Raw genomic sequence first — 1,020,442 nt, 5'->3', positions numbered from 1 at the left:
GGATTGGACCTTGTTAAGAAGCTTGGATGCCAATTGGATATGAAGAGTGATGTACTTCGGCTAGGAAGTGAAGAGATTCCATTCAATGATGTGGACGACAAGATATATCGGATTCGACTGACCGAGGACATCACGTTGCCGGGCCGAACTGAAGGCATAGTGACTGGTAGATGTGAGGATGTAACGAGGAGTGGCTGCGTGAGAGTAATTGAGCCCTCTGACGATACAACCTTAGCTAAAGGACTATTACTTGGGAAGACCTTGGTAAGGGTAAGAGACAGCATTCCCATCCGATTGCTCAATGTCAACATGTTTCCAGTCACCCTGAAGAAGGATACCTTGATTGGACGTGGTGTACCTGTGTACCATATTTCGGGTGGGATAAGTACTGCAGAAGTCCCAAAATCGCAAAGCAATTCTGAAGAACTGGTGTCCCTCCTCACTTAAAAATGTCAAGAGCTCGACCGATATCAACTACTCGAAGTGAGGAAATTGGTTCAAACGTTCTCCGACGTTTTTGCTACGGATGGAAAAGCAGGGAGAACCGATGTTGTGCAGCATAAGATCAATACTGGTGATGCACAACCTATCCGACAGCATCCTAGACGTCTTCCTCTGGCAAAAAGAGAAGAAGCTGAAAGGATTATTGAAGACATGGCGAGAGAAGGTGTAATCGAACCGTCCGATAGCCCCTGGACATCGCCCGTTGTATTAGTGAAAAAGAAGGATGGAACCACTAGATTCTGCGTAGACTACAGGCAGCTCAATCAGGCCACGAAAAAGGACAGCTACCCCTTACCGAGAATTGACGATACCCTGGACACACTCTCGGGATCACGTTGGTTTTCCACCTTGGATCTGAAGAGTGGATATTGGCAGGTTGGCTTGGATCCAAAGGATAAAGAAAAAACTGCCTTCAGTATTGGAACAGGTCTGTGGCAGTTTAAAGTCATGCCTTTCGGTCTATGTAATGCTCCTGCCACATTTGAACTTCTGATGGAGACAATATTGAGAGGGCTCTCCTGGAAAACTTGTCTGGTGTATCTTTTGATGATGTAATAGTAGTGGGAAAATCATTCCAAGATCACCTACACAACCTATCCGAGGTTTTCCAGCGATTTCGTGATGCCAACCTGAAGCTAAGTCCTAAAAAGTGTAATCTGTTTCGAACAGAAGTGAAATATTTAGGACACGTAGTTTCACGGGGAGGTGTGAAAGTTGATCCGGATAAGATCAAGGCAGTGCAGGAATGGCCTAAACCGAAAGACAAGAGTGAGTTGCGGAGTTTCTTAGGCCTTTGCACTTATTATAGAAGATTTGTATCTGGTTTTGCCAACGTTGCCAAGCCGCTGACGAAATTGACGGAAGATGGACAGGAGTACATATGGTCCGATGATTGCGCTGAAGCCTTCGAACGATTGAAAAAGGCTCTGGTCACAGCTCCAGTTCTGAGTTACGCAAGGGCTGAAGGTAAATTTGTGCTCGACACCGACGCCAGTAATACAGCCATTGGCGGCGTTCTATCACAAGTCCAGGATGGACAGGAAAGAGTCATCGGGTACTTCAGCAAGGTGTTGTCCAAACCAGAACGGAATTATTGCGTGACCAGGAGAGAACTTTTAGCAGTCATCAAGTCCGTAGAACATTTCTACAAATATTTGTACGGAAGGAAATTCTTACTAAGAACGGACCATGCTGCTTTGAAATGGCTCCTGAGTTTCAAGAACCCGGAAGGACAAGTGGCTAGATGGATTGAGAGGCTGCAAGAGTATGACTTTGACACTGAACACAGAGCGGGGACTAGCCATCGCAATGCAGACGCGTTATCAAGAAGACCTTGTCCCGAGAATTGCAGCCATTGTTCGCGCCTGGAAGAAAAGATCGATTTAAGGCGAACCACCGTAATCGAAGATGACTGGCTACCTGAAGAAATTCAAAGAGCACAAGAGGAAGATAACGACTTGAAAGTAATCCTGAGTTGGAAGAAGAGCGGTAGACGACCTACTTGGGAAGAAGTATCCAGACTGAGCCAGAATGTAAAGTCGTATTGGGCACAATGGGAAACATTGAAGATTGATGGAGGTCTTCTGAAACGTTGTTGGGAAAATGAAGATGGAACTGAGCAGAGACTTCAGTTGATTGTGCCGAAGAGCCGTGTGACAGACATTCTGACCAGACTACATAACGGAACTTCAGGTGGACATTTCGGGATAACCAAGACATTGGAAAAAGTCAGGCAGCGATTCTATTGGCCAAATTGTAAGAGGGACGTTAAAGATTGGTGTAGAAGATGCAAGGTTTGCGCTGCTGCTAACGGACCTTATGGTAAAGGAAAAGCACCAATGAGACAATATAACGTCGGATCCCCCATGGAACGAGTAGCTATCGACATCGCTGGCCCCTTTCCCGAAACAGACCATGGAAACAAGTACATTTTGGTAGCGATGGACTATTTCACGAAATGGGTGGAAGCCTACGGTATTCCTAATCAAGAGGCAAGTACGGTAGCTGATAAATTGGTCAGAGAATTCTTCTGCAGATTTGGAATACCTCTGGAGCTGCATTGTGATCAAGGCCGAAATTTTGAATCGAAGCTATTCCAAGAAGTATGCAGCAAATTGGGAATTCACAAAACAAGGACTACACCTCTCCATCCACAATCAGACGGCATGGTCGAACGAATGAATCGGACCATGGGAAAACATCTGGCCAAAGTAGTTTCTGATCACCAGCGGGATTGGGATGAATATTTACATCTATTCACCATGGCATATAGATCTTCGGTTCAAGAATCTACTAAGGAAACTCCATCCAGTATAATGTTCGGCCGAGAAATAAGACTGCCTTGCGACTTAGAGTTTGGATGTAAGCCTGGAGAAGACGTAGCTGGGGAGGACTACGTTAGTAAATTAAGGAACAAGCTGGATTACATTCATGGCAAGGTGCGCAATCAAATGCAGCAAGCAAGTGACCGAATGAAAATGCGCTACGACATCAAGGCTATTGAAGGTGGATTCACCACTGGGGATCTGGTGTGGCTACATAATCCACAAAGGAAGAAAGGTTCTTCACCAAAGCTGCAGAGACAGTGGGAGGGACCGTATGAAATAATCAAGAGGATAAATGATGTAGTTTACCGGATAAGGAAGCTCCCCAGAGGGAAACCAAAGGTTGTCCATTTCAACCGATTAGCCCCGTACGCGCAGGACGAAGAAGAAGTACGTCTTGTGGAAGCCCCGATGCAAGGTAGCAGCGATTACCAGAAGTTTATGGATTGTTATGGTGAGACACGCGTTGCACGGTTCGGCGTTACACAGGAAGTACATCAAGATCTCTTTACCGTGTCTAAGGAATACTCTCTCGCTCATTGCGTTGCGGAGGACCTTCGTATGAGCAAAGGAATAGCCAGAGTATTCAGAAATAAATTTGGACGTCAGGAACAACTATTGCGACAGCAGGCAAGAATCGGAAAAGTTTTGAAATTGAAGGCTGAAGATCGGTTCATTTATTACCTAGTCACCAAGCGACATTCCTATCAGAAGCCAACCTATCAGAATCTATGGACGGCACTGCATAGCTTGAAAGAAGACCTTCAACGCTTTGGAGTTAGGAAATTAGCTGTTCCCAAGCTCGGTTGTGGATTGGACCAGCTGAATTGGCGAGTTGTGCGAAGCATGCTGGAGGTGGTATTTCAGGGGACTGGTATACGGATCCTGGTGTGCAGTTTCAACCCAAAGCAGGCCAGGGAGCCTGGAAAAACTGTGGAGTGCTACTTCCATCAGAATGGCTACTGTAGGAATGGTGATGACTGCAAGTTTCGCCACGGTCCTCGGAGAAATCCACTAAATCTGTTCTGGGACAGAACAGGCTTAAGGAGGGGACAGTGTAACCAGTCCGGCCCTTGCGGTCGGACCTTTCGAGAAACAGAGCGGTCGAGAAATTCCAGAATAACCGCGAATCTACCTGAATGTTTCCGGCGCCTATATAAGCCCAGCGGAGGAGCAGGTAGGCAAGTACAAGTATAGTAACAGTGCAAGCGACTAGTGCAAATAAACAAGAGTGGAAATAAATAGTAGTGTGATAGTTAGTTTGTGAGTTATAAGTGTGTATTAAGTGTAAATAAATAATTTTAATAAGTTGGACGTTTTAATCAAGCAAAGAAAACGTTACAATTATATGGTTCACAATCAATGATAAATAGGAAAAGTCTTTTATTAAATTTTTTTACATCGTCCATAACATGAAATTGCCTTGGCAAAATATTGTACAGTTTAATACACATATATCTAGAATTTTTGTGAGTTATGCTAAGTGAGTGAATTGGATAGTAGTATTGATCCATTTGCCTAGTTTTTTCATTTTTATTTTTATATTTTTCGAATAATTCCTTATGTTCTACCAAAAACTTTATATACATATATGCCAGTTAATGTCAGAATATTGTTTGCTCTAAAAACACCTCTACAAGTCTGCCTATATTTCATTTTAAATAAAGATCTTATGGCCATTTTTTGTTTCACAAATAAGCTATCAGTACTGGAACAATTTCCCCAGCATACAATTCAGTATGACAATAGTGACTGGAAGTTGGCAAAGTAAACCACTTTCAGTGTGGATGTATCTACTGATTTTTTTAAAATATTCATTGCATATAAATTGGAGTTCAGTTTTCTATTTAGGTATTCAATATGATTTTTCCACGTCAGATTAGCATCAACATGCACACCTAAAAACTTAGTAGAGTCCGCTATCTTAACTTGAGACTCATCTATTAATATTATCTCTGGTATCTCAATATTTGACCTAGATGTATGAAAAATTACACATTCTGTTTTTTTTCCATTCAATTTTAATTCATTAGTACAGCACCAGCATTTCACTTCTGAGAAAGCTGCATTCACATGCTGTATCAAATTCAATATATTCTGCAGCCTTTTTATTATGTTTGTATCGTCAACATACATTATGAGATCTAAACTTTGATCATCATCATATTATTGGACAAATCATTTATGTACACAATAAACAAAAGTGGCCCGAGTATACTACCTTGTGGTACTCCTCGATTTACAGTTTGATCATCGGAAATGAAAGTTTCCGTGTATATTTTAATACGTACTTTTTGTTTCCTTCCATTTAAATAACTACGAATAAGTTTTAGCTGTTGGTCTCGTATACCATACTTTTCCAGCTTCTTTAATAATGTGTCATGATTTACACAATCGAAAGCCTTTGACAAATCAAGAAACAACCCTACAGGAATTTCACCCTTTTCAATAGCCTCTATGACAAAATTTGTAAGCTCAAAAATTGCTGTAGTTGTATTTTTTTTATTCATATAACCGTGTGTTGCGCTCTACTGAAAATTTTATGTTTTCTAAAAAAACTGATTAGACGATTAGCTAAAATTTTTTCAAATATTTTCGTGAAAGTTGTTAACAGATTTATAGGTCGATAGTTATAACTATCGACCTATAAATATATAAGTATACTTATATCATTTGTAGGTCCGGATTTATATATTGGTGATATGATAGACATTTTTAGCTCAGATGGAAAGACACCCTCCACAAATGATTTGTTTATTATGTACCTCAGCGGTTCCACTATCAAATGAATAGTTTTTTTGATTAATACATTTGGCATTTCATCATATCCCGATGAAAAAGTGTTTTTCAATTGTTTAACCACCTTAATTATTTCATCTGATTTCACTTCAAATACAAAAAAGAGTTCTGTACACGTTTCATATCATATTTGTCCTGACCTGAAGGAAAAGTTGGAATGATGGAACCAATGTCCGCAAAAAATCTATTGAACTCACTCACAATAACTTGTGGGTTTCCTGAAGGGAGAATTTGCTCTTTTATATGGCCTTTACCATTTAACGAATTTATTATATTCCATGTTGTTTTTGTTTTATTATCTGACTGAGATATTTTATAACCTGCTCCCCGCGTATAGTCCGATGACTTCGCTTGATGACGAAATCTCAATGTCGGAAATCATAAGCGCGATTAAAAATATGAAAAATGATAAGTCACCTGGTCTAGACGGCATTCCGGCGGAGATATTCAAAGCCTTGGATGAGGACATTGTCAATAGTCTCCTAATACTATTCCGCAAGATCTGGGAACAGGGAGATGTGCCACAAGACTTCAGAGACGCTTTAGTTATCAACCTCTATAAGAACAAAGGCGATACGTCGAATTGCAACAATTACAGGGGCATATCGTTGCTTAATGTGGCCGGTAAAATTCTCTCGAAGATTATGGCTAATCGTCTGGTTCCACTCTTAGAGAAGCTTTTACCTGAATCCCAGTGCGGCTTTCGACCAAATCGAGGTACGGTGGACCTAATTTTTACACTGCGACAGCTACAAGAAAAGGCCCGTGAACAACAATCAAGGATTTATACAGCCTTCATCGATTTAAGCAAGGCATTCGACTCGGTGAATCGGAGAGCGCTATGGAAAATCATGACACGTCTAGGAGTAGGTACCCGAAAATTCCTAGCAGTGTGTAAAAGCCTTCATACCAACAACACCGCTAGAATACAGCATAATGGCTCTACAACCGACCATTTCTCAACCAACTCTGGAATAAAACAAGGCTGCGTATTAGCGCCTTTACTGTTCAATATTTTCGCCATAGCTGTATCTATAATTGCTGACATGAGCATGCCCGTAAGAGGTGTTGGGATAAGATTCAGATTTGATGGAGGCCTGTTTAACCTGAAGCGCCTCAGAGCAAAAACCCGTACCAAGTTTATCACGGAACTTCAATATGCAGACGACTGTTCACTCATCGCTAGCAGCTCAGAGAATCTACAGATAATGATGGACACCTATAAACATATATACGAAGCGTTAGGCCTTAGACTCAATATTGACAAGACCAAAATCCTGGTAAGTCCGCCAGAAAGCTTTCAAACAGATATCAGCCTGGACAATGAAACTCTAGAACAGGTCGAGCAGTTCAAATACTTGGGAAGCTTCATAAATACTAGGGCTAACCTTGACACGGAAATACACAACCGTATCAATTCGGCATCACGGGCATACTGGAAGCTGAAGGAGAGAGTGTTCCAAAATCACGACCTCAATCTGAAGACCAAGACAGCTGTTTACAGAGCAGTGGTCCTCCCAACGCTTCTTTACGGAAGCGAAAGCTGGACTCCCTACAGGCGACATATTAAACAGCTTGAACAGACGCAGCAACGTCATCTAAGACAGATAATGCACATCAGATGGTTCCACAAAGTTTCGAATGCAGAAGTCTTGCAGCGCGCGAGTTGTACAACAATTGAGACTCAAGTAACGAGGGCCCGACTCAGATGGAGTGGCCACATTCTGAGGATGCAAGACACAAGACTCCCCAAAATAGCTTTATACGGCGCGCGAACTCACTGAGGGAGCCCGGAAACCAGGAGGCCAGTATAAGCGGTTTAAGGATACACTACATCAGTCCCTAAAATCAGTTAATGCTAATCATAACTGGGAACAACTAGCGTTAGACAGGTCACAGTGGAGGTCTTTAGTCCACAGTTATAATGGAGAATCGAGAAGGATACAGCGGCGGCCAGATCTGGTTGGAGACTATCCATGCCCTGAGTGTGGAAGGATCTGCAGGTCACGGTTGGGTCTCTTTAGTCACAGGAGGGCACACAGTCGCAACTAGCACTAAGAAGTTACAAGTCTGTTCGAATTTTTTTTTTTTTTTCTTTTTCTTTTTTCTTTTTCTTTTTTCTTCTTCTTTTTGTAGATTTATTCCCGGTAACGGGATACAGCAATGAATGAGTTTATAACTGATAAACGCTTGCTTAATTTTTTTAATTTCTGAATCATATTTTTTCTTGGTATACTTTATATTGTTGATAATATTCCGGCCGATGTTGTGCCACCAAAGAAAAGCATATCAAGTTCTTTCTTTAAAGCCATCAAAACAGGGTTGGAATTACAAGTTGCATTGATTTGTTTTGATAAATTTCTCTTTCCTGATTTTAATTTTACAATCGGAATCGAAGTTTGAAGCATAGTTTGAAATTGACAATGAAAAAATTTCCACATTTCATCAATTTCATCATTATTATATTTATATAGATCTGACCAATCATATTCCGACAATTGTTCTTTGAAACAAAATACACTTTCATCATTATATATTCTCATCAGTTTTTCACCCCGAAGTTTAATTTCATACCCATTCTCCAGAGTGAAAGAGACAATTTGAGCTGAGTGATCAGATAAATGTGGTTGAATTACCTTCACAGAACTATCTGCTATTATTAGCTGAGTGACTAGTTATTCTGGTTGGTTAATTAACCATCTTTTTTAAATTAAAACTATTCATTATCGTTGTTATGACATTAGTGTTTTTATTGCCTGTATATTGGGGAAATCAAAATTGAAATCGCCCACTATTAAGACTGGACCATTTTTTTGTCGATTTATATGATCTAACACTTCTTGTAGTTTCTCAAAAAATATATCTACATCAGTCAGCGGTGCTGACGTTGGCCTATATATACATACAACTATTAGCTTAAGTCTATTATTAGAATAACCCTCCATAGCACAACATTCAAATATACCTGCTGTAGAAAATCTCGAAATGTCTAACCTGTCTTTAAATTCAAAGTTGACTCTTGAGTAAACAACCACTCCTCCATGTTTGCCCTGCTCTCTGAAGAAACTATTTACTTTTTTATATCCCTCTAAATAGAAACTGTTCAGTTGTTCTTCATTCTGCCAATGTTCAGTTATTGCAATAAAATCAGTGTTATACTCATTTATTAATTTTAAAAGTCCATTGTAAGAAGTATTGAGACACTGTATATTGATGTGTATTAATTTAAAGGTTTTGATTTTTTCTATCTGTTTCAGCTGTTTGTATTTGTTTTGTATTCGAACCAAGAGATCCAATTCATGGTAGACAAGCAGCATCACAGTTTTTTAAAAAAGGTCCTTTTCAACCTACTCCTGGATAAATACCCAGAAACAAACGAAATAAAGTGTAGAAAAATGTGGTTTACAGATTACAATTGGTTAGAATACAGTAACAAAAAATAGGAGGAGGATAAGTTCATCCTGAAGATGATTCACCTCAAACCTACTTTTTAAAAGCATTTTATTACCCTCTGATAGATACACCCAGGGACCCAGGGAGCATATTAAATCACGATTTGAGAAAAACCAGTTAGCTCTACTCTGCAACATGGAACTACTGCTGACGGTTTCGATGAAAAATAACGCAGTTTGTAACGACCGCATCAAAGAAGCGTGTTCTGCTGTGAGTTCCGAGTTTGATTTGGAAGATGGTACTTTAGCATCCGAAATCGATGTATTTTCAAGAAAACATCATGATTCAGACCAAATTGATCGTCATCTTGGGCCAAATTTGGTTTCACAATTCAAGTCAGAAAATGTCCACAACCAGTATGTATTCCCTAATTTGTTCAAGCTTCTGCAACTGTTTTTGGCTATCCCTTTATCCGCTGCAACAGCAGAACGATCTTTCAGTGTCTTGAAGCGGATTAAAAATTATTTGAGGAATTCTATGCAATGCATCAAGAACGTTTGTCACATTTTGCTATACTATCCATTGAGAAAGATGCTGCTCAAAACATCAAATTAGAAGAATGCGTAGAAATATATAACAGGCGGAAATCAAGACATCTGGCTTTATTTTAAAACAAGTACCTACACATCGAGAAGACATATCATACTGTTTATTATTTTTGTTTATTCCTACTTAAACTATTGTTTCTTTTTACCGATAAATTAATCAATCAATTACGACTGCATTCAGTTTTTCCTAGAATTTGGAATTTGGAAATGCTTGTAGGTGCAAAAAATCAAACTAACTTGAAGCAATTTCTTACACTGCCATTTTCAGTTTTAGATTTCACCTTATTGCCCCCTCACTTCTTACGCTCAATCGCTGCCACTGAGCACGAGCATTTATGAAGCTTCTCAAGAATCATATTTAGAAACGGATCCCAGATTTGAGTTTTGATGGAGTATCTATTCGAATCCATTGGCGTAAATTTTCGGCAATATAGGTCAAAAAATAGTAAAAAACTCAGTGCAAGCGAAGGATGAGTTTTCGGTCTGAAGGGTGTTTCAGTGTTCAGTGTTCACACAGCCGTCTATACAAAAACTCTGGAACACAATAATCTGATAATGCAGCAGATTCGCCAAATTGGTGGGCCGATCTAAGAAGCGCTGTTTGCTTGCGATGTTGCGATTTCGAATCTTATATGCGTTTTTGAAAGGTTATTGAAATGGTTTTTTGATGGAAAACCTGAAAGAAGTATACCTTATGCCTTATTAAGTTGCATTCGTAATTAATCCGGAGAGCGAATAAGTGTACTTCGGCACGAACAGTTCCCATTCGCAATAAACCAGTTCAGTTACACATGTTTCATAAAAAAGTCAATAAACTTCTTTTTATGAACAAAATTTACTTAAACATAACATTGTTCATAAATATTTTTTTATTCATTCATTCAAATTGGAACTCCAATAGAAATACATCGACATACAAGGGCTCACAACAAATTAAGAAGAAAAAAGAACCTATATACACATTCGTGAGTTCAAAAACATAATAACGAAAATTAAGCTCGAAAAAGGAGCATAGCTGTCTAAAATCAAATGGCCATAAAAAACATACAGAATGTTATCAATAATTTCTACACAAGTAAAAAGTAACCCTCCTCCTGAATGCAGCCAATGACACATATTCTTTGTAAACCTTCTCTGAACCCCCTCTATCCTGTCAACGTATTTATAAACAAAGATATTACACATGTGTAATATCTTTGTTTATAAATAAATATAAAAGGGACTCCACACAGGTGAAGCGTATTCTAGAATACCTCGAACCTCGAACCAACGTAAAGTATAATAATTTGATGGTTTTCGGGTTTTTGAATTGTTTCGATATGCTAAGTATAAAACCAAGCATAAAACTTTCAGCAACTATTTGATCGATATGTTTTTCAAAAGTCAGGTTCGAATCAAGTAGTATCCCAAAAGGTCTTCAATTTCTTCGACTCTATTCAGAATTAATCCATTATCCATCCAAAACTTACAATTTTCCGTTTTTACTGAAAATACGGTTCTCAATCCTGTACCCGATTTTTCAGTTTCTTTTCACGTTGCTTAGAAATGATTTCATTATTACCTGAGATTTTTAACATAATTATTGATAAATAAATCCGCGAAAATTGAGCAAAGTGAATATCTAAGATGAGTTGCGCCTATAAAGCAATAAGTAAGAATTTTGAATAATGAAAGTCCAATTCAATGATACAGTCAGTTTACATGAATATATGTAGATTTTGACTCGCGCTTTTTGAAAATTTCGATTAAATTGTGTCATCAAACTCAATTTCCTTGATGTTTTCCTCCATTTATTTTATTATATTTTCCATTTTCTTGGCGTTTTATCCCTTTATTTTCTTTGTATTCTTCTTCCAATTTCAAGCTCATATGCTTGAAAAATTCCATGCTCGCCTGGTCCATTTTCTCCGTTTGCGATCTCGTTATTGGCTTTCAGAATACTCCACAATTTAATTTAGCACAACACCCTATACCTGACACCAATTTAACGTGTTCTCGGGGTTAATTATATTGTCTCTGTCACACAATGTCTAATTTACTTACAAAATAACCACACTAATTTATGTACAAGAACCTACTTTAATTTATTTACATACTCACTAATCACTTTACCTACTTTGCACTTTGTAACCCTGTTCATTTGGGTCTGTTCAGAATAACTGCCCTGGGGTCCACCGTGCGTATCTTTTATATCGATACGCCCCGTTTCAAGGGCTTTCCGGCACAAGCGAGAACCGTAGCGACTTTCCCCTTCGGCGGCAGGGGGTTCGGACGTTACAATAGGAAATAGCGACAAACAGAGATCATATCAGGAAGTATGTAATATTTTTTAAAAATAGAGCTGTTTTGTTAATCTAATATATAAAATTCTCGTGTCACAGTTTTCGTTGCCATACTCCTCCGAAACGGCTTGACCGATTTTGATGAAATTTTTTGTGCTTATCCGGTATCTATGAGAATCGGCCAACATCTATTTTTCATCCCCCTAAATGTTAGGGGTAGTCCACCCCTAAATTTTTTTTTATTTTTCAGACAAAATTTTTAATTTCTATTTTTTTATGATACATACATAATACAACATACAAAAGGAAATTATTTATATGGCAAAACAACGTTTGCCGGGTCAGCTAGTGTTATTATATTATTTCTTATTTGTATTTCCGTAAATATTGAGTAAACAGAATTGGGAAAACATTTTTGAGTTTTGATACTTATTATGAACCCCGTTATCGACGTATAAACGCGATAAATCAGGATGGTCATTTTTGAAGGAATCTCTGAGCGAAGCTTTCATAGACGTTTTTGGAACTTTTGATTTCAATTCATAGCGAACATCCTATTCAAAATTAGAAATTTTTTTGTGTGAAACATGTTGGAAAACAGTTTTTTTCGTATTCACGCTCATAACGAAAAATAATGCTTTTCCCAACTGATTGCACAAAGAACTATTTCTATAAGCGCTTGAAATATATAAATATATACATTTAACGAAACAGATCAAATCATATTTGATTAATTCATATATGCAATGATAGATGTAATTATGTATGAGGGATATAGGTAGTTGGATAAGTAAATAATTAAATGTATGCCTGGTAGTTACAGGCAGATGTTAAAGTTTGATTATATACAGTCATTATAGGGAAAAATCATCGAACTCAATAGGGAACTTATTATTTTTGAGTTCAATGGGAAGAATGAAACAAATAATAAGAAAAGTTTGGGAACCACTGCATTACCAAGGGAACTTTTTGAGTTCACTGGCTTACTCAAGGCACAGACCAGAGAGAAACAGACTCAGACATATGGCACCAGTGGCACCACAGAGATAAAGACAGATATGTGGCAGTTATGCCAACATGTTTCCAAGAAAAAGTTGAATTAATCAGAAAATGAATCATTGCTTGACTTTTCATTGAAAAACTTATAACTTTATTATCTATTATTTAATGCCAACCCAGATTTCATGGTTCCGCTAATGTATTGTCGGTACTGGGTATCCACAGAATTTATAAATGTCAAATTTCAATATTTTAGGTTAGTTCAAAGGTCTTGTAGAAAAAGGAGATTTACCATAGAAGTGAAGAATTTACTGCTCAAAATGATATCCTCTATCAGGCGGTTAGTAAGTTTTCCGCTCTCTAAAAATATTTCTACTACAACAAGACTAACTAAAGAAATCATGAGTGATAAACAAGAAAAAGCTATGTCGGAAAACTGTTTCCTTGTTTCTAAACAGGACAAAGTTATAGGCACTGCAAGTAAAAGAGACTGTCATAAAGTTCAGGCAAATGGAAATATATTGCTTCACAGGGCCTTCAGCATTTTTCTTTTCAATGGTCATGGGGATTTGCTGCTACAAAAGCGTTCTTCCAACAAGGTGAGCTGAATAAATGTAATGTATATTTCCAATCTATGAAATAAATATAAAATTTCAATTGTACGATATTTCAGATTACTTATCCTGATCACTATACAAATTCGTGCTGCAGTCATCCAATTGCTGATGTTCCAGGTGAAGAGGTAGAAGAAAATGCTTTAGGAGTCAAAAGAGCTGCTATTAGGAGGCTTAACTTTGAATTGGGGATACCAGTAGATTCAATGAAAGTTGAAGATTTTACTTATCTTACTCGTATTATATACAAAGATGAGGGTAATGGTAAATGGGGAGAACATGAAATTGACTATATATTATTTTTGAAAGGAGACTATAAATTGCATCCCAATCCAGATGAAATATCAGAAATAAGTTATGTTCCACGAAATGAAGTAGATAATTATATTCCAACACTTAGTGGTCCTCTGACGCCTTGGTTTAGTCTCATTTTAAAGCATCGATTAAAGTTATGGTGGGACAATTTGGATGATCTGGAATCTTACATAGAACATAAGAAAATTTTGAAATTTGAATCGCATTGACTTTAATATTCATCCTTGGAATTAATTGGTTCAAGTACATATTCTTTAAACTACTTAGGAAAAAACAATGAATACTTTCATCCTTAATTGTTTGCTTATTACAGTATTAAAATCTCATTCAATTAAGGATGCAGGGATATGGTTTGGAATAAATTCAACTTTATGTAATATTTTGCTGGGAAAAAATATAATTAAATGTAAATGGATCAATAGATTTCCTGATCGACTTCTTGAATATTTAAAATGATGAAATTATAACTATATGTATCATGATTTTGAATGAGTAAATTATTTTCACTAAGACTTCCTTGCAAATTTTATTTTTTTGAATTCAGCATTAAAACCGCTGTAGTTACTCCTTGAAATGAAAATAAAGGAGCATAATGGTTGTTTTATTGCAACCACATAAAATCACAGCTATAATCTATAAGAGATTTTTGCTTCGTAAAGATATAAAAAAAGTAATATTAAATTGATACCAAGAGTCTGAAATATATTTTACTAGTTTAGATATTAAACAAGGATAATTATCATAGTTTTAAGGAATGTAGTTTATAATGATGTTCAAGAAATAAATGAATATATGTATTCAAGGTTTAAATGGCTTTAAAATGGATATTTTATGATGGAACGCCAATTCTAAGTTCTAAAAGCGTATTTACTGCTGGTTTCACAATATTGATTGCATGATCAACAATGTGACTGTCCTTAGTTTTTCAATATGAAATCACTGAATTTTTTTATTCCCGAATATATTGAAGAAGTGGCAATTGAGAATCACTGGGTGGAAGTATAGGATAATAGCTTGACTCCAGATCAAGCTTTGTGAAACTGGTCTTTTTTTATTCAACATACTCAATAGAGAAGTTACAACAACTTGTTTCATGATGTGTGCTTATTCAATTATTATTTGTTACTTGAAAGAATCATTTTTCATACTTTTACTCCAATGTTCATTTTCATAATTGAATAATTGATTATATCAGTATTGACCCTTTAAAAAATAGGCTTATTTGAGGCATATGATCAAGAAATCAAACAAAAAATGAACATAAAAAATGATGCAAATTTTTCTATATTTGAAATATATTAACCGTTGATGAGAATATTTCAGCGGTTACTTGATTCAAGGATAATAAACAGAAGAATTTTGTTTTATATTCAACTACTTATGGCGAAAAATTCATATCTTTTTTTTCAAAAAGGAAATTATTTTGAATTAATTTTCACTTAATTTCTTCGTGGCTACTGTTTCTATTGTTTATAGGTTAAATATACAGGGTTATTCAGGGCAGATTGTTTGGACCAAAATATGGCGATAGGACCCAATATACCTCAATAAAATATTACTGTGGAAAAAGATAGAGGACGTTAAAGTTGAATTTTTTTCCTCGTTTTTTGCTAATTATTTCACTGTATATTTTTTCATTCGTTTTTCAGAAAAACACAATTGAACATTTCAGAGCATCGGAAGGGGATTTGAGGTAACGATTCATTTATTTATTTCGACGATAAAGCATAACTAAAAACAATGTAACATAAAAAGAATAAACTTAAATGTTCCACGTGGCCACCTCCGACTTCTATGCCTTTTCTAATTCTGTTAGTAAAGGACTTTCGAACTTCGGAGAAAATATTAGTCTATCCCCTTATAAAAAATTCAACTTTAACGCCCTCTATCTTCTTCCACAGCAATATTTCATTGAGGTATATTTGGTCCTATCGCCATATTTTGGTCCAAACAATCTGCCCTTAGCCTATGTCCCAATAGTTATGAATCACCCTGTATAGTCTATACCTATGTGGAAATCAACGTAATCTGTTTTTTTTTTGGTAATAAAATTCGCTATCATCATAAAATCCTGCGAATGTAGATGGTTTTTTTTAAACCATCAGTTTTTTAATTATGTTCAAAAGAATGCATTTTAAATGCGAGAATGAATGATAAACAACGTAGATTACATTTAGGGCCTGTTCCGATATTGCTGGTTTTATACTTTCGTTTGCATAAAAGGTGTAGCACTTTTCTACACTCGATTTGATTTACAGCAGTGTAGAGGAAGTGTAGTTTATCTACACATAGTCAAAAGAAGATGTAGATAAACTACGCCTTCTCTACACTGGTATAAATTCAATCAGCAAATGAATACTACAATCGAGTGTAGAAAAGTGCTACACTTTTCATGCAAACGAAAGGACCTATTATTACTCTAGAATGCTAATCCAGTAGTAAGAAATGCGGCGAAAAATTGACAGTGGTCGTTAATACGAATGCGCATCATTAGTTCATTTTCTAGTAGAACGTTGCCGAGTTTCTGAATATTCTGTCGATCGAATCTTATGAAGAGGGGACAATTCGTATAACGAAGGTATGTCGGACAACAACGCGTTTTCTTTCAGTCATTTGATTTTTCACTGTTGCACGATCTGCTCGGAGGTAAGGAGTTTTAAGTCACATTTTCTGAAATGTACTTGTGTACTTGTCTATCATATTAAAAATAATAAATGCAAACAAAAAATTCAAAACTTGAATGAATTATCGGGTTCAACTGATAGCAAATTCCATTGATGGTATATAGTAGTATTGCACTAGATCAGGATATTTCAAAATTGTGGCACGGAGTTTATAATATGCACTCAATGCTCAGGTACCTGTTCATCTAATCGAATCTGCGATAATATCGAATTGGATTGGTGACATTCAGTTTAGATCTTCTGGAACTTTTGTTGTGAGTTCCAAATATTTAGTAAGCACCAGTTGTTACCATGGAATTCCCTATAGAACTCCAATCTTCAGCCAATTTACGGTTTGGTCAAACAATCAATGAATACTCAATAATACCTCTATCGACAAATTTAGATTATAACACGTTACCTCCGAGATCCCGATATATTTCCATTGAAACCTGCAACATCATTGTACTGATTTTCTAAAACAAAGCATATATAAAAACAATTAGTCATCCATGCATGTGTTCAATACCGACAAGAAGTCCTGTATGAATCGAAAAATAAGTTCTTTTACCCAATGAAATATGTTTATTTCTCATTTATACCAATAAACAAGTCGACTGACATAAGGTAGGAAAGTCTAGGCAACGTTCGAGTTGGAATAAACTAATGTCGCGCATTCGCTTCAACGACAACCGCATTTCTTACTACTGGATTAGCATTCTAGAGTAAGTATATATATATTATGATTTCTATGTTTTATACTGGCCCGCAATCGAATAACAATAGAACTCGAACGACTGGGCCAATAGGCATCGTCTCTGAAATACTGACAGTACTGTTCAGGAATATCGGAACAGACGGATAATAAGACGTTTTGACCTGAGATACCAGACCTGCCAGCGCGACCCATCCGGTCCATTCATTTGTAAAAATTTTTCAAATGCAATTTCAATAATGTTTTTAGGGGAGGGTAATGGGCAAGTCTGGTAGGTATATGTCCTTGAAGAACTCCGTGTCCTGAATCCTATATCAAACATCCACTTCAGTCTTGGCCGGAGATTTCACCATGAAACCTTCCTTTCCTCATTTTTATGAGCTACCGCTCTACAATCCTCTAGATAAAATAATCCATCGTCAGGTTGTCATACAGATGCTCTTTTCACATTGAAGTTTGTCAGTAAAACAGAATGAGAAGGATGATAGCTGGTACTCAACAGTAGTTCTTGATTATCTCCATGATTCAAACCCAAACAATTACAAGAGCAGACTGATATCTGGTCAATTTCCGACTCATCCATGTAAGCGTGACCAGCTAGGAGTTTTCCATTTACGGCCATTACTTCTCCATCAAGAGTGAGAACATGATGAGACGATGCTTGTAGATCTTGTTCGTCACGCCGAATATCTTCAGCATTCCTTATTGGAAAAATATGAGATAGTTAATGATTATTACCTTCTTATTCTTATTATACAACAATGGTTAGAAACATTATGTGAACTACGGGTGGAAAAAAGTATAAACGTAAGAAGAAGATTGCATTTTTGCCTTATATAGGCTCATCAAATGCACTACTGAAAAATTGAAGTAGACTACCAACTGGACTGAACTAGTTTTTTTCTTGGAAGAACAATTATATAGAGATATGAAGTATATTATACGTATATTCTGAATCAGAAAAAAATATGGAATTGAAAAATCTAAAAAAACATGGGGTCTGAATGGAGTGACAGACGTAAAATATCTTTGATTACGCCACTGCATTCTACATAAAAAAGTGTCTATAGAATATTACATATATTCCTCGATATCACTGAAACTTTACCAAATAGAGGCACCAATTCAAAAAGCCGAAAAATGATTTTTCACTCATAACTTGAAAACAAAAGATAGGCCAGTTTTTGAAAATCGAGGTTGGGAACCCCTAGCTCTTATGAGGTTACAGAGCTGCCATTCAATCCCGTCGAATTTTGCCCACCCTGTACAACAAGAAGGTATTGAAAAAAAAATCATCTCCTGCGCCAGTGGCAAACATCAGGCCAAAGATGCTTAACATCTAGAGGTAAAATCCAACATCATCAAAGTAATGTCCAAGTTATAAAACTAGTCAAACTTCGGCAGTTATTCGTCGTCGGTAAGCATATCTATATTTACCTGCAAGCAGCAAGCTATATACACCCTGTAGCTTGCTACTGCTTGCTCTGAAAGTGGTTGTAACATAGCAGTCGGCGTCCAGATATTCTTCTCAAGTTTCGGAAACAGAACGTTCACGAAATTTGAAAACCTTTAGTAGAATTACAGTTACATAATCTCAAACTTCCATGATAATCGTGAATATAGAACATCAAAAAATAATTTGTAGTCCACGATGATGTTACAAGCATTTATGAAGACGCTGAAATAAAACCAGGGGTTTTTACTTACATTGTCATGAAACGTAGAACAAGTAAATTAATACTCGCAGCAACAACGGCTAAGCCAAATAGTATGAATACCAAGCTCAAGGCAACATATCCTGGTTTGTCTTTCAAAGCATTATCATTCTGAAAATGATTGAATTATATTATTAGGTACATACTAATAATCCTGAGGACAATATGACCGAACTGCCACATCCAGGTGTTACGGCAAAAATGTCACTATTCGGAATAAAAGTGATGAAAATTTATTGAGAAAATTGAAGTTGCAGAGTTTGGATGAATTCATAAATTGATAAAATAACATTAGAAAATTAAGTAGGTACCTTAGGAAATGCGAAACTTTTTCTCCTTATTCTCCGTGGAGAACCCTTCTTGTATCGACTATATGATTATGAATCACTTTGGCTCCTATGACAAAATCATACAGTCGATACAGGAAGGGTTTTCCATCAAAAAGTGTCCCGCCAGTTGAAATTTTACGCAGTGCTGTAACTCCGGGACTCAAATAGGTTCATCCGAAACAATTCAGCAGGTTATGTTCATGGGGAAGGTCGGTCGCTGCTCAAATTCGCCTTTACAACATTCACGATCATCCAATGCAATAAATCATGCATTTGCACTGATAACCCAAATTGAGGAGAATTTTGTCCATTAGCGACCGATATAGTATATGACCGTACATGACAATTCCATTTAGCAATTCGACGTTGGATGAACATACTTACCTGAAGAGCTACGTAATCCCCAAATCCTATTGTGGTCAGCGTTACGAAACAATAGTAGAAACTATCAAAGTATGTCCAACCCTCATATTTCGAAAAAACTGCAGCACCAGTGGTAATAATTATCGATGAAAGCATACCAGTGGCAAACATAAGATTCATTTCGGTTGCTTCAATTTTAACACAATTCAAATACTTTTTTATTTGGCGTATTACAACTGAAGCGAATTTATTCAGACGTTCTCCTATGCTCTGGAACATGACCAAGCCCAAGGGAATACCAACCTACGAAAAAACCCTTAAATAAATCGGATTCTTCTCAGACATATTTGAAAAAATAGTCCATTCAAGCATTACTGACATCCCAGTAGGCCTTGAAAATCCTGACGCAAATTTATGTGGTTACAAAAGATCTCCAAACTAAAATATATAAATGCAACCTAGAAAAGTAGTTGCAATCAAGAAATACTGAAATTGGGAGCGAATGAATCAGCATTCAAGTTCTATTAAATTAAGAACATAAACAACAGCACAAATTTCAAAATATCTTCGGTCTGTGCATAGACATCAAATAATTGATCTATGGGTGGGGCAGTGTTTACTCTCAATACTAACTTGATTATGGGCTATTAATAACTCAAATTCGATTTTCCACAGCCACCCGAGATGTCCAGAATTCTTGAATGGAGTATACATGAGAGATATTTGAAAAATAACACTTATGATGGCTCATTTCCTATCTCCGTATATTGGAAAACATTTTCGGCGTCATCAGGCCTGCAATACTGTCTACAATCGTTTCTTACCTTCGCTTCGCGTTAAACCAACCATAGTGCATGATATTGCAGGCCCGGTGACGTCAAGCATAGGGAGTAAGCAAACAAAATCGCTTAAATAAGCCATGAGACCAGTCCATGTATTGATGCATTGTTGGAAACATATGTTAAGAAGGAGAGGGAAAGGTAGCTTTTTTTGTTTGAATTATAGAAATTATGCACTTCTGAATAAAAATGAAGGCTGATTGAATATCCCAAAAAATTGATTTTATATGTATTGTATTTATCAAATTGGGGTGTAAGGGGGAAGGATGCGTTTTATAGCCTCTCCTCTCAAATGCCAACCTCACCTACTCGCGGTGCACCCTGTTCTTACGAACGAGGCTCTGGCGACCGAACATGAGCGGTATAACTTTGTTCCCCACAGAAATATTTTAGTTCAAGAGGATAGTTGTCAAAATTGTAGATTGGATCTACTTGGTTTTTTAAATTTTGTGGCAATCTACTAGGTTTTCCGAAAACTAATTCGTACGGAGTATAGCGAGTTGAAGAGTTAACGGTATTGTTATATGAAAAGCACCAATACGAAACCCAATTACTCCAGTTGTTACTTTCCTTAGCTGCGTGCATACGAAGGAAAGCTCCTAAGTGTTTATGCGAATTTTTGAGCGCACCTAGTGTTTCGTGGTGATAAGCTGTTGAATTGAATTGCTTAATTTTGAGCAAATCACACGATTCACTAAATATTCTTGATAAGAATTCAGTGCCTTGGTCTGTAACAACTTCAGAAGGTATACCATATCTTAAAACAAAGTTTTGAATAAAAGATTTCGAAACTGTTTCTGCTTCTTTGTTTGGTAGTGGGTAACACTCTACAAATTTGGTTAAGTCGCATTGAATTGTGAGTATATATTTGTTATTTTCGATATCTATAAGTAATGGACCTACGAGATCTAGAAAAATTTTCTGAAAGGCAGACGAAGCTGTGGTAGTGATTGTCAAAGGTTCTTTTCTAGGTAAAGAATGTTTATGCCGTTGACAATCATCACACTTCTTTACAAATTTTTCAACATCAGATCTTAAGCCATTCCAGAAATACTCTCTTTTGATATTGTTGAACATGCGTTCGATACCTGCATGTCCACCGGTTGGAAGCATGTGAAAATCGTTCAGAATTATTTGCCTTAATTCTCTGTCTTCGATTCGCGTTACATCTCTTATTATATTAATCTTTAAGGATGTTCCTAGAATTTCATTCTTATAATTTGTCAACATATTCAAAAAATTTTTTATTACTAGCTAGCTTTATGAGGTACAATTCTAATATATTATTTTCTGCGCATAAGTTTTCCAGTTTCCTCAACGATGTACCTAAGTCGTACGCTGATCGGATATCCCGGTTAATGAAAATAATTTGTGAATTCACATTATATATTAAATTCTCATTGTAATCCTCTAAATGTTGATTTTTCAAATTATTAAATTCTTTTTCTGAAATTGGTCTTAACTCAACACTTTTTGCTGGACGTTTTAAAACTTCGACAACAACAGGGTGATCAATCCTTTTGCCATCGGAGGCATTCGTCTCATGTTGTTTAGAACCTACTTCATTTTTAGTTCGAGATCTCGTCATGACGCATATATTTCCAACTATACCGTTCGTCATTTCATTGAGTTCTGCTGAATCTATTTTAATACGCGATAAGGCATCTGCTGTTACATTTTCTGAACCTTTTACATAATGAACCGTGAAGTCATATTCTTCTAAAATCAAACGGAATTTGGTTAATCGACTAGATGGATTGGTCATACTGAACAAATAAATCAGTGGTCGGTGATCTGTTAAGATTTTAAATTTCCGTCCATACAAATAGGGTCTGAAATGTTTGACTGACCAAACTATTGCTAAGAGCTCTTTTTCAATTGTACAATAGTTCTTTTCTGCTGGATTCAAACTTGTGAAGCAAAGGCTATTGGATGGTCATTAGAATTTGATAAAACTGAACCTAATGCAAATCCACTAGCATCCGTTCTTAGAATGAATTCGTTATTCTCTGAAAAATCTGGATATTGTAGAATAGGTGCTGTCCGAAGGACTTGCCTTAAGGTTTGAAATGATTTTTCGCAATCTTCCGTCCATTGAAAAATTTTTCCTTTGCGTGATAAGTTGTTCAAAGGTTGAGCGATTGCTGCAAAATTTTGAATGAATTTCCTATAATAATTAGCCAATGCAACAAAACGTTTTACTTCCTCAGAGCTTGTAGGTACAGGATATCGTGAAATAGCATCGATTTTTTCTGGATCTGGCGAAATGCCCTTATCCGAATGATATGACCTAGATACAACAGTCGTTGTAATACTTTCACTGAATTTTGATTATGGTTTTGCAACGAATGTCCGAAGATTATTAAATCATCCAAATAAATAAAACATGAATCGTAATTTAAACCTGACATAGCTTCTTCTTCTTCTTCTTTTTCCCCATATTTTAAGCTTGCGGCTTGTATTTTCCAATTATGACTCCCGAGAGATGGATGTCCATGAGTCTCTCCAGCGTTTTGGTGGTGTTCCCAACGGTCGGCATGTTCCCGGTGTTCCGTCTCTCGCAATCTTCGCAATTCTTTCCTCGCCCATTCTTTCCACGTGGGCATTCCATGACCTTCTTCTATTGCGACCCCATCGGGTCATTCCCTTAGAATTTCTTCGTTTCTCCTTCTGTCTCGTAATGTGGGGCCTAGGACGTTTCTGAGCACTTTCATCTCGGCAGTTCGTAGTGCGTTCTTCATTAATATAGTGTCGGCTCTCATTTCAATCCCATCTTGGCTTGTTTACGAATACTCAGTCAAAACCATATGGACCTCTAACCGCATACGACTGGCAGGATCGCCATGTGATGTACCCAACTAGGGTAGGTTCGGCTAATCGTCTATGCGGTGGAGGGATGACGAATAATGTTCGGCAGACTCATCAAAGGTGTTTATTTCTTAAGACATGTTGAACGGAGCACAGACTATCGAATTGACAACTGTATGATGTAATTCAGTTATGAATGAATACACACACTGAATGAATCTTCCTTAGCCAAATGCTATATATTATTTATACATTGTTTACGGGTTGTGTTTATAATACATCATGAATTGATAAATATGAATGACAATGGTTATAAACATACAGATATCGATTACGTGATATTTCAAGATCAAGTCTATCTATCTGAGGCACGTTCTAATAATGATGTAAGGTTTCACAGGCCTTGCCGTCTCACGTATGAGAATATACAGGTTGTTCATACTGATACATACTACACCTAGCCTAAACATTGGCTTGAGCAGGAAATGGCTCTCTGCGTTGCTCAAGTTACGTCTCAGACCTTGTCGTCTCAGGATACCTGTGCCACAAGATAATCTATTCGAAACCGCAACCAAAGTTGCACTGACAGCCTTACCAGTACACCTTTAAAACACCTTCTAACGCAGCTCTTACAAAAAGATGGATCAGTCGAACAGGACAAAATTTGTATCCGGAGGTAAAATACCCTACCATTCGGATCTCCGGGGGAGGGTGCCTGAGCGAGTGAATCATCGTACAACCACCAATGAAAAGCACATAGCTTTTGCAGCATGGAACGTCAAGACCTTGCTAGACAACCCCAAGGCCGACCGACCCGTGAGGCGTACCCTGATCGATAAGGCTCACTACACATGAGCGCGCGTACATGTGTACGCTCCAATGCCCAGTTTAGTAACTCGAAGCGCGCTGCAAACGCGACGATCGAAGTGAAAACTACGAAACGCGCGCTCAACGCGGCGTCTAACGCCCTCATCCCTCATGTGTACTTAGCCTTAGGAACTGCAACGAATATCCATTGCAATAGTTGCATTAAGCGAGACACTCTTCTCGGACCAAGGTAGCTTGGTAGAATAAGTGTATACTTTTTTCTGGAAAGTCTTGCCGGAAGGCGAAATCAGACAACATTGCGTCGGCTTTGCCATTAGAAACGACTTGGCCGCCAAACTAACTGAAAATCCAGTTGGCATCTCAGAACGTATGTATAATGACCCTACGCTTTCCTGCAGCAAATAACACGTTTGTGAACATCATTGCAGTATACGCACCCACTTTGAACTCCTCTGACAATTTAAAGGATACTTCCTACGAATCACTCGTTGCTACATTAAGATCCCAAAACGGGAACGAATTATTCTCCTTGGAGACTTCAACGCAAGAGTGGGTAGACTCAGAACTGTGGCCAGGAATAATAGGGAAATACGGTACAGATAGCATCAATTCGAACGGAGAATGTCTGCTGGCTCTTTGTGCAGAACACATCTGTGTATAACGAACACCTATTTTATCACCAGACCCAATTCAAGTGGGACTTGCCGCCAAACGCGCTCAGGGCATTGACATACTCTCGACTATGTTATCGTGAGAAGAAAAGATCTCAAAGAGGTGTTGGTCACTAAACCCAGAGCAGATCTGGAATGATCATAGGCCGGTAATTTCCAGAATGAAGATTTCAATTCTCCCAAAATACTAACGCAAGGCAAACTTCCTAAGAGAGCGCCTACAAATCTCCAAACTACAACCGACCATTTTTAACCAACTCTGGAATAAAACAAGGCTGCGTGTTAGCGCCTTTACTGTTCAATATTTTCGCCACAGCTCTCTCGATAATTGCTGACATGAGTATGTCTGCAAGAGGGGTTGGAATAAGATTCAGATTTGATGGAGGCCTGTTTAACCTGAAGCGCCTCAGAGCAAAAACCCGTACAAAGTTTATCACGGAACTTCAATATGCAGACTGCGCACTTATCGCTAGCAGCCCAGAGGATCTACAGATAATGTTGGACACCTATAAAGATATATACGGAGCTTTAGGCCTCAGACTCAATATTGACAAAACCAAAATCCTGGTAAGTCCGCCAGAAAACCTTCAAACAGATATCAGCCAGGATGAAACTCTAGAACAGGTCGAGCAGTTCAAATACTTGGGAAGCTTCATAAATACAAGGGCTAATATGGACACGGAAATACACAACCGAATCAGTTCAGCATCAAAGGCATTCTGGAAGCTAAAGGTTACGACCTCAATCTGAACACCAAGACAGCTGTTTACAAAGCAGTAGTTCTCCCAACGCTTCTTTACGGAAGCGAAAGCTGGACTCCCTACAGGCACATCAGAAGGTTTCACAAAGTTTCAAATGCAGAAGTCTTGCAGCGCGCGAGTTGTATAACAATTGAGACTCAAGTAACGAGGGCCCGACTCAGATGGAGCGGCCACATTCTGAGGATGCAAGACACAAAAGACGCCCCAAAATAGTTCTGCACGGCGAATTCACAGAGGGAGTTCGGAAACCAGGAGGCCTGTATCAGCGGTTCGAGGATTTACTACATCAATTCCTAAAATCAGTTAATGCCAATCATAACTGGAAACAACTAGCGTTAGACAGATCACATGGATGTGATGTAATGGAGACTCGAGAAGAGTACAGCGGCGGCCAGATCTGGTTGGTGACTCTCCATGCCCAGAGTGTGAAAGGTTCTGTAGGTTACGGAGGGCACACGAAAGTAGCCCTGAGAAATTATATAATAAGTTTGATCGCACCGATAGTCTTTTTGTAGATTTATTCACGGTAACGAGAGACTCAGGGAGACTCAGCTAGAGTGTTTCTCTTTCAACCTTGTATTTTGATCATTTTGAGAAAGATTTCAAGTCCGACTATGTCTGCCGCTGGGCTGTCACACAGAACGATGGTGAGCTAGTGTAAGTGAGCTTTGAGACAGCAGTGTCCTGTGACGACAGCCACGATAGATCTCAGATTGGTTGGAGAAAACTGGAAGGTATCCAAATGGGTTGCTGTCTGTTGCGCCTTCCTAATTGAGAGAGGTTAGACCTGCATTGAGTAATTTTGCCGAATTGACTCTGTCTGCTGCTTGACTAGCCGTTAGGATTTTTGACCATCCTTTTCAGCACCTGTCAATAAAGTGATTGATGCAAAGGTTAATGGCTATATCCGCCTGGAGTTATATCGCCAACCTGCCTAGACTGTTACTGAGCGAATATAGACTACGGCTCCAGAGCCGTATTTGGTTCTGGAATTGCCATTAAACTAACAAGGTCCGTTCGTAGGTCAAGTTCCTTATGGCAGAGCCAGTCATCTGTGCTGTGGAGCAGACCACTGGAGGTCATATCCGAGCCGGTTCTTGTTACAACCAGAATTGGGGTTGTAACTCAAAAATGATTGTACGACCTATAATCACATATGGGGGAGTAGCCTGGTACGAGGAAAATGCTAGACAGAGTACAAAGGCTTGCCTGTGTGTGCATCACGGGAGCTATGACGACGTGCCCAATTAGGGTGCTTGAGATCATCATAGACCTCACATCTCTACATCTAGTGATTGATAGGGCAGCCCATGAGGCCATCTGATCATCAGATTATCTAAGAAAGGAACAGGTAACGAGAGAATCAAAAGTCAGGAGTTTGGTCCTCTCTGAAAGACTAATCTCATCTGCAAACCTTCCCATAGACTTAATGATCAAGAAAGTAAGCATTGAGAAAATTTTCAGTACAAAGTTAAGTAAAAGAAAAGATCGGGAACGGGAGTACACCGACTAGGATCTTAAAGAAAATACATTAAAATGGTATACAGATAGTTCTAAAACCGCTACAGGAGCTGGCTCCTGTCAAGCGTCCTTTAAACGGAAATACTAGCAATCGAAAGATGTCTAGACGTGAATCTAGAAAGGAACTATCAGAAGTGTGATATAGCTATTCATACAAACAATCAAGCGGCAGGAAAAGCACTGAGCTCCTATGTCATTGATTCAAAGCTGATTTGGGAGTGCCGGAAAAAACTCAATGAGGTAGGCAAGGTCTTTTTAATCTGGGTTCCCGGTCATTCGGGAATCGTAGGAAACGAGAAGGCCAATAAACTTGCCAGAGAGAGCGCACAAACGGCACTCACTGGCCCAGAACCCTTCTGTGGTATAGGAAAATGCACCCACAAGAAGGAGTTTATGGAGAAGGAGAAAGCCGAAAAGGAAAAACTCTGGCCGAATCTCCCAGGAATGGATCACTCCAAAAAGTTCCTTTGGAACTTTGAAACTGCTAGATCCAAAAAATATCTGGATCTCAGTAAGAACCAACTACACCTACTCACTGGCTTCCTCACAGGACATTTTCGCCTAAAGAAGCATCTGTTGAGAATGGGTTTGTCGGACACTGACGAGTGTAGATTCTGTGGGGAGGAGGAAGAAACTCCTTTTCACCTGGTTACGGAATGCTATGCCATTGCAAGCCAAAGGAAAGAGTGCTTTGGACAAGAAACTTGTAGGAGTGGGGAATTATCCTCGTTGAAGCCGTCCCAGATATTGGATTTCATCAGATCTCTGGATCTGGAAGGTGAGCTGTGAAGGACGCGATGAAAATAGCTCTGTTAGGGGACACAACAGACCTTGAGGTCGCAACTCACTATATCTTCAACTATATATGTACAACCAGATTAGTTCTCATGCCCAGCACATTGTCAGCCTTCAGTTCCGCTGAGAGCTGGTTACCACTTTGTCAGGATCGTTAGTTGGTAGAGCCTGTGAGTTGATAGTTTACCTCTCCGTGCACAAAGATGTGAAGGGGGGGGGTCTAATACAATCTCCATAGCTGAACTTGAGTAGAGCGAAATGCCTCCGAAATAATGAGGCATGCCGTTCTTTGAAGTTTCGATCTGTACAGGTCCACTAGGCAATACTGCCTGCTATAGGTCTAATCACCATCACATAAAGCCAGCCAAAATGCTTCGGCGCTATTCCCCAAGTTTTTCCAAAAATTCCTTCAAAGGTCTAGAGGGAGGGTCTGGCTTTGTCCACATGGGAGTTTCGATTTTTTTATCCATGATGCCCATCTATTTGGCTTCTTCCACATACGGAATTGATTCGCCGTAGAGGGCTGGAGGAGTAATTTGAAATTTCCTTTTTGTCGCGAAAGATACAGCCAAGGTTTTAGAAGGGTTGACGACCAACTGCTCGAAAAACTGAGTATTAAATCCAGTCAATAAATGCATTGTAAAATGCATGAAATATGACCTGATTTTTGACTTCGTCAAAGCTTCGCTAGGGGTTCTGATGGATGAGCATACTAAAGTGCCCGCTCTTCGAAACTGAGCTTCTGAAAAAGATGAGGGGGGGCAATACTAATATTCTCACGAATAAATACTGTGAAACTAATTTTTTCGAAAATAGTTGATATTTAATATGTAATATCTCGAAAACCTTCCGGAATTCTACAAGAAAAATATTTGTAGATTCAAGATTTAAAGCGGTGTTGCATTGCACTGCCAGATTAGGTTTGTTTTGCCTCCATCGGAGCTGTCACATACAGCTCGTCTTACATTTCCAGATCCAGAGTTCTAATGACTCCGGTATCTGAGATAGCTTCCCAATATCTAAATTGACCATGAATTCACAAACTAATTAAATTGAAAACGTTCAACATCAAATAACGGACAAACTAAGAAAATTTCTGAAAAGTAGACCAGACTTTTTGGAAGTAATTGAGAGGAGATTTGAAATGAGTACTTTCAAAAGTACGAAAACATGATAAAAATTAGGGGCAGCGCAACATTTAAATGGAAAATGCCTTTCGATTTAATTTACTGTTGTCCTGCTAGTCTTCGAGTTACAGAGGGTGTCGGAGATAAAAAGTGGAGCGTTAAGCTAAGAATTTTCAACAATTTGGTTAATTGACATAATGACTATGTATTGTGTGAATTAAACCCCTAAATGATTTTGAAATATCATGGAGTAGTATGGCCATGGAGTAGATGGCTGAGATACAACTCCCATTGAATTTCAGTACGGGACTGTGGAAGCAGGTGACTCCGGCATTGCAAAAACGAACCAAAACATAAACATATAGCTGGACAATGAATGGTTCAATACCAAGTTAATCGGATTAGATGCATCAGGTCATTTTTGAGAGAATCATAATTGTTGTATCGTGCAATTTAGGGTGAAAAAAAATGTAGAAAATCGAGGCAGTTTTTTGAAAGTGCTTATGTTAGTTATGTTGAAAAAGTGCTATGATGTTTCCCCGTTTCATTCCATTTTTACCGCGATTGTTGGAATGTTCGAACAAGAAGATTGTGATGCCTATTGTGAAAAAAATTCGTGAATAATTTACACGAATTTTAGTAGTGAGATTTTGATGTATTACTATATTTTTTAAATTTGTGTCCTAAGTCTCTTCTGTCCGCTGCTATCGAAATGAGCCGTTTCATAAAATCGTGTAAGTTACTAAAAAAAAATGTGAAAAATCCTAAGTTTCCATTTTCATTACGACGTAAATATCTAACGAACCAATATCCTAAACAAAATCACATGGTCAAATCAGAAGATAAGTTTTTTTTCCGATGCTTTGTGATAATTCGGCGGTCTAGGCTCGAATAAGGATCTATTTCAGTAATCATTTTCAATTTTCAACTTTGTCATTTTGAAAGTTTAGTTTTGTATAGGTGATTTTTGGTGAAACGCTTCATTTTGACCAGTTCTACATTCTGTTGAAAAACCTCACCTTCAAATACACCCTGTATAGTAGATGTTTTGTCAATTTTCCAAATTATCATAAATTCTGAGCCGGAAGATTTACTATTGATCTTAGACATCCTGTATCTCGAAAAGTAGTCACACGATTAATATTTATTAATATCTACAAAATACCAAAAACTCGGCAAATTTAACCTTAAGATATTTTCCATATAAGTACAAGATGTAACCAAATAATTGCGAAAGTTTTAAGGAGATGATTCCTTGGAGATAGCTAAAGGGGGTGGGGGTGTTACATGTAAACTAAAGCTCTTAGACCTTTTCTCAAGAAGTCAAAAATGAGAAAAAGAAAATTAGTATTTTTTTTCTCAAAAATGATGAAGAGTTGCAGAAACATCATTTTGTCGGCATGTTCATCAAATTTTTTCGATTCCATTCATAGAATACCAGTTAATGCACAATGTAGTATATTTTTTTTATTAGGAAACTATATATTGCTTTTACGTACATAATACAGTTAAAAGTGATCTGCAATAAATCGTTCTTTTCAACATATATTTTTTAATTGATAAATTCTGTTTGATATAAAAATTCTTGTAGAAATGGAAGAGAAGTTGCATATTTTCAAAGGATCACAAAGAAATAATTGGAAAAATATTCATAACTGGCCTTTTTCTAGGCCTTTTTACCGATAGAACATGCACAAAATGGCATTCCTTTAACTGTACAGCACTTGCAATAAAAAAATACTAATATTTTTTTCTCACTTTTGAAAGCGTGTACCTTTACAAGGAAAGGCCTATAAGCTTTAATTTACATGAAAGACCCCATTAATTTTTGACAAGGAATCACCCACTAACAACACTAGCAGTTATTTGGTAACTCCTAATTGCCTAATCTCAACAAGGATGGGAAATATTCAAAATCGAACATATGATACTTTGAGTTAACCCTCTAATACCCAAGTCTGCCTTGAGACTGGTTGCAAATAAGTGGATACAAAATTATTCCCTGTGAGCAGTTTAGTTCAACTGCCCATGTCTGCCTTCAGTATAGGTTCATTTTGTGAGTACAGGTGTTAATGTAAATCAGTTAACTATTTGCGAAAAAAAGATGTAGATTATACACAAGCTAATTTGAAACCATACGGAAATAATTTTGAAAAAGAAAAAAAACTTGGGCATTAGAGGGTTAATCTACTATATGCATGGGATAAAGGCCTCCAAAGTCATGGTACTTTCAGGAATTGAACATGTCAAATTACCGAGGATAGTCAGAATCTATGTATCGAATGTAAATAATGAAATGGTGACAGATTTACCATGGCATAACCCATACAAAAGGCTTTTCCACCAGTGGTGACCGGTGTTGAATGTCCATATCCTATCATAGCTAAAACGACTGTTGCAAAATAGAAAGCACCTGCAAATTTCCATTGAGGACCCGCCTTATGTGGTTTATATTCTGTTATCACTAACTCTATCATTTTATAGTCATCTTCTGATATGTTGTACTTTTTTTTCAAAGCATTCGAGGATACTGAAAGAATCAGTTACAAAAATTCAACAAATATTTGATTTCTTGTTACCTTTTAGTAACTCATCTCTTTTACTTTCTTCTTTAGACTCTAGTGCATCAAATACAGCTGCACCAATCAATAAATAAGTGAATGTACAAACTACTAAGGACAATGTTCGTACGTTCTGTTTTTTCATTTTGGGGCTTTTTGCTTATTATCAAAACATTCATTTAGTGTCTAAATACTAAATTATTGGATATCGATTTTTCACATTTCAAAAGGACCCAGTGCGGTTTGTTTTCAAAACAATAACCACAGAAGTACCATTGACACAAGACCATAGACCACAGACATCTTCTTTCTTTCAACTCTCAGCTCAAGTGTCTCAACAGTGACGAACAGTTGAATATCCGATCCGATCACTACATTTCAATAATTTCGTACATATGTATACGATACGATGTGCCAGATAGGGATTTTGTTGCTGTGGATGATTTGGTTTTTTATCAACAGACTTCCTATTGGGAATTCAAACCAAGCGATACGCCCTCTGGTGGCTATTTTTGTAAATAAAAAGTTAAGGCACTTTTGTCATTTATTTGTTCACATCATAGACCTAATAAAATAAAATGTATTATTAGGTCTATGGTTTACATCGAGGAACGTAGAACAATGACGTAAAGGCATTAACTTTTTACTTCGAACTGTCACCACTATGTCGCTGCAATCTACATTTGAATTCCCAATAAGCTCTACTATTCCCGAGGGAGTTGATAAAAAACTCCATCAATGACCAAATCGACCTCAGCAACAAAATATCTATTCGTTTCTGGCACTAAAAGTCGTGATTTGAAAAACTCAACTGCCCCTTACGTGAATGGGAATTCAAACCAAGCGATACGCCCTCTGGTGGCTATTTTTGTAAATAAAAAGTTAAGGCACTTTTGTCATTTATTTGTTTACATCATAGACCTAATAAAATAAAATGTATTAGAGAGTTGAAGTGCTGCCATGAACGTGAACGTTAACGTTATAATTGACATCTACGCATGCTCATTCGACAGTTTTTAACGTTAACGTTAGCGTCAGCTTTACGGCCTACGTAAACTAGCGGTCTCCCACGTTTACAGAGAGTTGAAGTGCGCACAGAACGTTGGCCTGAACGTAAACGTTAACGTGACAAATAACGTCAAATATAACGTTTACGTGTTGTAATGAAATTTGAGTTGAAGTGCTGCCATCCTGAAACGTCAGACGTTAACATTGAACTAAACTTTCTTTAGTTCAATGGATGTTAAACATAACCTATCAATTTGGATTTTGATTTTATTTTGCTGGAACTCTCTTTTATCTAATATCTAATATTGAGCCTCGACAGCTGGAATCATATTTGAAATATTGATGTTCTAATGATTATATGCATAATAAAGAGAATTTTCAACTTGAAAGTATTTTATTATCAAAGAAATGTTTAAGTGTTAGAGAAAAGAGAATCGCAGTTGAGTTTCACCCATTTCCTTACTGAATGTAATCTGATAACGAAGTTTCATAACTAAATCCTTTTGATAACTTTAAAATCAATGCTGATTCCTTATAACTTTCATTCATTATGAGAAAATACATGCGAAATATAAACAATGACTGTTGAGGTTATTGAGAATTTCATTCAACAGTCAAAATTCGGCCATTCGCAAGTCATCGGTGCTACTCGTTTAACGTTCGGTTAACGTACGTCGAAGTTTAAGGTATACGTGGGTGACCGCTAGTTTACGTAGGCCGTAAAGCTGACGCTAACGTTAACGTTAAAAACGGACGAATGAGCATGCGTAGATGTCAATTATAACGTTAACGTTTACGTTCATGGCTGCACTTCAACTCTCTTACATCACATCACATACACGTTAAACATCGACGTACGTTAACCGAACGTTAAACGAGTAGCACCGATGACTTGCAAATGGCCGAAATTTGACTGTTGAATGCAATTCTCAATAACCTCAAACGGCATTGTTTACATTTCCCATGTATTTTCTCATAATGAATGAAAGTTATAGGAAATCAGCATTGATTTTATAGTTATCAAAAGGATTAAGTTATGAAACTTCGTTATCAGATTACATTCAGTAAGGAAATGGCTGAAACTCCACTGCGATTCTCATGTCTCTAACATTTCATTGATAATAAAATACTTTCAAGTTGAAAATTCTCTTTATTATTCATATATTCCAAATATTATTCCAGCTGTCGAGGCTCAATATTAGATATTAGATAAAAAAGAGTTCCAGCAAAGCGAAATCGGATTACAAATCGATAGGTTATGTTTAACGTTCCATGATGGCAGAACTTCAACTCAAATTTCATTACAACACGTTTACGTTATATTTGACGTTATTTGTCACGTTAACGTTTACGTTCAGGCTAACGTTCTGTGCGCACTTCAACTCTCTATTATTAGGTCTATGGAACGTAGAACAATGACGTAAAGGCTTAACTTTTTACTTCGAACTGTCACCACTATGTCGCTGCAATCTACATTTGAACTCCCAAAAAAGGGAGTAAGTGAAATCTTACCTGATCTGACTGTTCGAGCTTTTTTATCATTGAACTCTATGGGGTTCCCATAGAGTTCAATGTTTTTTATTCAAAATATATTAGTGTTCTGTGTTCAAAATGCTAAATACCGAAGATATGAATTATTAGAGTTACTCTTTACTCTGTATATTATTATTATTGACTGATGTTATTTGATCTTTTATTTTATACGGTTGTCTCTGTTTTGTACTAAAAACAGATAACATATAACTTTCATCATAAACATGAGTTTTTAAACCACGACATGTGGTAGGTGAAGGTAAACTCAACCCTCGTGAATCTACATGAAATTCTGATTTCGGAATACCCCAACTCTCATTATTTATCTGTGTGCCTTTTTGAGTTTTTGGCGTGAGCCACTTCCGAAGTTCCGACAAATTTCATAGTTTTATAATGTTTTTAGCTAGAGATTATATACTGATGAAAATGAAAACCATTCGAGATAATGACAAGATATAATTTTTTTTTTCATTAAACTCCCGGAGAGTTTTCAAGTCTTCTTGAGTTTTTTGGATCACTCTGTAGGTGTTCCAAAAGACCGTGGTTTTTCGAATACCTGTGACTTTTGAGAACTGTCAATAAATCCATTTTTTAAATGGACTATTGAATACCCAATTACCAATTTTATGGAAATCTTTCAAGCCTAGAATAAATAGTTTCTAAATTTATTTTGGACCTAAAATGTGTCCACAAAAATGAAGACTACTATATCCAAAGATATTACATCATGTAACATCTTTGGCTTTACCCAACAGACAAAAAAGTTTGGACATGACATTTCAAAAAATCTTAGGTGATGGCTCAGTGTGCTTTTGGAGATGCATTTGTTTTAATGGGCGCACAGATCTTATTATCCTCATTACAGTGGTAGGTAGCCTGATTTGATTGAACAAACTATTAAATATTCCCTTTGCGACAGTCACCGGTGACAATTGTAATGAAGGGGTAGTTTTCAATAAAAATACCCCCTCATTTTAGAATACTCCTTTTAGTATCATTTTCGTAATTTTATTTTTGAATTTATTTTTAGAAAAATCTTTTCAAATTTCCAATTCAGGATTCCGACATCGTTCGGAATTGTAAACATTCCGCACTGTTTTTATTCCGTTTTCATTTCTGAAAAACGATGTCGCACCGTAACATCCTGTTTTCTTCCAATTGGAAGATAACCGTGTTTTTTGTTCGCTAGCACAGATAAGTCGAAATTAAGACGTCTTCATCGACGCAAATTTTACCGAATTTCGACAGTCGGGGCACATCTGATTTCCGCACCCCCCCTGTGGTTATAAAATCAGATGTTCCCCGCAGGTCACTTCACTTACGATCAACTTGCTGCCGACTTACGATTAACTAGTGCCGTCCGCCGTAAAAACTTGTTGGAAGATTTCTTTAGAATTACTTCTTTTTTTTTTGTTACGATTCTTTTATATCATTGGAACTTCAGCCTCCCTTCATCCCTTACTCCTCGGTTTAGGTTCCACTCCTACTGCTGAAGCACCCCGCTGGCGTGGATACTCAGGGAGTGCGGAAAGCACTTTGGAGTGGCTAACCCTCTTTCCTCCCTCGTTTGTCCGACGCTCACCACTACTGTTATCGAAGAACCCCGCTGGCGTGGATACTCAGGGGGTGAAGAACGCGCCTAGGGGTGAGCTGTCGGGAATTTGTGCCGTCTTGTTTCATCCCCTAACCTAGCTGAACTCCGATACCTGTCCGTTAAGTGTGCGTCTTAGGTTCTGGCTGGCGAACACGTCCGTAAACCCCGTATAACGTTTGAGATCGGATCCTGTATCATTTCGTCCGTTTTGTCCTGTAAATTCACCGATCTCGAGTCTTTCACTGTACGAATATTATAAAAGTGCCATTTGTGTTTCCTTGTACGAGTCGACAAATATAATTTGTGCACGTTGATTTTCACTATCATTGGGCGTCGCTAACACCCTAGATACCACGGAACCTTGTCTTCGGCTAGTAGCTACCAGGGTAGGTTTGCTATTTTCCCTTAAAGAATAGCTGGCGCTCGAGTACATCGAGAAAAAGACGTTACACAATTTTATGTCAATCGACGATAAGGCTCTTCCAAACCAAGGCAAGAATTGTCAACGACCGCTTAGAAATGCACGGCATCAACGGCATGGATTGACCCGCTGCCTCTCCAGACCAAAATTGTAGTGAACATGTCTGATCTGCAATGTCTCAGCAATTGCCCCTCTTACCTGACTCATCACAGATATAACAACACCATGTGTGCGAAGTTGACCAGGACTCTTAGAATTTCGAATAAAATTTCTTGTGCTGAATTTTACTAGATTTGTGCTGCTCTGGGCCGTTGAATTTTTTTATTCCATACGGTTCTCGAGATATTCCACAAAACACATAGAAAGAGCCAGCGAAGCACTTTTCGAAAAAATAGGTTTTGGCGGCAGAAGAAGATTGTACTATAAATGTACGTAGTATGAAGAAAAAAGTTAGCCCAACACTTTTGTTTATTTCCTCAAAAATTTGTGGAAAAATTTGTGCTGACTGTTTTCGCGAAAATTCGTCGGTTTTTCCTGGAAATCGAGAAATTGAAAGATAAGTTAAACCAGCACTTTCTTTTTTAGTTAACGAAAACTAATGCAAAAAATTAGGCTACACGTGTGCTAACCTGTGCAGTTGAAATTTCCACGTAAAACTTGCCATTTAGTCCAGCACTTTCGTGTAATTCCGTTGAAATTTTTTATTTGCTATATTTGTGCCGTTGACATCTTCAGATAGTTTTCAACTTCTTCTTCAAATGGTGGATATTAGAGAAAATCAGTAGATAGTTTGAAAATCAGTATAAAGGGCAATAGGCCTTACATTCATACCGTTGAGGGTCACTACTCTCCATACACAATATACGAGTCGTCAAGATTTGCATAGCGTCATGTATTACAATAACACTGTTGCCAAAATTCAACTTTCAGGAGAGAAATTGAGCTTGAGCACTTATACAATAGTAATACCTTTACGTAAATAATCCTTAATAATTATGAATTATTGGGGTGGAATTCAAACTAGATAATGAGTAAATGATATCCAGAAGCATAACACCTTCCGATTTGAAAAATCCGTAAGTGTTACGATCTGAATCCAACTAGCTATCCACCATTACTGAAGGTGCCCAAAGAAAGACCGTCCCATCAAGGAAGAGTAGATGCTGACCATGATTTCGATCTTCTATGAGCTCGTCAGTGCAACATAACTCCATCCCTGATAAGAACAGTTACAGAATTTCCTGACTATTCTTCAATATATACAATAGTAATATTCGTGATATTCCGTAAATAATATTTCAAAGAATTAAAAAACATTTTATTTTTGTAAAACTGAAACAGATTTAAAATAATAACAGAATAATATTTTTGTTAACTGAAAGGTACAGTAAAACATGGTAAAATTATAGTCACGTTTGATATCCATTACTACATTTAAAATTGTGATATCTTCATTAATTAAAATATCAAATCATTTCAACATATATGTTTCATTATATCGACCTTCTTGTTTTTTTTTGTAAGACAATTGAAAATTAAAATAATATTAATGGAATGCAGACTATAAAAAATAATTATCTTCTGATACAGAAACATCAAATACATGGAAGTTCGAAAGTAGATGATACATTACTAGATACACTTTCCTTGGCCAGTGTCAATTATAATAGCAAGATTATTTTAATGAACTAATGAGAAAAAATGTAGAAATTGATATTTTTAAAATATCGAGAAAAATTAACATAATATCGATTCTGAATAAACAGAAAACTCCTGAAATATATCAACTTGATACAAGCGATAACTATCAACAAAAGATAAAAAACACATTTATCGATTGATAAATTATTGTACTTAACCTATATTATGATTACTTTTCAAATTTTCGTGTGCGAGTTTGTGTGAAGGAGAAATAAGGTGCATCCTCAGTTTCATTAGACAGATGTAACTAACCCTACACAATAGACATGTGATGTCCTCAAATGGTATTACCCTGAAAAATAGTTGTCTTTAAAAAACATTATTCATTACAAGTGATTTCAAACAGTCGAGTTGGTTGAGTTACTGCTTGAGCTATCTCTACATACAGATTGAGGATTATTGAGCGGTTAGAGTATAATATAAAGAGTATATACACTATAGAGAGGTATAACAGACATAAAACGTTCTACTTTCAGTTAAATTGAAAAAGTGTCCGTTCACAATGATGTTGATGTAAATGTCGATGTCCATGATGATGGATTTCTTTTGAAATCCAAAGTATTGTTGTCGTTGACCCAAGGGAAGGCACGAAAGTCGTTGGAGAATGAAAAATAAGCGAAGAGTTCTCTACTTCATTCCTCAGACATAACACCCGGTTTACATGCAGCGCACTCCCGCGGCAGTGGGGACAACCACAGGGTTGTCAAATGTAATAAATTTCATTAATCATTAGGGGGGTACTTCGATGTCATTCAAAGTAGTTCTTTCATTTTTTTTTAAATATTTTTAATAAGCAAGATAATGTCTGAATATGATAATTTGGTCGCCCTATATGCATAACATAATCTTACTCACTTCTTAGCCATCATGTCCATTTTTTCTAGATTGGCACAAATTTCAAGGACCTTTTCATCTACTTGTTTCACTTTAATGAACCAATGAAGAGGCCATAGCAAATCCTCTGTTAGCGGTGGATTGAGAATTTCTACGCCAGCTGGATGATTCTTCCAAATATTGAGATTCGTGTTGTAAAACGGTGCTATCTTTCTCAATTTTTTCTTTAGAAGTCTGTGAAGAGGAATAACGATATTTAAGTACAATTTTAGTCACCCATTTCGAATTTGAAGTATGAAATGCATTGCAACTAATGTACAGATGCCAAAATACTCATACTTACTGAAAAATTTTTGTTTTTATGGATCTTTGATACTGCTCTATTTGATCGAAACGATCATCCAACTCATACACGTTTCTCATCAGATTAATTAGAGTATTCATGGTGAAACGGATCTCATTAATCTGAAAAAAGCAAGGTATTTATCAAAAATCTAATATTCAAATAAAATCGAAAATTCACACTTTGATAGTATGTATTATGCATGTCTAGTGTATAGGGTTTCTCAATTTCGATGTCACGTGTCATCGTGAAAATAAACTTGGAGAGATATAGATTGGAAACTTCCATACTAAGAAACGAAACTACAGTGACATTATACACCACAGTGTTGCAGAAGTCTATTTCGACCGTTAATGGCGGACATTTCTTTACGTTGTTCTAACAAATGTATTCTTGATAAACAATAAACTGATTTATTATTTTCATATTATTTGTGTGTTTTTACTGTTTTTCGCACTGAGTTATTAATCTAAGGAGCAAGGTGAGTACGGACCTGATTTATATATACAGGCCGAGTCTTTGAATCGTAAAAATATTTCAACAGTAGATTCTTGAGATCAAAAGAAACACTTTTTTCCTGTACCATCTTTTCCGATTCTGCCCTGATAAGAAGATATAGCCATTTTAAGTTTTCATAATGAGCTGTGCCACTCCTGGAAAAGCAAAATTACCTTCAGAATAACTAAATGAATCTATGACATCTGTGGATCTTTCAAAAAGAGTTGCATTCAGTTAGTGAGAACTAGAAAAAACATTTTTTATATTTTTCAACAACCTGTATCTTTGAAACCGAGCCGATTCGGAAAAAACGGTAAAGGAAAAAAGTGTTTCTTTTGACCTCAAGAATATACTGTAAAATATTTGTACCAGTCTAAGACTCAACCTCTATATGTTTCCAACAACGTATGGCGAAAAAAAAATTTATTAATTTATTGAAAATAAAGAAATAATAAAAGTTTATTACAACACAAAAACGAAAGATTAATAATATTAATATAATGGTTGTGCATTACGCTGTGGAATGAGAAGAGGGTTTCAGGCGTTGCTAGAGAAGCTGCTTAATCCCCAAAATTTGAATGTCTCAAATATTTGGTCAGGGAGGAAGACGCTGCTGCATTAAACATTTTTATATGTTCGTATATTGAAACATGCTGTACAATATCTCTGCTTCCTCCAAATGCAATCTGAATTGACCCAAACACTTCGTACATTGGACTTCAGAATCAAGTTTTGTGTTTAAAAAAATGGAAATTCTTTCGAACGATCTTCCATAAATTTACACTTTCTTTTTTTAATATCCATCTCAAATAATTTTGAGAAAAATACTGAATTAATTTTGACGGACGTTTTCCAGTGACTTCTTGGACGATTGACGGACTGTCCGTCACAATGACGGACGTCTGGTCACCCTAACCAAAGATGTGTCGAAACATAAATGTGCTGCTTTGAAGATGAGTCCTATGAAATTAAATGCCTCTATTTCACTAGAAAACTCAGCTTCTAGTACATCTGGTTGCTCATGTGCCTTGCCTGCTGTTGGTACCTCGAGGATTACTAGATTGTTCTTTATTAAAGTCCATACATATCACAAAACATTTCCAATGATATCTCTAGAACTGTGATATCAAGTGATTATATAATTTCTCAAGGAAATATAATTTTTGAGAAGATTAGATTAGATTGGATTAGGATCATGAGTTAGAACATGTTCTTTTATCCGTGAATTATCCATTTAGTTAGAGTGTATTACTCAACTCATGTTGAAAATAATTAACATTTCGTTATCTGAAACTAACAATTGTGAAAATAAATGTTTGGCAGTTTTAATAAACTTTCCGTGTGTTTCATTCATTTAATGATCGTGTTAAAAATTGAGGGAAGTCCCCCTCCGATCTTTCTCTAGTCGACACTCCTGACCAGCTCCGGTGACTACGTATAGTACCCCGATTCTGCGGTGCGCTAATTGAACGGGGCAGCAGCCCCACTACACTACACTACAGATTTCCTTATCATTCCCTTTGTTAACTCTGTGGAATTCTCGCATTGTTCACATTTAGATTTGTAAACCTCTTTCATTGTTCATCTCATCAAATTAATATTATTTCAAGTCTTCTCAGCCAATTCTGTTGCTGAATTGTTCAACTCATAAGGTAATGTAAGCACAGTGTTCTCAGAATTATTAATTTAACCATTTTCATGATCTTTTCATTCTGATGAAATAGTCCACGTGCAAGATATTTCAGAATCTTCAAACAGATTTATAATCCTTTCCAGTACTGCTCAATAGCAAGGCCACACAAGACAACTCGATTAAATGCCTTCTCAGGAATATGTATTTTATTATATTTTATAATTTACATAGATTTTCAGACCTCTCTAGCTTCTCACATGAAAATGGGTATGTAGCACCAGAACTGAAGCTTCTCAAGTCTTTTTCATTGATGATGAATACTGATTTACTGTCTTCTCAATCTCTTTTATTTTAATCCAGTTTATTTCATTTCTCAGTCAACTCTGTTGCCTGCTCAATTACATATGACAGATTACTGTTGAGATGAATGAATCCTCCTCATTTTCTCCAGGGTGGACCCTGGATTTAGTAGTTTTCCTTCTGAACACGATGTGAAGTTCTCAACTATGGTTCAACGATCAATGGTAAACCATGATACAAGGTTGATACACTCTCGTCCCTGGCTCCACCCTCAAAGGCCTGTTCTGGTAATTGTGCACACTCATTTGGTATGATCTACTCATTGTAACTCAAACTCTCATGATACATTCTCACCTTCATTTATCTTGCTCGATATCCATGTTATATTTCACCCTTCTGCACTTCTCGAAACCAACGATTAGTGGTTTCCCTCATTAGTATTCTCTCTATCTGCACCTCTCATAATTTATCAATTGTATCTTCTGTTCTTCTGATGGACGTTCTAATCGTGCTTACTTGTAAGCAGTCCGTCTCTGTATATGTTATATTCATTGATAAGTCTTTGCACTCTTCAAGTCCAACGTAATGCATAATAATTTTACTATTCTTGCTCTTCTCAGATTAATTATGATTGTTCTTCTCATTTTATTAATTATTTTTGATCTTCTCATTTCATTATACATATTATTCTAGCACTTCGCAGATTAATTTTGCTTTTCTCATTTAACTTATACGATTCATGCACTGCTCATAGGCAAATCATAATTATTGGTCAACTCACATTTAATGTATTGATCTCTCACTGATGATCAGACTTAGACAATGTAGTTAACATCTTGGCCTATTTCATTAAAATTCATTATTCTAACCTTCTGATGGAATGAAGAGGCTCTCGCAATTAATTTTCATTGTTTGCTCTTTCACTGAAAACGCTAAGTCTGACTTCAAGTGACTTCTCATTTGAATTGCTCTGGATTATCTCTGCTTTTAGTTGAATAATGTCTCTCTGAGTCTATAGATGTTGTTAATATTTGTTTTTTATTACTGTATCAGCTTAATTCATGCAGGTGACTTCTTCATTTTATGATTGTGAACGATATACAATAAATGTTTTCATATCATCTTCAACTCAATTATCTCGTCATACAGTCCACTACACTTTTTTTACAAAATCATAGCACCCCCGATTTTGAACAGATCCCCTCACTCTGATGAGGTCAAGGAGGGCCGAAATAGTTTATGATTATTTATTATGAAAAGAACTGTCTTGAATATAGGATGTATTTAAAGATAAGACTTTTTTTAACAGAAGGTAGAACTGGTCAAAATAAAGCGTTTCACCAAAAATTACCTAAAAAAACTTTCAAAATGACAAAGTTGAGAAAAAAATTGAAAATGATTACTGAATTAGATCCTAATACGACCCTAGATAATTTGTGAACATGTGGTTTCTTTCAGGATATTGTCCTGTTCGATTTTTACGTGGAAATGAAAATAGAAACTTAGGATTGCCGAATTTTTCACTTTATTTAGTAACTAATACGATTTTATGAAATGGCTTATTTCGGTACCAACTGACAGAAAAAGACTTAGGACACAAGTGTAAAAAAATAGATTAGTTCAAAATCTCACGCAATGAAATTCGTCTGAATTATTCACAAATTTTTTCACAATGGGCATCACAATGGGCATCACAATCTTCTTCTTGTTCGAACCCTCCAACAATCATCGTAAAAATGGGATAAAATAGGATAATAATAATAATAGTAATTTGTCAACGTACTTGACATTTTTTAACGAAATTATATCAAAATTCTATGGGTTGTAGCTCAGCCATCTTGAATATATTATAAAGGCAATTGTTGGTAAAATGACTTATTTTGATGACTTGTAAATTCTGTCAAAAAAAAAACCTCGCCTGTATACTGTATATACATGTCTACAATGAAATGGAAGCAGGTGTTAGATTCAGTAGAAATACTTTAACAAAATAGTTGCATATTTCGAATTCGTATGTGGTGGACTGAGCGCAGGTCGGTCGTAATTCACGACGGTCCGGGAAAATTAATCGCAAATCGTGTAATTCGAGAAGTGAAAAATAATAATTTCGATCCAGTAACGATTGAAGTTAAGAACAAGTGAGAAAACGTTTCAAACGTTGTGAACAATAGTGAGAAAAGACACTACAAGTTCAAAAACAACAGTGAGAAAAAAGACTCGAAAGTGAAAGAAAACAAACAATCGAAACAGATGGTCTGGATTTCTTGAATCCAGATAACGTCTGTTCACTTTATTCATTGGCGTGCCGCCAAATTACTCAATATGAGCATGGATACGTCAACCGAACAATTCTGTGACCAATCACAGAACTCAAGTACGTTAGAAGATATTCTTATTAACCTTAATCGAACACAAACAAAAACAAACAATTCCTACATAGTGAGAACGTCATCAACAAGTTCAGAAGAATTTCTAGGATTTGAGACAAATAAGTCTGAAGAAAATCCATGACAATCAGTAAGGTCGGCGCCAACAAAGAGGAGAAAAATTAACAACAAAAACAACAACAACATTACAATCCAAAATAGATTCGATGTTCTAAAGAGTGTCGACGAAACAACTACAACAAGAAATGATGCCGCTTCAGAGAAAATTCCGAAACCACCCCCAATATTCATTTACGGGGTAGTTCACTACCCTGAAATGGCCAAAAAACTAAAAAGCGTAGCAGAAGATGATCAGTATACCACGAAATGCTTGCCCGACAATACTATCAAAGTAAATAGCATAACACCAGAAATTTACAGAAAATTTATAGAATTTATGCGCGACAATAATGTTATCCATCATACATACCAACCCAAAGATGAGAGAGCTTTCAGGATAGTGATAAAAAACTTACATCACACAACTGATGTAAATGAAATCAAGCAGGAATTAGAAAACTCTGGACACAGAACAAGGAATATAATGAATGATAGACACAGGTCAACAAAAGAACCACTAAATATCTTTTTTGTGGACTTGGAACCAGCCCCAAATAATAAAGATGAGTATAAAATACAGTACCTGAGTAACAGAGCAATAAAAATAGAACCACCGAGGAAATCGAAAGGAATCACCCAATGCACAAGGTGCCAACAATATGGCCACACAAGACATATTGTAACAGACCATTCCTCTGTGTGAAATGTGGAGGACCACATAACACAACTGCATGCAAGAAAAGCCGAGACTCTCCAGCAACGTGCTGTTTATATGGTGGAGCCCACCCTGCAAATTACAAAGGTTGTGAATTCTATAACAACCTTATGAAAACTAAACAAAATACAAATAACAGACTAAATATCCAACAAAACAAAAAGTTAACAACCGATAATAATACAACTTCAATAACGCAAACACAATATGACCAATATCCAAAAACCCAACAAAATCAACACGAACAAACAAGAACTTCTCAGAATTATACACAACCCAGGAAAAGCTATGCAGATGCGGTCAACAACAACAGGGAGCAACTAGGAAATATCAACGACACCATGAATCATTTTCTTGAGGAATTCAAAGCTATGTTCCAGCAAATAATCCAACAAAACAGTATGATAATGAATATATTGACAACGCTCATAAATAAAATTCAATAACATAATAAAAGTTGCAGAATGGAATGCCAATGGCCTTCTACAACATAAGAATAAAGTAGAAATTTTCCTTCATAATAACTCGATAGATGTCTTACTGGTGAGTGAAACACATTTTACTGAAAAATCATACTTCAACATACCACAGTACAAAACTTACACCACCAACCATCTAGACAAAACAGCCCATGCAGGTACTGCAATTGTGATAAAAAACACCATAAAACATGAAGAACTGCCGAAGTACGAAAAAGAATTTCTACAAGCCACAACAATAAGAGTACAATCGTTATCTTATAATCTCACAATTGCAGCAGTCTACTGTCCGCCACGACACAGCATCAAAAAAGAACAATTTGATGACTTCTTTTCTACGTTGGACTCTAAATTTATAGCAGGTGGAGACTTCAACAGCAAACATACCACATATGGCTCCCGGTTGACAACTCCAAAAGGAAGGCAACTAGTAAGTCTTGCAGAACAAAAAGGCTATTCCTTCTTATCGACAGGGTCACCCACTTATTGGCCAACCGACCCAAAGAAAATTCCTGATCTTCTGGATTTATTTGTTACTAATGGCATTTCTTCAACAAACATGGATGTAAAATCTAGTTTTGACCTGTCTTCAGATCACTCACCAAAAATAGCGACATTTAGCAGCTTTATTATCTACAGAAAACACACCACCAGACAACACAATAGAAAAACAGATTGGGATAAGTATCGAACAAAAATTGAAGACGATTTACCTCGGGGAATAAGTCTCAAAACTCAGAAAGACATAGAAGAAGCTCTAAGCACATTCAACAACGTGATCACTAAAGCTATTGAGGAGGCAACTCCAACAATAGCCCAGCCAAATAAAATCTACCACATCCCAACAGAAATCAAAGAACTTATAGCGCACAAAAGAAGAGCAAGAGCAATATGGCATTCAACACATTCTCCAGTTGACAAGAACAACCTGAACCGAGTGACCAACCGACTGAAGGCTAAAATTAATGAGGCAAAAGAAGCATCCTTCTATGAATATGTTTCGAACCTGAACAGATTTGACAACTCCATTTGGAGACCAATAAAAAACCGCAAGAGGCCAATAATACACATTCCACCCTTACGTAACCAGTCAGATTCCAACTGGGCCAGAAGTGATGGAGAAAAGGCCAGACTTTTTGCAGACCATCTAGCCAAGGTATTTACTGCAAACAGCAATACTATGGACAGCGAAATTGACAGAGAACTACAGAAACATCTGATAGAACAAGATTCATTAGACCTTTCAAATACTGCGAAGTAAAATCTGAAATTAACCACCTAAACGTAAAAAAAGCTTCTGGAGTGGATAAAATCAGTCCAAAAATGATCAAAGAGCTACCAGAAAGAGGAATTGCCCAACTCATGATTATATTCAACGCCATCATCATCCAAAGCTACTGGCCAGAACACTTTAAAGCTGCGGAAATAATCATGATACTAAAACCAGGAAAAGACCCAAACTGTGTTACCTCTTACCGTCCAATCAGCTTGCTACCTGTTGTCTCGAAAATTCTCGAAAAACTGGTCCTTCGAAGAATAAAGAATGACCCAAATACAGAAGAGTGGATTCCACTTCATCAGTTTGGCTTCCGGTCAGAGCATTCGACAGTGCAGCAAGTCCACAGAGTCACTCAAGAGGTGAATAAAGCACTTGAAGAAAAGAAATACTGTATATCAGTGTTTTTGGATGTCGGCCAAGCTTTTGATAAAGTTTGGCATCCTGGCTTGCTATTCAAAATAAAAAAGCTCCTACCATCAATCTACTTCAATCTACTACAATCCTATATTACTGAAAGGAAATTCAGGGTGAAAGGAAATTCAGGGTCAAAGTAAACGACAACATCACAGACTATCTCCCTATAACATCTGGAGTTCCGCGAGGAAGTGTCCTGGGCCCTCTATTGTACTTGTTATACACAGCCGACCTACCAACAGAAACAACAACTGGTACATTCGCTGATGATACTGCTATATTAGCAAGCCATGAAGATCCAAATATAGCTTCTCAAATGCTTCAGAACCACCTCCTAGAAATTCAAAAATGGTCCAACAAGTGGAGAATAAAAATCAATGAGACAAAATCAGTACAAGTTAATTTCTCTCTTCGCAAGGAACAATGTCCTAGGATACAATTCAATAATATCCAGCTACCGGAATCCACATCTACAAAATACCTGGGCATGCATCTTGACAAACGACTCACCTGGAAAGAACATATAACCAAGAAAAGAAAACACGTCGACTTAAAAGTCAAGGAGCTTTATTGGCTAATTGGTAAAAAATCAAAATTATCTCTGGAAAACAAACTCCTCATATACAAAACCATCATTAAACCCATTTGGACCTATGGAATTGAGCTCTGGGGGTGTTCAAGTAAATCCAATGTCTCCATAATACAGAGAAGCCAATCAAAAATTCTAAGAATGTTAACAAACGCACCCTGGTAAGTTACGAACCAAACGCTCCATACAGATCTAAAGATCCCATACGTGAAAGAAGTCATCCAGGACAGAAGTTGCAGACATCACGCAAAACTCGAAAGCCATCCTAACGCCCTAATCCGACCACTGATCAAACCCCCAGATACCAGACGACTGAAGAGAAACTGGCCAGCAGATCTGAAGGATGCCTGAGGACTTATCTGGATAAGACCTCATAACGCCACTTAGGAGCCTACAGCTCTGAACCAGCAAACAGGCCCATAGAATGTACATTCTGATTGCTTGTATACGTAATATAATAAAAAAAAAAATATTTCGAATTCAAAATTTATGTTATCGATAAATCCACATAAGCATGGAAGCCATTGATAACACGAAAGTGTATGAGGAGATAAAAATAGAAAACTTCCATACAAACACTTATGCCTGTTTTCACCAACGATCTCCTATCTAAGTATCCCTTAGCTTTAGGGAGTACCTAACTCTACCCTTAATATAAATTCGTTTTCACCGTACAAAGGTACACTTTGTTAAGGAATACTTATCTAGGGAATGGATAGGAGCTCGTAGCTACGAAATGTGGCTACGAGGGTACAGACGTAATGGTTCACCGAATCGCACGATTTTTTTATGTCTTGCAAACAGATTTCCGTTTATATTCTCCTGAAATATTCTAATGTCCTGTGCCCTATATTCATTGTTTCCCTGTAATAAATTAAAAAGAAATCTATTTCATATCAGATTTCAACAGTATTTCGAAAACATAGGGATCTGTGCTCGTGACATTGACCTGTCATTGTAGTTTGACGTTAAAAATATTAATTTTTTTTTGAGAGGAATAACCATAGATAACCTAAAATTACGCAAGTATCTGGTTTTTAAATCTGGATTATGTGATCTATCTAAAAACAGAAAAGGGAAGTGGATATCTTCGAAAAATGTTTCAAATTCATTTCAAAATAAAGTTTAGTACACATCAAATTCTTGGCAGAATTTTGACAAACAAGTTAGATCAAAAACGGAGTTACCTATACTTCATTCAAATTTATTTTAGCAGTCGGTTGGCCATGAAATAATTTTCTCAAGTTTTTATAACTAGAACGGAGTAAGGTCGGCACTCATGAAATGTCGTTAATGTCATAACGCCGTTGCCACAACTAATATAAATTTTTATTACAAAAATGCCGAAAGTGATTGAAAAAAGAGACAGGGTTTCAGAAAGAGCTATTTAGAATTCAGGTCCGCTCATTGAAATAGTTATACCCTGATATTCTAAAATCCACAATACGTCAGTCGGTAGCGAACATATTCAATATGAGAGAATTTATATAATGTTTCATCTGAATCTAAACGACATATATTTCAGCTGGATATTTCCACAATCAGAAAGATTGTGAATGAAGAAGATAACAAAGAATTTCCATCTATTGGGAGACCCAAAAAAGTGGTGGCATTTGAGAATTTCATGTTTGAGTGAATTAATGCGAAAAGTTTACTACAGGATTTCCGATGAATGTCATCGGAGAATAAGTTCCCTAAAATGGATTCTTCTATTTTTCATTTGACTTGTCCTATGTAAATGTCTTAAGGTACTAATAAATACCTATAATTATTATTATTACATCAATGTATTAAGATGAATAGCCACAAATAAGCGCAAGTTACCCTGTTACTTGTTTATTCATGTGAAATTTTTGTTCAAAGGTGAAGTTCATCTTAACTTGAAACTTGCTTCAATTCATTTTACTTATATTGATGCAAGATGATTTTTGTTGAAGAATTTAACATTCTTGTAATTATCTGTTTATTTCTTCGGGAGATACCCATACCCAACCACTGCATTTCATCTTCGAGTTAATATTTTTGAAATCTACAAATGATGTAAGCCAAAGAAGATAACGAACATTAACTCTCCTCAAGCTAGTGCATATTATGATATCACACTGATCTCTTGTATTTTCCATGAAAATAACTGGATTTGGTATGACTTCAATCAGTTTGTATAAACTTCAATTATGTTCGTCACATATTTTCCGAAGAGATTCGACATTGTGATAAAATACGTAATAACAGAAACTTTTACGTAGAACGGGCAACATAGCGTTGATTTAAAACCCAAAAATGTTTGGACAAGCTTCATAACCCCACATTTTCGTACTATACAGAGTGAAATGTGTCAAATTTCCATGGCCAACCGACTGCTAAAATAAAAGTGAATGAATTATAACTATATGAAATATTCCAAATGGAAAGATTCATGAGAAGAAAAGATGTTTTCCAGAATGTGCCCGTGTTTTTGAATAATGTGAAGATTGAAAGATGAGAATAGAACAAAGTGGTATATTTTTTCTTGGATTGAATTCTATATAGAGAAACACTCTTGAAGCATATTTCAACAACAGTTGAAGTGTTTTTATGTGAAGTGTTAAGGTCGATTTCCCAACTTTCAGTAGGTACTCTCTTCAAGCATATACCGTTAAAAAAAGCTTTGTACCCCATATTGAAATGACGCTTTGTTCACAACAAGAAATATATGATATTTTTTAGCAGAAGGATGCAAGCTATTCTAAAAATATCCTTCAGGCCACATTCAAGTGTTTTTTAATCGATAAGGCAGAAAATGTTCGAAATATTATTTGTAATCTCACCAAATTCACAATTTCCTCATTAATTTCGGTGTCTAGAATCAACAGCATGTCATGAGCAGCAAAGCACGGCTTGGTGGAATTTTCATGCAGACCTAGGCCACAAAGCAGCGATGAGACCCCGCCGGTACTGGGATTCAATTTCGGCTCCATTTGCGGACAGAATAACATAGCCATTAGGAATGGAAAACCAGGAATATTCGGCATCAGAGTGGTTTGGCGTAGGTTGAGATTATTCCCGGAAGCTGACTGTTTAACCTGGCATGCTACAATTAACCTGAAAATTTGAGCGATAAAAAATGAAAAAAGTGTGTTTATCTCTCATCAACTCAGATATCGTTTTATTTATTTTTTGAGGAATTATACTAGGTGAGTCTTCGACTTGTACATACAATGTGTCCCAAAATTCAACGAGAAGCCGGCGCGTTAAGGTGGACATGGTCATAACTACTTCAGGAAAAATAAGAAAAAAAATCCAGCCCAACTTTTTATTTAATTACAACATAACCTATGAAATTCTACGAAAATTAACACCCTTCATAATATTTTAAACTACCAGTGTTAATTTTCGAAGAATTTCACAAGTTATTCTGTAATTAAATGAAAAATTGAGTAGTCATGACCATGCCCACCCTAAGGCGCCGGCTCATCGTTGAATTTTGGGACACGTTGTATATTTTGACAGAAGATTCCTGAGGTCAAATGAAACCATTTTTTTCTTTACCATTTTTTCCAATTTGGCTCAGTCGAAAATCCATTCAAAACTAATACCATATTCCCGATTATGTCCAATGTAGATGCTTGTAAAAAATGACAAGTGCACACACCAGTGTTTCGTTTCAGCATATTACTTGAAACTATGGAGAGTAAAGAGAAGGAGAACGATCGCTGCTTGCAGACCACAGATTTTTTGTTCCCCAAATCATGTGCCAGCACACAACTCATTTTTATTCAATAGATGTGCTAGTGTCGCTAGACGGAAATGAAATGTTGATTCAAACCAATTGAAGTTGGCTGAATTTTCCAGCAGAGATGACAGATTTTATGATTATTCAACAAGTTTTCCTTTTTTTCTGCAAATGGTGAATTATTGTAGCGTCCATGATTGTGTCTCACTGACCGAACGGAAGAAGAGACTTCCAAACATATACTTGTACATTTATAAATGATATAAAATACATATATTCATTTCACAGTACATTTTTCAGAAGAAAATGGGAGCAAATCTCGTTATAATAAGTGACTCTAAATTATTTTTTTCTGTTTTTGAAAAAAGAATCTTCTCGATCGAGTGGAAAATCTGACCCTGGCACCTTCTGCTCTTTTCATGTACCGAAAGTGTTTTCCTCAGAGTATGTATTTGATCGTGAAGATCAAGCCATTATTGTAATTATTATTTTATGTAGGTACTTACTGCATCAATAAAAACTTATAAAGCGGAATATCAAAAAGAGCATACAGTAGGAAAAAACGTTTGTCAATTAAACCTTTAATTTAGTACTGTACTGAGTACCTAATTTTATAATATACAGTCCCTGGCCCGTTTATTAGACGCACTGAGGATTTTTTTATATTTACTGGTATTGCCTGAGGAAAAAGCAGAATATTTGAATTTCATTTCAACAGAATGTCAGTTTTATCTACGACTTTCATTAAATTGTTCTATTTGGCATTTATTTTTGATGTTGTAGTATTAGTACTTAAGTATGAATCAGCACTATGTCTTCCAGTGGACGTCTTGCATTCTGCAGGTTCGGACATTATTTCGATAATCCACATATGAAATCATCATCTTCGAATGCAGCAAACCGAACTATTCTGCATTGATAGTATGAAGCTCTCATTGCTACACAGGGTGGCTCAGCAAAATATTAGAATTTCATGTTTAATCATCAATAAATCAATATTTTTTTATTGAATAAGATATATTATATGTGAAGACCATTTATAGATGAAGTATATATAACATATACATTCAATTTAATAATTCAAAATTCAAAAATCAATAACCTAATAACAAATTTCAAAGCGTGTTTAATTGAGATTTTGCATCGAATCAATGCGTCTAATAATATGGCCAGGGACTGTACATATTTTCGATAATGTCATTAGCATGTTTCTCTTAACCAACTTTGCCACAATTTTAATTAATTGTATTTGGAAAAAACTATTCGAAAATTCATGAGAAACATCTAAACTAACCTAACCTGCAATTATAAAGCCTTTCCAGTCATATTGGCTGGGACACACCATGTGCACCCCTGATGCACCACCCGAATTTCGGGGATTTCACGCACTGACAGCTGAGGAGCGCTGCATATTTACTGAAGTTAGGTTAGTTTAATTTGACAGTTTGGTTCACGTTACCGTGAGAGCCAGGGCGTGAAGCTCCAGTGTGTCAAGTTCCGGGGTTCGCACACCTGACTGGACAGCAGCAAAAATGAAGGCAGTTAATTTCAAATTGAATTCCCGATTAAAGAAATCCAAAAATTACTTTCAGTGATAGCAGCGACTCACTTATTCCTCCCATTTTCGGGGACACTTTTTTAGTACGGCAATCGTATTCCTTTTCTCTACTTTCCACATAACACATTTTTCTTCTATCTTTTATGTTATGTGCCTGGCTGGCACCATCTACGCAATACGTATTGCATCTACAATGTATTTGCATTTGTCCAGATTTTTGAGATGAAAATTTGATTAATTATCATAAATCTTCATTGACTATTGTAAAACAGTGATACTTTTTACCATATGAATCGTGGATTCGTGGCGGATTAGCGTTTGTATTTTATGTTGAATGTATATTTTGTATTGTATTTTTTTCTTCGTAATTCTAATTACAACCGCGAACTGAAGATTCATCAAATAAATGAAATTCATTTCATTTGATAAAACCGTTTGTTAGATAGAACTAAAATTAATTTTTTTCATGGTTTTTCAACAGCCTGCATCTTTTAAATAACAAATAAAAACTCTGACAAACATGCAAATGGAGGAAGTAATGAGAACCGCTGAAGACAGGAAGGCGTGGAGAAGCTGTCCTATCGCCACACATGATGCGACGTTGGAAACGAACAACGACGGAGAGAGTATCTTTTAAACCGAGCCGATTCGGAAAAAATGGTAAAAGAAAAAATGTTTCTTTTGACCTCAAGAATCTACTGTTTAAATATTTGCACGAGTCAAAGACTCACCCCATATACAATTGAAAATACGTTTTCACAGAAAAAACTTCTTTTTCCATATCTCTCAAACGGTGCCTGGACAAATGAAAAAAAAAAAAAAGGAAACAAACATGAACCTACGAGCATAAAATGTTTTAAAATTCGCATTTGGGGGTGCGCTCAATTCTTTGGCTTTTAGTTGAGGAGCCCAAGAGGGAAATTCGGGATTTACTAGAGTGTGTCAGATCAATATAAGCGGAGATACCTCGGACCCTGTAGAGTACATCTACCAAAAATCGGACCCATATATAGGGCGAATTGTCTAGGACAGCCTGTCAGAATAATAAAAAAAAACGATCATTGTTACATACTCGAGCGTGTCATATTGAGATAAATGTGGTTAATTACATGTTGAAAAGTATATACAGGTGTTTTCAAAGGTGATGCTTTTTTTGACAGAAGGTAGAACTCATCGAAATAAGTCGTTCAACCGAAAACTGTATATAAAATATCCAAGATGGCTGAGATACAACCCTTAAAAGTGCGACAAAATTTCATTGAATTTCAAGTACGGCACTGTGGAAGGTGACTTCGGCATCGCAAAAACGAAACAAAACATAAACATATGGCTGGACAATGAATGGTTCAGTACCAAGTTCATGGGATTAGATGCATCAGGTCATTTTTGAGAGAATCATAATAGTTGTATCGTGCAATTTAGGGTGAAAAAAAAATGTAAAAAATCGAGGCAGTTTCTTAAAAGTGCTTATGTTAGTTATGTTGAAAAAGTGCTTTGATGTTTCCCCATTTCATCCCATTTTTACGACGATTGTTGGAATGTTCGAACAAAAAGATTGTGATGCCCATTGTGAAAAAAATGGTGAATAATTTAGACGAATTTTATTGGTGGGATTTTGAAGTATTATTCTATTTTTTACACTTGTGTCCTAAGTCTCTTCTGTCAGTTGGAATCGAAATGAGCCACTTCATAAAATCGTGTAAGTTACTAAAAAATAATGAGAACAATTTGGCAATCCAAAGTTTCCATTTTCATTACCACGTAAATATCGAACGAGCCAATATCCTAAACAGGGTCGAATCAGGAGATAATTTTTTCCCACTGCTTTGCGATAATTCAGCTGACAAACGTTCTAGGGTCGTATTAAGATCTAATTCAGTAATCATTTTAATTTTTTTTTTGAACTGTCCTCATTTTGACGTATGTATGGGTGATTTTTGGTGAAACGCTTCATTTTGACCAGTTCAACCTTCTGTTGAAAAAAAAAAAGCCTCTCCTTCAAATACACCCTGAATATACGAAATGAGTGGGAGGGCAAAAAACAAAAAACCTTGAAAACCTTGCATCAAGTCCCTTGAAAAAAAAACGTGGCGTATTGATATAAAAGATGCGCATGGTAGACCCCAGGGCAGTAAGTGTTCTAAAAAGAGCGAGTGAACAGTGAATTCCTGAAGGGTAATGAAGTGCAAAGTAGTGAAAGTAAATTTAGTGATTGTGAAAATAAATCAAAGAAAGTCCTTGTACATAAATTGGTGTAATAGTTGTGTAAATAAATTAGACGTTCTTGAAAGAAGACAATTTGATCAACCCAGAGAACGTTACAAGTTATAAAATCGTTGCATTATTAAATTTCTGGACGGAGAAAGAGAGTAAAGTTTTAAAAGCGAACTTGTCGACTTTTACAATAAATTAGTGTTCTCAAAAACTGTTTTCTTGCTCGAAATAACGAAATTGTACTTAGTACAGACATATCAGTATTTAGGATGGGAGTGTTTGAATGCGAGTATGAAATGTAGAAAACAAATTATTACCTTGTGTGGGAATCCACAGGATCGCTGTCCAGAAGAACTGAATTGACAGAAGAAGGTTCAATATCCACCTGTTTGCTGTCACCACGAGATATAACACTGTGGATTTTCATTTCAAGAGGACTGAAAGGTCCTTTCAGCGTTATTTCCTTCATGTACTTTTCCATGCCCCTCATATTAGGTTCAATTTCGATGACTTCCTTCTTTCTTGACATGTTTTTAGATGACTGTGCTTCTTTGTGTGGATTGTCTGATTGCTGGACTTTCAGTCTGAGTTCATGATCTTGCTGCAAGTGAATTGTAATAAAAAAAAAACTGAATTAACTGAAAGGAATTTACATTCCCCAAAATGATTAAAGGACTTTTTTTTCGAAAGTCTGGTACAGCTTGTATTAAATGCACCTTGTTCCGCTTGTTCAAAAAAACACTTTTGATGCCCGACAATCTGTCCTTTTGTTATATGTTGGTCATGACAAATCGAAACGATGCATTGCCTAGTTATTGATGTTGTAACTTTTTTAATAGAAATTATTAGCTTTAATTATAAATTTTGCTGTTCTCTGTGGAATAAAACAGAGACAGAAAACTGAGTAAATACTGAATATTTCCCAAATGAATGAATTTAAGTTGGCATTGTGGTTAATCAATGTACATATACTCCATTCACTTTTATTTTAGCACTCGGTTGGCCATGGAAATTTGACACATTTCACTCTGTATAGTACGAAAAATGTGGGGTTATGACGCTTGTCAAAATATTTTTGGGTTTTAAATCAACGCTATGCACAGAACAGACCCTTTGACTTACTTTATGACGCTATGTTGCCCGTTCTACGTAAAAGTTTCTGTTATTACGTATTTTATCACAATTTCGAATCTCTTCGGAAAATATGTGACGAACATAATTGAAGTTTATAGAAACTGATTGAAGGCATATACCAAATCTAGTTATTTGCATGTAAAATACAAAGTATGATATCAGAATATGCACTAGCTTGAGGAGAGGTAATGTTCGTTATCTTCTTTGGCTAAAGTTTGAATAGTTTAGATCAGTTGTAGATTTCAAAAATATCAACCTGAAGATGAAATGCATATGATGCAGTGGTTGGGAATGGTTATCTCTAGAAGGAATTAACAGATAATTACAAAAATGTTGAATTCTTCAACAAAGATGGAAGTAAAAGAAAGTGAAGAAAATTTCAAGTCAAGATGAACTTCACTTTTGAAAAAAATTTCACATGAATAAACAATTAAGAGGACAACTGGCTCGTAGTTGTGGCTGTTCATCTAAATACAGGCTCGGATCTACGATTTTTTCTGACCGGGGCAAAAATTCATGATGGCGCCCCCCCTCCTCTAAGGTTCTTAGGAAACATATAATTGCATATTCGTCATCGCGATTTCAACCCGAGTTATTTTTTTCACTTATTCGAGGTCGTTGATTACAAATATATGCAATTAGATTTTTCCTAAAATGAGTACTTTAGGAAAAAAATCACTCTTATGAGTGATTGTTCCATTGAAAGTTATTTTTTTCCCAAAGTACTCATCTTATGAAAAATACAATTGCTTATTCATAATCTTCGACCAAGAATTAGTAGGAATAATGACTCGGGTTGAAATCGTTAGAAAAATAAAAAAGTTTGTTTTCACAAGAATGTCGTTTGCAACCCTCGCTCACCTATCGTTTTTACCCGCGCTTTACGAACGAAATTATTCCGAACGAAAATTAATTTTTTCAGCGACATATATCGACCCGGGTCCTTTTACTTATTAATTCGAGGTCGTAGATCACGAATATGCAATTTGATTTTTTGTAGGATCAGTATTTTGAGAAATAAATCACTTTTAGTGCAAAATTTCGAAGAAATTGGTCAACTTTGAGGAGGTGTAGCAGCCAGAAAAAAAGCACTAGTCATATGCTGATTTTTTTGTGATAGATCTATTCTTTGCGAATAAAAAAAACCACACTTCAGTCATCTACCGCTAACAGTTTAGATTTTATAATTTTTTCCGCGAAGGTCCAAAATTTCCGATTTTCCATCGACCATAACTTGAAAACTTAATTTTTAAAAAAAATATTTTTCAAAAAATCCATACAGTATGGAAAGTTTTAAAAATTTTCGATCTCTACGATTTCCCCCAATATTGTTGTCTAAATACATTGATATAATAATGATAATTAGGTATTTATTGGTACCTTAAGACATTTACCATGTATAGGACGAGTTAAATGTAAAATAGAAAAATCAATTTTCGGGAACTTATTCTACGATGACATTCATCGAAAATCCTGTACTAAACTTTTCGCATTAATTGATTCAAACATAAAATTCTCAAATGCCACCATTTTTTTTGAGTCTCCCAATAGAAGGAAATGCTTTGTCATCCTCTTCATTCACAATCTTTCTCATTGTGGAAACATTCAGCTGAAGGATAAGTCGTTTAGCTCCAGATGAAACATTATATAAATTCTTTTACATTGAATATGTTGGCTAACGTCTGACTTATTGTGGATTTTAGAATATCAGGGTATAACTATTTGAATGAGCGGACTTGAATTCTAAATAGCACTTCCTGAAATCCTGTCTCTCTTTTTCAATCACTTTCGGCATTTTCGTAATGAAAATTGATATTAGTCGTGGCCACGGCGTTATGACACTAACGACATTTCATGAGTGCCAACCTTACTCCGTTCTAGTCACAAAAACTTGAGAAAATTATTTCATAGCCAACCGACTGCTAAAAGAAATGTGAATGCAGTATACATAATTATTGGTTTTCATATTTCAATTTCGCAAGGCAGTAGCGTAGTCAAATTTTCCTAGGACAAGATTGGTTAGTGTTATCGAAACACAACCTGGGTTTCACAAAACTTTGATTGCTCAATACACCGTTTTATAGTTGTTTTTTTCGGTTTAGTAGAGATTTGAAATATGCAATAGACTAACTACAGCTGCGTTTGCTCCCTATAAGAACTCACCTTCGAGAGAAAGCTTTCTTCAACTTTTCTAGCATGATTGTTGTTGATCAACCATTGATTAATGGATTGTTCTCTTCCCCCTCTAGGCGAACTCCGGAATAATTCCAGATGCACAACATCGTCACAAACAGAATACACCTAAAAATATTTCAGTTTCGAAAATAGATCATTTTAAAATGAACCTTTTTGAGTAAGCATACTAAAATTCTAAAGAATAGCTGCAACGATATGCTCTTAATCTTACAATAAAAATATCAAAAGATATAAAGAATCAAAAAATTAAATTTCCATTAAACAGAATGAAATGGAATTTCATACCTTTCCATGGAGAACAACATTCTGCGTTTTCTCATCAAACAGATTGTTGACATAGTCGCTCCAAATTCCTTTACGAATTATGTCCCATGCAGGTTGAACTTCTATGAGCATACATTCGAAGGCTATAGGAGCTATTTTCATGATGGGATCGTTGGGCAGCTCATACAATTTCTGTATATTTATACTTGCAGTATTTCCATAATCAATATATATTATATGAACCTGAGTCTTCGATGTTCTGCTGTGAATTTTCACTCTGTAGTATTGATTATCTCCAGTGAAAAGTGCAGCATAGTAGTCATCAAGGTTTATTTTCTCTTCAGTCACTGATTTCAAAGGTGTGGTATTCAAAATTCTATTGATACAAGTCAACAGTTGTTGACTGTTGTCATGAATATTTTGACAGAAGAAATGACTGGCATCAATTCTCTGGAAGCAAAAGTTCAATTCGATTGAGTATATTAGAATCATCAAGGCAGATTAGATTAGAAGTTATTTTCAGACTTTGTCTACGAGGTCGAAGTAGAACATGGGAACATTTTCATAATAATAATAATAATAATAATACTTTATTAATCCTGTCAGACAAATACATGTCAGAGAAAAAACAAAATCGAAATAGAAAACTACTCACAAGAATCAGAAAAATATTCAGCAACAGAATAATAACATCTACTAACTAAAATAACTTTAACTGCTTTTTTTAAATTCATTCAACTTAAGACTTCGCAATGATTTAGGTAAGTGATTAAAAAGTTTGATACAGTGATACATTGGTGAACAGTTTAGTTTATCTCAAACGAAACAATACACATAAAACATTTTTCATCATTAATATAGTGAATCAGTTCAATACTCACGTATGATATACAAACAGTTATATACTCTGTATCTCTGGAAGGAAGCGGGTCAAATTCTTGCTCAGTAAAACAATTTATTTCTTTATTCTCTTCTTCCTTCTCAGGATCATTCTCATGGCTATTGGAATTGAGATTCCTTTGTTGTTTTTCTAGAATAGCCAAATGTTCATTTGCCAAATGAGTAGGGAGAACGTTGAGTTTTATTTCCAGCTTCAATTTTCTTCTCTTTACAGCACGATAAACAGGCATGGCAATTTTTCCTGGAATGGTTGTCACATACTGTTGACCATCCACGGTTACAGTTTCAGGTTCCTTGTAGTTCTTAAATTCTATGTATATTTTGCTGGATAAATGAAAAATTACATTATTCAGATATATATTTTCAATTCCCATAAAGATACTTATTATGTAGAGAGACGTCAATAAAAACAAAAAACTAATTTAAAATACACGAAGAGCGTCCTGATCTGAGAGGTGGACAACTCAAAATGAAGGTTTTATTTTCGATTAAGAATTTCCTCCGGCTTTCCTTGAAACATTTGGAACTTTGAATTATTCGAATTTCCCTCATTTTATTTTTTCTCGTTTTCTATATTTTGAAGATGAAAAGGGCAGTTAAGGTTTGAAATTATGTTATCCCTGAAAAAACTTCTACTTGACTGTCTATAAGGTAGGCCATATATTACTCTAATGGTCAATTTTTGCATTCGAAAAATCTTTTCGACTCCAGAAAAAACACCCTGTACAATTATCCCGTAAGTCAAGAGTAGGTAGTTGGAAATTGCGGAAATATCCCCATCTCAAGAATGAAGTCGAAACACTAAATATCTTTGAAACGGATGGCATTTATGAAAAACCGGTAACGGGATGCTTTTAGACAAATGTGGGGAAAAAAACTTGAAATATAAGGGGTCCCATTTAAAAAACATCGACTCTTCTCTTTATCTCTGAAATGGTAATATTCTATGATCCGTCAAAATACCACAGAAAATATAAAAATTACTAAAACAATTTTTTTTTAAGATGAACCGAGATATCGTGAAATATTTTAAAGTGATTTTGCAGAATCGCCGTGTAACTCGAGAACGGGTAACTATAATAAGCTTTCTGATATCTAATTATTGCGAGAAAATGGATGGGGTTCTTGAAGATTTTTTCTCTTGGTCTTATAGTTCTGGAGATTCTCTAAGTGAGCATCGAATTCGGGATACCCTGCACATTGAGGCCAACTTGCTTCGCCATCACTCTCAAGGAATTCACAGATATTACGGCACGTTTTCGCAAAGTATGAAACGACATCACGAACGGCAAATCAGTCATGCCCACTGTATCCACCTTGGAATGCGCACTAAACCGAGCAATTTCTTACAGTTTGTGTTGGGTTATCTTTATAAATTTTAGTTTCGATTAATTTTCGTTCGAAACTACCAGATTTTCAGATTAAAACTCCTGTTTTGAGTCCGAAGAAAACATGCCCAAAGCTTTATCAAATCAAGCCTGAAATATTATAGCTTTATAACTCAATTACTTTTATTTCTTGAAACTCTAAGTATTGATGATCAATTAAACTGCTCCACGAGAGTTAGGGATATCATATTCAATCGTTTTTAAAAGTATGTAATCTTCGAGAAAATCGCTGTAAAATCATTTAAAACTCAATAACAATTTGAATCGATCCAATAAAAATCAGTATGAGACATTTCGTCAATCTGGTCGCCTTTTTTCTGAAGTGTGGTTCTTTGTATATGCTTCATGAATGTTCTTATTTAGGAATGAAGTCAGTTTATCAACGGCTTCGATTTGAGGCGAGTTTTCTGAAAATGCCAAGACGTAAATTAACAAACGCTGAGGCTAATGGGGCTATCGGAATGCTACAGGGTGTCCTAACTCAGGCTGTTGTAGCGGAAAGGCTCCAAGTCAGCCAAAGTGTGATATCTCGACTTTGGAATAGGTTCAGGGAGACAGGTTCAGTGTTGGAAAGATCAAGGCTCGGTGGGCGAAGAAAAACAACACCTGCTCAGGATCGTTTCATCACCGTTTCGGCGAGAAGAAACCCTACATCTACCTGTAGAATGCTACGGAATACTCTTCAAAATGCACATGGGATCCAAGTCATCGAAACCATCAGACGACGTTTAAGAGAGGTGAATCTAGGTTCTAGACGTCCATTAAGATGAGTTCCATTAACACGTGACCATAGGCGTCAAAGACTGGAATGGGCAAGGCAACATATCAATTGGAACTATTAATGGCGTAGTGTCCTTTTCACTGATGAATCCAGATATGGCGATTTTCAGATTCTCGAAGAATAAGGGTATGGACAATCCCACGCATACTCCGTAATCGTCGCTATATCCAAGAAGTCCATCCATTCCGAGGGGGTAGTATTATGGTATGGGCCCTGATATGTTTCAACGGGCGCACAGATCTACACATTTGTCCTGGGAATATGACCGCCTTACACTATAGGGAGCATGTCATTGACAATGTTGTGCCAAATTTTCACGATGCTATTGGTGAAACTTTTCAATTTCTAGACGATAACGCTAGACCGCACTGTGCAGCCATAGTTGAGAATGCGCGCGAGGAGCTTGGTATTCCACATTTACCAATACCTCCGCACTCACCAGATTTGAATTGCATAGAACATGCATGGGATATGCTCTAAAGAAGATTAGATAATCATCAACCACCCCAGAATCCTTAAATGATCTGAGAGAGCTTCTGCCCCGTTTATGGAACCAAATTCCTCAAGAAATGTTCAACAACCTCGTGTGCAGTATGCAAAGAAGATGTCAAGCTGTTATTGATGCCCGTGGAAGCCATACATTGTATTGATAGTCTTAAAATGCTTGAATTCTCTGGGAATAAAATTTCACTCGATTTTACTGATACTGATTGCTGGGTGTGTTGGACGGACTAACCCAAACCTGCCACCGCGACCAACGGTCTATTGTAGCACACAAGCATGCTCAAAGAGCTAAATCTCTCCCTCTAGTCCCATCCTACCCAAAAAGGAGATGATGTCGGAGGGGGAGTGATTCTTGAGTTCCTCTAGGATCATCTTCGGAGAGCCGAAAACTCCAAGTCTGACCCTGTCTGCCGCCGGGCAGTCACAGAGGATATGCTCACTCGATTTTTCTTAAACACCCTGTATACGCTGCAGACCTACAGGCCAAAATTAATTTGCAACTTGAAATCATATTAATATGAATTTTCATCACAAAAATCTTATTTTAACTATATTTTTTTGAAATTTAAATGTCCAAAACAGTGTGATTTGTTGTTCAACTACTTTGAACCGATTCTGAATAGTTCTGAGTACGAACCAAAACAAAACTGAGGATACAATCAATGAATTTGTCTTGCGATTGAAATTGTGCGAAATTGGGCTGCAGATTTTCAATTATACTCATGAAAGGGTTGACGATATTTTATTCTGTTACAGGTTTTTTGTTCTTCATACTGATAATGCTGATGGATTCATTTAGGGAGCAGAACCTGTATCTTTCACCAAAAACAAACATGGTGATCGCTACCTGGAGCAAGATACAAGTTCTGCACTTCAAGTAAATCCGGTAGCTATGCCTATACTGTATTGTGATAATTTGTCTAACGATGAATGTTAACGGCTCTTCTAAATTCTTGAGAACTCGATTCTCAAACCATTCTGAAAAGTTTCTCTCACGAAATGAAACTGAAGGTGGCAGTTTTGGAATTCTCTAATTCCTAACGAGAAATGTTATAAAATTAGTAAAAGAATAATGGTGTGATTGCAGTACTCTCCAATCACAAATTGTAAATTATTTCGTAATTTTTTAATAAAAAACGGCATAACCAATTCTACTTTTACCCACATCGCTGAATAGCCAATCAAACTACCTTTCATTTGATGTATAACAATTCATATATTCCCATTTGAAAAAATGAAGTAGAGGTGAGAAATGCTAAATTAAAAAAAAACATACGATAAATTGCTTTTGAAATTGAAAATCGACGGATGCTAAGATTTTCCTTAATAATTCTTCTTACAAGAATTATTGACGAGTTACGTTCCTTTTTTGGCACGCTGTATGGGGTCGAACCCGGTACTTATTTGATCGACCCTAGTTATAAATATCACCAATACAGCTCACCTGCTGCCATCGAACTCGATTTTGGCGTTCTCCTTCAAATCCAGTTTATTTTTTATATCTTTGGCATATAAAGCACCAGGCTGTCCTGGTTCGATTCCGGTCAGAAACACAGTTTTATACGGATCCCTTCCGCCAACTGCCCTAACTGCTTCTCTCTCCTCAATTTGTTCAGGCCCCGACGACTTTATAAAATAATTAGGATAGAACGCTCCACATATAACTACCTGAGGAATGAAAGAAATGAGAAATTTGAATGAGTTCTATTGTTGGGCCGTTCCTACTTTTAGCACGGTCACTCTTTCGTGTATAGTTAGATTAACTCGGGAAGGACCTGCAGTTTCTTCAATTCTCAATCGTTTCAATCTCGCTTGGATTTCATTGATCAATAAATGCCACTCTCTAAGCCCTTTCAAACTGACAAAATTTTTTTTGCACCAAGAATATTCTTCATTAGCTTTTCTGAAAGCTCCATCCCTTTTGTAGGCTTGCCAGACCTGCAACCATGTTAATTCAGTCAATTTTTTTTTCGTTGAAATCGATAACGAGATTACCTTGTATAAATTCAACATTGCCATCAAATCGCTGCAAGAACCATCAGCCCAAAGTAGTTTTTTATCATAGGCCTCAAGTCTTTCAATGAAAGGAGTTGCAAATATGTTCTGTATAGAGCAGCCAGCAGCTGAAAACCAGTAAAATGAAAGTCTCATAAATCAATCTTTTCTAAATTTGTCTTACCCATTATGATCGCATCGTGTAAAACACTAAACATATAACCCAAAACTATCAATTTTGAAAGGCACACATCTAGAGGCAAAGAGGCCATCACGATACCTAAAAAAGTGATATCCCCATCTGAAATATTCGCTCTTCCTCTACAAGTTTTCAGCATAGCTCCAGTCTGAAATTATAGGCAGGATGAAAAATAAACATAAAAGCTTGTAACCTTAAATTACTTCTTTCAAGTGCCAAAGTGTATTCTCAATATTGCTCAAATTCGGTGGACTTAGGGCTAGAGCTAAGACCGCTTTTGGTTCTTCGCTCAATTCCAGCATTTTTGTATGTAATACCACTATTTCCAAGGGTGACCTCATCATTTCTGGAACGCTTCTTTTTTGCAGATGATTCTGTAAAAACATCCAAAATATTCAAAGTAAATTGCAAGTCATAAAATTAAATAATAATCCCAATAAAAATGAATACAGAATAATATTGGGGTAGTTTTATGTGTTACCAGCTGTGTCTACCCGCTTTGCAGGACCAATTTGTTTCAAAGCGATATATCCATAAACTAAGAATTGAGGAAACATAATTTTTCTAATTTTGACATATAAAGTGACCTGCCAACCTTGAGAACGCGTAGGATTAGAAGCGATGTATTGCTGTTCACCAGGTTTTTAATGGCGACGGAGCTTTTCTTTCTCTCTCTCTTTTGGTCTTTCCCTGATACACTATAGAATCTGCCTTACTCGGTGTTCCTAATTACAGGCTGGAATACACCGAGGCAGATGCTATTCCCAGAATTTCAAGAAGGGGAATATTGCCAGTCGGTTGGGCATAGGATTCATGCTCATGTCATACTCTGCTATAGTGAGAAATGTAAACCAATGCTCAATTTGAGTTGAGAATGTTCATAATTTTGTGGAGACTTATACAGAGTGAGTCTTTGACTTGTTGATTCCTGAGATTAAAGAAACACTGATAAAAAGATATAGCCATTTCAAATGCATTCAGTCAACGTACCAAATTTTCCGAATTTCTCAGATATTTTTTATTTTTGAATTACCCGAAATCGGCGCATTATGCATTCATCCATTGATGTATCCCGTTACCGGGAATAAATCTACAAAAAAAGGAAGAAAAAATCGGGCCCTCGTTACTTGAGTCTCAATTGTTGTAAAACTCGCGCGTTGCAAGACTTCTGCATTCGAAACTTTGTGGAACCATGTGATGTGCATTATTTGTCTTAGATGACGTTGTTGCGTTTGTTCAAGCTGTTTAATATGTCGCCTGTAGGGCGTCCAGCTTTCGCTTCCGTAAAGAAGCGTTGGGAGGACCACTGCCTTGTAAACAGCTGTCTTGGTCTTCAGATTGAGGTCGTGATTTTGACACACTCTGTCCTTTATCTTCCAGAATGCCCGTGATGCCGAATTGATTGCCGAAATTGATATTTCCGTGTCTAGGTTAGCCCTAGTATTTATGAAGCTTCCCAAGTATTTGAACTGCTCGACCTGTTCTAGAGTTTCATTCTCCAGGCTGATATCTGTTTGAGAGCTTTCTGGCGGACTTACCAGGATTTTGGTTTTGTCGATATTGAGTCTAAGGCCTAAAGCTTCGTATATATGTTTATAGGTGTCCAACATTATCTATAGATCCTCTGGGCTGCTAGCTCAGTGAACAGTCGTCTGCATACTGAAGTTCAGTGATAAACTTGGTACGGGTTTTTGCTCTGAGGCGCTTCAGGTTAAACAGGCCTCCATCAAATCTGAATCTTATCCCAACACCTCTTACAGGCATACTCATGCCAGCAATTATCGATACAACTATGACGAAAATATTGAACAGTAAAGGCGCTAATACGCAGCCTTGTTTTATTCCAGAGTTGGTCGAGAAATGGTCGGTTGTAGAACCATTATGCTGTATTTTAGCGGTGTTGTTGGTATGAAGGCTTTTACACACTGCTAAGAAATCGATGTAGGCGTAGGCTGTATAGATCCTTGATTGTTGTTCACGGGCCTTCTCTTGCAGCTGTCGCAGTGTAAAAATTAGGTCCACCGTACCTCGATTTGGTCGAAAGCCGCACTGGGATTCAGGTAATAGCTTTTCTAAGAGTGGAACGAGACGATAGCCATAATCTTCGAGAGAATTTTACCGGCCACACTAAGCAACGATATGCACCTGTAGTTGTTGCAATTCGACGTATCGCCTTTGTTCTTATAGAGGTTGATAACTAAAGCGTCTCTGAAGTCTTGTGGCACATCTCCCTGTTCCCAGATCTTGCGGAATAGTGTTAGGAGACTATTGACAATGTCTTCATCCAAGGCCTTGAATATTTCCGTTGGAATGCCGTCTAGACCAGGTGACTTATCATTTTTCATATTTCGAATCGCACTTATGATTTCCGACATTGAGATTTGAGATTGAGAGGGGAGCAGGTCTAGAATGGATAAATCCGAGCGTTATTTTGATTCAAGACCTGTGAGTGATGATCCTTTCATCTTTCGAGAATTTATCTGTCATCAGTAAGAATAACTCCATGAGCATCTCTTATAGGAAAGTTAGCTTTTCTGCTTGGAACATAAACAGTTTAATAACTTCGAAAAAAACGCCTGTAGTAATGGTTATCGGCGTAAGCTTGTATTTCCCTAGCTTTTTCTTTCCACCAGCTGTCCTCGATTCTTCTTATTTATATGACGGTCCTCGCGTTTTATGTTTATTAAACATTTTTGGGCTGCAACATCGCCAGGCTTGTTAGTTGCCGTTTTAATCGCTTTGCGTTTTGCCTCCAGAAGGGGTGCGATATGAGTTTCTTTGTCGGCGAACCAGTCTGGGGATTTTCAGGAGCGTTCTGTGCCCAGTATTTCTTTCGCTGTATTTGTAAGAGATGATTTGAAGCGGAGCCAATGACTCTCAATGTCGTCGTTATAATCCGATGGTGTTAGGCTATCTTTGACGGCAGCTGTGAAGCTTTCCTTTGTAGAAGGGCGCATTATAGAAGAAAATATGGAGAATACTTTTATTTTGCAAAACCTTCAAATATTCATTAGATACCGTCCAACTTAGTTCCAAGAGTTGGGTAATTTGAATTCTTGGTATTTTTATGGCACATAATGGTCATAATGATAAAACTGATAGAACTGAAAATAATATTTTTGTATGGTTTCTCAAAAATTGTTTCTTTTTGTCTCAAAAACTACTGTTAAAATATTAAACTAGTCAGGGTGTCCTTGGATTAATAGGAATAAATTTGTATATAAGTTCAGAACCTCAAAATAAGATGATACGTATGTCTGGAAACGCTTCGCTGAAGAGTTACGTTGCTTCAAAGATGAAGAAGTGGTTATAGATTTTTTCAATTTTTTCAAAGTAGGAACAAGATGAACGAATGAAATGTTGCAGAGGTATTTTTCGAATAAAGATGCACCTGAAACTAATTTTCTCACTCATACCTTATAGCTAGACAGGGATGAAATCGACAACCCTTTTTGACTTTGTATCATAACTTTTCACTGGCTTCGAATATCATCATTAAAAATTATACATTGGAAAGATAATTTCATTTGAAAACTTTATTTGGTTCTTGAGTTTTTATCGTAATGATAGTATTTCCGTCAAAAATTAAACATGTCCTTTGCTCTATTTCTAAACAACCAACCAAAAAACGCCATGATCTCATCTCGTTACTTGAGATCGACCTTTTGTAATTTCGAAAGTCAGTAGGACCACCTGCATAGTATTAATGATCGAGTTCGTTGTGTGCACTTGATTTGTGCATAAATTATGTCAAAATATCGATGTAATGTTCAAAAACAGACCAAAGGATCTAATGCATTCCTTTACGGAAACAGTTGAAAGAAAAAATTGTCCTAACAGTGCATATTTTTGTAGAACCTGCATGAAGAGTTATGATGGAAAATAAAGAAGAGTTGCAGGTGATTGAATAAATAATGATTCATCATACCGAGAAAGACTCTGGCTTGATTCATAATAAAATATTCTTATTGTAATAAAACTAAAACTACCCCAAAATGTTCTCTTTGGAAATATGAATTGACTAAGAGTACAATGTATGTCTTACATCGTAGAATTCTTTGGGAACTAATCTGTATACTCGCCCACTTTTAACTCGACCAGCTCTACCTGCTCGTTGGTCACAGCTCACATGTGATGCCCACTCCAAGTGTAAACTTGAAAATTTTGTGATTTCATCAACAACCATTGTTTTCGTCAGACAGAAGTCAACAACTGAAATATATTCATTTATAAAAACCAATAACAATCCTTAATTTCATTATTATATTACATTACGATGCAAAAAACAATATGAAAGAGAAGCGCTTCAAATTTTACAATAAGGCAGTGTTGTATATGAAATTCTCATTTGAACATAGGGATTGCTCATATACCTGCCCCGAGACAGAGGCAGCAAATAGTAGGTAAGAAAGAGATGGAAATATGGTAGAAAATGTCAAAATTATATGTTGCGTACTGATCAGTTGCTGTGTTTTCAAGCGACAATTTTTTCTCCACACAAATAATTCAGCAGAAAACCAGTTTTTGAGAATCGATTGGTACTTACCAATAAAGCGGAAAAGACTTATTTTTGGAAATAATATACCAAACAAGGAGTTTTTTTATTTTCATGTGTAAGATATGATTCGCGAAGATTTACAAGGAATATAGTCTACAATAAATATTTCATGAGGCCACAGCAAAAATTGACTTGAATTTAGAAGACTATTTCATGAATTTCAATCTTACCAACGTTCAGATAGTAGATAATACCGAATGTTATGAAATATAATGAAAGAACGACAACGCATAAACTGGAGGCAATGAATCAATAATAAGAATTAATTAAGATGCATAACACCCGCTGATATGAATATAAACAAATGTTACGATCTGAATTGAACTAGCCAATTTGCCATCTTCAGGGCCACAAAAAGGAGAACGTTCCACTGAATAAGAGCAGATGCTGACCATGGTTTTGATCCCATATTACCTCGTCAGAGCAACACAGCTCCTTCTCCGATAGAAAACGCTTGCAATTGACGGTCCCTAATTAAATACTAGAAGTAGCTTCTGAGTATTATCTATAATACTCTACGCAAATTAGCGACTATTGAAATGCTAAAAAACCGTTCCCACATCTTTTCAAGGGAAATATTTCCTGCTATTCCATACAAATGCTGCTAAAATATTTTATTTATGTTGTATTTTATAATGTTTGGAAGTATCATTTATACGAATGAAACATTGCAAAAATTTAGAGAAACGTTCTCAATAATTCTACACAAATATCGCAGAAAGATTTCAGTGCTCCTTGTTGGAAGAAAACCTCTTCTGAAGATTTCAGGAAACATTTTTTTATAACGCGAATTAGCAGAAATATTTCTCGCGATCTTATATCCACAAAATCTCGACAAAAAATGTCATACAATATTGGAAAAATCTGTATAAGAGTTTTCATGAAATATTTCAATGTGAGAAAAAGTATGACATAACTTTATTGCAGGAATATTTCAATCAAGGATTCAATGAATATTTAAAAGCTTACTTGCTTAAATTTCATAAATATTTGGCAAATATAATATCATGCTGTGTGGGTTGTGCATTTAAAAATCCTAAGAAGTACGAATGATCAACTCACCGTAGGTTACATCTGGGACAGTTATTGAACTTTCGGCAATGTTGGTGGAGAGAATAATTTTTCTCAAGGGTGGCCTCACCGGGTCAAAAACTCTTGCTTGATCATCATTTGGCAACGAGGAATGCAGAGGTATAATATCCCATTTAACATTGTGAGAACTGTGAAAAAGAATCACACTATATTCTCGACACTTTGAGTTAATATAATTTATATGAATACTTGTAACTAAATGTGTCTAGGAACCAGTACTGTCTGAAACTATAATGTATCAACTATATGTAAATACTGTTATGGTTCGAGTTTTACCAATGTAAGTTAGTTAGTTTGTTCAATGATGAATTTTTTTAGAAAAGTCTCTTATGAATTGAATGTATTGAAAAATATAATTAAAATATATGAGAAATACTCAAAACTCGAAATGTGTACGAAGTTTAAGTTGCGACTCCCTTGAGGAAAAGGCAAGATATTATATAAATTTAATTTGGTGATGTGATGGTAACAGAAGAAAGAAAATTTTTCATTCAATATTTTGGAAAATTAGTTCGGAATTAAAAATTAATTAAGGGATTAAACAGATCGTAACAAACTGGGGCCAAACGTGAGGCTAATCAAGCTGTAGAAATATATAAATAGATTGATATTACCAATAATTGGATATGGAATCCAGAGGAAAGGCTCCAGTTTTAGAAAAAGAGGAAGATACAAGTACACAAAAAAAAACAAACACGAATATATTTTGAAGATGAAGGAAGATATAAACAGGATATTAGATGAACAATCTAAGAAATTGGATGAACTATATGAGAAATTTGATGAAAATGGTATGGATATAAAAAGAGAAATTAAAGAATGTGCAGAGAGACTGGAGAGAAAAAAAGAAACAAATACAAGATCAATTGAAGAAACAGCAGAGGGACAAAATCAGGAGGAATTAGATTTTACAGTACATTATAATCGAAAAGAGATACAGGAACAACTGGAGGATGAGATAAATGAAATAAAGGGAATGTTGAACACAAAATAAAACATCCGAAAAAGTGATGCACCAAGAAAATTTTTCTACACCAGAAATAATCAAGTTGTGAGATAAAAGTGGAACTTCAATGAAAAAGTAAAAGGAAAATATCCTGTACCAGTGCCGTTACTTAGGAGTGTTGAGGAATTAGTAGATCAAGCATTGTTATGATTCAATGATGAGAAAAAAACATATATAAGAAATTGGAACAACACAACGAACAGAAAATGGGAGAATATCATCCAAAAAGTTTGTGTAACAGAGCGAAAAACCAGTGCAAATAAATAAATCAAGTGGCGTAAATGAATTATCAAACTGGAAAAATTTCGAAGAATTGTCTTTCCAATAAGGCGAGCTAGGAAAATAAGGGAAAAATGAAATATATATTCGGATTTCAATGCATTATTTGCATAAGTATGGCACTTACTTCTTATCCAAATTGCAGTTATTCTGTTTATCTTTCAACAGTTTTTCTATGTCCTCTATTTCTCTGATTCCTGGTAAAAATACCAAAACGCTGCCAAATTCTTTCTCATTTGTTTCTAGTTCCTTTTGTTCATCAAGCTTGTCCATAGCAGTCATCAGGAACATAAATGTATTCAAAATTTCCCGACTAATCTCAGGTTTGTATTCATCGAAAACGGGAGGCTGGAATGAAATTATTCTCTCTAATTGTCTTTACATCATAGGACCGAAAATTCAATTGATTGAAGAAATTATTATTATACACTCAACAAGGAAAATGGAGCATTTCTACTTCACAGTTTGACTGATCTACTTTTAATAGGTTCAAGAATAAGGTTTTTCATCATTTTATTGATTTTCACATTTCTTTGCCAATTTACAGGGAGACCCATTTTGAATGGCTTTTTAGACGTTTATAAAGAACCCAATAATCACAATTTTGTGCTGAAAATTTACATGTCGTGATTTTCGACTATGAACTTTTTCCCTAAAATATTTTCAGACCTACACAGCTTCCGGTTATGCCGGAAACAGCCCACTACTTCACTTCGAATGGCACGCCAAGTATATCTCTGCATCATTAGATAGCCGATTCAATAGTAATTTCAACAGTTTGCCATACCTGGGTAAAATGTCATCGGTAATACACCGTTGACATTTTTTATTTTTATTTTATTTTTTATTTTTAAATAATAATTTACTGGGATTCGTATGAAAAAGATAGTGAGAAAAGGGAGGTCACACTTTATTGAATCTTTATCATTTTCATTTCTTCCATTATGTAGTATTATAACACTATTTTCTGTTTGAACTGAAAATGTACATGGTGTTCATGAGAAGATCATCAAGTTGGACAGATCTATTTCATCGAAACTCCAAATTTTTAAATTACAACCTATATTTTTTATTTTTTCAGTCGATTCTGCGTAAATAAAGAGAAGGGTTACCAGAGTGATCAAAGAAAAACTGAGAATAAGGGAAAACAGCAATATCGAACTGCTCGATAAGTCTGTGACTTCCAGAAACCACAAAAATGGAGAAAGAATTCGATGTACCGATTATAAATTTTCAGATTTCATAAATTGTTCATGGATTCTCAACAATCCCAACAAACAATTTATTAGGTAGAATTCATGATTTGTCGAAATTATTAATCGAAAGCTCTAATTTTAGTTCGAGTGGTTTCCGGAAGTCAAAGAGTAATCAAGCAGTTCGAAGTTGGTGTTTTCTCTATTTGTAGTTTTTCCTTGATAACTCTGAAAGTTTTCCTTACGGGATCTAGCCTAACGTTCATAGATTTTGAGTTATGAACGAAAATTGATAAATTGTCATTTTCCATGAAGCTGAATAACTCGCTTATTTGAACTCGTATTAGAAATCTGTTGTAACATTCTACAGGCACTTTTCATGAGGAATTCGAATATCATATTATTGAATTTTTTGATCCAGTCATTTTCTATATACCTATACTATATACAGGGAATTTTGATTTTTCAAATGTAAACTATAGTGGAAAGTTTTTTCATCTTTTTCATCTTGCTACAATTTGTTTGCTAATTTCAAAAATGTATCATATGTCCTTATTCACATGAATATTACTCGAGAAAAAAATTTAATACTTTTTCCTGTTGAATTATAGGTAGGCTGGCATTACCATAGCGACCGTTGAAAATGCATTGTCTTTTGTGAACCTAAAGCTCTATGAAAGGATTGAATAATAAAATTTACGAAACAAGAATACGAAATTATGAACAATTAAGAAACAGAACAGAAAAAGCCCTGAGAGAAGTCACCAGTATTCACATCGGCAACGTCATACGTAGTGTTAGTTTGCCAGGCTTATCTAACGATGGTTCAAAATTCAAACATTACTGTTGATAGATGTTCCTATTTTTCATCATCGTACTTTTTGTAAAAATTATAATTATAGTTTATTATCGTATTTTTTATATTACTGACTCTTTAACACGTTGACTGTCCCATGAATCACATATGATACATAAAAATTTTCGCCAGGCGTCCATGAGTCGTATGTGATTCATTGATTCATTTGACGTTCAAGATAAATATGGTTACTTTTCATGAACGCTGAAGTTTGGTCGGTTCATATGGGCTTAACGTCTTGTAAAAATATGTATTGATAGCCTCAATCATAATTAATCATACGTGATTCAAGAAACGTCAGCATCAAGCCTTCCATTGGATTTGAAGATTTTGAACAAGAACACTTCCTTAAATGGCTGCAGAATTAATTTTTCATAGAATATATATTTTATCACTCAAAAGTAACCCTTCTCTTTTGATAAATGTGTTGGACGTGGGGGGTGAAAAAAAAATTAGAATGGGGACAGTCAACGTGTTAAGTTTCTTTCATAAATAGAAAATGCAATAATTGAATAATTTTTTTCTTTAATGATCAGACGAAAGTCTGATATCGATCTCGATATCAATATATAAAAGAAAATTATTCGACTGTCGGTGATTCCTATCACAGAAGATTGACTTCACATAGAATTATGTGGAGTTCACGAACCATAATGCATTTTCAACGATCGCTATGGCAAAATTGTAATTAAATCAGCTATCTAACGATGCAGAAATATACTGAGTGTGATATTCATAGATTAATAAAACAGGAGATAGAGCATCTCGACAAAAACGCATTCACAAAATACTGCCATAAATATGAATTTGGATATCTTGGGTGGGGGAACTGGACAGGGGCGGATTCAGAACTAGTCACACTGTGAATATTTCAGGTAGTCAGCAATAATTTTATATCGAATGGAAATATGTTTCAATGCAAAGATTTCGAGTATTTTTCTTATGACAACTAATAAAAGGGATGTAGAACTGATATGTAATACCAAAACAACTTATGTAAAAAAGAATTTATTTTGAATACAATGTTACCATTCACAAATAGTCAATATGACCTTAACCTACATACAGATTATTTGAAATTTTATTCACTAAGCATAAACTGAAAACCAAAAATTACTTTCATGAAAAAAATTCCCTTTAGAATGGTTAATTCTCAAATCAATAGAAGTGGAAGCAGCTGAAGTTTATGGAATTTGTATAATGAGAATCTAATAAAGTTTGTTCATTGAAGAAATCCTCAAGTCTTCCGTACAGATTTTGCGGAATGAAACAGTAATGTAATACTGTAAACATGAACCAATGATTGTGAAATAGGAAATTATTTCTTATTGTATACAGTAACTCATAAAAGAATCCCTCAATTCTAGATGAAGCATCAATATTTTTTTTACGGGCAGTTTTAAATTGAATTAAGTTATATTGCATATAAACTAAAGAGCAGTGTTTTTCAGCAACTCAAATACCTAGTTCAACAACCTGCTTCCCCTTTCAAATTTTTATACCACCTCGAAAGTGCTTTTTGGTGTTGAAGTGCATAATAATCAAGAGTTATTTTACGAAACTGTAAGCTCTAACTCAATAATAATGTAACTTTTAAGCAAATTGTTCGAGGACATTGCCAAATTTATGTATTTTATGCATGCAGCTGTCTTCGAAGAAATTTTTTATTAGGTATTTGCCTCGGCTTTCCAAGCTTTCATCTTGAATTTTTCTTTCCAATGAATTGGGAACTGCTTGTAGTACTGACGACTCACTGGTAATCTTAAATCGGTTTTTTGACGTCAATTAGCTGTTTTTTAATTTCTGTTCTCCGCTTGTCTTCTGCAACAATTTTTCAACTGAAATTTTACTTCGAAATATGAGGTATCCTGATAACAGACATTTTCATTTAATAAATCATAAAAATAATGGGAATATCTGAGCTCTAATTGAATGGTCATTATTGTAATCATAATTACAGTAGTAGCATAATTTTTACATTGAAATACATTTTAGAAATAAAGGAAACTTTTTGATTTTCACAAAAAGTTCCAAACATGACCTCAGCTCATTTTTATGGATCTTCATTCCTAAGACGAGTTCTATTTGCCATAGCAGTTTATAAGGAATTTTGTATACCTCCCTGGGTAGGTATGTACCTCACTTGTTTTATCCTTGAACTTCAAGAAGCTTTCATTTCTGCAAATCCTGAACTGGCATTCATAATTGATGATTTTGATCCCATTTTCCTTCCATTTTCCTCAAAAACTCCAGTACTGATAACAGGTTTGGCACAGTAGTGGCTATAATTACAACATTATTGAAGCAATTGAAATCTCGTTCTACTGTTCATCTCGAAACCAGGAAGAATGTTTATACAAAAAAGCATGATATAATAAGAAAAAGAGAATCTACTATAAATTTCAAGTTCAGAAGTATTCAGAAATCACTTGCAAAATTCCAAAGAAAGTGATAATAAGACAATAAAGCGAGTTAAATAAGTGGTAAACTACCTATCTTACCTCACTCGGGATGGCATCTGCTTTCAAATTTACGGTAAAAGTCGATTACTCTCATTATACTAAAGTCTGGAGTATAAATTACAAGAGAAGTGTAAATTGTTTTCAAGACCCAGTGCAACTCTCCACTGCCTTCGTCTGGTTTAATTTCTGGGAAATCTAAAATTGAAATCAATTATTTGATTGTATAAACTCAACATTTCAATCCCATCATTAGATGGGATTCAAACAAAATACGACCCTGGCGTCCCCTAACTCCCTCCCTTGATTTCATAAAGTCGTGAACTCAAACAAGAATAAAATATCAAAAACTTACCAGAATAAATAAATCGCTTTCCTCTTTCGTGTATAAATTGCACTTTTATTTCGAACACACGTTTTTACGGCACATCCCTGCTTATTTTCCAAAATATTACGACGTGAATGATTGAAATAATATTTTGACAATTACAAATACACACGCCGTCTTAGAAATTTTAGAAGCGATCTGGAGGGGAAAACAAGCGAAAATTCATTTCATTGGTGGTTATTGGGAGTGGGAATAATTTGAAAAATGAACAGTCTGGAAAATAGCTTATGATCCATCTATTTAATCTATGGTGATATTCGATATAAAAAGTAGTAGGCTGTTTCCGGTAACCAAGGAAGGTGCAGAAGTCTGAAAATATTTCAGAGATGTAGTTCATAGTCGAAAAGCTTAACATGCAAATTTTCAGCACAAAATTGTGATGAGTTTTCTCCAAACGTTTAATTAATGCCAATATGCTAGTCAAATTCAAAGAACTACAAAAGATATTTTCAACAAATGCATTCTCAGTTGTTATCAGGGATATCGAGTTGTCACTTCGATTTTCAAATGGCCTACCTAAAAGCTTGGAACATAGACACAGGGAATGGAAAATAAACATTTGTTGTTGTCCAAAGAGTGGAGTGAGATAGTTGCTTAGTGTCGCCAATCACAATTGAGATAGTTGAATCTGACATCATTGTCACACCAATTTTCCATACGAAAAGGTAGGAGCTACATAAATTTATTTTTTTTTACGCCACTGCCTTAGTGTCGCGCTAGACAGAGAAGAATCCACAAGAATCAACAAATACATTCATAGCACGTCAATGTCCATTCCATGTATTTATGTTTCAAGCCTAAAAGCCGACCATTCACACACGTTTTTTCGCGGCATTTATCGTGTCATCTACAAAATAGTTTGAAAATCAAGAGCGTGAGTGAGCACCGCAGCATGCAAATTTCAGAACGGGTAAGGATTTCAGACAAATGCAACACACCACGATTTTTCGCCCTAAAGAACGTGTTGTATAGCCGACTGAAAAATTAGCAAACCGATACTTCAAAATTCACACACTACTTAATCCTCAACCAAATATTGTTAGAAACTCACTTTAAGCACCCTCTATCTCACAAACGCTTCGAAAACGCATTGCATTTTCATAATGCAAAATTGCATGAAAGTTTCTTAATCTTCAGGGGGATATCGAATCCAGACATTTAATCTGAGCTTGGCACCAAGGTCAAGTTGTAATATTCTTTGAAGAATATTACCTGACCTTCGTGAAAAACTAGAAAACATTTTATCTCTTTCGTTAATTCCAAAAATAAACTGAATTCCTCTGGATATATGAAGAGATAGAGGCATAAATAATTTTCATTATAACCTTTCTGAGTATAAGACACTTCATATCTCCATAACGATTCATTTCACGCCGAAACGATAAAGAAAAATGTTCCTAGTTTTAAACGAAGAATAAGGTTCTGCAAAGGAAATGTATATTCCCTATACGAAAATCTACTTGACCTTGAAATTACTAACAAGGTCAGATTCAATGTCCGCATTCAATATCCGCATTCAATGTCCTCCTGAAGACTAAGAAACTTATATGAATCATTTTCTGATTCAAGCAAGGAGTTATTTCCGTGGATCTTTTAAAATGAGTCACCCCTCATATGTTCTTCTAGTGTATGGCGAAAAATCCTGTATATTTGTTATTGAATGAAAAATCTAAATAAAAGTTTTATTCCTCCTTGATGAAACTATCTAATCTGAACTTACCGAATGTACTTGTGGTAAATGATCCAAATAATAAATAGTCAAACCATAAGCATTTTTTTCCCTTATAGGTATTATGGGAGCGGGCATGTCCGAACCTCTGTACTGAGTTCTGAAGTAGTAGGCAAATTCGTCCGCATCAATAGTTGCGGACATGAGTATGACCTGAAAGTTTAGAATATACATATACATACATAAAATAAGGCCCATCTACTCTATACGGGGCCAGTTTCAAAAGTTTTGTCGTTGGCATATTTCCCGAAGTCATAGGAGAAATTTTGAAAAAATATTCGAAAATGTTTCTATGTATAGAAGAAAAAGAATATCAAATGGCAACCTACATGTATATCATTTAAAAGCTTGTACTGGGGTCGGGCATAAAATCAATATTTGTTAAACCGATAACTCAAAAGGAAAACGAAGAAACACGTCAACTGGTTTTTAATTACCCCCATTTTCATCTTCAACCTCTTAGCCGCAACCCTATCCAACATTCAACAAATCAGAGCATGAAGCATGTGTGGGCTCGTTGGAAATCTTACGGAAAATGGAATCCCACCCAAATCTGTTGTTTTTTTGAATTTGTGGTTATCAGGAGAACACAATAGTCTCTTGAATAAAAATTAAATTAAAAGTTTTTCAACCAATAAATGAGTAGTTTGATCTAATTGTAAAGAGCTAAAAGTTGCCGAGCAGTTGTTTCAACTGAATAAATTATTTGATCAATAAAATTCATTCACCCTCAACTTTGTCTTAGTATATAAAATAGATGCTCGTTAAGTAAGCTACTGAACTCATTAATGTTGTTGAAAACAATCAATAAAGTTGTAAAATGTACATAATCATTTGAACTGAAAATGTATTTCATTGGAATCTGAATGAATCAAAAGTAATCTCCCATTTCGTTATAACTGTCGGCATTAAAAGCTAGGATTTACAGTCCTAAGGTGTACCATTGAGTATTGAATTATATACATATACTCAATGAATGTATCAAGCACACCAGTTTTTTATTTCGAGCACCAATGGTCCATTAGAGAAAACCACTGAATGATTTCCATAACTATCGTAGTAAACAAAAAATTTATGATGAGAGAAAATTTTCAACATCACCATCACACTTACCTTTGTATGGAAGGACTTGGTGAACAATAGTTTTCTGACTACTAATAATAAAAAATCTAAATCTTGATTTCTTTCGTGGACTTCATCTATGATTATATGGGTATATTGATTTAATGACTTGGCTGCAATTAATTTTTGCAGTAAAACTCCAGTTGTCATATATGACAATATAACATCTTGACCTAGCTCTTTTTGTAGACCGACCTAAAAAAAAAATATTTTAGATTGATATAATTGGAATTGAATTCAGACAACATGTGGTTGAAATTCTTGTAATTGAATTGATGGATTTCCTTAACAGATTGGTCAGTGGAGACAGTGGAGTTTACTATCTCCATCCCATGCAAATATATTACTTCGCACATACTAAGTATCACGATCTATTCAGCGATATAGCAGCAGGTCGAGTTGATCGCAGATGGAGCTAGGAAAAATGGCTGGAGGAACTGCGTTTTCTTATACAGAAAAAATAACTGAAGTAGTAAAAAGTCATAGGCTCTCTATAACATATCCAATCCTGATTGAATAATATCATAAATAATCCTCAATAAATAAATTATTATGGATAACACCTGCCAAAGCATTGTGTGCTTATGGGCTAAACACAATGCTTTGGTGAAACTCTGGAAATCTCTGCTACTTGCTGTTAAAAACATCACAAGGTTTTTCGATGCGTACTGTCGCATAATTGCGAATGCCCGAGAATAGCAGCCCCGAACGCTACCATCTTAGCTCTGGGATTGGAGGAGAGAAATTCAATCTTGGCTTGTTGGCTGTTGGAAAGTGCTCGAGTATGTCGATACTGGGTAGAACTTGCCAGCATTTAATATAGTCGAATTTCCGTAACTGTTCTCATAAGGGATGGAGTTGTGTTGCTCTGACGAGATCAAAACCACGATCAGCATCTACTCTTCCTTGATGAGATGGTCCTTGTTTTTGGGCACCCTCAGTAATGATGGATAGCTGGTTTGATTCAGATCGTAACAGTTGCGTATCTTTAAATCGGCGGGTGTTATGCATCTGAATATCATTTTTTATGAATACTTAATATCATGTAAAACCAGTTTGGATTTCCCTTGATTCTCTAAAATTCAATATTCGCGCAATGGTTAATCGAAAAGGCAACCTTTTAGCATTTATTCTTTATCAATCAAAGCTTTTTGGCTTACTCAGAGATAGTTCTTACTATCTCTTTGACGTCAAATTTTAAATATAGATCTTAAGGGGCGACTTTAATGTGACGGATTGTCAAACTCTCTAGAACCGGAAACATCATTTTTGAAAATACAACTGAGACGGAGATAGTATACCTTACTGTGATTAATTTTAGACGTAAATCACTCAAGATAATGCAGAAAGTAAGTAGTACTCATCAATGTTACCTCAATCTGAGTATGACTTTGAGAATAGGATTTTCATTTGTAATGATCAAGTATATAAATACATAATTCAAATTTTCTGGATATTCTGAATGTCTTCATTAGGCATACTTGAAATTCGACATCGACAGTAAAAATAGTTTTATTGTACCCCAATGTTAACTCTAAAAAGCTCTCAATATCGCCAAATTTGACGATGAATGTTATAAGTATGTCTTAACTAATACTTGCTTGATGTTTATTGTGATCTTCTTCGTAATGCCAGTGAAATAGCCCTCTTCCTCCTTAAACTCGCATATTTTCACTATTGTTCTTATCAAAATACGAAAATTGTGAACGGCTATGTGGCAACGATCGTGATTACGATCGTTGCCGCCACCCCTATATCTAATAGAGTAACTTTAAGGCAACACTAATCATAGCGACACCTAGATGGTTTACTAGTAAGAGAAATTATGTTTTCCATCATGAATTTTTATATCCATTATATCGTCTCCTTTTCCTTATCTTCTAATATATAAAACATTTTTAATCTCTTCATTGATATATGTTGAACAAAGGTGAATGAGAAATACCTAACAATCATCCTATATAGTTCAAATAGGAATTATCAGCTAACAAATCAAAAATGTATTGAAATAATGAAATTGAATGCGGAATATAGAGCCTAAGCGCCCAAAGCAAGTAGGACAAACTTCAATATGTGAGAATAGACAATTGCTATAAATCAAAATGAAAAATTGCTGGGAAAGGTGGAGAAGGGAGCATCAGAGTCAAACTAGGTAAAATAACATTCATATGTGGGATCCATAGAAAAAATTTATTTTATGATGGTAGCAAAAACTCAACAGAAAATTGAATAATTATTTTGTGCATTTTGTTGCCAATTTGTCAGTGCAAAGAAAGATCCCTTTTATGCTTCTGTCCCTTCGACTCTTCAAGTAGCATATTAAGATAATTGACACGAGTAACTATTCTCAAATTCAGAAAACAACTCAGTAAATCTTTCGGACAATCAATTTTGTTGTTAATTTTTGTCACCAGGCCTTTCTTGATATTTTTCACCTTGTCGATATCTCTATCAAAATAGTTATTTTCCTATCAAGTGCGGAAAGTGATACTTGCCCGCACGAAACTGCCGTTGCCCGAACGATGCGAAGCAGAGTTCGGGTAAGCAGTTGAGTGCGGGCAAGACACTTTCCGCAAGAGTTAGGAACAATATTTTTTCTACAAGCGCTCGAAATATATAAATGTATCCATTTTACGAAACAGATCATATCTCATTTGATTAATTCATATTTAATGACAGACGTTATTCGGCATGTCGTTACTAAGGGTTTCTCATCGTTGACGTTCTGTCCATAGAAAGATGATAGAATTTAATTTACTCTATAATATTTGCGTGCGGGAAAAACCCCTGCTAATCCATTCCCGCACGCATTTGCGTGCGGGAAAGAAATAGCAGGCGTTTTTCCCGCACTCCTTGGGAAAGTGACTCTTTGCAACTTGGAATGCGTGCGGGAAAAAGATTGAACGCGCACGCTTGTAGAAAAAGAATTTTTTGTGCAAAATATATAAATCAACTTTTGAATGCTGATATCTTCTTGGATTGTAGACCTGCAAAATATTGAATATCATTTTGAAATCCATCGAGCGGATTTCGAATAAGGATCTGCAAAAAATATTGAATAATTTTTAATTATAGACTGAACAGTTAAATTGTTTTCGAAATAACACTCGCGTTTCAATTATACAACATTTTCTTCATTGACAAACTCATGTATAAAGTACCACCAACTTTTAAAAGTCTTCTCAGCACTTCTAGGTCATTCACTCACTAACGTTAACGATCATTCTAAATAATTTTCGTCCAGATAACCTACGCCACTGCTAACGACACCAGTTCTGTCAATTTGGCTTGACATAAGCCCCCAATGACGTCACCAGCTTTCCGGCGAACTGGTGACCTGCGCCTCCTTTGCTATCTTCTTGGTATGCACAAAACATCAATTATCACTTCTCTCACCACTCAGCTAATTGCTCTATAGTTCCTTCAAATGCATATTTCATCAATACATCAAAATAGTGAATCAGTTATGTATACAGAATATTCACTATACATATTGGTAATAATCAAGCAGCTTAATATTACTTATATAATAAACAGTAATTACTTTCAATGACAAGATGTGGTATAATTTCCAATCTTAATTACCGGTTACATTCATTATTATTCAATGAAGAAAAAATGAGAATTTTCAAATCCGATGTTAATTCAGTAGGAATTTTCCAAAAAGTGTTTAACCATATAACAATATTTAATTAGAAGGAAGCTATGACATATGGGCCCATAACAATAATTCATTATTTTTAGAGACAATAATGCATGCAGATAACGAAATTATAAAACGACATCTTCATAAATAAAAATGGAGCCCTGTTTTGTGTTGTCATGGTGTTGTCATGACGTAAAAACGGCTGAGCCGATTTTATTCAATTTTTCTTTGAAACATATCTCAAACTTTCTAGGAGGTTTTAACGGAAGAGCCCAAAATTCACGTATTTTTTTTCGGATGTAAAATTTCCCGCTGAATCCGAAACTGCAATAAAAAAGCTGGGTTTGCATTCGAAATTTCAAAGTTGGGCCCATTCGATTCCTCGGGCGAAATTACTTTCAGCCGCTGTCCGAAATATATATATATATATATATATATATATATATATATATATATATATATATATATATATATATATATATATATATATATATATATATATATATATATATATATATATATATATATATATATATATATATATATATTTACATCTCCGAACATTATGGCTTCAGACCATAGACCAACCATTATGGCATCACCTAGAAAGAGACGACCTATGTCGGTTTTGATTCGTGTATATTCAACCAAAACGACCAATTATACTCCCTGTCTACGAAGAATAGCGTACGATGAAAAATGAATATACGAATTTTCAACATCTGGCGTATGTTATGGCTTCAGTATAAGTTCATAACATTGTGGCGTCAAATATACGCTTTTTGTACAAGAAGATAACATTACGGACTCATGTAAATGGCGTTTAATTCCCTCACAGCGTTGCCAGAGAGATTGCTATTCCGACAATTATGAGGTAAATTTTACAGTTTCGTTTCCAGTTCGAATTGAATATTTACGTGTCTAGTTGAGTTCGTTATCCATCTGGTCAGGATCGCGATCTTATCCATTATAAAAATGGACCAGAAAGAATCCTCTAGTACTTTAGTATAAAAATTTATGGTTACTGGAATATAGAATCGAATTTTTGAACTTTTTCTACTTTGTTATCCAAAATAATTAATTTTGTGAAAACTACTCGACCTGAAATATTCAACTGATATTTTTTCGAAAGCCGGTGCTGATCATTTCATGAAAAAATTATCTACTTGAAATACCTATAAAGTTTGCATAATACAACTATTCTGGAGTGTAAATGGAAAAAGCTGCTAGATAAATGATTTCGATAAAAAGCAAATCAAAATCTGAGTTTAAATTCAGTTCTGAATTAGTAGGAATATTTTCGGTATGAGATAAGCATATTTCTGCTGATTTATTTTCTTAAGAGTCCATTTTCACAGTTTTCGTGTCGTATGTATGAATGTACCGGATATGAAAAACACTGTATGTAAAAACTCGAAAGTGCGTTTTTATGAAGATTCAAGATTAAAGAGATTTCTTTGTGGATATTCATGATTTGTCCACATCCAAAATTCGTTCTGATTTTTTCAAAGCCATAAGTTTATGAAATATGAAGTGTGCTTTTTATTTGTGCTCGATATACTAACGGCCGTTTTCAATAAACGTATATCGTACATCCATTGTTTCAGCTACTGAAGATAGACAATACATCTGATTTCGTTTCTATGATCTATCTGTAGATATTTTTTAGAATGGTTACCAATGGTTACTAAACGTCAGTAAGTGAAACGATGGATAAATAGTTTTATCGAAAACGGCCGTTAGTTTCCTACAACTAGTATACGATAGTTCAATCAGAGGAAAGACCCATCTCATGGAATTTGACTGTTTCGTCTGAAAGATTTAGTGGAAAATACCTTAACTTAGCACGCCCAGAGAAAATACTGACAAAATTTTATACAGTTTTGTTTTTCAATTATAGATTTTGATATATCGCAACAGCTATCTCGTTTCGATAGTGAGTGAGTTCTATCTTTGGTTCCTTGTTTTTCAGTATTATGAGTTGAATATTGAAATGTATTATTTTGAATACTTACTGAGTTTATTTATTTAATTTTGAACCCCTGGTGCCGATATCGCTGCTGTTTGTTGTTTATTTTCATATGCTTTCGATACAGTTCTCTCTAAAAATTTCACACTTTCTTTATTCAAGATCGCTTATGCATAACTTAAATTTCGATCTCTTGATGAACCCACATTTTTGTTTATGAAGATTTAGTGGCTAGTAGGTACTGCTGATGACAGTTTTTTTCCAATTTCTACTCTATTCAACTGTCTACCAAGTGAGATGTCTGAAATACTCGAATTGTATATGGAATTGAATCGAAACAATTATAACCTCTCGTTGTCAACCAAATCACATTAGGTTATTTCAGTGAGAATTCAATATACCGAAACGTATCTGATCAATTTTTTCATTGTGATGGCAATATAATATACCTATGCAAGCTTCAACTCATGAACCCAGAAATTCATGCACCGTGTGAATATTTTTATCTGCACAAGAAAATTTACTATTTTTCGATTTTGCGTGCCATGTTTACTATGCTGTCACGATTCAAACTACTGTTGACTTAATACTCAAAATTTGTGTAATGAATACAACAAAAAGTATCGGAAATTTGTTTTAACTGCAGGGACATCTGTCCCTGGAGAAACAATGTTAACTAAAACAACGAGAATATGCTCAGTCAACAGTCCGATAAGAAAATATACTGAATAATAAGAAAGAAGTTTCAACGAGTAAACTAAATACTGAAAATCGAATGGGAAAACTGTACCTAACCATGAATAGTTATTCATACTCTCAACCTGCGATATAAACATCAGCTGCTTATTTCCTGCGTTTCTTGGAACAGTGAGAATATTCTCATGAAATCAGCAGTATTCATTCCCGAGATATATGAGCATTTGTTGGAGGTCTCTTTTTTTTTCTCTTTAGAAATTTCACACTGAAAATTTATTTTTGGTAGATCAGACTGTCAGGGAAGGTTTGCTAGGCTGGCGTTTTTCTTTGAATCATCTGTTTTAACTGTTTTCATCCACAAACGATTATCGATATCTCCAAATGCTAGTGCGGTTGGTAGGTATTATATGTGGTTTCTTCTTCTTAATCGGATCCATGTTGCTTTTGTGATTTGAAGTTTGATTGTATCTAAAGAGTTTTGCGAGGGCTGCAAATTCAATGAAATCAAATTCTGGCATAGCTTCCACCTGTTTATTCAATTTTGGACGGTTTTTGTTAAAAATGATAGTCATAATAAAGTAAGCACTATATATAAGTAAAGGTTTATTTAGCCAATCGAAAATATCTGAAAATATCTGCACAGATAAATGGAGGCAGCTGAATTTGTTAACAATGGAAGAAACAAACGTTTCATAACACGATCTTATAGAGGAGTTTATACCACGGGAATTCCTCGCCATTCCACTTTCGTCGAAAAGACGAACTTTTTTTTCAATTTCACCAGGATACGAATAGTAGCCAATGGCGAGACTTTTGGAGAAATTTTTTCATGTGGAATTTCATAGAAGAGATAATTCCACATCGGAAAGTTAATAACATGAATGAATATTTCTTCTTCAATAAAAAAAAAAGTTTCCGTTCGACGAATAAAAAAATTTCTAGGTGACGAACTGATTGAATTGAATTATAATGAATACCCCATATAAATTAGCAGTTTCTGACGTGAGATATTCATTTTTTCTTTTTGAACTGACCACTAGAACGGTGTAGACCCCTCTTAAGGAGATATCAAGCTTGCATTGCGGCTGAGGAAAACAATTCGAACATCTGTTATAAACCTTATTATCTAAATGAAACATATTAAATAAATTTTATAATAGTGTCATCATCGATCTCGCTCCCACATCGTGAAGTGATTCTTCCTCCCACAGTCAAACACCAATCAACCTTGAAGAAGCATGTTTTTTTGCAGAATATGAAATTTTCCACCATTTAAAGAATAATAATTTAGAAAATCTCATACCGTTTTTGATTTGCCAGACTCGCACAGTATGTATTTTATTTTTAGTGTCATTTTCTTCCATGCTGGACGAGCTGGCTCTAAATTTAAGGCCATAGTAGAATCATTATTCAGTATTACTCAACACGAAAAAAAAATAAGAGAATTGAAGACTCTCATCAGGAGTGAAAAAACGCCACAAGTATTTCAATATGACAGAGTTTTCTATTACTCTAAAAGCCTTCATTCTTATCAATTATCATCAATAATATCAATATAGATCAAACTTACTATTTTTCATCAAATTATGTGAAGAGATGTTGAAAACGGTTGACCGAGTTTTCCATATACGCTAAAAACCCTAGCTTTACCTACTATTTTTCATTACCAAATAATAATACTGATATAGAGTAAGATTAAGATTGAATATCGAATTATAATAAGGGCTTTTAGAGAATATTGATACAATCTTAACTGAAATTCGACTGTAAAAATTTTCAAATCGTTGACTTTTGATGTAATTTAGCAGATAATCGAGTTTGTGACGATATCTCAACGTTTATTCTCATGAGCTGTAAATAAAGACTTCCTAAGGTTCAGAATATGTTGGTTTTTATACTGACTCAAAATTTTCATGAACAAACATTATGTATAACCTACTTTTGTTCTGTTATCCTTGACTTCATATTATTGTTTAAATAATAAACTGAATCTTCATTTGGGATTTTTTTCAATATTTACCCACAAAATGATAATACTTTAGCAGTATGCTGATAGACTACTATGCTAATAAATAATTTTATATCATTCGAGGTCGGGATCAAATGTGGGAAAATTATTATGTAGTTGTGTTTTACTAAAACCAACTAAACCAACTAGGTATTTGTTATATTAAACTCATTTCATTGCAACATTTTTTGGGAATATCTTCCTGAGCTCTATGTCGTTGGTAAAATTCTTTTATTTCGAAGGTCTTGTTACGAACTTCGCCGACATTTGAACTGCAAGTTCATTATGAAATGAAAAGAACAGGTTTTTTGTTTTTTATGGAAAGTTGTTTTTTCCATCAGATTAAAATTTTTTATATGAAGCGAAAAACAATTTTATTAATTTTGGAAATAAGCCTGCAATTCAAGCATTTCATTTTTTTTTCAGTTAATGTGAAGAAGTTCCTGATTTTCTTCGAATCATCAGAACACCTAAAAAAATTTCTGGAAGTCATTATATTTTGGCCTATCACATGGTTTCGGCTTGAGATAGCATTTGGGCTGAATTAACATATCAGTTATTCTTCAGTATTCAACTAGAATATGCGTTTGACTGATAAAAAATTGAACCACGAATTTGCATCACTGATTAGAATATTAACATCCATATATGACGTTTTCCTTCATAGAAGCTTTGAAAGACCACAAGATGAGTATCTAATTCTGACGCGCAATAAGAATTCTGCATCCCCAAGAGATATTCGAAATTCAACCGCTGGATGAGAATTCTCTCTATTCACTATAGATAAAAACGGGAAGGAGTTGTTGCCACATCTCTGAGTCCATAAAGTACAAGGTGTAGTTTACAATATACAGGACATGTATATTACAGTCACGCCCCCGGTGGCAATGTCTCAAACTAAAATATACAATATTTACCATTCTCCGACCATTAGGGCTTCACGAGAAGAAATTTTCATTTCGTAATAGTGATGACATCTTTACAATTTAAGCAGATATCTGTATTCAAGGTTCTTCCACATCACTCAGTGCTTCGAATCACGTAAACCATAGTCAAATCGGTAGCTTCATTGAGCGGAAAACGTGAATTACATTATGGCTTCACATATACTGAAGTCATAATTCGCCTGAAGCCACAATGAATGGTCCTTGCATGTTACATGAAGCCATAAAGATAGGAGGATATATATATATATATATATATATATATATATATATATATATATATATATATATATATATATATATATATATATATAAAATTCACCGTTTCCAGACTTCTGAACCAACTTTTAAGTTTTATGTTGTGACGTTGAAAATAAATAATTTTGGCCCAGCAAAAAATTATACCACACCAATGCTAGAAATCAACTTTTTCGAAGAGTGCTGGGTAGCCCATTTTATACATTTTGCGAAATATCTTGAAAACCGTGTGGAATAAAAAAAATTCACAGATTAAAAAGCACAACCTAGCCAATTCAGCTGAACACCTTTTTTCGACGATCGAACATTTGCTTAAATTCCCAGATTTCAAATATCGTATATTACGATAATTAATCAATTGCAAATGCGCGGAAAGGTTCGAATTATTGCCAGTAACCGATCTGCCCCGGACATAGGAATCATAAATTGATCACGCCTTCAAGAGTAAGGCAGGTGAATAATAAACGAAATTAATTCAGATGCACCCGCCGATAATTAAATCAACAAATGTTACGATCTGCATCGAACCATGAAACTAGTTTGTTAGTTCGAAAAATTTAAGCAAATATACTGCACTTACTTGATATCCGCACACAGTGCCCATAGCCCACCCTCTTTCGGAGCAAACACGTTTGGCAACATTTATGGTAGCTATTTTTCTGGGTTGTGTAACAACAATATTACATTCTTTGTCTGATAATCTGCAATCATCTAATATATACTGAGGTACTTGAGTGGTTTTACCACATCCTGTCGGTCCATCGATAATAACAACAGTATTTGTTTTGATTACATTGAGAATCTAAAAAAAAAGTTCAATCATAATGTATAAATTTTCAATAGGAATCAAGGGATTGTTTTTAATGAATTCCAAAATAGAATGATCAGTATGAAACTTACCTTTTCTTTGTACGCATTTATAGTAAGGGGTTTTTTAGTGACAGGCACATCAAAATTGTATTTCCTGTATACTTCTGGCATTCGTGCTAGACGATAAACTTCTGATCTTATATCTGTTGTAGCTAAATCATCAGCTATGTCATCTATAGTAAGCCCTGATTCACCTATTTCACTCTGAAATAAAAAAAAAAACCTGAAGAAACTATTGAATACTAAACTTTATTTTCATTTGTATTTTATAAATTTATGCATAAAATGTTCCCTTGGTTATTGATCATAATGAATAACGTATTATTATTATTGTACAAGGTCCACCACAAAGGACCGACGTTTGTCTGTTTTCAAATGGCCTATACTAGTACTCTTCCCCTATTAGGGCAGAGGTGGAGAGGGTGCCTTTCCTGAGTGCTCGTGTTCCTAGTTATAATTTGACACTCAACTTAAACATAAAGTTATATGTATTTATATATATATATAAAAACAAAAAAAAATGGCAACTTCTGCTGTTAAGAAAGACAAAGTTGAACATTTTCAAAAACCTTGTCTGTAGGCCTATTCTACTACAGTAGGATAATGAGACCTATTTTAATTTTACATCTATAAATAAACAAAATAGGCTTATTACATTTGGTCACTGAAACCAAATTCTATTGTCAATTAAACTTAAACATCAAATACTCTCAAATAAAAACAAAAAATGACAACTTCTGCTGTTAAGAACAAAGTTGAACATTTTCAAAAACCTTGTCTGTAGGCCTATTATTCTGCAGTAGGATAATGAGGTTTATTAGACTTCTACATTCATAAATAAACAAAATAGGCTCATTATACTCGGTAACTGAGAATAATAGTTAATTATTATCTATAAGTTATCTTTGACTTTCAAAAATAATATCAAATTTTCATATGCAACAGCCTTCGGTACACTCAAAATCAACTGACTAGCTAACGCACTGCTCATGACATCAAATTTTGCATTTGATATCATTCTGATACCACGACTGTCATTTTGAACGCCGACAACCATTATTCAATGGAATTTCCGTTAGTTAGGCCTTATTATCCGACTGGCCTTATTACCTGTACCTACCTTAAGTGAAAAAAACTTTTTCGGCTCTATGAATTGGTGCCTCTCTTTGGAAAGTTTCAGTGATATCGAAAAACAAATGTAACATTCTACTTTCTTATATTTCTTTGCAGTGGCGTAGTCAAAGATTTTCTTCAGTCGTCCACTTTAGTGATAGGCAACTTTAATTTTTTAAATATAAATATGTTTTTTACATATTCCAGTCCCATATTTCTTTGTGATTCGGAATATATAATATACGTTGTGCCTGTAATAATTGTTCTTCCATTAAAAAACTCAAAAACTGGTTCGGTCAAGTTGGCAGGTTACTTTCATTGATAATGCGTATAGAGCTTTATGCTTCCATGTTGTATCAGGTTATGAGAGACTTTGAAGGTCACTTTCATTCCAGATATTAGAAAAGATGAAAAATTTTCCAATATGGATTGCATCACATTCAGGAAATTTTGTAAACTTGAATTGTTCCTGAACCTTTTCAAGTAGTACATGATCTATACAGGGTGTCTACTTTTAAAGTGGCCAAACTTCAAGGGGAGATCAAACGTGTGATTTGCAAAAAAAAAATGTCATATCACACATGGTCGAAATGTCGACGGTTATTATTCAATTCAACATTTCTTGATTTCACGAAATATTTCAAGTTTCTCATAAACTCAATCATTTTTCAGTTTTCCTTGCAGCCTTATCAAATTTGACCACATATTCGGAAAGGGAAATGAATTTGCTACAAGATAAGAGAGTCTGTGTGCAGAAAAAACTCCTATTGCGGGCGTGGTAAGGAGATGGATATCACAAGTCTGAAGTGAACAAAATTAGTCTTATTTTTTCCAATGGTTTTATCGATGAAAAATTAATAATTATGCACATGTTTTCTTTTCAATAAAAGTACCTCATTTAGTGTACTTTCGAATGGCATATCAATTTTTTACGAGTTGCTTATCCTCTGTATACTAGTACCACAGCTTTTTCAAACACCTTCACAAATAAAGGCGGCTGTGCTAGTATTAGTATAGGTAAATATGAAGTAGTCATGGAAATTCTCGTTATTTCCTAATTTTTTGAATGTCCGGAATGAAAGTGATCTTCAAAGTTCCTCATATTCTGACACAATATACAAGCATAAAGTTCATTATCAAATTATCAATAAAATAACCTGCCAACTTGACCGAACTAGGTTTTAAGTTTTTTACGTGGAGTACTCTTACAAAAGAACACGAGTGGAGTGGTGTTGAGTATAGTAGTAAGTTAAGTATAGTAGGTAAACTAAAATAAAGTTAAATGAGATAAATTTGACTGAAGAAAATTCGTCCTATGAAGCAGGCGGGTGTAGTGGACCTACCTATGTTAGACAAAGAATATTATTGAGCTATTATCACAGAGCACCAATGCATGTAGATTATGGTGATTGTTCTATTTTACATGGAGATGATAATATATTAAGCGTCGATTGTGACGGACGGATTGAAGTTTAATAAAAAATAGATAAGAGTTTTCCTTCGAAGAGTAGAGGACATTACAGCGGGTACAGCTATCATATGCAAATCATTACTCCATACCTTTTTCAATAAACTAAAATTCAGAAAGAATAATTTGTAATTCTCAGAAATAAATCGAAATCAAGCTTGGTGGAATGATATCCAGAAACTGTAACTTGTAATTCAGATAAGTGATTTGTTAATCAGAAAGTGTAACAGGTAGTTCAGAATGCATGAGTTGTTATTTGCATTTGGTTTTCAGTAGATGCGAAGAGTTTCAAATCCTCTATTCAAAGGAGATGACTCAGCTTCATCATAGTAGTACTGCCGCTCTTGATGGCAAATCCGTAGTCGGTAGAATTTAATCTATGAGACCAGAGTCACCTATGAGAACCGCAGAGGGCTGAGCGAGTCTCCGAGAAATTCCACGTCTTATTGGAATCGCTCCAGTTGTGATGAGGCCATCTGCTGCTTTCATTTGTAGACTGGTCCGCCAGGCTGACATGGCGTTTTCCAGGAACAATTTTGGGATCTACCTTGTACATTTTCAAGATCATCGTATCATAGATTCAGCCCTTCGTAAGGGATGGAATCTAATGCTTTTTTGTAGTCTATATAAGCAGCGTAAAGATTCCTTCATTTAGGGAATGCTCAACTAAACCAATCTTAATCTATTATTAGTTGTTATTTGCATCCTTGGCTGTCTTTGGTGTATTCTTTATGGTTGCGAGGCAATGATGTTATTCCTTACACAATGGTTATGAATTCGGGTTGAAATGAACGATGTGATTAATTAATACACCGTTGGAAGGTATGTGATTGGTGGGTGTTCTTTTATGATAATTTTCCATTTTCTCCATAGACGATATGAGTAACCGGCAGAAAAATTCTCCCTACTTTTCAATAAAATTATTGACTCTTTTCTGGCTATAATCACCCTTGTATCTCCACAGGCGTTCAGCATATAGTTAATTTCTACTTCAGAGACCAACTGCCAATAGCCCTGAGGATGATTTCAGAGAGAATCATCGAAAGAAGACTGAGAAAAAGCTTACTAATTCCCTCCCCAAAATGCCAGTTTGGATTCCGCCCAAAAAATCAACAATCCATTATCTCAAAAATAACAGCTGCTATTAGTTTGGATATCAACAAAACATTCGACAGCGTGTGGCATAAGGGCCTGCTCTTTAAATGACACAAACTTAATACTCCGATTTATTTGATAAAAATGGTGAAAAGTGTTTTGGAAGAAAGGAAACCGTGTGAAAATCAATGAGACAACATCCACCTCATTCTCTCCAGAACAGGGCTCACCACAAGGTTCTCCCCTTTCCTCTACAATATTTTCTGCAATGATACAGGGTGCGGCAATTAGTTCTTCCACATTTGAAAGAGCTGGTAAATAAAAACGAAATGAGATATTTGAAAAATTAATTTTTATTCTGATAGTTTGCGTATTCTGTTTTTTTTTTTACCCATGATTTGAAAATAATGTCATCCAAGTGACGACCAAGTGGCGAGTAATGCGCATTTGAGCAAACATGTAAGGGTGTAAAATTCGTCTCATGGTTCTTTTCCAAATTTGAAGAGCAGCTGCATATTTCCTTGCAGAGCGCCTTGGGGACTGCACAATGGATTCCCTAACTCTGGCGATGTTTTAAAGGGCTCTCTTCCATTTCGATGGGCCTTTACGTTTAGAACCAAAAGCTGATGATCTGGTCCTGAAGTTGTGAACCCAACTCAAAATTGTTTTTTCGATCAGGATCTGGATCAAGGAGTGCAAATCATATCTTATGCGGAACGCCCTCTGAGTGGCTATAATGTATTCACTTTTCACTTTTCTCTAAAAACACCTAGAAACACTAGAAACTATGTCACAAACCTCACGCTCCTCCCACCATCTCTCCCATGATTTTTTGAATCTAATTGCTGCACCTACAAACAATAACAAGGAACAGTATCTCCTGCTATATGCTGATGATACCATTATGATCTCACATGGAAAACCGAACAAGGAATTACAGCTTAACATGGACAGATTAATAACCTGGATTTATAAATGGGGGTTAGGTCCAATCCTGAAAAATCGAAATTTATAATCTTCAACCACAAGATAAGACCAAGTTCACCTGTAATATATAAGTAGACGGTAGAAATACAGGGTGTTCTACAAGCTCTATGACAAACTTTGACAGGAGGTAGCTGTGCTTCTTTTAAACATTTTTTTTCCTATGAACATAGGTCCGATTCGTTTTCGTTCAGGAGTTACAAGCATTTGAAAAAAATTAGTTTTATTGTTTTAATTAAGTAGGCTGACGAGAAATATCGGTTGATATGGTAATTGGCGTTATTTTAATTATTCATTTGACACATGGTGTACGTTTTGAATAATAATGCATTCTTTCACGACTCAGGAATATGCAGATATTGTATTTGAATATGGGTATTCTAATGGAAACTTCAGAAGAGCAGCTCGAGAGTACCGGAGGAAATATCCTAATAGACATCAACCTGCTCACAAATTATTTTGTGCATCATTCCGAAGACTTCGCGAAACAGGCAATCCTGCCCCAAAGAAAGCCATTCGGCCAACTGTAATAGATAGCTGTCCTTGACAACCCTTCGATTAGTGTTCGACGTATAGCTACTAACCTTGATTTATCACCAAATTTTGTATGGCGTGTCTTGAAAGGAGAAATGTTGCATCCATTTCTTAGACAAAATGTACAAGCCAAAGATTATAGAGTAGAAAGATAGGAAACGCCCTCATATCGCTAGTACTAAAAACCGACTACATTTTGGCCAGTGAAAACACGCGTGACAATGAGATGGCGCTAAAAACGCACTGTCAATACAGGAAAACGTTTTGATAACAGTTTTCTGTTTTTTAATTGAGGGGCGCGAAATTCGAATTCTATTTCTCATATTGCATTCCAATATTGACTTTGTTTCTATCAGAAAACAAACATCCTGAGCGACAAAACAAAAGTAAAATTTTGCTTTGTGATCAGGATGTTAGTTTTCATCTAAATATTGTTTGGAATCAATTGATATCAACGAAAAACGCTGTTGGATGTGCTATATGTTTATTTGCAATTCATAAAAAATTTACAGGAATTGAAATAGTGGGCAATAAATGAAGCTTTCCCTAGGACACTAGAGTATATGGTGATCTGCTATACGTCGAAGGTGTTGTTTCTGTACAATAGGTTGTTCTGAATTAATGAACTCAGTTGAACTTGTAAAATATACATATATCAGAAATTAATATGAACCAATATTCAGTAAACCATCATAGCATACATATTCCAGTTACTTACATATGTCGGTATTATTTAAAGAATTTTCAGAACCACACTTAAAAAAAAAACTTGCAGACATATGCAAGACCTGTATGTCAGTATAGTTTCTTGGTGCTTTTTTTTATTATTTCCTTATGATATGGTCTCTTCATGACACAATATACAAATTGATTAATGAATGAACAAAACACTCACAGCAGGTTTCATAAAACTTTGACTTTCTAATCAACAATTTGACAGTCACTTGGTTCCCAAATTGAAATCAATAAAACCTCTGCATTTCTGAATATATTGAAAGAGTAGCAATTGAGAACCATTGAATGGACCTATAAAGATCATAATTTCCCCTTAATAGGCCGTTCATGCAAGGGATGCTTTCTGCATACAACAATTTACGTCGATGAACAGTTCTCAATTGACCTGCGTAAAATGTTCATTGCTCATGGTGTAGTTAGTAGTGTTTACTGAAGTAATTGTCTTCAAGCCCTGATAATTTTATCCACTTCGGGGCACTGAAAATTAGAATCAATGAATGACCGATTCACATGTTACGATTTTTAATACTTACGCTTCCATTTTCATTGAGTGAAAAACTTAATCACGTAAAATACATTTTATTATTTGATCCACCGTTCTTCACCATTCAATAATTTTCGAACAATATTTTGATGTTTTCACCAAGAAATAAGACAAAAAAAATCAAAAATCAGCAACTAGAACGATCCAGATAAAAAGCGGAATGAGAATAAAAACATTCAAAACCTCTTTGATCAATATTGACGTCTGAAATCTTGAAAAATTTCATTTATCTCTGCAAATGGCACTCAAATTAATATCTTAACCAGTCCTAGCGTCTTAAAAACACGCGTGACACACAGATGGCGCTCAAATCGCTTTAGTCGCCTCGTTTCCCATCTTTCTACTCTATAATCTTTGGTACAAGCTTTACATGCTGACAATAGGCCACTCCAACCCGCTGTCAGATAGATGTCAAAATAAGATTGTGGAGGACAAGCGAAGGTGTGTACGTAGATATAACACATAATTTGGAATATTATTGTACTTTTGGTTAATCTACGTACATTGAAATAGCATTATTCTTGTTTAAAGTTTGCTGATGGTGTTAGTCCTAGTAATTTTTCCGCTAACAGCGTTAAATTCACGTTAGTAATAGTAATTAAAGAATTCAATATCTTGGGCAAGTTACACAGTATTTTAGCAGAAAGTGAATAATTATGCCAATTTTTGTGCTGTGTTGTTGGATGTGGAGTCAGAGGAAATAGAGACTGTTAGTGCTTTCGTATTTCTGGAAAAATTTCTGTATTTTAGCGTAAGAAGCTTCACATATAGACAACTCTGGCTTCATATAAATGACTTGACAAGGAGACAACAAAAATGTTAGGATGTTATTATAAGGAGAACTGACTTATACCGGTTATAATTTTATACTCATTATATTTATGCTATTTTCTTACTATTTGTATTTTGCACCGATTATATTTTTATACTTTATACCAGAGGTTCCCAAACTTTTTTCTCTCATGGACCACTTTCAAAATTTTGCTAGTTTCGGTGGACCCCCTGCCTACATTTCTACCATATTCCCAAAACTCAAAACAAAAAATGTGAAGACTAAAGCAAACTAAAGAAATTTGCGTTAAGGCGAATTAACAGTTTTCGAAAGAAATCTGAGAATAATTGGTTGATTAATTGATTTATTGTACTGTGAGTGGTTGTCAGAAAAGTAAAGTTGGCCAATGAAAAAAGTAATTCCATCCAACTTTTCTTTTTCGTCATTCACTGACAGCACAAGGAATCAATCAATTCTCTTTTATTTTATTTAGAAAACTCCCCATTCGGAGATGGTAAGGAGAAAAATAATACCTATATTTTCTCTAATATTCAAATATGTAATAATTTCAAATAATATTATCGAGAATATTATACTGTAATATGATAACAGTATAACTAAAATCAAACATTAATAACGTAATATAACTTCTACAATGACAAAATACTCATAATTTTAATGGGAGGTATGTACTTGATGGATTGACAGCAAATTATCAATATTTTGCTTCAGTTTTGTTAGGAATAACCGCAAATCTCCCCGTTCTGTTATATTCAATCCGTTCCGTTTGTCGAAAGATTTGTGACGACACTTTTTTCGACAAGATATGACGAGGGAAAGGCTATCAGAAGCTTTCTCGCAATTCCAGTCCAGGATATTTTTCGGGTATTTCTGCCTGCAGCCAAAATGTTTGATACCCTCTTTTTGAATTTAACCTTCAGCTCCTCCAATGCTGAGTTCAAGTAGCTCCTCTTGTAATAACACAATCCCCCATTTCCGTTTCATCAAATGGATTTATGATCCATGGTGGTATTTCTATTGTCAAGATATCTTCAAATCTGATTTTAAAGTCATCATTCAGGGCGATTAAATGTTGAACGTATATCTGAATATCCTCATCAAGACATTCTACCTGTGACAAGTTTGAGAAATGAGAAAATTCTCGCCGACTAATATTTTGCTTCATAAATTTCAATTTTCCAAGAAAAGCTGAGATTACACCCTTTGTTTTTATTAAATTGAGGCTATCCCTTTATTGTAAGTTGAGGTCATTAAATTTTTTGAACAAATCTGTCTCCTTTCGAACTGATCAGGTTTTTTTTTAAATCTGGATCTTTACTATCCAAAAACTCTAGAACAGATTCAAAAAGTGATATCTATATTCTTGTTAAACATGCACCTTTCGATAACCAGCGTACTTCATCAGTATGTAAGAGCAATCTCTTACTCTCAAAATATTATCTGCCTACGTTGATAGGTGAAGTCAAACCTACATTTTAGTTCTTCACTATCGATACCAGATAAATTTTCGTGGATCCCCGCTTACGAACTGCGAACCCCTATTTTTTTGTCACGCCAACGTAGACCCCCATCGAGTCTTCCATAGACCCCTGGGGGTCCACCTGGACCACTTTGGGAATCAAGGCTTTATACTGTTCCTGCTTTGTATGTATAGTGAATACACCTTTTCTTTAAAACAGTGCATCTTTTCAAGAGTATTTAATACAACAAATTTACATAATATTATGTATTTACATTTTGAAAAAATATTCATTCCATCTCTATACCACCTGTACGAACGCTGCAGAGCGAAAGGCCAGGAATAATGGTCTCCTTGACTAATTTCATATGGATCCAAAGAATAGCAGCATTTCATCACAGGTTGGTCATAATTCCGTTTTCTACATGAGCACCAATACATCTGTGCCGACCCTTTCGTGAAATACTTTCCCCGAAAATTTTGTTCTAAATATTTTATAGCGTAACCTAAAGAGCAAGCTTTTGTATTTGTAGGTTTCTAAACTCTTCTTGAAGAACTAAAATACCACTCTTTGGTATCTTGGAACAACGAAAATCACGAAAATATTCTTCAAATGAGGAATTTCCCTTGTAATGACGCGTTTGCTTGTCCTCCATAATTTATGTGACGTTAGAAGGTTGGAGTGGCCTATGGGTTACGAAGGTTAGAATTTTGTAGATGGTTACTTCAACAACATGCCCAAAATAATAGATTTATTCCGCTTGTCATGTGGTCTGACGAGGCTTGTTACACTAAGGACGGTATCAACAATAACCATAATCAATAATAACCATAATATGGGCACTGCAGAATCCATATGCCATTAGAGAAAGACGATTTCAGCAACGTTTCAGTGTAAACGTTTGGAGTGGGATTTTCAACAATGATTTGATACCAGTACATAATATAAATGATCGTTTGAATACAGATTTGTATAAATTTTTTTTGGAGCACAACCATTTTGACTTCATTGATGACTTAGAGCTCAACATTGTTGGAAATATGTGGTATCAGCACGATGGTGCACCACCACATAGAGGGAGACAAGTATTAAGTCAGCTGAATTTCCCGAATAAATGGATAGGCCAAGGAGTACCAATACAATGGCCACCTCGTTCGCCTGATCTAAATCCCTTAGATTTTTATTTATGGGGTCATATGAAGCAGCTTGTTTATCATGTTGAAATCCAATCGCATCAACAATTACTTGATAGAATTCAAGATGCAGCAAAACAAATACGAAACGACCCAAATCTGATCCGCCGAGTAACGGCATTTTTAGTTCGTCGATGTGAAGCTTGCACTCAAGCCGAATGTGGACATTTCGAACAATTTTTATAGTCTCAAAATTTCTATTTATTATTATGATTTGAACATTAAAATATAATTTTTCAAATGCTTGCATTTTCTAAACAAAAACGAATCGGACCTATGTTCATAGAAAAAAAAGTGTTCAGAATAAGCACAACTACCATCTGTCAAAGTTTGTCATAGAGCTTGTAGAACACCCTATATAACACCATCCGCCTCAATAAAACACCTTGGCTCGCAAATTGACAGCAAAGCATGAAGCTTCAATCAAACCTCTCAAAAAAAAAAAACAATTGCAAGAGCAAAACACTTCAAATGTCTCACCACGAAAATAAACAAAACAGTCTGCACACCAATTCTCGAGTATGGACATCCACAGTATGTAAATTCCACAAATTCGGTATTAAAAAATCTCAGGTAGGAGAGAGAACATGACTGAAAACAACAACAAGTCTGAGACACCCCCTCAAAGACAAACACACTGCCAATAACAAGAAGACTGAAAATTTCAAATGACAGATTTTTGAAACGGATCAAAAAGCTGGATGACAAATAAGGCATATTACAGATTTTACAGATTGTAGTTGGTCGGAACCACCAAACTGTCTATTGTGGCACACAAGCAAGCTCAGAGAACTTCCCCTTCCAGTCCTATCTTACTCAGGAAGGAGATGATGTCAGAGGGGGAGTGATTCTTGAGTTTCTCTAGATTCAGCTTGAGAGAGCCAATGACTCGAAGTCTGCAGCTGGGCAGTCACAGAGGATGTGCTCAATCGTGTTGTCTTCCTCTAAGCAAAGCCTGCACAGTAATTAATTGACAATATTAAGTTTGTGTAAGTGAGCTCTCATAGATCACAAATTAGTTCTAGAAAATCCTAGTCATTGGTTGGTACATAATGGGAGGCACTGAGATAGCCCTGTGCCAGTGACGCAGTGCAGAACCGCCAATATTCCAGTACCCTCTGCCTTATCCAGCTATTTTTTCGTTCTCTAATTAAGGAATTAGAAATTCCAATAGCAGGTTCCGGGCCAATAAATGCTAAGGGATACATAATATGGCATGTTCCTCTTTCAGGAAGTTTCTAGATCAAACTGTCATGGACAGACTCACATCCATGGAGAATTAGATTGACAAGTTCAACAACAATTATGCACACAATAGATATTTTTTGCCATTAATGTAATTAGATGTACATCGACTTTGGTTGATGGCCTTTGACTGAGGTCAATAAATGATAGTTCGGTTTGACTTCACTTAAGGGGCAAACAAACCATCTATGATATTTACAAGCACAAAACTCTAAGGCCCGGTTGTACAGTTCAGGTTCAACGTTGAACCCAGATCAATGTGTCAAAATTGAACGGAATCATCATATTTGAGCTGGGTTCAATTTTGAACCTGAACTGTACAACTGGGACTTAATTGTACAAGTCAATATTTTCAAAAAGAGTCAGTTTTTTATCATAGCCCACTTCCATATTGCCACTGAGGGATGAATAATATTCACTGAACAACATTGTTGTAGAAAATTGAAAAAGGTCTATAAAAACCACTAGAAATTACAACAATATGAACCTAACCAACACTGAAGTGTTTTCACAACTTGAAACTTTAACATATGTTCACTAGGAAAAAGAACATCTGCCTTATTTTAACTGCAAAAGATAGATGGACTACTTTTGGTTATATCGCTATAGTTAAGCCTGTTTGCATCAACGAAATTAAGGCTTACCTATCTCTCAGATTTACATTGTAGTTGCCACCATTGAAACCTAACGTTGAGGCCGCCTAATTTGCACCTTATTTGTAGGTGCAAAGAGGCATAAGTAACTGAACAAGATGCATACAAAATTAGTCATAAATTAATGAAAATTAATGAACTGTTACTAAGAATTTGGCTTACTTCTGCATTCTGCATACAATTAGCATATATTTTCATCTCTTGTTTCACATATTGTTCTGCATAATTTTCATTCAAATCCTCGTCTTCTTCAGATGATAACAAATCAGGTTCTATCTTGAATCTTTTTCTCTCCATTTCGGAAAAAATATAATCAAATTGTGTATTTAAAAAAGGTCTCGCGTCTATTCTTGTGAAATACGACTCCTATTATAGGGGTGACAGCAATTTTTAATGAATATTATATGCCATTTACTTTCTGGGAATAAAAAAACACTTGTCTACACTAAATATCCCCACAAACATGGATATTCATTCACATTTCAGAGCTGAGTAGCTGAGCATTGTTGAGGTTAAATCGCAGTCATAGATGAACTACTAAATAATCTTTGGTTATTTCACAGAATGCGTTTTTACTTTTTTCACAAGGGACTCGGCCATATACTCTCAAATTCTCGATTGTTTTGAACTGAATTGCGCGTCCTCATTATATCTTCTTGTGTTATTAGTTCACTAGACTCAAAAGGAGTATTGCCGTATCATCCGAAATCTAGAAGTTATAGGTTCTCAGCTTGTTGAAAGAAACATAACTATTGTTGTTCTTTGTCTATATTTCGGACCTTTATTGGGTTCTTCTTCAGGACCTGATCAACTTGTTGTTAATAACACAGCTAAAAACGAAAACCAGCAGAAATAAAAAGTCTAATCAGCACCGCCGAGCGAGATTACGGTCTTTAGCTTCCCTTGGCAAAGATATATGTGTAACATCTTTGTCCCTTGGTTGTTTTATTCGCACATATATTTGGTGTTCTGTGTATTTACATACAAGCTGCACCAGAGACAGAGGTTGTCTCTGAGCTGCACTACCTGCCCGCTTAGCAGGACCATTTTTCAAATTCTTCCTTTAACACTTAACTTTTTAAGAAGTAGGTATTCTTGATAACTTAAGCGCTTTCGAGTAATTGTAGTTTGAAGATAGGTAGGGGACGATGGGGAAATTGCGGACGCTGAAGGAAAATGAAGTATAACACTTATTGTAGATAATAACTTCATCATCAGTCTGATTTTATTGATTTATCAATCTTTGGTTAATCAACTATAGAATTATCATTTATAAGGTTTGTTCGTAGAGTAGTTTGAAACGGTTGTGAACTGTATAGAGCAAGCGCAATTCCATTTTAGGGTAGCGAAAATACATTTGCGCTTGCTCTGTACAGTTCACAACCGTTTCAAACCACTCTACGAACAAGCCTATGTTTTCACGGGATTAATGAACAAAATTTTTTTTTTTTTTTCAAGAAATACAAAACCCTGTCTGTCCGTATTTACCCTAATCATTTGGGCTAAAAGCGGACGTGTATTGGGTTAGTTAATTGCAAACAGCCTAAGCCTAGGGTAATCAAGCATTCACTCAATTGAAGTAAATATTAACTGCAGAAAGCACATATGAAACCTTTTTCGGACGATGTTCACCTGAACAGTTCTCATGTACCCAATTACCGCATATTACAAACATTCTTTAGTCTAAGAAATAGTAGTTAGCAGAAAATGCAGAATTAGTTCATTTTTTTCTGTTGCAAAAGTATTTTTGTACATCTTTCATATACATTTCCGAATTATCTGTAAACAAACAATAATTATTATTGTTTTTTGTTCACCATATCTGGGGTGATTGCCTTGTTCGCAATTATATACCCCAAATGGCATTTCAAAAATAATAAAACAAAAATTTGAGACTAGTTCAATATTTTGTGTAATGTTATTTCAGCATCACCTCTATTGAAATAAAACAATCGATAGAAATTATTTACTATTCGACATCACTTTTTAGATAAACAGGATGGGCAAAATTCGTTGTCTACTGAAAGGATCTCGAGAACTATAGCAGCTAGAAGAAAACGGAACTCTAGACGACAACACCATAAAAATAAACTGCCAAACCCCAGACGATTATCGCAAAATGGTACACCACATGAGGGAAACCAACATAATACATCACACCCACCAAGCAAAAAAAACAGAGCTTTCAGAGTATTTATTAAAAATCTTCATTTCTCAACAAACATAGAAGAAATAAAAGGGGAACTTATTTAACAGGGATACAAAGTGAGGAACATCCACAATGGAAAAAGCAGAGTGACAAAGAAGCCATTGAATCTATTATTTGTAGACTTTAGAACCATCAGCTAATAATAGAGAAATATACAAGATATGTGGAATCCAGAATAGATTAGTGCAGATTGAACCGCCAAAAAAAGTCAAAGGCCTACCACAATGTATGATATGCCAGCAATATGGGCACACAAAAACGTACTGCAACATGCCATATGGTTGTGTGAAATGTGGAGGAGCACATAACACTGAGAACTGCAAGAAAAGCATCAACACATCGGCTAAATGTGCCCTATGTAATGGACCTCATCCAGCGAACTATAGGGGATGCGAATTTTATCATGCAATACTGAAAAGACCCAACAACCAGAACAACAGACTGAACATGCAGCAGCCAGTTATAAAAAAAATAACAAATGACAATTATCCAATGCCTAAAAATCAAACAACAGAACAACATCAAAAACCAAACTATGCAGACACTCTAAAAGGATTGAACAATTCACAAAGCACTGATAGCCCAATGGAATGCCAACGGTTTACTGCAGCACAAGAACGAAGTCCAAACATTTTTACAACTGAACTCTATTGATATCCTTTTAATCATCGAAACTGACCATGGTTTCGGTCTTATTCGACCTCGTCAGAGCAAACAACATTTCGTTGACGAATGAGTTTTGTTGCTCTGACGAGGTCAAATAAGACCGAAACCATGGTCAGCATCTACTGTTTGTCGACGAAATGAAATTTCTGGTAATACTTCGAGCGATGGTAGTTTGTTAGTTCGATTTAGATCGTAACATTCGTTGATTTCACTATCTGCGGATGTTATGCATCTGAATTAATTTGATTATTATTTACCTGCCTTACTATGAAGGCGTGATCCATTTCTTAGTTTAAAAGGAACGTTCTGCAGCATACTGGGCACCGACACACACCACTCACGATCCTGGACATCATCGTGGACATCGTCGTGTGTCGACCCTGTCAATCTTTAGATACAATTTTAATTTTCTACAGACTCCAGAAGGATTGTTATACGTTGATTCAAGTAGCCCCTATATCTGTCGCCTGGCTCTCTGGTTTCCGCTGGTAATGCTTGGCGTGTACACCCAAGGTTGCCACGGAAAGACCACAGTAGCCTTCCCCGTCCTACCCCTGTTTTGTTCCGTTTTCGTTTTCCCGTTTACCGCAGACTTCTGTCGCCTGGATCTCTGGTGAACCAAGACCAACCGACGGAAGTCTCGAAGTCGTTCCGGTGGTAATGCTTGGCGTGTACACCCAAGGTTGCCACGGAAAGACCACAGTAGCCTACCCCTATTGTATTCCGTTTGGTTTTCCCGTTTACCGCAGACTTCTGTCGCCTGGATCTCTGGTGACGGAACCAATCGGCAGAGGTCTCGAAGTCTTTCTGCTGGTAATGCTTGGCGTGTAAACCCAAGGTTGCCACGGGGAGACCACGATAAACTACCCTGTTATCCTGTAAATTGTTGCATTGTGTATCACCTGAACCAAACCCGTCCCGTTTATTGAATAGCTTCAATTCTGATTGGCGATTGGCCTGTACACTGAAAATTACTGAAAGTGCTCGATATCAAACCCATTGCTAAATTAACCGATTACAGGGACTTGTATCTTTCTGAGAAAAACGGTTACTGTAAATTTTGTGTAAACCCCGTACATCCCTCATTGTCTCAGAAGGAATCAAAGTGACCGCTATTGATTTCTTTCTTTCTTTAATACCTGATATTTTGACTGAATATAATTAATTTAATTCATTAATTTCACTATGCTGATTTTGAATTACTGACCACCGAGTTAATTATTAAGTGTTGCATTTATATTTTTCTCATTTTGAACTGGGCCATCAGCTGTATATATTTCTTGACTTGAAAATCATTGTATGGTTCACTGTGATTTAGATTATTGTAATAAATTCGGTTTTAAAGTACTTGTTATCTCTACCACCTCAGATAACCCCGAACTCTGTCTCCGACTAGTAGGTACCCGGGTGGGTTTGCTATTTCTCCCTTATTGAAAGAGTAGCTGGCGCTCGAGATTAAACCCTTGAAAACTGAACCCGCTACAATCTTGTCAAATGCCTTCCGATAATCTGTGTACACAGCATCGACCTGAGTACGAGTATCCAGCCCCTCATGTACTCCAAAAAGCAAAGCAAATTCGTTTCCGAATTTCTTCCCTGTATAAAACCGTGCTGTTTTCAATAATTATATTTTTCAAGTGTCTAGCAATGGACACTGGTTTCATGAACCAGTGACTCGAACACCTGAGTTTTTGTCTCCTGGCTTGAAAATTGGAACATGCATTTTCCTTCGTGGATATTGGTCGTCAAGGACGAATGTCAGATGGAGGTGTTTTTAACAACTGCAAACTGTATCACAAACTGTCTGTTCCGATATTCCTGAACAGTACTGTCAGTATTTCAGAAACGATGCCTATTGGCCCAGTCGTTCGAGTTCTATTGTTATTGGATTGCGGGCCAGTAAAACCAGCAATATCGGAACAGGCCCATAATTGAAGACGGTTCCTTCAATATTCCTGCACCTGAACCCCTTCCTGGAAGATCCCTGAAATTGCCATAAGTGTTTGTCGCAGATGCAGCATTTCCATTAACAAAAAATATTATGAAACCATACAGCGGCTATCATCCTAAAGATTCAGCAGAAAGAGCTTATAATTATCGGCTCAGCAGAGCACGCCGCATAGTGGAATCGCTTCCAGTGTGTTTCGCGTTTTGAGAAAACCCCTTCTTTTAAAACCAGAGAAAGCCACACTGGTAGTAATGACGGTTGTGTGTCTTCATAATTTTTTGCATAGAAGTAAAACTTCAAAACAATTATACTCTCCGGTTGGTACTCTGGATATCGAAAACGAAGGAGAACTAATTCTAGGAACGTGGCGAGCTGAAGAAAAGGGACTCACATCTCTGCTATCACTCAAGAACATACCTCGCAGAAAGAAAGAAAGTGTAGCTACAGTAAGGAACGAATTTGCCAAATACTTCAAAGAATCGGGAGCACTAACATGCCAAAATAAATATATTATGTAATCATGTATAGCATGTATGTACTCGTATTTGTTAAGTATCACACATTTAAATAAATTCAATAGCAAACTTACATTCACTGTTCTTCGGGGTTCATCCCTTTCGCCCAGAAACCGAAAGATGTCGTAAGCGAATCATTTTGAAATGTAAACCTGCGAGTACACGCATTTTCTAAAAAGTTATTTTTCGAATAATTTCAGACTCACCTTTTCCAGTCCCAACATTTTTCTTCACTTTAGCTTTTTCGCGCCGGTACGATCCCTTCAGACTGTCTATTTTTTTTTTTGTATTTCACCTACGTCCTTGTGAAAAATTTGTGAGATTTCGCGCCAAGCGTCTTCTTTTTCAATTTGGTTGTAATAATTTTCGTGGGTTACTAGGGTTACTCTCCACAAAATTGGGCGGTTTTCATATTCTTTTATTAAATTTAGAGACGTTTCTTGCGAGAAATCCATATTGGAACGTGTGTGTTCGCTTCGAGGCAAAGATGTCAACCAAACCCGTCCACACTGAGCACGAATTCTCTTTGATGGACCGACAAATTGCGGATCGGCTCCGCGCAACATGAGCGCGTTCGGTGCGGTATGTTTGGTCCGTCCACATCTGAATGCTCATTCGGCGCGATGTGCTCATTCGGCTGTTTTGCTCAGATGTGTACGCGGCTTAACGTTTTATTTTTCGTATTTATTCAGCCACTCGTTCCAATATTATCATTTAATTATATGTATGTTTTGTTATTTAGAGTCTGCGGGCGGAGAACAGTGAAGATGACAGCAACAGCCCCGAAGGAGACGTAGAAGCAATACAAAACACAGACTCGTCCGTACTGCTACACAGATTACAGAGTAGAACTGCTAGAAGACATCGAAGCCCAACCTGAAGTCATACGCAGGTCACGACCACAGTTTACAGAGTAGATGGTCACGACGAACTAAACAAAGATTATAGAGTTACCTAACTCTATAATCTTTGGAACTAAAGTTTTCAAATCACCGAAACATCTCCACCCCGTCAAACGGAAAAAAAATGAGACAGCTGCAACGGCATCTTCTACTCCGAAGGATGAGTGCACTACGTTTGGAGATTATGTTGCGACTCGGATTCGTAAACATTGAACTCTATGGGAACTGGAATGGCATCGCAATACACATAGACATATAGACATGGACTGTGCCTTCCCTTTCTATCTATGCATGAAATACGGTCAAAAAAGTGACAGAGAGAAACGCAGGTCGGGAATGCAGTTGTCTCTTTCTAGAATTTTGATTGGTCTACACTCACCTCTATGTGAACAAAAAAGAGACAGGTAAATTCCCGACGATCATTTCTCTCTTTCTATAGAAAAAGCCAATTTCATGCTGACATTGCTCAGTCCATGTCTCTATGTCTATGGCGATACAGGCAAAGTGAGGAAGAGTGAAAGGGAAGATGTAGAGCAACCTTTCTCTCTCGCACGCCGTTGCTATTAGCAACGTGAACATTTCAATGTGCGGGAATGAAAGAATGAACTGAAAATATTTGAAGGTTTGATACTGATTGGAAAAATTCACTTCTTTCTCTATTTTCGAAATTGTTCAAATCTTTCAACGAGTCGGTTCGTTCTAAAAATAATTCATCATTAGTTTGTCATTCTAATCGAAATTTCTAAAAATTTTTACGAATATGCACTTTTTTCAGTGATTTATGATGATCATAATTTCCTGAATTTCGAGAACGAAATTTTTAATAATCACCCTTGCAGCCTTGATGAATTAATAAAATTGAAGCCTTAGAGTAATTTGAATATAAATATTAATTATAATCGTGAGGCAAGAATATAGGAAATGATCTTTTCAAAAGCCTCGAATAAAGCTTTGGAATCATATGAAAAGCAGTGTCAGCAGAGACAAAGTTGTCTCTGGAGCAGAGACAGAGTCGTCTCTGGTGTCAGTGCGAGAGATTTTAAATAATCCAAATAGTTCAATATATAAAAGGAACCGTATCAAAAAGTAAAGAACAAAATTACTGAAATATTTTTATTTAACATAATTGGGGCAAAAATGTTACATTTGCTTAACAATTATTCCCTGGCTTGCCCTAGTGCACTCTTCATGGTCAAAATAAATCCTAAAGCGAATGTCTTTCGACAGAGGAAAAGAATGTTGGTATCATCAATTTCCAATGATTCTAAATATTCTATAGTTTCACTGAAAATTTCCTCAACATACCTCAGGGCAGAAGATCTAATTGGAGCTTTAAACCCTCTCCGGAACAGATTTCTAGAATTGAGAATGTCAAACACTCTATCAATTTTTCTAATGAATTCAACGGTAGCGGCACTATCTTCGAATTGTAAGTTCTTACAATAGCATCCGCTACCCCATTACTCATTGTTTGAGTAGCTAATCTGACATTCATAATTCTATTTTTATAATTGATATGCTGACGCTGAGATGAGAGGGAATTAGCCAACCTTAGACCTTCCTCCATTTGAACTTTTTCTAATTCCTTGACAAACTGCCAAGAAATGTTTTCTGTGGGGGACTGCAAAATTTGCAATTTGGAATTTTTCCTTCCTGCAGCTTTATTGGTCCAAAGTTGTTAAGTAAAAGGTTTTCGGAGAGGGAACCTAAAACAATGAAAAACATGAGGCATAATTCCTAATTATTTACTGCTTTCCTCCTTTTGTGGATTCTCAGTTCAATAAAACTGATCAGGATGGATTGGTTTATGTGATCCCAACACTACACAGAAAAAATATTATATTATATTATATTTATGTCCCCTGCATTATGGCTTCCGTTTACAACACAATACTGGACCATTGTTGTCATGAAATTCTCCTTATTCAAAATGTTTTTTGTTACTGCAAAAACCACTTTTGTCACTCTGGGAAACATATAGACTTATAAAACACTCACCAAAAAACTATATTTAAGCTTTGAAAAAGCACAAGAAATGCTGTTCAACAGCTAACTTGACTTGATATATAGACATTTTTCGAGTTTCTTAGGAATGTAAATCGAAAGTATATGGCTTCTAAACAATTTTTCACCACGATTTTCACTAAAATACTGACAAAAAGACATTAAACAATGTAATTTAAAATTTATCTACGAAAATGACATTTAAATTTAGGTTATAATAGTGTGAACAAAAACACGCTAGAGAGAGGGTTGCTCTACATCTTCCCTCTCAGTCGGACACACTTTTCGTCGAATTTTGCTACCTACGAAACCATTCCAGTTCCAGAGTGCAATGCTCACAACACACACCCATGCGACGAGCGTCATACTCAACTTTTTCTGCTCTCTCCCCAGTCGAACTCTCTCAGCCCTCACAACTTACTTCCATGCGCATCGCCTCACAACAACAGTCATTTACTTCTTTAAGTGAACCCTCTCAATCATCACAGCTTACTCACACGAGACTCTCGTCATACCAAAATTTGTCTCCTCGTTCCCTAACTGAAACCTCTCGATCCCCACAGCATAATCCCACTCTATCCAGAGCATCAACTCCTCAGAGCTCCCGATATAATTCAGTTTTCAACCTAACATCATACTTTGAAAACTATGATTGTGAAACTGGTCCTAGTAAGTAATATTTTCGTTGTAGGATTTTGTATTTTGTTTCCGTTTCCCATTTTATATATATCCTTTTGTTATCTAGAGTTATGTTTATTTTGGAGAATTTATTTTCATTCAGCTAAGAGTTTATTCTTATTTAACTAAGAGTTTATTTTTATTTAATATAATTGTAATAAAGGAAAGTTCTGGAAGGCTTTTTACTTTTTTAATAAAATATTGGATGTAAACTTACCTTAATATATTCCATTAAAACGTCAACAAGAGCCTCGCATACTTCTGGAACAATTCTGGATATCAATTGTTTGGATATTTTCCACATATACTGGAGACTGAATCGCCACTTTGGAAGGAACCGAAAAAAGTGCTGTTGAGGCTACGGTCTCGACTTCTTTGTAAATATAATTGTGGAGACCATCTTTGTACGCCGTCGTCTTTTCTTCTTTAGCAACTCGCACAGAGTTATGAAAGAGGCACAACCCAAGTTTTCCATCGTTCGTAAGCACGGAACTGACACATCCGTTGGAGCGGCTCCGAACACATGCTCATGCTGTTCTTGCGTCGCGCGTCGGCAAGAAAAATTGTCCGCATAAACGCTCATTCGGCTATTTTGCTCAGATGTATACGCGCCTTAAGATGTCTAAAACTCTGACGTATTCACTGATTCGATTTTGTTTTTAATTTCGTGGGGATATGGGATCAATTTCGTTTTTCCCACTGTAGGTAGCGGTGTTTAGAATTTGACAGAGCATTGTCAATTGATATTTGAAAATGATTTGAATATTTTCCTTCGAATTACGAATATGTTGTACTACTCTGTAATCTGTGTCATTCGGCTATTTTGCTCAGATGTATACGCGCCTTTACAGGCGGTCCGAGGAAGGTTTAATTTCTCGTACTTTTCAAGCCACGAAAATACTTATAATGGTCAAATAAGAAAGAGATATTCCCAAGTGAGAAAATAGCCAACAGTTAGAAATTTGATGCAAAACGCCTAAATTTCACGTTTAATTAATGACAATTAGAATTTACGCGATTGATCCTAGACACGCGGGTACCCAGCGAAATTCTATACAGAAATCCACTACGGGCGTTAAGCTGGGAGATCACAGCTTACAAGGCGTTTCAGAGCTAGGTCCGTGGTTCCTATCGTAGTTTGCCCTCTACTTGTTTCGTAAGAAAAATGTAAATGGTGAGATTATTTTTCTCGATTATTGTTTTTGTTTCATCATTTATTTATATAATATTATAAATATACTATTATGTCATTAATTTTATTCGAATTTGTTAGGAATTTGTTAGCTTCCCTAGCTTCCATGGTAAGCACGCCCCTGGCGCCCCCCTAGAGTTAATAACCTAACCTAACTCTATAATCTTTGATAAGAATGATCCAAGTAAGCCCCCACTCGATTCAATATATCATTGAGATTTTCGTTCTTTTTTTCTGGTATTTCCATTGCTTCTATGTTATTACTCCTTAGATTTTGCTCCATTTCGTTTATTTTGTAATTCACAGCGGATATCTCTTTCTTCAAAATTTCATTTTCTGTTTTTATCTGATTGGTTATTTTAATGGATTCTTCGAGTTCTGAAAGCTTGATTTCGAAATCACTCATCATGTTGGTCGTTGGAACAGAATATGAAAGATTCTCGCAACTCACGAAACTCCCCCTTAAATTCCATGACTTCAGAGAGTGTGTAAGTTGAGTAATGTAAGGGAAACTCTTTAATCACTTAACACTAACGAGACAGTGGCGACAATAATTGTGGTCTCGTTTTTCATCGTTTTTGCAAAAATATGGCGGATTTGGTCACGTGACGTGACCCAAAGGTTGGTTCTATTTCTTTGCTTGGAATTTCGGTCGCTAGAAATCTGTCTTGGACCAACACACGTGGATGGACTGTGTAGGAACTTACAATGCTCAGTTCCATGAAAGAATGACATACAGTATAAAACCAAAGAGAAACAAGGGATTTCACTTTCACTCATTGAATTTAGTTCCTGAGTGTTCGCAAACGGTGGGAAGGCCTTCCAAGATGAGGGTGCTCAAATCGCAGAAATATTGAAGGACCAATCAGATTGAAGATGTAGTCTAACAGAATCGTCTGGTCTCGTGTTCAATCGTCACTTTGCTTTGTTTGCCAAATATCGATTAAAATTTATTCTGGGAGGATTCTGCATTTCTAAATAATAAACTTTTTAGGGTTTTCACTCCCAATTCTGAAACAAAATCAATTAAAAATCAAATGAACGATTTGCTCCTGCGTAAATTCATTTACGCAAAAAAAAAAATTTCTAGTTGATTTGCTCCTGACAAATAAGTGCAAGAATTTACGCAGGAGCAAATCGTTTATTTAATTTTTAATTGATTTTGTTTCAGAGATTGGGAGTGAAAACCCTAAAAAGTTTGTTTGCCAAGTTGAAAGTGATTGTTATCAAATTTTTCCATCAGAATAAGACTTCTGTATTTCGACAAGAATATGGGACGCCTTACAAAGAACTCCGATGTGCGCATTTATTCCTCAAGATCAACGGATACGTTTGCTGCTCCGATGCATAGATTGAAAAAGACACAGAGCACTCATGTATTCAAAGGAGTAAAAATACATAAATTGATAAATTGCCAATAACGCAACTTGCCTTTCAGTCTTTCGAGCTAAGGGTGTGCTAGTGGAGAACCCCTTTTACTCAATGTATCAATTTGTGTTTCATCATTTTTAGCATGTAATCCGTGAATTTTTATATTTCATTGTTTTATATGTGTATGTATGTACCGCAGTTCATATAATTTGTATGCAAGTGTAATAGTTAGGATTTCTTTGTATATATTTTTCCTGATGATTTCAAATATTTTGGAAAACTTTCCGACACTGTAAATTTTTGAGGCAAATAGACGAATTGAATACGAGTGACCGAGGGAATAGTGGAGCCGTAGAGGCACCGAGCGGAACGGCCACTTACGTTTATTATTCAGCAAGGAACACTACAGTGGGGGGATTAATTATCGCCAGTACTATCCCTCGTCAGTCTCGGATCCGATAGAAACATCACGAAGTATTCCATTTCACATATTCGCAATAACGAAAAAAAAATAAAAATGCAAATAATATAATTTATTTAATAATAATAATAATATTATTATTTAATATTATATAATTTATTTATAGTTTTTGTACACGAACATAATCATTATTTCTTAATACTTTAAAATAAAAAAAAAAAAAATTGAGGACTTTGGGGTCATCTCAAGATAAATCCATCTGCTCGTTGATTTTCGCAGTTTTTGTGTACAACAGCTTCATTTCCTCGTAAAGTTCCATATCCTGTAATGAAAATTTCTCTAAATAGATATCAGCTGTGTAATAAATAATTTATTCGAAGTTAGTATTTTCTCGAGTTTTAGTATATTTGTCAGATATTCCGGTTTCTGGTTAAATATGAGTGGCTATCCCATAGAAATCATATTATATATTATTACTCTAGAATGCTAATCCAGTAGTAAGAAATGCGGCGAAAAATTGACAGTGGTCATTAATACGAATGCGCATCATTAGTTTATTTTCTAGTAGAACGTTGCCGAGTTTCTGAATATTCTGTCGATCGAATCTCATGAAGAGGGGGTAATTCATGTAACGCAGGTATGTCGGACAACAACGCGTTTTCTTTCAGTCATTTGATTTTTCACTGTTGCACGATCTGCTCAGAGGTAAGAAGTTTTAAGTCACATTTTCTGAACTGTACTTGTGTACTTGTCTATCATTTCAAAAATAATAAATGCAAAAAAAAAATTCAAAACTTGAATGAATTATCGAGTTCCACTGATAGCGAATTTCATTGATGATATATAGTAGTATTGCACTAGATCAGGATATTTCAAAATTGTTGCACGGAGTTTATAATATGCACTCAATGCTTAGGTACCTGTTCATCTAATTAAATCTGCGATAATATTGAATTGCATTGGTGATATTAAGTTTCAATCTTCTAGAATTTTTGTTGCGAGTTCCAAATATTTAGTAAGCACCAGTTGTTAGCAAGGAATTCGCTATAAAATTCCAATCTTCAGCCAATTCACGGTTTGGTCCAACAATCAATGAATACTCAATAATACCTACCTCTATCGACAAATTTAGATTTGGACTTATAACACGTCACCTCCGAGATCCCGATATACACTCACTTTCAAAAGTTTTGCACCCCCCCTGTAGTGGAGATAAAATAATCAAGATTCACAACAAATTGTTACTGACAACAACAGAAACTTGTTGACCACCAAATAAAATGATAACATTACGAAACAAAAAATTTTCTTGTGTTTAAATATCGATTTTGTCAAATGTGTGCCTTTCTGCGGACCAGTAGTTTTTCGTTTTAAGTACCGGTTAGTTCAAAAACTGTGTAATATGCCCAGAAACGAGTTGTCTGAGTTTGACAGAACTAGAATTATTGCTCTCTGGCAAGAAGGGCTCTCACGCCATCAGATAGCCAATAGACTAAACATCATTCGAAGCACGGTTAACAGAACGATTAGGCGCTATGAGGAAACTGGTGGAGTGCATAGTAGACCTCGAAATGGTCGTCCTCGTGTTACCACGATTCGAGAAGATCGGTATATTGCCCAATCAGCCCGTAGAAATAGGTCAGTGACGGTACCAACATTCAGGTCGGAATTCCAAAAAGCCCACAACCGTGTAATTTCATGTGCTACAATTCGTAGAAGAATTTTAACATCAGGATTGCGGTCCAAAAGGCATCTAAGAGTTCGTTTATTAACAGTTCGTCACCGAACCGCTCGTCTGCAGTGGTCGCGAGCTCATCAAAACTGGCATTCAGAAAAATGGAGGAATGTGCTATTTACAGATGAGTCACGGTTTGGGTTAGTAAGTGATGATTACCGCTTAAGAGTTTTGAGGGAACCAGGATGTCGAAATAGACCTGAGAGAGCTATTCAAGTTGCTCCTTTTCGCGGTGGCACTGAAATGTTTTGGGAAGGCATGATGTTTGGAAGAAGAACGCCACTAATTCACATATCCGGGACGATGACTGGTGCATATTGCCTCGAAAATATCATAAATCCTGTAATTATACCCACGGGTAATGAATAAGGGGCTCAATTTATCTTTATGGATGATAATGCCAGGCCACATCGCACTAGAGGTGTTCAAGAAGCCCTGGAAAACCAAAACATTATCAGATTAGAATGGCCCGCGACGTCTCCTGACATAAATCCTATAGTGCATATATGGGATCATGTCTCCAGAGCCGTTTTCCGTCGAAATAATCCACCACGAAATTCACAAGAACTTATTGTAGCTGTTACCGAGGAATGGATGAATATTCCGCAGGAAATAATCAATAATTTAATTTTTGGAATGCCTAGACAAGTGAATGCATTGCTGAGCAACAGAGGCTCAAATACTGCATATCAGTTTGCTCTTTTATTAATTAACTTTTAATTTTCCGTTTAAATTTAATTTTTGTTTTTGCAATTTTTGATTCCTAATTTGTATTTGTTGTTTCAACTTCATAATTCTATGAAATGAAATTGATTTCATTTTATTTCTGTAAAAGCCTTTCATTATACTTGAACCCGAGGGTATCATTTTTTTTTCAAAGTTTGAGATAGCCTTAATAATTGGGGGGTGCAGGACTTTTGAAAGTGAGTGTATTTCCATTGAAACCTGCAATATCATTGTACTGATTTTCTAAAACGAAGCATATATAAACACAATTAGTCATCCATGCATGTGTTCAATACCGACAAGAAGTCATGTATGAATACTATGAATCGAAAAATAAGTTTTTTCACCGAATGTATGTATGTTTATTTCTCATTTATACCAAATAAACAATTCGACTGACATAAGGTAGGAAAGTCTAGGCAACGTTCGAGTTGAAATAAACTAATGTCGCGCATTCGCTTTGACGACAACTGTCAATTTTTCGCCGCATTTTTTACTACTGGATTAGCATTCTAGAGTAAGTATATATATTATGATTTCTATGGGCTATCCTCAGTACCACTAAAACAATAATCACAAGATTAAAAGTAGATCTTCCTTGAAAGTGGATCAGAAGATCTGTTTGGACAAAATCCGTTGGTATTGAATAGCAGCTCTGTAACTTCAACAGCTAGAGAAAAATGGATGGCACGTTTCCGACCTCGATTTTCAAAAGATGGATAATGGCCAAAACCGCATCCTTTCAACTTTCTGTTTTCAAGTTATAAGTGGAAACTCATTTTTCGGCCTCTCTTTCTTGAAGTATCAGTGATATCGAAAAACAAATGTTACATTCTATACAGTCTTTCATTTAGAATGCAGTGGGTAGTCGAATATTTTGTTACATATTCCAGTCCGATATTTTTTCTGATTCAGAATATATAATAAGCGTTGTGTCTCTAATTGTTCTCCTAATAAGAAAAAACTTAAAACCTAGTTCGGTTAAGTTGGCAGGTAATTTTCAATGATAATATGATAATGAACTCTCCATATTGTGTCAGGTTAATGAATCTCTCCACACACAGGCTTCGCCTTTAGTGAATTCGCTTTAGGTTTATTATTCAGATATTGATATTGTAACTATCTTGTTTTCGGAGTTCTTCACCTTTTCTGAATTGAGTACTCAATAATACTTAGATGTGACCAGAAACCGTTACTTCGAGGTTTATACATAACTGACCACACCCATTAGAATATTGCTTAAAACTGACGTTGAACACCCTGTAACTAGCTTATGCTTCGAAAACGTCATAAGGCAGAAATGATTCTCCCGGTGTCATCTACCGACCATATGTTTGTCCAGTTTATGATGAAAGACCCTTTATAAGACGCCAAAAGAAAGATTTCATAGCTTTTCACCAAACTACCGTCATGCCTCAATTGAGGCGTTCCAGACTGAAAAGTAGTATTTAAAGTAACCTCAAAGTGGTAATTACCTACTCGGAAACGGATCACACATTTATTTATTTACATTGCTGCCAGATATTGATAGGATTCGTAGGTACCAATGATGTTATAAAATCCTGAAAGTTTTAGACCTCTAACTCACTTATTTTTTTGAAAGAACAACTTATGTGAAAATGACCAAAAATTTTTTTCTCATAAACTCGTGAATCGATTTTTCCCAATTTAGGATATGTTCTTAAGGCTGACAGTGACTTTCAGAAAAAAATTAAATTTTCATTTTTCATTTCAATTTTTCACCATGATACAATTCTGGCACAATTATGAAACAATTTTTTTCGGGAACCTCATCCCTTTTTCTATGGAAAAAAAAAATGATATTTTCGAATCTCAAAAGAAGGTACGCTATAGTAAAAAAAAATGAAAACCAAGTTTTCTTTCGCCAAAGAACAGAAGCGCGCGACCTAAACGCTACATGTGATTTTAAGCGCAAACACAACTGTCATAAGCGTAGTTAATTTTTGATGAGATAAGGTATACTCCATTCACTTTTATTTTAGCACTCGGTTGGCCATGGCAATTTGACACATTTCACTCTGTATAGTACGAAAATGTTGGGTTATGACGCTTGTCAAAACATTTTTGGGTTTTGAATCAACGCTATGTTGCCCGTTCTACGTAAAAGTTTCTGTTATTACGTATATGATCACAATGTCGAATCTTTTCGGAAAATATGTGACGAACATAATTGAAGTTTATACAAACTCTTTGAAGGCATACCAAATCCAGTTATTTGCATGGAAAATACAAGAGATCAGTATAATACCATAATATGCATTAGCTTGAGGAGAGTTAATGTTCGTTATCTTCTTTGGCTAGAGTTTGAATACGTTACATCAGTTGTAGATTTCAAAAATATTAACCCGAAGATGAAATGCATGTGTTGCAGTGGTTGGGAATGGGTATTTCTCGAAGGAATTAACAGATAATTAAAAGAATGTTAAATTCTTCAACAAAAATCATTATGCATCAATATGAGTAAAAGGAATTAAAGGAAGTTTCAAGTCAAGATGAACTTCACCTTTGAACAAAAATTTCACATGAATAAACAATTAACGGGACAACTGGCGCGTATTTGTGGCTGTTCATCTAAATGCATTGATATAATAATAATAATTATATAGGTATTTATTGGTACCTTAAGACATTTACAATGAATAAGAAAAGTCAAATGAAAAATGGAAAAATAAATTTTCGGGAACTCATTCTACGATGACATTCATCGAAAATCCTGTAATAAACTTTTCGCATAAATTCACTCAAATATAAAATTCTCAAATGCCACCAATATTTTGGGTCTCCCAATAGAAGGAAATTCTTTTAGAATATCAGGGTATAACCAAAGATTATAGAGTAGAAAGATGGGAAACGAGGCGACTAAAGCGATTTGAGCGCCATCTGTGTGTCACGCGTGTTTTTAAGACGCTAGGACTGGTTAAAATATTAATTTGAGTGCCATTTGCAGAAATATATGAAATTTTTGAAGAATTCAGACGTCAATTTTGATCAAAGAGATTTTGAATGTTTTGATTCTCATTCCGCTTATTGTTTATCTGGCTCGTTATAGTTGCTGATTTTTGTCTTATTTCTTGGTGTAAACATCAAAATATTGTTCGAAAATTATTGAATGGTGATGAACGGTGGATTAAGTTTTTCACTCAACTAAGGAAAATGAAAGCGTAAGTATTAAAAATCGTAACATGTGAATCGGTCATTCATTGATTCCAATTTTCAGTGCTCCGAAGTGGATAAAATTCTCAGGGCTTGAAGACAATTACTTCAGCAAACACTACTAACTACACCATGTGCAATGAACATTTTACTGCAGGTCAATTGAGAACTGTTCATCGACGTAAATTGTTGTATGCAGAAAACATCCCTTGCATGAACGGCCTATTAAGGGGAAATTATGATCTTTATAGGTCCATTCAATAATTCTCAATTGCTACTCTTTCAATATATTCAGAAATGCAGAGGTTTTATTGATTTCCATTTGGGAACCGAGTGACTGTCAAATTATTGTTTAGAAAGTCAAAGTTTTATGAAACCTGCTGTGAGTGTTTTGTTCATTCATTAATCAATTTGTATATTGTGTCATCAAGAGACCATATCATAAGGAAATCATAAAAAAAAGCACCAAGAAACTATACTGGTCTATACTGGTATACAGGTCTTGCATATGTCTGTAAGGTTTTTTTTAGTGTGGTTCTGAAAATTCTTTAAATAATACCTTCATATGTAAATAACTGGAATATGTATGCTATGATGCTATATTGAATATTGGTTCATATTAATTTCTGATATATGTATATTTTACAAATTCAACTAAGTTCATTAATTCAGAACAACCTTTTGTACAGAAACAACACCTTCGACGTATAGCAGACCATATACTTTAGTGTCCTATTTAAAGCTTCATTTATTGCCCACTATTTCAATTTTTGTAAATTTTTTATGAATTGCAAATAAACATATAGCACATCCAACAGCGTTTCGTTGATATCAATTGATTCCAAACAATGTTTAGATAAAAACTAACATCCTGATCACAAAACAAAACCATACTTTTGTTTTGTCGCTCAGGATGTTTGTTTTCTGATAGAAACAAAGTCAATATTCGAATGCAATACGAGAAAAAGAATTCGAATTTCGCGCCCCTCAATTAAAAAACAGAAAACTGTTATCAAAAACTTTTCCTGTATTGACAGTGCGTTTTTAGCGCCATCTCATTGTCACGCGTGTTTCCCCTTGCCAAAATGTAGTCGGTTTTTAGCACTAGCGATATGAGGGCGTTTCCTATCTTTGTACTCTATAATCTTTGGGTATAACTATCTGAATGAGCGGACCTGAATTCTAAATAGCACTTCCTGAAATCCTGTCTCTTTTTTCAAGAACTTTCGGCATTTTCGTAATAAAAATTGATATAAGTTGTGGCAACGGCGTTATGACATTAACGACATTTCATGAGTGCCAACCTTTACTCCGTTCTAGTTACAAAAACTTGGGAAAATTATTTCATGGCCAACCGACTGCTAAAATAAATGTGAGTGCAGTATATATCCCACGTTCATTGAGCGAATATAATGTTTTGATTCAAGACCGTTAATGAAAAGTGTAGTGTTTGCTCCAAATTATCGAAGAAAGCTCCAGGTTATTAAACATATGAACGGTTATTATCATATGAGGATATTTGCGAGTTTTCTTTCGTATTCGATAATGATTTTTCTACTGGTGGTATTGTCTGTAGCCATTGTAGTCCAGTTACAATAAACTTTTATAAGTTGTAAACTTTCACCATAAAAGCGTTGATTTATTGGAATGATTTCGACAGCATCGATTTCCATCTGGAATAAAAACTCGCCGTTATATAAATGATAGCATTCGAGCATTTTGTGGAACTCTTGCTAAATCAGAAGCATTTTTACAAAGACAACAGTATCCATTGGTTGAAATAGTTCTTTTAATCGGAACAATATATTCTGCACTGTCACCTGTGGACGAGATTTTCGCTTCAAAAATGAAACATCAGAATTTGATTGAAGAAATGTTTAATTGATGTGCCCAATACTTGATAAAATTCCATAATTGAACTTGAAACAGATTATGCGATTTTCACAAAATGAGTTTTTAAACCACGACCAGTTTACCTTCACCCACCTGAATATGCTATTGTGATAGCGAAACACGTGTCAAACACAGAAAACGGGGGACTCAATGCACAATTAATTTTTTTTTATACAACCCCAAACAACAATTGACACAGACAATATCACCAGTAGAAAAATCACAATCGAATACTATAGATAGCTCGCATATATCTTCATTGAGTAAGTAGAAAAATAAGGAACAAGGCGTAAAGGCGATTTCAGCAAGTTTCAAAATGTATTATTTAAACATCGGCGGAGATAATGTAAATGAAGCTTTAACTCCGAAATGATGGCATTAAGGTATGGGGAACATTACATGAAAAATATTCCGTATTTCGGAGTTCACAAGACAAATAATATACAGGGTGACCCATTTGGATAAAAAACAATTATACCGGAGGAAGGAAAGATCTGACAACAGTGCAAATAGCTCCATATTAGCGGCTACATCACACTTTTTGGGTATGAAAATCACCTGTGTGTATTCCTGAGTTGAAGATCTTTGCACACAAAGATCTATCCGTTTCCGAGATAATTGAGGCGTTCCATACTTAAAACTCGCTCTGTATACGTTTTCAACAGCAAGTACGGAACGATATCTAATTCTCTCTAATAAATAAATATCTTGAGATCATAGAATAATGGAATATTGAGAATAATTTTACCTTATCTGAAACTGATGGTTTAATTTCTGAAATTGCTTCCTCAAAGTCTTGGCTGGTCAATACGGCATCAAAATTTTCCAGGTCATTACTTTCAAAAGCTCTTGTGAAACGTATACGGGATGCTTCTTGCACTAAACCAGACAAATCCGCGCCTGTGTATCCAGAGAGCTTTTCCGATTTTCCAATACTCTCTAAATCAACGTCCGAACCTAAAAGAGGCCCATTCCTTGTGATAGTCTTAAGGATTTCAACTCTATCTGTAGGGGATGGCAAACCCACATAAAGTATTTTATCAAAACGTCCTGGTCTTAATACCGCAGGATCAATTACATCTGGCCTGTTGGTTGCCGCTAATAAAAATACTCCTTTTCTATCTTCCACACCATCCATCTCGGTCAAAAGCTGGTTCACAATCCTCGACGATACATCATTCTGTGAAAATAAACATATCCAGTATTCTATTGAAAAGTTATGATTCGATGACTTAGAAAGATATATATGCACATATAGCCTAAATTAGTCGAAATTCCCCAACCAAAATCAGGTCGTTACTTTTGATAGCTGAAAAGTTTTTCGAAAAATCATCTGCATATCCCACGTCTACGCCCTTGTCCGAAAAGACTGGTCGGTAGAAGGTCATCAAGACTTACAGGTTGTGGTTTAAGCTTATAAAAAAAATCTATGTGGAATTTTAAATACGGAATGATAACTTTATAATGTCAGGAACAATAAAAGTAGTCACAAATCAAACCGTGTCGAAAGAGATTCAGAGGTTCCGCACTCTTAAATATGCCAGCCAATATGTACTCCGCATCAAAACTTTTTTCACATGTTCTTCATGCAATAAATCACTCAAATTTATTTATTTATTCATTTATTTATTTATTTGAAAAAGATACACAGTTGAGGCAAAGCCTATAGAACTCAAAATAAAAACATATACGTTCTACATAGAATCAAGAATACATTGTGTGTACATGAGAATGAAAAAGTGTGAATCAAAAATAGAGAAAAAAATAAAATAAAAAATCCATTATCACGAGTGTCACCGACGTACGCGACGGCACAAATTGTCATAGTTGTTTTTGAACGCATTGACAGACTCTGAGTTCACAACAGCCGACGGCAAACTATTCCACGCACTAAAAACCCGGTTGGAGATGAAATTTTGCCTCTGCGACGATCTAAAATTTTCCTTAGTCAGTTTATATGCATGACCACGTAGACGACCATCGGAGTTCGAAGTGAAAAGGCTGCTTAGGTCAGCTCCAAAGAGATTGTGAAGAGCACGGTACGTTGTGATTAGGTCTCCTCGAATCCTCCTGTCAGCAAACGACGGTAAATTCATGAGAGATAGCCTCTCTTCATAACTTGGTCGCAAAATCCCATATGGCAGACGCGTCGCTCGACGCTGGATACCCTCCAACAAAGCCAAATCCCTGTTCAGTACCGGACTCCATACAGGGCCAGCAAATTCCAAGATGGGGCGTAAGTCTTGAACAGGACAGCACATGTTGAGGGGTCGCATCCGTTGAAGGCCTTCTGTATCATGAACAGAGATCTTTTAGCCTTATTCACAATGGAAATTATATGATCGGACCAGCTGAGATTCTCGGTAATAATCACACCGAGATCAGAATGACTGCTACAGGTGTTGATGGGTACATTGTTCAGATAGTACTGGAGACGGGGATTGAGGGAACCTAGGTGTAAAACAGCACATTTCTCCTGGTTGAGGGGCAGTTGCCACTCTCGGCACCAATGGGTCAGCGCCTCCAGGTCCTCCTGAAGTTCTACAGCGGCTGCAATAGGGTTTCCGAACAATTTCGTGTAGTCAGCAAATTGGGAGCACTTTGATTTGAGGATCTTAGGCAAATCAGATATAAAAAGAAGAAATAGAAGAGGCCCTAATACGGACCCTTGCGGAACGCCGCTTAAAACTGGCCTCGGAGAAGACAAAGATTTGCCAACCCGAACTTGGAAAACTCTGTCAGTGAGAAATGCCTCGATCCAACGGAGTAGACGGCCACGAATTCCCAAATGCTTTATCTTGTGAAGGAGGAGCTTATGAGGTACGCGGTCAAATGCTCGTGAGAAATCTAGATAGATAACGTCAACTGGATGGGACTTATCTAGGGACTTAGACCAGGAATTGATGCAGTCGAGAAGGTTGGTAATGACTGAACGACCTGGCAGGAAACCATGTTGACTGTCCGGTATAAGGCAGTTTTCAACGGCGAATTGGAGGACTTTCTCATGAATGATCTTCTCACACACCTTGGATATGATCGGAACCAAACTGATGGGGCGATAATTGGCAGCATCACTCTTGTCTCCTTTTTTGAATATGGGCGTCACCAGTGCACTTCGCCAAGTTGAAGGCAAGCGAGAAGTCTCAAACGATCGTGTGAACAATAGGGAGAGAGGGTATGAAAGAGATTCAGCACATTCCTTCAAAAGTTTGGCAGAGAAACCATCAGGACCCGGCGAAGAGTTGACATCTAGGGCAGAGAGGTGTGCTTCAACGACAGAGGGAGTAAAACTTATTTCTGTGATCTCCGAAGAATTGTATGGACCAATGGGTTTAGGTAGACTGGTAGATCCCCTGGTGAAGGAGGAGGCAAAACAATCCGCCAGTACATTAGCGGATTCTTCGGGGCCGGAGGACGGTTGACTGGTGGAGTTTGTAACTAGTGGGATGTCAACTTTAGAATTGAGGGTGGATCGAACATATTTGAAGAACTTTTTTCTGTTCTTAGAATGAATCAACTTGGATTCATAGAGCTTTTTAGCATTTCTCATAAAAGAAGAAAGAAAATTAGAGAATCTCCGATGTTCGCTGTAGTCCTCCACGCGTTTTCGGCGCTGGAAACGCCGCCATATTGACTTCTTATGGTGTATTAACTGCAGAATGTGTCGATCAATCCAAGGTTTGGATGGAACTTGAATAATTTCCTGTTCATGAGAGCATTCATCTATCAAATTCTGGAGGATTGATGAGAACGAGGTCCAGCCCTCTTCAACATCGCATGTGGGCGTTATATGTGTGCTCCAGTTGACCTCACCAAGTTTACGATTGAGGAGTTGATAGTCAGTAATCTTCACAGTTTTACTTAATCTTCTAGTTGTTGGAAAATGCAGTTGAAGAGAAGCCATCAGGATGATGTGATCTGATCTTCCCAATGGTGGATATTGTTGGATTTTGGAAACAAGATTGGCATCGTTTGTCAAAATTAGATCTAAAAGAGAAGGATTTTGCGTACCACGAAAGCGAGTTGGGAAATCGATCAACTGAAACAAATTGTTTTCATGGATAGAGTGAATGTAAGGATTGGATGGCGAATTGCGCGTTATCGATGCAATAGGCCATTGAACATCAGGCATATTGAAGTCACCAGCTATAACTAGGTTGCGCTTAGAGTTGGAAAGTTCACCTAGGTGGACTGCCATTGCTTCATCAAATTGACAGGGACGTGGTCTATAAATACAACCGATGGTGAAAACGCAAGATCTGCCCTTCGAAAGGTCAATAAATAGATTGTCAATTCCTGGTGAATCGAGACCCGAAATCGTAAGAGTAAAAGAGTCGGCAACCTCTCTTGAAACGTAAGCACACACACCACCGTAGCCCACGGTAGACGTGCTATCATGCCTAAAAACATCGTAACCAGGAATCGCAACAAGTGTGTCCGGAATACCAGGATGTAGCCAGGTTTCCGAGATCAGGATGAAGGTGGGGTGATTAATGCTGACAAAAGCCAGCAGCTCATGAAACTTGGACAACAAAGATTGAGCGTTGGTATAAGAAATTGTCCACTCGTGAAGGTTTTTCAGTTTTTCGAACTCGCACTAGTATATATTTTGGTAATTGTGGGTTTACCAGAGACGTACTTAATGTCTATGTTAGACTCTCCCTCTTTAATTCTGCGTTTCAGTTCGATACGCAGATCATCAAGCTCCCTGATCTGCATTGGTGACTTGTCATCAGTGATGTTGAATTTTTGCCACTCGGGCACACCCGCCACAGCTCTCCTATTCTTGAGTATCTTTGATACAACGAGCGGATTGTTGAAAGACACCTTAATGATTCTCGGTCGATTATTAACAGATTTACCAATTCTAGACATAGAGATGCGTTGGGAATTAGCGTTAGGACTCAAATAATCAAGAACCTGGGAAACAATATTTTCGTCCCCATCAGCGCTTGCCTCAGGAATGCCACGAACCAAGATGTTGTGTGATCTACGCAGACGTTCGAGCATTTCTGCAGGATCAACAGCTGGGGCAACTGGACCCTCAGCAAATGAGGCAGACTTGGAAGATGTTATCTCGGATATTTTGGAACAAGCAGAATCTACAGCAAGCTTGAGGTCTCTGTGTATTTCGGTTAAGTGACTTATCTCCGAAGTGCAGGTTTCGATTTCAGAGTCATGTTTGTTGATTGATTGAGCATGTCTATCGAGAATGCCCTCATGACGCTCAATGTCCGACGAGTGTCTCTCTAAAATGGTCTTGCACTCCGACAGGTTGGTTTGAAGAACCAATTGAGTAGCCTTGATTGAGGATATATCATTTGCTATCTCACTTAGTTTCGCCATAAGTAAGGCGAACTGGTCGTCGCCGGGTGAAAATGAAGTCTGCGATCCGACCCTTGGGGTTGATGTACCAGAGGAAACCGATCCACTACGAAGCGAGCGGCCCTCCCTCCGGCAATAGTTAAAAAGCCAACCATCACCCACCGAATTTATCTCGCTGGGTTGTAAGTTTAGGCAACTAATATGGAAAGCGCACATTTGAAACAACTAGCAGACTTAGAAGAAGTTGTCTGTTTTGAGCAAACGTGACACTTACTCATCTTAACCCCTATTTATAATTTAAAACGAAACAAAGGAAGTGGATGGGGATAATCACAAATTTCACTCTCCTGGGCCGATAAGAGAGACTTATAACAGATTAGGAAGGCCACGGAAAGGGGAAGGTAAACAAAATGTTGTAGGATCAGGTAGTTTTATGGATTGAAAGAATTAAATATCTGATCTCCTATAAAATTACGTAGCAATGTGGAAAAGATTGAAATACGTTCTCTGCGCCCACCTCTAGGTTATATCATGTACTGAGTACTGAGCACAGAACAGACCCATATAGAAGGGAAACTCCCCTACTAAGAAGTGGGGTCAAGTTTCAGCGCCCCCATGCGGTGGTTCGAGGAAATAAAAGCGCCCTCTGGCGGCCGGAATTCGAAACAAATGAGCGGGAAAATTTGAAATGCTTCCTATTTAAAATCATTTGATTTGATTTTTGAAGTTCGGGATTGAAACAACGTACTGGAATGAGTTAATATAGCATTTCAAGATGCTATATTACCATTCCAGTACGAGTTGTTTCAAATCCAATGTTCTCAGAAGCTTGATGACTTGAATAAAAAAAACACATATGTAGGCAATGATAAAACTATATTTCTTCATAAATAAATCATATATACATCACAGTGTATGGCCTTATATGTAAAGAATAAAATAAAAATAATTCTAATGTCCATATAATATACATCAAAGTTTATGGGTTTATAAGTAAAAAATAAAATAGAAATAATTCTAATGTCCATATAATATACATCAAAGTGTATGGGTTTATGAGTACAAAATAAAATAGAAATAATTCTAATGTCCATATATACATCAAAGTGTATGGACTTGATAGGAAAAAAATAAAATAGAAATGATTCTAATGTCGATATATACATCAAAGTGTATGGGCATATATGTAAAATATAAAATAGAAATAATTATAATGTCCTATGGGAATGATTGGTTATAGGACTGAAGGAAAACACTGTTTTTTTTTAACTTAGTCGACGTTTCATCAGTACTTTGCTGATTTTTTCAATTCAATTCAATTTGGGAGAACCCTTCATCATAAAGCACTAATATTCATGTAACTAATAATTCCCATATATATGTAAAAAATGAATTCACACTTTCACTCAAAATAGGATTTTCGTATTTGTTCAGTACTTTTAGTAGTCAACAAGGGATTACGAACTTTTTCCATCCAAAGTTTGATAATTTCCGGTTGTTTATTATCTGCTTCAGGAAACCGATGACGTCTACTAGTCTTATCACCACAGTTCGGCACACAAAATTTATTGCTTTTAATATTTCTATTTCCCGACATCTTATTCAATTATCAGAAAAAACACTTAGGAATCAAGATGCACTTCACAACTTCACACTGCACTCACTGCAGACAAAGACGAAAAGAATGAGGTTATGGAAATGTTAACAAACGTAAAATCAGCGATGGAAGCGACCCCATGCGGTGGTTCAACAAACTAAATAAGGGGTCCAGTTTTTGTAGCTGAGTTTCCCCTCTATCTTGACTTACTTTATGGTACTGAGAAAGGAAAACGCCGAGAGACTCGAAAGCGGTGGAAGAACCAGCGAACAAGAGGTAAGGGTGGGGAATTCGACGCAATCGCCGCGCGTAACAACGTAAACAGAGCAAGAATCACAGGAAGAAGAAAAAAGAAAACAATAAGGAAAACACCGAAACAAGGGAGTTTTGACGGGAAAAAATGCTACGGTTTTCCTACCTTGGACAGGCCAACTCATTCACTGCAAATCTGACAGAAAATAATCGGTTATTCACACAGAAAAAGTCGATTCTTACGAGCTACTCGTACACACGTATCAACAGAAGCAGAACGTTCAGATAATATAATGATTAATTGTCAGTAAACTTTTTTAAAAACGTCACCGTCACATTTTTCGGGAATCATTTTTATATATAAAAAACCATTATTATTTTTCACATTTTCGGATGTCATGTCAAAGGAAAAGAAACAAAATATTGAAAACTTATTTCATTTTCATATTTTAATTGTTAGTGAAAAACTGTAAACGATTTGTGGTAGTACAATACTTTTCGATATTTTTTGTGCTGAATTGTTCTACGTTCGCGCTGCTTTTGTGCCGTTGAGAAAAATATTTTTTATCTACGGTTCTCTAGATACTTCATAAAATGCCTAAAATGGACCAGCGCAGCCCTTTGAAAGTTTTTTTCTGAAAATCGTCACAATTGTAGCACAAAAAAACAAAAGTGCTCTGCTCAATTCTTTTCTTGTTTTTATATTTTCTAATGACATAACTCAGAAGTTTAGCACAGCCTATTTTAGCTGTTGAAAGCAACTTCTTCGTAAAGTAAAAAAAATCAACAGCTTAAAAGGCACAACCTAGCCCAATTCAGCAGAAATTTTTTTTTCGCCAATAAAAAAGTGCAGGTGCAACTTCACACACATTGAAGGATGGATATGGATTTTTGATGTTCCGGACAAATGAAACTGTTTTTGAGACGGCGAATAGTAGTAAAAACATGAATTCATTTCCATCAGGTATTTTAATATTTCGGCATCCGAATTATACTATTTCTGGGCGCGAAAAATAAGTAACAAATTAACAAATATTAATCGCGCTCGGGAGAAGAGGTATCTATGTGATTTTTTCAAATGTTTCATTTGACGTATTCGAGGAAGGAATTATAATACAGATTTTGGATTTCCGTTTTAGAGTACATGAACTTGAAATGTAAAATATCTTCAAGCGGAATCTACTTCCGGTTTAACGGATACATATTCGAATTCTTCGTTCAATTCTACACTGATTTGAAGTATGTTATGCGCAACCACACAGGCGATTTTTGAATTACATATAGCCTGATTATAAATTTTTTTTGAAATATGATTGTCACAAATTAGTGTCCGTATCTTCAAAATCCCTCATTCTAATAATTTCTCTTTGCGAAAGTGGAACATGAGAAGGTACCTCTACCAAAAATTAGACCTGTATGTAGTATAGGACAGCCTGTCAGAATAGTAAAAAAAAACGAAAATTGTACATACTCGAGCGTATCAGATTGAGATATATTTGGTTATTACATGTTGAAAAGTATATATTATCTTTATCTGACAATTTAAGCGTGACGAAAATGTGTGGGAGGGCGCCAAACTTGCAAAAAAAAACGTCACGTGTACATTCTAGAGCGCAGTGGCTTTTTTTCAATTTGAAGATAATGATTCAATAAAAACGCGAAAAATATAATCTGACAGTTTCGGCAAGCCGAAACGATGAAAATTGTCCATAAAGATCACAAAAATCAGTTTTTTTCAATTTCCTTCTCTTCTGGGCTTCAAATTGTTTTCGCATTCATTATAAAAGTTGTAGAGCATAATATTTTCTACAAATTTTGTCCGAAGCAATTTTTTCTACGTTTAAACGTTTTTGAGATATATGGTGATGAAAGTTCATTAGACTGGGTTTATACATTGACCTTGGCCTTTCGCAAGTGTGGCTAAGATCCTCGCCCCCATCACCCTTTAGCTCGAAAACGGCTAAGAGTATCTAAAATTGCTTCAGACAAAAGTTGTATAGAATTTTATTATCTACAACTTTCATAAGGAATACAAAAACAATTAGAGGTACAGGAAGGAGATATTCTAAAAAATGCATTGTTATCATCTTCAAACTGTCAGATTGAGAAAACCCCCCTTGATTAGTGTCAGATTAATGGGTCAACACGTCTGTAACACCGAGATTAACCATGTGTATGAAAATCTGACAGGCTCGAGTATGTACAAGTAACGATTTTCTTTTGCATTTTCAAAGGACCGCCGTGACCTTGCGTCACCTCCGAATTGTCAGTTTCTCGAAAAGTAGCTTTCTTTGGGTCCAATTAACATTTCTCTAAAAATCTGACATGCTCGAAAAATTTTTTTTTGTACCATTTTCAACTCTTCCGTACGGCAAGCTCCACCGCGCAAACTGTCAGATAAGCATGAATTTATTATCAAAGACACGTAGGGCATATATAGTTTTTTAATCTGACACGGTCGAGTATGTACAACTGACGATTTTTTTTATATCTTTGAGAACCTGCATACACTTTCTCCACCTTTTTTTCATTCTACCATCTAATCTTCAAAATCCACTAGGTCTCCACGACGCTAGAGTAAATCCTGATTTAGAATCATCTGCTCCCCAACTATTGTATAACTTATGAAGAAATATTATAAAGGGTGTCTGACAAAGGGCTCCAAAGCGAACCTCAAAAAAACTATGATACCCTATTTTTTTCAAATGGCAACCCTATAATTTTGTAATTCCATGCTCGTCAAAAACTAGTTAGGGTGTCCCAAACATTTCATGCCTTTAAAGTCAGTAGTTTTGCCTTTATTGAATAAAATTCGAATTTCACGCCTAAAGACAGGTTTCGCAAAGTCAGATTCATTAGTATGCTTGTATTTTTTGAAGTAGGCTATGTTAGGAACTGTCATTCTCAATTTTTTCACTGATCAAGCACTATGCAAAACGTTTGCCGCAAATAAAGAACATACTTTTGATATATCATTCTAGTGTAATTATTATTGCATGATTTGCATAGTGCTTGATCAGTAAACAAAAGTGAGAATGACAGTTCCTACTTCAAAAAATACTAGCATACAAATGAATCTGTTACGAACGTTGGTGTGACTTCCGATGAAACCGAAATCTCAAAGATTCTACAAGAAATCATCTCTTAATTTGGTAGGCATCGTTGGTTGAGTAATGCGATACTGATTAGTTTGAATAAAAGCGAAACCGGTCTATCGCTATCCTCCCTCTATGTCGGTACGCTCTCCCTGATGTACTCGGAATGTAGATTTCTGCCAGCCCGATTGTTTCCCTTGATATTTATATCTGAATTAATTCTTATGAGATGTAGAGCCTCCGAGTACTAACCTGTGAACTAGATGATCTCTTTGGGCACAACGCATCTATTTCGTCAAAGAATACTACACATGGAGCGGAATTTTTTGCCCGTGCGAAACACATCCTAACGGCCTTTTCACTTTCGCCGACATACTGGAAAAAAAGGTAATATTAATTTCAAATTATGTATTAATTTTTTTTTATCAATTACTCACCATATTCAATAATTCTGGACCTTTGACTGAAATAAAGTTGATTCGAGCATCATTGGCGAGAGCTTTAGCCAACAAGGTTTTTCCACATCCTGGAGGACCACAAAGCAATACACCAGCTGGTATGCTCAGTTTGAGTTTTTCATATTGCTTCTTGTACTGCGTAGCTCCCTTGAAATGAAAAATTAATTATTATAGGGTATTATAGGGTCATTGTAGGTGTATTTTGCTACATATCCCCATACTTTTGGTATTTACCATTCGGTTAATACATATGTAAATGTATTTATTCTGTTGAGGGGGTTTTCACTAGAAGTATCTGGAAATCTGAATGTTATTGATTCTTTAAATAATCGGGCCGTACCAACGTAATACTTTCGACCCTGGAGCCAGATCCACAGATTACAGAAACAAGTTTCTGTTGTGAGTAACCAAATCGAAAATGACCAAAAAAAGGCCCGAAAATTCGAAATTTTTTGACGTTCACAAGAATGTGAACAAATCCACGATCACAGGTTGAACTCAAGCCTGGCGTTTTTTTTTCAAATACAACCAGTATGTAAGATGTCTCAAAACATGATGTATGCACTTGAAAAAAAAATGACCAAAAGAGGCCCGAAAATTCGAAATTTTTTGACGTTCACACGAATGTGAACAAATCCACAATCACAGATTAAACTCCAGCTTGGCGTTTTTTTCATATACAACTAGTATGTAAGATGTCTTAAAACATGGTGGTAGCACTCGTCAATTTTTGAATGCCATGACATTTGACCTAATCGAGAATAAGAGTTTTGTTTCGTGGAGGCGCCACCATGTCCTTCGCTTCATTCTATCCTTGTTTTATCCAAGAAACCTAGGCGAATCTCCACCGGTCTAGTATATAGCAGAAAAAGGGGTCCAAAGGGAAGGGAAACAGGGAACTCACCTTTCTTCCGTACAAGCTTCGTGGTTATCACCTCGCTGATAGGGAAGACAAAAGGCACTCCACTCAAAGTTGCTCAATATCACTCTGGTTTAATTAGTAGATGATTTCAATAGAAATGACAAATTGTGCGATAAATGCGGCGATATTACAGAGGATAACTTTAGTTTCACGAGAAAACTATAGCGCGTCCGACGATGATATTATTATAGTTGTGAAGATTGACAGACGAAGAGTTCTTTTCCTGCCCGCAAGGTGCCGCTAGATACTGGGACAAAAATGCCTCGCAAACCCGAGTCGGGCTAACATTCACGATACGACACACTATACGCGAAGAATATTTGAAGAACAGACTAGAATTATTTAAGTATTTCTGTTTCAATACATGTTCTTAATTCACATTACGTATTTCCAATGCAATCCGTCCTGACTGCATGTTCATCTGTGATTTGGTTTTGCCTCAAATTCCAACAACAAAGGGTGATAGTTCGACAACACCGAACTCTTAGCTGTAGTTCTTGATTGTCAATACAGAAAACTGAACGACATGTTGAAAAAATGAAAATTCTACACTATTTTCCGAAACGAATACATTTTCACAATCCAATAATCGCTTAAAAATACAGCACATTCGCAAGCCTTAGGAGTGTATTCAAATATCAATTGACAATAAGCTGTCAATTTCTAAACAGCGCTACCTACAGTGGAAAAAAAGACTTATCCCATATTTCCAAAATTGGTAAAACAAAATCATTGCATACATGTTATTAGACATCTCATCTGTATGTGAAAGCTTGAAAAAAGAGAGGTTTGCATCGATCACTGAGAGGGGAGGGTAGTACCATTGAACTATATTCAAAAAGCACAGCAATAGATATGAGCAAGCCGAGAGAGATAGTCAATAGAGCATCGAGCCTTTTTGTTTAGCAAAGGCGTAGTGAGTGAGTGAATATTTCCATACAGCATATATTTGTTTGTGATGATTTTATTACCTTTTCATTGTAATGGCAAGGAAAAATTGAGCATCAGAATATTCTTTTTCATCATTCTACACAATCACACCATTATTGTTTATTGTTTTTGGCCTTGGTATTCATTAAAATTCATTTCATTATGGTTTTCTTAGGTGAATCGGCCATAAAGGAGTATCTCCTGGCCCAGTAGTAACCCTAGTATGTTACTATTTCTACTTACCAATAAGGTTACAACCAGTTGAGATCGTATGTCCTTTAGGGAACCTACATCATCCCAACAAATATTTGGAACACTGGATAGACCTTCTCTAATGGATGAAGGTCGAATCACCTTTGCAGCTTCAAGAAAATCAGCCGTTGTAATAAACAAATATTTTTTCAAATTTTCAGGAACATCATTATTTCTGAGGACTGTGTCAATTTCTGATACATCTTCATGATTCCAATTTATAATCGACTCGTATTCACTTGGTTCGGTGACCATACAATTTTCTTTTTCAATTTCTACTGTAGTATTTGTTGGCTCTGAATCTGAAATAGAACATTCTCTTCGAAATAGGAAAAATTCATCATAATGAAATGTTGAGTGAAGTTGGGAGAACTCATGACAATCAAATGAAAAAATTAAGGCTTCAATCCAATAAAATAGTGAAGATACATTCAGATAATTGGAAGACAAATACAGTAAGAGATTTCGACAACTGAATAGAGATTATAGATAAATAAGGGATCCAATCAGATATCTGAGGGAGGAACACAGACGTTATAGAAAACAAAAGGAGTGCTGATGGGGAAGAAGGTATCTACAAGATACAGGATCTAGCGCCTGAATAATGAAGAAAAAAACAACTCACCTGATAAATCTTTTGGTACTGCTGAAGAAGGAATATTTTGTTCTTCCTGTTTACTGTTTCCATCTTCTATAACCAGAACAAGATTTTCCTCTTCACTCACATCATTACTTTTCTCCTTATTAATTTCCTTTGGATGATCATCCACAATTATTTCAGTTTCGCTCTTATCTGACTCTTTCTTTTCTGCGCTTCCATTTATATTTTCATCTTCGCCCACAGAATTTTGGAGATTTAAGATTTCATTTCGATGCTGTCCAATAAATCTGTCAAAGGAAATGTCTGTGGCTCTTTCGACTAAATCCACAAGATCAGCGCCCACATATCCCGGTGTTACTGCACCAACAGGGTTCCAATCGAAATCCGGTGCGAATTTCAAATGAGAACTGTGTAGTTTCAATATAGCTATTCGGCTTTCTTCATTGGGTATACCTAACCTAACTTCACGCGAGAATCTTCCATTCCTTCTCAGTGCTGGATCCATTGAATCTGGATTAGTTGTTGCGCCAATCAATACTACTTTTTCCGCCAATGGATTTGTTGCAAGGCCATCCAGGCAACAATTGATTTGTGAAACAATCCTTTTCTGCATATCTTTTTGAGCATTCAATCTATTGTTGGTAATAGCATCGATGTCGTCAATGAAGAGAACGCAGGGAGCCGAAGCAACAGCTTTTTTGAAAAGATCTCTTATCAACTTTTCACTATTTCCTGATATTCCCTCTACAAGTTCTGGAGCAGCAACTTTTATGAGTGGATAACCGAAGTCTCCAGCAATTGCGTGGGCCAAAAGAGTTTTACCACAACCAGGAGGTCCATATAGTAAATAGCCTATGCGGCGTTTAGGGCCGACATATTCTCGTAGCGTGCGATTCCTTAGGGGTACTGTATCCCGAATTATTTCATTTATTGTTCTCTCCATTCCGACAATATTTTTGAAAGTAACATGAGGCACTTCTGTTGGTATTGTGTCTCTAGGTTTTGTTTTCTTCTTTTTATTCACTTGAACTGTGATCTTATCATCAATTCCACGTTTTTTTCCTGAAAAAAATCCGAATTAATGAAAATGAAAGTGAAACTTTGCCTAGATCAATGGCTTGCTTATTTTTCTATTCAACGTTTCTTCTCCCAGTGAACAAAACGACGCGTTTCACTCCGATCTCAACGGCCCCAATGATTAAAATCAATGTTTACGCGTCCACAGAATGTGACAAGTGACAACAGTTTTCACGGATTCGTGGAGAACGCAACGGAATGAAAAATGTTAAGGTACTGCAAATCACTAATACAAAGAGAAGAATAAAAACGGCGCAACCGCCATAACAATAAATTCGAGCTATGTGAAGCTGGCACCCCCAAATGAAAATTTTTGAACCAAAATTTCAGAATCGTTTGTCCACCTTTTTTTTTATTTGTCCAGGCACCGTTTGAGAGATATGGGAAAAAACTTTTTTCGGTGCATTTTCTGAGCAGCACCCCCAAATTGCAAAAACGTTTTTTTGATGGTACAGATCGTTTGTCCAACGTAAGTCCACTTTTGTCCACCCAATTTTTTCATTTGTCCACCCACAGAACCGTAGAAATCAACCTTTTAAAATTTTGGAAAGTGCGAAGTTGGCACCCCCAAATGAAATGGTTGTCCACTTTTTTTTTTCACTTGTCCAGGCACCGTTTGAGAGATATGGAAAAAGAAGTTGTTGTGGCGCATTTTCTGAGCAGCTCACCCAAATTGCGAAAACGTGTTTTTTATGGTAAAGATCGTTTGTCCAACGTTAGCCCACTTTTGTCCACCAAATTTTGTCATTTGTCCACCCACAGAACCATAGAAATCAATCTTTGAAACTTTTGGATGAAAGTGTGAAGCTGAAACCTCAAATGCGAATTTTGAAACCAAAATTTCAGGGTTGTTTGTCCATCGTAGGTTTGTTCGTCCACCTTTTTTTCATTTATCCAGGGAGCGTATGAGAAATATAAAAAAGGGAATTTTTCCATTGCATTTTCTGAGCAGTTCCACCCTATTGCGGGAAAGCCTTTTCCGCAATTCCACTACAATCTAGGCAATTATTCGATTCGTTCACTCGCAGAACCATAAAAAACAATTTGAAAAAAGTGTTATATTGTCATCACAAAATGCCAATTTTCGAAAAAAAACATTCAGGTTCGTTTGTCCTTCGCTGGTTCATGTTTGTACATCGAAAATTCATTTGCAGTTGTATAGACTCCATTAGCAAGATGGGATGAAAAATTGATTAATCAAAATTCTTCGTTGACTATTCCTAAAATGCTAAAGAATATTTTTTACCAAATGAATCGTTCGTCCAAAGTTCCGAAGTCACGTTTGTCCAATCAAAATTTTCATTGTTTCATATGCTTTATTCAATTATTTTATCAATGCAGTTCATTGATAAAAAAAGCAAATATTTTCTTTTTATTCGTAATTTTACCAACAACTGCGAATTCATTGAGAATAACGTTGTTGCATAACGCGTCATATTTGTTTACGAATTTCTTCAGTTGTCCGGGTTGTCTATCAAAGTCCTTCATCAGACAATTCAAAAATTGCAAATAAGGATTTGTTGATGTTTTTCAATTTATGGGGAATGTATGGATAAATAATTGAATCATCTGTTTTCATTTCTATTATATATTTGGAACAAAAAATATGGACAAGACTACGAGTACCTACATTAATTCATCAGTTTCCACATTTAATATAAATGGCGATGACTGGATATACAGAAATATTGTCCTTGACTGATTGCACTTTTCGTGACATATCATCGCATTTTGTCCAAGTTCCTGTAACCCGTCTTGTAAATGCGACAAAGTGTTGGTAATAATGGACAATCACCCCGCCTAGCATACATTTTTCATTTATTACCTCAATATCCTCAGGAATTTCGTTCAATTTTATTCCATCAGGAAAAAGATTTGCAATTTTTGAATTGTCTGATGAAGGACTTTGATAGACAACCTAATTGGTTTTCTTACCATTACATTCCATTCCATTTGCGAATGGCACCTGGACAATTGAAGAAATTCGTAAACAAATATGACCCGCGATGCAACAACGTTATTCTCAATGAATTCGCAGTTGTTGGTGAAATTACGAATAAAAAGAAAATATTTGCTTTTTTTTATCAATAAAGCATATGAAACAATGAAAATTTTGATTGAACAAACGTGACTTTGGACGAAAGATTCATTTGGTAAAAAATATTCTTTAGCATTTTAGGAATAGTCAACGAAGAATTTTGATTAATCAATCAATAGTTTATACAACTGCAAATGAATTTTCGATGTACAAACATGAACCAGCGAAAGACAAACGAACCTGAATGTTTTTTTTGAAAATTGGCATTTTGCGATGCCAATATAACACTTTTATTTAAATTGTTTTTTATGGTTCTGCGAGTGAATGAATCGAATAATTGCCTAGATTGTAGTGGAATTGCGGAAAAGGCTTTCCCGCAATTGGGTGGAACTGCTCAGAAAATGCAATGGAAAAATTCCCTTTTTTATATCTCTCATACGCTCCCTGGATAAATGAAAAAAAGGTGGACAAACAGACCTACGATGGACAAACAACCCTGAAATTTTGGTTTCAAAATTCGCATTTGAGAGGTTTCAGCTTCACACTTTCATCCAAAAGTTTCAAAGATTGATTTCTATGGTTCTGTGGGTGGACAAATGAAAGAATTTGGTGGACAAAAGTGAACTAACGTTGGACAAACGATCTCTACCATAAAAAACACGTTTTCGCAATTTGGGTGAGCTGCTCAGAAAATGCACCGCAACAACTTCTTTTTCCATATCTCTCAAACGGTGCCTGGACAAGTGAAAAAAAAAGGTGGACAAACATTGACCTACGATGGACAAACGACCCTGAAATTTTGGTTCAAAAATTGGTGCCAACTTCACACTTTCCAAAATTTTAAAAGGTTGATTTCTACGGTTCTGTGGGTGGACAAATGAAAAAATTGGGTGGACAAACATGGACCTACGATGGACAAACGACCCTGAAATTTTGGTTCAAAAATTTTCATTTGGTTGTGCCAACTTCACACTTTCCAAAATTTTAAAAGGTTGACTTCTACGGTTCTGTGGGTGGACAAATGAAAAAATTGGGTGGACAAAAGTGGACTTACGTTGGACAAACGATCTGTACCATCAAAAAAACGTTTTTGCAATTTGGGGGTGCTACTCAGAAAATGCACCGAAAAAAGTTTTTTCCCATATCTCTCAAACGGTGCCTGGACAAATGAAAAAAAAAGGTGGACAAACGTGGACCTACGATGGACAAACGACCCTGAAATTTTTGTTTCAGAATTCGCATTTGGGGGTGCCAGCTTCACATAGCTATAAATTCGAAGCGTTGAAAAGCCACAACGAAATGTTCAACAGGTAGCAGAATCGAAGTATTTCTTGAATACTGCATTAGACACCTATAAATACATACTCAGAGCAATAGTTGGGGAGCCGACGATGCTAAATCTGGATTTACTCGAGCGTCGAGGAGACATAGTCATTTTGAAGTAGATGGTGATGGTAGAAAGAAAAAAAGGTTCTATGATGAATGCACTTTCAGCGGTGCGGAAAGCGTCTGCAGGTTCTCAAAGATGAGAAAAAAAAATCGTCAGGTGTACATACTCGAGCGTGTCAGATTAAGATACTGTATATGCCCTACGTGTCTAAGATAATAAATTCATGTCAATCTGACAGTTTCCGTGGTGGGGCTGGCCGTACGAAAGAGATGAAAATAGTAAAATAAAATTTTTTTTCGAGCGTGTCAGATTTTAAGAGGATATGTTAATTGTACCCAAAGGCAGCCACATTTGAAGGGACTAATAATTCGGACGTGACACAAGGTTACAGCGGTCCTTTGAAATTGCAAAGACATACTCGAGCGTGTCAGATTTTCATACAGATGGTTAACCTCGATGTTGCAGACGTGTTGACCCATTTATCTGACACTAATCAGGGGTGCGGGGCTTTCTTAATCTGACAATTTGAAGATGATAATAATGTTTTTTTCTTAAATATCTCCCCTCCTGTCTCTCTAATCGTTTCCGTATTCATTATGGAAGTTGTAGATAATAAAATTCTATACAACTTTTGTCTGAAGCAATTTTACATACTCTTAACCGGTTTTTAGTTAAAGGGCGATAAGGGCGAGGAGCTTAGCCACACATGCGAAATGTCAAGGTCAATTTAGAAACTCAGTCTAACGTACATTCATCGCCATATATCTCAAAAAACGTAGAAAAAATTGCTTCGGACAAAATTAGTAGAAAATGTTATGCTCTACGACTTCTATAATGAATGTGAAAACAATTTGAAGCCCAGGAGAGTAGCTTGAAAATGAGAAAAAAGTCACCGCGCTCGAGAATGTACACGTGACGTTTTTTTTGCAAGTTTGGCGCCTTCCCACACATTTTCGTCACAATTAAATTGTCAGATTAAGAGAATATATACTTTTCAACATGTAATTAACCACATATATCTCAATCTGTCACGCTCGAGTATGTACAATGATATTTTTTTTTACTATTCTGACCGGCTGTCCTAGACGATTCCCCCTATCTACAGATCTGATTTTTGTTAGAGGTACTCTACAGGGTCCAAGGTATCTCCCTTTATATTAATCTGACACGTTCGAGTAAATCCCGAATTTTCCTCTCGGGCTCCCCAACTACAATGACAGAAATAGATAGATCAATTTTTTTTACATTAAATACTGAAGCCTTAATTCCAAAAGTAATAACGGGATGAGCAACTGCACGATATTCGCTTTCGTGCGCTATTGTCAGAATGTGTGACAGAATCTTAGAATATAGAATTCTATGTTCTAAGGACAGAATTGATTCACAATAGATTTCGCACAATAAAGTCACTTCAACTCAGTGCATAGTTGCCATAACCACAGAACGTTGATTTCGTGGAAGTAAAGGAATGTTTTTCTACCACTTGAGTTATTTTGCAAGTGATTATTTGCTTCAAAGATTATAGAGTAGAAAGATGGGAAACGAAGCGACTAAAGTGATGGTAGCGCCACCTGTATGTCGAGCGTGTTTTTAAGAGGCTAGGACTGGTTAAAATATTAATTTGAGGTGCCATTTGCAGAAACATTTTGATCAAAGAGGTTTTGAATGTTTTGATTCTCGTACGCTTTTTGTTTATCTAGCTCGTTCTAGTTGCTGATTATTGAATTTTTTTGTCTTATTTCTTGGTTAAAACAACAAAATATCTTTCAAAAATTATTGAATGGTGAAGAACTGTGGATCAGATAATAAAATGAATTCTCCGAGAGTCCGAGATTAAGTTTTTTACCCAACTAAGGAAAATCGAAGCGTAAGTATTAAATCTCGTAAATGCGAATCAGCTAAGTGTATTATCAAAACGACGTATTACACAGAAATAACACCTTTCACGTATAGCAGATCACCATATACTTTTGTGTCCTAGTCAAAGCTTTATTTATTGTCCATAATTTAAATTTTTGTAATTTTTTGTAAATTGCATATAAAAATATAGCACATCCAACAGCGTTTTTCATTGATATCAATTGATTCCAAACAATGTTCAGATGAAAACTAACATCCTGATGACAAAACAAAACCATACTTTTGTTTTGTCGATATTGAAATTTAAAACAAGGAATAGAATTTGAATTCAATTATAAAACAGAAAGCTGTTATTGAATAGTTTTTCCGTATTGGCAGTGCGTTTTTAGCGCCATCTCATTGTCAAGCGTGTTTTTACTGACCAAAATGTAGTCGGTTTTTAGTACTAGAGATATGAGGGCGTTTCATATCTTTCTACTCTATAATCTTTGATTTGCTTATTTAAGAAGTTATTATACTATTGTAGTCTGCTAAAGTTCATTATTACTCGAAAACATGGTTCGTCAGTGTTATGTTTATGTTAATAACAAAACACAAAACCTCTTTTATTACACTATACTATTTGCCAAAAAAGTAACGTAACTCGTCAATAATTCTTGTATGAAGCATTGTTAAGGAAAATTCTGGCACCTGTCGATTTTTAATTTCAAAAGCAATTTATCGTATGCTTTTTTGAATTTGATATTTTTCACTCCCTACGTCCCGCACCGTCTACTTAATTTTTTTAAATGAGAATATATGGATTGTGATACATCAAATCAATAGTTATTTATACTATATGGGATTTAAGTAACATTTACCAGTTGAGGACGAGTGTGCGCCCGAACGATAGAGAGGGCTGGCAAAAAAGTTCGAAACTTGTTAATGTACTTATATCTCATATAGTATATAACATTTTTCCCCTCCCTGCATTGTATGTTCACAAGAAAATGCTGGATATACTTTTGGACTTTCATTATCATTACATTCTTAGAACATAGAATATTCTATATTCTAAGACTATATTCCATAGCATTCTCATTAAATTATGGCATTCGCGGCAGCTAAGATGTCTCATTCGATTTTGTTTTTAATTTCGTGAGGATATGGGATCAGTTTCGTTTTTCCCACTGTAGGTAGCGCTGTTTAGAATTTGATAGAGCATTGTCAATTGATATTTGAAAATAATTTGAATACTTTCCTACGACTCTTGGACCACCACCGATTTAGCAGCCTTACAGAGAAAAATAAGGACGATGCTGACTAAACACAATAAACATCACCCCAAAAGCTCAATAGAACGGACGGAGCTGCCACGACATCTTGGGGGTAGAGGAATTGTTGATTTGTCTAACCGTATGTTCCAGAAAATTGAAGGACTTCGAAAATATTTCCTGAGCAAGGCAGCTTCGTCAGAACTCCATCGAGTAGTTTGTGTTGCTGATAGTTCTACACCGTTAAAGCTACAGCAGGACCACTTGGAAACCGTCGAACACTCTGCAGAAAGTAAAAAGCAGAAACTGATTGGCAAACCTTTGCATGGAAGGCACCAGAACGAGGTCAACCATGATTACGTCGACATATCTGCGTCGAACTACTGGTTGACCTCCGGAAGGTTGTTTCCTGAGACAGAGGGCTTCATGCTCGCCATCCAGGATTAGGTGATTCCAACAAGGAACTACATGAAATATATCGCCAAGGATGCAAAGGCGTAGGAAGGGGGGTGCGGAGGGGGCGAACCGCCCCGGGTGCCAGCCCTGTGGGGGTGACAAAAATGTATCTTAAGAGGCTTATATTTGATTAGAGCGTATTTTCCTAGCAAAGAATAACAAAGTACATCTAAGTCTGATCGATTTTAGATATAGTTTACGTACGATCGCTAAAATTGTGGGTGAAGTACAATTATCTATTAGGAAAGATATCGTATAATGGCAAAGAGGAAGGTTAATCTTTGAAAATGGCTACTAAGCGAGGAGCGGAACAGTCGGCAAAGAGTACGATCGCGTCGAGAAGGAACTTGAAGTCAGGGCTGAATAGAGTAGGAGCAGCGAGTGTCCGGGTGGAGTGATTTATGACCCATTATGTTTCCACGCGCCTGCCTCTTCCAGGAGTTTAATTTTGTCATTCATCCTCAGTGCGTCTGCGTCAGTACCTAAATTCGACTGCAATAATACGCAATCGCTGTTTACTCGTTTATTGTTTGTGCTTCTTTGTGGTAAACTAGACTAGCTGCCGTGGTGCTTTGGTGTACGTATAATCGTACAGAAATAAAATATTGAATCAGTGGTCCAGATTATTCTACCTCTTCGATCTGGCAGCTATTTAGGAATTTGGGTGAGTTTTGTTTTCCCATGCGTTTTGATAGTTCGAAATGTGAAAGGATGAGGAGCAGAGGTAGGTATTCTACATATGCACACTTTCGCAATTTAGTGAAGGTCGAGCTGTTGAGAAGTAGCAGGAGGACTGACAATTAAGGTGGAGTGCTCAGTATGAAGCTGTAAAGCCTGTATTCTAAAGTTCCGAGAAGATTGTCGATATAGCATTGAGGAACTTTGTGACCCTTCAGAAACTATCCACATTTGAAGAGCAGCTTAAACTTTATTAACTGCAGAATGTGATTTTTCATTCTTGTGCTATTTGAGTCTATGGAATAGTGCACTAGAAGAAAAAAGGCTTTCAAACTTCTCATTCTTATGAGGAAATTTTCGACACTTATTCCTACAGTGTCGAAAAGTGCCTCATCAGAATGAGAAGTTTAATGGCCGTTTTGATTGAAAACAGGAAAATTCTTGTGGAAAAGGCAATGTAATTTGCGAAAGGTATTTGTGACGAGATGGAAATTCCTACCGCCAAAATAAGAACCTTCAGAAGAAGGAAATCTATGCCTGGAGAGAAAGATATCGGACGATCGATGTTAGGGCGCATTGACTCGTTTCAACAAGAAATAAACACTCGTTGCCAAGGCATGGAAGTGATATCACTCAGGTGTGCTATCTTGCAGACCAAGAACTTGCTGAAGAGTTCAGAAACTGAATTGCTAGAATTAGTTGGCAGTTTAGTTTGGAGTTATGAAGAAATGTCTTCAGAAGACATGTTGAAAGAAATCTCACGTCTGAGGAGGTTTTTAAAAGTGCGGCTAGCGTTCCTGAAGAAGAAGCTCTGAAGTGAAGTTCTTTGAGACTATTGCAGTTTAATGTCGAGTATGAGCTTCCAGATTCTGTTCCAAATTTAACGTTAGCCCTTGGGGTTTACCTTACATTATTAGTTTTTGAGTTTTTCCAAAATTAAGCTTATCCAAAGTTATCTCAGATCTACTATGAGCCAAGCTCGACTATCTTGCTTGGCTATTTAATCTAATGAGCATGGTGTAGCCAGTGGGATCGACTTTGATGAGACTATTTCTCAGTTTGCAGAGAGCAAAGTTAAAAAAAGAAGTTCTGAAAGAAAAGATGCTGATAATTTGTTGAATTTGTGCAAAAAACTGATTTTTTTTATTGAAATATCATATTTAACGTGTTGCCCTTCACACCTCTATTCCCATGTTTCAAACACTTCAAATAAAAACTCGTAATTTTGTTATCAAACAAAAAAGGCTCAACAATGTTATGTAATATTGGGGGGCGACAAGTTGAAATTCCGCCCCGGGTGTCACAAGAGCTTGCTACGCCTCTGCAAGGATGCCTCAGTGGCGGATGATAGCTGTCGTTATGGCTGTGCGACACATGAAACTATCAAGCACATCACCGGGGGATGTCAGAAGTTCGCGGGCACGGAGTACAAAAATAGACATGATGCCGTTGCCAAGATTCTTCACCAAGAATTGGCACTAAAACACCAGCTTCTAAGTTCGAAAAAGGTTCCTTATTACAATTACCATCCGGATGCTGTATTTGAAAATGAACATCACAAGCTCTACTGAGATCGCACGGTTCTCACAGACCGGAAAATAACCCAAAATAGACCAGACCTCATATTGCTCAATAAGGATGAGGACAGAGCACTATTCATCGATGTGGCGATTCCAAATAATAACAATCTTCTAGATAGGCACACTGAAAAAATTTCAAAGTACAGAGATCTCGAGGAGCAAACCAGGAGACAGTGGAAGCTGAAAGATGTCAAGACCATCCCTATTGTCATATCATCTACAGGCCTGATACCGAAGAAACTACAGAAAATTCAGAGGAACACCGTCTGCTTCGACAGGAAGTGCGGGTGGAGCAGGAATCCAACCGGCGGCAGGGAGCCGAGGAGCGACCCGGACCCGACCACCACCACGAGCTCGAAAACCTGGAAAGGGCTCCAACAGAGCTTAATCCTTTTGATATCTGAGATATCTGGGATAAGTGAATTTTCCTCTGGAGAGGAGTGTGAAAGCCGCAAGGCTAAAGCCATAATAATAATTATTATTATTTCCCTAGGGATGTAGGTTGACATCCTGTCGTTGAGGGCAACCAACCTTGTTGAGTAACTTTCACTTACGTTTATTTTGATAAACGTAACTGCTTTGGCAGTGTCAATATAGGTTGCTTACAATACAGGGAGGGGAAAAATTATTTTCTATCCTTGAACAGGAAACTCGTCGATTTCAAAAAGCGAATAACCATTCCCAATTGATTACTTTTTGATAAAAATCTGAACAACCAATTTTCCTTTCATTCGCACCGTTGAGTAGGTAATCAAATACATTCGTTGCACCACAGAGAGTTGAGAAATATCAAATTCAAAAAGGCATCTGACATCTGACAAATTCCTTTTGAAATTGAAAATCGACGGGTACCAGGATTCTCCTTAATGATTCTTCGTACAAGAATTATTGACTAGTTACGTTACTTTTTTGGCACGTTGTATAATAAGTTCATTTAGGCCCGGTACTTTCACGTGCGAATAACTAAATTTATTCGATAGATAAGTCTTATTCTTAGGATAAGTAAAAATGCTGTCTTTTCACTTTCAGATTGTGTTATTCATCGAATAAATCTGTCATAGATCGAATGTCGGTACGTCATTATTGGTTGAATTTTCTAGATTCTTGATATATGGTTATTCTTTGTGCGATTTTCACGAAATTCTAGTTGGAATTATGACAATTTCTACAATGCGGTGTCTTATTTCACATCAAACAGTGAAAAGTAGATACCGTGTTATCATAGAATTGTTATTCGTCAAATAATTTCATCTGAAAGCACCGAAATAAGGTATCCTTCAGATAGGAAATTATTTGACGGATACTTATTGATAGTGAATAAAATTTATTCGAAGGTGAAAGTACCGGGCCTTAGTATAATAGATTCTGAACAGCCTCTATCTGTTTCAGGTTTTCTACCGACGGAGAGCAAAGAAAAATTTGGTTTTTATTGACACTCTTGCAAAAGTAAGTGGTGCAAAATATATTAAACCTGGTGCAAATCATTAGTTCTACATAGAGCATTCGATATTGTATCTTCCAGATTAGTCCTATCTGCGATTTCTAACGCTTTCTATTCGCCCAACACTTCAACGAAAAGTTGCCAGTATACTGCGCCTCCTGACATCGGCCGTATTTTATTTCCGGGGATTCAAAAATCGAGTGCTATACCAAGTTCTAACAGGCAACTGATTAATCGCCTGTGTTTGGGTTCTCATAAAAAGTGTTCAATTTTTGGCGTCCTTAGTGCCTATACACGCATCGGCGAAGTGCAATCCAGGACTGTCAATTTGCGCTGAAACTCCAAAAAACTATAGTGCAGTTGCACTCAAGATCTACGTATCTGCAGTCCTGTCAGTTCAAACTGAAAACTGCAAATTCGCTTCAAATATCTTCCCTAATTGGCATATTCGGCAGAGTTTGCGTTCGAGCTTTGATTTGGACGAAGTATAGTATTGAAACATACCTTGTATAACTGTTTTCTTTTCACACTTTTCTTGGAAGTTATTGGATGAATTATTCGAGTGGTCTGTCCTTGCAAGTTTGATAGACGTGGATGGTCCATTACTAGATTTATCCAGAAGTTGAGTTTCTTCCTTCGAATCATCACTACTTATATCAATCAATTCATTTTCATTCATCTTGGGGATACTTGGATTTGATCTTGTATACATTTCCACCAGTTGATTGTTCATTAAATTGTCATTCTGTAAAAATTCATTAATGAAAATAATTTATGGAAATACATATTCAATCGAATCGAGATTACAATAATTATTGTTGTACAAATAATTTTTTTCATTTCTTTAACGTCTTTTGTTTTTCTCAAGTAATATGATTGATTTTTGTCACAATTTGCGAAAATTACTAAGAATTTGGTACACTTACGGAACGATCTTCTTTTGAATGTTTTTTTTCAGCTTCATCAACCTCTTCTTTACTGGTAGCGTCGTTCTGATCGTCAAGACCACAACTTCTGAGAACAATGGAATATGCTTTTTCAACAGAAGTTCGAAATGCGTTACGTTTTCGCCTTGAATATTCTCTATATGTATTCTGCAGTTCATCTGCCATTAAACCAATGTCAACATATGTTTTGTCGACATTTTCCTCCAAGTACTGAAAACATTTTCAAATTGATATATCACCCTAACTTTTAAATTATGTACAGGGTGGGCAAATTTCGATGTTTTAGCACTACGGCTAAAACTGTGGAGATAGACGAAATCTCGGTCTCTTTTTCTGGAAAAACTAACAAGAGTAGTAGTCATTTGTGGCCACCTTCTTTTGTTTTCGAGTTATAAGCGAAAATTGAAAAATGGCCATTTCGAAATAAATTTATATCTCCGCCAATACTGATGGTAGAACTCTGAAATTAAAACATTATACAGGCACGTTTTTGAGTAGAATCCAGTGGCGTGCTTGCCTTCTTAGCAGGATTTTTAATTACGAAGCTATGACACAAAGTTATACAAAAAGAAAGAGTACTGTACAGCGTACAGCACTCCAAGCGCCTAACCGGGCGCATCGGAAGAATGATATATTAATGGAAATAACAATTCCGAAGGAATTGTCGTTCCAATAGTGTGAGTTAGTCATGAACTATCATAGTAAATCCCAGAGAATTCGAAAAATTCAAGTGCAACTGTAGACCGGTTTCGGGTCTTCGGGATCATTTTCCCTCGTCAGAATCCCTCGAGTGGAGGATGGTGGTCTTATGCGATCTTGGGACGCCGCTTTGAGATATTCTCATCACGATACGCCACCTGTCACGCAAAGACTGAACCAAACCTCACTTTCTCTGCAGACTCCTACAACAGTTCATGGCTCCCAAGTTCAACTACTTTCCGCAGTCATCGAATGTGCAAACATTCATCAAGGACCACGGGCGAATTGAGGGGGGTTCGCTCACTATGTCCGTACTCTGGTACGGAGAATGTAATACAAAAAGAAAGAGTACTGTACAGCGTACAGCACTCCAAGCGACAAAGTTATGTTTTTTTAAATGGGAACATTAGATTTCTGTGCAATTCTTTGAAAGCTTAATTTTTACTGATTTCAAAAATATATAACATCATATGATTTGTATCAATATAAATAATTGAAAATGGTCAAACACCTATTTTCTCAATATTTCTATGGTTTCAACTTTTGACGAGCACAGAAAAATAGAGCTTCCTATAACAAGCGCAGTCTCCTTCCGGTAATGTCATTCTTTCTATGCTTTTTACCAATTTTCGCAAAAAATGAATCTTGGAGAAATTGAGTAAGAAGCATAGAACTGAAAGGACTTATAGAAGAAAACTGTGGTAATCATAAGATGCTATATTTTCTATTCTCATCAAAAGTTGAAACCATAGAAATATTGAGAAAATAGGTTTTTGACCATTTTTCATTATTTATATTGATACAAACCATATGTTGTTATATATTTTTGAAATCAGTAAAAATTAAGCTTTCAAAAAATTGCACAGAAATCTAGTGTTCCTATTTAAAAAAACATAACTTTGGGTCATAGCTTCGTAATTAAAAATCCTGCTAGAAAGGCAAGCACGCCACTGGATTCTACTTAAAAAAGTGCCTGTATAATGTTTTAATTTCAGAGCTCTATCATCAGTATTAGCGGAGATATAAATTTATTTCGAAATGGCCATTTTTCCAATTTTCGCTTATAACTCGAAAACAAAAGAAGGTGACCCAAAATGACTACTACTCTTGTTAGTTTCTCAGAAAAAGAGAACCCGAATGGGGTATCAGATTCTGTCTATCTCCACTGGTTTAAAATCTGTAGTGCTAAAACATCGAAATTTGCCCACCCTGTACAGTAGGGTAGTTTCGTATTTTGTCTTGGCGCCCTAGCTAAAAGAAATAGCGCACAATTATTCTATTATTCTATGGCGTCCTACAGCGCTGCGGCGCACACTTTGGGAACCCCTGAATTACATACATAAAATAAAATATTCCTCGTGTGAAGAGAATACCGCCTGTTTTAGAATGGTATAATCGAAAATTTATATAGGTACTACCCTAAATTTCAAATATGTCCATTGAAAAAAACAAAAAGTGTCAATATAGATATTTTTTCAGCAACCCTAATAGAAAAGACGTGCAATTTAGTGATTCGTGGAAAAGGTGATGGCGTAGATAATAATAATAATAATAATAATGTTTATTCAAAAAATCACACAATGAATAACCAAGGTGTAAGATAGACGTGGCATCACTGAAGCAAATTGCTTGTGCGTGATAAAGCCGTACGAACAAATTCCTTACAAATAGATGTACAACTGATACGCAAAAAAAAAACATAAAATAAACATCGAGAAGAAAAAAAGACCAGAAAGGATGTCACGACAGGCATACTCAGCATCAAAGCCAGGAACCACAGACCCCATCCGAGTCAACCAAACATCGACTTGTAAACCTCCCCATCGCACCCAGGTGACCAGTAACATATCTGTTATGTTTTCTCGGGAGATCGAATGGGGAACTTTGTTATGTGTTATTTTTCTGTAACCATTACGTGTCTGATACGATATTTGGGATGTACCTGTGCTGTATTTAAATTATATCCACATTTTGTAAATTTCATGTACCCGCTCCAAGATATCCACGTAACATATTTGTAACATTGTTCTTTATTTGCCATGTATCATTTTGAGATCATCGACAGAGCATGACACCATAAGCGTTTTAACTACCGTCGAGGGCGCTGTAAAACGTAAACAAATATGGAGGGTTGTGAGAAATGCTATCGATACTGCTGTCGTTTCGATATTTATTTATTATCATTTAGACGTTTTGTCAGTTGAATAGTGGATTACTGAAAGTGAAGTGCAGATATTGAACGTTTGATAAGTTATTTGTGTGTCATAGTAATTTTCCAGTGAAATGGTGATAAACTGAAAAGAAAATGCTATGGATATCGAACTGTAGGTCAATAAATCATTTCTCGTATTTTCATAGCAGTTCTATAAATCATTTGTAGAAATAAATGAATAAATCACATACTTATATTGAAAATTTTTTCTTCAGAAAGATATGAAATATGCATATAGTATTCTTATCATTTTCTTAACGCATAACATGGACAAAATTCTTCTAAAAACTTTTTGACCTAAGCCAAAAGATTAACGAACTGTTGATTATTCTTTTTATGGAATGCAGGAAAGTGCAAAGACCAGAAAAACATGTCCTAAAATCTTTCTTGGAGAACAATAATCATGAAACCAGCAGTTTGCATGATGTAATTTATTCTTTCTAGTTCTATTAACGTGTGCACTAATTTGGTAATCTGAAATTTATGAAAATATATTGTTTTTGAACATTAGTTCATTCGTTCACATACCTCACCGAACTGATATGAGATGATTTTGAATTTTATTCTCAAGAATGATTGATAAACACACACTATTTGAAAAATCAAAATTCGAGTTCATTATTATTGCAATAGTTTATATTAATTTCCATAATTTTTCATCTTTTTGTTGAAAGCGTTTTTAATAACAAATGAAACATAATAAACATAACTCATGAAGGTAATATATATAGATCTCCCATGAAACAAATATTTGCATGATCCATGTTTGAACTATTTATGCTCCTTTCAGAAAGGAGATGTGTTCCTTATTTGAGGCGGACATAGGAGCATAGCTGCTACATAAGCGTTCTGTATTTGTACTCTTAGTGTGATATATCTGTTATAAAACAAGGAGCGCGGGATACATTTCTGCTTCATAACTGTTATGAGATATGGTCACCTGGGCACTCTCTCAGCCACTTCTTCACCTCGGTCCCGAACTTACTGCGACTTCTGATTGTTTTGTAAATGTCTGGAAGTTAACCCCAAATCTTCATACCTAAAAATGTGCCATGCTTCTGTCCGATGGTTTTCGAACATCTAAGAATCAATATTCTAGCATCCCTTCCCCGGGTGTTGTATGAATGACGTATATGTTCCACCAGATAGAGGCTAATAAGCAAGTTGATAGAACTGATAAAATGAGTAAAGTTAGAAATCGTGATGATTGTTTAGTGTCTGAATTATAGTAATATTATGAAAATTTCTAACGGCATGCAGACAGGAATTGAATTCTGAAAAAAGTACCACCGGATTCGAACCTACGACCCCCCGATTACCGGTCAGGTACTCTTCCAACTGAACTACCCAGGCTGACGTGAGGATCCATCTGCATTGTCTGGAAACCACTATCTTCAGAATTCACGTGTTAGTATTATCACTTCCGAACTGTGGCGTTCGAAAGCGATTGGAAATGTTAAAGAGGTGGTGGGGATCAACATTCGCTTTCAAGGTATTATTTAAAATACCTTCAACTGTAGTGCGAAATAGTTGTTTATCTGATGAATACATAAGTAACACATACGGCGAAATAAGTCAACGATTGACTTCATTAGGAATAAAACATCGGCACTGTAAAATAATTGTATCAAGAATACACTCTTGTCCAATAGGTTATATACGAATAATTACAGGAGAAATAAATGCGTTCGAGACACTACTTAACAATGGTCCATTTTATATGAATCGTTACTACATGGTGTTCCCCAGTCATGCACCAGAACCAACACCGATACCTTGTAACAAATGCTTACTATTTGATCATACAACTGAAAATTGCAAAAGTCCACCAAAATGCTCAAAATGTCAGGGAACTCACAAAATGTCCCATTGCAGGTCAACCAATACACCAAAATGTACTGCTTGCAATGCTGAAGACCATTTAGCATGGTCCATAAAATGTCCCAACCATCCGAAGAATGCAATCGAAGGCATCCCAAACGTCAATGTTAAAACTATAAATAAAAAAACCGGAGAAATAGATGATCCTACAAAGAAGATGAACAGAATACACTCCCCATAACGATACACGATGACATAGTAAATACATATTGTCGTAAACTCAACAAACCAAAAAACACCAAAAGAAATGAAATGATTTTATGTGCTTATGTTTGATATGGAGGATCCAGAAGAGCCCTCCCCAACTGAACCTATCAACAGCAAAAATAATAGTCAAGTTCATGTCGGCAATTAAATTTTTGTACAACATAAACAGTTACATCCCAGAAAAACACTTGATCAATCATTTCATAGAACATAACAATATATCATGTACAATGTTTGTTGAGGCGAAAATAAAAAATTCAGACAACTCCAAAAGCTTGGACACCAAATACAAAATACGAGAGGTGGCAGTCTTGTACAGTGTCATCCAGGCATAAAGTGTGAAAAACCCAATTCAACAGCTGTGAACAACCTGTTGAATGAAGTAACCCATTTCTCTGTTCCATTCAAAAATGAAAAATTGCATATTTTCCTTGTATACATTCACCCTGCATCAAAGATAGAAGAAAGTATTTTCATAAGAGCGTCCCCCTGCAAATATGCTATCATAATAGGAGACTTCAACGTGAACAAAGCCAAGAACCAACAGATCAACAACTTTTTGAAAAGCAAACAGTTTACCAAAGCGGAAACTCCACCAACATTTTTGAGCAACGAGAACGAGGATAGTACACCTGATTTAATATTCTATGAGGATACTATAAAACAGAATATTAAGCAAATTGAATTAACCCCCGATTTGGGCTCAAATCACCTAGCAATGGTTGTGGAAGTAGACCTGACTGTGAAACCAACAGAAGAACAGAAGAAGATTATACCTAATTACAGCCAAGTAAACAAGGAAATGGAAGCTTTCATCGAAGTCAACAAAAATGATCTTATAAATGAAGAATATATAGAAAAATTCAATAATGCCTTATCTGAAAGTATAAAAAAACACACACTCATGATGTCGAGACATCCATTCATTCACGAACTTCCTCCATATATCATTAGAATGATCAAATATAAAAGAAAAATGTACAGGGAATATCGAAAAAGTGGAGACCCTAATTTCAAAAAAAATCTGAATGATTACAACAGAAACATTTACGAAATGATACAACAATATAAGACGTAACATAACTGGATAACTGTTTGTAATAAGATCAACGATTCCAAAGGTAAAATGTTTTTCTAAAGGTGCATTTATACCAAACGAGCATTGTTTTCGAATATTTCAAAACGTTTTGAAATGTTTTGAAATGTTTTCAAACGTTCGAAAACTCAGAATGGGAGGTGTTCACACAGCCCGCGCCTGTCCGAACGAGCAGTTGTTCTTGATAATTCAACGAGGTCTCTCTAAAGTGCACCGACATGGCGCCCTCATGATCTAAAATTGCAATTTCTACTGAATCTATAATAATTAGAGTCTCTGATAGTAATACTTTCTCAAATGAAAGAACTTCGCCAAAGGAGGAGACGGACAACCTGGGTGAATTCTTTTCTGAAAGGAAGAAATTATAACCAGCTGCTAGATGACTTGAGAGCGGACGAAACTGAACTTTTTAGAAATTTCTGCCGCATGTCATTATCGGACTTCAATATATTACTGGCCAAAATTTAGGAAAAAGTGTCAAGAAAGGCACCAATTATCGAAAGAGCATTCCAGCGTCGGTTAGACTGGCACTAACACTTCGATTTCTGGCTACAGGAGATTCATGTAGTGTTATGTACCTTTACCGAATTTCAAAACCATCAATATCGAAAATTATTACCGTCTGTCTGTGAAGCCATCGTAAATGGACTCCATTTCAAATGAATTGATTAATTATGAAATAACGATTCAAGAGATCTCACCAAAATTCAAAATAAATCAAATACCCAGACCCAATAACTTATCACGGTCCACCGGTGATTTCGATGATATAACGCCAGATGTGCAAGGAAATCCGAATCCCTTTGATTATTCGTCGGTTTACAGACATGAGACGGAACGGGATCGAGCTCTTTAAAACGTTTTGAAACAGGCTTCGTAAACTGTATTCGGCGTCGATGAGTGTTTACACCGCCTGTGCATATTGCGTGCATTGTTCGCAAGCAGTGCATTAACTGCATTATAATGAAACACTACTTTAAGGTAAGCGCACATACAACGGCATCGGACGGACGGCATGGAAGGGACGGCACGGCAGCGGCGGAATTTTTATGAAGGTATCGCACATATAACATCGGAATCGCCGGACTCCGGAGGAATAGATTAGTTGCGGTGAGGAACCAGCGTTCGTTCTGGAGGAAGAAGAGTTTCAAAAGCGAAGGAATCGTAGGCGAATGTGGATACATGACATATGTAAAAAAGGAAGGATTTTGGAGAATATGTTCATTTATTTCCGGACTTGAAAAAAAAATGGTTGCTATAATTTCTGTCACTTGAATTGTACAGGGTGGGCAAATTTCGATGTTTTTGCACTACAGCTTTTAAACCAGAGGAGATAGACAAAATCTGATACCCCATTCTCGTTCTCTTTTTCTGAGAAACTTACAATAGTTACTAGTGATTTTTAGCCACTTTTTTTTGTTTTTGAGTTATAAGCAAAAATTGGAAAAATGGCGATATCGAAATAAATTTATATCTCCGCTAATACTGATGATAGAGCTCTGAAATCGAAACATTATACAGGCACTTTTTTACGTAGAATCCAGTGGCGTGCTCGCCTTTTTAGCAGGATTTTTAATTACGAAGCTATGATCCAAAGTTTTGTTTTTTTAAATGGGAACACTAGTTTTCTGTGCAATTTTTTGAAAGCTTAATTTTTACTGATTTCAAAAATATATAACATCTTATGGTTTGTATCAATATAAATAATAGAAAATGGTCAAAAACCTTTTTTCTCAATATTTCTATGGTTTTAAATTTAGACGAGCACAGAAAAATAGAGTTTCCTATAACAAAAGCCGTCTCCTTCCAGCAATGTCATTCTTTCTATGCAGTTTACCAATTTTCACAAAATTTGAATCAGATATATTTAATAAATTTTCATAATAATGAAAAGACTTAAAGAAGGAGACAGTGGTAATCATACGATGCTATATGTTTCTGTGCTCATCAAAAGTTGAAACCATAGAAATATTGAGAAAAAAGGTTTTTGACCATTTTTTATCATTTATATTGATACAAACCATATGATGTTATATATTTTTGAAATCAGTAAAAATTAAGCTTTCCAAAAATTGCACAGAAAACTAGGGTTCCCATTTAAAAAACCATACTTTGGATCATAGCTTCGTAATTAAAATTCCTGCTAAAAAGGCGAGCACGCCACTGGATTCTACGTAAAAAAGTGCCTGTATAATGTTTCGATTTCAGAGCTCTATCATCAGTATAAGCGGAGATATAAATTTATTTCGATATCGCCATTTTTCCAATTTTTGCTTATAACTCGAAAACAAAAGAAAGTGGCCAAAAATCACTACTACTATTGTAAGTTTCTCGGAAAAAGAGAACGAGAATGGGGTATCAGATTTTGTCTATTTCCTCTGGTTTACTTTTAAACGGGTAATTTCGATGTTTTAGCAGCTTTCTGTAGTGCTAAAACATCGAAATTTGCCCACCCTGTACAATTCATTATAATTTTGTACGCGCAGTATTAAGTTCTCCTGAAAACTCATGCTTTTGCCGTGAATTCGTATTTCGTATGACTACCCGTACAAGCCGCTGCATGTAGAGACTTGTAAAATGACGCAGATGCCGCGGCAATCTCCGATTGGTATCGCACATATGTCGGGATCGGCCGGCACAGCACGCATCGGTCGGAATTTAATTCTCGTTCCTCAATTCCGTCGGATGCGATGCGATGCGATGCCTGCCGTCCGCCCATATGTGCGTTGCTCCATTCAGTTCCATTGAAAGTAATTTATTCCGATCCATGCCGTCCGTCCGATGCCGTTGTATGTGCGCTTGCCTTTACTGGCATGTGGCGAAATGAGCTCGAGCTCTCTGAAACGTTCGAAAACAGGGTTTGCGAACTCTGTTCGGCGCCGATGACTGTTTACAACGCCCGTACTACTGTTTGCAAACAGTGTTCGCGAATAATGCTCGTTTGGTGTAAATGCGCCTTAAGAAGTTAACAAATTGTCCAGATACAAACAGTCACGACAAATTCCCACGACGTTGGGAAAAGCTAAGTCTGCTACGTTATGCTTGGATATCAAAAATGCTTTTGACAGTATGTGGCACAGAGGACTTTCATATAAGCTGAATGAAACAAATTGCCCATACTACCTAATAACGCTATGTCAGCAATTTCTAGAAAACAGAAAACTAACAGTTAACGTAAATAATGCTGTTTCTAATCACTTCAGTCCAGAGCAGGGCACGGCTCAAGGATCTCCACTATCAACTCCAATATATAAATTTTACTGTTACGATATGTACATCAACCCATCTAGGAAACAATATGTACTACAATTTGCTGACGACACAACACTGATAGTACATGAAAAATCATTGCAAAGTTGCATACAAGCACAAGTAAATACCGTCACACTATGCTTGGAGGTTGAAACCAAAACCAACTAAGTCTCAGTTTATCATGTTTGATCACATAATCAACCCAAATTCACTAACTATTAATATCAATGGAGTTAACATAAGACCTTCGCCGACTATAAAATATTTGGGTGTTCAAATAGACAATAGATACAATTTTAATGCCCACACAAAGATGATAAAGAAAAAGACTATCTCAAAGAGCCACATATTTTGCTAAATTGACATATAAGAAACAAGGAATCAACATCTACAATACAGCAAAAATATATAAGACCATTTGTAGGCCATTGATTCAATATGCACACCCAATATTCGCAAATTGCAAATCCAGAGCAATAAAAAATCTGCAAGAGCAGAGACAACAGCCCTAAGAAAGATAAGACGAATGCGACACCCAAACAATATTCTCCATAATTCACCGAATCAACTCTAATACAGGAATTGAACCAATAAATGAAAGAATCAAGAGACTCAATATGAAGTTTCATTCTAAACAGATAGAACAGCATGATATAATTATACAATACCACGATGATGGAACGAATAGGACTAAAAGAAAACATCCAACACAGACTCTCCTGAAAATGTTGAATACCAACTAAATAATTTTGTACGATATTGTATTGTATTTTATATTAAAAAAATGATAAATAAAACTGTAAATTTAAAAGGCTGAAGGACCCTAAGTCGATGGCCATTTGTTTAAAGACAATAAAGAACTGTTATATATAAGTAACAGGAAGTGCTGTAGATCCTTTCACAAGTTAGAAGAGATAGAGTGAAATTATTGAAAATTTATTGACAGGCACCACCTAATTTTATGTGAGCTACGACAATGCGCGCTCAATGACATTGACATGTGACGTAGATGGAAGCAAAACCCGAGTATTTCTGATCCCCTATTGCGCCTCCTCTGCTTTTCTATATCTTCTTGGTCTGAACGACTTCACTTCTATATCACGCTATAGAAAATTATTTTCAAATGTACATTATGATAAAAGAGAGGTCTGAAAAACCCTTTAAATGAAGTTTTACATGACATAATATGTTTGTATGAAAAAAAAACATCAATGATCTCACAATAGATAGGTACACCAATAATGTCACAGTGAATTTTTTATCAAGTAGGGCGATTAAAAATTAAAATTGATCTACTTCCCCAGAAATTCAATGAATCTTAAGAAAATAAATGTTCCAAACTCACTATATATTTTTTCTAATAAACAGGCAGAAAGATCATTTGATTTTGTATCAATAAAATTGATTTCTCTCTCTCTGTTTCTTAGGCTAAGGTTTGTGTGTGAGTAAACACACAAAATATATATATATATATATATATATATATAGATTGTATAATAGATATCTACTGTATAATAGATGAAGATATATGACGTGAACCGAGTGAACTGCAGTCATCTCTGAAACGTCAGCAAATTAATATGAAAAAAATGTTAGTTTCCTACGCTGATAATTCTGCGCATAAACTAAAGTGATTTTGTAGCTTAGACTAAGTAAATCTAAGATTCTGCGCTTGTGCGTGAAATTGATATGTCAAATAATCAAAATTTGTTTGATCATTTTATTATAAGTTTTCGTTGTGGAACAATATTGTTGTGTACCTAAAAAAACAGCAGCGAGAAAAACTGAAAGCAGAGAGGCAAAATTGTCTGTTTTTATGGTTCTTTATAGTGGGAATAGGTATTGGGAATTCGAAGAATAAATCCTTTCTGATCACGTACGATGTCGTACCCAAGAAGAGGTATGGATTACTCTCATTTCTCATGAAGTGCCTAAAGCTTTTTCTAATATGAGGTATTTTAGCTCATAAATGATGGATAATTTTCATTTCTCTGATTTTTTTGTTTGTCAATAATATATTTCATTGTTTGTATAAAATCAGAGTATTATTTGTTGCATAGTTTTCTTTGAATCTCCAAATGAAATTAAAATTACCTGATCAGAGTGTATAAGGGCGCCTTGACAAACCGAGATTAATTTGCTGACGTTTAAGAGATGGCACTGATATTCGTAACAAAAGTTTATGCGAGGTTTCCCCATCTGTAGTTTTTATCTATGGTGCATTCATTCACATAATATGTAGTATTCTCATGAGATTACCAGAATCCTAATGACATGTGGCAAACTTGGCTGTTCCTGATAATGCAAAATTCTAGCGAAGCGAAGTATGTACAACTTCCTTGAAGATTCTTCAAAATTGGCTTGGATTTTTTTTATTCATTTTGTACCACTGGAGATATCAATAAGTCTGAAACACTATGTCAAGATAATGATTACAACAGTTCACTCTCAACAAATTGTCAACATCATTGGTTACAATTAGGCTAACAATGTGTATCTTAGAAGTAGTAAATGCTTCCCTGCCCTATGGTAATCAATGATTTGGAAAATTCATCAGAGTGCCCTAGTCTCTAAATATTTGCAAGACATTCGAATGGATGAACCTGCAACAGATACGTCAGAGGTTTTGTTTGGGTCCCCGAAATGAAAGAAAATTTTGATTTTTATTTTCTCCACGAATTTGAATTTTTTCAAATGATTCACATCCAGATTTCTTATTCACAAGCCTGAGGAAGGAAATAAATTTCCCGAAACATTGCGCTGCTGAATAAATTGTACATTAATAGTTCCTTGTGACTGAAACCTTCACCTATTCTGATTGATATTAAAAACGATAAGTGCTTTTATTATTTGCAAGACTTTCATCAAATCAACATAGTTACTTAGAATAATATTAACGAAAGCGAATTTTCAAAACTCCTGATGAAGAGACTAATACATTTCTGGATGCTTGAGCTCAAAGTAAAAAAAGCGGAGCTGAAAGTCCCTTTACTCAAGTATATCTAAGAAGCTGTAATACTTCTATTATTTATATGTGACAAATGTTTATAATTTCATCACCAAGACATTCCATTTTCTTTGTAACATACATTGGACAGTAAATATGGGCGAACTTGTTTACAATCTACTCACCTTCTGCACCCTTGAAATCAATTTAGGGTCAAATTTTCTTTGCCTTTTGAATTCTGTTCTCTCCTGAAATGATACTATATTAAGCTTTTCAGGGTTTCTTTGATGAATCACAAACATTCCAAGTCATCAGAAAATGAAAAATCTCCTTTGAGCTTGGATACCATGGGTATAAATTATGTACATTATTTGTTTGAAACAATTTGCTCCATGGTAGTTAATATCCTCTCTTCAGTTAATCAATTCGTTCTTTTGAATAGATTTTGGTACAAACATTTGAAAATTACATAGATACCTATATATTGCATTCACATTTATTTTAGCAGTCGGTTGGCCATGAAATAATTTTCTCAGTAGCCAGTAGCTACTGAAAAATTTATCGACTTGTTAGCTTTCATCACATCATGTCTTACTTTCAATAAAAAATATCAGATCAAATTATCCACTTTGTGCAAAAAATTTAGTGTCCTTCAGATAGACAAAATCGTGTTTCCTTAGAAACAGAAAATAAAAATTAAAACTTAATAGCAGAGTTCCAGAATTGCATCTCGAAGAAAAGTGGGCGAGCAATTTTTCAGGTTACTTTCCTCTGATCGTAATTAGGGAACAGTATTGAAAAGAAGCGATTCTGGAACAAACCAAATATTGGTGCGCTTCGAAGTCTACATATATCATACCCCCATGATACCAAATTGCTAGAATCTTCGAAATCATGGATTTTATTTTGAAAACGTTAACTTTTTTGATATTTCGTTTCATGTTTTTGTTTGTTGTTAGGAAACTATTTTTCCCACTTATTTGCTCCCAACCAGAATCAACATAGAAGTATTTCAACGATTTAAAAATTTTTGAAATTGAGTTAGGTTCTCAAACTGGGAGAAAAAATTCGAAAAACTTTCAGATAAAGTCAAACATAGGTACCTACCTACTCTATTACAATATTAATAGAAAAGTAAATTAAATTAAAATTTATTGCTCCCTTCATCGTTGGTTACAAACGCTTGAATATAATTCAAAAGGATTCATTGGTACAGTTCAGATGATATGTTTAATATTTGCACATCTCATTATATTCACCAGAATACACAAAACAAAAAATGTTTTCTTTCGTTGACATTTCTGCTATTCATTTCGTATTGTACTGAATAAATAAGAAACGAATTGACCGAAATCTCATAATTTCAAGTACTGTTATCAACGATATCATAATATTCAAATTTTGAATTTTACGTGCCCCTGTATATAACTCTTGCCACAGGCTATCACTTTTGGGCGGTGCTGTTTATATTTCCTGACAAATGGCGGCCTTCAATTTTAGCAAAGATATTACACACCAAGATAGAGCATAGTGAGAGAGAAAACGTCCTCGAAATAAGATATGTTTATATTTTGATCAAAACCAAAACAATAAACCACATGCAGCGATTTGTTGAAAGACTCGTGTTTTCCGAAGTAATCCGAATGTTGAGCAAAACCAAAACAATAAACCACATGCAACGATTGGTTGAAAGAATCGTTTTTTCCGAAGCTATCCGAATGATGCCAAATTGGAATGGTCGACATGTTTACATATTTTTAAATCTAAATAAACTAATAAACGGACGTTGTTAGTAGGCGATTTATGTGAGAATGGTAGCAACTGCAAAAAAGGTGAATTTCTGTGTGGTTTGCAAAAAATCGGCAGTAAAGGCAGTGGGAAATCCGTGCACTGGTAATAAGATGTCTAAAACTCTGGTCTATTCACTGATTCGATTTTGTTTTTAATTTCGTGGGGATATGGGATCAGTTTCGTTTTTCCCACTGTAGGTAGCGCTGTTTAGAATTTGACAGAACATTGTCAATGGATATTTGAAAATAATTTGAATTCTTTCCTACGACTTACGAATATGTTGTATTTATAAGCGATTATTGTGTGTGTGAAAATGTATTAGTTTCGAGAAAGGGGTGTAGAACATTCATTTATTCAACATGTCTTTGAGTAAGTTCAGTTTTCTGTATGGAGAATCAAGAACCATAGCTAAGAATTCGGTGTTTTTGGAATTTGAGGCAGAACCAAATCAGATGAACGAACATTCGGGACGGATATTGCTGAGTTTTACGGTAACCCCAGCAACAGTGGCGGCGGAAGGCGTAGGCGACGTGGGCGACGGCCTACGGCCTCGCGGCTTGAGGGGCCTCGCGGGCCGAGGAGCCCCTCGCATCAGGTTTATGCAATGAAAACAGTGAATGTGTCTAAATCTGAGGGTTGTGGGTATATCCAGAAAATTGTTCTGACATTTCAAGGTCCACCAACATGTTTGGTATGAGACATATTCCTGTAGCAATCTAAACAAGTTAATTTAAAAGTTCCTTTACTTTACAACATTTGCGTACATTTTCAAACAGTATCAAAAAATATTGATTAGAGTCGAAGAGTTGATTAAGGAGAACCGTTTTGATCTTCAAAATTACTTAAGAAAGGAAGGAGTAGCCAAAAGGATAAGAATGTTCTGTCATGAAAACAGCGATTAACATATACATTCACTCGAGAAACTCTATGAAATAGACCGACTTTTTAAAAAGCGCCTAGTGTAGAGGTACCGAGCAAAGATTATAAGTTTTGGTACCGAGTTATTGCCGGGCTAGGGCCTTCACTACGAGTCGGTGGTCTGTTGGTTTTTATCAGCGCATCAAAGGTCTCTACACGCGACAACTTCGCTCTGCATGAATTGCGCTTGGTTTTAGGTACTGCGAAATTTCGCTCGAAGCGAATAATTTTCGCCCGAGTGACTTAACTGTGGACGCTTACTTGATCCACTACACCGCTTGAGCTTGACGTCCAACAGCGGGTTTCACAAGACTTTAATTGGGTTATCAACAATTTGACATTAACTCAATTTTTAGAATGAATCCATGAAACCATGAAATTTTTTCATGCTTAAATGGAGATGTTAAAAAAAAAGCCATTGAGACTCACTAAATTGACTACACCTAGTCAAAATGAGGTGTAGATAAACTACACCTACTCTACACTGGTGTAAATCCAATCAGCAAACGAATAATAAAATCGAGTGTAGAAAAGTGCTATACTTTTTATGCAAACGAAAGGACCTATACTGAATGCACATAACTGAATAAGGCTTAGTTCAGATGATAGCGCGTAAACGCGCGATCCACAAACCGCGCGACTAAAGATACAGAGGAGTCAAATATAAATGTTCATATGCGTATAGACTCCTCTGTATCTTTAGAAGTCCGTTTTCTGGTTCGAATCATCTGAACTAAGCCTTAAGATACGCGCGATGTCGCGCGACCATATGAACATTTGTATATGACTCCTCTGTATCTTTAGTCGCGCGGTTTGTGGATCGCGCGTTTACGCACTATCATCTGAACTAAGCCTACTAAATACACTGAGGCCTAGTTCAAAGGATCGCGCGACTCCGGCAACCGTTTACGGGTAATTAATTACGCGCGACTATGTAAACGGTTGACCGAGTTCAACACAATCTTGCACTGTATATGGATCCAATCACAGGTTGTTGCGCGTTCATTTGAACTAGTCCTTAGTAGTTATTTTGAAATTTTTTAACAAAGCATGATTTGCATCTCAGGTGGGCCATGACTTGATAATTAATTAGTTCAGTTAAGTGAGTTAGGCTGAAAGTAAAAAATTCTATATTTCTTAAATTTCATTTTTTATTATCAGTCGCTTTCTCATGAAAACGTCCTCTGGCGTCACCAGAGGGCCTCGCAAAATGTATCTTGCCCACATCAAATTAAGGTCTTGCGCCGTCACTGCCCAGCAATATTTCAAAGAAACTGTATTGGATATACGTAATGTGAATTGTGGGCATGTATTGAGAAACAGAAATACATAAATTTATTCTACTCTGTTCTTCAAATATGAATGTATTTTTCATGAGTAGATATAGTGTAAATTACCTTTCCGTCAACTGAATATATTGGATATTTGACCAATCAACTGTGTTTTATTAAAATCATAGTGAATTGCCCCCTTCACGAATTCAGTCAGTATTAAGTTTTCAGTCATTTAATAGAACATTCAATCACTTAAATTCTAAGTATAATTTTGATAAAGATGCATTAACTATTTTGCGAATTGTCTGACTCTTACTTAATTTCGTAACCTCCCTATTTACCTATTGATTCATGTCATTGAAGGGTAATGTTTTTCTGGATGGAGTTGTATTATTATTAAAAATTGTTCATATAGGATTTTGTTCATTTTTTCTATAGGAATATTTCTTCTATTCCTGTTCGACTACAGAAGCAAATAATGAACTATTGTAATTAATTTCTAAATCAAACATAGAACACATAATTTAATAATATTACATATTATTTACTACTGAAGTAATAGCTATCAACATGATCGAATCTGTATTTTTGGTATTATTGAAAAAATAAATTTTTTCTCACATCATTATTTGGTTTAGCAATTCTTTTAATTGGAATCTACCTTTATCAAAAAATTTCCCTTGACACAATAAGCGAACGGCCTAGTGTGAAACCTGAAATACTTCGATATATGGCAATATTATGGACCATACTAAACAAAAAATTTTTTTTTTAGAAACGCCAATCTGAGTTCCGGAGTTTTTTCAAGTAATATGAATTTTGAATAGTCAACAATAATTTGTGAGAATATTTCGTTTTCACACTCGTAAAAACTTAAGAGATATATCGGAAAAACTTCGTGCCTCAGATTGGCGAATTGATATCCCAAGATTGAATATGGGCGGTCTGCAAGCAGTAAAATAATTTTTTTTACGGAATATCACAACCATTTGTGCGAAAATTTCCTTAAAACTTCGGAGTTATATCGAAAAAAAATCGTGCCTCAGGTCATTTCAGTTCAATTCAAGGAGAAATTATATAAAACAATTTTATTTCTCAAACGAATTGATGGAATTATCGAATTCATATATACCCATCATTAATATTCTTCACACCGCTATAATCAAAGATATTACATATTATTATTTACAATTTTTCAACTACGCCACTGGTTTCTGTTTACTATTGCCGCGTTTGTTTGTAAACATTCAGTGTTTATTATGAGGACACAACATTCCATGCTTCCAGTATAGGGATGCTCCATTTTGGTGTTTAATATCTTCGAATTTTAACCAGTTCGCGCAGATTGAAGCTCAATCTCCCCCCTTCTATATCTCTGTTTAAAACCAAAAAATATTTTGACAGGCGTCATAACCCCACATTTTCGTACTATACAGCAGTGGCGGCTCGTGGGCCTAAGAGGCAGGGGTTCACAAAATTAAAAAATCCAATGATTTTATTGAATGAGAAAGGTTCACGAATTTACATAATTGTTCACCATTCTGTACAGTGTTTGAAAATGAAATCCATTCTTCTTTCCTTCTTTGCAGCGAACTTATCTATAACCACATCGTTAAAATTTTCAATAATTTTTTTTTCTATAGATAGCATCGCTAGTGCCGTAAGTCTTTCTTCATTCATCGAACTTCTTGAAAAGGTCTTAATTCTCTTCAATGTTGAAAAACTTCTTTCTACTTCAGCTGTCGTCATCGGAATTGCCACAAGTATTTGGAGAAGGGAAAAAGTGGCAGAATATATCAGTTATAGGTTATTTTTAATGATAAGTTTCAACAAATTGAGAGCACCGCTAAGATTCCTGAAATCAGGTCTTCTGTAAATAATCTCTAATTCGGTTTTCAACCTAATTTTATCAAAAAATGGATATGCGTCCACTGTTGTATCTAAATGCTGCATTGGAAAACGGTTTTCATACTGTTCAAATTTGTCTGCGCAAAAAAGTAATGCCGTTCAGATTTTCGTCTACCATTTTTTTTAATGTGGAGTTTTTCTTCATAACTCAATGAATTAAAATTTTGTTTTAAAAATTCCACAGCAAATTTTGTTGCATTCATAATGCAAACAATGAACGTATAATTTCTACTTCACCTAATGAATTACGTCGCGTGTCGAGGGATAAATAGTCCGAACGTGATCTCCATAGATTTCACCGTTTGTGCACAGCGAAGTTGTGCTCCTGCTTCAGTTAAAACGGCGTACATCCCCCTCCGCCCGCTCATAAAAATTGTCTAGCAATTCGTCGTAAACCCCTCCTACTCGTTCGCACGTGCGACCGACGTATGTGGACGGCAAGAGTAGAGAAAAGCACTGCTAAGTCTTCGTCGATGGGTCATGTTCGTATTATTCATAAATAGATACTATAGGTACGAAATAATATTGTAACTTGAGAACGGTAATTTATTGGTTAGTTAAGAGAGGAAATTTGATTTTACGTTACTTTGTTTGGGGGTTCACGTGCTCATGTGCTCTCATGGCAGAGCCGCCATTGCTATACAGAGTACTATAGTACTATAGAGTGAAATGTGTCAAATTTCCATGGCCAACCGACTGCTAAAATAAAAGTGAATGGAGTATAGTAATACTATCAGTATATTGCCTAAGAGTAGTAGTAATAATATTATGATAAATGAAGAAACAACCCAAACAAAGGTTTAAAACATCTCAGGCAAGTAAGCATAAAAATACTAGCCTTCTTGTTGAATTGGATATAAATTTGTGAAACTGAATACCAAATTATATTCAAATAAACATATTTACCACTCACCAGAAAGTACACTTCTTGATATACAATAACAACTATCAACCTATGCTATCAACGAAGTTAACAATTTTGAATTTTGACGCGATCACAGAAGTCAGACTGAGAAAAGGGGGTTAACTCATTTGTTGCTGTTCGGTCAAAGATTAACATCAATTTCGTTCACAGAAAAGTTTCAAATGAAGTATAGATTTTTCTTTTTCTTTATTTACGTCCCTAATCTGTATTAGTTTAATTCATTATAAAATTCACATCGGTTTCAGTAAGTGTCCAAACAGTGGTTAGAATCAAGAATCCATAAAACGGGAACATTTGAAGAATTACCAGAGACAACAACGAGACGCCCAACTCCCCACTATATTTTGTCCGATGTTTTGCATCCTTGTCTCACAGCATCGACACCGACCCTGTTTGTAGATGGCGCCAAAGGCACTGTTGTGTTACAGTGACTCCATAGAGTGACTCCATTGTCTCTGAGTGACTCTATCAAACAGTTTGATAGAGTCACTCTATCACTGTATGTTGTGTAGCGTTTAGCGCGGGAATTATGAATTATTCTTTTGTGTATTACTGTTTTCTTGTTTTGAAGTATGGGAGCGATTTCGCGCAACCATGATGTTGATGCTGAAATTTTTGCCATGTTGATTATTATAATTCAAATTGGCAAACAATTTGAATGAAACTAATAACAAACATATAGGAGAACAATTGAAGTATTAAAAAAGGGAAATATAAAACAAAACAAGTAAAATATAAAGCAAGTAATGTATAAACAACAAAATAGGTCAAATGACCTTCACATATTCTTCATTTTCATCAATTTTTGTGATTTGATTGTAGCATTTTTTTGGTTTTTAAATTTCTGATTTTCCCTTTTAACCCACCAGACTATTCCAATATTTACAATACTTTGCACAGTTATAGTTTCTATTTGTTCACAATGTTGTTCACATGTTAACCATGGAAAATCAATGTCATTATGAACAAATTTAGAGGCATGATATGAAAGGTCAAAAATATTAGAGTTATCCACCATAAAATTCTCCAAAGAAGTTATATCTTGTCCAATGGATATTGTGAATACAATACTTGGATAATACAAACTCCTCTTATCATCTGACTATTCCTTGTTCCAGATGAACATGTTGTGTGCCTCCAACTCATCTGATGACAATAGAGCAGAACAACCCGTACACGTTATTTTCTTATAGATGCCTTTCAAAATGAAACCAGCAACATAAGCTACTGAAAAAGTTTCTGCACGACCCCTATTCACATCTGCTTCAATTATGGATACCGTCTCCTCTGTTGTTAATTCTGGCATACATATGACTCTCCTTATTTCTCATCTTTCTCCAGAAATGATTTTAAATTGCTGAGAGGATTGTCCTTATCACAATTTGAACGAGTGGAACAATGAATTAGATTGTTTATAATAATAATAATAGACATGATGCTGTTGCCAAGATTCTTCACCAAGAATTGGCACTAAAACACCAACTTCTAACTTCGAAAAGGGTTCCTTATTACAATTACCATCCAGATGCTGTGCTGGAAAACGAACATCACAAGCTCTACTGGGATCGCACGGTTCTCACAGACCGGAAAATAACCCACAATAGACCAGACCTCATATTGCTCAATAAAAATGAGGACACAGCACTATTCATCGACGTGGCAATTCCAAATAATAACAATCTTCTAGATAGACACACTGAAAAAATTTCAAAATACAGAGATCTCGAGGAACAAACCAGAAGACAGTGGAAGCTGAAAGATATAAAGACCATTCCTATTGTCATTTCATCTACAGGCCTGATACCGAAGAAACTACTAAAGAACTTGAGAAAACTTCAGTTGGACGAAAATATTTATGAAGTCATGCAGAAGGCGGTACTGCTCGGAACGGCGAGAACTGTACGCAAGTACATGGGGAATGCAGAGGAACACCGCCTGCTCCAGCAGGAATCCAACCTACAGCAGGGAGCCGAGGAGCGACCCGGACCCGACCACCACCACGAGCCCGAAAACCTGGAAAGGGCTCCAACAGAGCTTAATCCTTTTGATATCTGAGATATCTGGGATAAGTGAATTTTCCTCTGGAGAGGAGTGTGAAAGCCGCAAGGCTAAAGTCATAATAATAATAATAAAAATAAAGGGCCTTTATTTTGTACTCTATGAATACAATCATGAGGCGAAGTTTAGCCTATAGCTATTCTACTTAACAATAATTTTATCGAAAACAAATACGACAAAAAAAATCTGATATAATATAACAAATCAAGATGAAAAAAATATTTTCTACTAAAACTACAACTATACTATACTACAAAACAATAAACCTAACTATTCTGAGAAAGTAGCAAGTGTCTTCTCAAATGTTTCCTGACACCATTCACAGAGTAACTATCGAATAGGTACTTGAAGCTATTATATACACTGACAGCACAAAACGTGAAGGATCGCTGAAACATGGCTAATCTAAATCGGGGCAACATAAGCCTATTCCTATGTCTTACAGACACATCATGAACATCTCCTCGAAAGATGAGCTTATCACGCAAATATGGAGGGTTTGACTGAGTTAAAATTTTTTTAATTGAAACAGCAAGCTGCAATCTGTACAAGCCATCGAGTTTTAACCACTGGAGTTCCTTTATTTTACTAGAGATCCTGGAAAACTTGCGCAAACCGAATATGAATCTACAACATGCATTTTGAACTTTCTGAAGTCGGTACTTAGTTGTGGAGTCCAAGCAAGGATAGAACAATATCAAGCCATAATTCAATATAGACAGCACAAGAAAATCACAAAGGTATTTACGAGAACGAAAACCCAGAATACGCCGATTCCTATATAGATGTCTCAGTGCAAGGTACGACTTCTTTACGAGCAGCGCAACATGCTCAACAAATCTCAGTCTGCAGTCGAAAATGATGCCAAGATTCCTGCAGCTGTTAGCAAACGGAATTCGCTTATCACCAACTTTAAGGATAATCTGCCCCGAATTAATTCTAGATCCACTAGAAAAAAGCAATGAGACACACTTCGGGATACTCAACTTGAGATTATTGGCACTGGAGTACTCTACTAATCTGGACAAATCTGTATTGATCTTCGTCACCGCTACATCAACATCAGAGGGATGGAAAGAAAGTCGAATCTGCGCATCATCTGCATAAAAGTATATCATCACATACATAACTACCATAGACATAACCCCAATGGGTTTAGTCTATGATAACTACCCTATACATGAAGGCTACATAAATTAAAAATAGAATAGGTCCCAGGATTGAACCCTGCGGAACACCGGAGGTTACGGGGGAAATATCAAAAAACATATTATATCACCCATACGAACTCTCTGAAATCTGCCAACGAGATAAGATCGAAAGAACCGCAGAGCACCCACACCGAAACCGTAAAAAGATAACTTAGCACACAAGAGCTCATGGTCGAGAGTATCAAATGCTTTGGCAAAATCTAATAAGGTCAATATCGTGGATTTTTCCTCATCCAATGCCCTAAATATGTCATCCGCCACATTCAATAACAGTGTGTTGTAGTACTGAAACCCCTTCTGAAGCCTGATTGACTGGCTGTTATAATATCAGCTTCAGTATTGTACCTTTATATTTGCTCACTAAGAATCTTCTCAAGGATCTTTGACATGCAAGGGAGAATACTTATCGGTCTGAAATCGCTGAGCTGTTCCGGACTCTTCAATTTGGGTAGAGGCCTGATAATAGAACATTTCCAAGCAGTAGGAAAGTAACAAGCTTCGATACAAACATTAATAATATGTGTGAGATAAGGCAATATAATGTCAATCGATAGCTGCAACATTTTCGCCGAAATATTATCACATCCAACAGCACTCGACCCGAGATCAAGAACAATCACTTTAATCTCTTCCTGAGAAGCGAGTTTGAATTCGAAATGAGCATGAGAATTGAAGGTGTTGGAACTATAATAACTCGCCGTTTCGGGACAAGCGTTTAGTTGACTGAAAACAGAAGCAAAATATTTATTGAACTCGTCCGGGTTTTCGAAACCCTCGGGAATATCTGCGTCGACCCGATTATTGAGTGACCTGAAGGCTTTCCAAAAACGTTTAGACCCTTGAGACGCTGACCGACCCAGAAAAGCAGCTTTCTCTTTCCTTACAGCAGTACAGTAGTCACGATGTTACGAAGTTGCGTATAGTACTTATAATCAGCGATATTCTTAGTACGTTTATACTTAGCTAATGCCCTATCCCTTAGCTTCATAATATTATTCACGGTAGGTGTTATCCACGGAGCGAACGGTTTGGTGATCTTAGACTCAATGAAAGGGGCATGTTTGTCAAAAACATGAATTAACTTCTAACTGAAAATGGAAATCTTGGAGTCAACGTCATTGACATATAAAATGTCCTGAAAGGAAACCCTAGATAAGTCAGATCTGAAATTCTCAATTGAAAAGCTACGATAATCCCTATATATAGCAAGCTTCGGAATCCTCACGTCTTTCCTGACATCTATCTCACTCTCACAATAAACACCACGGTGATCAGACATTAGGTCCTTTCGTTTGCATAAAAAGCGTAGCACTTTTCTACACTCGATTTTAGTATTCGTTTGCTGATTGAATTTACACCAGTGTAGAGGAGGTGTAGTTTATCTACATCTCCTTTTGACTATGTGTAGATAAACTACACTTCCTCTACACTGGTTTAAATCAAATCGAGTGTAGAAAAGTGCTACACTTTTATGCAAACGAAAAGACCCATTGAATGGTCAATTACCCCAGAGCTCAAAATCAAGTCAGTCCTATTTGTGCAAAAAATATCTAGTAGGGTTCGCGATGAACCTGCAATACGTGTAGGCTCAGATATCAGTTGTTCAAAGCCGTAAGAACCAATGCAATCAGGAACTGGATTTCCAACCGACTGATCGACATTCACATCACCTGTGAGAACTATGTGATCGTACTGTGGCGAAACAAATGATAAGACGTCATCCAGGTAAATGATGAAGTTTGACAAGCTACAGGCCGATGTGCGATATAAAGACCCAACAAGAATAATTCCACTCTTAACCTTCAGAGCCACCCATATAGCTTCCACTCCATCCGGCACAATAAAATCACTCAAGACAACTTCAGCCGTGATGGACCTTCTTATATAAAAACCTACACCTCCACCAATACGAGCGACACGATCCTTCCTGAAAAATCTGAAATCAGGCATGCTCAGACTATCGTCATCAGTATACTCATTCAGCCAGGTTTCAGACATTTCCACAACATCCAAACCCCAATGCAACATAACATCAAACAAGCGATCTACTTTCGGAAACAGAGAACGAACATTGAAATGAGCAATATTCACGAATTTGGTTGAATTATCCATATTTACATTCAATACTGAATTCTAGATTTCAACCTATTAATTTGACTCAAATAATATGGACATTCAGCACTATTCGCAGTATGACATATATCGTAGTTGGTTTTCAAACCAGAATTACTATCTATACAATTTGTACACATCTTATCGGAAGAATCGCTAAATTTCTTTTCATGCGAACCCGAGCAGTTGGGACAAACAACTGTAGAACTCTTGCAATCCTTTCTATAATGACCGAACTTACAGCATTTGAAACAAAATCAAACTGAAATGCTCCTTCACAAAACATCTTGACCAACCCAAATATAGAAAAACTTTACTAATAATACTTTTGAATAAAATGGGATTTGCCTCTAATACAATGTTGAACTTATCTTTATATTTCATCTTCGTTATTATTTTGACATCATTCAAGGAACAATTCAGGTCGTTTACTCGGATCATTTCAGACAGAAAATTACTTTTAGCTAATGAGAATGAATCTACACTATAAACTATCAAACGAGGATTAAGTTTTTTAGGAACCGAAACGTTGAAAGAGCCCTTCGTCTCGCTGTTAACCCTCTAATATCCAATTCCGCCTTGAGACTGGTTGCATATAAGTGGATACAAAATTATTCCCTGTGAGCAGTTTAGTTCAACTGCCCATGTCCGCTATCAGTATGAGTATGGGTTCATTTTGTGAGAACAGGTGTTAATGTAAATAAGTTAACTATTTGCGAAAAAAATATGTAGATTATACATAAGCTAACTTGAAACTACGGAAATAATAAAAAAAAAATTGGGCATTGGAGGGTTAATTTTCAGTTTCAACTTCTCAAGAGAACCCTCATCACCACAACTTATCAAAAAGCCATCTCTTATTTTTCTAGTTCCCAGCACGTGAACATCATCAGAAATTGGAATCACTTTGGTCTTGATTTCATTCTCAATGTCAGCATTGTTTACATTTTTATTTGTCGATTTCACCAACAATACATGGGAATCCCCATCCGTTTTTACAGCCGATGCATATGATTTCTTCGTATCTTCTGAGTGTGATAAGAACTTATTATCAGAAGCGGGTGTCGGAACAGATACATTCAAATTAAATCTTAGCTTCATTGAATTATTCGAAAATTCCAATTCCGAATTATATTGCTTCAGAAGGGATTTTTCCCTGTTCAGGCATTCAATTTCTTTCCTTAGAATATTCTCGTTCACAGTGGCTTCATTAACCGAAAAAGATTGCAGACAAGATTGATTTTTCTTTACTGCATCGGAACAAACATGACGCATAAAGTTATCTTTATCGATGAGAATTACCCTTGCTATGAAATCAAAACAATTACTGTGTATTTTTGATTCACAACCATCGCCATTGCATTTTATATGTGTTTTATATATATTGCATTTCTTGTCGGGAGGATCTGAAGACGAACCACCCGCCATCGCAGCTGAATCGCTAATGAATATTTAATATTTGGGCTTTCAAACTACCCACAAATTGGAAAGCAGAGGGATTATCACAACATCCTGATCCATATCTGATGCATCCAAATAGGTTCTCTAAAGGATCTTGATTTAGAGACCTTGGACGCAATACTGTAAATCCTTTAGAATGCACATATGCCCAGATTCCCCTGATAGCATTCAGAGATGTAATCCAACCCATTTGAGATGGTGGTGTACTTTGCACCTGCCCGCTTTTTGAAAGCCTTTTAAATTTCCAACTCTTCACCATTTGCAAATCTTTTGGCCAATTTTCAATATGAGGAGAGTTTTCACTGATATTACATTTCAACTCCTTTCCTGACTGGTTGGTGTTCCCATTAAAACTATCGAACAGCGTATCCACTCCCCACTCCCATCAGGAATGGGGCTGTAGCAATACACTCCTGTTGCATTGCTCCTAAAAATTGATATTCGATGAAAAAATATAAAGATGAATTTGAAATTAATCTTAACATTTCTTATCATCGAGTACAAATATGCTGACACAGTTCTACTCATTACTTGTGCAGCTATGTTAACATTCATGGGATACTTCATGATTGGGTCAAAAAAAAATCATCTTTCAGCTTATGAAGGGACCTGAAGACATAAGGAGATGCCTTGTCATGCTCATAAGCCCAACGAACATGCGAGAATTTGGCCTCCATAGTTGTATAACGCTTTCTTCCATTTGAACGTTCAGAAATACATTCTATTTCCTGAATAAAGCATGAGTACGCTTTAATAAATGAGGGACATCGTCCATAATAAAAAATTTTTTGGCTCCATATATAACTTGACATTGTTAACACCCATATCACAAATGGTTGCAACAATGTCTAATTTTGCTACGTTTGTAACAGCTTTGATGACATCACATAGACAATTTCTAAGAATTTCTGAACTGCAACTCTTGTGGGTAGAGTAATACGCTATAGGTTGTATCCATTTGCGGTTTAGTCCCACAAGCATAAAGGCTAGAACTTTTCTGGCAGCCTGTTTTCCACTTCTTTCTCCTCCAAAGTCCTCAAAGCCAATGATTTTCTTCTGGCCCGTAGTACAAGTTTTCTTTGATTTCCATTTCATCAAAGAGCAACACGCAATAGCGATCAAGGTCCTCTTTTATATTTTCATTAATATGCTCAAGAATGTTTTCATTTATTCCAGCATTCAATGGCACCTTTTTGAGCAAGTTCAATACAGTGTTACGTGAAGGAAGCGCAACAAAGGAGTTCAGCAATTTGTAGCATCTGGGACTTTTCTTCAATAATGATAGAGACATAATTTTATCGTCTATGGTCCATCTTCTGCCTCTTGTACCCTTCACTTTCGAACATCTCAATTGGGAAATCATGAAGTTCCAGGCTGTTTTAGGCATGTTTTTATATAAATTTCGAACCTCTGGGGCATCAGACAAATCTAAAACACTCCTCAAAGTTTTAGACTTTTGGCTGCACTGTTTTTTAAGTTTCCGTAAAGGGTCCCCTTTTTGCTGGATCATTTTCACCAATTTCTTTTTCCTGGGTGAAGTGTGTATCATGGAGAAAGGGTATAGCCAGGTTTATATGGAAAATCTGCCCCCGCGACTTTTTCGATTTAAACACAGGGAATCGATTTGACATTAAACAAAAATAATTCACCCCGATTTTCAGCTGTTTATCTCCAACGGTTTCCGAATTTTTCGAAAAAAACTGTTTTTCCAATTAAATTTTATTTTTCGACTAAAATTCAAAATTGGTTGATGGTGATTTTTTTATCGTTTTCAGTAGTAAGAGTAATAAAGAAGACATTTCATCATGATTCTCAGTTGAAAATCTTATTTTTGAGAGCAGATATAAAATAATAATATATTTTTTTTTATGTTACTCAAAAGTGTCCACCACGAAACTTTGTCAGAAAATGTCTTTCGGAGTTATCTAACCTATGGAAATATAAAAATGACCGTCAGCTGCGTGTCTAGCGGGGGGAAGACCGTCAGTCAGACCATTGAAAATTCCGCGCGCCGTATAAATGCATACATTTTTGCTCTGACCGTCGGTCTTTCCCCTGCTAGAAACGCAGCTCATTTTTATATTTCCATATATGTAAGAAATCATATGGAGGTGTTTCCATTCGGGATGAAATCACTTGATTTTAAAATTTTTTTCCCAAGTTCACGCGCTCGACTGACGTATTTTCCACCCTCCACCGATCAGCTGACTTCACTATTATGTTTCTAATTAACATCGATATTACATATAGAAAATTTCAGCCGGAATGAAATCACTTGAAATTTTGCATTTTTTCCCAAGTTCCGCCGCCTCCCACGCCCGCACCCAACCGCATTTATTTCAAAGAAGCGCTCGTTGAATTTTTAATAGACGATTGGTCAAATGATCACATGGCATCGAGGATTGGGAATGAAACAGTTTTCGTAAACTATATGGAATGTCACAAATATGAAGTTGAACAAGGTAAAGTTCAACGATCATCCGATCTATTGCTAACGTGTCGAGGTCACGAAGAAGCAGACACAAATATGATTTTCCTTTTCCATGTCTGTCACTTGAAAAACTGATCATGTAACAATGCGATGTTCTGAGATACAGATATCTTGATCATTATGTTGGGAAATAAATATGAATTTCATCGAGAAGAACGTCCAAATCTCTATGCAAATCTCGGCAATAATCAGACATTCATTGATGATGTCACCAAATTGTTTGCATCATTGGGTCAAAATTTGTGCTCTGCATTACCAGGATTTCATGCCTTTAGTGGATGCGATTTCAACTCATCAGCATTTTACCGTAAAGGAAAAAAAACCGTTTGAAATTCTCCGGAAGTCCTAAACTTACATCCAAGCACTGAGTGACATTCCACAAATTCCCAATTGTAACCTCGATCAATTGTTCACATACTTAACTATGTTTGCAGAATATATGGATTTATTGGAGTTGATGATATTAACACTGCTCGTGTTTTCATGAATGAATGAAATCACTTGATTTTCAAATTTTTTTCCCAAGTTCACGCGCTCGACTGACGTATTTTCCACCCTCCGCCGATCGGCTGACTTCACTATTTTGTTTCCAATTAACATCAATATTACATAAATATAAAAAATTTCATTTTTTTCCAAGTTCCGCCGCCTCTCACGCCCGCGCCCACTGATGGTATTGAAGCTGACGGTCGTTTTCGTCATATGCAATATGACTACAACCTACAGTATTGAATTCAGCCGGGATGAAATTCCTCAAAAAAAAGCCCCTGCCTCCCGGACTAGATCTATAATCCACAATAACGGAGTCAACACACTTCAATCACTCTGGCAACCATTCAATAATTATTGAATGGTTGCCAGAGTGATTGAAGTGTGTTGGTTCTCCGTTATTGTGGATTATTAAATTAAGAGACCAGTTCACCGCCGAGAATCGATACAGCAAAATAAGGGTAAATAGTAATTGAAAGACCTTTAGCGAATACCTATATTTCGACACCAATTTGTGTCATCCTCAGGGTCTGAACAAGTTATCAGTCGGACAGAATTACGTAAACAAACAAACATAATAACAGAAGAACTCACAGCCAATAGTCATAAAAAATAAGCTACAGTCATCAGCAAGACCAAGTAGAATATCCTGAATGTAAAGTAATGGAAACGAATATCAGAGAGTTGAAGTGCAGCCATGAACGTAAACGTTAATGTTATAATTGACATCTACGCATGCTCATTCGTCCGTTTTTAACGTTAACGTTAGCGTCAGCTTTACGGCCTACGTAAACTAGCGGTCTCCCACGTATACCTTAAACATCAACGTACGTTAACCGAACGTTAAACGAGTAGCACCGATGACTTGCGAATGGCCGAATTATGGAGGGTAGAGAGAAGGAGAACAAACTAGTGTAACGAAATGTGTCCGCAAGAAACCGTAAATAGGCCAGGTGGCGCTGTGAAGCAATAAAGGAGATAAGGATAGAAGATGTATTGACAGAGATGCACAGTGTTCGCGCCTTTTTTAAATAGAAGAATCATGACATTATTATACAAATTTCATTGATTCGTTCATGGTTCATGATTCAACTGCAGTTGAAACAACAAAGACAATGACGATATTGGAGATCAATGTTAATTAATAAGAAACGAATAATATATAACCCGTTTCCACGAAGCTTGATCAATATTGATGGCGGATATTTTCAATCCATAAGAAGTTCATCATGAGAATTCAGAATATCATTCTTGCAGCAAATAATGTACGTTTATGTATATTTAAGGATTATGAACTGCGACATCGTCCATATATGTATATATTAAGTAAAGAATGAAAGTGGATTGTTAATACAGATGATTATTCTAAGTTGTGTAGTTTCCGTCTTCAACTTAGTTATGTATCGTGCGAAAAAAAATCGTTATATCTTATCCGAGAATCATATCCATCTCATCAAAATTTGAAGAACATGAATTGTTAATGAAATGCATATTTATTTAGTTGAATCTGCTTTAGCAAATGGCTCTTTTCACTGTTTTTCTATCAATAAAATAAGTGCGAATCAAGATTCGCAAGCAATTATATGGAGGTTTGTATTAAAAAAGGTTTAATTAGTAAGGAGAGGAATTTAGAACAAAATTGAAGAGAAATATTTATTTATTCTCAAAACCAACATGCATACACATTCAAGTCAGCAATTTTGCATTTTTTTTATGCATCTTCATTTTTGCCCTACTGGCTTCATGGTTTTTATTATCTGACCTGGCCAAAAACCTGGCACGCATAACTATATAGAAATCTATAATTTTTTTTTGTCAGCTCTACTTTGTGCGACTCATATCCATCTAGCTGCACTCTTTGCTTCTCGATTTCCTCTATGAGATCAATATTGAGGGTCATTTCAGCCACAGTTTTTAGAATACACTTTTCTAACTGCTTTGTTAGCAGAAATAAATCCAAACTGGAATAAAACAACCCTCCGTATTTTTCCATTTTTCCGAGAATTTCATTCCTGCCATCATCCTATATTCTGGAATTATTCGTTAATATATTTATGTGTTGCCCTTCAAAATGTCAAAGCTATTGAACTAAAAATGCTACCTGCATTGCCCTACATCTTTTCAGATACCACAGTTATCAAAAGAAGACACAATAATTCAAATTCAAAATTTCTATTTCAGACTTTACATGAATAATATCAAGCTGGGAAAACCTACATTGTACATGAAATAATATAAGTATAAACAACTGTTACTACTACTACTACTAGTATAAGACATTATTCAATTAAAAAAAAAAACAATTTAATGATTTCATGTTATGCTATGATGAACAACAAATTATGAATAACACATTCTATGGGATCTCTATAAATTTAACTAATATCTGCCATCACTCAGAGAGCTAGCCAATATCTTCTAGCTGCAGAATACTATGGTTTCATCTTCTCCAAGCTGGGAACATCCACACTGCAATGTTACAATAATTGATAGAGACCCTGTAGTAAAGAAGTAAATATGATCTAATACTCACTTTTTTCTGTAAACAATTCATTGTTTCAGCGTACTACCCTTCTTATGCTCAAATATAATCCATTTTTCCTGGACACTATTGCCACCCTTTCTATCATTGAGTTTCTTTAGGAGGACTCGACATGATTGACATCGAAGATTTTGTTGCATTCTTTTATACATTCCATGTCCAACAATAACTCCTTGACATCCTTTCTGAAAATGTTGCAATATATGAAAATCATGGTATTGGCTGCATTTAATCAATTACCTTTGATTCTCAATTTGGATGCCAACACTCAATGGCCACTTCTCCACACTTTTCAGATATGCATAAACATCCTCAGGCAGTGACGAGACAATTTGGTCATCTACATGTAGTCTTTCCTTATTGGGAAAGATAACCTGTTAACAAAATCATATGAATATGGTTAATGAATGACAATGAATTAAGTAGTCTCACCAGAACTGTTAAATCATCTTTAACCATTATGTGGTTTTTAATGAGACGAGTCTCTGGATCCAACCTAATGTATTCTATTCCATCAGGCTTTGGTATGTAAGCCCAATGGTGGGGCAAGAATTGCTGATATTTGTCCAACAAATATTGCAATGGTTTTTCTGATTGTTGTACACAATAATTATGTTCTATGGGAACTTCTGATTCTTACTGTGAGTGCTGATTCACAATTTCTTCTTGATGTTGTATTATTTCTGGTTGTTGATGTACAAGCTTTTGTTTGTCTTGCAACATTTGCTCTTCCGCAAGATGTTCACCAGCATAACTGTGGAACTGATGGTGAATTGTTGGCAACGCTTCTGGTTTGAGTGTTCCTATGTAATTCATGTGAATGGACAACATCCTTAATAACAATTTTGTTGTACATGTTAATATGTTCGCTCTTGAAATGCAACTGGCAAACTAAATCATGAGGTTTCAAAGTAATCTCTAAAGCTTTTGACCAACTTTCTATCCTTCCAGGGGTCGGTTGAGACAGAAAAATAATTATAGGTAATTAATTACAAATAATAACTATAATATAAATTTCATTCTACTCACATTCGCTTTGAAAAATGATAATTTGCCCTGAGGAAGACACGCTTCAAAACTGCTTATACGACCAAATGGACAACTCTTCACCACACATAACTTAAAACATTTCGAAGGTAATATAATTTGAATGCTCTTGTTTCAATACTAAAATTCAACTCTCTACTAAATACTATATCTCAATACTCAATAAATTAAAATTCTAAATCAAACCATCCAACTACGCCACGAGGGTTAATTCAAAATATTTACAAAACGACCGTCGTTGTCATGTCATGGATATCGCTTGAAATCATTGAATTTCTTTCGTTCTTCACATTTAAAATCGAATAAACTTCAATGTTGTTCAGTGGTTCATTTCTATTGCTTGCCAGCGCCACCTGGCCTATTTACGGTTTTTTGCGGACACTTTTTGGCCCAAAAAGCCTCGAAGTTTGTTCTCCTTCTCTCTACCCTCCATAGGCCGAATTTTGATTGTTAAATGCAATTCTCGATAACCTCAAACTGTCATTGTTTACATTTCCTGTGTATTTTCTCATAATGAACGAAAATTATAGGAAATCAGCAGTGATTTGAAAGTTATCAAAAGGATTAAGTTAAATTAATTTGTTATCAGATATTCATTACATAAGGAAATGGCTGAATCTACACTGCAATTCTCATGTCTCTAACACTTGAACATTTCATTGATAATAAAATACTTCCAAGCTGAAAATTCTCTTTATTAGGCGTATAAATCATTAGAACATCAATATTCCAAATGTTATTCCAACTGTCGAAGCTCAATATTAGATAAAAGAGAGTTCACGCGAAACGAAAGCAAAATCAAATTGATAGGTTATGTTTAACGTCTGACGTTTCATGATGGCAGCACTTCAACTCAAATTTCATCACAACACGTAAACGTTATATCTGACGTTATTTCTCACGTTAACGTTTACGTTCAGGCTAACGTATTGTGCACACTTCAACTCTCTATTATAATTTCCTAGGTTAGATATGAAATGTGACCTTTGAACTATTATTAACTTCTATACTCTATTCACTTTTATTTCAGCACTCGGTTGGCCATGGAAATTTGACACATTTCACTCTGTATAGTACGAAAATGTGGGGTTATGAAGCTTGTCAAAACATTTTTGGGTTTAAGTCAACGCTATGTTGCCCGTTCTACGTAGAAGTAATTGAATATAATTGAAGTTTATACAAACTGATTGAAGGCATACCAAATCCAATTATTTGCATGGCAAATACAAGAGATTGGTATAATATCATAATATTCACTAGCTTGAGAGTTAATGTTCGTTATCTTCTTTGGCTAAAGTTTGAATATGTTACATCAGTTGTAGATTTCAAAAATATTAACCCGAAGATGAAATGCGTATGATGCTGCAGTTGGGAATGGGTATCTCCCGAAGGAATTAACAGATAATTACAAGAATGTAAAATTCTTCAACAAAAATCATCTTGCATCAATATAAGTAGAAGGAATTGAAGGAAGTTTCAAGTCTTCACCTTTGAACAAAAATTTCACATGAATAAACAATTAACAGGACAACTGACGCGTATTTGTGGCTGTTGATCTTAATACATTGATATAATAATAATTAGGTATTTCTTGGTACCTTAAGACATTTACAATGTATAGGACAAGTCAAATGAAAAATAGAAAAATCGATTTTCGGGAACTTATTCTACGATAACATTCACCGAAAATCATGTAGTAAACTTTTCGCATTAATTCACTCAAACATAAAATTCTCAAATGCCACCACTTTTTTGGGTCTCCTAATAGAAGGAAATTCTTCGTCATCCTCTTCATTCAGAATCTTTTTGATTTTGAAAATATTCAGCCGAAATATAAATCGTTTATTAGATTCAGATGAAACATTATATAAATTCTCTTACATTAAATATGTTCGCTACCGTCTGACGTATTGTGGATTTTAGAATATCAGGGTATAACTATTTGAATCAGCGGACCTGAATTCTAAATAGCACTTCCTGAAACCCTGTCTCTTTTTTCAATCACTTTCCGCATTTTTCGTAATAATGATTGATATTAGTTGTGGCAACGGCGTTATGACATTAACGACATTTCATGAGTGCCAACCTTACTCCGTTCTAGTTACAAAAACTTGAGAAAATTATTTCATGGCCAACCGGCTGCTAAAATGAATGTGAATGGAGTATAGGTTAGATGTGAAATGTCTCTGATCTACTTTATTCTTTTTCTTAGCTATCAAATAAACACAAAACATACGAACTCTTTCAAAAAAACTGTAAAAGACAACAAACAATAAAATCTACATACAATGAAAGATACAATCTTGAATCTATGATGAACTACAAAAATACAAAATGTATGAAATACAACATATATTATTTATTTATATTTCTCTTCCTTCTACCTATATCTCTACTACCTATCAAACAGCAAGATTAACAACGCATCTCTTCCGATCAATCTCTAGAATGTTGCAATAAATGCTACTCAGGTTCTTATAATAGCACTCTGTTCATTAATTGCCTCCCCACCTGCACCAACAATGTAGCACATCTCCAAAAATTTTCTTGTATTGAGATTCTTGTGAGAATCCAAAATTTTAATTTCATCAAATTTAACACGATGTCCCGTATCATATATATGTCTGGTTATAGTGCGCACTTTTCTGGGTATAATCTTGCGTCACTTTAATGTTGTGAAATCCTTTTACAGAGGTGTTGTTCAGTTTGGCCTATATAAAGTCCACAGCCTCGAAGGCATATATTGGTTTTCAGGTTTGATTATGTTAACTTCACTGATACCTCACCAATTTGGGAGAGAACAGATGATATTTTGTTTGAAAGTCCTTTTAAATAGGGAAAGGATCTAAATTTGATCCATACAGATTCAATTGTAAGACTTCTTTTATCTGACGTAGAGCTTCCCCAAGAAATGTTATGACCATTAATCTCCCATAATGATTCTTGGTAGTGGAATCTGGTCTATTACATCCTGCAATTCTTCAGAAAGATTATATTTATATTTAGGAGGAATGTATATGTTAGCAATATTCAATTTATGTGGTTATTTTGCGGAGACTGCTATGACTTCTAGGCTTGAATTCAGATTTATTTCCTCAACGTCAATATCTTTTAAGACATAGATTGCTACTCCTCCGGATGCTTTGCCAACATCAGTTCTATTTTTGTTGAAGCAGTTATAATTTTTGAGTTCCCCCTTTTTAAATTCTTTGAAATTTGTTTTTTGCAAGCATATAATTTTTGGTTTTAATTAATTTAAAAGTATTTTGAGCATTTCGAGGTGAATGTATTATCCGTTGATATTCCACTGCAGTATATGGCAGCCGTTTTATTATAAGAAGCCATTTTTATTGCGTGAGAGATGAGACGTGTCGCTTTCGGAATCAGAATAGAGGATAGAAGTTGTATTGCACTACAGAGTAACTAGTTGTTTGGTAAGCATATTTCTTATTGTAGTGCATCTGGTTTTCATTGACTTATCTTTTATATATATATATATATATATAAATGTAAGGGTGTATATAAGGGTTAGCATTTTAATGAGCTCTCCTACATTGTCTGTGAACGGTTTTGCCACGCTCAATATATCTGTTTTTTTGAGAATTGTTGAAAAAATTCAAGAGTTGGTGTTGGTAGTATGTTATTTATAATTTCCTTCACGGGTTTCAGCATATCGTCTAGATGAGGACCTTTCGTTGAACTTATGGGGACTTCTGCTTTTTGTTTTTTTGAAGGTTTTGGTTTAACAAAAATTTTTTCTGGTGATTCATTTTCTGGGGTGGGAGTAAGGGTTTCGGAAATTGGACAATTTGACGATATGCTCAGGGGTAAGGAGTTTTAAGTGACATTTTCTGAAATGTTCTTGTGTACTTGTCTATCATATTAAAAATATGATATCAAAACTTGAATGAATTATCGAGTTTCACTGATCGCGAATTCCATTGGTATACCTATAGTAGTATTATATTCATAATATGCACTCATCAATACTCAGGTAGCAGTTCATCTAATGAAATCTGCGATAATATTGAATTCCATTGGTGATATTAGGTTTGGATCTTTTGGAATTTTTGTTGTGAGTACCAAATATTTACTTAGTAAGCACCAGTTGTAACCTGGAATTCGGTATAAATCTCCAATATTCAGACAATTCACGGTTTGGTCAAAAAATCAATAAATAATCCTCTACCGACAAATTTAGATTCGGACTTAACACACCTTAACTCCGAGATCCTGATATATTTTCATTGAAACCTGGAACATCATTGTACTGATTTTCCAACAAAGCATATACAAACATCAATAAGTTATTTTACCGAATGAAATATGTTTATTTCTCATTTATACCAAATAAACGATTCGACTGACATAAGGTAGGAAAGTCTAGGCAACGTTCGAGTTGAAATAAACTAATGGCACACCGTCGCTTTAACGACAACTGTCAATTTTTCGCCGCATTTCTTACTACTTGATTAGCATTCTAGAGTAAGTATATATATATTATTATTTCTATGGGATACATTAGAAAGTACCAGTCTTATTAAAGGGGTTATCAATCTTCTTGCTGGGATGATCTGGTTGGAGGTTTCGATTGATGCATGGGTGGACATAAATGTGTCCACTGATTCAACGCTTGATAGATAAATACAAATTCTGTTATTCGATATTTTTGAAGCATATACCTGATGTTGCTTGGTCCAATCAGTTTTCCTACAGCTATGGTGGATTCAAATGTTGGAACGTTTTCAATAGCATTGAATACTATTGCTTGTTTTCTTGTTGGGAATTGAATTTGGCTAACTCCATCCTGAAACCGACCCTGTACGATTTTGGGTTTCCAACTACAGAAGAGTGATTTGCGAAATATAATCAAATAAGGTAACTTACAGTGATAATTTTTACTGTGTTTATATTCATAATTGATATTGAATGAATCAATTATGTCACTTGATGAAAGGATAAGATTGCTCTGCGGATGCATGTGTTCACCTCAGGGCACCATACGAACTCCCTTGTATGAATAAAGTGGTTCACCATTTTTAGCATGTATTCCGTGAATTTTTATATTTCATTGTTTCATATGTGTATGTATATATCACAGTTCATATGATTTGTATGCAAGTGTAATATTTAAGATTCATTTGTATATATTTTTCCTGTTTATATTTTGGAAAACTTTCTGACACTTTAACTTTAGGAGGAAAATAAACGAATTGAATATGAGTGATCGATGGAATAGTGAAGCCGTAGAGGCACCGAGCGGAACGGCCAGTTACGTTTATTGTTCAACGAGGAAAACTACGTTGGGGGGATTAATTATCTTCAGTACAACCCCTCGTCAGTCTCGGACCCAATAGAAACATCACGAAGTATTCCATTTCACATATTCACAATAACGAAAAAAAAATAAAAATGCAAATAATGTTTTCATTTATTTATACTTTTTGTACACGAACATAATCAACATTTTTTAATACTTTAAAATAAAAATAAAAAAATTGAGGACTTTGGGGTCCCCTCAAGATAAATCCATCTGCTCGTTGATTTCATTCTGAGCAGTAAGTGTGTACAACAGCTTCATTTCCTCGTAAAGTTCCATATCCTGTAATGAAAATTTCTTCAAATAGATATGAGCTGGGTAGTTAATAATTTATTTTGACGTTATAATAATAAGTTTGTATTTTCTCAAGTATTATTTTATTTTGATAACTATTGGGAGGGTCCTTGTTGGTCTAGGTTAAAGAGACTCAATTTAACAAAATGCCGACATTTCGATTTATTTAAAATCGCCTTCAGGGCTCTACAATAGATGGTACAACATTAAGACGCTATTTAAAGAAGGTGGCATTACAAATCAACAAGAAAAATATCAGAACAATTTGGAAGGAAACACATATAAAAAGTTTTGTATACGAACAATCCACTAAAGCAAGCAAACTTTAATGAAGGGCAAGGGAAAAAAAAAAGATCGAACAAATTAACAACTTGGTTACATATATATAATTTTAAAAAGATTATTTATTATTGACCCTTCAATGAAATTAATTGAAGCTATTCACATTGTCAGTTGGTCTCTATTGTCATCTTTAGTAATAAATAATTGAAGGATGATATGATAACAGGCGTACTACGGAATTTAAATCGAATTAATCAGAAATGAAAATGAAATATATTCAACGTATCATCCATATATTATACAGGCTGGGCTTTTCAAAACGAAACAGACGAGATAACGGGCGGAATAAATTTATTTCGAAAAAATGCTCGGACACGTCGATTTTTGTTTCGAGGGGGACAACTTTTGAGGTTAAATTCACAACTATATCGCTTCATCCCTTAGTGTTAGAACGCCAACCCCTAAATTTTGAATAGGAAATATAGGGTGAGTGATGCCTCATTTGGAAGGCCTTTTTATCCTGAATTCAGCGTATTAATTTTTTTCTCATTTAATGCCATTCGTTTTCGAGATATTCAATTTTCAATTTCGTACAGTACCAGTCATTCCGCTAACCATGCTATGTGAAATCATCAAATATTTGACTTATTCATTCTGTGGTTACGATGGTAACCGTTAATTGTCAACATTAGACAACGATATAATTAATATTGGTAATTAATTTCTTCAACAATTAAGGTGGTTGTCTCGTCTGATTCGTTTTAGAAAGCCCACCCTGTATATTACATATCATCCTTCAATTATTTATTACTAAAGATGACAATATAGACCAACTGACAATGTGAGTAGCTTCAATTAATTTCATTGAAGGGTCAATAAATACTCTTTTTATATTTATATATATGTAACCAAGTTGTTAATTTGTTCGATCTTTTTTTTCCCTAGCCCTTCATTAATGTTTGCTTGCTTTAGTGGATTGTTCGTATATAGAACTTTTTATATGTGTTTCCTTCCAAATTATTCTGATATTTTTCTTGTTGATTTGTAATGCCACCTTCTTTGAATAGCGTCTCAATGTTGTACCATCTATTGTAGAGCCCTGAAGACGATTTTGAATAAATCGAAACGTCGGCGTTTTGTAAAATTGAGTCTCTTTAACCCAGACCAACAAGGAACCCCTCAATAGTTATCAAATTAAAATAAGGGCTTTAAAAATACATCAAAATTATTATATTTCTCAGATATTCCGGTAAAACGTTTCTGGCAAAACAAGAGTGGCTATACTCAGTACCACTAAAACAACCGTTTCTGAATTTAGTACTCAATAATACTGTGACCAGAAACCGCTACTTCGAGGTTTATACATAACTGACCACACCCATTAGAATATTGCTTAAAACTGACGTTGAACACCTTGTAACTCGCTTATGCTTCTAAAACGTCAGGAGGCAAAAATTATTTTTCCGGTGTCATCTGTTTGTTCAGTTTATGATGAAACACCCTTTAAATGGAAGGATCGATGCCAAAAGAAAGATTTCATAGCTTTTTACCTAAGTACGGTCATGCTGTCGAAGCCACAGCAAAAGCGTTACTCAAATTTTTACGTGACCGTCAAATAGACATGCTGGATTGCCGCGGCCATTCATATGACAATGCTGCTAACATGGGTGGCAAATACACAGGGATGCAGGTTCTTATTTCGGAGAAAAATGATTTATCGGCGTTTGTAACAATGTTGTGGCCATACTGTCAATTTTGTTTGAAAAGCAGCTGCTAACTCTTGTCTATTGGTGGTACAATTCTTTTATTTCGTTCAGAACTTATACATAGTGAGTTTTGAATCTGGAACGCCTTAATTACTCGGAACGGATCACACGATTTTTATAGATTGTGGTGTGCAAGGATCTTGTGGTATGGCAGGTATCATGGTGGTATTTATATTGCTGTCAGATTTTTCCGTAATAAAGACGAACTTTGTTATTTCAATAAAATAATGGAGGAGTTCCCTACATGTTGGCCAACCTAGAAAAAGGTCTAAAAGGTCTACCAACGGGGAATGATTGCTTCCTAACGAAACCTACTTCATTCTTTCCGCAATGATCAAATATATTTATGAAATTCTAGCGAGCTTTCTAGAGTTTACTGTTAAAGAGAAAAAATGATTTTCATAACCTCGATTGCTGATTGGTTGAAATTTATGTTGGTGTTACTACTTCTTGTGACAATTGACATGTTTCGTTGGCAAATGTCAAGACGGAAAAAGTAATCTGTTAGGTTATGTGCAAAGTTTTGGTTATATCATAGACATAATAATATTATTAAGTCTATGGTTCAAGCGAAGATTATGCACATAACCAAAACTTTGCACATAACATAACCATAAATGGCGTAAATAGTCACAGATTACTCTTTTACTTCTTTCTTCTTTATCAGTAAAAATGACATTTGCCACCGAAATATGTCAATTGTCACAAGAAGTATTGATACCAACATAAATTTCAACCAATCAGCAATCGAGGCTATGAAAATCTTTTTTTCTTTTCAACAGTAAACTCTAGAAAGCTCGGTAGAATTTCATAAATATATTTGATCATTGCGGAAAGAATGAAGTAGGTTTCGTTAGAAAGCAATCATTCCTTGTTGGTAGACCTTTTTCTAGGTTGGCCAACATGTAGGGAACTCCTCCATTCTATATTTGTGTCTTAAATACAGAATATTTTTCATGTGATATTCCCTATACCTTAATGCCACAATTTCAGAGTTAAGGCAACATTTACATTTCATTCTGCGAAGCTAAAATAATACATTTAGATGGCTATGATTGTATAATCTCGTTTAATATGAATAATCTTTGAATTTTTTTAAATGCAAGGGGTATTTCCACATTTGAGTAAGTAGAAAAATATTCAGTATTTCAGAATTCAACAGACAAATAATATACAGGGTGACCCATTTGGATAGCATACAATTATACAGGAAAAAGGAAAGATCTGTCAATAGTGTAAATAGCTTCATATTAGCGGCTATATCACAAGATACCATTTTTGTTAACTTCATTGTTTTATTTTATGGTTGTTATTGTTGTTCAATTTTTTTTTTCAAATGGGCTGTACCGTTCAATGTACTGAGCAATACTCATGTTCATAAATGAATAATAAATAATAATAATAATAAGATTCTTGCACACAAAGATCTATCCGTTTCCGAGATAATTGACGCGTTCCATACTTAAAACTCGCTCTGTATACGTTTTCAACAGCAAGTACGGAACGATATCTAATTCTCTCTAATAAATGCACATGTGCATTCGCTTCGCAACAAACTGAACCTTCATTCGAAAAAATATCTTGAGATCATAGAATAATGGAATATTGAGAATAATTTTACCTTCTCTGCAACTGATGGTTTAATTTTAGAAATTGCTTTCTCAAAGTCTTGGCTGGTCAATACGGCATCACAATTTTCCAGGTCATTACTTTCAAAAGCTCTTTTGAAACGTATACGGGATGCTTCTTGCACTAAACCAGACAAATCCGCGCCAGTGTATCCAGAGAGCTTTTCCGATTTTCCAATACTCTCTAAATCAACGTCCGAACCTAAAAGAGGCCCATTCCTTGTGATAGTCTTAAGGATTTCAACTCTATCTGTAGGGGATGGCAAACCCACATAAAGTATTTTATCAAAACGTCCTGGTCTTAATACCGCAGGATCAATTACATCTGGCCTGTTGGTTGCCGCTAATAAAAATACTCCTTTTCTATCTTCCACACCATCCATCTCGGTCAAAAGCTGGTTCACAATCCTCGACGATACATCATTCTGTGAAAATAAACATATCCAGTATTCTATTGAAAAGTTACATATAGCCTAAATTAGTCGAAATACCCCAACCAAAATCAGGTCGTTACTTTTGATAGCTGAAAAGTTTTTCGAATAATCATCTGCATATCCCACGTCTACGCCCTTGTCCGAAAAGACTGGTCAGTAGAAGGTCATCAAGACTTACAGGTTGTGGTTTAAGCTTATAAAAATGATCCATGTGTAATTTTAAGTACGGAATGATAACTTTATAATGTCAGGAACACGAAAAGTAGTCACAAATCAAACCGTGTCGAAAGAGATTAACAGAGGTGCCGCACTCTTATCTTAAATATGCCAGCCAATATGTACTCCGCATCAGAACTTTTTTCACATGTTCTTCATGCAATAAATCACTTAAATTGTCAGTAAACTTTTTTACAAACGTCACCGTCACATTTTTCGGGAATCTTTTTTATATATCAATAACCATTATTAATTTTCACATTTCCGGATGTCATGTCAAGAGAAAAGAAACAAAATATTGAAAACTTATTTCATTTTCATATTTTAATTGTTAGTGAAAAACTGTAAACGATTTGTGGTAGTATAATACTTTTCGATATTTTTTGTGCTGAATTGTTCTACGTTCGCTCTGCTTTGTGCCGTTGAGAAAATCATTTGTTGTCTACGGTTCTTTAGATACTATGCCTAAAATGGGCCAGCGCAGCCCTTTAAAAGTTTTTTCTGAAAATCGTCACGATTGTAGCACAAAAAAAACAAAATTGCTCGGCTCAATTCTTTTCTTGTTTTTATATTTTCTAATGACATAACTCAGTAGTAGCAGAGCCTATTTTAGCTGTTGAAAGCAACTTCTTCGTAAAGTAAAAGAATCCCTCATTCTAAGAATTTCTTTTTGCGGAAGTGGAACATGAGAAGGTACGCTGATACTGTTTCTTGTAGTTGGGGAGCAAAAGAGGGATTTACCCGAGCGTGTCAGATTAATATAAGGGGGGCCTATAGAGTATCTCTACTAAAAATTAGAACTGTATATAGTCTAGGACAACCTGTCAGAATAGTAAAAAAGAAAAACGATCATTGTACATACTCGTGCGTGTCAGATTAAGATATATGTGGTTATTACATGTTGAAAAGTATATATTCTCTTAATCTAACAATTTAAGCGTGACAAAAATGTTTGGGAGGGCGCCAAACTTGCAAAAAAAAAACGTTACGTGTACATTCTCGAGCGAGGTGGCTTTTTTTTTAATTTGAAGCTAATGATTCAATAATATAATCTGACAGTTTCAGCAAGCCGAAACGATAAAAATTGTCCTTAAAGATAACAAAAATCATTTTTTTCGAATTTTCTCCTCTTCTGGGCTTCAAATTGTTTTCACATTCATTATAAAAGTTGTAGAGCATAATATTTTCTACTAATTTTGTCCGAAGCAATTTTTTCTACGTTTGAACGTTTTTGAGATATATGGTGATGAAGGTTCATTAGACTACATTGACCTTGGCCTTTCGCAAGTGTGGCTAAGCTCCTCGCCCTCATCACCCTTTAGCTGGAAAACGGCTAAGAGTATCTAAAATTGCTTCAGACAAAAGTTGTATAGAATTTTATTATCTACAACTTTCATAAAGAATACAAAAACAATTAGAGGTACAGAAAGGGAGATATTCTAAAAAAATGCATTGTTATCATCTTCAAAGTGTCAGATTAAGAAAACCCCCCTTGATTAGTGTCAGATTAATGGGTCAAAACGTCTGCAACACCGAGATTAACCATCTGTATGAAAATCTGACACGCACGAGTATGTACAAGTAACGATTTTTTTTTGCATTTTCAAAGGATCGCCGTGACCTCGCGTCACCTCCGAATTGTCAGTCCCTCGAAAAGTAGCTTTCTTTGGGTCCAATTAACATATCCTCTAAAAATCTGACATGCTCGAATTTTTTTTTTTTACCATTTTCAACTCTTCCGTACGGCAAGCTCCACCGCGCAAACTGTCAGGTAAGCATGAATTTATTATCAAAGACACGTAGGGCACATACAGTTTTTTAATCTGACACGGTCGAGTATGTACAACTGACGATTTTTTTTACATCTTTGAGAACCTGCATACACTTTCTCCACCTTTTTTTCATTCTACCATCTAATCTTCAAAATCCACTAGGTCTCCACGACGCTAGAGTAAATCCCGATTTAGAATCATCTGCTCCCCAACTATTGTATTTCTTATGAAGAAATATTATAAAGGGTGTCTGACAAAGGGCTCCAAAGCGAACCTCGAAAAAACTATGATACCCTATTTTTTTCAAATGGCAACCCTATAATTTTGTAATTCCATGCTCGTCAAAAACTAGTTAGGGTGTCCCAAACGTTTTATGCCTTCAAAGTCAGTAGTTTTGCCTTTATTGAAGAAAATTCGAATTTCACGCCTATAAAGACAGGTTTCGCACAGTCAGATTCATTAGTATGCTTGTATTTTTTGAAGTAGGCTATATTAGGAACTGTCATTCTCACTTTTTTTACTGATCAAGCACTATGCAAAACGTTTGCCGCAAATAAAGAACATACTTTTGATATATCATTCTAGTGTAATTATTATTGCATGATTTGCATATTGCTTCATCAGTAAAAAAAAGTGAGAATGACAGTTCCTACTTCAAAAAATACTAGCATACAAAGGAATCTGTTACGAACGTTGGTGTGACTTCCGATGAAACCGAAATCTCAAAGATTCTACAAGAAATCATCTCTTAATTTGGTAGGCATCGTTGGTTGAGTAATGCGATACTGATTAGTTTGAATAAAAGCGAAACCGGTCTATCGCTATCCTCCCTCTATGTCGGTACGCTCTCCCTGATATACTCGGAATGTAGATTTCTGCCAGCCCGATTGTTTCCGTTGATATTTATATCTGAATTAATTCTTATGAGATGCAGAGCCTCCGAGTACTAACCTGTGAACTAGATGATCTCTTTGGGCACAACGCATCTATTTCGTCGAAGAATACTACACATGGAGCGGAATTTTTTGCCCGTGCGAAACACATCCTAACGGCCTTTTCACTTTCGCCGACATACTGGAAAAAATGGTAATATTAATTTCAAACTATTGATTTTTTCATCAATTACTCACCATATTCAATAATTCTGGACCCTTGACTGAAATAAAGTTGATTCGAGCCTCATTGGCGAGAGCTTTAGCCAACAAGGTTTTTCCACATCCTGGGGGACCACAAAGCAATACACCAGCTGGTATGCTCAGTTTGAGTTTTTCATATAGCTTCTTGTACTTCGTAGCTCCCTTGAAATGAACAATTAATTATTATAGGGTATTATAGGGTCATTATAGGTAGTTATACACATTTTGCTACATATCCCCATACTTTTGGTATTTACCATTCGGTAAATACACTGCGCAAAAAAAATAACGCACATTCTGAAAATCTCAATTTTAATGAAAGTTAACTCTACATTGACTTTATAACTTATTTTGCATGTTCTCTCGGGAAGGTTTTGAACGAAACAAGACACATTAAATGGAAGAAAAATTCAGGATTTCACCGAATCTTATGTGAAAGAAGAGAAATGAACAATTTTCAAAATACTGAAATGCTGATAAGTGATTTAATACTTGGTATTTCCACCCCTTGCGTTAATTACAGCTCGGCAACGACGGTTCATACTCAAAATGAGTGATCTTAAAATGTTCTGATCTAATCCTTCCCAGATTTCTCCGAGTTGGATTCCTAAGTCATTAAGAGTAGCTGGATGATTTTCTGAACTTCTCAGCCTTCTATTGAAGTTGTTCCAAACCTGCTCAATCGGATTGAGATCTGGACTTCTTGCTGGCCATTCCATTCGAGAGACTTCAACCTCTTCAAGATACTCCTGAACGATTTCTTATTGTCCGAGTGCTAATTTGCACCTCATGAGTTTGCTCAAGCTGAAGTTGAAGGAGGCGATTGGTTGCAAACCGTTGTCTCAACGAAGAAACTCTCAACGTTCTTGAATGGCAGTTGTTACCCGTGGTCTATCCTGTCCTCGTCTTCGGACATTGATACCTGTCTCCCTGAATCGCTGCAACATTCTTGACACACTTATATGGGAAACTCCAAACCTTTCTGCAATTCTTGTGTATGTCCACCCTTCTTCTCGCAAAACGACCGCTTGGGCACATTCCTCTTGGGTCAAATTGCGTGTTTCGCGTTGCATAGCGATCGAGTGTAGAAAATCAAACGAAAGAAAAACTATTGATCACTAGAATTGATCGAGAACAACTGATTTTAGAATGGAGCCAATACATTCAAAATCTGATAATATCATCTTTTTTTATTCCTGCTGGAAAAAAAATCTGTATTGATGAAAACCGTTGAAAGTGGATAACATATGCATGCATAATTCTGATAAAAATAATCATCATTGAGAACACCTTCAGTTGTAGAATAAATTTGAGATTTCCATAATGTCCCTTAATTTTTTTGCGCAGTGTACATATGTAAATATATTTATTCTGTTGAGGGGGCCTCAAATAGAAGTATCTGGAAATCTGAATGTTAATGATTCTTTAAATAATCGGGTCGTACCAACGTAATACTTTCGACCCTGTAGCCAGATCCACGGATAACAGAATCAAGTTTCTGTTGTCTGTCACCAAATTGAAAATGACCAAAAAGGCCCGAAAAATTCGAATTTCACGAAACACGAATGTGAAAAAATCCACGAGCAAAGAATAAACTCCCGCCTGACGTTTCTTCCAAATACAACCTGTATGTAAGATGTCTAAAAACATGGTGTACGCACCTTAGAACATAAATACATGGAATGGACATTGACTTGATATGAATGTATTTGTTGTGGTACAAACATTCGATGCTTCTCTGTCTAGCGCGACACTAAGGCAGTGGCGTAAAATAAATAAATTGATATAGCTTCTACCTGTTTGTAAGGAAAATTGACGTGACAATGATGTCAGATTGAATGCTCTCAATTGTGATTGGCGACACTAAGCAACTATCTCACTCCAGTCTTTGGACAAAAATGTTTATTTTCCATTCCTTTTATCTATGTTCCAAGGTACGCATTCGTCATTTTTGAATGCAATGACATTTGACCAAACCGAGAATAAGATATTTGCTTCGTGGAGGCACCACCATGTCATTTGCTTCATTCTATGCTTGTTCTACCCAAGAAAGTCCAATGATACTCTCTCATTTTGTACTGCGTTGATATCGATCACATATGAGAGTAATCTGTGATCTAGATCGATCAACGAGATCAAAAAATGAACTGCTCCATTTTCTCAGCTGTTGACAAATTGTATTTACGAGGAGGGCAATACAATATGATTTCAATAAAACACAGTTGAAGGATACAGGGAAAAAACCATTGATGTCAATTTTTGTCCGAAAATAAGTTTCACACAATTCAATTCAGAATGAAAAGTAGTATATTATGGTATATTAAAACGGGCATGAAACTAGCTCAGTCATACGTTAAATCGCTTCCGAAGAATTATCGTGCAGGGAAAGAATTAACGATGTCGATCAATATACGACAGAAAAATCTCATCACAAAAAAAGTCATTTCATGTAATGCACTCAGTTCATGTATAATAATATTAATAATAATGAAGAATGATAACGCCTAAACGGCAATGAATAAAATAATAAGGATAAATTCAGATGCATACCACCCGACGATATGAATATCGACAAGTGTTACGATCTGAATTGAGCTAGCCAATTTGCCATCGTCAATTGACGATGGCATAAGGTATCTCCTGGCCCACTAGTAACCCTACTATGACATTATATCTACTTACCAATAAAGTTACAACCAGTTCAGATCTAATGTCCTTCAGAGAACCTACATCGTCCCAACAAATATTTGGGACACTGGCTAGACCTTCTCTAATGCATGAAGGTTGAATCTCCTTCGCAGCTTCAAGAAAATCGGCCGTTGTAATAAACAAATATTTTTTCAAATTATCAGGAATATCATTATTTTTGAGGGCTGTTTCAATTTCTATAAAATCTCCCAGAGTCCAATTTGTACTCGACTCGTTTTCAGATGGTTCGGTGACCATACAATTTTCTTTTTCAATTTCTACAGTAGTAATAGTTGGCTCTGAATCTGAAATAGAACATTATTTTCGAAATAGGAAAAATTCATCATAATGAAATGTTAAGGAAGTGAAGTTGGGAGAACTCATAACAATCAAATGAAAAAATCAAGGCTCCAATCCAACAAAATAGTGCAGATACATTCGGATAATTGGAAGACAAATACAGTAAGAGATTTTGACAACTGAACAGGGGAGGGGGTGAAACTCTCTCAGTAATGACGTGAACCGAGTGAACTGAAACGTCAGCAAATCAATATGAAAAAATGTTAAGTTTCCTACGCTGATAATTCTGCGCATAAACTAGAGTAACTTTGTAGCATAGACTAATAGAGTAAGATCCCAGAGCGACCAGACATAACTTATCTTCACACAGATGAAACTTTAGGATCTCAGTAGAGTCTCATGTGCTTTGAATACCTGCGAACTTGTGGAGCTTGCCTAGTGACACCTGGGCAGATACCAGGTGGCAAAGGTAACTAAAAATAAGTGTTACTAATTTATTTCCACATCTGTGATTTTAATATTTGTTCTAAAGAATATTATTCTGAAGTTATTTTAAAAGTGACAGACACTTTCCATGGGCCAAAACTCTTGCCAGACGCTTTGAAGCTGCACAAAAAATAAATGAACTTTACTTATTTTCACATGTCTGATATTGAAATATGTCATTGAAGTTACTATAAAAAAGTTATATTTCATCATTCAGACAAATAGTAGTGACCAAAATTCTCATAAACATGAAAATCATTCGTTTCTGAGTGAATGTGACTGTGGTAACTCGGTTCCCTGTCACAATCTGTTAAGAGTCCCTTTACTGTATACTATAAATTGCTCGCACATGGCACATACACTTACCTAAGAGTATCAACTCTTGCACATACACAGCACACATACACACAATAAACTAACTGACTGCATTCATAGTTCATAATTAATTCAGATACAATGGGGTAGACAGGCATGCCTATTATTAAAAGAACAATTCAGGTTTTGCAGCAATCGATTGCAGTACAGTACAGTTTCGATTATCCAAAATGATGTGGACCCAAGTGATTTCGAATAATCGAAATTTTGGTTAATCCAATTTTTTTTTACAAAATAGGAGTTTAGGATGCCTCTATCATAAGATCGAGACGGAAATAAGAAATAAATAAAGTTAATTCATTGTTGGTGCAGCTTCAAAGCATCTGGCAAGAGTTATGGCCCATGGAAAGTGTCTGTCACTTATAATATAACTTCAGAATAATATTCTTTAAAACATATATAAAAATCAGCCATGCGAAAATAGGTATTTTTAGTTTCCTTTGCCACCTGGTATCTGCCCAGGTGTCACTAGGCAAGCTCCACAAGTTGGCAGGTATTCAAAGCAGATGAGACTCTACACTCTACTGAGATCCTAAAGTTTCATCAGTGTGTGTTAAAAATTGAGCGAAGCCCCCCTCCGACCTCTCTCCAGTCGACGCTCCTGACCAGCTCCGGTGGCCACGTATGGTATCACGATTCTGCGGTGCGCTGGTTGAACGACGCAGCGGCCCCACTCTCAGTGTGAAAAACCACACATTTTACACATTTTTCTTAAGATTCTCTTTGTTAGCACCGTTGTAGTAACTTCTCTCTGCTATCATCTTGATTTGTAACACCTCATTTTTAAGTTCACCTCTTCTAGTTCTCAATTTTCAAGTCTTCTCGCACAATCCTGGTGCTAAATTGTTCTTCTCATAAGGTAAAGTACTCTCAGACTGCTCAAAATTATGAATTACACCATTTTCATGATAATTTCATTGTAATTAAATTAGTCCACGTGCAAGAGATTTCAGAATCTAGAAATAGATTCCTAATCCTTGCTAGCACTGCTCAACTGAAACGTCCACTCAAGACAAATCGAACCATTGTCGTCTCAGAACTATATATTTTATTATATTTCATAATTTATATAGATTTTCAGACTTCTCTAGATCTTCTCACATGAAAATGGGTATGTAGCACCAGGATTGAAACTTCTCAATAAAAATGATTACTGATTCATTGTCTGCTCATAATATTCCTTATTATTAGAATAAGTTTAATCATTTTTAAGACAACTCTTATGATCACCTCGATGTACATATGACTATTTACTGTTGTTGAGTTTCAGATGAATGAATCCTCATATTCTCCAGGGTGGACCCTGGATGTAGCTGTTTTCTTCAGAACAGGATGTGAACACCTCAACTTTAGTTAAGCGATCAATGATATTACTCGATACACCTCGACCTAGGCTCTACCCTGGAAAGTCTGCTCGAATACTCATGTCTACTCATTTGGTATGGTCTACTCTTTATAATATGTACTCTCATTGGTTCTTTTCTATATTCATTCATCGGACTCAACATACATGTTAGTTTTCTCAGCCTTCAGCACATCTCAAAATCAACGATTAGAGATTTATTCAACTCGGTACTCTCATGACTTCTCTTAATTTATCAATTGTTTCTTCTGTTTTTCTGATGAACGTTCTAATCGTGCTTACTTGTAAGCAGTTCGTCTCTGTAAATGTTGAATTCATTGATAAATTTTTGCACTCTTCAAGATCATCTCAATGTATATGAATTATACTATGTTCTTCTCAGATTAATTATGATTGTCCTTTTCATTTAATTAATTGTTATTGAGCTTCTCACTTAATTAGAATTTATTGCCCTTTTCATATTATTTTTAATATTCTAGTGCTTCTCAAATTCATTTAATTGTGCTTCTCATTAAACTTGTGCGACTCTTGTTCTGCTCATACTTACATTAACATTATTGATCAACTCAAATTTAATGTATCGATTTCTCGTTGATGATCAGACTTAGACATTGTAGTTTCACCTCTGGCCTATTTCTCTGTACTCTCGCGTCTTCTCTTTAAAATTCAGTATTCTAACCCTCGCGTTTTCTGATGGAATAAAGGAGGCTCTCGCAATCAATTTTCAATTGATTGCTCTATCACTGTGTAACCGTTGTGCTGATATTGAATTTATTGAACTCCTCAACGTCTAAGTCTGACATCAAGTGACTTCTCATTTGAACTGCTCTGGACCATCTCTTGTTTTTAGTTGGATATTGTCTCTCTGAGTTTATAGATGTGGTTAATATTAGTTGCTTTTACTGTATTAGCTTCATGCAGGTGACATATTCATTTTATGATTGGGAACGATACTCAATAAATGTTTTTATACCATCTCCAACTCAATTATCTTTTAATACAGTCCACTACTCTTTAATTACAAAATCATAACACCCTCGATTTTGAACAGTGTGGAAATAAGTTATGTCTGGTCGCTCTGGGATCTTGGACTATAAGTTAATCTTTGATTCTGGGCTTGTGCGTGAAATTGATATGTCAAATGATCAACATTGGATTTCAAATTTGTTTGACCATTTTATTATAAGCAAAGATTATAGAGTAGAAAGATGGGAAACGAAGCGACTACACTTGCGTGAGCGCCGCCTGGTGATTCAGTTGTGTATTAAAATACTAAGACTGGTTAAAATATTTATTCAAGGGCCATTTGACATTTCATGGAGATATTTGCACATGGCCTTTTTGTTTATGTTTTGATTTTCGTATCGTTCGTTTACCTCGCTCGTTCTAGTCACCTAATTTCCATGTTATTTGTGTATTTTATTCAGTGAAAACCAAAATCAAAGACTTTGCTCAAAATGTCTTATGGAAAACATTGTATGGTGAAGAACTGTGGAAACTGCTGTTTGGGATTCTCCAAATATAAGTTTTTTAAATTTACCGAAGAAAATGTATTGAAACTCGTACAATGTGACTAGGATGTTGATTGATTTTTATTTTCAGTGCTCTGAAGTGGATAGAATTTTGTGGGCGTCAAGACATTAATTTGAGTAAAAGCTACACCACGTGCAGTGAATATTTTACCGAAGATTATAGAGTTAGGCACTATAATTTTTGCATTTTACTTCAAGTCAATTTGAAGCTTTTCAACCACGTAAGTTGCTGTATGCAGGAAGCATCCCATGCATGAAAGGGCCACCAAAGGAACCACGGCAGTTTGAAACTGATACATCGAATACTGATGATATCTGCAATGCATTACTGAATGCATTACTCATTTATCAAATATTGAATGCATGTCTTTTTCATATGCAGAAAGCATTCCTTTCATGGAGGGGCCACATGAGATGGAAAGCGAGAAGATTGAAAGTATTACGACAAATACTGATGGTAAGTCATCCCTTATTCAATATATTGAATTAATTGTTTTGTTATGAAATTAGATTACCAGTACTTCCCCTTTTTCAGATATTCTTTCGAGTGTACCTGAAAGAGGTTCTCACACCCTGCAGAGTACTTCCAAGTCTTTCCCGAGAAGTGATAGAAAGATCAGAAAACTGAAAACAACAATCAACTCCTTGCGATGCAAAATTTATGGTATATTGAATATTTGTTCATATAGATTTCTGCTAAAAATTGTATTGATTCAAAAAAATGTATTGCATGGAAATATCAACTTTGATATATAATAGTTCAATATGTACTTTTGTATCCTTTATTCAAAGCTGTATTATTTGTATACAGGTGTTTTCAAAGGTGAGAATTTCGACAAAATTATTCTCACCAGTTGTACCTGTCAAAAAAAACCTCACCTTTAAATATACCCTGTAAAATCTTCAATTCTGTCATATTTTTTATAAATTTCGAATAAAAATATAGCAAATCTAACAAAGTATTTCATTAATATTAATTGATTCAAAACAATGTTTACACGAAAAAAAACATCCTGATCACAAAACAAAGCCCTGGTTTTGTTTTGTCGCACAGGATGCTTTTTTCTGATAATGAAGTCGATATTCGAATTCAATACAAGAAATGAAATTCGAATTTCGCGCCCTTCAATTATAAAGCAGACAACTGTAATTTAACTGTTTGACATTACGATTTCAGCGCTATCTAATTTCTCAGTATGTGAAACACAGGCCCAAAGTGTAGTCGGTTTTTAGTACTAGAGATATAGGGTCGTTTCACATCTTACTACTCTATAATTTTTGATTATAAGTTTTCGTTGTGAAGCAATATTTTTGTGTACCTAAATTCAAGAGCAACGAGAAAAAGTGAAAAAAGGGTGAAAAAATTGCCTGTTCTTATGGTTCTTTATATATAGTGTTATGGTTAACATAATTTTTCAGAAACCGGACATTAGGAATTCGAAGAATAAATGCTTTCTGATCACGTACGATGTCGTACCAAAGAAGAGGTTTGATTTTTTCATGAAGTGCTTGAAATCTTTTCCTAAGTTGAGGTATATCAGCTTATAAAAGATGGATAAGTTTCATTCCACTGATTCGTCAATCATATATTCCACAGTTTTTCAAATATCATATGTGAATATTTCATCTAATAAATTGTATGTATGAACTCGGAGTATTATTTGTAACATAGTTGTCTCTGAATAAAATAAAATCACCTCATCAAAGCGTATAAGAGCGCTCTCAAAAAATTAGTTTACTGACGTTTAAGAGATGGCGCTGTTATTCGTAACAACATTTTATCCGAGAGTTTTCCATTTATAGTGTTTTTCTATGCAACTGAATAGTGATCATAGACAAATAAGGGATCCAACCAGATATCTGAGGGAGGGACACAGAGGTCATTACGGAGGTTATAGAAAACAAAAGGAGTGCTGGGGAAGAAGGTATCTACAAGATACAGGATCTAGCGCCTGAATAATGAAGAAAAAAAATGAAAACAACTCACCTGATATTTCTTTTGGTACTGTTGAAGAAGGAATGTTTTGATCTTCCTGTTTACTGTTCTCATCTTCAATAACCAGAACAAGATTTTCCTCTTCACTCACATCATTACTTTTCTCCTTATTAATTTCCTTTGGATCATCATCCACAATTATTTCAGTTTCGCTCTTATCTGACTCTTTCTTTTCTATGCTTCCATTTAAATTCTCATCTTCGTCAACAGAACTTTGGGGATTTAAGATTTGATTTTGATGCTGTTTAATAAATCTATCAATGGAAATTTCTGTGGCTCTTTCGACTAAATCCCTAAGATCAGCGCCCACATATCCCGGTGTTACTGCACCAACAGGGTTCCAATCGAAATCCGGTGCGAATTTCAAATGAGAACTGTGTAGTTTCAATATAGCTATTCGGCTTTCTTCATTTGGTATACCTAACCTAACTTCACGCGAAAATCTTCCATACCTCCTCAGTGCTGGATCCATTGAATCTGGATTAGTTGTTGCGCCAATCAATACTACTTTGTCCGCCAATGGATTTGTTGCAAGGTCATCCAGGCAACAATTGATTTGAGAAACAATCCTTTTCTGCATATCTTTTTGAGCATTCAATCTATTGTTGGTAATAGCATCGATGTCGTCAATGAAGAGAACGCAGGGAGCCGAAGCAACAGCTTTTTTGAAAAGATCTCGTATCAACTTTTCACTATTTCCTGATATTCCCTCTACAAGTTCTGGAGCAGCAACTTTTATGAGTGGATAACCGAATTGTCCAGCAATTGCGTGGGCCAAAAGAGTTTTACCACAACCAGGAGGTCCATGTAGTAAATAACCTTTGGAGCATAGAGGGCCGGCATATTCTCGTAGCGTGCGATTCCTTAGGGGTAATGTATTCCGAATTATTTTAAGTAATGTGCTCTCCATTCCGACAATATTATTGAAATTAACATGAGGCACTTCTGTGGGTATTGTGTCTGTAGGTTCTGTTTTTTTCTTTTTATTCACTTGAACTGTAATCTTATCATCAATTTTACGTTTTTTTCCTGAAAAAAAAAATCCGAATTAATGAAAATGAAAATTTGCCTGAATCAATGGCTTGTTTATTTTTCTCTTCAACATTTCTTCTCCGAGTTAACAGAGCGACGCGTGTCACTCCGATCTTAATGTTACCAATGATCAAAACCAATGTTTTCGACCATAGAATGTGACAAGTGACAACAGTTTTCAGGGATCCGAGGAGAAAAATGTAAAGGTACTGCTAATGCAGAGAGAAGAACAAAAACGGCACAACAATAAATTTGAAGCGTTGAAAAGCCACAACGAAATGTTCAACAGGAAGCAGCATCGAAGTATTTCTTGAATACTGCATTAGACACCTATAACAATCTAATGAAGTTTGGAACAAATGGATACATGCTTTGAGAGCACTGACATGGAAATAGATAGATCCATTTATTTACATTAAACACTGAAGCAAAAGATTCCAAGTAATAACGAGATGAGCATCTGCACGATATTCGCTTTCGTGCACTATTGTCAAAAAGTGCTTCATTTCTCAAAACTGCTCATAAAAATATATATTTTTGGAAAAAATATACATATTACAGCTGAGGGGGATATGGTATTGATAGATGAAAATCAACAACGTACAGAAAACAAACTTTCTTGCGATTTATGTTGTTGAAGATGGTTTTTTAATGTCACAGCGTTGTGTGACAGAATTCATTAGCAATCGCGTCACTTCAACTCAGTGCATAGTTGCCATAACCGCAGAACGTTGATTTCGTGGAAGTACAGGAATGTTTTCCTTCAATTTTAGTTATTTTGCAAGTGATTATTTGCTTATTTAAGGAGTTATCATACAATTGTAGTCTGCGAAAGTTCATCATTACTCGAAAACATGGTTCGTCAGTGTTATGTTTCCCAAAAATTGGATTATTTGAAACAAAATCTCTTTTCACCAGTAAGTTTCACATTCGACACAATTAGTGTCGTCGATATATTTTATGTGCATTATACTATTTTTTCTATTTAATAAGTTCATTTAGGCCCGGTTCTTTCACCTTCGAATAAATTTTATTCAATGTCAATAAGTATCTGTCAAATAATTTCCTATCTGAAGGATACCTAATTTCGGTGCTTTCAGATGAAATTATTTGACGAATGATAATTCTATGAAAGCACGGTATACTACTTTTCACTGATTAATGTAAAATAAGACAGAAATTGTCATAATTCGAACTAGAAAGCAAATATTTCGTGAAAATCACACAAAGAATAACCATACATCCAGAATCTAGAAAATTCTACCAAGAATGACGTACCTACATTCGATCTATGACAAATAAACTCTTATCATTAAGTTTCAATGACAGATTTATTCGATGAATAACACTATCTGAAAGTGAAAAGACAGCATTTTTACTTATCCTAAGAATAAGACTTATCTATCGAATAAATTTATTTATTCGCACGTAAAAGTACCGGGCCTTAGTATAATAAATTTCAAACTCTAGCAAAAGCAACTATATTAAAGCTGGTGCAAACCACTGGTTCCTCATAGAGCGTTCGATTTTGTATCCTCCAGATAAGTCCTATCTGAGATTTCTAACGCTTTCTATTTGCCTAACAGTAAGTACACATTAGAATTGTGAAACTAGTGTCACCAATAGAGAACGCTATCAGTTGTGGCAACACATGCTATTTCTCAGGCTCAATGGTTGCAGAAAAATCACCGAATCTATAAAGTTGCAAGTATGCTGGCCGCGGCCGTATTTTAGTTTCGGGGATTCAAAAATCGAGTGCTATTCCAAGTGCTAACAGGCAACTGATCAACAGCCTATATTTGGGTTATCATAAAAAAATGTGTTCACTTTTTGGAAGTATCGCCGAACCACATCCAACGTTTTCAACCTGAAAACTGCTAATCCGCTTCAAATATTTTCCCTAATTCGCATATTCGGCAGAGTTTGCGTTCGAGCTTTGATTTGGACGAAGTATAGTATTGAAACATACCTTGTATAACTGTTATCTTCTCACACTTTTCTTGGAAGTTATTGGATGAATTATTCGAGTGGTCTGTCCTTGCAAGTTTGATAGACGTGGATGGTCCATTACTAGATTTATCCAGAAGTTGAGTTTCTTCCTTCGAATCATCACTACTTATATCAATCAATTCATTTTCATTCATCTTGGGGATACTTGGATTTGATCTTGTGTACATTTCCACCAGTTGATTGTTCATTAAATTGTCATTCTGTAAAAATTCATTAATGAAAATAATTTATGAAAATACTTATTCAATCACATAACAACAATAATAATTGTTGTACAGATAAATTTTTCTACTTCTTTGGTTTTTTTTTTCGAAAATCAAGAACAAGATTGTTACAATTTGCGAAAATTACTAAGGATTTGGTGAACTTACGGAACGATCTTCTTTTGAATGTTCACTCTCAGCTTCATCAACATCTTCTTCACTGGTAGAGTCGTTCTGATCATCAAGACCATAACTTCTGAGAACAATGGAATACGCTTTTTTAACAGAAGTTCGAAATGCGTTACGTTTTCGCCTTGAATATTCTCTATATGTATTCTGCAGTTCATCTGCCATTAAACCAATGTCAACATATGTTTTGTCGACATTTGCCTCCAAGTACTGAAAACAGTCTCAAATTAATATATCACCTCAACTTTAAATTTATACAGCAGGGTAATTTCGTCTTTGCGCCCTAGCTAAAAGAAATAGGGCACAATGAGGCTAGAAAATGGTGGACACGGGCCCCTGGTGTTCCTCTCTACGGCGTCCCAGGGCGCCGCGGCGCACACTTTGGGAACTCAATGTACATACATTGAAAAAATATTCCTGTTGTAGGATGGCAGAATGAGGTAAAGTGTCAATCTAGATATTTTTTCAGCAACATTAATAGAAATTTCTAATTTCTTAATCAGGGACCGAAACAACAGCTGGATAAGGCAAAAGGTCCTGGAGCACTGGCGCAACCGTCCTGGACTGCGTCACTCGCATAGGGCTATTTCAGTGCCTCCCAGCCCATACACCAGTCGCTGGCTAGGATTTTCTGGAACTAATCTGAGATCTATAATAGCGGTTTTCACAGGACACTGCAGACTCAGAGCCCACCTCAAAAAACTTAGCATCGTCAATGACCCGCTCTGCAGACTCTGCTTAGAGGACGAAACAATTGAGCATATCCTCTGTGACTGCCCGGCGGCACCCAGGGTCAGACATGGAGTTTTTGGATCTCTGAAGATGATCCTAGAGGAACTCAAGAATCACTCCCCCTCCGACATCATCTCCTTTTTGGGTAGGATGGGACTGGAGGGAGAGATCTAGCTCTATGAGCTTGCCTGTGTGCTACAATAGACCGCTTGGTCGCAGTGGCAGGTTTGGGTTTTTCCGTCCAACACACCCAGCAATCAGTAATCAGTAACCCTAATAGAAAAGACGTGCAATTTAGTGATTCGCGGGAAAGGTGATGGCGTAGATAGAGGCTAATATCAAGCTAAGTTGACAGAAATGGTATCGTAAGCAGTGACGTAGCACAGACAATGGGTAAAGTTAGAAAGGAGATAATCTAAAATACCCTCAACTTTTGTGCGAAAAAGTTGTTTATCTGATGAATAAGTAACAGGAAGTGCTGCGGATACTTTCACAAGTTAGAAAGTGAAAGTTATAATGAAATTGTTCAAATTTTTTGCAGGATACCACCTAATTTTATGAGTGCTGAATGATATTGACATGTGACGTAGATGGAGGCAAAACCCGAGTATTTCTGATCCCCTATTGCGCCTCCTTTGCTTTTGCTATATCTTCTTGGTCTGAACGACTTCATTTCAAAACAGCTTGCGCAAACGGCTTGAGAGTGTTAACAATCTGTATACTGCAGATGGCTTTGAATTATTCTGTGCTGCTCATTACTGAACTGTTCCACCAATAACTGCTTTTAGTTTTATGGTCAATAGATGGTACCTAGCCAAGCCAGAAAACAACAATTAAATATCGATTTGAGTTCGATTTGGGCAGAAATTTTGGTGAGCTATTGCACCCGAACCATCAAACGTTCTCTTATCCGGTTTAGCAGTTCCCATCTCATGCCATCTAACTATTCATATAAACCATACCGCAAAAACAAAAGTACAGACCAGTACTCAGAATTTTTAGTTTTTGCTTTCGGGTCTGATAAAAAAACCTGTAAATTCCTGGTTAATTTTTTCTGCATAGATTTGCCCTTCAAATACTGTTTATCGCCAAGTCATACAAACCGTCCATATTTCAATCATACAAATTAATAATTATTTTTGGAGGTCGCTATGAATCTAAAAATTGCAGTGATTATTTCACTCATTTTATTTCCAGAGAGAAAATTTCCATAGCGACTTAGCGACTCTCGTTTCACAGCGATGAAACATGCAAGCCGGCGAAACTTAGTATAGTCCATTTAAGAATGATTGACAGACATCCCAGTAGGCCTTGAAAATTCAGATACAGCTTAATATATGGTCACAAAAAATCTTCAATAATTTCTATAGTTTCAATCACAGAACTGAAATATTTAAATAAATGGTGTCCCAAAATTAACGCAAGTTTTGAATTGAATAGAAAATACATTTTTTAGTCTTTTGATTGTAATTTTTTTATTGAATCATAATGTATAATTTTGCCCACCCTGTACAGAAATATAGGGTTATTTATGCAATAACTCATCGTGCAAATGGCCTCCATGACTTTGCATCATACATTGAACTCTAAAAGAACTGGAATGGCTTCTTAGGTACCGAAATACGACGAAAAGTGTGTCCAACTGAGACGGAAGATGTAGAGCAACCCCATCTCTTTTTAATGGTTCGGCAACCAATCGAACAACCGCATCAGACGTCGGACGCAGCAGTCGTCTCACTGCAACGCCCCGGGTTGTTTTTGTTTACATCGTTATAAACCAATTGACAGAAGGCAGAGAGAGATAGATTGCTCTACAACTTCCCTTTCAGTCTTCCTCAGTTTGTTTGCATCGAGATGCCATTCCAGTTCTTTTAGAGTTCAATGGCATCATATATCTATCATATTCTATATCGATAATGAGGCAGAGAAAAGTGAAGCCAGCCCGTGGGAGGAATCGACATCTGCGCATGAGTAGAAATATTAAGAATAAAAACACTTGATTAGCTCTGTCTCCTTCTGATACATGGTTTTATGAACTGACAGGAATAAAATGATTTTACTTCACAACCATTCGAATATATTCGACCTTAACCTAACAATATGTTGATTGTTGATATTGGTTTGAATTAGGTTCCAACTCAGATTTGCATTACGTAGAACTGTATTTTATCGTTTTATTTCTAATAATTAGAATGCAAAATTCATGAAACTTTATTATATTGCCCTAGACGCTCGGATTCATAACAGAAGTGAAATATTATGTGTTTTTCACAGAAAACTTGCGGATATTGAATCAACAAAATTGTAGGATTGTGATTACAATTTTCTAGGTTGTTTACTATCGTTATATATTGTATCTAGATAAAAGTCTGTTATTTTCTTGAAATTCAGTTGGCAGTTGAGGTAATAATTATTCTAGTTCAATTTATGATTGTTTTTTTTTTTGCAGCACTGAAATAGAAACATTTATGTATATCTATATCCACCAGTTTCTCATCTTCTAAATATGTATTCTTATTGCCAAATTGATTATTGTATTGTTTTTAGCGAAGCAAGAAGCATTGCTTTTTTAATGAGCTCTCAGTACTTTTATATATAATATAACTAGATACATATTGCATTAAATGTTGACCCAAAAATATTTTTTATTGAGTATTGAGTAGATTTACAAGAGGTGAAATTCAGTATGATGTGTACACGTACACGCAATATGTACACGTACACGCAATATTGAAACTGGTATGAAACAGTAATATAAAACTTTTTATTATAATATGTCACCCTTGAGTTTACTAAGTATGGACAATACCATTCCTTTTCGGCACTTATTATTTCACATATCATAATAGGGTGAGTAGCTTTTATGCACTTATTTGGTTTGGATCTCTTTTCGTTGATTCATCTGCAAGTTGAAAAAAACGGATACATTCTCGACTAATTTAATATTCATTAACTTTCGCATATAAAATTCTTCTCAAAATTTGTACAAGAATTCGAAATAAATCATCATTCGAATTCATTCAATCATCCAACGTCAGAGCTGTGTGCTTGTCCACTTTCCAAGATAATGAAAACCTCTCTCAGAACTAACCGTTTACCAAGTTGTTGGACAATTGCATCCGTAACACCTATATATAAGAGAGGGGATCGACTGTCTTCTGAAAATTATAGACCTATCTCCATTACCTCAATAGCTGTTAAAATAATGGAGAAGATCATTTCTAATGCCATGCTGTCCTTTTTGATGTCCAATAATATCATACCCCAGGGTCAGCACGGATTCATTCCGGGTAGGTCTATCATCACTAATTTGTTGGAGTGTCTCAACGAGTGGACAAGGGCTGTTGATGCTGGTGAATCGGTAGATGTAATCTACCTCGATTTCGCCCGTGCCTTCGATCGTGTTCTTCTGAAGAGATTGTTGCATAAACTAAGACATATAGGTGTTCGGGGCGACGTGGTTGCTTGGATTGAGAGCTTCCTTTCCAACAGGAAATTTTCGGTCAGGGTGGGCCCAACTCGTTCTACCATGAGAGATGTTTTAAGTGGAGTACCTCAAGGTTCAGTTCTGGGGCCCATTCTGTTTCTTATTTATATTTCGGATCTGCCGGCGTCTGTTAGATCGCAGTGTTGTTCATACGCGGACGACACAAAGCTATTCAACTGTCCAACTTCCCACCATTCGGTTTTACAAGAAGATCTCGACTCCCTGGCAAGGTGGTGTAATGATTGGCTGCTTCCACTAAATATTGAAAAGTGTAAGGTATTACATCTAGGAAAGAATAATCCAGGACTTTCCTACTTTATTGAGGGGCAGCAGATTGAGAAGGTATCCGCTCACAGCGATCTGGGCGTGATTATGACAGAGGATCTGTCATGGAGTCAGCATATAGCTCATTGCACGAGCAGAGCAAGAAAGCTTCTTTATCTTTTCGGGAAGTCCTTCGCTGGTTGCGATCCTATGAGTGCAGCGCAGTTGTACAAAACGTACATTCGTCCAGTCCTGGAGTTCGCCGGTCCTGTCTGGTATCCCTGGCTCATCAAAGACGCAAATCTTTTGGAATCAGTTCAGCGGAGGGCCACCCGAATACCATACGGCTTTGTGCGTCCAGACTATGAAAGTAGGTTGGCTCTCATGGATATCAGCAGGTTCTCATTAAGGAGGTTGAGAGGCGATCTTATAATAACTTATAGATCGTTACGTGGTCTATTCGGTTGTGACCTCAGTCATATTTTTGTGCTCAACCAGAATAACCTGAGAGGACATTTGTTCAAACTCTCACGTGAGAGGTTTTTCTCCACCGCTAGGCAGTACTTCATTTCGAACATAGTGTTCGAAGTTTGGAATAGACTGCCGACCGAGATTGTTTGTGCGCCTAGTGTGAACAGTTTTAAAAACAGATTTGACTTGTGGGCCTCAGAAAATGCTGTGGGTGTGTGATAGTGTGTTAATTTTTTTTTTTCAATTTTTGTTTCTTTGTGACAGCATTTCTTATTTAAATACATTTTTGAGTTAATAGGCAAAGCCTCAACTCTGTACTGATTTATAATAATAATAATAATAATAAAATTGGCAATTTTTGAATGAAGGAATGACAAATGTCAACCACAAAAATCATGGGAAAAATTTGAATTTGACTGCAATTTGTTCGAAAATGTATATGAATAGATAATTCTTAAGGCGAATTTTGGCGCTGTAACCACAGCTTAACTATGGTTATGGTTATCTCTGACGTCATAGTTACTGATGACATTTATGTCATCAGCTGTTAGGTGTCAGCTGTACGTTTTGTTTGGTTAGTTTTCGATAAAAATAATGCCCGTTTGCACCGTTTCGCTGGTAAACATGGTTAAACTAATAATCGGTTGACGGTTTGCACCGTGGAATCATAATCGTTGTTTACTTTAATCATCGATAGGTTTGGCAACACCACTCACAGCATAGAAAATTCAAATTTTCAACAAAGCACATCATAGAAGATAAATTAAAAAGAAAAAGAAGTCAAGGTTTCGTGACTAAACTTCTGTTGTCAAGGTGGGAAATTTGAACATTTCTTTTGGAGTTTCGGTATTGTGTTTTGAATTTGAAGTGCGAATATGAGTAGCATCAACACATCCTATTACTCTAAGAATAGGAAAAAAAAGCCTTCTTGTGAAAGGACTGTTGAATTTCACTATATCCTCATCTTTGGTCATTTTAATGAATTCGGAATATAATTTACCAATTGCTAATAAAACTGCAGCAATAATTCTTGATCCTGTCGATACATCTACATTTATGAAATCATCAACAAAAGCCAACTGACCATCAGCACTAGCATAAAACCTCAATGTAGTTAGCAATTGATTTATTGGGGCAACACTATTATTCCTGAATATATCTATTTTGGTATAATATAACTAATTATTAAATTCCAAATAATTCTCCATATATGGCAAAAAAATAGCACGTTTTCTTTCGTCAAACGAAAACTTCTGAAAAAAGTGAGGTCCATTCTGTCGAAATGATTTCTTCTACTGGGAAAACATCTGGGAAATCCAAATTCAATATTGCCAAGTGTATCAAGATCATCATCAAGTAATATCTCATCTTCCAAATCATCCATTATTATTTCGAATTTTATATCAACACAAATAGAAAACACAGTTGTCAATAGAATTTGAAGTATTATTTCCAAAAACCACCGTCGATGAAAACAGGTCCCACTTCATAGAAGTAGAGTTTCCCTTCTATATGGGTGCGTTCTGTGCATCGTGAATGCCGCTCCCAACGTCTACTATTTGTGTTCTGTGCGTCTCTGTTAAGAATCTATGGCACTAAACTACATACCATACTCTTTAACCCTACTCAAGAGGAAGGTTACGTGTAGTTACGTGGTTAACTTCCTGTGACGTCATTAAAACGTCATAGTTACATGGTTATCATCGCCAAAATGTGGTTACCCAAGTAACTACAACCTAACCATAGTTAACCACTAGCGCCAAAATTCGTCTTTAGTGTGGATTAAACGGAAATTCTACAGTTTTATGAATAGTTTGTTTATAAGTTGTTTTTTTATGGTTTGTCTCGTTTCATAACCCTACTTCTACACAAACTCCTTTCGCGCCCCACCTTGGGAGCTGGGGCTCATAGAGTTGATTCCGAAAACTCCACTCCGTCTAGAACGAACGACAACTATTGACACTTTTTGTTCTGAAACTGCGTGCCCGAACGACACGGAACAAAAAGTGCTTATAGAGTCTACTGGCCGAACGCGACATATAAGTGAATCTATGCACTGAACCACTGACTGACAGTAATTTGAATTTTTTACTGATGTTGATGTCCTTAATTCATTCGTACAAATTGGAAACATTATTCTATCAATTCTGAATGCAGATTTATGTGCTCTGAATTCGAATATTTCATCTTTTCAAATGCTTTTCTAGGTTATATTTATTTATTCCAGTTCTGTGATCAAAACTACAGAAATTATATGTATAGTCCATTTAAAAATTATTGACATCCCAGTAGGCATTGAAAGTCCAGACGCAGCTTAATATCCGATCACAAAAGATCTTCAATACTTTCTGTAGTTTCAATCACAGAACTTGAATGTATAAAAAATATACCCTAGAAAAATATTTGAAAAGAAATAATCAAATTCAGAGCATATTAATCCGCTCTCAAAATTGAAACAATTATGTTTTCAATCTGTGTAATTAAATTGAGAACATTAACAGCAGTACAAAATTAAAATTATTGTTGGTCAGTGCATAGATTCACATATAATAGGTCTATAGATCAATGTTTAATCACAATACCAACCTGAATTCCGCAACACAAAATCTTAACTATGGGACTATTACCAACTTAAATTTGATTTTCCATAGCCACTCGAGATGTCAATCATTCTTGAATGGACTATATTTCAGTTATTATAAATATTTTTCTTTGAGTTGATTTCATTTATAAGCCACCTGATGTCAATTTTAACTAGACTTTATGTACTAGATTTTTGGTGTTCTTCTTCATGAACTCATGAAGCACCGTGTTTCTGGCGCTTGTAAACCAATTGTATTATATTCATTGTATTTCATTTATTATATTATAGTTGACCCACTTCAAAGGTGGATTTATTTTCAATCTTGTTCAGAAGCTCTTTTTTTTCTATATCAAGCTATAGAAAATTATTTGCAAATGTACATATGATGAAAAAGAGGACTGAAAGATCCTTCAAATGAAGTATGACATAACATAATATATTTGTATAAAAAAAAATCGATGACCTCACAATAGATATACCAACGATGTCACTGTGAATTTTTTATTAAGTAGGGCGATTAAAATTATAATTGATCTACTTTTCCAGAAATTCAATGAATTTTAAGAAAATACATGTTCCAATCTCTACTAGCACTCTGTATATTTGTTCTAATAAATAACAGACAGAAAGACCATTTGATTTTGTATCAATAAAATTGATTTCTCTCTCTGTTTCTTAGGCTAAGGTTTGTGAGCGAACAAAAATAAATCCGTCAGAATCTCAGACAAACCAATAACCTGCTGCAATTCCATAATTAGATAATGTGCATTCACTCACATAATATGTACAATTCTCATGAAATTAGCAGAATCCTAATGACATGTGGCAAAGCTGGTTGTTCCTGATAATGCAAAATTCTAGCAAAGCTAATGAGTACATGAATGGGTTTTAGATCATGAAATAGAAGTGGTCGCGCCAGCAAATTCGCCATCCTGGACAAACACCTTTGCCGGTTAAATGGTACTGAATATAAATAACATGGACTTTGCCTGTGAGAGAGAGGTTGGTTGGTTTAATAAGATGGAGAGTCTGCAGGCAAGCTATCAAAAGGTTTTAGAACTCATAAGTTCATGCAAAAATTTTCCATAATAAATGTCCAACAAGCTTCCGAGAAGACAAACAGGAATTACTTAACACGTTGACTGTCCCCATTCTAATTTTTTTCTCACCCCCCACGACCAACACAATCATCCCAAGATAAGGGTTGCTTTTGAGTGATAAAATATATATTCTATGAAAAAATTAATTCTGCAGCCATTTAAGGAACTGTTCATGTTCAAAATTTTCAAGTCCAATGGAAGGCTTGATGCTGATGTTTCTTGAATCATGTATGATTAATTATGATTGAGGTTATCAATACATATTTCTACAAGAAGTTCAGCCCATATGAACCGACCACACTGCAGCGTTCATGAAAAGTAACCATATTTATCTTGAACGTCAAATGAATCAATGAATCACATACGACTCATGGACTCCTGGCGAAAATCTTTATGAATCATATGTGATGCATGGGACAGTCAACGTGTTAATGTTGCTGCAAAATGAATGATGTCAAAAAAAAATCATTGGTTACTGTTAAGCTAACAAAGCGCTTGCCTCCCCTTTGGTTATCAATGATTTAGACAATTCATTAGTGCCCTAGTCTCTAAATATTTGCAAGACTTCAATCAAATCAACATAAATAACTTAGAATAATATTAAAGAAAGCAATTTCTCAGTGATCCTGATGAACAGACAATAAATTGCCTGGAAGCTTGAGCTCAAAGTAAAAAGGGCCTTTCAATTTGAGGAGCGGAAAGCCCAGTATTTTTTCAAGTATATTAAAGACATTCTATTTTCTCTGTAACATTCCTTGGACAGTAAATATTGGCAAACTTGTTTACAATCTACTTACCTTTTGAACCCTTGGAATCAATTTAGGATCAAATAAATAAGGAATTCTTTGCATTTTAAATACTGTGCTCAATGGTAATCAAAGTTGAGCCCTTCAACAATAGTTCTCCTGAAACAACACAGTATTAAGCTTTTCAGGGTTTGATGAATCACAAACATTGCAAGTCATCAAAAAATGCAAAATCTTCTTCGTGCTTCGATACCATGGGTATAAATTACATTATTTGTTTAAAACAATTGGCTCCCTGGTAGTTAATATCCTCTCTTCAGTTAATCAATTCCTTCTTTTGAATAGATTTTGGTACAAGCATTTGAAAATAACATAGATAGTAATAGCATATAGCTGAGGAGTAGTAGTAATATTATGGTAAATAAAGTAACAACCCAAACACAGGTTTGAAACATCTCAGGCATGTAAGCATGAAAATACTAGCCTTCTTGTTGAATTGGATATAAATTGGTGAAACTGAATACCGAATTATATTCAAATCAACATTTTTACCACTCACCAGAAAGTAAACTTTGTTTGTTAGGAATGGAATTGAATGGATAAGAAAATGCTAAAATCAACATGAATATACGATCAACCATCAACGAAGTTCACCATTTTGTTGAATTCAAACCATAGAGTTCAAAACATAGAGTTCCACCAAATAGTTGATACTCTTTGGTTCCACTCTATGGAACTCTATGGTTCAATCAAAGATTAACTCTTTGGTTCAAACGAAAAGAACGTTAAGAAAAGAACGGAACAGGTTCTTTAGAACATGTTAGTACTAACTGATCCGCAGACCTGTTATTTTAAAGGAATGGAACCTGTTCATCAGATTCCCATGAAAAGGAATTTGGCATAAATAAAGCAGAGATGACTTTATATACTTTATATGGTATATGAAGTCACTGTAAAGTTGATCTTCAAGTCGCTCCACCTGGTGGGCAAACTTGTAAACGCGATAGGTAGGCATGGGAGGTTGTTTACAAAGATATTAATATGTAATATGTGTAATATCTTTGGTTGTTTAGTTTTGCTTTGAGATCGTTCATTTATATGAAGTCAAAGATTATAGAGAGATATATAGAGAGATTATAGACTCTATAATCTTTGTATGAAGTCACTGTAAAGTTGATCTTCAAGTCGCTCCACCTGGTGGAAAAACTTGTAAACGCGATAGGTAGGTATAGGAGGTTGTTTAGTTTTGCTTTGAGATCGTTCATTTATTATTTATTGCACACTTACACTTATTGGTGGTGGAATTGAATCATATCATATAATATTATCCTGATTCTCCGTAGGTACCGAAGTGCCCCTCACAAGGTATGTGAGCTCGTACGAGTTCGGAGAACCAGTGACCAGTTGCGTGCTTGGAAGTTCTGTTTCTGTTCGAATGTATTTCAGTTCGGAGTGTGAATAAATCAGTATAACGTTAACAGCATCGAATTAATCGATTAAATTTATAATGTTTTTTTCGTGATTAAAAGAACACTAATCATTTATTCCTACAGAAAAAGTGTTTCATTACAATGTTATGTAAATAATTGATATTCATAATGACTATGGAAAATGTAAAAAAAAATTTTTGTTTTAATTGTTTAGTATTAACTCGGTATTAAAGCGAGCGGTCGTTTCTAATTCAAACACGGAGATTGTTGATTAACGCTCTTATGTAACTAAGTGCCGCATCGAAATTATTCATTTCACCCGTTCGGAGTGTGAATAAATCAGTATAACGTTAACAGCATGCGCGGTCGATACTCTGTATTTGTGGAATAGAATTAATCGATTAATAATGTTTTTTTCGTGATTAACAGAACACTAATCATTTATTCCTTTGAAAAAGTGTTTCATTGCAATGTTATGTGAATAATTGCTATTCATAATGACTTTGGAAAATGTAAAAAAAAATTGTTTGAATTGTTTAGTGTTAACTCGGTATTAGAGTGTGCGGTCGTTTCTAATTCGAACACGAAGATTCTTGATTAACGCTCTTATGTAACTAAGTGACGCATCGAAATTATTCATTTCACCCGTTCGGAGTGTGAATAAATCAGTATAACGTTAACAGCATGCGCGGTCGATACTCTGTATTTGTGGAATAGAATTAATCGATTAATAATGTTTTTTTCGTGATTAACAGAACACTAATCATTTATTCCTACAGAAAAAGTGTTTCATTGCAATGTTATGTGAATAATTGCTATTCATAATGACTTTGGAAAATGTAAAAAAAAATTGTTTGAATTGTTTAGTGTTAACTCGGTATTAGAGTGTGCGGTCGTTTCTAATTCGAACACGAAGATTCTTGATTAACGCTCTTATGTAACTAAGTGACGCATCGAAATTATTCATTTCACCCGTTCGGAGTGTGAATAAATCAGTATAACGTTAACAGCATGCGCGGTCGATACTCTGTATTTGTGGAATAGAATTAATCGATTAATAATGTTTTTTTCGTGATTAACAGAACACTAATCATTTATTCCTACAGAAAAAGTGTTTCATTGCAATGTTATGTGAATAATTGCTATTCATAATGACTTTGGAAAATGTAAAAAAAAATTGTTTGAATTGTTTAGTGTTAACTCGGTATTAGAGTGTGCGGTCGTTTCTAATTCGAACACGAAGATTCTTGATTAACGCTCTTATGTAACTAAGTGACGCATCGAAATTATTCATTTCACCCGTTCGGAGTGTGAATAAATCAGTATAACGTTAACAGCATGCGCGGTCGATACTCTGTATTTGTGGAATAGAATTAATCGATTAATAATGTTTTTTTCGTGATTAACAGAACACTAATCATTTATTCCTACAGAAAAAGTGTTTCATTGCAATGTTATGTGAATAATTGCTATTCATAATGACTTTGGAAAATGTAAAAAAAAATTGTTTGAATTGTTTAGTGTTAACTCGGTATTAGAGTGTGCGGTCGTTTCTAATTCGAACACGAAGATTCTTGATTAACGCTCTTATGTAACTAAGTGACGCATCGAAATTATTCATTTCACCCGTTCGGAGTGTGAATAAATCAGTATAACGTTAACAGTGTGCGCGGTCGGTACTCTGTATTTGTGGAATAGAATTAGTCGATTGATAATGTTTTTTTTTTGTGATTAAGAGTACACTTATCATTTATTCCTACAGAAAAAGTGTTTCGTTACAATGTTATGTGAATAATTGCTTTTCATAATGACTACGGAAAAGTTGAAAAAAAGAAAATTATTGAATTGCTTGTTAAAACTGGGTATAAAAGTGAGCGGTCGTTTTTAATTCGAACACGAATATTGTTGAAACGCTCTTATGTAACAATATAACTAAGTGACGCATCGAAATTATTCATTTCACCCGTTCGGAGTGTGAATAAATCAGTGTAACGTTAACAGCGTGCGCGGTCGGTACTCTGTATTTGTGGAATAGAATTAATCGATTAATAATGTTTTTTTTTGTGATTAAGAGTACACTTATCATTTATTCCTACAGAAAAATAGTTTAGTTATAATGTTATTTGAATAATTGCTTTTCATAATGTTCATGGAAAAGTTAAAAAAAAAGAAAATTATTGAATTGCTTGTTAAAACTGGGTATAAAAGTGAGCGGTCGTTTTTAATTCGAACACGAAAATTGTTGATTAACGCTCTTATGTAACTGAGTGACGCATCGAAATTATTCATTTCACCCGTTCGGAGTGTGAATAAATCAGTGTAACGTTAACAGCGTGCGCGGTCGGTACTCTGTATTTGTGGAATAGAATTAACCGATTAATAATGTTTTTTTTTTGTGATTAAGAGTACACTTATCATTTATTCCTACAGAAAAATAGTTTCGTTATAATGTTATTTGAATAATTGCTTTTCATAATGTTCATGGAAAAGTTAAAAAAAAAGAAAATTATTGAATTGCTTTGTAAAACTGGGTATAAAAGTGAGCGGTCGTTTTTGATTCGAACACGAAAATTGTTGATTAACGCTCTTATGTAACTGAGTGACGCATCGAAATTATTCATTTCACCCGTTCGGAGTGTGAATAAATCAGTGTAACGTTAACAGCGTGCGCGGTCGGTACTCTGTATTTGTGGAATAGAATTAACCGATTAATAATGTTTTTTTTGTGATTAAGAGTTCACTTATCATTTATTCCTACAGAAAAATAGTTTCGTTATAATGTTATTTGAATAATTGCTTTTCATAATGTTCATGGAAAAGTTAAAAAAAAAGAAAATTATTGAATTGCTTGTTAAAACTGAGTATGAAAGTGAGCGGTCGTTTTTAATTCGAACACGAAGATTTTTGATTAACGCTCTTATGTAACAATGTAACTAAGTGACGCGTCGAAATTATTCATTTCACCCGTTCAGAGTGTGAATAAATCAGTATAACGTTAACAGCGTGCGCGGTCGGTACTCTGTATTTGTGAAATAGAATTAACCGATTAATAATGTTTTTTTTGTGATTAAGAGTACACTTATCATTTATTCCTACAGAAAAAGTGTTTCGTTACAATGTTATGTGAATAATTGCTTTTAATAATGACTACAGAAAAGTTAAAAAAAAAGAAAATTATTGAATTGCTTGTTAAAACTGGGTATAAAAGTGAGCGGTCGTTTTTAATTCGAACACGAAGATTGTTGATTAACGCTCTTATGTAACGCATCGAAATGATTCATTTCACCCTTTTTTTTTACATTTTATTTAAAACCAAGTTTACAAAGTCACGAGAATACATAACATTTTTAACAATTAAATTTTTGCTCAATAGCAAAAAATTTCCTACGAAAATAATGTAATTTTTCCCTCCTCTATAATACGGTTTCTTTCTTCCATAATCATCTCTACAAATTCTATTGATGCCAATTTTTTCCTACCTACGTTGTAATGTATTAACGCTGCTATATACCACATCCATGTATTTAATCTACGTTTTTTTGATAGTGCACATAATACTTGTTCCAAATGATTTTTTTACTCAATGTCAATCAAGAACCTATGTTTGAATTTCTTATTAAGCCAGTTCCAGGCCTCCTTCCCGGTGTTACAGTATTTCAATCTGTGGATAATTGTATCCACGGGGCCTTGACAGATGGTGCAGTACGGTTCTGATATCACACCGTGCGAAAAAAGTTTCTCACTTACGAGCCACGTTTCGTTCAAGCACTTATATAAGGATGATTTCCATTCCGTATTGATTTCTGATTTATTTAGATTGGCCCAAATTTTTTTCCAGTTTATATTGGGATATTTTTGTTCTATTTTATTTCTGACTTTATGTGTTTTCAAGAATAATTGATAAATTTTTTTCGTATTGACTTCTCTGTTATATTTTAATATTTGCTTCACTCTGTATTTAATAAAAGAGATTCACAAGTTCGTAACTCTATTTATTCAGCAACATTTATTTTATATTTTTATTATTGACAGATGTCAAAAAGCAAACTTGATCTTTTTTTGAAAGCTGACCAAACTTCCTACTTGATTTATATTTTGTCATTATCGAATCTAATTCAACACTCTCCCTTAATGACAAAGTACTCAAATATAAAATTATTGAAATAGAAACAAATTTCCTCAATTCATAATAATGGCGAATACAATCTTTCTCTTGAAGTAGTCAAACTTGGTACTCATCAGAGGTTTTGTCATGATATCAGCAACTTGTTCTTCTGTACTGCAATATTTTATTTGAAACCATCCTTCTTTGAATTGTTCACTAATGAAATGATAACGTACATCTATATGTTTACTATTGCGACTCATTTGACCAGATTTAATCAGTTTTATTGCGCTTTGATTATCGACATGCATTATGACTTGCATATCTGTGTTCAATAATTCTTCTATGACTGTTTTTAGATATTTGACTTCTTTGCAGCACTCTGCAGCAGCTATGTACTCCGCTTCTGTAGTTGATAAAGCCACAATACTCTGTTTTCTCGAGCACCATGATATTGGTCCACCAGCAAACATGATTACATATCCTGTTGTACTTTTTCTGTCTCTTTTATCACCAGCATAATCTGCATCGCAATAAGCTTGTATTTTTATATTGTCTTCTGTTCTTTCCGATGAGTAATGAATTGCTGTGTTAATAGTTCCTCTCAAATATCTCATTGTTCTTTTCACATTCTGAAAATCTTCATTGCTTGGATTTGCAGTAGCACGACTTTCATAATTTACTGCATAAGATATATCTGGTCTTGTTTTACATGTCAAATACAGCAAACTCCCTATTGCTTCATTGTATTGAAATTTATTTTCACAAGAACCTTCATCTTCTGCATGTCCTTGAACAACGAGAGGGGTTTTCATTGGTTTCGCTTTATCCATTCGGAATTTGTTCAAAATTTTCTTAGCATATTCAGCTTGACATAGTTGTATTCCATCTTCATTCTTCTTTATTTCCATGCCCAAATAATTTTTAAAATCTGTTATAACTATTTTAAATTCTTGACTCAATTTTTTTATAAAATTTTGTATTTCATCATTTTGACCAACCATCATTCCATCATCTACATGGATTGCCAAATATAGGTTATTATTTTTCTTCTTGAATAAGCACTGATCAGATTTCAACTGAATCATTCCTTCATTTTTTAGGAAAGAAGTTAACCTTTTGTTCCACTGTAATGGAGCTTGTTTCAATCCATAAAGTGCTTTATTAAGCAAACACACTTCCCCTGGCATATCATATCCTTCTGGAACTTTCATATAAACTTCATTGTCAATTTTTCCATTTAGAAATGCAGTTCTCACATCGAATGTCTGAATTTGAAGATTATTTTGAGCTGCAATTGCTAATAACAATCTTAGCGAACTACTTTCCACCACAGGACTGAAAATGTCTTTGAAATCCAATTTTGATTTTTGTTGACATCCTCTGACAACTAATCTTGCTTTATATCTTCCATCATCTTTGACTTTGAAAATCCATCTACTGGTTAAAATTTCTTTACCTTCTGCTTGATTTTCATCAACAAAATTCCATGTGTTATTCTCCTCAAGCGATTTTTTTTCATCATTTATTGCTTTCAACCACTTATCTTTATTTTCATCATTGATACAGTCCTGATATGTCAAAAAACTTTCTTCATCATCTGATTCCATCAAATAGTCATCATATTTTGTGGGTTTCTTTATGTTTCTTCTGTCTCTCAGTCTGCTATTACATTCATTCTGGTCGTAATGTTCATTCGCTTCATCATAATGGTTATTTTCATCCTGATGATCTTTTACTGTTTCATCTTGATTATCTTCAACTAGTTCTTCTTCTTGACTTACAGTATCTTGATTCTCATTTTCATCTTCTTGAAAATTTTCTTCATTTATTCTCACAAATATTTCATCATTGTCTTCTTCTTGAATAGGAGTTCCTGTAGTAATTACCACATCCCTGTGAATAGATATTCTTCTCGTTGCTGGATCCCACAATCGATAACCATTGTCGGCATATCCAACAAAAACGTATTTCTTACTTCTTTGGTCCAATTTCTTTAGAGGTCCTAGTACTTTTGCATAGGCAATATTACCAAAAATTCTGAGTCTCGACATATTAGGTTTCTTTCCATACCATTTTTCAGAAGGAAGAAAATTTGTTGTAGTTGTTGGACTACGGTTTATAAGATATGTTGCTGTGTACACTGCTTCTCCCCACATCTCTTTATCTAGTTGTGAGTCAAACAACAGAGCCCTCGCTTTGTTCATGATTGTCTGATGCATTCTTTCACACGTTCCATTTAATTGTGGAGTATGAGGAATGGTAAAGTTTATCATGATTCCTTTCCGTCTTGTCCACTCCTTCAGGTCGTTACTTTTGAATTCACCACCATTATCACACCTTATTTTTGACACTTTTAGATTGAAATGTGTTTCTGCTCTATTAATATACTCCTTCAAATAGCTTTCTGCTTCATTCTTGTACTTCAGTAAATATACTGAAGTAAAATGAGTGAAGTCATGCACAACTGTCATAAAATAATGTTTATCATCATGAGTAGAAGGATCGATCGGACCACACAAATCTGTATGTATGATCTGTAACGGTCTTGTAGCTCTTTCCCTTATTTCTCGAAATGGTAGTCTATTTTGGCGAGAGGTCATACATATTTCACACACTTCTTTTATATTGTTGAATTCAGGAACGTCATCACATATTTTGGAGATTTTTTTAAGGTTGTCAAAACTAATATGTCCTAACTTCTTATGCCATTCCATTGTTATGTCAGACTGAGTCAGGAGAGCTTCTCGACATTTACTGAGACACACTTCATATAATCCATTTTCATTTTTCCATCCTTCCAGGACCACGACATCGTTCTTGAGTATTTTCACTGTATACTCCGAGAAACATACTTCTCCACCATTGTTAGTTATGGCATTAACTGACATCAAGTTTTTACTTAATTCTGGCACCACAGACACATTTTTCAATTCAATTTTACTGGATTGATATTCACCAACAGCAATTGTATTCATGCATGCCCCCTTCTTGGCACTTTTTACCTTGTTTTTCTCCTTTTTAATATTGGTGAGCATAAATTGATCATTAACCATATGATTTGTACATCCACTATCAACAATGAATATATCATCTTTGTCCTCGTTTGTATATAATGATTCTTCTGGAGTATCTTCTTTGGTTACAGTCAACACTTCTGCAAGAAAACTGACTTTCTCACTTTTTTTATTTTTGAAACAGTCTTTTTCTTCATGATTGTCTTTTCTGCAAATATTACATTTGAACGTTTTACTTTGTTTAAGTTTTTCATCTCTGAAGTAGCAGTCTTTTTCTTCATGATTAGTTTTTCTGCAAATTCTGCATTTCAACATTCGGCATTTATTAGCCATATGTCCTATTTTATTACATTTGAAACATTTTCCTTGGAATTTTCCTGCAACAATGTTACTTCTTGAATTGTTCATGAAAGCCTTGAAAGCCACATTTTCTTTGTTTCCTTCTTTCAATTTCTCTTCTTCAGCTGTAAGACGTGCTTGAAGATTTTCTAAAGTTTTCTCTGAATCAGCTACAGAATCCCAAGCACTACTGAAATGTCTATATTCTTCAGGTAACACTGACATTATTTTTGCTATCAACATAATATCTTTGATTTCCTCATTCATACTTTTTAGTTTGTGAGAAATAGTAAGCAAACTACTTATATTACTAGCTACATTTTTGTTCTTCTCGAATTTGAACGTATGGAAATCTTGTAGGAGACTACACTTCTGTTGATTGGTGTTTCTTTTGTATATCTTGCTAAGATTTTCGAACATACTTTTAGAAGAATCACAAGTGAAAAGATGAGTCTTCACACTCTTGTCGACTGTTTTCAAGATGTAATTTGTGGCTTGAGCATCTCTAACCTTCCATTTCTTCAGTTTTTCTGGGTCATTTGGTTTTTCTTCTAATCCATCTACGATATCTTTTATGTTCTTTGCTTCAAACAGAATGTTAATTTCAAATTCCCACATTGAAAACGTCGATGAATCCTTGAGTTTTGTGATATTTGATATTTCATTAGAATCGTCATTGAAAGCCATAGTTTCACTTGTTTTACTGCCCACTGGTTTTTTTTTTAATTATTATATGATACTGCGCACTTCTTCACTTTCTTTTTACGAAATTTGAGATTGTCCACTTATTATATTTCAATCACTGGTGCTTCTGGGCCCATAACCTGTTATATTTTAATATTTGCTTCACTCTGTATTTAATAAAAGAGATTCACAAGTTCGTAACTCTATTTATTCAGCAACATTTATTTTATATTTTTATTATTGACAGATGTCAAAAAGCAAACTTGATCTTTTTTTGAAAGCTGACCAAACTTCCTACTTGATTTATATTTTGTCATTATCGAATCTAATTCAACATTCTCCCTGTTTTCTTAGATGTTTATTGTTACTTTTAATTGCTTCCCTAATTTTTCCGAAAATCCTACCGCTTGAGTAGGTATATCAATTTTGTCTCTTCGAAAAGTTCCTGGAGTAGTGTGCAATAGTCAATTTTTTCTGAAGTCAAGGTCCAGGAAATGAACTGTGTTTTCATGAATAACGCCATTGTTTTCAATTCAACGTTTATTAAATTTAACCCTCCCTGTTCTTCATTCAATTCCAACTGCGGCCTGCTAACCCTATAAAAATTTCCTCTCCATATATAATTTCCAGTCATTTTCACAATTACTTGACCTTTTCTGTGAGGCATCGGCAATATTTGCGCTACATACCATGTTTTAGATAGTACATATGTATTGACAAACCAAATCTTTCTTATTAAATCTAAGTTCCGCACATAGCTGAGTAGGAGGGTTACTTTAATTTTTTCAATGACTTCATTCCAAGTTTTTTCTATCATTTCCTTCAAACTATTCCTAAACCAAACTCCCAGTATCTTGATTCCATTTGTCATTTGAAAGTTTGACTTCAAGAATCCCTCTTTCGTTTTACCCAATAAAATTATTCTAGTTTTTTCCCTGCTTACCCTAAGATTAGAAACTTCTTCGAACTGTTCCAGAATGTCTTCAATTATTTTTATATCAGTTTTTTTCGTCACAATTATGGTGATATCGTCCGCGTATGCGCATACTTTAATTGTTTCAGTCTTCATTTTTATACCACTTATCTGTACGCCTATCATCTCCAATAATGGTTCCACTACCCAGCAAAATAAGATCATTGATAAGGGACAACCTTGTCTTATCGACTTTTTTACTTCGAAAAAATTTGTTAGGTACCCATTGATCAAAAGTTTTGACTTCGCACGTCTATACAATATTTTAATCAAATCTAAGATTTTTCCTTCTAAACCAATTTTTGAAAGTACGTCCCAAAGAAACTCATGTTTCACGCTATCGAAGGCCTGTAAAAGATCTATCGCAAGTAGTGCGATATTTTCTAGGTTTTCTGTCTCTGAAAATATTACTAAGTCCCGTAATTTAAGTAGGTTATTCATAATACTTTTTCGTTTTCGTGCAGCCTGATACCTACCACTGATTTCTTCCGTCTCCTGCTCTTATCTTTCTGCAAGAATTTTTGTTAAGATTTTATAATCCGTGTTGAGAAGAGTAATTGGCAGAAAATGTTCCAACTTTATTGCGTTTTTATCTTTCGGTATCAATACTATCACTCCTTGTACGAATTCTTCTGGAGTTTTGTTGGCGTAAGTGAAATATTCGTTCAAAACTTTGGTTAAGTCCTCCCCGACCGTATCAAAAAAGTGTAAGTAAAATTCATATGGTAAACCATCTAAACCAGGCGTTTTTTTCTTTTGTGCATTTTTTATAACCTCAAAAACCTCATCTGCCGTTATATATGTATTAATTTTGTTGAGGTTATGAATTCCAATTTTATTTTTCAACACATCTGTGAATTTCGTCGACTTTTCCCTATCATGTACATTTATACAAGAAAATTTTTGTTTATACGTGCTGAAAACGTATTCCGAAATTTCGGCTGTTTCCTTCAGAATTCTAGTATCCCCGTCCCGTTTTAATTTCGTTATCGCAGATATTCTATTTCTCCTCTGTTTCATATAGTCATAAAGTGAAATTTTTCCGTTTATATCATCTTTACTTTTATTTTTGAATTTCCTATCGATTTGTTTTTGTTTAAGATTGAGTAAAATGTTTTTCACATCCTTGCATTCTTCTACACAATTAGGATCATGATTTAGCTTATTTTTCAGGTCAAATAGTACGTTGTTATAAAACTGTATAGTTTTCCTCTCATGCGAGTTTACTTCAAATTCCACCCTCTTGAAAAAAGCTTTTGCGCGTTTCTTAAAGATTTCTATCCACCATTTTCCTATATTTTCCCTGTATAATATAAGACTTCTCATTTTTGTATATTCTACTTTGAACATTTTAGAAATTTCTTCTGTTATGAACGACTTTTTAAATTTCCAATAGGACCAACCATGATTCAAAAAATAACTTTTTTCGTTCCGTTTGATATCAATTACCAAAGCATTATGATCCGAGAAGGAGACTGGTTTATGATGGCACCTATGAACAGCTTCTAAATATTCTGAACTTAAATACGCGCGATCGAGTCTTGCTGCGGAGTTTCCCCTGTAGTAGGTAAACTCGACTATGTCCCCATGAAGGTACTCCCATATATCTTTCACTTTGATACTATCTATGAAATTACACAGGCTTCTACTTATTATTCTTTTTTTATTTCGTGAGTCTTTCTCTCAGACAACACAGTTGAAATCCCCCAAAATCAAATTGTTCTGATTTAATTTTATATGGGTTATCACAGCAGATTGGAAGAATTCTTCCCTTTCTTTACACTTATTAGAACCTGAAGGCGCATATAAATTAATATATCTTACATTTTCGAAGTCGAAAGAAAGAATTCTTCCATCTGGTGAACATAACATATCAAACAGATGATAACCCGTTCTATATATCACTGCAGTCCCCCTTTCATCTGTACCAATATTTGTAAACAAATCATATCCAAACGGGCATGCAAAAAAATGACTATTGATTTCTTGTAGAAGAACTAAATCTAAATCATTTTGAACAATAAATTCCGTTAAGCTGTCTTGTTTCAGCCTAGACTTTATGCCGTTACAGTTTATGGATGCAATTTTATGTATTATTATCATAGCGAAAAGACAAGAATAAAAAAGATTTTGAGCAAGGTTCCCTGAATTATTCGGCATTGAGGCCATTATTATTATTTTCTATAATCATTTCACCTATTTTCTCCTCAATAGTGAGTCCATCTGGTCCTTTAAGTTTTATCTTTAGTTTCCGTATTTTTATTTCTTCTTCACTTGAACTGTTATTCTTTCCGACTTTCCTGCTTCTTTTCCTTTCTCTTTTACGTTCAGATGCTATAATCTGTGTTTTTTCTTTTGGGTCCTGTGTACTTTCTATTATTTCGGGCGTATCCAAGATACTTGATATATCACCGTCAATATCATCTTGATTTTTTCTTTCTTCTCCTTCAGACGACTCTTCTTCTGTTTCAGTGGAGTCATTCCTCTGTTGGGTTTCATTTGAACTTGTGTATTTTTCTTGCTTTTCCTCGTTTGTGGGATTTCCTTGTCTGTATTCCGTGACGCATCGAAATTATTCATTTCACCCGTTCGGAGTGTGAATAAAACAGTATAACGTTAACGGCGTGCGCGGTCGGTACTCTGTATTTGTGGAATAGAATTAATCGATTAATAATGTTTTTTTTTTTTGTGATTAAGAGTACACTTATCATTTATTCCTACAGAAAAAGTGTTTCGTTACAATGTTATGTGAATAATTGCTTTTCATAATGACTATGGAAAGTTAAAAAAAAAGAAAATTATTGAATTGCTTGTTAAAACTGGGTATGAAAGTGAGCGGTCGTTTTTAATTCGAACAAGAAGATTGTTGATTAACGCTCTTATGTAACAATGTAACTAAGTGACGCATCGAAATTATTCATTTCACCCGTTCGGAGTGTGAATAAATCAGTATAACGTTAACGGCGTGCGCGGTCGGTACTCTGTATTTGTGGAATAGAATTAATCGATTAATAATGTTTTTTTTTGTGATTAAGAGTACACTTATCATTTATTCCTACAGAAAAAGTGTTTCGTTATAATGTTATGTGAATAATTGCTTTTCATTATGACTATGGAAAAGTTAAAAAAAAAGAAAATTATTGAATTGTTTAGTATATATATATATTCTTTTGAAAAAGAGTGTTACAAACTTTTACAATCTGAAAAACAATGAAGCGGGTGTAAAGAAATGGCAACAATAGACAGATCCTAAAAACCTGTTCCTCGTTCCAGATCTCAGTGTAAGCAGAGGAAAAATGTCAACGGGGTACCATACATGAAAAAACAGAGATAAAAACCTCAGAAAAAACTCTCTGTTTGCCCGTACAAGTGTAATGATGATGTATTTGTGTAAAGAATAAGCTGAAATTATTATATTGAAGGACATCTTCTTCATATGACAAAATCCAAAAACTTCCTTCCATTCTTTCTACTATGATGTTGACGAAGAATAATCTGAAAACAAAAAAGAAAGGGAAAAACGGGAGGGGTATTGAATTTTATATTACTCATTAAATAATTTTGAAATTTGTAACCCATCCAGGGCCGCTGCCAGACATTTAGACGCCCCGGCAAAATAAAACTTTGCCGCCCCCGCAAAATGATATTTTGCACCTTGCTGTGACAATATTGAGTTTAAGTACATCATTCTTTATGGAATAACGTACAACCTGTTTGGAAGTAGATATTTAGAGATAAGTCTTTTTTATAAATTGATTAAATTTTGAAACTGAAAAAATGATAAGAAAAAAAGGAATACAAAAGAGTGGGTTATATATCTACTAACTACGCCGGCGCCGATATCATACAGTAAAATTTATGCAGTGAAACGTTTGAAAAATACAGATATAGAACTGACCTTCAATATGATTCAATTTGAAATTCTAAACTTCACAGATAAAGAGATATATGAAAATCTACAACAGTCCCAAAGTATAAACGTACCAAAAACTATACAATCCGTGACGGTCAGTAAAGAGACCGACTGGCTAGAGAGCATTCTCAAAAAAAGGGACAGTGAGTGGCCGCTGCGGTGGAGATATTTACAGGCTGACTTTGATAGTTATTTATGATTAGAATGCGGCATCTTTGATCGTTTTCCATCTGGCGGTATTCCCCTTGTTTTTGGTTGAAATGCATTTTTATTCGTTTCTTTGAGAACATGTGTGAATTGTTTGGAGAACAAGCCCCAAAAACCACCTTTTCGATTTCACTCTAATAATTAAATAATTAATAATGTTCGTCTTTTCGATTTCGAAAAAAAAAATTTCTGTTAAAAAATTGGTATCGGTTCATCAACTGATTTGCCGCCCCTAGAATGTGCCGCCCCGGCAAGGTGCTCGGTTTGCCGGTCCTGACGGCGGCCCTGAACCCATCTCAAAAAAGAATCGGTCACCGAATGAATGTCTTCGAAACCACCCTGAAAATGATATATTTTACATCTCTTCACCAAGTGGTCTATAGTTTCTTCTTCTGCACCACACTCACATCTTGAAAAAAATTTCGCCCGTTCGGAGTGTGAATAAATCGGTATAACGATAACAGCGTGCGCGGTCGGTACTCTGTATTTGTGGAATCCAGGGGCGGATGGGCCACCTCGAACCGGTCCGGGAATTTTTTTCCAGACCGGCCCACTTCGAGAACGAAAAAAGTACTTTTAAGGTGGGGGTTCAGTGGAGTAGCTAGCATGAGTTGCTATGAAAAAAAAATTTTGATGAGCAGCCGCTTAGGATGGCACCTTAAAAGAAATTTTCAAATGTTTTTTTACAATTCAGAAAACTGTCCAAAAATTGAGCAGACATTCTGTGAGAGCGAGAAGGCGATTTAAAAATTGGGCCATGTTCCCATATAATTGCAAGGGATATTAAAAACACCTCTAAAATCGTTTCGCGATAATTTTTTTTTCTTATTCGTATAATACTTTCGAGAAATTAATTTTTGATTTCCTGCTTTAAGTGAAAGTTTTCACCTAGTTGGCGGATAGCATGCAGACATTATAGGGAAACACCAAAAATTTTTTTATTGCCTATATAGAACAACTACTCAATTTGATTTTTGTCCGCTTTCTGGTTTCTAAGAAAAAAATTAAACATTTCTTTTCATATGCCTTCTTCAGGAAGCTTTATATAAACATGGGCTGCTCAAAAAAATTATATGAAAGACCCACTGTTTTTCGACTATAAATCGACCCTTAAATTAACTACTCCTTTACAATCTGCATTATGTTAGTTTTATATTTATTTCAATCCATTTCATTCAAAACAACTTTGAGTACACTGAAGAATTTTTACTAATTTGAAAAATGGTTTTTTATTTTTTTACCATAATACCTTTCCATGATTATGTAAGATAGTTTTTTCGATATCATATTTTTATATAGGTATGTACCTTGAAATGTCATTATATTGATTATTCACTTCAAGATTTTGCTAAACGAATAAGGTGCAATCCAGTGACCCACTTAAGTAAGACCCACTGAACCTACATAAATTTTGAAGAAGCACTCATACATATTATTCAAAACTAAAATAAAATCTATAAACTATTGATACTGCAACTAATTAAATGGCCACTGAGCTAAACACGCCTAATGTTGCTAGTTTCGTGATGTGGAAAACACAAAAATTTATAATAATGATAATTTTGACTGTAGAAACAAGAAAATTGAGTTGTAGGAGTTTTTTGTTGAGAAATAAGAATACTTATATAACTAGTTTCAGTGTAGATTATAAGGAGCTAGATTTCAAAGAAGGAACCTATCCTGTCAGAAAATATATATATTTAAATTCTCAATAACCTTAACCTTTTTTAGGAGATTTTCGTTTTACATAATTGAATTGCAATCTATGCATCTTCAAATACTGAGTTGGCCGACATAGATTCTGTTTTTCCTATAGCGAGCAAGCTTCTGTCAAAAAATATTAAATTAAGTAATAAAGTAAAGTTCATTCATTTTGAATTGGATTTCAATATTTGTAAAAATAAAAATATCGACGTCAAATATGTTCCGCCGAAGACAAAAAAAACGGTACAAACTGACCAGCCCTCTGGCCCTACAATCGACCGGCCACCGGGAATCTTCCCGGTTTCCCGGTGGTCCCATCACTCCCATCCGCCCGGTGGAATCGAATTAATCGATTAATAATGTTTTTTTGTGATTAACAATACACTTATGATTTATTCCTACAGAAAAAGTGTTTCGTTACAAATAATGATTATGGAAAAGTTTAAACGAAAAAAAGATAATTATTGAATTGTTATGTAACTAAGTGACGCATCGGAATTATTCATTTCAACCTTTTAAAAAAGGGGTTGGATGTGGGGATCACATATTTGTAGATTGGAGAATATCAATCACGTGTTTTGGGATATTCTATAAATATGCACAATCACTCAAATAATGAATTTATTCAACTTGGCTTTTTCACATATCATACTCGTACCTCGTACTCCATGCTCCTTTCTTCATATCAGAATTTCTATGGGCGCAGGAATGCTTTTTGGGAAAGGAATAGTTCTGTCCTTGATTTTCGATATTCGGTTTTATGGTGCCGAAAATGGCAGGTTCCTTATTGCTACAACTGTGTATTTTTCAGAATCGTCTACTACACAATAATATGATAATGGGGTCCAGAAAATTGAACTTTTTCAATCATTTCAATGTTGTGTCTCGTTTATATACAGGGTGTTTAAGTTAATTCTGGCCAAATTTCATAGAGTTATTCTATAGGCAATTTGTAACAAAAAATCTTTTATAACTTTACTACATACGGGAAATAATGGGAATGGTAGCATATTCTTTGGGCTTCTGTGTAGTCAACACTGAATTGATTACAATAACAATTCTTCTCGTTGCTTTCAGTCACCTATCAGAAATTTAATTCTAGGGTTTCAAATGCTCCTTAGGTTTCTTGTTATCGATAAGAAATTTATTTTCAAATATTAAGTATTTTATATTGCCTTCCCAATTCATTGATTCCTGAATACAAGTTTCCGATATTAACAAGAGTTGAATTATATCTGATGAAAGCTTATAATGAAGCCATACGGAATAATAATATAATTTTTTCCCTTTCAGCTGTAATTTTATATTGTTTTATCGATAGACAGGTAGTGATTCACGCATCTCTATTTAGTGAAAATCACGTATTAGGTCAGTGTCCATAGTTTAACTTAACTCTCTCAAAGCAAGTGTATCCTGGAAAGAGCTAAATTAAAAATAAAATTTTCAATGATTCATATTTGATATTTTGTCCTTAATATTTTTTTCAACAAGCTTCACCATACGGCATCATTATGCACTTATCAGAATTATGGATGCCATACTGTTTCTACACTACCATATTTCTATATACATAATTGGTTGAGTATAAGAAAGATATTGTCAAAATATACTCAAAGCTGACTTGTTTCGAAATTAAGTTTGTAAATATTATTGAATGGAGTTTGTGCAAAACATTTTTCGATTTGGATGTGTTCTCATCTGAATTATATATATATTATCGTCTGATACATATATTATATACAGGATGATGAGAACATTTTGTGGGCGAAAAGGTAATGCTCTACTTCATTCGATATTCATCATGTGAAAAAAACTTATTTCGAAATTTGAAAGCTTGAGGTAAATCTCGACGATAACTCTCATTATACTTAACAATCTATCTATCTATAATATATAAAATTCTCGTGTCATAGTTTTCGTTACCATACTCCTCCGAAACGGCTTGACCGATTTTGATGAAATTTTTTGTGCTTATCCGGTATCTATGAGAATCGGCCAACATCTATTTTTCATCCCCCTAAATGTTAGGGGTAGTCCACCCCTAAATTTTTTTTTGTATTTTTTACACAAAATTTTAATTTCTATTTTTTTATGATACAACATACAAAAATACATACAATGCTCAATTTTCACCCTTCTACGATCAATCCTTATTTTTTAATAGCCATTTTAGTAATTTAATCATTAGGAAATTATTTATATGGCAAAACAACGTTTGCCGGGTCAGCTATCTATGAGAATCGGCCAACATCTATTTTTCATCCCCCTAAATGTTAGGGTTAGTCCACCCCTAAATTTTTTTTTGTATTTTTTAGACAAAATTTTTAATTTCTATTTTTTTATGATACAACATACAAAAATACATACAATCCTCAATTTTCACCCTTCTACGATCAACCCTTATTTTTTAATAGCCATTTTAGTAATTTAATCATTAGGAAATTATTTATATGGCAAAACAACGTTTGCCGGGTCAGCTATCTATGAGAATCGGCCAACATCTATTTTCATCCCCCTAAATTTTAGGGGTAGTCCACCCCTAATTTTTTTTTTATTTTTTAGAAAAAATTTTTAATTTCTATTTTTTTATGATACAACATGGAAATTATTTATATGCCAAAACAACGTTTGCCGGGTCAGCTAGTCAGTATATAAAAATATCTCAGTGTATGAATAGTTTGACATTCATAATTCGGATAAGTCCACGAAGATGTTGTATTAGGAAGCTTCAATATTTAAAATGGAATAAGAAAAAAATGACCAATAGTCATTGAAAATTCTGCTTCTTTTAATTCACCTGCTGATAACATAGCTTAAAAAATATAATATGTACACTGACCTTATACTCGATTTTCACTGAAAAGATTATCATTACGCGTCTATCGACTTAACAATATACAATTATATTATAGCTGAAGGAAAATCACACATAAAAATCAAATTACTATTCCGTATGGCTTCTTTATAATCATTCATCAGATTTCTTTCAAATCAAGTTAATATTGGACAGTTGTAATCAGAATTCGATGAATTGGAGAGAAAATGTAAAATTATATATGAAAATGAATTTTTCATCAATGACAAAATTTTTAATGGTTTATATTCATTATTTTCCACTTGATCATTTTAAATAAGGATCACGATGCGACATCATTTTGAACTTATCAGAATTATGAATGTCATACTGTTTTTATACAACCATATTTTTGTTTACATAACTGGTTGAGATTGTGAGAGATATTGTCAAGAGAATACTCAAAGCTATCTTTTTTCGACATTCAGTTTTTAAATATTATTCATGTCCAATGGAGTTATATATATATATATATATATATATATATATATAATTACATAATCCTAACCCTTATTAACTTAAATTAGACTTTTGTTTGTTACTCATTTGAATCTACATATAGCCATACAATATTAACATTACGCAATAGTGCACCTGCATCCTTATCTCTTTTAAGATAACCCAATGTTATAAATATCAATTCATTCAGGATGCAAGAGGAGAATTAATTCAGAAGTCAATCAGTTACTTTGCTTGTCTCATTACATAGAGTAGTCTCTAGTCACCGTTGTAAATTTCCAAAAATAAAGTTTGTGTTTTTAAAAACGGAATTTTCATCGTAAAAAATATAATTGGCGACGAGGTCTGGGATTGTGCCGATTTGTGTGAAAAGCAGAAAACCTGGAATTGTGCCTGAGAAGCCGAGAATCCAGAGCGTCCACGAATTGTCAGTTTCAACTGTCCAGCACAACCAAAGAACAAGGTGAAACCCCGTAGGAGTTCGATTGATCGAGTAGCGCCCTTCGACGACTTCAAAAGACAACTTTAAGGAATACAACGTGGTGAGCAAGTCCTGAATTTTTTCCCCCAGTCTAATAACCTGGCCGAAAGTTATCATTCTTTTTCCCAGTTTTGAGCGTAAAACCGGTACCAAAGTTTTTTCTAGGTTTCTTCTAAAAAAACCGATTATCAAAGTTTTTCCTAGGTTTTTCTTTATTAAAACCGATTACGAAGAGTTTTTTCTAGGTTCCTTTCAAAAAACCGATAATAACGCGAATTTTTAATATTGAATTAATTATTTAAAATAACGAAGTCTCAAGATTACTTCAATTAAGCATTTTTCCTTCAAAAAGAATAAAAAAGTAAATAAATTTAAAATGGCTACGGAAAGAATAGATTTGTCTATTGCAGAAAAATTTGGCATGCTATTACCTCAATTTTCAGGTATAGAAAATGAGTTGCATTCGTTCATTCAAAATGCTGAAGATTATTTAATGATGTTCGCTAATGAGAATCAAATTGTTAAAAATTATTGCTTTGCTGTCGTAAAATCGAAATTAACTGATAGAGCTCGTGCTGAAGTATTAACTTCCGATATTCCTAATAATTGGGAACTTCTCAAACAATTTCTCTATACTAAATTTGGAGATCTTATCAACCTAGACGTATTAATCCACCAGTTACAATTTTTAAATAAAAAGCCACAAGAAGATTTATTGAATTTTATAGAACGCATAATTGCCTTAAAAATACGAATTAATTATCGAATTGATGCAGAGCCAATGACTGATTCAGAAAAATTACTGTATAAAACGAATATTCTAAAAATTTGCAAAACAGTGTTAATTTCAAATTCACCCTCCGAATTAAGAACGCATTTAATTATGCATAATGATTATAGCTTTGATGATACTGTAAATGCTGTAAAAGATTATATTTCTAATTTAGAACAATATGAATTACTCGATAGAAGCAGACGGAATAAGCCTCAACCAATTAAGAATAACTATTCTAATAATTTTAACCAAAATAATCGAAAAATGAATTTTACACATTTCAATCGCCCAGCAAATAATTATAATCGTCCTGCTAATAATTTCAATCATTTTAATCATTCTAATCAAAATAATCAAAGAAATACGCAATTTCCTTCGCAACCGATACACTTTAATCAACGTCCAGTAAAATATAATTATCCGACAAATCAGCAAGTATTTGGAAATCGATATAATAATCAAAATGTTTTTAAACCAAATCCTAATTATCGAAATAATAGTCCTCCAGAAAGAATGTCCATTCAAAGTAGAAATTATCCTCAAAAACGTCCAAATTATTCTTCACAATATGATGTAAATCCTCAAAGAAGATTCGTAAATGAAAATCCAAAACCTAATTTTACTTTTGAAGAATTAACGCATGTACAATCTATTTCTAAAGATCCTGATCGTTATCCTAGTAATGAAAATTTTCACGAAACGCCTCAAGAAGAGCCATTGACTTAAATAATTCATTAGATCACTCTAATCAATTACCTTATATTGAATTTTCAAATCCAAAATGTAAATTATTAATTGATAGCGGATGTTCAGTTTGTTTAATAGATCCAAAATTTGCGTACAATAATTTCCCTAAGAATATTTTCAAAGAATCGACTACATTAACTGCTTGTTTTAGAAAGCAAACTTCTGACGAAAAAGTTTTACTACCATTATTTTCAGAATTTAGAACAGATGATTTTCATCCTTTTATTTTGTATAAATTTCATAAAAATTATGATGGTTTAATTGGTGCAGATTTTCTTAATAAATACGGACTTAACTTAGATTTCAAAAATCAAATTATTTTTAATGATAATTGTCAAATACCTTTTCACTACCAACAAGTTTGTCAGAATCAAACGGAGATTCCAATCGATTTAAGTCATTTAGAACCGAAATTAAATAGTCAATTAATGAAAATACTTCAAACAAATGAAGAAGTACTTCAACTCCCAGGTCAACCCCTTAATTTTTCAAACAGAGTAAAACATAAAATTCGTACGACTGATGATGTCCCCGTTCATTGTAAAATTTATAGATATCCTGAAATTCATCGCGAAGAAGTGAACGGTCAAATTAAAGACATGTTAGATAAAAAAATTATTCGACCGAGTATTTCCCCATGGTCTTTTCCAGTTGTTATTGTTCCAAAAAAAAAAGACTTATCAGGTAAAACAAAATGGCGTATGGCAATTGATTATAGAAAATTAAACGATAAAACAATTGATGATGAATATCCTCTACCTCAAATTGAAAGCATATTGGACAAATTAGGAAATAAAAAATATTTTACCGTGCTTGATTTAGCGTCCGGATTTCATCAAATAGAAGTTGATGAAGATTCAATTGAAAAAACAGCTTTTACTGTTGAAGATGGTCACTATGAATTTCTAAGAATGCCTTTCGGTTTAAAAAATGCTCCGGCATCTTTCCAAAGATTAATGAATGATGTTTTGAAAAAATATATCGGAAAAATTTGCTATATTTACATGGATGATGTTACTATATTTTCTGATACACCCGAACAACACTTAGCTGACATTCATACTATTCTTGAAGCTTTAAAGAAAGATAATTTGAAAATACAATTAGACAAATGTCATTTTTTCAAAAATGAAATTGAATTCTTAGGACATATTATTACCCCTGAAGGAATTAAACCCAATCCAAATAAATTAAAAGCGGTTAAGCATTTCCCTATTCCTAAAACACAAAAAGAAATTAAGTCATTTCTTGGTTTAGTTGGTTATTATAGAAAATTCATTCCTAATTTCGCGAAAATTACGAAACCATTAACGGCATGTTTGAAAAAAGACGCAAAAATTAATGTTATAGATCCGAAATATATTGAAGCCTTTGAAGTATGCAAAAGAAATTTATTGAATCACCCTATATTGCGATATCCGAATTTCAATGAGCCCTTTGTGCTTAGTACCGACGCATCAGGTTTTGCAATTGGAAGTATTTTATCTCAAGGTAATCCTCCGAATGACCTACCAATAGCTTATGCAAGTAGAACATTGAACCCTGCAGAAACGAGATATAGTACAATTGAAAAAGAACTCCTCGCAATAGTTTGGTCATGTAAGCACTTTAGACCCTATCTATACGGAAGAAAATTTACGATATACACGGATCATAAACCTTTGACATGGTTATTCTCTTTAAAGGAACCAAATTCACGCTTAATGCGATGGCGTATTAAACTAGAAGAATATGATTATGGAATTAAATATAAAAAAGGTTCAAATAATAATGCCGATGCCCTTAGTAGAATTGTTTTGAATTCAACTGATCATTTGAATTACGAAGAATTTTTGAAACTTTACGATAAAAAAGAAATTCAAGAAAATTTTAATGTTCAAGAAAAAGAAGGTAATTTATTTAAAGCCCCTAAGAAATACGCGTTAGCCCATTGTGTATCAAAAGATTTTTATATGAATAAAGGTATTGCTTTAACGTTTAAACAAAAATATGAAGGAATCGATGAATTAAAATCGCAAAATAAGTCAACAGGAGAAGTTGCTTTTATTAACCGAGATAATAGAAATATTTACTATTTAATTACGAAAGAATTTTATTATGAAAAACCGAAGTATGAAACAGTTTTTAAAGCGTTAATAGATTTACGGAAATTATGTGAAAATAATAATGAGAAATATTTAGCGTTACCACGAATTGCGTGTGGTTTAGACCAATTGGAATGGTCTATAATATTCAAAATGATACAATTTATTTTTATGCATTCAAATATAAATATAATGATATATAATATTCGAAGTAAAAAGAAAAAGGAAATAAATAATAAAAATATTGATTTTAATGGTATTGAATATGAAGAATTTATGAAATTGATTAAAGAAGCTACTTATGAAGAAGTAGATGAAGACGAATTAGCGTCAATGATTAATCAAGTTACTGAAGAGGAACTAGATGAATGTTTAGAGCTCTTGAATGCTCATGATAAAAATACTAATAATCCTAATCAGAATATTAATAATGATAATAATGAAGGAACTCACTTAAATGAAAATTATAATAATGATGATAATAATGAAGATAATATTGAAGATGATTTGAATCAAGATAATAATATTGAAAATGATGAAAATGATGATTTCACTGTCCATAGTAACGTAGAGAATCCAATTTTAGAGTTACCATATACGGAACGATGTTTAAATGCATATCCTTTGCAAATAATATTCAAAATAGCATCAAATTATAACGTTACCAAAACGAAGTTATTTGGAGATAAAATAAGATTTCGTGTTTTGATAAATTCCATTGATAATGATTTATTTAAATTCATTAAAGAATATGTTCGTCCTGAAAAACCTTACACGATATATTTTCAATCCGAAGAGTTAGAAGAATCCCTTATTAGAATCCTACAAGATAAATTTGATTATAAAACTATTAAATTTAAAATTTCTAAAATATTTGTTGAAGATGTTGAAGATAAAGAAGAACAAATTTTACGAATCCAACAATATCATGAAACCAAAACTAGACATCGTGGTGTAAGCGAAAATTTAATTAGTTTACGACGAAAATATTATTGGCCTAATATGAATAAAGATGTGCGAAATTATATTAACTCATGCGAAATATGTCAAAAAAGTAAATACGAAAGAACTCCTATACAACTTCAATTCAAACCTAACCCTATAGGATCGAAACCCTTTACACATGTTTATTGTGATACCATAAGATTTGGTCAAACCTATTGTTTAAGTATAGTAGATTCATTTTCAAGATTAGGACAATGTTATCCTTTAACTCAGAAAACAGGAACGGAAGTAATTGACAAATTAATAATGTATTTTAGTCATTATGGTGTACCCTCTAAAATCACGTGTGACAACGGATTAGAATTTAAAAATAGTGTCGTTCAAGATTTTTGTAAAGTACATAAAATCGAAATTCATTATATCACAAATTACAATCCAAATTCTAATGCAATTGTGGAAAGATTTCATTCAACACTAATTGAGCAATTACGTACTATAGATGATAAAAATTCTACTTTTCAAAATAAATTAGCTCTTGCTTTATTAAGTTATAATAATTCTAATCATTCGAGTCTAGAAATGACTCCAATGCAAATAATCAAAGCTGATTTAAATTATTCATTACCCATTGAAAAAACTCATAATGAACAAATACAAGATTATGTTGAAAATTATGTGGAAAATCTCAATGATATTTCGAAAGAGTTAGAAAAAAGAAAGCATAAAAATATTAATCGTTTGGAAAACATAAATCAGAAAAGGTCCGCCGAAGAAGACCATCCATTAAATGATAATCCCACTTATATTAAAAATCCTATTACAAGAAAGTTAGATCCGGTATTTAAAAAGATAGATGCTCGAGAAATTTTTTTTTTTTTTTTTATTTTAGAAATTTCGCTTCAACCACAAGGGTTATTAGCGATGGAGTGGTACATATTAATATTATTAATTATATAAGGTTGTCAATTTGTACACTTCTGAGAAATTTTATAATATTATTAACTTCACACTTTTCCACCAAAATGTCTTTCAGAGAACCTGCAATGAAATTTCTTGTTCTTTCTTCGTGGTATCTTGGACATTCACAAAATATATGTTTTACAGTTTGTTTCACGTTACACGTGTCACAGAAAGCTTCTTGGGTCCGGGTTATGAGGTGTTCGTGTGTTAGTCTGGTATGACCGATCCGAAGTCTACTTAGTATCACTTGGTGTCTCCTAATTTTCGGAATGTTTTTATGTGGTTCAATGAAGTTTTTTACTTCTGCCAACTTGGTAGTAGATGAGTTCCATTCTGCTTGCCACAGTTTCTTCTGGGTTTCTTTCAGAAGAGGTGTCAGATCTGTTTGTATGTTATATGGAACAAGTGTAGCGTCTACGTTGGTTGTGGCAGTTTTAGCTAGATAGTCGGCTCGCTCATTACCTCGGATTCCTGTGTGTGATGGAGTCCACAAAAATTTGATTTTCGCTGCGTTGGTATTTGCCCTTTCTAGTTCTTTTTTAATCCTTGTCAAAATTGGATGGTTAGTGTAGAGATCTTGCGTGGCCTGTAATGAGCTGAGGGAGTCGGTGATTATGACGCATTGTCGAAGGTTTTCATCGTTGCAGAATTTTAGTGCTCTCCATATAGCGTATAGTTCACCAGTGAATACTGTTGCTGTTTGGGGTAATCTGAAAATGCTTTCGTGGTCGTCTGTGGTGAATGCAGCTCCAACTCCTTGTTCTGTCTTAGATGCATCTGTATATATATGTTTGTAATCTTGGTATGTTTGCAAGTGGTCATTGAAAATTCTTCTAATAGTATCATGGTTAATTTCTGTTTTTTTGATGTAGGTGAGCTTACAGTCACATTCAGGGAGAGGGACTATCCAGGGTGGTGCATCGTGAGGATTCGATGTCTTGATCATAGTTGGGATGGAGGTGTTGTATTTTGATAGGTATTTGTTCAGTCTTTCATAAAATGGTGGATCAGTTCTGGGATTTCCAAGGTATGTAGTTTTGAAACGATTAGCTATTACGTTATGGAGAACTGGATTTGATGGATTCGATGAAACTGACATAGCATATTTGATGGTGAGGAACTGTCTGCGTGATGCTAAGGATGGTTCTCCAGCTTCACATTGGATACTGCTGACTGGACTAGTACGATATGCTCCCAAAGAGATTCTGAGTGCATGGTTTTGTATTGTTTCCAAATCTTTCGTTACAGTCTTCTTCGCTGAGTCGTAAACGATGGCACCGTAATCGAGTTTTGACCTTATGAGTGCTTTGTATATTCTTATAAGCATGGTAAAGTCTGCTCCCCAGTCTTTACCTGCTATGGACTTCATAAGATTCAATCCGTTTTGACAGGACTTTTTCAAGTGTGAAACATGGAGTTTCCAGTTCAGTTTTTCATCGAATATCATACCGAGGAATTTAATGCTCTTGACATATTCTATAGGATTTCCATGTAACGTGAGTGAGGGAGGATTATCTAGAGGTTTCCGGGCGAAGAACACACATTTGGTTTTTGAAGAGGAAAATTGCAGTCCTGATTCGAGTGACCATTTTTCCAAGCCTTTGAGGATATCTTGTAGGTATCTTCGTGTTGTGTGTTGGTTTTTTCCTCTGGAAATTATAACCAAGTCATCTGCGAATAGTCTTGCCTTCACAGGTGGTTTGCAATCTAGTAGAATGCTATTAATTATGAGTAGGAATAGGGTAACGCTTATAGGGGATCCTTGTGGGATGCCGTTTTCTTGGATTTTTGATCTCGATTGGTACCCATCTAATTTTACATGAAATGTTCGTTCTTTAAGGAAGTTTGCAATGTATCTGAGTATGTTGCCTTTGATGTTGTAGTTTTCCAATGTCTTGAGTATTTTATGTCGCCAGACGGTGTCATAGGCTCTAGTTATATCAAAAAATATGGCTATACAGTGTTGTTTGTTGGCGAAGGCCTCGTGAACTTCTGATTCGAGGTCGATCAAATTATCCAGTGTTGATCGATTCTTACGAAACCCACTTTGCTCGGGAATTATGAGGTTTTTATGTTCCAACGTCCACATAAGTCTTCTATTAATAATCTTCTCCATTAATTTGCTCATGGTGCATGATAGAGAGATTGGTCTGTAAGATTCAGGAAGGATTTTTGATTTTCCGATTTTGTGTATTGGAATGACTTCACATTTCCGCCAGGCTTCGGGAAAGACATTGGTTGTCCAGATGGTGTTGTATATTCTGACCAACATTTCTTTGGCATTTTCTGGAAGGTTTTTGAGGAATAAGACAGGTATGTCATCTGGTCCTGCACAAGAATTTTTTGTACCGCTCAGAGAATCATTGAGTTCTTGCATAGTGATTTGGGCATTGATTGGAGATTCTTGGTCGGTATCAAATTCCACTGGGTTGTTTTCTTCTTTTCTCTTGATATTTATAAATTCTTTTGGGTAGTTACTACTTTGAGAGTGTCGTTGGTAATTGAATGCTAGTGCTTCGGCCATGTCAGCAGTTCGAGATATAGTTTTGTTTTTATAGATCAAATTAGATATTCTTTTGTTGCCTTTTATTCCTGAGATTTTTTTGATACTATTCCATACAGCGCTTATTGGAGTTGAACTGTTGATGTTAGATGCGAACTCGGTCCAGGATTCCCTACGGCTTTTTTTCATGATGAATCTAGCTCTAGCTCTGAGTCGTTTGTATTCAATGCAATCCTCCTCGGTTTTAGATCTTTTGAATTTGTTGAAAGCACTTTTGGATTCTTTGATAGCCTTATCACATTCTGGTGTCCACCATGGCACCGGATGATGTCCGCTTACCATCTGTTTCTTTTGGACGTGGAGGTTGGCGGACTCTAATATTATGTTGGTGAATTTGTCGACAAGTTCATCGATGTTTTCAGAATCTGGTGTATTCCCAAAGAGTTCGTCCGTTTTCTCTTCAATGTGTGATGTGAATTTAGACCAGTTCGCCGATTTTAGGCGCCATTTCATAACTGGGGTAGTATTTGTTTCAGTTTCGTTGTTCGTGATAACTATTGGGAAATGGTCACTACCATACAGGAAGGGAAGTACTTCCCAGTCGAATGTGATTGACAGTGCAGGGTCGCAAAATGAGAGGTCGATTGCTGATGATTCTCCCGTATGGGCATCGAAACGTGTTTCTTGTCCATTGTTCATTATGTTAAGGTTAAGATCCGTAATTAATGTTTCAATGTTACGTCCCATCGAGGAAAGCTTTTTTGAACCCCATATTGGGTTGTGGGCATTGAAATCTCCAAGGATAATCTTAGGGGACGGTATTTGGTCAATTAAGTTGGTGATCTCCTCAATGCTGGGTTGTTCGTTAGGAGGTATGTAGAGATTGCATATATGTAGTTCTGTTGGCCCGTGTATGGTGACTGCTATTGCTTCTAGATTAGTATTTATTGGGATTTGTTGTGCCTCTAACTTGTTAGATATATACGTGGCTACACCACCCCAAGCATGTTGTAAATTTCTTCGGTTTTTAAAGAAGCCTGTGAAGTTCCGGAGTCTGTGGGTATTGCTATCCCTGAAATGAGTTTCCTGAAGACAAATTATGGACGGGGTGAAGTCTGAAATAAGGAGTTTTAGCATTTCTAAATGGGTAAAGTACCCATTGATATTCCATTGTAGGAGAGATTTGAGCGTGCTAGTTTTAGTGGGTTTCTTGTGAAGAGTCACTGTCAGATGTTTTTTCCAGATCCAATTGTTTTTTTATTTTATTTTGTAGTTTTGTGCATCTTGTTTTCATCTTTCTATCCGTGAAGCAAGGATAGATTTTGTTCAGTGTGTATAATAAACCATGTATGTCAGATGTATAAATTTTGGCAACGCTCAAAGGGTCTGGTGATCCATATACATTTTCGAAAAAATCGGAGATTTGTTGGTAGGTCAGGGGAAAACTGGATGCTTCTTGGTCGAACACTATTTTGGCTGGTCGCATCAGTTCTTCTATAGGTGTTGAGTGTTCGGGTGGTTGAGATGTTTTCGGTTTTTTGGTTGTTTTTTGTGCAAAGTTTGGTTTTGTGTTAGCTTCGTTATCATCAGTCTGAATAGGAGGGGTGATTATATCGGATAATGGTCGTTTTGATGAAGTCTGTGGCTGCGGAGTATCTTTGATGGGGCTCACTGGTTTCGGTAGTTCTTTTGTTGGACGTGAAGGAGGTATATTTGTGGAGATAGTCGTGGTGGAATCATTCTGATTGATTGGTGTGTTGTTGGGGGATTCTGTTGCAGGGCAGTTGGCTGCAAGATGTCCTGTTTGTTTACAACGGAAGCAGGTATGATCAATTGACAGGAAAATACGGTATGATGTTTGGTCATGCGACACTACTATTGATTCGGGTATCTCAATTTGTTCTAGGGGAGCAATATAGGCTTGTCTACGAAAACTTAAAATATGCTTGAACTCAGGGTTGGGTGTACCGATCCTTAGGAAAGTTATTTGTGAAACCAGTTTAATTCCCAATTTCTGTAGTTCTGTTTCGATTATGTTGTGTGGGATAGAGGGACAAACATTAGATATCAGTAGTCTCTCGTTGGGTGTGATCAGCCTTCGCGCTTGTAGTGATTGTTGACCGATTTGTATTGTTCCTTGGTTTGTATCCATAAAGTTGTCGACAATTTCTTCCTTTGATAAGTAGATACAAATTCTGTTGTTCGATATCCTAGATGAGAATATGATATTACTTGGTTTTATTTTGCTGCCTAAGGCAATAAGGTAATCTTCTAGCTTAAGGTTTTCGAGTGCGGGGAAGATTATTGCTTGTTTCTTTGAAGGAAAAATTGTTGTAGGTTGGTTAAGTACTGATGAGTAGGATCTAGTAGTTTGTGAAGTTTGGGAAACCCTGTAGTCAGAGTTTTCCGTCGAATTATTTTCTGAATCCATTGGGATTGCATTTATTTCCTCCATATTAAACGTCGTATCGTATCATACGGTTCTGTCGGAGAGTAGCATCTGGGCACCTGTTGCACTGATAAGGCGCACCAGGTTACTGATAAGGTGTTTCCGAATTTTGTTCTTCGTTGTTATTGTTTATTTATTCGCTCGCAATGATGGAAATTATCAGAACAAATACACTTACAGTTAAAGCGATCAATCGAAGTGAGTTTAGGTAATGGCTTTCACTTTTGTGTTTATTTCACTACACTTTGTCACAGTAGAAATTAAGTATTTTAGACAGACTGGTGCAGATACGTCTTTATCAGTCGGTCAACCATACGGGAATCCCTCGAGAAATTGATTCACATCGTATTCAAGATAAAAAGAATAAGCATATTTATCATAAAAGAATTCTTAAACAACGAAAGAAAAATTAGTTTATTTTGTTTCAGACATAATGCTCCTGAAAACGAGCTTCCTTCTTATATTATGCGAAATGATAATTTTGATCAATCCCTTTGAAATAATTCCAATAGAAAATAATATTTTGCCTATTTTGCTAGGAAAGGCTTACGTAACAAGGAAGAATTTGCAATTAATTTATCATATTGATTTAAAAAAAATACAAGATATAATTTTTAAATATCAAGTAGAAATTGAAGCATTGAAGCATCAACAGTTGGGTTTTGCAGCTACAGCTAATTACGAATATTTATTACATACTAATGAAATTAATATTAATACGTTCGAGGAACTTTTAAATGAAAAAACTAGAATTAAAAGAGGATTAATTAACCTTGGTGGCAAGATTTCGAAAATACTATTTGGAACATTAGATTCTGATGATGAAGAACTTTATAGAACTTATTTCAATAGCATAGAGAAAAATGAGAAGACACTCATGAGGAATCAAAAACAGATCGCGACTATTGTAAATGACCTTAAAGATAAATATAATGATAAATTTAAAAAATTGAATGATAATCTTAAATTACTGCAAATTGTGCCAGCATTGAGGGATGTTCAACAAATGCATCTCATGACATTTGAAATCAAAGATATTAAGAATACATTAGACGAAATTCAAACAGCAGTTAGTTTTGCCAGATTACATCTCTTACATGAATCTATTCTACCGTACACAAAATTCGTAGAATTAGTCAAAAATGTCACTATTATTCCAATGCATCATATAAAAGATTACTATCAATTATGTCATACCAAAGTTATTTTCAAAGACAAGATCTTACTTTTTCTGATATCAATTCCAACAATTTATGAAGATAGTTTTGATTTACATAAATTTTACTATTTGCCTCAAAACAATCTTACCCTTCCCTTTACCTATCCTTATTTGCTCTCACAAGAAGAGACATTAAAATGGTCAACAAGTGAATGTCATCCAGTCGAAGATGATTTCCTCTGCGATCAAGACTCATTATCCAAGCCTCCAATATGTATGGAAAATATCTTGAAAACCCACTTCGAAAATTGTACAAGACGAAAAATGGTTCCTACGTCAAACCTCAAATTATTAGAAGATGGAAATATCCTCTCCGTGGAAAACACAAAAATTAAAGAAGATTGCCCTCATCAAACAAAATGGCATTTTGTTCCTCCAATCACTATTATACGCACAAGTTGTGTCGTCAGTAATGGTCAAAAAGAAATTTCCCCAACTGCAGTTATTAATGAAGAAAAATTCATCGTTTTACCCAAGATGGTACCTAAATACAAATACTCCAAGAGAGAAGATGATGCTACAGAGGATGAAGAAATCCCAGATATCCATTTAGAAGAGTTGGAAGGATGGAACTTCCAAAATAATAATCATACATTTTTAATAATCTTAATATTGATAATTTTAGCAATAATTGCATTTTTAACTTTTAAATATTTTAATAATCATTTTAATTGTAAAGCTACTCCTTTGGGAGATACCTTTATCCAAGGTGGGGAGGAATTACATAATCCTAACCCTTATTAACTTAAATTAGACTTTTGTTTGTTACTCATTTGAATCTACATATAGCCATACAATATTAACATTACGCAATAGTGCACCTGCATCCTTATCTCTTTTAAGATAACCCAATGTTATAAATATCAATTCATTCAGGATGCAAGAGGAGAATTAATTCAGAAGTCAATCAGTTACTTTGCTTGTCTCATTACATAGAGTAGTCTCTAGTCACCGTTGTAAATTTCCAAAAATAAAGTTTGTGTTTTTAAAAACGGAATTTTCATCTCAAAAGGAGGTCATTCTAGCGAATACCAAAATAGTGAGGAAGTTCTTAACGTCCGTTTGAGTAGCCTTGGTAGAAGGTTCTGCCCGGCTCCTCAATGGCCTACCCAGCTTGGTGATATATATATATATATATATATATATATATATATATATATATATATATATATATATATATATATATATATGTATATATATATATTTGTCCAATAGACGTTTCCAGTCCCGATACGTTTCTAAGGCGACCTGAGACCCACATGATCCGAATGTTTTCTTCGAGTATATATGATGAAATAACGTTAATGAGAATTATAACTCCTTAGGCACACTTAGAGGGGAAAAGAATTCCTTCATTTAAAAAAGTAGCATAATCGATAATATTTTCCAAACCCGAGACATTGCACCAACTTTACAATCCCACATATACTCCAGCGGTAAATATGGCCAACGTTCACGATCCCGGCGCTGTTGCCAGTTTGACGGGACTGGAGCCGACAATTTCGATGTATAAAATGACGCGATAGTCGAAATTCATATATGTGTGAGTTTGTATTGTCTCAATATTCTCATGAAGCGAATTCCTTTTTAACAGATTCTTCTCAAATTTTGATCCATTAATAACATAACCTCGGGAGGCCTGTATACATAAAATGATTGTAATAAAATATTAAAAATTAATTTTTAGCTTCCTTCTGAAATCTACAAGGGGGTTCCTGAAATTCGTGCAAGTACTACAACTATCATAAAAATGAGACAAAAATCAACAAAATTTATTGAAACACTGTTGACAAAAATTGAGATCTAGAGAGGGAAATATGAATTATTTTAATATTCCAGAGTTAGACCAGAGAAGTTCGTGCCAAGCCCAGAATTCCTCCTCTAATGTATTTTCCAAATTAAAATAAAAAACAGAAAAATCTAATTCATTCCTATAAATATCGCGTCAATGAATAGGTATGAGATTTGAAATATTCCATAACAAACTAAAACGACCAGAGTAATCGCAATAGCTTTCCTCGATAGGTACAATCATTCATTAATGTGAAACACTGAAATGAAATAACACAAACAAAAATGAAAAAATTGATTACTGACGTTCAAATTCCGTCAATATTATTTTGAAAGTTTTGCGAAATGAGAACCGTTTGTTTGTACACATCTGTCACGTTGAATTCTCCGATGAGATGAAGCCTTCCGATCCATTTTGCCATTGTTTCTTAATAGATCACAAAAATTCATCATTCAATTGAATGCATTCAATTGGTTTCTCGTCGTCTGGATATTCTCCTCATAAACCTCCTTCAATTTTACCCACGAAGAATTGTATAGAAGGTTCAGATCTGGTAATCTATAAGGTCATGGTTCCAGTTGGGCCTCCTGGACCAATTCATTTAATTGGATAGGTATTGTCCAGACCATTCCTTACTTTGAAACTGTGTTTCTCCGATTTTTATGCCCTGTGGCATGACAGGAGAAATATTTTGTGGAAAGTTAATATTATACAAATGCGAAGGACTAAGGGAGATGATTCCTCGATGAAAAAAAGCAGGGATAGTTCCTATGTTCCTATTATCTCCAAGTTCTAAACATTCTACATACTGCATGTGGAGAGGAAACTCTAGTATACTGCGCTTTACAATTGAATACTGTTGAAAAATTAATTTTCGACTGTCAAGGTTGAAATCTAATTGATTATTTGTTTATGCAGCGTGTCGCATGCCCACTTTTAAAAGAGCCAAACTTCATGATGGGATCATACAAGTGATTTGGAACGAAAAATGTCATATAACACACCATCGAAATGTTATCGGTTATTCTTTAATATAACATTTTTTGATTTCATGAAATATTCCAAGTTTTTCTAATGGTATCAATCACACTACAGTTATCTTGTAGCCTAATTGAATTTGACCACATATCTGGAAACAGCAATAAATCTGCTACATGATGAGAATTCGTGTGTACGAAAAAATTTCTTATTGCGGGCTTGGTAAGGGGATGGGATGAATATCACGATTCTGAATTGAACAAAATTAAACCTATTTTTCTAATGGTTTTATCAATGAAAAATTATTAATTATGGATATGTTTTCTTTTCAACAAAAAATACCCCATTTAGATTGCTTCCGAATGACATATAAGCTTTTATTCTTGCTGCTTGTCTTCTTCCATTATATTTATTTATTACATAATTGTTTCCAGTAGAGGACAAGCCTATAAACTCGAGGGTGATAGATTAACATACATGCATACATGTGGATAGACGAAAATGAAAGCGAAAAATACAAAACTGACATGTCATATACAAAAAAGAAAATAAAGATATAACACCACAGTTCCTCACAGAGAGGGCTTCTACCTGTCATAACTGTTTTTGAAACCGTTTACCGAGGTCGATCGCACTACGCATTCAGGGAGATGGTTCCAGTTGTGAAATATAAGAAGAAAATGTTAACATATGAATATAATGGCTAACAAGATAACATCGGAAAACTCGACACATTCCAAACCTTAATTTGATTTATTTTGAAGCTCCTTATGATTGAATATTAAAATAATTCACATGGAAATCATGAATTTATCTGCAGAATCAAATAACCCAAATGAATAAACTAAATTTTAGTGATATAGATTTTATAAAAACATGTAAAGAAAACAAATTACTACTGGTACTTATACTCGTAATAATTGCTCGAAATGTCCTCCGCCTTGTTCAATACATTCTACACATCGTTTTTGTAGTGAATCTGCAACCCTGCGAAGTTTCTGACGCATTTCAGCATAACACAATGTTATTCTTTCGATCAGGACCTCTCGAGTCTGAACGCTAATTCAATAAACTTTTTCTTTCAAGGTGTTCCAGACATAAAAATCCAAAGGCGTAAGGTCGGAGCCTCTTTGTGGCCATCTTACGTTGACCCTCAACTCATGTTGAAAATGAGAAACCATGTTCGCATGGGGGTTTTCTCTTTTCCATACATGGGTTGAAGGTCAACGTGTGGTTGGCAGTCATGAGAGGTGAACTTTTCGAACGAGTAATATTTCCCGATTCGATTGATCCAAAGCATCTTGACAGACATATTGGAGAAAATGTCTGGTTTCCAATGAATGGCTGTCCAGCTCATAATAGCCGGAATGTACGGGACCAAATAAATCAATATTTTGGGGTGCAATGGATTGGAAGGTACAGTCCGGTAAGATGGCCAAAAAGAAGCCCCGACCTTACACTTTTGGATTTTTATGTCTGGAACACCTTGAAAGAAAAAGTTATGACAATATTTTGAATAGAATCTGAGTGGTGTTATTGAATTCTTTCCGTATACAAACTAGATTATCACACGTACGGAAAATTATAAAAGTCCGATGGTGTGTGTCAACTTCAGGATCTTCGCGAAAAAAAAAATTAATTTTCTTTACCCTCTGCCGTTAATAGTCAAACGTCAATAGTCATCTGCGATGAATCGCAGATTCGCAGAATCGCAGATTCCTCAGAATCGTCTCAGTCGTCACTGAAGGTATTTAATTTTAGTTTATCGCAGCAGTTGCGAAATAATTTACTAGTTACGAGAAGTAAAAATTTCAAGACATAGATGAGTTCCAGAAAATGTCAATTTAAATGTCAAAATTTGAAAAATCACTATAGTCTTTTCCAGAATTATTGACATCCCAGTAGGTTTTTAAAGTCCAGAGGCTCATAACAGCGTTTCTGGTGTTGAAACCTGAAGATGGGATGCGATTAGTCATCCCGAAACTGGTATTTCTTGTAGAATAAATTGTTGAGAGACAGTTTTTAGGTGTTTTGATTTATTTTGGTATATTATATCATCTGTTCATTTCAGCTCAAGCTAATTCAAATATCTATATTAAACTTATATTAGGTATCACATCACTCTGTAAATTAACTTGTACCTATAGGCGAAAACCAATCGTGTAACTGAAAGTCCTCAGAATTGATAATGATTTTTATGTGTATTTTTATAAATGATTAAATTGAAAGTTTGACTGAGGAATACCCTTCCACCTCCTGAACTGAAAATTCCCAATTGTTAGTTCGGGATACTCGAGTAATTTCCAATATTTCATCTCTATGATTCAAACAAAAATGAAGTTGCTGAAGAATACTTGTACCAGAGATAGAGTTTTCAAGAATAGTTTTTCAAGAATATAAGGACTTCATACTGAAAAAACCTTTTTATCACTGTGGTAGGAGTAAAAAATCTCCATTGCTTTTGTATATTGATCTTCTGAAAAATTTCTGGAAAAGAGCTCCTGTCAAGTCAACCAAATATAACTAGAATGATGTTCAGGAAATTCGTAAATTCGTAAACACGACAGAGGGTCAAGTAGGGTGTGGTGAAAATACAATTTTTGTGCATAGGATCCTAAACGTGCCAGTGCTCCTGAAATTAGGTCGACTCACTTCACTTAATCGGGCTTGTAAGTTTCCATACGTGTGCTATTATAGTTCGTATACGAAAAGAATCCAATAACACCACTTCAATTCAATTCAAAATATTGTCATTGAATATTTCTCATGACGACTGTTCATCATACCGGGATCGTATAAGTTTTCTTATAGTACATTTGAAGTGTATAAATCGAAAAGATGACAAAATAAATTCTCAAGCTCTTCAACTGCAGCGTTGCCAAATTTTCGGACTAGATGCGTCGGTCAACTATGCGGATTATATACATCAAGTTCATGTCGCTCGAAGCGCCCTCGCACTGGCCAAACTCTGAAGTTTTCTGTATATAATAACGAGTATAACCGACTTTTCAGACCCACCTGAAAATTCACCCCTAGCATCCCCTAACCCCCCTTATAACGATTCTATGGTCGAACGTTACCAGACCCGGAGCCGGGTCTGACAACGTCACTTTTGGACTGAAAAGTCGGTCGAGTATACCGTTTTGGGTCTGTATATGCGGTCGAACAAATCTATATATATATATATATATATATATATATATATATATATATATATATATATATATATATATATATATATATATAAACTTATTTCGAATACTGAACGCTGGAGGTGAATCTCGATGATATCTCTCATAAACTCAGCAGTCATGTATATAAAGAAATATTTTAGTGTATAATTAGTATGGTAATTAGTTATGACTCAGATAAGTCCCCGATGATATTGTGTTCTAATGCTTCAATATTTAAAATACCTACAATGAGAAAATAATGAACATAAATCATTGAAAATTTCCAAATTTCCTGTCCAAAAAATACACCGAAAATCTACTGAAAGCAACACCCCTGCTTCAGGAGGGTTGACCTATCTGAAAATCTAAAAAAAAAAACTCATGGATAACAAGAAACCTAGAGAACATCCTGAACCCTAGAATTCAATGTATGATAAGCAGTAGATTAAAAGCAACCAGAACAACTACTATTGTAATCAATTCAGTATTGAATATACAGAAGTTCAAAGTGTATTATCCCATATGTTCCGTTGTAAAGTTATTCCAGCTTGCACTAAAAACATAAAATATTTTGAAAATCATCTTAATCAAAATTCATTGGACACTATGGGAAAGATTTCCGATAAGTATTGAAGTTTTCAAGATATGCCTTGTTTTGAGTGAAAAATTGGAAAACGTCAGAAAATATCACTATAGCTTTACAATGAAAGATGATTGGACCATACTCTATAGGAGCTCATTGTTGCAAATACCTATGTGAAATTTTGCCAGAGATATCTTGTACACACTGTATATGAAAGAAACATAACATGAAAATTATGAAGAAAGTATAATTATCAGGACACCATTATCATATCATTTCGGAGTAAACGATTTTGGAAAAGTAAAGATTGGCTTTCCTTGCCAATGAATGACAAATGTCTACAGAAATATATTGTTCTCAAAAAATATCCCAGCGTCCATAGAAATTTTAATATGAAGATAGGAAAGAGGCAAATGGAATAAATTCATTATTGTTATTGAACATATTTAAAGAATATCCCGAAACAAGCGAAATTTGAATTATAAATTGATATTCTACAATGTGAAAATATGTGATGTCTACCTCCAAACCTCGATCAACACCCCTAATTTTCAAATGCGAAGTATGGGCTTTTGATATCGTTTGGGAGGTAGCTTTATTCTCTAACCAAAAATCTTGTTGTTTTTGAGTTTCTGAATGAACAACATGAAGAATTTAACCTTCTGATTATCGAAATTCCGTAGAATACAAGCAATATGTAACACCATCGATTATTACCATTGAGTATCAAATACTGAGTGTTATATGTATACAATTTATATTAAATTATAATTATGAGTATTTAATAATCGAAGAAATTACCTTCTTAGCCCAATTTCGAATTTTCGATTTCAATAATCGGTATATAAGTTCGAAATGCCCACCGTGAAAATCTTGGAATACATATTTATTTCTTACTTATATACAGAGTCTTTCACGAGGAACCTCACCCATATTTATACGGGAAACTACTGAACGTATTTTCATGAAATTCAACACTTATAAGTATTTCACGATGCTGATGAAATCTAAAATATTTTCAAGGCATGAGCACCTCCGGTTTTTCCGGAAATGACGTCAACTTCCGTTTTTCAAATTAGAACACCATTTTTTTATTGCAGAAATAGATTCCTTAGAAAATTTCAAGTTATTTTGATGTAACATTTTTCAGTTTTGGTTGGAAAATTCTCTCTGAGCGGGAAAATTCGAAAAAAAAATCGAAAATAGAGCTCCGCTGAAACAAGAATAACTTCGAGGTTTTTGGATGGAAAATTTTCATTTTTGGGATTTTTCAAGATGTAAGATTGATGTATCCACTTTAAAAATCGAAATCGCGATTCATGATACAGGGGGTGAAAAAATCGCTTTCAAAGTTAGGGATGACAAAATCGTGAAAAATCAATTTTTTCAAATTAGAACCCCATTTTTTTATGGCAGATATTGAATCTACGTTAACAAATAATGTGAGTGTATGCATCACACCCTTGCCCTAAAATGGATATTTTCTGAGTTATTCACAAAAAACTGTTTTTCGTCTTGAATTTTCAGCTATTTCTTTTCCCTTCACGCCAAAAAGATGAAATTTTCAGGAACTGTTATTTGAACCATGCTGTAGATTTTTCTTGAAACCGACTTCAAGTTACTATTAGGAGAACCATGGCAAACTCTCGCAGTTATAACTAGAGAAGATGCTCAAAGTTTTGACCGTTAATTTCTAGACATTTATTTATACGTCTCAGAAATGCTTCGTGCGTTGCTCTTTTTATTTCATCGGGAGGAAGAGATCTGCAAAAGTGTTTAAAAACCAAATTGAGTTTCAAAACTATGAATCTAAAAATCTGAACAAACCTGAACGCATTTCTGACTCGTTCTATGTAGTCCTCTTTATCAGTCAGGGGAGTTGAGTAGACAATATTTTTTATCCTACCCCAAACATAATAGTCTAAAGGAGTTAAATCGGGAGAACGTGGTGGCCAAAGATGTGGACCATTGTTCGCCAACCATCGATCTTCAAATAGCCTGTAGAGGATATTTGACACATTGAGTGAATTGTGTGGAGGCGCGCCATCTTGTTGATACCATAAGTCATTATGGTTCTGTACTAGCGGCTCAATTATTTGAGTCAATATGTCAGAATATCTATCTCCTAAGGGAGAACATTCTTTAAATAATGCAAACATGTGTAGTGTTCTATCTTACCAGTTAAAGTCCCATCATAAATGTGAACATCGAGAATTGGATTATTTTCGATGGCGCAAAAAACATTGAAACTCCAGGTCTCTTGAAAGTTCCATTGTCTGAAGTGGTGGTTGTTCTCTTCATCCCAATAATGACTATTATGCCTATTGAAAGAACCATTCTTTGTGAATTTAGATTCATCTGTCCAAATTATACAGTCCAAAAAGTTTTCATTCTCTTGAAATCGAATCATCATAGCTTCGCAAAACTCTGTTCTCCTGACGAAATCAGTTTCCTTCAAATGCTGTACCCTATTGAATTTATATGGGTGCATTTTATGTTTTTTCAATATTCTCCAAACACTCGATTGAGATAATCCCAGATCAATCTCGGCATCTTTGAGAGAATTTTGAGGATTCACACGAAAATATGCATGAACTGTAATTTCGTTGTTCTCATCTTCTACTACACTTTTTTCTCTGTGTATAGTTTTCTTAACGAAAGATCCGACATTTCTCAAGTTTGTCATGGTTCTGTTAATGGTATCTCTCGTTGGTCTGGGTCGGTCAGGAAACCTCTCAATGAACAGTCGAATCGTTCTATCTACAACTTTATTACATTCTCCATGAAGTAGAATGAGATTTAAATAATCTTCATTGGTAAAATTAGGCATAGTGATCGATTTTATAACTTAATATGAATTATCACCAAATTAATAGTAAACACAAAATGCTACTGAATAAAGAGGAATTTGGCAGATTTAATTAATGATATCTATCATTAAAAAAAAGAATGTAAAACATGGTAAGTTTTTGCATATGGTTCATAAGGAATTATTTATTTATCACTGGAGAGAAAACCGATGGCCGATTAGTTGAAATAAAGAGGTTTCCGATACAAATTCGAATCAAAATTCGCCATCTATTTAGGAACAACCTGTAACTTTTTTCTCTTGCATATTAGGGTAGTAAAATCTAAAACATGGTTTGAGTAACAGTTCCTGAAAATTTCATCTTTTTGGCGTGAAGGGAAAAGAAATAGCTGAAAATTCAAGACGAAAAACAGTTTTTTGTGAATAACTCAGAAAATATCCACTTTAGGGCAAGGGTGTGATGCATACACTCACATTATTTTTTAACGTAGATTCAATATCTGCCATAAAAAAATGGGGTTCTAATTTGAAAAAATTGATTTTTCACGATTTTGTCATCCCTAACTTTGAAAGCGATTTTTTCACCCCTTGTATCATGAATCGCGATTTCGATTTTTAAAGTGAATACATCAATCTTACATCTTGAAAAATCCCAAAAATGAAAATTTTCCATCCAAAAACCTCGAATTTATTCTTGTTTCAGCGGAGCTCTATTTTCGATTTTTTTTTCGAATTTTCCCGCTCAGAGAGAATTTTCCAACCAAAACTGAAAAATGTTACATCAAAATAACTTGAAATTTTCTGAGGAATCTATTTCTGCAATAAAAAAATAGTGTTCCAATTTGAAAAACGGTTGAGGTCATTTCCGGAAAAACCGGAGGTGCTCATGCTTTGAAAATATTTTAGATTTCATCAGCATCGTGATATATTTATAAGTGCTGAATTTCATGAAAATACGTTCAGTAGTTTCCCGTATAAATATGGGTGAGGTTCCTCGTGAAAGACCCTGTATAGTAGCCTTGAGTATTAGTTAAATACTCAAAGATAGTAGCGAATTCCAGTTATCATTCTTTCAATAACTTTTGAAAAATTCAGGATTTTTTGGATATGTTACAAGATATAATTTCTATCTAAAAAATTGGGAATTTAAGTAATACTCAAAGGGGGTGGAACGTTGAAGAGTGTCAATTGAAAATTCAGGTTCGATGGCTTTCGAGATTTTCTGTGAATATGTACTGTAATCGAATTTGATTCCATTGGGCTTTCCACACTGTAGAAGACTATATTATAATCCTAGGGAGGCTTTCAATTAATAATTATTAATTAATAATTATAATTAATTATAATTTCAACTATACAGAAAGTTTATTTCACCGCATCAACTGTGCCACTTTCAAATCACCTGTCACAGACTTTGTAATCACCCGTCAATTTTTTTTTCAAGATTTACAATAAAAAAAACTATATCCTATCAAATTTTTGAGCTCACAGAAACAAGTTTATACACTTTATTTATTCTACAATTTAAAAAATAAAGGGGCTGAGGACGTGCAGGGCTGACGTATAAACATTTCCAACCTTACAGGAAGACCGTTACTTGTTACCGTTACTCCAACTAGTTGGGCTATTAGGCATATTGGGTTGTCAATCATTCTTGAATGGATCGTAGTCTATGAAATCAACATTCGACCTTTGGTTCAATAAATACTTAGAATCAAATGAAGTCAGATCAAATACTGAAGTTTTATCCATTTATTCACACTTGACATCGATCGAAAATTTTCTTATACATGGTAGGTATCGGACTCGATGGCTTCACCGTAAATGGCCAGCTCTTGAGATCTTAATCCAAAATCCTGCAACTTGACGATGGATCTTTCTACATTCCATATAATAATGAAAAATCATTGTTGTTAATTTTTCTCAAAATAAAGTCCTCAAGTGCCACCATTTTTTTGAGTATCCCCATAAGAGGAAATTCTTTGTCATCCTCTTCATTCACGATCTATCTTATTCTGGAAGCATTCAGCTAAAATACAAGTCGCTTGGATTACATTACATTGAATGTATGTTCGATACCATCTGATATATTTTTATATAGTATTTAGATTATCAAGTTTACTGCTTAAATAAGCAGCCCCCAATTCTAAATAGCACTGATACTCTCGTTTTCAATCACTTTCGGCAATTTTGTTAAATCAATTTATTAGCTGTAATAACTTACTGTTGACATTGACGACATTTCATGATTATACAATGGAGTATAATTTCTAGGGTCAACTAAAGTGCGTGATCGTGATGTTAGGGATCTTCTCAATGTTCCTTACCGTAGAACAGCACTGTCCGATTATACGTTTATATGGCACCCTTTGCTCTTTCTGTTTGAGCGAGCGTGTTGACAATTTTTCCAACAATTGCGATGAATTCAAAAAATTCCTTGAACACTCCTTCTCTACTACCTCTTGTGCAGGAAATAACTGACCATTTGGCTTATATAGGTACCTTGTAATTTGTGGCTGCTTTGGTGCTTTGTCGGTACGAGGATGTATTGATATCTAGTAAGCCTAGACCAGTTCCATGCATAAAAAAAAATATTGCGTTACCATAGCAACGAACAATAACTAATTAGAAGTGTAAAGCCGGGTCCAGACTATGTAACAAAACATTTTATTAACAAAGTTATACAACAAATGTGTTATACAACTTAGTTATATAACTTGTTATAAAATAGCAGAGACATCCAGACCATGTAACAAAATAAAACTAAACAAAAGTGCTCATCTGGAAGCAGTGGCATCTGTAGTATTGAAAATGTCCTCAAACGTAGAGAATGTCATTTTGGCAGCAGCAGCTTTCGTGATTTTATGTAGACGAGTGAAATCTCATCGTTGAGAGCTAGAGGAGCATTATAGTGGATCAACTCTTTTGAAGGATCTAGCAATGGATGACATGGACCCATTGACAGGGGACATTAAATGTGATGGTAGTTTCAAAAATTTCCTAAGGATAACAAGTTCTGATTTCGAATACCTGATAAATCAAATCGGCCATAAAATAGGCAAAAAAGACACGACATTTCGAGATGCAATACAAGTAAAAAAAGATTGGCGCTGCATTAAATGTTTAATAACACAAGTGTGGACAAGTTGCGGCGTGTTTTATAACAAAGTTATATTACTTTCTTTGATCTTTACCGACACCCAACGGATAACATAAAATTTGCTATATAGCAAGAAAAATGTTGTATAACATTGTGTTATATAACTTTTTCACTTGAATTTCTCAAAGTTATATAACTTTGCTATATAATCTGTTTTGTTACATAGTCTGGACCCGGCTTCAGTGTGAAGTTTGAGGTCAAAAAAGTAAACCATAGTTACGCAATAAATTGAAAGAAAGAAGATGTCCACCGAAATTGTGAAAATCCCGATATTAGAGTATCGAGTCATCATCAAGTGCCTGTATTTAAAATGGTTAAGAGGTAAGCAGATTTACGGAGATATGCTTAATACCCTTGGTGATCAATGTCCTTCGTATGCGACCGTGAAAAATAGGACTGCAAGCTTCAAAAGAGGTGAATTTTCTATTGAAGATGATGACCGATCTGGAAGGCCAGTTTCTGTGTCAGTCCCCGAAAATATCGATGCACTTCATGACATGATCTTAGATTTTGTCAGACCGTCGAATTGGGCTAAAACGGATATCTGAAGCACTGAATATTTCATACGAACGCGTTCATCATATAGTTCACGTTAATTTGGACATGAGAAAAATTGCTGCAAAATAGATCCTCAAATGTTCGAATGTTGACCAGAAGCGTGCAAGGATAGAAGCATCGCGTTCGATCTTAAACCGAATGATTACTATGGATGAGACTTAGGTATATTTCTACGATCCAGAAACAAAGCAACAATCGATGGAATGGCGACACTCTGGTTCTCCAAGACCAAGAAATTTTGTGTCCAAAAATCTGCTGGAAAAGTTCTTGCTTCAGTTTTTTGGGAATGCCATGGAGTAATCATGATTGATTTTTTGGATAAGGATAGAACAATAACCGGAGATTACTATTCGACATTACTGACCACTCTACGGAAAAAAATTAAAGAGAAAAGACGCGGAAAACTATCCAAAGGTGTTTTGTTTTTGCAGGACAACGCCCCTGCACACAAATCGCAAATGCAAAAAATTCGTGATTTGAGGGTTTGAATTACTACTACCCCTTATTCACCAGATTTGGCTTCATCCGACTATCATCTCTTTCCTCAACTGAAAAAAGTTTAAAATGTCGTAAATTTTCTTTCCAAGCTGTGGAAGTCTGGTTTGCAGAGCTAGAAGAAATATTTTTTTTGAAAAATTTAGAGACGTTGCAGGTTCGCTGTAATAAATGTATCCAATTAAGCGGAGAATATGTTGAGTAATAAAATAAACTGCTCCACATGAGTTAAGGATATTGACTTAAAATGCAAAAATATAGTTAAAATAAGATTTTTGTGATGAAAATTCATATTAATATGATTTCAAGTTGCGAATTAATTTTAGCCTGTACGTCTGCAGCGTATACAGGGTGGTTACGAAAAATCGAGAAAAATAACGAAATTTTATTCCCAGAGAATTCAAGCATTTCAAGACTATCAATACAATGTATGGCTTCCACGGGCATCAATAACAGCTTGACAGCTTTTCATACTACACACGAGGTTGTTGAACATTTCTTGAGGAATTTGGTTCCATAAACGGGGCAGAAGCTCTCTCAGATCATTTGAGGATTATGGGGTAGGTTGATGATTATCTAATCTTCTTTGGAGCATATACCATGCATGTTCTATGCGATTCAAATATGGGAAGTGCGGAGGTATTAGTAAATGTGGAATACCAATCTCAATAGCGTTATCCTCTAGAAAAGAAAAGTTTCACCAATAGCAGCGTGAAAATTTGGCACAACATTGTCAATGACATGCTCCCTATAATGTAAGGTGGTCATATTCCCAGGACAAATGTGTAGATCTGTGAGCCCGTTGAAACATATCCCGGCCCATACATAACACTACCCCCTCGGAATGGATGGACTTCTTGGACATAGCGACGATTACGGGGTATGAGTGGGATTGTCTATACCCTTATTCTTCGAGAATCTGAAAATCGTCCATATCTGGATTCATCAGTGAAAAGGACACTACGCCATTGATCGTTCCAATTGATATGTTGCCTTGCCCATTCCTGTCTTTGACGCCTATGGTCACTTGTTAATGGAACTCCACTTAATGGACGTCTAAAACCTAGATTCACCTCTCTCAAACTTCGTCTGATGGAAACTTGGACCCCATCTGCATTTTGAAGAGCATTCTACAAGTAGATGTAGGGTTTCTTCTCGGCGCCGAAACGTTGATGAAACGATCCTGAACAGGTGTTGCTTTTCGTCGCCCACCAAGCCTTGGTCATTCCAACACGGAACCTGTCTCCCTGAACCTATTCCAAAGTCGAGATATCACACTTTGGCTGACTTGGAGCCTTTCCGCTACAACAACCTGAGTTAGGCCTCCCTGTAGCATTCCGATAGCCCTATTAGACTCAGCGTTTGTTAATTTGCGTCTTGGCATTTTCAGAAAACTCCTTTCAAATCGAAGCCGTTGATAAACTGACTTAAAAAAAAAACTAGGCTATCAGATTGACGAAATGTCTCATACTGATTTTTATTAGATCGATTCAAGTTGTTATCGAGTTTAAATGATTTTATAGCGATTTTCTCGAAGATTACATACTTTTAAAAACGATTGAATACGATATCCCTAACTCTTGTGGAGCAGTATATTTTGACATTGAAATTTTGTTTTCAACCTTTGCACAATGAACTAACTGATAAATAAAATAGGGGCCCAGGAAATATTGAATATAATGTGCAACAAGAGGATCGATCAAGGGTAGGATATTGCTGGCACCTTCCTCTACATCCGAAATAGACATATTTTTATAAATAAAGTTTCTCTCCTCCAGTAGTTCAGCTCGTTCCAGACTACACAATCAGACGATGACAGGAAGACGCGGGACAAATTTAGCTCGATGGGAATCAGTGCAATAACAGTTTCTGTGAAACAAATTCGACTAAGCTCTCAGTATGTGAATAGTTGTGTTCATGAAATACCATCAAACTAATATTTTTTGTGTGAGGCCTGTGAATTTATCGAAACAATGAATCATTTGAAGGTGTTTATACGTGTGAGGCCGTTTTCTCAAAGGTAATAGAGTTGTTTATATTTACCATTAGTTGAGTTAATGAGGTTAATTCGAATGAATCCTATCCTGATATGTTTTCTAGTAGGCATAGAAAGAAATCAAAACCACAAACAATTGAAAACATTATTTTGTGTTGACAAAACCTGTATATTTCAAAATTTTTATGAATGACGTTGGCGAATCCTCCAACAGGTAAGGAAAGGTGATTTTCTTCTTAATCGTAAATATTACATTTTGTTCTGAATTCATCTTAAGGTAGAGATCTTTGAGACCTTCGAAGAACCAGGCTGCGCCCTATGATAGTTATTATTCGATTTGGTGTAGTTTATTCCTGAATAGCATCAATGTTACAAAAACAAAAATAATATTTCACATAATTTTTCAAGGAAATAATCGAAATGTACTTTTCCTCATGAATTCAAATGATTGATTGAAGGATTATAAAAAACTACACAGTGATATACGGGGTGTTACGAATGAACAGGAAGTGATTTTGCATAACTTTTCCCGTTTATGTAGGGAAAACGGTAGTATCTGGTACGTTCCCTGTTTGAGTTTTCATCGCTAGTGTTAGTGAGTATTTTTCGCTATCTTTTGGGACCGCACATCCCAAAAGATAGCAACAATTACAAACATGATGTTCCGTGCTATTCACTTGAGTGATGAAATGTTTCACAGGCAAAATGATGAGAAAATATTGAATCTACTGGTGAAAAATAACTACCCAACATCTTTGGTGAAGCGTGTTCTTAGCCAGTATAAGCGAAAAATGCTCACTAACATTAGCGATGAAAACTCAAACAGGGAAAGTACCAGATACTACCGTTCTCCCAACATGCAGGGTTTATCCGAAAAGATTGATAGAGCTTTATAACAAGCCAACCCTTCCATGAAATTGGCTTTCTATCCGTTTAAGTGCGTCAGTTCTCTTTTCTTTAAACTCAAGGATGAAACTCCAGACTGTCTGCAGTCCGAACTAATATAAAACATCCCTTGTATAGACTGCAGCAAATTTTACATAGGGATGACAAGACAATACCTTAAAAATAGAATCTACCAACATAAATATGATTGCAGACCCATCAATAAAGATAAGAATGAAAAAACCGCCCTAGCTGCCCACCATTTTGATGAGAACCATAATTTCGATTTCGAGAAAGTCACTATTTTAGAAAGGGAAAAAACTTACAAAAAAAGATGTATCGGTGTGATGGTACATATTTCTTTAAATGAAACAGTGAATTTGAGAACTGATGTACAGAATTTAAGCTCAATGACATTTTGGAGAGGTATAAACGAATTATTCGTTCTTAATGAGATTTCAGGAACATTCCTGTCCTCAGTGATATTAGATCGCCATATGACTCTCGCCCCTCTGTATGTGTCAATTGTTACGGAAACGAGTTTCATTGTTTGTTATGGAAGATATGTTTTTACTACGTGAAGAGCTCTAATGAGGGATTCCTCAATAATTTTATTTAATGACAAAGGCCTACATTAACATTTCAAAACTTAACGATATGGTTTCATGTATGTTTCTGGAGAATATAAGGGGTACTCCATATGAATAGGTACGTGTTTCTTAGATGTGTCGCCTCCTGTCTGAAATTTGCCGTTTTGTGACTTGCTTTCTATATTGTCTTATATTGTTACTGTTTTTATTTTAAAGATTTTATGGCATTGTGTTACGCCCTATGTTTTAAAGCTGTAAATTCTATTTTTAGCCTTGATGAAGACCAGAAATAAAGGTCGAAATGTCGGCATCTCATAAAGGATTTCATTTCCCCAGTCCTCTTAGCCACTAGCTATTACTGAATATTTCGAGAAGTTAGGACACGAATACTAGTGATGATCCTGAAAAGAATTATTTGCGACCAACTACTAGAATATTGCTCAGTTAATGATATTATTCCGGTAGAACAACACGGCTTTGTCCCTGGGCGTTCAACAGTTACCAACCTACTCACCTGTATTTCCGACTGGACCAAGGCGTCCGACCGCTCCGTTCCTGTTGATATCTTCTATTTGAGAGAACTTCTATTGGCGAGAACTGTACGCAAATACATGGGGAATGCAGAGGAACACCGTCTGCTCCGACAGGAAGTGCGGGTGGATCAGAAATCCAACCGACAGCAGGAAGCCGAGGAGCGGCCCGAGAGCTGGGCTCCAACAGAGCTCAATCCTTTTGATATCTGAGATATCTGGGATGAGAGAATGTTCCTCTGAATAGGAGTGTGAAAGCCGCAAGGCTAAAGTCATAATAATTACTCAATAAAATATTGCTGTGGAAAAAGATCACTAGCATATCGGATGTCAGCACCTTGAACTCCGCAAATATAGAAAGCGAACAAAGCATGTTGCGAGGTAAGATAAAACTCAAGATGAAACCTAAAATACAGTCACCTAAAATAACAGCAAAACAAATTGATTTGGAGGCACTATGGAACGAATCAACGAGAAACCTATAGGGGAAAGTGGGGGAATTGGGAACACTTAATTTCAAATGCTGAAAAATTATACAAAAAATCACTAAAAATATTAAACTTCCATTGAAAAAGGAACTTTGCTCATTTATGTACTAATCGAAAACAAAAAATTATAAAAAATCAACGTTTCCTAAAAAATATAAACGAAATCAAAAATTACTATCGTTTCTATTTACCCGACACCCTATGGGGTTATTGTGAACAGTCCCGGAGCAAATGAGAATAATTATAAATGGCACATATCACACAAGTATATACGTCTTGTTTCTCTTGCAGTACATTTTTCATGTGCCCAGAGTTTACAGGTATCTCGCATGATACAATCCTCCATTGGTGGGGCTTCATACCTTATATAGCAAATTATGCAGAAAAATTCTTCTTTTCTGTGTAACCTGGGTTGAATTTCTCAGTGCTTTGCTTTTGGCGTGCCTTTTAGTACCATTTTTATGTTGGTTTTAGGTTCTTCATGTTTAATTTTTTTCCTTCTTAACATTTCTCTGCAGGTATTTGCTTTCTTTGCTTTTCTTCGTGTTGATTTTTCATTAGTGAACTCGATAATATCTTGAATTCATTTTGTTTCAATTTTCGGAACAGAGTATTTAGTTCCAGCTTAGCCTAATGTGAGGTTTTCGTTTCTTAAATCTTCCAACACACAGCAGGGATATTCAATTTTATATTTCGTTTCGGTCTTCTTTGTATAATTTCTTGGCATCTAGATACAAAACATTTCAACGTTAAAATATTCTTTAACCATCAACCAGAGCAGCACAGATGTAATTGGGAACGCAAGGGATATAAGGTACGTTCCCAATTACCCACCTGACATCGTTCCTAATTAGCCCAAGTTATCAAAAGAATTAAAAATGGCTGGCATTCATTTACCCATTTTCTTTCAACTTCAAATCACGTAGGTTTTGAAAAAATATAGTACCAGTATGGAATCAACAAAATATGGCACCTCTAAACTTCAAAATAAGATAGTTGCAAGTATTATAACACACGGAAAAATTATAGTCGAAATGCGAAATCCATTCTTTGACCCACCGTAACAGGAAATATGCAACTTATCGCCGCAACTTTTGAGTAAGCCCTGAGAATCGCCAGATGCATCCGTTGAAAATGTTGAAGACAGTGTCGCACATGAGGAAGTATTTTTTATCTAGCTGTTCCCAATTACCCGCCGTTCCCAATTACCCCACTCTCCCCTACCAGCAGATATTGAGGATGACATTGAGCAGAACACTATTAGAGAAGAGGAAAACGTGGAGGACAGCTGGAATGAACTGAGATATAGCGTGGAGAGCTGTAAGAGAAGCCTTGGTAGTTCGTATGGCCACAGTCAATGAAACACCACGTTCAAAAACGCCTTGGTTTCGCTAAGGAGTGAAAGAAAAATGTAGAGAAAAGCGAAACGCATACTTACAGTACACAAACAAAAAGACTAGAGACTCCTTTCACATTATAGAAGAATTCGTAATGAAACAAGTATGCTCATAAGGGGATTGAAAAGCGAGCAGTGAAAGGTTTTTTAGAAGGCTGGAAGATGACTTTTACAGTGTACAGAAGCAGATGTGGCAATTCATAAGGCAACAACGCAGAGAAATAAATGAAGTCTGTGAGACAAATAAAATAACACAAGAGACATGGAAGAAATATATACAGCATATACTTATTAGACAAAACATCGAGGTGACCACAGAAGAGGTAAAACTCCTCACAAAAACGAACAAGATTAGTTGGAGCACTTTACTGTCAGATGAGCAACAGGGCTTCAGGTCTGGAAGGTCCTGAGTTGACGCTGTATTTGTATTGCGACAGGTATATACTACAGAAACATACATCCAAATGTCATCGAAACAATAGTAGACATATATCGAAACAATACAGGGAAAGCGCGAATCAACGGCCAACTAAAAAAGAAATCAGAATAAGTAGTGTTATCAGACAAGGAGACTCCTTGAGCCCATTACTATTTAACATTATAATGGATGAAATTATCAAAAGAGTGCGCAATGAAAGAGGCTATATAATGGGTGACAGGGAAATCCAAATACTTTGCTATGCAGATGATGCAGTGATAATGCCCGAGAGTGAAGAGGACCTTCTGAGACTCCTGCATGTTTACAATACCACTGCAAAAATATTCAACATGTTAATCTCAGTCGACAAACCAAAAGAACCTTTAAGATGCAAACTGGAGGTGGATGGTATAAGGTTATCAAACAGGAGTCATCATTTAGATACCTGGGTGTGAGTTTAACAAACTATGGGAACTTGGAAGGGGAAGCAAGGCAGCAAATCGCTAGGACCAATAAAGTGACAGGATGTTTTAACAACACGATCTGGAAGAGCAGTAATCTCCCAATGGAAACAAAGACCCGCATTTACAAGACGATCATCAGACCAATAATGTCATACACCGCGGAGACGAGACCAGACACATCCACCAGACAACTCTTGGAGACTACAAAAATGCGGATTTTAAAACGAAAACAGGCAAAACATTGGGAGATAGAGAACGGAGTAAAAATATCAGAAGAGCATGTAAGACAGAAAATATTAACGAGTAGGTGGAAGGAAGGAGAGTGGAATGGAACCGGCACATTGGACGAATGACGGAGGACAGATTAGTGAGAATTGCAAGAGATAAAGTCACCAAGGAAGGCGAAGTGTTGGCCAGTGAATTCATTCGATGGAAGAACAGGCCTTAGGCTTAACTTGGAAGTTAGAAGAAGAAGAATAAGATTTCTCATTGCCATAAAAATCGGTACAGAGGTATAACTTTGGGAAAGTAATCTAAAAGGAATTTGAATTTTTTGTACTAGTTTGAAGCTAAGCCGATTTTCACTTTATATTCAATAACTAATTTTTGAATTGGGACTCTGCCTAAGGCGCAGGTTTGGCTACCGACGGCTCTGTATTTAATTCTCGGACTGGGGCGGTACAGCCGTGGCCCTTTCGAGGAACCCTAGGGAATCTACCAGAGTCATCGCTCTAGTGGACACTGCCTGAACCACTGTGACGAGGCAGATTTTGCCCCGCTACGAAAAGGAAATTTCTTCACCTATACTTGTATAATAAGACCTATCAACCGAAATATTTTCGAAGAAAACCGTTGGGTTATCTTAGGGGTCTTTACCGATTGATTTTATGTCATTGTTTTCAGAATTCATGTATTTTAGAATCCTTTCCGTTCAACGGTACATTTTCAGAGACGAGAGAGGTCTTTGAACTTGTTCAGTTTTTCCTTCTCTTCAGTTGTTTCTGTCTCTTTCCGAGCCGGCTGATTGACCGAACAATTTGAGTGCATCCAATGGAGAGATGAGTTACCCATAGTGGGGTAAGTTTTCCGAGTTGAGGGGTAATTCGAGGCCCTGCGCCGAAGGTCAAGAGCGAAGTAGTGGAGATCGAGCTGCCGAGAAAAGTGCGTAAGGTGTTATAGTCCAAGAGCCAGAGCCAAAAAAAGTCTCTGAGTTTCTTAAGCCTGGTTTTTTCTCAGGTGATTACAATCATAATATCCAATAAAATGCCGCGGTCAGTCAAGTGGATGTTAAAACATGTGCCTCTGGTGCGCGGTCAAACATGTCGTGATTACCGACGTAATAAAATCAATTTCTTAAGGCTGAAACCTTATAAACTTTTGTATTTTGGTATCTAAATCAAAATTATGTTAGTCAGTCAACGTCCAATCGGGACATAGCTGGTCAGTCAGCATTAATGTGCGTAGATAGAAGTTGGGACTAGGAATCATCAAAGGATGATTAATATCCGTAGAATGCATCAAAAATTGTGAAATTCTGTTTGCAATGCTCTTCCTGGACTGCATGCTCTAATTGAAAGTGATTTTAATCCAGCTTTTTATGAGAAAGGTAAGGATTTGTTTTCCATTTGTATGTCTTGAAAAAAATTAAATCAAAATTGACGAGGCAAGATTCGTTTTATTTTAGAAGACGTATAAATGTCTTAGTACCACAAACGATCGTTTTAAAATTAAAATAATCAATATAGATGGGTCGATTATGCCACCATGCCAATCAGAATTGATGCAGCAGTTCTTAAGAGCGAGATTCTCCTACTGATTACGGCTGGAAATTGGTGGATGAGAAATATGAGTGTCCTTCATTGGTTCAAAGGCGATCAATTACCAGAACTTGTACAAGATGATATTATTCAACCTTTACAAGAAAATACAGGTATAGAAATATCTTTATTTTAATTAAACAATCACAAATTTATTTATTTTTTAGATTCTGCAACACCTGAGCTTGACGTGTCAGATCACGATAGTGAGAATAATGATATGAAAGATTCAGATGATGAATTATGTGGTGATTATTTATAGCTTGTTATCCCTAATGAATTAAATGAATATTAGTTAAAAATGTTTGAAAATCAAGGAGTTCTTACCTGTGCGTATACCTGCGTTAGTTGAGTACACTGTTGATTTCGAACGAATTTTATTTCTGAGATTTTAAGGCACAATTGCGACATGGAAGTGCCTTATTAAAATAAATGTGTTACTTTGAATGATTATGATGTAATATCTATAGAGAGCGAAAAAAATTAAATTTTTTATCCACTGACTGACGGGCGTTGTTCTACGGAATAGCTGACTGACCATTTTATTCATTAATAATATAGTCAGTAGTAGTTACAAAAATTTTTCACGCTTAATAAACGAATTGCACCCTTCTAAACGACGCTACGCCTCGCGCTACGCACATTAAAGCTGACTGATCAGCTGTGTCCCGATTGGACGTTGACTGACTAACATAATTTTGATTTAGATATCAAAATACAAAAGTTTATAAAGTTTCAGCCTTAAGAAATTGATTTTATTATGTCGGTGATCACGACATGTTTGATCGCGCACCAGAGGCACATGTTCTAACATCCACTTGACTGACCGCAGCATTTTATTGTATATTATGTCAATGGAAAGGAAGCCCTTCAGTATTAAAAGCTTATTCTGTAAACAAATTTGTCATCACTACACTTCTCACGGGGAGACAGGGTTTTTTTACTGAGGTTTTTCCCTTAGCTCTTGTATCATACTCTAAATTGTTAGGGAGAATTTAAGAAAAACTCTTCATTCCATGCCAAGCTTTCGAATTTAATTTAATTCTTCTTCAGGGCTTCTGGAAATACAATAATTTACATTTTCAGTTTAATATTAACCTCTGATGACTTACTGAATATGAGGTTATTTAAAGAAGTTCCGCAAGGCCATAAACATTTCTCGTCAATAAATTTAAGATAAAGTTTTTGGGACATCACATTTCATTCGACTACAATGTTCAAACAATTTACAAAAATTTTTCTTAAATTCTCCCTACAAAAGTAGTCGTTATATCCTTATTCACAAATTAAATCAATAATTTTAAAGACTATTAAATATTGAAACTTCTATATATATATATATATATATATATATGATTGTAATCACCTGAGAAAAAACCAGGCTTAAGAAACTCAGAGACTTTTTTTGGCTCTGGCTCTCCGTCTATTATTACCGTGAGTTGGAAATTACGTCAAGAAGTTTGAAGTTTGAAGGTTTAAGGCAAGTAACTTGTAGCATTATTGTTCCTTTCGTAGTGCATACTTGAGGGCTGTTTTCCGCTTTCTTTAGTCCGTTGGACTGGCTGAAAATACTTACCTACCATTTTAAACTTGATCTAGTGATCGTAGACCGAGTATAGTGCCGGCTTCCGCGTCCGTTATTCGACCGCCGTTGGGTCCCAGGAGGACTTGGTGTTCCTACCGTATTTATGTATGGTGCTTATTTTGTTAATAGATTGCCGACTTCCGACCGATCAAGTTACAGGTTGACAGCTTCTTCCGACCTGCTGTCTGACTGGCAGCCATTTTGAGGGTCGCAGAGAGAGAGAAGGAGAGAGAGAAAGACAGGGTGCACTGCAATTGGACTGAAACCAGCCACCGTACCGATTTCGATTTCCGCCGACAGAGACTTGCCAGGATTTCAAAAGTTAACCATAATTACCGTCTATTTCTACCGTACTCCTCTGGAGTGACCGTACAAAATTTAACTGTATTTACCGTCTATTTCAACCGTATTTTCCTGGAGATACCGTATTTCATCAGCCGCCCCCACACCGACCAGGCCGCCGGTTGACATCAACATTTGTTATTACTTGTACATTTCTGTATATAACTTAATCCAATAGTAATAAAGGACTGAACGTTTATTTTGTTGGCAGTGAGAGACAGTTTCTTAAATCAGTTAGAGCTACATTTTCGTCAGAAGAGACTCTTTTTGAACGATTAAAAACCGTCAAAAATCAGAGACCAAGAAGACGCTACCACCCTAGTTTTCATGATCATTCAAGTCTACCTGGGCTCTCTAATTCTTTGGAGATTCTGTGAGGGACGTGGGGTTCCACCATAGACATAACCCCAAAGTTTAGGGTTGTGGGTTTAGTCTATGGGTTCCACTGATTGCCCCACTGGCGCCCGAGCAAAGGTAAGGAGCGTCCAGGGTGAGAGAAAAAGCCCATCACACCACCTTTTGTATATCAAAACTCTCCTTGTTCATTGATGATATAGGTCCCACTTAGAGAGAACAGGAAACATGATTCTGTGTGTATTGTTCATACCCTGGAATTATTAGAAATCAAAATTGTAAATTGTGAAAACACTTTATTTCTAGGGAGAGAGATGATGCATGCAAACATGTGGTGGAAGTTCAAAACAATAATACAGTGGCGATCACGAATATCAAGGTGAGTAAATGAAAAAATTTAATCATTTGATGACAACAAGATTACTCACTTAATACTTTTGTGAAATTTTTGAGGATTGGCTTCGACAATGATCATATGAAAAAATGTTGATTTTCCGACAGAGATCTTTCAATTTCTGGCTTCAACCGATTGAGTCTGTGTTACTTCATAAAAAAATCCATTTTATGGGTTCGTTCACTTCAGAAAGCTCTTTCAAACGATTAATGAAATATCAATATTTTCAGGGCAGTACTCAGAATATCATGATTTTTCATTCAAGCTCCAAAATCTATATTTTTCACATCCCTTACAGAAATTTCGTTATTGCCATGAAAAACTACATAACCCATTCTAGGGAATTCATTTTTCACTTTGCCACACTTGTCACAAGGGAATTGGCGAATCCAAAAATCTAAACGCCGTCTAGCGGCCAAATCACTAACCTAGAAAGTGAGTAATAACTTGAGTTTAACTTCTTTGGGTTAGATATTTTCATTACATATTCGGTTACCAGTGAACTATATTCACAAAATTTTTTGGATGTCTGACTAGAAAAATAGGTAGGTATTAAAAAAATTTAGTGAGTATTTATTTCAGTGTCATTCAGTTGCGAAACTATTTACCAATTTTCGCTATAATTTTAGGTTAGTAGATATCTTTGTTCTAGATGAATTTTCTAGTGTTGGACAATTAAGAAAGGCAATGCGAATTTTCATTTCCATGATTTTGATAGTGCCGAGAAACCTGAGCAGAAGAAAGTAGATGAGATTAAATTTCTGACATAACTGAAGTTGTACATGCATTACTTGCAATCTTCAATAGATGATATGTTGGGAACATTTCAAATGAAAAGTGATGATTTGAATTTTGCAAGCAGTTGAATGTGATCAATAATTAAACCGTTCGACAAGAATTTTAAATTTCGTTAATGAAATTACAACTGTAGAATTAATTTTCAGGCGGTCTTGTTGAGTTGGTTGTAAATGCTGGAAAATAATTTCTGTGTTGGCATTTTGAACTGCATAATATGTTTTCATCCAAATAAATTATCCCAAATATTTACATCAATTTATTTCCACAAATTACATAATTCATTTGAGTGTGATGATAGAATGAAATTTTCTGGATATAAGTTCTTGTAGAATCTTCATCAAACGACACCAACATGTTCAGGAAAGTTTTGGAGGAACCCGAGCACAATCAATAATCCCATAATTATTCACTACCTTCACAAATATCTCTATAATCGAATAAAATCTACGATAACATTGCTTTCACAATAGAGTTTTCACGGTGATTACTCATTTTCCGCCATGTTTGTTGACAAGTCGCAGCGCCCTCATCGGTAGTTGGATTCGCCAATAGGAACAGAAAGAATTCATATGTTATGTCATTTTTTCGAAATGCGGTTCTGTTTTTAGTCCTTCGGTGATAGTGTTCATTGTCCTTTGCCGAGATTTTGAATAATTATCAATTCTGTTCCATTCTTCTTCATTTTAAACCCCCAGAACATACTGAGTGTTCGTGTAAAAGTGTTTAAAAGTATGCAAAGTGGAGCTGTGAATTTTTTTGAAATGACATATTGAATTTAGATACCCTCTTAGAAAATATAATATGTAATTGTATTTGCTGAATAACACACATAACTATTAAAATTTATTCTTCCGAAAAACCTTAATTTTTTTATTTCCCTTCATAGAACAACAATGAAGGAACCGAACGACTTCATGTTTTATGTCATTTATTCTAAATACGGTCCTGTTTTCATACCTTTGGTGATATTGTTCCTTGTCTCCGGTCGCGAATCATTGTCATTTTGAACCCTCACTTCCCACTGAATGTGCGTGAAAAAATGACAGACATTTCTGACTTCACGGGAGCATTGTAGGCAGAGGATAGAAGAAGCCTGTGCAGAAGTTAAACAAAATCCCGATATTCCTGATATAATGAGGAGGGTAATAAATATTCTGATTTTAAGCGCTAGGAAATGTGTCGAAAAGGAAGAACTCCGTTTCGAACATCTCTTATGATTCTTATGATAGTACATTTTCATTGTTGAAGAATAAATTTTAATACTTATATATGTTATGAAGCAAATACACTTACGGAGTATATTTTCCAAGATGATTTACATCATTCGTATCTAAATTCAATATGTAATTTCAAAAGAATTCACAGCCCCACTTTGCATACTCTTAAACACTTGTTTACGAACAGTATGTGCTGAGGGTTTAAAATGAAGAAGAATGGAACAGAATTTGAAATAATTCAGAATCGCGGCAAAGGACAATAAATATTATCATCAAAGGAATAAAAACAGGACCGCATTTTGAAAAAATGACATAAAATATGAATTCGTCCGGTTACTATTCCCTTGTGTCAAGTGTGCCATGCAAAGTGAAAATTGAATTTCTTAGAATAAATTATGTAGTTTTTCATGGCAATAACGAAATTCAAAAGGAATATAAAAATAGATTTTGGGGCTTGAATGAAAAATCACGATATTCTGAGTACTGCCCCGAAAATATTGATATTTTATGAGCCGTTTGAAAGAGCATTCTGAAGTGAACAAACCCATAAAATTTGATCGAAATCGGACCTTGCAGTCCAGAGTTATATATATATATATATATATATATATATAGTTGAAGTTATAGGATACTAGTCGTTTGTGAAATTATTGATTTAAATTAAGGGTGTTTCGACTATTTTTCAGGGCAAAATTCCAATGAGAGTCAAATTATATTAAAGCTCTATATTTCGTCAACTATCGTTGACTTCTTCAGGAGCAACTGGAAAATACAAAGATCTCATAACAAAAGTTCAAATTCTCTTAGGCTAAAACTTACAATACCATGACAATAAATATGGTAGCTTCAGAAAAAACAAGACCATGTAGAGGGTAATCAAAAAAGTACGTCAATTTCAGTTGAATTATTCAGGAAAAAATTGGTTTTACAAATGACAGATTTCAGAAAATTCTATAAATTGGCATGGACAAACAAATGTGCCATGATGTTCACAGAAGGGCAAAAAAATCTTTTCTTATTTTATACAATTTGGATTAGAAATGTCTCTCATTTATAAGTACCTGCAAATAAGGTTACAAATTAGGAGATATTAGGAGAATACCTATTTTTTTTATCACAGGTCAGTAAGAAACTATAGATGTTACTAAGATTATTCGTATCCGTTTTCTTATTCATCGTTGAATTTTTATTTTCATTTATATAACACATTTCTAAAAAAGTTCTTTTTTGGTATTCTTGTTCGTGATCTAAGACTTGTATATTATCGTAATCTATTATATATATATATATATATAATCGATTCCCTTCTACCATAAAATGGTGTAATAACAAAAACAAATATTAAATTCTTCCCTCGTAAACGAACTTCGACCATTCCTTCTTGTTGGCTGTCATCTTCCTTGCTCTTTCCCAAGTTTGTCCCCTTTCTCCAATTATCTTCCCCATTTGCTTGTCCCAGGTAGTAACCGGTCTTCCGCGCCTTCTTTTTCCCGTAACCTTTGTTTCCCATACTTTTCTAGCAGGTCTTTCGTGATTCATTCTATTCAGATGTCCCCACCAACTCAATTGTCTCTTCTCTATGAAATCCTGCAGAGGTTCTATTCCGATGTCTTACCTGATAAGATCGTTTCTCACTCTGTGCATCCTTGTTATTCCCTTCACTTTTCTTAGATATTTCATTTCCATTGCCTGCATCCTGCTTTTCTGTCTTCTATCAAGTACCCACGATTCGCACGCGAATGTAAGTATTGGTCTATAAATCGCTTTGTATACATTCATCTTAGTACTTCTTGATATTTCTTTCCTACTCAGGAAGTTCTCATTCATGGCATGGTATATCTTCAATGTGCTTTCCAATCTACTGTTTATTTCCAGATCTTGTTTTCCATTTTCTTCTATTTGCACTCCTAAGTATTTGAAAGATGTCACCTGCTCCAATCTTACTCCTTCTATCTGTACGTCAACGATTTCCTGAGATTTGCTCACCACCATAACTTTTGTTTTTTCCTTGTTCATTTCCATTCCGAATTCCTTCAACACCGCATTCCAGATGTCCATATTTGTCTGTAGATCTCTCTCACTCTCAGCAACGATAACAATATCGTCCACGAAGGCACATTCTGATATTACCACTCTCTTTAAGTTTCTGTACCCGACTTGAAATTTCTTCGATCTTCTTGTGCACTCCTTCAGAATCTCATCCATAAATATTGTGAACAGCACAGGGCTCAAACTACCTCCTTGTCTTAAACCTATTTTTGTACTGAATTCTCCAGATGTTCGGTTGTGGCTGATAATTCTATTCCTGTTCAATTCATACACACTTTTAACAAGTCTTATAATTTTCTTGTTCATTCCCCTCTCTTCCAGAATTTTCCATAGTTTCCTTCTTTTAACTCTGTCAAAAGCCTTCACCAAATCCACAAAACCCATGTATATCCTACCATCTTTTTGTTTCGCCCTCTCAATCAGTATTTTCAACGTGAATATCTGGAATATGCAGTCCAGAGTTATGGCCGTAAATTTAGGCCGAGATTTAGGCCAATATTCATGAATCACGACGTATTTCCGAAACTAATAGCCTTAGGATACAAAACAAGCAAGTTTTCTGGAAGGCCCGGATGACCTGCATTCACCTTTAGGCTATGGCCAACGACTCATGAAACACCCTGTATATCGACATTTATATTTTTGAAAAGCTAATTATTTTGTGTATGATATGAGATCAAAAAAATAATTCATTCGTATTCAAGATAACGAAGTTGATTTTCTTTTTCACATGTAAAAGGTACAAGTGATTGAAAAAAAGTGTTGGCACATTTCAGAAATTGACTGTATCAAAATTTTGTTATATCTTCAAGACAAATGAAGATTTCATAAAACGGTGTCCACTAATGGACTCCTCTCAATGTTTTTCCCTTTCTAGACTAGAAGTAACAGATACAGTCAAAATCAAGCAATTTCGGATACCCAGTAGGTAATACTCATTTATTTTGTGAGAACAAACAAAAAACCACTCCCTAGATATGGTTGAAAAACTGATGCTTTCTTATGAACAAATATACACGACGTCCGTTGGTTAGAATATTTCAGAGAAGGACACGAGATAAACACTTGAAATTTCATAGTTAAGCTTTGTTGGAATATATGAATTCTTGGAAAAAACGTCAGATTTGTTCGACTTCCGGTTTCACCGAATCAAAATACTCCTTGAATTCAACATTGCTTCAAAACATCACTTGCATATTTTCCCCAGAATATTTGTTTGAATTCTAAAAAAAACTTTCCATGCCTATGTGCGATATATAGTTTTTCCGATAACCTATTCAGATAGTCCTAGAATAGGTATGCAACCAGTTGACAAAAGCATTATTTCTGAGCAACGAACGAAGCGAAAATTTATACAAATAACGAAAACTTCTAAGCCACTCATAGCAAAACAGTAAAGATCTTGTTATTTCATATTTTCAGGTAGCAGAAGAGAAATCTGGTGACAGTAGGGAACGTATTCGAAGATTCACTTTTGACTACTGCTTTCCGGAGGACGCATCGCAGCATGACGTATGTATGATAAGTTGTTATTCCTCCGCCTTAAGATGTCTAAAACACTGTTGTGTGCACTTGTCACTTCTTGCAAGCATCAACATTTCAGAAAATCGGGGATATGAGATCAGTTTCGTGGCGGCGCCACCATGTCATTTGCTTCGTTCTATCCTTGTTCTACGGAAGGAAGACCAATGCTACTCTCTCGTTTTATTTTGTTTTGCGTTGATATCGAATATCGACCAACGAGTTCAAAATATGAACTGGCCCATTTTGTCAGCTGTTCAGGAATATTTGTGATTTACAGTTCAATTTTCGTTGTGAAAACAAATCTGCCAATACTTCAACACTATCGAATAAGGGTTTGAAGGAGAATTTACTATTCTTCAAGATATTTTCCGTTTGATAAATTGAATTCATGAGGGGTTAATTCAATATGATTTCAATAAAACACAGTTTTATTAATGGATATTAATATATCCAATATATTCAGTTGACGGAAAGGGAATTTTCACTTTATCTACTCACGAAGAATATTTGAAGAACAGACTAGAATAGATTTACAATGTATTTCTGTTTCTCAATACGTGCCCACAATTCACATTACGTATTTCCAATACAGTTCCTTTGAAATATCGCTGAAGTTGCCATAAAACTTATACTTATAAGCTATATACGTCCCGAATGTTCGTTCATCTGATTTAGTTCTGCCCCTAATTCCAACAACACTGAATTCTTGGCTGTAGTTGGTTGTCCATACAGAAAACTGAACTTAGTGAACGACATGTTGAATAAGTGAATGTTCTACATCCCTTTCTCGACACTAATACATTTTCAGACACCAATAATCGCTTATAAATACAACATATTCGTAAGTCGTAGGAAAGTATTCAAATTATTTTCAAATATCAATTGACAATGCTCTGTCAAATTCTAAACAGCGCTACCTACACTGGGGAAAACGAAACTGATCCCATATCCCCACGAAATTTAAAACAAAATCGAATCAGTGAATACACCAGAATTTTAGACATCTTATTTCGCCTATCAAATTTGGAAATGAATTATATCAACAATCAACAACTCTAATAATATGATCGAAAGTAATAGTTGAGGAGTCGGAGAAGGAAATTCGGGATTTACTCGAGCGTGTCAGATTAATACTAAGGGAGACACCTCTACCAAAAATTAGACCTGCATATAGGGGGAATTGTCTAGAACAGCCTGTCAGAATATTTAAAAAAAACGATCATTGTATGTACATACTCGAGCTCGTCAGATTAAATATATATGTGGTTAATTACATGTTGAGAAGTATATATTCTCTTAATCTGACAATTTAAGCGTGACGAAAATGTGTGGGAGGGCGCCAAAGTTGCAAAAAAAAAACGTCACGGCTACATTCTCGAGCGAAGTGGCTTTTTCCCAGTCCTCGAGTGAAATCTTGACAAATGAAGACGTGCTATAGTGCTCCTAGTGCTATAAAAGAGAAAGCGGAAGAGAAAGTCGAAGTGAAAGTGCCCACTAACAAAGCTACGGAATATTTGATTCCGTCTGTGAAGTTTGTGTAGGTTCTATATTTGTTATCGGAATTTTAATTCGTTAAAATTTTCAAAGTTGGTGTTCATCCTCAGTGTCCAGATTTTTCTTATCGTTGGTACTGCAGCAAATATCAGGTGAGTTTATTTTTCGTATCTTTTTTCTGATTTTTCCCATAGCGTAGTAAACTTTCGGCTTTATACAATAGTTTTATATTAGACTATTTCAGTGAAGATTACCGAATATTTTATTATTTTCAAATTGTTTTATATTTTGAGGAATCTGAGTATAAAACCATGTCGGAAACCTCAGATAATGAGGGTTCCTATATGGAAGCGACCGATGCTGAAGAATTCAGCGACGGCGAACACGAGGAGCTTGTTAAGCTCAGAGAAGAGAATGAGCAGTTGAAAGCTCAAATTGTCAAACTGACCGAAACTGTGTCACAGTTTGTCGGTGAGATGCGCCTCTTGAGAGAGGAAATGACATGAAATAATATGCCAAAATCCCCCACTTACGCCACAATTACAAAACCGGTATTGGAATTGTAATGTATACATTACAGAGGGATTCCAAAATAAACAAGCCACAGGTCTTGTTTTACTAGAAGTCGCCAGAGCTTTCGACAGAGTATGGCATGAAGGATTAATATATAAGATGAGAAAGGCTGGATATTCGATCAAAATATGCAAGTTGATCTGGAATTATCTCAAAAATAGAAGATTTTGCGTGAAAGTGGAAGGAGAATGCTCCACAACAAGAGATTTAGAGGCTGGAGTATCCCAAGGGTCAGTGCTTGGTCCACTTCTGTACAACATATACATTCACGATATTCCGAAGAATCCAAGAACCATGCTAACGTTATATGCTGACGACACAGGCATAACAACTCGACACCGAAACCCAGAAGTAATAGAACGAGTCCTGCAATAAACGATTGACGAAACAAATGACTGGTGCATGAAGTGGAAAATCAAGCTCAATGGACAAAAGAGCCAAGCAATATTATTACAGAAGAGAAGACTGCGACCCACAACGAATCTAGAAGTTGACGGCGAAGAAATCGACTGGAAAAATGAAGCCAAATATTTAGGAATAACGCTTAACAAAGGACTTACTTGGAAAAGTCATATCAAACAAGCAATCGACAAAACGAAAGCAGCGATGAATAGACTCTACCCTTTAATAGGAAGAAGAAGCCACATGTCGAAAGAGACAAAATTGAAGATAATCAAAGCCGTTGCTAGGCCTCAACTGACTTATGGATCAGTTGCCTGGGGCTTCGCGGCAAAGAGCCACATCAAAAGAATTCAGGCCACTGAAAACAAACTGCTACGATGTGCAATAGATGCACCTTGGTTTGTCAGGAATAGACAGATTTATAGGGATCTAAAATGGGAAACCATAACGGAATTCATGAACAGAAAAGCAGAGAAAATATTCGAAACAGCGAAAAACCATCCGAATCAAGAACTCAGGAGACTAGTGGACTACGACCCAGAGGAAGACAAGAGGAGAATGCGAATTTACCGAAGGAGACCAAGAGATCAATTAAAAAGAGATCAAAATAACAACAGAAACTTATTGAAAAATTCAATAAAGTGTTAATCCAATAGAGGATAAACACATAAATCCCAGCACGATAGTGTGCGAGAAGAAAACCAACTAAGAGATGAACGGTTTATAGGCAAATGCCCGGAATCAATATTCAAGAAACAGTTAAGGGTTTTTAGCGGGAGAGTGAGAATCCCCACACTTGTTCCTCCGCAGGAGAGGGTGGTTCGTTTGACCTGCAGATTTTCCCCCTGCTACACCAAAAAAAGAAAAAAATGGCTTTTTCCCTCATTCCGAAGATAATGATTCTAAGAATAGCGGAAAAAATATAATCTGTTCTTCCGATGCGTCAATGTCAGATTCCATTTCGCAATCAATTATAGTATGACGATAAAACCACTTGAAAAGAAACTGTAAGTTATAGAATGTGACTGGTGACGTAAGGGACAACGGCTAAGTGGAGTTAGAGAACCTCACACTGAATAAGAATTTGGGTTTCAAGTGGCCCATAAAGGTATTGGTTTTGGAGATATAGGCTGAATCATGAAAAAAGCTAAATCCATAAATTCCAATATCTTCGTCAATATGGTAAATTTTTCGCTGATAATTCAAAAGCTTGTTCTCATAGGCATTCACCGTCACAGAAGAAAAAAATGGAAAAAATTGCAGGCCCGTATTCAAAAATTTCAATTTACTTGTCAGGTGAGAAATATCACACGGTGTATGAGATAAAATAAATTCAAATAGAAATTTGAAAAGGGGGTAAAATACTGATTAAAGATATGTATTTTGTTTGAATGGCACAAATTTTCTATTGTTTTTATGATATATTGAAATCAGAATATTTTTATATTCCCATCATAGAAAATAATATTCCTGATAAAACAAAAACACTTAATTCGAGGCAAAGATAATTGATAGTTGATATTTAGGAAGGGGTTACATCTCACGGCGCCCTCAAGGTCTATTTTGCCCCCTAACAGAGCTGTTCTCACCAAGCCCTGCACATCTCGCCTAAGATATGTTTGACTTATTTTAATTACTCCCAGATCTCCTGTTCATTCTACTAAACTGAGAAATGTGTATGTTCCTGGTATGTTTCCAATTAAATTTACTTTTCATCAAAATAATGTAAACTTTATAAGGACAAATTTTCTTGTAACAGTTTCTGAGGGGGTTAGACTTAAAAAAAAACATTGTCCCATCCAACTATGGAATTTCTTTAATGCAGTCAACAGAATATTGAAGAAAATAAGGATTTTCAATGACAAAAGATTCATTATTTAGACTTGTTTTTTGTAGATGGGTAGTGAGCCATAGAAGAGATCTTCTGCGTATCTTCTTCACGGATGAAGCTCAGTTCACCCGACATGGATTAAATAATTCAAGGAACAATCACGTTTGGTCTCAAAAGAGAAAGAAACCATCAAAGAATTCAGTGTTTGTTCTATCAGGAATATTATTTTTCATGATGTGAATATAAAAATATTGTAATATTCTGATTCTAATATATCATAAAAACAATAGAAAATTTGTGCCATTCAAACAGAATACAGTTCTTTCATCAGTTTTTCTCGTTCTTCTCAAATCTTGTATTTGAATTTATTTTCTCTCATATACCGTGTAATATTTTCTACCTGACAAGTAAATTGAAATTTTAGAATACGGGCCTGCAACTTTTTCTAATGTTTTTTCTTGTGCTGACGGTGAATGCCTATAGGAACAAGTTTGTGAAATATCAGCGAAAAATTTACCATGTTAACGACGAAATGAGAGTTTCTAGATTCAGCATTTTTAAATAAATCACCGAAACGAATGCCCTTATGAGACATTTAAAATCCAAATTCTCAATGAGTTTGAGGCCCTCTATCTCCACTTAGCCGTTGTTCCTCACATCACCAGTCACCCTGTATATTTTTATGGATGTTTATTTTTGGTTCACATTATCACATTGTTATCGAACCTTTTTGGCTGTCGCTTTCTCATTGTTAGATAACATCTTTGTCCATTTCAGAGCCCTGAAGAAGACTTAAAAAAAGTTGAAACCGGCTGGCGTTGTTTTTGAGAGAGTGGTTTTGTTTAAAACCCAGACCTTCATCCTCTGAAACTTATTATTATACATCAATTAAAGGTCTCAAACACACTGTCCAATAATCTGACAGTTTCAGCAAGCCGAAACAATAAAAATTGGCCATAAAGGTCACAAAAATCAGTTTTTTTGAATTATCTCCTTCCCTGGGCTTCAAATCTTTTTCGCATTCATTATAAAAGTGGTTGAGCATAACATTTTCTATCAATTTTGTCTCAAGCAATTGTCCTACGTTCAAACGTAGGACGCCAATATATGGCGATTAATGTACAGGGTGGGCAAATTTCGATGTTTTAGCACTACAGTTTTTGAACCAGAGGAGATACACAAAATCTGATACCCCATTCTCTTCCTCTTTTTCTGAGAAACTAACAATTGTAGTAGTTATTTTTGGCTACTTTCTTTTGTTTTTGAGGTATAAGCAAAAATTGGAAAAATGGCGATATTGAAATAAATTTATATCTCCGCTAATACTGATGCTAGAGCTCTGAAATTGAAACATTATACAGGCACTTTTTTCCGTAGAATCCAGTGGCGTGCTCGCCTTTTTTGCAGGATTTTTAATTACGAAGGTTTTACCCAAAGTTATGTTTTTTTAAATGGGAACACTAGTTTTATATGCAATTTTTTTAAAGCTTAATTTTTTCTGATTTCAAAAATATATAACATCATATGGTTTGTATCAATATAAATGATAGAAAATGGTCAAAAACCTTTTTTCTCAATATTTCTATGGTTTCAACTTTTGATGAGCAAAGAAACATATAGCATCGTATGATTACCACTGTCTCCTTCTATAAGTCTTTTCATTATTATGAAAATTTATTAAATATATCTTGATTCAAATTTTGTGAAAATTGGTAAAAAGCATAGAAAGAATGACATTGCCTGAAGAAGCCTGCCTTTGTTATAGGAAACTCTATTTTTCTGTGCTTGTCAAAAGTTGAAACCATAGAAATATTGAGAAAAAAGATTTTTGACCATTTTATATTATTTATATTGATACAAACCATATGATGTTATATATTTTTGAAATCAGTAAAAATCAAGCTTTCAAAAAATTGAACAGACAACTAGTGTTCCCATTTAAAAAAAAACAAACTTTGGGTAATAGCTTCATAATTAAAAATCCTGCAAAAAAGGCGAGCACGCCACTGGATTCTACGGAAAAAAGTGCCTGTATAATGTTTTAATTTCATAGCTCTATCATCAGTATTAGCGGAGATATAAATTTATTTCGATATCGCCATTTTTCCAATTTTTGCTTATAACTCGAAAACAAAAGAAAGTGGCCAAAAATCACTACTACTATTGTAAGTTTCTCAGAAAAAGAGAACGAGAATGGGGTATCAGATTTTGTCTATCTCCTCTGGTTTAAAAGCTGTAGTACTAAAACATCGAAATTTGCCCACCCTGTACATTAGACTGGGTTTCTACATTGACCTTGGCCTTTCGCATATGTGGCTAAGCTTTTCGCCCTTATCGCCGTCTAACCCGAAAACGGTTAAGAGTAGTCAAAATTGCTTCAGACGAAAGTTGTTACTTTGGGCCCAATTAACGTATTCCCTGAAAATCTGACTCATTCGAAAAAAATATTTTTCACCATTTTCAACCCATCCGTACGGCCAGCCCCACCACGCAAACAGTCGGATTAACATAATGTTATTATATAATTAATATTATCAGAGACACGTAGGGCATATAGGGGAGACTAGGGAGCATTGATACATGGGGAGGCTTGATACAGGCTTATATCCGCGATCTGTAGCCGTTTTCAGAAGTATTATACTAGTGAACACTATTCTTTGGCAGAGGGCATTGCGTGACGTTAATCTGTAAGGCTAACAGTAGTTTGTTTGTGAAATATTCAACGAAGAGTGTTTTGAGGTGAGAAATTGTAAGTTTTTACTCAAGTTACCTAAGGGTTTTATGATCATGCATTAATTCTTCGGCATAAACAAACATTTCACTGGGAAATATGCAAAAAACTACTCAATTTACAGTTTCATTCGCTTTTCAAAATATATGGGTATAAGATGAAAACATAAATCACTTTAAAAATTGCTTTCAGGGAGGTTTGAGACATTTGTCGTGGGAGGCCTGATACATGTATAATCTTCAAAAAATATTCCGTAGCTAGTTGGATAGGCCTACATGAAGGCGTCTTCACCATCCAACATATCGAAGGGATTTTTAAAAACCGTACAATCCCCATGTATTTAATGAGGCCGACTTTTCTTGTGTGGAAGTGACTAACTGACAATTTCCTGATTTTTCTACACCTATATGACCAAAGCAACCCAGTGTCATTGCTGACCTACCTACTGAGCTGAATAATCCTCTCGATTACTCTCCCAGTACATCGTATCAATCCTCCCATATGTGGGGAGGCTTGAGACAGTTTGCATGTTTTTGTGTTCAACGTTCTGTACAGAATAAGATGTTTATGTTTTGCGACTTCTATATTTATTTTGTTGAACGATTAATTGAAGAATTATATAATATAAGAAAAGTCCTGCTTCTTCATATAATTCAGTTTCCAGAATAAAAATTCCAAAAAACGTATCAACCCTCCCCAGTCTCCCCTACATTATCTTAATCTGACACGCTCGAGTATATACACCTGGCGATTTTTCTCACATCTTTGAAAACCTTCAAGCAGACGCTTTCCATGTCACTGAATATGCATACATCATAGAACCTTTTTCTCTTTCTACCATCTAACCTTCAAAATCCACTAGGTCTCCACGATGCTCGAGTAAATGCCGATTTAGCATCGTGAGCTTCCGAACCAACGATATCTGAAGTTACTGGAAAAGTGGAACATTTCGATTATTGGGTTATTTTAAAGAGACACCAGTATAAACTCAATACTTACCTGTTTATCGATATTGAAAATTGATTAAAAACATTTCCAGATTTTTAGCAAAGTTGAGGCTTTAGTGAGCAAAGCGATGAAGAAGAAACATCACTCTTGCGTACTTGCCTATGGTCAAAGTGCAACAGGAAAAACCCATACGATGATGGGACATCCACAAGACCCAGGCTTAACTCTAAGATTGAGTCAGCAAATTCCTGAGTATTTTAATAGCATACCTTCAGGAGAAGACGTAGACGATACAAAAATTACTATAAGGTAAAATATTGATATAATAGAAAGATTTTGAGAATCTTATAAAAACCTTTTCATGAGGAGTGAAGTGTATTTACGCTCGATTTGTACATTATTCAAAGTTTTATTTACATTATCGGAATTCCAGGAATGTGAAGATTCAATATAAAGAATACTTTTATTTTACAAAAGATTCAAATATTCATTAAGTAGATGGCGTGGAAATTCCAGAATTGAGTAGTTCGAATTTTTGGTATTTTTATGGTACCTACGTCATGGTGATGATGGGAAAACTGGAAGACGTGGGTTATATCTTATGTTCGAAAAAAATTCATCAAATAAATGAAAAACTATATTACGAAATTAATTTTCGATAAAACCGTTTGGGAGATAGAACTTAAAATAAATGTTTCAAGCCTAGCCTATTCAGAAAAACTGGTGTGGAAAAAGAGTGTTTCTTTCGACGTCAAGAATCTACTGTTAAAATATTTGTACGAGTCAGAGTGTGATTCATAAGTCATGGCTAAATGAAAAAGTGGGGACGATAAAAAAGTTACATCTAGGTAAGTTAAAAGCCCTCCATCTACACTTATACTGTACGCGCATTTCCCAACACCCTCTATCAACCATAAAAAGTAAAAGATGGGGTGTGCTAAGAAGACGCAGGTGAAAGCGACTCTGTTGAAAGTAACAGAGAAAGCTAAAATAAGTGCATCCATTGCAAGAAAAAAGTAGTGGGACCAGTCAAATGCTATGAATGCTTGAAAAATTTCCATCCCAAATGCATGGAACAGGCTGCAAATCGTAAATTCTCGAATTGCAAGCATGAAGAGGCCAAGGTTAACAAAATCGCGAGAGAAATTGTTAAACTCCAAAAAAAAACAACATATAGTAAATATCTAATTCATACCTAAAAAATTGTGTTGAGTGTTAACGTCCATAGTTGTATATTCGATAAAATGCTTTCATGAGTTTGGACAACTATTTATTCGAATCTTTTAGTAAGCCAATATTTCGAACCAGTCGTGGTTCTTTTTCAAGGCTAAAATAAAAAATAACAATGTTAACAATGTGAATAGCTATTGGGAGGGATCTGTCACTCACCTCGTATTTAATTCGGAATGTATCTGATTAATTAAAATTTTCATTTTCCCTCTGTAACAGGAAGTCAATAAAGAACTCTGATACGTCTTTCAAGAAGTATTCCTGCGAAATATGTTATATTATATATTAGCGAGAAACAAATCCATCTACCAGTTTGTTTCATGAACCCAATATGCCCACCATAACAACAATCATTAAAATAATGATATTTTCATCAAAAGTAGAAGTAGAAGTAGATGCGTAGGAGTGATCAACAATTTTATGAGAATGAACCGCCCACCAAATGACCCATTCATAAATTACCACAAGCAAACTGCAAGATTCATCAATGAACATCAAGAAATAATAATAAGTAACTCAGACAAAGGCAATACCACGGTTATAATGTATAAACACGAATATAACACCGAAGCAGAAAAAATGTTAACTGATGAAACAACATACACTAAATTAATGACGGATCCCACCAAAAAAATACAATAGTTTTTTTAAATCATCAAAGAATAATCAAAGCATCCCAGAAACAGAATATAAAATATTAATTTCTCATTATTATGATTATTATAATTGATTATGATTATTATTACTATTGTGTAACACCAAAAAAAATTTTTTTTGAGAAAAACACATAAAGAACATGTATGCTTAAGGCCTGTAGTCTGTTGCATAAACTCCCCTAGATAAAAAATTGGAAAATTTCTGTCGACTTCGGAATTCAACGTCAAAGATTCATTCACATTAACTGAAGAACTTGAGTTAATTGTAGTACCAGACAATTATGAATTGATATCATTAGATGTTGTCGCTTTATACTCCAACATACCCAGACAATTATGAAAACCACCCGCAGTATATCAAACATGTCACTACTTTGAATAAAGATGAGTTTCCACAATTGTGCTTTGAAGGTGGGTATGTACTTTGTATTCAGTGAGGTTTCCTATAGATAAACAGAAGGTACATCAATAGGATTCGTAACAAGCACAACATTTGCCAATTCAGTAATGCACACATTGATTAAATTTGCAATCTCAAGATTAAATTTCCGTATACCATTACCAAAGCTCTTTGTAGACGACACATTACTTTTAGTACACAAAGAGAAAATCGAAGAAATCCTGAATATTTTCAATTCATTCCACCAAAAAATAAGATTCACGCTTCAAAGAGAAAAAGCAACAAAGTATTCCACTCCTGGACATATTAGTCATCAGAGATCAAAATATACTAAAGACCAATTGGTAGGTACATAAAACCAATTAACTCAGGCAGATGTATATTAATTTTCATTCCCTCCACAGTGTCACACAAAAGAAGAAGGTAGCAAGGAATTTGATAAATAGAGCACTCTCTCTAAGTAGTAATAAATACGAAAAAGACAATTTAACAAAAGTTTTTATTTTTTTATTATATCTCCACAATTAACAATCAGAATAATATTCTTTAAGTTAATACGTTGACATTATAATGAAATGGCTTGAAGTGCGGGGAAAGATTCTCTCCGGTGAGAGAAACTCATTATTCCATTAAATCAGCTGACCAATGTCTCTGTAGTCTTCTTGGTAAGGACTTTGTCAGTAGTGGTTGTAGTAAGATATTTGGGTGGTTTTCCATTCTTGTGTGGTGATTTAGGCTCCTACACTTGATGACTTCTTCAACATATGGGATGTTTAGGTCTTTATGTAAAGTCTGGTTGGTCACATACCATGGGGCGTTGGCCATCATTCGCAGAATTTTTAATTGTGTTCTTTGGATCAGAGCTATGCTGGATTTGCTTGCACATCACCAGATTTCTATCCCGTATGTCTATATTGGAGTAATGATAGCTTTATACAGCAATATTTTGTTCTCGAGAGGTAGCTTAGATTTTCTTCCAATTAGCCGAATTTCTTTGACTTTAGATCGTTTTTTGATAATATGTTCCCTCCAGGTTAGCCTAGTGTCTAGATGGAAGCCTAGGTAATTTGCTGTTGTAGCTTTGGGAATTACTATGGTGTTCAGTTTGATTGGAGGACAATGTTGCTTTCTCAGTGTAAAGTCTACTTGTTTTGATTTTGCTTCATTTGTTTTTATTTTCCACTTTTTCATCCAGATTTGCAGCTCGTCTAGGTGTTCTTGAACTAGTTTTGTTGCTGTTGCTGGGTCTTCATGTGCTGCCATTATTGTTGTGTCATCAGCAAATGTTTCTGTTGTAGTGTGAGTAGTTTTTGGTAGATCCGAGGTACAAAGAAGGAACGGGCCCAACACGCTTCCCTGGGGGACCCCGGCTTGAATGGGGCAATATTCTGACACCTGATGCCCTACTCTAGTTCTAAACTGTCTGTTTGTAAGATATGATTTCAGTAGATTAACTTCTAGTTTCATAATCAAATTCAAAGTAACTTTTAGCTTAAAGCTTCTTTTAGTGTCATTTTTAGTAGGGTTAAAGGAAGCTGTAAAATTAAAGCGACTTCAGGTTTGATTATGAAACCGGCCGTAAAGAATTTCAAGGGAAGAATATTCTTCATCTTGAGTAAGATTCCTGAGTGCCATACCTACTTTATCGAACGCCTGGCTCACGTCCAGAAAGACTGAAGTACAGTACCTATAGCTTCTTTTCAAACGCTTGGTTTATGGTTTGAGTTATTCGATGCGTTTGTTGGACAGTTGAGTGACCTTGTCTAAATCCGAATTGATGTGAAGGAATCCAATGATCTAAGGAGATTTCGGCGTTTATTCTTTGAAGTAATAATCTTTCCCATATTTTCGAAATTATTGGCTGTAGGCTTACGGGTCGGAATGATGTCACTTCGTGTGGATTCTTGCCTGGTTTCAGTATCATGAGTACTGCTGTTTGGGGCCAGTGCTCCAGTCTCAATATAGCGTTAAAGATGTAGGTCAACATGACAATCCCTTTTCTTGGTAGTTCTCTGAGCATCTTTGCAGTAATTCCATCAATACCTGGTGCCTTTTTCATGTTCAGTTGAGTGATTTCTTTGTATACCACTTCTTTAGGTGTGAAAAATTCTATATTTTGTGTTACTGGAGGGATGTTAGATATATTTTCCTCAACAATTGCATCAACGACCTCGTCATTTGGTTTGAATACCTCTGTCAGGTGGTGTGCAAATAAATTCGCCTTTTCTTGATCTCTTCTGGCCCATCTAGCATTTGTTTCAGTTGAATTTTTCACCGGGACATTTTGTTGTTTTGGCTTTACTTTGGATTTTATAGGTCTCCATATTGAGTTGTCATATCGGTTCAATTCGGTGATATATCTATTAAACGATTCTTCTTTTAATTCTCGCAGTCTATTTTTAAGTTTATTGCTTATATTATTCAAGGCTGTTTTGTCTGCAGGAGCATGTGTGTTTTGCTATCTAGATCTTATTCTGCGTTTTTCAGTAATGAGTTTTTTAATTTCTAATGGTATTGGTTCTGTTTTCATGTTTTCGCTGCTTCTTGGAGTACTTTGAATGGCTGCATTCTTTTGTATAGATGTGAATGCCTCAAGCGCCTCTTCGATTTCTTCTTTTTCCTTCAGCCTCAAGGAAAGAGAGACCCGTTCATGAACTATTTTGCGGTATTCATCCCAGTTAGTTTTTCGATTATGTAGCTCTGGTGGAGACTTCTTATTGATTACTAAGGAGCTCAGTGACGCTATTACAGGAGTATGATCTGATGATAGGTCGAAGCTTGAACATACGTCCATATATGATGAAGCTATTCCACTTGCTATGAAAAAATCTAGTAGATTAGATTAGATAGTGTTTTTTTTTTGGGTCGCTAGGCCAATATGTTGGACTACCAGTAGACAGGAAGTAGTAGTTCTTTTCATGCAACAATTTGGCCACCTTGGTGGTGGTTAATCTTGTGCCCCAAAGAGTATTCTTGCTGTTAAAATCTCCTCCGACAAAGAATTTAGTGCCTAATGTGTTGAAAAATTCTCTATAATGGCTAACCTTCAGATTGTGCTTTGAGGGACACTAGACGGCTGATATTGTCAGATCATAGGAGAACATTTTTACTTTAACTGAGGTAGTGGCTTATTCTGTTTTTAATTAGAATTGCAGTTCCTCCATGTGCTGTGTTATCTGAGTGGTTGGTGGTGTAGGTGGTGTACTTTGGTATGTTGAAGTATGACCTATCAGTGAAATGAGTCTCGCTTATGAGGAGGACGTCAATGAAATTGTGATGTAGGAAAGTTTCAACTTCATTCTTGTGTTGCAAGAGTCCGTTGGCATTCCATTGTGCTATTCTAACTAATTTAGTGAATTGTAATATTTTTATGAATATGCATAAATTAATTCACATTAAGGAAACTGTTTATTTCTTCACATTCGAATTACAACTGGCTAATGCCATACATATGTGAGTACATATACACTGCGCAAAAAAATTAACGCACATTCTGAAAATCTCAATTTTAATGAAAGTTAACTCTACATTGAATTTATAACTTATTTTTTATGTTCTCTCGGGAAGGTTTCGAACGAAACAAGACACATTAAATGGGGGAAAAATTCAAGATTTCACCGAATCTTATGTTAAAGAAGAGAAATGAACAATTTTCAAAATACTGAAATGCTGATAAGTGATTTTATACTTGGTATTTCCACCCCTTGCGTTAATTACATCTCGACAACGACGGTTCATACTCAAAATGAGTGATCTTAAAATGTTCTGATCTAATCCTTCCCAGATTTCTCCGAGTTGGATTCCTAAGTCATTAAGAGTAGCTGGATAATTTTCTGAACTTCTCAGCCTTCTATTGAAGTTGTTTCAAACCTGCTCAATAGGATTGAGATTTGGACTTCTTTCTGGCCATTCCATTCGAGAGACTTCAACCTCTTCAGGGTACTCCTGAACGATGCGCGCACGATGGGGTCTGGCATTATCGTCCATAAAAATGAAATTTTCACCAATGTATGGGGCAAATGGCACTACATGCTCTTCAAGAATGTTCCTTATATACTAATCAGCATTTATAGCTCCATTATGAACGACCACTAGGTCTGTGCGAGCAGTCAAAGATATTCCACCCCATACCATAATCGATCCTCCCCCGAAACCAGTAGTATTCAGGAAATTGCACTGAGCATATCTTTCATGCGGACGTCTGTATACAAGGGAACGTCTATCACAATGGTAGAGGCAGAATATAGACTCATCTGTGAAGAGAACTCTTTTCCAATCGGCCTCTTCCCAATGGATATGCTCTCTCGCAAAATCCAAACGCGCCCTTCGATGGGCTGGGGTAAGAGCTGGGCCTCTTGCCGCGACACGAGGCCTTAAATCATATTCTCTGAGGCGATTTCCTATTGTCTGAGTGCTAATTTGCACCTCATGAGTTGGCTCAAGCTGAATTTGAAGGAGGCGAGCGGTTGCAAATCGTTGTCTCAACGAAGAAACTCAAGTAACGTTCTTGAATGGCAGTTGTTACCCGTGGTCTACCCTGTCCTGGTCTTCGGACATTCATAGCTGTCTCCCTGAATCGCTGCAACATTCTAGACACACTTGTATGGGAAACTCCAAACCTTTCTGCAATTTATGTGTATGTCCACCCTTCTTTTCGCAAAACTACCGCTTGGGCACATTCCTCCAAATTGCGTGTTTCGCGTTGCATAGCGATCGAGTGTAGAAAATCAAACGAAAGGAAAACTATTGATCACTAGAATTGATCGAGAACAACTGATTTTAGAATGGAGCCAATACATTCAAAATCTGATAATATCATCTTTTTTAATTCCTGTTGGGAAAAAACATCTGTGTTGAAGAAAACCGTTGAAAGTGGATAACATATGCATGCATAATTCTGATAAAAATAATTATCATTGAGAACACCTTCACTTGTAGAATAAATTTGAGATTTCCATAATGAGCGTTAATTTTTTTGCGCAGTGTAGATAAAGACATCGACGCATGGACAGAGAGTTATCGAAACATGACAATTGCAATTATATTACACTCTTCCCTACCTATTTAAAATTATAAATCCTGAAAATCCTTGCAATGTTGATACAATTATATTTCTAAATATACTTGAGTACATACATTTCACCAAATCATCCATACATCAATATTATACTAACATACAATAACTGACGTAAGAAAGCAGGTAATCAAATCATTTTTCATAATTAAGCCTATCAGGTGGTCTTATATTCCTTTTAGGTCTAGTAGAATGGGTAGAACTGTCATCTTGATGAAGATTCTGACTTTCAGGTATTATTGATTCCTCATTATTTATTCCCTCATTTAATGGTATGTTATGTTCTGCAATTCTTCTACGCAATTGATTATGATGGCGTTTCCACAATTGATTCAAACTTGGAACATTAACCAAATATGTATTTCTCCCAAATATTTTTTTAACTTCCACGCCTATCAACAACATTTCCTGAACTCAACATCTTTTTCAACGCAGTTTTAACTGTTTTCACAGCATTTTCTGAAGCACCATTAGACTACGGGTACCTGAGTGGAGACGTTATGGATTTAATGCTGAATTTTTTCAGAAAATCAATCATTTTTCTTGTAACGTGGTTACCTCGGAGAAAACTTAACTCGAGCGCCAGCTATTCTTTTCACTAGGAAGAATAGCAAACCTACCAGAGTAGCTGCTAGTCGGAGTTATCTAGGGTGGTAGCAATAACGAAGTAGTCAAAAATCAAATTATGTAGGTACTAGTTTATTCACACCTTCGGAAACTGATTATATGAACAACGGAAATACGTGTAGGTATGAACTATGAGCGAATCGATCAACAAACATACATTCTGGAAATTCGATCCGATCACGAGCACTTTATAAAGTTTATACCGGGTACAATGAAAAAAATCAACGGTTGTTCAATAAGATGCGCCAACCAAAACTGACGAAATGGATACTAAGAATGACCTCGCGAAGTGAAATGACTTGCTATACGGTATCGGGATGTAATTAATTAATTGTATTTCTCCAGAAATGAAAAGAAACACAACCAGGGCGGATCTATTCGAGACTTTCATTCGCTACCCCAAGGGCTACGCTCCATCACTGATAGCGAAGAAAAGGTCTATTTTTAGCGCAACTACGGAAATTCACTGACGACGAGCGCTATCTCTTATTCTCTACCCCAAAGGCTTATGCACCATGGCTGATAGAAAAGAAGAGATTTCGATTTCAACACTTATGACGCGGAACGCGAACAGGGGGTTGACGGAACTTTCTCTTCACTACCCCAAGGGCTTACGCACCATGACTGATAGCGAAGGAAAAAGTCAGACTCGCGAAATAGGGTAAAGTACGGCTAAAGATAACAGAAAGCGATACAGTACAGCAGTGTCAAAGAAGTAACCGATGTAGGTCTAATGAAGAAACTGAACGGTAAAGACGGGGACCTACCTCCTTTATTTCAGGCACTCGCGGAAAACGAACGAAAACTTAAAATTAATTCCTAAGAGCACTAATCCTCGCAACACAAAATTATTTCTAAATTCGTTGAACGGCTTGTCGTGCACACAATTAAAATCGAATCGCAGAGAAAAGAGAGTACAGAGCGTAAAAGTGACAAAAGAGACTAAAGAGTAAAAGAGAGTAAAAGAGGTCTTCGCGGGGGAAAATCTGCTTTTATAGGCAAATCCCCCCACACGTTACAAATCTGAAAATTCCAGAATGCGACAAGAATGAAAAACGTCGTCAGCTCCGGTTTATCGCATATCAACATCAGAAAAACGTCGAAATCTTCAACGGCATGCAAGAAAAACAACGTTAAACACAGATAAACGGTTTTTTACATTTACTCTGCCTATCGGAATGAATGACCTGAATATTTGAGAATTAAATATTTTCAAAGGCGGAAATGTGAAATGAAAGGAATGCACTAAAATGAACTCCAATTTTTCTCAGAAAACTGGAGATCATTACATTCTACTTGAAAAAACAGTAGCATTGTCTGAAACTAATGTATCACACAGGCTGAATCTGGCAAAGGAGCTTGAGAGTGCCTTGATCGTGAAATCAGTGGAAATCTGATTTGTTGGGAAAACGTCTAGCCACTTTGAGTGAGCATCTAAAATAACCAAAATGGACCCAAATAATCCATGTGAAGTCGTGAAAAGGGAACTTCAGGCCACTTCCATGGCTGAAGTACAACCTCAGACGGAAAAGCCGCATTTATTGTGCAATTTGAACAATTCAAAACAAAATTTTCAATATATGAATTGATACCTGGTCAAAAAATACGTGAACGAGCTATTGATTTCATTTTTTCCATCCCCAAGTGGGACGAATGTAATTGCTTCATCTTGTTCCTCAAATCGATGGGAATAATTATGCGGTTGTTCCATAAAATTAAATTATTTTCAATACTTAATTGATTTCTGATGGGATAATACTTTTTAAAAATTGCGTCTTTTTTTGCATATTTTGGCCAACCTTTATGGATAAACGAACAAATTTTCCTACAACTTCGATCCCTTTCAATCACTCTTACGATTTCCTCGTAATTCACGCAAAGTTCCTCCATATTCAAAAAATAATTATTAAAATCTAAATCAATATATTCGGTTTCTTCTACCTCTTCATTTTTTGAAGCGCATCGTGATAAAAAATCTGCGACGTTATTTTCAGAGCTAACATGTATCATTTTGTAATCATAGTTTGATAACATTACTGCCCATCGGCGTAATCTATTTGCCGAACACTGTGGGATTTCTTTCTTCGGATTAAAAATAGCTTCTAAAGGTTTATTATCCTTCACTAACTTAAATTTCCCACCAGATAAGTATTGATTGAACTTCGACAAACTGAATATTATTGCTAAACCTTCACGTTCAATTTGTGCATATTTCATTTCAGACTTCGTAAGTGTTCTCGATGCAAAAGCAATTGGCTTTTCATCACCATTTGGCAAAACATGCGAAATCACACTGGTGATTCCATAAGAACTAGCATCGCAAGTTAATCTAAGTTCATATTCGGGATTATAATGAATAAGAGTTTTTGAAGGACACATAATTTGTTTCAAATTCTGAAAAGCATTATTACATTCTCTACTCCAATTCCAAACTACGCCCTTCTGCAATAATTGGTGCAAGGGATATAAAATATTTGACAAGTTGGGCACAAATTTACAATAAAAATTAACCATTCCCAAAAATAATTGCAAATCCTTAACATTCTTTGGGATGTTAGAATTTTTGATCGCCTGAACTTTATCCTGACACATATGAATACCATCTTTACTAATGACGTAACCTAAATATTGAATCTTTTCTTGAAAGAATCCGCATTTTGATGAACTAACCTTTAGTCCAGCATCTTGTAGTGTCTGTAAAACTCTTTGAAGACGTTCAAAATTTTTTTTTTCATCGCGACCAAAAATTAAAATATCATCTAAGAAAGAAAGTGTTCCCTCTACATTATATAAAAGTGATTCCATAGTTTTTGCAAATTTCGCAGGAGCTGGAGCTACGCCATATGGTAGTCTTTGATATTGAAATAAACCTTTATGAGTAGCTATCGTGACTAATTCTTTTGAGTCTTCTGACAATTCTAATTGTGCATAGGCTTGATCTAAATCAATTTTAGAGAATATAGTGGCCCCTTGAAGTTCAATTAGTAATTCCTGAATGTTAGATATAGGGTATTGGTCCATTTCAATCAAAGGGTTAATGGTTATGCGAAAATCGCCACAAATTCTTACATCACCCGATTTTTTCAATATGGGGACAATTGGTGTTGCCCATCTGAAACAATCTACCGGCTACAATATTTTTTGAGCTACTAATTTTTCTAATTCAATATCTACCTTTTTCTTCATACCGAACGGTATTGGACGTGCTCACAAATTTAGGAGATACATTTTCATCTTTCAATTGCAATGTAAATACATTTTTATTAAATCTACCCAATTTGCCATCGTTCAACGTTCAAATTTTTTCAGTAAATAATCTGATTTATCTGAAACGAAATTCATTGAAGATATACAGTCCCTGGCCAGTTTATTAGACGCACTGAGGATTTTTTTTATATTTACTGGTATTGCCCGAGGAAAAAGCAGAATATTTGAATTTCATTTCCACAGAATGTCAGTTTTATCTACGACTCTCATTAAATTGTTCTATTTGGCATTTATTTTTGATGTTGTGGTATTAGTACTTAAGTATGAATCAGTACTATGTCTTCCAGTGGACGTCTTGCATTCTGCAGGTTCGGACGTTATTTCGATAATCCACATATGAAATCATTATCTTCGAATGCAGCAAACCGAACAATTCTGCATTGATAGTATAAAGCTCTCATAGCTACACAGGGTGGCTCAGCAAAATATTAGAATTTCATGTTTAATCATCAATCAATCAATATTTTTTATTTAATATGATATATTATATGTGAACACCATTTACAGATGAAGTATATTGAACATATACATTCAATTTAATAATTCAATATTGAGATTTTGCATCGAATCAATACGTCTAATAATATGGCCAGGGACTGTACCTATTCGATGAAGTTTCATAAAATAACGGCCTAAAATTGGTGGACCACCGTTGGAAACAACATGAACTTTAAGGGTTATTTTGATTATACAAAATTGGTAACAAACAGTAACCTGAAGTTGAAATTTTAGCCCCATTATAAACATTGAATTTATCATTTGAAACATGCAATCTGAAAGTTGAATAATGTCGTCTAAAATAATCTTCAGAAATAGCTGATATGCTAGCGCCTGTGTCCAAAAAAACAAATGATTATTTCCATTTACTTGTACTTTAACATTGTAAGGTGCTGAAATTAACTTTCGATCATCACAGAAAATATCACTTGTTCAATGTAATTATGAAAATGACTTTTTCTAAATTTATCATTCGTTTGTTTTCCAGGACAAAGGTTAGCTTTAATTTAACGAATTTAACGAAATATAGTTTTCAAATATTATATGGTCCTTCTAGGCCTTGGTCATGGATTATTATGATTTGTCTCTAATACAGACATGTCTTCTTGATTTCTCAATAAGAGAAGCTTCCAATAGTTACGAGAAAAAAAATAATTGATGAAGTCGGAGGATAATTCGTTTCCAAAAAGAAGTATAATAGTTTATAATATAATCAGTTAATAAACTGATTTCGAGTTTTTGCAGGAACATAAACGAACATGGAGGCCATATACGTGAAAAATAACCTCAGAAGGAAGTGTAAGACAAGAAAAGATTTCAATAGACTGAGTATTCCTCGTGTAATTGAATGCTCAGCACTAGAATATGAAATGAGCCAACACAAAAAACTAGTCATAATCTGCATCTATAGACCAAATACACCACCCTATGAAAACTTCGAGGAATTCTTTGAAAAATTCAACAAGATATTTGAATCCCTAAATAAAGATAAAAATACAGCCTTCACTATAGTAGGAGATTACAATATAAATACAATGAATAAATTGGATAAGAACACGAACACTCTATTGTCGATGTTGCAAACATACAACATTAGGCCTCTAGTTGAAGAACCCACAAGAATAACTCCACTCTCTAAAACATACGTAGACAATTTATTTACAAACATTAAAGAAACAAAAACATCAATAATACAACCACACCTATCTGATCGTTGCGGAACACAATTTGAGTTCAAACTTAAAGATAATCTGGCCCCAAGGAAGAAAAAGACAAAATACGAAAATTTGAAGAGGATAGCATAACACACATTGAAGAGGACCTGAAGAAAGTTGAATGGAATGCCATATATGAATTTGACGACAAAGACATAAATAGAATGTGGAACTTCTTCTCAGATAAATATAACAAACTTTTCGAAAAAGATTTTCTCTTTGTCGAAATAAAAACTCATAGAACACCATAGAGGTAAAAATTGGATCCCAGTATACAGAAGATTAAAAATAAATTGGACATCCTTTTCACACTATCATTTGGAAGACAACAATTAATGGAAAAATATAAAAGAGTCAAAAAAAAATACGACAAGGCTATCTCCAATTTCAAACACAAGCATTATACAGAAAGAATTAGGAAATGACAAAACAAATCAAAAACAACATGGCAAATTATAAAGGAACTCACAAAATATGAAGAAGACACTAAGACATTCACTATCCCGTCAAGAAATCTCACAAAATATGAAGAAGACACTAAGACATTCACTATCCCGTCAAGAAATCCAGTATAATAATGCACCCCGTATCTTGATCAGTGGAAGAGCGGCTTTCCACTGGTCATGGGGTGATTATTTTTAGATGTTAAATACACAAATTGAAGGCCCTCGAAAGGGGGAAAAATGTGGATCCGGCCCGTCGCACGAAGGACAGGTCTTGAAGTTGATATTATTTCTGGGGAGATGTTTAAATGAAACTCATGAAAAACTTTAACAAATAAATCTATTGGCAAAATAAAATTAGAACTTCTCTACAAATACGTACTCGGTCGAAGACGACCAACAAAAAAAAATCTTCAATTTCTTAAACCTATGCAAATGAGCGCAAAACAATAAAACATATTTTTCGCAACCAAAAATCTTGAGTTAAAATTCAACTTCCCAACCTAACGCGCAATATTAATCAATACGTAATCAATGAATTATAGAGGAGCTTTCAAGACTCTGGACGAATAAAAAATTGGAACTTTCTACCTTTTTTGCGACTGCTATTTGTATGACGCTGCCGATGAAGAACTTTTCGACACCAGACTTTACCCGCACAAATCGGCGAATTCTTTACACTTAACCGAACTCCCCGCACTTTTCCGTCGCAAACGTTTTTCGCTTTGAGTTTCCCTATCCAGAATTTCAACACAATTTTATATCTGGTCTTATTACGAATCAAAAATCAACGATCACTCCTCGACTACTACTTTACTGATTCCCGATAAAACTGACTTTAGCTCCAAATGATTTCCGTTCTCTTCAACTACCTATTTCCCGATATTCCGTTTCTACTTGAACAAAATCAACAAAAGTAAGGGACTGGACTTTTCTTTATACGCAACTTTTCCAAATTTATGAGCCGACCGAATCTCCGATTCTATTCCGTGATCTACCTATACTTTTCTCTTATTTCGTGAAAACCTACCTATTTATTCTAAATTCCTTTTCTCTTTCTTTGATGACTGACTCTACAAAAGACTTATAATTCCTCTACTTATCCGTACCGACTCGAAGGGGTATATTTTCGATATTTTTCAGATCACGTCCCCGGTCCGACTGACTAACTTTTTCCGATGTACTTTTTCCCCGGTCTTTCTCTCCCACGCTATGGGTGGTACCAAAACGTCCCAAAATCGAAATCATTGGACGATCGTTCTTGCTGAGTTGAAAAATCAGCGTTCCCAAGCTCGGCGGTTACAAGAAAATTTCGGCTACTTCGAATTCTGAGAACTATTTTCCTCTCAGAGTCTCCAGACTAATAAATCTTTCTTAATCTACATGACTGACCGTTTTCACCCGTTCTGAAGTCCTTATCACCGGATATTGGAATCAATTACATAGGCCGGCGATCGCCGGTTGCTCTCCGAAAACGTACATTGTATCAATATCTGCAGAATTTCTGACTGAGTGACACTAACTCTTTCAACTCTTATCGAGCAGGTTATTATTCAAATTCTCGCGACTTGATACCGCCTGATCTCAAGCGCCTCAAGGTGTCATATTTCCAACTAAAAATCGCCTCTGCAGCACGGCTGCAACAATGTATGAAGGTTCCAGCGATAACTCGTTTCAATTATCCCAAATTAATTCGAATCTCTTATTCCGATTTATTACACCAGAACAACTAGTAAATGATTTCAACAAATATTTTGTGAATGTAGCTTCGAATATAAACAAAAATTTTGCAGAAGTGGAATTCAACACTAATAAGAAGAGAGTCGAGAAATCAATGTATATCTTTGAAATGACTCCATATGAGATAATAAAAACAATAAAACAAATGAAAAATCAATCCTCCATAGGCTAAGATGACATACCAATGAGTATAATGAGAAAAACAATGTCTCAAATAGCACCAATAATATCATACATAGCAAATAAAGCATTTACTGAAGGGATTTTCCCGGAAGCACTAAAGATAGCTGTGGTAAAACCAGTTTATAAAAAAAAGGATGCAAGGAAGAACTAAATAATTATCGTCCAATTAATATGCTGACATCATGGGCCAAACTATTCGAGAAATTATTTGCAAATCGTTTGATCTCATTTTTTAACAGGAACAAGGTTTTCTCTCGACACCAGCATGGATATACGAATGGAAAAAGTACTGAAACTGCAATGTATGAATTGGCACAAGAAGTACTTGATGCACTCGATTCTGGAAATATACCAGCTGCTTTATTCATGGATATGTCTAAAGCATTCGATTGTGTAGATCATAACAGACTGCTTAAAATGTTGGAACAGTGTGGCATACGTGACAATCAGTTAAAATTTATTAAGAGCTACCTAAGAAACAGAACTCAAAAAGTAAAAATAAAAGTCGAAGATCAAGAGTACACATCTGAGGTGGAACAAATAATAATGAGAGTTATATAGGACAGCATTCTTGGTCCATTGTTGTTTATTGTTTATATCAACGATTTACCAGAAGAAATGGAGGCAAATACTCAGGAGGTAGATCTAAACACAACTATATACGCTGATGACGCAGGTACTGTCACTAAGGCAAAAAACATCCAAACTTTAACATACAATTGTGAAACCATTATGAAAGAAGTAGAAACATGGTGCAACGACAACAAACTTAAACTCAACACAGGCAAAACAGAGTTCATCATATTCTACACCGATAGAAGCAGAAATGCCCTACCAAACGATATAACCCTAAACAACATTGTTATAAAAAAATCAGAACAAGTGAGATTTTTAGGTATTTGGCTTTTACTTTAATATGAAGTGAAACCCACAAATAGAAAATATGAACAGTAAACTCAACACCATTATTTATACCTTCAATGTAATGAAGCATCACATTCAAGAAGATACATTAAAGACCATATACATTGCAAATTTCCAGTCCATCTTGACATATGGCATAGTTCTCTGGGGAAATGGTATATCTCAAAGCAAAATATTTAAAACTCAAAAGCGAGCTATACGAGTAATATATCGGATGAAATATAGAGAGACCTGTAGAGGAGTTGTCAAGAGAAACAATCTATTGATACTGACAGGACTATATTTGTTGAAGTGTGTTATCTTTCTGAGAATGAACAGCGAATTATTTGAACAGTTTCTCATTCAAAACAACAACAGAAAAATAGACCCATATATCCACCCAAAGCAAAAACTTACCCTAGCACAGAATAACACAAGATACATGTGCATTAAGGTTTTCGATGCCTTGCCGAGAAAATTTCACTACATAAAAGATGTAAAAATCTTGAAGACAGAAATATACTAATTTTTGGTCAATAGGGAACCATACTGTCCGCAGGAATTCTATCAAGGATGCAAGGATAATTCCAAGTAAAAATGTAACATTTGACTTGTTTCTCATTATTGTTTTACAATAATTGTAGAAATTAAATAAATTTCTATTTCTTTTCTAGTCAATGATAAGAAAATAATACCTTCCAGGTACACACGAAAACGATCTTTGAGGATTAATAGAGACAGTATAATATATGGCGTTTCTCCTTCATGGTACTCGGTACTAAAAAACTAATTATAGTAATGGTTTTTTAATTGGCAGAGGTGAACCGTTCTCGAAAGACGACAATAGAAAGAAATTTTTCTGAATATAATTTTTGTGAAATCTGTGTGCCCAATTCGCATTAGTCATTTTCTTATCTAGTCGGCCAAGTTTGAAATGAATTTTATTTACCCCAGGTAGTTGATTCATACTAATATTGAATGGGTACATTAAGGGATTTGAGCAAAAGAGTCTGGAATAAAATTCATTTTTCTTCTACCAATAATTCAAAATCAAAAAGCTGAAATCCGTCAATCGATTTGACTTATTTTTTGCCAATAAAATTCAGTATTTTTCTGTATCTCCTTAGTCGCAATCCTAGGCAACTTCAGTTATTCGAAGAAAATTCAGTTGAGTGACATTAGAACAAATAACCCAAGATGTGCGTTATCAGTTCATGCTAATAAGTACTCTCATACTGTAGACTTTGGTAACGTAAGAATTTTAGATGTGAATGTTTATTATAAGAAAAGATGTGTTCTGGAAATGATTCATATTCAGAATCAAAATTGCAAAATTAAAAAAAAAACGGACACACAGAGATTAAGTCCAATATATTCATACCTTCTGGAATATTCCAACAGACCTTTCTTCGATGGTCCAGTTGACGGACGACATTTGACTTTGTTACTATTTTCGTCTCATGAATTTAGAATGTGCAATGTGATAATTGTTGTCCTGATTATGAATGTTTGTTTGCTGTATTTATGTGATTTGTACATGGAATTATTATTATCGAGCTGACTAATAGATTAATCTCGCATTCAGTAAGTTGTTTGTACTCATTTCTTGTAACTGATGGGTGATGTGTTTTGTTAATATATTTTTTATAAGAAAATTATATTTATATATAACAGTTTCGAAAGCTAGGCTATACATGAATAAAGAGTGAATACGTCTCATGAATCATTGGTCGATATCTCTTTTCCTAACCCGAATGTATCTAAATATATATATATTTTTTTAGCGTTTTATAAAAACGCTAAAAACGCAACTTCAGTTTATCGATGAAAACTCTCGGAAAATTGAATCCCACCGTAATAATTGTTTCTTTTATTTGTGACTATCATAAGAAACACACGTCCTTGAAAAAAATGAAATTAATAAATACTGAAAAAAAAAAGTTCATGGTGCTGAGTCTTCATAACTATACTTAGCAACAACAAACCGAGCTACAATTCTATTGAATCAGTTGATTTCAAATACCTGTATTGCAAAGAAAAGTCAATTCATACCTCTGAAACCATCGCATCGAGTGGATATTTCTCCTTTACTAATATTGAGATTTAGAATTAGGAATCGATTGAAAGCATATAAAAAATACAATTTTGTCATCAGTTCATGCATTCATTCAATAAATACGGTGTCTTTACAACTCTATATACATATATACATTTTCAATATATACAATAAAAAATATGAAGAAATTATTGAGATAGTGATATCTCAATAATTTTGAGTAAAAAATAGGCTTTTCCATAAGAAACTCAATGTATTTTTCACCAAAACTCTCTTCCTCAGGTCAACACAATTATCAACATGACCCATTTCTTTCAGTTTTTCATTGGAAATATTCTTGAGTTTCATTCTGTCTACGGAGCCTTGTGAAGCTCTTTCTCTCTTCTCTTCATTCATTCTGGACAACTCACTTCGTAACGATTCTAAGGCTTCTGAAGTTCCACACTGTTCAAAGGCTGCACTATTTCTTTCATTTTCTTGTTTGCGTTTCTATATTTAAAGAAATAATAAGTAGGGGGGGGGGCGGTAGACCCTCGGTCATTCCATCTTTCCCCTGCCAATGGAAGGATCAATATTACAGGGGGGGTTTAACAAAGTGACAGTTTCAAACACTGTAACTAATGGCTTAGCTTCCAGAATTCAAAAATGCTACTTGGCAAATTTTTGCACTTTTGAAATTAAATGATGAAATCAATTGATAATTTAAACTTGAAGGGGGCTTCTGAATAGCATGGAGTGAATAGATATAATTCATATAAAAATGAATGCGATCCTTATCTGTGGCATTTATAGTTGATGAAAAATACTCTTTATATCGTTATATCATAGTTTTTGAAGGGATATTTCGCGAGATAGATACACACGGGTTTAATAAATACGAATTTAGGCAAGTTATAAAATATAACAGGGATCGCAGTGTCACGTGAAGGCTACTTCCGGGAGACGTTATAGAAGGAGCACGTTCGATATATGATCATTTTGATTTGGACTATGATCGTGATAAAATAGTAGGTCCTAGCAGATTCCAGGCAGAAGGAAATTTTTTCAGGAAGGTTTCATGAATATTTCAATAAATGGAGTTTGTTTTCAGTTTTATTCACCTTGAGGGGTTTCAGTTAAATGCTCATTAATTTTTTTGAATTGATTATCGTTTTTGATTCATAAGTTATTGTTACTTTACGATTTCATTTTTGTTGTGAGGTTTGTTCGCTTTCTACTCATTATCTTTCTTATATCGTTCTACTCATATATATCTATATATAGTTAACAGAACTAAGAGCCTTCTCTTTTTGATATCTGCTAGGTTAAGGGTGTAGTGTCTCAGGTATCTGATGCAATAAATGAACTCTTTTTTCTATACCGAGCTTTCGCAATTAATTTATTGCATCCTCAGGGTTTCTAAAAATACAGATATAAAATAATAAAGTTGTCAAACATAAAGTAGTCGGTTCTCACCGAAAACGAGATTTTTTTTCAATAAACGAAGTTCTCAATTTATCTTAATGAAAAAAATCTCGTTTTCGGTGAGAACCGACTCCTTTATGTTTGACAATTTTATTATTGTATATCTGTATTTTTTAGAAACCCTGAGGATGCAATAAATTAATTGCGAAAGCTCGGTAAAGAAAAAAGAGTTCACATTTATTACATCAGATACCTGAGTCACTACACCCTTAACCTAGCAGATATATCTATATATATAAATTTTTTAGCGTTTTATAAAATGAAATATTACGCGGGTTTAAGGGAATTGTCAATGGCAGAAGCTTGAAGGAAGAACTTATTTATACGCGAATTAATATTCACATGAGAATAGTGACATATTAGTCACGCATTTCTTAAATTTCTGATCATAAAATTCCTTGTTGGTGTGCATATCTTCTGCATATGTTCGATTCACGATTCATGAAGGTAATTTCAACATATAAAACAAAATTTTTCCAATAGTTTGCAAAAAAAATGCTATAAATAATCTTTACATTCAATGCTTTAGATTTATTGAGCTTAAATGTAGAGAAACTTAATAACATTGTGAAATGAAAGCACTCTCCACAAATAATGCTCTGCCAACGCATTCAAAAGTCAATGATTAGAAAATAATTTCTCTTAGAAATGTCCCCTGATACGCAAGGAATAATAGAAACAGTATGGCGAAATTTAAGAAAATTCCGACTTTGAATTCGGAATTCAACGAAAAATAGTTTTGAAATATTATATGGTCCTTCTAGGCCTTGGGCATGGATTATTATAATTTGTCTCTAATACAGACATGTCTTCTTGATTTCTCAATAAGAGAAGCTCCCAATAGTTACGAGAATAGAAATAATTGATGATTTCATGAATTGAAGTCGGAGGAAAATTCGTGTCCAAAAAGAAGAATAATAGTCAATGATAATAAAATAATCCCTTCCAGGTACACACGAAAAAGGTCCTTGAGGAATAATAGACACAGTATAATATATAGCGTTTCTCTCTTTATGATACTCAGTACTCAAAAACTAATTATAGTAATGATTTTTCAATTGGCAGAGGTAAACCGTTCTAAGAAAGACGACAATGGAAAGAAATTGTTCTGAATATTAGTTTTTTGAAATCTGTGTATCTTCTTCGTATTAGTCATTTTCTTATCTAGTCAGCCAAGTTTGAAATTAATTTTATTTACCCCAGGTAGTTGATTCATACTAATTTTGAATGGGTACTTGAAGGGGCTTGAGCATAAGAGTCTGGAATAAAATTCATTTTTCTTCTACCAATAATTTTAAATCAAAAAGCTGAAATCCGTCAACAATTGATTTGACTTGATTTTGGCCAATAAAATTCAGTATTTTTCTGTAACACCTTAGTCGCAATCCTAGGCAACTTCGGTTTTTCGAAGAAAACTCTCGGAAAATTGAATCCCACCGTAATAATTGTTTCTTTTATTTGTGGCTATCATAAGAAACACACGTGTCTTGAGAAAAATGAAATTAATAAATACTAAAAAAAAAAGTTTTTGGTGGTGAGTCTTCATTACAATACTTCTCAACAACAAACCGAGTCAGTTGATTTCAAATAAGTACCTATACTGCAAAGAAAAGTCAATTTATACCTCTGAAACCATCGAGTGGATATTTCTCCTTTACTAATACTGAGATTTAGAATTAGGAATCGATTGAAAGCATATAAAAACTACAATTTTGTCATGAGTTCATTCATTCATTTAATAAATAAGGTGTCTTTACAGCTGTATATACATGCTGTGTGGACTTTTTAAAACGAAACAGACGAGATAACGGGCGGAATAAATTTATCTCGAAAAAATGCTCGGACACGTCGATTTTTGTTTCGAGGGGGACAATTTTTAAGGTCAAATTCACAACTATATCGCTTCAACCCTTAATGTTAGAACACCAACCCCTAAATTTTGAATAGGAAAGATAGGGTGAGTGATACCTCATTTGAAAGGTCTTTTTGTCCTTAATTCAGCCTATTAAATTTTTTCTCATTTAATGCATTTGTTTTCGAGATATTCAATTTTGAATTTCGTACAGTACCAGTCATTCCGCTAACCATGCTATGTGAAATCATCCATTATTTGACTAATTCATTCTGTGGTTACGATGATAACCATTAATTGTCAACATTAAACAACGAAATAATTATTATTGGTAATTACTTTCTTCATCATCAATTAAGGTGGTTGTCTCGTCTGTTTCGTTTTAAAAACCCACCCTGTATATACATTTTCAATATATACAATGAAAAATATGAAGTTTACTAACTCAATAATTTGGAGTAAAAAATAGGCTTTTCCATAAGAAATTCTATATATTTTTCACCAAAACTCTCATCCTCAGGTCAACACAATTATTAACATGACCCAATTATTTCAGTTTTTCATAAGAAATATTCTTGAATTTCATTCTGTCTACGGAGCCTTGTGAAGCTCTCTCTTTTTTCTCTTCATTCTTGACGTCTTCTTCTTCTGGAACATGTGGAAGTATCTTTACAAATTTTGGTGTAGATTTCCCATTTACAGTGGTGTACCCATAAATAATTTGCCATCCAATGTATTTGCTTTGACTTGAAATATTCATGGTGATAATCTTGCTGAAAATGCAAACACAAATTATTAGAACCTACTTCGAGAAATATCAAATTATATGAAAATTCATAATGCACTAGAATAATGAGCGTGACAAAAAACATGAAAATGAATAATGAAAAAAATATATAAAATATTAAAGTCAAACTCAGATATCCCGGAAAAATTAAAGTTGAGTTTATTGAGCAATTATAATAAATAAAAATGAGCAAACACTATTTGCTTATATCATCACAGTCATCAATTTTGAATAAAACAGGGAATGCCAGTACCCATGAACTTTTATACAATATAAAAAATTCATAAAAGATTTCAAAAGTGTGATACAGAAATACAAAAATTTACAAATATGAAACAAATTCAAACTAAAACCGCATTGGAACAAATACATCTGTTTCATTTAAATTCTCACTTCAGTTATTTTGCTGTAAAAATTAACCCTCAATTATTCAAGTAACTACCAAAAAATTTAAATAAAAATAATCAACTTACTGCGAAACGACTGAAAGGCTTCTGAAGTTCCACACTGTTCAAAGGCTGCACTTTTTCTTTCATATTCTTCTTTCTTGTTTATTGGATGGTCAGATAAAAAGTGTATAAACTTTCCTGACCATCCAATAAACATTAAAAATGAATTTCACAAAGGAACAAAACAACAGGATTTATAAAATCTGTGATCCTACATTCAGAGATGGGAGCTTAAAAAGACTCTTTGATCTGTTGGTGGAGAATACTTATCCTAGGACAATGTTGGGAAAACTTCTTTACTCTGCTTCAACAGAGCCTCTGTTCGAAAGTCCAACACAACCTGATTCAGTGAAGGAGATAGAAGATGTGAAATACAGAAGCATTGTGAACATTTCATACCTTACGAACAAAATTAGGAAATGTTTTAGAGATTATAATGAAAAAGTTAAAATAGACTCACAGTGCAAAAAGAAAGTGGCAAATCTATACTCAAGATTAAAAGACCCTATATACCAAAAGAAATAAAATCTAATGTAGTGTACTAACTAGATATGTGCGGACTGTCATGAAACCTACGTGGGTCAAACCTCTCAGTGGCTCAGAAATCGGATTAACATGCATAGCAGTGACATTAGAACAAATAACCCAAGATGTGCGTTATCAGTTCATGGTAATAATTACTCTCATACTGTAGACTTTGGTAACGTGAGAATTTTAGATGTGAATGTTAATTATAAAATAATATGTGTTCTGGAAATGATTCATATACAGAATCAAAATTGTCAAATTAACAAAAAAACGGAGACACACAGATTAAGTCCTTATATTCATACCTTCTGGAATATTCCAACAGACCTTTCTTCGATGGTCCAGTTGACGGATGACATTTGATTTTGTTACTATTTTCGTCTCAAGAATTTGAAAGGTGATAATTGTTCTCCTGTTTATGAATATTTGTTTGCTGTATTTATGTGATTTGTACATGGAATTATTATTATCGTGCTGCCTAATAGATTAATCTCGCATTCAATAAGTTGTTTGTACTCATTTCTTGTTACTGATGGGTGATGTGATTTTTGGTAAATATGGAACCATACTGTCTGCAGGAATTCAAGGATAATTCCAAGTAAAAATGTAACATTTGACTTGTTTCTCATTATTGTTTTACAATAATTGTAGAAATTAAATGAATTTCTATTTCTTTTTCTAGTCAATGATAAGAAAATAATCCCTTCCAGGTACACACGAAAACGATCTTTGAGGATTAATAGAGACAGTATAATATATGGCGTTTCTCCTTCATGGTACTCGGTACTAAAAAACTTATTATAGTAATGGTTTTTTAATTGGCAGAGGTAAACCGTTCTCGAAAGACGACAATAGAAAGAAATTTTTCTGAATATAATTTTTGTGAAATATGTGTGCCCAATTCGCATTAGTCATTTTCTTATCTAGTCGGCCAAGTTTGAAATGAATTTTATTTACCCCAGGTAGTTGATTCATACTAATATTGAATGGGTACATTAAGGGATTTGAGCAAAAGAGTCTGGAATAAAATTCATTTTTCTTCTACCAATAATTCAAAATCAAAAAGCTGAAATCCGTCAATCGATTTGACTTAATTTTTGCCAATAAAATTCAGTATTTTTCTGTATCTCCTTAGTCGCAATCCTAGGCAACTTCAGTTATTCGAAGAAAATTCAGTTGAGTGACATTAGAACAAATAACCCAAGATGTGCGTTATCAGTTCATGCTAATAAGTACTCTCATACTGTAGACTTTGGTAAATGGTAACGTAAGAATTTTAGATGTGAATGTTTATTATAAGAAAAGATGTGTTCTGGAAATGATTCATATTCAGAATCAAAATTGCAAAATTAAAAAAAAAACGGACACACAGAGATTAAGTCCAATATATTCATACCTTCTGGAATATTCCAACAGACCTTTCTTCGATGGTCCAGTTGACGGACGACATTTGACTTTGTTACTATTTTCGTCTCATGAATTTAGAATGTGCAATGTGATAATTGTTGTCCTGTTTATGAATGCTTGTTTTCTGTATTTATGTGATTTGTACATGGAATTATTATTATCGAGCTGACTAATAGATTAATCTCGCATTCAGTAAGTTGTTTGTACTCATTTCTTGTTACTGATGGGTGATGTGTTTTGTTTATATATTTTTTATAAAAATATTATATTTATATATAACAGTTTCGAAAGCTAGGCTATACATGAATAAAGAGTGAATACGTCTCATGAATCATTGGTCGATATCTCTTTTCCTAACCCGAATGTATCTAAATATATATATATATATTTTTTTAGCGTTTTATAAAAACGCTAAAAACGCAACTTCAGTTTATCGATGAAAACTCTCGGAAAATTGAATCCCACCGTAATAATTGTTTCTTTTATTTGTGACTATCATAAGAAACACACGTCCTTGAAAAAAATGAAATTAATAAATACTGAAAAAAAAAAGTTTATGGTGCTGAGTCTTCATAACTATACTTAGCAACAACAAAACGAGCTACAATTCTATTGAATCAGTTGATTTCAAATACCTGTATTGCAAAGAAAAGACAATCTATACTGCTGAAACCATCGAGTGGATATTTCTCCTTTACTAATACTGAGATTTAGAATTAGGAATCGATTGAAAGCATATAAAAAATACAATTTTGTCATCAGTTCATGCATTCATTTAATAAATACGGTGTCTTTACAACTTTATATACATATATACATTTTCAATATATACAATAAAAAATATGAAGAAATTATTGAGATAGTAATATCTCAATAATTTTGAGTAAAAAATAGGCTTTTCCATAAGAAACTCAATGTATTTTTCACCAAAACTCTCTTCCTCAGGTCAACACAATTATCAACATGACCCATTTCTTTCAGTTTTTCATTGGAAATATTCTTGAGTTTCATTCTGTCTACGGAGCCTTGTGAAGCTCTTTCTCTCTTCTCTTCATTCATTCTGGACAACTCACTTCGTAACGATTCTAAGGCTTCTGAAGTTCCACACTGTTCAAAGGCTGCACTATTTCTTTCATATTCTTCTTTGCGTTTCTATATTTAAAGAAATAATAAGTAGGGGGGGGCGGTAGACCTTCGGTCATTCCATCTTTCCCCTGCAAATGGAAGGATCAATATTACAGGAGGGGTATAACAAAGTGACAGTTTAAAACACTGTAACTAATGGCTTAGCTTCCATAATTCAAAAATGCTATTTGGCAAATTTTTGCACTTTTGAAATTAAATGATGAAATCAATTGATAATTTAAATTTGAAGGGGGCTTCTGAATAGCATGGAGTGAATAGATATAATACATATAAAAATGAATGCTACCCTTATCTGCGCCATTTATAGTTGTAGAAAAATACTCTTCATATCATTATATCATAGTTTTTGAAAGGATATTTCGCGAGATAGATACACACGGGTTTAATAAATACGAATTCAGGCAAGTTATAAAATATAACAGGGATCGCAGTGTCACGTGAAGGCTACTTCCTGGAGACGTTATAGAAGGAGCACGTTCGATATATGATCATTTTGATTTGGACTATGATCGTGATAAAAAAGTAGGTCCTAGCAGATTCCAGGCAGCAGGAAATTTTTTCAGGAAGGTGTCATGAATATTTCAATAAATGGAGTTTGTTTTCAGTTTTATTCACCTTGAGGGGTTTCAGTTAAATGCTCATTAATTTTTTGAAATTGATTATCGTTTTTGATTCATAAGTTATTGTTACTTTACGATTTCATTTTTGTTGTGAGGTTTGTTCGCTTTCTACTCATTATCTTTCTTATATTGTTCTACTCATATATATCTATATATAGTTAACAGAACTAAGAGCCTTCTCTTTTTAATATCTGCTAGGTTAAGGGTGTAGTGTCTCAGGTATCTGATGCAATAAATGAACTCTTTTTCCTTTACCGAGCTTTCGCAATTAATTTATTGCATCCTCAGGGTTTCTAAAAAATACAGATATACAATAATAAAGTTGTCAAACATAAAGTAGTCGGTTCTCACCGAAAACGAGATTTTATGTTTGACAACTTTATTATTGTATATCTGTATTTTTTAGAAACCCTGAGGATGCAATAAATTAATTGCGAAAGCTCGGTAAAGAAAAAAGAGTTCACATTTATTACATCAGATACCTGAGTCACTACACCCTTAACCTAGCAGATATATCTATATATATAAATTTTTTAGCGTTTTATAAAATGAAATATTACGCGGGTTTAAGGGAATTGTTAATGGCAGAAGCTTGAAGGAAGAACTTATTTATACGCGAATTGATATTCACATGAGAATAGTGAGATATTTTCAACGCATTCTTCAAATTTCTGATCATAAAATTCCTTGTTGGTGTGCATATCTTCGGCATATGTTCGATTCACGATTCATGAAGGTAATTTCAACATATAAAACAAAATTTTTCCAATAGTTTGCAAAAAAATGCTATAAATAATCTTTACATTCAATGCTTTAGATTTATTGAGCTTAAATGTAGAGAAACTTAATAACATTGTGAAATGAAAGCACCCTCCTCAAAGAATGCTAGCCCTAGCGATTTCAGTGGGTGCTAAATCACTTATTATTTACAATTTCACAATCAAAGTGATGATAGTAAACAAAAACCAACTAAACTCAAACAATTACTTACGAAAAAACTAGGAAATTCCACTTGGAGAAAATTTGCGTTTCAAATGTTATACATATATCAATCGACAGATATTTTCGCTTTGATTTGGCTTTGACGTTGACTAAATTGATAAAAATGTGCAAAATGAATAACAATTGTTTGAGAATGGCATAGCTTCTAGACCTAGGTGCCGCAAAAACCAAATAAAGCAAAAATACATTTCATTTACGAAAGTATATCTCCGTTCCTTTAAATTTGCCGGTATGTGTATAATTAGTTAATAAACTGATTTCGAGTTTTTGCAGAAGCATGAACGAACATAGAGGCAGCGCCATATAAGTGAAAAATATCCTCAGAAGGAAGTGTTAGACAAGAAAAGATTTCAATAGACTGAGTATTCCTCGTGTAATTGAATGCTCAGCACTAGAATATGAAATGAGCCAACACAAAAAACTAGTCATAATCTGCATCTGTAGACCAAATACACCACCCTATGAAAACTTCGAGGTATTCTTTGAAAAATTCAACAAGATATTTGAATCCCTAAATAAAGATAAAAATACAGCCTTCACTATAGTAGGAGATTACAATATAAATACAATGAATAAATTGGATAAGAACACGAACACTCTATTGTCGATGTTGCAAACATACAACATTAGGCCTCTAGTTGAAGAACCCACAAGAATAATTCCATTCTCTAAAACATACGTAGACAATTTATTTACAAACATTAAAAAAAACAAAAACATCAATAATACAACCACAACTATCTGATCGTTGCGGAACACAATTTGAGTTCAAACTTAAAGATAATCTGGCCTCAAGGAAGAAAAAGACAAAATACGAAAATTTGAAGAGGACAGCATAACACACTTTGAAGAAGACCTGAAGAAAGTTGAATGGAATGCCATATATGAATTTGATGACAAAGACATAAATAGAATGTGGAACTTCTTCTCAAAAAAATATAACAAACTTTCCGAAAGAGACTTTCCCTTTGTCGAAATAAAAACTCATAGAACACCATATAGGTACAAATTGGATCCCAGTATACAGAAGATTAAAAATAAATTGGACATCCTTTTCACACTATCATTTGGAAGACAACAATTAATGGAAAAATACAAAAGAGTCAAAAAAGAATACGACAAGGCTATTTCCAATTTCAAACACAAGCATTATACAGAAAGAATTAGGAAATGACAAAACACATCAAAAACAACATGGCAAATTATAAAGGAACTCACAAAATATGAGGAAGACACTAAGACATTCATTATCCCGTCAAGAAATCCAGAACAACTAGTAAATGATTTCAACAAATATTTTGTGAATGTAGCTTCGAATATAAACAAAAATTTTACAGATGTGGAATTCGACACTAATAAGAAGAGAGTCGGGAAATCAATGTATATCTTTGAAATGACTCCATATGAGACAATAAAACAAATGAAAAATCAATCCTCCAGAGGCTAAGATGAGATACCGATGATTATAATAAGAAAAACAATGTCTCAAATAGCACCAATAATATCATACATAGCAAATAAAGCATTGACTGAAGGAATTTTTCCGGAAGCACTGAAGATAGCTGTGGTGAAACCAGTTTACAAAAAAGGATGCAAGGAAGAACTAAATAATTATCGTCCAATTAATATGCTAACATCATGGGCCAAACTATTCGAGAAATTATTTGCAAATCGTTTGATCTCATTTTTTAAGAGGAACAAGGTTTTCTCTCGACACCAGCATGGATATACGAATGGAAAAAGTACTGAAACTGCAATGTATGAATTGGCACAAGAAGTACTTGATGCACTCGATTCTGGAAATATACCAGCTGCTTTATTCATGGATATGTCTAAAGCATTCGATTGTGTAGATCATAACAGACTGCTTAAAATGTTGGAACAGTGTGGCATACGTGACAATCAGTTAAAATTTATTAAGAGCTACCTAAGAAACAGAACTCAAAAAGTAAAAATAAAAGTCGAAGATCAAGAGGACACATCTGAGGAGGAACAAATAATAATGAGAGTTATACAGGGCAGCATTCTTGGTCCATTGTTGTTTATTGTTTATATCAACGATTTACCAGAAGAAATGGAGGCAAATACCCAGGAGGTAGATCTAAACACAACTATATACGCTGATGACGCAGGTACTGTCACTAAGGCAAAAAACATCCAAACTTTAACATGCAATTGTGAAACAATTATGAAAGAAGTAGAAACATGGTACAACGACAACAAACTTAAACTCAACACAGGCAAAACAGAGTTCATCATATTCTACACCGATAGAAGCAGAAATGCCCTACCAAACGATATAACCCTAAACAACATTGTTATAAAAAATTCTAACAAGTGAGATTTTTAGATATTTGGCTTTTACTCTAATATGAAGTGAAACCCACAAATAGAAAATATGAACAGTAAACTCAACACCATTATTTATACCTTCAATGTAATGAAGCATCACATTCAAGAAGATACATTAAAGACCATATACATTGCAAATTTCCAGTCCATCTTGACATATGGCATAGTTCTCTGGGGAAATGGTATATCTCAAAGCAAAATATTTAAAACTCAAAAGCGAGCTATACGAGTAATATATCGGATGAAATATAGAGAGACCTGTAGAGGAGTTGTCAAGAGAAACAATCTATTGATACTGACAGGACTATATTTGTTAAAGTGTGTTATCTTTCTGAGAATGCACAGCAAATTATTTGAACAGTTTCTCATTCAAAACAACAACAGAAAAATAGACCCATATATCCACCCAAAGCAAAAACTTACCCTAGCACAGAATAACACAAGATACATGTGCATTAAGGTTTTCGATGCCTTGCCGAGAAAATTTCACTACATAAAAGATGTAAAAATCTTGAAGACAGAAATATACCAATTTTTGGTAAATAGGGAACCATACTGTCTGCAGGAATTCTATCAAGGATGCAAGGATAATTCCAAGTAAAAATGTAACATTTGACTTGTTTCTCATTATTGTTTTACAATAATTGTAGAAATTAAATAAATTTCTATTTCTTTTTCTAGTCAATGATAAGAAAATAATCCCTTCCAGGTACACACGAAAACGATCTTTGAGGATTAATAGAGACAGTATAATATATTGCGTTTTTCCTTCATGGTACTCGGTACTAAAAAACTAATTATAGTAATGGTTTTTTAATTGGCAGAGGTAAACCGTTCTCGAAAGACGACAATAGAAAGAAATTGTTCTGAATATAATTTTTGTGAAATCTGTGTGCCTAATTCGCATTAGTCATTTTCTTATCTAGTCGGCCAAGTTTGAAATGAATTTTATTTACCCCAGGTAGTTGATTCATACTAATATTGAATGGGTACATTGAGGGATTTGAGCAAAAGAGTCTGGAATAAAATTCATTTTTCTTCTACCAATAATTCAAAATCAAAAAGCTGAAATCCGTCAATCGATTTGACTTATTTTTTGCCAATAAAATTCAGTATTTTTCTGTATCTCCTTAGTCGCAATCCTAGGCAACTTCAGTTATTCGAAGAAAATTCAGTTGAGTGACATTAGAACAAATAACCCAAGATGTGCGTTATCAGTTCATGCTAATAAGTACTCTCATACTGTAGACTTTGGTAACGTAAGAATTTTAGATGTGAATGTTTATTATAAGAAAAGATGTGTTCTGGAAATGATTCACGTACAGAATCAAAATTGTAAAATTAAAAAAAAAACGGACACACAGAGATTAAGTCCAATATATTCATACCTTCTGGAATATTCCAACAGACCTTTCTTCGATGGCCCAGTTGACGGACGACATTTGACTTTGTTACTATTTTCGTCTCATGAATTTAGAATGTGCAATGTGATAATTGTTGTCCTGTTTATGAATGTTTGTTTGCTGTATTTATGTGATTTGTACATGGAATTATTATTATCGAGCTGACTAATAGATTAATCTCGCATTCAGTAAGTTGTTTGTACTCATTTCTTGTTACTGATGGGTGAAGTGTTTTGTTTATATATTTTTTATAAAAATATTATATTTATATATAACAGTTTCGAAAGCTAGGCTATACATGAATAAAGAGTGAATACGTCTCATGAATCATTGGTCGATATCTCTTTTCCTAACGCAAATGTATCTAAATATATATATATTTTTTTAGCGTTTTATACAAACGCTAAAAACGCAACTTCAGTTTATCGATGAAAACTCTTGGAAAATTGAATTCTTTTATTTGTGGTTATCATAAGAAACACACGTCCTTGAAAAAAATGAAATTAATAAATACTGAAAAAAAAAAAAGTTTATGGTGCTGAGTCTTCATAACTATACTTAGCAACAACAAACCGAGCTACAATTCTATTGAATCAGTTGATTTCAAATACCTGTATTGCAAAGAAAAGTCAATTCATACCTCTGAAACCATCGAGTGGATATTTCTCCTTTATTAATATTGAGATTTAGAATTAGGAATCGATTGAAAGCATATAAAAAATACAATTTTGTCATCAGTTTATGCATTCATTCAATAAATACGGTGTCTTTACAACTCTATATACATATATACATTTTCAATTTTCAATATATACAACAAAAACATGAAGTTTACTATATCAATAATTTTGAGTGAAAAATAGGCTTTTCCATAAGAAACTCAATGTATTTTTCACCAAAACTCTCTTCCTCAGGTCAACACAATTATCAACATGACCCATTTCTGTCAGTTTTTCATTGGAAATATTCTTGAGTTTCATTCTGTCTACGGAGCCTTGTGAAGCTCTTTCTCTCTTCTCTTCATTCATTCTGGACAACTCACTTCGTCACGATCCTAAGGCTTCTGAAGTTCCACACTGTTCAAAGGCTGCACTATTTCTTTCATATTCTTCTTTGCGTTTCTATATTTAAAGAAATAATAAGTAGGGGGGGGGGCGGTAGACCCTCGGTCATTCCATCTTTCCCCTGCCAATGGAAGGATCAATATTACAGGGGGGGTATAACAAAGTGACAGTTTCAAACACTGTAACTAATGGCTTAGCTTCCAGAATTCAAAAATGCTACTTGGCAAATTTTTGCACTTTTGAAATTAAATTATGAAATCAATTGATAATTTAAACTTGAAGGGGGCTTCTGAATAGCATGGAGTGAATAGATATAATTCATATAAAAATGAATGCGACCCTTATCTGTGGCATTTATAGTTGATGAAAAATACTCTTTATATCATTATATCATAGTTTTTGAAGGGATATTTCGCGAGATAGATACACACGGGTTTAATAAATACGAATTTAGGCAAGTTATAAAATATAACAGGGATCGCAGTGTCACGTGAAGGCTACTTCCGGGAGACGTTATAGAAGGAGCACGTTCGATATATGATCATTTTGATTTGGACTATGATCGTGATAAAATAGTAGGTCGTAGCAGATTCCAGGCAGAAGGAAATTTTTTCAGGAAGGTTTCATGAATATTTCAATAAATGGAGTTTGTTTTCAGTTTTATTCACCTTGAGGGGTTTCAGTTAAATGCTCATTAATTTTTTTGAATTGATTATCGTTTTTGATTCATAAGTTATTGTTACTTTACGATTTCATTTTTGTTGTGAGGTTTGTTCGCTTTCTACTCATTATCTTTCTTATATCGTTCTACTCATATATATCTATATATAGTTAACAGAACTAAGAGCCTTCTCTTTTTGATATCTGCTAGGTTAAGGGTGTAGTGTCTCAGGTATCTGATGCAATAAATGAACTCTTTTTTCTTTACCGAGCTTTCGCAATTAATTTATTGCATCCTCAGGGTTTCTAAAAAATACAGATATAAAATAATAAAGTTGTCAAACATAAAGTAGTCGGTTCTCACCGAAAACGAGATTTTTTTTCAATAAACGAAGTTCTCAATTTAACTTATTGAAAAAAATCTCGTTTTCGGTGAGAACCGACTCCTTTATGTTTGACAATTTTATTTTTTTATATCTGTATTTTTTAGAAACCCTGAGGATGCAATAAATTAATTGCGAAAGCTCGGTAAAGAAAAAAGAGTTCACATTTATTACATCAGTTACCTGAGTCACTACACCCTTAACCTAGCAGATATATCTATATATATAAATTTTTAAGCGTTTTATAAAATGAAATATTACGCGGGTTTAAGGGAATTGTCAATGGCAGAAGCTTGAAGGAAGAACTTATTTATACGCGAATTAATATTCACATGAGAATAGTGAGATATTAGTCACGCATTTCTTAAATTTCTGATCATAAAATTCCTTGTTGGTGTGCATATCTTCTGCATATGTTCGATTCACGATTCATGAAGGTAATTTCAACATATAAAACAAAATTTTTCCAATAGTTTGCAAAAAAAATGCTATGAATAATCTTTACATTCAATGCTTTAGATTTATTGAGCTTAAATGTAGAGAAACTTAATAACATTGTGAAATGAAAGCACTCTCCACAAATAATGCTATGCCAACGCATTCAAAAGTCAATGATTAGAAAATAATTTCTCTTAGAAATGTCCCCTGATACGCAAGGAAAGAAATCTCAAGGAATAATAGAAACAGTATGGCGAAATTTAAGAAAATTCCGACTTTGAATTCGGAATTCAACGAAAAATAGTTTTGAAATATTATATGGTCCTTCTAGGCCTTGGGCATGGATTATTATAATTTGTCTCTAATACAGACATGTCTTCTTGATTTCTCAATAAGAGAAGCTCCCAATAGTTACGAGAATAGAAATAATTGATGATTTCATGAATTGAAGTCGGAGGAAAATTCGTGTCCAAAAAGAAGAATAATAGTCAATGATAATAAAATAATCCCTTCCAGGTACACACGAAAAAGGTCCTTGAGGAATAATAGACACAGTATAATATATGGCGTTTCTCTCTTTATGATACTCGGTACTCAAAAACTAATTATAGTAATGATTTTTCAATTGGCAGAGGTAAACCGTTCTAAGAAAGACGACAATGGAAAGAAATTGTTCTGAATATTAGTTTTTTGAAATCTGTGTATCTTCTTCGTATTAGTCATTTTCTTATCTAGTCAGCCAAGTTTGAAATGAATTTTATTTACCCCAGGTAGTTGATTCATACTAATTTTGAATGGGTACTTGAAGGGGCTTGAGCATAAGAGTCTGGAATAAAATTCATTTTTCTTCTACCAATAATTTTAAATCAAAAAGCTGAAATCCGTCAACAATTGATTTGACTTGATTTTGGCCGATAAAATTCAGTATTTTTCTGTAACACCTTAGTCGCAATCCTAGGCAACTTCGGTTTTTCGAAGAAAACTCTCGGAAAATTGAATCCCACCGTAATAATTGTTTCTTTTATTTGTGGCTATCATAAGAAACACACGTGTCTTGAGAAAAATGAAATTAATAAATACTGAAAAAAAAAGTTTTTGGTGGTGAGTCTTCATTACTATACTGCGCAACAACAAACCGAGTTACAATTCAATTGAATCAGTTGATTTCAAATAAGTACCCATATTGCAAAGAAAAGTCAATTTATACCTCTGAAACCATCGAGTGGATATTTCTCCTTTACTAATACTGAGATTTAGAATTAGGAATCGATTGAAAGCATATAAAAACTACAATTTTGTCATGAGTTCATTCATTCATTTAATAAATAAGGTGTCTTTACAGCTGTATATACATACTGGGTGGACTTTTTAAAACGAAACAGACGATTTTTGTTTCGAGGGGGACAATTTTTAAGGTCAAATTCACAACTATATCGCTTCAACCCTTAATGTTAGAACACCAACCCCTAAATTTTGAATAGGAAAGATAGGGTGAGTGATACCTCATTTGAAAAGTCTTTTTGTCCTTAATTCAGCCTATTAAATTTTTTTCTCATTTAATGCATTTGTTTTCGAGATATTCAATTTTGAATTTCGTACAGTACCAGTCATTCCGCTAACCATGCTATGTGAAATCATCCATTATTTGACTAATTCATTCTGTGGTTACGATGATAACCATAAATTGTCAACATTAAACAACGAAATAATTATTATTGGTAATTACTTTCTTCATAAACAATTAAGGTGGTTGTCTCGTCTGTTTCGTTTTAAAAACCCACCCTGTATATACATTTTCAATATATACAATGAAAAATATGAAGTTTACTAACTCAATAATTTGGAGTAAAAAATAGGCTTTTCCATAAGAAATTCTATATATTTTTCACCAAAACTCTCTTCCTCAGGTCAACACAATTATTAACATGACCCAATTCTTTCAGTTTTTCATCAGAAATATTCTTGAATTTCATTCTGTCTACGGAGCCTTGTGAAGCTCTCTCTTTTTTCTCTTCATTCTTGACGTCTTCTTCTTCTGGAACATGTGGAAGTATCTTTACAAATTTTGGTGTAGATTTCCCATTTACAGTGGTGTACCAATCAATAATTTGCCATCCAATGTATTTGCTTTGACTTGAAATATTCATGGTGATAATCTTGCTGAAAATGCAAACACAAATTATTAGAACCTACTTCGAGAAATATCAAATTATATGAAAATTCATAATGCACTAGAATAATGAGCGTGACAAAAAACATGAAAATGAATAATGAAAAAAATATATAAAATATTAAAGTCAAACTCAGATATCCCGGAAAAATTAAAGTTGAGTTTATTGAGCAATTATAATAAATAAAAATGAGCAAACACTATTTGCTTATATCATCACAGTCATCAATTTTGAATAAAACAGGGAATGCCAGTACCCATGAACTTTTATACAATATAAAAAATTCATAAAAGATTTCAAAAGTGTGATACAGAAATACAAAAATTTACAAATATGAAACAAATTCAAACTAAAACCGCATTGAAACAAATACATCTGTTTGATTTAAATTCTCATTTCAGTTATTTTGCTGTAAAAATTAACCCTCAATTATTCAAGTAACTACCAAAAAATTTAAATAAAAATAATCAACTTACTGCGAAACGACTGAGAGGCTTCTGAAGTTCCACACTGTTCAAAGGCTGCACTTTTTCTTTCATATTCTTCTTTCTTGTTTATTGGATGGTCAGATAAAAAGTGTATAAACTTTCCTGACCATCCAATAAAGATTAAAATGAATTTCATAAAGGAACAAAACAACAGGATTTATAAAATCTGTGATCCTACATTCAGAGATGGGAGCTTAAAAAGACTCTTTGATCTGTTGGTGGAGAATACTTATCCTAGGACAATGTTGGGAAAACTTCTTTACTCTGCTTCAACAGAGCCTCTGTTCGAAAGTCCAACACAACCTGATTCAGTGAAGGAGATAGAAGATGTGAAATACAGAAGCATTGTGAACATTTCATACCTTACGAACAAAATTAGGAAATGTTTTAGAGATTATAATGAAAAAGTTAAAACAGACTCACAGTGCAAAAAGAAAGTGGCAAATCTATACTCAAGATTAAAAGACCCTATATACCAAAAGAAATAAAATATAATGTAGTGTACGAACTAGATATGTGCGGACTGTCATGAAACCTACGTGGGTCAAACCTCTCAGTGGCTCAGAAATCGGATTAACTTGCATAGCAGTGACATTAGAACAAATAACCCAAGATGTGCGTTATCAGTTCATGGTAATAATTACTCTCATACTGTAGACTTTGGTAACGTGAGAATTTTAGATGTGAATGTTAATTATAAAATAATATGTGTTCTGGAAATGATTCATATACAGAATCAAAATTGTCAATTTAACAAAAAAACGGAGACACACAGATTAAGTCCTTATATTCATACCTTCTGGAATATTCCAACAGACCTTTCTTCGATGGTCCAGTTGACGGATGACATTTGACTTTGTTACTATTTTCGTCTCAAGAATTTGAAATGTGATAATTGTTCTAGTGTTTATGAATATTTGTTTGCTGTATTTATGTGATTTGTACATGGAATTATTATTATCGAGCTGACTAATAGATTAATCTCGCATTCAATAAGTTGTTTGTACTCATTTCTTGTTACTGATGGGTGATGTGTTTTTGTAATTTTTGGTAAATATGGAACCATACTGTCTGCAGGAATTCTATCAAGGATGCAAGGATAATTCCAAGTAAAAATGTAACATTTGACTTGTTTCTCATTATTGTTTTACAATAATTGTAGAAATTAAATAAATTTCTATTTCTTTTTCTAGTCAATGATAAGAAAATAATCCCTCACAGGTACACACGAAAACGATCTTTGAGGATTAATAGAGACAGTATAATATATGGCGTTTCTCCTTCATGGTACTCGGTACTAAAAAACTAATTATAGTAATGGTTTTTTAATTGGCAGAGGTAAACCGTTCTCGAAAGACGACAATAGAAAGAAATTTTTCTGAATATAATTTTTGTGAAATCTGTGTGATTCATACTAATATTGAATGGGTACATTAAGGGATTTGAGCAAAAGAGTCTGGAATAAAATTCATTTTTCTTCTACCAATAATTCAAAATCAAAAAGCTGAAATCCGTCAATCGATTTGACTTATTTTTTGCCAATAAAATTCAGTATTTTTCTGTATCTCCTTAGTCGCAATCCTAGGCAACTTCAGTTATTCGAAGAAAATTCAGTTGAGTGACATTAGAACAAATAACCCAAGATGTGCGTTATCAGTTCATGCTAATAAGTACTCTCATACTGTAGACTTTGGTAACGTAAGAATTTTAGATGTGAATGTTTATTATAAGAAAAGATGTGTTCTGGAAATGATTCATATTCAGAATCAAAATTGCAAAATTAAAAAAAAAACGGACACACAGAGATTAAGTCCAATATATTCATACCTTCTGGAATATTCCAACAGACCTTTCTTCGATGGTCCAGTTGACGGACGACATTTGACTTTGTTACTATTTTCGTCTCATGAATTTAGAATGTGCAATGTGATAATTGTTGTCCTGTTTATGAATGTTTGTTTGCTGTATTTATGTGATTTGTACATGGAATTATTATTATCGAGCTGACTAATAGATTAATCTCGCATTCAGTAAGTTGTTTGTACTCATTTCTTGTAACTGATGGGTGATGTGTTTTGTTTATATATTTTTTATAAGAATATTATATTTATATATAACAGTTTCGAAAGCTAGGCTATACATGAATAAAGAGTGAATACGTCTCATGAATCATTGGTCGATATCTCTTTTCCTAACCCGAATGTATCTAAATATATATATATTTTTTTAGCGTTTTATAAAAACGCTAAAAACGCAACTTCAGTTTATCGATGAAAACTCTCGGAAAATTGAATCCCACCGTAATAATTGTTTCTTTTATTTGTGGCTATCATAAGAAACACGTCCTTGAAAAAAATGAAATTAATAAATACTGAAAAAAAAAAAGTTCATGGTGCTGAGTCTTCATAACTATACTTAGCAACAACAAACCGAGCTACAATTCTATTGAATCGGTTGATTTCAAATACCTGTATTGCAAAGAAAAGTCAATTCATACCTCTGAAACCATCGCATAGAGTGGATATTTCTCCTTTACTAATATTGAGATTTAGGATGAGGAATCGATTGAAAGCATATAAAAAATACAATTTTGTCATCAGTTCATGCATTCATTTAATAAATACGGTGTCTTTACAACTCTATATACATATATACATTTTCAATATATACAATAAAAAATATGAAGAAATTATTGAGATAGTAATATCTCAATAATTTTGAGTAAAAAATAGGCTTTTCCATAAGAAACTCAATGTATTTTTCACCAAAACTCTCTTCCCCAGGTCAACACAATTATCAACATGACCCATTTCTTTCAGTTTTTCATTGGAAATATTCTTGAGTTTCATTCTGTCTACGGAGCCTTGTGAAGCTCTTTCTCTCTTCTCTTCATTCATTCTGGACAACTCACTTCGTCACGATTCTAAGGCTTCTGAAGTTCCACACTGTTCAAACGCTGCACTATTTCTTTCATATTCTTCTTTGCGTTTCTATATTTAAAGAAATAATAAGTAGGGGGGGGGGGGGGTAGACCTTCGGTCATTCCATCTTTCCCCTGCCAATGGAAGGATCAATATTACAGGGGGGGTATAACAAAGTGACAGTTTAAAACACTGTAACTAATGACTTAGCTTCCATAATTCAAAAATGCTATTTGGCAAATTTTTGCACTTTTGAAATTAAATGATGAAATCAATTGATAATTTAAATTTGAAGGGGGCTTCTGAATAGCATGGAGTAAATAGATATAATCCATATAAAAATGAATACTACCCTTATCTGCGCCATTTATAGTTGTAGAAAAATACTCTTTATATCATTATATCATAGTTTTTGAAGGGATATTTCGCGAGATAGATACACACGGGTTTAATAAATACGAATTTAGGCAAGTTATAAAATATAACAGGGATCGCAGTGTCACGTGAAGGCTACTTCCGGGAGACGTTATAGAAGGAGCACGTTCGATATATGATCATTTTGATTTGGACTATGATCGTAATAAAATAGTAGGTCCTAGCAGATTCCAGGCAGAAGGAAATTTTTTCAGGAAGGTTTCATGAATATTTCAATAAATGGAGTTTGTTTTCAGTTTTATTCACCTTGAGGGGTTTCAGTTAAATGCTCATTAATTTTTTGAAATTGATTATCGTTTTTGATTCATAAGTTATTGTTACTTTACGATTTCATTTTTGTTGTGAGGTTTATTCGCTTTCTACTCATTATCTTTCTTATATCGTTCTACTCATATATATCTATATATAGTTAACAGAACTAAGAGCCTTCTCTTTTTAATATCTGCTGGGTTAAGGGTGTAGTGTCTCAGGTATCTGATGCAATAAATGAACTCTTTTTTCTTTACCGAGCTTTCGCAATTAATTTATTGCATCCTCAGGGTTTCTAAAAAATACAGATATACAATAATAAAGTTGTCAAACATAAAGTAGTCGGTTCTCACCGAAAACGAGATTTTATGTTTGACAACTTTATTATTGTATATCTGTATTTTTTAGAAACCCTGAGGATGCAATAAATTAATTGCGAAAGCTCGGTAAAGAAAAAAGAGTTCACATTTATTACATCAGATACCTGAGTCACTACACCCTTAACCTAGCAGATATATCTATATATATAAATTTTTTAGCGTTTTATAAAATGAAATATTACGCGGGTTCAAGGGAATTGTTAATGGCAGAAGCTTGAAGGAAGAACTTATTTATACGCGAATTGATATTCTAAGAGAATAGTGAGATATTTTCAACGCATTCTTCAAATTTCTGATCATAAAATTCCTTGTTGGTGTGCATATCTTCGGCATATGTTCGATTCACGATTCATGAAGGTAATTTCAACATATAAAACAAAATTTTTCCAATGGTTTGCAAAAAAATGCTATAAATAATCTTTACATTCAATGCTTTAGATTTATTGAGCTTAAATGTAGAGAAACTTAATAACATTGTGAAATGAAAGCACCCTCCTCAAAGAATGCTAGCCCTAGCGATTTCAGTGGGTGCTAAATCACTTATTATTTACAATTTCACAATCAAAGTGATGATAGTAAACAAAAACCAACTAAACTCAAACAATTACTTACGAAAAAACTAGGAAATTCTACTTGGAGAAAATTTGCGTTTCAAATGTTATATATCAATCGACAGATATTTTCGCTTTGATTTGGCTTTGACGTTGACTAAATTGATAAAAATGTGCAAAATGAATAACAATTGTTTGAGAATGGCATAGCTTCTAGACCTAGGTGCCGCAAAAACCAAATAAAGCAAAAATACATTTCATTTACGAAAGTATATCTCCGTTCCTTTAAATTTGCCGGTATGTGTATAATTAGTTAATAAACTGATTTCGAGTTTTTGCAGAATCATGAACGAACATAGAGGCAGCGCCATATAAGTGAGAAATATCCTCAGAAGGAAGTGTTAGACAAGAAAAGATTTCAATAGACTGAGTATTCCTCGTGTAATTGAATGCTCAGCACTAGAATATGAAATGAGCCAACACAAAAAACTAGTCATAATCTGCATCTGTAGACCAAATACACCACCCTATGAAAACTTCGAGGTATTCTTTGAAAAATTCAACAAGATATTTGAATCGCTAAATAAAGATAAAAATACAGCCTTCACTATAGTAGGAGATTACAATATAAATACAATGAATAAATTGGATAAGAACACGAACACTCTATTGTCGATGTTGCAAACATACAACATTAGGCCTCTAGTTGAAGAACCCACAAGAATAATTCCATTCTCTAAAACATGCGTAGACAATTTATTTACAAACATTAAAAAAACAAAAACATCAATAATACAACCACAACTATCTGATCGTTGCGGAACACAATTTGAGTTCAAACTTAAAGATAATCTGGCCTCAAGGAAGAAAAAGACAAAATACGAAAATTTTAAGAGGACAGCATAACACACTTTGAAGAAGACCTGAAGAAAGTTGAATGGAATGCCATATATGAATTTGATGACAAAGACATAAATAGAATGTGGAACTTCTTCTCAGAAAAATATAACAAACTTTCCGAAAGAGACTTTCCCTTTGTCGAAATAAAAACTCATAGAACACCATAGAGGTACAAATTGGATCCCAGTATACAGAAGATTAAAAATAAATTGGACATCCTTTTCACACTATCATTTGGAAGACAACAATTAATGGAAAAATACAAAAGAGTCAAAAAAGAATACGACAAGGCTATTTCCAATTCCAAACACAAGCATTATACAGAAAGAATTAGGAAATGACAAAACACATCAAAAACAACATGGCAAACTATAAAGGAACTCACAAAATATGAGGAAGACACTAAGACATTCACTATCCCGTCAAGAAATCCAGAACAACTAGTAAATGATTTCAACAAATATTTTGTGAATGTAGCTTCGAATATAAACAAAAATTTTACAGATGTGGAATTCAACACTAATAAGAAGAGAGTCGGGAAATCAATGTATATCTTTGAAATGACTCCATATGAGACAATAAAACAAATGAAAAATCAATCCTCCAGAGGCTAAGATGAGATACCGATGATTATAATAAGAAAAACAATGTCTCAAATAGCACCAATAATATCATACATAGCAAATAAAGCATTGACTGAAGGAATTTTTCCGGAAGCACTGAAGATAGCTGTGGTGAAACCAGTTTACAAAAAGGGATGCAAGGAAGAACTAAATAATTATCGTCCAATTAATATGCTAACATCATGGGCCAAACTATTCGAGAAATTATTTGCAAATCGTTTGATCTCATTTTTTAAGAGGAACAAGGTTTTCTCTCGACACCAGCATGGATATACGAATGGAAAAAGTACTGAAACTGCAATGTATGAATTGGCACAAGAAGTACTTGATGCACTCGATTCTGGAAATATACCAGCTGCTTTATTCATGGATATGTCTAAAGCATTCGATTGTGTAGATCATAACAGACTGCTTAAAATGTTGGAACAGTGTGGCATACGTGACAATCAGTTAAAATTTATTAAGAGCTACCTAAGAAACAGAACTCAAAAAGTAAAAATAAAAGTCGAAGATCAAGAGGACACATCTCAGGAGGAACAAATAATAATGAGAGTTATACAGGGCAGCATTCTTGGTCCATTGTTGTTTATTGTTTATATCAACGATTTACCAGAAGAAATGGAGGCAAATACCCAGGAGGTAGATCTAAACACAACTATATACGCTGATGACGCAGGTACTGTCACTAAGGCAAAAAACATCCAAACTTTAACATGCAATTGTGAAACAATTATGAAAGAAGTAGAAACATGGTACAACGACAACAAACTTAAACTCAACACAGGCAAAACAGAGTTCATCATATTCTACACCGATAGAAGCAGAAATGCCCTACCAAACGATATAACCCTAAACAACATTGTTATAAAAAATTCTAACAAGTGAGATTTTTAGGTATTTGGCTTTTACTCTAATATGAAGTGAAACCCACAAATTGAAAATATGAACAGTAAACTCAACACCATTATTTATACCTTCAATGTAATGAAGCATCACATTCAAGAAGATACATTAAAGACCATATACATTGCAAATTTCCAGTCCATCTTGACATATGGCATAGTTCTCTGGGGAAATGGTATATCTCAAAGCAAAATATTTAAAACTCAAAAGCGAGCTATACGAGTAATATATCGGATGAAATATAGAGAGACCTGTAGAGGAGTTGTCAAGAGAAACAATCTATTGATACTGACAGGACTATATTTGTTGAAGTGTGTTATCTTTCTGAGAATGCACAGCAAATTATTTGAACAGTTTCTCATTCAAAACAACAACAGAAAAATAGACCCATATATCCACCCAAAGCAAAAACTTACCCTAGCACAGAATAACACAAGATACATGTGCATTAAGGTTTTCGATGCCTTGCCTAGAAAATTTCACTACATAAAAGATGTAAAAATCTTGAAGACAGAAATATACCAATTTTTGGTAAATATGGAACCATACTGTCTGCAGGAATTCTATCAAGGATGCAAGGATAATTCCAAGTAAAAATGTAACATTTGACTTGTTTCTCATTATTGTTTTACAATAATTGTAGAAATTAAATAAATTTCTATTTCTTTTTCTAGTCAATGATAAGAAAATAATCCCTTCCAGGTACACACGAAAACGATCTTTGAGGATTAATAGAGACAGTATAATATATTGCGTTTCTCCTTCATGGTACTCGGTACTAAAAAACTAATTATAGTAATGGTTTTTTAATTGGCAGAGGTAAACCGTTCTCGAAAGACGACAATAGAAAGAAATTGTTCTGAATATAATTTTTGTGAAATCTGTGTGCCTAACTCGTATTAGTCATTTTCTTATCTAGTCGGCCAAGTTTGAAATGAATTTTATTTACCCCAGGTAGTTGATTCATACTAATATTGAATGGGTACATTGAGGGATTTGAGCAAAAGAGTCTGGAATAAAATTCATTTTTCTTTTACCAATAATTCAAAATCAAAAAGCTGAAATCCGTGAATCGATTTGACTTATTTTTTGCCAATAAAATTCAGTATTTTTCTGTATCTCCTTAGTCGCAATCCTAGGCAACTTCAGTTATTCGAAGAAAATTCAGTTGAGTGACATTAGAACAAATAACCCAAGATGTGCGTTATCAGTTCATGCTAATAAGTACCTACTCTCATACTGTAGACTTTGGTTACGTAAGAATTTTAGATGTGAATGTTTATTATAAGAAAAGATGTGTTCTGGAAATGATTCATATTCAGAATCAAAATTGCAAAATTAAAAAAAAAACGGACACACAGAGATTAAGTCCAATATATTCATACCTTCTGGAATATTCCAACAGACCTTTCTTCGATGGTCCAGTTGACGGACGACATTTGACTTTGTTACTATTTTCGTCTCATGAATTTAGAATGTGCAATGTGATAATTGTTGTCCTGTTTATGAATGTTTGTTTGCTGTATTTATGTGATTTGTACATGGAATTATTATTATCGAGCTGACTAATAGATTAATCTCGCATTCAGTAAGTTGTTTGTACTCATTTCTTGTTACTGATGGGTGATGTGTTTTGTTTATATATTTTTTATAAAAATATTATATTTATATATAACAGTTTCTAAAGCTAGGCTATACATGAATAAAGAGTGAATACGTCTCATGAATCATTGGTCGATATCTCTTTTCCTAACTCAAATGTATCTAAATATATATATATTTTTTTAGCGTTTTATACAAACGCTAAAAACGCAACTTCAGTTTATCGATGAAAATTCTCGGAAAATTGAATCCCACCGTAATAATTGTTTCTTTTATTTGTGACTATCATAAGAAACACACGTCCTTGAAAAAAATGAAATTAATAAATACTGAAAAAAAAAAGTTCATGGTGCTGAGTCTTCATAACTATACTTAGCAACAACAAACCGAGCTACAATTCTATTGAATCAGTTGATTTCAAATACCTGTATTGCAAAGAAAAGTCAATTCATACCTCTGAAACCATCTAGTGGATATTTCTCCTTTACTAATATTGAGATTTAGAATTAGGAATCGATTGAAAGCATATAAAAAATACAATTTTGTCATCAGTTCATGCATTCATTTAATAAATACGGTGTCTTTACAACTCTATATACATATATACATTTTCAATTTTCAATATATACAACAAAAACATGAAGTTTACTATATCAATAATTTTGAGTAAAAAATAGGCTTTTCCATAAGAAACTCAATGTATTTTTCACCAAAACTCTCTTCCTCAGGTCAACACAATTATCAACATGACCCATTTCTGTCAGTTTTTCATTGGAAATATTCTTGAGTTTCATTCTGTCTACGGAGCCTTGTGAAGCTCTTTCTCTCTTCTCTTCATTCATTCTGGACAACTCACTTCGTCACGATTCTAAGGCTTCTGAAGTTCCACACTGTTCAAAGGCTGCACTATTTCTTTCATATTCTTCTTTGCGTTTCTAAATTTAAAGAAATAATAAGTAGGGGGGGGGCGGTAGACCCTCGGTCATTCCATCTTTCCCCTGCCAATAGAAGGATCAATATTACAGGGGGGGTATAACAAAGTGACAGTTTCAAACACTGTAACTAATGGCTTAGCTTCCAGAATTCAAAAATGCTACTTGGCAGATTTTTGCACTTTTGAAATTAAATTATGAAATCAATTGATAATTTAAACTTGAAGGGGGCTTCTGAATAGCATGGAGTGAATAGATATAATTCATATAAAAATGAATGCGACCCTTATCTGTGGCATTTATAGTTGATGAAAAATACTCTTTATATCATTATATCATAGTTTTTGAAGGGATATTTCGCGAGATAGATACACACGGGTTTAATAAATACGAATTTAGGCAAGTTATAAAATATAACAGGGATCGCAGTGTCACGTGAAGGCTACTTCCGGGAGACGTTATGATCATTTTGATTTGGACTATGATCGTGATAAAATAGTAGGTCGTAGCAGATTCCAGGCAGAAGGGAATTTTTTCAGGAAGGTTTCATGAATATTTCAATAAATGGAGTTTGTTTTCAGTTTTATTCACCTTGAGGGGTTTCAGTTAAATGCTCATTAATTTTTTTGAATTGATTATCGTTTTTGATTCATAAGTTATTGTTACTTTACGATTTCATTTTTGTTGTGAGGTTTGTTCGCTTTCTACTCATTATCTTTCTTATATCGTTCTACTCATATATATCTATATATAGTTAACAGAACTAAGAGCCTTCTCTTTTTGATATCTGCTAGGTTAAGGGTGTAGTGTCTCAGGTATCTGATGCAATAAATGAACTCTTTTTTCTTTACCGAGCTTTCGCAATTAATTTATTGCATCCTCAGGGTTTCTAAAAAATACAGATATAAAATAATAAAGTTGTCAAACATAAAGTAGTCCGTTCTCACCGAAAACGAGATTTTTTTTCAATAAGATAAATTGAGAACTTCGTTTATTGAAAAAAAATCTCGTTTTCGGTGAGAACCGACTCCTTTATGTTTGACAATTTTATTATTGTATATCTGTATTTTTTAGAAACCCTGAGGATGCAATAAATTAATTGCGAAAGCTCGGTAAAGAAAAAAGAGTTCACATTTATTACATCAGATACCTGAGTCACTACACCCTTAACCTAGCAGATATATCTATATATATAAATTTTTAAGCGTTTTATAAAATGAAATATTACGCGGGTTTAAGGGAATTATCAATGACAGAAGCTTGAAGGAAGAACTTATTTATACGCGAATTAATATTCACATGAGAATAGTGAGATATTAGTCACGCATTTCTTAAATTTCTGATCATAAAATTCCTTGTTGGTGTGCATATCTTCTGCATATGTTCGATTCACGATTTATGAAGGTAATTTCAACATATAAAACAAAATTTTTCCAATAGTTTGCAAAAAAAAATGCTATGAATAATCTTTACATTCAATGCTTTAGATTTATTGAGCTTAAATGTAGAGAAACTTAATAACATTGTGAAATGAAAGCACTCTCCACAAATAATGCTCTGCCAACGCATTCAAAAGTCAATGATTAGAAAATAATTTCTCTTAGAAATGTCCCCTGATACGCAAGGAAAGAAATCTTAAGGAATAATAGAAACAGTATGGCGAAATTTAAGAAAATTCCGACTTTGAATTCGGAATTCAACGAAAAATAGTTTTGAAATATTATATGGTCCTTCTAGGCCTTGGGCATGGATTATTATAATTTGTCTCTAATACAGACATGTCTTCTTGATTTCTCAATAAGAGAAGCTCCCAATAGTTACGAGAATAGAAATAATTGATGATTTCATGAATTGAAGTCGGAGGAAAATTCGTGTCCAAAAAGAAGAATAATAGTCAATGATAATAAAATAATCCCTTCCAGGTACACACGAAAAAGGTCCTTGAGGAATAATAGACACAGTATAATATATGGCGTTTCTCTCTTTATGATACTCGGTACTCAAAAACTAATTATAGTAATGATTTTTCAATTGGCAGAGGTAAACCGTTCTAAGAAAGACGACAATGGAAAGAAATTGTTCTGAATATTAGTTTTTTGAAATCTGTGTATCTTCTTCGTATTAGTCATTTTCTTATCTAGTCAGCCAAGTTTGAAATGAATTTTATTTACCCCAGGTAGTTGATTCATACTAATTTTGAATGGGTACTTGAAGGGGCTTGAGCATAAGAGTCTGGAATAAAATTCATTCTTCTTCTACCAATAATTTTAAATCAAAAAGCTGAAATCCGTCAACAATTGATTTGACTTAATTTTTGCCAATAAAATTCAGTATTTTTCTGTAACATCTTAGTCGCAATCCTAGGCAACTTCGGTTTTTCGAAGAAAACTCTCGGAAAATTGAATCCCACCGTAATAATTGTTTCTTTTATTTGTGGCTATCATAAGAAACACACGAGTCTTGAGAAAAATGACATTAATAAATACTGAAAAAAAAGTTTATGGTGGTGAGTCTTCATTACAATACTTCGCAACAACAAACCGAGTTACAATTCAATTGAATCAGTTGATTTCAAATAAGTACCTATATTGCAAAGAAAAGTCAATTTATACCTCTGAAACCATCGAGTGGATATTTCTCCTTTACTAATACTGAGATTTAGAATTAGGAATCGATTGAAAGCATATAAAAACTACAATTTTGTCATGAGTTCATTCATGCATTTAATAAATAAGGTGTCTTTACAGCTGTATATACATACTGGGTGGACTTTTTAAAACGAAACAGACGATTTTTGTTTCGAGGGGGACAATTTTTAAGGTCAAATTCACAACTATATCGCTTCAACCCTTAATGTTAGAACACCAACCCCTAAATTTTGAATAGGAAAGATAGGGTGAGTGATACCTCATTTGAAAGGTCTTTTTGACCTTAATTCAGCCTATTAAATTTTTTCTCATTTAATGCATTTGTTTTCGAGATATTCAATTTTGAATTTCGTACAGTACCAGTCATTCCGCTAACCATGCTATGTGAAATCATCCATTATTTGACTAATTCATTCTGTGGTTACGATGATAACCATTAATTGTCAACATTAAACAACGAAATAATTATGATTGGTAATTACTTTCTTCATCAACAATTAAGGTGGTTGTCTCGTCTGTTTCGTTTTAAAAACCCACCCTGTATATACATTTTCAATATATACAATGAAAAATATGAAGTTTACTAACTCAATAATTTGGAGTAAAAAATAGGCTTTTCCATAAGAAATTCTATATATTTTTCACCAAAACTCTCTTCCTCAGGTCAACACAATTATTAACATGACCCAATTCTTTCAGTTTTTCATCAGAAATATTCTTGAATTTCATTCTGTCTACGGAGCCTTGTGAAGCTCTCTCTTTTTTCTCTTCATTCTTGACGTCTTCTTCTTCTGGAACATGTGGAAGTATCTTTACAAATTTTGGTGTAGATTTCCCATTTACAGTGGTGTACCCATCAATAATTTGCCATCCAATGTATTTGCTTTGACTTGAAATATTCATGGTGATAATCTTGCTGAAAATGCAAACACAAATTATTAGAACCTACTTCGAGAAATATCAAATTATATGAAAATTCATAATGCACTAGAATAATGAGCGTGACAAAAAACATGAAAATGAATAATGAAAAAAATATATAAAATATTAAAGTCAAACTCAGATATCCCGGAAAAATTAAAGTTGAGTTTATTGAGCAATTATAATAAATAAAAATGAGCAAACACAATTTGCTTATATCATCACAGTCATCAATTTTGAATAAAACAGGGAATGCCAGTACCCATGAACTTTTATACAATATAAAAAATTCATAAAAGATTTCAAAAGTGTGATACAGAAATACAAAAATTCACAAATATGAAACAAATTCAAACTAAAACCGCATTGAAACAAATACATATGTTTGATTTAAATTCTCATTTCAGTTATTTTGCTGTAGAAATTAACCCTCAATTATTCAAGTAACTACCAAAAAATTTAAATAAAAATAATCAACTTACTGCGAAACGACTGAAAGGCTTCTGAAGTTCCACACTGTTCAAAGGCTGCACTTTTTCTTTCATATTCTTCTTTCTTGTTTATTGGATGGTCAGATAAAAAGTGTATAAACTTTCCTGACCATCCAATAAACATTAAAATGAATTTCATAAAGGAACAAAACAACAGGATTCATAAAATCTGTGATCCTACATTCAGAGATGGGAGCTTAAAAAGACTCTTTGATCTGTTGGTGGAGAATACTTATCCTAGGACAATGTTGGGAAAACTTCTTTACTCTGCTTCAACAGAGCCTCTGTTCGAAAGTCCAACACAACCTGATTCAGTGAAGGAGATAGAAGATGTGAAATACAGAAGCATTGTGAACATTTCATACCTTACGAACAAAATTGGGAAATGTTTTAGAGATTATAATGAAAAAGTTAAAATAGACTCACAGTGCAAAAAGAAAGTGGCAAATCTATACTCAAGATTAAAAGACCCTATATACCAAAAGAAATAAAATCTAATGTAGTGTACGAACTAGATATGTGCGGACTGTCATGAAACCTACGTGGGTCAAACCTCTCAGTGGCTCAGAAATCGGATTAACTTGCATAGCAGTGACATTAGAACAAATAACCCAAGATGTGCGTTATCAGTTCATGGTAATAATTACTCTCATACTGTAGACTTTGGTAACGTGAGAATTTTAGATGTGAATGTTAATTATAAAATAATATGTGTTCTGGAAATGATTCATATACAGAATCAAAATTGTCAAATTAGCAAAAAAACGGAGACACACAGATTAAGTCCTTATATTCATACCTTCTGGAATATTCCAACAGACCTTTCTTCGATGGTCCAGTTGACGGATGACATTTGACTTTGTTACTATTTTCGTCTCAAGAATTTGAAATGTGATAATTGTTCTCCTGTTTATGAATATTTGTTTGCTGTATTTATGTGATTTGTACATGGAATTATTATTATCGAGCTGACTAATAGATTAATCTCGCATTCAATAAGTTGTTTGTACTCATTTCTTGTTACTGATGGGTGTTTTTGTAATTTTTGGTAAATATGGAACCATACTGTCTGCAGGAATTCTATCAAGAATTCAAGGATAATTCCAAGTAAAAATGTAACATTTGACTTGTTTCTCATTATTGTTTTACAATAATTGTAGAAATTAAATAAATTTCTATTTCTTTTTCTAGTCAATGATAAGAAAATAATCCCTCACAGGTACACACGAAAACGATCTTTGAGGATTAATAGAGACAGTATAATATATGGCGTTTCTCCTTCATGGTAATCGGTACTAAAAAACTAATTATAGTAATGGTTTTTTAATTGGCAGAGGTAAACCGTTCTCGAAAGACGACAATAGAAAGAAATTGTTCTGAATATAATTTTTGTGAAATCTGTGTGCCTAATTCGCCATTTTCTTATCTAGTCGGCCAAACATGAAATGAATTTTATTTACTCCAGGTAGTTGATTCATACTAATATTGAATGGCTACATTAAGGGATTTGAGCAAAAGAGTCTGGAATAAAATTCATTTTTCTTCTACCAATAATTCAAAATCAAAAAGCTGAAATCCGTCAATCGATTTGACTCATTTTTTGCCAATAAAATTCAGTATTTTTCTGTACACACGTCCTTGAAAAAAATGAAATTAATAAATACTGAAAAAAAAAAGTTTATGGTGCTGAGTCTTCATAACTATACTTAGCAACAACAAACCGAGCTACAATTCTATTGAATCTGTTGATTTCAAATACCTGTATTGCAAAGAAAAGTCAATTCATACCTCTGAAACCATCGAGTGGATATTTCCCCTTCACTAATATTGAGATTTAGAATTAGGAATCGATTGAAAGCATATAAAAATTACAATTTTGTCATCAGTTCATGCATTCATTCAATAAATACGGTGTCTTTACAACTCTATATACATATATACATTTTCAATTTTCAATATATACAATAAAAAATATTAAGTTTACTATCTCAATAATTTTGAGTAAAAAATAGGCTTTTCCATAAGAAACTCAATGTATTTTTCACCAAAACTCTCTTCCTCAGGTCAACACAATTATCAACATGACCCATTTCTTTCAGTTTTTCATTGGAAATATTCTTGAGTTTCATTCTGTCTACGGTGCCTTGTGAAGCTCTTTCTCTCTTCTCTTCATTCATTCTGGACAACTCACTTCGTAACGATTCTAAGGCTTCTGAAGTTCCACACTGTTCAAAGGCTGCACTATTTCTTTCATATTCTTCTTTGCGTTTCTATATTTAAAGAAATAATAAGTAGGGGGGGGGGGGGGGGTAAACCCTCGGTCATTCCATCTTTCCCCTGCCATTGGAAGGATCAATATTACAGGGGGGGGGTATAACAAAGTGACAGTTTCAAACACTGTAACTAATGGCTTAGCTTCCAGAATTCAAAAATGCTACTTGGCAAATTTTTGCACTTTTGAAATTAAATGATGAAATCAATTGATAATTTAAATTTGAAGGGGGCTTCTGAATAGCATGGAGTGAATAGATATAATTCATATAAAAATGAATGCGACCCTTATCTGCGGCATTTATAGTTGTAGAAAAATACTCTTTATATCAAAGTTTTTGAAGGGATATTTCGCGAGATAGATACACACGGGTTTAATAAATACGAATTTAGGCAAGTTATAAAATATAACAGGGATCGCAGTGTCACGTGAAGGCTACTTCCGGGAGACGTTATAGAAGGAGCACGTTCGATATATGATCATTTTGATTTGGACTATGATCGTGATAAAATAGTAGGTCCTATCAGATTCCAGGCAGAAGGAAATTTTTTCAGGAAGGTTTCATGAATATTTCAATAAATGGAGTTTGTTTTCAGTTTTATTCACCTTGAGGGGTTCCAGTTAAATGCTCATTAATTTTTTGAAATTGATTATCGTTTTTGATTCATAAGTTATTGTTACTTTACGATTTCATTTTTGTTGTGAGGTTTGTTCGCTTTCTACTCATTATCTTTCTTATATCGTTCTACTCATATATATCTATATATAGTTAACAGAACTAAGAGCCGTCTCAGGTATCCGATGCAATAAATGAACTCTTTTTTCTTTACCGAGCTTTCGCAATTAATTTATTGCATCCTCAGGGTTTCTAAAAAATACAGATATAAAATAATAAAGTTGTCAAACATAAAGTAGTCGGTTCTCACCGAAAACGAGATTTTTTTTCAATAAACGAAGTTCTCAATTTAACTTATTGAAAAAAATCTCGTTTTCGGTGAGAACCGACTCCTTTATATTTGACAACTTTATTATTGTATATCTGTATTTTTTAGAAACCTTGAGGATGCAATAAATTAATTGCGAAAGCTCGGTAAAGAAGAAAGAGTTCATTTATTGCATCAGGTACCTTTTTTAGCGTTTTATAAAATGAAATATTACGCGGGTTTAAGGGAATTGTTAATGGCAGAAGCTTGAAGGAAGAACTAATTTATACGCGAATCAATATTCACATGAGAATAGTGAGATATTATCAACGCATTCTTTGAATTTCTGATCATAAAATTCCTTGTTGGTGTGCATATCTTCTGCATATGTTCGATTCACGATTCATGAAGGTAATTTCAACATATAAAACAAAATTTTTCCTATAGTTTGCAAAAAAAATGCTATAAATAATCTTTACATTCAATGCTTTAGATTTATTGAGTTTAAATGTAGAGAAACTTAATAACATTGTGAAATGAAAGCACTCTACACAATTAATGCTCTGCCAACGCATTCAAAAGTCAATGATTAGAAAATAATTTCTCTTAGAAATGTCCCCTGATACGCAAGGAAAGAAATCTTAAGGAATAATAGAAACAGTATGGCGAAATTTAAGAAAATTCCGACTTTGAATTCGGAATTTAACGAAAAATAGTTTTAAAATATTATATGGTCCTTCTAGGCCTTGGGCATGGATTATTATAATTTGTCTCTAATACAGACATGTCTTCTTGATTTCTCAATAAGAGAAGCTCCCAATATTTACGAGAAAAGAAATAATTGATGATTTCATGAATTGAAGTCGGAGGAAAATTCGTGTCCAAAAAGAAGTATAATAGTCAATGATAATAAAATAATCCCTTCCAGGTACACAGGAAAAAGGTCCTTGAGGAATAATAGACACAGTATAATATATGGCGTTTCTCTGTTTATGATACTCGGTACTCAAGAACTAATTATAGTAATGGTTTTTCAATTGGCAGAGGTGAACCGTTCTAAGAAAGACGACAATGAAAAGAAATTGTTCTGAATATTAGTTTTTTGAAATCTGTGTATCTTCTTCGTATTAGTCATTTTCTTATCTAGTCAGCCAAGTTTGAAATGAATTTTATTTACCCCAGGTAGTTGATTCATACTAATTTTGAATGGGTACTTGAAGGGGCTTGAGCATAAGAGTCTGGAATAAAATTCATTCTTCTTCTACCAATAATTTTAAATCAAAAAGCTGAAATCCGTCAACAATTGATTTGACTTAATTTTTGCCAATAAAATTCAGTATTTTTCTGTAACATCTTAGTCGCAATCCTAGGCAACTTCGGTTTTTCGAAGAAAACTCTCGGAAAATTGAATCCCACCGTAATAATTGTTTCTTTTATTTGTGGCTATCATAAGAAACACACGAGTCTTGAGAAAAATGACATTAATAAATACTGAAAAATAAGTTTATGGTGGTGAGTCTTCATTACAATACTTCGCAACAACAAACCGAGTTACAATTCAATTGAATCAGTTGATTTCAAATAAGTACCTATATTGCAAAGAAAAGTCAATTTATACCTCTGAAACCATCGAGTGGATATTTCTCCTTTACTAATACTGAGATTTAGAATTAGGAATCGATTGAAAGCATATAAAAACTACAATTTTGTCATGAGTTCATTCATTCATTTAATAAATAAGGTGTCTTTACAGCTGTATATACATACTGGGTGGACTTTTTAAAACGAAACAGACGATTTTTGTTTCGAGGGGGACAATTTTTAAGGTCAAATTCACAACTATATCGCTTCAACCCTTAATGTTAGAACACCAACCCCTAAATTTTGAATAGGAAAGATAGGGTGAGTGATACCTCATTTGAAAGGTCTTTTTGTCCTTAATTCAGCCTATTAAATTTTTTCTCATTTAATGCATTTGTTTTCGAGATATTCAATTTTGAATTTCGTACAGTACCAGTCATTCCGCTAACCATGCTATGTGAAATCATCCATTATTTGACTAATTCATTCTGTGGTTACAATGATAACCATTAATTGTCAACATTAAACAACGAAATAATTATGATTGGTAATTACTTTCTTCATCAACAATTAAGGTGGTTGTCTCGTCTGTTTCGTTTTAAAAACCCACCCTGTATATACATTTTCTATATTTACAATGAAAAATATGAAGTTTACTAACTCAATAATTTGGAGTAAAAAATAGGCTTTTCCATAAGAAATTCTATATATTTTTCACCAAAACTCTCTTCCTCAGGTCAACACAATTATTAACATGACCCAATTCTTTCAGTTTTTCATCAGAAATATTCTTGAATTTCATTCTGTCTACGGAGCCTTGTGAAGCTCTCTCTTTTTTCTCTTCATTCTTGACGTCTTCTTCTTCTGGAACATGTGGAAGTATCTTTACAAATTTTGGTGTAGATTTCCCATTTACAGTGGTGTACCCATCAATAATTTGCCATCCAATGTATTTGCTTTGACTTGAAATATTCATGGTGATAATCTTGCTGAAAATGCAAACACAAATTATTAGAACCTACTTCGAGAAATATCAAATTATATGAAAATTCATAATGCACTAGAATAATGAGCGTGACAAACAACATGAAAATGAATAATGAAAAAAATATATAAAATATTAAAGTCAAACTCAGATATCCCGGAAAAATTAAAGTTGAGTTTATTGAGCAATTATAATGAATAAAAATGAGCAAACACTATTTGCTTATATCATCACAGTCATCAATTTTGAATAAAACAGGGAATGCCAGTACCCATGAACTTTTATACAATATAAAAAATTCATAAAAGATTTCAAAAGTGTGATACAGAAATACAAAAATTTACAAATATGAAACAAATTCAAACTAAAACCGCATTGAAACAAATACATATGTTTGATTTAAATTCTCATTTCAGTTATTTTGCTGTAAAAATTAACCCTCAATTATTCAAGTAACTACCAAAAAATTTAAATAAAAATAATCAACTTACTGCGAAACGACTGAAAGGCTTCTGAAGTTCCACACTGTTCAAAGGCTGCACTTTTTCTTTCATATTCTTCTTTCTTGTTTATTGGATGGTCAGATAAAAAGTGTATAAACTTTCCTGACCATCCAATAAACATTAAAATGAATTTCATAAAGGAACAAAACAACAGGATTCATAAAATCTGTGATCCTACATTCAGAGATGGGAGCTTAAAAAGACTCTTTGATCTGTTGGTGGAGAATACTTATCCTAGGACAATGTTGGGAAAACTTCTTTACTCTGCTTCAACAGAGCCTCTGTTCGAAAGTCCAACACAACCTGATTCAGTGAAGGAGATAGAAAATGTGAAATACAGAAGCATTGTGAACATTTCATACCTTACGAACAAAATTGGGAAATGTTTTAGAGATTATAATGAAAAAGTTAAAATAGACTCACAGTGCAAAAAGAAAGTGGCAAATCTATACTCAAGATTAAAAGACCCTATATACCAAAAGAAATAAAATCTAATGTAGTGTACGAACTAGATATGTGCGGACTGTCATGAAACCTACGTGGGTCAAACCTCTCAGTGGCTCAGAAATCGGATTAACTTGCATAGCAGTGACATTAGAACAAATAACCCAAGATGTGCGTTATCAGTTCATGGTAATAATTACTCTCATACTGTAGACTTTGGTAACGTGAGAATTTTAGATGTGAATGTTAATTATAAAATAATATGTGTTCTGGAAATGATTCATATACAGAATCAAAATTGTCAAATTAACAAAAAAACGGAGACACACAGATTAAGTCCTTATATTCATACCTTCTGGAATATTCCAACAGACCTTTCTTCGATGGTCCAGTTGACGGATGACATTTGACTTTGTTACTATTTTCGTCTCAAGAATTTGAAATGTGATAATTGTTCTCCTGTTTATGAATATTTGTTTGCTGTATTTATGTGATTTGTACATGGAATTATTATTATCGAGCTGACTAATAGATTAATCTCGCATTCAATAAGTTGTTTGTACTCATTTCTTGTTACTGATGGGTGATGTGTTTTTGTAATTTTTGGTAAATATGGAACCATACTGTCTGCAGGAATTCTATCAAGAATTCAAGGATAATTCCAAGTAAAAATGTAACATTTGACTTGTTTCTCATTATTGTTTTACAATAATTGTAGAAATTAAATAAATTTCTATTTCTTTTTCTAGTCAATGATAAGAAAATAATCCCTCACAGGTACACACGAAAACGATCTTTGAGGATTAATAGAGACAGTATAATATATGGCGTTTCTCCTTCATGGTAATCGGTACTAAAAAACTAATTATAGTAATGGTTTTTTAATTGGCAGAGGTAAACCGTTCTCGAAAGACGACAATAGAAAGAAATTGTTCTGAATATAATTTTTGTGAAATCTGTGTGCCTAATTCGCCATTTTCTTATCTAGTCGGCCAAACTTGAAATGAATTTTATTTACTCCAGGTAGTTGATTCATACTAATATTGAATGGCTACATTAAGGGATTTGAGCAAAAGAGTCTGGAATAAAATTCATTTTTCTTCTACCAATAATTCAAAATCAAAAAGCTGAAATCCGTCAATCGATTTGACTCATTTTTTGCCAATAAAATTCAGTATTTTTCTGTACACACGTCCTTGAAAAAAATGAAATTAATAAATACTGAAAAAAAAAAAGTTTATGGTGCTGAGTCTTCATAACTATACTTAGCAACAACAAACCGAGCTACAATTCTATTGAATCTGTTGATTTCAAATACCTGTATTGCAAAGAAAAGTCAATTCATACCTCTGAAACCATCGAGTGGATATTTCCCCTTCACTAATATTGAGATTTAGAATTAGGAATCGATTGAAAGCATATAAAAAATACAATTTTGTCATCAGTTCATGCATTCATTCAATAAATACGGTGTCTTTACAACTCTATATACATATATACATTTTCAATTTTCAATATATACAATAAAAAATATTAAGTTTACTATCTCAATAATTTTGAGTAAAAAATAGGCTTTTCCATAAGAAACTCAATGTATTTTTCACCAAAACTCTCTTCCTCAGGTCAACACAATTATCAACATGACCCATTTCTTTCAGTTTTTCATTGGAAATATTCTTGAGTTTCATTCTGTCTACGGTGCCTTGTGAAGCTCTTTCTCTCTTCTCTTCATTCATTCTGGACAACTCACTTCGTAACGATTCTAAGGCTTCTGAAGTTCCACACTGTTCAAAGGCTGCACTATTTCTTTCATATTCTTCTTTGCGTTTCTATATTTAAAGAAATAATAAGTAGGGGGGGGGGGCGGTAAACCCTCGGTCATTCCATCTTTCCCCTGCCAATGGAAGGATCAATATTACAGGGGGGGGGGGTATAACAAAGTGACAGTTTCAAACACTGTAACTAATGGCTTAGCTTCCAGAATTCAAAAATGCTACTTGGCAAATTTTTGCACTTTTGAAATTAAATGATGAAATCAATTGATAATTTAAATTTGAAGGGGGCTTCTGAATAGCATGGAGTGAATAGATATAATTCATATAAAAATGAATGCGACCCTTATCTGCGGCATTTATAGTTGTAGAAAAATACTCTTTATATCAAAGTTTTTGAAGGGATATTTCGCGAGATAGATACACACGGGTTTAATAAATACGAATTTAGGCAAGTTATAAAATATAACAGGGATCGCAGTGTCACGTGAAGGCTACTTCCGGGAGACGTTATAGAAGGAGCACGTTCGATATATGATCATTTTGATTTGGACTATGATCGTAATAAAATAGTAGGTCCTAGCAGATTCCAGGCAGAAGGAAATTTTTTCAGGAAGGTTTCATGAATATTTCAATAAATGGAGTTTGTTTTCAGTTTTATTCACCTTGAGGGGTTCCAGTTAAATGCTCATTAATTTTTTGAAATTGATTATCGTTTTTGATTCATAAGTTATTGTTACTTTACGATTTCATTTTTGTTGTGAGGTTTGTTCGCTTTCTACTCATTATCTTTCTTATATCGTTCTACTCATATATATCTATATATAGTTAACAGAACTAAGAGCCGTCTCAGGTATCTGATGCAATAAATGAACTCTTTTTTCTTTACCGAGCTTTCGCAATTAATTTATTGCATCCTCAGGGTTTCTAAAAAATACAGATATAAAATAATAAAGTTGTCAAACATAAAGTAGTCGGTTCTCACCGAAAACGAGATTTTTTTTCAATAAACGAAGTTCTCAATTTAACTTATTGAAAAAAATCTCGTTTTCGGTGAGAACCGACTCCTTTATATTTGACAACTTTATTATTGTATATCTGTATTTTTTAGAAACCTTGAGGATGCAATAAATTAATTGCGAAAGCTCGGTAAAGAAGAAAGAGTTCATTTATTGCATCAGGTACCTTTTTTAGCGTTTTATAAAATGAAATATTACGCGGGTTTAAGGGAATTGTTAATGGCAGAAGCTTGAAGGAAGAACTAATTTATACGCGAATCAATATTCACATGAGAATAGTGAGATATTATCAACGCATTCTTTGAATTTCTGATCATAAAATTCCTTGTTGGTGTGCATATCTTCTGCATATGTTCGATTCACGATTCATGAAGGTAATTTCAACATATAAAACAAAATTTTTCCTATAGTTTGCAAAAAAAATGCTATAAATAATCTTTACATTCAATGCTTTAGATTTATTGAGTTTAAATGTAGAGAAACTTAATAACATTGTGAAATGAAAGCACTCTACACAATTAATGCTCTGCCAACGCATTCAAAAGTCAATGATTAGAAAATAATTTCTCTTAGAAATGTCCCCTGATACGCAAGGAAAGAAATCTTAAGGAATAATAGAAACAGTATGGCGAAATTTAAGAAAATTCCGACTTTGAATTCGGAATTTAACGAAAAATAGTTTTAAAATATTATATGGTCCTTCTAGGCCTTGGGCATGGATTATTATAATTTGTCTCTAATACAGACATGTCTTCTTGATTTCTCAATAAGAGAAGCTCCCAATATTTACGAGAAAAGAAATAATTGATGATTTCATGAATTGAAGTCGGAGGAAAATTCGTGTCCAAAAAGAAGTATAATAGTCAATGATAATAAAATAATCCCTTCCAGGTACACACGAAAAAGGTCCTTGAGGAATAATAGACACAGTATAATATATGGCGTTTCTCTGTTTATGATACTCGGTACTCAAGAACTAATTATAGTAATGGTTTTTCAATTGGCAGAGGTGAACCGTTCTAAGAAAGACGACAATGAAAAGAAATTGTTCTGACTATTAGTTTTTTGAAATCTGTGTATCTTCTTCGTATTAGTCATTTTCTTATCTAGTCAGCCAAGTTTGAAATGAATTTTATTTACCCCAGGTAGTTGATTCATACTAATTTTGAATGGGTACTTGAAGGGGCTTGAGCATAAGAGTCTGGAATAAAATTCATTCTTCTTCTACCAATAATTTTAAATCAAAAAGCTGAAATCCGTCAACAATTGATTTGACTTAATTTTTGCCAATAAAATTCAGTATTTTTCTGTAACATCTTAGTCGCAATCCTAGGCAACTTCGGTTTTTCGAAGAAAACTCTCGGAAAATTGAATCCCACCGTAATAATTGTTTCTTTTATTTGTGGCTATCATAAGAAACACACGAGTCTTGAGAAAAATGACATTAATAAATACTGAAAAATAAGTTTATGGTGGTGAGTCTTCATTACAATACTTCGCAACAACAAACCGAGTTACAATTCAATTGAATCAGTTGATTTCAAATAAGTACCTATATTGCAAAGAAAAGTCAATTTATACCTCTGAAACCATCGAGTGGATATTTCTCCTTTACTAATACTGAGATTTAGAATTAGGAATCGATTGAAAGCATATAAAAACTACAATTTTGTCATGAGTTCATTCATTCATTTAATAAATAAGGTGTCTTTACAGCTGTATATACATACTGGGTGGACTTTTTAAAACGAAACAGACGATTTTTGTTTCGAGGGGGACAATTTTTAAGGTCAAATTCACAACTATATCGCTTCAACCCTTAATGTTAGAACACCAACCCCTAAATTTTGAATAGGAAAGATAGGGTGAGTGATACCTCATTTGAAAGGTCTTTTTGTCCTTAATTCAGCCTATTAAATTTTTTCTCATTTAATGCATTTGTTTTCGAGATATTCAATTTTGAATTTCGTACAGTACCAGTCATTCCGCTAACCATGCTATGTGAAATCATCCATTATTTGACTAATTCATTCTGTGGTTACGATGATAACCATTAATTGTCAACATTAAACAACGAAATAATTATGATTGGTAATTACTTTCTTCATCAACAATTAAGGTGGTTGTCTCGTCTGTTTCGTTTTAAAAACCCACCCTGTATATACATTTTCTATATTTACAATGAAAAATATGAAGTTTACTAACTCAATAATTTGGAGTAAAAAATAGGCTTTTCCATAAGAAATTCTATATATTTTTCACCAAAACTCTCTTCCTCAGGTCAACACAATTATTAACATGACCCAATTCTTTCAGTTTTTCATCAGAAATATTCTTGAATTTCATTCTGTCTACGGAGCCTTGTGAAGCTCTCTCTTTTTTCTCTTCATTCTTGACGTCTTCTTCTTCTGGAACATGTGGAAGTATCTTTACAAATTTTGGTGTAGATTTCCCATTTACAGTGGTGTACCCATCAATAATTTGCCATCCAATGTATTTGCTTTGACTTGAAATATTCATGGTGATAATCTTGCTGAAAATGCAAACACAAATTATTAGAACCTACTTCGAGAAATATCAAATTATATGAAAATTCATAATGCACTAGAATAATGAGCGTGACAAACAACATGAAAATGAATAATGAAAAAAATATATAAAATATTAAAGTCAAACTCAGATATCCCGGAAAAATTAAAGTTGAGTTTATTGAGCAATTATAATGAATAAAAATGAGCAAACACTATTTGCTTATATCATCACAGTCATCAATTTTGAATAAAACAGGGAATGCCAGTACCCATGAACTTTTATACAATATAAAAAATTCATAAAAGATTTCAAAAGTGTGATACAGAAATACAAAAATTTACAAATATGAAACAAATTCAAACTAAAACCGCATTGAAACAAATACATATGTTTGATTTAAATTCTCATTTCAGTTATTTTGCTGTAAAAATTAACCCTCAATTATTCAAGTAACTACCAAAAAATTTAAATAAAAATAATCAACTTACTGCGAAACGACTGAAAGGCTTCTGAAGTTCCACACTGTTCAAAGGCTGCACTTTTTCTTTCATATTCTTCTTTCTTGTTTATTGGATGGTCAGATAAAAAGTGTATAAACTTTCCTGACCATCCAATAAACATTAAAATGAATTTCATAAAGGAACAAAACAACAGGATTCATAAAATCTGTGATCCTACATTCAGAGATGGGAGCTTAAAAAGACTCTTTGATCTGTTGGTGGAGAATACTTATCCTAGGACAATGTTGGGAAAACTTCTTTACTCTGCTTCAACAGAGCCTCTGTTCGAAAGTCCAACACAACCTGATTCAGTGAAGGAGATAGAAAATGTGAAATACAGAAGCATTGTGAACATTTCATACCTTACGAAAAAAATTGGGAAATGTTTTAGAGATTATAATGAAAAAGTTAAAATAGACTCACAGTGCAAAAAGAAAGTGGCAAATCTATACTCAAGATTAAAAGACCCTATATACCAAAAGAAATAAAATCTAATGTAGTGTACGAACTAGATATGTGCGGACTGTCATGAAACCTACGTGGGTCAAACCTCTCAGTGGCTCAGAAATCGGATTAACTTGCATAGCAGTGACATTAGAACAAATAACCCAAGATGTGCGTTATCAGTTCATGGTAATAATTACTCTCATACTGTAGACTTTGGTAACGTGAGAATTTTAGATGTGAATGTTAATTATAAAATAATATGTGTTCTGGAAATGATTCATATACAGAATCAAAATTGTCAAATTAACAAAAAAACGGAGACACACAGATTAAGTCCTTATATTCATACCTTCTGGAATATTCCAACAGACCTTTCTTCGATGGTCCAGTTGACGGATGACATTTGACTTTGTTACTATTTTCGTCTCAAGAATTTGAAATGTGATAATTGTTCTCCTGTTTATGAATATTTGTTTGCTGTATTTATGTGATTTGTACATGGAATTATTATTATCGAGCTGACTAATAGATTAATCTCGCATTCAATAAGTTGTTTGTACTCATTTCTTGTTACTGATGGGTGATGTGTTTTTGTAATTTTTGGTAAATATGGAACCATACTGTCTGCAGGAATTCTATCAAGAATTCAAGGATAATTCCAAGTAAAAATGTAACATTTGACTTGTTTCTCATTATTGTTTTACAATAATTGTAGAAATTAAATAAATTTCTATTTCTTTTTCTAGTCAATGATAAGAAAATAATCCCTCACAGGTACACACGAAAACGATCTTTGAGGATTAATAGAGACAGTATAATATATGGCGTTTCTCCTTCATGGTAATCGGTACTAAAAAACTAATTATAGTAATGGTTTTTTAATTGGCAGAGGTAAACCGTTCTCGAAAGACGACAATAGAAAGAAATTGTTCTGAATATAATTTTTGTGAAATCTGTGTGCCTAATTCGCCATTTTCTTATCTAGTCGGCCAAACTTGAAATGAATTTTATTTACTCCAGGTAGTTGATTCATACTAATATTGAATGGCTACATTAAGGGATTTGAGCAAAAGAGTCTGGAATAAAATTCATTTTTCTTCTACCAATAATTCAAAATCAAAAAGCTGAAATCCGTCAATCGATTTGACTCATTTTTTGCCAATAAAATTCAGTATTTTTCTGTACACACGTCCTTGAAAAAAATGAAATTAATAAATACTGAAAAAAAAAAAGTTTATGGTGCTGAGTCTTCATAACTATACTTAGCAACAACAAACCGAGCTACAATTCTATTGAATCTGTTGATTTCAAATACCTGTATTGCAAAGAAAAGTCAATTCATACCTCTGAAACCATCGAGTGGATATTTCCCCTTCACTAATATTGAGATTTAGAATTAGGAATCGATTGAAAGCATATAAAAAATACAATTTTGTCATCAGTTCATGCATTCATTCAATAAATACGGTGTCTTTACAACTCTACATATATAGGTACATATATACATTTTCAATTTTCAATATATACAATAAAAAATATTAAGTTTACTATCTCAATAATTTTGAGTAAAAAATAGGCTTTTCCATAAGAAACTCAATGTATTTTTCACCAAAACTCTCTTCCTCAGGTCAACACAATTATCAACATGACCCATTTCTTTCAGTTTTTCATTGGAAATATTCTTGAGTTTCATTCTGTCTACGGTGCCTTGTGAAGCTCTTTCTCTCTTCTCTTCATTCATTCTGGACAACTCACTTCGTAACGATTCTAAGGCTTCTGAAGTTCCACACTGTTCAAAGGCTGCACTATTTCTTTCATATTCTTCTTTGCGTTTCTATATTTAAAGAAATAATAAGTAGGGGGGGGGCGGTAAACCCTCGGTCATTCCATCTTTCCCCTGCCAATGGAAGGATCAATATTACAGGGGGGGGGTATAACAAAGTGACAGTTTCAAACACTGTAACTAATGGCTTAGCTTCCAGAATTCAAAAATGCTACTTGGCAAATTTTTGCACTTTTGAAATTAAATGATGAAATCAATTGATAATTTAAATTTGAAGGGGGCTTCTGAATAGCATGGAGTGAATAGATATAATTCATATTAAAATGAATGCGACCCTTATCTGCGGCATTTATAGTTGTAGAAAAATACTCTTTATATCAAAGTTTTTGAAGGGATATTTCGCGAGATAGATACACACGGGTTTAATAAATACGAATTTAGGCAAGTTATAAAATATAACAGGGATCGCAGTGTCACGTGAAGGCTACTTCCGGGAGACGTTATAGAAGGAGCACGTTCGATATATGATCATTTTGATTTGGACTATGATCGTGATAAAATAGTAGGTCCTATCAGATTCCAGGCAGAAGGAAATTTTTTCAGGAAGGTTTCATGAATATTTCAATAAATGGAGTTTGTTTTCAGTTTTATTCACCTTGAGGGGTTCCAGTTAAATGCTCATTAATTTTTTGAAATTGATTATCGTTTTTGATTCATAAGTTATTGTTACTTTACGATTTCATTTTTGTTGTGAGGTTTGTTCGCTTTCTACTCATTATCTTTCTTATATCGTTCTACTCATATATATCTATATATAGTTAACAGAACTAAGAGCCGTCTCAGGTATCTGATGCAATAAATGAACTCTTTTTTCTTTACCGAGCTTTCGCAATTAATTTATTGCATCCTCAGGGTTTCTAAAAAATACAGATATAAAATAATAAAGTTGTCAAACATAAAGTAGTCGGTTCTCACCGAAAACGAGATTTTTTTTCAATAAACGAAGTTCTCAATTTAACTTATTGAAAAAAATCTCGTTTTCGGTGAGAACCGACTCCTTTATATTTGACAACTTTATTATTGTATATCTGTATTTTTTAGAAACCTTGAGGATGCAATAAATTAATTGCGAAAGCTCGGTAAAGAAGAAAGAGTTCATTTATTGCATCAGGTACCTTTTTTAGCGTTTTATAAAATGAAATATTACGCGGGTTTAAGGGAATTGTTAATGGCAGAAGCTTGAAGGAAGAACTAATTTATACGCGAATTAATATTCACATGAGAATAGTGAGATATTATCAACGCATTCTTTGAATTTCTGATCATAAAATTCCTTGTTGGTGTGCATATCTTCTGCATATGTTCGATTCACGATTCATGAAGGTAATTTCAACATATAAAACAAAATTTTTCCTATAGTTTGCAAAAAAAATGCTATAAATAATCTTTACATTCAATGCTTTAGATTTATTGAGTTTAAATGTAGAGAAACTTAATAACATTGTGAAATGAAAGCACTCTACACAATTAATGCTCTGCCAACGCATTCAAAAGTCAATGATTAGAAAATAATTTCTCTTAGAAATGTACCCTGATACTCAAGGAAAGAAATCTTAAGGAATAATAGAAACAGTATGGCGAAATTTAAGAAAATTCCGACTTTGAATTCGGAATTTAACGAAAAATAGTTTTAAAATATTATATGGTCCTTCTAGGCCTTGGGCATGGATTATTATAATTTGTCTTTAATACAGACATGTCTTCTTGATTTCTCAATAAGAGAAGCTCCCAATATTTACGAGAAAAGAAATAATTGATGATTTCAAAATGATTCAAAATGATTTCAAATGATATTCAAAATGGCCGTTACGTGCAACAAGTGTTCTAAAACCATTAGTCGTTATGATGATTCCGTTGCCTGTTCCAATAACAACTCACATTTGTATCATGCACAGTGTGTAAATATAAATGTCGTGGAACTTGAGTCATTGAGAAAATCAGGTTCCATAAAGACCTGGCTATGTGTTGAGTGTTCAACTTCTAACATAACCTCCAAAGAGGAAACTTTGAAGGAGACTTCTTCTGAAAAAGGCCTGAATGCTACTGTTGGATTGATGGATAGCATTGAAAATATCATTGTCAAATCTTTCAATAAGTTGTTTGTTCCGATGGTCGAGAATTTAAAACTTGAAGTCCTCAGTCTCCGTGACGAGGTAGCAAACTTGAAGGATGAGAATACTAAACTTCTGAAATTTATTTTGAGTGATGAATTCAAATCATCATCTGATTCTAAGAAATATTCGGAATTATTCAAGGAAAAGCTGAAGGACAAATCTTTGGGTGGGCTTTCCAATGTCAATCCGGCCCACAAAACTCAGCGTCAAGCATCTACTGAATATAAGAACACCAGCAGCTTAATACAAACGAACTCAAATTCGAATACAGCTGGATCGGATGAAAACAGTTCTCTTGACAATACATCATTTCCAACATCTTTTAGGTCTGATAATAGTTCAACCAAGAATAAAGAAAATTTAAACACCGTATCGAATAAAAGCAGTTCAAGGGACATTTCTGGGGATGATTTCACCGTAGTAAAAAGAAGGAAATCTAGACGTATGGATAGAGGTATTGTCGGTAGTGGAAAAGCTGATGAGATGTCGATCAAAGGAGCTCCGAAATATGGATACTTACATGTTTGTAAACTTGATCCAACTCTTAAACCCGAGGTGCTTGCTGAATATCTCGACAGCGTGGGATTCAAGGGAATTATTTGTGAAAAATTACAATCAAACAGACCAAAAGAGTACACATCATTTAAGTTGACCGTACCTGCACAGGTGTTTGAAGCCATCAAAAATCCAGAGCTATGGCCCGAAGGTAGTAAAATCAGTCATTTTTTATTTCATCTAGACAAGAGAAAAGCAATAGAACCGAGAAAGAAAATTTTGTAATTTTGCATCAAAACGTTCAATCGCTAAGAAATTGCATTTTGAGGTTAGAGCAGTTAGTAAACAATCATCAAGCATCCTTTGTTGCTGTCACAGAACATTGGCAGAGCGATTCCGAACTCGATGCACTTCATATGTGCGGTTTTAAATTAGTTTCTAAATATTGCAGGCCACCTGGTCGACATGGTGGATGCGCTATCTATTGTAGGAATGAAATATGTTGTAAAGAACGTTCAGATTTGGTAAAACTTAGTGTTCCATATGTTTTCGAGTGCTCTGCTATTGAAGCTTATATTTGCTCAAAAAAGTACTTAATTATTTCAATATACCGTCCGAATACACATCCTAGATGTGATATTGGTTTGTTCTTTGAGAAAGTCGATTCAATCCTTCAAAAGCTTACATCTGAAAATACTCAATATATAATCGCTGGGGATTTCAACATTAACTTTCTGTCTTGTAGTTGGGAGGCACAAACTTTTATTTCGCTTCTCGAGGGTTACAATGCTTGTATTACGGTGCATGAGCCCACTCGAGTTACTTCTAATTCTTCTACTTGCGTAGATAATATTATAACGAATTTAAGGGATTATGTAACTGGGGTGGTTCCTTCTCATCTGTCTGACCACACCTCTCAAAAATTTTCTTCTCATATCTCTGAATCCATACCGAAATCTATAAAGAAACATGTTCGGCTGATTAATGAGGAAACAATGTTGAGATTCCTAGAAATGTTGTCGACTGAGGAGTGGAATGGTCTCACTTTTGAGGAAAATCAGTGTGATGTTGACCGCCTCTGGGATAATTTTTTCGGCAGGTTTAAAACCATTTTTGATTTGGCTTTTCCTTTGATAGCGGTTAGGGTTGCTGGTTCTCACAGAAGATATTTTGACAAATCACCTCAAGTAATTGAAATAAAAAGACGATTGGATTACCTTTATACAGTTTCCCTTTTTCGACCTGAATTTGCGTATCTATACAAGCAGACTAAAAAGCTATATGACGGTATACTCCTAAAGAATAAGAAGGATCATATAAAAAAGCGTATAAAAAACTCTAATAACAAAAGCAGAACCGTTTGGCGGATTATTAATGAGATAACTGGCCGTGGAAATGTGAAAGGTAATTTAATCAACACAGATAATCCCCATGAATTGTCCAATGCTTTCAATAGACATTTTATTGATATTTCCTCTTCCACGGCAGTACATAATCCTGTTGACACATTGACATCTAATGTTCGCCCTGTCAGTCGAAACCCGAAATCATTTTTCCTTTTTGAAATTACAGCTGATGAGGTTATTCGTACGGTGAATAAAATGAAGAATAAGAGTTCATTCGGATATGATGGTATACCAATGACGGTTATCAAGAAATCTATTAAATTGTTTGCTGAACCATTGGCCTATATTATTTATACATCTTTCAAAGAAGGCATTTTTCCTAATTCTTTGAAAATTGCTGTAGTTAAACCTCTTTTTAAGAAGGGGAGTATAGAAGAGCTCGGTAATTATCGACCAATCAGTTTGTTGACATCTTTCTCTAAGGTCTTTGAAAAGGTGATTGTTAATAGGCTCCTAAGTTTTTTCAACAAACATCGAATATTCTCTAAGTGTCAACACGGATACCTAAGATCTAAGAGTACTGAGACTGCAATCTATCAGATGATCCGCTCTGTTCTTCGGGCCCTGGAGGGTGGTGATGTTCCTGCCGGTCTTTTCATAGATTTCTCTAAGGCATTTGATTGCGTCGTGCATGAAGATCTACTAAGAAAACTGTTCCTTTATGGGATTAGAGATAAACAGTTGGATTTTATGAGGAGCTATTTGCGCAATCGTCGACAGAGGGTTTCTCTGGTGATCCAGGGTGTAGAGTATGTTTCGTTAGATTCAGAAGTTTTGGTGGGTGTGCCTCAGGGGGGTATTTTCGGTCCATTTCTGTTCTTAATATATATCAATGACCTACCAGAAAATATTTTGGTGGAGGAAGAATCTCTGGCTGTTGAGAGTATTTTGGCTATTGATAGCAGACCTGCAAATGAAGAAATTATTTATCTGGGTGATCTCTTTGCAGATTTCGAAGTTCAATCTGAGGGGGAAGTCGTCATGTTTGTGGACGATACTAATCTACTGGTGGCGGCATCTGGTATTTCAGAGGTTGTTGGGATAGCTGCTAGGGGATTTTATGATATTTCGATTTGGTGTAATTCGAATAGAATTACAATCAACTCGAATAAAACGGAGTGTGTTGTTTTCGGTACCTCTCATTCAAGAGTTCATATTCCTGAAGATATTGTTCTCTCTGGACAAATTGTCAAGATCTCCACCAGTACTAGTTTCCTGGGTGTGATTATCGATCATCAACTTAATTGGTCTGAACATATAAGATCATTGCAGAGTAGATTGAACTCTGTTCTCTACACACTCCGTGTCTTGGCACTGCAGTCTGACTCTGAGTTGCTGAGGACAGTATATTTTTCTAATTTTCATTCGGTCATGTCCTATGGAATTTTGGCATGGGGTAATGGTTCGGATGTTTGGAAAATCTTTTTGGTCCAGAAAAAGGCTATCAGAGCTATGCTTGGTCTAACAGCGAGGACATCTTGTCGAGGACATTTTAAGAGTCAAGGTATACTCACAACTGCTGGGACATACATTTTTAGATGCTTGATTTTTTTGAAAAGCAATTATAATCTATTCAGGGAGTATGAGAACGGCAATAGAACAAGGCGCATTCATCCGTTTCTCTTTCCCAAGTGTTCGCTCACTTTGACACAAAAGAATGTGGAATATATGTGCCTAAAACTATTTGATAAACTTCCGAGGAATTATCAAATTCTTGATGCTAATAAGTTTAAGACTAGAATCAAGAAATTGTTGATAGAATTGGAACCGTACGATGTGAAGGAGTACCTAAATCATAAATTTCAAATCTGAGCGTTTTATATTTGTTCAGTTGCTTCTTATATTGACGTATTTTCTTTTCAATACTGTTTGATTATGGAAATAAATATTATTATTATTATTATTATTATTATTATTATTATTTCATGAATTGAAGTCGGAGGAAAATTCGTGTCCAAAAAGAAGTATAATAGTCAATGATAATAAAATAATCCCTTCCAGGTACACACGAAAAAGGTCCTTGAGGAATAATAGACACAGTATAATATATGGCGTTTCTCTGTTTATGATACTCGGTACTCAAGAACTAATTATAGTAATGGTTTTTCAATTGGCAGAGGTGAACCGTTCTAAGAAAGACGACAATGAAAAGAAATTGTTCTGACTATTAGTTTTTTGAAATCTGTGTATCTTCTTCGTATTAGTCATTTTCTTATCTAGTCAGCCAAGTTTGAAATGAATTTTATTTACCCCAGGTAGTTGATTCATACTAATTTTGAATGGGTACTTGAAGGGGCTTGAGCATAAGAGTCTGGAATAAAATTCATTCTTCTTCTACCAATAATTTTAAATCAAAAAGCTGAAATCCGTCAACAATTGATTTGACTTAATTTTTGCCAATAAAATTCAGTATTTTTCTGTAACATCTTAGTCGCAATCCTAGGCAACTTCGGTTTTTCGAAGAAAACTCTCGGAAAATTGAATCCCACCGTAATAATTGTTTCTTTTATTTGTGGCTATCATAAGAAACACACGAGTCTTGAGAAAAATGACATTAATAAATACTGAAAAAAAAGTTTATGGTGGTGAGTCTTCATTACAATACTTCGCAACAACAAACCGAGTTACAATTCAATTGAATCAGTTGATTTCAAATAAGTACCTATATTGCAAAGAAAAGTCAATTTATACCTCTGAAACCATCGAGTGGATATTTCTCCTTTACTAATACTGAGATTTAGAATTAGGAATCGATTGAAAGCATATAAAAACTACAATTTTGTCATGAGTTCATTCATTCATTTAATAAATAAGGTGTCTTTACAGCTGTATATACATACTGGGTGGACTTTTTAAAACGAAACAGACGATTTTTGTTTCGAGGGGGACAATTTTTAAGGTCAAATTCACAACTATATCGCTTCAACCCTTAATGTTAGAACACCAACCCCTAAATTTTTAATAGGAAAGATAGGGTGAGTGATACCTCATTTGAAAGGTCTTTTTGTCCTTAATTCAGCCTATTAAATTTTTTCTCATTTAATGCATTTGTTTTCGAGATATTCAATTTTGAATTTCGTACAGTACCAGTCATTCCGCTAACCATGCTACGTGAAATCATCCATTATTTGACTAATTCATTCTGTGGTTACGATGATAACCATTAATTGTCAACATTAAACAACGAAATAATTATGATTGGTAATTACTTTCTTCATCAACAATTAAGGTGGTTGTCTCGTCTGTTTCGTTTTAAAAACCCACCCTGTATATACATTTTCTATATTTACAATGAAAAATATGAAGTTTACTAACTCAATAATTTGGAGTAAAAACTAGGCTTTTCCATAAGAAATTCTATATATTTTTCACCAAAACTCTCTTCCTCAGGTCAACACAATTATTAACATGACCCAATTCTTTCAGTTTTTCATCAGAAATATTCTTGAATTTCATTCTGCCTACGGAGCCTTGTGAAGCTCTCTCTTTTTTCTCTTCATTCTTGACGTCTTCTTCTTCTGGAACATGTGGAAGTATCTTTACAAATTTTGGTGTAGATTTCCCATTTACAGTGGTGTACCCATCAATAATTTGCCATCCAATGTATTTGCTTTGACTTGAAATATTCATGGTGATAATCTTGCTGAAAATGCAAACACAAATTATTAGAACCTACTTCGAGAAATATCAAATTATATGAAAATTCATAATGCACTAGAATAATGAGCGTGACAAACAACATGAAAATGAATAATGAAAAAAATTTATAAAATATTAAATTCAAACTGAGATATCCCGGAAAAATTAAAGTTGAGTTTATTGAGCAATTATAATGAATAAAAATGAGCAAACACTATTTGCTTATATCATCACAGTCATCAATTTTGAATAAAACAGGGAATGCCAGTACCCATGAACTTTTATACAATATAAAAAATTCATAAAAGATTTCAAAAGTGTGATACAGAAATACAAAAATTTACAAATATGAAACAAATTCAAACTAAAACCGCATTGAAACAAATACATATGTTTGATTTAAATTCTCATTTCAGTTATTTTGCTGTAAAAATTAACCCTCAATTATTCAAGTAACTACCAAAAAATTTAAATAAAAATAATCAACTTACTGCGAAACGACTGAAAGGCTTCTGAAGTTCCACACTGTTCAAAGGCTGCACTTTTTCTTTCATATTCTTCTTTCTTGTTTATTGGATGGTCAGATAAAAAGTGTATAAACTTTCCTGACCATCCAATAAACATTAAAATGAATTTCATAAAGGAACAAAACAACAGGATTCATAAAATCTGTGATCCTACATTCAGAGATGGGAGCTTAAAAAGACTCTTTGATCTGTTGGTGGAGAATACTTATCCTAGGACAATGTTGGGAAAACTTCTTTACTCTGCTTCAACAGAGCCTCTGTTCGAAAGTCCAACACAACCTGATTCAGTGAAGGAGATAGAAGATGTGAAATACAGAAGCATTGTGAACATTTCATACCTTACGAACAAAATTGGGAAATGTTTTAGAGATTATAATGAAAAAGTTAAAATAGACTCACAGTGCAAAAAGAAAGTGGCAAATCTATACTCAAGATTAAAAGACCCTATATACCAAAAGAAATAAAATCTAATGTAGTGTACGAACTAGATATGTGCGGACTGTCATGAAACCTACGTGGGTCAAACCTCTCAGTGGCTCAGAAATCGGATTAACTTGCATAGCAGTGACATTAGAACAAATAACCCAAGATGTGCGTTATCAGTTCATGGTAATAATTACTCTCATACTGTAGACTTTGGTAACGTGAGAATTTTAGATGTGAATGTTAATTATAAAATAATATGTGTTCTGGAAATGATTCATATACAGAATCAAAATTGTCAAATTAACAAAAAAACGGAGACACACAGATTAAGTCCTTATATTCATACCTTCTGGAATATTCCAACAGACCTTTCTTCGATGGTCCAGTTGACGGATGACATTTGACTTTGTTACTATTTTCGTCTCAAGAATTTGAAATGTGATAATTGTTCTCCTGTTTATGAATATTTGTTTGCTGTATTTATGTGATTTGTACATGGAATTATTATTATCGAGCTGACTAATAGATTAATCTCGCATTCAATAAGTTGTTTGTACTCATTTCTTGTTACTGATGGGTGATGTGTTTTTGTAATTTTTGGTAAATATGGAACCATACTGTCTGCAGGAATTCTATCAAGAATTCAAGGATAATTCCAAGTAAAAATGTAACATTTGACTTGTTTCTCATTATTGTTTTACAATAATTGTAGAAATTAAATAAATTTCTAATTCTTTTTCTAGTCAATGATAAGAAAATAATCCCTCACAGGTACACACGAAAACGATCTTTGAGGATTAATAGAGACAGTATAATATATGGCGTTTCTCCTTCATGGTAATCGGTACTAAAAAACTAATTATAGTAATGGTTTTTTAATTGGCAGAGGTAAACCGTTCTCGAAAGACGACAATAGAAAGAAATTGTTCTGAATATAATTTTTGTGAAATCTGTGTGCCTAATTCGCCATTTTCTTATCTAGTCGGCCAAACTTGAAATGAATTTTATTTACTCCAGGTAGTTGATTCATACTAATATTGAATGGCTACATTAAGGGATTTGAGCAAAAGAGTCTGGAATAAAATTCATTTTTCTTCTACCAATAATTCAAAATCAAAAAGCTGAAATCCGTCAATCGATTTGACTCATTTTTTGCCAATAAAATTCAGTATTTTTCTGTACACACGTCCTTGAAAAAAATGAAATTAATAAATACTGAAAAAAAAAAGTTTATGGTGCTGAGTCTTCATAACTATACTTAGCAACAACAAACCGAGCTACAATTCTATTGAATCTGTTGATTTCAAATACCTGTATTGCAAAGAAAAGTCAATTCATACCTCTGAAACCATCGAGTGGATATTTCCCCTTCACTAATATTGAGATTTAGAATTAGGAATCGATTGAAAGCATATAAAAAATACAATTTTGTCATCAGTTCATGCATTCATTCAATAAATACGGTGTCTTTACAACTCTATATACATATATACATTTTCAATTTTCAATATATACAATAAAAAATATTAAGTTTACTATCTCAATAATTTTGAGTAAAAAATAGGCTTTTCCATAAGAAACTCAATGTATTTTTCACCAAAACTCTCTTCCTCAGGTCAACACAATTATCAACATGACCCATTTCTTTCAGTTTTTCATTGGAAATATTCTTGAGTTTCATTCTGTCTACGGTGCCTTGTGAAGCTCTTTCTCTCTTCTCTTCATTCATTCTGGACAACTCACTTCGTAACGATTCTAAGGCTTCTGAAGTTCCACACTGTTCAAAGGCTGCACTATTTCTTTCATATTCTTCTTTGCGTTTCTATATTTAAAGAAATAATAAGTAGGGGGGGGGGGCGGTAAACCCTCGGTCATTCCATCTTTCCCCTGCCAATGGAAGGATCAATATTACAGGGGGGGGGTATAACAAAGTGACAGTTTCAAACACTGTAACTAATGGCTTAGCTTCCAGAATTCAAAAATGCTACTTGGCAAATTTTTGCACTTTTGAAATTAAATGATGAAATCAATTGATAATTTAAATTTGAAGGGGGCTTCTGAATAGCATGGAGTGAATAGATATAATTCATATAAAAATGAATGCGACCCTTATCTGCGGCATTTATAGTTGTAGAAAAATACTCTTTATATCAAAGTTTTTGAAGGGATATTTCGCGAGATAGATACACACGGGTTTAATAAATACGAATTTAGGCAAGTTATAAAATATAACAGGGATCGCAGTGTCACGTGAAGGCTACTTCCGGGAGACGTTATAGAAGGAGCACGTTCGATATATGATCATTTTGATTTGGACTATGATCGTGATAAAATAGTAGGTCCTATCAGATTCCAGGCAGAAGGAAATTTTTTCAGGAAGGTTTCATGAATATTTCAATAAATGGAGTTTGTTTTCAGTTTTATTCACCTTGAGGGGTTCCAGTTAAATGCTCATTAATTTTTTGAAATTGATTATCGTTTTTGATTCATAAGTTATTGTTACTTTACGATTTCATTTTTGTTGTGAGGTTTGTTCGCTTTCTACTCATTATCTTTCTTATATCGTTCTACTCATATATATCTATATATAGTTAACAGAACTAAGAGCCGTCTCAGGTATCTGATGCAATAAATGAACTCTTTTTTCTTTACCGAGCTTTCGCAATTAATTTATTGCATCCTCAGGGTTTCTAAAAAATACAGATATAAAATAATAAAGTTGTCAAACATAAAGTAGTCGGTTCTCACCGAAAACGAGATTTTTTTTCAATAAACGAAGTTCTCAATTTAACTTATTGAAAAAAATCTCGTTTTCGGTGAGAACCGACTCCTTTATATTTGACAACTTTATTATTGTATATCTGTATTTTTTAGAAACCTTGAGGATGCAATAAATTAATTGCGAAAGCTCGGTAAAGAAGAAAGAGTTCATTTATTGCATCAGGTACCTTTTTTAGCGTTTTATAAAATGAAATATTACGCGGGTTTAAGGGAATTGTTAATGGCAGAAGCTTGAAGGAAGAACTAATTTATACGCGAATTAATATTCACATGAGAATAGTGAGATATTATCAACGCATTCTTTGAATTTCTGATCATAAAATTCCTTGTTGGTGTGCATATCTTCTGCATATGTTCGATTCACGATTCATGAAGGTAATTTCAACATATAAAACAAAATTTTTCCTATAGTTTGCAAAAAAAATGCTATAAATAATCTTTACATTCAATGCTTTAGATTTATTGAGTTTAAATGTAGAGAAACTTAATAACATTGTGAAATGAAAGCACTCTACACAATTAATGCTCTGCCAACGCATTCAAAAGTCAATGATTAGAAAATAATTTCTCTTAGAAATGTACCCTGATACTCAAGGAAAGAAATCTTAAGGAATAATAGAAACAGTATGGCGAAATTTAAGAAAATTCCGACTTTGAATTCGGAATTTAACGAAAAATAGTTTTAAAATATTATATGGTCCTTCTAGGCCTTGGGCATGGATTATTATAATTTGTCTCTAATACAGACATGTCTTCTTGATTTCTCAATAAGAGAAGCTCCCAATATTTACGAGAAAAGAAATAATTGATGATTTCATGAATTGAAGTCGGAGGAAAATTCGTGTCCAAAAAGAAGTATAATAGTCAATGATAATAAAATAATCCCTTCCAGGTACACACGAAAAAGGTCCTTGAGGAATAATAGACACAGTATAATATATGGCGTTTCTCTGTTTATGATACTCGGTACTCAAGAACTAATTATAGTAATGGTTTTTCAATTGGCAGAGGTGAACCGTTCTAAGAAAGACGACAATGAAAAGAAATTGTTCTGACTATTAGTTTTTTGAAATCTGTGTATCTTCTTCGTATTAGTCATTTTCTTATCTAGTCAGCCAAGTTTGAAATGAATTTTATTTACCCCAGGTAGTTGATTCATACTAATTTTGAATGGGTACTTGAAGGGGCTTGAGCATAAGAGTCTGGAATAAAATTCATTCTTCTTCTACCAATAATTTTAAATCAAAAAGCTGAAATCCGTCAACAATTGATTTGACTTAATTTTTGCCAATAAAATTCAGTATTTTTCTGTAACATCTTAGTCGCAATCCTAGGCAACTTCGGTTTTTCGAAGAAAACTCTCGGAAAATTGAATCCCACCGTAATAATTGTTTCTTTTATTTGTGGCTATCATAAGAAACACACGAGTCTTGAGAAAAATGACATTAATAAATACTGAAAAAAAAGTTTATGGTGGTGAGTCTTCATTACAATACTTCGCAACAACAAACCGAGTTACAATTCAATTGAATCAGTTGATTTCAAATAAGTACCTATATTGCAAAGAAAAGTCAATTTATACCTCTGAAACCATCGAGTGGATATTTCTCCTTTACTAATACTGAGATTTAGAATTAGGAATCGATTGAAAGCATATAAAAACTACAATTTTGTCATGAGTTCATTCATTCATTTAATAAATAAGGTGTCTTTACAGCTGTATATACATACTGGGTGGACTTTTTAAAACGAAACAGACGATTTTTGTTTCGAGGGGGACAATTTTTAAGGTCAAATTCACAACTATATCGCTTCAACCCTTAATGTTAGAACACCAACCCCTAAATTTTTAATAGGAAAGATAGGGTGAGTGATACCTCATTTGAAAGGTCTTTTTGTCCTTAATTCAGCCTATTAAATTTTTTCTCATTTAATGCATTTGTTTTCGAGATATTCAATTTTGAATTTCGTACAGTACCAGTCATTCCGCTAACCATGCTATGTGAAATCATCCATTATTTGACTAATTCATTCTGTGGTTACGATGATAACCATTAATTGTCAACATTAAACAACGAAATAATTATGATTGGTACTCATTCATTCATTGCTGTATCCCGTTACCGGAAATAAATCTACAAAAAGAAGAAGAAAAAAAAAAAAAAAAAAAAAAAAAAAAAAAATTGGAACAGACTTGTAACTTCTTAGTGCTAGTTGCGATTGTGTGCCCTCCTGTGACTAAAGAGACCCAACCGTGACCTGCAGATCCTTCCACACTCAGGGCATGGATAGTCTCCAACCAGATCTGGCCGCCGCTGTATCCTTCTCGATTCTCCATTATAACTGTGGACCAAAGACCTCCACTGTGACCTGTCTAACGCTAGTTGTTCCCAGTTATGATTAGCATTAACTGATTTTAGGGATTGATGTAGTGTATCCTTAAACCGCTTATACTGGCCTCCTGGTTTCCGGGCTCCCTCAGTGAGTTCGCCGTATAGAGCTATTTTGGGGAGTCTTGTGTCTTGCATCCTCAGAATGTGGCCGCTCCATCTGAGTCGGGCCCTCGTTACTTGAGTCTCAATTGTTGTACAACTCGCGCGCTGCAAGACTTCTGCATTCGAAACTTTGTGGAACCATCTGATGTGCATTATCTGTCTTAGATGACGTTGCTGCGTCTGTTCAAGCTGTTTAATATGTCGCCTGTAGGGAGTCCAGCTTTCGCTTCCGTAAAGAAGCGTTGGGAGGACCACTGCTCTGTAAACAGCTGTCTTGGTCTTCAGATTGAGGTCGTGATTCTGGAACACTCTGTCCTTCAGCTTCCAGAATGCCCGTGATGCCGAATTGATACGGTTGTGTATTTCCGTGTCAAGGTTAGCCCTAGTATTTATGAAGCTTCCCAAGTATTTGAACTGCTCGACCTGTTCTAGAGTTTCATTGTCCAGGCTGATATCTGTTTGAAGGCTTTCTGGCGGACTTACCAGGATTTTGGTCTTGTCAATATTGAGTCTAAGGCCTAAAGCTTCGTATATATGTTTATAGGTGTCCATCATTATCTGTAGATCCTCTGAGCTGCTAGCGATGAGTGAACAGTCGTCTGCATATTGAAGTTCCGTGATAAACTTAGTACGGGTTTTTGCTCTGAGGCGCTTCAGGTTAAACAGGCCTCCATCAAATCTGAATCTTATCCCAACACCTCTTACGGGCATGCTCATGTCAGCAATTATCGATACAGCTATGGCGAAAATATTGAACAGTAAAGGCGCTAATACGCAGCCTTGTTTTATTCCAGAGTTGGTTGAGAAATGGTCGGTTGTAGAGCCATTATGCTGTATTCTAGCGGTGTTGTTGGTATGAAGGCTTTTACACACTGCCAGGAATTTTTCGGGTACTCCTAGACGTGCCATGATTTTCCAGAGCGCTCTCCGATTCACCGAGTCGAATGCCTTGCTTAAATCGATGAAGGCTGTATAAATCCTTGATTGTTGTTCACGGGCCTTTTCTTGTAGCTGTCGCAGTGTAAAAATTAGGTCCACCGTACCTCGATTTGGTCGAAAGCCGCACTGGGATTCAGGTAAAAGCTTCTCTAAGAGTGGAACCAGACGATTAGCCATAATCTTCGAGAGAATTTTACTGGCCACATTAAGCAACGATATGCCCCTGTAATTGTTGCAATTCGACGTATCGCCTTTGTTCTTATAGAGGTTGATAACTAAAGCGTCTCTGAAGTCTTGTGGCACATCTCCCTGTTCCCAGATCTTGCGGAATAGTATTAGGAGACTATTGACAATGTCCTCATCCATGGCTTTGAATATCTCCGCCGGAATGCCGTCTAGACCAGGTGACTTATCATTTTTCATATTTTTAATCGCGCTTATGATTTCCGACATTGAAATTTGGTCATCAAGCGATGTCATCGGACTATACGCGGGAAGCAGGTCTAAAATGGATAAATCCGAGTCGTTATTTTGATTCAAGACCTGTGAGTAATGCTCCTTCCATCTTTCGAGAATTTTTCTATCATCAGTTAGAATAGCTCCATGAGCATCTCTTATAGGAAAGCTAGCTTTTCTGCTTGGACCGTAAACAGTTTTAATAGCTTCGAAAAAACGCCTGTAGTCATGGTTATCGGCGTAAGCTTGTATTTCCCTAGCTTTTTCTTTCCACCAGCTGTCCTTGATTTTTCTTATTTCTTGACGGACCTCGCGTTTTATGTTTATGAAACCTATTTGGGCTGCAACATCGCCAGGCTTGTTAATTGCGGTTTTCATCGCTTTGTGTTTTGCGTCCAAAAGGGGTGCGATATGAGTTTCGCTGTCGGCAAACCAGTCTGGGGATTTTCGGGAGCGTTCTGTGCCCAGTATTTCTTTCGCTGTATTTGTAAGGGATGACTTGAAACGGAGCCAATGAGTCTCAATGTCGTCGTTATAATCCGGTGGTGTTAGGTTATCTTTGACGGCAGCTGTGAATCTGTCCTTTGTAGAAGGGTTTTGTAGTTTGGATATTTGAAGGCGCTCTCTTAGATACTTCGGCTTGCGTTGGTATTTTGGGCGCATTGAGATTTTCATTCTCGAGATTACCAGCCTATGATCAGTCCAGCACTCCAGATCTGCTCTGGGTTTAGTGACCAACACCTCTTTCAGATCTTTCCTTCTCACGATCACATAGTCGAGGGTATGCCAATGCCCTGAGCGCGGGTGGCGCCAGGTCCCCCTTGAATTGGCTCTCGTAATAAAATAGGTGTTCGTTATACACAGATTGTGTTCTGCACAAAGAGCCAGCAGACGTTCTCCATTCGAATTGATGCTGTCTGTGCCGTGTTTCCCTATTATTCCCGGCCATAGTTCTGAGTCTTGACCTCTGCCCACTCTAGCGTTGAAGTCTCCAAGGAGAATAATTCGTTCCCGTTTTGGGATTTTACCCAATGTAGCAACGAGTGTTTCGTAAAAAGTGTCCTTTAAGTTGTCAGAGGAGTTCAAAGTGGGTGCGTATACTGCAATGATGTTCACAAACGTGTTATTCGCTGCAGGAAAACGTAGGGTCATTAGACGTTCTGAGATACCAACTGGATTTTCGGTAAGTTTGGCGGCCAGGTCGTTTCTAATGGCAAAGCCTACGCCATGTTGTCTGATTTCGCCTTCCGGCAAGCCTTTCCAGAAAAAAGTATACGCTTGTTCTACCAAGCTACCTTCGTCCGAAAAGCGAGTTTCGCTTAAAGCAACTATTGCAATGGATGTTCGTTGCAGTTCCTTATCGATTAGGGCAGTACGCCTCTCTGGTCGGTCGGCCTTGGGGTTGTCTAGCAAGGTTCTGACGTTCCATGCTGCAAAAGCTATGTGCTTTTCATTGGTGTTTGTTCGATGATTCACTCGCTCAGGCACCCTCCCCCGGAGATCCGAATGGGAGGGTATTTTACCTCCGGATACGAATTTTGTCCTGTTCGACTGATCCATCTTTTTGTAGGAGCTGCGTTAGAAGGTGTTCAAAAGCTGCACTGGTAACGCTGTCAGTGCAACTTTGGTTGCGGCTACGACTAGATTATCTTGTGGCACAGGTATCCTGAGACGACAAGGTCTGAGACGTAACTTGAGCAACGCAGAGAGCCATTTCCTGCTCAAGCCAATGTTTAGGCTACGTAATTGTGGGAAACAGAGTTATACCGCTCATGTTCGGTCGCCAGAGCCTCGTTCGTAAGAACAGGGTGCACCGCGAGTAGGTGAGGTTGGCATTTGAGAGGAGAGGCTATAAAACGCATCCTTTCCCCTTACACCCCAATATGATTGGTAATTACTTTCTTCATCAACAATTAAGGTGGTTGTCTCGTCTGTTTCGTTTTAAAAACCCACCCTGTATATACATTTTCTATATTTACAATGAAAAATATGAAGTTTACTAACTCAATAATTTGGAGTAAAAACTAGGCTTTTCCATAAGAAATTCTATATATTTTTCACCAAAACTCTCTTCCTCAGGTCAACACAATTATTAACATGACCCAATTCTTTCAGTTTTTCATCAGAAATATTCTTGAATTTCATTCTGTCTACGGAGCCTTGTGAAGCTCTCTCTTTTTTCTCTTCATTCTTGACGTCTTCTTCTTCTGGAACATGTGGAAGTATCTTTACAAATTTTGGTGTAGATTTCCCATTTACAGTGGTGTACCCATCAATAATTTGCCATCCAATGTATTTGCTTTGACTTGAAATATTCATGGTGATAATCTTGCTGAAAATGCAAACACAAATTATTAGAACCTACTTCGAGAAATATCAAATTATATGAAAATTCATAATGCACTAGAATAATGAGCGTGACAAACAACATGAAAATGAATAATGAAAAAAATTTATAAAATATTAAATTCAAACTCAGATATCCCGGAAAAATTAAAGTTGAGTTTATTGAGCAATTATAATGAATAAAAATGAGCAAACACTATTTGCTTATATCATCACAGTCATCAATTTTGAATAAAACAGGGAATGCCAGTACCCATGAACTTTTATACAATATAAAAAATTCATAAAAGATTTCAAAAGTGTGATACAGAAATACAAAAATTTACAAATATGAAACAAATTCAAACTAAAACCGCATTGAAACAAATACATATGTTTGATTTAAATTCTCATTTCAGTTATTTTGCTGTAAAAATTAACCCTCAATTATTCAAGTAACTACCAAAAAATTTAAATAAAAATAATCAACTTACTGCGAAACGACTGAAAGGCTTCTGAAGTTCCACACTGTTCAAAGGCTGCACTTTTTCTTTCATATTCTTCTTTCTTGTTTATTGGATGGTCAGATAAAAAGTGTATAAACTTTCCTGACCATCCAATAAACATTAAAATGAATTTCACAAAGGAACAAAACAACAGGATTCATAAAATCTGTGATCCTACATTCAGAGATGGGAGCTTAAAAAGACTCTTTGATCTGTTGGTGGAGAATACTTATCCTAGGACAATGTTGGGAAAACTTCTTTACTCTGCTTCAACAGAGCCTCTGTTCGAAAGTCCAACACAACCTGATTCAGTGAAGGAGATAGAAGATGTGAAATACAGAAGCATTGTGAACATTTCATACCTTACGAACAAAATTGGGAAATGTTTTAGAGATTATAATGAAAAAGTTAAAATAGACTCACAGTGCAAAAAGAAAGTGGCAAATCTATACTCAAGATTAAAAGACCCTATATACCAAAAGAAATAAAATCTAATGTAGTGTACGAACTAGATATGTGCGGACTGTCATGAAACCTACGTGGGTCAAACCTCTCAGTGGCTCAGAAATCGGATTAACTTGCATAGCAGTGACATTAGAACAAATAACCCAAGATGTGCGTTATCAGTTCATGGTAATAATTACTCTCATACTGTAGACTTTGGTAACGTGAGAATTTTAGATGTGAATGTTAATTATAAAATAATATGTGTTCTGGAAATGATTCATATACAGAATCAAAATTGTCAAATTAACAAAAAAACGGAGACACACAGATTAAGTCCTTATATTCATACCTTCTGGAATATTCCAACAGACCTTTCTTCGATGGTCCAGTTGACGGATGACATTTGACTTTGTTACTATTTTCGTCTCAAGAATTTGAAATGTGATAATTGTTCTCCTGTTTATGAATATTTGTTTGCTGTATTTATGTGATTTGTACATGGAATTATTATTATCGAGCTGACTAATAGATTAATCTCGCATTCAATAAGTTGTTTGTACTCATTTCTTGTTACTGATGGGTGATGTGTTTTTGTAATTTTTGGTAAATATGGAACCATACTGTCTGCAGGAATTCTATCAAGAATTCAAGGATAATTCCAAGTAAAAATGTAACATTTGACTTGTTTCTCATTATTGTTTTACAATAATTGTAGAAATTAAATAAATTTCTAATTCTTTTTCTAGTCAATGATAAGAAAATAATCCCTCACAGGTACACACGAAAACGATCTTTGAGGATTAATAGAGACAGTATAATATATGGCGTTTCTCCTTCATGGTAATCGGTACTAAAAAACTAATTATAGTAATGGTTTTTTAATTGGCAGAGGTAAACCGTTCTCGAAAGACGACAATAGAAAGAAATTGTTCTGAATATAATTTTTGTGAAATCTGTGTGCCTAATTCGCCATTTTCTTATCTAGTCGGCCAAACTTGAAATGAATTTTATTTACTCCAGGTAGTTGATTCATACTAATATTGAATGGCTACATTAAGGGATTTGAGCAAAAGAGTCTGGAATAAAATTCATTTTTCTTCTACCAATAATTCAAAATCAAAAAGCTGAAATCCGTCAATCGATTTGACTCATTTTTTGCCAATAAAATTCAGTATTTTTCTGTACACACGTCCTTGAAAAAAATGAAATTAATAAATACTGAAAAAAAAAAGTTTATGGTGCTGAGTCTTCATAACTATACTTAGCAACAACAAACCGAGCTACAATTCTATTGAATCTGTTGATTTCAAATACCTGTATTGCAAAGAAAAGTCAATTCATACCTCTGAAACCATCGAGTGGATATTTCCCCTTCACTAATATTGAGATTTAGAATTAGGAATCGATTGAAAGCATATAAAAAATACAATTTTGTCATCAGTTCATGCATTCATTCAATAAATACGGTGTCTTTACAACTCTATATACATATATACATTTTCAATTTTCAATATATACAATAAAAAATATTAAGTTTACTATCTCAATAATTTTGAGTAAAAAATAGGCTTTTCCATAAGAAACTCAATGTATTTTTCACCAAAACTCTCTTCCTCAGGTCAACACAATTATCAACATGACCCATTTCTTTCAGTTTTTCATTGGAAATATTCTTGAGTTTCATTCTGTCTACGGTGCCTTGTGAAGCTCTTTCTCTCTTCTCTTCATTCATTCTGGACAACTCACTTCGTAACGATTCTAAGGCTTCTGAAGTTCCACACTGTTCAAAGGCTGCACTATTTCTTTCATATTCTTCTTTGCGTTTCTATATTTAAAGAAATAATAAGTAGGGGGGGGGGGGGGCGGTAAACCCTCGGTCATTCCATCTTTCCCCTGCCAATGGAAGGATCAATATTACAGGGGGGGGGTATAACAAAGTGACAGTTTCAAACACTGTAACTAATGGCTTAGCTTCCAGAATTCAAAAATGCTACTTGGCAAATTTTTGCACTTTTGAAATTAAATGATGAAATCAATTGATAATTTAAATTTGAAGGGGGCTTCTGAATAGCATGGAGTGAATAGATATAATTCATATAAAAATGAATGCGACCCTTATCTGCGGCATTTATAGTTGTAGAAAAATACTCTTTATATCAAAGTTTTTGAAGGGATATTTCGCGAGATAGATACACACGGGTTTAATAAATACGAATTTAGGCAAGTTATAAAATATAACAGGGATCGCAGTGTCACGTGAAGGCTACTTCCGGGAGACGTTATAGAAGGAGCACGTTCGATATATGATCATTTTGATTTGGACTATGATCGTGATAAAATAGTAGGTCCTATCAGATTCCAGGCAGAAGGAAATTTTTTCAGGAAGGTTTCATGAATATTTCAATAAATGGAGTTTGTTTTCAGTTTTATTCACCTTGAGGGGTTCCAGTTAAATGCTCATTAATTTTTTGAAATTGATTATCGTTTTTGATTCATAAGTTATTGTTACTTTACGATTTCATTTTTGTTGTGAGGTTTGTTCGCTTTCTACTCATTATCTTTCTTATATCGTTCTACTCATATATATCTATATATAGTTAACAGAACTAAGAGCCGTCTCAGGTATCTGATGCAATAAATGAACTCTTTTTTCTTTACCGAGCTTTCGCAATTAATTTATTGCATCCTCAGGGTTTCTAAAAAATACAGATATAAAATAATAAAGTTGTCAAACATAAAGTAGTCGGTTCTCACCGAAAACGAGATTTTTTTTCAATAAACGAAGTTCTCAATTTAACTTATTGAAAAAAATCTCGTTTTCGGTGAGAACCGACTCCTTTATATTTGACAACTTTATTATTGTATATCTGTATTTTTTAGAAACCTTGAGGATGCAATAAATTAATTGCGAAAGCTCGGTAAAGAAGAAAGAGTTCATTTATTGCATCAGGTACCTTTTTTAGCGTTTTATAAAATGAAATATTACGCGGGTTTAAGGGAATTGTTAATGGCAGAAGCTTGAAGGAAGAACTAATTTATACGCGAATTAATATTCACATGAGAATAGTGAGATATTATCAACGCATTCTTTGAATTTCTGATCATAAAATTCCTTGTTGGTGTGCATATCTTCTGCATATGTTCGATTCACGATTCATGAAGGTAATTTCAACATATAAAACAAAATTTTTCCTATAGTTTGCAAAAAAAATGCTATAAATAATCTTTACATTCAATGCTTTAGATTTATTGAGTTTAAATGTAGAGAAACTTAATAACATTGTGAAATGAAAGCACTCTACACAATTAATGCTCTGCCAACGCATTCAAAAGTCAATGATTAGAAAATAATTTCTCTTAGAAATGTACCCTGATACTCAAGGAAAGAAATCTTAAGGAATAATAGAAACAGTATGGCGAAATTTAAGAAAATTCCGACTTTGAATTCGGAATTTAACGAAAAATAGTTTTAAAATATTATATGGTCCTTCTAGGCCTTGGGCATGGATTATTATAATTTGTCTCTAATACAGACATGTCTTCTTGATTTCTCAATAAGAGAAGCTCCCAATATTTACGAGAAAAGAAATAATTGATGATTTCATGAATTGAAGTCGGAGGAAAATTCGTGTCCAAAAAGAAGTATAATAGTCAATGATAATAAAATAATCCCTTCCAGGTACACACGAAAAAGGTCCTTGAGGAATAATAGACACAGTATAATATATGGCGTTTCTCTGTTTATGATACTCGGTACTCAAGAACTAATTATAGTAATGGTTTTTCAATTGGCAGAGGTGAACCGTTCTAAGAAAGACGACAATGAAAAGAAATTGTTCTGACTATTAGTTTTTTGAAATCTGTGTATCTTCTTCGTATTAGTCATTTTCTTATCTAGTCAGCCAAGTTTGAAATGAATTTTATTTACCCCAGGTAGTTGATTCATACTAATTTTGAATGGGTACTTGAAGGGGCTTGAGCATAAGAGTCTGGAATAAAATTCATTCTTCTTCTACCAATAATTTTAAATCAAAAAGCTGAAATCCGTCAACAATTGATTTGACTTAATTTTTGCCAATAAAATTCAGTATTTTTCTGTAACATCTTAGTCGCAATCCTAGGCAACTTCGGTTTTTCGAAGAAAACTCTCGGAAAATTGAATCCCACCGTAATAATTGTTTCTTTTATTTGTGGCTATCATAAGAAACACACGAGTCTTGAGAAAAATGACATTAATAAATACTGAAAAAAAAGTTTATGGTGGTGAGTCTTCATTACAATACTTCGCAACAACAAACCGAGTTACAATTCAATTGAATCAGTTGATTTCAAATAAGTACCTATATTGCAAAGAAAAGTCAATTTATACCTCTGAAACCATCGAGTGGATATTTCTCCTTTACTAATACTGAGATTTAGAATTAGGAATCGATTGAAAGCATATAAAAACTACAATTTTGTCATGAGTTCATTCATTCATTTAATAAATAAGGTGTCTTTACAGCTGTATATACATACTGGGTGGACTTTTTAAAACGAAACAGACGATTTTTGTTTCGAGGGGGACAATTTTTAAGGTCAAATTCACAACTATATCGCTTCAACCCTTAATGTTAGAACACCAACCCCTAAATTTTTAATAGGAAAGATAGGGTGAGTGATACCTCATTTGAAAGGTCTTTTTGTCCTTAATTCAGCCTATTAAATTTTTTCTCATTTAATGCATTTGTTTTCGAGATATTCAATTTTGAATTTCGTACAGTACCAGTCATTCCGCTAACCATGCTACGTGAAATCATCCATTATTTGACTAATTCATTCTGTGGTTACGATGATAACCATTAATTGTCAACATTAAACAACGAAATAATTATGATTGGTAATTACTTTCTTCATCAACAATTAAGGTGGTTGTCTCGTCTGTTTCGTTTTAAAAACCCACCCTGTATATACATTTTCTATATTTACAATGAAAAATATGAAGTTTACTAACTCAATAATTTGGAGTAAAAACTAGGCTTTTCCATAAGAAATTCTATATATTTTTCACCAAAACTCTCTTCCTCAGGTCAACACAATTATTAACATGACCCAATTCTTTCAGTTTTTCATCAGAAATATTCTTGAATTTCATTCTGCCTACGGAGCCTTGTGAAGCTCTCTCTTTTTTCTCTTCATTCTTGACGTCTTCTTCTTCTGGAACATGTGGAAGTATCTTTACAAATTTTGGTGTAGATTTCCCATTTACAGTGGTGTACCCATCAATAATTTGCCATCCAATGTATTTGCTTTGACTTGAAATATTCATGGTGATAATCTTGCTGAAAATGCAAACACAAATTATTAGAACCTACTTCGAGAAATATCAAATTATATGAAAATTCATAATGCACTAGAATAATGAGCGTGACAAACAACATGAAAATGAATAATGAAAAAAATTTATAAAATATTAAATTCAAACTGAGATATCCCGGAAAAATTAAAGTTGAGTTTATTGAGCAATTATAATGAATAAAAATGAGCAAACACTATTTGCTTATATCATCACAGTCATCAATTTTGAATAAAACAGGGAATGCCAGTACCCATGAACTTTTATACAATATAAAAAATTCATAAAAGATTTCAAAAGTGTGATACAGAAATACAAAAATTTACAAATATGAAACAAATTCAAACTAAAACCGCATTGAAACAAATACATATGTTTGATTTAAATTCTCATTTCAGTTATTTTGCTGTAAAAATTAACCCTCAATTATTCAAGTAACTACCAAAAAATTTAAATAAAAATAATCAACTTACTGCGAAACGACTGAAAGGCTTCTGAAGTTCCACACTGTTCAAAGGCTGCACTTTTTCTTTCATATTCTTCTTTCTTGTTTATTGGATGGTCAGATAAAAAGTGTATAAACTTTCCTGACCATCCAATAAACATTAAAATGAATTTCATAAAGGAACAAAACAACAGGATTCATAAAATCTGTGATCCTACATTCAGAGATGGGAGCTTAAAAAGACTCTTTGATCTGTTGGTGGAGAATACTTATCCTAGGACAATGTTGGGAAAACTTCTTTACTCTGCTTCAACAGAGCCTCTGTTCGAAAGTCCAACACAACCTGATTCAGTGAAGGAGATAGAAGATGTGAAATACAGAAGCATTGTGAACATTTCATACCTTACGAACAAAATTGGGAAATGTTTTAGAGATTATAATGAAAAAGTTAAAATAGACTCACAGTGCAAAAAGAAAGTGGCAAATCTATACTCAAGATTAAAAGACCCTATATACCAAAAGAAATAAAATCTAATGTAGTGTACGAACTAGATATGTGCGGACTGTCATGAAACCTACGTGGGTCAAACCTCTCAGTGGCTCAGAAATCGGATTAACTTGCATAGCAGTGACATTAGAACAAATAACCCAAGATGTGCGTTATCAGTTCATGGTAATAATTACTCTCATACTGTAGACTTTGGTAACGTGAGAATTTTAGATGTGAATGTTAATTATAAAATAATATGTGTTCTGGAAATGATTCATATACAGAATCAAAATTGTCAAATTAACAAAAAAACGGAGACACACAGATTAAGTCCTTATATTCATACCTTCTGGAATATTCCAACAGACCTTTCTTCGATGGTCCAGTTGACGGATGACATTTGACTTTGTTACTATTTTCGTCTCAAGAATTTGAAATGTGATAATTGTTCTCCTGTTTATGAATATTTGTTTGCTGTATTTATGTGATTTGTACATGGAATTATTATTATCGAGCTGACTAATAGATTAATCTCGCATTCAATAAGTTGTTTGTACTCATTTCTTGTTACTGATGGGTGATGTGTTTTTGTAATTTTTGGTAAATATGGAACCATACTGTCTGCAGGAATTCTATCAAGAATTCAAGGATAATTCCAAGTAAAAATGTAACATTTGACTTGTTTCTCATTATTGTTTTACAATAATTGTAGAAATTAAATAAATTTCTAATTCTTTTTCTAGTCAATGATAAGAAAATAATCCCTCACAGGTACACACGAAAACGATCTTTGAGGATTAATAGAGACAGTATAATATATGGCGTTTCTCCTTCATGGTAATCGGTACTAAAAAACTAATTATAGTAATGGTTTTTTAATTGGCAGAGGTAAACCGTTCTCGAAAGACGACAATAGAAAGAAATTGTTCTGAATATAATTTTTGTGAAATCTGTGTGCCTAATTCGCCATTTTCTTATCTAGTCGGCCAAACTTGAAATGAATTTTATTTACTCCAGGTAGTTGATTCATACTAATATTGAATGGCTACATTAAGGGATTTGAGCAAAAGAGTCTGGAATAAAATTCATTTTTCTTCTACCAATAATTCAAAATCAAAAAGCTGAAATCCGTCAATCGATTTGACTCATTTTTTGCCAATAAAATTCAGTATTTTTCTGTACACACGTCCTTGAAAAAAATGAAATTAATAAATACTGAAAAAAAAAAGTTTATGGTGCTGAGTCTTCATAACTATACTTAGCAACAACAAACCGAGCTACAATTCTATTGAATCTGTTGATTTCAAATACCTGTATTGCAAAGAAAAGTCAATTCATACCTCTGAAACCATCGAGTGGATATTTCCCCTTCACTAATATTGAGATTTAGAATTAGGAATCGATTGAAAGCATATAAAAAATACAATTTTGTCATCAGTTCATGCATTCATTCAATAAATACGGTGTCTTTACAACTCTATATACATATATACATTTTCAATTTTCAATATATACAATAAAAAATATTAAGTTTACTATCTCAATAATTTTGAGTAAAAAATAGGCTTTTCCATAAGAAACTCAATGTATTTTTCACCAAAACTCTCTTCCTCAGGTCAACACAATTATCAACATGACCCATTTCTTTCAGTTTTTCATTGGAAATATTCTTGAGTTTCATTCTGTCTACGGTGCCTTGTGAAGCTCTTTCTCTCTTCTCTTCATTCATTCTGGACAACTCACTTCGTAACGATTCTAAGGCTTCTGAAGTTCCACACTGTTCAAAGGCTGCACTATTTCTTTCATATTCTTCTTTGCGTTTCTATATTTAAAGAAATAATAAGTAGGGGGGGGGGGGGCGGTAAACCCTCGGTCATTCCATCTTTCCCCTGCCAATGGAAGGATCAATATTACAGGGGGGGGTATAACAAAGTGACAGTTTCAAACACTGTAACTAATGGCTTAGCTTCCAGAATTCAAAAATGCTACTTGGCAAATTTTTGCACTTTTGAAATTAAATGATGAAATCAATTGATAATTTAAATTTGAAGGGGGCTTCTGAATAGCATGGAGTGAATAGATATAATTCATATAAAAATGAATGCGACCCTTATCTGCGGCATTTATAGTTTTTTATTTATTTATTTATTTATTTATTTATTTACATGTAGAAAAATACTCTTTATATCAAAGTTTTTGAAGGGATATTTCGCGAGATAGATACACACGGGTTTAATAAATACGAATTTAGGCAAGTTATAAAATATAACAGGGATCGCAGTGTCACGTGAAGGCTACTTCCGGGAGACGTTATAGAAGGAGCACGTTCGATATATGATCATTTTGATTTGGACTATGATCGTGATAAAATAGTAGGTCCTATCAGATTCCAGGCAGAAGGAAATTTTTTCAGGAAGGTTTCATGAATATTTCAATAAATGGAGTTTGTTTTCAGTTTTATTCACCTTGAGGGGTTCCAGTTAAATGCTCATTAATTTTTTGAAATTGATTATCGTTTTTGATTCATAAGTTATTGTTGCTTTACGATTTCATTTTTGTTGTGAGGTTTGTTCGCTTTCTACTCATTATCTTTCTTATATCGTTCTACTCATATATATCTATATATAGTTAACAGAACTAAGAGCCGTCTCAGGTATCTGATGCAATAAATGAACTCTTTTTTCTTTACCGAGCTTTCGCAATTAATTTATTGCATCCTCAGGGTTTCTAAAAAATACAGATATAAAATAATAAAGTTCTCAAACATAAAGTAGTCGGTTCTCACCGAAAACGAGATTTTTTTTCAATAAACGAAGTTCTCAATTTAACTTATTGAAAAAAATCTCGTTTTCGGTGAGAACCGACTCCTTTATATTTGACAACTTTATTATTGTATATCTGTATTTTTTAGAAACCTTGAGGATGCAATAAATTAATTGCGAAAGCTGGGTAAAGAAGAAAGAGTTCATTTATTGCATCAGGTACCTTTTTTAGCGTTTTATAAAATGAAATATTACGCGGGTTTAAGGGAATTGTTAATGGCAGAAGATTGAAGGAAGAACTAATTTATACGCGAATTAATATTCACATGAGAATAGTGAGATATTATCAACGCATTCTTTGAATTTCTGATCATAAAATTCCTTGTTGGTGTGCATATCTTCTGCATATGTTCGATTCACGATTCATGAAGGTAATTTCAACATATAAAACAAAATTTTTCCTATAGTTTGCAAAAAAAATGCTATAAATAATCTTTACATTCAATGCTTTAGATTTATTGAGTTTAAATGTAGAGAAACTTAATAACATTGTGAAATGAAAGCACTCTACACAATTAATGCTCTGCCAACGCATTCAAAAGTCAATGATTAGAAAATAATTTCTCTTAGAAATGTCCCCTGATACGCAAGGAAAGAAATCTTAAGGAATAATAGAAACAGTATGGCGAAATTTAAGAAAATTCCGACTTTGAATTCGGAATTTAACGAAAAATAGTTTTAAAATATTATATGGTCCTTCTAGGCCTTGGGCATGGATTATTATAATTTGTCTCTAATACAGACATGTCTTCTTGATTTCTCAATAAGAGAAGCTCTCAATATTTACGAGAAAAGAAATAATTGATGATTTCATGAATTGAAGTCGGAGGAAAATTCGTGTCCAAAAAGAAGTATAATAGTCAATGATAATAAAATAATCCCTTCCAGGTACACACGAAAAAGGTCCTTGAGGAATAATAGACACAGTATAATATATGGCGTTTCTCTGTTTATGATACTCGGTACTCAAGAACTAATTATAGTAATGGTTTTTCAATTGGCAGAGGTGAACCGTTCTAAGAAAGACGACAATGAAAAGAAATTGTTCTGACTATTAGTTTTTTGAAATCTGTGTATCTTCTTCGTATTAGTCATTTTCTTATCTAGTCAGCCAAGTTTGAAATGAATTTTATTTACCCCAGGTAGTTGATTCATACTAATTTTGAATGGGTACTTGAAGGGGCTTGAGCATAAGAGTCTGGAATAAAATTCATTCTTCTTCTACCAATAATTTTAAATCAAAAAGCTGAAATCCGTCAACAATTGATTTGACTTAATTTTTGCCAATAAAATTCAGTATTTTTCTGTAACATCTTAGTCGCAATCCTAGGCAACTTCGGTTTTTCGAAGAAAACTCTCGGAAAATTGAATCCCACCGTAATAATTGTTTCTTTTATTTGTGGCTATCATAAGAAACACACGAGTCTTGAGAAAAATGACATTAATAAATACTGAAAAAAAAGTTTATGGTGGTGAGTCTTCATTACAATACTTCGCAACAACAAACCGAGTTACAATTCAATTGAATCAGTTGATTTCAAATAAGTACCTATATTGCAAAGAAAAGTCAATTTATACCTCTGAAACCATCGAGTGGATATTTCTCCTTTACTAATACTGAGATTTAGAATTAGGAATCGATTGAAAGCATATAAAAACTACAATTTTGTCATGAGTTCATTCATTCATTTAATAAATAAGGTGTCTTTACAGCTGTATATACATACTGGGTGGACTTTTTAAAACGAAACAGACGATTTTTGTTTCGAGGGGGACAATTTTTAAGGTCAAATTCACAACTATATCGCTTCAACCCTTAATGTTAGAACACCAACCCCTAAATTTTGAATAGGAAAGATAGGGTGAGTGATACCTCATTTGAAAGGTCTTTTTGTCCTTAATTCAGCCTATTAAATTTTTTCTCATTTAATGCATTTGTTTTCGAGATATTCAATTTTGAATTTCGTACAGTACCAGTCATTCCGCTAACCATGCTATGTGAAATCATCCATTATTTGACTAATTCATTCTGTGGTTACGATGATAACCATTAATTGTCAACATTAAACAACGAAATAATTATGATTGGTAATTACTTTCTTCATCAACAATTAAGGTGGTTGTCTCGTCTGTTTCGTTTTAAAAACCCACCCTGTATATACATTTTCTATATATACAATGAAAAATATGAAGTTTACTAACTCAATAATTTGGAGTAAAAAATAGGCTTTTCCATAAGAAATTCTATATATTTTTCACCAAAACTCTCTTCCTCAGGTCAACACAATTATTAACATGACCCAATTCTTTCAGTTTTTCATCAGAAATATTCTTGAATTTCATTCTGTCTACGGAGCCTTGTGAAGCTCTCTCTTTTTTCTCTTCATTCTTGACGTCTTCTTCTTCTGGAACATGTGGAAGTATCTTTACAAATTTTGGTGTAGATTTCCCATTTACAGTGGTGTACCCATCAATAATTTGCCATCCAATGTATTTGCTTTGACTTGAAATATTCATGGTGATAATCTTGCTGAAAATGCAAACACAAATTATTAGAACCTACTTCGAGAAATATCAAATTATATGAAAATTCATAATGCACTAGAATAATGAGCGTGACAAACAACATGAAAATGAATAATGAAAAAAATTTATAAAATATTAAATTCAAACTCAGATATCCCGGAAAAATTAAAGTTGAGTTTATTGAGCAATTATAATGAATAAAAATGAGCAAACACTATTTGCTTATATCATCACAGTCATCAATTTTGAATAAAACAGGGAATGCCAGTACCCATGAACTTTTATACAATATAAAAAATTCATAAAAGATTTCAAAAGTGTGATACAGAAATACAAAAATTTACAAATATGAAACAAATTCAAACTAAAACCGCATTGAAACAAATACATATGTTTGATTTAAATTCTCATTTCAGTTATTTTGCTGTAAAAATTAACCCTCAATTATTCAAGTAACTACCAAAAAATTTAAATAAAAATAATCAACTTACTGCGAAACGACTGAAAGGCTTCTGAAGTTCCACACTGTTCAAAGGCTGCACTTTTTCTTTCATATTCTTCTTTCTTGTTTATTGGATGGTCAGATAAAAAGTGTATAAACTTTCCTGACCATCCAATAAACATTAAAATGAATTTCATAAAGGAACAAAACAACAGGATTCATAAAATCTGTGATCCTACATTCAGAGATGGGAGCTTAAAAAGACTCTTTGATCTGTTGGTGGAGAATACTTATCCTAGGACAATGTTGGGAAAACTTCTTTACTCTGCTTCAACAGAGCCTCTGTTCGAAAGTCCAACACAACCTGATTCAGTGAAGGAGATAGAAGATGTGAAATACAGAAGCATTGTGAACATTTCATACCTTACGAACAAAATTGGGAAATGTTTTAGAGATTATAATGAAAAAGTTAAAATAGACTCACAGTGCAAAAAGAAAGTGGCAAATCTATACTCAAGATTAAAAGACCCTATATACCAAAAGAAATAAAATCTAATGTAGTGTACGAACTAGATATGTGCGGACTGTCATGAAACCTACGTGGGTCAAACCTCTCAGTGGCTCAGAAATCGGATTAACTTGCATAGCAGTGACATTAGAACAAATAACCCAAGATGTGCGTTATCAGTTCATGGTAATAATTACTCTCATACTGTAGACTTTGGTAACGTGAGAATTTTAGATGTGAATGTTAATTATAAAATAATATGTGTTCTGGAAATGATTCATATACAGAATCAAAATTGTCAAATTAACAAAAAAACGGAGACACACAGATTAAGTCCTTATATTCATACCTTCTGGAATATTTCAACAGACCTTTCTTCGATGGTCCAGTTGACGGATGACATTTGACTTTGTTACTATTTTCGTCTCAAGAATTTGAAATGTGATAATTGTTCTCCTGTTTATGAATATTTGTTTGCTGTATTTATGTGATTTGTACATGGAATTATTATTATCGAGCTGACTAATAGATTAATCTCGCATTCAATAAGTTGTTTGTACTCATTTCTTGTTACTGATGGGTGATGTGTTTTTGTAATTTTTGGTAAATATGGAACCATACTGTCTGCAGGAATTCTATCAAGAATTAAAGGATAATTCCAAGTAAAAATGTAACATTTGACTTGTTTCTCATTATTGTTTTACAATAATTGTAGAAATTAAATAAATTTCTATTTCTTTTTCTAGTCAATGATAAGAAAATAATCCCTCACAGGTACACACGAAAACGATCTTTGAGGATTAATAGAGACAGTATAATATATGGCGTTTCTCCTTCATGGTAATCGGTACTAAAAAACTAATTATAGTAATGGTTTTTTAATTGGCAGAGGTAAACCGTTCTCGAAAGACGACAATAGAAAGAAATTGTTCTGAATATAATTTTTGTGAAATCTGTGTGCCTAATTCGCCATTTTCTTATCTAGTCGGCCAAACTTGAAATGAATTTTATTTACTCCAGGTAGTTGATTCATACTAATATTGAATGGCTACATTAAGGGATTTGAGCAAAAGAGTCTGGAATAAAATTCATTTTTCTTCTACCAATAATTCAAAATCAAAAAGCTGAAATCCGTCAATCGATTTGACTCATTTTTTGCCAATAAAATTCAGTATTTTTCTGTACACACGTCCTTGAAATAAATAAAATTAATAAATACTGAAAAAAAAAAGTTTATGGTGCTGAGTCTTCATAACTATACTTAGCAACAACAAACCGAGCTACAATTCTATTGAATCTGTTGATTTCAAATACCTGTATTGCAAAGAAAAGTCAATTCATACCTCTGAAACCATCGAGTGGATATTTCCCCTTCACTAATATTGAGATTTAGAATTAGGAATCGATTGAAAGCATATAAAAAATACAATTTTTTCATCAGTTCATGCATTCATTCAATAAATACGGTGTCTTTACAACTCTATATACATATATACATTTTCAATTTTCAATATATACAATAAAAAATATTAAGTTTACTATCTCAATAATTTTGAGTAAAAAATAGGCTTTTCCATAAGAAACTCAATGTATTTTTCACCAAAACTCTCTTCCTCAGGTCAACACAATTATCAACATGACCCATTTCTTTCAGTTTTTCATTGGAAATATTCTTGAGTTTAATTCTGTCTACGGTGCCTTGTGAAGCTCTTTCTCTCTTCTCTTCATTCATTCTGGACAACTCACTTCGTAACGATTCTAAGGCTTCTGAAGTTCCACACTGTTCAAAGGCTGCACTATTTCTTTCATATTCTTCTTTGCGTTTCTATATTTAAAGAAATAATAAGTAGGGGGGGGGGGGGCGGTAAACCCTCGGTCATTCCATCTTTCCCCTGCCAATGGAAGGATCAATATTACAGGGGGGGGTATAACAAAGTGACAGTTTCAAACACTGTAACTAATGGCTTAGCTTCCAGAATTCAAAAATGCTACTTGGCAAATTTTTGCACTTTTGAAATTAAATGATGAAATCAATTGATAATTTAAATTTGAAGGGGGCTTCTGAATAGCATGGAGTGAATAGATATAATTCATATAAAAATGAATGCGACCCTTATCTGCGGCATTTATAGTTGTAGAAAAATACTCTTTATATCAAAGTTTTTGAAGGGATATTTCGCGAGATAGATACACACGGGTTTAATAAATACGAATTTAGGCAAGTTATAAAATATAACAGGGATCGCAGTGTCACGTGAAGGCTACTTCCGGGAGACGTTATAGAAGGAGCACGTTCGATATATGATCATTTTGATTTGGACTATGATCGTGATAAAATAGTAGGTCCTATCAGATTCCAGGCAGAAGGAAATTTTTTCAGGAAGGTTTCATGAATATTTCAATAAATGGAGTTTGTTTTCAGTTTTATTCACCTTGAGGGGTTCCAGTTAAATGCTCATTAATTTTTTGAAATTGATTATCGTTTTTGATTCATAAGTTATTGTTACTTTACGATTTCATTTTTGTTGTGAGGTTTGTTCGCTTTCTACTCATTATCTTTCTTATATCGTTCTACTCATATATATCTATATATAGTTAACAGAACTAAGAGCCGTCTCAGGTATCTGATGCAATAAATGAACTCTTTTTTCTTTACCGAGCTTTCGCAATTAATTTATTGCATCCTCAGGGTTTCTAAAAAATACAGATATAAAATAATAAAGTTGTCAAACATAAAGTAGTCGGTTCTCACCGAAAACGAGATTTTTTTTCAATAAACGAAGTTCTCAATTTAACTTATTGAAAAAAATCTCGTTTATATTTGACAACTTTATTATTGTATATCTGTATTTTTTAGAAACCTTGAGGATGCAATAAATTAATTGCGAAAGCTCGGTAAAGAAGAAAGAGTTCATTTATTGCATCAGGTACCTTTTTTAGCGTTTTATAAAATGAAATATTACGCGGGTTTAAGGGAATTGTTAATGGCAGAAGCTTGAAGGAAGAACTAATTTATACGCGAATTAATATTCACATGAGAATAGTGAGATATTATCAACGCATTCTTTGAATTTCTGATCATAAAATTCCTTGTTGGTGTGCATATCTTCTGCATATGTTCGATTCACGATTCATGAAGGTAATTTCAACATATAAAACAAAATTTTTCCTATAGTTTGCAAAAAAAATGCTATAAATAATCTTTACATTCAATGCTTTAGATTTATTGAGTTTAAATGTAGAGAAACTTAATAATATTGTGAAATGAAAGCACTCTACACAATTAATGCTCTGCCAACGCATTCAAAAGTCAATGATTAGAAAATAATTTCTCTTAGAAATGTCCCCTGATACGCAAGGAAAGAAATCTTAAGGAATAATAGAAACAGTATGGCGAAATTTAAGAAAATTCCGACTTTGAATTCGGAATTTAACGAAAAATAGTTTTAAAATATTATATGGTCCTTCTAGGCCTTGGGCATGGATTATTATAATTTGTCTCTAATACAGACATGTCTTCTTGATTTCTCAATAAGAGAAGCTCCCAATATTTACGAGAAAAGAAATAATTGATGATTTCATGAATTGAAGTCGGAGGAAAATTCGTGTCCAAAAAGAAGTATAATAGTCAATGATAATAAAATAATCCCTTCCAGGTACACACGAAAAAGGTCCTTGAGGAATAATAGACACAGTATAATATATGGCGTTTCTCTGTTTATGATACTCGGTACTCAAGAACTAATTATAGTAATGGTTTTTCAATTGGCAGAGGTGAACCGTTCTGAGAAAGACGACAATGAAAAGAAATTGTTCTGAATATTAGTTTTTTGAAATCTGTGTATCTTCTTCGTATTAGTCATTTTCTTATCTAGTCAGCCAAGTTTGAAATGAATTTTATTTACCCCAGGTAGTTGATTCATACTAATTTTGAATGGGTACTTGAAGGGGCTTGAGCATAAGAGTCTGGAATAAAATTCATTCTTCTTCTACCAATAATTTTAAATCAAAAAGCTGAAATCCGTCAACAATTGATTTGACTTAATTTTTGCCAATAAAATTCAGTATTTTTCTGTAACATCTTAGTCGCAATCCTAGGCAACTTCGGTTTTTCGAAGAAAACTCTCGGAAAATTGAATCCCACCGTAATAATTGTTTCTTTTATTTGTGGCTATCATAAGAAACACACGAGTCTTGAGAAAAATGACATTAATAAATACTGAAAAAAAAGTTTATGGTGGTGAGTCTTCATTACAATACTTCGCAACAACAAACCGAGTTACAATTCAATTGAATCAGTTGATTTCAAATAAGTACCTATATTGCAAAGAAAAGTCAATTTATACCTCTGAAACCATCGAGTGGATATTTCTCCTTTACTAATACTGAGATTTAGAATTAGGAATCGATTGAAAGCATATAAAGACTACAATTTTGTCATGAGTTCATTCATTCATTTAATAAATAAGGTGTCTTTACAGCTGTATATACATACTGGGTGGACTTTTTAAAACGAAACAGACGATTTTTGTTTCGAGGGGGACAATTTTTAAGGTCAAATTCACAACTATATCGCTTCAACCCTTAATGTTAGAACACCAACCCCTAAATTTTGAATAGGAAAGATAGGGTGAGTGATACCTCATTTGAAAGGTCTTTTTGTCCTTAATTCAGCCTATTAAATTTTTTTTCCTCATTTAATGCATTTGTTTTCGAGATATTCAATTTTGAATTTCGTACAGTACCAGTCATTCCGCTAACCATGCTATGTGAAATCATCCATTATTTGACTAATTCATTCTGTGGTTACGATGATAACCATTAATTGTCAACATTAAACAACGAAATAATTATGATTGGTAATTACTTTCTTCATCAACAATTAAGGTGGTTGTCTCGTCTGTTTCGTTTTAAAAACCCACCCTGTATATACATTTTCAATATATACAATGAAAAATATGAAGTTTACTAACTCAATAATTTGGAGTAAAAAATAGGCTTTTCCATAAGAAATTCTATATATTTTTCACCAAAACTCTCTTCCTCAGGTCAACACAATTATTAACATGACCCAATTCTTTCAGTTTTTCATCAGAAATATTCTTGAATTTCATTCTGTCTACGGAGCCTTGTGAAGCTCTCTCTTTTTTCTCTTCATTCTTGACGTCTTCTTCTTCTGGAACATGTGGAAGTATCTTTACAAATTTTGGTGTAGATTTCCCATTTACAGTGGTGTACCCATCAATAATTTGCCATCCAATGTATTTGCTTTGACTTGAAATATTCATGGTGATAATCTTGCTAAAAATGCAAACACAAATTATTAGAACCTAATTCGAGAAATATCAAATTATATGAAACATTCATTCGCGTCTCGTCTTTTATGCAGTGCATATGTATCAGATACGAGTCCCGAATATAATTGATATTTTCGTGCGGTTCTGAGGAAAAGTGAAATCACAAATTTGATTTTTCTTACTCCTCCATAAGTGAATTCCGAATTTCAAGTAAGTGGATGAACACTGAACGATTTTCATTTTACTATTCGTTTACAAACAAAATTCAGTTGAATTAATTCAACGACCACTCCGCCTGCGGCTTATCGCGGGCGGCCGCAAAAAAATGTACGAGACATATTACCACAATAAATTTCCTGTAATATAATCGATACGCACCAACATAAGAAAACAATTACATGATGTCAACTTCTGACTACAGGGGTGCATCTAGCCCGAATCAACCAGAAACACAACCACTACAGTACTCCCAAGTAACCAAACAATTCAAGTACCCTTCAAAAAATCAAGCAATTGTTTTAAATTACTATGAATCACTGACTTTGAATGAATATGTGAAAGCCATAGCTGAAAAGGTACAAGCCAAAAATATCACTCACGTCTCTCGGATTTCTAATAACAGAGTATGCATTTATCTCTCATCGAAAGAACTCGCCGAAAATCTCACAAACCAACACAAAACCCTAACAATAAATAATACGGAGGTAGAAATGAGAATGCTGATGACACCGTCAAAAAGAATAATATTGTCCAACGTTTGCCCGACAATACCACATGACTCTCTACTCGCAGAAATTAGAAAATTGGGCTTTGTTCCTATGTCAAATATGACTTCTTTACGAGCAAGCTTGCTGGGTGAGGAGTTTTCACACATTATGAGTTTCCGAAGGCAAGTATACGTACAACCAAATGAAAACTTAGAACTGCCATCATCAGTGGTCATCAATCACGACGATACAAACTACCGAGTATTCCTAGCTTATGACGTACTGACATGCTTCGCATGTAAGGAAACAGGACATATCGCCAAAAACTGCACAAAAATACCGAACTTAGATATTGTACAAACTGTTTCCGCTGAAATCCATTCATCGAATTCAAGAACACCAGAAACGAACTATGAGGAAAACGAAGAAAGCACAACTTCCGCCGGACCGACTCAAGAACAGGAGAAAACAGTAGCAACAGCAATCATGTCACAAGACCATCCCTCATATGCTTTAAACAAACATTATGAAGAAAACAAAAACAAAAGACCACCACCACCTTCTACAACTAGTTCGTTCAACTCTACAGTAAGCAACACCAGTCAAATCCCATCTCCAAAAAAACACAAAAGGAAAAAGATAGCGGAATCAATACAGAGTGTCTCTGTATTGGAAAAGATCACACCTGTCAAAGAACTCATTGAGAAATCACCTGAAGAATATGTCTTGAACTACGAACAATTTTGTAATTTCCTCGAAACTACTCACGGCTCGAAAAATCCACTAAGCAAAGCACTTACCTACACAAGTAACATACCAGGACTTTTAGAAATGTTGTACAAACTCCACCCACACATAGAAGACAGAGCAATTAAAGGGAGGACCACAAGAATCCGTAACAAAATTAAGCGACAATTAAACCCTCAAGATTTCTCAACAGCCTCTGAATTTGACTCTGATAGTTCAACTTCTGGAAATTAAAGAGAACGATAAATTTATACTTCAATGGAATGCGAACGGAGTTAAAATACAAAATGAAAAATTAGCGCACCTAATAAATCTAAATAAACCACAGATAATTTGCCTACAAGAGACCAATTTCAAAGACGAGCATCACAAGCACATTAAATATTTTCAGTGTTATCACAAGAACAGACCTAATACCACCAAAGCAAGAACTTGCCAAAACAATCGACCATCTCCCAAAACCACGCCTCATCCTTGGAGATTTCAATTGTCATAATACATTATGGGGATCAAAATTCACTGACAGAAGAGGGAAAGAGCTAGGGGAATACTTGGACAAAAACAATTTTATTTTGATGAACAATGGGAAAGGCACCAGATTCAATATTACAACGGGAGAAAAAACCTGCATAGATCTCACATTCTGCGATCCCCAGTTACTCATCTCTCTACAATGGGATGTAGCCGACTACCTATATGGAAGTGATCATTTTCCTATATTTATTGAGCATGAAGAACTACAAAAGAGAACGAGCACCATACAAACGACTAATACATGGAATATTAAATTGGCAAACTGGAGCAATTTTACTGCAATGATAGAAAATGCAATTCCGATAATTCAACCAACTACAGATGTCAACTATAATGCAGAAATATTCCCTTCTATAATAACAGAAAGTGCTAATGCAAATGTGGGAAAAACTAAACTCCCCCAACAACGCTGTGTACCCTGGTGGAATAACGAATGTAAAATGGCCATAGCACAGAGCAAACACGCCTATTATACATACAGAAAGCGAAGAACAACAGAAAACCTAATAGAGTTCAAGAGACTAAGAGCTAAAGCTAGATACATAGTAAAATCAAGCAAGAAAGCCTCATGGAATGAATACACCTCCTCAATAACCCCTGAAACACCACCAAGTGAAGTATGGAACAAAATTCGTCGAATCAACGGGGGAATAACTGTAAGAAAAATAACAAGCATTGTACATAACGACATTATTATATCGGACGATAAAGAAATGAGCAATGCTTTCGCAGAATACTATGCCGAATTATCTAGCGATAATAATTACCACCCCGAATTCAGAACCATCAAATCAGATACCGAGAACAACGGAAATTATTACATACAGGAAGAATCTCTAAATCATAATGAACTGAACAACCCCATTACAATGAGAGAACTGAATAGTGTTTTGGAGAACGGAAAGAAAACTTCGCCAGGGCCTGACAATATACCATACATATTCATGACACATTTGGGACCAAAAGCAAGAGAATACCTACTTGAACTTTACAACCAAATTTATTCCACTGGAACATTTCCCACAATTTGGAGAGAGGCTATAGTTATCCCTATACTTAAACCAACGAAGAATAAAATGCATGTGACATCTTACAGACCTATCTCACTCACCTGCACAATGTGCAAATTATTAGAAAAAATAATAAATGAGAGACTCTCATGGCATCTTGAAGTGAACAACCTCCTCTACCAACAACAAAATGGTTTCAGGAAGCACAGATCTACCAATGACAATATTATAGCCCTGGAAAGTTACATACATGACGCTTTCGCATCAGACCAAAAAGTACTTGCCGTTTTCTTTGACATAGAGAAAGCGTTCAACATGACGTGGAGGGCAAACATCCTTGAAACACTGAAATCATGGAACATTTGTGGAAACATCCTGCTTTTTATCCAGAACTACCTTAAGGACAGGATTTTTAGAGTCAAGGTGAACGGAACAACATCTAGTCAGCAGTGTCAAGAGAATGGTATAGTTCAAGGCGGCGTTCTCAGTACAACTTTATTCGACGTAGCAATACAGGAGGTGGTGAAGAGTGTGGCAGAACCAGTAAAAATTCTGTTATTTGCTGATGATTTCACAATATTCGTATCCGGTAAAAATGTACTTACACTACAACTGCTGATACAACAAACCATAAAAGAAATAGAGAGGTGGAGTTCTTCAACTGGTTTCAGTTTTTCTACTCAGAAAACGAAGGCAGTTATCTTCTCCAAAAGCAGAAATAAAGAAACAATTGAACTTCAGCTGAATAACCACACTATACACCAAGCGAAACAAGTGAAATTTTTAGGGATGATTTTTGATGACAAACTAACATGGAAGCAGCACATAGACAGCATAAAGATCAATTGTACACAAGGCCTAAATATTATAAGAGTACTCTCACATCACACATGGGGGGCTGACATAGACAGCCTCACGACCATCTACAAAAGTCTCATCAAATCTAAACTGGAATATGGTATTCTAGCTCACCTCAATACAAGTAAAACAAACATAAAAGTTATCCAAAGGATAGAGTCCAAGGCCCTACGATTGATTACAGGAGCCTTCTGTACAACTCCCATTAAGAGCCTGTACTGTTTATTAGGAGAATTACCCCTTGAGCACCGCTTCAAAAAAACAACAATTAACTACGCTATAAAGAGAACCACCCACCCTACTCACCTTAATCATGAACTGATTTCCCTAAACTATTTTGAAGATACATACCACAAAAACCCAAATATAAGGCCATCCTTTCATCGTAGATTGAGTTGCTACTTAAATGATATAAACTATGTCATTCCTGACCTGCTTCAGGCGTATAACAGCCATACACCGCCTTATATCGTCCCTACAGCTCACACTAACACCAGGCTTACAAAGTACTGCAGAAACCACATAAACCAACAAATAATTCACAACCATTTCAAGAGTATACAGGATGAATATATCAACGCACAATTCTATTATACTGATGCATCATCAACAGACGGAGGAGAAACAGTTGGATTCGCGGTAGTTAGTCCTAGAGAAACTAGAAAATACAAGATGGAAGGAAGTGTATTCTCAGGAGAATTGACGGCAATACACCACGCACTTTTAGAAATATTCGATGAGCAACATGAACAAGCTCAATACGTAGTATGTACAGACTCCTTGAGCGCAATTAAAATCATCGAACAAACATACCCCCGTCACCCTCTGGCCCAACAAATACAACATCTACTTTACCTACTACACCAGCGTCATAGAACAGTCACCTTCATATACGTACCCTCACACATACCGGAATAAAGGGAAATGAGTTAGCAGATGAAGCAGCTAAAGAGGCACTTGAAAGCCAATACTGTAAGAGAGTCTTCATTGGAGAAGAAGCCAATATTCAGGTGAAGAGGAAAATAGAGAGCAAATGGCAAGAAGAATGGATAGATAGCCCATCACATCTCAAAAACGTTAAGCCAACCCCATTGAGGAAATCATTTTACCCAAGCGGACGCAGAAACCAGATTAAAGTAAGCCGCTTGAGAAGTGGACACACAAAACTAACACATGGATTCCTGCTTTCAAGAGAAGAACCTCCACAGTGCGACCTATGTGAAACACGAGTGACAGTTAAACACGTAATAAGTGAGTGCACAAAATTTCAGGCAAAACGGCATGAGTGCGGAGTGAGTGCGCGGATAGAAGTTGCGTTAGGAAATAACAACAAAGAACTAGAAAAGACACTTAACTTCCTCAAAGAAATCGAACTTTATTATAAGATATAGATCAGGTACTAACTCTCATTAATATAGAGTATACACCCAAAATGATATAGCACATAATCACACATGTAACTCCAAATTTCTAAATAGTGGCCTGTGCTAATGACTCTCAGCGGTCGAAGCACAAGAATTTTAAATAAAAAAAAAAAAAAAAATTATATGAAAATTCATAATGCACTAGAATAATGAGCGTGACAAACAACATGAAAATGAATAATGAAAAAAATATATAAAATATTAAAGTCAAACTCAGATATCCCGGAAAAATTAAAGTTGAGTTTATTGAGCAATTATAATGAATAAAAATGAGCAAACACTATTTGCTTATATCATCACAGTCATCAATTTTGAATAAAACAGGGAATGCCAGTACCCATGAACTTTTATACAATATAAAAAATTCATAAAAGATTTCAAAAGTGTGATACAGAAATACAAAAATTTACAAATATGAAACAAATTCAAACTAAAACCGCATTGAAACAAATACATATGTTTGATTTAAATTCTCATTTCAGTTATTATGCTGTAAAAATTAACCCTCAATTATTCAAGTAACTACCAAAAAATTTAAATAAAAATAATCAACTTACTGCGAAAAGACTGAAAGGCTTCTGAAGTTCCACACTGTTCAAAGGCTGCACTTTTTCTTTCATATTCCTCTTTCTTGTTTATTGGATGGTCAGATAAAAAGTGTATAAACTTTCCTGACCATCCAATAAACATTAAAATGAATTTCATAAAGGAACAAAACAACAGGATTCATAAAATCTGTGATCCTACATTCAGAGATGGGAGCTTAAAAAGACTCTTTGATCTGTTGGTGGAGAATACTTATCCTAGGACAATGTTGGGAAAACTTCTTTACTCTGCTTCAACAGAGCCTCTGTTCGAAAGTCCAACACAACCTGATTCAGTGAAGGAGATAGAAAATGTGAAATACAGAAGCATTGTGAACATTTCATACCTTACGAACAAAATTGGGAAATGTTTTAGAGATTATAATGAAGAAGTTAAAATAGACTCACAGTGCAAAAAGAAAGTGGCAAATCTATACTCAAGATTAAAAGACCCTATATACCAAAAGAAATAAAATCTAATGTAGTGTACGAACTAGATATGTGCGGACTGTCATGAAACCTACGTGGGTCAAACCTCTCAGTGGCTCAGAAATCGGATTAACTTGCATAGCAGTGACATTAGAACAAATAACCCAAGATGTGCGTTATCAGTTCATGGTAATAATTACTCTCATACTGTAGACTTTGGTAACGTGAGAATTTTAGATGTGAATGTTAATTATAAAATAATATGTGTTCTGGAAATGATTCATATACAGAATCAAAATTGTCAAATTAACAAAAAAACGGAGACACACAGATTAAGTCCTTATATTCATACCTTCTGGAATATTCCAACAGACCTTTCTTCGATGGTCCAGTTGACGGATGACATTTGACTTTGTTACTATTTTCGTCTCAAGAATTTGAAATGTGATAATTGTTCTCCTGTTTATGAATATTTGTTTGCTGTATTTATGTGATTTGTACATGGAATTATTATTATCGAGCTGACTAATAGATTAATCTCGCATTCAATAAGTTGTTTGTACTCATTTCTTGTTACTGATGGGTGATGTGTTTTTGTAATTTTTGGTAAATATGGAACCATACTGTCTGCAGGAATTCTATCAAGAATTAAAGGATAATTCCAAGTAAAAATGTAACATTTGACTTGTTTCTCATTATTGTTTTACAATAATTGTAGAAATTAAATAAATTTCTATTTCTTTTTCTAGTCAATGATAAGAAAATAATCCCTCACAGGTACACACGAAAACGATCTTTGAGGATTAATAGAGGCAGTATAATATATGGCGTTTCTCCTTCATGGTAATCGGTACTAAAAAACTAATTATAGTAATGGTTTTTTAATTGGCAGAGGTAAACCGTTCTCGAAAGACGACAATAGGAAGAAATTGTTCTGAATATAATTTTTGTGAAATCTGTGTGCCTAATTCGCCATTTTCTTATCTAGTCGGCCAAACTTGAAATGAATTTTATTTACTCCAGGTAGTTGATTCATACTAATATTGAATGGCTACATTAAGGGATTTGAGCAAAAGAGTCTGGAATAAAATTCATTTTTCTTCTACCAATAATTCAAAATCAAAAAGCTGAAATCCGTCAATCGATTTGACTCATTTTTTGCCAATAAAATTCAGTATTTTTCTGTACACACGTCCTTGAAAAAAATGAAATTAATAAATACTGAAAAAAAAAAGTTTATGGTGCTGAGTCTTCATAACTATACTTAGCAACAACAAACCGAGCTACAATTCTATTGAATCTGTTGATTTCAAATACCTGTATTGCAAAGAAAAGTCAATTCATACCTCTGAAACCATCGAGTGGATATTTCCCCTTCACTAATATTGAGATTTAGAATTAGGAATCGATTGAAAGCATATAAAAAATACAATTTTGTCATCAGTTCATGCATTCATTCAATAAATACGGTGTCTTTACATCTCTATATACATATATACATTTTCAATTTTCAATATATACAATAAAAAATATTAAGTTTACTATCTCAATAATTTTGAGTAAAAAATAGGCTTTTCCATAAGAAACTCAATGTATTTTTCACCAAAACTCTCTTCCTCAGGTCAACACAATTATCAACATGACCCATTTCTTTCAGTTTTTCATTGGAAATATTCTTGAGTTTCATTCTGTCTACGGTGCCTTGTGAAGCTCTTTCTCTCTTCTCTTCATTCATTCTGGACAACTCACTTCGTAACGATTCTAAGGCTTCTGAAGTTCCACACTGTTCCAAGGCTGCACTATTTCTTTCATATTCTTCTTTGCGTTTCTATATTTAAAGAAATAATAAGTAGGGGGGGGGGGGGCGGTAAACCCTCGGTCATTCCATCTTTCCCCTGCCAATGGAAGGAGCAATATTACAGGGGGGGGGTATAACAAAGTGACAGTTACAAACACTGTAACTAATGGCTTAGCTTCCAGAATTCAAAAATGCTACTTGGCAAATTTTTGCACTTTTGAAATTAAATGATGAAATCAATTGATAATTTAAATTTGAAGGGGGCTTCTGAATAGCATGGAGTGAATAGATATAATTCATATAAAAATGAATGCGACCCTTATCTGCGGCATTTATAGTTGTAGAAAAATACTCTTTATATCAAAGTTTTTGAAGGGATATTTCGCGAGATAGATACACACGGGTTTAATAAATACGAATTTAGGCAAGTTATAAAATATAACAGGGATCGCAGTGTCACGTGAAGGCTACTTCCGGGAGACGTTATAGAAGGAGCACGTTCGATATATGATCATTTTGATTTGGACTATGATCGTGATAAAATAGTAGGTCCTATCAGATTCCAGGCAGAAGGAAATTTTTTCAGGAAGGTTTCATGAATATTTCAATAAATGGAGTTTGTTTTCAGTTTTATTCACCTTGAGGGGTTCCAGTTAAATGCTCATTAATTTTTTGAAATTGATTATCGTTTTTGATTCATAAGTTATTGTTACTTTACGATTTCATTTTTGTTGTGAGGTTTGTTCGCTTTCTACTCATTATCTTTCTTATATCGTTCTACTCATATATATCTATATATAGTTAACAGAACTAAGAGCCGTCTCAGGTATCTGATGCAATAAATGAACTCTTTTTTCTTTACCGAGCTTTCGCAATTAATTTATTGCATCCTCAGGGTTTCTAAAAAATACATATATAAAATAATAAAGTTGTCAAACATAAAGTAGTCGGTTCTCACCGAAAACGAGATTTTTTTTCAATAAACGAAGTTCTCAATTTAACTTATTGAAAAAAATCTCGTTTTCGGTGAGAACCGACTCCTTTATATTTGACAACTTTATTATTGTATATCTGTATTTTTTAGAAACCTTGAGGATGCAATAAATTAATTGCGAAAGCTCGGTAAAGAAGAAAGAGTTCATTTATTGCATCAGGTACCTTTTTTAGCGTTTTATAAAATGAAATATTACGCGGGTTTAAGGGAATTGTTAATGGCAGAAGCTTGAAGGAAGAACTAATTTATACGCGAATCAATATTCACATGAGAATAGTGAGATATTATCAACGCATTCTTTGAATTTCTGATCATAAAATTCCTTGTTGGTGTGCATATCTTCTGCATATGTTCGATTCACGATTCATGAAGGTAATTTCAACATATAAAACAAAATTTTTCCTATAGTTTGCAAAAAAAATGCTATAAATAATCTTTACATTCAATGCTTTAGATTTATTGAGTTTAAATGTAGAGAAACTTAATTACATTGTGAAATGAAAGCACTCTACACAATTAATGCTCTGCCAACGCATTCAAAAGTCAATGATTAGAAAATAATTTCTCTTAGAAATGTCCCCTGATACGCAAGGAAAGAAATCTTAAGGAATAATAGAAACAGTATGGCGAAATTTAAGAAAATTCCGACTTTGAATTCGGAATTTAACGAAAAATAGTTTTAAAATATTATATGGTCCTTCTAGGCCTTGGGCATGGATTATTATAATTTGTCTCTAATACAGACATGTCTTCTTGATTTCTCAATAAGAGAAGCTCCCAATATTTACGAGAAAAGAAATAATTGATGATTTCATGAATTGAAGTCGGAGGAAAATTCGTGTCCAAAAAGAAGTATAATAGTCAATGATAATAAAATAATCCCTTCCAGGTACACACGAAAAAGGTCCTTGAGGAATAATAGACACAGTATAATATATGGCGTTTCTCTGTTTATGATACTCGGTACTCAAGAACTAATTATAGTAATGGTTTTTCAATTGGCAGAGGTGAACCGTTCTAAGAAAGACGACAATGAAAAGAAATTGTTCTGACTATTAGTTTTTTGAAATCTGTGTATCTTCTTCGTATTAGTCATTTTCTTATCTAGTCAGCCAAGTTTGAAATGAATTTTATTTACCTCAGGTAGTTGATTCATACTAATTTTGAATGGGTACTTGAAGGGGCTTGAGCATAAGAGTCTGGAATAAAATTCATTCTTCTTCTACCAATAATTTTAAATCAAAAAGCTGAAATCCGTCAACAATTGATTTGACTTAATTTTTGCCAATAAAATTCAGTATTTTTCTGTAACATCTTAGTCGCAATCCTAGGCAACTTCGGTTTTTCGAAGAAAACTCTCGGAAAATTGAATCCCACCGTAATAATTGTTTCTTTTATTTGTGGCTATCATAAGAAACACACGAGTCTTGAGAAAAATGACATTAATAAATACTGAAAAAAAAGTTTATGGTGGTGAGTCTTCATTACAATACTTCGCAACAACAAACCGAGTTACAATTCAATTGAATCAGTTGATTTCAAATAAGTACCTATATTGCAAAGAAAAGTCAATTTATACCTCTGAAACCATCGAGTGGATATTTCTCCTTTACTAATACTGAGATTTAGAATTAGGAATCGATTGAAAGCATATAAAAACTACAATTTTGTCATGAGTTCATTCATTCATTTAATAAATAAGGTGTCTTTACAGCTGTATATACATACTGGGTGGACTTTTTAAAACGAAACAGACGATTTTTGTTTCGAGGGGGACAATTTTTAAGGTCAAATTCACAACTATATCGCTTCAACCCTTAATGTTAGAACACCAACCCCTAAATTTTGAATAGGAAAGATAGGGTGAGTGATACCTCATTTGAAAGGTCTTTTTGTCCTTAATTCAGCCTATTAAATTTTTTCTCATTTAATGCATTTGTTTTCGAGATATTCAATTTTGAATTTCGTACAGTACCAGTCATTCCGCTAACCATGCTATGTGAAATCATCCATTATTTGACTAATTCATTCTGTGGTTACGATGATAACCATTAATTGTCAACATTAAACAACGAAATAATTATGATTGGTAATTACTTTCTTCATCAACAATTAAGGTGGTTGTCTCGTCTGTTTCGTTTTAAAAACCCACCCTGTATATACATTTTCTATATTTACAATGAAAAATATGAAGTTTACTAACTCAATAATTTGGAGTAAAAAATAGGCTTTTCCATAAGAAATTCTATATATTTTTCACCAAAACTCTCTTCCTCAGGTCAACACAATTATTAACATGACCCAATTCTTTCAGTTTTTCATCAGAAATATTCTTGAATTTCATTCTGTCTACGGAGCCTTGTGAAGCTCTCTCTTTTTTCTCTTCATTCTTGACGTCTTCTTCTTCTGGAACATGTGGAAGTATCTTTACAAATTTTGGTGTAGATTTCCCATTTACAGTGGTGTACCCATCAATAATTTGCCATCCAATGTATTTGCTTTGACTTGAAATATTCATGGTGATAATCTTGCTGAAAATGCAAACACAAATTATTAGAACCTACTTCGAGAAATATCAAATTATATGGAAATTCATAATGCACTAGAATAATGAGCGTGACAAACAACATGAAAATGAATAATGAAAAAAATATATAAAATATTAAAGTCAAACTCAGATATCCCGGAAAAATTAAAGTTGAGTTTATTGAGCAATTATAATGAATAAAAATGAGCAAACACTATTTGCTTATATCATCACAGTCATCAATTTTGAATAAAACAGGGAATACCAGTACCCATGAACTTTTATACAATATAAAAAATTCATAAAAGATTTCAAAAGTGTGATACAGAAATACAAAAATTTACAAATATGAAACAAATTCAAACTAAAACCGCATTGAAACAAATACATATGTTTGATTTAAATTCTCATTTCAGTTATTTTGCTGTAAAAATTAACCCTCAATTATTCAAGTAACTACCAAAAAATTTAAATAAAAATAATCAACTTACTGCGAAACGACTGAAAGGCTTCTGAAGTTCCACACTGTTCAAAGGCTGCACTTTTTCTTTCATATTCTTCTTTCTTGTTTATTGGATGGTCAGATAAAAAGTGTATAAACTTTCCTGACCATCCAATAAACATTAAAATGAATTTCATAAAGGAACAAAACAACAGGATTCATAAAATCTGTGATCCTACATTCAGAGATGGGAGCTTAAAAAGACTCTTTGATCTGTTGGTGGAGAATACTTATCCTAGGACAATGTTGGGAAAACTTCTTTACTCTGCTTCAACAGAGCCTCTGTTCGAAAGTCCAACACAACCTGATTCAGTGAAGGAGATAGAAAATGTGAAATACAGAAGCATTGTGAACATTTCATACCTTACGAACAAAATTGGGAAATGTTTTAGAGATTATAATGAAAAAGTTAAAATAGACTCACAGTGCAAAAAGAAAGTGGCAAATCTATACTCAAGATTAAAAGACCCTATATACCAAAAGAAATAAAATCTAATGTAGTGTACGAACTAGATATGTGCGGACTGTCATGAAACCTACGTGGGTCAAACCTCTCAGTGGCTCAGAAATCGGATTAACTTGCATAGCAGTGACATTAGAACAAATAACCCAAGATGTGCGTTATCAGTTCATGGTAATAATTACTCTCATACTGTAGACTTTGGTAACGTGAGAATTTTAGATGTGAATGTTAATTATAAAATAATATGTGTTCTGGAAATGATTCATATACAGAATCAAAATTGTCAAATTAACAAAAAAACGGAGACACACAGATTAAGTCCTTATATTCATACCTTCTGGAATATTCCAACAGACCTTTCTTCGATGGTCCAGTTGACGGATGACATTTGACTTTGTTACTATTTTCGTCTCAAGAATTTGAAATGTGATAATTGTTCTCCTGTTTATGAATATTTGTTTGCTGTATTTATGTGATTTGTACATGGAATTATTATTATCGAGCTGACTAATAGATTAATCTCGCATTCAATAAGTTGTTTGTACTCATTTCTTGTTACTGATGGGTGATGTGTTTTTGTAATTTTTGGTAAATATGGAACCATACTGTCTGCAGGAATTCTATCAAGAATTCAAGGATAATTCCAAGTAAAAATGTAACATTTGACTTGTTTCTCATTATTGTTTTACAATAATTGTAGAAATTAAATAAATTTCTATTTCTTTTTCTAGTCAATGATAAGAAAATAATCCCTCACAGGTACACACGAAAACGATCTTTGAGGATTAATAGAGACAGTATAATATATGGCGTTTCTCCTTCATGGTAATCGGTACTAAAAAACTAATTATAGTAATGGTTTTTTAATTGGCAGAGGTAAACCGTTCTCGAAAGACGACAATAGAAAGAAATTGTTCTGAATATAATTTTTGTGAAATCTGTGTGCCTAATTCGCCATTTTCTTATCTAGTCGGCCAAACTTGAAATGAATTTTATTTACTCCAGGTAGTTGATTCATACTAATATTGAATGGCTACATTAAGGGATTTGAGCAAAAGAGTCTGGAATAAAATTCATTTTTCTTCTACCAATAATTCAAAATCAAAAAGCTGAAATCCGTCAATCGATTTGACTCATTTTTTGCCAATAAAATTCAGTATTTTTCTGTACACACGTCCTTGAAAAAAATGAAATTAATAAATACTGAAAAAAAAAAAGTTTATGGTGCTGAGTCTTCATAACTATACTTAGCAACAACAAACCGAGCTACAATTCTATTGAATCTGTTGATTTCAAATACCTGTATTGCAAAGAAAAGTCAATTCATACCTCTGAAACCATCGAGTGGATATTTCCCCTTCACTAATATTGAGATTTAGAATTAGGAATCGATTGAAAGCATATAAAAAATACAATTTTGTCATCAGTTCATGCATTCATTCAATAAATACGGTGTCTTTACAACTCTATATACATATATACATTTTCAATTTTCAATATATACAATAAAAAATATTAAGTTTACTATCTCAATAATTTTGAGTAAAAAATAGGCTTTTCCATAAGAAACTCAATGTATTTTTCACCAAAACTCTCTTCCTCAGGTCAACACAATTATCAACATGACCCATTTCTTTCAGTTTTTCATTGGAAATATTCTTGAGTTTCATTCTGTCTACGGTGCCTTGTGAAGCTCTTTCTCTCTTCTCTTCATTCATTCTGGACAACTCACTTCGTAACGATTCTAAGGCTTCTGAAGTTCCACACTGTTCAAAGGCTGCACTATTTCTTTCATATTCTTCTTTGCGTTTCTATATTTAAAGAAATAATAAGTAGGGGGGGGGGGGGCGGTAAACCCTCGGTCATTCCATCTTTCCCCTGCCAATGGAAGGATCAATATTACAGGGGGGGGGGGTATAACAAAGTGACAGTTTCAAACACTGTAACTAATGGCTTAGCTTCCAGAATTCAAAAATGCTACTTGGCAAATTTTTGCACTTTTGAAATTAAATGATGAAATCAATTGATAATTTAAATTTGAAGGGGGCTTCTGAATAGCATGGAGTGAATAGATATAATTCATATAAAAATGAATGCGACCCTTATCTGCGGCATTTATAGTTGTAGAAAAATACTCTTTATATCAAAGTTTTTGAAGGGATATTTCGCGAGATAGATACACACGGGTTTAATAAATACGAATTTAGGCAAGTTATAAAATATAACAGGGATCGCAGTGTCACGTGAAGGCTACTTCCGGGAGACGTTATAGAAGGAGCACGTTCGATATATGATCATTTTGATTTGGACTATGATCGTGATAAAATAGTAGGTCCTATCAGATTCCAGGCAGAAGGAAATTTTTTCAGGAAGGTTTCATGAATATTTCAATAAATGGAGTTTGTTTTCAGTTTTATTCACCTTGAGGGGTTCCAGTTAAATGCTCATTAATTTTTTGAAATTGATTATCGTTTTTGATTCATAAGTTATTGTTACTTTACGATTTCATTTTTGTTGTGAGGTTTGTTCGCTTTCTACTCATTATCTTTCTTATATCGTTCTACTCATATATATCTATATATAGTTAACAGAACTAAGAGCCGTCTCAGGTATCTGATGCAATAAATGAACTCTTTTTTCTTTACCGAGCTTTCGCAATTAATTTATTGCATCCTCAGGGTTTCTAAAAAATACAGATATAAAATAATAAAGTTGTCAAACATAAAGTAGTCGGTTCTCACCGAAAACGAGATTTTTTTTCAATAAACGAAGTTCTCAATTTAACTTATTGAAAAAAATCTCGTTTTCGGTGAGAACCGACTCCTTTATATTTGACAACTTTATTATTGTATATCTGTATTTTTTAGAAACCTTGAGGATGCAATAAATTAATTGCGAAAGCTCGGTAAAGAAGAAAGAGTTCATTTATTGCATCAGGTACCTTTTTTAGCGTTTTATAAAATGAAATATTACGCGGGTTTAAGGGAATTGTTAATGGCAGAAGCTTGAAGGAAGAACTAATTTATACGCGAATCAATATTCACATGAGAATAGTGAGATATTATCAACGCATTCTTTGAATTTCTGATCATAAAATTCCTTGTTGGTGTGCATATCTTCTGCATATGTTCGATTCACGATTCATGAAGGTAATTTCAACATATAAAACAAAATTTTTCCTATAGTTTGCAAAAAAAATGCTATAAATAATCTTTACATTCAATGCTTTAGATTTATTGAGTTTAAATGTAGAGAAACTTAATAACATTGTGAAATGAAAGCACTCTACACAATTAATGCTCTGCCAACGCATTCAAAAGTCAATGATTAGAAAATAATTTCTCTTAGAAATGTCCCCTGATACGCAAGGAAAGAAATCTTAAGGAATAATAGAAACAGTATGGCGAAATTTAAGAAAATTCCGACTTTGAATTCGGAATTTAACGAAAAATAGTTTTAAAATATTATATGGTCCTTCTAGGCCTTGGGCATGGATTATTATAATTTGTCTCTAATACAGACATGTCTTCTTGATTTCTCAATAAGAGAAGCTCCCAATATTTACGAGAAAAGAAATAATTGATGATTTCATGAATTGAAGTCGGAGGAAAATTCGTGTCCAAAAAGAAGTATAATAGTCAATGATAATAAAATAATCCCTTCCAGGTACACACGAAAAAGGTCCTTGAGGAATAATAGACACAGTATAATATATGGCGTTTCTCTGTTTATGATACTCGGTACTCAAGAACTAATTATAGTAATGGTTTTTCAATTGGCAGAGGTGAACCGTTCTAAGAAAGACGACAATGAAAAGAAATTGTTCTGACTATTAGTTTTTTGAAATCTGTGTATCTTCTTCGTATTAGTCATTTTCTTATCTAGTCAGCCAAGTTTGAAATGAATTTTATTTACCCCAGGTAGTTGATTCATACTAATTTTGAATGGGTACTTGAAGGGGCTTGAGCATAAGAGTCTGGAATAAAATTCATTCTTCTTCTACCAATAATTTTAAATCAAAAAGCTGAAATCCGTCAACAATTGATTTGACTTAATTTTTGCCAATAAAATTCAGTATTTTTCTGTAACATCTTAGTCGCAATCCTAGGCAACTTCGGTTTTTCGAAGAAAACTCTCGGAAAATTGAATCCCACCGTAATAATTGTTTCTTTTATTTGTGGCTATCATAAGAAACACACGAGTCTTGAGAAAAATGACATTAATAAATACTGAAAAAAAAGTTTATGGTGGTGAGTCTTCATTACAATACTTCGCAACAACAAACCGAGTTACAATTCAATTGAATCAGTTGATTTCAAATAAGTACCTATATTGCAAAGAAAAGTCAATTTATACCTCTGAAACCATCGAGTGGATATTTCTCCTTTACTAATACTGAGATTTAGAATTAGGAATCGATTGAAAGCATATAAAAACTACAATTTTGTCATGAGTTCATTCATTCATTTAATAAATAAGGTGTCTTTACAGCTGTATATACATACTGGGTGGACTTTTTAAAACGAAACAGACGATTTTTGTTTCGAGGGGGACAATTTTTAAGGTCAAATTCACAACTATATCGCTTCAACCCTTAATGTTAGAACACCAACCCCTAAATTTTGAATAGGAAAGATAGGGTGAGTGATACCTCATTTGAAAGGTCTTTTTGTCCTTAATTCAGCCTATTAAATTTTTTCTCATTTAATGCATTTGTTTTCGAGATATTCAATTTTGAATTTCGTACAGTACCAGTCATTCCGCTAACCATGCTATGTGAAATCATCCATTATTTGACTAATTCATTCTGTGGTTACGATGATAACCATTAATTGTCAACATTAAACAACGAAATAATTATGATTGGTAATTACTTTCTTCATCAACAATTAAGGTGGTTGTCTCGTCTGTTTCGTTTTAAAAACCCACCCTGTATATACATTTTCTATATTTACAATGAAAAATATGAAGTTTACTAACTCAATAATTTGGAGTAAAAAATAGGCTTTTCCATAAGAAATTCTATATATTTTTCACCAAAACTCTCTTCCTCAGGTCAACACAATTATTAACATGACCCAATTCTTTCAGTTTTTCATCAGAAATATTCTTGAATTTCATTCTGTCTACGGAGCCTTGTGAAGCTCTCTCTTTTTTCTCTTCATTCTTGACGTCTTCTTCTTCTGGAACATGTGGAAGTATCTTTACAAATTTTGGTGTAGATTTCCCATTTACAGTGGTGTACCCATCAATAATTTGCCATCCAATGTATTTGCTTTGACTTGAAATATTCATGGTGATAATCTTGCTAAAAATGCAAACACAAATTATTAGAACCTACTTCGAGAAATATCAAATTATATGAAAATTCATAATGCACCAGAATAATAAGCGTGACAAACAACATGAAAATGAATAATGAAAAAAATATATAAAATATTAAAGTCAAACTCAGATATCCCGGAAAAATTAAAGTTGAGTTTATTGAGCAATTATAATGAATAAAAATGAGCAAACACTATTTGCTTATATCATCACAGTCATCAATTTTGAATAAAACAGGGAATGCCAGTACCCATGAACTTTTATACAATATAAAAAATTCATAAAAGATTTCAAAAGTGTGATACAGAAATACAAAAATTTACAAATATGAAACAAATTCAAACTAAAACCGCATTGAAACAAATACATATGTTTGATTTAAATTCTCATTTCAGTTATTTTGCTGTAAAAATTAACCCTCAATTATTCAAGTAACTACCAAAAAATTTAAATAAAAATAATCAACTTACTGCGAAACGACTGAAAGGCTTCTGAAGTTCCACACTGTTCAAAGGCTGCACTTTTTCTTTCATATTCTTCTTTCTTGTTTATTGGATGGTAAGATAAAAAGTGTATAAACTTTCCTGACCATCCAATAAACATTAAAATGAATTTCATAAAGGAACAAAACAACAGGATTCATAAAATCTGTGATCCTACATTCAGAGATGGGAGCTTAAAAAGACTCTTTGATCTGTTGGTGGAGAATACTTATCCTAGGACAATGTTGGGAAAACTTCTTTACTCTGCTTCAACAGAGCCTCTGTTCGAAAGTCCAACACAACCTGATTCAGTGAAGGAGATAGAAAATGTGAAATACAGAAGCATTGTGAACATTTCATACCTTACGAACAAAATTGGGAAATGTTTTAGAGATTATAATGAAAAAGTTAAAATAGACTCACAGTGCAAAAAGAAAGTGGCAAATCTATACTCAAGATTAAAAGACCCTATATACCAAAAGAAATAAAATCTAATGTAGTGTACGAACTAGATATGTGCGGACTGTCATGAAACCTACGTGGGTCAAACCTCTCAGTGGCTCAGAAATCGGATTAACTTGCATAGCAGTGACATTAGAACAAATAACCCAAGATGTGCGTTATCAGTTCATGGTAATAATTACTCTCATACTGTAGACTTTGGTAACGTGAGAATTTTAGATGTGAATGTTAATTATAAAATAATATGTGTTCTGGAAATGATTCATATACAGAATCAAAATTGTCAAATTAACAAAAAAACGGAGACACACAGATTAAGTCCTTATATTCATACCTTCTGGAATATTCCAACAGACCTTTCTTCGATGGTCCAGTTGACGGATGACATTTGACTTTGTTACTATTTTCGTCTCAAGAATTTGAAATGTGATAATTGTTCTCCTGTTTATGAATATTTGTTTGCTGTATTTATGTGATTTGTATATGGAATTATTATTATCGAGCTGACTAATAGATTAATCTCGCATTCAATAAGTTGTTTGTACTCATTTCTTGTTACTGATGGGTGATGTGTTTTTGTAATTTTTGGTAAATATGGAACCATACTGTCTGCAGGAATTCTATCAAGAATTCAAGGATAATTCCAAGTAAAAATGTAACATTTGACTTGTTTCTCATTATTGTTTTACAATAATTGTAGAAATTAAATAAATTTCTATTTCTTTTTCTAGTCAATGATAAGAAAATAATCCCTCACAGGTACACACGAAAACGATCTTTGAGGATTAATAGAGACAGTATAATATATGGCGTTTCTCCTTCATGGTAATCGGTACTAAAAAACTAATTATAGTAATGGTTTTTTAATTGGCAGAGGTAAACCGTTCTCGAAAGACGACAATAGAAAGAAATTGTTCTGAATATAATTTTTGTGAAATCTGTGTGCCTAATTCGCCATTTTCTTATCTAGTCGGCCAAACTTGAAATGAATTTTATTTACTCCAGGTAGTTGATTCATACTAATATTGAATGGCTACATTAAGGGATTTGAGCAAAAGAGTCTGGAATAAAATTCATTTTTCTTCTACCAATAATTCAAAATCAAAAAGCTGAAATCCGTCAATCGATTTGACTCATTTTTTGCCAATAAAATTCAGTATTTTTCTGTACACACGTCCTTGAAAAAAATGAAATTAATAAATACTGAAAAAAAAAAGTTTATGGTGCTGAGTCTTCATAACTATACTTAGCAACAACAAACCGAGCTACAATTCTATTGAATCTGTTGATTTCAAATACCTGTATTGCAGAGAAAAGTCAATTCATACCTCTGAAACCATCGAGTGGATATTTCCCCTTCACTAATATTGAGATTTAGAATTAGGAATCGATTGAAAGCATATAAAAAATACAATTTTGTCATCAGTTCATGCATTCATTCAATAAATACGGTGTCTTTACAACTCTATATACATATATACATTTTCAATTTTCAATATATACAATAAAAAATATTAAGTTTACTATCTCAATAATTTTGAGTAAAAAATAGGCTTTTCCATAAGAAACTCAATGTATTTTTCACCAAAACTCTCTTCCTCAGGTCAACACAATTATCAACATGACCCATTTCTTTCAGTTTTTCATTGGAAATATTCTTGAGTTTCATTCTGTCTACGGTGCCTTGTGAAGCTCTTTCTCTCTTCTCTTCATTCATTCTGGACAACTCACTTCGTAACGATTCTAAGGCTTCTGAAGTTCCACACTGTTCAAAGGCTGCACTATTTCTTTCATATTCTTCTTTGCGTTTCTATATTTAAAGAAATAATAAGTAGGGGGGGGGGGCGGTAAACCCTCGGTCATTCCATCTTTCCCCTGCCAATGGAAGGATCAATATTACAGGGGGGGGGGTATAACAAAGTGACAGTTTCAAACACTGTAACTAATGGCTTAGCTTCCAGAATTCAAAAATGCTACTTGGCAAATTTTTGCACTTTTGAAATTAAATGATGAAATCAATTGATAATTTAAATTTGAAGGGGGCTTCTGAATAGCATGGAGTGAATAGATATAATTCATATAAAAATGAATGCGACCCTTATCTGCGGCATTTATAGTTGTAGAAAAATACTCTTTATATCAAAGTTTTTGAAGGGATATTTCGCGAGATAGATACACACGGGTTTAATAAATACGAATTTAGGCAAGTTATAAAATATAACAGGGATCGCAGTGTCACGTGAAAGCTACTTCCGGGAGACGTTATAGAAGGAGCACGTTCGATATATGATCATTTTGATTTGGACTATGATCGTGATAAAATAGTAGGTCCTATCAGATTCCAGGCAGAAGGAAATTTTTTCAGGAAGGTTTCATGAATATTTCAATAAATGGAGTTTGTTTTCAGTTTTATTCACCTTGAGGGGTTCCAGTTAAATGCTCATTAATTTTTTGAAATTGATTATCGTTTTTGATTCATAAGTTATTGTTACTTTACGATTTCATTTTTGTTGTGAGGTTTGTTCGCTTTCTACTCATTATCTTTCTTATATCGTTCTACTCATATATATCTATTATCTATATATAGTTAACAGAACTAAGAGCCTTCTCTTTTTAATATCTGCTAGGTTAAGGGTGTAGTGTCTCAGGTATCTGATGCAATAAATGAACTCTTTTTTCTTTACCGAGCTTTCGCAATTAATTTATTGCATCCTCAGGGTTTCTAAAAAATACAGATATAAAATAATAAAGTTGTCAAACATAAAGTAGTCGGTTCTCACCGAAAACGAGATTTTTTTTCAATAAACGAAGTTCTCAATTTAACTTATTGAAAAAAATCTCGTTTTCGGTGAGAACCGACTCCTTTATATTTGACAACTTTATTATTGTATATCTGTATTTTTTAGAAACCTTGAGGATGCAATAAATTAATTGCGAAAGCTCGGTAAAGAAGAAAGAGTTCATTTATTGCATCAGGTACCTTTTTTAGCGTTTTATAAAATGAAATATTACGCGGGTTTAAGGGAATTGTTAATGGCAGAAGCTTGAAGGAAGAACTAATTTATACGCGAATTAATATTCACATGAGAATAGTGAGATATTATCAACGCATTCTTTGAATTTCTGATCATAAAATTCCTTGTTGGTGTGCATATCTTCTGCATATGTTCGATTCACGATTCATGAAGGTAATTTCAACATATAAAACAAAATTTTTCCTATAGTTTGCAAAAAAAATGCTATAAATAATCTTTACATTCAATGCTTTAGATTTATTGAGTTTAAATGTAGAGAAACTTAATAACATTGTGAAATGAAAGCACTCTACACAATTAATGCTCTGCCAACGCATTCAAAAGTCAATGATTAGAAAATAATTTCTCTTAGAAATGTACCCTGATACTCAAGGAAAGAAATCTTAAGGAATAATAGAAACAGTATGGCGAAATTTAAGAAAATTCCGACTTTGAATTCGGAATTTAACGAAAAATAGTTTTAAAATATTATATGGTCCTTCTAGGCCTTGGGCATGGATTATTATAATTTGTCTCTAATACAGACATGTCTTCTTGATTTCTCAATAAGAGAAGCTCCCAATATTTACGAGAAAAGAAATAATTGATGATTTCATGAATTGAAGTCGGAGGAAAATTCGTGTCCAAAAAGAAGTATAATAGTCAATGATAATAAAATAATCCCTTCCAGGTACACACGAAAAAGGTCCTTGAGGAATAATAGACACAGTATAATATATGGCGTTTCTCTGTTTATGATACTCGGTACTCAAGAACTAATTATAGTAATGGTTTTTCAATTGGCAGAGGTGAACCGTTCTAAGAAAGACGACAATGAAAAGAAATTGTTCTGAATATTAGTTTTTTGAAATCTGTGTATCTTCTTCGTATTAGTCATTTTCTTATCTAGTCAGCCAAGTTTGAAATGAATTTTATTTACCCCAGGTAGTTGATTCATACTAATTTTGAATGGGTACTTGAAGGGGCTTGAGCATAAGAGTCTGGAATAAAATTCATTCTTCTTCTACCAATAATTTTAAATCAAAAAGCTGAAATCCGTCAACAATTGATTTGACTTAATTTTTGCCAATAAAATTCAGTATTTTTCTGTAACATCTTAGTCGCAATCCTAGGCAACTTCGGTTTTTCGAAGAAAACTCTCGGAAAATTGAATCCCACCGTAATAATTGTTTCTTTTATTTGTGGCTATCATAAGAAACACACGAGTCTTGAGAAAAATGACATTAATAAATACTGAAAAAAAAGTTTATGGTGGTGAGTCTTCATTACAATACTTCGCAACAACAAACCGAGTTACAATTCAATTGAATCAGTTGATTTCAAATAAGTACCTATATTGCAAAGAAAAGTCAATTTATACCTCTGAAACCATCGAGTGGATATTTCTCCTTTACTAATACTGAGATTTAGAATTAGGAATCGATTGAAAGCATATAAAAACTACAATTTTGTCATGAGTTCATTTATTCATTTAATAAATAAGGTGTCTTTACAGCTGTATATACATACTGGGTGGACTTTTTAAAACGAAACAGACGATTTTTGTTTCGAGGGGGACAATTTTTAAGGTCAAATTCACAACTATATCGCTTCAACCCTTAATGTTAGAACACCAACCCCTAAATTTTGAATAGGAAAGATAGGGTGAGTGATACCTCATTTGAAAGGTCTTTTTGTCCTTAATTCAGCCTATTAAATTTTTTCTCATTTAATGCATTTGTTTTCGAGATATTCAATTTTGAATTTCGTACAGTACCAGTCATTCCGCTAACCATGCTATGTGAAATCATCCATTATTTGACTAATTCATTCTGTGGTTACGATGATAACCATTAATTGTCAACATTAAACAACGAAATAATTATGATTGGTAATTACTTTCTTCATCAACAATTAAGGTGGTTGTCTCGTCTGTTTCGTTTTAAAAACCCACCCTGTATATACATTTTCAATATATACAATGAAAAATATGAAGTTTACTAACTCAATAATTTGGAGTAAAAAATAGGCTTTTCCATAAGAAATTCTATATATTTTTCACCAAAACTCTCTTCCTCAGGTCAACACAATTATTAACATGACCCAATTCTTTCAGTTTTTCATCAGAAATATTCTTGAATTTCATTCTGTCTACGGAGCCTTGTGAAGCTCTCTCTTTTTTCTCTTCATTCTTGACGTCTTCTTCTTCTGGAACATGTGGAAGTATCTTTACAAATTTTGGTGTAGATTTCCCATTTACAGTGGTGTACCCATCAATAATTTGCCATCCAATGTATTTGCTTTGACTTGAAATATTCATGGTGATAATCTTGCTGAAAATGCAAACACAAATTATTAGAACCTACTTCGAGAAATATCAAATTATATGAAAATTCATAATGCACTAGAATAATGAGCGTGACAAACAACATGAAAATGAATAATGAAAAAAATATATAAAATATTAAAGTCAAACTCAGATATCCCGGAAAAATTAAAGTTGAGTTTATTGAGCAATTATAATGAATAAAAATGAGCAAACACTATTTGCTTATATCATCACAGTCATCAATTTTGAATAAAACAGGGAATGCCAGTACCCATGAACTTTTATACAATATAAAAATTCATAAAAGATTTCAAAAGTGTGATACAGAAATACAAAAATTTACAAATATGAAACAAATTCAAACTAAAACCGCATTGAAACAAATACATATGTTTGATTTAAATTCTCATTTCAGTTATTTTGCTGTAGAAATTAACCCTCAATTATTCAAGTAACTACCAAAAAATTTAAATAAAAATAATCAACTTACTGCGAAACGACTGAAAGGCTTCTGAAGTTCCACACTGTTCAAAGGCTGCACTTTTTCTTTCATATTCTTCTTTCTTGTTTATTGGATGGTCAGATAAAAAGTGTATAAACTTTCCTGACCATCCAATAAACATTAAAATGAATTTCATAAAGGAACAAAACAACAGGATTCATAAAATCTGTGATCCTACATTCAGAGATGGGAGCTTAAAAAGACTCTTTGATCTGTTGGTGGAGAATACTTATCCTAGGACAATGTTGGGAAAACTTCTTTACTCTGCTTCAACAGAGCCTCTGTTCGAAAGTCCAACACAACCTGATTCAGTGAAGGAGATAGAAGATGTGAAATACAGAAGCATTGTGAACATTTCATACCTTACGAACAAAATTGGGAAATGTTTTAGAGATTATAATGAAAAAGTTAAAATAGACTCACAGTGCAAAAAGAAAGTGGCAAATCTATACTCAAGATTAAAAGACCCTATATACCAAAAGAAATAAAATCTAATGTAGTGTACGAACTAGATATGTGCGGACTGTCATGAAACCTACGTGGGTCAAACCTCTCAGTGGCTCAGAAATCGGATTAACTTGCATAGCAGTGACATTAGAACAAATAACCCAAGATGTGCGTTATCAGTTCATGGTAATAATTACTCTCATACTGTAGACTTTGGTAACGTGAGAATTTTAGATGTGAATGTTAATTATAAAATAATATGTGTTCTGGAAATGATTCATATACAGAATCAAAATTATCAAATTAACAAAAAAACGGAGACACACAGATTAAGTCCTCATATTCATACCTTCTGGAATATTCCAACAGACCTTTCTTCGATGGTCCAGTTGACGGATGACATTTGACTTTGTTACTATTTTCGTCTCAAGAATTTGAAATGTGATAATTGTTCTCCTGTTTATGAATATTTGTTTGCTGTATTCATGTGATTTGTACATGGAATTATTATTATCGAGCTGACTAATAGATTAATCTCGCATTCAATAAGTTGTTTGTACTCATTTCTTGTTACTGATGGGTGATGTGTTTTTGTAATTTTTGGTAAATATGGAACCATACTGTCTGCAGGAATTCTATCAGGAATTCAAGAATAATTCCAAGTAAAAATGTAACATTTGACTTGTTTCTCATTATTGTTTTACAATAATTGTAGAAATTAAATAAATTTCTATTTCTTTTTCTAGTCAATGATAAGAAAATAATCCCTTCAAGGTACACACGAAAACGATCTTTGAGGATTATTAGAGACAGAGTATAATATATGGCGTTTCTCCTTCATGGTACTCGGTACTAAAAAATTAATTATAGTAATGGTTTTTTAATTGGCAGAGGTAAACCGTTCTCGGAAGACGACAATAGAAAGAAATTTTTCTGAATATAATTTTTGTGAAATCTGTGTGCCCAATTCGCATTAGTCATTTTCTTATCTAGTCGGCCAAGTTTGAAATGAATTTTATTTACCCCAGGTAGTTGATTCATAATAATATTGAATGGGTACATTAAGGGATTTGAGCAAAAGAGTCTGGAATAAAATTCATTTTTCTTCTACCAATAATTCAAAATCAAAAAGCTGAAATCCGTCAATCGATTTGACTTATTTTTTGCCAATAAAATTCAGTATTTTTCTGTATCTCCTTAGTCGCAATCCTAGGCAACTTCAGTTATTCGAAGAAAATTCAGTTGAGTGACATTAGAACAAATAACCCAAGATGTGCGTTATCAGTTCATGCTGATAAGTACCTACTCTCATACTGTAGACTTTGGTAACGTAAGAATTTTAGATGTGAATGTTTATTATAAGAAAAGATGTGTTCTGGAAATGATTCATATTCAGAATCAAAATTGCAAAATTAAAAAAAAAACGGACACACAGAGATTAAGTCCAATATATTCATACCTTCTGGAATATTCCAACAGACCTTTCTTCGATGGTCCAGTTGACGGACGACATTTGACTTTGTTACTATTTTCGTCTCATGAATTTAGAATGTGCAATGTGATAATTGTTGTCCTGTTTATGAATGTTAGTTTTCTGTATTTATGTGATTTGTACATGGAATTATTATTATCGAGCTGACTAATAGATTAATCTCGCATTCAGTAAGTTGTTTGTACTCATTTCTTGTTACTGATGGGTGATGTGTTTTGTTTATATATTTTTTATAATAATATTATATTTATATATAACAGTTTCGAAAGCTAGGCTATACATGAATAAAGAGTGAATACGTCTCATGAATCATTGGTCGATATCTCTTTTCCTAACCCGAATGTATCTAAATATATATATATATTTTTTTAGCGTTTTATAAAAACGCTAAAAACGCAACTTCAGTTTATCGATGAAAACTCTCGGAAAATTGAATCCCACCGTAATAATTGTTTCTTTTATTTGTGGCTATCATAAGAAACACACGTCCTTGAAAAAAATGAAATTAATAAATACTGAAAAAAAAAAGTTTATGGTGCTGAGTCTTCATAACTATACTTAGCAACAACAAACCGAGCTACAATTCTATTGAATCAGTTGATTTCAAATACCTGTATTGCAAAGAAAAGACAATCTATACTGCTGAAACCATCGAGTGGATATTTCTCCTTTACTAATACTGAGATTTAGAATTAGGAATCGATTGAAAGCATATAAAAAATACAATTTTGTCATCAGTTCATGCATTCATTTAATAAATACGGTGTCTTTACAACTCTATATACATATATACATTTTCAATATATACAATAAAAAATATGAAGAAATTATTGAGATAGTAATATCTCAATAATTTTGAGTAAAAAATAGGCTTTTCCATAAGAAACTCAATGTATTTTTCACCAAAACTCTCTTCCTCAGGTCAACACAATTATCAACATGACCCATTTCTTTCAGTTTTTCATTGAAAATATTCTTGAGTTTCATTCTGTCTACGGAGCCTTGTGAAGCTCTTTCTCTCTTCTCTTCATTCATTCTGGACAACTCACTTCGTCACGATCCTAAGGCTTCTGAAGTTCCACACTGTTCAAAGGCTGCACTATTTCTTTTATATTCTTCTTTGCGTTTCTATATTTAAAGAAATAATAAGTAGGGGGGGGGGCGGTAGACCTTCGGTCATTCCATCTTTCCCCTGCCAATGGAAGGATCAATATTACAGGGGGGGTATAACAAAGTGACAGTTTAAAACACTGTAACTAATGATTTAGCTTCCATAATTCAAAAATGCTATTTGGCAAATTTTTGCACTTTTGAAATTAAATGATGAAATCAATTGATAATTTAAATTTGAAGGGGGCTTCTGAATAGCATGGAGTAAATAGATATAATCCATATAAAAATGAATGCGACCCTTATCTGCGGCATTTATAGTTGTAGAAAAATACTCTTTATATCAAAGTTTTTGAAGGGATATTTCGCGAGATAGATACACACGGGTTTAATAAATACGAATTTAGGCAAGTTATAAAATATAACAGGGATCGCAGTGTCACGTGAAGGCTACTTCCGGGAGACGTTATAGAAGGAGCACGTTCGATATATGATCATTTTGATTTGTACTATGATCGTAATAAAATAGTAGGTCCTAGCAGATTCCAGGCAGAAGGAAATTTTTTCAGGAAGGTGTCATGAATATTTCAATAAATGGAGTTTGTTTTCAGTTTCATTCACCTTGAGGGGTTTCAGTTAAATGCTCATTAATTTTTTGAAATTGATTATCGTTTTTGATTCATAAGTTATTGTTACATTACGATTTCATTTTTGTTGTGAGGTTTGTTCGCTTTCTACTCATTATCTTTCTTATATTGTTCTACTCATATATATCTATATATAGTTAACAGAACTAAGAGCCTTCTCTTTTTAATATCTGCTAGGTTAAGGGTGTAGTGTCTCAGGTATCTGATGCAATAAATGAACTCTTTTTTCTTTACCGAGCTTTCGCAATTAATTTATTGCATCCTCAAGGTTTCTAAAAAATACAGATATACAATAATAAAGTTGTCAAACATAAAGTAGTCGGTTCTCACCGAAAACGAGATTTTTTTTCAATAAACGAAGTTCTCATTTTATCTTATTGAAAAAAATCTCGTTTTCGGTGAGAACCGACTCCTTTATGTTTGACAACTTTATTATTGTATATCTGTATTTTTAAGAAACCCTGAGGATGCAATAAATTAATTGCGAAAGCTCGGTAAAGAAAAAAGAGTTCACATTTATTACATCAGATACCTGAGTCACTACACCCTTAACCTAGCAGATATATCTATATATATAAATTTTTTAGCGTTTTATAAAATGAAATAATACGCGGGTTTAAGGGAATTGTTAATGGCAGAAGCTTGAAGGAAGAACTTATTTATACGCGAATTGATATTCACGTGAGAATAGTGAGATATTATCAAAGCATTCTTCAAATTTCTGATCATAAAATTCCTTGTTGGTGTGCATATCTTCGGCGTATGTTCGATTCACGATTCATGAAGGTAATTTCAACATATAAAACAAAATTTTTCCAATAGTTTGCAAAAAAAAACTATAAATAATCTTTACATTCAATGCTTTAGATTTATTGAGCTTAAATGTAGAGAAACTTAATAACATTGTGAAATGAAAGCACCCTCCACAAAGAATGCTAGCCCTAGCGATTTCAGTGGGTGCTAAATCACTTATTATTTACACTTTCACAATCAAAGTGATGATAGTAAACAAAAACCAACTAAACTCAAACAATTACTTACGAAAAAACTAGGAAATTCTACTTGGAGAAAATTTGCGTTTCAAATGTTATATATCAATCGACAGATATTTTCGCTTTGATTTGGCTTTGACGTTGACGAAATTGATAAAAATGTGCAAAATGAATAACAATTGTTTGAGAATGGCATAGCTTCTAGACCTAGGTGCCGCAAAAACCAAATAAAGCAAAAATACATTTCATTTACGAAAGTATATCTCCGTTCCTTTAAATTTGCCGGTATGTGTATAATTAGTTAATAAACTGATTTCGAGTTTTTGCAGAAACATGAACGAACATAGAGGCAGCGCCATATAAGTGAAAAATATCCTCAGAAGGAAGTGTTAGACAAGAAAAGATTTCAATAGACTGAGTATTCCTCGTGTAATTGAATGCTCAGCACTAGAATATGAAATGAGCCAACACAAAAAACTAGTCATAATCTGCATCTGTAGACCAAATACACCACCCTATGAAAACTTCGAGGTATTCTTTGAAAAATTCAACAAGATATTTGAATCCCTAAATAAAGATAAAAATACAGCCTTCACTATAGTAGGAGATTACAATATAAATACAATGAATAAATTGGATAAGAACACGAACACTCTATTGTCGATGTTGCAAACATACAACATTAGGCCTCTAGTTGAAGAACCCACAAGAATAATTCCATTCTCTAAAACATGCGTAGACAATTTATTTACAAACATTAAAAAAACAAAAACATCAATAATACAACCACAACTATCTGATCGTTGCGGAACACAATTTGAGTTCAAACTTAAAGATAATCTGGCCTCAAGGAAGAAAAAGACAAAATACGAAAATTTGAAGAGGACAGCATAACACACTTTGAAGAAGACCTGAAGAAAGTTGAATGGAATGCCATATATGAATTTGATGACAAAGACATAAATAGAATGTGGAACTTCTTCTCAGAAAAATATAACAAACTTTCCGAAAGAGACTTTCCCTTTGTCGAAATAAAAACTCATAGAACACCATAGAGGTACAAATTGGATCCCAGTATACAGAAGATTAAAAATAAATTGGACATCCTTTTCACACTATCATTTGGAAGACAACAATTAATGGAAAAATACAAAAGAGTCAAAAAAGAATACGACAAGGCTATTTCCAATTTCAAACACAAGCATTATACAGAAAGAATTAGGAAATGACAAAACACATCAAAAACAACATGGCAAATTATAAAGGAACTCACAAAATATGAGGAAGACACTAAGACATTCACTATCCCGTCAAGAAATCCAGAACAACTAGTAAATGATTTCAACAAATATTTTGTGAATGTAGCTTCGAATATAAACAAAAATTTTACAGATGTGGAATTCAACACTAATAAGAAGAGAGTCGGGAAATCAATGTATATCTTTGAAATGACTCCATATGAGACAATAAAACAAATGAAAAATCAATCCTCCAGAGGCTAAGATGAGATACCGATGATTATAATAAGAAAAACAATGTCTCAAATAGCACCAATAATATCATACATAGCAAATAAAGCATTGACTGAAGGAATTTTTCCGGAAGCACTGAAGATAGCTGTGGTGAAACCAGTTTACAAAAAGGGATGCAAGGAAGAACTAAATAATTATCGTCCAATTAATATGCTAACATCATGGGCCAAACTATTCGAGAAATTATTTGCAAATCGTTTGATCTCATTTTTTAAGAGGAACAAGGTTTTCTCTCGACACCAGCATGGATATACGAATGGAAAAAGTACTGAAACTGCAATGTATGAATTGGCACAAGAAGTACTTGATGCACTCGATTCTGGAAATATACCAGCTGCTTTATTCATGGATATGTCTAAAGCATTCGATTGTGTAGATCATAACAGACTGCTTAAAATGTTGGAACAGTGTGGCATACGTGACAATCAGTTAAAATTTATTAAGAGCTACCTAAGAAACAGAACTCAAAAAGTAAAAATAAAAGTCGAAGATCAAGAGGACACATCTGAGGAGGAACAAATAATAATGAGAGTTATACAGGGCAGCATTCTTGGTCCATTGTTGTTTATTGTTTATATGAACGATTTACCAGAAGAAATGGAGGCAAATACCCAGGAGGTAGATCTAAACACAACTATATACGCTGATGACGCAGGTACTGTCAGTAAGGCAAAAAACATCCAAACTTTAACATACAATTGTGAAACAATTATGAAAGAAGTAGAAACATGGTACAACGACAACAAACTTAAACTCAACACAGGCAAAACAGAGTTCATCATATTCTACACCGATAGAAGCAGAAATGCCCTACCAAACGATATAACCCTAAACAACATTGTTATAAAAAATTCTAACAAGTGAGATTTTTAGATATTTGGCTTTTACTCTAATATGAAGTGAAACCCACAAATAGAAAATATGAACAGTAAACTCAACACCATTATTTATACCTTCAATGTAATGAAGCATCACATTCAAGAAGATACATTAAAGACCATATACATTGCAAATTTCCAGTCCATCTTGACATATGGCATAGTTCTCTGGGGAAATGGTATATCTCAAAGCAAAATATTTAAAACTCAAAAGCGAGCTATACGAGTAATATATCGGATGAAATATAGAGAGACCTGTAGAGGAGTTGTCAAGAGAAACAATCTATTGATACTGACAGGACTATATTTGTTAAAGTGTGTTATCTTTCTGAGAATGCACAACAAATTATTTGAACAGTTTCTCATTCAAAACAACAACAGAAAAATAGACCCATATATCCACCCAAAGCAAAAACTTACCCTAGCACAGAATAACACAAGATACATGTGCATTAAGGTTTTCGATGCCTTGCCGAGAAAATTTCACTACATAAAAGATGTAAAAATCTTGAAGACAGAAATATACCAATTTTTGGTAAATATGGAACCATACTGTCTGCAGGAATTCTATCAAGGATGCAAGGATAATTCCAAGTAAAAATGTAACATTTGACTTGTTTCTCATTATTGTTTTACAATAATTGTAGAAATTAAATAAATTTCTATTTCTTTTTCTAGTCAATGATAAGAAAATATTCCCTTCCAGGTACACACGAAAACGATCTTTGAGGATTAATAGAGACAGTATAATATATTGAGTTTCTCCTTCATGGTACTCGGTACTAAAAAACTAATTATAGTAATGGTTTTTTAATTGGCAGAGGTAAACCGTTCTCGAAAGACGACAATAGAAAGAAATTGTTCTGAATATAATTTTTGTGAAATCTGTGTGCCTAATTCGCATTAGTCATTTTCTTATCTAGTCGGCCAAGTTTGAAATGAATTTTATTTACCCCAGGTAGTTGATTCATACTAATATTGAATGGGTACATTGAGGGATTTGAGCAAAGGAGTCTGGAATAAAATTCATTTTTCTTCTACCAATAATTCAAAATCAAAAAGCTGAAATCCGTCAATCGATTGGACTTATTTTTTGCCAATAAAATTCAGTATTTTTCTGTATCTCCTTAGTCGCAATCCTAGGCAACTTCAGTTATTCGAAGAAAATTCAGTTGAGTGACATTAGAACAAATAACCCAAGATGTGCGTTATCAGTTCATGCTAATAAGTACCTACTCTCATACTGTAGACTTTGGTAACGTAAGAATTTTAGATGTGAATGTTTATTATAAGAAAAGATGTGTTCTGGAAATGATTCATATACAGAATCAAAATTGTAAAATTAAAAAAAAAACGGACACACAGAGATTAAGTCCAATATATTCATACCTTCTGGAATATTCCAACAGACCTTTCTTCGATGGTCCAGTTGACGGACGACATTTGACTTTGTTACTATTTTCGTCTCATGAATTTAGAATGTGCAATGTGATAATTGTTGTCCTGTTTATGAATGTTTGTTTGCTGTATTTATGTGATTTGTACATGGAATTATTATTATCGAGCTGACTAATAGATTAATCTCGCATTCAGTAAGTTGTTTGTACTCATTTCTTGTTACTGATGGGTGATGTGTTTTGTTTATATATTTTTTATAAAAATATTATATTTATATATAACAGTTTTGAAAGCTAGGCTATACATGAATAAAGAGTGAATACGTCTCATGAGTCATTGGTCGATATCTCTTTTCCTAACTCAAATGTATCTAAATATATATATATATATATTTTTAGCGTTTTATACAAACGCTAAAAACGCAACTTCAGTTTATCGATGAAAACTCTCGGAAAATTGAATTCTTTTATTTGTGGTTATCATAAGAAACACACGTCCTTGAAAAAAATGAAATTAATAAATACTGAAAAAAAAAAGTTTATGGTGCTGAGTCTTCATAACTATACTTAGCAACAACAAACCGAGCTACAATTCTATTGAATCAGTTGATTTCAAATACCTGTATTGCAAAGAAAAGTCAATTCATACCTCTGAAACCATCGAGTGGATATTTCTCCTTTACTAATATTGAGATTTAGAATTAGGAATCGATCGAAAGCATATAAAAAATACAATTTTGTCATCAGTTCATGCATTCATTTAATAAATACGGTGTCTTTACAACTCTATATACATATATACATTTTCAATTTTCAATATATACAACAAAAACATGAAGTTTACTATATCAATAATTTTGAGTAAAAAATAGGCTTTTCCATAAGAAACTCAATGTATTTTTCACTAAAACTCTCTTCCTCAGGTCAACACAATTATCAACATGACCCATTTCTGTCAGTTTTTCATTGGAAATATTCTTGAGTTTCATTCTGTCTACGGAGCCTTGTGAAGCTCTTTCTCTCTTCTCTTCATTCATTCTGGACAACTCACTTCGTCAAGATTCTAAGGCTTCTGAAGTTCCACACTGTTCAAAGGCTGCACTATTTCTTTCATATTCTTCTTTGCGTTTCTATATTTAAAGAAATAATAAGTAGGGGGGGGGGGGCGGTAGACCCTCGGTCATTCCATCTTTCCCCTGCCAATGGAAGGATCAATATTACAGGGGGGGTATAACAAAGTGACAGTTTCAAACACTGTAACTAATGGCTTAGCTTCCAGAATTCAAAAATGCTACTTGGCAAATTTTTGCACTTTTGAAATTAAATGATGAAATCAATTGATAATTTAAACTTGAAGGGGTCTTCTGAATAGCATGGAGTGAATAGATATAATTCATATAAAAATGAATGCGACCCTTATCTGTGGCATTTATAATTGATGAAAAATACTCTTTATATCATTATATCATAGTTTTTGAAGGGATATTTCGCGAGATAGATACACACGGGTTTAATAAATACGAATTTAGGCAAGTTATAAAATATAACAGGGATCGCAGTGTCACGTGAAGGCTACTTCCGGGAGACGTTATAGAAGGAGCACGTTCGATATATGATCATTTTGATTTGGACTATGATCGTGATAAAATAGTAGGTCGTAGCAGATTCCAGGCAGAAGGAAATTTTTTCAGGAAGGTTTCATGAATATTTCAATAAATGGATTTTGTTTTCAGTTTTATTCACCTTGAGGGGTTTCAGTTAAATGCTCATTAATTTTTTTGAATTGATTATCGTTTTTGATTCATAAGTTATTGTTACTTTACGATTTCATTTTTGTTGTGAGGTTTGTTCAGTTTCTACTCATTATCTTTCTTATATCGTTCTACTCATATATATCTATATATAGTTAACAGAACTTAATTAATTAATTAATTCGCGTATAAATAAGTTCTTCCTTCAAGCTTCTGCCATTGATAATTCCCTTAAACCCGCGTAATATTTCATTTTATAAAACGCTTAAAAATTTATATATATATAGATATATCTGCTAGGTTAAGGGTGTAGTGTCTCAGGTATCTGATGCAATAAATGAACTCTTTTTTCTTTACTTAGCTTTCGCAATTAATTTATTGCATCCTCAGGGTTTCTAAAAAATACAGATATAAAATAATAAAGTTGTCAATCATAAAGTAGTCGGTTCTCACCGAAAACGAGATTTTTTTCAATAAGATAAATTGAGAACTTCGTTTATTGAAAAAAAATCTCGTTTTCGGTGAGAACCGACTCCTTTATGTTTGAAAATTTTATTATTGTATATCTGTATTTTTTAGAGACCCTGAGGATGCAATAAATTAATTGCGAAAGCTCGGTAAAGAAAAAAGAGTTCACATTTATTACATCAGATACCTGAGTCACTACACCCTTAACCTAGCAGATATATCTATATATATATAAATTTTTAAACGTTTTATAAAATGAAATATTACGCGGGTTTAAGGGAATTGTCAATGGCAGAAGCTTGAAGGAAGAACTTATTTATACGCGAATTAATATTCACATGAGAATAGTGAGATATTAGTCACGCATTTCTTAAATTTCTGATCATAAAATTCCTTGTTGGTGTGCATATCTTCTGCATATGTTCGATTCACGATTCATGAAGGTAATTTCAACATATAAAACAAAATTTTTCCAATAGTTTGCAAAAAAAAATGCTATGAATAATCTTTACATTCAATGCTTTAGATTTATTGAGCTTAAATGTAGAGAAACTTAATAACATTGTGAAATGAAAGCACTCTCCACAAATAATGCTCTGCCAACGCATTCAAAAGTCAATGATTAGAAAATAATTTCTCTTAGAAATGTCCCCTGATACGCAAGGAAAGAAATCTTAAGGAATAATAGAAACAGTATGGCGAATTTCAAGAAAATTCCGACTTTGAATTCGGAATTCAACGAAAAATAGTTTTGAAATATTATATGGTCCTTCTAGGCCTTGGGCATGGATTATTATAATTTGTCTCTAATACAGACATGTCTTCTTGATTTCTCAATAAGAGAAGCTCCCAATAGTTACGAGAATAGAAATAATTGATGATTTCATGAATTGAAGTCCGAGGAAAATTCGTGTCCAAAAAGAAGAATAATAGTCAATGATAATAAAATAATCCCTTCCAGGTACACACGAAAAAGGTCCTTGGGGAATAATAGACACAGTATAATATATGGCGTTTCTCTCTTTATGATACTCGGTACTCAAAAACTAATTATGGTAATGATTTTTCAATTTGCAGAGGTAAACCGTTCTAAGAAAGACGACAATGGAAAGAAATTGTTCTGAATATTAGTTTTTTGAAATCTGTGTATCTTCTTCGTATTAGTCATTTTCTTATCTAGTCAGCCAAGTTTGAAATGAATTTTATTTACCCCAGGTAGTTGATTCATACTAATTTTGAATGGGTACTTGAAGGGGCTTGAGCATAAGAGTCTGGAATAAAATTCATTTTTCTTCTACCAATAATTTTAAATCAAAAAGCTGAAATCCGTCAACAATTGATTTGACTTGATTTTGGACGATAAAATTCAGTATTTTTCTGTAACACCTTAGTCGCAATCCTAGGCAACTTCGGTTTTTCGAAGAAAACTCTCGGAAAATTGAATCCCACCGTAATGATTGTTTCTTTTATTTGTGGCTATCATAAGAAACACACGTGTCTTGAGAAAAATGAAATCAATAAATACTGAAAAAAAAAGTTTTTGGTGGTGAGTCTTCATTACAATACTGCGCAACAACAAACCGAGTTACAATTCAATTGAATCAGTTTATTTCAAATAAGTACCTATATTGCAAAGAAAAGTCAATTTATACCTCTGAAACCATCGAGTGGATATTTCTCCTTTACTGATACTGAGATTTAGAATCAGGAATCGATTGAAAGCATATAAAAACTACAATTTTGTCATGAGTTCATGGATTCATTTAATAAATAAGGTGTCTTTACAGCTGTATATACATACTGGGTGGACTTTTTAAAACGAAACAGACGATTTTTGTTTCGAGGGGGACAATTTTTAAGGTCAAATTCACAACTATATCGCTTCAACCCTTAATGTTAGAACACCAACCCCTAAATTTTGAATAGGAAAGATAGGGTGAGTGATACCTCATTTGAAAGGTCTTTTTGTCCTTAATTCAGCCTATTAAATTTTTTCTCATTTAATGCATTTGTTTTCGAGATATTCAATTTTGAATTTCGTACAGTACCAGTCATTCCGCTAACCATGCTATGTGAAATCATCCATTATTTGACTAATTCATTCTGTGGTTACGATGATAACCATTAATTGTCAACATTAAACAACGAAATAATTATGATTGGTAATTACTTTCTTCATCAACAATTAAGGTGGTTGTCTCGTCTGTTTCGTTTTAAAAACCCACCCTGTATATACATTTTCAATATATACAATGAAAAATATGAAGTTTACTAACTCAATAATTTGGAGTAAAAAATAGGCTTTTCCATAAGAAATTCTATATATTTTTCACCAAAACTCTCTTCCTCAGGTCAACACAATTATTAACATGACCCAATTCTTTCAGTTTTTCATCAGAAATATTCTTGAATTTCATTCTGTCTACGGAGCCTTGTGAAGCTCTCTCTTTTTTCTCTTCATTCTTGACGTCTTCTTCTTCTGGAACATGTGGAAGTATCTTTACAAATTTTGGTGTAGATTTCCCATTTACAGTGGTGTACCCATCAATAATTTGCCATCCAATGTATTTGCTTTGACTTGAAATATTCATGGTGATAATCTTGCTAAAAATGCAAACACAAATTATTAGAACCTAATTCGAGAAATATCAAATTATATGAAACATTCATTCGCGTCTCGTCTTTTATGCAGTGCATATGTATCAGATACGAGTCCCGAATATAATTGATATTTTCGTGCGGTTCTGAGGAAAAGTGAAATCACAAATTTGATTTTTCTTACTCCTCCATAAGTGAATTCCGAATTTCAAGTAAGTGGATGAACACTGAACGATTTTCATTTTACTATTCGTTTACAAACAAAATTCAGTTGAATTAATTCAACGACCACTCCGCCTGCGGCTTATCGCGGGCGGCCGCAAAAAAATGTACGAGACATATTACCACAATAAATTTCCTGTAATATAATCGATACGCACCAACATAAGAAAACAATTACATGATGTCAACTTCTGACTACAGGGGTGCATCTAGCCCGAATCAACCAGAAACACAACCACTACAGTACTCCCAAGTAACCAAACAATTCAAGTACCCTTCAAAAAATCAAGCAATTGTTTTAAATTACTATGAATCACTGACTTTGAATGAATATGTGAAAGCCATAGCTGAAAAGGTACAAGCCAAAAATATCACTCACGTCTCTCGGATTTCTAATAACAGAGTATGCATTTATCTCTCATCGAAAGAACTCGCCGAAAATCTCACAAACCAACACAAAACCCTAACAATAAATAATACGGAGGTAGAAATGAGAATGCTGATGACACCGTCAAAAAGAATAATATTGTCCAACGTTTGCCCGACAATACCACATGACTCTCTACTCGCAGAAATTAGAAAATTGGGCTTTGTTCCTATGTCAAATATGACTTCTTTACGAGCAAGCTTGCTGGGTGAGGAGTTTTCACACATTATGAGTTTCCGAAGGCAAGTATACGTACAACCAAATGAAAACTTAGAACTGCCATCATCAGTGGTCATCAATCACGACGATACAAACTACCGAGTATTCCTAGCTTATGACGTACTGACATGCTTCGCATGTAAGGAAACAGGACATATCGCCAAAAACTGCACAAAAATACCGAACTTAGATATTGTACAAACTGTTTCCGCTGAAATCCATTCATCGAATTCAAGAACACCAGAAACGAACTATGAGGAAAACGAAGAAAGCACAACTTCCGCCGGACCGACTCAAGAACAGGAGAAAACAGTAGCAACAGCAATCATGTCACAAGACCATCCCTCATATGCTTTAAACAAACATTATGAAGAAAACAAAAACAAAAGACCACCACCACCTTCTACAACTAGTTCGTTCAACTCTACAGTAAGCAACACCAGTCAAATCCCATCTCCAAAAAAACACAAAAGGAAAAAGATAGCGGAATCAATACAGAGTGTCTCTGTATTGGAAAAGATCACACCTGTCAAAGAACTCATTGAGAAATCACCTGAAGAATATGTCTTGAACTACGAACAATTTTGTAATTTCCTCGAAACTACTCACGGCTCGAAAAATCCACTAAGCAAAGCACTTACCTACACAAGTAACATACCAGGACTTTTAGAAATGTTGTACAAACTCCACCCACACATAGAAGACAGAGCAATTAAAGGGAGGACCACAAGAATCCGTAACAAAATTAAGCGACAATTAAACCCTCAAGATTTCTCAACAGCCTCTGAATTTGACTCTGATAGTTCAACTTCTGGAAATTAAAGAGAACGATAAATTTATACTTCAATGGAATGCGAACGGAGTTAAAACACAAAATGAAAAATTAGCGCACCTAATAAATCTAAATAAACCACAGATAATTTGCCTACAAGAGACCAATTTCAAAGACGAGCATCACAAGCACATTAAATATTTTCAGTGTTATCACAAGAACAGACCTAATACCACCAAAGCAAGCGGAGGAGTGGCGACATATGTACGAAATTGTTTCAATGCAGAAAAAATAAACATTTACTCCCAACAAGAAATAATAGCAGTTACAGTTCAATTCTACCAGCAGAAGATCACAATAGCGAATGTTTATATTCCTCCGAACTCTGACACCAGCACAATGGAAGAACTTGCCAAAACAATCGACCATCTCCCAAAACCACGCCTCATCCTTGGAGATTTCAATTGTCATAATACATTATGGGGATCAAAATTCACTGACAGAAGAGGGAAAGAGCTAGGGGAATACTTGGACAAAAACAATTTTATTTTGATGAACAATGGGAAAGGCACCAGATTCAATATTACAACGGGAGAAAAAACCTGCATAGATCTCACATTCTGCGATCCCCAGTTACTCATCTCTCTACAATGGGATGTAGCCGACTACCTATATGGAAGTGATCATTTTCCTATATTTATTGAGCATGAAGAACTACAAAAGAGAACGAGCACCATACAAACGACTAATACATGGAATATTAAATTGGCAAACTGGAGCAATTTTACTGCAATGATAGAAAATGCAATTCCGATAATTCAACCAACTACAGATGTCAACTATAATGCAGAAATATTCCCTTCTATAATAACAGAAAGTGCTAATGCAAATGTGGGAAAAACTAAACTCCCCCAACAACGCTGTGTACCCTGGTGGAATAACGAATGTAAAATGGCCATAGCACAGAGCAAACACGCCTATTATACATACAGAAAGCGAAGAACAACAGAAAACCTAATAGAGTTCAAGAGACTAAGAGCTAAAGCTAGATACATAGTAAAATCAAGCAAGAAAGCCTCATGGAATGAATACACCTCCTCAATAACCCCTGAAACACCACCAAGTGAAGTATGGAACAAAATTCGTCGAATCAACGGGGGAATAACTGTAAGAAAAATAACAAGCATTGTACATAACGACATTATTATATCGGACGATAAAGAAATGAGCAATGCTTTCGCAGAATACTATGCCGAATTATCTAGCGATAATAATTACCACCCCGAATTCAGAACCATCAAATCAGATACCGAGAACAACGGAAATTATTACATACAGGAAGAATCTCTAAATCATAATGAACTGAACAACCCCATTACAATGAGAGAACTGAATAGTGTTTTGGAGAACGGAAAGAAAACTTCGCCAGGGCCTGACAATATACCATACATATTCATGACACATTTGGGACCAAAAGCAAGAGAATACCTACTTGAACTTTACAACCAAATTTATTCCACTGGAACATTTCCCACAATTTGGAGAGAGGCTATAGTTATCCCTATACTTAAACCAACGAAGAATAAAATGCATGTGACATCTTACAGACCTATCTCACTCACCTGCACAATGTGCAAATTATTAGAAAAAATAATAAATGAGAGACTCTCATGGCATCTTGAAGTGAACAACCTCCTCTACCAACAACAAAATGGTTTCAGGAAGCACAGATCTACCAATGACAATATTATAGCCCTGGAAAGTTACATACATGACGCTTTCGCATCAGACCAAAAAGTACTTGCCGTTTTCTTTGACATAGAGAAAGCGTTCAACATGACGTGGAGGGCAAACATCCTTGAAACACTGAAATCATGGAACATTTGTGGAAACATCCTGCTTTTTATCCAGAACTACCTTAAGGACAGGATTTTTAGAGTCAAGGTGAACGGAACAACATCTAGTCAGCAGTGTCAAGAGAATGGTATAGTTCAAGGCGGCGTTCTCAGTACAACTTTATTCGACGTAGCAATACAGGAGGTGGTGAAGAGTGTGGCAGAACCAGTAAAAATTCTGTTATTTGCTGATGATTTCACAATATTCGTATCCGGTAAAAATGTACTTACACTACAACTGCTGATACAACAAACCATAAAAGAAATAGAGAGGTGGAGTTCTTCAACTGGTTTCAGTTTTTCTACTCAGAAAACGAAGGCAGTTATCTTCTCCAAAAGCAGAAATAAAGAAACAATTGAACTTCAGCTGAATAACCACACTATACACCAAGCGAAACAAGTGAAATTTTTAGGGATGATTTTTGATGACAAACTAACATGGAAGCAGCACATAGACAGCATAAAGATCAATTGTACACAAGGCCTAAATATTATAAGAGTACTCTCACATCACACATGGGGGGCTGACATAGACAGCCTCACGACCATCTACAAAAGTCTCATCAAATCTAAACTGGAATATGGTATTCTAGCTCACCTCAATACAAGTAAAACAAACATAAAAGTTATCCAAAGGATAGAGTCCAAGGCCCTACGATTGATTACAGGAGCCTTCTGTACAACTCCCATTAAGAGCCTGTACTGTTTATTAGGAGAATTACCCCTTGAGCACCGCTTCAAAAAAACAACAATTAACTACGCTATAAAGAGAACCACCCACCCTACTCACCTTAATCATGAACTGATTTCCCTAAACTATTTTGAAGATACATACCACAAAAACCCAAATATAAGGCCATCCTTTCATCGTAGATTGAGTTGCTACTTAAATGATATAAACTATGTCATTCCTGACCTGCTTCAGGCGTATAACAGCCATACACCGCCTTATATCGTCCCTACAGCTCACACTAACACCAGGCTTACAAAGTACTGCAGAAACCACATAAACCAACAAATAATTCACAACCATTTCAAGAGTATACAGGATGAATATATCAACGCACAATTCTATTATACTGATGCATCATCAACAGACGGAGGAGAAACAGTTGGATTCGCGGTAGTTAGTCCTAGAGAAACTAGAAAATACAAGATGGAAGGAAGTGTATTCTCAGGAGAATTGACGGCAATACACCACGCACTTTTAGAAATATTCGATGAGCAACATGAACAAGCTCAATACGTAGTATGTACAGACTCCTTGAGCGCAATTAAAATCATCGAACAAACATACCCCCGTCACCCTCTGGCCCAACAAATACAACATCTACTTTACCTACTACACCAGCGTCATAGAACAGTCACCTTCATATACGTACCCTCACACATACCGGAATAAAGGGAAATGAGTTAGCAGATGAAGCAGCTAAAGAGGCACTTGAAAGCCAATACTGTAAGAGAGTCTTCATTGGAGAAGAAGCCAATATTCAGGTGAAGAGGAAAATAGAGAGCAAATGGCAAGAAGAATGGATAGATAGCCCATCACATCTCAAAAACGTTAAGCCAACCCCATTGAGGAAATCATTTTACCCAAGCGGACGCAGAAACCAGATTAAAGTAAGCCGCTTGAGAAGTGGACACACAAAACTAACACATGGATTCCTGCTTTCAAGAGAAGAACCTCCACAGTGCGACCTATGTGAAACACGAGTGACAGTTAAACACGTAATAAGTGAGTGCACAAAATTTCAGGCAAAACGGCATGAGTGCGGAGTGAGTGCGCGGATAGAAGTTGCGTTAGGAAATAACAACAAAGAACTAGAAAAGACACTTAACTTCCTCAAAGAAATCGAACTTTATTATAAGATATAGATCAGGTACTAACTCTCATTAATATAGAGTATACACCCAAAATGATATAGCACATAATCACACATGTAACTCCAAATTTCTAAATAGTGGCCTGTGCTAATGACTCTCAGCGGTCGAAGCACAAGAATTTTAAATAAAAAAAAAAAAAAAAATTATATGAAAATTCATAATGCACTAGAATAATGAGCGTGACAAACAACATGAAAATGAATAATGAAAAAAATATATAAAATATTAAAGTCAAACTCAGATATCCCGGAAAAATTAAAGTTGAGTTTATTGAGCAATTATAATGAATAAAAATGAGCAAACACTATTTGCTTATATCATCACAGTCATCAATTTTGAATAAAACAGGGAATGCCAGTACCCATGAACTTTTATACAATATAAAAAATTCATAAAAGATTTCAAAAGTGTGATACAGAAATACAAAAATTTACAAATATGAAACAAATTCAAACTAAAACCGCATTGAAACAAATACATATGTTTGATTTAAATTCTCATTTCAGTTATTATGCTGTAAAAATTAACCCTCAATTATTCAAGTAACTACCAAAAAATTTAAATAAAAATAATCAACTTACTGCGAAAAGACTGAAAGGCTTCTGAAGTTCCACACTGTTCAAAGGCTGCACTTTTTCTTTCATATTCCTCTTTCTTGTTTATTGGATGGTCAGATAAAAAGTGTATAAACTTTCCTGACCATCCAATAAACATTAAAATGAATTTCATAAAGGAACAAAACAACAGGATTCATAAAATCTGTGATCCTACATTCAGAGATGGGAGCTTAAAAAGACTCTTTGATCTGTTGGTGGAGAATACTTATCCTAGGACAATGTTGGGAAAACTTCTTTACTCTGCTTCAACAGAGCCTCTGTTCGAAAGTCCAACACAACCTGATTCAGTGAAGGAGATAGAAGATGTGAAATACAGAAGCATTGTGAACATTTCATACCTTACGAACAAAATTGGGAAATGTTTTAGAGATTATAATGAAGAAGTTAAAATAGACTCACAGTGCAAAAAGAAAGTGGCAAATCTATACTCAAGATTAAAAGACCCTATATACCAAAAGAAATAAAATCTAATGTAGTGTACGAACTAGATATGTGCGGACTGTCATGAAACCTACGTGGGTCAAACCTCTCAGTGGCTCAGAAATCGGATTAACTTGCATAGCAGTGACATTAGAACAAATAACCCAAGATGTGCGTTATCAGTTCATGGTAATAATTACTCTCATACTGTAGACTTTGGTAACGTGAGAATTTTAGATGTGAATGTTAATTATAAAATAATATGTGTTCTGGAAATGATTCATATACAGAATCAAAATTGTCAAATTAACAAAAAAACGGAGACACACAGATTAAGTCCTTATATTCATACCTTCTGGAATATTCCAACAGACCTTTCTTCGATGGTCCAGTTGACGGATGACATTTGACTTTGTTACTATTTTCGTCTCAAGAATTTGAAATGTGATAATTGTTCTCCTGTTTATGAATATTTGTTTGCTGTATTTATGTGATTTGTACATGGAATTATTATTATCGAGCTGACTAATAGATTAATCTCGCATTCAATAAGTTGTTTGTACTCATTTCTTGTTACTGATGGGTGATGTGTTTTTGTAATTTTTGGTAAATATGGAACCATACTGTCTGCAGGAATTCTATCAAGAATTAAAGGATAATTCCAAGTAAAAATGTAACATTTGACTTGTTTCTCATTATTGTTTTACAATAATTGTAGAAATTAAATAAATTTCTATTTCTTTTTCTAGTCAATGATAAGAAAATAATCCCTCACAGGTACACACGAAAACGATCTTTGAGGATTAATAGAGGCAGTATAATATATGGCGTTTCTCCTTCATGGTAATCGGTACTAAAAAACTAATTATAGTAATGGTTTTTTAATTGGCAGAGGTAAACCGTTCTCGAAAGACGACAATAGGAAGAAATTGTTCTGAATATAATTTTTGTGAAATCTGTGTGCCTAATTCGCCATTTTCTTATCTAGTCGGCCAAACTTGAAATGAATTTTATTTACTCCAGGTAGTTGATTCATACTAATATTGAATGGCTACATTAAGGGATTTGAGCAAAAGAGTCTGGAATAAAATTCATTTTTCTTCTACCAATAATTCAAAATCAAAAAGCTGAAATCCGTCAATCGATTTGACTCATTTTTTGCCAATAAAATTCAGTATTTTTCTGTACACACGTCCTTGAAAAAAATGAAATTAATAAATACTGAAAAAAAAAAGTTTATGGTGCTGAGTCTTCATAACTATACTTAGCAACAACAAACCGAGCTACAATTCTATTGAATCTGTTGATTTCAAATACCTGTATTGCAAAGAAAAGTCAATTCATACCTCTGAAACCATCGAGTGGATATTTCCCCTTCACTAATATTGAGATTTAGAATTAGGAATCGATTGAAAGCATATAAAAAATACAATTTTGTCATCAGTTCATGCATTCATTCAATAAATACGGTGTCTTTACATCTCTATATACATATATACATTTTCAATTTTCAATATATACAATAAAAAATATTAAGTTTACTATCTCAATAATTTTGAGTAAAAAATAGGCTTTTCCATAAGAAACTCAATGTATTTTTCACCAAAACTCTCTTCCTCAGGTCAACACAATTATCAACATGACCCATTTCTTTCAGTTTTTCATTGGAAATATTCTTGAGTTTCATTCTGTCTACGGTGCCTTGTGAAGCTCTTTCTCTCTTCTCTTCATTCATTCTGGACAACTCACTTCGTAACGATTCTAAGGCTTCTGAAGTTCCACACTGTTCCAAGGCTGCACTATTTCTTTCATATTCTTCTTTGCGTTTCTATATTTAAAGAAATAATAAGTAGGGGGGGGGGGCGGTAAACCCTCGGTCATTCCATCTTTCCCCTGCCAATGGAAGGATCAATATTACAGGGGGGGGGTATAACAAAGTGACAGTTACAAACACTGTAACTAATGGCTTAGCTTCCAGAATTCAAAAATGCTACTTGGCAAATTTTTGCACTTTTGAAATTAAATGATGAAATCAATTGATAATTTAAATTTGAAGGGGGCTTCTGAATAGCATGGAGTGAATAGATATAATTCATATAAAAATGAATGCGACCCTTATCTGCGGCATTTATAGTTGTAGAAAAATACTCTTTATATCAAAGTTTTTGAAGGGATATTTCGCGAGATAGATACACACGGGTTTAATAAATACGAATTTAGGCAAGTTATAAAATATAACAGGGATCGCAGTGTCACGTGAAGGCTACTTCCGGGAGACGTTATAGAAGGAGCACGTTCGATATATGATCATTTTGATTTGGACTATGATCGTGATAAAATAGTAGGTCCTATCAGATTCCAGGCAGAAGGAAATTTTTTCAGGAAGGTTTCATGAATATTTCAATAAATGGAGTTTGTTTTCAGTTTTATTCACCTTGAGGGGTTCCAGTTAAATGCTCATTAATTTTTTGAAATTGATTATCGTTTTTGATTCATAAGTTATTGTTACTTTACGATTTCATTTTTGTTGTGAGGTTTGTTCGCTTTCTACTCATTATCTTTCTTATATCGTTCTACTCATATATATCTATATATAGTTAACAGAACTAAGAGCCGTCTCAGGTATCTGATGCAATAAATGAACTCTTTTTTCTTTACCGAGCTTTCGCAATTAATTTATTGCATCCTCAGGGTTTCTAAAAAATACATATATAAAATAATAATGTTGTCAAACATAAAGTAGTCGGTTCTCACCGAAAACGAGATTTTTTTTCAATAAACGAAGTTCTCAATTTAACTTATTGAAAAAAATCTCGTTTTCGGTGAGAACCGACTCCTTTATATTTGACAACTTTATTATTGTATATCTGTATTTTTTAGAAACCTTGAGGATGCAATAAATTAATTGCGAAAGCTCGGTAAAGAAGAAAGAGTTCATTTATTGCATCAGGTACCTTTTTTAGCGTTTTATAAAATGAAATATTACGCGGGTTTAAGGGAATTGTTAATGGCAGAAGCTTGAAGGAAGAACTAATTTATACGCGAATCAATATTCACATGAGAATAGTGAGATATTATCAACGCATTCTTTGAATTTCTGATCATAAAATTCCTTGTTGGTGTGCATATCTTCTGCATATGTTCGATTCACGATTCATGAAGGTAATTTCAACATATAAAACAAAATTTTTCCTATAGTTTGCAAAAAAAATGCTATAAATAATCTTTACATTCAATGCTTTAGATTTATTGAGTTTAAATGTAGAGAAACTTAATAACATTGTGAAATGAAAGCACTCTACACAATTAATGCTCTGCCAACGCATTCAAAAGTCAATGATTAGAAAATAATTTCTCTTAGAAATGTCCCCTGATACGCAAGGAAAGAAATCTTAAGGAATAATAGAAACAGTATGGCGAAATTTAAGAAAATTCCGACTTTGAATTCGGAATTTAACGAAAAATAGTTTTAAAATATTATATGGTCCTTCTAGGCCTTGGGCATGGATTATTATAATTTGTCTCTAATACAGACATGTCTTCTTGATTTCTCAATAAGAGAAGCTCCCAATATTTACGAGAAAAGAAATAATTGATGATTTCATGAATTGAAGTCGGAGGAAAATTCGTGTCCAAAAAGAAGTATAATAGTCAATGATAATAAAATAATCCCTTCCAGGTACACACGAAAAAGGTCCTTGAGGAATAATAGACACAGTATAATATATGGCGTTTCTCTGTTTATGATACTCGGTACTCAAGAACTAATTATAGTAATGGTTTTTCAATTGGCAGAGGTGAACCGTTCTAAGAAAGACGACAATGAAAAGAAATTGTTCTGACTATTAGTTTTTTGAAATCTGTGTATCTTCTTCGTATTAGTCATTTTCTTATCTAGTCAGCCAAGTTTGAAATGAATTTTATTTACCTCAGGTAGTTGATTCATACTAATTTTGAATGGGTACTTGAAGGGGCTTGAGCATAAGAGTCTGGAATAAAATTCATTCTTCTTCTACCAATAATTTTAAATCAAAAAGCTGAAATCCGTCAACAATTGATTTGACTTAATTTTTGCCAATAAAATTCAGTATTTTTCTGTAACATCTTAGTCGCAATCCTAGGCAACTTCGGTTTTTCGAAGAAAACTCTCGGAAAATTGAATCCCACCGTAATAATTGTTTCTTTTATTTGTGGCTATCATAAGAAACACACGAGTCTTGAGAAAAATGACATTAATAAATACTGAAAAAAAAGTTTATGGTGGTGAGTCTTCATTACAATACTTCGCAACAACAAACCGAGTTACAATTCAATTGAATCAGTTGATTTCAAATAAGTACCTATATTGCAAAGAAAAGTCAATTTATACCTCTGAAACCATCGAGTGGATATTTCTCCTTTACTAATACTGAGATTTAGAATTAGGAATCGATTGAAAGCATATAAAAACTACAATTTTGTCATGAGTTCATTCATTCATTTAATAAATAAGGTGTCTTTACAGCTGTATATACATACTGGGTGGACTTTTTAAAACGAAACAGACGATTTTTGTTTCGAGGGGGACAATTTTTAAGGTCAAATTCACAACTATATCGCTTCAACCCTTAATGTTAGAACACCAACCCCTAAATTTTGAATAGGAAAGATAGGGTGAGTGATACCTCATTTGAAAGGTCTTTTTGTCCTTAATTCAGCCTATTAAATTTTTTCTCATTTAATGCATTTGTTTTCGAGATATTCAATTTTGAATTTCGTACAGTACCAGTCATTCCGCTAACCATGCTATGTGAAATCATCCATTATTTGACTAATTCATTCTGTGGTTACGATGATAACCATTAATTGTCAACATTAAACAACGAAATAATTATGATTGGTAATTACTTTCTTCATCAACAATTAAGGTGGTTGTCTCGTCTGTTTCGTTTTAAAAACCCACCCTGTATATACATTTTCTATATTTACAATGAAAAATATGAAGTTTACTAACTCAATAATTTGGAGTAAAAAATAGGCTTTTCCATAAGAAATTCTATATATTTTTCACCAAAACTCTCTTCCTCAGGTCAACACAATTATTAACATGACCCAATTCTTTCAGTTTTTCATCAGAAATATTCTTGAATTTCATTCTGTCTACGGAGCCTTGTGAAGCTCTCTCTTTTTTCTCTTCATTCTTGACGTCTTCTTCTTCTGGAACATGTGGAAGTATCTTTACAAATTTTGGTGTAGATTTCCCATTTACAGTGGTGTACCCATCAATAATTTGCCATCCAATGTATTTGCTTTGACTTGAAATATTCATGGTGATAATCTTGCTGAAAATGCAAACACAAATTATTAGAACCTACTTCGAGAAATATCAAATTATATGGAAATTCATAATGCACTAGAATAATGAGCGTGACAAACAACATGAAAATGAATAATGAAAAAAATATATAAAATATTAAAGTCAAACTCAGATATCCCGGAAAAATTAAAGTTGAGTTTATTGAGCAATTATAATGAATAAAAATGAGCAAACACTATTTGCTTATATCATCACAGTCATCAATTTTGAATAAAACAGGGAATGCCAGTACCCATGAACTTTTATACAATATAAAAAATTCATAAAAGATTTCAAAAGTGTGATACAGAAATACAAAAATTTACAAATATGAAACAAATTCAAACTAAAACCGCATTGAAACAAATACATATGTTTGATTTAAATTCTCATTTCAGTTATTTTGCTGTAAAAATTAACCCTCAATTATTCAAGTAACTACCAAAAAATTTAAATAAAAATAATCAACTTACTGCGAAACGACTGAAAGGCTTCTGAAGTTCCACACTGTTCAAAGGCTGCACTTTTTCTTTCATATTCTTCTTTCTTGTTTATTGGATGGTCAGATAAAAAGTGTATAAACTTTCCTGACCATCCAATAAACATTAAAATTTCATAAAGGAACAAAACAACAGGATTCATAAAATCTGTGATCCTACATTCAGAGATGGGAGCTTAAAAAGACTCTTTGATCTGTTGGTGGAGAATACTTATCCTAGGACAATGTTGGGAAAACTTCTTTACTCTGCTTCAACAGAGCCTCTGTTCGAAAGTCCAACACAACCTGATTCAGTGAAGGAGATAGAAAATGTGAAATACAGAAGCATTGTGAACATTTCATACCTTACGAACAAAATTGGGAAATGTTTTAGAGATTATAATGAAAAAGTTAAAATAGACTCACAGTGCAAAAAGAAAGTGGCAAATCTATACTCAAGATTAAAAGACCCTATATACCAAAAGAAATAAAATCTAATGTAGTGTACGAACTAGATATGTGCGGACTGTCATGAAACCTACGTGGGTCAAACCTCTCAGTGGCTCAGAAATCGGATTAACTTGCATAGCAGTGACATTAGAACAAATAACCCAAGATGTGCGTTATCAGTTCATGGTAATAATTACTCTCATACTGTAGACTTTGGTAACGTGAGAATTTTAGATGTGAATGTTAATTATAAAATAATATGTGTTCTGGAAATGATTCATATACAGAATCAAAATTGTCAAATTAACAAAAAAACGGAGACACACAGATTAAGTCCTTATATTCATACCTTCTGGAATATTCCAACAGACCTTTCTTCGATGGTCCAGTTGTCGGATGACATTTGACTTTGTTACTATTTTCGTCTCAAGAATTTGAAATGTGATAATTGTTCTCCTGTTTATGAATATTTGTTTGCTGTATTTATGTGATTTGTACATGGAATTATTATTATCGAGCTGACTAATAGATTAATCTCGCATTCAATAAGTTGTTTGTACTCATTTCTTGTTACTGATGGGTGATGTGTTTTTGTAATTTTTGGTAAATATGGAACCATACTGTCTGCAGGAATTCTATCAAGAATTCAAGGATAATTCCAAGTAAAAATGTAACATTTGACTTGTTTCTCATTATTGTTTTACAATAATTGTAGAAATTAAATAAATTTCTATTTCTTTTTCTAGTCAATGATAAGAAAATAATCCCTCACAGGTACACACGAAAACGATCTTTGAGGATTAATAGAGACAGTATAATATATGGCGTTTCTCCTTCATGGTAATCGGTACTAAAAAACTAATTATAGTAATGGTTTTTTAATTGGCAGAGGTAAACCGTTCTCGAAAGACGACAATAGAAAGAAATTGTTCTGAATATAATTTTTGTGAAATCTGTGTGCCTAATTCGCCATTTTCTTATCTAGTCGGCCAAACTTGAAATGAATTTTATTCACTCCAGGTAGTTGATTCATACTAATATTGAATGGCTACATTAAGGGATTTGAGCAAAAGAGTCTGGAATAAAATTCATTTTTCTTCTACCAATAATTCAAAATCAAAAAGCTGAAATCCGTCAATCGATTTGACTCATTTTTTGCCAATAAAATTCAGTATTTTTCTGTACACACGTCCTTGAAAAAAATGAAATTAATAAATACTGAAAAAAAAAAGTTTATGGTGCTGAGTCTTCATAACTATACTTAGCAACAACAAACCGAGCTACAATTCTATTGAATCTGTTGATTTCAAATACCTGTATTGCAAAGAAAAGTCAATTCATACCTCTGAAACCATCGAGTGGATATTTCCCCTTCACTAATATTGAGATTTAGAATTAGGAATCGATTGAAAGCATATAAAAAATACAATTTTGTCATCAGTTCATGCATTCATTCAATAAATACGGTGTCTTTACAACTCTATATACATATATACATTTTCAATTTTCAATATATACAATAAAAAATATTAAGTTTACTATCTCAATAATTTTGAGTAAAAAATAGGCTTTTCCATAAGAAACTCAATGTATTTTTCACCAAAACTCTCTTCCTCAGGTCAACACAATTATCAACATGACCCATTTCTTTCAGTTTTTCATTGGAAATATTCTTGAGTTTCATTCTGTCTACGGTGCCTTGTGAAGCTCTTTCTCTCTTCTCTTCATTCATTCTGGACAACTCACTTCGTAACGATTCTAAGGCTTCTGAAGTTCCACACTGTTCAAAGGCTGCACTATTTCTTTCATATTCTTCTTTGCGTTTCTATATTTAAAGAAATAATAAGTAGGGGGGGGGGGGGCGGTAAACCCTCGGTCATTCCATCTTTCCCCTGCCAATGGAAGGATCAATATTACAGGGGGGGGGGTATAACAAAGTGACAGTTTCAAACACTGTAACTAATGGCTTAGCTTCCAGAATTCAAAAATGCTACTTGGCAAATTTTTGCACTTTTGAAATTAAATGATGAAATCAATTGATAATTTAAATTTGAAGGGGGCTTCTGAATAGCATGGAGTGAATAGATATAATTCATATAAAAATGAATGCGACCCTTATCTGCGGCATTTATAGTTGTAGAAAAATACTCTTTATATCAAAGTTTTTGAAGGGATATTTCGCGAGATAGATACACACGGGTTTAATAAATACGAATTTAGGCAAGTTATAAAATATAACAGGGATCGCAGTGTCACGTGAAGGCTACTTCCGGGAGACGTTATAGAAGGAGCACGTTCGATATATGATCATTTTGATTTGGACTATGATCGTGATAAAATAGTAGGTCCTATCAGATTCCAGGCAGAAGGAAATTTTTTCAGGAAGGTTTCATGAATATTTCAATAAATGGAGTTTGTTTTCAGTTTTATTCACCTTGAGGGGTTCCAGTTAAATGCTCATTAATTTTTTGAAATTGATTATCGTTTTTGATTCATAAGTTATTGTTACTTTACGATTTCATTTTTGTTGTGAGGTTTGTTCGCTTTCTACTCATTATCTTTCTTATATCGTTCTACTCATATATATCTATATATAGTTAACAGAACTAAGAGCCGTCTCAGGTATCTGATGCAATAAATGAACTCTTTTTTCTTTACCGAGCTTTCGCAATTAATTTATTGCATCCTCAGGGTTTCTAAAAAATACAGATATAAAATAATAAAGTTGTCAAACATAAAGTAGTCGGTTCTCACCGAAAACGAGATTTTTTTTCAATAAACGAAGTTCTCAATTTAACTTATTGAAAAAAATCTCGTTTTCGGTGAGAACCGACTCCTTTATATTTGACAACTTTATTATTGTATATCTGTATTTTTTAGAAACCTTGAGGATGCAATAAATTAATTGCGAAAGCTCGGTAAAGAAGAAAGAGTTCATTTATTGCATCAGGTACCTTTTTTAGCGTTTTATAAAATGAAATATTACGCGGGTTTAAGGGAATTGTTAATGGCAGAAGCTTGAAGGAAGAACTAATTTATACGCGAATCAATATTCACATGAGAATAGTGAGATATTATCAACGCATTCTTTGAATTTCTGATCATAAAATTCCTTGTTGGTGTGCATATCTTCTGCATATGTTCGATTCACGATTCATGAAGGTAATTTCAACATATAAAACAAAATTTTTCCTATAGTTTGCAAAAAAAATGCTATAAATAATCTTTACATTCAATGCTTTAGATTTATTGAGTTTAAATGTAGAGAAACTTAATAACATTGTGAAATGAAAGCACTCTACACAATTAATGCTCTGCCAACGCATTCAAAAGTCAATGATTAGAAAATAATTTCTCTTAGAAATGTCCCCTGATACGCAAGGAAAGAAATCTTAAGGAATAATAGAAACAGTATGGCGAAATTTAAGAAAATTCCGACTTTGAATTCGGAATTTAACGAAAAATAGTTTTAAAATATTATATGGTCCTTCTAGGCCTTGGGCATGGATTATTATAATTTGTCTCTAATACAGACATGTCTTCTTGATTTCTCAATAAGAGAAGCTCCCAATATTTACGAGAAAAGAAATAATTGATGATTTCATGAATTGAAGTCGGAGGAAAATTCGTGTCCAAAAAGAAGTATAATAGTCAATGATAATAAAATAATCCCTTCCAGGTACACACGAAAAAGGTCCTTGAGGAATAATAGACACAGTATAATATATGGCGTTTCTCTGTTTATGATACTCGGTACTCAAGAACTAATTATAGTAATGGTTTTTCAATTGGCAGAGGTGAACCGTTCTAAGAAAGACGACAATGAAAAGAAATTGTTCTGACTATTAGTTTTTTGAAATCTGTGTATCTTCTTCGTATTAGTCATTTTCTTATCTAGTCAGCCAAGTTTGAAATGAATTTTATTTACCCCAGGTAGTTGATTCATACTAATTTTGAATGGGTACTTGAAGGGGCTTGAGCATAAGAGTCTGGAATAAAATTCATTCTTCTTCTACCAATAATTTTAAATCAAAAAGCTGAAATCCGTCAACAATTGATTTGACTTAATTTTTGCCAATAAAATTCAGTATTTTTCTGTAACATCTTAGTCGCAATCCTAGGCAACTTCGGTTTTTCGAAGAAAACTCTCGGAAAATTGAATCCCACCGTAATAATTGTTTCTTTTATTTGTGGCTATCATAAGAAACACACGAGTCTTGAGAAAAATGACATTAATAAATACTGAAAAAAAAGTTTATGGTGGTGAGTCTTCATTACAATACTTCGCAACAACAAACCGAGTTACAATTCAATTGAATCAGTTGATTTCAAATAAGTACCTATATTGCAAAGAAAAGTCAATTTATACCTCTGAAACCATCGAGTGGATATTTCTCCTTTACTAATACTGAGATTTAGAATTAGGAATCGATTGAAAGCATATAAAAACTACAATTTTGTCATGAGTTCATTCATTCATTTAATAAATAAGGTGTCTTTACAGCTGTATATACATACTGGGTGGACTTTTTAAAACGAAACAGACGATTTTTGTTTCGAGGGGGACAATTTTTAAGGTCAAATTCACAACTATATCGCTTCAACCCTTAATGTTAGAACACCAACCCCTAAATTTTGAATAGGAAAGATAGGGTGAGTGATACCTCATTTGAAAGGTCTTTTTGTCCTTAATTCAGCCTATTAAATTTTTTCTCATTTAATGCATTTGTTTTCGAGATATTCAATTTTGAATTTCGTACAGTACCAGTCATTCCGCTAACCATGCTATGTGAAATCATCCATTATTTGACTAATTCATTCTGTGGTTACGATGATAACCATTAATTGTCAACATTAAACAACGAAATAATTATGATTGGTAATTACTTTCTTCATCAACAATTAAGGTGGTTGTCTCGTCTGTTTCGTTTTAAAAACCCACCCTGTATATACATTTTCTATATTTACAATGAAAAATATGAAGTTTACTAACTCAATAATTTGGAGTAAAAAATAGGCTTTTCCATAAGAAATTCTATATATTTTTCACCAAAACTCTCTTCCTCAGGTCAACACAATTATTAACATGACCCAATTCTTTCAGTTTTTCATCAGAAATATTCTTGAATTTCATTCTGTCTACGGAGCCTTGTGAAGCTCTCTCTTTTTTCTCTTCATTCTTGACGTCTTCTTCTTCTGGAACATGTGGAAGTATCTTTACAAATTTTGGTGTAGATTTCCCATTTACAGTGGTGTACCCATCAATAATTTGCCATCCAATGTATTTGCTTTGACTTGAAATATTCATGGTGATAATCTTGCTAAAAATGCAAACACAAATTATTAGAACCTACTTCGAGAAATATCAAATTATATGAAAATTCATAATGCACCAGAATAATAAGCGTGACAAACAACATGAAAATGAATAATGAAAAAAATATATAAAATATTAAAGTCAAACTCAGATATCCCGGAAAAATTAAAGTTGAGTTTATTGAGCAATTATAATGAATAAAAATGAGCAAACACTATTTGCTTATATCATCACAGTCATCAATTTTGAATAAAACAGGGAATGCCAGTACCCATGAACTTTTATACAATATAAAAAATTCATAAAAGATTTCAAAAGTGTGATACAGAAATACAAAAATTTACAAATATGAAACAAATTCAAACTAAAACCGCATTGAAACAAATACATATGTTTGATTTAAATTCTCATTTCAGTTATTTTGCTGTAAAAATTAACCCTCAATTATTCAAGTAACTACCAAAAAATTTAAATAAAAATAATCAACTTACTGCGAAACGACTGAAAGGCTTCTGAAGTTCCACACTGTTCAAAGGCTGCACTTTTTCTTTCATATTCTTCTTTCTTGTTTATTGGATGGTAAGATAAAAAGTGTATAAACTTTCCTGACCATCCAATAAACATTAAAATGAATTTCATAAAGGAACAAAACAACAGGATTCATAAAATCTGTGATCCTACATTCAGAGATGGGAGCTTAAAAAGACTCTTTGATCTGTTGGTGGAGAATACTTATCCTAGGACAATGTTGGGAAAACTTCTTTACTCTGCTTCAACAGAGCCTCTGTTCGAAAGTCCAACACAACCTGATTCAGTGAAGGAGATAGAAAATGTGAAATACAGAAGCATTGTGAACATTTCATACCTTACGAACAAAATTGGGAAATGTTTTAGAGATTATAATGAAAAAGTTAAAATAGACTCACAGTGCAAAAAGAAAGTGGCAAATCTATACTCAAGATTAAAAGACCCTATATACCAAAAGAAATAAAATCTAATGTAGTGTACGAACTAGATATGTGCGGACTGTCATGAAACCTACGTGGGTCAAACCTCTCAGTGGCTCAGAAATCGGATTAACTTGCATAGCAGTGACATTAGAACAAATAACCCAAGATGTGCGTTATCAGTTCATGGTAATAATTACTCTCATACTGTAGACTTTGGTAACGTGAGAATTTTAGATGTGAATGTTAATTATAAAATAATATGTGTTCTGGAAATGATTCATATACAGAATCAAAATTGTCAAATTAACAAAAAAACGGAGACACACAGATTAAGTCCTTATATTCATACCTTCTGGAATATTCCAACAGACCTTTCTTCGATGGTCCAGTTGACGGATGACATTTGACTTTGTTACTATTTTCGTCTCAAGAATTTAAAATGTGATAATTGTTCTCCTGTTTATGAATATTTGTTTGCTGTATTTATGTGATTTGTATATGGAATTATTATTATCGAGCTGACTAATAGATTAATCTCGCATTCAATAAGTTGTTTGTACTCATTTCTTGTTACTGATGGGTGATGTGTTTTTGTAATTTTTGGTAAATATGGAACCATACTGTCTGCAGGAATTCTATCAAGAATTCAAGGATAATTCCAAGTAAAAATGTAACATTTGACTTGTTTCTCATTATTGTTTTACAATAATTGTAGAAATTAAATAAATTTCTATTTCTTTTTCTAGTCAATGATAAGAAAATAATCCCTCACAGGTACACACGAAAACGATCTTTGAGGATTGTTGGGGAAAAGACTTGGATTTCAAAATACGCGTTATTCCATGTGGTATCAGGAATCTAATTCGTTACTCCCCCCTCATCAAAAAGACAATTAGTCAGTAATGAATGACATTTCGCACAATCGACATACATACTGCTTATCGCTACGTTTTTAGTATTTCTTCGCTATTTTTCAAAACTACTTATTTTCACTGTGACTATAGTGAAAGTGCTGTGTTGCTGTGTACACTAAAAATTCAACAGTGCTGTATTGCTGACTTCAAGAAGAGCTCAATCGACCGTTGGCACTGGCAAAATTGGAGCTACAACATCCAGGTGAGGTTTCTGATACCGCCGCTTTTTTTTTAATACAGTCCATTTTATCTCAACAACTTAAGAGCTATCATTTTCGCCAACATTTTGATCCTTCTGTAGCCGGATATAAACCATGTTTTCATCTTGAAATTCAAAATTTTCATTGCAGTTTCAAATTGATCGCATGTGCGTGGAGATCGCCAATCGCTCGTGGTCGGAAGGGTTACCGCTTTCAATAGAAGCTCGTCAGATTTTCCAATTATTTGATGCAGTTATTATAGTTCTAAGGGATATATTATCAATTTTATTGATTTTTAAATGCAAACTCTGTAATTGAAATCGAACACCTGTTCCGCCATTTTCATAAGTTCTTCAGCATTTTGAAAACGCAGTGACCTTGATCCTGAAAATTCATCTCGCGCATCAACGCATGTCTGTTGACATCATTTTCCGATCAGCTGATTTCACTGTATTTCGTCTGAATAACGGAGCGCGATGGATAAATTAAAAAAGTCCAAAACATTTCGAAACAATTCGATTTCCGATATGAAGTCGCTTCATGTTCTAGCCCAGAAGGCTAAAACCGATAGAACTCAACACGTCTCATTCAAGGTACGCTATCAAGATATACAGACGATTCACGACGCATTTCTTGAACATCACAACAAGGTAATTTCCGCACTTTTGAATGATCCTGACTCCGATTTGGAACCGGAAAATTTGGTTCGAGAGAGTTTTCTTTCCGATTACTACGATGTGAAGACATGCTTTACCGAATTATTCGATGATTACGTAAGTTCGCCATCAGGACCAAGTCATAATAGTACAATGTTGGGTCCATCCACTAATCATGGAAATGTTCGATTACCTAAAATTACATTGATGAAATTTAGTGGTGATTACAAAGACTTCACATCATTTCGAGATCAGTTTGATGCACTTGTGCACAACAATCCATTCTTAACTCCAATAGAAAAATTCACTTATTTGGTTAGTTCTGTTCAAGGCTCTGCACTTTCTTTAGTTAAAACGTTGCCTTTAACGTCGCCTAATTACGTCATCGCTTATAAAAGTATTGTTGATCGTTTTTCAAATCGCCGCTTACAATCTCAGAGTCTGTGGACCAAAATAGAAAACGCTCCTAAGATCACAAGTCCTTCTACAGAATCTTATAGAAAATTGATAGATACCTTCACCGAAAACGTTGCTGCTTTAAAAACCCTCAAATTTCCCACCGATCATTGGGATTTTATTTTAGTCATGATGATTATAAAACGTCTTGACAAGAATACGCTTACACGCTTTGAAATGGAACATCAATCCACCGAAGTTCCAACATTCAGTGAAGTAATTGATTTCATTAATAGACATTATCTTGTGTTAGAAACGCTGGGATCTTCAACTTCGCAAACAATTAATGATAAACAAAGTGCACTGCGAAAATCTGCTTCTTTTATACGTCCCATTTCATCTCGTACTACTGCATTGTTTGTCAACAAATCGCCCGCCGCTACTTGTATTTTTTGCCAAGCAAATCATTCGCTTTATACTTGTTCTGCATTATTTGCTAATAAGTCTGTTTCTGATCGCTATCACTTCTGTAAAGACAACAAACTATGTTTCAATTGTCTAAGTTCCTCCCATGATTTACGATCTTGCAGATCCTCGCATACATGTAAAGTATGTAAGTCAAAATTTCATCACACACTTCTCCATGACAACACTAAAATGCGCTCCGCTAATGCTTCAAGTTTTTCATCATCCGCAATATCCCCTATGTCAAATGGTCAAGAATCATTTCGACCGCAAAATAACTCAAATCGCCCTGATAATGATTCGACTTTCGTTGGTGCTGGGGTCATGGCACATCCCAGTCATGTTCTTTTGGCTACTGCTTATGTTGATGTGTGTGATGGCCGCGGTGCTCATCAATCTCTTAGATGTTTAATAGATTCGGGTAGTATGACTTGTTTTATCACGGAAAAGGCAGTAAAACGTCTGAACTTGCATAAAGTTCCTAATTTTGTTGAAGTCAGAGGATTAGGATCCATGAATGCTAAATTGAGTAGTGGATCAGTATCGCTATCATTGAAACCAGTAATGTCGAATAATCCGATTTTATTTACTGATGCTATAGTAATTGATAGAATTTGTGAAAATTTACCTGTACATCCAGTTTGTACTGATTCATTGAATCATATTCGTAATTTACCCTTAGCTGATCCATCATTTCATCGTCCCGGTGCCATAGATTTGCTTCTGGGAGCAGAGATTTTTTCTCGAATTATTTTATCTGACTGCATCACCGGTAACGATAATCAACCCGTGGCTATAAATACTGTATTCGGGTATATTTTACTTGGTAAAACCAATAACAGTTTTCCGCATCCTGTTTCTTCGTTTTTCATAAACTCAAGCGAAAATGTGCTCGACTGTGACATACAAAAATTTTGGGAAGCGGAAACTGTCCCCCAAGTCGAACATTTCAGTCAGGAAGAAGTTGATTGTGAAAAGCATTTTCTTGAAACGGTATCTCGCGCCGATGATGGAAAATTTGTCGTCTCAGTACCTTTTGTTGATAATTCAACGCCACAGTTCATGAACATGCGTGAGTTCGCCTTATCTCGATTTTACTCACTTGAACGCCGTCTATTAAAGAATCCTCAGTTGGATACACAGTACAAAGAATTTATGATGGATTACCTCAAATCAAATCATATGGAAGTTATACCTTCCGATGAAATACAGTCGAATTCATATTATCTAGTTCATCATTGCGTACTAAAACCTGAAAGCATCTCAACCAAATTGCGAGTTGTTTTTAACGGATCATATAAATTATTTAACTCTCAAAAAACCCTTAACGATCATTTAATGACAGGTCCAAAATTGCAACCCGATATTTCCAAAATCATAACTAGTTTTCGCCTTTTTCCATTTGTTATATGCTGTGATATACGCCAAATGTATCGGATGATTTGGGTGAACTCTAGTCATTGTGATTTTCAAAGAATTCTTTTTCGCTTTTCACCGAACGATAAAGTTGACTTTCGCTTGAAAACCGTCACTTATGGACTACGATCGAGCCCATACTTAGCGCTTCGCGTCCTGCGTAAACTCGCAGAAGATGAAAAATCAAGTCATCCACATGCAGCCGAAATTATTTCAAATAATTCATATATCGATGATTTTATTTTTAGTGCACCCACCATTGAAGACGCTCGCACACTCCGTGATGATTTAATTTCCTTGTTAGAGAAGGCTGGTTTTCAACTGCGTAAGTTTTGCAGTAATGAGCCATCACTTCTGAGTGATTTGCCAGCATCGCATGTATCTGTTGACCCACTATCATTTGACAATGGGTCACAACCGTTCTCATTAAAAGTTTTAGGACTGAATTGGAATCCCAGCAATGATTACTTTAGTTTTTTCTGTAAAGCAATTGACAATTCATTATGTAGGTACGAAAAGGATTATGCTCTCTGAATTAGCGAAAGTGTATGATCCCCTCGGTTTTGTTGCACCTACGATTTTTCTCGCTAAAAACTTAATCCAACAACTATGGATATCGAAAACTGATTGGGATGAAACACCGCCTCCTGACATTACCCGTGTCTGGCAACAATATGCTGCAGAACTACCGTTACTCTCGGAGTTGAAAATTCCACGCCTTATTATTCCACCTGAGGTCTCCAGTTACGAGATCCATGGGTTCTGTGACGCCAGTGAGAGGGGATACGCATGTGTCATTTATTTAAGAGCGCTGAATAATTTTTCGATTTCTACTAATTTTTTATGTGCAAAATCCAAACTTGCGCCTTTGAAGAGGATAACTATTCCTCGCCTCGAACTGTGCGCTGCAGTCTTACTCAGCAAATTAATGAAATATACTGTCAAAATTTTGGAATCGACCATACTTATAAAGCGAGTGGTCTCTTGGTCAGATTCGCAAATCGTACTTCACTGGCTGAACGGCGAATCTACTCGTTGGAAACCGTTCGTGGCCAATCGTGTCTCTTTCATACAAACTAATTTACCTCAAAATTCATGGTATTATATTAATACAGAAAATAATCCCGCAGACATCGCTTCTCGAGGCGTACTGCCGTCTCATCTTCTCTCGGTAAGTTGGTGGTTCACCGGTCCACCACTGTTGCAAGAACGTGAGATATCAAGTTTCATTCCAACCTCTTCCTTTTCATATCCTACGGAGGAGCAACGTAAATTAGTTTTATTGAATGTCCCCAATGATGAAAATTTGGTTGACAGTTTACTGGACAGATTCTCGTCATTCAATACCTTGTTACGTGTTGCAGCGTATGTTCTGCGATTTATAAATAATGTACGGAATCGGTCCAACAAATTTACTGATCGTCTGTCTTCCAGTGAGATGTACTCCGCTCTTTTGTTGATTGTCAAGTTCACCCAACATAAATATTTTGCGCAGGAATATGAAAGCAGAAGGTTTTCGTTTCCTCTTCGAAAGTTGCACGCATTCATTGATTCCGAGGGTGTTTTACGAGTAGGAGGACGCATCAAACACGCTCACCTGCCACATGATGCGAAGTTTCCGATGCTCTTGCCACGACAGAGCCGCTTAACCTCTTTGATCATAGATCATTACCATAAAACCTATTTGCATGCGGGGTGCCGCACCACCCAATACTTAATTTCTCAAAAATTCTGGATTCTAGCTAGCAAACGCGCCATTAATTCAGTAATTTCAAAATGCTTTCGTTGCTGGAAAATAGCTCCTAAACCGTATCAACCCCCTATGGCTTCACTACCGAAAAGTCGAGTTACGCAAGCTAAAGCTTTTCTTAATTCTGCTGTTGACTTCGGAGGTCCTTATTACATAACTTTGACCCGTCATCGTGGTGTCAAAGCTTGCAAAGCTTACATATGTGTTTTTGTATGCCTTGTTACGAAAGCTGTGCATTTAGAGTTAGCTAGCGATTTATCATCTGAAACGTTTCTTTCTGCCTTGCAGCGATTCATTGCAAGAAGAGGAAGAATTCAAACAATTTTTTGTGATAACGCCACAAACTTCGTTGGAGCAAGTAAACAATTAAAGCTGATGCAAACTGCAGCTCAACAAGAATCTATAAATTTTAAGTTTTCACCACCCTCTGGTCCCCATTTCAACGGACTAGCTGAAGCTGGTATCAAATCCGTGAAACTCCATCTAACGAAGGTAATTGGTGACCAAATTCTTTCGTACGAAGAGTTCAACACCATTTTGACGTTGATCGAATCCAGTTTGAATTCGCGTCCACTGACACCACTGTCCTCAGACATTGAAAGTGTTGATATTTTGACGCCTGGACACTTTCTCATGATGGAACCGCCATCTGCAGTTCCCACTCCATAGTTTTCTGATTTACCCTTGAACCGTTTATCTAGATGGCAACTTCTACAACGCATTCATCATGATTTTTGGCGTCGTTGGCGCCAAGAGTATTTACATACGCTGCAGCAGCGTACCAAGTGGCTGGATCCACTATCACCTCCTAAAATTGGCACGGTGGTGTTGATAAAAGATAATAATGTTCCGCCGGGCAAATGGAATTTAGGTAGAATCCTTGATTTACACCCTGGTGACGATAAGGTTGCTCGCGTCGCCACCTTACTAAAACGCCCACTTGTGAAACTTTGCCCACTTCCCAGTGAGCAATCCTAATGAAAAAAATAATTGCATCAAATTTGGTATTTTATTTATAAGTTATTTCTGCGTGAATTATTTCGTTTTTTTTTTTTGTATCAAATGATTCGCTCTCTACGCATCTGCGATCAACGATCATATTTGTTTTTTTTTCTCACTCAAGTTTAAATAATTTTTCCAATATGTATGTTTAAAATTCATTCTTCATTTTCCCGGGGCAGGATGTTGGGGAAAAGACTTGGATTTCAAAATACGCGTTATTCCATGTGGTATCAGGAATCTAATTCGTTACTCCCCCCTCATCAAAAAGACAATTAGTCAGTAATGAATGACATTTCGCACAATCGACATACATACTGCTTATCGCTACGTTTTTAGTATTTCTTCGCTATTTTTCAAAACTACTTATTTTCACTGTGACTATAGTGAAAGTGCTGTGTTGCTGTGTACACTAAAAATTCAACAGTGCTGTATTGCTGACTTCAAGAAGAGCTCAATCGACCGTTGGCACTGGCAAAATTGGAGCTACAACATCCAGGTGAGGTTTCTGATACCGCCGCTTTTTTTTTAATACAGTCCATTTTATCTCAACAACTTAAGAGCTATCATTTTCGCCAACAAGGATTAATAGAGACAGTATAATATATGGCCTTTCTCCTTCATGGTACACGGTACTAAAAAACTAATTATAGTAATGGTTTTTTAATTGGCAGAGGTAAACCGTTCTCGAAAGACGACAATAGAAAGAAATTTTTCTGAATATAATTTTTGTGAAATCTGTGTGCCCAATTCGCATTTGTCATTTTCTTATCTAGTCGGCCAAGTTTGAAATGAATTTTATTTACCCCAGGTAGTTGATTCATAATAATATTGAATGGGTACATTAAGGGATTTGAGCAAAAGAGTCTGGAATAAAATTCATTTTTCTTCTACCAATAATTCAAAATCAAAAAGCTGAAATCCGTCAATCGATTTGACTTATTTTTTGCCAATAAAATTCAGTATTTTTCTGTATCTCCTTAGTCGCAATCCTAGGCAACTTCAGTTATTCGAAGAAAATCCAGTTGAGTGACATTAGAACAAATAACCCAAGATGTGCGTTATCAGTTCATGCTAATAAGTACTCTCATACTGTAGACTTTGGTAACGTAAGAATTTTAGATGTGAATGTTTATTATAAGAAAAGATGTGTTCTGGAAATGATTCATATTCAGAATCAAAATTGCAAAATTAAAAAAAAACGGACACACAGAGATTAAGTCCAATATATTCATACCTTCTGGAATATTCCAACAGACCTTTCTTCGATGGTCCAGTTGACGGACGACATTTGACTTTGTTACTATTTTCGTCTCATGAATTTAGAATGTGCAATGTGATAATTGTTGTCCTGTTTATGAATGTTTGTTTTCTGTATTTATGTGATTTGTACATGGAATTATTATTATCGAGCTGACTAATAGATTAATCTCGCATTCAGTAAGTTGTTTGTACTCATTTCTTGTTACTGATGGGTGGTGTGTTTTGTTTATATATTTTTTATAAAAATATTATATTTATATATAACAGTTTCGAAAGCTAGGCTATACATGAATAAAGAGTGAATACGTCTCATGAATCATTGGTCGATATCTCTTTTCCTAACCCGAATGTATCTAAATATATATATATATATATATATTTTTTAGCGTTTTATAAAAACGCTAAAAACGCAACTTCAGTTTATCGATGAAAACTCTCGGAAAATTGAATCCCACCGTAATAATTGTTTCTTTTATTTGTGGCTATCATAAGAAACACACGTCCTTGAAAAAAATGAAATTAATAAATACTGAAAAAAAAAAAGTTTATGGTGCTGAGTCTTCATAACTATCAGTGTGTGAAATATCGACTGATGGATTGTAATGAGGAATGATATTGATCGGGTTAGCAGTCAGTATTAGGTGTTTACTTTCTCTTTATTGTTTAGGCCTAGCTTTCGGAAAACCTCGTTTCCATCTTCAGGGCCACTAAAATGTATATGGTAATAAAAACAAGAAACATACAATATGACAACAGAGACTTACATCAATGCGAGAAGAAAAATATCTGTCGTAATAAATGCATTGGTACTCAGTCCTATGTAAGCTCGAAACACATAAATTGTCACAAAATGAATACACAAAGAGAAATCGTGTTACAAATAATCAAAACAATAGATAAAACCCGGAACATAGACAAATGGCTAAGCGAGGTTATACATTACCATAGAAATATGATGTCAAAAAACAAGGAAAGGTAAGGACAAGCAGAGAGGGAAAAGACAGAAAGGGAAATGACAGACCCGGACAGTGGCGTCACGAGTCATGGGGCAGTGGGTGTTCTGTGTAGGGAGAAGGAAAGGTGGGCGGCTTATTAATCAGATTAACGATGTTGCAGTAGATGGAGTTAATGCCGTTAAAGTCGGTGTTAATGTTGAGGTTGTTGTCTCGGCTCATTATCTCGACAGCTATTAGATTCAGACTTCAATATCTTGGCATCACCGAAGTTCATCGTGTGGTTCATCTCATAACAGTGTTTGGATAGGCCAGTAGTCTGCTTAGCCATCGCACAGTCCCTGACGTGCTCCCTTAATCGCGTCTTGAGATTTCTCCCCGTTTGGCCGATGTATGTCTTATCACAGTCTGTGCAGTTTATAGCATAGACTATTCCAGCCCTTTTCTCGATGGGTGTTATATCCTTCATCCTTGAGAAAACATGTCTGCCAAGGGTGTTGGGCATGCGTTTGGCAATGAGGAACATGTTTCTGTCTACGACGTGGTGGCTTATGGTTTTGATGATACGGGGGGTGATAGCAGGGTGATATGGCAGTGAGAAAAACCTGGGGACAACAGGTGTCGTTTGGTCGACATCCTGGGGGGTATGGGGTGAGATCTCGGCATGGGGTTCGGTGGTGTATCCTGGAGTATTGAAAAGGATTTTATTGATTAGTCTCCTTGGGTAAGAATTGCTGTAGAGTAGGTCGGCCAGTCTGTGGAGGCTGTTCTGCAAGTGTTGGGGGGAGACTAACTTTTCTAACCGGCCTTTCATTCCCAGAATGAGGTTGATCTTCTGTTTGTGTTCATGGGATGATTTGTAGTTGAGGTATCGCCCAGAGGCAGTTGGCTTCTGATACCAATCAGTGGAAATCGTGTTGTCGTCATTGCGTATCAACTGTAAATCCAAGTATGGAAGGGTGGAATTGGTCTCAACCTCATGAGTAAAATTTATGTGAATGTTTTGGTCGTTCAATACACGAATAATGTCACCGAGTTGGTCGGCCCGTAAAATACAAAATAGATCATCTACGTATTTCTTCGTCATTAAAGGGGTGTAGCAAAGCAGCGAAAAAGCCCTATCAAGGATGTCGTCCACCACCATCTCCGCGAAAATGGAAGAAGAGTCAGTACCCATAGGTGTTCCCTTTGTTTGTTTGAAAAATTTTTCTTGGAACTGGCAGTAAGTAGTGTTGAAGACTAACCTGACGCACTCAAGGAAATCCCCTCTCTGTAATGGGCAATGTTCCCCAATTGAATCCCAATGAAGGTTGACGCTATCGATTACAGCCTCCAATGTGACGTTAGAGAAGAGGGATACGATATCAAGACTCACCATAATGTGGTCTTCAGGGATAGTAAAATTCTGAATAATGCTTGCGAAATGGAATGAGTCTCTAATGTAGTAACTGTTGTTATCCTTATCATGTGCTGAAGTGAGAACACCACTTATATATTTTGATAGCTTAGAGTTGGGGGAATCGATGTTGGCAACAATGGGTCTAACTGCCAGAGTGGGCTTGTGTATCTTGGGCAGGGAGTAAAATTTAGGAGCAGTAGAGTTGTATGTGGTTAGTTTTCCGGCAAGATGTGAGTTTATTTTTCCATCCTTTTTCAATTTTGATACAAACCGGTTGATCCTGTTTTGATATGTTTCAGTAGGATCACAGTCAAGGGGTGAATATGAGTTGGTATCAGTTAATATCTCGAATGATTTGTCAATGTATGTGCTCCTGGGCATTAGTACGCTGACGTTTCCTTTGTCGGATTTTGTCAGTATAAGGTCGGGATGTTGTCGCAGAAAACTACGTGCACAATTGATGTCATGAAGAATCACAGGGTTGTTATATGTATGGTGGTGTAAGATGAAATTAGTGATTATGTTAGTGCACTGTGCGGTGAGTATATCCTTGCTGTGGGGGTCGAGTCCCTGAATTATATAGTCAACATCGGATAAAAATCGCTTCATATCGAGTTTCCTGTGGTCGTCAAAGCTGAACTTTGGTCCCAAAGCGAAGACACCTCTAACATTGTCAGGAATGGTGATATCTGTTAAGTTTTTAAACCATTTTTCTTCGGTGTTAATGTGTGATAGAGAGATATATTCCGATTTAAGGCTATTGAACTTGTTAATCTGTCTGTTCCTAACTTTTCTGAAAAGTTGTTTGAACTCTTTTGTCTTTCTAGTGGTAAAACTGAGGAATATGTCGGGTGGCAAGAGAGCAACTAGTTCCTCCCTCAAAATATGCGTTTGCTTCTCGAGGAAAAGAATGTTATCATTCACTGACTTAATCTCTAAGTTTAAAATCTTATGATCTAGTCTACTTTCTAAAAGCATGATGTCTCGGTGATGACGAGCCGGGGTGTAAGAGCTGATAGCGCCTACCAATGGTCTCCTCTGCTGGATATGTCGGGGAAGAAAGTGAGAGGACCTGCACTTTAACAAGAAAATTCTATGATTTCTGGATGTGAACAATTTAGTGTTGGATCTTGACCATGCTTTCATAACAGTGACGGTATGATTACCATGTCTGAGCCTGATGTCGTTGTAGAAACCCATGATAATTTCCAGTGTGTGAAATATCGACTGATGGATTGTAATGAGGAATGATATTGATCGGGTTAGCAGTCAGTATTAGGTGTTTACTTTCTCTTTATTGTTTAGGCCTAGCTTTCGGAAAACCTCGTTTCCATCTTCAGGGCCACTAAAATGTATATGGTAATAAATCACCATATCACCCTGCTATCACCCCCCGTATCATCAAAACCATAAGCCACCACGTCGTAGACAGAAACATGTTCCTCATTGCCAAACGCATGCCCAACACCCTTGGCAGACATGTTTTCTCAAGGATGAAGGATATAACACCCATCGAGAAAAGGGCTGGAATAGTCTATGCTATAAACTGCACAGACTGTGATAAGACATACATCGGCCAAACGGGGAGAAATCTCAAGACGCGATTAAGGGAGCACGTCAGGGACTGTGCGATGGCTAAGCAGACTACTGGCCTATCCAAACACTGTTATGAGATGAACCACACGATGAACTTCGGTGATGCCAAGATATTGAAGTCTGAATCTAATAGCTGTCGAGATAATGAGCCGAGACAACAACCTCAACATTAACACCGACTTTAACGGCATTAACTCCATCTACTGCAACATCGTTAATCTGATTAATAAGCCGCCCACCTTTCCTTCTCCCTACACAGAACACCCACTGCCCCATGACTCGTGACGCCACTGTCCGGGTCTGTCATTTCCCTTTCTGTCTTTTCCCTCTCTGCTTGTCCTTACCTTTCCTTGTTTTTTGACATCATATTTCTATGGTAATGTATAACCTCGCTTAGCCATTTGTCTATGTTCCGGGTTTTATCTATTGTTTTGATTATTTGTAACACGATTTCTCTTTGTGTATTCATTTTGTGACAATTTATGTGTTTCGAGCTTACATAGGACTGAGTACCAATGCATTTATTACGACAGATATTTTTCTTCTCGCATTGATGTAAGTCTCTGTTGTCATATTGTATGTTTCTTGTTTTTATTACCATATACATTTTAGTGGCCCTGAAGATGGAAACGAGGTTTTCCGAAAGCTAGGCCTAAACAATAAAGAGAAAGTAAACACCTAATACTGACTGCTAACCCGATCAATATCATTTCTCTTCATAACTATACTTAGCAACAACAAACCGAGCTACAATTCTATTGAATCAGTTGATTTCAAATACCTGTATTGCAAAGAAAACACAATCTATACTGCTGAAACCATCGAGTGGATATTTCTCCTTTACTAATACTGAGATTTAGAATTAGGAATCGATTGAAAGCATATAAAAAATACAATTTTGTCATCAGTTCATGCATTCATTTAATAAATACGGTGTCTTTACAACTCTATATACATATATACATTTTCAATATATACAATAAAAAATATGAAGAAATTATTGAGATAGTAATATCTCAATAATTTTGAGTAAAAAATAGGCTTTTCCATAAGAAACTCAATGTATTTTTCACCAAAACTCTCTTCCTCAGGTCAACACAATTATCAACATGACCCATTTCTTTCAGTTTTTCAGTGGAAATATTCTTGAGTTTCATTCTGTCTACGGAGCCTTGTGAAGCTCTTTCTCTGTTCTCTTCATTCATTCTGGACAACTCTCTTCGTAACGATTCTAAGGCTTCGGAAGTTCCACACTGTTCAAAGGCTGCACTATTTCTTTCATATTCTTCTTTGCGTTTCTATATTTAAAGAAATAATAAGTAGGGGGGGGGCGGTAGACCCTCGGTCATTCCATCTTTCCCCTGCCAATAGAAGGATCAATATTACAGGGGGGGTATAACAAAGTGACAGTTTAAAACACTGTAACTAATGGCTTAGCTTCCATAATTCAAAAATGCTATTTGGCAAATTTTTGCACTTTTGAAATTAAATGATGAAATCAATTGATAATTTAAACTTGAAGGGGGCTTCTGAATAGCATGGAGTGAATAGATATAATTCATATAAAAATGAATGCGACCCTTATCTGCGGCATTTATAGTTGTAGAAAAATACTCTTTATATCAAAGTTTTTGAAGGGATATTTCGCGAGATAGATACACACGGGTTTAATAAATACGAATTTAGGCAAGTTATAAAATATAACAGGGATCGCAGTGTCACGTGAAGGCTACTTCCGGGAGACGTTATAGAAGGAGCACGTTCGATATATGATCATTTTGATTTGGACTATGATCGTAATAAAATAGTAGGTCCTAGCAGATTCCAGGCAGAAGGAAATTTTTTCAGGAAGGTGTCATGAATATTTCAATAAATGGAGTTTGTTTTCAGTTTTATTCACCTTGAGGGGTTTCAGTTAAATGCTCATTAATTTTTTGAAATTGATTATCGTTTTTGATTCATAAGTTATTGTTACTTTACGATTTCATTTTTGTTGTGAGGTTTGTTCGCTTTCTACTCATTATCTTTCTTATATTGTTCTACTCATATATATCTATATATAGTTAACAGAACTAAGAGCCTTCTCTTTTTAATATCTGCTAGGTTAAGGGTGTAGTGTCTCAGGTATCTGATGCAATAAATGAACTCTTTTTTCTTTACCGAGCTTTCGCAATTAATTTATTGCATCCTCAAGGTTTCTAAAAAATACAGATATACAATAATAAAGTTGTCAAACATAAAGTAGTCGGTTCTCACCGAAAACGAGATTTTTTTTCAATAAACGAAGTTCTCATTTTATCTTATTGAAAAAAATCTCGTTTTCGGTGAGAACCGACTCCTTTATGTTTGACAACTTTATTATTGTATATCTGTATTTTTTAGAAACCCTGAGGATGCAATAAATTAATTGCGAAAGCTCGGTAAAGAAAAAAGAGTTCACATTTATTACAGCAGATACCTGAGTCACTACACCCTTAACCTAGCAGATATATCTATATATATAAATTTTTTAGCGCTTTATAAAATGAAATAATACGCGGGTTTAAGGGAATTGTTGATGGCAGAAGCTTGAAGGAAGAACTTATTTATACGCGAATTGATATTCACATGAGAATAGTGAGATATTATCAACGCATTCTTCAAATTTCTGATCATAAAATTCCTTGTTGGTGTGCATATCTTCGGCATATGTTCGATTCACGATTCATGAAGGTAATTTCAACATATAAAACAAAATTTTTCCAATAGTTTGCAAAAAAAATGCTATAAATAATCTTTACATTCAATGCTTTAGATTTATTGAGCTTAAATGTAGAGAAACTTAATAACATTGTGAAATGAAAGCACCCTCCACAAAGAATGCTAGCCCTAGCGATTTCAGTGGGTGCTAAATCACTTATTATTTACAATTTCACAATCAAAGTGATGATAGTAAACAAAAACCAACTAAACTCAAACAATTACTTACGAAAAAACTAGGAAATTCTACTTGGAGAAAATTTGCGTTTCAAATGTTATATATCAATCGACAGATATTTTCGCTTTGATTTGGCTTTGACGTTGACTAAATTGATAAAAATGTGCAAAATGAATAACAATTGTTTGAGAATGGCATAGCTTCTAGACCTAGGTGCCGCAAAAACCAAATAAAGCAAAAATACATTTCATTTACGAAAGTATATCTCCGTTCCTTTAAATTTGCCGGTATGTGTATAATTAGTTAATAAACTGATTTCGAGTTTTTGCAGAAACATGAACGAACATAGAGGCAGCGCCATATAAGTGAAAAATATCCTCAGAAGGAAGTGTTAGACAAGAAAAGATTTCAATAGACTGAGTATTCCTCGTGTAATTGAATGCTCAGCACTAGAATATGAAATGAGCCAACACAAAAAACTAGTCATAATCTGCATCTGTAGACCAAATACACCATCCTATGAAAACTTCGAGGTATTCTTTGATAAATTCAACAAGATATTTGAATCCCTAAATAAAGATAAAAATACAGCCTTCACTATAGTAGGAGATTACAATATGAATACAATGAATAAATTGGATAAGAACACGAACACTCTATTGTCGATGTTGCAAACATACAACATTAGGCCTCTAGTTGAAGAACCCACAAGAATAATTCCATTCTCTAAAACATGCGTAGACAATTTATTTACAAACATTAAAAAAACAAAAACATCAATAATACAACCACAACTATCTGATCGTTGCGGAACACAATTTGAGTTCAAACTTAAAGATAATCTGGCCTCAAGGAAGAAAAAGACAAAATACGAAAATTTGAAGAGGATAGCATTACACACTTTGAAGAAGACCTGAAGAAAGTTGAATGGAATGCCATATATGAATTTGATGACAAAGACATAAATAGAATGTGGAACTTCTTCTCAGAAAAATATAACAAACTTTCCGAAAGAGACTTTCCCTTTGTCGAAATAAAAACTCATAGAACACCATAGAGGTACAAATTGGATCCCAGTATACAGAAGATTAAAAATAAATTGGACATCCTTTTCACACTATCATTTGGAAGACAACAATTAATGGAAAAAACCATAAGAGTCAAAAAAGAATACGACAAGGCTATTTCTAATTTCAAACACAAGCATTATACAGAAAGAATTAGGAAATGACAAAACAAATCAAAAACAACATGGCAAATTATAAAGGAACTCACAAAATATGAGGAAGACACTAAGACATTCACTATCCTGTCAAGAAATCCAGAACAACTAGTAAATGATTTCAACAAATATTTTGTGAATGTAGCTTCGAATATAAACAAAAATTTTACAGATGTGGAATTCAACACTAATAAGAAGAGAGTCGGGAAATCAATGTATATCTTTGAAATGACTCCATATGAGACAATAAAACAAATGAAAAATCAATCCTTCAGAGGCTAAGATGAGATACCGATGATTATAATAAGAAAAACAATGTCTCAAATAGCACCAATAATATCATACATAGCAAATAAAGCATTGACTGAAGGAATTTTTCCGGAAGCACTGAAGATAGCTGTGGTGAAACCAGTTTACAAAAAAGGATGCAAGGAAGAACTAAATAATTATCGTCCAATTAATATGCTAACATCATGGGCCAAACTATTCGAGAAATTATTTGCAAATCGTTTGATCTCATTTTTTAAGAGGAACAAGGTTTTCTCTCGACACCAGCATGGATATACGAATGGAAAAAGTACTGAAACTGCAATGTATGAATTGGCACAAGAAGTACTTGATGCACTCGATTCTGGAAATATACCAGCTGCTTTATTCATGGATATGTCTAAAGCATTCGATTGTGTAGATCATAACAGACTGCTTAAAATGTTGGAACAGTGTGGCATACGTGACAATCAGTTAAAATTTATTAAGAGCTACCTGAGAAACAGAACTCAAAAAGTAAAAATAAAAGTCGAAGATCAAGAGGACACATCTGAGGAGGAACAAATAATAATGAGAGTTATACAGGGCAGCATTCTTGGTCCATTGTTGTTTATTGTTTATATCAACGATTTACCAGAAGAAATGGAGGCAAATACCCAGGAGGTAGATCTAAACACAACTATATACGCTGATGACGCAGGTACTGTCACTAAGGCAAAAAACATCCAAACTTTAACATACAATTGTGAAACCATTATGAAAGAAGTAGAAACATGGTACAACGACAACAAACTTAAACTCAACACAGGCAAAACAGAGTTCATCATATTCTACACCGATAGAAGCAGAAATGCCCTACCAAACGATATAACCCTAAACAACATTGTTATAAAAAATTCTAACAAGTGAGATTTTTAGGTATTTGGCTTTTACTCTAATATGAAGTGAAACCCACAAATAGAAAATATGAACAGTAAACTCAACACCATTATTTATACCTTCAATGTAATGAAGCATCACATTCAAGAAGATACATTAAAGACCATATACATTGCAAATTTCCAGTCCATCTTGACATATGGCATAGTTCTCTGGGGAAATGGTATATCTCAAAGCAAAATATTTAAAACTCAAAAGCGAGCTATACGAGTAATATATCGGATGAAATATAGAGAGACCTGTAGAGGAGTTGTCAAGAGAAACAATCTATTGATACTGACAGGACTATATTTGTTGAAGTGTGTTATCTTTCTGAGAATGCACAGCAAATTATTTGAACAGTTTCTCATTCAAAACAACAACAGAAAAATAGACCCATATATCCACCCAAAGCAAAAACTTACCCTAGCACAGAATAACACAAGATACATGTGCATTAAGGTTTTCGATGCCTTGCCGAGAAAATTTCACTACATAAAAGATGTAAAAATCTTGAAGACAGAAATATACCAATTTTTGATAAATATGGAACCATACTGTCTGCAGGAATTCTATCAAGGATGCAAGGATAATTCCAAGTAAAAATGTAACATTTGACTTGTTTCTCATTATTGTTTTACAATAATTGTAGAAATTAAATAAATTTCTATTTCTTTTTCTAGTCAATGATAAGAAAATAATCCCTTCCAGGTACACACGAAAACGATCTTTGAGGATTAATAGAGACAGTATAATATATTGCGTTTCTCCTTCATGGTACTCGGTACTAAAAAACTAATTATAGTAATGGTTTTTTAATTGGCAGAGGTAAACCGTTCTCGAAAGACGACAATAGAAAGAAATTGTTCTGAATATAATTTTTGTGAAATCTGTGTGCCTAATTCGCATTAGTCATTTTCTTATCTAGTCGGCCAAGTTTGAAATGAATTTTATTTACCCCAGGTAGTTGATTCATACTAATATTGAATGGGTACATTGAGGGATTTGAGCAAAAGAGTCTGGGATAAAATTCATTTTTCTTCTACCAATAATTCAAAATCAAAAAGCTGAAATCCGTCAATCGATTTGACTTATTTTTTGCCAATAAAATTCAGTATTTTTCTGTATCTCCTTAGTCGCAATCCTAGGCAACTTCAGTTATTCGAAGAAAATTCAGTTGAGTGACATTAGAACAAATAACCCAAGATGTGCGTTATCAGTTCATGCTGATAAGTACCTACTCTCATACTGTAGACTTTGGTAACGTAAGAATTTTAGATGTGAATGTTTATTATAAGAAAATATGTGTTCTGGAAATGATTCATATTCAGAATCAAAATTGCAAAATTAAAAAAAAAAACGGACACACAGAGATTAAGTCCAATATATTCATACCTTCTGGAATATTCCAACAGACCTTTCTTCGATGGTCCAGTTGACGGACGACATTTGACTTTGTTACTATTTTCGTCTCATGAATTTAGAATGTGCAATGTGATAATTGTTGTCCTGTTTATGAATGTTTGTTTGCTGTATTTATGTGATTTGTACATGGAATTATTATTATCGAGCTGACTAATAGATTAATCTCGCATTCAGTAAGTTGTTTGTACTCATTTCTTGTAACTGATGGGTGATGTGTTTTGTTTATATATTTTTTATAAGAATATTATATTTATATATAACAGTTTCTAAAGCTAGGCTATACATGAATAAAGAGTGAATACGTCTCATGAATCATTGGTCGATATCTCTTTTCCTAACTCAAATGTATCTAAATATATATATATTTTTTTAGCGTTTTATAAAAACGCTAAAAACGCAACTTCAGTTTATCGATGAAAACTCTCGGAAAACTGAATTCTTTTATTTGTGGTTATCATAAGAAACACACGTCCTTGAAAAAAATTAAATTAATAAATACTGAAAAAAAAAAAAGTTTATGGTGCTGAGTCTTCATAACTATACTTAGCAACAACAAACCGAGCTACAATTCTATTGAATCAGTTGATTTCAAATACCTGTATTGCAAAGAAAAGTCAATTCATACCTCTGAAACCATCGAGTGGATATTTCTCCTTTACTAATATTGAGATTTAGAATTAGGAATCGATTGAAAGCATATAAAAAATACAATTTTGTCATCAGTTCATGCATTCATTTAATAAATACGGTGTCTTTACAACTCTATATACATATATACATTTTCAATTTTCAATATATACAACAAAAACATGAAGTTTACTATATCAATAATTTTGAGTAAAAAATAGGCTTTTCCATAAGAAACTCAATGTATTTTTCACCAAAACTCTCTTCCTCAGGTCAACACAATTATCAACATGACCCATTTCTGTCAGTTTTTCATTGGAAATATTCTTGAGTTTCATTCTGTCTACGGAGCCTTGTGAAGCTCTTTCTCTCTTCTCTTCATTCATTCTGGACAACTCACTTCGTCACGATTCTAAGGCTTCTGAAGTTCCACACTGTTCAAAGGCTGCACTATTTCTTTCATATTCTTCTTTGCGTTTCTATATTTAAAGAAATAATAAGTAGGGGGGGGGCATTAGACCCTCGGTCATTCCATCTTTCCCCTGCCAATGGAAGGATCAATATTACAGGGGGGGTATAACAAAGTGACAGTTTCAAACACTGTAACTAATGGCTTAGCTTCCAGAATTCAAAAATGCTACTTGGCAAATTTTTGCACTTTTGAAATTAAATGATGAAATCAATTGATAATTTAAACTTGAAGGGGGCTTCTGAATAGCATGGAGTGAATAGATATAATTCATATAAAAATGAATGCGACCCTTATCTGTGGCATTTATAGTTGATGAAAAATACTCTTTATATCATTATATCATAGTTTTTGAAGGGATATTTCGCGAGATAGATACACACGGGTTTAATAAATACGAATTTAGGCAAGTTATAAAATATAACAGGGATCGCAGTGTCACGTGAAGGCTACTTCCGGGAGACGTTATGGAAGGAGCACGTTCGATATATGATCATTTTGATTTGGACTATGATCGTGATAAAATAGTAGGTCCTAGCAGATTCCAGGCAGCAGGAAATTTTTTCAGGAAGGTGTCATGAATATTTCAATAAATGGAGTTTGTTTTCAGTTTTATTCACCTTGAGGGGTTTCGGTTAAATGCTCATTAATTTTTTGAAATTGATTATCGTTTTTGATTCATAAGTTATTGTTACTTTACGATTTCATTTTTGTTGTGAGGTTTGTTCGCTTTCTACTCATTATCTTTCTTATATCGTTCTACTCATATATATCTATATATAGTTAACAGAACTTAATTAATTAATTAATTCGCGTATAAATAAGTTCTTCCTTCAAGCTTCTGCCATTGATAATTCCCTTAAACCCGCGTAATATTTCATTTTATAAAACGCTTAAAAATTTATATATATAGATATATCTGCTAGGTTAAGGGTGTAGTGTCTCAGGTATCTGATGCAATAAATGAACTCTTTTTTCTTTACCTAGCTTTCGCAATTAATTTATTGCATCCTCAGGGTTTCTAAAAAATACAGATATAAAATAATAAAGTTGTCAAACATAAAGTAGTCGGTTCTCACCGAAAACGAGATTTTTTTCAATAAGATAAATTGAGAACTTCGTTTATTGAAAAAAAATCTCGTTTTCGGTGAGAACCGACTCCTTTATGTTTGAAAATTTTATTATTGTATATCTGTATTTTTTAGAGACCCTGAGGATGCAATAAATTAATTGCGAAAGCTCGGTAAAGAAAAAAGAGTTCACATTTATTACATCAGATACCTGAGTCACTACACCCTTAACCTAGCAGATATATCTATATATATAAATTTTTAAGCGTTTTATAAAATGAAATATTACGCGGGTTTAAGGGAATTGTCAATGGCAGAAGCTTGAAGGAAGAACTTATTTATACGCGAATTAATATTCACATGAGAATAGTGAGATATTAGTCACGCATTTCTTAAATTTCTGATCATAAAATTCCTTGTTGGTGTGCATATCTTCTGCATATGTTCGATTCACGATTCATGAAGGTAATTTCAACATATAAAACAAAATTTTTCCAATAGTTTGCAAAAAAAAAATGCTATGAATAATCTTTACATTCAATGCTTTAGATTTATTGAGCTTAAATGTAGAGAAACTTAATAACATTGTGAAATGAAAGCACTCTCCACAAATAATGCTCTGCCAACGCATTCAAAAGTCAATGATTAGAAAATAATTTCTCTTAGAAATGTCCCCTGATACGCAAGGAAAGAAATCTTAAGGAATAATAGAAACAGTATGGCGAATTTCAAGAAAATTCCGACTTTGAATTCGGAATTCAACGAAAAATAGTTTTGAAATATTATATGGTCCTTCTAGGCCTTGGGCATGGATTATTATAATTTGTCTCTAATACAGACATGTCTTCTTGATTTCTCAATAAGAGAAGCTCCCAATAGTTACGAGAATAGAAATAATTGATGATTTCATGAATTGAAGTCCGAGGAAAATTCGTGTCCAAAAAGAAGAATAATAGTCAATGATAATAAAATAATCCCTTCCAGGTACACACGAAAAAGGTCCTTGGGGAATAATAGACACAGTATAATATATGGCGTTTCTCTCTTTATGATACTCGGTACTCAAAAACTAATTATGGTAATGATTTTTCAATTTGCAGAGGTAAACCGTTCTAAGAAAGACGACAATGGAAAGAAATTGTTCTGAATATTAGTTTTTTGAAATCTGTGTATCTTCTTCGTATTAGTCATTTTCTTATCTAGTCAGCCAAGTTTGAAATGAATTTTATTTACCCCAGGTAGTTGATTCATACTAATTTTGAATGGGTACTTGAAGGGGCTTGAGCATAAGAGTCTGGAATAAAATTCATTTTTCTTCTACCAATAATTTTAAATCAAAAAGCTGAAATCCGTCAACAATTGATTTGACTTGATTTTGGACGATAAAATTCAGTATTTTTCTGTAACACCTTAGTCGCAATCCTAGGCAACTTCGGTTTTTCGAAGAAAACTCTCGGAAAATTGAATCCCACCGTAATGATTGTTTCTTTTATTTGTGGCTATCATAAGAAACACACGTGTCTTGAGAAAAATGAAATTAATAAATACTGAAAAAAAAAGTTTTTGGTGGTGAGTCTTCATTACAATACTGCGCAACAACAAACCGAGTTACAATTCAATTGAATCAGTTTATTTCAAATAAGTACCTATATTGCAAAGAAAAGTCAATTTATACCTCTGAAACCATCGAGTGGATATTTCTCCTTTACTAATACTGAGATTTAGAATCAGGAATCGATTGAAAGCATATAAAAACTACAATTTTGTCATGAGTTCATGGATTCATTTAATAAATAAGGTGTCTTTACAGCTGTATATACATACTGGGTGGACTTTTTAAAACGAAACAGACGATTTTTGTTTCGAGGGGGACAATTTTTAAGGTCAAATTCACAACTATATCGCTTCAACCCTTAATGTTAGAACACCAACCCCTAAATTTTGAATAGGAAAGATAGGGTGAGTGATACCTCATTTGAAAGGTCTTTTTGTCCTTAATTCAGCCTATCAAATTTTTTCTCATTTAATGCATTTGTTTTCGAGATATTCAATTTTGAATTTCGTACAGTACCAGTCATTCCGCTAACCATGCTATGTGAAATCATCCATTATTTGACTAATTCATTCTGTGGTTACGATGATAACCATTAATTGTCAACATTAAACAACGAAATAATTATTATTGGTAATCACTTTCTTCATCAACAATTAAGGTGGTTGTCTCGTCTGTTTCGTTTTAAAAACCCACCCTGTATATACATTTTCAATATATACAATGAAAAATATGAAGTTTACTAACTCAATAATTTGGAGTAAAAAATAGGCTTTTCCATAAGAAATTCTATATATTTTTCACCAAAACTCTCTTCCTCAGGTCAACACAATTATTAACATGACCCAATTCTTTCAGTTTTTCATCAGAAATATTCTTGAATTTCATTCTGTCTACGGAGCCTTGTGAAGCTCTCTCTTTTTTCTCTTCATTCTTGACGTCTTCTTCTTCTGGAACATGTGGAAGTATCTTTACAAATTTTGGTGTAGATTTCCCATTTACAGTGGTGTACCCATCGATAATTTGCGATCCAATGTATTTGCTTTGACTTGAAATATTCATGGTGATAATCTTGCTGAAAATGCAAACACAAATTATTAGAACCTACTTCGAGAAATATCAAATTATATGAAAATTCATAATGCACTAGAATAATGAGCGTGACAAAAAACATGAAAATGAATAATGAAAAAAATATATAAAATATTAAAGTCAAACTCAGATATCCCGGAAAAATTAAAGTTGAGTTTATTGAGCAATTATAATAAATAAAAATGAGCAAACACTATTTGCTTATATCATCACAGTCATCAATTTTGAATAAAACAGGGAATGCCAGTACCCATGAACTTTTATACAATATAAAAAATTCATAAAAGATTTCAAAAGTGTGATACAGAAATACAAAAATTTACAAATATGAAACAAATTCAAACTAAAACCGCATTGAAACAAATACATCTGTTTCATTTAAATTCTCATTTCAGTTATTTTGCTGTAAAAATTAACCCTCAATTATTCAAGTAACTACCAAAAAATTTAAATAAAAATAATCAACTTACTGCGAAACGACTGAAAGGCTTCTGAAGTTCCACACTGTTCAAAAAACATTAAAATGAATTTCATAAAGGAACAAAACAACAGGATTTATAAAATCTGTGATCCTACATTCAGAGATGGGAGCTTAAAAAGACTCTTTGATCTGTTGGTGGAGAATACTTATCCTAGGACAATGTTGGGAAAACTTCTTTACTCTGCTTCAACAGAGCCTCTGTTCGAAAGTCCAACACAACCTGATTCAGTGAAGGAGATAGAAGATGTGAAATACAGAAGCATTGTGAACATTTCTTACCTTACGAACAAAATTAGGAAATGTTTTAGAGATTATAATGAAAAAGTTAAAACAGACTCACAGTGCAAAATGAAAGTGGCAAATCTATACTCAAGATTAAAAGACCCTATATACCAAAAGAAATAAAATCTAATGTAGTGTACGAACTAGATATGTGCGGACTGTCATGAAACCTACGTGGGTCAAACCTCTCAGTGGCTCAGAAATCGGATTAATTTGCATAGCAGTGACATTAGAACAAATAACCCAAGATGTGCGTTATCAGTTCATGGTAATAATTACTCTCATACTGTAGACTTTGGTAACGTGAGAATTTTAGATGTGAATGTTAATTATAAAATAATATGTGTTCTGGAAATGATTCATATACAGAATCAAAATTGTCAAATTAACAAAAAAACGGAGACACACAGATTAAGTCCTTATATTCATACCTTCTGGAATATTCCAACAGACCTTTCTTCGATGGTCCAGTTGACGGATGACATTTGACTTTGTTACTATTTTCGTCTCAAGAATTTGAAATGTGATAATTGTTCTCCTGTTTATGAATATTTGTTTGCTGTATTTATGTGATTTGTACATGGAATTATTATTATCGAGCTGACTAATAGATTAATCTCGCATTCAATAAGTTGTTTGTACTCATTTCTTGTTACTGATGGGTGATGTGTTTTTGTAATTTTTGGTAAATATGGAACCATACTGTCTGCAGGAATTCTATCAGGAATTCAAGAATAATTCCAAGTAAAAATGTAACATTTGACTTGTTTCTCATTATTGTTTTACAATAATTGTAGAAATTAAATAAATTTCTATTTCTTTTTCTAGTCAATGATAAGAAAATAATCCCTTCCAGGTACACACGAAAACGATCTTTGAGGATTGTTGGGGAAAAGACTTGGATTTCAAAATACGCGTTATTCCATGTGGTATCAGGAATCTAATTCGTTACTCCCCCCTCATCAAAAAGACAATTAGTCAGTAATGAATGACATTTCGCACAATCGACATACATACTGCTTATCGCTACGTTTTTAGTATTTCTTCGCTATTTTTCAAAACTACTTATTTTCACTGTGACTATAGTGAAAGTGCTGTGTTGCTGTGTACACTAAAAATTCAACAGTGCTGTATTGCTGACTTCAAGAAGAGCTCAATCGACCGTTGGCACTGGCAAAATTGGAGCTACAACATCCAGGTGAGGTTTCTGATACCGCCGCTTTTTTTTTAATACAGTCCATTTTATCTCAACAACTTAAGAGCTATCATTTTCGCCAACATTTTGATCCTTCTGTAGCCGGATATAAACCATGTTTTCATCTTGAAATTCAAAATTTTCATTGCAGTTTCAAATTGATCGCATGTGCGTGGAGATCGCCAATCGCTCGTGGTCGGAAGGGTTACCGCTTTCAATAGAAGCTCGTCAGATTTTCCAATTATTTGATGCAGTTATTATAGTTCTAAGGGATATATTATCAATTTTATTGATTTTTAAATGCAAACTCTGTAATTGAAATCGAACACCTGTTCCGCCATTTTCATAAGTTCTTCAGCATTTTGAAAACGCAGTGACCTTGATCCTGAAAATTCATCTCGCGCATCAACGCATGTCTGTTGACATCATTTTCCGATCAGCTGATTTCACTGTATTTCGTCTGAATAACGGAGCGCGATGGATAAATTAAAAAAGTCCAAAACATTTCGAAACAATTCGATTTCCGATATGAAGTCGCTTCATGTTCTAGCCCAGAAGGCTAAAACCGATAGAACTCAACACGTCTCATTCAAGGTACGCTATCAAGATATACAGACGATTCACGACGCATTTCTTGAACATCACAACAAGGTAATTTCCGCACTTTTGAATGATCCTGACTCCGATTTGGAACCGGAAAATTTGGTTCGAGAGAGTTTTCTTTCCGATTACTACGATGTGAAGACATGCTTTACCGAATTATTCGATGATTACGTAAGTTCGCCATCAGGACCAAGTCATAATAGTACAATGTTGGGTCCATCCACTAATCATGGAAATGTTCGATTACCTAAAATTACATTGATGAAATTTAGTGGTGATTACAAAGACTTCACATCATTTCGAGATCAGTTTGATGCACTTGTGCACAACAATCCATTCTTAACTCCAATAGAAAAATTCACTTATTTGGTTAGTTCTGTTCAAGGCTCTGCACTTTCTTTAGTTAAAACGTTGCCTTTAACGTCGCCTAATTACGTCATCGCTTATAAAAGTATTGTTGATCGTTTTTCAAATCGCCGCTTACAATCTCAGAGTCTGTGGACCAAAATAGAAAACGCTCCTAAGATCACAAGTCCTTCTACAGAATCTTATAGAAAATTGATAGATACCTTCACCGAAAACGTTGCTGCTTTAAAAACCCTCAAATTTCCCACCGATCATTGGGATTTTATTTTAGTCATGATGATTATAAAACGTCTTGACAAGAATACGCTTACACGCTTTGAAATGGAACATCAATCCACCGAAGTTCCAACATTCAGTGAAGTAATTGATTTCATTAATAGACATTATCTTGTGTTAGAAACGCTGGGATCTTCAACTTCGCAAACAATTAATGATAAACAAAGTGCACTGCGAAAATCTGCTTCTTTTATACGTCCCATTTCATCTCGTACTACTGCATTGTTTGTCAACAAATCGCCCGCCGCTACTTGTATTTTTTGCCAAGCAAATCATTCGCTTTATACTTGTTCTGCATTATTTGCTAATAAGTCTGTTTCTGATCGCTATCACTTCTGTAAAGACAACAAACTATGTTTCAATTGTCTAAGTTCCTCCCATGATTTACGATCTTGCAGATCCTCGCATACATGTAAAGTATGTAAGTCAAAATTTCATCACACACTTCTCCATGACAACACTAAAATGCGCTCCGCTAATGCTTCAAGTTTTTCATCATCCGCAATATCCCCTATGTCAAATGGTCAAGAATCATTTCGACCGCAAAATAACTCAAATCGCCCTGATAATGATTCGACTTTCGTTGGTGCTGGGGTCATGGCACATCCCAGTCATGTTCTTTTGGCTACTGCTTATGTTGATGTGTGTGATGGCCGCGGTGCTCATCAATCTCTTAGATGTTTAATAGATTCGGGTAGTATGACTTGTTTTATCACGGAAAAGGCAGTAAAACGTCTGAACTTGCATAAAGTTCCTAATTTTGTTGAAGTCAGAGGATTAGGATCCATGAATGCTAAATTGAGTAGTGGATCAGTATCGCTATCATTGAAACCAGTAATGTCGAATAATCCGATTTTATTTACTGATGCTATAGTAATTGATAGAATTTGTGAAAATTTACCTGTACATCCAGTTTGTACTGATTCATTGAATCATATTCGTAATTTACCCTTAGCTGATCCATCATTTCATCGTCCCGGTGCCATAGATTTGCTTCTGGGAGCAGAGATTTTTTCTCGAATTATTTTATCTGACTGCATCACCGGTAACGATAATCAACCCGTGGCTATAAATACTGTATTCGGGTATATTTTACTTGGTAAAACCAATAACAGTTTTCCGCATCCTGTTTCTTCGTTTTTCATAAACTCAAGCGAAAATGTGCTCGACTGTGACATACAAAAATTTTGGGAAGCGGAAACTGTCCCCCAAGTCGAACATTTCAGTCAGGAAGAAGTTGATTGTGAAAAGCATTTTCTTGAAACGGTATCTCGCGCCGATGATGGAAAATTTGTCGTCTCAGTACCTTTTGTTGATAATTCAACGCCACAGTTCATGAACATGCGTGAGTTCGCCTTATCTCGATTTTACTCACTTGAACGCCGTCTATTAAAGAATCCTCAGTTGGATACACAGTACAAAGAATTTATGATGGATTACCTCAAATCAAATCATATGGAAGTTATACCTTCCGATGAAATACAGTCGAATTCATATTATCTAGTTCATCATTGCGTACTAAAACCTGAAAGCATCTCAACCAAATTGCGAGTTGTTTTTAACGGATCATATAAATTATTTAACTCTCAAAAAACCCTTAACGATCATTTAATGACAGGTCCAAAATTGCAACCCGATATTTCCAAAATCATAACTAGTTTTCGCCTTTTTCCATTTGTTATATGCTGTGATATACGCCAAATGTATCGGATGATTTGGGTGAACTCTAGTCATTGTGATTTTCAAAGAATTCTTTTTCGCTTTTCACCGAACGATAAAGTTGACTTTCGCTTGAAAACCGTCACTTATGGACTACGATCGAGCCCATACTTAGCGCTTCGCGTCCTGCGTAAACTCGCAGAAGATGAAAAATCAAGTCATCCACATGCAGCCGAAATTATTTCAAATAATTCATATATCGATGATTTTATTTTTAGTGCACCCACCATTGAAGACGCTCGCACACTCCGTGATGATTTAATTTCCTTGTTAGAGAAGGCTGGTTTTCAACTGCGTAAGTTTTGCAGTAATGAGCCATCACTTCTGAGTGATTTGCCAGCATCGCATGTATCTGTTGACCCACTATCATTTGACAATGGGTCACAACCGTTCTCATTAAAAGTTTTAGGACTGAATTGGAATCCCAGCAATGATTACTTTAGTTTTTTCTGTAAAGCAATTGACAATTCATTATGTAGGTACGAAAAGGATTATGCTCTCTGAATTAGCGAAAGTGTATGATCCCCTCGGTTTTGTTGCACCTACGATTTTTCTCGCTAAAAACTTAATCCAACAACTATGGATATCGAAAACTGATTGGGATGAAACACCGCCTCCTGACATTACCCGTGTCTGGCAACAATATGCTGCAGAACTACCGTTACTCTCGGAGTTGAAAATTCCACGCCTTATTATTCCACCTGAGGTCTCCAGTTACGAGATCCATGGGTTCTGTGACGCCAGTGAGAGGGGATACGCATGTGTCATTTATTTAAGAGCGCTGAATAATTTTTCGATTTCTACTAATTTTTTATGTGCAAAATCCAAACTTGCGCCTTTGAAGAGGATAACTATTCCTCGCCTCGAACTGTGCGCTGCAGTCTTACTCAGCAAATTAATGAAATATACTGTCAAAATTTTGGAATCGACCATACTTATAAAGCGAGTGGTCTCTTGGTCAGATTCGCAAATCGTACTTCACTGGCTGAACGGCGAATCTACTCGTTGGAAACCGTTCGTGGCCAATCGTGTCTCTTTCATACAAACTAATTTACCTCAAAATTCATGGTATTATATTAATACAGAAAATAATCCCGCAGACATCGCTTCTCGAGGCGTACTGCCGTCTCATCTTCTCTCGGTAAGTTGGTGGTTCACCGGTCCACCACTGTTGCAAGAACGTGAGATATCAAGTTTCATTCCAACCTCTTCCTTTTCATATCCTACGGAGGAGCAACGTAAATTAGTTTTATTGAATGTCCCCAATGATGAAAATTTGGTTGACAGTTTACTGGACAGATTCTCGTCATTCAATACCTTGTTACGTGTTGCAGCGTATGTTCTGCGATTTATAAATAATGTACGGAATCGGTCCAACAAATTTACTGATCGTCTGTCTTCCAGTGAGATGTACTCCGCTCTTTTGTTGATTGTCAAGTTCACCCAACATAAATATTTTGCGCAGGAATATGAAAGCAGAAGGTTTTCGTTTCCTCTTCGAAAGTTGCACGCATTCATTGATTCCGAGGGTGTTTTACGAGTAGGAGGACGCATCAAACACGCTCACCTGCCACATGATGCGAAGTTTCCGATGCTCTTGCCACGACAGAGCCGCTTAACCTCTTTGATCATAGATCATTACCATAAAACCTATTTGCATGCGGGGTGCCGCACCACCCAATACTTAATTTCTCAAAAATTCTGGATTCTAGCTAGCAAACGCGCCATTAATTCAGTAATTTCAAAATGCTTTCGTTGCTGGAAAATAGCTCCTAAACCGTATCAACCCCCTATGGCTTCACTACCGAAAAGTCGAGTTACGCAAGCTAAAGCTTTTCTTAATTCTGCTGTTGACTTCGGAGGTCCTTATTACATAACTTTGACCCGTCATCGTGGTGTCAAAGCTTGCAAAGCTTACATATGTGTTTTTGTATGCCTTGTTACGAAAGCTGTGCATTTAGAGTTAGCTAGCGATTTATCATCTGAAACGTTTCTTTCTGCCTTGCAGCGATTCATTGCAAGAAGAGGAAGAATTCAAACAATTTTTTGTGATAACGCCACAAACTTCGTTGGAGCAAGTAAACAATTAAAGCTGATGCAAACTGCAGCTCAACAAGAATCTATAAATTTTAAGTTTTCACCACCCTCTGGTCCCCATTTCAACGGACTAGCTGAAGCTGGTATCAAATCCGTGAAACTCCATCTAACGAAGGTAATTGGTGACCAAATTCTTTCGTACGAAGAGTTCAACACCATTTTGACGTTGATCGAATCCAGTTTGAATTCGCGTCCACTGACACCACTGTCCTCAGACATTGAAAGTGTTGATATTTTGACGCCTGGACACTTTCTCATGATGGAACCGCCATCTGCAGTTCCCACTCCATAGTTTTCTGATTTACCCTTGAACCGTTTATCTAGATGGCAACTTCTACAACGCATTCATCATGATTTTTGGCGTCGTTGGCGCCAAGAGTATTTACATACGCTGCAGCAGCGTACCAAGTGGCTGGATCCACTATCACCTCCTAAAATTGGCACGGTGGTGTTGATAAAAGATAATAATGTTCCGCCGGGCAAATGGAATTTAGGTAGAATCCTTGATTTACACCCTGGTGACGATAAGGTTGCTCGCGTCGCCACCTTACTAAAACGCCCACTTGTGAAACTTTGCCCACTTCCCAGTGAGCAATCCTAATGAAAAAAATAATTGCATCAAATTTGGTATTTTATTTATAAGTTATTTCTGCGTGAATTATTTCGTTTTTTTTTTTTGTATCAAATGATTCGCTCTCTACGCATCTGCGATCAACGATCATATTTGTTTTTTTTTCTCACTCAAGTTTAAATAATTTTTCCAATATGTATGTTTAAAATTCATTCTTCATTTTCCCGGGGCAGGATGTTGGGGAAAAGACTTGGATTTCAAAATACGCGTTATTCCATGTGGTATCAGGAATCTAATTCGTTACTCCCCCCTCATCAAAAAGACAATTAGTCAGTAATGAATGACATTTCGCACAATCGACATACATACTGCTTATCGCTACGTTTTTAGTATTTCTTCGCTATTTTTCAAAACTACTTATTTTCACTGTGACTATAGTGAAAGTGCTGTGTTGCTGTGTACACTAAAAATTCAACAGTGCTGTATTGCTGACTTCAAGAAGAGCTCAATCGACCGTTGGCACTGGCAAAATTGGAGCTACAACATCCAGGTGAGGTTTCTGATACCGCCGCTTTTTTTTTAATACAGTCCATTTTATCTCAACAACTTAAGAGCTATCATTTTCGCCAACAAGGATTAATAGAGACAGTATAATATATGGCCTTTCTCCTTCATGGTACACGGTACTAAAAAACTAATTATAGTAATGGTTTTTTAATTGGCAGAGGTAAACCGTTCTCGAAAGACGACAATAGAAAGAAATTTTTCTGAATATAATTTTTGTGAAATCTGTGTGCCCAATTCGCATTTGTCATTTTCTTATCTAGTCGGCCAAGTTTGAAATGAATTTTATTTACCCCAGGTAGTTGATTCATAATAATATTGAATGGGTACATTAAGGGATTTGAGCAAAAGAGTCTGGAATAAAATTCATTTTTCTTCTACCAATAATTCAAAATCAAAAAGCTGAAATCCGTCAATCGATTTGACTTATTTTTTGCCAATAAAATTCAGTATTTTTCTGTATCTCCTTAGTCGCAATCCTAGGCAACTTCAGTTATTCGAAGAAAATCCAGTTGAGTGACATTAGAACAAATAACCCAAGATGTGCGTTATCAGTTCATGCTAATAAGTACTCTCATACTGTAGACTTTGGTAACGTAAGAATTTTAGATGTGAATGTTTATTATAAGAAAAGATGTGTTCTGGAAATGATTCATATTCAGAATCAAAATTGCAAAATTAAAAAAAAACGGACACACAGAGATTAAGTCCAATATATTCATACCTTCTGGAATATTCCAACAGACCTTTCTTCGATGGTCCAGTTGACGGACGACATTTGACTTTGTTACTATTTTCGTCTCATGAATTTAGAATGTGCAATGTGATAATTGTTGTCCTGTTTATGAATGTTTGTTTTCTGTATTTATGTGATTTGTACATGGAATTATTATTATCGAGCTGACTAATAGATTAATCTCGCATTCAGTAAGTTGTTTGTACTCATTTCTTGTTACTGATGGGTGGTGTGTTTTGTTTATATATTTTTTATAAAAATATTATATTTATATATAACAGTTTCGAAAGCTAGGCTATACATGAATAAAGAGTGAATACGTCTCATGAATCATTGGTCGATATCTCTTTTCCTAACCCGAATGTATCTAAATATATATATATATATATATATTTTTTAGCGTTTTATAAAAACGCTAAAAACGCAACTTCAGTTTATCGATGAAAACTCTCGGAAAATTGAATCCCACCGTAATAATTGTTTCTTTTATTTGTGGCTATCATAAGAAACACACGTCCTTGAAAAAAATGAAATTAATAAATACTGAAAAAAAAAAAGTTTATGGTGCTGAGTCTTCATAACTATCAGTGTGTGAAATATCGACTGATGGATTGTAATGAGGAATGATATTGATCGGGTTAGCAGTCAGTATTAGGTGTTTACTTTCTCTTTATTGTTTAGGCCTAGCTTTCGGAAAACCTCGTTTCCATCTTCAGGGCCACTAAAATGTATATGGTAATAAAAACAAGAAACATACAATATGACAACAGAGACTTACATCAATGCGAGAAGAAAAATATCTGTCGTAATAAATGCATTGGTACTCAGTCCTATGTAAGCTCGAAACACATAAATTGTCACAAAATGAATACACAAAGAGAAATCGTGTTACAAATAATCAAAACAATAGATAAAACCCGGAACATAGACAAATGGCTAAGCGAGGTTATACATTACCATAGAAATATGATGTCAAAAAACAAGGAAAGGTAAGGACAAGCAGAGAGGGAAAAGACAGAAAGGGAAATGACAGACCCGGACAGTGGCGTCACGAGTCATGGGGCAGTGGGTGTTCTGTGTAGGGAGAAGGAAAGGTGGGCGGCTTATTAATCAGATTAACGATGTTGCAGTAGATGGAGTTAATGCCGTTAAAGTCGGTGTTAATGTTGAGGTTGTTGTCTCGGCTCATTATCTCGACAGCTATTAGATTCAGACTTCAATATCTTGGCATCACCGAAGTTCATCGTGTGGTTCATCTCATAACAGTGTTTGGATAGGCCAGTAGTCTGCTTAGCCATCGCACAGTCCCTGACGTGCTCCCTTAATCGCGTCTTGAGATTTCTCCCCGTTTGGCCGATGTATGTCTTATCACAGTCTGTGCAGTTTATAGCATAGACTATTCCAGCCCTTTTCTCGATGGGTGTTATATCCTTCATCCTTGAGAAAACATGTCTGCCAAGGGTGTTGGGCATGCGTTTGGCAATGAGGAACATGTTTCTGTCTACGACGTGGTGGCTTATGGTTTTGATGATACGGGGGGTGATAGCAGGGTGATATGGCAGTGAGAAAAACCTGGGGACAACAGGTGTCGTTTGGTCGACATCCTGGGGGGTATGGGGTGAGATCTCGGCATGGGGTTCGGTGGTGTATCCTGGAGTATTGAAAAGGATTTTATTGATTAGTCTCCTTGGGTAAAAATTGCTGTAGAGTAGGTCGGCCAGTCTGTGGAGGCTGTTCTGCAAGTGTTGGGGGGAGACTAACTTTTCTAACCGGCCTTTCATTCCCAGAATGAGGTTGATCTTCTGTTTGTGTTCATGGGATGATTTGTAGTTGAGGTATCGCCCAGAGGCAGTTGGCTTCTGATACCAATCAGTGGAAATCGTGTTGTCGTCATTGCGTATCAACTGTAAATCCAAGTATGGAAGGGTGGAATTGGTCTCAACCTCATGAGTAAAATTTATGTGAATGTTTTGGTCGTTCAATACACGAATAATGTCACCGAGTTGGTCGGCCCGTAAAATACAAAATAGATCATCTACGTATTTCTTCGTCATTAAAGGGGTGTAGCAAAGCAGCGAAAAAGCCCTATCAAGGATGTCGTCCACCACCATCTCCGCGAAAATGGAAGAAGAGTCAGTACCCATAGGTGTTCCCTTTGTTTGTTTGAAAAATTTTTCTTGGAACTGGCAGTAAGTAGTGTTGAAGACTAACCTGACGCACTCAAGGAAATCCCCTCTCTGTAATGGGCAATGTTCCCCAATTGAATCCCAATGAAGGTTGACGCTATCGATTACAGCCTCCAATGTGACGTTAGAGAAGAGGGATACGATATCAAGACTCACCATAATGTGGTCTTCAGGGATAGTAAAATTCTGAATAATGCTTGCGAAATGGAATGAGTCTCTAATGTAGTAACTGTTGTTATCCTTATCATGTGCTGAAGTGAGAACACCACTTATATATTTTGATAGCTTAGAGTTGGGGGAATCGATGTTGGCAACAATGGGTCTAACTGCCAGAGTGGGCTTGTGTATCTTGGGCAGGGAGTAAAATTTAGGAGCAGTAGAGTTGTATGTGGTTAGTTTTCCGGCAAGATGTGAGTTTATTTTTCCATCCTTTTTCAATTTTGATACAAACCGGTTGATCCTGTTTTGATATGTTTCAGTAGGATCACAGTCAAGGGGTGAATATGAGTTGGTATCAGTTAATATCTCGAATGATTTGTCAATGTATGTGCTCCTGGGCATTAGTACGCTGACGTTTCCTTTGTCGGATTTTGTCAGTATAAGGTCGGGATGTTGTCGCAGAAAACTACGTGCACAATTGATGTCATGAAGAATCACAGGGTTGTTATATGTATGGTGGTGTAAGATGAAATTAGTGATTATGTTAGTGCACTGTGCGGTGAGTATATCCTTGCTGTGGGGGTCGAGTCCCTGAATTATATAGTCAACATCGGATAAAAATCGCTTCATATCGAGTTTCCTGTGGTCGTCAAAGCTGAACTTTGGTCCCAAAGCGAAGACACCTCTAACATTGTCAGGAATGGTGATATCTGTTAAGTTTTTAAACCATTTTTCTTCGGTGTTAATGTGTGATAGAGAGATATATTCCGATTTAAGGCTATTGAACTTGTTAATCTGTCTGTTCCTAACTTTTCTGAAAAGTTGTTTGAACTCTTTTGTCTTTCTAGTGGTAAAACTGAGGAATATGTCGGGTGGCAAGAGAGCAACTAGTTCCTCCCTCAAAATATGCGTTTGCTTCTCGAGGAAAAGAATGTTATCATTCACTGACTTAATCTCTAAGTTTAAAATCTTATGATCTAGTCTACTTTCTAAAAGCATGATGTCTCGGTGATGACGAGCCGGGGTGTAAGAGCTGATAGCGCCTACCAATGGTCTCCTCTGCTGGATATGTCGGGGAAGAAAGTGAGAGGACCTGCACTTTAACAAGAAAATTCTATGATTTCTGGATGTGAACAATTTAGTGTTGGATCTTGACCATGCTTTCATAACAGTGACGGTATGATTACCATGTCTGAGCCTGATGTCGTTGTAGAAACCCATGATAATTTCCAGTGTGTGAAATATCGACTGATGGATTGTAATGAGGAATGATATTGATCGGGTTAGCAGTCAGTATTAGGTGTTTACTTTCTCTTTATTGTTTAGGCCTAGCTTTCGGAAAACCTCGTTTCCATCTTCAGGGCCACTAAAATGTATATGGTAATAAATCACCATATCACCCTGCTATCACCCCCCGTATCATCAAAACCATAAGCCACCACGTCGTAGACAGAAACATGTTCCTCATTGCCAAACGCATGCCCAACACCCTTGGCAGACATGTTTTCTCAAGGATGAAGGATATAACACCCATCGAGAAAAGGGCTGGAATAGTCTATGCTATAAACTGCACAGACTGTGATAAGACATACATCGGCCAAACGGGGAGAAATCTCAAGACGCGATTAAGGGAGCACGTCAGGGACTGTGCGATGGCTAAGCAGACTACTGGCCTATCCAAACACTGTTATGAGATGAACCACACGATGAACTTCGGTGATGCCAAGATATTGAAGTCTGAATCTAATAGCTGTCGAGATAATGAGCCGAGACAACAACCTCAACATTAACACCGACTTTAACGGCATTAACTCCATCTACTGCAACATCGTTAATCTGATTAATAAGCCGCCCACCTTTCCTTCTCCCTACACAGAACACCCACTGCCCCATGACTCGTGACGCCACTGTCCGGGTCTGTCATTTCCCTTTCTGTCTTTTCCCTCTCTGCTTGTCCTTACCTTTCCTTGTTTTTTGACATCATATTTCTATGGTAATGTATAACCTCGCTTAGCCATTTGTCTATGTTCCGGGTTTTATCTATTGTTTTGATTATTTGTAACACGATTTCTCTTTGTGTATTCATTTTGTGACAATTTATGTGTTTCGAGCTTACATAGGACTGAGTACCAATGCATTTATTACGACAGATATTTTTCTTCTCGCATTGATGTAAGTCTCTGTTGTCATATTGTATGTTTCTTGTTTTTATTACCATATACATTTTAGTGGCCCTGAAGATGGAAACGAGGTTTTCCGAAAGCTAGGCCTAAACAATAAAGAGAAAGTAAACACCTAATACTGACTGCTAACCCGATCAATATCATTTCTCTTCATAACTATACTTAGCAACAACAAACCGAGCTACAATTCTATTGAATCAGTTGATTTCAAATACCTGTATTGCAAAGAAAACACAATCTATACTGCTGAAACCATCGAGTGGATATTTCTCCTTTACTAATACTGAGATTTAGAATTAGGAATCGATTGAAAGCATATAAAAAATACAATTTTGTCATCAGTTCATGCATTCATTTAATAAATACGGTGTCTTTACAACTCTATATACATATATACATTTTCAATATATACAATAAAAAATATGAAGAAATTATTGAGATAGTAATATCTCAATAATTTTGAGTAAAAAATAGGCTTTTCCATAAGAAACTCAATGTATTTTTCACCAAAACTCTCTTCCTCAGGTCAACACAATTATCAACATGACCCATTTCTTTCAGTTTTTCAGTGGAAATATTCTTGAGTTTCATTCTGTCTACGGAGCCTTGTGAAGCTCTTTCTCTGTTCTCTTCATTCATTCTGGACAACTCTCTTCGTAACGATTCTAAGGCTTCGGAAGTTCCACACTGTTCAAAGGCTGCACTATTTCTTTCATATTCTTCTTTGCGTTTCTATATTTAAAGAAATAATAAGTAGGGGGGGGGCGGTAGACCCTCGGTCATTCCATCTTTCCCCTGCCAATAGAAGGATCAATATTACAGGGGGGGTATAACAAAGTGACAGTTTAAAACACTGTAACTAATGGCTTAGCTTCCATAATTCAAAAATGCTATTTGGCAAATTTTTGCACTTTTGAAATTAAATGATGAAATCAATTGATAATTTAAACTTGAAGGGGGCTTCTGAATAGCATGGAGTGAATAGATATAATTCATATAAAAATGAATGCGACCCTTATCTGCGGCATTTATAGTTGTAGAAAAATACTCTTTATATCAAAGTTTTTGAAGGGATATTTCGCGAGATAGATACACACGGGTTTAATAAATACGAATTTAGGCAAGTTATAAAATATAACAGGGATCGCAGTGTCACGTGAAGGCTACTTCCGGGAGACGTTATAGAAGGAGCACGTTCGATATATGATCATTTTGATTTGGACTATGATCGTAATAAAATAGTAGGTCCTAGCAGATTCCAGGCAGAAGGAAATTTTTTCAGGAAGGTGTCATGAATATTTCAATAAATGGAGTTTGTTTTCAGTTTTATTCACCTTGAGGGGTTTCAGTTAAATGCTCATTAATTTTTTGAAATTGATTATCGTTTTTGATTCATAAGTTATTGTTACTTTACGATTTCATTTTTGTTGTGAGGTTTGTTCGCTTTCTACTCATTATCTTTCTTATATTGTTCTACTCATATATATCTATATATAGTTAACAGAACTAAGAGCCTTCTCTTTTTAATATCTGCTAGGTTAAGGGTGTAGTGTCTCAGGTATCTGATGCAATAAATGAACTCTTTTTTCTTTACCGAGCTTTCGCAATTAATTTATTGCATCCTCAAGGTTTCTAAAAAATACAGATATACAATAATAAAGTTGTCAAACATAAAGTAGTCGGTTCTCACCGAAAACGAGATTTTTTTTCAATAAACGAAGTTCTCATTTTATCTTATTGAAAAAAATCTCGTTTTCGGTGAGAACCGACTCCTTTATGTTTGACAACTTTATTATTGTATATCTGTATTTTTTAGAAACCCTGAGGATGCAATAAATTAATTGCGAAAGCTCGGTAAAGAAAAAAGAGTTCACATTTATTACAGCAGATACCTGAGTCACTACACCCTTAACCTAGCAGATATATCTATATATATAAATTTTTTAGCGCTTTATAAAATGAAATAATACGCGGGTTTAAGGGAATTGTTGATGGCAGAAGCTTGAAGGAAGAACTTATTTATACGCGAATTGATATTCACATGAGAATAGTGAGATATTATCAACGCATTCTTCAAATTTCTGATCATAAAATTCCTTGTTGGTGTGCATATCTTCGGCATATGTTCGATTCACGATTCATGAAGGTAATTTCAACATATAAAACAAAATTTTTCCAATAGTTTGCAAAAAAAATGCTATAAATAATCTTTACATTCAATGCTTTAGATTTATTGAGCTTAAATGTAGAGAAACTTAATAACATTGTGAAATGAAAGCACCCTCCACAAAGAATGCTAGCCCTAGCGATTTCAGTGGGTGCTAAATCACTTATTATTTACAATTTCACAATCAAAGTGATGATAGTAAACAAAAACCAACTAAACTCAAACAATTACTTACGAAAAAACTAGGAAATTCTACTTGGAGAAAATTTGCGTTTCAAATGTTATATATCAATCGACAGATATTTTCGCTTTGATTTGGCTTTGACGTTGACTAAATTGATAAAAATGTGCAAAATGAATAACAATTGTTTGAGAATGGCATAGCTTCTAGACCTAGGTGCCGCAAAAACCAAATAAAGCAAAAATACATTTCATTTACGAAAGTATATCTCCGTTCCTTTAAATTTGCCGGTATGTGTATAATTAGTTAATAAACTGATTTCGAGTTTTTGCAGAAACATGAACGAACATAGAGGCAGCGCCATATAAGTGAAAAATATCCTCAGAAGGAAGTGTTAGACAAGAAAAGATTTCAATAGACTGAGTATTCCTCGTGTAATTGAATGCTCAGCACTAGAATATGAAATGAGCCAACACAAAAAACTAGTCATAATCTGCATCTGTAGACCAAATACACCATCCTATGAAAACTTCGAGGTATTCTTTGATAAATTCAACAAGATATTTGAATCCCTAAATAAAGATAAAAATACAGCCTTCACTATAGTAGGAGATTACAATATGAATACAATGAATAAATTGGATAAGAACACGAACACTCTATTGTCGATGTTGCAAACATACAACATTAGGCCTCTAGTTGAAGAACCCACAAGAATAATTCCATTCTCTAAAACATGCGTAGACAATTTATTTACAAACATTAAAAAAACAAAAACATCAATAATACAACCACAACTATCTGATCGTTGCGGAACACAATTTGAGTTCAAACTTAAAGATAATCTGGCCTCAAGGAAGAAAAAGACAAAATACGAAAATTTGAAGAGGATAGCATTACACACTTTGAAGAAGACCTGAAGAAAGTTGAATGGAATGCCATATATGAATTTGATGACAAAGACATAAATAGAATGTGGAACTTCTTCTCAGAAAAATATAACAAACTTTCCGAAAGAGACTTTCCCTTTGTCGAAATAAAAACTCATAGAACACCATAGAGGTACAAATTGGATCCCAGTATACAGAAGATTAAAAATAAATTGGACATCCTTTTCACACTATCATTTGGAAGACAACAATTAATGGAAAAAACCATAAGAGTCAAAAAAGAATACGACAAGGCTATTTCCAATTTCAAACACAAGCATAATACAGAAAGAATTTGGAAATGACAAAACAAATCAAAAACAACATGGCAAATTATAAAGGAACTCACAAAATATGAGGAAGACACTAAGACATTCACCATCCCGTCAAGAAATCCAGAACAACTAGTAAATGATTTCAACAAATATTTTGTGAATGTAGCTTCGAATATAAACAAAAATTTTACAGATGTGGAATTCAACACTAATAAGAAGAGAGTCGGGAAATCAATGTATATCTTTGAAATGACTCCATATGAGACAATAAAACAAATGAAAAATCAATCCTCCAGAGGCTAAGATGAGATACCTATGATTATAATAAGAAAAACAATGTCTCAAATAGCACCAATAATATCATACATAGCAAATAAAGCATTGACTGAAGGAATTTTTCCGGAAGCACTGAAGATAGCTGTGGTGAAACCAGTTTACAAAAAAGGATGCAAGGAAGAACTAAATAATTATCGTCCAATTAATATGCTAACATCATGGGCAAAACTATTCGAGAAATTATTTGCAAATCGTTTGATCTCATTTTTTAAGAGGAACAAGGTTTTCTCTCGACACCAGCATGGATATACGAATGGAAAAAGTACTGAAACTGCAATGTATGAATTGGCACAAGAAGTACTTGATGCACTCGATTCTGGAAATATACCAGCTGCTTTATTCATGGATATGTCTAAAGCATTCGATTGTGTAGATCATAACAGACTGCTTAAAATGTTGGAACAGTGTGGCATACGTGACAATCAGTTAAAATTTATTAAGAGCTACCTGAGAAACAGAACTCAAAAAGTAAAAATGAAAGTCGAAGATCAAGAGGACACATCTTAGGAGGAACAAATAATAATGAGAGTTATACAGGGCAGCATTCTTGGTCCATTGTTGTTTATTGTTTATATCAACGATTTACCAGAAGAAATGGAGGCAAATACCCAGGAGGTAGATCTAAACACAACTATATACGCTGATGACGCAGGTACTGTCACTAAAGCAAAAAACATCCAAACTTTAACATACAATTGTGAAACCATTATGAAAGAAGTAGAAACATGGTACAACGACAACAAACTTAAACTCAACACAGGCAAAACAGAGTTCATCATATTCTACACCGATAGAAGCAGAAATGCCCTACCAAACGATATAACCCTAAACAACATTGTTATAAAAAATCAGAACAAGTGAGATTTTTAGGTATTTGGCTTTTACTCTAATATGAAGTGAAACCCACAAATAGAAAATATGAACAGTAAACTCAACACCATTATTTATACCTTCAATGTAATGAAGCATCACATTCAAGAAGATACATTAAAGACCATATACATTGCAAATTTCCAGTCCATCTTGACATATGGCATAGTTCTCTGGGGAAATGGTATATCTCAAAGCAAAATATTTAAAACTCAAAAGCGAGCTATACGAGTAATATATCGGATGAAATATAGAGAGACCTGTAGAGGAGTTGACAAGAGGAACAATCTATTGATACTGACAGGACTATATTTGTTGAAGTGTGTTATCTTTCTGAGAATGCACAGCGAATTATTTGAACAGTTTCTCATTCAAAACAACAACAGAAAAATAGACCCATATATCCACTGTGATAGACTTTTCGTACTCTGGCCGCTCCTTACGGTTGCTCGGGCGCCAGTGGGGCAATCAGTCAAACCCCACGTCTCTCACAGAATCCCCAAAGAATTGGAGAGCCCGGGTAGACTTGAGTATCAGTGGAGAAGGGTATCGATGAAGACTAAGGCGGTAGCGTCTTCTAAGTGTCTGCTTTTCAACGGTCTTTAGGCGTCAGAAAGAGTACTTACCTCTTCTAACTAAACTCTTAGATGAAACTGATTTAATAAATAGACTCTCACTGGCAAAATAATTGGCAACAAAAATAAATGTTCAACTATTTATTTCTATTAAAATAAAACTGTACACAAAAGAAAATAGACAGGTACACTAAATCGTGGACGTCAACGGCTGTGTCTGGTCGGCGCAGGACGGCTGGCAAACTTTCACTTCAGGAAAATGGACGGTTTCGGAAATATACGGAAGTAAGTCAAGTCTCAATTAAACTAAGTGTAAAGAAACATGCACGGTTTCGGAAAAATATTTCAACTAAGGCAAGACACAATTGAATGAAAAGTACGAACGGTTTTAAAAATAATAAACGGAATTCAGTCAGGTCAAAATTTAAAAACACCAGTTCACCGAGGTACGCCCTCTATCTCTGTCTCGGTGGTTTGTCTATGATCCGGTGTCCTTCGGTCTCTCTCTCTCGGTGACCTCAAGCTGGCTGACTGTCAAACAGCGGCCACAGAGTCCGGCGGTGAGGGTATTTGACGGTTATGGAATCCCAACTCTATGCTCGGCGAATCTAACCTATAACTATAATTCAAACGGTTGGAAATCGGGATGAAACGGTCAAATATTCAGGAATCGGAAAAATCAGGGGGACCCAACGTCCTCCTGGGACCCAAATGCCACCCTACGGTAACGGAAAGCTATATACAGCAGGAAATGGTTAGCTCACGGTTTTCAGCCAAGCACAAGTCTAGAGAGAATATTATTCCATAAAGGTGCAATGAAGCGGTAATAATTTCAAATATCACTTGCCTTAGAAATTCCTTTGTGTCTCGTAAGTACGGTTTTCACTTGACAATCACCTCACCCGTTCAACTCTCAACAACGATTCATACTGATCTTGACCTTCAGCGACAGAACTCGAAGAAGTAGGTACCCCGGAAAATTGTCCCCACCATGGGTAATTCAGTCCCCCATTGGATAAACTCAAATTGTTCGGTAAATCAACGGGCTCGGAAAGAGACAGAAACAATTGAAGAGAAGGAAAAACGGAACTAGTTGAAAGACCTTTTTCGAGTCAGAAAAAGTACGGTTCAACGGAAAGAATTCTAAAATATATGAATTCTGAAAACAAGATATATTCGGTCTCCGCTACAAATATGGGACTGGTCGGTGGAAAACAATGACATGAAATCAATCGGTAAATCCCCCCTATGATAATTTAACGGTTTTCTTCCGAAATACTTCGATTGTCAGGTCCTATTAAGAAAGTATCGGTAGAGAAATTTCCTTTTCGTGGCGGGGTAAAATCTGCCTCGTCACATCACCCAAAGCAAAAACTTACCCTAGCACAGAATAACACAAGATACATGTGCATTAAGGTTTTCGATGCCTTGCCGAGAAAATTTCACTACATAAAAGATGTAAAAATCTTGAAGACAGAAATATACCAATTTTTGGTAAATATGGAACCATACTGTCTGCAGGAATTCTATCAAGGATGCAAGGATAATTCCAAGTAAAAATGTAACATTTGACTTGTTTCACATTATTGTTTTACAAAAATTGTAGAAATTAAATAAATTTCTATTTCTTTTTCTAGTCAATGATAAGAAAATAATCCCTTCCAGGTACACACGAAAACGATCTTTGAGGATTAATAGAGACAGTATAATATATGGCGTCTCTCCTTCATGGTACTCGGTACTAAAAAACTAATTATAGTAATGGTTTTTTAATTGGCAGAGGTGAACCGTTCTCGAAAGACGACAATAGAAAGAAATTGTTCTGAATATAATTTTTCTGAAATCTGTGTGCCTAATTCGCATTAGTCATTTTCTTATCTAGTCGGCCAAGTTTGAAATGAATTTTATTTACCCCAGGTAGTTGATTCATACTAATATTGAATGGGTACATTGAGGGATTTGAGCAAAAGAGTCTGGAATAAAATTCATTCTTCTTCTACCAATAATTCAAAATCAAAAAGCTGAAATCCGTCAATCGATTTGACTTATTTTTTGCCAATAAAATTCAGTATTTTTCTGTATCTCCTTAGTCGCAATCCTAGGCAAATTCAGTTATTCGAAGAAAATTCAGTTGAGTGGCATTAGAACAAATAACCCAAGATGTGCGTTATCAGTACCTACTCTCATACTGTAAACTTTGGTAACGTAAGAATTTTAGAAGTGAATGTTTATTATAAGAAAAGATGTCTTCTGGAAATGATTCATATACAGAATCAAAATTGTAAAATTAAAAAAAAACGGACACACAGAGATTAAGTCCAACATATTCATACCTTCTGGAATATTCCAACAGACCTTTCTTCGATGGCCCAGTTGACGGACGACATTTGACTTTGTTACTATTTTCGTCTCATGAATTTAGAATGTGCAATGTGATAATTGTTGTCCTGTTTATGAATGTTTGTTTGCTGTATTTATGTGATTTGTACATGGAATTATTATTATCGAGCTGACTAATAGATTAATCTCGCATTCAGTAAGTTGTTTGTACTCATTTCTTGTTACTGATGGGTGAAGTGTTTTGTTTATATATTTTTTATAAAAATATTATATTTATATATAACAGTTTCGAAAGCTAGGCTATACATGAATAAAGAGTGAAAACGTCTCATGAATCATTGGTCGATATCTCTTTTCCTAACTCAAATGTATCTAAATATATATATATTTTTTTAGCGTTTTATACAAACGCTAAAAACGCAACTTCAGTTTATCGATGAAAACTCTCGGAAAATTGAATCCCATAGGCTTTTCCATAAGAAACTCAATGTATTTTCCACCAAAACTCTCTTCCTCAGGTCAACACAATTATCAACATGACCCATTTCTTTCAGTTTTTCATTGGAAATATTCTTGAGTTTCATTCTGTCTACGGAGCCTTGTGAAGCTCTTTCTCTCTTCTCTTCATTCATTCTGGACAACTCACTTCGTCACGATTCTAAGGCTTCTGAAGTTCCACACTGTTCAAAGGCTGCACTATTTCTTTCATATTCTTCTTTGCGTTTCTATATTTAAAGAAATAATAAGTAGGGGGGGGGGGCGGTAGACCCTCGGTCATTCCATCTTTCCCCTGCCAATGGAAGGATCAATATTACAGGGGGGGTATAACAAAGTGACAGTTTCAAACACTGTAACTAATGGCTTAGCTTCCAGAATTCAAAAATGCTACTTGGCAAATTTTTACACTTTTGAAATTAAATGATGAAATCAATTGATAATTTAAATTTGAAGGGGGCTTCTGCATAGCATGGAGTGAATAGATATAATTCATATAAAAATGAATGCGACCCTTATCTGTGGCATTTATAGTTGATGAAAAATACTCTTTATATCATTGTATCATAGTTTTTGAAGGGATATTTCGCGAGATAGATACACACGGGTTTAATAAATACGAATTTAGGCAAGTTATAAAATATAACAGGGATCGCAGTGTCACGTGAAGGCTACTTCAGGGAGACGTTATAGAAGGAGCACGTTCGATATATGATCATTTTGATTTGGACTATGATAGTGATAAAATAGTAGGTCCTAGCAGAGTCCAGGCAGAAGGAAATTTTCTCAGGAAGGTTTCATGAATATTTCAATAAATGGAGTTTGTTTTCAGTTTTATTCACCTTGAGGGGTTTCAGTTAAATGCTCATTAATTTTTTGGAATTGATTATCGTTTTTAATTCATAAGTTATTGTTACTTTACGATTTCATTTTTGTTGTGAGATTTGTGCGCTTTCTACTCATTATCTTTCTTATATCGTTCTACTTATATATAGGGTCTTTCACGAGGTACCTCACCCATATTTATACGGGAAACTACTGAACGTATTTTCATGAAATTCAGCACTCATAAGTATTTCATGATGCTGATTGAATCTAAAATATTTTCAAGGCATGAGCACCTCCGGTTTTTCCGGAAATGACGTCAACTTCCGTTTTTCAAATTAGAACACCATTTTTTTATTGCAGTAATAGATTCCTTAGAAAATTTCAAGTTATTTTGATGTAACATTTTTCAGTTTTGGTTGGAAAATTCTCTCTGAGCGGGAAAATTCGAAAAAAAATCGAAAATAGAGCTCCGCTGAAACAAGAATAACTTAGAGGTTTTTGGATGGCAAATTTTAATTTTTGGGATTTTTCAAGATGTAAGATTGATGTATCCACTTTAAAAATCGAAATCGCGATTCATGATACAGGGGGTGAAAAAATCGCTTTCAAAGTTAGGGATGACAAAATCGTGAAAAATCAATTTTTTCAAATTAGAACCCCATTTTTTTATGGCAGATATTGAATCTACGTTAAAAAATAATGTGAGTGTATGCATCACACCCTTGCCCCAAAGTGGATATTTTTTGAGTTATTCACAAAAAACTGTTTTTCCTCTTGAATTTTCAGCTATTTCTTTTGCCTTCACGCCAAAAAGATGAAATTTTCAGGAACCGTTACTTAAACCATGTTTTAGATTTTACTACCCTAATATGCAAGAGAAAAAAGTTACAGGTTGTTCCTAAATAGATGGCGAATTTTGATTCGAATTTGTATCGGAAACCTCTTTATTTCAACTAATCGGCCATCAATTTTCTCTCCAGTGATAAATAAATAATTCCTTATGAACAGTATGCAAAAACTTACCATGTTTTACATTCTTTTTTTTAATGATAGATATCATTAATTACATCTGCCAAATTCCTCTTTATTCAGTAGCATTTTGTGTTTACTATTAATTTGGTGATAATTCGTATTAAGTTATAAAATCGATCACTATGCCTAATTTCACCAATGAAGATTATTTAAATCTCATTCTACTTCATGGAGATTGTAATAAAGTTCTAGATAGAACGATTCGACTGTTCATTGAGAGGTTTCCTGACCGACCCAGACCAACGAGAGATACCATTAACAGAACCATGACAAACTTGAGAAATGTCGGATCTTTCGTTAAGAAAACTATACACAGAGAAAAAAGTGTAGTAGAAGATGAGAACAACGAAATTACAGTTCTTGCATATTTTCGTGTGAATCCTCAAAATTCTCTCAAAGATGCCGAGATGGATCTGGGATTATCTCAATCGAGTGTTTGGAGAATATTAAAAAAACATAAAATGCACCCATATTAATTCAATAGGGTACAGCATTTGAAGGAAACTGATTTCGTCAGGAGAACAGAGTGTTGCGAAGCTATGATGATTCGATTTCAAGAGAATGAAAACTTTTTGGACTGTATAATTTGGACAGATGAATCTAAATTCACAAAGAATGGTTCTTTCAATAGGCATAACAGTCATTATTGGGATGAAGAGAACAACCACCACTTCAGACAATGGAACTTTCAAGAGACCTGGAGTTTCAATGTTTTTGGCGCCATCAAAAATAATGCAATTCTCGATGTTCACATTTATGATGGGACTTTAACTGGTAAGATAGAACACTACACATGTTTGCATTATTTAAAGAATGTTCTCCCTTAGGAGATAGATATTCTGACATATTGACTCAAATAATTGAGCCGCTAGTACAGAACCATAATGACTTATGGTATCAACAAGATGGCGCGCCTCCACACAATTCAATCAATGTGTCAAATATCCTCTACAGGCTATTTGAAGATCGATGGTTGGCGAACAATGGTCCACATCTTTGGCCACCACGTTCTCCCGATTTAACTCCTTTAGACTATTATGTTTGGGGTAGGATAAAAAATATTGTCTACTCAACTCCCCTGACTGATAAAGAGGACTGCATAGAACGAGTCAGAAATGCGTGCAGGTTTGTTTAGATTTTTAGATTCACAGTTTTGAAACTCAATTTGGTTTTTAAACACTTTTGCAGATCTCTTCCTCCCGATGAAATAAGAAGAGCAACGCACGAAGCATTCCTGAGACGTATAAATAAATGTCTAGAAATTAACGGTCAAAACTTTGAGCATCTTCTTTAGTTATAACTGCGAGAGTTTGCCATGGTTCTCCTAATAGTAACTTGAAGTCGGTTTCAATAACTCAGAAATTATCCATTTTAGGGCAAGGGTGTGATGCATACACTGACATTATTTTTTAACGTAGATTCAATATCTGCCATAAAAAAATGGGGTTCTAATTTGAAAAAATTGATTTTTCACGATTTTGTCATCCCTAACTTTGAAAGCGATTTTTTCACCCCCTGTATCATGAATCGCGATTTCGATTTTTAAAGTGAATACATCAATCTTACATTTTGAAAGATCCCAAAAATGAAAATTTTCCATCCAAAAACCTCGAAGTTATTCTTGTTTCAGCGGAGCTCTATTTTCGAATTTTTTTTCGAATTTTCCCACTCAGAGAGAATTTTCCAACCAAAACTGAAAAATGTCACATCAAAATAACTTGAAATTTTCTGGGGAATCTATTTCTGCAATAAAAAAAAATTGTGTTCTAATTTGAAAAACGGAAGTTGACGTCATTTCCGGAAAAACCGGAGGTGCTCATGCCTTGAAAATATTTTAGATTTCATCAGCATCGTGAAATACTTATAAGTGCTGAATTTCATGAAAATACGTTCAGTAGTTTCCCGTATAAATATGGGTGAGTTTCCTCGTGAAAGACCCTGTATATCTATATATAGTTAACAGAACTAAGAGCCTTCTCTTTCTAATATCTGCTAGGTTAAGGGTGTAGTGTCTCAGGTATCTGATGCAATAAATGAACTCTTTTTTCTTTACCGAGCTTTCGCAATTAATTTATTGCATCCTCAGGGTTTCTAAATAATACAGATATAAAATAATAAAGTTGTCAAACATAAAGGAGTCGGTTCTCACCGAAAACGTTTTTTTTTTTCAATAAACCAAGTTCTCATTTTATCTAATTGAAAAAAATTTCGTTTTCGGTTAAAACCGACTCCTTTATGTTTGACAACTTTATTATTGTATATCTGTATTTTTTAGAAACCCTGAGGATGCAATAAATTAATTGCGAAAGCTCGGTAAAGAAAAAAGAGTTCACATTTATTACATCAGATACCTGAGTCACTACACCCTTAACCTAGCAGATATATCTATATATATAAATTTTTTAGCGTTTTATAAAATGAAATATTACGCGGGTTTAAGGGAATTGTTAATGGCAGAAGCTTGAAGGAAGAACTTATTTATACGCGAATTAATTCACATTGAATAGTGAGATATTATTCACGCATCTTTAAATTTCTGATCATAAAATTCCTTGTTGGTGTGCATATCTTCGGCATATGTTCGATTCACGATTCATGAAGGTAATTTCAACATATAAAACAAAATTCTATCAATAGTTTGCAAAAAAAATGCTAGAAACAATCATTACATTCAATGCTTCAGATTTATTTAGCTTAGATGTATAGAAACTTAATAACATTGTGAAATGAAAGCACCCTCCACAAAGAATGCTAGCCCTAGCGATTTCAGTGGGTGCTAAATCACTCATTATTTACAGTTTCACAATCAAATTGATGATAGTAAACAAAAACCAACTAAACTCAAACAATTACTTACGTAAAAACTAGGAAATTCTACTTGGAGAAAATTTGCGTTTCAAATGTTATATATCAATCGACAGATATTTTCGCTTTGATTTGGCTTTGACGTTGACTAAATTGATAAAAATGTGCAAAATGAATAACAATTGTGTAAGAATGGCATAGCTTCTAGACCTAGGTGCCGCAAAAACCAAATAAAGCAAAAATACATTTCATTTACGAAAGTATATCTCCGTTCCTTTAAATTTGCCGGTGTGTGTATAATTAGTTAATAAACTGATTTCGAGTTTTTTGCAGAAACATGAACGAACATAGAGGCCGCGCCATATAAGTGAAAAATATCTTCAGACAACACACAATTGTGAAACCATTATGAAAGAAGTAGAAATATGGTGCAACGACAACAAACTTAAACTCAACACAGGCAAAACTGAGTTCATCATATTCTACACCGATAGAAGCAGAAATGCCCTACCAAACGATATAACCCTAAACAACATTGTTATAAAAAAATCAGAACAAGTGAGATCTTTAGGTATTTGGCTTGGCTCTAATATGAAGTGGAACCCACAAATAGAAAATATGAACAGTAAACTCAACACCATTATTTATACCTTCAATGTAAGGAAGCATCACATTCAAGAAGATACATTAAAGACCCTATACATTGCAAATTTCCAGTCCATCTTGACATATGGCATTGTTCTCTGGGGAAATGGTATATCTCAAAGCAAAATATTATAAACTCAAAAGCGAGCTATTCGAGTAATATATCGGATGAAATATAGAGATACCTGTAGAGGAGTTGTCAAGAGAAACAATCTATTGATACTGACAGGACTATATTTGTTGAAGTGTGTCATCTTTCTGAGAATGCACAGCGAATTATCTGAACAGTTTCTCATTCAAAACAACAACAGAAAAATAGACCCATATATCCACCCAAAGCAAAAACTTACCCCAGCACAGAATAACACAAGATACATGTGCATTAAGGTTTTCGATGCCTTGCCGAGAAAATTTCACTACATAAAAGATGTAAAAATCTTGAAGACAGAAATATACTAATTTTTGGTAAATAGGGAACCATACTGTCTGCAGGAATTCTATCAAGGATGCAAGGATAATTACAAGTAAAAATGTAACATTTGACTTGTTTCTCATTATTGTTTTACAATAATTGTAGAAATTAAATAAATTTCTATTTCTTTTTCTAGTCAATGATAAGAAAATAATCCCTTCCAGGTACACACGAAAATGATCTTTGAGGATTAATAGAGACAGTATAATATATGGCGTTTCTCCTTCATGGTACTCGGTACTAAAAAACTAATTATAGTAATGGTTTTTTAATTGGCAGAGGTAAACCGTTCTCGAAAGACGACAATAGAAAGAAATTGTTCTGAATATAATTTTTGTGAAATCTGTGTGCCTAATTCGCATTAGTCATTTTCTTATCTAGTCGGCCAAGTTTGAAATGAATTTTATTTACCCCAGGTAGTTGATTCATTCTAATATTGAATGGGTACATTGAGAGTTTTGAGCATAAGAGTCTGGAATAAAATTCATTTTTCTTCTACCAATAATTCAAAATCAAAAAGCTGAAATCCGTCAATCGATTTGACTTATTTTTTGCCAATAAAATTCAGTATTTTTCTGTATCTCCTTAGTCGCAATCCTAGGCAACTTCAGTTATTCGAAGAAAATTCAGTTGAGTGACATTAGAACAAATAACCCAAGATGTGCGTTATCAGTTCATGCTAATAAGTACTCTCATACTGTAGACTTTGGTAACGTAAGAATTTTAGATGTGAATGTTTATTATAAGAAAAGATGTGTTCTGGAAATGATTCATATTCAGAATCAAAATTGCAAAATTTAAAGAAAAACGGACACACAGAGATTAAGTCCAATATATTCATACCTTCTGGAATATTCCAACAGACCTTTCTTCGATGGTCCAGTCGACGGACGACATTTGACTTTGTTACTATTTTCGTCTCATGAATTTAGAATGTGCAATGTGATAATTGTTCTCCTGTTTATGAATGTTTGTTTGCTGTATTTATGTGATTTGTACATGGAATTATTATTGAGCTGACTAATAGATTAATCTCGCATTCAGTAAGTTGTTTGTACTCATTTCTTGTTACTGATGGGTGATGTGTTTTGTTTATATATTTTTATAGTTGCCTTGAGGAAGGAGCTAAACAGTTTCGAAAGCTATCTCTTTACCTAACTCAAATGTATCTGAATATATATATATATTTTTTTAGCGTTTTATAAAAACGCTAAAAACGCAACTTCAGTTTATCGATGAAAACTCTCGGAAAATTGAATCCCACCGTAATACTTGTTTCTTTTATTTGTGGTTATCATAAGAAACACACGTCCTTAAAAAAATGAAATTAATAAATACTGAAAAAAAAAAGTTTATGGTGCTGAGTCTTCATAACTATACTTAGCAACAACAAACCGAGTTACAATTCAATTGAATCAGTTGATTTCAAATACCTGTATTGCAAAGAAAAGTCAATTTATACCTCTGAAACCATCGAGTGGATATTCCTCCTTTACTAATACTGAGATTTAGAATTAGGAATCGTTGGAAGCATATAAAAAATACAATTTTGTCATCAGTTCATGCATTCATTTATTAAATACGGTGTCTTTACAACTCTATATACATATATACATTTTCAATTTTCAATATATACAATAAAAAATATGAACTTTACTATCTCAATAATTTTGAGTAAAAAATAGGCTTTTCCATAAGAAACTCAATGTATTTTTCACCAAAACTCTCTTCCTCAGGTCAACACAATTATCAACATGACCCAATTCTTTCAGTTTTTCATTGGAAATATTCTTGAGTTTCATTCTGTCTACGGAGCCTTGTGAAGCTCTTTCTCTCTTCTCTTCATTCATTCTGGACAACTCTCTTCGTAACGATTCTAAGGCTTCTGAAGTTCCACACTGTTCAAAGGCTGCACTATTTCTTTCATATTCTTCTTTGCGTTTCTATATTTAAAGAAATAATAAGTAGGGGGGGGGCGGTAGACCCTCGGTCATTCCATCTTTCCCCTGCCAATGGAAGGATCAATATTACAGGGGGGGTATAACAAAGTGACAGTTTCAAACACTGTAACTAATGGCTTAGCTTCCAGAATTCAAAAATGCTATTTGGCAAATTTTTGCACTTTTGAAATTAAATGATGAAATCAATTGATAATTTAAATTTGAAGGGGGCTATGATCGTGATAAAATAGTAGGTCCTAGCAGAGTCTAGGCAGAAGGAAATTTTTTCAGGAAGGTATCATGAATATTTCAATAAATGGAGTTTGTTTTCAGTTTTATTCACCTTGAGGGGTTTCAGTTAAATGCTCATTAATTTTTTGAAATTGATTATCGTTTTTGATTCATAAGTTATTGTTACTTCACGATTTCATTTTTGTTGTGAGGTTTGTGCGCATTCTACTCATTATCTTTCTTATATCGTTCTACTTATATATATGTGGAAACCAATCCAATAGAGGTGGTTCTACTTATATATATCTATATATAGTTAACAGAACTAAGAGCCTTCACTTTTTAATATCTGCTAGGTTAAGGGTGTAGTGACTCAGGTATCTGATGCAATAAATGAACTCTTTTTTCTTTACCGAGCTTTCGCAATTAATTTATTGCATCCTCAGGGTTTCTAAAAAATACAGATATAAAATAATAAAGTTGTCAAACATAAAGTAGTCGGTTCTCACCGAAAACGAGATTTTTTTTTCAATAAACGAAGTTCTCAATTTAACTTATTGAAAAAAATCTCGTTTTCGGTGAGAACCGACTCCTTTATATTTGACAACTTTATTATTGTATATCTGTATTTTTTAGAAACCTTGAGGATGCAATAAATTAATTGCGAAAGCTCGGTAAAGAAGAAAGAGTTCATTTATTGCATCAGATACCTTTTTTAGCGTTTTATAAAATGAAATATTACGCGGGTTTAAGGGAATTGTTAATGGCAGAAGCTTGAAGGAAGAACTAATTTATACGCGAATTAATATTCACATGAGAATAGTGAGATATTATCAACGCATTCTTTGAATTTCTGATCATAAAATTCCTTGTTGGTGTGCATATCTTCTGCGTATGTTCGATTCACGATTCATGAAGGTAATTTCAACATATAAAACAAAATTTTTCCCATAGTTTGAAAAAAAATGCTATAAATAATCTTTACATTCAATGCTTTAGATTTATTGAGTTTAAATGTAGAGAAACTTAATAACATTGTGAAATGAAAGCACTCTACACAATTAATGCTCTGCCAACGCATTCAAAAGTCAATGATTAGAAAATAATTTCTCTTAGAAATGTCCCCTGATACGCAAGGAAAGAAATCTTAAGGAATAATAGAAACAGTATGGCGAAATTTAAGAAAATTCCGACTTTGAATTCGGAATTTAACGAAAAATTGTTTTGAAATATTATATGGTCCTTCTAGGCCTTGGGAATGGATTATTATAATTTGTCTCTAATACAGACATGTCTTCTTGATTTCTCAATAAGAGAAGCTCCCAATAGTTACGAGAAAAGAAATAATTGATGATTTCATGAATTGAAGTCGGAGGAAAATTCGTGTCCAAAAAGAAGTAAAATAGTCAATGATAATAAAATAATCCCTTCCAGGTACACACGAAAAAGGTCCTTGAGAAATAATAGACACAGTATAATATATGGCGTTGCTCTCTTTATCATACTCGGCACTCAAAAACTAATTATATATAGTAATGGTTTTTCAATTGGCAGAGATAAACCGTTCTAAGAAAGACGACAATATAAAGAAATTGTTCTGAATATTAGTTTTCTGAAATCTGTGTATCTTCTTCGTATTAGTCATTTTCTTATCTAGTCAGCCAAGTTAGAAATGAATTTTATTTACCCCAGGTAGTTGATTCATACTAATTTTTAATGGGTAGGTACTTGAAGGGGCTTGAGCATAAGAGTCTGGAATAAAATTCATTTTTCTTCTACCTATAATTTTAAATCAAAAAGCTGAAATCCGTCAATTGATTTGACTTAATTTTTGCCAATAAAATTCAGTATTTTTCTGTAACACCTTAGTCGCAATCCTAGGCAACTTCGGTTTTTCGAAGAAAACTCTCGGAAAATTGAATCCCACCGAAATAATTGTTTTTTTTTATTTGTGACTATCATAAGAAACACACGTGTCTTGAGAAAAATGAAATTAATAAATACTGAAAAAAAAAGTTTTTGGTGGTGAGTCTTCATTACAATACTGCGCAACAACAAACCGAGTTACAATTCAATTGAATCAGTTGATTTCAAATAAGTACCTATATTGCAAAGAAAAGTCAATTTATACCTCTGAAACCATGGAGTGGATATTTCTCCTTTACTAATACTGAGATTTAGAATTAGGAATCGATTGAAAGCATATAAAAAATACAATTTTGTCATCAGTTCATGCATTCATTTATTAAATACGGTGTCTTTACAACTCTATATACATATATACATTTTCAATTTTCAATATATACAATAAAAAATATGAACTTTACTATCTCAATAATTTTGAGTAAAAAATAGGCTTTTCCATAAGAAACTCAATGTATTTTTCACCGAAACTCTCTTCCTCAGGTCAACACAATTATCAACATGACCCAATTCTTTCAGTTTTTCATTGGAAATATTCTTGAGTTTCATTCTGTCTACGGAGCCTTGTGAAGCTCTTTCTCTCTTCTCTTCATTCATTCTGGACAACTCACTTCGTCACGATTCTAAGGCTTCTGAAGTTCCACACTGTTCAAAGGCTGCACTATTTCTTTCATATTCTTCTTTGCGTTTCTATATTTAAAGAAATAATAAGTAGGGGGGGGGGGGGGGTAGACCCTCGGTCATTCCATCTTTCCCCTGCCAATGGAAGGATCAATATTACAGGGGGGGTATAACAAAGTGACAGTTTCAAACACTGTAACTGATGGCTTAGCTTCCAGAATTCAAAAATGCTATTTGGCAAATTTTTACACTTTTGAAATTAAATGATGAAATCAATTGATAATTTAAATTTGAGGGGGCTTCTGCATAGCATGGAGTTAATAGATATAATTCATATAAAAATGAATGCGACCCTTATCTGCGGCATTTATAGTTGTAGAAAAATACTCTTTATATCAAAGTTTTTGAAGGGATATTTCGCGAGATAGATACACACGGGTTTAATAAATACGAATTTAGGCAAGTTATAAAATATAACAGGGATCGCAGTGTCACGTGAAGGCTACTTCCGGGAGACGTTATAGAAGGAGCACGTTCGATATATGATCATTTTGATTTGGACTGTGAGCGTGATAAAATAGTAGGTCCTAGCAGAGTCCAGGCAGAAGGAAATTTTCTCAGGAAGGTTTCATGAATATTTCAATAAATGGAGTTTGTTTTCAGTTTTATTCACCTTGAGGGGTTTCAGTTAAATGCTCATTAATTTTTTTTAATTGATTATCGTTTTTGATTCATAAGTTATTGTTACTTTACGATTTCATTTTTGTTGTGAGGTTTGTGCGCTTTCTACTCATTATCTTTCTTATATCGTTCTACTCATATACAGGGTCTTTCACGAGGTACCTCACCCATATTTATACGGGAAACTACTGAACGTATTTTAATGAAATTCAGCACTCATAAGTATTTCACGATGCTGATGAAATCTAAAATATTTTCAAGGCATGAGCACCTCCGGTTCTTCCGGAAATGACGTCAACTTCCGTTTTTCAAATTAGAATACCATTTTTTTATTGCAGAAATAGATTCCTTAGAAAATTTCAAGTTATTTTGATGTAACATTTTTCAGTTTTGGTGGGAAAATTCTCTCTGAGTGGGAAAATTCGAAAAAAAAATCGAAAATAGAGCTCCGTTGAAACAAGAATAACTTCGAGGTTTTTGGATGGAAAATTTTCATTTTTGGGATTTTTCAAGATGTAAGATTGATGTATTCACTTTAAAAATCGAAATCGCGATTCATGATGCAGGGGGTGAAAAAATCGCTTTCAAAGTTAGGGACGACAAAATCGTGAAAAATCAATTTTTTCAAATTAGAACCCCATTTTTTTATGGCAGATATTGAATCTACGTTAAAAAATAATGTGAGTGTATGCATCACACCCTTGCCCCAAAGTGGATATTTTCTGAGTTATTCACAAAAAACTGTTTTTCCTCTTGAATTTTGAAGGGTGATTCAATATCTGCCATAAAAAAATGGGGTTCTAATTTGAAAAAATTGATTTTTCACGATTTTGTCATCCCTAACTTTGAAAGCGATTTTTTCACCCCCTGTATCATGAATCGCGATTTCGATTTTTGAAGTGGATACATCAATCTTACATCTTGAAAAATCCCGAAAATTAAAATTTTCCATTCAAAAACCTCGAAGTTATTCTTGTTTCAGCGGAGCTCTATTTTCGATTTTTTTTTTTCGAATTTTCCCGCTCAGAGAGAATTTTCCAACCAAAACTGAAAAATGTTACATCAAAATAACTTGAAATTTTCTAAGGAATCTATTTCTGCAATAAAAAAATGGTGTTCTAATTTGAAAAATGGAAGTTGACGTCATTTCCGGAAAAACCGGAGGTGCTCATGCCTTGAAAATATTTCAGATTTCATTAGCATCGTGAAATACTTATAAGTGCTGAATTTCATGAAAATAACGTTCAGTAGTTTCCCGTATAAATATGGGTGAGGTTCCTCGTGAAAGACCCTGTATTATACTGTCTCTATTAATCCTCAAAGATCGTTTTCGTGTGTACCTGGAAGGGATTATTTTCTTATCATTGACTAGAAAAAGAAATAGAAATTTATTTAATTTCTACAATTATTGTAAAACAATAATGAGAAACAAGTCAAATGTTACATTTTTACTTGGAATTATCCTTGCATCCTTGATAGAATTCCTGCAGACAGTATGGTTCCATATTTACCAAAAATTGGTATATTTTTGTCTTCAAGATTTTTACATCTTTTATGTAGTGAAATTTTCTCGGCAAGGCATCGAAAACCTTAATGCACATGTATCTTGTGTTATTCTGTGCTAGGGTAAGTTTTTGCTTTGGGTGGATATATGGGTCTATTTTTCTGTTGTTGTTTTGAATGAGAAACTGTTCAAATAATTCGCTGTGCATTCTCAGAAAGATAACACACTTCAACAAATATAGTCCTGTCAGTATCAATAGATTGTTTCTCTTGACAACTCCTCTACAGGTCTCTATATTTCATTCGATATATTACTCGTATAGCTCGCTTTTGAGTTTTAAATATTTTGCTTTGAGATATACCATTTCCCCAGAGAACTATGCCATATGTCAAGATGGACTGGAAATTTGCAATGTATATGGTCTTTAATGTATCTTCTTGAATGTGATGCTTCATTACATTGAAGGTATAAATAATGGTGTTGAGTTTACTGTTCATATTTTCTATTTGTGGGTTTCACTTCATATTAGAGTAAAAGCCAAATACCTAAAAATCTCACTTGTTCTGATTTTTTATAACAATGTTGTTTAGGGTTATATCGTTTGGTAGGGCATTTCTGCTTCTATCGGTGTAGAATATGATGAACTCTGTTTTGCCTGTGTTGAGTTTAAGTTTGTTGTCGTTGTACCATGTTTCTACTTCTTTCATAATGGTTTCACAATTTTATGTTAAAGTTTGGATGTTTTTTGCCTTAGTGACAGTACCTGCGTCATCAGCGTATATAGTTGTGTTTATATCTACCTCCTGGGTATTTGCCTCCATTTCTTCTATTAAATCGTTGATATAAACAATAAACAACAATGGACCAAGAATGCTGCCCTGTATAACTCTCATTATTATTTGTTCCTCCTCAGATGTGTCCTCTTGATCTTCGACTTTTATTTTTACTTTTTGAGTTCTGTTTCTCAGGTAGCTCTTAATAAATTTTAACTGATTGTCACGTATGCCACACTGTTCCAACATTTTAAGCAGTCTGTTATGATCTACACAATCGAATGCTTTAGACATATCCATGAATAAAGCAGCTGGTATATTTCCAGAATCGAGTGCATCAAGTACTTCTTGTGCCAATTCATACATTGCAGTTTCAGTACTTTTTCCATTCGTATATCCATGCTGGTGTCGAGAGAAAACCTTGTTCCTCTTAAAAAATGAGATCAAACGATTTTCAAATAAGAAATAGCTATTATCGGTCAAGGAACCAAATCAAAGAATACTATTCCTTCAGCGACGTTTCGGCACCTTTATTGGGCCTTCTTCAGGCTACAAATAGAGAAAAACTCATAAAAAACAAAACAATATACAAATATAAAATTACAATGATTAAAAATAAACATGAAAACAATAAAATGAAATAATATGAAATAACAGGTCGACAAGAACAATTAAAGATGGTCAATTATGACTAAACATCAGAATGTGAACAGACATTTGAATAAAACTACGAAAAAGCACCAAAAAAGGCTATTCCACAAACTCACCATCGGAATACAAGAAAAAATAAAAAAAATTAATCTTTCATTAAAGAAAATCGTCTGCAACATAAAATAAGCATTTAGGTATAACAAGGATCAAAATCATCGATGTACACAGAATCATCACGGTTCACACACAATGGAGATATCCGAGAGCCAACTGAACCCCAACATCACAAAAACAGCACCCACACATGACAAACACGAGAACAATTTTCAAACGTACAGTGGCGGATCCAACGTGTTTCAACGATTTCATTTTAACTTAATTTTTTGAATCAAATTTGAATAAACAACACTCAAGGAGCCAATATCCGAACGGAAATTAACTGCATTAGGATGTTTATTAATATAGATCATTTCATTGAACCCCCGCCTAAACCAATTAGACTCCCGATTTAAAACGTCAACATTCTCAAAATCAAAACTATGCCCAAGTGATAGAGCATGACAAGCCAGTGCAGTTGACTCCTTTCTATTCTCACAGTCACGTCTATGTTGTGCCGTTCTATGTCCCAAATATTGGCCCGTTTGACCCACATAACAAGCATCACAATCCTTACAATTTACTCTGTAAACTACTCCCGAACATTTCTGTCTGGAATCCTTATCTTTAACTTTAGAAAATAAAGAACGTACCGTTTTCTTATAGTAATACACAACCTGATTAGTGCCCCGCCTCATGATGCCCTTCATCCTCTCCGACAACCCCCGTACATAAAGCAGCCTACAAAAAACAACATTACCCTCACCTTGGCTAATTGTAGCAGAATCGTGTGGTTCTCTACGACTCGATGAGTTAAAAATCTTTTTTACTAAGTACTTCGGGTAGCCATTCCTTAATAACAACGATGTTTGTTCGTCAAAATTTTTCTTGTGAAAGGACACAGTTGGCTCTCGGATATCTCCATTGTGTGTGAACCGTGTTGATTCTGTGTACATCGATGATTTTGATCCTTGTTATACCTAAATGCTTATTTTATGTTGCAGACGATTTTCTTTAATGAAAGATTCAATTTTTTAATTTTTTCTTGTATTCCGATGGTGAGTTTGTGGAATAGCCTTTTTTGGTGCTTTTTCGTAGTTTTATTCACATGTCTGTTCACATTCTGATGTTTAGTCATAATTGACCATCTTTAATTGTTCTTGTCGACCTGTTATTTCATATTATTTCATTTTATTGTTTTCATGTTTATTTTTAATCATTGTAATTTTATATTTGTATATTGTTTTGTTTTTTATGAGTTTTTCTCTATTGGTAGCCTGAAGAAGGCCCAATAAAGGTGCCGAAACGTCGCTGAAGGAATAGTATTCTTTGATTTGGTTCCTTGACCGATACTAGCTATTTCTTATTGAAATTTGGAACGATACTAAAGGTTATCGATTTGCAAATAATTTCTCGAATAGTTTGGCCCATGATGTTAGCATATTGATTGTACGATAATTATTTAGTTCTTCCTTGCATCCTTTTTTGTAAACTGGTTTCACCACAGCTATCTTCAGTGCTTCCGGAAAAATTCCTTCAGTCAATGCTTTATTTGCTATGTATGACATTATTAGTGCTATTTGAGACATTGTTTTTCTTATTATAATCATCGGTATCTCATCTTAGCCTCTGGAGGATTGATTTTTTATTTGTTTTATTGTCTCATATGGAGTCATTCAAAGATATACATTGATTTCCCGACTCTCTTCTTATTAGTGTTGAATTCCACATCTGTAAAATTTTTGTTTATATTCGAAGCTACATTCACAAAATATTTTTGGAAATCATTTACTAGTTGTTCTGGATTTCTTGACGCGATAGTGAATGTCTTAGTGTCTTTCTCATATTTTGTGAGTTCCTTTATAATTTGCCATGTTGTTTTTGATTTGTTTTGTCATTTCCTAATTCTTTCTGTATAATGCTTGTGTTTGAAATTGGAAATAGCCTTGTCGTATTCTTTTTTGACTCTTTTGTATTTTTCCATTAATTGTTGTCTTCCAAATGATAGTGTGAAAAGGATGTCCAATTTATTTTTAATCTTCTGTATACTGGGATCCAATTTGTACCTCTATGGTGTTCTATGAGTTTTTATTTCGACAAAGAGAAAGTCTCTTTCGGAAAGTTTGTTATATTTTTCTGAGAAGAAGTTCCACATTCTATTTATGTCTTTGTCATCAAATTCATATATGGCATTCCATTCAACTTTCTTCAGGTCTTCTTCAAAGTGTGTTATGCTATCCTCTTCAAATTTTCGTATTTTGTCTTTTTCTTCCTTGAGGCCAGATTATCTTTAAGTTTGAACTCAAATTGTGTTCCGCAACGATCAGATAGTTGTGGTTGTATTATTGATGTTTTTGTTTTTTTAATGTTTGTAAATAAATTGTCTACGCATGTTTTAGAGAATGGAATTATTCTTGTGGGTTCTTCAACTAGAGGCCTAATGTTGTATGTTTGCAACATCGACGATAGAGTGTTCGTGTTCTTATCCAATTTATTCATTGTATTTATATTGTAATCTCCTACTATAGTGAAGGCTGTATTTTTATCTTTATTTAGGGATTCAAATATCTTGTTGAATTTTTCAAAGAATACCTCGAAGTTTTCATAGGGTGGTGTATTTGGTCTACAGATGCAGATTATGACTAGTTCTTTGTGTTGGCTCATTTCATATTCTAGTGCTGAGCATTCAATTACACGAGGAATACTCAGTCTATTGAAATCTTTTCTTGTCTAACACTTCCTTCTGAGGATATTTTTCACTTATATGGCGCTGCCTCTATGTTCGTTCATGTTTCTGCAAAAACTCGAAATCAGTTTATTAACTAATTATACACATACCGGCAAATTTAAAGGAACGGAGATATACTTTCGTAAATGAAATGTATTTTTGCTTTATTTGGTTTTTGCGGCACCTAGGTCTAGAAGCTATGCCATTCTCAAACAATTGTTATTCATTTTGCACATTTTTATCAATTTAGTCAACGTCAAAGCCAAATCAAAGCGAAAATATCTGTCGATTGATATATAACATTTGAAACGCAAATTTTCTCCAAGTAGAATTTCCTAGTTTTTTCGTAAGTAATTGTTTGAGTTTAGTTGGTTTTTGTTTACTATCATCACTTTGATTGTGAAATTGTAAATAATAAGTGATTTAGCACCCACTGAAATCGCTAGGGCTAGCATTCTTTGTGGAGGGTGCTTTCATTTCACAATGTTATTAAGTTTCTCTACATTTAAGCTCAATAAATCTAAAGCATTGAATGTAAAGATTATTTATAGCATTTTTTTTGCAAACTATTGGAAAAATTTTGTTTTATATGTTGAAATTACCTTCATGAATCGTGAATCGAACATATGCCGAAGATATGCACACCAACAAGGAATTTTATGATCAGAAATTTAAAGATGCGTGAATAATATCTCACTATTCTCATGTGAATATTAATTCGCGTATAAATAAGTTCTTCCTTCAAGCTTCTGCCATCAACAATTCCCTTAAACCCGCGTAATATTTCATTTTATAAAACGCTTAAAAATTTATATATATATATAGATATATCGGCTTGGTTAAGGGTGTAGTGACTCAGGTATCTGATGTAATAAATGTGAACTCTTTTTTCTTTACCGAGCTTTCGCAATTAATTCATTGCATACTCAGGGTTTCTAAAAAATACAGATATACAATAATAAAGTTGTCAAACATAAAGGAGTCGGTTCTCACCGAAAACGAGATTTTTTTCAATAAAAAAAATTGAGAACTTCGTTTATTGAAAAAAATCTCGTTTTCGGTGAGAACCGACTACTTTATGTTTGACAACTTTATGATTGTATATCTGTATTTTTTAGAAACCCTGAGGATGCAATAAATTAATTGCGAAAGCTCGGTAAAGAAAAAAGAGTTCACATTTATTGCATCAGATACCTGAGTCACTACACCCTTAACCTAGCAGATATAAAAAAGAGAAGGCTCTTAGTTCTGTTAACTATATATAGATATATATATATAAGTAGAACGATATAGGAAAGATAATGAGTAGAAAGCGCACAAACCTCACAACAAAAATGAAATCGTAAAAAAACAATAACTTATGAATCTAAAACGATAATCAATTTCAAAAAATTAATGATCATTTAACTGAAACCCCTCAAGGTGAATAAAACTGAAAACAAACTCCATTTATTGAAATATTCATGGAACCTTCCTGAGAAAATTTCCTTCTGCCTGGACTCTGCTAGGACCTACTATTTTATCACGCTCATAGTCCAAATCAAAATGATCATATATCGAACGTGCTCCTTCTATAACGTCTCCCGGAAGTAGACTTCACGTGACACTGCGATCCCTGTTATATTTTATAACTTGCCTAAATTCGTATTTATTAAACCCGTGTGTATTTATCTCGCGAAATATCCCTTCAAAAACTATGATATAATGATATAATTGAAATTTTCTAAGGAATCTATTTCTGCAATAAAAAAATGGTGTTCTAATTTGAAAAACGGAAGTTGACGTTATTTCCGGAAAAACCGGAGGTGCTCATGCCTTGAAAATATTTTAGATTTCATCAGCATCGTGAAATACTTATAAGTGCTGAATTTCATGAAAATACGTTCAGTAGTTTCCCGTATAAATATGGGTGAGGTTCCTCGTGAAAGACCCTGTATATGGCGTTTCTCCTTCATGGTACTCGGTACTAAAAAACTAATTATAGTAATGGTTTTTTAATTGGCAGAGGTAAACCGTTCTCGAAAGACGACAATAGAAAGAAATTGTTCTGAATATAATTTTTGTGAAATCTGTGTGCCTAATTCGCATTAGTCATTTCTTATCTAGTCGGCCAAGTTTGAAATGAATTTTATTTACCCCAGGTAGTTGATTCATACTAATATTGAATGGGTACATTGAGGGATTTGAGCAAAAGAGTCTGGAATAAAATTCATTTTTCTTCTACCAATAATTCAAAATCAAAAAGCTGAAATCCGTCAATCGATTTGACTTATTTTTTGCCAATAAAATTCAGTATTTTTCTGTATCTCCTTAGTCGCAATCCTAGGCAACTTCAGTTATTCGAAGAAAATTCAGTTGAGTGACATTAGAACAAATAACCCAAGATGTGCGTTATCAGTTCGTGCTAATAAGTACTCTCTTACTGTAGACTTTGGTAACGTGAGAATTTTAGATCTGAATGTTAATTATAAGAAAAGATGTGTTCTAGAAATGATTCATATACAGAATCAAAATTGTAAAATTAACAAAAAAACGGACACACAGAGATTAAGTCCAATATATTCATACCTTCTGGAATATTCCAACAGACTGCTGTATTTATGTGATTTGTACATGGAATTATTATTATCATCCAGCTGACTAATAGATTAATCTCGCATTCAGTATGTTGTTTGTACTCATTTCTTGTTACTGATGGGTGATGTGTTTTGTTTATATATTTTTATAGTTGCCCTGAGGAAGTAGCTAAACAGTTTCGAAAGCTAGGCTATACATGAATAAAGAGTGAATACGTCTCATGAATCATTGGTCGATATCTCTTTTCCTTACTCAAATGTATCTAAATATATATATATATATATATATATATATATATATATATATATATATATATATATATATATATATATATATATATATATATATATATATTTTTTTTTTTTTTTTTTTTTTTTTTAATCACCATCTTGGGTTTTGGCTTCTAAGATGAACCGGGTCAAAGTTGACCAAAATTCACCTAGGTCGTTGTCAGGAACATTCTCACTATCCTAGCTGTCCACAGCAGTACTTCCTTCTGCGCTGTGCTAATGATGTTCAAATCAAGTTCTAGGGATTTGGTGTTATCAACTAAATGGCTTTCAACAAGTCCGTTGGTGCTGATTATCAAGGGGAGAACTGAGACCGTTTTCAGTGCATATATTTCTTTCATTTCAAAGGCAAGATCGTGGTATTTGTTTACTTTTTCAGAGTACGCTCTACTGATGTTATCGTCGGCTGGTACAGTTATGTCTATTATGATGACTTTTCGGTTTTCTTTGTCAAACAGTACGATGTCCGGTCTGTTGTGTGGTATTCTCCTATCTGTCTCAACTGTGTTGTCCCAGTATATTTTGAAGCTTCGGTTTTCTAGTACGGTTGCAGGTTTGTACTCATGAGTTTTCTTCATGGCGGTTATGAGGCCAGTTTTAATAGCAATGGCTTGGTGATATACCTTCGCCATTGCATTATGGCGGTTCGTGTATTCTTTGGGCGCCAGAATGGAGCAGGACGAGGTGATATGCTGGATTGTCTCGCGAGCTTGGCCACATTTACGGCATCTATCGGTAGGTATATTTTTTCCAGCTATGTGTTTCATATACGCTCTCGTTGGCACGACCTGATCCTGTATAGCAGCAATGCGTCCCTCCGTTTCCGGAAATAGGTAACCCGATGTAAGGTAAGTGAGTGAATGTTGTTGATTGACTTTCTTTTCTTTCAGTGCTGCTGGATATCTTCCGTGAAGGGGCTTGCTGTACCATTCTTCGGACAATGCTGCAAGTGTCAACATCTGAGGTGGATCCGTCGTACATCCTAGATTTAGGGCCGTGATGTTATGGTCTTCTCTGCATATGATATTAAAAAAAGGTGAGTTTCTTGATTGAAAATATTTTCTAAGTTCTGTCACTGCTTTCTGATGAGTGATCTCGATGTTCTGTAGACCTCTGCCGCCAGAGTGTCTAGGCATGTACAATCTATTGATAGATGCGTGGGGATGGTGAATACCGTATTTGCTCATGAGAACTCTTACTTTTGTGTCGATCGCTTTTAGTTCTGTATTGGACCACTTTATAACACCGAAGGAGTAGGCAAGACTAGGAACCGCCCATATATTTATTGCCGTGAACATAGCCTTGGAGCTCAGTTTGCTTTTCAGAATTTTTTTAACTCTGTCGAAGAATTTCTGTTGGAATGAAGCTTTTGCGTCAGATGTTTTTATTTCCAAAGCTTGTTGGACCCCAAGATATTTATAAGTTTCATCTGATGCAAGTCTTTGAATCGTTATTCCATTCTGTATGAGCATCTCTTCTCCACTCACTAGTTTACCCCTCTTTACATGTATCACGGCGCATTTATCCAAACCCATTTCCATTTTTATTGTCTGCGAGAATGAGGTTACAATTCTTAGCAGTCTCATCAGCTGTTCCTCATTGGCAGCATAGAGTTTCAAATCATCTACGTATAATTGATGAGTAATTCGAATGTTTTTTATTTTATCTATGACATATCCATAATTGCCTTCGTTAAGTAATTTGCTCATGAAGTTCAGTGCCAGGCAGAACCAGAGTGCACTGAGTTTATCACCTTGAAATATTCCACGCATAATTTTTATTACGGATGTTCTAAAATTCTTCTGTTTATTTCCAAAACTTAGTTGTGTTCTCCATGTTCTCATTAGAGATTCTAGCAAGTTTACTATGTTTTCTGATACGCCATAGAGTTTGAGGATTTTCAACAGCCAAGAGTGCGGCACCGAGTCGAAAGCTTTCTTATAATCAACCCAAGCAATCGATATATTTCTCAGTTTCTTCTTCGCTTGTTTTGTTATTAGACAGTCGATGGTTAGCAGTTCTTTGCATCCTTGAGCGTCTCTTCTGCAGCCATTCTGTTCACGCGACAATATTTTATGTTTATTCACATGTTTCCAGATATATTTTGTTAGTACTCCAGTTAGAAATTTGTAAATTGTTGGTAAACATGTGATCGGACGGTATTTGTTTGGATTACTTATGTTGTTATCTTTGGGTATCATGTGCGTCACTCCCGAAGTAAAGGTCTCCGGTACTGTTGTTGGATCATTAAGAGCTCCCTGAAATAACAGTGCCAGTTGTTGATGCGTCGATTTAAAGTTCTTCCACCAGTAATTATGTATTTTGTCTGATCCTGGTGCCGACCAATTGTTCGATTTTCTCATAACCTCCCAGATGTCTTCCACCGTTATTGCAACATCGTCCATTGTATACTGTCCCATCTCCTTCTCAGCATCCTTTATCCAATACGCCTCATCCTCATGTTTTTCATCATGCTCCCATATTCCCTTCCATGCTTCGTGCATCTCCTTTTCTGTTGGATACTCCCCTTCTAGGTTTTCAGCTGGTTCGAGAGATCGAAAGAATTCTTTCTGGTTTTTGTAGTATAACTGGTTGTTCTTGAATCTTTTCACTCTATCGTTGTACCGTTTAATACGATTGCCAAGTGATTTAATTTTTTGTTTCAGCCTATCGCCTACAGCTACAAGTGCCAGTTGGAAGGTCTCGTTTGAGCAGTTTGTGTTGATGCTGAATTCTTTGGTGATCTGGTTTATGCCTTTAATAACTCTATTTGTTCTTGTATCGGTATTGAGGTAAGTATGTAGTGTACCAATTTTCTTTCGCATAACCTTTATTTTTCTTTCCAGTCTAGCCTTCCACGGTGGCGTCGAGCCGACTTGGTGAGTATCCGTGTGGGGTTCATTTATTTTTTTCCCGAGCTCTTCGCAGATCGTCAGCGCCCCAGCATAAACGTAGTCTACCATCGCTTCTAGGGTTGTGTTTGTTTTGATATGGCTTTCTAATAACAAGTCCATTCTTTGTACACACTCCAGCAGTTTCTTCGAGCCCTTGATCCTCGGGATTATCGGTCTATTTTCCGGTGAAAGACCATAGTACTTATGAATATTTTTGAGGAGGTTACGTTCTAGTTTTGTCGTTCTTATACTAATTCGGCTACAAGTTCTCTCCCCGTCATCGTCTTCTGCTTCATTTTGTTGGTTGTTCGTAGCTCCCCTTGGTATGAAGCTGTTCTTTATGGTGTCCAATTCAGCATTGGAAAACTTGTTGTTTTCTAGAAGCCATCTTACTCTATTTGCTAGGAGGTTCGGATATGATTGTCTGTGTGGGTTGATGTCATTCCAAGTTTCTGTCAGCTGTTCCCGGTAGTTCCTTCCCTCTCTTTGTTGCAGGTCTTTCGCAATGAAATGGACGCGTAAAATCAGGATGTTATCCTCCTCCGTCCATCGCGTCCTCCTGTCTCTTCTTGCTGTAGCATCCGTGGAATGAGTTTGTGCCCCATCCATAACGGAGGCTCCATCCTCTTTCGAGGTGACGAGTGCCTGGCTTGCGGTGCCATCTCGGGGGGCTGCGCCGCTCGCCCCACAGCTCACCCCAACAGGCTCTTCCTCCAGACGGCTCCGAAGGGAACCAGCCCGCTGTTCCCTACCGCCCTGATTTCTACTTCCATCAACAGGAGCGAATTAATCCTTCAGATCCTGGGGTTGCTAGCCTCAGGATCCGGTTGACTCGGGTCCGCGGGGACGTCACTCCCCGATGGTACATCGTACCACCCTGCGTATGCAAAAAAAAAAAATATATATATATATATATATATATATATATATATATATATATATATATATATATATATATATATATATATATATATATATATATATATATATATATATATATATATATATAGTTATAAAGTGTTAATACCACCTCCAAAATAGTAACTCGTTCAACGCTCTCACCTCATATATACCGATGTCACCTCCGAAATCGGAGGTGACAACGTTTTGCCTTGTTTTTTAGCTTGTTAGATTCAGGAGGCTTCAGGGATCAACATATCAAAAAATCGTTTTGAGGTCACAACGCACCCCGTTTATGTACTGAACAATCTTTTAGTTCGAGTGTATATCACTGGCGCTAGTGTGCCGAGCTGTATATAGAAGAATTGCTCTGCGGGACTCTTTGCTGGTTAGCACCTCCGAAAATGGCAACGTTGTACCGTACAAGCAGATGTAGACAGGCGGAATATCAGTATACGGAGGAATTAAGTAAAGAGAGGAGCAGTGCGCTATCTCCTCCATAATTGCAATCCAGGCGGCATATCTCAACAATTTTTATCGCATTCTTTTGTAGGGGAAAGAATCACGAGAAAGAAAACCAATCTTAGCTCTCTCGAATGGGATTATGACTGTATACATTTCATCGTGTGTATCTATGCATCCGTTGAACTTCTTTCATCTCAAGCTAACACCATAATTCTGAATTTGGCGATTTAATTACTTACTTGAAAACAAATCGATTTGAATCTTGTACATAATGATCTATATAGATAATACCACTCATTAGAATAACGAATAAATCAGTAATGTTCTTAGAACATAGAATAACAGGAAGGAGCTTTTCTAGGTACACCTAGAGGTAAAATATATCTATATATACTATGAAGAACTTTCTTTCAGCTCGAACTTTCGATATTCATTTATATCAACATCGATAGCACTACAAAAAGTGTATCACTCACAAGAGCGTAATGCTCTATGTAGGGAAACGGCTTAAATGGATGATACCAGATAGTTTTTTGTTAAGAATGTACAACTACCTGCAAGATAACACAACAGGAGAAAAATTATTCATTGTTTCAAACACTTGTTAAAATACATATCGGGCTAAAAACCCTGAATCTACGCCAACACGAATCACGAATTTGTACAATTGGAGATATTTCAAGTTATTCCGTCTCTGGTTTCTGCATGATTTTATCGGGCCAAATGTTGCCTTGTTTCGGCCGGTTTGATAACCACTGATAGAAAATATTGACGAATTTTCAATGAAGTGTGAGAAATTTTTGAATTTCTTTTTCCTATTTTTTAATGAATAACCACTGATATATCTATGGGAGATGATTCCCCAACATGAGGGTTCCTCAAGCAACTGAAGAACAGAAGAATCTTCACTTGGAAGGCCGAACCTAGTCGAAAGACCTTCATGGTCATAAGCAAGATTTGGAATACTATTAATTCCACTACTGGGTAAACTGAGCTTACCTTCACCCACCTGAAGATGTTATTGTGTCGTGGTTCAAAACTAATTTTGTAAAATCGTATTATCTATTTTGAGTTCAATTATGGATCTTCATCCAGTATCAGTCACATCAATTCAATATATCTCTATAATTCTGAATTTGGCGAAATAATTCATTACCTACCTGAAATAAAACCATAATAATATTGATTCTTTCTATGAAAATTATTTATATAGATAATACTTCCTATTAGAATAACGAATAATCAGAAATGTTACATTGCATATAAAAAAATGAGCTGTTCAGAGAAAGGAGAATACTTTTTGGAAAAGAATATTCAGAAGTACAGGCCGATCCTGAGGCGTGCCGAATTCCTTATGTGCCGCTCCGCCCGCTCCAAAGACAAAAAATATACTTTTTTTTTTACATATATACGGTGTCCCAGATAAGATGAAAAACATTTTAATGTGAGATAGAGAACACCTCGAGGATTACGAAGAACCCCCACATGTAGTATCTAAGAGTTCTAGATTCTGATTTACAGGGTGTTTTTCAAATTTAAATGGAAATTGAAACCACTCTATCTCCTGAACGGAGATATTCATCCGAAATTTGATATGAAGATAGCTTCTATGAGGTTCCAGAAACTGATTTTTCGTCTTGATAGCGACAATAATTTTTTCTATCGTGTCGATATTCAACATCCTATTGATCTCATAACGAAGTGAATTTTGAATTTTTATGGATTTAATCAATTGAATCACTATTGAATGAAGAGTAACTCGAGGATGGTTCTTCAACAATTATTTATTTTTAAGTAATTTAATTGGTAAAAATAAAATATAAAGTGATCGTTTTCATCCTATGATGAAGTGAATTTTATATCTTAATGAATTGCATTAAAGAATTAATTGTTCCTACATCTTTGGTTGCAGAGATGATTTTATTTGATGTTATTTTATAGAACGCACCGCACCTTTGATTTTTTTTTGTATTGGATCAAATGAAAATTGGAATAAACATTCAATAATGTATATTTAATTGATTAAATTCGTAAAGATTCAAAATTCACTTCGGTATGAGAAGAATAGAATGTTAAATATCAACACGAGAAAAAACTTATTGTCACTATCAAGAAATTGAATAAATAAAATTTACAGTTTACGCAGATATCGAGAAATCATGAAATTCATTGGGTGATTTCGCGAAATTTTAACGACAACGACTGTCCAAATTTACTGTCCTGCAAATAGAATGATATTGATTGCAGTTTTCTGGAACCTCATGGAAACTATCTCCATTCCAAATTTCGGATGAATAGGCGATTCCGTTCAGGAGATAGAGTTGTTTTAATTTCCACTCCACTCAAACTTTAAAAACACCCTGTAAATGAGAATCTATAATCTCCCATTTGGATGATGATGTCCCTGCCCTCCGACATCTTCTCTACAGATTTTTATGTTATCTAATCTACACAATAAAAATGCAATTTACATTTTTAAGTACACCCATGCAGTAACTGTAGGAAGCATCATAATTGAACCCTAGCCGTTTTTGTTTTTACGACCACGCGATTCTATTTCAAAATCTGGTAATTTTTACAAACCCTAGACATTCCTATCTCGAGTCCCTATCGATAACGATAATTGCTCTCAGATGGTGGTTTGTTCGATCTTTACATCACGTTCTTCTGAAGCAAGCATTCTTTTGTTTTTCTTTTTTTCGGTGAAAGGGAACAAGGAATATTCGATTTGACAAGATTGAAAAATTCAGTTTCATTTAATATTTTTCGTCGTCTCATTCAAAATTTGGATAATTGGAGTTAGAAAGTAATACTCAATAATTGACACTGACTGACAAATGAAGGTGGCTGTCTGAGGCCATCCCTTTTATTTGGGCAAAAAGTTAGGGGTGGTTTCTCGGGGGTGGTTTGTCAGGGGGTGGATTTTGCTATGCTGCATGAAAGAGCGTATGGTCTCCTACGACAAGTATTTTTTTCAATTTTTTTTTTCCGCAGGTAACTGAGATATTTGCTGGCCTAAAAGCTCTGGGACACCCGGTATACAGGATATCTGTAAACAAATGCGAAGGACTAAGGGAGATGATTCCTTAATGAGAATAAGCGGGGCTAGTTCCTATAAATTTTTTCCCAAATAGACAGCTCTTCCAAGATGCAGCCTTGGAAGGCGATGACGAGTCTACAGTTTTTAATTTTTTTTTACAGGTTCTGAAAAACACTGAGTCATAAAACTATACATATTATGAAGCACTGAGTAGATTGGTACCAGTTTCAACTTCGGCAAGCTCGCAGTTTAGGCGGTAACTTCCTATCGATTTTTTTTAATGTGTCTCTCCCTTGAATTCAAAAATTTCTGTTGTTCAAAAATGTTGAAATTTGAGTTATTATGCTATTGTCATAGAAGTATACGAAACTATCAGGTCGGGGGATCCAAGATTTCGGGCCGATTCACATCAAAAAAAACATAATAAAATGAATTTCGTGAATACCGAGGCTGAAAACCAGTATTCTCCGCTATAAAAATTTAATATTATTCCAATAAAATACCGAGTTAATTAATGCTACGTTGCTATTACTATAAGGCCCGGTTGTTCAGTTCAGGATAAGGCCGAGATTTAAGATGATCCTAGATTAACCTGACAGAACTGAACTGAAATGTCAAAATCAATTTAGGATAAACTTTAATCCCGAACTGAACAACTGGGCCTACTCATGTAGAGTTTCGGATTTTGCGAGAATCTACTGCTTTTTCTTCAAAACAACAACTGCGCTGAAGGAAATGTGATTGACTGTTATCTATATCATTTACATCATTATTTGCCGAACTTCAAAGTTCTGAATGAATTAAAATCTAAACTTGAAAATACACGAGATAATTTTCGCAAGAATTTCAATGAAATCTGAAAATTTTCATCATTCTGGAGCATTCTGAACATCAATAATTCTCGAATCATCCATGGAATAAATTCAATTTTATCCAATATAACACGCAAAACGAAATGTTATTCGAACTCGGCATCTTGAGCAATTCGTTCCTAAAAAGCCCGAATCAGGTAGAAAATTTTGAACCCTTCATATCAGCGTTAACACGTGTTTTGCAGTAAACAGATGCCGATTTCGTTTTCAACGGGCCATGTAACTAGGGTCGGCGTTGGGTGAAAGGATGAACGGTTCTTACAACAAGAAGAATTTGAATTTTCATATGACGGTGAGTGCATTTGTTTTAAAATTTTCAGAGTACAAGAAGTATACAGGGTGTTTCACGAGTAAACAGACAAATGAAAACCGTGAATAGAGGGCATTGAGCTGAGTTCAGAATCATACCATATACAGGGTGTTCCAAAACTAGTGAATCAAACGTCACACCACGATAGAGTAAACCAAATATTATCGAATGACACCAACATTAGTTCGACGAAAATGTACCATTTCCAAAATAATCAGAATTTTATTAAAATACATAAAGTTGCCGATTTTCGAACTATTTTTCCTTATAACAGGGCCAGTTTGTGGAAAAGGATATCGATTTTAAATTATATTGAAGTAATATTATTGTTTCATCTCCCCTAATTGAAATTATTTTAAGTAGTTAATCGATAACCATAACCTAAGTAAATGTAAATCAAAACAATTGTTTTTTCTACATGATTTTTAATACTCAGAATAAACAGGGGTGATAATATGGGAGAAAAACGCTATCCCTAATAACAAATTGGCCTTGTCCTTGTGACTGAAAAAATAGTTCGAAAATCGGCAACTTTAGGTTAGGTTTTTTTAGAAACGGTACATTTTCGCTCAACTAATGTTGGTGTCATTCGATAGTATTTGATCTACTCTCTATCGTGGTGTGACGTTTGATTCAATAGTTTTGGGGCACCCTATATATAGGTTTCTTCGGGGTTTTTTGAAATTTCTCGAATTTCCGTTTGGCTATAACTCCTGAAATTCTGATCAAGTCGACTGAAAATTTATATTTAGCCTTGAGTCGTTAATTTCATCGAAAAAGAGCATTAAAATTCGACAAAAATCTGGACCGGGCTCAGTGAGGCTTTACTTAACTTCAAACTCATAAAAACACCATGTATGTAGTTTTTTAATCATAATTTCAACTTTTTTGTTATCTGCATTATTATTGTCTCAAAATGAATTGATTTTTGGGTTGCCCCACCTGTTGATCATGTTCTAGAAATAATTGTTTTGGTCAGACGCCTCTAAGGAATAGAGCACTTCATGAAAATGTATTTAGAAATCCTTAATTGATTTTTTTCAAAGAATATTCTGTTGAATGTGTTCAACAATTATACCATATTCGGTCTTCAAAATACTCTTTCACGAGGATAAAATGTTTCAAAATTGATAATATCCAAATATGGATGGAAAAACTACGCTATCTTGAAACTAAAATTTAAAACTTGATATTCAGAATGAATCTATTTTTCTATGGACAACTAGTTGTGTGAATAAAAACAAAGAAACAAATCGCGGGGTGTCAGATCTGGAGATCTAGCAGTCCAATATTGGGGTCCTACCCTTCTAATAAAATGACCTGAAATACTGATAAATACTTTTGCTGGTGCATGAATATCATCAATGTTCCAATAACAAATTGTAATAAGACCAGAACAATCCATAGATTTCCATAGATCCAATAATGACTATAACGGAATCAGTGAGTGCCAATCATTACCTTCACTAAAAGACCAAATGAGGTGAAAATCAGTTCGGAAAATTACTTCAGTTCCACGTTGTCCATAAAAAGCGATTCATTCGGAAGATATCGAATTATAATTATTATTTTCATGATCATGATAGCGTAGTTTTTTATTTCTATTTTTGTTCATTATCAATAATAAAGCTTATTATCACTGTTAATGACTTATCTGAATAACCAGATATGCTATAAATATCAAAAACAAATGCAAGACATATATTGAGAACGAAAAAATTCAGTTGAACATTTCCAATTCCATTTTTAGATTTCCTCAGTTGATTGGCGATCATATTCATCCCATTAATTAATGTGAAGTGAAAGTCAATATGCAGCGCTGTTTTTTCCAGACATTTCACGATCAAACAATTATTCATTAGAAATAATCTGAAAAGGCATACCAAAGTTTCATTGATTTTGAGAAAATCAATGAAGATACCTGAAAAATTCAAAATTATGACGAGAAAAACTACAAACAGAGTGTTTTGCATGAGTTTAAATTTGAATATATCCTCAATGAGTCCGGTCCTGTGTTCGTCAACTTTTAATGTTCTGTTTTATTGAAACTTAGAAGTTTAAGCGGATAATGAATTTTTAGCCGAATCCAACTAAAATATTTGGAGTTATAGCCGAACAAAAATTGGGGAAATTTGAATAAACTCCTCTCTATATCGGAAACGGAATGCCTAAGACACACATATGAGGTGTTTTTGAACTAAGCTCAATGCCCTCTATTCACGGTTTTCGTTTGTCCATTTACTTGTGAAACACCCTGTGTACTGAAAAATTTCAAAAGACTCATCGAGCAATTAAGAAATGCCATTAAACCAAGGAGTTTCTTTTGAACCGCTATGATGAAAAATGTCAATATCCAGTTATTATTATTATTTGGGGTGATTCATCGAAAATCCCCAATATCTCGAAAACCAAGGCACTTTTGCCAAACGTAAAATATATTTATTTGAACCGCCATAGAGTACTCTACCCGCAGGCTCCATATTATCCATTCATTACGCCACACCCTGTATAATTATTATTATTATATCAATAAATTGAAAATAAACAGACATGAATACTAGGCAGTTGTTTTGTTTGAAGGTGAAGCTCCTGTTGCTTCAAACTTCTTTTAATTATTTTGACTACCATTCACGCAAGATGATTTTTGTTGAGGAATTCAACATTCTCGTAATTATCCGTTCATTTCTTCAAGAGATACCCATTCCCTACCACCTATGAGTATTCAAATCAATGCTAACACTGCATCAAATGCATTTCATCTTCGTGTTGATTTTTTTGAATTTTACAACTGATGTAACATCTTCAGCCTTCAGCCAAAGAAAATAAACAACAGTAACTCTCCTCAAGCTACTGATTACTTCTATTTTCCATGTAAATAAATAGATTTGGTATGTCTTCAATCAGTTTGTATAAATGTCAATTATGTTCGTTACATATTTTCGACGCAATATTTTCCGAAGTGATTTGATATTGTGATGAAATACGTGATTACTGAGAGTCTCACGTAGAACGGACTACGTAGCACTGATTTAAAACTCAAAAATGTTTTGACAAGCGTCTTAACCCAACATTTTTGTACCATACAGAGTGAAAGGTATTCAATTTCCATGGCCAATCCTGCGCTAAAATGAAAGTGAATGAAGTATAGAAGCTGAAAGTAAAACGTATATCTTTGTTGATTCATTCGGGAAAAACATTTCAATGGAGTTCCTCATGTCGTGAATATAATGCCCAAAATTTAGATAACTATTTCATACCAGAACAAATTCGGTAAAATTTTCTTTGGAATTAATCTTATATGTAAAGAAAAATTTCATTGTCATGTATCATTAATTTTAGGACCTATACGGTATTAAACTCCCCTATCGGACGAAGTATCGTAGACATAGCATAATTATTCAAAACTGTTGATATTCATGAAGAAAAGATAATAATTTCTGTCCAAATTCATTTACTCCGAATCCTTATCAATCAATTATTAGCGTATGAAGTTTATCAATATTAGTATCGTTCTCGAACTATTTACAGGTTTCAATATGTGTGAATGAATCGGAAAAGCAGCTGTATTCCATATATGAGTAGAATACAACCTGCCTTACTATCTGTCCTCCTAAAATCTGGCAACGTTGCGGGAGGTGAGAGCGCACTACTAATATAAAATATATGCGGAGGTAGTAAGGTCTGATTGGTTTGAAGAATAATTTTTCGATAAAAATCTTTTCCCCTCTTTAGGTACCCCTGTTATTTACCTTCCCCTCTTCATATATAAGCAAAAATTATTCCAATTAAAAAACTCCTTCACCCGGAGGTCAGGTCGCCCAATGAACTTAACGGAGGTAACAACGAACTACAGGTTCATATATATATATATATATATATATATATATATATATATATATATATATATATATATATATATATATATATATATATATATATTTTTTTTTTTCACCATTCCGGGTTATTTTCTGGAAACAACCGGGTCTGTAGGACCAAGGTTGTTTCAGGAAGCTAGGTAGTGGTCATGAACATGCGAACAATTCGTGTGGTCCATAGTATGACCTCCTTCTGTGCTTGACTGATGAGTTGCTGGTCCAGTTCGAGATGTTTTACGTTTTCTACTAGGTGTGTCTCTACCAGTCCATTTGAGGAGATAATCAAAGGCAGAATTGAAATCGATCTCAGGTGGTAGATTTCCTTCATTTCGAAGGCCAGGTCATGGTACTTCAGCAACTTCTCAGAGTAGGCTCTAGCAATGTTATCATCCGCCGGCACAGTTATGTCGATGATCGTTGCCTTGCGGTTGGTTTTGTCGATTACTACGATATCAGGCCTGTTGTGTGGTATCATTCTGTCCGTTAGGATGCGTTCGTCCCAGTATATTTTGACACTGGAATTTTCCAGTAAAGGCTTTGGGACGTATTCGTGGATCTTTTTGACGGTGGTTAAGAGTCCGGTTTTATTGGCAATTGCTTGATGGAATACTTTTGCCATCGCGTTATGCCGGTGAGTATATTCTCTAGGTGCCAGGATGGAGCAGGAGGATGTTACATGTTGTATCGTCTCGAGAGCTTGGGAGCATTTACGGCATTTGTCAGTTGGGATGTTCTTCTTTGCAATGTGTTTTATATAAGCTCTTGTCGGCACAACCTGGTCTTGAATTGCAGCTAGTCGTCCCTCAGTTTCTGGAAAAAGATATCCAGACTTCAGGTAAGTGAGTGATAGTTCTTTGTTAACTCTATTTTCTTTCAGAGCCTCCGGGTATCTACCATGAAGTGCTTTGCTGTGCCACTCCGCTATCATCCCATCACGCGTTATTGTTTCTGGTGGGTGGTTTCTGCAGCCTAGGTTGAGGGCCGTGATGTTGAGATCCTCTTGACAAATTGTCTGGAGAAATGGTGAGTTTTTGGAATGAAAATATTCTCTTAGCTCCACCACCGTCTTATTATGGATCATTTCAATATTTTGAAGTCCCCTTCCACCTTGATGTCTAGGTAGGTATAGCCTATTGACCGATGCATGAGGATGATGGATGCCATATTTGGAGAGCAGTACACGGATTTGGGTGTCTATAGCTTTGAGGTCGGTTTTAGACCACTTAATTATCCCAAAGGAGTAGGCAATGCTGGGTACCGCCCATGTGTTTATGGCCGTGAACATGGCTTTCGAGTTCAGTTTACTAGCGAGAACTTTCCTAACTCGGCCAAATAAGTTGCTTTTGAAAGTTTCTTTCTGCTCAGATGATCTTATTTCGAGTGCTTGTTGTATACCCAAGTATTTATAAGTTTCGTCAGGGCCTAGCTCTTTTATGGCCAGTTCGTCGCGAACAAACATTTCACCTCTTCTAGTCAACTTTCCTCTTTTCACGTGTATCACGGCACATTTGTCCAGACCCATTTCCATTTTGATGGTTTGCGTAAAAGACGTAACAATTCTCATTAGGCATCTCAACTGCTCCTCATTCGTAGCGTAGAGTTTCAGGTCGTCCACATAGAGTTGATGGGTTATTCTTGTGTTCGACCTAGTATCTATGATATACCCGTATCTGTTATCGTTGAGCAGCCTGCTTAATGGATTCATTGCCAAACAAAACCATAGTGTACTCAGCTTATCACCCTGAAAAATTCCCGTTGATATTCTTATTTCGGGTGTTCTTTTGTTGTCAAAGATTAAACTGGTTCTCCAAGATGTCATTAAATGTTTCAGCAGTGCGATGATATTTGCAGATACTCCATAGATTTCTAAGATTTTCAGAAGCCAGGAATGCGGAACCGTATCGAAAGCCTTCTTATAATCGATCCATGCGATCGAGATGTTTTTTTGTCTCTTTCTTGCCTGCTTCGTAACCAGATGGTCGATGGTTAGCAGTTCTTTGCAGCCCTGGGCATTTTTTCTACACCCATTCTGTTCTCTGGCTAGTATTTTGTGCCTACTGACGTGCTTCCATAGATGTTTGGTTATAATTCCTGTGAGTATCTTATATACGGTTGGAAGACACGTAATTGGCCTGAATGCTTTTGGGTCCGGACTGACATTTCCTTTGGGTATCATATGTGTGACTCCCAAAGTAAGAAACTCTGGTATGATGGTAGGGTCTGAAAGGGCTTCTTGGAATAAAGTGGCCAGTTTTTGTTGTGTTGATGTAAAGTTTTTCCACCAATAATTGTGGAGTTTATCAGATCCAGGTGCTGTCCAGTTGCTAGTTTTCTTCAGGACCAATGTTATGTCATCCCCTGTGATGTTCAAATTTTCCATGTCGTATTTCAGAGTTTCTCCTTCAGCGTTTCTTATCCAGAACGCTTCATCATCATGTGACTCATCCCGTTCCCAGATCCTCCTCCATGTCTCATACATATCCTTTTCAGCTGGATAACTTCCTTCCGTGGTTTCTTTGGCTTCAAGTGTGCGGAAAAACTCTTTGGGATTTTTGTAATAGAGCTGATTGTTCTTAAATCTTTTGACTCTTTCGTTATATCGTTTCATTCGATTTCCTAAAACTTTGATCTTTTGTTTCAGTTTGTCACATACTAATTCCAGTTGACTGTTGAACTGCTGTTTCGGGCCATGCGTTCTTATGCGAGATTCAGACGCAATTTGCCTTATACCCTTCATTAGTTTTTTGGTATGAGTCTCTGTATTGAGGTAAGTATTCAAGATGCCAATCCTTTTTCTAACGAATTTTATTTTTCTTTCCAGCCTCACTTGCCACGGTGGTGTTGTTCCAGTACCATGCATGGGACGTACTTCGCCTATTCTTACTCTAAGTTCTTCACATACTGTGACGGCTCCAGCGTAAACACAATCGACCATTTCCCTCAGTGTGTTAGCTGCCTCAACGTATCTCTCCATCATAGTATTCACCCTCTCAACGCAATTCACCATTTCAATAGAGTGCTTCAGTCTTGGAATTTTAGGTCTATTATATGGAGAGAGTCCTGAGTATTTCAGAAGGTTTCCGTAGTATACCCGCTCTAATCTTGATGGTTGGATGCTGAGTCGGATGTGAACTCTGCCTTCTGTCGCTGTTTCATTCTCCTGGTGGTCTGTATGGATCGTATCACTTCTTGGGATAAAGCTCCGTTTGATTTCATCAAGTTCGACCGATGAAAACTTCTCTCTGTCCATGAGATACCTCACTCTATTGGCTAGTAGGTTCGCATAAGATTGCCTTTGTGGATTGATGTCATTCCATATGTCAGTCAGTAGTTCTCGATATGTTCTTCCCGTACGTTCTTGCATGTCTCTAGCAATGAAGTGAACGCGCATGATCAGAATGTTATCTTCCTCAGTCCAGCGCGTTCTCACACCTCGTCTATTTGGAGCTTCCATGGGACGGGATCTTCTCTCGTCCAGAATGGGGTCTCCAACAGCAGTCCTTGAAACGAGTTCCTGGCTTACGGTGCCATCTCGGGGGGCTGCGCCGTTCGCACCACAGCTGACCCCATCGGGCTCTTCCTCCAGACGGCTCCGAAGAGGACCAGCCCGCTGTCCCCTACCGCCCTGGTTTCTGCTTCTAGTTACAGGAGCGTTAAATTCTTCAGATCTCAGGCAGCTAACCTGAAGATCCGGGAGACTCGGGTATGCGGGATCGTCAGCTCCCGAAGGCACAATGCCCCCCTGCATATATATATATATATATATATATATATATGAATCCATAGTTCGGTGTGACCTCCGTTAAGTTCATTGGGCGACCTGACCTCCGGGTGAAGGAGTTATATAATTGGAATAATTTTTGTATATATATGTAGTGGGGAAGGTAAATAACAGGGGTACCTAAAGAGGGGAAAAGATTTTTATCGAAAAATTTTTCTTCAAACGAATCAGACCTTACTACCTCCGCATATAATTCATATTAGTAGTGTGCTCTCACCTCTCGCAACGTTGCCAGATTTTAGGAGGACAGATAGTAAGGCAGGTTGAATTCTACTCATATATAGAATACAGCTGCTTTTCCGATTCATTCACACATATTGAAACCTGTAAATAGTTCGAGAACGATACTAATATTGATAAACTTCATACGCTAATAATTGATTGTTTAGTTTCGTGATCTCGGTGTAAATGAATTTGGACAGAAATTATTATCTTTTCTTCATGAATATATCGACAATTTTGAATAAATATGCTTATGTCTACGATACTTCGTCTGATAGAGGAGTTTAATACCATATAGGTCCCCAAATGATACATGACAATGAACGTGACATATAAAATTAATTCCAAAGACAATTTTACCGAATTTTTTCTGGTACGTAATCTTATTTTTGGGCATTATATTCACGATATTAGGAACTCCATTGAAATGTTTTTCCCGAATGAATCAACAAAGATATACGTTTTACTTTCAGCTTCTATACTTCATTCACTTTCATTTTAGCACTGGATTGGCCATGGAAATTGGATACCTTTCACTCTGTATGGTAGGAAAATGTTGGGTTAAGACGCTTGTCAAAACATTTTTGAGTTTTAAATCAGTGCTACATACCGTCTGTTCCGATATTCCTGAACAGTACTGTCAGTATTTCAGAGACGATGCCTATTGGCCCAGTCGTTCGAGTTCTATTGTTATTCGATTGCTGGCCAGTAAAACCAGCAATATCGGAACAGGCCCTTAGTCCGTTCTATGTGAGACTCTCAGTAATTACGTTTTTCATCACAATGTCAAATCACTTCGGAAAATATTATAATAAGTCGAAAATATGTAACGTTGACGAATATACAAACTGATTGAAGACATACCAAATCTATTTATTTACATGGAAAAAACAAGTGATCAGTAGCTTGAGGAGAGTTACTGTTGTTTATCTTCGTTGGCTGAAGGTTGAAGACATTACATCAGTTGTAGAATTCAAAATAATCAACCCGAAGATGAAATTCATTTGATGCATTGATTTGAATACTCAAAGGTGATAGGGAATGGTATCTCTTGAAGAAATGAACGGATAATTACAAGAATGTTGAATTCTTTACCAAAAATCATCTTGCGTGAATGGTAGTCAAAATAATTAAAAGAAGTTTGAAGCAAGAGGAGCTTCACTTTCAAACAAAACAACCGGCTGGTATTCATGTCTGTTTATTTTCAATAAATTGATATAATAATAATAATTATACAGGGTGTGGCGTAATGAATAGATAATATGGAGCCTGCGGGTAGAGGACTCTATGGCGGTTCAGAAAAATATATTTTACGTTTAGTAAAAATGCCTTGGTTTTCGAGATATTGGGGATTCTCGATGAATCACATCAAATAATAATAATAACTGGATATTGACATTTTTCATCATAGCGGATCGAAAGAAACTCCTTGATTTAATGGCATTTCTCAATTGCTCGCGGAGGCTTTTGCGATTTTTCAGTACACAGGGTGTTTCACGAGTAAACAGACAAACGAAAACCGTGAATAGGGGGTATTGAGCTTAGGTATTTGCATTGATTTTCTCAAAATCAATGAAGCTTTGGTATGCCTTATCAGTGGATTATTTTTAATGAATAATTGTTTGTTGGTGAAATGCTCGGTGAAATGCCACTGGAAAAAACAGCGCTGCATATTGACTTTTACTTCACATTAATTAATGGTATGAATATGATCGCCAATCAAATGTGGAAATCTGAAAATGGAATTGGAAATGTTCAAATGAATTTTTTCGTTCTCAATATATGTCTTGCTTTTGTTTTTGATATTTATAGCATATCTGGTTATTCAGATAAGTCATTTACAGTGATAATTAGCTTTATTATTGATAATGAACAAAAATAGAAATAAAAAACTACGCTATCATTAAAATAATAATTGTAACTTGATATCTTCCGCATGAATGGCTTTTTATGGACAACGTGGACCTGAAGTAATTTTCCGAATTAATTTTCACGTCATTTGGTCTTTTAGTGAAGGTAATGATTGGCGCTTCGAATAAATATGATAAATGCACTTTCGAATTCTTCACTGATTCCCTTATAGTCATTATTCGATCTATGGAAATCTATTGATTGGTCTGGTCTTATTATAATTTGTTATTGAAACATTGATGGTATTCATGCATCAGCAAAAGTATTCACCAGTATTTCAGGTCATTTCATTAGAAGAGTAGGACCCCAACATTGGACTGCTAGATCTCCAGATCTGACACCCCGCGATTTCTTTCTTTGCTTTTATTCACACAACTAGTTGTCCGTTGAAAAATAGATTCATTCTGAAGATCAAATTTTAATTTTTAGTTTCAAGATAGTGTAGTTTTTCCATCCATATTTGGGTATTATCAATTTTGAAACATTTTATCATTGTGAATGACTATTTTGAAGACCGAATATGATATAGTTGTTGAACACATTCAACAGAATATTCTTTGAGAAAAAAAATAATTAAGAATTTCCAAATACATTTTCATGAAGTGCTCTATTCCTTAGAGGCGTCTGACCGAAACAAATATTTCAAGAACATGATCAACAGGTGGGGCAACCCAAAAATCAATTCATTTTGAGAAAATAATAATGCAGATAACAAAAAGTTAAAATTATGATTAAAAAACAACATACACGGTGTTTTTATGAGTTTGAAGTTAAGTAAAGCCTCACTGAGCCCGGTCCTCATTTTTGTTGAATTTTAATGCTCTGTTTCAATGAAACTCAAGGCTAAATATAAATTTTCAGTCGACTTGATCGAGAATTTCAGGAGTTATAGCCAAACGGAAATTCGAGAAATTTCAAAAAAACCCGAAGAAACCTATATATAGGGTGTCCCAAAACTATTGAATCAAACGTCACACCACGATAGAGTAGATCAAATACTATCGAATGACACCAACATTAGTTGAGCGAAAATGTACCGTTTCTGAGAAAACCTAACCTAAAGTTGCCGATTTTCGAACTATTTTTTTAATCGCAAGGCCAATTTGTAATTAAGGATAGCGTTTTTTTCCCATATTATCACCCCTGTTTATTCTGAGTATTAAAAATCATGTAGAAAAAACAATTGTTTTAATTTACATTTACTTAGATTATGGTTATCGATAAACTACTTGAAATAATTTCAATTAGGGGAGATAAAAGAATAATCTTAGTTCAATATAATTTAAAATCGATATCCTTTTTCACAAACTGGCCCTGTTATTGAGAAAAATAGTTCGAAAATCGGCAAGTTTAGGTATTTTAATAAAATTCTGATTACTTTGGAAACGGTACATTTTCGTCGAACTAATGTTGGTGTCATTCGATAATATTTGGTTTACTCTATCGTGGTGTGACGTTTGATTCACTAGTTTTGGGACACCCTGTATGTGGTGTGATTTTGAACTCAGCTCAATGCCCTCTATTCACGATTTTCATTTGTCTGTTTATTTGTGAAACACCCTGTATACTCCTTGTACCGTCATATGAAAATTCAAATTCTTCTTGTTGTGAGAAACGTTCAGTCCAACATCTGTTCACTGCAAAACACGTGTTAATGCTGATACGAAGTGTTCAAACTTTTCTACCTGATTCGAGCTTTTTAGGAACGAATTGCTCAAGATGCCGAGTAACATTTCGTTTTGCGTGTTATTATTATATTGGATAAAATTGAATTTATTCCATGAATGATTCGAGAATTATTGATGTCCAGAATGCTCCAGAATGATGAAAATTTTCAGATTTCATTGAAACTCATGCGAAAATTATCTCGTATATTGTCAAGTTTAGATTTTAATTCATTCAGAACTTCGAAGTTCGGCAAATAATAATGATGTGAATAATTCAATATTCTATTTGCCCCAGGACTCGAAACTTTTCGATTCATTTAATGATTTGATGACGAATAAATCAAAAAATTATGTGTGTTGGTATTATATTTTCATTCATTGAAGAATATTTTTATTTAGAATAATGAAGTTCAACAAATGATACGAACAAGATATTTATTCAATTAGCCTCATGATCCGAAACATTTCAGAATTTATTTCGTGTTTAGAATCCGCTGCATATCGTTGTTCACAATACGACTGTCAATTTAGGACCAATTATAGAACGATTCAATTAATAGATCAATAGCTTTCGAAAATGTTGGTCATTCTATGAACTGACAACTCATTTTGTCAAATGACTGATTTCAGTATCAGACTGCTACATAGTATAATGAGAGTTCAAAAAATTTGTATAGACTACAGAAATTAGATGGTTGATATTATGTGTCGCTAACAGTCAATCACATTTCCTTCAGCGTAGTTGTTGTTTTGAAAAAAAAAAGTAGTAGATTCTCGCAAAATCCGAAACTCTACATGAATAGGCCCAGTTGTTCGGTTCGGGATTATAGTTTATCCTAGATTGATTTTGACATTTCAGTTCAGTTCCGTCAGGTTAATCTAGGATCATCTTAAATCTCGGTCTAATCCTGAACTGAACAACCGGGCCTTATAGTAATAGCAACGTAGCATTAATTAAGTCGGTATATTATTGGAATAATACTAATTTTTTTTAGCGGAGAATAGTGGTTTTTAGCCTCGGTATTCACGAAATTCATTTTATTATGTTTTTTTTTTAAGGTGAATCGGCCCGAATTCTTGGATCCCCTGACCTGCTAGTTTCGTACACTTCTATAACAATAGCATAATAACTCAAATTTCAACATCTTCACAGAAATTTTTGAATTCAAGCGAGAGACACATTTCCTTCAGCGAAGTTGTTGTTTTGAAGAAAAAGTAGTAGATTCTCGCAAAATCCGAAACTCTACATGTATAGGTCCAGTTGTTCAGTTCGGGATTAAAGTTTATCCTAGATTGATTTTGACATTTCAGTTCAGTTCTGTCAGGTTAATCTAGGATCATCTTAAATCTCGGCCTAATCCTGAACTGAACAACCGCGCCTTATAGTAATAGCAACGTAGCATTAATTAAGTCGGTATATTATTGGAATAATAATAATTTTTTATAGCGGAGAATAGTGGTTTATAGCCTCGGTATTCACGAAATTCATTTTATTATGTTTTTTTTTCAAGGTGAATCGGCCCGAATTCTTGGATCCCTCGACCTGCTAGTTTCGTACACTTTTATGACAATAGCATAATAACTCAAGTTTCAACATTTCAACAGAAATTTTTGAATTCAAGGGAGAGACACATTAAAAAAACGATAGCAAGTTACCGCCTAAATTACGAGCTTGCCGAAGTTGAAACTGGTACCAATCTACTCCGTGCTTTATAATATGTATAGTTTTATGACTCAGTGTTCTCTAGAACACGTAAAAAAAATTAAAAACTGTAAACGCCTTCCAAAGGCTGTATCTTTGTATTTGGAAAAAAATTTATAGGAACTACCCCCGCTTATTTTTATTGAGGAATCATCTCCCTTAGGCCTTCGAATTTGTTTACAGATATCCTGTATACAGATATATTTCATCTATGTATCTATTCATTTTGTATAGTAGAAGTTTAATCAATATGTGTCATTTTCGAAGACCAAATCAAAAATTTCAATTGCACCTGATTTGTTAAGTATAAGAATCATCATTTATTTCGAATAATAAAACTGCATGCGAAAATACTTAAATTAACTTTTGTCCTTCTACTTTCAACTTGCGCCCATCATAGTGTCCGCTGTTCATCATAGCTTTTGGGAATTTACCAATCAATGATCTGTATATCAATCATATGTATCCGAGTATGTATGTAAATTATTAACTTCATTTCGTAGATTCATCATGTCTTGAAAAAAATATGGTTGCTATTTCAAAATAAGTTGACTCGAGTCCAGGATGGATCATACATCCTGTATGATACATCGAAAAATGCAAATCTGTTTTGGATAATTCTTCATAAAATCTTACTTGTTTCGTTATAATTGGTTATTTTCGTTCTGATACATCACTAAAAAATTTAAACCAGAGAGACGGTACAAGCTCTTAAAATTTTCGGGACAATCCAATATTCAAACAATCGATAATAAGAGAGATGTTTCTGAGCGATTTAAGAAAAATATATAAAGCGTTCCATTTGAAATAACACAACAATGTCCAACCTTCAGTTCAGCCGACGTTGTTCATTTCTGCGATATTGTTAAATTTGTAGCATTTTTTCTCTTGATTCTGAAATGAAATTTTTCGGAATGGCTCATTGTCCTTGAATATTCATCACCATTTGAATATTCTTTTCCAAAATTTTTTTTCCCTGAACAGCTCCTTTTATTATATGCAATGTAACAATACAGATTATTCGTTATTCTTATAGGTAGTATTATCTATAGAGATAATTTCCATAGAGAGAAGCAATATTATTATGGACAAGACTCAAATCGATTTGTTTTCAGATAGGTAATGAAATAGTTCGCCAAATTCAGAATTATAGTGTTAGCTTGAGATGAAAGAAGTTCAACGGATGCATAGATACACACGATGAAATATAAACAGTCACGATCCCATTCGAGAGGGCCAAGATTGGTTTTCTTTCACTTGATTATTTCCCCTACGAAAGAATGCGATCAAAAATCTTTGAGATATGCCGCCTGGATTGCAATAATGGAGGAGATAACGCTCTGCGCCTCTCTTCAGTTAATTCCTCCGTATACTGATATTCCGCCTGCCTACATCTGCTTGGACAGTACAACGTTGCCATTTTCGGAGGTGCTAACGAGCAAAGAGTCCCGCAGAGCAATTCTTCTATATACAGCTCGGCACACTAGCGCCAGTGATATACACTCGAACTAAAAGCTTGTTCAGTACATAAAGGGGGTGCGTTGTGACCTCAAAACGATTTTTTGATATGTTGGTCCCTGAAGCCTCCTGAATCTAACAAGCTAAAAAACAAGGCAAAACGTTGTCACCTCCGAAATCGGAGGTGACAGCGATATATATGAGGTGAGAGCGTTAAACGAGTTACTATTTTGGAGGTGGTATTAACACTTTATAACTATATATATATATATATATATATATATATATATATATATATATATATATATATATATATATATATATATATATATATATATATATATATATATATATATAAATTGTGTAGTGTTCTTATCGACCATATATTATTTAAATAAATTAGTTTTATCGGGTATGTGGTCTAATTCCAAGTAAAACAGCCAATAAGTTCTGTATTTATCTTTACTTCTCAATATTTCGTTGACAGTTGTCAACTTCCTCAGGAGAAACTGCAAAATAATGAAACGTGAAAAACAAGACAAAAACACAAAACGGCATTACTTACAAGATGTACCAAAACATTAATCAATAATATCGACTGCAATTAACATTAATAATGACAAATTTCGCAGAAATCAGCTTAAAAAACATGAAAAATCCCCAGTCATTATACATTACATAGCTAACGGTGGAACGATACTACGCTGTAGGCACAATACGCCATCTCATGAGAAGACAACAAAATGAAGACACAGAACCATCTATGTTTTAATTTTCAAATTACTATAAAATATTCAAGAGGTCACTATAAATCGCACTCATACGGTCCGTGTCCGATTTAAAGTTCACTGCATTTTGCTGCTTGCCAATCTGTAACATTTCGAGGAATAACCTATTTCTGTAATTCGAATCTGTCTCCAACACTCTGATATCATCAAACCCGAAAGCAAAACTGTGCCCAGTTTCTTGGCAGTGTCTAACTAAAGCACACGAGTTCTTTCCAATACGGCAATCACTTCTATGTTGAGTGATTCTTTGTTTCAACCATTGTTGCGTTTGGCCCACGTAACAACCATCACAATGTTGACATGAGATCTTATATACTGCATTAGTGCATAATTCTATTGGTGTCCTTTCCTTGGTCCTCGAGAACAGGTCACCTACCTTCGTTAAATTATATTTGGCGAGTTTGATGTTTTCAAATTTGTTCAAAACTCCTATAAGGTTGGGTGTCAAATCTTTAACGAATGGAATCCTCATGAATTTAAAACTGTTTGTTTGTTCAGTTGTTGTTGTCAACCTTGATTCCCTATTGTGTATCAATCTGTTAAGGGTATTTTTAGGGTAACCGTTATTCTGAAAAATCTCAAACAACCTACGTAGGTTCTTTTTCAGCAATGATTCATCTGAGATATAGCATACTCTATTTTTTAATTCTTTAATCATGTTTATTTTTTGATTATAAGGGTGCTGGGAGTGAAAATTTATGAATCTGCCCGATGCAGTGGGCTTCTGGTACCAATCCAGAAGAATCCTATTATTTTCACTCCTAATTACTCGAGTATCTAAGAAGGGTAGGCTGTTATCCCTTTCAACTTCCATAGTGAATTTCAAATTTGCGTTAAATCCGTTGAATGCATCCAAAATGAATGCTGTTTCATCCGCTGGAATTGCACAAAACAGATCGTCAACAAACTTGTAAAAGAAGGGTATGTGGAACCAAATTGTTGGTAAAATCATGTCTAATAGATAGTCTAAGATGATGGTTGCCAAAATGGCGCTCAACGGTGACCCCATTGGTGTGCCGAATATTTGCTCATAAAATTCACCGTCAAAGACAAAGTATGCGTTGTTGAATATGAACTCAATGATCTCAATGAAGCTTTCCCTGCTTAAGGTAGTGTGGGGTTTTATCAGATCCCAGTTTTTTCGCAGAATTTCTAATATGAGATCCAACGGGATATTCGTAAAAAGGGATACTACGTCCAGTGAAATCAGGATATATCCTTCTGGCAGGGTTACATCCCTCATTTTGTCAACAAACGCAAACGTATCTTTAATGTTATATTCATTTCTATCATGGAATGAAACTTTCAAGATGTCAGCGATGAATTTTGAAATCTTATATGTTAAAGTATTAACAGAACTTACAATGGGGCGCATAGGTATGTTCTCCTTATGAATCTTCGGTAGGGTATAGAGTTTCGGATGGGCAGAATTATATATTGTCAAGTGTTTTAGTTGTGGGTCAGTTATTTCCTTCAATCGGTGTAATCTCCTTAATAATTCATTCAATTTCTTCTGTGCAGCTGCCGTAGGGTCCCTCCTCAAAGTTCTGTAAGTCCTTTCATCAGCAAGAAGGACTTTAGTCTTTTCGATGTAACTTTGTTTGTTTATGGCGACTGTGCTGCCACCTTTATCCGCCCTAACAATATAAAGTTCAGGATTATTCTTCAGAAATTTTTGTGTTTTCCTAAATAATCTTTGTAAATGAGTCTGCTTGACGCCGTCTGATCTATGATTGAAGTTTGTTATGATGTTAGTGGTTTGTGCTCTGGTTATATCTCTCTGTTCTTGAGGAACCTCACTCAAAATATTTTCCACGTCCATTAACACGTTTTTAATTAATGATCTTTTGTTAATGTATCCTACACTAAAGTCTGGACCCAACGATAAAAAATCAGACACATCCCTGGGGATCTCTATATCAGACAAATTCCTAAACCAATTTGAATTGTCTTGAAACAGGACGTTATCTCTTAACTGGGATCTACACAACTTCTCAAATTTGATCATGTTAACAGATTTGACTTTCTTGAATAATGTGTTAAATGACCTATTAATAGTTCTGCTATAGTCCCTGAAAATGTCATACGGCAACCTACTCACCAGACTAGATCTAAGCATCGCTATATATATATATATATATAAATAAATTAGTTTTATCGGGTATGTGGTCTAATTCCAAGTAAAACAGCCAATAAGTTCTGTATTTATCTTTACTTCTCAATATTTCGTTGACAGTTGTCAACTTCTTCAGGAGAAACTGCAAAATAATGAGACGTGAAAAACAAGACAAAAACACAAAACGGCATTACTTACAAGATGTACCAAAACATTAATCAATAATATCGACTGCAATTAACATTAATAATGACAAATTTCTCAGAAATCAGCTTAAAAAACATGAAAAATCCCCAGTCATTATACATTACATAGCTAACGGTGGAACGATACTACGCTGTAGGCACAATACGCCATCTCATGAGAAGACAACAAAATGAAGACACAGAACCATCTATGTTTTAATTTTCAAACCACTATAAAATATTCAAGACATCACTATAAATCGCACTCATACGGTCCGTGTCCGATTTAAAGTTCACTGCATTTTGTTGCTTGCCAATCTGCAACATTTCGAGGAATAACCTATTTCTGTAATTCGAATCTGTCTCCAACACTCTGATATCATCAAACCCGAAAGCAAAACTGTGCCCAGTTTCTTGGCAGTGTCTAACTAAAGCACACGAGTTCTTTCCAATACGGCAATCACTTCTATGTTGAGTGATTCTTTGTTTCAACCATTGTTGCGTATATTTGAATCAACGGACCTGAATTCTAAATAGCACCCTGTCTCTTTTTTCAATCACTTTCGGCATTTTCGAATTTTCGTAATAAAAATTGATATTAGTTGTGGCAACGGCGTTATGACATTAACGACATTTCATGAGTGCCAACCTAACTTCGTTCTAGTTACAAAACTTGAGAAAATTATTTCATGGCCAACCGACTGCTAAAATAAATTTGAATGAAGTATAGTTTACGTTAATGTCAGCTGATGTGCCGATCTCCCTTGGCTCTTGTGCGAAAATGGACCTTATCGACTCGAGTGATAAGAAACGGCAACAGGCCCCAGGTGAATCTGGATGCGTTTATATTCGTGTTGAAAAATCTCGAATTTCTGAAGCCTTTTTCTCGTATTTTCTATCTGTTTTCCGAGTCGAGCGAGCCTATGCTCCGGTTATTAGTCTTTCGTTTTGCATTTTTCGCGGACATGGACGTGCTACGGTTTTCGTAGAAACATAAAATTCCCAGACCTCTAAATCAGCTGATTTTCCCCTCTCACCTCTCCCACTCGGTGCTTACGAAATTATTATTACGAGACAAACATACAAACGCATCTTTATATTCATAATATTAATAGAAAAGGATTGAAAATTCCTGATATTCAATGGAAGGTACATAAAATATTGCTACGGAGTGTGCCAATATTGCCATTGCGTGTTTGCTGAAAGAGTATTCAGTGTAGATTCTAAGTGAATATAAGTTGTAACGTGGTTACTCGGAGAAAACTAATCTCGAGCGCCAGCTATTCTTTTAAGGAAGAATAGCAAACCTACCAGAGTAGCTGCTAGCCGGAGACAGAGCTCGCTGTTGTCTAGGGTGGTAGCGATAACGAAGAAGTCAAAATCGAATTATGTAAAAGTTTATTCACACCTTCTGAAACTAATTATATGTACAAGGGAGATATGTGTAGGTATGAAATATGAGTGATTCTATAATAAGCGAACATACATTCGGGAAATTCTATCTGGTCACGAGCACTTTATGAAGTTTATACCGGGTGCAGAAAAAAAAATCAAAGGTTAATAAAAATGCGCCAACCAGAACTGACGGAATGATTACTAAGGACTTGCTATACGGTATCGGGATGTAATTGTATTTCTCCGGAAATGAAACACAACCAGGGCGGATCTGATCGAGACTTTTATTCGCTACCCCAAGGGCTATAACGCACCATGACTGATAGCGAAGAAAAGGTCTATTTTTAGCGTAACTACGGGATTTCACTGACTACGAGAATAAGAGATTTATTCTCTGCCCCAAGGGCTATAACGCGCCATGACTGACAGAAAAGAAGAGATTTCGGATTCAACACTTATGACGCGGAACGCGGACAGGGGGTTGACGGGACTTTCCCTTCAGTACCCCAAGGGCTTGCGCACCATGACTGATAACGAAGGGAAAAGTCAGACTCGCGAAACAGGGTAAAGAACGATAAAATACAACAGAAAGCGATACAGTACAGCAGTGTCAAAGTTAAAGAAGTAACGGTGTAGGTCTAACAAAGAAACTGAACGGTACAGACGGGGACCTACCTCCTTTGTTTCAAGCACTCGCGGAAACTCAAAGGAAAGAAAAGAAAACTAAAAAAAATTAATTCTAAATAGCACTGATGCAACACAAAAAAATACTTCTTAAACGGCGAAACTCAGAAAATACGGAAAACTAGCTGAAGTAAGAGAACTGAATCTAAAGCAGAAGTCACCACGTTAAAACTGAAATCTAAGAGCGAAAAATCGAAAGTCGAAGTACTGAGGTAACCGAGCAAAAGTTAAAAGGTAAGTAAGTGACCGTCGCGGGGGAAAATTTGCTTTTATAGGCAAATCCCCCCTCACGGTAAAAATCTGAAAATTCCAGAATGCGACAAGAATGAAAAACGTCGTCAGCTCCGGTTTATCGCATATCAACATCAGAAAAACGTCGAAATCTTCAACGGCATGCAAGAAAAACAACGTGAAACACAGATAAACGGTTTTTTTACATTTACTCTGCCTATCGGAATGAACGTACTAAATATTCGAGAATTAAAATATTTTCAAAGACGGAAATGTAAAACGAAAGGAATGCACTAAAATGAATTCCAATTTTCCTCAGAAAACTGGGGTTCATTACAAAGTCATTATACTAATTTCTTGGAATTTCCATGAAAATCGACGAAGGTGTTCAAGAGTTAGGCCGATTAATGAAAGTTTTAGTTCAGATAAAATAAATAAAACATCTTGTATCTTTCGAACGAATATATTTAGGACTTGAGTCCTATTTCGAACACTGATTCAGACTCGACAAAATGTTCTCCATCAAGACAGAAAACCTGTAAAAGCATTCGTTAAATATCCTGTATAATTTCGAAGCCATCGGGCAGGTTATGCTATCAACACAACTGTCGGACATCATTCGCACTCTGAACTTACTTCAGGTAAATATTTCTATTCTTACAATTATTTATCTTCTCGAATGAATATAAGTATAATTCAAGCTCCGGCTGATAGATGCTCACAAATCTGTAGATTATCTAATTTAATCTGCATTCTGAAAAAATATTCACTACCAGTGCGTGACGCATAATCGTTTACGCGCTGGAATTCAATTCTAGAATTACTATCTATGTGTTGGAGCAACTTGGTTCTCACGCCGATACATGCAATAGCCATTCGAAATGGAAAAGAATTGGGTTTTTCCGCGTTTATCGTATTCCTCAAATAATTCAAATCGAAAAATATACCCTCTCGAGTGAGTTCGGTTTCTCTTCATTTTCAAATCGATCACGAAGAATCACTCATATCCCATTGAAACAAGTTGTTAATCCAAAATGGAACTAATCTGAAAAATTTTCCTGAACTTTTGTTTAAGCTTCAGGTCTTATGTACACCGGTGTTGGTTGTATCGTCAAAACAATATTATAGCGCCTATGACTAATTATGTTTAAATTGTCCCCTTGAGTAAATTCATTTTTCAATAAATAGGTACATATTGTTCAGGATCGATTGAATTTGAAAAAACTCTTTTATTATCTTCCTAATTGAGGTGACGAATAGAAAACCAATGAGGAAAATTGATATAAAACGATAATAAAATATAGTTATTCATTCAGAAAATGATATGTACAGGGTGATTATTAAGGGTGGCGACCAAAATTGATAATATGACAATATCTTCGGAACGACAAGAGATGGATTTGTGATTTTAATATATAAGGATAATCATAAATGTCGAGAAATATTTCTAGGGATAAAGTGGTCTTTGTCTAATGAACTAATGACCGAAATTGGTTATTGAGGATTGTAGAACCCTCGGAAATGGTCTAACGATAATCGGTTTTTCCTAGATCACTACTGGAATGGTTACATGCCATAACACATCAAATATTGAATGTTCAGCGGTCACAATTATAAATCATCTTTGGTGCAACGTTCATCAAAGGCAGTAAATCCCGTCCCCGAGAAATATGCTCAATCTCTCTTTTAGGTTGCCAAGCGGCGGCCCTAACTTTCTTCTTCAAATCGTTTCCTAAGATTTCATGACTGGAATCCTTTCTTAGCAATTTTTTGTGACCACCTTCACACCTATTATTACCTGGGCGATGTGAGAGGAAAGGATGCTTTTTATAGCCTCTCCTCTCAAATGCCAACCTCACCTACACGCAGTGCACCGTGGTCTTACGAACGAGGCGCTGGCGACCGAACATAAGCGGTATAACTCTGTTTTCCACAATTACCTAGCCAAAACATTGGCTTGAGCAGGAAATGGCTCTCTGCGTTGCTTTAGTTACGTCTTAGACCTTGTCGTCTCAGGATACCTGTGCCACAAGGTAATCTATTCGAAACCGCAACCAAAGTTGCACTGACAGTGCAGCTTTAAAACACCTTCTAACGCAGCTCCTACAAAAAGATGGATCAGTCGAACAAGACAAAATTTATATCCGGAGGTAAAATACCCTCCCATTCGGATCTACGGGGGAGGGTGCCTGAGCGAGTGAATCATCGTACAACCACCAATGAAAAACACGTGGCTTTTGCAGCATGGAACGTCAGAACCCTGCTAGACAACCCCAAGGCCGACCGACCCGTGAGGCGTACCCAAATCGATAAGGAACTGCAACGAACATCCATTGCAATAGCTGCCTTAAGCGAGACACGTTTTTCGGACGAAGGTAGCTTGGTAGAACAAGCGTATACTTTTTTTCTGGAAAGGCTTGCCGGAAGGCGAAATCAAACAACATGGCGTCGGCTTTGTCATTAGAAACGACTTGGCCGCCAAACTAACCGAAAATCCAGTTGGCATCTTAGAACGTATAATAACCTTACGCTTTCCTGCAGCATATAATACGTTTGTGAACATTATTGCAGTATGCGCACCCACTTTGAACTCCTCTAACAACATCTAAGGACACTTTCTACGAAACACTCTTCTTCTTTTTCTTTGTTTCCCAAACTTTCACGTTGGGAAACCTTGGGCTCGTCCATTGGACATGCACACTACGAAACACTCGTTGCTACACACAGACACAGATCAATATGTGTATAACGAACATTTATTTTATTACGAGACTTAATTCAAGGGGAACCTTCGCCACCCGCGATCATGGCATTGGCATACTATCGACTATGTAATCGTGAGACGAAAAGATCTCAAAGAGGTCTTGGTCACTAAACCCAGAGCAGATCTGGAGTGCTGGACTGATCATAGGCTGGTAATTTCGAGAATGAAGATCTCGATGCTCCCAAAATACCAACGCAAGCCAAAGTTCCTAAGAGAGCGCCTTCAAATGTCCAAACAACAAAACCCTCCAAGAAAAGAAAGATTCACAGCTGCCATTAAAGATAGTCTAACATCACCAAATTATAACTACGACATTGAAAGTCATTAGCTCAGCTTGCTTAGCTTCAAATCATCTCTTTCACATACAGCCAAAGAAATACTCGGCACAGAACGCTCCCGGAAATCCCCAGTCTGGTTCACCGACAGCGAAACTCATATTGCACCCCTTTTGGAGGCAAAACACAAAGCAATGAAAACACCAACTAACAAGCCTGGCGATGTTGCAGCCCACAACAGTCTTATGAACATAAAACGCGAGGTCCGTGAAGAATTAAGAAGAATCAAGAAGAGCTGGTGGAGAGAAAAGCTAGGGATATACAAGCTTACGCCGATAACCATGACTACAGGCGTTTTTTCGAAGCTATTAAAACTGTTTACGGTCCAAGCAGAGAAGCTAGCTTTCCTGTAAGAGATGCTCATGGAGCTATTCTAACTGATGATAGAAAAATTCCCGAAAGATGGAAGAAGCATCACTATCAGGTCTTGAATCAAAAGAACTATTCGGATTTATCAATTTTAGATCGGCTCCCCGAGTATACTCCGATGATATCGCTCGATGACAGAATCTGAATGTCTGAAATCATAAGTGCGATGAAAAATATGAAAGCGGAGATATTCAAAGCCCTGGATGAAGGCATTATCAATAGTCTCCTAACACTACTCTGCAAGATCTGAGAATAAGGAGATGTTCCACAAGACTTCAGAGACGCTTTCATTATCAACCTCTATAAGAACAAAGGCAATACGTCAAATTGCAACAATTACAGAGGCACATCGTTGCTTAGTGTGGCCGGTAAAATTCTCTGAAAGATTATGGCTAATCGTACGATTCCAATTAAACAAAAAGCTTTTACCTGAATCCCAGTGAGATTTTCGACCCAATAGAGGTACGGTAGACCTAATTTTTACACTGCGACAGCTGCAAGAGAAGGCCCGTGAACAACAATCAAGGATCTATACAGCCTTTATCGATTTAAGTAAGTTTTTCAATTCGGTGAATCGGAAAGCGTTACGGAGAATCATGGGACGAGTTGGGGTACCCGAAATTTTTTTAGCAGTATGTAAAAGCCTCCATACCAATAATACCGCTAGAATACAGCATAATGGCTCTACAACCGACCATTTCTTAACCAATTCTGGAATAAAACAAGGCTGCGTGTTAGCGCCTTTACTGTTCAATATTTTCGCCATAGCTGTCTCGATAATTGCTGACAGGAGTATGCCTGTAGAAGGTGTTGGAACAAGATTCAGATTAGATGGAGGCCTGTTTAACCTAAAGCGCCTCAGTGCAAAACCCATACAAAGTTTATCACGAAACTTTAATATGCAGACGACTGAGCTACCAGCTCAGAGGATCTACAGATAACGTTGGACACCTATAAACATATGATACGAAGCTTTACGCCTTATACTCTATATTGACAACAAACCAAAATCCTGGTAAGTCCGCCAGATAGCCTTCAAACAGATATCAGTCTGGAGAAACAAACTCTAGAACAGCTCAAGCAGTTCAAATACGTGGGAAGCTTCATAAATACTGGGGCTAACCTGGACACGGAAATACACAACCGTATTAATTCAGCATCACTTGCATTCTGGAAGATAAAGGACAGAGTGTTTCAAAATCACGACCTCAATCTGAAGACCAAGACAGCTGTTTACAAAGCAGTCGTCCTCCCAACGCTTCTTTACGGAAGCGAGAGCTCGACGCCCTACAGGCGACATATTGAGCAGTTTGAATAAACGCAACAACGTCATCTCAGACAAATAATGCACACATCACACTTGGTTCCACAAAGTCTCAAATGCGGAAGTCTTCCAGCGCGCGAGTTGTATTACAAATGAGACTCAAGTAACGAGAGCCCGACTCAGTTGGAACGGCAACATTCTGAGGCTGCAAGATACAAGAATTCCCCAAAATAGCTCTGTATGGAGAATTGACAGAGGGAGACCGAAAACCAGGAGGCCAGTACAAGCGGTTTAAGGATACACTACATCAATCCCTAAAATCAGTTGATGCTATTCATAACTGGAAACAACTAGCGTTAGACAGATCACACTGGAGATCTTCCACAGTTATAATGTAGACTCGAGAAGAATACAGCGGCGACCAGATCTCATTAGTTACTATCCATGCCCTGAGTGTGGAAGGATCTGCAGGTCACGGTTGGGTCTCTTCAGTCACAGGAGGCATACAGTCGCAAGTACCCCTTAGAAATTCTAAGTTTGATCGCACTCGCACCGATAGTTTTGTTTTTGAGTCTTTTTGTAGATTTATTCTCGGTAACGGGATACAGCAATGAAATAAAAAAATGAAAATAAATGAACAATGAAAATTATGGATTTGTGTGGAATGATAATACCTACACAGCTTAGAACTGAAAAATGCCAGAAATAAGCAAGCGAATAAAAGAAATGATGTTAAATCAGTTTTGAAATATACAGGCTGTACCAAGTTAGAGGGCCTATTAGACGTTTCTGGAGAACTGGACCTATTTGAAAATTGGGATTATGATATTGTTCGACATTATCTACTGAGCTAAAATATTCTTGAAGCGTGAGCACTTTCAGTTATACAGAGATTGGAAATAAATTTTTCACAATTTTTTTTTTCTATTTTTTTGTTTCTGACATGATAGAGTATTCAATTTATGAATATATTTCTGTTCAAATCATATCAGGAGAAAAACTATTATAAAAAAATTTTTTTTTTTATAAATTTACGTTCATTCAATGTATATGTAATTGAAAGTGGTTAGGCTTCAAGAATATTTTAGCCTCGATTTCAGCTCAGTTGATAATGTCGAACAATATCATGATCCAAATTTTCAGATTTCAAGAAATCCAGTTCTCCAGAAACGTCTAAAAGGCCCTCGAACTTGGTACACCTTGTATAAGTCGCGAAATGTTGGAGTTTTTTTAAATTTCATATTGCGTAGCGGGGAGATAAGCAATGAAGGTCAACGTCTGTCGTGACAATTTTATTCATCCAAATTCTTGTAGATTCGGTCATATTTTACTTCATGGTGCAGCTGATTTTTTTTGTAAAAAGAATAATTCCAAACAGAAAATATTTTTGATATCAACATTTTGTTGATATCAAAGAGATTTTTCTACTCAACTGTATTTCTTAGTGCATAATCATAATTACAATATTTCCTTTGGACACCTGAAACGACAATAAGAAGGTACATAGCAAGAAAGTTGTGAATCTACCATTTTTATATTCTTCTATACAGAGTTAAGTAACATATTAAAAAAATAAGTGTATAATGTAAAGCAAATCCTGAGTAATGTCACAATGTTATCATGTCTCATGGTAATTCTATCAGAAACTAAAGAATAAACTCCTCGCCTACAACACCGAATAGTAATTGACTTCACAAGTTTTCGTTCCTTCGAATTATAGTAAGTAAACTTTTCTGCGAATATATTCATTTGCCACTTTGGAGACTTACAGACACGGAGCCCCCCTATTCATGCAGCAAATTCAGCCCGAAAACAGTAGTGATTGCCACGCGAGGAAAACCAGATGGAAATAACGGTGGTGGAGCGATAGTTGTCTTATGTGAAAACTATAATTTTGTTCTTCGTTGTGAACCTTGTATACTTCTGTGATGAATCTCATTGTTCCATTCTGCAATGACTTTTGACGTTGAAGTTAACGAAAAGGTGCATCAAAAAATCATTAGTTGAGTTAAGTTATTTTTATACTCGATTTGGATAAACTTTTTGGATACGAAGTCCGAAGGTGAGATACAGCATGATAGAATAAATATAATCATAAAAAATCAAACACCCTTCAATGATATGTACAGGGTGGGAAAAATTCGTTGTCCACTGAGGGGATCTCGAGAACTATAAGAGCTAGAAGAAAACGGATGACACATTTCTAAGCCCTTTTTTAGAGAAACAAAGAATGGTGAAAACCGTAGACTCCTACGATTCTTCGTTTTTGAGTTATTAGCAGAAAATGAGATTTTGACGATTCCGAAAAGTTCTCATAACTTTTTTGTCTTTGAAGTTACAGATCTGAAACTTGAACCTTCTCAGGCACTTTTTTACGTAGAATCCACTGACGAGCTCAAAATATTTTTTTATTTCGAATCATCAGGCGAACTTTCGTTTTTTTAAATACACACTTTTATTGAATTTGTTATTTTTGAGTTAGAAAAAAACTTTTTATGAATATAAAAGTATAAATCTCATTTTTTGCTAATAACTCAAAAACGAAGAATCGTAGAAGGATACGGTTTTCACCATTCTTTGTTTCTCTGAAAAAGAGCTAGGAAATGTGTTATATGTTTTCTTCTGGCATCTTCATCTGATTATTCCGTTTCAGTTCAAAAATTTTGTTCCAGTTTTCTTTAATAATTCAATTCCAGAACCGTTCAATGTAAATTCTCATTTTCAATATGCCGCACAGTCATGACAGATGCCTAAAAAGTTGGGGAAAAATCCAAAAAATTAAATTCATTAACCTTGAAAATTAATATGTGAAAAACCGGCAGGAATAATTCGATTTCCGGGCATTATCTGAATGAATCAAAATTATTTCTCAAAGTTTTTCGCATAAATTCGTTCAATTTGTTTGTTATATTGTTTTGATGAATAACTTTTTCTAATGAAAAAAAAAACTTCCCATATCTGCTATAAGTACCTATACCTACTTTGATTTAGAAGTCAGTATCATTATCAGTTCCTGTTTTTCATTTTCATTTTGCTTGTTTTAACTAGGTACATATTGCAGAAATGAAATAACGTTGAAAATTTCTCGATTATTTTGGGATCTGCTACTTTTCCTTGAATCATGATCTCTATATCCTTTAAAATCCTTATTCCGAGCTTCCTGAGCTTCCTCCTACCCAGTAGGCAGTAGGTAAAGCGCAGAGAATATAATTTCAGATCCACCAAATATGAAATATTTATTCATGGTTTTTGAATTATTGTACCAAGGTTACGAAAAGATATCTTCAGCTAGCCGTTTCATGAAAATAAGATCAAAATATCAATTTCGAAATCATTTGCTACAGGCTACACTAATTATTTAGCTTTCGTTGGGTACCGCTACATAAATATTATTATTGGTTCGGGGCATTTGTCTTCAAACTGTTGGTCTCTTAATCGGTTTATTTTTTATTTCCTTTAGCACACTATCGTACTGGAGTTTATGACTTTATCATCTATTGGATATCACTTCATTAGATTGTTTCAATAAGTTTCCGTTCTTATTTAAATCACTATTCAATGGATCTCTCGGTCTTCTTTTGTATATTCTCATTCTTTCTCTGTCTGCCTCCGGTTCACAGTCCAGTAGTCTCCTGAATTCTTCATTTGGATGTTCTTTCGCTGTTTCTGAAACCTTTCTGCTTTCCTCTTCATGAATTCGATGATGGTTTCCCACCTAAAATCTCGATGAATCTGTTCGTTCCTGACAAACCAAAGTGCATCTATTGCACATCGTAGCAGCTTGTTTTTGTTGACAGAATTCCTTGTATACATCTCTTCGCCATGAATCCCTAAGTACCTGATCCATATAACAGTTGACAAAGTGAACTGTAGAGTCATTCGGGGCAACTGTGCGCACTTTTGCCTTTCAAGCCATATCCTGTTTCAAATGTTGAAGCTAGGAAAATTAAAACATATTCATAAGATAGAGAATTTTCTTATCTATAAGAAAACATCAAAAAGCAAACAAACAAAAACGTTTTCTTTCCGCAAAAAAGAATTTAATAGAGAAAGTCGGAGTGCGTTCACATGCCCCGTATTGCGGGTAAGTGTGCGCACCCTCACGGGGACGGGGTAAGTGAACACAGTGCTTAGTGAACCACACAATCAGAACAAATTACAAAATAATGTCATCAAAATGTTACAATATTAGAGAAATGCTGTTTATTGTCAATATAGAAGCGCCTTTTTACAAGCAGTGCATTATTGTTCGTGCCACAATTCTTGGTGAACACAACACTTGATACATTCCCCTGTTGATGACTCTTCATATTTTTCTGAACAAATAGGACAATATTGATCGAGTCTTAACCAAGAAAATCAACAATGTCATAATTTATTCCTCACTGAACTAATACCCATATAATGAATCTATGCGCACACTTACCCGCGCACACTTTCCCCAGTACGCCAAAATTTGAATTGGCGTTCTTATAGAGTTGAGGAGCTAAGAGAACCTGAAATTTTTTATTATATATTTAGATTAATATGCCCATGATCGAATAAAATATTGTTTAACACTGAGGGACTCGGAACATGGACCTGGCAGAATGTGCAGAGATGCTAAAAATTAACAAGAAAAGTAGTGAATTTGATTGATTGCAAATAAAAAGTTAAAGAAACGTATCACTCGTATGTAAAACTAATATGGCGATTCTGCGTCCTTGCTTCACCCAAATGAACCCCTCTTTCATACATTGCATAGTCGAGATATACGCACTGCGCACACTTACCCACTGCGCTCAGTTACCCCGAATGACTCTATAGTGAAAAAAAATCTAATAATAAATGGAAACATGCACTAGATAACTTTCCAGTGGTCGTCTACCAAGCACCTGACAGCTCTCGTGTAGGTGGAAATCCTTCAGGTGATGTGATGATATATAACATTATATGGTTTGTATCAATACAAATAATAGAAAATGGTCAAAAACCTTTTTTTTCAATATTTCTATGGTTTCTACTTTTGATGAGAATAGAAAAATGTAGCGTCTTATGATTAACACAGTCTCCTTCTATTAGTCCTTTGATTTCTATGCTCCGTACTCAATTTCTCCAAGATTCAAATTTTGTGAAAATTGGTAAAAATCATAGAAAGAATGACATTGCCGGAAGGAGACTGCTCTTGTTATAGGAAGCTCTATTATTCTGTGCTAGTTAAAAGTTGAAACCATAGAAATATTGAGAAAAAAGGTTTTTGACCATTTTCTATTATTTATATTGATACAAATTATATGATGTTATATATTTTTGAAATCAGTAAAAATCAAGCTTTCAAAAAATTGCACAGAAATCTAGTGCTCCCATTTAAAAAACATTTTTTGTTTTGGTGATAGCTTCGTAATTGAAAATCCTGCTAAAAAGGCAAGCACGCCACTGGATTCTACTTAAGAAAGTGCCTGTATAATGTTTTAATTTCAGATCTTTATCATCAGTATTAGCGGAGATATAAATTTATTTCGAAATAGACATTTTTCCAATTTTCGCTTATAACTCGAAAACAAAAGAAGGTGGTCAAAAATGACTACTACTTTCATTAGTTTCTCAGAAAAAGAGAACGAGGATGGGGTATCAGATTTTGTCTATCTCCTCTGGTTTAAAAGCTGTAGTGTTAAAACATCGAAATTTGCCCACCCTGTACAGTAGTGGCCCAAGTACTGACCCTTGAGGCACTCCTGCTTCCATATATCTAGTTCCACTTTCAAGTAAAATTGCTGTTGCTTAAATAAATTCTAATCAGCTTGCATCTTAGAACATAGATACATGGAATGGAAAATAAACATTACAAAGACTGAAGTGAGATAGCTGCTTAGTGTCGCCAATCACAATTGAGACAGTTGACTCGGACAGTACGAAGTTTCAGTATGAATATAATATAAGGCCACTTAGTGTCGCTCTAGACAGAGAAACATCGAATGTGTTTACCACAAACAATTCATTCGTAGCACTGAATGTCCATTCCATGTATCTATGTTCTAAGACTTGCATAGTTTGATCGAATATCCAGAATATGTCATTTTATAAATAAATTCCTCATGTCACACTCTGTCGAATGCTCTGGCGATATCTAGTAGAACAAGACCTGTTGCTTGTTTATCCTTCTTTTTCAATTATATTCTGCGAGTCTCAGTAATTACTGCTCTGTTGAATGATTTCTTCTTAATCAGAATTGCACTGTTGGTATGAGATTTAGTTTTTCAGTGTCTCCTGGCGATTTCTCTTTGGACTAGGTACTTTTCCTGGAAATGACAGTAGTCCTATCGGCCTATAGTTTTAGGAGAATTTCTGTTCTCTGCCTGGCTTGTTGGACACTTTGACTTCTGCAGTTTTCCACTTTATCGGATTGTGTTCGGTTCTCATTATTCCGTTTGCAGTATTTGTGAAAGCGGCTATACCTTTATTCTCGATTCTCTTCCGATCGAGTCCACCAATGCTTCACCTTTATCGATATTATTTCCCCATGAAGGGGTGGAATTTAAGTCTTTTATCTTCTCAGACATTTTTGTTTTTGTTTGCATGAGTTCTCTTCTTGGCCTTCCTCCTATTGTTAATTCGATGGGGTTGTGGTTAGAGGTTTCGTCCACCAAAGTCTCGATAGAGAATTCTCTTGTGATATTCTTCATAAGTGCAATATTAATAAATCAGGCAATCCATTTCTGTATGCGAGGTATGTTGGATATTCCGCTTCAATCACGATAGGGTCATGTTTTCCAGCGAAATCTTTCAGTTTTTTGCCTTTTTTGTTTTCCATCCGTCTATTCCATTCTGTAGATTTGCAGTTAAAACTTCCAATGCAGATTTTCGGGTTTGTTCCATCTAATAAGTTGTTTATCTCTCTGATATAATTTCTACTATCTCGGATTTTCGAGTTCTGACCCCGTTTATGTATATTCCAGGAGACGATCCATTAATTTAGTTTACCGAACCGCCCTTGGAGTATTTCTCTCTAAACATTATTTTATTGAATTTTTTTTTTTGTAAAAGTGTCTAGATCTTCGGCAAATTCAAAGACTTTCCTATTTCCTTTTTGCAGGTTAGTCGTCGGTATTGCTTGAAGTTTTTTCAGTTGCTCGGATTAACTCGTTTCTTTTTTCTTCCAATCTTCTTTGGATGTATGCTTCACTTTCTCCTGGACTTTTTTTTATTTGGCTGTGCATATTTTTGGTTATTTTTCTTCTTGTCACCCGCTTAAATTTTCTACACCCATACAATGCATGTGGCATTTCTATCTTCACCATTTCTACTGAGTTTGCAGTCTTTGGGGCTATGTTTGCCCTAGCATTTCACACATCTGAATAGAAAAGAGCACTTTTTTCGGCGTATCCGTACCTCCGACATCTGAAGCATTGGCTTGGACTGTCCTCCTTTTAGATTAAACCAAAATAAAAAGGTTGTAGGGACGTCTGATTTCGAAAATCTCCTCCCTCTGTTTGTTCACGAGGTATAAAGTTCGTTCTATTAGATGTTCTTCTTCACACCTCAGCATCATCGATTCTCTCGAATTTCAGATCGTTTTTGATGAATTCTAAATCAGCGTCTTTTGGCCTTATGACGGCGTATCATCTTTTCCTCCTCCTTCTAATACGTGATGTTCTCTTTTCCAAGTTGGTCAAAGATTCACATTATTTTTTTGTCGTCATCTACTCATGGAAAGTTATTTGATACCAGACTGTGAGAAGGTTCGATAAAATCAAAATCAAGCCTCTTTATTCCATCAGAAAAACAAGAGGTTACAATAATGACTTTCATTGAGAAGGCTGAGTTGTAATATAAAGATATAATAAGCCAAGAGGTTGATACTAAATTGTCTAAAGCCCGTTTGCAACAGCCGAGAATTCTCTAGAAAATTTAATCGAGATTTCATGCGCCGTGAATTATGTACCGTTACATACGCACTTTCGGTAGAATTCTCTGTTGAGTTGCGTACTAAATAATCTCTGCCGTTTTCTTGCGAGAATTTTGTAGAGAATTCTCCACAGAATTCTCGGCTGTTGCAAACGGGCTTAAGTCATTAATGAGATCAATACATTGAATGGGAGTCGAGCAATAATATTATTATTTAAATATGAGCAGAGCAAGAATATCAAAATTTAAATATGAGAACAGCAGGAATATCATAATTAGTATAAATGAAGTTGACGTTGGAGTAGGCAAAAACTCATCAATGAATACAACATTTACAGAGACGCACTGCTCCCAAGTAAACACGATTAGAGCGTCCATCAGAAAAATTGAAGATACAATTGATAAATTATGAGAAGTACAAAATGAGAGCACTAATGAGGACAACCACTAATCGTTGGTTTCGAGAAGAGCAAAAGGCTTGAGAACTAACCTGTATATCGAGCGCTGTAAATGAATATGAAAACATGTCAATGAGAGCAGAAAGTAAAATGAGTAGATCATACCAATGGAGAGAGTACACGATTACCAGAGCAGGCCTTCCAGGGTGGAACCAGGACGAGAGACTATCAACCAGTGTCATGGCTTACCACTAACCGTTGAACCATGTTAGAGTTCACGTCGAGTGCTGAAGGAAATTAACTTATTTCAGGGTCCACCCTGGAGAACCTGAGGGTTTATTCATCTGAAACTCTCGACAACAGTAATTAGTTATATAATATGTAAGTGAGAGGTTACCATTAGAGCTGACTGTGAAATGAACTAAACTGATTCAAATAAAAGAGATAATCATGAGAAAACAATAAATCAGCATTCACTATCAATTCTGGTGGTACATACCCATTTCCATGTGACAAAATCTAGAAAGGTCTGGAAGTCTCTGTAAATTGTAAAATATAATGAAATATATTCTTCAGGAAACAAATGAACATATTAATTGAGCAGTACTGTTGAGTCTGTTCAAAGATTCTTTGTAATTCACACGTGGACACATTTCATACATAATGAAAAGAACATGAAAATGATTTAATTGCTAATTTTGAGAAGACTGCGCGTACATTACCTTTTTGGTAAAGCAATTTAGCACCAGAATTGACTGAGAAGACCTGAAAAAAATCACTTTGATGTGGTGAACAGTTAAAAGAAGTTTTGGAACAATATAAGTGAGCACAATAAGACGTTGATTCGACAATTTGAAAAAAAAAAGGGCGATGGCTTCAGCGGAAACGGAACATCTGACATTTTGTTGAGAGAATGCTGCGTCGATCAACTGTCTCAGGCACCATAGAGTTGAACTTCAGAGGCGTGGACAAGAGCAAGATCGAAGGGGGTTTAATTTTTAACACCTCTCTCAAGAGGTGCATCTCACTGACCAACTGTGACACGGTTTCAGTCACTTTGACGATTTGAGCTTTCACCTGCCCATTTTGCTCTCTGAGCTTAATGAGCTCCGCGGGCTCAGCATCGGTCGCTTATATGAAGGAATGCTCATTATCTGAATTCGCCGACATGGTTTTATAATCAGAGCTGTGATGAATCCGAATTTTTTTGAGAAAATTGGGATTCATTTTAGTGCATTTCTTTCATTTCACATTTCCGCCCTTAAAAATATTTAATTCTCAAATCTTCAATGCATTCATTCCGATAAGCAGAGTAAATGTAGAAAACCGTTTATCTATGTTTAACGTTGTTTTTCTTGTATGCCGTTGAAGATTTCGACGTTTTTCTGATGCTGATATGCGATAAACCGGAGCTGACGACGTTTTCACTCTTGTCGCATTCTGGAATTTTCAGATTTTTAACGTGTGGGGGGATTTGCCTATAAAAGCAGATTTTCCCCCGCGACGGCCTCTTTTCTCTGCGATTCGTCTTTGATTACCTGTGTTTACGACGAGCCGTTCAACGAATTTAGAGTAAATTTTGTTCTTCAAGGGTTAATGCTCTTGGAAATTGGTTCTTATTTTTCGTTTTCCGCGAGTGCCTTGAAGTAAAGGAGGTGGGTTCCCGTCTATACCGTTCAGTTTCTTTATTAGACCTACACCGGTTATTTCTTCGACACTGCTCGTTGTCAGTGAAATCCCGTAGTTGCGCTCAAAAGAGACCTTTTCTTCGCTATCAGTCATGGAGCGTAGCCCTTGGGGTAGTGAATAAAAGTCTCGAGTAGATCCGCCCTGGTTGTGTTTCTTTCATTAATTAATTACATCCCGATACCGTATAGCAAGTCATTTCACTTGTCATCCTTGGTATCCGTTTCGTCAGTTCTTGTTGGCGCATTTTATTGAACAACCTTTGATTTTTCACTGTACCCGGTATAAACTTCGTAAAGTGCTCGTGATCGGATCGAATTTCCAGAATGTATGTTTGCTGATCGATTCACTCATATTTCATACCTACACTTATTTCCGTAGTTTATACAGGGTGTCCGGGGAATAACTGTACATACTCTTACCAGAGATAGAGTTGGACTAGCTGGTTACGGATTGACTATAAAAAATTAATTTCTGGATTTCCCTAGAAAGCTACAGGGTGATTTTCCAACTTCATGGAAATACTTAGACCATCATAAAATCCAAACTCATTGACGGATATAATTGAAACTTGGGAGGTTATTGACACATGCTAAGGTCAAGTGAGAAAGATATCAATTATTTCATTATTCCAGGGCCGGACTCATTAATATTCATTTAAAGTGCTCAGGGCAAAAAAAACACTTTCTATTTCAAATGACAAATAATTGATTCGTTTTTTAGGAAGAAGCTAAATTATGCTCCAATTCTCGGTATCACTCAAAGTTGTCACATCAAGAATTATTTTTTTATGAATTTTTGAATTTGGATAAAGTTCGAAAATTTGAATTTTTCACCATGAAGAGAACTGAAAATGTCATGTTTGAATATGAAATGCGAATAACAAATGAAAAAAACTAAAATACAGTTAAGAGTACCAAATAAAAATAAAAATAGGAACGAATGAATTGCTGAGTCAACGATATTTCAAAAGTGGTTCGAAATGAAAACCAATAGCTTGTATACATTTCTCTTGCCGAATTTTCAAATTGGATACAGCCTTTCGAATCATATCACCATTATTTCTTAAAACATCGCAACAGTTGATTATTCTGTTCATCAGCTGTTCTCTTCACTGGAAGAAGTGTAACTTTGGTCTATATCATTGTTGTCGAACACCCAGTATATATAAGAATAATTTTGAAATATGCTTCTGTATACCCTATACATATCACAATTTTTTTTTTCAAAATACCTTCATTTACTCTCTCAAAGTGAAATCCGCGTCTGGGGTGGCCACCCAGTATATCAACAGATTATTATAGTCTTCTTCACCTTCAGTGACTTTTTTAAGGAAATTCATCATTTATTTTCGACCTGCACAAGATGACTATGTCCTGTTCAGGTAAAAAAATTGCAATTTTCGAACTTTATTCAAATTAAAAAATTCATAAAAAAATAATTGTTGATGTGACAACTTTGAGCGGTACAAAAAATTGAAGCATAATTTAGCTTCTTTCAAAAAAGCTAATCAATTATTGGTAATTCGAAATACAAAGTGTTTTTTTTACCCTGAACAATTTAAATGGAGATTAATGAGTCCGGCCCTGGAATAATGGTATAATTGATATCTTTCTGACTCAACCTTAGCATGTGTCAAGAACCCCCTAAGTTTCAATAATATCCGTCAATAAGTTTGGATTTTATGATGATCTAAGTATTTCCATGAAGTTGGAAAATCACCCTGTAGCTTTCTAGGGAAATCCAGAAATTAATTTTTTATAGTCAATCCGTAATCAGCTAGTCCAATTCTATCTCTGGTATGAGTATGTACAGTTACTCCCCGGACACCCTGTATAATCACTTTCCGAAGGTGTGAATAAACTGGTACATAATTTAATTTTGACTACTTCGTTATCGCTACCACCCTAGATAACAGCGAACTCTGTCTCCGACTAGCCGCTACTCTGGTAGGTTTGCTATTTCTTCCTAGTGAAAAGAATAGCTGGCGCTCGAGATAAGTTTCTCCGAGGAAACCACGTTACACAGCTCTTTATATCGAACAATTTGAAAATAAATTTGTTGGAAATACATAATACATAATATGTAGGTATATTCCAAGACTTCACTATAATACTTCAACCAAACTATGAGACAAGACTTATAATCTTCTAATTAAAAATAGTTTCACCTAATGTCTTTTTTTTTGTGGAACCGAGGATTTTCTGATCTGGACTCGATAGAACGGCACTAAGTAACGTAAACTTAGTATTGTAACGTTTTCTTCGCATAATTGAAACGTCCTGCTGATTAAAATTATTTATTTAGACTTATAACTAACAAACTAACTATGTCACTACTATTTATTTACTCTCGTATTTATTTCCATTAGTCCGTCGCTTGCACTGTGAACTATACTGTACTGAACTTTCTGCTCCTCCGCTGGGCTTATATAGGCGCCGGAAACATTCCCGTGCACTTCGCGATCCTTCTAGAAGGAAGCGGCCGTCAAGCCCGGACTGGTTACAATATCATAAACTAAGTAACAAAATCAAACGTGTTTGGAATTCCAAATATCTGGTATAAGTGTGAATGTTCCTTTGGAGAGGAATGTGAATGATGAAAGACCCAAGGCTGAAGTCATAATGAATATATTGTAATTCTGTGAATTTTTTGAAATCGAATTTCTATGGAATTATCGACAGATTAAAAGGAAACATTCAGCTCTTTTTAAATTTGGGTTTTTTCGTGCTTAAAGCTCGTTGGAGTAATAATATATATCTCTGTGATTTATATGAGTTTATGAGTAAATTACCAAAGTCTATAGTTAATGGTCAATTGAAGGAACAACCTTATCCACTAGAAATCCAGGAAAATAATTGTTTCCTGGAAGTCAATCAGTATTCTGATAATCCTGTACCTAGATGGATGACACCACTGGGGTTGTGGGGTTATGAATTCGAATAGAAGCGAAGAACTCCTGGCTTCTTCTTACTGCTTATCTCATGTTTGATGTATTATTCTACTACGTTACAGTACTCTTCTGTAACAAATTAAAACCCTCTAATACCCAAGTCCGCCTTGAGACTGGTTGCATATAAGTGGATACAAAATTATTCTGCCCATGTCCGCCTTCAGTATAGGTTAATTTTATGAGTATACAGGTGTTAATGTAAATCAGTTAACTATTTGCAAAAAAAGATGTAGATTACATAAGCTAATTCGAAACTATAATAATAATAATAATAATAATAAAGTTTATTAATCCTTTTCGACATTTAAAAATGTATAGGACAAGTCATTTAAAATATTATACATAAGTATATGAAGAAAGCAAAGAGATTTAATGAACAGAGTCCTTAAGGAACTCATCAACACTATAGTAGCATCCGTTATTTAACATATACTTCACTTCTCGCTTGAAAGACCTTCCATTCATTGACTTCAACCTACTAGGCAAATGATTGTACAATTTTATACCAACAAAGCTAGGTGAGGTCTCATATTTAGCTGTACGATGTCTGGGGAAGGCAATGGTATCAGCGTGACGTGTTTCATATCCATGAAAGTCAGAGCATCTTTTGTATTTACTGATGTTAAGGTGGATATAATTAAGGCAATTAAGGATGTAAATACATGGAAAGGGAAGAATACCTAATTGAGCGAAAATCGGACGACATGAATCGCATGGCCGAAGTCTGAAAATAAGTCGTACGATACGCTTTTGTAAAATAAATAGTCGATTCGCCCCTGCCGAGGAGCCCCAAAGAACTACATTGTAATTTAAATGAACGGAAATAATTTTAAAAAAGAAAAAAAAAATTGGGCATTAGAGGGTTAAGCACATTTCATTTTTTTGCTAATAAAAATATTTCATTTGCAGTTATCTCGAGGTATATAATGAAAAAGTTCGAGATCTTCTACGATCCGATTATGGGCATGGAAAGTATTCAGGAATTTTGAGGATAAGGGAACATCCAAAAAAAGGCCCATATGTTCAAGGTAGGAACGTTTTATTTGTTTTTGTGTTTTAAAGTTCAGAAACTGCGGATCTTCATTATTTCTACTTCCTAGGTTTACTGCCAATCTGCATCAGTTACTGTATTATTCAATAGAATCCCATATAGTATAGTCTCTAACTTTGAAAAAATTCGGTTAATCAAAAAAGGTTTATTGTTGTAGAGAATACCATACCTATACTCCATTCACTTTTATTTTGGCTCTCGGTTGGCCATGGAAATTTGACCCATTTCACTCTGTATAGTACGAAAATTTGGGGTTATGAAGCTTGTCAAAACATTTTTGGGTTTTAAATCAACGCTATGTTGCCCGTTCTACGTAAAAGTTTCTGTTATTACGTATTTTATCACAATGTCGAATCTCTTCGGAAAATATGTGACGAACATAATTCAAGTTTATACAAACTGATTGAAGGCATACCAAATCCAGTTATTTGCATGCAGAATACAAGAGATCAGTATAATATCATAATATCCACTAGCTTGAGGAGAGTTAATGTTCGTTATCTTCTTTGGCTAAAGTTTGAATACGTTGCATCAGTTGTAGATTTCAAAAATATTAACCCGAAGATGAAATGCATATGATGCAGTGGTTGGGAATGGGTATCTCCCGAAGTAATTAACAGATAATTACAAGAATGTTAAATTCTCTAACAAAAATCATGTTGCGTCAATATAAGTAAAAGGAATTAAAGGAAGTTTCAAGTCAAGATGAACTTCACCTTTGAACAAAAATTTCCCATAAATAAACAATTAACAGGACAACTGGCGCGTATTTGTGGCGGTTCATCTTAATACATTGATATAATAACAATTAGGTATTTATTGGTACCTTGAGACATTTACAATGTATACTGATTACTGATTGCTGGGTGTGTTGGACGGATAAACAAAACCTGCCACTACGACCAAGCGGTCTATTGCAGCACACAGGCAAGCTCATAGAGCTAGATCTCTCCCTCCAGTCCCATCCTGCCCAAAAAGGGGATGATGTCGAAGGGGTGATTCTTGAGTTCCTCTAGGATCATCTTCGGAGAGCCAAAAAGTCCATTTCTGACCCTGTCTGCCGCCGGGCAGTCACAGAGGATATGCTCAATTGTTTCGTCCTCCTCTAAGCAAAGTCTGCAGAGCGGGTCATTGACGATGCTAAGTTTTTTGAGGTGGGCTCTGAGTCTGCACTGTCCTGTGAAAACCGCAATTATAGATCTCAGATTAGTTCTAGAAAATCCTAGCCACCGACTGGTGTATGGGCTAAGAGGCACTGAAATAGCCCTATGCGAGTGACGCAGTCCAGGACGGTTGCGCCAGTACTCCAGGACCTTTTGCCTTATCCAGCTGTTGTTTCGGTCCCTGATTAGGGAATTGGAAATTCCTATACTGAGTTCCGGGCCAATAAGCTTTGATGCTGCGCCTTCTCTGGCTAGAGCATCCGATGCATCGTTGCCACTGAAGCCAGAGTGTCCAGGTACCCAAATCAGTTGCAGTCTGTTTGAACTTCCCAATTTGGTGAGTTTAGATCTGCATTCAAATACCTGTGCCGAGTTGCATTTGTCTGCCGCGAGAGATTTAATCGAAGCTTGACTATCCGTTAGGATTTTTATTGATCTGCCCGCCCAACCACTCTCAAGTAAATGGCTTGCGCACAGATCAATGGCGAAGATTTCTGCCTGAAAAGCTGTCGCCGACTTTCCCAGATTAGCACTGAGTTTAGTCAGCGGTCTACGCCTGTAGACTCGGCCTCCAGATCCCTGACTGGTTCTGGGGCCATCAGTAAACCAGCCAGGTCCTTGTAAATAGAATTCCTTGTGACGGAGCCATTCGTCTCTGCTTGGAATCAGAGAACTGAAGGTTCCATCAGTGCTGGTTCTAGTGATTATTTGATCAGTTCTCATGCCCATCACCTCGTCAGTCTCCAGTTGGACTGACAGACGACTGGGCACGAAAGTGAGTTTGTCAGGCTCATTTACGGTAAGGTGGTGGAGCCTGTGGGTTGCTAGTCTTGCCTCTCCCTGGAAAAAAATGTGAAGGGGTGGGAGGTCTAATAGCATCGCCATGTAAGCAGTTGGAGTAGAGCGGAATACCCCCGAAATTATGAGGCATGCCGTTCTCTGGAGTTTTGAAAGTTTATTTAGGGTTAGAACGCGTTCAGTGCAGGACCACCAGGCGACACAGCCATAGGTGATCAATGGTCGGATCACCGTGACGTACAGCCAGCGGAGCTGCTTCGGCGCTATCTTCCAAGTCTTTCCACAAATCCTTTGGCAGGCCCATAGGGAGTGCCTGGCTTTGTGGATAACTTTTTCCACATGGGAGTTCCATTGAAGCTTCCTATCTAGGGTGATGCCTAGATATTTGGCCTTCTCTACGAGTGGAATGGTCTTGCCGTAGAGAGTTAAAGGAGAGATTTGAAATTTTCTTCTCCTGGTAAAGGGAACAATCAGGGTTTTGCAGGGGTTCACACCTAACTGCTCCCCATCACACCAACCCTGAATTACTGTTAGTGTTTCCTGAAGAGCATCTGAGATGATTACATCGCCATTGCCCACCAGTAAAACAACTATATCGTCAGCGTAAGCCTGAACATATACGTCAAGCGAGCTGATGATTGCAATTAGATCATCAACCAGAAGGGACCAGAGAAGGGGTGATAATACACCGCCTTGCGGGCAACTTCTGCCTGCTTTGAATCTAAGCGCTTCGCCACAAAGCGTGGTTATGATGTTTCTGGAGCTCAGCATTGTGCTGATCCAATTCTATATGGTAGGAGGGACACCTCTAACCTTGGCAGCCTTCACCGGAGATTCAGTAAGGGCAGCATTAAAGGCTCCCTCAATGTCCAGAAAGGCAGCCACTGAAATCTCCCTGGAGTTGAGAGATTCATTGATCCTGCCGACAAGATTATTGAGGGCAAAATCCGTGGATTTGCCTTTCTGGTAGGCATACTGCTGAGCACTCAGGGGATGCGTCCGCAGAATCACCTCTCTGATGTGCTCATCTAGTATCTTTTCAAGGGTTTTCATCACGAACGAAATTAAACTGATCGGTCGGAATGATTTAGGCTGTGAGTCCGTTTTTCCCGCCTTGGGAATATAAGCGACTTTAACCTTCCTCCAGTTGGATGGTATTATATGAAATTCCATGCCAAACTGGATCTGAAGAGCCTAATGAGGTAAGACATTAAGCATTCCATTCCGTGCTGAAGTAGAGCTGGAAATATTTCATCGTCACCCGGCGCTTTGTATGGGAGAAAGGATAAAACTGCCCTTCTCACCGCGCTCGCAGTGACAAGTTTATTAACAAATTTCCAGCATTCCTTGCTGGGTCGCTTAAGGCGACTAGTGAAGTTACCTTCTTCCGCAAATGCGGAATCAATCAGCACGTGATCCGGAAAGTGTGTGTCAGCCATGATCTTAAGGGTTTCCGCCCCAGAGGCCGTATAGGTTCCGTCTGATCTTTTAACAGATCCCAGCGTCAAAGGCGGCTGTCTGGAGAGAATTTTATAGAGTCTTGTCCCGCTTGCAGCATCCTCGATGCTGCTGCAGAAGTTTTCCCAAGACTCCCTTTTGGCCTTCCTCACTTCCTTGTTATACAAGGTGAGAGTTTGACGATACACTCCCCACTCACCTGCTGATTTTGCTCGGTTAAATTTCTTCCGAACCTCTTTTCGAAGATTCTTTAGTTTGGGGTTCCACCAAGATACTTTCCTAGTGTCGGATTTCTTTCTTAGTGGGCAGTTTTCATGATATGCCGAGACTATAGCCTGGCCAATTGCGTTGGCCAGCCTCTCTAGGTCTTCATGATTGTAAACGTCAACGTTAATGGATCTAAGATTCCGTTGAAGGGATAGTTTATAACCATCCCAGTCGGTCAGTCTGGGATTGCGATATTCCTGAATGGGTTTACCGCCTAGTTCAATGTTGAATTGAATGTTTCTATGGTCTGAGCCGGAGGGCGTGCCAGAAACCCTCCAGTCAGTGATTTTAGTGCTCAGGTATTGCGTGCAGAGCGTGATGTCCAATACCTCAGCCCGTAACAAAGGTTGGAACAGAGCCCCGATTCAATACAAAAAGCGCTTCTTCTAGAATTAAGTCGAATAGGTACTCACCTCTTTCGTTGATGTCCGTGCTGCCCCACGTGGTGTGGTGGGAGTTGGCATCACAAGCAACGAGGAGTTGAAGGTTTTTCCCGCTGCAGTAGGCAACTAATTTTCGCACTTCGTTTGGCGGAGGGAACATGGTGTCAACAGGGAAGTAGGCAGAACAGATAACCAGTTCTATTGTGCCCGTTTCCATGGGAAGTTTTACCAGGATGGAAGTTACATCACTGGAACAAAATCCTGTAAGTACAAAAATGTCAATAGTATTCCTGACAAAGATACAGGACCTGGGTGATTCCCCAGATCCAAGTGAGATTACCTTGCCAGGAAGGTTACTGAGGCCGTTGATTCTGCCTCGGGAAGTAACCCAAGGTTCCTGGATGAGGGCGATATCTATCCTCTCATCCAGGATGCGTTTTCCAAGGAGGTAGGATCCAGCTTTGGAATGCTGTACTTTAGCCTGCAGGCATTTGAAGAGCTGCGCCATTGCTAGATGTTACAGCTTACTTCTTCCTCCCCACCACCGGCCCTTCCCTGGCCGTTTTACCAGCCTTGGGAAGAGCCATGGTGGGAAGGGATGCCTGCGGTGCTTTGCTCGTAGAGGGAGCAGAGTCAGACCTCTCTCCCTCAGCGGGCTCACCTCTGGAGGTGCCGGCGGAGGTGGAGGGATTAGCCCCTCCTTCCTCTTTCTTCGTTTGGGTATCCGACTCTTTGTCGGCACCCATGCCCTTCTCTCTGGTCTGGAGGGTAACCCTTCCGAACCCATAGTAGGGCATAATGTCCAGGGCTTTAAGCCTAGACATGGAGCTCTCATCTACAGAGAAGGTCCATATCCGGCCCGGCCCTGAAACCTGGTGTTGTAACACCTCCCAGTTCTCTGCTTCCAGGTCTGGGTTCATCACACTCAGACCTGTCAGCACCTCATCCTGTGAGGGTCGAACTCCTAGTGGAGGGTCAGGAATGTATGCTACGCATACGTAGGGCTTTGGCAGCTCCGTTCCCTGGACGATGCGGAGGTTGGCCCCATCCCACGGCTTGATCTGCAACAAGCAGTTGCCAAGCCACGAGACGGTAGCCTCGTCCGTACATCTGATCATAAGCCATCCCGGCTTATGAGTGCAGCTCAAGAAGCGGAGCCCCGCTCCTTTTTCCTCCTTCCTGAGGGTATGCCTCAGGATGGCACCCTGGGGCAGGTCCAGCTGCTCGGCTGACAGCTTGGTTTCGGGGTCCTTGTCGACAATGCCAACTAGATCCCCTCCACCATCTCCTTGTAGGTCACCCCCTTACTGACGGTTCCCCCAGGACAGTACTTTTTCGCACTGGCGCTAGGGGTGCTGCCGTCAGAGCGCAACCTCTTTGGAGTTTTGGCAGCAGGTGTTGGGAGGTTTGGTTTCCTCTCCTTTTCTGCTGCCTTTTCGGCGCCGTCACGGAGAACTGTCGCAAGTGCCGACTTGTAGTCAACACCTGATTGCAGTAGCCGTTTCAGGCGCCTTTTGGCTGCTCCCGCCATTCGCTTGCGTTTGGAGGTGAGATTAATTTTCTCAACCTCCTCAGCGACTTCAGCGATCGCAGCCTCGGGGATACCCTCCCCTAGGGCGGTTCCGGATTTCTCCTCCGCGCCTGGGGTTGGGTTGATAATGGCAGAATCAGGTTTCACCTCGATTTCTGCGCATTCCTCTTTCGAGGTTTCGATTGTTTTTTTTTTTACTGACAGGCTGTCCTAGACAGTACCCCCTATATTCAGGTCTAATTTTTGGTATAGGTGCTCTACAGGGTCCAAGGTATGTCCCCTTATATTAATCTGACACGATCGAGTAAATCCCTAAATCCCGAATTTCCCTTTTTTCATCGCTTCAAATCCCAAGTCAAAAGAAAACGAGCAATCCTCGAATACTGTTTCAATGATTCCGCCTAAAAACAGACTCTATATTTATTTTACTTTTTTTTTCTAACTATCTGTTCCCCTATGTACCCTATGTTCTAACTACTTAGTTTGAAAGGACTGGACTTTGATACTCACTATTTTTCCCCAAAAACTATGAGTCGACGCAGTTTCATATACTATTTCGTGATCTACTTATCGTTTCTTCTTCTAACTTCGTGAAATCCTCTTTATCTTTAGACTTCGCAACTGAGTAACATGAATTAACTGTTCGTCAACTTAATACCTTACTGTCTCAAGTGCTCTAAAATTTCATACTATGAAAATGCTCTGGTAGCGTCGGTATGCAATATTTGTAAGTCAGCACGATACATCGTCCAAAGGATTCCAGATTCATTTATAATTCTCTTATTCCGATTAGTTATACGGTAAAAAATCGTACGAGATGTTGCCGTGTCGTTATAATTTCAGGTTTCACTTTTATTGTGTGATTTAACTTTTTTTTAAATATTATTTGATTTGATTCGTGGGTGTCAAGAAGTCAAGATGAATTCTAAACAAATCATTGCTTTGTGCTTCCTTTATCGTCAATTTTGTTATTTATTATTAAAGTACACAAATTGGGAATTTATCTCCTAAAAATAATATTAACCAGATGTGACCCTTGATTATTTTGATACTGCTTGTTCAAAATCGGGGGCGTGATTTTGAAAAAAAAAAGAGTAGTGGACTGTATGGCAAGATAATTGAGTTAGAGATGGTATAAAAACACTTATTGTATAAAGTTAATACAGTAATAAAAAACAAATATGAACAACATCTATAGACTCAGAGAAACATTATTCAACTAAAAGCAGATAAAATCCAGAGAAGTTCAAATGAGAAGTCACTTGAGGTCAGACTTAGACTTTGAGGGGTTCAATAAATTCAAAATTAACGCAGCGTTTACAGTGAAATGAGCCTCCATCTACGTCATCAACTTTCCGACGAATTGATGAATTGCATTACCTTTCCATACCTTCTTGGTCTGAACGATGTTCGAGACTCCAGACTCTACTCTGGGGCATAGGCATGGGTATGTTTAAGCCCGATATTATTAACAGCAATTTGTCGTAAGTAACCCATGTCAATTAATTTGGATGTGAATGCAATCATGGAAAGTAATTAATAATTTTGAGAAGACTGAGATTACATAGTCTTTTGAGGAGAACAAGTAAGCTCCAGAATTGAATCAGAAGAAGTCTTAAGACAATCTAAGTGGGAACATGGATAAGTTGATTCAACAAAGCGAACAGAGAGAATGATAAGAAAATAAGTTAATGTGTAGTTTTCCGTTTCTAAAAACACTGAGGCGCACCGCCGGATCCGGGTACTGTACGTGGCCACCGGAGCTGGTCAGGAGTGTCGATCAGAGAAACATCGGAGGGGGGCTTCGCTCAATTTTTAACACTGCTTCAACCTGGAGCGGAAATGTTCAATTACTGCCTCACAACTGTTTTGTAGAAATAGTCCACTGGGGATGAGTCTGGGCTACGAGCTGGTTCCAACCTGTCAGGATGATCTTGATGATCATCCTGACAAGTTGAATGAATGAAAAATCTCATACTTTACTTACGCTCTACAGCCGTAAAATTTTTTAGACGTATAACGTGAAATAAGCTTTAAAATTTTGAGAAATATTTTTTTGAACAAGTTATTTTTTACCCATCGAAATTGACGGATTACGAATGAAGAACCTACCACTTTTCTCGATTCATTGCTTAAATAAGCGTTTGTTTCAGGTTTGACGGAACGTCAGGTCCAAAATCAGGAAGAACTACTTCACTGGATCAAATTTGGTAGTGACAATCGAAGGGTAGCCTCGAACCTTAGAAATCCACATTCCAGTAGAAGTCACTCTGTAGTAACCATCACTTGTGACGGTGTCCGATTATACCTAGTAGATCTAGCTGGGAGTGAAAAAACAGGAAGCAAATTTTGGGCTAACTCTAGTATAAGAGAGGGAGCCAACATAAATAAGAGTTTGGTTGCTTTAGGAAATGTGATATCAGCCCTAGGTAAGCTCGTGATAGTGTTCTAACAACTGATTTATTGTATATCTGTATGAGGTAATAAGGTATTATAAAAAAAAAGATGTCCAGAGCAATAGTTACTGGCGTGAATTTGAACGTTTCCAAAAGCTCTCGATCGACTGATTGATAGGCGGTTACTTCAAACTAAGAATTTGAGCAAATGGCTACATGCTGCCATCTTCACCCTAGGAGTGAATCGAGTCACATGGTTTATACGTGGTAGCGTTTACTGCCAATGGATACAGAATTTACCAAATCGTATCTCTGCAGAGTTCAAATGAGACAGAATCTATGGCCAGCATCTATTTTTCTGTTGATAATCTGAGTAATGGTGGTTGGCTACTTCGATTTAGATCGTAACATTTATTGACTGTATGTCAATAGATGTTATATTTCTGAATCAATTTCGATAATACATCATCATATTTCTTGGGTTCTTTGGTATATGTTACGAATTGTTTTTTGTAAAGTAAGGGCCTTTGGATTCCTTGGGGTACTCCTGCTGTAATGAATCCCAGTTTTCTGAGGAAAATTGGAGTTCATTTTAGTGCACTTCTTTCGTTTTCATATTTCCGCCTTTGAAAATATTTTAATTCTCAAATATTCAGTACATTCATTCCGATAGGCAGAGTAAATGTAAAAAACCGTTTATCTGTGTTTAACGTTGTTTTTCTTGCATGCCGTTGAAGATTTCAACGTTTTTCTGATGTTGACATGCGATAAACCGGAGCTGACGACGTTTTTCATTCTTGTCGCATTCTGGAATTTTCAGATTTATAACGTGTGGGGGGATTTGCCTTAAAAGCAGATTTTCCCCCGCGACGGGCTCTTTTACTTCAGTCCTTCACTTTTAACTTTTGACTTTTGATTCTCTGTTACTTCAGTCTCTTTAGTTAGTTTACGCTCCGTATTTTTCCGCGATTCGACTTTGATTGCGTGCCGTTCAACAAATTTATAGAATAAATTTTGTATTACGAAGTAAGTGCCATTAGAAACTAATTTTTAGTTTTGGTTTCTTTTCCGCGAGTGCCTGAAATAAAGGAAGTAGGTCCCCGTCTTTACCGTTCAGTTTCTTTGTTAGACCTACACCGGTTACTTCTTTAACTTTGACACTGCTGTACTGTATCGCTTTCTGTTATATTTTATCGTACTTTACCCTGTTTCGCGAGTCTGACTTTTCCCTTCGCTATCAGTCATGGCGCGTAAGCCCTTGGGGTACTGAAGGGAAAGTCCCGTCAACTCCCCTGACCGCGTTCCGCGTCATAAGTGTTGAATCCGAAATCTCTTCTTTTCTATCAGTCATGGAGCGTTATAGCCCTTGGGGTAGCGAATAAAAGTCTCGAATAGACCCGCCTTGGTTGTGTTTCATTTCTGGAGAAATACAATTACATCCCGATACCGTATAGCAAGTCATTTCACTTCGCGAGATCATCCTTAGTATTCATTTCGTCAGTTCTGGTTGGCGCATTTTATTGAACCTTTGATTTTTTCACTGCACCCGGTATAAACTTTATAAAGTGCTTGTGACCGGATAGAATTTCCCGAATGTATGTTTACTGATAGATTCGCTCATATTTCATAACTACAGTTATATCCCTTGTACATGTGATCAGTTTCCGAAGGTGTGAATAAACTAGTACATAATTTGATTTTAACTACTTCGTTATCGCTACCACCCTAGATAACAGCGAACTCTGTCTCCGACTAGCAGCTACTCTGGTAGGTTTGCTATTCTTCCTAGTAGTAGTATAGTGAAAAGAATAGCTGGCGCTCGAGATAATTTTTCTCCGAGGTAACCACGTTACACTGCTGTTAGATATCTTCTAGTTGAGAATTCATCGTTAATCTGTCAGATATTTCCTCAATCATTCAATAATTAAGTTGAGAAGCCTACATCCGTTTTTTTCCGAAAATTACAGAAATAAATCATTCGGAAGTTACGAAAATTGAGATTTTGATCAGCATTGTAGAGGATGTCCGATTGCATTTAAGTACAAAGGTGTTTTCTTCAATGAAATTACTACATCTAAGTTCTTTTTCAGCTGAACCACCTCTGAAATTGAAATCTAATAGGAAGAGATTCGTTCCTTACAGAGATTCAGTGCTAACATGGCTACTCAAAGATACTCTTGGAGGAAACTCAAACACGGTTATGATAGCAAGTAAGTACACTAATCATATTTGCGTATTCAAAACCTAAAGGCCCGTTTACTCGCAAACTGGTTCGTGCAAGCCGTATGAACGTGTGAAATGAAATTTGTGCGATCCAAATTAATTGACATGGATCCCTTACAAATACAGCGAAGGAAATACTGGGCACGGAACGCCCCCGAAAATCCCCAGACTGGTTTGCCGACAGCGAAACTCATATCGCACCCCTTTTGGACGCAAAACACAAAGCGATGAAAACCGCAATTAACAAGCCTGGCGATGTTTCAGCTCAAATAGGTTTCATAACAATGACGGCTCGTCCGGGTATGCAGGGTCGGCCCGGCCGACCCAAAAATAATCGAGAAATGGAAAATAATTATAATTATTTTATTCTTCAAAACTTATTCCAAATGATTAATTTCGATATTAAATTCTTGATTAATTCCCTAGTAGTACGACAACTTATTTCGATCAACGTGACGCCCCTGTCGCCCTGAGTTAGTTTATTTCGAAGTTCTCTTTCCTTACGATAAACACGCTACACGCTAGGTCGGCCAGCCGTAGTAGCCTAGCGAAACGCTTCAAGTTATGGTACTATACAGCACCTACGTCGCACGCAGTTATCACCAAGTTGAACATCGTATTACGTCGCTGCTAGATACATACACGGTCGGCCAGCACGAGTTGGGCCTACCTTGCTATGGTTTGGGCGTTTAGTTTTCATATTTCTAGATTCCCTCATTGTCTATTCTAAGATATTATATTATCAAATGAATAGTTAGGGGAGAGTTCCTTTGAACTGGACAGCCCATGAACCGGACGCTACAGTTTTCTTCTACACTCGATAGCAATTTAGCATCCCTTACGTATATCCCATTTTCGCAACATCGATCGAGATCTCTTGTAAAATGGCTGACCCTGTGGCTCGCGCCTTGTTGCAAAAATGGGATTTACGTAAAAGATGCCGAATCACCATCGAGTGTTTTAAAAAATTGTAGCGTCTGGTTCATGGGCCGTCCAATTCAACTCTCCCCTAATCATTAAATATTATGTCTATTTTAGAAAAGAGCGTATACGCACCTTTTAAGAGTAGTTTAGTCAATGAAAATATAATATATCCCTAATTATAGTTAGATTTTTTTATTATTAAGTGAATAGTTAATTTTTGAAAAAGGGTATTCCGACCGTATAAGAGTAGTTTAGTGATTTTTTGATCATAAAAATTCGTAATTCCTAGTGAATTTATAAGGGTACGATGATTTCGAAGCTTCTTGAATACGCGTAGATCGGCCGGCCGAGCCTCGGAGTGGGGATATATAAGAATCCCATCCGCATCGCTGTTCCCATATTATGAATTGAATTAGGTCAGTGTCGTAGAATAAAAGAAAGGGGTGCACGTGTTTATCAGTTTTCTTCGATTCATTTCGTAAATTTTGATAATCTGAGTGGATTCTAAATTTCTTTAATTGTTGAATAATTGGAGTAGTAGCAAATCGAAACAAACTTTGCATCCTGTCACAAGGTCATGTGACAGTAGAAGGAAGAATGGTGAAATGAAGAAAGGAAAAATTAGTACATTTTCACTTAAAATCAAAATTGTAGATGTGTTTCAGTGAACTTAAAATTTTGATTCGTATTGACGTTGATGTTTTGTGTTGTAATAAATTTGTTATCGGTATTTACAGAGAGACCCCGAAGAAAAATAAAACTATTATTCAAAAGCTGGGCAAAAACGAAGAAGTGTAGTACATTCTTTCTCCAAAAAACAAGCCTTTATATCGCATTGAAAACGAAACTTTTATACACTGTTGTATAAAAAAAATCAGACTATATCTACAGGATGGAGCATAAGTCTGGAATAAAATTAATATTACTTCAATATTAATCAACCACTCAAAATGAAGACGCTGAAACCCACCAATTGCTTTTCAATTGCCTTCTTCTATCAATGAGTAGTTTCTCAACCAATAACTTAACATCAAGATGATGAAAAACATGTCAATTGATTTCTGATTGCATTTATTTTTGGAAAATAAAATTATATTTTTTTCCACCCCTTAGCCGCAACCCTATCCAACTTATCTTTAGAAACTTAATCGACAAAAATATATCAATATTTAATTTTAGAAAAACAGAGATTGTGGTGGGATTCCGCGTTTTCATTTTCAGTTATTGGTTGAAAAAATAGATATTAATTTTATTTCAGGATATTCCCCTGTATATTCTGGGTCTGGCCGACCCACACCTTATGGGCACGAGCCGTCACTGTTTCATAAACATAAAACGCGAGGTCCGTCAAGAAATAAGAAAAATCAAGGACAGCTGGTGGAAAGAAAAAGCTAGAGAAATACAAGCTTACGCCGTTAACCATGACTACAGGCGTTTTTTCGAAGCTATTGAAACTGTTTACGGTCCAAGCAGAAAAGCTAGCTTTCCTATAAGAGATGCTCATGGAGCTATTCTAACTGATGATAGAAAAATTCTCGAAAGATGGAAGAAGCATTACTCACAGGTCTTGAATCAAAATAACGACTCGGATTTATCCATTTTAGAACTGCTTCCCGCGTATAGTCCGATGACATCGCTTGATGACGAAATTTCAATGTCGGAAATCATAAGCGCGATTAAAAATATGAAAAATGATAAGTCCCCTGGTCTAGACGGCATTCCGGCGGAGATATTCAAAGCCTTGGATGAGGACATTGTCAATAGTCTCCTAATACTATTCCGCAAGATCTGGGAACAGGGAGATGTGCCACAAGACTTCAGAGACGCTTTAGTTATCAACCTCTATAAGAACAAAGGCGATACGTCGAATTGCAACAGTTACAGGGGCATATCGTTGCTTAATGTGGCCGGTAAAATTCTCTCGAAGATTATGGCTAATCGTCTGGTTCCACTCTTAGAGAGGCTTTTACCTGAATCCCAGTGCGGCTTTCGACCAAATCGAGGTACGGTGAACCTAATTTTTACACTTCGACAGCTACAAGAAAAGGCCCGTGAACAACAATCAAGGATTTATACAGCCTTCATCGATTTAAGCAAGGCATTCGACTCGGTGAATCAGAGAGCGCTCTGGAAAATCATGGCACGTCTGGGAGTACCCGAAAAATTCCTAGCACTGTGTAAAAGCCTTCATACCAACAACACCGCTAGAATACAGCATAATGGCTCTACAACCGACCATTTCTCAACCAACTCTGGAATAAAACAAGGCTGCGTATTAGCGCCTTTACTGTTCAATATTTTCGCCATAGCAGTATCGATAATTGCTGACATGAGCATGCCCGTGAGAGGTGTTGGGATAAGATTCAGATTTGATGGAGGCCTGTTTAACCTGAAGCGCCTCAGAGCAAAAACCCGTACCAAGTTTATCACGGAACTTCAATATGCAGACGACTGTTCGCTCATCGCTAGCAGCTCAGAGGATCTACAGATAATGATGGACACCTATAAACATATATACGAAGCTTTAGGCCTTAGACTCAATATTGACAAGACCAAAATCCTGGTAAGTCCGCCAGAAAGCCTTCAAACAGATATCAGCCTGGACAATGAAACTCTAGAACAGGTTGAGCAGTTCAAATACTTGGGAAGCTTCATAAATACTAGGGCTAACCTTGACACGGAAATACACAACCGTATCAATTCGGCATCACGGGCATTCTGGAAGCTGAAGGACAGAGTGTTCCAAAATCACGACCTCAATCTGAAGACCAAGACAGCTGTTTACAGAGCAGTGGTCCTCCCAACGCTTCTTTACGGAAGCGAAAGCTGGACTCCCTACAGGCGACATATTAAACAGCTTGAACAGACGCAGCAACGTCATCTAAGACAGATAATGCACATCAGATGGTTCCACAAAGTTTCGAATGCAGAAGTCTTGCAGCGCGCGAGTTGTACAACAATTGAGACTCAAGTAACGAGGGCCCGACTCAGATGGAGCGGCCACATTCTGAGGATGCAAGACACAAGACTCCCCAAAATAGCTCTATACGGCGAACTCACTGAGGGAGCCCGGAAACCAGGAGGCCAGTATAAGCGGTTTAAGGATACACTACATCAATCCCTAAAATCAGTTAATGCTAATCATAACTGGGAACAACTAGCGTTAGACAGGTCACAGTGGAGGTCTTTGGTCCACAGTTATAGTGGAGAATCGAGAAGGATACAGCGGCGGCCAGATCTGGTTGGAGACTATCCATGCCCTGAGTGTGGAAGGATCTGCAGGTCACGGTTGGGTCTCTTTAGTCACAGGAGGGCACACAGTCGCAACTAGCACTAAGAAGTTACAAGTCTGTTCGAATTTTTTTTTTTTTTTTTTCTTCTTCTTTTTGTAGATTCATTTCCGGTAACGGGATACAGCAATGACATGGATTACTTACGACAAATTGCTGTCAATGATATCGGGCTTAAACATACCGATGCCTATGCCCTAGAGTGGAGTCTGGAGTCTCGAACATCGTTCAAAACAAAAAGGTATGGAAAGGAGGTGCAATTAAGCAATTCGTCGGAAAGTTGATGACGTTGATGGAGGCTTATTTCAAGCTGAATTCCAGAACTTGTATCGTTAGCGTTGGTGTAGCATAGACCATGGGTAAAGTTAGGAACTAGATAGTTCAAAATACTTTGAACTTTTGTGCGTAAACGTTATTTATCTGATGAATAAGTCACAGAATTTGCTCCAGATACTTTCACATGTAAAGCCCGTTTGCAACAGCCGAGAGTTCTCTAGAAAATTTACTCGAGATTTCATGCGCCGTGAATTCTTTACCGTTTTATCCACACTTTCAGTAGAATTCTCTGTTCAGTTGCCAACCTCAACCCTATTTTCTGTTCGGGTCAGATTTCACACAAGCCAAATAATTTATCTTGCGCAAACTTCATTTCTGCGTTCGTACGATCAATTCGGCTTGTACAAACTGCTACTTTGCGCTAGTAAACGCCTGAGCGTCTAAACCGGCTTTATTGATCGAAATTCAGAAAAACTGAGAATTCTGTTTGATAATCCCTCGAATTATCATTATTAATAATGAAAAATAAGATATGAGGCGTAGCCTATAAACTCAGTACAAAATAAAGAAATAATTATCAAACAATAGAACCTGATATACGTTCATAACTCAAACAAAAAATTCAACTACACTCACAGCACCTTGTATATATTATTATGGTTATGTCTTATGTTCAAACAACTGTCGAAACGACTTTTGAATACATTCACCAAGGAAGCATTTACAACTACGGCATCAAACTGTTCCAGAATGCAAACTCTTCTTTGAACAGAAATACTGACTCTCTTTTCTTAGTTAGCTTCATCTTCAGACTGTGACTGTGTCCTCGGAGATAGCTGTGGTTCTCCCGAACATGCTTTTGATAGACTCGCCAAAATGACTATTGAGGGCTCGGTAGATAACGATAACATCGCGGTTTCCAAAAATATTCATATCCAAAAACTTTAGTATGTCCTCATAGCAGCCAGGTACAGTCCTCTGTGCCTGAGGTCAAAAAAATCCTGACTCTTGAGAGGAAACAGCTGAGTCTTGTGACTGCAGCAATGACTGGTCACCTGGTTAATAAACACTTAATTAGAATGGGATTGACCGATTGTTCTTTGTGCCGCTGGTGCAGGAGCACTGATGAAGCGGTTGCACATATTCTGTTCATCAGGTGATCTGGGTAGCCACTCAATATGTCCCCTTCTTCCAATCCAGGCGTGCGGAAAATTTCCATCTAAGAACTGACACACCAGTTGAACGAAATCATCTTGTTGGAAAAAGATCATTTGAAGGTCTTGTGCATTCTCCAATACTTGGACGAGGGCTGGATAATTAGCATTCTCCAATAAATCTAAAAAAATTTGGCCAGTGAGATAACCAGGTATTCTGGTATAAAAAAGGGCCGTTTATGTGATTTCCATAACTGTTGTTTTGCGTTAAACACCAGACACAGATACGTACTAGACGGATAGTGCTAGAATCCATTGCTACATGACCTAAGAAAGCCTAGGCCCGCGCTTCTTTTCTTTCATGCTCTCTTTCTCTTTTTGTTTCCGACTGAACCAGTAGCGTCGAATTTTTCAACTAACTAAGCAGTGGATAAATTCACAATATTGATTTATGACTACATATGTACAAAGTAGTTCTAGTTATAAGTGTTTCATCGCTGTAGTCAGTAGAACCTTTCGGTTTTTCTCCTGAAATTAAGTTTAGAATTCTATGAAAAATTGATACCTATTCAACTTCTTCATGAATAATTCAAAGAAGACAGACATTGGCCATAAATGAAGGCAAAGCAAAAAAATTCTGAAACATATAATTTTCTCAATGTTAAGACAGTGTCATTTCATGTAATAATGAATTTTAACATTTTTACCTAAAAGTGACTCAGCTTGCTCTAAATTCCTTGTATTAGTATTCGACAGGGGCCCTTTACTCTATGGTGATATCATGATTAAAAATTTGAAGTTCGGGTATAGACGCAAATGGATACGCGTCTGTCCTGTTACTGTCTGAAATGTGATTCCACTTATATCAATTAAAAGATTTGAATACCATCAACCTTAGAGACATTTATAAAATAATAATTGGTGGCTCACACTTCACATTTCCGAATGCAGAAACTTTTCTGACTATGCGCAGCACTACACTATATAGTTCTTGTCGTGAACAATCCTTTTCGGAACTGAAAAGAGAAAAATATAACTTTCTCTTTTGATATATATCTTTCGATATATAATGAATGATGATGATGAAATAAGCATGATTCATGCTTATGAGAGAATGATTTTCATTCATTATAGATAACTCCTGAAACCTGAAATCCAGTCCCGGCTCCGTAAAATCAGGGCCGCCGTCAGGACCGGCGAACCGGGCATTCTGCCGGGGCGGCACATTCTGGGGGCGGCAAATCAGTTCATAAAACGATACCAATTTTTTCACACAAAAAATTTTTTCTTAAAAATCGAAAAAGGAACATTATTAATTATTAGAGTGAAAGCGAAAAGGCGGCTTTTTGCGCTTGGTCGCCAAACAATTTACAAATATTCTCAAAGTACCCAATGAAAACGCATTTCAACCAGAAACAAGGGAATACCGCCAGATGAAAATGATCAAAGATGCCGCATTCTACTCATAAATAACTTATCAAAGTCAATTTCTCCACCGCAGCGGTCACTCATTGTCCCTTTTCTTGAGTTATTGCTCTCTAGCCAGTCGGTTTCTTTGATGAACGTCACGGACTGTATAGTTTTTGAGATTCGGGACGGCTTCCAGGATAATTCAGAAAGAATTTTTATTTTGTGTTAGCCAAATCCGAATTCGAAATGTTGATTTCTGGGAGGGATTTAAAATACTTGAGAATCAAGAGTAACTATCAACCCTTTACAATAGTATATCGTGCATAAAGTAAATCAAGGGGTGTTTTCTGTGATATCGTGTTTATACGAATTGAGACTGTTGAAGATTTTCATATTATCTCTGTATCTGTGGAGTTTAGAATGTCAAATTGAATAATATTGAAGGTCAGTTCTATATCTGTATTTTTCAAACGTTTCACTGTATGTATTTCACCGTATAATACCGGCGCCGGCGTAGTTAGTAGATATATAACACTCTTTTGTATTCCCTTTTTTTCTTATCGTTTTTTTTTTAGATTCAACATTCACTAAGGCATATCAAATTATAAAAGAGACTTATCTCTAAATATTTACATTTTGAACATGCTCTACGTTATTCCATAAATAATTTTGTAGGTACTTAAACTTAAACTCAATCTAGACACAGCAAGGTGGCAACAAATAATTTGTGTTCTGTGGTGGCAACTGGCTTGTAACTTAATTCCATGTTTTACGCAACTATCGACTGAATTTTTTTTCAAGCTATCTCCCCAGCCAGTGGCTGTTACAGTGAGACAGTGAATACCCTCCGATTTGGTCAACGAGCAAAGCTGATCATATGCAGTCCAGTAGTGAATGAGGATCCTAAAGAAAAAATTATCAGGGAACTGCGTTTGGAAATAGCCAAATTAAAAAAAGAACTGGAACAGTCTAAGGTAAATCTGAACGTTGATGTGATTTTTCTTTTACGTGAATATTGAGGTATAAAAAATCAATATAGTGATGATACATAAGTGACTATAATTATTTTTTTATAGATATGTTGAATCCATTTCTCCTTCCTGTTAAGTTTTAAGTTAAGTGTAGGTTGTGGATGTAAGGGGAGTTTCATTGATCCATCTAACCTTATGTTAAATCGTGCCCTCCAATCAGCGAAGGAGCACAATTCCATGAATATCGATCATCATTGACTCCAATTTCGACTTGTGGATTTAGGCTTTTCAAATGCATGGAATGGCGTTTCGTTCCTGGATCATAAGTTAAGAGCTGAAAAAATCCTTAACATTTTCAGGAAGTACCAACCTTTAAATGGAACCTGTTGAAATTTTATGTTATTTCAACTGTTTGTTTAGAAGTTATAGATAGCTCTTCAAGTGACGCTGTTTCATCACAATGAAATTTATGATGGGAATTCAAAATATTCAAAGTTCCATGAAAATGATTGTAATCTGCGGAATGTGAAAACTATTCATGAAGATACGATGTTCCTTGATGCTCCTAGTATTACAGACAAACAACTTGTTTAATGGTGTTTTGAAAAAATATAGGGGTCATCGAAACAATTCTTGCCCAGGACGCTAGCGATACTAAGGCCGGTCCTGCGCTGAGAATATACTTGTTCAGGCCGCCAGACATTCTTAGCCCGGGTGTCCACTGGAAGCGTATTCGAGCGGCTACGCGCTTACGCGAAACGAGCGTGAACGTGCGGCAAGCCGCTACAGATCCCAAGTAACGTATTTCAATACAGCGTTGTCTAGTGTCCACTGCAGGCGACTTCGAGCGGGCGTTTTCAAGCGGCGATCCGCCAGAGCCCGAGTGTCTAGGGATGGGCGAAAAATATCGATATATCGAAATATCGATATTTAAAAAAAAATAATCGATAAATATCGTCGATATTTCGAATTCCGATACTATCGACTATCGATATTTATTTCGAAGTATCAAATTTCGATATTTTTCCATGTGTCGCACATCGTTGATCTGATGTGTTTAGTGTGTATTATAACGACCACGACAATGAGTGGTGTATTGGGTCAACTTCGTAGTTCAATCCATCGTATCTACACATTGAACTCTATGGGTTCCCATAGAGTTCAATGTATCTACGGTACGGGTAGATCATTGTAACGCTTTGTGACAGTAGTTCTAAACTAAAAGAAAAGGAGTGCACGTGCAATTTGCACTTAAAATAGTAATTGATATTAGTTTTGTTTTTTAAATAATAAAAATATTAATAACACTTCCAAATCTGTGCTTCATTCCGAATATTTTAATAAAGCTCATGGGTAACCACAAATTTGGTATATATCGTTAAACCGATATATTCAAATAATAGAAATATTGATAACACTTCCAAATCTGTGTTTCATCCCGAATATTCTAATATATCGATATATCGAAATATCGATATTTTTTCACGATATATATCGATACTGTTGAGAAATATCGATACAATATATTCGATATTTTTTTCACGTTTGCCCATCCCTACGAGTGTCCATTGGAAGCGTTTTCGTGCGGCTACACGCTCTCTCGAAACGAGCGTTTTCAGCCGCTACAAAACAGGCGGCGCGGCGCTACATAGGTTGTCCACTGTAGGCGGCTTCGTGCGTTCAATTCAGTATTGGAGCCGATGCAACGATGACGTAAGGATCGTTCTCCATCCAGTATTGCTTCTGGTTTGTGATGGCTGCAACTTCTACTGGATGAATCGAATTTTATCAATATTCCCAATATTATTCCAGCTGTCGGGGCTCAATATTGGATAAAAGAGAGTTCACGCAAAACAAAAGCAAAATCCAAATTGATAGGTTATGTTTAACGTCTGACGTTTCATGATGGCAGCACTTAAATTTCTTCACAATCCGTAAACTTTATATCTGACGTTATTTCTCCCGTTAACGTTTACGTCAGGCTAACGTACTGAAATCGTGGTCGCGTAGCGGTAACGTATTGCCGGTCTACGAGCAGCCTAACCAGTCTGAAACTACCAAAATCCAGATGCCACTATGATACATTGCGTCCTCTATGTGCCTTAAATGAGTTATTAAATGTACCTTTTTATTATTATTATAGGGTCCTTGGCTTGGTGGTTAAAGCGTAGGCTCAGCAAGGGCGGCTCGTCAGAGGAGGCAAGGGAGGCTAAGCTAAAGAAAAATATATACGTTATTCCTAAAAATTGTTGATCAGTGTGTTTGATTCTAGAACAGAAAATTATATTTGAGGAAAAGGAACGGAAATTTTACTACTTCTTGGTTCCAAGGGAACTCAACAATTTTGATATACAATATACAATACATGATATACCTTGTTCCAGACAACCTGTAATAATCAAAAGTGACTTAGCTAAGCAGGTCTCAGTATTTATTGCATAAAACATTATATCCGCCCCTTATTTTTCATAACGTGTACTCTTCCTCCTTTAAATCTTTTCGATTTCGGTGAAATAACTGAATAAGATTGTGAATCCATTATGTAGAGTTCAACTTTCTGTTGCAGGTGGATCCACTCAGTTTCATGCCGAAAAGCGAGCATTTTCCAGATGAAGCAAATGACAGAACCAACATAGAGAGCTATGATTCGACTATTCCTGATCCCGGGTATTCACCTTCTCCGCACTCAAATTCCATAACGACATTTCGAAGAAATAAAAACAAGACTGAGTTGAAAACTTCGAACCAATCAAGCCTTCGAATTAATACTGATAAGTTAATGTCCGTAATGAACGTCGAAACTGGCATAAGTTCGGAAAAAAGACAAATACCTAAATTACGAAGAACGTCCAGTGTTAATTCCGTTGCAATAATGAACAGATCCAGAACACCAAGCTTTGGCTCTCGTGAATCATTGCCGACGGTGGAATCACCAACGTCATCAATCAAGTCGAATCTTTCAACAACCAGTAAATTGTCGTCATCCAATCCTTTGATCAGAAGACGTTCAGTTGATAAGTCCAATGTTTTAACGAAGAGAACAACTCCAGAAAAGCAGAAGAAATATCTGGAGAAGAGTGTAGAAACTGAAAGCACGAAAATCCCAGTGAGATTGAAAGCGGTCCCTCAAGGAAAAGTAACTCCTATAAATAAGTCGAATATTATTGCTAACGTCACCAAGAGGTTATATGCGAAAACTAAAAATTCTGAAACGGACATGGAAGGTTTCGACGAACCAAAAAACGATGTTCCAAAGGAACTCACAATTTGCTCGAATGCAAGAATCAGACTGAAGGAAATCACGCAGAAAGCTATGAGAGCTCACCGCTTCAAACAAGTAGAGACTCAAACAGATACCATAGTACTAAGAGTGAAAGAAGTATCGACAGACGTTCAAGACTTGAGACTTCATATACCTGAAGTCAGAAATGTAGAAACGATGACTAAAGCTGACACTCGAAGCGTATCTACAGGTTGTCCATCAATCGATAATTTCAAAGCAACGGACACGAATGACTTACTTAAAATAACGAAAACTGTTGGAGTTCAGTACTCATCTGATTCTTCAGCTCCTAAACAAACCACGCCAAGAGAGCCACATTCACCTCCACTTATTTCATTCACAAAATTCCTTATAAATCAACAATTTCCGTCTCGGACAAGTACGATAAATCCGAATCCTACCAATCAAGAGAATTTTGATGATATGAGTTCGTCAAAGAAGAGGCTTGTCAATACGGAGAGACACGAGAGTTTATCAGATGATAGCTTGGATGATCAAAATGGGTGCAGTTTAACGTTTCCCACTCCTGACCTCATCAGCAATCATAATTCACTCGATTTGAACGTTTTTGCGATGCAGAAAGAAGAACCAATTACATTAGATCGATTGAGATTGAGGTATGCTCAGGGCAGCATAGAACACGTACAGTTTGACACCTTAGGAGACAAACTGAATTCATCAAATCTAATTACTTCACCAGTAGGCCATGAGAAACGTACGGTAGATGTTTCACAACATATTCTCCAACCAAAAGATAACGATTGTGAGAAATTCATTACCTGCGAATTTCTATCATCTCCAGAATTACGGTTTTCCAAAGCAGTTATATCAAACATCAGGGACAGCTTTCAATTTGATTCTGTTGCAGTATACGAACCAACGGTTATAGAACCTAGCGCCGTGTTTTCATCTGAAGAATCTTGTACTCTGTCGGATAATGGTTCTGTTCGGGAAACCCCAAAACTTCAAGAATACTCCATACCAACTGACGTTGAACATCTTCCAACACCAGATACTAAAAACCAACAAATGGTGGTAGCAATGTCTGTATTTTTAGAAGAAGCTACAAAGTTGATGACGAACTTGACAAAAGCTAGCGAGAATTTAGCAACCTTCCATAATTCTTCAATGAAAAAGGAATTCGACCTCCACATAACATCAGATAATGTTAACGATTTGAGGAGTTTGTTCAGAAGTGAAAACAACCTATCTGTTTCTCGAATGGAACAAACTGAATATGTTCCTTCTTATGAATCTTCGTCACAAACTCCTGTCATAGGATTTTCTACCCACTCTACGCAGTATGAGACATTCGATATTCCCGTTAATGAATTAGATCCCATTTTGGACGATGCCTGCGTCAAATTGGAAAACACTGTTAAGAACAGTAAACTGAGACTATTGAACTCTGTTAAAGATTCCACCCTTTCTTTCTCCTCTGGTGTATCCGAGGTCTATAGGGATCTCAGTCTGGAAAGCAATAATTCATCTCCCTCTGATTATGGATCGTTATGCCAAAGCAGTCACAAGAAGTATATTCCCAGATGCAGCCCAAGTGCACTTCTGAAGCAGTTGTCACACATGCGGAGACATGTGATGAAGGCCTCTAAAGAATGTTTACTTGATGCCGAGGTTTTGAGGGTACATCACAAAATATAACGTACTTTCTCATGAAATCAATACGAGTATTTTGATCGATTGTGTCAAAACTAAAATTAATTTTTTAATTAATCAATTACATTATTTATGCAATAGACCATAAAGTACCTACTTGTTTCGTTAATGTTTTTAACATCCTTACTATTATTACAAATGTGAAAGTCCGTATGTTTGATAATTTGTTTGTTTATATGTTGGTTTTTACATAAATCCAGAACTATACTATAGGCGTAGGGAATTCCTTCGAGAAGGTTTTCATATAGAACTCATCCCTATACATACAGGGTGGGCCATCCATAACTTTCCACCCCGAATTTTGAGCTTTGGGATGGAATAACGAAAAAATGCTCGGACAGGTCAAATTTCGTTGAAAGGGGGACAAACAAGGGTGTTCAAATGACTGTGATATCACTACCCCTCTAGCAGCAACCCCTAACAGATTTTTTAATAGGGAAAAGGGGTCGAGCAGCACCTTGTTGGAAAGGCAATTCAATTTCCTGCATGAGTGTTTTTTTTTTCATCGCTTTATTATTATACAGAGTGACTCAGTATTCTTCTTCTTCTTGTTCCTTTTGCTAGGACAATGTCCTGTCTTCTCCAACTTTTCATTCGATGTCCTGTGACGATGAAGTCCAGGAGTCAGCCCATCTCTTCGGTGGTCTTCCTAAGGGTCTAGTTGTGTTCGGTTTTTCCTTGTATGCGGCTTTGGCGAGTCTATCGTCCTGCATCCTCTCTACATGCTGTCTCCATTCTCTTCTTCTCCCTCGTGACCACCTTACGACATCTGGCATATTATCGCACCGCTCCCGGATCTCACTGCTTCGCTCGCAGGGTCCTCATTTCGGTTGTTCGTAGTGCTCTTTTCGTCCGCTCTCGTTTCGCCTGCGTAGGTGAGGATGGGCCTTACTGCTGTTCTGTAGATCCTTGCCTTGCTGGTTATCGACATGCATTTGTTTTTCCAAATAGTACTGTGCAGACAGCCAGACACTCTTGCTGCTTTATTCACTTGTGCTTTCACCTCGTCATATGTGTTTCGGCTGCTTGAAGCTATTATCCCCAGGTATTCAAAACTCATCACTTATTCGATTGGTTGGTCGTTTAGTGCTAGTTTGCATCGTATCGGTTCCTTGCTGATGGTCATAGACTTGGTTTTCGATATCGAGATGCTCATATTATATTCCAGCGGCCTGGTTTAGCTCGAATAGCAGTCGCTGCAAGTCGTCCTCATTCTCTGCTATGAGAACCGCATCGTCAGCGTAGCACAATATTTTGAATTGTGTTTGTCCCATCCTGTAACCTCGCCCTACCCTCTTCACCCGGCTTATGATGTGGTCCATTACCAGGTTGAAGAGTTCTGGGCTCAAGCTATCTTCTTGCCTGATACCTATCGATATCGGCATTTCCTCAGTGGTTGAGGTGCCTGACTGTATTCTTGTGCTGTTGTTTTATAACCTGGATAATATTGTTGTTGACTCCTCGTTCTTGGAGGATTTTTAGCACATCCTTTAGTTGCACTCTATCAAATGCTTGAGTTAGGTCAGCAAAGCAAAGGAACGCAGGTTTGTTAAATTCTATGGACTTCTCGATGATTTGTCGCAGTTTGAATATAGCGTCGATTGTTGACCTATTCTTCCAAAAGCCTTGTTGTTCTTCGTTGATGCTGATTGTACTTGATAGTATTCCATCAATAATTTTCACACGCCGAATTTGGTTCTTTGAGATGGGAAAAACGCTCGGATGGGTCAAAAAATGAATTCGATATCACTACCTCTCTAGCTGCTACCACTTAGAGCAATTATATTATTTTTGAATAGATATAATAGGTCGAGTAGCTTTGTTGAAAAGATAATTTGCGGTTAGGGTAGCGGCTAGAGGCCTGAGGGGTAGTGATATCGAAGTCATTTATCACTGTGAACCTCGTCCATGATAAAGTTCCATCAATTGTTAAGCTAAGTAATCTTTTGCCTCCATGGTCACACCAATATCTCTACCCCATTAAGCTAATATTATTGGGACAATCAACATTACCTCTCTAAGTTTTGAAAAAACACATTCAGTTTTGTTATGATTCAATCGAAGCCCCCCTCCAACAAACACAATATACAGCAACTGTACCAGATACTGCACTACAAGTTACTTTTTTAAGTAGGTCTGTTATTTGCCATGAGAGTCAGAAACTATAGTCCATTCAAGAATGATTGACATCTCGGGTGGCTGTGGAAAATAGAATTTTGGTTGGTAATATAGCCCATAAGTTGAAGATTTTATGTTGCGAAATTTAGGTTGGTAATATGAATAATAAACAGTGATCAGACCTAAGGCCTGCCGCAGACATGCAACTTTTCAGTTTTGCAACTGTTTAGTTGCAGAATTGAGCACAAAGAATTTATATGGGGCCGCGCAGACATGCAACTGAAAAGTTGCAGCGATTGCCTTTGTGTGCGCCCTCGAACCGCTTGCAATCAAACTGTTGCGCAACTGAAAAGTTGCATGTCTGCGGCAGGCCTAATATATGTGAATCTATGCAATGATGGCAGATAGTTGGAATTTTTCCTGATGTTTATGTTCTTAATTTATTGTAACAAATTGAAAACATAATTGTATCAATTTTGAATGCCGATTAATATGCTCCGAATTTAAATATTTCTTGTTTTCAAATACTTTTCTAGGTAACATTTGTATATTCCAGTTCTGTGATTGAAACTCAGAATTTATTGAAAATCTTTTGTGACCAGATATTAAGCTGCTTCTGGCAGAGACAAGAGAAAAGACTTCTTCAGAGACAAGAGAAAAGTTTCCCTTTCCTATGGCTTCTGGACTTTCAAGGTCTACTGGGATGTCCATCATTCTTAAATAGACCATACTGTTGTCCACGATGAGAGTCGTATGTGGATCGCACAGTCCGTTATTCATTATACCTCTAGAGGCATATTTCTCAATAAAAAACGTCGGAATGATCTCCTTCTTTTCTGAGTAAACCATAAGAGTTAGAGAAAAATTGATATATATTGATATATCACCCACAATTTTGTGAAGCTCGAAAAAATCCATGAAAAAGTTCAGGATGTCTCAACTAACTCCCAAAGATCAGTTAATCAGCATTGTGAATTCGATTCAAAATCAAAATATGGTTCCTTTTTAACAGGTCTTTTGAGAGAGAGAGAGAGAAAATTTATTGCTATAGCAAATGGCTAACGACTTGCGTCTTACTGCCAGTATTAGGTAGGTACATTTCATTGTATATTACAATTCATTCTGAACCTTAATACAATTATACACTGTTTAGTAAAAAAAAAAATTCACATATTATATACATATAAACTACAGCCGACGATGGCTGTCATTTGAAATCTTCAATTGTCTCTATTAGAGTTTTGATTGGATATTTTCTGTTATGTTCCTGTTGGGGACTCTGTAGAACAACTGGCTGAAGTATTCTAAGGTTGTTGGGATTTTTTACAAATTTCGTTCCTAAGGCCTGAAATCTGTCGAGAATGGGTTCGATCTTTATTTTTTCATAAAGTAAGGCGTTAGGTGGGTTGTGTAGTGGGTTCTCTGGGTGACGTATTTTACTCAGTGTTCTAAGACTGCTTCGTTCTGCCACTTCAATGTTATTCAGGGTAGGTCTTCTGCAATTGCTGAATATTAGGTGTCCATATTCTACTATTGGTCTACATATGGTCTACTAGAAGCTGTTTTGTGGCTTATTCCACGATTCCTGTAGGTTAGGGATCTAAAGTGCTTAGATCTTGCAATTATTTCGTTCTTTTTTTTTGTGTGAGTGCAATTTGAAATTTGCTTTGTTGTCCACTGTGATTCCCAGATATTTTGCATTTTGGACTGGTTTTATGTTGTGTTGCATCATCTTTATTGAAGGTGAAGTGTCGAAGAAGTGCCAAATATAATAAGCTCGGATTTGTTGGGGTTTGGTAAGAGTCTCCACCTACTCATCCATACAACAATTTTGACGCAGAGGTCTTGCAGTTTTTCCATGGTGTCTTTCAGCTTTTTGCTATGTGTTATAACCACTGTGTCATCAGCGTACTGAAGGATATAACTCTCAAGTTCTTCTGTTACCTTGCATATATCATATACTTAGATATTATATAATAGTGGAGAGAGTGGAGAGCCTTATGGCACGCCTTGTTGGGGGGTAAAACACGTTGAGAAGTGGCTGTTGATTTTCACCATCAAGCTTCTCTCTTTCAAGAAGTTTTCAATTATTTTTTGAAGGTAAACTGGGGTGTTCAATTGTTGGAGTTTGAACAGAAGACCCTCATGCCACACACTATCAAATGCTTTTTTGATGTCCATGAATATCGCAGCTGACTTGTGCCCTTTTTACATTGAAGTTTGGATGTTGGAAATCAAGGCTACTAAGGGATGGATGGTGGAGTGGTTCTTCTTAAATCCAAACTGCATTTGCATTTTCGAGGCGTGCTTTAATTATTTTTTCGAATGTTTTTCCTATGATTGGCAGAAGAGTGATTGGTCGGTAGCTGGAAACTTGGTTGCGGTCTGAGCCGTGTTTTGGAACTGATATGATAATGCCCTTTTTCCATTCTACTGGAAAGTATCCGGTATTCAGACAGTGATTGTACATTCTCCCTATTTCCTCATGTATTCTTGGAGTTAGTTGACCTAGTATTTTTCTTGTAAGGTTGTCATAGCCAGGTGCAGAGTTTTTTCCTACTAAAGCTTCTTCGTATTCTGTATCTGATATCTCAGGGACTGTACCTATATTATTTGTGTCAATTGATTTTCTGTGTTGTTCTATTTTAGTTTTCAGTCGTCATCGTTGAGTCGAGTGTTACACATGTACCTTATCGATGCGAAGCCTGGTGAGCGTTTGAATTTGAATCCAGTTTTTCCAAGAAAGATTTTACTGAATTTCGTCGAACGTATGTCTATCCCCGGAATTTCCCTGAATTTCACAAATTTTAAAAATTTTTCAAGTATCGATATCACTTCCGAAACAACAAACAATATCGGAGACATTCTTGTCTTCCGAACATCTGGTTCTCTGGAGAGAATGTGTGTTTCCTCCTTATGTTTCTGTCAACAAAATGAATAACATCAACATGAATATATCCACGACTAAAGCTACCATACACGATATTACTTCTATACAATCACAATCCACAACAATAGAACCTAGGGCTTCTTATGTCAACGCAATCAAGACAACACCAATAACAAGTTTCCCAAGAAAAGACCAAGCTATCCTCATCAATGCCATTGGAGATCTACGAAATTCAGATTACGTAAAAACCATTGGAAACATAATCGGAGCAAAAAACATCAGATATGTTTCGCGCCTATCAAACCAAAGGGTTTGTATTTTCCTGGATGATATCAAAACTGTAGACCACCTACTAGCAAATCACCATTCAATCACAGTTTGCGGCTTTCAAACAAATATTCGTCGATTAGTTACTCCAGCCAAAAGATTAATAATATCAAACGCCTGCCCATCCATACCTCATAAGGTTATTGAAGATAAGCTTAAGGAGATGGGTTTGAAACCGGTATCCAATCTAAATTTTCTGAGAGCAGGTTTGGAGGGAGAAGAATTTGCACATATTCTAAGTTTCAAATGGCAAATCTACATCTGTCCCCCAGAAAATGAACACGAACTGCCTTCATCTTTTCTGTTAACGCATGAAGAGACCACTTACAGACTATTCATAGCTTCAGACGCCCCAGTTTGTTTCAACTGTAAAGAAACCGGACATATCGCCACTGTCTGCCCAAGAAAAACAACATCCGATCCGCAAATGGAACCAACCACATCCAATGAGAGCCCCAAAAATATTACACAAACAGATGATGTTGCAGCACAAATCATACCAAACGCAGAAAATACCAACCAAACAAACCACAAAAAACGCCGCGCCTCCACCAGCTCTCCAAGTTCACCCAATCAAGAGGATGCCATAGACCCAATGGAATTTACAAGCAAAACAGATGATAAATTCACAGTACAGCTACTCAACCCTGGAAATCAAACCGAAATTTTCATAGAACCAAACTCGAGTACAATCAAACCCAATAAAAATAAGAAACCTAAGAAAACAACTACACCACAAAAACCGTTAAACCTTGGAGACATTGAATCTATATTCCTGAGAGACCCGACACAATTTGCGTTGAATTTCGAAGATATCAGACAATTCTTGGAACTTTGCATAGAAAATAAAAATCCCCTAGACAATGCTAGGAAAATAACTAAAGATATAGACGCGTTAATTCATACCATAGAAGAAATTCATCCCCATTTGCCAACCAGAACTGTCAAGATGAAATGCACGAAAATACTGAAAAGTCTGAAGAACCAACTTCAACTTGAAGAAACCGAACTTTCAAGCAATTTCAGTACAAGTTCTCAAGACCTTCTCCAGGAATCAAACATGGTAATAACTGAGGAACAATGTAATTAAATTTTCCATGTTCATCATAATCCAATGGAACTCCCGTGGTTTTATATCCCAAGATGTGCTACATGTGATGCTGATATCACTGTACAACATATCCTAATCGATTGCCAATTATACCTACCCCAAAGGAACCATTTCAATGTCAGCGAATCAATGAAGGAGGCCCTGAGAATAAATTCTCCATTATCCCTAAAAACCTTGGATTTCATAAAGAACATCAATGTCAAAATTCGATTAATACCGAAATTATGTAATTGAACAGTACTTCTGAGAATTGTATCTAAATACAGTGAATCTTACTAAACTGTACCATTACCGCTAATGACCTCGATGTCGAAGCGGCAAATTTATAAATAAATAAATATTTTAGTTTTAAAATTTTGGTCGAATAATATGTTGTCTTTGGGGGTGAATGTTTCCTGGTAGTATTACTTGAACGCTGAGGCTATTTCTTCATCTGTTTGATATGTTCTTCCATTCACACCGACCTGGCTTATATTTGCTTTTGTGTTGTATCTGGTTAGCTTCTTTATTTCCTGCCAGTAGCTCCTGCCCTTCATCTCATTGATATTTTCACATGTTTCAATCCACTTGCTTGATCTACAATTCCGTTATGAGTTCATGTATTTCTTTGTTGAGCTTGTTGTATAGTTTTCTCAGGTTGGTGTCGTTGTTTACTTTCAATTCTCTGTACAGTTGTTTTTTCTTCTTAATTTGAGTTATGATGTGCGGTGGTAGTGTGTGCAGAAAGTACCTTCTGGTGGTCTTAGGAGTGTGCTCATTTATTAATTCTTGTATTTTGTTTTGGAATTCACTTATGTATGTACCTGTAATTGGAATTTCGGTGTTGATAAATTTTTCCAACTCTTCGGAAACTTTCTGAATGTTGCATTTTTTCAGGTTAAGAAAAATATCTTCATTTGTTTGTGGAACTTTTGGTTAGGGAGAGTTAGAGTAATTTGGATTGCTAGATGGTTCGATCCCAGGTCTGGTATCAGCTCGGTTTGTATGTAGTCCTTTATGTTATTTGTACATAAGATAATGTCTGGAGTACTAGATGGATTGTTACTCATAATAAATGTAGGTGGAGTCTTGATTTGGGCAAAGTTCGAATTCTCTAAAAACTGGCGGATTTGTTTGTTTTTTCTTTTATTGCAGTTGTAATCGCCAATAAGGAGCCCTAATAGCACACAACGTCCATGGGACGTACAATTCATGTCCATTTAACGTCGGAACGTCCATGTACTTGATTTGTATGTCCTTTGGACGTCCGTTTCCGGACAGTTTTAGGACGTCCAAGATGGATATCCATTGTGAGTCCAATTTATGTACAATGTCCGTATCGGATATCCATTGGATGACCGTGATGGACATAATACGGACTATATGGCATATGTCCGTATCATATAGTTCCAAAATAGTCCCTGACCGACTTAATACAGGCAATGTCAAAAATATGTCCTTACTGCATATCCATTAGGTGTCCGTGATGAACATAGTATGGACCATATAACTTATACATATATATTACATGGTCCGTATAACGTCCATCACGTACACCTAGTGGATATCCGGTAGGGACATCTTTTGAACGTCCTCACCGGATATTCACTAGGATTCCGTAATGGACGTAATATGGACCAAATAACATGTATATATTACATGGTCCGTATAACGTCCTTGACGGACACCTAGTGGATATCCGGTAGGGACATCTTTTGAATGTCCATACCGGATATTCACTAGGAGTCCGTACATTCAAAAGATGTCCCTACCGGATATCCACTAGGTGTACGTAATGCACGTAATATGGACCAAATTACATATACACATTACATGGTCCGTATAACGTCCATCACGGATACCTAGTGGATATCCGGTAGGGACATCTTTTAAATTTCCATACCGGATATTCACTAGGAGTCCGTAATATGGACCAAATAATACATACATGTATATCAATGAACACCAAAATTTAATATTATTTTTCACTAAACTCCATTTTTCTGCTTTGTAGTATATGAATATCTTATGAATATTATATTATGTATAACGTTATGATGAAACAAGACTAAATAATTGAGTAAATACTATTATAAAATAATCTATGTTTGAGTTTTGAGACTTTAGTTTTTATTATATGGTATTTCTGTATTAATCGTCTACTATTCCATAAATCAGTTAACAATATAATGAATATGTTCCTACAAGTAGGTATATCGTATAGTCTCGGTAGCTAGGACGGTTGCAGCGAAGACCCAGTAATGCGATGTCCCCACGTACTCGCGAGTTCGAATCCGGGCCAAGTGTAAGAACTTTCTAGTAAGTATGGATGGAAATGAGAACAGAAATTACCATCTGCGTCTGAGTGTAAGACATTGTGTTCTAGGACATTAAAATTCTAATAGATAGCCAACGTCGTGGTAAATTTTTGTACCGTTGAGATAGCTAATGGTCGCATTCAGCGGACGAAACAGTTGCGCAACTGTTACCAAACGCTAGCGTAAACGTTCGGTGACATATGCGCTACATTCTCAACACGTTCTGGAGCGGACGCCACTTTTCGGAGCGGATTTGATTTGTGCTAGGTAGCGGTAGCGGAAAGGAGCGAAAGTTGGACTTGAACTGAGTAGGTAGTTGTTATTTAGTGTGGAAGATGCACGAGCTTGAGTTTGTTGAGGAAAATGAAATGAAAATTGATGGAAGGTAATAAAGAAGGATGTTAAATAAGTTATAGGAAGTATACTAGAGCAACAAAGTAATTCGTCAGAATGCTAGGTTATGTTTTTCACAAAAAAAAACTGACTTAACCAGCACAAGGTTAACGAAACTTAAAAAATCCGTTTGTTTACGTCTTTCCTACAGACTTCTCAACTAATCAGCTGATAGTGACAGCTCGTTGGACTGCCTTATCCTATCTCGGCTTGCCAGCGAACGTTCAACATGTTCCCGACCGCTACCGCTACCGATGGGTAGCAGAAGCGTTTTGCGCTCCGTCCGCTGAATGCGACCAATGATGGTCCCAACGGGATATCCATTGGACGTCCGCGATGGACGTCCGAATTCGGTTCAAAGTTGTGACATTTGTACGTCCCTCGGATGTCCATAGAACGTCCATTGTACCAGAAATGGACGTCCCATGGATGTCCGTAATGTCCGAAGAGGACGTCCTATGGATGTCCATAGGACTACTTTGTGCCATTAGGGAGGGCATATTTGTATTGTGGTGCTTTCCTGAATATGTTTTCTTCGGTTTTCGAGTGTGGATGTATATATGTGAGAAAAATATGTAATTTTTCGTTACCGAAGGGTATTGTGCAGTGCAGAGTTTCGTTGAGTGGGTTGTTCATAACTGGTGGGTTTGCTTTTCCTATCTTGAGTTCTCTGCAGCATTGTATCAAGCTGCCTCCTCTGGTGTTGTCTATTTTGTTACCGATTTTTTCACGATTGTCCAGTCCCGATATTCTGTGTTGTGTTGTTCGTTTATTTTAGCCTCAACAAATAGGTTACACTTTATATTATTATTTTCGGCAAAATGATTTATTAAGTGTTTTTTTGGAATGTAGCTATTTATGTTGGCATGCAGTAATTTTATATTATTGAATGCTTCTACTTGTGCTGGGGATCATATTGTCGTTTATAACTTGAATTTGTGTGCCAGTTGTGGGTTCTGTTGCAATACCTGGGTTTTCCTTGTTCAAATCAAACATTAGGATGTATAGTTGGTTTCCAGAAAATACTGCCGGGGTCTTTTGAGTAGGTAAGTATAATGAAATGAATTACAAATAAATATATGAATACCCGTTACAGCATGTTTTTTCAACGAATATTTCACGAAATATGGCAGGTTGAATAATTGAAAATTTTGACAATAAATTGGATGAAGGTGCCTCTTCGGAGTTCGGATGAACGCCGGAATGTATATAAGGCCCATTATCTACATTTATTGGCACACAATGAAAAGATGAAAAGAGTTTTCTTTACTTTCATTATATTCGCTATTATTTCCTTATTTCGTGAAGCTCAACCTGAGAAAAATGTCCGCAATATACGCCGACAACCAGGACAAAGGTATTTTTCCTTAGTACAGTGTTCTATGCAAAAGTTCACGCTGCTATATCAATAATACAAAATCCCAGAGGATCTATAGATAATGCTGTATAAACGTATATACGAAGCTTTGGCCCTAAGACTCAATATCGAGAAAACCAAAATCCTGGTAAGTCCGCCAGAAAGTCTTCAAACACATATTAGCCTGGAGAATGAAACTCTAGAAGAGGTCGAGCAGTTCAAATACTTGGGAAGCTTCATAAGTACTAGTGCTAACCTAAACACGGAAATACACAACCGTATCAATTCGGCATCACGGGCATTCTGGAAGCTAAAGGTCAGAGTGTTTCAAAATCACGACCTCAATCTGACGACCAAGAAAGCTGTTTACAAAGCAGTCGTCCTCCCAACGCTTCTTTACGGAAGCGAAAGCTGGACGCCCTACAGGCGACATATTAAACAGCTTGGACAAACGCAACAACGTCATCTAAGACAAATAATGCACATCAGATGGTTCCACAAAGTTTTGAATGCAGAAGTCTTGCAATGCGCGAGTTGTACAACAATTGAGACTCAAGTAACGAGGGCCCGACTCAGATGGAGCGGTCACATTCTGAGGATGCAAGACACAAGACTCCCCAAAATAGCTCTGTATGGCGAGTATAAGCGGTTTAAGGATATACTACATCAATCCCTAAAATCAGTTAATGCCAATCATAACTGGGAACAACTAGCGTTGGACAGGTCACAGTGGAGGTCTTTGGTACAAAGTTATAATGGAGACTCGAGAAGAATACAGCGGCGGCCAGATCTGGTTGGTGACTATCCATGCCCTGAGTGTGGAAGGACCTGTAGGTCACGGTCATCAACAAATATATCTCGTATAAGGCGAATCGGAAATCGCAGGCGATATTTTTAGGGGTGATAAAATAAAGCCTCTTCATCTAATAAACTCGTGTCCCAAAACGAGCATTAATAGTAATAGACCTATATATAAATATATAAATAGAAGAAATCCAGTCAACATCTTGAAGTGGGTGAAGGTATGCAACGATAATCGTTTTTCTTACATAACTTCCGAAATACAAGATTCCAATATAGGATATTATTTGAAGATAGAAGAGGATGTTATTTGATTATGAATCTTTTTTCGAAATCACAAAGGGTAGTTTTAGAGAAAGTAACACTTCTGTCCTCTGTTTTTGCACATAATACGTATCAAAATAATATTCTTTTACTGTTGATATATCAACAAAAACTTAATCTTTTAAGGGAAATTCAACTCCAAAGGTAGATCTGTTCGTTCTTACGGGTATAACATCAGTAAGGTCAATGGTCAATCAAACTTTTGATCGTAGGTACTGTTCAAGATTTTTTGTTCAACTTGCTGTAGTTGTACTTTCGGAAGAATATCTTCAAACTCAAATTACTCTTTAACGGTTAGTTAGTCAAGAATACCTACCTCTTAAGACAAATTTTGGATCAACAGTTCCAAAAATATTTCGAGTTTAATGATTTTAAATTACTAAGTATGGTCGACGTTAGATGTAAAAAATTGTCCATCTGCAGATAGAGTAGCAGTAAAATTCGTCCAGGCATTTTGGAGAGAACGCATTATTTCAGTCATATCAAGTCATATGACTTTTTTTTGTGTTGCAGGAAGAATTTGAAAAATTGCTCCTGCGAAGTGTGCGTGTGCAGCTTGTATTTAATAAATTTTAAATAATTATAAACTGGACAGGAAAGGGAAAGAAAACCATCATATCAAGGAAAGAGCCATGTTTTTTCAAACTACATAGTTTTATGAACTATCAACACATCAAATAAATACAGCAAATAATAATCCCTTAAACGAGATTACCACTATATTTTCAACATGTCAAATGTAATAATTAACTTACGCATAAACGTACTTTAGAGAATGAGACCATAAAAAAGTAATGTTTTAACATATCATAGCACAGCTTATTGCATATCAACAAAGTTATGTTTTAACAAAATATGGAGCTCATAATTGCATTTCATCTTCTGAATTTCCATCGACAAACAGAAGGTGGAAGAGATAGAGCAAAAAATTCCTAAATATCACTGAACAGATTGAATTATAGATTTGGCTTCATGGGTATAAGCTGCCAAAATGGGTGAATGTATGAAAAATTTTAAAATTTTTATGTGGAATCCTGAAAATATAAATGAATGAATTTAAATTTTTTTAATTATTTTGTATGAATATTCCAATTTATTTTAAAAAATTGAAAAATACTGATAGGGAATTGGGCTTTCGTGAAAGCATCTAAAAACATTAGTTTAAAAATATTGTTTAATTTGAAATCACATATATGTATCTGACAGGATGTTCAATGAAATTTAGAGATTTACATTATTTGTTTTTCAAGATAATATCTTTTCTTATCTGAATATAAAGTGAAAAATTCGATTAGAAAACCAAACATAAACAGTTTCAATTAATAACTGTTTGTATAAAAATATGATCTGATTTCAGGCATCATTTTTGGTACAAGAATTCCAACAGCCACTAACAACTTTCAAAATACATATTCAAATTCACTTAAATTTCATTATTCTTATCACAATAATGATATATACAAATTGTGTGACCAAGTATCACTGATCTCTCACTCCCACTTTGTGAATATAGAGAGCTATTTTGAACCTTAACTTTATACAATATCTAATTATTATCTTAGTCGATTCAGAAATCACAAAATTATCAATTGTGTATTTTTATTCAATTATTATCAATGTCATTTTTGAAGAATTGGCTGATGACAGGATGCAATATATCCTCAGCAAAACATTCAATTATCCAATTCAATTGTTGGGCGTTATGCCCTTTCAAATATTATAGGGTGTGTCTGGAAAGTGAAATTTGAATTTCATCTCATTATTATTTTAACTATTTCTTTTGGTCGAATTCAAAACAGAAAATATACTATCGCATCCCTTCGGAAATTTTATATTAAATCTTCACACAATTTTTAACAATAGCAGTCTCTGAAATATACAAAAAAGTATTAAAATAATGAGAATCAAAATAATGTAAATCATTTATGAATAAGTATAGTCCTTCACATTTTTGTAGAATGGATAAATATTTCAGGCACCAATAAATCAGAAAATATTTGTCATTTCAACTGCGGATTTTGATGCTTTGATTTGTAAAAATTTAATCGTCGTCTTTCTTCTCGGGCTTGAGATCCACCATTGCGTGTAGCTCTTCGGCGCTATATCTGTAAGAAAAAAAAAAAACTTTAACATCTGCTCATAACTCCTGCATTTTAATTTAAGCGAAATTCAACATAGACTACACAGGGAAACTTTTTATATATTTTTATATCCTGAGCATATCAATCATAAAATGCAGTACTCAAAGAAAGACAGAGAGAGACGACAGCCAAAAAAATTGGAATGCCATTTTTTAATGAAATTTCAATAGTCTTCTAGGTAAAAATCACAGAGTGAGTGATACGTTCTTTGCTACAGAAAATTGATATTTATGATAATGCTTGTTAAACTGACGAATTCAGTAACTTACCCTAATAAATTTTGTAGATCGCAGACGAAACGGTAAACGTAACGTTTTCCAGCAGTCTTGTGTATAATATTTTTGTCGTAGTAATATCTCAGACCCCGTGATAATTTTTCATAATTCATTTTTGGCTTATTCTTTCTTATTCCCCAACGACGGGCGACTTCATCAGGATCCGTTAACTTGAACTCCCAACCATCGCCTGTCCACGATATGAATCCTTGGCATGTTTTGTCTGTCAAAAGTTCCAGAAGGAATTGCCATAACTGGATAGGTCCTGACCCTGCAATCAATCAAATAATCGGAGTTAGAAAACTATGCTTCATTTTCAATAAACAAAGGAGATATGTAGATAAAAATAAGAATTAAATTCAGATGCATACCACCCGCTGATAGGAATATCAACAAGTGTTACGATCTGAATTGAACTGGCCAATTTGCCATCGTCAGGACAACTAAATGGAGGATGTTCCACCGAAGAAAAGCAGATGCTGCAATGGTTTCGGTCTTATGTGACCTCGTCAGAGCAACACAGCTTCTTCTCCGATGGAAAAATGTTTGGAATTGATGGACTGTTATTAAACAATAATAGATAATGTTTGCTTGAATCTGTAAGCTTGGGATTATTATTATTCTTAAGGCCGGTTCATTTATCTATCGGTGAATTCAGAGCACTTCGAAGAGAGGTTGCCTCAAATTCGAGATGATGGTCTGTAAGTAGTGTTAAGAAGCCAAACTTAGCAGCGCTCGGTATCTCTATGGACATTTGACTTCATTTACCTCTCTCTAGAAGTGCGCTCGTTAATAAGACTCGAATGTAATTGCGCAATTACATGATCTCGAAATGCCCAGAGCGAACCAATCAATTATTGTACTTGGGAATTTCTAGGCTTAAAAATTCACCGTAATTATTTGAGAAATACATCGAAAATAATTATTGAACTTCAAAAATTATAGGTTTATATTCCAGTAGTCGAGATGAGCAGATAATTATGTATAATGAAAACGAAATTGCAATGTTTGTGATCATAAAAACCCGGGAGAAGACATAATTCAGAATAAATGAAAACAAGGTAACAATACCGAGATCGTGATGGATGTTGTCTATTGTTCAACCGACCTTGAGAATATAAAATAAATAGAACTGCTTGCCGGCTACGATTGAGATTTGAATTAAACTTCGATCTCCAATTCCAACGGAAAATAAAAACTGTGATTCTGATGGAGGAGTTACTACAGCTCCTGTTTGATAAGCCTCACTTACGGCCTTAGATTATAATTTGGTAAAATCGAGGAAAGCTTTGACCTGAATTCACCAGCTTTCTTCGGACCTCAAGAATCTAGAGTTAAAATATTTGTACGAGTCAAAGACTCACCCTGTATAAAATATTCCAACTACAACCCCTAGAATTTATACAAAATTTCATTAAATTTCAAGTAGGGGACTGAGAAAAAAACGCAACAACACATAAACATATGGCTGGACAATGAATGGTTCAGTACATCCGAGTCTATCTGATTAGTTGCATCAGGTCAATCGAAACAATTTTTGCATTGTGCAATTTGGGATGGAAACAGTGTAGAAAATTGAAAGTGCTAATGTTAACAGAGTGCTATCATTGTAACCCTATTTCATCCCATCTTTACGACCGTTGAAGGGTTCCACCATTGTGGAAAAATTTGTGAATTATTCGGACGAATTTTATTGGCGAGATTTTGAACTAATATTTCTATTTTTTTAGGACTTGTGTTCTAAGTCTTTTTCTAACAGTTGTCGAAATGAGCCATTTCATAAAATCGTTAAAATTAGTGAACGATGGGAAAAATTCGTAAAACTCGAAGTATTCATTTTTAATTTTTTGTTTTCAACTTTGCCATTTTGAAAGTTTTTTGGTGAAACGCTTCTGCCTTCTGTTAAAAAAAAGCCTCGCCTCTAAATACATCCTGTATAACTTATTCCTGAACGTATCCTACCTGTAAAACACGGCCCTCCTGCGCTTGCGTTGTTGGGGTAAGCCCCCATCATCCCGTTCTGGATAAGGGGCTTTGTGTCCGAACCCAGAGGGTTCATGGATTCCCGACCAGACATCCCTGCGGACAGAAAGGCCGGATGCGTGTGTTGATGCGCGTGCACTATCGAGCTGAGATCGTTGTGCGTCCATTGGTCGGGAACGTTGTTCGTTCCACTGGGAACTGTCTGGAACGTCGTGCCATCGTATGGGGAACCATACGCCTCGTAGGCATCGTTGTACCTACCGGCACCTGGAACAGAAGAAAAACGAATTATTTCGGCTCAAATCGTCCATATAAAATATTTAAAATGACTGAGGCATCATCCCCTCAAGTTAAATGCTATTTGATCGCAAGACGAGGGAAAATTAAACAGATTACTGAAATATCATTGTTCACAATGACGTACGTTTGAGACTATCTCAATAATTGTTTGGGGTTAATTGTGTGTAAAATTGACACCCCCTATTGACAGAAAGTCTTCGTGACCTTGCTATCATTGCTAGCATACTTTTATCCCATTTTTACGTCGGGTAAGACTGTGAGGACAACTTTGAACAAGAATAAGACTCTTGATGACTCTTCTCAGCCAAATTTTCATACCTGATATAACCTAATACTTGAAAAAGTGCATGTTTTTTCTTGGCTGAGCTTTCTCATCTAATCTAACCTAACACTGGACAAAGTTGGTGCCTACGCTAAGCAAAGCTTTAACAGCTAACCTAGCAAAACACTCAAAAAACAGATGACTTCTCTCAAATTAGTTTTCTTACCTAAGTTAAACACTTAAAGAAGTAAATGACTTCTTACCAAAGAGCTTTCTTACCTTATCTTACCTAATACATACTCGAAAAAGTATTATGTAAGTAAGATGACTCCTTACCTAATCTAAACTAATTCTTGAAAAAGTAGATTACTTTTCTCAGCAAAGACTTCTTACCTTAGCTGAATACTTGAAACGGTAAGGTGACTTCTTATCAATAAGTCACTTCCAAACTCTCCAACTTCTAACCTAACACTTGAAAAGTAAACGACTTTTCTCAGCTAAGCGTTTTTACCTAATTTAACTTAACACTTGAAAAAGTAGGTAACTATCCTTAGCAAAGCTTTTTACTCAATCTAAACGAGCACTTGAAAATGTAGGTGACTCTTCTTAGCAAAGCTTTCATACCTAACATAACCTTATACTTGAAAAACTAGATGACTTTTCTCATCTAAGCTTTCTTACCTAACCTAACTTTAAAAAGTATAATGTATGTAAGATGACACTTTTCAGCATTGACTTCTTACCTAACCTAACCTAATTCTTGAAAGAGTAGATGACTTTTCTCAGCAAAGACTTCTTATCTAATCTAAGTACTCGAGAAAGTAGGTGACTTCTTATCAAAGACTTCTAACCTAACCTAACACTTGAAAAAGTAAACGACTTTTCTCAGCTGAGCTTTCTTACCTCATCTAACTCAACCTTGGAAGAGTAGGTTACTTTGCTGAGCAAATCTTTCTGAACTAGCACTTGAAAATTTAGGTAACTCTTCTTAGCAAAGGTTTCATACCTAACATAACCCAATACTTGAAAAATTAGATGACTTTTCTCAGCTAAGCTTTCTTACCTAATCTAAACACTAAAAAAGTAAGTGGCTTCTTACCAAAGCTTTTTTATATAACTTAATATATACTTGAAAAAGTATTATGTATGTGAGATGACTGTTTTCAGCCTTTTCAGACTTTTAACCTAACCTAATTCTTGAAAAAGTAGACGACTTTTCTCAGCAAAAACTTCATACCTAATCTGAATACTTGAAAAAGTAAGGGAATTTCTTATCAAAGACTTCTAATCTAACTCAATACTTGAAAAAGTAAGCGACTTTCTTCAGCTAAGCTTTCTTACCTAATCTTACTTAATGCTTGAAAAAGTAGGTGACTTTCCTTAGCAAACATTTCTTACTTAATCTAAACTAGCACTTGAAAATTTAGGTGACTTTTCTAAACGAAGGTTCCATACCTAACATAACCTAATAATTGAAAAATGAGATGACTTTTCTCAGCTAAGCTTCCTTACCTTATCTAAACAAGCACTTGAAAAGATAGATGAATTTTCTCCGCTGATATTTCCTATCTAAACAAAATGAACACTTGAAAAAGTAGGTGACTTCTTAGCAAAGCTTTCTGACCTAACATAACCTAAGCTTAACTTTCCTATCTAAACCTAACCTAACAGTTGGAAAAGTAAGCGACTTTTCTTTTTGATGTGAGTTAAAATTAAGCTTTGGTAGAATTCCGAAAGTGAACCATTATCTAATTTCCGATCATTTTCTTCAATTACAGCGGTGAATTCCGCGTTATTAACGTATAAAACGGCCGTTTTTCAGTTAACACCTGCCGCTCCACTGAAGGGGATATTTGCTGTTGCAACCATAAAAATTATGAACCATGTCCACCTAGTACACACGAGATCTGTATCGTAAACCATGCATGGCTTGGTTATTTTGTTGGGAGCTGATTGTACCGTGGGAAAAACAGTCCTCAAATACCTCTTTGACGGTAAATTACACACCTGTACCTTTCTGTTTATCCACACGAATAAATTAAGCATTTTCAGAAAACGTTCAATGGATCGGTTTCCAATGGAATATGGAGAGATTAAACGTTTATTTTCACACTATTGATGTATATTTTAGTTATTAGTTCCATAACCACATCTTAAAATTTTTGTTATCTTCAATAGTTATATTGTATGTCTCAATTATTTGTGCGTTTTTATAGTTTTAACTTTCCTTTGTATTTGAAGGGTTCAATAAATATATACTTAAAATATATTTTCTTGACGATGCAGGACTCTGTGGAATTACAGGCACAACCACGGGCGTAGCCAGGGGGGGTTTTGGGGGTTCAAACCCCCCCCCCCGAAATAATATAGTTACATAATATTAGTTTCGAAAAGTTTCAATTTATATGTCAAAATCAGAAAAATTTCATTTCAAAACCCCCCCCGAAATACAACCCTGGCTACGCCTATGGGCACAACATCACTAAGAAAATAAAAAAAAATTCGAGAAATCATCGGAGACATGGTGTCCGTTATAAGAGACGTAACTGACGCTCATAAAGACAACGGTTGCTTCCTTATCGAACGAATAATTGAGAATATAATTCATTATATCGCCGTCACGAACAATTTCGAACCGAATAAGGCTCTCGTGGATTTGCGTGACTCGATTGACGTAAACAAAGCTGTGAATTCAAAATTGAAATGTGTATAGGTCATTAACATCATATCCGAATGACGATGAAATTATCCGGATTGCATACCAATCGAGCGTTCTGATAACAAATTGTCTAGTCTAGACGGCCCTAACTAACCTAACCTTAGTTATAGAGTTCCCAAGAACTAAGACTAAAAAATCCGTTTGGTAGATAAGTACCATGGATGATACACATTGTGAAACCGTGCTTAAGTTTAGCTCCTCGGTTTGGTGAAATAGAAGGATGAGATATTTTTTTATGCCTACCTGATCTCACGAAGCTCTTCACGTAGTGTTGATGATACTTAGAATCTAATATACTATTGGCAGCATAGAATTCAGGAGAATTGTCAGCTAGATATTGCTGATGTTGATTAGCGTCGAGCGCCTGATACTCGCTGTGTTCGTCGGGGGAATAATGGGGGGTTTGAAACAGATGCGGGGGATTCTGTTGGTCGCTCCCGCCTCCGCCTGCACTGTTCATCGATTGAAGGTTGTCCATACCACCGCCGTAAGTCCCCGACTCACTGGGTGGACACGAACTTTTATAACCTGTAAGAGAAAAATAGAATTAATTAATTAACATTTCACAGTGCATTGACGAGAAAGAGATGAATTTACGAGGAACACTCCATATTGCAGTGGCGTCCCGTCACTCTTATTTAATTTCTTTTTTCTTATGATCGTCACACTTATATGGTATAGCTAGATATACCACATTCATGGGCTATGGAGGTCATTCTAACCGAGATACACAGGGTGTTTACTATAAATTTTCTCATTTCTTCCTGGGGCCATAACAACTAAACCACCCTATATATTTCCTTTGTGTTTGGCACATATGGTACTATTTAGTTTACGTGAACAGTTTTTGAAAACATTGTACCTATATTAAGGAAAAATCAGCCTTATATTAAAATTTTGAAAATCCGTTTGGATATTTGAAAAGTATAGTACATAAAAATCTAAACTGAAAAAGTGTTTCACATTTTGTTCCAAAAAATTTTTAATTAAAAATTAAGTTTTTTAGAACTTAGATAAGATGAAAAAAATATTTCTAAGTGATTTATTCAATAACAGATTATTAAAACTATTGAATCCATATAATTATTTCATGATAATATACAAAATAATTTTTAACCCGTAATTAAGCAATATAAATTTGGAATGATGTACATGTAGAGAGATTTTTTGTTTGTTTTTGAATTACAAGTAGGTATCCAAATATGTACTATCTGGAAACTAATCAATGGGATAGTCTGCAGCTATAAGGAGAACAATGTATTCATAATGATTCTATCTATTATTTTAAAAATTTTAAATTGAATTAAAAAAATTAAATTTTAAAATAATAATTATGGGTTCAATAATTTCAACATATCATTAATAAAAATCATTTATAAAACTGTCTGGTATCTTCAGTTCTCGAAAACTTTTAAGTTAAAAATTGTAGTTAAAATGTGTGAGTTTTAGTTTTTTGTGCTTTTTCAAATATTCGAATGGATATTCAAAATTGTTTGGAATCGATGTTTGACGGATACAATAGTTTTAAATGTTTTAATAATTTTTTTAACCCTGACCTGAATTTTCCTTCTGGCCAATAAGTGATTATTTCGAGCTTCAAATGAGAAATATCTGTGCTAAATAAAAAGAAAATACATGTATGGATTTCACTTCCCACCCTTTTTTCAATTCAAGTGTTATTACATATATGTGTAATTAAAGAAATAATAGATATCCAACCTATATTAAATTTTTTTGTAGTTGGTTTCATGACCCAATTTTAAATAAAGTTCTCTATTTATTTCTCGGGCTCTGATAATTGTTTAAATATCTTACCATCTTTTATTTGATGATAGGGGGAACTTCTCTGTAGGTGTAAAAATGACGGTGGTCCTGGGGGTGGCGATCCTTCATCCCTTATTTCGTCTGAGGGCGGACACGCGGGACTCCGTAACTGTCCGTATGTGCCTGTAACAATAAAAAAATTGTTAAAATGAAGCCAATCAATTGAAAATAACAGGTAGTAGATAAAGTAAATCAAATCAAAACCATTCATGAAAACGGCCGTCTTATTCGTGATTAATTTCAGATTACTATAGGGGGCCCCCTTGCCCCCTCTTTCTTACTGTTACATGAAACCTTTGGAAATTCTCCAAAAAAGGTAGGTTTTGTTAAGAGATAAGAATAAAAATGTTCGTTATTTAAATAATTAGGTAATTATATATTGAAAGAAAAGAAATATTTGAATCCTCTAACTAGAGCACTTAGGTAGGTACCAGAAAAAATTACGGCATGTTATCGAATTGTTCTCATATTCTTGAGAGAATCCGACTTAATTCCAAAACAGTCCCATTCAGAAAAAAAAAACAATTTTTCATTAATTTTTGTCCCACAAAATATGTACATATATAGTGTTAGATATTTTATTTCTGTTAAATTAAAAGAGAATGTATCTAGTTATTTTTTATAAAATTGTTTTTGTGTAAATTTGGTTATTTTCTGATAAGGTCAAATTTCAAAATTCTATTCAGCTATTTTTCAAAATAGCTTGTACCGTTTGATCAAATAAATAACTAAATAAATCTACATAAAATATGAAGGGTGAATGATAAACCTAAAATATTCAGGTATATTAGCAGAACTATTGGATCATCTGAATTGAATAAAAAAAAATATTTCTCTTTTCGAAATTAAAAATTTCGCCTATCAGTAGGACAGCCCAAGTCTTTTAAGGTCAAAGTCAGAGTTGTCTCTGACTTCCGGGAACCACAGAAAAAAATCCTATGTTTCGATAAATAAATTTGACATTTTTTGAATGTAAATTGTTTTTTGGTATTGTTGAATTCCATAAATAATAGATAAGTTAGGTATATGACATTATTTATCGAGATATAAAAGATTTTTGTTTGTTTTGTATTTGTGATGAATTTCAGATTACTAAAGGGGGGGCCCCCCTTGCCCCTGATTGCGGGACTGCCATTTGAAATAAGGAAGGCTGCTTCCGTTATAACCGAAAGTTGCAGTGGTCTGAAAATATTTAAGGGAGAAAGTTGATTGTCGAAACATGCAAATTTTCAGCACAAAAATATACATAATCACTTTTTCACAAGCGTCAATCGCGGTGAATTATTCTATGTATATTCAGAAATCAGAACCTAATTTACATCAGACGAATGATTAGTAGTCATTTCAGATTCCTTTCATCCCAAAAGAAATTTATTTTTCATTTTTATCCTTCCTAACGAAACCATCCATTAGTTATAAGAAATAGAAATTATAATAAACCCCTATAACCTGAAAGATTTATACATCCCATGGATATTTTCCTATCGCTCCGATCGTCCAATCTCTCGTCAGGACCGTATCGACTTGTATTTGATTTGTAATCTTATCAATTCAGCAGGAAGTTATGAAATTTCAGACAACGTGCCGACCAACTGCCGGTCGTGGGCGGGGTGCGGACGTACAATTAGCTAGTTTAGACGAGAGGCGGATCTTGCCCGACCAATCCACAAGATACGCGGCTACGCGCTACGGCGATCGCTAGATCGCAGCCTCCTTCGTAGCGCGACGTAGATGAATTTCGTCAACTCGCTATCGCTGTGACTCATAAGCGTCATTGCGATTCTCTCTCTCCTATTACAGCCAGACGCGTAGAACGCGGTGACTGCTAGGAAAAATGCTTCACGAATTATTCGATTCTTTAGGATGGTTATTGTTCGTAGATGTCCCTGAGGGGGGCATTTGACCTCCGACAGTTTTGTACTGATGAATCACAATAATTGAAGCGAACGAATTCGTCCACCGAAAATGAAGAAAATATTCCAAATATATATATCGGTGTGATTTCAGATATTGCTACAAAAAATACAGGGTTAGCTTTTGACTTGTAACATACCTCTACGTATGACGTCTTTGACTCGTAAAAATCTTATATATTGAAGTAAAAAAAAAAAAAACACTTTTTTCTTCACCATTTTTTCAGAATCGTCTCGGTTTACAAGGTAGGCTATTGAAAAACCATAAAAAATGTTATTATCTCACAAAAGTTTTTATCGAAAGAAATGAATTTCGGAATATAGTTTTTTATTCATTATTGATGAATCTTTTTCGAAAATAAGATCACCCACGTCCATTGGAGCACCCAGAATGATATTAAGGGGGGGGCAGCATAGGTTCTGGGGGGGGCACACATAAATGCATGCTTGATGAAAGTAGTTGTGGAAGCATTTTTTAAGGTTTAACTATGGCAAAATCAGTTAGCTTCTCGATGCTTGAGGGGGGGGGGGGGCACAATTTTTCAATTCATGTGATGAATTTTCTTCGAACACAAAATCTTCCAGTTTCTTAATTAGGATCATTAGGTACATACAATAAAAATTACAGAAATTAAAAGGACCTAACTGTTAAAAGTGAGTTGAATGCTACCTTGTGAATATTTGATTATATAAGAAAATAAAAGTAGATATTATTAATTTTTTAACGTGTAATAATAGTGAAAAAAACATTGTACAGGGTGTCCCAAATTCGATGTCTAGTGGGGGGAATCTCAGAAACTAGAATAGCTAGAGCAAAACTGATGACACCTTTTCTAGACCTTTTTCAGAAAAAAAATATATTGGTGAAAGCCGTAGCCTTCTACGATCCTTCGTTTTTGAGTTATTAGCAAAACTTAAGATTTTGACGATTTCGAAAAACATAACCTTTTTGACTTTGAAGTTGCAGATCTGAAACTTGAACCTTCTACAGGCACTTTTATACGTAGATATATCTTAAACATAAATTTAATAGAAGTTCACATTAAAAAAAAACAAATTAAATAATTACAAATCTAGAACAGGAACATTTTTTGAACTCATCAGTGGATTCTACGTGAACCAGTGCCTGCACTTAGATGGTTCAAGTATCAGATCTGTAACTTCAAATCAACATAGTTATGAGAACTTTTCGAAATCGTCAAAATACCATTTTTTGCTAATAACTCAAAAACGAAGGATCGTAGGAGACTACGGTGTTCACCATTCTTTGTTTCTCTGAAAAAGACCTCCGAAATGTTACTTTTTTCGAGCAGATATGTTCAGATATCAAGGTATACAGGATTAATGAAAATAAATTTGGATTTTGGATACAAGTTCATAACCCCAAAATAATACGAAAAGTTCCAACGGGGGTTGAGTTACTTCACTTCGAAGATGAACAGTTGATTATGAATTTATTCGATTTCTTCGAAGTACGATTGCAATTGAAATTTGCCAATATGATGAAATAATAAATAAATATAAATAACAATAAAAACTAATAAGTAATAATCAAGCTTCCTTTAACAATATTTTATACTTCCAGTAAATTAATGACCCACCAAAAAAATCATAGATGATGACGTCATAATTAAAATTTGGGTAAGTATTCATATATATTCATGACATTTTCTTACATCAAAAAGATAATGTAAAATACTAATGGACCAGTCCTAGCAATTTTACAACAATAAATATACCGTTTTTGATCCACTGAATTCTTTCCAAGTTGGAGACTCGTACTGTATAGTGCAATATCTATAAGTAAACAGCAGGAAGGTGCATGAGTATGAATGGCAGGATGTTTAGCATATGATCGGGGATTATTTATTAATCAAAGATTTCACGATTCAACCATAATCTATAGCTAGCCACAGGAACCTATAATATTTCGTGAGACTGTTCATGTCTCTGTTAATAATCTATCAACTAGTATTCCTCTAGCGCGGATATCCGGTCTTCTATCGATGAAGAATATTAATTGACTAAGGATCTGTCTTCAAGGAGTACCGACGAGCTAAGTTCTAAGTCAAACGTGAATATAGAATTCAGCACCCACTTGAATTTTTGTTCTCGAATCTCCACTATGATATGCATCTCGATTTGAAAATTGATCTTACAGTTTCCAAGATTCCACATTTATTTTAGCAGTCGGTTGGCCATGAAATGATTTTCTCAAGTTTTTGTAACTGGAACGGAGTAAGGTTGGTACTTACTCATGAAATGTCGTTAATGTCATAACGCCGTTGCCACAACTAATATCAATTTTTATTACGAAAATGCCGAAAGTGATTGAAAAAAAGAGTCAGGGTTTCGGGAAGTGCTATTTAGAATTCAGGTCCGCTCATTCAAATAGTTATACCCTGATAGTGATATTCTAAAATCCACAATACGTCAGACGGTAGCGAACATGTTCAATGTAAGAGAATTTATGTAATGTTTCATCTGAATCTAAACTACTTATATTTCAGCTGAATATTTCCATAGAAAGATTGTGAAGAAGGGGATACCAAAGAATTTCCTTATATTGGGAGACCCAAAAAAGTGGTGGCATTTGAAAATAAGAATGTCAACGTAAAATAAGTTAAGAAAATTGATTTTTCTATTTTTCATCTGACTTGTCCTATACATACATTGTGAATGTCTTAAGGTACCAATAAATGCCTAATTATTATTATTACCTATATCAATGTATTAAGATGAACAGCCACAAATACGCGCCAGTTGTCCTGTTAATTGTTTATTCATGTGAAATTTTTGTTCAAAAGTTCATCTTGACTTGAAATTTCCTTTAATTCTCTTGACTTTCGTTGATGATTTTTGTTGAAGAATTTAACATTCTTGTAATTAATTATCTGTTAATTCCTTCGGGAGATACCTATTCCCAACCACTGCATCATATGCATTTCATCTTCGGGTTAATATTTTTGAAATCTACAACTGATGTAACGTATTCAAACTTTAGCCAAAGAAGATAACGAACATTAACGTCCAGTTTCATAATCAAATTTGAAGTCACTTTAAGCTTAAAGCTTCCTTTACTGTCATTTTTAGTAGGGTTAAAGGAAGCTTTAAAGTTAAAGCGGCTTTAGGTTTGATTATGAAACCGGCCATTACTCTCCTCAAGCTAGTGCATATTATGATATGATACTGATCTCTTGTATTTTCCATGAAAATAACTGGATTTGGGATGCCTTCAATCAGTTTGTATAAACTTCAATTATGTTCGTCAGATATTTTCCGAAGAGATTCGAATTTGTGATAAAATACGTATTAACAGAAACTTTTACGTAGAACGGGCAACATAGCGTTGATTTAAAACCCAAAAATGTTTTGACAAGCGTCATAACCCCACATTTTTGTACTATACAGAGTGAAATGTGTCGAATTTTCATGGCCAACCGAGTGCTAAAATGAAAGTGAATGGAGTATACATGATTTTATTAAAGTTATGGACGTTTTCAGCTCACAAATGAATCTATCTATGAACGGAGAGTTTTAATTCGTATCATAGAGATGGAGATTCATCGAGAGTGAATAATTTTGTGGTCAATGGTTTCATAGAATTCCGAGTAGAATTCTTTCTGAAATTTTGCCTTGAGTGAGGGAGTAATATATCGACATATAGAAGGTGAGTTTCTGACTCACCATTTTTTTCGAATCGGCACGGAGTAAAAGATACAGGCTGTTGAAAAACCATAAAAAAATTTTTTGTTCTAGTTCTATCTCGCAAACGGTTTCATCGAATGAAATGAATTTAGGAATATAGTATTTTATTTATTTGATGAATCTTTTTCGAACACAATATATCACCCACGTATACCAGTTTTCTCATTATGACCTTTACGTAAAATAAAAATACTATTTGAACAAAAGAGTATAAAAGTATTCTTTATATTTTCTCGTATAATGTGCCGTTTTCGAGTAATTTGATGTACAATACAATTGGGTGCTTTGGCTGAATACTAAACACTATTCTGTTTAAAAGATCCCCAGATATCTAGTGGCACAAATTTAGCTAGTAGTTCTGAAGATAATTTTGTTTTTCCAGGGGTGGAACAATTCATTATGAAAAATTAAAATGGCTATATCTTTTCATCAGGGCCAAATCGGAAAAAATGATATGGGAAAAAAATGTTTGTCTTTACGTCAAGAATCTAGTGTTGAAATATTTTTGCGAGTCGACCTTGTATATATTTTTTTTTAAGGCTATTTTTGTTTTTTTTAACATGAGATCAAAAAGAGTTAATATTTAAAATAAGTTAATTTTTTTAACTCTTAGAACAAGAGATTGAAAAAAAATGTAATATGGTACCGTATTGCCAATGAAAACTATCTAGTCTAAAAGTACGAGAAACAGCCAATTTCAAGCAATTTGGGATACCCTGTACATTCAACACGATGTAAAAATTCGCCTGTCGGAATTTCCCGCTGCATGGTCGAGTGTATCGTTACACCATAGCAGAGCAGCTGAAGGCGTTTGGATGCGTAGACGCGTGAAGAAACAGGTTTGAATTATACTCGGGTAAATTTATAATTGCTACATATAAATGATAATATTTCAATAAGTTGTCCGAGTAAGTAAGGTGTTTTTACCGTCTTCGAATAGATAAATTGCCAATAACCACTCTAACGTAAATTGTTCAAGATGGGCGATATTTGAAGTTTAATATATTTTACAACATAACGGGCATTGACGGAGCACACTACATCATTATTATGTTTTCTTCAATAATAGTCACTGTTCTTATAGGACGACGTTTTTATCTGATGGAACCCGATCTATAATGCGAAACTGCGTATCTCCTACTTCTTTTCCTATGGGTTATTACAATTTACTGTTGCTCATTATAAATTATAAGACCGTTGAAAAAGCACATATCGATTATTCATCGGAACCCCAGCTAGGAATTGAGCCAATGCAATGATCTACTTAATGCATGTTGATAATATGCATGCAAATGAAATTCCCTATCTTGTAAATAAGGAAAACTTCATGAAAGGATAATCGTTATTTTCCTCCTTTGATTGATTGCTATCATAAACGTTCGAGCTGAGAATTGTTAAATTGATATTTATAGTGACACTATAAATGACGGTTGCTTGACCTAAAATTCGACTGCACAGGATTCACGTAAAAGAAGAAGGAAAGCATAAATTAAGATCTTGAAAAAATCATACATCGGAGCCTATTAGATTATTTCTGGCCAAATATTGTTATAGTTTGTTTCTCTAGACGTTGTGTCTGTTCCCATTTTATTTATCTTGTTTTTTTTTTGGAATGTCTTAGTTACCTATATAGGAAAATATATTAACACCTATGTTTTCTCTTTGAATATTATTTTGGTATTTATTATATTTTTAATACTTTATAATATCACTTAATTAAGGTGCAAAGTTATGATGCATTTTAAATTATTATAAGACCTATTTTTTTTTAGTTAAAATTTATTTCATGTTCCCTATAGTGGATACTGTTTCTGGGTTTCACACCTGTTTGTATCCCCAATTCTCTAAATAAATAATTGACATTTGAATTCCTATGCCAAATTCTACTGATTCTAGTAGCTGACAATTACTGACCTGAGAAAGTTCAACTGGGAATTTCTGAGAAGGTAATTCAAAGACCTTTGAAATGAGGTGTCACTCGACTCCTATTCCTTTTTAAAATTCTAAGGGTTTTTACCAAGCAAAACGAACGGATAGGTCGATTTTAGTTTTCAATTAACCACGGTATGGCATGAAAATTTTACTCAATTCGTCAATAATTTTAACAGAGTGACGTCCTAAGTTTATTTCAAATGACTAGCGCAATTTTTTTGATGCTTTATTGGACGGTGCATCTTGCACCGAAGGTGTAAAAAATTGGTTGCCGCAGATAACAATTTTTTCTAGAAAATAACACATTGACTGTTCGAAATAAAAATGAAACTCTTATGGAAGAACATCTTTATTCAACCCAAGTGGTTAACGTATAACACAATTTGAACATTACGCAAAATTTTCTTAGTTTTAATAAAGATTTTCATCCGTGAAAGTTTCATTTTTATTTTCTTCAATATATGTGTCCGATAAAAGTTCCTTGTAAAAGTTGAAGAGTACAATGATGCAGTAAAAAAGTTGGTATAGTTATAAGTAACATTTTTATGCCATACATTCGAAAATAAAAAACTAAAATCGATCTATCCGTGCGTTTTGCTTAATGAAAAAATTCAATAGAGTAGTTTATCCACGCTTTATACAAGGTAAGTTTTTGACTTGTATATATTTTGCAACAGAAAATTTCTGAGGTCAAGAAATATATTTTTTTCTAAACCATACTTTCCAATTCGGCTTGGTTGAAAGGATACAGGCTGTTCAAAATCCACAAGAAAATATAATTTTCAATTTTATATCAGAAACGAGTGAAATGAAAAATATCTGTGAAATTCGAAAAATTGGGTACCTACTTTGGGTGAATGCAACTTTGATTTTAAAATATCCACAGATGTGTATACCTACTCATAGATTTAGTTTGTTATTCTGAAGGAAATTGTGTTTATCCAGGGTGGACAAAGATAATTATAGAAACTTAAAATTGCTGTATCTTGTTATACAGGGTGTTTTTGACTCGTACAAATATTTTAACAGTAGATTCTAGAGGTCAAAAGAAACACTGTTTTCCTATGCCATTGTTTCCGATTCGGTCCTGATTAAAAGATATAGCCATTTTAAGTTTTCATAATGAGCTGTTCCACCCATGGAAAAACAAAATTACCTTTAGAATAAACTAGTTTAATATGTTCCACTATACACATCTGTGGATCTTTTAAAAAAGAGTTCCATTGAACAATTTTTCGAATTTTACAGATATTTTTAATTTTGAACGAAAACGGCTCATTATACGAGAAAATATGAAGGATAATTTTATTTTACAAAATGCTCAAATATTCATTATGTAGATCCAACACGGTACGAAGATTAGGGTTGTTTTTGTTATTTTCATGGTACGTAATGGTCATAAGTAATGACAAAAGTGGGTTATATTATCTTGTGTTCTAAAAAGAATCATCAAATAATTGAAAAACTATATTCCGAAATTAATTTCATTCGTTAAAACCGTTTGTCAGAATTAAAAATAGCATTTCTTTATAGATTTTCAGAAAAAATGGTAAAGGAAAAAAAGTGTTTCTTTTAACCTCAAGAATCTACTGTTGAAATATTTGTACGAGTCAAAGACTCACCCTGTATAGGCCGAATCGACAACAAGTGCTTTTTTTGACCTCAGTAAACCATTGTTAAAAGATTGTCCCAACGAAAATTGTCCCTACAGAACTCAGAAACGAAGAATTTTCTAAAATAAAAAAAAAAACAGAAACTGAAAATTATTTTTGGATTCTCCATAACTCTCAGGTTCTACAGTTTGGGAGGTTCAACTATTACATTATTTCGTCGATAATGAACCAATTTTGAACATTTTAACTAGGTTATGTATCTACAGAACATAATTTTTTTTTTAAATATTCGAAAATTCTTCGTTTCTGGGATTTAAAGGGGGTCAAATCTTCGTTTGGGACACCCTGTATGTACTAGACAAAGACTCACGCTCTATATCATAGAATTTCAAAATTGACGCCAAAGTGGATGTTACAATCATATATGAAGACCCTTCAGTATAGTCTCCTTTCTGCGTAATATGTAGAAGGTAAATGGTACAAGAAGTAGGAAGCGTCAGCGCACAAATCGGTAGCCGATCGAATCTATCTACATTTTAATTGAACAGCGAAAGACAAACTGGCCAGTCTCAGGTCCGCACATCCAGCGAACTTATCCTCTGGAGCAGCTGATCGAAGATAGAGGCGAGCAGATAAGCGCGCAAAAAACCATAAGACATGAAATGTGAACGTCATTTCTCATTCCCGGTCGTCCCATTAATCCGGGCGCAAGTGTTTCGCAACCGATCGGATTCTCCGGATTTTCGATCGAATAATTGGATAATAAGCCGAGGCGATATCGATAAACTACGTTGGTATACGATCGCGAGATAAATCTCCGCGACTTCCAGTTTCGATCGGAGATGCAGGAATCCGGATCGGCTCGCTCTGATGCCCTTTCATAATCGAATCCTAGTTGAATTTGCCGAACGAACGTATTGGCGATTTTTTTCCGATCCGAATTCGGTGCGTTCCACAACTACAACGATGCGTAAACTCAATAAAATCTAGCGGTGTTAAATCCGGTGTTCGAGCAGGCCACTCTTTCACCAATGTATCAGGAAACGCAACAGCGTCATAGGAGGATAAGCCTTCTCATACAGCTGAGCACCCAAATTGCTTGATTTTGGCTGTTTCTAATACTTCTAGACTATAAACAGGTGGAAACGTCGAAAGAAGTCCTGGGCTGAAAAACCCATTATTGGGAATCATTTCACGTTATCTACATTTGTCTGGAAGATATAACAAAATTTTTATACTTTGTCGATTTAGAAAATGTGCCATAACTTTTTCATTTTCGAAAATACCTGAAAACTTTTTACAGGCACTTTTCAGCTGGGAATACTGCACTACATAAATTCATTTTTCATATCCCTTGTACTAAGGGTGGAAAAAAAAACTTCGTTATTTTAACCCTTAATAACCTGAGTTATGATCACTATTCTAATTGAATAAATATTCTTTATAGAGTGTACAAGACAAAAACAACTCAATTTCTGTTTGAAAATTGTATAGTTTTTGTTTGAGAAAAATGGTGTTACATATATGTAACGCTAATAGCTACAGTTACTGAGAAATAAAATAGATTTGCCAGTGAAATTTGCGTTACATATGTGTAACACTAGGTTATTATGGGTTAAATACGAATGCATCATGTATACATTGTGTGGTTGCAGGTGAGGCTTTTTTTTTCAACAGAAGGTAGAACTGCTCAAAATGAAGCGTCTCACCGAAAATCACCTAAACAAAAATTTCAAAATGACAAAGTTGAAAAAAAATTGAAAATGGTTACTGAAATAGATCCTAGACCGTTTGTTAGCTGAATTATCGCAAAGCTGGGAAAAAACTTATTTCCTGTGGTTTCGTTTGGGATATTGGCTCGTTCGATATTTACGTGGTAATAAAAATAGAAACTTAGAATTGCCGAATTTTTCTCATTATTTTTTAGTAACTTACACGATTTTATTAAATGGCTCATTTCGATACCAACTAACAGAAGAGATTTAGGACAAAAGTGTTAAAAACAGATAAATACTTCAAAATCTCACCAATAAAATTCGTCTTGATTTTTCACGAATTTTTTCACAATGGGCATCACAATCTTATTGTTCGAATATTCCAACAATCGTCGTGAAAATGGGATGAAATGGGGAAACATCATAGCACTTTTTCAACATAATTAACATAATCACTTTCAAGAAACTGCCCCGATTTTCTACATTTTTTCCACACTAAGTTGCACGATACAACAATTATGATTCTTTCAAAAGTGACCTGATGCATCTAATCTCATGAACTTGTTACTGAACCATTCATTGTCCAGCCATATGCTTATGTTTTATTTCGTTTTTGCGATGCCGGAGTCACCTTCCACAGTCCCGTACTTGAAATTCAATGAAATTTTGTCGAACTTCTAGGGGTTGTATCTCAGCCATCTTGGATATTTTATATAGACAATTTTTGGTTAAACTACTTGATGAGTTCTACCTTCTGTCAAAAACAGCGTCACCTTTGAAAACACCCTGTGGATGTCGATATATTTCTTACATCTTCAAGGCAAAATCAGCATAAAAAAGAAATAATCACTAATTGTTGAGTCGATCATACATTATAATAGTAATGGTGTGTGATTAATGTTTTGCTCTAGATTATTTCCAAGAAAGAAGCATTGCCAGATATATAGACAACTTTCATATCAGAATGATATGGACTCACAAAAATACATCCTTTTTCAAATTGGATAGTTTATTCGGGAATGAGTGGATAGAAGAGCATGGTCCTATTGCCTGACCAGCAAGATCAGCAGACCTCAATCCGTTGGATTTTTTCCTATGGGGATATGTTAAAATTAAGTCAGATAGAGCTGATTTAGAGCTCAGAGTCAGATACGCCATCAGAGGCATTTCTGGAGTTAATTTGAGAACTTTTCATGAGAAATATAAAATTTAATTTTAGAAATTCTGCTCGATATTTATTTAAATTGACTCTTTTTCAAGCACCTGCATTTTATGTGACATCTCATATAGCAAAAACGCAATATTCTTAAGAAGAGTTTATACCACGGGACTTTCTCGCTTTCCGTATGAGGCGTAAAGGGGGAAAGACTACCAGAATGTGGGGAGTTGTCAGAACACTTCAACGATCAGTACAAGTTACGAATATTTCAATAGTTTTCACTTCCGTCGGAAAGATGGCGGCACTTAACGAACATCTTTTTTCAATTTCACCAGGACACGAATTGTAGCCAATGGCGAGACTTTTCAGGAAATTTTTTCATCTAGAAATTCATAGAAGACATAATTTCACCTCGGAAAGTTAATACCATGGATGAATATTTTTTCTTCAATGAAAAATTTTTTTTTATCTTTTTTCTGTCCGACGAATAAAAAAATTTCTGACTTTCCGAGATGACAAACTGATTGAATAGAATTATAATGAAAACCCCATATAAATCAGTGGTTTCTGACGTAAAATATTCATTTTCTCTTTTTGAACTGAACACTAAAACACTGATATCTTGTACTATACACATAATTTCGAATTCATTTATTTTCCGTTGTGAATTCACAATGTGAGAAATACGTGAATGGTAATACTTCCATGTGGAACGGACAACAAATTGTCAAACTTCAAGGCCAACCGACTGCTTCTATAAAAGTGAATCATATCTGAAATTTGGGACACGTTTTTTACATTTTCTTACATAGAAAAGAGCTCAAATGAACTCTCAGGACATATTGCCAACAAAAATCCTTCTTTGATTTACTGAATTTATTCCAAGTTAGAGAGTCGCACTGTATATAAGCGCAGCGACGGAAAAATATGCCTCGTAACTGCGGTGGGTTCGATCTCGGATGCAGGAATCCCGCCTGTAACGATAGAGTCGTGTATTATGGGAGCCGAGGAGGTAGCGACAAGTCGTTACTGAAATGCTCGAGTCAATCGTAAGAGAACAACTTTTTTGTCGATCTCGAGATATTTCATGCGACACTCGGGATAAATATCTCGGCCGGATTCCACGGATTTCGAAATTCTGTAATGACGGTTCGGAGGATTCCCGACAGACCACTGAATTTTGAATCGATATCGGAGCACAATCTTACACAGGGATTTTATTGATAAGGAAGACAGCTGACCACCAACATAATATGACAATATCGAGTCATTTTCTGTATAATCAAGAGACGTTTGTCATAGAGTAATCGGTAATCAATGTTATTTATGAACAGAAGCCAAATTCATCAAAGCCACAAAACACCAATTGGAATCCTTTCGTACTGAAAAAGAAGATAGAGGAAAATCTTCAAGTACAATTTTGTAGAGTTTGAAAAGTTCGACAAAAAAATACGCAATGGTATATTATTATTATTATTACCTCTTATGGATAACCCACGATAACCAATTTTCAATTCAGCTGAACAGGGCTTTTGACTGACATGAAAAAAATTAAATGAAAATTAATTGGTCCCTTATCTGCATCTTTCATTCCTGATGAAATATGCTCTTTCAAGCGTAGCTTTCTACCGGATATTTCATGAGATATGACACGTTGAAAAAATACGAATTTAGGCAAGAAATAAAATCTACCCGGTATCGCAGTGTCACGTGACGGCTACTTCGAGGCGAGATTATAAAATACGCATAGAATAAAGTACACAAGCATTCTACAATGAAATATTTTAATGGAAACAATATTTTAATGGAAACTTTTATTGATTTTTTTATTTTAGAATGGGAAAAATATCTTTTATCAGTAGATAGTACGTATAAAAGTGCCTAAGAAGGTTTGAGTTTCAGATCTGTAACTTCAAATACAAAAGAGTTATGAGAACTTTTCGAAATAGTCAAAATCTCAATTTTTGCTAATAACTCAAAAACGAAAGATCGTAGAAGGCTACGGTTTTCAATGGGACACCTTGTACAAGGTGAGGACCTCAGTACTCTTTTTTTCGAAATAATATGATATCAGAAAGCAGCTATAGATATCTTGATTCATTCCCGAGTTACAGGGCATTTCTGAAAAATGTTTCAAATATTTCGCTTTTCGCTATATCTTGGTTTACTTTCGAGATATTCGAAAAATTCCAAAACAATTTTGAAGTAATTTTTATGGTTTATGTGATATTCGTAACGAATCATAGAAATTATAAAAATTAATAACTATTTCAGAGTTATAAAGAACAGTCTGAGTTTTTTAAATGAGACACCCTATATTTTTCAAAGTAGTTTTTTAGTCGCAGATTTGCCAAAAAGCATCCCGTTACCGATTGTTCGAAAATTTTATCCGTTTCGAAGTTATTTGGTTTTTCGACATCAATCTTTACATAGGACACCTTATATAATATTTAAATCTCATACATATATTCTACATACTTTAGTGCTCTTTCGAGTTCGTCCTGTGTTTCTATCGATGTTTCGGTTAAATTTATATGTATTTTCATGAAATTAAAACATTCAGATAATTTCCCCTTCTTATAATGATATTGTCTTTATTGAAGAAGATTACACAAAGGACACAAAATGACTTGAATCTATAAAAAAATGATAAGGTGTACCATGAAGTCGGAAAACTAAAAATCTTTGAAACGTTGATATCTTTGAAAAAACGGTAACAGGATGCTTTTCGACAAATCTGCGACTTAGAAACTCCGTTGTAAAATATAGGGTATCTCATTCAAAAAATGGTCATTAATTTCTATGATCCGTTACGAGTATCACATAAAACATAAAAATTACTGAAAAAAAATAAGACATTTTTTGAGTATCTCGAACATGAACCAAGATATAGCGGAATATTTGAAAATTATTTTTCAGAAACGCCTTGTAACGAGAACGAATCAAGATATCCATGATCTGCTTTCCGATATTCAATTATTTCGAAAAAAGAGATAGGGATCCTTGAATATTTTTTCTCTGAGTATTATGGATCCCAAGTTGCTCTCAGTGAGCATCGAATTTTAGACACCCTGGACTACATTTATTTCATCATTTAAACCGTTTATCTCGAATTTACTACAATATATTGGGGTTAAAACAAGTTTTATCGATTCAAATCTTGTTTTATTCCTGTGGAAATGGTTGAAAAATACCGAGAATAATTCCCAAGGTATGGGATTGGCGCCACTGGTTAGACCATGGGTAACCGCTCTTGCAAGTTTCAGTTGAAAATATAACTGGTGTGAGACAGGTGCTCGCTACTACGAGGCTAAGGCACCTGCTGGTCATCAAGTCTTATCCAAGAACTCTTGCTGGTCGAGATCTCAGTCTTGCCTTTCGAGTGTTTGACCTATACAAAAAGTTATAGATAGAAATTCATTCAAATATTCATGGAGTCGAAGGAATCTTCTATAATCGACACAGTTGGATTCAATTCGGTGAGAATGAATAGTTGACTCGAATTATTTTCGAACTTTAATTCACCTAGTAGGCGAATATCATCCTGACATTTTAGGGGATCATCACCAACTTTTTTTTTTCATAGCCTTCTCGATTCCATAGAAGATTTGCTCTATTTCATTACTGTCAGTTTTCTGGTTTCCACGAAAAAAAATCGAAAATTGTTAGGGGGAAAAGGCAGAGGCTGTGAATCTCTTGAAACAATTTCCAACCAATATGTGAGGACAGTAATAGTGTTTCTTCAGATTTATACAAGTATTCAGAAAAGCATTAGCTACTATCATAATTTGATCATGGTGAATGAAACACAGTCGTGATGGCTCATAAAATCTTAATTGACCATGTTGGTGGTTTCAAGAACAAACAGAAAACAGGGTATTTTTAAAACGACTTCATATGGGGGTATGAAGATAACTTGTGAACATTATACAGGTTCACAACTATCTTGAAGTTGACAAAAATAATGAATATAAGAGAAACCTAATTGAAGACAGATCCACCTCAGAACATGCTTCATATGGATTCAACTATTTGGAAAAACCGAAAACTGTAAATAGAAAAACCTCTCGGAGAGATGCCACCCTATCAGAAAATACGGAAAAGCAAACCTCTTTCGAATAAAAGTGCTCCTTCGAATGATTTTTTTCCAAGGATTTCATTTAGTACTAGTCACAGTTATTGGATGCTTAGGCAAACAATAGTTGTCTCTACAACTTATAAAAACTACAAAGTTTCAAAACTGATAATGAGCGATATAGTTAAAGTTTGAATCATATGGACGATTTTGAATTTTTTTTGGGATCTTGAGAAATTTTCATCATGTTCGAATCAAGTTTCTGTAAATTCAATTCAAGTTCCCCGTTGACCAGCATGTAAACAACCGAATACATTTCGAACCATTGTTCATCTCAACAATGATGGGAATACGCTATTGAACTACAAAAGAATATAAAGTAGGGGCCGTTAATTATGGTGAATCTTCTTTGTTAGTCACTCAAATTCAACAACCTCTCAATAGATCGAAAAATCTTGAACAAACGTGGTTTCCTCCAGATACTGATTCAATTGCGAGGACAATTAGACAATTTCCAGTACCACAATCTGCCTGGAAATTTGCAGAAGCTGTCGTTAATAGGTGTACTTTTATTACTGAGATTCAGTGGACGAGTTCAGAAACCCTTGCCAACCTTGTGAATACTCGACAAAACTCCCACATTGAAACATTGTTTCACTCTATTTGTGCCATTAGGTTGACTCAATCATCTAACTCTTCTTGGAAAAGCGTCGGCCATCGAATTCAACTGGGTGTTTTCAAAAGTGAGGCATTTTGAGAGAAGGTAGAACTCATCAAAATAAGTCGTTTAACCAAAAATTGTCTTTATAAAATATTCAAGATGGCTGAGATTCAACCCCTAGAGGTTCGACAAAATTTCATTGAATTTCAAGTACGGGACTGTGGAAGGTGTCTCCGGCATCGCTAAAACGAAACAAAACATAAACTTGTGGCTGGACAATGAATGGTTCAGTACCGAGTTCATCGGATTAGATGCATCAGGTCACTTTTGAAGGGTGAAGAAAAAATGTAGAAAATTGTGGCAGTTTCTTGAAAGTGCTTTATGTTAGATATCGATTGAAATTTATTTTGGGAGGATTTTGCATCTCTTCACAAACCTTTTAGGGCTTTCACTCCCAATCTCTGAAACAAAATCAATTAAAAATGAAATCAACGATTTGCTCCTGCGTGAATTCTTGCACTAATTTGTCAGGAGCAAGTTAATTTGCTCCTGACAAATTAGTGCAAGAATTCACGCAGGAGCAAATCGTTGATTTCATTTTTAATTGATTTTGTTTCAGAGATTGGGAGTGAAAGCCCTAAAAGGTTTGTGAAGAGATGCTTTATGTTAGTTATGTCGAAAAAGTGCTATGATGTTTCCCCATTTCTTCCAATTTTTACGACTATTGTTGGAATGTTCGAACAAGAAGATTGTGATGCCCATTGTGAAAATATTCGTGAATAATTTAGACGAACTTTATTGGTGAGATTTTGAAGTATTATTCTATTTCTTACACTTGTGTCGCAAGTCTCTTCTGTCAGTTGGTATCGAAATGAGCCATTTCCTAAAATCATGTAAGTTATTAAAAATAATGAGAACAATTCGTCAATCCTGAGTTTCCATTTTAATTACCACGTTAATATCGAACGAGCCAATATCCTAAATGAAACCACATGGTCGAATCAGGAAATAAGTTTTTTCCCACTGCTTTGCGATAATTCACCTAACAAACGGTCTAGGGTGGTATTAGGATCCATTTCAGTAATCATTTTCAATTTTTTTTTCAACTTCGTCATTTTGAAAGTTTTGTATGGGTGAGTTTTAGTGAAACGTTCATTTTGATCAGTTCTACTTTCGGCTGAAAAAAGCCTTACCTTCAAATACACCCTGCATATACAAGGTGAGCCTTTGACTCGTACAAATATTTAAACAGTAGATTTTTGAGGTCAAAAGAAACACTTTTTTCCCAAACCATTTTTTCTGATTCGGCCCTGATAAAAAGATATAGCCATTTCAAATTTTCATAATAAGCTGTGCCACCCATGGAAAAACTTAAGTACCTTCAGAATAACTAGCTAAATCTGTGACACTACACATCTGTGGATCTTTCAAACTGAGTTGTATTTAGCCAGATTACCCAATTTTACAAATTTCACACAAACTTTTTAATTTTGAACATCAAATTATCAAAAAACTTCACATTATTCGAGAAAATATGAGGAATACTTTTATTTTCCAAAACGTTCAAAGATTAATCAGATAAATGAAAAACTATATTCCAAAGTTTATCTCAATCGATGAAACCGTTCGAGATAGAACAAAAAATAATACTTTTTCATAATTTTCCAACAGCCTGTATCTTTAAGACCGAACAGATAAAATGGTAAAGGAAAAAAGTGTTTCTTCTAACCCCAACAATCATTTGTTGAAATATTCCTAAGAGTCACTCACTCAGTAGTGTTTTCAAAGTGATTTTTGACATAATTTGTTATTTTTTTCTGTGTTTTGTGCATAACATTGTTGGTTGACAAGGTTGGCAAGCGTTTCCGAGCTCTTCCATTGAATTTCACTATTGGAAATTGTATCGTTAAAAAGGTATAAGTTTAGATTAGTGCCCACCACCGATTTTGTCGTCGATTTTTTCTTAGATAAAGCATTGTATGAAAAATCGATTGGTACATTTACTTTAGGAAACTTGTAGTTTGGGAGATATGATTTTTTGAAGTTCTTATGAAAATTGCGAATATTCGGTATAAATCAGTCGAATTGTAACATTTTGCCTGTTTAGCGCTAAAATAACTAAGTGCAATCGTTTATGCGTTTAATTAATATCTTGAAATGGTATTTTCATGTACAAATATGATTTATCACTGTCCCAACCTAAACTAACCAAACCTAACCTCAAAACCATTATTTATATTTTCATCGAAAAATGAAAAATTTCCCACATTTTTCGGAATAAACTAACTGAAAACGTTAACTCATCGAGTTATCGAATTCATTGAAATTGATGAAAAAATCGAAGACAACAATCCAAGGTGGGCGCTAAAGTAAACAGGAGCCCGTTAAAAATATAAAGACATTAATATGTCAATAGGACAAATTGGCATTTTTCAAATATCTACCCTGTTTCGAAAGTTAATTAAAAATAATGAGAAACCGAAATTGATTTCATTAAAGAATACCAAACGAAAAAAGAGCATATTCATCTTTCAGTATTGAATAATTAGAAGACTGCAGACTGCACCCTCGTCTACGATAGACCTCGAAGACGCGCATCTAAAAATAACACACTTGTACGTTATCAACGCTTCTCCCAATCAAAAACATTAATTATTTCTGTTGGAAGCAGCTTTGTGGCCGGGTAGAAATTCGGCGGACTAGATCGAGAGGGGTATTCCACGACGTAGAGCATCTGCCGGGAACCGACCCGGACCGCAGCTGACTCCCTGGACTCGAAATTCAGTATCGCGGGTCCAGGACTTCGTATATACCTTCTGTCTTGACACCTGTTGAACAACGGCGCGTGCCGATCGGGCGAAATGCTCAAATACCACTCGAAGTCACCGCGAGGGGACCCCCTAACATTTGTCACGATTAGAATTGGGGATTTCTGATTATCTGGTGCATTGCGACAGAGTTTGGACCGAACAATGTTGCAATGGCATAAAATATTATTGATTTATTACTCCTTTCACATGTTGTAAGCAGAGAACAATATGAATTTAGTGAAATACAATTGAAAAATAAAAATGAAATAAGAAAAATAAAATAATAATAAAAAAAATTAAATGAGCAAACTTAAATGGAATTCATGAAAAATTTTGAATAATGTGAAAAATGTTGACAATCAGCATTGGTATTACTTCCTTGTTGAATTGTTTTTCATTAGTTTTCTTGTTACGTTTGGGCGGGTGATTATACAGGGTATGAGTGAATAGTTGTAAAAATATTTGAGGGGTGATTCCTATTCAAAAATACTGTGGGTCTTTCAGTAATTTATTTTCAGTTACAACTCCTTAAAAGAGGCATTTTGATTTCTTCTTAAAAACGAGAAAACTAACAAAATTGAAATTGACCAGAAATTCTATGAGTGCGAGAAGGCAATAAAAAAATTCATTATGTTTCCTTATATATATATTATATATTAGAGGCGTGATGTCAGCCTACTAGGTAAATTTTAGTTCGAAGATAATTTCATCTTATACAATTCATACTAAGCTCCTGTTGACAAATTATTTTTCTTCTCAAAAAGCGATACTTTCAACAAGGAAGTACAGGAGATTTTATTTTGTTCAAACTGGATTGAGCAGTCAAAAATAATTTTTTCAATTGCATATTATGGACGAAGAAAACAGTTTTTCGTAAAACAAATTTTAAATTCAAATCTATCTACCCCTTGCAAATGTAGGGGACCACCGAAAAAATTGTTTTGCTGAACTCCTCGCTTTCATAGAATAACTGCTCAATTTAATTTCTGTCAGTTTTCTGGTTTCTGAGAAAAATATTAAAAATTGCTTTTCTTAAAGGAACTGAATTCAAGCAGGAGGTGCTAAAAAAAATATGAAAGCCAAACACTATTCTTTGACAAGGACTTCATCCCTAACCAAAATATAAACTGAAACTACACTAAATATGATAATTTTTTTTTGTTCAATAAACACACGCCAAACATCTGGGTATGAATCACGCTGTACTGAATAAATATAGGAATTAATTTTGGTCAGGCATAGAAAAATGAAAATTTGCATTGAGTTGAGTTTGTAAATAACAATAAAATGATAAGGTAAAAAATTACAATAATAAAAACTAACGAAAGCAATAAAAGTGCTGAAGTTAATGAAGTGAAAGCCAAAGAGCAAAAACTTTTCAATATACATTCATGCGACAAAATTCAGCAGGTGATTGTTCGTATATGAAATTCAGATGGGTCGCCAAAAAATTAAATCAAAAGAAAACTTGTAAAGCCTATTTTGATACAACATTGTTGTATGTTTGGAATTAATGTGACCGATACTTAAGGAAGCTTCGTAATTAAATGAGTCATTTAACCACTACACGTGTTCTGCTATAACAATAGCATTTTCAGGTGTGGGTGAATTTATACCGAGTATATTATTGTAATTTTAATTAAAATTCAGTTATTTTCATGTTTCTGCCAAACTATTCGGAGATTTGCAGTCAGTTCATTATTAGTGAAAGTTGTAATTTTCATTTGGCAAGTAAATCCGAAACAATAGAACAATAAACAATGATCGTTGGAATTCTAACGGATTGGTCACTGAATTGATATTCCTTTCTGCAAACAGTCTGGCCAATGACAATGTTATTTTCGGAGTATTTAATTGAAAGGCTATATGCAACTATGATACAGGATATTTGAATCGTCTTCACAATTAAATAATTATGAAATATGCTCATATTAATATAATGTAAAATGCAACAACATATTTTAAGATGAAATATTCAATTATTATATGTAAATCGTCTTTCTTTATATTGAGGCAGAATTTGTCAGCTATCATTAGCAAACAACTTATGATATTAATTTTCACAGTTCAACATCCTGGTTTTATCTCAAGTACTGCTGAAGATGACTAGATAAAATTTGATAAATAAGGTCCGACAAAGACCTTGTGATAAAATTTCTCAAATTCAAACTATGTTCGAAATTCCCGATTCTTCCAGTTCAACTTGGGACGCCCTGTATAAAATTTGTCTTGTCTCGAAGTGGGGGTTCTAATTCAAAATTTGCATCTTCTTTCATTATGCTGTGATCCTATCGTTTCATGAACCCTAGTCAGAATTTCGAGAGGTTTCCAGACTAGTAAATTGTCATGAAAAAATTCCAGAATTGGTGTGAAATTATGTGGACAAAGAATTCTTTTGAATTTCACAGAGAAGATTCCAGCAAACAGCGAAATAGCCATTAAAGCCATATGGCTTAATCATGTCTTCTTTCTTCTCGTAGACATAGATACTAGTATAGATAGCTCTAGTTCGTAACTGAGTGATTTGAGGTTATTAAATAGAACGTTACCTCTCTTGTACTACTACACTTTCTAAAATTTCTTTTGTGCTCGGTGACATCATCATTTTTTTCTGGACAATGTGCTATCTCAAAACGTGCTTGCAGGTTCATGGAAAGGGATATAGATAATAATCGCAGTTTGAATTTATGCAAACAAAATTCCCGTCAATGCAAGCAACACCTACCCACTTTCTAAGAACAACGAACGAAGATTGAATATTCAAGAGTTGATCGGGAACATCGCCAACATTAGATATGCGTCGTTTATGGGAAAGACAAAAGTGCATCTGGTGGTGCGATGTTGTTTTTACCTGCCTCGGGGAGATAATGATCGTGAAATAATTAAATGCCATTTTTATTTCTTTCGCAACGTGGATAGGTGTTCAACAACACGTGGAAAACCTACCCTTATCGCATGATCGTGCTTATGGTAGTCGAGGCATGATGTGATTCTTGATGGATATCGCGTTATTTATACTTCAGTCGAGAACTGGGATAGCAAGAAGGTAAGTGTGAAAAAAAATCACGTAAAACGCTAGTTATGCGTCTTCCCCCATTTTATATTCTCGAAACGAAGCGGTTATGAAATGGTAATGCGGGACCCTCTAATTTCTTGACTAAATTTGCACTTTTTCAACCTCTCATAATTCGCGAAACATTCGTTTAAACAGTATGGCATAAGGGTTAATTTCATCAGGAATTAATGCTGAATAGGGGTATCATTTCAGAGGATTCTACGTACAAATGACTTGTACAAATATTTCAAGAGTAGATTCTTGAGGTCAAAAGAAACAATGTTTTCCCTTAACAATATTTTCGATTCGGCCCTGATAAAAAGATATAGTCTTTTTGAGTTTTCATAATGAGCTGTGCCACCCCTGGAAAAATAAAAATTTTCACCATTTTTTCTATAAGAATCCCAATAACTCACGAACCGTTGGCTTTTCATCCTATATATGGCCCACTGTTGAAATTGCCATCAAATCAGCAATTAAACGATGCGAAGATATACTGGGTGTGTCATTTTGAACAAATAAGTATCAGAATGTTTCGGGTATGAGTTATAACGTATAACCTGAAGCTGCAAAGGTCTGACAATATTCTAGGGAAAAAGTTTATTGTCGAAAACACCAGCATGCAAATTTTCAGCACAAAATTTTGATACTTTCTCTATAAACGTCTAATAGGCCGTGGGACACCCTGTATAGTATGATCCAATGTCGCTCGTGCGTATGCCCAGATGAGACCTAATTCGCCAGTAATCATAAAAATGTATTACGGAGTATTTTGCAACATCTGCGTCGAATTATCAGGTTGACAATGGCTATACAGATTACGTCCGCCATTATTATTTTCGATTTATTATTATACCTTGTCTACGTTATAATCTCATGGTTGGCTAGTTCTGTTGCATCAATTTCGCTATAAATTACGTATGTTACATACTTCATTTACCTTCACGGAATCTAGTTCTTCTATTTCGTATTCTGCAGTTTTCATGTATTGCACAAAACAATTTAATATAGGTATCGCAACTAATATCGGTGATGATTATTTCAAAGCGGCCTCAGTAGATCAACAAAACGGATTATATATAGGTATTCTTTCATGTTTTAAAATCTCGTGTGTCGTTGATGGACGACAATAATCTATGATCGTTTCGGAAGACAAGAGGGTTCATGTTGCTTCCATTATGAACATAGAATATACTGCACATCCGGTGCGGAGCGGAAATACTCCGGCATTTAGTAGTCGAAAACAATGGTGCTACATCAGGTAATAAATCGAATAAAAAGGTGGGATTTATATGGTGAACGAACGAGACTATTCGATTATCAAGAGAGGTATTTCGAGCATGTGGATCACATATACGGGGTGTGAATGAATAGTTGCGAAAAAATTCTAGGAGTGATTCCTTAATTTTCTTCGTCGTTCTTTCATATAATTTTTTTGGGCAAATCCTGATCAATTGCAGCCCCCTACAGATGGCGACTGAAAAACAACTTTCAATTTTTTTCTCAGAAAGCAGAAAACTGACAGAAATGAAATTTAATAGATTAATATTAATATTAATTATATCTGGGGAGATTAAATTTTTTTGGATGTGTTACCCTATTATGTCAGCATTATATCTGCCTACTCGGTAAATTTAAGTTTCACTCTATACTCTACGTACACATTGATATTATTTTTTCGAAAACCGTTAACTATTTTTAGCTAGAAATTACAATGTATCTTATTTGATTAAGCCATCAAAAAATATTTCTATGGTATGATATAAAATAAGAGAAGTAAGTTTTTTTTCGGTTATCTTCTCGCTCATATAAAAAAAATTTAAAATTGCTATTTAGGTACCATGTGAGCAGTTTCTGAGCAGAAGCTGCTAAAAAAAATTGTATGACACTATTTTTTGACGAAACTATTCATTTGCACCAAGATTTGCACCCTGTGAGTAGGATATACGAAATATTCTCGGTAAATTAGGGGGGAGGGGGGAAAATTCATACAATTTCTGAAAGGTTTTCCAAAGGTTGAAGAAAAAAATTGAATTTCACAAATGACAAAATTATTCGCGATGAACTTTAGCTTCAGAACTCCAAAAAAGTAATAAAAGATTTACAAACTGTTCAATGCGTGCATTGGTAAAGCTTATTTTGAAAGTTAAGGCGTCCATTTGTGCAAAATGATAACGAAAAAGTAAAATCACAGAAATATTATATGAATCGACAGGCCAAATCCAATATTTTCTGGAGTTTCCTGGCAAGTTTGTGGAAGCTGACTAATTGAAATATCAAACTTCAAATACATCGGAATATTTTTCTACCACCCTGATCCAAATTAGGCATAGGTCAAAAAAATTTTTTTGTAAACACAGGGAGTTTCAAATATCCATAAGATCTCGAAACCTCGTCTTGATTGGTAGCTAAAAACTGTGCTTTTTTTTGAAAACAACTTTATAACGTTTTGGAATTGGTAGATATCAATAATCCTACAAAATCCGCATTTCTAGTGTATGAAAGTCTCTCGGAAAAAAATCAACTTCTACGTACAAGTTCTCGATTTTATATACGAAATTTCACTTATTTACCCTCAAAAGACTGAGGGTTTACGGTTAGTTCATGAAGAACTGATTTGAAAATGGATTATCGTAGAAAAAAGTATTGAATAATTTCAAGGTAAGCTCAGGTTCCCGTAGGTAAGACAGGAAAAAAAAATTTACACGATAATTAATGTTCGAAAACGATGAATTAAAAACAGTCAAAATAGAGTACCAGAACGAAGGTAAAGTTCACAAAGAATTGGACAAAAACCATGTCAAAGAATATGGAAGAAATTAATCAGGGGGTAAAAAAAAAATTTTTTTTAGGGGTACCTTGTGGTACCACCGTGCAGGTGGTGTGTCCGGACGCGTTAACCTCCAGGTTAGTGTATGTCTGGACGGGGCAGTCCCCGTAGAAGGGTTCACTGGTCGAATTGACTAGATCCAACACCTGTAGCACCATCGTGCCTTTGGCCGTCTCCGTTGTGGTACTTCGAATGTCACGGACCGCGACTGTTCACACTGTTCACGCAACGACGTACTTCGCTTACACGCCACTTCGAACCATCGAGCGCGATTCTCGACTGACTGGCCGCAACCATACCACCATTCTCCCTCTCTGGCTGGGACTCACTCCCACCCCGACTCACCGAGCTTCATTCAGAAGAACTCCATACGAGTTTTTTCATTATAGGTACATCTCATTTTACTATTTTACAGCTCGACTAGGTGAGCCGGCCGAAGAAGTGATGTATCGCTTCCTCATAGGTGATGTTGTAAATAAGCTTTTAGCCGAGGATGTTTCCACATTCTGGTGAAAAATACACGGGATTTTAAATAGACCCGAATGTTTCGATATGAACGAAACGCTTCGGGCGTTCTTCAAAGTGAATTAGTAGCTTTCAGCGATGACACTTTGGAGTTCAAGGTATTTTACTGGAGCGATAAATAAATTGTTGAGAACTTCGGTAGCGACGTGATGGCAACACAATGAAACGATAAACGATACGGAGTTCCTGTCTCATTCTTTCGCCTTGAAAAATCTTTCTACAGAGACCCTTTCAACACTTTAAAAACATGTAAAAAAAATTTTTTAGGCGACTGTAAATTAAGCGCATTTTCACAAACCCTACTCGAGGGGAGTTTTGGGGGAATTTATTTCAAAACAAAATACATTAGTGGCGATTTCTGAGTACGTTTTTTCCAATTTCGATATATAAAGTGACACTTTTCAAAACTCATTGACAATTTGAAACGTTTTACTTTTCGCAACCAGTTACGCAAAGTAAAATATTTCGTAACTGATGATGAAAAGATACTTGCTTTCATAGTAACGGAGTGAAAAATTGAATAATTTCCATCACTAGACGATTTTAAAGGAATCTCCAAGAGAAGCTTCCAAAGACGTTTTTGGTACTTTCAATATGAATTCACAGCAACATCTTATTCAAAATTAGAAAAAAAATTATGTGAAACAGTTTGGGAAACACTATTTTTCGTATTTCGCGTTCTATTGTGCAACTCGCTTCGCTCATTACGAAAAATAATGCTTTCCCCAACTGGTTGCACAAATAACCATCATTCACGATTAAAAGTGATTATATCCCATATGTTTCCTTGACCATTATAACACAAATAAATCACTCGTTAATAACGAGCCATTATTCACTGATTGTCTATCAAAAACTACCAGTGCCCGACCTATTTTCGACGAATTTTCTTTACTCTGTCTATTTTTCTGGAAGAGTAAAACTTAGTCTAAAGCCTTCCTTGGAGATTCCTTTTTCCAAAAGTCAAAGAACGGTGAAAATCGGTTGGGCCTCGAAACTGTCACGTGACAATGACGTATAAGGTCAATTTTGCATTCCTTCAACCTCCCATATCTTGCGAAATATTCATTAAAAAATCATTTTGTGAACAACATTTTTCATCAGGAATAAATCAATAAATGGGTTACATTTATCTTCATATTAATTCATTCCAAACCAGACGAAAGCTCTCTTCGGATGGAACATTATTTTGGAGTGAATTAAAATGTTAAAATTTGTTATAGTGCTCTATATAATTGTTGGTGATCATTTTCCCTTATATCCTTTAGTTTACTCAGCGTCATTCATGAAAGCCTGAAATCAACGGCTTCCTTCACGGGTTGTTTGCAAAAAATCGATTTTTCTTGCCATTACTTCCTTTTTTTACACTGAAGTGTTCCCGAATATATTATCTCCACTTCAGTGAAATCCTCATCAAAATCGGATATTTGGATCCGAAGTTATGTAGAGACAAACAAAAACTTAAGAGAATTTCACAAATATAACATTCATCACAAGCAGCAGATATAGCAAATATGTCACTCAGGAATAATGAAGCTTTTTAGTGGTGGAAGAATTTTCAAAATCAGTTTGGTAGTTCCAGAGATTTTTTTCCTACAAACCCACAAACTCAAAAAACTGACCGCTTTTTCATTAAAAAGGGTGTTTCAAAAAAAGGCAATCCTGTCTATGAAATAGGTAGAAAACCGAAGAATAATTGAGGTATGATTAGTAAAAAATATTCGTAACGCCATCCGTATTCAAGATAAAGGACATTGAAGAAAAAATGTATACACATTATTTACAATTTTGCCGAAACTACAGGCAACATTGTAATGAAATTTTATACGAATATGTTTTGGAAGCAGATACATCCCATGAATTAGTTTTTATATCTGACTCTCATAGAGGGCGCTAGTTCAAGGTTTGCACTAAGTAGTATTGAACATTACTTTTCAAGGTTAGATTTATGAATCAAAATTTCAATTTGTGATTTGATGAGCCTGAGCCACTAATTCATTACCAAACTTCATGATCACACCACACACAGAGGCTAATATAGATTTTGCTATAGAATATTGAAATTTCAAAAGAGATATTGAAATGAATATTTTATAAATAATTTTTCCACATTCATACTTATAATGAAGTACACTACTCTGTTTGCTCACTGTGGCTATTTTTCACTTGGATTATCCACTTGAATAATAACCATCAAAATGTGCTTATATGTGCTCATAGGTTCATAAAAAATTATTTTTTCCATGCCCAACAGTTAGTATTTGAAATAGATTAATACAAAACCTTCACAGACTTACCCAGACATTTCCAAGCACAAAAAATATCGAATATGATAGCTAGTTAAAACCGGCGATAAAAATGAGAGCTTAACAGCGAATTGTTTGAGAACGAAAGAGAATTTAGTTCAATTTCGACGCATGAGTCCGATTCTCAAATTCGTTATACCGAAGCTATAAAATGTGTATTTTCTACCAGAATATGGGGCCATTTCAGTCACCTCAGAAATGTGGGGGGCACTTTCGCGGGTTTACGATTTTCTTTGTTTTCGATGCAACAACAAGCGCCGATAAATCCGTACAGTCATAAAATTCCGACTAATTGAAATATTAAAATGCAATAGCGGCCGAGTGAATGACTGCAGGATTTATTTTGAGCCCATGCGAAATTCATGTGACAAAAAATAACATAAAAATTACCATAGGAAAGCGGAATTTGAACTGTAATGCACACCGAATATGCGTGGAAATGTTAAAAGCATTCCTTATATTATACAGTGGGAGTCACTTACATGGAATAAATTCTGTAAAGCAAAAACAGTTTTTTCGTTGTTGATTTGCTCGTACAGAACGATAAGTATTTTGAATTGCGCTCTTTTTGACGTAGGAAAATATTATACAGCGTGTCCCAAATTTGATATATGATTTCATCGATTTTTTTTCGAATGCAATCCAAATTTTGTATGACTATTCTTGAAAGGTACCTATAGCAAGTTACACATGGGTAAAAATATTAAATTTCATACCTTGTTGTTTTAAAATTATTCTACTCGAAAAATTAAATAATTCAGGCAGTTTAAAAATGAAATGAAAACATGTAAGGAGAGTAGCATCGTATCAAGCGAAAATTAGTGAGGATATTTATTAGTTTGCCGTTTTGTGAGAAACAATGTTTGTTGAAAAATCGGAGAAAATGTTGTATTTAACTGAAAACCGCAAAATTGATATTTCAATGTTTTTTCGAAAATGGCCTTTATAAATGTCGTAAACTCCTCGTAAATTTGAACAATGTTCGGGATAAAAATGTACAAAAAGCCTATTTTTTTTTCATTTTGTTAGGATTATAAGCTTCTCAGTAGGAACGAAAATGCAATTTTTTCGAAATTGTGATGGAGTAAAACAAAAATAGGCTGACTGGATTGAACTGATTTTTGTGGGTACCTATACAGGGTGATTTTTTTAAGTGTTTCACTAGAAGTTTTCGAGGAAGGAATTGTAATACAGATTCAAGATTTTGGATTTTCGTTTTAGAGAACATGAACTTTAATTGCAAAATATTTTCAAGCGGAATCTACTTCCGGTTTCACCGGAAACGAATGTAACTTCGTTATTTCAAATGCAACACCCTGTATATTTTTACATATTCGAATTCTTCGTTTAATTTTACACTGATTTGATGTATGATATGTGCAACCACTCAAGCGGTTTTTGAATTATAACCTGATTATCAAATTTTTTGAAAAAAAGGTTGTCACAGATTAGTGTCCATATCTTCAAAATCCCTCATTATAAGAATTTCTTTTTGCGAAAGAAGAACAAAAGAAAGTACGCTGATACTGTTTCTTGTATAACTTATGAGGAAATATTATACAGGGTGTCTGAAAAAGGGCCCCAAACTGAGCCTCGATAAATATATGAAATCTCACTTTTTTCAAATCGCATCCCTATAATTTTGTAATTCCAATCGATTGCCGTCAAAAACTACTTAGAGTGTCCCCAACATTCCATGCCTCTAAAATCAGTAATTTCGCCGTAATTGAATAAAATTCGAATTTCGGGAATAAATCAAGGTTTCTTAGTCTAACCATAGATTTATTAGGATAGAAATTTTCAAGAAGGCTATGTCTGTTCATTTATTATGCATTTTTGAGAACTGTCATTTATACTTGTTTGATTAATCGGGCACTATGCAAAATCAGAATTACAGTAACAGTGATGTATTAAATATGTTCTTCATTTACGGTGAATAATAATGTATACTATTTCCTCATAAGTTATACAAGAAACAGTATCAGCGTACTTTCTTTTGTTCTACTTTCGCAAAAAGAAATTCTTATAATGAGGGATTTTGAAGATATGGACACTAATCTGTGACAACCTTTTTTTCAAAAAATTTGATAATCAGGTTATAATTCAAAAACCGCTTGAGTGGTTGCACATATCATACATCAAATCAGTGTAAAATTAAACGAAGAATTCGAATATGTAAAAATATACAGGGTGTTGCATTTGAAATAACGAAGTTACATTCGTTTCCGGTGAAACCGGAAGTAGATTCCGCTTGAAAATATTTTGCAATTAAAGTTCATGTTCTCTAAAACGAAAATCCAAAATCTTGAATCTGTATTACAATTCCTTCCTCGAAAACTTCTAATGAAACACTTAAAAAAATCACCCTGTATATCAAACTGTGAAAGGCACACTTGATTCCCCAATATTTTCGATTAAGCGATTAATTTTCAAAAAACCTACAAAATCCCTTTTTCTATTGATTTTTCAAGATCATGTCAAGAATGTAAAATTTTTTTTTCAAAAATCAATGTCTTATCGTTGTAGAGAATTCATTCAAGTATTTGGGAACCACCTTCAACATTCTGTGCGGTCATTGGTTGTTGAAATATCGATTATTGAAGACAAAATGATCTTTTTTCTTTCAAAGTCCAATATCTAAAAGACAAATTATCGTATCGATGTTTTAAAAAAACAGAATTGAAGCTGAATATACGTGTTATCCGATTCATATTATGATTAAGCCGAAAAAAATTCCGTAGCATAAAACCAAAAATTTTTTTAAAAATTCATTTTTTTGTCAGATTAGATTGAGTGTAAAAAGTAGAAAAAGTTTTATTTGAAGTTCAGACCTAAAAACTAGACACTTAGAGCAACGATTTCTTTTTTATATAAATATACAAAGATTTTTTTTTCAAGTTACAGCGTATTGAAAATCTCCTAGAAATTTTTCCGTTTGTGTATTTTTTCACAACTCTCATCACAGAGATAAGATTTCGAAAATGGTTAATTTTACGCGAATATGTAGTTAATAGAACATAATGCATTTGTTTTTAAGAACTGAATTATAATTGGATGAAAAACATGGGTCCAAATTGAATAGGGAAGTTTTTGATGAAAACTCTTATCGATTTTTTTTCCATCTATCATTGAAGGAAAAGATGGCTATGACCATCTGTCTGGTCATCCCGAATAATCTGAAAGCTAAAATATCTCTTGAAAACTTCGAAATATGATCAAAATGACATTGAAATTCGATGGAAAATCCAAAAATTGAAAAAGGTAGATACTAAGAAAAATATTGAAAACACATTGAAAATTAACTCAATGAAATTATCGCTGTATAATTTTGGATAAGGAAAAGAATAAACCTGTATAGTTAACTCATCTATCTGTCGTACTGAAGTCAAGTTTGAAAAAACACATTCTGGCCGATAATAAAAATCGATACCATGAAATCGCGATATATGAATGGAGGCAACGTTTTAAACCGCATCACGAATGGCCAATTAAAGCGGCCTTATGGCCAGTTTATAGAAATGAGCTCGAACAGAAACCGATTAATTACAGGCAGTACTAACTTTGGGTTTTCGAATCGGATGTTTATCGATAAAACATATTTTATGGGAGCCGCGTTCCACTATTTTATTATTCAAGAAACTCCATTGCGCCCGTTTGAATAACATAACCGTAATGTATAAATCATTCCCGACCGGCAATTTTACTGTCACTATGTATAACGCTCGGCGAAGAATGATTCAATGATTTCATGTCGACTGGCCGAAAAAAATAATCACACGACCGGGTTAAACAACAATGGTCAATTGATTAAAGTCTACGGATGACGCGAGCTCGTCGGTCCTTCAATAAATTATGAGTTTTAAGCAGCGCGGAGGGGTTGTTGTGGGGCGTTCTGACGAGCCGTGGTAAAATCGATCAGTGGACAAATGAAAAAAAGTCAAATTTATCCAAGTGATTGCGTTTCATGTTCAAACAACCCGTTTCCGTATGAAAATAATTATTGTACCGAGTGAGTAAAAAGTAACCACCAGAATACACCCATATCTACTTCTGTAGAAAAAATTATCGAACAAGTCAAATTTTACTACCAAACACACAACATTTCATATATTCAGGGGTAAAGATTATAGAGTAGGAGGATGGGAAACGAAACGACTAAAGTGATGCGAGCGCCATCTGTGTTTCAAATGTGTTACTAAGTCCCTAAGACTGGTTAAAATATTAATTCGAGGGCCATTTGCAGAAACATCAAATTTCAGATGGCCGTTTTGATTTAAGAGGTTTTGAGTGATGATTCTCGTACCGTCTCAACTCAATATAAAAATGAATGTCCCCTTTTTCTGCGCCATTTATTCCTGATGAAAAATGCTCCTTACAGCATAGCCATTCAACGAATATTTCACGAGATATGGCAGGTTGAAGAAAAAATTTAGGAAAGAAATAAAATCTACCCGAGACCGCATGGTCACATGACGGCTACTTCTAGGACCAACCCGTTTTCACGGGAAAGAGATATTTCCAAGGAAAACTTTAGAACTACATTTTACTTCTCAACTTTGGGCCATTCCTCGCCATTTTGGAAAAAGTAATCGAAGTAGAGAACTACCCCCTCTCAGAAAACCATTAGAAAAAGTAGGCGTATATCTCAAATTTTATCCAACCCAGATTTCATACAATTTAGAATTTCTTTCTATCTTAAATCAGCTATGCGCAAACGTTTTTCTAATCTATCCTCAGTTTTTCCCAACTCGGCACCGGATGTGCGATAAAAATTCAGATCATGTGAAGTCGACTTAATTAGAATTTTAATCATTCGCGGGGAGGCCGGGGTGGAAGGAGCTACTGTGGTTATTTGCGGAGAAACTGATAAGAAGTTGGAGATTTTAGAATTTTAACCGCTCCTTATCGCCTCTTGCATGTGTCGCTACGACTGATTTTAATTTGTTCGATATTGAGGGTACAAGTTATGCATTTTTATCAACAGTTGCCTTTGAGAGTACCTCTTTTTGAAAAATGTAACGCAAAGAGGTAATTTTGTTTTTCCAGCTGTGGCACAGCTCATTATGAAAATTTAAAATGGCTCTATCTTTTTATCAAGGCCGAATCGGAAAAAATGGTATAGGAAGAAGGTGTTTCTTTTGACCTCAAGAATCTAGTGTACGAGTCAAAGACTCACCCTGTATATTCTATTTTGTACATATCTGCGCCCATTGTGTAAAGAGTGTTGTAGTTTACAGTGCGAGTCTCGGACTTATAATAAATTCAGTAAATCAAAGACAGTTTTTCTGTTTTTAATATACTAAGAGCAGTCGAATAGTTTTTTAAAATGGGCTCTTTCCGATGTAAGAAAATGTTATGCAGCATGTCCAAAATCTGAGATATGGCATCAACGATACTTTTTTCAAATGGCAATCATAGTTTTTCATGACATTCTTAAAAGAAATATCAAGTTACATATGCGCACCAAATGTCTAATTTCTATGCCTTGTCCTTGAAAGATATTCAACAAACATCAACCAATTATAAAATGGAGAAGTCGAACAAAAAAGTTAAATAAAATAATGGAGGAGAATAGTAAAGTATCGATCGAAGATTATTAGCGAGGATATTCATCGTACTTTGATGTAGGTGAATCAGGAAACTTCTCTCTTGATGAAAAAACCTCTACATTTTGTGCTCTTGTCTGTAGCCAATCGGTATTAATTTTATTCTTTTCATTTAACATTTTTATTTGACAGTCCATTTTTGAACTCCAAGAATTATTTCATTGAATTCTTCGAAAGATTTTCGAATCAAGTGATTTTTGTTACAGTGACTTTATAACGACAAGGTATAAGGATTTTATATTTGGCATACTCTTCAAGAACTGCCATAAGGAATTAGCATTTCTATTCAAAACAATTATAGATGATGTCATATCTCAAACTTAGGACACGCTGTGTAACATTTTCCTTCATGGAAAAGAGCGGAATATGAAATACCTACTGATCGATCAGTCCGAGCATATTCACAACAAAAACCCTCTTTTTGTTTCACTGGTTTCATTTCCAGTTAGGTACTTGTTCTGCTGTATAAATAGTGCTGGTTAATGAAAGCACAAGATTGAATTGAAGTAAATGAATATCTGAGGGAAGGACTGCAAAATTCAAAGGCAAAACTGCTTTAATAATTCACATTGAATATAAAATATATAAATCTCAATAGAAAATATAAAAGATAGTCGACATCAATTCACAGTTCTCAAAAAATTTACATAATTCACATTCATAAAGAAAATATAATTTTGAAGGGCTGCTAACAACTTTTTCGAATCGAACACTACAAATATCAAAATATAAGTTGGGAAAGGAGCTAAATAATGAAGGCATAAAGGGCCACTTTTCATGTGGAAGAAAAGAAAATATTCTACAATATTCTGCTGATTTGCTGATCTCTGAGTTTAGTCAAGGTATCTGAGAATTTTCTCAAGGAAAACGGACCTATTTTCAAATTTTTCGTGTGTATTAAAAACAACTATCAACTATCTTTTTCGGCCACTAAAAACAAATATTTTCTTTCGGGGGGTTTTCAGAAAATTTCTGTGAAATTTGCAGCGATAATAATATTATATTATGTCATTTTTTTGTTACTTCCAGTTTCACCAAAAATACTTATTTGAGTTGAAGGGGATTCACCATACCTATATTTTCACAAATTTTGAAATGACTTGTTATTCCTAATTCGCAAAGATACAGACTGACTTCATTGGAAATAATTTGAGAAAACTAGAAATTGACTGACTTAACAGTTGAAGTATAGGTAAATTTATTAACTCTTCACTAATATGAATAAAAATGTAAACACGTGTTTTCAGATAATCCTTTGTATAAATACAATGTAGTAAGAAATAAATTAGTATGTTACTGCTGGCAAATTAAATGACATCGATTGCTCGATCAACGATTCGACAGTACCTCTATTTCCAAAATGAGACAGCTGAAAGTTTTTAACTCCTTAATACATTGAAGAACAAGCAATTAGGTGTTGATTACCCTATCAAGCTTTGTGAAACCGAGCATTTAAGTTGGAAAGATCGTATTGAAATATTGATGATAATCGGTTTTTGAAGAAGTCGAAGGAATTTACGGTTAAAACAGAAAGAACAGTAGTAACAAAGAATCAGGTATCAGATGCGTCATGCGTCATCGTTCATAAATATGGTCCTCTTAGTTCCATGTACAATCTCAACCCTGTATAACAGTTCATTTGGAAATCATTCCGTGTTTTAAATCATCATGCATATTTCGGGCGTATAGGATGATTTCAGACTGCGCCTACAGAAACATCCTGTAATCAGACACTACCTCAGTCATATCAGCATTCAGGGGTCATAGCACACTTCTTGGCAGGTTTTGCGGTACCCAAATCACGTCCTGGTACTTCGGTATTGCCCCCGTACGGTGGGCGGAAGGACCCACGCCGGAAGTCCTACAATCTACTCTCGATCTAAACCATTCAGGCAAAAGGAATTCTCGTTGCACTTTTGATAACGTCCAGAGGGAAGCATTGTTATTAGAGTTATTCAGGGAGAGATGTTTACCAGAGTTTTAATTCTAAAATTATTGTTCACGCTGTATCAGTATCAGTACAGTAAATAACTACTTGAATTTTCAAAACATTCGAAATTTTTTCAGAATGACTCACATTTTCCAGAAGACAAAGTAAGCGTCATTTATCTGGGTTCAGCATATTGAACGAAAGCGAAAGATACGCTGAAAAAGGGCAATCTGATAAAAATTTCCGAATAATGTGTCTGAGTGTCTACGACATGAAACCTTCGAGACGTTGCTACCCATATTATGACAGATTATTCTAGAGGACGAGAATTTACAACAACAATCTTGAAGTGTTCTCGAACAGAATTGGGATTTCATTTGAAAGGAGATAGGCTATCGGTACTGCACTTATCGAATAAGCTTCTGAACCCTTTTCGATCGCTTATATACACAATGACCTTTATTTCTAGACATCTCTCAACCCCCACTTGTTGAACAAGATAGTCATTTGTGGGTTATGCCTAAATTCTATTCATTTGAGCAGCTATCACCCACCCAGTTTCAAGGATTCATTTCTGATTGAACACCCCAACGATGTTTATATGGAAAAAGCTATGAAATTTACACGAGTTCATTCTTCACTAGTTTATTCTTCACATATACAGGGTGAGCCTTTAACTCGTACAAATATTTCAACAGTAGATTCTTGAGATGAAAAAAAAAAAACAATTTTTTCCGAATAGGCTCGGTTTAAAAAATAAAGGTTGTTGAAAAACCATATGAAAATGTTATTTTTAGGTTAATCTTACAAACGGTTTTATCGAATGAAATGAATTCCAGATTATAGTTTTTCATTCATTTGATTAATCTTTTTCGAACAGAAGATATCACCCACGTCTTCCAGTTTTCTCATTAAGTCCATTACGTATTTAAAAATAACAAAAATTCAAAGAACCCAACTCTTGCAACTAAGTTGGATGCTACCTTATGAATATTTGAACGTCTTGTGAAATGAAAGTATTCTTCATATTTTCTCGTATGCTGCGCCGTTTTCGAGTTATTTGATGTTCAAAAATTAAAAACTCTATGTGAAATTTGAAAAATTGGGTACCTACTTTGGCTGAATACTGCTCGGTTTAAAAGATTCCTATATGTGTAGTGTCACAGATTCACCTAGTTATTCTGAAGATAATTTTGTTTTTCCAGGGGTGGCAAAGCTCATTATGGAAACTTAAAAGGGCTATATCTTTTTATAAGGGCCGAATCCGAAAAAATGGTATGGAAAAAAATTGTTTCTTTTGACCTAAAGAATCCACTGTTGAAATATTTGTACGAGTCAAATATTCACCTTTTATAGTATCCGAGGTAGGACCTACCAACAAATAGTACTACTCAAATTTACAAAAAAAAACAAACAAAAATAATTTTTCATCCACTCAACAGTATTATACTCTTTTAAATATTCAAATTCCATCAAAACTACGAAGAGAATACAAATTTGTATTTTGATGAAACTCAAATTATGTTATAGAAGTTTTTGAATAAATCCTTTTATTTTTTGCTATAGTTAACAGGTTTATCATTATATTTAATACCACTAGAGATGAAATTTTGCCGTCAAAATTTCTCTTGTATATAATATACAAATTGCCGAAAAGCAACATAAATTTTAACTTCTTTAAACCCTTTGGCGTTAACCATTTTAATGAGGAGAGGATAATTGTATGCCTTATTTTTGGTGAGAACTTCATTTATTTAATCAGACTGCAAAAACACGTCTGTCAGCTGTCTTGACGGCAGTGTACCTGCGTGCTGTAGCTTTATTGTTTTGTTTTGTTTATATGTTCATTTCACTTGAAAATCCTTTTTTAAATTTTCAAAGTTTTTGACTTGAATTTTAGTTTTATATCTGTTATATTTTATATGTTGACAAATATGTATGACGGTCGATTTTTCTGCCCAGTTAGACAGCTATGACAAGACTGCTGCATCTCGTCTTGTTACTTGGCTCCCGAAGATGGTGATGTGTTAACTCACCGAAACTAGTCGAGCAGTCGTGTTTTTGCAGTCTGATTAAATAAATAAAGTTTTCTTCAAAAATAAGGCATACAATTATCCTCTCCTCAACAGAAATTTTACCTGGATTTAATTTAATTCGCATTTTGGAATCTGCAAATCGTAGAAATTTGGAGTTTGAAATATTTACGTGCTGTGTAAAACAACAATGAACGAAAATACTGAAACAAAGAGTTTGGAGCAGTTAAGAATTTCTAGATTAGTTTCAAATTATTCATTCTAGACAATTATTCAATAAGGATATGAATATGTATGCTTTCATCGTTATTCACGACAGAAATAATGATTCAACTCCTCTCTTTTGGTTCGCTGGAGAACAACACCGAAAGTCGATTGTAATAAAAAGATATTTGTGTATTTTCTCATTTCGAAGCACTGCCGATTGGGTCTCAATTTGCAGCAATTTCTCGTACCATCGGTTTTCCAGGAAACGCGTTGACAAGCTGGGCCTTATTTACTCTCGGTGTAGGATAAACAAAGAACTAACAGAATTTCAATCCCAGATAAATAAAAACGACGTGAAATCCGCGATAATCTGTTATCTGAGCTTTGACACTCTCGTGTAAACAAGCTGGTTAACTTATGCCGCAAGATAAACTTTTCAAGGCACCCATCGAGGCCCTGTCATACGCTCAAACACCAGAAGAGTGATAATAATTTAATAACAGTCGTAGAGTCCGAACGCTCAATGAGTTCTAATTGAAACTAATGCAGGGTTATTACTGTCAATATTAACACATACTTTATCCCTTAACCGTAGACGGAATACTCTGAGAGACTACCCCTATTCCTCGCACCTAATTATAAGAAAATGCCTTGAAGGAACTGCCGACGAAATATGAAAAATTATATGGAAGATGTTTTTATGGGGATATTTCGAGGCATAAATATTCTCTGACCAGTCATTATTTGTTCATATTCTCCTACTAATTGAGTGCATCAGTTCAAGAAGGGGGAAACTGATATCATTTTCGACTTTGCTAATACCTACCGGGTTCAGTATCTCAGTTAAAATACACAGGGTGTGGATGTTTTTAGTAGGGGTTGACAAAACAAGAATTCTTGCAGATCTCCTTCAAGATCTTGAAATTTCTTGATTAACCAGTGACACCGTACATGGTGAGAACTTTTCATTGCGTCTCGAACTAACACGACAATATGATGGTTTCCCCATATTTATTTGATTTTCGACGAACTCAGAATGACGTCGCGTAGTTGCACTCTTTACCCCGTTGAGTTGATTGAATTTATTATTACCAAGAAAATAAAAAAAAATGCTCAATAGGTCAACGAAAATACTCGGCTCCCTTTGGTATCTCCACACGCCACGTCACACAAGTGCAGATTGGCATAACTATTATACAGGGCGAGATACAGGGTGAGTCTTTGACTCGTACAAATATTTTAACAGTGGATTTTTGGGGTCAAAAGAAACACTTTTTTCCCTCACCATTTCTCCGAATCGGCTCGGTTTAAGATACAGGCTGTTTAAAAACCAAAATTGTTATTTTTCGTTCTATATCACAAACGGTTTCATCGAATGAAATGAATATTGGAATATATACTTCATTTACTTTTATCTCAGCACTCCGTTGGCCATGGAAATTTGACACATTTCACTCTGTATAGTACGAAAATGTGGGATTATGAAGCTTGTCAAAACATTTTTGGGTTTTAAATCAACGCTATGTTGACTGTTCTACGTAAAAGTTTCTGTTATTACGTATTTTAATTGATGTTTGTACAAACTGATTGAAGGCATATCAAATCCAGTTATGTATTTGCATTGAAAATACAAGAGATCAGTATAAAATCATAATATGCAATAGCTTGAGGAGAGTCAATGTTCGTTATCTTCTTTGGTTAAAGTTTGAATACGTTACGTCAGTTGTAGATTTCAAAAATATTAACTCGAAGATGAAAGGCATATATGATGCAGTGGTTGGGAATGGGTATCTCCCGAAGGAATTAACAGATTATTACAAGAATGTTAAATTTCTCAACAAAAATCATCTTGCATCAATATAAGTAAAAGGAATTAAAGGAAGTTTCAAGTCAAGATGAACTTCACCTTTGAACAAAAATTTCACATGAATAAACATGAATAGCACATTTGTGGCTATATCATAATAATAATAATTAGGTATTTATTGGTACCTTAAGACATTTACAATGTATTGGACAAGTCGAATGAAAAATAGAAAATTCAATTTTCGGGAACTTATTCTACGATGACATTTATCGAAAATCCTGTAGTAAACATTTCGCATTAATTCACTCAAACATAAAATTCTCAAATGCCACAACTTTTTTGGGTCTCCCAATAGAAGGAAATTCTTTGTCATCCTCTTCATTCACAATCTTTCTGATTGTGGAAATATTCAGCTCAAATATAAGTCGTTTAGATTCAGATGAAACATTATATAAATTCTCTTACATTGAATATGTTCGCTACCGTCTGACGTATTGTGGATTTTAGTTTAGAATATCAGGGTAAAAACTATTTGAATGAGCGGACCTGAAGTCTAAATAGCACTTCCTGAAACCTTGTCTCTTTTTCAATCACTTTCGGCATTTTCGTAATAAAAATTGATATTAGTTGTGGCAACGGCGTTATGACATTAACGACATTTCATGAGTGCCAACCTTACTCCGTTCTAGTTACAAAAACTTGAGTAAATTGTTTCATGGCCAACCGACTGCTAAAATAAATGTGAATGAAGTATAGTTTTTCATTAATATGATGAATCTTTATCGAACACAAGATATCACCCCTAAATACAACACTGTTCAAAAGATCCACAGATTTAGCTAGTTATTCTGAAAGTAATTGTCCGGGGATGGCACAGCTCGTTATGAAAACTTAAAATGGCTGTATCTTTTTATCAGGGCCGAATCCGAAAAAATGTTACAGACAAAGTGTTTCTTTTGGCCTCAAGAATCTACTGTTAAAATATTCGTACAAATCAAAGATTCACCCTGTATATATTTTCATTTTGGAAAATGAATTAATTCACGTTCAACCACAGAATATCAACCTTCAAAATTTCATAACCTATTTGACGATAATTTTTTTTAAACACACGTTGCTTGAAATATACTCCAATTAAAAATGAAAAAGTACCAAAATCCTTGAAATTGCGAATCTTGTTGGTGTTAAAAATTGGAGTAATTTTTAACCTAACTCTACCACTCGATGACATCTCTAGCAACTCAGTGACTACGTTTATCGTTACATGCTTCTGTGAACGTAACCTTTAAATCGCTGTCAATCAGCTGTTCAAAAAAACCGGTGGAACCTGTTGAATCTGCTCAATTTATTCATTCTCTTTAGATTCTTCGTTCGTTCAAGTGAATTGGAACTTGGTCTAAATTCTTAACGTGATTTTTAGTGCACTCTCAACTTTTTTCAATCAGCTCAAATCTAATAATATTATTTTATATTATACTAATCAATCGATCAACATCTCAAAAAGGTACAGTATTTTTTCACTCAACAAAAAATGTAATCATTTTTTGCATGTGTCACGTTAGAATATCACTCTACATAATTTTTCTCTCAACATTCACTCCATCGCTATGCATTTTCTCACAATTACATTTGCAATATTCTGCTCTACATCTCTCTATCTTATTTGCATGTATATTTTCTCAATTTTCTCCAAATCTCTCAATCAACCACGTGCTCAATGTACCTAACTGCTTCAACCCTCTCAAAATGCATCGATATTTCATTCACAGTGAATCACATCACCTCGACAACCACTCCCATTTTAATTTCTCTAATTTTAGCACCAAGTTCACATTTCACACCACTCTATTAGAAGCTTATATAGTTGTATTCACTCTCATTTTGTATACATGTCACCTCAGATTATCTTTACACCTCTTACGATCAGACTTCTCAGGCCTCTTAAGTTTCAGGTACCTCTACGCTCAAGTTGGACACTTCGAAGGCTTCTCATAGACCAGATCGAAATCCATCTCACTACACTCAGCACTCCGAACAAAAGGAATACACTCAATTAACTCTCTTGGACAGACTGGTTTGTGATAACGCTCGAGGAGGTCCAACCTGATTTCAACTCAATAAGTATAATTTATTATAAACTTTTGCATGTCTCTATTACCTGAAACTTATGATACTTTATTTCTATTCTCTAACGTTATGAACTGCTCTTCTTGTTTCATCTCAATTATGAATACTATTCATTAATTCTTCTACGTTTACAATATTTCATTTCTCTACATTGCATTTGTAACACAACTCACCTCAATTTATGTACTCTCATACAACACCTTCTGCTTTTCTAATAGATTTGCTATTCCTGTAAGCGTTGGTAATCATCTCTCTACATTACACTTGTAACACAACTCACCTCAATTTATGTACTCTCATAAAACACCTTCTGCTTTTCTAATAGATTTGCTATTCCTGTAAGCGTTGGTAATCATCTCTCTCTCATTCTGTCTCATTACACCTGTCTCAATACATTACATATCTCTAACTTCTCAAGTTGTCACTGCAACCTTCTGTTTTTCTGATAGCGAGACAGTTTATGAAATCGTAAACTCTATCACTGTAAACGTTGTGCTTGCATGATAACACTCTCATCAATTCATAACTATCAAGCTCAATTATTATGCAACTCAAAATACAAAAACACGTTTTGATGCAAATCTATCTCAATTCTCTCAATTCTTATCAAATACATAATGATTGATCTTGTTACTCGATACATGAAATTCACTCAACCTGCTCTTTCTCTCAAGCAAATACAACGTTGATTTTCTTATTGAAACATTTCTTTCAAATTCTCTCAATAACTTCTCAATACTTGTAAATAGGTTCACTCTGTTTAGATGTTGTATATAATTTTTACTTCATGCGAGTGTCTATTTATTATGTGACGTGTTTGATATACAATAAAGATTTTATTTTACCATCTCCAACTCAATCATTTGGTAACAGTCCACTTTTAAGTAATTGCCAAAAATCTCAACACCCAGATTTCTGAACATTTGGTCCTTCGGGCCGGATGGTTGAGTTGGAATAATTATTCATTCATATCACATTCTTCTCAAAAGGTCATGTCTCAAAAGTCGGGAAGATCTTCTCCATCTCCAAAAGAGGATGACGCTCAACTCCAGGTCCCTCCTACTCGATCATCCAGATCTTCCACATCTTCGCAGCCTGATGTGGGACCTCAAACTCGCTCGGCTGGTCTCCCCACCAACCTCAAATTGAAAGTCGCTACTCAAATGAGTAGACTACAACTCATGAAGGACATCTTCTCCAAGCTGTCCAACGTCTCAACATGGACTGTGCAAGACCTGTCCCACACTCAAGAACAGCTGCAAGACCTTCATAAGAACTTCTCAAAGACCCACTCGTATTTTGAGTCAGCGTGGCCTGAGTCTTGTCTCGACCACGAATACTTCGCATCCTCAGTCTTCTTCGAGGAATACTCTCTATACCAATCAGCCATCTCGAAATTGATACAACTCAATATGTCACTCAATCCTGTGGATTCACAGCCATCCACTTCTGCTCAAGCCCCTCAGCCTTCTCAAACTCGTCCTCGATTGCCTGACATCTCAATTCCCACCTTCTCAGGCGACTTCTCAAAATGGCCTGCCTTCCGAGACCTTTTTCAATCACTCGTCATCAATAGCACCTCAATTTCTGACATTGAAAGGTTACATTACCTTCGAACATGTCTCTCTCACGAACCTCTCGACACCATCTCCAGTCTTCCCTTAACGGAAGTCTCGTTCCCCATAGCTTGGAAGAAGCTTATGGATAAATACGAAAATAAAAGGCTGCTCCTCTCGTCTCAATACACAAAACTTCTCTCCTTCTCATTGGCGAATCAGAAAAATTCTACCGCCTCATCTCTTCGTCAATTTATTGACAGCATCGTCAATCCTCTCCAAAGTCTGAAAGCTCTAGGTGAAGATCTAGAGCAGAACAACAATCTTTTGGTGTTCCATATCATCAATCGTATGGATCACGCCTCTCGCACTCATTGGGAAACTCTCATCTCCTCTAATAACGAATTTCCCTCCTTCGCTCAGTTAATGGAGTTCCTCCAATCTCGCTCCAGAGCTCTAGAATGGACTGAGTCCAATCAGAGACAGTCATCTCAAGAATCTTCTCGCTCTCGCACGACAGTGCACACCATCGCTCAAAAGGTTACTGCTCCAATTAAACCTTCTCCTCCACTCATCTCAAGCAAATCGGCCTCCTCGAACACTCCAATCTCAAAAGTCTCTTCTATGCCCAGCTACACCTGCGATGATTGTGGACACGACCACTTTATTGCAGATTGCCCTCGCTTCTCCAAACGCTCACCTCAAGAAAAGGCTGATGTAGTATTACATCGTATTCTCTGCTCCAACTGCCTCGGTAGACATCATCGCCACTCTTGCAGAACGACAAAGATCTGCAAAATCTGTGGAAGTCGTCATCATACACTTCTACATGATGCTCCTCTCAGCAGTAAACCACACTGCAAAGTTCCACCGGTACCCCCTCGAGTGCTTCCACAATACGCTCTCACATCTCAAAAATCTGCTCAAAGGGAGGTGAGTTCTAGCAACTCAGCTCTAAAGCCTTCAAAATAGTTCGAAGAAGCGTTGAATTATTTTTCTTCAGCTATCTCAACCACGACTCAACACTCTCCTCGCCACTGCCATCGCCCATCTCATCACCTCAACAGGATCACACACGGTTCGACTACTCATCGACAGTGGATCCGAGCTGACCTTCATCTCTCAAGATCTAGCCAGAAAACTCAACATCTCTAGAAGGAAGTCGCATGTTGTAATTGTGGGAATTCATGGAAAGACTTCTAAGACACAAGGATCTCTCGCCCTCACTCTCAAGTCGACGTATGACCATCAAACCATAAATATTGATGCTCACATTCTTTCATCATCTTTCTCTAATTTGCCTTCCTTCTATACATGTTTTCAGCAATCTCTACATCTCCAGCATCTCAAGTTAGCTGATCCAGAATACCACATCTCAAGAGCCATCGACATCATTTTGGGTGCTGATGTATATGGCTCAGTTGTTCTTCCTCAGATGAAAAAAGGCCCTCCATCATCTCCAATCGCGCAACTCTCAATCTTCGGCTGGCTAATCCTAGGACCTGTGTGTCAAGAACAGGAACGCCTTCCAATCCAATCTCCAATGTTTCATACTGTTCAAGATGAAGACCTTCATCATCTCCTCACTAAGTTTTGGGAACAGGAAGAAATTCAACCAACGTCTACGTCACATCTCACCTCTGACGAGCAAGAATGTGAAAACCACTTTGTCTCCACTCACTCTAGGCTCTCCTCAGGGAAATACGTGGTAAGATTACCATTGAAATCATCTATTGAGGTCTTAGGTTCTTCCAGACAACGAGCCTTCCGATGTCTGCAAGCCTTGATTCGGAAATTCGACAAGGATCCTGACTACTCTCTGCTCTACCACCAATTTCTCGATGAATATGAACTCCTCCAGCACATGCAACCAGTCTCGTCAGAAAAGGTCAACTCAAGATATTTTCTTCCTCATCATGGTGTTCTCAAAACAGACAGCTCTACAACGAAACTGCGAGTAGTCTTCAACGGCTCCAGCCCCACCTCGACTGGCATTTCTCTCAACGATATTATGCACACCGGAGCGAAACTACAACTCGACGTGATTGATGTTCTTATGTGGGTGCGTAAATTTAAATTTGTCTTCTCTACAGATATCACAAAGATGTACAGACAGATTCTTGTTCATCCTGATGATTGGGATCTTCAAAGCATCCTTTGGCTCGACTCAAATAACAACGTAAAGACATACCATCTCACAACGGTCACATACGGAACTAGATCAGCTCCATTTTTGGCAATCAGAGTTCTTCTCCAACTTCTCAAAGATGAGGGTCACAACTTTCCACTAGCCATTCCTCCATTAACGAAAGGTCGTTATGTCGATGATATTTGTGGTGGAGCAGATACTGAACATCAACTTCTCGAAATTGCCAAACAACTCCAGAACCTTTGCATGGCGGCCGGCCTTCCGCTAGCAAAATGGCAGTCAAACGTCTCAAGTCTCTCTCACGTCATTCAAGAGGAAGAATCAACACCAACTCCAATCTCAGTCGATGAAGGTTCTCACTCAACTAAAGTGTTAGGTCTAATCTGGTACCCTCAAGAAGACTATTTCACTTTTAAAGTCAGCTCCAATCTATCTGGGTCTTTGATCACCAAGCGATCAGTTCTATCTCATATTGCAAAAATATTTGATCCACTCGGTTTAGTCTCCCCTGTTACGATTAGGGCTAAAATGTTGTTGCAGGAATTATGGCTCCAAAAGTTATCATGGGACGAACCTCTACCTCAACTACTCCAACAGAAATGGTACGACATCATTGAAGATCTCTCCAAGCTGGCCAGCATCACAATTCCAAGATGGATTAACACTCAAGAGGGTTCTTTCATCCAACTCCATGGCTTCTCTGATGCATCTCAACTCGCCATTTCAGCCGTTCTCTATCTTCTCGTTCGAACTCCGTCCAAGGAATGCAAAGTTATAATGCTTTGCTCCAAAACCAAAGTATCGCCTTTAAAAACCACTCACAATCCCGAGACTCGAATTATCAGCTGCTCTTCTCCTCTCTCGACTCGTTAATTATGCGCATAATGTTTTAGCTCTCAACATTCACTCAACCACTCTATGGACGGACTCCTCAATCACTCTAGCTTGGATCAACACTCACCCTTCACGTTGGAAGGACTTTGTACGGAACAGAGTTGCAACAATCCAAGATCTAACTCCAAGGGCCCATTGGAGGTATATTTCCGGCAAAGACAATCCTGCTGACTGTGCATCACAAGGGTTAACTTCATCTCAACTTCGCAACCACTCGCTATGGTGGACGGGACCACCATGGCTTTCCAAGTCAGAAGATCCATGGCCAAATCGTCAGCCGGCACCGACAACCGACCATGAATCAGAAGCAAGACCAGCCATCTCCATACTCACCTCCACTACGTCAGACTACTCATGGGATCTCATCTACAGGTATTCCAGTTTGAATAAATTGTTAAGAATTACCTCTATTTGTTCAAAGATTCTCGCACGACTCCAACGCAAGCTGGATCCAGCACACCTCACACACCTGACTTCAACTGACTTGGAAGCATCTCGAATTTTCTCAAAAAGTCTACTTTCCACATGAACTCAAGGCTCTTCAATCACACACTCCACTTCTCTCTTCACATGTATTCAGTAGACTCACTCGACAACTCGACAACAATGGTGTAATTCGTGTAGGCGGACGAATTTCCCATTCTCAGCTCGACCCAGATAGCAAGCATCCAATTATTCTTCCTCAACACTCTCAATTTACTTCTTTGGTTATAGATGAAACTCACCAAACAACTCTACATGCAAGGCACTGTGGCACCGCTCTCAACAACTCATGGCACAACTACCCACATCTCAAGTGCAGCCATCTCATCCATTCCTCCACACTCTGAGGATTGAAAGCAGTCTTTTCGCTCCAGTTATGGGTGGATTGAGTAGCTCAGACACTGGAGTGATGGATTGCCTCAACTTCCTCACAATGGATAATTTACGAAGACCTACTCGATTATAATCAACTCCGTTAATTATGGCGGCCGGAATGTTAAAAATTGGAGTAATTTTTAACCTAACTCTACCACTCGATGACATCTCTAGCAACTCAGTGACTACGTTTATCGTTACATGCTTCTGTGAACGTAACCTTTAAATCGCTGTCAATCAGCTGTTCAAAAAAACCGGTGGAACCTGTTGAATCTGCTCAATTTATTCATTCTCTTTAGATTCTTCGTTCGTTCAAGTGAATTGGAACTTGGTCTAAATTCTTAACGTGATTTTTAGTGCACTCTCAACTTTTTTCAATCAGCTCAAATCTAATAATATTATTTTATATTATACTAATCAATCGATCAACATCTCAAAAAGGTACAGTATTTTTTCACTCAACAAAAAATGTAATCATTTTTTGCATGTGTCACGTTAGAATATCACTCTACATAATTTTTCTCTCAACATTCACTCCATCGCTATGCATTTTCTCACAATTACATTTGCAATATTCTGCTCTACATCTCTCTATCTTATTTGCATGTATATTTTCTCAATTTTCTCCAAATCTCTCAATCAACCACGTGCTCAATGTACCTAACTGCTTCAACCCTCTCAAAATGCATCGATATTTCATTCACAGTGAATCACATCACCTCGACAACCACTCCCATTTTAATTTCTCTAATTTTAGCACCAAGTTCACATTTCACACCACTCTATTAGAAGCTTATATAGTTGTATTCACTCTCATTTTGTATACATGTCACCTCAGATTATCTTTACACCTCTTACGATCAGACTTCTCAGGCCTCTTAAGTTTCAGGTACCTCTACGCTCAAGTTGGACACTTCGAAGGCTTCTCATAGACCAGATCGAAATCCATCTCACTACACTCAGCACTCCGAACAAAAGGAATACACTCAATTAACTCTCTTGGACAGACTGGTTTGTGATAACGCTCGAGGAGGTCCAACCTGATTTCAACTCAATAAGTATAATTTATTATAAACTTTTGCATGTCTCTATTACCTGAAACTTATGATACTTTATTTCTATTCTCTAACGTTATGAACTGCTCTTCTTGTTTCATCTCAATTATGAATACTATTCATTAATTCTTCTACGTTTACAATATTTCATTTCTCTACATTGCATTTGTAACACAACTCACCTCAATTTATGTACTCTCATACAACACCTTCTGCTTTTCTAATAGATTTGCTATTCCTGTAAGCGTTGGTAATCATCTCTCTACATTACACTTGTAACACAACTCACCTCAATTTATGTACTCTCATAAAACACCTTCTGCTTTTCTAATAGATTTGCTATTCCTGTAAGCGTTGGTAATCATCTCTCTCTCATTCTGTCTCATTACACCTGTCTCAATACATTACATATCTCTAACTTCTCAAGTTGTCACTGCAACCTTCTGTTTTTCTGATAGCGAGACAGTTTATGAAATCGTAAACTCTATCACTGTAAACGTTGTGCTTGCATGATAACACTCTCATCAATTCATAACTATCAAGCTCAATTATTATGCAACTCAAAATACAAAAACACGTTTTGATGCAAATCTATCTCAATTCTCTCAATTCTTATCAAATACATAATGATTGATCTTGTTACTCGATACATGAAATTCACTCAACCTGCTCTTTCTCTCAAGCAAATACAACGTTGATTTTCTTATTGAAACATTTCTTTCAAATTCTCTCAATAACTTCTCAATACTTGTAAATAGGTTCACTCTGTTTAGATGTTGTATATAATTTTTACTTCATGCGAGTGTCTATTTATTATGTGACGTGTTTGATATACAATAAAGATTTTATTTTACCATCTCCAACTCAATCATTTGGTAACAGTCCACTTTTAAGTAATTGCCAAAAATCTCAACACCCAGATTTTTGAACAGTTGGCTATACGAATTCATATTTCGTGACAATTTTTCCTGATTTGCTTCTGTGCATGTTCATCTGATTATCTTCAGTTCATTTACTCTGGCACTTGAATTGTCCACTACTGCAAGTTATCTGCCCACATTCTATGATCCTTTTTATATATCTTAACGCCATAAATCAAGACAGCGATTATTCGACTTAGACATGGCTTCTGTTGAAAAAAGTACTATCACGTGCTCAGCATAAAGCTCCAGGCGCCGTGTTGGAGATAAGACCGCACCCGATCGACATGTCATAATCTAACAAAGCTCAATTGGACGCTACCTCTTGAAAACCACCCATTTCCGGCCTGTAGCTCGGGCCCTCCAAGTGCACATATACGAACAGACACCTATGATAATATAGGTATTTGATTTGACATTCCTAGATTCACGTGCTCGCAGTAACTCGATCGAGAAAGAGCAGCAAGTACAAGGTTTGGAATTGCCCTGCCCACCTTATGTTGCGTTTGAAAGGGAACGAACGCACCCCTCCGAAGCAGAGGAAGTGGCCCAAGTGGTGTTGGATAACAGGGGTATATGCCAGAACACGTGCGCGATTATGGGTACACTACTTCAACTGTTTTACGTTGTCAGATGTTTTGGAACTTGTTTTTCGGGACGCGCCATTCGTTCTCAGAATATAAAATGGCCGTTTCCTCTTTTTCCCTATGAAAGGGTTGTGATGGGGTACTCGAAATAGATTCCGAGGGTTGGTACAAGAACTTCTTTAGCCTTTCTTCGAGATTCACGTCTGAAGTACGATGAATTCTATAGGCATACGAAGGGTCTTCTTGATAATCTTTTGCTTATGGAAGTGTCATCAATCAAAACCCTAAATTAGACTTAATTCGGACATTTTTATTCATTCAAATTTCATGTCGTATACTGTACTTTTAAAATAAAAGACAAGAGAGTAAAATGACAAAATTCGAAAAACATTAATCAAATAAATGAACAACTATACTTCATTCAACTTTATTTTAGCAGTCGGTTGGCCATGGAAATTTGACACATTTCACTCTGTATAGTACGAAAATGTGGGGTTATGAAGCTTGTCAAAACATTTTTGGGTTTTAAATCAACGCTATGTCGCCCGTTCTACGTAAAAGTTTCTGTTATTACGTATTTTATCACAATGTCGAATCTCTTCGGAAAATATGTGACGAACATAATTGAAGTTTATACAAACTGATTGAAGGCATACCAAATCCAGTTATTTGCATGGAAAAAACAAGAGATCAGTATAATATCATAATATGCACTAGCTTGAGGAGAGTTAATGTTCGTTATCTTCTTTGGCTTACATCATTTGTAGATTTCAAAAATTTTAACCCGAAGATGAAATGCATATATTGCAGTGGTTGGGAATGGGTATCTCCCGAAGGAATTAACAGATAATTACAAGAATGTTAAATTCTTCAACAAAAATCATCTTGCATCAATATAAGTAAAAGGAGTTGAAGGAAGTTTCAAGTTAAGATGCAACTTCACCGTTGAACAAAAATTTCACATGAATAAACAAGTAACAGGGCAACTTGCGCGTATTTGCGGCTATTCATCTTAATACATCGATGTTATTATAATAATTAGGTATTTATTAGTACCTTAAGACATTTACATTGTATAGGACAAGTCAAATGAAAAATAGAAAAATCCATTTTAGGGAACTTATTCTCCGATGACATTTATCGAAAATCCTGTAGTAAACGTTTCGCATTAATACACTCAAACATAAAATTCCCAAATGCCACCACTTTTTTGGGTCTCCCAATAGAAGGAAATTCTTTGTCATCCCCTTCATTCACAATCTTTCTGATTGTGGAAATATTCAGCTGAAATATAAGTCGTTTAGATTCAGATGAAACATTATATAAATTCTCTTACATTGAATATGTTCGCTACCGTCTGACGTATTGTGGATTTTAGAATATCAGGGTATAACTATTTGAATGAGCGGACCTGAACTCTAAACAGCACTTCCTGAAACCCTGTCTCTTTTTTCAATCACTTTCGGCATTTTCGTAATAAAAATTGATATTAGTTGTGGCAACGGCGTTATGACATTAACGACATTTCATGAGTGCCAACCTAACTTCGTTCTAGTTACAAAAACTTGAGAAAATTATTTCATGGCCAACCGACTACTAAAATAAATTTGAATGAAGTATATATTCCGAAATTCCTTTCATTCCATAAAATCGTTTGTGAAATAGAACTGAAAATAACACTTTTAATGGTTTTTCAACACCCTGTATCTTTTAAACCGGGCCGATTCGGAAAAAATGGTGAAGGAACAAGTTTCCTTTCACCCTCAAGAATCTAAAGTTAAAATATTTGTACGAGTTAAAGACTCAACCTCTATACAGTTTTTTCTCAGTTATCTACAGTTTTTTTCCCGGAATTTACTTCAATTTGTATATATGATGAATGAACTGAAATCTATCTATCTATTAATGACATTAACCTTTATAACCAATTTGAATGGAAAGGCACCTTTTCAGAGGATGTTAGTTGGCTGTAGCAGGCTCAAACGAATTTTTTCAAACGACTGGTTGGTCATCACAAGCATTACATAAAAGAGGGTTTTGTGAACCTTGAGCAGCAGAGGCGGTCTGGTGTAATAAACGAATGATGTTTCGGTCAAAATTTCACATTTTTCTTCAACCGAATCGATGAAAACTACGAATATTATAACATAAAGGGTGTTGTGACTATTCAGCACCATGTGATGTGGTGATAATAGTAGCTGTTGGAATACACGACCTCACAAAATTTGATATAGAGGATGGCACGTGCTTAGAAAGATCAAAATTCGGATTTATATGTTGTTGGGTCAGTTGTAATAAATTTGTAGTCCAAATCCAACATCACTGTTAATTTCCAAAGGTTTTTCGAAGAAAATATAATATTTCACTTTTGCTTAGGAATCCGAACGTCAATATGATGAAGTTTCATGAATATTGACTTCTAATGATTAGAAATCAACGATAAAGTACAAGGTACTTACTACGTAAGTGTACCTGAGTTTGGCTCTGATTTTAAACCACTATCACGATACCGTTAGGTTGAGGTCAAAAATATTCAAATGGTTGTGAAGAAAAATCATTTCATTCCTGTCACTTCAAAAAACCATGTATCAAAATGAGACAGAGCTAATCAGGCATTTCTATTCTCAGTATTTCTGCATATGCAGAAATTGCATATGCATATGCTCAGAAGTGGATTCCTACCACAGGCTGGCTTCAGTTTTCGAAGCCTCATTATCGATATAAAATATGGGTAATAAATATATATTTTCTTTATCAACAGGCCCTGTCAAATCGCGAGATATTAGGTTAGCGTAAGTTTTACGACAGTCAAGTTGACATCGACCACAGAGCGCGGTGACAGTGATTTGACATTTGACCCATAGAACGGGGAAAATGTGGTAAAAGGTGCCTCCGAAATTATGAGTTTCATTTTATTTTCAATTCAAGGCGATTGGCCGAAAAGTTAGATCCGGTATACTAGTTTAGTTGAAATTTTCAATCCCGAACCAATCACTAGTTATCCTCGAGCGAATCATCTGACGTCTATTTTTGTAATGTTTATTTATCCGAGCAACTGCACGTTACAGCACGGAGTGCATTCTGGAAGTAACCATCCCATCTCCGTTTATTAGTTGAAAAAAAAAACGGCTGAAACTCCTCCGCTTCCAATAACAATTTCGCACAGGCACTAGACTATTTCATTCAATATGTATATTTACATGTGTGTATAATAAATGATCACGTTCTCGACCAGTAGCACTGGCAGGAAGGTAGGTGTTTGTCTGACGACCGGAATCGGATGCAACGGTAATAGTTGTAAACCGACCGGGTCTATCCATCCGGCCCAATCTGATCCGCGGTCACTCGACGAGTAATTTTTCGAAATTATTCAGAATGGACATCCTGTATACAGATGCGATACGTGAGATGATTTCCGATACTTTCCTTAGTTGATCTTAGCGCGAGAAGAGGAGGAAACGTCATATCCTCTCTTAAATCACCCAATTAATAATCTGCCGATCATGCAGAGTTAATTAATTATTATTAGATTCGTGTCGAGTTTTTTATCGAGTGTTGGAAATACGGGAATCGTGTGAATATCCATTTCCGACTGAAACGCGGATAAAATTTGGTGGGTAACACGTCCAAATGACGTCGGAACTATTTTGCAGTGTGCAAGAAATGTATAATATACAGTGAGAGTTACTAACTTGCACTAAATCAAAGAAAATTTTTTTTCGTGTGAATATGGTCTTACAGATCAAATACTACTTTAAATTGTGCCATTTTTCATGTAAAAAAATGTTATATAGTATTTGCGCCAAATTTGATATATATCGTCATAGATAATTTTCTTAAATAACAATTTTTTATGACCACTCCTAGAGGGCTCATCAAATTACACATTTGTAGCAAATATCAAATTCTTATTCCTTGTCCATAACAAGATTTGCAGGGTGATTCTTTGACCCGTATGAATATTTAAACAGTAGATTCTTGAAGTCTGAAGAAACACATTTTTCCTGTATCATTTTTTCCGATCCGGCCCTGATAAAAAGATATAGCCATTTCATAATGAACTACGCCACCCCTGGAGAAATAAAATTATACATAACAAGCTAAATCTGTGACACAACACAACTGTGGATATTTTAAACAGAATTGTATTCAGCCAAAGTACCCAATTCTTTAAATTTCACAGATACTTTTTAATTTTTGAACATCAAATTACTCGAAAACGGCGCATTATACGAGAAAATATTAGGAATACTTTTATTTCACAAGACGTTCAAATATTCAGCTTCTCACTCAGTTTCAAGATTTGGGTTCCTTTTATTTTTGGTATAATTATGGTACGAAATGGTCATAATGAGAAAACTGGAAGACGTAGATGATATCTTGTGCTCTAAATAGTTTCATAAAATTAATGGAAAACTATATTCCGAAATTCATTTCATCCGATGAAACCGTTTGTGAGATAGAACTAAAAATAACATTTTTCATGATTTTTCAACAGCCTGTATCTTTTAAACCGAGCCGATTCGGAAAAAATGGTATGGAAAAAAAGGGTTTATTTTGACCTCGAGAATCTACTGCTGAAATATTTCTACGAGTCAAATATCCATCCTGTATATAAACAAACGTCGACTAATTCGAAAATTAAGAAATCTTACTCGGCTAAGGCCCGGTGCTTTCACGTGCCAATAACTAAATTTAATCGATAGATAAGTCTTATTCTCAGGATGAGTAAAAATGCAGTCTTTTGTCTTTCAGATAGTGTTATTCATCGAATAAATCTGTCATTGAAACTCGTTAATAAGATTTTATTTGTCATAGATCGAATGTCGGTACGTCACTATTGGTTGAATTTTTTAGATTCTGGATGTAAGGTTATTCTTTGTGTGATTTGCACGAAATATTTGCTGTCTAGTTGGAATTATGACAATTTCTACAATGCGGTGTCTTATTTTACATTAACCAGTGAAAAGTAGTATACCGTGGTTTCATAGAATTGTTATTCATCTGAAAGCACGGACATAAGATATCCTTCAGATAGGAAATTATTTGACAGATATTTATTGACATTGAATAAAATTTATTCGAAGGTGAAAGTACTGGGCCTAAGTAAAATAATTCAGGTAGTTCAAAAATGGGATGTTAAGAAGTATTTGTTCATTCCTCATCAAAAAGTTGATTAAAAATGAGTAAGGAGAGTAGCATAGTATGGACCAAAGAGGATATTTATTTGTTTGTTGTTTTGTGACAAAAAACTTTTTTGGAACAACCCCATGGGCTTACGCGCCATGACTGATAGCGAAGGGAAAAGTCAGACTCGCGAAACAGGGTAAAGTACGATAAAATATAACAGAAAGCGATACAGTACAGCAGTGTCAAAGAAGTAACCGGTGTAGGTCTAATTAAGAAACTGAACGGTAAAGACGGGGACCTACCTCCTTTATTTCAGGCACTCGCGGAAAACAAACGAAAACTAAAAATTAATTCCTAAGAGCACTAATACTCGCAACACAAAATTATTTATAAATTTGTTGAACGGCTTGTCGTGCACACAATTAAAGTCGAATCACAGAAAAATACGGAGCGTAAACTAACTAAAGAGACTAAAGAGTAAAACAAAGTCAAAGAGTCGAAAGTAAAAAGAGCAAAAGTCAACTTGTTTTGGAACAATCGGGCACTAAACCGAAACCCAAATATCAGCTTGATTGCTTCAAGATCAGCAACGTCAGTTGTTATTTGAATGGACCATCAAATTATTATAATAGACCTCACTGCATCTAGGCGTCATTGATTTTAATTTAAATCCAAATTAGTAAAGGAATCAGAACCTAGTAGTTATTGATAAAAAAAATATTGTTTCTTCTCTTAATGGTGCCTCCTATCTTCCATAAATATGTGTCCCATCTTATACGGGTAGTTTTGTTTTGGTAAAGTTGTGCAGATTTGGTTGCTTCATCTAAATTTCCGATGCAAACTATAATTTCAATTACAGGTGGTCTCAAATGGAAATTCCCCTAGTGAGTACGATTAAAAATGCTCAGTAGTTACAAACCTCTAAACACTAGCGAAGCCATTTTGGTAATATCCCAGAAAATTTCTCAACACAGACACTGTAAACTCTCAGTAACATATCACCAAGAACCAACGCGTAGACACCGGCCAAATTGGTTGTATAAAGCGTGAAGGCTACGCTGAAGACTGACAGACGTGCGATATCTGTATGGTCGAAATGGAAGTAGAAGGCGAAAAAAAAAAGAATGGATATTTCGTATTGTTGGAAGCCAAGCATGTCCGAAAGAACGATGTTGCATCTAGATGTGCAATACCCTGTATATACCTACCTAGTTCTCCTCACTTTCACCGTCGAACCTATACAACCTCGCGAGCCTCATACGAAATGGAAGATTCGGTATCCGGTCCCCTACATTGTAACTACAACCGTATTATTCTCGGTTTTTGCAACTCTTACGATTGTTTACCGTGTGCCAATATTTGCGTTTAGTGTCGTCTTGCGTTCTGTTATCACGGCTGGCCGGGCACGACCATGAGTGAATCATTTTTCATAGACATAGGTACTCACTGACATATTTAATAACTTTCAGTTCTTCGAAATCTTCGGAGATATGTAAATTCTGATAGAGAAATCAGTCATCGACTCCGGGTTATGAGTTTGCGAGCGCCCAGGGTCCAAGGGTGCCCGTTGATGGGTGGAATATGCTCAAGGGTTTCGGAATTATAGGCTGTATCACATACAGGGTGTTTTCAAAGGTGAGGCTTTTTTCGACAGAATGTAGAACTCATCAAAATAAGTCATTAAACCAAAAATTGTCTATATAAAATATCCAAGATGGCTGAGATACAACCCCTAGAAGTTCGACAAAGTTTCATTGAATTTTAAGTACGGGACTGTGGAAGGTGACTCCGACATCGCAAAAACGAAACAAAACATAAACATATGGCTGGACAATTAATGGTTCAGTAACAAGTTCATCGGATTAGATGCATCAGGTCACTTTTCAAAGAATCATAATTGTTGTATCGTGCAATTTAGGGTGAAGAAAAAATGTAGAAAATCGAGGCAGTTTCTTGAAAGTGCTTATGTTAGTTATGTAGAAAAAGTGCTTTGATGTTTCCCCATTTCATCCCATTTTTAAGACGATTGTTGGAATGTTCGAACAAGAAGATTGTGATGCCCATTTTGAAAAAATTCGTGAATATTACCTAATGCTTTGCGATAATTCAGCTAACAAACGGTCTAAGGTCTTATTAGGATCTATTTCAGTAATTTTTTTCATTTTTTTTTTTAATTCTGTTGAAAAAAAAGATTCTCCTTTAAAAACACCCTGTATAGGGTGAGTCTCTGACTCATTCAAATATTCCAACTAAGGATTCTGGAGGTAAAAAAAACACATTTTTCCTTTACCATTTTTGAAAAATACAAGCTGTTGAAAGACCATGAAAAAATTATTATTAATTCCTTCCTACAAACTGTTTTATCGAATGAAATGAATTTCGAAATATGTACCTAAAGTTTTTCATTTATTTGATGAATCTTTTCAGAACACAAGTCTTACGCACCATAAAAATACCGAAAATTCAAAAAACCCAACTCTTGAAACTAAGTTGGACGCCATCTAAGGAATATTTGACCGAATAATTCGATGTTCAAAAATAATTAAAAAGTAAAATTTGAAAAATTGGGTAATTTGGCTGAATACTTTAGTTATAAGATCCTCAGATGTGTAATGTCACAGATTCACCTGGTTATTCTGAAGATAATTTTGTTTTTCCATGGGTTGCACAGCTCATTATGAGAACTTAAAATTGCTATATATTTTAATCAGTGCCGAATCGGAAAAATGCTATAGGAAAAAAGTGTTTCTTTTGACCTCAAAAATCTACAGTTAAAATATTTGTAAGAGTCAAAGACTCACCCTGTATACGTGCATTTTTGGAAGAATTTCTGGGAGCCAAGAAGAATTGAACGAGAAATTCATTATAAAAATAAGGGAAAAGGTCAATGTTTACTTTAAATTACTCAATGTCTCATGTAGAATTAGGGAGTTCATGTTATATATTGACTTAAAATACACAAAAATGTGAAATCTCAAATTAGAATAAGGTGAGTTTATTCGCCGATATGGCTATGATAGATAATGAAAACAATCGGACTGGCAGAAATCGACATTGTAGAATACCGGTTTCGCTCTTTTTTGAACTCATTAGTATCGTATAACTCAACCAACGATGCCGACTGAATGAAACAGAGGTTCTTTTGTTCAAATCCATTAGCCGCATAGAACTACTAAACAAATCTGTGATACACCTGGTGACCAACAACCTGAACTTTCACATACATGGCTACTCAAAAGTAGATATCTGCCTACATTTTTTTCCTCTCGTTAATTTGCAACTACATATTTCACTCTGGAGTAGAATGAGTCCCAATTTTTGGACTTACAGATATTGCTTTTTCTATTTTGAAACATCCCTTTCATGTTGCTTAAGGCGAATTTGTATTTATAAAAGATCCACCACAGCTTTTTCCTCCAAAAATCAAAATAAGATCATAACATTTGAATTTTTAGCATTTTTTGTGCGAGTTATGTTCTCACGTCAAGTTTTTTGAAGTTTGAACGAAGGGGACCACACTACCTGAACTAGCGGTCAAAACCAAAGTGAAGATACAATTGAGATTTTTTCAAACGAAATAGTTCATAACGTAGGCTATCATTTTCTCTTGCCGATTAGCCCCATCGAGTTTTTTGAGCATCTCCTACCTAGCTACCGTAATTCTCGTGTATTCTACAAAATACACCATTGACTTGATGGACACCAGAACCGATAGTTAAAATTTTGAAAGACCTTTAAAAATTTACAGCGAACCATAATTAGGAAGCAAGAAAAAGGGCGATCGGAAAAAAAAGTGTCATCAGGTAGCTCTTGTCTAAATTGGAAATTACACATTTCGTCACGATAGACCATCGCGAAGCTAGGTCTAATGCTGACTACCCATCGTTTGTTTTGCCGTCATAATCATTTTATAATAACAAAAAGATGAGTATCGTCCGACCCATTAAAATTGCATAATTTGAAAAAAGTGAATACATATCGTCACGGTTTGAATATTTGAAAGCTGGGTGTTGCCAAATCTAGGTTAATATCGTCACTTAGATGAAATAACTTCTTCGATAAACACTCGTTCAGAAATAGTCGAGAATTCTGATAAAATCGCGCTAAACTCTGATTTATAGTTACGACTTGAATTAGAATTATGGTCGTCAATAAATCTGCACCTTATATGCGATTAAGTGTTCAATACTCAATGGTAAAGCGCCATAAGTGATCACTACCTTGCCCTTTTTCATATATGTATCCTAAAACTTCATTATCAATGCTGAAAATCATTTTCAGATCAGTATAATGTTCCTTTTATTTTAATACAGCTAATCAGAAATGCGACTGATGTCACGTTTTGCTGACGTGCATGAATAAATTGTCTTTTACAAGCTTATTTGACAGATAATTTGAGTGACAACCTCAAAATGGTTTTCAAGCATCAAGATGAATGCTCATCCAGAATTTTGAAGGGAGGCTGCGACACAAGTGGCACAAGAAAAATCCACAGATATTTCATATCATAAAGAGCATGAAAAGTTTTTGGTGTGTATTGGGTAGTAACAAAAAAAAATTGTGAGTGAATCGTTGATGCTAACGTATATGATAGAAATGTTCAAGATGCAGAGAATAAAAGTTGAAATAGATTTAACATCCTACAAACAAGTTAGTTCTGGTTCTTACTAGAAAATGCACTTTTTCGTCCATATTTCTGAAACTATTCACTTTACCGAAAATATTTTAATAAATTTTTTGCTCAATTTAACAGGGTCTACATGATGAACAAGAAAAAAATATAGGTTGCCCTTTGAAAAAATCAAGTTTCGATTGAACTTCTATTTGAATTTTCAACTTGAATTTTTGAAGAGCCTGTATATCGGATTGCTAAAAATAAAGATGTAACATTTGATCCAGTATGTTGAAAGGAGCTGGGCAAAATTTGGTATTGATACATTTATCAGAAAGCTATACTCCATTCCATTTATTTTAGCAGTCGGTTGGCCATGAAATCATTTTCTTAAGTTTTTGTAACTAGAACGGAGTAAGGTTGGCACTCATGTCGTTAGTGTCATGACGCCGTTGCCACAACTAATATCAATTTTTATTACGACAATGCCGAAAGTGATTGAAAAAAGAGACAGGGTTTCAGGAAGTGCTATTTAGAATTCAGGTCCGCTCATTCAAATAGTTATACTCTGATATTCAAAAATCCACAATACGTCAGATGGTAGCGAACATATTCAATGCAAGAGAATTTATTTAATGTTTCATCTGAATCTAAACTACTTATATTTCAGTTGAATATTTCCACAATCAGAAAGATTGTGAATGAATAGGATGATAAAGAATTTAATTCTATTGAGAGACCCAAAAAGTGGTGGCATTTGAGAATTTTATGTTTGAGTGAATTAATGCGAAAAGTTTACTACAGGAGTTTCGATGAATGTCATCGTAGAATAAGTTCCCGAAAATAATTTTTCTATTTTTCATTTGACTTGTCCTGGACAATGTAAATGTCTTAAGGTAACAATAAATACCTAATTATTATTATTATATCAATGTATTAAGATGAACAGCCACAAATACGCCCAGTTGACCTGTTAATTGTTTATTCATGTGAAATTTTTCTTCAAAGATGAAGTTCATCTTGTTTTGAAACTTCCTTTAATTCCTCTTACTTATATTGATGCAAGATGATTTTTGTTGAAGAATTTAATATTCTTGTAATTATCTGTTAATTCTTCGGGAGAAACCCATTCCCAACCACTGCATCATATGCATTTCATCTTCGGGTTAATATTTTTGAAATCTACAACTGATGTAACGTATTCAAACTTTAGCAAAAGAAGATAACGAACATTAACTCTACTCAAGCTAGTGCATATTATGATATTATATTGATCTCTTGTATTTTCCATGCAAATAACTGGATTTGGTATGCCTTCAATCAGTTTGTATAAACTTCAATTATGTTCGTCACATATTTTCCGAAGAGATTCGACATTGCGATAAAATACGTAATAACAGAAACTTTTACATATAAAGGGCAACATAGCGTTGATTTAAAACCCAAAAATGTTTTGACAAGCTTCATAACCCCACATTTTCGTACTAGACAGAGTGAAATGTGTCAAATTTCCATGGCCAAGCGAGTGCTAAAATAAAAGTGAATGGAGTATAGTATCAGCTATTTTAGTGAGCACCTACAGCTGTCAAAATTTTTGGACAAAGTCGAATATCTCAGAATCGGTGTTATATAGGACCATGGTTGTCATACCAAAGTTACCTTAAAATTTGACAAGAAATTCAAAAATGCAATAATATAGAGGCTGTTCCATTTGAAATAAGAAAATTGATACCAACAGGGAAAAAACGGAGCACCCTTTATTAAGGTGGGTTATAAAAAATTAAAGTTCAAACGATTACAGACAAGTTTTGTATTCAACTTTTTCTTCTAGCTCCTTTAGTTTCCACAATAAGGTATAGGGACTATTGTGCAAATCATGCTTTACCAAATGACTATACCTAAAGGGCCCACAAATCAATTCTACCAATCGATATGAAAAACTTTGATTCATACAATAAATAATTGTGAAGATAACGGAGATTCTAAGCAAATAAATATCAATTTGCCAAACTCCACAGTATTTGAAATAGAATGCGGTAACAGTCATATAGAAAACAACGTGACTAGTAATTCACAATTGAGTCACTCTTTTCCTAAAATCTTGAACGAAAAATGGGCACCCAGTCACGCGCCATGAAATATGGCAAACTAAAAATATTCCGGCTACATTTCCTAGAACATTTTCACGTGTCAGAAATATCGACCTGTGCAATTTCAGCATCTCGCGAGTGCAACATGATCCACCTTTACGAAATGAAAAGTTTTAAGGGGAAATCGGCTATGGAGGTCGGCAGATGAACGCTTCACGGTTAACGGAGTTCTTGCGAAAAAATAATATGAACGTTTATATCGGACGCTCTGATTATTTTTCAAGTACATCGGAACAATCGGAATGATATTGCCTCAATTGAATCTTCCTTCGACACAATTCGAATTTCGAAATATAAATGTAGGCGTATCGCAATTCTCCCATTTCCTACTAGCTGGCTGAGATTGAGATAAAACACAATATATAAAACTGAAAACAGAAATTGCGACTTGCGAAATACAGACAGGTGAACAAAAACATTTTCTATGGATTTCAAGTGTCTCCTCAAACGGTTTTTGAAAAAAAAACAATTTTTCGACTATAAGCTGCGCAGAAAGCTGGCGCTTGCTATTTCGTGTTAAACATGACGTTTGAAATTTCCACTTTGACGAGGATGTATTGATATCTTGTTAGTCTAGACCAGTTCCATGCATAAATTTTTTTTTGCGTTATCATAGCAACGAAATAACTCATTAGAAGTGTCACTGTGAAGTTTGAGGTCAAAAAAGTAAACCAGAGTTACGCAATAAATTAAAATGAAGAAGATTTCCACCGAAATTGTGAAAATCGAAAAATGGAAGTATCGAGCTATCATCAAGTACCTGTATTTAAAAGGGTTAAGAGGTGAGCAGATTTACGAAGATATGCTTTTAATACCCTTGGTGATCAATGTCCTTCGTATGCGACCGTGAAAAATTGGACTGCAAGCTTCAAAAGAGGTGAATTTTCTATTGAAGATGATGACCGATCTGGAAGGCCAGATTCTGTGTCAGTCCACGAAAATATCGATGCACTTCATGACATGATTTTAGATTTTATCAGACCGTCGAATTGGGCTAAAACGGATATCTGAAGCACTGAATATTTCATACGAACGCGTTCATCATATAGTCCACGTCAATTTGGACATGAGAAAAGTTGCTGCAAAATGGATCCCTAAATGTTTGAATGTTGACCAAAAGCGTGCAAGGGTAGAAGCATCGCGTTCGATCTGTGCTCGATTTGAAAACGATGTAGACTTCTTAAACCGAATTGTTACTATGGATGAGACTTGGGTACATTTCTACGATCCAGAAACAAAGCAACAATCGATGGAATGGCGACACTCTGGTTCTCCAAGACCTAAGAAGTTTTGTGTCCAAAAATCTGCTGAAACAGATCTTGCTTCAGTTTTTTGGCAGAAAGTAATCATGATTGATTTTTTGGATAAGGGTAGAACAATAATCGGAGATTACTATTCGAAATTACTGACCACTCTACGGGAAAAAAATCAAAGAGAAAAGGCACGGAAAGCTATTCAAAGGTGTTTTGCTTTTGCAGGACAACGCCCCTGTACACAAATCTCATGTTGCCATGCAAAAAATTCGTGATTTAGGGTTTGAATTACTAGAACACCCCCCTTATTCACCAAATTATGCTCCATCCGACTATCATCTCTTTCCTCAACTGAAAAAAAGTTTAAATGGTCGTGAATTTTCTTCCAACGAGGAGGTAATAAAAGCTGTGGAGGTCCGGTTTGCAGAGCAATAAGAAAAAATTTTTTGAAAGGTCTAGAGACGTTGCAGGCTCGCTGTTATAAATGTATCCAGAATATGTTGAGTAATAAAATATTTTGACATTGAAATTTTGTTTGATTCTATAGTAGGCCAAAAATTTTTTCAATTTATCTTCGTATATTGTATCGCTACAGCAAGAATCCTTCGACTATAACATCGTTTTTGTAAGATAAAAGCAGATTAAGGCTCTATAGCCATTTTAAGTTTCCCTAATGATCTAAGCCAGCCCTGTAAACCTGACACTCAAGTTTTTCTAATCGTTGAATATTTGATCTCAGAGCAAAAACACAACTTCCAGTCCAATGGGAAACGGTAATAACTGACGGATCCTAACCAAATATTATCAGGAGCTCCTGAGTATAATTAATTACTCTAGCGCCATCTAGTAGACAACGAGTTACAACTCAATTCCTCCCCAAATCAGACCCCAAACGAAGATTTGTATTATTTCTGACATTTTCATGTCATGTTCAAATAAATTATTAGCGGAAATAGGTAGATTATTGACACTGTTTAACAGTTTTTGTAGTATCTAAGTATCCCGTCTATATCTGACGAGAAGTTCACTTTCTCGGAGTGAAATGAAATGCGGCAAAGTTAATAAAAACGCACGGGCGTGATTTCGAGCCGAAACGGATAATCTCAGCGATTCCTTATGAGATTGAAGGTTGCAGACCGGAATCAAATAGTGTTAAATTAAGAGATCATATTCCCGAAAGTACTCACCTTCGTGAAGGAAGTTGTTGTTGGATAAGTTTGCGTTGGTGTGGCTATTCGACACAGGTGTCACCACTGGTTTCCGGTCCTCCCCAGACATAAGGGCGGCCTGACTGTAGTCTATATAAGCGTTCAGTTCCGGAACACACATACTGTCGTACATGTTCGCCGACACGTTGCTCGAGAGGGCTCGTTCTTTTTCAACATCTGAAAAGAATGGATTTCAAGGATTTAGCAATTTTACTGGTGTACCTACCACAGATTGTTTCATGAGCGTGCAGTAATATTCATAGGTTTTTGGACATTCCAAAAAAACTTTTTTAGAGTTCAGTTTTTATATTCATTATAGTTTTTATATATAAAAACATTCGGATATGCGATTTTCTTACGTTTTTCCTGTATTTCCGATTCCAAAACTGATGAACCATTTTTTTTGTGGGATATGTGAATCTCTCAAAACGCAAATTTTCATCAGGTTTGGTCCATTATTGGAAATTGTTTGCAAAAATGCGTTGTTTTGAATAAACGAGATGATTTTTAAGGTTAGGCTAGAACTCATCGAAACAAATATGTAATTCCATCAAAAATTGTCTATGCAGGGTGAGTCTTTGACTTGAACATACATTTTAACAGTAGGTTATCGAGGTCAAAAGAAATGCTTTTTTTATATACCTACTATTTTTTCCGATTCGGTCTAGATAAAAAGATATAGCCATTTTAAGTTTTCATAATGAGCTATGCCACCCCTGAAAATATGACACTGAAGTTTTTTCTAAGCATGAGATATATTGTTTCAATCTTCGAAATAAGCTACTATACATCAAAAAAGCGAAATTTCTAAATAAAAAAAAAAACAAGCATAAATTGACTTTTTCTGTTCAATTAGTTCAACGAAGCAGTATTTATAATATGAGTTACGGCAATTTCGTTGCCGATAAATATTGAATATTCTTCACATGATTTGTATTTCATTTTCGATAATAGATTCAAACATAACCCAACCTAACTTAACCTTTCAGTTCATATAATGAACGACTTTTAGTCTGAACGTTCAAACATTCTTCTTCTTTGTCAAATTTCAAATTAACGAATTTAGAACAGGATAATGACAACAAAATTCCCTTCAGATTAACAAGCTGAATCATTGACACTACACATCTGTAATGTGTTTGAAGGTTAATTCTGTGGATCTTTAAAAAAGAGTTGCATTCAGACGAAGAACCCACTTGATTTCACAGAAATTTTTGATGTCTTAATATCAAATTAATTTAAAAGGCAGTATTATACCAGAATATATGAAGGATACCTTTATTTTTCAAAATACATACATAGTCAAATATTCATTAGAGGGCGTTCAACTCAGTTCCAAGATTTGTGGTCTTTGAATTTGTGTTATTTTTATGATACATAATGGTCATAATGAAAAACTGGAAGACGTGGGTAATATCTTGTGTTCGAGAAAGATTCATCAAATAAATGAAAGACTATATTCCGAAATTCATTTCATTCGATAATACCGTTTGTGAGATGGAACTAAAAATAACATTTCTTTATGGTTTTTCAACAGACTGTATCTTTCAAACCGACCCGATTCGACAAAAATTATAACGAAAAAAAGTGTTTCAAGAATCTACTGTTGAAATATATGTCAAATACTCACCCTGCATAAGTCTATGCTCTGATCGAAGATTAAATTTTGTTTAGATGTTAACGTCTATCGTCTCTATGAATTATTTGGTTTTCAGGAATTTGAACGTTGGCAATAATAGAGAAAGTCAAAACGAAAAGTTTGAATTATGTACTGTTATTATTGCATTAATTTTGACACCTTCAGATTTCCGAATTTCGTCTTTTTCTTCCTTCTAATATGTCTACAACTGCTGATTTTCAAATTAACTGAACGAGCCTGATACTAAGCAGATCTTGGTGATTGCAACAATCAATCGGACAATTTCCTATATTTTTATAACTTTCAACAAAATTTTACTATTTATTCAGGTCAAATACTTTCCTAGATTATATTCACATATTTTTCAGAAAATATAGAAACAGAAAATATAAGTGATCTTTGGTGACCAGAGATCAAACTATACTCCATTCACATTTATTTTAGCAGTCGGTTGGCCATGTAATAATTTTCTCAAGTTTTTGTAAGTAGAACGGAGTAAGGTTGGCACTCATGAAATGTCCTTAATGTCATAACACCGTTGCCACAACTAATATCAATTTTTATTACGAAAATGCCGAAAGTGATTGAGGAAAAGAGAAGACAAGGTTTCAGGAAATGCTATTTAGAATTCAGGTCCGCTCATTAAAATAGTTATACTCTGATATTCTAAAATCCACAATACGTCAGACGGTAGCGAACATATTCAATGTAAGGGAATTTATATAATGTTTTATCTGAATCTAAACGACTTATATTTCAGCTAAATATTTCCACAATCAGAAATATTGTGAATGGAGAGGATGACAAAGAATTTCCTTCTATTGGGATACCCAAAAATGTGGTGGCATTTGAGAATTTTATGTTTGAGTAAATTAATGCGAAAAGTTTACTAAGGGATTTTCGATTAATGTCATCGTAGAATAAGTTCCCGAAAATTGATTTTTCTATTTTTCATTTGACTTGTCCTATACATTGTAAATGTCTTAAGGTACCAATAAATACCTAATTATTATTATTATATCAATGTATCAAGATGAACAGCCACAAATACCAGTTGTCCTGTTAATTGTTTATTCATGTGGAATTTTTGTTCCAAGATGAAGTGCATCTTGACTTGAAACTTCCTTTAATTCCTTTTACTTATATTGATGCAAGATGATTTTTGTTGAATTTAACATTCTTGTAATTATCTGTTAATTCCTTCGGGAGATAACCATTCCCAACCACTGCATCATATGTATTTCATCTTCGGGTTAATATTTTTGAAATCTACAACTGATGTAACGTATTGAAACTCTAGCCAAAGAAGATAACGAACATTGACTCTCCACAAGCTATGATATTATACTGATCTCTTGTATTTTCCATGCAAATAACTGGATATGGTATACCTTCAATCAGTTTGTATAAACTTTAATTATGTTCGTCACATATTTTCCGAAGATATTCGACATTGCGATAAAATACGTAGTAACAGAAACTTTTACGTAGAACGGGCAACATAGCGCTGATTTAAAACCCAAACATGTTTTGAAAAGCGTCAAAACCCCACATTTTCGTACTATAAAGAGTGAAATGTGTCAAATTTCCATGGCCAATCGACTGCTAAAATAAAAGTGAATGGAGTATACGTCTGGACTATTGAGGCTCACTTTGATATCAATATTTCTTGAATGGAGCATACGAGTACTGCCCAACCCTGAGAAGAAGGCCCATCTTTTTAGCGCGTTCGTTTCGTAGACGATGATAACGTGAAATCGGCCGTTTGCTTCTGCAGCCTGTAATAACTCAATGGTCCAACCCTAGCACTCTCACTTTCCGTATAATTTTTATTCATTCTGGCTTGCACTAGCTCCTCATTGTACGGTGGATGCCCCTCGTAATTGGCTATCATCTTACGGTTTACCGTTCAAATTTACAACTACTGACATAGAGAGATATTAACCGAGTTCCACGGCCCGTGAACAAAAGATTCGCTTTCGGTGTCTCCATTATTATTAAGTCCATATAATGCTTTTTTGCAAGAACCTTCGGCGGAGTAACGAGGCTCCCACGAGGGCGGGAACGTCTAGAAACAAGCTTCGTTTCCCATGGAAGGAACTTCTTTACCCTTCACCTTCGTTCTCAAGAACGTCGAGCCTTTATTAGATCACCCTTGAAGATGGCGAACTGAATAATTGGACTGAATGGAGTCGGAGCTGAGGACTCGAGGAAAACTATTATATTGTTAGTGTGATCTGTTGGAGTGGATGAGTCTCATCAGACAAGTCTTTTCAGGAATTTGTCCAACGGAATTAGAAAATATGGGTTTTTGTACAACTGCCATTAAAAGTGACACTTTCAGTGACAGCCAACAGAGTTAAAAGTGATTGTTTACGTAGAAGCTTGTTAAAAATATTTTCAACATCAATCATCAATATATAACATTACTTATGAACATTAATATTGAACGTACAACTAGAACAATTGCTAAAATTAATGGTTTGCGACGTTAGGGAGCTTGGCAACACTTGAAGGTGCTTCACCCACTTGAAAGATGCTGTTGTGATAGCGAAACACGTGTCGTGATTGAAAAAACTCATTATGTGAAAATCGGATAATTTTCTAGTTTAATTAGATGCCGCCATTTGTTGAAAAATGGTTTGCAAATTTTGGGAATATATTATATTGAAAAAAAATGAATGTAAAACATGGTAAGTTTTTGCATATGGTTCATAAGGAATTATTTATTTATCACTGGAGAGAAAACCGATGGCCGATTAGTTTAAATAAAGAGGTTTCCGATACAAATTCGAATCAAAATTCGCCATCTATTTAGGAACAACCTGTAACTTTTTTCTCTTGCATATAAGGGTAGTAAAATCTAAAACATGGTTTAAGTAACAGTTCCTGAAAATTTTATCTTTTTGGCTTGAAGGGAAAAGAAATAGCTGAAAATTCAAGACGAAAAACAGTTTTTTGTGAATAACTCAGAAAATATCCATTTTAGGGCAAGGGTGTGATGCATACACTCACATTATTTTTTAACGTAGATTCAATATCTGCCATACAAAAATGGGGTTCTAATTTGAAAAAATTTATTTTTCACGATTTTGTCATCCCTAACTTTGAAAGCGATTTTTTCACCCCCTGTATCATGAATCGCGATTTCGATTTTTAAAGTGGATACATCAATCTTACATCTTGAAAAATCCCAAAAATGAAAATTTTCCATCCAAAAACCTCGAAGTTATTCTTGTTTCAGCGGAGCTCTATTTTCGATTTTTTTTTCGAATTTTCCCGCTCAGAGAGAATTTTCCAAAAAAAACTGAAGAATGTTACATCAAAATAACTTGAAATTTTCTAAGAAATCTATTTCTGCAATAAAAAAAATGGTGTTCTAATTTGAAAAACGGAAGTTGACGTCATTTCCGGAAAAACCGGAGGTGCTCATGCCTTGAAAATATTTTAGATTTCATCAGCATCGTGAAATACTTATAAGTGCAGAATTTCATGAAAATACGTTCAGTAGTTTCCCGTATAAATATGGGTGAGGTTCCTCGTGAAAGACCCTGTATAAATTCTCTTACATTGAATATGTTCGCTACCGTCTGACGTATTGTGGATTTTAGAATATCAGGGATTAACTATCTGAATGAGCGGACTTGAATTCTGAAAAACACTTCCTGAAACCCTGTCTTCTATTTTTTTCAATCACTTTCGGCATTTTCGTAATAAAAATTGATATTAGTTGTGGCAACGGCGTTATGACATTAACGACATTTCATGAGTGCCAACCGTACTCCGTTCTAGTTACAAAAACTTGAGAAAATTATTTCATAGCCAACCGAGTGCTAAAATAAAAGTGAATGGAGCATAGTATGTTGAATGAAAGCTTGTAAAAATCGAAATAAAATATCGTTTTCTTTATGAAGAAAACCAAGAATATGCCACAAAACAATTCAAAAAATAAATCGATATTGAAATGACGCTATTTTGCATCCACGCATGACGATTGCAACGATTAAATTTATTTAGACTGAAACCTACCTTTCTGGAGCAATTCCAGATGTTCCCACAAGATATCGCCGACGAAAGCGGGTGCCCTTGCAGCAAACGCATCCTTTCCCATCGTACAAATGTCCTTTCCCTTCATGCGAAACTGGTGGAGGGCTATGCCTTCCAATGAGAATTCTTTGGTTGCCCACTGTAGCCAGTGCGCTACATGACTTTCCGTCCACTGCCGAGGATCTGAAACAAGAAGAGAATCAAGTATGGACAAGTTTAGATACTGTAAGAATTTAAGGATCAAATCTTCAGATGCGTAAGGGAGGAGTTCGATTCACATCGGAATTTCATTGTAATCATCGTGAATTCTTCGTTATTATTGGATGTTTGTCATCTGGAAACTTCCGGTAGCCATTTACACCAGCCTATACGACATTAAACACCTTTTTAGGTTTAGTTTCTAGTTTAGAAATGGAATGTCAAGATGTATTTCCGGGTATTTCTTTACCATTTCTTGTCAAACAAAAAGTTTAATAAAAATAATTGAGAAGAGTAGCATTGTATCGAGCGAAGATTAGCAAGGATATTTATTAGTGTGCTGTTTCATGAGGAAAAACATTTGTTGGAAAATCGAAAAAACCTCGTACTTGACTGAAACCCAAAAGATTGAAATTTTAATAAATCTACATTCTGTGTTTACCATAGAGAAAATGTGGACATCGAAGGAGAGTAGCGATAGACCAGTTTCGCTCGTCAGTACCGCATAACCCCACCAATGATGCCGACTGAATGAAGCAGAGGATCTTTAATGATGAAGTTCTTCATTTTGTGTATCATTTTCGGTATCCTAATTTAACCCCATGTCGCAAAGTACCCATCAGTCAACTTATTAATCTTCGCTCGATACGATGCTAATTTCCTTACTTATTTTATCACAGTTTTTATTTCTTGACGAAAAATTATGGACAGATATCTTTTGACAATAAATTTTTAAACTATCTGAATTATTCCATGGAGTTAATTCAGATTACTTCATTTTCGAATTAGTTGATATTTGTTAAATATCTTTTTCTACAGGCGTGCGCGTTCAGCCCTTTTCCAGCACGTATTTCAAGTTGCAAAGAGTCACTTTCCCAAACAGTGCGGAAAAAACGACTGGCATTTCATATCCGCAAGCATTTACGCGCAGGGGTTTTCACGCAAGCTAATGTTGAAGAGTAAATTAAATTCTCTTAACTCTCTATGCAACGAATGCCAACAATGAGATAACCATGCTAACGACATGCAGTTTTTGACTACCACAAATATTGTAACTGTTGGTGCTTGAATTCTGAAAAACCACCTTTTTCCTTTGTCATTTTTTCCGAATCAGCTCGGTTAAAAAGATACAGGCTGTTGAAAAACCATAGAAAATTTCTCACAAACGGTTTCATCGAACGAAATGGATTCCGGAATACATTTTTTCATTTATTGAACCAGAGGAGATAGACAAAATCTGATACCCCATTCTCGTTTTCCTTTTCTGAGAAACTAACAAGAGAAGTAGTCCTTTTTGGCCACCTTCTTTTGTTTTCGAGTTATAAGCGAAAATTGGAAAAATGGCGATTTCGAAATAAATTTATATCTTCGCTAATACTGATGATAGAGCTCTGAAATTAAAACATAATACAAGCACTTTTTTAAATAGAATCCAGTGGCGTGCTTGCCTTTTTAGCAGGATTTTAATTACGAAGCTATGATCCAAAGTTATTTTTTTTTAAACGGGAACACTAGATTTCTGTGCAAATTTTTGAAAGCTTAATTTTTACTGATTTCAAAAATATATAACATCATATGGTTTGCATCAATATAAATAATAAAAAATGGTCAAAAACCTTTTTTCTCGATATTTCTATGGTTTCTTCTTTTGATGATAATAGAAAAATGTAGCATCTGATGATTACCTTCTATTAGTCCTATCATTTATATGTTTCTTACTCGATTTCTTCAAGATTCAAATTTTGTGGAAATTGGTACAAAGCATAGAAAGAATGACATTGCCGGAAGGGGACTGCTCTTATTATAGGAAGCTTTAGTTTTCTGTGCTCGTCAAAAGTTGAAACCATAGATAGATAGATAAATGGATCTTTATTTGCAATAAAAATTACAAATGGTGTCGACAGTAATACATAATTACAAAATATCACAATAGTACCGAGGTTATAACAAACAAACAAATAAATTAAACTAAAAAACAGTTATTAGGTATCACATTTTCTTTCTTAACAAAAACTCCTCTATGGAATATATAGTTTTATCCAAAAGCAACCTCTTCTTGACTTCCCTCTTGAAAGTCATCATGGGCCTGCCATGAAACTCAGGAGGAAGTTTATTATATAGTTTGGGGCCCCAGAAGTCAATGCTCTGCTGTGTGCATATTGAAAAAAAGTTTTTGACCATTTTCTATTATTTATATTAATGCCAACCATATGATGTTATATATTTTTCAAATCAGTTAAAATTAAGTTTTCAAAAAATTGCACAGAAATCTAGTGTTCCCATTTGAAAAAACATAACTTTGGGTCATAGCTTCGTAATTAAAAATCCTGCTAAAAAGGCAAGCACGCCACTGGATTCTACTCAAAAAAGTGCCTGTATAATGTTTTCAATTCAGAGCTCTATCATCAGTATTAGCGGAGATATAAATTTATTTCGAAATCGCCATTTTTCCAATTTTCGCTTATAACTCGAAAACAAATGGAGGTGGCCAAAAATGACTACTACTCTTGTTAGTTTCTTAGAAAAAGAGAACGAGAATGGGCTATCAGATTTAGTCTATCTCCACTGGTTTAAAACCTGTAGTGCTAAAACATCGAAATTTGGCCCACTCTGTACCTAATTCGGTGGCAGTTGCTCCGATGATTTATTTTCGAAAAATGAACTCAATTTCACAAGTTCAATGCATACGACAAGACAATTCTGCACGCCGCCTCATCATCCTCGTGAACAACAGGGTACCCAAGGTTATTCAATTTTTTTCATAATCCAGATATTCCGTGCTCGAGTTTTCTCTTGGGTCGGAACGAGTTTCAAACCAGAATATACCGTATGATTATAATAATTTCAGTACGCGGAGCATAGTAGCAGCGACTCCTGGTATTACTCAAAAACGATCGAAATTCGAACAAAAACGATAAGCCGTTCTACAAACAGAATAGGCAGAGAGGAGATATGGGCAGCGCTGAACAAAGTATAATTTGAATCAATTTCTTGGCCGTCGATCTGGTCTTGTGACGTATAAGCTGGGTATTACAATGTCTCTTATGATAGTTTTATAATTCGTGTTTACCTCTCCCGGTGGAGATAATTGGTCAGCAGCGACCATGTTATTTAATGACGACATGAATCTGGTAACGATCGCCTAGCACGAATAGCTCCTAAGTGTTCGTAGGATTTTTATCTACTCTATCAAGCCCCGATATGACGAAAAAGACCGCGGTGGTTAATTGAGTGCCGCTGATGCGTAAATGATTCGAACTGAGGCGGTTCGTTTGGTCCTTTTGGTTGGGACGCCGTGGTCTTGGAGAAAAAATCGAATGTATTTGCGGCTTAATTGATACTCACTGATTTATGAGGTTAATAAACAGGAGGAGTCCTCAACCAACTGGGTGAAGTTCTTTCCATCAAGTGAAATACTTTAACAATAAACCATTTTTTTCAAATATTGACATATGAAGTCAAACTTTTTAGAATTGATTGAGGTTATGAAACGTCTCACAACTATACTCCATTCATATTTATTTTAGCAGTTGGTTGGCCATGAAATAATTTTCTCAAGTTTTTGTAACTAGAACGGAGTACGGTTGGCAGTCATGAAATGTGGTTAATGTCATATCGCCGTTGCCACAACTAATATCAATTTGTATTACGAAAATGCCGAAAGTGATTGAAAAAAGAGACAGGGTTTCAGGAAGTGCTATTCAGAATTCAGGTCCGCTCATTCAAATAGTTATACTCTGATATTCTAAAATCCACAATACGTCAGACGATAGCGAACATATTCAATATAAGAGAATTCATATAATGTTTCATCTGAATCTAAACGACTTATATTTCAGCTGAACATTTCCACAATCAGAAAGATTGTGAACGAAGAGGAAGACAAAGAATTTCCTTCTATTGGGAGACCCAAAAAAGTGGTGGCATTTGAGAATTTTATGTTTGAGTGAATTAATGCGAAAAGTTTACTACACGATTTTCGATTAATGTCATCATAGAATAAGTTCCCGAAAATTGATTTTTCTATTTTTCATTTGACTTGTCCTACACATTGTAAATATCGTGAGGTACCAATAAATACCTAATTATTATTATTATATCAATGTATTAAGATGAACAGCCACAAATACGCGCCAGTTGTCCTGTTAATTGTTTATTCATGAGAAATTTTTGTTCAAAGGTGAAGTTCATCTTGACTTGAAACTTCCTTTAATTCCTTTTACTTACATTGACGGAAGATGATTTTTGTTGGAGAATTTAACATTCTTGTAATTATCTGTTAATTACTTCGGGAGATACCCATTCCCAACCACTGCATCATATGCATTTCATCCTCGGGTTGATATTTTTGAAATCTACAACTGATGTATTCATACTTTAGCTAAAGAAGATAACGAAGATTAACTCTTCTCAAGTTAGTGCATATTATGATATTATACTGATCTCTTGTATTTTCCATGCAAATAACTGGATTTGGTATGCCTTCAATCAGTTTGTATAAACTTCAATTATGTTCGACACATATTTCCCGGAGAGATTCGACATTGTGATAAAATACGTAATAACAGAAACTTTCGTAGAACGGGCAACATAGCGTTGATTCAAAACCCAAAAATGTTTTGACAAGCGTCATAACCCCACATTTTCATACTATAAAAAGTGAAATGTATCAAATTTCTATGGCCAACCGACTGCTAAAATAAAAGTGAATGGAGTATAGTTGCACAAAATAGGACAAAAATTATTCAACAGTTATAACACAAGATAATAACATAGTTAATAAATGAATTATTATAAATATTGATAACACAATTATTATAATTGTTTAAAAAACTTCCGACGTCAACCTTCTTTTATGGCTCACACTGGCTCTTATTAGCGAAGAGGGGAAGAACACTGAATTAGTTGTTTCATGAAGTATATCTTGTGCAATACGTTTTTTATTCTCAATGGAATTCATCTAGAACATTTTCAAATAGAAGAAATGTTAACTCTGCCTTTCTGGGAGCTCCTGCCATTCTTACGTTTCAATTTGCAGCGGACGTTGAATAGATGTTACACGATGAATTTCGCAACGTGTTTTTTAAACCTAAATTCAATCACACGTTGATTTTACCTATAATCAACGTAGAATATTCAACTCGTTACTAAAGCCACCAACGTCTTCTTATCGTTCTTTCATAACGTATATTCAATAAGAAGTGAGAAACATTATATCAATGTTGAATCATTATTCAACAACCCATAACTTCAGTCACAATGTATCCTCATCGTGTATCTTCAATGTTTAATGAATAGGATTCAACATCAAGTTGAATTTCGTGTTAATCCACAGGTAAAACTATTAACTTTATAACTGTAGGGCTTAATAATGAAAGAATACGAGAGAAAAAAAAAACAATTCTAAAATATCGTTCAACTGAATCGAGTTTTACAAAAAGAGTTCAAAGTGGGCATCAGGAGCTCTACTAGATGCTTTACAACTTCTTATGAATAATTGCTTTATTCTGCTTGCAAATCTCATTTCAGTTGCTAAAAATTAAAGAAAAAGGCTTACATTAAACTCTTCCTTGACTCATTGTAATCGAAATTTATCTTGTATTTAATGCTGGAAATAGAGTGAGTTATACCATTTCAGAATCTCAGTGATTCAGGCATATTTCATTTTGCTTTAGCACTCAGGTAACCATTTTATTTTTTACACCACGCTGGGTTGAACTTAGGAAAAAAAATAAGCAAAACGGAAAATTTGAGTGGAATCTTTTTTTATGAAAATCTATTTATGAGCTCCAAAAATAATAATTTACATTCGATAGGAATACTATTCAAAAAACAGTTTGAAAAAATTCCTTCATTTGGAGTCTTACCTACAAAAGGAGTGGCGAAGGGTGTGATTTTCTTGAATTTTCGAAAATCTCCAATATCTCGAAAACCAAGGGACTTTTTCTAAACATTAAATAAATTTTTCTGAACCGCCATAAGGTCCTCTATCCGCAGGCACCATATTATCTATTCATTACGCCACACCCTGTATATTTGATTATTTTTAGAATTTTTTTCTGAGTAAGGAAGATGCTGTTGATATTTCTATTTGATCCATAAAAATTATTCCATAATCTTTGATTCAAAGTTCGCAAAATAGATTATTGCCTTGAATAGTTCCTCACTCAGAAATTTGGAGATCAAGCTATCTTTAACGTTTTTGGTAGATTATGTCTTGAGAGTTAGGTTCTAAAATGACGTTTTTCCGATGTTGAGTTGTATATTTTTGATATTTTTCGTTCTGATAAAATATTAGAATCTTTGTTCCACAGTAATACATTTGTATCTTCAACAAACAATACTCTCCAATACAAGTAACTGCTGCCAAATCATTTATGGATATTGAGAATAAGATATATCCAAGTAAGTTCCCTTGAGGTATGCCTTGATTGATTTGGCTTTTGTGCGATTTTATTTCTTCTTCTCCTTCTCTTATCAATACTCTTTGCTCACGTTTCATCAAGTACGATCTGAACCATTCTAATAGCTGCCCTCTCATTCCATAGTTACTATTGAAAACATTTTTCTAGTGAATTTCAACAATCTAGATGCGCTTTTGAAGCGTCTCTGGTTCTATTTTTATGAATTTTCAGTTGTCAACTGTCAATAAATGTGAATTCGCTAATTTTACATTTGAAAAACATTACTTATATCTTTTTTAACTTCTCAGGTATCATAGTATCGGCTTTGATAGACCTCTATTTTGATAAATGATTCGTAGGACCAATTTTATTTTTCGAACTGAGTAAACTAGAAGTAAAGGAATCATTTCCACCCTGCCTGGACGTTATTAGGCGGGGTTCTTCGCACGTCCAGCGACGATAACGAGCAGTAGAAAAATCTTTTCACTTGTTGCACAAATAAATACGTCGTAAAACAAAGGCGCACAGCTAGGGTCACTGATTGCCGCGGGCCAGGGAAAGAGGGGCGACGGACAAAAAGGTGAACATTGTGTGTACCGGAAATGATCAGATAGGAGCGGGTCAGCGAAAGTTTCCATTCCTATTGAAAATCGGCGGCGCAGAACGATGCAGCATCCGCTGTTACCGTGAAATCATTTGTAATAATGGCATGTGTGATTTTATGCCAGATATCCGTGATAAGTACTTCCATTTTTGATTTTTTTCAGTCATTGTCCTTTTTGACCAATGTTCCTTTGCGAGACTAGAAGTAACGTTGTGAAAGAGCTGACCATCATGAATTGATACAAATATAATTTTTGGCCGCTTGAAAGCGTGCAAAAGCTCCTTGTGCTTAGGTTCAAATAGGAAATACTCCTTCTGACTGAAATTATTATGTTTTATGAAATATCTTTGAAACCCAATTTTTGAAATAACCGTTTCCCAAAAAAAATTATTTTGAATACTCAAAAATGAGAAATAAAAATGGGTATCTTAAATTTAAAGCGTTTCGTTTCTATTTCCCAAGTTGGCAACATCGACTGAAATATGCATTGATAATAAAGGACAACAAATACACTATCTTGATGAGATAGACAAAGATGGCTGTCAATGAAGTCAGCGACGAACGAGGAAGGTCGTAAAATTTTATGTGATTTTTATGGCCGGTTCCTGTTGAGGCTCGCCAGAGAGTACGCGCCTTATGATGGTTTACATCAACAGCTGTTATTTTATAAATAAGCCATTTTTCTTTTTATTGTCTAGTAGGCGCTGTTGCCAAATTATAAACTAGAAAAGAAGCAATTTAAATTTTGAAACCTCATATTTCAATTTTCATAATGAGCTAGGCTACAAGGCAACCTGACACTAAAGTTTTCTCAAGCATTGAATATACCACTTTAACCTTGAGGACAAGCTAAAATATAAGAAAAAGCATAAACTCACTTTTGCCATTCCCATTTGTCGAATGAAGTAGTAATTATATTGCAATAAATAAGTTACTGCAAATGTATTGCCTATAATTATTGAATATTCTTGATTTTATTTTCTTATCTAATAATAACTAATAATAAGATTCAAACACAACCCATTCAACCCTTCATTTTCATGAAAATATATAAATGATATTTTCTCTGAACGTTTGATCATTGCCAAATACTGTAAACAGAGTAATAGTACCGAATTTATAGGATTCAACAGATTCAATATCAAATTAGTCGAAAAAGGCGAATTATACGAGAAAATATGAGGAATACTTTTATTTTCCAAAATGGTCAAATATTCATTGTGGAGCCTTCAACTTACTTTTAAGAGTAGGGTTCTTTGAATACCTACTATTCTTAGGGCATGCACCTAATGGACATAATGAAGAAACTGGAAGATGGTGGTGATATCTCGTTCGAAAAAGATTAATCAAATAAATGAAAAACAATGTACCGAAAATCATTCTATTCGATAAAATCGTTTGTGAGATATACCTTTCTAAATGAAAATAACATTTCTTTATGGATTTTCACCAGCCTGTATCTGGCCAACCAAATCGAATTGAACGAAATATTAAAGGCCAACCTATATTTGCATAACGGTCGAGTTTTAACAAAATTTTATAACAGACACTAGAATTGCATAATCTAAAAATATTTCCTAGTATGTGTCCCACAAATTATTCCAAAATGGATATCAGGAACCTCGCTCAAAACTGAATAGTTACGTCATACAACCTATTCCGCCAAGCTGTGGGCAAATAAAAGCCATCGTGTTGCGGTTTGTGGTAATTAAAAATGATCTCCAACATGGAATATTGCCAACTATGAAATTGCGCGCGAAACATGAAGCACACCTGAAACTTTATGAATATTTTTGAATGGAAACGATAAATAATTAATTGATGGCGACCTTAACTGCGTTTCAGAAAACATTTAGTAAGTTTCACGAAACTCTGTCGGTCAATAATTTGTTTTCCGCATTCTTAGGTCTCGAAGTATGAACTGAAGAAATTCTATGGAAATTTTTTCGTACAAATGATGAGACGAAAACTGCCGATATCAGATATAAATAAGATTCCCATTGTGCAGGCTCAGAAATCCCAAACGAACGCGACAAAGCAAAGCAAACAGAACTAATTCAGAAAACGATAATAATTTTAACTCTTGAAAAAAGGATCGTGAACACACAAAGGAGGACGGGCGGCCCCTTTGAACATTTGTGCTCAATATAATCAAACACGACGTTCAAAAGATTTGTTTGATTTTAAATGTAAGTGTTAACGTGCGAGACCGATGCCGATATGGAAATAACGAAGTCAGGTGTTGTTCTGTAGCACGCCCGCCTGTACTCAGTGCGAATGCTTACAAATATTTGATTTGCCAGTCAAACATTAGAGTGGAGGTGGACGCGGGTTTGGCCAGTCGTTGGTACCGAACTGGAATTTTCAACTTTAACATTCGTTTCGCGAAATATCGTTCAGAAACTCAATACTGAATTTGAAATGGTTATATAGAGGAACAGCAAGAAGTCTGTGGAGGTAAACTCAGCTGAAAAAACACCTAAGCTGACATACGTATATAATTGAGAAGTGAAGGAATCACCTTCTTCAAAATACCACATTACAGGCTTCAAGCCTTCTCCGAATGCAGTCCTGAAAGAATGCAACTAAATGCCATTATCTGCAAAGTCAACGATATGAGTCGAAGCAAGATAATTTCTAAGAGTATAAGGTTGACAATACCGAGTCCTGAAATAGTTCTGGTTCAAATCTCGATAACGATTGATCGATGTGTTGGAAAATCGAGACCCATAATCACCTTTCACTGATACATTCTTCTCGTCGAAACCATCAGAGATTATATAACGTAGAAAAATGGGAAACGAAGCGACTAAAGTGATGAGAGCGCCATCTGTGTTTCAAATGTGTTTCTAAGACCCCAAGACTAGTTGAAATATTAGTTCGAGGGCCATTTGCAGAAATTTTGTAAGATTTCAGATGGCCATTTTGACCAGAGAGATTTTGAATGTTTTGATTCTCGTACACTGAGAGAACGAAATAGTGAAATTACAGTGAAAATCTTGGGTTATTTGTGACCAACGATAATCACTGGAATTTCACAAGGAATATTTTGAAACGAAAACCTTGTAAAATCACAGAAAATATAAATCACAAGTTGGTTGTGATTTCACATGAAATTTATTCTAATGATTTTTCTAGAAACTAAACCTGTGAATACTCATTGTGAAATCACAATGGAATTTTATGGTATCAACTGTAAAATTACATTTATTCTGTGAATTCGCAAAGGATTTTTACAGAAATAAATTGTAAAATTAAAAAATTTTGGAAAATTACAGGATTCATTGTGGAATCACCTCTTGTTCTCGCGAAAATACGTCGTGAAATTTAGCATCAATTAGACCGTAAAATACTATAATGTTGTGAATAAACAGAGCAGATTCACAGAATTTAATTGTAAATTTCAAGTATTTGTTAAAATTCCAGATTTCATTGTAGAAATACCCCACACCCTTTTAAAATTACTTCGTGAAATAACCATGAAAATTACTGGATAATTGTCTTTATTTTGTTATTCATCAAAGTAGTTGTACAGAACTAAATTTGGCATAATCACTGCCTAAAATATACATCAATATGGAGAAAAAATATTAAATTAATTAAAAATAACAACTACACCATAAAATATAGTCATCAATATGGAAAACAACAGATATGAAACATTATATCAGTTAAAAAACAACCACAACATGAAATTAATATAATCTTCAATATAAAAAGCAATATGGAACATTACATCAAACAAAAACAACAACCACAAATATCATCCAAAATGATTAAACATTTTTTTCAAAATATAAAAAAAAATCAACATAATTGTGAAGCATTCAACTGTGAAATATCAGCTTCTGAAAATATTGATATGAGTGTGCGCTTATTTAGCGGTTCATATCATAAGAGTATAAACTTAAAATTCAAAAACAAAGTATACCTAGTCTTTTTCCAACAAAAAAGACACAATCTTCTGGAATAGATAAATTTATGAATTTGTTTTCTATAAAACTTGCTTTTGTCGTGCTTGACTTACTTCCAGAATCCGGATGAATGTTGAAATGCATCCTTCGGAACATCTCCATAGATTAAATTGAGGGCCTCCCTGAATACATAGGTTGTAAACACATATCGTTTTTCCATAAAGAATTCGTACCGGTAGTTTATTCCTGAAAAAAAAATTAAATAAGTAGGAATCCAATAGGCAATATTTCGATACAGAATAAATGAATAATAAGTTGTATGCATGCGGTGTTCAATTTTTTTCATTAGTATCTGCCAAAGGAAAACCACAAATCGAAAAAATAAACATCGCTTTCAAAAAATTATAACTATCTACTTACCAGTATTCCAGTATATATTACTTTTGTCACACACTTGAAACCTTGAAGGAACTTGGAAGGCAGAAATATTTGGAACTTGAAAGAACTAAATCATATTAAACAAAAAACTGAACCATGTATAACTCTTCGCACTTCAGAGTTCTTGAAGACACAGTGGAAGTGGATCATTCCAGAATGAATTGGGTTATGGGGTAAGTTAGTGAGTATCTACGATAGGATATGGGATTGGGCAACGAGCAGGTGCCAGTTGCAGGAAAGGTTTTGATTGGCCACAGAATGAATCTGGAAGCAGATAAAAGTTGTGATTTTACAATTGCATTATGAAATTCCATTGAAGCTGTGAATTCGGATCCAGTCGAGCGACGTCACGTACCGCATAGGTGGAAAATGACTTGATATTTGCAATCATATTGTAATATTACGCTCAAGCTATGAATGTGTTTAACACATTTTTAAAATAGATATTTTACAAAAATACCCAGACTTACGAGTTTTGTCAGCAGTAGGTACCTACTCGAAATATTTTCTGACCAAGTGACAGAATTTGTTATTCGATTATGGTTGAGGAGGAATGCAGGAACCTATATTCTCCTATATGAATTATACAAAGAATAGAATAAGATATATTTTATTTATATCTTCAGAAATGTATTCATATAAAGTACAAGTCGAGAAAAAAATTTCTACAAAAAACGTCATTGTGGACTGTCTCAATGCGATGAATAAATTAGACAAAAAGTCATCTGTATGGACTGTATGTTGTACTGATGGATCAAAATTAGAAAGAGGTACAGGCATTGGGGTGTGTGGACACAGATCAATATAAGGCAGCAGTCCAAAATGAGGAGGGGAGGAAGCATTAAAAAAAAATTCTGTACACACACTCCTAGACATGCACAGAATAGTTATAACAACAAAAAAATTCTTTCCTTCACCGATCTACACCGGAAAGCTCCTGGAGCTGCCATTAGATGAGCTTCTGAAAAGTCAGCTTCAGATGAGACTCTTCGTGGATCGGAAAAAGAACAGCACAATTTTGGCCTTCGTAAGATCATCAGTTGTTTATTAAATTTCAAGCGGCATCTTTGGAACGCTCTAATGGAAACCGATTGATCTTTTTTTTTATTCTGTTTCCATATTCGAGAGAAATATTTTGACCATAATAAATTTCAACAATTTCGCGTAAGATTTTTCTCTTGCTGTAGACATTTAAATAAAAAGTGTTCTATCCTTGAAGGAAATTGTGCCGCGATATCATGTTGTACAATTATATTTTTTCGTGGTAATTTCACAACCGCCGTAATAACACATTGTATAAGCACATTTGTGAAGGAATTTTAAAATTAAAAGTGTTCTGCATTGTAATTCTACAACACAACATTTTTTTCTTCGCAAATTCACAATAAAAATTCTCAAATCACAATAACTTTGTGAAATAACGTTGTGAAATCACATTTTCATGTGATAATTCACAAAATTATTGTGATTCAAAAAAAATTTAGATCACAATAATGTTGTGAAATTACCGTTTCATGTTGAAATTCGCAAATTTATTGTAATATTGCATTGCAGTTGTAATTTTTCAGGTGAATATTACAACCCTTGTGATATCACAGAGAATTAACACATATTTTCTGTAAATTTCATATTCACTGTAAATATACATGATAGTTTTACATTTTTCATGAAATTTCGCAACACCCTTGTAGAAACATCCAGATATTAGTTGTGAAAAAAATAATCCAACCGTGTAACTGTAACCTGTCCAGCTAATATGTGGGTAATTTCACATTGTAACCTCAAGATTTTTCTCAGTGTACAGCCTTTTGTTTATCTAACTCGTTCTAGTTGCTAAGTATTGAATTTTTTCGTCTAATTTCTTAATGAAAACCTCTAAATACCGTCCGAAAATCATTGCATGGTGAAGAAATGTAGACCAAATAAAATAGATTTTCCGATATTAAGTTTTTAACTTCAATTAGAAAAATGGAAATGTAGATATTAAAACTGGTAACAAGTAACTCTGTCATTCATTGATATTTATTTTCAGTGCTACGAAGTGGATAAAATTTTCAGACCGTAAAGGCCTGCAGACACTACTGACCACACCATGTACAGTGAACATTTTACTACAAGTCAAGTATGCTGCAGAAAGCATGTCTTGCATGAAGGGCCAATTTAGAGGAATTTATTACTTTTATACTTTCATTCAAAGATTCTCAATTGCTACTCCTTCAATATATTCAGAAATACAAAGGTTTTGTTGATTTCGATTTGGGAATCTAGTGATTGTCAAATTGTTGTTAGGAATGTAAAAATTTTATGAAACCTGCTGTGAGTGTTTTGTTCATTCATTAATCAATTTGTATATTCTGTCATAAAGAGATCATACATAAATAAATCATTAAAAAAAGCATAAAGAAACTATACCAACGGGATAACATACAGATCTTGTATAATTCTGTAAGGTTTTTTTTAATTGTGGTTCTGAAAATACTGTAAATAAGGGTGAAAACTCGAGAACTTGCCAGTCGAATTATGTCACGACAAGGATGATTTCAGAAAAAATGCCGAAACAGGTCAATTTATATTCGTAGGGGGACATATTTTGAGCAGAATTGTAAGCCGAAATCTCCTCAACCTTAGGTGTAGGAGTTATCAGCTCAAAATTCTCAATAGGGAGTAGAGGGTGAGCTATATACCTCAATTGAAAGATCACATAACCCTCTATATGAATACTATGGTTTGCAAATTTTTATTGAGTCCTTGAAGTAGTTACAAGGGATGACAATTTGAAACTTGTCCAATTATGTCACAATAAGGATGCTTTCAGCGAAAATGCCGGAGAGGGTCAATTTTTATTAGGAGGAGGACATATTTCTAGCAGAATTGTAAGCCAAAATCTCCTCAATCTCAGGTGTAGGGGTTGTCACCCCTAAATTCTTAATGGAAAATAGAGGGTGAGCTATACCTCAATGGGAAGACAATAGTAGTAGAGAGACATATTGTTTTCCAATTGAGATTTAGCTCACCCTATCTTATGAAGAATTTAGGGGTGATAGCCCCTACACCTAGGATTGAGGAGATTTCGTCTTACAATATCGCTCACAATATGTCCCCCCTCCGAACAAAAATTGAACTGTTCGGCATTTTCTCTGAAAACATCTTTGTCTCGGCATAATTGGCCTGGCAAGTTTTTAAATTGTCACCTAGTATGTGAGTAACGGAAATGTGTTTTCTATGATAGTATAGTATATTGAATATTGCTTCATATTTATTTCTGATATAAACTGTACAACGAGCTGTACAAATTCAACTGAGTTCATTTATTCAAAACAACGTATTGCACAATAATAAGACCTTTGACGTATAGCAGATCTCTTGTGTACTATAGTCAAAGCTCTATTCGATGTCCATAATTTAAAATTTTTGTAAATTTTCCATACATTGCAAATAAAAATAAAGCGCATTCGACAGCGCATTTCATTTATATCAATTGATTCCAAACAATATTCAGATAAAACTAACATCCTGGTCACAAAACAAAACTATTACAATTATAAAGCAGGAAAATAACAGCGCCATCTCATTGTCAAATGTGTTTTCACTGACCAAAATGTAGTTGGTTTTTAGTACTAGAGATATGGCGGCGTTTAATATCTTTCTACTCCATAATCTTTGGACGAAACATCGAAAAACAAAAGAATAACTGTTGGTGAAAACAGTACAGCTTTTGAGATAGCAATGCTCTAGCTAACGGCGCTTTTAAACTATGTGAAATAGATCTACTAATAAACCTTCGACGGATAATCGATTAGTAAGCGTGTAATTGTTTCAACCAATACGAGAATGCGCCGAATTAAATAATTGTTTGAAACAAATGACAATTGATTATGACCAATAGGCTTTCAGCAATAGCAACCAACGTACGCGAAGCCGACGCGTAGAAGGAAAATCTAATTTCATGACCTAGAGGCCATTAAAATTCAATTACACTTCTTGTTATTGCGATTTGCGACAAGAATTGAACTTGGCTAATTCGTCTGTTTTTTGTCTCGTTGTTTCGATGGACATGCTAGTGGAGAGAGAAGACTATGGCTGAGCTCGAGAGACAGCATTGTGAAGGAACCAAAACACCAGAATGATGTTGCATGATTCGACAAGTAGGTACTGAAAGCTCTCAACAAAGTTGACTGTACAACAACAGATCCAAAATTTAAAAAAAACTGAGAAAGTTATGAAACAAGGAGCATAAAACCATTCAGATATGAGAGAGTAAACGGTCACAAAATTTCTTCCTTAACTTTTGTGGAACGGTAAATTTTTTTCAATCTCTATAGAAGTTATAGGAGCCAATGGCTGGGAGGAACATTGTTTGATGTTCTCGATCCTCTACAAAAGATGCTTCCCACTCGTTAACACCCAATAAAACTTCAAATATCGAAGCACCGACTTGTCAGGTTCGAATCGATTAATCTCAATCAACCAATCGCAGTCGAGAATCGAATACATGTAATTGAATATTGTCTTATCGATTTTACACTGATTGGATGTCGAGATGTATCGGTAAATGGTTGGATACTAAACTAATGAATAATTAAATCTTTAACGAACTCGCCGATAAAGATTCGGTCTTGTCGTTGATGCGGCGTAGGATAGACAAACTTCTACCGTATAATAATGTAAAGCACTCACCTTTGGTGATATTCAACCTTATCTGCTCTTTTTCCCACGACGCGAAAGACGCCTTGAGCGCCTCGGTCATGGTCTTGTTGGTACCCGGCGTCAGTGGCGGTACCTGCGTCGGTAAATCTGGAACAAAAGTTTTGATTCAACAAATTGCAAAGAAAATTTATACTAAATGGTCACAAAAAATGTTCATTGAGATGTATGATAAATTTACTTTTTCAATAGAGAAAGAGTGGCATATATAAGAAGAGGCACTATTATTTATGATGGTTATCCAACGAATATGGTACTAATATTACCTACTTCTCGAGCTGGCCATTCGCTGTGGAGCTGAAGCCGTCGAGCCAATGCTGCACAGGTCCAAAATAGAGGGACAAAAGAGAGGGAAAAACTAATGAAAGCTGTCGCCGAAACAAATGACTGACTGGTGTATCAAGTGCAAAATCAAGCTCAACGATGAACAATTAATCAGGTAACAAGTTAAAACGAAAGATATTGGACTGACCAGGACGAGCAGATCATCGACAAAACCAAGGCAGCGATGAATAGACTCTAACCACCAATAGATAGAAAGAATCCCAAGTCAAAGAGACAGAATTGAAAATTATCATTGCCATTGCTAGGCCACTAGTGGACATAGGGATCAGTTACGTGTGGATTTGCGTGAAATAGCTATTTCGGGAGAAACGGGGCAACAAGAAACAAGCAGTGTTCTTGGTTTGTCTGGAAGACAGAGATTAAATAAGATGGAAAGTGAAAAACCATACCTTATTTTATGAAGAGAATAGTAGAGAAGCTCTTCGAACAGCGAAGGAATATCCGAATCAAGAGCTCTATGAAACGGAAGAAAACAAGGTGTGACGGAGTGCATAAATCTATCTGGTAAAACTTGGTGATGTGACCCAAAAAAAACCTGTGATTGCGATATTGCATACTTCATAATTATGAGACCAGTAGCCACTAATACTAATGGGATAAGGCAATAGTCGGGCATGCCAAGGCTAGGCAGAACAGTACGAGGAAAACACTTGATAGAATGTGAAGGCTAGCCTGTGTTTACATCACTGAATCTATGGGAGCGTGCCCAACTAAGGCACTGGAGAGCATTACATATCTCACACCTCTTCATCTCGTTATAGATAGATTATCCTAAGAATATCCAAGGACTGAATAAGTAAGCAGAAAGCCTGGGTCTCTATGATTGAGTAGGAATGTACATCCCGTAGGCTAATCTTCCCAGTGACGTGACGATAAAGAAAACAAGCATATAAGTAGAAGGCTGAGTAAAAAGTAAGATTAGGAACCCACTCCCCAAGTCCCCCTCGAAAGACATACTATTCGATGTTTCAAAAACCACGATAAGGACTGATGGAGAAGTATTCCCTACCGAAAGATGTGTGGAAATAAACCTATAAATACAGTATCTGGAATGTCATATAGCGATACTCTCTGAGTGCCGAAGGAAATTCAACGAATTCGGCAAGAATAACAAGGTCTCTTCAGCTTGGGTTCCAATTAGAAATCAAAGGAAATAAGGAAATCAGTACACTTACCAGAAAAGGAGCACAAACTCTCTTCGTTGTCCCAGAACCTTTCTGTGGTAGGTAAAAGAGAATGTAATAACAAGGAAAAACTCAAAGAACACTCTGGAGAAATGTTCTGAGACTGGAACACTCTAAAAGGTTCCTTGGGAACTTCAACACTGCGAGATCTAAGAAGAATCGGGATCTTAGCAAGGATGTGCTACTCCTCCCTTCTAGATTCCTTACAGAGCATGGACACCTCAGGATGCACCTAATGAGAATGAATCTAGCAGAAGTCGACTAAGTGGTGCAGATTCTGTGGGAAGGCGGATGAAACTCCAGATCAACTGGTGATAGAATGCCTCGCCATTGCTAGCCAACGCAAGGAACGTAAAGAATGTCTAATGCGAGAAAATTATAGGAGGAATGAGGACTTACCCCCCTTGAAGCTTCCTCAGAAAATGAAGTTCATTGGAACTCTGGAGTTGGAGGGCGAGCTGTAGAGGGCTCTGAGAACAGCTCTGATGAGGGGCAGTGACATGTAACCCCCTTATCAAACTATGAAGTAGCCAACGCAGAAAATCTTTTAGACGAGAAACCCCAGATACTGTCTAGCCATCTGCCTATCTGTCGAACATCTGTCAACAACTTTTTCAATAGATGGCTAGACAGGAAATTTTCCTCTGAATGGAGCATGAGAGGTGGTCCCAGACAGTCGAGGCTCCTCATTGAGAGACCATCCTCTGTGCCTGAGGTCAAAAACTCTTAGCTCTTGAGAGGAAACAACGTCTGGTGACTGGAGCAATGACTGGCCATTTGTTTAATAAACACTTAAATAGAATGGGACTGACTAGCTGTTTTCTGTGCCGCTGGTGCAGGAGCACGGATCCAACGGTTGAACACATTGTGTTCTTCTGTAGCAACCTTGAAGACTTAAGGATGACACATCTGTGAAACACAACACCCATAACTCCTATGGTGAGAGGGACACCTCTCTGTCGACTTGTAGCGTTTATGTTAGCATGTCACAGAGTTTGACTCTCTCCAACTACAAGCGGACGAACAATGGGTCACGAGGCCTCAAGAATTTTGAGTCATGCGCATCATGACATAGTCCACGTCACGTCAGAGTAATCTGCACGCACCTTAAGTCGCAGTACAACACAACCCGTAATACCCGGGGAATTTACAGGAAGAAACCCAAACATGAATTGGAGATTAAAATAAGTACGGAAACCTATTGAAACGATATTAAGATGATATTCGATAAGACGAATACAGAAATCCCAGAACGATAGAGATAAAACGATCAAGAAACTAATGATGTAAAGGAATCGAAGAACAAGCAAGGTATAGGTTGAGTGGGTACAGTTGAACTAAAAATAGACCCATACATATAAGGTCATCTTAATGGATGACCATAATCATGGTAAAAAATAAGGAGTATGTTTTTTTCCTACTCTACCCAACTGTATTCCAAACGTTTCAGAAACCTCATGGTCTTCGAAATAATGAAAATGACGACCTAGAAGTATGAGGTCAACGCTGCTTCAACTACACAGACTTGAAAGAAAACGATCCCTTGGGGAGAAAAATATCTTCATTCCATCGCATACGAAGCTTGTCTCTGACAATGAACGGATCATTCATGAGATGATCGAAACGGATCATCGCAGAATATTTCGATCCTTTCTACGAACTTGGTCAATCCGACAAATGACGTCTGGATCATACAGATTACCGTAGTACCGATTGTATCGTCTGGCTTCCTTTTATTATTCCTTTCATGTACGGATAGTCCATTCATCAGTGACTGCTTTGCGTCTGTGGTCTCGACTATAACCACACATTCCTACGGATAGTGCGACATGTATATTTGATAAGGCCTGTTTACTAATGCAACATTGTCGAATGTGCAGATTAGCATTCGACTGGTGTTGCGGTCCAGCAAATTGAGAGGTAGTCACGGACAATCCAGCGACGAGACGGCTTTAGGCTACAGGCCCGGCACGGGACCCATACGTGAGCGAAATGATGGCCTGCCAGATGATAACGACCTGCATAGCCTCAGGTTGCCGAAGGTCTACACTGAATTCGCAACATCGTCGACTCCAAGTTCATTTCCTAGTCGATTTTGAATCTCGAAAGACCTTCTTCAAATGACGTTAGTTTGTCGATTCGAAGACGCGGTTTCTTTTATTTCGAAAACAACAGGCGCGTCATTGAACCCTGTTGCTTCAGGCCTTCCCCAAGGCTGCGTTCTTGGGCCCATGTTTCACCACCTGTTCAAAACAGGCTCTACTGTTAGAGCCGCTTTTCACCATGCAAAATTCAGTACTGAATTAAGCACTAGAAGTTGGAATATTCACGAATAATAATAAAAATACTGCCGCACTGAATTCAGTACCTACTCAATTTAGAATACCTAGGCATGCGACTGTTGAGTAACATATTGATAAGAACAGTTTTGAAGAACTGTCGAGGTAGTTCGAAAGAAATTGACGACTAAACGAATACATTTTGACGTGACGTCTTATACAGGGTGAGTCTTTGACTCGTACAAATATTTTAACAGTATATCCTTAAGGTCGAAAGAAACACTTTTTTCCTTTACCTTTTTCTCCGAATCGGCTAGGTTTGAAAGATACAGGCTGTTGAAAAACCATAAAAAATTTATTTTTAGTTCTATCTCACAAACGGTTTTATCTAATGAAATGAATTTCGGAATATAGTTTTTCATTTATTTAATGAATCTTTTTCGAATACAAGATATCAACCACTTTTTCCAGTTTTCTCAATATGACCATTACGCACCATAAAAATATCAAAAATTCAAAAAAAACAACTCTTGAAACTATGCTGGACGCTATCTAATGAATATTTGAGTGTTTTGAAAAATAAAAGTGTTCTTCATATTTTCTCATTCAATGCGCAGTTTTCGAGTAATCTATATTAATAAAAGAGGATCTATGGTTTACTTCGAAATGCTTTATTGTTCAAACGATAGCACCAACTTGTACAATTCTTTTTTTGTTGTGTTTATTATTGTTAGGGCAAGGTTTATATAACAAAATATTCCCAAAAAAAATTGTCCAGAACAGAAAAAAAGGCATTCCTTTTTCTTACGACCAATCTAGCAATCACGATGAGTTAGTTATTATTATCTACCCTAGAAATAATTTAAATGGCAAAACTAGGTTTGCCGGGTCAGCTAGTTTGATATATTTTCGAGTAATTAATGTTCAAAAATTAAAAATATTTGTTAAATTCGAAAAATTAGAATCTTCTTGAAAGATCCACTGAATACAACTTAAAAAATCCACAGTTGTATAGTGTCGCAGATCTATCTAGTTAATCTGAAGATAATTTTGTTTTTTCAAGAGTGGCACTGCTCATCAAGAAAACTTGAAATGGCTATATCTTTTTGTCAGGGCGAAATCGGAAAAAATGATATAAGAAAATAGCGTTTTTTTTAAGGTCGAGGACTGACCCTGCATCTCGCCCTGAATAGTAGATACATATTATAAATGCTAAATTTGTATGATCAAGAAAATTTTGTACAGGTCAAGAAAAGATCTATGAAAAAGTCCGCGATTTTCTTTTGTTTTTGTGCCAAAATTGTTTGGGTGATTTCAACATTGAACATTATCTCCGTTTCTGTTTGTACTAGTATGTTGAAATGAGAACATTATAGAGACATTTTTTTGAAAGCAATCCAGTGGCGTACTCTGAATATTTCTCTTATTACATCTGAACGCATCTGGGCGATGTATGATGTATTATTTATTTCTAAAGTTATTGTTTCCATAAAAAAAAACACAAGTTCATGTTATACTTCACCAAGAAAACCTCTTGAAATAAATCAGAGCACAAACAGAAACTGAGACAATGATAAAAGTTTAAATCGCCCAAATTTAAATTTTGGCTCGAAAACAAAAGACAATAGAGGAATCAAGTTGATGGCGTTATGAGTTTCCGAAAAAAGGTAACCGCAATGTGCCATTCATTCCCCTTTATCTCTATGGGTCGAAAAGTTCTAGTTCAGGTATTAGTGGTATCACCAATTTTGCCCACCCTGTACATTATTTCTCCTCATTCTGTTTATTTCATCAGATATTTCCCCAGAGGTATTTCCATTTTTTTTTTCGACAGAATAGAAAATAAACTTGACAGAACTTTCCCAAGAGCATAAAGATATATAATCGTGAATGAAGACTCTATGAAGCTCTAATGAAGAATTATAACGGGGTCGTACGCACCTGCTTTTAAGCCATAAGCCATCTGCAGCAGCCGAATGATCCGTTTCATATGAGAAATGCTCATTACTCATAAATTTCATGTAATTATTCCTAATAATTCGTTTCGATTTTTGAGTATCCATTGCGTAATGTAATTAGTATGATTGGCCCTGCCAAGAATTGAACTTAATTTATCCTACTGAAGGACAATGAAATATTAATATTAATGAGCGGTGAAGTCATACAAACCCGATGGAAATTAGAATAACGTCGAATAAAATATGGTAGAAATTCCCAATCGAAATTATTCTATTCCTTTTTACGATGGAAGCAAAAATTCTTGCACCCCGAACACAAAAACAACAAGAAATATTTGAGAATCACTTCGACAGATCATTTTATTGTTTTCATTCGGTGTCATGAAAGATCGTGATATGATATAAAACTCTTTGTGGTGACGAATCATTGTCAGAACGAATTTTTGGAAGAATCTATATGACTAGTCGAAAATGTGTAGCGTGTTTCAGTTGAGACACACTGTTGATATTCTATTGCATAAAACACAAATTTCACATACATGTTGTAAAATGTCTAATGTCAGTCATCGACTTAATGAAACTTAAGATCGTAAAGAAATTGTTTCTGAGGCTGGTTTTCTTAATGACTCCGAAGTTGTCAGCGGTTTCAGCATTTGTAGATTTATATAAATCAAGAGAATGAACATGGCATCCATTATAATTTCATAATTGTTAGTTTCAAATGCTATGATTCTTTTATAGTTGCGTAATGGATAAAATTTATCATATGGTGAAAATGGTTTCTTGAAAATCTTTCCATTTTGGTGAAGAACTGGATGTTCTGCTCGCTATGTCAGTTAGTATGATTTTCAAAAATAAAGGGTACCCCAAATTGCTTAATTTTGGCTGCTGGTACTTCTATACTAGATAGGTAAAAACGTTTAGAGCATATTTTCGTGAAAAGTCTTCTTTCGTCCTAAAGATATAACCGAATTTTGATATTTTGTTGATTGAGAAAATGTACCATAACTTTTTTATTCTCGAAAATATATAATAATATAAATAATATATAAAAACGATAGAAACCGTCTACAGGCAATTTTCCACTGGGCATGCGACACTATTTTCAACTTTTCTATGTTTTGTACTAAGGGTGAAAAAATATAACTTGTTTATTTTGAATACTGATGGTATCTTTTTTTGATCTCATGTTATTCAAAAAAATAGCTTTTCAAAAATATGTGTCGATATATTACTTCTTTACTCTAGGCAAAATCACCATTTTAGTGAAATTCCCATTTTCCAATAAATCTCTATGAAACGAATGAAAACATTCCATTCATATAATTTCATTTGTTAGCCGAAACAAGTAAAATCATGTAATTCGTGTGACACTCAATTTGATGCAGAATGTCTATAATCAATTTTAATATAGGTCATCCAAAGTTCTCAAATTGAGTACAATTATTCTGTAAACAATCTAGACATATTTTCCCGAATCTTTTTCTAACAGAATTCACAGCATAATGCATGAAATGTCTCTGATGGCGTTCCTGACTCTCTGCTTTAAATCGGTCCTATTTATGGCTTGATTCTTGAGAGTTTCATTTTAAACATAGCCCCATACGAAAAAATCCAAAGTATTGAGGTCTGGTGACCTTGCTGGCCAGGCAATATAGGACCATGCGTTCCCATCCACTGATTCCCGAATACACTATCCTCGAAACTATCCTATTTGAACAGTGATGTATTTTTGTGATTCCATATCGTTTAGATATGAAATTTGTCTATATCTCTGACAATGCTTTGTTTTGGAAATAATCTAGGGCAAAAAATTAATAGCATTCACCTTCAATATTTTAATGTATTGAAGTATTTTACACCCACTTCATTTATAGAATAATGTATGAGACTCGGCAGTGATTATTTCACTTTTATGCTGATTTTGCCTTGAGGATTTAAATTATATATCGACGTCTATATATTTTTGAATGGATAATTTTTTTTGGATGATACAAGATCAAAAAATAAAGGCACCCGTATTTAAAATGCGGAAGTTTTCGAGTCTTAGTACAAGATAATGAAAAAGATGGATGCAGTGTAGTATTCCCAGTGGAAGAAGTGTCAGTGGAAAGTTTTCATCATTCTTAGATATTTTCGGAAATAAAGAAGTAATTTCACATTTCTGAAATCAACAAAATAACAAAATTTGGTTATATCTTCGAGACAATTGAAGATATCGCGAAGGTTTCCTCTCAACGTTTTTACCCGAGTTTTTACCTATCATATTTAGAAATATCAGAAACAGCCACAAACAAGCAATTTGGGATACCTTGTGCAAATAGGTTCAAGTTGGTAACTTGGCACGAAATTGTAACAAATCTTGTCATTCACTGAATTTCAATTCAGTTTGATCGGTATTTTACTTTTAATATTGAGAATACTCTTTATCCCGGTTTCACAGCTTGATCGGGGAATCAACGATTGATTGACGAATAAACGTAAATTTGTTTCTGATCGATAATTCAGTCATTATCATTCAAAATATCATTGTCGCATCAAATTATTATTTGTATACGTTCATTCTGTGATTCCCACTTGCTTTTTCTTCCAATATATTCAGAAATGAAAAGGTTTCAGCGATTTCGTTTTGGAAATCAGGTTACTGTCAAATCGTTGATCGGGCAATCAAATTTTTGTAAAATCCGCTGTCACTGTATTTTTGGTGTATTTGTAGGATTTTGAACCTGAACAAACTCAACCAGAGCATCTTAACAACTGTTAGAGAAGATACTTAGAAGAAAGGAGATACTTAGAATCATTTTCTGCGTTCTGGAGTGATTTTGTCGCTCTGCAATATTCAACTTGTGCCTTATGAAAACCACCTAGCCCATTTCTATATATAGGAAAGTCGAAAGAGGTCAAATCAGTACGGTCACCACATGTGAAGGCAGGTGTTCGATTCTTCGGGCCGGAGCGACATTACCCAACAGCTGTCCTCGAAGTCGATATTAATTATCATTATGGAGCGTCGAAGCCACTCAGCAATTCCTCCAGTCTGCCTCCCTTTGGCGCGAAGAGTTCACTGGAACTCTGGAAGGTTTTTATTAAAACATCGATAGAAGATAAGGTCGTCCTCAGACCAATCCGATGATAGCGAATTCAAGCCCAAGTTCAGCTTGATAAGCAGGTGATGCGCGGTTCGTATACCGGGTGGCACACATGACTCAGTACAGCCAGATATTGCTCTAAGTATGAGTCGATTCTTATTTGCTGCGGGACAACATTTGATTGCAAATTTGGGCATCAAATAATCCCTTAAGCGGGCTCATTCGATTTTCGAAACTATGCAACTTATAACATTGACGATAACACATTAAGAATATACAGATAAAATATTATGAAAAATAGACATATTCTTATATTGATTATTGCCTCCATATGCTCTTATCTCTTATCACTGCTTCCATGCAGCGGAGTTAGCAATTTGGTAATTGCCTGTAGTGGAACGTTTTCCCATTCTTCAAGAAGAGCTGTTGGTTTCCGGTTGAGGATTGCGAATAAGCCTCCCTAACATATCCACACATGCTCAGTTCAATTTAGATCAGGGTTACGTGGAGGCCAGTCTAATGGACGGATGTTCATCTCATCGAGAAAATCTGTAACAATTCTCGCGCAACTTCTTCTGACCGCATAATAAAAAAAATCACTAGCTGAATGCAATGTTAAATTCTAGTGAACTATAACTGACAAGATAAATTACATAAACACTAATCAAAACGTTGCTATACTCCTTGTTATACGCAACAGGATAACCGTGTTTCTTGATCAAAAATTGCATAGTACCCTTTGAAAATTCGTATTTTCTTTCAGGAGGGAGCTATTGACGTGAATTGAACAGGAAAATGTTAGGAGAAGATCAAGCTCCAAAAACTCATTCGAAGACCCAAAATTGCGACGCTAATTACCTCCATAGGGTGTTCAGAAAATTAAAGGAAATTGCAACTCTCAGTTCTACCCTGTATATCATCAAATTAAATTAAAATTCTTGCAGACTCGACATCAGGTGATGAACTAGATGAAATACTACCTCGAAAAGTTATTTTGAATGAATTTTGTGAAAAAAATTTCTGTCCGGTTTTTTTTTGTCTAGGAGTGTATTTAGTGGTTTCAAAACGAGTTTCAAAGAAACTGTGGCCCAGTCAAGGGAGTCCATCGCCAAAATGGGTTATACTTTGTAGTGTGTGAGATTTCGCATATCATGAAACTCCTGTGTAGGTACCTACCAAATGCAGTAAAAAATATTTTTAGATATGGGCAAAATTCGAGGGTTGTAACTATCCTAATTTTGTTTAGAGAATCTGTGACCAAATTTTTTGGAATTAATTTCGGGACATACGGTATATCGTAAAAAAAATTCAAAAATATTTTAAACGATGACTGATTTGATTATTGGTGGGATTTCTTTCTAGCATTTCACCCCAAGAAAATGTATAAATTCCAAAAAAATCTTCAGCAAAGATATTCGAATCTGTCCAAATTTGTAGACAGAAGACAGAGTACCTGAAACTCTAGGTGGGGTAACGAACTTCTAGAAAATTAGATGATGCACATTATCTAAAAATGGTATGGTTTATAAGAAAGAAACTGATTCACTTGATTTTAACTAGGATGAGTTATTTCCTCTGCATTTAATTTTGAATTTTCATCGATTAAAGGTGAGGTGAGATTTTTTTCTCAGATTGAATTCAGATATTCTGAACTAGTCTATCAGCAGTTTTAATATTGTCCAGGGTGATTCCTTAAGTGTAATGACCGGCCGTGTCTCCGAAACCAGACGTAACTCAAGAAAAAAATCCGAGAAAAAATCTTATTACAAACAAGCACTACGTAACTTGAAATATTCTTGAGTTCCTAATTTTTCACTATCATTCACAAAATGCAAATGCATTCTTCACAAAATACATCCCTAATAAGTTTGGTGAAGAGTAATGAAATCTTTTATTAAAACACAATTGTTTAATTAATTCTTCCATACTTTCATAATAGGGAATACTCCTTCTGACGAAAATGATGTATTTTTTATGAAATATCTTTGAAACGTCACATTTTGAAATAACCATTTGAACCGTTTCCCAGAAAAAAAAGTTACTAAAAATGAAGAATAAAAATGGGTGTTTAAAATTTAAAGCGTTTCGTTTCTATTGCACAAGTTGGCAACATCGACTGAAATATGCGTTGATAATAAAGGACAAAAAATACCCTATCTAGATGAGATAGACAAAGATGGCTGTCTATGAAGTCTGCGACGAACGAGGAGGGTCGTTAAATTTTATGGGATTTTTATGGCCGGTTGCTGTTGAGGCTCGCCAGTGAGTACGCGCCTTATGATGGCTGTGAATCAACAGCCGTTATTTTATAAACGAGCCATTGTTCTTTTATTTTCTAGTAGGCCCTGTTGCCAAATCGTAAACTAGAAACGAAGCGATTTAAACTTTTAAACCTTATATTTGAAGAATGATTTTGTATAGTTTCCGCGGTGCATTTGACAAATTCATGAATAAAACTCATAATTATTCAGTTTAAACTTGCATATGCTGTGATAACCCAAATTGAGGAGAATTCCCCATTGGTATTTTATCAATGCTGTCGCCACCCTTAATCAATCACCCTGTACAAAGTATACCGGACACCCCGTATGTCTCAATAGAATCAAATCTGCTCGTTCTGGTCCGAGGAATACTTGGACAGACACTTAGTATACATGTTAACATTCTCCCGTGAGGTAGTCATCGAGTAGAAAATCTTTATATTCTTTTCACGACGTCCGTCGCGCAAAACATCAGAGCCGAGAGAGATGAAACGTTAACAGACGGAAGTAGCATTTAGGCAGCTCGAATTATTCCATTGAATTTATTTCATTAATCATTAAAACACTCGTGGTCACATTGTAAAACCCAAACAGTATACTCGTACATATACGCCCAGTTGAAAAAGCGCACACAGCGAGTCATCTATTATAACACTGAAGAATTAGATTAAGATGGTCGCCGACATTGTTTCATTACGCTAATTATGTAATGAAATAGCACTGAGTCAATTGCCGAAAGAAATCTTTCGTTCCTACTGCGGTAATTATATCTAGTTTACAAAACGTATCAATTATTGTTAATTTCTCGCCTACGATTAAACGATTAACTGTTCGAATGGAGGATGTATTCGAGGCGATTCGATAACGATTAATTGGGAATCTACCGCATATTAGATCCCACTATTATTTTAGTGATTTGATTGCCGAAAAATGATCCACTGTTTTCAGGAAAAATTGGGGTCTACACCGTTATAGTGGTCAGAAACAACTAATTTATATGGGGTTTTCATTATAATTCAATTCAATCAACTGGTCACCTCGGAAAGTCAGAAATTTTTTTATTCGTCAAACTGAAAAAAAAATTGTTTCATTGAAGAATAAATATTCATTCATGTTATTTACTTTCCGAGGTGCAATTATCTCTTCTATGAATTTCCACCTGAAGAAATTTTTCGAGTAGTCTCCCTATCGGCTACAATTCGTATCCCGGTAAAATTGAAAAAAAATTTCATTAAGTGCTGCCATCTTTTCGACGAGACGTTAGGCTACTGGACAGTTTACCAACAGGTGAATAAAACGGCCATGATCATCAACCCCTCGTTATCTGTGCAGTAACAACCAAAACGATGGATGAGCATGAATATGTCCAAAATAAATATACAGGTGGCTGACTTTAACGTAAGTTAAGAAACACTTTACAGAGATGAATCTCCGGATGAATTTACCGACTCTTAGTAACATGGAAACAGAAGACCCAGTATTAAAGCACTTGCAAAAAGCATTCACTTTTGAATCCAACATGAAAATTGTTGAGGAAATTGAAGGAGAGTGAAAATATTCTATTCATAAATGTTTCAGCGACTTTATAGAGTATTAAATGTTGCTGTCGATCATTATCGATCATTCCAAAGTAGTGTTTCGTGAAACAGGTATGTTCAAACAAAAAAGGAAGTGGTCGACCAAAAAGAAAACACCAGAGTTATTCGACAATGTTGCAAAATATGATGGCAGAAGCTTCCCTGTTCGGGATAGAGTGTCTGTTGGAATATGCTACACATTGTGGGGAGCTTATTTTCATTGGAGAACATTACTAGAAGATCTTTATGGAATAAAAATTAACATGTTTTTTATAGCTAAATTGAATTTTGATGAATTATTCAATAAGCCTCATTTGGAAAAATTCATTTTTTAAATATCTAGACTAGAATCATTGATTAAAATTCATTAAAAACAATAATTCTTTCATATTATGTGAAAATTCGAATACGTCACAAGCTTTGAGAAGTGTTAGGATCCAAGGAGAGGACATTTCTAGCAACTTCTTTGATTATAAAAAACCTGAAATTCATTCTAATGAAAACGAGAATGAAAATCATGTTTTTCAGTTTCTTAGTAGTTTAATTATATGGATTTTCATTAAATATTGTCCACATCAGTTAAATATTCATAGATTATAAAGCATATTGAGATTTCTGTGATTTAGTTTGAGTGTAACTTTTTGAGTTTGAGTTTTTTTTTACAATATTTCATTCTGATTGTGTAAATGGTCTATTGTATACTCAGGATTTTCGAAATAAACGAATATTATTATTATTATTATTCATATTATTGCCCTTTCACATAATTTTAGTACAAAAAGTGCAAAAAACATAATAACACGATTCATTTTTCTCAAGTATGAAAATTGTGAATTCCAGTCAAAATTTTCACCAAAATAATTTGGATTTTGACGATTTTGTCATTTGAAAGAATGAAAAATGAAAGAAATGCTCTTCGCAAGTTGGGAGAAATCTGCTAGTAGCTTCTGCCTAAAAAGTGCCTTTCCATTTTCCATAACAATTTACGCTCGAATTTACGCTATACAGGGTGAGTCTTTGACTTGTACAAATATTTTTAAAGTTGATTCTTGAGGTCAGAATCTCTTATACCACTTTTTCCGATTCGGCCCTGATAAAAAGATATAGCCATTTTAAGTTATCATAATGGGCAATGCCACTCCTGGGGAAACAAAATTCCTTCCAGAATATCAAGCTAAAACTATGTCACTTCGCAGTTTCATTCAGCCAATGTAATCGCAATTTTCCAAATATCACAGATGTTTTTTATTTTTGAACATCAAAAACGGCGCATTAAAAGAAAAAATATGAGGAATACTTTTATTTTACAAAAATTTCAAAAATCCATTAGATAACTTCCAACTTAGGTTCAAGAGTTACGTTCTTTGAATTTTTGGTATTTTTATGGTACTTCATGGTCATAATGAGAAAACTGGAAGACGTGGGTGATATCTTGTGTTCGAAGAAGATTTATCAAATAAATGAAAAACTATATTCCGAAATCTATTTCATTCGATAAAACCTCGGATAAAACTATTTGCGAGTAACATTTTTTTCTGGTTCTTCAACAGCCTGTATCTTTTAAACCGAGCCTATTCGGAAAAAATGGTAAAGGAAAAATGTGCTTCTTTTGACATCAAGAATCCACTGTTAAAATATTCGTACGAGTCGAAGACATACATGTTGTCACAGAACATCAACCTTCAAAATTCCATAGCCTATTTGACGACGATTTTTTTGAATGCACGTTGTATCAAATAATGAGCACCACAGTGCGCCAAATTTGAACTAGGCAACAAGGGACACTGAAAGAATGATTACTGACATCTGGAAAACATGAAAAAGCTATATCATACAAAATATTGCATTTATACAACACAACAACACGTGAAACGTTATTCTAGATTTCAATTTCCAAGGGACCATCAATAGAGTAACAATTTGAAACAGAAATTCCACATTTCTATGAAATCTATTGAAACCTTTATAACCTCATTTCCTCTAGGTTTCACATGTTCAATAGATATAGTTTATAATTTTGCCTTATGTCTATGTCTGTAGGAACCTACTTATTGCTTTAGTGGGTTTTAGTGCTTCTGATGAAGTGAAATAAAATTGATGAGATCAACATTAATTCAATTTACCAACCAAGTCAGGCAATCTGTACTAGCTTTTATACCTGAACAAGAGTAAGTACATGATGTATCCAATATGTAACACAACATAATGAGTTACAGCCATAAATATCGAAGCAAAGAGCGGTGCCATTGGCACTTACTCAAAGTTGATTGAAGTAGATTTACTCCGCTTTTGAAAGCTTCCACTAGAAACAGACTCTTCATTTTTTTCTAATTATTGAGGCTTTATTCTTCACTTCAGAATTGAGAGAACGAAGTCGGCTCTAAATTGCGTGAATTGAAACACAAAAGAGCTTCATTCTGTCGACTGAAAAGATTCTTCTTTTGTCGAGTACACTTCTGTTCAAGTGCATACGGGCCAGCGAAGAAGATAGTTATAATATGGTGAATCTGAATCCTTTCGAAATGTGTACTCTTCACATTATCTCCCGGTAATTCAGCCATTAATAAATCCAAATAATAAAGAAATTTAGTCTCGATTGACGGCGATGCGCCGATCTATGCTGGTATTATCGAATTATCTTGTCTAAATGACAAGATAATTTCAAGAGGAGCGCTTAAAAATTGAAAGCAAACAAAGTTATTTTTAACGTGTTCTCCCTCCAGATCAACCTTCATGCCTCTGAGCATTAATGTTTGGAGTTGTGGTAATTTCATTCATAAACATATGCCTCTTCAATCCCAACTCTAAGAGCCGGTTCATCTAGAAGGAATTAGTTTCAGCTTATAGAGAGGGCGAACTGAAGAACAATTTTACAGATAAAATGATATCAATCCTTCTCACATTACGGTCTTCTTTGAAATTTTTTTATAAGAATGACGACTGCCTATACCCCATTCACTTTTATTTTAGCACTCGGTTGGCCATGGAAATTTGACACATTTCACTCATGACGCTTGTCAAAACATTTTTGGGTTTTAAATCAACGCTATGTTGCCCGTTCTACGTAAAAGTTTCTGTTATTACTTATTTTATCACAATGTCGAATCTCTTCGGAAAATATGTGACGAACATAATTGAAGTTTATACAAACTGATTGAAGGCATACCAAATCCACTTATTTGCATGAAAAATACAAGAGATATGCACTAGCTTGAGGAGAGTTAATGTTCGTTATCTTCTTAAGCTAAAGTTTGAATACGTTACATTAGTTGTAGATTTCAAAAATATCAACCCGAAGATTAAATGCATATGATGCAGTTGTTGGGAATGTGTATCTCCCGAAGGAATTGACAGATAATTACAAGAATGTTAAATTCTTCAACAAAAATCATCTTGCATCAATATAGGTAAAAGGAATTAAAGGAAGTTTCAAGTCAAGATGAACTTCACCTTTGAACACAAATTTCACATGAATAAACAATTAACAAGACAACTGGCGCGTATTTGTGGCTGTTCATCCTAATACATTGATATAATAATAATAATTAGGTTAGGTTAGGTTAGTGAAATATCACTAATGAATATTTTACCCAGAGATATGATCGGGGAGATGATCAATTAACCATTTTGTAAGTATTCTTTATCTTTATATTCCCTCGTATAATGCGGCGTTTTCGATAATTTTATAATTCTCGCATTTACAGCCAGATTCATAATCAAACCTAAAGTCGCCTTAATTTTAAAGTTTCCTTTAACCCTACTAAAAATGACATTAAAGGAAGCTTTAAGCTTAAAGTGACTTTAAATTTGATTATGAAACTGCACGTTGGAAATTTTCCTGATTTGAATGAATCTTAAGCCTCTCATCGGGCCTTAATTGATTGGGTCACAAACTTGAAACACAAGGAATGGACAGATTTTTTTTTGGATTAATCTGTGACAATTGCAACTAATTTTACTACCGAAAATGATAAAATTTATTTATTAGATATAAGACCTCTGCTTTTGTATAATGTTTCAAGTTTGTAACCCAAAAAATTCAATTAAATTGGTAAAATTAATAAATACCGAATGACATTTAATTTTTCCCCAAATGTTGGTTACTCTGTTGTCTGAATATTCCTCGGAATATTCCCAGGAATATTCAGATTTGACTAGATTAAGTGAGTATGGCATGCGGAAGTAAGAGAAATACGAGGAGAAATACTTTGTTCGCTTTAGTTTTCTCTATTTTTTCCGAATATTCTATCAAATTTAAGGAATTTTGATATACAGGTGTTTTTTGGGTTGAACTTGATTTATCAATTTTTTCTAGGCCAAACCTGAAAATAAATTCAGTTGGTATGAACTAGTTGTTGCGGAGAATAAAGGCACCAAATGCGAGACCAAATATCATCAAAATATACAGGGTAATTGAAGAAATTGGAAATTGGCAAAAACTGTAACACAATCTGTACTTTTAGCTTTCGACCATTTACCAAAGAATCACTTTGTATATATTTTCATAGGATGTATAAAATTCAATGAATCAATGAATGGTCTGTCTACTTCGAGGTCTACATGCATGTTATAGAATAAAAACTGATGAAATAATGTAAGCAAAACGCTAACGCCGTTGTAGTTGAATTCACAAAGTTCTCCATCCATCGAATACACAACAACCAACTTTCCCCCTAAACGGAAAGATCGAAAGATCTCTGCCATATGTTCAACACATGCAACATCTTGACGGACGGTCGAACTCGGCATAGCATAATTTTCGTCCTAGCCATCGATGAGACCGAAAGAACCCATTGTTCTTTTCCTAGGTATCTAATTCAACCGCAAAGGGTCCCCTAACAATTTTCGGACAGTTTTCGACATTAGCGAGGTGAAGAGGTGTCATTTGCCTTGAACTGGTAGCTAATAACGGTGAGGTTTTTTGGAAATTCATTGTCTCGTTCATTGTTGAAATTAGGGAGGAAAATAATGAATCAGAAAATGTTTCAGTTAGAGTTGAGTAAACTTAATATTAACTTGTGACCTGAAGAGCCTATAGATGACGGAACAAAGTATTATCAGTAGGTAATTATCCTAACTTATTCATCGCATCTTAAAAACAGTGCCCCTAAATGCTTAATTTAAGATATTCTATCTAGGAATCATTGATGGTGTTCAAGTGTTCAATGGTTAATTGATTGATTCATTGAGTTTTGAATGCCTTTTCATTACACATACTTTTTCTGCAAAAGTGAGAAATTAGTGGATATTAAAATATATGCTCGTAAATGAATCACAAAGTACCTTATTTCTGGAAATGTCATCGAAAAAATATTGAAAAGATCGAGGAAAAGAGCCAAAAATAGTCAACAAAAATTGCCACTTAACTTGAATTAGAATTCAATTAATCAATTATGGTGTCTTTAATCGCGGTGTAAGCTAATTGAAGTACACGAAACTGTTCAACAAGTTTTCATTTTTCAGATACTGTGAAAATTACCAATGTATACCATGTATATACCGCAGTACTATTCTATCAGTTATAAAAGCTTTATAAGCTGTCCTGATTCCATACATAAAAAAATCATTGCTACACTTTCTTGGCAAGTAATTTTCAAAATATTTTTGAATTTCAAACCCTGTCAGTGTTCGAATTATGTCATCCCAAAAGTTAGAAGTAAAATCATTATTACTATCAATACTAACAAAGGGATACAAAGAATCGAGCAAAGAATTCAACGTACTAGTTCAAAAACGCTTGACAAACTTGTAAATACTCAACAAAACACTTACCATAGAAACGTATGTACTTTTTTTATTTCATTTGTGCCTTACAGTTGCCTTAATCAGTAAAAAATCCTTGAAAAAGCGCCGGCTATCAAATCTAAGTCAAGTCAAAAAAGTTTTTCGACATAAATTGGGATTTGTTAGGTTTTTTTTGTCATAACATCGATTGTTTCGTTTCGTCCCAGAACTACAATAAAGTGTCGAAATTAGTTAGTAAAAATATTAAAACTTCATGTACAGTTGATATAAAGCTTGAATACTACCACAGAACACTTTAGTAGCTGAGGTGTTCTATGAGAAAACCAGAAATGTAAGAACAAAACCAGAAAAAACTACCAAATAATGTAAGAAATTTCCTTTAATATACCTACAATCTTCTATATCATATCTAGGATTTTATAGACGGAGCTTTTCCAAGGATGTTAAATGATTTAAGTGTTATGTCGAATATTTAAAAAGTTGGTAAGCGTTTCTGACGAGGTTTCTGAAGTCATCCATTCTCGAGTCAATTAATGAAGTTTCAGATTTCAGGTCATTGTTTTCGAAGCAAATGACAACTGACAGTTTGAAAATTTTATTTGATTTTGATCATCCGTGTGTGTATCACTACAAATTTGATTATGTTTATTTAAGCCTCCATTCGCAATTGAAATGAAATCTGCTACTGAAGAGTTTTTGGGTAATAACCATAGAACTAATAAAGTTAAAATGTTTATATGGTTATAACCCACAAGTAATTTAACAGAAAACGAAGATTCAACCTTACAATTCCCATTTTCCATTTATAGTTGAGCTTTATCCTACAATGGTTTTCATTCAACGCACTTTATACTTTGAATGAACAACACTATAACTTCAAGTTTGCGTCTTTGTTATAGAGTTTTTTGAAATTGTCTTGTAACTCACCTTTTTGCCTACTGTACGCTTTCATGGTTTTAATTCCCATGCCTACGAACGGTGTCCAAGTGTCTATGTACATTGACTAGAATAATATCTCCAAACTTTATCACAAAATTAATAAATAAACAAAAACGTAACACTCTAAATCCTAAAAATCATCACTAATGCGAATTTTTGTGTTCACTGTCGGTGTTCACCATTGTGGGGGCGATTCAATCATTCATGAGAGCCAGTTATTTTATTCTATGATTGGGAGCTTTTAAGTACTGTCACTGAGTTATTCCTGGACGCGCACTCAAAATAGAGTTTCGCAAAACACAACACGAAGATCAAGTCCGACTCGCTTTCGTACCCGAGGCTCTGTGCTCTTGTAATTCCCACCGAAAACGATGAATTTTATGAATGAAAAACTTGATGCACTCTCACTTTTGTCATCGTGATATAGTATCCTGTGGTTCAACAGTATATGAGTATCGTATAACACTATGTCGTTCACTTGTTATAACTTGCGGATGATCACAAAGGGGACTATTCGATTGTCATTGATCGGCTATCGATCGGAAACACTCTAATTTGAATGATTAGTGTAGTGAGTGAGATCGAGCACCTGTGGATGTGTAGAGAGCATTCAATAGTTTAGACTCGTCGCACATTCAAACACCGAGTGCGCTCTCTGTCTGTGCTCCCCACCACAACCTCCGGTCGGCAAGTTATGAATGAATAGCCTCGCTGCAGGGTGAGCTTTCCTGCCATCTTATGGCTTGTGTTTTCGTTCCTACAGACCGGATCTGACGTATTTCTTCGTAGCAACGTGAGAACTTGGGTCGGTTTCTGGAGCTTGGAAAACAGAAAATGATCAAGCCAGCGGTCCGACTCAACTGAAGGAATTATTCGATAATTTGAAAGTGGACGTTTGGGTCAAAAATGGATATGTGACAGTAAATTTTTGGTGAATGCAATAAACCTCAATCAAGATTAGAATAAGAAAAAACCATCGTGTCTAGGACTCCTAGCAAAACTAGAGATAAAGAGCAATGTTTTCGATTTTTGCTAAAGAACGATTGAAATAATACAAAATAGCATTTATGTAGCGTTTATGTCACCTATCCTTCCTCTCTATTCGGTATGGAGAAAAACAAAAGGGATTACCCAGAATGGTAGACAAGATACGATATCATTAGTAATTGATTACTAGGCCAAATCCATACAGCCTACTACTTTCTGATTTCAGGGGCATACCCAGTATCTCCGCATCGTCAGTATAGCTGGTTTCAACAGTATACCACAGTTTGGATGAGAACTCAATGGTTCCCGAGTTATTTGGATTCTTACGAAAAAATTGCGAAAACGAGAGGTCACACTTTTTGAATATTTCTGCTGGGTTAGGTTATCTTCAGAAAAATTTTTCTATTATGTAGTACAATACATCATACTATTTGCCCTTTGGACCCAAAATGTACTAAGTGTTTATGAGAACGAGATATTTTCAAATTACAAACAGTATTTTTTATTATTTCAGTCTATTCTACGTAAAAATATGTATATCTAAAATGAAAACTTTCAGAGTTATCAAGGCAAAACTTGAAATAAGGGAAAACAGCAAATCCGAACTCCTTGATTAGTCTGTGGCTTCCGGAAAACACAGAAAAAAATTAAATTTTGTGTTCCGATTGATAATTTTGACTTTCATGTCATTGTACCAATAGTGCATGAAGAAAGTCGAAAAAAAGTGACAGGGAGAAACTGAACATCAGGACTGCTAGTTTTTTTTTCCAGAATTTTGATTGGTCACCTCAGCAGTGTTCTTTGCTGCAGATCTACAGAAAAGAGAAAGGTATTGGCCTAACGATCATTTCTCTCTTTCTCGAGCAGTTATAACTGTGGTAGCCGATCTTGTGCTACGTTTGTTGCTCTTGCTCCTTCATCCGCATGAGTAATGGGGTATTTTCCTAAATTTCAAAATATATGTCATAAAAATCCTTATAACTCAAATATCTCGAAATATATTTTTTTCGAATTTTAACATATTGCATTTTGTCTGTATTCGTTTACGAAAATTCTGATTTCAGAAGTGCTCTTGTGAACATTCTACGTCATTTTTACAATCCGGCAACGCCCATTTGTGTCAGTAATGGTCATGAAAGTTTTCAAAGTTTTCTGATCACCATAGATGTAATAAATATCAAGTTTGATGATCACATTATTCACATTTGACAAGAAAAACACACAATGACACAAAATGTCATCGGTTTTAAGAAGGTAAAGACACAGATTACAGAAAAAATTTTTTGTAATCTGTGGATATCTTCTTGATCGATTCCAGTGTTGTCGAATTAACAAAAATTACTATATTTGAATAAAGGCATTCTACGTCACAAGCTTTCACATAGTCGAAGTTTCGAAGGGTGTATTTCTGAAATGTCTGAATTTTGAAGCGAATCTTTTACGTGTTGAATAACTAGTAGAAAAGGCTTTCCATAAATAATCTCAAATTCGGTTTTGGAGTTTTAGGAAACTTGCCCATTGCAGCACTTCCATCAGTATGATAGAGATTCCATGCACGCACTACTAACTACAGTTTGTGGAACCTAGTGACAGTTAACAACTTTTTCTTCAGTTAAACCTTCATTCAACCAACACACGAATTGGTCTAATTGGAAGGCTTTTGAAATCATGACAATTTATCCGCAATTGATACTACACAACAAAAGATGAGTTGCAATAGCTCATTACATACAAATTGCAGAAAAATATCATAGATCTATCAGAAATGATTTTCTTGTAATGGTCATGAGGACCATATTTTGACTGTTTGTTTGTGATACTGAATAATCGCCTCTCCACATGGTATGTACAGCAATAGTGAAAATTTGATCAAGTGCAGAGAGTAAGTATTAATTGGGATGTAGATATTCGGATGTAGATAGCAGTGACATGGTGATGACAGTTCAAACTAAAAACTTGATGCAGTTTTTGTTATTTTTGAAGAGGACCTTGAGATTTTTGTCGAATAAATCCTTTTTTCTCAGTTTTTAATTGTGTGTTAACTATTGTCATTTTTAGGTCAATTAATAATAATAATAATAATAAATTTATTTGATCCATTAAGACACTAGATACACAGTGTATAGGACATGTCAGGCTAAAAACACATGAAGTATTAGTATTTATGAAAAAAATATCGACTACTTTCTGAATCAGCTGATCGGAGAGAGCAATGTTTTTTTAATCCGAATCTTGGCTCTTTATACGATCATAATAGAATGAAGTTGTTTATATCGAGAGCCACAACTATGGTATCTTGCCTTCTCCTTTATATAAAATGGCTAATATTGCAACATTGATGCTAAGTTAACTTAGTATGAATGTTATCGAAATTTATATATGTCTTTATTATAATCTAAAACTGTAAATCAAACAAAGTTTGATTCATACACATTCATATGTACGAGGATATTGAAAATTTTTTAGCCTACTATAGAACCAAACAAAATTTTAATGTCAAAATATTTTAGTACTATACTCCTCTTAACTGGATACATTTATTACAGCGAACCTGCAATGTCTTTAGACATTTAAAAAAAATGTTTCTTCTTGCTCTGCGAACCAGACCTCCACATCTTTTATTACCTCCTGGTTGGAAGAAAATTTACGACCTTTTAAACTTTTTTTCAGTTGACGAAAGAGATGATAGTCTGATGGAGCAAAATCTGGCGCATAAGGGGGGTGTTCTAGTAATTCAAACCCTTAATCACGAATTTTTTGCATGGCAACATAAGATTTGTGTGCAGGGGCGTTGTGCTGTTAAAACAATACATCTTTGGATAGCTTTCCGCGTCTTTTCTCTTTTTCTCGTAGAGTGGTCAGTAATGTCGAATAGTAATCTCCCGTTATTGTTCTACCCTTATCCAAAAATTCAATCATGATTACTCCATGGCAATCCCAAAAAACTGAAGCAAGAATTTTTCCAGCAGATTTTTGGACACGGAACTTCTTAGGTCTTGGAAAACCAGAGTGTCGCCATTCCATCGAGTGTTGCTTTGTTTCTGGATCGTAGAAATATACCCAAGTCTCATCCATAGTAACAATTCGGTTTAAGAAGTCTACATCATTTTCAAATCGAGCACAGATCTAACGCGTTGCTTCTACCCGTGCACGCTTTTGGTCAACATTCAAACATATGGGGTTCCATTTTGCAGCAATTTTTCTTATGTCCAAATTGGCGAGAACTATATGATGAACGCGTTCGTATGAAATATTCAGTGCTTCAGATATCCGTTTTAGCCCAATTCGACGGTTTGATAAAATCATGTCATGAATTGCATCGATATTTTCGGGGACTGACACAGAAACTATACTTCCCGATCGGTCATCATCTTCAATAGAAAATTTACCTCTTTTGAAGCTTGCAGTACAATTTTTCACGGTCGCATACGAAGGACATTGATCACCAAGGGTATTCAGCATATCTTCGTAAATCTGCTTACCCCTTAACTCTTTTAGATACAGGTACTTGATGATGGCTCGATACTCCAATTTTTCGATTTTCACAATTTCGGTGGACATCTTCTTTCTTTTAATTTATTGCGTAACTCTGGTTTACATTTTTGACCTCAAACTTCACACTGACACTTCTAATGAGTTATTGTTCGTTGCTATGGTAACGCAATATTTTTTTTATGCATTGAACTGGTCTAGGCTAACTAGATATTAATACATCCTAGTATGCTTTGTAAAGCGGTAATGTCCTGTCAGATTCAAATACTTCTTGGATCTTACAGTTTTAAAATTTCGGAGGAATGTTTTGGAATGATCTATTCTTGGAAGATTCCCCCAAAGCGTTTCTCATTTTGTTTCTTCCTTTTCCAGAAACTCTTTCCTATAGGCTCTGATGGGCCAGTAACTGGCGTTTGTGCTCCCTTTCTGTGTGTTGGCTTTCTCGTTTCCTCTGATTCCAGAGTCACCTGGAACCCAGACTAAAGAGACCTTATTCAGTTGAACCTTTTTTCAACCAACACACGAGTTGATCACATTGGAGGGCTAAAAGCATGTTAAACCCATGACAATTTATCAGCAATTGATAATACACAACACCAGATGAAAGTTGCCTCTCCGCATAGTATGTACAGGGTGGGCAAATTTCGATGTTTTAGCACTACAGCTTTTAAACCAGAGAAGATAGACAAAATCTGATACCTCATTCTCGTTCTCTTTTTCTGAGAAACTAACAAGAGTAGTAGTCATTTTTGGCCACCTTCTTTTGTTTTCGAGTTATAAGCGAAAATTGGCAAAATGACGATTTCGAAATAAATTTATATCTCCGCTAATACTGATGATAGAGCTTTGAAATTAAAACATTATACAGGCACTTTTTTAAATAGAATTCAGTGGCGTGCTTGCCTCTTTAGCAGGATATTTACTTACGAAGCTATGACCCAAAGTTTTTTTAAATGGGAACACTAGATTTCTGTGCAATTTTTTGAAAGCTTAATTTTCACTGATTTCAAAAATATATAACATCATATGGTTCGCATTAATATAAATAATATAAAATGGCCAAAAACTCTTTTTCACAATATTTCTATGGTTTCAACTTTTGATGAGAATAGAAAAATGTAGCATCTTATTATTACCACTGTCTCCTTCTATTAGTCCTTTCATTTCTATGCTTCTTACTCAATTTCTCCAAGATTCAAATTTTGTGAAAATTGGTAAAAAGCATAGAAAGAATGACATTGCCGGAAGGACACTGCTCTTGTTATAAGAAGCTCTATTTTTCTGTGCTCGTCGAAAGTTGAAACCATAGAAATATTGTGAAAAAAAGTTTTTGAGCATCTTCTATTATTTATATTGATGCAAACCGTATGATGTTATATATTTTTGAAATCAGTAAAAATAAAGCTTTCAAAAAATTGCACAGAAATCTAATGTTTCCATTTAAGAAAACATAACTTTGGGTCAAAGCTTCGTAGTTAAATATCCTGCTAAAAAGGCAAGCACGTCACTGGATTCTACGTAAAAAAGTGCCTGTATAATGTTTCAATTTCAGAGCTCTATCATCTATATTTGCGGAGATATAAATTTATTTCGATATCGCCATTTTTCCACTTTTTGCTTATAACTCGAAAACAAAAGATGGTGGCCAAAAATGACTACTACTATTGTAAGTTTCTCAGAAAAAGAGAACGAGAATGGGGTATCAGATTTTGTCCATCTCCTCTGGTTTAAAAGCTGTAGTGCTAAAACATCGAAATTTGCCCACCCTGTACAGTAATAGTGAAAATTTTATTCAAGTGCGAAGAGTAAGTTTCAATAGAATCAATAACTTCTACGAGCATCTTACGTTTTTAATTCCAAGTGATGTTCGCCCGATACTGATCTGGAATAAAACTTGCTCATCTTAATTAAGTACCACGGGGACTATCAAATCGTCGGAATCTTCGATGTTGTCCCCGACAGAAATAATCCTAGTCGATGTTAATCCGTAATTCGGTAATTTCTTCATTTGGCGTTATCCGTTCCGAAGGGGCCAACCGCAGCGCGTTATCGCTCTTATTTATGTACGGCGCCCCGAAATTTGACTGTTCCGAGTCTTCGGCTACCGGTTTCGTTTTTGACTCCTAACGGAATCGCGCCGCCCAAATAGCCAAACCGAGTTATCGAGATCTCCGCGAGATATGATGCCCGTGTGGTCATCGGACCGCGGGAGAGCAACAAATATTGGAACCGGATTAATTAGCGCTCGACACAAATCGCATAAATTAAAACGAGTTTAGCTCGAAAACTGTTGACCCTTCCGACGGTTTTCTCCCAGGTCCCAGCGCAGGAAGTGAACGGCCACGGATGTGACGATCTGGCTATACGTACAATAACGCCGGAGCAGACTTCCTCTGCTGAATATCTTCTGATTTCCGATTGAAAATCGGACTACTAGGCCAGTCGAATGTGGAACTTCCAGCAAAGTTGTGCTTTCTGAAAGACGCTTATATCAATATCGTACATTTCGATACAAGACATAATGTACAGGGTATTGTCAAAATTCGTTGTTTACTGAGGATCTCGAGAACTATAAGAGCTAGAAGGAAACGGATGACACATTTCCGAGCTCTTTTTCAGGGAAACAAAGAATGGTGAAAACCGTAGCCTACTACGATTCTTCGTTTTTGAGTTGTTAGCAAAAAATGAGATTTTGACGATTTCGAAATGTTCTCATAACTTTTTTGTCTTTGAAGTTACAGATCTGAAACTTGAACCTTCTACAGGCACTTTTTCACGTAGAATCCACTGACGACCTCGAAATATTTTTTATTTCAAATCATAAGAGGAACCGTTTTATCAAATGCAAACTTTTATTGAATTTGTTTACTTTTGAATTGGAATAAATATTTTGTCAGTTGTTTCTACGTATCAAAGTGTCTAAGAAGGTTCAAGTTTCAGATCTGTAACTTCAAAGACGAGAAAGTTATGAGAACATTTCGTAATCGTCAAAATCTCATTTTTTACTAACAATTCAAAAACGAAGAATCTTAGGAGACTACGGATTTCACCATTATTTTTTCTCTGAAAAAAAAAAATAGTAAATTTGTCATCCGTTACCTTCTATTATAGTTCTAATACTTCTCGAGACCCCTCAGTAGACACAAAATTTTGCCCACCCTGTGCATGTTACCAGTAATGTGTTTAATTCAGATATTCTACATACTTACTTAGTGTCATAAAAAACAGAACACCCAATAAACGCAGATAGAGTCATTCGGAGTAACTGAGCGCAGAGGGTAAGTGTGCGCAGTGCGTATATCTCGACTAAGCAATATATGAAAGAGGGGTTTACTTGGGTAAAGCAAGATCGCAGAATCGCCAAATTAGTTTTTCATACGAGTGCGCCGTGCGACGTTTCGTTAACTTTTTATTTGCAATCAATCAAATATACTAGTTTTCTTTTTAATTTTTAGCATCACTGCAAATTCTGCCAGGTCCGAGTTCCGAGTCCGACAGTGTTAAACAATATTTTATTCGATCATGCGTATATTATTCTAAATATATAATTGAAAATTTTAGGTTCTCTTAGCTGCTCAACTCTATAAGAACGTCAATTCAAATTTTGGCTTACTAGGGAAAGTGTGCGCATAGTTCAGTGAGGAATAAATTATGACATTGTTGATTTTCTTGGTGAAGACTCGATCAGTATTGTCCTATTTGTTCAGGAAAATGTGAAGAGCCACCAACAGGGGGATGTATCAAGTGTTGTGTTCGCCAGGAATGGTGGCACGAACAATAATGCACTGCTTGTAAAAAGGCGCTTCTGTATTGACAATAAACAGCATTTCTCTAATATTGTAACATTTTGATGACATTATTTTGTAATTTGTTTTGATTGTGTGGTTCACTAAGCACTGCGTTCACTTACACCGTGAGGGCGCGCACACTTACCCGCAATACGGGACATGTGAACGCACTCCGACTTTCACTATTAAATTTTTTTTGCGGAAAAAAAACGTTTTTGTTTGTTTGCGTTTTGATTTTTTTTATAGATTAGAAAATTCTCTATCTCATGAATATGTTTTAATTCTCCTAGCTTCAACATTCGAAATAGGATATGGCTTCAAAGGCAAAAGTGCGCACAATTGCGCCGAATGACTCTACGTTGAAAATAAAAAACGTTGTATTCTACAAATAACGCTACTATCATTTATGGTTTAATAAACGCGGAAATCTCGTTAGTGAATACGTTTCATTCCGGTTTCATATCAACGTTACCACCTCACGTTGATTTCAGGTTTTTTATAAGTAGCAACTATTCTCTATGGAGAGAATAGAGATATTTCTCCGTAAAATTTTGCTATTATTACCAAAATAAGAGAAATATCGATGCAAATTAGTTTCGAAATAACGTTGTTGAGATATAAATCCTAGACGCTACAACAATGTTTTTTAGTCTTGTCAGCAGAGGTTATCAACAATCAATCTAAACATTCTCCTATTAGTCCTGGTTTTGTCAACTATGGACATCAACCATCAATAGTTTTTATTCATACTATTTCATACACGGGCGTAGCCAGGGGGGGGGGTTGGGGTTGAAACCCCCCCCGAAATAATATAGGTACATAATATTAGTTTCAAAGAGTCTCACTTTATATGTCAAAATCAGAAAAATTTCATTTCAAACCCCCCCCCCCCGAAACTCAACCCTGGCTACGCCTATGATTTCACACAACACATATACCCATATAAAACCAGGACTCGATCCCACTCTATCTATAGGGAATTCAGTAATAATGGAGTTGTGGATTAATACGAAATTCAACGTTGATGTAACGTTTCTTACCTACTATCGATTAAACGTTGAGGTGGCACGATCAGGACACGTTTCATACTGGTGGCTAAAGTCACGAGTAGTTGAATAGTTTCGCATTCAACGTTGCTGTTTCTTAGTCCTTATGCAATATACGAGAAGGCCAAGTTTCTCATAAGTGGTTTGATGAACATGTTTTTGAATAGCTTAACACTAACAATGCTCATGTGATGATCTTATTTATTATTGTTTTGTAGTAATAGAAGTAGCAATAATGAGCTCATTGACAATTACTTTGAACCAATATGAATCGTTTCTCAATCATGGCTACACTACCTTTCCACCTATTGAATATACGTTGTAAAATTACATGAAAGACACGTTTATTATTGGTTGCTATAGAAACAGGTTGAATCATGTACGTTAATTATAGGTGAAATTCAACGTGTAGTTGAATTTAGGTTTCGAAAAACATGTTTCGAAATCCAACGAGTAACATCTAACTATCCAGTCTATAAAACATCCCCTACCATATTTAAACGTATGATACAAGTGTACGTGTTTATACTGTTTATTGAGCATCTAGTATTAATGAATTCATTACAACTTTTTCTGTACATATGTATCTTAGGGTTAAGTATAGTCCATTCACTTTTATAAAAGCAGTCGGTTAGGTTTGAAAATGTTTTGAAATCCCGTTAATTTTAAAACTCATATTTCATACACTGTGAAAATGCCCAAAGTGATTGGCAAAAAGTAAAGAAAGTATCAGGACCTGATATTTTGAAATCGACGATTCATCAGATGGTGTCGGAAATATTCGATGTGGGTAAATTAATATCATGTAGCGTCTGAATTTGAACGATTTATATTTCAGATACATTTCTCCACAATCAGGATTGATAACTAAAGGTTACTTTATTCAAGTTACCAATCTTCTTCCTGTTTGAACCCTCCAACAATCTTCGTAAAAATGGGGTGAAATAGGGAAACAATGAGCACTTTCATTAAACTGCCTCAATGCTCTACACTTTTTTCACCCCAAATTGTACGATACAACAATTTTCTCAAAGGACCTGATGCAACTAATCAGATAGACTCGGATTATCTGAACCATTCATTGTCCAGGCATGTGTTTTTTGTTTTGTTCTTCCGATGCCGAAGTCAGCATACTTGAAGTTTAATGAAATTTTGTTGAAATTCCAAGGGTTGTAGTTCAGTCATCTTGATTTTTTTTGTAGAATGACTTATTTTGATGACTTTTACCTTCTGTCAAAAAAAGCTTCACCTTCGAATTGTAGCTATAGAAGACACAATTATCACTTACTTACTTAGTTTTTTTTCAAAACAGGCGATAACAGAACCCACTCTATAGATAGTTGAAAACCTGATCGTTTCACAAATATAGCACAAGAAATTCTTTTGAATGTATTCATTACCATATTGTGTTCTTCCGTTCTCTATATCTACTTATACTATACTCAGAAACATCAAACTCATTTCAACGAAAGACGTGAGAACCTCATCTGTCAATAAAGATCAGAAAAGGCGGCAGAACAGATTAGAACATCAATATCCAGTTACAAAATTGTGCGAATCAATTTAATAGCAACCCCCCTGTTCTCGTTTCAAAAGCATAAAAGTTTTTTATGCACCCTATTTATAAGCGAATTCAACACTTTTATGTCTGAAGAACATACGATATGTCAGAGCAAATTGCAACTGACGGATTGCATTGAGACGTGGACTTTGATCCCCTAGCAAAAATTTGGGGCACATTCGTCGGCCATTCTTTGAACCCATTCCGATCACCGAGTCAAGTGAACCATTCTCCTTTCGAGTTAAACAGGTAGATACAATATGCGAGGGAGAGTAGTTGAACCCAGCGTACGAAATTGTTCGCTTCAATTTTCGCCGAAGGTTTAGGATCATTATATTAAGGATTTTAGGAGCTTCCACTTCCATTACAAACATATTTGGTATTTTAGTTATGAAATATTTTATACAATTCTTAGTATACAGGGTATAAATAAAAGGTTGCGAAATACTTCAAAGATGGGTTCCTCGTCAAAAATTATTGTGGGTCCTTCATACAGGCTGTCCGCGCCATGGGGAAGCGGTCGATTACTCTAATTCTATTAACTTTACAAAAAAGAATTTCGAATAAAACTTTAGTCTTTTCAAGTAGAGAATCTCCAAAATTATTTAGAACAATACAAAGTGTTTCGTTTCTTCTGCGAAGCTATCAACTTCGATATTTTAAATGAAACACCCTATATATTTTTACATTTTTGAATTCCTTGATAAATTTGAATATGAGTTTGATAACACAACTATTTCTGAATTCTCAACTGTTTCCGTGAAATTTGACTTATTATCAATATTTTAACAGTTTGAGGTACTTACATAAAGGACTCTAGCTCCGTCTCTACTTTATGAAATTGATTCAAATTAAGACTGTGTCTAGCCAATAAATGAAACACCAAAAATTTTCTTTGTAAATAACCATAATATATACAGGGTCCACGAAAACTTAGATCCATTATCAAAACATAAATTCATTAAAATCTTCATTTTTTTAAAGGACAACCCATACTTTTTTCCTTCATCATTTAAAACAACTAAAAGCGAACAACACATGTTTAAATAAAAAAGGGAAAAAATATCGGTTGCCCTTTAAAAAAATGAAGATTTTGATGAATTTCTGTTTTGATAATGGATCTACGTTTTCGTGGACCCTGTATATTATATGGTTATTTACAAAGGAAATTTTTAGTGTTTCATTTATTGACTAGACACAGTCCAAATATGAATCAACTTCATAGAATAGCGACGGAGCATAAAGGACTATCCTTTATGTAAGTACCTCAAACTGTCAAAATATTGATAATAAGTCAAATTTCACGAAAACCGTTGAGAATTCAGACATAGTTGTATTATCAAGCTCATATTCAAATTTAACAAGAAATTCAAAAATGCAAAAATATATAGGGTGTTTCATTTAAAATAACGAAGTTGATAGCTGTGCAGAAGAAACGAAACCCTTTGTATAGTTCTGAATAATTTTAGGAGATGCTCTACTAAAAAAGAGGAAAGTTTTATTCGAAATTCTTTTTTGTAAAGTTAATAGAATTAGAGTAATCGACCGTTGCCCCATGGCGCGGACAGCATGTATATATTTTTTTAACAACCCTTGCTTAGTTTAGTTACAGCTCTCTAAATATGGTATCTGAAAAGCAATTTTTTAGTTATTTTCAAGAAATAAGGAAACTGACATTCAATGGGAGCGAGAAAAAAAACCTAGGTGGTGTTCCTCGATAATTGGATGGGATAGAAAAAACCACTCCAAAATTTGTTTCGCAGGAAACTGTTTTCTTTATTCATATTAAACCGTTGAAAAATCAATTATTAATATCCTGGAATCTCTTGTAAATTTATACTGAAAATAACAGTCTTTAAGAAAAAAAATATCAACAGGTTTTCTTCGAACTTGAATTTACTCAGTAGGCGGATATGAGGCTAGTAGTACTATGAAACACAACGAAAAAAAATTTCGAACGATTCTCTCGATATCCTTAGAAAAATCCAAATTGTCATAAAAACGAAGTTGATGAGCTGTGGTGAATAAGTTCATTGTTACTTTTGACATATCAAATCAAACTTTTGGAGGTAAAGGTGGATGCATTTGTATTCGAATATTAAAACATGCCAAATTTCATTTTAACTTTAACTGTTTATGAGACTTTTTTTTAACGTTACTCAAGAAATCAACTCCAATTAAGGAACACCCTGGAGAGTGTATCATTAATAATTGGAAAAATTTCAACCATGGAATCCTAGGCTTCAAACCAAATTGCCTATATGAGTGTCCAAGTTACAAGTGTTATTTGAAAAATTTAAAATCAATTTTATATCTATTGCTTCAAAAATTTTTCGATTTGTTATTGTCCTGTGTTCCTGAAACTGTGGATACTATAGACCCTACTAAATAGTACTACTAATAAGACAAGCTGTTCTGAATGGAAGAATTCAGGTTCATATTCATATACGAAAGTTTATTCCAATTTCCAATTTGATTAGTAGAAGAAATGTTCTTGATTCCTTCAATTCATACTCTGGAATGGAGATATTGTTAAATGAAACAGGCAAAGAACTATAACTGAACCATAAAGGAATGAATTCTTTTCGAATTTCACGACCACCTTCCTTTTCAAAATTCCTCCAATTAAATGAATAACACGAAAAAAAGTCATAGGTATGTTAAATATAGATTCGAACAATTGAAAAGTGCAATAAATTTCATCGTACAGAGAACACTTAAAACGTATTCAAATAAAAACAAAAAATATTGCTGCTAAACACGAAAGCAACGTCAACGAGAAGATAAGCGAAAGGAATCATGTCATAATATCCTCCGAATTTATAGACCGCCGAAAACAGGTTCCGAATTCTTTCAACAACCCCGCCGCAGGCATTTGCGATAGCAACGTGAAATTTCGGAGGGTGCCCACCTTCGCCGGAAACTATATTGTTGCTCTGCTTCCCACACCGGAAGTAGTAAGGCACCCCGTGAGAGGCTTTACTACAACACTACACTCCACACACCGATAGTATCCAGAGCCGGACTCGCGCCAACGGAGGGTGAAAACGTTTTGGATTGCTTGAATAATAACAAAGGAAAATATTAACAAGCAATTTTAATATGTACTTTATTTATTTATTGCAGAAATTTGTGATTACTGCTTCGAAAAATGGGTCAGTTTTTGGTAGTTTTGAAGTAATTATTCCACACGCAATATTAATGGATCTTATACAAAATATTGATGAGTTTGCTATATTTTTTCTTCATTTGAATTTTATAGAATGAATCAATTATATTAATATTTTATATAAAATATATATTTGACCCAATATCAATAATATGATAATTCTATTGGTAAAATATGTTCCCAACTCATGCGTAAAGTATCCTTCTGCAATTGTTGAGAAAATTACTTTTTCTGATTATTTAATATACAGCTCAGTTTGCCTGTAACCTACTTATGACTTCGATATTTGGAAAATTTGTCCCATAAAGTATACACGGTGAGTCTTTGTCTCGTACAAATATTTTAACAATAATTGAGGTTAAAAAAAAAACACTTTATCCTTTACCATTTTTTGCAAATCGACTCGGTTTGATCGAATGAAAGGAATTTCAAAATATAATTTTTCATTTATTCGATTAATTTTTTTCGAACACAAGATATCACGATTGTCTTCCAGTTTTCTCATGAAGACCATTACGTACCATAAAAATACCAAAAATTCAAAGAACACAACTCTCGAAACGAAGTTGGACGCTACCTAATGAATATTTGAACGTTTTGTAAAATAAAAGTATTCTTCATATTTCGCAACTTTTTTTAAAAGATTCACAGATATGTAGTGTCAAAGATTTAGCTAGTTATTCTGAAAGTAATTTTGTTTTTCCAGGGGTGGCACAGATCATTATGAAAACTCAAAATGGCTATATCTTTTTATCAGAGCCGAATCGAAAAAAGAAGTATTGGAAAAACATGTTTTTTTTGACCTCAATAATCTAGTCTAAAAAGAGAAAAAAACGTTTTGTTATTATATGGGTTTTCTAATTATGTATTTAGCAATTTTCAAAGAATCGAAGCTTAATGTTGGGTGGTTTTAAAGACATTGTGGCCCATTGAAGGGTACCATTGCAAAAATGGGTTCTATGAGATTTTGCATATCACTAGAAAAGACTATTGAAATTTACAGGACTCTAACTACAAAGGAGGGTTTCTCCTCGCAAAAATGAAAAATAGGGATCTGCTATTTCTGTCTCAAATATCTGTGACCAATTTTGTTGCATTAATTTCGAGCCATTCTGTAGGTGAAGGCGGTATTTGGAGTACCTACCAACATTTTGATAGATGTTAATTTTGCGCCAATTTGAAAGTGAATTTCGCGATTCATGAAAATATATACCTTTTAGGGCATACGATTTGTGAAAAAAAAAACAGCTATAAGGGTATGACAAGCAAACTGGGACACTCGGTATACATAGTTCTATAAAATCCCCACTCTTGATCTTGGTTTAGTAGTTACTTCTGGTAGTAAAACTAAAACAGAAAATGAAGTAGCTAAAAGATATGCGACTTCGAAGCTTATTTTAAAATTTTAAAAATAATATTCATTTTCATTACCGACGAATGACAAATGAACCTATCGCATGAAAAATGTATGAAAATAACATTCATCTACGATCGATGCATAAAATGATCATAATTCATGCATTTCTCTGAGCATTACAATAAACCACTGATTGTCCATAAAAAATTCTTCAGTCACTTCTGATTTATAATAAATAATTCAGTGGTCTATGAAACATAGAGATATTATCTCAATAGAGAAATCTCAGAAGTTGTAGCGAATTTTGAGATGATTAAATGAGGTGAAATATTTCAAAAATAATTTTTATTCTAATCGTGAAATTTAATTTTTTATTTTCATATTATGGCTTTTGTTGACTTGGATGAACTACCAAACTCGACTTCGTCTCCTTCGGTAGTGTCACCCGCGTGAATAATAATCATCATAAAGATTTTGTTGAATAATTCACTACATTAATATACATTATACGGTATATCAGCATTTTTATCACGCTTTTTTCGTGTCAACTGGGACACTATGTTATAAACATAGTGTATCTACCAAGAAACAATATAAATTGTTTCTTGGTAGGTTTTAATATAATCTATATTAATAAAAGAGGATCTATGGTTTACTTCAAAATGCTTTATTGTTCAAACTATCGCACCAAATAGGACAATCCTTTTTTTGTTGTGTTTATTATTGTTAGGGCAAGGTTTATATAACAAAATATTCCCAAAAAAAATTGTACAGAACAGAAAAAAGGCATTCGTTTTTCTTACGACCAATCGAGCAATCACGATGAGTTAGTTATTATTATCTACCCTAGAAATAATTAAAATGGCAAAACTAGGTTTGCCGGGTCAGCTAGTGTAAAATAAAGGCAGATTTTGAACAGATGTTCTAAGTGCCGAGTCCTATCCTGGTCCATTCGATCCCACTCCATTCATCGGTAAACAATCCAAACTTTTACAAGTGGCATTGAATAGAAACTTTGTGGAACTTTGAAATACTACACCTTAGCCTACCTTACTAAGCTTGGGGATTCAATGAAAGGCCTCTATCATATAAGTTCAGGGGACAACAAAAGATGATGCACAACGAACGCAAGAGCTTTTTTCATGTATTATCGGGCCATTTACAGACAAAATTAGTCACATATCATTTGGGGCCGAACGGAACCAATGATTTTGCACTATTGGAGTTTGTTGGATGAATGTAGCCAATGATTTAAGAAAATCATTTTATAATTGAAATTACCGGTGTTGATTAGGTGCTATTAGATTTTAAATTTAGAAGTTTTTTATTTGAGCTTCTTCATGTCTAGATATTCGAAAGTTCCATTATAATGCCAGAAAATTGAGACGTGGTGAAATGCATATTTATAATAATATAATAATAATAATAATAATAATAATAATATTTATTCCAAAAATCTTGCTACAAAAATAACACTACAAATATGTTTGAATACTGGAACAAACAAAATACCACAGAAGCTTTAGCTAAGCTATTGCTTGTACGTGGTGTGAATGTTCAATTCTCGAGAATTAAAGCATACTGCAGCATACAGAAAAAAATTTAACATCCTTCACCGCTCCCTTTTCTTTTTTTCAATAGTAATAGTAGGTATAATTATCTACACTACACCCAATCTCTCCTATGTCTTCTTCACTCCGCTCCAACAACATTAGATATGACTCTGATTCACTAGGTTATGAAAAATTTCTCTTCCCGAACTTGAGATCCAACACTTGATCTTTTTCTTAAACAATTTGATATCATTCAGTTTTCTCATTTCAAAAGGTAACAAACCAAACAATCTCGGCGACAGATAATCACATTGGCGCTGGCCTACGGTCTTATTACAGCGGGGTACACTCAATAACTTTTCCTTGTTTCGAGTACTGTAACAATGTGCAATCAGTGAAGAGGTGACTTTGCCCGTTTTTATTCTTATGAGCATGGACAAACAAAAAAGTTGCCTCACATCAAGAAAACCAGACTCCTCATACAGCTTATCATTTGGGTATCTTAAAGGTTTCCGAAATATTATTCTCAGTAACCACCTGTGGATAATATTAAGATTTTCCAGATGGGTGTCACAAATACCACCCCAGCCAACTATCCCATACGACAACTGCGATTGAATGAGTGCATAATATAGTATCTTCAGATGTTTAATATCAAGATAGTCTCTGAGGCGTTTGAATCTGAATAGCATACTTCTCAACTTCTTCACAATGTTCTTCACTTGTAGGTCCCACTTCATATGTCGATCAATCACGATCCCAAGATATCTCACAGACTCCGCCTCGAAAATACATGAACTTCCGTCCAAAGTAAGCGGTCCCATATCTGGTAGTCCACTCGAATAAGATGAAAATGGCAGGTATTTTGTCTTCTCAAAATTCATTGTTAGTTTGTTGTATCTGAGCCATTCTCCTATACTTTTGAGATCTTTTTCCGCTTTGTACTTCAACTGTTGCCATGTATCTCCTTCATAAAATATTGCCATGTCATCTGCAAAACTGATAATTTTGCCTTTAGTTGTTGAAGTCAACAAGCTATTTATGTATAGGATGAACAGAACTGGGCCTAACACTGTTCCCTGTGGTACTCCGTAAGTGACATGCATGGGATCGCTTAGTTCTTCACCAACACACACTCTTTGCTCTCTATCTGACAAATAACTCTCTAGAAGTTTATAAATATTTCCTCTCATCCCGAAGCTATAGAGTTTTTCCAACAATTTCTTGTGGCACACCGTATCGAAGGCTTTTGAGAGGTCAACAAACACACAAAGAGATGGTCTACTTTTATCTAAGGTCTCATAAATATGCCTTGTCAAACAATGAATCGCATCATCTGTAGATTTTCCCTCCTGAAACCCATACTGACGCTCCGATAGTATGCTGTGTTTCCTGCAGAAACTCACTATTCTCTGCTTAATAATCTTCTCCACAATTTTCGAAATATTGGAGACCAGTGAAATCGGTCTATAGTTGACCATCTCCAACCTATCTCCCGATTTGAACAGAGGCTTGATGACTCCAACCTTCAGACACCTGGGAAAGTAACCTCTATCAATGCATTTATTAATTAAATGAGTAAGAGGAGCTTTGATTTCATTGCAGATGTTCTTCAGAGTTTCTGCACGTATATCATCATACCCAGGGGATTTATTCGATTTCAGTATATGTTTCCAGTGATATTAAAACCTCCCTGAAATTTTCACGGTTGACGTTGTGAGATAGATTGATTCCAAAAAATAAATAGAGATACCTTCGACAAAAAACCTTCCAGTTCTTGGATCTAATGCGGTTTCTACAAATAATTTCTTTTCTATGATGTTAAAAAGAGTGAGTGGAGTGAAGTGAAGTGGGTTCAGTGTTAATTTTTTGAGGATTTAATCAGACACAGAAGGTTGGATATTTTTTATGGTGCTGATGATATGTCTATGACTCATTTTGTATTTTTTTTCGAATTGAGTGATAATGATAATGATACATGTCAAGCTTTTTCGAATTTGTCATCTGTAATAATGAATTAAAAATAAATGTATTTTCATTGGAGAGTTTTGATTAACTTTTTATTAATGGACTGAATTCAATAGATTCATCTCTAAACAAATCTGATAATAACTATTAAGAAAATTCATTATTACTAATAACGAAGCTTATTATATATAAACGAAAAAATCAATTCATTATTAATAAATGTATTTCAATATATTAATTATCAAGAAATATTTATTTAAGGATTTCCAATAAAGCATTTATTTCTGAAAAATAAAGATTCATTACGCCATATTCGAATAAAGCCCATATTAGGTATTAATAAATATGCATTATAGTTAATAAATTGTTTTCTCAGTGTAAGTTTTAATCTATGCTTTGACAATTATGGATGTTTTTGAAAGTGTCTACTTTATATAGAGTGTTCTATAAAAGATCCACTGTAATTACTCCTTGGAAAAAGCCTGGATGAAAAAATGTTTCAAATGCAAGTTTCTTAATCTTCAGGGAGACATCTGAAGCAGAAATCAACATTATGTCTGACCTTGGACTTAGATTTCAAAGTCATTTCAAGGTCGAGTAAATTTTTTTCAATAGAGTATATACATTTTTCTTCGCAGGATCCTATTGTTCGTATAAAACTAGGAACATTTCTTTTTTGTTCTTTTTTCCACAAAATGAATAGTTATGGAGACATTGAAGTTGCTCAGAATGGTTTTCGAAGAAATTCTACTTCACAGATACTACTGAATATTTTTGAGGAAGAGATAATTCATGGGGAGACAAATAACAAATCAAAAATGAATTTATTAGTTGAAAGATGCGAACAGACAATGAAGAATTTACAATTATGTAACAATGCATTGGTTTGCAGTGGTTACAATTTGAAAATTTTGGCATGAGGTGAGATTTCATTATCGCAGTGTCAACTTATGTGTGCGGTTGGAGAAAATTCAGAAAATATACTAGTTTTTCTTTTTGAATTTGTTCAGACGGAAAACAAAAATAAACTATTGTATGAGATGGGAAATAACTTTGAAGAAGGAAATTTATCATGATAAATTCATGGAAAACTTCATCTCCAGAAACATTCATTTTATAGAAAAAAAGAATGACATAAATGTTTTAAGTTCAACTCGAAGAATAGTATTCTGCAAAGAAAAATGTATATATGATGTTTAAAATCCTTCTCTGTGGCCAACCTAATACCAGATCCAAAAGTAGGCACACCACGCCCTAGAAACCATCAACTTTCATTCTGATCCAGTGAACAAGTTGTTCGTTTTACCACCCTCAAAATAGAATGATCGTACTACTGTCCTCCTATTGCATTAATGAATAGTAAAATTAAAATTTAATGAACATGGTATTTTCTAACCGAATGACAATATTGACAATATTTAACAACATAAGATTTGTCTGATTTTATGTTGAAAAGATCATAAAAACCAATGTCCGCTTTCGCGTTGATAAACAGGGTGTTGAAATTTTTGTAGGGAATTATATTACATAGTTCTTCAACCAAATTTGTTTCGTTTAATTTTTCTCCTACAAATTTCTTCGTCCGTAGAATAATATATGTAAGTACTTTGTTTCCAATTAAAAAATGGAAAATCAACCTACGTCATCGAGAAATAAAGAATGATTTTCTCTTTCGAATAAAGTAGTGATTATACAACCAAGTTTGATGAGGATTGGGATACACTAAATTTATTGATAAACGACCAATTAATTAACTATTGCATTGTTTATTCATCCACCGATCATCCCATTGGTGATTATTTACCGTAAGGAAAACTGCAATGATGGCGAGGTGAGATGTAGATAGTTGTTAATAAGCATCGGGCTAAGAGTCGATCTAGATCTCGAGCAGATAAAAGCCAAGAAATGAAGTACATATTGTGGACGATTTTATCAATCTCCTATGCTAATTTTAAATGCCGTCTCGAAATATAGCGCAATCCTAAAGCGTGAGTGGATATCTACACTTCAACTTCAACATGTTCAACAGACTCTCCTATCTGGCGAAGATCAATGAATGGAGATGAGGTAGAAAGAACACTCGGCTATTCATGTTCTAACCTCTAAATTTTATTTCATGCTGCTTCATTTGAGAGACGTATTTGCATTCTTGGAAAATACGCTGACGATATTTAGCGTCTTCTTAGGTTGATGTGCAATTGGTTACAGAGAGAGAGAGACAATAGGTATCGTACTCGCTTCATATCGCTGATATTTATACTGTGTGTATTTGAAGGTGAGGCTTTTATTTCAACAGAAGTTAAACCTGGTCAAAAAGAAGCCTTTCATCAAAAAGCACCTATACAGAACTTGCAAAATGACAAAGTTGAAAAAATATTGAAAATGATAACTGAAATAGATCTTAGAGTCATTCAGGGCAACTCTGCGCACTTTTGCCTTTCAAGCCATACCCTGTTTCAAATGTTGAAGCTAGGAAAATTAAAACATATTCATAAGATAGAGAATTTTCCAATCTATAAAAAAACATCAAAAAACAAACAAACAAAAACGTTACTAGTGAAAGTCGGAGTGCGTTCACATGCCCCGTATTGCGGGTAAGTGTGCGCACCCTCACGGGTTAAGTGAACGCAGTGCTTAGTGAACCACACAATCAAAACAAATTACAAAATAATGTCATCAAAATGTTGCAATATTAGAGAAATGCTGTTTATTGTCAATACAGAAGCGCCTTTTTATAAGCAGTGCATTATTGTTCGTGTCACCATTCCTGGTGAACACAACACTTGATAAATTCCCCTGTTCGTGGCTCTTCATATTTTTCTGAACAAATAGGACAATATTGATTAAGTCTTAACGAAGAAAATCAACAATGTCATAATTTATTACTCACTGAACTAATGAATCTATGGGCACACTTACCCGCGCACACTTTCCCCAGTAAGCCAAAATTTGAATTGACGTTTTTATAGAGTTGAGCAGCTAAGAGAACCCAAAATTTTTTATTATATATTTAGATAAATATGCGCATGATCGAATAAAATATTGTTTAACACAGTCGGACTCGGAACTTGGACCTGGTAGAATTTGCAGAGATGCTAAAAATTAAAAAGAAAACTGGTGAATTTGATTGATTGCAAATAAAAAGTTAAAGAAACGTCGCACGACGCACTCCTATGAAAAATTTATTTGGCGATTCTGCGCCCTTGCTTCACCCAAATGAACCCCTCTTATATTGCATAGTCGAGATATACGCACTGCGCACATTTACCCTCTGAGCTCAGTTACCCCGAATGACTCAATACGATCCTAGACCGTTTGTTAGCTGAATTATCGCAAAGTAGTGGGAAAAACTTATCGCCTGATTCGACCATGTGGTTTCGTGTAGGATATTGGCTCGTTCGATATTTACTTGGTAATGAAAATGGAAACTTAGAATTGCTGAATTGTTCTCATTATTTTTCATTAACTTACACGATTTTGTGAAATGGCTCACTTAGGGCACAAATGTAAAAAATAGAATAATACTTCAAAATCTCATCAATAATTCACTTTCATAACATAACTAACATAAGCACTTTCCAGAAACTGCCTCGGTTTTCTACATTTTTTTTTTCACCCTAAATTGCACGATACAACAATAATGATTCTCTCAAAAGTGACCTGATGCATCTAATCCGATGAACTTGATACTGAACCATTCATTTTCCAGCCATATGTTTATGTTTTGTTTCGTTTTTGCGATGCCGGAGTCACCTTCCACAGTCCCGTACTTGAAATTCAATGAAATTTTGACGGACTTCTAGGGGTTGTATCTCAGACATCTTGGATATTTTATATAGAAAATTTTTGGTTAAGCGACTTATTTTGATGAGTTCTACTTTCTTCCAAAAAAAGCCTCACCTTTGAAAACACCCTGTAAGGCGCACAGAAGCTTATTTCGTCAATGACTTTATATTATTATATTTATATTTCCATTATTTTTTATAGTGGTTTTTCGACTAGAGTTTAATTCTTTTTGAGATTATGCTGCTCCAGAAAAGTTCAGAAATTTTGTGATAATTTTTCACAAAAAATAAATTAGGCGAAAAAAACGAATATGCCCTATGAAAAACATCAATTTGACCCTAATATGACCTTGAAATAAAACTCCATTGATGCCAACCTGAGGACTAAGAAACTATCATTTGAAACATTTTTTGATCCAGGCTCTTCCCAGACAGTTGAATTACTCTGTATAATATTCGTTTATTTTTGCAATTCTTATATCAGATAAGTCATAACTTAGTAACAGGCAGGGTGATCTGATATTGACGGAAATTGAGAAAATTTTTCTTTGAATTACTTATAACGCTTCACTATAATATCATTAATGATATGAATCATCTTCCCACCACACTCGATATAAACGAGATGGCACTTCAAGTCAACTGTTTGAAACATTTTCTGAAGCTGTTCAACAGAGACTCGACCACATATTGTCGTAATAATATAGGTACGAGCTGTATTAGAATCATAATCGTTATTGTAATCATCATAACAAGTTGTCTGCTCCCAAGAAAGGACAAAAAAGTTGAATGGGAGCCAGTGGCGCGGCGCATCCCACAAGAATAGATTCAAGTTTGAACATTCATTCTCACTTTCATTAGCGAAAAGCTGACTCTGGATTCGGATTGTGAGAAAACAGTTTCATCTTCCTTTGAAGGCGTTAGTTGGTGTATTCAATAAGATATCCATTATTTCACATCATAATCATAAATCATGAGGAAGTTGTTTACAAACTACCGCCACTGTTTCGGTAGACACCAAGTATTACCAATTATAAACATGCGTGTCATGAAATACTTCAAGCACGACAATATTGGTACAAGTTTATGTGGAAATAAATATAATGTAGAGTGTAGACCCTTCCAAAGACAAAATAATACCATCAGCAGCTCGCACCAGATGAAGATTATTTTCATATTGTGTATTAGATAATTTTTCAATGCTTCTCCAGGAGGTTGATGAACAGGGTGGCAATTATGGAATTAAGTATTCAAATTCGATCAAACCTGAGATCAAACGGAAGGATGAGTCATATACAGGGTTTATAAAAGTGAGGCTTTTTTTATCCTAAAGGTGGGGTTTCGGTAGAGGGTAGGATGCATGCAGTGGCTGCAAAATGTGACTGTTCATACGTAACTACCAAGTAGCATTCACATTCTGTAGCACTGCAGCACTGCAGTAGTCCTGCGGTGCTATAGAATGTGGTTTTTGATTGGTAGTATTAGCAGTCGATGCTACAGCCGCAGCAGTCACATTCTGCAGTCACTGCATGTATCCGACGCATTACCGACTAGATCATTTGTAATGTGAATCGAAAAGCAATGGGAAAAAACTTCTCGTGATGACTGACTCAACCATGTGGTTTCCTTTAGGATGAAAATGAAAACTTAGGATTGCCGAATTGTTCTCATTATTTTTTTAGTAAGTTACACGATTTTATGAAATGGCTCATTTCGATACCAACTGACAGAAGAGACATAGGACACAAGTTCAAAAAATAGAATAATACTTCAAAATCTCATCAATAAAATTCGTCTAAATTATTCACGAATTTCTTCAGAATGGGAATCACAATCTTCTTGTTCGAGCTTTCCAACAATCGTCGTAAAAACGAGATGAAATGGGGAAACATTATAGCACTTTTTCAACATAACTAACATAAGCACTTTCAAGAAACTGCCTCGATTTTCTAAATTTTTTTTTTCACCCTAAATTGCACGATACAACAATTATGATTCTCTGAAAAGTGACCTGATGCATCTAATCCGATGAACTTGGTACTGAACAATTCATTGTCCAGCCATCTGTTTATGTTTTGTTTCTTTTTTGCGATGCCGGAGTCACCTTTCACAGTTGTATCTCAGCCATCTTGGATATTTTATATAGACAATTTTTGGTTGAATTACTTATTTTGATGAGTTCTGCCTTCTGTCAAAAAAAGCATCACCTTTGAAAACACCCTGTATATTTGAAAATCTAACTGAATATTTCATTTACGGTTATTCCAATTGATAGATCACTACATAGACAGATTGTGCCTTCCCTTTCTATCTGTGCATGAAACACGGTCAAAAAAAGTGACAGAGATAAACTGATCATCGGGCCTGCTAGTTGTCTTTTTCTAGAATTTTGATTGGTCCGCACTCACCTCTATGTACCAGAAAAGAGGTGTTGGCCCGACGATCATTTCTCTCTTTCTATAAAATAGAAAATTTCATGCTAGTATTGCTCAGTCCATATCTCTTTGTCTATGGATCACTAATTTTTGACACAGAAATGTTACAAGTGGTCTTCCCCATTATGAGAATTCACAGCGTCATTAGAAATGATAGGTCAATGTCACGGAGGATTAGTACGGAAGTAGCACTTCTTATATTTGATGTTCTGTGTTCAAATGGGTTTGTTTGAATCTTTTAGCTCTTGTACGACATGAAATAAACAACGATAATAAATGATTACATATTGTAGATGAATATCAGAGCTAAATGGGTGATTGCACGCTGAATTCGTTAACATTATGGAAAATGCGATAGGAATCAAGAGATGAATACCTACCTATGCAATATTAATCACTAACGAAATTGCGGTAACTTATTTATTGTATTTTAAATACTACTTCTTTGAGCAAATGCTCTGAAAAAAATTGAGTTAATGCTTGTTTTTCTTATATAAAAGTAATTTCAAATCTCGAGGTTGAAATGGAATTGAAAAATGGAATTCATGGGATTGGAAATGGAATTAATGCTTGGAAAAACTTCAGTATGATGTTTCCAAGTTTTTGGAATATAAACTATATATTTTTTTTTCAATATTCCAGTTTCATATTTTTTTCTTATTCAGTCTGATTGTCCCACCCTGAAAACTACTTTAAATCAGTATGATAACAAAGAGTAACGGCCGTTTTCAATGAACCTATCTATCCATTGTTTCACTTACTGAAGATATAAAAACCTTAGAACATAGAATAACAGGAAGGACCTTTTTCGAATAAATGTTACGGGAATTGTGCGACGGAAACGGCCATATTGGTCTTCCAAGTTTTGATTTGAAAAGTGGCAGACTTGGAAGTCAAATGAACAAAGTGATGTTTCAACTTAATTTTGGTAATTTGGATTCTTGAAATTTGCTGGAAATAAGGATTTTGGATATTTTATCGTGAATATTTGGTATTTAATCTAGTGAAGTCAGTGTTATAATCCTTTTTAGTATTCCTACATCATATTACAAAATCGGAAAACATGGTTACTTGTGCTGCTTGTGGCTATTGCTCAACATTAAAAAATGAAAATTCCAGTGTTACACTTCATAGGTAGGTGATTTTTTCAGCTGAATATCAGGTATTAATTGTAAGTTTCTGAATTTCATGACATAACAAGGTTATCCTATGACAATAACACTCCATGGGCGTAGGTGATGTTAAGTCATAGACCTTATAATAATACCATTAAGTATTTAGCCAAGCAGTGTTAGGCGGGGTGAATTTCCGCTTTGATTATCAATTTTTGAACGAGCTTGAAAAAGTTTCTGAATTTACGTCAGTGCTTTCCTAATTTTTTTGATTAATCAGAATCAACTGACTATTGAAGTTAGTTTTTTGGAAATTTCATTGTCCTACGCCACTGTTGAAACGGAAATATAAGTCGGCCATATTTCTCCACTATTCTGGTCAAATTGAAATGAGCAATATGCCCCTTCCTGTTATTCTATATTCTAAGATAAAAACCATCTGATTTCGTTTCTATGGTCTATCGGTAGATATTTTTTAGAATGGTTACCAGTGGTTACCAATTGTCAGTTAGTGAAACGATGGATAGTTAGGTTTATTGAAAACGTCCGTAATAGGTGAATATGAACATAGAACATTCTTAAGTTCGTTATGTCAGATCACCAATAACAACGAACGATTCATAACAATTTTGGTTTTCTCTATTATTGTTAGTTTCAAACTCAGAATATTGAAGCAATGAAGAACTAGAATCTTTTCAAATGTCCAGAATGAGAGTGATCTTCAATGTCACTCATGGTCTCTGGCACGACATAAAAGCATTAGGTTCTATACGTCTTCTATTATAAATGAAAATAACCTTGACAACTTGACCGAACAAGTTCTTGAGCTTTGTTATCAGAGGAACAATTAAAGACATGAAGTATATTGACGAAAAAAATATGGAACTGGAATATGTAAAAATATCAGGTTTATATTAATAAAAAATAAAAGGTACGATTATATCATTGAAGTGGTGGACTGTGCAAATATTCGACTATGACACTGATTGCCACATAAAAAGTGGTTCTATAATGTTAGGTACATTTGTTCTAGGATATTAAGCTTAACGAAATAGAGGCACCAATTTTAAGAGCTGAAAAATGAGTTTTTACCCATTTCTTGAAAACAAGAGAAGATATAGAGGATGTGGTTTTGACCATTATCCAACGAGAACCAAAAAGTGCCATCCATATCTCCCTGGTTGCAAAGCTGCCATTCAATCCCATCGAATTTTGACCACCCTGTACACATGAATTTCAGACAGTACCAAATCAAAACAATTAATTATCGATCATTTCTTTTTCTTCATTCACGCCTCACGGATCCTGCTACCAACACAGCAACAATCTCATTTGCGGTTTTCATTTCAGGATACGTTTACATAATATTGCATATCCTCTCAAAAATTCCGCTACCTAATCGATTGTAGCAGTGATTTCTGAAAATCAATTGGATCGTAAATGAGCACTTGGCTTCCAGCAAAGTAGCGTAATTAAAATAATTACAAGTGAGTAATATTGAGCATGGTTTGCTTCCATCATAGAGTAGCTGCAGCAGATCAAAGCAGCATCGGAGTCCTAAACCATTCATGCCATGAACTAAGAAGGCGCTGCGTAAGGACCGGATGCGGGATATCTGCATTGAACAGGAAGCACCTCTCTCGGCAATAATTACAGCACCAATCGCTGCACGGGTCACCGCTTCTTACTCACTCTCTTCAGGTCCTACGTTAATTAGAATACATCGATGAATTTACTGCTTGTTCTTTAGCAGCGTTTTCTCAATGAACCGAAGACAGTGTTGAAGTGGACTTTGTGCAAGACTGTTACACTTGGAAAATCTAAATAGTCCCCTAATTACAATTTTTTTATTCGATCCACGTTTACTATGTTGATCAACGCAAAGATTGGATCTACAGGTTGGTCCAGATCCTAACCAAGAAATTTCAACCACGTATTCTATATCAAAAATAAGGCCCAATCTGTCATATAAACATATGTCGAGAAATATTTCCTCTCCGAGATACGGGGTGTTAAAATTATAGAAAAAAAATGTTTTTTATTAATAACTCTCACACTGCTTGAAATATTTTTATGAAATTTGAGGAATAGATTTTGAGCGTCAAGGAGCACTTTTTGCATAATATCATTTCCTTTCTATTCTACCAGTGGCGTCCGTAATGCAGCGAGAATGAATATTTTCAGATAAAAAAATGATACGCCACTGGTTTTTCCGACTATAAATTACTATTTGAATCCTTATTTAATTTGGAGCAAATTCGGTCTCTTGACTTTTTGCTGTACGAGGCACCGTTGCCGGTTAAAAAAATAAAACACATTCTCATGCATAAAAAAATCGCCACAATTTGATACAGCAAAAATAGTCTTATTATTAATATGTACCGAGTTATGTACCATATCAAATTTTGGCGATTTCTTCATGCATGAGAATATGTTTTATTTTTTTAACCGGAAACGGTGCCTCGTACAAAAAAGTTAGGAGACCAAATTTGCTCCAAATTAAATAAGGATTTAAATAGTAATTTTTTGTCGGAAAAACCAGTGGCGTATCATTTTTTTATCTTAAAATATTCATTCTCGCTGCAGTACGGACGCCACTGGTAGAATAAAAAAGAAATGATATTATGCAAAAAGTGCTCCTTTACGCTCAAAACCTATTTCTCAAATTTCATAAAAATATTTCAAGCAGTGTGAGAGTTATTAATAAAAAACATTTTTTTTTCTATAATTTTAACAACCCGTATCTCGGATAGGAAACATTTCTCGAAATATGTTTATATGACAAACTAGGGCTTATTTTTGATGTAGAATACGTGGTTAAAATTTCTTGGATAAGATCTGGACCACCCTGTATACATGTTTGATACTTTCATATAGTCATGCTCAAATTAAGTAAAAAAAAAAACTGAAAAGAAACAAACTTTGTCCGATCCTGTGAGGTAGTGAGATATCCTTATCAGGTTTGAAGTGAAAAAGCAAACGGTTTATCCATAAAATCACGAAATAAGTTCCAGAATTCATACTTCATGAGAGTACAACCAATACGCCAAAATGAATTGGCGTTGTTATTACATGATTTTGAATTTCTCAATGAATAAACGGCACAGGTTTATTATTTATAAGCCTACACTTCGCTGTTTAATAAAGTGTAAGTACAGTATTATTTATATTGATACAAACCATATGATGTTGTATATTTTTGAAATCAGTAAAAATTAAGCTTTCAAAAAATTGCACTGAAATCTAGTGTTCCTATTTAAAAAAAACATGACTTTGGGTCGTAGCTTCGTAATTAAAAATTCCGCAAAAAGAGCGAGCACGCCACTGGATTCTATTTAAAAAAAGTGCCTGTATAATGTTTGAATTTCAGAGCTCTATCATCAGTATTAGCGAAGATATAAATTTATTTCGAAATCGCCATTTTTCCAATTTTTGCTTATAACACGAAAACAAAAGAAGGTGTCCAAAAATGACTACTCGTACTGCTCTAGTTAGTTTCTCAGAAAAATAGAACGAGATTTCTATCTCCTCTGGTTTAAAAGCTGTCGTGCTGAAACATCGAAATTTGCCCACCCTGTACAGGGTGAGGAATATTCGTTGTCTATTGAGGGGATCTCTAGAACTGTAAGAACTATAATAAAACGGATGACACATTTCCTAGCTCTTGAGAAACAAAGAATGGTGAAAACCGTAGCCTTCTACGATTCTTCGTTTTTGACTTATTAGCAAAAAATGAGATTTTGACGATTTCGAAAAATTCTCATAACTTTTTTGTCTCTGAAGTTACAGATCTAAAACTTAAAATTTCTTATGCACTTTTATACGTAGACTCTACTGACAAAAGATATTTTTCCAATTCAAAAATAGGGAATTCCATAAAAGTTTGCATTTATACAAGAGAAAGTTCGCCTAATGATTCGAAATGGAGAAATATTTTGAGCTCGTTAGTGGATTCTACGTAAGAACGTTCCTGTAGAAGGTTCTAATGTCAGATCTGTAAATTAAAAGACAAAAAAGTTATGACAACTTGGCGAAATCGTCAAAATTTCATATTTTGCTAATAACTCAAAAACGAAGAATCGTAGAAGTCTACGATTTTCACCATTCTTTGTTTCTCTGAGAAAAAACTTGGAAATGTCTTATCCGTTTTCCTCTACCTCTTATAGTTTTCGAGATCCCCTCAGTAGACAACGAATTTTGCCCACAATGTATGTACTCAAGTGTACCTTTTAGAGCAGTATTTTGTAATTAGATATGTTTAGAATATCAAATTCCAAATTTTTCGTAGGTAAACATGTTCCGATGTCTTTATTTATTTATTTTTTTACTATTTGTAGCTTTTTTCAGTCATTGCATGTCTTCCTTCAAGAAATCTTTTCTCTGCACCTTCCACATATTTTTTCAAGAAATTGCCCTTATGACATGGAGTTCTGTATTTTTATTTATACAGGTTGTCCCCAAATTAATGCTGGAAAATTTGGTCACAAATTCTAAAGACTAAATCAGGAGATCCGTATTTTTACTCCGAATTTCTCCCATCAAATATAGCCTTTTGTTTATTTATATATCTCGGTGGGTATCTGGTCATACGAAACTCACTGAATTTGGTAGACGGTAGTCTTATGATATGCGAAATCTTCTAGTGACACCTATTTAGGTGACGGACTCTTTTGAGATACTTTTTAGTGGATCACCATGCCTTTGGAAACACTTTACATTAAGCACGTACTTATTTGAATTTCTATGGTTAATCAATTAGAAAGCCAATTCAATTGAAAAACTTACTCATGCCTTGCAACACAAGATTTTTGAGACAAATCTAAAAATCTGATTGAATGCATGCCGAGATCCGTATTGAATTCTACTTGTTTGTCTCATTTTTCCTAGATTTTTCATAAAAATCTTGCGGTTCATAAGGAAAGAATTGAAAGAGATAAGAAAATTTCTCAATTGAATGGACTTTCTTACGTTTTAACTGCTCATTCCAATACCAACTCTGATATTCTAAACACTATAATACCTATACCAGACGGTATTGAACATATGTATATTCAATGTTAGTAAATTTGTGTTATGCTTCATCTTAATCTAAGCGATTTATATTTTAGCTGAATGTGCTCACAATAGAATAGATCGTTAATGAAGGGAATGACAAAGAATTTCCCTTTATTGGGGTATCCAAAAAGGTGGTGGACTTTATTTTTAGAAAAGATCTGTAACGGCAAATTTGAAAACTGAACACTTCATTATTAACACAGTAATTAATTATGCTAATGAATGTAGAATAATATGCACAGGAAACCATTCCCTACCACCGCATTAGAAGAATTTCATCTTTGGTACTTTTTACCAAACCTTCTCAAGCAACTGCATATTAGGTGTCAATAATTTGATTTTCTTCCCTAGCAAAACTATACCTACATATTTGAAAACTGCTCTTTGTTTCCTTTCCTTGCAAATAACTAGATAAGGAATTCTCAGAATTAGTTTGTCTGAACGTTAATTATGTTCCTCACAGATTTTCGAATAAATTTACTTTCTGATGTGAATTCAGATGGACGGACAACATAGCGTTGATTTAAAACCCAAAACTGTTTTGACAAGTGTCATAAACTTACATTTTCATACTATATACAGTGTAGAAGGTGTCAAATTTCCATTGCCAACCGAGTGCTTTTTTAAAAGTGAATGAAGTATAACTTACATTTATTGATGATGAATCAAGAAATTATTGATAGTGTATTAAAAATTTTACGAAGTAAACCAAATTTATAATATTTTCTTATCTCTGCCCTTCAGTATTCTTTACGATCCCTCAAATGTACAAAATTTATTAATAACACGAGTCAACACCAAATTTGACTTTGACTGCAAAGCATAAAATTTCGATAGTTTAGAACCTAATTAGACAAAAAAAAATATATGGCATGAAAAAGTTTGCTTCTGTGTTCAGGAGACTGATTCAACGATATCATTTACAATAACTACAAGCAACATGTAGAGCCCATGGCTTGTCTCGATTCCAAACAGGAAAGTCAAAATATACTTCATAGTTCATAGGCTTCAGAGAGAACGTGAAATGTCTTTAATTCGTATTTCACGTCACGAATTATAATAAATCGACCACATATAAAACAAAATGCATTAGCATCGTATTTTCACTTCCTTGACGACATTTGAAGTTCGTCTGGGCTTGTAAACAACACCTGATCATTGTTTATGACTCGAGTGCCCTCTAGCGGCACCTTGTAAACGTAAACACCCCACTCTCATCGGTCGATCTTTTTGAATTATTAAAAATTATAAAAAAAAATGAAGAATGAGTATCAATACTATAACTATCACAAAAGCAAACTTTATACCAAAAAAAGGTATTTTCTTTTCGTTTTTATGCATAATTAACCGGAAAATCCTAGTATAAACGTTAGGACAAAGAACGAAAATTTTTTTGTAGAGTCGTGTAATCTAATGAATCTAATGGATGGTTCCTACACCACAGATCACATTATAGCCGAACTGCTTGCATACTTGCACTTAACTTTTCCTGTTGTAAAGAATAATTTATGAAAAAATGATTATGTTACGTCAAAATTTTTTATCATAAAAGGAACTGTGGCCACTTTTCGTTTTGTCTTATACGGTTTCGGTAGGACTGTCATTATCGAGCTTTTCAAATTGTTTCCGATAGCACCAGAGGCCTATCTGAAGTTGATTAACTAACGATTCGTCAATTAATTAAGGAAACCGCTTCTCGTAACTACACTTCCATTCACTTGATGTTAGGAAGGAATAGAGTCCATTCATCTCTCTTCATGAATGAAGAGGAATCTAGCTGAAAAAACATACGTGGACAGGAAGAGGAAAATATTGAATGATCAAATAAGTTACGTCACGCTAATGAGCCACATCCTGGAAGAGAATTCAACATTTTCAGGTTCGTCTAGTTCCAACGATTATAGTTTCTTCAAAATCATCGTCACTTGAGGATTAACTGTTCTTTGACGCTGGTGAGAGAACAGCACCTCTATCTTCGATTATGAATATCTCCTTCGCAATCTAGCCCATTTAGATTCTACATTATACGCCTGATCTTTCACCATGGATCTATTTTGGGAGAAATTTTACAGTACTTCGTTTTGAGCTGATCAAAACTCTGATCAACGCGGTTTTTCCTCTCTAGTCAATAAATTTTGTCTTTTATCCACAATATGTTGTTTTAGGTTGAATCAATACCTGGTTCCTCCACTTCTATATAAGGGTAAACAAAATCTTCACTTGCTCACTAATACAATAAAGTGAGTTAAAAAAATTCGTCATCGAGTAGGCTATGGAATTCGGACGTTGATGTTATGTGACTGAACGTAATTCTTTCCTTGAATCCCTTCATGTTCCCAAAATGAAAAGATGTAAAGAATGATGATTTTAACCCTCGTTTTAACCTATAAAAGGTGAGTCTTTGACTCGTACGTATATTTTAACAGAAATTTCTTGAGGTCAAAAGAAGCACTTTTTTCTTCACCATTTTTTCCGAGTCGGCTCGGTTTGAAAGATACAGGCTGTTGGAAAACCATAAAAAAATGTTATTTTTAGTTTCATCTAAAGAAATGAATTTTGGAATATAGTTTTTCATTTATTTGATAATTTGATAAATTTTTTTCGAACACAAGATATCCAGTTCTCTTATTATGGCCATTACGTACCATAAAAATACTAAAAATTCACAGGACCCAACTCTTGAAAGTAAGTTGGACGCTATGTAATGAATACTTGAGGGTTTTGTAAATAAAATTATTCTTCAAATTTTCTCGTGTAATGTGTGGTTTTCGAGTAATTTGATGTTCAAAAATAAAAAATATCTGTGAAATTTGAAAAATTGGGTACTTTGGCTGAATACAACTCTTTTTAATAGATCCACTGATGTGCAGTGTCACAGATTAAGCTTGTTATTCTGAAGATAATTTTGTTTTAACAGGGGTGGTATAGCTCATTGTGAAAACTCAAAATGGCTATATTTTTTATCAGGGTCGAATCGGAAAAAATGGTATAGGAAAAAAGTGTTTCGTTTTACGTCAAGAATCTACTGTTGAAATATTTTGTACGATTCAAAGACTCACACTGTATACAGTGAGAAATTCTATGCTCTCCACAACTGAAAAATTATTTTTATTCTATAGCATTTCTCCATTTGTTCATCAATACACGTAATAAGAACACGAATTTGAGAATATAAGTTACAGGGTGTATTCAAAGGTGAGGTTTTTTTTAATAGAAGGTAGAACTGGTCAAAATAAAGCGTTTCATCAAAAATCACCTAAAAAAAGTTTCAAAATAACAAAGTTTGAAAAAATATTAAAAATGATTATTGATTACTGTTACTGAAGTAGGTCCACCCTATATCATTCTTTATCTGAATTATCGCAAAGCAATGAGAAAAAACGTATGTCGTGATATGACTGACTCAACCATATGGTTTCATTTAGGATATTTACGTTGGAATGAAAACTAAACTTTTAGTTTACGAATTTTTCCCATTCTTCAGTTACAAACGATTTTATGAAATGGCTCATTTCGATACCAACTGACGGAAAAATACTAAGGACCAAGTGTAAGAAAAAAGAATATCACTTCGTAATCTCATCAATTGAATTCGTCTAAATTATTCACAAATGATTTCCAATAATCGCCACAGTCTTTTTCTTGTTTGAACCCCCCAACGATCGTCTTAAAAATGAGATGAAATAGGATAACAATAATATGACTTTGTTAACATAAGCACTTCCAATAAACTGTCTAAATTTTCTGGCATGTTTTCACCCCAAATCCCACGGTACAAAAATTTTTTCAAGTGTCCTGAAAAAACTAATCAGATAGATTTCAGATGTACCGAACCATTCATTGTCCAGCCACATGTTACATTCTGTCAACAAAAAATCTCAACTTTGAAAACACCCTGTATATATAAGTTCGAGGCCTTCTTTATATGAGTGTAGATATTTCCGAAAATATCGTCAAAATTCTCCTTCTCTATTCGAATTTGAACAAACTAAGTCGAATTGTGAATACAAAGATGTACTATTCATTTTCAATCTGAAAATTCAATATGGCTGCCATAAAGAACAAAAAGTTGTAGCTTGAATAAATATTGTTTAATTTCATTGAATCTGGAAGAAGGAAGATATTGAGATTTGAGGGACGTCATGTTGTAGGTCTTACGAGTCCGAACTCTTTTGTCAAAAAACGCAATTTCTATCTGGTAGTTTAGAAGATGGTACTGGTGAGCATCGAATTTTTTACCATCCTGTATATCGTAATTTCGTATGGAAATTCAGATTATCAGAAAAATTTCTTTCAACAAAAGTAGGTATTTGTTTCAGTGAGTTAGATCACAAGAATCCAATAAACAAATCTATGGCCATTGGAAAAACTGTGGGCCTGCAGTTACCATTTGGCTGCTTGAGATTTCGGCTTTTCGATAATCGTTTTAGGAAATCCTTTCCTGCAGTGTTGCCATACCCACCTTCAAAAGTGACAGTGTTATCTGCATAAACTGAGCAGACCAACCAATATTCAACGTGATTTAAACACTGGAAAAACATTTTTCGTGGTTCAGATTATGATCAGGTTATTGAATATGTATGTAATATCTTCAGTGATTTCCCAACAAATCAACATAACTCAACCTCTTTATTGACCATAAAAACTGTGGAATTAGTCTGGTTCAATCATATTGTTTGAATAGAAATAAATATAAGGCGTTCAGCTATAGTAAACTGATGCCAATCTTTGTCTCGTTCTTTACCTTTCCGATGTGTCATCGCCGTCATACATCTCTCCATATTCATCGAAGACGGGACCTTTGTTCCCTAATGCGGTTTTCCAGGAATAATTCCCGAAAGACATGTGCCATAATGTATGAATGTTTGACATATTGTAAACAAGTGGCAGTTATGTTAATCCCGGCAATCTACATATAATATGAAACCCGATGAATATTCAGAAGGTGTCCATTGTTTGGATTGACTCGCCCTGACCCTGTGTATTATCGAACTACCATTTGAATATCTCGTCTGCGCCAGGCAACATTTTCTGATTCGCAAGCCGCAATCGCGGTTTCTCAACAAGTGTTAAACGCAGACTGTGGTAGGTATCTTTCATTTCCGTATTGTGATACAAAGTCAAATACATTTGATTTAATTTATTGGTAGGAGGTCGCCTATATTATGTACTACTACTACTACAGGTTATACATACATATTTCGTATATTGATTGGCACGGGCGTCCCAAGCCTTGGGCATGGGGGGCAAATTATAAATTTACTTATTAGTTATTAGTAAATGTCCTAATGTCCATAAGTATTGGGAGGGAAGTGACTTCACAAGACAAATTACTCTTCGTATGAACTCTTTACTGTTGAACTCTACATGTTTCGAGATTTACATGCTCATCTTCAGGAGTTAGATTCATACAAGTGAAGCTGCAAAAATATCAAGCGACTTAGCAACAAAACAAACCGAACAAAAAGATGAATCTACGTACAAACAACAACATCAAAAATTGAACATAGAAAGGTAGAATGTCGAAAAAAGAATCAATGAAATCCAAAAAAATCACCCTGAAAAAACTCACATCTCAATCTTCTAAAAGAATTCATAACACTCAAATTGCTGAATTCATGTTATTGGACTCAAAATTAGGTATATATCAAATGTAAGTGAATCGTATAATAAAATTCAATCCAGCAGAAAACGCTATCAGTCAGACAGATAAAAAAAACCTCACAAATAATTTTTATATCTGTCTGACTGATAGCGTTTTCTGCTGGATTGAATTTTATTATACGATTCACTTACATTTGATATATACCTAATTTTGAGTCCAATAACATGAATTCAGCAATTCATTTATACATCTGTGCGCTGACACAAAAACGTGATTCCCAGGATAATTTGCAATTCCAAAAAACAATTCGAATGTCTGCGTCCTAATTCAATATTCAGGTCGTCATAACAACTCGACTAAATTCCTCATTCGGATCATTATGAACTTGAGTCTTGTTTCGATTCGTTGTCTTGAGATACACGACCATTAACTCATTCAATACATCGAGTCATTTATGGCAATTTATCAATTTAAATATCATAGAAGGTTTATAGGTCTGTGCATGATGATCTTGGAACTACAATTCGTGTCTGAAAGGCAATAGTCCTCAATAGAGACGATATTTTGAATAGATTTTTTGTGGTTTGCCCGTTTTACTCAAAAGAGCTAGAAAGTATTACAGTCAATTGAAGTTGAGTACTCTAAGTACTCAGTCATTGGTACAATAGATATGATTTCTACAGCTGACGAGTATCGAGTAAGACTTAATTGTTTTGCATTTATAATCTTAAATCTTGTTTACTTTATTGTTCAATGTTCTTAATTTTCAATTTTGAAGATGAAGATTTGTTGAACACGATAATATACAAAGTAAAATTGAATTATTCTTGTCTGCATCTCCAATTCATGCTATTCTCTGTTTGGGTTTTAGTTTGCTTATATAGTTTCGATTTTTTGTTACTTTCACTTTTTTCTTTGTATCCTGTAGAGGTTTTGGATTTTTCTCAAGAATAGATGTCCAACATTTGGTTCTGAAGCAACGTTCATGAGGTTCCAGAAAATTTGAGCATTATTTGGCTGAGAATTCCAGAAATACGCAAGTTCACATAAATTTTATTGCTGAGGATGATTTGGTTATTGATGGAGTTTTTTATCAATCTTTTTCTTTTTAAACGGATGAAATGGCTAAACTCACTTTTTCACATATTGTGAGGTCTATCATAAACATTTTCAGTGTTTTCATTTAGGCAGTAGGCATCATTCATTGAAATATTTTGCCACCTGTTGTACGCAATCGTCGCAATCTAATCTACATTTTTGTGAAGGTGATTATTCTAAACATCACATCACTTTTAATTGGATCAACAATCATTTTAATTTTGAAATTTCTACTATTTATAGTATCTTCTCTTGTTATACCGAGTATAAATTCTTGGTTAAAGAAACTTAGAGAAAAAGAACAACTTCCGTAGTTTTGGCAGACTTTTGCGGTCATATTCAGACTGTAAATAGAACTTTTATTGAAATAAAAAGAAACATCGACTTTTATTTACACAATTGACATGATGAGAGTTCAACATAAAAAAAACATCTAAACAAAAAACAGGAACCGGTCACACAAATTGAATGCAGTCGACAAATCGTCGCAAATTTTTGCACAATTTAGATTTAGAAGTCAACACATAAAGAATACTCAAACAAATAAATAACCATTAGAAGTATTTACATGCAGACAAAATTGTTCACAGACATTTCGAATGATGACCTTGAAAAAGTTAATTGAAATTTACTTTCCTAGCTGAGACCTATGATGTGAATTTTAATTTACTTTTTAAACGTCATCATTCGAAATGACTGTAAACAATTTTGTCTCATAATATTTTCAGTTTGTAATGTCGCTTCCTATTTTTATATTTTATTTAAAACATTCTTTCTTGTTTAGGTGTATGCCATCCTTTTAATTATGTGTATAGAAGACGATGTGTTTGTGAGGGGATATTTCAATAAATTTCTATTTACAGCCTGAAGAATGCGGCTTAAGTCCGCCGTAACGTTGCTAAGTAGTTGGTTTTTTTCTTTAAGTTACTTTAAGAATTTATACTTAATTTATCATCATAGTGAAACAAAATATTGATTGCATATCTTTTCTTCTGTCAACTTGCTTTTCCTTTTGCTTGCTTCGCTTCTTCTTTTACTATTTCCTATTTTGTATTCTCTAATCGTAATTGGACCCTCGTTGAATGTTGAGCAGTCTGTCGATTTTTCCATCGATATTCCAGAACAGCCCTCTATGTTTAACAGGGTTGTGATTCTAGAATAATCCAGTCAATGTTCTGCGTCACAATAGGGAATACTCCTTCTGACGAAAATGATGTATTTTTTATGAAATATCTTTGAAACGTCACATTTTGAAATAACCATTTCAACCGTTTCCCAAAAAAAATTATTCTAAGCACTTAAAAATGAAAAATGAAAATGGTATTCAAAGTTTATAGCGTTTTGTGAGAATTGTACAAGCTGGCAACATCGACTGAAATATGCCTTGATAATAAAGGACAACAAATGCATTATCTTGATGAGATAGACAAAGATGGCTGTCTATGAAGCCTGCGACGAACGAGGAAGGTCGTGAAATTTTATGGGATTTTTATGGCCGGTTGCAGTTGAAGCTCGCCAGTAAGTACGCGCCTGTAGATCAACAGCTGTTATTTTATAAACAAGCTGATCGGACATTGTTCTTTCCATTGTCTTGTATGCGCTGTTGTCAAATCTTAAACTCCGGACAAAGCGATTTAAATTTTAAAACCCCATATTTGAAGGATGATTTTGAATAGTTTCCGCGGTGAATTTGAAAAAATTATGAATTAAACTCATACTTATTCAGTTTAAACTTGCATATGCAGTCATAACCCAAATTGAGGAGAATTTCCCATTGGAAACACCATTCAGTACACGAGTTACAACAACAAAAGAAAACAAATCGTCCATTCAAGTAACTCGGATTTAAATAGACAAGCTTGAAAAATAAGGATTCTTTGGTGTGGCGCCTATTTGAACGTCCATTTCGTTTTTCGCATAATAATTAATCATACCGAATATCGCCTATAAATCAGATGAACATGTCTCCTTGTTTTATATTTCCTACGACCCACGCGAACTCGCCGTTTTGATATTTATTCGGCGACAAATTCTCGGTATTCAGTTGAACGAATAATATGGGAGGACAAATTATGTACATCGTTTTCGTTGCTCGATTTAATCTTCGAGAATATCCGTCCTGAATAATTAATTATCCTTTTTGGCGCATTCGTTTAGTATTGAGTAAATTTTTTTTGAGGTGGTTTCTGCCAGGAACAGCTCGATTTTATAATTAATTCGATGGAGTGGTTTAAACGACAGTAACGATCGTGAGCGCAAAATAATGATACCTACAGTTGGAGCAACAGATTCATATCGAGAAAAGAATCTAACAAGTACGTTTTCATTTCGCCCAAATATGTGTAAATTTCTGGAGAAGATTTAGCTTCGAAATGCGGTCGTTAATGGTTTTTTACTAAAGTGTAACGTGCAAGATTTAACCTAATTAGGGATTGAGGCAGTATATCCTTAAACCGCTTATATTGGCCTCCTGGTTTCCGAGCTCCTTCTGTCAATTCACCATACGAGCTATATTAGGGAGTCTTGTGTTTCAGAATGTGGCCGCTCTATCTGGGTCGGGCCCTCGTTACTTTAGTCTCAATCTCAATTGTTATATAACTCGCGCGCTGCACTACTTCTGCATTAGAAACATTATGGAACCATCTGATTCCATGATTTATTTTTCTTAGATGACGTTGTTGCGTTTGTTCAAGCTGTTTAAAATGTCGCTTGTAGGGCGTCCAGCTTTTGCTTCCGTAAAGAAGCGTTGGAAGGACCACTGCTTTGTGAACCTCTGTCTTGGTCTTCAGACTGAGGTTGTGATTTTGAAACACTCTGTCCTTTAGCTTCCAGAATGCCCGTGATGCCGAATTGATAGGTACGGTTGTGTATTTTCGTTTCCAGGTTAGCCCTAATCTTTACAAAGCTTTCCAAGTATTTGAACTGCTCGACTGGAGTCTCATCCTCCAGGTTGATATCTGTTTGAAGGCTTTCTGGCGGACTTACCAGCTTTAGAGATTCAAATACAAAAATGAAATCCAAGAATGAAGGACGAAACTTTTTTTTATACTGAAGAATATGAGTTCAATCCCCGGTTTCATAAAGCTTGTTTTCAATCGATAATTCATAAGCAATCAGAATATTATTCTTTCATCAAATCATGATCTATATTTGTCCATTCAATGATTTTCAATTGCTATTTCATGAATACCTACATCCAGAAATAAAAAGAGTTAAGTGATTTCGTTTTGCAAATCTAGTGACTGTTGATACACAAATTGAATTTTTTTCATTAGGTTGGAAATAAATTGTGTTAAATTTAGATTTTTAGATAGACAAGTTTTGACAGAATATAATCAGGGGAATTATGTAACCATAGAATATCCTACCCCTTTGGATTTACGTTTGCATCTGCCGTCTCATTTCATTTTTACCCTTGAAACATTCCCGTATCCATATTTATAGGATTGAGTTAGCTTGAAAATAGCCTTGTATAAAAACACACAGATAAAATCCAGTAAGGTTTCCATTTTTGTAACGACTCGCCCCCTATGGTATAAGATATTCCTATTTCAATCGAAAACCGGGTTGAAATCCTTCTCGCCTTGTGTCTATATGATTTTGACCTCAATGGGATTCCAGCATTCGATGACGAAGTATATTGACGGTACAAATAACTTTTATTTGATCTCAACACACACGGATAACGTTAACAAGTTCCAACAATGAAACGATTACCAATATTATTGGAGAGTTAACACTTCGTACCTTTTTAAGTATTTGTTTTGTCAACGAAACAAAATACTCATAACGATCTCGAACGAAATATGTTGTTATGAAAATTATAGGTATTTCTATGAATAAACACGGTATTTTAATGTCATCCAGAGAGTTTTATTCTTGGACTTACAAATATGTATCACAAGAATCAGGTTATAAGTGAGATGTGGCATTCTTTCTGAAGTTCATCATTAGCGGAGAAAACCCATAATTGCCAAAAACATGGATACAATGAAATAGGCATAAAAACCCATTTCAGCTGAAATTTTGAAAATATGTCACTGACATGCTGAGGATGAGTTAGTTTTCTAATAGAATAGAAATGGAGATAATGTGTATACTACAATTCGCACGGTTAGCTGTGTCCGGATTCAAGATACCCACGCTCATTATTGACAAGAAGTCATAACAAGGTTTTGCTACGACAAATTGGTTAATTACCCGAAGTCTATTGAAATGAGGATAACACTAATTATCTCTTGAACTGTTGATGAAGGATTTTGAGGTATGAAAAATAATCAGGTTATTGCTCAATCCTTTTTACTCATTTTTGCTACTGTTAGAAGGATGACAATTATAATTGTGGAAATGTCCTGATGTCAATATTCTATAATAACTTTTCATTACATTTATCAAGAATAGCTGAATCAGTGCAATGGTATGCCTTCAATTATGATGCCTTGTTTATGTAAATTTGGTTTCATTTATACTTCGTTTTACAACATACTTAATGAAACTCTTAGGTTTCGTTTGAATATTTTATATTCAGAAACTTCAGAAACAATGGTAAATTTCATCGAACTGAATCGAAACAGTTTTGCAGAATAGATTAAGCTTTGAATGAAAACATGAATACAATAATGATAAAACAATAATGTATAAAAAAAATATATTTCTACCTATAACCATGTAGCAAATCCTTACCAAAGTTAACTTCTTGCAGATACGGTAGTTCAAAAGTTTTCTCCGTTCAATCTAATGAACTGATACAGTACCTTCTTTTATATTTGGTATAATATAAAAATTCTTACTTGAAATCATTCCACTCAAAGTTGCGAAGCGGTCAACTTACCTGAAATGGAAAAAATTCGTTAAAAATTGAGCATTAATGATGAGAATTAAAACAATTGGCTGATTTACAATGATTAATTATTCTTTCTGCATACAGATCATTCAAAGAAAGAAAATATCCACAGAAATCAGCCATTTTTGAATAGATAAAAAAAGTTGAATTGAAAAAAAATGAGGTGTGGCGACAAAGCATTCACAGTTTGAATTGTGATTCAAGTCCATTCACTTTTACAAAAGCAGTCGGTTGGCAATGGTATAATTTTCTTGAGTTTTTGTTGTTGGCACACATGAAATGCCATTAATGTCAAAACCAAAGATTATAGAGTAGAAAGATAGGAAACGCAGCGACTAAAGTGATGTGAGCGACATCTGTGTTTCAAATGTGTTTTTAAGGCTCTAAGACTGGTTAAATCAATTCGAGGGACATTTACAGAAACATATGAAATTTTCTGAGATTTCAGATGGCCATTTTGATCAAAGAGGTTTTGAATGTTTCGATTCTCGTACCGCTTTTTGTTCATCATTTTTTTCTAATTTCTTGGTGAAAACCTCAAAATATCGAAAATTATTGTATGGTGAAGAACTGTGGATTAAATAAAACGAATTTTACTGAGGAAAATGGGAATGTAAGTATTAAAACTGGTATCATGTGACTCGGTCATTCATTGATTTCTATTTTCAGTGCTACGAAGTGGATAAAATTTTCAGGGCGTAAAGGCCTGCAAACACTACTGACTTCACCATGTGCAATGAATATTTTACTTCAATTCAATTGAGAACTGTTCATCCACGTGAATTGTTGTATGCAAAAAGCATACAAAGCAAAATTATGACTTTATACGTCCATTCAAAGATTCTCAATTGCCTTCAATATATTCAGAAATGCAAAAGTTATTGATTTCGATTTGTGAATCGGGTGACTGTCAAATTGTCGTTTGGAAAGTCAAAGTTTCATTAAACCTTCTGTGAGTTTTTTGTTCATTCATTAATCAATTTGTATATTGTGTCATAAAGAGACCATACCCTGAAGAAATCATAAAAAAGCATGAAGAAATTATACTGACGGGCTTGAATACAGGTCTTGTATAATACCTCTGTAATTGTGGTTCTGAAAATGTAAATAATATGTAAGTAACGGAAATGTATATCCTATAACGGTAAATTGAATATTGATATAAATTGTTCAAATTTAACTAAGTTTATTAATTCAAAACGTTTTGCACATAAAAACACCTTTGACGTAACTATTCGCGAATCCAATTACCGTTGAGGGCGCTGCGAAATGAAAACAAACATTGTCGTTTGTCAGTACACTTTTCGAGATTTGTGCGGCCTAACTGAGTTTTTCTAGTAAATCAAGAAATTTATCGGAAGTGAATTGATTGATTTAGTTTCGTAAAGAAAGATCAACATTCTTTGGAAATACTTCATTTGAAAGGGATGAATTGTGGAATAAAAACGAGCAACGTGATCCACTGTACCTAGACACAAAGTCCTATTATTTCACAGATTCTTTCTTGAAGTAAACCTAGGTAATAATGTTGAGGTAGCATATACTGAGTTTGTCAAGTAGATAGGAACTGAACATCTTGATAAGTAAAGCGTTTATATGGAAGTTTTAAAGTTTCTATTTAAAATATATCAATTCCATGTTATGATATAGGTATTCCTCATACTGAAATCTCAAGAGACATAAATATGATTCAGCTCATGGAACAAGTTCTACAGATGAGAAAAAGCATTCATTTGGAAGTATGAAAATTATGAAATTGTATTTCTAAATCGTCAATTGAATGTAGCAGAAAACTCTCGCAAAGAACTCCTGTCAGTTGAAAGCACCGGTATAAATACCTTTTCCAATATTTTTTCGGAATCAATATTTCTATTCAGAAACCCAGACAATAATCCCAATAAAACTTCTCCAAATAATAATTATAATACTTTGTTGGACAACGTGAGATAAGAAAAAACATAAGAAACAAAACTTGTTTTGACCTTGTAGTACTGACAAAGTAGTTTCGTAATTCAGTCGGCAGAGGGCGTCTAGATTTTTGGATTCGCCAATAGCAGATAATCATATACTCTCGTGTCCTAGTCAAAGCTCTATTCGTTGTCCATAATTTCGAATTTTTGTAATTTTTTTATAGAATGCAAATAAAAATTTATCACATCCAACAGCGTCTTTCATTGATACTAATTGATTCCAAACAATGTACAGATGAAAACTAACATCTCGGTCACAAAACAAAACCATCCTCTTTTTTGTCGATCAAGATGTTTGTTTTCTGATTTCAACAAGGTCAATACTGAAATTCAATACAAGGAATAGAATTCGAATTTCGCACCCCTAAATTATAAAACAGAAAACTGTTACCTACTTAACAGTTTTTCTGTATTGACAATACGTTCTCAGCGCCATCTCATTGTCAAATGTGTTTTCACTAGCCAAAAAGTAGTCGGTTTTTAGTACTAGCGATATGAGGGCGTTTCCTATCTTATTATTCCATAATCTTTGGTCAAAACGAATCAACGACGTCGCCACAACCGTTTACGAACTCTTATATTTTTGACGCTGTGAAAATGCCGCCATAAATTAATATTATGTTTAATCTGAATCTGGAGAACTTATATTATTTCAGCTGAAGAGGATGACAAAGACTTTCCACCAAAAATGATAGTGGCAGTTGATGATCTTTTTTTCAGAAAGAATTTGCAACGACAAATTTGGAACTAAAATATGAAAAATGAACACTTAATTATGGGAAAGATTATTTAGAATATAACAGGGGAAGTAGATCCCTTTTCAAAATGATGAAATCAATGTATTATCCATATAAAAAGGTGAACGAACGCAAAAGTTGTCACTGCAGCCAAAAATTTCTTCATGCGAAATTTTCGTACTTCACAGTGTGAAATGTGTCGAATTTCCAAGGCCAATCGACTGCTTTTATGAAAGCGAATGGACTATATGAAAGGTGAGGAAAATATCTATTCCTTGCGGTATATAAAATAAATTATTATTGTTTATTCGCCAGTGTTCTTCTGAAGGTAGATGTTCTGTGCTTATAACATTATAATTTCACCTGGCATGTGTCTCAATAATATACATATACATGCTGTTTTCTTCAGCTTGCTCGATCTTGTCTAAATTCAACGCAGTCTGTTCGTACTCATCTTACATGAACGAAAAAACATAGTTGGTATGGAAAAGCTGAAGCTCCTATGAGCACTCTTACAGTTGCAATTACTAATAATTGAGTAAGACGATAACAATAATCAACAAGTAGATTCGAAATTACCGGTTTAATTTGGTAAAAATACGACCTTAAGAGTCCAATTATCTTACCATCAACCTATGATGAAATGGGACGCACAGGATGTTGTTTCGATATATAACGATATTTCAGAGCCAAGGACAAGTAAACGATCGGGCAAGTGGTCAGTGGTCAGAAGCGACCATGTAACTTTTATTCAATTATTAGCTCGAATAACTTTAATTAATCGATTTCGACTCCGAACAACGTAAAAAATGGGATCTTTCTCTTGTAATGACTCGGATTTGATGGTTTTATTCGACATGTTACAATCTCGTTTTGGAGGATCATCAACACTCGGAATCCGTAGAGGTTGCTTTTTTATGGCGCGCTTTGTGAAACGCCGTACAAGTTAATGGGTGAATTCGGGGAGCTAACAGAATTGGTAGAATTGATTTATTTGTACCTCATTATTTAGAGCTTTGACAACAATTTCCATTCGATTTCATTTCAACATTATTCCTGTTGTGTTCACAACTATTCCTTCTTTTGTGCAGTCGTATTTTTGTTCATGTAATCCTTGTTTGAAATTTTTGTACAACCGTGATTAAAATGGATCAAGGACAAAATATATGAGTCCGCGGCATTGACAGTCACTATTTGCTAACTGTCAGTAGGTTAGATCCATTTGAAATTTTCCAGTTGATTCACCTCGCCATTCGAGAATGGGATATATGGTAAAATCACATGGAGAAATATTGTGAAATGAAAAGAGGAGTTTCTAATTTTATTACTTTTTTCCAACCTTAATAAGGATTCATTTGGTAAAAAACGAGCGAATATTTAATAGGTGATAGATGCAAGATGGTGTATTAGTGAAAAACTATGAACTTAAAAATATTTCAAATCACTTTTTATTGCTCCAAGTTTTTAATAAAAATATGTTTCCTGAAGTTACGGGACAAATGGTTTCTGAGAGACGGCTAGTTGCCACCCTTAATGAATCACCCTGTATACAGATCATAGATTATAGTGCGGTTAGATATAGATTGGTTGAAACAGGCAACAGATATTCTGTTAACTGGTATCCAGAATGGCGAATGCGCACGAATACCTATTCATTATTACATATAAAAATTATAAATAATACAATTACTGAATGGATGTGAACTATACAGTTTTTCATGCAATAATACAATCCAATGTTCACAGTTTATCAATCAACGTGTCTCAGAGCATACATGAAAAAAATGATGGGGTAGAAAACATTAGTGAAATGAGAACAAATTTCCGACTGATGAAAAGCAATTCTTCCGAATCGTCTCAATTCAAACGGTACTGGCTTTTAAAAAATACATAAAAAATATATATATTTTTAGTTCTATCTCACAAACGGTTTTGTCGAATGAAATGAATTTCGGAATATTTTTTTCATTTATTTGATGAATTTTGTTCGAATACAGGATATCACCTTAGTCTTCCAGTTTTACCATTATGACCATTGCGTAACATGAAAATACCAAAAATTCAAAGAACCCAGTTCTTGAAACTAAGTTGGACGCTATTTAATGAATACTTGAGCGTTTTGTAAAATAAAAGTATCGTACATATTTTCTCGTATAATGCGCCGTTTTCGTGTAATTTGATGCGCAAAAATAAAAAATTTCTGTGAAATTCGAAAAATTGGGTACATTGATCGAATGCCACTCTTTTTAAAAGACCAACTGATATGTGGTGTTAAAGATTTGTCTAGATATTCTAAAGTATTTCCAGTGGTGGCTCCGTTCATTATGAGACCTTAAAATGCTCTATCTTTTATCAGGGCCGAATCGGAAAAAACTGGTATAGGAAAAAAGAATTTCTTTTGACCACAAGAACCAGCTGTTGAAATATTTGTGAGTCAAAGACTCAGCCTGTATATAAATCTTTCCTCGTTTTCATTTAATGAAATGAAAAGTTAGATGTATGATTTGGCATCTCGGGTAGATATGGAAAATTGAAAATTGAATGTAAGATGGTAATAGTACATAAGTTGAGATTTTGTGTTGCAGAGTTCAGATTACTATTGAGAGTTAACAGTGATCTATGGACCTTTTATATGTGAATCTATGCACTGACCATAGATTATTTGAATTTTGCTTTTTAAGGCGTAAATTGATTCGAACAAATTGGAAATACAATTGTATTATATCAATTTTGAATGCTGATTAATATGCAATGAATTGGAATATTTTATATTTCTTGTTTTCAAAAACTTTCTTAGGTTATATTTATGTATTTCAGTTCTGTTGATAGAAATTATTGAAGATCCTTTGTGACCAGATAAAAAGCTACGTCTGGACTTTCAACGCCTACCGGGATGTCTTGAATGGACTACATGCTTAAGTTCGTGTGTTAAACCACGGCCGTCTAAAGACAGGGGGTTTAGAAGGCCGTGGTTAAACTGACAATGGTCAGAACGCACTGACCAATAGGTCAAAAAAACATTGTCAAGCCTTGGTTGGTTGAAAAAAAGAAAAACAAATTTCAACTTCCACCTTTCCATAGCAATGAGAATTCATAAAAAAATGTTCATGAAAGAAGTACTCGAAACACAATTCCATGAACAAGGTGAAGGCAAGATTGAAGAGAAGACTTTTGTTGGGATAAAAATCTAGGCATTCTTTAATGACCTGAAATCGAAGGAAAAATTAAATGATACTGAAAATAACCTTGGTGCCATACATGTGAAAATCATGCAATTGCTTTTCTTCTGTTTAATTCCAAACAAGTTTGAGTATTGGCCAAATCAATTCAATATTCAATATCAGTAGGTGCCTAAATACGAACGTAGATTTGTTACCTTTATCTTCAACATTTAATCACGATGTAGAATGTTCTTTGCAGTATAGAAATATTTCCAGTTCATAACTGAATTATTGCAAAGTTGCGAAATGCCATCGCCGTATGTAATATATGAGAATAGTATCAGTTAGCCATAGAGGGAGCCAAATACGAGTACTTCTAACATTGGTATGTGAGGTAATAAAAAAAATTCTGAAATTATGGCTTAAAATCAAGACTATGGAATTACCTCTCTTTTGAAGGAAGTTTACGTTGTACAAGATGAAGATTTTACAATGCAAGAATAAAGTTTGTATTATGTCTATATCGTCAACACAAGCGAATATAGTTAATAATAGTAGTTAGTAATAGAATATGATTTGTAATTTGTCGTTTATTATATGAATTATAATGATTTTTATTCGTGGTAAAGCAACAATTATATTATTATTTATAATAACTATTTGTAATATTTATTTATATTATTCATACTAACTTGTTGTATTGTAGTTCTTCTGATTAGGAGATAAATGAATCTCGAAAGTTCGAGCAAGAAAAAAAATATGAAGAATAAGTAGTGCAATTCCACGCAGAAAAATCATCATCGTTAATAAAAGATATAAATCTAGGCCACACAAAGAGAATACAGAATGGGCTTTTGAAAAGAAACCTCGGGATAGGAAGGATTTTCTATCTACTTAATTCACGGGTTACTGTTATGGCTAGTGTTATGGTGTCGTAACACTGAGAGATGAAGCGACATGGTTGTGAATTTGATCTCAAAAATTGCCCCCTTCGAATCGACATGTCCCAGCCTTTTTCCAATGTAAATTCATTCCACCTGTTATATTGTCTGTTTCGTTTTCAAAAGCCCATCCTTATATAATTAAATAATTTTTCGATTCCTGAACCCTGAATTCCTTCGAATAATATACACGATAACGCCAATTTTTTGAGAGCCAGACATGAAGGTGAATAGGTTAGAAGGCGTTTTGTCCGTCTGCAGTGGTCGGATTTTCACTTGGCGCTGTTCATCGTAGCGTGATTCCGCCGAAGAGTGAACCCCATTGTACACACCTTAATGATTCTGTCAAAGATCCCTCCGAGGCTATTTAGAACTTAATTGTTTTATATCTTGGAATTTACTCGAAGAAAACGCATTGTTTTTCCACGGCTGTGTGCCTCCAACGATGCGACTGTCCGATATGACCACGTCTCGAAAGCTAGATAGGACAACGCATCAAGGCAGGCAATATTTATATACAGGATGAGTCAACAGTACTCGATCGATAAAGACATTTTGTGCAAGGAGAATGTTTCAAACTTTGGTAAAATCGACTCTACATAGCGCATAAGCTAAAATTATTTTTCACTTTATATACACTGCGCAAAAAAATTAACGTATATTCTGAAAATCTCAATTTTAATGAAAGTTAACTCTACATTGACTTTATAACTTATTTTTTATGTTCTCTCGGGAAGGTTTTGAACGAAACAAGACACATTAAATGAAAGAAAAATTCAGGATTTCACCCAATCTTATGTGAAAGAAGAGAAATGAACAATTTTCAAAATACTGAAATGCTGATAAGTGATTTAATACTTGGTATTTCCACCCCTTGCGTTAATTACAGCTCGGCAACGAGACGGTTCATACTCAAAATGAGTGATCCTAAAATGTTCCGATCTGATCCTTCCCAGATTTCTCCGAGTTGGATTCCTAAGTCATTAAGAGTAGCTGGATGATTTTCTGAACTTCTCAGCCTTCTATTGAGGTTGTCCCAAACCTACTCAATCGGATTGAGATCTGGACTTCTTGCTGGCCATTCCATTCGAGAGACTTCAACCTCTTCAAGGTACTCCTGAACGATGCGCGCACGATGGGGTCTGGCATTATCGTCCATAAAAATGAAATTTTCACCAACGTATGGGGCAAATGGCACTACATGCTCTTCAAGAATGTTTGTTATATACTTATCGGCATTCATAGCTCCATTGTCAACGACCACTAGGTATGTGCGAGCAGTCAAAGATATTTCACCATACCATAATCGATCCTCCCCCGAAACCAGTAGTATTCAGGAAATTGCACTGAGCATATCTTTCATGTGGACGTCTGTATACAAGGGAACGGAATCTAGACTCATCTGTGAAGAGAACTCTTTCCCAATCGGCCTCTTCCCAATGGATATGCTCTCTCGCAAAATCCACACGCGCCCTTCGATGGGCTGGGGTAAGTGCTGGGCCTCTTGCCGCGACACGAGGCCTTAAATCATATTCTCTGAGACTCTGAGGCGATTTCTTATTGTCTTAGTGCTAATTTGCATCTCATGAGTTTGCTCAAGCTGAATTTGAAGGAGGCGAGCAGTTGCAAACCGTTGTCTCAATGAAGAAACTCTCAAGTAACGTTCTTGAATGGCAGTTGTTAACCGTGGTCTACCCTGTCCTGATCTTCGAACCTGTCTCCCTGAATGCAACATTCTGGACACACTTGTATGGGAAACTCCAAACCTTTCTGCAATTCTTGTGTATGTCCAACCTTCTTCTCGCAAAACTACCGCTTGGTCACATTCCTCTTGGGTCAAATTGCGTGTTTCGCGTTGCATAGCGATCGAGTGTAGAAAATCAAACGAAAGAAAAACTATTGATCACTAGAATTGATCGAGAACAACTGATCATCTTTTTTTATTCCTGCTGGGGAAAAACATCTGTATTGAAGAAAACCGTTGAAAGTGGATAACATATGCATGCATAATTCTGATAAAAATAATTATCATTGAGAACACCTTCAGTTGTAGAATAAATTTGAGATTTCCATAATGTGCGTTAATTTTTTTGCGCAGTGTATGTTGGTCTGAAAGAGGTGAAACACGATGCTCAATTTTTATATCATACTCTGAATATACGTGAAATACCATTTCGAAATACCCCACTTATTATAATTTATCTAAACTTTGACGTAGGCAACTTTTTCCGATAAATTTCATGGTTAAGAGTTTTATTTACAGATCATATCTTGAAAACCGTTCGAGATAAATACAGGGTGAGTCTTTGACTCGTAAAAATATTTTAACACTAGATTCTTGAGGACAAAAAAACAATTTTTTGCTATACCATTTTTTTCGATTCGGCACTGATAAAAAGATAAAGACATTTTAAGTTTTCATAATGAGCTGTGTTTCCCTGGGGAAACAAAATTATCTTCAGAATAAGTAACTAAATCTGTGACACTACACGCATCTGTGCATCTTTCAAGAAAAGTGTATTCGGCCAAAATACCCAATTTTTTAAATTTCACAAATACTTTTTAATTTTTGAACATCAAATTATTCGAAAACGGCGCATTATATGAGAAAATATAAAGAATACTTTTATTTTACAAAACGGTCAAATATTCATTAGATAGTGTCCAACTTAGTTTTAAGAGTTGGGTTCTTTGAATTTTTGGTATTTTATGATACGTAATGGCCATAATGTTAAAACTGGAAGACATGGGTGATATATTGTGTTGATAAATTTAGAGGAAATTGCAATTTTCATTTCTACCGTGTATACCATAAAATGATATTGAAATTCCTGCAGACTCGATATTACGTGATAAACTAAATGAAATTGGCTACAACTAGATAATAAAATGATCAAAATGGATGCCCACCTCAAAAAATTATTTTAAAATAAATCTGGTGAAAAATTTTTCTATCCGGTCTTTTTTGTCAAGGGGTGTATATTACAGCGATATGGAATTAATAAATGGCATATTTTACTCTTGAAATAAATTGTGAAAGGAACAAGAATCATACCAATTACTTATCGAGCATATTTGTTCTAGCCTGAGATCGAGGATCATTTGAGCGTTGAAGCAATTAACCGCGGAAGGGTTGAAGCTCGAAGCCAATAAAACGACCTTGTATTTGCTGAGTCGGGGTAAGACACAGATCAAAGATTAATTTCAACGCATTTCCACTTGTCGTTCCATTTACTGGGGCCCGCAAAAAGACTGTCCTAATTTAACCAAAGAGATCGTTCGCCTGTTAAGACTGTGCACTACAAATAAAGCGGGGCTATGTGACATCGAAATTGGGAGGAAGGATTCTTGAAATGAAATCGAAGCGCGATCGAAAATTAAGTAGTTCTGCGAGATTAACAGCGAATAACTTTAGTTATAATGCTATGGGGCAGATTTAGCTGAATTTGGTGCTTCAGCAAAAATGTATAATCAATGAAACAAAAATCATTAGAAAAATAACTTGAACGTTTTTTTTTTCATAAAGATTATATGCTTGAACGTCGCTTCAGAGCTTAATTAAATCATACGGTGCATACAGCCATAGGATTTTTCGGGTATTCACGGGGTCTATATGTGAATGCTTCGAGGAGTATGATTTTAGGTTTTCGGTATGAAATTGGCTCAAGTTGTGTAGGTAGCTGTTCATCTTTTATTTAGTTCAATCTTGAATACTTCACGACACTATTTAGGGTGTTTCCTAATACACTGCGCAAAAAAATTAACGCACATTCTGAAAATCTCAATTTTAATGAAAGTTAACTCTACATTGACTTCATAACTTATTTGTTCTCTCGGAAATGTTTTGAACGAAACAAGACACATTCAATGGAAGAAAAATTCAGGATTTCACCGAATCTTATGTGAAAGAAGAGAAATGGACAATTTTCAAAATACTGAAATGCTGATAAGTGATTTAATACTTGGTATTTCCACCCCTTGCGTTAATTACAGCTTGGCAACGACGGTTTATACTCAAAATGAGTGATCTTAAAATGTTCTGATCTAATCCTTCCCGGATTTCTCCGAGTTGGATTCCTAAGTCATTAAGAGTAGCTGGATGATTTTCTGAACTTCTCAGCCTTCTATTGAGGTTGTCCCAAAACTGCTCAATCGGATTGAGATCTGGACTGGCCATTCCATTCGAGAGATTTCAACCTCTTCAAGGTACTCCTGAACGATGCGCGCACGATGGGGTCTGGCATTATCGTCCATAAAAATGAAATTTTCACCAATGTATGAGGCAAATGGCACTACATGCTCTTCAAGAATGTTCCTTATATACTTATCAGCATTCATAGCTCCATTACCAACGACCACTAGGTCTGTGCGAGCAGTCAAAAATATTCCACCCCATACCTTAATCGATCCTCCCCCGAAACCAGTAGTATTCAGGAAATTGCACTGAGCATATCTTTCATGTGGACGTCTTTATACAAGGGAACGTGGATCACAATGGTAGTGGCAGAATCTAGACTCATCTGTGAAGAGAACTCTTTCCCAATCGGCCTCTTCCCAATGGATATGCTCTCTCGCAAAATCCAAACGCGCCCTTCAATGGGCTGGGTTAAGAGCTGGGCCTCTTGCCTTAAATCATATTCTCTGAGGCGATTTCTTATTGTCTGAGTGCTAATTCGCACCTCGTGAGTTTGCTCAAGCTGAATTTGAAGGAGGCGAGCGGTTGCAAACCGTTGTCTCAACGAAGAAACTCTCAAGTACCGTTCTTGAATGGCAGTTGTTACCCGTGGTCTACCCTGTCCTGGTCTTCGGACATTCATACCTGTCTCCCTGAATCGCTGCAACATTCTTCACACACTTGTATGGGAAACTCCAAACCTTTCTGCAATTATTGTGTATGTCGACCCTTCTTCTCGCAAAGTACCGCTTGGGTACATTCCTCTTGGGTCAAATTGCGTGTTCCGCGTTGCATAGCGATCGAGTGTAGAAAATCAAACGAAAGAAAAACTATTGATCACTAGAATTGATCGAGAACAACTGATTTTAGAATGGAGCCAATACTTTCAAAATCTGATAATATCATTTTTTTTTATTCCTGCTGGGAAAAAACATCTGTATTGAAGAAAACCGTTGAATAACATATGCATGCATAATTCTGATAAAAATAATTATCATTGAGAACACCTTCAGTGGTAGAATAAAGTTGAGATTTCCATAATGTGCGTTCTTTTTTTTGCGCAGTGTATTATAGTGTTGTCAATCATTTCTTGTCAGATCCACCAAAAAGTGCACTTAGTTCAGCTAAGGCTGAACTAAGTGCACTTAGTTCAGCTAAGTCTTGTTCTTCACCACCTGTCCTAGCTCCTGTTAAAATACTCAGCATGAAGAACCAAGGACGTGATTTTCACCTCATTCATTCATTAGAGAAAAATGTTACTGAAGACAATCAATAAACGTATCATATTTTTCATCATTTATATAGAGTATTCATGTCATTGGAATCTGAATGAATCATAAATCAATCTTTCATTTATATTTCAATTCGATTGGAAACTATCGGAATACAATTTGAAAAATTTAAATTTCAATCGAAAATTCGTTATAACTCATTTCAGTATTAAAAGCTAGGATTATTTTGACGCTCTCAATTTCTGACTCCTGACTCCTGACGTTATTTTATACTAAAGATTGACTGAGTCTAATAGACATTTTGAATCTCGAAGGTGGAGGTCTATTAAATTTTTTTATCATCAATTCAATTGAAATAAAACAGAGTATATAGTTAAGAAATAAAAATAAATATAAGGAAAAAGTGTATGCCCAACACACCGTTTCGGATTAAACTTTATTCATAATACAAAATAATCAAAATATCAATATGAAGTCAGAAAGAACTCCTCTGAATACACAGTGCTCGATATACCTTGATTGTAGAGGTGAAACTATCATAGACACGACGCCAATGGTCTCGAACCGCGTGGAGAGAACAAGCATGGGAAAAATATAAACGCAGGTGCTCCATTAGAATTGCAAACGACCGATTCCCCATCATGCTGAGAAGACGTATTTTTCGATTCTGAACTTACGCCGCATTAACGCTCATGTAATTATTTCACATTCTTTTTGTTCCTAAAGGTCAACTACGATAGCATGAAGAACCAAGACAATTAATGACAAATCCGATTATTTATACTCAGATTGATGGCTGTGACTAAAATGAACTGCGGCGAACTCGAAACATAGACACTAGCGATTGGAATAAATATACGAGTGCATGCACGATAAAGTTTATTCTATTATTTGCAAAAATTTTCGTAACCAGGTATTGCGATTTTGAGTAGGTATCACTTCATCATTGCCGAAGAATCTTCTTCAACGCAGATTCAGTTGAAATTAATTCCAGCATCATTCCATCATATTTATGGAGGAGTAAACATAGTGACACAGGAAACAGAACACCAAGTATTGATTAATTTATTACAACGGTCAGTAATCGATCAAAATTCTGGGAAAATCCAACCGGAGGGAAACTTACTGCACTCAGAAAAATATCGCGGCTTACTTCTAATAAGATGATCGATTTATCTTATCCTAGGTAACTTGTACCTCATGTTGAAGTGCCGCTAGAGTCTGTGGTGGATGGAGTAAACGTGTCCTAAGGGTGAAAGATCGGGAAATCTAGGAGGCCAAGGCAAAAAATCTACTTTATTGCCTACAAAATGAGGCAACGTAATTCTGTCTACATGTGGAAGGGCATTATATTGTTGGAAAAGTGGGTTAGACAGCGTCCGAACATAAGGCAGAACATATGGTTCCACCACCTCCTTTCACGACGGTCAGGTTACCTCTGATGGCCACCAATACCATTACTCAGAAAGTCTTGTGCCTCTCCACAAAAAATTGAGGATCTCGTCTTTCACCTTCTAACCCTTGCAAGGCCATCTTCATCTTCATCAGTGAAGATAACATGTTTAAACAGATTCAAAAAAAAAGGAGAAAATATCAATATTTCTCGACCAACAACACTTTTATCAAACTTGAATAAAATTTTCGAACGTATAATCTTTGATAAATTGATGAAGGTCAACGAGACGAATAATAAATCTGTAACAGAAAAATTTGGTTCCAGAAAAGACGAATCCACTGTAAATGCAATATATCAGGCATCAAACTCATCAAGCATCATTAAGACTCTAAATCAGCAAAATACTACAACGGCTCTGTGTTTAGATCTGTCTGAAGCCTTTGAAAGGTCAACCATGGGAGATTGCTGGCAAAGATGGAGAAATATGGAATAAGAGGGGTAGCACTCATTGAATCCTATCTGGACATAAGAGCTATAAGTATAAAAAATCGAGAGAAAGATGGTAAACTAATAATATCTGACCCCATATACTGAATAGCCACCATATCCTGAATGGAGTACCACAGAGTTCTATTCTGGGACCATTACTCTACATATTATGTACCAATAATCTAGTTCAGACTACCAACAACATTGTCATAATGTTTGGGAATGATACTTCAATGATACCTACGTGAAGCTGAAAACTTATAGCAGTGTGTATAAGCAGTAGCAGTGTGTAAAATCCTTCCTACTAACAACACCGCTAGAATACAGCATAATGGCTCTACAACCGACCATTTCATAACCAACTCTGGAATAAAACAAGGCTGCGTGTTAGCGCCTTTACTGTTCAATATTTTCGCCATAGCTGTCTCGATAATTGCTGACATGAGTATGCCTGTAAGAGGTGTTGGAATAGGATTCAGATTCGATGGAGGCCTATTTAACCTGAAGCGCCTCAGAGCAAAGTTTATCACGGAACTTCAATATGAAGACGACTGCGCACTTATCGCTAGCAGCCCAGAGGATCTACAGATAATGCTGGACACCTATGAACATATATACGAAGCTTCAGGCCTTAGACTCAATATCAACAAAACCAAAATACTAGTAAGTCCGCCAGAAAGCCTTCAAACAGATATCAGCCTGGAAAATGGAACTCTGGAACAGGTCGAGCAGTTCAAATACTTGGGAAGCTTTATTAGTACTAGTGCTAACCTAGACACGGAAATACACAACCGTATCAATTCAACATAACGGGTATTCTGGAAGCTAAAGCTCAGAATGTTTCAAAATCACGACCTCAATCTGATGACCAAGACAGCTGTTTACAAAGCAGTGGTCCTCCCAACGCTTCTTTACGGAAGCGAAAGCTGGACGTCCTACATGCGACATATTAAACAGCTTGAACAAATGGAACAACGTCATCTAAGACAAATAATGCACATCAGATGGTTCCACAAAGTTTCGAATGCAGAAGTCTTGCAACGGGCGAGTTGTACAACAATTGAGACTCAAGTAACGAGGGCCCGACTCAGATGAAGCGGCCACATTCTGAGGATGCAAGACACAAGATTTCCCAAAATAGCTTTGTATGACGAATTCACAGAGGGAGCTTGGAAACCAGTAGGCCAGTATAAGCGGTTTAAGGATATACTGAATCAATCCCTAAAATCAGTTGATGCCAGTCATAACTGGGAACAACTAGCGTTAGACAAGTCACAGTGGATGTCTTTGGTACACAGTTATAATGGAGACTCGAGAAGAATACAGCGGCGGCCAGATCTGGTTGTTGACTATCCATGCCCGGAGTGTGAAAGGATCTGTAGGTCACGGTTGGATCTCCTCAGTCACCGGAGGGCGCACAGTCGCAATTAGCCCTAAGGAATTATAAGTCTGTTCTTTTTTTTTGTCTTTTTGTAGATTTATTCCCGGTAACGGGATAGAGCAATGAATGAATGAAAGCTGAAAACCTAAATGAGTTGGTTTATCGAAAACAATTTGAAGCTCAATTTGGAAAAAAAAACTTGTTTTGTTCAGAGAAATAAGTGAGCATCTAAACATTACATTCCAAGACAGAGTTATATTAATTGAAAACTTGGCCATTTTTGGGAATAAATTGTTGATCGGACATAATCTAGAATGAGAGAGTTATATATTCAAAATAACTCCCAAACGTAGCACTAAACTACTTTGCACTGATGACAATTAAGATAATGAAACTGGATGCTGCTCCGGCTGCCTACCACCATTGGAAAATTAGGTCTGGAATCATCTTCTGGGAAAGATGAACAGAAGCTAAAAGAGTTTTTCTCCTACAAAAGGGATGTCTGAGATCCAATTTTGGAATAAAGCAGAATGAAACTTGTAAAATCATATTTAAGACCTAAGGCATATTAACATTGATATATATGAGTCAGTCATATATGTCATAAATAACTATCACCATAGCGAAGATCTCAAACTTTAGCATTCCTATAAGACCAGAAGGAAAAATGGGCTACAATCTGACCTTGGAGTGTTTTTCAAGTTTCAAGGTCTAGTAGATTTTCTATAATGGAAATTTATATTTTTCTTTGCAGAATATTGATTTTCGTGAAAAACTAGAAACATTATGTTTTCTTCGCTTTTTCCATAAATTGCATTTCTCTGGATCCTGAAGAATGAAGATAGTCATGATAAATTACTTCATAGAATCATTTGTTTTTGTAGTCCATTCGAATATATTCAAAAAGAAAAAGTAGTTTGTTTTCTGATTTTTTCCAAAGCCACACAGCAATTGGCACCGCAATAATAAAAAATCACCTAATGCAGAATTCTGGAATTTTTACCACAGATGCATTGGTACACAATTCTGAATTTCAGATTGTTTATTTTATTCCCATCTTTAAGACTGAATGTCTGCATTCGATTTCCCGCTGAAGACTGCGAAATTTTCATTTGAAATATTTTCTGATGCAGACTCTCCCAAAGGTGTTACATATTTCAATGGATCTTTAAAAAATCCACAGTATACGGAGATATGCTTGAAAGTCTTTCATCTCGACCCAAAAAAAAATTTCCCCAAAATTTCTTTCTAACAAATTCAACAATAGTACGTGTTTTGTTGTCTATGTCACCTCTGTCAGTTAGTATATTCTCCCATTTTCCGAGACACTTTTCTCTACGACGATCGTTGTTCTTATCTCTTCTTGCCACATCATAATCCATAAATTATGCAGCATAGAGCATATTGTAGTTCCCATTTTATAATGATGATAAATACCAAGTGTCATAGTTGAAGAGCAGCTCTGAAAGTACGGCAATATTTCAGAACAGCTCGAAAAGATCGTTGTTATAAATATAGGATTTACACTTTATATACCGTAGCTATCCAGGTACGGTGTCTAATTAGCAACACAAATCGTGATCAATTATCAGACACAGAATTAAGTGATTATCCCGGGAAAATATGAAACGAATCTCGAGAGACAAGATGACGGCAGTTTCAGGAGTTGTTCGGTTTCGCGCTATTTGCCGTTCGAATAAATTCTACATTCCCAGGTGTTAAATATTAAGTGATGTCAAAGCAGGGCGAGAAGCTTCTTCGATATCATTCCGCATTAATGATATGCAAATGATCGTAATTTGCTAGAATATCATTCATCTCATATCTTGTCGATGCTGAATGTAATTCGTGACAAGCGTAAAAGAATATATTCACAGATGATGGAGAAAATACTCCAGTTTAGTATTCCCAGATCTTCTATTGGAAGTAAAATTGGTTCTTATTCTGACACCCCTGTATGAATATACAGGGTGTTTTCGAAAGGCTTTTTTGACACAAGATAGAACTCATCAAAATAAATCGTTTAACCAATAATTGTCTATATAAAATATCCAAGATGGCTGAGATACATTTAATTTTCATTGCTGTATCCCGTTACCAGAAACCAATAAGATTGAAAAAAAAAACATCGGTGCTATCAAACCCTAATTTCCTAGGGCTACTCGCGACTGTGTGCCCTCCTGTGACTGAAGAGACCCAACCGTGACCTACAGATCCTTCCACACTCCAGGCATGGATAGTCACCAACCAGATCTGGCCGCCGCTGTATTCTTCTCGAGTCTCCATTATAACTGTGTACCAAAGACCTCCACTGTGACCTGTCTAACGCTAGTTGTTCCCAGTTATGACTGGCATCAACTGATTTTAGGGATTGATTCAGTATATCCTTGAACCGCTTATACTGGCCTCCTGGTTTCCGGGCTCCCTCTGTGAATTCGCCATACAAAGCTATTTTGGGAAATCTTGTGTCTTGCATCCTCAGAATGTGGCCGCTCCATCTGAGTCGGGCTCTCGTTACTTGAGTCTCAATTGTTGTACAACTCGCACGCTGCAAGACTTCTGCATTCGAAACTTTGTGGAATCATATGATGTGCATTATATGTATTATGAAGCAGTTGAAGTATTTCAACTGCTCGACCTGTTCTAGAGTTTCATCCTCCAGGCTGATATCTGTTTGAACGTTTTCTGGCGGACTAACCAGGATTTTGGTTTTGTCAATATTGAGTCTAAGGCCCAAAGCTTCGTATATATGTACTGTATGTTCGATTAGTATCGAAATGATTATATGTACTTATAATTAAAAGTTCTTTACTCATACTTGGTGCTGGGAGCGAAATAATATACAAACAAATAACACACAAACAATATAAAATAATATACAAACAACATAAAATGATAAACAAACAAATAAAAAACAAACATTACAAAAAATAAAAGATACACATTTCTAACATTTATTTCACCAAATCTATTTATCAAATCAGCCATAGCTGATGACGATTTTAGTTTTTTAAGTTGTTCCCCCTCTATTGACAATAACGACATGTCTGACAGCCGTTCCTGTCCCATAGAAGTACTCAGATAATATTTTATGAGTTTTAATTTTGAAAAACTCCTTTCAGCGATTGCAGTTGTAACCGGAAGGATCTAAAATAAAAGGCATGCAGAAATATCGTCCGGAAAACTGGATGCAAGGCTATTGAATTTTATCAGGACTAATTCTAAAAGTTCTTTGATGGCACGAATTTTCTGAATTTCAGATTTTTAAGTATTCGTATCTATCTGAATGATCGATTCGGTGTAATGAACGGGATTTTGAAATGAATGGTTGTCTTAGCAGTTATTCTCAAAAATGCTATTGTAAAACCTGTAAGAGGTTTTGGATAACATTTTTAGCAATTTTTTGCTTACAGACATTCGGGGGCCCCTAAAGCCTGGGGGCCCCGTATCACTGATACCGCTGATACCGCGGTAGCTACGCCCCTGGCGAAAATATTGAACAGTAAAAAAACGTCGTATTGAATGAGAAAATATGAAGAATAATTTTCACAAAACGTAATGGTCATAATGAGAAAACTGGAAGACGTAGGTGATATCTTGTGTTCGAAAAAGATTCATCAAATAAATGAAAAACTATATTCCAAAATTTATTTCCTTCGATAAAACCGTTGATAAGATGGAACTAAAAATAACATTTTTTTATGGTTGTTCAACAGTATCTTTTAAACCGAGCCGATTCGAAGAAAATGGTAACGGTTAAAGGTGTTCCTCTTGACCTCAGGGCTCTTCTGCAAAAATATCTGTACCAGTCAAAGACCCTGTATATTTATCATCCAAATTGCAGAATAAATGAGTGACAGTTCAATTGATTTTCAGGGAAGTCCAACGTTGTTTGAAATTCAAATGTGAATATTTCGAAAACGAATGAATTGAATGAAAAAACAATTCAATATGTCAAATTCAGAATAAAAAGGCCTTTCAATTGAGGTATCACTTACCCCATTTGTCCTATTCAAAATATAGGGGTTGGGGTTGTAAAACTAAGGGTTGCAGCGATAAGGTTCAGAATCTCAGGAATGGTTCCTCTGGAATCAGAACTCGAGGTGTTTTTATATAATTCTGTTCTGCTGACCTAAAGTGCCGCTATTTCGTTTTCAATGGCCCACTCTGTATTCTTGAGAATTCTTTTGCATAAATTCATTAGTGGGTGTTCTATTTTCTATGCCAATTGGTATATTTCGAAATATGAACTACTCGGGACTAGTTATTATATTTTTGGTCGAAATTAAATGGTCAAGAGAACTTTTTTATACTAGACTACTCCACAGCCACTTGTGAAACTGCAAGTGGCGTTTCTTTGCGCGGGAAGAGTAGGCGGGAGCTAGCATATAAATTCCGAATCACTCCTGAACCCACAATTCCCGATCATTTATCACTGTAACGTCGTCAGAATATTCGTTTTTCCTTATCAGCATCTCAGGTTGCTCCGAAATTTGAATTTTGCGACCTTGCACTACCTCCTCATTATGCACCCCACGAAAGATCGAGTCGGCAGATTCGCAAATAATTAATATCAGGATTAGCCATCCGTGCAATCCCCGAATTACATAAACAAAGGTTTTGTTTGGTGAGTGACGTAGCCAGGTCGGTCTCGATTTTTTTATGGCACATTCATTACAGCCGATCGCCATTAGCCGAGGACAGAAACAAGCAGAGGCATGTGTGTTGGGGGGCAACGAAGCATGACGAGCCCACAATGGGCCCCCTCGCTTTGACCTTTAGCCACCTTCCATACGATCAGTCTCCGATGGTGGGAAAAACTGGAACGAATTGGTATTGCACTGTGTTAAATGTGAATCGAAAGAGTGATTTTTGCAGCGTAGAGAGCACGTAGATGACTAAAATACCTTCCTGAAATTCCAACATGTAAATGGATAACTTTCAAAGGCCTTTTGAACTCGCGAACTGGTGGACTGACAGCCACTAGTAATCCAGTAGTCTCTGTCCAGATTATTTGCATGCCATTTTCATTTTGGTTTTCATTATTACGAATTGATAAACATTATTACGGTGAAATTGAATAACAAATAAAATCGCCAACGTAATCAGACAGATCAAAAACGCCAAGGTAACTTTTAAATCCCATAACATCTGAGTCAATTCATCATTAAGAATAAGAGCCCTATTGACACCCTGGACAAACCGGGCGTCTACAGACTGGAACTGGAGTGCGGTGAGACAGGCTGCAATGTTGTTTATGTGTGAAGGAGTGGCAGATCAATTCCAACGAGGACATCTAAATAGTGCTTAAAATCCAAAAAACGACAAATCTATCTTCGCTTTTCATATAAGGAAAGAAGGACATAGGTTCGATATAGGAGAGAACATCAAACTAATTCATCGCTGCGAATTTGGCTACGAACAAGAAATTCTGGAGGAGGTACAAATCTTTAAACACCTTAAGAACACAGAATACAAGACATTGAATGCGATGTTGACCAACAACGTGAAAGGCACATATAAAATCTTATATTGATTCCCCCCAGGTTACGCCACTGTATCGTCGGGAAAATTGAACACCTGAGTTATCCTTGGCTGGGAGAAGAAGATTCCGTCAGCATAAACGTCATTTTTGTTTATGCTTGTTTGTGTCATTTGTCGTTTCTTATAGTTTGACGTCTCATATAAGGCCTTTTTGACCATGTATACGTGATTTTTGATTTTTAGTTTTTGACTTTTTTGATTGATTTGTTATCATATGACAATGGAACCTTAAAAATCGTAAGTTTCAGTGAGCAATTTAATTGAATTGTAAAATTATTATATTTCACCTTTTTTAAGTTTGCTCAACCTCATATTCTACACTTTTTCTTGAATATCTCGAAAATTATGCGGTTTAGCGCAAAAAGTGTGATATACAAAAATAATCTACATTAAATTTCGGACTAAAACGCTCCCACAAACAATCTTAATAAAGTGACCGGTTCTAGAGTTACAGGGGCTGTAAAATTGATGAAAATATTTTGCAGGTTTTCGAGACCATAAAATTATAAGCCCTTAAAGGAACCACAACCTCACCACCTTCTCAAGGGACGCAACAAAGAATGGTGAAAACCACAACCTCTTACGATGCTTCGTTTTTGAGTTCGACAATTTCGGAAAGTTGTCATCACTTTTTTGTCTTTGAAGTTACAAACCTGAAACTTGAACCTTCTACAGGCATTTTTTTACGTAGAATCCACTGATGTGCCCAAAATATTTGTTCATTGCGAATCATTAGGTGAACTTTCATTTTTATAAATGCAAACTTTTATTGAATTTTTTATTTTTGAATTGAAAAAAAATCTTTCGTCCTCCCTTCAGAAAAACTAGCTAAATCTATTACACATCTGTGCATCTTTCAAACAGAGTTGCACTCAGCCAAAGTATGTAATCAATTTTTCGAATTTCCTATTTTTTATCATTTTTGAATATCAAACTACTCAAAAACGGGAAATTATATGAGAATTCTCTGAATCATGAACGTTCTTTCATTTTGGTATTTGTTGTGCTTATTTCAGACAATACAACGATTATAACCTTAAGAAGAAGCATGTTCTTAATAATACCTCAAAAATATCTATCACTCCTGAAGTTCATATAATTGACCCAAAATTACAGAAGCAACTGTACAAAATTTATTTATTTTAATAAGCACAATAATTATTGATTCGAGAAATTAATAGTAAGAAATAAATAACTAAAATATCAGTAAACTAGCACGGAGTTTGAAATGGATTGAAGTCAGGAGAAGATAGAGAAGTCACATATCTATATCTGCGCCATGGTAATTTCAAAGGACTTCCTCTTCACATAGCTTATGGAGTCCAGGTTGATATCTGAATGCTCAGCTTCTACCATTACATTTAGGTTTTGTAGATATCTTTCTGATTTGAAAAAACTATTAAGAGTAAGCCTTTCGGATTATGCGAGAAAAAACTAGTCATTTTTCTTTAGGTGAATGTTTCTCAATTCTACTTCTTTCGATTAGCATTTGAGATCTCCAAAATTTTGAGATCGGAATAAGAGAAAAATGTTGGTGGGTGTGTATTTTATATATTGAATTTGAAAAGTAAATGAATATTAGAAAAAAAATACAAATCAAACAAAGATGATAAAAAACAAAAATAAAACACAAAATATGTGAGTGCCTACTGATACAAGTAAACGGTGAAATTGATGTTAGTATGACAAAAATGAACCAGCCCTTGGGGTGGATTTTTTAGTGGTTCCCAAATTTTTGGTATCTTGTAGTTGTGTTGGTAAATACTGATTGTATTTAAGCGCTGTTGGTCATAAGCACATGACGTCATGAAATAGCCCTCCAACGTCATCATTTTAGACCGCAGATGACCGGAGGTTACATCAGTAACCATACTCGAGAGCTGAGTTGAACATTTTATTTTTCTATTCTGGTTACTGACGCAGTAAGGTTAGAAGTTGTGAAGGGCAACAACCAAGGGCAAAACCATCAATAACCACGATAATTACCGATCGTTCACTAGGTATCGATTTTAAACTTTATCAAGCCTCAATAATGGTAAAAATCAGATGTTCAAGCCTTTCATTAATGAGTGGATCTTCGATATTCTATGATTAACTTAGTGATTAACTGATTTCATTCAGTTTCGATGAAAAATCCCCTCAAATGAAAAAATTCCGGTTGGTCAAAATCGAATATCTGTATCATTTCACAATCAGTTTGACACGATTCGACCGGTGTTCAATGCTCATCCTCCCACTGAAATAAATTTATATAATTGATACAAGAAATAGCATGATTCGAAACTCATCAAAATAACGACCAACATTTGTCCATAATAACCAATTAAGGGTGATGTTTCACTCTGAAACAACAATATTCCCATGGTGCAAAAGCACCCCACTAGGGAGGGTTTTATGAGTGGAGCACCTGTTGGGGTTTCCCACAGTTTCACCCACCTGTGGAAACGTCGACACGCTCCGCGACGCAGCAAGTGGGTTTAATGCTAATGCCAGATATTATATTGTCCGAATTCTTTTTCATACACAAATAACATTCAGATAATTACACCGTGGTGTAATCATTGCGCACTCCGAATTCTGGGAATGGCTAATTAACAGGTTATGTGTGAAATGATGAGGATGAAAACGAAAATATTTCAGGCAATGGAATTTTGGTATCCTCATTTTTTTCATGAATAAACCGGCTCTTAAGAGAGAAATACTTAGAATTCATATTTTTAGTCATTGAATATACAAGGTGATTCATTGGTGAATGGGCGGAAGCTAAGGGTAGATAGAGGACACTGAGGTGATTTGGAATAACCTAATTTTTGAATTGATGTGGCCGATACTTGATGAAAATCCATAATTGAACTTGAAACAGATTGTACGATTTTAACAAAACGGGTTTTTGAACCACGACACGTGTTTCGCTATCAAAATAGCATCTTCAGGTGGGTGAAGGTAAACTGACATCATGTCTGGTATTTCATTTCTTGACATCATAATTCCAGATTTTTCACAGGATATAGGAAACGTGGATGGTCAAAAAACTAAATCCAACTAATGCCGACGTTTCGCGGATATATTTCCACTTCTCCAGGGCTACAAAAGATACAATTTTTCAAAGAGCTTATCTTATAAATCCATTTATATAAAATCTATCAACATAGAATGCAATGAAGACTGAAATAACATTCAACACACAAGACTACGAAACAAAATTCAAAAATTCAACACAAATTTTGATAATTCAAAAAAGAGTAAAACACGAACTATACTAACATAATCAAAGATACACAAATATATCAAATTCTTCGGAAAATAAATTAGATTGGACGAAAAAAAACCCAACACAAAACACTCATCAAAGTTGAAATTATGTTTTCCAGCTGATGGATTTTGAAAACAATGTAATGAACAATACAGACCAGAGACTCATGGAAACTCGAAAAACTTCGTCAGAAGAATTCTATACAAATATTGTATCGATAAAGGCATTGCATCACCTTCAATGAATGCGCCAAAACTGATGCGACTCCCCATATCATCATGTTTTTGGCAGGTGGAATCAACCGTATCAATTGGATATCAATACAATTAATATATTTTATTTATCTTATTTTGAAATTACCTAGTTGAATATTTATTTTTGAATAGGTTCAAAATACCAGTGTATACCAAGCTTAAGTTCCGGGTGTCAGTGCGACAATTTACAGTATTATTCAATTTTATATGTATCATTTCATTTATATTTCTTTTCATCCAATTATTTTCTATGTCTAAAATGGAGACTGCCTGAAAATTGAAATTGTGATGTTCACTGAAATGGTGGGTTGCAAGGGCTGTGTTGTTCTCTTTAGATTTACAACTTTCGTTATAGTTATATTTGTGCTGTTTGACCTATTTCCAAGAAGCTGTTTCGTTTGACCCATATAAGATTCCATCTTACTTCATCCGCCGTTGTCCTGCTTTGTGTGAGCCTCTTCATCATATTTTCAACCTATCTTCGAGGACTGGTATATTTCCCCGTCGTTGGAAGATTGCTAATGTTATCCCAGTTTTCAAGGGGGGTGATAAAAGCTCTGTAGAGAATTATAGACCCATCAGTAAATTGAATATATTTTCTAAGTTGTTGGAGACCTTTGTTTACAGCCACTTGTTCCATATTGTAAAGAATCAAATAATCCCTGAGCAACATGGTTTCCTGAGGGGTAAATCTATTGAAACTAACCTCCTTGATTTTGTCACCTTTTTACACGGGGCGATGGATGAGAATCTTCAAGTTGACGTTGTCTATACAGACTACAGCAAAGCATTTGATAAAATTTCTCATGATATTCTCGTCAAGCGTCTCTCTGATGTGGGTGTGGGTGGCAGTCTTCTGAACTGGTGTGGATCATATGTCTCCGAGAGAATTCAGTATGTTTCGGTGGATGGATATGACTCTTCGGGCTTCCTTTGCACTTCCGGGGTGCCACAGGGTTCCCACCTTGGACCCCTGTTCTTCTTAATCTACGTTAATAATATCATACATGTTTTTAAAAGGTGCAGAATACTCATATACGCGGACGATTTGAAAATCTTTTTCGTCATCAAATCTGTCGATGACTGCGCTACCCTTCAGGAGGAGTTGAGGAGATTCGAGGTTTTCTGTAGCCAGCACCAGCTCTATCTCAATGTGTCGAAATGTCGAGTACTCTCCTTTTATCGTGGAAAAACTCCTATACTTTTTCCATATCATATTGGCAATTCGGCTTTAGTTAGAGTCGATCAAGTCAGAGACTTGGGTATAATTCTTGATCAGAAACTCACCTTTATTCCACACATTGATAGTATTGTTAACAACGCCAACAGGATGCTCGGATTTCTATTTAGACAATGCAGAATTCTCAAAAGCTATAAGTCAATCCTCAGTGTTTACTACGCCTATGTGTTCAGTAGGGTCAGTTTTGCTTCGGTAATCTGGAGCCCTCACTATAATATTCATATTAATAGAATTGAACGTATCCAAAACAAAATGCTAAGATTTTTAAGTTTAAAATGTAATTTTACTGTTTGCGAAAATGAAAACTTTTATTGTCTGGCACGTAAACATTTCAATGTTTTATCCCTTCAGGACAGGCGTAGATTGAACGATTTTCTCTGTATGAAAAAAATTGTGAGTGGTGAGTTGCAGGTGCCGAGTTTGTTGCAAGTTGCTAGCTTAAATGTACCAGCAGTTAATCTCAGAACTTTCGAGACTTTTTTCATTCCTTTAAGAAGAACCAATGCATCGAAAAATCAACCTCTACTTCGAATGCTCCGTGCCTGCAATGAACTTCAGGAGGTCGTTGACATTTTTCACGGTAATGTTCTGAATTCAAAATTGCTCCTCAAAAGATACTACCTCTCAATGTGAAATCCATTTTTTTTTCTTCTCTTGTTTTTGTATGTTGAATTGAATCTAAATTTTGTTAATTAGTTTATCACTGGTTATTTCGTTTTATTATGTTAAAATGTGAATACTGTTCATGGGTATATCCTGTTTGTATTCCTTGTTCAATAAATAAATAAATAAATAAATAAATAAATAAATAAATAAATAAATAAATAACATTTGTGTTATATCTATGTATCATGTATCATGTATTTTCATTTGAAAAAACCATAGCTATGATAAATTGCTTACGAAATTAATGAAATACACTGGACTCTTCATTTTTCGTTTAAATAATGTTCCGATTCTGTCATTAATTAATTGTTATTAGTAAGGAATACAACAGACACAATTATAATTTCGGTCGAGTAAAAGATACAGAACTAAAGAGGTTTTCCTCGGAATCAAAAACAAAAATGGTGGATTCGCGGAGTGAAACGGACGGAATGAAAGAAAAGGGAATCCGATCTCAAACTTGCCACGGATGTTGCAGAATTGTTCGCCAGCTAGAACCAAAGATACCCTGAACGGGCAAGGTAATTGGGGCTCAGTTTCGAACAACGAGATTGGAGATTGGGGAAAACACTGTACGGAGTTAGGCAACAGTTCTCTACTTTGTTTTTAGCTTCGGATGTGTCTTCACGCCAGCCAGAAACTTACTCACAGCGCAAAAGAAAAAAAAAGAGTCTACAAGAGTTTACCACGTTGGCTTTCGTTTTTGACCTATTTTCACGCCAGCCAGAAACTTACTCCCAACACGAAGAAAGCAACGGGATAAAGGGTACACAATGGGTTGCCACGTTGATTTCTGTTTCTGAGCTGTTTTCACGCCAACCAGAAACTTACTCCCAACATGGAGAAAGGAAACGGGATAAAGGGTACACAACGGATCACAAGGTGATCCGTTGTGACATGTTTCTGTTTTTGACGTGTTTTCGCGCCAGCCAGAATCCTCGTTTCAACACATGATCCGCAGTCTATGATCTATTAATTTCCCTATTTTTAATGTTAATTTTTTGTTCGCGCTTTCTTATTTCTAGAGGTCTCTACGTTTCAGCTGTATAAGTTTTACCACAAATACAGGAAATATTGTAAACAAATTTTTTTGATTTTTCATTCAAAGGTTTAGTTAGTAAGTAGTATAGATCTTAAATCATTTTTTGTTTTGAAAACAGTTCTTATGTTGAATTTGGAACCAGGTATTCTCATTTGTTTTTGAAAGGCCATCAACATAAGGAATAACGCTCAATAAATTTGTTTGTTCTTCACGGTTTCTTGGTTTTTCCTGATTATCATTAATATTGTTTTCTCTATAAAATCTGCAAAAATTTACGCAGGATCAAATCAATTATTTTAATTTTTTGATTGATTTTGTTTTAGAGACTAGGAGTGAAAACCTTAAAGAGTTTCAGAAAATGCAGAGTTCTCCCAGATTGAATTTCAATCGATATCTCAATGTATTTTAGTGAACAAACTGTCATTACGTACATGTTTTTGAAGAATTGTGAATTCATGGTCGTACAAAGGTAGGGGCCAGGTTAGGCAAGATCTCCACCCTAACCCAGATAAAAGGAATTCACTCAATTTTAGGGCAAGTAATCATAAAACCAAATTTAGCTAACCAGCTCCCTCAAAAAAAACTGCTTACGCCAGTCTAAGGATTTTATGTATACAGAATGTCCTATATTCTCAAAACCAAACAGTGAAAACCATAAAAACTTTCTATGTAATTACCTCTTCTTTAAGAAATCCGATGATCATCCAGGAACCATGTGTACATAATATTCCTTATCGATTTTGATACTATCGTGTACCTACACATATGGAAAACTAGTATACGCAGTGCGTCTAGTCTAAATCGGTAACGACGTGAATAAAATTCCCACTTTGAAGTCAGAATCAAGCGAAAAATATTTTTCAAATATTATGTGGCCCTTCTACTCCTTCGTATATTTCAGATAATTTATCAAATACTTCCATACGAAAAGGCACGTTTTCGATAACACTAAAAAATCACTCTTAAAGTGTATGTCCCTGCCATAAAGGTATACTCCATTCACATTTATTTTAGCAGTCGGTTGGCCATGAAATAATTTTCTCAAGTTTTTGTAACTAGAACGAAGTAAGGTTGGCACTCATGAAATGTTGTTAATGTCATAGCGCCGTTGCCACAACTAATATCAATTTTTATTACGAAAATGCCGAAAGTGATTGAAAAAAGAGACAGGGTTTCAGGTGCTATTCAGAATTCAGGTCCGCTCATTCAAATAGTTATACCCTGATATTCTAAAATCCACGATATGTCAGACGGTAGCAAACATATTCAATGTAAGAGAATAGAGAATTTATATAATGTTTCATCTGAATCTAAGCGACTCATATTTTAGCTGAATTTTTCCACAATCAGAAAGATTGTGAATGAAGACGATGACAAAGAATTTCCTTCTATTGGGAGACCCAAAAAGTGGTGGCATTTGAGAATTTTATGTTTGAGTGAATTAATGCGAAAAGTTTACTACAGGATTTTCGATGAATGTCATCGTAGAATAAGTTCCCGAAAATTGATTCATCTATTTTTCATTTGACTTGTCCTATACATTGTAAATGTCTTAAGGTACCAATAAATACCTAATTATTATTATTATACGAATGTATAACAAATACGCGCCAGTTGACCTGTTAATTGTTTATTCATGTATTTTGTTCAAAGTTCATCTTGACTTCCTTTAATTCCTTTTACTTATATTGATGCAAGGTGATTTTTGTTGAAGAATTTAACATTCTTATAATTATCTGTTAATTCCTCCGGGAGATACCCATTCCCAACCATTGCATCATATGCATTTCATCTTCGGGTTAATATTTTTGAAATCTACAACTGATGTAACGTAGTCAAACTTTAGCCAAAGAAGATTAACTCTCCTCAAGCTATTGCATATTATGATATTTTAATGATCTCTTGTATTTTCCATGCAAATAAATGGATTTGGTATACCTTCAATCAGTTTGTTTAAACTTCAATTATGTTCGTCACATGTTTTCCGAAGAGATTCGGCATTGTGATAAAATACGTAATAACAGAAACTTTTACGTAGAACGGGCAACATAGCATTGATTTAAAACCCAAAAATGTTTTGACAAGCGTCATAACACCACATTTTCGTACTATACAGAGTGAAATGTGTCAAATTTCCATGGCCAACCGACTGCTAAAATAAAAGTGAATGCAGTATACATGTATCAACAGTTAATTTGTAACCCCTTTATAATACAGTATGTCCCGAAAATGAACCGCTGTAACAATGGATTCGAAAGCGAAAAATAACCCTATTTTTTTAATTCTTACTGTTTGTCTCCCCTATCACCTGATTTTGATAACTGTCAGACGGCGTAACTGAGAGTGCCTATTCTTCTCGATTCCAATTTGTAACACCATTTTTCATCTACGTGACCGCGAGAATGAATCTCACAGTCCTGAATACCGGTTTGTGACAACCACAACAATTTCATTTTTGTTTCTATATACTTCTCAAAAACATTAATTGAATGTACGTCCACCGAATACTCAATAATGCTGCATTTTTTCTTCGATCCTCCGTACTAGACACTTTTTCAAGAAGTACCGTCAAAGGTATCCTTCAGGGCCAGGTCGCTTGAAGAGCTCCAAACAAAATTTCATATTTCGGATAATGAAGTAACGGTCGTTCATTTCACTCGGCGACCAATTAGTTACATTAAAACTCCAATAAAAATGCGAATCTATTAAAACAGTGAACCATAACGAAGAGTATAATTGGGTAGTTTCTTGTTCACGCATCATTACCGCCAAACAGGCCGGTCTTCGCGAAACGGCTGCACTGGACACGTGTGTATGCGGCATTACCTACATGCTGCTCGATGCCGCGTGGGAAACACGATGATACACCGAGGCGGCTAATGAATTGAGCAGGTGTCGCTTAAACGTGGATAATCGACGGATATTCCATCGGAGAAACTATGGGAAAAGTGTTTTCATGAATTGCTGGAATAGCGCTCATGTCAAAAAGTGTTGGCTGCAGAGGAAGCATCTTGTACAGCTGCTCCTGCTAGCTTGGGCTCTCATGACATCATTTTTCGATTTCCTGATTCATATACTAATTTAAACACATATTCGCATATACAGGGTATAAATAAATAATTGCGTCATTCATTCATTGCTGTATCCTGTTACCGGGAATAAATATACAAAAAGACAAAAAAAATTAAAGATGCGAACAGAGTTTTGGACTAATTTCGACTGTGTGCCCTCCTGTGACTGAAGAGACCCAACCGTGATCTACAGATCCTTCCACACTCTGGGCATGGATAGTCACCAAGCAGATCTGGCAGCCGCTGTATTCTTCTCGAGTCTACATTAAAGCTGTGGACCAAAGACCTCCACTGTGATATGTCTAACGCTAGTTGTTTCCAATTATGATTGGCATTAACTGATTTTAGGGAGTGATGTAGTGTATCCTTAAACCGCTTATACTGGCCTCCTCGTTTCCGAGCTCCCTCTGTGAATTCGCCATACAGAGCCATTTTGGAGAGTCTTGTGTCTTGCATCCTCAGAATGTGGCCGCTCCATCTGAGTCGGGCTCTCGTTACTTGAGTCTCAATTGTTGTACAACTCGCTCGTTGCAAAACTTCCGCATTCGAATCTTTGTGGAACCATCTGATGTGCATTATCTGTCTTAGATGACGTTGTTGCGTTTGTTCATGCTGTTTAATATGTAGCCTGTAGGGCGTCCAGCTTTCGCTTCCGTAAAGAAGCGTTGGGAGGACCACTGCTGTGTAAACAGCTGTCTTGGTCTTCAGATTGAAGTCGTGATTTTGAAACACTTTGTCCTTTAGCTTCCAGAATGTCCGTGATGCCGAATTGATACGGTTGTGTATTTCCGTGTCCAGGTTAGCCCTAGTATTTATGAAGCTTCCCAAGTAAACTGCTTCACATGAGTTAGGGAAATTGACTTAAATTAGGTACAAAAAAATATAGTTGAAATAAGATTTTTGTGATGAAAATTCATAATAATATGAGTTCAAGTTGCAAATTAATTTTAGTCCATAGGTCTGCAGCGTATGTTAAGAAAAATCGAGTGAAATAACGAAATTTTATTCCCAGAGAATTCAAGCATTTTAAGACTATCAATACAATGCATGGCCTCCACGGGCATCAATAACAGCTTGACATCTTCTTTGCATACTACACACGGGGTTATTGAACATTTCTTGAGGAATTTGGTTCCATAAACGGGGCAGAAGCTCTCTCAGATCATTTAAGGATTCTGGGGTAGGTTGATGATTATCTTATCTTCTTCAGAGCTTATCCCATGCATGTTCTATGTAATTCAAATCTGGTGAGTGCGGAGGTATTGGTAAATGTGGAATACCAAGCTCCTCGCGCGCATTCTCAACTATGGCTGCACGGTGCGGTCTAGCGTTATCGTCTAGAAATTGAAAAGTTTCACCAATAGTAGCGTGAAAATTTGGCACAACTTTATCAATAACCCTGTCCCTATAGTGTAAGGCGGTCATATTTCCAGGACAAATGTGTAGATCTGTGCGCCCGTTGAAACATATCCCGGCCCATACCATAACACTACCCCCTCGGAATGGATGGACTTCTTGGACATAGCGACGATTACGCGGTATGCGCGGGATTGTCCATACCCTTATTCTTCGAGAATCTGAAAATCGTCCATATCTGGATTCATAAGTGATAAGGGCACTACGCCATTGATCGTTCCAATTGATATGTTGCCTTGTCCATTCCAGTCTTTGACGCTTTTGGTCACGTGTTGATGGAACTCCTCTTAATGGACGTCTAGAACCTAGATTCACCTCTCTCAAACGTCGTCTGATGGCTTCGATGGAAACTTGAATCCCATCTGCATTTTGAAGAGTATTCCGTAGCATCCTACACGTAGATGTAGGGTTTCTTCTCGCCGAAACGGTGATGAAACGATCCTGAGCAGGTGTTGTTTTTTGTCGCCCACCAAACCTTGGTCTTTCCAACAAGGAACCTGTCTCCCTGAACCTATTCCAAAGTCGAGATATCACACTTTGGCTGACTTGGAGCCTTTCCGCTACAACAACCTGAGTTAGTCCACCCTGTAGCATTCCGATAGCCCTATTAGCCTCAGCGTTTGTTAATTTACGTCTCGGCATTTTCAGAAAACTCGTTTCAAATCGAAGCCGTTGATAAACTGTCTTCATTTAAAAATAAGAATATTCATGAAGCATATGCAGAAAACTAAACTTCAGAAAAAAGGCGACCAGATTGACGAAATGTCTCATACTGATTTTTATTGGATCGATTCAAATTGTTATTGAGTTTTAAATGATTTTACAGCGATTTCCTCGAAGATTACATACTTTTAAAAACGATTGAATACGATTCTCTTACATTGAATATGTTCGCCACCGTCTGACGTATTGTGGATTTTAGAATAACAGGGTATAACTATTTGAATGAGCGGACCTGAATTCTGAATAGCACTTCCTGAAAACCTGTATCTTTTTTCAATCACTTTCGGCATTTTCGTAATAAAAATTGATATTAATTGTGGCAACGGCGTTATGACATTAACATTTCATGAGTGCCAACCTTACTCCGTTCTAGTTACAAAAACTTGAGAAAATTATTTCATGGCCAACCTACTGCTAAAATAAATGTGAATGGACTATACACATATTCGCATATACAGGGTATATGAATAATTAATTGCGTAAAAACTAAAGAAGTGATTTACTGTCGAAATATTTTTTTTGAGAATCCCCTGGAGCCATCTTTGGGGGGCTGTATCTAAGCACTTGGGGGCTGCTCGAAGAAAAATTTTAAAAGAAAGATTCACACTATTTTTCGACAAGGAATTCCCCTTGAATTTTTTACACCCAATGCATGGTATGAGTAGATTTGTAAAGTTCTTTATTGGACATCCTGTATTTGTGTGCAGAAAATTTTGGAGAACCTTGGTTAATGAAAATGTTCTTATTATCTCAGTATCTTCACCTCCGAGCAGATAGCTTCTTTGTGAATTTCATGAGTCATCTCACAAACCAAAACATTTCCTCATCATTTCCTCCAGGGAAATGTTACCTATATCGATGATACTTTGATACTTGTATCTCCCGAATTGAATGAGTATGTTTCAAGAGCGACTTGTTAAATATGATATCAAAGGCAAAGATAGAAGTACAAATTACCTCATAGTCCACCCTTCATCTGGGAAGCTTGTATGGAACTCACCTGCAATAAAAACATTGAATCAATTTATTGTTGAATTCATAGCATGTAAACAAGATAGTGAAACATTACCAATTACAGAGTAACATGTAAATTGTTGAAGATACTGGGTTATTCGAGTGTTTATACTGCATAACCAATTGTAGTCGAGAACGTGGGTTAAAGTTCGATACAGGAGGCGGAGCGCTTATCAGACGACATTTATCCAATCAGAGTTGTTGGTGTTGTTATATCAGGTACCCCGCTCCGGGCATGAATTTCGATATGAGTTGAAGATAAATAATAATTCATTTGTCACATATTCCAATGGACCCAGGTCAAGCAGAAGTACCCTTTCTGAAATGAGGCAAGTGGCGAGGGTATGTAGTTCAGATTCTCTTGGGTCCTTGTTTGTTTTTCAGGCAGAAATATTGGCAATCGAAAGATGTGTTGAAAAAAACTTGAAAGAAAATTTGGCCTAGTGATCCAATCTGTTATTCAAGCCGCTATCCAAGCACTGAAGTCCTATGTCATCGAGTCAAAGCTGATATGGGAGTGCCGAAGAAAATTTAAGGAAATGGGCAAGAAAAACACTATAGTCTGTCACTCTGGAATCAACAAGCACGAGGTGGCTAACACCCTCGGCAGAAAATGAGCACAAAATACACTTACTGGCCAAGAGCCTTTCAGTGGTATAGGAAAATGCGAGAAGGAGGAAACAAAAGGAAAACATCCAAGAAGTATTTGTATTTGAGTAATAATATGAATAAATAATGATCACGCCTAAACAGGGAGGCAATTAATGCAATAATAAGGATAAATTCAGATCGTAACACTTGTTGATATTCATATCAGCGGGTGGTATGCTAGCCAATTTGCCATCGTCAAGGCCCATAGAAGAAAAGCAGATGCTGACCATGGTTTCGGTCTCATTTGACCCCATCAGAGCAACATAGCTTTTCTCTCCGATGGAGAACGTTTGGAATCGTAACACTTGTTGATATTCATAGCAGCAGGTGGTATATGCATCTGAATTTATTCTTATTATTCAAATTCTTATTATTGTATTCATTGCCTCCCCGTTGAAGCGTGATCATTCTTTATTATTATTGTACCGCTGGCATAATTTCTGCCGTGATCTGAACGTGTTCCCGGAATTCTCAATTCGTCACACGTATGTTGTTTGCAAAGCGAATCGGCCTACTGAATTAGAGAAAATATGGGACATATGCTGGCTGTATTCGGGTTCGGCTTTCTGACAGTCCGAGAATTGTTCTAGGACTGCGCAAAACTATTGCGCCCTAGTATTAAATCCTCTGCGCAGTCCTAGAACAATTCTCGGACTGTCCAAAAGCCGAACCCGAATACAGCTGCTATTAGTCGTATTCGGGTTCGGCTTTCTGACAGTCCGAGAATTGTTCTAGGACTGCGCAAAACTCTTGCGCCCTAGTATTAAATCCTCTGCGCAGTTCTAGAACCATTCTCGGACTGTCCGAAAGCCGAACCCGAATACAGCTATTGTCTTCGTGTGGGTTTCTATCTGGAGGGGATATAATCGGACACCGTTTCATATTGGTTGCGCTCTGGGTAACTGTATAGTACTCAGTACTCGCTGTGTTAGTGGATAGTACTCAGCAGCGCTGTCCTATATCCATCCTCCTTCATTGTTTCCATAACTGAATATTATTCTAAAAGTTCTTAATCTCTTCTTGGCACCGTCATACAGGGTGATCAATAAATTTTGAAATTAAAGCTGAAATGATTTAAAATTTTACAATTTTGTCACACTTTTCGACTGCCTTCTTCGAAATTTCTATCAAATTGGAAAAACAGAACTGGACGAGCAAAATTTCAGACTTATATTTCCGGTGATATCATATCAGCCTATGCGTGTTGAGAAATGAAACGAATCTCTTTTAGAAAACTTCCAATCAACAAACTGGATAATGAAAAGAACAAAAAACAGCAAATATATTGAAGATATTCGAACTCAAAAACAAATTAAACGGAAAAATTTTCAGTTCAGGAATCGTCAAACTGGTATCCCGCCATTTCAATACATCTTTGAGCTAGTGGGAATAGTTGTTTCACAGCTTTCGCTATCGTATTCGGTTGTGATTCAATAATTCGCAAGCATCAATAATGATTTGTATGTAGCTACTACCTACTCTTTATCTGTACTGCATAGACATCTTGTTTAAGCACTCCCCATGAAAAATAATCCAATGGTGTCAGATCAGGGGATCGGGGAAGCCAAGCCTCATGTCCACCTCTGCCAATCCATCTGTTTTCAAAAATGTTGGGCAAATATTCGAGCACTTCTCTTGAATAGTGCACAGTAGCACTATCATGTTGCAACCACAATGTTTCCATAGGAATGTTTTCTAACAGACCAGAAAAAGTATGTTCCAAAAAATATAAATTTCCCCTGTTCACCTATTTTCAAAAATATGTGGTCCAATTGGAACCACTGTTGAAGATACCGTACTAAACATTTATCGAGAATCTAACTTGGGATTTTTTTTAAATTAATCTTGGATTATTATTCCCCCGAATTTGAATATGGTGCTACTTTAACTTATTTTGAAGGTTGTGTCGAACCCTTTTTATGATGTCATGATATTATGTTATTTCGTATGTTTTTCATTGAACTATATAGTGATGGTATCGCTTGATGGTCTAGGTCGGTCAGGAAATCTTTTAATGAACAGTTCAACTGCTACCTATATCAACAGTCAACAATTCGATTACACTTGCCAGAAATAAGAAGGAGATTCCAGTAATCTTCATTCAGGATCAGCATTCAATTATGAAACCCTCTGTATAAATGAATTATATCAAAATGGAAAACTCCAATCGGAAGTGAATTCATTTTATTGAATTATCCGAAAATACTTGACTTTTTATCTTTTTTTCTTGGATTAGACATGCCTTTCCATGCGTGTCAGAGACACTTGTGTTAGCTTGAATTAAACAAAAACGTCGACCCGTATTACCAGACAGAGCCAGAACAAATCAACAATGAACTATGACCGGATGTGAATGTTATCCAGGAACGAATAAACAAATGAGACAATGTCTCATTTCAAGGTACGATAGCTGTACCTTCACGAACTATTGGCAAACGGAACATTAAACTATTTACCAATAAATTCGAGAATGTTAAATGATACGTGATTGGGCCAGCGCATGAAATGTTTCGGATGCAAAGGATCTACCAGATTATTTTGAGATTTTCGTGACAGAATTTGCTAGTTACAAATATTGAAACCGACCAGGCTATCATTCCTGAAACTTTTCATGGGTTTTCTCCCCCAGTAAGTATCTGAAACAAAAATTGAAATTTTCAGTAACGAATAATTCTTTACGCAGAAGCATTCCTTACTGAATTCTCAATTTGCTTGATAAGGATCAAGAATTCTATACGAAGATGCTGTAAAGAAGGAATTTAGTCGTGCAGTTGGCCGTATTAGCTGATCTTGTGTGACGGTTGTAGCTCTTGCTCTTCCACCCCCATGAGTGCAGCACTTCGACTACGATATCAATGCCACGCTATACTGAAAACACCTTGTGAAACACAGGACAGTTTACAACTACTTTTTGAGTGTAACCTTCTTTTAACCAACAACTAACTGTTCAAGTTGGAAGGCTTCTTAACGCATGTCAATCTCATAAAAATCAGTCCGCAATTATTGATATTACACAACACCATATAAGCTGCAATTTCCTACAAGAAATGAGTTTCTTGTGATTTTTTAAATTCAGCGAGTCCACATGGCATGTACACCAACACTGAAAATTTGATTCAAGTGCACTAATTGGGTTTTCTCTCGTAAATCCACTTTCCATATCCAATTTTTGAGCAGTTTATTTTATATACAGAATTATCTGAAAACGCTCGGATACGTCGATTTTTGATTCCAGGGGGACAACTTCCAAGATAGAATTCAAAACCTTATCGCTTCAACCCTTAGTGTTACAACCCCAACCCCTTTATTCCGAATAGGGAAAATATAGTGATACCTCATTTGAAAGACCTCTTTATTCTGATTTCAGCATATTCAATTTTTTCATTCAATGCGGTTGTTTTTGAGATATTCAAATTTAAATTTTATACAGAATTGATCATTTCGTTGAATATGGTGTGTGAATCACAAAATTTTTCATTAAATTATGCGATAGTTTCGACGTTAATCATTGACAGCCATACACTAGATATTAAAATATGACTGTTTGCTTCCTTCATCAACCATTAAGGTGAAAATAGTTTATTCTTTCGAAAATAACGTAGTCGCCGAATACATACATAGGAGGCACCAACGAACGGGCGATGACAGACATTTATCATTGAAATTGACGAAAAAATGAGTAAAAATTCGATTGCTTTACACAGGAATGCTAACGTTGTTAACTCATTAGAAGTGTAAAGTTTGAGGTCAAAAAAGTAAACCAGAGTTACGCAATAAATTAAAAGAAAGAAGATCTCCACCGAAATTGTGAAAATCGAAAAATTGGAGTATCGAGCCATCATCAAGTACCTGTATTTAAAAGGGTTAGGAGCCAAGCAGATATACGAAGATATGCTTAATACTCTTGGTGATCAATGTCCTTCGTATAAGACCGTGAAAAATTGGACTGTAAGCTTAAAAAAGAGGTAAATTTTCCATTGAAAATGATGACCGAACATGAAGGCCAGTTTCTGTGTCAGTCCCCGAAAATATCGCTGCAGTTCATGGCATGCTTTTATCAGACCGTCGAATTGGGCTAAAACGGATATCTAAAGCACTGAATATTTTAAATTGCTGCAAAATGGATCTCCAAATGTTTCAATGTTGTCCGAAAGCGTGCAAGGGTAGAAGCATCGAGTTCGATCTGTGCTCGATTTGAAAACGATGAAGACTTCTTAAACCGGATTGTTACTATGGATGAGGCTTGGGTACATTTCTAGTATCCAGAAACAAAGCAACAATCGATGGAATGGCGACACTCTGGTTCTCCAAGACCTAAGAAGTTTCGTGTGCAAAAATCTTCTGGAAAAGTTCTTGCTTCAGTTTTTTCTGATTGCCATGGAGTAATCATGATTGATTTTCTTGGGAATGGTAAAACAATTACCGGAGATTACTATTCGACATTACTGATCACTCTACGGGAGAAATTTGAAGAGAAAAGACGCGGAAAGCTATTCAAAGGTGTTTTGTTCTTGCAGGACAACGACCCTGCACACAAATCTCATGTTGCCATGCAAAAAATTCGTGATTTAGTGTTTGAATTACTAGAACACCCCCCTTATTCACCAGATTTGGCTCCATCCGACTATCATCTCTTTCCTTAACTGAAAAAAAGTTTAAGAGGTCGTAAATTTTCTTTCAACGAGGAGGTAATAAAAACAGTGAAGGTATGGTTTGCAGATCAATAAGAAACATTTTTTTGAAAGGTTCGCTGTAATAAATGTATACAATCAAGAGAATATGTTGAGTAATAAAATATTTTGACGTGGAAATTTTGTTTGGTTCTATAGTAGGCTAAGAATTTTTCAATATATCCTCGTATGATTTATTTTGATCCTCAATTTCCAACATTTTTTTAGAACTATGAACATTCATTTTTTTAGTCCATGAATGAATGACTTCTTCATCTTCTATGACTCGAAGGCAGCCAGGAGAGGAGGAATTAGGTGCCTCGTATTAATTTGGGGATTTACCCAAGTTTCCTAGCATAACAGGTTATCAGTTTGATCTTGAATGATCCAGCTGAACTCTTAATAACAGCATCACCAAAACGTACAGATGTTGTCCGTACGGAAAGATACAAAATGCGAACGGTCATACATACCCACAAGGTTTTATCCAGAAATTTGGGATAACTGATTATCACTCATCGTTATCAGAAAAAGCCAGAAACAGGACATCCCGTCTGAGCTGATAGTATAGATAGCACACCACTTTTGCCAGCGTATTACACAGCGAATCCGAAAAGCAATACAGACCTAAACAAATCGAAATTTCCACTGAGAATCTCCGCACATTTATTATTATGAAGAAAGTCTATCGACGCGAAGTAACCCTAACTACAGGAAATTAATAAAATGAAAAATCAGGTCTCCGATTCTTTATCGGCGCAAACCTTCGCGTTATCACAGTTTTTATTTGGAGGAAGGATGTGGTTTCTTGATATACTTGAAGTCAGCTTGAGTAATATTCCCACAAATAATCGACGCCATTTGTAAATAAAACGTACCAGGGGTTATTAATTAAATCGTAATAAATTCATGAGATTGAGTTTATGTTGGTTCGAGGATTTCAATCTTAACAGACAAGTAACATAGGAGAAAACGCGTTCGGAAGAGTACACTAGACACTAATGTTATGTTATGTTATCTATGTTAACAAGTTTTTTGTATGTACGATTTATATCAACACTGATTTAGGAATATTTTGGTGGCATGACTTCTTGACACTCTTTATGGATTTTCTATACACATTTCAAGCAGATTAAAATACAAAGTGGGTAAAACGTATCGCACAGAATTTATGGGTTTGTTCGTAGAGTGGTTTGCAACGGTTGAGAACTATACAGAGCAAGCGCAATTCCGTTTTAGGATAGCGAAAATCCATTTTCGTTTGCTCTGTACAGTTCACAACCGTTGTGAACCACTCTACGAACAAGCCTATTATCTTTGGTATGTGCTATTTTGTGTTATAATGCAGGTCAATTGGCAATATAAATTACAAAACCTTTCATGTATGATTGAAGATTTTGTCATGTACCCTCTTATTTCAAATAGTTCATAAATTACTCCCTACGAAAATGGTTTCGATAATACATTGCAAACATTGACAGTTTGTGTCGTTGTCCTCAAAATACAAAAATGAAGAAAAACTTTATTTAATGAAATTAACATTTCAAAAAGATGCTTCCAAAATATTGTGTATTATTTCTATCTAACGCAAGAGCAATTTCTACAAACATTTATATAGTTATAATTTATATAGAGATATATTAAAATGACATAGCCCCAGTTGCAGGAAAGTCCATTAAGATTTGGTGCCCTATCAAAATTTAAAACTGTCATTTTTGAAAGGGAAAATGGAGGATTAAGATTTTAATGAAGTATTAAATTTTAATGGACTTTCCTGCAACTAGACGATAGAAAACAGAGTTAATGAATTTATCACAACACTTTTTTGTAAACATATACAGGGTGAGTCTTTGACTAGTACAAATATTTTAACAGTATCCTTGAGGACAAAGACTTTTTTCCAGAACAGGTCAATTTTTATTCGGAGGGAGACATATTTTTAGCAAAATTGTAAGCCGAAATCTCCTCAACCCTAGGTGTAAGGGCTATCACCCCTAAATTCTTAATAGGGAATAGGGGGTCAGATTTACCTCACTTGACAGATCACTTGTCCCTGTACATAAATACTATGGTTTGCAAATTTTTATTGATTCTTTGAAGTAATTACAGGAGGTGACAATTTGAAAACTTGCCAGGCCAATTATGTCTCCACAAGGATTTTTCAAAGAAAGAGCCGGGACAGGTCAATTTTTAAAGAGAGGGGGACATATTTTGAACAAAATTGAAAGCCGAAATCTCCTCACACCTAAATTCTTTATAGGGAATAGAGGGTGAGCTAAACCTCAATTGGAAGACAATATGTCCCTCTATATAAAACTATTGTTTTCAATTGAGGTATAGCTCACCCTATATTCCCTATTAAGAATTTAGGGGTGACAACCCCTACATCTAAGATTGAGGAGATTTTGGCTTACAATTCTGCTGGAAACATGTAGCCCTAGGAATAAAAATTGACCTGTTCCGGTATTTTCTCTGAAAACATCATTGCCGAGACATAATTGGCCTGGCAAGTTTTCAAATTGTCACCCTGTATAGTGATTTTAGGTTTTCATAATAAACTGTGTCACCCCTGAAAAAACAAAATTACATTCAGAATGACTAGCAAAATCTGTGACACTAAACATATGTGGATCTTTTAAACAGAGTTGTATTCAGCCAAATTACCCAATTTTTCAAATTTCAGATATGAAGAATAGAACTTCAAATATTCACTAGATAGTGTTCAATTTAGTTTCAAGAGTTGGGTTCTTTGAATTTTTGATATTTTTATGGTATGTAATGGTCATAATAAGAAAACTGAAAGACGTGGGCGATAACTGGTGTTCGAAAAATATTCATCAAATAAATAAAAAACTATGTTCCGAAATTCATTTCATTCGATAAAACCGTTTGTGAGATAGAACAAAAATTTTTTTATGATTTTTCGAAAGCTTGTAACATACAAACCTAGCCGATTTGGAAAAAATTATAAGGACAAAAGTATTTCTTCTAACCTCGAGAATCTGTTGAATTTGTTGAAATACACTGATCGACAAAATTATAGCTTTGTTCTCCCACCTAAGGAAAATATATATATTTTTAATCTTCGTAGCCAAGGTATAAACGCACGATAAATAAAAAGTGGAAGTTAGCTCTTGTTGTTTTTTAATAATTATATTCATGATTTTTAACAAAAACAATGCATTATAATATTTGCAATGGTGTAAAAGATTCCGATCGCTTAGACCTTTTGTCTTTTCTGCTGTAGGACAACTCCAGTATTTCTCTAACGATGGACCAATAATAATCAGCAAGCATAGAGGGTTCCCCTTTGCCTTGGTAGCGTTTTTCGAATGACGCGATGTCTTGATGGAATCGCTCTCCATGCTCTTCACTTACGGCTCCCATATTTTGTGGAAAGACATTAGTATGTGATTGCAAAAAGTGTATTTTTAAGCCCGTTTGCAACAGCCGAGAATTCTCTAGAGAATTTGCTCGAAAATTCATGCGCCGTGAATTATATACCGTTGCATACGCACTTTCGGTAGAATTCTCTGTTCAGTTGCATACAAAATAATCTCTGCCGTTTTCTTGCGAGAATTTTGTAGAGAATTCTCCAGAGAATTCTCGGCTGTTGCAAACGGGCTTTAAGGACATGTTGCATCCCATTTTTTGATGAGCCTGTAACATCGTTTTGACGATATTTACATATTGCGGAGATTTGTGATTGCCAAGAAAATTTTTGGTCACTTCTACAAAGGACAACCAGGCTTCTTTTTCAAAGTCATTCAATGCTGTCAGAAACTGAACTTGTTTCAATAGTTTGTTTATTTTATAAAGTATCGTAGAGTACAGAAGTGCGAACATGGACAATTCACGCATGTCTTTTATTTTGATAGCGGAAGCTAAACAAACGTAAGTACTATTATTTTTGTAATAAGGTGAGGGATACCTAACAAAAAAAATATAAATCTCTTACGTGGGAGAACCCTTGTTGAATAGTGATATTTGTACGAGTCAAACACTCACCCTATGCGTCTTAGGGTTATGTTAGTAATCGATTTAAATTTTACATAGATTCAAGATTATCAGAAATTTTTAATTTATAACAAACACAGACCTATGAATCTCCGAATAATGCGATAGTCCATATTGAATGTATTAAATTTCTCAAGAACACATAATTTCAACCGAATACACAAATTTTGGGATTTTTTTACATGAAGAAGTACATACAATATTGTTACGAAGTGTGCCAGTATTGCCAATAGGCTTGTTCGAAAGGGTATTCACTATAAATTCTGAGGAAAATTTCGCTTCTTGAAAATTTGTGTATAGGGTGTCCAAGATGTGGAAGAAAACTATAATTTTTTTAGTCCGGAACAAGTCATTATGAATGAATATCAGTCATTTTCTTCAATTCATCTCTTGAAATTTTTATGACAATATATGAAGTCGTTCAAGAGTTATGACGATTGGAAATTTTCGATAAAATAACATAAAACATCCTGTATCCCCTAAGACAGGGGTGCCCAACCGGTCGATCGTGGCTTCAAGTCCAGTCGATCGTGGAAGTAATTGTAAGTAATACGAGGAATAGACAGATACTCAGATACTTCTATTGCCATCCCATCATTTACCATTTTATAACTGGAGGGTTTTGTCAGTAAATAGTAGATCTTGGGCCTCATCAAGTTGGCCACACCCGCCTTAAACGAATATATTTGGGATATATTGTTTCAGCCTCCCTAAAATGTCCTGCATCTGCCTCCTGTACAACCATTCGTGAAACACCCTGTATAACGATAATCCGTCAAAATCGTATAAATTTCAAAAACGCGCATGGAAATTTCTGATTATCATAGAAATAACGGCCCGCAGAAATTATATGAGCAGATCGTCCTCATCCTCCACATATTTTATGGAGATAACATATACTATAAACTGAATGGATAAATTATAGCGCACACTTGTATTTCCTGCTTTTATTCATTTGGCCCTAGAGCTATTCGTAGTAAGTATACTGACCTCTCCTCTACCTGTGTTTCATTCATATATCGTGGGAAACAGAAGTTATATCTCTTCATCGTATTCGATGACCCAATTGGTAACGTCTCCCTCTACTACTATTTCTTCATCTACCCAGTGAATATCGATGATTTCCTTCTCACTCTGTCGTTTCATTAATTGCAAGTTTTGTCGGTTGGTAACGTTCATTCATGCCTTCTGGCTGTGTTCGCCTAGCTGTGATTCGTTTTTTTTTTTCGGTTGAGTACAGAAAGTGTTGCAATAATAATTGGGTTGATGGGTCTATCTCAGATTAGATCCAGATACAGATTGGCTATAAATTATAATTCAAAAAGAAGTAGTAGTTGGTTCATATTGATTGTAACGGAATGTAATTGATTGCGAAAAATTGTTTAGAAAGCTCGATCAATGTGGATGTTATTATTTCGACAATGGGAATTATGCCATGGGTGAATTAGGGATGAGCGTCCAGTTTTTTTTTTTCGAGAAAATTATATCTACTCCTGTTCGGTTTTGAACTAGCAATTTAGGAACTTATGCACTGGTTATTCTTACTAATATAATCTTAACATTCCATAGCATAAAGCAATACCTTGATGTAAACTGAATTTGAGTTCATTTTCACGATAAAAAAGATCTAAGGGCGAATCGGTCTGTGGAGGTCAATCAACTACATACAAGGTAGATCACCTGGCCATACAAGTGGAGCTTACTAAAGAGTTCGTAGCTTACGGAATTTGGCTATGGATCAACTCCAAGATTCAATGCCTAATCAATATCTAGAACTGTAATTTTTTAAGGGAATAATGGACGGTTGACCTTTTAATGGGGCATTAAATTTTTAATGAACTTCTCTGCAACGAGTCGTATGAGACAGGATTTTATTACAATTCAACCAATTATTGACGTACATACGTTATACAGGGTGACAATTTGAAAACTTGCCAGTCCAATTATGTAACGACAAGGATGATTTCAGAGAAAATGCCGAAACAGGTCAATCTCCATTCGTAGGGAGACATATTTTGAGCGAAATTGTAAGCCGAATTCTCCTTAACCCTAGATGTAGGAACTATCATCCCTAAATTCTCAATAGGAAATAGGCGAATAGGGGGTGACCTATACCTCAATGGAAAGATCACTTGACCCTCTACATGAATACCATGGTTTGCAAATTTTCATCGAGTCCTTGAAGTAGTTACAGGGGCTGAAATTTGAAAACTTGTAAGGCCAATTATGTCTAGACAAGGAAAAAATGCCGAAACAGGTCAATTTTTATTCGGAGGGGGACATGTTTCTAGAAGAATTTTAAGCCAAAATCTCCTCAACCCCCCTAAATTCTTAATAGGGAATAGAGTGTGAGCTATACCTCAATTGGAAGACAATAGTATTATGTAGAGGAACATATTGTCTTCCAATTGAGGTTTAGCTCACACTCTATTCCCTATGAAGAATTTTGGGGTGATAGGCCCTACACCTAGGTTTGAGGAGATTTCGGCTTACAATTTTGCTCAAAATATGTCTCCCTCCCTTTAAAATCTGACCTGTTCCGGCTTTTTCTTTGAAAATATCTTTGTCGCGACATAATTGACCTGGCAAGTTTTTAAATTGTCACCCTGTATATCGTCAATCGATTGGCAGTTTTTGAGATATTTTCGAATTTTCATTGTACCAACCTGAATAAAACGGACGTATGTTCTTTATCGAACTCCTATTGGATTCTAGCTGTTGGAAATTCCAAACAAGCGATACGCCACCTGGAGTCAATTTTTTCAACTAGATAGTAGTGAGTTGTTTGTTTACATCGAGAAACAAAGAAAATTTTGACGCTTTAAAAAGAGCTTCCATGAGAAATATTTATTGAAAATATCTTTATTCATCTTGTGATAATGAGAGGCGCTAAGTAAAGTTACAAAAGTTTGGATCCTATGAGCAATTCTTGATATGGATATATAACCTAAAAATGAAAAGTTTTGTTTCTCCTAAATAAGTTATTCACTTAATAGGTTGTTATACATACGAATTTCGATAAACACTCAGATGTGTCTCGAATAAGATTCCTAATGTAAAATAGGTTCAGTAAATTTTTGTAACATCTGTTATCCAAGAATTAAAAAAAAATACTAACATTAAAAACTCTTTACTCAACAGAATAACAATATTAGAATAAAATAATGCTCATTCTATCCAATATACTTATTCTATACAAGCAGTAATATGAATACTTCAAATCCAACTATCAATGTTGTGGGGAATGTCTACAAAGGTGGGAAACAATAAGCAAAAATCGAAGAAACATAATGTTTTTGATGGAGAGTTGATGCTTGATGCAGTGGCGTACCGACATAGTTCGGGGCCTGGGGCGGCTTTTGATGAGGGGGCCCTATAGAATATATTTAAAGATGAAACTTTTCCTCAAAATTTTTTGAAGGTTAGTTTTAATGCATCGTGATGAACACCCCACATAGTAACACTAATAAGTCTTTTCACTGTCACTCAAACAGTTTCGATAACAAATATAAATTACTATCAAGCACAATGAAGGTAGCAGACAACAGACATAAATAGGTATGTTTATAATGATTTTTAATTTAAAAATTACATAATATATTTTACTCTGAAATTACATAGTTATATTTTTTTTTAAATATGTTTGGTTTTTTTTTGCCCATCATTTGGGGGCCTATGCTGGTGCGGGGCCTGGGGCGGACCGCCCCACCGCCCCCCCCTACGGTACGCTACTGGCTTGATGCGACTTTATATACATTAAAGTGAATGAGTTGAGCATTTTTTCAACGTGGTATAAATTCTCTCTGTGGAAACCAACAATAATTTTTGTATTTGTATTTATTTATTGAAAGGTAAATACCATAATTAAATGGTAAATCATTCTTTTTTTTCGATTAGTTGGCTGGGCTTAAATGACTTGAAAATATTTTGTATTCAGTAATTCAAAAACATGCTAAAAGGTAGGTATTTTGTAATTCATATTTCAATTGAAGAAAAGCAAGTTTTTTTTTTATCCCAACTCAGTTAAATCATATTATTATTTGTTTAGCCTCACATGTTTTATATTTTCCTCTGTGGCTATTCTGTTGCTCAGAGTGCCCCAAGCGGATAAAGCATGAACTTAATAGGGAATACTCCTTTCGAAGAAAATGATGTATTTTGTATTAAATATTTTTGAAACGTCACATTTTGAAATAAACATTTCAATCGTTTCCCAAAAAAAATTAAAAATAAAAATGGGTATTTAAAATTTAAAGCATTTCGTTTCTATTGCCCAAGTTGGCAACATCGACTGAAATATGCGTCGATAATAAAGGACAACAAATACACTATCTAGATGAGATAGACAAAGATGGCTGTCTATGAAGTCTGCGACGAACGAGGAAGGTCGTAAAATTTTATGGATTTTTATGGCCGGTTGTTGTTGAGGCTCACCAGTGAGTATGTGCCTTCTGATGGCTGCAAATCAACAGCATTCTAGTAGGCGCTTTTGCCAAATCATAACCAAGAAACGATGCGATTTAAATTATAAAACCTTATATTTGAACAATGATTTCGAATAGTTTCCGCGGTGCATTTGAAAAATTCATAAATGAAACTCATAATTATTCAGTTTAAACTTGCATATGCGGTGGTTGAATATCAAAAATCTACTTCAGACAGCAATAACTGGTACAGGTACATATTGATGTGTCCATCTTCCATGGAAAAATAATGAATGAAACTTGAAAATAATTCGTCCAAAAAAAAAACGAAACTGAAATGGGAGCTGCTTCTTGTCGAAGAATTCCTCCCGAGACAGTATTTCCAGTTTATTAAGCCTTCTCCATAAAAAAGGAATGGAATCAAATGGGGTTTATTATTAAATCGAATAAGCTACAATTATTTACGATATGAAATGCAATTAAGGCGGCTAATGCAAAGTTGCTCGCATTCTTCGAGTTTCATACACGTGTATGTATCTCCAGAAAGATTATCTCGAGTTTTAATGGGCTCCGACGATATAGGTGTAATTGTGGTGAGCGAAACCACCGAGAACAGTTCAAATAAAGGACACTTAATTCAGGCGTTCCAGCAGCCGATGTTTAATAGTTAAGTCACTCCAATTTTTCCATCCAGCACAAAGGGCCGGAAGTTGACCTACATCGTTTTTAATTGACAATAATCTAATTTTAACGATAGCACAAATATATGTGTTGCTTGGTATTCGTAGTAGAATTTTCATATGTCTCTATCCAATTATGCAGTAATGAGCATGTAACCTGAACTAACTCAAACGATCAGATGTAAAACACAATCCCATTTTTTTCTGTATGAGAGAATTTATCCCATTTATGCGAAATTTTTTTTAGTTCAGTTTCCTGATACCTAAAGTTGTCAAAATATTCATACTACTAACAGGGTCTTCATAAATGATTTCAAAAACGTAGTTGGCTCTGCACTATTTTGTGCTCGACGTTGCTAAAAGGTTTTGAACTGAAAATAATAGAAAATGTATGTCATTGTTCTCAAAATACGTTAAAAAGTAAAAATTTCATATCTACATATAATAAAGAAATGGTAAATAAAAAAACCTCTTCTTGAAGAAAACAGGTTTTCACTCAAAAGAACTCAAATATTCTTCACCCCTAGAGGTTTCATGACCAACTCTTCAATTATAGGTACAGGGTGTCCGAGTTAAAGTGTCCCTAAACCTTATTATGAAAACTAAAGGATCTAGAAGAAAAATGTCAATACAAAACTTGTCCGTATTTGTATCAACTTTTATTTTTATAACCCACCCTGTTTGTATCAACTTTCTTATTTTGAATGGAACACTCTGTATATTATTGCATTTTTTAATTCCTAGTCAAATTTCAAGGTAACTTTGGTATTACAACCATGGTCATATATAGCACCGATTCTGAGATATTCGATTTTTTCCTAAAATTATGACAGCTGTAGGTGCTCACTATATGAAATAGCTGATACTAGTTTTCTAATGAATGTATCAAAAAGAAATTTTGCCCAGCACTCGTCAATAAATTGGATCATACGTTATATCTCTCTTTTTAGCAATCTGATATACAGGGTCTTCAAAAATTGAAGTTGAAAATTCAATTAGAAGTTCAATCGAAACTTAATTATTTCAAATGGCAACCTATATTTTTTTCTTGTTCATCATGTAGATTAGGTTAAAATGAGCAAAAAATTTATTTAAACTTTTTCTGTAAAGTGAGTAGTTTCAGAAACATGGACGAAAAAGTGCATTTCCCGTAAGAACCAACGATAATTAATTAATGTAACATGAAAAGTTAGGTTATCTAGAATAATAAATAAAATTGCAGTATCTCCCTGTAATTTTGAAATATCTGACTTATTTTAATTTTCTTGGTTATCTATAAACTTTCAACTCTTTGAAATGATTGTCTGTCAGACTGTCGGAAATAAGGAGAATTTCCAAGGAAGTTGGCAAATGAAAAAACTACACCCTCCCCTATCTCTCGTAGAGGGTACACGACAGACGCCTCAATTAAACTTGAAAAGTAGCGTAATTTAAAATAAAAATTAACCTGTTCAAGCATTTTTTTACAGAATAGTTAAAGGAGAAGATATTAATTTAGTTCATTTTTTCACCCATTCAGCATTATGTAATATTCAGAGTTGGACAGAAGTCTGGAATAACCAATAACTCGAAATAAAACACAAACAAACAAATTAAATTATAATTTCTCAACCAATCAGTTGAAATTAAGACTCTGAAACACGTTAACTGAGTTTCGATCTTTGTTTTTTTTTGTGGTACAAAAGTCTTTTGAAAACAATCAATCAATTAAAAAAGAAACAAATATTGTTGCGAGTTTCCATTTTTCTAACAAGTTGGGTGGAGTAGCTACTAAACTAAGGGGTTGAAGAAACACACTCAATTTTATTGCCAGAAAATAAGGGTGATTAAAGATAAATTGACAGATTTCGGCCTTTTTTCATTTGGATTATTGGTCGAAGAAATATTAATTTTATTCCAGACTTACGTACAATTCTGTATAATACAATAAAAGAACAGAATAGTTTTACTTCTTCAAGGCGATATAATCTTATTGAAAATTATCCCGAACAAAAAATTTTTGTTGTATAATCAAGACTGTTTGTTCGCCGTATCGAACAAAAATTGACAACTGCAGGTACTCTGTTGAATTAATTCCAAACTTGTCGATATCCGAATAGTGAAAACCTTGAGAGGAAAAAATTAGAGATATGTTAATTCAGTCAGCAATCTGAACGAAAATCAATGTATTTTCCGTTTATGAGCTGATATAGATAAGCACAAAAGCTACCGCCGTCTTTATTGAATCACCGTGGCGATACCAAAAATAGAACGATGGAGTATGTGACTAATTATGTGTTTTCTCCCGTTTAATTAAATATTGTGAGCTTAATTATTACGGAGCTATAATACAGTACAATTAATCGTTTTCAATTCAAATATCAATGCTTTGAAACGAAATAATGGGGGAGGAGCAATCGCTTTTATAGAGGTGTGTGAGATTTTATCATTCATTCTCTCATTTCTTCAATTTAATTCGAATCAGAGTGTAATTTCACCTATGCAATTGTTGAAAGAAAGAAATAAGAAGATAGGTAAGTAAGCTGAAGGTTATTTGCTAAGGAAGATATATCTTCCTGAAATTTTCAGGAAAATGTCATATTTTCATCAAATCACAAAACTGAAGGGCTTTTAATCGAGAAAACAGAAGATTTTTCTGTTGCAATCGGGAACTTTGTTGGTACGCTATAATTCATATAGAGTTCAAGGTATGATGAATTTTGAATCCATCTGTTGATAAAAGTATACAAGTTGTATTTGAAGGTGAGGTTTTTTTTCAACAGAAGGTAGAACTAGTCAAAATGAACTGTTTCACCAAAAATCACCTATACCAAACTTTCAAAAAGAAAAAATTGAAAAAAATTGAAAATGATTACTGAAATGAATTCTAATACGAATCTTTATATAGACCGTTTGTTAGCTTAATTATAGCAAAACAGTGGGAAAAAGCTTATCTCCCGATTCTTTATTGTGCCTTCGTTTAGGATATTGGCTCGTTTAATATTTACGTGGTAATGAAAATGGAAATTTAGGATTGTCGAATTGTTCCCATTATTTTTTAGTAACTTACACGATTTTATGGCTCATTTTGATACCAACTGACAGAAGAGACTTAGGACACAAATGTAAAAAATAGAATAATACTTCAAAATCTCACCAATTAATGTTGTCTAAATAATTCACGCATCACAATCTTCTTGTTCGAACATTCCAACAATCGTCGTAAAAATGGGATGAAATGGGAAAACATCATAGCTCTTTTTCAACTTAATTAATATAAGAAACTTCCTCGATTTTCTAAATTTTTTTAACCCTAAATTGCGCGATTCAACAATTATGATTCTCTCAAAAGTGACCTGATGCACCTCATCCGATGAACTTGATACTGAACCATTCATTGTCCAGCCATATGTTTATGTTTTGTTTGGTTTTTGCGATGCCGGAGTCACCTTCCACAGTCCCGTATTTGAAATTCAATGAAATTTTGTCGTTCTTCTAGGGGTTGTATCTCTGCCATCTTGGATATTTTATATAGACAATTTTTGGTTGAACGACTTATTTTGATAAGTTCTACCTTCTGTCAAAAAAAACCTCACCTTCGAAAACACCCTGTATTTTATCAAGAATCAAGAATATATAATTACATAATCCTAACCCTTATTGAGTTAAATTATATTTTTGTTTGCTTCTTATTCAAATCTACATATAGCCATACAATAATAATATTACGCAATAACGCACCTGCACCCTTATCTCTTTTAAGATAACCAAATGTAATAAATATCAATTCAAGTCAATCAGTTACTTAACTTGTCTCATTACATAGAATAGTTTCTAATAATAACTCTGTAAATTTCCAAAATAAAGTTTTTGTTTTTAAAAACGGATATTTCATCGTAAAAAATATAATTACCTATATCTTATATCATAGAATAGGAAACATTCATTTCTATTGCAACAAATATTGAAATCGATATATTTCATGAAAAATATGAATTAATTCTTCATAAATATTAGCAGAAATTTAAATTTGCAAATGAGTAAAATTCTGGACGGTTTGTAAATTTTTGGGGCTATATATAAGAATTTAAAAAGGAACTCGACACGATCAGTTCATTCTCAGGATTCGTTAAAATCCATATACATATCTTATATTAATAACGGTTAAAGACATTTTTAAGTAACTATGTAGATGAGGAATTATCGTATGGAAAACCCAAACTGATCGTGCCATCTTCTCACACTGATCTTACCGAATTAATTCTACCAATATACATCATTATAAATTCAAATGAATGAAACAGTATACTCGGTGGTGTCAACAGATCGTTCCAACTCCACAATGACGTAACCGGAACGAAATAAAACCATTCATATTGCCATTTCATTCATTCAATGGAACCCAAAACACGAGACGGTCGACATAGATGACGTCCGATGTGTTCGTTCTCATTCAGCATTGGAAGAAGCACACAAACCTCATAGAGCATCATCTCTCTAGATTACGCAACTAATTTGGATTAGATGGATATTGTTTCGCTTGTTTTATTAACATTATTGAGTGCACCGCGGTTTTGCTGGCTATTTCATTATAAAATGCTAGTAAAGATATAAATAGAAGAATACAAGAAAAATAATGAAAAGAAAAACAACAAACCTCACTACGAAAAATGGTGTCGAAAAGTAATAATCAACATAAAAAATGTGTGAGCATGTGACGAAAACCCGCACGATGAGAAAAACTAAAAACAAACCCATTTATTGAAAGATTCACGCAACTTCTCTGCAAAAAAAACTCTAAAATTCTCTATCGCCTCGATATAGCTACGTCCTAGGTCAAATCGAAATGATCATACAGTGCGCGTCAAAATTATGGAACAAATTCATATATTGGCAACAAAATCCTGAAACAGGTCAATTTTTGTTTCACTTTTAACAAATTTTTATGCATTTTTGAAGGATTTTTGTTGCACCTTGTGCCATCCCCATCAACTTCTTTACAGGCATGCAAAAAAAAAAATTTTTTTTTAACAATTACTTGCATAGTTCGAAGAGGTTTCAGTATGTGCACTTTGACATGGCTCATTCACTTATTTACTCAACCCGTTATCTCGCGAAATATAAATATTTCATAGTAAAGGCTAATCATAATTTTGCGCTGAAAATTTGCATGTTGGTTACTACTTTCTTTTTTGAAATGGCACACCCAGTATATCTTCTTATAGTTAGATAGCTGATATGATGACAATTTCAACACTATGCCATACCTTGGGCAAGAAATCAACGGCTTATGTGTTACTGAGATTCTCATATGATGGAAAAAATGGTGAAAAAGGGACACCACACTTTTTTTCAACATTTCTAGTGAGGACTTTCTACCATTATGTAGTATTTTAACATTTGCCGTTTGGGCCGAACATGTAAAGGACGTTTTTGAGAAGATCATGAAGTTGGACAAACCAACTCGCAACCAATAAATTTTTCATTGATCTTACTGATATTTTTATTATCTCAGTCAATCCTACGTGAAAAAGAGCCTACGTAAAATAAAGCCTTCACCTAATATGAAAACTTTCAGAGTTGTTGAAAACTAACTTCGAATAAGGAAAAACAGGAAACTCCCTCGTCTGCTGAAAGAAATAATTACCGCCAACATAGTTTTTTTGCAAGAGAAAATGATAAAAGTGACTGTTTTCTATCTCAACTTGAATAAAAAATAATTCCTAGAAATTCGTTCTAAAAACTAAACTAAAAAAATTCATTGTAACAATGGATAGAAATATGAACCACTTCTTGACATCGATACAATGCCCCTACGTACAATAAGTCAGTCTGGGATATTTATGAGAAGGGTTCAGCATCTCTGACTGAGTCTTCAATAAAAGTTAAATAGGTAGGTAATCATCTGACTGTGTTGCATTCACTTTGGATTTTGCACATGTAAATTCTTCTTTTTAGCAAGATCGAAATGCCGTCCTTAAATTTTGGCGCCCATATCCTACCTATCCCTTAGCGAATGTCCCAGTGGAAGATATTCACTTTCTTATTGTTGATAATGAGGAAAATTTTGAATCAATCAAATGTCTGCAAAGGTAGTTAAAAATACTTTTCAAAGTCGACTTCAAGTATGAATTTCATTCAAGAGTTAAGACATTGAACTTTCACTTTTCAGATTTCGTTCTTCAAAATGTGAACGGGAAAAATCTTATTCCTATCCTGAAATTAAAAAAAAAAAAACAGTAACTCCTTCCACCCGTATAGGAACTGTGTTATATAATTCATTAAGTGCCCAGAGGAAATAATATACCGATATTCCCATGAGGTGAACGTTTTTTTTGTATGCATAATCAAGACCGGATCAATTACTACGATGCAGATAAATCATCTAGTCCGAAAACCGGATGACCCCCAGAATGACCGGTCCGAATGATGAGAACCGGAAATCGGCGCCAAAAACGAAAATTATTTTTGGTGTAACCCAATTTCGGGCCCGAACTTTGCACTATCGAAATGAGGCTCATGAAAGTGGGTATATATTATGCTAGAATATATTCAATCTATATTAGATTTAATCCTTAATTAACATCGATTAATCTGACCGCATGAATGTGCATGGATACACGCTGAATTCGATAATGAGAAATTTTATGACCTTGGTTTCACACAATTTTGATCTGCTGAGGAGCGCTAGCGCTGACCGCTCTTATCTCATTCGAAAACAAGCGTGAGGCTACTCTTTCATCATGCATCAACATTGTTGAGTCCAAAGAGCTAAATACTCCAGAAAATCATACAGAAAGGTTCATTCAAATTTTCGATAGCTCAGAATCCACCTAATTCTTACAAAATATTTCTAACATCTTAACGACATTTTGAAGAAGTGAAAATGTTTACGTTTTACTTTCTTTCCTGTTGATCTGAGATCAACATTCAAAATATGTATGAAATGAGAAAACCGAGTAATATACATGTACGATGTGAGGTAAGGGATCTCGGAAACTGGAATTGCTAGAGCAAAACCGATGACACATTTCCGAGCTTTTTTTTTTAGAGAAACAAAGAATGGTGAAACCGTAGCCTCCTACGATTCTTCGTAACTCCTCAAAAAATGTGATTTTGACGATTTCTCAAAACTTTTTCGTCTTTGAAGTCACAGATCTCAAACTTGAACCTTTAACAGGCACTTGTTTACGTAGAATCCACACTGACGAGCTCAAACAATTTTTTTATTTCGAATCATTAGGCGAACTAACGTTTTTGTAAATGCAAACTTTTATTGAATTTGTTTTTTTTAATTGGAAAGCAATCGTTTGTCAATAGATTCTACGTATAAAAGTGCCTACGAAGCTCCAAGTTTCAAATCTGTAACTTCAAAGACAAAAAAGTTATGAAAACTTTTCGAGATCGTCAAAATCTCATTTTTTTATAATTACTCGAAAAGGAAGAATCGTAGGAGGCTACAGTCTTCACCATTTATTGTTTCTCTGAAAAGAGAAAAAGTGTCATCGGTTTTGCTGTAGCTATTCTTTTAGTTTCCGAGATCTCCTCACTGGAAATCGAACTTGAAACACCCTGCAGAAATATATTTTTTATCTTAGCATTCTCTTTTTTCTTGCTTTCTCTTTTTGGTTGTATCGTTATTACTCTTTTTGAACTCTTGTACGTCTTGCACTGCCAGTGTGTTTTTTTTCTTTATCTGTATGTATCTTGTATAGGCTCCTGCCTCTTCTCTTATCAATATTAAATAATAATAATAATAAAGATAACGACATGGCGACAAGCGGATATGTGTTGCATGCCTTGGAAACTTTCACAAAACCAAAAAGACAAGGTAGTGCACTGTCTGTAAAAATCTGTTGGAAAGGATATGACGTATTTTGGGACTAGATCAGTTTTCATAAATGACTTATTTTTCAAACCCAAAGGCACTTCTGAATTATGGCGATCACAGTCGCTATATTTTAAAAATGCAGAAAACTGCAACGCCAACTATTTTTGGTTTGAAATATCGTAAGTCCTGTCGCGAAGATTTTAAATAAAGCTGATATACTAGCATTGCCAGGCCCTGGATTATACAGGGTATCCCTGGAGTAACTGTTCATACTGTTATCACTGTTATCAGAGATAGAGTAGGACTAGCTGAGTGCGCATAAAGCTACAGGGTGATTTTCGAAATTCATGGAAATACTGAGATCATCATCGAAGCCAAACTTATCCTCGGAATTTATTGAAACATGGGAGATTTTTGGCACATGCTGAGATCGAGTCAGAGAGATATCAATTATATCAATATTCCAGGGCCGGACTCATTAATCCTCGTTTGAAGTGTTTAGGGTAATAATATCTCTTTGTATTTTGCATTTCAAATAATTGTTTCACTTTTTAGAAAGAACTTAAAATAAGCTTCAATACGTGATACCAATCAAAGTTGCCACATCTACAATTCTTTACTCATAAATTTAGGTGAAACAACAAAAAAAGGAAAACAATTCTGAGCGGCATTTCAAGGAATGAATATTAGAGAAATATATTTTCAACATGATGGAGCAAGACCAAAGAGAAATGTCCCCCACGTATTGAAGCATTATTTAGGTTCTTTCTAAAAAGACAAACAATTATTTGAAATCCGTACAAAGTGATATTTTCACCCTGAACACTTTTAATTAGGATGAATGAGTGCGACCCTGGAATATTAAAATAATTGATATCTCTGTGGCTTGATCTCAGCAGGTGTCATTAACTTCCCATGTTTCAATAAATTCCGTTTATAAGTTTGGCTTTGATCATAATCTCAGAAATTCCATGAATTCCGAAAATCACCCTGTAACTCTCTGGGAAAAGCTAGAAATATTTTTTAGTCAATCCGTACTCAGCTAGTCCTACTCTATCTCTGATAAGAGTATTTACAGTTATTCACCCTGTATATTTTGTAGACATTTGCAGTTTGTTTTTCGTAATCCTGCATATTTCAACAGTTTCAAGAAAACGAACATCTACAATACAAGAAGTAATTGCTTCATTTATCCTCTGTGCAGTCATTATCAACAGAAAGTAGTTGCACTTATACTGGGGATCCCGGATAAGATGGGAAACATTTCAATGTGAGATCGAGAACACTTTGTCTGACCGGTCACAGAATGCGAAGTTAGGCAAAGCTGAGAGTTTCCAATGCTTAATGACAAGCTACGTCCCTCGATTCGTAGCTTGTCACTTACATTAGCATTGAAAGTGCTCAACTTCGCATTCAGTGGCCGGTCAGCCTTAGAGGATCAGGAAAAACCCCCATATGTACCTAGTATCTAAGAGCTTTAGATCCTGATGTACAGGGTGATACCTGAACTACAATTTTTTTACCCAACGAGATAGAGGAAAATGAATGTACCATTTATGTCGTCTTTTTTCGGGAAACTAATAATGCCATCAACTGCATTCCTCTATTTTCTTCTGTTTATGAGTTATAGGCCAAAATTGAAATTTGGGCGATGTCAACTTTTATCATTATCTCCGTTCCTGTTTGTGCTAGGATGTTGAAATGAAAACATTATACAGACACTTTTTGGTAGCAATCCAGTGGCGTACTATGATTTCTACTAACAGGTTTATTTGCTGAGCTATAACATAAAGTTGTGTTTTTTCGTATGATAACAATAGTTTAAGATGACTTAGAAAGTTTCAGATATTATGAAAAATATAGTTTGTTTGTAAATTTCAAATGGTTGAGTATTAAGTAGGCTAAATCACAGAATAATATGTGTCTACGCGTGGTTTAAATATTATTTTGAGTTTGAATAATTGATTCAATCCTCCATGGTTTGATCTCGGTTTAGAACAACTGTCAGTTATTAGTTATTAGAATTCGAAGTCATTGTTGGCGACTTATGGAAATATTCAAAAATTACGAGAAATATGATACGCCCTCAGCCTTTCTAAGTTATTTTAAACTACTACTTTAATAGGAAAAAACCACAACTTTATGTTATAGCTCAGCAAATAAACCTGTTGGAAAAAATCATAGTACTCTACTGGATTGCTATCAAAAAAGTGTCTGTAAAATGTTTTCATTTCAACATCCTAGCACAAACAAAGACGGAGATAATGACCAAATTGCAAATCGCCCAAATTTCAATTTCTGCCTATAACTTGAGAACAAAAAAAGATAGAGGAGCGCAGTTGATGCACCCCGATATATTTCCAAAATTATTACAATATTTGAATAATAACCGGATGAACTCAGAGTATATAATCTTGCCCTTCTTCTATGAGACACCCCTAATGAATTTGTCACAGCTCAATTCAATATCCCCAATTACCCCCCAAATCACCCCGAGCAACCGCCCAACACGACCTTAACCCTTTCAAACAGCGCACAGCTTAATAATTTAATCGTTCGTCGTTTGATCACTCGCCGGATTTCTCGCGCTCGAATAAATCTTTGCAAGGCAGCAGGGGGATATTATGAATGGAAGTCCGTAGAAGAGCAGTCGCGTGGCCTTTCGTGACGCAAGAACCTGTTGCTCCTGGGGCGATCGAACCGCTCTAGCTGCTCTCTTCGGCGCCGACCCCAGGGGGCATCAGACCTATGCTGCCGATAGAGCAGATGAGCTACGATGGTAGCTGCCACGCTGGGCTACGCAGCATTTGGGCAAGACGATCATATCAACTCAAAACATTCAGATTAATTTTAGTCTTATATTTAATAATAATAATTATAATGTCGCCTTCATTAAAAATGAAATGAACACATTCCGAAGATGTTAGAGACCCAACTGAAGCGAAGTTTAGTCTATGACTACTCTTACACTTAACTACAGAAAGGCCCCAAAAAAAAAATTCAATCTCCAACACAGTTTTTATCACAAATATACAGGCTAGATCTTTTATTAGTACATGTATTTCAACAGAAGATTTCTGAGGTCGAAAAATACCGTTTCCTCAAGTATTTTTTCCAATTCGTCTAGATTGGAAATCTACAGGCTGTTGAAAATTTTAAGGAAATATAATTTTCAGTTATACAGATTCTTTTTAATTTTTGAACATCAAATTACTCGAAAACGACGCATTATAAGTGCTACATAGTTGAGGAGCCGAAGAGGGATACCTTGGACCCTGTAGAGTACCTCTACCAAAAATTAGACCTGTATATAGGGGGAATTGTCTAGGCTGTCTTGTCTGTCAGAATAGTAAAAAAAAAACGATCATTGTACATACTCAAGCGTGTCAGATTAAGATATAAGTGGCTAATTACATGTTGGAAAGTATATATTCTCTTAATCTGACAATTTGAGGGTGACGAAAATGTGTGAGAGGGCGCCAAACTTGCAAAAAAAAAAACGTCAGGTGTACATTCTCGAGCGCGGTGGCTTTTTTTCTTATATTGAAGCTAATGATTCAAGATTAACGGAAAAAATATAATCTGGCAGTTTCAGCTAGCCGAAACAATGAAAATTGGCCCTAAAGGTCACAAAAATAAGTTTTTTTTGAATTATCTCCTTCCCTGGGCTTCAAATATTTTCCGCATTCATTATAAAAGTTGTAGAGCATAACATTTCCTACAAATTTTGTCCCAAGCAATTTGTTCTACGTTCAAACGTTTTGAGATGTATGGCGAAAAATGTACATTAGACCGGGATTCTACATTGACGTTGGCCTTTCGTATGTGTGGCTGAGCTCCTCGCCCTTATCGCCCTCGAACTCGAAAACGGTTAAGAGCAGGCAAAATTGCTTCAGACGAAAGTTGTATAGAATTTTATTATCTACAACTTTCATAATGAATACAAAAACGATTAGAAGTACAAGCAAGGAGATATTCGAAAAAAAAACGCATTTCCATCATTTTCAAAGTGCCAGATTAAGAAAACCCCCCCTGATTAGTGTTAGATTAATGGGTCAACACGTCTACAACACCAAGATTAACCATCCGGCACGCTGTACAAGTAACGATTTTTTTACATTTTCAAAGGACCGCTGTAACCTTGTGTCACGTCCAAATTGTCAGTCCCTTGAAAAGTAGCTTCCTTTGGGTCCAATTAACATATCCTCCGAAAATCTAACACGTTGGAGAAAATTTTTCTTTGGACCATTTCCAACTCTTCAGTACGGCCATACCCACCGCGCAAGCTGTCAGATAAGCGTGAATTCATTATCAGATACACGTAGGCATATACAATATCTTAATCTGACACGCTCGAGTATGTACAGGGTGGGCAAATTTCGATGTTTTAGCACTACAGCTTTTAAACCAGAGGAGATAAATAAAATCTGATACCCCATTCTCGTTCTCTTTTTCTGAGAATCTAACAATAGTAGTAGTCATTTTTGGCCACCTTCTTTTGTTTTCGAGTTATAAGCGAAACTTGTAAAAATGGCGATATCGAAAAAAATTTATATCTCCGCTAAAACTGATGATAGAGCTCCGAAATTAAAACATTATACAGGCACTTTTTCAAGAGAAATCCAGTGGCGTGCTTGCCTTTTTAGCAGGATTTTTAATTACGAAGAATGTTTTTTTTAAATGGGAACACTAGATTTGTGTGCAATATTTTGAAAGCTTAATTTTTACTGATTTCGAAAATATATAACGTCATATTGTTTGTATCAATATAAATAATAGAAAATGATCAAAAACCTTTTTTCTCAATATTTCTGTGGTTTCTACTTTTCGATGAGAATAGAAAAATGTAGCATCTTATGATTATCACGGTCTCTTATTATTAGTCCCTTCATTTCTATGCGTCTTACTCAATTCCTCCAAGGTTCAAATTATGTGAAAATTGGTAAAAAGCAAAGAAAGAATGACATTGCCAGAAGGAGACTGCTCTTGTTATAGGAAGATCTATTTTTCTGTGCTCGTCAAAAGTTAAAACCATAGAAATATTGAGAAAAAAGGTTTTTGACCATTTTGTATTATGTATTTTTATTGATAAAAATCATATTATGTTATATATTTTTGAAATCAGTAAAAATTAAGCTTTCAAAAAATTGCACAGAAATCTAGTGTTTCCATTTAAAAAAAACATAACATTGGGATATAGCTCCGTAATTAAAAATCCTTCTAAAAAGTCAAGCAGGCCACTGGATTCTACTTAAAAAAGTGCCTGTATAATGTTTTAATTTCAGAGTTCTATCATCAGTATTATCGGAGATATAAATTTATTTCGAAATTGCCATTTTTTGAATTTTCGCTCATAGTTCGAAAACAAAAGAAGGTGGCCAAAAATGACTACTACTCTTGTTAGTTTCCAAGAAAAAGAGAACGAGAATGAGTTATCAGATTTTGTCTATCTCCACTGGTTCAAAAGCTGTAGTGCTAAAACACCGAAATTTGCCCACCCTGTACACCTGACGATTTTGTTTTACATCTTTGGAACTTGCATACGCTTTCCCCACTTTCAGCGGGTTCTGCTGCAAACTTCATATGATTTGCAACACTGCGACCCTGAGGATCATTATGCCCCCATCGATAACTTGACCTGCGGTTCCAAAGTTTCAATGAACTCCAGTATCTGAGACGGCTTGAAGCAAAGATATTACACACATATCTTTGGCTTGAAGCAAGTAGGTACGGCACGTCAGATGAGGCTAAGCTTCCTTATACAGCTGAGCATCGAAATTCATAATGTATATATACATTTCTAACCTATCATAATTTCCATAAATAAAAGTAAAAAAGTATTTTATAACGCCTGGACTAGATATTCAGGCAGTAGATCTCAATGGTAAATTTTGAAACTTTTTTCAATGGTTTGAACTTATGGAAATGGAACATTTCATATAAAAACGTCAAAGTAATGAGAAAAATGCGATTTGAAGATTCAAATAATGGGATGTTACAGATTACAGTGGTCCAAACCCATAATGAAATCGAATTTCACAAAACCAGTTCGTTCACTAAAAATATAAATTACACATGGCATAATTTTGTTTGTATGTACTGAGAAAAAAGAGTGTATCATCTTCGTGTAAATTGGGTTCTTGTAATTCAATTTGAAATAACAATTTTCGTTACGATCGAGAGTTTCGAAGAACTGAAAATATGTTATCTGAAAAAAAAAAACATTTAAAAGCAAATTGCAGCTGCTCTTGATGTATTTCTAGTGAGGAAACCGACGCAATTAATTTCTGAATAACGCAATAATCGATGGTCATTGTTAATCTGGACAGATCAAGAGTTGCTCAGATGTTCCACGCACCCATTTCCGAGGGTAATGTTAAATTTAACTCTCTCGTCAATCTCGAAACGGCAGCGCAGATCGTTAAGAAGCTATTAGCGTTTTTTCTCATTCTGCGAGAGCGAAGATGTTGTTGCTGGAGATTGTGTAGCAATTCAAGTTTACAGTCGAAAATACATCTTTCGATGATTCCATTCGTTATTTCTCCTTTTTGCGTGCTCATAAGTGGATTTTCATAACTTTAGAAGAGTAAGTAACTATAACGAAAAAGCACCGCGGATCTCCTGCGAGATGTTCGAAAACATTTTAGCCACTGATCTTCAAACTCTTTTCTGCTTTCTGCACTGACAATCAGTCTCCATTATCTTAATCAATCAATGGGTTGAGTGAAAATTTATTTATAATAAATATGATAAACTACCTACCCATTATGTGGGTCCCACACTGAAAAAAAGCGAAAAAATAATTCCTTTCCTTTATTTTGGGATGACCGGTTACGAGGTAACTCAACCGATCTCATTATCGGATGTGTGCAATTTAAAATTTCACGAATGAATTGAACAGCATTAAAAAGTTTATATGAACTTACAAAATATTTGACAAAAATTAAACTGTAAAACCAAAACACTTACTTGATAACACAAGACGTCAATGTTATCAACATGGCAAATTTGTTTACCGTTAATAAATAATCCACAACAATCAAGTTGGGAAACTTACCGTGCCATCTGTGGAAGTTCTGTATGAAAAGAGAAACAAATCAAAAACACAGTAAACTTCTTAAATACACCTGTCTTGTTAATTGATTATTAACGTATCCAGTAGATGGATTCAGCGCTGTCTCAGAGCATGATTGCCTGTGGAAAAGCTATGAAAATAAGGGTGTGCATACAATGAATTTCAAATACAAATTTACTCAAAACGTTTTATTGAACCTTGTTGAAAATTCAGTGAATCTGGTCCATATTTGCTTTCCTTGTCTTTAAATTTCCATGGGTTACAAACTTCTAAACTTTCACTTGTAACTTTCGACACATAAATTGTCCTTCTAGTTGAAAAAATGTGTGCACGATAAGAAAGATTTCCGCGTAGGATTTAAGTTTAGAGTCCTTTGTTTTGAGTGAAGAATAGTGAAAAGTTAAAAATATTAGAATTTTGAATAACTTTACGTCAAAAGATAATTGGATCATAATCTATAAAAACTTTTTTTTAGAAATTGCCAATAAAATCATAATGAGAATTGTCAGAAAGTTTTATAAGCGAAATATATGCTGAATAAACTCGTGAAATTTCGATTGATTTACACAGCACCCTTGAAGGAAAACCAACGATCTTTAAAATTTCGAAAACGAATAAAATTAAATATGATGAACTCTGAACAGAATAGATAGGCCATTCAAACGAGATATCACTTACTGCATCAAAAATATAGGGTTTGGGGTTGAAGCGATACGGTTTTGAATTTGATCTTAGAAAGTTGTCCCCCTGGAATTAAGAATAAAAAAATTGACGTGTGCTAGCAATTTTTATACATGGTGGGTCATTGAAACGTACAAATATTTTAACAGTAGATTTCTTAGGTCACTTTTTACCTTAACCATTTTTTCCGAATCGAAGATACAGGCTGTTGGAAAACCATGAAAAAATGTTATTTTTAGTTCTCAGATCTCAGAAACAGTTTTATCGAATGAAATGAATTTTGGAATATAGTTTTTCATTTATTTGATGAATCTTTTTCGAACTCAAAATATGTCTTCCAGTTCTCTCATTATGACCATCACGTACCATAGAAATACCAAAAATTCAAAGAACTGAAAACTAAGTTAGACGCCATCTAATGAATATTTGAACTTTTTGTAAAATAAATGTGTTCATATTCATATTTTCTCATATAAACGTTTTCGAGTGATTTGATGTTATCAGAAAGCATCTGTGAAATTTTAAAAATAGACTACTTTGGCTGAATACAACACTGTTTAAAGATCCATAGGTGTGTAGTGGAGTGTCACATATTGAAGACCGTAAGGTTGATAGTTTAAACTTCGGATTACGAAATCTCAGATTAAAGTTGATACGGTTTGAACTTTCCTGTTAAAATCAAGTAGAAAATAAGAAGGGATAAACTAATCCTGCCCAGTTGCCAAAATTGTTGGTTATTTGAACTAATTGTGACTCATTGTTGGAAACCCAAATAATAATGAAGCGCTCAAAATGCAACAAATTACAGAGGAACACGAGCTGAGGATAAAAAAATTCAGCGCGAATTGATATGCGAATTTTAAAGCCTGATATTTTAGCAAAAAAAGCTTCATCTAAACCAATAAATTAATGTGAACTATTCAACTAATTTTTTTCGAGAGATTCTTCTGTAGTATAGTTGATGCAAAGGCCTGTATTTATTGGGATAAAATAATGTGTAGAAACAGAGAATATTGTTAATTTTTGTTTCAATATCTATTATATTTCATTCAAATTTATTTTAGCAGTCGGTTGGCCATGAAATAATTTTCTCAAGTTTTTGTAACTAGACCGAAGTTAGGTTGGCACTCATGAAATGTCGTTAATGTCATAACGCCGTTGCCACAACTAATATCAATTTTTATTAGGAAAATGCTGAAAGTGATTGAAAAAAGAGACAGGGTTTAAGGAAGTGCTATTTAGAATTCAGGTCCGCTCATTCAAATAGTTATACCCTGATATTCTAAAATCCACAATACGTCAGACGGTAGCGAACATATTCAATGTAAGAGAATTTATATAATGTTTCATCTGAATCTAAACGACTTATATTTCAGCTGGATATTTCCACAATCAGAAAGATTGTGAATGAAGAGGATGACAAAGAATTTCCTTCTATTGGGAGACCCAAAAAAGTGGTGGCATTTGAGAATTTTATGTATGAGTGAATTAATGCGAAAATTTTACTACAGGATTTTCGATAAATGTCATCGGAGAATAAGTTCCTTAAAGTGGATTTTTCTATTTTTCATTTGACTTGTCCTATACAATGTAAATGTCTTAAGGTACTAATAAATACCTGATTATTATTATTACATCAATGTATTAAGATGAATAGCTACAAATACGCGTAAGTTGCCCTGTTACTTGTTTATTCATGTGAAATTTTTGTTCAAAGGTGAAGGTCATCTTAACTTGAAACTTCCTTCAATTCCTTTTACTTATATTGATGCAAGATGATTTTTGCTGAAGAATTTAACATTCTTGTAATTATCTGTTAATTCCTCCAGGAGATACCCATTCCCAACCACTGGATCATATGCATTTCATTTGCAGGTTAATATTTTTGAAATCTACAAATGATGTAAGCCAAAGAAGATAACGAACATTAACTCTCCTCAAGCTAGTGCATATTATGATATAAGACTGATCTCTTGTATTTTCCATGCAAATAACTGGATTTGGTATGCCTTCAATCAGTTTGTATAAACTTCAATTATGTTCGTCACATATTTTCCGAAGAGATTCGACATTGTGATAAAATACGTAATAACAGAAACTTTTACGTAGAACGGGCAGCATAGCGTTGATTTAATCCAAAAATGTTTTGACAAGCTTCATAACCCCACATTTTCAAACTATACAGGGTGAAATGTGTCAAATTTCCATGGCCATCCAACTACTAAAATAAAAGTGAATGAAGTATACATGTTTCATTCATAATATGACCCCTACAAGCACAATGAATTGAAACAACTATTTATAAGCAACAACTTCATAGAAGCACGTAGAAAATAATTTCATTGAATATATGAGGCTTAATCCCTGGAGTCTCATTTTTGGTTTAAATTACTACCATCACCATAAATGTTTCTTGTTACTCTAAGCTAGTTATTCTGAAGTTAATTTTGCTCATTATGAAAAGTAAAAATGGCTATATCTTTTTATGAGAATCGGAAAAAATGGTATAGCGTTTCTTTTAACCTCAAGAATCCGCTGTTGAAATATTTGTACGAGTCAAAGACTCACCCTGTATAATTCGGTTCCGCTGATCTACTTAGCCGATGTTTCGTCTGGCACACGCTGCATTACGTTCGTATTATGAACACCTTACGAATTATGACAATAAGAAAGAATGACCTATCTTATCCATCGCAAGAATTTGAAAAAAAATTATTAAGTCCAGTGATACATTGAGTGAACAATAACTTCAACGTGTAAATCCTGAATTAGGGGAAGCAGGTTGTCAATGGATATTGACAAGGTGTTACTTCCCCTTAGATCAGAGCGAGAAACAGGTCATCCGTCATCATCCTATCAAACATTATATTCAGCGGCATCTTAGATTCAGATCTCAATTCCACAAAGTTACGATTACTAAGCAGTCCCGGAAAGAGCTGTCAACTAGTACTTCCAAAAACCCAGGCAATTACCTCGTAAAAGTAATTACCTTCATACCGAAATATTAATGAGTAAATTCTCTTAACCGTTTCCGAATTAAGACGAATTAAATCGTTTCACCTACACCATGCGAGAACTCATTGCGCCGGATATGACGTCACGTCAGCAGCACCAGTGTCGCTCTTACCAGGTTTCGAACATCTGGGACCGCCCCCGCCGCCCCCCTCACGTGGTCCATTCTTGATTTTACGAGCTACTTCCGTTGCGTCCTCGTTGCAAGGCGATCTATTGATGGCAATGGGTGCATCATCTTTGTTTTCCTTATGGAAATTATAAATAAAAATCCGGGACAATTTTCGGTACCTGACGGCGTGATGGGGGGTGGAGGGGGATTTTGCATGAGGTATTATGGCACATGTGGCGATTAGAATAGATTCTGGTGGGTAATTATAGATTTGTCCTCATACTCCAACCGAAATCGATTCCAATTATATACACACAGCAGCGAAGCCGAGAATGAATTGGCATAATAATCCATTCGGGAGAAACGTTTGATCTTTAAAGTTTAATGGAGTAGATACTCAAAGTCCGTACACTATTTATGAAGAAAAAATTATAATAATAAAAAAGATCACTCAAGCTCAAACTGTGATCACAACCAGAGATCGGAAAAATAAACATACTTCGCTTCAAATTAAATGCGAATTAGGAAATAATATCTGGCATATATTCAAAATACGAATTACAAATTATACTAACTAAGGGACTAGCAACGTATACGTTGTGCAACTACACAAACGGTGTGCAGAGCTGCTTATATTCATTATGCCAGGAGTAAAAAGATTAGAAAATTTGCAACAACTTAGCGCGTTTGGTTTGCCCTTCAAAGAAATAGCCACTAAGTTGCACAGAAGTGAGAATAGGGTAATGAATTGTTGTCAGGTATGATTGACAGGACATGTTAAGTTCAAGATCGCCGCCTTAGACTTTTGGCTCTACGGAAGCGGTTCACGTCCACAAGGTCAATCGAGGACCAATGCTTATGGCAGTAGATCACCTTTGGTATTCATCAGAGACAAAATGACCGCAGTGCATTACAACTAGGAGGTGGTGAAACAACATGTTCTGCTTAATTTTCAGACGCTGACCAACCCACTTTTCAAACAAGATAATACATATATAGACGGAATTAAATTGACAATCAAGTCAATTGGATGCTTTGGCCGTCTAGAGTATTTCACCCATAAAATATCTCTTGGGCAATATTCATCTCATACCACTCTTCCAGCACTCATGAGGTGCAAGTTGCCTGAGCAGAGATACTATCAAGAAGAAATTCACCATCTCATTAGGAGTAGGCTCCGAGGGGTCTTTCACAGGACGTTTTTTGTACACTAAAATTCCAATTTCGCGATTAATTCCACTAAATTCAGGAAAATTCCGTTCAATCCACCTAAATTCCATTCAATTCATCACAATTCCGTTAAATTCATCAAATCCGCTCAATTCCACTCAATTCCGTTCAATTTATCGCAGTAATTTTCAGTGAAAACTCAACATGAGTGTGCTGTCCACTATAAGTAATTAGGACAAATAAAAATTCGAATGAATAAATATCACCTATAAAGAACACTGTATAACTCAACATTAAAACCTAAGACAAAAAAATAAATTTTTCTCTATTTTGTTGAAATCATCTTCAACCAGTTTTGTCGAACCCAACAGTGAATCTTATCAAGTTGCCGTCAAATAAGTTCGAATTTTGATATGTCTCATGTTCCCCAGCTGTGATTTCGCGGCAAGCTTCGCTCGAAGTTTCGTCTTGCTCCATCTGAAGTATAATTTATCCTAGACTGGATCTACTAGTGCATCTAATCTGAGATCGAACCAAAAATCGAAATATCAGTAGAACTGTATTATTGGCAATACAGCCATTTATTCTCAATACAATAATTTCAGCAAAAATTAACCCAAAGTAGGAATTTTTTCAAACCAAAAAAACTGTTGAAAAAATTAGGGTGGCGAAATAGGTGAATGAACTTATGAACTAAAACAATTTTACCCTAAAACTCAATATATTTAGGAAAATGAATGGCATACTTTTTTGAGAAACTCATGACCTCAACTGCGTTCCTCTTTTGTTTTCGAGTCAAGTATGACTTAGAAAAAATCACTATTATTTTTCATTTCAAAAATATATTTAACATATTATACCTACATTGTGGCCCGCGTAAAATATTCCAGCCGAATATTTCCGTAAATAAAAAAGTTTTTTGGGAAAACGGCTAGAAGGCTCAATTTCCATTTGGACATTTATGACAAATTCATAAACTCGACCACTTAATGCATGTCACCCATCACTTCCTACTATATAGTTTCCGACATGAAAGCCATATTAATTCATAAATAAAATCAAAATCACGTTTTCCAGAAACACTCAAATATATGGAAATGTTCGACTATGGATTGTTTGACATGGCCACCTTGTATAATATGTTAAATATCACTGGAATGATGATAGAGATTATCTACTTCGCTTGAGCATCATCGACTTCACACTAAAATAAGTACTTTTATAGGTTATATCAAAACGATTCTTAGGTGACACGATTATTGAAAAGCATCTTTCTGCGCATGTTCATTTCCATTCAATTCCTTTACAATTCCATTCAATTCCTTCAGAATGCCGTTCAATTCCATTGAATTCCTATAAAATGTCCTTCAATTCCATTCCAATGAATTCCAATATAATTCCGTGTAATTCCATAAAATTCCGTGCAATTCCGCCTCAATGCAGTGGCGTAGTGAGGGGGGGGGGGCAAGCGGGGGCATCATGCCCCGGGCGCTACCAACAAAGGGGCGCCAAATGGTTCACGAAACAAAAAAATTGCTGGATAATTTTGAAATTGATTTTTGGAAAATATATTCTAAATCAGTTTTATGAAAGAGGTGTTAATTCGTTAATAATGAGGAAAACAGGAACATTATGGACTAGACCTGTATCTGTCAGCACTTCCTTATGGCAACTCCTCTTTGAGGTTACATAAATTGTCTTCTTTCTTGATTTGTTTGATATAGTTGAGGAGCCCAAGAGGGAAATTCGGGATTTACTCGAGCGTGTCAGATCAATATAAGGGGAGATACCTCCTCTACCAAAACTTAGACCTATATATGAGGTGAATTGTCTAGGACAGCCAGCCAGAATAGTAAAAAAAAGATCATTATACTTGAGCGTGTCAGATTAATATACCTAAGTGTGGTTAATTACATATTGAAAAGTATATATTCTTGAGTTTGACAATTTAAGCGTGACGAAAATGTATGGGAGGGCGCCAAATTTGCAACAAAAAATTCACATGTACATTCTCGAGCGCGGAGGCTTTTTTTCTCATTTTAAAGCTAATGATTCAACAATAATAGAAAAAAATAATCTTGAGAGTTTCAGCATGTCGAAGCAATAAAAATTGGCCATAAAGATCACAAAAATCAGTTTTTTTTTAATTATCTCCTCTCCTGGGCTTCAAATTGTTTTTGCATTCCTTATAAAATTTGAAGCGCATAACATTTTCTACAAATTTTGTCTGAAGCAATTTCTTCTACATCTGAAAATGAGATATATGGCGATAAATGTACATTAGACTGGGTTTCTACAAGGACCTTGGCCTTTCTCATGTGTGGCTAAGCTCCTCTCCCTTAGCGCCCTCTAATTCGAAAAAACTTAAGGGTATGTAAAAGTGATTCAAAAAAAGTTGTATGGCATTTTATTATCTAGAAATTTCATAATGAATACAGAAACGATCAGAGGTACAGGAAGGGAGATATTTGAAAAAATGCCTTGTTATCATCTTCAAACTGACAGATTAAGAAAACCCCTACTTGATTACTGTCAGATTAATGGGTCAACATGTCTGCAACACCGAAATTAACCATCTGTATGAAAATCTGACACGCTTGAGTATGTACAAGTAACGATTCTTTTTGCATTTTCAAAGGACCACTGTGACCTTCGAAATTGTCAGAATCTTGAAAACTAACTTCCTTTGGGTCCAATCAACTTATTTTCCAAATATTTGACATGCTCGGAAATTTTTTTTTACCATTTTCAACTCTTCCGTATGGCTAGCCCCACCACGCAAACTGTCAAATTAACATTAATTTATTATCAGAGATACGCTCGAGTTTGTACAATTGACGATTTTTTTTTTACATCTTTGAAAACCTGCAGACGCTTTTTCCACCGCTGAAAGTGCATGCCTCATAGAACCTTTTTTCTTTCCACCATCTGTTCTTCAAAATCCACTAGGCCTCCACGACGCTCGAGTCAATCCCGACTTAGCATCGTCGGCTCCCCAACTATTTATAATAATAAATGTTCTTTATTGGATCAATCCAAAAGGCCATCGACCGAGGTGCTTCAGCCTGGTTATAAAAGAGAAACCATTGATTATTTTACAAATAAATGTTTGGTAAACAATTGTATAACAATATTTCACAAAAAAAAAACAAACAGTAATTTTGAAGCTATTTATGTAGCGTTTTGATAATCTCCCATATGATGTTCAGAGGATGTTTTCTGTGTGGTCTTGTATTTTCGTTCCTATTGGTGCAAAGTTCTCTTAAGATTTGTATGTTCACTTTCCTCTGTGAAAATTTTGGTGACAGATCGTTCAGGCGTTGGTTAATTGGTTTGATCAGGGTTTTTTCGTACAGGAGCATGTTGGAGGGGTTGTAGAGTTCATACCTTGGATGCCTCATTTTAGTAATGGCTCTGAGAGAGGTGGTTTCTGCGGTCTGCGGGAGAATTTTCTTGGAGTTTGCATTTTGCATTTGGCGAAAGGTATATTTAGTGACAGTACTCCAAAAGAGGAACACATATAGACTTATAAATATGTGCAGCTGTTTTTGTGCTAATTCCAGTGTTTTTATAAGTCAGACTGCGAAAATGCTTGCTTCTGGAGATGCATTTATGCTTGTTGTTGGAAGCATTTGATTTGAAATTCAATTTGTGGTCTAGATTTATACCTAAATATTTGATGCGTTTTTTTGGGGCGCTAAAAAGGTATTGTGCCCCGGGCGCGAGTTGAGCTCGCTACGCCACTGTCTGTAAGGTATTTTTTTAAGCGTGTTTCAGAAAATTCTATAAATAATACATACATACGTAAGTAACTGGAATGTGTATGATGGTATATCGAATATTGGTTCATATTTATTTCTGATATATGTATATTTCACAAATTCAACTAAGTTTATTAATTCAAAACAACTTGTATTGCACAGAAATAACACCTTTGAGGTATAGCAGATCACCATATACTTTTGTGTCCCAGTCAAAGCTTCATTTATTGTCAGTAATTTTAATTTTTGTAAATTTTTAATAAATTGCGAATGAAAATATAGCACATCCAACAGCGTTTCTCATTGATATCAATTGATTTCAAACAATGTTTAGATGAAAACTAACATCCTGATCACAAAACAAAACCATACTTTTGTTTTGTCGCTCAGGATGTTTTTTTTTTCTGATCGAGACAAAGTCGATATTGAAATTTAATACAAGGTATAGAATTCGAATTTCGCGCCCCTCAATTGAAAAACAAAAAACTGTTATTAAAAAGTTTTTCTGTATTGACACTGCGTTTTCAGCGCCATCTCATTGTCAAGCGTGTTTTCACTGACCAAAATGTAGTCGGTTTTTAGTACTAGAGATATGCTACTCTATAATTTGTTGGTAATTTAATAATTGACATATTTAGCGAATTACCTGTCAACTTTTGAATACGAAAGCCATCAAAGGCTTTTTTCCATCTACAGAACTCGTTTATCAATAACATCACCAAGTGTATTTATGTGAAAATGTATTTTGAACCCTGAAGTATTCGAAATACCTACCACAAAATACCTCATCGTTCGGTATTCAAAATACCAATCGAACCAATAACATTCTTCGAAGTAATTGACATACAAATAACAAATATGCATTTGTATTTTATTAACGTAGTTAATAAGTACAATAAGTAGGTAATTCACATAATTTGCTCTTTTAATCAAATACCTGGATTATTTTCCAATTCATCATTTAAATAAGGAACGTAAAAAAAACAGCAAGCTATGAAATTCGGATAGTTGACGTTTAGTGGTGCACTGCAGCTGAAGAATCATCGATGTCGAAATTCAGGTAATCATCGAATGAAGATCGCGAAAGGTCTTGTTGAATTCCATATTCTCTTGGTTTTTGCTTAAACCTATAGGAGCCTCCTTTTCTCATTGAAAAATTATCTGGATTATGTGAACTTATCTGCGAATATTTCCGGATTATCTGTTGGATAATCACGATGTTTCATCGACATTTGTCACAATTCTCCTCGTAAATATTGATAAAGATATTCTTGAGCAGCACAAAGTTCTGTTTTTCAGATGAAAATCTCACTTCGGACAGCAATTAAATAAACCAATATGCATAGAGATTGTGAGCAGTTTCTTCTTATTCGAACAACAAAATTTACAGTTAACTGCACCATCGGGCGAGTACAAGTTCACAAATAAACATTATAATTACCCTATGGTAGCTTCACGGCACATTCGGAGTCGAGGCTCTATTTCAACTTGCTCACTCGTCGAAATCATAAGTTATAATTATAATGTTGTTCTATTTACATACGGATAAGTATTGGTTTGGATTAATTGTTGTCGAATACAAAATGATTTTCAACACACCTCGCCAGCTTCTTTCTTTACTTTCTCATCTCGCTGCTACTCTAATGCCATTATTCTGTTTGAATAGAGGCGGTGGGTTTAATATTCGAGAGCCAATAATTATTGTGCCGTCGATGAGAGTTCCTTGCTCGTTCCATTCTTCCTTCGAGCATTTTATGATATATGTATGCACACAGTAACAATATCCATTACACACAGGGTGATTCAAAACTGGAGATTATTACAAGATTCGGGGCAACTGTGCGCACTTTTGCCTTTCAAGCCATACCCTGTTTCAAATGTTGAAGCTAGGAAAATTAAAACATATTCATAAGATATAGAATTTTCTAATCTATAAAAAAACATCAAAAAGCCGACAAACAAAAACGTTTTCTTTCCGCAAAAAGAAATTTAATGGTGAAAGTCGGAGTGCGTTCACATGCCCCGTATTGCGGTTAAGTGTGCGCACCCTCACGGGGTAAGTGAACGCAGTGCTTAGTGAACCTTACAATCAAAACAAATTTCAAAATAATGTCATCAAAATGTTACAATATTAGAGAAATGCTGTTTATTATCAATACAGAAGCGCCTTTTTATAAGCACTACATTATTGTTCGTGCCACAATTCCTGGTGAACACAACACTTGATACATTCCCCTGTTGGTGGCTCTTCATATTTTTACGAACAAATAGGACAATATTGATCGAGTCTCAACCAAGAAAATCAACAATGTCATAATTTATTCCTCACTGAACTAATGCCCATATAATGAATCTATGCGCACACTTACCCGCGCACACTTTCCCCAGTAAGCCAAAATTTGAATTGACGTTCTTATAGAGTTGAGCAGCTAACAGAACCTAAAATTTTTTATTATATATTTAGATTAATATGCCCATGATCGAATAAAATATTGTTTAACATTGTCGGACTCGGAACTTGGACCTGGCAGAATTTGCAGAGATGCTGAAAATTAACAAGAAAACTAGTGAATTTGATGGATTGCAAATAAAAAGTTAACGAAACGTCTCACGGCGCACTCCTATGAAAAACTAATTTGGCGATTCTGCGCCCTTGCTTCACCCAAATGAACCCCTCTTTCATACATTGCATAGGGTCTGTTCCGATATTGCTGTTAGTACTGGCCCGCAATCGAATAACAATAGAACTCGAACGACTGGGCCAATAGGCATCGTTTCTGAAATACTGACAGTACTATTCAGGAATATCGGAACAGACGGATAGTCGAGATATACGCACTGCGCACACTTACCCACTGCGCTCAGTTATCCCGAATGACTCTAACCATAAATGTTAATAAACTGAATCAGAAAGTGACGAATACTACACGATAAAAACCTTAATATCAAAGAAAAAACGGAAGCCATTTCGCCCAACTCAGTTTTTGCAAGCATAAATTGCAATTCTAATAAATGAATTAAAACTTTGAAGCAAATATCTTGATAATGGTTGAGAATTGTGATATTGAGCAGATAAGAATACATTCTTTGACAAACAACTGAAACAAAGCATGTCTTCTATCTCATCTATCCTCATTTAGCTTTGTTTCATTTTTACAGATAAAAAATACAACATGTTTACTTCATGCTTCATGTTATTTATACATCTAACGCCCCATATGGGCTTTATTTGAGGAACAGACTTTCCATATGCATTTTGTCCATTATTTGTAATTTTCACAAATGAAGAAAATGTTTTTCGTGTTTTTAAGTTGATTTATCCAAAAACGAGTTTCCTCAAAAAATGCAGAAAAAACCCATGTGAACATTGCACCTACCTAAATGCAGAAAATCTATTTTTCAAATTCTTAGTAACAAATTTTGGAACAATTGTGACAAAGTGCATTTCGCATTGGGTAGTAACAATGCAAAGTTTAACATATTATATACGGTGGTTCAGCTTGCTTCTCATCATTATAACAATCACAAAACGCAAAAGTCACTTTCATCGATATAATTATTTTCTACAACCTTGGTCAATCCGGACATTTTGGTCATGATTGTGTAAAAAAATTGGCTCCATCTATGCCAGCAACTGGCGACGAGAATCAAATGTTTGTTAGTTCACTATACAGGGTGAGTCTTTCACTCGTTCAAATATTTTAACATTAGATTCTTGAGGTCAAAAGAAAGACCTTTTTCCTATACCATTTTTTCCGTTTTCTTTTGAAAAGATATAGCCATTTTAAGTTTTCATAATGAGCTGAACAAAATTACCTTCAGAATAATTAGCTTAATCTGTGACACTTCATATCTGTGGATTTTTTGAAGAGAGTTGTATTCCGCCAAAGTACCCAATTTTTCAAATTTCACAGATACTTTTTGATTTTTGAACATTATATTTCTAGAAAACAGGGCATTATTCGAGAAAATATGAAGGATACTTTTATTTTACAAAACATTCAACTATTCATTAGATAACGTCCAACTTAGTTTCAAGAGTTGGGTTCTTTGAATTTTTGATATTTTTATGGTACGTAATGGTCATAATGAGACAACTGAAAGACGTGGGTGATTTCTCGTGTTCAAAAAAGATTCATTAAATAAATGAAAAACTATATTCCGAAATTCATATCATTCGATGAATCCGTTTGTGAGATAGAAGTAAAAATAATATTTTTTTATGGTTTTTCATGAGTCTCTATCTTTTGAATCTAGCCGATTCGGAAAAAATGGTGAAGAAAAAAGTGTTTATTTTCACCTCAAAAATCTACTGTTAAAATATTTGTACGAGTCAAAGACTCACCCTGTATAGGTGCAACGTGCTCTCGGTTTGTCCACTGCATATTGACATACAACACAATGATTGTCTAAAGGGTGCGTTTTTTCTGTGTAAAATTATAGAATTATTATACAATATTTGAAGGTAGTGGCACCATTTTTTTTTATTTTCGAAAAATGGATAAAATGCATACAGGAAATTTGCCCCTCATTTAAACGAGTTAAATATTTTAATTTCTCATCTAAAAATCCGCTGGTTTTCAATTTCAATGTTACTACTGACACAATTATGGAGTTTTTCCTATTTTTGTAAAAAAGACTTTCCCAACCTGAATCGCCAACAATTGTTCAGCTTGTTTAGCCTGCTTAATCATAAAATTACGGATAGTTATACCACTCTCGTTTTTAATCACGTTATATATGCTGTACAGTGCGAGTCTCTGAATTCAGGAAATCAAACACTGTTTTTTTTGTAAGTATGCATGGAGGTCGATTAATAGGTATTTAAATTGAGCGCCTTTTGATATGAGAAAATGAGAAAATTACGTGATGGATAATTTTATTGACTGGATATCACAATTTTCATGACTACCTACTCTCAAAGGGTCTATCAAATCATGTGTAACAGAAGTATCATTGATTTTTATTCTTGTCGTTGAAAAAATATTCAACAAACATCAACTAATTCGAAAATGATGGAATATTATTCAACTCAAAGAAATAATTCAGGTATTTTGAGACTGAAATAACAACAGGTATTATTTGATCATAATTTTTGTCAAACAAAACGTTAAATAAAAATAAGTAAGGAAAGCAGTACCATATCGAGCATGAAATATTCAAGATAAAGAAGTCATCTTCAGTAGAAATGCGAAGCGATTTCAAAAGGTGCTAGGTGAGTTAAAAAAGTGTGTCATTGAAATCGAAGTGCTTCATTTCGAGCAACGCTCAACATATGTTGCATCCAATAATACAATCAAAAATTTCAGGATGCACTACATCTCGTTCTCTCATGAATTTCCATCACAATGTGTAGATAATTCATGTGTTCTAGTCAAATTGAAATGCCCCCGAGCTCATACGTAAAAAAGTACTCCCGTGGCTTAATCAATAATTCAACTTTTTCTCTTAATAGACTAATTCTAAACCATTTACCTAAATTACATATAATTCGATGTCATGGGCTTCACAAATATTCCGCTCATAGATCAGTTAAACCTGTAATGATAGCACACAATGCAAAAAGGCGAATCGAAAAGTCAGTAGAAAAGATACGGTTAACGTAGTTTGCCTAAGGGATAGCGTATGGAGCCAGGTTGTTGAACTGCGTATAAAAACTAAGCCTCTGGCTAATTTATATACGAACCCGCTATCATCTATTAAATCCTCATCCTTTCAGGTTTTCTATTGGTGTTGCTCTGCGTCTATGTATATTGTTAATAGCTGTGAAGGATTTCAATGTGGAAGGCGAAGGAGGAAACAAAAGTAGCAGTAAAGGGATTTTTAGCAATTCCACCCAATAGAAAAGGAGCAGAGTCTAGAGAGATTACAGATGATTTATCTTACATATTCCCGGCTGTATCATTTTTTATAAAGTCGATATTCCGCACTGGACTACAAGTAAATATATGTTTGTATATTGAGAAGGTTACACACGTTACATCGAACTCTAGAATACTGTTCCTAAAATGAAAAAAATTTCTCAGAAACTGTATCATGATTGTTGCTCCGCTTGCTGTAAAAGCGATCATATACAAATACCAGAAGCAGTATTTCATATTTCATCCGTTCCTGTATGACCAATATGAACATTATTCAAATATAAAAAATTTGTTCATGCAAGAAAACGTGAGTACCTACCTATATGTGCTAATCAGGACCTGTAGAAAGATTTATTTGTTTAGAGGGTTTTATTCATTCCCTAACAAGAGGATTCATGAGCTGCGATGGATTAGTTCTTATGCTATTTTGTAATTTTCAATTTTGAATATGAATAATTGAGAAACTTCATATTTATTTCGGAATAGCTACACTTATTCATTTATTTATTCATTTATGGAAGATAGGAATACAAACAGGTGTTCCAACTCAAAAAACAGTAATCACAAATTACATGGAAAGAAAATCATACAATCAGATAAAAATTTGAAATCACAATAGTTTCAAAATAACATTGTGCAAACTGAACATTTTTCTTTAATTATATCATATGAGAAGCGCTCATGAAACAGCATCCTGCGATATAGCTTTTGTTTCAGCATTTTCTTAAATTGAGGAATAGACGTATTAAAGGGATCAGCATTGCTAGACTCCGAGTTTAACGTCGTGAAAAATCTACAAATTAGCGAATTTTGAGTTACGTTCAAACGACTGAAAGGTACAGCAAAGGGTTCCCTTGATCTTAATCTTTTCACGAGAAAGTATTTTATAATTTGTATCTCAATTGAAGCAAATGATGTATTACGACTAGCTCGGTTTCTATCAAATATAGTATTCGCTTAAGTTGATTTTCACTATATCAAACTTTTTTTTTTGTGAAAAAACTTTCATCTCAAAGGGTCAAATGGTATATCATCTCGAAAGATTTTGAGTGTTTATAAATTGTGTACTGAAAAAATTGTGTTAGGCGTCCGATGCGGTTCAAAAAGCTTTTTGGGAAATACATTGAATAATTGAATTATTGAATGTTGAAATCGTTCACCTTCTGCTTGTAGGAAGTAATTCAATTTTATTCAATGTATTCAAAAACATTTTATCCACGATTGATCCATAAAGTCGCCATAATTTATGCGTTTCCAAGCATTATGATATCCATTGATCACTTGTGATTAATAAGTTATTATTAACTGAATATGTATTAAACATGCATTAATCACTTGTGGTTTATGAGTCATTATTTACTGGTCTAGTAACTTTGAAAATATTGTTGATGAACACTCAAATTGAAATTCGAAACTCTTGTGTGAATACCCCGTATATTTTTTAATCAAAATAAAAGTGAAAATTTTGAAGATTCTTTGTCGAAACATGATTCGAATAAGCAATTCCAAATCTATAAATGTCATTTGTGCTAGTATTTATGAAAAAAATTCCTGAATCGGCTGTTAAAAGAGAGTTCCTATTATTTTCTGGAATATGAACTTCTTTAATCAAATTCGCATAGGCAATGTTAAGTGAACCGATATCAGACCTTGAGTTCACAGAATTGGGGTGTTTCTTTATGAACAACATCTCCTTGAACCCACGTTTAAACCAATTGTTCTCTTTAGTTAGAATCCTCGCATTATCAAAGCCAAAGAGATGTCCTTCATTTTCCAAATTTGATTAAAGAAATGAAATAAATAGTTTTTGTGGACGCACACATTCCGACCGTGTATGTGGGATTTTCATTGTTCTCGCATTCATGAATTAACCCTTGTCTACCTATGAGTCAAGAGATTTTATAGAGCCCGAGATGAATCTTTTATCGAACTTTTTTACGAATTTGATTTTCTCAAATGATTTTTAATGAATTATCCATAAGGTGAATTGGTGGACTTTTCGTTCGAATATTTGTTATCATTGTTATTTGTCTATGTAATTTCAGTGATTTCATTCGTAATTTTGCGTTTTTCATTTATTTGTCACTCTGCTGGTTTCTTGTAATTATTTATTGTATTGTCCGAATATTTATTTTTATATACTGTTCATACCAATGTTGTAATTTCAGCCTGAAGAAGAGAAGAAATATTCTCGAATCGTCGCTATGTGAATAGTTGTAAATATATAGTTCCTAAAGTCTGATAACTTTTGTCCTTTAATATCTTTGGAACGATATTTCTCACATAAATAGTGAAAACCTTCACAAGATAGTCGTATTCGAAAACTTCCTCAAAGGATTCAAGTACCTAATGATAATTGACTTTCACCCTTAGTAGGTTCATTACTCTCTCGGATCTCTCTTTCTTATGTTGACCATGAGTCAACATACCGGTCACTGTTTTAATGGAAAGGGCTATTCCATCCGTATTAATAGATTATTATTATTATAGGTTATTTGTCTTTCGTTTGGCATTTTTCGCAGCGGTTTGTTCACAGATCGCATTTTCCTAACCCTTTAAATTAGTTGAACTTTACTTTACTTCTCCCTCTCGGTGCTCACCAAATTGGTAAACACCGATAAGTATGAGTATGGACGATAACCAAATGACTTGAATCACTCCATTCAGTCTATAATATTCCATTATTTCTGATATGTACCTAATGAATCGCGGTTGACATCGGTATTTGTTGAAAATTCGATCGGCTGAAATAGTCCCGACCAGATTTTCCCGTTCTGTAGAAAGCAAGTGTATCACCTGAGCATCTAGAACAGCATCGAGGCTCCTCTGAGCTACAAAACGACGACGACGATCCGTCATTGGGTTACGTGAATTGCACCTGCTCCGCATAGGTCATTGCTCAAACGAGTTCTACCGCGGACGGAAGGACGGGGGGCGCTCTTTTTTTATTGATACTGTTCACTTTGGTTCGTTCGGATAACGAGAATAATTGCGCAATTTTTCATACATGGACGCAGAATAGGATCTTATTAGCTATAATGCAGACGAACGACTGGTGGTATGGCGGATCGGGAATTATTCGACTAATGTCATTATGCGCTGTGACAAATTGAATCTGCACCATCTAACTTGACACGGTCAACGGAGAGGGCTTTCGCACTGGTCGGCTCGTAATGGAATTCTTTGCGCTCCTTTATCGCTCGGAATTTTCTGATTCTTCGCCAGTTGAAACTTGGCCGAACCGAAGAGAAAAATTATCGAACTAAAAGTGAAAACTGACATTCGTTGGGATTGAATGGACGAGTTCAGAAACGTTTGCCAACCTTGTAAATATTCGACTACACTCTTACAACGAAAACGTATTTTTTTCAAATTATATTTGCGCCTTTCGGTTGCTTTAATCATTTTACAGTTCAGCGGCTTTCAAATCCAAGTGATATGGAAGACAATTTATATTGAATATTCAAGGTAAATTCTGACATTATTCGAGAGTTTTTTCGTGTTTCGTGCATTATATTTACTGTTTCGTCACAGAACTCCTCCACTACTGATGTGTTCTGTAATTGTAACAGTGTCAAAGTTTTATATCACTTCTTTGCGCAGTCGCATAGAGGTATTACTTTAGTACTTGAGGCATTATGTGACGAGACCATAAATATAATGCACTAATTTTTGAAGAATTCAGTGGCGTAGTGGAAGAATTTTTTCATTTCCCCACTTCAGTGGAATAATCGCACCTTCAAATTTTCCAAAGATAAATCCTATTTTTTTACATATTCCAGTCCCATATTTATTCGATTCAGAATATACAGTGTGTCCCAGGATTAAAGGAAATAAATTTGGATATAGGTTCAGAACCCTAAAATAATAAATACGAAAAAATTCCATGGAGTTGTCTGGAAAATTTCGTTGAAGAGTTACGATCATCAAAAATGAGGACTCGTTTATGGATTTATTCAATGTCTTTCGAATAAGTAGGACCAAGTTTAACTATAAGCATACTATGAACGATTAAGTTAGTTGTTTGTGCCTAATTTGTGCAAATTACGCCGAAAATAATCTGCTCCACAAGAGTTAGGGATATCGTATTCAGTCGTTTTTAAAAGTATGTAATCTTCGAGAAAATCGCTGTAAAATCATTTAAAACTCAATAACAACTTGAATCGATCCAATAAAAATCAGTATGAGACATTTCGCCAATCTGGTCGCCTTTTTTTTTGAAGTTTGGTTCTTTGCATATGCTTCATCAATGTTCTTATTTTGAAATGAAGTCAGTTTATCAACGGCTTCCATTTGAAATGCTTTTTCTGAAAATGCCAAGACGTAAATTAACAAACGCTGAGGCTAATAGGGCTATCTGAATGCTACAGGGTGGCCTAACTCAGATTGTTGTAGCGGAAAGGCTCCAAGTCAGCCAAAGTGTGATATCTCCACTTCGGAATAGGTTCAGGGAGACAGGTTCCGTGTTGGAAAGACCAAGGCTTGGTGGACGACCTACTCAGGATCGTTTCATCAGCATTTCGGCGAAAAGAAACCCTATATCTACGTGTAGAATGCTACGGAATACTCTTCAAAATGCAGATGGGGTCCAAGTTTCCATCGAAACCATCAGACGACGTTTGGGAGTGGTGAATCTAGGTTCTAGATGTCCATTTTCACATTCTCGAAGAATAAGGGTATGGACAATCCCACGCATACCCCGTAATCGTCCCTATGTCCAAGAAGTCCATCCATTCCGAGGGGGTAGTGTTATGGTATGGGCCTGGATATGTTTCGATGGGCGCACAGATCTACACATTTGTCCTGGGAATATGACCGCCTTACACTATAGGGAGCATGTCATTGACAATGTTGTGCCAAATTCTCACGCTGCTATTGGTGAAACTTTTCAATTTCTAGACGATAACGCTAGACCGCACCGTGCAGTCTTAGATGAAAATGAGCGCGAGTGCTTGGTATTCCACATTTACCAATACCTCCGCACTCACCAGATTTGAATTGCATAGAACCTGCATGGGATATGCTCTAAAGTAGATTAGATGATCATCAACCTACCCCAGATTCCTCAAATGATCTGAGAGAGCTTCTGCCCCGTTTATGGAACCAAATTCCTCAAGAAATGTTCAACCTCGTGTGTAGTATGCGAAGAAGATGTCAAGCTGTTATTGATGCCCGTGGAGGCCATACATTGTATTGATAGTCTTAAAATGCTTGAATTCTCTGGGAATAAAATTTCGTTATTTCACTCGATTGTTCTTAACCACCCTGTATACGATACAGACCTACAGGATAAAATTAATTCGCTACTTGAAATCATATTAATATAAATTTTCATCACAAAAATCTTATTTCAACTATGTATATTTTTTTGCAATTTAAGTCAATATCCCTAACTCATGTGGAGCAGTTTATTTCAAATGAGGAACATGCCGATGGGAAAAACCAGACCAAAGGATCTACTTAATTTTTTACGGACACAGTTGAATTAAATTTACTCAAGTAGGGCTTCATTCCAATGTAAATAATTTCGAGATATTAAGTTTTTGCATGAAAATTTCTAACCTTCTAGATATAGATTCTAATAAAATATAGAGGGTTAGTCTTTCCCTCGTGAAAATATTTTAACAGTAATCATTCACATTCATCATATTTTCTCGTAGAATGCGCCGTTTTCGAGTAATGTGATGTTCGAAATCAAAAATAATTGTGTAATTGAAAAATTGGATACTTTGACCGAATGCAACTCTTTTTAAAAGATCCCCAGATGTGTAGATGTAGCTTGTTATTCTTAAAGTAATTTTGTTTTTCCAGGGGTGGCATAGCTCAACGTGAAAACTTAAAATGGCTTTTCATCATGGCCGAATCGGAAAAAAGTTTTTCTTTTGACCTCAAAAAATTCAAGAATCTACTTTTAAAAATAATTGTTCGAGTCAGAGACTGACCCTGTACATAAATGTTCCTCCTACGTTAATTAAAAATTAATTGAACATATCGGTTGTTTAGTTATCAATGTCATAGTCAGCCATGACAAAAACCTCAAAACTCAGTTTTTTCCAACAAGCACAAGTTGCTCCAGCTCTTCAGCTCCAGTTTCTCAGATCCCCATCGAACATGAGATACCCTGTGCAATGAGAAGTGAACATGAACGAAAATCTGAGCATATTAAGCGACTCCCAGTTGCTCATATCATATACCTACACAAGATACTCACTAGTAAAATAATAAGATCTCGTTAATCCTGTGAACGAAATCGAATGATCTGGATCGGCCGCAATAGATAAATAAATGCTTGTTTATATATTATTTATAACGCTCGCACCTGGTTGTTTTCATTAAAATAATCCAGCCCAACTATAAACCTTCGTCGCGGTTATTTATCAATAACTAATTGGCAATCAGACAGAGACAGCGAGTCGTAAGCAGTTTTATGAAATATCGCTATCATTTTTGCGGGAAAGAGCGGAGACAGTGGCGCATATTTCACGCATGCATTAACATTTTTGCGTGTCGATAATTGGACGGATAAAAGATGAGAGAGACATGTTTCGCTTCATTTTGCCACGATCATTATCCATCAAAGATTAAAAGTAGTCGTATGCAACATTGTTGTAACGAAAAAAGGAGAAACATTTTCTACATTCTCGAATGAGGTGGGACGTGAAGATTGAATGCGAATAAATTGATTATCCTGTAGATTCATAATAATTTGCCTATAAAGGGTGCTGCTAAAATGCAGGAGATGATTCCTTGTCAGAAAATTTCAATAGAAACAATGGTGAGAAGGATTATTCCTTAACAGGGAGGCAATGAATGAAAGAGTCCATCTATTCCAAACGTTTTTCCATCGGGGAACAAGATGTGTTGCTCTGACGAGGTCAATTGAGACCGAAACCATGGGGCCGCATCTGGTTTTCTTCGCTGGAACTTTTTGATAAATAGTTCAAATATTCAGACAATGAGGTTTTCCTCTGCAAATTTGTATCTTGCGAGAAGTTAGGGTGGTTTTAAGAACAGATAATCTCTAACAACATAAATAAAACAGTCTTGTTTGAAATCTATTTTAGAGGTTGTAAATTCAGGAAAAAATTCTGCCTGAAAGAAACCTATTGCTTTCGGTGGAAATAGGAAATATAGCATGTGCGCTATACAACAACAAAAAATGTTATAGATTTTGGTGAAATGTGATTTAGCAGATTTTTCGCACGAATTCCAGTTCGGGTTTTGAAAGAGGAAATGTCCTCTTCGAAAAAAAATTCCCGATGCAGCCACATCATATACAGGATGAGTCAACAGTGATCGATCGGTAGAAATTTAGGGCCGAGTGTAATGAAACAAGGGAATGTCCAATTTTTATATCATATTCTGAATCTACATGAAATTTTGATTCAAAATACCCCAATTGTTATCAGTTAGCTGTGTGCCTTTCTGTCGTAGGCCACTTTATTCGACAAATTTAAAATTTTATGAAATTTGAACTATGGTTTGATGGTTTTAACTAGAGATTATATGTAGAAAACCGTTTGGGATGAATGTATGATTATTTTTTATTGAATTCCCGAAGAGTTTTCAAGACTCCTCCAGTTTTTCGGATCACTCTATAGTCGGTGCGAAAGGCACTGCGATTTTTCGAAAAAAAAAAAACATTTAAAAAATGCCAATAACTCAATTTTTTTCAAATGGCATGCCCTTAACTTTTTTATCTGTTGGATAGTTGAATTTTTATGGAAGCATTTCAGACACGGAATAAATAGTTTTTAAAAGTCACTTCAGTCCTAAAATGTTTCCATATAAATGGAGACCACCCTCTTGCTAGGTTTTCCAACAGACAAAAATGTTAAGGAATTATTTTCTGAAAATAATCGGAGATATAACAAGTTGAAGTCAGTGGTACTCCTACCCTACTCTACCCCATTATCGGAGGTTGCAGGCTTTACATTTTATATAAATGAATTAATCTCTTCTGAATAACTTATAGGAAGTGTGATGCGAGAGCTACCGAGAAATAAAGACGCCGATGTCTGCGATAGCTATGCAACACATTATACAGGTAAATGTGTGGAGGATAGTCGGTCTCGCAGAAACCTCTCACACGTTCAAGCTAGGCAACTTAACCTACAAGTATGATGCATTATTGACAATCGAACATTTCTTTTGAAAGATGGAACAAAAAGAATTTTAGCCGCTAGCCGCTCATGCAGTTTTTGATTTACGCACTTATTTTCTTGTTATTTTTCTCGCACCTAGGCCCCTCACTTCATTTGTACAAAGTTTCAGCTTTGAAAGATTCGGAAAATATTTAGATTATTACAAAAACATAACCATAACGTTACCAGTATTTTCATATACAAAAGAAGAAATTTCAGAGTCTTCTGACTTTACCACGAAGGAACATGGAAGAAGGGTTCAAACAATCTTCAATTCAATTCAAAATCCATAATTTTAAATGGTGGATGCGCTTTTGGTGAATGAGATGATCAGTGATCATATCAGATCGAAATTCATTCAATAGGACCTGCTCATGATTAGGAAAAAATTTCACAATTCACATGGTAATTTTCGAATTATGCAAATTGTGGATGTTATTTAACCAAGAAATCTAGAGAAATTGTAAATAGTGGATGTATGATAAAATTTGAATTTACATATTTTCAGTCATTTATAGGTACATGTTTTCAACTTCTCCTGAGTTATCTTCTAGATTCTTTCCACGTAATTTTTTCCTTTTTTATACCTATAACTGATAATAGTGATAATTTCTTCTTTTTCTCTAAAAGTGGATATTAACTCAAAAGGGGCAGGAAGCAGCCACCCCTTTAGGAGATCAAAAACCACAATGCCGGATCTAGACAGAGCTCCCTACCCCTAGTAACGACCCTAAATTCTATTGTTGGCTATCACAATAACATCCTAGTAGGTACAATAATTTATTTGAAATCGAAGTTCAATTATTAATTTTTAAGGATCCTGCTATCCTGCACATCAATTTAATACTTCAACATTCACTGACAGGAGAAACCACTCCAATAATTGTGTAATAAAAAATAACTCCCAACAAAAAAGGGCTTTATTCTCTCAATAAACTTGAGAAATATTTTGAGCTAGTAGACTTTCCGGATATTTCTTTAGAGAGAACTAAATAGTAATCAATAATAATTGATAACAAATTATTGTTTAGGAATGTAGTAAGATATAGCATACCAAATGCCGAATGAAATTGATATATTATTACCCTATGTATGTGCTTTTCGATTCATGGTATCTTTTGTACCTAACAAAGAAGTGAAAACTCTCTGTTCTGCAACGGTCGCATAAGCAGCGTGAATTAATGAGGATGTACCAATTTGCGATGAATTATTATTCGAGTTGTATATCATTAGGGAAGAGTCCACCACACGAATATTATTGGTGATATAAATAAGTTATCAATCGGAAACCTATCTAGATATCTAGATATGCATTTACATCATAATCATTTTTTTCATAGGATAGCCAACTAAATAGAGCTCATTTTCAGAGGTCGTTTCTACAGGGAATAGTTCTAATTGAAATAAGGAGCTTCTTTAAGTGAATTTTTCTCGAATCCCTTCGGACATACAGGCACATGTAGAACTTGATTTTTTTTCATTTATTTTTATAAGTTCTAAACGAATTCGTATGCTAAGCGTTTAAATTTTGGAGTATATTGTATTCAGGGGATTTCAGCTATTTTCATGTTCCTACAAAGCCCCAGTGACGTAGTTTCTGGGAATATCTTGTCTTCAGTCGCCTCCCAAATTTATAGGACAATGAGTATAGGGGCTATTTAGAACCATTGTTTCCACAAGAAAGATATGCATCTTAAGGGACGGTAGGACGTACCGTTTTCGAGGTAAATGACTTCAAGTTTATCGAGACACCAATATTTGGCTCAAAGTAATGAACACATTTTATTCGAAACCTTTCTTTGCAACTGTATTGGGTGTTGCCACCTGTTTGTATTCCTATTTGTCTTAAATAAATAAATAAATAAACTTATGAAATGTTTCCTCTGGGTACAATATCTTCTAAAAGTCAAACGCTTAATATCCCAACTAATTCAGAATTAAATGAAATAAATGAAACAAAGTAAATTCTACTGCCCATATTTCCGTTATTAGAGATGGAAAAAATTTTACCTGGGAAAACGTCTTATTTTAACTAGTACTATTACTTCTCAAAGGCATGATCCAGACGTTTTATTCACCCCGTATAGGATTTGAAAGCACAAAATATTCTGTAACATATTTATAGGTTTTTGCTTTAAACGGTAAAGACGTATCATGAAGAGCATCATAAAATTCTCAAGGATTCTTATTGGTTTGAGAAAATTTCTTATTATTTCCTCAGAGTCTTCGAGCATCAGCTAAGTGAAACCATGACACATTCCACGATAGGGAAAATATACGTCTTATCTTTGTAGGTAACTGGCCGATTGTCCATTATATATAGTTAAGATGATGAAAAAACTGAAAGACTTACCTAAAGATGCCTCAGGATCAGACAAATCACTTATGGAAGGAACCTTCTGAATTGAACTCATTGCGGTTGGTCCAGAAGTATCGTCACTATCATCTTGGATATCGATGATTTCTTGTTTCATGGAGGGTGGGTATGCCATAAGGGCAGGATCATCGTTCTGGAAATTTACCGAAATATTAAGCTTATTTATTCATGTGGAAATTCATAGAAGAGATAATTGCACCTCGGAAAGTGAATAACATGAAAGAATAATTTTTCTTTAATGAAAAATTTTTTTTTTCTGTTTGACAAAAAATTTTTTCTACAAGCGTGCGCGTTCAACCTTTTTTCCGCACGCATTCCAAGTTGCAAAGAGTCACTTTCCCAAAGGGTGCGGGAAAAACGCCTGCTATTTCTTTTTTCTACAAGCGTGCGCGTTCAACCTTTTTCCCGCACGCATTTCAAGTTGCAAAGAGTCACTTTTCCAAAACGTGCGGGAAAAACGCCTGCTATTTCTTTCCCGCACGCATTTGCGTGCGGGAATGGATTAGCAGGGGTTTTTCCCGCACGCAAAAATTATAGAGTATATTAAATTCTATCATGTTTCTATGCACAGAACGTCAACGATGAGAAACCCATAGTAACGACATGCAGAATTACATCTGTCATTATATATATTAATCGAATGAGATATGATATGTTTCGTGAAATGAATACATTTATATATTTCAAGCGCTTGTAGAAAAAATATTGTTCCTAACTCTTGCGGAAAGGGTCTTGCCCGCACTCAACTGCTTACCCGAACTCTGCTTCGCATCGTTCGGGCAACGGCAGTTTCGTGCGGGCAAGTATCACTTTCCGTATTTGATAGGAAAATAACTATTCTGACTTTCCGAGGTGACGAACTGATTGAATTGAATTATAATGAAAACCCCATATAAACTAGTGGTTTCTGACGTAATACATTCATTTTCCCCTTTGAACTGACCAGTTAAACGGTGTAGACCCTTCTTAATATGATGCTTAGCTTGTACCACCACATTTTTCGCTGAGCGAACAAATTTATACATATCGTTAAGAAAATGTCTTCTGAATTCATCATTTCCAAGAGAAATGGATTGGTAGAGGGCCGAATGAATGTCCACCACGCTTCCCAGACTTGGCACCTCCAGATTTTTTCCACTGGGGACATTCAAATTCGGTTGTCAATAAAACACAGGCCCGAGATGTCGAAGAATTTAGAAGTAAGAATACGCACAGCATGCCAAGAAATTCAAGTTTCAGTTTTCAAACGCGTGAGGACCTTAGGGCCAAATTTGAGAATAGGTTCTATTTTTGTCTACAAAATAATGGACAACATTTCGAATATTTGCATGTTTCATTGCAACACTTGCCATTGTAAACTATCCTACTCTTTTTTTTTTCGGAAGTACATACCAGGCCCGCGTATTCGTAATCTACGACCTCGAATTAGTAAAAAAAAAATGACTCGGGTTGCCATCGTTCGAAAAATAAAAAAGTTTGTATTTACAAGAATGTCGTTTGCAACCCGCCCTCGTCTATCGTTATTACCCGCGCTTCATGAACGAAATTATTCCGAACAAAAATTTATTTTTTTAGCTAAATATGTCGACCCGGATCATTTTACATATTAATTCAAGGTCGAAGATCACGAATATGCAATTAGATTTTTGGAGGATCAGTATTTTGAGAAATAAATCACTTTTAGTGCAAAATTTCGGAAATATTGGTCAACTTTGAGGAGCTGTAGCAGCTAGAGAAAAGGCACTAGTCATATGCTGTTTTTTTGGTGATGAATTGGTTCTTTGCAAATATAAAAAACCACACTTCATTCATCTATCACGAACAGTTCAGATTTTATGAATTTTTCCGCGAAGGTCCGAAATTTCCGATTTTCCATCGACCATAACTTGAAAAATGATTTTTTTTAAATATCTGTTTGCATATTCGTGTTCTACGCCCTCGAATTAGTGTACAGAATAAATTCGGTTTTGATCGGAGACCAAAAATATTCTTCAAAAAATCGCCCACTCTGTATATATTTCATTTTGTGAAAACATTTTAAAACACTCAATTTCGTGAAACTTTTGTATAAGACATTTTTCGTACCTCTCTTAGTAACAAAGTTAAAGGGGGGCCCATATTATGGTGAAAATCTCGGTACATCTATGGAAGATTTGAAAAAATTTCAATCTTACCGATTTCCACCAAAATTGGTGTTTTTACTAAGGCATAGATTACGAATATGCAAACAGAATTATGCTGAAAGGATTAGTTTTTAAGTTATGGTCTATAGAAAATCGGAAATTTTGGCCCTTAGTTCCAGATGAGAAGGCGATGAGTCGGCAGGCAAAGAAATTACTGCTTGCGACGCAGTGTGAACATATCAGATCTTTCAACCTATTTCACCCAAGTGTGGCGGTCATTAGTAGATGACTGAATAATATGCAGTTAATTGATCCCTCATTGATTATAAAGATTTTAGGCATAGTGATGATTTATCATGTTTATCATGTTTCCATTCTACACTTTCCATTTTAGAACTAGAAAATTAATTTTTTCCGAGAAAATCAAAAGTAAAAAAATTTTAACCTCTGGTTGATTTTGGCGCCCCCTTGAGCTGGCGCCCGGGGCAAGCGCCCCGCTTGCCCCCCCCTAGATCCGGGCCTGGTACATACTCTTCAGAATTTTGGCAAGAAAACGGCAGAAATTATTTTGTATTCCCCAGTGAATTCTACTAAGTACGAATGTAACTGCAGGGAATTCACGGTGCACGAATTCACGAGTAAATTCTCTAGAGAATTTTCGGCTGTTGCAAACGGGCTCAACAAATAAGATCAAGTGTGTTCATGAAAAGGCAATAGATTAACTTTCAAATCAAGTGTCACTCAACCACCCTTCCCATTAATGATTTTATGAGTTGCTATCACCACGCTCACAGGATTGATTAGAACCAAAATTTACCTCATTTTGCATTTTTTCTGATGTTATATGATTTTGTCTGTAGAATCACTCCTTTAACCTATCACCCTGTATCAGTATGTATGACCAGAGTCATACATCCTCTACGAGAGGTGGAGGTAAGTTTTGTTGCTTCCTGCTAGGGATAATTTGACGTCTTTGGAGTTTTTCATCAATTCTTTTTCATAGGGATGAAATGGTTGAATGCCTAGACGTCATAATATATTGCTTGAAAAACATCGTTGCCAGACTGTCAAAACTGACCTAACCCGACTAATACGTCAGCTATGGTCTATTCATTGGACTGAGGATTAATAATAATCCTTTATTATTCCCTCTCGAAAGTGTCATCATTGGAATTATCATAATGTAATGAAATTTTGTACACAACATGTGAGTTATAAATGTTTATTCAACATTGAACATTCATTTAACTCAGTTGTATAAATAACTACTATTATCATTCTATCTATGGTCTATTTATTTCAGCAATTCCATGACGTCAGTGATCGCTTGAAAAACATCGCTGCCAGACTGTCAAAACTATCCCCGATTATCTTACCCCCTAAACCGAGACCTAAACTCTAAACTATCATACATCAAAGATTTGTGTTCAGTGAAATGGATATTTTTGTTATCTCTATGATGTTATTGTTAAGTAGTGATAAAACAGCATCTATTACCTATGTCACTGACGCAGGAAGCTGTTCCTAGGAAGAACGCAAAAAGAAAAAGAAGAAGAAGTAGAAATAAAAAAGCAAAAAAACGAACAACAACAGAAGAGGCAGATGACATAATGCAATGGGGAACATGGAATGTAATTCGTTAATGAATCATAAACAATTGAAAAAATTTCTATTTAAACGATTCCAAGAATCATTGTAAACGCTCCAAATGTAATATGAGGTAGACTGTTGAGCAAGATTTTTATGTCATTCGTTGTATCGCGGAGCAACAAAACGTCACTTTTTCGCACACGTCCTCCTCGAATACGATACTAGGGCGTGTTTCAATGCACAGGTGCACAACGTCTTTGGCGTAAACTCCCACATTTCGAAAACTAAATCCACTCCAGATGCAGGTCGAAAAAGAATGACGAGAGGGCAGCTGCCAAACATAGTTATCGCAAACGCTCCGAGACCTGGCTCAAGTTCAAACAACTTCGGTGCAGTTCTATTTCTGGAACTACTCACCGTTATTGCGATCGGCCTGCAACATCGACAGACACAAAACTGGCAGAGAGACGCTCAGGTGACAAAGAATTTATAATTGCAGTCGAACCGAAGATGGATGTGCCAGCAGAAAAAGAATGGTTCTTATTTGAAGTCGATATCAAAGGAGAATATACCGTAGCATATAGTTTATTTTCGTTGCATTGAAATAGTTCACGAGTAATGTTTTATGTGTTCTCTCTATTTTCTGGTTCTGGGTCAAAAAAGCGTCAAAACTTTTATTTATTGTCATTATTTCTTCAATATTTACAGATTTGAGGACAAATGCTCGAACGGATCAATTTTTTTTATTACGCAAAAAAAATGTTTCGAACAAAAATTGTTAGGTATAAAGGGAGAAAGAAATGAATATATTTTGTCTTAACCTTGACTCCAAGGTTTTTTCAAGGTCAATTTGATTGTTTCAAATGGAAACGTATATTTTTTAGTGCAGAATTTCATTCTTCATGAATAAAGCAGTAACTTTTGTTTGACACTTTTTCATCGGATTTCAAATATTGAAATAAAAGGTTGGCAAAGAATTAAACAGGATTAGAATTGAAGTCCGATAAAAAAATCTTTCAGAAGTTACTAGATAATTTTTTTTTTTGAAAAATAAGAATCTGCACTAAAAATAAGTTGCCATGGCATCAAGGCGAAAGAAAATGAACATACATATTTTGTTTCAACCTAAACAGGTTTTCCAAAGTCAACATTTAAATGAAAAGGTATATTTTTTAGTGCACATGTTTATTCTTCATAAAAAAGTAGTAACTTTTGTTTGGAACATTTTTTATCGGATTTCAACTATATCATTGTTTTTATTTTTTTTTTCCAACCGTATACCTAAATGAAATTCAGTTCAATATTTTAAAATCCGAAAAAAGTTTCCAACAAAAGTCAAATTTGTTTAATGAAGAATAAGAATCAGCACGAAAAAAATATACCTTACCTAACCTAAATAAATCTTGAAAATATGTTCATTTTCTGTCCTCCTTGATACCTTAATATCATACTTTCAGATAATTGACCGTCCCAAGTTAAATGCTGCAGCCTGTATAGGAGGAGCTGTTTTAATAGATCCACTGAAATTTTGAATCAGAAAATGTTTCGAATCAAGTTTCTTCAAGGAATCATCGAATGCAGACACTCAATCCCATCCTGGAATCCGATATCAAGGCCACATCGACTTTTTGATTAAAAAGCAAACATTTTCCTTTGCAGAATATAAATCTTGGAGGAAAACTAAACACATTTCCATTCTTTCGCTTTTTTTTTATAAAATGAACTACTCACTTTGGCATTTCTGCCTCAACTTTCAAGATAGAGAATTGCGGTTTTACCGATATCTAGTATGCTACTTGTTTACGAAATTGAAAAATGGTGCAACAAGAATTTTGACAGCTCCTTTGGATTTTGAGATAGACGATTGAATTGAAAATTCTTAGAATTTTGTTTTTCAGTTAGTAAGCAAAGGTTGTTTTAAACGGAACACCCGTTATATTATTTTTTATATTCATTAGGCATGTAGGAGGTTTCCAAAAACATCTAATTTTATTCAATTCTTTTCGGAAACAAGCTCAGAGTATAAAAAATTTTTCTGAAATTTTTTTCGTCTAATTATAATAGTGATATGGCTAGTTTGTTTGAAACAAAAAGCAAAATGTTGAAAACGTCACTCGCTTTTGCGAGTTGCTGATTATTAATGAAATATTTCTACTGTTCTGGTGATTATCATTCATAGGTAGGTAAAGATAAATAATGTAAACTATGATTGATCGTTTGTTTATACAACCTTATAAAAATCAGCAAGAAACTTCGGAATAGGTTTCATTTCAGAGAATCTTCTGAGATAGTTTTTGAAAATAATTGAATGCAATTATATTTTCTTGGAAGGCCCACTTCATTCATAATGAATAAAGAAAATAATAAGTAGTTCCAGTTGAAGAAATATATGTAGGTATGTGTGCTTTATAACTGAAAAGACATGGTGTAAGGAAGAAAGAGTTTCAACTTCTAGATAAGTTGAAAGAAAACTGAGATAAGAGCCATGAGAGTATATCTCTCCAAACAGATATACTTTTGATATACCCTGTATCTCGATAGCCAAAAAGGCTATCAAAATTCTGCTAGCGTCATTTTTGATTTCATTAAAAAAATAGAACACTGTTGCGAAAACCGCAACCCAGAAGGTAAAGATAAGATAATGATATACGAAGGCTTGTAGAGATGAAAGAGAAGCCTCCAAAATATGTATATTATACGTATATCCTAGCCTAGAAACAATTCGTAAAATGAACCTAGAAATTTGAGAGAACCCTTGAAATGTTATTAGGTTAGGTTAGGTTAGGTTAGGGCTATCAAAAAACTGCTAGCGTCATTTTTAATTCCATTAAAAAAATAGAACACTGTTGCGAAAACCGCAACCCAGAAGGTAAGGATAAGATAATGATATACGAAGGCTTGTAGAGATGAAAGAGGAGCCTCCAAAATATGTATATTATACGTATATCCTAGAAACAATTCGTAAAATGAACCTAGAAATTTGAGAGAACCCTTGAAATGTTATTAGGTTATTAGTTTTCAACTTGATGTGTTTTTTTGCAAATATCGATAAAACAATTTTTTTTAGCGACCAAAGAAGTATCTTTGAGCGAGTTCAATACCTGGATGGGTGATCGCTATGGGTGTGGGTTTGAAAAAACGCGCTGACCCATTTCCATACTTTTCCAGTTTATTATTCTCTTTAAATTTTTATTTAAAATAGTCATAATATTATTTATTTACTAACTGGTAGTGAGGAGATAAATAACAAATTGCAGCACCGAAAAGAATCTTTCATCGAGTTTTGGTCTAGATTTCGTTTTAAGAATCATATGACCCCCTTTGTTTAGAAACTTATCAAGCGGGCTAGCGACCCCCATACAGAATCATGTGACGGATTATTTGATACTCGCTAAATCAGAACCCCCACGCGCTTTGAGATCTTTAGGTATCTTATAAAGAATCCTAGACCTTCGACATCGAGTGATATTCAGTTATTCAATCGAAACCTCGATCGAAACACTATCATGTTGGGTTTAGCTTTACCGTTTTTACAATGGTCTCACATCTAACTCAATAAAATTGTCCGTAGAAGCCTTCAAAGTTTTTTCAAAATAATTTCAGACACTCCAAAATATGCAAGCAAACCCTGATGACGGCATGCCAAAATGTTTGTAAAAACGAACCAAAGATGTCATGGAAAGAGCTCAGGCAAAAAATAGCCACCAAGTGGAAAATTACGAACAAAATTCATATCTTCTGATTTTATTATTTTGTGAGGAAAATGTTTGAACAGGTTTTTATTTTAAATTACGCAACTATCTTTAATTGAGGAATTTGTAAAAATTATCGGTGATGTTATAACTGATGCTGTATTACATTTTCTTACATAAAACAGAGCGGCATTCAATATCCTATTTGACCTGTTTGAGCATATATTTACAACAAAAAAACTTTTCGATTTACTGAATTTATTCGCACAGTACAATATTTGACGGTGGGTATAAATTTCCAACCAATGAGTTAATCAGTGGTACTGTTCATCTGTTGTCATAAATTCAGCAGTATTCAAACCCAAGACTGATCTGTGTTTTTTAAAGTAGAAAAATCTGGTCTCGTCAAAATTCGTCGTCAAATAGGCTATGGAATTTTGAAGGTTGATGTTCTATGACCGAGCGTTTGCCTTTCCTTCACTTCATGCTCTCAAAATGTAAACATTAATGACATAAACCTATACAGGGTGATGTAACAAATTCGATGCTCAACACCACTATCTTCCAAACTATACTAGTCAGAAATTCCGTTTATCGACAAAAAAGTTGTGGCTTTGCAAGTCTTCCAACATGACGTCCATTCAATATTTATTCTTCTTTCGGATACGTAGACCACTTCGAAAATAAAATTAATGACCTTTTTAGTATGAGTGTAGATATTCTCAAAAATATCGTCAAGATTCCCTTCCTCCATACGAATTCAGACCTTAGATTTGAAAGTTGAAATCAAAAGGGTAAGGGCAAAGGGTAAATGATTGTTTTCGATAACATCGAGGAATGAAGATTTTATTACGAACAAATTGTAAGTCGATAGAAGTTTCATTTTATATATTCTTTTACGACCTATCCTCCGATTGCTACTATTGCTCTAACGTTTCCGGAAATTACCATTATATCAGCTATAGTCTGAAAAGTTTCTGCCCTAACTTGCTCATAATGTTCCGGAAACTGTCATTAGGTACCCGCTCCAGATTATTAGCAGTAAAGTTTCGTTACCAAATATTTCAGTTTACCTTCACCCACCTGAAGATGCTATTGTGATATCGAAACTCGCGTAGTGGTTAAAAAACTCATGTTGTGAATATTTTATAATCTCTTTCAAGAAACGTAAAAGTATTCGTGAAATGATATTCAGTTAATCGGAAGCTTTAATTGAATACATTTAGGTTGAAACGAGAGCAAATAAAAAACACTGAAATGCAGAAATAAGTAATAAAAATAAAAATGGGAACGTATGATTTCCTTGTATTGGAATTCAGTCAACATTGTCCAAGGCATATTTCTTGCTGCCAATGCGCCTCTTGTATCTATTCGGCATTGTCCCAAGTCACCCTAAGAAACAAAAAAATAAATGAATGAGATCCGTGTTGCCGTTTGATTTGTAAACAATCTTGTTTCATGACATATCTAATATCCCAATATCCTACGTATGCAGAAAAAAATTACTCATGCACTAAGTGAAACACATGTACAGGGTGAGCAAATTTCGATGTTTTAGCACTACAGTTTTTAAACCAGAGGAGATACACAAAATCTGATACCCCATTCTCGTTCATTTTTGGCCACTTTCTTTTGTTTTCGAGTTATAAACAAAAATTGGAAAAATGGTGATATTGAAATAAATTTATATCTCCGCTAATACTGATGATAGGGCTCTGAAATTGAAACATTATACAGGCATTTTTTTACGTAGAATCCAGTGGCGTGCTCGCCTTTTTAGCAGGATTTTTAATTACGAAGCTATGACCCAAAGTTATGTTTTTTTTGAATGGGAACACTAGTTTTCTGTGCAATTTTTTGAAAGCTTAATTTTTACTGATTTCAAAAATATATAACATCATATGGTTTGTGTCAATATAAATGATAGAAAATGGTCAGAAACCTTTTTTCTCAATATTTCTATGGTTTCAACTTTTGATGAGCACAGAAAATTATAGCATCGTATGATTACCACTGTGTCCTTCTATAAGTCCTTTAATTATAATGAAAATTTATGAAATATATCTTGATTTAAATTTTGTGAAGATAGAAAGAATGACATTTCCGGAAGGAGACTGCTTTTGTTATAGGAAACTCTATTTTTATTTCCCCCTCAAAAGTTGAGACCATAGAAATATTGAGGTAAAAGGTTTTTGACCATTTTCTATTATTTATATTGATACAAACCATATGATATTATATATTTTTGAAAACAGTAAAAATTAAGCAGCAAAAAATTGCACAGAAAACTAGTGTTCCCATTTAAAAAAACCTAACTTTGGGTCATAGCTTCGTAATTAAAAATCCTGCTAAAAAGGCGAGCACGCCACTGGATTCTACGTAAAAAAGTGCCTGTATAATGTTTCAATTTCAGAGCTCTTTCATCAGTATCAGCGGAGATATAAATTTATTTCGATATCGCCATTTTTCCAATTTTTGCTCATAACTCGAAAATAAAAGAGAGTGGCCAAAAATCACTACTACTATTGTGAGTTTCTCAGAAAAAGAGAACGAGAATGGGGTATCAGATTTTACCTATCTCCTCTGGTTTAAAAGCTGTAGTGCTAAAACATCGAAATTTGCCCACCCTGTACAGGACACTAGAAGTCATAGTATAAGGTCCATAACCGGTAAAATAACCGAAAAGGCGCTACACAATTTTATAAGTTTGTCCCTTCACTCGTAAATGGTAAGAAGCAAAGAAATCTGCAAGGGGGGTAATTGTCCCAAGTTACAGGACTGTCCCAAGTCACCTGAATCTATCGGTAATTGTTGAGTTTTCTTTCACATTCACTAATTATAGTTTGCGATAAATTTGGGATTCTAGGATGAAATTCAACATTATTATCCTGAAGGGAATTCCTATACGTATGAAGATCATCCTTAGGCTTCTGAATATTCCCCTTGTTCTCTGTTTCATGTGGCGCAAATTGTCTATTTTTCTATTCATGGAATTAATGAACTCAGAAAACCAGGGCTCAGGCATTATGCCTCTTATGATGTCCCTGATTATGTTGATTTTCACTGAAATTTTCGGGAAGATCCTTACGCTTCATGTTCATTCAAAACTTCCACGAGATACCTCAGTACTGCTTTTGTGAATTCCTTTCTAGGAAGCTAAACAATTATTCGGAATCCGAAATACAAATTGATATTTTTACCCTGAACTCTTAAATAAAGATTAATAAGTCCGGCCCTGGAATATTGGAATAATTGATATCTCTCTGACTAGATCTTAGCATGTGCCAATAAATTTCCAAGTTTCAATAAATTCCGTCGATAAGTTTGGCTTTGATGATGGTTTCAGTAATTCCATGAATTTCGAAAATCACCCTGTAGCTTTCCGGCGAAATCACTCAGCTAGTCCTAATCTATTTCTAATAAGAGTATGTTAAGTTACTCCCGGGACACCCTTTATTATCTGAAACTACTTGTGCACTGCAAGAGTAACATTAGAGAAAAAAGATTATTTCCAAAATGACGATATGGATCACAGCGGCACTGTGTGTAGTCAGAAATTTTCTTCTTCAGCAGTGCAATACATTGAATGAAAATACGAATCTTTCTGGCCTAAGTATCGAACCTAATCGTCAATGAGAACCTGCACGCAAACTGAGGCTCTTCTTTCATTCATGTCCGGAAGCAATAGCAATAATTACGAACGATTACAGCACTTAATCCGTATTTAACCGTTCAAAGGGAACCAAAGAAACTAAGAGCTATTTTAATTTTCCACCACGGCATTTTTATTTCATCTGTTACCTGAATGTCACCGATATTTTAATTATACTTTTCTATGCGTATAGATTTCCGGCGTGAGAGTTCCGAACGTTCAACCTGAAGGATCGCTTCCGGTTACGTTTGTTTAACGCCAGGACTACTGAATGCGAGATATTCGAAGGTGATTCATTCCCCGGAACGAAATAAATGACTTTTTATCATTTATTTTTAGATTGAAGTCGTCGAATATAACGGGTTGAGCACGTGTGAGATTTCGGTGCATAGAATCAGATTTCATATTTGGTACTATTTCTGTACACCTTCTCTTGTATGGGGTGGACAAAATGAGCGAGGTTATGATCTAAATAGCCAACACAATCGATCCCTACTGAAACAGATGCCTGTTTGTCTTTCTCTCACTTTGGAATGGAAGGAATAAAATGAAAGCTGGAACATACTTATTTTCCCAAAAACCTTTGAATTTCAAAAAATCCCGGTGCAGATCAATTTAAATTTGCCCAAGTTTTGATGATGTCATCAGTGTTGACTCAATCCATACTTTTTTCGAATACACAAATTTATTCGAAATACAGACGAAGCGTGATTTCTGGTTACAAAATAAGACTGAGAGTTCCGGAGTATCAATCATAGAAATAGACTATTCAGCTCGAAAAATAGAACGAGCAGCACAGAGTATATCATAAACTCGAAGTCTATGAATCCGTCCTAAAAGCTTACCAAAAGAAATAAGGAAGAAACTTTTTTAAAGATTTTTAATTCTCATATTTTCGAATGTTGCTGTCGAGTCAAAATTTGCTCGAAAAAGACAAGGACTTGAGTCGAAACGTTGGCAATGATTGAATGCATTGAGGAGATCGTTTTGAGCAATGAAAGTGTCATTTAGTTCTTAGTTTTGAGGTTTGATGTTATGTTTTTTGCGGTTTTTTCATTATAAATGTCTTTTTCTATTTTTTATCTTTGACAGGGCAATTATATATTACATTCCTATATTAGGTATCCTACTTGTTGTGATATATAAGTGGTCAGTGTTTCATACCTTTCGAAGAAAAGGACAAGACCTCTGTTATATTTGAAAAATTACCAACTTCATGTAATTGCAATGCCTTTCTGCTCATACCTTACAAATCATGCCGACCTGATGAATTCCAAATGTGACTTTTGCTTCAGTTTTCGAAAGAGTTTCTTCACTTGAAGTTTATACAGGGTGATTCTTTGACTCGTACAAATATTTCAACAGTAGATTCTTGAGGTCCAAAGGAACACTTTGTTTCTCTACAATTCTTTCCGAATCGGCTAGGTTTAAAAGATACAGGAAAAACCATAAAGAAATGTTCAATTCTATCTCACAAGTTACGAACACGTTTCCCAATTTTCTCATTATTAAAAATTCAAAGAACCCAACTCTTGAAACTAAGTTGTACGATATCTGCTGAATCTTTGAACGTTTTGTGAAATAAAATTATTCCTCATATTTTCTCGTATAGTGCGCTGTTTTCGAGTAATTTGAAAGTATCTGTGAAATTTGAAAAATTGGGTAATTTGGTTGATTACAACTCTGTTTAAAAAATCCACAGATGTGTAGTGTCTCTGATTAAGCTAGTTATTCTGAAAGTTATTTTATTTTTCCAGAGGTGGCACAGCTCATTATGAAAACTTAAAATGGCTATACCTTTGTATCAGAGCCGAATCGGAAAAGATTGTATGGGAAATAAGTGTTTCTTTTGACCTCAAGAATCTACTGTTAAAATATTTGTAAGAGCCGAAGTCTCACCCTGTATAATATGGAAATTATAGATATTAAAGTATGTCTTTTGAACTGAAAAACTGAATTAACTATGTGATTTTTGCTAACATGAGTTAATTAACCACGAGACCTGTTTTTCTATCACAGTAGCATCTTTAGTGCATCTTAACCTGAAGATGCTACTGTAATATATTGGTAATGCACTTTTTGAGTTCAATGATGTTCATCGAGTATCAACCACATCAATTCAGAATGTGTTGATGTATGTGTGAACACGAAATTCATATCACAATATTTTGTAATTAATTCGGCTTAGCAATTAAATTCACCAAAGTATAAGCAATTCATTCTGATGACTTATGACAATATCGTTTTATACGTCAAACCCATCATCTGTAGGACATGTCATCTGAAGCAGATTTAGAATTTTCAGGAAAAAAATGAAAAAAAATTTGATGCCCATTTCAAATATTCAAGGTGAGTCTTTGAATCGTAAAAATATTTGAACAGTAGATTCTTGAGGTCGAAATAAACACTTTTTTCCTCTACCATTTTTTTTGATTCGGCCTGATAAAAAGATATAGCCATTTTGAATTTTCATAATAAGCTGTGCCAACCCTTGGTAAACCAAAATTACCTTCAGAATAACTAACTAAATCTATTACAATACACATATGTGGATCTTTTAAACAGAGTTGTATTTAACCAAAATACTCAATTTTTCAAATTTCACATATACTGTTTGATTTTGAACATCGAATTAATTATTGGAAAACAGCATTATACTAGAAAATATGGAGATTTTTTTATGGTACCTAATGGCGATAATGAGAAAACGGGAAGACGTGGATGAGGATGATATTTTGTGTTCCAAAAAGATTCATCAAATAAATGAAAACTATATATTCAGAAAATTTTTGTCATTCGGTAAAACCATTTGTGAGAACTAAGAATAACATTTTTTATGGTTTTCCAACAGCCTGTATTTTTAAAGCCGAGCCGTTTGGATGAAATGGTGAGTAAGTTAAAGCTAGAAATCGCCTATATGGGATTGCTCAAGTATATTTTGTTCCTCCATAAATGACGGTTAATATTATCATTATTAAAATTAAAATAATTAGATGAGTCACAATAAATAGTTAAAAGTAATGTGAAAATAATTATCCCTGGGGTAACTCCACAACATTCACACTAATAATCTCAATGAGATTTATTATGGAAAACATTTCGAAGAAATCGAACATTAGGAAGACAAAATCATTCCTAAAAAAATAGAATTTTCGTTATAGATTGTAAAAGGTAAGGTAAAAATAATAATTCCTTGGTTTTAATTCACACTTTTCCATAGGCAGTGAATAGTGTACGTAAGTATTCACGATACGTGTCCAATTGTTCGGATATCCAACGAATCCTTTAAAGAAACAAATAAAAAGCAATAAAAATGCCTGACGGATATGACTATTATTTTTATGCATATTGCATGCCTGTTCACTCTCGTTGTTGTGACGTCTGTTTCGGGATAGCAATGCGTTCTTAAAATTATTAATTCGGTAGACTGTCATTAATGGGAAACCACAACTTATTAAGCTCCTATTAGGGACAATTAGTAAGTCATTGTGGCACTGTTATCTTTCGCCCCTGATGTTTATCATAGAGGAATTTGTGTCGATGTTGACAATGCTTAGGACGTCTGTTCCAGTGAATCCATGATTCAGATTCTTAATTGAGAAAATATAAGAGCATAAAACAAAAATTGCAACCGACATTTAGTGGCTGAAGATCTTGATGGAAAATCATTATACGAATCCAAATGAGAAACGCTGGTGGCTTGCTTGTATCAACTCTACTGATACAAGTCAATTTTGAGTACGGAAGTTAACACGTTCGCAATGAATCGCTAAGAAACTCTTTCACATTATTTGTATAATATATTTCCACTTTCTTCCAGAGACGAAAGGTTTGTAATGAATATTTGTGATGAAAATCGATAATTGTGTAATATTTTCAGTTTCATTATAAAAAAATAAACAATGTAGTACAAGTGAAGAACAATATTGTGCAAGGGCAGAATGAAATTTCCATTTTTACTCTCTCATAAAACTTTTTGAAGTACTCATTGGACAAAATAATTTTTAGCCTTTTACATAATCTATAGCTACAATTCGAAAATCACGTTTTTTACTGATATCTAATATAGATACGACAAAGGTTTATTATATTTGAATACATTTAATTTAGATGGGATAGACAACAAGTACTTGTCAGTATTCTGAAATCCAAGATATTATAATTGACGATTGAAAACATCTTGTTCTATGTAGTGTGTAGTGAAACAAGTAATTCGAGGGTTACCATAGACTTAACAATATACAAGATACTGAATTAGATGTTGTGGAAATTCAAAGATTTGAAAGAGTTTCCGACATGAATTTTGTTAATTATTTCCGCAAATCGTGGATTCTAATGACAAAAAAATTCGATCGTATTTTTCGATGAACAAGGGCACAAGAGACTCGCCCTGTATATTGGCGACCTTGAGGAGGTGTAGAATCAATTTCTGAGAATTGTTGCTTATTTGAAGTATAAATATTTCTAGCGCTTCTGTAATTTATGATGCATTATAATAATCGTTGAAGTTGCCATCCGTCAAGGATGGAAGAGTGCCTTTACACCTATTCTTTCTTTATAAACTGACTAATGACCATTCTAAATTCATCAGACTAATTAGAGGTTGTCAATTTCTATATGATCCCATATTTTTTACCGAGCAGGTGCCGAGATACTATTGCAAACATTTTTTAACGAACAGATATTTGACGACATAGCTGAGAAAGATTTTCCACGTCTGGATTTTTTTGATATTTCTTATTTCAGATTATCAGAGGTTATTTTTAGGGTTGTTGTGAATTTCTTATGGTTGCTGTACCTATACATTTGGTTTATTCTTGATTTTTTCCACAGAACTGGGTAGTACCATGTAAAAAATATTAATGTTGATACATGTTGCATGACATATTCGAAAAAAATAAAATAAATCGCTACTGTAACAAATGTAGAAAGTGTAACTGGAACGAAACAAAATTGTACTTGATATTAATTCCAAAGCATTATATCGATAGCAAAGATTATAGAGTAAAAAGATGGGAGATGGGAAACGAAGCGACTAAAGTGATGTGAGCGCCTTCTCGTGTTTTAAATGTGTTACTAGGTCCCTAAGACTGACTTCGATATTAATTTGAGGGTCTTTTGCAGAGACATGAAATTTTGTGAGATTTCAGATGGCCATTTTGATCAAAGAGGTTTTGAATGTTTTGGTTCTCGTACCGCTTTTTGTCTTGCTCCTTCTAGTTACTTTTTTTTTTCCTAATTACTTGGTGAAAAATCTCAAAATCCCATTCGAAAATTATTGCAAGGTGAGGAACAGTGGGTCAAATAAAATGGATTTTCCGAAATTAAGTTAACATCATTAAGGAAAATGGAAATGTAAGTATTAAAACTGGTAACATATGTGACTCGATCATTCATTGATTTTTATTTCCAGTGCTCCGAAGTAGACTGAATTTTCAGGGCGTTAAGACAATGATTTCAGCAAATACTACTGACTACGAAGTGCAGTGGACATTTTACTGCAAGCCAATTGAGGATTGTTCATCCAAGTAAATTGTTGTATGCAGGAAGTATCGCTTGCATAATTTTCCCTATTTAGGGGAAATTATGACCCTTATACGTCAATGATTCTCAATGGCTACTCCTTCAATATATTCAGAAAAGAAAATTGTTGTTTGGAAAGTCCAACTTTCATGAAACCTGCTGTGACTGTTTTGTTCATTCATTAATCAATTTGTATGTTGTGTCATAAAGATATCATATCATAAAGAAATCATAAAAAAACATAAAGAAAGTATACTGACGGGCTAACATACAGGTCTTGTATAACTCTGTAAGGTTATTTTCAATTGCTTTTCTGAAAATTCTGGAACTAATATGTAGAAGAATTTTTGAAATGTGAATGTGATGATGCTATATTGAATATTCGTTCATACATAGTAGTTCCTGGTATAAATTCAACTAAGTTCAAAACAATGTATTGCACAGAAATAACACCCTTGACGTATAGCAGATCACGATCTACTTTTGTGTCTTAGTAAAAGCTCTATTTGTTGTCCATAATTTTGAATTATCATTACATGGATGGCCATCCTTGTCTATTTCATCAAATACAAGATAGTGTATTTGTTGTCCTTTAATATCAACGCATTTTTTTGTCGATGTTGCCAACTTGTACAATAGAAAAAACTCTTCAAATTTTGAATACCCATTTTTATTTTTCATTTTTAAGTACTTAAAATCTTTTTTTTTTGGGGAAACGGTTAAAACGGTTATTTCAAAATGTAACGTTTCAAAAATATTTCATAAATAATACATCATTTTCGTCAGAAGAAGTATTCCCTATTATAAAACAGAAAACTATTATTGTTTTTGTATTGACACAATTGATAGTACTCTATCAAACACGGTGGCGACAATTGTGGTCTCGTTTTTTATCGTTTTAGCGAGAATATGGCGGATTTGGTCACATGACGTGACGTGTGCCAATCCGCATTCCGAATTAGAGATCACAGCATTGAAATCTGTGCTTCTAAGCCGCCATATTCTTACTAAATTTCCAATTGTCGCCACTGTGTTTGATAGAGTCACTGTAATTGATAGTGCGTTTCAGCGCCATCTCATTATCAAATGTGGCAAATGTGGTCGTTTCTTACATTTCTACTCTATAATCTTTTTTTAATAGTAATCTCCATCGTAATAATAACAATAATGATGATATTGAGAAATAAAAGACATTGAGTAGTTCAACCACGACACATGTTTCGCAAACCTTCATTTTCAGTCACCTGAAGAGAAACCACTTGACTGCTTTTTTATCCCTTTATCTCCAACTGGTGTGAAACTATACAACATTCAGATCTCATCGAACAATATCTGCCTTTAATTTTGCAACAAACGTTTTGTCGATAGAGAATTAGCAGTTAAGATATTGAAAAATTATATTGTTCTCATCAGGCTAGTATTAGTGACATCCGAGAAGTTTTCAGATTTCGATTTTTCTTTGATATTCCCATCTCCAGTCTACTTCTGGCCCCTGCCTACCTTAAAAGGTACCCTCTAGACTTATTTGTTGTAAACGTAAGGTGAGCTGTTGCGTTCGTACACATTCTGAATATATTTAATAAATTTATTCATCATGCGAGATACGCGCGCCATCCTGCATAAAAGAACAGTGCGCGCTCACGGTAAGACAGGTCTCAGAGGCGGCGTAGGTAGTTGATATTTCAAGCCCGTTAGACTCCGTTCAAGTTTTACAAATGCTTTTTTTACTTTCATTCACCTCGGATTCGACGATTTTGCCTTATCTGTTGCGAGTCTGTAAACTGGTGATTGAAAATTTATTGCACTCAACACTCAACCAAGAAAGGAGCTACTGGATATGTTATAGTTAAAACGTTTATACAGGGTGTTCCTTAATTGAAGGTACAAACGAGGAGGGGTGATTCCTTAAGTAATGTCAAAAAAAAAGTTCCAGAAACATTGAATCGCAAACGTTTCGTTTTCGAGATACATGGGTGTTAAAGTTGGAAAACACATTCATTATTAGAAAAACCGATTTCAATCAGATATGACACAACTAACAATGAATGTATTCACCACAGCTTACCTACTGAATTTTCATGACAATTCGGATTTTTTTGAGGAATTCCAGAGAATCGTTTCCAATTTTCTTCTCCAAATCGGTAGAAGATAAGATAAAACTACCAGACCAAAAAGTTTAGAGTAATAATAAAGCCCTTTTTACATTTTTTCAAAATAACAGTTGCTCTCCAGAAAGAGTTCTGATGGAAAACATGGGACAATGTTGAGAAAAAATATCACCTAGTAGAATTGCTACCGAAATTAGCAGATCACATGGTGTGGACCATCAATTATAATATGTATGCCAAATTTCAGTTGAATATCTTGTGTGTGGATACTGTAAGAGAAAAACTTGAAAAAAAAATCTAACTTTAACACCCTGCATCTAGAAAACGAATCGTTCGCTGTACAATGTTTATGAGACTTTTTTTTTAATATTACTCAAGGAATCTCCTTTTTTCGTTTGTACCTAAAATTTACGAACACCCAGTATGTACATATGGATTGGAATACCTGTGTATGAAAAACAGTTCGTGAATTTCCCGAAGCAATTTCAGAAAGTTTAGCAAAGCAAGTATCTGTAAATTTTTCTGGCTATCCGATGGTTATGTAGGCTTTGACTCTGACCAATCTGACCTTGTTATACAGGGTGTATTTGAAGGTGAGGCTTTTCTTTCAACAGAAGGTAGAATTGGTCAAAATGAAGCGTTTCACCAAAAATCACCTATACAAAACTTTAAACATGACAAAGTTGAAAAAAAAAAATTGAAAATGATTACTGTAATAGATTACGACCCTAGACTCTAGACCGTTTGTTAGCTGAATTATCGAAAAGCAGTGGGAAAAAACTTATCTCCTGATTCGACCATGCGGTTTCGTTTAGGATATTAGCTCGTTCGATATTAACGTGGTAATGAAAGTAGACTCTTAGGATTGCCGAATTGTTCCCATTATTTTTCAGTTACCTACACGATTTTATGAAATGGTTCATTTCGTTACCAACTGACAGAAGAGACTTAGGACACAAGTTCTAAAAATAGAATGATACCCCAAAATCTCAAATTCTCTCAAAAGTGACCTGATGCATCTAATCCGATGAACTTGGTACTGAACCATTCACTGTCCAGCCATATGTTTATGTTTTGTTTCGTTTTTGCGATACCGGAGTCACCTTCCACAGCCATCTTGGATATTTTATATATAGACAATTTGTGGTTAAAAGACTTCTTTTGATGAGTACTACCTTCTGTCAAAAAAAGCCTCACATTTGAAAACACTCTATATATCTGTGTTATGATATGATTTCGGGTATTCACTAAAGGTTATAACAGAAAGTTAAATTTCCAGTTCTTACATGAAAAGTATACGATCCCTTTTGAAAAATCACATTTGACCTTCAAATGTTTTTGTAGATCGAGTTAGAAGTTGAAGTCATCGTCGAGTAGCCAGGAAAAAACACAGAAACTTCTGGCACATTTTCCTAATTTTTGTTTTTCGTCGACCTGAACAAAAAATGACATTTTACGTACAAATATCCGAACGAAAAGTGGAAAACTTTAAAGTCAGGTGCTTTTCGTCCGCAGACACTTTTAGTCCGCAGACACTTTTCGTCCGCAAACACTTTTCGTCCTGTTGTTCGTCACTAAACAATATTAGATCCCAGGGCGATTGAATCAATTTTGTGAAAACAGAATTGGATGAAAACATGAGTGCCTGAGACAATAACTGTCATTTGCTGAGGTCAAATTAATTCCTTACGAAATCTTGTAGATTTTACGAGTGAATTAGGTACGTGGTTTGAAAGTTAGTGTTCAGTATAAGCAAGAACGGATAGTGATAGCGATATGGGTAACAGTAACACTTCAACAGAGCTCAGGGAATTGGCAATTACGATGATATAGATAAGGCCAACAAATGGATAACTACTAACTTTCATAAAGGTATGTGAGGTCAACGAAAAAAAACTGTCTATATTGTCTCGCGTGCTTGCTAGCTTCGGCTGCGCCTCGGCTATATGAATTTGCAGGCTTGACTGTAATGACAGTTTCTCGTCCTTGGTACATAAATAACTACTCTAGTCGGAAAAGTTAGATCTTGTGGGAGCCCTGAAGTAATGAAAAGGCCACTCAAGGCCATTTCCATACTTAAATCCGCTGCTCTTTTTTCTGCCATCTAAATTGTATGATTCCATTTGACTTTGAAATGACCTTCAAGGTTAAGGTCAAGCTAAGAGTCATCATCGCAGAGCCATACAGAAACTTTTATATCAATTATTTTTTTCTATTCTCCTCTCCAGCCTAATTAAAAAGCCTTTCCGGTATTTTTAAAACACCCTGTATTTTTTTCGGAAAGCCGAGCGAGACCATCCAGATGTGACCATTGGGATATGAATTGGATCAAGCTTCTTTCTCCTTTCAATTGTGATTTGGAATGGTAGGAGTTGAAATATTTCTGAGACTTTGCAGTGTTGTTTTGTTATTATAATTAATGAACATTCATGCATAATATTAATTAAAATCATCGAGATAGAATAGAGAGGAGACGCTATGAGATTCAATAGTGCTAGAAAAAAACGGTATCACTAGGCGTGGCTAAGTCTGGGACCAATATGGCGGATAGTACAGAGTCGGATTAAGTAAACTTTCAATGTGTTGTAAAAGAGAAAGTCGAAGTGAAAGTTGACACTAGCGAAGCTACGGAATTTTTGATTCCGTCTACGAAACTTCCGAAGTTTTTTGTAAGTTCTATAAGTGTATGCGTTATAGAGCGGAAATTCGTTCAAATTCAGTGTGTTCAGTGTAGAGTCCAGATCACCTCCAAGATCGCTGGTTCCACGGATATCACTGGTGAGTCGTTTTATTTTTCTCATAGTATAGAAAATATATAACTTAGCCATTTTTCTTTTGTCTTGAAAAATTTTATTTCCAAATTCTTTGAGTAGCAAAGTAATTATTAATTAGATTCTAAAATGTCTGACCATTCGGACTGCGATTCCGTAATGGAAGAAGACGCGCCAGAAATCGCTAATGTCGTGTCCGAACACGATATTTTGAGAGAGGAGAACGCAAGTTTGAAAGCGAGGGTGAATGAGTTAGATAGATGCGTATCTAGCTTAGTTGCTGAGATTAAAAATCTCAGGGAGAGGCTCGAGTTGCAGGAGGGAAATAAGGAAAGTTACTCCAAAGCACTCAAGAAGAACATTATTTTGAAAAATGTCCAAGAAGTGAACTTACCGGTTCAAAAACAGAAGATGGAGGTGGTCAAAACCCCTCAAACCAAAATTTCCCCACCCGCCAAAAGAGTGAGAAAGGATAGCTGCTCGTCAAATGAAGATACAAACAAGAAAAGAGTCTTGGAAACCCCAGACCAAGAGAAAACCACTCCAGTGGAGAGAAAAGAAAAAATCCCCCCTGTGACCCTGAGAGGTACGTCCGAATGGACTTCAATTTCGAACGCGTTAATGCGAAACGGTATTAAATACCAAAGAGCGACGACAGTAAAGGACGGTATAAGAATCGTCCCACAAAGCGCCGATGATCATAGAAGGATGACGGACTTCCTTCATAAAATAAATAGGGAGTTTTACACTCTTCAACGGGAGGAAGAAAAGAAAATATACGCGGTAGTGAGATACCTACCGCTGGATGCAGATATCCCGACGATCCTTGACGACCTCAAGGATCAAGGGATCGTCGATGCTGAGGTCATAAGGATGACCTCAAATAAAACAAAACAGCCGATGCCCTTATTGCTGGTTAAAACCCAGAATAAGGATATCTTCGAGGTGAAAAGGCTCTACAACATGAACTGTGTTGTTGAACCTAAGAGAAGGACGATTGGGCCTGGACAATGTTACCGCTGTCAGCGATATGGACATGCCCAAAGTAAGTGCACTTTTCCATGGAGGTGCGTGAAATGCTCCGGTAATCACAGCTCCAAGGAGTGTACGCTTACCAGGGAGAACGAGGAGCGAAATGCCTCTTGTGTTCTCTGCGGAGAGCAAGGACATCCAGCCAGCTACAAGGGATGTAGCGAATGGAAATTGGTCACTAAAAAGACCAAGAGATCGCCAAGATCGAACCAGACCAGCTCGAGGCCAACACAAAATACACCGAGGCCATCCCAAAACTCTTCGGAAGTGAAGAAACTCCAGGAAACTGCAACCAAAGTGGTCAAAGACACGGAGAATCCAGAGAAAAAGAAAGAAAAGTCAAAAACCGTCAAAAAAGCCGAAACCAGGAAAGGAATTTCTGGAATCACTGAGGAACTAGATAAGTTCACGAAAAACCTCCTCAGCACGATGATGCACAATCTGGAGAAAGAGATTGAGAAGAAGATGCAGCAAATAATTAAGAATATTTAATGGCTGATACGACGATAAAGAACAATCTCATAATTGTCTCTTGGAACGTCGAAGGATTGAGAGCCCGCAGATCAGAATTCGAAGAACTGATTGAAGAGAAGAGACCGGATGTCATAGCTCTCCAAGAAACAAGACTTAACGCCAACGTTCGGATAGCATTTCCCAATTACGATATCTACAGAAATGATAGACCTAACAGCACAGGTGGCATTGCTATACTGGCTAGAAAGAATATGGATCACCATTTCGACCAAATATTCAATGGACAAGAAGTAGAAGCAATATCGATTATTGTGAATACTAATCGAGGACAAGTGAAGATTATTTCAACTTATAAATCACCGGATAAGGACATGCTGGAAGAGGATCTAAAAATGCTACTAGAAGGAAGGCACCCTAAAATCATAATTGGTGATCTTAACTGCAAATCGCAGGAATGGAATAGTAGAGTGGAAAATACCAACGGGAGAAGACTGAAGATTTATGCTGAAAAACTTGATGCAGTTGTAATAGGACCTGATATACCGACCTATATACCAAGAGTAAATGGACTACCTGATGTACTGGACATTGTCGTAATGAAAGACATCACTGAAGAAATCAGCATTGATACAATAGAAGACGGAACTTCAGACCACAATCCCATAGAATTCATAGTGGGACATGGCCCAAGAAACGAAGAAGAGACACAAACCAAGGATCGCACAGACTGGGAGAAATATAAGAATTTACTTCAGGAGAAAATCACGGAAATTCCCCAAATAAACACCCGGGATGAATTAGATGAAGCAGTTGAAAAATTGGAAAATCAAATAAAAGAAGCCTATGAAGAAAGCACCAAGAGAATAAGGAAACCAATTCCGAAACATTCACACGGAGATACGCCAAGGGATATAAAGGAACTTATAAAAAAGAACAGAAGACTCAGAAAAATCTACAGAACAACAAAAAGAGAAGAAGACAAGAAGAAACTGAATAAGCATAGCCAGATATTGAAAAATGCTTTAACAGAACTGCGTAATAGCAGATGGCACCAGAGATTAAGGGAACTGAATACAATAGATCACTCGGCTTGGAAAATGCAAAAACGCTTACGACGAGAACGGACAGTTATACCTCCACTGCATGGAGCAAACGGAATGGTATATACGAGACTTGAGAAAGCCGAAGCACTGGCCTACTCAATTGAGAGAGAAGCCAGAATAAATTACAGAAATGATGATGACAATGAAGATCTAGAAGAAGAAGTGGAGGCAAACGAAGAACTGATGATGGAACCACCGGAAACCGAAACCATTCCAAAACCGGCTTCACCAACAGAAATCAAAGAGATCATAATGAAATTGAAAAACAGGAAAGCGCCGGGAGAAGATAAGATAACGAATTATATGTTGAAGAAATTGCCTAGAAAAGGAATAGCAGCCTTGACGAATATAACAAACGGAGTGATGAGGACCGAATACTACCCAAAGAGATGGAAAACTGCAGAAATGATAGTTTTCAACAAGCCTGGAAAGGAACGGAAATTTCCTCAAAATTATAGACCAATCAGCCTACTATCAGCACTAGGAAAAATCGTCGAGAGGGTTATCGCTAAAAGGCTGAATGAGGAAACAGAAATGTTGAAGATAATTCCACCTGAACAATTTGGATTTCGACGAGAACATTCGACTGAACTCCAATTACTACGGCTCATAGAATACGTCACCGAAGGAATGCAGACCAAACAGGCCACAGGATTAGTTCTGATGGATATTGAGAGAGCTTTTGATAGAGTATGGCACGAAGGCCTAATCTACAAAATGAAAAAAGCAGGATATTCGACCAAGCTGTGCAAGATTATAAGGAACTATCTGAGGAATAGAAACTTGTATGTGAAAATAGATGGAGCAACCTCTCAAACCAGACAATTAGAAGCGGGAGTGCCTCAAGGATCGGTACTTGGACCTCTGCTTTACGTAATATACGTCTATGATATCCCGAAGAATGCTAGAAATATGCTCACCTTGTACGCAGATGACACAGGAATAGCGTTCAGACATCGACGCCCAGAGATCATACACCGGAGACTGCAGGAAGCCATAGATGAATTACTCAAATGGTGCATCAAATGGAAAATACAAATCAATGGAAGAAAGACTCAAGCAATATTACTGCAAAAGAGAAGATTGGGGATGGAAGAAAACCTTGAAGTTGATGGAGAAGAGATTGAATGGAAAAATGAAGCAACATACCTAGGAGTGACGCTTGACAGAGGACTTACATGGAAAAACCACATCAAATGTGCAGTTGATAAAACAAAAGCCGCAATGAGTAAACTTTATCCACTCATAGGCAGAAGAAGTCATATGAATAAGAACATCAAGTTGACGATGATTAAAACAATTGCGCGACCACAACTCACATATGGTTCGGCGGCATGGGGCTTCGCAGCCAAGACCCACATCAAGAAAATACAGGCCACTGAGAATAAACTCCTTAGAATGGCGATGGACGTACCCTGGTTTGTTAGGAACAAACAAATCTACAAGGACTTGGAATGGGAACCAGTTACAGAATTTATGAAAAGAAAGGCGGAAAGGATATTCGACAAAGCCAAACAACATCCAAATGAGGAACTACGAAGATTGGTCGACTACGATCCAACGGAAGAAGCTAGAAGGTCAAGAACCTACCACCGAAGACCCAGAGATCAGTTAAGGATTTAAATGTAACCAAAGAAGAGCTTAACCTATAAAAGCTATAGGCAGCATACAAATATCAACACGACTACGATCGTGTGAGAGTCCAGAAACCATAAGAGTCAACTGGTTAATAGGCAAAATGCCCGGAACCTATGAAGAAGCAGTTAAGGGTTTTTAGTGGGTCTCGAGCTCAGAGAGTGAGAATCCCCACACTGTTCCCCCTCAGGAGAGGGTGTGTTCGTCTGTTTGCAGATTTTCCCCCTGCTACACCAAAAAAAAAAAAAAAAACTTTCAATGAGATGTATAGGTATATTCTTGAAAGTGAGCACCCAAACAAAGTTTTTGACTCGGTTTTTGAGAAATCTGAATAAAATTTGACAATATTTACTAGTATTATACCCAGATGAACAAGAGGGAAACAATATAGATTTGTGAAAGTAAATGATTTATTGGCCTTTAAACAAAATAATTTTATTATTATAGTGCCTCATACTAATTTTTTCATTTCGCTTTCTTTTCATTGAATATTTCATTCTTACATAAATTTATTTATAAACAACGCTTTTAATTAATAAATATCTGTGACTATCAAATACAGATTGGTTTGAACTATGTACAACTAAATCTAAGAATACATTTGTATTGGTGAATTCTCTGAGTATTCTATTGGTCAAAACATCAAGTAAGATGTTCAAACCAGCAGAGGAAAAATAATTTTTCAATTCCTTCTCCGTCTGCGTGCAAATCCAAATAACATATTTAGATGGATATTGTGAGTAATTTTCTTTTCCTGGGAGAATTCTCTATAAGCGAGCTCACTTGATTTGAAATTCTTGGTAAATCGTCAGTTTTTTGTGGACTAGTTTCAGAAGTTGGTAGAGCAGATGTATTTACTACTGCGTCAATAATCTCCGTTTGTGGTGAAATCACAATATCAGAAAGAATTCTTATTTTTGGTGGTCGAACTGCTTCCTCCTATAATGCAAAGAGTTTTAAGTATATTCCTATACAAAAGCTAGTATATCTAAGTGAAATAGTAGTAATAGACTTTACAAAAAAGGTTAAATTCCTCATTTTCCTTGCTTTCAGGCTTCAGGAAAAATTGAAATTTCACAACAACAAATTACTTTCTCAATCATCATATAAACGTGTAGGTATTTTTTATACATACTTCATATATTGTGGGAACCGCATTTCGTTGCAGACGAACTAAGCTTTGTGATGTCCGATCAAAACATTCTGCTGTAAAATATTTGGAACAAAACACCTCATAATTCGAAGGTTGCCAGATTCCTCGGTTAACAAATTTCACCCAAGATATACGTCTTAGTGGGTCTTTAGGAAATCTGTTAAAATAAAGTTAATCGAATATCAAATAAAGAATTTTTTTTCAGACGATAATAATATACATTACTATCAGATTATCAAGATAGAAATGAAAGAATTACGAATACGGATCTGTTTATTACTCATTCTCACCTATGAAATGTTATTCCTGTGATTTTCTTTTTATCTACCTCGTCTCTGCCGGAAAAACTGCGTAGAGCACATGACACCATTTTATTGTCCAATATGAATCGGAAACATGAACGCAATTGTGTAAATGTGACCAGAATTGAACTCTAAAAAACGCAAAACTGACAGAAAATTCATGAATGTCAGAGTCTCGTACCAATATGGCGGATCTGATACCATTTTAGTCGAATGATGATGACTTCTCTCTATTATTCTATCTCGATGATTAAAATAATCTTCTCTGAAGGCAGCAAGAAAAGCAATAAAGGGGGGTTGAAAAACCATTTTGGGAATCAAACCTGTTGAATTCAGGCCAATTAGGTAATATACTTCTCCCAACGTAGATCTGCGATTGGAATGCGTGAATCTAAAAATAACCTCATTAACATTTCATAAATCTTCCCGTCCATCAACAAATCTAAAAAATCAGACAACTCCACGAGGAAAGACAAAAAGGTATCTCTTTACTTGCACGCTCAAAATAAAGCTAAACCGTCCGCACTAATGAAGCAGTCCACGTTATGATTTCCGAAACTAATTGGGAGGTACTGAAATGGAAAACAAACGGTTCGTACAAGTGGATACGACAAGAAAACGAAAATCGCTGATATTCTATTATTATCCAGTCGCTACTTTCAACGGCGTCTAGACCATTAATCAGAGAAACCTTACGTTACGAAGGTGTACCCTATACGTGAGGAGTCCTTTCCCCTTATCTGGTTGCTTGTTCATGTGAGCAGACTTCCTGACATTTGACGTCACATATCTGCCCTCATCTTCCGGTGCCAAATTAACCCACTCGGCCGGCTGCCTGCACTGATTAGCCGTAATTATTACTGCCCATACCCCAACAATCATTGTGACAGCAGACTCAACACTCCACAACAGACGCTTACTCGGATTTAAGTATATACGTACTGAAAAACCCTCAAATGCTACGATGAAACAAATTTCGAATATAGACCGTGAATCCCAGAGAATAGTTTATATCTGAAGTAATTGAAGCCAGCCTTTAGATGCAACGAAAAGGTCAAAAGTTCTCAAATCGAGCTATTTTCTGCCAAATCATAAGTAGTACGTAGGCATATTACATTAGAGTGGGTAGATTGCGGAAAAAAATAGGATGACTGTACAAGATACAGAAAGGAGTTGCAATTCCTTTCAAAGCCGATTGGAAGGGTTATGCTGATGACGTAGAAGGTGGCAAAGTCTACCAGAAACCAAAACTCGGTTAGTTATCAGTGGCAGAGCATAGAAAATGAGTACATTTATGAGGAAGATAATTCAATGTACCTTCAACTTTTGTGCGAAAATGATATTTATCTAATGAATGATTCACAGGAAGTGCTGCAGATACTTTTAAGAGTTAGGCCCGGTACTTTCACCTGCAGCTAAGTCTTATTCTTAGGATAAGTAAAAATGATGTCTTTCCACTATCAGATAGTGTTAATAATCGAATAAATAATCCCTTTTTGCCGAATAAATCTGTCGTAAGGCTGACTACAGATTACGTGGGCCCACGTCAGAGTAATCTGTAGGCACCTTAAGACTTTATTTGACAAATACGGACATGGATCGAATGTCATTATTGGTTGGTAGATTCGTGATGTATGGTTATTCTTATTCTGAACGAAAAATCAGGGTCAGGCCTAATGAATTCTCGCTAAATAAACGCAGATTCTATAGGTAAGAAATAAAATGAATTATAGAAAATGCGCCCAAAAAGATTTCGAAGATTGTTGTTTGATTATTTGGCCAAAGTGAATCACATTTTCGGAAGGGATACAATTTAAAGACCATCCTGTATTATCTGCATTGATAAAATTGATAGATATTCTACAACTTTAGATTCTTTTTTGACACTGTTATGAATGATAGCACAGAAGGAGCATATACAACAAAACAACTCCAAATACAATCTTATATAACTTGATGCAGGTAATGGATAGAAGAACTTTGTGTTCCGTCCAATATACTTCAGTGTTCAGTGTATTCTTCTTCCATTACTCAGGGAATAATATCAGAAACAATTGGTGTTGATCCAGATCAAATATGAATACAGATAGACCTAATAATGGTGTTCAAATCAAAACGTATAATTCTACTCATTAAAACCTGTAAGCCGTCTACTAGATGCTGCAAGATGTACAGGGTATCTCATATCCCAAATTGATTTTGTATGTTTCTGGTACTTCTAGACTAGACAGGTAAAAACGTCGAATGATATCTTCATTCGTCTTAAAGATAAACTTAACCGAATTTTGATATTTTATCGATTTAGAAAATGTTTCATAACCTCTTTATTTTCGAAAATACCTAAAAACGGTTCTACACCATATTCAACTTTTTTCATGTCTTCTACCTACTAAGGGTGGAAAAAAAATACTTCTTTATTTTAAATGCAGATGTTTTTTATCTCGATTTGCCCAAAACATTGGAAAATTTATACAGGGTGAGTCTTTGACTCGAACAAATATTTTAACAGTAGATTCTTGAGGTCAAAATAAACACTTTTTTCTTATAGGTACCATTTTTTCCGATTCGGCCCTGATGAAAAGATATAGCCATTTTAAATTTACATCATGAGCTGTCCACCCCTGGAAAAATAAAATTACTTTCTGAAAAATCAGCTAAATCTGTGACATTACACATCTGTGGATCTTTTGAAGAGTTGCATTCGGTTAAAGTACCTAATTTTTCGAATTTCAAAGAAATTTTTAATTTTTTAAGATCAAAATGCTCAAAAACAACGCATTATACGAGGAAATATAAAAAATACTTTTATTTTACATAACGTTCAAATATTCATTATCAACGTCCAACTCAGTTTCAATAGTTGGGTTTTATGAATTTTTGGCATTTTTATGGTAAGTAACGGTCATAATGAGAAAACAACAAGGCGTGGGAGATATCTTGTGTTCGAAAAAGATTAATCAAATAAATGAAAAACCATATTCCGAAATCCATTTCATTCGATAAAACTGTTTGTGAGATAAAACCTCAGATAAAACTAAAAATGACATTTTTTTATGGTTTTTCAACAGCCTGTATCTTTTAAACCGAGTAGATTCGGAAAAAATGGTCAAGGAAAAAAAGTGTCTTTTTTGACCTCAAGAATCCACTGTTAAAATATTTGTAAGAGTCAAAGACTCACCCTGTATATGTCGATATATAAGGTACTCTTACTCAAGGCAAAATCCCCATGTTAGAGAAATTTAAATTTTTATAGAGTTCCATGAAACCATTGCGATCACAAAATTGTTCAGTCTCAATAAATCTCCATCCTATGATGAAATTAAAACTTCCTGTTCATAGAATTTCATTTTTTAGGTGAAACATCTTCAATAAAATCATGTCATTCATGCTACACTCAATTTGAATGAATATCGAACAGAATTCCTATAATCGAGTTTGATATAACTCATAAAGAGTTCTTAAATTGAATACCATTATTCTGTAAACAAATTCGGCATCTTTTTCCAACACACTTCACTGTACGGTATTCAACAATTTGGAATACCCTGTATCTTTTTTTTTTTTTTATTAAAAGAAGGTGTCTCGACTGCTATGGTCATTGACACAAAGGGACATTAAAATCCAAATGAGTTAAATTAAATACAATGAGCAATGGATAGACTATCAAGAAGAAATACCCTGTATCTGAAGTAAGTAGAAATGAAGAAATGAAAACGAACTGTACTAAATTTGAGGCAAGGCATAAAATATTTAAAATAAAATTTCTATTTATAAATTTTCTCCCCACAGCAGGTACCTATACCTTAACGGGCAAACGGCAAATATTTTCAACTCTCATATAAATTCCTTAATTTCATTTTTGCGTACAACTATTTACTCACCTTCGTATAAATCTTAGGGTTGAAAGTTACACGACGCTTTTTGATCGGTTCATAAAAGTCCTCTTCTTCCAAACCATAATCGAAAGCACTATCGAAAGACTCCAAGTCCATCTGGAAATGAATTAAAGGATTATTTTCGTATCCTTATTGAAAAAGTAGAATATAATCAGATGCACTAAAGAATTTTAAGGAATTTCTTCATTGTTATTATTGTCATGCAAATAATTTTTGCGAATATAAGTTTGAGTCAACCAAGTTTTAGGGCTAGGTGAAACCGTAAAATTATTGATACTTTAAACACAACTTTCTGGGTTATTTATTATAAAAATCTGATTTCGGACATTTCAACTATTCTTATACCTGAACACACAAAAAAACTGGAATAAAAATAAATCAATTATTATTAAGGGATTTTAAAGCTAGTCATGCGATATCGCAAAACAGTGAATGCTGAACGATTTTTCCAATGAGAGTATCGATATTTTCAACGTATCGACATATCATCAACATCCCTATATTGAACGTCAGTTTGGGAACAAAAGTTGGTGAACTATTCATCTGACAAAACCCGAAGGCCTGGTTGCCACCTGTTGCCCTTAAAAGAATATCAGGTTACAATATATTATATGGGATATGGGGTTTCTCGACTCGACTAACACTCTTTCTGGTCAGTTGTAGCAATCCTAGTAGTAGATACTCTGAACGAAAATTCTGCTTGATGACGACAGCGAAATACGTAGGTAGGATTATACTCTCACGAAACTATAATGGCTTCATTTCATTCGCACTGGATACGCCTCCTTCGATTGTTTATTCATATTATGTTGAGAACTGAATAAGCCTTCGTAGACCTCAGTCAGTTTTGCTGGAGATATACCAAAGAATTGTTTGATTTCTAATTTTTTTTAGTTGGGCATACCATATTTTATAATACCATTTAATCATTTTTCGAGCATGCAAAATCAAACCCATTATTGTAGTAACATCCATCCAAGCTTAAAGAAAGTTACATGAAAATGAAGAGATTTCGGAAAACAGAATAGACATAGGTATCTAGGTATATGGAGAATTCCATCAAATTTCATTTTGTAGGTTCTGTCACTTCATTTATCGCGAATATGAGCAATAATTATTCGCTAGTTAAGCAAAACACGACAACGATACACTTTGGCGAATGGTTACCTAAATCTTTTCATCTTTTATCAATTACTACCTTACGAAAAAAGGTTGTTTTCGATGTCACTTCAAAAACATCACTTAATCCCGAAAAGTATAGCATTGATTTTGAAATGCATAACAAGAACGATCCAGTTCATCCTTATACTTAATAAAAAAAAAGGATTAAAAATAAACCCCATCAGTAAATAAATCATCGCCATCAACAAAACTTGTGTCCATTTCTGGCACAAAAGTTAGGGTTGCCATTCAAAAAACTCAACAACCTCCCAAACTTTTGTTGAATGACATGCTCCTCAATTGTACAGGGTGATCCAAAATCCAGGTTATAATTTTGTAAGTTGAAGTTCAACTCAAAATTAAGAAGTTTTTTCGAGTAGATTTTTTTCTATCTCTAATCCCTTCGGAGATTTATTTTTATAGGTGAATTCTAAACGAGTTGGAATAATGAGAGTTTGAATTTTGGATGATATTTCAAACAGATGATTTCCAATATTTTCATGTTTCTTTTTATTTCTCACTCATTGCTGTAGCACGTTACCAAGAATAAACCTACAAAAAGATTGAAAAAAAATCGGTGGTATCAAACCCTAATTTCTTAGGGCTAATTGCGACTGTGTGCCCTCCTGTGACTGAAGAGACCCAGCCCTGATCTACAGATCCTTCCACACTCCGGACATGGATAGTCACCAATTATAACTGTGGACCAAAGACCTCCACTGTGATCTATTTAACGCTAGTTGTTCCCAGTTATGATTGGCGATAACTGATTTAAGGGATTGGTATAGTATATCCTTACACCGCTGGACTCCTGGTTGTTTCCGAGCTCATTCTGTGAATTCGCCATACAGAGCCATTTTGGGGAGTCTTGTTTCTTGCATCCTCAGAATGTGGCCGCTCCATCTGAGTCGGGCTCTCGTTAGTTGAGTCTCAATTGTTGTACAACTCGCGCGCTGCAAGACTTCTGTATTTGAAATTTTGTGGAACCATCTAATGTGCATCTGTCTTAGCTGAAGTTGTTGCGTTTGTTCAAGCTGTTCAATATGTGTCCTGTAGGGTGTCAAGCTTTAGCTTCCGTAAAGAAGCGTTGGAACGAGCACTTCTCACAAAGCCCCAGTGGCGTAGTTTTTGGGGGTTTCGTGTCTCCAGTCGCTCCTAACTTTTACGACAATAAGGATATTGACTATTCACAGCCATTATTTGATTATTCAGACTTTTCTCCACAAAAAATCCAATATTTGTTATCCCAACTCGTTTAGAATTCATGAAAATGAATGAAAAAAATTAAGTTCAACAGCCTGTATCTAGGAAGGGATTCGAAAAAATTTAGCTTGAAAAAACTACTCAGTTCAACTATAGATATATCACTTCCTAAAGTTAATACCTGGTGTTTCGAATCACCCTGTAGATCAAATAAAAATTAAACTGTTGAAGCATTAGAAGAACCTAAATAACGAAATTATTTTGTGTATATTTCTTCTCTTTGGAGAGAGTATAATATAGTAATAAAGGAGACTAGAACCCGAAACCTTTCGCTAGGTCTTGACCTCAAATTCTCCGTAAATTGATGGCTCTTCAAACTTTACGACAGGATCAATAGCAGCTCGCAAATTTACCTACCGTCATTGGCGGCCCTAACTGTATGTATTTCATAGTGGCGCCCGACACCTATCCAAACACAAAAAAAAATACTTTCATCTTGACGTCATTATAGTCCACATTTACAGCGCCTCCTTCAGAAAGGTAAAGCTTATAAATAAGTAATTTACCGAAATAAATGATCGTCTTCTGGCTTTACACTCAGAGCCGCCACTGGCTATACACAATAAAATATTCCTGGAATTTCAAGAAAAACTGAATAGAGACAGGCAGTGGAAAGGTGATTTAGAATTTATGGCGAGCTCACTCCAACCTTTGACGGTTTTTCGGAAACCGAAGGTATTCTAGTAAATACATAAAAACCTAAACATCTATTAAGCGATTTGTCGATAAATAAGGACCTGAAGAAGTATTCCTCAAATTTGTGAGGTAAAGGTGATAATTATTATCGAAGAGCAGAAAGTTCCTCAATTTTAATGAATTATTGGTACAAGATTATTTACATTTTTTCCACATTGATTTATTATTGCAAATCACCATCTGAAACTATAGAAATTCGATCATGACAAAATTTTTTTCGATACTATAAGATTCAAATTTACATTAATAGAAAAGTAATACAGCTCAAGTCTGCTGAAAAATTGTTTCATCATTGCGTTAACATAAATAGTGACTGGTGTCCCATAGGGCATAGTTCAAACTTTTGAAGTTTGGAGACCTACATGAATCGATTAAAAAAAATAAATAAATAAATGAAAAACAGGCCATCAAAGCCGGTTAGCTTGCTAAAAATAACAGTAATCGATTCTATATGGTTCTATAGGAAAGTAAAATAGTGCAAGCAAAAAAATAACTGCGAGTGCCTAGCAGATATTCCCTTATTCAATCACTTAAAAATCAGAACGGTAAATTTAGAAATCGTATCAAAAATTCAAAGAGTATATAACATAACATACAGGGTTGAGCATAAGTCTTGAATGAAATTAATATTTCTTCAGCTAATAACTCAACGAAAACGCTGAAACCCGCCAACTGATTTAAAATTACCCTTATTTTCTGTCAATACGCTGTGTTTTTCTTCAACCCTTGAGCTGTAACCCCTCCAAAACTTTTCAAATGGAAATATTCATTAATAATGTTAGATCAGAAATATTGGTTTTCAAATTTCTGACATTATTATTCCTGATAAATTGAAAAGTTTAGTTTTGTCGATAAAAGTAACTTGACATATTTTGTAGAATTTGCCGAGCTCTACAAAACTTTCATCAGAACTCTTCTGAGATCTGAGAAGTTTTGCCAAAGGAAATATTTTAAAATTTTTGAGCTGATTTTATTGCTCATAAATTGAAAAGTTTTGTTTTTTTGATTAAAGTCTAATAGCCGAGCGCTATTCAGAACTGAAATACGAGGATGTATTGATATATCTAATTAGCCTAGGCCAGTTCCATGCATAAAAAAATATTGCGTTACCCTAGCATCGAACAATAACTCATTAGAAGTGTCGGTGTGAAGTTTGAGGTCACAATAAATTAAGAGAAAGAATATGTCCACCGAAATTGTGGAAATCGAAAAATTGGAGTATCGAGCCATCATCAAGTATCTGTATTTAAAAGGGTTAAGAGGTAAGCAGATTTACGAAGATATGCTCTTGGTGATCAATGTCCTTCGTATGCGACCGTGAAAAATTGAACTGCAAGCTTCAAAAGAGGTCAATTTTCCATTGAAAATGATGACCGATCGGGAAGGTCAGTTTCTGTGTCAGTTCCCGAAAATATCGATGCAGTTCATGACATGATTTTATCAGACCGTCGAATAGGGCTGAAACGGATATCTGAAATCCTGAATATTTTATACCATCGCGTTCATCATATAGTTCACGTCAATCTGTGCATGAGAAAAAGTGCTGCAAAATGGATTCCCAAATGTTTGAATGTTGACCAAAAGCGTGCAAGGGTAGAAGCATCGCGTTCTATCTGTGCTCGATTTGAAAACGATGTAGACTTCTTAAACCGAATTGTTACTATATATGAGACTTGGGTACATTTCTACGATCCAGAAACAAAGCAACAATCGATGGAATGGCTACACTCTGGTTCTCCAAGACCTAAGAAGTTTCGTGTCCAAAAATCTGCTGGAAAAGTTCTTGCTTCAGTTTTTTTGTGATTGCCATTTAGTAATCATGATTGATTTAATGGATAAGGGTAGAACAATAACCGGAGATTACTATTCGACATTACTGACCACTCTACAGGAAAAAAATAAAGAGAAAAGAAGTGGAAAGCTATCCAAAGGTGTTTTTGCAGGACAACGCCTCTGAACACAAATCTCATGTTGCCATGAAAAAAATTCGTGATTTGAGGTTTGAATTACAAGAACGACCCCTTTATTCACCAGATTCGTTGAGTAATATATGTTAAGTAATAAAATATTTTGAGATTTTGTTTGGTTCTATAGTAGGCTAAGAATTTCTCAATATATCCTAGTATATCTTTTTTTCTCAAAATAAAATTTTTCTAAAGAGTCAAAAACCTATGTTCTATTTTTTTTTTCGTAGATATTTTTCTTGAAATGATCAAGAACTCTAGAACTCTTTCTTTTTCAACGAAAAATGTTACCTGAACTCGTTTTTAGCGCCACCAATTTGTTTTTTTCATTTGAATCTACAATTTGCCGAAACTATTCAAAATTTGTATCAGGAACTACAGAACTCCTTTAAATCTACCCAGAAATTCAAAAAAAAATATAGAATTTTTCGAAAAAATCGCCGTCAACTTCACATGAGTATTGAGAAACTATTAATTTAGTTTGTTTTACTTTTGTTTTTCTTCTGTTTACCAAAAAATTAAAAAGAACAAAGATTAAATTGGGATTCCATTTTCCCTTTGATCCGTGGTATATGTTTCCATTTGAAAAACGCAAATTAGATGTGATTACAAAGAGGTTGAAAAAGAATACTCAACTTTTTCGCCAGAAAATGAGGATAATTAAAAATCAGTTGACGGGTTCAGCGTTTTCATTTTGAGTTATTGGTTGAACAAATACATATACATATCATTTAATTCCAGATTTATGCCCAACCCTGTATGTGTTGGCTATAATTCTCGCGGATGACGTTCACCAAACAAGACGAAGTCAAGTTGGGTATGTAAATAATCCGAAATAATCAAATATCAAAATAATCAACCGAAAAATTTTAAATTTTTTCAATATCCAAATGTACTAAATCTCATTTTCTTAGGTGATCGAATGTGTTTCTGAATGGAGCGGAGCTTATTATGTCAAAGTGGAAAATTTATAAACCGTAAACTCATTTTATACCCATTCCCTCGATGTGTATCGCTAAATTATCGCTCTGAAAGTGTCTCGTCCGTCTTAAAATCATCGTTGGAACATTTTTATCCCGACAAAATGTAATTCAACACTCCTGGGACGACCGCAGCAGGTTTTATCAACCAGTTTATCGTCATGTTATTGTTTTACATCAAGATTGGATAAGTACATCGAGGTAAGGAGACTCATACGGGGTTTGTTGATACAGAGTGTCTATTCGGACACGTCACCCGTTGTACCTAATCACATGATCGTTTTTCCAAAACTATTCTAAACTATCAATTTTTTTACGTGAAGGCACGTGTTATGATGACGATTTCACTTTCTTAACTTTATCGTACCTATGCAGTCCTATGCATTAAATTGACAACGTTTTGAGTGACACATCATTTGTAAGGCATTTTCAATATGTCTGCGGCCTTGAACGTGTTTTGATTCGATCGGACACAATAAAACTATATGGAAAAATTATTGGCCAATAATACATATATGTACCCACATAGATCTCTAGTTTCTTGAAAGAAATTAAATTAATAGTTTTTTCAACTGAGTATTAACTGAACATTGAAACGATGAAACAGTTGAGCTTCAATTGTACTAATTTTTTGGCAATATTTTCTCCAAACCCTTAGTCGCAACCTTACCCAACAGCTCACAAAAAATCATTTTTATTTTTATTTCATTCTCGTCATTATCGGGAACTTGAACAAAATGCTATCAAAAAATACATACATACATTAAAATAAAGACTATGGTGAGATTCGTTTCTGGGTGGGGTTGCTGCTAAGGGGTTGATAAAAATATTAAATTTTATTATCAAAGAATGGGTACAATTGAAACTCAATTAACGCGTGTCAGCGTTTCAATTTCCAGTTATTGGTTGAGAAACTATTTGTTTTTTTCTCGAGAGAGTTTTGTATTTCTTCTGATAACCACAAAATAAAAAAAAATTATGGAGGAGTTACAGTTTCCGTGAGCTTTCAAACGCATATTGTATATGTTTTCATATACAGTGCGCGTCAAAATTATGGAACAAATAATTATAAGAAAAATATTTGGCAACAAAATCCTGAAACAGGTCAATTTTTGTTTCACTTCCACCAAATTTTTATGCATTTTTGAAGATTTTTTGTTCCACCCTGTGCCATCCCCATCAACCCTCTAAATTTTTTTAATAGGGAAAGTGGCTCATGTGGTACTTTTTTTGGCAAGCTCTTTGTATCTTCTCTACAGGCGTGAGGAAATTTTCAAGAAAAATTTTTTTGGAAAAGTTAGTTAGTCAAAAGAGGTTTTCAGTATGTGTTGTCATATGGCTCATTTACTTTGAGACGATGGTACCTGATGAAATTTGTCACCGAATGAAAGTCGACCGACTATTACAGTTTTTTTCATGCACAACTTTCAACCCCTTTCAACCCCCTCACGTGAAAAATTAGAATGTGTGAAACACTGCGATTCAGTTATGATCCTAAATGAGTAAGTTATTAGAACGTTTCTACTGAAGTTGAAACTTTTCGATGAAATGATTCAATTCAAAGAAAGATTTCTGATGACATTTCATCAATGTTATGAATGTGTTACTAGGTAGAACCATGTAGAGATTTTGAATTCGAAGTAATAAAATTGTTTTTCATGCATGAACAAAAGTGTGATGGTCGACTTTCATTCGGTGACAAATTTCATCAGGTACCATCGTCTCAAAGTAAATGAGCCATGTCAAAGTGCACCTACTGAAAACCTCTTTGAACTAACTAATTTAAAAAAAAAATTTCTTGAAAATTTCTGCACGCGTGTAAAGAAGACACAAAGACCTTGCCAAAAAAGTACCACATTACCCAGTTTCCCTATTCAAAAGTTTTAGAGGGTTGATGGGGATGGCACAGGGTGCAACAAAAATCCTTCAAAAATGCATAAAAATTTGGTAAAGATGAAATAAAAATTGACCTGTTTCAGGATTTTGTTGCCAAATATTTTTCTTCTGAGAAAATGAATTTGTTCCATAATTTTGACGCGCACTGTATGTACCAAGGGGTTGTAGATAAACACTCAATTTATTGCCAACAAATGTGGATGATTAAAAATCATTTGACGTCAGCACTTTCATTCTGACTTATTGATTGAAGGATTATTTATTTTATTTCAAATTTATCATTCTGTGATCATAATCTGCATCTTATGTAGGTACTTTAAATGAGTCGAATTATGAATTGATGGAAATGTATCTATACAATGACTCTCGTATTACCGAATAATCTCACCGTGACATACCAATTGATCAATTCAAAAGGGGAATAAAATTATATCATGTTACTTGGTGTGCCCTAAGCTAATTCTATTTAATGTATGTCTCACACTTCAGATATTTCGTGAATTATCATGTTCCTATGTAAGTAGGTCGTTAGAATTTCTGCTCACCAAATGAAATTCACACAGGTATTATCATGTTATTTCATTATTTGATTTTTTGGTTGGAGCAAAACGATCATTGATTAATGTATTGCTGAGTGCTCAAACTATGAAAGTACTCCTGATGACATTTTCACAGCTTGAGATCTAGGACATGTGGATTTCAGGATAACGCTCAAAAGTTAGCTGAGAGATACTTTTTTCCATAGAATCTAATAACAAAGTTTATTAGTAAGGACAGATAAAAGTTTACATTAAGTTCCACTACATATTTAACCCACAAACAATAAAACCAGATACCACGAAGGAGTATTAAAAATACTTCGTGTGTGTGGTATTGTATCGACATAGCCGAGAAGTTGTAATAAATTGGTAGGGTATAAGTCAAAACCAATGAGTGTCATAAATTGGTTCCATAAACCTGAAAGTCTTCGGTATCTAATATTCATCATTCACAGACGTACTTCAAACTTCTTATTTTCTGTTTGCTATGTTATGAATTTCCTCCCTTGGAAGAAGGAATATCCATCTTCGACCATATAGAATCTTTAACCATTACAAAAACTCTGGAAATATTCCAGTTTTCAGCATTTTGAAAGGAAAATGGAATGAAAGATGTTTCTCAACCGAGCTTCTGCAACTGACCACAACCATGAGCCCGAAAACCGGGAAAGAACTCCAACAGAGCTTAATCCTTTTGATATCTGAGATATCTGGAATGAGTGAATGTTCCTCTAGAGAGGAGTGTGAAATCTGGAAAGCTAATGCCATAATAATAAAGGGCCTATGTTTTCTTTTCTATGAAGAGCAAACATGAAGCTATTTTACTTTTTCAACAATTCTATGAAAAACAAATAAGAGAAAAATTCTGAAATACCAACAAGACACGAGAAGAGACAAATACTTTACAGAAATAATACTCCTTACTATTCTGACAAACCAAGTTTTGTCAAATGTTTCTTGAAATCATTCACAGAATAACTATCGAATAGGTAGATACTGAAAGCTATTGTATCGAGCATTGTATACATATATTGACATCACAAAACGTGAAGGATGGTCGATCTAAACCTAGGCAACATAAGATTATTCCTTCAGCTCACAGACACATCATATGCATATCTTCCACTATAAGCTTATCACACAGATGTGGAATCAAGCGGTAGAAATTGCATGTGAGATATCATTATATTAAGTACATGTAGATCATTATAGCAAAACACCTATACATTTCGAAATGCAAGTTGCAAGAATGCATTGTCGAACAAAAAAGTCAAATAATAACAAGTGAAGAAATTAGGATCATATCGAGCGAAGATTAGCCATGATGTTACTTTGCGACATGGACAAATTAAAATACTTCTCTCTGAATGAATGAAGAACCTCATTAGGTGTCCTTGCCCTATTCAGTAGCCAATTATTATTAAAATTTCATTATTGTGGGTTTCGATTATACATTATATTAAGAGGAGTTTATACCACAGGAAATACTTCCAGAATGTGGGGTGTTGCCGGAACACTTGATCGATAAGTAAAAGTTACAGATATTTCCATATTTCCACTTTCGTAGAAAAGATGGCAGCACTTGAGGAACGGCTTTTTTCAATTTCACCAGGATACGAATTGTAGCCAACGGCGAGACTTTTCGAGAAATTTCTTCATGTGGAAAAGCATAGAAGAGATAATTGCACCTCGGAAAGTTAATAACATGAATGAATATTTGTTCTTCAATGAAAAAAAATTAATTTTTTTTTCGTTTGACGAATAAGAAAGTTTCTGACTTTTCGAGGTGACGAACCGATTGAATTGAATTATAATGAAAACCCCATATAAATTAGTGGTTTCTGACGTAAGGTATTCTTTGTCTCTTTTTGAACTGACCATTGAAACGTTATAGACCCCTCTAGACCCCTTTTAAGGACGGAATTTTGTCCGCTTTCTCAACAAACATTGTTTATCACAAAACTACAAACTAATGGGTCGACGCTAATCTTCTCTCGATCCAGTGATACTGTCGTAACTTGTTTTTATTTAACTTTTTTGTTCGACAAAAAATGTCAAAGAAATTACCACTTGCCATTCCATTTTCAAATTCCCTCAGTTTCGAATTAGTTGATGTTTGTTAAATATATTTTTAACTACAAGAATTCGATATTTGGTAAACATGTGTAACTTGATATACCATAACAAATTAGGATTGCTATTTAAGAAAATTATCGATGTCGTCATATCACGAATTTGGGACAAGCTGTATAACATTTTCTTTCATCAAAAAGTGCGCGATTTAATACTGATCACCTCTTCGAGTATATTCACAACAACAAACTGTCTTTGATTTAATGAATTTATTCCAAGTTATAGACTCTCACTGTATGTGGATTTTTACAGCCATAAATTCGATTATTTTTGTTTTAACTGGGATAGCAGATAAGTTATTTCCGTTTCTTCTGCACACATTCTTAGATTCCACAACTCAAGCGACTAGATTTTAAATGTGGCAACTGAAGAGCGGGATAGAAAATCCGCAATAATGAAAAACAATTCACTCCCAACTTTATGAATCCCTCTTTTTCCCAATTCACAATTTTATGACCTTGAAATGAAATGTTTGAAGTATCGAACTGGATTGAAGACACTGATGTAAGAATTTTGTTTTATTCAGTAGGAAACTTTGCATTTGAAATGTGACCAGAACGAAAACAACGAGTCACATTGTATTCCGCCAATATGAAGAAGACTGATCATTTGTTTGCATTATTTTCGAATAAGGAGATTCCCTTATCAATTTATCAGCGGTTCACATTAACAAAGGTTGCTTAGTAAATAGTGAGTGATGACATACATTCTGATTCGAAGACCCTACGACTTCCAAAGAAATATATATTCCTGAACGTATTATTTACCCAATGACCTAAGTCTGAAGATAACCAATAGCGGTTTTTTAGCAAGAAAAAAACATAACTTTTCTAGTAAGTATATGATCCGGGAAAATCCCGTATTTTTCAGTTCCTAGATTTCATATTTAAGTAAGATTTGTTTATATCTGTCAACACCCACTTATACCTTGGAAGCTTTGATGAATGATTATTTCTTTATGTGTGAACATAATGGTGAATACAAACTTGTCAGATTCATTCTCAGAATTCGTCTTTTTTGAAAGCCCAAATTTTCAGCAATAGGTGCAAAACTTTAAAACTTCGGAAATTTCAAGAATAAATTCATTATAAGCCTTCGTTGCTTCTCTTTCATTTCTCATTGATTGGAAGAAATTTGCTGTTCGAAATGCCAGAATGAGCGTTTCACTCTATTTCGTCGATTGTAAATTTGAAATACCACACAATAAAATACAGTGTGAGAACACACGAAGACGTAATATCAAATTTTTGTCCATATTCTTGAAAAATGGTGTTCAAATTTATTTTTTATTCAGATTATTTTTTTCAATCTTCATCACAAAATTAGTTATCAGTTATCTAAAAACCTAACAACTCATTTTTCGTCTCTTTCTACTGGTGCCTCTATTTCGTGAAGTATCAGTGATATCGAAAAACAAATGTTACATATACACTTTTGCACGTAGATTGCAGTGGCGAAGTCAAAGATTTTTTCAGTACGCCACTTCAGTGATATAGTGATAACTTTTGTTTCTTTGAATATAAACTCTGTATTATTCTAAAATATTCCAGTCCCATATTTTTTTCTGGTTCAGGATATACAACATACGTCGTGTCTCTGATTGTTCTTCCAATAAAAAACTCAAAAACTAGTTCGGTCTAGTTGGCAGGTCATTTCATTGATAATATGATAATGAACTTTATGCTCCTAAATTATGTCAGGTTATTAAATCACACGGGCTTTTACAACTCAAAAAGGTGCTTCAAATAATTAGATAATTCATTTTTTCCGTTTACTCGATAGATATTTACTTTTGTATGTTGTCTTCTTTTTTTTTATCTATTTGTGAATTTGTTGCGAAATAATGATACAAATATGTACAAATTTAGTGACATGACTATTTTCTGTAACTTTGTTCTTATGAATACTGTTTAGGATGTAAAAACCTAGTTTAGTTTGTCAATGCCTCGGTCAATGCAATAAAATGAAGAGAAAAACATTCTAATAATAATCATATGCTCCATACTTTGCTTCAGATGACCTATAAACTATATTGAATTTGTTGAACTATTTTACTTTTTGCGATCCACATACCATCCAGGGTTTTGTTTTGATTGGCAGAAAAAACAGAATGTTAGTGGAGTTAGTGGAACTGGTATATTTTATATTTTTATACACCTTTTGAACCTTGATGATTTTGTAGGTAGCAGAACTTGTTACCTGAGGAAACACAATAAGTATATTAACAAAAATAGTAAATTATTTGACGATTTTCCAAGAACTTCTTGTAATTTCGACAACATTTTTATAACTCAGGCGAGGTTCAAATTTTTTGTCATACTCAATTATATAGCTTCATTTATGTAAATAAGGAAGCAAAAAGAGAGATCATATACATGCCTTAATGTACTTGTCGAACAAACAAATGTTATTTTCGACTCTTTTAGAGTTCATTAACTCGTTCCAAATTAATAACATCTGCATTATATCCGAATCGATTCTGCGAAAACGGGTGGACCTATCAAGTGAATTCGAAAAATTCTCGCATTACTTTGGTAGCAGTGCAGACAAGGAATGCTCGTATTGTTATATTTCCCACATTAACTGGATGGTTCGGATTTCTCTGAGAAGTCTCTTCTCCAAGTCTGCATTTTCAAGTTGGTGGAAAAAATTTATTTTTATTATATTTCCCTTATATGGAATAATTCAGAACAATGAATTGGTCTGCTCACAGATTGCTGTTTCCCAACCCTCTAAATCAGGTGATTTTTCCGAGGATTTTCCTCTCTTAGCTGTTCCACTTGGTACTTACGAAATTAGTAATATATACCGAAAAAATAACTTGTTGAGCTGAATTCTGAACTAAGAAGTTTAACTTTGGAAACATATATTTCCACTCCCATCACATATAAGTTGACGTTTTATTGTACAACTTTCAACAACAGTCGAAATCTTGGTCAGTTGATAGATGGTTGGGTGTCAGATGATATACTCTATTTGTGTACTTGCTAGAACTTTTTTATTTTTTAATTTACAGGTTGAGTCTTCGACTTCTGCTAGCTTGACGGTTAAGCTAGCAGAAACTTAAAAAAAAACTCATTCAAGGAAAATCCGAAGTAGGTTCAAATGAGAGCCTAAAATTATGATATTATCAGATTTCTTCTAAATGTTCTATTAGCTTCGGGGTTCTGCTAGCTTAACGTTAAGCTAGCAGAACCCCTAATTTCTCCAAAAATTGGAGAACAAATTTTTTTTATTGGGATAATAAATTGGCCTAAAATTATGGCCGCAAAAAATCCAAAATTCGAAAGTGGTTCTGCTAGCTTAATGGGGGTCATATACACGGTGTCCCTACGGAAATTTGACCCTCCCAAGAACTCAGAAACGAAAAATCAGGTCGACTTCTGATTTGAGGGGAAAGAATTTCCATCATGAGTTTGTTCCCCAAAAAAAAAAACACCCCCAGGAAGGTGGCATCAACCCCCAACATTTTTTGAATAAGGAATAGATGTCGAGTGTTGGTCAGTTTGAAAGTTATTCATGTACCTATTTAGTTGTATGTTCAGTATGCTCACTTAAAATTTTCAAAGTCGGTCAAAAGGTGATTGAACAGACAGTTGAACCGCCCAATCTCAAGAACCTAAGATTTTTGAAGAATCCAAAAATCATTTTCAAGTTCTGTATTAGAGAAAAAGATTTCTTCGAAGATATTATTCAGAAAAAAACACCGGAGGGTGGCAACAATCCCCATCATGTGGTTTAAAAAGCTTTTTAACTGAAACACATCCGCCATCTCTTTCTTATTTAAAAAAATGGGGTGTGGTCCAACCCTTAGGTGGAAAAATACTTTTTTTTATTAATTCCAGAGAATATATAATACTAGCTGACCCGACAAACCTAGTTTTGCCATTTAAATTATTTCTAGGGTAGATAATAATAACTTCTGATCGAAAATTTTAAATTTTCGATTTACTCGATATAACTTAACTTTTTGTCCAAATGTCGAAAACCTATAAGTACTCTATGATTGCTCGATTGGTCGTAAGAAAAAGGAATGCCTTTTTTTCTGTTCTGTACAATTTTTTCAGGAATATTTTGCTATATAAACCTTGCCCTAACAATAATAAACACAACAAAAAAAGAATTGTCCAATATGGTGCGATCGTTTGAACAATAAAGCATTTTGAAGTAAACCATAGATCCTCTTTTATTAATATATAGATAATGTTGAAGATGACATTATGTCTACACCTTAAATTGATAGTTTTCGAATTATTTACACCTTTGTTGTCTCTTTAAGAAAGAAAAGGAAACCAGTATTCATTGTTGACTGTTTTATGTAAATACGCATCGATGATAATCGAAAAGTGGGACGTTTCAAATTGTATGCAACACTTATTTCATAACAAAAGCGATTCAATCTTCATCCTTTCCCAACTAAATGCTATTCTGTATAACCCATCAGTTAGTTCTCCGAAATGATTGAACTATTTCCGAGACTATTTCAATCGAATATAAAAATGTATAGAATACTTCGCAAGTAACTATCAACATTCCCCTAGGCTCAAGAAATTTACGACTAGGACGTCACTGAGCACTCTGAGCAGATACATCCCTTGTATCGATGTGCAGGTACCAGTACCAGGTACCTATTTAGGGCGAGATCACAGTCACCCACGTTTTGCATGAACTTGCCAAACCTGCGGTGTTCAATTCCTTATCGTTTGCACCTTGATATTACCCTCAAGTGAATTCAAAAGCCATTCAGTGCTGCCGATATTATTTTGTTAGCTGGATAATCTCAATATATTCAAATATAGGAATCAACAATTCCTCACTATTAATTTTCGAGATAGCTCGCAAGGAAAGGGGTTATAGAATGAATTAAATCTTTATCAGTGATTTATACAGAAATAATAACAATGAATGAAATTTTCAATTAGTTTATCGCGAACGTTGAATGAGCTTTCATTATCACTAATCGTTTTTTATACTCATATTACGCCTGCAAAATCACGGTGCCAAATGTGAATTGCTGACTCTGATGAAACAATAACATAATCACGATGCGAAGAGATTGCTGTCGCTGCATATTCAGAAAAAAAGAAGGTACTTTTTATTCGATTCATCTCCAGTACCAAACGGCAATCCTCAATAATTCACGTTTTCAAGACCGTTTAGTTAACTTTAAACCTGATTCTTGTCAATCTGGTGTTCGAGACATTCGCGTATCTACCGATGAATGAATGTTTGTATACTATTCAAAAATATACATAGGATATCAACACATTATTCTAGCGGCGACAAGGATATAATAATAACAACAAAACCTAACCCTATTTCTATTTTATTCGAATTCTTACCATTTTTCAATGGACTATCAGAACCTCGCACGCGGATGAATTCCCAAGTGAAATCTCACTTTTTTCGCGGAAAACTATTGCACTTTATCACACAAAAATCCAAGCTGAATACACAGCACAAACACATTAGTACAAGGGCACAACAAACGAGAACAGTCACTGTCAAATCCCCAACTTAACACAAGGCGCACAATACTTAAAACAGATGTAGACCGTCTGCGTGCGATAGAGATAGCAGACGATGCTGAACTTAAGAGATAACTATGAATGAAACGGTTGGGGTGGGGTAAGTAGCGTTTCAGTTGGCTAAGCAACATTAATTTGCTTGACTCCGTGCCTTAAATTCGAGATTAAGAATCAGTGAATTGATATTGAACTTGTACATAGTAGACGCAACTCTTTTTATCGCTGAGATAATCGTTTACCGTGCTCTGAGAATATTCCGATAACAATAGCTATCTTTGTGCCGTGAAAAATTTGCTATTTCTAGATTTTCAATTGAGTAACGTTTTTGTTGCTAACGGTGCAAGTTGTACTGATCATTCCAGTGATATCAGAGTGTTTTCAGAAGACTGTGGTATTGAATAAGAATAAAAAACAATATTCACTTGCATATTTCATTTCTTTATTAGATGAGAACATGATATTTAAAAAAGTGCATTCTAATAGTGCTAGAGCTTAAAAAACTAAAGCAGCATTTTTAGTATTACCACATGCAATGCAATAAAAATTACAGTGACTCCATATAATAAAACTTCACTTCATTTCATTTCCCACAGTGTGTTTAACAAATTGTTACATGAAATGAAACAGTGTCCAAAGAATGATAGAAAGTTGCTACAAATTCCTCTCAATTTCGTCCATCGAATATGGTTCTAAATACAGTTGTTCCTTATATGTATATGTGCCTTTTAAAAATCCTCGTGGATGTCATGTTCTTAATTCTTGGGGGAGGTTATTAAAATACTTCATGCATCTGTACTCTAGCTGTTGTTGAGTTGTTGTCACGTTGCATTTAGGATAATTGTAGTTGTGAATTATTGTAGTATATGAATGACAACTTTTGAATTGATCGAACAAAGGTTTATTTTTATGAAGAAAAAGCAAGCATTCTATAGAACTATAGAACCAAACAAAATTAAATGTCAAAGTTTGTTATTACTCAACATATTCTCCTCTTAATTGGATACATTTATTACAGGGAACCTGCAACTTCTCTAGACCTTTCGAAAAAAATGTTTCTTCTTGCTCTACAAACCAGACCTCCACAGCTTTTATAACCTCCTCATTGGAAGAAAATTTACGACCTTTTAAACTTTTTTTCAGTTGAGGAAAGAGATGATAGTCGGATGTAGCCAAATCTGGTGAATAAAGGGGGTGTTCTAGTAATTCAAAACCTAAATCACGATTCTTTGCATGGCAACATGAGATTTGTGTGCATTGCCGTTATCCTGCAAAAACAAAATACCTCTGGATAGCTTTTCGCGTCTCTTCTCTTTAATTTTTTTCCGTAGAGTGGTCAGTAATGTCGAATAGTAATCTCCAGAAGTTTTTCAACGAATCAGGAATGAAAAATTAGGCGATATTGGTGGTATCATATCTTATTTTGATGATATACTTGTTTTTGGAAAAACAATCGAGAAACCTAATGATAATCTGAAAAAAGTCCTCTATCGCATAAAAGAGAGTGGTTTGACTTTAAATAGAGAAAAGTCCAAGTTTTGTGTAAAAAATTTGTGACTCCTTGGTCACGAAATTAGTGAGAATGGTATATCTTCAGATCAAAACAAAACATGTGCAATTCTTGAAATTAAACTCCCAGCAAATAGAAAAGAATTACAATGTTTTCTGGGAATGATAGTGTATCTTTCAAAATTCATCCCAAATTTGTCTCAACAAACTGGCTCATTACGGAAGTTGTTGAGTGATAAAATTGAGTGGCAATGGACTAGTCAAGAAAATCGTTTTTTCAATTGATTGAAAGATTTCAGTTTCCTCTGCCACGACCTTTTCTTATTGCGATCCTTCAAAGTAGACAACTCTATCAGTGGATGCCAGTCCATACGGCTTAGGAGCAACTATAAGTCAGAATAATAAGACTATTGAGTTTGCCTCTGTATCCCTCACTCCAACTAAACAGAGATATAACCATATTGACAAAGAACTGCTTGCAATAGTACTTGGATATGAAAGGTTTCATTACTATTTGTATGGTTGTAATTTCACAATAGAAACTGAATTGTTGGGATGAATTTTGAAAGATACACTATCATTCCCAAAAAACGTTGTAATTCTTTTCTATTTGCTGGGGGTTTCATTTCAAGAATTGCACGTGTTTTGTTTTAATCTGGAGATATACTTCTCACTATTTAAAGTCAAACCACTCTCTTTTATGCGATAGAGGACTTTTTTCGGATTATCATTATGTTCCTCGATTGTTTTTCCAAAAACAAGTAGGTATATCATCAAAATAACATAGGATACCACCAATATCGCCTAATATTTTATTCATGATTCGTTGAAAAACTTTTGGATCAAGCGAGATTCCTTATATGGCATACGCAAATAACGATACTTTCCAAAAATGGTTGTAATTGTTAATTCGTCGAGTAAAGTCAAATATTTTGCACCTGTCAATTGTGAAAATAAATAATCTTGGGTATACGAATCTGGTATAATTCTCGTTTGATATATTTGTTTAAATGTCTTGGATCCATACAAATACGAATATCTCCATTGGGTTTTGGCACAACTACAATAGGCTGAACCCAGTCCGTTGGTTCTGTAACAGGAACTATATTTTTTTCATCAACCAATTGTTTGAATTTAGCTTTAATTTTTTCTCGCAGTGCTATAGGAATTTTTCTAGGACTTACACTAGGAAGCGCATTATCCTTCAGAGTTATTGTACATTCCTTATTTACTCTTCCTATACCAGTTAAAAGCGATTTGAAATTATTAAAAATTTCCTGTAGGTCCGTATTATTAATAATATTTACATTTTTGTTGTGGATTATTTCCAAATCATACAAGGCGGAAAGTCCTAATATCGAGCATTGTGTTCTTGAGTCCAGAACTTAGAAAAGTAATGATTTATTTTTGTTCTTGAAACTGCAGATAGATTTGTCCTATCACATTAATTTTTCGACCTGAATATGAAGATAGATTTAAACAACTTTTCGTTAGATCATCAATATTGATTTTTAGTTTTTCGAAATCCTCGAAGTTCAAAATGTTTACCTGAATTCTTGTGTCAATTTTCACGCTTATATTATGACCGTGAGCTATTATTTTTTCGTACCATTCGAGAGCATTTACACCTGAATCAGAAACAGACCAAACGATATGATCAGAACATTCAGAACTATTCTCAAAAGCATTATTATCTTCATCACTATCAGAGCTTTATATTATTTCATGAACATTTGCTCCATAGCGGCAAAATTTACGATCGTGTCCCTTTTTTTTTACAAAAACTGCATATTCTGTAAAAAGCTGGGCATTTATCTCTATCATGCTGTTGGCCACATCTTGAACATTTAAATTGGGTGTTTTCAACTGTTTTCACCTTATGATTGAACGAGTTTATCTTGAGAACCTTCATTTTCATAATGTTGAGCACCGCTGTATGAAGGTCTTTCATTTTGTGAATATCTTCGATACCTCTATGAACTATCACTCGAATGCCATTTTTCAACTTCATGTTATGAAACAACGGGCAAATTATAATTGTTCCAACCGAATGTAATCAGTTCTGATCATAACCTGTTATATTTTTTTATAATTATTCGTCTTCTCAGCAGACCCCTGAGAAGCTACAAATTTGGTTAAAACCTGATATTCTATTGAAATCTGAAAGTGTTCAACAAAACCAGAAAGCATGCTACAGCATGCTAATGCTTGATGCTGGGTGCAGCAACACCCAGATCAAGGATTAGACACCTGTTTGTTTGGTAAATTATTGTTCGCATAATTTTATACCAACAATTTACAAAACAAACAGGTGTCTATCCCAATGAGAAAAGAATTCATATAAATGACCAGAAAGATGATAGCATCATTGCATAATGATTTTATTGGCACCTAAATTCAAAAATAAAGGTTGTTGATTGAAAGTTCCCAATAACATGATTTTCATACATTACAACATTCACAGTTTGTCCATTGAACGTGAAGGAGTTATAAATTTAATTCAACACTCCTTTCCTCATAAATCAAACCGTCTTTATTTCAAATCCGCAAGCTTCACTGATTATATGGATGAAAAATAATGACTAATAATTAACAGAATTAGGAGAGATTTTCTAAGCAATATTTATTTCTTCAAATTTGAATTACGAAGCATGTTTAAGAATGTACCTATTTTTGGAAAAAATACATTTTGAATGTTTTTTCTCCCTATACTTTATTGGGTACTGAGTTGAGAACAGAAACAATACCACTACTCAGGAGAGTTTCGTACTCACACACTGACTGACTTGTTAATTTCAGATCGAGTGATAAGATAATTTGAGAAGAGCAAGTATTTATCTTGAAACGTGGGAATTGTATAAAAAAAGAAGTGAATTTTTGTTGAAATTACTCCTTCATTTAACACACTATTTGTAATTACAAATCAGCAGAAGATTTTCACGTCATTGTCTGATGAAAGAATTCTGAGAGACTTTGAAATGTTATACACAATTATTCAATGCATAATTATAGTAATTTATAGGAATCATTCAATATTATTTTATACATAATATCGTTTAAAAAAATTGTTTTTGATATGTTTTATAACTTCTACAAAGGTGCTAGAGCACCAATTTTAATCCAATAACAATTTTGTATTTCTTCCGGTATTTCCTCCGGTGTCTTTTGTATGCGAAAGAAAATGAAAATCATATCACAAAACTCACAACATTTCATAGTTATAACACCAGAAATTTTAGAATTATGTCTTTACCCAAGCACAGAACTGCTAAGTTTGAAATGTCACCCTTGTATATGAGTATGAAGCTTTTTAATCACCTTCCAAGTGGTGTACAGTCGCTTAGTCTCAAGGAATTTAGGAAAGCAATTAAAGATACACTTTATGTAAAATGTTATTACACTGTCGGTGAATACTTTTCCGACAGATTGTAAATGTTCAATCATTATATATTTTGACTTGTCCTATGCATGTATAATGTCTTACAGGATGAATAAATTTATTATGACTTTAGCCTTGCGGCTTTCACACTCCTCTCCAGAGGAAAATTCACTTATCCCAGATATCTCAGATATCAAAAGGATTAAGCTCTGTTGGAGCCCTTTCCAGGTTTTCGGGCTCGTGGTGGTGGTCGGGTCCGGGTCGCTTCTCGCCTCCCTGCTGTAGGTTGGATTCCTGCTCCACCCGCACTTCCTGTCGAAGCAGACGGTGTTCCTCTGCATTCCCCATGTACTTGCGTACAGTTCTCGCTGTTCCGAGCAGTACCGCCTTCTGCATGACTCTATAGATATTTTCGTCCAACTGAAGTTTCCTCAAGTTCTCTAGTAGTTTCTTCGGTATCAGGCCTGTAGATGATATGACAATAGGGATGGTCTTGACATCTTTCAGCTTCCACTGTTTCCTGGTTTGCTCCTCGAGATCTCTGTACTTTGAAATTTTTTCAGTGTGCCTGTTTGAATTTCGAGTTTGTTGGTGCGATTTGGCATACGTGCGGTCGTTCTTCTCGAATCAACTTTTTTGCCATATGTTTATTTTTTTTTTTCCTCCGATGAACAAATACACAGACAGTATTAATCAAGCAGCCTTAGACTATACGTCGTCGTCGCTTTCGATTGCCTAATTTATAAAGTGAGTTCAATTTTGTGCCTTCAGTCGCATCTCATTAATTTTTGCCCAAGTCGGCATCGTTCGCTTTGAACCTCAAAAACAATAAAAGTTTGGGAACATTTGTTAACACTGTAACTTGAAGTGCGGGTTAGCGAAAACTACAAGCAAGACAAGAGCTCAGCACATCCAGGATCCGTCGAAAGGGCCCTTTCCTCCAGAGACGGAAGACCCGCCGCTACAAGAAGATTAAGAAGAATAGGAGTGCTCCGGATTTCTCCGTAAGATTAATTTCGAAGTGATCTTTATTTTGAAATCTGACTTTCTACTAAAATTTACGCCAAGAATTGATACAGTCCATTCTCTCACCAACAATTCTATCGATTTCAAACATTTGGTCCTTACGAGCCGTATTCAAATTTGGCTCTGGTTATTTTTTTGTTCTCTTTTGGAGCACGAATTTGTCGGAAAGAAGTAAAACTCTTCACTGCTGTAGTGCGAAAACCATAAACTTCAGTAAATTTCGCGTTGTACATGAATTATCATTCATTGCCGGTGTAATTTATTCAAATATAGCATCAAAAATTGAAAATTTATTGAACCATCCATTTCTTGAAATTTTCCACATTGTGAACTCCATTTTATGTCAAAAAAAAGTATCGTTTGAATATTCTGCGATTGACTGTATTCTGCATCTGCGCAACATCTGACATCTTTCACGTTCAGGCGCTTATTGTTGCCACTTCGATCATAACTTGCTCTGGTGTTTATTTACATTTTTCCTAACACAGATTTCGCTATCAAGATGGACAAACTTAAAAAGTATCAGACTCTAAGAAAAACGGCGCAATCGGATATTGGCATGATTTATTCATTGGCAAGTCGTGTTAAGACTGATAAAAGTATAAAAACTTTATTTAAAGTGCGCTGCTCAGAAATAGAACAGATTCGGGAAGATTTCATGAAAAATCATAATAACATTCTATCTATTCTTCTGACAGAAAGCGACGCTGATCTTGATAAAGAAGAAACGATTCGTGAAGGATTTTTAAATGAATTCTTCGTCATAAAGAGTGTTTACGCTGACTTATTTGAAACGGACAATGGTGACGGTGTACAGTCTGGAATGAATTCAACAATGTATTCGCCTAAAATAGCTAACTCGAATATTCAGTTGCCGAAGCTTGAATTGAAAAAATTTCATGGAGAATATAAATCATTTCCTGGTTTTATAGATTTATTTGATGCACTTGTTCATAACAACCTTGCTCTCAGTGCAATCGAAAAATTTAACTATTTGATAAGCTCTTTGGATGGTTCTCCACTGAATCTGGTAAGAACTCTGCCGTTAACCTCTGATAATTATATAATTGCGTATGAAACTCTGGTGAAAAGATATTCAAATTCTCGTTTACGTGCACAAGCTCTTTGGAATGAATTGGACTCCGCACCAAGGGTTAACTCCGATAATGTTAAGAATTTGCGAAAATTATTAGACACATATACAGAGAACATAGCTGCTTTAAAACAAATGATGTTTCCAACCGAAAGTTGGGATTTTCTGCTTTTCATGATGCTTCTCAAACGATTAGATACACCAATCATAACCAGATTTGAAATAGAACACGGATCATCTGATATACCACGATTTGATGAATTGATGAAATTTCTAGACCGTCATTGCTCAACTTTAGACACTCTTAGTTTTTCTCCAAGCTTTACTACAAACAAACAAACTCACTGCGATCCTTATAAGAAACCTGAAAAATCTTTTTCGAATAATAATGTTAAGAACACACGTACTTCTGCTTTTCATGCCAATTCCTCGCCTATAAAGTGTTTATTCTGTAAAGAAAACCATACTATTTATCGATGCAATTTATTCAGAACAAAGTCACACGCTGATAAATACAGTTTTTGTCGATCGTCGCATCTTTGCTTCAATTGCTTGAATTCATCTCACGATGCTCGTTCATGCCCGTCCGCATATAAATGTAAGAAATGCTCATCAAAGACTCATCATACCCTACTTCATGTAGATAAATCTTCTCAAATTGAAACTCCTGATAATTCTTCTAATGTCAACAATGCCAGCAGTCAGCCTTCAACATCGACTGCTCAACCTGCATCATCAACCTTGTCAGCAAGCACTTCATGCTTTCTGGGTACACGAGAACAATCGAAATCGAAATGTGTGCTTCTATCCACTGCATGGATAGACATATTAGATTCTCGGGGTAATTTTCAAAAATTCCGTTGCCTACTAGATTCGGGAAGTATGACTTCATTCATTTCAAGTAAAGCTGTTAATCGCTTGGGTTTAACAAGAGATAATTTTGCTGTTGAGATTCAAGGGTTGAATCAGATGAAATCGTGCTACAGTAACGGTAGAGTAGTGATTTATATGAAGCCAGTAGATAAAGAGCATCCAGTTCTTCACACTGATGCTATCATTCTTAACAAAATATGTGGTAGTTTACCGACTCGTCAGATTTCTATTGAATCATGGTCTCATATCGAAAATATTCCATTAGCTGATCATGATTTTAATAAACCGGGTAACATCGACGTTCTGATCGGCGCTGATTTATTCTCTAAAGTTCATTTAAATGGAAAAATCACTGGCAATAATAATGAGCCTGACGCTCTAAATACAATATTTGGATATGTGCTAATGGGAAGCGTTGAAGTTCCCAATGTTTCAATTTCTTCTTTTTTCACTCAAATGTCTGATTCAGTAGGTGTTGAGGGGGTTTTGCGGTCATTTTGGAACATAGAAGAGGTTCCTTCAATAACGATGTCATCGCCTGAGGATGATATTTGTGAGAACCACTTCAAAGCAAATCATTATCGGGACGATACAGGACGATATACTGTATCACTTCCTTTTCGAGAGTCAAATCCAGTTTTTCCGGGAATGCGAGATTTGGCTCTCAATCAGTTTTTATCTTTGGAGAGGCGATTATTGAAAAATCCAAAAATTTACGGTCAATATGTAGAATTCATGCGAGAATATTTAGACCAGAATCACATGGAGCTTGTTTCAGCCGAGGAAGTTTTTGACGATGCTTATTACATACCTCATCATTGCGTTCTTAAGCCATCTAGTGAAACTACTAAATTGAGGGTCGTGTTCAATGCGTCCGCCAAATTGCCAGGTAATAAATCTCTGAATGATTGTCTTTATACTGGACCAAAATTGCAACAAGACGTCGCTACTCTTTTGATCAATTTTCGACTTCATACTTTCGTAGTATGTTCGGATATCAAGAATATGTATCGGATGATTTTGATAAATCCTTCTGACAGAAAATATCAACGGATATTATGGCGCTTTTCGCCAACTGAAACCGTCCGTGATTACACATTAGTAACCGTTGTTTATGGTATCTCTTCCTCGCCATTTTTAGCTCTCCGCGTTTTGAAACAACTAGCTGCTGATGAAGGACAGTGCTTTCCTTTAGCTTCAGATATCATTGAACACGCTTCGTACGTTGATGATTTCATTGGTGGTGCTGCCACTTTTGAAGAAGCCCAGTCATTAATTACAGAGCTTATCGCCCTGTTGACGCGTGGTGGTTTCGAACTCCGAAAGTGGTCCAGTAATGAACCGCGGTTACTTGCTGATTTGCCTAGGTCGCACCTTTCCTCGACTTCATTGTCATTTGATTCCGATCAGGGATGTACCTCTTACAAGGTTCTGGGTTTAAACTGGAACCCCAGGACGGATTGTTTTCATTTTTGTTTTAATTCACTCTCTGAACGATCTTGCTCGAAAAGAACAATGTTATCGACTTTAGCACGGATTTATGATCCGCTCGGTTTTTTGACGCCAGTGACGTTCCTCGCAAAGTATTTAATACAACGCCTCTGGGCTCTAAAGATAGGTTGGGATGATATTCCTGATCAGGAAATTTTTAGAATTTGGAATCAATTTTCAACAGAACTGCACTGTCTATCCAATTTGAAAATTGCTCGTTTACTCTTTACTCCTAACTCATCGGAGTATGAATTACACGGCTTTTGCGACGCGAGCGAAAAGGGCTATGCTTGTGTGTTGTATGTGCGATACTTAAATGCTAACGGTGAATATCGGACTCAATTTCTTTGTGGAAAATCTAAAGTAGCTCCTCTTAAGAAAATAACGATTCCTAGGCTGGAATTATGTGGGGCTGTTCTATTGTCAAAACTTTTGCGCTTTTCTTTAAAATCGTTTCGCGAAAAGATTAAGTTTGTCCGAATTCGCGCTTGGTGTGACTCTCAAATTGTGTTGCAATGGATTCAAAGCCCTCCACATCGATTTAAAACGTTCGTCGCTAATCGAGTGTCTTACATTCAGGAAAGAATACCCTCTGAAAATTGGTCATATGTAGCATCGCGTCATAACGCTGCGGATATTGCCTCTCGCGGTGTCCTCCCTTCTGAATTAGCCCAGGATCATAACTGGTTCCATGGCTCGGAAATATTGCGATTTTCTGATGGTATTGATGATAATGCAATTTTATCCACTTGTTCGTTACCTCCTGAAGAAAACCGAAAACATACCTTTTTCGTTGAGACACACGATGATCATATTATTGATAATCTCTTAGATAGATTTTCGTCTCTTTCGTCGCTGCAGCGAATCATAGCCTATTCCCTACGTTTTTTATTTAATGCACGCAATCCACTCAAGAAACGAGTTGGGCCTCTCCTGTCATTCGAACTTTACGAGTCTTTACTTCCGTTGGTCCGAAGAACTCAACAAGTTCATTTTTGTAACGAATTAACATCAGGAGTATATTCAAAAGCTCTGCGAAAACTAAATGTCTTTTTAGATGCAAACAATCTTCTTCGCGTCGGCGGTAGATTAAAGTATTCCTCATTATCACATGATCAGAAACACCCTTTGTTACTGCCTCGGAACAGCAGGCTCACCACTCTGATAATCAACTATTTCCATCAGAAATATTTGCATTCCGGTGGTCGAACAACTCAATTCCTCATTTCTCAACAATTTTGGATTTTATCGCCAAAACGAGCTATAAATTCAACTTTAAGTAAATGTTTTCGCTGTTGGAAGGTGAAACCGAAACCGTTTCAACCACCTATGGGTGAGTTACCATCATCTAGGATCAGTCAAGCAAAACCTTTCAGCCATGTTGGAGTTGATTTTGGCGGTCCGTTTTTCCTCACCATGACCCGTCATCGTGGCGTTAAAAAATGTAAAGCATACTTGTGTTTATTCGTGTGTTTTGCCACCAAGGCAGTTCATTTGGAGTTGGCGAGTGACTTATCTACGGAAACGTTTTTAGCTGCATTACAACGTTTAGTAGCTCGCCGTGGACGTATATCGTGTTTATATAGTGATCACGGAACGAATTTTGTTGGTGCTACAAGGGAACTGATAAAAGGCATGAGCAATGCAGCTGAGCATGAGGGAATAAAGCATTCTTTCATTCCGCCTGCGTCTCCTCATTTCGGGGGTTTGTGGGAAAGCGGAATCAAATCTGTGAAAAACCATATTCACAGGGTCATTGGTGAACAAATTCTTACCTACGAAGAGTTTTATACCGTTTTAACTCTTATAGAATCTGTTTTAAATTCTCGACCCATAGGGGCGTTCAATAATGACGTTGAAGACATTAATGCTCTTACGCCTAATCACTTTCTCACGTTAGAATCAGTGGCCTCTATTCCAACCGCCGATTTCACAAATGTGAATATAAATCGACTGTCCAGATTCCAAATGATCCAACGGTTGCATCAGGATGTCTGGAAGCGCTGGCATCTAGAGTATTTACATACTCTTCAGCAGCGAAGTAAATGGCTGAACCCTAATTTTTCTTCTCCTAAAGTAGGTTCTTTAGTCGTTATTAAGGATGACAACGTTCCACCCGGTAAATGGGTGTTGGCCCGCCTAGTCGAGTTGCACCCTGGTCGTGATGGGGTTACACGAGTTGCCACCGTTAAAACAGCATCGGGAATGTTCAAACGTCCTTTAGTTAAGCTTTGTCCGCTACCTTGTGTGGATACAGACTCTTCTGAATCCACTTAATTATATTTCATGCTCAATTTCGTTGTTTTCACATTGCAGCAGTTAAGCGTTATGTAGTTTATAGTCATCATGATGTAGAATCATGACGTAGGTGTATACCTTTTTCTCAATTTATTTTATAAAAAAATGCATTAGATGCATTTTCCCGGCGGAAAATGTTTGAATTTCGAGTTTGTTGGTGCGATTTGGCATACGTGCGGTCGTTCTTCTCGAATCAACTTTTTTGCCATATGTTTATTTTTTTTTTTCCTCCGATGAACAAATACACAGACAGTATTAATCAAGCAGCCTTAGACTATACGTCGTCGTCGCTTTCGATTGCCTAATTTATAAAGTGAGTTCAATTTTGTGCCTTCAGTCGCATCTCATTAATTTTTGCCCAAGTCGGCATCGTTCGCTTTGAACCTCAAAAACAATAAAAGTTTGGGAACATTTGTTAACACTGTAACTTGAAGTGCGGGTTAGCGAAAACTACAAGCAAGACAAGAGCTCAGCACATCCAGGATCCGTCGAAAGGGCCCTTTCCTCCAGAGACGGAAGACCCGCCGCTACAAGAAGATTAAGAAGAATAGGAGTGCTCCGGATTTCTCCGTAAGATTAATTTCGAAGTGATCTTTATTTTGAAATCTGACTTTCTACTAAAATTTACGCCAAGAATTGATACAGTCCATTCTCTCACCAACAATTCTATCGATTTCAAACAGTGCCTATCTAAAAGATTGTTATTATTTGGAATCGCCACATCGATGAATAGTGCTCTGTCCTCATCCTTGTTGAGCAATATGAGGTCTGGTCTATTGTGAGTTATTTTCCGGTCTGTGAGAACCGTGCGATCCCAGTAGAGCTTGTGATGTTCGTTTTCCAGCACAGCATCCGGATGGTAATTGTAATAAGGAACCTTTTTCGAAGTTAGAAGTTGGTGTTTTAGTGCCAATTCTTGGTGAAGAATCTTGGCAACAGCATCATGTCTATATTATTATTATTATTATTATTTTTATTTCAGATGTTGGGGAAGAAAATCCATTATAACTTATACATATTCGTTTTTTTGATAAGATTGATCACCAAAAAAAAAAAATTTATCTTTGTCGAAAATTTCTCTAGTTGAATCAATTACTTCGCCAAGAATTAAAATTTTTTCTTTCTCCCTTAAATATGTTCGAACCTGCAACTTCCGGAAACAGCATACTTTGTACTTTCTTATTTCGAAAGGCACACACAGTTTATCTTCATCTTCGCATCGTAAGATAACTGATTTGATGGCATACCCAAGGTATATACTGCCGAAATTGCCAATTGTATACAGTATACACAATTTTGTGCTGAAAATTTGCATGTTGGGGTTATTTCAAATGGCACACCCAGTATATCTTTGCATCGTCAGATATGATGATGGCAATGACCATACTTTGGGTATGGCAGATTCCAATAGTCAGTCTATTCGTCAAATTATGAGAAAAATAAAATTTATCTGATAATAATCTGATTTTCAATTGTCCTACTCCTTGGCTATTTCAGGGATTTAAGCTTTGAATTCTAGAAATAAAATATGGATAAAAGTACAGTAAGTACCTCAAAGTGGAACAAAAAATTCATTGTACCTTTTATGCTAACATAAAATGGAAAACAGGAAGTGACGCGCATAACAATTAGTTCGAGCAAAATTTACAATTTATTATTGCTAAAATATCTTAAAATTGTAAACGACAAATAGGTGTAGACGAAATGCCAATTTTCTATAGCTACAACATTATATAGTCCATTGAAGAATGATTGACATCCCAGTATAGGTCTTGGAAGTCCAGACGGGGCTTAATATATCTGATCACAAAATATCTTCAATAATTTCTGTAGTTTCACTCACAGAACAGAAAATATACAAATTTAACCTAGACAAGTATTTGAAAAGAAGAAATATTTGACTTCAGAGCATATTAATCAGCTTTCAAAATTGAAACACTTATGTATCCAATTTGTACGTTTGAATTAAGAACATAAATAGCAGTAGCAGTTTAAATTATCGTCGGTCAGTGCATAGATTCACACATAGACATAGAGACATGGACTGAGCAATGTCAGCATGAAATTGGCTTTTTTTATAGAAAGAGAGAAATGATGGTCGGGCATTTACCTTCTCTTATTTGTTCACATAGAGGTGAGTGTGGACCAATCAATATTCTAGAAAGAGACAACTGCATTCCCGACGTGCGTTTCTCTCTGTCACTTTTTTTGACCGTATTTCATGCATAGATATAAAGGGAAGGCACAGTCCATGTCTATATGTCTATGGATTCACACTATTTATTCACAACACCAACCTGAATTCCGCAAAAAAAATTTCAACTTATAAGCTATTACCAACTTAAATTCGATTTTCCATAGCCACCCGAGATGTCAATCATTCTTGAATGGACTATATACAGGGTGGGCTTTTTAAAACGAAACAGACGAGATAACGGGCGCAATAAATTCATTTCGAAAAAATGCTCGCACACGTCGATTTTTACTTCGAGGGGGACAACTTTTAAGGTCAAATTCACAACTATATCGCTTCAACCCTTGGTGTTAGAACACCAACCCCTAAATTTTGAATAGGAAAGATAGGGTGAGTGATACCTCATTTGAAAGGCCTTTTTATCCTGAATTCAGCGTATACCTTTTTTTCTCATTTAATGCATTCGTTTTCAAGATATTCAATTTTGAATTTCGTACAGTACCCGCTAACCATGCTATTTATGTGAAATCTTCAATTATTTGACTAATTCATTCTGTGGTTACGATGGTAACCGTTAATTGTCAACATTAGACAACGAAATAATTATTATTGGTAATTACTTTCTCCAACAATTAAGGTGAAAATAGTTTATTCTTTTTCAGAAAGAATTGAAATTATTTCTTTATTTTTCAAGAATAACGAATGCGGGAATCGTACAGCAGATTTATTCAATCGATTGCACCCAAAAAAGCACATCTGCAGAAAGTTCGTTTTAGAACCGCATTCGGTATTCTTGAAAAATAAAGAAATAATAATTTTCACCTTAATTGTAATTACCAATAATTATTATTTCGTTGTCTAATGTTGACAATTAACGGTTATCATCGTAACCACAGAATGAATTAGTCAAATAATTGATGATTTCACATAGCATGGTTAGCGGAATGACTGGTACTGATGTACGAAATTCAAAATTGAATATCTCGAAAACGAATGCATTAAATGAAAAAAAAAATTAATATGCTGAATACAGAATAAAAAGGCCTTTCAAATGAGGTATCACTCACCCTATCTTTCCTATTCAAAATTTAGGGGTTGGTATTCTAACACTAAGGGTTGAAGCGATATAGTTGTGAATTTGACCTTAAAAGTTGTCCCCCTCGAAGTAAAATCGACGTGACCGAGCATTTTTTCGAAATGAATTTATTGCGCCCGTTATCTCGTCTGTTTCGTTTTAAAAATCCCACCCTGTATATAAAGTTATCTGAAAAATACATTTTGTTCAGTACGACATCTTCTAATAGAAAATTTACTTGTAGTAGCCGAGTAATAGGCTGATGTCGATTTAACCCTAATGAATATCAACGTGATGTAGTTAAGAGAAGCAATAACAATATTTGTAGAAGGTGGCTTCAATTCAAACATTTTTGCTATTTCAACTATAAAAATGTTGTGGACCGACTGGGACTAAACTTTGTTGTTAATATGGCAACATATATTTCTAAGAGTCCAAAAAATTAAATTAACCACACTTTGAAAGCATTTTACACTTAGTTTTATCAGAACAGTAGTTAACGAAAATAAATCTGTGTATTTGATTTTCAAATCAAAATGCAGACAAAAAGCAGACAAAAAAATCTCAATATAAGCAAAGTAGCAAACAACATATTTCAGACTTGTCATAGATGAATACTGTGAGGAAAACTTATTTACGTGATGTTCAACAAGCTGTGTAGATTGATCCAGTGTATGAAACATACATTAACTTATTTACTGTGAAAAACAAGCTCATGTTATACAGAGTGAATCAACAGTACTCGGTCGATCGATTACTCTTTGAAATTTTGGGCGGGCAGAATGATTCAAACTTTGGCGGAATCGACTCTACTGAGCGCATAAGTTGAAATTATTATTGACTTTATAATAGGCCAATCCAAAAGTGATGAAACACGATACCACCCTGCTTTTTCAAATGAAAATACCAAATTTTCATATAATATTCTGAATCTACATAAAATTATTCCTATTTGACGTAGGACTTTTTCCGAGAAATTTAATGGTTAGGATGATTTTAACCAAGAAGACAAAGCAAAGGAGACGCAACTTATCATTTCGTCGGAACTTTTGTGTGAAAACGTGGTTTATCTAATAATTAAGTCACAGGAAGTGCTGCAAATAGGTACTCTTGTACCTTTTTTGCTATATCTTCTTGGTTCCAACTATAAAGAGATCATATCTTGAAAATCATTCGAGGTTAATGAATGTTTTTTTAATTGAATTCTCCAGAGTTTCAGGGTCTCAGCCTGTTTTTCGGACCACTCTACATTTGGTTCACATTTTAGGCCTAAAATAAAGTTTTAAAAGTTTTATACAAGAGTATATTCATTATGATCTACTAAACGTCAAAAGTGTTACTTCTGTACTATACGTTGTTTCGAATTAATTAACTTAGTTAAATTTGTACTGTTATTTATTTCAGAAATTAATATGAACCAATATTTTATTTACCATTATAGCATACACATTTCAGTTATATATTATTTACAGAATTTTCGGAACCACAATTGAAAAAACCTTACAGATGTTCACAAGACCTAAGCAGTATATGTCAGCCCGTCAGTTAGCAGGAAATGGCTCTCTGCGTTGCGTTATGTCTTAGACCTTGTCGTCTCAGGATACCTGTGCTTACAGTGACTCTATAACGAGAAAGTGGCGACAATTGTGGTCTCGTTTTTCATCGTTTTAGCAAGAATATGGCGGATTTGGTCACGTGACGTGACGTGAGCCAATCCGAATTCCGAATTAGAGATCATAGCATTGAAATCTGTGCTTCTAAGCCGCCATATTCTTGCTAAATTTCCAATTGTCGCCACACTGTTTGATAGAGTCACTGTACCTGTGCTCTGTGCCACAAAATAATCTAGTCGAAACCAAAGTTGCACTGACAGCGTTACCAGTGCAGCTTTAAAACACCTTCTAACGCAGCTCCTACAAAAAGATGGATCAGTCGAACAGGACAAAATTTGTATCCGGAGGCGAAATCAGACAACATGGCGTAGGCTCTGCCATTAGAAACATTTAACTCACACTTCTTTTAGAATTAAATGATTAGTAACGATCTGGCCGCCAAACGAACCGAAAATCCAGTTGGTATCTCAGAACGTTTAATGACCCTACGCTTTCCTGCAGCAAATAACACGTTTGTGAACATCATTGGAGTATACGCATCCACTTTGAACTCCTCTCTGACAACTTAAAGGACACTTTCTACGATACACTCGATGCTACATTAATAGATTTCAAGCGAATAAACCGTAATAACCGCGGTTATTGCTGGTTTTGCCCTTGGTTATGGCCCTTCACAACTTCTAACCTCACTTCAATAACCAGAAGTTTAACCCAGCTCTCGAGTATGGTTATCTCCGGTTATCTGCGGTTCAAAATGATGACGTTGAAGGGCTAGTTCATGACGTCTCGATATTATAACCAATAATGACCAAAAGCGCTTGAATGCAGTTGGTTATTGTTGGTAATCACCAATGATGACCAGGTTATTCGCTTGAAATCGATTATTAAGTAAAATATACCAAAACGGGAACGAATTATATTTTCCTTGGAGACTTCAACGCCAGGGTGGGTAGATGTCAAGACTCCGGAACTGTGGCCAGGAATGATAAAGAAACACAGCACAGACAGCATCAATTCGAACGGAGAACGTCTGCTGGCTCTTTGTGCAGCACACAATTTATGTATAACGAACACCTCTTTTATTACGAGACCCAATTCAAGCGGGACCTGGCGCCACCCGCGCTCTGGGCATTGGCATACTCTCGACTATATAATCGTGAGAAGAAAAGATCACAAAGAGGTGTTGGTCACTAAATCCAGAGCAGATCTGGATTGCTGGACTGATCATAGGCTGGTAATTTCGAGAATGAAAATCTCAATGCTCCCAAAAATACCAACGCAAGCCAAAGTATCTAAGAGAGCGCCTTCAAATCTCCAAACTACAAAACCCGTCTACAAAAGAAAGATTCACCGCTGCCGTCAAAGATAGCCTAACACCACCGCATTATGACTGCTTCGCCGACAGCGAAGCTTATATCGCGCCCCTTTTGGAGGCAAAACACAAAGCGATGAAAACAGCAATTAACAAGCCTGGCGATGTTGCAGCCCAAAAAAGTCTTATATAAGCTAGGTCCGTCAAGAAATAAGAAAAATCAAGGATAGCTGGTGGAAAGAAAAAGCTAGGGAAATACAAGCTTACGCCGATAATAATGAATACAGGCGATTTGCCGAGTCTATTAAAAATGTTTATGGTCCAAGCAGAAAAGCTAACTTTCCTATTAAGGACGGTCATGAAGCTATCCCAACTGATAGTAAAATTCTCGAAAGATGGAAGGAGCATTACTCACGGATCTTGAATCAAAATAACGACTCATATTTATCCATTTTAGACCGGCTCCCTGTGCATAGTCGGATGACATCGCTTGATGACGAAATCTCAATGTCGGAAATCATAAGTGCGATAAAAAATAGGAAAAGTCACCCGGTCTAGACGGCGTTACTGCGGAGGATTTTGAAGCCCTGGATGAAGACATTGTCAATAGTCTCCTAACACTATTCCGCAAGATCTGGGAGCAAGGAGATGACCAGTGACGCTTTAGTTATCAACTTCTATAAGAACAAAGGCGATACGTCAAATTGCAACAATTGCAGGGGCATATATGTAGTTGCTAAGCGTGGCCGGTAAAATTCTCTGGAAGATTATGGCTAATCGTCTGATTCCACTCTTAGAAAAAGCCTGAATCTCAGTGCTGCTTTCAACGAAATTTAGATATGGTGGACCTAATTTTTACACTGCGACAGCTGCAAGAGAAGGCCCGTGAACAACAATCAAGGATCTATACAGCCTACATCGAATTAAGTAAGGCCTTCGACTCGGTGAATCGAAGAGCGCTATGGAAAATCATGGGACTCATGGGACGCCTTGGAGTACCCGAAAAATTCTTACCTACTACACCGCTTAATAGACTTGATAATAGCATTGTACAGCATAATGGCTCTACAACCGACCATTTCTTAACCAACTCTGGAATAAAACAAGGATGCGTGTTAGCGCCTTTACTGTTCAATATTTTCGCCATATCTGTCGCGATAATTGCCGACATGAGTATGCCTGTAAGAGGTGTTGGAATAAGATTCATATTTGATGGAGGCCTAAGAAATTATAAGTCTGTTCGCACCGTTTTTTTGTAGATTTATTCTCGGTAACGGGATACAGCAATGATGAATGATGACTAAATTTTCACCTCTTCGTTTCAAGGATCATGCAGTGAGTGCATGAAGACCGACAGCGATGTTCCGATGTTCCAAGCATTTTGTTCATCTTGGGTAATTCAAATCCACTCAAAAGCATTTTGGTAATAGGTGATTTTCCAAAAATCCTGAAAAATGTATTTATAACAGGAAGTTCAACCTCAAAACTCAAAAGTTTCGTCTACCTAGGGGCTTTCATAGCGCCAATCAAAATACTTATAAAAGTTATGAAGGATCGAAGTTTTTGGTAAAAACTGGAAAATACCCTGTATAAAACTTATGACGAGTAAAAGGCACTTGGTAGATAGTAATATTTCTCGTGACTCACTGTATTTTTTTAGAGAAGATCCATTTTAGTTTTTCATAAATTTCCAAATTCTAATACTTTTTATTACTATGAAAGTCTTGACGGCATGCAGACACTAATTGAATTCTGAAAAAAGTACCACCCAGAGCAGGAGTCGAACCTACGACCCCCTGATTACCGGTCAGATACTCTCCCAACTGAGGTACCTAGGCAGACGTGGTAATCAGGGGGTCGTAGGTTCGAATACTGCTCTGGCTGGTACTTTATTCAGAATTCAATTCGTGTCTGCATGCCGTCAAAATTTTCATAGGTAACATTTAATTTCAGAGATTAAACTATCTTCTCACTTTTTAATACCTCTTCAACATTTTCGTTTTCGAATGAATTGAGTTGGTTGTCAGGGGTTCACTCATTTGATAATAATATCATATTTTTTCTCTCCCTTGAATGATTTAAGGAAAACAAATATTTCAAAATAATCCGGAAGGATTGTATCTATCGTATCTGACTCAAATTTAAAAATTGAGTTACGTTTCTCTAATTGAATTTTATATTTTGTTGAACCTTTCCTAACGCTCGGAATTTAAAAGATATTATAAAATTTGTAAATGTCAGTTACGATACATTGTCTAGAGGACGACGAAATATACACCTACAAACTTGAAAAGATTGAAGGACTTGAAGGATAGGAAAATATAAGGAACTTTTTTCAAAGAAAATCTATATGTTCAAATTTCAAAACGTTTTTCAGTATTTCATTATTTTCCAAAAAGCAATACTTCCCAAATAAATTGAAAGGAAAAACATCGACAAACAGCGATGTTTTTCCTTTCAAGGATATGATATTTTTCCTCATCCCCGAAAGCATTCAAAGTGAGAATAAATCGTTTTGGACTAACGAGTAAATTTCTCGCCGAAATCATTCGCAGTCGTTTGAAATCATTCGAAATCATCCGAAATCATTCACAATCATTCGAAATCTCCCGAAATCATTCGCAATCATCCGAAATCTCCGAAATCTTCCGAAATCATCTTGACTTCCGAAATCGATGTACATTTTTCACAGAGTGGTTACCCCCTCGGAGATATCCAACATATTACACCCGAATAATTCTAACTATTTATCTTATTATCAGATAATTTAATATTGGAACATCGGGAATTCACATCTGTGAAATACATATACTTCATTTTCATCGCATTTATATCACTGTTTATTAAAGTTATGACGAGATGACTAATTATGTATCTCATTTCCATCCATAGCGAGTGTAATCGAGTTGTTGATAGAACAATAAATTAGAATTTTGGTTCCTTCCATAACAAAATGGAAACATAAATGTTGTGGATGTTGAAAATAACGAAATTATAGGTTATTTTCATGCGAACCGGAAAGATTTCCTAGATATAACGCTGAAAGAGATCTAGGATTATGTTTTTTACGCATCTGGAGAATTCAGAATGAACCAAGGATGAAACAAGAATCAATCAAGAATGAATGACAGGAAGGGGTAGATCATATTTTATATTACACCTGAGGGGAGAGGAAGAGGAATGTCTCCCATGTCATGAAAAATGGTAAAATTCGCGCCTATGGAAATGTTTTTGCTCCGGTTTAGCAGTGAACCCTTAGAATATAGAATAACACGAAGGAGCATATTGCTCATTTCAATTTGACCGGAATAGAGGAGAAATATGGCCGACATATATTTCCGTTTCAACAGTGGCGCAGGACAATGAAGTTTCCAAAAAACTAACTTCAATAGTCAGTTGATTCTGATTAATCAAAAAAATTAGGAAAGCACTGACGTAAAGTCAGAAGCTTTTTCACGCTCGTTCAAATTGATAATCAAAGCGGAAATTCACCCCGCCCAACATTGCTTGGCTATATACTTAATGGTATTAAGGTCTATGACTTAACATCACCTACGCCCATGGAGTGTTATTGTCATGGGATAACCTTGTTAGCTGTATTCGGGTTCGGCTTTTGGACGGTCCGAGAATTGTTCTAGAACTGCGCAAAACTGTTGCGCCCTAGTACAAAATCCTCTGCGCAGTTCTAGAACCATCCTCGGACCGTCCAAAAGCCGAACCCGAATACAGCTGTTATGTCATGAAATTCAGAAACTCATAATTAATACTTGATATTCAGCTTAAAAAATCACCTACCTATAAATTATTCACGCTAAAATATCCAAAATCCTTATTTCCAGCAAATTTTAAGAATCCAAATTACCAAAATTAAGTTAAAACATCACTTTGTTCATTTGGCCACAGATAACAGAATCATTTGACTTCCAAGTCTGCCACTTTTCAAATCAGAATTTGGAAGACCAATATGGCCGTTTCCTTCGCACAATTCCCGTCACATTTATTCGAAAAAGCTCCTTCCTGATATTCTATGTTCTAAGAGTGAACCCTTCACTAGAATAGAAATAAACACGGCCTAGAATGATTACGGTTATCTACAATTTCTGAATCCGGAATCGGAATTACTTTTAACCATAGACTCATCTATGATCACGGATTTTTGTGGATAATTACTTATAACAAGATCAAACTTCAGACCTCTCCTCTAAGGCATAAAAATTTCCATCCCCTTGTACAGGGGGGAAAAGTTCTAAGTTTCATAATTTTTCCATTGTTTATTTGTTTGTGACAGTTTGCGTACTGATACTAGCTTAATTACCAAATTTCAGCTTTCATGATCAGAACGGTGATACCTACTTTTCCTCTGGTGTACTACCACTCCATTACTGTCCGTGCATACAGATAGAGTACTGAATACGGCAAGAAACATAATGATGCCGGTAGTGCCGAGACCGTAGGAACTGTATGATGACTACCATTGAAGGACCACAGACTTTGACACGACGAGTACCCGAAAAAATAGTGGATTTGCATGGCGGAAAAATCAATCCATCTGGTTACCCCTTTTTATTGAAAATTGTTTGTCGTAGTTAATCAAATTTTTTTTTTCAAAATGATTGGATATTTGCCACCCCCTCCAACCTATGAAATAAAAAAAAAACTTTCGTTGTCTGTAGTAGCGTTGCGCAGAAATCGCGGCATTCTCAAACACATCGTTATTTATTAGCGGTTTATTTTGTCAAGGAAACTCTCTAGGAAAAATAAACATTGAAAATAATTAAAATTATATAATGAATGGAATATTTTGAAGATTCTTATATTTATTTTTTTACAAAATAGCGAATTGCTCATAAAGTATCTCTCTCACTTTGTAGTAATCTTCAGATATACATCCTTCCAAAATCACTCTGCCAGATTCCACCTGAAAATAAATTTTAATAATGGGTAATGTATATTGTACATATATTGCAGATAAATGATGTGACACAACTAACACATATTAAAATAAATTGTGAATGCAGGGTTATTCTATCTTGGCTTAACGAAAATTATTTTTAATATAAGTTGGGATTAATTGCGGAGCACGAAACCTTAATAGATACTTTATGATCGCCAGGGGAAAACAATGTAAACCCCAAATAGGGGTTGCAAAATAAGCGATACGCCCTCTGGTGGCAGCCAGAGTAACCCGAGTATGGTTGTAACAGTGAACTCTAAAAGAACTGGAACGATATCTGGATGCAGGCAAACTGTCAATTAGGTAATAACAATGTACACAAAAACACCCGGGGCGTTCAAGTGATGCGACTGCTACGTCCGACGTCTGGTGCGGTTGTTCGATTGGTTGCCGAACCATTAGAAAGAGATGGATTGACCTACATCTTCCCTCTCGATGCGACACACTTTTCGTCGTATTTCGGTACCTAAGAGGACTTCCAGGTCTTTAACGCCGGTTTTACAATCGATGGTTCAGGATTTCGGTTAGGTTACCGCCACTCGATGGTTAATTTATACCAAAGAGTATCAACGAGAGGATTCACTCTATCAACAGCGCCAGAAATTCCCCCATTGTGAGGGTACTTGAACAGTGTAACCATTTCAGGGCTGTAGTTGATATATTTCATCATGATGAGAAAAAAGTTAAGAATTGTTTGAGATATTACTTTTTGGGATTTTCAAATGATGGGGAGGGGGAAAGCATATAGTGTGCAATGCAATGTGTATGTTTTTTTTTTGTCTTTTTATAATATCGAATTTATAATAGTTTTAATTGAATTTTTGTTATGTACCCCTGTAACTGATTAATTTATTTGTGAACATTTTTATGGGTACTTGTTTACCTATGTATGTTCCTCTGTTAAATAAATAAATAAAATAAATAAATAAATTTTGGCCTGTTGCGTTTCAATGCCCTTGAGTGTTTCCTGGTTTAGAAAACGAAAGCAGATGTTCGTTCTGTCCGCAAGTCCCAATCTGATTGGTCGCCCAGATTCTCGTTTGACTGTAGTGAATCTGAGCGCAGTATTGCTGGCGCGTACGGTCTCTCCACTTCAAGGTTAAAATTCCATGCATTCGATCTTCCCTTGTAAATCGGCAAAGTGAAACCTCTTGTCTATACTCTTTGCTTATACCTTCGTTTTACAATGTTAGGTTTCACCTCTGTTCGATTCTTAGAACATAGATACATGGAATGGGCATTCAGTGCTACGAATAAATTGTTTGTAGTACACACATTAGATGTTTCTCTGTCTAGCGCGACACTAAGGCAGTGGCGTTGTATTGGGTAATTCACATGCGTCCTATCTATTCGTACTGAAAATTGATGCGCCAATGATGTCCGAATCAACTCTCTCAATTGTGATTGGCGACACTGAGCAACTATCTCACCCCAGTCTTTGGAATGTTTATTTTCCATTCCATGTATCTATGTTCTAAGGTTCGATTTATATCGTACGTCGTTGGTAGAAGTAAATAATTGATTTTACCTAAAAGTAGGTTAATTGATCAGTTTCTTTGTGGAAGATGTTCATTTGTCTGAATTCGTGAATATAAACAAAACATAGTTGAATCGAAAAATAACGAAAATTCAAAATAAAATCGAATACCTAAAGTTTGTGTACACATAGCAAGAAACATTAATATTCTCCATAGTTCGGAACCGTTTGGAACCACTCTAAGTACAACTTTTGGATTATAACTTGTTGGATGAGTGATCAAATGCTATATTTCATCGAAAATACTGGAAAAGGAGCTGAAAAAGCATGCCTTTGAAAAAATCATAATTGTCGTAGACTTCGAATTAATTCGGTCAACGACGGATCACTTTAGTTCGTCGGAGTCCTCTTTATCACAACTATATGCGTTAATATCGAAATACGATATATGTCCATATTAACAATCTGAAGATCTTTGAATCAAAAAAACAATTCTTGGTAACCCCAATCTTAATTATGATTCTGTGATTTTACTTCAGGGTTACCCATACTATACTATACTATTCGCTATAACTATAGGCGGAAACAGGGGGGCAGGGGGGCTGTGCCCCCCCTCCCAGATGTCCATGGTGCCCCCCCCCCCCCCAGAAAAGAGAAATACAAAAACACAAGTAAAAAAACAGCTATTCTGGAGCTTTTTCTTTGTTTTTAGCCATTTCTAGGATTTTTGCACATCTTCTCCACCCAACATTTTAACCACGGGGGCGCTCCCCCCCACAAAAAATGTTTATTTCCGCCTATGGCTGTAACAATAACAAAGAATTTCTCTATGGCTGCATCCGAAACACAAATAATTTTTCACGTCCTTATATTCACTTTTAGTCCTTATATACTTATTCACTACTACTTTTAATCAACAAAACACGGATCGAAACTCAAACTCGAAAAACGATTATGGAACATTAGCTTTTAATGTTATAAAAACCTCGACTGTCATACAGCCATACTATAGTTCCGTAACTGCTCACCGTGGCACTGCAATCTTATTTTGAAATGCCAATAGCTACTTCCATTACCACCGGGAGCCACAAAAATTTTATATTAGATTATCTTGTCATAACACAATGGAACTGAAGTTCTCGGAATAATTTTGGGAGAGTTTGAGAAAAAATTACTTATGTCAATGACCTAAAGGTCGCAATGGAATGTCCCCCATCACAACTGCGCCCTCCAGCTTCTTCTTATAGGTGCATTTTCCTATACCACACAAAGGCTCTGGGCCAGTAAGTAGCATTTGCGCTCCCTTACGCCGCTGAGGAGGCGCAACTTATTCTTACTCAGATCCAATTACTTCTTGGAGTTTCAAAATTCCGGAGTAATTTTTTGGAATGATCCATTCCTGGGGGATTCCTCCAGAGTGTTTCTCTTTTGGTTTCTTCCTTCTCCAAAAACGCTTTTCGATGGGCGCATTTTCCTATACCACAGAAAGACTCCGGGCCAGAAAGTGGCGTTTGAGCTTTTTGGAGTGTGTTGGCTTCCTCGTTTTCTTAGATTCCAGAGTGACCAATAGCCCAGGCTTAAAGACCTAGTTGTTCTTGCCTATTTCATTATGTTGCCTTCGGCACTCCCATATTAGCTTTGAGTCGATGACATAGGAGTTCAGTGCTTTGATAGCGGCTCGACTATCAGAATGAATCACTATGTCACATCCTAGATGGTTTCTATCCAGGTTTATGTCCACGCATGTTTCGATTGCAAGTATTTCTGCCCGAAAAACAATCGAGCAGGAGCCTAACGATAGTGTTCACTTGGTGCTTGCCCGTCTATTCCTGCGCTAGTTCTATCGTGGTTGTTGAACCATCTGAATACCATCGAATAATAATAATAATAATAATATTTATTCAGAGAAATGCAACAAAATACAAAAAACAAGTCAATATAAATTTTTTGCTCAAATTCTGAACAAACAATGTTAATCCACATGGATATCCGCTCGTGGATTTTACAATATATGGACAACATAAATTCAATTTTAATCTTTACAAAAATTTCGAGATCATACATACATCATATTATAAAAGAACTACGACAGTAATTTTGCACAAAATCGGGTCTACTAAGCATTTATCAATGAACATTGTTATTTTTTAAATCTATCCGAGAATGCACAAGAAGCCTAGGGGTTGAATCAATATATTTTCGTAATTGCTTCTTGAATATTGTTGGCATAATAATTTTTTTCATATTTACTGGCAAATTATTAAAAACAAGCGGCCCCAGAAATATATGACTCCGCTGTCCAATTGTTTTATTTATTCTAGGTACTACCGTAGAATACAGTTTATATCTGGTGTTATGTTCATGATTTATTTGTTTATGTTTATATATTTGACTGTGATGATTTATTAGGAGTGACTGATAATATAATTGTCTTAAGTCATATATCCCACTTTCTTTATATAGCAAATCGGAAGGATATCTGAATGGTTTGGAGAATATTATTTTCAATATCCATTTCTGTGTTGTCTCGATTTTATTTGAATGCACATTCATCAATCCTCCCCATGCTAGATTGCCGTATGTCAAGTGAGACTGAACAAGAGCATAATACAAAATTTTCATTTGTTCAGTAGTACAAAAAGTTCTAAATAATTTGAATTTAGGAATTAGAGACCTCAACTTTTTCACAATTTTATCGGCTTGCCCTTTCCACTGAAGTTTATTATCGATATATACTCCCAAATATTTCACAGAATCTGTGGATGTTATTTCTATAGGTGTACTGTGGGTGGGTATGATATGTAATTTGGTCATCTGGGGTAAGTACCGGGTAAGGCTGGTGAAAGCAACAAATTTAGTTTTCTCGACATTTATGGTGAGTAATTTATAGTTGAAAAAGTCAATAATTTGTGCAAAGTCAACTTCAATTTTCTTTTTCAGGTCGCTCCAGTTTGTATCTTGGTAAAGTATGGCAGTGTCGTCAGCAAAACTTACGATATCACCGACCGATGGTAAGTCAAAGAGATCATTTAAGTAAATGATAAAAAATAAAGGTCCAAGCACAGTGCCTTGAGGCACTTCATACTTTACCTCCCTAAATGTTCCCACCTCATCTCCAATTTTGACAGCTTGTGATCTGTGACATAGATAACTTTCCATTAGCTTCAAAGATTTACCCCTAAAACCTATTCTCTCCAATGACAACAATAATTCATTATGACAGACCGTATCGAAGGCTTTGGCGAGGTCGACGAATACGCAGACAGCTGGCATTTTATCATCAATAGCTTTATACATTTTTCCAGTCAAATAGGCTATTGCATTCTGCGTCGACTTACCGGCTCTAAAACCGTATTGTCGCTCTGAAATCAGGTTATATTTATCTAAAAATTTAGTTATTCTGACATTCAAAACTTTTTCAAATATTTTTGAAATTACGGGGGATATTGAAATAGGTCGATAATTTGAGCATAACGATCTGTCCCCAGACTTATATACAGGTACCACAATCGATTTTTTCAGAACATTAGGGTATTGTCCCACCTCAATTGACTTATTGATAACAAATGTAATAGGCTTAACTATGAACTCTGCTGTATTTTTTATTATTTCTGTTGTTATCTTGTCCACTCCCGCTGATTTACTGTTTTTCAAAGAATGTATTATTTTAAGTACTTCAGCTTCATCAGTCTCCAATATAACTATTGAGTTAACATTTCTTCTTTGTTTGAATTTAACGCCGCTATTTTTTATCCTTTTTGCCAATTTTTCACCTACACCTATGAAGAATTCATTAAAAACCTCAGTTAATTCTTTTTTGCCAGTCACCTTTTCCCCTACTTCATTTACCACCGATGTTGGTTGAATTTTGGTTGTATCGTTTTTGTCAATATTTCTTAAGACTTTCCAAAGTTGATCTGGATTTTTCGCATTGCTATTGATCTTATTCCTGTAATACTCTGTCTTTGTTTTCGCAATCAGTTGTTTTAGAATATTATTGTATTCTTTCAATTCATTTTTCAGTAATATATTTTCTGGATTATTTTTACATTTTTTATAAAGTTTATTTTTGTGATTTATTGACTTGATTAGTCCCTTAGTGACCCATGGAGTGCGTTTTCTTTCATTTCTTTTAAAATTGACTTTATACTTACTTTGTTCAATGTACTGTGAAAAAATCCTGAAAAACATATCCATTGAGAGGTGGATGTCATCCTCATTCATAACACTACTCCATGTTTCATTTTTGAGTAATTGTCTAAGTTTTTTGAAATTTACAAATTCCCGACTCTGATCATTATTAACATAATTTGTACAATTTTTAGGGAGTGCAAATTTAACTGCTACTGGTTTATGATCCGTGATCAAATGATCAACCACCATGGGACAGACAGTGTCCAACTGTAGAGAACCCCTCAACATTATGTGATCATAACAAGCCTTCTCTCTAGTTGGTGAGTTTATAATTGATAAATATCCATATTCACTTAGTGTGTTTAAATATTCCTCTCTAATATTTGAATCAGTCAGTAAATCTATATTTAAGTCACCAATTATTAAAGATACTCTATTATTTGGCTTATTTATATTCAAAAACTTTTCTAGATCTGAGATGAACTCGGAAGGACATAGAGATGGAGAGCGGTATACAGCGAGTATGTTTATATCCACAGAGTGAAGCCCCAGGCGCAAAAGAATGGCATTTACCGGACCAATTTTGACTAACTCATATTCTAAATCTATACCATCTTTCACATATACTAGTATGCCATCATTTTTGTTAAGATCCCCCATATTATAAACTGATGTGTAACCTTGTAAATTAAATAGATTCTTATCATAAATTTTAAAAGTTTCTGTTAATATCAAACAATCCAACTTCCCCAAACACCCATCAATGAAAACCCTGAATTCATCAATATTCTTACTCACACTTCTAATATTATTATGTAATAATGTGAAACAATTTAAACTATCATTACTCACAGACTCACAAAATTCCTTGGAAGATACAATTTTATCTTTTATTCTAGGCACCTTGAAATTGTTTATGTAACTTTCCATAACTAAAAAAAAAGCTGTGAATCAAACCATTAACTACATTTAAAATGTTATTGATCTAGGTGTTCTAGATCCTTTTCCGATCTAATATGAAGTGGTCTTGCTGCTTCGGTTTTCCTGATGAATATTTTCCCGTCTTTCACCCATACATAAGCATATTGATGTTCCTTCTTGAAATTCCTGGCCTTGGCATATAGTTCTTGTTTGTACCGTGGTAGATCTTCATTGAAATAAACGATGTTTTCCTGCTGAAAACCACAGTCATTCATCCTCAGTGTTCCGTAAGTTTTACGCTTTTCCAGTATTTTCCTTCTTGTATCTTCAGTTTTCAACTTGACCAGGATTGGTGCATTAGGTTTTCTAGAAATACGTGCTGACACAAATTCCTCTCCACTTAAGTCAACATGTACAGTTTGAACTATCTTTCGCACCAGCTCATTGGTATTTTCCGATTCTTGTGTAGGCACATTAGTCAGTATAATGTTCCTGTTCCTACTTGCCTGTTCAATCTCATCCATTCTTTCCTCCAATACTTTTATCCTAGCATTAGCAATATTTAACTTTTTCTGCTCCCCTTCCAATTTTTCCTTGATCAACTTGTTCTCCTGTTTCAGTTCCTCAAATGAGTCCGACAAAAACTGTAGAGTCTGAGTGACCTCCCTACGGAAGATCTGCATATCCATGGTAACTCTTTCATGATTACTTCTCATCTCCCTCATAATGTCTCCAATTGTGATTCTCTCATCCTCATCAGGGTTGTCTTCATCATCTGAGCTGATTTCTCGAACAATAGATCTTCTCTTGTTTTGGGTGCACTCTGTACATTCCCATGTGATGTTTGACTTCGCCATTTCCTTTAATTGGTTTTTTTGCAAGCCTGTGCAACTCTCACAGGACCATTTATTACAACGGCCAGAGCATAGTACTTTGTAATCTGTTTTAGAAAATTTTCTATTACATTTCCCACAACTTGCCTGTTCCGCCACTGACGATGACTGTTTATTGGATCTTCCCATTTTTTCGATTTCTTATCTCTAATTCACCAGCAGTATATTGTTTCACACGTGTATGAAATAACTTACGAGATGGGAAAAGCAACAATAATTCGCCCTTGTTGATTCCAATAAAATTGATATTAACCATAAAATATACTCTCAGTAAGAGCAAAATTTTTCTGCCTTCCAACAATATAAAATTCACCGAAAAGTATCCACTTTTTACCACTGAATTCAAGCGAATAACGAGAACGTGCCAGATAATATGTTATCCATACACCGTGCCAATTCTTCACAATGTATTGAATGTATCGAATGGTATTAACTTCAAAATTTTGTGTAGTCTATTGCTTTTCCCTTTCACATAGTATCGTATTAAAGTTCTTCTCAATGCTTACTTTTTAAATCATAACATCACTAGGTAGGTTCGCTGATGAAATGTACTTGTTTAGAGAGGACCAGGCTCTCTGACTTTTAATTCTCTCATTACCTGCACCTTTCTTAGATACTTTCTGAGGATGACCACATGGGATACCCTATCTATCACTATATGTGAGGTACATATACAGGGTGTGGCGTAATGAATGGATAATATGATGCCTGCGGGTAGAGGACCTTAAGGCGTTTTAGAAAAATATATTTTATGTTTAGTAAAAGTCCCTTGGTTTTCGAGATATAGGAGATTTTCAAAATTCAAGAAAATCGCACCCTTCGCCACTCGTTTTGCAGGCAAAACTCCAAATGAAGGAATTTTTTCAAACTGTTTTTTGGATAGTATTCCTGGATAGATGCGCTATAGAATGTAAATCATTATTTTTGGGGTGCATGAATAGTTTTTTATAAAAAAAGATCTAACTCAAATTTACCGTTTTGCTTATTTTTTTTCCTAAGTTCAACACAGCGTGGTGTAAAAAATAATATGGTTACCTGAGTGCCAAAGCAAGAGGAAACATGCCTGTTTCACTGAGATTCTGAAATGGTATAACTCACTCTATTTCCAGCATTAAATACAAAATAAATTTCTATTACAATGAGTCAAGGCAGAGTTTGAAGTAAGCCTTTTTCCTTAATTTCAAGCAACTGAAATCCGACTTGCAAGCAGAATAAAGCAATTATTCATAAAAAGTTGTAAAGCATCTAGTAGAGCTCCTGAAGACAACTTTGAACACCTTTTGTGAAACTCGATTCAATTAAACGATATTTCAAAATTGGTTTTTTTTCTCTCGTATTCTTTCATTATTAAGCCCTATAGTTACAAAGAATATGGTTTTTAATCGAATTTCAAGTAGCGAAGTGAATTTTATTTCTTTTGTAATTAAGAAAAAAGCTAAAAATTAATTTCTATTACATTGAGTCAAGACCTTTGTTACAAAAATGCTGAAATTTAATTCATAACTTGAAATCAACTTGAAAATATTGATTTCACAACGTCTGGGTTCAATAGTAAAAGAAAACGAGAAAAAAATATCAATTTTGAAATATCGTTTCATTGAATAAAGTTTCACAAATGATGTTTAAATTGGCCACCATGAGTTCTGATACATGCTCTATAGTCTACACTTTCTAATGAATCATTGCTTTATGGCATATCAACAATTTTAAAATGAGTATCGTTTCATTGAATTAAATTTCACAAAAGATGCTCTAAGAGGCCACCATGAGATTCAGTACATGCTCTATACCTTCTTATAGGTGATTGCTTTATTCTGCTTGCATTTCTCATTTTAGGTGCTAAAAATTTTAGAAACAGTGTTTACATTGAACTAGGCCTCAACGGATTGCTATAGGAATTTATTTTGTATTAAATGCTGAAAATACAGAGAGTTATACCATTTCTGAGTCTCAATGAAACGGGCATGTTTTTTCTTGCATTGGCTCTCAGGTAACCATATTATTTTTTAAACCGCGCTGGGTTGAACTTATGAAAAAAAAATAAGCAAAACGGAAAATTTGAGTTAGATCTTTTTTTTATGTAAAACTATTTATGCGCCCCAAAAATAATAATTTACGTTCGATAGCGCATCTATCCAGGAATACTATCCAAAAAAAAGTTTGAAAAAATTCCTTTTACTAAACGTAAAATATATTTTTCTGAACCGCCACAGAGTCCTCTACCCGCAGGCTCCATATTATCCATTCATTACGCCACACCCTGTATATATAGGAGTGAGATCGTTGGTGTTACCCGGAGTTCTGATAAGAGACTATCCATTCAACGCAATTTAACTACAACAATCCATTCAATCTGGGGCACACTTGTACTATGTACACTAAAGATTTTTGAACCATTATGTATGCGACTTATTGAATTTGAAAATAAAGGCATCATTTTTCCCATATAAGTGAACAAATACTTACTCTTCTGACAGCTATAGTACCATTGCAACACCATAACACACCTCCAGAAAATTCCGAGGTTATACTGCACTTGGACAGTACCTGTTTGAATTCTGAAAGTTTCAACTCATTGATGAAAACAGTATCGTGGTAATCCTTTGAGGAAATTGGTTCCAGAGTAAGTATTTGTGATTCCTCCTCGTCCACTAGAAATATATATATATTAATAATCTGTAAACAATTTTCATACATTATTTTTACCTTCCATTGGTTCGTTGTCAAGCGTCATACGTTTTGCATCAGACTGACTTTCTCTTTTTACAATTTGTGCATCAATCCAAGCAACTTCAGTTTCTTTAGAAGCTTTTTGGAAGTTCAGTTGAGATACCAGAGCGTCTGTTAAACGTACCTATAAAAATAATAGATTCATGTTTTTAATTTTAAGATTTGTGGGTACTTCAAAATTTCAAAATCAAAAAGTATAATGATAATGACACACAAACAAAGTTTTATCGTCACCTGATATATATGTGTTTCAGTTGTACAATCGACAATTTCTCCTTTAGCAGGGGTGAAAACCCTGGATTCTAGAGTCTCACAATGATTTTTCATGCTGAGTGTGCTTTCTTCATCCCCTCTTATAACGATAACTCTTCTTGGTTTTAGCTGAGACATAATCTTCATTAAGGATTCGCCATCTGATCTCCCTTCGAAATCAATATATTGCACTTGGCAATTTACTTGAACAGTTCTGCTTAAGTTAATGCATTTGGTGGGGAATTCTGGGGTTTCGACTGAAATTTAATTGAGCAATTAATGTTTATCAATAATTTTCTTCGATGGCAAAATTCCCGATTTTCGGCTACTTATTGTATTAATTGCAAATCGGGAATTGAAGCTAGAAATATCGTTCTTTTTTTTGGGATTTCCTACAAATTTTCACTAGTTTTCACGTCGTGATTCTCAGAATTTTGAACATATAATATTTTTCTGACGATCAGACGATGGTTTCGTTACATGACCCGTTGGATTAAAGCTTAGGTCACATGTATCCGTTTGTCCGACGTCGGATGGAACAAAGCCTCAATTCAGTGATTATTTGTCTTCCTATTGGAGTGGTCCTTTTAAAAATGAAAAATAAATCGTCAAAAAAACAAATCTAATCAGCAAGAGAAAACAGAATGTCGATTTGAAACAAATATTAAAGTTATCTTCAATTGTATAAAATTTTCCGCCGGAAGCATGTGACAGACCGTTTATGTTCACGAAATTTTATACAATTTCGAAAGAATTTTTGTCGTACAAACGGATACATGTGATCTTAGCTTTAGGCGGGCTTGAGTATGCAGCATCAATGCACGGCTACGCGGCACGACCATTGGAGGAACAGCAGGAAAGGGATGACCACAAGGAGGTGTTTCATCACTTCTACTCGATCTCGATCTCCCGATTGAGTTGGCAAGACTGGGTTCATTTTTGTCGCCTACCCTGATGAACTTGTCCTACTAAGGCCGAGTTTCACAATATATGGTTAACCCAAAGTTATGTAGTGACCAGTGGTTAAATCAAAAATTCTGTTTCACAAAGTGTGGTTTATCGTTTGACCAAAAGTTAACTCGTGGTTGACTTAACCCCGAAAATTTCATGAGTTAACTATGAGTTACCTGGACATAGAATTTTGGTGGCGTATGCTTTTCTGCATAGATAACATATTTTGAGTTCTATCAGAGACAATTCTCTTCGAGATTACTGGTTAGGCAGCGTTTTACATGTATTGGGTGTTATGTATTCAGAAATACAGTGGAAAGGAAGGCATTTGGAAGCGATGAATCGCAGCTCCTTCAATGAGAATATTGAAAGTATAGATGCAAGCAATGATTGAGTCCACAGTTTTTTTACATAACATAACTTGTAATGAAAATGAAGGACAACCTCCTTCAAGAGGAGAAGAAGAAGCAATGAATTTATATCAAAATGTTGCTGTGCCCCCTACAGGGGATGAAGAATTATTGTCAAATAATAGAACTAGAAGAACTAGACTGAATCTTCTTAATAGTTATTATGCAAATATGTTGAATTAGAGTGATGAAATTTGAATTTTTGAAATAGATCAAAGCATTTCAATTCAAACTCAAATAATCAATAAAAATAGGCTTTTGAAGAATTGTTGAAGAAGATATCTCATAGATAGATATAAATTATTTAAGGAATTTTAAGTTATAAATGCAAAACTCGAAATTGTTTGAATTTTTCAATAAAGTAATAATTTCTATTGGTCCAGCACAGTTGCACTGTTTTTACTTATTTCGCACAAGAAAAAACGAACGCTTCAGTTTCACATCAAAATCCAAAAGAAAAATAACCTGTAGGCAATTATGAAACTCAAATCGGCTCAGAACATCAAACATTCGTACGGTACTCATACGTTTTCTGTAATATTCATAACAATGTCTATATTCTCTAGTTCTTGTTTCACTGAAATACGAAATGTCAGTAATAAATAACCCAAAAGTAGATCTATCGTACACGAAAAACATTACCAACCCTAAGAAAAAAAATTTAACCGATGGTGAAATAACCATCACTCATTTTTCTGTTGTGAAACGAGCAGCTTTTTGAACCTTGGGTTAACTCACAGGTAGTGGTTAACAAACCACCACTGGTTACCAATGATTGTGAAACTGGGCCTAATTGAGGTGAGGTAATCAGTGTCATTGTCGCCCTGATGCACAAAGCACATAATTGAGCGATGTTGCTTGGAATTCGAATTCTCGATCGATGCCGGTAAAACAGAGATAGTTATTTTCATTGGGGGGGGGGGGGGGGGGTGCCCTGCTACATCAAGCTTCCTAGTTTGTTTCGAGTTTGGCCCACTCTATCTGAGCAAGTCCGATTTGCTCTATTAGGAGAGTACTTGGTAACGGATTTGGCTGCAACTCACTCATCATGCATTGGCTTCATACTTCAGTGATGAGGCCTATCCTAACCTACGCATCTCTGGTGTGGTGGACTTTAATGGAGAAGAACTTTATCCGCACCATTATGACTCAATGCCAGAGAATATCCTGCCTTAGGATTACAGACGCCCTGAGATCTACCCCCACGGTAGCGTAGGGTAGGTAGGTAGGTAGATTGCTAGGTTTACTTCCCCTACACCTCCCACTTAAAGAGGTGGCTATGAAGATAGCCCTCAGAGTCTGGAAACAGGAACAATGGCGTGACGCTTTAGTGGACACGCGAAGGATCTCAAGATGGTGAAGGACGCCCAATGCATTATTTCCCCATATAGGTGACGGCGCAGCAGGCCCGGATCTAGGGGGGGCAAGCGGGGCGCTTGCCCCGGGCGCCAGCTTAAGGGGGCGCCAAAATCAACCAGAGGTTAAAACTTTTTTAAATTTAAAACAACTGTAGAATGGAAACATGATAAACCATCACTATGCCTAAAATCTTTAAAATCACTAAGGGATCAATTAACTAGGTTAAAAGATCTGATATGTTTACACTGCGTCGCAAGCAGTAATTTCTTTGTCTGGGGAATTACCGACTCATCTGGAACTAAGGGCCAAAATTTCCGATTTTCTATAGACCATAACTTAAAAACTAATCCTTTCAGCATAATTCTGTTTGCATATTCGTAATCTATGCCTTAGTAAAACCACCAATTTTGGTGGAAATCGGTAAGATCGAAATTTTTTCAAATTTTCCATAGATTTACCGAGTTTTTCACCATAATTTGAGCCCCCCCTTTAACTTTGTTACTAAGGCCCAGTTTCACAATCATTGGTAACCAGTGGTGGTTTGTTAACCACTACCTGTGAGTTAACCCAAGGTTCGTTTCACAACAGAAAAATGAGTGATGGTTATTTGACCATCAGTTAAAAATTTTTTCTGAGGGTTGGTAATGTTTTTCGTGTACGATAGATCTACTTTTGGGTTATTTATTACTGACATTTCGTATTTCTGTGAAACAAGAACTTGAGAATATAGAAATTGTTATGAATATTACAGAAAACGTATGAGTACCGTACGAATGTTTGATGTTCTGAGCCGATTTGAGTTTCATAATTGCCTACAGGTTATTTTTCTTTTGGATTTTGATTTAAGTGAAACTGAAGCGTTCGTTTTTTCTTGTGCGAAATAAGGAAAAACAGTGCAACTGTGCTGAACCAATAGAAATTATTACTTTATTGAAAAATTCAAACAAAATCGAGTTTTGCATTTATAACTTAAAATTCCTTAAATAATTTATATCTATCTATGAGGTATCTTCTTCAACAATTCTTCAAAAGCCTATTTTTATTGATTATTTGAGTTTGAATTGAAATGCTTTGATCTACTTCAAAAATTGAAATTTCATCACTCTAATTCAACATATTTGCATAATAACTATTATTAAGATTCAGTCTAGTTCTTCTAGTTCTATTATTTGACTATAATTCTTCATCCCCCATGGGGGGCACAGCAACATTTTGATGTAAATTCATTGCTTCTTCTTCTTCTCTTGAAGGAGGTTGTCCTTCATTTTCATTACAAGTTATGTTATGTAAAAAAACTGTGGACTCAATCATTGCTTGCATCTATACTTTTAATATTCTCATTGGAGGAGCTGCGATACTTCGCTTCCAAATGCCTTCCTTTTCACTGTATTTCTGAATCTACAGAAGAAATCCAGGTTGACATATTCCTCAAAATAATTCCTCCTAGCTCCAAATCTTCTGGGCCTCACTGTTTCCTCATCACTACTATGAGTATTCACATCATAATCGTTCACGGTGTTAGTAAATAATAACTAATAAAAATCCAAGACATGTAAAACGCTGCCTAACCAGTAATCTCGAAGAGAATTGTCTCTGACAGAGCTCAAAATATGTTATCTATGCAGAAAAGCATACGCCACCAAAATTCTATGTCCAGGTAACTCATAGTTAACTCATGAAATTTTTGGGGTTAAGTCAACCACAAGTTATCTTTTGGTCAAACGATAAACCACACTTTGTGAAACAGAATTTTTGATTTAACCACTGGTCACTACATAACTTTGGGTTAACCATATATTGTGAAACTCGGCCTTAGAGAGGTACAAAAAAATGTTTTATACAAAAGTTTCACGAAATTGAGTTTTTTAAAATGTTTTCACAAAATGAAATATATACAGAGTGGGCGATTTTATGAAGAATATTTTTGGTCTCCGATCAAAACCGAATTCATTCTGTACACTAATTCGAAAGCGTAGAACACGAGTATGCAAACAGATATTTTTAAAAGAATTTATTTTTCAAGTTATGGTCGATGGAAAATCGGAAATTTTGGACCTTCGCGAAAAAATTCATAAAATCTGAACCGTTCGAGATATCTGAATGAAGTGTGGCTTTTTATATTTGCAAAGAACCAATTCATCACCAAAAAGCATATGACTAGTGCCTTTTTTCTAGCTGCTACAGCTCCTCAAAGTTGACCAATATTTTCGAAATTTTGCACTAAAAGCGAATTATTCCTCAAAATACTGATCCTCCAAAAATCTAATTGCATATTCGTGATTTACCTTGAATTAATATGTTAAATGATCCGGGACGATATATGTAGCTGAAAAAATAAATTTTTGTTCGGAATAATTTCGTTCATGAAGCGCGGGTAAAAACGATAGACGAGGGCGGGTAGCAAACGACATTCTTGTTAATACAAACTTCTTAATTTTTTTTTATTTATGCAATTTTTGGAAATTTTGGAACAATGAGAAACAATATCTTTTGATGGAACAGTGGGAAAAAAATATGAGTTAATTTTTTCCCAATTCCCAAAAATTCATGATGGCGCCCCCCCCCCCCCCCCTTCTAAGGTTCGTAGGAAAAATCTAATTGCATATTCATAATCTATACGACCTCGAACTAGTGAAAAAAATAACTCGGGTTGAAAGTTGCCACGTATGTGAAAAATTACTATGGACTTCGTTATTTGAAATGGTACACCCTATTTAAAATGACTTCTTTCGCTTTTCTATCTCCATTTGAGCATTTTTTGTCTTTTAGTTCCCTATCCCTATCCCTGTTACTTTCGGAGGTATAAACGAGTTTCCACAAAAAATTGCCAAAAACACGAACCCAATGAAAAAGGTATAGAAAACACATTTCAAATAGGTCACTGAGATTCTGAGGATGAGTCACGAGACTTATCGAGAAATTTTTTCATGTGGAAAATCATAGAAGATGTGATTTCACCTCGGAAAGTTGATATCATGAATGAATATTTTAGAAAAAAATTTTTCTTCCGTTTGACTAATAAAAAATTTCTGACTTTCCGAGATGACGAACTGATTGAATTGAATTATAATGAAAACCCCATATAAATTAGTGGTTTTTCACGTAACATAACCATTTTCTCTCTTTGAACTGACCACTAAAACGGTGTAGACCCCTCTTAAACGTCTGATAGACCACCCACTGTGGGACGTCCAGTATATAATGTGACAGTCAAGGAACAATGAAATCGCTTTAGGGAAAAAGGGTCAACTCCAACTCCGGTAACGTTGTTATTTGGTGTCCGGCGTCCGCAGGGCTTCCTGGAAACGAGAAGGCAGCATTTTGGCTCAGCGGGGGGTCCACTAAGCTCTTGCTAGTCTGTAACCGCGCATCAGCAACTTCTTTATTAAACGGCTAGGGAGAAAATTTTCCTCAGCGCGGAGCACGAGAAGTAGTCGTAGACGGTCAACGCTTCTCGTTGCGGAACCATCCTATAAGATTGAGGTCAAAATACTCCTGTCCTTTGAGAGGAAACAGATGAGACTGGTGGCTGGTCCAGTGACTTGTCACCTGTTCAATAAGCAATGGACCCTTCTGGTTGTTTCTTGAGCCGCTAGCTGGTGCAGGAGCATAAGAGTACTTAGCTATTTTTACGAGTAGTAACCTTACATAGTTAAGAACAACACATCTAGGAAACACAACAGCCACTATTCTTACGGTGAGGGTGACTCCTTTCTGTCGACTTGTGGTATTTTTATAGGCTCGGCGTGTCGCAGGATGTCTATCAAACTGCATCGGGCATTCGTTACTTGAGTCTCAATTGTTATACAAATCGCGCGCTGCAAGACTTCCTCATTTGAAACTTTGTGGAACCATCTGATGTGCATTATTTGTCTTAGATGACGTTGTTGCATTTGTTCAAGCCGTTTAATTTGTCGCCTGTAGAGAGTCCAGCTTTCGCTTACGTAAAGAAGCGTTGGGAGGACCACTGCTTTGTGAACACTCTGTCCTTCAGCTTCTAGTATGCCCGTGACGCCGAATTGATACGGTTGTGTATTTCCGTGTCCAGGTTAGCCCTAGTATTTAGGAAGTTTCCCAAGTAGTTGAACTGCTCGACCTGTTCTAGAGTTTCATTCTCCAGGCTGATATCTGTTTGAAGGCTTTTGGCAGACTAACCAGGATTTTGGTTTTGTCGATATTGAGTAATGAAGGCCTAAAGCTTCGTATATATGTTTATAGGTGTGCAACATTATCTGTAGATCCTCTGAACTGTTAGCGATGAGTGTGCAGTCGCCTGCATATTGAAGTTCCGTGATAAACTTTGTACGGGTTTTTGCTCTGAGGCGCTTCAGGCCTCCATCAAATCTGAATCTTATTGCAACACTTTTTGCAGGCATACTCATGTCAGCAATTATCGAGACAGCTATGGTGAAAATATTGAACAGTAAAGGCGCTAACACGCAGCCTTGTTTTATTCCAGAGTTGGTTAAGAAATGGTGGGTTGTAGAGCCATAATGCTGTATTCTAGCAGTGTTGTCAGTATGGAGACTTTTACACACTGCTAAGAATTTTTCGGGTACTCCAAGACGTCCCATGATTTTCCCTAGCGCTCTCTGATTCACAGAGTCTGTAAATATATCCTAGCCAACTGAAAACTGAGAGTTGGGCCACATGCATGCTTGCTGCCATCTTCGCTCTGGGAGTTAAGAAGGATTATTGCTATGGATCTTCTTTCCTGCCAGGTGACACTGGTGTATTTGGAGATCGTTGCATATACTGACATTGAAAAAAGGCTCCATTGATGGACTTTCTGTTAATGAACCCAGTGATGGTGGTTGGAGAGATAGGGATATTTGTTGATTTTATAACAATGGATGTTGTGTATCTAATTTAATTTCGAAAGTGTGTGAAATCACCACTAATCAGACATATTTTCTTTTCTCGAAAATAGCCAGTTCAAAACAGAAGAATACAAATAAAAATGTGATCAGTTGACTTGAAATCTGATATAAACAAAAAAGTAACCTTTCATATCAATCTTCCCTTATATTAATTTTACTCAAGAAAATATCAAACGAATGGACATCAAATAAGTACACAAATACTCACTTATAACATCTTCTTCCTTCTTAATGACTATGTTCTCCTTATTGTCTTCTCCTTCAGGATTAATATCTGCAAGCATATAATCCTCTGGTTTAATTATTTCACCATAATCATCACATTTTATTTTTTCTTCTTGGAAGGGATACATCGGATACTGTTTTTTAGTCACTTTAAAGAAACCCCCTGAAACATGTCCCTCCTGTTTGATAACTATATCATGTCGACCTTTCGTAATTACGCTCATTTCAATATCATCGTCTGAGTCAGACTCGGAATCTCTGAAAAAATAATTAAGATTTGAAATTTGCTGAATTTGAGGGGGATGCTTTGTAGCTCACTGTTTAACGTTATCTTTTCCATTTATTTTTTGTGTTTTGAGGTATTCTTCTAATTCTGTGCCTTCTAATCTGACTCGTCTTTTTATTTCTAAATCTATAGTTCTACCGTTACCACCATTATCGATGAGATCTCTAGCTAAGGTACCTGGTGAAGTTCTGAAAAATATAGTGATTATTTGATATCGTCAACTTCCACGTCTCACTTCTTCTTATTAGGGGCCCAAAAGTGTTTTTCACAATTCCAAGCTCCACACATTAACCACTATAGAAATATGTATATCTATAAATATTGGGTGACTAAATATATAGAAATATCCAGTGAATTTCCTGACATATACAGGATGACCCATTTCAAAAGATCCACTGAAATAACTGCTTTGGAAGAGCCAGCATCAAAAAAGTTTTCGAATGAATGTTTCTTAGTCTTTAGGGGGAAAGGAAATATTGTTTGATTTCAAGATGAAGTAGATTTGTTGAATGAGGGAAATCGTTTTTTTATTGATGTTTTTCAATTAGGGATTCAGTATTGAGAGGATGAAGTTCATAGTAATTTTAAAAATTGCTGAATTTATTCAGATTTTGGTAGATCTGGTGACACTGAAGTAATCAAAATATCACATACCTTGTGGTTATAATAACACTATTATTAGGATTTGAACACCATTGTAGAAAAAGTTCTCGGGAATAACCACTCTCCATGTCTGGAGAACTGGCCAGTACCACTTTAGGATTAGGCACTCTTGAGAGCTCCTGGAGAGTGTGACAAAGTTGCAGGTGCTTGAATTGGAAGGGATTATTTCGGGCTCCTTCAAAACTCCTCATCAATTTGTCACTCATCCACTCAATCTGAGATTTTGCAAACTCAACTACGTTATAACTAACGTTATTTAGCAATGCTAATGAATATGCTAAAAGTCCAGACTCCTTATTCCTCCACAACTGGTCTAACATATGAGCTAATTCCAAGACACGACCAGCTGTATCCACAGCTATCAGTACATTTCCATTGTTCCTTAATGTTTGCAAAATATTAGCTGTGAAATAAATGAAATTTATTTATTTATTTCATTTAGTTTATCGGTTCAATTATATGAAATGGACAAAAAACATGAATATTTAGAAAACATTGATGTGATCAATAGTCAAACTCAAATATGACTTACTCATAAGTTTTTCGTCTCTTGCTCTCCTACGAGCTTGTTGGTAATTTGCATTGAACGCATCAATTAGAAGAAGGGATGGTCTTTGTAATTTCTCTAATTCACATCCATTCAGATGTCTTTCCTTTTTGTGGTTGAAGTCATTTGCATAAATAATATCTTCCTCCCCAGATTTCATGATTTTCCAAATTGTGCCTCCTATCATATGACCAGCAGGCAGAGGAGTTATTGTCAAGCCATACCCCTTACCTGAAAGTATTTATAATAATGAATAGTTCCTTCAGATATAATTCAAGCTACCTTTCAAAGGTACACTCTGATTGTATTTTAGCTGTATCATTTTCTCAAATGTTGCATCAACATCATCCAGAGAAAAAATATCAAAATCTTCCATATTAAAATGGGACTGGTATAAGTCGTATAGAAACATTTGTCCCATTTTATACACAGGTATTGTTGCATAAATAGGACAATTAAGTCCTAATTTTCCTATTGCATAAGGAAGTGCTCCCAAGTGTGATATGTCTGGATATGATATTAACACTGCATCGATAGTATGCACAACCCTAGAAAATGAATTAGAGTAATTTCAGAAATATTCGTGGTAATCACTGTCCCACCTTTTCAACTCCTTTATGAAATCAGGATTGAATTTTTCATTCCATCCACAATCCAACAAAATTCTCACATCGTCCACTTGTAAAATATAACAAGGGGGCGATTCATCCATGACCCCGGAGAGAGCCTGAACTTTTATGATAGAAGTCATTTTTAAAATCTGCTAAATATCTTCATTCAATTTCAAATTTTGCTTCTGAATGCAGCCATATCTGTATTAGAATATTTAAAAATTGTATATCAACAAATATTCGAAAATTTGTGCATAACCAACAAACTGAATCTTTAAACACCATAGATATAGATCGAGCATAGATTAACTCTTAATCTTCAATGCTAACCATTGAACTCTATACCCCTTACCCCTTGTATAGGTGCTTCACCTTGCCATAATCTCCCAGTATCCTGTTCAGTTTTTCCGTCAACGGATCATCCTTCGTTGAAGGAACTTGGGGAAATTTGAAAACATAAATAAATTCGGTTGAAAGTAGACTAAAGCGAGGTTATGATAATTTCCACAAATCACACTTATGCCAATACTTCTTAGTTAGTATCTTCGAGAAATATTAGGATATCATAAACTGCCTCTACTATTCTATTGACTTGTCGAAAAAATTGAGGGAATTTCCTCGAGGACATCATGAAAACAACGTTAAACTTCACAAGGATCCTTATGAATTGGTTGTCAGAAATATTTCAATCAAACTGTGAAGTAAAGAGCGAGAACAAATATAGAATGGCATATCAAGAATAGGCATTTTTTTTTATTAAACAAAAAATGTTATTCTAGATTTTTGACAGGATATAGGAAACGTGGATGGTCCAAAAACTAAACCCAACTAATGCCGACGTTTCGCGGATATATTTCCACTTCTTCAGAGCTACAAAAGATACAATTTTTCAAAGATCTTATCTTACATAAATCTAATACAGACCAGAGACCCATGGAAACTCGAAAAACTTCGTCAGAAAGACGAAACAATATAGAATTTTCTGACGAAGTTTTTCGAGTTTCCATGGGTCTCTGGTCTGTATTAGATTTATGTAAGATAAGATCTTTGAAAAATTGTATCTTTTGTAGCTCTGGAAACTCGAAAAACTTCGTCAGAAAATTCTATATTGTTTCGTCTTTCTGACGAAGTTTTTCGAGTTTCCATGGGTCTCTGGTCTGTATTGTTCATCACACTGTTTTTAAGATCCATCGGGTGGAAAACATAATTTCAGCTTTGGTGAGTGTTTCAAGTCAGTTTTTCGTCCAATCTAATTTATTTTCCGAAGAAGTTGATAAATTTGTGTATTTTTGATTATGTAAGTGTAGTTCGTGTTTTACTCCTTTTCGAATCATAAAAGAAAATAATAATAAAAAAAAACTTGTTGGATTTTTTAATTTTGTTTCGTACTCTTGGAAATGTTAAATGTTATTTCAGCCTTTATTGCATTCTGTGTTGATGGATTTTATATGATTAGATTTATGTAAGATAAGATCTTTGAAAAATTGTATCTTTTGTAGCCCTGAAGAAGTGGAAATATATCCGCGAAACGTCGGCATTAGTTGGGTTTAGTTTTTGGACCATCCACGTTTCCTATATCCTGTCAAAAATCTAGAATTATGATCTCAGGAAATGAAATACCAGACAAAAAATGTTATGATATTATAAATTACGAGCTTGAACTCTCAGCTTTGCTCTTGCAATATGTGAAGTGATGACGCTAATTGAGATATAAGAAAAATAATCCATGACAGAAAATAAAGAGAAAATCAACAAACCGGACTATGCAGAAGAAATAAAAATTGATAATCAGGATAACCTCGTCTCGAAAACCCCCACGATGAAGTTTGAATGTTCCAATTTTTTATGAGAGATTAGATTAGAATGACAAACTAATGATTAATTATTTTTAGTACGAACCGACTCGTTGAAAGATTTGAACAATTTGGGAAATAGAGAAAGAAGTGAATTTTTCCAGTCAGTATCAAACCTTCAAATATTTTCAGTTCGAATAGTTCATTCTTTCCACAGAACATAAACATCATTATCTATGAACATCAATTCTTTCATTCCCGCACATTGAAATGTTTACGTTGCTAATAGCAACGGCGTGCGAGAGAGAAAGGTTGCTCTACATCTTCCCTTTCACTCTTCCTCAATTTGCCTGTATCGCGATGCCATTCCAGTTCAATGATGCTAACGTACCAGTATTTTCTTCAGTTTCTCCATTTTTATAAAAGAAAATAAATAAATAAATAAAAAACAACGAGAAATACCGGAACAAAAACAAATTAATATACCTTTACCATATGCCCAATAAAACGATATGTACATATATTGATGGGATACATTATTACTGGATACTGAAAGATTCAAAACAACACAGATTTGTTCCACGAAATAACAACGAAGATCAAAATTAACTAATTATATAATTCGAAAAACAAAACATTATGAATGCTAAAAATAATAATACCAAAGATTATAGAGTTTGCTCTATCAGAGACATAGACATAGAGACATGGACTGAGCAATGCCAGCATGAAATTGGCTATTTATTAGAAAGAGAGAAAAGCTCGTCGGGATATACCTTTCTCTTTTTTGTTCACATAGAGGTGAGTGTAGACCAATCAAAATTCTAGAAAAAGACAACTGCATTCCCGACGTGTTTTTCTCTCTGTCACTTTTTTTGACCGTATTTCATGCATAGATATAAAGGGAAGGCACAGTCCATGTCTCTATGTCTATGATCAGAGACAAGAACCTTTCTCTATGGCTCTATAATCTTTGATAATACTATAGAAAAAACTTGAAGTGTACACCAGAAATTAGAAATATTTCATTCTAAAGTAATGACCCGTGACCCGTGTTCTGTGACGCTCAAAATACCTCTATCATTAAAGGACCCCGCACACTTACTTAGGAAAAGCGGGTCCAGTGAATTTTCCCCATTTTTACATATTATATTTATATCAACCTCAAGAACAATATATCAGATTTTCACGAAGGTCTTACATCCGGTTTGTTCTATAGGGCGTTCCAAAATTGCAGCTACGGAAAAATGAATCTTTAAATTTTGATGATAATTCTTCTAATTTTCAGAATTTCATCATGATGCCTTGGGTTCTGAATAACAAGATATCACAGATATCCAAACACTGCCCACCACGTCAAGTTTCGTTATACAGGCTGTTCCATGAAGCTGTATAAGTAATTGAATGTAACTTTGTTAGTGACTTTGGGACCACCCTGAGTTTTTCAAAATATGATACCATGATGTATGTCCACCTCTGTAGGAAGTTTCATTAATGTACAAAGAACAGTTGCAAAATTATTCAGGTTTAAATTCGGATTTCATACAATTTTTCTTTAAAACTTATCTGTAGTTGAGATTACTGTCAATTATTTGATTTTTATGAATTCTGTAGGCTACTTAAACGGTTCGTTGGCTTTCCTTCTGTTAAGTAGTTTTCAGTTAGTTGTTTTTTTAATCGTTGCGACCATTATTGGTATAAAGTTATAGAAAGTTAATGTGAAAAGACAGCAACGAATGCGCGAAATAGATATGCATGCTTCCTATGTGATCATGAGTTTTCATTAAATAACCTCAGACGAATAGATAGAGAAGATGATGTCGATGGAAGAAATCTGGCTGTTTTGAAGCGTGAAGTATTAGAATTACCGGTAGTGGAAGTAACCCAGTTAACGAGATTGTGCATTAATTGCATTAATTGTTTGGAAGAGATAACTGAAGAAATTAACGACATAAATGATGATTCTGCAGTACCAGTTAACTTAAATACTTTGCGTCAAACTCCAAGTCATGCGTGCTTCATTTGCAATGAAGACGGTGGTGATCTCTGCAGGTTAACTGAAGTGCAGAGTGAAAATTTTCATAGCACATGGCATATATTATATAAGTGAGAATGCTAGAATTTGCAGACATCACATGAATGAGGATCTTTTTATACCTCGTCCTCTCCTTGTTGGTTTATACTATACCAAGAAAAACATTAGAATGAACGGAATTCAAATCTCTACATTTCTACAAAAAAATGCGCGAATGCCATGGAGAAGCCCTTAAATGGAGGTATCATAACGAGAAGGATTTTACTGATGAGGAATTCAAAGTCCGTTGTGCAATTACAAAAGACGAATTTCATGATGTGTTTAGGCAGTGTTTGCCAGTTCCCGAAGATGAAACTAAATCAAAGCACATTTCTAAGAAAGATCTTCTCACTTTTGTGTGCAAAATAAAACAAGGATTGTCAGATGATTTATATAAATTGATATTTCAAGAAATGAACTAAAACCTGAATGATTTGGCAACAATATCAATACTACATCTGTGCTTCGATTGTCGAGACGTATCTCTGTATCCTCTACAGTTTTGAATTAGTTATTTGTATAATAACCGTTGAAGATTTCCGAGTTTTCGCAGAGAGATTGTGAGTGTTTCAAAGGTACGAAAACCATCGTTGAATTTTATTGAGATTCATTTTTTTCTGAATTGGTTTCTAAGTGTGAATTATTTTATTTTGTTATCAGTTGGAGTTTGTTTACATTTTTCGCGTCTTCACGTCTGTGCGGTTGCGGCTCCCCACCACTTGCGCACTACTAGTAATTTATTTTCAACGTCGACCGGTTTCCCATTCCCACACGGGAACCGAGACCAGTATTTCTAGCGCTAGAAGCGGAGCTGTTACGGTGCGCTGAGTAGTCTCCTAGGATTTGTACTCGCGTATTTGTTACTTTCCTATATTGGGAAATCTCCCACCGGGGTCATTGCTAGTTTGCGGAACAACCTCTTTGAATATTTGGAAGAGATAGAAAAGACTCCTCGTTCCGTGGTTTCTGTAGATTGTTCTTTTTCCTAGTTTCTTTTTCATTCCTTATCCACTGGCTGTATACCTTTTTCCTTCCGTGGCCTTCCCTATCTGTGTTAAAGCCTCTCATATCGGCCCATGAGAGTGAAAAATCTGTATTACCCTTTTCCCTTCCTTATTTGAACATCTGCGATTCAATTTCATTAATTAGCATTCTTTACGAGGCTCTGATGGCTCGGTGCCTCATATGCTCAAAGAAAACTTCAGGCACTCGTTTCTCCAGCTGCTCCAAGTGTAAAAGTTCCTTTCATATAGACTGTCTAAATTTGCCACCGGAGCAGTTGAGCTTGCTGGGTACCAGCTGGGAGTGTGATCGTTGCAGGGGGGAGGGGCGATCTCTTCGTAGCAACTCTACTTCCTCGTCAAAGATGAGTGATTTTCAATGTTCTCCGACTACTTTGAATGCTGATCAGTTCACCTTACTTATGTCGAAATTAAATGAGATATCCAATGATATTGCCGTTATAAAGACCACCCAACTAACACTTCAGTCGGATCTTACTGAATGTAAGTCCATCTTGGAGAAGCACTCATCTGAGTTACTTCGTCTAGACAAAACATTAACTAGGCACTCACATTCCATCAGTCAGCATGATTTGGATATCGCTTCTTGTTCGTCCAGGATCGACCGCTTGACAGACAGTCAGAACTCACTCAAAGTTGTGGTGGATTCTGCGAGTCACAGATTGTCGAAGGTTGAGTCCTTGCAGCAGGGGATTCTAACTAACAACCGGACCACCCCTAGTCTACAACCATCTGAATTACTTGACCGTCTGCGGAGATCACATAATATCCTTATCCGTGGGGTTCCTGAGACTGGCGCTGAGGAAGACCTGTCTTCAGTTTCAAGTATACTCGATTGTGTGTTGCCGGATGCTAATAATCAGTGCGTTTCAGTTGCGAGGATCGGTAAATCTACTACTGATCGTCCAAGAATTCTCAAGGTTTCCTTTTCTAACTCAGTGATTGTTAACAAAATTCTTAGGAATAAAGCACTGATAAAAAGTGTACCAGATTATCATAGAATCATCATTTCGGATGACAAAACGCCTCTGCAGGTTAAAGAGCTCGACAGCTTGCGCGAAGAGCTCAGACGCAGAAGAGGTGCAGGAGAGTCTGGCATTGACATCAAATATATTTCTGGCACTCCTACCATTACCAAAACAGATCATACTGCGCGGTCAAAAAATTAGATGAAACATGCGAGTGGTCAATCGTTTATACAAATGCCCAGTCTTTATCCTCAAAATATCTCGAGCTTCTGGCTTTTGTTGCATCCTATCGCCCCACTTTTGTACTTGTGGCTGAATCTTGGCTCCGTCCCGACATTCCGGATGACTTGGTCACTTTGCCTGGCTACTCTATTTACAGAAGTGACAGCATAACAACTGTGGGCTACGGTGGTGTGTGCATTTATGTGTCCAGCCAAATCCACAATTCATTCTCTGTCCAGCATTCGAGTCCCAATTTTCCAGGAATCGACTCTTTGTTCATTGATCTCTTCAAGGGCAATTCCTGCTGTTTCTCGATTGGTTGCATCTATCGTCCCCGTCCCTCTGTTTCTGATGGACCACTCGCCGCTTTGCTCGCAAGTCTTTCAGCTAAAAAGAAGAACCTCTACATAGCTGGTGATTTTAACATGCCGGATGTAGTTTGGCCCTTATCATCAAAAATCTATAACAGTGCATCAGCTGTTTTTACGGACATGATCCGTGATAGTGATCTCACACAATTGGTCGACTTTCCAACTCGTTTCAGAGGTACACAGTCTCCTTCCCTCCTGGATTTGATTCTCGTTAATGATACCGACATTGTGTCCAACATCGAACAGCATCCCCCATTCGGGAAATCCGACCATGTTGTGATTCGGTCAACTTTACTACTTAAATTTCCTTCCGCAAATAATATAGCTACCAAGTCAATCAAGATCACTGACTACGAAAAACTTGTCAGTTTGACCGAAGGAGTTGACTGGGTGAGTTTGCTGCAACCTGCTGCTGATGTGGAGGTGATGTGGAACTCTTTTGCTGAGACTTTACTGGGTTTGTATGACTGCTGCACCGTCACGAAGGATGTTTCTTTCATTCCAACTAAACCTTGGATCAATGCCGAAATCCTCAGGCAGATTCGTCATAAGAGGTCAATCTGGCGGAGGTATGTTCGTGGCAGAAAACGAAGGGATTATGATGCTCACCGAGCATTTTCTAGTTACCTATCAGCCACAATAAAAAATGCCAAAAGGGAGTACGAACTTAAAATAGCAAGATCTAAAGACCGCAAGAAATTTTTTAAATATGTCAGATCAACTTTGAACTCTAAAGTGGATACTCCATTGGTCTACGACCAGAACAACAAACTGTGTTCAGGTCCGGAAGAGTCTGCTAACGTTTTAGCTGATTCCTTTGCGGCATCTTTCACGCATGAAACTGGCCAACTACCTAGGATGATTAATCCTCGCTTATCCGCTGAACTTAGTGATGTAATTTTCTCTCCATCCATCGTGGAGACCCATTTGTCTGCTCTCAAAGTTGACTCCTCACCTGGTTCCGATGGAATCTCATCCAGACTTCTGAAAGAGTGTGCCCACTCCATTTCGCTGCCTCTTTCTCTTATATTTGCCCGCTCATTTGCGACTTCATCGCTGCCGTCTGACTGGAAAAGTGCACGTGTGACACCTATTTTCAAGAAGGGAAACAAGCGTTGTGCCGCTAACTACCGTCCTATCAGCCTGGTACCAATTGTTGCGAAGGTTTGCGAAAGAGTTATCCATGGACAGGTGCTGCAGTTTGCGCTGGGCCATAACCTTATCCCCCGATGCCAACATGGTTTTCTGCCGGGTCGCTCGGTGATCACTAATCTGCTCGACTGTGTTGATGCCTGGTCGATGTCCCTCGACAGGGGTAATCCTGTTGATGTGATTTACCTTGACTTTTCTCGGGCATTCGATCGTGTGCCCCACAGACGCCTCCTATACAAACTTGAGCACTTTGGCATTCGTGGGCGCCTGCTTTCTTGGATTGAGGCATTTCTTTCAAACCGATCTTTTAAGGTTCGTGTTGGGGATTCTTTTTCTTCTCCCAGAGATGTTTTGAGTGGAGTCCCCCAGGGGTCTGTTTTGGGTCCACTTTTGTTTCTGCTGTATATATCCGACTTGCCCTCCTGCGTTGTCTCGAATATCTCCCAATTTGCAGATGACACCAAATTATTTGGTAATCCCACTAGTGCCGGCATTATTCAGGACGATCTTGACTCTATCTCGAGGTGGTGCCAGGACTGGCAGCTGCCGCTCAACAGTGATAAGTGTGTGGTTCTTCACATGGGTGCTCGGAATCCGCGATATCAATACTTACTTAATGGTATCCCCATTCCTGTTTCAAGCAGCCATAGTGATCTTGGTGTAATAGTGACGGATACTTTGAGTTGGTCTGAGCACATCTCTCAGACTGTAAGCAGGGCCAAAAGATCCTTGTTTCTGCTGCAGAAGTCATTTGGCAAGTGTGACCCACGTACATGTGCGCTGGTTTACCGAACTTATGTGCGACCCATCCTCGAGTTCGCTGGTCCTGTGTGGTGTCCGGTTCTGTCTCGCGATATGTCCCTGCTCGAAAACCTCCAGCGTCGTGCCACGCGTATTCCCTACGGAATCTCGCGCCCTTCTTATGATGAAAGACTATCCATAATGAGCCTGCCTAGGTTCGCCGACCGGAGAACTCGTGGTGACCTTTTAACAACTTTCCGTGCTTTGCACGATCTCTTTGGTGTGAGCTTGCGTCGCTTGTTTACGATGAATACGGATTGCCGTTTGCGGGGTCACTGTTTAAAACTGAGAAGAGAGAACTTCAGGACGGTTCAGAGGCAGCACTTCTTGTCGAATCGGGTGTTTAGTGTGTGGAACTCGTTGCCTTCATCTGTGGTTGGGTCGTCATCTGTGAATTCATTCAAGAACAACTACGATGGTTGGCTTCTTCGTGGATGATTTTGAAGGACTGCTCACTTTGTATTTTTGTTTTGGAATTTATCTCTTATTGTATAATCGAGCACTTTTTTTCTTATATGTTAAATTTTTTGTGAGTTTATAGGCATGGCCTCAACTCTCATCTGTCAAATAATAATAATAATAATAATAATAATAATATTTTAATTATATATATACACGAGTGAAATTTTTCACAAAGTTCGACATACTTTTATAGTATAATATTTAAAAAAATATGCATCCTTAGAGTGCTCGAAGATACAACAACCTGGAATGATAATACTGTTTTTTTCTATATAAACAGATTTTGAGATAGCGAAATGAGGAGATTAGTGACACCGAATTATGTCCATCCTGTACATTCCTGAATAGAAACACCTTTTGACCGACAATACCTATCAAAATAATTATAATGAATGAAAACCTATATTCCTTGACATCAATCTCAACTACAGATAAGTTTTAAAGAAAAATTGTATGAAATCCGAATTTAAACCTGAATAATTTTGCAACTGTTCTTTGTACATTAATGAAACTTCCTACAGAGGTGGACATACATCATGGTATCATATTTTGAAAAACTCAGGGTGGTCCCAAAGTCACTAACAAAGTTACATTCAATTACTTATACAGCTTCATGGAACAGCCTGTATAACGAAACTTGACGTGGTGGGCAGTGTTTGGATATCTGTGATATCTTGTTATTCAGAACCCAAGGCATCATGATGAAATTCTGAAAATTAGAAGAATTATCATCAAAATTTAAAGATTCATTTTTCCGTAGCTGCAATTTTGGAACGCCCTATAGAACAAACCGGATGTAAGACCTTCGTGAAAATCTGATATATTGTTCTTGAGGTTGATATAAATATAATATGTAAAAATGGGGAAAATTCACTGGACCCGCTTTTCCTAAGTAAGTGTGCGGGGTCCTTTGAAAAATTAGAAATAAAACCCGATTTCGATGAATACTCCATAACAATGCTAAACCAACAATAGTCCATGGCTTTGGCTTTGGCCATTATGTTTGCATAATGTAGAGAAAAAATCTTTGCAGTACCTATGTGTTTGGTTTGGTCGGAAAATTTGATGATAATTATAAATGAATTAATATACATAAATGAAAAGAACTCGGTGAAAGTTCTGGAACAGGGGTAGGTGGATGTTTCATTACGATTTCCGGGCGCTGAACTATACCTCGTATCAAAAAACTTTGTTGGTGAGACTTGTTGATAATGGCAATAAGTAAAACTTCGCCAATTCCCTAAAAAAAAGATATTTCTGTTTTTATTTTTTTCTGCATCAAAAATGTATCGATTTAGATGACAACCACTGAAAATATTGCTTTCCCTTGTGTTGAAGGAGCTGTAATTTTTTTGCAGCAGCATTTTCAAACCAATAATTCGTTTACCGGAATTTTTAATTCTGTTGGCCCAGATGACTTTGTTTTTTTTTATTACGATTTCGGTTAAATAATAGTTTTCGCCTTTTTCGGTTATCACTTTATGAAAACTTTTATTCTTTTGTTGTGAAAAAACTTCCACACTTATCTATATCTCGTAAACTATCAACATTCATTGTAGAGGCAAGTTTGACATCATGTAATTAAGTTTAGTTAGCATCTCAAGTTTCTAGATTTCCCCTTTATTTCGTTTTGAATCGCCTTTTAAGTAGGTACACAAAAACTGTTAATCCTTTAGTACTGGCGTTGATTTATGAATTAAATATTTATAATCCACAGCAACATTACGATGCTCAATTTTGCAAGCTCATTTATCTATAGGTATATTAGATATTTCCATACGCTTTCAATTTTCTTTGCATTGAATAAATTTCGGTAATAAAAGGTTGCCTTTGCACGTTTGAGAAGAAAAAGAAGGAGGTAGAGTATATAAATATAACAGAATTTGACTGAAACGAATTTAATTCGATTTTCGTTTAAGTTATTCTACTAAAGATGATTAAATGTGAAAGGAAAGCAATTACTATCAATCATAACGTGTCAGTATGAAAACTTCCATCGTGTAGGTAGGATTCAATCAAAATTATACATAGCATGAAAGTTCAAGAACACAACATAATTTTTCGATGAGGAACTATTCAGTTGGAAGTTTCCGCGTGTTAGAAAAGAAACAATGTTCATCCGAGTATTTTCATGTTTCGGATTAATATATTTGGTACAAGCATATCAAATCCCCAAATATGAAAAGCAAGGTAAAAATCACGTTTCATATTCATAAGCCGCTGTTCGTCCCTTTATAAGAAATATGTACCTATGTATGTATATATGTAGGGTGTCTTGAATTCGATGCACAGTAGTTAACTTTTGAAGATGCATGTTTTCGAGTTCTTTTTTCGAAAAACAACTGAAAGGGAATTTTAGTGAAATATTATGCCTACAGAAAAACTTGGAAACAAGGCATCATACTTTGTGGTATTTAACATAATCCACAATCCTACGAAATAGGAATGTTTTCGATCATTTTAAAAACCACCAATCACTAAAACAAATAAAAGGTTCCTGTTTCGCAGGAATTCTAATTGAAAGAAGTGGATATGTATATATCTAAATATAAGGTGTCTTATCTCAAGAATGATATGTCGAAAAACTAAATATCTATGAAACGGGTGACATTTTTCAAAAACCGGTAACAGGGGCGGATGGGCTACCTCGAACCGGCCCGGGAATTTTCTTTCAGACCGGCCCACTTCAAGAACGAAAAAGGTACTTTTAAGGTGGGGGTTCAGGGGAGTAGCTAGCATGAGTTGCCATGAAAAAGACATTTTGATGAGCAGCCCCTAAAAATGGAACCTTAAAAGCAATTTTCAATTTTTTTTTACAATTCAGAAAACTGTCAAAAAATTGAGCAGACATTTTGTGGGAACGAAAAGGCGATGAAAAAATTGTTCCCATATAATTGCAAGGGATATTAAAAAACACCTCCAAAATCGTTTCGCGAGAATTTTTTTTCCTTATTCATATAATTCTTTCAAGAAATTAATCTTTGATTTCCTGCTTTAAGTGAAAGTTTTCACCTAGGTGGCGGATAGCATGCAGGCATTATAAGGAAACACCAAAAAAATTTTTATTGTCTATATAGAACAACTACTCAATTTGATTTTTGTCTGTCTTCCAGTTTCTAAGAAAAAAATCAAACATTTTTTTCATATGCTTTCTTCAGGAAGCTGTATATAAACATGGGCTGCTCAAAAAAAAAAAATTATATGAAAGACCCACTGTTTTTCAACTATAAATCGACCCTTAAATTAACAACTCCTTTACAATCTGCATTATGTTAGTTTTATATTTATTTCAATCCATTTTCTTCAAAACAACTCTGAGTAAATAGAATCAACGGAAAATCTATCCATGTTGTCTATAGGTATGGTTGAAAAAATGAAAATTTTCAAATTTTCTCACATTTGACATAAAGTATTTTTTGAACCATACACAACATGGATGCATAGTTTCCGAATTTCGATTTCAAATTTCCTCAGGGTAATTTTGAATGAAATTGGTGGAATCTTAAATGAAAAAAAAAAGGTTAGAAATAGTATCCCTGTACCATTAATTTCTAAGCCAGTCGACACTGAAGAATTTTTACTAATTTGAAAAATGGTTTTTTAGTTTTTTACCATAATACCTTTCCATGATTATGTTAGATAGTTTTTTATATACCTTGAAATATCATCATATTAATTATTCACTTCAAGATTTTGCTAAACGAATAAGGAGCAATCCAGTGACCCATTTACGTAAGACACCCACTGTACCTATATAAATTTTGAAGAAACACCTATACATATTATTCAAAACTTGAATAAAATCTATAAACTATTGATACTGCAACTAATTAAAGGGCGATTAAGCTAAACACGCCTTATGTTGCTAGTTTCGTGATGTGGAAAACACAAAAATTTATAATAATGATAATTTTGACAGTAGAAACAAGAAAATTGAGTTGTAGGAGTTTCTTGTTGAGAAATAAGAATACTTATATAACTCTATAGATCTCAAAGAAGAGACCTTTCCTGTCAGAAAATATATATTTTCTCAATAACCTCAACCTTTTCAGGAGATTTTCGTTTTACATAATTGAATTGCAAATACTAAGTTGGCCGACATAGATTTTGTTTTTCCTATAGCAAGCAAGCTTCTGTCAAATGATATTAAATAAAGTAAAGTTTGGTAGTGTGATATTAAAAACAGAGGTTTAATATCACATAACTAAACTTTACTTTCACACCCCGTGTCCCATGGACTGGCAACTTAAAATATTCGTATAAGGCAAGTTCAGCATAATAATCATACAATCACTTGTAGAGTTTTTTGCAACTTCTGTATTTCATTAGGTTTCAAGCCACCCTGTTTATGACAGTTGTTCAGGAAAAATTTAATTTTATCAATATTATTTCCAAAACTTATTGAAACATATATTCATTGGTAGTTTTCCCAACATTCATTTTGAATTGTTTTTCAATATTTGTAAAAAATAAAAATATCGACGTAATATATGTTCCGCCGAAGACAAAAAAATGGTACGAACTGACCAGCCCTCTGGCCCAACAATCGACCGGCCCACCGGGAATTTTCCCGGTTTCCCGGTGGTCCCATCCGCCCCTGACCGGTAAAGGAATGCTCTTCGTCAAATATGCGTCTGAACGGTCTGAACGACAGCATTGCAGAAGGGTGTACCTACGATTAAAAAACACCGACTTTTCCTTATATCTGAAATCGTAATATAAATTTCTATGATTCGTTACCAGTTTCATATAAAAGTCATAAAATATTAAAATTACTGAAACATATGTTTTGGACGCCGTGTAGCTCTAGAACGAATGAAGATATCTATATGATTTGCTTCCTGATATCTAATTATTTCGAAAAAAGAAATCTGAGGCCCTTGAAGATTTATTTCTCTAAGTCTTATAGTTCTCGAGATGTTGAGAAACTCTGTACTCTCAAAATTTTCTTCGAAAATGGTTCATCCTACGCGATTAAATGTATTGTGCAACCTAAGGCCTGTGCCGATAGTGCTAAATTCATCACTTGTTCAATGGGAAGATCGGAAGATGCTAATTGGTCACAAAGGGTTCGCGTCCAATTTCAGATGATTATCATTATGGATATTGAGCAACTTAACAGGTGAAAATGCAATTACTTACCCAACGGGCTCAAGAAGAAATCTGGCGATTCTCCACTGATCTGGTAGTACTTAGAAAGGGGGTTCCGAAGGGAAGGGAAACAGGGAACCAACCTTCCTTCCGTACCGGCTTCGTGGTTATTATCTCGCTGATATAGAAGACATAAGGCACTTCACTCAATATCACTCAGGTTTAACTAATAGATTTTATTTCAATAGTGATGACAAATAGTGCGATAAATGCGGTGATATCTCAGAGGAGAACTTCAGTTTTTCGAGAAAAATCACTGACGATGAAATTGTTATTGTTGTGATGATTGACAGACGAAAAGTTCTTTTTCCTGCTCGCAAGATGCCTCTAGCGACTAGGACAAAAAACGCCTGACAAACCCGAGTAAGGCAACACGATCAGACATGCCTCCCGCCCTGAAGTATCCTTCAGTAGGATGAATCGAAAGGAGTGAACAGATGAATTTAACGACTGGTCGTAGAGTTTTCCCAGAAGTAGTATCAACATCAGCCACTCGAGTGGAGGAAAGAGATGAGATGCGGCCGATAGACCACTTCAGAGGAGGAAGATTATCATCTCGCATGATGACAACGGTACCTGGAAGGATGGGAGTAGATGGATGCAATCACCTGTTACGTTGCTGCAAGGTATGCAAGTACTCCTGACGCCAACGCTTTCAGAAGTTCTGCTAACATTGTTGCAAACGAGACAGACGGTTTACAGACACGGAACTGACATCGTTATCAGGTGAGGGAGCGGAAAACCAAAAAATGCCCTGGTGTGAGAGTCTCAAGATCAGAAGAGTCAGACGGTGGGAGATACAGAGGACGAGAGTTGAGTATTGCCTCAACCTGAATGAAGACGGTGAGAAACTCTTCGTAAGTGAGTTTTTGCTCGCCGATAACGCGAGTGAGATATGATGTTTTGCTCCAGCGACTGGGACATAGCCTCTCAATCGCGAAACAGGTGTTCAGCTGTACCTGTGGCTTCTTGACCAAAGCGACCACAAGAACCTTTTTTGTTTTCCCAGTTCTAATTTACTGAGTGGGGGAACCTTTTTGGTAAAGTCGTCGAAGAGAAGAGGAATAACACGGCTTCTCCATTGATGCAAGAAAACAACCTTCTTCTTTTGTTCCTAGTTGTGATACTGCATAATGGCCCTCAATGAAGACAGTTCTCCTCTCTAGCCAGATGATCCGCCATTTCCTTACCTTACTCCGGAATGTACAGGTATCAACAGAAGGATGACCTAATTATTTGCTCGAATTGTGTTGAGGGACATCTTGCACTCTCATACTAACTTAGACCGAACTTACCGGGAATCAAGCGCTAAGCGCTAGTGGGGCAGCTTTGCTGTCAGATACCAGATATGTATATTCTTCTTTTCTGGTAGTTGCATTTAGCGCAAAATCTCCCTTATGGAAGCTCCTTTATTCCAACCTTGTAGATGTAGATGTAGATGTACCAACCTTCACTTATCCAATGTACACCTACACTATACTATACATCATATTATGTGAAATTACGGCCGTTTTCTTTAAACCTATCTATCCATTGTTTAAGTTACTGAAGATAGAAAAACCTTCTGATTTCGTTTCTATGATCTATCTGTAAATATATTTCAGAATGGTTTCCAATCTTCAGTATGCGAAACGATGGATAGATAGGTTTATTGAAAACGGCTGTTAATGAAGGCTTATATGTTTCAGATTTAATTTCTGGTATCAAACTTAGAAATGGTGGTGATTTGATAGCTGCCGTTGTCGACACTGTGAGGAGTTATCCCGCAAATCAAGTTGCCATTGGATACGATACAGTTTTAGGTAAGTAAGTACTGATGAAACCGCGGAAGAAATACAGATTGTGCATCCAGCTCTTTTGAGGATTATTTTTTCATGGTCGAAACATTTGATGGCATCTTGATGTAGATATGGTTTTATTCATCTAATTTCTTGAAGAGGGTGTCCCGGGAAGAATGATACAAACGGAAACCATAAACCGAGGTTATCAAGGTGAACTCATATCAAAAGGTTGCAATTGTCAGAAAGCCAACATTTAGTTCAATTATTGTTGATCTTATCAACAAACTGGTTTCAAATTATGTAGGGGTGTCGCTCTTTATGATCACCTTCGTTCAGCACTTTTGAAATTGAAGGAATTAGTACCGGCGTAGGAGAAAGTCTTTGACTTTTTCTAAATACGCATTAATTTCATCGTGTAGGTACATTGCCACTATAAATTTTTTTCGTTTTTATAAATATAGAAAATAAATTCAACTTTACTCCTTGATTGTGGATTTTCCTCAACTATAAATTATTTTGAATTATGACACTAATTCGGATGGAATTTTGAGGAAAATTATGTCTTTTATTTTTCCCTGAAAAATGTAAATGACTATCATAGATTAAATGAACAGTTAATCTATGATGGCTATATCTGCTGAATTAGAAAAGATGGTACGAATCAAAGACGCACCCTGTATATATTGAGGATTGATTTAATTCAAGACATTTGGGGTTTGAAAAAGTGATGAATTTTTTATGTAGGTAGGTACCTTATCTTTCAGCTGAATAAATGCAGGAAACAGTAATAAGCGATATTTCACAACATACACAGAGTGAAATATCAATAAAGCCTATTAAAAAAATCAAATGAAAATATTTAACTCACATTGTATGCCAAGCCAAGTTTTTGGATTTTATATGTAAAGTTTATTCTCTATATTTATAAGAACGAAAAAAATTTATAGTGGCAATGTACCAACACGATGATCTGATATTAATGCGTATTTAGAAAAGGTCAAAGACGTTCTTCTACGCCGGTACTGATTTCTTCAATTTTAAAAGTGCTGAACGAAGGTGATCATAAAGAGCGACACCCCTACATAATTTGAAACCAGTCTGTTGATTAGATCAACAATAATTGAACTAAATGTTGGCTTTCTGCCAATTACAACCTTTTGATATGAGTTCACCTTGATAACCTCAGTTTATGGTTTCCGTTTATCCATTCTTCCGAGGGCAAAATGTATAACGCATTGGTGTGATAAAATGTAATTTTGAATTTTTTGAGACCTTTTTAAAAAGTGATATACCATATTCATCGTCCATACTAATGTTCAAACGCCAACGAACACACATATGAATATAGAGATATACGTTGGATCCAATGTGGACGGCATCGCCAAATTCATCCTAACGCTTTCCAACGGTTCTATGGCGTTATGTTATGTTTAATGCTAACTCGGGTCTTCTCGCAGGCCTTGACTTTCACTTTCATCTGATCCAAACATTCATGAGCAAAGATGTGAGCGTGATATCATTCAATTTAACCATTGTAGAAGAACAAGAGAAGGTAAATAACAAGGTATTAATTCATATGTTTGTCTACCTACTTTTTCTGAAGTATTTTCAGTTCCTTTCTAACCAAGTCAAAAATTATCTAGAAACATTCAGCCTCTTCTTCTGTAATTTCAATATGTATGAACATATTCTTCTCGAGGTAATGTAAATATTTTCTTCTTTTGTTTACAACAAAAATGCAGTATCGTTCACTATTTCAGATTTATGATAGAAATACGATGAGGAGAAACATGATATATTTTTTTTATTGGGGAACTCAGTACCCTAAGAAATTTTTTCTTCGAAATCTTCATGAATCCATGAAAGCTATTGTTATATGGAACTCGAAGAATGGCACGTACGTATTCTGAATGATTTCGAGGAGTTTCATATGAAATCCAGACTTTTCAATCAGTTACAGAATACTTTCTAATAAAGCCACTGCCTATAAAAAGCATCATTTGGATATGGTCAATTGGTGGAAGGACGGTTTTGGATTATTTCATCATCCGACATTTCCTCTCACTACTGGAAAAATATATACGGATTTCAAAAAAAAGATTTTCAAAGTCCCAGTTATCCACGTGAGTATTTCGGTTCAACAATTTTTTTTTCAATGCATCTGCATTCAATAAAAAATCCGCGTAGATATTACATACAATTTCAAGTTTGCATCAAGTAACATGACAATTTCGAGAGCGATTCTACAGGGTGATATATTTCCTGTGACTTTTTTCGTTCACTAATTTTTTTTTATACTTCTCGACTTTTCCTTGAATGTTTCGAGCACCAGCAATTCTTTAGGGAAAATAGCAATCCTACCCTGGTGGCTTCGAGTCGGAGACAAGGTTCCTTGTTATCTATAGGGTGTTAGAGATTGAAAGTCAAAATCCGAGTTCACAAAATTTATTCGTTGTTTTGGCAATAAGGAACACAATATATATGAAATGATATAAAATAAAATCAGTCAAGTGAAAATCACAGTGCAGTAATAGATGAAATGGAAACAGTCATAATAGTATATTATTTAACGAGCGGTAATGTAGGTCATAACTCACGCAGATGAAGTTTGCAGCGCGAGCCGCAGGCGAGTGCTGTAATTCATCAAGTGAGTTATGACCATTACCGCAAGTTGAATACTATACTTTATCTACGACTTTAACAATAAATACTAAGATACAAGTACAGAGAAAGAACTTTATTGACAAATCTCAATAGTGACCTATAACAGTACTATAAAAATTTCTTTGTAGCCTGAGGAAGGCGAAATATAACGCCGAAACGTCGCTCTAAAATCACATTGTTTTGATTCAGTTCCTTAAACCGAGATTGGTCTCCATTTGAAATTTCTGGAAGGAACGAGAATAGTTCATTAACGTAAAAATCTTAGTTTAAATTTTCGGGCGATAAATTCTGTATGCTAATATTAGCAGCTCGTCTTACTTCTGGAGGTGTACATAATACTTCATCTTCATTATCTGAATTAATTCTTTCGAGCAAAATATCCACAATAATTAGGTATCAACTTAATTTGAAAACGTCAAAATTATTCAAAAGTGACATTCCTCCCCTCAATATCAATAATGGACTGTTCCCTTTCGGCCAACCGGCTTGTAGAAAAAGCACAGAGCCGGTTCGTAAATAATTCCAAGAATCTTTTCCGATTTATTATAGTGAGTTATAGAAGTGAGTTATTATAACTCACTTTGTTTGTTTACAAATACTATTAATTGCTCAAAAGCATTTGAATAATGAATATATAAATTAATAGGAGTAGATAAAAGGGTTTTTCTCGGAGTGATATACAAATAGCATTGAGAAGGTGGTGATTTCACGGGGAGAACTGAACGGAAAGAAAATAGGAGATCCGATTTCAAAACGCACCTGTTACTGATTCGTTCGCCTGACAGAACCAAGACTTACACTTTTACACTAAGCGGATAATGAAATCGGAACTCAGCAGGGGTAGGTTTCGGTCAGGACGAAAAAGGAATGCAATGGTTCATCCTTGAGTGCTTCCAACTCCCCCCAGGTTTTCACACCAGCAGAGAATCATGGTAACAGCTAAAATGGAACACGAAAAGAATGGAAAAAGGTGGAAGCTGAGGTTCCAATATCATAGTACGGAGTGCTGTCTTACCTATGAACTCTAAACGGCTCCTCTAATGGTCGGTCCCAACGATTGATCTGGCACACTTGGACTTCTGAGGCAATAAACTGAACCACGAGACTCGAGACGAGACGAGACTAAATTCCACCAGACGATACTCGAGACGATACTTCATGTCTTATTGGCGAGACCAGACGAGACGAGAGGTAAAGTCTCGCCTCGTTGGTTTCGTGGGAATCACTCGAGTGGTAACGTTTGTCTTTGACTATTTACACTTTCATTTTTGTATCGATAAATATAAATTATAGAGTCAGGTTTTGAAAATGAAGGACTGGTACTCCTCTGTTCAATATCATCCTGATGTTTCCATCGCGTCCTGTACTGTCTTGAAGTAAAAGGGATGTAAAATATCAGAAAAGAACTGAAACCTGGTCATGTAATTTTGGTTGGTGCATCCTGTGCTTGTGATCCCAGTGATTCCATCTGAAACTGTTTTGAAAAGAGAAATAAATAGGATTAACCATAGTTGCATTGATTCAAAGAAATATTTATATTTCTGTTTTCAGAAACCCCCTTGGTTTTTCGTGAGATACACTAATACCACACTGAAGGTTGTAGGAGGAAGGGATGATCGCATTCTTTCTCTGCTGGCAAGCAAATTGAATTTTTGGTGAGTAATTAACATCATTAACAAAAATATGAGCATGAATCCTCAAATCAGCGATAATAATAAGTGGACTTTGGACTTTTTTGCTGAGTGTTGATGATACTAGTAGTCATATATTAGAGTCCAGTGAATCACGATTCAAAAATTAAGGGTTACGAATTGTTACTTCTTGAGAATTTTCTGCCTGGTTTAATAACACAATAATTAATATTGAAGAAAGTGCCTTATCATGATTATTCAATTGAACCATTTTACATTTTCAGGAATTGAAAATGGGTTGAACTATTTTGTGTCCGAAATATCCGCTTAAAACTCAAATTGAATCAAAAATAAGTTCTCAAGTGGCATTCATTTTGTCTCGTGAAATTAACATGAAAAAATAAATAAAATGTACAGGGCGATTATTAATATTTCAATAAATTTTTGTCTCAGTCAATTATTGGTCTTACAAAAATGGGCAAATATGAAATAAGTGTTTTTTGATGAGCATTTAGAATTCAGTATTAAGAAATGCATCGTAAAGTTAAAATTTTTATATAACCTGGGACAGCCTGTATTTTATTTTCCAAAATCGGTAGAGCTCCTTCTACTGATTTCAAATATATTAGTTAGGGAGCCAACGATGCTAAATCGAGATTTAGTCGAGCATCGTGGAGACCGAGTGGATTCTAAAGACTAGGTGGTAGAAGGAAAAAAAGGTTCTATGATGTATGCACTTTCAGCGGTGGGGAAAGCGTCTGCAGGTTCTCGAAGTTGTAAAAACAAATCGTCAGGTGTACATACTCGAGCGTGTTAGGTTAAATAAATTCATGTTAATCTGACAGTTTGCGTGGTGGGGCCGGCAGTACGGAAGAGTTGAAAATGATAAAAAAAAATTTCGAGCGTGTTAGATTTTTAGAGGATATGTTGATTGGACCCAAAAGAAGCTACTTTTCAAGAGACTGACAATTCGGACGTGACTCAAGGTCATAGTGATCCTTTGAAAATGCAGATGGTTATTCTCGTTATTGGAGACAAGTTGACCCATTAATCTGACACTAATCAGGTGGGATTTTCTTGATCTGACAGTTTGAAGATTATAAAAAGGTATTTTTTTAGATGCTCTAATCGTTTCTGTATTCATTTATGAAAGTTGTATATAATAAAATTCTATATACAACTTTTGTCTGAAGCAATTTTACATACTCTTAATTTTTGAGTTAGAGAGCGATAAGGGCGAGGAGCTTAGCCACACATGCGAAAGGTCAAGGTCAATTTAGAAACCCAGTCTAATGTACATTCATCGCCATATATCTCAAAAACGTTTGAACATAGAAAAAATTGCTTCGGACAAAATTTGTAGAAAATATTATGCTCTACAACTTTTATAAAGATAACGAAAACAATTTGAAGTCCAGGAGAGGGGATAATTCAAAAAAACTGATTTTTGCAACCTATATGGTCAATTTTTATCGTTTCGGCTTTTTTGCCCGTTATTCTTGAATCATTAGCGTCGAAATAAGAAAAAAAGCTACCACGCTCTAGAATGTACACGTGACGTTTTTATTTTGCAAGTTTGGCGCCCTCCCACCGATTTTCATCACGCTTAAATTGTCAGAATACGAGAATGTATACTTTTCAGCTTACCTTTAACCATATCTTACATACTCATGTACAATGATCGTTTTTTTTTACTATTCTGACAGGCAGACGATTCTCTCTATATACAGGCCTAATTTTTGGTAGAGGAACTACAGGGTCCAAGATATTTCTCCCTTCATATTAATCTGACACGTTCGAGTAAATCCCGAATTTCCCTCTTGGGCTCATCAACAATATATACTTTTTTGAGGTTATCCCTGTCAATTTTCGAAAAATATAGATTTTTTCGTCTAATTCTAAGGCAGCTGTAGAACACCACGATAGTAGCCATGGATAATAAATCAATTAAATTGTTTTGTTTGACATTTGCATTACTTTTTAGTTATAATTTGAAAATTAATGATTGAAAATGATATATTCTGGGGTAGAAAGAATTGTGTCAGGTTTTATAGAAACTAAGCAAAACCACCTAACCAACGTTTGGCGCGTCGTGGTTCAGGCCACTCTACTTTGATTATTGAACTAGCTCATATCCTTTCACTTGTTCTCGTGACCTCTCAACATACGCTTGCACCTGAAATTCAAATTTCGTTCATTTTTCTCTTTTGCTGGTTCCCAGCCAACTTTTGCGAATTTTTCTTCCGTTAAAACCTTCTACAAAGTATGGAGAATATTTGAAAAAAAAATGAATTCCTAAAACGGTTCAAACATTTTTACGTGATGGAATAACAACACAATATAGGTCAAAATAGGATAAAAGAATAAGAATGTCCTGCTGCCTTAGATGTAGCCGAAAAATATATGTTTTTCGAAAACTAACAGAGATAACCCCAATAAAGTATATAGATATATTTGAAATCAGAAAAAAGAGCTCTACCGATTAGTAAAATTAAATATATGTACCAGGTTACATAAAATTTTTAGGTTTACGATGCTTTATTGCATTTCCTGTTACTGAATTCTGAATGCCCATAAAAATACTTCATATTTATTCATTTAAAGTTTTTGTAAGACCTATAATTTGAATAAACTGAAATAGCTTTTGAGTAAAATATAAGCAATCATGTACTGAAAAAATATAATTAAATTGGAGTACAAATTGAAGAAATAATGAAAAATATAGTAATACAGATTGCGAAGCGTGTTGGTCTGACATAACAGTCCGACTGATGTGCGGTCTCTTGTGGCAAAAACTAGAAAAACAAAAACCAACAAAAACAGACAAAAAATTAAAATAATACAATGTTTTACAAGGATAATGAAAGAGAACTGTATTTTTCAATAAAATGGTTTTTTAGGTATCGTTATATCGACCCACCAGAGCGAACACAGGGCAATGCTATTGCGAAAAATGGAAGCTTCCAAGGAGTTCTTGGAATGATTTGGAGAAGGGTATTTTAACATTATTTTTCATAAAACTTGTGAATTAATTTTGACTACTATGTACTTCACTCCTGATTGAATTGAAAGTTGAGGCTGCTAAAAAAACAAATTTTCATATAAATTATTATTAATCAGAAAATGAAATACTCCATTATTTTGAAAATTCAACCATGGGTTTCAGAAAGTTTACGACCTTAGCTATTTCTCGCAAAATCTGAAACGCTCGCTTGATAGTTTTATCAAATTTGAAAGATAACCAGAAAATGTTACATCTATTAAGAAAGCGTTACTTCAAGCACAGAATTTCATAGCCTACCTGATAACAAATTTTTTTGAACGCGCGTTATAATACTCCTACCCTACAAGGGTTTCAAAAGAATAGTAAAGCCCATGAGAGTATTGTTTTCGAAAGTTTCATTATATTCTCTTCTAGCCTCGAAAACGAGACGATTCGATATTTCATTGAAGTAATGAGAATTTTCTCGATTCCGTCGCGAGTCTCGCATTAGTCTCTTCCTCGGAGACTCGTGAATATTTTAGAAATGGAAAAAAAATAATAATAATCTTCCAAATAATTCCGCATGGAGAAGCTGTATCAACAAGCGAACCTAGAATAATAAACTGAATTGCAAAACGCTTATTTTCAATTTATCGATTGTCCTGGCATATATTGGAACATTTCTCGTTTGACCTAATGAATATACAGGATGGTCCAACGAAAATTTATCACCTCGATTTTCCGACTTCAAAATGAAAATGTGAGAAATCGCTTGGACCCGTCTGGTTCGGGAGGCAACAACATTTAAGCTTTTTCCATCCCCGTAACTTGAACCCACAAACGGAGGAGAGCAATCCCTTGATTTTCAATAGGGATGAGGGGTGTTGCGACAACTAAGTATCTGACACATTTAAAAGGTAGGTGTTTAGTAGTTATGTTGTTAATTTTTTGCCCAGAAAAATATTAATTTTTCGTCCAAAACAAAAGAGGGACCATGTTTTTGATTCACAATAGTCTACCGTGAATTCTTAAGAACGTTACAAGAGTGTCAAAGCAATTGTAAATTTGTAGTAGAATTGAAATGGTAGTCCGTAGAAAGAAAGTTGGAAATGATAAAATTATTTTTTAGAAATAACGATTCTGTGCAAACAACAGCGGATATCCTGAAACAAATGTAGATATCCTCTGCTTACGTTGTGCAACTGGTTGTCAAAATTGACGCTACTGTTTTAGTCGGAAACAAAAAGAGAGGTGCATGAAAGAGACGAAGCGAGAAACATGGTTGTTTTAAATCATGTAGCAATGGATCCTACTTTTAGTACTAGAAAATTGCCCGATGCATCTGATGTTTCATGCACAACAATCATGAGAATCCCGAAACAACATAAATTCCATCCTTATAAGATACGGTTGGTTCAGGAACCAAAAGAGGATGATCTGCCGACTCAGTGATCAGCGAAATGACAAAACTACATGTTCGATATATCTGTTTTTTGGACGAGTGTTCAATTTCCCTAACGGCATTGTGAACCGGCATAAATGTCGGTATTGGTCAGATGAAAATCCAAGATTATTTCTTGAGGTGCATAATTCCCCAAAAATTAAAAGTTTGGGCGGGTATTGATGGAAATCACATGATCGGACCTTTATTATATCCGGCAATCTCACTGGCCAAATTTATTTAGATCTATTGAAGAACGCTATTTAACCAGCCCTCGTGCAAGTATTGGAGAATGCAGAAGACCATCAAACGTTCATTCTCCAACAAGATGGAGTCCATTTCCAGCATTTAATAAACGAATCACAAAAGTGAGCGTAGGTACTCTTCCACTATTTTACCTGTCATTTCGTTATCGATGGAAAATTTGAAGCGAAATTTCAGGATCAGATAGTACCTACTCGATAAAATCTTGAACATGAGGTATCGCAACATACCCATACAAAATCGAGGTGTTGTGCTCACCCCCGTTAGGAGGTTGCAATTACTGGGATGCAACGTGCGGAAAAGTTGTTCCTCCTCAAATCAGAAATTCACAGGTCAGAGCGATTTTCCACGTCTTTATTCTGAAGCCGAAAAGTCGAAGTGTTAAGTTTTCGTTGGACCACATTGTTAAATTTTTTTAGAAACTTCGAAAGCAGATTTTCTTTTTCACATTACTTCAATAAAAATAATTGATTCAGATGCATACCATCCGCTGATATTCATATCAATGATTATTTGGATAGATAGATAAGATGTGATGTGTTCAATTGTTGTTATGGTTAAAATAAACAGTATTATTATGACTCCAGCCTTGCGGCTTTCACACTCCTCTCCAGTCCAGAGGAACATTAAAAGAATTAAGCTCTGTTGGAGCTCTTTCCCGGTTTTCGATCTCATGGTGGTTGTCGAGTTTATGCTTCTCCTCGGGTTCCTGATGTCGATCGAGTCCTGTTTCCTTCTCTTGTCCTTGGGGTTCGTAGATTTCCCCGCGCTTCTTGTCGAAGTGGATCAGCATCCACTATCTTCTTTGTTCTTCTTCTGCATTTCCCAGTAACTTGAGCACCGTTCTCTCTGTACCTATAGCAGTACTGCTTTCTGCATGACTATACAGGGTGAGTCCTTGACTCTTACAAATATTTCTTGAAGTATACCATTTTTCCTATACCATTCTTTCCGATTCGGTCCTGATAAAAATATATAATCACTGTAATGAATCCGAATTTTCTGAGAAAATTAGAATTCATTTTAGTGCATTTCTCTCATTACACATTTCCGCCTTTAAATATTTAATTCTCAAATCTTCAATGCATTCATTCCGATAAGCAGAGTAAATGTAAAAAATCGTTTATCTGTGTTTAACGTTGTTTTTCTTGCATGCCGTTGAAGATTTCGACGTTTTTCTGATGTTGATATGCGATAAACCGGAGCTGAAGACGTTTTTTACTCTTGTCGCATTCTGGAATTTTCAGATTTTTAACGTGTGGGGGATTTGCCTATAAAAGCAGATTTTCCCCCGCGACGGGTCTCTTTTCTCTTCGATTCTTCATAGTGAATAACCTTTGTTTACCTGTGTTTGCGACGAGCCGTTCAACAGATTTGCAAGGGTTAGTGTCCTTGGAAATTAATTTTTATTTTCGTTTTCCGCGAGTGCTTTGAAGTAAAGGAGGTAGATCCTCGTCTATACCGTTTAGTTTCTTTATTAGACCTACATCGGTTATCTCTTTGACACTGCTGTACTGTATCGCTTTCTGTTATCTTTTACCGTACTTTACCCTGTTTCGCGAGTCTGACTTTTCCTTCGCTATCAGTCATGGCGGGTAACCCTTGGGATAGTGAAGAGGAAGTCCCGTCAACCCCCTGTTCGCGTTCCCGCGTCATAAGTGTTGAAATAGAAATCTTTTCTTTTATATCAGTTATGGTGCGTAAGCCCTTAGGGTAGAGAATAAGAGATACCGCTCGTCGTCAGTGAAATCCCGTAGTTGCGCTCAAAATACACCTTTTCTTAGTTTTCTTCGCTATCAGTCATGGAGCGTAAGCCCTTGGGGTAGTGAATAAAAGTCTCGAGTAGATCCGCCCTGGTTGTGTTTCTTTCATTTCTGGGGAAATATAATTAATTACATCCCGATACAGTATAGCAAGTCATTTCACTTCGCGAGGTCATCCTTAGTATCCATTTCGTCAGTTCTGGTTGGCGCATTTTATTGAACAATCTTTGATTTTTCACTGTACCCGGTATAAACTTTATGAAGTGTTCGTGATCGGATCGAATTTCCAGAATGTATGTTTGCTGATCGATTCGCTCATATTTCATACCCACACATATTTCCGTTGTTTATATAATTAGTTTCCGAAGGTGTGAATAAACTAGTACATAATTTAATTTTGACTTCGTTATCGCTACCACCCTAGATAACAGCGAACTCTGTCTCCGACTAGCAGCTACTCTGGTAGGTTTGCTATTCTTCCTAGTGAAAAGAATAGCTGGCGCTCGAGATAAGTTTCTCCGAGGAAACCACATTACATCACTTTAGGTTTTCATAATCAGCTGTGCCACCACTGGAAAAACAAAATTATCTTCAGAAGAACTAGCTAAATCTGTGACACTACACATCTGTGGATCTTCTGAACAGAGTTGCATTCAGCCAAAGTACCCAATTTTTCAAATATCGGAGATTTTTATTTTCGAATACACAATTTCTCGAAAACGGAGCATTATAAGTGAAAATATGAGGAATACTTTCATTTTACAATACTGTAAAATATTCATTTGCTAGCGTCTAACTTAGTTTCAAATGTTGTGTTCTTTGAATTTTCAGTATTTTTATGGTACTTAATGGTCATAATGAGAAAACTGGAAGACGTGGGTGATACTTGTGTTCGGAAAAGATTCATCAAATAAATGAAAAAATATATTTTGAAATTCATTCCATTCGATAAAACTGTTTGTGAGAACTAAAAATGACTTTTTTTCATTGTTTTGCAATAGCCTTTTTCTTTTAAACCGAGCGGATTCGGAAAAAATGGTTGTAGAAGAAAGTATTTTTTTATTACCTTGAGAATTTACAGTTAAAATATTCGTACAAGTCAAAGACTTAGCCTGTATATAATTCTCTTATTATTATTATGCCTTCAGCCTCACTCCTCTCCAGAGAAACATTCACTCATCCCTGATATATCAGATATCAAAAAAATAAAGCTCCTCGGCTCTCGGATGTCTATCGGCTCTTGTTGATGTTGATATTCATATAGGCGGGTGGTATGATGCATCTAAATTAATTCTTATTATTGTATTCATTGCCTTCCTGTTAAGGCATTATCTGTTCCATTAAAATAGATAAAGTGGGGCTCCGTGGGCTCAACCAAAGATTATAGAGTTAGGTTTATATAGGTTATACAGGGTATTCTACAAACTCTATGACAAACTTTGACAGATGGTAGCTGTGCTTATTCTGAACATTTTTTCCCATGAATATATGTCCGATTCGTTTTTGTTTAGAAGATACAAGCATTTGAAAAATCATATTTTTATGTTCAAATCATAATATTAAATGGAAATTTTGAGACTATGAAATTTTGTTCAAATTGTCCACCTTCGGCTTGAATGCAAGCTTCACATTGATGAAATAAAGATGCCATTACTCGGCGGATCAGATTTGGGTCGTTTCGTATTTGGTTCGCTAGATCTTGAATTCTATCAAGTAATTGTTGATGAGATCGGATTTCAACATGATAAACTAGCTGCTTCTTATGTCCCCATAAATAAAAATCTAAGGGATTTAGATCAGGCGAACGAAGTGGCATATATTGGTCCTCCTTGACCTATCCATTTATTCAGTCAACTGACTATTTGCCTCCCTCTATTTGGTAGTGCACCATCGTGCTGATACCACATATTTCAAACAATGTTGAGACCTAAGTCTAATGTACTGGCATCAAATTATTTTTAAAAATTCCACCCCAAACATTCACACTGAAACATTGCTAAAATTGTTTTGTCTACTGCTATATGGATTCTGGATTCTGTAGTGCCCATATATGGTTATTGTTGATACCATCCTTAGTGAAACAAGTGTCAAATGAATAATTAAAAAACAGATATTTTCTGTCCGCCTACTTAATCAAAACATGAAAAAAAAATGTTCAAATGCTTGTAACCCCTAAATGAAAACGAATCGGACCTACTTTCATAGGAAAAAAATGTTCAAAAGAAGCTACCTTGTCATAGAGCTTGTAGAACACCCTGTATAATTTTTGGGCTGAACCTCTCACGTTTCGAGAAGTATTCTCTTCGGTTCAATGCACGCAGAAGGTTATTATTTTGACCGTCTGTTTGGTATACTTTCGAAGATAACTCTTTATTTTCATTCTCATTTGGGAAGATAACAAATATAAAAATCTACGAACTATTTAATAATTCACAGGAGGCAGATCTGTTTATAGGAGACGTAGCATTAACGGAAGAAAGGTCCAATTTTGTTGAATTCTCCTTTATAACTCAGGCTGACAGTGGTGCTTTTGTTACACATGCACCTAGGAGACTCAATGAAGCTGTAGCATTGCTCAGACCTTTTCAGTGGGAGGTATGTAAATATATAATACTATTATACTATTTCCAAGATAAACTATTTCTTTAACTTGTTTTTTTTGCGAATAAATCGCTGCGGCAATATCAACATTTTATCCTTGGCTTGTGTGGACCTCAGTAAGGCCTTCGATAGCGTAAGTCACAAGATACTGTTAGAGATAAGCTATATTATTATGGTATACGGGGTAAAGCATATTCAAGTCATACTTAACTAACAGACAGCAGGCGGTGAGATGGCAAGGTGAAATATCGACCTTAGCAGGGTCAACCGTAGGAGTTCCTCAGAGATCTATTCACCTGTGATTTTCACTAATGATCTCCTCAGAAATGTACTAACAGATGGGATCTGCAGTTATACGGACGACACTATATTCCTGAATATGTCTGATGGGGGAGAATCACTAGGAAACAAAACTGGGGGAGCTGAGCAGGATGCAGGTGAATGATTCACGGCGAATGGTTTGCTAATGAACAGAGATAAAACACAGAAACTGCTGATAATGAATAAGCAGAACACAAATGAAACGATATCATACCTGGGTATCACATTTCAGTCCACTTTTAGTTGGAAAAAGCATATTGACAACGTTTGCAAGAGGCTTTCAACCGCGATATTTATGACCTGGATGGGGCAAATTTCAGATCCCAGAACAGCCAAACTTACGAACTATTCGTTGTTTCATAGCCAGGCAGTTTACAGTTCACGGGATTTTTCTGTGGGAACAGTCCGACGAGAGGGGCAGGGTGCTGCTGAAGCAAAAAAGAGCACTTTCGGCCATATATGGAATGAAACAGACGGAAAGTTGCAGAGAAATCTTCAGAAGAGAAAGAATACTTACCATCACATCAACTCCCAAAAATATCGGATAACCACGATCATTACACAAGAGGCAGACAAAAGTTTTTAATTCCATATGCTAGGATCAAGAAAGCTCAGCAAAGACCTAATCATCATACTACTTGCCTGATGATCTACAATAAACTGCCAGAGGACTTGAAAAAATTAACACAGAATAATTTCGAAAGGGCAATAAAACAAATCTTACTCGAAAAAACTATTTATTCACTATTTTTATCGTTATTAACACCCGCCTATAATTAAAACAACAAATGTTACGATCTAAATCGAACCAACACACAACCATCACTCAAAGTATTAACAGAAAATCCATCTCATCGACAAAGAATAGATGCTGACCATGATTTCGGTCTCATTTGACCTCGTCAGAGCAACATAACTACTTCGTCAAAGAAACTGGAATAATGAATTGGCGGCTCATTTTATTCGATGTCAGAAGCGGATACACCGTGGTGACATCTGACACTTCTGACAGAGAAACAGGAACCAACCCAATTCAATTTCCTAACTCTCGGGGAGTTAGGAGAGGATAGCAGTATGCATCCATAAGCTTAACCCTCTAATACCCAATTCCGCCTTGAGACTGGTTGCATATAAGTGGATACAAAATTATTCCCTGTGACCAGTTTAGTTCAACTGCCCATGTCCGCCTTCAGTATAGGTTCATTTTGTGAGAACAGGTGTTAATGTAGATCAGTTAACTATTTGCGAAAGAAAAATGTAGATTATACATAAGCTAACTTGAAACTATACGAAAATAATTTTAAAAATGAAAAAAAAACTTGGGCATTAGAGGGTTAAATTTCCATATTGCTAATATCGTATATTACGATAATTAAGCAAGGGCAAATGCGCGGAAAGGTTCGAATCATGGCAGTAACCGATCTGGCTCGGACATAAAAATCATAAATGGATCACGCCTTCACAGTGAGGCAGCTGAATAATGAACGATATCAATTCAGACTCAGAACTGAAAGGCCTTTCAAACGAGGTATCACTCATCCCATCATCTGTATTCAAAATTAAGGGATTGGGGTTGTAATACTGAGGGTTGAAGCGATTCGGTTTCGAATTTGATCTCAGAAGTTGTCCCCTTGAAATCAAAAATCGATGTGTCCGAGCGTTTTTATATATACTTCATTCACTTTTATTTTAGCAGTCGGTTGGCCATGGAAATTTGACACATTTCACTCTGTATAGTACGAAAATGTGGGGTTATGAAGCTTGTCAAAACATTTTTGGGTTTTAAATCAACGCTATGTTGCCCGTTCTACGTAAAAGTTTCTGTTATTACGTATTTCATCACAATTTCGAATCTCTTTGGAAAATATGTGACGAACATAATTGAAGTTTATACAAACTGATTGAAGGCATACCAAATCCAGTTATTTGCATGGAAAATACAAGAGATCAGTATAATATCATAATATGCACTAGCTTGAGGAGAGTTAATGTTCGTTATCTTCTCTGGCTTACATCATTTGTAGATTTCAAAAATATTAACCCGAAGATGAAATGCATATGATGCAGTGGTTGGGAATGGGTATCTCCCGAAGGAATTAACAGATAATTACAAGAATGTTAAATTTTTCAACAAAAATCTTGCATCAATATAAGTCAAAAGAATTGAAAGAAGTTTCAATTAAAATGAACTTCACCTTTGAACAAAAATATCACATGAATAAACAAGTAACAGGGCGCGTATTTGTGGCTATTCATCTTAATACGTTGATGTATAATAATAATAATAATTTGGTATTTATTAGTACCTTAAGACCTTTACATTGTATAGGACAAGTCAAATGAAAAATAGAAAAATCCATTTTAGGGAACTTATTCTCTGATGACATTTATCGAAAATCCTGTAGTAAACTTTTCGCATTGATTCACTCAAACATAAAATTCGCAAATACCACCACTTTTTTGGGTCTCCCAATAGAAGGAAATTCTTTGTAATTCTCTTCATTCACAATCTTTCTGATTGTGATTGGTGATTGTGGTTGTGATTGGTGATTGTGATTGTGATTGGTGAAATTTGTGCAGGTGTTTTCACAAGGTATTTACATTTTATCGAGCTATTTTCGTCGACATTTGGTCACTGGGAAAGTCACTAACAATTCACTACAATTCCAAATTTTTGAATCAAAATATCAAGAATCGATATCTCATTGTTAACATCTGTAGCGGTGTCACAAAACAATCGATAGCCGATTATCTGCAGATAGAGCGAACTAAAGGCTACCATACACTTTCGGATTTCTGAGTTGAAACTTATTGAGTTCTAACAATGCCCATCTGCACTACGTGCACGAAGAATGTATCCTCTAAGGATAAGGTCATCTGTGCCAACTGCTCAAGTTCTTTCCATGGGTCATGTGTTAATCTCACCCCTCAAGACATTAAATTCTTCGGAGATTCCAGTGGAAAGTTCACCTGCCAAACCTGCATAAACAATGTGAGGCTTTTAAGAAGTAACTCTGGTGGCAACACTCCAGTAGCTTTGTCGAAGTCTACAGGCTCCTCATCTGGCAGTTCATCACAGCTCGACCAAATTCTAGCCAAACTGAGTATTCTCGATAGTATTGCTAATGATGTAGCTGCTATTAAGTCAAACTAGGCAATGCTTTCTGAGCGACTGGCGGCATGTGTGGAAAAATTGAAGGTACAGGGCGACGTATTAAGTGAGCATACTAGCACAATCAAAATCTGTCAAGCTGATATTTCAACCCTGCAGGAGGCATATAATAATATCAATGGGGATTTATCTACGGTAAAGTCTAGGGTATCGCAACTGGATGAAGTATCTAAGACACTTAAGCAAGCATGTCAGTTGGCCCCATCGAATCCTGCTGTCTGTCCGGAAGAAGTGGTTTTGCGTGTCAAAAGATCATACAACCTTCTTATTCGCCATGTTCCCGAAGATGGCGATTCCGGTCTCGATGTTTCACTGGTGCAGGAGATTGTGAAGAGGGTTCATGCTAGGAGTGCTGCCGATATAAGTGCTGTTTACCGTGTGGGGTCATCCAAACCCGAACAACCAAGACCAATAAAAATTGAGTTCAGCAACCCAAATTCGGTGACTCGTATTCTTCGCAATAAGAAGATCCTATCAAGCCATCCTAGATACAAGAAATACACACTTTCAGATGATAAAACCCCTGTACAGACGAAACAACTTCAAGACCTTCGCGCAGAGCTTGAAAGAGCTGAATGTATGGCCAGTATTATATACCAACACAGCTTCTCTAACTGCGAAGTTCAATGAGCTCCTTCTTCTTGTCAAATATCATAAGCCCTCTTTTATACTGATTACGGAAACATGGCTACATCCAGAAAAGTCTGATATTATTGCCCATATACCTGATTACACCTTAAACCGTTGCGACAGTCTAACTACTCCGGGATATGCAGGAGTATGTATATATGTCCACAACTCTATTGTTAATTCCTTTAAAATCTCAAAACATTCACTGAAAACCCCTGGCATAGATAATATCTTTCTGAAACTAGAATCATCTGGCTTCACCTTATGTGTTGGCTGTATATATCGTCCACGACCATCCATATATGACAAAGACCTATGTGAACATCTAATCAACTTGTCTAATCTGCATAAGCATGTTTTGTTCGCTGGAGACTTCAATCTCAGCGACATAAGAACTTGGCCAATATCTCGTTCACCCTCAGCAAATTCTCCTTCAGTTCCATTCATCGATATGTTGAACAACTCCAATTTACACCAGCTAGTTGATCAACCCACTCGTTACCGATCAAATCAAGAGCCAACAATCCCAGATCTAATCCTGACAAATGATGTCAATTTAGTTTCCGAATTAGAATACCTACCACCACTAGGCAGATCAGATCATTTGGTTTTGTCAACAAAAATACAATTCTTCCTTCCTACTAAATTGCCATCTGAAACAAAAACTTACAAAATTGTACAATATGAATGTATCAACGAAATATTCTCCAAAACAGACTGGGATACTGTAATTGGTACTGGAGACGTTGAGTCGAGGTGGAATAAATTTCACGCGTATGTTACCAAAACTGTTGAAGATCACACTTCCACACGAACCACAAGGATTAATAGTAGTAAACCTTGGATTGACAACCACTTTTTTGGAATGATTAAGTTCAAGAAATCATTATGGCAGAGATATGTTCGCAGCAGGCAGACTTGTGACTTTCAGAGGCATAGAGTGTTCTCCAATAACCTTTCTAACAGATTACGTGAAGCCAAGTCCAAATTTGAGAATGATCTAGCTACCTCGAAGGACAAAAAGAAATTCTTTAAATACACATGCCGAATTTTCAATACCTTACCTTCTCTGCCTCTTGTCAAAAATACTGATGGTGTGGTTGCAGATGACCACAAATCTTCAGCTGAAATTTTGGCCAACACCTTCGCAATGGCATTTACGTCTGAACCAGACACACCACTACCTTCTACGACTTCTCCTCGCAACGACTCTTCTCTTACTTGTTTTGACATTGATCCCTTGACTGTTGAAGGGAAATTACAATCACTGAATGTCTCATCGTCTCCTGGTCCAGACGGTTTTTCTGCTAGGTTGCTCAAAGAATGTTCTCACACTCTTAGTCTACCCGTATCCAACATTTTTTCTATATCGTTGAAGTCTGGTATGCTGCCACTATCATGGAAGAGTGCACTGGTAACACCCATTCATAAAAAAGGCGATAAACAAAATCCGAACAACTTTAGACCTATAAGCCTCACTTCTATTCTGTGTAAGATACTGGAAAGGTTGATATACGACAAAATGCTAACTTTTTTTCTGGATCATAACATCATACCTGACACCCAGCATGGTTTCATCAAAGGAAGATCTATTGTCACATGCCTTCTCAGCTGCCTCAACAAATGGACCCTTTCCTTGGATAAAAAACTTCCTGTAGATGTGGTCTATCTAGATTTTTCGAAGGCCTACGATAGAGTTCCAATAAATAGGCTTTTATACAAGCTGGACAACTTCGGAATTCGAGGATTGCTCTTGAAATGGATTCAGAACTTTCTGACTGACAGGTCGTTTGAGGTCAGGGTTGGTGCTGCTCGATCGGAACCTCGATGCGTGCTCAGTGGCGTTCCTCAGGGCTCGGTTCTGGGGCCCTTGCTCTTTTTAGTGTATGTGAGTGATTTGGCTGATGAATTCAAGTCGGAAAGTGCTTCATTTGCAGATGATATTAAGTTTTTCAATTGCCCCCTTAACAACTATGAAACCTTGCAGGAGGGCTTGGACAAGGTCGTTTGTTGGTGCGCCAAATGGTTGATTCCACTGAACCCTTCGAAATGTCGAATTCTACATTTAGGTAATAACAATCCAAAACTGAAGTATTACGTTGATGGTGTTGAAATCCTCGGATGTTCATCTCACGTGGATCTGGGTGTGGTGATATCTAGTGATCTATCGTGGACTGAACATGTATTACACGTAACTAATAAGGCAAAGCGTCTTATACATATCGTCCAGAACGCTTTTCGTGGTAATGGTGTGGCGCATATCTCCAAATTATACAAAACGTATATTCGACCAATACTTGAGTTTGCCGGTCCGGTTTGGCATCCGTGGTTGGTGGGGGACGCTACAGTATTGGAAAATCTGCAGCGTCGTGTCACACGTATTCCCTTTGGAGTGAATCGTCCTAGTTATCAGGAACGGCTACAGTTGATGGGTCTTCCTACTTTCGCCGATCGTCGTTCAAGGGGAGACTTGATAGTTACATATCGAGCATTGCACGGCTTGTTCGGCGTCGATATGTCCCAGCTGTATGAGCTGAACACGAATCAACTCCGTGGACATCGATACAAGCTGAATCGAGAGGTCTTCCGAACCACATGCCGAGAAAACTTCCTGTGCAACCGTGTGTTCAACCATTGGAACAGCCTGCCTGGCGAGATTGCGGATGCTGTATCGGTCAATGCGTTCAAGAATAGACTTGACACCTGGCGATCGAACAGGACTGCATAATTTGTTCGGCTTGCTTGTTGCAATGTTATCGTTCATTTGGCGTTATGTTGATTCCGTGTTTCTATTATTTGATTTCTAAATGACCTTCCTTTTTGATTTTAACCTTACTTCACTTGTTTCTATTTTTTTACAGTTGTGTTTTTTTCATTACTTTTAAGTTAGAGTTTATATGTTATAAATGTACCTCAACTCTGTAACCTGGTTTAATAATAATAATAATAATAATAATAATTACCAATCTTCTAGATAGGCACACTGAAAAAATTTCAAAATACAGAGATCTCGAGGAACAAACCAGAAGACAGTGGAAGCTGAAAGATATCAAGACCATCCCTATTGTCATTTCATCTACAGGCCTGATACCGAAGAAACTACTAGAGAACTTGAGGAAACTTCAGTTGGACGAAAATATCTATAGAGTCATGCAGAAAGCGGTACTGCTCGGAACGGCGAGAACTGTACGCAAGTACATGGGGAATGCAGAGGAACACCGTCTGCTCCGACAGGAAGTGCGGGTGGAGCAGGAATCCAACCTACAGCAGGGAGGCGAGGAGCGACCCGGACCCGACCACCACCACGAGCCTGAAAACCTGGAAAGGGCTCCAACAGAGCTTAATCCTTTTGATATCTGAGATATCTGGGATAAGTGAATTTTCCTCTGGAGAGGAGTGTGAAAGCCGCAAGGCTAAAGTCATAACTATTTGAATGAGCGGACCTGAATTCTAAATAGCATTTTCAGATCCCTGTCTCACTTTCGGCATTTTCGTAATAAAAATTGATAAAAGTTGTGGCAACAGCGTTATGACATTAACGACATTTCATGAGTACCAACACAACTTCGTTCTAGTTACAACAACTTGAGAAAATTATTTCATGGCCAACCGACTGCTAAAATAAATTTGAATGAAGTATACATAATTCGGATCAACAGACCTACACAGCCGCTTATTCGTTTTCAAGTAAACTAATAATGTATAATTTCAAATTTATGGGACCATTATTAATTATGAAACTGAATTCCATTCAAGGTGTGGCCAGCTATAATAATAACTTTCATCGTAGTTGGACCTGTGTTATACGCAATCATAGCCCTCCCCAACATATGGCAACCAAGATTCAAAGTGAGATCGCAAGTACGACTTTTCTTCGATGCAACTTGGTTTACAATAACAATATTGATGAAGCAAAGTAAATTTTTAACTAATGACAAGATAGGTATATGGAACGTTAATCTTTATATGTATGTTTCAGCTGGAAAAGAGCCTAGTTCATCTCAAAAGGCGAGGTTTTTCATTATACTATTGTCAATTTCTGCTACGTACATCATAAACGACATGTATTCTGCTAATTTAACTTCACTACTTGCAAGACCTGGAAAAGGTAAAATGTAATGAATCGCATAATTTTCTAGACTCAAGAATTTCGTTTCAGAAAAAACTATCAATGATCTCCATCAACTAGTAGATGCAATGGAGAATAGGAACTACAAATTGTACGTTGAAAGGTCTTCGTGTGGACTTTTGGAGGTAATCTTTTGAAATAGTTGATCAGAAACCTGGAAAAACGACGTGATTTATTTTTTGTAGAAAAACCTTTTAGTTCATCCTGAACTAACCTAACCTCTAAACAATGTCTCGTACTACATATAAACTTATTATACACGTTTATTTGTTTATTGGTTTAGGTCTAATACACAGATAACATGTTGGGGGAGTTGGTCCCACCTCCAATATTGCTTCTTATGGTGTACTTTCTTTTTTGTGAAAGAATCTATCAGTTCATCAAAATCTTCCTCAGAGGCAGTTCCACTTCAAACGCTAGCAGCTACAGAAAATAATACCTGTTATTACCTACTGCCAGATTCGAACATATGGAATAAAACAAGGCTGCGTGTTAGCGCTATATAGCTTATACTGTTCAATATTTTCGCCATAGCTGTCTCGATAATTGCTGACATGAGTCTGCCTGTAAGAGGTGTTGGAATAATATTCAGATTTGATGGAGGCCTGTTTAACCTGAAGCGCCTCAAAGCAAAAACCCGTACAAAGTTTATCACGAAACTTCAATATGCAGACGACTGCGCACTTATCGCTAGCAGCTCAAAGGATCTACAGAGATAATGTTGGACACCTATAAACATATATACGAAGCTTCAGGCCTTAGACTCAATATCGACTAAACCAAAATCCTGGTGAGTTTGCCAGAAAGCCTTCAAACTGATATCAGTTTGCAGGATGGAGCTCTAGAACAGGTCGAGCAGTTCAAATACTTGGAAGCTTTATAAACACTAGAGCTAACCTGGACACAAAAATACACAACCGTATCAATTCGGCATCACGGGCATTCTGGAAGCTAAAGAACAGCTATTTACAAAGCAGAGTGGGCCTCCCAACGCTTCTTTATGTAAGCGAAAGCTGGACGCCCTACAGGCGACATATTAAACAGCTTGAACAAATGCAACAATTTCATCTAGGACAAATAATGCACATCAGATGGTTCCAGAAAGTTTCAGCAGAAGTCTTGCAGCTCGCGAGTTGTTTAACAATTGAGTCTCAAGTAACGAGGGTCCGACTCAGGGTATGGTCCGTATATACACTTTGGTTCCTTTTGGTTAGTATGAGGACGGTCTGTATATGTCGAATTCCTGACACTTCGGTGCAATTATCTGTCACCAGAGTAACCGTACTAACCGCTCTTGTAACTCTCGGTAACCAAATGTGTATATACGGACCATACGCTCAGATGGAGCGGTCACATTTCAAGGATGCAAAACACAAGACTCCCCAAAATAGTTTTGTATGGCGAATTCACAAAGGGAGCTCGGAAACTAGGAGGCCAGTATAAGCGGTTTAAGGATATACTGCATCAATCCCCAAAATCAGTTAATGCCAATCATAACTGGGAACAACTAGCGTTAGACAGATCACTGTGGAGGTCTTTGGTACACAGTTATAATGGAGACTCGAGAAGAATACAACAGCGGCCAGATCTGGTTGGTTGGTGACTATCCATGCCCAGAGTGTGGAAGGATCTGTAGGTATATAACGGTTGGGTCTCTTCAGTCACAGGAGGGTTATAAGTTTGATCTCACCGGTAGTTTTGTTTTTTTGTCTTTTTGTAGATTTATTCTCGGTAACGGGATACAGCTATGAATGAATGACTGCCAGATTCGAACATAACACTAGGACGTTGCAAATTGTGTATGTATCTACATTTGAATGATAATAATTTTTTTTTTCAGAACGGAACAGGAATTTATGGTAAAATATGGCGACTGATGAAATCGCGTCAACCTAAAAATTTTTTGGTCGAAACAGTTGAAGATGGTGTTAAATTAGTGAGGGATACAAGAAACGTAGCACTCATAGCTGGCCGAGAAACTTTGATTTTCGATATTCAGAGATTCGGTATGTGACTGTTTATGTGTGAAAAATAAATTCATCATAATTCGTTTTTAGATAGTAGCAATTTTCATTTGAGTGAAAAACTCAACACAGCCTATTCTGCAATTGCCTTTCAACTTGGATGTCCTTATATTGAGGAAATCAACAAAATGTAAGTAATTGTGATTTTGAAAAAAAAAATCTCAATTTTTGCAAGAATGGTACACCTTTTGGTTAAATTGTGGAGCATATTTATTTTCAGAAGAAACACAAGAGTCTTTTCTAATTATTATGCCGATTTTACTGGGCTATTCAATTATCATATCTCTCCAAAGTGTATTGTGCCTCAATAGATGAATTTAGAGCTTGCATGGAAATTTAGTACCGGAGCTGTAAGATTACTTCTTGTGATGAAGGGAGTTAGGGATTTTTTTTTGAGGGATTGACCTTTAGTCTCTCCTGACCCCTCGTACCAAGTTAATTTTCCGCACATATCGGACAAAAGGGAGTGATTTAGCTATAAATGAAACATTGACAACAATAGTAATTTAGGTAACAAGTTCTGAAAATAGGGTCTATATGAGTCTATTTTCGGAACTATTTTCGGGCGTGTTGCGTGTAAGATTTTTTCGGCAACCGTGTAGAATAACATTGCTTCATATTCAACCATTTCGGAACAAGTCATAAACGTTTTAGTACTTGAATTTTGATTTTTCAGGCAATAATTGTGCTCTAGCAGCAGTCGCCATATTGCCGAAAAAAGATTTTTTATTGAATTTATTCAGTCAGATTTGAAATATAATACCCCAACAAATTTTGGTTTCCTGCCACCTCGATATTCAATGTTCAATTTGCAAATCACTGAAAAAAAGAACCCCCCTAATTGAGTGAAAAATTTTTTTTGGGATATTTGAATGAAAATACCTGCTTTTTTTTCCAATTTTTTTATAAAATCCTTCGTTGTTTGGGTTTTTTCTTCAAATGAGAAGAGCATGAAAATCAAATATACATAGGTAGTCTTTTTTAGTACCGTATTCCCATAAATATTCATTTCATAATCTTTAGATTTGAAGTGTTTTTCACAATTATCGATGATTCACTCGGATTGAATTTAATTAACATTTCTTATGGAATTAAACCACAACATCCGCAAATTGGGGTCTTTAGGAATCCTGCTGGCAATTCACAAACTTTCCTCACAATTTATCCGCCAGGGGATCAATTGTTTTAGTTTTAACTCAGTGCAGTGGCCTAAGTGATTGTGCTGGCAAATTATTGATTTATACAGCTCAAAAATTAATAGGAATCGCGCACATATAAAATTCTCTTTATTCGTAGCTTTTCTTGATTTATTGTATAACATCGAATATTTTTATTTGTTTTTATCATTTTCTTTCTTTACTTTATCAAGCTCTTCCCTCTGAATTATATTAATTGTAGTAGACTGCAGATATGGCATAACAAATGATGATGGCATGATGTATTTGCTGGTAATAAACCTTCATTTTTTCTCGTTTGAACGCATAAGTTCGATTTGATTCGACAATAGTTGAAGAAACGGATTCAATATCGATGCATCAGCAAAAAAGCAAGAATATCAACAAAGCATATCTGAAACTAAATCTTATTGAAAATCCCTGAAATAAATTAATGGAAGGTCAGTCATCCCTATCAATTTTTGGGCAGTGTATTAAGAAATTTGGTACTAAATTAGTCACTATTGGTCACGATACAAAATAATTCACATTTTGAATCATCGTACTGTCTGATTGAGATCAATGTCTTTTGATTTTCGAGACTCATGGCGATATTCGAAGCTGGAATAATTACCAAGATGACCCAGAATGAATATGAAAAGTTGAGGAAACAGAAACAACTACTGTCGTCAGAACCAGAAAAGCTAACAATTCAACGAAATCAGAAAGAAATCAAAAGTCCATTGAAAGGGAACAAAACCAATAATAAACTACAGCCTGTCACTTTGAAAATGGTACAAGGAGCATTTTATATTTTGGCCATAGGGTATATAATTTCTGGCAAGTAACTGAATTTAATTCATATTCGACTAGTGACAATGACCTCTGATATTTTCAGGTTTCATTTTACTCGGAGAGAGAATATTCTACAACAATCAGCATAAAAAATTATTGGGGCCTAGTTCTAGATCTTCGAATAAACTGGGATCATCCATCATGTCAAAACTAAGCATTATTATAGATTGTGTTAAGAAATGCTATAGAAGGATTATGCACGAAGCTTTTGTTGCTACTCTGGAATATTTAGAATAAATCATAATACATGCAACTGATAGAGATAGAAAATAGTTTTCAGGATAATTTTCCAACATTTATGTTTAGTAAATATTTTCAGAAGTCTGGGTGGACAATTTTTTATGCCAAAATAGACCTATATTAATAGGGTGATATTTTGAATGAAAAGAGTTGTGGTGTAAAAGATGACACCCGTAACTAGCTACATACATTTCTCATTAATCACTCAATTATAACGATTGAATATAAATCTTATCCATACGTTGATATCCAGATTATTCTGGATTTCAAAATGTTTAAAAAAAAATTATTGTTATGTGATCGATAGCTATAGATAATTCGTTGGAAAGTGATGTAAATTCTCCTCTAGTTTTCAAAGGGTAGAGCTTAGTTGATATGGTAATGAAAAACCGCCAAATGGCATCAACGACTAACCAAAGTTGCCTGGAGTGCCTGGTGTTGATTGTGTCGTCGATGATGGTCAAAGGGCCCTTTATTGCCTTTGTTCAACATGGGGTAATTCTTCAGCTGCCTATTCCGTTCACCAGAACGTGGTCGCTCGAAAAGTGTCTAAAAGGTGTCTTATAACTTGCAAAAGTTGCATATAAGTTTATTCCCGATGGGGTTTGAAAATTCTATGATTGGCGAATTAAAGCCGAAATTAATGCGACGAGAGCAAGGGCAAATCTTATGAATATTTCCTTGGACGGAGGCTATTCGTCCTTTTGCTTTTGCCTTTTTCAAATAATAACAACCTTTCTAGTGGAAGTTGAAAAATATCAAGAACATCCCTATTATCATTTCATCTACAAGACTGATACCGAAAAAACTACCAGATGAGAATTTGAGGAAACTTCAGTTGGACGAAAATATTTGAGTCATGCAAAAGGCGGTACTGCTAGGACGGCGAAAATCGTTCTCAAGTACATGGGGAAAGCAGCGTTACACTAGCACGGCACCTCAAAGAATTTTTACAATTTCAATTCCCTCATTTTGCTCTCGTTTGGCACCGTTTTGTTCACCACTCACTTTATTTTGCTTACCTATGTGTACATTGAGCTGCTTCCAGAATGCCCGTGATGCCGAATTGATACGGTTGTGTATTTCCGTGTACAGGTTAGCCCTAGTATTTATGAAGCTTCCCAAGTATTTGAACTGCTCGACCCGTTCTAGACTTTCATTCTTCAGGCTGATATCTGTTTGAAGGCTTTCTGGCGGACTTAATAGGATTTTGGTTTTGTCGATATTGAGTCTAAAGTACTCTAAGGTCTAAAGCTTCGTATATATGTTTATAGGTGTCCAACATTATCAGTTGATCCTCTGAGCTGCTAGCGATGAGTGCGCAGTCGTCTGCATATTGAAGTTCTGAGATAAACTTTGTACGGGTTTTTGCTCTGAGGTGCTTTAGGTTAAACCGGCCTCCATCAAATCACCTTTTGCAGGCATACTCATGTCAGCAATTATCGAGACAGCTTTGGCGAAAATATTGAACAGTGAAGGCGCTAACACGCAGCCTTGTTTTATTCCAGAGTTGGTGAAGAAATGGTCGGTTATATAGTCATTATGCAGTTTTCTAGCGGTATTGTTGGTATGGAGGCTCTTGCACACTGCTAAGAATTTTTCGGGTACTCCAAGGCGTCCCATGATTTTCCATAGCGCTCTCCGATTCACCGAGTCGAAGGCCTTACTTAAATCAATGAAGGCTGTATAAATCCTTGATTGTTGTTCACGGGCCTTCTCTTGCAGCTGTCGCAGTGTAAAAATTTGGTCCACCGCACCTCGATTTGGCCGAAAGCCGCACTGGGATTCAGGCAATAGATTTTCTAAGAGTGGAATCAGACGATTAGCCATAATCTTCGAGAGAATTTTACCGGCCAGACTAAGCAACGATATGCCCCTGTAATAAATAGGAATATGGACGAGATATATATGCTTATCGAATTTTGGGCAACGAAATTCTTTCTCGGGATCTCAGCATCCTAGATAATTAATTGCATGAGAATAAAGGTTTTGATGACGAGCTTATGAATGATATTTTTCCAGTTGGAAGATAAGTGTCGAAGAAGTAGAGTTTCACGTCGGACATGAGGCTGATTTTAAGTTAAGAGGAAAACGGTTTAGTTTAGATAATAACTCGCCCATAAGAGCTTATATATCAATTCAATATTCGAAGATAATTGATTCGGCGTTGTAAGAATTAGCAGGCTCTTGAGTTTTAACCGGCTAATTCAATTAATTTAGAAAAATGTAAGGTTAGCGCGTCGTAGAATAATTCTGGATACACCCACGAGAGGTGGAGAGGAAATTTGGGTTTTTGGTCTAAGAAGGGGAATGATAAAAAGGAACCAAAAAAGGGAAGGGACTCAGTGGGAAGTTAGTCGAAGAAAATATACGTCGGGAAGACGGAAGTAGAATCCGGGATTCGAAGAGAGTAGATTTGGAAGTCCGAGAGTAGATTCGGCAGTTCGAGAAATTTAGAAGTATTTTTCGGCGTTAGGTCTCAAAAGGGGAGACGGGTACAAGCTATTCGGGGAATAGTGTAGGAGAATTTGTATCGTGGTGAAAGCCAGTTTAGGGCATAATATTGTTTTTTTATTTGTGGTATAGATCGAAAATAGGATTTTAGGAATTTTGGATAGAGTCGAAACGAAGAGCGTTAATCGTTGACGGAAAAGTGCGGGAACTGCGGTTGAGTGTAAAGAATTCGCCGTTCTGTGCGAGGAAAGTCTGGTGATCGAAAAAGTTCACCAGCAGCCCCATCAGGCGAGCGACGGTCGCTGGTCGCAGAAAAAGGTAGAAAGTTCCAATTTTTGTTTGTCCAGAGTCCTGAAAGCTCCTCTAGAATTCATCTTATTTTTGATCATATTTTTATTGTTGTTGTGCAATTGAAAAAAGATAATTTTAATTCAAGATTTTATTGACGGAATTTTAATGTTTATTGCTTTGCGTACTTTGCATGTGTGAAAGTAGTTGAGATTTTATTTTGGTCGTCATCGACCAAATACATGCTTGTAAAGAAGTATTCAAATATCTGGAATAGATTTATTCGTTAAATTTTAACAGAGTTTCATTTAAATTTTCTCCCCAGAAGATATAGAAAAACATCAAAGTCCTGTCCTTCGCGCGACCGGCCGAATCCATCATTTTTGCCTTTAAAAGGGCCTTCAATTTTGTGTGTTAACATCTTAAAAAAATAATTACCCCTTGTTCAGTGGAAAGCCGCTCTTCCATTGATTCCAGGTAAGGGGTGTTTTATTCCACCCCTGTAATTGTTGCAATTTGTCGTATCGCTATTGTTCTTTTAGAGGTTGATAACTAAAGAGTCTCTGAAGTCTTGTGGCACATCCCCTTGTTCCCAGATCTTGCGGAATAGTGTTAGGAGACTAATGACAGGGTCTTCATCCAGGGCTTTAAATATCTCCGAAGGAATGCTGTCTAGACCAGGTGACTTATCATTTTTCATATTTTTTATCGCACTTATAATTTCCGACATTGAGATTTCGTCATCAAGCGATGTCATCGGACTATACGCGGGTAGCTGGTCTAAAATGGACAAATCCGAGTCCTTATTTTGATTCAAGACCTGTTAGTAATGCTCCTTCCATCTTTCAAGTATTTTCCTATCATCAGATAGAATATCTCCATGAGCATCTCTTATAGAAAAGTTAGCTTTTCTGCTTGGACCACAAACAGTTTTAATAGCTCCGAAAAAACGCCTGTAGCCATGGTTATCGGCGTAAGCTTGTATTTCCCTAGCTTTTTCTTTCCACCAGCTATCTCTGATTTTCCTTATTTCTTGACGGACTTCGCGTTTAATGTTCATAAGACTTTTTGGGCTGCAACATCGCCAGGCTTGTTAATTTCTGTTTTCATCGCTTTGTGTTTTGCCTCCAAAGGGGGTGCGATATGAGTTTCGCTGTCGGCGAACCAGTCTGGGCATTTTCGGGAGCGTTCTGCGCCCAGTATCTCTTTCGCTGTATTTGTAAGAGTTGATTTGAAGCGGAGCCAATGAGTCTCAATGTCGTCGTTATAATCCGGTGGTGTTAGGCAATCTTGGACGGCAGCTGTGAATCTTTCTTTCGTCGAAGGGTTTTGTAGTTTGGAGATTTGAAGGCGCTCTCTTAGTAACTTTGGCTTGCGTTGGTATTTTGGGAGCATTGATATTTTCATTCTCGAGATTACCAGCCTATGATCAGTGCAGCACTCCAGATCTGCTCTGGGTTTAGTGATCTTTACCTCTTTGAGATCTTTTCTTCTCACGATAACATAGTCGAGAGTATGCCAATGATTTTCGGTTAATTTGGCGGCCAGGTCGTTTCTAATGGCAAAGACTACGCCATGTTGTCTGATTTCGCCTTCCGGAAAGCCCTTCCAGAAAAGAGTATATGCTGTTTCTACCAAGCTACCTTCGTCCGAAAGCGTGTCTCGCTTAAGGCAACTATCGCAATGGATGTTCGTTGCAGTTCCTTATCGATTAGGGCGGTATGCCTCACGGGTCGGTCGGCCTTGGGGTTGTCTAGCTTTGGTCTGACGTTCCATGCTGCAAAAGCTAGGTGCTTTTCATTGATGGTTGTACGATGATTCGCTCGCTCAGGCAACCTCCCTCGGAGATCCGAATGGGAGGGTATTTTACCTCCGGATACAAATTTTGTCCTGTTCGACTAACCATCTTTTTGTAGGAGCTGCGTTAGAAGGTGTTCTAAAGCTGCACCAGTAACGCTGTCAGTGCAACTTTGGTTGCCGTTTCGACTAGATTATCTTGTGGCACAGGTAACCTGAGACGACAAGGTCTAAAACGTAACTTAAGGCTTAAGCAACTCAGAGAGCCATTTCCTGCTCAAGCCAATATTTAGGCTAGGTAATGGTGGGAAACAGAGTTATACCGCTCATGTTCGGTCGCCAGAGCCTCGTTCCACTTTGAATTGTCTATAGCTCCATGAACATAGGTGAGAAAAATAAACTGAGTGGTGAGCAAAATGAGAGCATCAAAATTGCAAAAATTCTTTGAGGTGCCCTGCTAGTGTAACGCCGCTCGACCACCACCATGAGGTGTTGAGCTTTATCCTTTTGATATCCGAGATATCTGGGATAAGTGAATGTTCCTCTGGAGAGGAGTGTGAAAGCCGCAAGGATGAAGTCATAATAATAATGAGTTTATTTGTGTGAAGTGTAAAAAGCGATACAATTTCTTCGTAAAATATTACCTATATTTTTTCTCTTTCATACAGTACTCAGACTACTCAGTACACTAAAGTATAATCCACAAAATATATACCCATAAAGCTCAACGATGTCTATGGGGGAAAAGAAATAATTTTAAACATATCAAGAGAAGAAAGAAAGAATGAAGGCGGAAACACATTATTTTAAGGCCCGGCGCAAATAGAAATGCAGGTTGGTGAGGTGACGCAGGGTGACGCAGTTTTCTCCTGACAAGTCACTCTACCAGTATGGGTACCACTCACGAGGCGTTTTCTCGGGACTATACGATAGGGACTATCGAGGAATACCCATAATAAGTCCCCGTGTGTGGCCGACCAGCCCCTACTATCGGCATCCCCAACATCTGGGGATTTCTCGTAGTCGGGCGACCGAGTGATATTCATTGATGCTACACTGGAATAAGGTTCCTAGTGTAGGAAATGTAATAATTTCCTCGAAAATAAATTCACATGCCGAATTCCTACAACAAATTCGAAGAGAAAATCAAAACGAAGAAACATAGGAAACCACTCCTCCTTCGTCGTACAATTTCATTGGTGCAGAGAAAATGTTCCGAAAATGGTATAAAAGGAACCCATATGGAAAGCAAAATTCATTCACATTCACACTCAGCGATCGAGACAGACGACCACCAGCTAAGAAATTTACGCATATCGCTTCCGCATTCCAAGCCTGCACACAAACGGTTCTTCTCAAAACCACTCCAGCTACCCGAAGACGTGCAGTTCCAACACATCTGTTAACAATTATCAGGGCGACACTTGACCTGCATCCCGAGCCTGCATTCCGGACGTCAACAGTGACCGCACATTAGGGCGAAACAAATTCGTTTTTGTTAAAACGACATTGCATATATTTTACTCTTCAGGGCAACCCTCATAAAGTTGGGTTGAATAAAAACTGTGATATTCTCTTTTGAAATATTTTATTTCAATTCCCTTTTCCCTGGTAAAACTAACGATAGTTCCAGCTCAACAGACTATTCAACCCACACTAGTTCCCAGTAGAAGCCCCGTGTGTGGCCGACCTAGCATAGCCTAGCATCAGATCGCCAGATGGGATCCTCTTCGGCATCGATGCTCTACCTGATAGTCTCGAGAAAACGCCTTGTGAGTGCTACCCATTCCTACTTCACTAAATTAAAGTACAGTGGAGTTCAAATTGAGAAAAAATCATTCACCACATGTCCGCGATCGCCAAGCAGAAATTAGTTCTCTTTACGTTTGAAGCACCTGAAAGAAGGTTCCCCCAAAACCATATCAGGCAAACTATTGATGAATCTAGGCCCCAAAAATGCAAGACATCTAGATCGCTAGCCTTCTTCGCAGACTTCGTTTTTAACTTTGAGGCTTCAAGACCTCTTGTATGATACACGTGGGTGTGGGATAGCTGTTGTCGTTCCAAATAGGGTTTATCCTTGAATAGTACGTTACTACTCTAGAGAAGAACAACCCTCTAAGATCTAATAATTGTGCTTCCTTGATTAACAGTTCAGTAAGGTAAGTATACGCTCTTTTCATAACATTATTTTCAGGATTGTTTCTTGAACAATTTGCAATTTTTTCACATTACTTTCGGATGCTGCGTCCCAACCCAGAAAGTTAGGCGCGGATTTTTTATTTCGGTTTTTACCGAAAACTAAGGCAAACCCAAACTGACCTAGTGACCTAAGATATCTGCATCTCTCTCTATAGCCTCTAATTCAAGAAATTATCATACCCGGGCAACAAAAATTCTACCTAACAAAATAATTTCCTGTAGAGGGACCATTGAATTTGAATTTTGAATGTCCCCAAGTATTCGCTTGATTATTATTTTTCATTGGTAGCTATATGGGTCAAAATCACCAAGGTGGCAAATTCCGCATTCTCTTTTATGATGAATATACCTAGCAGCCATTACTTTGATAATCAGCTCAAATTATCACTCAACTTGTATATGAACTATATTCACTTTGGCAGAGCATAGAATTGAATAGTTCACTAGTAATTTCATTTTTAAATTGAGCTATCGCATAAAACAATCATTCCGGGAACGTTTTTTTGATGTTGATAATAAAATGGGGGGATAATCTAAGTAATTTTTTCCTCTCTGTCCAAAAGCAGTAGTGCGCAGTTAATAATCTTACACTGAAAAACTCTAATGAAATCCCAAGCAAAAACATTAAGGAGCAGGAGATTGCTATGAATTGAGCTTTATGATTGTTTCTTGGTATTGGATTCTGCAAATATGCTAATATCGCCGAATTATATACAAACAAATAATCTGTAGGTATGAGGAACCCTATTGATTTTAATATAACCAGATCCTGTTCTTGAATATCTGAAATAATACAGTATTATTTGAGTTTTGGGTGATGTTCCCGGAAATGACGACGTGTTCACGGAATGATGTATGTGTTCCGTAAATGACGATAAAGATAAAATGTAAAATTATCGAATCATAAGCAGATATTTAGATGTCATATTTATATATTTGGTTTATTCTTAATTATTAATCATTCTAAAGTCATCAGCCTTTACGTTTTTAGCTTCATTTACACACTTCCATTGAAAGTATGCCGCAGAATCTGTATCATCACCTGGCTCAAATTTTGGATTTTCAGAGTTATCACATAAACCATTCATACAGTCATGGGAAGTTATATCGCAACTATAATCCATGATATTTCTCTCAACACCTCCGTACTTGATATTTTGTAAGTTTTCTTATTTGTTCAGTTTGAGTTCGAAACTTTCGTGCTTGACACATAAACAAGTTTCTCTATCCCTTAATCTTGGGGCAACTACCCAAAATGTTTTTGCCCTTAATAATATTGAATAGGACAAATTTATTGCAGCTCCGTTGAGTAATTTTGACATCAGTTCTTTAACGGAGAATAAAAGGTGTAGTTTTTGTTTCTTGATGCCTCTCTTCTTCACGAAATCTCTTTTGGCTGGGCACATCCTACTAACGTCATCCCTTTCGAAGAAATCTTCAACTTTTTGTTGAACTTCCGGCTTCAAAACCATCTTACGCATTTTTGTATCACACACAGAATCGATGAACTGTTTCTTTGTTTTAGCAAAAAAGTCTTAGTCATTTTTGGAAAACTTCCCTCTCTTTAGAATTTTTTCTTCGAAGTACTTTCTTTGTCTTTCAATTGCGTAGTCATTACTTCGTTGAATAAAAGAGTCTTGCGTATTTCAGGAGATTCGTCGATATCTCCTTGCAATGCATCTACTTTGCTTTTTGGTGTTGTTGTACCTGTCCTCTTTTTTTCATTTCTTCTCAGTGTCCTCTAAAAATTTTCATATTTACGTTTAATTTCAGCTATCATTTTATCCTGCCGCATTATTTTGCGGTATGCTTTGGATCTATCTTTCCGCACAATTTTTCTTCCCAATGACGTTTTCCTCAATGATAGTGTTGAGCTGCATCATCATTGGAATGTGAAGAATTATTTTTCATTATATTTGATAATGCTTTCTTCTTTTTTCTGTATTTTTGTGATGCTTCATTCCAAATTTTTCTCTGCTTTCGCTTTACTCTCTCAGTAATCTCAGCATGTAGTATGCTCTATCCTTAGCCCTTTTAATATCTCTATCATTCTCAGTCATCTTATCTAAAAATTTCTTTTTTCTGGCATTAGCCTTTTCTCGATTCCGCAAGTAAGCTGAACTATTTTTCTTGAGTTGTTTTTTCGTACGTTTTTTTTTTATTTTCTTCAGACTTATGAGACTCCATATAGCTGAAAAATGAAACATTTATTAAAAACCGAGTTTACACCATACAAAATGAATTAAATGATCAATGGTTATAACATATACCATTTTTGCAATCAAATAGTCATCTCGGGAACATCATAGTCATTTCGAGAACGCTCCATCAAGTCCGGGAACGTTGCCGAAATGACCGTTCCCGTAATGATTTTTTCAAATACGAACCCCATTTTCTTACGTCAGTCATTTGCGATATCGCGTTTGGCTTGGTTTATGTAAAATATTTGAAGTAAGTATTCGTTACAAACACAATAAAACATATATTGTTTAATACACATAATAAATGAACGCGTTCCCGGTATGATGACCTATTGATGTACGGTCTATAAAAAATGAATCGAAAGGTACTTACCATTTATTTTCAATTATGAAGGATGAAAACCTTACTAGACAGTCACTTCCTTTAGACCTCCTACGACACCGGACCACATCTAATGTAAATACTGCGTTAACAAACATATATAATAGTTTTTTCGGGCGATCAAAACTGTTCACTGAAATGACGCTCTTATTGTCGGAAATGATATTTTGTACCGATTTTCTTTAATTCAATTTTTTTCTTCAATAAAACCCTTAATTACTTGATTTAAGATACAATTTTAGGCCAATGAGGAAGAAAACTTGTCTAATTTATTCCATTTTATGAATATTCACGATGTTAGTTTCCAAAGATTGCTATTCCGGACACGTTCCCGAAATGATTTTTTGTACGTATTTCTTCAAATAATGATGAATATGTTTCATTTTTGAAGTAAAATATATTATGTATAGTTAAAATGAACACAGGTGTGATTTTACAAATGATAATTTTTTTGGAAAAAGGCAGAATTCAGTGATTTATTTTCTGTCAAAGGTAATTTTCCACCTTGGTGATTTTGACCCATATGTGATTAGGAAAGTTTGAAGCAAAATATTCACGGATCGAAAACAATTTCCAAAGCGATCTGCCGAGCGTTATCGACAGTTGAGTTTAGTCTCGCGGTTGGAAGAATGCCAGCAGGCATCTTGTGGTGCACATCTAGACAATGAGCTTTGCAACAAAGGACAATGTTATTTGCAAAAAAAATTTGACGAATTTTCCTTGTTTTCGATATTATTCGAAGAAAAAATACACCGTCCCTTTTGAGTCTTGCGTAAGAAAGATTCAAGAAACATATCAATTTTTCCTCCAGCCACAGTAGCCTCAATTTGGTCTTGGCTTGAGAGTAATAGGACAGCCTTGGGCACAGTTTCAGAACAGCATTCGCTCAATATAACTGGGGTTATCGAGTAAATTGAAGAGAAAAACCAGTCTCAAAAACCAAATGTTTACTCACATATCAATATACAATAAAATGAACAATATAGGTATTATCAGGATAAATCCAAACGTGTCTTTCAAATGTATAAATAAAATCATTTTTAATGCCGAAAATTGCCAATGACGGGGAGATAATTCACGCCATGAAATCACATAAAACCGAACTAAAACTGGGTATTTTGAAGAAAACCTGAAAATTTTAAAAATAGTGTAGCATTTATTCGCCCTCGTCAGCTTCTTCTTCCTCGTCGAATTCGCCTTCTTCCTCGGCAGTCGCTTCTTGGTATTGCTGATATTCTGATACTAAATCGTTCATGTTGCTCTCAGCTTCTGTGAATTCCATCTCATCCATACCTTCGCCAGTGTACCAATGCAAGAAGGCCTTCCTCCTGAACATCGCGGTGAACTGTTCGGAAATTCTTTTGAATAACTCTTGAATGCAAGTGGAATTACCAATGAAAGTCGAGGACATCTTCAAGCCTCTAGGGGGAATATCACACACCGCTGTCTTAACATTATTAGGAATCCATTCGACGAAATAACTACTGTTCTTATTCTGGATGTTGAGCATCTGTTCGTCAACTTCTTTCATCGACATTCTCCCCCTGAAAATAGCCGCTACCGTTAAATATCTTCCGTGCCTTGGATCACAGGCGGCCATCATGTTTTTGGCATCGAACATCTGGAGAACCAATTCTGGAACAGTGAGCGCCCTATACTGTTGACTTCCGCGAGAAGTGAGAGGAGCAAAACCAGGCATGAAGAAATGCAGACGAGGAAAAGGTACCATATTCACAGCCAATTTACGCAAATCTGAATTGAGTTGACCAGGGAAACGCAAGCAAGTGGTCACACCAGACATGGTAGCAGATACTAAATGGTTCAAGTCGCCATAAGTAGGGGTGGTCAGTTTTAAGGTTCTAAAGCATATATCGTAAAGGGCTTCATTGTCGATGCAATATGTTTCGTCTGTGTTTTCCACCAGTTGATGTACTGAAAGGGTTGCATTGTAAGGTTCGACTACAGTATCTGACACTTTGGGCGAAGGTACAACAGAAAACGTATTCATAATCCTATCGGGATATTCCTCTCGGATTTTTGAGATCAGTAGTGTGCCTAGACCCGATCCTGTACCTCCTCCCAGAGAGTGAGTCAACTGAAAACCCTGCATACAGTCACAGCCTTCTGCTTCTTTACGGACGACATCCAGAACAGAGTCGACCAATTCAGCGCCTTCTGTGTAATGTCCTTTTGCCCAGTTGTTTCCAGCCCCGCTTTGACCGAATACAAAATTGTCTGGTCTGAATATCTGACCGAAAGGACCCGAACGAACAGAGTCCATAGTTCCAGGTTCCAAATCCACCAGCACTGCTCTGGGAACGTATTTTCCACCAGTGGCCTCATTGTAGTAAACGTTTATGCGTTCAAGTTGTAAGTCAGAATCTCCGTGATATGTTCCGGTCGGATCAATGCCATGTTCATCGGAAATTACTTCCCAGAACTGAAAAAGCAGAAATGTCACATTACATTCATAATGCAGAGCATGCGAGAGTTGTATGTGGACATCCAAGATCCAAGACTGGGCAATGGAATGTAAAAAAAAATTATGCAAAAATAGGAAATGTTTTTCTCTAGGAGCTTCATGATTCGATGATACTTAGCAACAATCTTTCATATCACTTAGTAAATTACTAAATTGGCAATATTGGCATCCAGAAATTATGCATGTTGATTGGTTACCATGTGTTCTGAACAAGAAATACGTTTATCATTTCAATTTTGAAACAACAAAATGATCTATTCATAAAAATCACTAATCATTCGAAGACATCACACTTGACATTCACAAGAAAAATCAGAACTGACGAAAGGGGAAAAAGTCATGATCGTACCTTTGCTCCTATTTGATTACCACATTGACCTGCTTGAATGTGTACGATTTCTCGCATTTTCTATTTGGATTTATGTGTGTTTTCTGTTAAAAGGGGAACCAAGTTTTTACAATTGTGTACGATTTTTTCTAAACAACGTTGGTTACTAAGCAACGGTTTTTTGTTCAGAACATGCCGCCTCCATATTTTCCAACTATTTTTATTTTATGGTCAGTCACAAAATTTTACTCACAATCTAAGATATACAGGGTGTCTGTAAACAAAATGCGAAGGACTAAGGGAGATGATTCCTCGATGAAAATAAGCAGGGGTAGTTCCTATAAATTTTTTTCAAAATCGACCTCCCTTCCAAGATATAGCCTTTGGAAGGCGATGGCGAGCTGGTAGTTTTTCGGGTTCTAAAAAACACTGAGTCATAAAACTATACATAATATGAAGCACTGAGTAGATGTTAATTACTTACACAATTTTTTTTTAGATCTCATAACTTCATTATTAGGGGTTGAAAATAACAACCCCTTATGATTTTCCTTCAAAAATGGTATCGTGGGATAGATTTTCGAAAATTAAAATTCTCTCCCGCAAAATTTCGATAAAGTCGATACTTTTCTCGGAGTAATAAAAACTTACAAGCAGTTGTGATCATTGTTCATTCCATTTCATCGTAAAAGTGTTCAATAGAATGACTACCTGCTAAAATACATGTTGTTATTTTCAACCCCTAATAATAAAGTTATGAGATCTAAGAAATTGTGTGAGTAACATCTACTTAGTGCTTCTTCTTCATATTATGTATAGTTTTAAGACTCAGTGTTTTTTAGAACCCATAAAAAATTTTTTATAGGAACTATATACCCCTGCTTATTTTCATCGAGGAATCATCTCCCTAAGTCCTTCTCATTAGTTTACAGACACCCTCTAATGGAGGGTCTACACCCTCCATATATAAGAGCTGGGGAAAATGGACAGCACATTTTCGAGCTCAAAATAAATGATAGATAATGGCAAAAATCGACAAAACGACCTATTTATTCCTGCTAATTTATGTCGAAATTTATTTTGAAATGTTGAAAATGAGATTGATCCGCTAATAATAGAAATATCAGAAAACGATCCTCTCAGTTGTAAAGTGCCTTCCAAGACCTATCAAATGAAGTATTATTGAACCCCTCTTCCCTATTAAATTTCGAGGGGTTGAAGCGCCCCTTCTTAGGGAGTTGCTCGTTCAAGCCTCAAATATATACGTCAAAAGACGTCAACCAAATAAAATCATTCGACGTGTTTCGGGAAATTTTTCCAATCACTATGGGATAGGATATGAAATATACGGGGTGGCTCGTCTGGGATGGAACACTCTGTATACCTTAAATACCTACGGGATACTTTTTAAATCATCTTGATTCAATATCAACGTGTATTTATAGATATTTTACATTGATCAACTGTTTATTTATAGAGCGATTCTTATGAATACATCGGACCCACACACTACTGAATGAAAAATGAAATGAAATCCGTTAACGGAACACCTCTTTACATAGAGAATAATTCTGACGTGCGATCTCTGGGATGATTTGATCGGCTTTGTTTTTAACCTAACTAACCAAATGTTTCGCCGATTTGGTTAACGTTAATTTTCAAATTATGGGGGATATTAAACAAAATTGTCGATTAATTCTCTATTGGATTTTTTCAACCTACGTGTTAGTCGAATCTTCAAAATTGAATGTACCACGTGTTTTACTTCCAATTTTCAAAGATTTCAATCCTAATTTCACCTTGGAGGCAACTGAGGAAGATGATAGTTGTTTCAAATGGTATCACAGCATCCCATTACTCTATTTTAATTCATTTACCCCTATATTTACTTTGTAGGAAAACTACACTACCTGAATCTGTAAAACTGATACCGATCGAAGAAGACCCATTCTTAAAATGCTCAAAGAAACTTATAGTAACTGCTACTGGGAAAGTTAGCGTTAAAACAATTGCCATTGTTGTAGCCGAAGATATTAACAGTGATAACACTTTGAGATGTGTTGTTACATTTGATCATATTGCAGCATTGACTGTTGTATCCAAAACAAGGGAATTGTACTTAACCGAAGCACCAGAAGTATTTGAAATCAGAGCTTTGGATTCTCAAGGTAATCAGATTGAATAAAAACAGGTTACCCTTCATTCACTTGAGAATGCTGTTGTTTTAAAATGTGTGGACGATAAAGATAGTAGTGAAAATTATATTTATTTTGTCCTTATTAGTTTATTCAAATAACCAAATTGATAGCTCTCATAACTTCTTGTAGGAAATGAGTTTTCATCATTGGAAGGTGTTGAATTTGATTGGAGGATTCAAACAATGGGTAAAGTTAAGGATGCTGAAATCATCCGATGCTTGCCCTTCAGCGTTTATGATTATGAGGCTCCGGATGCGATCACAGTATTGGAGGCTCAAAATAAGAAAGGAAGTATGGCTGTTTTGGAAGGTGTTCAAACTGGAGCTGCAAAAGTTAGTTGAATTTTATTTATATCTGTAGATTAATTTATGAAGTTGATTTTCAGGTGATCGTATCACTACCATATGCAGAATATGCTTCTTTGTCTCCTTTGGAAGTTCCAATGACAGTTGCTGCTAATATCATCTTACAACCCTCTGAAGTTTACCTGATGGCTGGGGATTATATACAATATACAGTTCATATAGTAAGTACACAGTTAAATGGTAGTAATGTGATAATGTAATATTATTGAAAAACTGAAATTGTAAGAAAATTTCATACATCACTCAATTATATAAAGTGTTTTACTATGATTGATAACATCATCCGAGTTGTTGGTGTTGAAATTGAACATGGAAACTACTAAAAAAATTACTCAAACAAGAAATGTAGCTTTGACGATCTATTTCTGATGTCAGAAAATAAAAGAATAGGTTATTGAAAATATACAGGGTACTCCATACGAAAAACCACAGTTGACGAGAGTAATACACAGCATTTTAGATAAAAGTGCTTGTTACAAAAGTTCCTGAATATTTTCCTGGCTATTCGACTTTTACTTCACCATGAACATTGATTTAAACCTTCTAGGTCAAATGCTATTTTTGCAAAAGTTTTATCCTTCCCTGTCCGATATGAAAAAAGCAGAAAATTATGGGTCTATAAATATCGCAGATGTCTAATTTTGCAATCATAACTGTGATAAGATTGTTGAAAAACTTTGTGACAAATTACCATTAAGTATCGTAAAAAGGATTTTAAAAGAAATAAATCTCTAAACAGTAAATCGGTCTTCTCAGGAGGACTGCGTAAATGCAGCCAATTCTGCAGATAATTCAAGCGATTGTCAGATTTAAATGTCAAATTTTTCGTTGAATATCCAGAAAATTCTGTGTGAAACATTTTTCTCCAAGATGCTTACCAGTATATTGGTTACATACACATTGTCATGTTTCCTCCAAAGATGAGTTTCCTCAATGAAAATATCTCTATCTTTTCTTTTTAAGATAAAAAGTGGTAAAATGGAACAAATACCACTGCCAAGTGAAAACCAACAATACCAAATAGATACAAAAGATTACAAGGTGGCTAAGGTATCGAGAACACATGGTCTGGTGTACGCCATGGATTTGGGAACTACGGAAGTTTTTTTAATTGATAAAAACCTTCCTTCTACTGATGATTCTCTTCTTAAACCTCCTTCCGCTGTCATTCATGTTGTTGTACCTTACCATATGACTCTCGCAGTACTACCTTATAGGAATTGGAATGTTATAATTGGAGAAAAACATGAGATAATAGCCGAGGTGTACACTAAGTAAGTATCAGCTATTCTATTAGAGAGTTCACTCCAACTTTAGGAGAAAAGTCATTTTATATTAACACTCACTTTGAATACTAAGGTATTCAAATCGTTTTTTAATATACTCTCCACTTTTTGCATGGTGCCATTTAAGTCTGAATGGAGGCCATAAGGAAGATTGTTCCTTCGTATGAAGTTTGAAAGAATCAAAACATTAGACATAATGATAGAAATGCCGCGATTGGACCGGCAGGAACCACAAAAACTATCTTGTCCCTTGCAATTTTTTCATGAAATGCAAGCTTTTTGAAAAAAATTTAAAATGTATTTGAACGCATTTCGTGATTCGTACAGAATTCACATTATTAATCACAAATGGTTGAATTTTTCATCATATTTTCAGATTTTTCTCAAAAATTTTGCATTTCAGGATAAAATTGCGAAGGACAAGAATTTTAAAGGAATTCAAATACGGGGTTAATGTTGAATAGGTCTAAAGACCTTGTGGCTGAGTAAAAAGTGTTTAGGGTGATGGACCCTCAAAACAGTCCAAAATAGAGGTCTTCTAATTTGATCTCGAGAATCTGTGACCAAATTCTGAATTCCATGAGCATTCTATTGAAACATTGAAAATTCACCACCTTCTTCAATAATTTCAAACATACTGCCCATCATACGGGTACAACCCACCATTGACTGTTGGGTTAAAATTAACAGTGCTGTGCCTAAGGTGGCGTAAGGACACAGTAACAAAGCCTATATAGAACAAAACTGGTTCTCTGGACTAGTACAAGCCACAGAGCCTCTGAGGGGTACTTCAGTACATATGGAGAATCAGGATAATATGAATAATAATCATATTGCTGTAGTATGGTTGGTTTGCCGTAGGTGTTCCTACCGAAAGATCATCGGCATCTTTCGATTCGCATAGCTGAATCTATTATAACGACCTCAAAAATTCGATGTTTCTCGTCCCTTCTCTGTTTGAAAGTTCACTTGACTAAAAACAGAAAAGAAACTGAGGTTGCATAGAATTCGTAGTACTGCAAATAGAAGTCATAAATATGGATTACTTGAGCTAGGTACGATAAGAAAGTCAATTTATTATTCAGATTGGGAGAAATATTAGTGAGAAAGAGAGATTTTGAGACAATCTGTATTTACTGCATAGACCAGAGACCCTTTCTCTATAGAGACCCTTTGTCTATGGCATAGACTATCGCACTGCCGCATGTGGTTGCAATGCATTTACTCCATTCACTTTTATTTTAGCACTCGGTTGGCCATGAAAATTTGACACATTCCACTCTGTATAGTTCGAAAATGTGAGGTTATGACGCTTGTCAAAACATTTTTGGGTTTTAAATCATCGCTATGTTGTCTGGTCTCCGTAAAAGTCTCAGTAATTACGTATTATATCACAATGTCGAATCACTTCGGAAAATATGAAGTTGAAAATATGTGACGAACATAATTGACGTTTATACTGATTGAAGGCATACCAAATCTAGTTTTTTGCATGAAAAATGCAAGGGATAAGTTTTTAAATATATTTATTCTTGTTATGGAAGAAAATTGAATTATTCACTTTCACCTTTAAATAATAATTTGAATCAACAATTAATAGGACAACTGGCTCGTATTTATTGATCCCTTAAGACATTTACAATGTATAGGACAAGTCGATTGCAAAAATCGACTTGTCCTATACATTGTAAATAGAATGAAAAATAGAAAAATTAATTTACTAAAACTTATTCTACAATGACATTAATCAAAAATCCTGTAGTAACTTTTCGCATTCGTTCACCCTAAAATAAAATTCTCAAATACCACCACTTTTTTGGGTCTCCCAATAGAAGGAAATCTTTTGTCATCTTCTTCATTCCCAAATCTTCTGATTGTGGAAACATTCAGCTAAAATATAAGTCGTTTAGATTCAAATGAAACTCTATATAAATTCACTTTCATTGGATATGCTCGCTACCGTTTGATATACTGCAGATTATAGAATATTCTACTATTTGAATGAGCGGACCTGAATTCTAAATAGCACTTCCTGAAAGCCTGTCTTCTTTCTTTTTCAATTACTTTCGGCATTTTTCGAATAATAATTTTTGGCAACAGCGTTATGACATTAACAACATTTCATGAGTGCCAACCTTACTCCGTTTTAGTTACAAAATCTTGAGAAAATTATTTCAGGGCCAACCGAGTGCTAAAATACAAGTGAATGGAGTATAGTTGCAATAACTATGCCGCTTGCCACTATGTAAATTGAGTACCTATTGAATTCAGTACTAAAAATTGCGCGAGCAGTTGATATTGAAATTTTAGTACGGAATCCAACCAAAATAGTATTTTCAACATATCAAATTCTCACTTTCTTTTCTTATACTACTACTCAGCTACTTAAATTTTTCCTTAGAACCATCGTATCAATATTACCATATTTAATGTTACAGAACAGAGTACAAACTGACCTTGGGTCTTGGAGTGCAGGTTGACATGTTGGTGAGCAGCCATTTTCAAGTAGAGGAAAAATCAAAAAATGGTACTTGGATAAGTGGATGGTGTGCGAAGAAAGGGGTTGCAATTATCGATGCCACCCTTCAAACTGTCTCGAATCCTGTTTATGGCAGTTTCAAAATGGATAGACCCATACAAACAAGAGGAGAAATGATGATATTCCCTAGAATAAAAATAACTCCACCAGAAGTGATGCTTCCTTGGGACGAGAGTGTGAAGCCTAAGTAAGTTCCCTGACATATGTCATACGGTATTTTTGTATCTTTGTTCCCAAGAAAGCAACTAATGCAATCTACCAACTTTCATATGAAGGAGTCTGCATGAAGGAAACAACTGTTTTTTAATGAAATTGATATTTTAAAAGATATTCACGATACCTATATAGAAATTTTTGGTGAACAGTTTTGATAATTCAGTGCATAAGACAGAGAAAGTTCAAGTTCAGTTCGACAGTTATGCTAAAACCCCTTTCAATGGCCTCAGATCAGAAGATCGCGCTTGAATCGCGTTATCAATTCAATCCGTAACCTAACAGATGGCGGTGGGTTATCGTCGTAACTTCCAAGTACCCATCTAATAAAGGTTCATCAATTCATAGACGTTTTTCATCGAGGTGGGAGTTGTGTTCCTGTGAAGAGGTGAAAAAAATCATTTAATCCCTGTAATAAAAAGGATTGATAGAAAAAACTGATCAATGACCAAATAATCCTGACAACTTGAGAGCTATCTATTTCTGGCACAAATGTTAGGGTTGCCATTTAGAAGACTTAACTACTGTCCACCCATGGTAGAGGGTGCATGACAAACTCCTCAATTATGCATAAAAAGTTGCGTACTCGTAAATAAGAATTGACATGGTGACATGTTGCAGCATTTTTCCACGAAATAAATTAAATTATGCATTTTTTCTTCCACATTTTAATAACTCTGTATAAAAAATTTGCATACAATACCTTATTAGTTTGCAATACTTAATTGGAATTCGGTATAGGATTTTCAATAGACTTTTTCTGTAAAGTTTGGGAGCGACTATGAATTCCAAAATTTTTCGAAATTTTTAAGTTAGTGTTTTCGGTTAGGCAGGATGGTACTGTCTTATTTTTGTATACGGATATAAAAATGAAAATCGAATATCACACGATAAGACATTCTCCATTTCATGGCAGATGAATTTATTTGCGACAATGACACACATTTCCAAACACCAGTACTTGCACAAAACACAAGCACATTCTTGTGTCATTCAAAAGCCAACTCTCTGATATAGACATGAACTCGCATCACTGAGCAGATTAGCTTTTGTGGGTATTTTGGCACCAAGTTGGATTATTTATTATCCTATTTCTTGAGATTTGCAGCCCTATCAATCTCATATCCACCAACCGAATTTTTAGGTACCCAAAACAAATTATTATTATTGATAAGAGCAAAGAAAATTCTATAAAGCTCAAAAACAGAAAAAATATACATATAAAAAACATGATCAGCAACAAATGAAGAGAAAAAATAAGGTTCATTCTCGCAAAACCACGTCCAGTCTGCCCTTGAACATATTCACACATCCCGACATGACCACCTCTCCAGGCAACAGATTCCAGTGGTGGAACACTATTTGGCAGAAAATATACAAATACATATATTAACAGTAGATTCTTGAGGTCAAAAAAATCTTTTTTTTCCTTTACCATTTTCCCGAATGGGCTGAGTTTGAAATATGCAGGCTGCTGAAAAACCATAAAAAATATTATTTTTAGTTTTATCTCACAAACGGTTTTATCGAATGAAATGTACTTCGGAATAGAGTTTTTCATTTATTTGATGAATCTTTTTCGAACACAAGATATCCTCACGTCTTCCAGTTTTTTCATTATAACCATTACGTACCATAAAAATAACAAAAATTCAAAGAACCCAACTCATGAAACTAAGTTGGACCCTTGAGTATTAACCCTCAAATCATTAATACTCAAAGGTTGGATCCTATCTAATTAAAATTTGAACGTTCTGTAAAATGAAGGTATTCATCTAATTTTCCCGTATAATGCGCCGTTTTCGAGAAATTTTATTTTCAAAAACTGAAACGTACCTGTGTTTTTCCAGGGATGGCGCAGCTCTTTAGGAAAACTATTTTTTTATCAGGGCCGAATCGGAAGGCGTTTCACCTCGAGAATCTACTGTTGAAATATTTGTTCAAGTCAAAGACTCGCGACCTGTATGAATAATTTGGTAGGAAATAAATCTGGTGATCTCGGCGTTGTGACTTGAACAACCATCCTGTTGAAACCACATATCATCGAATTCAGTAGGGAGTTGTCGAAATTATATTTGGTTATGTTACACCTTTGGATATTTGGTTTTTGTGGATACTGTGTACGCCCAGAAATATTTTCAAGTTTATTCTTTCGTATCGTACCATTTATGGGTACTGTTTTCTCTTCATCAATCGAATTAAAAAGGATGCTCAGACAGGTACCACCGTCTAATATAAATATCAACCGATATTGCCATCTAAATCGATCTTTCTAACGTACCATCATTCAGAGTGTAAATCGGAAGACTTTTCCATTGCGAAAGAGTAAATGCTGTGCATGGTTTCCATTTTTTCACCTCGTCAGAGTAACACAACTCCCACCTCGATGGGAAACGTCTACGAATTGATTACGTTCGGCGCAAATATAGAGAAACAAAAACACTAGGAAAAAATTATTTCCAGAATATGGGACTAGGTCAATTTTTTACTTATAAATATTCAATTACTTTCACAGATTCGATATAGACCTAATTGCAAAAGGAGGGGATGGGAAGTACCTTTGGTCTACGAGCGATCATACGAGAGGCGTGGTTTCTCAACACGGACACGTCCGAACCTTGGGGGATGGGTCATTCGAAATATCCGCCGCTATGATGAGGAACCATCACAATCGAGAAACCGTGAAATTCGGCATCCTTCGACCTGCCAAACTCGAAATATTAGATCATCATATGGAAGCGGAGGTTGGTTACCCGATCCACATCCATATAGCTCTGTATGCGGATAAACCGTTAACCGAACTAGAGAGAGGTGTCTACATACCGTTTACGAGATGTCAAGAACTACCTTTCAGACTCAAGTTGTCCAATGACCGATTCAGACAGAACAGATCGGATATAATAGAACCGGTTGGTGTATCTTGCGCCAATATGGCGTTGGTTGGTTTCTCTCACGGTTCCACCAAAGTGACAATATCTTACATGGTGAATGGTAAACTCCTCGAAGATTCGGCGACCATTTTCGCATATAAGCCCATAAAACTCGAACAACCAACCGCCGACGTCGTTCTAGCTGTCGGTTCTTTAGGACGACTGGTTTTCACGGGCGGTCCCCAACCTGTTCTCTCAAAACCAATGGATCATTACAGGGTTGTGACAACGTCTAACCCAGAAGTTGCCTCGGTTAAAGATATAACGAATCCTCATTCGATGTTGATAGAGGATTTCACGGTGATCAAAGTTATCTGTTTGAAGTTGGGCGAAACCGATTTACTGTTGAAGATAAGTAACAGTCCGATAATGCCGAATTGTGGCTCGTCCCCAGGCAGTGCCAGCGTAAAAATTTACTGCAGTAAACCAAGAAGCATTCAGTTGACACCGGAGATTCAGGTAGTAGATGTACATACGTGTCCGCTAGATATTACCGCCGAAAAGGTCATGGTTCAGAGCAACAGGGATATAGAGTTGGATGTCATTGTTCTGGATCATATGGGAAGAAGATTCTTGAACATTTCGAGTTTTTTGTTTGACTGGAAAGTCGATTCCAAGGCGGAGTTGGATAGTACTGCTGTATTTTTAAGGCCACATACTTTTGGCAGTGTGCTTATACCTCACAGGAGTTACCAAGTGGTCAAACCAAAGATCGATAAAGGAACGATTGACGTATCTGTAACGGTGAAAAGTTACAATATGTCTTACTTAGAACCACTTGGTATCGTACCGGAATGGCCGGAATTCATGACTCAAGACGATCGATTGAATGACGCATTACCGCCAATCACCACCAAACTGCAATTAACACTTGTTGAAGATATAACCTTGAGCCCCAATGAGTCCACTTTATATAACAACCCTGGTAATAAAGAAATGATTGACATTCTTCACGGTTCAGGATATTATCAATTGCACTTGAGTTCGGACTCAATTGCTAGAGTGAAATATCTAGAAAAAACTCATCAAATCGAGATCGTTCCCGTGGAGACAGGAGAACTAATAATTCAAGTTGTCGATTTGTGTTTACCTACAGCTCCTGTAACCGCCGTCATCAATATTATCGCAGTTGGTATTATACGGGTGGAAATGTCGGATAAAATTGAGGTTGGAAAATGCATACATTCCACAGTTAGGCTGTACGACGAGCATGACAACCTTATAATGTTGGAAAGCATCAATATCATAGCTTTGAACTACATGCAAACTAAAGAAATAGTGACACTCCAGAGATTGCTCTATGACGACGGTGAATCTTGGCCACCTGGCGAAGTGCATTATTTGGTGACCGGAATAGAAGTTGGCAAAACCAAGCTGACGTTTTTGGTCAATAATGGATTTTTGGAAGTACAAAGTGCTCCAGTCGAAATGCAAGTGTTCGAGCCATTAGAAATATACCCTAAGAATGGGTCTCTACTGGTTGGTTCTTCAATTCAAATCACGACTAAAGGTGGTCCCATACCGCATCTTTCTTTGGAATATATCGTGGAACCGGCAGAGTACGCTACCGTGAACAACAAAGGCATAATTACAGGAAAAGCAGTTGGCGAAATTAAAATTCATTGTAAATCTATTGGATTACACCCGACCACTGGTAAAAAGGTGGTTTATTCAGAAGACAAAACAACGATGAGGGTCATCATATTGCCTTCAATCAAAATTGCCGCTCCCTTGAGTCGATTCAAGGTTGGTGCTGAAGTTCCGCTATGGATAAGCGGCATTCCGGAAAGTCTTTCCCCGATGATCCTAGGAACCGTAGAAGATCCATCGATTCAGTTTGATTGGTATCTCGAAGATCAGCAAATTGCCAGGGTGGAGTACCAATTTGAGGAAGTCGGTAAGTTTTGACACCATTTAGAATTCAACATTCCAATTGTATTATACAACGAGCATTCATTTTTGTGAAAAGATTATTTCTATCATCTCAATTTCATTAATTCATTTCAATATTCGCAACGCCATCTTGCTGTATGGTAATATCTCTATGTGCATAGCCTCTGTCTGTGATTGTGACCATAAAGTTTGATAGACCAATGAACAATGGCTTATAAATCACAAGTGATTAAGGAACGTTTGACAATAAGTGATCATTGCTCCAGCAAACAGATCGATTAAGCATATGTGTCGGCCTATCTCTTCTCGATTTTAGAAAAAAAATGTTTGTGCTGATTGCGCTAGTTTGAGCTTCTTTGTGCCGTTGTAATTTTTCTTTAATTCAGGCAGTCCTCAAGATATTTCAGAAAATGTGTAAAATGGGCTAGCCCAGCACTTTTCGAAAATTTGGGTTTTAACCCTTTTAATTAGATACCGGAAAATCGAAAATGAAAAGAAAAGTTCTCCACTCACTTTTGCTTCCTCTTCTCGAAAATGAGTGGAAAAATTTGTGCTGACTTGATGACCATTACATTACATGAAAATACCAAAGTTTTGTAAAATTCTTCATATTTTCTCTTATAATCCGCCGTTTTCGAACAATTTGATGTTGAAAAATAAAAAATTTCTGTAAAATTCGACAAATTGGGTACTCAGGCTAAAAACAAGTCTGTTTTAAAGGTCCACAGATGTGCAGTGTCGTAGATTTATCATATAGTTTTTCTGAATATAATTTTGTTTGTATGATTTTCCAGGGGTGGCACAGCTCATTATGATAACTTAAAATGGCTATATATTTTTATCAGGGCCGAATCGGAAGAAATGTTATAGGAAAAAGTGTTTCTTTTAACCTCAAGCATCTACTGTTGAAAATATTTTCCGAATCAAAGACCTTGTACATTTCGTTTACAAAATAGTGAAAAATTGAGTTAATGCTTGATTTAAGAAGGTTAAAATGGCATATTTAATACTTGGAAAAACTTCATTGTCAGGTTTCTAGGTGTGACATAGCTCATTATAGAAACTTCAAATGGCTATATCTTCTTATCTAGGTAGAATCTGGAAAAAATGGTTGAGGAAAGAATGTTTCTTTTTACCTCAAAAATCTACTGTTTAAATATATAAGTCGAAGACCTGTAAAGTTGTGCAACATTGGTGCTGACTTGATCCATTCGAGTTTTTGGAAAAGTATTTTCAGAAAGATTTGCAGCGGTACAAAAAATTGAAAATTGAAAAGTCCTGGGTCAGTTCCACATACATACATTATCATCACTTTATGCATCGATACTGGATAAAAGGTTAATGCCTATCTGCAGGGTGATTCACCACGATGGCCTATCACAATAATCACAATTTTGTTCTGAAAATTTGCGCGTTTGGGGTTAACGCCAGTAAACTTTCTCCCTAGAATATTTTCAGACCTTTGCAACTTCCGTTTATACCGGAAACAGTCCACTACTTTCTTATTTCGAATGTCATACCCAGTATATTTCTACTTCGTTGGATAGATGATCTGATGACCATTTCATCACTGTGTCATAGTTATATTTAGTTATAGTTTGATAAGGGGTTTACAAGTCACTGCGACCTTAAGGTCTATTGTGCCACCCATAACAACTGCGCCCTCTACAGCTCGCCCTCCATCTCCAGAGTCCCAATGAACTTCAGTATCTGAGAGGGCTAAGTGTGTCATACCATGAGTAAAAACTTAGCAGTTTATGAGTTTTGAATGTTTTTAATATTTATGCTGGGGAAGTTTAAAGAAATTTTTTTACCATTTTCAATTTTTTCAATCTGTAGATTAACACTGCTGCTGTTTGGACCGGATGATTATGAGACAATCATCAAAATTGACAAATCGAAATCGTCATTATTTGAAAATTTTGAGTTTTGATGAATTCGCTCAACTTGACGAACTTCTCGTGAACACTCCGAATATTTGAATTAAATGAAGAAATCGACAGAAGAGAAGATTTTTTCTTTAAAAACATCTCCAAAAAATTTTTTCGAAGTGTGACCATTTTTCATACACCTTAAAGTTTTACCCAAGGTATTAATTGTTAAAATTGTCATCGCTATCTTACGATGCGAATATATATTAAGTGTACCATGGAAAATAGCAGAGACTGGACTGGGATGAACGTACAAATATTATTTCACGCCGCTCAAAATAGGAACGAATTTGCTATGGTCATCGCCAATCCTCATTAGAAGAGACATTAGAAGAAGAAGACCATTTGAAATTAGACAGAAGTAGGCCGTTTTCGGTATAGCCGAAAGTTGTTGATGTCTGAAGATATTTAAGGGAGAAAGTTTCATTGTCGAATACCCCCAAAATTTTCAGCATAAAATTATGATTAGTTCTCCATAAATATCAAAACGTCTGATAGGCCATCGCGGTGAATCACACTGTATATTGAGGAATTAAATAATAATCTAAATTGATTCAAATACAATATATCATTCATTGATCATCATCATCATTGCTGCATCCCGTTATTGGGAATAAATCTACAAAACGACAAAAAAAAACAAAGGTGCGAACAGACTTATAATTTCTTAGGGCTAATTGCGACTGTGTGGCCTCCTGTGACTGAAGAGACCCTACCGTAACCCTACCTTCCACACTCCGGGCATGGAGTGTTGATCACCATCAATAAATGTTACGATTGAAATATAGCTAACCCCCATCACTCGTAGTGGGATGTGGTGGATGACTAGTTTGATTCAGATCGTATCATTTGTTGATTTTTATTTGGTATTTTTCAGGCGTCCTATATAAAAAACAAGATCGCATTGCTGTAAAATTAACTGGTCTCGTACCAGGGCGAACCAGAGTCATATTGAATGCTACGCTACCTGGAAGTTCGACGGAGTTGGACGAAAAAAGCTTTGTCATGTTTTCATCCTTCATGGAAATTGAAGTTTTCGACGATTTAAGATTGATAGTACCGAACAGATTCGTCAAATCTTGGATTCTTATCGCACCCAATTCTCACACAAGATTGGAAACCAATTTTGATGACACACCTAGTCTATCTTATAAGTACGTCTTCATTTTGTTACATTTAAACGGCATTTTCATGTGAATATTCTTCAGATTACAGGGTCAATTTTCCATGAAAGAAACAATGTTGGAAAAAGAGAAGGAAATGGTAGCATTTAATGGTATCATCGGTCTTTCTAAGAAGGGTGATATTGTCACTTATGGTTCACTCGGTACATCTGTTGTTATCGTCTCAGCTAGAGATGAGTATGGATTGAAACAGGAACTGCACATAATTGTTGAGGTTTGTTTTACATTCTCAATATATTGTCAGTAATATCGAAATACTACAAATTCGTCGTCAAGTAGCCTATGGAATGTTGATGCTTGATATTTTGTGCTTGAATATAAAGGTTTGCTTAAGATTTTGAGGTTATCTTTAAAATTTGGTGAAACTATCCAGCAAGCTTTTCAGATTCTGCTTGAAACAGCTAGGAATTTATCTTAAAAAGTTTTCATATCGAGAATAATTACGCTATAGATTATATTGTATTTTTACATATATTTTCAATCTTCGAATAATGTGGGAGTACGCTAAACGACACATAGCCTACTTGACGAATTTTTTTGATCTCGCCTTATTTCAACTGTGAAGAATAAGAAAGGCGAATAATAGTCTGTGACCAAATCGTTTTCATCATTTCACAATAGACAAAGTATTTTTATTTCACAGTTTTGAGTTTAGGGTTAAGGAATTTATAATTTTGTATTTGCAAAGAGCTAAATCTCTTTGAGACAGAACGCTTGAAGAACGCATTTGACACAAAAACTACTAATAGTCTACTTATCCAACTGTGAGAAATATGTACACTGTTGGCAAAATTGGTGATACCTGAACTACAACTTTTCAACCCAAAGAGATAGAGGAAAATGAATCACACATTGCGGTTACCTTTTTCTGGGAAACTCAAAACGCCATCAACTCGATTTCTCTATCTTCTTTAGTTTTCGAGTTGTAGGTCAAAATTGAAATTTTGGCGATTTCAACATTAATCATTATCTCCGTTTCTGTTTGTGCTAGGATGTTGAAATGGAAACTGTAGAGACACTCTTTCCATGGCAATCTAGTGGCGTACTTTGATTTCTTCCAAGAGGTTTTCTTGCTGAGTTATAACAGTTGTGAATAACTTCAGAAGTTATACACCGTCATACATCGCGCATCGCCCAGAGGTCCATGTCTCCAGCCCCCTCAAATTTGAATTTTTACCTTTTTTTGATGCTAAAGTTTTGTACTAGTTTTGTACCGAAATGTACCGTTGGAAAAAAGTTTTGTACCCCTAATTAAAATGATGAAAATACCCACCCTGTACAGGGTGAGTGTTTGACATCTACATATATTTTAATAGGAAATGGATCACGCCTTCATAGTAAGGCAGGTAAATACATAATAAACAAATTAATTCAGATGCATAACATCCACAGATAATTAAGTCAACGAATGTTACGATCTAAATCGAACTAACAAACTACCATCGCTCGAAGTATCACCAGAAATTTGATTTCGTCGACAAAGAGTAGATGCTGACCATGGTTTCGGTCTTATTTGACCTCGTCAGAGCAACAAAACTCATTCGTCAACGAAATGCTATGAATTGCCGGCTCCCTTTATTCCATGTCAGTAGCGGGTATGATGTATAAATACATCGTAGCGTACCATTTTCTCCAAGTTCGGCTCGTTTAAGAAGATACAGGGTGTTGGAAAACCATAAAAAAATGAATTTTCAGTTATATCTCATAAACGAGTGATATGAAAATATTTTCGAAATAAAGTTTTTCCTTGATGTGATCAATCTTCTCCGAACACGAATTTCCACAACTCGTTAGTTCAAAGAACTTGACACTTGAATGCTCACTATTAATATTTGACCATTATGGCAAATAAAAGTATTATCCATATTTTTGGTATAATGCGCCGTTTTCGAGTTAATTGATGAAAGGTGAAGTGGGCTATGTTTGAACCCGGTAACTCTTGTACGAAATGGAATAAGCAACGATAATACAGTGATATTCAGGGTGGGCAAAATTTGTTGTTCACTGAGAGGATCTCGATAAGAGCTAGAAGAAAACACATTTCCTATCTGATAAAGGGATAGGAAATGTGTCATAATTTCATCAGGCTACGGTTTTCACCATTCCTCGTTTCTCTGATAAAGAGAGAAACAAAGAATGGTGAAAACCGTAGCCTCCTACGAATCTTCGTTTTTGAGTTATCGCTCTTAACTTTTTCGTCTTTGAAGTAACAGATCTAAAACTTGAACCTTCTACAGGCACTTTTTCACGTAGAATCCACTGGCGAGCTCAAACTATTTTTTATTTCGCATCATTAGGCGAACTTTTATTGAATTTGTTAATTTTGAATTGGAAAATATCTTTTGTGAGTAGATTCTACGTATACAAGTGCCTATAAAGGTTCAAGTTTCAGATCTGTAACTTCTAAATCAAAAAAGTTATGAGAACTTTTCGAAATCGTTAAAATTTCATTTTTTGCTAATAACTCAAAAACGAAGAATCTAAGGAGGCTACGGTTTTCGCGTTCTCCGAACAAGAGCTCGGAAATGTGTCATCCGTTTTCTTCTATACTCCATTCACTTTTATTTTAGCAGTCGGTTGGCCATGGAAATTTGACACATTTCACTCTGTATAGTACGAAAATGTGGGGTTATGACGCTTGTCAAAATATTTTTGAGTTTCAAATCAACGCTATGTTGCCCGTTCTACGTAAAATTTTCTGTTGTTACGTATTTTATCACAATGTCGTAACTCTTCGAAAATATGTGACGAACATAATTGAAGTTTATACAAACTGATTGAAGGCATACCAAATCCAGTTATTTGCATGGAAAATATAAGAGATCAGTATAATATCATAATATGCACTAGCTTGGGGGGAGTTAATGTTCGTTATCTTCTTTGGCTAAAGTTTGAATACGTTACATCAGTTGTAGAGTTCAAAAATATTAACCCGAAGATGAATGCATATGATGCAGTGGTTGAGAATGGGTATCTCCCGAAGAAATTAACAGATAATTACAAGAATGTTAAATTCTTCAACAAAAATCATCTTGCATCAATATAAGTAAAAGGAATTAAAGGAAGTTTCAAGATGAACTTCACCTTTGAACAAAAATTTCACATGAATAAACAATTAACAGGACAACTGGCGCGTATTTGTGGCTGTTCATATCAATACATTGATATAATAATAATCATTACGTATTTATTGGTATCTTGAGACATTTACAATGTATAGGACAAGTCAAATGGAAAATAGAAGAATCAATTTTCGGGAACTTATTCTGCGATGACATTCATCGAAAATCCTGTGGTAAACTTTTCGCATTAATTCACTCAAACATAAAATTCTCAAATGCCACCACTTTTTTGGGTTTCCCAATAGAAGGAAATTCTTGGTCATCCTCTTCATTCACAATTCTGATTGTGGAAATATTCAGCTGAAATATAAGTCATTTAGATTCAGATGAAACATTATATGAATTCTCTTACATTGAATATGTTCGCTACCGTCTGACGTATTGTGGATTTTAGAATATCAGGGTATAACTATTTGAATGAGCGGACCTGAATTCTAAATAGCACTTCCCGAAACCCTGTCTTTTTTTCAATCAGTTTCGGCATTTTCGTAATAAAAATTGATATTAGTTGTGGCAACGGCGTTATGACATTACCGACATTTCATGAGTGCCACCTTACTCCGTTCTAGTTATTGGTGTACAAATAAGTTTCCGCGGTTTTTTATAAAAAATTAGGAATTTATTGTAAAGGAAAAGTACATTACGTTTTATTCAAAGTATTTTCCATCATTTGCCACTACTTTTCCCCATCTTTCTGGCAACATTCGGATACCCCGTCGAAAAAACTCTTCATCTTTTGACGCTATCCACAAATCTACCCAATTTTTGGTGTCTTCATATGATGTGAAGCGCTGCTCAGACAGACCATGTGCCATCGACCGGAACAGGTGATAATCAGAAGGGGCTAAGTCTGGTGCATAAAGTAAGTCAAGGTGTGTTCTGTGGTCTGGTGAATACGGCGGGTGGGGTAAAACTTCCCAGTTGAGTGTTTCCAAGTATGTTTTTACCGGCGCCGCAACATGTGGACGAGCATTATCGTGTAAAAGAATAATTTTGTCGTGTCTGGAGTAGTAATGGGCGCGTTTTTCCTTAAGTGCCCGACTCAATCTCATCAATTGTGTTCGGTAGAGAGCTCCAGTAATGGTTTCGCTTGGTTTCAGCAATTCATAATACACGACACCAAGCTGATCCCACCAAATACACAGCATGAGTTTTTTTCCATGAATATTCGGCTTAGCTGTCGATGTTGATGGTTCGCCGGGCTTAACCCATGACTTTCTCTTCTTTGGATTATCGTAGTGAATCCATTTTTCGTCACCAGTGACTATACGATGCAAAAAACTCTTTTTTTTATTCCTGGCAAGCAGCATTTCACTCATGCATAATCGGCGTTCAACGTCTCTCGGCTTTAGTTCATATGGAACCCAATTTCCTTGTTTTTGAATCATTCCTAACGATTTTAAACGATGTGAAATTGCTTGTTGAGTCACTTGTAGAGTAAGTGCAAGTTCTTTTTGCGTTTGGGACGAATCTTCCTCCAATAGTGCTTCTAATTCCATGTCTTCGTACACTTTCGGCCTTCCACTGCGTTCTTTGTCTTTAACGTCAAACTCACCGTTCTTAAACTTTTGAAACCATTCCTGACAACTTCTGTCACTTAAAGCAGCTTCACCATATGCTTCTAGAAGCAATCGATGCGCCTCAGCTGCAGATTTTTTCACATTAAAGAAGTAAATCAAAAGTTCCCGCAAATGATGCTTATTCGGAATAAAACTTGACATTTTTGCACGAAAAAAATTACGTGATGCTGATACGGAATCACTAGTACTTTAAGGTAATGGTGTTGCCAGATGACTAAACTTGGGATATTACGTTTTACATCTGACAATTTCTCCATAACCTTCTGGTGGGGCCATCTTTTGACAAACCGCGGAAACTTATTTGTACACCTATTATTTCATGGCCAACCGACTGCTAAAATAAATGTGAATGGAGTATAGCTCTTATAGTTCTCGAGATCCTCTCAGTGTACATGATTACATACTGATTTGAATATTAGAACTAATATGGGTAGGTGCAAGCTGGATTCGTTATTATTATCGAAAATAAAATAGAAGAATATTTAATTCTTGGAAAAACTGTGTCAGGATTCCAAGAGTGGCATAGCCGAGGGCATAGTTCCTTATGAAAACTCAAAATGGCTATATCTTTTTATTTAGGCTGACTCGGAAAAAATGGTCAAGGAAAAAGGGTTACTTTTGATCTCAAGAATCTAAAATATTTGTACAAGTCTAAGTTGAGTCTTTGATCTAACGGATATGATTAAAATAGTATTATTGATCGTTCATAATTCAATGCATATTTTTGTGTTACATTTGGCTTATCATTTTCAATTTATTTTTAAAGGTAAAGGAAGTGCATTACATGATGTTCGAAGTGAAATCAGATTGGTATGCTCCCCCTGCCAGGAATTTGAGATATTTACCGCTTGGTGTGGAGTTTGAACTACAAGCAGCCTACTTCGACAATATTGGAAACAGATTTGATGCAGGTCCTATAAACGTTCAAATACGTAATAGTAGATGCGATTTGGTTCGTGTGAAATCCGGATCTACAAATAGTTCAGTCCATATTTCCACCAAGAAAGTTGGTCACACTGTGCTGAAAATGTGGGCGGATGGAATAAAAAATACAGCTTTCTACGTGAAATTGCATGTTGAGTCATGTATGAAACCTTCCTTGGTAAGATATATACTATTTCTGCTTCATTAAAATAAAAAAAATGGTGAAAGAGTGAATTCGAAAATGCATGATACTTCGTTGGCGATTTGCTACTGTGGAACGGTTTGAATTTATATTTCAGCTTTTGGTAATCTTTCAATTATATTAATTACAGCAGTGAAGGGAGCTACTGGCTTAGCAACCTTTTGTCCTGTCTGTTTAGTCAATTTCTTAAGTTTGTCACGTATACGAATTGATGATCTAATGAGTTACGTTGCCTCATAGAGGATAGATTAATTCAATTTTTTCAGAAAGAAGTAGATAAATAAATTTTGCAGAGGTATTTTTCAAATAGAGGTTCACCTAGAACTCAATTTTTTACTGATTCCCCTTAGCTATAGAGAGGTGACATCGGCAACCCTTTTTTATTTCTCACTATAACTTTTCATTAAGGCTCACCAAAAAATATCTATTGGAATTATTTTTTTCTGGAAACTTTTGCCTTCTGTGTGCGTGAAAGAAGGTCGATCCTAAGTAACTAGAGAAGATCATCTCGGTTTTTGGTTGGTTCAAAATCAGACAAATTTTATTTCTTACGAAAATACCATAATTTTTACGACAAAAACTCGTAACAAAACGAACAATGATTTTTCAATGTAAAATTTTTAATGATGATCTTCGAAGGCTGTGAAAAGTAGAAAATCAAAAAGTGTTCTCGGTTTAATCCCTCTCTAGCTATAAGGGATAAGAGAGAAAATTAGTTTCAGGGGGATATCTATTCGGAAAATACCTGTTCTAAATTTTATTAGTTTATCTTGAATGAAGATGACAGTCGTTTCCGCATTTTTTAATGTTTTTTCGGTTCTAACGGATTTTATCGATGTTTTTCGGACGGAACAAAACATAATGATTACGGTTATAGCTACCATACTTTAAAGTAGATTTTTGAACGGGTTTGTGTTTTTTTTTTCAATCGGCTATTCCAAATATATATGTTTTTCAGATTCTCTGTGTAGCATTTGCTGAATAAGTGTATCTACGAAAAAGGCTCATCTACCAATAAAAAATATCTGCCGATATGGTAGATATACTGACTAACTACACTACTCAACAATTGATAGGGATCACGTTAAATTTCTCTCTATTCGTGGCTTTTGTTCAGTTATCTGGAAATTTGTCATATACAGGGTGTCTGGAAACAAATGCGAAGGACTTGGGGAGATGATTCCTCGATGAAAATAATCAGGAGTAGTTCCTATAATTTTTTTCAAATTTGACTTCTCTTCCAAGATACAGCCTTTCGAAGGCGATGACAGTTGAGTTGACAGTTTTTAATTTTTTTTTACGTGTTCTAAAAAACAATGAGTCATAATATGAAGCACACAATTTTTTTAGATCTAGATAACTTTATTAGTAGGGATTGAAAATAACATCATGTATTTTAGCGGCAGGTAGTAATTCTATGGAACCCTTATACGATGAAATGGAATGAACAGTGATCAGAACTGCTTGTAAGTTTTCATTTATTCCGAGAAAAGTATCGACTGTATCGAAATTTACAAGAGACTTTTTTGTCCAGAATCGAATGGGAAATCATAAGAGGATTTTATTTTTCGAAAATCTAGTTATGAGAGATCTAAAAAAATTGTGCGAGTAACATCTATTTAGTGCTTCATATTATGTATAGTTTTATGACTCAGTGTTTTTTAGAACCTGTAAAAAATTAAAAACTGTCAACTCGCCATTTCCTTCCAAAGGCTGTATCTTGGAAGGGAGGTCGATTTCGAAAAATATTTATGGGAACTACCCCTGCTTATTTTCATCGAGGAATCATCTCCCTAAGTCCTTAGCATTTGTTCATTCAGGAAAAAAATAGGGATAAAATTGTTTTTGTCGTATTGGTTTTACTGTATCAATGTCTTAACCTGTGGAATCGATTCATACTTGTTGTAGGCGGTAAATAGTGGCATAAAAAACCATGTTGTATTTGTTACTAAACCTATTTCCTTCTCGAAAGTTCGATTTAAATTGACAATAATCGAAGAACCGTAAGTAACATTGATGCATCAGTCATGCGTAGAGGACGCTCGGCTCCTGTGCAACTTGACCAAATCATACGGTAGATACACTACAACAGCTGCTCAAGATCGCCTTTTGATCATCAGTGCTAGGAGGAATCCTACATATCCGACACCCCGGCTCAATAGATCATTGAGGATCAACAGAAATACTAATTTCTAATCAGACTGTAAGATGCCGACTGTACGTTCGTGGTTCAAGAGCATGTAGGTGGGAACAGCATCCCAGTTTGAAAGGGAGCATAGGCTAGTTCGACGGGAGCGGGCCAAGGATCACTACAATTGGACAGTTGAAGATTTTAATCGGTGTTTGTTCACGGATGAGTCTATAATTTAGTTTGGCCAACCTCTTTGGCTCTTCTTCACCGTAGTCGCCTGGTTAATGAAGCGCTGAAAGCTCATGCTATGGAAAGGACGGACTGGCCAGCTCGTTCTCCTGACATGCATTGCATCGAGCACATACGGGCAGAGATGTCTGTTCTCCCTGGAAGAACCGAATAACAATCTGGAGCAGCTTACTAACGCTTTGCTGGATATTAGGACCAATTTGTCCCAACATTTCATAAATGATGTCACATCATCCCATCGAAAGTATGCGTCGAAGAGTAGAATGCTTGAGACTAGCTCGAGAATATTTACTCATTTAATTTTTTTCTCTGTTATTCGAACCTAGAACTTCTCATATTTTCAATTGAAAATTTTTTTCTATGAAACACTCCACTCTCATTTTTTTCCTAAAAGAAAAACAAGAATATGAACTAAACTGGTATCTCTTATCAATATGAAAATCTTGAAGGGAATATTCATGAATAAAGTGATAGAAGGTCAGTGATACCTATCAATCGTTGGGCAGTGTAGTAACAACTAACGCTCATGATCATCATCACCATCAATTCTTTTGGGAGGACTTGAAGGTGGCAACCACATATTTCAAATTATAAGCTTTTCTTAGGATACATTTAACCAGGGAAAATTCCAATATTTCTTTCGATTTTTAAATGAATTGGATATTTAATTGAAAACGGAGTGTGATATTTGAATAAAGAAAAAGCCTCCGATGAATTTGTTATTTGAAGTGTCTCTAGAGTGTGGATCGAAAAGTAAAAGATGCAGGGGAGATATAGCATAAGTTCATAAGAGAAAAACTGCAACAAGTGACCTCATGTTCCATTATCATTATCATTTCAGAACCACTTGACCAGAGGTGATATAGTTTGTCTGTTCAGTCCTCTTGTGTCACGAGGCTACCATGGTCACTGGTTATCTAGCGATAAGACCCTGGTAAGCTTCATAGATGGAGCTGAGGATATTGCAGTTGTTTCGGGCAACAGAGAGGGAATGGTGGTTTTAACCAATTCATTGCATCCTTCAGCACCTAGCCATCTGCAAGTTCTGCCTGTGCGGGACATCGTTCTAACACCCACAGAACATGGAACGATAATCACGAACTCAGATGTCAATATAGTTTTCCGAACCCATGTTGTTTTACACAGTGAATTGAGTGTTGATGTTAAGTTTAGCAATTTGGTAAGGCAGCCACATGTGATTATAAAGAATGATTGAAACATCATTGTTTCCTTTTCAGATTGCTGGGTTTCCTTGTCATGAGCAAGTGAACAAAATGATCACAGACTTTCCATTCTCTTGTCATATAGCGTTCACGAATAGATCAAAAACCATTAAAGCAAACGACCTGTTCAAAGTGAGGAGCATATTTTTGCCTTCTTCAGGTAAGAATCCAACAGATTTTTGAACGTGATATACACTGCTCAAAAATTGAAGTGAATATTCAAGAGAAAACAAATTTTTCGCACTTGAATTAAATTTACAGTAGGGAAATTTTTTGGTATTGGCTTTCTACAGAAACATTTCTTCTGGCGCCACAGTTCCTACTTTCTCAATCAGTTTCAAATAATTTTTCTTATTTTCCAAATTTGAGGTGTCAAAATGTTCTGATGCAAAATATTGTCGGTGTTGATTCTTCCACAGATATTCAGTTCTCCCTTTTTCACCCAATTTCCAAGGGCAGTAACTTGAAAATATGCTCTCCTAAAGTCTTTTGCATCAAATTAAAATTACCCTGTATATTCACAAAAAACTCAATACAAGTTTGACCGAAATTTTTTTCAGGACAATATGCATGTGAAGTGATAAGTCTGAGAAAGAATCAATCTGAAGCTAGCATTTTAGAAACATCCGTTTATATATTTGCAATGAGTTTGGACGATCCTGATATTGTTTCACACAAATTGAAAGTTCCATTTTTACCCGGAGTATGGGCGCCACCAGAAATCAATTTGAACGAGAATGGCATTGGCCAATTGATTGTAACTGGTTTACCTAAAATTCTCACTGAACTTATGGTAAGTTGATAAATCGAATTTCCGTTTGTTCATTTGTCATTCTGTAACTTCGAAACCATCATAAAGACCACATTTGGTCTTTATACAATGTCACAACGGAAATACCTGTATTCTTTCCCGCAGAGGAAGCAGAGGGGGCGGGTTTTGAATTAATTTTATCTAGTGCAACGACAATGACAGCCCTGTGAGATTGTCTGTTATTGCGATACGAGTTTTCTTTCCAAAAATCTGGTACTTCTAGACGCCTAATATTCTCTAACCCTTGCCCAGCGAGTTGTCTTCGCTGTGTTGTAAACCATTTTTAATGGAGCACGGCGGAATGGAAAGCGAATTTCTTCTTACCTGGTAACGAAGTAAATGTAACAGCTCTCACTTATCGGCAACGGACGGAAGCGGAACTATCTGATGACGATTCTTTTGCCGTTCATCGGATTTCATTAATCGGAACGAATCAAGCTCATGCCGCTTGTTAGCGAATTCAGAAAGCTACATGATCTGAGTATGACTCAAATCAATTAGTAAAAAATAGCTGCTAGAAAGAAATTGATGGAGCTTGCATTTTGAGGGCAAAGATATATAGTATACCAGCTTTTGATGTTTTTGAAATGTTATCGAAAACGTTTCTTTTTCTTGAGTAGTAATTCATGGAAGACAAAAGAATTTATTAAAATCTTTGTTGATTAATCATGGTATTTATTCAAGATACATAATTGATTAATAGCCTACCAAAATGGCATGTTTTCGATAACAATTCAAAAACATCAATCACTCGTGCGCATCGAACGACTTTGCGAATGGGTTGGTAGGGGTGGCCAATTGAATGAGACTCAGGATCTACTATTTACAGACGAAACCCTCCGAGATCTACCACTTACTTCAGTTGAGTAGACGAATATACCTGTTGATTCTGACTTGTACGTTTATTTCATATTCCTGATGTCATTTCCATTTCGGCACGATTGTAGAAATACGGTATGTTGAAATTTAATTTTCAGTTATTTTCCATAACAATATTATTCAATGGAATGATTTTCATTATTGTCATAAATCTTTTCCGGGCGCAAAATTCCTCCCACATCTTCCATTTGTTTCATTATGACCTACATATAACATACCATGAAAATACCCGAAATTCAAAGAACTCAACTCTTGAAAGTGAGCAAAAATAGCATATGTCTAACGTATACCCAAATGGTCATTAGCAACTATGAGTATTCGCAGGGTTGCGAATGATATCGAGAATAGCAGCTCTGAGGTGCCAATATCCTTGAAATACATAAAGATAGTTGAAAAACCGAATTCAATTAGTTCAACCACTTCATCCCGATAATCAAAAAAAGTGTTGATGAAAAAAGTCCATTAATGACCAAATCATCCTTAGCAACGAAAAGTCTATCCATATCTGACAAAAAAGTTACAGTTTCCATTTGAAAAGGGCTACTACCCTCCATCTCTCGTAGACGGAACATAACCTCCACAATTGAGTTGCTCGAGCTTTTTTTTACGAAATACATAATAAATTCAGAAGATATGAATTCTGTGCAAAATTCGTGAACTATACTTGAGGTGAATCGATGAAACGTAAACAAATTAAATGACAAAAGATGCTCGAACTCTGCAGTTAAACTTAGCTAAGAAAATAATGTAAAAATCCTTTCAAGCAGCTTGCAAACCATAAGCACTGGACAAGAACCTGTCCGTTCCGCGAACTCACAATCTTTCAACTATCCAAAAACACGTACCTCCTGAAGATGATTTTACTTCAAAAATTTGCAGGTCTTCCCCTCAGATTCCAGCATATTATATGTGAGTAACGCTAAAATAGACGGATACAGAGTTATACACAATATTCAAGTTTTGGATTACCATTGGAGGCTTGCTGACGTTTCAGATGCGATGAGTATTATAATTGTGTCCAGGCAGACTAATCAGACTTTTCCTGTGAGTTGGAAAAAAAAAACAGTTAACCAAGCTTCTTTATGCCTTTCTCAAGTTCAAGTAAATGCTCATTTTCAATGTTACAGGTATTGGTAAAGGTGAAACCAGGTTTCAGTATGGGTGAAGCATGTTTGACGAAACAAGCTCCAATCATGTCGTTTTTGCACAAATACAGACATAGTTTAGCCATTATTTCATCGATGCTAGTCATATTTTTCACTTCATTCTATGGTAAGTCTTAAAGGAACATTTTTATTTCATATCTTGACATAGCGTTATTGAAAATTTCGGTGTAACGGGTTTTTCTCGGGCGCCAGCTATTTTTTCCAAGAGATAGAAATATCAAACCCAACCAAGTACCTACTAGGCGAAGACAGAGATCGGTGTTGTCTGAAGTTGTAGCGATAATAAGTCATTAAAATCGAGTTCAAATCAATTTGATTACGAGTAATAAAAAAATATCAGAATATCAGAAAAATGATTCAACACATACACAATGGTTGGTCAAGTTATAATAACTACGATATAGATAAACTCAAGAAAATCAAATGAAGAATTGGGTAGTATTTTTTCGCAACTTCCTCACTAAATATCTGCAGCTTGGCCCACTTCCTGACTTAACAGATACGCAAGCGTAGTACGCAGAAACCCTACACTATTTCTCGCATTTGGTCTTTCAGAACCGCGAGATCCTACTTTATAACAATTAATTTAACCAACATAGCACACGGCCAATTGATTTGAATCAAAAAACATTCTGTGAATACTACAAGTTGATAACAGACAGTGTATTCAATTTTAACGAAACAGTACTGAATTGAACTAGCCGTCCAGACCTCGTCAGAAAGCACGTCCCATCGAAGAAAAGTAGATACTTATCATGGTTTCGTCTAATTTGACCTCGTCAGAGCAACACAACTCTCACTCTCTCACGCGTGGAAAACGCGAAGAAGAAGAAGAAGAAAACACAACTTTTTTTAACTTTGCAGTTGTTTTATTTTAAAGTTTTCAAGCTACTTAATACTTGCAGTAGATTCCGAGTATTATTAAGTAGTCGAGTGCCATCTAGTAGGGAATGAGATCCAATTCAATTCCCTCCAGATCCGAACGCAGACCGAGACAATGGCATAATATGTCTTAAACTCTCCTAATTCAGTATGCTAGACCTATCGCAGTGGACATGCGTAAAAGAGGAGAGATAGAACACGTTCGATTTCACGCTAGAAATTATGCCAGCGGAAATCTAATGAAAAAGACAGTTCCATATCAGACATAAATGCAATAATAAGGTCATATATGCCGCGCTGATATGAATATCAACAAGTGTTACGGTCAGAATCAAATGGGACGAGCTTTCTGTCGGGGTCCGAACGATGAAAAAATTGGGCTAGTTGGATTCAGATCTTAACACCTATTGATATTCATATCAGCGGTAGGTTATGGGGATAATTATTCCCCACATGTTTTTCATAAAAATTTCAGATTCCTACAGCTAAGAAATAATCAGGCGAATTTTGCCCATTAACGAAATTTACTGTTGCATTGGGTAGCTATTTTTACAGGTCCTATAGAATAAATTAATTCATTTGTGGTTTCACGAATGTTGACATTCATATAATAATTTATTTTCAGCATATTCGAGATATTTGCAGCCAGTTGTGAATGTCAATCTTGTGGAAGGACGTTCTATGTCACCAGGTAGGTTAATTGAAGTAGTCGTATTCTTTTCAATATTTTAAGGATCAAGCTGAGAATGACTACAAATTTGTAATTTCCAGGATATTTGTTAGTAGGGAAGGACAAATAATAATTCAGAACACTTGCGTTGCGTCAATAATTTATAAAGAGTTTGTAGTTGGTATATTTCCATAATTTTCCCGTTTACATATTTCCTAGTAGAGTATAGATGAGTAAAAAATATTAAATAGGTCGGTCACAATCCAATAAAAATTACCTATTAATGTGCTGGATCTCATCTGTGCATTATGCATACTTAGAATATGGAAGGAGCATATTGTTTGTTTTTTGTGATAGGATCTCCACTAAATTTTGCACAAGTCATCGTATTGGTAGTTTTTAACTGCTCATTGAGTTTCATTCATTGAAAAAATAATTTCCAGATGCCTATAGTTCGAATTTAACCGATTCATTCAAATCCTAGCCCTACCATAAAAGTATCAAGTACCTAGCTCTATAAAACTTTAAAGCTTTAACTAGCGTAGAGTATTATTGAATACTCAGGGTTGTAGTCCTCACGGCCAAAAAGTCCAACCCAATCATTTCGAGACCATCTTCTATCTCAAAATTTTAATCTTCTAGACATTTGGGTAAAATGATGACAAGACGTAAAAAAAAATGAAGCCATAAATACATTTTCAATGGTTTTTTATACGTTTTATGCAAGTTGTTCATCTTCCTTTTTGAGTTCCTTTTATTACGAGCAGCTGGGCTTTCTTTATCAAAGAGAGATATTTTCGAAATAGCAGAGGAAAACTATTGTTCAGCAGATGGTCTAGGAAATTCATCATGGGCTGTGGACACACTTTCCACCCCTGATGTTATTACCTAGAAAAAAAAAAGATTTCCGGGAATCTATTAACATAAATTAGTTTTCCTCCCAGTGAGTTCATTGATTGCTTTCTTTCTTACGAATTTTATATGCTCGACAATAATTGTTATAAAAACAATAGGGAAGACCTGAAGAATCACTATCACCTAGGATGTTCGATCGAAACTGTCCTCTGAAAAATTAAACTTTTTACCTTCACCCACCTGAAGATGCTATTGTGATAGCGAAACATGTGCCGTGATTTGAAAACAAATTTTTGTGATGATCATTTACTCTGTTCTTAGTTCAATTATTGATTTCCATCAATTCAAAATTTGATCGTTTTGTAATGAGAGGAACCAAAATTCCTCCCAAGTATTCATTGTTCAATTGATAGGGCGGTCAGGAAATCTCCCAATGAATGGTCCAATTGTTTTCCATCCATAATAGTTGCGGAGCCCAAGAGGAAAATTCGGGATTTACTCGAGCGTGTCAGATTAATATAAGACCGTGTAGAGTACCTCTACCAAAAATTAGACCTGTATACAGGGTGTTTCCAAATTAGACTTGAACCTTGGAGGAGCTGTTAGTATCACTCGTTTGCTGCCTTTTGAGCAAAATTTATTGATAACCAAAAATAAACAGTTTCCGAGATATTTGAGTTCTTGTGTTTTTCAAAACATTTCTCACCTTACTTCATTTTTCCTAAATTTTTTCTACGTTGGCCAAGTTTGATGATAATTTTGGATTATTTTCATCAGAAAAAGATATGATACGTATGGAAAAAGCAAAAGTATCCTGTATAAGATGTTGAAAAAGAATTAGTATGATTTAAAATTTGGTATATGAAGAAAAGAAAAGTCAATTTCTAATATCAATTTGCCTGCAACTTTCGAATTCCACAATTAATGTATGAAAGAATTTGGGAGCATAACATTTTCTACAAATTTTGTCCGACGCAATTTTGTCGCGTTTTTGAGATATATGGCGATGAATGTATATACATTAGACTGGGTTTCTACATTGACCTTTACTGAAGCTAAATTACCTCTGCTACCAGCTTTCGAATATTTGAAATCGTTATAATAACTTTTTTTATATAATATACTATTTTTGTTTAATATAAGCAAATGTAACTGGCTGGAAGACCTAGGTCGATAGCCGTTTGACTGACTGGTCAATAAAGTTTTTCTCTCTCTCTCTCTCTCATTGACCTTTCGTATATGTAACTAAGATCCTTATCGCTCTCTAACTCTAAAGGGTATTCGAAATTGCTTCAGACAAGACATGTATAGAATTCTATTATCTACAACTTTCATAATTAATATGGGAACTATTAGAGGTAAAGATGTCTCGTTATCATCTTCAAAGTGTCAGATTAAGAAAAATCCCCAGTTTAATGTCAGATTAATTGGTCAACACGTCTGCAACACCGAGATTAACCATCTGTATGAAAATCGGACACGCTCGAGAATGTATAAATAACGATTATTTTTTGCATTTTCTAAGGATCGCTGTGACCTTGTGTCACGTCCAAATGGTCAGTCTCTTGAAAAGTAGCTTCCTTCAGGGCCAATTAACATAACCTAAAAAAATCTGACACGCCAGAAAAAAAATTTTTATTCACCTTTTTCAACTCTTCCGTACGGCAAGCCCCACCACGCAAACTTTCAGATTAACATGAATTTATTATCAGAGACACATAAGGCATATAGGTACAGTATTTTAATCTGACACGCTCGAGTATGTACATCTGACGATTTTTTTACATCTTTTAAAACCTGCAGACTCTTTCCCCACTGCTGAAAGTGAATACATCATAGAACCTTTTTTTTCTTTCCACCATCTAATCTTCAAAATCCACTAGGTCTCCACGACGCTCGAGTAAATCCCGATGTAGCATCGTCGGCTTCCAACTATACATAACTCGCCATGAATAAAAATAAGACATTTGTGAAATCAGGCGTTTTGTCTGAACTTATAAACAGTGATCTCAAATGGGACTGGAAAAGTGTTAATTTCGCAGATCTGAATTCCTGATATTTCTAATATCGAATTATTTGATAAAAATATTAATAATTAGATTAGAATGCGTTACGTAACCTTAGAAACTTGTATTGTTGAATATTTGGAAAATGGCCAATGTTAGGCAGATGGTTCATTGGACATTTTTTATTAGTTTCAAGGAGTACAATTAAAATTAAAAATAATAGGTGCCCATTTGACATAAGGAAATTTCTTATGAAAATTCTAATCTAAATTTGGCATTTTTTTTTTTAATATCACAATAAGAAACTATAATAGCTTCTGAATATTCTTCCTTCCAACGACAAAGGGCAAGTAGCTATGATCATCTTTGTCATGATCCCAAAGAGGAAATTTTTGTCCAAAACCTCAAATATCTTTAGCATTGGTGAAGTTGTGATCGAAATCACATCAGACATCGATGGGTAATCTAAAAATTAGATAATTTATTGGGTAAGACATTTCAAAGAAACTCAGTTGATAGCTACTTCTGTTACAACCGGAAAATATTTTAGATTATCTCGTCATCCCGGAGAACTCAATGAAAATGAATTTCATGAAAATAAAGACCCTGTGTGTTCCTGCGCGTTGGCTAATCTGCAAATGTGTGTTATTGCTTCAGTTTTGTTATGAAGAAGTTAAGATTAATTGGAAGAATACATCAAGTTTCTTTCCTTGTCTCAGGTGCAGGTCGCGGTGCTAGTCCCCAGTGTGCAGCTATTGGAAACTACTCCATCAACAGTACTTTAGCTCATCCTGCTAACTGTCCTTGTACACCTTGTGCAGGCCGCAACGAACCCGTCTACGGAGATGTTAGTACATTTTACAACACCAGCCCCGAAATAAGAAGAAACCGTAGATTCCTGTGAGTGTCATCTCAATGAGTTTGAAAATATCTTCCATTCAAAATGTGAACGAACCAATATATTATCTTGTTTGTGTTATATTGTGTTGTATATCCTGAAACTATTAAAAGACAGTTTCTTCAATTATAGAAGGAACATAAGGAAATAAGATGTAATTCTGTTGTTCAGAATCAATACTTGCGCTACAATGAGTTCAAGTACTGAGGTAAATTTCATATTGGAATGATAATGAGATATGTTGATAACAAGCCATGCTCAGAATGTTTCAATGTTTGCGGCTAACAAATAAGCATTTCAGAAAGTAATTTCAGTTTGGACGAATACTTCTGTTTGTGAAGGACTATGTTGTGTGTACATCATATTGACATGAAAATATCACTACTCCATACTATTTTGCGAATTTTATGTATAATTAATTTTTCTTAGATATATAATGCTTGAATGTGTGATTATTTTTTTAAATTAATATAAAATAACGAACAATTATTTTTTTAATGCAATCCGCCCAATTTCAATATTCATCCCCTATTGTCGTCTTCTCTGTAGGTAGGAGTACTTTATATAAAATATTCACCAGGGCTGTGTATTTCGAAACCAAAGTTACTCGAAAATCTGAGAAATTCCCACTCTGTATCTGCATGCTTACTCAAAGTGTGGTTTCGGTAGTGCTTCGGATGCAATGCTACAGTGCTACAGAATGTTGTTGCATATGGGTAGTCACATTCTGCAGCCACTGCATGCATCCGACGCTCTACCGAAACCATACCTTTATGCGTAGGCTTGTGCCGGCGAAAGGTCAGTATACTGGAAACCGTCAGAGTCAGCGTATGATTTTTGTGAATTTTCTGAGTGTCGCAAAGTATGTAGTTGAAAAATGCCTCACGTTTACTCAAACAATGAACTTGTTGACATGATTTCAATTTATGGTGAATCCAAACAGAGTGCCAGTGCGGCGTGCAGGTTGTACAGAAGACGATTTCCGTTAAGAAATCACCCAACTCCTCAGATGTTCATAAACTAGGTGCAGAGATGTAGGGATACTGAACGTTTGCAGGAATAGCGGGAAGCAAATGTTGGCAGGCCTGTAACATCGCAAATGGCAGAAATCGAGGAGCAGATTCTGGACATAGTTGAGGAACAACCGACAAGTACTAGATCCATCACCAGGGTCGTCGGAGTGAGCCACAGTAGCGTTTGGAAGACACTAAGGCAAGAGCAATTGTACCACCTCTACCAGAAAGTTCAAGCACTCCAACCAGAAGACCATCCTCGAAGAAAAGAATTCTGCCTGTGGCTTTTGAATCACCAATATCTAACAACATCTATTCTGTTCACTGACGAAGCCACTTTCACAAGAAATGGAGTAAACAATTTCCACAATACCTATTCAACAACTATTTCAGGACGTAGTGAACGTGTGCTGCGCGGAAATAATAAAATTGGAGAGGACACCCAAGTTGCATATTCAAATCGTTCTACATCATCTACAAGAGAAAATGAAGAGTGAACTACTGTTTCCCGTAAGAAATACACAAGGAAAAACAATCGAGCATTGGTGGTTGGTAGTTATACTGGCGATTCATCCGTCGAGGGCATTGAAAAGTTCAGTGCTTTTCATGTGTCGAATCTAAAACCGGAAACAACTCAGGAAAATCTACAAGATTTTCTGAAGAATCGATTTACGGTAGTACGATGTGAGAGACTTACATCTAAGTACCCTGACAGTTATTCTTCATTCAAAGTACTCATACCTAAATCTGAATATGAAAGGGCGCTGGATGGTTCGAATTGGCCTAACAGGTCAAGTGTTCACCGTTTTTTTGTACCCAGGAAAACGAATCATCCAACAGGCTAGATCTTGATAGTTTAAAAAAGCTGAAATTGTTGCAGATCAATGTCCAATGTTTATCGAACAAATTGGATCTTTTGGAAGTACTTTTGAGTGAAATTGAGGCTGATATTGTAAGTGTCGTCGAACATTGGTGCAGTTCTGACAGTGTTAAGACAATGGCTGTTGCCGGTTACCATTTGACGGACTTTTATTGTCGTCCCTCTCGTGAGCACGGGGGTTCGATGATCTATATAAAAAATTGTGTGAAGACTAGAAAATTGGGCGTGTCAGCTTTTTCGGATGAAATGAATTTCGAAGTTAGTGGAGTTATTGTGGTAACAAACAATATCCGTATAGGTATAATAAGTGTATATCGCCCTGGAACCGGAAATTGTGAAGTGTTTCTCGACAGAATGTCATATACTCTTAACTATTGTTTAAAAAAGGTTAATATTATTTTTTTGTGTGGCGATTTGAACATTAATTTTTTGGAGATGGATGCACTAACCGTAAGTTGTTGATCGATTTGATTGAATGTTTCCAGCTGAGAATAACCTCGCAAGACCCTACTAGGGTTTTTACAGATATCACTGGTCACACATCCATTTCTAAACTGGATTATATTCTTACAAATGCAGATCTATCCTGTTGTAATGCAAAGAACTTTGAACCCCATATAAGTGACCACCGGGCTATTTTGTTAGAGTTCAATACTGAACTAGATGTTAATACTCAACCTATGCTAAAATTTGTCAGAAATTTGAATGAACAAAATTTGAACAATTTCATTTTCCATATAACAAACTGTGATTTTCATGATGTTTATGAGAATGTAGATGCTGATAGTTGTTTTGACTCTTTAATATCCACTGTTCAGCACATTTTTGAGTTTTGTTGTCCGTTAGTAAAGGTAACAAGTGGAAATGATAAATCCAAGAATTGGCTCACGCCAGAGATTGTCCTCGCTAAGAAACAGCTCATGCATTTATACTGGTTACATTTGAATTTGAAGACTTCGAATACCTGCAATTTATATAGGAATGCTAAATCATCCTACAATTCAATGTTGAAAAAATCTAAGCGACAATATTATAATGATCTCATCAATAGTTCAGATAATAGGAGTAGGACGATTTGGTCCTTGGTAAATAGTTTAACAGGAAGAAGTGGGGGGGGGTCAGTCTGTTGAGCTGGATATTGACGGTGTTTTTTATGACAACTCAGATGAATTAGTAAACATTTTTGCAGAATATTTCTCAACAATAACTGAATCCACATTAAACCGTTATTACAATAATGCTTTGTCAACTTCTTGTAGTACCTCATGTTTATTGAACACCACATTCTTTTTTCATCCCGTGATGGAGTGTGAAGTAGCTGACATTATAAAGTCATTGAGAAAGAATAAGAGTTCGGGTGCCGATTCAATCTCTGCAAGACTTCTGAAGTTAATAAGTTCTGAAATCTCTCGTTATTTTGCTCATTGCATTAACCTGTCCATCAGTTCTGGCGTATTCCCTTCTGTCCTCAAAAAGAGCATTGTTATTCCGATTCCCAAAAATAATAAAGACGTACATACCATTTCAAACTATAGACCTATTTCTCTTTTGAGTTCATTTTCTAAAGTCTTTGAGAGAATCGTACTGGATAGGATGTTAAAGTACCTGGACAAATTCGACATACTGGCTTCTGCACAACATGGTTTTCGATCGGGTCGTTCAACTCAGACGGCAGCGGTTCGAGTTGTTGATTACATCTATGAATGTCTGGATAATGGCTTTTATGTGGCAGGGCTATTCTTTGATCTCTCTCGAGCGTTTGATGGTCTGTCTTTCCAGTTCATTCTGGATAAATGCTACAACCTGGGTTTTCGGGGTGTGTTCCTAGACTGGCTTCGTAGCTATCTCGAAGCAGGTAGAGCCATATGTGTGAAGCTTGAAGATTCATTGTCAGCGGAACATGGTGTCAACTTGGGAGTACCACAAGGCTCTGTCCTTGGACCACTTTTGTTTTTGCTCTTCATCAACGATCTCCCTGTAAATCTACGAATGATGTTTTTGGATCAGTTAGCTCATCGAGGTATTTCTCTGATAAAATATCTGTTGACGTTATTTGCTGATGATGTTTCAGTGATGGTAACAGCCCCATCTTTTGAAGAGCTTCAGAGGTTGTGTGGCATTCTTGTTGGTTGTTTCGTGGACTGGTGCCACGGGAACAATCTGATGATCAACATTGGAAAAACTGAGTGCATATATTTCACCTTATGTAAAAATAATCCTGAGCTCGTTATTCAGTATATGAACGAAGAAATCCCATCCAAGGAAAGTGCAGAATTTCTTGGCATTTTTTTGGACAGTAATTTAAAGTGGTACACTCACATCGATGCACTGTGCAGTAAGCTCAACAGTTCCTATTATGCGATAAGTAGAGTGAAAGATCTTCTTCCTCCAGATACTCTCAAAATTATGTATTATAGTTTGGTATACAGCCATCTGTCGTATAATGTTCTTCTGTGGGGAAATTCTTCGGATGTTAGCAGGGCATTCATATTGCAGAAACGAATTCTGCGTATGATATACAACCTACCTCCTCGCCAGTCATGTAGAGCTTTGTTTGCTGAAAATAGTATCCTTACTTTGTCTTCCATTTTCATATTGAAAGGTCTTTTGCATGTGAAGAAAAACGAACAGAGTATGATTAAACTATCTAGCTTTCATAATTATAAAACCAGAAGTGAGGGATTACTATATGTCCCTAAGCATAGGACAGCTAAGTATGAAATGTCTCCTATGTATCAGTCCATAAGGCTCTATAATCATTTGCCATATACTATAAGAAATTTGAATTATATCGAGTTTAACAAAAATGTTAAAACCTTGTTACTGGAAAAATGCTATTACAGTGTAAATGAATACGTAAATGATTGTATCAGAACCTAGTTCATTCTGTTATTTGACTTGTCCTATACATGTATACACATGTCAAAAAGGATTAATAAACTATTATTATTATTATGTATGGTCTACAGAAAATCCTCACGCTATCAGAAGAACAGATTTTCACCCAAGGTTTTCCTTGAATGTCTGGATCGGACTATTGTGTGGAATGTTTATTAGGCCATTTTTCCACCACCACGAATGTCAGGTGGAGATTTTCTGCATATTCTCCAGAACAATTTGCCAGGATTACTAGAAGATGTTCCTCTCAAAATTTGGCAGAAAATGGGGTTGTTACCACCCCACTTTCGAAGAAACGTTCGATATTATTATAGGTGGATAGGACGTGGTGCCTGCACGCTCCCCGAATCTCAACCCCTATGATTTTTTTCTTTTGGGGTCATTTGAAAACATTAGTACTGTGACGGTGAGGTGGATAGTGCGGACGAACTAAGAAAACGCATTGAAAATGCTTGTGAAATTATTCGTGGGCAAACTGAGTTGCTGCATGTAACCATTCCTTATTACGCCGGGAAGACGCCCGTCAAACGAATGATGATCACTTCGAACAATTTCTGTAAAGAATTCGGAGCAATTTTATCGCCTTATTTTTTTTCGCGTTTCTTCTTTCTATCCAAAACTTGGCTGGTAATTGTAAATGTCGAAACGTGGTCTTTTCATTACTTTTTTTATGAGCTAGGGCGTAATGCAGTTCAAACAGTCCGAAACTTTTCTAATTTTTTTATTCTTATTTGTGCCGTTTTTCTTCACTCCATACGGGTCTCACAGTATTTCACAAACTGTTTAGCAGTACCTAATTGGCTCAGAATCACTTTCTTGTCGAGAATTATGCTCCGTGTGACGCTTTTAACGATGGGTACCTTTTTTGTAAAAAAAATCGTTGATTGAGAAGTCTATTTCTTTCATTGAAATTTTAATTATATCACTTATATTTAATCTGAAATACACATGAATTCGCTTCTAACGAGATCTATGGGAAAAATAAGTCGATCGTTATATTACATTATATTTCAAGAGAATTTATAGAAGAGCTAAGGCTACGTCCGCATAGAAAGGCAGCTTGCCTAGAGCCTAGCGGCTTGCATTCTGGCTACTTTCTAGGATACACTGTATCCGCACTGAGAAGTTGTTTTGTGTGATGAGCCTCTATAGGTACCTTGGTCATTTGTTTGTCGGCACGGTGGTAAGATGTCACTTTCAAAAATAGCTCTAAAACTGCTACTCATAGAAGATTCCTCTTTAAAATATACCAATTCAAAGCCTTATCCATCGTGTTGGTTTCTTGACATAAATAAGTCACGAACAACTTTAATGTTCTGTATAAACAATTGCGTGATTTTGACGAAAAATTTTACGAATATTTGCCCAGAAAAACATTTGATCTACTTCTCAGTAAGGAAGGAAAATTAACTTATTTGGATACTCATCTTAGAAAGAGTAATCGAAGAACGATTAGTTGTTAAATTGAGGTAAGTGAAACTGTTAATACTCATATTATTAATTCAAAAAAAACTAGATGTGAGGAAAAAATCATCACTTAACTATTTGTCAATTGTTTATGTCACAACTAATAAGTAGAATCTTCCTCCATATGCATGGACATATTATGGATTGAATTTTGTTCAGATGAATTCTGGATATGCAATTCATATTCCACTGATTAGTTAGTATTTATGCCTATCGCCTAGCCTCATAATACCAACACGTTTGTTTATTTATACTTGCTACTTTATACTTTATACTTGCTGAGCGACTAGCTCGACCTCATGCGCACAGTGTCGGCAACCAATCGAACAATCGCATCAGAAGTCGGACGTTGCAGTCGTATCACTTGAACGCATCGGGTGTTTTTGTTTACATTGTTATAACCCAATTAACAGAGCGCCGAAAGAGGTATAGATTGCTCTAAATCTTCCTTTTCAGTCTTCCTCAGTTTGCCTGCATCTGGATGCTGTTCCAGTTCTCTTAGAGTTCACCGACAAAAGTGAAAAGCTGAGCGGGCTCCCCCCTTGGCAAGTATGTCTGCCTTCCTCTACTAGGTGTGAGTTAACCCTTTTCACAGAAAGGGATTTCACGGTTCCCTAGATTGTCACAACAAATATAGATCCACCAGATTAAGTTTGTAATGCTTTGTACTTGGAGAAACCTTCAGGTAAAATCAAGAGGGTGTATTTCTACAAGCATTCTCTATTTCTTATGGTATAACGTTTTCGGTTACCTACTGCTAACCATCTTCCATCAGTACCACTAAAGCAAATTAAAATGAAAAAGTCATCGAAAAGAACGTCGCTGGGTCTGTCCAAAACTTATATGTTAAATCAACAAATAGATTTAAATTAGTAAAAATCAACATCAAGGTGGTAGAAGTTCTTAATTTCTACCATCAGCACACAAATCAGATAGCAGACATACATGTTGAACTAGCCTCACAAATTGAAATTGAAAACAATCAAATCATAGTGAAATCACAAGTGAAACAACAGTAATTAGTCAACAACACAGACAAACATACGAATAATCCAGGAGAGAAGTCGAACATTTTGTATGTATTTTTTTTAATCACCAGATGTTCCACTATTCTGGTTTTCAACCAGCCTGAAGGTTCTACCGACTTAGGTAGCTGTGTTTACCGGAGTACTTTCTGCGGATATTCTCCAGTATGCAGGCCAGAACAGCATACAGTTCAGTCTTCACTATCGAACAATCCTTCCCATGAGAGATGGAATTGCATAATGTGTATAGTTTGAAGCCCCATCCCTTACCAAGTACTTTCCGAGTAGAATAAAAAATTACATTTTAGCCTTGCTCGATTGAGTCTCAATGTGTTTGTTCCACAGTAGTTTGTGGTCCAGTGTCACACCGAGATATCGGGCTTGCTCGGTTAGATTGAGACCAATCCTAAACAAGCTAGGAAGCTTGATGTTGCGAGGCACCCTGCTCCTACTAAAAGGAACAATCCCATTCTCTATCTGCAGTTGGCATAGGAGTTGGCCTTATTAATCCAAGTTAGCACAAAGAACCAAAATAGCAATTGTATAAATAATTTTTGTTTGTTGTTGTCAAAAGCATAATATACAGGGTCTTTCACGATGAAATTCAGCACTTATAAGTATTTCACGATGCTGATGAAATCTAAAATATTTTCAAGGCATGAGCACCTCCGGTTTTTCCGGAAATGACGTCAACTTCCGTTCTTCAAATTAGAACACCATTTTTTATTGCAGAAATAGATTCCTTAGAAAATTTCAAGTTATTTTGATGTAACATTTTTCAGTTTTGGTTAGAAAATTCTCTCTGAGCGGGAAAATTCGAAAAAAAAATCGAAAATAGAGCTCCGCTGAAACAAGAATAACTTCGAGGTTTTTGGATGGAAAATTTTCATTTTTGGGATTTTTCAAGATGTAAGATTGATGTATCCACTTTAAAAATCGAAATCGCGATTCATGATACAGGGGGTGAAAAAATCGCTTTCAAAGTTAGGGATGACAAAATCGTGAAAAATCAATTTTTTCAAATTAGAACCCCATTTTTTTATGGCAGATATTGAATCTACGTTAAAAAATAATGTGAGTGTATGCATCACACCCTTGCCCTAAAGTGGATATTTTCTGAGTTATTCACAAAAAACTGTTTTTCGTCTTGAATTTTCAGCTACTTCTTTTCCCTTCACGCCAAAAAGATGAAATGATTCTTGTTTCAGCGGAACTATTTTCGATTTTTTTTTCGAATTTTCCCGCTCAGAGACAATTTTCCAACCAAAACTGAAAAATGTTACATCAAAATAACTTGAAATTTTCTAAGGAATCTATTTCTGCAATAAAAAAATGGTGTTATGCTTTGAAAAACGGAAGTTGACGTCATTTCCGGAAAAACCGGAGGTGCTCATGCCTTGAAAATATTTTAGATTTCATCAGCATCGTGAAATACTTATAAGTGCTGAATTTCATGAAAATACGTTGAGTAGTATAAATATGGGTGAGGTTCTTCGTGAAAGACCCTGTATATTGAACCTGTGACATGTATGTTTTATGCTCTAC

At 35.1% G+C, this 1,020,442-nt stretch overlaps 13 protein-coding genes and 3 long non-coding RNA genes across 22 annotated transcripts; 7 read left to right on the top strand and 9 right to left on the bottom strand.

Moving 5' to 3' along the window:
• Window positions 1–13,079: 13,079 nt before the first annotated feature.
• Window positions 13,080–14,350, top strand: LOC123307948 (isopentenyl-diphosphate Delta-isomerase 1). The gene is made up of 3 exons (XM_044890453.1): window positions 13,080–13,108; window positions 13,166–13,508; window positions 13,583–14,350. The coding sequence occupies exons 1-3, from the start codon at window positions 13,095–13,097 to the stop codon at window positions 14,045–14,047; spliced, it is 822 nt and encodes a 273-aa protein (XP_044746388.1). The 5' UTR covers window positions 13,080–13,094; the 3' UTR covers window positions 14,048–14,350.
• A 2,989-nt stretch (window positions 14,351–17,339) lies between these two features.
• Window positions 17,340–31,804, bottom strand: LOC123308176 (two pore potassium channel protein sup-9). The gene is made up of 5 exons (XM_044890741.1): window positions 31,553–31,804; window positions 31,286–31,503; window positions 19,645–19,926; window positions 18,924–19,042; window positions 17,340–17,917 (listed from the first exon to the last, which is right to left on the bottom strand). The coding sequence occupies exons 1-5, from the start codon at window positions 31,677–31,679 to the stop codon at window positions 17,644–17,646; spliced, it is 1,020 nt and encodes a 339-aa protein (XP_044746676.1). The 5' UTR covers window positions 31,680–31,804; the 3' UTR covers window positions 17,340–17,643.
• Window positions 31,805–37,394: 5,590 nt separating this feature from the next.
• Window positions 37,395–101,600, bottom strand: LOC123306590 (probable ATP-dependent RNA helicase spindle-E). Its single transcript, XM_044888653.1, has 21 exons — window positions 101,259–101,600; window positions 89,310–89,483; window positions 88,990–89,211; window positions 78,880–79,083; window positions 77,758–77,919; window positions 71,269–71,489; window positions 69,827–69,984; window positions 68,252–68,418; window positions 64,410–64,580; window positions 64,192–64,354; window positions 64,008–64,135; window positions 63,738–63,950; window positions 63,457–63,680; window positions 59,321–59,663; window positions 58,461–58,889; window positions 58,143–58,280; window positions 55,163–55,446; window positions 50,169–50,442; window positions 38,969–39,090; window positions 38,647–38,859; window positions 37,395–38,083 (listed from the first exon to the last, which is right to left on the bottom strand). The coding sequence occupies exons 1-21, from the start codon at window positions 101,391–101,393 to the stop codon at window positions 37,945–37,947; spliced, it is 4,284 nt and encodes a 1,427-aa protein (XP_044744588.1). The 5' UTR covers window positions 101,394–101,600; the 3' UTR covers window positions 37,395–37,944.
• An 11,505-nt stretch (window positions 101,601–113,105) lies between these two features.
• On the bottom strand, window positions 113,106–172,537 carry LOC123307730 (nuclear valosin-containing protein-like). Of its 2 annotated transcripts, none has more exons than XM_044890150.1 (9): window positions 172,502–172,537; window positions 146,662–146,892; window positions 146,240–146,480; window positions 133,987–135,024; window positions 133,353–133,663; window positions 131,237–131,404; window positions 131,052–131,174; window positions 121,279–121,710; window positions 113,106–113,324 (listed from the first exon to the last, which is right to left on the bottom strand). In XM_044890150.1, exons 1-9 carry the CDS (start codon window positions 172,529–172,531, stop codon window positions 113,247–113,249), a joined length of 2,652 nt encoding a protein of 883 aa, XP_044746085.1. In that variant the 5' UTR covers window positions 172,532–172,537; the 3' UTR covers window positions 113,106–113,246. The 2 variants fall into 2 exon arrangements, with proteins under 2 accessions (XP_044746085.1, XP_044746086.1); XM_044890151.1 differs by lacking the exon at window positions 172,502–172,537 and adding an exon at window positions 158,289–158,420.
• On the top strand, window positions 150,347–164,575 carry LOC123307732. The gene is made up of 3 exons (XR_006537003.1): window positions 150,347–150,357; window positions 152,162–152,164; window positions 164,396–164,575. It is a non-coding gene; the product is annotated as an uncharacterized LOC123307732 (long non-coding RNA).
• On the bottom strand, window positions 158,307–165,813 carry LOC123307731. Its single transcript, XR_006537002.1, has 3 exons — window positions 165,781–165,813; window positions 159,162–159,224; window positions 158,307–158,444 (listed from the first exon to the last, which is right to left on the bottom strand). It is a non-coding gene; the product is annotated as an uncharacterized LOC123307731 (long non-coding RNA).
• Window positions 172,538–176,500: 3,963 nt separating the features above from the next.
• LOC123307651 lies at window positions 176,501–177,968 on the top strand. Its single transcript, XR_006536993.1, has 2 exons — window positions 176,501–176,879; window positions 177,796–177,968. It is a non-coding gene; the product is annotated as an uncharacterized LOC123307651 (long non-coding RNA).
• A 6,648-nt stretch (window positions 177,969–184,616) lies between these two features.
• On the bottom strand, window positions 184,617–214,303 carry LOC123307317 (uncharacterized AAA domain-containing protein C16E9.10c-like). The gene is made up of 10 exons (XM_044889573.1): window positions 214,169–214,303; window positions 213,661–213,768; window positions 204,205–204,435; window positions 203,793–204,033; window positions 200,783–201,820; window positions 194,734–195,044; window positions 192,046–192,213; window positions 191,867–191,989; window positions 188,487–188,918; window positions 184,617–184,805 (listed from the first exon to the last, which is right to left on the bottom strand). Exons 2-10 carry the CDS (start codon window positions 213,712–213,714, stop codon window positions 184,722–184,724), a joined length of 2,682 nt encoding a protein of 893 aa, XP_044745508.1. The 5' UTR covers window positions 213,715–213,768; window positions 214,169–214,303; the 3' UTR covers window positions 184,617–184,721.
• Window positions 214,304–260,722: 46,419 nt separating this feature from the next.
• On the top strand, window positions 260,723–577,569 carry LOC123306575 (kinesin heavy chain-like). Of its 2 annotated transcripts, XM_044888630.1 has the most exons (9): window positions 260,723–261,025; window positions 270,177–270,249; window positions 275,751–275,840; window positions 283,923–284,140; window positions 554,131–554,249; window positions 562,026–562,301; window positions 564,359–564,478; window positions 572,347–572,519; window positions 575,083–577,569. In XM_044888630.1, the coding sequence occupies exons 1-9, from the start codon at window positions 260,979–260,981 to the stop codon at window positions 577,456–577,458; spliced, it is 3,492 nt and encodes a 1,163-aa protein (XP_044744565.1). In that variant the 5' UTR covers window positions 260,723–260,978; the 3' UTR covers window positions 577,459–577,569. The 2 variants fall into 2 exon arrangements, with proteins under 2 accessions (XP_044744565.1, XP_044744566.1); XM_044888631.1 differs by lacking the exon at window positions 270,177–270,249 and having other exon boundaries at window positions 260,724–261,025.
• Window positions 577,570–589,709: 12,140 nt separating this feature from the next.
• LOC123306577 (ETS-like protein pointed) lies at window positions 589,710–882,654 on the bottom strand. 4 transcript variants are annotated; one of them, XM_044888632.1, is made up of 11 exons: window positions 882,336–882,654; window positions 866,347–866,457; window positions 835,284–835,440; window positions 684,901–685,017; window positions 668,648–668,848; window positions 662,959–663,156; window positions 598,587–598,718; window positions 597,015–597,299; window positions 593,470–593,757; window positions 591,502–591,778; window positions 589,710–591,196 (listed from the first exon to the last, which is right to left on the bottom strand). In XM_044888632.1, exons 1-11 carry the CDS (start codon window positions 882,336–882,338, stop codon window positions 591,133–591,135), a joined length of 1,833 nt encoding a protein of 610 aa, XP_044744567.1. In that variant the 5' UTR covers window positions 882,339–882,654; the 3' UTR covers window positions 589,710–591,132. The 4 variants fall into 4 exon arrangements, with proteins under 4 accessions (XP_044744567.1, XP_044744570.1, XP_044744569.1 ...); XM_044888635.1 differs by lacking the exons at window positions 835,284–835,440; window positions 866,347–866,457; window positions 882,336–882,654 and adding exons at window positions 780,806–780,848; window positions 810,041–810,055; XM_044888634.1 differs by lacking the exons at window positions 835,284–835,440; window positions 866,347–866,457; window positions 882,336–882,654 and adding an exon at window positions 786,657–786,879.
• On the bottom strand, window positions 818,139–818,867 carry LOC123306578. The gene is made up of 2 exons (XM_044888637.1): window positions 818,753–818,867; window positions 818,139–818,684 (listed from the first exon to the last, which is right to left on the bottom strand). Exons 1-2 carry the CDS (start codon window positions 818,772–818,774, stop codon window positions 818,332–818,334), a joined length of 375 nt encoding a protein of 124 aa, XP_044744572.1. The 5' UTR covers window positions 818,775–818,867; the 3' UTR covers window positions 818,139–818,331.
• Window positions 882,655–905,150: 22,496 nt separating the features above from the next.
• On the bottom strand, window positions 905,151–925,947 carry LOC123307810 (probable cleavage and polyadenylation specificity factor subunit 2). The gene is made up of 10 exons (XM_044890251.1): window positions 925,666–925,947; window positions 925,346–925,611; window positions 925,049–925,294; window positions 924,508–924,919; window positions 923,886–924,041; window positions 923,551–923,825; window positions 915,725–915,999; window positions 915,467–915,614; window positions 915,227–915,411; window positions 905,151–905,299 (listed from the first exon to the last, which is right to left on the bottom strand). The coding sequence occupies exons 1-10, from the start codon at window positions 925,812–925,814 to the stop codon at window positions 905,207–905,209; spliced, it is 2,205 nt and encodes a 734-aa protein (XP_044746186.1). The 5' UTR covers window positions 925,815–925,947; the 3' UTR covers window positions 905,151–905,206.
• A 6,231-nt stretch (window positions 925,948–932,178) lies between these two features.
• LOC123306927 lies at window positions 932,179–941,500 on the top strand. Its single transcript, XM_044889129.1, has 3 exons — window positions 932,179–933,439; window positions 933,731–934,030; window positions 941,379–941,500. Exons 1-3 carry the CDS (start codon window positions 932,179–932,181, stop codon window positions 941,498–941,500), a joined length of 1,683 nt encoding a protein of 560 aa, XP_044745064.1.
• LOC123308485 (ionotropic receptor 40a) lies at window positions 941,385–967,350 on the top strand. 2 transcript variants are annotated; one of them, XM_044891149.1, is made up of 15 exons: window positions 941,385–941,492; window positions 942,929–943,023; window positions 943,075–943,170; window positions 943,232–943,368; window positions 943,426–943,594; window positions 945,687–945,790; window positions 948,667–948,760; window positions 954,654–954,812; window positions 962,698–962,857; window positions 962,921–963,049; window positions 963,101–963,195; window positions 964,911–965,076; window positions 965,128–965,224; window positions 966,850–967,088; window positions 967,147–967,350. In XM_044891149.1, the coding sequence occupies exons 2-15, from the start codon at window positions 942,964–942,966 to the stop codon at window positions 967,338–967,340; spliced, it is 1,899 nt and encodes a 632-aa protein (XP_044747084.1). In that variant the 5' UTR covers window positions 941,385–941,492; window positions 942,929–942,963; the 3' UTR covers window positions 967,341–967,350. The 2 variants fall into 2 exon arrangements, with proteins under 2 accessions (XP_044747084.1, XP_044747083.1); XM_044891148.1 differs by having other exon boundaries at window positions 962,698–963,049.
• Window positions 967,351–977,599: 10,249 nt separating this feature from the next.
• LOC123307914 (tubulin beta chain) lies at window positions 977,600–979,660 on the bottom strand. The gene is made up of 2 exons (XM_044890399.1): window positions 979,499–979,660; window positions 977,600–979,107 (listed from the first exon to the last, which is right to left on the bottom strand). Exons 1-2 carry the CDS (start codon window positions 979,553–979,555, stop codon window positions 977,824–977,826), a joined length of 1,341 nt encoding a protein of 446 aa, XP_044746334.1. The 5' UTR covers window positions 979,556–979,660; the 3' UTR covers window positions 977,600–977,823.
• A 1,392-nt stretch (window positions 979,661–981,052) lies between these two features.
• On the top strand, window positions 981,053–1,012,100 carry LOC123306434 (nuclear pore membrane glycoprotein 210). The gene is made up of 17 exons (XM_044888431.1): window positions 981,053–981,315; window positions 981,374–981,645; window positions 981,805–982,007; window positions 982,061–982,201; window positions 983,004–983,314; window positions 985,765–986,052; window positions 988,594–990,905; window positions 993,710–993,986; window positions 994,041–994,230; window positions 999,485–999,820; window positions 1,003,066–1,003,404; window positions 1,003,463–1,003,607; window positions 1,004,008–1,004,240; window positions 1,006,017–1,006,181; window positions 1,006,265–1,006,409; window positions 1,007,811–1,007,876; window positions 1,011,436–1,012,100. The coding sequence occupies exons 1-17, from the start codon at window positions 981,143–981,145 to the stop codon at window positions 1,011,618–1,011,620; spliced, it is 5,781 nt and encodes a 1,926-aa protein (XP_044744366.1). The 5' UTR covers window positions 981,053–981,142; the 3' UTR covers window positions 1,011,621–1,012,100.
• Window positions 1,012,101–1,020,442: the final 8,342 nt, after the last annotated feature.

This window comes from Coccinella septempunctata, chromosome 2 (genome assembly GCF_907165205.1).
Source record: "Coccinella septempunctata chromosome 2, icCocSept1.1, whole genome shotgun sequence".
NCBI classification, from domain to species: Eukaryota; Metazoa; Arthropoda; class Insecta; order Coleoptera; family Coccinellidae; genus Coccinella; species Coccinella septempunctata.
Note: the sequence above shows the minus strand (reverse complement) of the source record. Positions and strands in the feature narration are given on the sequence as shown.

Coding starts and splice junctions, on each gene's coding strand:
- LOC123307948 (XM_044890453.1), top strand. Junction 13,509..13,582: donor AAAAGCGTTCTTCCAACAAG/GTGAGCTGAATA, acceptor ACGATATTTCAG/ATTACTTATCCTGATCACTA.
- LOC123307730 (XM_044890150.1), bottom strand. CDS start 172,531: ATGGCGATGGTTGTGAATCAAAAATACACA. Junction 135,025..146,239: donor AAAGAAAACAGTTATACAAG/GTATGTTTCAAT, acceptor GATTTTTTTCAG/GAAAAAAACGTGGAATTGAT. Junction 113,325..121,278: donor AACCATCAGTTTCAGATAAG/GTAAAATTATTC, acceptor TTTTCATTACAG/GATATGGAACTTTACGAGGA.
- LOC123307914 (XM_044890399.1), bottom strand. CDS start 979,555: ATGCGAGAAATCGTACACATTCAAGCAGGTCAATGTGGTAATCAAATA. Junction 979,108..979,498: donor GTAATCAAATAGGAGCAAAG/GTACGATCATGA, acceptor CTGCTTTTTCAG/TTCTGGGAAGTAATTTCCGA.
- LOC123306578 (XM_044888637.1), bottom strand. CDS start 818,774: ATGCATCTCCAGAAGCAAGCAT. Junction 818,685..818,752: donor GCATCTCCAGAAGCAAGCAT/TTTCGCAGTCTG, acceptor TTATAAGTCTAT/ATGTGTTCCTCTTTTGGAGT.
- LOC123307317 (XM_044889573.1), bottom strand. CDS start 213,714: ATGCAAAGAATTCCTTATTTATTTGATCCTAAATTGATTCCAAGGGTT. Junction 204,034..204,204: donor ATTCAAAAGAAGATCGTTCC/GTAAGTTCACCA, acceptor GAATTTTTACAG/AATGACAATTTAATGAACAA. Junction 184,806..188,486: donor AACCATCAGTTGCAGAGAAG/GTAAAATTATTC, acceptor TTTTCATTACAG/GATATGGAACTTTACGAGGA.
- LOC123306575 (XM_044888630.1), top strand. CDS start 260,979: ATGAATCATTTGAAGGTGTTTATACGTGTGAGGCCGTTTTCTCAAAG. Junction 275,841..283,922: donor AGGACGCATCGCAGCATGAC/GTATGTATGATA, acceptor AAACATTTCCAG/ATTTTTAGCAAAGTTGAGGC. Junction 572,520..575,082: donor AAGAACTGGAACAGTCTAAG/GTAAATCTGAAC, acceptor TTTCTGTTGCAG/GTGGATCCACTCAGTTTCAT.
- LOC123306577 (XM_044888632.1), bottom strand. Junction 835,441..866,346: donor ACCCTAAGATTTATACGAAG/GTGAGTAAATAG, acceptor GTAAATTTCCAG/AACGATGATCCTGCCCTTAT. Junction 597,300..598,586: donor CTATCATCAAATAAAAGATG/GTAAGATATTTA, acceptor TTTCTCTTACAG/GTTATAAAAGTTCGTGTCCA.
- LOC123308485 (XM_044891148.1), top strand. CDS start 942,964: ATGAGCAAAGATGTGAGCGTGATATCATTCAATTTAACCATTGTAGAA. Junction 965,077..965,127: donor TTTCGATATTCAGAGATTCG/GTATGTGACTGT, acceptor ATTCGTTTTTAG/ATAGTAGCAATTTTCATTTG. Junction 967,089..967,146: donor CATAGGGTATATAATTTCTG/GCAAGTAACTGA, acceptor TGATATTTTCAG/GTTTCATTTTACTCGGAGAG.
- LOC123306590 (XM_044888653.1), bottom strand. CDS start 101,393: ATGGAGAGAAAAAGATTCAAGATAGAACCTGATTTGTTATCATCTGAA. Junction 89,212..89,309: donor TAAATGCGTACAAAGAAAAG/GTAAGTTTCATA, acceptor CTTTTTTTTTAG/ATTCTCAATGTAATCAAAAC. Junction 39,091..50,168: donor ATGAGGAAATTGTGAATTTG/GTGAGATTACAA, acceptor TGCTTTTTTCAG/ATTAATGAGATCCGTTTCAC.
- LOC123306434 (XM_044888431.1), top strand. CDS start 981,143: ATGGGGGATATTAAACAAAATTGTCGATTAATTCTCTATTGGATTTTT. Junction 994,231..999,484: donor AACTGCACATAATTGTTGAG/GTTTGTTTTACA, acceptor TTATTTTTAAAG/GTAAAGGAAGTGCATTACAT. Junction 999,821..1,003,065: donor CATGTATGAAACCTTCCTTG/GTAAGATATATA, acceptor TTATCATTTCAG/AACCACTTGACCAGAGGTGA.
- LOC123306927 (XM_044889129.1), top strand. CDS start 932,179: ATGCCGGATGTAGTTTGGCCCTTATCATCAAAAATCTATAACAGTGCA. Junction 933,440..933,730: donor GTCGATGTCCCTCGACAGGG/GTAATCCTGTTG, acceptor CCCAATTTGCAG/ATGACACCAAATTATTTGGT. Junction 934,031..941,378: donor TCTGCTGCAGAAGTCATTTG/GCAAGTGTGACC, acceptor TATATGTTTCAG/ATTTAATTTCTGGTATCAAA.
- LOC123307810 (XM_044890251.1), bottom strand. CDS start 925,814: ATGACTTCTATCATAAAAGTTCAGGCTCTCTCCGGGGTCATGGATGAA. Junction 924,920..925,048: donor AAGAGACGAAAAACTTATGA/GTAAGTCATATT, acceptor TTTATTTCACAG/CTAATATTTTGCAAACATTA. Junction 905,300..915,226: donor GTACTATAGCTGTCAGAAGA/GTAAGTATTTGT, acceptor ATTTATTTTCAG/GTGGAATCTGGCAGAGTGAT.
- LOC123308176 (XM_044890741.1), bottom strand. CDS start 31,679: ATGAAAAAACAGAACGTACGAACATTGTCCTTAGTAGTTTGTACATTC. Junction 19,927..31,285: donor TTTGTATGGGTTATGCCATG/GTAAATCTGTCA, acceptor GTTTTTTCGTAG/GTTGGTATTCCCTTGGGCTT. Junction 17,918..18,923: donor GTTCTACGTTTCATGACAAT/GTAAGTAAAAAC, acceptor TTTTCCAATAAG/GAATGCTGAAGATATTCGGC.